Below are 1,153,433 nucleotides of genomic sequence, written 5' to 3'. Positions count from 1 at the left end.
TGTATATGTTACAGAAACTTTTTTTTCCTCTTTTAGTACAAAGTGAAGGTGGGAGCAAGAGAAAATAAATTTCCATTCTCTGAAAAACAATTAAATTGAAAAAACTTCTAGCAAAGATGATTAAATATCAAGCAAGGTCATCCTCATATCCCCACAAAAATTCTCCAAATGAATACCTCCTAACATATTGGAACAATGCGTATAAGGTAAATCAGCTTGTCTATAACTTTAGGGTAAAGCCTGTATTGTTTAGGCCAGTACACTAACTCATAGTTCTGTCCAGTATCCAATACTTAATGCTATCAGTCCAAGAGGAAATCTGTCATCTTCAGAATCTGCCTGTTCTATTTTTGAATAATTATAATTGTTAGGCAGATGTTTTTCCCCTTTATGTCAACATAAAATTTCCCGCTTTTTGATTTATACCACATTGCTCATATTTCTGCCCTTTAGAACCATGCAGAGTTCAATCCTGTTTTCATGTGACAATCTTTCAAATAATGAAAGAAAACTATTTTTTTGTTTCCTCTCCTTCCACTCATTCCCATCCTTATCCCAAGAATCTCTTCTTCAGGCTAAACACAGATTGTTCATTCAACCAGTCCTCATAGACTAATATCTCCTGCCCTTTAATCACCCTGGTAATCAACATGTTTCCTAAAATACAATGACCAGAATCAAACACATCACATCATATGTGCTCTAACCAGTAGAGACTATGGCAGAACTGTCTGCTCCTTAGTCCTGATCACTGTGTTTCAGTTTCTTCAGCCTGAGACTGAATTAGCCTTTTTGATATTCATATCACACTGGGCTCTTTGTCCATTAAAACTTCTACATCTCTAATCGACAAATATCCATACCTGCCTTATCTTGTACTTTCAAACCTAAGTATAAGGTTTTACATTTATCCCCTATTGAATTTCATTTTATTAAATTATATCCAAGATCTTTACAAATCAAGATTCTGTCATAAAATGTAAAGTGCTATAGAAATATCAACCAACAAACATTTATTAAATGCTACATACCAAATACATAGAGAGGCAGCTAGGTGGCAGAGCAGTTAGACTAGAGTTTAAATCCTATCTCAGACACTCACTAGCTGTGCAACTCTAGGCGAGTCACAACTTTTGTTTGCCTTAATCCATTTGAGAAGGAAATGACAAGAAAGAGAGGAGCAGGAGGAAGGGAAAGAGAGGGAGAGAGAAAAGGAGAGGAAGAGGGAAAGGGAGAGAAAGAAAGAGAAGAAAGGGGAGAGGGAGAGAAAAAGAGAGGGGGAAAAGGAGAGAAAGAGGGAGAGAAAAAAAGAGAAGAAAAAGGAGAGAAAGAGGGAGAGGGAAAAGGGAGGGAGAGGGAGGAGGAAAGAGGGAGAGAAGAGAACCTATATGGGGTCACAAAGATTTGAACATGACTGAATAATCTACCAAAAATATGGGATGCAAAGACTAAAATGAAACAACCTTTGATATCAAGATGGCTTTTAATTTCATCACTCAACTGAAATGGCTCACTCCAAAGTTATCAGTGGTCTCTTGATTGCCAAATTTATTGACTTTTGTTTTCTTATCCTTTTTGACTTCAATGCTGCTGATTATCCTCTTCTCATATTTTTAACCCAGAAAAATGCTATGCACATATTAGGTGTTCAATATATACTTGAATTCAGATTCAACAATCTAAATAATTCCATGCTTGGTGCAAAGTTCTATAACCTGTAGGGGTTTGAACTGATTGGTCCATAGCTCAAGGGTAAAGCATATTATCCCTATGAAATTTAATAAAGTACGTGAGTGTATAAAAGAAAAAGAATGCTTCATCTTTTCCAGACACTTATTTTCCATTCTTCAATAATAGTAATAATAAAATAAATTAATCTTAAATGTTTGCTGCAAAGAAATTTCCCAGGACATACATAAAGAGAATTGCTACTACCTTAAGATCTATTAATTTATTGTTCTCCTCTCCTCCAGTACATTTTATACTCATTCTTTCCCCTCAGTCCTTCATTGAGCTGCCACATTTATAACTTATATAGAACATAATTTGTATCTATTTTAAATTTCAAGTTTCCTTATTCAAGAGGAAAATTAGATAGTAGATACTATCAAATCTTTTACTGTTATAGTGAGGGGGGCAGATCAGTGAATAGTCAAGGCCTCAAGGCTGTTGTTACTTTTCTTTACTTAAGTTTTGCTTTCTCAGATCCATTATAATTTTATGTTTCATAACCTCAGGTAGACCCTCAATGTTGCTTGGCAATCTGTTTATTTTACTCTCGATGTTTATTTTTCTCATTCTCCATGCAAAATAACAGTTCCAAACCTTTTTTCTTCTCTCCTTAAAATCCCAAGTCAACAGTTACAATAATAGCAGATAACCTATTTTTTACTTTACTGAGACTGAGGCTATCCATCAAATACCACTTTAGTAGTCTTTGCTACACACTGACATATATTTATAATGATTTGATTCTTTAACTTCAAATTCTCATACCTCCACCAAGTTTATGCTTCAGTAATCAGTCTCTTAACTGTTATTTCTACATAATCTACAAAAATCTGTGCTTCTATTCCTGATCAGTTTTCAAAGCTTCAAGACCTATCTTGATCAGTTTTCTGGACTTTTCATTTAGCTATCCCAACAGCATTCAAAATGCACATGTACAAGTCTAGGTGATTATCTTTACCTGAAAGTTTACTATCCAATGATATTTTTGAAAATTTTATTAGACACTTGGTACAAGTAAGATGCTATTGGGCTCTAGAGATACTAAACAAGAATGAAACAGTTCTTGAAGTGAAGACTCCTACTGTCTACTAAAGGAATAAATAAAATACAGCTAAATCAACTCAAGCAGAAGCAGAAAGAACAACAAATTAGCAAAAAACTCAAAACCATTGTTTCTTTTATGTATATAAGTTTTGGTCTCTCAGAACCATTTTTATTTTCTGTTTAATGGGATAATCAGGGGAAACTTTGTGATGAAGATAAAAACTGAGCTGAGTCTTGAAGGAAATCAGGTAAAGTAAATGAAGAGGTAATTCATTCTAGGCATGGAGAATATACAAATGTATTGAGATGGGAGATAGGGTATTGAGTTCAGAGAAAAGCTAATATTCTAGTTTGGTTAGCATATTGCATGCAAAGGAGGTAATGTAAAATAAAGCTGGAAAAATAAATTGGAGTCAAATTGTGGAGGGTCTTGAACACTAAGATAAAAAATTCAAACGCTCTCATGGGGCCATTTCAGTCAGGGAATGCCATGATAAAATTTATTTATTGGGAAGACTATTTTGGAAGGTTTATTAAAGATGGATTGGAGAAGAGATGGACTAGACACAAGAAGACCGATTAAGAGGTTATTAATAAGGTCCTAAGCTAGGCTGTTGTTGGCTTATGAGTTTTGGATAGATGAGTAGAGATATCATAGATATTAAATCTTCTGGTAATTGGTTTTATATGAGAGTTGAAGGAAAGAGTTGAGGATAATTGATATTACAAAACTGGATAACTAGAAAAATCCCCTTAACAAAAACTTGGAAGCATTTATAAGTAGTAAATTTAAAGAAAAGGTGATGAGATACCACTGGGTTATCCCGGCACAGATGTCTAGCATGTAGCTAGTAATGTGGGACGCAAATTCAGGGATAAATTAGGACTGTATACATTTGGGAATCATCTGCATAAAGATGATATTTGAAAGCTGCTAAGATATCCAAAGGAGAAGTAGAAATGAAAGAAGACTAAGGACAGGGTTTTAGGGACACCCATGCTTAAGAGCCAGCAGATAGATAATGAATCTACAAAAGAAACTGAAAAGTAATCAAACAGGTTGGAAAACCAGTAAAGACTAATGTCATGGATGTGAAAGATTACAGAATATTTTGGAAGAATGAGTCAACAATGTCAAATGCTTCAGTAAAGTAAAGGAGGAAGAAAACTAAAATACTGTCTTTAGATTTGGCTTTTGAGAGATCATTAGTAAATTTGGTAAAAAGCATTTTCAGTAGGAGGCTAAGATCAGGACCCAACTTAAAGGGCTTGTTAGGAAGTGAGTGGGAAGGCTAGTAGAGGGAGCAAGCATTACCATTTCTTCGAGGAGTTTGTCCACAAAAGAGAGGAGAGAAAAAAAATTATAGTTTAGGATGATGACAAGGTCAAGTGATCATTTTTAAAAATGGGAAAATTCTAGGCATGTTTGTAGGCAGCAAAGAAGAAGCAGGTAAAAGGGACAAATTAGAGATTGCTCTTGCTCATGAAAATAGATGTGGTCAAGACACAAAAATAGAAATCACCATTTTTATGCAGAAGGGTCTCTTTCTTGGCAACTAGAGAAAATAGAAATTATAAACAGGAAAGGCCTATGATATGGTTGGCCAGGGTTGAGGTTAGTAGGATTCCTAGGGGAAAAGGGGAAAAGGAAAATATGCCAGTATAATTGAATTGGTTAATTCTAGGGCCAAAACTGAAGAGAGAAAATGGAGTCCTGAGCATAGTTAATAGTGTAAAAGAACAAAGAGGAATGGAGTGATTTGAAGGGCATAGTGAAAATTAAAAAACAGTGTTAAGAGAAATGGGCAGGAGACATAAAAGTTTCCTTTTGTGATGATTTAAACATCTACCAGATTTGGCTATAAAATGTAAAGGACTAACCTTTCCTCCAGAATGGATCCTATCCTTAGAATGTAGAATACTTCTACTTTCTTATCTCTCTCCTTTAACTAGTCCTGGGAATATTATCTTTCCTTGCTAAATGACTGTATTCCACTTCTCATTCAGAAGCAGAGGGAAGTCTTTGAACTGATTGGGCAAAGGACAATTGGAAGAATAAAATTGCTTAAAGGTACTTGCCTCTGTTCTTATATATTATGGATATGAGATCTTTATCAGAGAAACCTGTTGCAAAAAAAAAAAAAAAATTTCCCCAGGTAACTATATCCTTTATCATCTTATCCATGTTGGGTTTTCTTTGTACAAAACATTTTTTTAATTTTATGTAATCAAAATGTCTGTTTATCTTCTGTGATATAACTTTTTCTGAATTCTTCCCTATTATTAGCTATGAAAAGTATTTTCTTACTTGCTCCTCTAATTTGTTTATGATAAGATCTTTAATATCTAAGTCAGTATTCATAATAGGACAACTAGATGGTACAAAGGATAGAACACTGGGCTTGGAACCAGGATGACTCATATTTCAGAGTTCAAACTTGGTCTCATCTTCCTAGCTGTCAAGAGGCAAATGTTTATCCTCTTTGCCTCAGTTTCCTCATCTGTAAAATGATCTGGAAAAAGAAATGGCAAAGCACCGCAGCATCTTTGCCAATAAAACCCAAATGGGGTCATAAAGAGTTGGACATGACTGAACAAGAACAATATTTGCTCAAAAATGTGTCTGCTTGCTTATATTTCTTCTACTTCTTAAATTTACTCTACATTTGGAGGGCCATTTCCAAGCTTCCTAATCTACATCTTGACACAATACTCAGATGACCTGGAGGAGAAAATGAGACTGATGGCTTTCCTCAGTCTTCCCTCACTTACATCCAACTCACCTGCAGGTCATGCTATCACCTTCCTGTTGTCATGATCCTCTTGAACAACAAAAGATAAACAACCAACTCTTTGAATAGCTGACCCCAGTGAACCAATCAGTTGGGAATACAGCTTGCCCTTCTTTCTTTCCTTCCTTCCTTCCTTCCTTCCTTCCTTCCTTCCTTCCTTCCTTCCTTCCTTCCTTCCCTCTCTTCCTTTCTCTCTCTCTCCTTCCTTTCTTTCTTTTCTATCTTTCTTTTTTCTTCCTTCCTTCCTTCATAAGATGTAATAACTTTGCCTACAGATGTTCTGACCAAAGGAATATAATTTTTTTTTGATTGCTAAAACTTCCCAAAGTTTACCAACTAAATGTCTTTCTTAAGGATCATGTCTTAAACATAAATCACTCTGGTTCTTGTTGACTGGCTAACACTAGACTTCAAGCTCAACCCTAATTTGTCATTGATTGAGCCCTGATTGACTCAGAGTGAATATAAATACCTGTTGTTTATAGTTTGGCCAGAAACACTAAAGATCTTCCTCTTCCAGATTACAATATATCTCAAGTCAATGGAATCTATACTTTTCAAAGTACTTTGACTTGCAAATGAGGTAGATTTTAAGTGAAAGTGGGCTGTGCAAACTCATCAGTTCACTTTCTCCTCCATATCCAAATGGGTCCAGTAGCATATAGATCCTAATGACTTGAGATGGCCCTAGTTATGTTAGGACATCTTGATCTTTTAAAAAAGGCTGAGATCTTTAATCTGAATCTGAATTGGAACAAAGAGCAAACACCAACTTTACATATGATCATCAATTGGTGCTTGGTCTTAAGCCATATTTTAATCTTTCTCTTCTACTGAAGAAGTTATAAAATATTTATAAATTGGAATTGTAAGATTCTTTGTCAAAGCAGTTCAATACACCTTCCAGGAGAAGCAAGATACTTTGGACCTCCGTAGTCTCTGCGCTGTTTGTTTAGTTGTTGTTTTTACTCCTTATATATATCACAACCCATTTTCATTCATATTCTCTGTGTGTGTGTCTTTCCCTTTCTCTGAAATCTCTAAGATCAGCCAATTTCAAATGCCCAATACCTAGACTCTTTGCTTGTATTTCAAAATGCCTAGTGGTCTTTTCTTTCCATTTACATCACCATCACATCACCAACCCTATACTCCCAAAGCACTTTTGCTCTCATAATAGCCTAAAAGGTTCTATTTTCACCTGGGGAACTCTTTGGTAAGTGTCTTATATAGTTATAGTCCACACTATACACACACATACACACACACACACACACACATATATATATATAGTCATATAGCAAGATGCTATATGAATCCCTTCCCATAAAAATAAGGTCATGTGCTAAATCAACTCCCTAGATCCATTTGTGGCTTACTACTCTAACTAGAAGCATGATCCTCATTTTAAGAAACACTTTTCTCCTAAAAGAAGAAATGTTTGTGTATCAATAAATCAATTCCCTTAAATCCTTGATAAAAATTCAGTGAATTTTTTAGCTTTGTGAGAAGTCACATTGTCTAGATCTTCCATACAAAAGCTAAGTTTACTATATGTGATAAAATAATCCCAAAAGACTAATCATAAACTCAGCCACTTACATCCTGGCTAATCCTTGTCTATCATAATGCCATATACTCAGTTATATAATCTCAAAGTCTCATTATCTTTCATTTTTCTCCTTCCCCCTAATCCTTATATCCAGTCATTAGGATTTCTCAATTCTATCTTCCCAAGAGCTCTGGAATCCATCCTCTCCTTTCTATTCCCATTATAGCCACCCCAATCTAGGTCATGGTTATCAATTGTTTGAATCTTGCAATAGATTCTTTTTTTTTAATTTAATAGCCTTTTATTTATAGGTTATTTGCATGGGTAACTTTACAGCATTAACAATTGCCAAACCTCTTGTTCCAATTTTTCACCTCTTACCCCCCCATCCCCTCCCCCAGATGGCAGGATGACCAGTAGATGTTAAATATATTAAAATATAAATTAGATACACAATAAGTATACATGACCAAACCTTTATTTTGCTATACAAAAAGAATCAGACTCTGAAATATTGTACAATTAGCTTGTGAAGGAAATCAAAAATTGCAATAGATTCTTAATCAGCCACTCCCTTTTTAAACTATCACACAAACTGACATAATTTATGACACTGAAATCAATTCTCTTTATTTACAGATATGATCAGATAACTCCATATTTAAAAAAAAAACATTCAGTGATTTCCTGTTCCCTACAAAATGGGGAGTCCAGATTTCTTTGTAAAATACTCAGATCTCTGTACTATCCAGTGTCACTCCATCATTTTACCCACATTTCATACTACTCAGCATCATGTACATTATGTTTTAAAAAATGATCTATTCACCATTTCTTGCAAATATTCAATCCTTTCTTGACTCCACATTTTTGTTTATGCTGCATCCTTAATCTGCAATGAACTGCTACCCCTTCTCCCTTCCCTACCTGCTGGAACTTAACCCATTTCAAGTCTCAGATCAAATTTTCTTTCTTTCCTGAGTCAATAATGATCTTTCTTCCCACACAGCCTTCCTCTTTCTCTTATAATTAGGTTCATAGAATTTTAGTACTGGAAGGAACATTAGATATTACCTAGTCAACATTCTTAATTTATAGTTGAGGAAACAGACCCAGAAAGCTTTTTGTGATGCATTTCAAAATGCTTTTTAACAAGTTCACACGGGTAGCAAATAAAAGAGATGATATTTGAATACACGTTCCAGTATATAGAACTTTTTTATGCATTTATCTTGGTCTGTTTTGTATGACAGATACATACCTTCATGTCACATTGTGGGACTTCATATTTATATAGTACTTTTAAGTTTTACAAAGTGCTTTCCTCAGCCAAAAAAAAAAAAAAAAACTAAAGTAGGAGCACAAGTACTAGCATCTCCTTTTCACAGTAATGAAGCTGAGGCTCAGAGAAATTAAATAATTTGCCCAGTCTACCATGACTAATGTCAGAGCTGGGGTTCAGATTTAGATTTTTGACTCTTATTTTAAAATTTATTTAATTTTTAGTTTATGGAATAAAACAAACATTTGTATACCAATGAATAAAAAAGATAATTGTATATAAAACTGCAAATCTACTATATATAGCTTGCTATTTCTTTTAAGTATTTAATAAAGTTATCTTGAAAATTTTTTCCTTCTTTTCCTTCTTCCCCATCCTAGAAGTGGCTACTACCATTCTACCATTTCTCTCTCTCCCTTCCTCCCTCCCTCTCCCCTTTTCTCTCCCTCTCCTTTTTTCCCTCTCTTTCTCTTCCTCCCTCTCCCTTACTCTTTCTCACATGCACACACACATACACACACACACACACACACACACACATCATTCTATACATACTTCTATATATCACTTCTTTTTCTGGATCCAGATAGCACCTTTCTTCATAAAGAGCTTTTTATTTAATTTGGTTATGTATAGAAGTCAACATGACTTCTGAAGTTTTTGTTCTATACCATATAGCCTTTTATACTTTACATCCTCCCAACTACATTGTAAGCTCCATGAGGTCAGGAAATATTCTGTCTAATCTATATCTTTTCCAGGATCTTTATTATATGCTGTGAATATAGCAAGAATTTCATAAATGTTTATTAAATTGAATTTTAAATCAGTAACCATGATTGAGAGGTTATCCTGCAGTTATCAGGCTCTGGGAAATCTGCTATGGAAGCCCCAACTTGCATAAGGCTAATTCATAGCAAGCCAATTTAATAATCAATTTTCAGACAGCAATATAGCTGCCAAGCAGACCAATATTCAAGAAAAATGTTTAGCACACTCAAGACATAATAATAATAGCTGGCATTTATATAATAAATGTTTGTTGAATGAATGAGTACTGCACTTTACATGCATTATCTCATTTGATCCTCCCAATGACGTGTGTAATAAGCACTATAGATAATATCTCCATATTTACAAATGATAGAGGCAAACTAGTGTAAAGAGTGTTGTTTTAGGCCTTAGGAAGATCTGCATTCAACCAGACCTGCAATAGATAATAAAGATGGGAAAAGAAAGATAATCAATCTTTATAAGTATTTTTAGGATTTACTTTTTTTAGAGGGTTTCTTTCAAGTAGTAATTCATGATTTTTTCCTGCATTCACTTTGCTCTCTGGTTCTTAGCGTTCTAGATCATTTTAACTTATAATTTCTTAAAACCTGTTATCTGGGTTTTTTTATTCTCATCATGGTTCTCAGTCTGATAATTACTAGTCTCTCTCTTCTTGACCTATTTTTCAGGTCAATTGTTTTTGAAATTGTATCTTTTTTTGTTTTGTCTTCAATATTTTGATTTTAAGATTTCTTGTCTTATATTTTCAGTTTTCTGTTTGATCTATTCCTAAGTTTCAAGGCATTCAGTTCTTGCTGTCAGATTTCTATCACCTGTTCTAAGGTGATAGGCTTTCTTGCTTTTCTTTGCTAACTTCCCCATTTCATATCTCTTGTTTCATTTCTTTCAAGTACTCCTTCAGTTCCTGTGGCCAGAAGATTTTTTTTTCCCTCTGAGGATTTATATGAATTTGAAATATGATTGCTATCTTCTTTAGGATTCGCCCTCAGGGCTTCTCTAAAATTGGAATTTTTTTTTGGTTTACTCATCTCCTCCACCTCAGTATCTGGGGGAGGAAGGAGGCTTGGCCCGGATAAAATATCCACAACTAAATGACCTGGGCAGGCCTGGTAGGCCCTGAGCATAAAGAAAAGGATTTAGGCCCCTGCTTTAAAAGAATCCCTGTGGCTCTGGTGCTGGGCTCCTTTGGGCCACAGGGCTCTAGATAGCCACCTATCTCCTGCAAACTCTGACAATTATCTCGTATTGGTAGACTTGGATTTAGCCAAGACTCTTTCTCCACAGCTGGGCTCAAGTCCCTGGTGGCCCCAACCCACGAGCTGAAGTTCACCTGAACTCCTGAAGCTGTTAGGTTTCAGCCTGATTGGCTGTTTCCCTCCAGAAGGCTGGACCTGCCTCAGAACTATGTGAACCAAGTCCTTCTGCACTCCCAGGCCTCTGGAAGGCTGGACTTGAGTTTAGCACTCTCTGAGTCTCCATGAAGCCTCTAAGGACCACCTGTGATCTCTCTGCCCTCAGCTCTTTTCCCTGTGTTCTCTATTGTGGTTTTTTTTTCATGATCTTTGGAGGACTCCAGCAGTGGATTCCTGGTTTGAGTGGAAGAGTCAAGACGTGATTATTCCTTTCTTTCCAGAGTAAGTAAGGGCATCTCTAGACACTGATAGTGTTGGGGTGGTATTTTTTTTGGAGGGGAGGGGACTTACCTAGGTTCTACCCCTGGACTTATCCATCAAGACAAGTTAGAATGGAGATTATGGGATTTTACTCATGGAAGAAGTTGCACCTCCTTTAAGAGCTGAGAAAACTAAGACTTAAAGGGATACAAATGATCCTCCAATGGCCATGTATCTATAAGATTAAGAAACTAGATTTAAAGGCTGTTTTTTTTTTCACTTCAAGTTGAATTTTGTTCTCTCCTATTCCATGCAATTTTAATTAAGATGAAAATGTTATTTAACTAGTGGAAGGAATAGTGATGGTAGGAGGCAGATAGGTGGTAGAAATCTGGAGCCAGGATATTTGAGCTCCTATCCACTTTCAGATACTTAGCTGAATGACCCTGGCCAAGTCACTTAATTCTGTTTGCCTCAGTTTCCTCTTCTGTAAAGTAAGGATAATAACACCTTCTAGGATTATTGTGAGAAGAAAATGAAGTATTTGTAAAGTATTTTCCATAATTTAAAGCACTATATTAAGGCAAGGAATTATGATTAAAATTCCAAAGGGAAGGTGTGAATAATTTACTACTCTAACCTCTTCTGTGTAAACTCTTCCTTAGTTAACTGTCCAGACATCTAAATGATACAGTGGATAGAGCACTGGCCCTAAAGTCAGGATGTCCTGAGTTCAAATCTAGACTCAGAGGCTTAACACCTAATAGCTGTGTGACCCTGGGCAAGTCACTTAACACCAATTTCCTCAGCAAAAAAAAAAAAAAAAGGCTTAAAAATAAATTTTAAAATCTTAAAATAAAAAAACACTGTCCAAATTTTCTCCTAAATTCCCATTTTTCAGAGCTCCAAGCAGTCCTTTTAGATCATTTGCAGTTAAAACCCAACCATACTGTACCACTCATAACTTTTTATATATAAAATTCCATCTTTCATCTCCATGCTTTTGTATGAACTGTCTTCCATGCCTGGAATGTATTCTCATCTCATCTCTACTTTTTGGAATCCCCACTTTCTGTCAAGATTCAGCTGAAGTACTACCTTATCCATGAAACCTTTCCTAGTCCCTTCAACTATAGTCCCTCCAAATTCCCTTTTATCATTTTATATGTTCTCTAACTACTTATGTAGTAGATTTTTAGGGATACAGTCTGTATGGGCTGCTGTGGTACACTAAACTACTTAACAAACTTACCAACCTTCACTCCTCTCTAACTGCAATTGTAACTTTTCTGTACTTTCTTCCTGAGGATTCAAGATTTGTCATCAGGAAGACCTGAGTTTGAATCCCGCTTCAGACATATATTAGAATGTGACACTGGTCAAGTCACATACTCTCTTTCATTCATCTGGAAAATGGGAATAATAATATAATATCAATTACCTCACTGATTTGTGAGAATCAAATGAAAAAGCATATACAGTTAGGCTCAGCTTTCATAATTGAAATGATCCTAAAAATTGATATGAAAGTAAAAAATGGGAATGCTGATACACTGAACCTATAGCAAATTGGAGGTTAGATTCCTGTGATCATACACACACACACACACACACACACACACACACACCAGCCATATTCTTCCAGGTTGCTGGAAATATATTACTTCTGCATATAAATTTTCATAAAAAGTTCATTCTGATATGTACTTTTCCTAACACATTCACCATGAAATAACATAAAATGCAGTATACAAAATTGGTGATATGCAAAACATTTTTCTTGCCAGAAATTCTCTTTAAGTCTATGACCTTTTGGGCTAACATCTCAATTTTTTAAAAAAATTGTTATTTCAGACAATATTCATTTTTATAACACATGAAATCTTCAGGATCCTAAATACTGTATCTTACCTTCCATTCTGTGAGAAGATAGTGTTCGGACATTGTATTGTTTTCTATACTATTATAAACTTGTTTTGTTGCTATGACTTTAATCACTATTGTCAGAAAATGCCCAGACTAGTGAGATCTCGACATCACCTCTATTGCTCTATTCTTCATGACTGGTGTATGGTGTTGAAGATCATAAAGAACATACCAGCTTGTTCAGAAAGCTGGGACATCATTGCAACATAAAACCAGTTTTAAGGGTAAACAATGAAAATAAGCAACAAATGCATGGAGAGCTCTTCACAACTAAAGTGAACAAGAAATGAAGTGCCTAGTAAACAAGTTGCTCCACAAATTTGCGTGCATCTCATTTTTTCCCTTTTCTTTGTAGAGCTGTTGGTAACATAGTTGTCCAAGAGAAAATGAAAATGAAGTTATTAATATGATCTGAATTCTTGAAGTTGCAAAATTAAACATACAAATGCTGAGGATTGGCTGTATAAAGCAAAAGCACTATCTACATGTCAGCTATAATAATCACTTTTATCAAGGACCATGTCCTAAAACTTCCTTAGACAATAATAGAAATTCATAATCTCATTAGTCAGACAATAAGCTCTTAGTCTTCACTCCTCTGCTAGAGATTTGTTTTTTCCCTCAGATTTTTGTTCATTTGTCCCTCAGTCTTGATCCTGGATACCATAGAATTAGTCATTATTATTATTACTGACTTTAGAATTGATTAACAATGTTAACTCCCTTCCCACCAAAATGACACAAAGATATATTTAAGTATTTCAGTGATATGTGAGTTGTGAAGGACGGCAGGAAAAGTTTCTCAAGAATCATCTTTACAGAAAAAAAATAACAAAAAATTAAGAATTACTTCTTGAGGATCTCTGTTCCTCAGTACCCTCACAATACCTCTTCAGAATCTTTCTTCTTGAACTCAGTCTCTCAGAGAAGTTCACTTAGTCTTTATGGTATCACACACAAGCTCAACTTTGACAATTAATTCTCTTCAGATATCAATTGAATTGCCTTTTATCAACTTTCTATTCTTCCTTAAAGACATAACATTTTTATACATACATTCTCCAGGTTATTGAAGCTGGTATTCCAAAACCATAGTGCAGTTTGAAGTTATCAAAGCTTAAAACTCTACTTGATGTTTTCTTTTTTTTTTTTTTTTAGAATGTAAGCTCTTTCCTACTTGTAAAAATCTGTATATTTATAATCATTTTTGTAGTATCTAAGAATTGGAAATGAAGAGGATTACCCATAAATTGGGAAATGGCTGAACAAGTTGTAGTATATAGTTGTAACAGAATATTATTGAGCCATAAGAAATGAAAAGCAGGATGATTGCGGAAAAACTTGGAAACATTTATGTAAACTGATACAAAGTGAAGTCAGCAGAACAAGAACATTTTACACAATAATAGCAATATTGTATAATGAACAATTGTCAAAGACTTAGCTATTTCTCAGCAATACAATGATCCAATATAATCCCAAAGGACTCATGATGAAAAATGCTATCTACTTTCAGAGGGAAAAGTGATGTAGTCTGAGTACACACAGAAGTATACTATTTTTTACTTCCTTTCTGACTCTTCCTTCTTTCCTTTCTCTTTTTTCTTTCCTTATGTCCTTCATTTATTCCTCCTTCCTTCCTTTCTTTTTCTTTCTATTTGTTTTGCTTCCTTCTTCTACTATTCAAGTCCTGCACAAAATGACTAATATGGAAATGTTTTACATGATTGCACATGTATGACAAACTGCTTACCATCAGAGGGAGGAAAGAATAAAATTTGGAACTCAAATTTTTTAAAAAAGTTTAATTTTTTACATGTAATTGAAGAAAAATAAAATATTATTAAAGTAAAAAAAGGAACATAAGCTCCTCCAAGGCATGAACTTGTTTTGTTCTTATATCCCAAGAGCTTAACATAATACCTAAAACCTAATATGAGCTTAATAAATAAATACTTGTTGATTCATTGATTGACTTGGCTTTACTTGTTTGCTTTAGATAGAACCCTATTACATGCAGTCATCTCTCTTAAATTCCTTGTAGTTCACGATGAGTCCTAATGAAGGTGATGACTTTACCTAAAATAGTTATAAGAGAAGTATAATGAGTAGTTCTATCTGGAAGAAGGGTATGAATATTGAAACAGAGTCATCGAAAGGTATGCTTCTTTCTCTTGCCCAATTCATGATGCACCTATATTAACTGGAATAATTTAATTATAAGCATGTTAAGATGCATATTTTACACTTTCAGAAACCTTGCATTAGTTACTGATGAAAGCTTTTTATGAGAAATACAGACCCAGAATCAAATAATCCACTCAACTTTTAAAATATATATTTCTCCAATCTATTTTTATGTTCAGTGGAACAAGAAAGGCAAAAGACTTGAAAGGCAGCTACTGCCTCTCTGTGCTGTAGGCTGAATAAGCTTCAGGGAATGTCAAAGTGAGTCCCTTGGGTTATTAAGAGTTTGTATTAGGAAGATATATTCTCACAGAGAAGAATAATGCTCTTAAAGAAAGGGGAAGGTGAATAGGAAACTGACAAACTGTCACTAGAATGAAGTTTTGAATTTGGTCAAGCGTATTTTGGCAGGGCCAAATTCTGAAGCTGCAATCCAAAAATGATTTCTTCCTATAGACAGAGTTTTAATTTATAGTAACAGAAGTCTTGAAAGGCTAAATTTTTTTTAAAGCCATCATTACTTTTTCTGAGATTTCTAGAAAGACCCTATTGACAGAGGTTGACCAACCTCATTTCCCATTGAGTATAGGCAGTAATGGTCCTCCTAAAATATGGATTATTCTGAATTGAGGCAATGATCTGGAGTATTTTGTGTGAATGAAAATTTCTTATGATTTATAAATTTTAGACTGTCTTCTTTATGTCTTTATAATCCAAGCTCTACATAGCAGAGAATCATCATTTTCTGAGTTACACATGTCATTCAACCTAGTAGTAGGAAGGAAGTACACGTGGACAAAATAGTTAGCTTCTTGTGTCCCCTGGTTTTATGATTTCTACATAAGACTTGTAAAGGTTCTAAGTTAAGGTGAAAGAATATTCACTCCTTGACATTTGAAAGTCCATTTTGGAAAGTTATTTCTTTGGCTTACAACTATACTAGCTAATAAAATAGAAACATCCCCAGATGGTCAAATCATTGAGAATTTAACATCATTTACTCCTTAGTATGAATTAGTGGAAACATAGAATTAATGTCTATTAGACCTAGAAATTCAACTCCCTCTTTCTAAAAATAAGAAGCCTGGGGCTAGAAGAGGTGAATTGACTAGGGAATGACCATGGCATAGAGGCTGTAACAGCCCAGGGTCCCAACTCTCCTCAATCTTAGTCCAATGCTCTTTACTTACTAATACATTGCCTTACTTCATTATTATAAAGACAATCTCCATTCAAACAATGCTAGACAGACATCATTGTCTTTCCAGAGAACAAGTTTAATAAGACCCATCAGATTGTTCTTTCCTTTATTATCACAATGCCAACCTCATTTTACCTGGAATCTACTTCTTCCTTTCTATTCTATATCTGTTCATTTAAGTTTTACAACATTACTCTCAAATCTTCATTTTCATTGGTTCTTATAGCACAGTGATATTGCAGTATGTTCTTGTCCGAAAATTTATTCAGTCATTTCCCAGTCATTGAATGGACAGCTACTTTGTCCCTATTTCTTTCCCACAAGAAAGGCCTCTATGAAAACTGTGGAATACATGGAATCTGCCTTGGTCTTCCTTGGGGCATAAGTCTAGGGTTCAGATCTCTTGTGTTAATGAATATGGTTATTTTAGTCACTATTTGGGCACAGTTCCAAATTGTTTTCCAGAATGGTTAGATTAATCCATGCCTTCACCAAGAGTTCATTACTGTCCCAATCTTGTTATAATTCCCTCAGCATTAGCTCATCAGTTAGTCAACAAGAATTTATTAAGCACATGCTAAATGTCAGGTACTGTTTAAGCTCTTGGGATGTAAATATATTCAAAAAGTTTTTTGAAGTGCTCATCAATGAGTAAAGTGGCTTATAGGTACAAACTCAAAAGGTAACTGGCTTGGTACAATGTACCATTTCCATCTTTTGTCATGTTTGCTTATTTTCTAGCTAGATATGTCAGTTTTTAATTTATATTTTATTCATATTCATATTCATGTAATTATATAATTAATTTGTAATTAATTAAAATTATATATTTTATTTATATTTGAAGCATTTGTATCAGTAATAATAATTATAGTATTTAATATAGTTCTTAATACTTTACTAATATTATCTCTTCTGATTCTCAAAATAGGTAGAATTGTGAAAATTTTTAAGAGAGGAAACTGAAGTCAAGTGACTTTCCTAGTATTATATAGCTATTAAGTATCTAAATCTGGATTTGAATTCAGGTCTTTCTGATTCAGATCAAGCACTTTTTTTATTCTGTCATGTTGGGGGAATCTTTTTGAAAACTAATTTTTCTTATTCTTTGATCACTCATCCATCAAGGAATGGTTCTTGGATTTATATAGTTATTTAATTCCTCAAATATCTTGAATTTCAGAAACTCATCAGGGATAATTAATACAAGAATTTCCTTTCTTATTCTACTTTCATTCTTCATTTAAGCAAAAACTTTCCAATCACATATTAATAAAATAATCTGTTTTATCTTTCATATTCTCCTCTATCTTTATTTGGCTAGCTATAATTATAAATGATACTGTTATGCTTTTTCAATGGTTCAAAAAAAAGTAAATATATGTTCTCCTTTCCAAATTCCTCTCATTTTAACCTTCAACATCCTTAGTGTTTTGAAGGATCTTTTGAAGGCTCATACTGTTCTTTTATATTAATTCTCTATAGATATATTTTAATGTAAATTAGTTGATTCGTTCATTATGTGTCCTTATCAGCCTCTTTGGGCAACTTCCTCTTCCCCTTTCTCATCAAAATTGTTTCCCTTTGTGTTTTTAGAATGTTCTTTTGAGTTTCTATCACTTTCTGGACTCTATGCTCTACTAGGAAGTATACAATCCATTTAATGTTGTTAAATACTGAGAGTTCCTTCTTCCCTTTTCTTGGTCATTTTGGTCCACCTATCATCTCCAGATTTGGACTCTCTTTTCAGAGTCCCTTCCCCACAAATTTGTTTTCATTGTGAAGTACTTCCTCTGTTCTCTTAAGGAACTTCATAAATTTTCAGAGAGAAAAAAGAATTGATCTTATTTTTTGGTGTCTCATTCTTATCTTCCTTAATAACTGAGAATGACTTTAAATTTACTTCACTTGTAGATATTCTAAGGAAAGGATTTGGTGGGGGAGGAGCTAGTAGTAAGTCTTACCAAGACCAAGGTATCATTAGGTCCAATTGTCTTATGAGTCAACCAGAATTCTAATGACTATGAGACCTTGTCTGTGCAACAAAGGGAAGGCTATACCCTGCTAATGGGTTAGAAAGAAATATACTGACATGGGAAACAAAACCCATGCTTTTTGTGGTTTCAAGTCTGCCACTCATCTTGCAATCTGACTGTGAGAAAAGAATTCTTCTCGAGATCTCAGTTTTTTAATCTATAAAGTAAGGGTGTTGGGTTAGATGATTTCTAAGGTCCCTTCCACTTCTGAAACCCTATTGTTTGTAAATTATTTTTCCTTTACTGCCTGGGAATATGCATAAACTTGTTAAAAGTACAAAGTAAGAAAGATTGGTATCTCCAGTATTTCCCCCCAAAGTTTAACTTTGTAGGGGGCTCAGCTAAGGAAAATTGTTGATCTGCACTTTGCAGTTTAGGACACAGCCAGATATAATACTTGTTTAATATATTTCTTGAAATGGGTCCCATTTTGTACAGTACCAAAGAGGCACCTAAAGCTAGATTTTTTAAGGGCCTCTCACTTTCTCAGGCTTGTGAAATGCCTATCAGGATCCATCACCCACAGAAAAAGTCACCTTTTTCTAGACACTGAAAATGATTACTTTCTCTTTTCAAAGATCCTTAAGATGGTTTTAATGACAGAATTCCTAGGCACTTCAGATGAATCTAAGAGTTTTAGATGTGTAGATATAGGATGTAATTTTCTCACTGAGTAAAGGATAGCTATTCTCTCATTTGAAAAGAAATTGAGTAAAAAATTGAACATTATTGGAATGGGCTAAACTTTAAGCATCCAAAATTCAAAAATTTATTCCAATGAGGTAATCTGATAATGTGTACCGTGCAGGATTTCCTGTAATGACAATTCACTATTTCTGTGAAGAAATAGTTTGGAATGTCTTATATCTTATTTTTAAGACAAAAGTCTTTGCTTTGAGGCAAACTTAAAAGGATAGATAAAGAAACTATCTGACCCTAACAAACATAAAAAGAGGAAGGCAGGCAATTAAGTTTTAAATAATCCTTCTTGAAATTTCTAGTATCCTATAATCCATGCTTTTTGACATTTTCTTCTGCTTTTGTACTTAATTCCCTTTTTCTCCCTTTGATAAATAAAAATCAAGTACAGAATAATTTTTTTAAAAAGTCTGCTGAAAATTTTACCATGTATCCCTGTTATAAACATCCAACTTTAAAATTTCCTTGAATCATTGATTGTCATGAAAAACTCAGGGAGAAATAAATAGTAATAGATGAAATAGTAATGATGATCATGGATCATCATAGATGATGATAGGAAAGTTTGTATTATATACAGGTTTTTCAGAAACATTAACTGACATGGTAAGTAATCAGGAGCTAAGGTCCAGAAAGGAAGAGTTACTTTCCCAGCATCATAGCTGTCAATTACAAACCAGTTAGTTACTTTATAGAAGTGTTCTTCTCATTTTTCAACCCAGACAACAAGGTCTGGGAGTTTGTGATTTTTTTCAAGGATTATAATATGAAAGAGTAAAACACAGTATGTAGCACCCAAATATTTTGGTCTCAGGAACCATTTGCAATTTTAAAATTTATTGATCATTCCAAATAGTTTTTGTTTATGTAGATTATAGACACATGGTAAATGAATATTTACCATAATCAAAAGCAAAACATTAATAATATTATAAAAATAATTTTGACTTTATGAGCACTCTGAAAGCCCTGGAGATTACCAGACCACCTTTTGAGGACTAATGACATAATGGGTAGAATTTTGAACTCAGAATCATAAAAAATTAATTTAAATCATGACTCTGAAACTTACCATGTGACTATAATCATTGAACTGCTCTATAAAACAGAACATTATGTCACAGGGTTATTGTGAGGCTCAAATGAAATAATGAATGGAAAGTATTTTGTCTTTCAAGCTTATGTTATTATCAGTATTTATTGTTATTATTATTATTTGCCATAGGTCATTAAATTGAACTCTGTTTTCCAATTCTAAATGCTACTAATTTGTTTTATGACTTTACCATACTTCTTTCATCTGGGATATTTTACTTTATTTTCATTTTCATTTTAATGAATAGAGTTACATTTTCATTTAGTTATGCTATAATTTCTACATAGAATACCTATAATTCCTACAAAGAAAAATCTATTTATGCAATAATAGTAGTTCATTATTGCAATAACCATATTTTTAAAATAGAACAATGAAATGAAAAAGGACATCAGACATAATCAATCTGAACACAGTGTTTTATATTTTCACAATGTGTGAATAGTGTGGCACAATGAGAGCTGGCTCTGAAGTTTGGAAGAGCTGGGTTCAAGTCTCACTTCTGACATATATAGATTCTATTACCTTAAATATTTAAACTATCAGTGCTATTGGCAACTCTGTAAGATCATAGATTTCAGAAAAGATGTTTCTTACATTGGTAAAGGAAACATTAAGGATAAATGAAGTCATTGATATATTCTGTCTTCCTAAAGGGATAGCATGATCCATCTGATGCACCAGGAATATTATAGATGAATGTATTTTTAGAAGTAGTAACTATTGGGGAAAATCTCTTTTTAATTAATTAAAGATTTTTTACATGCATAGATAATTTTTCAACATTGGTCCTTGAAAAAGTTTGCATTCCAATTTCCCCTCTTCCCCCCACTTCCTGCCCTAGATGGCAAGTTATACAATACCTGTTAAATATGTTAAAATATGTGTTAAATTCAATATAGATATACATATTTATACAATTATTTTGCTGCAAAAAAATTTGATCAAAAAAGGGAAAAGTGAAAAAATAAAATGTGAGCAAACAACAACAAAAAGCATGAAAATGCTATGTTGTGATCCACATGCCGTTCTCACAGTCCTCTCTCTGGGTGTAGATGGCGCTCTTCATCACAAGACCATTGTGATGGCCTGAATGGCTTGAATCATTTCATTGTTGAAGAGAGCCATGTCCATCAGAATTGATCATCATATAATCTTGCTGTTACCATGTGTAATGATCTCCAGGTTCTGCTCACTTAATTTAGAATCAGTTCGTGTAAGTCTCTCCAGGCCTTTCTGAAATAATCCTGCTGGTCATTGCTTACAGAACAATAATATTCCATAACATTCATATACCATAACTTAGTCATTCTCCATTTGATGGGCATCCACTCAGTTTCCAGTTTCTGGCCACTGCAAACAGGGCTGCCACAAACATTCGTGCACATACAGGTCCCTTTCCCTTCTTTAAGATCTCTTTGGGATACAGGCCAGTAGAAACACTGCTGGATCAAAGGGTATGCACACAAAATCTCCTCTTAAGTCATTATATACTTCAACAACGATACTGTATGAAGATGTAATCTGATGGAAGTGGATTTCTTTGACAAAGAGACTTAACTCAGTTTCAATTGATCAATGATGGACAGAAGCAGCTACACCCAAAGAAAGAACACTGGGAAATGAGTGTGAACTGTTTGCATTTTTGTTTTTCTTCCTGGGTTATTTTTACCTTCTGAATCCAATTTTACCTGTGCAGCAAGAAAACTGTTTGGATCTGCACACATACATTGTATCTAGGATATACTATGACATATTCAATATATATAGGACTGCTTGCCATCTAGGGGAGGGGGTGGAGGGTGGGAGGGAAAAATCGGAACAGAAGTGAGTGTAAGGGATAATGTTATAAAAAAATTACCCTGGCATGGGTTCTGTCAATAAAAAGTTACTATAATAAAAAAAGAAAGAAACAGGGAAAAAAAAACAAAACAAAATCTCCTCTTAAGAGTTCTAAGAATTGTATTGATTTTCATCTACTTGTGTAGGTGTAAGTGACCACTCAAAGTCACTCTTGACTGATATTTCTATATACTAAGGAAATTTTATCAGGACAATTTTTCCAAGTGGTTCTTTTATTCAAAAATGAATACTATATGTGTGCAGAATTTGAAAAAAACCAGTAGAGATGTTAATGGCCAACAATTAATTTTCATTTTAACCAAATAATGTTAGCACTAATATTGAAAGATTCCATTGCTTTACCTATTCCATGTTTCAGGGAAAAGGAAGAGTCAATTTAACTTGATCTTGTTTTATTATCACTAACTAATTGGAAGTCACTCTAATCGATGGGAAGCAGAATGAGAGCAGGCCATTCCCTCAGCAAGCAACATGATCTATATTTGAATAAAAGTTTGAAAAATGAGTAGATGAACTTGGTAGATACATGTGAAAACAGAGCTCTGTAACCTTTAGAGGTTAGATAATTAGCACAATGAAATTCATTTTTCAGAATGCAAACTGAAAGATCTTGTATAACTGGTATTTCTTCATAGAAAAATCTTGTCCACTTGCCTTAGCAAATTCAAAGATAATTTAACAGACTAGCAAGTGATAATGAAAAGACAACTAGGTATTCACTTTGGGAAATAGCATAAGAGATAAAATATTTGGAAATAGTTCATGTCTGCATTAGTTGGTTAGAATACAGTATTAATGAGACCAAGGTCAAAGAAGTTATACTTACTCTATTCTGTGGCCACACACTGACCCCTTCACCCATCAACCATCCTCCAAATATTTGCCTTTGTTCTCTGGGGGAACTAGATGAGAGAGGGTGAATGGAACAGTGCAAATCTATTTCTGTTGCTGCTGAACAAGAGGAAAAAAAAAAAAAGAAACGGCTTTAAAGCCTATTTCTGACCGAGTATGGTTCAGTAGATATCTGCTAATCATTAAGTATAAAGTAAGAATCCATGTATTTGGTATAAATTTAATTAGACTTTCTGTAGTATTACAGTTTTAAACTTTTCACATTTCTTATTTCATCAGCTCCTCATAATAACCTGGTGAGAGTAAATATCTTAGACCTAGCAATCACATTATTTTCTTTAAACACCTATTTCTTGATTGACAGAAAGAAATCCTATATATGACCACTAATTAAAAACTACATAATCCTTTTAGTTCTCTAGAGGGTTCAAAGTATATGTTGGAGGGAGAGAAAGCAGATTCCTGGGGGGTATTAGAATGACTCAACAAGTGTATGATCAGTCAGAGGATGAGAAAAGGGTTATTATCCCACCTTCCCTATAGAAACCAATTCCAAGGCTTATCTACAATACAATCACATTGCCCCTCTACTGTTACCTCCTAACACTCCTTCACTTTTCCCTTCCAAATCTATATATCTTTTTCCTTTTCCCCCAAGTGGACCCCTTAAAATAATTATACTCTATTCTTTGCCTATGCATCTTTCCCAGCAGGTACCATTGAGTACTGTTGGGTATTGTTGTGTACTGTAGGGAAAATTGGTTTCCTTAATCCAAGATATCTACATTCTGTTCCTTGTGACTGGAGGGTTGTTAGGGTAAGTACAACCAATGAATAAGAACCTTCACCCAATTCCTTTTCATTTCTATATGAACATATGTGCACATACATGTATATTTACTTATTCATGAAGTTCTTTCATGAATATATGTATATGTAACATGAATAAGTAAATATACATCTATGTTTGGAAATATCAGGAAGTATTTTTTACTAATAGAAGTTACACAAAAAAAACTGGAGAGCACATAAATATGACAGAGTGGGTCATACAGGATTAACAATCATGAATGTGCTGAAATTTGTGTAACAGATCTCATTACGTTATTTTTCCTTCCAAACCTGTCACCCTTTCAAACTTCCTTAACACTGATGAGGTAACCACCAGCCTTTCATAACCTTGGTACAAATTCTCTACTACTCACTCTCACAACACATATCTAATCAGTTGTCAAATCTTGTTTTCAACCTCAACAACATCTTTCACATCTATCCCTTTCTCTCTACTCATACAGTCATCATTCTGCTTGAGGCCCTTAGTATCTCTCACCTGGACTGTCTCCTAATTGGCATTTCTGCCCCTTCTCTCTCCTGTCCAATTCATTTTCCACACAGTTACTAAAATGACTTTCCAAAAATACAGATCTGTCACTCTTCTACTTACTAAATTCCAATGGCTCCCTATTGATTCTAAAATCAAATATTATTATTTCTTTTTATCTCATCCTATTTAATGTCCAATATAAGTTTAACATATATGGACAGCTAGATTACATAATAGAATGCCTGGCCTGGAGGGAAGAAAATTCATATTCCTGAGTTCAAATCTGATTTTAGACACGTACTATCTGTGTGACCCTAGGCAAGTCACCTAACCCTGTGTGCTTCAATTTCCTCACCTGTAAAAAGATCTAGAGAGGAAAATGGTAAGTGATTCTAGTATCTTTACCAATAAAACCCCAAATGGGATCATGAATAATTGCATATGCCCAATAATTGAACAATGTCTGTGTCTGTCTGTCTCTCTTGCCTTATCTATATATAGATGTGCATTCTATATGTAAATTTATGTATATATATATATGTAGTGTGTATATATGTGTATATATATATATATATATCATTTATGTATATATAAGGGAATTGAAGAGTTCTTTTTTTATACTATATTATATACCCATATCTCCTCCATATTGTGTGCCCTGGTTAGTTTTATTGCGTCTATAACTAAAAGGGAATGTGGTTGTCACTCTATATATTTGTCTATATACTATAGCTATAAATAACTGTTTTGATTGGATAGATTAGTATGATAACCCAGAGATTAGCATCATATTGAAATTTCTATATCCCCGATGAAAGATGATAACATGGGAATAGGGAAGATTCCAAGATACTAAAAGAGACTTACTGCTCCTATGACTATGGCTCTTGCTAACTAAATGGAAATAGAAGTGAAGAAGTTCAGTAAAATTGGGAGCACTAACTGAATGAAATAACAATTCTAATCAATTTCAGTAAATATTTGCATCTTCAAATTTGGTTCCAGCTCAGTAACTTTAAAACATATATCATTCTACCTAATTAAAATTACTTCATTAGATTTAAGAAAAAAAGAAACAGAAAATAAAACCATTTTTTAAAATTCACAATTTGTTTTAAAATTTTGATATCAGAGCTCAATATTCAGTTCAGCAAATTAGTATAATTCATTCCACTTTGGAGTAGATGATTCCATTTGGCTAGCTGAAGTTAGGTTAACAACCAAGAACTTGGATAGAAAAGGAAAAGTAGTGGGAGAGACAACATGAGGGATGAATAAACAACATTCAGTGACCATCTGTGAGTTGACCTCTTAAAGTTCCAATTTCTTCATCTGCCAAATGAGAGTAATAAGTGATGATTCCTACTTCATCTTGCTGTAGTATTGAAGTAGTGGATAGAAAGAACTAGGTTCAGGTCCCTCTTCTGATTACTACTATTTGTATGATTCTAGACAAATCAATTACCTTGTCAGTGTTCCTAGATAAATTGCAGAGAAGAGACTGATCTGTATCTGTGGAGGGATACACTGGGAGTTCCCATAGGTCTGGACAAAATAAAATAAAAGTAACTGAAAGAGTGTTTGTGAGATTCAAATGAGGCAATATATATAAAACTCTTTACAAATCCTTAAGTTCTCTCTGTGCATATATGTATATTTGCTGTTGATGAGTTGTTTCAGTCTTTTTCATCCCATTTGGGACTTTCTTGGCAAAGATACTGGAGTGGTTTGCTATTTCATTCCCCATCTCATTTTACAGAGAAAAAAAAAAAACTGAGGCAAAAGGATTAGGTGACTTGCCCAGGGATACACAGCTAGTCTGAAGATATTTAAGCCTTCCTGACTTCAAGTTGTATGTGCACCTACACCACCAAAACTGCATGAAATTTTATTCTTCATAATACTCTATAGAATGCTACCAATATAATGTAAGCTCCTCGAGGGCAAAGACTATTGGTTTTTGTCTTTGTATTTCCTACACTTAGCATGGTGCCTTTGCTTGTTACAAGTACTTAAATATTTGTCAGATTGAATTGAATCCATGCATTCTTCGATCAGCCTAATAAAAATTCTTTCCACGTATCTCCATAGAAGAAAAAAGATAAGTTAGTCTAGAGAAATGGGTGGGAAGAAGTTGTTAAATCAAAATGAGAGGCTGATCTAATATAGATAGGCTATTCTTAAAATGCCTTTTGTGCTGCATAAAATCACTGGGATTGCATTAATTGAATAGAAATGATAGTTCCTGATTTTTTTCCCCCTGCAGTAAGAAACATGGCCTAGAGCTAAATTAAGATATCCTTTGAATACTTTTGGCATAACATTTCTCTTGGAACAGCTGGTTTCAGTTAATAGGCATATACTTGCTGCCAGAGGAAGCACATTTGTAATCCTCATCATGCTTACAGTATGAACTGGCCCACAGCACATAATCACAGAGTACACTCTTATTGCCTTACAAGTTTTTTTCTCCCAAGTTCTGCTTTGGGGAGACGCACCATCCATTGTGCACTCCTATTTCATGCTTTGTTTTAATTATCACCTATGATATTTATGGGAATGAATAGGAGATCACCTATTGTGCATCCTTAGCTCATTCTAAAATATATGGGATTACAAATCTTCACAATATGAAACCCTGAATGCCTTACTTGGGAAACATCAGTTAAACTACAAACACATCTCTCAATGCACAGTTATGCATGTATAAGTAATAAACTAAGGATGCTATATTGTCAAGGTCTGATATATCCCAAAATAAATTGACAGGTAGCCAAGTGACTGCCTAGTAGGAGCTTGGAAGAACTATACTGAACATTCTTCCTGATTTAGAATCTAATTATTCATCATTATTACTCAGCGGAATGTTGACTATCATTTCTTCAGTTATAGAGGTATCTACCAGCACGTGAATATTAAAATAATTGGGGGGTGGGGAAGAAACCTAATGACAAAGGATATCAGAACAAAAAAAATGACCTTGCTCTTTGAAAAAAAAAATAAGATATAGTTATACTTTTGTCCATTAACTTCTCCTAATCATCAGTTATTTAATGAAAAAGAATAGTGTGATATTTGCAAAATAGGGGGAGTTAACTGAATAAAATAACAATTTTATCCAGTTTCAGTAAATATTTGCATCTTCAAATTTGGTTCCAGCTCAGTAACTTTAAAATATAAATATATCATTTCATTTAATTTAAATTAGTTCATTAAGTTTAAGAAAAAAGAAAAAAAACAAAATTATTTCTAAAAATTCACAATTTGTTTTAAAATTTTAATATCAGAGCTCAATATTCAGTTCAGCAAATTAATATTGTTCATTCCACTTTGGAGTAGATCATTCCATTTGGCTGGGCAAGTGTTAAAAATTAGTGTTAATAGGAATTTCTCTATTTCAGAGCATTTAGAAATTTGAAAGCATCTGGACTGAAGTTTTTCTATGTACAATCTATAGGAAAGGATTTTCCAAAGGATTTATTATTATTTAAAAAATTGTAAATGATTTATTTTATCTTTTTAAGAGGAAATACAATTTTAATCACCTTTAAAAAGTGTCCTCATGCATTCAAACAATGCAAATTTGTTAATGATAGATCCTTATTCTTTCATTTAAGCAGGTTCATAAAGAAATTGTACTCAAAACATACAAGTCTTTTTTTGAACTATCCTCAATTCCAAGAACCTGTAATACATTACCATCTGGCTATCCCATTGGCATCTCAGGCACAATGCTTCCAAAACTGAACATTATCTTTTCTTCTAAACCTGTTACTTCTTCTGGATTCCCTGTGTTCATTATTAGCACCACCATTCCCTCCTTAAACCTAAGCTAACCCCAGAAAAAATATGACTCCTATACTTTTTTCACTTTATCCATAAAAATAAATCCTACCCCTTCTGCCTCCCAAGTAATTCTCCAATATTATCAATTCCACCTCCAAAATAGACAGAACTATTTTTCACTTCTCATCATTTTATAACTGCTATTTATATGGAGTTTTAAAGTTTGTAAAGTACTCTATATAAATTATCATATCTGATCCTCAAAACATCCCCACAAAATAAGTATGACAGATATTTTTATCTTCATTTTTCAAAAATACACTGAGAGGTTAAGCAGTATGTTTTTTCTTCTTCATTTTTCTCTTTTTTATAATAGCTTTTTATTTTTCAAAATACACACAAAGATAGTTTTCAATATTCACCCTTGCAAAACCCTGTACTTCAAATTTTTCTGTCTCCCTCCCTATCTTCCCTGCCTTCCCTAGAGAGCAAGTAATCCAATATAGTTTAAACATGTTCAGTTCTTCTAAACATATTTCCACATTTATCATGCTACACAGAAAGATCAGACCAAAATAGGAAAAAAATGAGAAAGAAAAAAACAAGCAAGCAAACAACAAGAAAAAGGTGAAAATACTGTGCTTTGATCCACATTCAGTCCCCATAGTCCTCTCTCTGGATTCAGATGGCTCTCTCCATTCCAAGTCAATTAAAATTGTTGATCTTCTATACTATAACATATTTAACATGTATAAGACTGCCTGCCATGCAGGGGAGGGGGTGGAGGGAGGGAAGGGAAAAGTCAGAACAGAAGTGAGTGCAAAGGATAATGTAAAAAATTACTCATGCATATGTTCTGTCAATAAAAAGTTATAATTTTAAAAAAAAGAAATTGGTGATCTTCATTTTTCAAAGACAACCATTGACATCACAGGTGATGTCTTGACTTGCTCATGAATTTGATTTAAGTGAGACAGAACTGCACAGAGTTGTCAGCCTCACTCTTTCTGAGTCATCAAGGAGTAAAATTGAAATCAGGATGGCTGATGCAGCAGATAATCTTGGCATTTTCAATGCCTGACTAAGCTTTCAGTGTTCCGTAACCCCAGCTTCAGCCACCTTCATGGCTGCTGGAACAAATTATTCTCAAACATTCATTCCACCAAACAGCCCATGGTCAAACAGCTAGTAAGTTTAAGAGAAAAGATGTGGATAAGAGTTTTCTGATTCAAAGTCATCCTCTTCACTGTGACATGCTATCTCATAAACTAACAATATGTGCAGAGTACACAATTTACCCAGAATACATATTATATTCAAGTGCAGATCATCAGAACTTCTTCTCTGGACTCTTGATTTTGGTTCAATCATGTCAATTATGGCAAAGATATTAGAGTGGTTTGCCATTTCCTTCTTTAGCTCATTTTGCAGATGAGGAAATTGAGAGAATAGTTAAGTAATTTTCCCAACATCCCACAGCTAGTGAGTGTCTTGAGGCCAGATTTCAACTCAGGCTTTCCTGATTCAAGTCTGGTACACTATCTGTTTTACTACTTATTGTATAACCTAATATGTCTTTCCCCCTTCTCTTTTTTTACCCAGTCACTCTCTTCCTCTAAACTATCCTCAATACTACTGACAAACTAAGTTTCCTAATACATAGTTCCAGTCATGTCTTAACCCTGAAAAAGAAAACCTTCAGTGGAATTTCATTGTTTCCTAAATAAGAACCAGTATTTTTAGCCTGGCACCAGACTCTCGACAGTCTAGATCCAAATTATTGGATTTAATAGTTATTCTTTTCACATTCTCTTCATTACAATCAAATCTGACTCTTCATCATTCCTCAAACTTATCCTGTTCTTTTCCTCTCTCTCAATACCTGGACTAAAATTTCACCACTTTTCAATCTGCTATTTTTTTTTTCTTTCAAAACTTTAAGGCTCTGTTCCAATAATCTTGTGACAGAGAGAGCCATCTGCATCCAGAGAGCAGACTATGGGGACTGAAAGTGGATAATAACAGGAGTAGTTTCACTTTTTGTTGTTGTTTGCTAGCATTTTGTTTTTTTCTCATTTTTCCCTTTTTTATCTGATTTTTCTTGAGCAGCAAGATAATTGTAGAAATATGTAAAAAGGGATTGCATATGTTTAATATATATTGGATTACTTGCCCTCTAGCGGAGGGAATGAAAGGAAGGGGTGGGGGAAAATGAAACAAAAGATTTTGCAAGGGTTAATGTTGAAAACTATGCATTTATTTTGAAAAAGCTTTATTTAAAAAAAAGAAATAAACAAAACCAAAAACAAAAACAAACAAACAAACAAACAAAAAAAAACCTTTAAGGATCAGTTCAAGTGCCTTGATGAAAAAAATGGTTTTATTCCTTCCTCAGATAGCTAATGACATTTTGCTTGTCCCTCTCCTCTGCATTTGCATTTTGATTTGAATTGTAGTATTTACATATGTGCCTAATCTTCCCAAACTACTTCTAGGTCTCAATTAGTATGGACTGTGAAATGATTCAATTATTTAAATTCATACTGCATATTTCCACTGGGGTATAACCAATGATCATAATTTTTATAATTATAACTTTGAATAGTCCAAATTCAAATATATGTGACCATTTCACTAGATTATTATTTGAACTAATAGAGACCTTTGTGTTAACTTTCTTGTAGGCAAGAAGGAGAACTAGGAATAGCCAAATAACTTAAAGGTATTATAATGCAGACATAGTATAGTCCCTATTAGAGGTAGGTCACAAAATCATAGATATATAAGATAGAAAAGATCATAGAAACCACCTATTTCAATAGCTTCTATTTATTATAATAAAATATTATTTTTATATATTATAATATTAATAATTAATAATATAATTTTATAGGAAACTGATTCAGTTCCATGACCCCACATTAGGTTGTGACGCATAGTTTAAGCTGATATGGTATACATAAGAAGCATATTTTGGGACCCTTTTTTGGGGGGAGCTATAATTTCTGACTTTTATGACAAGAGTATCTCTTGCTGTAATTGAGTGATCTCATATTTTAGACTGAAATCACTTTCTTAAGTTTATTTAGGGTCAATTTTTGAACTTCTGAAACTGCTAAACTTTGAATGACTCTATTAATGTAATAGGACCAATTCCCCTTCTCAATCCAGAGGGATTCCTCTTTCCTTGAAGAAAACAAAGCTTTTCCCTAATTGGTCCCATCTTTGCTTGACAAGCTTTCCCACCTCAAAGGGCATTAAAAAGTCCCACCTACAAGGTGTTGGGGCTCCTTTGATTTGCTGAATGTCTGAAAGTCATAGGAGTCCACATAATCTTTCCTATTTCAATATGTGGAGGGCAGAGGAATATCTGTAGAACCTAAGTGCTGCTGTATCCTTGTAATATATCCTTATAGCATTTCTTAGCGATATTGTAGCTAAGCAAACCTCCTTTTGTTAACTACTTGATTACTTGCATCCTGAAAAAAAAAACTGAATCAACAGAATGCTAACGTTTAGACTTACCCCTAATAATCATAGACAGACAGATAGCTGGAATTATTTCAATATAATGGTGCTCCTTAGGTTCATAAATTGTAATCTTTTCCATGTACTATTATGCTACTTGACAAAATTGTTGTCCTATCAAAAGAGCCAACTGCTCATTTTGATGATCTCTGTAAATCTCAGTCATACATTTAGCATTGTTTATGGAGTAAATCCAAAAAAATGATAGGGAGATACATGAATGAAAGATTGTCTCCAGCCTCTGCCTCATGTTTAGGTCCTTCAGAGTCTCATCATCAATTGGCTTCAAGATGTGAATATGTTCTGCTCAGCAAGATAGTTTTCTGAAATTATAATACCTAGAACAAAACAAACAAAAGGATAAATAAATAAATAAAGACTTATCATTTATTATGAATCTAAACATGAGTTTTATTTTAATAGTATTTTTATATATTTTTCAAATATATCTTATGAATATAGTTTTCAACATTCATTTTTTTAAGACTTTGTGTTTCAGATTTTTCTCCCTCCCTCACTTCATCCCTTCCCCAAGACAACAAGCTATATGATATAGGTGAAATTTGTGCAATTTTTTAAAACACATTTTTATATTTGTCATGTTGTTTGAGAAAAATCAGACCAAAAGGAGGAAAAAACACAAGAAAGAAAAAAAACAAACAAGGCAAAAATACTCAGCTTCAATCTATATTCAGTCTCCATGGTTCTTTCTCTGGATTTGGTATTATTGAGAAGAACCAAGTCCATCACAGTTGATCATCATATAATCTTGCTATTACTGTGTATAATGTTCTCTTGGTTCTGCTCACTCACTTCACTCAACATCAGTTCATATGGGTCTTTCCAGGCTTTTCTGAAATCAGCCTGCTCATTATTTCTTATAGAACAATAATACTCCATAACATTCATATACCATAACTTATTCAACCATTCCCCAACTGATGGGCATCCAGACATTTCCAGTTCCTTTCCATAATTAAAAAGGGCTGCTATAGACCTATTAATAAGCATAAGAGTTTTAGAGGAAATTATAATATATTTATTTTTCTTGGTCTGTCTCTGACTATATCTATAGAATTAGCTGTATGCTATAAATTAGAAGAACATTATTAGCTCAGAATAGATAAATGATTTCCTATGTGCAAAATATTTATCATTCCTCAAATTCTCACAATAACATTCTTACAACACTCTTCCTTAAAACAACTTAGATTAATTTGAATAATGTGATCCACTAAAAATAAATTGGACTGATTGGTGACAACTGCTCAGTAAATACAGGAGTGAGAAGTTGGACTCAATGACCTCTGAAGTCCTTTTCAACTCTAAGATTCTATGGCTCTGTGATGCTAATGGAGTGAGACAATGAGCTGGAAACAAAAAAAAAAAAAAAAAAGCCTTTCTAGGCAGCAACTAACATCCAAAGAATGGACTGCACTTGTGATTAATCCAAGGAAAGAGACTGAATACTTGTCATACATAGGAACTTTCGATGTTGGTGTCAAAACAAAAATGAATTGAAATATGCATTACTAAGACACAATACTTTTTGAATAATGAGGCTAGAAATTGTTCTACTTGAATAGTGATTCTGAATAGATGAGAGTTGTCAAAGGGAAGAGAAACACCGAGTTCTGATTCGAAATAATTAGAATCCAAACCATAAGAAATTTCTCAACATCATTTCTCCATGTAGACTTGGCAGCCTATTCCATCTCACCATGATTTCTCCATATTCAAAATTCATAGCTTAAATGTATATACCATTTTTCTATTTTATTATCATTTCAGTATTTAAATATTTAGATATTCGAGTGTTAAGGATAGGAAGATCATGGAAATCTATTCCTTAGAATGCAAAACCCCTCATGAAGGACCCTGAGCTACAAGCTTAAGATGCAGAGCTTGTTTTTGCCCTCATTATAATAAGGGTACCTCAAAATCAGGTGCAACCTTTCCAAGGAAGGGGCTGTTCATTCCCATAAAAGTCGCCTATGTTCTCAGACCCTAAAAATCCCAAGAGATGGAAGTCAGTAGGCAGGAAGCATGCAGTAGAAAAAGGTATGTTCATGGTCAGCTTTCTTGACTCTTAAATGCAAAATCACTTTTATGCTATGATGTGTCTGACTCCAGGATGGAAACCTCTCAAAGGATTGTGACCCCCTCCCCATTGCTACAGCATTGGAAAAAATCCAAAAGGAATAAAAGCTCATCAGAGACAGAAATATACTCACAAGCTATTGGACACCTTGACACAAAGCTCTGATAAAGCTCACACTAGTTTATAGCTTTGTATCTGCTTAGATAGTAAAGTACTTGAGACCAGAGCCAATGTTTTATTTTTATTTTATATTTCCAACAGGGTCTATCAAATTTAGATAGATCATAAATATGTGTTGATCAGATGACTTAAAAAAAAGATCTCAATAAAAGTCAGACTTGTAAAAACACATTTTTTCCATTCCTCATCTTTTCTTAAGTCTTTTCCCTTCTACGTTGTTCTCATCTAAATTATAGTATAAGAAATGAGAATGTGATCAAAAGTGAAAATTTCTCCTTTTTTGACTCTGATAAGTACTTGACATGTGCCCAGGCCTGGGCAAGAATATTTCCTTTCCTTTTATTCCTTGAGCACAAGATTCATAAAAGCCATAATATGACTGAGTAAAAAATCTATGTTTTAAACAGTTACATGACAGGCCATAAAAACTTCCATCCAGGAAGTTAGTCACTAAGGCTCTCAACTTTACCTTTGAGGGACTGACTGTGTGTAGATACTGACACAGGGATTTTTCTATTACAAATGCTTTCAGGAAGAATAATTCAGTTAGATGTACTGCCACATATGTTTTTTTGATTAAAAGAAAAAAAAAACCTAGCCTGCAATTACAAGAAACAGCATAGACCATTTGTGTTATAAGTTTTACTACTTTTGAAGAATTCTGATGCTCATCAAATCTTTACCTCTTCAACAAAACTGAATTTTAAGTGGAAATGTTGATCCTTTTTCTTTGCTATCCATGTGATAAATGTATGAACCATCTGGAATGAAATATTTTTTACACTTAAAACCATTTTCTCTTCTTTTGTTCCATTTAAAGACAAATGCACAAAGGTAGGCTATTTTATACAATCATCAAGAAAAGCATGAGGGAACTTTTTCCCTCTTTTCTTCCTTTCTAACAACCTTGTGCATTCATTAGGTCCTTATCCTTCTCATCTCTATTTACAGTTTTTCCTGTAATTATCTATACCACTTTTCTATTTTATTATCATTTCAGTATTTATGTATTTATATCTTGAGTTGTTAGGGATAGGGAGATCTTAGAGACAGGCTTCCTTAGAAAGCAAGGCTCTCTCTATTTTTAAATATTTTTTCAATACTTTGCAGTTTGCATATATGACTCTCAGGATCAAGCAGTGCCCTCTTCATTAAGAACAAGCTAATGCTGGCACAGAGCCCAGATTATATAGTAATTCCATGAAGCTAAAGAAAGGGCCCGCAATCTCCTTGGGGGATAGCAGTGAGAATGTTTGCAGGCACCTGGTGTGAAGTCCAGAAGCTGTTTGTCCTGCTACTCCTGGGTTCACCCTGCTCTGAACAGGGCTTGGGAGAGCACTTGGCACACAGCTGTGTACTCACCCATTTTTCTCTCACAAAGAGAACCTGGCAAGTGACTCGTGGACATTATGGCTCATAGGGGCTTACATGAGGAGCAAGATCTGTCCCTGTCAGACACACTGGCACTCTACTCAGATTTTTAACCCCACACTTCTGTGTCCTACTTACTCCATTCATTTCAGTAGTTGTATTTCCCTGACCAGTTGACAAATTTTATCCCTTCTACCTCCACATCATCTCTCAGACCCATCCCCTTTTTTTCTACCCCCATAGCTACTAGCCTAGTTTAAACCTGCATGACCTTGCACTTAGATTCCTGTAATAAGCCTTCAAATTAGCTTCCCTGCTTGAAGTCTCTTCAGTCTACACAACTGTCAAAGTGAGTTTCCTACAATGAAGGTCTAATTATGTGCCTACTTTACTCAATAAACTCTGGTGGCTTTCTCTTGCCTTAGAATCAAATATAAAAATTTTTCACTTCCCAAACCCTTAATAAAATATTCCCCTAATACCTTTGCAACCTTATTTTATGTTATAGTATAGCTCTTCTTGATATAGAGCATTTCATCTACATGCTTTTGTACTCATTGTCTGTCATTCCTGGGATATACCTCTTCTTATACTCTCATCCTACAATCCTTCATTTCCTTCAAACTGAACTCTAATATCAACTTCTGCATGAAATTTTCCTTACCCTTTCTTTCTACTACCTTTCCCCTTAAAAAAATTATGTTGTAATTACTTTGGACATTGTGTATTAAATTTATATGTTGTATTTATGTAGCACATAAAACAGTAATACATCTAAGAGCCTCACAGCTCAGATTTTAAGATCTATCTAAATTCAATTATATATATATATATCTTTATATAATTGTATATGCATATACATATAAAAAGAGAGAGATGGGGCACAGAGAGAGAGAGACAGACAGACAGACAGAGAAACAGAAATTGAGATTGAGATTTATCTTGGACAGCAAGTACAGATTGACAGTAAGGTAGGCACAGAGTTGAAAAGGAGGAAAGCAAGAGACTTATTGCTTTCCAGAAATTGCAATGCACATAGATCTATCCTAAACTTCCCATATCTACAAAGGTTCATCTTATCAATTCAAATATTATTCCTCCTTTAAAGAACTAAAAATGAAAATCACAAAGGATGGGAAAGGTACATGGTGGATATGAGTAAATTTCAACATACAATGAGGAACTCCAAGAAGAGAATTAAAGTATTTAATCAAATAATTGTATAACTGAAGTTTAGGTAAATCATGTAGTAATAATGATAGATGGACAGTTAAAGTTCTCTGCTGATGCACTCACAATGCTGAGGAGGAAATGAGGAAAAAGGAATGGCAAATTTTGGGGAGCACGTAGAAGCAAATCGCACAGGATGGGCAGACTTGGGCAGTCGCAATGTGCATTCCCAAATAGAAGAGACCATAGATCCACTTGAATATACTTTGTATATAAGGATGTATTATCACTCTTGATAGAATCTAATCTCCTTGTGGGACTCTTTCATTTTTTACTCTAATTCCTCAGCGCTATCCCTGTACTCAATAAATGCTTGCTGATTGTTTGGTATCTCTGGCTTGTTAATATTGTTCCAGCTCAACTTTGTTTTAGATTGTATGTTGTAGGCCAGAATGATTCAATTCATTCAGCTGCTAAATGCAGCAGTCTTTGGACTTGGAGGAACCTCTTGGAAGAGTCTTCTGGCTTGCTTCCAGACAAACTTCCTGGACTCTATCTCCTTGGTATCTGGGCAATTGTATTGCTGATTGGTTACCATCTTGACCCAATTGACACATTAACACAGCTAATGCTATTGCACATCTACAGAAGGTGAAAGTATAATATAAGACTTCTCTAAAAGTGACACTAAATAGAAATTTAGTCTAATCGTTGATAAGGACCGTATGATTTCCTGGCAAAGTCTACAGGAGACAACCCAACTTTCATTGTAGCTTTGCCTCATTTAAGAACCTCAAGAGGAAATTTTATGGAATCATTTGGAGAAGAATTTCACAACATGGACAGGTGTGAATGGTCAATGTGTAACAATGGTGGAAGTATTCATAATGACAGATTCAAAGAGCCATAGCAATATACTAAGGACTTGTGCATTTTTCTTTTGGTAGCTTTCTAAAATATTGAATTTTCTCTAAATAGCTTATACATATATATTCCTATTTAAGGTTAATAAAAGCACTTTCCTTCTACCAATGTCCTCCATAAGGTAGATATTTTAGATGTTATTTTTCCATTTTATGTCATAAAACTGAGGGTCTCAGAAGCAAACTGAAAGGTCCACATTCTCACAGTGTCAGCATAATAATTTGAACCCAACTCCACCTGACAAAGAGGATAAAGGTCAAGTCTACCCCCATTTTGCAAAAGAGAGGTAAGTTATTTGCCCATGGTCATGTAAGTTATAATGAGACAAGCTTTCTTATTCCAAATCCAGTACTCTTTCCAATCCAACACTACTTTCTATGAAAGCTTGACTAGTAGTAAATATATAGGTATTAGAGAGAGTCCATGAATAGAGTTGGAACTAATGAATAAATTCTTCACCCCCTTCCCCCCCCGAAAAAAAAACCTATCTATTGGCAGAACTACCTAAGGACTACTTCGGGCAAGTCACTTAACCTCTCCAGGCCACAAAGATTGACATCTATAAAATGAAAGGGGCTAGACTAAATGGTTTTAACTGTCACTACCAGTTTTAAATCTATAATCCTAAAATTGATGAGGCTCTAAACTACCTTAAAGGTCATCTTGTTCTTTCTGCTGCCTTTAGGAAAGACTATATGAACTCTAGCTATGCCAAAAAGGTTGACTTTTATTCCATTCATCTGACTCTGAGGAAAATAGACATCACTTCCTCCCATTAAAGTTCTTTTCCTGACTCACAGATTTATATACAAAGGATTTTTCATAAAGTGTAAACTAAATTCCTTCTACTACAATTTAAACCTATTTTATATCTTACAAGATGTAAAAATACATCCTGTTCTGTCCTTAAGAAATACCAAAAAAAGATGTTCATCAGCATGTATTCAATATTCCTTCTTATAGTTGAAATCTCCATATTACACACACACACACACACACACACACACACACACTCACACACATATTCTCACAATTGTCAATTGTTTCTGGATTAAATAGTCCTTTTTCATACAGACTCTTTTTAAAATTTATAGTCACAATTATATCAATTATATTCACATTCACTATATGGTGACTAATGCAGAAATGAGTCTGTCATTTCATAGATTTGAGTCCTCCCTCATTGATTGACCACAGTGAAATCAGTCTTCTGAAAATTTACTGTCTGGGTACAATTTCTAAGAAGTAAACTGGCCCCAGAAGTGACATTATCTTTAAAAAAATGCACTTTGGGCTTGGAAAGGAAAACTCAACTTAGAAAGTAAAATATAATTTCAACAACTGAACAAATGACAAATTAGAATTTAGCACAGTGTGACAGAACTTTTCATATCTTCACATGATTTCTCTCATACAATTGCCAAATGTCTTCATTTGCATGCTTCCTAGAATCTATCCTAGTGAGCCTGCTTATACACCCTTAAACTCCTGTCAAAAGTTCCTTCTTCAGATTCTCACCTCCTTACTTTTTACTCATGCTGTCCATCATATCAAGAATGTTGTCTCTCTTAACCTCCACCTTTTAAAATGTCTAACTGCACCATTATAGAGTTACCTCTTACATAAGGACTTACCTGATATTAGTATTGGTTCCCTCACATCAAAATTACTTAGCATTTATTTTGTAGATATCATATATATTTATTTGAGTACATGTCATATTCCCTAGCAAAATATAAGCTCCTTAAATTATGGAGTGCTTTTATCTTTTTCTTTGTATCCGAATTCCTATCCTAGCGATTTGCACAAAGTATTCCTATCACTGATGCACGCATAGTATTTTTTAATCCATTTTAGCAAATTCTTTAGAATTATATAAATAAAGTGACTAAAATGTCACTATCCTTTGAACAAAAGTTTCCATTTCTAGGCTTATAATCATTGATAAGAAAGTTCCCACATACACCAAAATATTTAAAACTCTATTTTTGTGGCGGTGACAAATTGGAAACAAAGTGAATGCCCATTAATTTGAAAGTGGTTTTGCAAATTGCAATACATAAAAGTAATGAAATATCACTATGCTAGAAGAAACAACAAACACAATATGAATACAGAGAGGCATGGAAAAAATTAATCTGATTTAGCAAATTGAGATAAGCAGAACCAAAAAACAAGTAACCAAAAAAAAATCAAGAATGGCTCCCAAAAATGAAATATGAAAGGAGTCTGCAGGTATGAAACATTGGATATACACTCAAACTTTTTTTTAGATATATTGACTTGTTGAGTTTTTCTTCTTCTTTTTCTTTAAAACTTGTTTTAAAAGATTATTTGTTATGTGAGATTGTTCTCTGGGAAGAAGAAGGAGAGGAATACTAAGGAAAACTTTGGTAATTAAAAAGCACAAAAAAATAGCAATAAAATTATTTTAAAGTGTTTAATGTTTTGTTTTTTAAGTTTTGGTGTATGTTGCTTTAGATAAAACTCAATAACTCAATATTCATGTTCATCAAAGTAACAAATTCAAAAAAAAGGAAATCACCGTTGAGTGGAATAATCAAGAAAGACTTGATGGAGGAAATAGAATGTGAAATGAACTTTGAGGGATAATTAGTACAGAAACAAGTAGGAGTTGAAAGCATAATATGAGCAAGATAGGGAAAAAACCATGGCAGGTATGGATGACCAGGCAAACTAGAACAATCCATCAGTTCCTGGCCCTAATGCCAAATCATTACTTTTTTCACATTGTTAATCTCCATGAAAATATTATTATATTTTAATGACAATTAACAGTTTTCAAAATGCTTTCAAAGAGTATTTATTTTGATAATTTGTCAAAGCAAGAAAATAATGGTTCTTTCTACAACAAATAGCTGTTTCCCGCTTCCCCCCTTTTAATGTTCTTGCTTTTTGGAAAACGTAAAATGATGTTTATTCTTTCTTGTCAGGTTACCTTTTTCAAGCACTTGTGGGATTCAAGATGGAAATCTATTCAATGAAACATGAAAAGGCACAGTCTGTTCCTTTTGGGTCTCCCAATTACAACAACACTGTGATAGTGTTGTTATTTATTTGTGTAGATGAGAAAAATAAGGGTCATAGAAGTTAAATGACTTGACCAATGTCATATACTTAGTAAATGGTACACCTAAATATTAAATCTAAGCCATCTTATTCAAAAGCCAATGACCTACAGTGCCTCCTAAAGCTAATGCAACATCCCAAAGTGACAACTTGGTCCTTAAAAATAGCACTGAAATTCTAGCCAAAAGGGCAGTAGAATATTTTTAGAAAATGGTTTTTAAGATTGGTTTTACATCCTGCAATGGTGACTGAACCTATGTGACAACATCATGCTATTATTCCACTTCTTTCTAGTTTACCATGAAATTAAGGAAGGAAAATCAAAATTAATTTACATTTCTACAGATGACTATGCCACCTGAGAGACTGTTTAGTAATCCACTACATTTTCACATATTTCTCCACAAGAAACTTAATAGTTGAAATAACAGCAATATTCTCTGTGTTAAAGAAATGATTGAACGAAAACTTTTAGGACCAACTATAAAAATAAGAACAACACAACAAATAATAGTTTGAGATAGATAGATATCTCTTATTTTAGAGCCTCAAAATACTTAGTAAATATTGATTCAGTTTCTTCTAGCACTTACTGTATATTGCAGAATGGAAACAAATTCAGTCTAGAAATTGATCCAAAGTTTTCTGCATAGAGATTCAGATTCTGACCTACAGATTGATTTCTGTCCCACCACTATTGAGCAGTTATAGCCAGTGGGCAGCAAAGCTTCCTCCAGCCTAAATGCTTAACCAACCCCAATGAGCTAAAATCACCCCAGCTCCATCTCTTGCCCCCCAATTATGCTTTTTTGTCTATAAAGAAACCACTATATATTTATATTTTAAAACCTATTTGTACTTTGGTTAGGTGTATTTCCAAGTACATTTTCTAGAAGAAAAATTATGTATGCTAGGTAGAAAGGGGAGGTTTTTGCTTAACTCTTTGAAGAAAGAAGCATATTTAAAAGTAAGTGGCACTTTCTTAGTAAGTAATATATATGTAATTATAGATGATCAATTGTTTACAGGAATTCAGCATTTAAAGAATAGAGAACTGGAGACATTGATAATCGTTAAGATATAGGGAAACAGTCTTTTTATTGGGAAAATAGTCATAGTATGTATCCTAGAGATGTGTGGCCAATATAATTCAAACTGGTGAAACTTATTAAGTACCTACTGTATGCCAGTGATTAGAAATAAAAAGATGAAAAATTACACAAATCTATTGAATCAAAATAACTTAAATCTATTGGGAAGAGATATATAAGCATAAAAATAAATAGGATAAAAGGTAAAATATGAGAATAGTACAGGAAAGATCATGGCAAACACTAAGAAAAATTGTAGAGTGAGAAATCTTTTTTGTTTAGAGAGATCAGAAAGATTATGGCATTTAAACTCAACTATGATAGGAAGAAATCATACCATATAATAAAAAATGGCCTGAGTAAATGCAGATGAGATTAGGGAATAGTTAAAAGGGAAAGCAGGGTACATAAAGGAGACTAATAGAAAAAAGACAAGCAATATAGCTGGGAACCAGATTATAATATGGCCTAAGAGTCAGGCTAGGAAATCTGGATTTTATCCTTTAGTCCCGTAATTTTTAAATGGTTCTCTCTCAGAATGACTTTATACATTTAAAAATTACTAAGGACCCCTTTTCCTTCTTTAAATTATTAAGAATCCCTCCAAAATTTTTGTTTATGTGAGTTATATCTATTGATATTTACCATATTCAGAACTAAAATGATTTTAGCATATTTGTGTAATTCATTTTAAAATTCCATTATATATTATTATGAAAAACATTTTATCTTCAAAAAATTGAGGGAATGGTAATTTTTTATAGACTATTGCAAATCTCTTTACTATCTAGCCTAGTAAAAGACATCTAGATTGTTTTATGTATTGTCTGTTGTGCTGAATTATTTTGGTTCAAGTATATGTAGAAAATCTAGCCACATAGATAATGGTAGTTGGGGAAAAGGAGAAATCTTTTAATAGCTAAATAATATTTTGGAATTATTATAAAATCAGTTTTAACTTCATAGACTTCCTGAAAAAATCTGAGACATTTGAGAACTAACTGCTGCTATACAACAAGGAATTAATAGAATTTTCTGAGAAAAGAAAATGGCATGGTTATATTATGTTATATTACTGATAATTAAAGATCAAATGTCATCTAATAATTTTAATATTCAATGTATATTTAACATATTATTTTGTTTTCCTAGTACATAATGTTATTTGAAAAATGAGTTTATTTTATAGAAAAAATAATGTTTATTTTATTTCCAATAAAAATTGAAAAAGTAAGTAAATTTCTTCTTTCACTTTAACAACTGTTGAATCTTAGTTACTGCATCACAAAAGCATAGTTAAACATCATTCATCCAATGGCAGCTACCTGAATTTCAGGTTCTAAAGATTTTCTTTTTAACTTTTTTGTGTTGAGATATTATGATTTTTATTTTTTACTTTATACTAGTTGTAATTCCAAGTTTTCTTTTTACTGGTGGATAGAAAAGGAAGAAAATATCTAATTAATTAATAATAATTTAATATAATAAGGAAAACCTTTTTCTTCCCATATACCATTCTTCAGTAGACTTTCAACTAGACTAAGAGGAATGTTACCCTCTCATGCCCAGTTGGACAAATCAATTCTAAATTATTCTAAAATAGAAAATTCTACTCTCATTTGAAATTTGCAAAGGAATTAGATACTCTCTAGCCTATAGAGAATTGAGTAACCTAGGAAGTTTAGTGTTAAGTCTGGGACCAGATAAATTTCTTTTTACACATACTTCTGGTTACTATCCCTACTATATTATTTCTGAACTTGTATATTCTCTTTTCCTTAGAAAATGAACCTCAAAAACCCATGCCAAGGGGATAGCTTTAAGAGATAGAAAAGAAAGAGGGAGTAGAAGTTGGACTATAGTATCCAGGAACAATGACAGTGACAGACTGAATTGACTTGGTAGACATAGAGAAGGAAAGCATGTACACCAGAGATATTTTGCCGCCTTCTCCACCCAGGTGGAAGAGAGGTAGAATGGGGACAACAGAAAAGCAGGAATATTAAAGACCAAGGCATGGCTAGCAACAGCCTAGGCCTACCTGGAGTATGTAATGGAATTACTTTGTGTGGAGCAAGGGTACCACAGGGCTCTGAAATTGGGGTCCCAAAAGACCAGGAGGATAGCTAATAGTGATTAGTTAAGGTTCAGAAAAGAGTTCAAACTTTTTGTCCCAATGCAAAAGTCTTTTGAAATAATTCATAGCATCATTGAAATAAGATAGAAAGTATTTTAGGGCCTGCAAGCCGAACCTCCTAATTTTGGAAAATGAGGTACACAGAGATTGTGACTTGCTTGGGATTTTGCCTCTAGTATACATCTGAGGTAGTATTTGATTCTAGGTCTTCCTAACTCCAAGTCCAGATCACTATAGGCCATATACTTGAATAAGAATATTCCTGGGCAAATTGGTAAGTAAAATATGAATTACTTGATAGTAGGGCATATTTTTGTCTTTATTACCTATCATAATGCCCTATATGTTGTAGACGCCATAATTATTTATCAATTCAGCTAGTTTCTTCACTTGGGAATAGTACTTCGCATGAAATAAATAGCTTCTCTTGATCTGGTCTCATAAAGCTTGATATCTCAAACCCAAAAGAAAGCTGGATAAACTCTGCAGTTCGTTGGTTTTGAATACTGAGTCCCTGGAATAATCAGACTCAGCTGTTAATCCAATTTTTCACAAAAATCATTTTACTTTAAAGTGGTAAACTCATGAGTTGCAATTTACAATGAACTTCTTGGTATGTAGCAGGTACATTGGAACTATATTGCAGGTCTAGGTAAAGAAATTCCTAAATACATTCCCAAATAGTAGAAGATAGATTCATTACATACATGAAAATCATTCATAAGAAACAATACCACATGACTATGAGAATATATGGAGCTGTTGCTTATTTTTGTAATAGGACACATCCAGAAATAATTTAAGTAATAAGAATATTCTAAAGTGAAATAATGTTTCTCTTAAGCCAAATGTGCATTCCTTTAAGGATAACTGCTGAGATTCAAGAACACTGGATAAACTTTCCGATACTCTCAAAGGGTCCTCAAACTAAGGCCGCAGGCCAGATGCAGCAGCTGAAGACGATTATCCCCCTCACCCAGGGCTATGAAGTTTCTTTATTTAAAGGCCCACAAAACAAAGTTTTTGTTTTTACTATAGTCTGGCCCTCCAACAGTCTGAGGGACAGTGAACTGGCTCCCTATTTAAAAAGTTTGAGGACCCCTGCCTGGTCTAAACCCTACGCACTATGAATAATTCGCTTAGAGAGAATACCACCATTGATTGGATTTCCTTCACACACTCTAAGTAAATTTGTAATTTCTAAGTAATGGAAATGGGATTTGATTTTCATACTCCTAAAATTCAGAGTTGTATCACAAGAATGGTTTCCCTTGTTGTGAAATGTACTTCATTTCAGGTTCAAACTTCTTTCAAAACGAATAATAGGATACCTGAATTTAGGGCTAGGATATTATCTCATCAAATGTATTCCAGGGATGAACTTTACAATGTTAAGTGACTTCTCTACATTCTTAGTAAATGGTAAAGCCATGAGTGTCACCTAATTTTCATTCCTGGCCCAATGTTCTTCCACAATATATATAAAGTTTCAAATGATCGCTTAGATTTCTTTTTATGTGGGGATTCTATGTGGGTATGAGGCAATGATAAAGCATATTCACTCCACACACACATATAGTCTCCTTCAAAAGTCTTTAAGCATTTTGAGGACAGGTGCTATTTCGTTCTATCCCAATGTCTATCATAGTGTCTAGCATGAAATAGTGCTTAATAAATGCTTGTTCATCAATTGTATTGCAAGAGGAAAAGGAGGAAGAAGGGTATTACCAAGGGAAGGAAGAAGTACGGGGATAGACACAGGGAGAGGAGAAAATAATTTTGTTAGGATTGAGTAAGAAATTTTAATATTTTAGGCCCTTATTTGGAAATTATCTTATCTAAAACAAACAAATAAAAAGTTATGATCAATATGTATGTCCTCTGTTAAAGCCTTATAACTTGAAGGTGCTCCCGGGTTGCTAAAGATTATTTCAGTAGAAGTAAAGTTGTAAGAGATTATAAACATGGAAGGATTGTGTATCTAGCATGTCAGCCTAATTAAGTTCAAAGAAGTCAAGCAACAAATAGTGAGGTGGACATTTTTGTTGTTGTTTTAATTTTTCTTTCTTTTTAGTAGAAGGGGGCATCTTAACTATTCATTAAAGCATCTGAGTGTTATTTGCCTCAGAGAATCACAGACTCAACTTAAGAAGTACACATGTTACTTTGTGAGGATTTTTTAAAACTGTGTAAGCTGTACTAATCCAAACTTGTACAAAAACACTGCCTCTCTGAGTAAAGGATGGTGAGATATTTTCATACAGAGAGAATAAAAAACTGAAGATAACTTGTGCTACCCCCGACAATCTATGATAAAACTACATTTATAGTAGACACTGAAATACAGTTGATCAACAAGAATTATTAAGTCTGTATCACACCAGAATTCATACCAAATATTATGTTAGGCATTGGGATAAAAGGAAACAGCACCTGCCCTCAAAAAGCTTGTAGTCTATTGAGATATACTGTACATGTATGTATGTGTGTATATATTATATATAAATATACATAAACACATGCAAAATAATTAGGTGGGGTAGAATGGAAAGTGCTTGAAATTTGGTAATCAAAAGAGGTTCAATATAAAAGTTTGTGCTTGAATTGAGTTTTTAAAGACACTGGACATTCTAAGAGCCATATCTAAGAAGAGAATATATACCACCCATGGGGAGCAACCAGTGTTCAAAAGCACAGAGAAGGGAGATAAAGTATCATGAATAAAAGAACAAAAAGATCACTTGAACTAGATTCAGGAGTTTATGAAGGGGAGCACTGATAAGGCTGCATAGGAAGTTTGAGCCAGGTTTTCAAAGATTTTAAAAACACCAACAGATGACTTTGTAGTTGAATCCGAGAGGTAGTACAGAGCCACTGGAGTTTATAGGAGATTAGATATGATTTTAAGGAATTTCATTTTATCATCTGTGTGAAGGATGATTTGGAGAGTGAAAAACCAAGAATATTACTTAGGAGTTATGGCAATAAGTCTAGGTAAGTGGTAATAAGGACTTTCATGTTCTTGTTTCTGTTTTACTCATTTATTAGACATTTTAAAAAGTTTAATAACTTAGAAGAAACACTATTCAAATATTTTTTGTGGATTGATTTTACATTGATAACTCATGGAGGCTTCACTAAAACTAATAAGAATTGCATAATATTTGGGAAAATGGCTGAGTTAAGAGGGAGAAAGTTAGATGTATCATATGAAGCACCTCTCTTTCATTAATGCCTTAAGATATTTAAATATATTTCAGAGTACTCTGAAATTACATCCTTTTTAAGAATACACATTTTAACAGTGTATCATGCTCAAGTTCAAATTGCTTTTCGTCCCTTGACTTTCACCATGATCAGAAAATCTGTCTCCCTTGGCCTTATCTAGAATTCCAGTAAGTATCTTTTGTGTTTATGTAGAATCTTTCATTAGGAATATCAAGAAACTGCTTAAATATTAACTATTGATATAATCTTACCCATTCAAAATATAAATGGAGCTATAGTTTCATTTTGGAGGATTATTTTGACCATCCTCGGTTGTGTCTTTTCTCACTATATCTGCTTTGCCTGAACATCCAAATTATTCTAGGCAACAGTAAGCCTAAGATATTACCGTCATCTTCTGTATAAAATAAGCAAAAAGCAATAAAACTAGATACATGATTGGATAGGGGGCAAATAATCATACATTTCATTCAGACTCCTTGATTGTCAAAAATATATCCTACCTAGACTCAAATAAATGTTACAAAATTCATTTCAAACAGGAGAATTAATAATAATAATAATAAAGGCAAAAACTTATTTTGATGAGTAGGCAACAGTCTAGGAAGTCAAAAGAAGAGATCACTACAGAACAAATTTTCAAGAGTTTTCACCTAAGGCTTTCTTGTTTGGCTGAAATATATTCAATAAAGATCATTTAATTTCATTATTCTTGAAGAAAAGCGAGGGAAAAAATAGCTTACTGCTGGAATTTGCATCTCAACACAAATCATATAGTTATAAGATGAAAAATGATGTCTCTGAACCATTATATTGTAGACTCCTGTCTGTATTAATATGTCTTTTTATCCCTAGTACTTGGCACAGCACCTTTTACCCAGTAGGTTCTGGATAAATTGAATTCCTGAAGTTTTCTTTTATTCTTATCATTTTTAATTGCATTCTATCATATGTTATTTAATATTAATATGTAGAAATAATGCTTCTTCAAGGAATAATGTTGAGTTGTTGGGTTGGGTTATGGAACTCTCTGTTCCTTCCAAGGTTATTTCCTCCTTGAATATTTTTTTTCTTTTTGTTTTGATCCTTATCAAAACCATCAAAGAAGACAAGTATCAAGAAATGCATCTCCCTCAATGTTTTGTCTACTGTCGAAGTCCTATTGTTTCATATTGGGTAAATCTATACATATCAAATGAAGTAATCTGTCTTCAGCAAAACTAAGCTGGAGTTGCCAAAAGCAATGTTTTGTTTTCTTGATCTGTATCATCTTTTGAAAATCCATAACCTTTTATTCTACAGCTTTTTTCACCATCATCCATACAAAGAAAAGTGGTACAGAAAGGATTGGCCCAACATGGCAGTATTTTTGTTCACTAATAGAACCTTCCTGAGGGAAATTCAAAGTTCTCAGAGACACTTTCTTGAGTTGCCTGTAGTTCATGTACTCAATGAATACTACTTATGGTGACCACCACCAAGATTTCTGATATCTTGGGATCTACATCTGCATCCACTGGCTTTCCCTTGCTGTTAATACACCATGGACTCACATTTGGCAGGTACCACTATGAATATGACTGGCAGCATATAATTTAGTGCTATTAAAATATGCGGGTGGATTGTATTTCATCCAAACTTGAAAATAGGCTCTATATGCACACACTCTTGGAAATTAGAGCGTTTTTAATTGCTCACTTCAAGGCCAAAATTTCTAATTTGTGAATGGGATAACAGGTTTTATGTTATAGTTATTTATATGCATTTCTCTTTGTCATACTGGATTAAATCGCCTTGAAAAAGACATTGTCTTTTTCATGTTTGTATCTCCTGAGTCTAACACAGTAACTTATACATAGTAGTCATTTAATCACTTCAGTGAATTGTAGGATTCATCATATTGAAACTTCATCATATTAAACAGTAGAAATTGCCTCCCTCCCACCCACTGAAAGACAGCACTGGAGATGTCTGTGATTCTATGTAAATGACAGTCTTAGATAACGGTTTGGACATGTATAATTATTTTATATTTAATTTATACTTTAACATATTTAACATGTATTGGTCATCCTGCCATTTAGGGGAGGGGGTGAGGGGAAGGAGGGGAAAAATTGGAATAAAAGGTTTGGTAATTGTCAATGCTATAAAATTACCCATGCATGTAAATAAAAAGCTATTTTAAAAAATAAAATAAAATAAAAAATGACAGTCTTAGGAATTCTCAAATGTGTAATAGAAATAAACACCAACTACTTTAAAAATGTGGTTATCTTAATTACCAATTAGGTGGTTGTTACCTTATGGAAAATAGGAATGGCTAGTGCTGGCAAGTGTCCCCAATCTAGAGCAGGTTCAAATAATTGAATAGTCTCTTTAAGAACTATCAGGGAAAACTACAGGAAGAGAAAGGAATAGAAAGGAAGTAAATATTTGCACTTTTATCCTTTAGGATCAGATCTCAAAATATTAGAGGGGAGACCTTCAGAAGAAGAAGTGAAAGAAATATAATGCTAGATAATAAGAAAAACTTAAGAACTGATAGAGAAATAATAAAAAGGATCCAAACTGAACTCAGAGAAAGAAAGTTGGTAAGGAAAATCAATGCAGCATTGCTAGAAGACTAGTAAAAAGCTGGCCTTTGGCCCAGGAGGACAACAAATCTAACAATCAATAGGTTGGGCAGGTGGTGCCCTAGAAGTGCCCTGGTGGCTTTTTCCAGGGGACCCATTTTGGTGATGGAGTGCAGTTTGAACTTGGACAAACAACATTAACTCAAGTAGTTAAGGTTACTATTGACTATAAATACTTCCTATCCTGAAATACACACATATACCTTGCTAGTAAAAATTAGTGTGCCCTGAAACCATCTCTGCGTGCTATACTATACATCAGTGAAGGGGAATAGTGAGACAGAAGCATGACAGAACTCATAAAAAAATCGAAGGAACTGAGATTCAGGCTATAACCTCTGAAGAGAGAAAGCTTGCCTTATTTCTTCTGAATTGTAGCAATACTAATTTAAATAAAGTGAAAGTTACAGGACAGAAAGCAATACCCCCTGTTGCATTTTATTATGTTTTCTTACTCTCCTTTTTTCATTAAGATAAATGAAAACCTTATAATACCAGGAATTATACAAAGTTCACTGAACAAATCCAAGGAAATGAATCAAATGAGCTCTTTGGGTAGTTGAAGACAGCATAAGTATTTAAAATAGTTGCTTATTTTAAAGTTATATGTGATGTGTCTGTCAGTTTGCTGCTGCTGTTTCATCTCTGTCTTAGAGCAATAAACTCATGGGATCTTAATAAATAAGCATTTAAGTGGCACTATGCACCAGACTCTGTGCTAAGCATAGGGGATACAAAAAGGCAAAATGATGGTCCTAGAATTTGAATGGATCTGAGGAGTTCCACACCCTTAAAAAAAAGTTTATGGAATGATTATAAACAAAACACTTATGACAATGGATGTTGCTTGACTACATTAGTAATGACTTCTTCCTGCTTCTTCTAAGCATCATATCTTAGTTTGGTCTCTACACTGGGTCTGTCACTTCTGTTGTGATCTCCTAAGCTTGTGGATGGCCAAATGTCATCATGGTCTTTTTGTCACCATTATTGTCACATTATCTTTACTAGATTAGTGACTGGTCCAAACAAATTGTCAGAGTTATATTAATTAACTATAACTATGACTCTGAGCTTGTAGATGATCCTAGCCCATTCCCTTAAATGCCAGACACAATGGGTTCCCTCTTTTCCCTAAGTGTCTTCAAGTTTGACTATTAAACAAAACATGAAACCATATGTGATCTCAGCTTTTCTCCCTCTGGATAGACATTCTCCCTTGACCAAGAGAGAGTCTCTAATTTTCTTATTTTTGAAGACCCAAGAATCCATGACCTGACTAAAAGTCACATTAGCTCATGGCAAAATTCATAGGATTTAGAAATGATCTTTCTTTGGATGAGTCAAACTACAAGAGATTTCTTAACATATATTTTATAGAATCAAAAAATGAGAATGGAAAGGATCATTAAATGGTATCTAATCTACTCGTATAATATCCAAGTGTAGAGGTTTATTAAGTGTCACCCAAGAAATTATAAATTCAAAGCTGAAAGGGACCTTGAGAAATCATCTAGTCTAATTATCTTATTTTAAGGACAAGACAATAATTATGTTAGCCTAAGCAAGTGACTTTACCTCCTTTTCCTCAACAGTAAAACAAGAATGGCAAACCATTCCAGTATCTTTGCCAAGAAAACCCCAAATGAGGTCATAAAGAGTTAGACATTACTGAAATGACTAAACAATAACAGAGATAAGGAGAGAGGTCTGGAAGAATCGGGAGTTAGTACACTTTATTCTCTAATGGCTCTAATGGGCCATTTACTCTTCCTCCTATATTTCATCTCCTAATTCTGTGTTAGGACTTCCCTGCATGTCTAGATCTTTGCTCCTCATTGCCTCTTTACCTTCAAGACACAACTTACCTTTCCTCCTCTCCTATAAGAGACTTTTGGAATCTCCTTCTCCAGGCCCTTCCTCTGAAATTACCTTCAAGTTACATTAAATATATCACGTGTGTTCTTATATGTTATATTGTCTTCCCCATTAGAATATAAACTCCTTGAGAGCAGGAACCCTATTTTTGTCTATGCAGCCAGAGCTTATCATGGTTTCTGGCATATAGTAAGTGCTTAATAAATGCTTATTGACTCACTGATTTTATTTTATAGTGCATTCACTTTTCCCAATATGACATGAGTAATAAATGTGGGATTCAAGCCCAGGTCCTCTGATTCTCAATCCAGAAATTTCTGCTATTATTGTACATCTAACTAGCCTAGAAAGTTGATCCAAGTTTCTAACCAAATAATTATCAAAATAAAAAATTATTGTTTAAAAAACAACAATACATACACACAGCAAGATATGGTATCTTACATCTGTAATCTCTGTTGATGGAAATGCTGATGCTGGTAGGTATCTGAGCTGTAACATCCAAGTGTCCATCCTAAGTATAGCATCAGTGTGGTGAGCACCCAGGAGGATGCCAAGTTTCCTAAGGAGGGCAAATTACTTGAAGTTGAAACAAAACAAGTTAAATTAGCTCCTGTGTCAATCAGCAGTAAAATCAAATCCATGAATATCCCCTTCAATTCTAGCCTAGGTAAGATATAGAGACACAATATAAAAAGTGATAGATGAGAGAGAAAAAGAGAGAGAGAGAGACAGAATAAATAAACAAGAACCACATAATATGATGACTTCACATTTTCCAATGGGATCTATCTCATAGCCCAGCAACAACCAGATGCAACTACTCTCCCCTTGAACAGATTTTATTCCTTTTCAATATTTCTTATGCTTCTACTTTGTGAGAGTGAAAGATATTATGCAACTTAGCTGCCTTCTTTGGGGTAGAAAACTTGCTTTTTTGGCTGAAAACAATGCTGAGAAAGAAAGTACTCACCACACCTAAATGAGTACTCACTAAGCACCTCTTGAGGATTTACCAGGTGTTCTTTAAAGTGCACTATTGCAGAAACGGAGCTGAACATCCTTTTGATGAGAGGTTTGTTTTTATTTCCTCTATATCTATATCTATGGGTTTTAAGGGAATAACTGTAAAATAATCTTTTATAAAAAACATTTTAGGTAGAAATTCTATATCTATTATTGGCAGAACATCTGTCTCCTCTCCTAGTTCTTCCTAAGTATCTAGAGTATTTTAATTACAAAAAATATCCTTAAAGAGTTTATTTAGATTTCTAATGAATTAATTTAGGTCTAACATTTTACTTTAATGGTTGGAACACAGATTTTTAAAAAATCTTTTTGTTCCCATGATTGTCCCAATATGTATTTCTAAAGATTGCCTCTTAAAGTAAACCAAATTCTGTGGTGAATAAAGTTCTGACACTCATCCCCAAAGGGAATACCCCAGGCAGAGAGAGAAAATCCATCATAACTCTCATTCACAAAGGACCCATCCTACATCTCCTACATGAAGTATGGCATCTTGTGGCACTTATCAATTCTAAAATACATCCTAAAGTCATTGAGCCTGGTTTCCTTCCAATAAAAGTAAAATTCTAAGATTATTATGAATTACTTGGTGCCACATTTAGGTTAACCTAGCTAAAACACAAGGCACTGAAATAACAGAGTCAGCTTAATAAAAAAAAAAAAAAAAAAAAAAAAACTTCCAAAAACTGGTACTTTCTATCTTAGTCTCAACTAAATTGGGTGGATACATAACTATTTACTCTTCCCCACACATACACAGACACTGAAGCCAGGTCTTCCGGCTCCAAATTCAGTTTTCTTTCCTCCTGTAATCTATAGCATTCAGTAGTAAATCTTTTCAAATTCTGATGTTATCCAAAGTTTGCCTAATTTTAAATGCACTGGTCCTTTAGCATTGTTTCAAGATTGACTTCAGGCTTTTCTCTTACCTTTGAACATCTCCAAAGTTTATTTGTGAAATAAAAAGTTTATTTGCCCTGTGGAATCCTGAAAGTTTTCATTGTACATATGAAATAATCATTCTGGACTTTTTAGGAATTTATTTTTTAAACTTAAAGATGTCTTTAATTTGTAAAACCTGGGTGAGAAGTCTTATTAACATTCAAAAACGATCCACTCCTTTGGGAGAGTAGGTACCATTTGGTCCAAAATGTAGGGCAAACAAATAACAAAATCTAAGGTGGTGTTTTTGCTAATTTTAGACAATACTCCAAAAATCCTGTGGGTTCATTTTGGCATCTTGTTTCACTACTTTATTTCAATTTGTTTTCAAACCTGTGCAATGAGTTGATTTTAAGTTTGTAATTGAATTTTATTTTTTCAATTATAAAGCTTTTAAGGGTTTTTTTCCCCTCCTGCTTGTCTCCCTCTGAAAAAGAAAAGAAAATCACACTCCTTTTAACAAATAGCAGTTGGATTTTATAATAGCTTCTTAGTCTCCTAGGTTCCAAAATCTCCTCTCTCCATACTATACTTCACACACTTGCCACAATCACCTTCCCAAGACATTGGTTTAATCATGTCACTTCCTGCTTCAAGTCCTTTGATTGTTCCCTATTGCCTCTAGAATAAAATATAAACTCCTTAGCCTGACACTAAAGTCTCTCCACAGTCTGGATTCAGCCTAACTTCTACATTTCATTTCACATTATTCCTTCCGTCTATAGTGGGACCACTAGTAGCTGTTCCCTGGTCTGGTGCCATCTTCTGCCTCAGTGAATTCATATAGGGCAAGTCCTGTGCTCATCACTCTAATACACTTCATGTCTAACTATCCTTCAAAGTCTAGCTCAGATACTAATACCTTCTTTCATAAAGCATTCCTTGATTCACTTGGCTGAAATTCTCTCTTCAAACTATCTTTGCTTCCAATGCTCTCTTCCTAAGATATACTTAAGTATTTATCATGTATATATTCTTTAAGCCTCTTGAGGTCAGAAACTGTATTATTTTTTCATCTAACTGTAATCCCAACTTCTAGCATATTTAATTGGATTAAAAGGGTAGATAAAGAAAATCCCAAACAAAAGAATTCAATGCTTTTTTATGCTATTTTTAACAGGAATGAATGTAGTTGTTTTGGCAAAAAATCTTTTCCGCATGTACTGATAGAGTCACATGATTTTTGTTATTTTGTTATTGATATAATCAATTATTTTTTATAATCAATTTTATAATCAATTTTTCTTATGTTAAATCCCTACACTCCAGATATAAATTCCACTTGGTCACAATGTTGTAGTTTTCTAGCTAGTATTTTACATTTAGGATTCTTGCATCTATATTCATTAGTGAAATTGGTATACAATTTTCTTTCTGCTCTTCCTGGCTTAAGTATCAGCACCATATTTGTCTCAATAAAGGAGTTTGATAGGACTCCTTCTTTACCTGTAATTCCCAAATAATCTTTTTTAATATTTGAATTGGTTGATCTTTAAATGTTTGTTGGAATTCACTCGTACATCCATCTGGTTCCGATGCTTTTTTTTTTATTAGGAAGCTCATTTGTGGATCATTCAGTTTCCTTTTCTAAAACAGGTTTGTTTAGATATTCTGTTTCCTCTTCTATTAAACTAGACAACTTATATTTTTATAAGTATTCTTTCATTTCACTTAAATTGTTAAAATTGTTAGCATATAATTAGGCAAAATAACTCCTAAAGAGTGTTTCCATTTCTTCTTCACTATTGGTATATTGGTCCTTTTCATTTTTGATAGTAGTGATTTAACTTTCTTTTCTATTTTTTTAATCATATTAATATGGCTTATTGTTTTTTCATGAAATCAAGTTCTAGTTTTATTTATTAATTCAATAGCTTTCTTACATTCAATTTTATCTTTAATTTTTAGGATTTCTAATTTGGTGTTTAATCAGGGATTTTTAATTTGTTCTTTTTCTAGTTTTTTTTTTTAATTGTATACCCTATTCATTGATCTATTCTTTATTTTATTGATTTAATCATTTGGATATATAAATCTTCTCATTACTATTTTTGCTGCATCCCATAGGTTCTGATATGTTGTTTCATCACTCTTATCTTTAATAAAATTATTTATTGTTTCTATGATATTCTTTAACATTAGGTTATTTAGTCTCCATTTAATTTTTAATCTGTTTCTATGGACCCTTGTTGAATTAACTTTATTGCATTATAATGTAAAAAATAATGCATTTACTATTTTTGCTTTTCTACATCTAACTATAAAATTCTTATGCCCTGATGTATGGTCAATTTTCATAAAGGTACTATATTACCACTGTGAAAAAGGCATGTTCCTTTCTGTTCTCATTCAGTTCTCTTCAGATAACCATCATATCTAGGTTATCTAAGAATCTTTTAATCTCCTTGAGTTCTTTTTATTAATTTTTTGTTAAATCTATCTAGATATGATTAAGAAGTTGAAGTTTCCTACTATTAAAATTTTGCTGTGTGTTTCCACCTGTAATTTAATTTAATTTTTCCTTTAAGAATTGAGTGCTACAGCATTTAGTGCATATAGGTTTAGTTTTGATTTATTTTTATTATCTATGGTACCTTTTATCATAATGTAGTTTCTGTTTATTTCTTTTAGTTAAATCTATTTTATCTTTAACTTTGAGATTTTGATTGCTTGCTCTACTTTTTTATCAACTGAAGCATAATAAATTCTATTTCAGCCTTTATTTTTACTTTTTCTATATTTCTCCTAAAGAGTATATTGTTGGATTGTAGTTTTTAATCCATTCTATCCATTTCTGTTCCACGGGTGAATTCATAATTCACATCAAAAATTATAATTTCTAACTTTGTATTTTCCTCCAGCATATTTTACCTACCATATCCTACTTCTAACCATTGCCTTCCTAATCCGTATATCTTCTAAGAATCCCTGATCTTTTTCCATTACTCTCCTGTTCTTTAAACTGCCTACCATTCCAAGAGCCCCTTTCTTATCCTCTCCCCTTATTCTCCCATTTCTTGATCTATACATCATAAGAGTCTTTCCCTTATCCTTTCCCTTCATTCTTCTATTCCTCTGTAAGTGGAGGACTCTATACCCATCTAGATATGCTATTCCCTCTTTAACCCAGTTCTAATGAGAATAAATTTCTAGCAATCTGATCCCTCTACTACCTATTGCCCTACACTGTACAAATTCTTTCAACTACATCTCGTTTTTAATAAGATAATAGCTCAAATTTACCTTTTCTTACCCAGTTTTATTTTTTAAGATCATGCCATCATAGTCAACTCAATTGCAAATCTTTGATCTATTTATACTCTTACAAAATACCCTAGAAATGTTAACATTATTAAGAGTTACAGATTATGTTTTCTCATGGAAGTAAACAGTTTGAGCTTTTAAAATCCTTTATATTTTGTATTGCATGTTTATCTTCTTCTGTTTCTCCTGATTCTTGTAGGTCAGATTTTTTGTTCGATTGTGGCCTTTTCCTCAAGAATTCTGAAAGTCCATTAACTCATTTAAAATCTATATTTTTCCTCCATAGGATAACACGTAGCTTTTCTGAGTAAATTATTCTTGGTTGCAAACCCAGCTTTTTTTTTTTTTCTTTTTTGGAGTATTATGTTCCATGATCTTCAGCCTTCTGTTATAGAAGATGCTAGATCTTATGTTACACTGATTATAACTCCACAATATTTAAATTGTTTCTTTCTAGGTGATTGTAAAATTTTGTCCTTGACTTGGAAGTTTCTAAATTTACCTAATTAATATCCCTGAGTTTGTGTCTTGGAATCCCTTTCAGGTGGCTATTACTAGGTTTTTTCAATTTCCACTTTACCCTCTAATTCCAACACTTAAGGGCAATCTTATTTAAGTTTCTTGAAGTATAATGTATTGATTCCTTTTTAAAATCATAACTTTCAGGTAGTTTGGCAATTTTATGTTGTTTCTCCTTAATCTGTTTTCTAGGTCAGTTGTTTTTGTAATGAGATATATGCATATTCTCATCTTTTTTTTATGTTTTTCATTTTGTTTTGTTAGTTCTTCGTGTCTTAAGAAAACGTAATCATCCTCTTGCCCAATCCTAATTATTAAATAGATATTTTCTTCCATAAATTTTTGGATTACCTTTTCCAATTGGTTGATTTCTTTTCATAATTTTCTTCTTGCATTAATTTTATTTTTCTCTAATTTTTCCTCAATCTCTGTCATTTAATTTTTAAAGTTCTTTTTAAGCTCTTCTAAAAACTCTTTTGGGACTTGTGACTATTTTATATTTTTATTTAAAGCATTAAAAGTAACAGGTTTGATTTCCCTATCTTCTGAATTTGAATTCTTATCTTCTCTATCATTATAGTGGCTAACTATGGTCAAGTTCTTTCTATTTTGCTTACTTACTCTTTTGCAGTTTATATCTTGGCTGTTAGCTATATGTTAGAATTAAGATCCAGTCCTAAGATGTGGGGCATAACATCTCATACTGTTGTTTTCTGAAGCTTTGTCCTAAAGCCTGATCTAAGATACTTCTCTCTAGATCTAACTCAGTTCCAATTGATCAATGATGGACAGAAGCAGCTACACCCAGAGAAGGAACACTAGGAAATGAGTATAAACTGTTTGCTTTTTTGTTTTTCTTCCCGGGTTATTTTTACCTTCTGAATCCAGTTCTCCCTATGCAACAAGAGTACTGTTTGGTTCTGCACACGTATATTCTATCTAGGATATACTGTAACGTATTTAATATGTATGAGACTGCTTGCCATCTAGGGGAAGGGTGGAGGAGGGAGGGAAGGGAAAAGTCAGAACTGAAGTGAGTGCAAGGGATAATGTTGTAAAAAATTACCCAGGCATATGTTCTGTCAATAAAAAGTTATAATAAAAAAAAAATACCTGTAAACAAACAAACAAAAAAAAAGATACTTCTTGCCCCTAAACCACAACCAGGGCTTCAGCATTGCTGTCACTAGAAACGCTGTTACTTCTTGCAGTCCTTCCCACAGCATCCAGTTTCTGCTCACTCCTTCTGCCCTGCTACTAAAACTAGGGACTTCACTCTCCCGCAAGTGTCCACACAGGGCACTTGCCTCTCTGTGATACATTCACCAATGAGTATTTACTTTTCTTCTACAGCCCCAAATTGGCAATACATGTCATATTTACATTTCATTTGTATTCAGAGTTTGAACTAGGCAATTATGTGTTCATTTCAAATTCTTGCTTGTTAAAGGGTTGCAATGTCAACATTTAGAAAGAGGAACGGTGATCACCAGGCGTCAGTATTGGCTTTCTAAGAATAGGTTCTGCCAGACAAGAGATTACAAGGGAAGAAGGTAGAACCGTCTAAAGAGACTGATGAAATTATACTAATAATTCATTAATAAATTCAGGAATGCATAAAAAGAACATAAACTGCAGCTGACAAAAAATAACTTACAAAAGAGTGACTGAGGAGTTAGAAAATTCAGAGTGAAGTGAATTTAAAGAGTTTTTGTGTGAATGATAAAAATTAATTTATAAGTATTTTGGAAATAACAGGAATTTTTTTTAAATAGTCATAGAGCAGTGTAAAGTGTAGGTGAGATAACAGATAAATGAGAGAAGAATCATTCACTTCTTGTTTAAATTCTTTTTTTCTGATAAGGAGAAAAATTTTAAAAGAGAGGGACTCATAGGAAGACATTACAAAAGTGAACAAGTTGGGCATCTAGGTGGAGCAATGGATACAACACCAGCTCTGAAATCAGGAGGACCTGAATTCAAATGTGTTCTCAAGCACTTAACACTTCCTAGCTGTGTGACCCTGGGCAAGTCACTTAACCCCAATTGCCTCAGAAAAAAAAAAAAAAAAAAAAAAAAAAAAAAAAAAAAAAAAAAAAAAAAAAACAAGTTTAGGATAATAAAGAAAATAACTAAAGTCTCTTCCATCTGCCAATGTGATTAACAGTTCATCAGTCACAAAAAGTAGATTTGTGCTAAATATAAAGCTTTAGAATAATGAAAACTGTTTTTTTAAAACTAGAATAGACTTACTCTAGAAATGATATGTTCTCCCATCACTGTAAGTCTTTATTTAGGAATTTTATAACCATTTGTTTGGAATATTTTAGTAAAGATTTCTCTTCAAAACTAGACAGCATCTGAGGTCTCTGCCAAATCTGATATTTTATAATTCTATGAACCTAAACCACTAAAAAAACAACAAAACTTTTTGAATACATGTGAATTTAAAACAATGTCAACACTTTTTTATCTTAGTTTAATGTATATATTGTACACAACAGACACAAACAAAAATTTTAAATATTTTCCTGCTATTATAATTTTTAATGACACCTTTAGGATTGATTCCCAGAAGTTTCAGGATCAGAACACAATTTGAGAAATGGTTCCTTATAATTTTAAAGAACTGTTATTTTTCTTTAGTTGTCAACTTAAAAAAAATAAGTGGAAGTTTAATCTCCAAGTAAAATAATCTCCAGACCCTTGGTTCCCCTCATGCTAGAACATCCAATTGTTTGCCTTTTGAACTTGTAATCTTCTTCTCTAAGATTTGTCCCCTTCTCCCATTGATAAATTCCTCCAAAGAACTCCATTTTGAAAAAGAATCCATTCCCATCCTGGCTTCTGGTCTTCAGAAGCATACTGCCATAGTGGATATCTTCATTTTCCCCCTAAACCATACTTCAAGTCCCTTTTATTTGTTGTCTACCCTCATTAGAATGTAAACTCTTTGAGGTCAAGAACCATCTTCTTCTTGCATACATATTCCTAGTGCCTACCACATTGTCTGGCACATAGTAAGTACTTAATAAATGCTTATTGCTTTCCTTCCTCCTTTCTTTCCTTTCTTCCTTCTGATTACATTCAAAAATCAAAATGCTTCAAAATACCAATTGTCTCTATTGGTATGAATAATCCCTTCAAAGGGAATAATTAAAGTTCCCCTTTAGATAAATCTTTTTTCTAGTTTGAGGGGGAGAGGGGAGGGAGCAAAACATTTGTCACCCTGTAGTCAATCTGGGGACAAACTTTTATGAATTTAATTAGAATAGTTTTAGATAATAATAGGTCTCTGGACTATTTCAAAGCCCATATTGAAGCCTTTCCAGTTCAGTAGACTTTCCAGTGCTTTTGCTCCATTGGCTTTTCTTCAACAATCCAGAGTTAACTACAATGTCATCATAAGTATCAAGTAAATCCCTAATGAGAATCTATTCTTTATCATCATTTAAAGGAATAAAACCATTAAATTACTTCATCCACTGACCCTAATCACAGTCCCTCAACAATGTAGCAACATTATCAAAGTTTATGTGGGAAAATAAATTCATTCCCTTATATCCAGCCCTAGAACTGAGTCTTTCCAAACTAAGATGACCTGGTCCTCAGATAATAAACATCTGGGACTTGATAAAATTTATCATAACTTTTGCTTTTCTGGTAAAGCCATTGAAAGACAAATTTTACCTCCACATCAGATTTTAGTGAAAATTACATTACATGGAACATGTAAAATCAAAACTTATTTTGGCCATTTTTAATTATTGATTTATACTAACATTTTTAAACTACAAAAATGTAAAACATTGTCTGAAGGACAGAATTCATTAGTGGATAAAGTAATTGACTATGAATCAGTAATACCTCCCTGTCTCTACTGCATACTATGTGAATATAGGCAAGGCAGTTAGCCTCTCTGGGCCTCAGTTTCTTAATGCATTAAAAAAGAATGCTAATATCTAGAATACCTCCCACATATGGCATTGCAAAGCTCAAATAGGAATATATGTATAAAACACTTTGCAAACTTTAAGCATTACATAAAGGCAAAATATTATTATGTAGAAAACTAGAGGTCTAAAAGTTCAATCCACTGACATTAATAGATCTGAGCCATTTGAATTGTTATGAAAGGTCTGTTTTGGCAATCAAACTGTCAAATCCCTACTACTAAGTATTTGAAAATGTTTATCTTATATTACAAAATTATACACTTAACTTTCAGAGCCTAAAAAAAGTAAAAATGCTTTCATTGAATCAGAACTGGATTTCTAGTATATTTCTTGATGCAACTTATTTTTACACTTGTACATTGCTATTCAAAGTCCAAATTTTTCAATCTTCAAAGTTCTTAGATTGAACTTTATCCCTTGGTCTACTCAAATATAGTGATCCTATATCCAATCCCAGATGAAATTAAAATGTGTCACCACTTTGCTAGAGATATATTCTATTCCTTTCTAAATTTGTCCAGCTTATGTCATGAATAGGCTAGTGCTAGTTTATCATGAATAGACAGTATTGATTTAGTAAATCCCAAGGATTTTTTACCTTTTTAAAAGATATTGCCACTGCATTCAATATTTCATAAAGTCATGGACTTCAGTGCATTGAGATGAAACAATTAACATTTTAAATGAGTATATTTCCTAAAAGGAAAATAGCTGCAGCAACTTCCAGTTACTATATATGTAAAAGCATAAGAGAGTTTGGTGAATCATTTGGCTTCTAAATTTTTCTGAAGATAAGAGAAATAGAGTTTTTAAAAATCCAATAAGCTTAGCCTAAAATTATAAGAATGGGCAGTTGTGACATAGTAGAAACGATCAGTGTTCTAAAAGTTAACCTATCTGGGCTGTATTCCAAGATTTGCTACTAACTAGTTATGTGATGATGGGTTAGCCATGAACTTCTTTTGGTTTCTAATTTTTTAATCTGTTAAGTGAAAGAACTGAACTAGAGATTCTCCAAGATTCTTTCTAGGGATCAAATTCTATGAATCTAAGAACTTAACCTGAATTTTACGTAATGAAGCTATAGAAGGGAGTAGATTATACTTGGGAATTAGCAGCTCACATTTACATAATGTTTTATGGTGCATGAAGTGCTTTCCTCACAACAATCCTCTAAAATAGCCAATGTGCGCAACTGTAACATCTATCTGTCCCTATGTAATCATGACCAAGTCCCTTGATGAAAGGAGTATTCATTCATCCAGGCATAATTCTAGCCCTGATTTTGTTTCTAAGAAGTAACACCTTTCTGCCTGACATCCAATTTAAATGCTCAAGAAAAAAGCCATTCCAGTGGACTATGAATACTTTGTGGGTAAAGAAAGTCCCATTTTTGTCTTTATATCTCTATCTAGACAATATCTTGAAAATAGTGGTTGATTTTTGCAATGCAAAAATAACAACAATGGAAGTAAGGGCTATGGCATTATGACCAAACTTGACCCCAAAGAAATGATATGACAAGGTATCTTCTCTATCCCTTTAGCAGAAGTGTAGAATCATAGATGTGGAATACTACCTATTATGATGTTTGACTTCTTAAAAACATTTTGTGGTTGTATAAAGGTTTTTATTTTCTCCTTTATTATTTTTGCTAGATAGAGGGGTAGTGCTGAGAGAAGGAATATAATAGCAAATGTAGAATCTTTAAATAAAATATATTATTAAATATATTTTAAAATTAAATAAGTAGGAACTTTAAAATCTTTATTGAATTGAAAATTTACACATATAGTCATTGCTTTACCCGGGAGCTCCCGAAAATGATCTCCTCCATCCCCCTTTTCTTATTTCAGGTTATTTTCATCTTTGTACACAAAAAGAATTTTTAGGACTATGAATGGATTTGATTACAAATATGTTCTTTAAGGTTCCCAGGAACTAAAAGGCAGACACAAACAAAAGAACAAGTATATTCAGAAATGCATATTATTTATATTGATAAATATGTGTATTCATCTATTATTGAGCAAAATAATTAATAAAAACTATGATAAGTTTCTACCAATGGTCTATAATATGGTCTATAAATAAATTGCAGTTATTAATACTCAATAAACTGATTAAATCCATTAGTACTCTTCAGTACTGTTGAGTCTCTTTCATATCCAATAGACTAAGATACTCCAGAGCTACAATGACATAACATTCAAAGCATCTGCAAGTCAAAGATTCCAGATCAATTCAGATTATGATAATAGCATTATGTCATTCTAGGCCACATAGACCTAAACTTCTTCAGGGTTATGGAGGGCCCAGAAAGGAGTCTTCAAATTAGGGATGCATTATATCAGGATAGACCCCTAAATAAAAAAGCTCTACTAGAGAGAAGGGCAGCGCTTCATTAACGTTGTGCAGAATGTCCACCAATCCCAGCAAGTTCCTTTTAGGTATCTAAATCAGATGAGCTCTGAGGACATGGGACATTCTCAGCCCACCCACCTATCCTATATCCTTATCCTCCACCTTACCACATTTTATAAAATCCACAATTACCTATAGCACAAAAGCTTTGAAGAGTTTGAACTAATGAGTGAAAGTTGAGCCCAGAGTTCTAGTTTAGGGGAATGAGTCAGACAGAGGATCAAGCAGAGAGAAGTACCTGTTGTTATTTCTTAGTTTTTTCAGTTGGGTCTGACTCTTTGTGATTCCATACTAGAATTTTTTGTCATTTCTTTTTCCAGATCATTTTACAAAGAAGAAAATTGAGGCTAATATGCTCACGCAGTGTCTCAGGCTAGATTTCAGTTGAGATACATGAACTGCTGAGGTTACAAGTATGCAGGGAACTCTCCTTAGTCCTGAAACTACCTCTTCTTGCTTTGATTATGCTGACTTCAAATTTTTTACTTTGCTTTTTCCTCTAATTGCTCCATCCTTCCTGGAACTCTGTTACTTTCTGCCAGTCCAAACCTGCCCCTGCCTTTAATGCCAGAAACATCAGTTAGTCTGACCCTGAGATGATCTGATCCATTGTTTCAGCTCCACTAGTTGCCAGAAATTCCTTGTCATGCTTTCTCTTGCCCAACACAGGCTATTATTATGGGATGTTTCTAGATGTTACATATCAAATGTTCTTTTGTATCTATTTCTCATTAAAGAGATCCAGAGAGATTAATTTACTAGAGATGTTTAGTCTAAAAAAATAAAATGTTACAAGGAGAGTGGGAGATATAACAAGTTATCTTCAAATGTTTGAAGGACTGTATGTTGCATTTGGTCCCAAGTCATCCAGAATAAGGAAAAGTGAATATTCCTTGCACGGAGAATTAGGTTTCTTATTTAGAGACAATTGCCAAACAATTTGAGTTATCAGCAAGTAGAATGAATTTCCATGGGAGATAGTGGGTTCCCCCTTACTGGAGGTCTTTAGTTGAGGCAAGATAAAAATTTGCTGCATTTTCACAAAGGGTTTTTTTTAACAAGTTAAATGAAATGGCTTTTGAAGTCCCTTTCAACTCCAAAATAATTCTATGAAAAAAAGTCATTCATTCCACTAAATAAAAAATTAAATTGAGGATTCTTTTATGATTAGCAGCAATGCGGCACCTCTATATCCCAAGACCTGTTGCTAGCATCCTTCTAAGAACAGTAATTCAATATCAGTGGTATAAAGTCATAAGCATGACTAAGAGTCAAATCTATAGAACTCATTAATGTTTCTCAGATCTTTGATGTGTACTATGCAATTGCTCCAGAGGAATCAAGGACTTGACTATAGGATTTTTGTTTGTTTGTTTGTTTTAAAGTTCCACTGAATTTCCCACCAAGTTCTTGTTTTCAGTCCCCCTCAAACTATTTCCTATTATTAAATTTGAAATAAAATGAGTTCTGCTCAAGGCATAATTTATTATCTCAGTTCACTTTCTTAGATACTCATTTCCAATGCCTTTCCTTTTAAGGCCCTTCTTCACCCAATGTATTTGGTATTTTAAAAATCTCATACAGGTTTAAAGTAAAAAGGCTTATATAATTATTTCAAGGAGTTATAATTTATCATTACTGTGGGTGTTCTTTCTACTGAAATAAAATGCAAGGTTTGTATACATTAGTTAAGTGGTCATCATGAAGTACTATAATTTAAAAACATCACTTTTTGAAAAATCCTCTAATAATATGTTCCTCTGATATTAAATAGGCTGATACTCAGAGAAGAAAATTCTTGAGAACATTTCTAGCTGAAACTCATTATCCAATCTTTCAAAAATCCTCCACAATGTGAACTTAACACGTTTCGACCCTCATTTCTTGTTCCTTTCTTCCTTTCTATGCTCCATCCAGATTGGGCTGCTATTTATTTCTTGAACTCAACATTCTGGATCTTCCCTCCATGCAGTCACATAGGCCATGCCCCTTTTCTAAAACATATTCCTTTTCCATGTCCACCTCACAGAGAATCTTTGCCCTTCTTTATGACATAGATCATGTGTCAACATCTTCATAAAGTTTTCCCTGCCCTTTACAGTTGGAGGTAAAACTGTTCTTTCCCTCCTCAAGTTTCTGTAGAGCACTTTGTCTTCATCATTTTCTTTGGCTGTCACTCACTGCCATATATTTTATCTATCTGCAAATGCTACAATCACCTCCTAGAATGTAATTTTCTTGAAGGCAGAAAATGCCATCTTCTCTCTTTGTATTCCTAACATCTAGGCTTTGCATATAGCTGATGCTTAATAAATGCTTATTAAATCACATTAAATTCTTAAAACCTATAAGGCCACTCACCTTCAAAAACTAACTCACAGTTGCCTGTATACTACAATGAGATATAAATAATACTTTTTAAAAGGATCTTAAGTGTGCATTAATTAGTAAAATAATTTCCCCATAAAGATTAAGTGATAGTACTAGGAAGGGAGAGAATCACCTCCTAACTTGACTAGATTATAACCTCCTAAATGAAAATTAAGACAATTCTGAGATACCACTACACACCTGTCAGATTGGCTAGAATGACAGGGAAAGATAATGTAGAATGTTGGAGGGTATGTGGGAAAACTGGGACACTGATACATTGTTGGTGGAATTGTGAACACATCTAGCCATTCTGGAGAGCAATTTGGAACTATGCTCAAAAAGTTATCAAACTGTACATACCCTTTGATTCAGCAGTGTCCTTATATCCCAAAGAGATTTTAAATAAGGGAAAGGGACCTGTATGTGCAAGAATGTTTGTGGCAGCCCTCTTTGTCGTGGCCAGAAACTGGAAACTGAGTAGATGCCCATCAATTGGAGAATGGCTGAATTGTGGTATATGAATGTTATGGAATATTATTGTTCTGTAAGAAATGACCAGTGAGATGATTTCAGAGAGGTCTGGAGAGATTGACATGAACTGATGCTGAGTGAAATGAGCAGGACTAAGAGATCATTATATACTTCAACAAGACTATATGATGATCAATTCTGATTGATGTGGCCCTCTCCAACAATGAGATGAACCAAATCAGTTCCAATAGAGCAGTAATGAATTGAACCAGGTACACCCAGAGAAAGAACTCTGGGAGGTGACTATGAACCACTACATAGAATTCCCAATCCCTCTATTTTTGTTCACCTGCATTTTTGATTTCCTTCACAGGTTAATTGTACACAATTTCAAAGTCCGATTCTTTTTGTACAGCAAAATAACTGTTTGGACATGTATACATACATTGTATTTAACTTATACTTTAATATATTTAACATGTATTGGTCAACTTGTCATGGGGGGGTGGAGGGGAAGGAGGGGAAAAGTTGAAACAAAAGGTTTTGCAGTTGTCAATGCTGAAAAATTACCCATGCATATATCTTGTAAATAAAAAGCAATAATTAAAAAAATGTAATAAAAAACAGATTATATCCTCCTTACTGGATTCCATGCCACCTATCTCTAATAATCAGAGAGAACAAAAAAATTAATCAGAGAGGACTCAGTCATAATGTCATAGATCTAAGTTGGACAATTCTTAAAGGTCATGTAGTTAAAACTTTCTATTTTAAAGTTGAGGAAATTGAGGTTCATTCAATACAAGTAAGTGACTTGCCTCAATTCTCTTGGGTAGTAAATGTCAGGGGCAGATTTTAAATCCACATGTTTTGGCTCCAGAGATTCTCCTTTTTCCATTTGCATCTTTCCAATTCATAAACTGGATTTATGACAAACCCCTTCAGGACAACCTTTGAAGAATAAAATGTAAAGACAATTCTATAATATTTGTTTGGAGAGGGTTGTTGAGAATGCATTGTTAGTGTTTTTTGAGTTTGCAACTTCTAAGGTTTAATTAAGATCAAAACAAGAAAAATGCCACTGTGATACAGCCGTAGAGGTCTTTGAAACCTGTTGAAAAATCATCTCATAGGTGTGTCTTTCGGGAAAGTAATGCCATGTATTTTAATTGAGATTGAAAACTAATTTTAATTGAGTTTTATGTAAATGGCCTTGAAAATTCAGAACCATGGAGAATATGAAAGGAAAAAAATAAAACGCATTAAGAAATTGAATTCATGAATGAATTCAAAAGTAATAATTCAGTAGTTTTAACCTAATAGAAGAATTGTGCATGATCCAAGTGCCTGAGGCAATATTCAGTAAGCCTGGACAAGGGAATTAGATTTTTTTTTTTTATTTAGCTTCTTAATATGAGGAAGAAAGTGAGGGATTTGATGAAGAAATCAGATTGCATATTTGAAAGACATTCCCTCTCTCTCTCTTTTTTTAATCCAGAAAAGTTATGTCATCATCTTCTTAATTTAAGCAATTCCATCTTGCTTTGGCTAGAAAAATGAATACTATTTCCCTAGCACAGAATTACTTTAATTCTTATTGGTTTCTGATGTTGCACTTTCCACTTATCAAATTCCATTGTGTACATAGCAATACAAAATAGTTTCTACCTGCTTACATTTCTCTCATCAGCAATGTCATCTAAATTCCAAAATCATAATTCCAGTCTCTCCTACTTGGGGCCAAATTACCCTAAAGAGCTATTTAATGTGCATTGTAAACTAAAATACACACACACACACACACACACACTCACACACACTTAGGGCATAAACGCACCTATGAATTCACGTTTGATCCAGTAAATTAGACTTCCCACCTGAAGGAAACATTTGCATTCTGGTTTATATTAAATATTTAACATTATCTAGAACTACCAGCTATTACCCATAATGTATATATAACTACATTTTCCTTTATTATATTTCCTCCATTGAGTACAAAACATTTATATTCAAATAGACTGCTGAATGGAACTCATGTATTTGGGTTTTTTCATTTTTTTATTTTTCTTCTAGAAAATAAAAAAAAACTCAGGATTAGCATGGAGACATTTAATCTTCAACTTTAATCTTAAAAGTTGGATACACTGTGAATAATCTGCATGGCAGCCCTATATCACCCAGAAATAATGATTAAATGTTCCCATGAACAGAGAACACTTAAAATAGGACATAGAGAATGACAAGCACCACAATTTACCATTTGGAGGAAAGTACATGTGAGAGTTAATCCTACATAGTACAAGTATTTCCACCCACTGCAAAAAACAAAATTGAAAGTTATAACAAATCAAGAATTCTGTGTTAGCTAACATTTGTATCTCCTCAGTGCAGAGAAGAGTCTGCAAATGTTAATTAGTGTTGTTGCTCAGTCTTGTCAAATTCTTTATAACTCTAAGTGGAGTTTTCTTGACAAAGATCCTGGAATGATTTGCCATTCTCAGCTCATTTTATAAAAGAGGAAACAGGATTAAGTGACTAGCTCAGATGAGCCTTCCTGACTCCAGGCCTGGCACTCTATCCAGCACACCACCTAGCTGCCTATTTAATTAATAATGGCTGAATTAAAATATCTCAGAATTTGTGTATATGTCTTTTTGTAATGTAACTGGTTACTCAATGAATAGAGTGAATGTGTAATAAATTTTGATTGTGAACCTACTCTGGAAGTTTTGTTTATGTTTGACCATCTCACAAATATTTTCTTATTCTCTGCTGTGTGCTCCTACAGACAGAGACCAGAGTACTTCCTTTGTAATATTCAGTATCTTTTAATGTGCTACTCAGTATTGGTCAATAAGTACAGAGCTTCAAAAATGTCTTCACTTATTGGCTGAGATCCTAAAGTAATCTTCCTTATACTATTTCTCTACTCTCTCCCAGTGGCCTTCTTAATGGATCTGTCATTTGGAAACTCAAAAGGTTTGTGAACCTTTGAAAGAATAGAATAAAAGATGATTTTCATGGTATACAGAGGAGTCACCAAGGAAAAAAATCTAGTTTTTGCTCACTTTCTTTTCTGCACACCTCTGCCAAGATCCAGGATATACTTTCAGAGTACTTAAGGAATATCCACTACTTAGTCAAAGCCCCAAATTTGCCCTTCTAAGTAGGCCTGCTTTTCCCCTGAAAATGCCTTTACTACTAAATAAAATTCCTCGCCCCAACTCTCTTTTTCTCAACTAGGCATGAAAAGAAATCCTATTTAAATAAAGGAATTAGTCTCTTCCAGGAATGATTGTATTTTAAAGAAGGAATATCTCTTCATACCACAAAAAGCTGTTATTGTTTCCAACTCTTAATGACCCCACTTGGGTTTTCTTAGTAAAAATAAGAGAGTATTTTGCCATTTCCTTCTCCAGTTCATTTTACAGATGAAAAACCTGAGGCAAACAGGGTTAAGTGACTTACCCAAGGTCTCATAGCTGGTAAGTGTCCAAGACCAGATTTGAACTTAGGCCTAACTAGTGCTCTATCCACTGTACCACTTAGTTACAACCATAAAAATATGAACCATCAATTTAATATATCCCTCCCAAAAGATTCTGATCCAGATTTAGCTTAAATTGGTAACTAGAACTTTTAAAGAAAAGTATCAAATGAATAGAATACTTGCTTCGCTTCAGCAGATGAAATATCTTAAGCAATCTTATGCTTCTTAAAAAAGCTGGGATTTCTCAGATTTTGGTTTCTATTTTCTACCAGATTAGATTTGTTTTTCAGGTTTATTTTTTAACAATTTTCACCAAAAAGAGTAAGAAATAATAATAAATTTTTGAAACCTGATAAAGCTAGTAGAAAATTTTCTCTGTATTTTGCCCCAGATATTCTTATACCCTGCATATTTGACATTTCAGTCTATGAGAAATCATTGCAGGTCTAAAAGTAACAAAAAAGTCATTTATTATTATTATTAAAACTTGTTAAGTGTAGTTTTATGTTTTATTGATAATCAGTTGACTTGTCATCCATATACTTATAGAAGCCAAAAGAGAAGATAAATGTGTTCTAGATGAAAAAAAGATTTTAAACAAAAATAACACAATTTATTTTGTTAAATGAGTGATGAGCTCTTCAGAGAGAGTAGTCCTCCTAGAAGAATATGCATTCATCTCAAGAATGGCATCCCTCCTCAGAATTTCCAGAACTTTTCTGGTTTTTCTTTATGACCTAAAGCACATGCTTTTAAATGATGTCAATAGAAGAAAGTTTTTCAAGGATCAGTTTGATTCTGGGGAACAGCCAAACACCACTCAGAGCCAAATCTAGTGAGTTCTATGAATGATCACACTTGAGATACTAGGATAAAGAAATTTTTAAAACAAAATGGAGTGTCTCCAAAGTAAAGAGCCTGACTTTCCTATTTACTAAACAACTGTTACACAATTTTTGTATTTGGTTGCAGACTGAATGTAGATAATTTGCCAGACTACTTACCTTCCTCCCTAAAAAAAGAAAGCAGATAGATACTGAACCTCTTAAACCTTTATAGGTAAATACCAAATTTTGGCATATTAATGTCAGAGGAATATTTTTATCCCAAGATTGTGTTTTGGATACTTTGTAGCCTTTGTGATTAATTGGGCAGTTAGGTGGTTCAAAGGTTTAAAAGAGTTAGGTCAGAAAGGAGGAAGACATTTATTCAAATCTGGCCTTGGGAACTTTTTAGTTGTGTGGCCTTGGGCAAGCCATTTAATCTCCGTATCCTCATCTATCAAATAGGGATAAGAAAAAACAGAGCTGTTGTAAATATCAGATGAGATAATATTTGCAAAATACTTAGCCCAGTATCTAGAACATATTGGTAATATATAAATGCTATTATCATCATCATCATCATTATTATCAATTAAAATATTAACTTTTTCATAGATGTACTGTCAATTTTTTAATTTGTTTTTTTAGCAATAATAAATAATGGATGCTCTTGGCTGAAGTAAGTTTTAAAAACACTTTTCCAGGTTTGTCTCTTTTCTATCTTAAATGCATTGCTAGATTTTCAACTTATTCAACAAATATTTATTAAACCTATATTACAGGCAGCTAGATGGCGCAGTGGATAGGGAGCCAGCCCTGAAGTCAGGAAGACTTGATTTCAAATCTGACCTCAGACACCTTAATATTTCCTAGCTGTGTGACCCTAGGCAAGCCACTTAACCCTAATTGCCTTAGCACACACAAAAAAAGCCTATATTAGCACAAAGCAATGTAGTATCCTGGTATGGAAGCATAAAACACAATCCTTGCCTTAGAGAAACTTTTAGCCTATTTTATATCAGGGACCTTACAAAATGTCATCCCCAGAATAATACACTATAACCAAATACGATTTATACCAGGAATACAGGGCTGGTTCAAAATTAGGAAAACTATTAGCATAATTAACTATATCAATAACCAAACTAACAAAAACCATATGATTATCTCAATAGATGCTGAAAAAGCATTTGACAAAAATCTAATACCCATTTCCATTTAAAACACTAGAAATTATAGAAATAAATGGATTTTTCCTTAAAATGATCAGTAGCATCTATTTAAAACCATCAGCAAGCAATATATGTAATGGAGACAAACTAGAATCATTTCCAATTAGATCAGGAGTGAAACAAAGTTGTCCACTATCACCATAACTATTCAATATTATTTTTAAAATGTTAGCTTTGGCAATGAGAGAAGAAAAAGAGATTAAAGGAATCAGAGTAGGTAATGAAGAAACCAATTTATCACTCTTTTGCAGATGATATGATGGTATAGAGAACCCTAGAGAATCAACTAAAAAACAACTAGAAACAATTCACAACTTTAAGAAAGTTGCAGGATACAAAATAAATCCACATAAATCTGTGCATTTTTATATATTACCAACAAAGTCCAGCAGCAAAAGATACAAAGAGAAATTCCATTAAAATAACTGTAGATAATATAAAATATGTGGGATCCTACCTGCCAAGGAAAAGTCATGAACTATATGAGCACAATTATATAACACTTTCCACACAAATAAAGTCAGATTTAAACAATTGAAAAAATATCAAGTGCTTTTGGGTAGGCCAAGCTAACATAATAAAAATGACAATACTACCTAAATTAATCTAACTATTTAGCACCATATCAATCAAATTCCCAAGGAATTATTTTACAAATCTAGAAAAAATAATAACAAAGTTCATCTGGAATAACAAAAGGTCAAGAATTTCTAGGGAATTAATGAAAAAATGCAAATGAAGGTGACCTAGCTGTAGCAGGCCTAAAACTATATTGCAAACCAATGGTCATCAAAACCATTTGATAATGGCTAAGAAAATGAACAAAATAGTCAGCTGTGATAATCTACTGTTTGACAAATCCAAAGACTTCAACTTTTGGGATAAAAACTCACTATTTGAGCAAAAATTGCTAGGAAAATTGGAAACTAGTATGGCAGAAACTAGGCGTTGTTTCAAATACCTAATACCATATACCAAGATAAGGTGGAAATGGGTTCATGATCTAAACATAAAGAGTGATTTTGTAAGCAAATTAGAAAAACATAGGATGGTTTACCTCTCAGATCTGGGGAGGAGAAAGGAATTTTTGACCAAAGAAATCTGGAGATCATTATTGATTACAAAAGACATAATTTTGATTATATTAAATTTTAAAAAGTTTTGTACAAACAAAACTAATGCAGGCAAGATTAGAGGGGAAGCAATAAATTGGGAAAACATTTTTACATTCAAGGATTCTGATAAAGGCCTCATTTATAAAATATAAAGAGAATTGACTTAAATTTATAAAAATGCAGGCCATTCTCCAGCTGATAAATGGTCAAAAGATATGAACAGATAATTTTCAAATGAAGAAATTGAAACCATTTCTAGTCATATGAAAACGTGCTCTAAATCACTATTGAGCCAAGAAATGCATATTAAGACAACTCTGAGATACCACTACACACCTCTCAGATTGGCTAAGATGACAGGAGAAGATGATGACAAATGTTGGAGGGGATGTGGGAAAACCAGGACATTGATACATTGTTGGTGGAATTATGAACTGATCCAATCATTGTAAAGAATAATTTGGAATGATGCTCAAAAAGTTATCAAACTGTACATACCCTTTGATCCAGCAGTGTTACTACTGGGCTTATATCCCAAAGAGATCTTAAAGGAGGGAAAGGGACCCACATTGGCAAAAATTTTTGTGGCAGTCCTTTTTGTAGTGGCAATTAACTGGAAATCAAGTGGATGTCCATTAGTTGAAGAATGGCTGAATAAGTTATGGTATTTCAATGTTATGGAATATTATTGTTCTATAATTAACGATTAGCAGAATGGTTTCAGAGAGCTCTAGAGAGACTTACATGAACTGATGCTAAATGAAATGCACAGAACCAGGAGATCATTGTACATGGCAACAATATCATATGATGATCAATTCTAATGGACATGGCTCTCTTGAATAATGAGATATCAGACCAGTTCCAATGATCTTATGATAAAGAAGCCATCTATATCCAGAGAGAGGACTGAGGAAACTGAGTGTGGCTTACTACATAACATTTTCATTCTTTTTATTGTTGTTTGTTTGCATTTTATTTTCTTTCTCATTTTTATTTCTTGTTTGATTTAATTTTTTGTGCAGCAAGATAATTGTATAAACGTGTATTCACATATGGGATTTAACATATATTTCTACCATATTTAACATATTGGATTACTTGCCATCTGAAGGGGGGAGATTTGAAACCCAAGACTTTGTAAGGGTTAATGTTGAAAAATTATCTATGCATATGTTTTGAAAATAAAAAGCTTTAATTTTAAAAAATTATATTAGGAACCAGGGAAGTATTAAAAAAGTTAAATATGAGCAATCCACTAATGAAAAATAATAATTAATTTGATTTTGTTCTTTTTTCTAAGAGAAATATATACAAGGTTTAACTCATTTACTTTTTAAGTTAAAGATAAGGAAAATGAAACTTTATTGATTACAACAAACAGTAAACAAAATATCATATCATGGTAGGACTGTCCAGGAAAAGAGTGACTTGGGAAAAATTAAACATCTGAGTTTCCTCATATGTCATCCTGATATGATTTTGTGGTCCCCTAATTTTAGGGAGGCTTCTAAATCAGTAATCCTAAAACTTCTGGTTTTGGAGTCTGCCTCAGGAAACTTCCACACCCAATCTGTCTGATTCTAAATAGACCACTTCTCAGTCAGATTGCTTTTGGCCTCAGGATAGTCCCACAGATCAAATTCCTGAAATAATAGTGAAAAGACCATTCCTCAGTTCATTGCTGACTGTCAGATAGATAATCTGTTGGTCAGTGATAACCAAATTTTGGAGACCACTGCTTTGGGCCATAGAATAATCATTCAATGACAGAAAACTGGATGAATGTGTCTCTTTGCTTCTGTTTTCTTGCTAATTTCTTTTGGAATTTAGCCCATTTGTAATGGTGTTATAATTAACATAAAACTTTGCCCTTTTTCAAGAAAATGAGTTCAAGCCAGCAAATTATTTTGAGACACCTCATGACACCAGTCTGTGACCCCAAACTTTTGGGGTCCCCTTCCCAACCTCAACATTTCTGTCTCTCTGTCTGTGTCTTAGTCTCTATTTGTTTCTCTGTGTGTGTTTCTCTATGGTCTCTCTATCCCTCCAGTCTCTCTAGTATCTGCCTTTTCATCTCCTCTATTTCTATTTCCTTCTCTATTCATTAAATATTTTTTATTTGCTATAATATGAAACTAACCTACACTATTTATTCTTTGTGGCATTTAATAAACTTTATTTCCTCTGTTTTTAACTTTATGAAATTTGAATCTTTACATTTTCATTACCAAAATGTCTCAAAATATAATATAATATAATATAATATAAGCCTTTAACTTTCTGTATACTAAAATTGATGCTTCTCCCCATGGACAAAATCTTTCAATTAAAAAAATCCTCACTACTCATATATAACAATCAATAATAATTATGATTGATATTCAAATGTATATAGCTTCAAAGTTTGTATACTGTTTCATATACATTATCCCACTTAACATGTTAAAATGTAATTATTTGATATCTTGTCATTTGCTGCTACTTTACACTTCAAACTTTGTTTCCCTTCCTTAAAATATGACATCTTATTAAAAACAACCAATACACCATTAAAAAAATCTTACATTTCTTACTAATCCTCTTTTCCTGGCTTTAACAAACATATGGATGACAGCTTGACACATTTTTAACCATATAGTGAAACTGCCACCTGTAGACTCCTCTCCAGCCCCAACCATGCTCATTTCACTCATACATTGAATCATTATGAAACTTTTCCACCCTCTATCTAGTTGTCTTGTCCATACTCAGGCACCCTCCTTCTTTCTCTTCCTTTTTCAGTTCTTCTTTATATCTGACCTTCCCACATGAGAATGTAAGCTTTCTTACAATCAAAATAAGGATTGTTTATATTTGCATCTCTAGATCCAATATGAACTAGTGTCATTTGCCAGAAACCTATTTGGCAGTCCAGAGTTGGAATGATTTTAACAATTCCTAATATGTGTCCAAGTGTGTAAATTCTAGACATGGGTAAGTATGAGTTATAGAATTTAATATGCTGTCTAGTTTTGGAATGAAGACAAATAAACAATTATGGGGCTTGTCAGAATTCTGTTCATCTTCCCCTTTAAAAATCTATTCTACTTCCATAATAATAGTCTCAACACCACCTTTCCACTGTGTTTGCAATCTAATTGATTTCTTTGTATAATATACATAGCAAAATTAGTTCTAGTTGGATTACTTTAAATACATTTGTAAACTTAATCAATAGATATAATCTGTTCCTCTCTGCTTGAAAACTGACCTCAGATCTTCCTAAGTATTCCAATTGTTCCATGTTGTATTACTACAATGAATTTCTCTACCTTCTTTTATCTCCTCGTTTTCTATTCTCTATTCTTTAAGATGAGCACTCACTTCTTTACTGATAAATTTAAGTCTTTTTATCTTGAGCTCCCTCTTCCTTCTCCTTCATCTCAGAAACACTTGACTTCATCCCCATTCTGGCCCTCTTTACTACAGTTTCTGATAAGTGTTAGTCCTTCTTGATAAGCCCTACCATTCTCATCATGCCTTGATTCTATCCCTACCTATTTTCTCCTGGATATTGCCCTCTCAATTATACTCTTTAATTTTCACTAACTATTCTTTCTTTCTCTATTACTTTCAAATTACTTTCAAAAAGATAAAGTTTGCTTCATCTTTACAAAACCTTCACTAGACCATATCATCTCTTTAAGTCCTTATCCCATATCCTCCATTCTCATTTTCAAACTCATAAACAAAAGCTATCTATATTTATAGTTTCTACTTCCTCTCTTCTTATTCATTTCTCAACCCTTTGCAATCTGACTTCCAACTTTATCAGTCATCTGAAACTGAATTGCCCAGAGTTACTAATGATCTCTTAATTGCCAAATGTGATAGTCTTATCTTTATCCTTATCCCTTTACAAACTATCCACAGCATTTGACACTGTTGACCAACCTCTCCTCCTACATACTTTTTCTTCACTGCATTTTCATGACACAGATCTCTCCTGATTTTTCCTCCTTGTCTGACTGCTCCATCTGTCTCACTTGTTGGCTAATCATAGATATAATGAACTTTCACTATAAATGCATTCAAAAACTTCATCCTTGGCTCTCTTATCCTTTCTATGTGAGTACTCGGTTTCTCTGTCTCTGTCTCTCTGTCTCTCTCTCTCTGTATGTCTCTCTGTCTCTCTGTCTCTCTCTGTCTCTCTGTCTCTCTCTCTCTCTCTCTCTCTCTCTTTCTCTCTCTCTTTCACATACACACACTCTGTCTTTCTCTTCCCCTTTCTCCTTCTCCCTTGTGCTCTGACTTTCCTTCTCTCCTTCTCTCTCTTTTTCTCTCTCCCTTCCTCCCCCCTCTCCTCCTTAAATTTAAATCGTAAATTTAATCTGCATTGTTAATATTTCATCTATCATTTTAAGTCTACAAATAACAAAGCAATAAGTCAAGCCCTGATTTGTAACTTTTGCTGATTTTTTACTTCTGATAAGTAATAGCTAGCACTGAAAATTCAACAATTGGCTATCACAAACCAGTTTACTCTTGAGTGTTATATCACTCCCACATTGTATATCTAGTGTTTCATCACCAATTGCCTATTGGACATGTCAAATTGGCTATCTTGCAGACATCTCAAATTTAACATGTTCATGCTAAAACTCATTATACTACCCCCCCCCACAAACCTACCCCTCTGCCAAACTTCTCCATTTTTTATTTAACATTTATATAGTGCTTTAAGTTTTATTAATCCCTTTATAAATATTTCATTTTATCCTCTTAACAACTCTGCAAGGTAGACACTATTACTATTCTCATTTTACAGATACAAAAACTGAGGTAGATGAAGGTTTAGTACCTGCCCAGAGTCACACAGCTAGAATGTGTCTGAGGTTAAATTTTGAACCCAGTTATTGCTGAATCCAGGTTCAATTCTCCAACTATTGGATCACCTTGTTGCCTGCTTCAGTTAAGGGCACTGCTCTTCTTCCAATTTTCCAGATTCATAATGTTAGCTTTATCTTAAATTGCTCATTCTCTCTTATATTTCCAACTGTTTACCAATTCTTGACATCCTTGGAATCTGTCTAGTAGCTGGACTTTCTTTTATGAGTTGTGTCCACTAATTAGGGTATGAGTTCCTTGAGATCAAAGGCTACCTGACTTTTAAAAAAAAAAAATCTATAATACCAGCACTTAATATAATAATTGGTACATAGTAAGTACTTAATAAAACTTTTTTCATTCATTTATTCATTTTATATCTGGAATATGCTCACTTCTAATCTTTGCTTCTTGAAACACCTAACTCATTTCAAAGAAAGGTTTACATCCCACCTGATTTTCTCTATTGTTATAACCCCTACCCCATCATTGTATATTTAAAGAACTATTACTAATATAACAAGGAACAGAACAATGAGAGCTCAACTTGTTACAATTCTCCACATAGGCTTTGAAATAAGTGAAAATATTCTTTGATTTTTTTCTTATCCACTTACCACATAGTGAAGAAAGAACTTTTTCAGCTAAGCTAGAATTGAATGTGTTCAAAAGACTCCCCAGAGGAGAAATCAATCTCCTTCCTAGTAGTTGAACAGAGATATAACCACTCTAAACCTGTGGGCCAGAGTAGGGGTAGAAGTATAGAGTAGTGAAAGAAATATTCTCCACTTTCCACCTAGAAAGTGCTCCACTGGTTCTTTGATATCATTCTTTCCTTGCTTAGGTGAAGGAGTATTGAGAGTTTAATGGACTAGATAAACAGTCAGAAAACTAAGGCCTGAGTCCTAAATCTGACCCACCATTTCCTTTTTTTGTTTATTTGTTTATACCCTGCAAACTTAATGTAAAAACTTTTACATTTTTAAAAATAATTTGACAACTCTTAAATTAATCTTGTGAGCTTCAAAAGGTTAAAAGGGCCTCCAGGGATCTAAGAAATGGGATCCATGCCACAGTTTGCTAGCCTGCTGAATCTGATGAGATGCCAACAAGGCCTCCAAGGAGTGACTTGCTTGACTTATCCCAGCAGTGGATAGCCTACAAGATACCATATTCTAATAGGAACATTTGGAATTGAACTTGTTAGGGCAAATGCTTTAGAGCTAAAGTTTAATTCTGAGCCCCCTTGCTATGTACTGAAGTGACTGAAGGGAGAATGTGACCTCCCCTCACGTTAGGGGGATATGTTTGTATTTTGGTTTTTGCTATATCATCTCCATAAATAAACTTCTGTAAAAGTCATGATATTATTTGGTTAAATGAGAAGTGGAGCATTTATCAAAGGTATCTCATTTTGAGAGATATTAATTGGTAATGTTTAGGTAATATTGAAGAGATTACAGTTGAAATTGGGTTCACTAAAATAGGAACTTATATTGAAAGAATTAGAAATATATCCATATCCCTTCAGAGTTACTTCCAGAATTTTGGAGAGATAGAGGGAAAAGGAGATGTAGTTCGCTTTGCCCTGGGGAAACCTAACTTGCCAGTGCAAGTGGGAGTTTAGATAAGGACTCCAATGCTTTTTCAGACAACACTAGTAATTAAAGACAAGAGAATATATTTAAATTGTGAGAGGAATAGGGAAACATGGGTTCTGACCTTATGTTAATAACTTAGATGAGGTTTCAGTGATATACACTAGTAGAAAAATTGTACGTATTTTATCAGAGTAAATAAGGAAATAAATGGTAGTGACTATTAAAATGTGAACTATCCTGCTTTTACAAATAATAATTTAAATAAAATAATAAAAATTAAAGTTCAGTTATGAAATATATTCTTTCGAAGTTAATATTGCACATACCTGAAGAAAACAGGCCTTATTTTAATGACATATGAATGTTAATAACAGTTAACATGAAAAATTCCTCTCTGAGATGTATTCTTAACTCTCCTTTGTATTTTACTCTGTCATTCAAGCCCCTTCCCACTGAAAGCTCATTCTAGCCCTGTACTTCACACATTGGAAGTACCCTCCACCCCTATGACCTTTTCTTCTAATCGACTATTTCCAGTTTAATAAGGATGCCCAGACTAGCTACTTTTTTTTCATCCCTCTCCAAGCTGGAATGCTGATTCTCCTCTGGACTTTTTTTGCCATGTCCCATTTCAGGTAATATTTTTCAGCTACTTTAGGGTTGTTTAACCTTAATTTTTTTTTTCTGCTTATATTTGTGTTCTCATTGGTCCAGTGTTTAGCTCTTATCAAGTGCTTAATAAATAATTTTTGACTGTACCTAACTTGGAAATTTAAAGGGAATTCCAGGTCACTTACAAGAGCTAAAGTTGACAACACTGATCTTTTGTTGCTGTAAAATTTATGATTTTTAATTTTCTTGATATAAATAGTATATCATTATGTGACCCTTATATTTATAGAAACTTTTTTGATATTGAATAATCTCAGCGCTTTTCTTCAAAAACAACATCTTTTTTTCAACTTACAGGGCAAAATTTCAATTTCATTCTATTTTTTATTCTTTATATTATATTCTTTCTATCTCAGTCTTTCGGTGCTTTTATCTCTGTCTCATTGTTTCTTTCTTTTAGCCTGTATCTGGTGCAAGTGAACATTCTGATCATTAGAAAACTATATCCTGTAATGAAATAGGGATAATTTATCATGCTTCTTCATAGTCTTGATACCCATATATCTTCCTTAATTGATTATATTTTCACCACAGTAACCTTATACTTATTAAATGATTTTCCCAGATACTAGAAATAGGGTGCTGCAGATAGCTCAAATGAGAACTTCACTTTTTGGAAGCTATAAATCAATAAATCATATTTCTAATCCTTAATCATTCATAAGCTTGAACATTGTAATTGAGCATCTCAAGGTCTTTACCAAAGTTGTAAACCTTATATTAAGCTTTAGACTAAGATGTAACTATCTATAAGGCCTAGCTTAAATAGAGAGCTTCTTATAGCCAAACTTACAACTAATCAGATTAACTTCAGTGGTTAATGATTTGAATAAATCTTCTACCCCTTTCCAAATTAGTTGATAAAAACATGAACGGATGCAAAGTTCTATCTGGAGCCTGTAATTTCATCTTGACATTAATGTAGATTACAATCCAGCTGTCATTTAAGTGTCATAACACTGTCACAACTCAGAGAAGAGAAATATTCATGGTCATATAACTAGTAAAGAAGAAACATTTGAACCAGTTATTCCTTCTTCAAAGTCAAACTTGCTGCAAAAACTACACTTAAAGTATATTATTCTTAAAAGATGTCTACTCTCATTCTTCCAATTTCTAATGCCCCCAATTATATTATGTTTATTTTATATGTATTTCCTATTTTAACTTTTGGTGTAAAGTACATATTGTTTTTATCAAAGATAATGTAAGCTCTTTGAAGACAGGTTTTCATTGTAGCCTTTGTTTGCCCAATAACTAGAACAGCAACTAGTACATAGTAGGTTTTATTGATTCAAGGGAAATCTGAATAAAGTAGTGCAGTAGAAATCTACTCCCTATAGGTTCTATCCATTAGCTCTATCTCTGCTCTCTGGGAATAAGCAAAATAAGTATAATCTCTTTCCCACATGATAGCCCTATAAAATGCTTAAAGGCAGCTATCATGGCTTTACATCTTCTCTTCATGAGACTAAATAGGGTCAGCTCCTCTAACTATTCCCAAAGTGATAGGAATACTATTGGCCTTTCTGATCACTCTTTAAGATACATTTCAGGATATCAATAGGGAACTTCTTAAATATGGCACTTAGAACTGAACATGCTACAATCTGGACACTAAACGTGTAGTAATACAACCTAAGATTTCATCAGCATTTTCAACAATCTTGTGACTCATTAAGTTACTATGCAAAATAAGGAAGCTAACAAGTAGACAAGCATTTGTTAAGTGCCTGCTCTGCACAAGTCACTGTGCTAAATGATAATGACATAAAAACAGATTCAACAGCGATCTCTATTAGGAATCTAACTGGTTAGCTGTTGTGTTAATAAGAAAGTCATACATATATATCCATAAAGAAAAAGGAGATGTGATGAGGGCTAAAGTGTCCAAGCAAACTTGTATGAAAAATTTAAATAGACAGGAATCAATTATAACTGGCGGGTAGAATGTAGGCTTCCTATAAGAGGTAACAACTGGGTTTATTCTTGAAAGAAGGTGGTACTTCAATAATTAGAGGTGCTTGAATTGTCAATTGTAAGGCCAAGTAATGTCAAAAACTATTTATTAAATACTATGTAGCAGACAGTATGATTTTAAAAGGTTCTTTTTCTCAAGGAGCACCCAATCCAAAAGGGGAAACAATGAGGCAAGTAGGAAATAAATTGGAGATAATTGACAAAGGCACTAGCATTCAGGAGAATCAGGAAATGCTTCTTGCAGAAGGAAAGTCTTTAACTGACACATGAAAAAAAGACAAGAAAAGTAGGAGGTGACATGAGGAAGAAGAGAGTACTATGCATAGGGGATGCTGTAAGCAAAGGCACAGTAAAAGATGAAAGGGGGAAGTAGCAGGGATGGAAAGGGGAATTGTAGTTCAATTTGTCTGGAAATATAGAGCACAAAAAAAAGAGAATAGAATGAGATAAAGCTGAAAAAGTTGACCAGAGTCAAACTGTATAATAACTTTAGATGACAGAGTCAAGTATTTATCCTTTATTCTATAGAAAAAGGGTAGTCACTGAAGATGTTGAGTGTAGCGGTGAGGCAACTTTGAGAAGGATTGGAGAAGAAATATACTAGAGGTAGAAAGATCAGTTAGAATGCTATTGTAATATGCTAGACCAGAAGGGATAAGAGGATTATAGTGAGATTACTGAAAAAAGTAGTAAGTTCATGAAAAAAATATTGAAGAAATGATGTGGTCCCAAATTGACAGGTGGATTTGGTGACTAAGGAAGAAGAAAGAATCAAAGATAACTGAAGTTTCAAGGATCAACACAAGTAAAGATGGCAAGGAAAAAGTTGGGTTTTAAGGAGAAAGTAAAGAATGCTATTTAGATAATACTAAGTTGGATTTGGAAATATGGGGCTGGAATTGTAAAGAATCTTTCATTATGGGTTTGATCATGTTTGATCATCACCTTTGTAACAATAATAATGGTACTTAATGTGAGATTACCAAAGCAGAAAATAGAAGAGAAGAGAATGTAAGTTTAGGGCAGGTGACAAGAGGATAGGAATCCTATGTCTGTAATTCCTCTATATATAAACTTATGATCCAATTATAAATATTAAATTGTGGAATCCTAAATTGTTTTGTTCCATTGTAGATGTCTGAAGACTAACCTCCTTTTCATTGGATGTAGAAAGATAAAATACATATTGCAAAGGAAACTAAGTATTTTGAAATTTCATTATTTTTAAAATTAAGTTCATTGTTTTAAGTTGATCCTTAATACCTCCTTGAATTAATGAAATAGAGTAGATGAAAAGCCCGCCTTGGGATAATTTGGGCTAATATCCTGCATAGATGTATAATGATTATGTAATCCTAGACAATTCTCTAAAATGGAATGTAGCATGTACCCATTTGCATTGATAGAATTTCTCCAGTGAGAACTGACTTCAGTGAAATCATAGTCAAATCTAATAAAAAATAATAATGATAAAATATTTTATTTTCCATGGTGTTTTTAGTTTTCAAAATGTTTTCACATTTATCTAGTCTATCTCTGTTTTCTTATCACAGTATAGAAGTTAATTGTCTCCTTAAGACTCTTTCTTGCCACTAACCTTCCTAACTGGCTTTCTCACCTATAGAATGAGTGACATTTCTTACTTCTCCCAGTAAAAGTAGCACTTGGCCAAGATCACAATGTTATTTGTCTTGGAGCTCTCCCTAAAATCCCTGAAAATGGAGGCTGCAGATACAGCTTTGCATTTGCATTTCCAGTGTGACTTCCCAAGACGAGCCTTCTCCATTTGACTTTTTATCTGTACTTTATAATCCAGTTCTCATGAAATATCTAAAAATTCTTGGTTGACAAGTCTCAAAAATGTCAAACGTTTTTCCCCTCTGCAAATATTAACCTTAAAGATATCACAATCGGTATTTTAAAAGTTTTCTACATTAAATATTTTATATTAAGTTTCTCTATTAAAAAAGATAGAATAAAATCAGAGGTAAGAGCCATAGAGGATAGAAGATGAGCTTTGGAGTCAAGGAGACTTGGGTCCAAGTCTTGTCTCTGATTCACATCAAGCAGGTGACCATGAATAAGTCAATCTCAGTGTCCAGACAAATCTCTGAAAATATAAATTATGTGCAAGCTGCTAACCTATATCAGCAGAAATTTTCACAACAAGAGTTCTTCACACTTATGAAATCATGGAAGAAAAAACCATTATAGATATTACTCTAAAAGTTACAAGGGACTAAAGTAAAAAGAGTATTACACTAGAAATCTATAGTTCTAATTTGATTTATATGATCTTGACCAAGCCATTATTTTTATCATATGTAAAAATGGGGCTAAAAGAAATAATATTAGACTTGAAATCAGGAGATCTGGTTAAAATCCTAGCTTCCAAATTTAATAGCTATGTGATCATAGTTAAGTCATTTGATGTCTTTGAGCCTCAATTTCCTTGGTAAAATGGTGACAATCATATTTGTAAAACCAAATTCCCAGGTTGTTAATGGTGAAAGTCCACTCTATCATTCATAATATCACAGTTTAGGAGGCAGAAGAAGGATTCAGAGACTATATTAAATGTGAATTATCATAATTATACAGCTAACAAGATTGCAGGTACAGAGCAAGTAAAATAATAGAAATGAAAAATTAGTTGAATGAACTAAAATCATCACAAAATTATATATAAAGAAAATCAAGATCAGGTGAGATTTGTCCCTTCTCTGTCTTGGGATATTCCTGTCCTTCATGTTAATGGCTTAAGAAAGGCAGCCCAGCATAACATAGTGGGTGGAAAACCAAACTCAGAAAAAGGAAGATCTGTATCCAAGTCCTATTTCTTCTACATGTAAATAATGAAATCATATCAACAAGCATTTATTAAGTGTTTACTGTGTGACAAGCATTGTGCTAAGCACTGGGAATACGAATAAAAGCAGAAAGAGTCCTTGCTCTCAAGGGGCATACATTCTAAGGAAGGAAGAAAACATATAAAAAGAAGTTGAAAAGGAAAAAGAGAAAGTGAAAAGATAGAGGAAAGTTCAGAAAATATCAGAGTGTATCCTAGAAATGAAGGAATACATGATGGTTTGGGATATACTTTTTTAAAATAAGGTTTTTTTTAATTAAATGGTATTTTATTTTTTCAATTACATGTAGTTTTCAACATTCATTTTTGTAAGATTTTAATTCCATATTTTTTCTCCCTTACCTCCCCTCTCCCCAAGACAGCAAGCAAATTGACATGTTATACATGTACAATAATCTTAAATATATTTCCATAATAGGCATTATGTGAGAGAAAAATCACAAGAAAGAAAAAACAAACAAAAAAAGATAAAAATACTATCCTTCAATTCACATTCAGTCTCCATAGTTCTCTCTCTGAAAGAAGATGACATTTTTAATCCTAAGTCTATGGAATTGTCTTGGAAAAATTTATTGCTAAGAAGAACCAAGTCTATCACAACTAATCACAACAAAATCTTGCTATTACTATTATAATGTTCTCATTCTGCTTACTTTACTCAACATCAGTTTATGTAAGTCTTTTTAGGGTTTTTTTAAATCATCTTGCTCATGATTTCTTATAGAAAAATAACATTCCATTACATTTATATACCATAACTTATTCAGCCATTCCCCAGTTGATGGGCTTCCACTCATTTTCCAGTTTCTTGCCACCACAAAAAGAGCTTCTGCAAACATTTTTGAATATATGAGTCCTTTCCCCTCCTTTATGATCTCATTGGGATACAGACCCAGTAGTGAAGCTTCTAGATCAAAAAGTGTGCAGTTTTATAGCCTTTTTGACATTGTTACAAATTGTTCTTCAGAATGGCTGGATCCAATCACAACTGCATCAACAAGGAATTAGTGTCTCAATTTTCCCACATTCCCTCCAACGTTCACGATTATATTTTCTTGTCATCTTGGCCAATCTGATAGATATGAGGTAGTACCTCAAAGTTGTTTTACTTTGCATTTCTCTAATCAAGAATAATTTAGGGCATTTCTTTTCATGACTATAGATGGCTTTAATTTCTTCATCTGAACATTGTCTATTCATTTCCTTTGACCATTTATCAATTGGAGAATGACTTGTATTTTTATATATTTACCTCTTTTCTCTAAATATTTTTTAATGAGGCCTTTGTCAGAAACACCAGCTGTAAAACCTTTCCCAACTTTCTGCTTCCGTTCTAATCTTGGCTGCATTGATTTTGTTTGGGCAAAAACTTGTTAATTTAATGTAATCAGGTTTATCCATTTTGCATTTATAATGTTCTATTGTTCTTCTTTGGCTACAAATTCCTTTATGATATACTTCTTAAAATGGAAATTCTCAGAGGAATCAGAGGGAGAGGACACAGGACACAGGGTACTTCCAATTTGTGAAGTCCAAGGATGGAGTGGAATTCTAAGATAAAGAACTTTCTAAGGCATAGTAGAGAAATATATGGACTATATGACCTTGGGCAAATCACTTAATTTTACATTATTGTAGGCAACTCTCAAGAACTAGAAAATACAGTGGTATAGGAATTTCCCTCATCTAGCATTTTCCTGTAACCTTTTAAATCACAAGTCTAATCTTTATTCTTATATGAAACTGAGGAATTTGTTATTATTATTTGTTCTCATACATGATTGAACGATGGAATCACATTCATTTAGCTAGAGTTGTCTGAGGTATCTCCCTCATCTTTAAGGAGAACACAGTTAATTGCATAACTTCATCCTGAAAATTCTTCAAAATTCTTTGACAAATGCCACCTAAATGATTTTTTTCAGAGGAAAATTGTTGATTAGATTTTAAATAGCTTGTACATATATCATTATTTGACCCACCACCTCAAATTTGCTTTTCTAGAGATAGAAATTGAAAATGAGAACTCATCTAATATCTTTCTCAGAAAATCTTAAAGCAAAGAATCCATTGAACAGATTCTGGTTTTCTTTTCATCCTTGATCATTCTTTTAGCACTATAGTCATCAAGAAAGACAATTGAGTTTCTAGCTGGCTCGTTCTTTTAATGTGTTTAGAAAGCCCCCAGTTGTTAGGTAGAGAGGTTCTTTTTAGATGTTCATTAAATTATTCTTCCAAATACACACATTGACCTGCCATATGTTTTAATCTTCCACATTCTTCTTGTATGAGAGACCTTTCTTTTGTTTAAAAAAATATCTTTTTTCCCTTCAATAGCCTCTTTCACTATGTTATATACTCAAAAGTATTTCTTTGACTTCTGAGTGCCTAATGTAACATTACATAGTTATACATAACATTAGGCACTCAGAAGTCAAAGATCTTCAGCATAAATTTAGTCTAGATTTCCAATAAGGTTTTTTTTTATTAAAAAAAATAACTTCCATGCTTCATAGGGTTATTGACTCTTTAAACTCTATCTTTTTGTTTTTTCCTAACTGATGCTTACATTTTATTTTAGCTCCCATTTAAAAAACCAAACCAAACCTGAATATCCACATGATGGATTTCTTTGGATTTCACTTTCCCAAAGGAAGTTGAATTTTATTGTGTTGTATTTACAGAATGGTGTACACTTCCCATGCCAGGTTATATCTACCACAGGGGGTCAAGATTACTCTATGTTCTTCCCTTTGTTAGTTCTAATGCCTATCTTAAGGGCTTGTTCTCTCCAAAACTTTACCAAAAGAACCTTAGTTCACCTATGTGAGGTATTTGGTCAATCTGGATAATTAAAATTACTTTTCTGACTAGGATTAGTTCAACTATTTTACCAATTTCATTTAACAGTATCTCATCTCAGTCTCATCCTAATAAGATATTCTATTAGGCGTTATTCTTGCTATATTTTTATTTGTCATATCTGCTTACAGAGATTAAGTTGTAATCTTTTTTAATCAGATTTTTTTTATTTCATCACCAATTTATGTTTTATTTAAAAGATCTTGAGTAAAGGAAAGCAAAAATATATAGGTGAGATGTGCCTGGCTACCTGAATTGAAATAGAGGATTATACTAACATGGAAGGCATTGTTCTTCTCAAAAACTGGAAAAATATTATGGCTCTCTACAACCTTAATAATTACCTGATATAAACTTAGAAGGAGGTCTTTAATGGAATATTCTAAGCATGTACTCTTAATCATGTATTATTTCACATTTCTATCAGACTTGTGTGAAGAAATGTATAAATGACCTGTTTATTGCACTTTAAGATAACCCAAAATGAGGAGAAATATGTAAGAGAACCTGGACATCCAACAAAATTCAGTAAAATTTTAGAAGATGAAATTTAAATTTAAAGCTTTATATTCAGTCAAGAAATCATCTTTTAAAATGAAAGACTAGAAAGATATAACTAGATAGAAATTTTTCTTCTTAGGGTTGGGGAAAACTAATCACACTATTGCAAAATGAGAAAGGAAAGTTATATCTTTCGCATATGTCAATAAAAAAGATATTTTAATCAGCCATGATTAAATGGTCTAAATTAAATTGCTCTAAATTCCAAAATAGAATGGCAGAGTCAAGACAGCAGAGAGAAGCTAGGAAGTTGTCTGAGCTCTCCCCCTTTTCCTTTGTAAACAATGTTAAATCCAATCTCTGAAGGGATTCTGTTGTGATAGAATCCAGAAAAATATATAGTTAATTGTCCAGCTTAAGAAAACTTAAAAGAGTTTTTGGAAAGGTCTTTTTAACTTGGATAAAAGGGATAGAACAGTTTTTCGGTGCAGATAATGTCTGGGCAAGGCAGCAGCAGGCTCTTAGCTACAGCACAAATCAGAAACCCACACCCTTTACCCTGGCTCAGTATACCTCCAGTCCCAGAAAAGAAGGCAAATCCCAGACCTGCAAATCTTGGTACAACAGGACGGACTAAGCTAGGCCACTCCAGCACAGTGAGCAAACCATAGGCACCTGAAGTCCCATACTAGAAAGCCAATGATCAGACCCTTAACCTCAACATAAGAAGCTTGGGACAATATCACCTGTGCTTCAGGAACAGAGTTCCATTTTAAAAGTCACAAAGTAGCTTAATGTATAAGAAATAGAAAGGAGTCTTGACCATAGAAAGCTGCTCTGACAACAGAGAAGATCAAAAGACAAACTCAGAAGAGAGTAACACTGTTAAAATACCTACATGTAAAGCCTCAAAGGGAAATACAAATTATTCTCAAGCCCAAAAAGTCTCCTTGGGAGAGCTCAAAAATGATTTTAAAAATCAAGTAAGAGATGTAGAAGAAAAATTGGGAAAAGAAATCAGTTATGCAGAAGATATTGGGGGGAAAAGAATAAACTGCTTGGAAAAGGAAGCACAAAAATTGATTGAAGAAAACAACTCCTTAAAAAATTATTATTCAAATGAAAAGGGAGATAAAAAAAACTCACTGAAGAAAATAATTCCTTAAAAAGTAGAATTGGGGAAGTAAATGCTATAGTACTCTTTGAGACATCATGAATCACTCAAACAAAATTTAAAATTTTTTAAAAATAAATAAAATGTAATGTATTTTAACTAGACTTGAAAATAGATCCAGGAGAGAAAATTTAAGAATTATAAGACTGCTTGAAGGTCATGATTTTTAAAAAAGAGCCTGGACAACATCTTATAAGAAATTATCAAGGAAAATTGCTCTGATATCCTAGAACCAGAGGGAAAATAATCATTGAAAGAATCCAACAACCTCCTAAAAAAGACCCCAAAAATCCAAAGAATATCATAGCCAAATTCCATAATTATTATATCATAGAGAAAATATTGTAAGCAACTAGAAAGAAACAATTCAAATATCAAGAAGTCATAGTCAGGCTTATACAAGACTTGGAAACTTCTACATTAAAAGATCAAAGGACCTGGAATATGGGAATATGACATTCCAAAAAGCAAAGGAGCTTGGATTACAAACAAGAATGAAATACCTAGCAAAACTGAGCATAATTTTTCAAGGAAAAATATGGACATTCAGTGAAATAGAAGAATTTCAAACTTGCCTAATGAAAAGACTAGAGCTGCACAGAAAATTCAATTTTCAAATATGACTCAAGAGAAACATAAAAAACAAACAGGAAAGGAAAAAAACACGTCATTCAATAACATTAAACCATTTACATCTCTACGTGAGATTATACTTGTAACTCTTGAGAATTATAACTCCTTTAGGGCAGTTAGAGGGAGTGTACATAGACAAAGGATGAGGGTATAAGATGACTTTGATGTGATAATATTTTTAAAAATTAAGAAGTAAAAAAAGGATTTTACTAGGAAAAGAAGAAAAGGGGAGGCAGAATAGGGTAAATTATATCGTATAAAGAGGGGCAAAAACATATTACAATAGAGAAAGAGAAAGAAGGAGTGAGCATTGTTTGAATCTTATTCTCATTGGATTTGGCTCAAAATGGAAAAACATATTCATTCAGATATAGAAAGTTATCTTACCCTATAAGAAAGTAATAGGGGAAAGGAGGAAGAAGATGAAAACAGAGGTTATTAGAAGAGAGGATAGAAATTGGAGCATAAAGAGGAAACAAGGAAGGGCTAATAAAAGGGAAGGCAGATTGAGGGAAATGGTAGTCAGAAATAAAACAATGGTGAGAAGGGGAATGGTGAAAGGAGAAAAAGAAGTATAAATGAGGATAATTGTAGAAGGCCACAGATAGCGGGGGAACTCTGGGTGATGTATAAGACTCTTCAGGTCAGAGGGAACCTGCTAACAATGTCTGGTTCAGCTCTCCATCTCCCCTAAGGGCTCTAGACTTTCCTAAAAAGTCAGGAGGTGGTGATAACCTGTGTTGTGATTGAAGCAGAGTGATTTCAGGGGGCAATCTACATATAATAGCAAGTTGTTTATGTGGCCCCACCTGTTCAGTATATACTAAACGCATGTGCAGTGTTGCTTTGCTTATATAAAGGTATGAGGGTATATAAGGGTGAAAGAACTTGGAACAGACTCCGTATGTTAACCATCCTCTGGAGTCTCACCACATCATTCCTCCCCTAAGACAGTACTTTTTTTCACCCTAGTGTGGGGGCTCTAGAAAGCACAGTATGTTTTATCAACCCAACTTGGAGGCTCTAGAAAGCAGGACACAACAAATGTTATACCACTTGGTGCATATATGTCCTGTTACAGGTTGTGCCGGGGGAGGGGGGGATATAAACACATAGTCTATTGAGGTTCATAATAATATAATAATAATATGTCTAATGATCATTGATTAATTATGTCTATAAAATAATTTATTATAATTACTTAGCTAATAGAATAGAGGGAAATACATAGCTAATAATTATAACTTTGAATATGAATGGGATGAACTCTCCCATAAAACAAAAACAGCATACTGGAATAAAAAAATATACCATAATATACTATTTACAAGAAACACATTTGGAACAGGGATATTCACAGAGCAGAAAATATGCTTCAGCTGAAGTAAAAAATAAAAAAAGCAGGAGTAGCAATTCTGATCTTAAACAAAGTAAAAGCAAAAATTAAACTAATTAAAAGAGATAAGGAAGGAAACTACATCTTCCTAAAAAATAACAAAGACAAGGAAGTAGTATCAATGCTGGACATATATGCACCAAGTGGTATAACATTCATATTCTTAGAGGGGATGTTAAGTGAGTTATAGGAAGAAATAGACAGCAAAATTATACTGAAGGATCTCAACCTGCCATCTCAGTACCCATACCACAAAGAAAACAAGAAGTTAAAGAGGAGAATAGAATTTTAGAACAGTTAGAGATGATAGAGCTCTGGAGAAAATTCAATGGCTATAAAAAGAAATTTTGTACCTTTTTTTCTTACAGGAGTACATGACACCTTCACTGAAACTTACCATTTATTAGGACATAAAAAATTTCACAGTCAAATGCAGACAAGGAAGAAATATTAAATGTATGTTTTTCTATTCAGGTTGAAATAAGAAAAGATAGACTAAAAATTGATTGAAATAATCTAAACCTAAAGAATAAATGGGTCAAGGAACAAATCATAGAAACAATCAATAACTTCATCAAATACAACAACAATAATGAAAGAATATATTAAAACTTTTGGGATGCAGCCAAAGAAGTTCTTAGAAGATATTTTCTATTTCTAAATTTTCACATGTATCATATAGACAAATAGAATATTAATGAACTGGGAATGAAATGAAAAACCCTAGAAAAAAGAACAATTTGAAAATCCCGAATTAAATGCCAAATTAAAAATCTTGAAAATAAAGAGCAAAATTTTTAAACATTGAAAGAAAACTATTAAACTAATAAACTAAATTAAAACTATGAAACTAATAAACTAAATTAAAACTAAGAACTAGTTTTATGGGGGAAAATTATAAAATAGATACTCCTTTAGTTAATTTGATTTAAAAAAAGAAGTAAACCAGTGTCAAAAATGAAAAGAGTAAATTCACCACTAATGAAGGAGAAATTAAAGCAATAATTAGAAGCCATTTTGCCCAACTGTATGGACAGATTTAGACTAAATCTGGTATTCAAAGTGAAATCAAAATGAAATAATTGCAAAAATATATATTGTCCAGATTAACAAAAGAAGAAATTAAAATACTTAAATAATTCCATTTTAGCAAAAGAAACTGAACAAGCCATCAATGAACTTTCTAAGAAAAAAATTTACAGGGTCAGATGAATTTACAAGTAAATTCTACAAAACCTTTAAGAACAAATAATTTCAATATAATATAAATAAGCCATTTGGAAAAATATATAAAGAAGGAGTTCCTCCAAATTTCTTTTGTGACACAAATATAATGCTGTTATATAAGCCTGGAACATGCCAAAAATGAAAAAAAATATAGACTAATTTCCCTAAAGAATATTATGGAAATTTTAAAATAAAATATTAGCAAAGAGATTACAGCCATTTGTCACCAGGATAATAAACAATGACCAACTGGAATTTATACAAAGAATGCAGGGCTGTTTTAATATTGAGAAAATTATCAGCATAGTAGAACACAAAAGTATCACTCTTTGCAAATGATATGATGGAATACTTAGAGAATCCTAGAGAATCAACTAAAAAACTACTTGAAATAATTAACAACTTTAGCAAAGTTGCAGAATTTAAATAAATCCACATAAATCATCAGCATTTTATATTACCAAGAAAGCCCAGCTGTAAGAGATAGAAATATTCCATTAAAAAAAACCGTAGATAATATAAAATATTGGGAAGTCTAGCTGCCAAGACAAACCCATTTGTATGAATACAAATTACAAAACATTTTTCACCACAAATAAAGTCAGGCCTAAACAATTGGAAAAATGTCAATTCCTCATGGGTATGCAGAGCATATAATAAAAATGACAATTCTACTTAAATTGATTTACTTTGTGCCATACCAATCAAATTAGCAAAAAAAAATCATTTCTTAAAGCTAGAAAAAAATAACACAATTCATCTGGAAGAACAAAAGGTCAAGAATATCAAAGGAATTGATGGGGGGGTGGGGGGAAGTGAAAAGGAAGTTAGTTGTACCAAATCTAAAGCTGTATTATAAGGTAGCAATCATCAGAGCTATTTGATACTGGTTAAAAAATAGAATGGTGAATCTGTGGAACAGATTTGGTAAATCTATTTTTTGACAAATACAAAGATTCTACCCTATGGGATAAGAACTCACTAACAAAAACTCTTGGGAAAACTGAAAAATAGTATGTCAGAAATTAGGCATAAACCAAAATTTTATACCCTACACCAAGATAAGGTTGAAATGAATACATGATTTAGATGTAAAGGGTGATACTATAAGCAAGTTGAAAAGCAAGGAATAATTTATCTGTCAGATCTACAGAGAAGGGAAGAAGTTATGACCATGAAAGAAATAAAGCCAATGTTTCTGATAAAGGCCTCATTTCTAAAATATATAGAGAATGGAGTCAAACTCATAAGAATACAAATCACTCCCCAGTTGATAAATGGTCCAATAATATAATACACTATTTTTCAGATGAAGAAGTTAAATTTAAATTAAAGCTATCTATAATCATGAAAAAAAAATGTTCTAAATCATTATTGATTAGAAAAATGCAAATTGAAGCAAGTTTGAGTTACCACCTCACACCTATAAAATTGGCTGAAATGACAGACAAGGAAAATGATAAATGTTGAAGAAAATAGAAGAAACTAGAACACTAATGAACAAGATTCTTTTTTGTTTCATATGTTTATCCTTCACATTTTTGCAGACATTTCTCATATTTCTTGCCACAGTAATGTGGCAAGGAGCTTTAAAAGACTGAATTTTGACCATAGAAAAGAATGGTGTAGCTAACTGCACAGTAAATAGACTGTTGACTTTGAGTCAAGACCTATCTTCCTTAATTCAAATGAGGCCTCAGACATTTTTTAGCTGCATGAACCTAATCATGTCTTTTAATCCATTTTGCCTCAGTTTCCTCATCTGTAAAATGAAAAGGAAATGGTAAACTACTCTTGGCATCTTTGCCAAGAAAACCCCAAACAGGTTTACAAAGAGGAAAAATTGACTTTGAGTGATTGTGGATTTAATGCTGAATGTTTGAAAGCAAAATTTACTGCATTTTGTTTTGATAGTTACTACAATGTTGGGAAGAAAACTTCTGGAGATTTTTTTCTAAAATCTGCATTTGACATTGTTTAAATCATCCATTGCAATGATCATTTGATGACTTAATTCTGAAATAAAACAAGTCAATTACTTTTAAATATTTCTGAATAAAGTTTATTCTATTTATAACTAATCCAATAAAAATTAAACCAAGCTAGAAAGTATACTTAAATAACTTAAAATTAAATTCATTAAAATTGGTCAAGTACTGATACCTACATGAGTGGCATATAGTTTATGAGCTGCTATGACAGTATGGTTCATACATCCTGCATTAGAAATATTTAGCAATAGATCACTGCATTTAAACAGATGCTATTGTATACGTGGATGTGTATATGTATAAATCATATCTATATTGTATATTAACACATTTGTATCTTTTTGATGATGATGATAACTAAATCAATATCTATTGGAGTTGTGCTGGCATGTATACTTATCTGTCCATTGTTGGGGAAAATGTTTATTATTTTGCTTATCAATAAAGTCTTGGCTGTTAAACTAAAGATAAAAAATAATGAGGGTGGGCTCTCTATTTCCATCACCAACTTTGAATGAACTCAATTTGGCCATATCTTGGCTACCAAATGTCATTACTGCTTATTTTAGTGCATGTGGGCCTCACTTTAGGCAAATGTGTTTTTAAAATTGACAATAAATCAGAGAATATAACTGGAATCTTATGTGTCAGTTAACTCACATCATAATTTCAGAACTGCTTTATTTTCTTTGTTTTTTTGAAAAGTATAAATAGGTTTCACTCTACCATTATTTTGATAAGATTGCACATCCATTTTGAAATGCTTTTAAAGTATCCAGCATAACAGTCTGCAGAACTTTGGGACAATGAAGAAGTTGGTTTAATTAATATAAAGATTTAAGAAAAGATACACATTGATTCTGATCATTCTGAGTGACAATTAAAAGAATGATCAGTTTATATTGTTCATGTTTTTGTACTTTGAAGCAGAAATGTTTCTAAATAATGAATTTTTAATTTTGCTACTTGGACAAAACAAAAGACTTCCTTTTGGAAAAGTGAAATCCATAAAGTTGGAATAGGTATAATTGCTTTTCTATGTCTAGGGGCTTATTCTTACATTTCAAAATCTACAGTCATTGGTGAGGGTACTTGCTCCATCAGTATTGATTACCAACTCTCCACATTCTAATCTATAATCTCTTTTAATTGATTGAAGTGAACAAAATAAAATGTAACACTTGATCAATTCTTTGTTAATGAGCTTCTCCTTTACCATCTTTGAAAGTAAACTTCTTGAGAAGAGGTATTATTTTGGCTCAGACTGTTACTTTGTATCCTCAGTTTCCTAGCACAGATCCTGGCACACATTAAATACTTTATAAACGTTGATTGAATTGAATTGACCTTAGAGAGTCTAGTCATTGAACAAATAGACTTAGTCTGTCACTGAACCTGTATTTCAATCCCTTACAAATTAAAAGCCATTATGGGATAGCAAATATAGTGCTAGCCCTCAGATATACTAGTTGTGTGACCATGGATAAGTTATTTAGTTTCTCTGAGCCCCAATTTTCTCATCTATAAAATGGAAATAAAACCTATCTCACAAAATGACTATGAGTCCTAAATGAGATAATATTTATAAAGCACTTTATACATGTCAACTATTCTTTGTTGGACATCTCAGAGCTTCAGAGGGTTGTTTTTTATTATAAATTTTATAGTTGATTAGTGGAAAAATCCCAATGAAAAAATTGCAATAAAACATCTGTCAATATTCACATTTTAGCAGCATTTTACTAATAAAAGTTTCTTAGCAAATATTATTCCTCACACTAACCTTCCCCTCCAAAAAAAAAAAAAGTGGGAGGGCCAAACAGCCTGGTGAGTATCAAAATAGCAATAGAGTTTAATTTCTGGAAAAGAGAATGTTTCCTTCCCACAATAATCTCCATCCTCATCCCCTATGATCTTCAATCACCATTCCAAAAATCATATTTTCAAGAGACCTTTTTTCAGAGCTTCATTTTCTTCTCAATCCCTATTATAGCAAAGGCCAAACTCTAATGGACAGGCCAATGCCTTTTATAACACAATTTTATACAAGATATGATTGACATCTCTACCAATGCCAAAAATTCTCCTTTCTCCTCTCCCCACTAAAAAATAAAACAATACATAAGCTGAAATTTCTTTAGGGACAGTTATGACTGGTTATGATTCTAAGGGTTAGAAGCACCCCCACATTGGATCAGTTGGTGAAATAGCTCCAAAAAGGGCAAATAAAACTTCTTTCTTTTTTTTTTTTTTTTTTATTACTGGACACCTTGGGTCTGTGAATGAGGCCAGAGGATGTAAAGGGGTCTTGATAATGGAGTCCATGTAGAACCTGAAAGCCAGAATAAAATTGAAATATATCCATTAACATTCATTGAAAACCTGAAAGGATACCCAAAGCATCATTGTGTTTTAATGCTAGCACTATCACCATCAGCTCATTCATTAAAAAAAAAAATTCCAAAAGATTTAAAAATTCAAAAAAAAATAACAAACTTAGTTAAGTAATCCCTGCCTTCAAGGAAATTACATTCTAATAATAAAAGACATATACCTGTTGATTGATTGAAAGAATTTTTCCTATATAAAAATGTCATACAAAGATTAGTTTCCAGACTATACCATATATGTTTATTCCAGACTATACTATATATGTTTATCTATACATAGTTAAAAGCCCCTTATTTCCAAATATTAATGATAGCTGAAATTGATGAGCTAATTCAAGATTTATAAATCATTCTACCACATGATGTGAACTTTACAACAACACTATGGGAAATGCTACAGGCCTTAATGAGTGATTGCCCATAGTTATACAATTAGTAAATTTCAGGGTTAGGATTTGAGCCCAGGGATTTTCTGAATCTAAAACCAACATAATTTCCACTATACCACATTGTTCTGTCATTGTAGTTCATAGCAAAAGATACAATTCTTTTCGTATTAGATCTTAGAATCACAGAATGGCACAGCTGGAAGAGATTTTAGAGGTCATATAGTTCCCTCATTTTCCACTTGAGGAATCTCTGATTCCAAATCCAAGGTCACATACAAATCAGTGGCCAAGTCAGTTCAAACTCCAGGCTTTTGATTCTACTTGGAAAGTTTGTTCCACTACATCAAAATAAATTTGGATATAATAGCTTCTTCTTTTTAAAGTATAAGTCATAGTGCTTTAAGAAAGGCATATTTAATTAAAGGACGATGAGAAAGTAAATAGAAACTTTCGTGGAGATTCTCACCAAGAATTTTGGGAACCTGTAAGGCGTTTAGAAACTGATGACGATAGTTCTTTATTATGTGTATATTAAACTCAAAAGTAACTCTGTTCATATGCTCAACCATATTGAGAGTCAGGAATAAGAGAAAAAAATATGGGGAGGTTGGGAAACAGGAGGAAGCTTTTTCTGAGGACGGAATTAAAAAACAAAGGAAAAACTTGGTTTTGTACCAAATAAGCCTCCTGTCAGCCCACTGGTGCCCTCTTCTGGTTGCTGACTGTCATCACTTCTTGTTTATTAGATCCCCATACTCCAAATTATCTATGGATAGGAGACCACAAGGAGTTCTTTGACCGCATTTTGCTTTGCTTCTATAACATTATCAACAATTTCTTAGGGAATTTGGAGAGAATACACTATGAATCACTAACATAAAGAGATTCAGTCATAAATGATGGTTAATAAGTTTTCAGTTTTGAGAAGGATTTGTGGTTAATTCTACACATTGGTAACAGTTATACAATATTTACTCACTTAACTCCCTCAGATTTATTTTTTTTTAAATCTGACCCAGGACCTTGGGTCTTTCCTCCTAGTTAGGTATAAAAACAATTTTTAACGAAAAAAAAAACTTTGAGTTCCAAATTTTCTCCCTTTTGTTCTTCCTACCCTACCTCATTTAGAAGGCAAGTAATTTGATACAGGTTGTTTTTCCAAATAGTCAAGTTAGGGAAAACAATATATAGCACCCACCCCAAAAAAAGCATGCTTTAATCTTTGTTCACATATCATTAGTTCTTTCTCTGGTTATGGATAACATTTTTCATCGTAAATCCTTCAGTTATTTTGAATCATTCTACAATACTGCTGATTCTCTTTACACAATACATTTCACTTTGTATCAACTCATGTAATTCTTTCCAGATTTTTCTGAAAGTTCCCTGATCATTTCTAATGGCACAATAGTATTCCATCATAATCACTGATGACAATTTGTTCATCCATTGCCCAATTGATGGGCATCCCCTCAATTTCCAATTCTTTGCCTCCAGAAAAGAGTTGCTATAAATACATAGAGGTTTTTGTATCTTGATTTTTTTTTTATTTCTAGTAGTGGTATTGCTAGGTCAATGTATATGCATGGTTTTATAGCCCTTTGGGAGTAGTTCCAAATTGCTCTACAGAGTGACTGAATCAGTTCACAACTTCACCAACAGAGCCTTCATGTCTCATTTTTCCTACATCCCCTCCACCATTTGTTATCTTTCTTTTCTGTCCTATTAGCAATCTAATAAGTAGGAGGTTTCAATTTGTTTTAATTTGCATTTCTCCAATCTATAGTGAGTTAGAATATTTTTTCCATAGACTACAAATAATTTTAATTACTTCATCTGAAAGCTGTTCTTATCTTTTGATCATTTCTCAATTGAGGAATGCCTCTTATTTTTATAAATTTAACTTAGTTCTATATATGTTTGAGAACTGAAGCCTTTATTGGAGAAAATTGCTTCATTTTTTTTTTCAGTTACTATTGCTTATTGTACTTCCCTCCCCCTTACTTCATCCCACCCTGTTTATTCTGTTCTCTCTTTCCTTATACTTTTCCCTCCTCAAAAGTTGTTTTGATTCTGATTACTCCCTCCCCCCAATTTGCCCTTCCTTCTATGACCACCCCCCTAATAATATCTCTTTTTCCTCCTACTTACCTGTAGGTTAAGATAGATTTCTATACCAATTGAGTTTTTATGTTATTTTATTTTTGTGCCAATTTTGATGAGACTAAGGTTTACTTACTCCCTCACCTCTCCTCTTTCCCTCCACTGAAAAAGATTTTTTCTTGTCTCTTTTATGTGAGATAATTTACCCCATTCTACATCTCCTTTTTTCCTTTGCTCCTAGTACATTCCTTTCTCACCCCTTAATTATATTTTCTTAGATATCATCCAAGAAAGCTTTTTTTTTTTTTGATGATTGATTTCAAGTAGTCCAATAATTTTTAAATTGTCTTTCTTGGATCTATTTTCCCAGTAAGTTGTTTTTCCAATAAGATATTTTATATTATCTTTTACTTTTTTCTATTTTTTTATTGTTTCTTGATTTCTCACAGTCACTTGCTTCCAATTGCTCAACTATAATTTTTAAAGAATTATTTTCTTCAGTAAACTTTTATATCTCCTTTTTCATTTGGACAATTTCACTTTTTAAGGAATTTTTTTTTCTTCAGTTGACCAATTTTATTTTTAAAGCATTTTTTCTCCTCATTGTCTTTTTATATCTCTTTTAACATATGGCCTAGCGTGTTTTTAAGGTGTTATTATCTTCATTATTTTTTGTGAGTCTCCTTTACCAATATGCTGACTTGTTTTTCCTGATTTCCTTGCATCACTCTCATTTCTCATCCCAATTTTTTTCTCTCCTCTTACTTGATTTTTAAAATTGTTTTTGAGCTCTTCCATGGCCTGACACCAATTCCTATTCTTCTTAGAGGCTTTGGATGTAGGAGTTTTGACTTTGTTCCCTTCTTCTGAATGAATGTTTTCATCTTCCTTATTACCATAGTAACTTTCTATGATCAGAAGTTTTTTTGGTGATTTACTCATTTTCCCAGACTTAATTTTCTACTCTTTGTTAAAGGAAAGCTCTGCTTCCAAGGTGGATGGGGCATTGTTCCAAGTTTCAGGACTTTATGCATGTGTTTTCAGAAATTCTTCTAAGGACCTGTAAGTTTTCAGTTCTTCCAAGGTGATATAATCTAAGGAGAAGTGTATTCACTACTACCCTTCCTTTGCTCTGGGAGTGAGTGACTACAAGAGCTCTTTTCTGCCCTGGGACTATGAAGAGTGGTCCCTACTCCACTGTGGCCACAAGCTGTTGTATAGTAGTACTCCTCCTTGCCCTGGGACTGTCACCCAGGACTGTGACTTGAAATCAAGATTGGCAAAACAGAGTCCTGCCTCAGACTCATTACAGAGACTCCTGTAATCTTCTTTTGACCAGTTATTTGATCCCCATATCATCTGTGGGCTGTGAGCTCCAGAAACAGAGGAGAATGGAGGAGAAGGAGGAGGAGGAAGAGAAGGAAAAGGAGGAGGATGATTGAAGATGATTATTCAGTTGCTCCCAAGGCTTGTTCCTGGTTTGACGGGGCTGGTGCTATGCTAACATATCCTGCACTATATTATGGTCCATTCTCACCCAAAGTAGATAAACTTTTCCTACTGATCTAATTTATTTTGGGCTGGAAAATTATTTCACCCTGTCTTTTGTGGGTTTTCCCTCTCTAAAATTTGTTTAGAGTCATTATTTAAAGATGTGTGGAAGGGTTTGAGGGAGGGCTCAGGCAAGTCATGCCTTTACTCTGCTACCTTGTCTCCACCACTGGGCTTTGATATTCACTTATTCCTAGTTCAATTTGTATAGTATTGACTAAAATTCATTTATCTATGAGCACTGCTCATAGGAACTTGGTCTCAAATGTCCTGGGTTCAAATCCCAGATCTACTACTTCCTTACTATGAATGGGCAGTCGATTAATTTCTCAGTTTCTTCATTTGTAAAAGGAGAACCCTTGAGAATATGATCTCTATGTACCTTTCAGCTCTAAATACCTCACTATACTATATCTGATCTCTTCCTAAAACTACCTATCCAGTTATCTCAGAATATATTATCTTAAATGTATTAGTTCAAGTTTAGGAATACATATTCTGATCATCCATATTCTCAATGATTTCCAGGACAAACTTCTATATCTGGGTTCTAAAACTACTGTTCCTGAGATTCAAATTGTTGTGCCTCCCCTTACCTTTTCTGAACATCTCTATGCCCTGGACCTTCTAGGTTCACCCTGACTCATTGCTTTGATTATTTCTTTGAAGGAGATGTTACAAAGTGGATCTTTTAAATGGTTCATCCCTTAATGACAAAAATTGTCTCATTTACCTACATGATGTAAAGCCTAGGACCAGGATATCCATCCTCACCCAAAAAATGTGCTTCTCACCACACACTTCTCCAAATTTAATTTTTTCCATCAGATTCTTTCAGAATGGATTCAAATTCTGCCAGTGACTCTTGGGCAAACCATTTTGATTTTTGAGCTTCCATTTCTTTTTCTATATAATAAGGAGGATTGGACCAGATGATCTCTAAAGTCCCTTCCAACTAAATATCTGTAATACTATGGACATTCTGAATTCATACTCCCAAGCAGACATAATAGTAATACAGTGTAAGAATCATTAAGAAAGAGAACTTATCCCAGTTTCAGGGGAAATAACCTGAAACTGAGCATTTGTCTTTGAGATCCCTCTGTTATTGAGATCTAACTCCAGGATTCTGTAATGTTGGTAACTAGCATAGCAGTGTTCTAACAGCCACAAAGTTCACCCCCTTCCTATTCCGCTCCTACCCAGTGCTTCCAAGCTTTTATTAAAAAGCCGTAGATTAGATGCTTCTAAGTAGTCAAAAGCCCAGAAGTTAATGAGGCATCTCATTCATATTTCATGATTACTCTTTGCCCTTTTGTGCCCTTGGGACCCACCATATAACATTCTGATCAATATAATAATCTCAAGAAGCACTAGACAATTAGAAGACACCAGAAATAATCCATAGACTCTTACTGTATTTAAAGTAAACTCACTGTGTTAATAACTGATAAGCATAGTTCAATGCCCTACCAGCCTTCACCTTTCTTTTTTTAAAATAAATTGCTGAATTTTTTAAAAAGAAAATGTACAGATTTCATTATTCTAGCTATTTCTTCTTCTATGAGCCTGTATTAATAATGTCTACTCCAATATATAGTTACTGAGGTATTCATTCTATTACTTTATACTTTGTTCTAAATGACTTTAGAAAAGCACTCTCATTTCAAGCTATTTGTGTGTGTGCTAGCGAAATATCAAATGAAGATTACAAAATTCCTGTACTAAAAGTTTAAAGTCTATAATTTTCACTATTCATTTTTAATACTTGTATAATACTTGGCGATTTCCCCCTAATATGTTAGAATATATTTTTGTCTATAATTTCTTCATCTAAAGACCTTTTAATCCTCTTTATCATTTACTATTTGTTAGCCACAGATACAGAGGCTTTGAAACTCAGCTATCATCATGAAACAATTTTGCCTTTCTCTGGCTAATGGAGAAAAGGATACCTATATAAATCAGTTTTGACCTGCTTTAAGGATTGGTATACATTTCAGATCATTTTAACATGGTCATAGTGCAGTGTTGGAAAACTAATTGTGGTCATTTGTGCCCCCAAGATCTATTTCTACTGGACTATCCTTTCCCTAAGGACTCTATTTTCCCTTGCAAATCTTACAGAGAGCTCAGAGCACATCTGATTAACATAAATGATAGAATAATAACTGATTATTCTATTCACCAGAGTAACCTATATTAGAATTGATGTATAGAGGAGGCATTAGGACCCATTCCCCCCCATACATAATTCCCTTTACTTCTGAGCTCAAGCAGACCCAGGAACCACCAGTCTCTGAACTGCTCTAGTGCTCACTCATTCTCCCACACACTGACATATTCCTGAACTTCTAGTATTAACTTACTTAGACTTGCATTGATTACAGTGAAGGTTAAAGCTCCAAATACATTTGTTTCCCTTACGCTGAGTGCACTCTTTTCAAATGCTGAGACTCCAGGGAGCTTAGAACCATGCCATTCAAATATATTTTATAAGATTCTTTCCTCGTTGCTTAAAATCAGGATGTTGGAATTATTCTAGTGATAATATGTTGTGTCCTAGTGTGTATACAATCATATCAGTTAGTTACACAGGCTTGGGCAGAATTTGGGAGACTGAAGGGGTATGGTTTACTTTTATATGCAAGCCCAAACTTCTGGAGATGTGTATTTTTGAACGCACCCTCTTCTACTTATATTGCCTCACAGTCTCCCAATCAAATCAATTACTCTACCAGTAATATTTAATTTTCATCCATATCCAGCTGTCCAAATTCTCTATAACCTATTCTCTACCTGCTGTTATTCAGTTGTTTTAGTCCTGACTGACCAAAAAATTGGGTCAATTAGAGTTTTCTTGGCAAAGATAATGGAGTGGTTTGCCATTTCTTTCTCCAGCTAATTTTACAGATGAGGAAACTGAAACAAAGAGGAATAAATGCCCAGGATCACACAATTAAGTAAATATTTAAGGCTGTGTCTGAACTCAGAAAGCTCACCCTTCCTGACTCCAGCCCTGGCACTTTAGCCACTGTGTCATCTAGCTACCTACTCCCTCTTAAATTCCCAGAAACCAAGTGATTGTTGTGAAGATGCTTATCACCAGGGACCACTGGTGATTTCCTCCATATAAATGCTCATTCTTTGTTCTATACGCCTTCTTTGTCCTTACAGCTTGAGTCTTAATACTTTGAGACTAGTCTCCACCACCAAAGAATGTCTCGACACGAGTGTCAAGCCTATCTTGCAACATAACATAAACAAGTCAGTTGAATAGACTTTGATAAAAAAAAAAAAAAAACAAAAACAAAAACAAAAAAAAACTGGCTGGCCAGTCAAGTTAGTACATTAGCCTATAATTTAGAATATTTGGGACAAATATGGAAAATGGATAATATGATGTATACAGAACTCAATAGAAGGATTTGGGGCAGATATGATCCCATGACAGTTATTAAAAAAAAAACTTAATTTAAAGAAGGAAAGAAAGTAGCCATGGACTTCTCTGTGTGTTTACTACTTGGGAAATGTGTTAGATTTTAACAAGTGTACTTTTTCTGAACTCTTCACACACATTAAAATGTCCCCTCCAGTGACTTTCAAAGATTATATGAGAGGAATCAAACTTTCCCCCTTTGATCCTTTTTCTTCCTCTACTATTAAACTCTTCTCAAGATCTAAAAGCTGCTGAAGGTCAAGACTCAGTCATTCCTTTCCCTGGACAAGTCGAAGTCCATAACTATGAAGCCTCTATTGAATGTTAGTCTGAGTTCACATTGCTTCTAACTTGGGCTTTTCAGAGCCCAATATTGATTTCCTTCTACAAAGGGATAAATCCTTTCATGTTGTAATTCCATAAACATTGCAGAGGTTCTGGGAGAGGGGTAGTAGAAGGTGAGGGTAGAATTTTCATCTGATTAAACAATTTCAACTCTCAAATAAATTGTTCCCTTAGCTCTTAATGTCAGTTTGGCAGGGACTAAATCATTTCCCCCTACCATTAAATCTAATATGGCAGGTATATATTAATTTTGGTATGTTTCGGTGACACCTGTCATGGAAGCTATATGGATAGGTAAATGGGAATTATTAGATGATTTGATATTTTTCATTAATGAGAAATGGATTAGACACTTAATAAATTTAAGTGATTGCTTATTTTATTCTAACTTCATAGTAACAGGCAGCTATATATAATGGTGAAGAACAATTTAGGTAAGCAAGTATTAAAAATAAGTATGCATAATTCTACTGCTGTTCAGCTGTTTTTCAAGGTGTTGTGTGAAGGGCTTTTTTTTCCTTTTCTGGTTTACCTGCCTCATGAGAGCTTTATGAAGATTACTACCTATCTGGCAATTAAGTTTTGCAAAGTGACTTGGGGACCTCAGAGGAAAAAAAGACTTTTTAAATGCAGAATGGTAATAATTTCCCTGACAGTGTGGAATGTGCCAACTATATTAAGTGAGTAAAATAACATGTTAAATCCCTTTTAGAAAAGAAAAAAATTTTCAAAATGTATTCCTATATCAAAACTGGCAATATAAGACAGTGGTCATTGTTATATATATATAATCATGGAATTTAAGAATTTTAGAGCTGTGAGGAAAATTACAGATCCTCTGGTCCACTTTCATCATCATTCAAATATGAAAACAAGCAGACAAAGGTTAAATAACCTACCAAGTTCCTACTGCTGTGCTGATTAAGATTTTTTTGTGTGTGTGTATTCCCAGTGCTTTTGTTAAATCATTTTAGTTTTGTCCAACTCTTCATCACTTCATTTGGAGTCTTCTTGGTAAAGATACTGGACTTGTCTACCATTTCTTTCTCTAGCATATTTCACAGATGAGAAAATTGAGGCAAACAAGATTAAGTGACTTTCCCAGAATCATACAGCTATTAAATGTTTGAGGCTGAATTTAAACTCATGAAGATACCTTCCTAATTTCAAGTCCAGTGTTCTGTCCACTGTACCACTTAGGTGTCCATGTATCCCCAAGTGCCTGACAAATAATATATGCGTGTGTGTATATACACATATATGTGTGTGTGTGTGTGTGTGTGTGTGTGTGTAATACTTGTTGATTAATTGATTTCTGACAGAGGTTTAGGTTAACGCAATGATTTTTTTTTCAGAAATGTAAAAATGCAATGATGAATATTTAGTTCTAATTTAGAACTGAATTCTATTTCTTGTCCATAGAGAAGGGAGAAAGGTGCAAAATGTAATAACAATGTGTAAATGTATATATTCATAGGATCATAGGATCATGGAACTTAAAGTTTATAAAGAACCTTAGAAATTATTTAGTTCAACCTACTTCCCATATTTTAACAACCCAATTCAATTCACCAACATTTACCAAGTCCATACTATGTGTAAGGGTTTTTCCCAGTCCTAGGCAGCAGAGGAAGGTAAGGCATTAGTTTGAAGGAAGGAACAACACCAACAGATAGTTGGCAATAAAACAGCATCTTCAATATCTTTTTTAAATAATTAAGGTCAAACTGGTGTAGTTTATGGAGTCCAAATCTAGGAGCTAATAATAAAAGAGTAACAGTTATTTTTGTCTCTTATTCAATTTAATATTTGCATTTGTATACAATTTAAGTTTGCAAAGTGCCTTTACATATAACCATATAAACCTGTGAGATTTTTAATCCCCATTTGACAGATAAAGTAATTGAAGTTTACAAAGATATAAAATGACTTGTTTAAAGCCTCATGACTATTCACTGAGAAAAAAAAGTCTCAAGTCCTTTATTTCTGATTCAGTATTTTAGTTATCATTCTCTCACCAAAGAAAGTTAAGATGGCATTGAAAAATACATAAGCTATCCTAAAATTCTCACAGGATACATTATTAGCATTCTCCCTCAAAATATTACTGGCTCCATTTCATTCATATTTTGAAATACTGTGGCTATTTTTACTTAATGAAATCCCCGTCCACTCTTTGCTTTTCCTCATTAAATACTAATTTCTCCCTAAATCTTGTAGTGGTTTAGAAAATGGCATTTAGTTGCGAAAACCTACTTTCAATTACTCTTTTTTCATAGTGTTTATTGGGGGGAAGGGACCCCAATTACAATTACTCTTTTTTTCATGGTGGTTAGTGAGGAAAACCAATTTATAATTCTTTTTCCATTTTGTTATTTTGAATTTTTTGCATTTTGATTCAGCATTTATATACATAATCATTTCTTTGAGAATGTATGCCATTTATTGATTTTTTCAAACATTGTTTGCTTCTATAGACTCATAATGTTATCTATTTTGATTTAAGTTAGGATGTGAGGAAAAGCTCCTGCATCTAATCAAAAAATAAACAACTTAGAAAAAAACATTAATCCAGATAGACAAAAATAAGCAGTATCTATGGGCTAAATAAAAATTTGTTTAAAAAAGAAGTAATTGTCATTGATGCTCATCCTTTGTTTTCAAAGAGGACAAATGACATGGAATGATGTTTTGACTTGAAAATGAATTGAAATTTTGTGAGGGCAGAGTTTCACAAAGTCATCAGCCTCACTCTCTCTTCCTAACTCATCAAATCCAGGAGCAATGCAAACTCATGACAACTGACTATGGCTGGGATGCAGTGGATAAAACTTGGTGTTTACAAGGTCTAAGCTCTAAGCACCCCACTGTCCCTTCATGGCCATTAGAACAAACTGTTCTCATCTTTTCATTCCACTGGGGGAATTCTTCATAAGAAGTCTTCACATTCAGATCTCCTGATGTCAATGTCAGTCTTCTAGTCATTGGACCTCCTAGATGCCCTGCCAGTTCGCATTTCTCATAATTGAATTTCTTCTGCTTTGTTGTGGGAAGTTTTCTGTTTTGTAGAAAAAGGATAAGAGGATGTACAGCAAGGAATCTAAAAGAATGAATAAAAGAATAAAAAATGAATGAAAAAATTCTTCAGCTGTCCTGTCAATTCAAATATGCTCCCACTAGATTGGTTTTGATGCATTTAAGCCCATAAAAATATTTTAAACCAGTCAGGGACATTAGCATACCATTGTCTTCCTCACCATAACAATAGCAACAACAAAAAAAGACATTTATATATTAGGGGGAAAAAAATGAGATAGGAACCAGGACAAGTAGATTCTTGTTAGTCACTAACAAGCTAAAGAACCTTAAGCAAGTAACTGCAGACCTCAATATCCACACTTTTTCTTGTTGGTTAATTAACATTTCTTTAAAGGAATAATTATAAATATTGTTGTTATATTTCCAAAGAGGCTAAAAACACTTTTCTGGTTTTGTAATTGCTATACTAAAAAGCAAAAACAAAAATCAAAACTTTCTTAAGATAGAATTTTAAAGCTGTGACTAGAATAATATAGTCTTATTAGGTGCACATGAGAACATTGAAACATAGGAAACATTTTATTTAATCAAGGTCACACAACTACTGTGTGACATGAATTCTACAAATCCATGTTAACGAATACAGAATGATTGAATGTCATCTCACCAACACAGTAGGTAAAAGAATAATTGTCCTATCATGTATCATTTAATATTTCTCCACATAGCATTCACCCTATTTTATGGCACCAATTCACTGTAAACTCATATTGAATTTGTTGAGTACTAATACTCAAAGATACAAGTAATGTCTTTTTTCTTAGTGATGATTCCTAACCGGCAATTTTCTGTATTATGCTATATTTTCTTTTCATCAGATTCTGCCTTTCCCTAGTGAATTAACTCGCATTTATCTTGATTAAACCTTACTCTATTGATTGCTGTCCCTTTCTCTAACATCTCAGAATCTTGCCATATATTAATTCTGTTTTCCATGGTATTAACTTAGCCTCAAGGTGCCTGATAACATTTAGCAAAGTTTTCAAATCTGCCAACATGGAATAATATCCTTTTCAATTTCTGTTCATTCCCTTCGATTCTAAGAGGACCACAGAAAGATATGTCTTACACATTTCACCTTGCTAAGAGGCACATTTTTTTTTTACTTATTTATGGTTTCAATTTTTTTTCTCATCTTAACATCCTATTCATATCCTAATAGAGATATGGATTCAGAGTGCAGATTGAGACCTTTCAAAAAATTAGTCAATGAAAAAAATTAGCTCTACTTGGCTATTCATTTTTGTAACAAGGGGTTTGTTTTTATTGCTTTTTCAATTAATAGGGGGTAAGGAGAGAGAAAGAGAGAGGGGGGAATCATCATTTGGAATTAAAATAAAATTTTAAAATATTTCTCTTATCTTTCCAAGGAGAAAAACACATAAGTTTAGAGATTACTGGGGGCCCAAAGGTACCTTCCTCTCACCTTCCTCTAGTGAGCCTTTAGTATCACCCCAAAATAGCAATAACACTGCAATTGATTATTTATCTTCACTTATATTTTGCCCTGTAAAATATTTTAATATAACTGTGTTTTTCTATATAAGTAATAGGACTCCTAGTTTCCATACAAGGATTAAAGGTAATAAATAAATATGCATATGTACACAATGTGTATGTGTGTATTGTGCAGAGTGAAAGAGAAAAAGCTTGGGATATAAGACAGCCCTTCTTTCAATCTAAGGGGGGGGGGGAATTTTAAAAATGTAAATTACTTGAAGAATCCTGAAAACACATAAAGGAACTCTCACAAGGTCACAATCCATAGAATCCTTTTTCTACTCCCTATCGAAAATTAGTTTAGTATTTCCACAGAATCCTACAATTTTCCAGATTCTGAGTTTTTCTATGGTTGAGACATCCTCCCTACCAAAAACTGTGTAACAAAAGTACCAAAAAGCAAAGTCAGTGACTTTTTTATCCCACAGATTATGACTTTAGTCTCTTATTGATCTTTTAGCTATAGCAGCCACATGCGTGATCTTCTTGCTTGAAACAGGTATGATGTTCAGGAAATGATGCTTAGGTTATGGTAAACTAACTTCTTTTTTAGTTTGTTTTGTGAGAATCTTGTTGTTGTTAGAGTATAACTAAACTACTTAGTACAGGGAGACAGATATTCCAAGAGTAAAAAGTTGGGAGGGAGGACATTCCAGGCATTGGAAAAAGTCAACTCAGAGCCCCAGGAATAAAAAGTGCATTGACGTGTTGAAGTAAAAGCAAGGAAGTCCATCTGACTGGATAATAGAGCCTGGGGAGGGTTACAGATAGGATAGCAAAATTATCATAAGGGTTGGAAAGAACTAGATTTGCAAAGACTTTAAGTGTAAAGGAACTTTTTAATGGTTTTCTGATCTTTCCTCTCAAAAAAAAAATAAATAAAATATCTTCTCCATCTTTTGCTTGACACTCTATTAATAAGAGACAATCTTTCATTTCACAGTCAAAGAGAGCTGATGCAAATAGTTTGATCCTGGAGTTAATGGAGAGCCCTGAAGTGTACTGAGCAATGAAGTAATATGATCAAGCCTACAATTTAGGCTAATTGGCTAGCAATTCATATGCTTCATTGATATTCTCATTATGTAAAAAGGACACTAGGAATGTTTCCAGTATGTTGAGTGAACTCCTTATGGCGATATATGGAAGGACATCAACAAGGGTTGTAAGAATAAATATGGACAAGGTGAATTGCATTTGACATTGTTGGTGGGAATCTCAAGTGACTTAGCTCATAGATCCATTGAAATATGAATGCACTGAAAGATTGCATCTTTCTACCTAATGGCTAGAATTCCTGGAGATAGGAAATCCTAAGGCAGCTAGGTGCTACAGTGGACAAAGCAGTGGTCCTGAAGTCAGGAAAACAAGAGTTCAAATTTAACTTGGACACTTACTCAACCCTGGGAAGTCACCTAACCTCACAACCTCAATTTCTACAACTATAAAATGGGAATAATAATAGCATCCACCACCAAAGATTGTTTGGAATCAAATGAAATAATGATTGTAAAGCACAGGGCCAAGTACATAGTAAAGAGGTGCTTACCAAATCCCAACCCCTGCTCATGCTGGGCTACATGTTCCATTCCTCCTCCTCTTCAGTCTTCTCCTTTTGGCTCATTTAAACACAAAGATCTGGGGAACTCTTAATTTTTCCTATTCTTGCTACTTTTACTAGCTCTGAATCTGCTTTTCTAGAGTGTTGGAGGGTTTATAGCAGCAGCAGAAACTGAACAGTGAGGCTGTTGGATTGCCTACAACCTATGTGACAACTGGACAAAGATTAGGGAAAAGACAACTCAGAATGGGGAAATAGGATGAGAGGTGACCAAACAGATCTTGAGACCTAAGAATAAAAAGGAAGGGATAAATCTTTTTTTTTTTTAATAGCCTTTTATTTACAGGATATATACATGGGTAACTTTACAGCATTAACAATTGCCAAACCTCTTGTTCCAATTTTTCACCTCTTACCCCTCCCCACTCCCTCCCCTAGAGGGCAGGATGACCAGTAGATGTTAAATATATTAAAATATAAATTAGATACACAATAAGTATACCTGACCAAAACGTTATTTTGCTATAGAAAAAGAATCAGACTCTGAAATATTGTACAATTAGCTTGTGAAGGAAATCAAAAATGCAGGTGTGCATAAATATAGGGATTAGAATTCAATGTAATGGTTTTAGTCATCTCCCAGAGTTCTTTTTCTAGGCATAGCTAGTTCAGTTCATTACTGCTCCATTAGAAATGATTTGGTTGATCTCGTTGCTGAGGATGGCCTGGTCCATCAGAACTGGTCATCATATAGTATTGTTGTTGAAGTATATAATGATCTCCTGGTCCTGCTCATTTCACTCAGCATCAGTTCATGTAAGTCTCTCCAGGCCTTTCTGAAATTATCCTATTGGTCATTTCTTACAGAACAGTAATATTCCATAATTTTCATATACCACAATTTATTCAACCATTCTCAACTGATGGACATCCATTCAGTTTCCAGTTTTAGCCACTACAAAAGGGCTGCCACAAACATTCGTGCACATACAGGTCCCTTTCCCTTCTTTATAATCTCTTTGGGATATAATCCCAGTAGTAACACTGCTGGATCAAAGGGTATGCACAGTTTGATAACTTTTTGAGCATAGTTCCAAACTACTCTCAAAATGGTTGGATTCATTCACAACTCCACCAACAATGCATCAATGTCCCAGTTTTCCGCATCCCCTCCAACAATCATCATTATTTTTCCTGTCATCTTAGCCAATCTGACAGGTGTGTAGTGGTATCTTAGAGTTGTCTTAATTTGCATTTCTCTGATTAATAATGACTTGGAGCATCTTTTCATATGACTAGAAATAGTTTCAATTTCTTCATCTGAGAATTGTCTGTTCATATCCTTTGACCATTTTTCAATTGGAGAATGGCTTGATTTTTTATAAATTAGAGTTAATTCTCTATATATTTTGGAAATGAGGCCTTTATCAGAACCTTTGACTGTAAAAATATTTTCCCAGTTTATTGCTTCCCTTCTAATCTTGTCTGCATTAGTTTTGTTTGTACAAAAACTTTTCAGTTTAGTATAATCGAAATTTTCTATTTTGTGATCAGTAATGATCTCTAGTTCTGCTTTGGTCATAAAGACCTTCCAGAAGGGATAAATCTTAAGGAAGAAGGAGGGAATAAAGGAGATTGCCCTAGCTAACTTTATAGTCCCTTTCCCTCTCAAAAAAATTAATAAAATGTCTTCTCCATCTTCTTGCTTGATACCCTATTAACAGGATTCAGTCTTTCATTCCACAGTCAAAGAGAGCTGATGCAAATAGTTTGGGAAAGTTAGGCAGTAAGTGTGAATAAACTTCAGTCAGAGCATAAGTGATAATATCAGAGCATTTCCTAGTTTTGAGGTAATTAAAATCAGAAAGACAGCAAGTGTTAAAAGCTAAGGGGGAACATTTCTCTGAAGGATAAAAGAAAACAGAAAGAGAAGGCTAGGGAACCGAAACCATTGAACTCTTCTTCTGTGTTTCCTGCTGTCCTTAGACAAAGATCTGGAACTACAATGAACCTTAAGGATCAGTTAGTCCAAACCTTCATTTATCATGAGAGAAAACTGAAACTTGAGGAGATTAATTACCTTGTCCAATGCTATCATGGTACTAAGCAGGTACTGTCCAGTATTAACACCCAGATCTTCTGGTTTTAAACCCAATAGACTTTCAACAAGGAAACATCAAAAAATTGTGGAGAAAACACTAGACTAGAAGCTAAAGGACCTTTACTGAAATGTCAGCTCTAATATTTATAAAGTTTCTTTATCTGTAGAATGGAGGCAATAATACTTTATACTTCTCCTCTCACAAGAAAGAAAGAAAAAAATTTTTTAACTGTTAGCTATGCTCCAGGTAGAAAATAGAAAGATTAGGGGCAGTTAGGTGATGCAGTGGATAGAGCATAAGCACTGGAGTCAGGAGGACCTGAGTTGAAATCTGGCCTCAGACACTCCTAGCTATGTGACCCTGGGCAAGTCACTTAACCCCAATTGCCCTAGCATCCCCCCCCAAAAAAAAAAAACAAACAATTAATTCTTTAAAAAAAAAGAAAAAAATAAAAGATCACCAGAGACCTCTTGGCATTCCAAATCTGCTGCTTTAATAACACAGATGAACTTGTATAAATTGCCTAGATTACATCATGGCATCAATTTGCCCATCTTTAAAATAAGAGGGTGGCATTGGATGATATTCTCATATTTCTAAATCCCACTAGCTCTTATGTATTTAAACATCATAAGTTTAACTGTAGAGTATGTTCCAGATATCTTCCTACTTCCTCCCTTTCCTCAAAATGCAATTATTGAGTGGACTTGAGTCTATGATCTCTATCTTCAGAATGACAAGAGAAATTAACAAATAATCAGATATATTAATTCATATTAATAGGTCATTGTATCATTTTTTCACCTTCTTTTTACTAATACTTACTCAGTGCCTACTGGGCTTAATTAACACTGAGTTAAGAAGTATTTATTAATTTTCTACTATATGTATACAGAGAGACACACAAATACATATGTATATATATATATATATGTGTGTGTGGGGTGTATTAGGGTATAATAAGAATAGAGTATTAGTATATGTATATATAAACATATTTGTATATATTATAGGGTATATGTGTATATAGAATATATGTGCATGCATATGGAATATACATTAATATATATATAATATAAACTTAACAATTTCCAAAGAATTCTTATACATTGCATCATTTTGATCCTTATAATAATTTAATGGAATTAGAGCAATAACTAATATTTATTTTTCTGGATGAAGAAAATAAGGACTAAAAAGGTATTGATCTTAGTCTAACACTTCTTTTGACAGGTGAAGAAATTAAGACCCAGAAAATGAAATGATTTACCAACCTATGGTCACAAAGTTATGTGATAACACAATAAAAGCTACCATCTCAGGTCTCCTTGTTTTCAAGTTAACCATATTGCTTTCTCCTACAACCATTTAGCAACAGAGTCAGAACATTAAAATGAGTTCTCCTGGGCTCTAGATCTTTGCACAAAAACCATGCTATAAGAATACCAAAACATAATGTCTGGACCTGGGTAAAATATATAGATGTAAAGAAAGGCCCATAAGAATATGTCAACCTGGGGGAGTTTTAGACTTACAGGCAAGCCAGTCTGGAAGATGATTTTAGTTAGTGGAGCTTTTTAGTACTACTCCAACCTCATCAACAAAGTAGTTACCCACTCCACCCATAAGACTAGTTTTACATCTCTGTATCCTAAATCACTCTGAATTCCTCAAGTAGCAAATTTTTGGCCAGTTTAGTTTGTCGTATATCTCACCCAGGTAAGATCAGATACATAGAGTAGGCCTGTAAGTATTATTCTGATTATAAAACCCAGGGGAAACATTTTGCTTTTGCTGTGAGTAATCCAGTTTTTTTGCAAGTGAATTTGAATTGCAAAATCTGTTGGCTGTGTACACAGGCAAGCCCTGTCCCTTGCAGATGGAAGAAGCAGAAAAAAGTTCTCAATTTATAGTCAAGTGTTATGATGCACAAGGCAGTCATAGCTTCCCTGGAAGGAAAGCAGGGACTTGACACAGCAATCTAGACTTTTTATGGTTAGTATTATGTTCTTGTTAATGAATCCACTGATGATCATTTTGTTGGACAGTAAAAATTTTGTTTTGACTTTACTTTGTAATTCACAGATTTTCATTTAATTTTTGCTTTTGTTCAGTCAATCATAGAATCTGACTGCTAAAGATTGTAAGAGGCCTTAAAAATACATTATCAGATCCTTACCTAAAGAGAAATTGACCAGGAACAGCTGAGAAATTTGTCCAAGGTCATTCAATTAGTTGGTCCCAGATAATAAACACCATATCGCTGGAAAGACTTCAGAGACCTTCTGGCTCAAACCACACCCAAACAAAAATCTGCTCAAAGACCAATCTCAAAAGATCATTCAATATTTCCTTGAAGACCTTCAATGAGGAAGAAGTTCTGAGTCCTTTTTTCCATTTTTAGAGATCTAATTAATAAGAATAATACTAAGTTCATTATCATAAGAAGGTTGAATTGCCAGGAGTAATATTTTATTCCAATAAGTTAATGGAAAAGCTAAGAATAGAACCAATATTTCTTGATTCATAATCCTCTGTCCTATTTTCACATCACTTAATAAACCTCATTCCTTAGTTCCTACTTTTACTTGTTTCTTAACTATGCACAGAGTAGTTGTTTCTCTTCAATTGCAGATAGCCAGGTAGGAGATACAGGAGAAAGAGTATTGGGCTTGAAGACAGAAATCTAGCCTTTGTATATTTACTAGTTGTGTGACTCTAGTCAAGTCATCTAACCTCAATTTCTTCATTTGTAAAATGAGAGTAATAATAGCACCTGCCTCCCAAGGTTGTTGTGAGAATCAAATAAGATAATATTTGTAAAGTGCTTAGAAAAGTATCTAGCACATAGTAGGCGCTATATAAATGTTTATTCTAGTCAACTTTCTCCTCCTCCCTTTGAGTTTTAACATAAGTTTCTTGCTGTGTATATTCTTAGACAATACTTTGTGCCAAAGGTGGAGCAATCAGAAATAACAGTTAAATGTAGTTCCAAAAATAAAACACACATGCCCAAATTCATTTATAGATTTAAGTTTGGGAGGTTTTCAAATCATGCAAAACAGAGGATCTCATTCATCTGAATTTTTGGAGTTTCTCATAACTAAACACTGATGGATATGGAGTCTTACTATTCAGTTATAATCAGTAAGCATCTGTTAATGTGATCAACACTTTGCTGGGTGCTGGGTGGATAGAAAAGTGGGACAGTCCGGTATTCCTCACATTTCTGACAAAGTAAATATGGGATATACACAAAATAAATATATTGTGATTTGAGAAGGGGATACTGACAACTGGGGGAAATAGGAAAAATGTTCTTAAAAGGGGTAACATTTGAGCTGAGCTTGGAAGGGAGCAGCAGGTTACAAGAAGTAAAGGTGAGTGATATCCCTTCCTCTCCTTGCCCAACTCTATTTCAGGAAACTTTTGGTTAGTGCTGTGTGCTTAGTGTTCTGGAAGGAAATGAATTCTTTCCTCCGAATATAGCTATAACATTTCCATGTCTTATGTCCCTTGCTTATATCAGAAATATAGCATCAAATGTTATGCTTTAAGAAAGCAAAGCTAGAAATATGAAATTCACGTTAGTTGGACAAGAGAATAATTCATTTTCAGGGAACCTAAAAGAAATAAAAATTAGTTATTAATTCCCTTGATGAACTCATATCTTCTCTATCAATAGATATGTGATTAGTGGATACTTTCAGGAAGTCCTCAAAACAAAAGATACATAAATCCAATGAAAAGCTAGAGGTCATCAGTAAGAAATCACAGATAAAACAAATATCACATAGTACTTTCCAACTCTGAGTTTCTGTGAGGCTGTGACATGAAGACTCATAATAGCCTTTCATTAAAAACTGATTAAAAGCCTAACAAAGCATGGGGATGACCAAATGTTCAAAAAGGGGGGGCGGGAGGGGGAAAGGCACTTTGTGCTTGTGATTGTACTAAATTTGCTTACATATTTTTTTCAATATCATCCCCGCCTACCTTCATCTTTGTTCTATCTTAGCCAGCATTCAGTTTTAAAGAGGAAATATCAAATTTGTTTTTCCCCAGCTGGTTTTATTGGTTGTTGATAGGAGCTGAAGAATCTCTGAAGGCTGAATTATGGGAGCTAAACAGATATAAAAGACCTTGCTTAAAAGTGTCAGCAGTACTTGACTGTTCTAGGAAAAAAATCTTCAAAGTCCCCTTTATAAAGAGACTGGTAATTGCATCACTTACTAAAAGCACCCAGAATATCAGGACCTGTTAGAATCCTGCCATAGCAATATGGCAGCTAGGAACAATTTACTAATATGACTCTTTTCCTGTACTCACTATGGTTTTATGCTGGAGAGTGTAGGAGAATGAGGGCACCATTTATAAGAACAGACTAGTAAGAAAGGAAACTTGGTTTGCAGAAATGGAAGAATTCGTTAGGGTCTTTTTGTTTGTTTTTGACATGTTTGGGATTTTCTTTAGGAAATTCAAGTTGAAATCTTCAGCATGAATTTGGAAATACTGGACTGAAGGTTAGGAAAGAGGTCAGGGAAAGAGGTATTTGAATGTCTTAGAAGGCAAATGATGAATGAAATCCAAGAAAGCAGGGTGCTCAGTAGTGTCAAATGCTGTCAAAAGGACAAGTAAAATGAGAATGAGAAAAAACGACTGAAAATTCAAGTTGATTTGTAAGATCATTGGTGACATTTGAGGGTTCAGCTACACTGGAAAAGGGCAGATTTGGGGGTTTTAAGGAGAGCATAATGATGAGGAAGCAAAGGTAGTATTTAAGGATTGGTTTAGTTATTGAAATAAAAGAAATGAGATGTAATTAAAAGAGGCTGTCGGGCCAAGTGAAAGAACAGATGTGTCAATTTTAGTAAAAAGAAGAGAAGGAATAAGGGAGAAAGAAATATAAATGTTAAAGTGAAGGGAATAATGAAAAAAGTGGGGGTATCAGATTGAAGAATGTGGAAATAGGTAGATAATTAGAAGAAGGGACAAAATTGTTTTCTGATGAAGGATGAAGTGATAGTCCAGGAGTTATTTACCAAAGTCATCCTGTAGAGAGACAATTAAGAGGAAAACAGGATTTCTAAAAGGTGTAAATCCCCATTGCTAAAGGGACCAGAATGTTGAGAAAGTGTACTGAGCATGAATTCAAGTGAGCATACAGAGAGGGTTTACACACATGAACATATATGTGTATTGCATAAATGTACAGACATCTATAATTATACATAGACTAAATGAAGTGATAGAAGAGTATAATCCTAATTTATATATGCATTTGATTTACTTCTCATTGATGCATTTGTTTGAATGAGTATTTGTGATATTATTTACATAGTTATTAATATTTTATGTTTTCCAGTTATATGTAAAACAATTTTTAATGTGTGTTTTGTAAAACTTTGAATTTCACATTCTCTTGCTTCCTTCCTCCCCAAACCACCTCCTTTGAGAAAGGACATGTGAAATTATATAAAACACTTTCATAAAACTCTTGCTGTGAAAGAAAACAGAGATCTCCCCTTCAAAAAAACCCTCAAGAAAAATAAGTTCAAAAAAGAAGTACGCTTCATTCTGTATTTAGACACAATCAATTCTTTCTCTGAGTATGGATGGTAGTTTTCATTAGAAGTCCTTCCAAATAGTCTTGGATCATTTTATTTTGAGAATAGATAGCAGTCATTCACAATTGATCATCCCACAACATTGCTATTATTTTGTACACAGTATATTTCACTTTGCATGAGCTCATGAGGGACTTTCCTGATTTTTGTGAGAGAGCAGCCTGCTCATTATCTCTTATAGAACAGTAGCATTCTATCATATTGTGATTATTTCTTTTGCTTTGTTAATAGTGATTACTTATGTTTAAGATCTGATAATGCCTGCATTGTAACTACTGTTTTGTGTAACAAAAGCATGTTAATTGGTCTTAAGAGCTAAAGTGTTAGGGGAAAAAGTTGACTGCCTTACAACAGAATTACTCCTAGGACTCTTGTAGAATTTAAGTGTTATTATGTGGTCATGGTCCTTCTTTGAAAACCCAGAATTTTCAGGAGTTCTGAAAACAGATCGTAATAAGCCAATTCAGTGTCCTTATGTGCTGTGTGTGAATTGTGAAGCACTACAGTACAGATAGCGACCCCATACATATATTACATTTAACATTTACAAATAATTATTATGCAATAAAGGCAACAGAGATGATTAAATATCTATAATATTAACTTTTATAGATTTTATTCATTTACAACATGCTGTTCATATATGCTCAATTTGCATAGTTCATTGCTTATAAAACTTAGTTGTCCATTCACTTTTTTAAAGAATATTGCATGGTACGATGGACAGAAATTTTTATTATGAGTTAATACTCACAGAAAATAAACTCAGATTCTGTATCATGACTATGTATGTCAAGTTGAACTGACTTTACAAACACTTAAAAAAATTATTCTAAAAAAATTTAAATTTAATGGGCTGCTGGATAGGACATTAGAAATAATATGACTAAAAGATGATGACACAGTTTATTTTTCCAGCATCTTAAAACTGGAGAAAAATAAGATGTAGGTAGAATCTAATAAATGTAATTTTGTATTTATCCTGAGTTCTTTTAAAACATCCTATTCAAAAATGAGTGCATACAATTTTTTTTCTTTACAAAGCACTTGCTCAGACAATTGTAGTATCTCTAAGAAAATGGCTAGCTTATCTCTTTAGAAGGATATATATTTATTGATCAAAATCCAGTTTGATTTTTTAAACCCCAGGATAACAGGGTCTTTGCTGTCACTACTTAAAGACTAAAAATACTGCCTCATGACTCAGGAATCTAGACCTTCTACTAATTAATGATTCTCATTACTATTCATATAGTCTTTAGAACCACAAAAATTGCTTTACTCCCTAGGCAAGGAATTATGAGGATCCAAACTCTATGTAAGTCATCAATGAGGAGTAGATAATATCATAAAGATTTATCTGCTCCATAGCATGTATCTAACAAGACAGACAATTTTTCCAGACTTCATAGGTTCTAGATGTGTGTGTATGTATGTATCTTACACTTAGAAAAATCTATATTTTTTAATTGTATCGTTCCCTGGTCTAGTTTAAGTTATGATTTTTCCTTTTGGCAACCTCAAAAATTGTATGTTTTTTGGTTTTAAGTTCCTACTCTACAAGCTAAGCTCCCAGATAAATTCTTCTAGTAGTTAGGTCAATAACCAGCTTCCAGTTCTGGTTCCAGGTTCTTTATCTTTTTAATATCCAATTTATTATTTTTATTATTATTTATATTTATAGATTATTATTTTTATTATAAGTATAATTTTATTAATTAAATTTATTAATTTTATTCCACCAGAAAACCAGGGCATAAGCATCTTGTCAACTGTCCTCTCAGGACCCAGATCTCTAGAAGCCAAAAGTTCCCTACACATATACACACACCACCCACCCATAGTACTAAATATGAGTTCAAGTGTTCATTTAAAGAGGATGTACACCCATAAGCTCATATGTATATATGTATAAATGTATAGATATCTGTACTTATATCTGTATATTGAATACAGTGGTAAGAGAGTGGGTTGTACCAATTTAAGTATGTGACGATTTATTATTACTGCATTTCTTTGATTTAGTACTTGTGATATTATTTCTTTTGCTTTGTTAGTAGTGATTAATTATATTTTAAGTTCTAAAAGTATCAGAATTGTGAATGACTGTCTTTGTATAAACAGAAATATATCAAAGCGTCCTCAGAACTGAAGTAATAAGTAAAAGGAATGGATTCTCCTACAACAGATTTATTCCTGGGGCCCTTAGAGAATTTAACTATTATGTGATAGGAGTCCTCTAGAAACCTAGAACTCTCAGCATGATAGCAGATTGGAATGAGTGCACTTTTGTGTGCATGTGCACACACATTTGAATCAATATTACAGAAGCAGCATTTAGCACCTATAGGCTTGATCCCCAGAGCTCAGCTGTAGCTTCTCCCTTTAAAGATGTAGTAGTTAATTCTGAAGAGGTGGGGAGGGCTTTTTCATATTATTACTCATGAATCTACACCAATGTGTTTTTCCTTCTTTCATGATTACTAATTCTTATTAATTAATCAAACAGGCTTAATTAACTTTTAAAAGGAAATATTTTATAATATTATTGTAAAAATAGCTGGAACATAAAATATCCCCTCAAAAGTCTGACTCATTCTCTCCCAAGTAATTAGAATCCAGAGGAAAGTGGGCTCAAAATTAGAAAACATTTGTGTCAAACCAATTTTCTCAGATCTTGGTTGAAAGTTCTTTTCTGCCTTTGTTGGGATATACATAAAATTCTTTGTTGGCAGGATGTGGCTTTTCTGCAGGGGTTATTGTAGAGTCCTAAAGCTGCCTTTATTCAGTGTCTGGATTTTTTTTAATTTATAAAATAAAAAAAGCATTTCCATAACATAGCATAATAAAAAGATGATTGCACATAAAATTGAAAACCTACTATGTATAACTTGCTATTCCTGCTAAATATATAGCAAACTTAACATATAAATTTTTGCCCCACTTTTTTCTTTCCACACCCCATCTACCCTAGAAATGGCTATCATTACACACAAACACACATACACATGTAAAATTATTCTATATAAACAAATATAGAATAATTTATCAGTTTTTTTCTCTGCATAAAAAGTCTCTTTCTTCATATAGTAATCAATTTGAGTATTTATAATAGTTAAAATAACTTGTTCACTCAAAGTCATTCTTTTTTTTTTTTGCTGAGGCAATCAGGATTAAGTGACTTGCCCAGGATCATACAACTAGGAACTATTAAGTGTCTGAGACCAGATTTGAACTCAGGTCCTCCTGACTTCAGGGTTAGTGCTCTATTCCGCTGTCCCTCAAAGTCATTCTTTTTTTATTATCATTAGAGCTTTTTATTTACAAAACATATGCATGGGTAATTTTTTCAACATTGAACCTTGCAAAACATGCTGCTCCAAATTTTCCCCTCCTTCCCCCCACCCCCTCCCCTAGCTGGCAGCTAATCTAATACATGTTAAATATGTTAATATATGTTAAATCCAATATATGCATACATATTTATACAGTTATCTTGCTGCACAAGAAAAATCGGATCTAGAAAGAAAAAAACAGAGAAGGAAAACAAAATGCAAGCAAACATCAACAGAAAGCATGAAAATGCTATGTTATGCTCCACACTCCACTCCCATGGTCCTCTCTCTCTGGGTGTAGATGGCTCTCTTCTTCACTGAACAATTGGAATTGCTTTGAATTATCTCATTGTTGAAAAGAGCCATGTCCATCAGAATTGATCATTGTATAACCTTGTTGTTGCCATGTATAATGATCTCCTGGTTCTGCTCATTTCATTCAGCATCAGTTCATGTAAGTCTCTCCAGGCCTTTCTGAAATCATCCTGTTGGTCGTTTCTTATCAAACAATAATATTCCATGATATTCATGTATTATAAGTTATTCAGCCATTCTCCAGTTGATGGGCATCCACTCTGTTTCCAGTTTCTGGCCACTACAAAGAGGGCTGCCACAAACATTCTTGCACATACAGGTCCCTTTCCCTTCTTTAAAAATCTCTTTGGGATAGAAGCCCAGTAATATCATTGCCAGATCAAAGGGTATGCACAGTTTGATGACTTTTTGAGCATAGTTCCAAATTGCTCTCCAGAATGGCTGGATTCATTCAAGTTCCACCAACAATGCATCAATGTCCCAGTTTTCCCACAGCCCCTCCAACATTCATCATTATCTTTTCCTGTCATCTTAGCCAATCTGACAGGTGTGTAGTGGTATCTCAGAATTGTCTTAATTTGCATTTGTCTGATCAATAGTGATTTGGAGGACTCTTTCATATGACTAGAAATCGTTTCAATTTCTTCATCTGAAAATTGTCTGTTCATATCCTTTCACCATTTATGAATCCTCAGTCATTCTTAAAACAGGATTTCTGTTACTATTTACGATATTTTCTTGGTTCTGCTTATGTTCATTATTTTGTGCAACTCTTTCCATGTTTTCTAAGATCACTAAGCTCATTATTTTTATAGCACAGTAGTAATCCATCACGATACAATCAAATACTACAAGTTGTTCAGCCATTTTTTTTTATTTATTCTTGATTCCCACTATGTGACCTACTATGGGGAAACTGCTAAGGTGGTAACAGGAACCCTCCAAACCTGCAACACTCCAAAATTCACAACACCTTTCATTGGTGAATAGTCAAAGAAAATTAAGAAAATTAAATTTTTCCTCCTGCCTCAAGTGATTCATTGTCAGGAACTTAGCTGGGATGACTTTTCAGATCTCCAATTTCTAGTTCCAACTAGCTTGCTAGTTTTATACAAGCCATAACTAAGCAATATACAAGCCATACCTAAATTTCCTCAAGTAATCCAAATATATTTCTGGCATCCACTGACTTTTAACAATTTCATAATTGATCAAGGACTTTTCAAACCCAGTCTTTGAATGATTCATTAAAGGTATCTCGAACTTTTCACACTTAGTTCATGTCTATGATTGACTCAACAGAGTTGTTATTACATGATAAAAGTATTTAGACAAAGTGGGTTTTGTTTACATGACTGATTAATTGACTTCATCTACCCATCCTTATACTTCTATTGCTATTGGAAAAGGTCTGACAATTTTCTACCTTATAACTCTCTACTTATCACCCTTGAGAATTCCCAAATCAAAATTCCCTTCTTTATCTACCACTCCTCTGAGTTTGTTATTTAACTTAATTATAATTTAAGCTCCATGAGGACAAGGATCATTTCACTTTTGTATTTGTATTTCCAGATTTTAGCCCAGTACATTACAGATGCATAGTAAATTGTTGTCTATTTAGTCTTTCATTCAAGCTACAGGCCCTTTAGGGTCCTAAACTTCTGCTAGCCTGTCTGTCTTTCTAAATTTCTTCTGTTGGAGCCTAAGAAACTGAAATCCTTCTTTAGCTAGGTTTATTGGACTTGAAAGATTTTTTTAGTTTGTTTGGTTTTTTCCTTTCTCCTTTTCTTTAACAGCAAAAATTCAATTTACCATGTATATATTCAAAAATAAGTTCTTTGCTTTACCTTATACTTGATTACGTGCCAAAAACTTCATTTGAGTAGAAAATATCATCAGCTTCTTTAATGTAATGAATAAATTTTAGGTGGAAGAAGGATTTTGAAGTCATTTAATTCAAGCCCCATACTTTAGTGGTGAAGAAATTAAGGCATAGAAAGGCTATCCAATTTGCTCAGCATTATAGAGATAGTAAACAGTAGAGACAAGTGCTGAACCCAAGATGTCAAATGCTAAAAAAAAAATAATAATCCTTGCCTTTCCTCAGGCCTGAACAAGCAGAACCTCAGTGGTCAGCTTAATCAAGGATAGCAAGACACTCTTAAATCACCCCTACTCCCATGTACTAAATATACAATTTCTTCCTTTATAATGAGAAATATAATAGTCAAATAGGCCAAAAATGCCAAATACCAAAATGTATAGTCAGTTAAAGGGAGGAAAGATCAGTGTTCAACAGAATGACCAAAAAAATAGGCTTCCCAAAGGAAATGAAATTTTTGAGGGCCTTCCTCAATAAACATATTTAGGAAAAAATCTGAGAAATGGAAATAAGACCCTTTTATGGAAGAAATAATAATTTCTGACCATCTAACCAGTACTTAAATGATGCCTAGAGCTTAGTAAGGCCTTAATGAATGTTTGTTGACTGAATGATTGACTGCTGTACAGTATTTTAAGGATTACAAAATGTTTTAGAGATATTTTCTCCCTTGTTTCTTATAAGAACTTTATGAAGTACTTACTACAGATACCTTCTTAATTTTATTTTATTATTTATTTAATTTTTTGTTGATAAGTAATAATAATATATAATTAATAATAATAATAAATTAATTTATTCTCTCAGGCAAGAATATGAAATAAGAATCACATAATTAACATTTTATGATTCTCTTTCTGAAGAATTAATGTCTATCATGACATAATGTACAGAAAACTAGTCTAGGGAGCAGAAAGCCTCTGAGTATTTACTTTCCCCCTTCTAACACATATTTTGTAAATTACCCTAAGCAAATCATTTAATCTACCAATGCCATCTCCCCAGTACAAGTTAAAGAGCATCTGACGAAATAGATCCAGTTGCCTACTATTACCACCAAAATGGGGGACTTAAGGAAATGTATAAGAAAGAAGATGAATTAAAGACATATATGTTAGTAAAGACTAATTATTCTTTTCAATAAAGAAATTACATGAAACAAACCAGCTCCTTACCAAAAGCTAGCTTTCCCCTTCATATGGTGCTTTTTGACTTCTTGTGGACTTCTCCAGCTTTTGGCCAACATTATAACTTATTTTTTTTCTGCCTCCTGTCTACATCTTGGAATAGATCACTATCTTGACTCAGTTCTGAATTTTATTTACTCTACGAAATCACCATTTGGAACATGCCCTTTTCTTCCAAAAGAGAACTCTCTTAAGAATTCTAAATTGCATATACTCCTCTTCATCAAGTCTTTAAGCAAGGGGTGAATAACCATTTTTCAGATATACTATAAAGAAGAATCTTGTTCACTTATGAGTTAGATGACATGGCCTCTAAAACAATTGCAGAACTGAAATTGTATCCCATTACTTCCTCAGAGGACAGAGTTTCAAGTACATCCAAGTAAAAGTGATTTGCAGATAAGTAGAAAATAGAAGAAATAAATGTAAAAAAAAGAACTGAGTTGTAGAGGATGTCCACAGTTAGAATTTGGAAGTGAAAAAGAGCATCAGAAAAAACAAAGAAGGCAAGATTAGAAAGTATAAGGAGCAACTTATGAATTGCCTAGACACTTCTGGAACTGATTATTCTGGGCAGAAACTTGACCCTAAGTGGAGAGGGTGGTTAAGGTGTCTCCAGGGTAAGAAAAAAGTGGAGTCTGGAATGTCAGGAGAGAAACCAGAGAGAAACTCCAGTTGCTAGGAAATTACTTCCTTTAAACATTTTGGCTGGAGAACTTTGGTTGATAAATGTTCTTTAAAGTTACATTGTAATTATAAATTTAGTAAACATCATTAAAAACATTCAAATAAATACACCTGAAATTAAATTATACATATATATATATATATATATATATATATATATATATATATAAACCATAATCATGATTATTTGCAATTTATCAAAAGTACATATATTTTAACTTTAAAAAATAATATTTTAAGAGCTTAAGGCATATCCTGATATGGTAATGGAGACTTTTTAGTCTTCTGGAGAAGTATTGGAACAGCAAATATCTGTCTATGAAGTGTAAGACCTCAAAGAAACTCTGAAGCAAAATAAAATAATAAAATCTCTACAGAATCAAATAGAGCACTTTCAGAAAATAGAATCTGTAAAAAGTTAGAAGGTTTTAGGAACAGATAACACAGTTTCAGTCTGAACTCTCAAATCTTCACCAGAATCTTTAAGATAGAACTACACAGGAGGAGCAGCTTAGGTAACATGTAACTGAAAAAGAAGACAAAATGAGAAAGGCTCACTTTGCTGCCAAAGCAAAGCTGGAACACTATCTAGTGTCAAAGAACAACCAACTAAAGAAAATAAAAAGCTTAAACAAAGAAATGGTGCATAAGATCAACAAATGGATGAGTTGGATATGTATTCAACAGCTCTTAAATCACAGTATGGAAAACTGAATTAGATACTTGGAATGAGAACTCAGAGAACAACAGGAAAGACTTCTTGAGCAGAGATAAGCCTCAGAACCACCAGCAAGGTCCCTGAATAATAAAGATGGATCAAAACAATTTGTGCTTCAGGTGAAAGAGGAATATGCTACTGTATCATATATACCAACAGCTATAGTATCAAGCCAATTCCTATTATATCTACTCCAAGCAAAATGACAGCTATGAATAAGTCAAGATCTAGAGCTCTTATTCAGCCAATAGTTACACTTGCAACAATTACAAATCTAACCACTACTCCAACAGTTACAGTGATGCTCATGACACAGGTGGAATCTCAAGAAGGTACTCACTCAAAAGGACCTGTGTACAGTTTTTGGAAGCACAAATTGCTCTTCCTTGTTCTTCCAGTCCCAATGTCTATTTTTCTCTCTCTCAGTCCATTTTAATTGTTCAGCCATAAACACTTACTACAGTGTCAACAAAGTCATCCTCAGCTTGACCCTGCTAGCTAAGAACTATCCCTGAATTGTAGATGTTGTTTAAAGTTCACTAATTGAAAGATCTTCCAGTTTGACTTGGTAAGGTTTCAGTTCCTCCAAGTTAATCTTTGCCTAAATGTGCTTGTGAAGAGGACAAAAATAGTACCATACTGACATCAAAGTAAGTTTCTTATTAAATAATAGATATGATCCCAAAGAGATCTTAAAGGAGGGAAAGGGACCTGTATTTGCAAAAATGGTTGTGGTAGCCCTTTTTGTAATGGCAAGAAACTGGAAACTGAATGGATGCCCATTAGTTGGAGAATGGCTGAATAAATTGTGGTATATGAATATTATGGAATATTACTGTTCTATAAGAAATGACCAACAGGATGATTTCAGAAAGGCCTGGAAAGACTTACACGAACTGATGCTGAGTGAAATGAGTAGGACCAGGAGATCATTATATACTTCAACAACATACTATATGATGACCAGTTCTGATGGACCTGGCCATCCTCAGCAATGAGATCAACCAAATCATTTCCAATGAAGCAGTAATGAACTGAACCAGCTATGCCCAGAGAAAGAACTCTGGGAGATGACTAAAAACCATTACATTGAATTCCCAATCCCTATATTTATGCCCACCTGCATTTTTGATTTCCTTCACAAGCTAATTGTACATTATTTCAGAGTCTGATTCTTTTTGTAAAGCAAAATAATGTTTTGGTCATGTATACTTATTGTGTATCTAATTTATATTTTAATGTATTTAACATCTACTGGTCATCCTGCCATCTGGGGGAAAGGGTGGGGGGTAAGAGGTGAAAAATTGGAACAAGAGGTTTGGCAATTGTTAATGCTGTAAAGTTATCCATGCATATAACCTGTAAATAAAAGGCTATTAAATTAAAAAAAAAAAGAAATTAGTAATAATAAAAATGTTATTTTTAAAATATTGTATGATGAAAATTGTGAAAATCTGTAACATCTGCATAACACTTAACCAATATTTTCCAAAGCTTCAATTTGTGATGTTACAAAATCATGTGTAGTTTTTAAAAATCCATTCAAAGCGCAAGAATAAACAATATAATAAAATATAACTGGTATTTAGAAAATCAAAAAAAAATAAAAAAATAAATATGTATGCATATATTGGATTTAACATATTTCTATCATGTTAAACCAAAATAAACAAATAAATAATAGATATGTCTTTCTCAAAGAAATTGAAAAGCATTCCTCCTACTGAAGACATTATGACAGAGGAGAACACTAATGGGGAGGTTAAGCCCCTCAGAAATCAGGATTCACAAGATTTTACTGGAGGAATCATTTAGGAAGTAAACACTCTTAGGGAGAACAGTGAAGAAACCTCTCAATCTCTTCAAAACCCCTGAACTCAGATCAGTAAACTACAACATTTTGCCAGAATGACCAGTCTAAAAGAGATGGTGTCATTGTGATTGATAGTGATGATAAAGATGATGAAAATGATGGTGAACAAGAGGACCATGAAGAAGGAGGAAGAGGAGGAAAAGGAGGTGAAAGAAAAGAAGAAAAAAAGAGAAAAAGAAAGAAAGAGGGGGATGCTTCTCATCAAAGGAAAGAGACAGTAACGTATCTTTTTTTCTTTCCTGAGGCAATTGAGGTTAAGTGACTTGCCCATGGTCACACAGCTAGGAAGTATTAAGTGTTTGAGACCAGATTTGAACTCTGGTCCTCCTGATTTCAAGGCTGGTGCTCTAACCACTATACCACCTAGCTGCCCCAGCAAGGACAGAAGATGAAGGCAGTAATGAAGGCACTGGTAGTGCATATGGCAGTGATGGTGATGAAGCTGATAATATTGAGAGTGGTGATGATACAGATCCAGGTCCTGAATCAGAAGAAAGTACAGGAGGTTGGAGTAGCCAGAGAACTGCATTCCCAGAATGATAGTGAAGAAGGTTCTGTTACAGAATCATCTCTACCCCATGAAAATTCTAGGGAGCAACCACCATTATCAACATATGAAAGATAGGACCCTCAGATGCCTCAGTTCCCTGAAAGACCACCTCACCACACTTCTCCTATGGCTAGTTAACCATGTACCTTTCCAGGAGCTGGGACCCCTAGTCTAGGGAATTCAGATGACAAGAAGATAATTTAACAAGGGCTTCAATTAACTTCAGGGATAGGTAACATGCAACAGGCATTATTTTTTTATCTTGAAGTATTCAGGTTTTACACCATAATTGCTTTTTTTCAGCACTTTCTTGGGAGGACTTGTCAATAAATGGAAGCATTACATAGTAGTCTGTTATAATAGGACCTGAGTTCAAAATAGGCTTCTGTCATCTGTGTGACTTTGGTCAAATGACTTAATCTTTCTGTTTCAGTTCTATTGTCTGTGAAATTAGAAGGATTAGATCATCTAATCTTTAAAGTCCCATCCAATTCCATATCTATGATCATTTTCCATAATAAAATACTTTTACATTGTGCTGATAATACACAATTTGTTCAGTCATTTCTCGATTTTTAGACTCAGAGGTTGCTATCACAAATTTGCATTTGTGAATATTTTGTGGAGATAAATTCCTTCTCTTCCCCCTCTTTAATAATCCCTTCAGGACAAAGGGCTGGTAAGTAGTGGGGTGACTAAGTCAAAGAATATAAGAAGCTTGGTAACTCAATGCATATTGCTATATTACTTCCCAAAAGACTGCATTGTCTTTGTATCCTCAGTGCTTTGCATAAAGCAGGTTCTTAATAAGTATTTCCTGAATTGAAATTAATTGATTCACAGCTCTACCAGTGCTCTCATATGACTATTTTCCCAAAGCTCACAAACATTGACTTCTTTGTTTAATTACAATTCTGTCAATTTTATGGGTTTGTGGTAATTCTTCAGGGCTTCTTTTATATGTTTCTGATTTAAAATAATATCATTATTTCAGGTGTTTATTGATTATTCACATTTCTCCCTTAGATTTATTTTTGTTTATATTTTTGGCAGTGTGGTTTAATAGAAATAGCACTAGATTTAGAATCTAAAATATCGCATTCAAATCCTGACTATTGTTTGGGAAAGTCACATTAGCAACCTGGGTCTTGTTTTCCTTGTCAATAAAATAGGAGAATGGTTTTTCCAGCCTGTAACCATTTATCCAGTGGAGAGTAGACATTTCTTTCATAACTATGTCAATTCCTTGTGGATTTCAAATGTCAAATTTATTTGCCAAAAAAAAATTATCTGTCTTCTTTTATTTTTAGATACATTGCTTTTTGCTGTGAAAATACCTTCTGTTTTGATGTAATCAAATATTTTCATTTTATCTCCTAAAATTTTATCCATTTGTCCAATAGGTTAAAAAGATTCCTCTCCACAATTGTTATAAATGTATTATAATGTTTTTCTTCTAATTTTTATACTTTTAGCATTTATAAATTTGGATTAAATTTTAATATTATATGAAATATGGCTCAATCTTAATTTCATCATGTTATAATATAATTTTTCCAGTATCTTTTACTGAGTAGTGATTTCTCTATCTGATGATTTATATTCTTGGGTTTACCCTATGCTGGTCTATTGGGTATATACTTTTATTGGTTAGTTATTCTGTTCCATTGTTCTATTTTCCTTTTATTTCATATAATGAGAATTGTCATATATATATATATATATATGACATATATAATGTCATATAATGACAATATTTTTATCATTATGCTTTTCGTGCTAGCATTATCATTAGCTAGCTTAATGTGCTAGCATTAATTTTATCATTATCCCCCTTTAATGTATAATTTGAGATCAGATAGAATAAGACCCTCTTTTGACAATTTTTTCATAATTCTCTGATTTTGAAGTATATGGCATATATTTGTCAAACTGAAAATAGCATTGCTCCTATTATAGACGTCTCCTTGTGTCTGTCTGTGATATACAAAGCTACAGATGACTTTAGGAGAAATATCTTATATTTCATTATATTAAAGAAATGTTTTGTACTCCACTATCTTCCTTGTCATTTTAGGGTCTCAGATGATTTTTAATAGAATTTCTTAGTTTTATCTAAATATGCCATCTTTTTTTTGCAAAAAAAAAAAAAAATTAACCTCTTTTGCCTAGAATTATTTATTTAATTATTTCTCTCCTTATTTTTCCACTGAATACTAATGGTAAGAGTGGACAGCACTGCTTCATAACTCTATTTTTAATGAGACTGCCTATATTGTTTCATGACTACATAAAATGCTAGCTTTTAGTTTCAGACAGGCTTTACCATGTTTGGGAGTGGGGGAGGAATCCTTCTATCTGTATGCTTTTCAGTATCTTAAAAGTGGATATTGTATTTTGTCAGTTGTTTTTTATGTACTTAATGATATTATGAAATGATTTTATAGCTTTTTATTGATATGAATTATTATGCTGATTACTTTCCTAATGAGAAAACCATACTTGTGTTCCTGATATAAATCTTACTTGAGCTTAATGAATATTTTTAATATATTACTATGTCCAGTTTGTCAGTATTTTATTTAATGTTCTTGCTTTTAATATTCATTAACATTGCCAAAAAGCATGATTTGATATCACAGTAATGTGGCCATGACCTTATGTTCTTGAAGACTATGCAGACTCCAATAAACCAGGCAGAAAACCTGAATTTGATCTGAGTCTTGAAGTAAGCCAGGAAGCAAAGGTGAGGAGAAAATCTTTGTGCTTACTCCAGGAATGCACGTGGCAACCCATATCTTGGCAATGTCCTTTCATACATTCAATACAGGACTCGATCCAGAATGCCAGCAGCCTTTCTTGTGTTCTCTTAACATTATGAGGGTACCAATAAAGAAAATAAGTTGCCTGTCAATCACCCCTCCCTCTCATTACATGACTAACCCATTTTCTTTTTTAATAATGAATTTCTTATATGATACTTTTGATGTTGCTTCTCTTAAATTATTTCTTATTTCTGTACATGTTGTTTCTCTCCTGTCTGATAGAAAGTAAGTCCCTTAAGGACAGAGATACTTTAGGTTTTATCTTTTGCATCCTACTCCCTGAAAGAGACCCCTCATCACCTCACACCTATATTGTTGCAATAACCTTCTGATAGATAACCCTGTCTCACATCTCTCCCTACTCTATGGAAAAATAAGAAAAAAAGAAATATTTAATAATTCTAGGCAAAAGAGTTTAAAATATGTTTTTGCAGAAGAAAAGATGGCATTTTTAGGCAAAGCTGAGAAACTCTATTTGTGTTGTATATGCAATAAATTTCAGTGATTCCCTATTGACATAGGATCATATATAAAATCATTTGTTTGACTTTGAAAGCTCTTGACAACCTAACCCCTTCTATCCTTTCCAGTTTTCTTGCATATTACTCCTCTCCAAGTATTCTTCAGTTTTGCCCTGATCGCTTTGCTTTTCCTCATACACAACTCTCCATCTACCAACTTGGTATCTTTTTAAAGGTTGTCTCCCATTCCTTTAAAGGTTTTTCTCCTCATCTTTAACTTCTAACTTCTCCAGATTCTTTCAAGACTTAGATCATTTTGCTTTCAATATGGGGCTTTCTTGTTTCTCTTTATTCTGTGCAATGCCTTCATTCTGAAATTACCTCCTTATATATACATAGTTGTTTGTACATTGTCTTCCTCAATTAGAATGTGAGCTCCTTGAGAGATGGGACCCAAATTTTTGCTTTTTTTTTTTTGTTTGTCCAATGCTTAATTCACTGCCTGGCACATAGTAAGTACTTAATAAATTGTTGTTGATTTTGTAATTGCACCACCTATGTGTTAGTATGTCTTACTATGTCATAGTAAATATTTAATAAAAACTTTCTGAATTGAAATGAAATGAATCACTTGCATTACAGGCTATTCATGTGCACTATTGGACCTTTGAGTTATTATCAAATTCTCAAATTTTCTTCTTTGGAGATTTTAACGTTTCTTTATCCATTTTGATATGTGTCTTATTATAACATCATTAGACAAAAATGGTATTAAAATGAAAAGTCCATTGATTTACTGAGAATCTTGGGGTTCTAATTTATAAATCTGTGATTTTCTAAAGACAATTGAACCTGCTTTCCTCATCTCGTCAGTTAGTGTCTAAACACATGTATATTGGACCATCTTTAGATGGTCCTTAGGATTACATTTCATCATTCAGACAATATTCACATATATATATGTATATTATAGCACATGGTTGTATTACATGTATATTTGCACAAAACATATACATATATAATCTATATATTTATAATACTATCTACAAATACATATATAATACTCTCTACATCTATACTATATACATCTACATGGTTTTCTCCTAGTAACCATCCATCTATCTCTATAGCAATATATATATATATATATAATCTAGCTAGCTAGCGACGTGGAGAAGAGAAAGACAGAAAGAGAAAAAGAAAAAAAGGGAGGGAGGAAGGGAGGGAAGAAGAAAGGGAAGGAGGAAGGAAGAGAGAGAGAGAGATTTTTTATTTTTTCTGATGGACAATCCCTAAAAAATAGATTTTGTACTGTACAAATAATATAACCAGGAACATTGATCATTCAAATGGATAACAAATTGGACGTAGAATTAAGCAGGAGGAGAACAGTCTAGATTGCCTTAAGGAAATTGCAGAGCTTCTTTAGTAATACTAAATTTCTCCCAGAAACAAAGAATTATCTTTTCAACACTGATATTCTAGCAGTTTTGTTTTATGGCTGCAAATCTCAGTACATTGTAGTCTTGGAAGAATTAAAAATGAGTATCACATAAAGGGCAATGGAGAGGTATGTGATTGTCATGAGCAGTATGAAACATGCAATATAGAATTTAAAAGTTTCTGAGTAGTCTTGCAAGACTTTGTTCTTTTCCTTTATCCTGAACTCATTTAAAACCCATTTTTTGTTTTCTCTTTTGCCCACTTTTCCATCAAAGTCACCAAGAATTAAAGGATACATATTGATTTTAATTTTGAGTCTTACCAAATAACACATATATTGTTTCTCCTGTAAGCTTTGCATTATAGTTATAAAAGCTGCACTTAACATTCATGAAGGTCTTTTTATTTATGTTCATTCTGAAAACCAGAAGGTAAAATGGTTGTCTCTCATGATATCATGTTTCTTTATAACAGTCCTAGTGTCTGTGAGGTGCTAACCTCAGTTTCACTTGCGTGGTATCTAGCTTTATATAGGTACCAGATCAGGAAAGAAGACACGATTTCAGAGCAGATAAGAGATGAAAATGGTGATTCAAATAGAGTCACTTATGCAAGCTACTTCTTTTTGCTAAGGTTTGTGTGAGATGTGCAAATCTAGAAACATCTCCTACCCAGATATTCAACAGACTTTTTGTGCTGGACCTGTGGAAGAGTTTCCGAGCTTGTATTGAACTGATCTGCCACAATCAAACATACTTTACCTTGACCCCTAAATCTTGATGTCATTGGTCCTCTTCCAATACACAGTATTGTTGTTTACAACAAAATGACTTTCATACCATAAGTCTTCTGCATTGATGTGTGCCACCAAAAATGCAGATACATTCATCCCTTATCACCCATTGTTTGGGGGTTGAAAAGAATGATGTGGTTTCTGTTGGGAGATTAAAGCTTGTGACTGAATGAATGAATGAGTTGATATTAACCATCATTCATATTTATAATTTTACAGTGTTTTTACTATTTTGATCAAATATTTATTTTAACAGTGGATGGAAGTTTGAAAAAGTTTTTGTACATGCAAACTGTTTTTATTGCTTTTTATTTTTCATATATATAAAATTTTTCAAAATGCATGCAGAGACAGTTTTCAACATTCACCCTTGCAAAATCTTGTGCTCCAATTTTTTTCTCCTTTTCTCTTCCCATCTCCCCTGCCCTAGAGAGCAGCTAATCCACTATAGGTTAAACATATGCAACTTTTGAAAATATATTTCCTCATTTATCATGACACACAAGAAAAATCAGAACAAAAGAGGGAAAAATAAAAAACAAGCAAACAAACAACAACAACAAAAAGAGTGAAAATATTATGTTGTGATCCACATTCAGTCCCACAGTCCTTTCTGGGTGCAGATGGCTCTCCCCATCACAAGTCTATTGGAACTGATCTGAATCATCTCACTGTTGAAAAGAGCCATGTCCATCACAGTTGATCATCACAACATCTTGTTGCTGTGTACAATGTTCTCTCAGTTCTAATCAAAAAGCTTGAATTTTTATCAGAAGTGTGGTGGAAAGCAGGCCAAAGGGACAAACTTTTCATAAAAAAAAAAAAAAAGGCTAGGAATATAATGAGCTATGATCTAATTCCATGATTCATATATAAATCCTAGACCAAGGAGAGATTTTACAACCTGTAAAGGGGGTATAGTAGAGAAAAGAAAATAAAAAGTTCTCTGAGATTTAGAGACAGTTTATCAATTATACCAGAGTATCATTTGGTATTGAGTTAAGCATTAGTCACAGTGAATAGGGTCAGGAACTAGTCACAGTACCACTTAATGACTACATCTTCTAGTCTTTGCAAATACAATGAACTGACTCCACTAATCCCTTTATTTGCTTTTTAAAAAAGAACTAGTGATCCAGCCTTTCATTTAACTGCAACTTTCCTGTATTTTATAGTTTCACATATAACAAGAATGTAAATGATGTTGTGCTTCATTTATTCTAGTACGTGTCAGCCCATCGATCATTAGATTAAGCAAATAAAAGTTGTATGCTCTTTGGCATTTCTCTCCCTTCTCTGACACTCTGGTATTGTCACAAAAGCGGAAGAAAGGGACTACATTAGACCAACGGCCCTTCTGCATGTTACTGCTTCATGTCTTGTTATGGCCAAATAATTCATCCCTAATAGCCCCTTTTCTTCCCATTTTGTCTCTTATCTGAGGATCAACCTAGTTAAGGGAGCTGAACCTTTACTTAACTAGGCTGATACTCAGATAAGAGACATGGTCAGGTTTTAGAGCCATACTCAGTGAAGTGATTTCAAGTGAACAAAGTGGGAAGAATTCTGTCTTACCATCAAGATCTTCAGATAAGTGTCATGACCATGATAAGATATTTTGTAGAACAAGCCTTCTTAAACTTGTTTCACTCACCATCCCTTTTTACCCAAGAAACTTTCATATGACCCAATTTATATATCTATATGACATAGGCATAAAAAAAATCAAATAATTACTGCTAAGAAATCACAAAGAAAATTATTTTAAAATAATTCTTTTATCTTACATAAAATTTTATCATTTATTAAAGATAAAAAAATTTACACACTAATGAAGTGGATGTGCTTATTTATTTTTAAGTAAAGAATTAAATATTGGCGGAATATTTGATATTTTTCACTGTTGACAAATTTTTCATGACCCATACATTCAGTTATGCAACCTCATCTACACTCATAATCTATGAGATTCTTAGAATCTCTTCTTGTAGAACTTCTTGTAGAGAACTTTAGCAAAGATAAAATTAGGGGCATCCCCTTATACATTTTTATCTTATGCATATGGTCAAGTATCTTGTCATCCAAAGAATCTGGCAATGTGGAAAAAAATTGGGATAGTTTTGCCCTGAGATCTAAATGAGATTTGAAATTAGAGCAAACAGAATTAATTCCTTTAATTCAAACTGTCTTATTTGGATGGACAATGGCCAACTAGAAGAGATGACTATTCATCTGGATTAATTTACTCTACATGGCCTGGCCATGATGCAGTGCCCCTAGAACCCTGACTAAAATCATTCTAGTTGCCTTTCAAGGCTTGGAGCAGAAAGGAAACATATCTCACTCTCTCAAATTAGTTGTAAGTCAAAATTTTGTGCCACTTGCACAGCAATTGTTTGACTGCTACTTCTGGGGTCACTCCCTTCCTCCCTAGTCTCCACATCCTCCCCCTAACAGGGTTTCACAAAGATGACATCCTCTCAGGTGGGTATATTGGAGGATGTAACCATTTTATTTCAGACGTGTGTATAAATGTATTTACTGATAATTACAAGGACAAAATCATTTCAGCGTCCAGATTTGGAAATTCCATGATCAGACCTTGGACTAACCTCTGATGTCAAATCAATTTCTGACCTCTGATCCCACTGTCTAGCTCGCCAAGAAGTCTATTTTCTCCTGAGACCCATTTTGTTTCTCTCTCAGTTGGAACTGAGCTTAATTCCCCAAGCCACATGAGAAATCAATGTCTTTATTAGTCCCCAGCTTTAAGACAACTAAAACATTTTCACTTGCCTATTTTCTGTCTCTATATGGTCACACAGATTTCCTGATCTTACTCTTTTAAAATTGCAGAGCCTGGATAAGAAACAGAGGGCAGCTTTCTTTAATTAAAGCTTTTTGTTTTCAAAATACATACATGGATAATTCTCAACATTCATCCTTACAAAATCTTGTTTTCTAAAATTTTTCCCTCCCTTTTCCCACCCTGATTCCTAAACAGCAAGTGATCCAATATATGCTAAACATGTGCAGTTTTTCTATACATACTTCCAAGAGGACAATTTAAAATAATAATAATAATTAAATATTATCATTTAAATATAAAAGCAGAATTAACTGAGTAATAACCTAGGCCCAGGCAAGGGAGCATGTGAGATCATGGATATAAAGCTGCAAAGTATAGCTTCAGATGCCTTCTAATCCAACCTTTCCTTTTACAGATGGGGAATTTGAGACCTGGGAAGTTAATAATATACCCAACATCACACAGGTAGTTATCGTCAGAAGCAGGATTTGGAGATGGCACTAAGAAACAAGATCTGCAGTTTAAATGACTTTGTTGTTTAGTTGTGTCCAACACTTTGCCAAACTGTCCATAAGGTTTTCTTGGCAAGGATACTGGAGTGGTTTGCCATTTCCTTCTCCATCAGAGTAAGGCAAACAGGTTAAATAATTTTTCCAGGGCCACACAGCTAATGTTTCTGAGACTGGATTTGAATTCAAGTCTTCCTGAATTAGGTCCAGTGCTCCATCAGTTGCTTCTTCAGTATCATCCAGGGGATTGTTTACTTGCAAGAGGGTCTGAGGAAGAGGAAGAGGAGTCAATTCCAGTCTCATGACAATTTCTGCTTAAGTGAAAATTTTTTATTTGGAATAAGCTAATATTAGAACCAGAATGATAACAAATGGAGATAAATTAAATTTTTAAAGATAGCTACCCAGAGGTATATAAAGTTTTCTTTCAGTTTAAAATATCTCATTATTGTACCCTAAAGCAATTGTAAATTTGATATTAAAGAGTTGGTTTCTTTTGTTTTATTATAATTAGGTGTTTTGGTTTTTTGTTTGTTTGGTAATAACAGTCTAAATAACATTGTTTAGTATCAAAAGAAAAGGTGTTGCCTGAGCTTTTTGTTTACTCTTCACATATTATTAATCTAATGTTATTTCTTGAAACTTTACCACTACACAGAGAGGGTAGCAAAACAATTCAACTACATTTTGATAATTCCAGGCCATGCCTTTGAAGGAAATTCATCTTTTCTCACTTTGGAGGATATAGATTTATGTTTTTAGAGATGATTTTCTTAGGCCTGTTCCCTGTTTCCCCAAACACGCTCATCCCGGAACAAATCTTGACTCAAATTCAAATTCTTCTAAAATAACTAAGTCTTCCTTGTATATAGGACACTATATATGCTAAGAGCAGTGGGTAATAAAGAATTTAGATGAGACCCCTTCCCTTTCCTCATGAAGCAAAAGCCTGGATGAGAACATTTCCCAACTAACTAAAGAAAAAAAGGTTGTGAAGGCTGGAGATATACAGTTTAAATGATCCAGAAATTTACCTGCTTCATTTTAGGGATGATAAAACTAAAATTCCTCCAAGAGATTAGTAGTTTCCTCATAACCAAAATGTTAGCACCAAATCTGGATGCTGCATAATAGGACAGATAGTTTGAATGGTTCAGAGTAAAAAAGATAGTATAGTATTGAAGATTCAGAGTCATTAGAAACTTAAATGATTGATTTAGGGTTGGAAGGAACCTGAGAGATCACTAAATACAGCATATTCACTTTTCAGAGAAAGAAACTGAGGCACAGAAAAAATAAATGATTATCGGGAAATTTCTACTGCATGTTTTGAAACCAGGGACTCTGATTCTGAGTCCAATATTTTAAAATGCTTTTGAAGCCTAACTGACAGTTATTAACTGTGTAACACCATGAGTCAATTCTCCCCACCTCAGTTTTATCAGCTGTAAAATAAGGATACTACTATCTGTATTGCCTGGTTCATTGGGCTATTATAAGGTTCAAATGAAATAGTGTGTATAAAGTGTTTTATAAACCAGCGCATATAAGTTGTTATCATTAATGTGAATAATAATAATTGAAGGTACATTTCACTGCTCAAGGACCATTTGCCCTATATTTTAAGACTATTTGATTATTCATTAGTATGTCACATTCTTATGGGCTGTCATGACTACCACTAACCACAAACCACTATTTGGCATAATTAATATTTGGATTGTAATATATAGCCATTGAATCATTACCTTGATGACTTGATTTTAAACTGTTATAAATAAAATTTCATCTGAGACTCTGGTTGAAAACTCAGATTTTTAGACTTTGAGTGCACATATTCTGACTACCCAGCTAAACTCAGAATTAGTTGCGTAAAATAGTCACTATCTGTCACTATCTGGTGATTTTGTTCTTTTCCTCTCACAAACCCTCTCATTTTTCCTCTTCTCCCAATCCAATCCAATAGTGCCTTTTTCAAGCTTGTCTGGCTCTGCATGACACCATTTCATGTTTTCTTGGCAGATACTGCAGTGGTTTGCTATGTCCTTCTCCAGCTCATTTTACACATGGGGGTTAATAGGGTTAAGTGACTTATTCAGGGTAATTCAGATAATAAAGTATCTGAGGCCAGATCTGAACTCAGGAAGGGGCTTCTTCCCACTCCAGACCAGGGACTCTATCCATTGTTCCACACAGTTAAAAGAACAGCAAATCTCGATAATGCAATAAATTTCATTGTTGCACATATAAGAAAATCATTAACTAAATTGTACATACTTAAATGACTTACCTGATGATCACCAAAGACTTGCATTCTCTCTGTGTGGGTTTCTCTTTGTCTCTCTCTGTCTCTCTCCCTTTCCCTTTCCTCTCTCTCCCTCCCTCTCTCCTTCCTTCCCTCTCTCCTTCCCTTCCTCTTTCTCATTCCTGTCTCTTTCATTCCCCTCTCTCCTTCTCTCTTCTTTCTCTTCCTCCTCTTTTCCTCCCTCCCTCCCTTCTCTCCCTCCCCCTTTCTCTCTGTTTCTCTCTGTCTCTCTGTTTCTCTCTGTCTCTCTGTTTCTCTCTCTGTCTCTCTCTTTCTCTCTCTCTCTCTCTCTCTCTCTCTCTCACACACACACACACACACACACACACACACAGAGAGAGAGAGAGAGAGAGAGAGAGAGAGAGAGAGTTTGGTGAACTAGAGAATCAGAAATTTTATGTCCTGGTTCTGAATCTGAATTTGCCATTAACCAATTGTGTGATTTTAGGGAAGCCCACAACCAGCCCTCCGGGAGTCAAGTTCCTCATGAGGGCAGAAATGTTCTATTTCCCTTAGCAGCTCTATATGCTGCAGTTTGAAAACTGATTTTGTTGTTAATCAGCCTTGTGAGTCTAGACACACAGATTATCTGATTTTCATCAGATCTTGGTGATCTGACTGAGATCTGAGATGATCAGACTGAGGACAGCAAGATTACACATCAAAGAAACAGCCCGAAAACCTGAATTCCAATCTGTCCTTGGACACAGTGGCTGAAGTTGCCTAACTTCCATTCAGCTTAGTTTCCTCATCTTTAAAATGTCATTAATAACATTTACGCAGTTCCCAAGATAGTTGCAGGGATAAAATGATGCAATATTTGTAAAGCACTTTGCAAACCTTAAAGCACTGCATAAATGCTTGATATTTTTATTATACCAAATGATAGAACATAGAGTTAATATCAAAACTTCAAGCCTAGACTAAATAGCCTCCCTCTCCCTATCAGTATTATAACCCATATAAGTGAAAGTATGAATTCTCCTTTTAAAAACTGCACATTTGTTTTTTAAATGACACTTTTATGAGTCATTCGTGTCTGTGAGTATTTGGAAAGATCACACGTAATTATCTAAGAGAGTGAACAAGTTCTGCATTTTGAATCCCTTCTCTGTCATTCCAGTAACTTATGCCTAAATGATAGGAAGATGAAAATAAAATGAGATGTAAAAGAATACCTCGAGAAAACAGAAATTAAAAGCATAAAATAAGAAAAAATGAGAGGAGAAGGAATGGGAGGGAAAATTTTTTTTCCAAACCCATAAGTAATACTCTAGCTAACATAAATGAAAGGGGCACTTAAGTGACATAGTGAATAGAGCACTGACTTAGAATCAGGAAGACTCATTTTAATGAATTCAAATCAGGCTTTCAGACATTTACTAGCTGTATGACTCTTGGCAAGTCACCTCAATTGTAAAATGAGCAATATAAGGAAATGGCAAGCCAATTTAATATCATTGCCAAGAAAATCCCAAGTGGGGTCACAAAAAAATCAAACTTGAATAAAACACACAGAAACAATAACATAAATGAAATGTTTTGTAATTCCATTAAGAAAAGCTATCCTACAGAATTAAGAAAAATTATATATCGGTGTTCATTATGGATGAGTAGTTGTCCAGCATATTAATTTAGGAAAGAAAGCTATTCTTAAACCTGATAAATACAGGATTCCAATTTGCTCTGCTTCATTTGAAGTCATTTTTGGTCAACAAACACTTATTAAGCACTTAAGAAGCACAAGGTAATTCTAGATACTGTGAATAAAAAGACAAAAAGAAATATTATCCTCCCTTCAGAGAGCTTACATTCTGTTCATATATAACTTTCCCTCTCTCCTGATCTGGATCAGCTTTATCCTAGATAGATAGATATAGATATAGATATAAATATATCTTGCTTGTACATAGATATTTGCATGCTGTCTCCCACATTGTATTGTCAGCACCTTGAGATATGGGACTGTTTGGGTTTTTTGTTGTTGCTTTTCCTTTTTCTGTCTCCCCATCACTTAGCACAGTTCTGGCACATAGGAAGTATCCTTGTTAAGACTGATAATCATCATTCACATTCTTAACCCTCAGGACCTCACGTCTACACATCCTAGTGGCATAATTATTCTTTCCTGACCTCAATTAACTTGGTCAGCTTCTTATGATCAATGTTAAGTGACCAACCATCCCATACTCACTAGAGGCCTTCATACCTTTGTCACCTAAGGCAAAGAAGAGCTGATGTAAACAGAAGTACCTATGGAACTTCCCAGCCAGCTTAGGGAGCATCCCTGGGTTATGTGGGCAGAAATGTATTTAAAGACATAAGGACATTAAGGTTTTATGACAGTCTAAGATATAATAAAAAAGCCATAAAAAATCATATGGATCCATCATACTTTGATATTCTGAGTTAGGATGTTGAATTTAAAATGATGGAAACTAAGGAACTTCTTTAAGTTTTGGAGAAGTGATATGGTAAAAGGTCAAATACAAAAGACATCCAAGTTACCCAATTCTTCATGATGAATATTGGATTTATTTTTTTAATTCTCTCCCATTTCCTCCCCCAAAAAATTATTTTTCTTCAGAAACAAAAAAAAAATGGGATTATTTTTTTACTTCCTCTCTCATTTTCTAGGGATGGACTTATGCTTCATATTATATTTTCATTGAAAGGGATTAGAATACTCCCCTAAGTCAAAACAAAAGGGAGGAATTCCCTTTCTTCAGCTCTCAGTGACAACTTTTCTGCTCTCAAAATTTTTTTTACAAATGTTTAAGAAATATTATCATAGGAATGAGAGCAATAGTACAGCTCTTCAAAGGTGTTCTAATTTCAGTAAGTTGTTCTAATAGTAGCTTTCTAGGTGTTTAACCAATGTACTGGCTAAGAGGCTGACTAAATTATTTTCTCGTAGTCTTCAAGGAACCTTCTTTTTTACATGGTCTTAAATATTGCTGATGGGGCAGCATTAGGTTCTTAAACCCATGAGTCCTTTGGATCTGAGAGCAGAAGAATAATTTTGATAATGCAGGAAGCTTCCCAGTTACTAAGTGGTAAATGTCTCTCCATCTCTTCAATGTCCTGACAACGTCCAGACTTGAGCAAGTTACAGAACCTTCCTCTATACTCACACCTGGGTCATCCAATTGAGAGTCCAAGATACATGAAGCAGAGGGAATCATTTACAATGTTGTAGTGCCCAGTGATCCATGCAGCTTGCCTGAGAATCACTTTAATTTTCTGACCCTCTGCAGGGGAAAAAAAATAAACAAGCTCGTTCTTCAAAACAAGACTGCACTATGGACTACTGGCTATATTAGGACTCTTCTCTTTATTGCTACAGTGGGACCAAAATACAGGGCAATGAACTCATCTGCCTAGACAAAAAGATCCATATAAAACACCTGGACCCACTACCCAGGAGGAGGAAAAGGTCAGTGTCATTGTAGCAGAGTACTTGGACATGCTTCTCTTTAATTAATGGACTTTTGTGTTGCCTTTGGTTACTCCAAGGACCATACAATACTACAAGAACTTTTGAGATCTAAGGAGTAATAACAACTACCAGCTGATCTCTAGGCTGGTCTCTGGGTTACCTTGTCATAATATCATTTAAGCACTGACCCTTCATAAAGTAGACGGGACTACCAAGATATAGAAGAACTAGAGTCATGGCTTTTAAAAGTGAGGGAAAGAGAAAGATGACAAAACAAGTGAAGCTCCTGTACTTGTATAATAAGCAACAGAGTAAGGACTAGAGCCTGACTACTCTGATTCCAAATCCATAACTTCCCCAGGAGTTGTTCATCTTCTTAGAATGATGGTTTCTTTACAACTCAGCATTTTTCAACCTGTTTCTGTCTTTTGAAATAATTACTTTTCACACAAATTGTTCTCATAGGAGACTTGTTCTTTCCCCATCTAACATTTTAAAATACAATTTAAATAGGACAAAGTAATACTATGATTTCCTCGCAGTCTATTTTCTTCTTCCTGAAAAAATACTCCCTAAAAATAATTTAAATCACCCTGTGAAATTAAGATACACTAACCATATGACAAATTGTGGGTTTGTTGTGTTTTTCCCCCAATGCTTTGAAGCAGTGTGAAATTAGGGCAAATTGTGCATAATATATCCATAAATTATACCTTAAATAATAGACTAAGATTGTGTTGATTGGTGATAAAGAGTTCAAGTAGTAAGCACAACAATAGCATGGTTTTCCGTGTGGAATTGTCATTGCAGACAAAAATACACAAATGAGAAACTGAATAAGGGTTATTAGTTGCAGAAAAAGAAAAATCATGACCAATACTTTTGTAAGTAAAAAGGCAAAAAAAGAAAAAGTTTGGTAAAGTACAAAGCACAGAATATTATAAACTCAAATCCCAAAATCTAACACTTAAAACAAAATTCTCAAACTCAAAAATAGAATATTAGCCTGCATTATTCCATTTATTAGATACAAGATATGTGCAAGGCATTATGCTAGACATTGAGGATAGAAAGAAAAAAAAAGGTCCCTGTTCTCAAGAAGATTGCAATTTCTAGAGTGATTTATGGTAAAGTATTTTATGGCTTGTGGAAGATTTGGGTAAGGAGGGGATTAATAGTCTGTGAGGGAGTGTATGTGAATGGGAGCCTTGTAGGACTTGGAAAGAACTCTAGATTTGAAGTTAGAGTCTGGGTTGGATTTCTGGTTCTGACACTTGATGCCCTTCTGCACTTAAACAAACCATTTATCTCCTGTCCCTAGTTTCCTCTTCCAGACAAATGACCTCTGAGGTCCCTTCCAGTCCTAAATATAAGAGCCTATAATGGACTGAATGGGCAGCTAAGTGCCCACCACCCCCAGAGGAAGAAGCCTCTTCTTGAGTTCAAGTCCAGCTTCAGATACTTCCCAGCTGTGGGATTCTGGATAATTCACTTATTTCTGTGTGCCTTTTTCCTCATCTGTAAAACGAGCTCGAAAAAGAAATGGAAAACCACTCCAATATCTTTGCCAAGAAAGCCTCAAAAAAGGTCACAAAGAGCCAGACCTAACCAAAAAAATAACTAAACAACAAAATTGTGGACTGATAAAGACTGTATCATCATAGCAGAGACATCAATAGGAATTCTTTTACCTAGTACAAGGACAGTTGTTGAGGGTAAGAATAGGTAGGGAGTACCAATGAGCACAATTGGACTACTCGCAACAAATGGGAAGGCAGTCCATCCCCTATAGAGTCCACTCATAACCTGGATAACAGTTGGAGAATAAGAGAGGTACCACAGAACAAGAGGACTCCAATCACAGGACAGTGTCACGGTAGTCTGGTAACAAGTATGTAACACACTGTGCCAGGCTTGGAAAGAACTGATAATGTGAGCGTAGGTCAATGGTTTATACCTGGAGAAAGTGAAATTCCTAGATATAAGGACCACCAGATATAGCTTAGCACAGTGCCTGGATCATAGTATGTGCTCTATAAATGTTAACAATCATTATAATTATTATCAATGAAAAAGGGAATTTTCCTAAACATCAGAAGATATGAATTCTATTTTGTCTCAGATCTGTTCTTAGCTATTTGCACCAAGACACTTCCCTTTTCTGGACTTCAATTATTTCATTTGTAAAAATGTATTTAGGCTGCATCATCTTTGAATTCTTTCCCCCAACTCTAAATCCTTTTGTCTAAAATTTCACAGAATGTTTGTGTTAGAATCACTCAGGCTTTTTGTTTTGTTTTGTCTTTGTTTTTTGCTGAGGCAATTGGGGTTAAGTGACTTGCCCAGGGGTCACACAGCTAGGAAGTGTTAAGTATCTGAGGTCACATTTGAACTCAGGTCCTCCTGACTTCAAGACTGATGCTCTATCCACTGTACCACCTATCTGCCCCAACTTAGGCTTTTTAAAAGAAAACTTTGTCGTATTTTTTTAAAGATTGAAGAATCTTCAAAGGCTGACTTGGAAAAAAAGTGAGGAAAGTCCCATTCACAATGAAAAGCATCATCCAAGGATGCTAGCTTAGTCAGAGAAGTGGATTATTACAGCAAGGCAATTATTTTAAAAAGGCTCTACCTTTTGTTAGAGAGATGATGACTTAAAAGTGCAAAATGACATACATTTACAGCCATAGTCAATGTGTTCTGTCTCTGTCTCTGTCTCTGTCTCTCTCTTTCTCTCTCTGTCTCTCTGTCTCTCTCTCTCTCCCTCTTTCTCTGACTCTGTCTCTCTTTGTCTCTCTCTGTCTCTGTCTCTCTCTGTCTCTCTCTCTCTCTGTCTCTGATTCTCCTTCTCTCTCCCTCCCTTCCTACCATCCTCCCTTCCTCCTCACAAACACATATATATCTATATCTGTTTTCATAGATATGTATAATATATATACACACATGTATTTCTAGCAAGGGAGATTTTCTGTTGACATGAGAGTAGAAGGAGTTAGGTGAGTAGTAATAGAGATTTTTTTAAAAAGAAAAGAGAACCAATACAGCATTAAAAATATACAAAGGGAAGAAAAAAGTTCAGAAAGCAATAAAAAACAGCAATCATGTTCTTCTCTTGTTAAATTTAACATACCCTTTTTAAAAAACAAAAGGTACCTTACAGGATTTTTGTTTTTTATCTTTGCTTATTGAAATGGTTGTTTTTGTTAATGGTTGTTAAGTTGGTGATAAAAAAATAAATATGAAAAAATTTAAAAAAAGAATGCCAGAGTTAATGGCTTGGCGCAACCAATTCTGATTTGAAATAATCCTGATCTGAAACTTTGGGGTATGTAAATCTAACTTTTCCCAGAATTATTGTGTTAGAATCACTTAGGCTTTTTTAAAGAAAACTTTGTCATTGTATTTTTGCTGGAGCCATTAAAGACTTCCCTTAAATAACTCCCATTTGAAGTAAAACACATATTCAAAAGCAAGCTTTTGTTCTCTCCTATCAAGCAATGAAGTTTCCTGTGAATATTTTTTGAAGTAAAAACCAGAAAGAAACAAGGCTGAACTCTAATAGCCCCATTAAATTGTTCAGTGCTTGGTCTAGCACTTAGAGTAATACTCAAAGTGTTCCCCCAAGGCCTATCAAAACAGAACTGAGATATTATGTTCATTCAAACAAATGCCTTGTAATTTATACCTAATAAAACCTTAACTTTAACTTTGTTTCCCTTCTCTCTCATTAATGAATTAGGAGGCAAGGAAGGGGGAAAGCTAAGGAGGCAGTTGTTGTGGAATGTCAAAAGAGTTTTAGCATCATACTCACTATAACTGAGAGAAAAGGAAAATGGCGTATGTGTTTTTATGTGTAAACAGTACATCAAAGAAGAAAAAAGGAAATTCAATGTGAGTTTGGGGAAAATAAGACAAACAATATTGTCCATCGAGGAGTCGCTCTTAGGCATGCTTTCTACTCTTCTGATTTTGAAATTATTGGCTCCTTTTATGGACTTTTCCAGTAAAATAATTCCAGTTTTATTACCATCTGTGTTCTATGGTTTTATTTTCTAATAAAAAGATTCTTGGTGTTAGTGTTGTCCTGAAGAATAATTGATTTTTGAGAGGTATAATTCTCGATCTAGGAAATGGCCTTTTGAGTTTCTATAAAAAAATAATTCAGGGATGAATGAAATACTAAGAAATAGAACACTGCTAGAAAGTGGCAATAAGAATAAATATTAGTTTTCATTATTTTAGCATTGAATTATTTTATCCTTGATTTACTGAGCTTTTTAAAGCTTTTAACAGAAAGTACATATTTCATTAGCTACTTTCACAAACCATTTTCATTGCATAAAATCATTATGTTAGAAGGAATTTTAGGTTGAATCCATTTTTAAATTAATATCCAAGCTTAGAGCTCTGACAAAAAAAAAAAAAAAACTATGCTGATAGGTTAAAATGCAACTGAGACTTACCCCCCTGCACAAAAAAAATAAATAAATAAATAAAAAAGAGTGGTGGATTTTCTTGCTAAAGAGTAATTTTCTACTACTCCATCCAGGGCCCATTATATTCATGTATAAAACAATCATACAAAATGCACTTATTGACTGTCTGGCTTATGTAAGGTATTATGATAAGAATCATAAGGAAACACAGTGGGAAAAGACAAAATCTTGCATTCGGATCATAAATACATGATAGACACAAACATATGAAAAAGTAATGAAATACTAGTATAGAACTTAGGCTTAATTTTCAATAAATGATATATTCAAACATATCTATGAGATCAAAGGAGAAAGAGATCAGTGGTTTGGAATGTGCCTAAGTTTCATGGAACAGTTAGAACAAGGTGAGGAAGAGCAAAACAAAGCAGAAGAGCTAGGGGGAGGAAGGACTTGCACTTGGCCTTAAGGGAAAAAAATGTGATTTTGTTTGGCAGAGACATGGGAGAAGGGCAGAGGGCTTTCAGGCCAAAGGAGTTGCATAAGCAAGGGCATGGAAGTAGGAAATCACAATACATTCAGAAGGTAATGAATGCCTAGGCCAATTTGGCTGACAGGATTTGTGCATGGAACTAGAAGTCTAGTCTGGAAAGGTGACTGGGGCAAGTAATAAATGATTCTGAGCCCAGCATCTTTCCCTTCTACTCCTTCAGGAACTCTATTTGTCCCCTTCAAAACAATGTCAACCATTTAAAGCCCACAGATCATTTTACTGAAATATAAGAAAATTGTTGGACATAAACTATATATAGAATTGGCAGGTGGCAGGAAGTTGAGAATTTTATAAGTCATTTCCAGTTTCATTTCCTAGGTCACTCATACTTTGTTGGACAATATAGGTCTGCAATTATTTTCTATGATTTCCTGATTTTTAGTGAAATAGTACTGTCTAGATCCAGTTCATCACCTCAGTCTCAGTTAAAAAAAACTTCCTTCTGTAGTTTCCAATACCCTAATTTCCTACTTGTTTGCTGAATTGAATGTATGCCATTTTAATTCCCAATAATGTTATTAATGTGTATTTTTAAATTTCCCTACTTGTGTATTATGTAATTACATGCTATTATAAATACTAATTGCTAAATATTATTGAATAATTATTATTTAAATAATAATTTGAATAGTATTCAAACACATGAGAAAGGAACAGGAGAAAAGACACCACCAGGGATTTCATGTTTTATTGTCAAATAATGATATTATTCACTGACAACTATGAGTTCAAAGAAGAAGTGATTACTGTGGGTTGGAGTGATTTTCTAAAGGGAGGCTGATCAAAAGTCATTTTACAAAATGAAGGCATTATCCTGCAGAGACTTGTTCATCCTCCATCCATGTATTGTTCAGTCATTTTAATCATGTCTGACTCCTCAAGACTCAATTTAGGGTGTTCTTGGCAAAAATACTAGCGTGATTTCCTTCTTCAGTTCATTTTAGAGATGAGAAAACTTAGACAAAAAAGATTGAGTGACTTACCCAGGGTCACACAGCTAATAAATATCTAAAACTAGATTTGAATTCAGGAAAATGAGTCTTTCTGATTCCAGGCTTTATCCATTGTACCACCAAAAAGTACTTCAATAAACATCTAGAGTCAAATATTAATGCTTCAGCTAAAACCCCAAAGTATGAAAAATGTATTCTCTCCCATTCATTGAGATAAATGTAGTTCATAAAAATAGTTGAAATTATACCATCAATTGAGCAATATTATAAATAATATTTATTTATGAGATTTTTTTTCACCAAGGTTCTATTTGTTGTCATTTCTACCAGCATTCCATAAGAGCAAAACAGCAAAACAACAACAACAAAACCCTCCTAGATTTGAATTGAATAAAAATATAGAAACAAGGCATATGGTTTCATTTTTATAAGGAGCTTCCCAGAGAGAAAATCCCCTCTACCAATGGAGGTCAGCATCCTTCTCTGAAACTTATAGGCTTAGAAGGTTGATGAGTACAGAGACATCAAACACAAAGGCAGACTGCATTGCTTCTATAACATTCCTTTCTGCAGCCCAAAAATATAAATGGGAAATATTTAATAAAATAAACATAAATACAATAGAATGTAAATAATGTCATGTGGTTTCTAAGTTAACATCCTTCTACAGGGATCCTTATGTATGGGTAGTGGTCCCTTTTTATTTGACCCATACATTATTAGCCTAGAGCATTAGAAGGTCCAATGATTTTACCAATGGTTAAATGTGGGCTTTGAAGGGTCTTCTTCAAACAAGAGCTGCTTTTCAAACACTACATTTACTAATTTCAAATGTCACCATCCAACATTGTGGAATGAGGCAATAATCACTCAAAGAATAAAAAGAAGGCAGCATGGTCAGCTTTGAAGGTCAAAGAGATTGTAAGGTAATAGCTTATAAACTGACAGTGTCATCTACAGTTTGAATCATTATTTCAGCTACTTGCAAAACCTTCAGGTTTGGGGAAAGTATATTTATTTATTCCTAGATGTTTTTAGCACAAAAATAAAATTTTCAACTGATGAAAAGATCTTTGAAATTCAGTAATAATTAGCAAGAACAACGAAGAGCAAAATAATTAACTTTTCCTAATACATTAGAATCAATCTGTTGGGAAAAAAAACAACATTAGGATGAAGTTAGGAGCTCCAGATTCTATTTCCATTTTAATCAACAACTTTTGCAACCTGAAATAGGTTACTTACCCTATCTGTACCCTATCTGGTGATTCTCCTCTAAAATGAGAATAAGATCTATCCTATTTACTTCTCAGGATTGCTGGAAGAAAGAAATATATAGATACAAAATGTTTTCAAAAGTATTATGCAAAGGCAGATAGTAGTATTGTTAGAACCTACTATCTTTCTCACTGATCACACTCTGTCCCTCTTTTACTCTTCTTTTTTCTCTCTTATTTATATCCTATCATTATGACCTAAATAGCTTCTATATTTATTTAATAGTATCTCAAATTACCTACTCTTAATTTTTTAAATGGGTAGGTTGTATTTTTTTATCTTTTTTCTTTCAAAAAATGAAAGTAAGTCGCTTTTTTTACTTGTTTATGAGACATAGGTGTTTTTCCCCCTCTATGGGTCAGTGACTCACAATAGGAAAAAGACTCCCCACCTCTGATCTCAAAGAATAATCTTCCAGTTTATGAAACAAGAGTCACTATGTCAGTTGAGCACTGTTGTGAAGTTACTAAGGTACAGAGCTGTTTCTTACAGAAAGTTTGAATCAAATACCATGTCATTTTCTAGCTTTTCTCAATGTGGTCTTCCTGGATAAGGAAGAGTAGATGCAGTTTGTTTGTCTTTTTTCTTTCCTGATCACATTCTCAACGCTAAATAAGAAATAGTATTTCTAACTGATGTTCATCAGCCAATAAGAACTTATTGTTTTAGATATTTAGTGGCTCACTGGACGAAATTCTGGGCCTGAAGTCAGGAAGACTAATCTTCTTGAGTTCAAATATGGTCTCAGATGCTTACGAGCTTTATGACCCTAGACAAGTCACTTAACTTTGGTTGCCTCAGTTTTTGCATCTATAAAAAGAACTGGAGAAATAAATAGCAAACCATTCCAGTATCTTTGCCAGGAAAACCCCACAAGGAGTCACAAAAAGTTGGATGTGACTGAAATGACTGAACCACAATATTCAGAACCTATTATCTATGTATCTACCTCCCAAACTGTTCATCTAACTATACATATATATTCCCACATACATATGTATGTTGGTAGATAGGTAAGTTGTAAGAATCTATAATCTTGGAGCAGCTAAGTGGCTCAGTGGATAGAGAACCAGTCCTGAAGTCAGCAGGATTTGAGTTCCACTCTGGTCTCAGACACTTAACACTTCCTAGCTGTGTGACCTTGGGCAAGTCACTTAACCCCAATTGTCTCAGGGGGAAAAAAGAATCTATAATCTTGTATCAGATTTTAGGGATACATACATAGATATCCATGTGTGTGATGTATGTAGGTTTGTATGTATACTATGCTGTGCTATTTATCTCTCAGAATAAACACACAATTGTAGTAAAGTGGAAATAATCAACATTATATATATAATATATCATGTTATCTAATATATTTATATATAATATCTATATATATATAATATATATTGTATTATATTATAAATGACAGGATTCTATTTTATATAATGTAAATTATGTTGTTTGCACATATTTCATATAATTTATGTCCATTATATGTACACATATATAATATTGATTATTTTCTCTACTACTTTATTATAGATATTTGTTTATTTATCTTTTATTAGAAATAGATATGTATGTATTTTATATATATTTATTTATCCAATGCTGATTATTTCCCACACTACTAATAGATATATATGTGTGTACATATATACATGCATACACATATGTGTATATGATATATGTGTATATAAACATGTGTGTATAAAACATATAATATTAGTAGGTTGTAAGTTCCATGTGGACAGGATCTGGTCTAAAAATTCTAAAGCATTTATTACAATGCCTGGCATATAGTAAGTATATATTAATAAATACCTTTCCCCTTCTTTCTCTTCTCCCAGCAGGAAGTTCACTGCTGTTTCTCATAATAGTTGCTTCATGAATATTATATATTAATAGTTTTAGAGAGGGAGAGAATAGAGTTGGGGTTATGCAGGTTTGAGTAGGGATAGGATTCATGAGAGGAAGTTTCCTGATGAAAGTGTAATACAAGATAAAGAATCTTGTTTTAGAGAGGAAAAAGATGGTCCTGTGCATATAGATGAAATGACCATTTTTCACATCAGGCAGTGAGTGGCCAACCAAGGGAAAGAGAACTAAGGATAAAAAGTACAATTAGAAGTAGAATTGAGACAAAGTTAGTTGATAAAAAAAAAGAGGGAGAGACAAGAGAAAGAAAACTGGGAACACAGAAGAACAGAAGAGAAAAAGAAATTGGAGCCAGTAAGAGAATGATGGTTTCATGTACATGCAAGACAAACTTGGCAAGAACAAAGGTTATAGGTGGATTGTGATAAGCTGACATGGGGAGAAAGGGAGCAGCTGCTTTAGGTCTTGGGAGATGACAACAAAATTATGTCTCTGACCAGAAAGAGAATTTTCTTTTCTAAATCTGTGCCTTTCGTTCCATTTACATGTGTGTATATGTGTTGACTTTCCTCAAGGCAGCATTCACAACTTGTTCCTAAGCAATCACCTCTAGATCCCTCTAACAATCTCCCCATTCAACCGAGTTTCTCCATCAGTCCCTCAGTATATGTTTCTCTGGCCTTGAGAAAGGGAAAGCAAATGAAATGAATGGCTGAGGGTCATCTCCTTTTGAAGCACTGAACCATCATCTAATTCCTGAGGTAAAAAAGCCTTTCTGACGAGAGAGGGAAGCTTGGAGTCATAATGTAGAAACCTTCTTCCTGTCTGTATTATTGTGTTGTGTTTGTCTCATTTAATCTATGAATCCTTAGCAAGGAAAATACATCTCCTGCTAGGTTTTGTTGAATTAATATGCTATGAATATTCAAAAGATAAATACTCACAAAGCAGAGCTTTTGCTGGAATCACTGATGTAGTAGAATAAGTCAGAGGATATGTGATCAAGTCCAATCTCAGATACTTGTCTTAGTAAATCATTTTTCTCCCTTGTGTAGTCATCCACCTTATCTATTAACCAAAATGAAAAAAAGTGGGTTGCATAGATCTCTGAATGCCCACCAAATGCTAAATCTGTAATCTTTTCCTAAAATAGAGTTATTACTATTACCATTCCATTAGAGAAGTTGGTGGAACACTTGGAAGCCACATGGAACATTAAGAAACTCTTCACAGGTTATAAAAGACTGAAAGTTGAAACACTTCATAACTTCCTAGTAAATGTATATCTTTTATTTTCCCATTTTACAATCTATGGTGCTCAAGAGTACAACTCTATAAAATTATCTGGATAAACCTTTGACATGTCATTGACTCAAAAATTGATTGACCCACTCTATATTCAATTACAGATTGATTCCTTCACATTTAGCCATTATTTTTTTTAATTGACTTGATCCTGGGTTAGAGGAATAGAGAATAAGAATAAATTCTCCTGCAAGGTTCAGTGAGTCTCTCAACGAGGTGGTGGATCATGATTGGATAGAAGACATTATGGGGAAAATTCTAGCCCAAACTGCAAGGCAATGCAAGCCCATAATGTGGACTTTAGTTACACTGAGAAACCAGAAGAGATATGAAGGTAAAGTGTTTCTCTGGTCTTGAGGCATGGAAAACAAATGAAGCAAATGGCTGAGGGTCATCTCCTTTTGAGGCAATGAACCATCCTCTAATTCCTGAGGTAAAAAAGACTTTTTTAGCCTTCATGAGAAAAGAAGGAAGCTTAGAGTCATAATGTAGAAACCTTCTTCCTGTTCTGTATTATTGTGTTGTACTTGTCTCATTTTTTCTGTTAATAAATACTAAGGGACACAGAACTTCCTCACCCAATAGAGCAATTGGTAGGTACCCACCTCACCTTCAAATCAGAAAGCCATCTTTCTTCGCTATTCTTCGTTTAAGTATATTTCCTTGAAATTTAGAATTCAAGATTCTCTCCCAATGAACAAATTTATCTGCTCTCAAAGTTATAGGAAAACATGGCAATTTGAGGGATCACTAGAAGTCAAATTGGCATAAGGCATACTAATTCCTTGTAGAGGTATAAAGAAAGATTACTTCAGCATTGTGTTATTCTGGAGGTAGATTAAGAGCAAGAACTGTTGTCTACATTATCTATTTAAAGTTTATAAAGCATGTTATATTCATTTTCAACTTTCATCCTCCCAATGACCATACAGATATTATCATGACCCTTTGCAGATGATAAAAACTGAACCTCAGAAAGCTTGAGTGATCTGCCCTAGGTCGAACAACTTGTCAGCAGCAGAGGCAGTCTAAACAAGGACTCTTAAGTATAAGCCCAATGTCCTTTCATCCAGCACACCATGTGTCCAATGGAGTGCAGATCTATTATGTTGAATTGCCTCTATGTAATATATTTTGGCAACTGATGGACCCCTCTGACAGCTGGGAACCTGGAACAGAAAGAAAGACACATTCACCTTGCTCATCAACTCTTACAGGCTTTACAAAGCCACTGGTTTCAAAGAGTAACTGAATTCATTTCTTCAAATCATTTTCAATATTTCCTCTCATAATTTCCCTTAAATTTAATTTAAACAGCTGTCATTCTTTCTCCAGCACAGTAATATGCATGTCTTCCCTCCTGCTGATATTTTTAAGCAATGACAAAATGATATTAAAAATGCAATCAAAATGTCTTTTTTTTCTTTAATATTTGACTAGTTTCACAGTAATTGTGAAGAATGGTCTTTTCCCTCCACACAAAGAAAGACATTAAAACATATCAATGAGCCACTCGGGGTGTCTCTTAAATATCCAGTGTACTGTATCTACTGGGAAGGGACAGTTTTTCTGACTGGGCATGACATAATGATGATACCATAAACTATTAAAATGGTTTTAATGTGTTACAGGCATGCGTGGGTGATGGTAGAGAAGACCCAAAAAGCTTCAGTTTTTAATTAACAAAGCAGTCAAAAGAGGAGTCAAAGAAGGGGTGGGAAGAAAAAAGATAGCATATAACCAGTAAGCACATGTTTAAAGAAAAACAAAATAAAACAAAACAGAAAAACAAAAATGAAGCTAATTGCTTCAGATTCAGGTATCTGTCAGTCAACAATCATTTATTAAGAAGATCTTATTAAGTGTCTTACATTATGCTAATGATAGTGTAATAATATCTAACATTTATATAATACTTGGTGGTTTGCAAAGTTTTTGAAAATTACTATATCATTTAATCCTCACAACAACCCTTTGAGGCAAGTAGTATTATTATTCCTATTTTACAACAAGGAAACTGTAACTAAGAGAGGTTAAAGGATTTACCCAGTCACTAAACTGTGGATTTTCAAAGAAATATTTTTTTTAAAAATGATCTTTGATCTCACTTATAATGAGGGAGACCATATGCTTGCAGGCTTCATACCACAGCCAACAGGTGTATTCACTGCTCATATTTATCAAGCAGATTGTTCCTCAAAGCTGGTTCCTTCCTGGCTTCAGCCCTTGGGTCTGTTGGTAGCTCTCCTGTTTCTCATAACGTGCCATACTGAAGGAAAGAAAACACAAAAATAAAGTGTCTCCATCCCATGGGCTTCCTTTGGAGACCATGGGCTCACAGGCCCTTCAGAGATCATAGAATTTTTCTTATACCTTTCAGTTAGCAGGAAAAGAGAAATGAGAGTGATTTGGCTAATTAATGCCTTTTGTGTGCAGCCAATTAAAAGTTTTTCTTCACTATAAAGTAAATGGAATCAGGGAGCGGAACCACACCATTACACATCATTATTCATTTGGAGCAGCAGGCTTCCCAAGCTTCCATTTGAGTTGGCAACAGGCAGAATCATCCTCCCAGGACTGAGCCCTAATTGGCCAGTCTCCTTCCTATTTCACACATAAAGTGTAGGAAGAAAGTAGAAATATAGACTGGGATGATAGACAGACACAGGCTAAACATATGTTGTGCTTGTACACTAGGTTGAAAGTTTTATTAATAAGTTCCAAACAAAGAAAGACAAGCTTTAAGGTAGATATCAAACTAATATCATGTTCTTAAATAGGATGGGGCTGGGAATATGAACATAACTTGGAGCAGTTCCACACACTGACTTTTATTTCTGTTATATAATGACTGTAGGTCATATAGTCACAGACACAGGGCTAGAAGGGATTTTTAAGATTTCCAGATTTTTGCACAGGGCAGAGAGCAGAAGGAAAATGCTGAAAGCCTATAGGTAGGGTATAATTGGAGTCAGTTCATACCAGCTTATGAAAACTGATTGCTCCATTTTTAATGTGAACATTTATTTCTTGGAAGATGGGAAATACTACAAAAAAGTTGTTGATTTATTTCTTTCTTGATTTTCTGGACTTTATAATGTGATGGAAAAAATTGTTAATAATGAGATTAAACTTAAAAGTGTGTCATGTCCATATTTTTTGTGGTTGTTCCAGAAAGCTGATTGAGAAAAATTTGTCCAAACATCTCTAATTCCTAAGCCAGCTAGAATTTCTTGTGTAATATTAGGGGGAAAAGCATGCTCAAGGATTTGAGGTTTCCTTTAATTTCTATATCTGAAAACAGAGAACTCTGAGTGCCTTTGGCTTCCCAATAAAAGAAAAGATTATTAGGACAAAGGATTATTAAGAGAGGAATGAAAGGACTGGCTGATGGAATGATTGACTAAGAAATGCAGAATGTGGGAAAATCATGGGGCAATGGGAAAACTGTTAGATTTGGAATTCAGAAGGCCTGAATTTGATTCTTTATTCATAACCAAGATCTACTGCTTCTTTTTTAAGCCAAGGTGAGGTTTTCTCAGAAGTATTCATCCAACAACAGCAACTTTGCAATTACCTTTTTTAAACAAAGAACAAAAAATCAAACAGAATGAATAAAAAACCCTATAGAGCCAAGGAGGAGAAAATTATTGATTTATGAATCACTTATTCACCTAAACTAAGGGCTGTTCTCTTGCTTATGACACTTTAGACAAACATTTGACTCTGTGGGCCTTAGCTTCCACATCTTGAAAATAAGAAGGCTGTCCTACATGGCACAGTGGATAGATACTAAACTCAGAATCGGGAAGATCAGGACTCAAAATCTGTTTCCTATATTTATTAGCTGTGTGACATTAAACAAGTCCATTAACCTATGTCTCATTTTTCTAATCTTTTAAATGAGACAGTTGGACTTGATACTTCTAAGATCCTTTCTGATTCTAAATTGATGACCAAAGGACTGTGGTCTCAAAGATTTTTCCAATTCTAAGTCTGGGATTATATAACTTCCACCCATTATAGAAGAAAATCTTTTAGTTGCTGATGAATGTGACTCATGAATCAGCAACTCCTTTTTTCTCCTTGAGAAGGAGGGGGCTCATAGGATTTTTTGTTTGTTTCAATTCTTTATTAAAGAAGGCAATGGGCAAAAATGCTGTTATTGGGTGAATACTTTTGGAAAAAAACATACAACGATGTGAAAAGTCCTAGATCTTGGTTATGAAAAATTATCAACCTTAGAACTACAATTTTGCTATACTTCAAATGGAAAATGTCATCCCCATTACTTTCATTCCCCAGCCTACCAACCAATTTGGTGGTATTTACCAACTATAGTACATATGTGGCAGTTCAGAAAAGAACCTTTAGTTTCTATTTTCAGCAATTATGTAACCAGAATATGGTTGGAAAAGAAGATTGGTACTTTCTTCAGTGTAGTCAGGTTTACTGAGAAGCAGGGAACCTCTTTGTGAGAGAATTAACCTCTTTCATAAAATTGTCACCTTATGACATTTGTTTTCACAGTTCAACACTTAAAAGAAATGTCCTCTCCCTGATTCTTCTGTTAAAATGTTGGCACACTGCCACCAGGTGGTAACAATATAGTATAATAATAAGGCAGCCTAGACCCCTAGAGAATGGTCTGCTCAAACCCAGCCCTAGGAGCAACAACACATAACTTTAGATGAAAAAGTCATTGTATAAACATCAAAGAAGATTTTTTTCTTTATTTTTCTTTATTATATATTTCTTTATTCCCCCCCCCAAAAAAATTAGAACTCCTGTGATATAAATAGGTTTTTTCCTAACTAGATCTAAACTGACTTTTCTCTGTTCTGATACAATAATTTGTATCAACATTGATCTTATATAGTATCATGATTAGAATATTAAATCTTTGTTATAATTCATCCTGAAATTTTAAATCGGCACTAAAAACCCTCTTGGCTAATTTTCCTTTCTGCTCCAGATTTTAGGCTTCAATGCTTTTGGTAGCTCAAAATTCTCTTTTGGATTTTACTGATTTCCCGTAGGGGATCTTTTTTTTTTCTGCTTGCTCCCTAAGCTTGCAGAAGAGCCAGCCGTTATCTCTTTCAGTTTCTGCTGTTAGGGGTTTCATCTCCCTGAAGTTTTCTCATAATGGGAAACAAACAACAATAACAAAAGCAAAAGCAGAAACCTCTACTCGCAAGCCACTTATCCCCCTTATTGCTCTGGGGAGTAGTAACACCTACTCCTTTCCCCATGGCAGACCTGCAGCAAGTTTTCTCATGCTCTTTTTTTTTCTTCTTTCTCTCACATTCTGTATCTCATGTTCTCTTTCTCTTTCAATTCCTCTGGGAGTCTCTCTCTCTCTCTCTCTCTCTCTCTCTCTCTCTCTCTCTCTCTCTCTTCTCTCTCTCTGTCTCTCTCTGTGTCTCTGTCTGTCCCTGTCTCTCTCTGTGTCTCTGTCTCTCTGTCTGTGTGTGTGTGTGTGTGTGTGTGTGTGTGTGTGTGTGTCTCTTTATCTCTCTCTCTTTCTTTCTTTCCTTGCCTCCTCCATTCTATGTGTTTTGGGTACTACTTTTGTTCAGAATATATGCTTAATTTACTAATTGCTTATCTAATTCAACCCAGTAAATGAAGCAATATGGAATTCTCGAGTTTTTTGTTTTGTTTTATTTTAGCGAATAGTGCGGTTTTGCCATCAAATGTTGGGAAGAGAGGGTTTTGGACTCCAACAGTATATTGGGATTGTGGGCCTGTGTAGCAAGGCATCTTAAAAGAATTTGTAAGCATAAACCATCTCCAAATCAAAAGGTAGAGATTTTATTATGCTCTCTAGCAGAACTCACAATAAACTAGGAGGGAAACTCCCATTAAGAAGTGACAAGTTCTTAAAGAAGGGTTTGTTTATTTGGATTGGGGTTGGGGGGGGGGGAGGAATAACAGTATGAATAGGTCTTTTATAGAGAAAGTATAACCTTGGGAGCTGATATCATAACTTGACTTTCTGATTGGATACAGTAAACTGTGGGGTCTTGATGAGTTTGTCAATCAAAGAACAAAAGGCCACTGGAGGGAGATAACCCTGTAAGTACCCCCTCCATGCTTGCCTCTGGAGCATCTTAGCCTGTAAAATTCAGGGTTTCTCTCCATAGTACCACTCGCTATCCAGGATCTGGGGATTTTTTTTTCTCCATCTTCATCAGAACAATGGACAGAGCACAAGATTTTCAGGCAGAAGTACATTCACATCCTGCCTTTGTTCCTTACTAGGTACATGGCCATGGAAAAATTACTTTATTTCTCTGAACCTCAGTTTACTCATCTCTAAAATGAAGAAGTTGAATCAATGACATTTACGATGTCCTAACTATATCATCCTAGAACTTTAATATATATCTGGTTCTACCATTTCCTACTTTGATCTTGGAGAGTCATTTAACCTATTTGGGTCCCAATTTCCTTACTTAAAAAATGAGGGCTTGAATCAGAAGATAATGACCTCTTCTAAGTCTATAAATATTTTAGTTGTTGGATTTTAAAAAAACTTAATTTTTGTTTATCACTTTCATTTCCCCTTACAACCCCACTTGCAGAGACTCATCCCTTGTAAAACAAGGAATTGAAAAAAGAGGGAAAAAATCACTCAGCAAAACTAACCAACAAATACAATATTATAGGCAATATTCTGCAAACATATTTTCCCCACCTCTGCAAAGAAGGGAAGGAGGAGCATTTTCATATAGGGGCTATGCATGACTGTTAATTTCTTCAGCTCAAATTACTCCTTGCTGGGTCAAAATTAAATCCAAAATATTGATTCTTTTTTTGTTCTGTCTACCACCTTTTGAGGGATAGTAGATGATCTAAGTACTTCACTTTTATGGAACTATATATATATTTATATATACATATATATGTATATATATATATATATATAATTCAATAACACCTATAACACCTATCTTACAGTTTTATGTGGGAATTAAATGAGATAATATTTGTAAAATACTTAGTACAATGCCTGGCAAACAGTATATACTATCAAAATCCTAGCCATTGTGGTTACTATTACTACTTCAATATCCTTTTTAGTAAAATCTAAAAATAATAAGATGCAATATTTTTTTTCTACGAAGTCCTTTCTAAAATCCTGGGAAAAGCCCTGAGGAAAGGTGGGTGATAGGTCCAAGATAAAAAAAATCTTCTCTTATGTAAATGGATTAAGGGCAGTACCCTCTTTTCTATCAGCCACTTTACTTAGTTTCCATTCCAAGTACACCAAGTCTCATCACCATGGAGATCAATTTAGCTTTGATACTCAAAACCTCAGTTCCCCTCAATTGTCTCTCCTCTCTGATCGAAGAGCTAGAAGCCTGAACCATAAATTTCTTCTCAAAGCTTCTTTTATAGAGGATTCAAAACTTTCCAGTTAACTCTTCTTTTTCATCAGCTGCTCCCCTAAATTAATAATATTTAAAGAAGATAAATATAATTCTAATAAATTTTTAAATTGTAAAAATGTTATACAAATTAATACAAATTTTGCCTTCATCAACCCTCTTTTTCTTCGATATTCCCCACTCTCCATTCACATATTTCAATCCCCAATAACATTTTATGCTTTAAGAATGGGAGTATGATTAGATGGGATTACAAGAAACATAGATTGCCTAATGACTAAGCATCTCTTTTATTTTCTCACCCTTTACTTTCCCCTACTCTCTCCTTTGTACTCTTCTTATTTCTTTCTTTACCTTTATCTTTCCTTTTTTTTTCATTTTTATATCTTCTTTTTTTTTCCCTTCTCCACTGCCTTATATTCCTCACCTTCCTCCCCAGTTTTCTTTTCATCATGTCCCCATCATTATTCTATTTCCTTCCCCTATACATAATTAGCTCATTAAAAGGATGCCTTTTCTGTATTTGCAATAGCTCCTGCTTTAAAGAATGATCTTCTTCACCATTAGACTGTACACTCCACTTTATCACTCCATCAGTAAGTGAGAAGTTTGATATGACTTTGGAGCATCCTTATTCTGAACAAGGAATCATAATTATGCATATCTATGAATTTCTGTCTGTGTGAAACATCTTTTCAGTGAAATAATACTGAACTTCCAAAAACCTAGGATTTTTTTTAAGTATTCACCTTTCAGATAAAGAGTTTGCATGAGACCGTATAAAAGGAAGGGAACTTTTTAAGCTGAAATTTAAGAACCTGAAAACAGGGTTATATTCTGAAGTATCTTCTGAAGCAGAACTGTAATACTTCAATGTAATAAGAGTGCATATTAAAATAGTTGGAGTAGAAAAGAAATGTGTGTTTGTGTGTGTGTGTGTGTGTGTGTGTATAGTGTGTGTGTGTGTGTGTGTGCACACACCTATAAAATGTACCACCTACCAAAGTAATTATTACTTACCATTTCTTTTACTGCTGTAACTGCCAGACCTGACCTTGTTTATCCTTGGAACTTATGTTCTAGAGGCAGAAAGGGGATTGTGTGGGCTGTGAGGGAACAGCAGGATTCCTTACTTCCTACAATGGTGTTGATTTTAATAGATGGCTAGAGTGATTCCTTTCACATTTTCAGTAACTGGTTTGTTTGTTTTTTTTTTCCTTTTTTTCCCCTTAAGAATCTAATCAATCAAACCGGTTTAGTTGGTACAAATGTGGCAAGATTTTAGATTTGGGTATAGTTGTTTTCTTAACTTTTAAATGAATGTCTGACAAGAATTTGAAAGAATTTTTTCATATTTTATATACAGGAAATAACTGACAAATGGGGAGCAGAGGGAGGACCCAAACTAAGAGTAGTAGAGAGAAAAGTTATAAATGAAAATTGTGCTACTGAAAAATTTTCATCATTTCAGGAAAGAGATCTGTTCAAGAGATCTCAGCTTGCTCATTTAAAGTTTCCAAAATTAAACAAATGATTTCTCTGTAATATGAATTAAAGAGGAGGCCTAACCTCATTTCTTAAACATATAGAGTACTGAGTCAAATTTATAAGAATATTAAGCATTCCCCATTTGATAAATGGTCAAGGGCAATTTTTAGGGAAGAAATCAGATATCTATAATTACGTGAAAAAATGCTCTAAGCCACTATTGATTAGAGATGTGTAATGTAAAATAATTCTGATATACTTCCTCACACCTATCAGATTGGCTAACATGACACAACAAGGAAAATTAAAAATGGATGGGATGTGAAAAAATAGGGAGACTACTGCACCACTGGTGTTGTGAATTGACACAACTAATTCTAGATAATAATTTGAAACTATATGCAAAGGACTAAGTAACTGTGCACACATCTTTGGCCCAGCACCACCACTGGTAGCTCTATATGACAAAGAAAATGGAAAAGGACCTTTTTGTGTAGCAAAGAATTGGAAATTGAGGGGATGCCCATTAATCTTTGATGGTAGATGATTATGAATGAGCACTATTGTGCTATAAGAAATAATAAGCAGAATAATTTCTGAAAATCTAGAAAGACATATCAAATGGTGCAAAGTGGAGTGAATGGAACCAGGAGAACACTGTACAGAGTAACAGCAATATTTTACAAAGATCAACTGTTAATGACTTATGTGTTCTCAGCAATACAATTATCCAAAATAATTCTGGAGGACTTATGTTGAAAAATGCTATCTACATCTAGAAAAAGAATTGATGGAGAATGAATATAGACAGAAGCATACTTTAAAAAAAAAAAACTATTCTTCTTAGAGCTTTTTTTTTAATCTGTTTTCTTCCATAACATGGGTAATATGGAAATGTTTTACGACTGCACACATATAATCTACATCAAATTGCTTGACTTTTCAAGGAGGAAAGAAGGAAGGGAGGAAGAAAGAGAGCTAAAAATTCAAAAAAATTTTAAAGTGCTATTAAAAATTTTTACATTATATTTAGAAAAAATAAAATGTGAAATAAAAAAGAAGATACCTAACACAGAAAATAAGCATATTCTCCATAATTGATTTATTAATGCCTGAAATTCTACAATTAGAGATGCATTTCTTTGAATTAATCTCTTCTTCTTTCCTACTTGTTAGATCACCTTTGGAAAAGTTACACATCAAATCTTATCAGTGAGAATTAAAGCAGTATATTCTTTCATCAATAAAAATTTTGATTGGAGAGGATAAATGAAGATACTTAGGGAATTGAGATGATTGAGAGGTTGTCATGGGTATGGATGAAGAAAAGGGGGCAAATAAGCAGTGAACAGAACAGTGGGCCTGGAAATAAGATAGATCTGAATTCAAATTCAGACAGACACATTAGCTATGTGACTCTGAGCAAGTTATTCAACACTTGCCTGCCTCAGTTTCTCAACTGTAAAATGGAAATAATAATAGCATCTACCTTGCAGTGTAGTCATGGAGATCAAATAAGATAATATTTGTAAAGCACTTAGTGTAGTGACTAACCCATAATAAGTGCTACATAAATTGTAGTAGTAGTAGTAGTAGTAGTAGTAGTAGTAGTAGTAGTAGTAATAGTAATAATAGCAGCAGCAATAGCAGCAATAGTAATAAATATTTGAGAGTATTCCATTCAAATTCATTTTTATGTGGAGTCATTCCCATTTTACTTTATTCTTCCTTAATACTTAAATTCTTTTTATCTCAAATTATTTCTGATTTTTCTTGCATTTTATGAGTAACTGAATCATTTCCAGAATTGTTGAGATGATTTAAAACATGCTGTTATAATCCCTGAGTATATATGTTCTTGCTTTCACCATGAAGCTTTATTTCCTGTAATTTTGGGAAAATGGATTCTCAGGATTTCATGGAAATCCTAGTTTAAAAACCTTATTTTGTTGTTAATTATGAAATTATACCTTGCTTTCTGAGTGGTTCAGTACTAAGCAGTTCATATGACAATTAGTAGGTTAGACTGCACTTGCAATTAAAAATACTGGAACTAGCTGGGACCCTTCTAAGCAACTGACTATAATAAACTGGATCCCTGATGTGGAGGTAGGTGTTTGGGACGGATAAAAAAGAAGTACTCGATTCAATAGGAAAATAAGGGAAAGTAATGGCTTTTGGTAAGACTTAAAATGTGCCTTATGAACACTTCCTACTGAAATTCTCCTTTTGAGTTTACAGTCTCATGAATCTCATGATTTTTATAGGGTTGTTTTATAACTGAGTATGAAAATAGGATCTTTGTATATATTTAAATGTTTATATTTTTGATAATAATGATAATGATAATAATAGCTAACATTTGCATAGCTCTTTAAGTTCTCAGGAATTCTTTGACTCTTAAAACAATAATATGAAGTATCATAGCCATTTCAAAGATGATGAAACTGAGAGTAGGAGGCAATAATTGACCTGCCCAGGGTTGCATTGCTAAAAATAGCAGGATTCAAACTGAGATCTTCTTTACATTTAATTTAGCATTCTGAATTTCCTTTTTCCTGAAATAAATACCTTACAAACATATATTAGACTTGGGAATCCCAGGTTATAAACTTAATAATTTGAGAACAAACATTTGATTTTTGTTACAAAAAAAAATATTTCATAAAGGACTTATATCTCACAATTCTCATAGGTTACTTTCTTAACTGAACATTTTATTTGTATATTGAAATAATTGGGCTTGCTAATAATTATTAAATTCACATTTTAAACAAGATTTTTAAAAGGAAGACACCAGAATTTTAACAGGCATTTAGATGGGTCTACAGATACAGTAGTGTCCGCTAAGTCAGAAAGACCTGAATTCAAATCCAGTTGCAGATACTTACTAACTGTGGAATCCTGAACAAGTCACTTAAATTACCATTTGCCTGTTTCCTCAACTGTAAAATGGGGATCATAACAGCACTTATCTCCCATGATAATAAAAAGAGATAATATTTGTAAAGTGTTTAGCATAGCGCCTGACCCATTGTAGACACAATAACCTGCCTTCTTTCCTTCCTTACTTCTCTCCTTCCTGCCTTATCAATAGAGAGACCAATCTTGACTTGACATGTGCCCTTCCTCCTATTAAAAATACAGACTAATATAGAAAAATTTAAATATGGCCAATGTTTCTATATGTTTTATTTAATTTACTTTTTCTGAGGGAGGCTTCTGTTGGAAATGGGGAAGCTCATTAAGCAGAAACAGCAATGGTTTTTAAAAATTATATGTATGTGTGTTGTATAGATAGATATAAACTATATTTATCTAAATATGTTTATATCTATATATTATCTCTATAGCAACATATAGATAGATGTGTTTATATCTATAAATATTTCCTTTTTTTTTTAAATGGTGAGGAGAGAAGTAGTACAGGAGTGCAAGCCAAAGGACCAATTTGAAAGCTACTTTGATAGTGCATGAATGTTGTAATGAACTTTGTATTAGGGTAGTAGTCACAGAAATACAAAGAGGGTATTTGCAAGAAATGTAGAATGGTAGAATTTACTTGACAACCAACTGGAGATTAATATGAAATATGAGATTAAAAAATTAAAAGGTCCATAGCATATTTTAACATATTTTGGCACAAAATTATATTAAAAGTATTTACTATTAAAGTCAAAAAATTAGAAATAGAATAGACCTCAAGTCTTTACTGAATCCAATCCCCTCATTTTATAAATGAGATAATTAAAGTCCAAAGAAATTAACTGTATTGCTTAAGGTCCTACAAATAGTATATTGAATTAATATTTTGAAATAAAGTAATTTGATAATATGAGTGAGACTCAGGGGTCTGTGAAATTTTTTAATATTTCAAAAAATATGTTTCAAAATAATCAGTTATTTTGTAATCTTTTGCATTTTATATCATGTATTTAAAACCATTGTTCAGAAGAATCCAGAAAGGCATACAGTGAGCACACACACACACACACACACACACACACAATCCCTAAGTTGGATAAAAAAATCTTCTGAATCCAGAAATACTATATTTTATTTAAAAATGTATTTTTAAAAAACTAGCATCATAATGACACTCTCTTTAATGCCTAATCAATCAACCAGTATATTCACACCTGATTGGTACTATAAACATTACAAAATAAGGATCAAAAAAAAGGATTACTCCACGCAGAAATATTTAACCATTGTATTGTTTCTTCTTATACATAAGGATGTTCCTCCATGCTGGCAAATAAATGAAACTAATGTTACCAGCTGTGTAAAAGATTTAAAAAAAAAAAAAAAAAAAAAAAAAAGGTAGATACTCCCCACACCCAATGTAATTAGATAGACAGGATCCTGGACAGGATTGATTAGAAGGATAAAGGGAACCATTGGAAAAGTGAAAAGTGAAAGGAGGAATTTTCTACATAGATTATCTATGCAAGATCTTTGTGCGTGTGTGTCATATGTGTATGATAACATACACATATCTGTATGACACACATTTATAATTCATATTTATACGTATTTATATTTCACTGCATATTTATTTATAATTCACTAAGAATTTATAATTCTTTCATCTCAGCAAATAACTTTATTTTCTACTGCAGCAACAACTGCTCCTTCTTTAGAAAATAAATTTCTTTAAATAATAGGAACACTTATTTGAATATAGGAATTGATTCTATGGTAGATCAAAAACGGCCTTAAATCAAGAGATTCTCACTATATATGAAAAATATATAACCAGCAACATAATGCAGTGAATTTGAAAAGTCTACTACCCTCCAACAACTGTGCTTCTACTGCACTTAATTCTGGAAGATTCATGCTCTCCTCTCACTTTCTTGCTCTTGAAACTGTAGTTATTCCTTAGGGGAAAATAACATTGAGTCTGATCTCATGGTAATATAAGATGATTAAATTACTTTCTAGAACTAAACTGCTCCCTCAGTCAAGGAAAATCAAGAAGAAAACCAATCTTTTCTAGGATATGATCAGTGCTGATCATTTAAGGGGATTCATTGCCCAAGAGTTATAAATGGCAATAAAGGATTTTGAAGTTGGAAGAATTTTTTATCTTAATCTAACCCTCTCATTTGATTGTTTTTACTTCAAACAAGAGTTCTTCAATAATTATTTATTGATGATATGTACTAGGCATTGTGTTAAATTCTGGGAATACAAAAGAGGTAAAAAAAAAAAAATCCCTATCCTCAAGGACTCCACAGTCTTCTGAGGGAAACAGTAGCAAAAACAATGTACAAACAAGTTATATATAGGACAAATAGGACATAATCAACAGAGGGAAGGCACTAGAATGATAAAGGATTGAAAAAAGGCTTTTCATAGAAGGGAGGAGTTTAATGAGGCTTGAAGGAAGCCAAAAGGTTCAAATGATAACAAAGATTATTCTTTTTAGTACCTTTGTCGTGTAAAGAGTATTTGAGAAAGGCCTCTAACATATTAAATATATATGTCCTGTGATAAACCTATGAAAAAATGTGGACCAGCATTTCACAAAATGATCAAACATGAATGGATTTTGATCATTACACAGAGCAGAGAATATCCAAAATGAAGGAATCAGATTTATTTAAATATTTTCTACTTAAACTCTTAAGCACCAATCACTTCACTAGGAGCTAGAAATAGACAGTTTAAAAATTTTATTTTTCTTTGTCCTCAAGAAACTTATATTCTATTGGAGGAAGATGAGCAGAAATAGAACTTATTCGAAGATGAATTAATAAAAGGTAATTTGAAGGCAATGGAGGCAATGGGAACTTTAGAGAGAAGATAGTACTTGAGTAAGGTCCTGAAAGAAAAGTGAAAAGTGGTTGTGAGAGTTCTTCAGAAGGCATGGTCTACCCCTAAGACCTGAATGAGAATCTTATCTGCAAGATAACTAGCAAGCAGTCATTCTTAAAAGACCTACATCAAGGAGGAAATCCCTCCTCAGGAGAGACAATTAGTTCCACTTTGTAAGCCCCTCAATTTACAGATAAGAAAACTGACACCCAGAGTTAGTAGATTTGAGGCTAACATTTAAACCAAGGACTTCTAAAATCTGGCACTAGACTAAGTCAACTATATCATATTACTCTTCAAATATGTCCAATTACATGCTGATCTCAGTTTACTAAGATTGTCTCCAAAATTGATTTCTTTCTTCGTACAAGAGTATTGGATCTTAAACAGTCATTTGCTTTGTTTCATAAAATTTTAAACCATTTGTCTGAGAAAAGAAAAAAATAACATCCTACTTGAAACATGCAAAAGTCATTTTCCATAAGTGTGGAAGAGTTTCAGGAAGATTAGAAGCAATTAGTTAAAGTAGGCCCTCAGAATCACAGGATTCCAATACAGATAGTTTTCAGTGTTGTGTCAAAGTATCTTTCAATATTTTGCTAAAAATTTGGAACATTATGTCCTTGAATACTCATTAGAGACCTAGAAGAGAAGTATGGAGAATTCAATTCCTATATTTTGGACTTTTTTGTTTGAACTTTTAACTAACCTATTTTTTTCCATTTCTTTTTCACTCCACTTACATTTTGTTGCTGTAGTAGCTGGCATTTATACAGCTGTTTTCTCCCTTGATCTGCTGAATAAGGTCCTGATTATTTTCAAACAACTTTTGTAATTAGCTTTGAAGAAGCAAATTGCTATGTTATGTACTGTATATCTGTGATTACGATAAACCGTTCTTTTTTATCACACTGCAGTGTGGGCTTTAATTGGCAAGCTCCAGCAGTCTGGTGATCATTCCATGAACTCGCTTCTATATGTTGAGGTAAAAAACAAAGACTATGCAACAAGCAACACGAGAAGACTGATATTTTATGCTGGCCTGGGGTTTAAAATATTCTATCAAATCAAAAAATCTTGCTATAATATAAAGGTGTGATTTCCCTGGAATACTAGCAGAAATCCCTATGGCCCAGAGGTCATTAACAGGGTCTGTGCCTTTATACAGATTGTCCCCCTGTATGTCTCCTTTTCCCCTCAGCCTCTTAGCACCTCTAGTTCCTTCAAGCTTCAAATCAAGTGCCAAGAGGAAGCCTCTCCTGACTCTCCACTTGCTAGCATCCTCCTTCTCTCCTCCCCAAGTTATCTTGCATTTACTTTATAGTTTATATTAGCTATGTATGTGCTATTGGCCCCCCCCTCCCCAAAAAGAATGAATCTTCCTTGAAGACAGAAACTGTTGAATTTTTGTCTTTGAATTCTGGATGCTAAGAATGATTGGCACATAGTACTATGTGCACTTAAAAATCTTGCTGAGAGAATCTTATTGAGTCTGGTACTTTTAGTTAAGGTATAGGAGTCAAACTCCCCCACAAATACCTTAACAAGATCTAAAAAGGCACCACATGGGATAATAAAAAGAAACACTAATATGCCTTTCTTCTATGATGACATGAAAATGGACAGTGAGGATACTTGAGAGAGGCAGAAGCCAGACCAAGTTTCATAAAGATTGAGGTGGGGAGCAATGCTATCCCAACTCCCTTCAATGAACTAGGCTGTCGGAGATATAGTTGGAGACAAAGGCAGGTGCCATAGGTCAGGGAAGCACCAGGCAGTCATGCCTTACAGTCCTTTGAGCCAAAGCAAGAAAGGAGGGGAAGGAAGAATGGGAGTCTGGGTGAGGGATGCTAGGGGCTTGTTGCAAGATTTCCCACCTAGCAAGGCTGCAGCAAGGATGGAACCAGCTTCCAATGGAATGGGATACAAAAAAGATGAGGCTAGAACCTGTGTTGGCTCACAGGGAGGTAGAAGTCAGAAGATAAGGGACTCTAAGCTCCAGCTGCTCTATTCAGAATTGTAGCAACAGCAGCATTCTGAGTAGGGGATTCCAAGAGGCAAAGATGAGATGAGGAGACCATTCTCCAGACAGTGATTGGTCTGTACAATGGCAGAAAGGTGAGATAGAGAAAAAAAAACAGACAGACAGAGAAAGGGAGGGAAAGGGAGGAGAGACCAACAAAGGAAAAGATAAAGAAGAGAGGGAGAGGGTGAGAGAGAGGGGAAAAGAGGGAGAGAAAGGGGGAGGGAGAGAGAGAAAGAGGGAGGGAAGAAGGGAGGGAGGGGGGAGGGGAGAGGGAGAAAGAGGCAGGGGAAGGGAAGAAAGCAAGGAGGGAGGGAAGGAGGAAGAGAAGAAGAGGGAAAGAGGGAGGGAGAAAGGGAAAAGGAGAGGGGGGAAATAAAGGGGAAGAAGAGAGGGAGAGGGAAAGAAGGGAATGAAGAGAGAGAGGAAGAGAAGGGGAGGAAAAGAGGGAAAGGGAGAGAGAGAGAAATAAAGGGGGAAGGAGAAAGGGAGAGGGAGAAGACAGGAAAAGAAGGAAAGAGAGAGGGAGAGGGAGAGGGAAAGAGGGAGAATATCTGAAGATTAAGAAAACTTCTAAATCTTCCTTCCTTTATCTCTACTCTCCCTACCCCAGTTCCCATGTTCTCTGGCTCCCATCCCATCTCTTGTGTTGTTAAGAGCCCAAATTCCTCTTCCCTCCCTTTCCCACATCCCTACCTGTAGTACAGAGTCTGAAGGAGATAGCTGAGAGATTTTTTGTTCCACAGCATGTATGACCTGCTTTTAACAAAGAAAAAACATTTAATCAAAAGCCCAGTCATTGTATCTGACAGGTATGTAGTCTTTCCTACTCATAGCTCTCTACACCAAAGAGACAAAGACGGTCTATTTTGGTTTTTTTGGTCAGTTTTCTAAGACACGGATTATTGATTATTGGAGGGAGGGGATGATATAGCAGGGGTGCGCAGAATGTAGAATGGTTGAGTCCCTCCCCCAGCCACTGAATGAGATTAGAGAGTAAGTCCACACATAGGTGGACACTTCCCATGTACATGAATTTATGTAGTAGCCCTGACTGATAAATGGTACATTCCACTGCCTGCTGAAATGACTCATCCAGCTGTTAATTGTTTTGGTCATTAGTGACTGGAGTTATTGCCAAGATGTTGTTGATGAAGTGGATGTGCATGTTGTAGAATGGGGAAGAGGTTAGAGATAGACTCTAGTCAAAGAAACTTTCTCTCTCTGATTTGTAAGAGAAATTGGAGACAAAAACTTTGATGTTCTTTTTAGATCCTTATTTCTTGGGACTTCCCCTTCCCCCAGCATTTTCTGTCTTTAAGACTTCCAGCTGAAAAAATAAAGAGATTCAGGAAAGGGGAGGGAGAGTGATGAGGTGAGAATCGAGTTAAAGAGGAGGGGAAGACATTTCACTCACTTTCCCTATTAGCATCATTGGTGACTTGTAACATTAAAAAAAAAAAAAAAACTTGGAATAAGCCAGTTAAAGTCTTGAGTAAGAAAAGCATCATCATTCCAATTTTACAGGTGGGGAAATAAGCTGAGCACAAAATATTCTTGAAGTGACATATTCAAAGTCACACTAGTCTGTGTCAGAATGGGGACCTGAACCTGGGCACTCTGAGTGCAGATTTAGGCTTAAACAGCATATTCCCTTACATTTTGGGGGGTTAGTGACAGCCTCCAGCCTTTACTCCTATGAGTAACTATAAATGTCATTCCTGAAAAGGAACTTTTAACTTCCTCCCATTCATAGTAGCTAGTTTCTCAAATTATTAGCTCATTGTTTTGGAAATCTCATATTGTTTCTAATTTTACTTTGAGTTCCATAAAACAGAGACTGTGTTTTTTATTCTCCCTTATAGTGCCTAGCACACCTTTGCACATACTAGGTGTGCAATAAAGATTTATTGAGTGATTTCATGAATACAGGGTAGATAAGTTTTAATGAGGAAAGGAGTAAGCATAGCAACCTCAGTCCCTTAGCAGACAGGCTTCTGGGTAAACTAGAGATGGAGTAAATAGCACAAAAAAAGGTTGAATAATTTTACCTCTGCCACATGTTGCCTGGGCCCTGCCCTGAAACAAACATTATTAATGGTTCTCTTGGTTACTGCTGAATAACTCTCCAGGTTACCATTGAATGATTCCCCTAAATATTACAGTCAGGCTAATTCCTGAAGATGCACTTTAGGAAAAACTGGGATGGGAATTGTTTGGGGTCTAAAGTGTGAAATGCAGAACTTTATGGGAATTCCCTAGAATGAGAGCCTCAAGTTTCCCATCTTATGATTCTCAAAATTGATTCTTTTCTTCCTAAATTGCTCATTGTGAAAGTTTTTAAGTATTTCTCCAAGGAAAAGAGTGAATTGTGAATTAGAACTCATTTTTAGTATATCACAATCATAATTATTAATGAGCAGCTAATTTAGGAAACTTGCAAGAGAATTGCATGTAATTAAAATGGTTTTTCCCCCTAAGTTTAAGCAGAAAAAAGAAGGGGAAATAAAATTATTTAATTTAAGATACTTAGAGTTTAAAAACACAAATGGCCCTTTATCTTTCCTACTGTAAATCCATCATTCCCCAAGTGATTCCCTGAGGAAGCTTTTACCAAGTAAAGTAGTAGAGAATACTGGACTTGAAATTAAAAAGACCTGAATTCAAAGTTGGCCACAGACACTTAGTAGCTGGACAAGTCACTTAAACCCTGAATACTTCAGTTTCCTCAACTGAAAAACAGGGATGAAAATGATAACATCTACCTTCCAGGTTTGTTGTGATGATCATATGAGGTATTTGTAAAACATTTAGATTTACCTTCTATCTAGTCACCATATATCTGTGAAATTTCAGTGTCTTTGTGTTTATTCTTTCTAAATCTTAAGTGAAGAAATGTCCTAAGATGGAAGTCTGCAAGTTGGCCATCAGTAGTAGTGCCCACTAGAGCAAGTAATCCTGGAGAGATAATGGCAATGAAAGTATCATCACCCAGTAGGAAGAGACACACTGAGAATCCAAGTCATCCTATGAAAGACTGAATAAATCATGGTAAAAAAAAAAAATTCTTTAGTTTATTCAGAAGAAACGGGAGAATTGGGGGTTATTTGGGTGTTAGATGTGATAAGATTATAGGATTAAAAAATGCCTTGTTATATCAACAAACATTTACTTTCTCTCATAATACTGGAGAAAGAAAATCAAAACTTTTGAACAAATATGTGTACTCAAACAAAACAAATTCTCACATTGGCCATGTTCAAAAATTTGTTTTATTCTGCATATTTAATCCATTATTTCTTCATCAGGAGGGTAGCATTCTTCTTCCTTTGGAATCATGGTTAAGAATCATAGCATTTTTGAGTTGAAGAGAGACAGAGAAAACCATGGGATTCCAGAAAAGCAATGACCTTCAGAGCCCAGCAAAGAATTATGCCTGTAGTAATTCTGCTTCACTACCTGAAAATGAATCTCCTAATCCCCTGAAATCTGAATCCTGATCTAGGTAACCTACTGAAATAGAATTCTTAAAAGTTATCAGTGTCTATAAATCAGTGATTATTTTTTTCCTTCATTTTCATCTTCCGGCACTGTTATCTAACAGTGTTGATCGCTGATATTATTTCCTCTCCCAATTTCCCTAATATTGCTCTTTCTGGATTTTTCCTGTTTTATCTCTGATGGATACTTTTCCTCCTTTTTCACTAGTTTTTCATGCTGTTACATTCTAATTATGATCTTCACAATTTTGTCTAGGCCCTTTGCTTTGTGTTTTCTACATCCTTTCTCCCTGGCATTTCATTCCATTTCATCACTGCAACATCAGCTAAAATTTCCATTCTAGATAACCTATAAATATTTATTTCTAATACTGACTCCTTTCCATGTTTCCATTTGTCTGGTGAACATTTCACATGTATGTCTTGGTCACCTCAGATTCAACAAATCCAAAAGTGAAATAGTTTTCCTTCCTTATTCATACTACAATAAGAATTCCAGTTTTCTTACTCTCTGTATGACCTTGGGCAAAACATTTAAACTCTTTGAGCCTCGGAGTCTTCATCTATAAAATGGAGAAATTCAATTGGATGATCTTTAAAGACCTTTCTACTCAAAAGTGCTATGATTCTTTTTTTTTTCCCCATAAGACAACGTTATCTAGTTTTGTTTTGTTTTTTAATTAAATAACTTTTTATTGACAGAACCCATGCCAGGGTAATTTTTTACAACATTATCCTTTGCACTCACTTCTGTTCCGATTTTTCCCCTCCCTCCCTCCACCCTCTCCCCAAGATGGCAAGCAGTCCTATGCATGTTAAATAGATTACAGTAGATCTTGGATACAATATATGTGTGCAGAACCGAACAGTTTTCTTTGCTCAGGGAGAATTGGATTTAGAAGGTATAAATAACCTGGGAAGAAGAACAAAAATATAAGCACCAAAGAAAGAACACTAGGAAACGAAGTGCTATGATTCTTAACCTTGATTCCAATCATGTTCTCCTCTCCCAGAAAATCCCAGGGTAGAATATTACCCTCTTGATAGAGAAATAAGGGACTAAATATATCAGAATGAGACACATTTTTGAACATGGGAATTTGTTTTGTTTGACTACACACATTTTGATTTTCTTTCTCCAAAGTTGTGAGAAAGTAAATGTTTGTTGATTATAACAAAACTTTTTTTAATCTTATAATCTTATCATGTCTAATCCCCAAATCAGTTCTTTTTCCTACTGCTTCTGAATAAACTAAAGAATGTTTTTACCATGCTGTAATATAATCTTATCTTCTTCTCCCTCTTCATATTCCTTACCATCATCTAGTCACCAGATCCTGCTAATTGTTTCTCAGGCTCCCTTCAGTCCCAACCAACACTTTTCTTGATTTGGCCATTGACAGTTACCCCACTTAAATTTCCTCTACATTCTCTATTATATAGCTCACATCTTTTCTAAGGAAGGATATTCAAAATTTTTTATAATGAATTTTGATAGATCTCAACTCATTTTTTCACTACAAGGGATGTAGTTCATCTATACTTCAAAGTGTGTTCCTTTAAACCAGGGCATAGGAATCTATTTGTGTTCTTACCTTATCAGCAATCCTTATACAACTTAACTTGGCCTTGCAGTCTCTGCATTATTCTGCATGTATTCTCCCTTTTTATTAGTCTTAATTGGAAATACAGAATCCAAGACTAGTCAAACCTCACTGATTTGAGCTAATTGGGGGAGGAGTAAAAGAGAAACAGTCTGAATTCATAAAAAGTATTTTTTTTGTGTGACTTAAAAAGAAAAGAAATGGAGGACTATTCTCAAGTATATACAGAAAATCTAACAAAATAGTTCAAAGTAGGCATGCTGGATCAGTTTTAAAGAGCCAACATCTCATTTATAAATAATAATATGTTTTTGCATAACGTAATTTATACACTACAATATTTTTACAACTTAATTATGTCCTATACAGTCATGTTTATACCATTAATTTGTTTAATTATTTTCTCTATAGATGGTATAAGGCAAACTTCAGCCTAGTTTAACATGTATTGTCACAAGTTCTTTCTGTGTTTTACTGAAAACATATTCTACAGCAAATCAATTTTTAATACTTTATTGATATTTAAGGGATATTATACTTTTTTTGGATAGAAACTTATGTATTAATCTTTGTTTCACTTGTTTCAAGGGAACCTAATGACTGTATAACTCCATTATGGAAAAAACAATACCCAGTCTAATAGATATATATACAAGAAAAAAAAAATACTTGCAAAAAATTTTAATGGAAAGTTATAACAATGGTAAAGGTTGAGAACCATTTAAGAGAAGTCATAGATGGAAATGATTAAGACTAAGTATATAGTGACAAAATCCAAGTGTAGCTCAAGACAAGATTTATTTTTATTTTTCTTCTGATCTGCACTTAATTATAAATATGCAATGATTATAGAAATATAAATGGAAAGAATAAAATAACAATTTAAATGCAATTCTGTAAAATGTAATAACGGTGGCTCCAACTAAGAGATATGAGAAGAAATCTCTCTAACTTCTTTGTAGATGTGGGGGAATATGGATGATGAATACTATATAGAATGTTAGATTCCTGCCTCCATATGTTGGTTCATTGTGTTGACCATTTGTTTTTCTTTTTTCTAAGGGCTGTTTTCTGGGAGAAGAGAACAGAAGAAGAAATTGGGAAGTACAGTTAATATAAAATCAAATCTATCAATAAAAATTGATTTTTAAAAAATACATAAATTCACAAAGTCTGTTATAATCATTGATCTGACAGGGCCAATCTCCCCATTCCTAGTGGTTTTGATATATTCATATGCTATTTATTCCTTTATTTCCTGAATGAATATATCCCTTTTGATATAGTGCCAGAATCTTAGGCTTTGGATGGAGATATAGGAAACTATTGATTTAGAATAGCAAGAAGGTCATGACTAAGGGTGGTATGACATGTTATATTACAGCTCATGGCATGGAGCAAGTCTTTTGCTGTTCTCATTCAATTTGATTCAGAATAACATGCTGAGAAATTCCTAAGAAAACCCACTGTCTCAGTCCTGAATATTTGCTATAATTTTATAAATTAAATATAAAATATATTATATAATATTACATATATGATATATAATATAACATATATAAATATAAAAATTATAAATGAACAATAGCTCATTTTATTTTTTAAACTAATTTTAATATCTTTTGTCTTTTCATCTAGTTATGTCTGGACATACTGTTATTTCTCCCCCAAATGATCCCTTTGACATTTAAATAAACCTATCCGTTTAAAAGAGTAAGGCCCTTACTTATCTTTCCTCTGGGGTAGAATTCATCATTATAATTATTCAACATTCAGTTTAATTTTAGTGGTCAAGATCCATTTTTGGAAAAAATGGGAGAATTTTGAATAAGCAAAATAGGCTTAGAGGATGGAAGAATGAGAATGTTAGGTTACATTAGGAATCAACAGGGTTAATTTAATTAAGTGGCTATAGTAATAGAAGATGTGTGAGAGAAGAAAACTATGAACTTAATACAGAGTCCCAGAGATGGCATGAACATATACAGCAACTACTGATTTATGTTGGCACTTGGCAAAGTTGAAGATAAGGAGATGTTCACAGTTGATAGATAATACCCTTGAGCAAATGTTAAGTGCATCTTGCTTAATGGGAACTGTGACATTTCTGTCATTTTAAAAGGGGCTGGGATTTCAAGGCAAGTCCAAAAGAGGTTTTTTAATTCCTCTATGGTGTTATGTCTCTCCCCTGTAACTGCTACGATGATTAGTGATGTCTAATTAGGATAGTATAGACACAGCAAGTTAGACTTATTCTAGACACAGAAAACTAGTACAGCAGGAATAGATCATTCAGTACTCATATGCTCTAAAATTGGGCATGCACAAACATGTATTCACTTACCACAAAGCACATTGTTTTTAATATACTGAGTGTCATAGTAAGATTCAGGATAAGCACAAATCTTGCCTCAAACACGAAGTTATCTGCCTCTATTTATCTGTAAAATGGGGATAAGAATAGTATATTTCTTCTAGGGTTGCGAGGATGAAATAAGATAATACAGGCACAGATTTTCTAAACTTTAAAATATGAGTATTAGTTATTATTCTTAATTTTTTAAAAAGCTATGAAAAATCTGATAAAGGAATGGAGTTCCACTAACATCCTCTTCTAGTATGTTATCATAGCATGGAAGTATCCTTCAAGGCTGGTAGGATATGTTGCCAGAACACAGTGCCTGCTAGGTCCTTAAAGACTTAGAATAGGGGTTTGATGAAAGAGTGAATATGTTCTTTAAGGAGCAGCCTAGCTAAGCTTGGACAGTTTCACCACCAAAATGCTAGCTACTGAGAGTCAGCTGATTTTGGCTTCTCAATGCTCAAAATACAGCAATTAAATCTTAAAATATTGAAAAAAGTTCAGTAGTACAAAAGAAATGAAATAACCTGCTAATGACATTCGGCCTTTTTATCTCTAACTTACCAGCTTTTGTTTCTTTAACTACTGGTTAGTTATTTTTCTCCCACCACCATACTATTAAAGGTAATTTGCATAGCTTGTGTCCCTATTTTTTTCAGACTATAAGATAGTATTTAGACTATAGGTAATAACTGCTTCCTTTTCAGCTATCCATTCCTAGCATGAAAGTTTCAAATAGCTCATAAATTGAAAGGCAATGTGACTGTACAATAGATATGCTGGACATGGGGTTAGGACACCTGGATTTAAATCCCATCTCAGGCACTAATTAGCTGTGTGACCATAGGCAAGTCACTGAAATTCAGCACCATAGGTTCTGTGTGAAAAAGAGACAATAATATTTCTACAACCAAGGTGATTGCTGTTCTACTTAAATTTCATAGGATTGTTTTCATGAAAGCCCTTTGAAAATCTTACTGCATTTTCTAAATGTGTTTTTTAAAAAATAGGTAGTTTTATTAAACTCCACTAACTTAATCCCTTTCCATAGTCCTCCAAAGAATTGAAATTCTTTAGCTTCTCGGTCTTCTCCTTTTTTCTTTTCCAAGTAGTTCTGGATTTATTTACATGGTATATCCATAATATAATTATGCATTCCACTAGTTATTTCTTTTTTTAAAATAGATCCTAATTAATTTTATTTTGTTTTTATATTAACTACATGCTACCTTATCCCAGATATTTCTAATTGACTTTTTACAGCTCCTACCAACTGGTTTCTTAAAGGACCCAATTCTTTCAGAACTATCTGAAACTGAACACAGATCAAAAAACATGTCTTCTTCCTATCCGACAGAAATGATGATGAAACCACTTTAAATTGTTTTTTTCAAAAACCTATGCCAGAAAATGCCGTAAGCTTGGATTTATAACTATAAACTCTATAAAAGAAGGCAGTCTATACCAGAAGACAGCTTGTAAAAGTTTAAGCTCTTAGAGGAAACTTAACTGCTAAGAAAATTGCCATTGTATTTAAATTGCAAGCAATCCTTAGACTAGGAACAAGTAAAGATATATGTTGTAGTAGGGAGAAGCTTCTTTCTTGCAATGCCCTTGCAAACATGCAAGATAATAACACATTGACTATAGGACAAGCTATATTTCAATTGACCGAAAACACAACACACAAAAGATTTACAGAAATATCCATGAGAGCACAAAACAATTATCTTTTCCTCCCCATTAGGCTGCTTTTCTTGAGTGGACCATCTGCTCCCACTCCACACTACAAAAAGGAAAGAAAAAACCAACACTAGGGTCCATACAGTCCTTCTAATTTATAGTTCTATCCTGTGCTGCACATATAACACCCCAACACTCATCCCAAGTAAAAGGATTTGGGATTATCCCTTCCCTATGGACCACTATGATCCATTTATCTCATACTAACTTCAAAAGACAAGGTTTATTGTGGCTCTTATCCCTTTCTATTCCTTGGAACTACTTCCTTTTTTTGCATATGAAGGCTTACCTTCCAGGAGTTCAAATCTGAATTTTTGATTGTATAACTTCTTTGCTATATGTCTCTTAACTGTGGTTCTCTCCCTTCTGCATGTCTCTATACTCCCTTTAAAAAAACTAAATCTAGTCCACACAGAGTAAATTCACAGTGTCCAACACATAGTAGGTGTTTTATAAATGTTTATTGATTAATTGATTGGTGGTTGCAAAAATTATGAATTTTTGTTTCAAAATTGTCTTGGAGTCAGTGAAAGTACTATACATTTTCCAAAATGTAAATCAACTTGCTTTCATTGTAGGTCCAGTTCATTGTAAACATATATATGTATGTGTGTGTGTGTGTGTGTTCACAAACTAGAAATAAGGGTTGTCCATATATGTAATTATATATCATATTCTAGACAGCCAATATTCTTGAACCGCTTGGTTTTTCTTGTGTGAATATCACCTTCAGGTGGCTCTGTAGTGTTTGGAGGAATACAATTTAATCTCCAAACAGGAGCATCTGGAAGATTTCACTATCTGAATATGTTCTTTGAGAATGACTGTACTGTGTCTTGCATGACATTAATAATCAATTTCTCTGTTTTATGCCTCAGTTAATATTAGTTGTCAGGAGGTCATTGAACAAAATTATACATTATTGAATCTATCAAGAAATCTTTCTGGTCATAACATATGCAAGAAACATACTTTGTTGAAAGAAAGCAATTGAGAATACATTTTGCTTTACTGAAACACATGCTTTTTAAGTTGTCAAAAAATAACAAGTACAACGGAACTTCATATTCTCTGCAACTTGCAGTCATTTATATGATTGTAAAGGTATAATCTGCTATAGAACATATTTTCTTTTTAAAACAAATGTTTTGAGGAGCAGCTAGTTGATGCAGTAGATAGGGTACCATCCCTGAAGTCAGGAGGATCTGGATTCAAATGTGACCCCAGACACTTAATACTTCCTAGTTGTACGACCCTAGGCAAGTCACTTAATCCCAATTACCTCAGAACATAAATAAATAAATAAAATTTTTAAAATGTCTTGAGCTATTCATGCCCTTCTTTCTCATTCAACACTGCCAACATGATATTCAAATGCTATGTGGAAACTAGATGACATATATTTCCTTTGGGCCACGTGCCAAGCTGGTAATTATTTTGGATATTATTGGTCAGAACAGGGGTTTAGTTGGTGGGCCATGAAATGATGTGAATGACTTTGTTGTCAAGTTCCCCCACAAGTGCTCCTCACATGTATGTCTAGGTTATTTGTGAGGGAAAAAAAGATCAGTGCAAAATGGAAAGCTACAAGATAGACCAAGAAGATTGAAGGCAGAGAAAGGAAAGTCAAGATGACAGATTTTAACCGTTATTAAGCCATAAAGGCAAGAAAATGAGAAACAATTATCAGGCACAAAGTGAAGAAGCTCTAGAAGACAATTACCCAGAAAGGGTCACCTAAGAAGGCAGCTGTCTATTGGGTTATTTGCATCAAAGGTCTCCACCAAGAAGATCCCCTCTAAGAAGACTGAGAGCCAGAAGGCAGCCCCAGGTCAAAAGATCCCAGCTCAGAAGGGACCTACCCAAAAGGGACCTGCTCAGACAGCACAAGCTTAGGAAACTTCTCCAGTCCAGAAAGCAGTTGCTTCAAGGGCCAAAAAAAAAAAAGAGAGAGAGAGAGAGAGAGAGAGACTTTTAGAAATCAAATAAAGATTATTTTTATACAAAAAAATTGATATTGTTTTTTTAAAAGTAACTGTTACTTTCCAAAATTCTTCCCACCTTTACCCCTATAGAATATTTTCATAATAAAACAAACAAAATACAGTTAATGAAAACAAATCAATAAAATGACCATGTTTGACAGTATATGAAGAATTCTGTATGCATAGCACACCATTTCACCTTTATTGTTATTGTTGTTGTTTGCTTGCTTGTTTTTTTTCTCTCATTTTTTCCCTTTTTGATCTGATTTTTCTTGTGCAACTTGATAAATGTAGAAATATGTTTAGAATATGCATATGTTTAATCTGTATTGAATTACTTGCCATCTAAGGGAGAAGATAGTAGGGAGAAAGGAAGGAAAATATGGAACACAAAGTTTTGCAAGAATGAATATTGAAAACTATCTTTCATGTAATTTTGAAAATAAAAAGCTATCATTGTATAGTTGTCTACATGTTGTCTCTTTTATTGGAGTTTCCTGAGTTCCAGGATTGGCTTCTGACTTTCTATGTAGCCCTACAATTTTGCATGGTGCCTGACACATAGCAAACATTTAATAAACAATTTTTGACTGCTGCTATAAATATAGTTTAACTTATGGGACTTCACTCTCTGCCTTTGACATCATTGGAATGTCGACTCAATGGTTCATTCACTGGATCAAAGGATATGAACAATTTAGAAATGATTTTTACAGAACCTCTTTTACAAAAATCTTCCTGTTATTTGCTCACATTTTCATTAAGGATGCTTTTGTTAGGAGTATAATTATTCTCAGGATGGTTTTCACAAAAGTGACAAAGGAATTATGTAGGTTAGTAGTTAACAATAATTTTTCAATGGTCATTTTTATAGATCGTAGTAACAAGTGTGATTTTTTTTTTCAATTATTTGGTAGCTTCCTGCTGTTCAGACAGATGAAAAATCAATTCCTTAAGTCCCTCACAATATGTTGCCACCTGCATGAACTCCTTCCACAATGTATTCTATTACAGTTCCTTTCCTTGCCCAGTATTATAGATTCCATCTCTGCCTATTTATTCTTTATTCTTTTCACTATATAATTTTTCTAACATCAGACTAGAAGATATCCAACTCTAATATAATTTCGCAAGGGTTTTAGGTAACAAAGAAATTCAGGACAAATTTGGACCTAATATTAGATGCTGTTGTTGACTCAAAAGGACCGAGGGGATTTTTCCTCAGAGGACTTTGCTAGTAGAAGTACATCTGCTATATCCTGTTCAATCTTTTTACCAGGAAGAGGGGCTGCTTTATCTGTTTTACTACCCTTTTGTATGGTTGCTGGCAGTTAAGGTGTCAGACTCAATCTTTTTTATAGGTGAAGGTTGAACCACACTAGTCTTGTTAACTGAGATGGTGGCTGATCTTATTGGAAGCTTAATCTCCTTGCCAGGCAAATTTCTCTTTGCTCCAAGGTCATGAGTATGAAAACTTGTAGTTTCCTTCATATCAACTACACTTTTCATATTGGGGCAAATAGTACTGATAACATTAATAATGTTATTAGTATTAATAATTGCACATCTCATTTAATATTTTATATTGATTATAATAACTATATATTGTGATTATAATTTATCATATAAATTATGTTACTAACAAATAATAGTAATAGTAATAATGTGTAATGTTCAATTTAATCAGCACAGAATTGTTCAAAATAAACCATTTTAAATTTAATAATCCCAAGTTATAGAACAAAAACTGTGCTATGCTCTTTTTTATAAAATGTTATAAAATGATTAATGTTAAAATCGTGTATTTTAAGATCAGCACGAGACAGGAATTCAGGTTAGGGGAAAATCGTCAGTCTTTATTCTCAGCGAAGAAGGATCGGAGGTGGAAGAGAATCGGCGATAGCAATGTGTGCAGCTGAGTCAAGAAGCTAGCTCGACCAGCAGCCACACAACCAGCAGCTCGGATCCTCCAGAGAGAGAGGGAAGAAGACAAGTGGGGAGAGATTGGGCTGGGTTCGAGACTCCGAGCTGCTGGTTGTGTGGCTGCTGGTCGAGCTAGCTTCTTGACTCAGCTGCACACATTGCTATCGCCGATTCTCTTCCACCTCCGATCCTTCTTCACTGAGAATAAAGACTGACGATTTTCCCTAACTGAATTCCTGTCTCGGCTGATCTTAAATACACGATCTTAACATTTGGCGCCCAATGGTGGAACCAAGGACTGAAGAAGTCTCCGTGACCAGGAACTTGGTGAGTATTGTTAATAGACAAATAAGGAACTTATTTTCTTAAAAACTAAACCAGTAATCTTTTTTGGCTAAAATGGGACAAATGCTAGCTAAAGACTCTCCATCCCTGCCCCTCAACCCCACCCAAGAGTGAGCTATGGAAAGCATGATTAAGCTGACAGAAATACATGGGTTACTTATAACTTGGGAACAGATAGCGAGATTTGTGGGTATATTAAACTGCATCTCCCTTGGATCGTAGAGGAGGAGCAGATCTCTCGAGTTAACTGGTCCTGGTTGGACAAGAGATGTTCATACATTTGAGAATATGGTCCTCATTCAATTTCCATGGAGGCATTTTATTTATACAATGTATTTCAGTTAGCACTTTAAGAATCCTTAGAAGAAAGAAAAACCCTGCTCCTTCCACTCCTCCTCAAATTAGCCATGATATTAAGGAGGAAGACAATGAAGAGATTATGACCATATCCCACAGGGCATGGAGACTTAGTGAGCAAGGGTGTGATCCTTTCCTTCTGGAGGCGGCTTCAGCTCCACCCCAGGAGCAAGTGATTGACTCTCCTCCACTCAACTCCACCCCTCCGGATGGAGGGAGGAGGGGCAGTGGGGGGGGGGCAGTGAGGGGACCAACCTTGAGCAGGCTTCAAGAGGGCTTAATGAAGGCCAAAGAAAAGGGTGTGGACATCCGGGAGCTTCAACCACTTATGTCCTGTAATTTCCCAGTCTAATGCCTCAGGTCAACAAAGTCGAAGATATGCTCCTTTTAACATAGAAATCATTAAAGATCTTAAAAAGGCCTGCACTAATTATGGGGCTACATCAGCTTATGTTAAGATGCTGTTACAGAATTTGGCTTTCGAGTCTTGACTCCTGATGACTGGAAATCTATAGCAAGGTATGCCTAGAACCTGGACAAAATTACATGTGGCTTTCTGAATATAGTGAGCTCTGTAGGATACAAGCCCAACAAAATAGTCAAATAGCTTGTTCATGCTGGATCACCTATGACCTACTACAAGGTATAGGTCCATATGCAGACGTCACAGCACAGGTTAATTATTCAGTAGCAGCATATGAGCAAATTGCTGCTAATGCTATCAAACGTGGGATTCGATTCACAATAAAAATGATAAAGGTGAGGCCTTCATTAAAATAATGCAAGGCCAGATGAGCCCTTTGCTGACTTTATAGGACGTTTGCAGACTGCTATCACAAGAACTAATGGGGAAAAATCCAACAACAGATGTTAATAAGGAACTTGCTAAGGAAAATGCTAATGAGGTGTGCAGAAGGATTATACTAGGACTGCCCAAGGATGCTCCTTTAGAGGAGTTCATAAGACGCTGCCACAGTGGGCACAAATGCCTTTTATAGCCAGACTATGATGCAGACTTCCCAAGATCCCAACATGGTAGACAGGGTCCCTTCCAGCAAGGGACTTCTAGAGAGACACGTCAATGCTTTCAGTGTAGTAAAGTAGGGCATCTGAAAACTCAATGTGATAGAGGCAGAGTGAGAAAGCAGGGTGGAGAACAAGAGCCAGTATCCCATGTCCAAAATGCAACAGAGGCTTCCATTGGGCCTCAGAATGTGACAGGTTCAGGGAATGGGATGAGGGGCCCAGTCCCCAGGGCCCCAGGCAAAACACTTGGGGCATGATGGCAGCCAAATGGTGCATCCAGAGAGGTGCCTAGACGGCCAATACCCCAATATGACCAATCAGCCAGGAAGCCATTGATGGCAGAAAGGGATTACACAATCAATCAGCCAGGAAGCAACCTGATGGAAGAAAGGGATTACAATTAGGAGAGAATAGAGTTGTATGCAGCTGAGACAACTGAGATACCCCTGAGAGGTGAAATCTGTTCCTCTCCAGCCTATGGATCCCTTGCCTCCAGGCACAGTAGGCTTGACCATTTTACCTCCTGAGAGTACGTACAAAACAGTGTCCATCCACATACTGATGTGGGAAACTGGGAATGTGAGCTAATATCCCAGTCACCAATACAGGCAGACAATGTGTGACTTATCACCCAGGAGAAATAGTAGCATCAGGTTTACTCATACAGAATCCTAAAGCAGCCTGGTGATGGTCACCCAGATTCTGATTCCAGATCACAAAATCCAGCAGTTTACTGACAGCTAGCTGTGACAACTGACCGACCTATGCTCACAATCTATATAAATGGCCTCCATTGGAAGGATTGGTAGACACTCGGTGCAGATCGACGGTCATTAGAGGTGCCAGCTGGCCCAGTCACTGGCACAAAGATTAAAGCAGACAGCTTACATGTCTGGCGTAGGAGGATCTATCAGCAGCTGAAGTTAAGTGCTGCCCCTATGAGATGGACTTTGAAGGCAAAACAGGAGTTTTTACCTTTTATAGTTGAAAATCCCCATCAATCTGTGGGAAGAGACGTTTTACAGCAATTAGGGTTAAAAATGAGTACTTCGGTTTTTAAGCAGGGCTGCTGTTGAAGGCCTGCCAACACTTTCACCTGTTCCTATCCAATGGAAACTGATACACCAGTGTGGATAGAGCAGTGGCCCTTAAGTAAAGATAAAATTCAGGCCTTATTAGATATAGTACAGGAACAGCTTGACAAGGACACTTAAAACCTTCTCTAAGTCCTTGGAATTCCCCAGGGTTTGTTGTGAAAAGAAATCTGGAAAATGGAGGATGTTAATGGATTTAAGAAAAGTGAATGAACAGATGGAAACTATGGGAACTCTTCAGCCTGACTTCCATCTCCACCAGTTGCCTAGAGAATGGCCTCTTTGGGTCATAGATATTAAGGATTGTTTCTATTCAATCCCTCTGGATAAGGAGGATATGAAAAGATTTGCCTTTTCAGTGCCCAGCGTTAACTTAGCTGAGCCTTATAAAAGATATGAATGGACAGTTTTGCCACAGGGAATGAAAACAGCCCTACTATGTGTCAAATGTTGTTGCTGCTGCTCTTGCTCCTAGTAAGAAAAGCATTCCTAAAAGTTGCTATTACATTACATGGATGACATTTGGGATATGCACTGAGGAACAAATGTTAGAGGCATGTCTACAAAAGACCATAGAAACACTAAGGAATTACAAATTATACATAGCACCAGAAAAAATTCAAAGACATGCTCCTTTTCAATATTTAGGATATGAAGTATACCCTAAGGTGCTTACAGTTCAAAAACTCTCCTTAAGAACAGAAAAGCTAAACACATTGAATGATTTTCAGAAATTGATAGGAGATATCCAATGGATGCGACCAGTGTAAGGCTTTGACTACCTATCAGTTACAACCGTTATATGACATTTAAGGGAGACAGTGCTTTAAATTCACCACTGCCAGCTTACAAAAGAAGCTCAAGAGGCTTTGAGAGAAGTTGAACTGGCTTTATCAATGTGGTTGAAAGAGTCACTCAAAACCCTTGGAGATATCAGTTTTGCCACACAAGAGGCACCACAGCAGTCCTTCATCAAGGACACAGTGTGATAGAGTGGGTGAACCTCCCAGCACAACCAGATCAAAGCCTTACACCCTACCCAGTGCTTGTGGCTAGAATTTTATTAAAGGCCACTAAGCGAGCAGTACAATTATCTGGGACAAGACCTGATAAGATATACACCTTTTATACCAATACACAAATTAATGTGTGTTGTGAGACCATCCCAGAGTGGCAAATTTTATTAGCCATGGCTCCAAATTTTTACATGGGTCTCATTAAAGATAACTAGACTATTACATAATTGGCGATGGACTCTTGAAGAAAAAGTTTCTAAAGTTCCTCTTCAAGGACCAACAATCTTCACGGATGCATCCAAACATAATATTTGTGCTATGTACTCTCATGATCTAACTGTAAAGAGAGTAGTCAGAACTCCTTTTCAGTCCACTCAGCAGAATGAATTGTACGCGATCATTCTAGCTCTTACTTATTATCCAGGAGACATAAATATAATATCTGATTCGGCCTATTCAGTAGGTGTGGTACAAAGAATTGCCACAGCCCAAATAAAATTTGCAGCCTCTAATATATATCAGCTCTTTAAGAAACTTCAAGAGCAAGTGAGAAAGCATCCAGGTAAGATCTATATATTACATGTCCATTCTCATAGTGGACTTCCAGGTCCCATATTTGATGGCAATTCAAAGGCAGATAGCCTTCTAACTATGTTGGTCAATACCCCTTTGTTCCAAGAAGCTCAGGCATCTCATTCTAAATATCATCAGGCTGCTCGAGCTTTACGTTTACAATTTGGAATAACAAAAGAGGAAGCTAGGAGCATAGTAAAAGCCTGTACGGCTTGCCTTCCTTTCCACGCTCCTACACTGCCTCCAGGGAAGAACCCTCGTGGTTTGAGACCCAATGAAATCTGGCAAATGGATGTGACCCATTATAAATCTTTTGGTCGTCTGTCTTTCATCCATGTTGTGGTAGACACCTTTTCAGGATTCACTTTTGCAATGCCAGCAGCAAAAGAGACAGCCCGAGTGGTCACTGAATTCCTCATACAAGCATTTGCCATTATGGGTGTGCCACAAGCAATAAAAACAGACAATGGTCCTGCTTATACTTCGAAACATTTTGCACACTTTTGTGCACAGTATAAGATTTTACACACCACGGGCATACCTTTTAATCCTCAAGGACAGGCAATAGTGGAGAGGAGAAACAGAGATATTAAGACACTCCTCCAAAAACAAAAGAAAGGGGGAGCCACAGGTAACCCTAGAGAACTTCTAAATCTAGCTCTTTATACTATTAACTTCTTGATTTTTGACAAAGATGCACTGGCTCCGGCAGACAGGTTTTATAACCCACCGGAAGGTCAGTGTCCAGTGCGAGCAGCTCCACTATCTTTAGATAATCGCCAGGTGATGTGGAGAGACCCAGAAAGTGGTGAATGGAAAGGACCAGATAGGCTAACTGCTTTGGGGAGAGGGTTTGCTTGTATCTCTACAGGTGGAGAAGGAATCAGATGGGTGCCAACGAGCCATATTCGCCTTGTCCATCGCAGAGAGACGGAGCAGACCTTTGAAACAAAGGAGAAGACCCAAGAAATATCGGGTGGTGCTGTTGCTGATTGTGCTCACCATTGAAAGAGCGTGGCAGTTATGGCGTTTGACTCATGGACATCAAAGATTGTTGGACTTCAAAACCCTCAGGAATCATTGGATTCTCTGAGCCATAGGACTTGAAAACCCTCAGGAATCATTGGATTCTCTGAGACATAGGACTTGAAAACCCTCAGGAATCATTGGATTCTCTGAGACATAGGACTTGAAAACCCTCAGGAATCATTGGATTCTCTGAGACATAGGACTTGAAAACTCTCAGGAATCATTGGATTCTCTGAGAAATGATAAGACTGTTACAACACTTCAAAATCTGCTGGAATCATTGGATTCCCTAACACATAAAAAGACTTTTGCAGGACTTCAAAAACTCAGGGGGATCATTGGATTCCCTGACATGTGAAACAATGGACAATAGATTGGTTTTGGACTATCTCTTGGCTGCTGAAGAAGGTGTATGTGTGACTGTTGTTTACATACCCTCCTTCTAGGACTTCTGGTGATCTTTTCCAACACCATGTTGATTTATATTGTTTGCTATTCCGCTACTTGCGTGTACAATTCATGTTTGTTACACCACATCGAGCCTGCACTGACTGAGGGAGGGTCATCCGTAATCAGCCTCTAGTTATTGCTATGTGCTTGTGTAATACCTCCCATGCTGATGGGTTTGTGCATATAAGACCCTTCAGCCCAGAAACCCTGCTAGCAACCCCCATTTCCCTTTGGTGCTTTTCATCTCCCTTCCTGAGATGTCAGGTAGGCATGATCATCTCCTTTTAGTGCTTTCACCGCCTTTTCTGAGAAGTCAGGGAGGCTGTGATCACCTCCTTTGCGTTGCTTTCACCTCCTTCCCTGAGAAGTTAGGGAGGCTGTGATCACCTCCCTTGGGGCTCTGACCTCCCTGAGGAGTCAGGGATGGCATGACCACCGGTGTTCTAAAATAAAAGAAACGGGAAATGTAATGGGCTGAGGTTTGAGCTGATGCACTGAGGTCCCATAGTACATGAGGCTAGATAGTAATTGGGCTATACTCTATTAATATACATGATTGGATAAAGAATGGTCCCTGCCACTCTCCCTGCAAGTCCTGATGTGTTGTATAGGAAATGACGATTTTGGTGGGTGGAGGCAGAGAGAGAGGAAGAAGACAAGCTGGGAGAGATTGGGCTGGGTTCGAGACTCCGAGCTGCTGGTTGTGTGGCTGCTGGTCGAGCTAGCTTCTTGACTCAGCTGCACACATTGCTATCGCCGATTCTCTTCCACCTCCGATCCTTCTTCACTGAGAATAAAGACTGACGATTTTCCCCTAACCTGAATTCCTGTCTCGTGCTGATCTTAAAATACACGATCTTAACAGATTAACATTCTGGAGTACACTTAAAATCATAGCATTTTAGAGCTGAAAGGAATTCTTGAGGTGATTTGGTCCAGAGTGCTACATTAGAAAGAAAGCAGGATTCGAAATAAGAAGGCCTGAGTGTGAAACCCAATTCTGTCATTTGCTATTTTTTTTAATATACATTACTTTATGAATTATTTTGGGAGAAAAAAAGCAGAGCAAAAGGGAAAAACCATAGGAGAGGTTTAAAAAAAAAACAGAAACAAAAAGGAGTGAACATAGAATGTGTTGATTTACATTCAGTCTCCTTACTTCTTTTTCTGGATGCAGATGGATTTTCTGTCCCAAGTCCATTGGGATTGCTTTGGATGCCACTTACTATTTATGTAACTTTGAACAAGTAACATCTCTAAGCCTGTTTCCTCATCTACTTTTGTCCTTCCTTTCCAATTACTTTGTATTTATACCATATTTACTTTTATGTATACACCTTGTCTGTTTGATAGAATGTAAGATCCTTGACGACAAGAATTGATTCATATTTTTGTCTTTGTATCCCAGGAGCCCAGAATAATACTTTGTAAATAGTAAAAACTTGTGGATTTTTGATTAATTACTTGATAAAATATGGACTTTGAACTAAATGATTTCAAAAGTCCTTTCCATCTCTAAATCTACGATCCTATGATTGTATGATCAGAGTGCTTTCAAAGGGGAATTTGGTGCTTTCTGAGATGTCCAATCAAGCTAACTGAAGAGTGAACTTTGCTAAAACCCTGCTGAAACTAACTAGAGATTACCAAACCTATCATTCTTGCCCTATTCTTTCTTACTGGGAGCAATTTAAGGATTAAAGCAAAACTCTGACCTGGTATCTAGAAGTCCCAAACCTTTAAAAATAACAGTAAAATTAGTCTTGAGGTCATCATCCATACATTTAGCATAAGTCCTAAAGCTTCACCTAGTTCAGTGCCTGGAAAACAATATGGACCTAATATTGACTGATTGCTTGATCAAGAGTTATCTGAGAGACAGTACAGTGTAGCCAAAAGAATAGTAGTGTGAAAGTGAAATGACCTCAGTTTAAATTCTAGTTCTGTCCCTTATTACCTATGCATTTTTGGGCAAGTTCCTTGGGCAGGAGTAATTACGCTTTACTTCAGTTTCCTCATCTGTAAAATGAGGTCACTGAAACAGATAATATCTAAGATCCTGTCTAATACTTTATCTCCTTATTGCTTACTTTCTGAGATAGCAGCCTATCATTTCTTTAGTACCTCAGGAAGTTTGGGGTTTCATTTTGTGAGCCATGACAAACACAAATAATAGGCAATTCAGCCCTTAATTAACTACTTTCATGAAGTATTTTATTAACATTCACCACCTGAGATCTGGTGATAAGCCTTTCCTCGATTAACTCTGATGGTCCTTATTTGTCAGAGGCTTCCAACTTGATCTCCCACTGATGGATCTTTGAGAAATCCAAGTCCTGCTTATGCTCTCCTGAATGGTTTCAGTGCCATATGGAGCAAGATGTCTTGCTTTGGTTAAGTTCATCCCCATAGTGCTAATGCAAACTTGACTGACACCATCCCCTCAGCTTCCTCTTCCCTCTAGTTGAAGGACTGGAGGGTATCATACTAAACTCCTCCTAATGCCTTCCTTTATAAAGGAAACCAGACTGCTCTCTCTGCATTTGCTTCTCTGCTTATTTCCAACTTCACTGAGCCCAATAGCCTCCCTGGTCTCTTCTCTTTCCCATCTCCCCCTATTTTTCTGTCTCCTTCTGTGTATTGAATCTTCCCATTAGATTGTGAGCTCCTTGAGAAAAATGACCATCTTTCTTTTTATTAATTGTATCCTCAGCATTTTTCAGAGTGTATGGAATATATATAGGATTGGATTTTACTCTGTGTTTTATAGATCTGGCCAAGGTCTTTGATATTATCAGTTATGAGTGAGTAAGTATGACTATCAGTCATAACCATAGAAAATTATGTCAAAATTTGGTGGCCCAAAAGAGTTTATGAATATAGTATGTCAGTTTCATGATGGCATGCTTGTCCAGGTTCTGGACAATAGGCAATGATCTCAAGCTTTCCCAGTCATCAGTGGAGTGAAACAAGGCTGTATACTTGCTCCCATGCATGATGTTTTCAGCCATGTTGTCAGCTTCCTTCAATGAGGATGAATGAAGTCAGTTACTGCACTAATGGTAAATTCTTCAACTTGAAAAGGCTACAAGCCAAAACTAAAGTAAAGGAAGTGCTGGTGCATGATTTTTTGTTTACAGGTGATTTTGTTTACAGGTGCATTGAATGCAATGCAACCTCTGAAGCTGAGATATAACAAACTATGGATCAATTTTCTGTTATTTGTGCTAATTTTGGCCTAACAATTAACACCAAAAAATACAGGTCCTTCATCAGCCAGTACCATACCATCTACATGTGAAACCACCAGTTACAGCAAATGATGGAAGTTTTGAATACTGTACATAAATTCACTTGCTTGATAGTATACTTCCCAGGGATGTCCACATTGATAATGAAATTGACACACACATCATTAGAGCTAGCTTAGTATTTGAGAGGTTCCAAAGGCAAGTGTGGGAGAGGAGAGGTATTAGACTACTAAACAACCAACCTATCCATCATCATATTGGATTGGACTTTATTGTACATCAAAACAGGATTATAGTAATATATCATGTGACTAAATCACTAATCATGGCTAAAAAATTGAGAAAGGGTTTTTCTCCCCAGGAAATAGATTTCTATTCTATTTTACTCTACTGTACCCCAATTGTTTTTAAAACATAACAAAGTTTAATGATTTGTGGATTCACCTAAACTTCATTTAAAAAAAAACCCAGCTGAAAGTGAGGAACAAGAAAGAAACAGACTTTTTACTACTCCAATTATGTTTGCACTAGCTAATTTTAAAAAAGATATATGTCCTTGTCAAATCACTTTAGATTTATGTATCTTAGTTTTTTCACCATAAAATGAGAAAGTTGTCCTAGATAGATCACTGAGATCCCTGCTCAGTCCCATGATCCCATTTTCCTTTTGGATTCTAGGATTTTCATTTGAGAAAGAGGTAGCTTCAAAACACAGTAACTACATGAAAAACTAGTAAAGCAACCCCCCCAAAAAAAGTCACCAAGAGGCTGTAATATCAGTGTTGGTATTTTTAAAGAATTCTTTGGAAATTAATCTTTAGCTATCCATTTCCATATTATATTTACACATACACACATACTTCAATACTTCAAGGATCCATGTTTTGTTTTGTTTATGTAGATACTTGTTTTCTCAAAATGCATCATCAAAATGCACTGGATTTGATATTGGATGATCAGTTTTCATCCTGTCTCTGCTATTAGCTATTAGTCAGTTCATCCTTCACCACATTAATTTTCTCTTCTGTAAAAGGGAGTGAGGAAGTTAATTATATTAGATGATCTCTTAGATTCCTTCCAGCTCTTAATCTATGATCCTATGATCTATATAACCTAGTCATTCTTCATGAGCTAGTGTGTTGTTGTTCAGACATTTTGCTTATGTCTGGCTCTTCATGACCCCATTTAGGGTTTTCTTGGCAAAGATATTGGAGTGGTTTAACATTGCCTTCTCTAACTTATTTTACAGATGAAGAATTTGAGGTAAACAGGATTAAGTGATTTGTCCATGTTCACACAGCTGGTGAGTGTTAAGGCCAGATTTAAACTCAGGGAAGATGAGACTTCTGAATATAGACCTGGCACTCCATCCACTGAATCACCTAACTACCACTATAAGAGGATGTAGATTTGGGAGGAGGAGAGGGAGAATGCCACCTGGTAGTCAGCTCTGATGAGCAACTTTTCTGAATTGTGAGTCTCAAATTATATATGTGGAGCACCTTGTGTCAATTTTCCACTCATAAGCTTGAAGACTCAGACCCAAAGTGTGTGATTTATCCCAGGTTAAAAGGACTATCCTATGGATCCCTCACTCCTAAAATTATAGGGCTTCACCAGTAAGTTTACCTATAATAGACAAACTATCCACAAAGGCTCAAAGGAGTTCAGTAAGACAGTATGGTAAGAATAGGGGCAAAACACTTAACCATATTTGCTTCAGTTTCTTGTGTATAGAATAAGCTGGAGAAGTAAATAATGAATCACTTTTACAAAGAAAACCCCAAATGAGGTCACAAAAGTCAGAAATGACTGAAATGACTTCACAACAACTAGTAAGAACATTATTTAATCTATAGGGCATTGCCTTCCCACATAAACCTGAGGAATACTCTGCTCAAAATACCTACAATGTCAATAGAAAAATAGTTTTGAGTTCAGCATTAAAAAGTAGTGAGTACAAATGTAGAGAATGTACATCAGAATTTTCAGGATCCTCTGCCCCTCTGATTAGAGGACTGGAGAGCAGAGTGAAGGATTCCTTCCAAACCCTCCACTTAAAGAGGGCTTTCAGGTCAGGAATTTCTTCATTTCCCATCAAGCTGCATTCTTTTAACCTAGACTTTATCATTTCCCCGCCTTTCAACTTTCCTTTGTATGTTGTCTTTCTCCATTATATTGTAATTTCTTGAGGGCAAGATCAATTATCTGTATTCTAGGTTCTTAGCAAAGAAAGGGCACATAATAGGTCTTTAATAAATTCTTATTGACTAATGTGGCCAAGGCAATTCCTATTGTTGGTATTTTGATGCCTTTTCTCTTCTTATGGAATCCTCAATATGTTCTATCCCCAATTCTGCAGTCAGTTGAATTCCCCAGCTCATTTCCTTTCCACAACTCAACTTCTGATTATCAAAGTTAGTCCTCTCTTGAATTGATAATCAACTCTTCTGGTGCTGACACCTAAATCAGAAAAAGGTAAAACAGAGAAATAAAATTATAGACCAATTTCTCTAATGAATATTGATGCAAAAATTTTGAATAAAACAGCAGAAAAGTGATTGCAGCAATCTATTACAAGAACTGTACACTATAACCAAGTTTATACCAGGAATGCAGGTTTGGTTAAATATTATGAAAACTATCAACTTAAAGGACCACATCAATAAAAATATAAATAATAACATTATCACAATAGATTTTGAAAAAGGTTTTGACAAAATACAAAATTAATTCCTATTAAAAACACTAGAGAGCATTTCTTAAAATGACAAGCAATATCTATCTAAAGCCATAAGCAAGCATTATCTGTAAAGGGGATAAGCTAAAAAAATTTTCAATAAAATCAGGAGTGGGGCAAGGGCTGGCTATTATTACCACCTCTATTGGATATAGTGCTAGAAATGTTAACTAAAGCAACAAGAGAAATAAAAAGAAATAAAAGGTATTAGAATAGTCACTGAGGAAACAAAATTATCACTGTTGGCAGATGAAATGAAGATATACTTAGAGAAATATATTATTCAAATAATAAAAAAATTTGAAACAATTAACAATTTTAGCAAAGTTGTAAGATAAACTAAATAAATCATCAGCATTTCTTTATATGATCAACCAGCTGCAAGAGATAGAAGAACAATTCCATTTAAAATAACTTTAATCAATATAAAATACTGAAGGGTCTACTTACCAAGACAAACCCAGAAACTATATGAACACAATTACAAAAAACTTTTCACACAATAAAGACAGATCAAAACAACTGGAAAAAATCAATTGTTCATGGGTAGGCAGAGCCAATATAATAAAAACAACAATCCCACCTAAACTAATTACTTATTCAGTGCCAAAAAATTATTTGATGGGGCTAGAAAACAGCAACAAAATTCATCTGGAAGAAGAAAAGGTCAAGAATATCAAAGGAATTAATAGGCAAAAATGCAAAGAAAGATGACTCACATCTCACAGTATATTATAAAGCAGTAATCATCATAACTCTCTGGTACTTGGTTAGAAATAGAGTGGTGGAATCAGTGCAACAGACTTGAGACACAAGACATAGTAGTCGATTACCATAGTAACCTAGTGTTTGATAAACCCAAAGAATACAACTTCTAGGATAAGAACTCACTATTTGACAAAAACTGCTGGAAAAACTAGAAACAATAGGAAGCTAGATGTAGAACAACACTTCACACCATGTACCAAGATAATATCAAAATGGGTGAATGATTTAGACAGACATAAAGGATAACACGATAATCAAATTAGAAGAGCAAGAAATAGTCTATGTATCAGATCTATGGAAAGGGGAAATATTCAAAACCAAACAAGAGATAGAGAGCATTATAAAATGCAAATCAGACAATTCTGATTATGTTAAATTAAAAAGCTTTTGCACAAACAAAACCTATGCAACCAAGATTAGAAGGAAGCAGAAAAGTGGGAAACAATCTTTGCAACAACCATCTATGATAAAGGTCTCATTTTTCAAAGGTATAGAAAAGAGAACTGAGTCAAATTTTATAGGAATTCGAGCCATTCTTCAATTGATAGTCAAAGTATAAGAACAAGCTTTTTTTCTGATAAAACCAAAGCTATTTACAGGCATATGAAGAAGTGCTCTGAATCACTTTTGATTAGAGAAATGCAAACTAAAACAAGTCTTAGAAAATACCTCATGCATGACAGATTGGTCAATATGACAAAAAAAAGAAAAGTAATAAATATTGGAGAAGGCATAGGAAAATTGGAATACTAGAGCACAATTGCTAAAGTTGTGAACTGATTCAAGCATTCTAGAGAGCAATTTGGAACTATGCCCAAAGGGCAACCAATCTGTGCATACCCTTTGATCCAATAACATCACTACAAGGTCTGTATCCCAAAGAGATCAAGAAAAAAAAAAACAGAAAAGGATCTATTAAATATTCCCAGAATTTCTTTTCATGGTGGTAAAGAAATGGAAATTGAGGGAATGCCCATCAACTGGGGAATGGCTAAACAAACTGTGGTATATGAATGTAATAGAATAGTACTATGTGATAAGATATCATGAACAGGCAGAGTTCAAAAACACCTGGAAAGGCATGTACAAAGTAATGCAAAATGTAATAAGCCGAACTAGGAAAACACTGTACATAGGATCAGCAAAATTGTGATGATTGAGTATAAAAGACTCAGCTCTTCTTAGCAACACAATGATCTAAGACAAGTACAAAGTGCTCACAAAGGAAAATGTTATTCATATCTAAATAAAGAAATGATAGACTCTGGATGCATATGTAGTATTTTTTCCATTACTTTTTTCTTTATCATAGCTTTGATCTATTTCTTTCTTTTTTTAATTTCAATAATATTTTATTTTATTATTGTTCTATAAGAAACAATCAACAAAATGATTTCAGAAAAACCTGGAGAGACTTACATGAACTGATTCTAAGTGAAGTAAGTGAAACCAAGAAAACATCATATACAACAATAATAAAATTATGCAATAATCAATTCTGATAAACATGGCTCTTTTCAACAATGAGGTGATTCAGGACACTTCCAATATATTAGTGATAGAGAGCCATCTGCTTCCAGAAGGAGGACTGTGGGGACTGAATGTGAATCACAACATATTATTTTCACCTTTTTTGTTGTTGTTTGCTTGCTTTTAGTTTTCTTTCTCATTTTTTTTTTCCTTTTTGATCTGATTTTTCTTGTTGCTCGATAATTGTGAAAAATGTATAGAAGAATTGCACGTGTTTAACATATATTAATTACTTGCTATCTAGGGGATGAGATGGAGAGAAGGGAGGGAGAAAAAATTTGGAACACAAGGTTTTGCAAGATTTTTGCTCTCCAGAATGGTTGGATCATTTTATAACTCTACCAATAATGCACTAATGTCTCAGTTTTCCCACATCCCCTCCAACATTTATCATTATCTTTTCCTTTCACCTTAGCTAATCAAAGAGATATGTAGTGGTACCTCGAAGTTGTCTTAATTTGTATTTCTCTAGTCAATAGTGATATAGTGCATTTTTTCATGTGACTAGAAATGGCTTTAATTTCTTTATATGGAATTCATATTTCATAAACTTTCATATTTTAATTCATAATCATATATTCATAACCTTTGACTATCAATTGAGGAATAACTTGCATTCTAATAAATTTACCTTAATTCTATATATATTTTCAAAATGAGGCCTTTATCAAAAACATTGGCTGTAAAAATTTTTTCCCATAGCTTTCTGCTTCCCTTCTAATCGTGGCTTCATTTGTTTGTGAAAAAAACTTTTAATTCAATATAATCAAAGTTGTTCATCTTGCATTTCATAATGTTCTCTAAATTTTCTTTGGCCATATATTCCTCCCTTTTCCACAGATTTGAGAAGTTGGCTATCCCTTTGTTTCCTAATTTGTTTATTATATCACCTTTATGTCTAAATCATCAATCCATTTTGACCATATCTTAGTTGTTGGGCAGTGTCTTGTTTCTACCACACTATTTTCCAATTTTTCCAGCAATTTTTGTCATATAGTAAACTCTTATCCCAGAAGCTGGAGTCTTTGAGTTTATCAAAGACTGGATTACTATAGTCATTGACTATTGTATCTTATATACGTATCTTATGACTTATTCTATTTATCCAATACTTTATTTCTTAGCCAGTACCAAATGGTTTTGATACCTGCTGCTTTACAATATAGTTTTAAATCTGGTATGGACAGGCCATCTTCCATTTTTTCTTTCACAATTATGACTGATATGAAAATATGTTTTACATGGTAATACACTGTATCAAACTACCTACCATCTTTGGAAGAGAGAAGGGAAGGGAGGGGCAAAAATTGGAATTCAAAATCTTGTTAAAATGAATTCTAAAAATTTCTTGACATGTAACTGGAAAAAAATAAAATGCTACTTAATTATATATGATACAAAATAAGTAAACAGAGCCAAGAAAACAATATTCAAGAAAACTATAACAGTGTAAATGGATAGAACAACCACAAAACCATAAAAAGTGATGTGCTAAATAATAAGGAACAATCTTGACCCCTTCCCCCTAAAGACATAAGACACCTCTTCCTACTTTTTTTTTTTTTTGCTGAAGTAATTGGGGTTAAGTGACTTGCCCAGGATCACACAATTAAGTGTCTGAGGTCACATTTGAATTCAAGTCTTCCTGATTTCAGGGCTGGTGCTCTACACACTATGTCACCTAGCTGCCCTCTCTTCCTACTTCTTTGTAGAAGTGGCAAGGAGCAGTCCACAGGTGTGGAATATTGTATATCTAAGTGTTTATTATTATTATTATCATTATTCATTGGTTGAGCTTTTTGTTTTCTTTTTCTAAAAATAATCTCATCTAAAAAGAATGGTTCTCTGGGAGTGAAAAGGAAAAAAAAAATGAAGGAAAAAGCTGAATTTGTACTGTGTAAAAACAAAAGGTAAAAAATAAATTTTTTTAAGGGAAAAGAAATCCTTTTTTCTCCCTACTGCCCTCTTGCAGAAGCAAAAAATTCATGCAGCATCACAGTAGTGCCCGTGTCTAGAATTCCTTAGTTTTCAGAACTTCTTAAAGTAGTCAACAATCCCTCAAGGCAAACATGACAGGTTTAACTTTTTAAAAGTTTGAGGGGTCACAACCAGTCTTCGTATGGCTAGTTGTCTTTCCAAATCAGAAAGAGAATTGCCTTGTAGTTTATTAAAAAATAGCAAGGAATGAACAAGTCTTGTACTTCATAACATTAATATTTATGACCTCTGTTATCTGCTCCATTTGTGATGATTATTAATTATCTGGAATCAGGAGAAACAGTTTTGTTTTCCTCCCACCCCACATTATATATATAAAAAACTTAGCCATTCCTTAAAAACAGTTTTCCCTTAAACTGGAAAAAAACCACTTTTTAGGATTTCCCTGTTTCCTAAACAATCTTTATGTACTGTGTAGTTTTTCCAGCTCCCTAGTCAGCAGTGCTAAAAAGCCAATGAGGGTTCTCTCTCTCTGTGTGTCTCTTTCTCTGTCCTGTCTCTATGTGTCTCTCTTTCTCTCTGTTTCAGTCTGTCTGTCTGACTCTCTCTCCCTCTTATAATTGCTTTAATGAAAATTCTGCCTTTTTCCTCTACTAAAATAGCAGAAACTTCACCTTTAACCCAGGCTCTGAGCTACTGCTGTTATGGGGTGCACTTGTCTTTATTTCTTCACATATAAATAAATAACTTTCTTTTTCTGATAATTTATGATCCATAATTAGCTTTTCTTTTTTCTGTTTACATGAATGAGTAAAATCTCACTTTCTTCAACCATACATTCTATATTTAGCTTGCATTGCACCACACTGAGCTTTCATGGAAATAGGTTTATAGGGATCATTCCATAAAGCATTCTCAAAGTATAGTCTAGCAACCTCAGGATCTCTGTAAAGTCAAAACTGTTTTCAAAACAGTACTAAGACTTTTTAATTTCTAAGACAGTAAATACCAATAACTATAAACAAAAGCTTTTTGGCAGTCCTCATTTATTATAAATACCACAAATACCATAATAAAATACCATAATACCAAAATACCATAAAATACCACACTTCATTTTATATTTCAATTTACTTTCTCTACTTACATTTAACTTTCTATTGTTAAAGTTAGAGAGACCTTAGATACAATCAAAACTTGAGTTTTAAAAATCATTCCTTTAAATAGAAAGCAATAGGCTAAATAGAGTATAAAGAACAAATAGTTGGAGAAAGGGAGCCTGCTTTATTTTAAGGGCAAGACTCCTCCAAAAGTTAATGCAGTTCTCCAGTTCTCATGTCTCTGGGTCCAGAGCAAGGTATCCCAGCCCCATAGAGACAGATTGCAGTTTCCTGATGTTACATATAACAGTGAAGATTTTTTCTTTTTATAAATGTATGGAGTTTATATAAAATTACCTCTGTCAGGGACTACAAACTTTTTTTGAAAGGTGGAACTTTGTTCATTTTCCCAGAACCTTGAGTTTTGGTGGAGGAGTGCTTAGGGATTGCTTTTCTTCCACCCACCTTTCCCACAGACTTTGACTTAAATGACTTTTTTGCCATCTTCTCATAAAACTGCTTGGTTGTCAAAACTCCTATTTTCAGTCCCTTATTTATTTTCTGGTAACTCAAAAAAAATGCATGGACAGAATTTCAAAAATACTTGCCTTTCCTCCTTTCTCCTCTTAAGATTCCTAAGACTCCTAAGAACTAGTAATGCTTTCTTGTCTTAATCACCTCTTCAATTTGCTTAACTTCTTTAACTTTTTTCACTGTTTTCTCTTTACTCACTTACTTACTCTTTACTTTAAGCCTCTCCACAAAGATACTGGCAGAGAAAGAAAGTTTGTGGTTTCTTCCTCATATTATAGCTGAGTTATCATAAAAGGAATACCTAAGTAAGTCAAAATTTGAGCTAATTCTTACCTTAAAAAGCCTTGCTTTTTCAATATTTCTGGGAGCCAAAGTATGTATTCCCTCTCTAATTCTCAATATATCCAAATTCTTATTCCATATAGTATTTGTCCATATCTTATCATAAATCGTAGAGTCATCAAAGTAATATGTTTCATCATAATTCAAGCGAATTTGAAGGATTTTTTGAAGGATTTTAATTTTAGGAAAGTATTTAATTTGGGAAATCATTTAGTATATTGAATCATTTATTATACATTGTCTTTGCATGGTTTGGAAATTGTCTAAAATCTTGATCATTTATACAAGATATATAATTAAATAATTTACTGGAATATTATAATGCAAATCAAAGTCTGTATCAGTAATCAAGTGGCATTTATTAAGCATCTACACTATGCTAAGTACTTAGAATATAACAAAGGACAAAAGTCAGTCTCTGCTTTTAAGGAGTTCAAAGTCTACCAGTGTTCCCTCTTCCCTCCATCTCAAGAAAAACCCTTTTTCAATTTAAAAAAGAAAAAAAGGACAAAACTTAAAATTGTCTCTTATTATTTCTTTTTTTTCAAAACTTCCTTTTTAAAAAAAAACTTCTAAAGTACTATCATTCACTGAATACTATTTCTATCAATGTGAATTCTACCTACCTTCTTTTCACCTTATTTTTCACTCTTATTTAAGTGTAAAACTGTGTTGGGGAAAAAACATGATATTTTATAATTAATATTCTATAATCTAAAAGTATGATAAGTGAATTAAGAATATTATTGCAAGAATCTTGAATAGTAGTAAGACCATCTATGGTTTCCAATTAATTGAAGTTTTTAAAGTCATTTTACCCAATCTTCTCATTTTATAGATGAGAAAACTGAGGCCTAAAGAAATCATCATTTATGAATAGGGATGAAGGAAAGTAAATAAGCATTTTTATAGTGTCTTCTATGTTCCAGGCACTGTAATAAGTGATTAATTCAAATTTTATCTTATTTGGCTATCACTAAAACCCTATGAGGTAGATATTATTGTCCCAATTGGACAGGAAACTCAGGCAAAAAGAGATTAAGTTACTTGTCTAGAATCACACAACTAATAAATGTTTGAGATCAATTTTTAGTTCAATTCTCCCTGATTCCAGGCCCAGTACTCTGCATATCCTGAAACCATCCTAGGGAACAGGGAAGTTAATGGCTTCCTTCTTGTTGTAATGTTCTTGTTGGTTTTCTGGAGGTCAGAGTCAGAGCTAGAGAAGACAAAGAGGATTGGAGTCAGGAGCTCAAGCTCTCTGAGCCAAGGAGAGACATTCATTTTATCTTCATCAGCCTCTTTGTAGCTGGCTTGTACACCTGCTCCCCCCACTGAGACTAAGGCCTCTCTGAAAGTCCTCAAGAAAGCTACCCGGGCCCCAGGCAAGGAGACAATAAAGAATTTGGACTTCAACACCTGGCTATTCTTGTGGTGATTACTCTGCTGAAAGGAAGGCTGCTCCCAAGACCTCCATAAAACCAACAAGACCATTACAACAAGAAGGAAGCCATTAACTCCCCTGTTCCCTAGGATGGTTTCAGGATATGCAGAGTCTGGGCTGATTTAAAAATTTTGAAACTGGAGAATATTTGTCATGGCTAATAACTGCATCCCTTTTCTTCAAGAGAGGAAGTGTTAGCGGAAGCAGGCATGCTGGACCCAATCTCTACCAGTCCTCCCTCATCTGGGATAACCCTTATCTTGATTTTCTGTTCTGTGAGTGATGTAATTGGGCAAGCAGAAAAGTGGTAGACAAGCAAGAAGTATGATATAGTAGTTTGACTGTTTCAACTACATGCTGACTACACCAGCTGATATCAATTGATAGGTATTCTTCCTCAGGCTTCAAGATTGAGCCAAGGAACACACCAAGAAGAAATGCTCCCTTACTAATGTCACAAACTGGCTATTTTGTTGGACTAAGGATAAATATATATGCATGATGTCTGATAAAGCAGTCAGCCTAATATCTTGGTTCTGCCAAAATGGGGGACTCAAAATATTGGAAGTTAACCGGACTTTCCACCAACTCAAAAATGCTTGGATGCTGCTCATGATCCTAGTTCTTAGATGGGTAAACTGTGGGCAAGATTGGAGAGAAAGGGATATGAATTTGCTTGTGAATCTTTTGTACTAGATGCAGCTGATAGAGTGATGGGCCTTGATTCAACAGTCAAGAAGACCTGCATTCAAATGTGGCTTCACCTAATAGCTATGTGATCTTAGGTGTCATTTGCCTCAGTTTCCTTATATGTAAAATAAAAATGATAATAGCACTTATAGCTCAAGGCTTTTCTGAGAGTCAGTTGTAATGATATTTATAAAGTGCTTTGTACAGTCCCTATGAAAATGTTCCCTAAGTAACAAGGCACTAGAGATATGCTGTATTGGCAGGCAGAAACACTAAAAAAGACCCTACATGCCAGGAAGCAGAAAGCTGCACAGACAAGGGGATAGCCCAAGAAATGATGAAATAGGAGCCTGGGAGAGTAGAAATGACAGAGATCAATTGCCATGGAATCATTGTAATGATGAGATTGCAAATGGTGAATTCCAGAGCTACAAGTTGGATTTGGATAGATCCTATTTTGAACGAGAATTTTCTTTGAGCCATGCTGGTGATTCCTCACTCCTTTTCTTCTCTCTCTCCCTTCTGTTTCTTAGGAGTTTGTTTGCCTTTTCTGTTTACTCTGTTTTTAAGTATGGTAAACATAATTAACCACTGTATTCTTGATCTATATGTTTCATTAGTCAAATACCAGAGAGACAAAAGGAAAGCACACTAAGGCGGCAAGGAGGGAAAATACATTTTATAACTCCAATATATTTCATCAGAGAAATTCTCATGGGGAGAGGGGAGTGTTTGAACTAGAGAGAAAGAGAGAGAATTATTGATTCATATTTTTATAAGTTCCCAAAGGGAGAGAGAGAGAGAGAGAGAGAGAGAGAGAGAGAGAGAGAAAGAGAGAGAGAAAGTGGAGAAAGAAAGAGAGAAGAGAGAGAGAAAGAGAGAGAGTGGAGAAAGAAAGAGAGAAGAAAGAGAGAGTGGAGAAAGAAAAAGAGAAAGAGAGAGAGAAGGAGGGAGAGAGAGAGAAAAGAGAGAGAGAGAGAGAGAGAAGGATTTTCAGAAGCAAATGAGCCAGCTGCCTTGGCTTGGGGAGTTGTGATAAAGAAATTCTGAACAAGATATAGGGCAAGGTCACTTTCCTTTCCTATTATTTTTCCTGGGACTAATTTGAAAGAAAAACAACTTCTCTAGAAGGGAGGAGCTAATAGGTAACATAACAAAAGTCAGGTCCAAGAAGGAGAGCCAAAGGGAAGAAATGACTTGATCTACACAGATGTAGGTGAACTCAACACAAACATATCAATTCATAATGATACCAAGTAATAACTCCATAAGAACCAAGTATAAATGGTAGTGTGGTAGATAAAGCATCAGACCTGGAGTCAGGAAGAGTTGGACACTAAATGACTGAATAACAACAATAAAGATGGTAATTCAAGAAGACCTTGATTCTTGATCAATCACAGTAGAAGCATCAGTACAATAACTGTTCAGGACGATGAGTTTTGGGCAGGTTGCCCCCAAGCCGTCATGGTTCCCTTTGTTTTGTGTTGTGCTGTTATTTTCAATTTTGTCAAAATCTCCGTGACCCCATTTAGGATTATCTTGGCAAACATATTGGAATGGTTTTACCATTTTCTCCTCCAGCTCATTTTACTGATGAGGAAAGTGAGGCAAATAGGGTGAAATGACTTGTCCAGAGTCACACAGCCAATGAATATTTGTGGCCAGATTTGAACTCTGGAACAGTATTTCTGACTTCAGGCTGGCACTCCATCTAGTTTTCCTATATTTCCTTTAACTTCTGTAAATAATGCTGTGGCTACATTAAGGAATGTTGCACTATGAAAATAAAGTGTGTCACAATCTAGAGTAAAGAATACAGTAATTCAAAACTTCTAAACAATGAGAGTCTGTGGCAGAGTTCATAGATCCCCATGGTTATGAAATCCCTTAACCAATCCACATATGGGATGATTAGTAGAACTAGGGTCCTGGACTGAACTTCAAGAATAGAAATCTTTTCTATTGAATGAGATGTTTTCTCTCTGCATATGACCTTGAACAGGGTCCCTAGTGGGAGTTTGCCCAAGTGGCATCTTGTTTCAGTCTGATGGTTCCATCAACACCAGAAATTTGTGTCAAACGTAGATCTTGAATGTAAGGCAAGGATCCAGGATAGGAGAGTTTGACAATGTAGATTGAAAGCTAGATATAGGAGCGAACTAGAACCAGGGCAGGCCCTGGGAGCTAGTGGTCCAAGTGGGTCCTACACTGCTCTGGAACTTATAATTATAGAATAGGGTAGAACATGGTGACAGCCTCATAGAATCCTTTAAAGACGTTATGCATTAGCAAGAATATTAGAACTAGGAAGAGAAGTTGAAGCCAGTATAATTAAGAATGAGTGCCATATGGATATTAGAATAATGGTGGTCTGAAAACCATGTTCTCAGATAAGAGGCAAACCAGAATGAACTACAGCCTATTTCCTCTAGTATTTCCTGACCTTAGTTGATTGACACCTGCTTCCTAATTCCCTATCTCTATCAGGAGATAAATAAGGTCCTGACCAAGATCCTTCATCACCTGATAAATACAGAAATGACACACTCCTCCTAGGATTTAAACCAAGATGAAAAGGTTTTCTGCAGAGAACTCTGATTCCTCTGAATGAATTCCCAATATTATTGTAGATTTAAGGAACCTATTTTCTATGATTATGCAAGCATTCCTCATGAAGATACTACTGCATTGTCTAATAATAGCTCATCTCATGAAAATGAAGGTAAGTGTTTAAATCAGATCACCAGGCTCTAAGCCTCCAACACAGCTGCCCTTTAAAGGCTCTAGAAAGGAAGAAAAAGAGATACTTCATGAACTTTTTAGCTACATGACTGATGATGCTTTCCTCTAACCCTTTGCCTGTGCTTTTGTTCTTTCATTCTGGATCAATATTTGAAGTCAGTTTTATAGTGTACCTTGTATGAGAATTGGAACTTTTCCTGCATTCCTCTGGCTTTGTTCTGACAGCTGGCTCTGTTATGCATCACTATATAAAGGGCAGGGCCTCCCTCAAGCAGTCGGGGCCCCCTTGGCTCCTGTCAGATACCTCCATGGTAACATCAGGGAATATGGCAGATGAGCATCACTGAGAGTCTAGTGTCAGGAAGCTAGATAAGCAGACAAGACACAAGCATGCACAAATGACAGGGGTCAGGGAAAGGCTAGAGGTCTAATGACCAGACAAATAGTCAAGAACCGTTAGGAGACCTAAAGGACTTGGAGCAGAACAAAGCAAAGAGAATAGATGTGAGCCATCAATAACAAGGAAGGAAGTTTTCCATCTTGAGTTCAAGGCTTTTAAATACTGTGGGCTGAGGACACACAGAGTCAGAAAAGGGGAGATCCATGAGGAAAGGGTAGATGGCAGGCAAGGAAGAAAGGGGAGAGAAATGGGGAAGAGAGCTGGCTTGAACTTCAATTAGCATCTGTTAAACATCTCTTTGTGCATATCATTGTCCAATGCTAAGGGATATTCACAGATTAGGATGTGATATCTGCCTTAAGGGACATTATAAATCAGCAGAGAGACATGTATTTACACAAATAACTACGATACCTGACAAAAACATGACAGAGACACAGACCAAGTGCTATTCAAGGTTTTGGATTTGGAGCCAGAAGGGACCACTAAATGCCTGCTGCTTCTCAATCATAACAACTGGGGATAATACTGGTCCTCCAAGTTTCAGGACGGTTGTTGTGAGAATTTTAAAAAGATAGTATTGTTAGCAACATACAAGGAGAGGGAGACACACAGCTGAAGCTAGACATCTAAGTATTGACAATTGGGCAGGGGTGAGAATGAGAGCAGATCCGTTATAGTGATGTCCATTCCTTGACAGTCTTCCCTAGAGATAGTAGATTGATCTCAATCCAAAGCCAGCAATCATTTATTAAGTTCCAGCTATGTGTCAGGCACGATGCTAAGCCCTAAGGATTGAATATACAGCTCTGAGGTCAATTCTTTAAGATATTTTCTGAATGTGTGCTGACTTCTGATCCCAAGCAGTAAAAGCTCTAGAGCTGGACCATGCAAGATACCTCTGAAAAGATTCTCATGGCACAGGAGCTCTAGACTGACTATTATTGTGAGGCACTGCATGCAGGGCCAGACATGCTTCTACCAAGGAAAACAGGATGACATCACAACTGAGTCATTACATGCTTCTCGGAGCCCTCCTATTCACAAAGATAGTGCCCTGTCATTGATCTAGCCAGCCCCAAAAGTAGGGTAAAATTAATATAAGGGTCAGATGAATCTGGATGGAAATCCCTGATGTGCATCTCTAGTGTTTAAGCCCAGCTGAACCTTTCTTCTACCGTAGATGTTACTAACAAATGTGACTAAAATATTTAAAACACTGCATAAACATCATCCATTGTTGTTTGTACTAGCATTAGGATTATACCAACAGCTAAAGTTTACATAGCTCTTTTAAATTTTATAATGTCATTTACTTGTATTATTTCAAAACTGTGATGACAAATATGGAAATGTGTTTCAAACGACTGCACATATTTAACTTTTTTAATTATAACTTTTTATTGACAGAACATATGCTTGAATAATTTTTTACAACATTGTCCCTTGCACTCAGTTCTGTTCCTATTTTTCCCTTCCTTCCCTCTGCCCCCTCCCCTAGATAGCAAGCAGTCTTATACATGTTAAATATGTTACAGTATATCCTAGATACAATATATGCACATATTTAACTTATATCATATTTCTTGCTTTCTTGGGGAGGGGAGAAATAAGGGAGGAAGGAGAAAAATTTGGAACATAAAGTCTTACAAAAATGGATGTTAAAAACTATTTTTACATGTATTTGGAAAAATAAAATACTATTTAAAAAAAGAAATTTCTAGATTTTCTAGTTGGGTGGGGTTTTCTATTCAGGATCAAAAGGCATGTATCCTGAGGATTTGGGCAATCTCATCTATCAACAATGTTCTTCAGTTCAATATAATTCAATAACTGATTATTAATATGAGAGAGAAACAATCATTTTTCACAGTTTCTTTATCCAGCCAACTAATTATTAATATAGTGAAAAGTGATTAGCACTTAATCTAGATTAGCACATCTAATTAACACAGTGGATTTTTTTTTTTTTTTTGCTCATCTTCCTGACTTCAAATCTGGTCTCAAACATTAGTTGGGTAACTCTGGGCAAGTCAGTTAACCCTATTTGCCTGCAAAATGACAAGGAAATGGCAAACCACTCCAATATCTCTGACAAACAAACAAATAGATGGACATGGCTGAAATATAACAACAATAAATTTTGTGCCCTTTTTCCTTCTAAATATTAAACATGGCTACTCTTAAATATGATTAAAACTAAGATTTTACAATGTAGATGAGGATTTTTCAAAACTGTCCCCTGTTCTGATTTACCTCTCTAAGACAGGAATGTACAGCTAAGAGAGCTGGTAGCTAGCAAAGCTGATTAGCACATGAAGTCTTGTAACATTTTTTTTTCTTTGATGTATATACCTTTGGTAGTTTGTATACTGCCAATGAATTCTGTAGCTATACTTAAATAGTACATAACTTTATTTCTCTTCCTTGATATTTAGTACCCACCTAAGTCAACAACAAAATCACAGATTACAGGATCCTAAAATCATAGATTTGAAGCTAAAAGAGGCCTCAGAGATTCTCTAAATCAATTCCCTCATTTTATAGATGAAGAAACTGATTCTGGAAGTACTTGTGATTTATCCCCAGCCTAATTCCAAGAGAGATCAGAGGTGATATACAAAGCTATGAGACATAAAACAAGACAATTAAGAATAAAAACAGAACCCTGTAAAAGTTCAAGTGAGTTGAGAAATAGATGTAAGGGAAACCAGGGAATTAGCTACTACAGCTGAGTGCTGAATTTTGCTAATAATGTCTTAGTAGCTAAAACAAAAAGAGAAACTTCTATTTTTTATTGTCTGATAAAGGTAAATATAAAGTTTGTGTGGTAAAACAATCTTTTTCCTTCCTGAGTTCTAAGAAAAATTGGATGAACCTGTGCAGAGTGGTAAAGAAAGTAGGACAAAGAGAACAATTCATATGATAATCACTTTAGTAAACAGGAAACCAAAACACACACACACACACACACACACACACACACATTAATATTCAGACAGCAGAATCTAGATCTGTGCAATGAACAGTACAGATTCCATGTGGCAGATGATGAAATATATATGTCATGATAGGTGAAGTACAAGCTGGAAGCTAGCTGAACTTTCCCAATATTCTCCTCCAAACAACTTTAATACCTCAAATCCAACTTAAGAGGTTAGGGGAGAGGTCTGTTACACACCAAGGTGAGTCCAGGGCCAGCATGTGTTGAAACTTACAGGTGACTACAAGAGCAGCAGCAGCTACAATAGCAACTTCAGGAGCTCTCAGCCCAGAGATGATAAGGAAGTCAGACAAGAGATAAAGAAAGAGAGGAACTCCCTTTGTTGGCACTGGATGGAGCTGGAGCTGATTGGCAAATATTAGCCATAAGCAATTCTGGGTCAGTTTCAAGCAGAGAGGAGCATAGTCACAAGGGAATCAGGGACTCTACTCACAGTCCAGGGACAAGAGCAACTCTAGCACTTGCAGCTGCAAAAGAGTAGGAGCCCTTCATGGATAAAGACTAGAGTATATATTGTGAAGTATACAATATGTGGAAATACATTTAGAAGAATTGCACATATATAACTTAGATTACTTGCTGTCTGGGGGAGAGGGGAAGGAGAAAAATTTGGAACACAAGGTTTTCCAAGGGTGAATGTTGAAAATTATTTTTATATGTATTTTGAAAAAATAAAAAGCTATGAAAATGAATATTTTTGTACATAAAGGTCTTTATCTTTTTTTATTATTTTATCTCTTTTGGGATACAGACCTAGTAGTGATATTGCTAGGTCTAAGGATACACAAGGCTTTGGAAATAGTTCCAAATTTTTCTACAGAATGGTTGTATCAGTCTACAACTCCACCAACTAGGCATTAATGTCTCATTTACCCCATATTCCTTCCAACATTTGTCATTTTCCTTTTCTCATAGTACTAGTCAATCTATACTACCTAAGTAAATTGCTTTAATTTACATTTCTATAGCTCTGATTATTTTATCTGAACACTTCATATCTTTTGATCATTTATAAATTGGGGAATGACTCATTTTTATAAATTTGACTCAGTTCTCTATATATTTAAGAAATGAGGCCTTTCCTCATTTCCAAAATATATAGAGAATTGACTCAAATTTATAACAAATCAAGCCATTCTCCAATTGATAAATGGTCAAAGGATATGAAGAGACAATTCTCAGATGAAGAAATTGAAACTATTTCTAGCCATATGAAAAGATGCTCCAAGTCATTATTAATCAGAGAAATGCAAATTAAGACAACTCTGAGATACCACTACATACCTGGCAGACTGGCTAGAATGACAGGGAAAGATAATGTGGAATGTTGGAGAGGATGTGGGAAAACAGGGACACTAATACATTATTGGTGGAATTGTGAATACATCCAACCGTTCTGGAGAACAATTTGGAATTATGCTCAAAAAGTTATCAAACCGTGCATACCTTTGATCCAGCAGTGTTACTACTGGGTTTATACCCCAAAGAGATCATAAAGAAGGGAAAGGGACCTGTATGTGCACAAATGTTTGTGGCAGCCCTGTTTGTAGTGGCCAGAAACTGGAAACTGAGTGGATGCCCATCAATTGGAGAATGGCTGAATAAATTGTGGTATATGAATATTATGGAATATTATTGTTCTGTAAGAAATGACCAACAGGATGATTTCAGAGAGCCCTGGAGTGACTTACATGAACTGATGCTGAGTGAAATGAGCAGGACCAGGAGATCATTATATACTTCCACAACAATACTATATGATGACCAGTTCTGATGGACCTGGCCATCCTCATCAATGAGATCAACCAAATCATTTCCAATGGAACAGTAATGAACTGAACCAGCTACACCCAGCAAAAGAACTCTGGGAGATGACTAAAAACCATTACATTGAATTCCTAATCCCTATATTTTTGCCCACCTGCATTTTGGATTTCCTTCACAGGCTAATTGTACAGTATTTCAGAGTCCATTCTTTTTGTACAGAAAAATAATGGTTTGGTCATGTATACTTATTGTGTATCTAATTTATATTTTAATATATTTAACATCTACTGGTCATCCTGCCATCTGGGGGAGGGGGTGGGGGGATGGAGGGGATAATTTGAAACAGAAGGTTTTGCAATAGTCAGTGTTGAAAAATTACCCATGCATATATTTTGTAAATAAAAAGCTATAATATAAAAAATAAAAATTTAAAAATTTAAATTAAAAAAATGAGACCTTTATCACTTTAATTTTTTTTCAGTTACTATTGCTAACTATATTTCCCTCCATGATATTTCCCTTTATTTAATCTATTTTCTCTATCCTATCACCCAGTTCCTCCTCAGAAGTGTTTTGCTTCTGCTTATTCCCTCTTCTAATTTGCTCTCCCTTTTACAATTATTTCTTATCTGGTCCTCTGTCCCTCCTACTTTCCTGTAGGATGGTAGGGATTTCTATATTTAATTCTATACTCCCTCTGAGCCAATTTACTCCCCTTTAATTCTCCCTGCTTCCCTTCTACTTTTTCTCACCTCTTTTATGTGAGATAATTTACTCCATTCTCCCACTCCCTTTTCCTTTATTCCAGAGCATCCTCTATCACTCCTTAATTTAATTTTTTTAGATATCAATACTTCATATTCAACTAATATTGGTGATTCTGTCTATACATACTCCCCCCTAACTGCCCTAATAATGAGGATGTTCTTATTACAAATATCATCTTCCTTGTAGGAATGCAAATTTAACCTTATTAAATCCTTTATAATTTCTCTTTCCTGATTACCCCTTTATGCTCCTTTTGACTTTTCTATTTGAAATTCAAATTTTCTTTTCGCATTAATCTTTTCATCAAGAATGTTTGAAAGTCCTCCATTTCAATGAATATCCTTTTTTTCCGCTGAAGGATTACACTCAGTTTTGCTGTGTAGATGATTCTTGTTATACTCCTAACTTTTTTGCCCTCTGGAATATCATATCCCAAGCCCTCTGATACTTTAATATAGAGGCTACAAAATCTTGTATTATCCTGATTGTGGCTCCATAATACTTGATTTTTTTTTTTTTTGGCTGGCTGCAATATTTTCTCTTTGACCTCTCAGTTCTGGAATTTAGCTATAAGATACATGGAAGTTTTTATTTCAGTATCCCTTTCAGAAGATGATTGGTGGATTGTTTCAATTTCTATTTTACCTCTCTAAAATATCAGGGCAGTTTTCTTTATCCATTTCTTGAAAGATGATGTCTAAGTTCTTCTTTTACTGATGACTTTCAGGTAGTTCAATAATTTTTAAATTATGTGTCCTGAATCTATTTTTCAAGTCAGTTGTTTTTTCCAGTGAGATATTTCACATTGTTTTCTATGTTTTTCATTCTTTTAATTTTGTTTTATTATTTTTATTTCTCATGAAGTTATTAGCTTCTATTTGCTCAATTTTAATTTTTAAGGAATTGTTTTCTTCAATGAGTTTTTGTATATATTTTTTCCATTGAGTCAATTGTATTTTTTAAGCTTTTTCTTCAGTGAATTTTTGTGCCTTTCCATTTGACTAATTCTGGTTTTTAAGGAATTTTTTTCATTGGATTTTTGTACCTCTTTTACCATCTGGCCATGTCTGTTTTTTAGGGTGTTATCATCTTCAATATTTTTTGTGTTTCTCCTTTTTCAAGTGGTTGACTCACTTTTCATGATTTTCTTGCTTCACTCTCAGTTCTTTTATTTTTTTCCTCTTCCCTCTTATTTGATTTTCAAAATCCTTCTTGAGGTTTTCCATGGCCTAAGACCAATTCAGATTTTTCTTGGATGCTTTAGTGGTAAGAGCTTTGATTTTGTTTCATTCTTCTAAGTGTGTTTTTATCTTCCTTATCACAATAGTAACTTTGGTATATTCAGAATTTTTTTCTGTTGTTTGCTCATTTTTCTAGGCTCTAACTTTACTTTTAACTCTTTGCTAAAGTTAAATTCTGTTTCCATGGTGGAAGGGCCATTATCCCAAGCTTCATGGCTTTTGTGAAGCTGAAGGAGGTATAGAAGGAAGAGTTTCTGTAATACAGGGGGAGAAATATGTATACACACACACACACACACACACACACTCAATTGGATACAGAAGTCTATCTTGTGAAATAGAGTGATAAGAGGGGAATGTAATAATTGATTGGGGGAGGGTAGACTGGTAAGGGGAGGAAAAATCAGGGGAGGCAGCAATCAGAAACAAGACACATTTTAGAAGAGAAGGAGGAGGAGAAAGAGACAGTCAGAGATGGAGAGAGAAAAGAGAGAGAGAAAGAGAGAGAGAGAGAAAGAGAGAGAGAGAGAGAGAGAGAGAGAGAGAGAGAGAGAGAGAGAGAGAATGGGATGGAGGGAAATGCAAATCAGTAATCAGAACTCTGAATGTGAATATGATGACATATAGAAGAGAATCAGATAGCAGAAAAGATTAAACACCAGTAAGTTGTATACAAGAGATACACTTGGGGCAATAAGACCCAGACAGAGTTGAAATGAAGGATTAGAATAGAGTCTATTGGGCTTCAGCTAAAGTGAAAAGAGCATGAGTCTCAGAGAAAGAAAACACAAAAATAGACCTAACTTAAAGATAATAAAAGAGGCTATATTTTTCTAAAAGCTATCAAAGACAAGGGAGTCATTTTTAAAAAATTTACAGCAAATATCTCTGATAAAGACCTCATTTCTCAAATATTTAGGGAAATGAGTTAAATTTATAAAAATTACAATCATTTCCTAATTGATAATAAAAGAAAATGAATAAGCAATTGTCAGAAGGGATTAAAAAGTTGTTTATAGTCATATAAGAACAATGCTCTAAATCACTATTGATTAGAGAAATGAAAATTAAAATAATGCTGAAGTACCACCTCATAACTATAAGAAATGAAAAATGCTGGAGAGGATGAGGAAAATTAAGTACATTAATCAGCTATTAATGGAGTACTGAAGTGGTCTAACCATTCTGGAGAAAAATCTGGAATTAGGCCAGAGGGCTATAAAATCATGGATACTCTTTGATCCAACAACACCACTATCAGTTCTAATTCCAAAGTGATCAAAGAAAAAAGAACAGTATGTATATGAACAAAAATATTTTTTGTGGTGGCAAAGAATTGGAAATTGAGGGGATGCTCATGGGAAGAATTGATGAACAAGGTGTGGCATATGATTGTCCTGGAGTACTATTGTACTATAACAAATAATGAGGAGAATTTTTCAGAAAAAAAAAAAACCAGAAAGACTATATGAACTGATATAACATGAATTGAGAAGGACTGGGAAATCAATGTGCACAGGAACAACAATGTTGTAATGATGGTCAAGTGAGAAAGATTTAACTACTTTGATCAATACAGTGATCAAAGACAATTACAAAGTATTCAATATAAGATAATGCTATCTACCTCCAGAGAAAAAACTGATGAACTTTGAGTACAAATTGATGCATAATTTTCTCAATTTCTTCATTTTCTTTTCTTTTCTTTTTTCTTTGGTGATATAGTTAATATGGAGCATCATTTCACTTGTACAATTGAAATCATATGGTTTGAATTCTCAATAGATGAGGGAGAGACAGGAATCTGGTACTCAAAATTTAAAAATAAGTGTATTTAACATAAATAATATTTTTAAGTAAGCATTATAGACTATAGAAATGGAATAAGGAATATTCTGTTAAATAGGGTGGATGCTTCAATTTTTTAAATTAACTGTTCTTTATAGGGATGGGGTTCTATTAAAAGATGGGGTTCTATTATATTCAAATGTTTCACTAATGTAAAGGGGGGTGCAGTATGTGGACACTGAAGAATAATGGACAAAATAATGAACAACATATTAGACCATAGTTTTGCAAAAGATCTATCTTTAAGTTTTTTGTAAGAGGCACTGTGCTATGGACTGGGGAATATAAATACAATGAATGAAACAATCTCTACACACAGGAAGCAAAAAAGATATAGAAATTTTCTTCAAATAAAGATTTTTAAAATCTATCCTCTTTAATAGTATTTTTCCAATTTTTTTTAACATTTAAAAAAGTTTTGAATTCAAAATTCTATCTCTCCCTCTTTTCCTTCTCTCACCTGCTCTGAGATGGTAAACAATCAAAATATAGGCTATACATGTGCAATTATGTAAGATATTTCCATATTAGTAATTTTGTACAAGAAGATTATTAAAAGAAAAAATGCAAAAGTTAAAAATATCATATCAGCCAATATTCAATCAATATCAGTTCTTTCTCTGGAAACAGACTATATTTACTCCTTTGGAATTGTCTTGGATCATGGTATTGCTGAAAAAAAGTCATTCACAATTCTTTATCAAACAATATTTCTTTTACCATGTACAGTGTTATCCTGGTTCTGATCACTTCATTGTGAATTAGCTCATGTAAATCTTTCCAAATTTTTTTCTAAAATCAGCCTGCTTGGCATTTCTTATAGCACAGTAATATTCCATTACAATCATATACCACAGCCTGTTTAGTCATTCCCCAATTGATAAGTATCCCTTTTACTTCCAGTACTTAGCCACCACAAAAAGAGCTGCTACAAATATTTTTGTACAAATATGTCTTTTCCCTCCCCACCCACTTATTTCAATAAATTTCATTTAGATTGTCAAACTTATTGGCATATAATTGAGGCAAAATCTAATAACTGTCCTAATTTCCTCTTCATTGATAGTGAATTCACTTTTTTCATTTTTGATATTAGTTAATTTGTTTTTCTCCTTTCCTTTTAAATGAAATTAATGAATGCTTATTTGATTTATTTCCTTTCATAAAACTAACTTCTGATTTTATTTATTAGTTCAATGATTTTCTTTGTTTTAATTTTATTGATCTCTCCTTTGATTTTCAGAATTTCCAATTTGGTGTTTAATTGGGAGTTTTTAATTTATCCTTTTTTCTAGTTTTTTTTTTTTTTTTAAGTTGCATGCCTAATTTATTGATCTGCTTTTTCTCTATTTTACTGATGTAAGCAATTAGAGATATAAGTTTCCCCCTAAATACCACTTTGGATGCATTCCATAAATTCTATTATAGTGTCTTATTGTTGTCATTTTCTTTAATGAAATGATCAGTTGTTTCTATGATTTGTTTTTTGACCAACTTGTTTTTAAGTTTAGATTAATATTTAATTTCAACATTATCTTTATCTATTAATATATTTTTCATTATATTATGATGTGAAAAGAATGTGTTTATTACTTCTACTTTTCTTCAATTGACTATAAGATTTTTATGTCCTAATAAAAGACAGTCTTTGTGTAGGTGCCATATTTTGCTGAACAAAAGGTATTTTCCTTTTTATTCCAATTCAACTTTCTTCAGAGATCTATCATATCTAACTTTTCCAGAATTTTATTTATCTTCTTAACTTTCCTGTTATATTTAGATAAATATATTTAGCTATAAAAAGAAAAAGTTGAGGTTCTCCACTAAGATAATTTTATTATCTATTTCCACTTATGATTCATTCAACTGCTTCAAAAATTTAAATTATACATGCATATAATATAATATAATATATATTATAATATATTATGTATTATATCATATATGTAATATATATGATATAATAATATATTAATATAATATTAATATATAATATATAATTATTATAATATATTATTTATTATATAGATTATATATAATATTATAATATAATATTAATATATTATATTAATAATATATAATAATATAATATATAATATAATTATATATTATATTATAATATATAATTATATTATATTATATAGAAATTTTAAATTTAAATTTTGATATTTATATGTATATATAATTTGATGCATATATATTTAATATTGATATAACAATTGTCTATGATACTTTCCTGCAAGATAGTTTCCTTCTTTATTTCTTTTAATTAGATCTCTTTTTGCTTTTGTTTTGTCTGAGATCATGATTGCTACCTTTGCTTCCTTTTTTGCTTCAGCCAAGGCATAATAAATTCTGTTGCTACCCCTTATCTCTATGATACCCATATATATTTCAATAGTGTTTCTTGTAAACAACAGATTGTAGGATAATGACTTTTAATCCATTCTGTTATCTGCTTCCATTTTATGGGTGAGTTAATCCCATTAGCATTTATAGCTATGATAACTAATTCTGTATTTCCCACCATGCTATTTTTACTTGTTTATCCCCTCCCCTTTTTAATTATTCCCCATACTTTTCCTTCTCACAAGTATTTTACTTCTGATCACTGCTTTCTTCAATATACTCTTCTTTTTACATTCCCCCATTTCCCTTCTCTTATCACCTGTTCCCTTTTACTTCCATTGTATGGTATGATAAATTTCTATATCCCACTGAGCATGTTGTTTTCTCTTCAAACCAATTTTGTTGAGAATAAGGCACTATGTCACCCATCATCACAATAAATGTTTCATTCTCTTTTAATGAGATAATTTGTCCCATGCTGTGATGACCACGTATTTTAAAATCAGCCAGAGTCAGGAATTCAGGTTAAGGGAAAATCCTTGATCTTTATTCTTTGTGGAGGTGAAGGGGGATGGTGATAGGAAGTGAGAGCAGTCACGACATGAACCCAGCCAGGAGAACCTCTGCCTCTCTCACTCCACCCACCAAAATTGTCTCTGCGTCATTTCCTATACAACACATCAAAACTTGCACAGAGAGTGGGCAAGGCCGTTCTTTCTCCAAGCATATATTAATAAGAGTATCGTCCAATTGCTATTTAGCATGTGCTTGGGACCTCAGTGCATCAACTTGAGCTTCACCCATTACACCATGTGATGCCCCACCCATTCTTCTAGTGCAACTTTCTTTCTCAACTCTTTATTTTGTTTTTTGCGTATCATTCCATCAAAGTCATGTTATATTCATATCCTTTATCTACAAAACCTCCTTCTATTTGCTCTTATAAAAATAAAGTTGTTAAAAGTTACAGACATTACAGAAATATAAATAGTTTAACCTTGTTGAATTTCTTTTCTTTTCTTTCTTGTTATTTTTTACCCTCTTATATTTCCCTTGTCTTTAGAGGTCAATTTTTTTTTAGCTTTGCTCTTTTAGTTAGAAATGCTTGAAAACCCTCTGTTTCATTAAATTTCCATTCCTTCTCCTCTTCCCCAAAAGATTATATTCAATTTTTCTGATGAGGGTGATTCTTCATTGTAATCCTTTGCCTTCCAGAATAGCAGCTCTTTCGTGTAGAAGCTGCCAAATCCTTTATAATCCAAGATTTATGAATTGTTTTTCTTGGACTGTTTATAATACTTTCTTCTTGATCTGTGAACTCTGGAATTTGGCTATGATGTTCCTGAAAGTTTTCATTTGAGAATCTCTTTCAAGATATAATCAGTGGATTCTTTCAATTTCTGTTTTGCCCTCTGGTTCAAATATAAGAGGGCATTTCTCTTTGATAATTTCTTGAAAGCTGTTTCCAGGCTTTTTTTTTTTTAATCACATTTTTCAGGTAGTCCAATAATTTTATATTATCTCTTCTGGATCTATTTTCTAGATCAGTTGTTTTTCCAATGAAAACTCTAACATTTTCTTCTATTTTTTCTTTTTTCATTTTACTTTATCTTCATGTCTCACAGAGTTAGAAGTTTTTACTTCTTTAATTATATATATTTTTTAATTATTTACTTCAGGGGCAGTTAGATGGCACAGTGGATTGAGCACCAGCCCTCAAGTCAGGAGAACTTGAATTCAAATGTGGCCTTCAGACACTTCACACTTCCTAGCTGTGTGACTCTGGGCAAGTCACTTAACCCCTCAGCAAGTCAATTAACCCCTTAATTGTCTCAGAAAAAAAAATTACTTCAGTGAGCTCTTATTCTTCCTTTTCCATTTAACAAATTTGTTTTTTAGGGAGTTATTTTACATGGTAAATTTTCTCCATTATTCTAATTTCTTTTCCTGAATTTTCATCTACTTCTCTAACTTGCTTTTCAAAATCCTTTTAAAGCTTTTCCCAGAATTCTTTTGGGGTCTGAGACCAAACTACATTTTTCTTTGAAGCTTCACATGAAACCATTTTGACAATATCGTTATTTCTAAATTTATACCTTGATCCTCCCTATCACCATAATAGATTCCTAAAAACTTTTTTTTTTTGCATTTTTTCCCCTGTTGTGTCTTGCTTTCTAGAGCCCCCAAGTTGGAGTGACAAAACATACTATTGCTTTCTAGAGCCCCCACACTGGGGTGATTAAAATATTGAGTCCTGCTTTACAGAGCCCCCACATCAGGGTGATTAAAATATACCCTCCTAGTGGAGAAATGATGAAGCTGGACTCCTGAGGATAGTGGAAATATGGAGTCTGTTTATTTCAAGGACTTTCCCCTTTTTATACCCTCATACCCTTATGTAACAAAAATAACACTGGGCATGCGCCAAGTATATACTATGCAGGTGGGACCACATGAACAACTTGTTATTGTATGTAGTTTGCCACCTGGTATATCATTCTTCCACCTGGGATCACTCTTCTTCAATTACAACATAGGTTATCACCACCCCCTGACTTCTCAGAAAGGCTGAGAGCCTTTAGGGGATATGGGGAGCCTAACCAGACATTGTTAGCAAGTTCCCTCTGGGCTGAAGGATCTTATACTCACCCAGAGTCCCCCACTGTCAGTGGCCTTCTACATTTCCCTGCCTTTTTTGTGACTTGATGTTTTTAAGTGAGAATTGGGCTCTGATCTTGCATTGTACCAAGCTTTTTTTTTTTTTTTCTGGGAATCTGGGTCTTACTACTGACTTTCACCAAGTTCTAGGGCTTATTTGTTTGATTTCTCTTAGGGGGTAGGCTTCCTTTCTGATTTGAATTGAGGGGTAAAATCTCCTGTGGGGTTTGGCTACTGGCCTGCTCCAGGGATGGGACTTTACTGCTGGGTTTCTATGGTATCATTCTTTTTGATGGCTAGTCCTGGAGGAAGGATCTTGCTTTTGGTCTGCCCCCAAAATGAGGCTCTGTTGCTGAATTCTTATGGAAACAGGATCTCTCTTCTGGTTGGCCCTGGGAAAATGGTCTTGCTATAGGCCAACATAAAGCAGAGCTTTACTACTAGTCATCAGGGGAATCAAGGCTTCACTTATGGCTTGTGCTGGGAATAGAGTCGCTGTGGTGGGATCTTGCAGTTTAGCACAAACTACTCTCCTGCTCAGCAGGCCTTCAGGCTTCGAGGAGGATGAGGCCTTAACGGTGAATTGCCCCAGGCTTGGAGTCCTGCTGTGGGACCAGCTGCCTCTGCATCTCCTGATCCTTGTTCCTCTCTCACCCAAATAAGACAGACCTTTCCTGCTGTGCTGGTAAGCTCCTTCTCTGCTCCCAGATCAATTCTGAGGCAGTTTTCTAGCTATTTGGAGCCAGTATTTGGGATGACTTTAGAAGGTTCCTTTCTCATTCTGACATTTTGGCACCAGAAGTTCCGTGACATCAAATATTATCTTTGAGTAGGAAGTGTTGTAGAAACTAAGATAATATGGTCTAGATGCATAGATTTCTTAGTGATTTAGCTTAATGTATCTAGGAGCAGACCTTATGTAACCTATGTGAAAAAAAATGAACAGTTAATATGTCTTTTAGACATCTCAAATATTAAATGTTCAAGTAAGCCTTTAGCAAGTGCTAGATCATCGTCAAACTATGGTTGAATTCTCTAACAAATACCTGACATGCCAATAGTCTGTGCGGTTGATTAAAGAGGAATCCATATATTTTGACTATCAGACATGCAGGAGGCAGAGTTGACAGTGTAGGACGAACATTTAGGGTTCTGTCTTGTATTCGCAAATACAATTGCCAACTCCTCTCCCACATCAATTTGGGATACAAGGATTACTTATGGTAAGACCAAAATTTTTCTTTTTAAAAAAAATGAGCTTTGCATTTCCTTAAAAATGTGGACAAGTACTTACCTGGATACCAAAGTCCTGTATCACAAAACACAGAAAAGGCAATTTTGGCATGACAACACTAGAGTTCTATGTTATTAGTCAATTAATTTATTTGTGCAAGACACTGTCATCAGCATTTAGGAAGGAAATACCAACCAAGTAGTCCCTGCTCTCAAAGAGCTTGAATTCTATTTGGGGATGAAGGGGAGAGGATACAATGTATACATAATTAATTAAGTATGATAAAAGGTAGAAAGTAAAGATGTAAAGGGAGCAAGAAAGGAGTGATATTCTGCTGCAATATCAAGAGCATAGGTCTTTATACTCAACTCTTAACCTAGGAAAGAAAAATATAACTATAGGCAAATTTCCCCATCATCCCCAAAAATTCATACATCAGACTTCCTGTCAGAGGCAAGTTTTCAGGTGAATATTAAAATTCTGATTTCCTTTACTAACTATTTCTATCATTCGATCCTAACCATTGCTCTCCCTGAAGAACACATTCCACTGACAATGCGATTGGAGAATAGACTCTTGAAGAAAATTTGAGGACACTCAGGAGTTGAAAGAAGTACATATATATCAGAGCCAGGAGTTTCCAAATTTTTTGACCTAAGTATCCCATTACTCTCTTTAAAATTATCAAGAACCTCAAAGGGACTTCACCTGTTATGTCAGTATTTACTATATTAGAAATAAAACTGATTTAAGAAAGTTAATTCATTTTTAAAACAACAGCCCTATTACATGTTAACAGAAATAACACTGTTGTGAAAATAACCATATTTTCCAAAATAAAAATTAGTGATAAAAGTGGCATTATTTTACATGTTTTTAAAAGTTCTTTAATGTCTGGCTTAAGAGAAGAATCTGGACTCTCATATCTGCTTTTGTGCTTAATCTATTGTGACATGTAGTTTTTACTGGAGTATATAGAGAAAATGGAGCCTCACATATAGTCACTTGGAAAAGGGAAAAGTGTTTTTATACACAATAATATCTCAGCATTATTATGAATTGTTTTAATCTTCTGGACATCATAAAGAGGTCCCAAGGATCCTTAGAGGTCCGGTGACCATACTTTGAGAGCCAGGGGCCCAGAAACTGGGTCTGCTTCTGGATGTGTCAGGGAAGGTCACCATTTCTAGCTCTTTGTTATCCTCCAAGGGACTGTTCATGTCCAGGCAGAATTCATAGTGACTAGTTACCATTATAAATCTTCTCCAGTTATACTCTTAACTATGTACACTGCAAGTCATGCCCAATTTGAGGGGTAGAATTTCATTTGAGGTTAAATGCCATACATTGTAACTCTTAGCAGTGACTCCCCAAATTCATCCTGCCACCCTACTTCAACTTTTGAAATTATTGACAAGTTTAAAAGTTGTGTGTATATATATATATGTATATATATATATATATATATATTATATATATATATATATATATAGGAAAAAGTCAAATAAATAGTTTGCTAGGATTTATTAAGTGCATACTAGTGCTAGGTACTGTACTAAGTGCTGGGGATCTAAATAAAGAAAAAGAAAGTCCCTGCCCTCAATGAGCTTACAATCTAATGAAGATAATGCATAAAAGGAATCTAAAAACCTCTTTAAAAATGGTGAGGGCAATGGGAAAAACTAGAGGGTATCTGGCACAGAGGTATAATGTTTATAAAATTAAAATCAAGAAGAGCAGCTGAAGGAAAATGAATAAAAATGTATTATAGAATAAAAATATAGAATATAATATATAGAATATAAAAATATATTATATAGAACTGTATATTCTAGAATAGAACTTCAAGTGAAAAATTCTGAGCCTGTAATAGAAACTGTCTTCCAAAAGTCAATATTTTAATCCAGAAGAAACTTTTATATGAAAAAATTAACATGTTTTTCATCAAAATCACCAGCTTAGTGTTCTGGGCAAATTTGACTATGTAGACAATGAGGTGGCAAAATGGATATGATGCTGGGCTTGGAGGGCAGTTGGTCATTCAGTAGATAGAGTGCTGGGCTTGAAATCAAGTTCTTCTTCCTGAGTTCAAATCCATTAGATACTTATTACTTGTGTGACCCTGAGCAAATCACTTAACCTTCTTTGCCTCAGTTTTCTCATCTGTAAACTGAGCTGGAAAGAAAATGACATCTTTCCAATATATTTGCCAAGAAAACTTCAAATAGGATCATAAAGAGATGGAGAAGATTGAAAACATTTGAACAACAAGCTGGATCTGAAATCAGAAAGGTCTGAATTCAAATTCAGCCAAGCTGTGTGATCCTAAAATCTCCTGGACTTGATTGTAAAACAGGTTTAATAATAAAGTTCCTTCCTTCCAGCTATTATAAGGATCAAATGAGAGATATAAAGTCTACTATATAAATGCTAAGTATTATCATTTCACCATGTATTTTCTTTCTATATCATTTATAAATAAATATGTTAAATGACAAGTCACAGTCCTATTCTCTAAGGAATTTCATTGTTCATATTTTTCTATCCTGAAAAATTATGATTTATCCTTACCCTTTGCAAATATGCTATTTATGTCACTTTTCTTAAAATAGTATTAGCTCAGTTTTTAATAGCCTTTAGTATGAAACGCTGTCAAAGTCTTTTTTAAGGGGTTAAAGAGATAATATCCACTGATATTAGCATATTTATCCCCTCAAAGTTTAGTCAAGGGTTATTTCTCCATGCAGAAAATGTCAAGCATTCCAGCCTTAGCCCAGTCTCCATCCCCTCCCTTGGGGGCACATTTAGCCCCAGAGACAGAAAACTCCTAATAAGGATGAAGCTAATACTACCCATTGACTCTCATGCACAGATCCCTAAGATCCAATTCCACTGACCTCTCTGAGGATAGGGGAACCTTAAAAAGCTTGAGTAAGGACAAAAAATAGTTCCCAATCTTCTAAACTGAATAGTAAAGGTTTCTAGATAGATGAACATGCTTTCTCATCTCCACAGAGGCAAAAGTTGCCATTCTTGGATTTAACTCAATTCCATTTAACACCAACATTTGTCACATGTCTGCTTATAGAAGGCACTTGGGATGGAAAGACAAAAATGAAATAGCTTCTGCTTTCAAGAATCTCATATTCTATTGGGAAGAAGAAAGCTATAGCATGTAAGCATATTTCAGGAGAGTGCACTAATAATATGAAGAGCTTTGTATAGAAAATGGGACCTGAACTGTCATAAAGGAATGTAGGACTCTAAGAGCTATGATATGAAGGTAGAGCATATCTAGATATAACTGAAAAAATAATACATGCAAAGAAAGGGGCGGGGAAATGGCAATGGTGGATTGAGGGAAGAGTTGCTGTTGTTGGGTTGTTTTTTATCATATCCAATTCTTCCTGAGCCCATTTGGGGGTTTTCTTAGCAAAAATAATGCAGTGATTTATGATTTCCTTTTCTAGTTTATTTTATAGAGGAAAAACTGATGTAAAAAGGGTTAAGTGACTTGCCCAGGGTCACACAGCTAGTAAGTATCTGAAAATAAAGCAGATTGTAGAGAACTTTAAATGAAAAACTGAAGATTTTGTACTTTATCGTGGTGAGAACCACCAAGGATTCATATCCCCAAAAGGAACATAGTAAGATCTGTGTCTTGATATTATTTATTTGATAGTTTTGAAAAGTGTGTATTTGAAAGGAGTAAGCCTGAAAGCAGGCAGACTAAATAGGATGCTATCATAATAGTCTTCTGAGAAGTAATGAAGACCTGAAGTAAAGAGAAGACTCTGAGCTACCACTTGTTAAATTTTTACACTTTTCTTCTTTCCACTTAATCCATGATACAGTGACACTGTTCTCATTGCTGTTCCTTGAACAAAGCATTTCATCTTCTGACATGGCATGTTCCCTAACTTCTCCTCTTGCCTGAAATCTTCTCCCTTTTTAATCTCTACTTCCTTACTTCCTATGGGTCCCAGTTAAAATCCCACCTTCTCCAAGAAGCCTGTCCCCTTCATGCTAGTATCTTTCCTCTAAAATTATCTCCGATTTGTCTAATCTGTATCTGTGGTTTGTACATACTTCTTTACATATTGTTCTCTCATTAGACTGTGAGCTCTTTCAAATAAGGGATCCTTTTATTTTCTTTAACCTTTCTTTGTATTCCTAGCACTTAGTACAATGTCTGGCATATAGGAGGCATTTAATAAGTGATTATCTTAAATGGATTTAATATGAGAAGGGAAATAGTGAAAAAGTTGTGGTAGTGGTAAAAATGGACATGACTTTAATGGAGAATAGAAATAGAGGAGAGAGAGAGAGAGACAGAGAGATAGAGACAGAGAGCAGAGAGAGACAGAGATGGAAACAGAGATAGAGACAGAGACAGAGGGGAAAGAGGGAGGGAAGGAAACAAAGGAAAGAGGGAGGGAAAGGAAAACTCTAAATTGAAAACCTGTGTGAGGAGAAATATAAAGTATTGCCAAGAGAAAAATAGAGAAATTTGGAGAATTAGATAATGAATTCTATTTTAGATATATTCAAGATATTTATTGACTATCAAGGACAAAATTTCAATGATCAACTTTTGACATGAGATCTGAGTTCTGGAAAGAGTGGGTGAAGGATATCAAAGAAAGAGGAAAAGAACCTATAACTATAGAAATATTTATAGCAACTCTTTTATTTTCCGGGGAGTATGAAACTAGAGTATTGCTGGAACAAACAATAGGCACTATTTTATAGCTTTCTGTATGTAGTGCCAAATTACTAGGAATATACTTGATATAACTGAAAAAATAATACATGCAAAGAAAGGGGCGGGGGAATGGCAATGGTGGATTGAGCCTTAGTTCATAGCTCCACCAACAATGCTTTAGTATACCTATTTTATATACCTATTTTCTCATATCCACTTCAGCATTTTTCTTTTTAAATCATCTTAACCAATAATGATAGGTGTCAGATGTTACCTTAGCATTGTTTTAGTTTGCATTTCTCTAATTATTAGTGATTTAAAGCATTTTATATGGTTCTTGATAACTTTGATTTCTTCCTCTATAAACTACCTATTCACATTTGACCATTTGTCAAATGGGGAATTGCTCTCATTATTATACATTCTTGGTAACAAATATACTGGGTATCAAATTTAAGACTTAAATTCAGGTCTTCCAGGATTCAGCAGTATCCATTATTTCATACTGTCAGTGATCTACAAAAAAAAAAAAAAAAAAAAAAAGGAAACAGACCATAAGTCATGGTGGCAGCTCTCAGGTTAACAAGAAATCTAAGGAGGGATTTTATTTAATCTTTTAAACAAAATAGAGGGGAGGGAAGACAGACAGACAGACAGACACCCATATCTAATTTCCAAACCATCAAGACAATTTTCTTTTCCTCTCCATTGAGCCCTATCTCTGCCCAGGGTCTATATAGTTCTCCAAAGAACTCTGGCATGCTAGCTAGAATCCAGGAATTTACCCCTATGGTGAGCATTACCTTGCCAGTGGAAGCTAGTGAAGCTGTAAGAAAACAAGAAATAACAAAACAAAATATAAAGAATTTTTTAAAATAGAACCAAATGTGAAATAATCAAAAAAAATTTGGAGAACAGATTAAGAAGAGAAAAATATAAGAATAATTGCACTACCCGAAAGCTGCGATCAAAAAAAGAATCTTGAACTAATAATGCAAGAAAAAAAAATCAAAGAAAATTGTCCTGGAGTGATGGAACATGAGGAGAAAGTATAAATAGAAAAAATCACCCCCACAAAGAGATACTTTGTAGAAAACACATAGGAATATTATTACTAAATTTCAAAACTCCCAGATCAAAGAGAAAATTCTTCAACAAATAAACAAACAAACCCAGTTCAAATATGCTGGAGCTACAATTAGAATTAGACAGGATTTATCTGTAGCTATAACAAAAGACCATAGGTCCTGGAATAATATACATTGACAATCAAAAATAATTAGACCTGCAGCCAAAAATATCATATCCTGCAAAACTAGTCATAATGTTGAATGAAAAATAAATGAACATTCAACAAACTTGCAGATTTTCAGGATGTTGTCTCAACCAAATCTGAACTCAGTAGAAATTTAACATATAAGAGACAATATCAAAGATTAACTTTAAGGGACACAACAAGGACACATTTTTTATGTTTTTTACATGGAAATCTGTACCATATGTTTAAGATTGACATCAGTAACTGAGTAGCTCAAAAGAAAAATTAGGGCAGAGTTGAATATGATCTGACTCGACAAAGCAAAACTGTCTAGGAAAAGGTAAAAATAATAAATATGCTATATAAATGAGGTGCAGAGAAAGAAGCAACATAGAAGCATTAGAAGGGGGAGGAGGGCTCCTACTCACATTAGGACTGGGTTAAATAGGGAACAATACACACATACATATATGTCTGTGTATGCATGTATACACACATATGTAGGGTATAGCACCTTTCAAATCTATACAGAAATAAGGAGGGAGGGAATAGCATAAGGTAGAGTACAGAAAGGTGTGCAGATTTATGGTACTGGGATAAGGTGTGTAAATTAATGTGAAAGGGATAAAAAGGGAAGGAAAAAGTGACACAGGATAGGATGGGGAACAGAAGGGTGTTAAGATTAATGGGAAAGGGGGTAAGGTCTGTAGATTAATGGGAAAGGGATAAAGAGGGAGGAAAAAGGTGGGAGGATAAGATAACGGAGGGATCCATGAGTGAGACGAGGCTAGGAATTGAATTAAAGTAGAAGAGTTAGCAGGAATAACATATAAGAGACACGTACAAACAGTATACCAAAGATCAGAAACAGAATTCATAAAAAAAAAAGTTAAGTAGGGGTTGTAATCATTGATATCAAAGTCAAACTTAAAGATTCAATTAAGAGAGAAATCTACATTATGTGATCCATATTAATATTCTTTTAAATGCTTGTCTACAAATGTGTAAATTCATATGTCCATATGTATGCATGTTGATATATATGTGGGGGCATATATATATGCATGTAGGTATATATATATATATATATATATATATATATATATGTACATATGATGATGGAAAATGGAAGAAAATAAAGTAAAAAGTTCACAGAAGAGAGAAAAAAATAATTTACAAAGAAACAAAGAAAAGATAGTCATGAATATATAATCTCTCCTATTATTATATATGCTTTCTTGAAATGGAAATCTATTGCTAAAAATTTTGTATCCTTCCCAATGTTTTGCTGGACACATAATAACGTTTTGTTTTCATTTTCAATTTCTTTCTTTTTTCTATCTTGTTTTTTCTTATTTTGTATTTAGTTTTAAATAAACAAATGGACAGAAAGCTATTCAAGAGAAAAGCTTTAAGACAAGACATCTCTTGCTTAATCGATTTTCCAAAACTTAGGATAATAAGCAATTGAGACAAAATGTCAGGAAGAATACATGACACTCAGTTCACAGAAAGAATATCCCTTGTAATTTACACAGATTCAAATATCTACATTAAGATTAGCTCTCTGTAGAAAAGCTTCTCAGAAGTAATCCAATGTTAATTGGATATATTTTTTATGAAATCAAGATACCTCTCCACAGTATCATTAGGAAGCAGTCAACCTATATTGAATCAGTATTAAATAATCTATAAAGTTGTAAATTATAGCTTGTTATGAGAGTCAGATGAAATGGGTTAAAAATGAGGGTGATGTTATGATGGCCAGCACTGTACACCCTGTGCAAGGTATGAAAGACAGATCTCAGTCTCAGAGGATTCAGCACATAGCTCTGAACCATAAGCCAAGTCATAATTACCCTTTTTATATTGGCTTTTGTGGGGGAGGGGAAAGATGGGGGCAGCTACAGTATATATAGGCTTCAGAGAAACATAGGAGTCAATTGTAGAGCCACAGACCAAGACCTTGGAAAACTAAATGCAACATTAATTATTGATTGCTTTTCCTGAAGAATCAGCAGCCAGAACCTCACAAAATAAACACTGATGAAAGACAAAAAGAATCTCCCAATCAAGAGGCAGATATGGAAATCTGACTTGGCTGTTCAATTCCACACATTCTAGCACACTTCACTATAAATTCCAAAATAATGGGCCAACTTGATGATCATAAACCAGCTCTGAGTGTATACTTCATGGACTTAGATTAGATACTTTCTGTTTTCTGACCCAGGTGTGAAGAGAGAATCTGAAGTTGTACTCTGCAGGGCATAACTAAAACTCATGGGTGAATTTTAGAGAAGCAGATTCCATCTGGATGTAAGGGAGAAGAATTATTATTACAACCACACAAAAGTAGAATAGATTGCCTCAAGAGATTATGGACTCCCTTTTATTTGAGATCTGCAGCAAAGGCTGGGTTGAACATTGAAGATGACATAGAAAAAAATTATCTTTGTCACATCCAAGTAAGATGACATAATTTCTGCAATTCTTTCCAGATCTTGGATTTGCTGAAAAAGGAAGCAGGTAGGTCTTATGAAGTCTAAAAGATGTACTCAGTTATTTTGTTTTCAGGTTCTAAAGAAGACATACTAAGTTACTTTGCTTTAGAGTTCTGAAAATTGCTCCACATTCAGGGGGAAAAAACAACCTGGTATATTCAGAAGAGAATTCTTCAAATATCTATCTGAAAGGATATATATGGAGCAAAGATTCTTTTCTGATTGTCCAGGAAAGCAGCACTAGGAACAATGAATAGACGTTACTGAGAAGCCAGTCTGGGCTTGATAGAAGGAATGATTTCCAAACAACTAAATCTGCCAACAAGTGGTTTGTCTTATTCTTGAGAAAATGAGTTCCTCATCTCTGAAGTCTTTAAGCAGAAGCAGAATGAACAATTATAAGGAATCTGTAGAAAAGTTTTTTGTTCAAAAATGGGGCTCAGTTCAGGCATGAATTTAACTCACTGACTTCCAAGGTCCCTTCTAGATCTAAGATTCCATGATTGTGTCTTTAGTCAGTCAGTCAGTCAGCTAACGTTCTACAGGACAAGCACTGTGCTAAGCACTGAATTTAAAAAAAAAAAAAAACCAATGATATTTACCTTTAAATAATCAAAGATTTGTCATGTGGAAGAGAAACCAGATTTATTTTCTGCTTGGCTCCAGAGGGCAAGCTAGGAACAGGTGGATGTGCAGAGGCAGATTTTGGATTCATATAAGAAAAACTTCTTTATAATTACAGCTGTCCAAAAATGGATGTTTTGCCTAAAGATATAGTAAGGTATAAATTACTTTGAGACTTTAAGTGAACAACAGTCACTTCTTAGGAATGAGGGGGGGATAAATATAGTTACAATTTTGCCTAGACAAAATCTGAGATTTCTTCCAGCTCTAATATTCTGTGATTTTGCTTATAGTTTCTCAGTGTGCTTCTACCAATTCTACAATTGTACCTGTACCTCCTGAACTGCTGCGGAGAAAATTTTTAAATTACACATTAAACATTTATTAAGTGCCAAGCACTATGCTAAGTATTGGGGATACAAATAAAAAAAATGAAGGCTGATTTCTGCCCTGAAAGAATTTACATTCCACTGGAGAAACAACACATACAAAGGTATGATGGCCAGGCATGGGTATTTACTCTGGAAAGGATGGAGATTGGGACCATTGAGAAGTAGACTGACATACTTTATTAAGAAAAAAATTGCAAAACTGATTTGATTATAATTCATGGTTTATAACCAGAAGATAGTAGAGAAAAGAGTACAGTGGCAAGGTGATGTGGGTAAGGTGACGAGAGAATGGAATGAAATGAGACATGATTTCCTGAAATTGGATTTTTGGAGAGTCAGTCATAAATCAAGAGAGAGAGCCCCAGGGGAGAACTTCTTTCAAGGGTTGGGATCTGGTGTGAGTGGAAAGGGTTTGTAAGAGAAGGCTATGAAGAAAGTTGCAAGAGAAAAAGGAGAATTCTTCTTTTAACAGAGAAGGGTTAGCACACATTGAAGAGGGTGTCCATTAAGACAGCAGCCCATAACATTTTTCTGATAAAGAGATCTTAAACTCACTCATGCCAGGATAAGGGTAAGTGATAAGAACTTGATAGTGTGGTTGTTGCTAGCAGGATTCCCTTTCTCCTTGGGAATTCCCTCTGAGCTGAAGAAAAGTTGAATAGAATCTTCATGAGTCAGAGGAAAGTCAATAAAGCTTCAAAGTGGATTATAAGAGTGGAATCATAGAACTAGAGATGGCTGCCTTAGGGCTGGCTCAAATATAGTGAAACATTTATTCCATCTCCTTCATCTTCTGATATGCCTTGTATTCAAATACTCTCTTTCTATTCCCATTAAAAGCTACTTCTTAGTAAAGGTAATGATAAACTTAACTGAACTCAAACTGCTGCGACATACCTAGAATGCTTTCCCTCCTCACCTCTACTTCTTGGAATTCCAAAATCTTTAGGGCTCAGCTAAAGTGCTTTTTTCTATACTAGGTCTTTCCTGATCACTCTCCCCTCCCATTCAACCAAATGTTAGTGTATGCTTTACCAAATATTTTAGTTCAGTATATATTTCTCTTTCTAATTTTGGCATTCTGTTCCTTATGCACAACTCCTTCATCTTCTTCCTCTATGTTTTTGTCTTAGCCATCCCTCAAGATAGAAATATATTCCCTTCTCACCTCTACTCACTGCCTTTTTTCCTTCAAGACACAACTCAAACCCTACTCCAATAAGTCTTTCCTGATTCCTAACCTACCTAATTGCTAGTGCCCTCCTTCTCAAACTACCTTGTAATGATTTTGGTTTTGTTTTTATTTATTATCTTTCTATTTATTCTGTATATGCTTGCATATGTAAATTGTTAAGATCCCTATGTAAGCACCTTGAGAGAAAGGATTCTTTCAGTTGTATTTGTCTTCTAAGCACCTAGCACATAGTAGGAGCTTAACAAATATTTTTTATTTACTTTTTTATATACATACCTGTTGTTTCCCCTCTTCATATAAGAAAGTAAACTGACAGCAAGAATCATTTTGCTTTTCATCTTTGTAACCCCAGTGCCTAGTACTGTTTGGCACCTAGTAGGCACTCTGAAAATACTTGCTTAGTTATATTAAACTGAAAGAATCTCTAATTGTGTTATCATTGAACAAGTCAGGGAAATTTCATTTGGTCAGAAACCTTTCTTGATGCTTTCCAAACGATAACACACAATGAGTAATTGGCTCAGTCAGAGAATAAGGCCAACCCTTCAACAAGTACCTTTCTGCTTTCATTTTGGTTTCAAAAAATGATTATCCCTGATGAGAAGAAAATGAACCTACCTGATATGAACATTATAGATCCTGGTGCAATTACAGTTCTCTTGTAAATTAATGAACTGGTATTTTGAATTGTAAATAGCTTTCTAATGGATTTGATTAGTGTAGACTAATCCACCATGGTGGTAATATTCCTCAATAGTAGAGACCTGAAAAACAATGAATTTTCAATCCTAGACTGGTAACTCCACCAAGGTGGCTGCATCTACCCTGAAAGGTCCATCTTAGAACATTCTGCCAGCCTTCTCCATTTCCTGTTACAAATGTTGTCTCATGTGGGAAGAGGAGAAAGAGAGGTTATTGTCAGATTGAATAAGAGAATATGGTTGGACAGTCTTTTTTCAGCTTTTGGATGGGAAATTGTTAATTCTATAGTGAAGCTAAAGTTTCTTTTCAGTAACATTCCATAATTTAACTCTATTGATAGCTCAGTAGGGAACAAATCAGGACTTAGACATTTCTTTTAACTTTCCACAAAGGAAAACAAAATACCCCCCCACACACACACACACACACACACACCACACACCCCTTGGTCTCCCCTACCCCTCAACTGATAGGTATACTTTGAGTAGTTCATATCAATGCTAATGGATGTTTTGCTTACCTCATTTACCTGTCTACTCTATTAATATGTTTGTTTAAAGTACTTTCAGTATGTCAGTAATATAACCAGTAGCAAGGACTTGAATTTGAAGACTGCAGCCCTTTAGAATTAAAGGCATTAAGGACAATGGAGTGATCTATTGAGAGGGCTTCACTTGGAGACCTATAAGTGACAGGCTATTTAGTAACAATTTACTGAATCTCTCAAGGCTCCTCCTTCCTTCAACCATGGTCATTGTTAAGTTCATTCTATTAACCCTAATAGGTTTGCTTTCAAAGGACTTCACTTAGAAGATTTAAATGTGAACTCTGTCATGTCAGCCTTCAACTGAGCTTAAATAACTAATAAAGGAAATGCAATGTATCAAGCTGTGTATCCACCAGTCCAGAGATACGAAGCCCCTTTTCATTTTGGTGACAGTATCTATAGCCCATCAGAGCATAACAGCTTAAGTCTGCCTAGGGAGTGTGGTTCTTTTTCTTCAGAGCATCAAGATTGCTTCTGTTACTTTACATTGTTGCAATATCCCTCCTCTTTCCAAAACTGATCCATAGAATTCTTAGCTCTGAACAACATGTGCATTATGTGGCATCTATGGATAACCTGTTAAATAGAATAACTACAAATTATATAAAGTACAAATTCAAATAATGGGTTGTAATCTGAATTAGAGATTATAATGTGGGATTTAGAATTACCAGATTAAGAGCTGTTGATTCTTTATGTGAGTAGGATGGCTGAGCAGTTTTTAAAAAGTGAGTTTTGGCAGAATGAAATTAAATATTGACTTTTTGCTAGGAAGATGATATATGTGTATATGTGTTCGTGTGTGTGCATATGTGGATACATATATTTACACACATAGATGTGTGCATATGTATATATATATATATATATACATATATATATATATATATTTCTTTTTATGAGAGAATTGCTAGCATATTAGAATTACAAAGAAACTTAGAAATCTAACCTCCTACCCAATGCAAGGATCTCTTCCTTAGCTTTCCTGACAAGTAATCATTCAGTTTTTACATGAATACTGCCAGTGATCTTAAATGCCAGATGGACTGAATTTTCCTGCCTCACAAAGCACCTAATTCCACTGTTGACCACTTTTACTTAACAAGTTCAGGAAAAATCTCCTTTCTTCTAAGTTTCATTCATTTCCCTTAATTCTGCTTTCTAAAGAAGCACAAAGTAAGTCTAATTCAAGATGAATTATATTTGCATTAAAGATAGCATTAAATTTCATGAAGTTCTACCTAACTACATTTTAGTGCTACCAGTCAAATGGCCAAGTTTTATATATATATATATATATATATATATATATATATATATATATACACAGGTTCTTGTTTCTCAAGAGACTTATGTAGGGAATTTCATATAATAAAAATGGAAGGGAGAAGCTGGTCAACTGGTCATGGTTGAGAAAGCTAGTTTTGATCTAAGTGAATGAATCTTTTCCTTAACCTCTTTTCTCTCACTATGCCTAATACTGCTTTTCCCTAAGGATGATCTTAACCAAATATTTATCTGATACTAAAAAAAAAAAAAAAAAAAGTAATTAACAGCTTTAACTCTTAGGAAAAGAGGAGGCACTGAAAAGTTCCTTAATCAAAATGAATCTCTAACTGGTAAATTGTGGCCTTAGGGGCGTGTATGTGTGTGTATGTACACATACATACACACTGTGTGTATATATACAAAAATACATGTGTGTATATATAATGTGTATAATATATGTATAGATATTAAGGCAGAAAGACTTCTGTGTTATGAAATGATCCAATCCCTTCCATTTTCCTCCCTCCTGGTCAACCATTAGCTGGTACTTAAAAACAGCATTATTTATTAGTATTCAATCACTCACTATACATCCTCTCTCACCTATGAAAGTGAGCAAGTGGATCTCAGTAAAGAAGTAGGTTTAAAATTAGGTCTTAGTGGGGAAAGCATGTAGATATCATTAAAAAAAAATATGTGAAAGCTCTATAAACAGTCTGTGAAATATGGAGGGTTTCCCATGTACATGATGTATCTACAAAAGAGAGATTACTTGCCGTCTAGGGGAGCAGGGAGGGGTAAGGGAAGGAAAATGTTGGAACACAAGATTTTGCAAGGGTGAATGTTGAAAATTTTCTATGCATATGTTTTGAAAACAAAAAGCTTTAGTTTTTAAAAAACCAATGCTTACATTTTAAATAGGAACTCTACCTTTTTTGTGACAAGGAAATTCTAAAATTTTCTATCATGTTTTTAAGGCCCTCAGTAATGAAACTCCCCAGTACTATTCTAGTACAAATTCTATGTTCCACATTGGCTATTCTCTTCCCCATCCCAAAACATACAATCATTTTCCCTACAACAATGTCTTTGCTTATGCTATACTTAACACTGTTCACCAAAAAAAGAGCTTTCTTCCAAAGTGAAGTGTAAAATAGATAATTCTGATTTCATTAAATTAAAAAGGTTTTGTACCAGTAAAACAAAAATGTCAACAGGGTCAGAAGAAAAGCAGAAAGTGAAAGAGGAAATTTTATAGACAGATTCTCAAGTAAAGTTCTCATATCTCAAATATGTATAGAACTTTGTTAAATCAAAAAGAATATGAGTCATTCCCTAGTTGATAAATGGTCAAAGAACATGAAGAGGCAGTTTTTCAATAATCAAAACAATTTATAGTCATGTGAAAAAATGATCTAACTCATTTTTGATTAGAGAAATGCAAATCAAAAGATTCTAAAGATTTCATTTTATACTTATATTGGCTAAAGTCATCGAAGGGGAAAGCAATAAATGTTGGAGGGGACATAAAAAATTTGGGATAGTAGTTCATTGTTGGTGAAACTATGAACTGATCCAACCATTTTGGAGAGTAATGTTGAATTATGCCCAAAGTCTTATTAAACTGCCTATTCCCTTTGACCCAGAAATACCACTACAAGGTCTGTTCTACAAAATGATTAGAGGAAAGGAAAAAGAACCTAAATATTCTAGAATGTTTATAGTGGTTCTTTTTGTTGTGGCAAAGAACTGGAAATTGTGGGGATACCTATCAATTGGGGAATAGCTGAACAAGTTGTATTATACAACTGTAATGGAATACTGCCTTGCTTTTAGATATTGATGAGCTTGATTATCTTAGAAAAACGTGAATAAATTTGCACAAAATAATGAAGAGCAAAATGAATTGAACAGAACCAAGAGAACATTGTACATAGTAACTATTGTTTTAAGAAGAGCTTTTAGTGACTAAGTAATTTTGATTATTTTAAATACTCAAATTAACTACAAAGTACATATAAAGGAAGATGCTCTCTATATTCAGGGAAAGAACTGACAAATAAAAGTATGTAAAGGATGGTTTTACATATATAAACATTTTTGTGTTTAATGATAGCCATTTTTAGGGTAGGGGTGGAAGAGGGGAAAAAAAAGAAAGTTACATGATAACTTTATTATATATTTAAAAGAAATAGCAAATTGTACATGGCACATCACATTTTTTCTATTCTACTATGTTATGAAAATCTTAGTTTTATTCCTAAAGTTTAGAATAAAATAAATATTTTTTTTTAAAAAAGAAAGTTTTATTATTCACCTATACCAAAAATTCTTGTCATTTTTTGTGTCATGGATCCCTTTGGAAGTTTGGTGAAGCTTAGGGACCATTTTATAATAATGATTTTAAATACCTACATGAAACAACAGGAGAACAAAGGAAACCAATTTTATTGAAAAAGTTATCAAAATACTTAAAACCGAGAACATTGATCCCATCTTACAAATCTCTGATCTAGAGAAATAATAATGAAATAGCAGGAGGGATAGATGTATAATGAAATAACCTGAATTTCAATCTAATCTCTGCCATTTACTGTGGGCCTCTAAGCATGTCACTTTACTTTCTCATCTGTAAAATGATAGGGGAAAACAAGATAAACTCTAAGTAAGGGTCCCTCTAATTCTCAATATGTGAACCTATGATTTTCAAGGTCCCTTCTTGTAGAGGGTGGAACTCTGAAGAAGTATACTTGAAACAACACAACAAGGTATTAATACAATGGAATTGATGAGATGATGGTTCTTTAGTATACATATACTTAGTACTTAACATGGTAATAAAATGGTTCTCTAATTTACACATAATCAGTAGGATGTAATTGTAATAGAGTATTTAATGGCTGAGAAGAACTGGAAATAAGACATTCCATCTTTGATCATGCTCCTGGTAGCTCTACTGCCTCCTGCACTCCTCCCCTAAGATCAAGACTGGATCCATTCCTGATTATCCTCTTGGTGACTATCTTGCTGAGACCAAGGCCATCCAGAGAACCTCCAGAAAGCTAGCCCAGACATTATTCCTTCTAAGTCCAAAATCTGATGATTAAATCTTTGGGTAAAAGTCATCTACTTTTCCAAATATGGAAGCTGAGATAATAAAGCATTGTGCTTTATCTGAAATCATATTGGAGTCATTCTCTTTCCTTTGCAATCTGAATGCTACCTCTGACTATATTGTATTGGCCCAAACAAAATTTTAGCTTATAACAATGATTCTTAACTTTTTTTAAGTGTATCATGGACCTTTTTGGAAATCTGATGAAGTCTAAAACTTTTCAGAATAAAGCTTTGAAATTAAAAAAAAAAAAAAAAAAAAAAAGAAACACTAAGTTTTAGTGAAAATAAATATTTTTCCCAAGGAGGTTCATGGAGTCCCCAAATTTTTCTATGAATCCCAAGTTGAAGACCCCTGATTTAAACAATAACACATTAGTAAACCTGACAAAAAGTTCTTCTGAAGATTTTATTCACGTAGGCAGATTGAACAAAAGAAATCTTTCTGTTTTAGATATGTATGGACCTCAATTGGAAGCCAACCACCAGAATCCCCTTATTTGCCTTTGGTTATTATATAATACCCAAACACTAATAAATTGGTTGTTACCTATTGAGCAAGATTCCATGGGACACCAATTCTCTAATTTCAGCTGGCTCCTAAATAAAAGATTCAATTTCATCTAAAAAAGTTCTGCTCTGGGCAAGATCAATGTGGTTTCTACCTCAATGAAACCCATGAGCTAAAAATTTCCATAGAGCTGGGCCATTTTGTGGGAATGTTATTGGGATTATCTCCTAGAGCTAGAAATACACTGTGCCACCTCACTTGTTTTTCTATTATATATATGAGAAATAGATATTTAAATATTACTTATATATGCATGTGTATATTATATATCTGTACATATATATTTATATCTATATATACATATATATCTTTATACAAGTATAATACATGTTTGCTCCAGCATTGTAGCTTTTGATGATATTTGTGACCTCTAAATTTGGATTTTATGTTGTTTAGAACTATTGAAATCCATAATCATTATTCCTTTGTGTAGATGTGATAACACTAATATGTACCTGGCATCTAGTCATTTCAATTAAAGTCTAAGTGGGAATTTGAGCTAGATCCAGAGTCTGATAGTTATTTAGACATGAATAAAGTGTCTAATGATCTATATATATATATATATATCCCAATTACGTTTCACTGGGCCAATTGGACCAAAAGGTATTGATTTCTCAAGTCATCCTGCCTTTTAAAACTATGTTGTGAAAACTAAGAGAACTGAGATGTTGATGGGAAAGTATTTAAGGTTTATAAGCAAGTCTTTCACTTGCCTTTTTTTACATCTATGCATTTTGTTTTTGAATTATGAAACACTTAAGGATGTCATAAATACAATCAAGCTGATGAGCTGGCTCAACATTTCCAACTTTGTTATGCATTTCAGGCTATTTTGTGCTGTGAAACTATTGCCATATACCTTCATTTTAACTGGGCTTCTTTCCATGTAATGAAAAACTAAGGGAGAGGTAAAGATTTTAAATCGTTATTTAAATAATACGCTTTCTATTACATATGTATGCATATATTTACATAAATGTGTATGTCAAGACTTCGTAATATGTGAGTACATTTTCTTTAAAGTCACAATTGTCCTCAATGGATTGGGTAGAAACCTATGAACACTTGTTGATGGGGACCTGATTTGGGTGAGGAAATAAAAGTCAGTCACTTTCAGAAAATAGCACCGACTAGATAGCAGAATGTGGGACTTAACTGTGGTGGTTACTAAGATGGAATTTAAGGATCTTCTTTTATGAGACTATAAAACCCATCATGAACTATGTGTATTTGAACAGCATCTTTGAATTTGGCAGAAATCAACATATTTTTGTAGCCATTGTTTCCTTGGAACTCATTTTTAACATAACAAATATTTGTGAATAGAATTTTTTTGTTACTTTGGCCAGATCCCAAGTAAAATAAATATATTTTTATTTCCTGCAATCCCCTCTATAATGTCAATGGATATCTCACTAAGAGACCAAATATCAAAACTTTTCCCAGACTGTTAATTGTAGAATCCTAAAATCATATATCTGGAAATAGAAGGAATATGTAGTAGGAACAGTCAATTAACTAGTATTTATTAAGTGCTTACTATGTGCCAGGTATTATAATAGAAATATGAAGGCAAAAAGCAGGGCTTGCCCTCAAAGAGCTTGTTTAATAAGGAGACTACATGAAAACAACTATGTATAAACAAGATACACACATTTGAACATATACATATATACATGTGTGCTATATATGTTTGTGTGTATATACAGACATGCATGTATAAATATGATAAATTGGTATAGTCTCTCAGAGGAAAGGAAGTAATATTAAAGGGAAAAAGAGTTTATCTGAAATATAAAGGAAGCCAGAAGGTGCAGATGAAGAGGGAGAGAGTTCCAGATATGGGGAACAGTCAGGAAAAATGCTTGGTGTGGGAAAATGGAATGTTGGCCAGCATCACTGGATTATAGAGTACATGAAGGGAAGAAAGGTATAAAGAGATTGCAGTGGTAGGAGTGGGACATGTTATAAAGGATTTTATATTTTATCTTAGAAGCAATAGGGGGTCATTGTACTTTATTGAATAAGGGGGTGTGATATGGTTAGACTTGTATTTTAGGGATATCATTTTGCATGCAGGATAAATTGGCAAGGGTAGTGAACAGCTGCAGGGAGACCAAACAGCAACCTGTCAAGAGAACAGTATTTCTTTTATGCAGATTAGAATGTTTTCTCTTGAAGATGGCATCCTAAGGATTTGGCTGGGGTCTAGAGTTTGATCCATTGTCATTGCTTCTTTGTCATTGGGACATAAAAATCCCAGCCTATGGGGTACTGGAATAGTGGAGTTTGGAAGAATTCCTGTTAATTTGGAAGATGTCTTTGGATCCAGCTTTATTCCTCTGTTAGATGTGGAGAACAAGGGGAATAATATCCATTCAAATCAGTGAATTATCTCCCTTTAACTTTACATAATTTTAGTACCTTCCCTCTGTTTTATCCTGTCCATAGCTTGTTTGCACATAGTCATTTGCAAATTGTGTTCCCATTTAGATTGTGAACTCTTTCAGAACAGATATCTTTTACTTATGCTTAACATAGTACATGGAACATGGTAGGTGCTTGATAAATAAATTGATTTTCTTGTTCCACTACTGTTTTGTTACCTTCAAATTCTGAACCTGAATCCCTAGAATGTGCTAAATTAGGCCTACCACAGAACAGAACCTTAGAAGACTTCTAGTCCAAATCCCTCATTTTACAGATGAGGAAGCTTAAGTCTAGGGAAAGGACTTACTTTAGGTTACACAGGAAATAAGTGACAAAGCTCTTTCATCTTTGGACTTTTTTTAAAGAAAAAATACTGGGGCAGCTAAGTGGAGCAGTGGATAGAGTACCAGCCCTGAAGTCAGGAGGACCTGAGTTCAAATCTGATCTCAGACACTTAACCCTTTCTAGCTGTGTGACCCTGGGCAAGTTACTTAACCCCCATTGCCTCAGTCAAAAAGAAAAAAAAAAGAAGAAGAAGAAAAAGAAATACTTACATGTATTCCCCTGATATCCATCCATTCATTAACCATTTATAGAATGCCTACTATACATATAATATATTGTAATAGACAGTGGGGAAGTCATGGACCCTAGTTATTATTAAGTTTAAATCTAGAGGGAAACTTTAATGTCACACAGAGATATTATGTTATATGATAAATATGCAATAGTTATAATACAGAATAGAATATAATAAAAACACAAGACAAATAAAAAGTGATATGTTAGGTTGTAGCACAGAAAAATAATTTCCATTTGGATGAAATCAACTTTCAGTTTAATTCATTTCTATAATAAGATAAAGCACTATCATTACCATTCAAGCACTGTGTTAAGCACTAGGATAAGAGAAATCTTTGTAGCCAAGTTTGTACTTGTTCTGGACTTTGGGAGATATCCATTTTAAAAGAGGGAGGAAAAGGAGAGTTCAGAAAAACAACAGGAAAGAGCATGAGCAAAGGCCCAGAGAAAGGAAAATGATGTACATGAAGGACAGAAAGTACAATTTGATTATAGCACCTGAAGGAAAATAGTGTGAAATAAACTTTAAAGATATGGAGGCAAGAAACTATGGAGAACCATAAATATAAAGCCATAGCTAATATGGAAATGCATTTTGCCTAACTTTATGTGTACAATGGATGTTTTATTTCTCACCTTCTCAATGTGTGGGGGAGGGATGGAAGGAGAGAGAATTTAGAACTGAAAATAAAAACTAAAAATGAGAAAAAAAGAATACTAGCCTTGGCATCAGAAAACAACTTAATGTCAAGCAATGGACTTTGGACTTTGATGAGTTGATAAGAAGTAATTGAAGATTCATTAGCCAAGGTATGACATAACCAGATTTATACATGACAAATGGCCAACCAGCAATATGATAGGTTGAAATAAGATAGGTTGGAAGAACAGTATGGAGATTAGTACATTGATTAGGATTCTACATTAGTATTAGAGGTAGGTAATAAAGGGAGAACAGACTAGTGTGGTAGCAGTGTAAATAAGAATGAAGAATTCAATTTCAAGATTATGTCGGTAATCTGGCTGTAAATTGGATAGACAAATCCTGTCATCCCATTTGCTTCTTTACTCAACTTATGTCTTATTTTCTGCGATTAGGAATCTTCAAAAATGATGATTCTATTATGTCAAGCTTTATAGACTTTAGAGGTCTATATAAATGCTGCCTGTCACCTACTTTTTGTAACATAAAAACCTTTTCCTAGAAGAATATTGTACTGTTTCTCCATAAAGAGAAAACATCTTTTGAATCATTTAAATATTTCTTTATGATTTATTATGTGTTATCTGTAATGTAAGACTTATGACAAATCATAACTGCTTCTGTGGGTTCAGGAATCTTTTGAAGTCATTTGAATAAAGAAAAAAGTCATCCTGTTTCATGTTCGGGATGAATATTTGAATCTTTTAATATTCATGCATTCATTCATTTTAATATTCGTTCATTAATTTTTTCTTCCCCCCAAATTATCTACGAACCAAATACTTAGGATCCAAATTTCTTAAGTCAAAATAGTATATAACTCTCAAAATGTTCAATATAAATTACTAGTAAATGGTAACACTGAATCATTGGAATTAAAGATCTATGAAAAGTAAGATCACTCTGTGCCCCTTCTCATTTTGGGATAACTAGGTCTTTTCTCTTTTTTATAATAATGATGATGATAAAAGATCAACAGTTTTTACCTTTCTCAGTTATTCTGAAATTTTAAGAGATTCTATTTCTATGCTTTTCTCCTTCCACCCTGTTTCACAACGTCTATAGATAGCTGTTAGAACTCCCACCATCCTGAACCACTCAGCATTGCATCTCTGTAAATTGCTTCAGCCTTTCTCTGAATGATCTAGCAGTTGATCAGTTCAAGGGAAGCCCTAACAAAAAGAATTTGGAACATAGCCCAGTCTTTCAATCTTAAATTGTGCTCCTTTGCTGCCCTCTACTGCAGGAATTTCTACAACCTTTGAATCAGCCAGATTAATACAGTTTTTCTGAGGTCAAAAAAGGGCTGGAACCAAGGGAGAGTTCTCTATCAGAAAGAAGCATTGAAATAAAATGTAAAAAAATAAAATACAGGGAGTTGATCTATATGTATTATAAAGTAAATAATATAGTGATAATTTAGTTAGCATGCCTCTTGGGAATAAAACTTCTTTAAGTCAAAGGAAATAAAAAAATAAAAATTCATAAATTATTATCCAGCAATGTAGGGTGTTCTTGCATCTTTCTGATAAATATCTTATGCCCAGTTTTTATTTATCCCTAGGCTTTTGAAAGTAAAAAAGGATCCAAAATAGAAAAAATTGTGAATTCTTCCATGAGTGCTTTCTGTTCCCTTTCCCCAATTTCCTCAGTTGTGTGCATGTTGTCTCCCCTATTAAAATGTGAAGTTCTTTTGGACAAGAACTGTTTTTTGCCTTTATTTGTACCACCAATGCTTAGCACAGTGGCACATACTGCATGCTCAATAAATGTTTGCGGACTGACTGAATTCTAGTAGCTTTCTTCCCAGGTAATTATCTCTATCCCAAGATTCTTCTGGCTTCCTTTATTCCTTTCCTAGCAGACTTAGGAAAGAGCTAATCAAAATACTTAGTAATGAAATGATAACTCTTTTGGTTGTATTTGGCTCTTAGAAACTGAGATTGAGTGGGTGAAAGTTAATGACCTTAATTCCTAAATTTAGCTTTTTGTTCCTTTGTTAATCTTGGGCTGGGTGGTAGGAAGAACAAGTTGAACAAACTCTGGTTTAGGTTAGATCAAGACAACCCTGTTGGTTTACAGACAGAGCAGTGCCTGAAATGGTACTGAGGAGTTACACAATAAGGGAAATAAATGAGTTAAAAGGATTTTCTAATCCAACATTGGATAGAAATTTTCTTCTGTAAATTTCCCAATTGATGTAAATCCCCTTAATTTACAATTCATTGTCATCACAAAAAGAGTTGCTATAAATATTTTTGAATATAGATCTCTTTGGGATATAGTGAAATTGCTGGATCAAAGGGTATGCACAATTTTATAGCCCTTTGCGTGTAGTTCCAAATTTTTCTCCAGAAAGCTTAGACTAACTAGTTCACAACTCTACCAATAGGGCATTAATGCCCCAGTCTTTCCACACTCCCTCCAACAAGTGTTGTTTTTCTTTTATGTCTTTATTAGCCAATATGATAGGTGTGAGGTGGTATTTCAAAGTTGTTTTAATTTGCATTTCTCTATTCAGTAGTGATTTGGTGCATTTTTTAAAATCATGAATATTAATAGCTTTGATTTCTTCTGAAAACTGAAAAATGCCTGTTTGTTTCAACAATTATCAATTATACAATAAAAGAATATGCTTCAGCTTCATAGAGGAAATGTTCTATTTCTACCCTTCATATTCTGCTATATCAATAAATTCCTTTGCTTTAAAGCACACATTGATGACGGCTTAAAAAATTACGGTTTGGATTGCATTCAGACTCATAGTTTCTTGGACTAGCGTTATCTTTCTGAGATCTTAAATACCTGAATTTTAAAACATTTTACCTCTAACTATAGCTCCCTATTTTATTCATTTACTTTTTAGCATTTTTTATTATTTTCATTAAATATTTTCCAATTATGTGTAATTTTTAAAATTTGACTCAGATTACTATATATTTAGTATGCCTCTTTTATGTAAAATAATTTCCCCAATTCTTCCTTTCACTTCTACTTTCTCTCAGGGCATCCCCCTTTTTCACCTATCCATATTTGTTACATCATCTTAACAGAATCAACTCACTTCAGCATTTTCTTTCTATGTAGAATCCTTCTAACTGCCCTAAAAATGATAAAAAAAAATTCTTAGAAGATACATGCATCATTTTTCTTGATAGAAAAAAACGTTATAGAAAATGTAAACTTTTTTGAGTTTCTTACTATTTCTCTTTCACATTTACCTTTTTGTATGTTTTGAATCTTATATTAGAAAGTCAAATTTTCTACGCAGCTCTGGTCTTTTGACATTAGGAATACTTAAAAGTCCTCTATTTTCATTAAATATTCATTTTTTTCCTTGAGGTATATGCAGTTTTGCTCAATGCATTATTTTTGGTTGTAACCCCAGTTCTTTTGCCTTCCAAAATATCAGATTTAAAGCACCCTTATCCTTTAATATGACAACTGATAAATCTTGTGTAATCTTGACTGTGGCTTCATACTTTTTCAATGGTTGCTTTCTAGTTACTTGAAGTATTTTCTCTTTGAACTGGGAGCTCTGGAATTTGGCTATAATATTCCTGGGAGTTTTCATTTTGAGATTTCTTTCAGAATGTGATCAGTGGATTCTTTCAATTTCTATTTTATCCTCTTATTCTAGGATATCAGGAAAGTTTTTATTGATAATTTCTTTTTTTAATAACTTTTTATTGATAATTTCTTGAAAAATGGTGATTAGCTCTTTCTTTCATCATGGCTTTTAGTCTAATGATTCTTATTCTCCTTTAGTCTAATGATTATTTCTCCTCAATATATTTTCTAGGTTAGTTGCTTTTCCCATGAGATATTTCATATATTCTCTCCCCCCCCCCCCTTCTTTTGACTTTATTTGTTATTTCTTGATGTCTTGTGAAGTCATTAGCTTCTATTTGCCTAATTCTTGTTTATAGGGAATTATTTTATTCAGTGAGCTTTTATACCTCTTTTTCCATTAGGCCAATTATGCTATTCGAGGAGTAGTTTTTGTCACCAAATATTTATGCCTGTTTTTCCACTTACCCAATTCTGTTTTTTAAGGTGTTATTTTCTTCAGTGCTTTTTATTTGTTTTTTACTAAGCTGTTAATTGTCTTTTCATAAATTTTCTCTTTTTGGTTCTTTTTCTAAAATTTTCCCATCTACTCTTGTTTCTGAAAAACATTCTTTAATCTCTTCCTGAAATTCTTGTATTTATTTTACTTTTTTTTTTTTCCTTTGAGGACTTGATGCAGTTGTTTTGACTTCATTATCTTTTTTTGAGTTTGTGTCTTGATCTTATCTTTTTAATGTCAGGTTATGTTTTTATTGTTGTTGTAGTTTGCTATTTTTCCCACCCTGATTTCTTGATTTGGAATTTATGTTAATTTTAGACACACAAGACATAATGTTCAATGGCTTTAGTGATATAGAATTTGATAAGCCCCCAAACTCCTGGGATAAGAACTCTCTATTTCACAAAAATTGGTGGGGAAACTGGAAAATAATATGTAAGAAACTCATCATAGACCTATATTTCACACTCCATATCAAAATAAAGTCAAAATGGGACATAACATTTGGGCATAACATGTGATACCATAAACAAATTAGGAAAGCAAGGGATAATTTATTTATCAGATCTTTGGAAAATGAAGGAATTTATGACCAAAGAAGAACTAGAGAAGTTACAAAATGCAAAATGGACAACTTTGTTTACATTAAATTATAAAGGTTTTGCACAAATAAAAGCAACAGAAACAAGATTAAAAGGGAAGAACTAAACTCATAAAGAGACAGGGTATAATTGTAATTTGGGAGCAGATTGATGGATTTGTGGATACTTTAGAATGTCTGTCCCCTTGAGTAGATGCCCATCAATTGGAGAATGGCTAAATAAATTGTGGTATATGAATACTATGGAATATTATTTTTCTGTAAGAAATAACCAACAAGATGATTTCAGAGAGGCCTGGAGAGACTTACACGAACTGATGCTGAGTGAGATGAGCAAGACCAGAAGATCGTTATATACTTCAACAACAATACTATATGATGATCAATTCTGATGGACCTGGCCATCTTCAGCAATTAGAAGAACCAAATCAGTTCCAATGGAGCAGTAATGAACTGAACCAGCTACACCCAGGGAAAGAACTCTGGGAGTTGACTAAGGACCACGACATAGAATTCCCAATCCCTATATTTTTGCCTGCTTGCATTTTTGATTTCCTTCACAGGCTAATTGTACACTATTTCAGAGTCCAATCTTTTTGAACAGCAAAATAACATTTTGAACATGTATACTTATTTAGTATTTAATTTATACTATAATATAGTTAATATGTATTGGTCATCCTGCCATCTGGGAGGGTGTCGGGGGAAGGAGGGGAAAAATTGGAACAAAAGGTTTGGCAATTGTCAATGTTGTAAAATTACCCATGCATATAACTTGTAAATGAAAAGCCATTAAAAACTTTTAAATTAATTAGTTAATTAATTTTTTAAAAAAGAATGTCTGTCCCCTTGGTTCTTCAAGGAAGAAGAAATAGAGGCAGATAATTGAAAACTAGCAGGAGATCAACTATGTGAATATTATAATGTAAAGTTCCTGATTCAATTTCCAAGGAAACATTCTCTACATACAACATAATACAATTGGACTTAAAGAATCCTGCAAATTATAGAAAAAAGAAAAGTTTTAAGAACAGCCAGATGAGGGAGTGTGAGGGAAAAGAAGAAGACAAAGGACAGAGTAATGGCAATATCACCAGAGGGTATGAGGACTTAAGTGAACTTGAAGGAAGTGGTGATTCTCACTCTCACAGCCCAGCTTCAACTCCACCTATACCAGAGCAGGTCCTTGACATGCCCCCCACCCCCAATCAACTTCACCTTCCGGGGTGGAAGAGGAGTAGTGGAAGTGGCAGCGATATCATCAGCACCTCACCCCCAGTAATCACCCCCTCCTATGACTCCATTACAAAAGGCACTACTTAAAGCCAAAGAAGAAGGGAAGAATACAGCTGACCTGAGAATAGAAATGCATCCTGTGTTGTTGAACAGCTTAATTCTTCAGGTCAAGAAAGCAGAAGATACACTCCTTTTGATTTAGAAATTCTCAAAGGCCTGAAAAAGGCTTGCACTCTTTTTGGGGCAACATCATTTTATGTTAAGATGTTATTACAGAATTTGGCTTATGAAGTCTTAATCCCTAGTGACTGGAAATCTATAGCAAGGACATGCTTAGAACCTGGACAAAACTTGTGGCTTTCTGAATATACTGAGATCTATAGGATACAAGTCCAACAAAACAGTCAAAGTGGAGTTCATACTGCAATCACCTGTGACCAACTAACAGGTGTAGGTTCTTATGCAGACATTTCAGTACAGATTAATTACCCCATAGCAGCATATGAACAAATTGCTTCTGCTGCTATCAAAGCATGGAGTTTTATCCCAGGTAAACAGGACAAGGGAGAGGCCTTCACAAAAATAGCACAAAGACCAAATGAATCCTTTGCTGATTTTGTGGGAGGTCTGCAGATAGCGGTCATACAAACTGTTGGTGAAAATGCAGCAACAGACATTTTGATAAGGCTACTTGCTAAAGAAAATGCGAATGAAGTTTGTAGAAAAATTAGACTAGGACTGCGCAAGGATGCTCCTTTAGAGGAGATTATAAGATGCTGTGCTACAGTGGGCACAAATGCCTTTTATAGCCAGGTTATGATGCAGACTTCCCAAGAGCCGAACATGGGAAGACAGGGTCCCTTCTGGCAAGGGACTTCTAAAGAAACTCTTCAATGCTTTCAATGTGGCACAGTAGGGCATCTGAAAGCTCAATGTTGGCATAAAGACAGAATAAGAAAACAGGGTGAGAGAACAAGACCCAAAACCCCATGTCCAAAATGCAACACAGGCTTCCATTGGGCATCAGAATGTAGACTGATTAAGGGAAACGGAATGAGGGGCCCAGCTCCAGGGCCCCAGGCAAAAAATACTTGGGGCATGATGGCAGCTGCTGCTACACCAGAGAGTATCTAGAAGTTCAGTACCCAGACATGACCAATCATCCAGGAAGCCATCTGATGGGAGAAAAGGATTACACAATCAGCCAGGAAGCAACCTGATGGGAGAAAGGGATTACAATTGGGGAGAACAGAATTGTATGCAGCTGGGACAACTGAGATACCCCTGGAGAGGTGAAATCTCTTCCTCTCCAGCCTATGGATCCCTTGCCTCCAGGCACAGTTGGCTTGACCATTTCACCTCCTGAGAGTACTTACAAAACAGTCCATCCACATAGTGATGTGGGAAACTGGGGAATATGTAGATAATATCCCAGTCAGTAATAAAGGTAGATAATGTGTGACTTATCAGCCAGGAGAAGTAGTAGCATCAGGTTTACTGATGCAGACTCCTAATAGGCAATCTGGTGATATTTGCCCAGATTCTGACTCCAAGCAGCAAAATCCAGGAATATTCTGGATAGCAGCAGTTACAGCTGATCAACCTATGCTCACTATCTGTATAAATGGCGTACCCTTAGAAGGATTGGTAGACACAGGTACAGATTGTACAATCATTAAAAGTACCATCTGGCCCAGTCACTGGCCAAAGATTAAGGCAGACACCTATATATCTGGCGTAGGAGAATCAATAGCGGATGAAGTTAATGCTGCCCCTCTGAGATGGACATTTGAAGGCAAAACAGGAGTTTTTGCTTCTTTTATAGTTGAAAAAAATCCCCATCAATCTGTGGGGAAGAGACATTTTACAAAAATTAGGATTACAAATGAGTACTTAAGTTTTTTAGGCAAGGCTGCTGTTAAAGGCCTGCCAACACTCTTACCTGATCCTATTCAATGGAAAACTGATACACCAGTGTGGATAGAACAGTGGCCCTTAGCTACTGATAAAATTCAGGCCTTATTAGGATTACAAATGAGTACTTAGGTTTTTTAGGCAAGGCTGCTGTTAAAGGCCTGCCAACATTCTTACCTGATCCTATTCAATGGAAAACTGATAGACCAGTGTGAATAGAACAGTGGCTCTTAGCTAGCGATAAAATTCAGGCCTTATTAGATATAGTACAGGAGCAACTTGACCAAGGACATTTACAATCTTCTCTAAGTCCTTGGAATTCCCCTGTATTTGTTGTAAGAAAGAAATCTGGAAAATGGAGGATATTGACTAATTTTAAAAAAGGTAAATGAACAGATGGAAACCATGGGAACTCTTCAGCCTGGGCTTCCATCTCCTACTCAATTGCCTAGAGAATGGCCTCTTTGGGTTACAGACATTAAGTATTGTTTCTATTCTATCTCTCTAGATAAGGAGGATATGAAAAGATTTGCCTTTTCAGTGCCCAGCGTTAACTTAGCTGAGCCTTATAAAAGATATGAATGGACAGTTTTACCACAGGGAAGGAAAAATAGCCCTACTATATGTCAAATGTATATTACTGCTGCTTACTCCAGTAAGAAAAGCATTTCCAAAAGTTATGTTATTACATTACATGGATGATAAATTGGGATGTGTACTTGAGGAACAAATGTTAGAAGCATGTCTATAAAAGACCATGGAAACACTAAGGAAATACAAATTGCACATAGCTCCAGAAAAAATTCAAAGACATGCTCCTATTTTAATATTTACCCTAAAGTACTTATAGTACAAAAACTTTCCTTGAGAACAGAGAAGCTAAACACCTTAAATGACTTCCAAAAATTGATAGGAGATATCCAATGGATGTGTCCAGTGTTAGGCTGGAATACCTATTAATCGCAACCAATTATAATGCAACCATTATATGACATTTTAAGGGGAGACAGTGCTTTAAACTCACCATGCCAGTTTACAAAAGAAGCTCAAGAGCTTTGAGAGAAGTTGAATTAGCTTTATCCAATGTGGTTAAAAGAGTCACTCAAAAACCCTTGGAAATATCAGTTTTTGCTACAAAAGAGGCACCCACAGAAGTTCTTCATCAAGGAGACAGTATGATAAGAGTGTTTGAACTTCCCAGCACAACCAGAACAAAGTCTTACTCCTTACCCAGTGCTTGTGGCTAGAATTTTATTAAAGGCCATTAAGCGAGCAGTACAATTATCTGGGATAGGACCTGACAAGATATACACCTTTTATACTAAGGTACAAATTAAAGTATTCTGTGAAACCAGCCCAGAGTGGCAAATTTTATTGGCCACAGCTCCAAATTTTACACACGGGTCTCCATTAAAGATAACCAGACTATTACATAATTGGTGATGCATTCTTGAAGAAAAGGTTTCTAAAGTTCCTCTTCAAGGACCAACAATCTTTACAGATGCATCCCAACATAATATTTGTGCTGTATACTCTCGTAACTTAACTATAAAGAGAGTAGTCAGAACTTTTCAATCCACTCAGCAGAATGAATTATATGCAATCATCCTATCTCTTATTATCCAGGAGATATAAATATAATATCTGATTCAGCCAATTCAGTAGGTGAGGTACAAAGAATTTCCACAGCCCAAATAAAATTTGTAGCCTCTAATATATATCAGCTCTTTAAGGAACTTCAAGAGCAAGTGAGAAAGCATCCAGGTAAGATTTATATCTTGCATGTCCACTCTCATAGGGGACTTTCAGATCCTATTTTTGATGGTAATTCAAAGGCAGATAACCTTCTAACCATGTTGGCCAATATGCCTTTATTTCAAGAAGCCCAAGAATCTCATTCTAAATATCATCAGGCTGCTTTGAGCTTTACATTTACATTTGGGATAACAAGAGAGGAAGCTAGGAGCATAGTAAAAGCCTGTACAGCTTGCCTTCCTTTCCACACTCCTATACTTCCTCCAGGGAAGAACCCTCGAGGTTTGAGACCCAATGAAATTTGGCAAATGGATGTGACTCATTATCAATCTTTTGATTGTCTCTTTTATCCATGTTGTGGTAGACACCTTTTCAGTATTCACTTTTGTAATATCAGCAGCAAAAAAGACAGCCTGAGTGGTCACTGAATTCCTTTACAAGCTTTTGCAATTATAAGTGTGCCACAAGCAATAAAAACAGATAATGGTCCTGCATATACTTCTAAACATTTTGCATACTTTTGTGCACAGTATAAGATTTTTAAACACCACTGGCATACCTTTTAATCCTTAAGGTCAGGCAATAGTAGAGAGGAGAAACAGAGACAGTAAGATGCTCCTCCAAAAACAAAAGAAAGTGGGAGCCATAGGTAACCCTAGAGAACTTCTAAATCTAGCCCTTTCCAGGGGTCCTCAAACTACGGCCGCAGGCCAGATGCGGCAGCTGAGGACGTTTATCCTCCTCACCCAGGGCTATGAAGTTTCTTTATTTAAAGGCCCACAAAACAAAGTTTTTGTTTTTACTATATAGTCTGGTCTTCCAACAGTCTGAGGCACAGTGAACTGGCTCCCTATTTAAAAAGTTTGAGGACCCCTGCAGTTTATACTATTAATTTCTTGATTTTTGACAAAGATGCACTGGCTCCGGCAGACAGGTTTTATAACCCACTGGAAGGGCAGTATCCAATGCGAGCAGCTCCATTATCTTTAGATAATCTTTAGGTCATGTGCAGAGACCTAGAAAGTGGTGAATGGAAGGGACCAGATAAGTTAACTGCTTGGGGGAGAGGATTTGCTTGTATCTCTACAGTTGGAGAAGGGATCAGATGAGTGCCAATGAACCGTATTTGCTTTGTCCATTGGAGAGAGACAGAGCAGACCCTTGAAATGAAGAAGATCCAAGAAACATTGGATGGTTCTGTTGCTGACTGTGCCTACCACTAAAAGAGCCTGGCAAAAGTTGAGGACCCCTGGAAAGGGCTAGATTTAGAAGTTCTCTAGGGTTAGCTAGAGATTCACGGACATCAAAAATTATTCATGAGTCTGATGCAGGACTTGAAAACCCTCAGGAATCATTGGATTTTTTGAGAAATGATAAGACTGTTCGAGAACTTCAAAATCTGCAAGAATCATTGGATTCCCTAACACATAAAAAGACTTTTGCAGGACTTCAAAAACTTGGGGGGGATCATTGGATTCCCTGACATGTGAAACAATGGACAAAAGATTGCTTTTGGACTATTTTTTGACTGCTGAAGAAGGCGTATGTGTGACTGTTGTTTACATACCCTCCTTCTAGGACTTGTGTAAATCTTTTACAACACCATGTTGATTCATATTGTTTGTAATATCACTACTTGTATGTACAATTCATATTTGTTACACCACGTCGAGCCTGCACTGGCTGTGGGGAGAGTCATCATTAATAGCCTGTGCTTTATTGCCATGTGCTTGTGTAATATCTCCCATGCTGATAGGTTTGTGGATACCTGTTTCTAGTAAGACCCTTCAGCCCAGAAACCCATTAGCAATCCCTACTTCCCTTTGGTGCTTTTCATCTCCCTTTCTGAGATGTCAGGGAGGGCGTGATCACCTGTGATCTATCACAAAAAATGCGGAAGATGTAAAGGTCTGAAACACTTTTTTTTTAGTAGCTTTTTATTTACAAGATATATGCATGGGTAATATTTCAGCCTTGACAATTGCCAAACCTTTTGTTCCAATTTTTCCCCTTCTTTCTCCCCCTACCCCATCTCCCCTAGAGAGCAGGTTGACCAATACATGTTAAATATGTTAAAATATAAGTTAAATACAATATAAGTATATATGTCCAAACAGTTATTTTGCTGTATAAAAAGAGTTGGACTTTGAATAGTGTACAATTAGCCTGTGAAGGAAATCAAAAATGCAGGCGGACAAAAATAGAGGGATTGGGAATTCTATGTAGTGGTTCATTGTCATCTCCCAGAGTTCTTTCGCTGGGTGTAGCTGGTTTAATTCATTACTAGGGCTGAAACTCTTAAAAGGTGTGCTTGAATCAGACAACTGAGCAATTAAGGCTAATTACCTATTTGACAATGATTATTAGCATATGTTTGGAAAAATGCCTCTTCTCACTGTTTGGTGCTGGCTCAATGTTTGATGTTGGCTCAATGTTTGATGTTAAGATAATCATAGGCAAGGATTAGAAAGTGGAGTGAGAGAGCCAAGACTTCACTTAGTGACAGGACAAGGAGAGATCTTTGGCAAACTACTGGCAGTTTGCCTGCTTCTTTCAGTCCTCCCCCTAAAGACCAAGGACTTTTACTTAGCCTGACTCTGGCTGATCCTGAGGCCTCCAGGGAGCTAGCTTGGACTTAACAATATTGGATCTAAAAAAAAAAAAACAAAGAAAAGAAATAAACATGCTGAAAAAAGGATCTCTGAGTATTCCATTTGTAAGAGCAAAAAAATCCACCTGAAAAAGGAGGGAAAGAAAAAATGAAAGAGGTTGAACAATTTCTTTGCACTAAATTAACAAAGTATGACAGAAATAGTATTTATTTATGTTGTTTGGAATGGTAGAAGCTATTTTAAATATTTAGCTGGTGATAGAACAAAAGACCAGCATATCAAGCTCAGTCTAAAAAGAGTTGGTATAAAATTCTATTTTGTTCTATTTTGTCCACATGAGATTTATTCTGCTTCATTTCAGTGATGCAATAAAGCAGGTAGTAACCCATTGGATATAGTGTTGGCTCTGAAATCTGGAAGATCTTTGAAATCTAACCTCAGATACTTACTAATTGTGTGAACCTGGGCAAGCCACTTAACCTCTGTATGCATTAATCCAGGGGAGAGGGGAATAAAATACTATTGTGCTATTAAAAATTATGAACAAGATGATTTCACAAAAACCTGAGTAGATTTATATGAAGTAATATAAAATTAAATGAGCAGGACCATGAGAATATTATATACAATAACAGCAATATTGTATGATGATCAATGGTGAATAACTCACACAACAATAGTTATCCAGAATTATTCCTAACGACTCATCATTACTCTAGAAAAAGAACAGATGAAGTCTATTTTTGAAGTTTTTAAACTTTATTATTCTTGTTATTTTGTCTGCTTTTTCTTTGTATAACATGGCTAATGTTTTACATGACTACACATATATAATCTCTATCAAATTGCTTGTCCTCTCAAGGATAGGGAAGGTCTGGAGGGAGAAAATTTAAAATATAAAATTTAAAATTTAAAAAAAATTTTTATATGTAACAGAAAAAAATATAAAATAATGTAAAAAAAAAATCAAACATCTTGTAATGCCAAAGAAACTGAGCAAGATAGAGGTTAGAGACCAATTCAATAGTTTATTAAATGGAGAGAGATACTGGGACCAGATGGATCTTGGTCCCAGGGCTGGATAAGACTATCATCTCAAAGAGTCCAGCCCTGAAGCACCAGAGGCAAGCCTGTTCAAACAAGAACAAAGACATAATGGGGGAGGCACCTGGGTGGGGATAACCCAATGTGGGGGAGGCCCCTGGGATAACACAATGGATGGAGGTACTGGAGAGGTTACTGATATTCTAATGACATCTAAAATGACAGGACCTTTAATCCTGTCAACCATTGAAGAGGGAATGATTATAGCCTGGGGTTTTGGGGCAGAGCAATTGAGGTAGGCCTTTATCTCATCAAACATTAGGAGGGAAAGGTTATAATCTGAGGCAGAATAACTAAATAGGACAAATGGAGAAATTGGGTCATGACATTAAAAGTGAACTTTGGCACAACAATAACAACAGGAAAAATCACATTCACATATAATAAAAAGGCACAGTGAGTGTTGAAAGCACAGATTGATTGAATTATTGAAGAAGAAATCATTTTAATAGCAACAATCTGCTGTTGGTAAAACCAAAGTTAATGATGCTGGCGAATGTTGGCTCTTGAGTCTCTTGAGAAGAACACTTTGAGGACTTAATTTTCAAAGATTCCATTTCCTCATTCTCCACAAGTCTTACACACAGATTTGGGGAGAGAGAGAGTATATTTACCAAGGTCAGATCTTGGTACTCCCAGTAAGGACAGAGAGGAACTGTCTTTTTTTGTATTGGTATCCCCAGGATTTAACATAGTTTCAGATACCTACCTAGTAGGCCCTGAATAAGTGTCTTTTGTCTGAACTATCAGTCTTCTCTGCCTTTCCCTCAGAAAAAGGATCTCGACCATTGAATAAGAAAATAGAATTTCTTTTATATAATATCATTCCAAAATAATAGGCCTGATCATTGGACGTGACTAGGCCTTATTTGACTGATCCTTGAACTCTGCGTATTCTTGGCATTATCTCTAGGGACTAGCCATCCCTGGTACTGCTTATGTTTGAAGAGGAGTGGCTCCCTCCCAAATATGAGCTATTTAATTAACCTCATATGCCAAGATCGAGCTTTGGGTCATGTCAATAAGGACATGTCTTATAATAAATGAACTCTAGTCTTGCAACCCCAATTTATGCCAAAAAGGCTTATATAACAGAATTGGCCCAATGCCTTCTTTGTTTAAAGAACATATATAAAAAGTCTAAGTCCCGCTGCAAAGCTGAGCTTCACCCATGGAAGGACGCTTCGCATGGGACTTTCCCAGTTCATGTTGATCAGGCTGTTCCGGGGCTCCCAGTTTGTGTGAGATCAACGGTTCCAATGAATTGGTGATGTATTTCTCATTATTCCATTAATATTGTTAGGCTTAATACTTTTCTTTTTGTTATGTTTAATCATTTGCTGTCCGTGTGGGTCTAAATCCTGTTTTATTCCTTTACCTGTTTAAATAAATTTTACTTTTACTTTAACTCGAGAGTGTTCTTTATTGGAGCAAATCCGAACTAAAAATCACAAAACAACCATCTATTTAATATTAAGGAGAAAATAATACTTCTGATGAGATCCTGGGTAGCTAGATGGGCATAGACAAAGAAAGCCTGAATTGTTACATACAATTTGGAAGTCTAGCTACTCCCAGAGATAGGATCATCTGGGCCTTAAGTGAGCCTTTTGTTCTCAAGTAGGCCTTTTATTCAAGTGGACTTTTGATTATACCCCCATCTCAAGTGGAGGCCTCTGGAAATCACACCTGTACAGTATCTAATCAGAAAGCCAAGTTATGATGTCAAACCTCTAGGTTTTATTTCTGCTATAAAAGGACTTAAACTGTATCTCACCAACTTGCAGAACTCCTTTTTATGGTACTCCATCTTATTGTGTGTTAATTGTTTTGTAATTGTTAGCGTTAATTCCTTTTTGGGGTTAATTCACTTGCTCAGGCTCACAATGGCTACTATCTATTAGGACCCTAAATTCCTTTTGTAATGCCAGAGAAATTGAAGCAAGATAGAGATTAAAGAGTTTTAATATTTAATTTGATTGTACTGGGAGTATGTTGCCCCCAGGGCTGATGTCCAAAACATCCAGCCACTAAAGTGTACAGAGGCAGGGCCAGTTCTGACAGGGTTGGGGGAGGCAGTCTGATAAGTTGGGATCAAGAACAATAACAGAATGAGGGGAGGTACCAGACATTCTGATAAGTAGGGAAGGTCTGGGGTCATGATCTCTAAGATAGGTCTTTCTGGATCATGATGATTAGGAGGTGGAATGTTGCAACCAGGCAGAACAATTCAGGGAAATATGAGGTAGAACAATTAAGGAAACTGAGGTAGAATAATCAAAGGAAACTGTAGCACAACACTTTTAGTCCTATAATCCCCTATTTGTCATTTTAATGGCATTTTCTTCCAGGTTAATTTAGTTCCACTGGGAATCTTGTCTTTTCTCATGTTAATTGCTAAAACCTCTTAACTTGCTAAGTTCTCAATGGATTTTGCTTTTTCTTAGCAATATGATAAATTTTTTGTCTCTTGATTTTGAGACTAATTCTTCTGAGACAACTAGTGACACTGACCCACAACTCCATTATACTTTTGGCATCCAACAATCCTAAACCTGATTACTTTCTGGGATTATTATTATGGGTATGACTTAAATGAGTTACTTAACAACAATAGCTAGTATTTATATAGTGCTTTCAGGTTTATCATTATTATTAAGCACCTACTGAATGCCAGGGGTAAAAGGAAATCCTTGCCATGAAAAAGCTCAGGGCAAATTTAATTGGGAGGATAACATGCAAATAGCTCCATGTAAACAAGTTATCTATAAGATGAAAGAATTCGGCAGAGGAGAGGCACTAAAATTAAGAGGGATTGAGAAAGTCTTCCTGAAGAAAATGAGATTTTTAGGTAAAACTCAAGGAAGCTAGGGAAGTTATGAAGTAAAAATAAGAGAGGAAATTTTTGAATGCTGTCCATAAGTTCTCTTACTTTTGCAATATAGTTTCCAGGGATGTATACACTGCCTTGCCAGAGCCAGCTCAGTGCTTGGCAGGCTCTAAAGTAAAGTATGGGAGAGGAGAGGTATTAGACAGACTATCAAACTATTAATAGCAATTAATCAGTATTAATCTGTAGAGCCATAGTGTAGACCTCATTGTTGTATGCCCATGAAATCTGGATAGGATACTAGCACCATGCCAGGAAACTCATCGCTTCCATTTAAATTGTCTTAGGAAGATTCTGAATATCAGCTAGCAGGATACCAGACACTGAAATCCTTTCTTAAATTAAACTGATAAGCATTCAAACTTGTTATGGGCCAGAACTCTTAACTTGAAGCAAAGGATTCTTACAAGGTACTAAGTCAGTGGAATTGATAGAGACAATAGTTACTAATTTAGCCTGGTTGAGTATGATTGATTTAATCCTAAAAGAAGATTTTATGGGCCAGAACTTGAAACAAGGTACTAAGTGGAATTGAGGAGACAATGTTTAAATCTAGTTTAGCATTGATTTAATTCTACAACAAATAATGGTTTCCTAGTGATATAATGATTGGTTTGTTCTTAGTGTGGAGCATATAAGGAGAAGCTCTCAGGGCCAGAAAGGACAAGTGCACTGAAGCTCTTGGAGCCTGAGACAGATTCATTCCATTGTCTACCTTTGTGGTGGCTGGAGGCTGAGGCACAAACCTTTGGATTAGGAGACATTAGGAGAGGACTTCCGGCTAAGATGGTGGCGAGGAGGCACACAGCTGTGTAAGCTCCGTATTTTCTCTCAGAATCCATCTCATTACAAGCCTCTGAATTAATGCTTGACTGAAAAAACCCCCACAAATAGTTACCAAGAGAAGACATCCTTGAGATTCACCAGGAAAGGTCTGTTTTTGCTCGAGGGCGGGACGGTTTTAGATCAGGCACAGCCTGAGGGCAGTGGCAGCAAGAGCTCGGCAGGCAGCTCACAGCCAAGCAGACCGGAGGGGAGTGGGGTGTGATTTCAGCTGTCTCTGCGGGGAGAGCTTTGCTACAGGATTGGATACTTTGCCCTGGCAGCAAGTCAGTAGCCCAGCAGAGAAGCTAAAAAAACAGGGGATGAAGAATACAACCCCAAACAGCTGGAGTTTCCCGGGACCTGGCCACCCCTACCCCATAGCATCTCAGCACAGTCTCAGAGCGCAGGCACAACACAGTCCTGCTAGTGCCTTGCTGCTGCCCCCGCAGTCTGTAGAGGAAGCTCGGTAACGCCACCCAGCCCCTTCCCCCAAAAAAGCAGATTTGGGTTTTTTTTTTTCTTTTTTTCTTTGCTAGTTTTTCTCTGATTCTTTGACAAAATGAACAAAAAAGACCTTAACGACTGACAGCTTTTATAAGGACAGAGAACAGACTCTAAACCCTGAGGAGACTAAAAACAGACTGTCTCCAGGTGAATCCCCACAGGAGATCATCTGTTCCTCAGCACAAATGAATCTCATAGAAGAAATTAAAAAGGCTCTCACAAGAGAGCTAGAAGAAAAATGGGAAAAGGAGAGGGAGGCTTGGCAAGAGAGTCTAGAGAAGTCATCCCACTCATTTAAAGACAGAATGGATAAAGAAATCAAATCCTTGAAAAATAGGATTAGTGAACTGGAAACAGAAAATAGCTTTCTAAAACTGGTGAAATGGAAAAAAAATCCATAGGAAAAAAAAACTCAATTGGACAATTAGAAAAAGATATAAAAAAAGTGAGTGAAGAAAATACTTCATTGAAAATCAGGAGAGACCTAGAAGCATTTAGAAGCAAAGACAAAAGACTGGCAGCAGGAGCTCAAGCTCTCAGAACCAAGGAAAGAGATAGGCCTCTAAGAAAGCTAACCGGGCCCCAGCAAAGGAGACAAGACTTTGAAAGAGACAAAGGATTTGGATTTTAATACCTGGCTGTACTTGTGATGATTACTGAACTGAAATGGAAGGCTGCCTTCCCCCCAGACCCCAAGAAAACACAACTGTACTGCAGAGACTGCAACTCCAATGAGCTGGCCATGTTTAGTGCTCACACAGGACAAGCACTCACAAGGTGATCAGTAAAAGTGATAAAAGGATATTTTCAAGGTCTCTTAAGAACTCTAGAATTGATTTATGACATGGGAGACACTGGCACAGGACTGCCTAATTTGTGTGCCCTCATCTGTGTTCTATTAGCAAAAGAGCATTGAATTGGCTCAAGAGAAACTGGAGATGAGCAATGTTAGAGAAGCCACTTAAATAAATGTTCAAAGAAGCTATTAGTATCTGTCCTGTGGCAGAACTTGGTTCCTCTTGGTCTGGTCAGCTACAGCAGGACACACTGTAACTCAACAGTGATGTCATTTTGGTCCTCTTCCAAAATAAGACAACTAGCAGTGAAACTGCCGAGAGCAAAGGAGATGGGGTTTCATTATTAGACAACAAGAGCTGTGCAAAGATCCTTAAAGATCTAGTGTGTCTAACAAATCTTAGTGCAGATTTAAACTTTTAATAACTTAAGAAGTATGAATGCTATAAACCTACCAAAAAACTGAAAGGTAATTTAAAATGTAAAATATTGATGTTTCTTATTAAAATTGAACATTCCACTATCTAATACTATACATCATTTTAGTTGAGTTTCCAATTTTGTGTTAACTTTCCAACATTTTTTTTCCTCAGTTACTGAATGGATTCAATTTTTTATCTTTATGATCATCGGGATGAGGTTTTGATGCATATGCCAGTTTTTCTCTTTTTCCATCTTTATTTTAAAGATTTATTTAACAAATGAGTTCCAAATTCCCTCCCTCCCATTGAGAAGGCAAATAATATTTCAATTATACATTATATATTTATTATTTCCATTCCAAATATATTATTTCCATTATATTGGAAATATATGGAATTGTATATTTCCATATTGGTTATTTTAAAGGAGTTTTGCCAGGACTTCTTAAGAAAAAAAAAGGAAGAAGCCTTTCTTTACCCAACTACCAGTCTAATAGATTAAAGAGAAACTGTCCAACATACAAAAATGAGTGGGTTCCTATCTTGTTAAAAATAAAAAATAAATAAATAAAAATAAAAATTCATTGAAAATCAGAATCAATTAATTGTTTAATTAAATATTTAAAAATAAATTAAAATTAATTATTTAAGTAATTATATTTAAATTTTAATTAATTTTTAGTGTTTAAGAAATTTAAGTGACTAAACTCCCAAATGCGTTTTTTTTTTTTTGGTAAGTTTATATAAACACTTTTACTATGAAGTTATTAAAATTTAAAACCAGTAGAAGCAAAAGTTTTGTAGCCTCATCAATCCAGACCAGGCAGGGATTTTAGAGGTTTCCTCTTCCCCTTCAACTTTAGCTTTTAATAAATAAGGAAACTAGAACCAGGAGATGAGTCGCAGCACTAGAACGCAAGCCTCAGCTTCCAGCATCAATGCTCTTTTCTGAGCCCGTTTGCTCATATAAGTCGGGAGAAGAACGGAGAAGAGGCGCGTTCTAACCTGCGCAGCGAGCGCGCACAGGGTCTGAGCCCGGTAGGATCCTCCCAGGTCGCTTTCAGAGTCCGGCTCCTCCCACTTAGCCCAGCCTCCTTCTCCGTCCCACCCAGCTGCGCGCGCCGTCCCCCGCGGGATGGGAGGGGGAGGGAGCGAGGAGGGGCGGCGCGCTCCCGATTGGGGGCGTGGCTTCTGCTTTCCCTCCTCCTTCCTCCCAGCCGGCGGCCTTAAATGGAGAGCCTTTGGAGGCTTGGCAGACGACCGCCGAGCAGTCGATTGCTCTCGCTCTCTCTGCCTCCCCTGGCGGGCGGCTTGCTCCTGGCGCAGCTGTGTAAGTGGAACGGCGGCCTGTACGTGCGCGCGGGCGGCGCTGTTGCGGCTGAGGCTGCCTCAGAGGCGGCGTGGGAGGGGGAGGCGGAGGCGGAGGCGGAGGGGCTGCGGTTCGTCTCGTCGTCTCTGCTCACTCCCAAGCCTTTCCTATTGGGGGGGGGGTGGTGGATGAGAGCCGGAAACTTGCGTTCCGCCCCGCCCCCGTCGGTCCCCATGTGATGGCCACCGGCTCCTCTCCCAGCCCTCCGCAGGCCTCCTTGCGGGGGCTGGAGTCGGGGCGCGCGTGCTGCTGGTCGCACGTGGGCCCGAGTATGGAGACCGTCCCGAGCCAGCCCAGCCACTCCCCGGGGCACTAGCGCTCCCACCCCGCTTATTATATCCGCTTCTGTTAGCAAAGATAAGAACCTAACGCCGACCTTTCCTCTTGTTTTAAGGCGGAAGTCACTGTCTGAGATGGAGCGTACCCACACCCCGCTGGAGTGCCTGCTTCCCACTGGTACTGTGCTCCTTTCCCTCCTTTAAATACCGTGTCACTGATTTGTCCCCAACACGGGGGGTGGCGCCTCGGACGCCTGCATTGGAGGGGCGGCGGGCAGAGGTGTCACTGCCCCTGACCCAGGGAAATAACTGCCCGACAGCGTGCTCCGAAAGCGATTACGCACAAGCGTCTATCTGGCGACTGAAGCGTTTCCAAAGATTGAAACGGCTTCGAATTCAATACGCGGAAGTACTTCACCGGAACTCGTGAAAACTCAGCAAGCTGCCGTGCTTTCGAACGGGCTTTTTTTTTTTTAAGATTTAGATTTTTATGTTTAAAAATGTCACCTATGGAAAATGACATTCTTTATTGGGGAGTTTTAGAAGTAATGGTTACTGATTAAGTAATTAAGTAATGGTTAATTAATTAAATTAAGTAATTAAGTAATGTTAATTAAGTAATGGTTACTGATTAGCTTTGACCTTTTGGAAAAAAAAAAGCATTAGGCGTCGTTTTAAGGATGCCTTACAGGCAACTTCAGAATCGCTTTTAATATATGGGAAAAAATTCCATTGGCTGAATCCCTAGGCAAGAAATCTTGTTTTATAAAATAAGCCAATATGCGCTTTCCACAAGTAATTTTTATGGTTCCTTGCTCCTAATTCCAAAAAGCTGTTTGAAGTTTTGGAACAGACTTATTTGCTTTTGGAAACCATTTCAGTAATAGTTCAGTTGTTTCTGAAAATTAAGATGGTTCACTTTGTAATGCTAAAAATTGTCAGACTTTACCAGCTAGAAGTGTGACCAAAATTACCCTTCTAAACATTTTGATTCTCCTCAGTATGCTCCATTTCCAAGCATTTAAATATATATATATATATATATAATGTAACCATTCTATTTACCTTAATTTGAAGTAGCTGGTGGACTAACCAAGTTATTGTAATAAAAAAAGTAAATCACATTTTCTGCCAAAATTCTCCAGAGGCTTTTTTGTCTTCCAAGTAGTGTGATGCCAAAGTTCACTTTTAATGGACCAGTTCCTCCATTTGTCCTATTTCGTAATTCTGCCTTAAGGTTATGACTGTCCCTTCTTAATGATTGAGTTAAAGGTTTTATAGACATTCCTTAATGTCATTAGAATATCAGTAACCTCCTCCTATCCCCACCTAGGTCCCTCCTTTATGTCATTGTTCTTGTTATTGCATAAAAAGAGACTCTTTGAAGTGATAGTCTTGTCTAGCCCTGGGATCAATATGGATGCATTGGTCCCAGTATTTCTGTCCATTTAATAAATTATTGAATTGATCTCTAATCTCTCTTGCTCAGTTTCTTTGGCATTACAGTAGAAATACTTCTTAATGCTAATTCTTGCTTATCAATCTGTTGCTCTTTTTAGTATCTTTGTTACTCACTTTTTATTTCCTTAGTTACATAAATCTACTTATTTTTCTAGAATTTTAAAAAACTTTACATTGCATCTTCTACCGTTTTTTTTATTTGTAAGTAAATTGAATCCTGGTAATGTTTTAGTGATCAAAGTCCTTGATCAGAATTTATCTTTGAATATTTTCATCCAGTCTGTGATTTTACAAGGAGTAATTGAACTTTCGTTAATTTCTCCAGATTCAAGCCTGTTTTCTGTTGGTCTGGGAGGGTGTGTTGTTGTGCCAACCTTTACCTCTATGGCTCTGGGAAAAAAAATCCAGGAGGGCCCAGCCTCTACAGGCCAAGAATTCAGATCCACAACCATCCTGTCCATGGCAGAGACCCTAAAGTCTCTTATCTCCAATCCTGCTCATTGTCTCACTGGAGGGAGGTTACTGATATTCTAATGACACCTAAAATGGATAAACCTTTATCCTGTCAAACATTAAAGAAGGTACGTCTATAACCTAAAGATATAAAACCTTTATCTCATCAACCATTTAGGAGGGAATGATTATAGCTTGCAGTTTTGGGGCAGAGCAACTGAGCTAGACCTTTATCTCATCAAACCTTAAGAGGGTAAGGTTATATAACCTGAGGCAGAATAACTAAATAGGACAATGGGGACAATGGGGAAAGTCAGGACTTCAAAAGGTAACTTTGGCACAACAGCATTACTTAATTTTAGGGAAAAAAATAAAATGTACAAAGGTAGAAAAGTTTCTCTTAACATTACAATATGAGTTTCTCATATCATTTCCAATTGCTTAGGTACAGAGCGTTTTCCTAGAGGCAGATTGAAATTCTCTAAAATTTTGGATTTTTAGTCTTTGGGCCTGAAGCTCGTGCCTTCCTTCTTTTCTTCCTCCCTCCCTTTCCTCCCTCCCTCTCTCCCTTCCTTCTTTCCTCCCTCCCTTCCTTCCTTCCTTCCTCCCTTCCTCCCTTCCCCTTGCAAAAAATTTTGTTTCTTCTTTTCCCCTCCTTCCCTCCAACCCCTCCCCTAGATGGCAGGTCCCATACATGTCAGATATGTTGAAGTGTATGTTAAATACAATATATGTATAGATATTTATACAGTTATCTTGTTGTACGAGAAACATTGGATTTTGAAAGAAGATAAAAATAACCTGACAAGAAAAAAAACCAAAAATGCAAGCAAACAATAACAGAGTGGAAATGTTATGTTGTGGTCCATATTCATTTCCCAGTGTTCTTTCTCTGGGTGTAGCTAGTTCTGTTCATTACAGATCAATTGGAACTGATTTGGATCCCCTCATTGTTGAAGAGAGCCACATCCATCAGAATTGATCATCATGTAGTATTGTTGATATATAATGATCTCCTGATTCTGCTTATTTCACTTAGCGTCAGTTCATGTACATCTCTCCAAGCCTCTCTGTATACATTCTGCTGGTCATTTCTTATAGAACAATAATATTCCATAACATTTACATACCATAATTTATTCAGCCATTCTCCAGTTGGTGGGCATCCCTGCAATTTCCAGTTTCTAGCCACTACGAAAAGGACTGCCACAAACATTTTTGCACATATGGTTCCCTTTTCTTTCTTTAATATCTCTTTGGGATGTAAGCCCAGTAATAACACTGCTGAATCAAAGGGTATTCTACCCATTTTCTTTAGGTTAGACACCCAAATAGAGGCAGAAGTGGCATTGTACAGTGAAGGAAATAAAGTCATAGATAATGTGACTTTGACCCTAAATCTATGAATCATTTGCAGGCCCTTGATAGTTTAGAATTACTCCAGGGGTCCTCAAACTTTTTAAATAGGGGGCCAGTTCACTGTCCCTCAGACTGTTGGAGGGCCAGACTTTAGTAAAAACAAAAACTTTGTTTTGTGGGCCTTTAAATAAAGAAACTTCATAGCCCTGGGTGAAGGGAATAATCGTCCTCAGCTGCTTCATCTGGCCCGGGGCTGTAGTTTGAAGACCCCTGCTAATGTCTAGCTGTCAAAATGGCTGCTACCTTGACTTACCAGTAATAAATTCTTTGCAATTCTTGGCAGTTGGGGGAGGAGGAAATTATTTTAAATTACCTCTATGACCAAATTTTTATTGGGGGATCTTGAAATAAGCTCTTTCTCCTTGGTTCCCATGGGGGTAGAAGTATCACATCTATATATAATTTCTTAGCTTGCTGGGCCTGTTTTCCTGTCCATAAAGGAGTGAAGATAAGACCTTAAGCTACTTTTACCTAAATAATTTTAGGATTGATAGCTGAAAGGGACCTTAAAGATCATTTAGATCAAACTTTTTATTTTACAAGTAAACGAGCTATCTTATGGTGGTGAGAGGAAGATACTTTATATAACTTAGAGAGCTATGATTTTGATGTAGTTTATACATACTGGGATAAGAATTTCCCTACCCTATCAGCAGTAGTACTTACTGACACACTTAGAGCTCCTGAGGTAGTGTAATGTCAAAAGAAACTGAGCAAGACAGAGATTAGAGACCTATTCAATAGTTTATTAAATGGAGAGAAATACTGGGACCAATGGATCCCAGGGCTAGAAGAGACTATCATCTCAAAGAGTCTATCCCAGAGTATAGGGACAGCAAGCCTTTTATGGAATAATAAGAACAATGACATAATGCAGAGACCTAGGTGGGGATAGCCTCATAGATGGAGGTTACTGATATTCTAATGACATTAAGGAATGTCACCTTTATCTTCAACTATTAAGAGGGGACGGGTCATAACCTTAAGGCAGAATAAGAAATAGGACAAATGGAGGAACTGGTCACCCCATTAAAAGTGACCTTTGGCATTACAGTAGGTTGTAGAAATTGGTTTTTCTCACCAAACCTTTGACTTGAAACTATAACCTTAGCTTGGGACATGGACTTCTGAACTACTGCCCTAGTTTCTGTTACAGTTCAAGCATTGCAATATTTATTGAATGAGAGAGTGTAACTTCAGGCCTTGGTCTGTTTGCTATCTTTATTCTACCACCAATTTGTTCTCTTCTGTCTGTTCTCTTTTTTGACCTTACCAATAACATAATTTTTTTGTCTTATCATCTCCAAAGGAATACACTGGACTCTGTCCCTTCTCCCCTCCATTTTTAGTTTTCCTAATGGTCTGTCCTATTGATAGCTATTAGGAAACAAGGTTAACAAAATAACAAAACATTTTGTAAGTTACAAAGTACAAGTTTTCTTAAAAGTTTTTAGTACTAGGAATCTTGTGTTACTTTTGGGATCTGAATAGATACGATCTTTCTTAGCTTCTGTCTTTTATTGATTTATCTTTTTAAATTTTTTTTTGTCTTTAAAATAAAACCTGACATAGCTCTCTCTCTCCCTTCACTGGGCTGGTACTCTTTGCTTTTTCTCATTTTAGTAATCATCTTTCTCATCCCAATATCCATCAAAAGGATGGAGCTTTGGGGATTTTAGAGAGTCCACATGCTAGTGATCGTTGGTCTGCTTGTTTGAGACAGACTTTCAGAGTTATTTACTTTTCAGTGAAAAAAAAATAAAAGCTTCTAGACTGATATTTTGATTTAACTTTATGTGGGAAAGACACCTTTAGATCAGTCCCTGGTTGAAAGTTAGTGGATTAAACTTTACCTTATAAGTCTTCTTTTCTCCTAACAGAGACTCAGCTTTGATTTTTACCTCTTCTGTGAGTTTAGTTTTATTGTCATGACATACTTTATCTACTAACTCTTTTACTCAAATCTCTAGTTTGAAGTGGACATTTTTTAATTCCTTCCTTCTCAGTTTATTTATCAGGAAAAGTCTGGAAAACCAATATAGTTATTTCTTTTCTCCTAGAGATATTAGTAACTTAACAAAGGGCAAACTCTGAGGCAGAACAGTGCAGTTCTGTAATATGTCTTTTGGGAAGTGACATCATTCACTGATATTAGCAGTGAATGGTAGACAAAGAGGAGACAAATGGAGAAGTCAAGCAATAATTCAGCAGTGTATGGATTATAACGGGATCAGTTCAATCAATATAATATGCATCTCTCTATGCTCAAAACTGTATAGGGATATAGAGAAGTAGAAAGCCTGCTTCTGCCCATCAAAGAACATATCCATTTTAGGAAATAATATCAACACACATGGAACATAGTGAACAATACAAGACAGTGTATTTAAATGCTACATTATATGTCATGGAACTTAACAGCTATACTAGTTGAGAGAAGTGGGTTTCCTGTATATATTGAAAGGTTCACAGAAAAATTCTTGAAGGTGAGATTTGATTGGTACTTAAAGGTTGGATAGAATTTATATGGAAGAAAGGAAAAAGAGGATCATAAGAATGATGTAAAGTAAGATACAAAGAATAATAATAGGTAACATTAAGTGAATTCTCTATGTATTATCTGAGCCTGATATTTTGTTGTGGAGAATGATTTTCCTACCTTCTTATCCTAGAGTAGAAAGGGTGAGTTGGAATTGTGGAAAATAAGGTTATGTAGGTAGGATAGGGATTAAAAGAAGCTTGGAAAGCCAGACTGACATGTTTTGATTAGTTATGGTGGGAAATAGAAACAATATTGTACAATGAACATAAGTGCTGGATTCGAGTGAAAGGGTCTGGGTTCAAATCCTAGTTCAACTGTTTATTACTAGTGTGAACCAGTTTAAGTCATGTATTTCTCTAGTCCCTGTTCCTCATCTGCAAATAAGGAGTTAGAATATACTCTAGGATTTTTTTTCAGATTTACATTTATGCTCCTATAAATGGAAGAATAATTGTGCTTTAGTGTGGATGGAATGAGCCTACTGTATTCCGGGCATTTTTTGGACAATTCTTATTTATTCCTTCCAATAATCCTGATAAGTAGGGGCTATAATTATCTTCATTTCAAGTGAGGAAAGTAGGAGGAAAGTAAAGGGTAAAAATGTCCACTAAGCAAAAAAATATAATGCCTCTCTTAAAAAAAAAAATGTGCCAACTATTTGTCTATTTGTTTACTGCATGTAGTCCATGATGCCTTCTGACTAGAGATTCCACGATTAGAATGTCAAGCCAAACAAAAGCTTAAGTATTTCTGAATGAATGAATGAAAAACAAGTGCTCACTATATGTAAGCTATGCTAAGTGTTGAGGCTTCAGATAAAAAAATAGAGCAGCCCTGCTCAAGGCAGTCAAGCTGCGTGAAACAATACACAGAAGAGGATTTAGCTGTAGTGTCCCATGGCAGATAACAGTGCCCAAGGGTCCAGGGGGACCTTGTAAGTCAGATGGTAGTGCTTGGGATTCAGCAGGCCTGTTTATTCTTTATGTTACCAAAAGGGTTGTAGTTAGTGACCTTGTCAAGTGGTGTATACAGTCATGTTCCCCTTCTAATTGAGGGTGAGAAACAGGGTAGAATCTTGAAAGCTCATTTCCATTTGGAAAAGGAAAGTAGACCTGTGAGTTTGAGTGGAGTGGAAATTCTGAGTTCCCTTCCTCAGAAATGATGATAGTATTGATGAGATTTAGGTTTTGGGGTTCCCTTTCAGGGAACCAAATGATGAGGTCTAGAAACCAAAATGAGATAAGGATTTCTGGTGGTCAGGAAATTAAATGATAAGGTCTAGTGGCAGGTTCAGGGAACCAAATGGAGAGGTTTGGCTCCCCTATACCCCCTTGGGATTCGGTGCAAGGGTAGGGAGTTTTGGGGACTCCCTTCTGGCGGGCAAGAGTCCCCTGTAAAAGAATTTACAGACCCAAAAATTTAGATTGATAAAAGAGGTTTATTATGAGGATTGGAAGTAAAGTTAAAGTCTAGTCTAGTTAAGGAAATAGGTGAGAGTAGAGAAGGGACACTGGAAACAGTGGACAGAGGCTCCTTGGGATTCCAAGCATAGCACAGCTGGCATATTTGGAACCTCTGCAAAGAGAGGGTTTTAGTTTGACTCTTTTATAATAGGGGGTTTTGGCTACAAGCTGAAGGGAGCTTGTGGGTGGAGTCCCAGGTTGGCTCCTCACTGGGTTTCAGCTAGGGTTAGAATCTGAATTAAATTCAATAAATTTCAGGACTGAGCTGGCCCCACCCAGATAACAAAGATGAAACTTTGTGCTTGGGATGGAATCCCCTCACTGGGGCAGAGTCCAAGGTTTTTTTCCTTTAAGGATTTTCAGTTTTGGGGTTCCCTCTTCAGAAATTGCTGTTGATTGTGAAGGACAATATACTCTGTACCCGTGCTGTGATGTTCATATAGAATCCTTGGGCTGAAATAGTGCAGTTATAGGGGGGGCAACAATAGGCATGGATTATAAATCCTGTGACTACAAGAGTGACATTGATCTAGAAAAGTTAAGTAATTTGTTGAAGCTTTCAAGGAGGGCCAGTCCAGATTGAATACAAAAATTTATTTATTTTGATTCTCATGGTTTAGAGGGTTTTTTCCCCTTCTTTTTGCATTCTAAATTCTCACATTTTATACCAAGGAATACAACTTGACAGCACTTTTAAAGCTTTATCTTCTGACCTTCCATTTTAATTATCCCGTTTCAGTCCTCAATTAACACTCCTTCCCCTCTATATCTACCTTCCTCTTCTTCCTCCCTTCTTTGCCCCCATGCATTTTTTTAAACTAGAGATCCTTGTGTGTTTTTGTTATTGGGTTGCTGCTATGCAGTCATGGTGGTACAGGACTTTTAGTTTTTGTTGTGTTCTCTCCCTCCTCCACCTCTTTACTGTTTGTTTTTGTTTTGAGCCTTTCTGAGGGTTTTGCCCTTTAGATAAGTTTTAGATCTTTTTCTTTTTTTAAAAAAAATAACTTCTTAGTTTTCATCCCCATATTCAGAAAAGTCTTCTTACTTGTAGCCACTAGGTTGACTAGTGGAGAGATTAAGGAAAACCTCAGTTTGGATTCCTTTTCAGATATTTCCTAATTACTTGATCCTGGACAAGTCACTTAACATCTGAGTATCTGTATCTGTACAAATATATAATAATAGCACCTAATTCCCAGAACTGTTGTAAGTGTCAGCTGAGATTAATATTTATAAAACACTTAGGACAGTGCTTGGCACATAATAGGTGCTTAATAAATGTTTATTTCCTTTCAACAAAGAAGAACAATTAAGAAAAGCAGATTGACCAAAACAGGATATATGGTATTCTATACTGTAATCTACCTTTTTACGGAGAAGGAGGAAGAATTCTTCATTATCAGGCTTCTGGAGTCAAGATTGACTTTCATGGATCTGAAATCTGATGTCTTTTAGTGTATTTTAATGTGATTGTGACCAGTGTGGACCAGTGTGTTTTTTTTTTTTTTTCTCTCTCTCTGTATGAGGTCACACAAGCCTCTTCAAGTTTTTTTTGAATGCCATAATTTATTCAGATATATCTCAAATAATGGATATCTACTTTATGTGATATTTATTTTGTGAAAATGTTTATATTTTGCTACTACAGCAAGCCTATTGGTTTAATTCTAGTGGAATGTATTGGTATTGAGTAATCAGGGACTCAGAAGCAGAAACATGTAAGTGTTAAGTTAACCATTTATGTTTCTAAGTGTTAATTGATAACTCATAAACAGAATCACTAATTGGGATTAACTCTGGATTCTTTCAGAACAAAGCAGGAAAGAAGAGCCTGGACATTCTTGTATGAGTCAGAGTACAGTCAATGAAAAGATTGTTGTACTGCTTTTACTCAAAGGTTGTTGGGGAGGCTTGTAGAGCAAATAATCTTATGATAGGATCTTTACAAGGGTGAAAAGATTTAAACAGAGCCAAGAGTGGATTTCTGAATATAATAATAGGGAACTAAAAATTAAATTCATAAAATTCATAAAAAAAATACTTGATCCAATTTATCATCATTGTCTTTTAACTATCTAAAATTAACTGTCTAAAATTATTTTAATTTGGTTTTTGTTGTTCTTTTTATTAAGTGATTAGTGCAATATTTAACCTGCCAATTCTGGACAGTGTTAGTTAACCTTTTCCTAGGAATTTCTAGAGTGAATATTACCTTCAAAAATCTTACTGTCTACCTATGGTAAACTAAAAGATCAATTTCCTTGTTCTATGTGAGTAATGCCAACAGAATGTTTTCCTTAGAATTCTAGTTTGCAAGTTAGACTCAGGGGCAGGAACTTTATTCTTCTATATATCCCCCCCTTATCATTTATCACTAGATCTTATATATTATATGCACTTGATGGGTACTTTTAAATTTGCATTTCTGCTACATTCAAGAAAGCTACTGGGCAAAAGTTACCCTAATCCTGTTAATTTTTAAGTTTTGAGAAGAAAAAATAAATAGACCAATAAGAGAGAGGAAAGGGTATGAGGAAGCCTATTGTTTATCTGTATAAACAATTTATGAATAATTGATATTCAGCCCTCTCATTAGGCCATTATTCAAATATCTTTGAAGGCAATATATCTTTTCTTAGTTCCTTAACTGAGAGATCCAATAAAGTCTTTAATTATTCTTGTGATAACTGCGACCTATTGTTACATTTATTAAAAGTCTGTACTATTTAAAAAACTGGGCTGTAAGCCCAAAAGGAATCTCCAAAGATTTGTGGTTTTGTCTGTTCCCTACAGACCTTATCATCATAATTGAAGGTCAAACTTTGTTTTTATTAGTGCTTTGACTGCTTATTCTTTTTTTTTTTTTTTTGCTTCAGAATATATTATTTTTATTAAATGGATTCATAGAATCTTAGCATGAGAAGGGACCTCAGTAATCTAATCTTAATCTAACTTGAAGTTCTTCTGTATCTTGGATACTCATCTAGCCTTTCCTTGAAGTAAGTCATTAATGGAGAAATTTATTACCTTTCACTCCAAGGTTGCCAGTTCTATTTCTAGTGTCAGAATGTTAGCACCCTGAGGGTAGGAGCTGTTTTAATTTTGTCTTTCTATCCCCAAGATTTACCATAATGTTCTTTCTCGGTAGGTGTTTAATAAATTTGCTGATTCATTGTTTTTCATAGATTTTGTGCTCTGAAGAGTTTATATAGAAAAGTCTTCATATTGAGAAATCTTTTCCCTATACTATCTACTATTGGCTGACGTTTGTTTTCCATGTCTTTGCAGAACAAAAATATGAACAATCTCCCATAAATGATATTGAAATATATGAAGACAGCAATCATGATCACTTTTCTGTCCCTACTCCTTCCTTCTCCAGCTTAAGCAATTTTTTATATCAGTTCTTTTAAATTAGATATGTTTGTAATAGTCATACTAGCCTAGTCTCCCTTGTGGATGTATTATAACTTCTCAGTGTTTCTTAAAATCTGCTGCCTAAAATAGGAAAAGGTATTCCATTGTGTTCTGATCTGGGCAGAATATGCTAGACAATCACCTTCATTTTGGTTCCTAAATTTTTGCTAATTTAATTTAAAATCTTAATAATTGCCTTGACTGTCACACATTACATTATTGATTCATATTAAATGTGTATTCTACCAAAACACTTAAGTCAAATCTGGACTCAAATACTAGCTTTGTGACCCTGAGCAAGTTACTTAATCCTGTTTGCCTGAGTTTCCTCATCTGTAAAATAGACTGGAGAAGGAAGTGACAACCCATTCCAGTATCTTTGCCAAGAAAACCCCAAATGGATTATGAAAAGTTGGACGTGATTGAAAATGCTGAACAGCAACAAAAAACATGATTGACTGTTCAGTCCCATCCTGAACTTACAGCTAACTTGAAGCTACAATTACAATTTGACGGCTAATTAAAAATCTCAGCTTTTTTTTTTTTTGGTGGGACTTTACATTTATGCTTATTAAATTTTAATATATTACATGACCAAAGATCTTCAGATTAGATAAATAACTTGCTTATGGTCACACAGCTAGTATGTGCCAAAGGCAGAAATTGAACTCAAGTTTTCCAGGCTCTTAAGCTGGCCTACTATCTACTCTGCTACTCTACCTCTCTGAGGATACAAAACTAAGAATTCAGCAATTCGCAATTTATTACCTCTTTTTCTGGCTTTTCTTGTTTCCCTAAGTGGACTCAAATTAATGCTTGGTCATTTCAAAAAGGGCTCTTTGGTGTCCTTGATTCCCTTGGTTCCTTGAATTTCCACCATCTCTGCTAAACTCCCTGCCTTGGTTGATGAATTTCACCACTCACCCACTTGGTTCCTTTTCTTCAACAGCTAAGTATGAAATAATTAAACAGTCTTTCTTGAACCTACTACACATTTGTATCCTCAACAGGGCCCTAACTTTTGCATTGGTGATAAACTTTATTGATTTTCACATTTCTCTTTAGGAGGTCTTCTCTTAGCCTTTCTCTTAGGTTACTTTTAGCAGATTACTTAACTTCCTACTTTGTTTAAGAATTTAAGCCCACTGCTGTGACTTGTATTATTTCTCCTTTTCCAACTCTCCGAGTCCCCCTCTGTCCTTATTCATTTCCTCATATCTTGTGCTCTCTGAAAATGAGGTTTTTCTATGTCTGTTTAAGAATAACCTTGCCACCTAGATCCTCTTTCTTTCCTCAATCTAACTCTTCTTTTTAAAACCCTAGTCCCATATTTTAGTTGTTTGATGGAATATTCTACCAGTTAGATTTGTGAATGTAGCTTAAATATGATAGGTCAGTAGTGTTGTGGAAAAGTAACAATGCTTTATGTTACCTCTAGCCATCAAGGAGGCCAACTGTGCTTCTCAGAGAATATCCTATGGTGTCACTGTCAGAATTAAATAACCCAGGTCTGACCCAGGAAGGAAATTTATTTCTTTTCTTTCCTTTCCTTTCCTTTCCTTTCCTTTTCCTTTTCCTTTTCCTTTTCCTTTTCCTTTTCCTTTTCCTTTTCCTTTTCCTTTTCCTTTTCCTTTTCCTTTTCCTTTTCCTTTTCCTTAAATAAATGTTCAGTATATGACATACTTTGGTATTTATATCCTGAAGAATGTAGATTTTATTGGATTCCATAAGGACAGAAAAACTCAGGCTATGTACACACACAGACACACAAGAGACACACACCTATACATACACCTATATATATGTTTTTAGTAGTCTATGGCATGGTCTCTTATCTTAAGCACTTGGTGTGGACAGGCTGTCAGGTCAGTCTTTTCTCCACACACTATGTATATATCTCATTTTACTTCTTAGTGGCCCTGCTTAGCAGCAGCATCTTTCAAATTCTAGTTGAATGGACCTTTGTGGATACTGGCCACAAAATTTCTTATAAGTTTTTATGTCTAGGTAATGGAATGAAAAGAATTTGCTAAATATCACTGCTGCTTTGCACAAACAAAACCACTGCAGCCAAGATTAGAAGGGAAGTGGAAATCGGGGGGGAAAATTTTTATATCCAGGGGTTCTGATAAAGGCCTCATTTCTAAAATAATATATATAATACCATATATATTATATATAATATATAACATGTGACTCAAATTTATAAACAGTCAAGCCATTCTCCAATTGATAAATGGTCAAAGGATATGAACAGACAATTTTCAGATGAAGAAATTAAAACCATTTCTAGCTCTATGAAAAAGTGCTCTCACTATTGATTAGAGAAATGTAAATTGAGACAACTCTAAGGTACCACTATATACCTCTCAGTTTGGTTAAGATGAAGGAAAAGATAATGATAAATGTTGGAGGGGGTGTGAGAAAATTGGGACACTAATGCATTGTTGGTGGAGTTGTGAACTGATCCAACCATTTTGGAAAGCCATTTGGAACTATGCCCAAAGGGCTATCAAATTGTGCATACCCTTTTATCCAAAAATGTCTCTACTGGGTCTGTATCCTGAAGAGATAATTAAAACAGTGAAAAGGACCCACATGTGCAAAAATGTTTGTGGTAGCCCTTTCTTTTTGGCAAGGAATTGGAAACTGAGTGGGTGCTCATCACTTGGGGAATGGCTGAATAATAATGGTATATGAATGTTATGGAATATTATTGTTCTGTAAGAAATGATTAGCAGAATGATTTTAGAGAGGTCTGGAGAGACTTACATGAACTGATGCTAAGTGAAATGAGGAGAACCAAGAGAACATTTTACACAGCAACAAGATTATGCGATTATCAATTCTGATGAACTTGGCTCTTTTTAACAGTGAGGCAATTGAGACCAATTTCAATGGACTTGTGATGGAGAGAGGACTGTGGAGACTGAATGTGAATCATGACCTAGTATTTGGTTTTTTTTTTGTTTGTTTTTTGTTTTTTAATTTAATAGCCTTTTATTTACAGGATATATACATGGGTAACTTTACAGCATTAACAATTGCCAAACCTCTTGTTCCAATTTTTCACCTCTTACCCCACCCCCACCCCCTCCCCTAAATGGCAGGATGACCAGTAGATGTTAAATATATTAAAATATAACTTAGATACACAATAAGTATACATGACCAAAACATTATTTTGCTGTACAAAAAGAATCAGACTCTGAATTATTGTACAATTAGCTTGTGAAGGAAATCAAAGATGCAGGTGTGCATAAATATAGGGATTGGGAATTCAATGTAATGGTTTTTAGTCATCTCCCAGAGTTCTTTTTCTGGGTATAGCTAGTTCAGTTCATTACTGCTCCATTAGAAATGATTTGGTTGATCTCGTTGCTGAGGATGGCCTGATCCATCAGAACTGGTCATCATCTAGTATTGTTGTTGAAGTATATAATGATCTCCTGGTCCTGCTCATTTCACTTAGCATCAGTTCGTGTAAGTCTCTCCAGGCCTTTCTGAAATCATCCTGTTATGACCTAGTATTTGTTCCTTTTTTGTTGTTTGCTTACTTTTTTCTTTTCTCTTTTTGACATGAATTTTCTTGTGCAGCATGATAGATGTGTAAGTATGTATAGAAGAATTGCACATATTCAACATCTATTATATATGAATTTTTATATATATATATATATATATATATATAATTATAATCCATGTATAATCCATATATATAATCCATAAAATATAATATAAATATAAATATAATAAAAATATAATAAAATATAATCACTTATGGATTCTTTGCTGCCTAAAGGAGAAAGTGAGGGAAAGGGAGAGAGAATAACTTTGAAACTTGTAGGGGTGAATGTTGAAAAACTATCATTGAATATATTTTGAAAATTAAAAGCTACTATTAAAAATAAATAAGTAAATTTCAAAAAAATTACTGTTACTGAGCAATAAAGATGCAAATAGAAAATTACTGTCATGGAACTTATTCTAATTAGGGAAGACCCACATATAGGAGTGTCCCATTGACAGAACAAGTAGAAAGGCCTGTGGTGGTCCTTGTGGTGTTGCAAGGTGACTGCAAAACTCCAGGAATCCTTAAGGTGATTTAAAGCTGCCAAATCACCTTTCTGTATGTCTAAAAGTCTATCTTGGAAAAGATAGTGAGGCCTAACGGTCTACCTTTTTACCAGGGGGATTGTAGTTAAATTGTTCTTTTCCAAGCAATTTGAATGGCCATAGCTCTGAAGGAAAGTGTACACTAGTTCCTAAAATGCATTGAGAAGATGTGACCTTAGAGAGGCTGAGGGGCATAATGGGTAGGCTCTGAATTTGAAATCATGGAGATCTGGGTTTGAATTCCATCTCAAATACTTAGTAGCTATGTATCTCTGGACAAGCCACTTAACCTCTCAGTGCCTCAGTCTTCTCATCTGTAAAATGAGTAGGTTGGATTCAATAACCTCCAAGGTCCCTTTCAGCTCTAAATTTATGATCCTATGCCTCTGTGGTTTGTACTTTTAACACTTCAGTGGCTGTGTGGTTATTCTACACTATAAGCAGATTTTCTTTTCATGAGGGTTCTTGTTCCTGTTTTTGTGTAGATGAGCTTGTTTGGAATGACATGTAGAATACTTCATTGTTTATTCCCTTATTTTTTGTTGCTGTGGGATCAACACTTGTCTGTTTTTAAACTCCTAGGAATAAGCTCTCTTTGTTGTTGTTTTTCAATCCCAAAATGTAGCAAAGGAGTTTAGCCAAGTTTTTCAACTTGCTATGTTTTTCTTTTCTCAAAAATTCTTTAAGTTGCTTCAGTATAAGCAGTTTGGGTTTAAATTAAGAGTGCAAATATTCTGGGTATTTTGTATTACAATGTATTTCCCCCTGCCCCTTCTTCATCCTGAAAATATTGTGATAACTTTTATTTATTTATTTTCTTGATTATCTTATGTAAATTGTTTTCTGCATCTAAAATCATTATTATGAGGAGGAGTCCAGATTTTTCTTCAGAGTTATCTAGGAGCCCAAGATACATAGAAAAAGTTAAGAGGTCCTGTTTTAGTGGCTTTGAAGCTTCCCATTTCTTGCTGTAGTGACTCACATCTGCCTTGACAAAGGGTATAGTTTCTCAATGGCCCTTCTTACTAAGTCTTTTGAATCCTATATACAGAGATCCTAGATTTCTAGCACTTGATGATTTCAAGCTAGTCTTGATTTGCATTGGTATGTAGCCCCAAACTTTTAGAGTGGTTTTACATTTCCTATCTCTCTTCTTATTACTTGAGAAAAGATGATAATCAGATTGGAAAATGTTGCAGAATATTTCTATTCTTGTGCTAATGATTCCTTTGTTAATGAATGTATATTCCATCATATCCATTCATAATAAAATTTAAAAATGATAGCTCAGTTCATAAAGCAGCTGAAAATAAGGAAATTGAATATTTCTGCTAACAAAGTTTCATGTCTACTTAAAACTTTCTTAGTATAGGCATCTTACATTTTAAGATTTATTCCCTTCAGTCATAAAAAATAGCATAGATGAAATGCTATTTTAAAAAGACAATTAAACATTGAAAATGACTGCCTGAATTTCAGAGGGGTCTAGTTTTTACTAATACTACAAAGTGAATGGTGTTTAAAGAATATATTCTTACAAAATATCAAATGCTTTTAAATGACACACAGATTCATATGTCAGGAGGATTCAGTACAGATAACAATAATTTTTATTGGATTATTTCAGCAGCAAACCAAGCTAATTTAGTATTAAATTTGAAAATTTTACTACTTGGGAATCAGTGAATTTACAAATTAAGTTTTCACTGCCTGTGTTGACCCATGTATATCTAAGATCCGGAGTGAGTTTTATGTGTTTGTATTTTTACATGAATTAAAAGCAAATTAGAAAACAACACCTATTTTCTCATTTGAAAGAAGGAGCACCTTTATAGGTACCATGTGTTCTAGGGAGGTCTTTGAAATAGCTTGTGCTGTCTCATCTGGTTAAGCCCAAAAATGGAGCCTGTGGTATGGATCAGCCGAATTTTATTATGGACAATAAAAGGCTTTGAACAGGCTGGGGATTGGTGGGATCGAAACCACATGGTTAAAATTTAAAAAAAAAAAAAAAAAAATTTTTTTTTTCTTTAATCTTATCAAAAACCAATTAACATTCTACATGCATTGAACAGAAAAAGAACATTGTATATGAAACCATTAATCTCTCTTTATGTTTGGCTTTTTCTTCTTTTTTTCCCTCTGTTAGGGTACTTATTAATTTCATTGTTTTACTTTTAAGACCCTCGTATTGGTTGTCATGATTGCCAAGGAAGCTTTGACTTGATGTTTTTCTGATCTTAGCTGCCTAATTTCTTCTTAGAAAGCTGATTCTCCCATGCCTTTTCTTAGTGCTTTTCATATTGATACTGGTCTTGGAATGGACACCTGATTGACATGGCCTACTGATACTCAGAACTCCTGCAATCAAATGATTCACTAGCCTCAGCATCCATAACCATTGGCATTACCAGCCTTGTCAGTTGCTACTCTTTGTGGTGAATTGTTTCTTAAGTTCTTTGAAATTTAATTTCTATTATGGACTTCCATTGATATCTCTTTGGATGTGTCATCCTCTCAGGGAGAGATGTGAGCAGTCTTTAAAACTGAAGAATAATCTAGTGGTGACAGTTAGATGGACTTTGATTGAAAGTAAGTCCCACCATTGATTCATTGTTGGTGGAGTTGTGAACGAATCCAACCATTTTGGAGAGTAGTTTGGAACTATGCTCAAAAAGTTATCAAACTGTGCATACCCTTTGATCCAGCAGTGTTACTACTGGGATTATATCCCAAAGAGATTATAAAGAAGGGAAAGGGACCTGTATGTGCACGAATGTTTGTGGCAGCCCTTTTTGTAGTGGCTAGAAACTGGAAACTGAATGGATGTCCATCAGTTGGAGAATGGCTGAATAAATTGTGGTATATGAAAATTATGGAATATTACTGTTCTGTAAGAAATGACCAACAGGATGATTTCAGAAAGGCCTGGAGAGACTTACACGAACTGATGCTGAGTGAAATGAGCAGGACCAGGAGATCATTATATACTTCAACAACAATACTAGATGATGACCAGTTCTGATGGATCAGGCCATCCTCAGCAACAAGATCAACCAAATCATTTCTAATGGAGCAGTAATGAACTGAACTAGCTATACCCAGAAAAAGAACTCTGGGAGATGACTAAAAACCATTACATTGAATTCCCAATCCCTATATTTATGCACACCTGCATTTTTGATTTCCTTCACAAGCTAATTGTACAATAATTCAGAGTCTGATTCTTTTTGTACAGCAAAATAATGTTTTGGTCATGTATACTTATTGTGTATCTAAGTTATATTTTAATATATTTAACATCTACTGGTCATCCTGCCATTTAGGGGAGGGGGTGGGGGGGGAAGAGGTGAAAAATTGGAACAAGAGGTTTGGCAATTGTTAATGCTGTAAAGTTACCCATGTATATATCCTGTAAATAAAAGGCTATTAAATTAAAAAAAAAAAAAAAAAAAAAAAAAAGAAAGTAAGTCCCACACTGAAACAGCAACCAAACTATTAAATAGGTTCGATTGGCTCATTTATTCCATATTCTCTTCTCTCTTTTCCCTCCCATATTTGTCTTTCCCCTTCATCCTGAACTACTAACATGTCCTAAAGATTCCAGGCATTTCTCACTAAATTTGCTGACTTTGGATGACTGTTTAATAGCAAAGAGGAAGATTGGTTAGGATCTTGGGAATCAATTAGGATATTTTCATGTTGTTTCATAAACCATTGGAAAAATACAGGAATATAAAATAGTCCAAATAGCATTACCTAATATTTGAATGGACCATAGCATGTTTGGAATGCATCTTCTATTTATTTCCCTTGTGGATCTAGGAAAGACTGTAGTCCTCTCAGTTCTAGGGACTAGTGTAGCTAGTCCAGCAGGTTGGGCAGCAGGAATAGAGTGCCTCAGCAGTAGTTGGAGAAGTATTCATGAATTATGTGAGAAGGTTGTACTCCTGCAATTGATTTGATGATCCTGCAATGATTTCTTGGATTTGGTTAATTAATATACCTGGCTGGAAGGGTTTAGGGCATTACATATGAATTAGTAGTACAGTATTAAGGCCAATAGAATGAATGAATTAGTGATTTAAAAGGCATTTATTAAGTACTTACTATATGCCAGTTCTTATGCTAAATGCTAGGGATACATGTACAAAAGCTAGACAGTTCATGCCATCAAGGGCATTATTATGTAATAGAAGAGACCATACTTTTGGGGAGTAGTGACTAGAAAAGAGTGTTTGAGGGAGGCATATGGATAAAGGAATAAATATACCACATATTGTGCCTAAGAGCTTTACAAATAAGATTTCATCTGATCCTCACGATAACCAAGCTGGAGGAAATGGAGGCAAACAGAAATTACTTTGACTTGCTCAGTTTCACAAATCTAATAAGGGCCTGAGATTGGAATTGAATATTGTTTTTCCTGATGCTAGACCCAGCATTCTTTCCACTATTCCAGCTTATTGCCTCAGAGATGCTGAGTGGAATGATCTGACAGTCAATTAACAATGTCCTTTTGAAAAACTATGGTAATGTTTGATTGATTTCAAAACCAGAGATAGAAAGACAGAATTTGTTCTTATTTTAGTAGGGACTAAAAGAATATAATTAAGTCTTCCTGCTCTCAGTCATAGTGAGGTCTGGCAATCTCTACATCCATATCAGAATTCCAAAGCTCCACCTAAACATAGTCTCTGTAAGTCTGCTCTGGTATGGTAGCAACAGTTGATTTAGGCCAAAAGATGACTGCAGGGGAAAGAGTATGGTAAGTCTTTGGCTGGCTAGTTAGAATGAGATCACATACATAAGTTTCATCATGCCCTTTAAACCAGACAACAAATCTATTCAGCAGATTGAATCACTGCTCATCCTTTGAGTATTGTGGACTTCTTAACACCTAATAGTATGCTGCTGTTGACTTATATGTGGTTCTCTACTGTGCTGCATCAAACATGATTATAAGTGCAGTTAAGATTTGGTGTGAATCAGTCACTTGAACTCCTGCAGAGTTTGACAAATCAGGTCAAGCAAAAATATCTTGAACAAGAAATATCAGCCTTTTTAAAAATTAAGTTGTCAGCATGGACTAATTTCGGGGGTGGGGAAGAAGGAAACTATATAAGGTCAGTAAACTCACTTATTAAACTGTAAAATTATTGTATGTTTTTATTTGATTTTGTATTTGCCCTCTATTTCTCTTTGAAGAGTTTGGTAGAAAGACATTAAGTTAGGATTGGGTAGCCTGCATTCTAGTATTAGTAATGTCATAAACCAGCAATAAGAACTTGCCAAATAATAAAATCCTAAAATTTTAGAGCTAGAAGGCAAGGTAAGGCAATGAGCTGTAAGTGTTTTCTATGTGTCAGGAATTGTGCTAGGGATACAAATACAAGCAAAAAGAAAAAAAAAATTCCCTGACCTAAAGGAACTTACATTCCAATGGGAGAAAATAGTACATTAAAAGGAGCTGAAAGAGAAGTTGAGGCAGATACCTAGAAGAATATGGTTGTGAAGTGTGGAGAGTTAGAAATATGGCTGGGAGGGGAGTGAATTATGGTCACCCTGGACCCATCTCCCAGATGGAGGCCCCAGAAAAGAACTACTGGTGAGAGTTCTTAGAGATGACTAAGTGAAACCATACAATTTTACAAATAGTTAAACAGCTCTAGAGAAATTGATTTTCCCAGTGTCAATTATTGATAAAGGTTAAACTTGAAATCAGATCTCTTGATTCCTGTTTCAGCTTTTTGTATTATATCAACTTAACATAGTAATCTCCAGATCTGTTTCCTCATCTGTTACCTAGAAATAAAACATTAATAATCCCTGTTTTATGTATTTCACAGAGGTGAAGATATCTTGGGTGGAGACATAATGAGTGAAGGTATTTTACAGAATGAATAGTGTTATAAAAATGCAGAGTATGATTATTACTTAGGCTGTATTTGATTAATGTGAATTTTGGGGTAGTTTTTACTAGTATTCTAACATTCTTACAATCAGTTTCTGCCGAGTTTTCAAAAAGAGATTTCAGGTTGCTTCAACAAATTTATTCATTCTATATAGTGAACATTGCTATTTGCTATTGAGAATTTTCTTTCATGACAACCTCAATTCCATTATTTATAGATACATAAAAATATAAATAATGGAAATAATTAATAAGGTTTTTGATACCTCATAGTTACTGGCAAGAAATACAGCATTGTTCGGCTCAACATTACTTTAATTCAGTCTGTCAAATTTCTAGAGACTTAAGTAATTTTCATTGCAAGTATCCCCTTTTCCTTTACTCTTTTCTTTTTCCTTCTCTTCTCCCCTCCTCCTCCTCTCTTCTCTTTTATCCCCTTCCCTCCCCCAACCCCATCTCCCTATCCTCTTTCCTTTTCTCTTTCTCTATCCTTGTGACAGAGTTTCTAGATGGCAGACCATTGGAATGTCATAAACATTAGTTTACTTGGACTGCAATAAGGCATTTGATACAGTCTTGATATCCTTGTAGTCAAGCTGAGAAAAAAGAGAGGACTGTTAGGACTACATGATAACACCATTAAATGGTTTTAAAATTGGTTGATGAATTGTAGAAAAAAATTCTTCATGCTTTAGAAGTTGGACAGATGTCTTCAGAAATCTTTCCCATTGCTAAGGGCTGATTATATAAAAAGAGGCAAATAAAACAGTTCTCAAGGAGATTGTTTCCAGTGAAGCTGGAGGACAGAGAGGGAGGAACATGTCACATAAAAACGGATGATCCTATCCCAGTGTCTCCCATGCCACATAATTCAAAAGTTTTTAAGAGACCTTGAAAGTGTTCATATGAGTGCCTCTACCATGTGAGTTCTCCATAAAATAATCTTTTTGGCAAACATACATTTGACATTCAAGCAATGTGCTTAGCCCAGCAGAGTTGTGTTCTCTGCAGTAGAGTTTGAGTATTTGATAGTTCAGTTCTAGAAGGGATCTCAGTTGTCTGGTATATTATCCTGCCAAGTAATCTTCAGTATCTTCCTAAGACAATTCAGTGGAATTGATTCACTTTCCTGACATGGAATTGCTGTACCATCCAGGTATCACAGACATACATTTGGGTCAACACTATGGCTCTGTAGACCTCTAGTTGGTAATCAGCCTATTATTTCTTTAATCCCATATTTTCTTTTAGAGTTTCCCAAATACTGAGCTGGCTCTGGCAATGTGTGTATCAACTTCATTATCAATATATATATTCCTGGAAAGTATACTGCCAAGGTAACAGTTAATTTATCTACAGTGTTCAAAATTTCTTCACTTGCTGTAACCAATGGTTTCTCATATGGATGGTATTGTGCTGCTGGCTGATGGGGCACCTGTGTTTTCTTGGTGTTAATTGTTAGACCAAAATTAGCACAAATAGCAGAGAATTGATCCATACTGTGATGCATTTTGAAAATAAATGCTCCACCAATATTTTAGTGCTCTTTTAGTTTTGATGCTCTGCCAATATTTGGCAGAATTAGCAAAGTATCTACTCATGTACTAGCATCTAAAACATAAAGGATACAGAGTACACAATGATGCTATAATTGTGGAAGCTTTGAGAAGTTGGGACCCAAGTAATAAATCTATGTTGTTTAGACTAACACTTAGGCCAAGAAATGTCAATCTTATGAGAAAATTAATAGTATAGGAATAAATTAGATGAAGCAGGGATATATTTCTATCCACAGTGTCTCCACAGGCCTCTTTCTCTCTCTCTCTCTCTCTCTCTCTCTCTCTCTCTCTCTCTATATATATATATATATATATATATATATATATAATTAGCATGTTGCAGCAATAGGACAGTATATGAACCGAATATACAGATGAAAATTTTTGATAATTTTTAATTTCTTCTGTTAAAGAGAAGTGAATGCCTATTTACCTTTTTTGGTAATCTTTTAAAGAATTTTATTTAGTATTTTATTTTTCCCCAATTATGTGTAAAAACTCTTGTAAACATTCATTTTTAAAATGGAAAAAAAAAAGTTCTCCTTCTCCCACCCCTTCATTGAGAAGGTAAGCAATTCATTTTAGATTTTATATACAATGTAGTCACGCAAAACATTTCTATATTAGTTGTGTTATAAAAAATTCCACATTTGGAATGTTATGGAAAAAAAAATATAGATCCAAAAGAACCTCTCAAAAAATAAAGTTTAAAAAATATGTTTCAATTTATATTTGGATACAATCAATTGTTTATTTGGGTATGGATAGCATTTTTCCTTTAGTGTTGCCTTGGGTCATTGTATTGCTGAGAACAACTAAGTCATTTACAGTTAATCATCTTACAATATTGTTGTTCCTTTCTTTGTACACTGTACATTTTACTTTTCATCACCTTATGTAAGTTTTTCCAGGTTTTTCTGAGGGCATCCTGCTCATTTTTTTCTTAATAATTTATTCTTTTTCAATTACATGTGAAAACAATTTTAACATTTTTTTTTTAAACTTTAAGTTTCAAATTCTTCCCTTCCTTGAGAAGCCAAGCAGTTTGACATTGGTTTTATGTTAGTCATCAAAACACATTTCCATGTATGTCATTCTATGAAAGAAACAAATCAGACAAAAAACTCCAAGAAAATAAAGCAAAGGAAAAATATCTTTAATCTTCACTTAGGTTCTGCTAGTTGTTTCTCTAAGAGATGAATAGTTCCTTTCATCATAAGTCCCATATAATTATCTTGAATCATTGTGTTTCTGAGAATAGCTACCTTATTATTAGTAGATCATCACACAATATTGTTGTGTGTACAATGTTCTCCTGGTTCTGTTTTATTTTACTTTGCATTAGTTCATGTATGGCTTTCCATGTTTGTTTGTTTTTGAGAACATCCTGAACAGGATAATATATATTTTATTTACTTCATTCTGAACTTTAGAAATAAAACAAGCATTTCCATAACAAATTTGGAGAGAGAAACAGAGCATTGTATCTGAAATTGTACCATCGTGTACAACTTACTGTTCCTTTTAAATACAGAGGAAATTTATCATGTGCCTTTCTTTTTTCCCCATTTCCCCACCCCAGACTTGGAGATAGAGACCATTAGACACAAATCTGTATGTGTGTGAGTATATAATGTGTGTTTGTGTGTGTATATATGTATATATAAATATGCATAATATTTAAATATAATATGTACATATACATATTTATATATATTCATACATACACAAGTATACACACATACATATATTTATATCTATCCATCCATGCATATACATGTCTATCAGGGTTGTTTTTTTTCCCTGGATTCAAACATCATCTTCCTTCATACAATTTTTGTTGTCAGTTTGGGTATTTACAATAGAATGATTCTGTTGGTCTTAAATCAATACTGCTGTTACTGTATCTCTTCATTATTTCATGCAAGTCTGCCCATGCTTTTGAGCTCATTGAGCTCATATTTCCTTATAATGGAGTAATATTTCATCATAAACATATAATACAATTTGTTTAGCTATTTCCCAAATGGTTATCATTTCTTAAAGCACAGTAGTATTTCATCACAATCATAATACAACAATTTGTTCAACCATTACCCAATTAATGGACATCTGTTTAATTTCCAATTCTTTATCAACACAAAAAGATTTGCTATAAATATTTATCAATAGAGGAATGGCTCTTATTTCTATAAATTTGGCTGAGTTTTCTATATACTTGGGAAATAAAGTTTTTATCAGAAACTCAATATAAATTTTTAAAATTTATATTTTAAATATATAAAATATATTATTAAATATTTACACATTGCTTTATAAATCATATTGGGAGAGAAAAATCAGACCAAAAGTAAAAAACCAGAGAAAAGAAAAAAAGAGAAAAAAAGTGAACATAGCATGTGTTGATTTACATTTAGTCTCCATAATTCTTTTCTGCATGCAGATGGATTTTCTGTTTGGAATCTATTGAGATTGCTGTGGATCACTGAACCACTGAGAAGAACTCAGTGTTTCATAGTTGATCATTGCACATTCTTGCTCTTGCGTATAATGTATTCCTAGTTCTGCTCTTTTGCTCGATATCAGTTCATGTAAATTTTTCCAGGCCTTTCTAAAATCAACTTGTACATTATTTTTTATAGGATAATAATATTCCATTATCTTCATATACCACAACTTACTCAGCCATTCCCCAATTGATGGGCATCTACCTATTTTTCAATTCTTTGCCATCATAAAAAGAGCTACTACAAATTATTTTTGCACATGTGGTTCCTTTTTCCCTTCTTTATGATTTCCTTGGGATACATACCCAATAATGGCACTGCTGGCTCAAAGGGTATGCACAGTTTGATAGCCCTTTGGGCATAGTTGCAGATTGTTCTCCAGAATGATTGGATCATTTCACAACTCCACCAACAATGCATTAGTCTTTCAGTTTTCCCACATCCCCTCCAGCATTTATCATTACCCTTTCCTGTTATTTTAGTTAATCTGAGAGGTGTGAGGTGGTACTTCCGAATTGTTTTAATTTGCATTTCTCTAATCAATAGTGATTTAGAGCATTTTTTCGTATAACTATAGATGGCTTTAATTTCATCATCTGAAAATTGTCTGTTTATATCCTTTGATCTTATAACATTTTTTGTTCATATGATGATTACCAACTATGTATTTCCCTCCATCCTATTTCCCCTCATTTATTCTACTTCCTTTCTCCTTTTACCCTGTACATTTTCAGAAGTGTTTTGTTTCTGACTTTTACCTTCTCTAAACAGCTCTCTCTTCTATCAGCTCTCAACAATGTCCTTCTCTTTCTGCTTTCCTGTATGGCCTTACCACTTCTCCTATTTTCCTTTTTTCTCTAAAATCTCCGTCAGATTTTTTTTTTTCCCATTTTGCCTCTCTTTTTCCTCTTCTCCCAGTACATTTTTCTTTCCTATCCCTCAATTAAAAAAAAAAAATTAATCATAGCATAACATTCAATTCATACCTCTGCTTTCTATATATGTGTGCTTCTTCTAACTGTCCTAATAAGAATTTAGGATGGATATATTATTTTCAAATAGTCCAATGATTTTAAAATCATCTCTCTAACATCTTTTTGTATTTGATGTTTATAGATAGATTATTTGATTACAGTCATAAACTATATAGGAAAAAAACATACTAATTCAGCTTTATAATGTTAGAATGCTTAATGTCAGTTCCTTTGTGACTGTGGAAATAGCCTCATTTTTTCTGGGCTGAGTTTCTTTGTAAAAGAAGAGGCTTGACCTAGATGATATTTTACATTCTTTTCAAACCTATCATGTGATACCAGTTCTTGTTTTGTTGTGTTCTTTTGGCTGATGGATCACTCCAAAGCTCTTTGACTTCATTTTTGAAGCACCCATGAGATATGAAAGCAAGATTATAGTGACAGTTTAGGGATTAAATTTCAAGACAACTAGTTCTAGTTAGCTCATGCTCCTTTGGTCACAGCTAGACAATGTCAGATGGCAGATTCAATCAATCAATCAAAGTACATTTTAATAAATGTTTATTAAATTTGCCAATCCCTGTACTAGGTCTGTGGATATCAAGAATAAAAAGACAAAATGTAAAGTCTCTATAAAGGTGGAGGGGATTGGAGGAGGAGGCGTTATACAATTTTTATAGACAAATATTTACCTTATGCATACAAAAAAAAAAAAAAACAACCCTAAAAAGTGATAGAAGGGGGGAAGTAAAAACAACACTTCATAGAAGAGAGTTTTCTTGAGAAAACTCTCTTCTATGAAGTGTTGTGAAGTGTTGTTTCATTGGAGCCTTGATGTGAGCTAGGGATCTTTAAGAATACAACAAGGCAGGAGAGAGGATATTCCAGGCTTGAGGAATAACCTATGCAAAAACATGGAAGTAGGTGATGGGAGGTTTTAGACCTGGAGCAGAAAAAAGTCCAATTGGGCAGCAAAATGAAGTTCTTGTAAGGAATTAACATGTAATGAGCCATATTGTGGAACATGTAGGAGTTGGTATTTTATTCTAATAGTGATATGGAAGCTGAAGGAGCCTTTTGAGCAGACCAAGCCACATCTTTAGGAATATTAATTTGTCAGTTGTGTGGAGGATGGAGAAGATGAGATCAAATGAGAAGCTGTTGTAACGGACTAAATGGTAGATGATAAAAGTGCAAACCACGATGATAGCTATGTGACTGGAGAGAAGAGGACAGATGGGAGAGCTATTGAAGAGCTAAAAATGACAAGGTCCAGTTTCACTTTATGAATTTGCAACTTAACCAGTTTCTTGTCTCTGGGCAAATGCACTTAATTTCTCTGTTGCTCAGTTTCCTCACTTGTAAAATATGGGGTTAAAGATAAAATTAGGAGTTTGGAATACATTACCTTAAAAATTCCAGATCTCTCTAATGTTATGATTCAAGTCACCAAAGAGCTAGAATCATATGTTCCAGGCACTGTATTAAGCACTGAAGAGACAAAGAAGGGCAAAAATAGGCCCTGCCCTCAGGGAGCTCTCCATCTAATATAAATAGGGGAGAAAATTATGTATAAAAGAATACACACACACACAATAAAGTGGAGATAATTACCAAGGGAAAGGACCATTAAGGTCACCTAGCTCAGCTTCTCCTCCAACAAAGTCCCTTCTGTGGCATCCCCTGCTTGATTACATCTGATGAGGTAGAGTTCACTCCTAGGAGTGGCAGTCCATTCTGTTGTTAGACAGTTGTAAATGTTAGGTCTCCCCCCAAACAAGTTTATAATATTTATAATTAGAAGTTATGTTCAAAGGTCATTTAGTTCTTGTATTCAAAGGCATTATAACCAAAGGGCTATAAAACTGTACATATTCTTTGATCCAGTGATACTACTACTAGGTCTATATCCAGAATAAAGCATTTAAAAAAAAAAAAAGATATATATTTACAAAAATATAGCAGCTCTTTTTTTGTGGTGACATCCTTTTGTGAAGTGATAACCATCATAGATGGGGAATGGCTGAACAAGTTGTGGTAATGAATCTAATGGAATATTATGCTATAACAAATACTAAGTAAGCATATTTCAGAAAATATGGAAGAACTTACATGAACTGATGCTTAGTGAAGTGAACAGAACTAGAAGACCATTGTATACAGTATCAACAACATTGTGTAATGATCAACTATGACAGACTTAGCTTTTCTCAGCAATATATTGATCCAAGACAATTCCAAAAGACTCACTGTGGAAAATGCTATTCACATTTAGAGAAAGAGTTATAGTCTGAATGCAGATTGAAGCATACTATTTTTACTTTTTAAAAATTGTTTTTTTTTTTCTCATGGTTTTTCCCTTTTGTTTTTTTTCCTATCACAACATGACTAATATGGAAATATATGTGACATGATAGTATATGTATATCCTGTATCAGATTGCTTGCTAAATTGGGAAGGGAAAAAAAATCTGGAACTCAAAAATCTTATAAAAATGAGTTATTAAAAACTTTTACATGTAATTAGGAAACAATAGTATTAAGTTGAGAGAAAAACTAGATGAATAGTTCAACTTCCTCATTTCACACTTGTGAGAACTGAGGGTCTGGAGAGTTTAAAAGATTTGCCCAATGTCACACAGCTAGGATTTTGAGGCCCAGACTCGAGCAGACTTTATACTGAATATCATGTATCTGTTTTTATTTTTCTGTCAGTTATTTCTGAAAATATTACCTGTTTCCTAGAATCTCCCAAACTCAACTCTGCTTTATAGCTAAGAAAGTTTATCCCAAATACTCCAATTCAATGATAATTGATTACATCTGATGAGGTAGAGTTCACTCCTAGGAGTGGCAGTCCATTCTGTTGTTAGACAGTTATAAATGTTAGGTCTCCCCCCAAACAAGTTTATAATATTTATAATTAGATTCTGATTCTGATAATGTATTCAGCATTCTAGTATTCCTCCATTTTTCTGCTGTTAGGAGGGAAGTGTGTTTCATTATCTATCTTCCAGGCCATTAATGGGTTTTCCCAATTGGTCATTTTGTCTTCTTTTTAGTGATTTTTACATTGACTAAATATTAGTTTTTATTAACCTTCCAACATATTTGGAGAAAACAACCATTCAAGCTGTAATTTAGTCATACTTCACTCTAGATGTTATAGCTTTATTTGAGGCTTATTAGATTTTTATTTTCATATTCATTTCTTAATTTTTACCTCTTTCTAAGTGAGTTTCATTATATTGAATGGCAGTGTTTGGTTTTGTTTTGACTGTTAATAGTCTAATTGTTTCTTTTGCCTTAAGTAATATCTCATTAACTTTATAAGCTATCTAGAGAATCAATTTCCTGTGTTTGTAATGGTATTCAGTCTGCAGCATTTCCCCCAAAACTTTCTATATTAGCATTTTTATAGTTAAATGATTTTTTAAAAGGTTTAAAATTCTAAAGCATTATAAAAAAGCAATGTAAATGTATATTCCAAAAAGTCAGAAATATGGAGATTCTTGTTTGTGAAACAAATTGATAATTGATTAAAATAACACAGAAATTTTAATATTTCCAGTGGCAAAATTATGTGACTTGATGCACAAAATCGGTCTTCTGTGGTTTTTGATGCATTAACACCAGATGTTTTCAGTGGTTTTCCAGGAAAATGAGGTGTATTTGTGCATTAACTTCCCATTGAATGAATTTTATTACCTTTTTTGTTAGTAAAATCCATCAGAAAGAGTTATTCTTGATAGTCACTAAGCAGATGCTCAAACAAATGGATTTTATTTTGAGTTTGTTCTTTGTCTGCGTCATATACTCTTTTCTTCAATGGCACAATGGACTCTCCCATAATGCTTACTCTTTTTATATGCTTTGATTTCCAATTAATTGGAGATTTTGACTATCTCCTAGGTCAAGTTTAAGTTGCTATTTTTTAGGGCCTAAATGATGCTGACTCTAGGTCAACTCTATTTCAGTTCTTTTCTTCCTTGTGTAAGAATCATTATTGATTTTGGAAGGTATGTTGGAGGCTTTGTAGTGAATATACTCCTACCTACTGAAAGAATTTTTTCTATGGTAATTGAAAACATTCTTTCTACGTGAAGTCTTTCTTGAGTCTTCTCCCCTTCCCCATATACCTTGCATTTATTTATGTACTTATTTTATTCATGATTATAAATATACACATGGTTTTTCCTAATAGCATTTAAGCTCCTTAAGTGAAGGGATATTACTTGAACTTAGAATAGTACTTGATACATAATTAGTAGGTACGTAATAAATGCTCGTTCATGAATTCATTGATAATTTTCATCTTTAAATGGTAAATGCTTTTATAGATGCCTTTTTAATTCCTTAGGTTTGAAGAAATACAGAACAAATTTATTCTTTCATATGATAGCCCTTCAAATATGTATAAACAGTTATGTCTCCTTTAGCTTGTTTTTCAGGCTTAAATATTTCTGATTTTTTAGTTTTTATTTTTCTGATTTAGTTTCCAGGATTTAATCACCAGTCTCTAGATTCAATAAATCAGTAATTATTTATTAAAAGTTACTATGCATAGGTAATTACAAAAAACTCATTCTGGTTTGTTTGCTCCCTTTAAACATGATATCCAGAATTCAGTTCAATGCCCCAGATCTCTGATTAATGAAGAGTAGAATGAAATTATTACTACTGTGATCTAAGTGCTTTATTTTTATATAAATGTTGCCTAAAATTATCTTTGATAGCAACCTTATAACATTGTGGGTTTACTTGACCCTTATGCCTAATAAAGACCTTTTGTTATAGTTCATATATGCACTGTGACCTAGGAAAAGATGCATTCAGTTTGAAGTCTAATCTTAACTTTCTGTCTTTGAGTAAATATTTCCATCTTTCTGGGTCTTAGTTTCCTCATCTTTTGAGTTTCCTAAATTTCTAAATCCTACTGTGCTTTGGAGACAAGTTAGGCTTAATCTATGTATGTGTAGAGTTGATGGTTTGGTTTATTTGTGTGTGTGTGTGTGTGTGTGTGTGTGCGTGTTTTTTTAACCAAAATATTGGACTTTGTATTTGTCTATGCTAAATTTTATCATATTGATTTCATGTTGGTTTCTATCCTGGTCTGAGATTATGTAACTTTTTTATTTTGTGACATGTTATCTCTCCATCACAGTGTTTTGTATCATACCAATTTGATGAAAACAACTCCCATGTTTTCATTCAATTTCTTACTCAATGATGTGAATAGAAGAGAATCTATGGCAGTCTTCAGACATTCCACTAGAAATATGCTTCTGGGTACAGTTGTTAAGTTCTAATAGAAGCAAGTTGGTAATACAGTGGATAGAACCCTGAATGTGGATCAAATCCAATCTCAGATACTGGTTAATCACAAAGGTATGTTTCAGTTTTGTCATCTGTAAAATAAAGATAATACTTAGCACTTGCCTTCCATGATTGTTGTGAAGATGAAATGAGATAATATTTGTAGAGGGCTTTACAAATATTGAAGTTATTATTTTTTGTCATCATCATCATTATTGTCATCATTAAGAACATTTCTGTATCCTTTCCACAAAATGGTAGAGACACTTTTCAATACTTTACTTGCCAACATAAGAGTATGAGTGGCAAGACTGTCATGTACATTCATGTACATATTGTTTTGGTAGCTTGGAGACAGCTTTAGAGACAATCTGTTCTTTATTTGAGGGCAAATAATATATTTGAGTAAGGTCAGTAAGTTAGTCTTTGGCAACTGATATGCCCCTAGTAACATTCTGCTATAAACCAAAGAAGGAAAAGTAAAATGAAGAGAGAAGCACAATAATATTTTTGGTCACGAAAGTTTATAGCTTTATAATTTAAGTATTAAGACTTTCCACATGAAGAACTAGGCCAGAGTGGCTATTTCTTCTGGAATCTAGGTGGTGGAGCTTGGCTGATTATTTAACATTTTGAATTATTCAATTAATATTTAAAAAGAAAAAACAAAACAAGGACCTAACCATACTGTGGACAGCTAGGGGGCACAGTGGATGGAGCACAAGGCTTAGAGTCAGGAAAACCTGAGTTCATATCAGGGTGCAGACTCTAGCAGTGTGACCTGGGCAAATTACTTAATCCTATTTGCTTCAATTTCATCATCTGTAAAATGAGTTCAAGAAGGAAATGGCAAACCATTCCAGTATCTTTGCTAAGAAAACCCCAATATGATCAAAAAGTATTGGACATGACTGAAATGAGGGAACAACAACAAACTATCATCATAAATGATTCAAGTTATAAATTTCCTTCTGAATAAATAAATAATAGTAATAATACTTGGTTAATTACACAAACTTAGAATCCATATGCTTGTAAAGTTGGCATTTTTGTGTTATAAAAACAGTAAGAGCCCTCCCTACAATGAATGATCCAATAAAAGGAAAATAATTATTTGCTTCTTAGTTACAAAAGAATAGGATACACATCAGTGAATGTAGGTTTTGGATTTAGGGGGCACTTAATACATTTTTGTCAAATGATCTTATTTTTTCATCTTCTTAATTGACTTGAAGTGATACATAGTAGTTTTGATCCTTTTTAAAATTATTCCAGAATTCCATTACTTGGTGCATTATGTCAGAAGGTACCTAAGGCATATCTCAGGGTGCAGGGGGGTCCACCCTCAGCAGGGGTGCAGGGGGTTCAGCAGGAGGAATAGGGTGGGCGTCAAAGAAAGGCAGGAGTCATGGGGTAGTTTGAGTGAGGAACTTATGGAAGTGATGCTCCTACTTCTCTCAGGCTCCTTCTCAGACTTTATTTTATAATATATCATGATCATATACTTTTCTTTAGGTCAACATAGTCTTCAGACATGTGTCTCACTTATTGACCTTTATATGTTACTACATTTGATATTTGAGTAAGTTTTTATGATTAAGTGTTAATTATTTACATTACGTGAAGCCAATAATGAAAGATCAATGTTATAGAAGGTTAAATGTCAGTGAATTTTGTTAGTTTATTTATACCTTCTTTGTCAATTCTATGGATTGTTTGATTCTTCTTTTTCCCTGACTTGAAACCATATACATAGGCATTTAGGGCAATTCCTAGTTATACTTTAACTAGTATAACTAGGAATAGCTATACTTTAACCATCTTTTGGTTCCTAAATATACTGATCTTTTCTGAGTCTAAGTTGGTAAACACCATTATTTCTTGGACCTTTGAATTCTCTCCGATAGTGACAGTGCTTTTCATAGTGTTCATTTGTCTCAGTGAGAGATTAGTTTTATTAGGACAGAATATGCATGTGGAATCATTTCTGGTTAACTTGCCCAAATTCCCCTTGTCAACAGATTTTTTTTTAAAAGATGTTTTAGTGCTATAATCAAGCCAATTATAAATAATATAGGAACTAGTAGTCCACTAATGAGAATCATAGAAGGAAATGTTGTTCCTGCATGAGTGCTGTGCACATTTGATCTCAGTGCTGGGCTCTGGCAATCAGCTTAGTGATTGTGGCTCCCAACATCAGGGAAGAGATGGTTTCTAGAATATGTGATAGTGAAAGGCAAGAAAGGGGTTGATTTTACTCCTCAAGCTGCCATGGATGATATTTATTCACTAATTGGTAATGTGTATGGCTTTTTGATGATTTATTAGTATGCCTTATTGTTCCTGGTTGACTTCCAAAATTCACTCAGGCTAAAATCTCTTGTTTTATGATGAGTATCTTTTCAAGGAAAGGTTCTACTATAATTACATTTCACAGAATGCCAGAGTTGTAATAGACTACCTAGTCTATTCCCTCTCCCTTACATTAGCCCAAGTAGTTGCTAAATCTTGTCAATTCTCTCTAGAGAAGAAGAATCCTCCAATTAATCTACCTAAGAAGTACTTATTCAGCCTTAATTTGATGATCTCTGGTAAGTGGGAACTTTCTTTCTTCCAAGGAACTTTATCCCATGTTTGGGTAGTTCTGTTAAGATTTTTTAAAAATTCATTTAAATTCTCTAAATGTTACTGTTTTCAGCTGCCAGTGATCGCTACTTCTTTTGCCAAAAGGGTAACAGAACAAATTAGATCTTTCGGCGATGTAGTATCCCTTTGAGAACTTGAAAACAGGGAGGGACTCCTCTTGTCTTTAGTTGACCCCTTCCTCTCATTTTTTTTTTTTTTTTTTGGCATAGTGTTTAATAAATGCTTATCTTGAAGCATGGAAGAAAACACTTGAGAAAAGAATGATTGTTAGAGTTGTTCTAGAGAGAATTGACAAGATTTAGCAACTACTTGGGCTAATGTAAGGGAGAGGGAAAAGTCCAAGATGAATGAGAGAGAAATAAAGACGTCAGTAGAAATAGGGAGACAGTATATTGTTTTTAAGGGGAAAAGATGCTGATTTGCATTTTGGATGGGTTGAGTTAGAGCTGTTGATAGAACTTCTTAAAAGAGTTTAAGATTAGGATTAAAAGAGGGAAGAAAGTTGGATATATGGTTTGGGAAGTCATCTGTCTAGAGATGATAATTTGAACCTCATGGGAGCTGATGAAGTTACTAAAGAAGAGGATGTAGGAACAAAAAGGGCCAAGTCTCCAGAGGCATCTGTGATTGGGGGTGAGGGGGGCAGAAGATGGATAATGAATCAGGAAAGGAGATTGAACAGAAATGCTGAGTTAGGAGGAAAAGGAAAAAATGGTGTCCTGGAAACCACCAGGAAAGAGAACAAGCAAGATGAGAGAATGAAGCAGATCAGGGAGAATAAAGACTGAGAAAAGGCTTTAAAAAAAAAAATCTATTCTAGTCTACATATTTATTATGTTACTTATATCATCATTATTTTGGCTTAGTGCTGTGTTTTCATCAGTGTGGAAATTCCATTAATAAATTCAGTATGGCAACTTGTTGGTAATCTATCATTTCAAGAGGCTGTCTGGGGCATTCAGAATTGCAGGGACTTGCAATTTACTACATGGACAATATGTGTCAGGTACAGGCCTTGAAAGTAGGTAGGACTTCCTAACTCCCAAATCAGCTGCCTATTTACAGTACCATGGAGCACCCATTTATTCCTTTCACCTCTTTTGTGAGGTCTATTTTGGTTTCTCCACAATAAATCCTTTTTGTTTTAAAACCCACATATGAAAAAAGAAACTGATATTTTACTTTTACTGTGTCCTATGCCAGTGATAGTTCATTGAAACTAGTAACACAGAAGAGATATGAACTTTGATGTAAATGATATGAGGAAATTGTCTACAGAGATGTGGAAATATAAGGACTTCTCATAAACTAGCCTCTCCTATTGGGAAGAGACAAGCTATCATTTCTGCTTGGTTAGTAAGAATAAAGAATAATATTTGTGAGATCAAATCTGACATAACACTTTTGCCCTTCACTTACTTTTTGAAGTGTAAATGGCTTATGTTTAGGCAATATACTTGTTGTGAAATTGAATCATTTTTATGGCATGTAGAGTTAGAGCTGCTGATGTAGCTATTAGCAGATACCAAAAAAGAAACACTCCTTTGAGGCAGAAGATTCTTGAAGATAGTGAGTATTCTGTGGGTAATAGAAGCATTTCTATTCACTTACACTACATTAAAACCACATGTACCTATGTGTGCCTAGAGCTTGGGATGTGTACTTGGCGGGGGGCGGGGGGAGTAGGCTCAGAATTATTATTATTTTATTATTGGTAATAATAATAACATTTTAAAATTTTCGAATCACTTTCCCACAGCCATGGGAAATAGATGCTGTTATAGGGATACTGAGTCAGATAGCTGTTAAAACTTGCCCCAGGGTCACACATCTATTAAATGTCTGAGGTTGAATTTGAAATGTTGTCCTCTTGATTCTAGGTTCAGTGTACAGCTTCCTCGATAACTGACTGCTAACATTTATGTAACAGTCACAACACAAGTAAGAAAACCAGCTACAGATTCATTTGGGAGATCTTAGGGAAAGCAAATCATAATATCATAGGACAGGGTTAGAATTAGGAGAGCCCTATAAAATTTTCTAGGTTAATCCCCTCATTTTATAGATGATAGAATTGAAGCCCAAAGATAAGTGTCTTGCCAAAGATTACATGGATAGTAAATGACAGAGGCAGTAAGTAACAATAACAACTAGCACTTATTTAGCACTTAAAAGTTTAAAGTATGCCTTTCTTTTTTTAACTTATGTGTCATATAGCACTTGAACCAGGGCTCTCTTTTTAATGATTCTTGTTTTTTGAGTATTATGCCACTGACTTAATGAGCTTTTTCTTTGATTCAGGAATAAAGAAGGGGTGTGTGCATATGTGTATGTAAATTCTGAAATTCATGATGCATGAAAAAGATCATTTCCATACACATACAATAGGCTTCCAGAAGAGTATGAAACTGAAACTTTTTATTTCATAGGCTTCATTGCTTGTGGGGTCCATGATACATAAAAACGTTGATGAACTTTTAAAGGAGATGTCTAGCATATTAGGTAGATCCTCTGTGGATCAACTATGGAATATGAAAAAGAATCTCATAGAATGATAAGGAATGCATAGGCAGTTTTTTGGCCCAAATGGTTTGTGAGAGGCCAACTATATCAATAAGATCACAGATCGATCCATTGAAATAATAACAACAACAAATAATAGCTAGCATTTATATATCACTTTAAGATTTGTAAAGCACTTTTTATAAATGTTATCTTTTATCCCAACTGTCTTGACTCTGGACATTTTCTCTGGTTGCTGCCCATGGCCAGAATGCTCTCCCTTCTCAGCTCTGCCTATTGATATCCCTGTCATTCTTTGTCTCATTTAAAATTCCATCTTTTACAATAAGTATTTCCCAAGCCCTCTTAATTCTAGTCACTTCTCTGTTAATTATTTCCTATTTATCATTATATAGCTTATTTGTACGTGTTGGCATGTTGATGCTCTCATTAGATTGTTTGAGACAGGGATGATCTTTTGAATCTTTCTTGTGTCCCTAGTGCTTAGCACAGTAAACACTAAGTAAATGCCGATTGTTATTTGAAGGACAGTATATTTTTTTTGCATGATGTCAAGGACTGATTTTTATCTTTGTGTATCCTTAGCTCTTAACTCAGTGCCTGATACATAGTAGACATTCAATACATGTTTATTTATTGATCTCAGAGAAGCTTGCATTCTATTATAGGAACAGATGGGAACAATAAAAACTGCCCAGGGTTAATAGGTCTCTCTCTATGCATAACATAAAAAGGATGGCAAATATGAGAGGAAGGAGAAATCACTGTCATCTTTGTTGATTCATGAAGAAGGTAGCATTTGAGGTTGAATAGTATTTTGATGGATGGAAATAATGGATAAGAGCATTCCAGTAGGGGAATAAAGGTATAGATGTAGGGGAGGTACAAGGTTTTAATCAGTTAAACATGTACAAGATAATTTTAGGAAGGGATGAAGAGCCTCATCCTTGGTATCAGTAGTAGATTTGTGCATGAGATAGTAACTAAATGAAACTATAAGGCAATAAAGAATTAGAGATGAATACATTTCAGGTACATACAAAGGCATAGAGGTGGGGGATGGAATGTCTTTCATGATTAGCTAACAGGCCAATGTGGTTGGAATTTAAAATTAGTCTTTTAGCTAGAACTGATGAGCAATTCAGTTTAGATTGAGCATGCATAGCATATGAGAGCAGTGGGAGATACCATTGGCAAGCTAAGATGTGACCACTTGTGGAAGGTCCTGAACAACAAGCTAAGAAGTTTTGACTCAATTCTGTAGGGAATGAATACTAATTAAAGGATTTAAAGCTGGGGAATAATATGAGCAGATCAGTATTTCAAGAAGATTAATTTCTCACATGAATGTAGGGTAGAATAGAAGGAGAGATATTGGAGACTAGGAAACAAACCAGGGAAGAAGGTTTTATGACCTTTGACCTTTTCTAAAGAGAGATACTGATTGCAGTAGGAATAGAAAGGAAGAGGGGCACATCTGAAAGACTTCAAAGGATGAGTTGATGGGACTCAGTGAATGATTCTATTAGAGTTACTAGAAAGAGAAAAATTGAGGATAAATTGAAGTGATAGAAAAAAGGGTGCTATTAACCAAAATGGAAAAACCTTAGAGGTTTGGCAGGGAGCTAAAGAGAAATAGGGCAAGGAATGATTTTAATTATAAATTAGGGGGTTAAGGCACTGTCAGGATCTATGGATCGAAATCTCAGGTGATTGGAGGACTGGAGCTCAGGAAAGATGTCCTATGTTAATATGATTGCTGCATCATACTGCATGAACAATTGTGCAGAAGATTTTCATTCAATAGGTTGTTTTTTTCTTTTCCTTAGGCAACTTAGAGAAGGGTCTCTTGTTAAATATTTTAGGTAGACGTTTTATTTAATACATCTTACTCGATAACCTAATTTTCCCCCCAGATATTATTAACACATCTGTCAAAGAAGGAGCATAAGCTTTATTATATAGTCAGTAAAACACAGTGGTTTCAGAATATAGGGTTAATTAAGTTACCTGATATTCTTCAGAAATGAAGTACAAAAGAAAGTCACCAGTGTCAAATTTAAGAATTTTATGCTTTTAAAGATTGAAACCTGGCTTTTAAAAATTATAACCATTTTTGGATGTGGCCCTCTTCAACAGTGAAGATGAACCAAATCAGTTCCAATAGAGCAGTAATGAACTGAACCACCTACACCCAGGGAAAGAACTCTGGGAGATGACTATGAATCACTACATAGAATTCCCAATTCCTCTATTTTTGTCCGCCAGTATTTTTGATTTCCTTCACAGGCTAATTATACATTGTTTCAAAGTCGGACTCTTTTTATACAGCAAATTAACTGTTTGGACATATATACATATATTGTATTTAACTTATACTTTAACATATTTAACATGTATTGGTCAACCTGCCATCTGGGGGAAGGGGTGGGGGAAAGGAGGGAAAAAGTTGGAACAAAAGGATTTGCAACTGTCAATGCTGAAAAATTACCTATGCATATATCTTGTAAATAAAAAGCTATAAAAAAATTATAACCATTTTTAAGAAAAAAATTTGGGGAAATGTGTAATGTATTTATTATACCTTATATGATCTATATCAGAAATGATTTAGCTTCATTGATGACATTAGCATTATTGGAAATATGAATTCATTGTGCTGTTGAATATGAGACAAACATATTAAAGTTTTGTTGGGATATTTGTTTCTATATTTAGTGGTCCTGGATGACTAATTTTGGAATTCATTTGTCTTTTTTCCTCCAATAAGTTTTTGCTTTATTCTCAATTTATCATTTATAATTTCTTACTGTTATCTATTTATAAAGGATTCAGCAGCCCTCTCTCCCCTCCCCTCCTAGGTACTAGTCTTTCCTGAACACATTCACTGCTAGGAGAGTCTTCTTGAATATTCTCATATGTATTATCTAGTTTGCTATTAGCTGGAAAGTACTTAAAATTAGAGTTCATAGGCTTTAAGTTTGGCCTGAGGGCTCCCCTGTAATTATAGAATCATGGAATTTCTAGAGTTGCTAAGAGAAACATGCATAGTAGAAAGGACATTGGCTTTTTAGTTAGAAAGCTTGGGGTTAGATCTTGATCTTGCTATTTTAATACCTTTGAGACCAAGTCATTTCACTTTTTAAATCCTTATCTATATGATGGAGTTGAAATTAAAGGAATTAAAATACAGGAATTTTTTTTTTAATAAGATTGTAGAATTAGCAGTAATAAGGATCTCGGAGATCAGTATCTTCATTTCCTACATATATAACCTCTAGATATACTACATTGAACCAACATTTGTTTAGCACCTATTTGTTCAAGACTGGATGTTGAGAATAGAAAGACAAAAATTGAAGGAAAAAACAAACATGCCCTAAAGGAGCTTAATTATGTTTGGGGATCCCACAAGTACTTAATTAAAAATTTACAAGATAATTTGAGGAAAGGAAGAGTACCCCCTTTGTGGGTATCAGCCAAGGTTTTGTTTTTGTGATGGTAACTATACTGCAGCTTTGAAGGAAACTAAGAAGTTAGAGATGAATACATTTTAGGCCAAGGTGAAGAGGTGGGGGATTTAATGCCTTGCAAAGAATAGCTATCAGCCAATATGGCTATATTGTAGAATTCAGAGGCCTTATAGTGATAGTATATATAGTATATAGTGATAGTAAGTCTTCACAGAAGTACAATTTAAGAAGAGGTTTGAATAAGGAGGAATTTTTTTTTAAATAACAAACCATGATAGATAGAAAAACACAAAGGGAATTGTTCTGATGTTGTTGTTACTGGTCCTTGGTCTTCAAAGAGGAGGATCTTGATATCAGGAAGGTGACTTACAAGTGGATTAGACTTAAGTGAGAGACAGCTGTACAAAGTCATCAGCCTCCCTCTCTCCTCCAGAGATACCTGGGTCCAGTAACAAGATATAGATCAAGAGGACTAGAGATGGTTTTGGATGTGGTGGTGTTGTGAGATTTTAAAGTTCGAATTAGCGATCACAAATGACGCATGTGTTTTAGAAGCCAAATATAAAAGAACTTTAATAATAAAAGCAGCAAAGAGTAGACTTTTTGCAATGACAAAATCAGCATATAAAAATAATAACTAAACACACTACAATTATTAATATAATAATCAGGATAGAAGAAAAAGAGAAAAAAAAATCACAATTCGGGGGAGCATCAACTCTGATTCACTGAGGCTGGGGGGTCCCGTGTTCAGCCTATGAGTCCCAGACTGGGAATTTTTCCAAGGCAGAGCATCCTCTCCATGGATGAGACTCCAATGAGCCACTTCAGAGCAGGGGATTTTATGGAGTTACAGACAAAGAAGGCTTTGGGCCAAGGATTTGGGCTATGGACAGACCAGGGGCTTTGAGCTTTGGCCCACCTTCTTGACTGTTGACTATGGGAATACAGATGTGTTAGCTCATCAAGGAGATAACCATGAGGGGCTGCAAGGTTGTAATTAATAAATGACATACATGGAAGATTAGCCATTTCTCCCAAGTACTGTCCTGAGTTTCAGGAGAGGCAAGTTCCTGCAACATAGATAAGCAACTAATGCATACATGATACATTCCTTGAGAAGTCAAAGTGAACTTTCCTTGAGAAGTCAACCAAAGGACAGAGTGAACTTACTCAGGAGTAGGGAATATTCCTTCAGGTGGGAGACCTTTGCCATTTTAAGTTAAGATCTGTCCCAGGTCTCAAAAAGAGTAGGAAGAAGAGAGAGATCACATATTATAAGGAGTTTTAAAAAATAAAATGATTATGTATAATGCACTTAAACTACCTAACTTGCTTTAATTTGTTAAATTCAAACTGAACGGGTAAAAACTGTTAACAGTATCTGTATTCAGTGTAACATTATATCCATTTCTTTTTTATATTAAAAACACCCTTCAAATTAGAATGAGTCTAGGTAAATGTTATATAAATAACTACCTTATTTGAAAAATGCAAAGCATATTACAATTTATGATGTATAAAATTTCCCAACAGAGTCAACAAGTGAAATTTGTTTCCTAAATGCCATCACATTGAAATGAAAATGTAAATATATTCGTTACAATGTGTCAGCAGTATGATGACCAAAAAAGTTTGGTTTTTAATGTGTATCTCGGGAGAATTTGCCAGGCAGCACAGTTCAGTAAGTCCTTCTGACTTAATTACTGGTTTAAGTTTACTGAAGTTCTGTCTAATCAAGAGTTCCCTTAATATGTAGAACACAATGTATGATCCTGAGAAAGCTAAGAAAATGATTCCATCTCCTCATCAATGAACCACGAAATTGGATTTCCTATCCCTCAAATAGGTTTTGTTTCCTGCCCTAAATCCTGTCCCCAGTTTCTCTTGGATGTCAGGACTTCCATGCCTCCCCAATGGTGCCTTTTTTTCTCAACCATTTCAAACATCCTTATCATCATCATTATTTTAAAAGATACATATAGCTTTTCAGGCTTACAAAGTCCTTAAAATAAAATAAATACATTGTAATGGGCTGAGGCTTGAGTTGATGCACTGAGGTCCTAAGCACGGGAGGCTAAATAGTAATTGGACTATACTCTATTAATATACATGCTTGGATAAAGAATGGCCCCTTCCACTCTCTGTGCAAGTCCTGATGTGTTGTATAGAAAGGCAGAGAGAGTGGAGGCAGAGAGACAGGAAGAGAGGCTGGGAGAGATTGGCCTGGGTTCTATGCTGGTAGCTGCTGGTCGTGTGGCTGCTGGTCGAGCTAGCTTCTTGACTCAGCTGCACACATTGCTATTGCCGATTCTCTTCCACCTCCGATCTTTCTTCACTGAGAATAAAGATTGACGATTTTCCCCTAACCTGAATTCCTGACTCTGGCTGATTTCAAAATACACGGTCATCACAATACATGATCTCATCTTTATGGCAGAGGGAATGGGGTGCTGGATTTGGGAATCTGAAATAACTAAATTTAAATCCCTCCAAAGATACTGTAGCTGAGTGATTCTAGGCAGATCACTTAATTGCCCTTAATCCCAGCCCCTCAGCTGTATAGTGCAGGGATTGGACTATGATCTCTCTGTCTCTAAATCTGTGACCTTATGATTCTTGTAACACCTCTGGAAAGTTATTACTATGGATTCGATTTTACACATTTCACTGCTTAGGAAACTGGTAGAGAAGTTTGACTTGACTGGTCATAAAACTAGTGTCAGAAGCAAGATTTAAAACCAAATTTTCTCTGACTCCAAGTCCAATATACTTCATCCTGTGTATTTTCTGTTTCCATAGAGCATACTTATATTACACATATCCAAAATGTGGATGTATCCCATAAGAAACTATGGATTCCTTGGTTATCCCATATGAACCTATAAAATTCCAGATGGATGTCCCATAAGAATCTGAAATTCATCATTTCTAAAACAAAACTCAGATAAAACTTTTAACTTCCATCTTTAAACTTGCCTATTTTTGTTGAGAGTACCACCATCCTCTAAGTTTTTATGGTATCTTCTTCAACTCCCCACTCTTCCTCCTCTTATCTAGTTGGTTGACAAATCCCATGATTTCTACTTCCACAATATCTCTTTTTGTCCCCTCCTCTCCATTTATATAGCCACAACCTAGTTAAGGTCAGGAACTTGGTCTATTCTAGTAGCTTCCAAATTGGTTTTCCTGCTTCAGGTCTCTTTTTCCTTCCAGTCTTCTACAAAGTGACTTTCCTAAAGGAAAAGTCAGGCTATATCATCGCCTTCCACTGTTGGTCATCTGCAATTTCTCCCGTATATATGTAATTGTTTGCATGTTGTCTTCTTCATTAGACTGAGCTCCTTGAGGGCAGGGACTAAAAAGCAGTCTGGGGATAGACACTTGCTTAGAGAAGGGCTTATTGTCCTGCTTCCTTCTTCCTCCCTTATTCTATAAACTCCAGGGACTTGACATTTATAAGGTGAATTTATTGGCTCTAGGAACAAATAGATCCTTCTTTTAAACTTCTTCACCGCTGGCCCTACCTTGCCTTTCCAGCCTTATTACAAATTTCTCCCCTTCCCACAGTTTATAGTCCAGTAAAACAGGCCTTCTTATTGTTCCTCAAACATGACATTCTGTCTCCTGTCTCTGTGTGTGGCTTTTCTATATGCCTTGAATGGATTTTTTGTTAGCACTGCCTCTTGTAATTCCTGGTTTCCTTTAGAAGTGTCATCTTCAGCATGTGACTCTTTCTTGGTTCTTTCTGATTCCCTGCTTTTCTCCCTTTAGTTACTAATGCCTTTTCCTTCAAGGCAAACTTATACATGTTTTATATATATTTTGTAGGGCAAAAAATTATATATTTTAGAGCACAACTAGGTGGTTCAGTAGATAGAGCCAAAAAGAATTGAGTTCAAATTTGGTATCAGACTTTATTAGTTGTGTGACCCTATACAAATCCCTTGACCACTATTTGCCTCACTTTCCTCACCCATAAAATGGGAATAATAATAAATTCTACCTCCTAATGTTGTTTTAAATAAAATCACATATGTAGAGTACTTAGCATAGTACCTGGAACATAATATACTATATAAAAATATTTTTATAATCACAATTATGTCTCTCATGAAATTATGGTAATGTGAAAGACATTATAATAACTATTCATGTTGCAAAAACAATGTAGATGCCCAGATTAAGATATGAAGTTTGGTTGCCAAATTTGAATCAATATAGCCTTATGTGCATACCCAATAAATATTACAGATGGACAGTGAGGAAAATGAGGTTATTGGGCTTGATTTTGAAAATTGTGCCCATATCTCTAAAAGTCTTTTCTGAATCATCAGTGCTCTCCTGATGATGCTATATGACTATGAATCATGAAGCATCATGATTTCAGGAAATTAAAAATGACAACCTAATAGGTAATAGAAAGAAGCAGGGTGGTCATAAGTAGGCTTTAATAGATTACTAATGATGATTTCTGTGCAAAAAAAAAAATAACATAAAAGACTATCAAGGGAATGTTGCAGGGCAGTAGGGATAATGGAAGGTAGTGGAAGGAGCTGTAGATTTATAATCAGTTCTGGATCCATATCTTGGTTCTGTTCTTTACCATTACCCTTTAAGTTTGGTAAGTCATTTTACTTCTCTTGATCTCAGTGGAGTGAGCTGGAGTGAGTTGTTGAGATGAAGTCTTAGGTCCCTTTCTACTTTAATTCCATCTACTATTGGAAAAGAAGAGCTGGTCATGTAGTAAAAGAAGTTCATCAATATCTATCAGGATAATAAATCAATAGGAAATACTCTATTATGTTAGGGAAAACCTTCATGTAGGACGTTTTCAACAACGGGGATAAAAATCTGCAAAGTCTTGTAAAGACTGGAAAGTGCTGAAACCATCAATCTCTCAAGGAATTTCAGTATTTGATGCCTACAAAGTAGTATCTTTTTTTTATATTTTGCAATTACAAATTGTATTTTTTTTTTGTTATCTTAGCTTCTATACATCAAAAAGAGAAAAAATAATTCAGAAAGAATTTGTCCAGTCATTTCAGTTATGTACAATTCTTCATAACCTTATTTGGGATTTTCTTGGCAAAGATGTTCCTTCTCCAGCTTATTTTATAGATGGAGAAACTGAGGCAAGCAGGGTTAAGTGACTTGCTTAGGCTCATATACCTTGTAAGCAACTGAGGCCAGATTTTATTTATTTTGAGGAGTTCAAGGCATGATGTTTGCTTCACTCTCAACTCATTCTTTGGACTGTTCATTTCCCCATCAACTATTTCATCTTCCTCCAATTCTTTTTATTGTGTCTTCTTCTATAATAATGTAAGATTGATCAGAGTAAAGGCCATTTTGTTTTCTTGTATTTGTTTACAATAACTGGATTGATTAGGATAGAAATCATTATTTAAGGAGTCAGAGATGACTGCTCTTTTGAGGTAAGAATTGGCTTTCAACATGGCCCCAATCACTCCTAAGTGCAGTCTGAGCCAGATTAAAATATAGTTCCTATTAATTTTAACATGTTAAACATATTAATAAAAAAAGATATAAAAATATACATGTTGTTTTCCATGTCAACATGTAGTTTGTTGGGATCCTCAGATAAGGTTTAGTTTCTCTTTGTTAATACTTTACTTAAACTCAGTGGATAGACTTTGGACCTAGACTTAGGATAGCTCCTCAAATCTGCTCTCAGACACTTGCCAGCTGTATGACTCTGAGAAAATCACTTAACCCTGTTTGCCTAAGTTTCCTTAATTGTAAAATGAACTGGAGAAGGAAATGGTGAACTATGCCAGTATCTTGGCCAAGAAAATCCCAAATGGTGTCACAAGGAATCAGACATGACTAGAGAATAACTGAACTGGTGAAGATAGTACTGGCAAGAATATTTAAAAAAAAAAGAAGACACATGAATGAAGGGAATGTCAACTTAGAAGTTGAAGAATTGGTCTAAATTGAGAAAATGTAGAAAATACCTTATCACAGAAGAAAAATGCATATAATATAATATTGATATAATTATGCTTATGGATGAAATAATATCAACTTAAGTATTCATCTTTGAATAATTTAAACAAGTGCTTAGAAAAAATAGGAAGGAAAATGTGAAAACTGACAGCATTATTTTTGCGTTATAATTCCAGGAAATGCTTGCAAAATCCCTTGAAAAATTTGTGCAAATATGATATTTTGAGGGAGAATTTTAGGGAATTATGTACAGCTCTGTGATTTTTTTTTTTTCCCCAATGATTTTTAGAAACTGAAATAGAGCTTTTTTTTTTTTTTTTTTTCTACAGCATGGAACAATTTATCATCATAAGCAGAAAAAGAACCTATTTTTTAATGATAGTATGTATAGAGAGGAGTGAGTATTATTTACAATTGCAGTAAAAATATTTTTATTTGGAACCTCCAGTGAGTACTTCTGTATATTTATTTGTGTGGAATCCATTTTAAATTTAGTTACATACTTAACTAAGGAACATGAAAATGAAATATAAATTGGAAGAAAGTAAATTATTTTAATAGTACATCACAACCACAAGTGTAAATACTAGCATACTGTTTTTCTCTACAGTCAAATTTTTGTTTTTAATAAAATACCACTTAGAAAACCCCTCTTATAAACTGACAAGTATTTTACTAAGAGAACAAATGTGTAGCGATGGACTCTTGCTTCCATTCTTTGAGGAATTAGGTAAAAGGAAGTTTGTCTTCTGTTTATAGTTACAAGCAGCTTCACAGTGATGTTGGATATACACTTTGCAACAGAGTGCCTAGGAAAGAATAGCTTTCAAAAGGTCTCTTGTATTTTTCTATTTATTAAATTATAATGGAATAATCTCATTCTTAATATATGCTCTTTGTAACTAAGGTTTTCCCCCCTCTAAATCTCCATTAGAAAATATTGCAGTTTTATGCTGCATTCAGTTATGTTATAATTTGCATAATGTTGATTGGAAGTGGTTGGATGTAAAAATGTAAATTGGATTTAGCAATCAAAAAGGCTGACACAAGTTGGTAATTTTTTTTCTGAATTTAGAAAAAAAATTTTATGAAGTGTAAAATATGTGGGAAGTGAAAAATACATTAGTTTAATAAAGCCTGCAGTAAAGAGAAGCTAGCATAATACAAGAACATTTTTTTAAAATTCATGCATTCATTTTAGAGTAAGCATTACAGAATTAATGAAATATATTGTCATTTGAATATATATTTTCCATAGTATTTTAGGAGAAAAATTTTTTTGAAGATTTTACATTGGAACATGAACAAATAATTTGATGTCTTCCTTGAAGGATAAAGAAAAGGTGATGGAGTTAATTATGTATAGTTCCAAGTAGCTTTAGTACCAGCAGAAGGAAATTAGCTGTTTGTGAAAACAGCATGAAATGTAATTCAGAGCAGCTGTCTAATTTATCAGCAAGAACAAACTGCTCATGTTTTTAAAGTGTACTCAATTACTAAAAGCCACCCTTTTTTGACCTGTTCAGCCTGCTAATGTTTGCTAAAAACTAGAATCCAAAGAAAGTTTATCACCTCTTTAAGAAAAGCTAAACGAATCATGGATTCATAGAATAGTATAACTTGGACCCTTAGATGTCATCTCTTTTGACACCTTAATTTTACAGATTAAGCAAAGCCCTCAAAGATTAACTTGACCAAAGTTAAACAATAAAATTAACTGCAGAACTAAGGCAAGAGCTCCTGGATCCTAGGTCACTGTGTTTGATTTATTTCTTTTAAAATTTTCTTGGTGTCTTAAAAAAACAATAATAACCATATTATTGTACTTTCTCACGTTAAGCTGAGCATACTCATGAAACCAGTTCATATTGTACTTTGTTTGACATTGAAGCTGTAAGCCTTGGTGACTAGATGTATGCTATTGCCCTCAATGAAACAACAATTGTAAATGTAAATAAATTATTTCTGTTTTGGCCAGAAACCCTGAAGTTCTTCTCCTCCATATGTATACATACATATATTTGTTTATCTCTACAAACACACACACACACACATCCCAGATATATACAAATATGAATGTGTATATATGTGTATATACACCTGTGTATATATGTATTTGTATTTATATGTGTGTGTGTAATATATTGTTTTTGGCTAGGTAAAAGAGGTCATTTTCTGCTCATTTCTTACCTGTCATATCTTTACCTGCCAGTGCTCTAACCAAAGGAATGTAAATTTTGATCACTGAAACCTCACAAGATATCTTTAGGCTTTACAGGCTAAAGTTCTTTCTTAAGGACCATGTCTTAAACCCAAATCACTCTGGTTCTCTTAGATCAGCCAACTATAGGTGCCAGATTAGGTCCCACTATGTCATTGTTTGAATCCTGGTTGGCTGAGAGTGAATGCAAATAGCAAATTATTTCTGTTTTGGCCAGAAATCCTGGGAGTGGTTCCCTCTGTTTTTTTTTTTTTTTTTTTTTTTTAAATTAGGTAAAAGAAACCATTCTCTGCCTTATTTCTCATTGAATAGGTATCGACTTAGTCAAACTGAAACCTATAAAAGACCTTAACTTGGAAAGGCCCAGGTTTCCCACTGCATCCAGAACTATGTTCAGTTGTCTTGATCTGTATCTTGTCACTGGACCCAGATAGTTCTGAAGGAGAGAGAGTGAGGAGGAGGTCAGTAGGCACTTGGTGATGTAAGACAGAAGATCAGGGGAGAGATTAAGTTTGGATCTAAGAATCATCTGAGTACAAGTGATAATTAAACCCATGAAAACTAATGTAATCATGAGGACACAAGGTCCATGGTTCATTCCTCAATATGATCAGAGCAGGATTATAAGGTAACTAGGAAATATTTAACAAAATAGATAAAAATATACTAGGACATAGATAATGTTAATGTGTCTTTTTCTATGTCAGTGAGCATCTATAGGCATCCTTTGTATGGTTTTGTTGGTCCCCTTTTCTATTCTGAGTTAGAAATCACTACTGTAGTATTAGTAGTATTTTCATATATGCCAATAACAGCAAATATTATATATCTACCCATGGAAGATACCTATCACCATCTTGGCTTGAGTGAGATAATGAGGTGGGAGGGCACAAGGAAGCTGGGGTTTTACTAATTTTTATCATATTTAATCACAGCTGACTCTTTTTCCTTCCAAAGAATTAATTATCCTGAATTCCTGATGCCCAGAGTCTTTTACCGCCATTCCCCCATACTAATATTTTCCATTGTACTCCCCTCCTCCCCAACTGTTCTTGTTTTTTTTTTTTTTTTTCAGGTTCTTGAGAGCAAGGGATGTCTTTTTTTTTTTAATTTATTTCTAGCATTTAGCATAGTGCCTAGTACATAGTAAGCACTTAATAAATGGTTGTTGACTTGACTATATTATGTTCTTAAAACTCTAAACATTAATTAGTCTCTATATAAAGGATTATCTCTAGATACAAAGACATACTCAATTTAGTGATATATAATAGTAAGTCTTTTGGAGAAGAGAAACTCTGATAAGTAATATAAATAATGTTGACATTTATTTGGAACTTCAAGATTTAAAAAAAAATATTTTATATAAATTGTCCCCTTTGAGCCTCACAGCAAATCTTTGAGGTCTGTACCATGGTTATTGTTTTCCTCATTTTACAGATTAGGTAATTAAGATAGAAAAATGAAGTAACCTGCCTGTAAGTATTTAAATAGCTAATGTCAGAAGGATTCAAATTCAGATCTTCTTCCTTTCAAGTTTTACATTCTGGGTTCAAATTTCATTTCAGACACTTAACTGGCTGTGGGATCTAGAGCAAGTCATTTCCTTTTTCTGGGCTTCACTTTCCTCTTTTGTAAAATGAGGGGATTAGGCTAAATAACCTTAAAGATCACCTCTGTCTCTAAATCTTTGATTTTGCATAATCTCTATTACTCCTCTTGATTTTCATAGTTTTATCTTGACCTTTTCTAAAGCTTGTAGCATTCTCTCCAGATAGTCGTACTGTTTTCCTGGTTTGTTTAATGGGTCCAGTTTTCATATCTGTGGGGACCTTAAACTAATGAATAATTAACTAGTGTTAGCTATGTGAAACACATCTTGACTACAAAATTCTTCTATATACTGGAGAAATAGTATTGCAGCGAGGGACAGATGGGGTAAAAGACTTCTAAAGCTAGGTTTTGCCATTTGTTTGACAACATTGTTTGGTCAACAATGTCTTTAAACAGTTAGGAAGCAAACTGCAGTTTATATCAAGAGCCTGACCAAATATCCCCTCTTTTGTTTAAACAATTTGCTTTACATCAAGGATATGAATTTTTTCCCATCTTCCTTCCCAAAATCTTTTGCTTTTTATGGTTTTATATACCCTTCAAACTACAATGTCATTCCTTATAGCTAACTTCAAGACAGAAACATTGATCCATCTCTGGACAGCACAATAAGGGCTCAGGAACTCTTATTGTTATGGACATAGTTTTTGGCTTCCTTAATGTACAGATTATCTAGTTTTAGTAAAGGAATAATAGAAGTGCCATCTATCCCTTTTATTTTGATTTCAAGTCACCCAAGTTTTTGTCAGAGAGTTGGAAGAGTTCTATGATGAACTATATTGAGAGATGTTTTTCATTTGGGGTAAGAAAATCAACTTCACAGATAAAAGGTGGGATAGATATATCATTAGTTTTTTTGAAAAAGAGCCATAGATTTTAGTGAACCACAAGATCACTTGTATTCAATGATATGACATGATACATAGAAGGACAAAACATCTACTACTGAGAAAGTGATAGTACTGCTCTAATCTACCCTAGTCATGCCACAAATGGGCAAAAAAATTTACTTACTTATGGAATAATAGCTTTCGATTTTTCAAAATACATGCAAAGATAATTTTCAGCATTTGCTCTACCATTTGGACTACCTCTTAGGATGATCTCAGTACCAGCCTGAGTTTTTGGTCTTAGAAGAGGAGTGATGAGGCAGGGACCCACAGCAAGCATGGAATCCATTTATTTCAAGCTCTCTCTGCCTTAAATATTTTAGTACCATTGCATCACTAGAGCACACTGCGCATGTGCTAACTATAAGCACCTTGCTATTATTATGTAGATTCCTCTTTACTGCAAGTATCTCTCCTTCAAATAATACACAGGTTGTCACACCCCCGACTTCTCGGGAAGACTGAGATGCCCCAAAGGGAGATGAGAGCCAAACCAGACATTGTTAGCAGGTTCCTTCTGAGCTGAAGGGTCTTATACCTCATCCAGAGTTGCCCCACTGTCTGTGACCTTCTACAATTTATCCTTGCAAAACTTTGTGTTCCAAGTTTTTCTTCCTCTTCTCTTTCTCCTCCCTACTTAAACTGTAAGTAATCCAATATAGGTTAAACATGTGCAATTCTTTTTAAAATTAGTATTATTATAACTTTTTATTGACAGAACATAAGCATGGGTAATTTTTTACAACATTATCCCTTGCACACACTTCTGTTCGAACTTTTCCCTTCCCTTCCTCCATCCTCTCCCCTAGATGGCAGACATTCTTATACATGTTAAATATGTTATAGTATATCCTAGATACAATGTATGTGTGCAGAACCATACCGTTCTCTTGATGTGCAATTCTTCTAAACATATTTTTACACTTATTTTGCACAAGAAAAATCAGATCAAAAGAAGAAAAAATGAGAAAAAAAACAAGCAAGCAAATAACAAAAAGGTGAAAAAACTATATTGTGATCCACACTCAGTTCAGATAGATGGTCCTTTCTCTGGATGCAATGGCTCTCTCTATCACAAGTCCATTGGAATTGACCTGAATCACCTCATTGTTGGAAAAAAAAAAATCAAGTCCATCATAGTTCATCATCACATAATCATATTGTTGCTGTGTACAATGCTCTGCTGGTTCTGCTCATCTCACTCAGAATCAGTTCATGTCAGTCTTTTCAGCCCTTTCTGAAATCATCCTGCTGATCGTTTCTTATAGAACAATTTATTCAGCCCTTTTCCAACTGAACCATTTAAAGAAGTGCCCCTAGGAGGTATCAGGTTGAGGTAGAGCCTTCAAATCATATGAAACTCAGTTCAAAGAATCTGGGGTGCTTAGCTTAAAGTAGAGAAGGCTTAAGAAGGGGTAAGGAAGCAAGAGAGTTTCTTCATATGTCTGAAGGGCTGTTGTATAAAAGAAGGATTTCCATTCATTCTGCTTGATCCCAGAGGACATAATTATGAATAATGGAGAGAAATTACAAATAAACAAGTATAGATGTAGTCAGTCATAAGCTTTGTTAAGTGTCTGCTAGTTGGCAAAGAAGAATGGGCAGCTTCAGAAAGCAGTGAGTTGGTTTCCTATATTGAAAGGTCTTCTAACAAAAGTTGATTATTACTTATAGGTGTATTTGTAATAATAATCACTGACATTTGTATGTCTTAAAATTTGCAGTATGCCCTTTATACCTTATTTGAACTTCATAATAGAGGTATTCCTGTTGTACAGATTGCAGCTTCTAGAGAATGTATCAAGTGCCAGAAGTGGTATTCCTGTTCAAGTATAGGATAAACTAGATAACTTTTCATCTAGGGTCCCTTTTCAGATGAATGCCTTTTCTACTCCTTATGATCAGGTACATCATATTGAATACATCCTGGAAGCATCCTATAAGGATATAGCATTTTTTTTTTTTTTTCCTGAGGCAATTGGGGTTAAGTGACTTGTCCATGGTCACATAGCTAAGGAAGTGTTAAATGTCTGAGACCAGATTTGAACTGGGGGTCCTCCTGACTTCAGGGCTGGTGCTCTATCCACTGCACCACCAAGATGCCCTAGGATATAGAATTTTTTGACTGGTTTTTTCTATTCTTAAATCTGAAAGGTTGCAAAACTGATAGGCTGTTTGGGCTGATCATTTGGAAAAGTCGGAGTTAGTATAATATGAATGCCTTTGTGAGTGAAGTATCCCACATTCCTCAGTGCCAACTAACAACTGGCCCTAACCCTTATATCTTTATCAGGTGATAATATTTAAGTTACAAAATTAATCATTTCAAGTCATAAACCAGTTGTGAACAAACCTGAGACATTTCTATTGTATTCAACTTGTCAATCAAAGGTATAAACCAAGTCGAAATTAAATGAAAGCAGAAGAGGCCATATTGGAAAAGTCTTGTGGGAGAGAATCAGACAGGTCCTATGTGATTTTAATAAAAAGAATCTATTCTAAATTTTAAATTCTAATACCAGGGTTACCTGGGGGTCGGGAGAAGGCAGAACAAAGAGTATTTGTAGCCAAATCTTTAAGATGGTTATGAGAAGAGAACTCTTTCCCAAGCTTATTTCCCCAGAAAAAAAAAAATCTTATGAATTTTAAAAGATGAAAATATTTGAACTTCCCATTGGAGGTGGCAATAGTATCCCAGAAGCAATGATGCCTGGAAGATCAACTAGGCATGCCGAGGAAAGACTACTTTTTGGGTCTCTGAAATGCACTCTAAACATCAAAAATTGCTACATATGCCTAAATAAAACTCCACGATGACTCTTTGAAAGGAGAAAAACATCTTTAATAATCAGGCGTTGTGGGTTATCTTTGCTCCATGAGCTTTCTAAATTACAGCCTATATCCCCCTGGACTCTGTAAGTTACTTGTGGAAGACTATGTCCCAGTCATTTTTGTTTTGTTTTGGGGAAGAATCTATTTTGTATCAACTATTTTTATTTTGTCTTTTTAATTAGTACAGCTAACTAAAAGCTAATTAGCTCTGGCTGACTAATTGATAATCAAAGGGAAGCACACCACAGTGGGAGCTTTTGAGTGACAATACCAACCCCTCCCAACTTCTCAGGCTTATCCCTCTAATTCTGGGGAGTAATGGGAGGACTAAATCATGTTAACTACTTCAGGGAACTCTGAATGGGGGTGGAGGTAGGATATGTTTAGACTTTGATTATCAAAATTGGAGAAAAACAGATCTCATAGTAGTGAATTGTGCACAAGTTTATCTATTATATGATCCATACTTGTTTCCCATTCTTTGGGAAAAAGCATATTGAGGGGGAAAAGGGGACAACTAGGTGGTGCAGTAGATAGAGCACCAGCCCTGAAGTCAGAAGGACCTGAGATCAAATTTGATCTCAAATACTGAATACTTCCTAGCTATGTGACTTTGCGCAAGACATTTAACCCCAATTGCATCAGAAAAAAAAAAAAAAAGCATATAGGGATAATGGAATAAGACCTGGATCAGAAAGTACAAAGAAATCTTGCTTAGCCTTGGGCATATAGAAATTAGGTTCATCCACGTCAGTTCTCTAATGAAAAGTAAATGAAAAATCTATCATTTTCATCTTTTCATCTCTACTTAAGAGCTTCCTGCCTAGAAATGTTCTTTTCTTTCTCTCTAATTAAAGGAAATATTCTAGAACAATATAATAGCACTGAAAGCTTTTGCTTTTAAAAAATTATGAATTTCTCATTTATGTAATCTTTTTCATCTAGTAGATTTTAGTTTTCTGCCTTAGATTTTCCCTTAGATTTTAAAATATAGATTTAAAATAGACTGAGACAGAAGGAACCTCAGGGTTCTTAAGAGTACAAGACTTCTTTTACAGACCAGGAGGCTTCAGTTTATCCTCATTCTAGAAAATTGGAATAGTCCCTTGCTTCCAAAGTAGCAACTAGCAGAATTGAAAAGTGAATATACAGTGATTTTTTTCACTATATACCTTGCTGAATTTTTCTCCCTTTTAAACTTATAACATTTTTTTTTTTTTTTAAACTGTGGAATTACTTGACTTGTAGATCTAAATTCAAAACAATGCCTTGTTTTTTGGCTCTGTGCTAAAGGTTGGAGGTTGCTCTGTGGAATTAGTTGATTGATAAGAGTTTTTATTCATAACTGCTGGCTGGGAAAAATCAGCTGAGAGCTAGGCATAAAAGTAAAACCTAATTTAATTTTGTATTTTGGGCAGAAAGAAATGAAACGTTTTCTGTTGGTCTCATCTGCATTGAGTAAAAGCATTAAAAACTATTAGTATGTGTAACATTGTATTGTAAATTCATATTATGAGATGTCAGGTGAGAGATGATATACTGAGGAAAGAGAAATTCAATTTAATATTTGAGCCTACTGTGTTCAAAGGACTATGCTTGGCATATAAACGATGGAAAAAAAGTGGCAAGTTTGAAGTCCTCAAAGAATTTACAGTCTTATAGACAGATAAAGAATAAAAAAGTAATCAATATAATTAGTATTTATTTAGTGCTTATATTTCTCACTAGGCTAAGCCTGGGAAAAATAAAAACAAAACTAGTCCCCGTCCCTAGAAAGTTTACATACTAAGAGTGAGACAACATATACATTGGTGGCTCCAAGATGCCTACAGAGTTAGAAAAGGCAAAGAGAAGGATTAGCACAAAATACTCTAAAAATTATTCATAAGGGAGAGATCATTTATGGTTAGGGTAAAGAGAAGGCTTCATGGAGGGAATGAGACACAAGTGAGCCTGGCTGTGATGAAAAAGAAAGATTTCAACAATCCAAAATTAATATTATCTTCATGAATTCATGTAGAAGTGAGCAGCCAAGAGGGAAGAGAACCAAAACTGTCAGTTATCCAGTTTTGGCTGGAGCATAAAAGTGAGGAAAGGATAGGATGCACAAAATAAAATAAAGTTCTTTCTGAAGAAACTCAAATGCTGGGCCATTTTGAGCTACCATTTTGTCCCAGAAGGTTAATGGTGAGTCACTGGCAGTTTTTGAGTAGGAAAATGACTTGGTCATAGCTACCATGTAGAAAGACTATGTTGGTGGAACTCATAAAGGTAAATAAGAGAAAGACGAAGAAAGAGGTGAGGTGACAAATAAGAGGGAAAATGGACTTTGAAGTGAATCTTCATATTAAACTTTTAATACCATTATCTTATTATTCAATGGGACTATGAAGAATAGAGTAAACCACCTCAGGCTTTTGAAATACTCATTTAACAGCCTGTTCTTTAGTGAGAAAAAGCTTGTCCTGATATTTTCAAACTTTATACATAGTGTTTTTGAAATAAAATTTCATTTCTCCATAAGATTCTTTTATTTAAAAATGAATGTTTTTAATATGGAGCAATGTAAACATTTCCAGTGTTTTTAGGGGATGATAATTGTCTAGAAAATACACTGTGTGTGTGTGTCTGTAAAAAGTGGCTTATAATAGTTATGATATGAAAATTCTAGTTATCATCTAGCCATTCTCCACAAAATTCTTAAGATTTCATATATGTGACTACTTTATATTTTAGAAATTTATTTTTTGAAACCTTAGAGCCGATTTGCATCAGTATCAGTTTGGAAATTTCTTTGATATTCTGAAGCTGTCTGAGATTAACTTTTTTGGTTCTCTGAGAGGTTAGGGGTATCCTGAGAGTTATATAGTTCTTGATAATTGCTGTTGAACCATTGAAATTCAACTCTAGCTCTGGTCCTTGAGACCTTCTAATCCTACTTTTGGGTATAGAATTCTTACTTTTCTCCCTTTTATACAGAATTCACACTATGTAATCTGTAGTAGCAGAAAAGTATGTGGTAATAGTAATTAATAATATAAAAGCATTTTTTAAAGTGCTTGTTATCTCACTTGATAGTAATAGAAACACAGTTATGAATGTGTGATTCAGACAGCATTTAATAAAAAAAAGCTGGAGAGATATCTAGAAGCAAAGCAAGAGATTCTCGAGAATCAGGCATTCCACCCATAGAGCAGACAATCGAAGGGAGGAGACACCCTAGGGGACAGGGTCTACACTTTTTATCCCTAAGGCAAATACCCTCTCCCACCACTGACCCTCATCCTTATTGGCTGAGGATCTTAAATTCTAAACTCGGGAACTTGACCAAGAAATTGAACTTGACCAATAAGTACATAGTTGCCCATATTTGACTGAAATAGGGAGGATAACAAGAAGGGGACTTAAGTATGCCCTTAGGAGGATAGCAGGGAGAGGGCTTAAGTATGCCCTTGTCACTTCAGGTCTACTCAAACTTTGAAATAGATGAAGCCTTACTCGATTTTCACATCTGTCTTGAAAGATCTCACCTCATCTCGTTCATGAAGAAAAAAAGTAACCTTAGTATTATTTAGCTGACTAATGCCTTTCTCTTCCTGTTTGTCTTCCTCAAGCCTATAACATGAAATCTTATCCTTTTTCTCATAACATCTTAAATCACAGCTGATGTCTTTTTATTCATAGCATTTAACATGGTGCTTAGCACATAGTGCTTAGGTAGTTCTTGTTGACTTCATTGTTGATACAATAAAAAATATGTACTGTTACCAGTTATTTAAAAGTGGGGGATCAAGGTAAGAATAATACAGAATTGTCTGTAACTAAAATATATACCTTATTTCATTCAAGCAATTAATCTGCAAGTACTTATTAAGCTTTTATACTGTGTGCCAGGCACTATTAGACACTGGGAATTAAAATTAAATATGAAATAATCCTGACTTGAAAAAACTTCATATTCTAAGAAGGAGATATGAAAATAGAATAAACAAAAGTCTGAGAGAAGGCAGTAAGAGTAAGTGGGGAATTGTGAAAGGCATCACTTTTTAGAATGAATTTTGATTTTCATTGTGGGACCATCTTGTTCCAAGCCAATGTATATTCATTCATAATTTATTTTGTTTTTAGCATTATATTAGGTGATTTAGAGGAATGAGAGAAATATAAAATCTAGTTCTTGTCCTTGAAAATCTTATTTCTTTGCCATTGGACATTGAATCACTTACATAATTTTAAAAAGATTGCTTGATTTTTTTTTTAATAATAACTTTTTATTGACAGAACCCATGCCTGGGTAATTTTTTACAACATTATCACTTGCACTCACTTCTGTTCCGATTTTTCCCCTCTCTCCCTCCACCTCCTCCCCTAGATGGCAAGCAGTCCTATATATGTTGAATATGTCGCAGTATATCTTAGATACAACAGGTCTCTTGTTGCTCAGGGAGAACTGTATTCAGAAGGTAAAAATAACCTGGGAAGAAAAACAAAAATGCAAACAGTTTACATTCATTTCCCAGTGTTCTTTCTTTGGGTGTAGCTGCTTCTGCTCATCCTTGATCAATTGAAACTGAGTTAGCTCTTTGTTGAAGAAATCCACTTCCATCAGAATACATCTTCATACAGTATCGTTGTTAAAGTATATAATGATCTCCTGGTTCTGCTCATTTCACTCAGCATCAGTTCATGTAAGTTTCTCCAAGCCTATCTGTATTCATCCTGCTGGTCATTTCTTACAGAACAATTGTGGTATTCTTTTTCCAAAACACAGCCAGGTGATAAAAGTTCAGATCTTTTATTGTGTCCTTCAATATAGCCCGGTTAGCTCAGAGGCCTATCTCTCCGCTTGGTTTTAAGAGCTTCACCCGAATGTCTCCAAATCCAAAGGTTTGTCCTTCCGACTCCAGCCAGCACCAAAGTAGAAGATACAATGAATCTCTCTTGCCTCGAAGATAGGGCTTGTGGGCTTCCTCCCAGAGTGCACCTCTCTGACCCCTGGGAATGTTCCCAAATAACTCTTCCCAAGCTCAAAGAGCTTCCTGTATATATATGATCTCCCAAAGGTTAACTCCTCTTTCTGGAGAGAGAGAGGGATTCTGGATTATCTCCCAGAGTGCTCTCTGGCCCTAAGGGAGGGGTGAATTCGGATATCTCATATTAAGCCCTGAAATCTCCCAAACGTGTGAACTCCATTGAGTACTTAGATACTCATGAGCTCTCTAAAGGTGTGAACACAAGCATCGTTTCTATCAGTTGTACTTAGTATCTTGTTTCAAGTTCTGGCCCAAAATATCTCCTTCTAAGATCAAATCAATCATATTGAACCATGCTAAATTAGATAATCATTGTCTCTATCAACTCTAATGGCTTAACACTTTGTAAAGATTCCAAGAAACAATAATCATAACATTCATATACCACAATTTACCCAACCATTCTCCAATTGATGGCCATCCATTCATTTTCCAGTTTCTAGCCACTACAAACAGGGCTGCCACAAACATTTTGGCACATACAGGTCCCTTTCCCTTCTTTAGTATCTCTTTGGGGTATAAGCCCAGTAGAAACACTGCTGGGTCAAAGGGTATGCACAGTTTGATAACTTTTTGGGCATAGTTCCAGATTGCTCTCCAGAATGGTTGGATTCGTTCACAACTCCACCAACAATGCATCAGTGTCCCAATTTTCCCGCATCCCCCTGTCATCTTAGCCAATCTGACAGGTATGTTGTGGTATCTCAGAGTTGTCTTAATTTTCATTTCTCTGGTCAATAGTGGATTGCTTGATTTTTAATGGAGGATGGGAAGCCCCTGTAAAATCAGAGAGAATCTTAATGTGTTGAAAGTTAAGAAGGAGATTAGGATCTAGATAGTTGTAAGGTCCAAGGATACCAGGTGTATAGAGAGAAAGGACCAGAGTAACCAATGTGTAGCAAATATGATTTGGCTGATTTTCATACTGAACTCTCTCAGTAGTAGGCCTGAAGCTAACCCTCCCCATTTCAGCTATAGAGAATTTAAGATTAAAGGATTTGATTTCAAGATTTATTTAAAGGCAGAGTTGTGGCTATGGAATCATATGAGGATTCTGGCCCATAGATTTCATATTTGGGGCCAATAGTGCTAGAATTGAATCTCCATGTTACATTGAAACCCTTTTGGGTTTGTGTTAGTATTTCAGTCTTCTTGAATCTTTTGAAGGTTTGATATTTGTCTGGATTATTCCCTGATTTTGGGTACTCTAAGTATAATTCAAGAAAATGTGTATGTGTCAAAATGTTTGTGAGATATGCATATGGGTTATATGAAACCATTACCCAGAATAGCTGGTAGAAATCTTTTTTTTTTTTTTTTTCCTGCTGAGGTAATTGGGGGGAACTAATTTGTTCAGTGTTACACAGCTAGTAAGTGTTATCTGAGGCTGGATTTGAACTCAGGTCCTCCTGACTGCAGGGCTAGTTTTCTATCCATTGTGCCATCTCATTGCCCTTAGAAATTCTAAAAATTAATACTTGTTGCTTCCTTCTTACTCTGTTAGTGCCTCGTCTTTGTATGATGATATTTTAGTATTCTGAAGGTTTTGTCTTTGATTAGACCTTGAATAGGGAGGTGGAAAGACTTAGAACATGAGCTCATTCACAGTCTGAAGGTTGGTCCATTAAGTGATTGAGGTTTTTTTTTTTAAAGATATATAAACAGTTTATGAAAATATACTTACAAAATTGGAAGAACCATTTACACACACATACATACATATTCTTCTTTTTTGCCAAGTTGTCACAGCAGATTCAAGTTCAGCAAAGTCCTTCTATATTATGACTTTGGGATTTATTGCATTTTTTTTTTTTTTGTTATGTTGTGACTCTTGACATTGACAACAATGTAGTCAGTCAATTTTCTGGAAGTCAGTTATTGGTGCTCTCTATGCTCTCAGGTGAAATTAGTTCACATATATTTAATTTTTCCTTATTTTTATATATCAGCTAACACTACAATAAAATGAAAGTTCCTTGAGGAGAGAGAACTTCATCTATATTTCTATTGCCCCAGTTCTTATTATACTTGGTGTTGTTTTGTTTTTCTATCTTGTTCTAAATGGTTTCTTTTTATAGTCAACTTCTTACTGAAAATAGATTATTTCATGCTAATCTGAAAAGGCCATGTAGACAGAGTTACCCTGTCATCTAGTGCTTCCCAATCTTGGTTGATGTTTAATAAATGCTTGTTGAATCAAATTCAATATAATCTTGAAATAGTAAAGTAAGATGAGAGCTGGGAAAAAATTTAGAAGTAGGCATCCTTATCTGGCCAAAGACACTTAGAGCTATGTGACCATGGACCATAGTGTCTATTTGCCTCAGTTCCTCATCTATAAAATAGAAATAATATTAGCACCTATCTCAAAGGGTTGTTTTGAGGATCAAATAAGATTATAGTTATAAAATATTTAGTTATCATTATATAAATGAAGAAATCGAAAGTCCTGAGGAATTGGGGATTTTGCTTGATGTCCAATAGCTAATGGGGGCAGTTAGGTGTGCTGGGCCTGAAGTCAGAAGACTCACCTTCTTGAGTTGAAATCTCGAAAGCCAGACAGTCTGGTTTTGTGTTGGGCAAAATCATTTAACCCAGTTTGCCCAAGTTTCCTCATTTGTAAAATGAGCTGAAGAAGAAAATGTCAAACTGATCCAGCATCTTTGTCAAGAAAAACCTCAAATTAGGTCAAGAAGACTTGGACAGAATTTTTAAAATGATTGAATACTTAAAATGCTACAACAAAATGACCGATTGCTATTTTTATCTGTTTTTAAAAGTTTGGTGTGTGTTTTGTGTGTGGGTATGTGTGTTTGGTGTGAGGGGTATGGGGTGTGTATGTGTGTTTTCTGTGTGTGTGTGTGTGTGTGTGTGTGTGTGAGAGAGAGAGAGAAAGAGAAAGAGAGAGAGAGAGAGACACAGACGGAGGGGGAAGCAAAGAGCCAGGGAGAGAGAGGGAGAGGGGGGAAGGATGCAGAGGGATAAACTGGCAGGCAGTGGGATGGAAAGAATTAGTTTTCTTTCTTGATAGGCCTAGTTTTGTCATTTCAAGGGCTTCTGGAAAGCTTTTGGTGGTTGCCAAGGAAGCATTTGATGTAGATTAGGAATATTACCAGCTCTGGTCTCAAAGAGCAGAGATGGAAAGTGAAAAGAAGGGATAATTACTCCCTTTTAATTATAAAAAGATCACCATAGGGTTTCATGCTAGAAAAGGTACAGATGCACCAAGGGGTGCTTTTCTTTCTCTTTCAGTTTCTGCCATAAGAGGAAAGATTCAAAAATTCTTAGGCAAGAGGACAATTTTGAGTCCAAGGAAAGTAATTTAATCTTTTTTCCTTAATTATTCTGGAAGTTGTTATGGAGGTGAGAATGAACATGGGTTGTGGTCAAGAAGAAAAATGAAATGATTGAGCTTAAGTCCGTTTCAGTAGTGTAATGTCAGAGAGACTGAGCAAGATAGAGATTAGAAAGTATTTAACAATTTATTAAATGGAGAGATTTTGGTCTCAGGGCTGAATGAGACTATCTCAAAAAATCCAGCACAGACTGTGGGATACAAGATTCTTTTATTGGGTAACAAGAACAATGACATAATGGAGGAGGTACCTGGATGGGGATGACCTAATGGGGGAGAGGCACCTAGGATGACCAATGGAGGGAGGTACTAGAGAAACTCCTGATATTCTAATGATGTCTGAAATTGATAGACCTTTGTCTTATCAAACATTAAGAGGGAATGGTTATAACCTGAGGCAGAGTAACTGAATAGGACAATTAGGGAAACTGGATCAGGATATTAAAAGAGAATTGTGGCACAACATTAGTAGGAAGCTGTTTGTGTTTCTCTACTTTGTTTCATTCAGTTTCTGCTTGCAGGCGGCTTCGTGCTGGGTATGGATGATTTATCTCGGGCTAATGTGAAGCAACAATCTTGGCAGAGCTATCCTTTCATTTAGGATATCCTAATTCAAAAACAAACTGTTCTTAAGTTCAGGGTAGAGGACCTTCCTTTCTTTTCCTCCTGTCTAAGATAAATATCCCAGAATATTTAGCAGCAGTAGGGAGATGGGGCAGGAGCTGGAATCAGTTAGGAGGGAATAGACAGGAGGAGGAGGACAATGTAGAGAAGAAAGGAAAGCTTTTGTTAAAAAGGATTTAATCAGTTAGAGCCTTTGGAGAAAAACGATTATAAAGTCTTGTTAAAACTTGATATTTTTTCTAGCACTTAGCACAATGCACCACTGTCACTTAATAAGGGACAAGTTAAAAACAAAAACAAAAAAACAAAGAAAACTCTAGAATGGATCAGTGGACTTGTGTGGGGAAATGCTGCTTTAATTTATTTATCTGCTTTGCAGTAGAGAATTTAGCTACTTCCCTAGGGGGAAGGGAGAACCCTTCCAAATTCTCCTCCAGGTATGTGCTGGAAACCCTGGATTAAAGCCTCCTGGTACAAGATAAACTAGTTCAAGGACTAGTTAAGAAGGATGATTTTGAGAAAGGCCCAATATTAACAATGCCAGCTGCAGCTTCTCTGCATGCTCCTGAATGTGAGACAGATGTGTTGGAATCTAAGGCCACAGACAGTGTTTGGGTTTCAAAGGGTCTTCCTGTTGGGATGTAAGCAGCATAAAAAGAGAATAATAGATTCAAAATAGCAGATAATTAAGTATCACACTGCTTTGCCATTAAATCTGAAAGCCAGATCTGCAGCAGATAAGCAATGCCGGAGCAATTTCTGATAGTGAACATTTGCAAAAAGCCAAGTGATAAAGAAAATATAGAATTAAATGTAATCCCCATAAAGAAGGAAGAATGTGTTCTGTTCATTTGTAGCATAGGTTAACACCTTACCCTAAAGGCAAGCCCCTTCACCTTTCTCAGCTTCACTGATCTCTTTTGAACAATGAGGGTCTTGAACTAGATGGTGGTTAAGGTCTCTTTTAATGCCAACATTCTGTGACTAATGAGAAAATTAAATTTTTGTCTGTCAGCAAGTAATTTCTTCCCTATTGGGCTATAGGGTACTTGAGGGCAGGGACTTTGATTTTAATTTGGGGTCATTAAATTTTTGTCAAATTAAAATGAAGAGAATATGTTGATTTAGAATTTTAATAGGAATAGAATGTTCAGGTGAATTCTATTTTCTTTTTGAAATGTCATATCCTACCTTACCTCTGGTATTATTTCCTGTTTATGTATGTATACCTTTTGCATAGTTGTTTACATCTTATCTCTCCATTAGAATATAAGCTCCTTGAAGGCAGTGTTTGGCACATTATTAGGTGCTTAATAAATTTTTCTTCCCTTTGTATTGGAGATATTATAACCAAGGATATATTATGTTGAACCCTGAATAACCCATAGGGAATAAAAAAAAAATCATAGCCCCACCCCCCCACCCCTTTTCCTTGCCATTAGGACTGAGAGAATTGAGTCAGGAAAAACCTTGAAGCTCTGACTACTTTACATACAATTGTGTTATAAACTCCAGGTGTATTATATCTTAGATAATTCCCTCTCCCTTTGTGTATTGCCCCTCTGGCTTGCTGTCTCCTGCCCTCTACTTTCTTATTTTGATCCCTATCCTGTCAGGATTAAGCTAAGAGCTGTTCCTGCAATTATGATTTGTCCATCCATCCAGTGTCCTTGCCCTCCTTATCTACCTTTGTTTCCTCTAAAAGATTTGCCTTCTGCCTTGTATCCTGCTTGCAAACCCTAGTTAACTAAAACCCTATTTAAGTTCCCTGCCTCAGTTCTTCATGGCCTAATGATTTGGACAAGACTCCCATCCCTGCTGACTAGTCAAAACTCTCTATATTAAAAGCTTAAAAACCAATCTTTGTCTTACCTCAAGTTCTCTGGTATTACACTGTGTGATCAGCTGTAAACCAGATATATAGAAAGAAGACACTTCAATATTTCATTAACATAGATGAAATTACTTCAATATCAAATAAAGTAAAATATAAATTCATTTCCCTACTCTAGTATAGTAAACATAACTGAATTCTTAGTGACTTGGTGTAATGCCAGAGAAACTGAGGCAAGATAGAGATTAGAGAGTTTTTAATATTTTATTAATTGGAGAGTATAATTGACTGAACAGGACTCTTTTCTCAAAGTATCCAGTGGTGAATGTGAGTCCTCAATGACATATATAGCCTCAAGACATATATATAGCCACATGGCTCAGCTACAGGGGTAGACCAAAGCAGGGGTGGAGTCAGAACACTGAGAGTGGGAAGTTTCAGGACCATAAATTTGGTTCTAGCAGGATCGGGGGAAACTGGAAGCCAGAGTCAGGATGTTTGAATAAACAGAAGTAAAGATGTCAATGAGGTATCCCAGATAGTCTTATCTTTTAGAATATTTTAGAGGGGTAGTATCATAAATTCTTGAGGGCAGAAGGTGTTAGGAGCTAAGGAGTCTGATCATCCCCTCATCTTGAGCCTCATATTGACAATTTATAACCTTAGAGCAAATAGTCCTCAGTCTTAATGGACTAGAGCGGGGTTTTACAACTAAAGGGAATTGAGGCAGAACAGTTAAGGAAACTGATGTAGAACAATTCAGGGAAACTCAGGACAATTAGGGCAGGGAAATGGAGGTAGAACAATTCAAGGAGACTATGGCATAACATTGAGACCTGCACTAAAACCTAAGGACTGTAATTTTGAATATCAGTTCTTATTATAGATGTGAATTTAATTGTATCTATATTGAATTAGTAATTTTATCTGTATTGAAAAGTAATTTTAGTTGTATCCAAATTGAATCTGTGAGTTTTGTTTGTATTCACTAGGTTAATTTATCCTGTCCATGAGCTTATGTTCTTGTTTAATTTTTTGTTTTTTTATAAAAATTAAATGTAAAAAAAAAGAAAGAAAATATTTTATTTGAAGGTTCTAAGGCTTAAAAATTGTTTTTAAAACCCTTCAGATTTTTATACAATATTTTCACATGTAGGGGTTTCACAATTGAGCACATACTTATTTTGTTTCTGAAAATACTAGTTATACATTTTCTATAGCATTTTATAAGTCATTATGTTGAGGTTGGGAAAGGGACCCTAAAAGTTTGGGGTCACAGTGTTGGTGAAGGTTGTGTTTCAAAAGAATTTGCAAGCTTGAACCCATTTCCTCGTCAACTGGCAAAGTTTATTGTAATTGTAATGCCATTACAAGCAGTCTAAATTCCAAGAGAAATTGTCAAAGAAACAGAAGCAAAGAGACACATTTATCTAATTCTTCATATTTTAGAATGCTTATAGCCCAGAGGTAGGACCCAGGAGTGGTCTCTGGAATTTGGTTCTCCCTGACCAACAGATTATCTGTCTAATAGTCAGCAATGAACTGAGGAGGTTTATTCAGAATCAGACAGATTTTTATTCTTGCATTGGGTGTGGGATTCCCTGAGGTAGACTTCAAAGCCAGAAGATTTAGAATTACTGACTTATTGTTAGAACAGAAGCTCCCTGAGGTCAAGCGACCTCCAAATCATTGCTGTTTCCCCTAGAAGCTGTATTACATCAATTATTCAAAACTTGTTTATTAAGTTTCCTCACAATTATATTGGAAGATAGGTACTCTCCTCAATGAAGATAAATGAAATTCACACTTAGTGATGTGAATCGAGGTATACCTAAAACTCATATGTCTAAGATTTTTGACCAAGTCATGTCTTCTGTCTTCCAGGTTGTTGGTGTTACCCTTTCTTCTTAAAATTTTTATTGATTTTATTTTTGAATTTATATTACCTTTATTTTATTTATTTGTTATAATAACTTTTTATTGACAGAACCCATTCCAGGGTAATTTTTTTTTTACAACATTATCCCTTGTACTCACTTCTGTTCCAATTTTCCCCCTCTCTCCCTCTACCTCCTCCTCTAGATGGCATGCTCTGAACTTGTGTCTATTTTTACTACTCTACATTTGCCTTGGGTGCTACTTTGTCTAGTTTATGGGGAAAATCTGGAGAGCTTGGAATTTTCTAACCTATGCTGCCTTCTTAGATTCCTCTCTCAGTCCTTCATTTTCTTTTTTTTTTATTTATAACTTTTTATTGATAGAATCCATGCCTGGGTAATTTTTTACAACATTATCACTTGCACTCACTTCTGTTCTGATTTTTCCCCTCTCCCTCTACTCCCTCTCCTAGATGGCAAGCAGTCCTATATATATTAACTATGTCACAGTATATCCTAGATACAGTATATGTGTGCAGAACCGAACAGTTCTCTTGTTGCACAGGGAGAATTCGATTCAGAAGGTAAAAATAGCCTGGGAAGAAAAACAAAAATGCAAACAGTTTACATTCATTTCCCAGTGTTCTTTCTTTGGGTGTAGCTGCTTCTGTCCATCATTGATCAGTTGAAACTGAGTTAGCTCTTTGTTGAAGAAATCCACTTCCATCAGAATACATCCTCATACAGTATCGTTGTTGAAGTATATAATGATCTCCTGGTTCTGCTCATTTCACTTAACATCAGTTCATGTAAGTCTCTCCAAGCCTCTCTGCATTCATCCTACTGGTCATTTCTTACAGAACAATAATATTCCATAACATTCATATACCACAATTTACCCAACCATTCTCCAAATGATGGGCTGCCACAAACATTTTGGCACATACAGGTCCCTTTCCCTTCTTTAGTATCTCTTTGGGGTATAAGCCCAGTAGTAGCACTGCTGGATCAAAGGGGTATGCACAGTTTGATAACTTTGGGCATAATTCCAGATTGCTCTCTAGAATGGTTGGATTCGTTCACAACTCCACCAACAATGCATCAGTGTCCAAGTTTTCCCGCATCCCCTCCAACATTCATTGTTATTTTTTTCCTGTCATTTTAGCCAATCTGACAGGTGTGTAGTGGTATCTCAGAGTTGTCTTAATTTGCATTTCTCTGATCAATAGTGATTTGGAGCACTCTTTCATATGAGTGGTAATAGTTTCAATTTCATCATCTGAAAATTGTCTGTTCATATCCTTTGACCATTTATCAATTGGAGAATGGCTTATTACCTTTATTTTCAAATAAATATCCTTCTTCCTTCCCTTTCTCAGTGAAACATTACTTATAAAAGAGAATTTTTTTTTTTAAATGGGGAAGTAGAGCAATTTGTTATTATTGTTATTAATTATTAATATAATATTTTAAACAGCTAGTTTTTATAATACCTACCATGTGCTTGGCACTGATAAGTGCTTAATCTTCACAAAAGTAGGTACTATTATTATCCTCATTTTTTAGTTGAGGGAACTGAGACAAAGGTCACACAAGTGTATGCTATCAGATTTAAACTCAGGATCTTCTAACCAGTCTCAGGTTCTGTCAACTGCATCCTTACTTGCCTCTAAAATTAGCCAACATATCAATAAAATCTGATAGTTTATATAATAGAATTTATCCTGATTTTGTAGTTCAAGTGTAGGAGGAAAAAAAGAAAGGAATCACATTTTTTTTCATAAGCTTGGTCATTGTAATTACACAATGTATGGTTTTGCTTCCTGTGTTCTTTCTGTTTACATACTTGTTTTCTGGATTTTATTTGCTTCACTCTACATTAATTCAAATGTCTTCCCATGCTTTTCTGAACTTTTACACTAGTTATCTCTTATGGCACCATAACATTACACAGTGTTTATGTGCCATAAGTTGTTAGCTATTTACTAATAGATTGGCATCCTTTGCTACCATAAAAATGTGACTATGGATAATTTTTTGTATATGGAGCCCTTCTTTATGCCTTTAGCATAAATTGTGGTGAATGTTACTCACTGAACTCAAAGGATGTGAGCATTTTATCAAAGCTTAATATTCTTCCTACTATTATGACAAAACAAAATTCTAGGTATTATGAAAGACACAAAAATAAATGAGTTAATTTCATGGAAAATGAAAACTTCTCAGTATATATATGTATAATATTTTAAAAAGACGTGGACATTACATGAATGGAGGGCAAATGGCTTAAGGTGAACACAAACAAGTGTCAGGGTCTATTAAAGTTGGCTTAAAATCTAGCATGGTTGACTTTTGACATGATAGCGATAACAAAAGGATTTTTAAATAATTATTTTGTGAATAAAGAATGAGGATTCCTTTGGGGATAAAATAATGATAACATACAGTGGAACTACCAAATTCCTATTTTGTATGGAACAAAAAACGATTGGAAAGGATAAAAGAAAAGAGGAACTGAAACGCATTATAAATGAGTAAGATTGTAAAGAATCCTACAGTGAATACAAGTTACCTGGCCTGAGTTTCACACTCTGGTACTGAAGAATCATACCAGATTCTGGTATGAAATCAGTAAGGTTTAAGGTGTTTGGGAGAAGAGGACCTTAGGACTAGAGATAGTTAAATGCCTTAGTTTTTAAAATGAGCAAATAGATTCTCCAGACTGTAGGTTAGTGATTTGAATAATGAAAGCTGGAAAGATATTTGAACAGGTTATTAAGGTCTGACATAGATGGATTTAAACAGGAAAATTATAATCATAAAGATCCAGCTTAGTTTTTATTAAGAATACTATACCAGATAAACCATATTTCTTTTCCTTACTCCTCCCCCGTCCCCCCTTTTTTTTTGGTTAATGCTGGAGAAGAATGAAGGGAACAGGCTTATTAGATCATTATTAGATTAGATTATTAGAATTCTGAGAACATAGACTATTTGGATTTCAACAAGTGATTTGACACACTTGCTCATGTAATCCTTGTAGAAGATGAAAAAAAGTGCATACTACATGATATAAATTGGTGGATGCTAAATTGGGTGAATAACATGCATCAGAGTGTTGATTACTTTAATCGTTACACTAGGTGCAAAGTATCTAGTGGAATGTCTCCATCAGAGAACTGTTTTCTTAGCCTTGGTCTGTTCAACATTTTTAATATGATGAATTAATATGTTGAATGAATATTAAGAAGCATGGTTATCATATTTGTGCCTGATTCAAAGCTGGGAGAAATAATTAATGTATTGGATAATATAATGTGAATCCAAAAAAGATCTAGGCTAGAATGATGAACTGAATTTAAAAAGATAAAATTTAGGAGGAAGAAATACGTCCAATACTGTACCTTGGTTACAAAATTTAACTCTCCTAGATAATGTAGATGTTACTAGCAAGCATTTCACAGGAAAATGACACTGAGCTTTTAATAGCTTTCACAATCAAATGTGATATTATTTTGTAGAAAGTAAAATGGTTAATACATTTTTTTTCTTGTTGCATTAATAGAAGTCTAATATCTAGAATCACTAGAGTGTGAACAGAAAAGTTGGTAAGGAAGCGAATACCAGGATCACTGAATACTGTGCTGGAATCTGTTGAGGTTGAGAAGGGGACCCCAAAAGTTAGGAGTCACATACTGATGTTGTAAGGTGTCTCAAAAGAATTTTCTGGCTTGAACCCATTTCCTGGTCATGGGGCAAAGTTTATTGTAATTGTAATGACATTACAAGCAGTCTAAATTCCAAGAGAATTTAGCAGAGATACATTTATCTAGTTCTTCATGTTATAGTTATACTAATTTTATGGCCCAGAGGTAGGACCAAAGCGTGGTCTTTGGAATTTGATTATCACTGACCAACAGACAGTAATGTTTGTTGACAGATTGTTAGAACAATAGTATTCTTAGGTTGGGGATGGGACTTCCCTGAGGCAGACTCCCAAGCCAGAAGACTTAGAATCACTGACTTATTGTTAGAACAGAAGCCCCCCTAAGGTCAGGATACTTCAAAATCAATGCTGTCTCCCCTAGAAGCTATATCACATCACACCTATATCCTACAGAATGTTTAAAAATATATATTGAAGAAAGCTTCCAATGTTTTTAGTAAATCAATTGTGGTAAATTTATGAGACTCCCTAGACAATAATTGTACAAAGGGGGAATGTATAAGTAGGTTACAAACTATACTACTGGATGAATGAGAGTATAGAACCATTAAAACTGTGTAACTTGAGAGCTAGAAAGCATTTTAGAACTTATTGGTCTTTCATTTTATGATGAAAATGAGGTTCAGAGAGGTCTTGATGTGCTATGAGCTAAAACTAAAACTTGTATCTCTTGACTCCCGATTTTGTTCAACTGTGCTACAGGGCTCTCTTAGATTGGGGATATATAATAGATAGCCTTGAAAGCTAGGCCAAGGAGTTTGAATTTCGTTTGATATATAATTTGGAGTTATTAAAGATTTCTGAGTAGTATATTGATAAGATTTTAATTATGTTTCAGTAAGATTAATTAGGATTTTTGAATTCTTTCATGCTCTGCTTCCGGCCTATCTTCCTAGCTTTGCTGTTGTGAAAGTGTGCCTTATACTTAAGCCAAACTTAATTTTCTATTTCTTTGAGCGCTCTCTCTCTCTCTCTCTCTCTCTCATATTATTTTTCTTCCAATTACATCCACACAGTTTTCAACATTCAGGTTTTTTTTTTTTAATACATGATCAAACTGTTATTTTGCTGTACAAAAAGAATCAGACTCTGAAATATTGTACAATTAGCTTGTGAAGGAAATCAAAAATGCAGGTAGGCATAAATATAGGGATTGGGAATTCAATGTAATGGTTTTTAGTCATCTCCCAGAGTTCTTTCTCTGGGTGTAGCTGGTTCAGTTCATTACTGCTCCATTGGAAATGATTTGGTTGATCTCATTGCTGAGGATGGCCATGTCCATCAGAACTGGTCATCATATAGCATTGTTGTTGAAGTATATAATGATCTCCTGGTCCTACTCATTTCACTCAGCATCAGTTCATGTAAGTCTCTCCAGGCCTTTCTGAAATCATCCTGTTGGTCATTTCTTACAGAACAATAATATTCCATAATATTCATATACCACAATTTATTCAGTCATTCTCCAACTGATGGGCATCCACTCAGTTTCCAGTTTCTAGCCACTACAAAGAGGGCTGCCACAAACATTCGTGCACATACAGGTCCCTTTCCCTTCTTTATGATCTCTTTGGGATATAAGCCCAGTAGTAACACTGCTGCATCAAAGGGTATGCACAGTTTGATAACTTTTTGAGCATATCAACATTCAGTTTTATAAAATTTTGAGTTCTAAATTTTTCTCCTTTTGTGATTATCTTGGATCTTTGTATTGCTGAGAAGAATTAAATCCATCATAGTTGATTATAGCACAATGTTGCGTTACTTTGTACAATGTTTTCCTGAGTCTGCTCACTTGACTCAGCATCGTTTCAATATACTTTCCAGGTTTTTCAGAAATCTGTCTGCTGAATAACCTTTCTCACTTTTGCTCATAAGTTTCCCTTTGTTCTCTTGCCTGTTTTACTGTGACTTCATAGTTTTCTTTTAATGATAGTCATTCATATAACATACAACCCAAGTTTGAGTGTTCCCCAAGACTATTTCCTTGGCCCTCTTTTTTTTTTTTTTTTTTTTCTTTAACTCTTTATTGGTTGACCTCATCAGCTTCTATGGATATAATTATCATCTCTATGCAGGTAAATCTCCATTCTTTTTATATAACATTAAACAGTGTCATGTAATTGAGTATTGGATGTTTAAAATTGGATGCCACATAAGCATCTCAGTCTCCCCATGTCCAAACTAAATCTTTCTCCTCAAGCCTGTCAGTCTTCTAAACTTACCTGTTTCTATTGGGAGTTGCCACCATTTTTCATGCCCTCTTTGTCATCTTTGACTGCTAACTCTTATCTTCAGTCCTATCATTTCTGTATCACTGTATCTCTTTCCTTCTGTTCACTTAGTTATCATCCTGTTTCAGACTCTTGTTACCTGTTATTGGGATTATTGTAGTAGCCTCCTAATTGAGTTCTCTTTCTCAAATCCTTCCACTGTCCCCTTTTCTCCCCCAAATTTTAATATTTAGTTTGAACTTAAATACCTAAAAAAGATTATTTTCACATGCAGAGCAGAACACAAAATGAATGTGTACATAGGACCGAATTTCCATTCCAAGCTGCTTGTTTAAAAAAAAAAAAAAAAGTATATAATAATTCCACACATTAATTTCAAAACTTGCCTTCTGGACCATGTTGTCTTCTGAACTTTCTTCTTTTTCAATCCATTCTCCACACAGTTTTAAGTAATTTTCCTAGGGCACAGATCTGATCCAGTCACCTTCCTACTCTGGTCTACATTTTTTTCCTATTAGAAAACACCTTCATGATATCTTCTCCTCTTATTTTTTCTAGTTCTTAATTTCTTATATATTACTGCCTGCTCACATCCACTATGGACCTAATTTTTAATTCTTCAGAGACAGATGGATTCCATGTCTTATTGCCAAAAAAGCAAATGCTCACAGTAATATGCTAGTATTAAAAATTTGAGCTTTTGCTTTTATAGGAAGCTTGAGGTCAATTGAAAAGGCTTTAAATTTCTGAGCAAGTTTTTTCCTGTTCATCTCTGGGCACAACTTGTCCATCTGCAGGGCCTATCTCAGATTTACATAATGATGAGGAAGCTCTCTAGCATGTCAATCCAAATGCATGTCAAAATCTGGGCAATTGACACTCTTCTTCATGTTCCTTTTTTCATAGATGATCAAACTTCTTTTGGTGATTACAGCTGCCTTTCAGGAGACTCTGTAATGTTTTGAGACTTGATGGAATCAACACAGTGTTATCTATAAATCAAAGCATCTTGTGGACCTTATAACCCACAGAGAAGTCTTTGATCTGGTCTCTGCTGGATGTCTTTCATTACTTTTTCTAACTATACAGCACCCTATTTTATGCCTTACCTTGCACATAGGTGCATAATGCTTTATTGTTGTTTTTGAGTGAATGAAGATGGGTTAACAGACTTGAATATTGTAGGAATTTAATAAATAATCCTGATTTTTACATGATCTAACTATATTCACTATTTTGAAAAAGCAATCAGGCAAGTTTTCTCAGTATTATCTCCCCCTCTTTTTATTTATTTATTTATCTGTTAATTTGGCATAAGTCATACTGTCAACAGAGACATTTGTAAGAAGCAGGAAAAAAAAGAATAATTCATCTTTGCCAGGACAAACAAAGGGTAAATTCAAGGAACAACTGTTGCTTGCCATCCTCTGGGGAACAAGGAAGAGGAAGGGGATTTTTACTTCTCTATTCCTGCTCAATTTCCTTTCATGTTTGATATCTATTCATCTGGTTTTTCTCTTGCATTTGAAACTCAATTTTCAACTTTTAAAATCATTTTTGTCCTTTATCTAGACATCTAAATATACAATCTGTTTTTCTCTTCCTTGAAGGAAAAAATGTAGCTGAGATATTGGACCTTTGGTAGAAAGATTATCTATTTTACTTTGTATGTTGGGATGGTTATTGGTGGTGTTTTGTTTTGTTTTTTTGAGGCAGTTGGGGTTAAATGATTTGCCTGGATTTGAACTGGGCTTCTGATTCTAGGACCAGTGCTTTATCTACTGTCAGTGGATAAATCAGAATCAGAAGCCTAATCCTTTATCCACTGAGATACCTGGGTGCCCTAGGTTATTGATTTTAAACCAGTTACTATTAAATTTACTCTTAAAACTTGCAGGACAGGTACAGATCTGCTTTTGATGAGGTATGGATCGTGGCAGGAATATGGGTTGGTCTCCTAGTTCTCCAAAACACCAAGTTAGGGCGGGTTCACAGGGAGAAATGCTACACAAAAGGCTGTGATAAGAAAAGGCACTTTATTGAAGAGAGAAATACACTAAGATGTTCTCTTAGTGGGCAATGTCAAAGAATTGCAAAGAGACATTTCCTTAGGGCTTACTTATATACAGAAACAAAACAATTTGGGCTTTGCATCCAACATACTTGAGATAGGGTGTGGGAAAAGAGTCTTTCCCAGGGAATGTAGATTTAGCATCCAAAAGGTGCATAATGTTTGGGAAGAGAGTCTTTCCCAGGAAAGGTGCATATGGGAAGAGAGTCTTTCCCAGGGCATGCAGATGCTGAGGCTTTATTGTCCTCATCACTTTGATAGAGTGAATACCTCAATAGAAATACCTTAGCATTGATGACTTTACAAGTCCAGTCACTTAAAAAAAAAGATTCTAAAAGAGGCACATTTCATAACAGTTGTAAGGGGAGAACACTAATACATTACTTTGAGGCCTTGGGCTTCAAGAATGACTCAAATTGATCTATGATGCCTACCGTCATATAAATTGAGATATAGATTGGGAGTAGTCCCTGTTTAATGATTGTTGCTTGATTGAGAAACATTGAATTATGCCAAATGTTCTGTGCAGTTTGAGAGAGGAGCAGGGACAGAATTATGGTTCCTAAGAACTTAGTAAGAAAGAAGTGTTCCTGAGGCTCATTATGGAGAAAATAGACCTAGAGCAATATAATATTTCTTAGAACAGTTTTAAATCCAATCACTGCTATTGGTAATTTAGAAGAAGCTATTTTCCTGTCTTACTCTGCTGATAAGAAAAGATGATAAGGCACTCATTCAGGAATAAGTGTTAGGTTTTAATTTTTTGAAATTGATTTACTCTGCAGTTCTACCCCAATTAAACATTTTATTCTTTTCCATTCATTTTCATTATCTGGTTTGTTTTGGGGTGTTGAGAGATCAAGGAGTTCATATTAGAAGCTTTGGTTAATACTTGATGCAGTCATATAATTCACATGCTGAAAATAATTATAATCTTTCAAAAATTTTACATATCTGAACCCCAGTCTTTTGTTAATCCACAAATAAATGGCTCTTGGTGACATAGTTAAACTGAAACAAAATTCATTTGTAAAACTGAAATTGATATTGATGAGGTATGGATCATGGCAGGAATATGGGTTGGTCTCCTAGTTCTCCAGAACATCAAGTTGGGGGGGGGGTTCCCAGAGAGAAATTCGCTACATAAAAGGCTGTGATAAGAAAAGGCACTTTATTAAAGAGAGAGACACCAAGATGTTCACTTGGTGGGCAATGTCAAAGAATTACAAAGAGGAATTTTCTCAGGGCTTAATTTTATACAGAAACAAAACAATTTAAGTTTTGCATCTGAAAGAAACATACTTGAGATAGGGTGTGGGAAGAGAGTCTTTCCCAGGGAATGTAGGTTTTGCATCCAAAAGATGCATAATGGGTGGGAAGAGAATCTTTCCCAGGTAATATAGATGCTCTTCTGGGTGAGGCTGTATTGTCCTCATATCAAGAAGAAAGCTTCATGTAGTCAAATAACATTTCAAGGAGATATTTAGCTGAAGTTAACATGATGATATTGATTCTAATTTGCATCCTTTATTTTTGTTTTAAAATTTTTTAAAGTGGCTATTGTATTGTTTTATTCTTGGGGGAGTGTTAGTTCCATTAATGTGCAACCTACTTACTTAAGTGTATGGAACTCATCAAGCATGAACTCTAGTTTATCTTGGAAATGATGAAGTATTGGTCTTGTTCCTCAACTTTGTTTATAATCAGACATTAGAAATTTATGAGCAAGAATAAAATGCCATGTATTCACTCACACATTTTAACAGTATTTTACGATTTGAACAGAGAAGTATAGCATGCTTTATGGGTTAGTTGAATATTGTCTTACATAAAGAAGAAAAAAAATCAACTGTCTTTCAGCACCCTCTTTTACTCAGCCATATAAGTTCTGCCCACAAGACTGAATATGTATTCTGTTGACAAGTTTATTATTTCTTTATACTATGATATTCTTAAACATTCTGAAATATGACTACTGTGATATTCATCCTCTGTTAATAAATTAGTTAGTTCTTATTCAAGAACCTCGGGTTTTAATAGAAATTTGTATGAGAGACTAGAGAGCTTCCTTTGGGACAGTATCTGTGTTGTCACTCAGGTGTCTTATTCATTCCTCAAAATTAGTGTTGGAGTCATCTAGGTTAACTCTACTCATCAGGGCAAGATATTTCCTTTGTTACATATTCTACCTCTACTGAAGTTCTATGTGGTAAAGTTTTTGAAGAATGTGTCAGTGGAATGAAAATTCTGGCAAGGTCTACTACCAAGCTGAAATAGTTGAAATTATGGGTCCAGTTAAGGATTGTATATTTGTTGTTCAAGGAAGATCATTTCTAATTTTGGAGAACAATCATTGGATTATAGATTTATATTTGGACCTAGAATCTAGCTGCTTGTAATATTTTTTCCTTGGAGTTTATATTTTAGGGTTTTTTTTCTAGGAGGTGATTAGTGAATTCTTTCAATGGTTATTTTTACCTTCTGACTCTAGGACATCAGAGCAGGTTTTCTTGATTTTCTGAAAGATAAAACAAAAAACTCTATTTATGAAGGCTCTTTTTTTTTTTTTTCCAATAATGGTTTTCAGGAAGTCCAATAATCCTTAGATTGTCTCTCCTAGATCTATTTTCCAGGTCAGTTGTTTTTCCAATGAGGTATTTTACTATTTTTTCATTTTTGTTTTGTTTTGCTTTGTTTGATTCTTGATATCTTATTGAGTCATTCATTTTCATTTGTTCAATTCTAATTTTTAGTGAATTTTTTCTTCAGTTAACTTTTTAGGCTCCTTTTGTAGTTGGCCAATTGAATTTTTAAATGAGTTGTTTTGTTTAATTTTTGTTTTTCCATTTCACAAATTCCGATTTTCAAGTAGTTTTCTTTTTCCATTTTGTAAGGAGTTCTATGCTTCTTCTATTTCATGAGATCTATTTTGTAATGTTATTTGCTTTTTCCATTTCACTAAGTCTATTTTTTAAGCAGTTTTCTTCAGTTATCTTCTGTATTTCATCTTCCAAATCCTCTTGCAAAGTTCTCATTTTCTTTTCCCATTTTTCTTCTAACTCTTTTAAGATTGTTTTTGAATTCTTCCAAGAGAACCTTATGAAATGGAGACCAATTCATATCGCCTTTGAGGCTTCATCAGGAAATGATTTGCTTTTAGTGTTCTTAGGTTTTGAAATCTGTTCTTCTCTTTCTCCATAAAAACTATCTCTAGTCACAGTTCTTTTGCTTTTTTGCTCATTTTTTTTTTTTTAAAGGTTGAGATCTTTTAGGACAAAGGGGCGATTGTCCCAGCTTTCTCTACAGATGACAGTGGCTCTAATGGGTTGGTGCTAACTTCTGGTGCTGGGTGGGCGTGGCTAGGTCCCATAATATTCTGGGTTTAAGGGTTCATTATTTGCCTTTCATATTTCTATTGGATGTCTTACAGCTAATCTGTTGATCTGAAGGCTTGCAACCAGGACAGAGTAGCCACTCTGTACACCACTGCTGTAGATTTCTCTTATTATAATCCCCTGCTTGCAGGATGCTAGACCATCCTGGGTTCCTGCACTTGCCTGCACTTGGCCCTTCCTTCCGTGTCTGATTGAAACAGACCTTTTTTGAAGATCTTCCACATTATATTCTGCTGGAAATTTGTTACACTTCAAATATTTGATCTAGAAGAGAACACAGAAGACACACTGTCTTACCTTCTCATTTTTCAAATAAGGAAACTGAAGCCCAGAGATCATAAAGGTAAATTTAGCAGAACTCTAAACCAACAGTTGTTTCTCTGCCCTAAAGTTCCTTATGAAACTAGAAATTCCTGTGACCATCTAACTTATTGGAATCACCAATGAGAGACATCTGGGAGAGCTCAGATAAAGTCATGTCTCCTCCGCCATCTTGACTTTGTCCTGAAATCTATTGTTTAAAAGAGAGAGTGAAGAGGGTTGTGAATAGGGTAGATAGTAGCTAGATCTCTGATTTCATCAGTGGAGGAAACTTCCAATATAGAAACTCTCTCTACTTATGAAGAATAGCAACTCTATAATCCATAATCATTGAGAGTTGCTTGAAGGAACAATGTATGATCACATTAATAGTATGTGTCAAGTACAAGGGTTTGAACCTAGTTTTTCCTGACTCTAGTGCTAATAATCTCTCTACCATTTATTTAGCCTACACTAAAAAGAATATTTCTTAAAACAAAATAAAATTTTATACAAATTCTCTAACATTCTTTTAAAAAGACTTTCTGTAGCTTTAAGTTTACTAATATATCATGTTAAAATTGACTAAAATCTTTTTCAGAGGACACAATTATTTGCTCTGGTTAATCTTTAGTAAAATCTTTAGTAAAGTGTGGGTACTTAAACGGTCTATGTTAAAGCTAGTCATTGAATAATAGGGTTGCCAATGGATCCAAGAATTTAGGAAATCCAAGAAGGATCTAAGCAAATCAAAGTTTGCATGGCTGGTAGACTATGTACTATCCTGAGAAACATAAAGTAAAAAATAGTATACTTCTTTAAAACAATATTGTATAAAATATATCTTTTGCTGGAAGGCCCTTATTTTGTTATCTTTGCATTTTGTTTATTGCAAACTCTTTAATTTGAATGTTCAGAACACTTAGATCTTATCCGAGTAGTTGTTGTTACTCCATCATAGTAGATTACTGTTGAAGTTTTGTCACTAACACCTAGTCCTTTCCAAAACCATGCTGTGTTCAAATTGAGGATAACTGGAACTATGTTCTGGCCACCATTCTTTAAGGCAGTCCTCTTCATTAACCCTTTTGCAGCATTTGATATTGTTGAGTCTACTTTCCTCCCATGGTTTACATTTCTCTCTCTTCTAATTTACCTGTCATCTTTAACTTTGTCATATAGACATTAGAAAAGCTCTGCTTGCCTTCGTTTCTTGCATTGATTGTTCAGGTTCCTATTTCTTGTTGCTCTTGACGTTAACATAGGTTGGAACATTCCAAGGAGGACTGACATTATGGTGAAAATTCTTTGGCATAGGAGGAGTAGTTGAAAGAGTTGGATATGGTTATATAGAAGAAAGGAAGACTTAGGGGACCCAATCTAGCTTTCTTCAAATAGATAAGTTATTATTTAGTGAAAGGACTAGATATGTTCTGTTTGGTTCCAGAACACAGAAATAGAAAACAAATATTGCAAAACAGATTTAGGCCTAGTGTCAGGAAAAAAAAATATTCCTAACATTTTGAGCTGTCCAGTAGTGAAATAGGATGCCTCATGAGGAGATGGCAGGCCCTAAGTCAAGTGGTTTTATACAAATATTATTTCACTTCATCTTTAGAACCAACTCCATTTTCCAATTGAAGACATTTCAAGCAGCATCTGGATAACCACTAGTTGGATATGGCAGAATTGGGGATTTATCGGTTGGACTAAATGACTATTGAGGTTTCTTCCAGCTCTGAAATTCTGTGATTTTTTTTTTTTTCCATGGGGCAGATTATTTCTTAAGAAGGAAAAAAAACCTTAGGTTGTTTGATTTCATATGTACATATGTGTGTACATACCTGCCTACCCACACACACACACATATACACATGCTTTTATTTATTTGAAGTTTATCTGGAAATACTTATTCCTCAAGAAAAGTTACATTGACAATATTTTTTGAAAGAAGAGCCTGGAAAGTTGAACAGTATCCACATCCTACAAATCTATTCTGCAGTTTTCAATGCTTTCTATTCTTAGTTGAAAGGAGCTTCATCTCCCAGAGTAATGTGAAAATAGCAACTTCAAATCAAAAATACCTTAAATGTCTCCTTGTTTCTAATATTGCTGTGTTCACATAAAATTGTTTACCTCTTCCTTGGAGTAGAAGAGATATTTAAACCTTTAAGTTTAACAGACCTGCAAACAGCTTGGGGGGATGAAAAACCCAGGGATTGCAAATTTGAAAATAAAGACTTATTACTTACTAGTGACAATGTACCCTTTAAAAATTGTTCCAACATTTTTTCAGCAATAAATGTTTACTTGAACAATTTTCTGCCTCTTTTTTTCTCTTCCTCAGTTTTCCTCTTTCTCCTTTTCTGTCTTTCTCTCTTCTAGTTTCTCTGTCTTCCTGTCCCTTTCTGTTTCTCCCTGTCTCTTTCTTCCTTACCTCCCTTCTCACCTTTTCCAAATAATAGGTAATAATAATTATTAATAATCATTCAATATATGAACTGCGGTAGGAATTTTGAAGAATATAAAGGAAATAAACTGCACAATTCTTCCTGCCTAATTTAATAGTTAAGTAGACACACATAGAGAATAATGTATATAAATAAGAGGAGATTGCTGTGGCATCATAGATGGTAAGTGAATATTTTTGATTGGACAGTATAGGGGTGAGTAAGAGGTAGTATATGCTTACAGAAACTCTGTCTCACTGTGTCTGGTCCATCCATAGTCTTTTGCCAAAACTTCAAGTTGCCTGACAATTTGACCCATCATTCAGGTGGCACATGCCAAGAGTTTACTCTTGGCCTATTATTCTCTGTTAGAGGTTTTTTAGAGACGAATAATAAGCCTGCCTTATTGGCCTGCCTATTTTCAGCTTGTGAAAAGAGCTGAAAGATAAAGAATTTTTCTTCCATTAAAAGCTTAATTGTGTGCTTGCTTTGGTTGTGCATATATTTAAAAGATTCCTTTTATTGTGGAGATAAACCTGAATTCTTGAAAGTAGTGCCAAGGGAACATAAGCTGGCAGATACTACCAAACTGGAAAGCTTTGTTTTGACTGCACATCCCTTATTTTAGGACTACCATTGTTAATTTCTGAGGGGCTTATTTATCATGAGAAGATCATTGTGCTAAGAGTTACTTTTTGGGGGGAGGAGAGAAGAAGGGATAGAGGGAAGTATGCGTATAAAAAGTAGGTGAAAACACTGGCTAGTGTAGTAACGGAACAGGTTTTCAAAGTCACCTTCTGGAATTAGGCCAATAATAATAATATCACAGGGAAAAAGTACAAAAGGGGCCAATCCTGCCAAGATGAAACTATTTCAAGATCCCTTTCTAGTGGGCAAGAAATATCAAGGTTGATCTCTCTTCCTTTTTTGGGAAGGTTAGAAAACATTTTAGAAAATAATGACAAGATATAGCTTCTTTTACTCAAGGATCATAGGTTTTGGAAGTGGAAGGGACCTTTGAGGCCATTTAATTCAATACTTTGTCTTACAGACGAGGAAAATAAGACATTAAAAGGTTAAGTGTCTTGTCAAAGTTACATACTATATTTAGTTGGTAGCAGAACCAGGATTTAACTCCAGAGCTCCTTCCACTATACCACTTATAGTGATATAGTCTCACTAAAACAATGAGCCACCAGAAGAAATGGGCAAATTACAATACTTGGCAGGTCCTCTCAGATAGAGTGGGTGCTTAATAAATTCCTGTTGATTTTTACCTATTATTGGCCAGTCAGTGAGAGTCTTGGCACAAGTAGCAAGAATAACCAAAAAAAAGTGTTTTAATTTTTCCTAGGCAGAAGTTATTACGGATTCAGAATTAACAAGATCAGAGATATTTAAAACTTCAACATTAGACTCAAGAATTAAGTTCCTTATGGGCAGAGATTGTTGCATTTATGTCTTTCTATCTTCAGTTCCGAAATAGTATAAATCTTATACATTTGAATATTGATGAGCCCTAAATTTCTGTAAAGTCACTTATTGAAGTAAGCTAATTGGTAAGATGCTATAGTAGAAAAAATACTGAATTTGGAGTCAGGAGAGACAGTTGGGCACAGATCCCGGTTCTGATACTTAAGAAATAATTGATTTCAAGACACTTTTCTCTTCTGAGCCTCCGGTTTCTCATCTGTAAAATGGAGGTACTAACTCTTCCTATCTCACAGGGCTACTGTGTGATATTAAACCATGTAATGTGTGTGGAAAGACTTTTGCTATAATCTTAGAATACTGTATGAATGTAAAATGAATGGAGTTATTATTGTTACATTGCATCAGACTTCTAGTGACTTGAGGCTTAAAGAAAACTGAAGTTGCCATGTACTTTTCTTTGAGATCTGAAGCTAAAATGAATTAAGGTCAGATAAGGAAAAGAATTGGGCTGATACAGTAGAAAAGGTGCTGGATTTATTGTTGGGGAATCTTGGCTTTGCCTCTTATTACTTGTGTGATCAATTATGATTTATAAAATAAGAGTTTGGACTAGTTGAACTCTAAGCCCTAAATCTGTGATTTCATGAACATAGCCTTTAGAAGGACTGGGGAATACAAAGACTTCTCTCTAACCAGTGACCCAGGTCCCACAGAAATGGAAGGAACTTTCATTAAGTTTGTTTAACTCCTTTCATTATACCAGTGTGGAAATTGATGCCCTTGGAAGTTTACAGAGAAAGAAACTGAGAGACTTTAACTATTGAATTCTTTCTTTAGACTAGAGAGTTAACCTTCTATTAGAAATGGTATAGTGACTGCTAATCATTTGCTCATTACCTAGAAGAATATTGCTTCTCTTAGTTCTTAAAAAACAAACAAACAAAAAAGTCCCAATTCCAAATCCTTTGGCAATATCTTTCCAGCATGGTAAGTTTTGCTAATACTCACATTTTCAATTCTTCTTTTCTCAGCTATATTCTATGCTGTGAGGTCTCTCAAATCAAAGTTGCATTAAAATGATTGGTCTTGATGAGGTCTAGATTTGGGATACCTAAATGAAATTAGGGTTTAGTTGAGGTCTAGTGGCAGGTTTGGGGTACAGGGAGTCAAACAGAACTCCCCTACAATCCCCTTGGATTCGGTGCAAGGATACGGTGCCCAATAAGCATTTATCGCTGAAAGCTAGATTGATAAAAGAGGTTTATTATTGGGTTTGGAAGCAAGGTTAAAACATAGTTAAGGAAATAGGCCAACGTAGAGATAAAGAGGGCACCGGATAGAGGGTCCAATGGACAGAGAGTCCTGACATGGCTAACCATGTTTGGGACCTCTGCAAAGAGGGGTCTCAGCATGGCCCTTTTATAATGGGAGATTTAGCTAGAGGGGCTTTTGGGTGTAGCCCCAAAGTTGGTTCAGATCCGGATGGGGGTTGGGACAGGTACAGATTTTCTATTGGAATACAAAGGGACTAGGATTTGTGAGTCAAAGGGTAATTACATTAACTAGGGAGGGTTGGGAATCAGAAAGAGGAATCTTTCCTACATCAGTCTTATCTTCTCCACTTTGCTATACACATTTGCTTTACTCTTAGGAAAACTGGATGATGTCCATAATATGCAAAACAAAGAATATATATATATATATATATATATATATATATATATATACACACATACATACACATATATATTGTATAGGTATAAAACAAACATATACTCATATATTTTATTACATAGGGGTTTTTTTTAAGACATAAGGGTAATAATAACTAACATTTATGTAATGCTTTCTATGTGTGAGGTACTGTGCTAAGGGCATTACAATAATTATCTCATTTGATCTTCATAAAAAACCTTAGGAGGGAGCTGCTATCCTCATTCCTATTTTACAGAAGTGAAAGATGATACAAACAGAAATTAAATGATTTGTCTGAGTCACACAGCTAGTGTCTGAAGCCAGTTTTAAACTCAGGTCTTTTCATTGTGCCATTAACTAGATGTTTATATTTATGATCACAAATTCTACAGATTTAAATATTCACTAAATATTGTGTGTTCCATGTTTTCTGTTGTGTGCTGGAAATAAAGGATAAGAACTTCATTTTGTTTCTTCATTTTACCTCCAGCTTCCTTAGAAGATTTGGTGTAATGAATAGAACAGTCTAGAAAAGCTGAGTTTGTCTTGCTTATAGGCACTTACTTCATAAATGTGATCAAGTTACTTAGCATTTTTACATCTCAGTTTACTTTTCTGTGAAATAAAGAGGTTGGACTTCCTGATCTTAAAGGTCCCTTTGTTGAGGGTCCCCAAAAGGTTGGAGTCACAGACCAGTGTAGTGAGGTGTCTAAAAAGAATTTGCAGGCTTGAACCCATTTCCAAGTCAAGGGGCAAAGTTTATTGGAATTGTAATGCCAGTTGAAATGGTCTAAATTCCAAGAGACAGAAGCAAAGAGATACATTTATCTTGTTCATGTTCATTGATATACTAATTTTATGGCCCAGAGATAGAACCAAGGAGTGGTCTCTGGAATTTGATTATCACTGACCAACACAATAATGTTTGTTGACAGATTGTTAGAATAATAGTATTCTTAGGTTGGGGGTGGAGAGACCTTAAGGTCATAGACTCCAAAGCCAGAGGACTTTAGAATCACTGACAGATTGTTAGAATAAAAGCCCCCTAAGGTCAGGGTGTTGAGGTTGGGAAAAGGGGAACCCCAAAAGTTTGGGGTCCCAGACTGATGACCTGAAGTATCTCAAAAGAATTGTAGGCTTGAACCTATCCTACTCAAGGGGGAAATTTTATTGTAAATAATGCCATTACAAAATGAGCTGGAATTCTAAGAGAATTCAGCAGAGAAACAGAAGTAAGGAGACATTTATCCAGCTTCTGTCATAGATATGCTAATTCTTTGGCTCATTGGTGGGAAGGAGAAGTGGTCTCTGGAATTTGGTTCTTGCTCACAAGATTACCAGTCAGCAATGAACTGAGGAGTGATTTCTGGAACTTGATTATCACTGATCAACAAATCATCTATCTGACAGTCAGCAGTGAACCTGAGAATGGTCTATTCACTACTGTCTCAAGGGTTTGATATGTGGGAGTTTTCTGTGGCCAGCAGCTATTGGACACATTGGGCTTGTGGCAGACTACAAAGAAGATCTAGAATCACTGACTTATTGCCAGAACAGAAGTCCCCTTAAAATAAGGGGACCCAAAATCATATTACATCAGCATTATATGAATATTATCAATTGTTAGTAGGAAGGGGAATGATATAAGCATTTATATAGCACTTATCACATGCTAGATATTGTATTATGGAATTTACAAGCATTATATTTTTTGATCCTCACCACAATCCTGTGAGTTAGGGTGCTATTATTTCCTCTGTTTTACAGTTGAAGAAATTGAGGCAAAAAAAGTAACCCTTTTTTCTTGGTCATAATGATATTATGTGCCTGAGGCCTATTTAAACTCATATCTTCCTGATTTAAAGCCCATTCTGCCCTAATGGTTAGGAGAGATACAAACATATATAATTAAAATGAGAACACATGTTAAAAATCAAAAGAATTGTCAAAGTGAGGTTCATTTGTTTGACATTGGAAGAAAGAATAATCTCAGTTATAATAATTCAGGAAAGTTTAGTGATGTGATATAAGGTGTGCCTGGAATGAACAAAAGTATTTTCAAAAGTATTTCCATTCCAAATTGTCCATTAAACACGATTTTGTGTGTGTGTGTGTGTGTGTGTGTGTGTGTGTGAGAGAGAGAGAGAGAGAGAGAGAGAGAATTTTTGTATAGTCCCAGAACTATGTGTGAATTTATTCAGTTAATGCCAGTATGCTGAGCCATTACCATTATACGAATAAGCATCCCATAAGAATCTTGCTCATAGCAAAGTAACAGTATTAAATGTTTGTAAACATATTAGTCACCTTTGGAAAAGCAGAAGGTATAATCATTATTCCATGTTAACATATAAATTTTATCCTGGAGTCTTTTGGTATTTTCTACAAGTATTAAATCAGATATGTACTGCCCCTATCAAAAGCTCACAACTATTTATGATAATAGGAAAAGTATTGATGTACATAATTTAAGTAATTCAATTCAAACCTATTTCAGACAATAATTTCAATCTTCTTTCTCAACAAGTTATATATATATATATATATATATATATATATATATATATATATATTTTTATCAAGGCTCTCATTAAGGAGCAGAATTGAATGATGCAAATTTCATTTCCTTTCTTTTCTTTTCTTTCTTTTCCCCTGCTTACCCTTCTGTTAGACATATTAATGAGCAGTGAAATGGGCAAATGTCAGGAAGCAAGTATGTGAAGAAGTGAAAGAAAAAGATATGGAAAACCCAATGAAATGCATAATAATCTTTTTAAAGAAGTTTGTATTGACTACAGATGAAAAAAACTGTCTTTTTCAATACTGAGAAACTGCTAGGTAAATGGGTACTAATAAATCCATACTTATACAAATATATCCATATTCACAGATATTTTCATTCCTCTAAACAGTTACTATTTAATCTATCTTGACACTTCTTTACTGACAAATATTGACATAATTTTAGCATATAGTCTTCATGAATTTCTTTGACCCAAAAAATCTATTTCATGGTGGTAAGACTTCTGACGATTAGGTTAACTCATCTGATCCTAAACACATGCCTATCATGTGTTTTTTTTTTTTTTCTTTTAAATTTAAAGGAACAACTCTAACATATTGCATAGACCATTTGTGAAAAATATAAAGGAGACCAATTTATTGGGGGAGGCAATTGAAAAGAGTTTGCTGAATCTGGAAGATTTGTAATTTGCATTAATGGAGAAAATAGCCATTTCTTTTATTCTCCTTAATGCTTTGCACATAGGTTCTTTTTTTTTTATGTTTATTATCTATTTTTAAACATTCTTTCTGAGTTAAATTGAGTTTCAAATTTTCTTTCTCCCATTTCTCCTCTACCCACTTAGAAAGGAAGCTAAAAATATAAATTACATATGTGAAATCATGTAAAACATATTTCCATATTGCCATATTGGAAAAAAAAGCAAAAAAAAAAATTAAAGTGAGAAAGTTATTCTTCTGTTTATACTCAGAATTCGTCAACTTCTCTGGAGGTGAATATAATTTTTTCATTGTAAATGCTTTGGAATTGTATTGATCAGAGTAGCTAAATCTTTCCACAGTTGATTTGTGTTACTACATTGATGTTACTGTGCATAATGATCTCCTGTTCTCACTTCACTTTGCATAAGTTCACATAGGTCTTTGCTGTTAGGGTGGTCTTAATTGAGAACTCAAAATGTATGAGCCCTTTAATTTCAGAGATGAGATGAATGAGGCGGCAGACTCATAGGAAGTGAAAAGAGCTCCAGTTTATTATGCAGCACAGCCTTGTTGATAGACATTTTTGTAAGTGTGATCAGTGCATGAACAGTAGGCAATCTACAATCACCATTCAGATAAGCAGATCTTGGGCTTTGCGTATACATAGTATCTATCAATGGGAAGAGAGCCAATCCAGCAATTCAGCAACTTGCTCACAGGCAAGAGGCCCTATTCAGGCACCCCTGTTCACATAGTCACTCATTCTCTTATTCAGCTTACACTCATTCTCACAATGATAAATCAATGCTCCTTGCCTAACAAAGCTGTTTATGCAATGTGGCAGAAAACTTATTGTGCACCAAAGGTGGAGGTGGCCTTGGTACTCCCTCTCAGCAGGGTCCTATACCCTAGCACCTTGCCATGTTTTTTCTGAAACAGTCTTCCTTGTTATTTCTTACAGCACAATAGTATATTCCAACACAATCATAGGCTATAACTTGTTTAGCCATTCCCCAAAATTAAGGAGCGTCTCCTTAATTTCCAGTTCTTTACCACCATTAAAAGATTTGCCAAATTTTTGCACATACAGCTCCATTTCCTTTTATTTCTTTGAAGTACAGACTTTATCATTTCTTTTTTTTAATCATTCTTCTCCCTCTCCACTCCAAATTATCTAATCTCTAGACTTCTTCTTTCCCTGTTGAGTAAGATAGATTTCTATCCCAGGTAAGTGGGAACGTATATTCTTCCCTCTTTAAACCAATTCCAATGAAACTGATTCAAGCATTGCCAGCTTTGCCCTCCTCTCATCTTTCCCTCCATCTATGTCCCTTTTATGGGAGAAAAAAATTTCCCTTTCTACCTTAGCTATTCCTTTTCTCCTAGTGCATCCTTCATTCTCACTCATTTTTAAAAATCATGCCAACTTAATGGACACATACTCATATTCATACTCATGTCTAAATAGAATTCTAATAATGAGAAATTTTTTAGAAGTTGCAAGTGTTCTTAGACAAGGAAAATAAACATGTTAATTCTATTTAGTCCTTTATAATTGATTGCTTTTTCACATTTACCTTTTTCTGCCTTTTAAAAAAAATCTTATGTTTGAATGTCAGATTTTTTATTTAACTCTGGTCTTTTCATTAAGAATGATTGAAAGTCCTCTGTTTCATTAAATGTCCATTCCCCCCTTCATTTTTCCCTCCTTTCCTCCCACCAAGGATTACATCATTTTTGCAGGATAGATGATTCTTGGTATTAATCCTAGCTCCTTTTCCTTCTAGAATATCAATGCCCCAAGCTTTTTGTTCCTTTAACATGGAAACTGCTAAATTGTGTAATCCTGACTTTGGCTTCATGATATTTGAATTGCTTCTTTCTGGATGCTTGAATTATTTTCTCTTTGGCATCAGGGTCTGAATTTTGGCTATAATATTCTTGGGAGTTTTCATTTTGAGATTTGTTTCTGGAGATGATGGTTGGATTTTTTTTTTTTTTTCAATTTCTATTTTAGCTTCTGGATATAGGATATCAAGGCAGTTTTTCTTGATAACTTTTCTTTTTGCTGAGGCAATTGGAATTAAGTGACTTGCCCAGGGTCACATAGCTAGGAAGTATTAAGTATGTGAGATTTGAGCTCTGGTCCTCCTGACTTCAAGGCTGGTGCTTTATCCACTGTACCACCTAGCTGCCTCTCTTCAGTATATTTTTGACCTCTTTTCAGTTATATTCTGCTTTTTAAGGAATTTTTTTTCAGTCAATTTTTGTGCATCTTTTATGTTTAGGCTAATTTTATTTTTTAAAGATGTTATTCTCAGTATTTTTTATTTGTCTTAAACAAATTGTTATTTCTCTTTTCATAATTTTCTTACATCACTCATTTCTTTTCCCAACTTTTCCTTTGACACTCTTGTTTCTGTCTGTCTCTCTGTGTCTCTCTGACTATGATATATACCTATATCTATTTATCTGTCTGTCTATTTATCTATCTTGCTTTTCAAGAAATTCTAGTCAGACTTGGGTCAATTAGAATTTTTCTGAGGCTTTTTCACATCGTCTTCTGAAATTGTATCTTGACTTTTCTTGCCTCTGTAGTAGTTTTTTTCTTTTTTTTTTTATATTTTTACTCATTTTTTTCAGTTTAATTCTTTACTTTGAACTTGATGTTATAGTTAGGTTATGCTTACCTGGGGATAGGGAAACGTCCCAAGTATCAGGCTTTTTCACATTGCTACTTTCAGAGCTAATTCTGTGGGTCTGCAAGTTTTTGATGCTTCTAAGTTGTGTTGAAAGGAGAGATGTTTAGTGCTTTGCTGATTTGTACTCTGGTCTTTACCCAGGACAGGTCCCTTTTCACCTATTGATGCAAGTGCCAGTGCTCCTTTCAGCCTTGTGACACCATATTTCCTGCTCCCCTGCAGTTATAAACATTGGCAGGTCTCTCTGTCTTAGAACTGTGACCCAGGCCCTTACTCTTGTGACCACTCACAAGCACTCTTTACCACCCTAGTGTTGTGATCCAGAAGTGCACATGGCTAAAAGAGTTGCCAAGCAGCACCGGCTGTAACCAGTGCTTGCAAAGGATCCCTTGTCATTTCTTTGTGACTGGTTGTTTAACTTCCTTACCATCTTTGAGCTGAGGCCTTTCAGAGCTGCCACCACTGCTGAAGCTGCATGTCCAAGACCTCATGGTGCTTCTACGTACGTGCGCTCTGACAGGCCTCTCTCCCAGTGTCCTAGATCTATACTGAGGACTTAATAAATTGTCTTAGGCTAGAAGTCTCAATCCCCATCTTTTGTTGGCTCTGCTACTCCAGCATTTGATTTGAGAAATTAATATGAAGTTATTTGGAGGGGAGTGTTGAGAAAGTTAGTTGATTTTCTGCTTGTACCTCTGCCATCTTGGTTCTATCCTTAAATAGTAGATTTTTAATCAATTTATTTATTTATTTATTTATTTGTTTTTTACTTACTGTGATTCTGAGTTCAACAGCTTATATTTCCACTGATAACAAACAGGTGAAATATTTATTTATAAATAGTTTTTTTTATTGTCATAAACTTGACAAAGGCAGCATGATGATTCTCCCAAATAGAAAGAGGACAGCAAAGGAGACCATGAATTTCTACTATGTATTGCTTGGTTGTTAAAGCATATTTCACATTTAACGTGATCTAACATTGCTCTGCCTCTTCAAGTTACTTTTTGCTTCGTGTCTCTTCTGTGTATTTAAAAAAATAATTCATTGATACTCTTTTTAAAAAATTTCTTTTTTGTTTTGTATCATTATCCCTGCCCCTTACCCCTAATGAACTCTTTCAGCATGCATGTAAAATTTAAGTGAGTCCTATTGATGTTTTTGTTAAGTTTCATCCAACTAAATGTTGTCATTTATGAGCCAATCAGTGCATACATAATACAGTTCATGTTCTCAAATTAGGTCTATGATTTTAGATTTGTCAAGGTTAACATGTATCAGAAAAGAAACATGTTATATTATTTATTTCTATCCTTTTATTTCATCTCACTTCTAAATCTTTTCCAAAAAAAAGGGGGGAAGGGATTAGAAGGTGTGAAATTTGTGAATGTTATTCTTGGCTGGAAATTTTATGTCTGTAGGCATGCAAGTGTAGAGAAAGTGACCAATAGAACAGCTTTATTATTCACCCACTGACAGCCATTCTCTGACTATAGGCATATAATTTTGCTTCAGATATTGAAAGGAGAAAGAAGGGACCACATAACAACTTGGCATTCTGTGTCCTAATGGAATTATTTAAAATGTCTTATTGCCATAAATGATGCTGTAAAAGGTCAGTCAAGATTAGTGTTCCAAATCCTACACAGCTATGTAACCATTGGTAGGCATTTTTCAACAAAATATGTTGATGTAGAGAAATGCTGGTTTTTTGTTTTGTTTTGTTTTGTTGTTTTGCTTTAAGACTATTGTACATACAATATAGTTAACAATACATTTGTGATGCATTGTATACTTAACTTTTCATCCTCTAGAGACTATGATCATTTCTTATTTAGAATTTCAGTTACTGATTATAGAAGATAAGAATTTTTTTTCCCTCCATTCTGGTATTCATGAGACTATGGAGGGTTCAAAGTGTGTTATATAATTAATTCCCTGGAAATGATGCAAATAGCTTGTTGAGGTTTTCCTTTCCCTCTAAGCTATCAGAAAATTGAATTGATGCATGGCAAATCAGTCCTACTGTAACAAGCCATTTTGTGCTTACATAAGTTTTAATTAGTGGTAGCATAATTAAATAAATGGGTTAAAGGTTAAATATTGCAAATCATAAAGGCTCATGGCTTAATAAATAGAGAGCTGGGTAATTGTGTCCATTCTCTGACATTATATAACCACCATGTGATCTTACTTCTGTCACTTTACCTGTTACTTCCCTTAGGAAATTATGACCATAAATTGAAGAAAAGGTACATTGGTCAAACAAGGTTTCTAACCTTCCTCTTGACCAATAAAATCACAGATCTAATTTCTAATCCTATCCTATATTCATAAAATCTTAAATGCTATCTAGAATAATACTTGCCTGAATGGGTCTTATTTTAACACATACCTGAGAAAGGATCATCCAATCTCATTTATAGTCAGCTGTAGTCAGGGCCTGAGATTGAGATAGTTCTCTCACTTCTTTCAGCTTGTTAAACTGTCTAGCTAAGGGTTCTAAGGAAGAGCGAGTGTTGGAAAAACTAGCTGCAGTAGAGGGTGCATATTGGTTAATAATATGAAATAATTTAGGCTAGGTGGGTTGCAGTCATATTCTAGAGGCCTTTAAATGTCAGTCTGAGTAGTTTGCATTTTATCCTAGAGGCAATAGGGAACTATTGAAGCTTTTTGATCAAGAGAATGTTATGATTAGATCTAAATTTTGGGAAAATACATTTTGGCAACTCTAGAGAAGAAATAGATTAGAGAAGGGAAAGGCCGGGATTAAGGATACCAGTTAGGAGGCTATTACAGTAGGTAAGGTGAATAGTGATGAAGACCTGAACAAGTGTTATAGATCTAGTTAAACCAAAAGCCTTGGAGGTAATCCTCTCACTCATAACCCTCTTTTAATTAATCCTGTAACATTGATTTGATAATCAGATGAAATTGAAATCTATGGCAAAAATGAGGTTTGGGGATTGTTTGTAGATTTCATTCAGTTCTTTTTTGCTTTTTTTTTTTTTTTTTTTAATGACCATGGATAATTGAGATTAGGTTGTTAATACCATCTTCACTGCATATTTTTAAAGCAGGTTTTCAGCTAGTTCTTCTAGGCTTGAATACCAAAATACTTACTTTTCTTTAACAATGACAGTTACTATGAGAAAAATAAAATAAAATACAGGTCACAAGATTTCTGTGAATATTGTAAATTGTCAAAGAAATGAAGTAAATGTATACGAGCCAGGCATATTTAATGAGAAATAAAATAAAATTAGCTTGGATACTTTCTTTGTGATTGCATTTTATTTGAAGACTAATCTTGCTATGATATAAAGTTTAAAGCTTTATAATATTTGCAAATCAAAGGTCTTAATTTTATTTTTCTTAATGGGATAGAGAAAGAAGGAAAAGCAAAAGCAAAATGTGTATAAAACATTTGTATCTTACAGATGGTAAGCAACACATATTAGTCATGCTTTACAGCATACACTGCTTCATGGGATATAATCCACATAAGATAGACAATTAGCAAAATGTAAATCTTGCATAATTATCATCACACAGAATGTTTTTCAGAGTAGCCGTCCTTTAGAATAATTAGTTGTGCCTGATACAGTTTGTCATTAAACTCTCAGCAATTGAGTCTAAATATTCCCTTTTCTCATTTTTATACTTTGTTTTAAATAACAAATGTACTCACGGGCCACATTTCCTGAACATCACATTGATATAGAATAGAAAGTAAGCACATTTTATAGAATTAGCTGATTCTACTTTCTGTTCCAACATTAATAAACCTCTCTTAAAAACTTCTTAAAGTCCCTTGCTTATATTACTTTTCTGAATTTGCAAGGAGAAATTAAAAGCTGGAGGAAAGAGACCAGTTTTTAATTTTCAAGTTGTTAACCTTAATTGTTCTTCCTTAAAAGAAAAAGCGACAGTGCCAGGTCTTTATCATTTTTTACAGTGTTCAGATTTTCTCTTTATTTTTTTTCTTGTTCTTTAAAGGCTAATCATCATTGAGTCTTGGGACATTCTTGGTGTTAATATGTTGTACCTAAAGGAAACATCCTGGCTAATGGTGAATGATGAAAAGAACAATATAATAATAATTTTCCAAGTTTCACTTTCCACCTTAGAGGTTAATTTTATTGGTGTGAAATTTAAGGCTGAACAAGGGAAAGTAACAGCTTATATCACATAGGAAGAAGTGAAACTAGGGTTTGAACCTAATTTCTGATCATTCAGTGCCAGAAATATAATTTTCATTTTGCAGATGAAACATTTTAAAGTTTAATTAAAGGTTGAGTTCTGGCTTTTTAAGACAGTATAGTTGGGATTCCTTTACTTTGGTTGTCTACTAGCAGGTTTCCTTGAAATTTGAATGTAGCAGGGACATTGCATGTATTCCACCCACTTATATAATATACCCTTCTCAAATGTGTTTTCCTATTTAAGAGAAGAAAAATTAAAAGTCTAAGTGATGAGACTCTCAAAAATTTTTTTTGGAAATTGTATAGGCTTCTTGGATATAATTTTGTTATGACCATTTATTTCACAGCCTGTCATACAATAAGGACACTTCTATAAAATATTAATAATGTCAGATAAATATTTATGTTTTCTCTATTTTCAATTCACTGACTAACCTGCTTTTCTTAACATACATATCACAATACAATTTTTTAAAAAAGCAATTAAGAATTCTTCCTCTACCAAAACAAAAGAAAAAATGGTCCAGAAGACTGCTCACCTAATAAGTTGGAAATGAGAATGTAGATGAGCTGCAGCTCTCTCAATAGAGAGTTGATTTTGGTAGAGAGGGGTGAAAACAATCTGTAAAATCAGAAGCCAACTGCCTCTGTTGCCTCCATAGTCTTTTGGGCACTTGATTTTAATTTTAAGACTCAATCTCAATGATAATTTTCAGGTTTTATGTGAACAGAGTAGTCTAAAAACTGAGCTCTTTATTGGGTTTTACATGTCTGCCCACCTTAAAGATGAAGTCTTGGGGTTGAAAAGGATTCCCTACAAGCATTCACAAATATAAAGAATGGTGCCACAGCTGTCACAATGTCAAAACCAATGGGATGAACTGTCATTTTTTTTTCTACCACTTCATCCTGAATTCCTAAATCTATAGCATCACATCTGCTGTTTGTTAGCAAGTGATTGATTTTCCTAATTGACAGGAACACAGTTTACACTGGTCTGGGTCAGCATGACAGGGAAGGCTGTTGGGAGAAGGTTTCTGAACTCTTGTCATTTTGTTTCTCCAGTGTCAGTTTACTAAGATGAAGAACTTGGCTGTATTCACTGAGGGTAAAGTTGAGTTGGTGTTCCATGGGAAAGAGAATATTATTAAACTTTAAAAAAAAAGGAAGGAAAGAAAATATTTCTCAATACATCTATTTTCTGTTAAGGAAAGCTCAGAACGTTCCTATTTTTTTTTTCTCCTCCTAATTGCCAAACCATAAGGCATTTTGAGTACTTATATTCCCAAATCATTCTGTTGCTTGCTTTTTCTCTCTTTTAGTTTCAGTAATACTTTACCCTTCCATCTTGCTCCCATCTCTATGAGTGTTCTGTCTCCTTTCCTACTTTGTTCTCTTCTTCCACCTCTGGAATGTTGATATTTCCTAAACTCTGATCTTGGTACTTCTCTCTCTGTCTTGGCCATTCAGTTCATTCCACTTCAGCCATCACTTCAATGCAGATGACTGCCAAATTTCTTTCTCCTTTCTGTTCTTTCTAATTCTCTTCTTGATCTCAAGTCTTATAATTCCAACTATATATTGAATGCTATTAATTTGCCTTTCTATTGATATTCCTGATGTCTTGAGTAGTGACATCAAATTAAATACAGAGATGCCTTCCAGCTCCATATTGACTTTGAAAACCACAAATTAACATTATCTATGTTTTTGCATTTTAATTTATTTTATTAAATATTTCTGTTTTTCATTTGAGTCTGATTTTGAAGGAAGGGTTCTAGTGTGTAGGGCAGACTTCAAAGGAAGACTTATGGGAAGAAGGTAGTTTCCCTCTTCACTATTAAAAGAAGTAGCCACACTGGTAAAATCACTGATTGTTCAGATCACTAGATCTAAACTTTTCAAAGGATGGGATTTGCCCTTCTCTTTAAATTCCCTTTTGTGCTTTGTAGGTTCTCAATTCCCGTTTCCACTCCATCCCCCTGTTCAATTTAATTGTACTTTTTCTCTTTTCATAATAGGGGTTTGTTTATAAAATAAAAAGTTTTCTCTTTCTTTTTTTTAATGCTTGTAAGAGCTATGGGTTGGATTTGTGAAAAATGATAAGAAATATATATTGATTTTGTGATTTAAATTTTATTATAATAGAATTTTTTGGTTGTTGAGGCAATTTGGGTTAGGTGACTTGCCCATGGTTATAGAGCCAGGAAGTATTAAGTGTCTGAGGCCATATTTGAACTCAGGTCCTCCTGTCTTTAGGGTTGATACTCTATCACTATACCAACTAGCTTCTCCTGTAATAGAATTTTTAAAGTTGGTTTATACAGACCAATATAGCATTTTTGACCATGGCATCAAGAGACAAATTATGGAAGGCTTTGTTTTTTCTTGATGACATTAATTTTGAAGAGTGGAGGCATCCTTTCAAATAGTAGAAAGACTACTGGGTTTGGAGTCAGCAGACAAATTCAATTTCTTCCATCACTATCTATGTAACTTTGATCAAGTATCAACTTCATTTTTCCTCAGTTTCATAAGGTGAAAGGATTGAACTAGGTTGCCTCTGGAGGGCCTTTCCACTTTGAAACCATATGTGTGGTATATACAAATATATGTCATATGGATTTTCCAGCTTCCCTCTCATAATCCCATTATAAATGTCTTATTCCTGAATTACTTATCTTTTTAAAATGTAGGAATACCTTGGTGATATTGCATATTTAATTGCAGATTACCTTAATAAAGCATATATCAAAATAAAGTGAGTCACATGAATATTTTTAATTTCTTAGTACATAATGGAATTTTGTTTTTACACTGTGCTATAGTGTACAATGATATTGTCTAACCCCACCCTCCAGTGTATGAAACTTAATTAAAAAAATACCTAATAGCTAAAAGTGTTACCCATATCTGAACTTTCAGTGTCATAATTTCTTTTAATAGAGAGTCTTGCCTTCCCTATACAAAAACTTGCTGCTGAGTGGTGATTGGTGAAGATTGAGGTGGTGTGTGGTGTGGCAATTTCTTAAAATAAGACAACAGTGGCATTTGATACATTGATGCTAAGCAATGTAGGGTTATTAAGTGGCCTATTTTCAATATTATTGCCTCAGGGACTAGAGGACCCAGAAAAGAGGGAGGGAGGGAGAGAGAAAGGCAATGACTTCACATTTACACATTTAATTTACTGTCTTATATGGGCAAGGTGCCCAAAACTATGACATTGGCACATTCAAAAATCCCCGCTCACATATCACTATGCCAGATACAATAATAAAAATGAAAAAGTTTGAAATATCGTAAGGATTACCAAAATGTGATAGAGAAAAGATGTGAGTACCTGCTGTTGGAGAAATGACAACAATAAACTTGCCCAATGCAGGATTGCCACAAATCTTTAATGTGAAAAAACACTATATGTATAAAGTACAATAAAATAAGAATGTATTGCATCTTTTGGAGTAATGAGTCCCTTGTGTGAAATTCCTCATATTAGAACTACATTCACCTTTCTGAACTTCAAGGAATTGTCTCCTTTCTAGGATCCTAAGATTTGGCGAATGAGTATATCATTTTCATACTGTTTATCATTTTGTAGATTGCTGTCAAGGGTCCAAGGCCTCCTGCTATGCTTTTGCCCTAGTTATAAGAGCACCTAAGTTTTGTGGGTGTTTGAACAAATTGCTAAAGCTTGTTAATGTCATTTGAACAGATACTTACTATTTCTCAGCAGGGAGTCAACAGCTACTGTACTCATTGTATCTTCCTAAGACCCTTACTGGATTATCTCTTGGCTGATAGGCTCTTGTGGATACACTTCATTATTCCTTAGCTTACAAGGTTCTGTTTCCTGCTAAGAGAGTCACAGTCTTCCTCCTTTTTGAGAACAGCTTCTATTTATTATTTATTATAGCTTCCTATTTATTTTATTTAGCTTGAAGAGTTCTATCATTCTCTTTCTTCCTTTTCTCTTCTTTCATTCTCCCTTTCACATATTTACTTTTTGACGTGTAGTACATGATCTCTCTATGCTTCTTCAGATCACTTTTTCATCTTCCTGTTTACATAAAAGACTTTTTTTTCCCACTTTTCCAGGAGCCTTTCATTTTCTCTGGTTAAATGGAGAGTTCAGAAGCATACCTCTTGCCCCAATTTACTTTTTCTTGGAGGTTGATTACCTCATTGTTTAAATGACCTAACATTTACTTGACTCTGAAGGCAAGAGAGACATCCCAATGTTTCTTTTTTTAAAAAAAAAATTATTTATTTACAAAGCATATGCATGGGTAATTTTTCCAACATTGACGCTTGCAAAACCTTTTCCAAATTTTCCCTTCCTTTCCCCCACCCTTCCCCTAGCTGGCAGGTATTCCAATACATGTTAAATATGTTGAAACACATGTTAAATCCTATATATGTATACATATTTATACAGTTATCTTGCTACACAAGAAAAATCAGATCAAGAAGGAAGGAAAAGAAAACCTGAGAAAGAAAACAAAATGCAAGGAAATAACAGAGAGAGTGAGAATGCTATGTTATGATCCACACTTAGTTCCCACAGTCTTCTCCCTGGGTATAGATAGCTCTCTTCATCATTGAACAAGTGGAACTGGTTTGAATCCTCTCATTGTGAGAGTCACGTCTATCAGAATTTATCGTTGTATACTTTTGTTGTTGCTGTGTATAATGACCTCCCGATTCTGCTCATTTCACTTAGTTCATATAAGTCTCTCCAGGCCTCTCTGAAATCATCCTGTTGGTCATTTCTTACAGAACAATAATATTCCATAACATTCATATACAACAGTTTACCCATCCATTCTCCAATTGATGGGCATCCACTCAATTTCCAGTTTCTGGCCACTACAAAGAGAGCTGCCACCAACATTTTTGCACATGTGGGTCCCTTTCCCTCCTTTAAGATCTCTTGTCCCACTGTCTCTTTAAGTCATTGCTGAGTTCTCTCTGATGTCCATATTTTCTGGAAGCCGCCACACATCCCCCATGGTAAATAAATGCATTGTTTTCAAATATTTTGTTGCTGATCATTTGGGTTTCCTGGTTACTTTATGCTAAAGAAATCAGTGAATCTTTGCACTGAAATTGTGTAGTATCCACCTTTAACTCACCTGCTGGACATTCCACCTTATTCCATGGAAGCGGTCTCTTAGCTCTGGTACTAGTTTTGGAGGTTGTTGTGTTTTCCATCAATCATAATCCGATTGTTACAGTCTAGAATTTCTCCAGCCCTTTTGCACGAGGAGTTCACTTAGATGTCATTTTCTTGAAACATTAAATAATGTTCTCCGGGTGTCTTTCCTAAGTCATAGCTAGCCTAAGGCTCATCGGCCTTTAAAATAGATGATACTTTTCAATAAAAAGTTTGAATATGCTTTAGAAATCAGTACCTTGATTTGTTATGCCAAAATGAAATGATATTGGTACAGTGCTTGACACAGTGTCTGGAACATAGACTATGCTTAATAAATGTTTGTTCATCCATACTCCCCCTTGTAAGTTATGTCTAATAATAATATCTAGTTTAAAGAAGAAGATTTTCAAAAGTATTTATCAGCTTCCTTTTTAGGGCACTTTACTATAGATTACCAGATATGCTCATGTATTGTTCCCTCCTTCCCCTCTTTCCACTTCTTCATTTTACTTGTTTTCCAGGTAAATTTGCATTCACATAACTTCTGTACAAAATTTATCACATCACTTTGAAATGATAACTTTTGTGAATAGTTGACTTTTCTAAAGATATTGTAGACATGAATTCAAAATACTTCGAAAAAAGCCAGCTGATTCTGCCACCTGTGTGCCTGTGAACAAGTCATTTAATTTCTCCAAACTCCAATCTCCTCATCAGTGAAATGGAGGCCATAATGCCAAAGCTAGATATTTCATCATCTTGTTGTGAGGAAGACTTTCTAAAAACTTTTAAGCATAATTAGAATCATGAGCTTATTTTATATACCATAGATCATTTTTCAATCCTCTACTATCTGTTATAATAATGCAATTTCAACTTTCTACTTGCAAAGTCCATCTTACTGGTTGTAGTATTATGTTCTACTCACTAATGCCAGGTAGTATGTTCTCTGCAGTATTATGCTTTTAACACATTTCTACTTACATCTCTAAATGTCATCTAATTTCAAAATGTGTATTCATTTATTCATTCATTTCACAGCCACGTATTAAGTACCTATGATATGCAAAACATTTTGATAGGTGTTGAAGGAGATATTTCAACATTTTAGCTTGGCATTGCTAGCTTATCTAAAAGAGATCAATTCAACTATGAATCTGAAAATTTCACTGAGTATTCTGTCTTCCAAATAATTTATAAAAATGTCACATGAAATTGATCCTAACTCTAATCCTTTGAGAATCATATATCAGAACAAGAGGCCAGGGTATTTTAGATATGTAAGGAGACTTGGAAACCATCTACTCCAAGTCTTGCATTTAAGTCCATAGAAGTCCATAGAAATTTAGTGTTTTTTCTCAAGGTCAAATATATAATATATTGGTGATAAGTTGGTCAGGACTTGAAGAACAAAGAGATGGTAAATGGTTCCAGGATTCTTTAAATGGTGATCTAGGTCATCCTAAAGGCAGTAGTATATGTTCTTCAGTGTATTTTTTTTTTTTTTTTGGAGGCATCTGAGAGCAAGTGAGAAGTGGTTTTTACTTAGATCATGATCCATTTTAGAGAACATCTTTACTAATAAGCAACTGATGTTTATACAACTGAAAGGAAATACATTTTAGTGTACATATTTAAAATAATCCATGCACACAGCCTAACATAATTAAATGCCAGACATTGTTCTTCAGAGTATTCATTAAGATAGCCAACTCTTGATGATATCATTAATAACAATATTAATAAATTATAGTTTGTATAGTGCTTTATGCTTTTCAAAATGCTTTCACAGACATTAACTTGATTAAAACTCTAATTGCAAGGAGCAGTCATGTATATAATGACGCTTTTCCTGGCTATCACAGCAACATATAAGTTAGAGAAATGTAGGTTCAAATAACAAATAATCAGGGCAGTAGAAGTGATCTCAGAGTAGAAGAAAATGTAAGGATATTTAATGCCAACATTTTCCTCACTGTTCTTTTGGTTTTTGGGCTCTTATGATTTCAATTTTTGAGCTGTCTTTATGCAGTCTAATTCTTCTTTCTTCTTATTTTCTTGACATCTTGATGTGGCAATCTTTAACCTGGGTCACTACCACATATCTTTTTCTCTGTTTCTAGTTCTACTCCATCATTCATTGATAGGAAAAGTAATGAAACTGGACTCATTGAACTCACTACAAATTCGTGCTTTCTAATCTTATTTTGGCCCTCACTGCTACTGCTCTGTCCTTTAATTCATTTCCTTGGCAAGTTCCCCACAGCAGCTGTTCAAAGTATTTTCACATGCCTCAGGTCTTCACTCCCATTCTTCCTACCCATCCTTTTCCTTTAGTTTTTGGCCTTTCCTTTGGTCCTATGGACCTCTGCCCCTACATTATTGAAATGGCCATTTGTCTTGGGCTTTATAATCCATTTAATTTTATTCCACAAGCCCTACTATGTGCAAGGCACCAGGCTGGACACTTGGGATACAGCTATGGATAAAATGCTATATAAAGAGTTTTTGATGCTTATTAAATCTTCTTTCCATATGCTCGAACTCCCTCACCAGTGTAACTTATCCACTTGTGTTTTTGAATCTGTCTCATTCCCCAAGTTTTCTTCGCTCTTGATTACATCTTCATGTTCTCCTTATTTTTTTCTAAAAACACTCATTTCTCCCATTTGGAACAAATCTTTGGATTCTGTCTTCTTAAACTATTTTGCTATTTCTCTCCTTCCTTATATCACCACACTTTCTAAAAGAGTAGACAATAAACACTGTTTCTATTTCTTTACCACCCTTTCATTCATTTGTTATGTAATGTTGGTTTCTATTCACTCCTAACTTTTTTCTTAAAATTTAATATCTTTTCTCATCACCAAACTGAATGACATTTTTTTTTCTGTCTTTATCATTTTTTTCTTTTGCAGCATGCTACACAGTGGATCATGCTTCACTTCTGAAACATCATTTTGATTCTTAACTTTATGGCTTGACCTTTTCTGTCTCCTTTGCTTGTTATATTGGTTCATTTTGACTGTAGTGGGCAATGTCTTTGTTTAGTTCTGGAGGGAAAAATATTCTGAGTAGGCTGTGCTTGAGCCTAAAGTCTTTTCTTCAGTAATCACACTGTGCAAGATGAGCTTTCACCTGTCATGGACTTTGGGAATGGGCAGCATGAATGCATCTAGTGTGTTTTCTGCAATTTCATGTACCTTTGCCCAAAGTCTTGATTTTGGCCAAATTCTAGCTGCATGGCTTTTTAAGAAGAAGGGGGCTATTATCTTTATATAAGACCTGGAAGAATATGGTCATCAGATTGAATTTTCAGACTATAGGTATAGATGTTTCTAAGACCCCCCTAGTCATATCCCTAAAAAGATTCTCCCAATAGCCTTTTCTCCCTTTCCAAGACAGTTGGTGCTGTGTTTTCCATTTCTTCCTTCTTTCTTTCACTTTCAGGCTTTGGAGACCCAAGATTTTCTGGTTCCTTCATTTCCCTTGAAGATACTTTTCCCCCCTTCTGTTTTATTTTTCTCTCATGGTTTTTCCCTTTTGCTCTGATTTTTCTCTTCCAACATGATTCATAAGGAAATAGGTTTTTAAAAATCAATATTACATGCACAACCTAACAAAATAAAGAGAATTTGCCATTACTGAAAAAGTTTTCCCTTTAAAAGTATCATCTTTTTATTTATCTGGATTCAAAACCTTTTAGTTACTCTCATTTCTCATTTTTTATTTCTTCCTCTACCCTGTTTATATCCTTTCATTGGTTGTAATCAGTCACTGTCATATTGATTTTTCATTTGTAATGTCTTACAGCTGTCATTTTTTTTCCCAAAATTTCATTGCCACTATCTTCATCCAAACTTTAATTATCTTGGATTTACATGAGTGCAGTGTCTCTTAACTGAATTTCATAATCTAGTTTCCATCTTAAACACCGTGTCCAGATTTATATTTCCAGAGTATTGTTTTATGCATGTAATACAAACCTCACAAACCTTCATTGACTAACCATATTTAAGAGGCTGAAGCTCAAACTACTCATTCTTCCTAACAGTCTCTCTCTATGGTTTCTCTATAACTTTGCATTCATCATTTTCCCTGCCTTGAATTCTCTCCAATCTTTTGGCTAAGAATTCTCTTTTGAGGCTCATTTTTTACCTAACCAACTCAGACAGAAGAGACCCCTTGCTCTTTTGAACTCCTATAACATATACTGTTTATGTCACTTGTCTAGTGATTTAATCTAGTATTGTCTACTATTTAACATTTCTGTCTCTTTCTATTTTTTCTCTGTATATATGTGTGTATCTATATACATACACATATATGCTATATAACTTTCTTTTTCCATGTATACATTCTGCTCTCCAATTAGATTATAAGCTCCTTGAGGAACAGAACTATCCAATTATTTCTTATCAGTATTCCCTCATGTTACATGTAATAAGTGCTCAGTAAATATCAACAGTGATGATGATATTCCACTTTCATTCCTTTTTTTTTTTTTTGGTACAAGTAGCAAACGTGATCTTACTTAGAGGACATTTTTACTAACAAAAATTTCCTTTGGTTTAAACGGAGAGGAAAGAATAGATTGAGATTAATTGCAAGTACTAATGTACACAAGAAAATACTTAGTAAGTTTTTTCATTTCTTATTGCCCTTGGCTTTTCTCAGTCTAACCATCGTATTAGATCAGAATAATGGAATGGCAGAACAAGGAAATAAGGTTTTAATTAAAAGCCTCATAGTACTTCCTATGAGATAAGAGAGCCTTTGAGAGAAGTATGAGTAAGATACTATGGCCCTAAGAACAGTTAGGCAATAGGTTACAGAACTGATTGCTAGAATGGATGATCCACAGTAATTGTAATTTGTATACTAGATCAAATGGAATTGACTTAAAAAAACAAACAAAAACTTTTCCCCAGTTGAACTGATAGTACATTAAAGTAACATGAAGAGAATATTGTATAGTAAAATAGATCCTATTAATCTTTAGTGCCTTTTAAAATAAAAAAAAAAAATTGATTGTGGCTTTCTAGGATTTTTTGTTTTTGATCACAATTTATTAGATGCTACTACTACTAATAAGTAATCAGTTCCCTTTTTCCCTTCTTCTCCTTAGGGAATTTGAAGTATTGCTTATTGATCCTTAACCAACCCTTGGACAGAAGTCATTTTCATCATCTGTGGAGCAAAGGTAATAATAATTGGGTTTGTTACTTCATGATCTGCTTTTTCTGGGATTATTGAGACACAGCACAAGTGATGGGAATAGAATGGAATCTCAGTAGGCCATTAAAAAGTAGATTTGAAGTTTAAGTCAGTCTCCTGTAGGTGCCATTCAAAGGAGTTTAATTACTGTTCTACCAAAAGGACCTCATTATGAAGCTGTTTCATCTGTAAAATAGTGTGACAGCATGGAATCTGATGCTATTATTTTACTGAAGCAATAGGCTTCTATATTCTGTGTTCTTACCTGGACCATCTAATGAGATGGAGTCATATGGAAGTATTTCTGGCAACAGTACAAACCAAAAAAAAAAAAAAAAATTCCAAATGTTTCATATTTGGTACATCACAGTATAAGATTTTATAAATGAAATAAACACACATAGATTAATGCACTTAGAGAATTTTTTAAAAATTAAAAAAAATTGAAAATGGATTAATTCTACTTAGTGGACTGCTTTTCCCTTGACATATAGAGTTAAAGAAAATATAAATGACTTTCTGTAGAGCTTTCTAGATTCCCCAAATTAGGGTGCCAAAATTTACTGTGCTTTCTAGAGCCTCCACACTGGGGTGCCAAAATATATCGTCTGGACTCTCTGGAGGATATCGGACCAGCCCAAGTGTAGGAGGCTGGTCAAAGATGGAGTCCAAGATGGAGTCCCTTTATTTCAAGTCCTCTCAGCCCCTAAATACCTTAGTACAATTATATCACTACAGCACACTGGGCATGTGCTAACTATAGTAGCATTACATCACCACAGCACACTGAGCAAGTGCTATTAGCACCCTGCTATTGATATGTAAATGCCTCTTTACTGTAACTATCCCTTGCTTTAAGTAGAACACAGGTAGGTGGTCACACCCCCCTTGACTTCTCAGGAAGGCCTAGAGCCCTTAGGGGAGATGGGGAGAAGAACCAGACACTGTCAGCAGGTTCCCTCTGGGCTGAAGGTCTTATACCTCACCCAGAGTTTCCCTACTATCTGTGACTCTCTACAACTTTCAATTACCATTTTTCACAATGTTGTTTACATAGGATTACTAATTCTAGGAGAGATTATCAGATGATTTGTAGGGTTTCAAAGACATTTTTAGCTTTGTTTTAAGATAAAACAAAAACAAAAATCTCTTCAAAAAAGGACCCTGATGGTCACTATGCTTTTACGTGATTTACAATATCTTTAGTTGAAAGATATATGATTCTTTAATTATCCTGGCCCTTCTCCTGCTATACTATTTTCCAGAAACATTTATAACTTGTTTTGCCATTAAATATATAAATATGTAAAAAGTAGGATTTTAGAAATATCAGGTAATGAGATCATTCAAACCATTTTGGAAGTGTTTTTCATTTGTTTGTTTGTTTTTGGTAGGGGCACCAGGCTAAAGCTATTTGGGATAATAGATCTGGTCACATTTTTAGGAATATTATTTTCCTTTCTTTTGTTATTCATGCAGTATAGCTAGTTTTATACCATAATATTCATATTTAAAACAACTATATGAAATGTATGAGGACCAACTGTATATACTCTTATTGCCAGATGAAGCAAAAACAAAAGCCTGACACTGCAATTTCTGAATATGTTTATTTGTTTTTATCATGGTACCTATATTCCTTCATTCAAATCCTACTCTGATGCCTCATTGTGGCATGGATGCTACTCCTGATTCTTGCAATTTGGGATACTAGAAGATAATCTTTGGAAGATTTCATTAATATTAAAACATTTTAATTCAGAGCCAGTCTTAGACTGTGTTTATTACTGAAGGAACAGAAGCTGACAATGCTAATATTATAGGAGAGTAAGAAGTTCAGTTTTATTTTTTTTTCTTAACGTCTCTCTGTAATAATGCACACAAATAAACTTAAGCCCATGGTGTGTCATGGATACTTTGTTATTGCTTTGTAGTTTTAAAAATGGAAGGAACCCTAGAGATCCACTAGTTCAAACTCCTCATTTTGCTGAGAAGACAAGTTAAATTTATGATGAATTAATAGTGTGTATTTATATCACTTTTATTTTATCCTTTCAATAACACCGTGAAGAAGTCCAGGACCCTATCCTCTGTAAGACTTAGCTATTGTCCATGATTCACTCAGATGCTGGCAGCTCCAGGATTTGAATCCAGATTTTCTTTCTGTGTTCTTTTACTATACTATACTGGCTTTTTTTACTGAAAAAATACAGGTTAATGAATCTTTTTTTTTTTTTTTTCTGATTCAAAGGGGATCAGTTTTTAAAGATGACCAGCAAAGGGAATTAATACATTTGATATATATTTATTACAGAATGAAGCCATATCCCCATGGAGTAATTCATTCCCTACACTTTAGGGCATTGATGTCAAATTCAAACAAAACCTAGCAGGTTTAGTATAACTTGGTCATATGCAAAATGCTAAAAGATGTAGTCTCTAATGATGATGATGATCACAATAATTGCTTATATTAACTAATGTTGTAGAGTTATAAAGGAAAGGTAGAAACAAGCATTCATTAAATGCCTTCCATGTGCTAGACACTGTACTTTCACAAATACTATCTTATTGGATCCTCATAATAAACCTGATTATTTATCCCCATTTTATAGCTGAGGAAATGGAGGCAACAGGGGTGAAGAGCCTTGTTAAGAATCACACAGTTAGTGTCTGAGACAGTTTTTGAATTCAGGTTTTCCTGTTGTCGAGACTAGTGCTTTATGTACTTCACCATTTAACTGTCTCTGCCCAAATCTAATTGGATGTTCTCTGGCTGTTCTATAAATAAAGTAGTTAGGGTATTTTGTCCCCCTCCCCCTCCCCCCCCTTTTTTTTCTAGATGAGTAAATTATGTTTCAAAATGTTTAGGTAATTTAGCTCACTAAATTATGACAGAGATGTTAATCAAATCCAGGTCTCTAGTCTCAAGTCCTTTCTCTACCACTCATTGAAAAAGTGAATCTTTTTTATTGCTAAATTAGTTGAATAGTGAAATGTGATATGAGAAAAAGTAGTGATAAGCTTCTCTTTTCTTTTGGATTATAAGTACTGTGTGCAATTTCTCATAGCTATTTTATGATAAAGAGCTTTTTAAACTTAGCAATGATTTTTCTAAGGTTTGGAGACTTTTTGTCCAGTTGAAATTGGCCTTGCAAAGTCTTTTCCCTCCAGATTTCCCCTGGCATCCTGAAAGGCATCCTTGTGCCTTCTGTTTTATATCTCTCTGGTAATGTAGTATCTAACAAAGTATGTCATTGGAATTTATTCTCTTAATTAACAGAGGTTTTATTGTATGATATTTCTTATTGTACAGAAAGCATAACATAAAATGTTTCAATTTTTGATGCCAATATTAAAACAGGCTTCTCTAGCTAAGTGGATAGAGCTCTATGAATCAGATGACATAAGCATTTGGCAAACTTAGAGCAATATATAAATACTAGTTGCTGCTGCTACTGCCACTGCTACCATTACTACTGCTATTATCATCACCTCTACACTGCTATTTTTACTACTATTGATTCTACTGTTACTCTATCTCATTGCCAGATATTTCACTTCTTCTAAAGAAATATTTCCTTTTTGTGTAATTTAAAAAGAAACTTAGACTTGAAAGCAGAAGACCAGAGAGAGTCTTTCCTCTGTTAGTTGCCATTTAGGTGACCAAGGGTCACATTACTTATCTCCTGGCAATGAAAGTTTCCTTATCCATAAAATGGGGTAATCATAACTTCTTAATTAAGAGTCATGTTATAAGGATCAAATGAGATAATGCAAATGAAAAAGCTTTGTAACCTTTAAGTACTATATCAATTTGAATCAAATTATTGCTATTATTTTGAAAAACACCCATTAATGGGGTTCAGCAATTGGGACTCCAACTTTGTGTTGTTAATTTTTGCCTCTTTTAGAATTTCCATCAGTTCTGTAAACATTTGTTAAACCATATATTGGATTATTTGCCATCTTACAAGGCTTTGCAAAGGTCAGTGCTGAAAAATTATCAATGCATAAATTTTGAAAATAAAAAGCTGTAATAAAAAAAAATAAAATTTTTAAAAATTTGTTAAGCTCTTTGGTTTGTGGGCATATTCCGGTGCTAAGGATATAGTGATAAAAAAAATTACACAATTGTAAGGCTTTCCAATGACCTTAAGCTCATGAATTTGTACCCAGCTTTTATCTCACAGTATTCATAATAGGGAAAGGGGAGTAAGCTTTTATTAAAGCCCTACTGTGTAGCAGAAATGATGCTAAACAGTTTTTACAAATATCATCTCATTGATCCCTTACAACAATCTTGCCAGGTTGGGGGTGCTTTTATTCCAGTTTTATGGTTTAGGAAACAGGTTAATTGATTACACCGGGTTACACAGCCAGCTAGTGTCTGAAGCCAGAATTTGAACTCCTATCTTCCTGACTCCAGGTTTATGTCTGATCCATTGTGCCACCTGCTGGCACAGGATATTAGTAATTCAGGATATTATTAAAAGCAAGAAAATTCTGTCAAACGATGGTGATTGTCATATTATGTTGGTTCAAATCCGTCCTTTCTCTTTTCTGGGAATCTGTGTATGCAGTAATGAGTCAACACTAAGGTATTTACCAATTCATTTTCATTTAGTGAACAGTTATTAAGTGATTGCTATAAAGATTAGGGATGCAATGGCAAAAAAAAAAAAATAAAACAACCAATAAACAAATAAAAATCCAATAACAACAATAAATTTTATGGGATTATACTCACAAGAAATTGAAATTCTATTTAGGGAGATCCTTCCCAACTCCCTCCCGTATTTTTCTTTTTAAATCATTTTTTATGTATGTATTTTGTTTTGGTTTTTGGGTCACTTACATTTCCAATGTATTTTTTCTCCTATTTCTTATTTAGAAAATGATTTAAAAGCAAAAAAAAAAAAAAAAAAAAAAGGCTTAAAAAAGTGTGACTTTCTATAAACCTGATGTACATAAGTAATCCAAAGCCACTTCTCTGCAGACAAGTGAAGAGAGATGGTTTCCTCATATTCTTCTCAAAATATTGTTCTGTTGGTTTTTTTTTTTTTTTAATCAGTTGGGAAAACACTTTCCAGTTGTTTTTTCTGACCTAATTATCTTTAAAAAGCCAAACATGTTGAGATACTTTTATATGGTCAAGGAATTATTATTTTCCACTTTAATATGATGTTAGAAATTAATGAAATGAGTTGATTTTGTTACCTATGAGGTTGAACAGTTATGATTAACTCTTCTGTGAGGTGTTCTTAGTGAAAGATAGGGAAGAGAAGATTGACCAAACCTTATCTAGGGTGTTTCAGGAGAGTAGAAAAGGTAAGCAGGGGATCTAAATAATGACTTGTGTGTTCAATCCCCAGTGATGAGTGGCACTCCCCACCTTTGTTATAGTTGACATGGCCTGATTCCCTGGACCATCCTCCTGCATTCCAAATCATTGTAACTTTGTTTGAAATGGCCTTTTCTGAAACATTGGCATTTTCATCTTTAACAGTGTTTTTCTTTTATCTGAAATTGTTTTGTTATTGAAAAGTAAAAGGCCATTCCCTATGGTGGACCGTTTCAATTGAAGTACACAATTTATTCTGCTGGTATGTGAAGGACTTCTTGAGCAGCATGCTGCGGGGAAGCACAGTATGAGGAAATATTGAGGAGAATCCACCATGTTCTCCTCTCCATAGTACAGTGCATACAGCAGTCCATGAAGGCAATTATTTCTAAGCCCAGCCCTGCTTTAGATCAAAATCTATCATTCTAACTGTGTTAGATAAATAAAACCAAACCTTTAGTGTTATTGCGTTACCTTTTTATTGTGAGTTGCAAAATAGACCTTTCTTTATAGCCAGATATCCAAAAAGGTACTGATACTTGTCACCTTATTGTTTTGAGAATATACCTTTTACTGAATGAAGATGAGTCCTAGAAGATGACTCCTATTGGAAGCTAGTTATTTATAGTGTTATAGGTTTTTTTTTGTTTTTGTTTTTTTTTTTTGCTGGGGGAATAATAATTAGAAACTCTTTGGTGCATTAGTGTTTTGAGAAATGGAATCCTATGGAGCTTTTAAATTTCAATAATAGTTGCTTTCAAGTATTTGGAAAGAAGTCTGCCAGTGGGTAAGAGTGGAAAATAAAATATGAGGGTATTATTTTTCTCTATATTACTGCTTTGAAAGAGAAATTCCACTGGCTAGGTAAAATCATGGCAAAATTTCTCTTAGTTGAGATTTGATGGGAGTATTTGCAGCAAGCAGAAATAGGGTTGATGTAGGAGAAGTGCTTATTAGTGTAGTAATTTGAGACACCCAGGGAGAGAACTGCAGGGCATAGGATAAATTGGAGGGAAACATTAATTATGGATACATTCGAAAGAATTAGACTCATGGCCAAGATCTAGCTGAAATTCAATAGTTGGGTCTCCAGTAAGGATTCCATTTCATTTTGTGACTAGTTTTCTGGGATCCTGCTGATTGAAATGACATTTTTGTATTGGAGGGGGCTTGATACATAGCATACAGGTTACCAGTAATCTAGTATTTATTTCAGCTTGTATGGTGCCAGGCTGTAGTTCTTTTTCACCTTTTGTTCTCCTGGCCTATGTTTCCACAAACTTTTTTAGGTTCTGGTAAGCCAGGAGCAGGTCCTTAGCCTACCTTAATTCTGAAATAGCCTTAAGTGTTTGATAATAGTATTTTCTCATTTTTGGTCTATTCTGCCATGCTGAACTTGTTTTTTGAGCATATTTTAAGTGAATACTGTGGCTGGAATCTGATGAGCAATTTGCATGTTTGGTTCAGGTCTATTGAGCAAAACTGTTATGTACAAGCTTCAGTCTCTGTAAATAAGGCTGGCAGAAAATATATGTCCCATTTTGAAAAAAATAAAAAGAACATTTAAGGAACTGCAGAAGGACAGTATTAGTGTAAATGAACCTTTGAGAAATTAGTTTAACAAAAATAAATCTTTCCTTTGGAACTTTTATTACCCTCAATCTCCTTTCTATAATGGTGCCTTATCCAATCACATGTCAAAAAATTATTGATTTAGAGCTAAAAGGAACCTTAGAGACCATTTAGTCCCATGCTCTCATTTGACAGAAGAAGAAACTGAGGCAGAATGTTTAAATGAGATGAGGCACATAGATAGTCATGATATTTGAAGTTGGGCTTTCTGATTACAAATTGAATCCTTTTTTTTAAACCTCTCTAATTGCTTCTGAGAGTCTTATGTTATGGGTATAATAGACTATATTTCCTCTTTCTCTCCTTTCCTCTCTACCTCTTCTACCTTTCCTTCCCTCTCCCTCTCTCTCCTCCTTCCTTTCTCTCCATACCTTATCCCATTGCTGCAAATCTATACAACTTTCTATTCCTCATCTTGTCCTAGTCCCTTTCCCCATATTTCTTTATAAATTTATGGAGGCTGCTATATTCTTCATGGGGTGTATGTGTGCATGTGTGCGTGTACGTGTGTGTGTGTGTGTGTGTGTGTGTGTGTGTGTGTGTATTGTTTCCTCTTTAACCCATTCCTGATGTGGGTAGGTTTTCAGAATTACCAGTTCTTCCCTCCCATCTAATCTGTGTCTGTTCTTACTCTGCACCTCATTCATATAGCAAAATTAGTATTTTTATCTTTTCCTAGTTATTTTTGCTTTTTAGAGTTAGATCATACTCAACTCTGCTCCAATCCTTCTTTTGAATTACCAAATTACCACTGTCTTAGGCATTTGTTTTACATTAGAACATAATATATAGAACATATAGAACATAAATAGTTTGTCTTTATTAAGTCCCTTGAAATTAGTGTTTGATACGTATATGTGAAATTTTCTAAATGTTCAGGTTTGTTTGAGACATCCTGAAAATCTGTGAGTTCATTCAATGTCCATTTTTTTTAGTCAATATTTATGCTTAATTTTGCTAGATATAATATTTTCAGCCTTAAGTCTATTTCTTTTGATTGTCAGTATCTAATATTCCAGAACTTGCAGTTTTTTATTGTAGCTGCTGATAAGAATTGTTTTATTTGTTTTGTTTCTTGTAAAATTTTCTTTTGATCTGGAGGTTTCAAAATTTAGTGATGTTCCTTTGAGTTTTACTTGTAGGATCTCTTCGAGGTGGTGATCTGTGGATTTTTTCTATTTCTGCTTTCCCTTCTTGTTCTATTACTTGAGGACAATTTTCTTTGATTACTCCTTGTATTATTGTGTCAAGGTTCATTTTTGATCACAGCTTTCAGGTAGTCCAATTATTTTTATTTTTTCTCTTCTTGATCTGTTCTCCAGATTTGTTGTTTTCCTTATGTTTAACATTCTCATCTATTATTTTCATTTATTATATTCTGTTATTTTTTGGTATCATATAACTTGACTATTTTTCCTTGTCCAATTATAATTTTCAAAAAATTGTTTTCTTTTTTAAGACTCTGCATTTCCTTTCATTTCATAGTATTATGAAATTTTTTCTTGGCTGGCACTTTTCTTCTTCCTCCTCTTCATTTTTCCTTACTCTTTCATTTAATTTTTTTTTGGCTGGTTCTTTTTTTCTTACTCCTCCTTCATTTTTCCTCAACTTTCATTTGATATTTAAAGTATTTTTTGAGTTCTTCTATGAATGCTTTCTAGAGAGGTAGCCATTTAATGTTATTCTTTGTGGTAGGAGAGGTTTTAAAGTTCTTCTCTGAAGATGAACCCAGTTTTCTCTATTTACATAGTTTTTATAGTTGGGATCTTTCTCCTTTGCCTGCTTATTTACACACACACACACACACACACACACACACACGAACTTATTAGTGTAATTGCCTCTCATTCTGTGGTGGGGACATAATGCCTCTGATTTCATTTCAACTCTTCCCTTTGGCCTGGAACCCAAACCCAAGAACTCTTCCATGCTGTAACTTCCTGCAACTAGTTGCTTCCCTACCACACTTTTTCTGTATTCACTGAGTGTGATGGTTTTTTCTGACCTATAACTGTGTCTCTGTACCCCAGCTTTGGCATTCATATTCAGCAGTGATTTCCTCAGTCTTTAAAGACTCAGATCTCTGACTTCCTGTGGTTCAGGAAGAGGTTACCGCTGAATCCAGCTATTGCCAGGGTTCCTCACTTACTATTTCTGTGGAGGTAGCTTGGAGGTATGTACACATTATATCTGGTTAAATCTTAATCCTGGGGTCTTCCTCCCCTCCTCTCTCCTCTCCTCCCTTCCCTCTCCCCTCCCAGTATCAACTAGGGCATATTACAGCACAGTTGATTTAATTTTATTTGGTAGGTTATATGCTTAAACACCCTTTACGTCGTTCTTCTGTTAATTTGGGTTAATCGTATGACTGCGGTGGCTGGCACGAGATTTACCAACCCTTATTTATTATGATTTAGTCAAACTTTCGTTTATAGCTCAATGTTAGTCAATGCTGTAACCCGTGGGGGTGTGGTTAAACAAGGTGTCATGGGCTACTTTTGTAAGTGTTCCTGATACCAGCTCCTTTAGACTCTATGGAAGTTAAAAGGGCATACTCACTGGGTTGTGGAAACTTGCATGTGTAGGTCTAATAAAAATTAACAGTAAGGCTAGGACCAAACCTTTGTGCTTGTGGAACTGATTAAAGTCCATCTAAGCATTTTCAGTGCTTTGCTTTGCGTTAAGCTACACAGTTTATCACAAATTTTGATAAATTTAAGTTTGTATGCTATGTCAGTATTAAATTTATTTTACATTTTTTTTGTTTTTGTTTTTTCCATTAAAAAATTTTAAGATTGGGTTGGAAAGTGGGCGTATGCTTGGCTTATAGGATAGTAGGCTGTTTGTTATAATATCCTGTAACAGTAGAAGTTTAATAGTGAGTGGTGGTTTGTGGGTCTTAGTTAGGCCTAGATGCTGCTTGCATGTGTTTTAGTACCTATTTCTCCCCGGTATTTAATTACCATACTAAAGGCCTATCATCCGGTTTTGGGGTTTGACGGAAGTGATAAAATTTAGTAAAGGGGGGTAGGGAGGTTTAGTGGTAAGAAACTATTATAGATATTGTTTGTCTTTATTTTCGTTTAAAACACACACGCACACACACGCATACACACACACATACACACACACATACATATGCCCACCCCCTTCCCCCCTCTCTCTCTCTCTCTCTCTCTCTTTCTTTTTTTCTTTCTAGGAGGGCCCCTTTTCTGCCTCAAGTGGTATTTGTTTTCATTGGTCTGTGTTCATCATTTTATTTTGTTTGTGAGGATAATCTAGAGAGCCTGGAATTTTCTGAGCTACTCTGCTATCTTCCCAGAATACTTCTGCTATATTAGGCTACTCTTGACATTTGAACACTTGAGTTCAAAGTCTGGCATCAAGATTTATTTTTCCACATTGCTGTCCAATACTGTAATTCATAAATATTGATAGGTGCTAATTCCCCTCTGTACCCTAGTAATTAGATTATTGCACTTCCATCATCCCCTCTCTAGCAAGTTAGAAAGACTATAAAATCTTGAAGAGCAGCAGTTGCATGTTTTACTTAAACTAGTAGCTCTTTCAGTAAGTACCTAATGTGTTAAATTAGATTTTCTTCTCCTTTCTCAACTCTGAGAAAGGAGGAGAATGAACCAATTCAGTTCAGTTAATATTTATTAGGACAGCTAGGTGGTTCAGTAGCTAGAGCACTGAACTTGAAATTAGGAGGACTCCTTCCTTCATGAGTTCAAATCTGGTCTCAGACATTTGTTAGTCCTGTGACTTTGGGCAAGTCACTTAATCCTATTTGCTTCAGGTTCACATCTGTAAAATAAGTTGGAGAAGGAAATGGCAAACCACTACAGTATCTTTGCCAAAAAAAAAAACAAACCCCACAAAGTGTCACAGAGTTAAACACTACTGAATAACAACAATAGCATACATTTATTAAGGAAGTATAGTTGGCTAAGCATTGGAGATTGAAATAAGAAAAAGACAGTCCCTTCCCTCAAGAAGCTGATTCTCTAGTAAGAGAAGATGTACACAAGAAGGAAAGTGGAAGGTGACTCAAAAGAGTACTTTGTATAGAATTTAAAACCTAGGAAAGCTGCTGATGGAAATGAATTGTTATCTGAGAAGTTCTGAGCCCTTCATAAAGTTCTTTTTAGGTGACATTAATGGAATCACAGGTCTAGTACTATTCCTGTACTCTATAGTGACCAATGATAGAACATTTTAGGAATTACTCAATTCTTATTTCCAATCTGTAGTCTTATTTCTAGCCCAAAGGAGCATCACTTACCTGGAGATAAGCAAGAAAAAAAAAAACATTACCAAACAATCTAGTACAGGTAAATGAGTAGGGGCTTGAGCCAAAACACACAAAAAAATTCTGAAGTATTAGAGATCTCAGTTTGTTCAGTATTCCTGATAATTTTGATCTTATCAATGTGGATATTACTTTCAAAGGTGTCAGGGACTCTATAGAGAAAGATACTCAACTTACATGAGGCCTTCCTCCGTTTCTCTAGTTAACCAAACTAATGAATTATGCCCTCAGAAAATCACTGATTTGATATTCTGAGAGACCCTTCTTCTGGACAAGATGCAAATAGTAGCACAGTTACCTTAAGAGATTTAATCAATAATCAATGGATAAACATTTATTGTGTGCCAGGCATGTTCTAAGCTATTTACTGCTCAGTCACCAATTTTGAGGGTTGTGGTTCATCTTTACCTCTCCTTAAGTCTTCCACTCTGTGCCATGTTGCTCAGTGTTTTATGAAGGTGACTCAAAGGCTTTACTTGAAGAGAAAAAGCTTTGTCAGCTCCTCCTAAGCTGAAAAGGCATTAAGTTCAGCAAAGCCCTCTGTCTACCATAGGATCATATATGAGTACAGGTTTTAGAGATATATATGGCACCTTAGAGTCCCCCGTCCCCTCCTTGTGTTACAGATGAAGAAGTGAATGTCCAGAATGGGACCCAGTAACTGCTAGGAAGCAGAACCAGTATTGAAAATTAAATTCTCTAAGTAAAGATTTTGGTCTTCTGCCAGTATACCACAGCTGTTTGTCATTTGAGGGCAAGATTAGGGACAGACAGTTACTAAATAATCCTTGCCAAATTAGTTTCCTGATTAATTTCTTCTACGGAAAAACCAGATTGCAGCTGTTCCATGGTTAGGTACAGTAGGTCCAGGTTATGGACATTTACTAGCTGCAGTTTTAGAATAATTTCTCAAATTCAACTTTGTTAAATTTGGCCTTTTCTTCCCCTGATAGTTCTTGTTTTCTTTGCAGTATATGACATTATGGATCACTTCTTCCTTCATACTCTTTTCTCTTTAGGTTATATGACACTCCTTTCTTCAGGTTCTCAGAATCTCTCCAATTGTTCTCTCTTAGTCTCCTTTGCTAACTTTTCATCTGTATCCTAACCACTAATCATGATTGTCCCTCATATTTCTGTTTCTCGTTTCCTGATTTTTACAATTTCACTTACTGATCTCATCAGCTCCCATGGGTTCCTTTATGATTTGTACACATATTTCCCGTATTTATATATTCAATCCTCATCTTTCTTTTGAACTACAGTCCAGTATCACCAGCCATTTTAACATCTCAAACATATAGATGCATCTGTAATATATCCAAAACAGAACTCATTAACTTTCTTTCTTTTCTTTTTAAAATTAAAGCTTTTTATTCACAAAGCATATGCATGGGTAATTTTTCCAATATTGACCCCTGAATAACCCCCTTCCACAAATTTTCCCCTTCTTTCCCCCATCCCCTCCCCTACCCAGCAGGCAGTTCAATATGTGCCAAATATATGTCAGATCCAATATGTGTATACATATTCACACAGTCATTGGGTTGCTCAAGAAAAATCAAATCTAGAAGGAAGAAAAAGAAAAACTGATAAAAAAGAAAGAAACAAAATGCAAGCAAATAATAACTGAGAGTACTATGCTGCGTTCCACCCTCTATTCCCATGGTTCTCTCTCTGGGTATAGATGGTTCTTTTCATCATTGCACAAGTGGAACAGAACTCATTAACTTTCTCCCTAAATTCTCCTTTTTTTCTGAACCAATGAATTCTCCATAGGCTTCGGGATCACAGGGTAAAAATCTAGATTTTTATCCTCAACTTTTCACTCTCCCTCATCCCATACATTAACTCTGTCGGCAAATTATATCTTTTGGATACCTCTCTCTCTACTCACATAGCCTTAACTCTAGGTCAGGTATTTATTGTCTCTCATTTGGACTATTGTAGTCGCTATTTAGGTATCCTCCACAATGATTTAAATCTTTCCCCTCCCCTGTCCAGTTTTTGCTCAGCAGCCAAGGAATTTCCTCTCCTTTCCTCCCCCAAGCATAGGAATCACCATGTTGTTACCATTCTCACTGATTCTGATGGCTCTTGGTTACCTCTAAGTAAAATGTTAATTCCTCTGACACTGAAAACTCATAATAAGGACCTTCATTTCCAGTTTATTTATATTCCTGCTATACACTCTAGGATCCTGCTACTTAGCCTACTTGTATTTCTTTAAACATAGTATTCTATCTCCTTTCCCTGTATTTCCATATTTGTTGTCCCTATGCTTGTAATACCCTGTTCTATCATCTCTGCCTCTAACTTCATTTCAAAGGTCAGCTCAATTTCCCCCTTTTATCATGAGAGCTTTCTAAGGCCCTTCTAGTCCCAATGCCTCATTTGCATGTTTCTATTTACTCTTTATTCATTAATTATTTATGTTACCTTTTTCTTGGTACCTAGTAAGTGCTATTAGTTAGAGAATAAACCCTCATCACTGAAACAGGTTTAAGAAGAATTTTTTTAGATCATTTGGGAAAGGAGAGAACCAGAAAAAAGTTGTAGTTCTCTTACAAGTCTCTGTATATAGAGTTCAGACAATGTGTTAAGACAATTACCCGAATGGTCACATGCAGACAGCCTTTTCCAGAGAAGGGCAATTTGAGATGTATATCAGCGGGCAAATATAAACATTCAGTATATTTTGGGGAACTCAAAACACAAGGTTTGAGTGGACCCAAATTAAGACCTGAACAAACCAAAGACAAGCATAGTATGGAATATAAGCATTTCTTAGAGCCAAGTGGCTTACTTCTAACATCTGTGAGGCCATCCTGGTCTCGTTGGTAAACTTTGGAATTAGACAATATGTTACATAAAGGTAGGTTTAGACAATGTTAATACGTGATAAAATATTTTCCCTACAATACTTAATAAATTCTTGTTGTAACATGCATTTGTTTAATTTTGGGGAAACTGATTTTACACTTTAAAAAAGAAAGGAGGCTCATTGTTTCTATATTTGAATTGAGTGTTGGTGATACTAATGCACTAGTGACATTGAACATACATCATATTCAAAGAATATAAAGTTAATTTACCTAGGATTCTTCCTTGTAAAATACGAAAACATTAGGTATAATGACCTACCCATCCTAGTTATTTTAACATACAGAATAGAAATTAAATTATTCCAAGTAATAAAGTTACAAAATCTGCCAAGAAGTGGGTTGCTAAAAGATGTATTTTCCTCTGGCTTGTCTTTTGTCTTTGTGGTAATAGCTTTTATTTTCTTAGTTAAATTCTAATTAACCAGAGAGGCATTTTGTATTGGAATAGCATAGAACTGTTAGTACATGGTAGTTGTTTGATAAGTGCTTGTTAAATGGATAGATGGTTAGATGAATGTACTAAAAGATGCTGACCATAACTTACCAAGTTTTTAAGATCTCTGAGTAAATCCACTTAATAGTCAACAACTCTTTATAGGGGAGTTCCCTCTTTCTTTGATTTGGAAGGGCATCAGACTGCTTTAAACTATGGGAAAGGTATAGTAGTAGAAGTTCCTGCAAATTATTTTCTTTTAACCTCTATTATTTGCTTTCTTAAGCACCCCACAGGACAAAATAATAGAGATGAAAGAGGTTTGAAAGGCCCCAAATGGTAGACAAACATAAGGTGGCATTAATTATTAATTGTAATAATAGTTAATATTAATATCATTGTTCCCATAACACTTCTTAGACCATGGGTGTAGCATTCTAAACTTGATCTGTGTTTCATTCTGATTGCCTGTGTCCTCTTTTCTAAGACTCAAATGTTTCTCTTAGAAAAGGGAAAACTCAGATTTTTTTACCATGTTAGCATTGGCATGTATCCTATTGACATTTTCAGGACTATTTTGTTTGTGCTCCATTTTAAAAAAATTATTATTACCATATAATCCTAACCATAACTCCTGCCTGATTTCTTTATACCTCTTAGGGTTGTGATGACTTTTCCCGAGTTCATTCGATTAACTTTTCTGATGGTATAAAAATGGAAGCTTTTTATTACCACCAAGTTGGTGGCTTGGGTACAATGATCAGTTTCAAGACTAAATCAGGATGGGGCTCATTTAGTGCTTGCCCCCCTTATGTAGAACATAAAAAGGCAGTATTCTACTAGTAATGGTGAATGAGTGAATGTGTGATACTTGGGTACAATCTCAGAAGTTCAGTGACTGGCTATTGCTCATTAAATATCCTATATATGTAATATGTATTTATTATACTATATATACACAAATATTATGTTATGTATATTCATTATTTATAATATACATATACATATGTGTATGTATATAATGTGTTATATATATATATATATATATATATGACATATATGTGTATGTTATGTGTTATATAATATTTTCCTCCCTCTTTCTGTTGGAATCCCCAAAGAATCATGGTAGACTGGTCAGTTTAACAGATCATATGGAAAACTAGTGAATGAGAGCATAAAACTTTTGTAGCATGTGAGATTATTGCTCCAATTGTGAAGCAGGAACATCTCTCCACTGGACATCCTAATAGTTCATCTCTTTAACCTTCCTAGTTATTGTTATGTCATAGAAAAATAAATCAAATATATGCAGTGTTAGCTTCACCTCTTTTCTTTTTCTTTTTTCTTTTTTATTATTATAATAACTTTTTATTGACAGAGCTTCACCTCTTTTCTCCCAGGTAACCACCCTTTCCCCTAGTGTTGATAAATTAGATCAAGATATAGCACCCTGTGGCACTGTTTTTTTTTTCCCCTCTTTGATAGAGATTACATCAATCACCATGAGCTGTCGCCCCTTGAGAGAATCAATACAAAAACAGCTACCGTGCCTCTACCCCATTATGAGAGTCATGCTAAGTAATACTCCCACTTCTTAAAATTCAAATGATTGCCCTAGGTAAAATTCTATAAGAAAATATCTTTCATTTTTATCCCAATACTTTCTCTCCTGTTCCCCTCTTTGTCCATAAGAAGCCATCCTATCTTGTAAAACCAAATTCAACCTTGCAGTCCTGTATCATCAAAAATTTTTAATTACCTCTTTTATCTCTGCCATACAAGCTTCTGATTTCTCAGTATAGACCAATCTTAGTTAAATGTTAGTAAGAAAAATGGAAGCAGGTAGGTGGCACAGTGGTTAGATTGCCAGGCTTGGAGTCAGGAAGACACTTTTTTGTGAGTTCAAATCTAGTCTCAGATGCTTCTTAGCTGTGTAACCCTGGCAAATAATTTAATCCTCTTTGCCTCAGTTTCCTCATCAGTAAAATAAACCAGAGGAAGTTCATTCTAATATCTCTGCCAAGAAAATCCTAAATAAAGTCATGAAGAGTCTAACAGAACTGAAATGACTGAAGAACAACAGTAAGAAAAACATCTAGTTCAATTAATTCATACTAAGCTATGAACAACTTTCTTAGGGGAATGTGAATTTCAAAAGTTGAGGCTCATTAACTTCAACTAATGTAAATTCAGGTAATGTGCCCAAGTGAAATGAACATTTTCAGAAGGTTTTAGGGAGATTCTATTTGTTTTGGGGTGTGTGTGCGTGTGTGTGTAACAGAAGGCTCCTGGGGGGTCGTGTGGATACCAGCCCTCCACTAAGAATTAATTCTCACTTACCAGTCCTTCAGAGGAATGATAATATTTATATCTATGTTAGAAGCAGCTACTTGGCATAGGAGTGCTGAGCCCATTGCTTGGTTCTATGAAAAGCTTATTTTCCTTCTTTTATACCTTATACACCATGATATTAATGAATGGGCATTGCTTTTGGAGTCAAGGACCTTGATTCAAGTCCTGTTTCTTATTTAACCTTGTGATTGACTTTGGTGTAAATCACTTCACCAATGTTTCTGTGCCCAGTTCCTTCATCAGTTTTGAAAGTTTGCCAAAGATCCTTGCCATCAACGATAATGCCTTGTTATGTTAAAAGTTTGTGTTTGGAAAATAGTAAGCTTAGAGCAATGTTCTCAACTGGAGAATTGCTATATAGTAAAATGGTTAACATAATTTAAATAGTACAGAATCTTCCTTTGGCACAAACTCTCCAGGAAAAAAAAATAAGGTATGGAAAAAGTTTTTCAAATCTCATTTTTTCTTTCCTCAGTTAGGATATGAAGCTCTTACCTTTTAATTTGATTGAGGGGGAAAAAAAAGAAAAGAAAAAAAAACAGGTTCAATGCAAATAACTTTGTTTCTCTGTTCATAGAAAACCTGCAACTATTATAAATAGTAACACTCACAGAATGACATATGACATCTGAGATTTCTGCATTTGTAACAAACTAGTATTTATTACTAGCAACTTTCATTGAAATGTTAAACTATGTGCATAATGAATAAAAACTGCTGTTTCTTAGTGAAAATAGGAGAGCAAACTAACTAAAATCTGCCCCTGTGATCTTTTTGATATTAATTGGAGTTCATAAAATAGTCATAAAAGGACTTTTAACAACTTTTTTAAAATTACAGCATCTTTTTTCATTTCTTGTTTGGATTTTTTTTTTTTTTTTGCACATCTTTCAAATAGTAAATCTTATCTTCCACAGCAGTAAAAAGTCCTGTTCTCTGGCTATTTTGAGGTTAATTGCATGCTTTATTACATGCAATATATAGTTCATTTCCAAAAGGAACTCTGGAAATTCTTTAAGTCTGCAATTGACATACTCATAGAATGAAGGAATATTGGCAAAATCACATCAACAATGGCATCATCAAAACATTCACACATGTTTAAAATAATGTGTTTGTACAAAAATTGATTCTTACATTATATTTTTTTCATGATAATGTAAGCCTTCATCATGACTCTAGGCAAGTACTGTATTAGGGAAGGTGTGCTTTTGTGTTGGAGAAGTAAAAGGTGATCAATTATCACACCCTGATTATTACCCTCTATATACTCTTTCAGGATAGAGCTTTAGCATGCATTAAATTCTCACAGTAATAGTTTGTCCCAAGGGTAACCTCTATACCTTTCTGGGTTTTGCAGTAGAAGATGAAAAGCTTTAAGGGACAGGATTGGCTACCATTTTCCCCCCTTCCAACTGGTATATTCTCTTATTATCTCTCTTGACTCCATCCCTGAAGAGATCTTTCTATATACATGCATGAGGGAGAAATGAAAATATGACCCCCAGATCCAGTAATTCTACCCTAATATACTGTTGCTTTGGCTCCTTTCCAGAAGAAAGTCTGGCACTTTTGGAACAGCTCAAGCCCTTCTGAATCTATAAATGGTAGTATCAAACTAGTTCTTTGTTGGAGGCTATGTGTTTGCAAATAACGAAGTATATGTATAAAACTCAATTAAGATCAGTCATTTATGTTAAATGGAATGATAGTAATCAAGACAACAAATGAAGAACTTTAATGATGGATGACTTAATCTATTCTGTCAAATGGAAGGGAATGGTGGGGAAAACAGAATGTGTCACTTCACATCTGGATTCTTGGCTCTAGGAAAGTTTCCTCATTGTTCTCCATTTGCCATGGTGGACAAAATTGCCAGCCACCTTGGTGAAGATCAGCCTCCCTCACCACCTGTCTCCTTTGTCCTCATTATCCTTCTCCCATGTCTCTGCTTTCCCCAATCATGCAAGTCTCAGTAAACCATTAAGAAAAGCCCTACTTAGTCTTCAAGATCAGTCCTTTGAGAATTCCACATCTCTTTCAAGAAAGAAACTGGCAGAAGACAAGGATATCTCCTTGAAAACTCATCTATCAGAAATCTGTGCACTGAACACTTCTTTCCAGTTGCAGAGGTCTACTCAAAAATCTCAAGTTCACAAGATTTACAAATTGATATTCTATAAATAGATCCTTAAGAGCAAAATACATTTTTTTTATATTTATTATTTATCATTGGGAATGACTATTGGATTCTTAATATCCTATTTCATTAACCATTCTTCCCTAACAGATGTAAAATAATCACATCAAAATAGTGGAGAAAATCTAGGTGAGATATCTCATATTCTTCAGGCCATATAAGGAGACTATTTCATAACCAAGTACATAAATCTTAAAATAAGAATAATAATGATAAATATCATATTATCCTTTAAGATTTTGCAAAGCACTTTATATAGTACAATCTCATTTGAGCTTTCTATGAGGCCTTTGAGAAGGGCACTATAAATTGTATTCTCATATTGTAGATGAGTGAAACAATGTCAGAGAGAGAAAGTGATTTGACCATAGCTAGTAGATAGCAGAGAGGATATTTAAACCCCACTCTCTCCTAATTCCAATTCTACCATTTCATTTTAACATGCCGTTTCTTTACTGCCATAGCCAGTATTAGACCATTATTTTTCATAACTAACTTTCTATAAACCTGAAAAAATGTTTATGTTTCAGTTTTATAGGCTTATTCATGATTTTAGAACTTGCAATGACCTTACAGCTATCCAGGCAATACATATAGGTGACCAAATCTCAATAATTTATTAAATGGAGCTAGTTTTAAAAATTCTTCTAAATATCCTAAACTAGCAAGAACTTATGTACATGACAACATTCAAATCTACTTTGAAATAAATTGTTTCAGAAAAATGCCTGTATATGATTGATGTAGGAGAAAATATTCATCAGCTGCTCAAATTCTTGAATAAGTACTGAGTTGAATTTCCTTTCTTGATTAAAAAGCCATGGAAGAATTAAAGCACACTGGTTTGCTAGCTTCATTTTGGTCTCAATGTTCTGAATAAATTCTAGTTGGTTATAGTGTTTTTCATGTGGATTTTGCTGTTTCTCATCCTTCCTGCCTTTTGAATGCTAGATAGATATTCTACAAGATGATAAAAGCATAAAATAAGGGAGAAACACTATGTGCCTACCACTTTGTTTGTAGTTTAAATAAATCTTATGCCAACATGCCAGCAATCATTTTTGTCGATCAATTTTAGATGACAAATAACATTGATGACTAAAAAGAATTGGCATAATATTCTGGTATTTTTCCAAGAGAACTCCTAATGGGGAGGGTCACAGAATTAGACATGACTGCAATGATTGAACAAACCATTGGTGATTACCCTGGTTTCTTTCTTTGTAAAGAATATTTCACTAATAATTGATGGACATTCAGTAAGTTCCCTATGTGGTTGGTATCAGTTTGCAAGATCTGTTTAGAACTTAATATACCTGATTTTAACATTTTTAGGTATAATACTAATAAAAGTACTTAATATTAATACTACTTAAGTACTAATACTAATAAAAGTAACTTAAATATAATATGTTAAATTATATTATTATAACATTATAATATAATATAATATAATATAATATAATATAAATAAAGTAACTGATAAAAATAACTTAAAAGTAACAAAATCAAAAAGCATTTATGTAGATTTAAAATTCACAAAATAGTTTGTTGGTTAGGAGAAACATATTGACTCTTCTAGTGAACTTTGAAATCTTGATCCTTTATATGTTATAGGTAATTCTGTATGTACTGTATGTATAGGTAATTCTGTATGTATATTTTCTTTTTTTTTTTTATCCTATATCATTATGTCTTTTTTTGGTATATTTTATGTATATTTTCTAAGGCATTTATATGAATGATAAAATCAGAAGGTGTCATTATTGTGAGAATGATCTAGATATGTAACTCATCTGAGTTACTTTATGGAGTTTGCCTAATTTGGCTCTGCAATAAGACCTTATTCCATAGTTTAAAAAGAAAAGATCCAAAATAACCCTTACTGGCATAAAATCTTATTCAAACCAGTTGTTGAATATTAATATTACATAATAGCACCTTAGGGGAAGGAGAGGGAAAGAGAATATATGTAGAAATGTTGTCTTTCTTTTATACTAAAATTGTATTCAGTTGCAGTTGAGCCAAGATCTATATATTTGTAGGAATGTGTTGCAGCCAGTTTTTAGAGGATCCCTGACCTTCCTCTTTGTTTGGATGGATGGAGGTTGGGTCACTAAACTCTTTTCAAAGTTCTCAAAGGATCTAGACTTTTCCACTTTACTTTTTAACTCCACTTGCTTTGAACTCCATTGTAGGAGAAACCCTTTATATCTTTCATTTCTCTTTCCAGTTTCTTTTTGTCTTATTTTCCCCCATTGATTATAGGCCTATGAAGAACAGAGACTGTCTTTCTCTTATTTATGTCTGCTGCTTAGCAACTTATTTGGCACATGGTAAGCTCTTAAGAAAAATTTATTGAATTGAATTCTTGAGAACTTAAGGTTAAGTTTTCTATACATGCATATATGCCTCAGAAATACTATAAGTCAGGAATTAATTTCTTGTTTTCTTGGTTGTATAAACTTAAGAAATGATGGGAAAATAGTAAAAATGCAGAATAAATTTTAAATTGTGCACATTTTTTCCCTCTGGAGAGTTGGTTGTTAAATATTTAAAAGTACAAATATGTATGTATATCTACATTTTGAATTTTGTGAAGATTTTCTAATTTAATTTTACCATGTTACCAATAATTAAGACATATAAAAGGAGCTAATGAAAAATAGCATAAACACTCTGAAAAGCCTAGGTTCTCAAATTTTGATTTTCCTAATGAAGTAAAATTCTGTGATTCTGCCATGAATATTGAAGAATAGAAAACAATGGCATTTCCTCTACTTAGAAAAGGAATATTTGTTTATTGAATGATCAAAATACTTTATGTTTGAATGGAAGGGGATGATTTGGCAAAATAGAAGGGGATTCTGTATTGCATGGTGAGAGACCTTGGAGAAAACTATACTTGAAAGTATCTTATGAAGTCACGCATTTGTAAGCAAGACATAATTTCAATTCAGGTCTTCTGCCAGGATCTTATCTGCTGAGTTACCTCATCAGTTACATGGTGTAAAGTTAGTACAACATACATTCTAATTAATTAAATAATTATACTAACAACCCTCATTTTTGAAACAAATTTTTTTCTTCTATAGAGTCCTATATTTTCAGATCTTTTAAAAATAATTGATGTTGCAATTGTTTGGGAATTTATGGAAATTCACTTTAAATACAGTAACACATTGCAGTGCTAAAACAGTTGGCAGTCAAAGTATATCAATCTTGCCCCATTTGTTCTAGCTTTTTAAAAGTCTGCTTTTGCAAGTGACAACATTGGGAAGACAGTGTTGAGAGTGAGAAGTTTTGATGTTAGAGATTATTGGAAAAATTCAATAAATATTTGCTTTTATTTTTATTTATAAAACATATGCGCGGGTAATTTTTCAACACTGACCCTTACAAAACCTTCTGTTCCAAATTTTTCCTTCCTTCCCTCCACTCTCTCCCCTAGATAGCAGGTATTCAATACATGTTAAAATATATGTTAAATCCAACACATGTATATATATTTATACAGTTATCTTGCTGCACAAGAAAAATTGGATCTAGAAAGAAAAAAACCTGAGAAGGAAAACAAAAATGCAAGCAAACAACAACAGAAAGAGTAAAAATACGATGTTGTAGTCTATATTCAGTTCCCACAGTCCTCTCCCTGGGTGTACATGGTTCTCTTCATTGCTGAACAATTGGAACTGGTCTGAATCAATTCACTGTTCAACATTCATTTTTGTAAAATTTTGAGTTCCAATTTTTTCTCCCTCCTTCCCTTATCTCTTCCCTCCCCAAGGTAGCAATATAGATTATATATGCACAATAATTTTAAATATATTACCATAAATGTCAAGAAAAAATTAGAACAAAGCAGGATGAATACAGAGAGGCTTGGAGAGACTTATATGAACTGATGCTAAGTGAAATAAGCAGAACTAGAAGATCATTATATACTTCAACAACGATACTGTATGAGGATGTATTCTGATGGAAGTGGATTTCTTTGACAAAGAGAAGATCTAACTCAATTTCAATTGATCAATGAGGGTCAGAAGCAGCTATAACTCAAAGAAAGAGCACTGGGAAACGAATGTAAACTGCATTTTGGTTTTTCTTCCTGGGTTATATATATAAAATGTTTCAAAAAAAAAAAAAAAAAAGAAAAATTAGAACAAAAGGGAAAAGCAACAACAAAGGTAAAAATAGTATGCTTTGATCCTTATTCATTCTCCATAGTTCTTTCTCTGAATACAGATGGCATTTTTTTATTCCAGGTCTATTCGAATTATCTTAGATCACTGGATTGCAGAGAAAAAAAGTTTATCATAGTTGATAAACTATCATTTCTAAGGTTATCATAGTTGATTATCATATAATCTGGCTGTTACTGTGTCCAATATTTTCTTGGTTCTGCTCACTTTATTCAGAGTCAGTTCACAACTTCTGCTCACTTTATTCAGAGTCAGTTCACAACTGACCAACAATTCATTAGTGCTTCAGTTTTCCCACATCCCTTCCAGCACTTATCATTATCTTTTCTTGTCATCTTAGCCAATCTGATAAGTATGAGGTGGTACTTAGAGTTTTTTAAACTTGCATTTCTCCAATCAATAGCAATGCATTTATCTTTCTGTTTAATTGATTATCTCCTAATCTACTTTTACTACATTCTTCCCACTGTTGTGCTAACTCATGTCCTCTCCTATTGGGCCAAGAAGTTGTTTCTTAATTCAATTTTTATTAAGTATAGTGCTCTTCCAGTTATTAGTGTTCTTGGCTTAATTTATTAATTTATTTTTTAAGGCTTGACTTACTCTTTTTGGATTTTTAATTCTCTTATAGTCTGTTTGGATTTAGTTTTTAATTTTTTAGCTAGTATAAAATACTTTTGATTGTCATACCATATTATAATTTGACATCTGGAAATATCTTCTATCCTTTATTCCTACTTCATCTTCACTATTTTCAGGGACTAATAATTGCCCTTACCTCCTAGTGGTGTTGTGTGAGGATCAAATTGAGTAGTATTTGAAAACTGCTTTGCACAATGCCTGGCACATTCTATATGCTATAGAAATGTTAATTATATATATATATATATATATATATATATATTATAGATTTTTCTCCCTCATATGAATTTCCTTTTTACCAGAAGTAGATATGACTCTAAGTAAATTAATTTGGAATCTTTAATTCTTTGAGTTTTAAGATTTTACATTTTTGGTCATCTGTCTTCTTTGACACTCTAGTTACTTGTTTTTTGAAGGGCTACTTAATTACATAGAATCATAGAATCAAATTGAAGCTGGAAAAAGACCAGAGGCCATCTAATTCCATGCCTTTATTTTGCAAATGTGAATCTGAGGCCCTGAGAGGGTTCTTAATTTGCTTGATGTCAAATAATTAACTGATTGGAACTCAGATCTTCTAATTCTATAGACATTGTTCTTTCCACTGTTTTTTAGTATTCTCCTCTCTTTTATTCCCACTCATAATTTTGATCATTCTAAGAGACATTGTATTGCATTGGATTTTTTTTTTCTTCTTTTATGAATCATGGCATGTTGAAATAATGTCAATCCATAAATTAAGCTTAAAGGATTAACAAACTCCAAAATCATTAGTAGTTAATTAACCTTCTGTATTTTCCTTCAAATTGACTTTAGTTAATTGATAGTACCAAGTTTCTTTTTTTCTTTACTGGCAACATAAAACAAATGGATATAGCACCCATTCAAAAAGGAAAAGCAAATAAATATACTGTTTCTTATTCTTGACAAATAATTAATATATTTAAATCACAGAATCTCAAAAGAAAGTCTCCCTGTCAATGAAAGTTTCATTGAAGCCCATATTCATTTTATTTCCTTTTCTCCAGCTTGTATGATTTGTTTGGTAATAATAATGTTCTTTTGCAGGTTTTTTTCCCCCTTTTCTTTCTGTCCATTATTTAACACATATATATTTGAGACATCTTTCTAAATTGTTGGTAATAAATTTATTTGATATCCACATTTTTTCTCGTTAGGTTACTTTACTATAGTATACTATACTATACAATGTACACAAAATTAATAGACTCTTTGACTGGAATTCAGCAATGACCTTTAATGATAGGTACCAGTTGAGTGACTGCAGCCAAGTTATTTAATCTTTCTGACCCTCAGTTTCCTTACTTATAAAATGGGAAGTGAGGCACATTTGTTGTTGTCCCAAAGCCTTTGTCTTGTGTGACCTGCACTACTTTCCTTCCTACTAACCATTCTTCCACACTATTTGTCACCCTGGTCAAGATGCTGAAATCCTCAGAATATCATTTTCCTTGACTATAAAGTGTAGAGTTCTTTCTCTGTTTACTTCACAATTATTCTACCAAATTGCGATCTAATTGAATAGTTGATTTATATTGGATTTGATAATTGTTGAAGTTAATCAGTTCATTGTCTGTCATTGTGTCATCTTATTTGGTGATTCCCAGCCAAGTGATTTTGTCATTTTAAGTAATGTCTTCCTAATAACCTTCTTTCTTGTTTCCACTGATTCATTTAGTTACCTGTTAAAACCCAGCTTAAGCCTATTTCATTCATTGTTTCCTGTAAGGTTCCCAATGATCTTTTAATTGCCAAATTGAGTAGCTTTTTCTTATTTTTCTTGACCATTTAAAAATCATTTTACCGTCTCTCTTTTACTTTATTCTTTTTACTTATTCTTTATATTGGCTTCTTGCCCTGATTCTTCCTTTTAGTGATTCTCTCTATGTAGCCTTCAATGCACCTTTTTCTTCTCTCTGATCCTTTAGATTCTTTCTTTTGTTCTGCACTCTTTCCATTCCACTTTTGGACCTACCATGACTCTGCATAGATGATTTCCCAGTCAGTAGCTCTAGCCCTGACTTTTCTTCCTCGACTTAAATATTCACCTATCTACTGGAAATCTTTTTGCACATGTCTCATTAGGATCTAGACAGGAAAACTTAGACTTAACCATTGCAATTCATTTTCACACAAAGAATTTGATGTCTTCTTTTTTTCTCCTTTTTTTTAAATTGGATTCCTTTCTGTATAGTTTCTAAAAGAGTGAATAAGATGTTAAAATCCTTTGTTTTGAGTTAGGCACTTTATAAATGATTCTAGTATGTGCAAAGGAGGATTCAGTTCACTGGATTAATTAAGCACTTTTGGGGGAGTTCTCTTTAGCTCCCTCTTTTTCTTTCTCTTTCACTTTGTTTCTCATCCTTCATCATGTTTGTCAGAATTTGCCTGAATTTTTCAACTCAACTGAGAACTCTTTGTAAGATGATCATAGATAATTAGGTTTGTTGTGTTGTGCACACTGTCATTTTAAGCAAGAAATACAGAAAAGAAATACAACACTTTGGTAAGGAAAAAAAGCTTACATTGTAAATGTTACCCTAAGTTTAATACTTAGGAGGCAGTATAATGGATCTAGAAAATCTTCCTCTAAACCATGAAGATCTCGGTTCAGATCCTATCTGTGGCCAGATAAAAGGTGTGTGATTTTGGGCAATTCACTTAAATTTCTTTCTATATAAAGAGTATAAATTTCAGGGATGATGCCAATTTGTTTTGGTAGAGGAATTTCCTTACCTGAGAATTTTCTGTACTTGGAAATCACAAGTCTAGTTTCCTTTTCCATCCAAATACTTTTGTTTCTTCTAAACCTCATTTCTACTTATGTCCTTTAAAATATTTTCTAGGGGCTAGTAATATGAATAAGATTATTTTAAGTAGTAGCTTAATATACTAAATAGCAATCTTATCCTTTAAAGCTCACTCCACCTTTCTGAAAGTTTTTCCTGACTGTCAGTCTACAGTAAGCTCTTTTCAATTTGATTTTTGGTATCACCATGTATGTCACTTTAGCTTATGTCCCTTTCTGATTTTTTTTTTTTTTTTTTTACTTAGGCTTCCTGATTGACTGATTATTGATATCCTAAATCCCCAACTAGATTGTTAACTTCTTAATGACAGATACTGTATTTTATTACCTCTTTGTATTCTCAGTACCTCAATAGTGTCTTGTAGTTCTACTCAGTTCAAATCAGGAAAATTTGGTGGTACAGACCAAATACTTACTCTTTGTTGGTGATGATGGTGATAATACTTGACAAATTACAAAGCATTATTTCAATTGGGTCTCAGTCACCCTATGAGGTAGATAATAAACATTCTTATCTTCCATTTACAGATGAGGAAGCTAAGTGGCTAAATAATTGCTACTAAGTAACAGAAGGGAGATTTGAATATAGGTCCTTCTGAGTCTAAGTCCTGCTTGTCTAGACATTATTGTATACACTTTCATGAACATAAAAGAAATTCCTCTGACTTCTCTTCCCCTAGTGTTTGATCTACCTTTCCCATTTAAAGAAGACTTATTTGGTCTCTGATGACCATTGGCAACATGACACTAGAAATTGCTTTTAGCAATCTTGAATAGTTTTATCTCAATTATTAAATTCAAACATAATATTTTATAGTAAAATGTTAAAATGTAAATAGATCCTAAGTACCTTTCCTTGGTAATCATTACAATTTCTTTTATTGGTTCATTCTAACTATAATCATATGCATAGATTCTGATTATAATATTACTTGATTGGAACAACTCGCTGCGAGACTTAAATTTGAGTCAAAAATCTTTCAGGTTGGCTGTTCTCAATGTTTACTATGGGAATCATTTCTGAGATTACAGCCTGATGTTGATTGATTTCTCCAGTAAGTTTTAGTGTTTAATTTCTCATATCTTTAATTATCCACCTGAAAGAAGAAGCCCATAGCGAGGGAAAGAGCATCAGCTTCAATCTTGTCTTGCTTTGACTAGACACAGGAAGTCCATTGGGTATTTTTTGCTTCATGTTTCTCATCCTTTCCCCTCCTTCCTGCTCTTTTCTATATACAGTTTGACAACTATTTATGAGTACTTACTAATATGAAAGGTACTTTGGTTGGACGTAAGCTTAGTAATACACAGTTCTTGCCCTCAAAGAGCATCTATTACTTAAATTAGATGTTTGAGTTAAATCTCCATAAAATAAGTTACTCTTCATCTCATCTTCTGCAGATTTTTATACTAAGCCTCTTATCAATGGGTTTCTTTAAAATTGTCTCAAAGTTTAAATGAACTGTGCTTCTTATAGGAAACATTAATTCAAGCAAAAAATAAAGTGTGTGTATGTATATATGTGTGCATGTGTATGTACACATATATGCTGGCATCATCAAAAGTTAATTTTATAAAATCAGTGAGGGAGGAAGGGAGGAGGCAGCCAGGGACAGAAAAATCTGTGTTGCAGTTGACTGCCACATATTCTGTTTTAAAATTATATGGAAATAAGTTTTTAAATTGTAATGGAAATGATATGTTGGTCTAAGTCAAAGCTTTTGTTTTCACATTTTAATGCCATTTGGTTCTGCTATTTGTTGAACTGGAGGAAGTCTTGCAACCAAGTAGATTGGTTTATGTATATATTTATGTTACCTCAACTGGAGTTTTACTGAAGCATCTATTCTTCTCCTCTCCCTAGTTTTGTAATCCCCATTCCCACCCCCCCCCCCCCTCAATCACTTATTTTCTCTCCTCTCTTCTCCCTTCTCTCTTGGGGAAAAATTTAAAAAAAAAAAAAAAAACATTGTAGCAAGTATGTTTAGTCAAACACTAGCCATGCCCAAAAGTATTTCATTCTTCATTTTGAGTCCATCAGCTTTCTGTGAGTATGTTGGTAGGAGATTTCCTCATCTGTCCTCCAAACAGATTTATTTTTCATCATCCCATTGGTCAGAATTCTTAAGCAGCTTGTCTTTACAATGGTACTGTTTTTGTATAAATTGCCCTCTAATCTGCATCAGTTCATATAAGTTTTCCCAATTTTCTCTGAAATCTAATTCTTGTCATTTTTTAAAAAGCATGATTGTATTCAGTTTTTTTCTATGCTCTAATTTGTTTTGCCATTGCCATTCTTCATTAGATGGTTATCCTTTTAGTTTATAGGGTGTTTATTTGCTTTTTTTTTCTTTGCTGCTACTAAGAAGCTGATCTAAATTTTTTTTTTTGCATATAGAAGTAGAATTTATATAGCACTTTAAGATTTGCAGTGTACTTTATTAAATATTTTTTAATTTTAACCCCATAACTCTGGGAACAGGGTGCAATTATTATTATTATTATATTTCAAAAGAAGAAACTTAGATAGACTGAAATTAAGTGACTTGTCCAGGGTCACATAGGTAGTACATATAGACTTAAAACTTGTACCTTCCTGACTCTTGGTCCAGTGCTGTAACCATTTTGTTTCCTAGCTGCCTTATGGATTCTTTTTCTTTTATCACTTTTAGATATATACATAGAAGTAGTCAAAAATAGGCCCATTTTAGTAACCTTTTGGGCAGTTCCAAATTGTTTTACAAAAGCATGCCTAAAGAAATTCAGTTTTGCCAAAAGTGCATTCATGTATCCAATATTTGTATTTTTCTTTCTTTTTTTTTTTTTTTTTTGTCAATGGCAATTTATCATCACTTGAATAACTACTCTTTCTGAGTCAAATTTCTATAAGAAGCTATTTATGCTCATTGCCTTCACTTCCTCTTTTACTCCTTAATCCAGTATAATTTGGTCTCTGACTATAATATTAAATTCTCCCTCATCCCACACATACAATTAGTTGCCAGATATAATCTTCGATATCTTCACAAAAAAATATAATCTTTTGAATTCACTGCTACCTAAATTCAGACCATCATTATTTCTTGCATTTGATATTGCAGTGAGCTACCTTCATCAAGTCTCTCTCTACTCTAAATTGCCATCAGTTGCCCAACTAATTCTTCCTATGCACAACTCTGACATTTTCACTCTGTTACTGAATAAACTGTAATGGCTCACGTTTACCCCTTGGATCAAATAAAAATGCCTCATTTTGACACTGGAAGCCTTTACAACATGGTTACAACCTACCTTTATGGTCTCATTATTTATTATTCTCTCTCCTTCAGCCTACTATCCAACTAATCAAGATGGCATTTCTCTTGCTCTGTTTGTTTATTTCTAATTTCTATACCTTTGTGTTGGCCATCTTCCATTCTTGGAATGTAGCTCTTCTCACCTCTGATTCATAGTATCCTTTAAACAATCGGTGGGAAAGCACTTATACAGCACCTAATATATTCTATGTGTTTTTATTCCCTTTAAGATTCAGCACAAGTACCACATTCCTTATGAATTCTTTCCTGACCTCTCCTCCTCACCATACTACTTAGTGCTTTACATCTCTACTTTATTTTGTGAGTTTTGTGGAGGTTTTTGTCTATTCTTTATTTTTTTACTACATTGAATGTAACCTCCCTGCTTCAAAACTTCTGTGAGTGTGTGTGTGTGTGTGTGTGTGTGTGTGTGTGTGTGTTTATGTGTACATGGCACGGGGGTAGTGTTTATTAACTGGCTGATGGAATTGTCAGTTATAGAATTATAACATCATGTATATCTTTTTTGTCTATTTTTTTATTCCTTGGTATTCTCCAAATGTTAACACATAATGAGCAGTGGAAGGCAATGTTGGCATTTAGCTTTTAATGAGTAAAAGTTGCTCTCTGGAGACATTTTTCTTTTTGATTTAAATACAAATAAGCAGAACCTCTTATTGGCCTGTGCTAAAAATGGTCTGTCTTTTTGGTAGGCTATATCCTTAGGCCCTCTGTTAAACATATTAGGTAAGAGCTGTAAGTCACTCAACCCACAAGTCTTTATTGAGTGAGTTCTTTTTGCTGAGCACTCTGACAGGAGCTGGAGGTTGGGAATGGGAGATATACTAGGAGGCCAAGACAGGTCTGTGCCCTTGAGGATTTTACAATTTTCTGTGGGAGACTAAGTAAGAGCAGCATAAAAACCTATGAGAAGCTCAAACTACACTGCTTGTAATCAGACACTCAGAAAGGGACTTGTTTGGATTGTACTTGGAGTCAATGGGAATGCTCTCATCATGAGTTCATTGGAAGAATGCTGAAGGCAAAGCTGCCATTTCTGATAAAAAATTACAGAGGAATCAGAAGTGATGATTCAAATAAAAGGATAAACCACAATTACTAGTGAGAAGAATTCTTTGTTTTATTGTGCTTGTATGGAGGGTAGCAATTGCTGTCTCTTAAATTAAAGAACAATAGTGAATGCTGACCAACTTAGGACTTCCCCCTTGTTTACTTGTATTATAACAGAACATTTTATATTAAGCATTAGTTGACACTGCTGAGTTTGGGAACTCTTCTAAAAGGGTAAAGAAGTCTGGGAGCCAAGAGCAATCAACTTAGACTTATAATATATGCTAATGTTGAGATTCATGTAGGCATATCACTAGGATTAAGAATTCATTTTTTATGAACAGATGTGGAAAGAAAAGAAAAATATTGGAATGAAAAGAATTTAAGTAGGTCTTAGTCTCACAAACTTGTATGGTACATTTGAGTTTTAGAAGAATCTTAGGGGAGGCTGGTCTTATGAATCTGGATAAATATATTGCTCATTCTCCATCAGCGTGATCTTGTCTTTTGTTTTATAAACTAGGAATCTAATACTAAGTTTATGGAATAGTTCTTTACCTTATTTGTACATGCTTAATTAAAAATACTTATTTTGTTTTCAACTTAGAATAACCCAAAATTTAATTCAGCACAGATTTATTACTGTTATTTGTTATGAATTTTATTTGTTAATAAATCTGTTTGACTTTGTGGGTTTAGTCTTCATGAGTAGTCACGATGAAATTATTTTGTCAATTGTATGGAGTAAATTTATTCAATAAATTATAAAAATTATTGATCAGAAGGAGATTTTAGGGCTTTCTTTGCTAGCACTGAGGCAGGACTCTGTTGCTTTACTCATACTCGGATCCCAGTGGCATTCCCAGAGTGAAGAGGAGTATTGACATATCAGATCTTGTGGACATGTTGAAGCTGGGCACCTTCCTCACAGTAACATGTGCTTGTGGTCTCTCCCAGATCAGAGCACAGGCTAGGAGAGTAGTAAACATCTTCCTTCAAATAATACTGAAGAAGTGAAAACTTACAGTTCCCTAGATGTATCTTTGAAAACCATTGCATAACACACATATTGTATCTAGGAAATACTGTGACATATTTAACATGTATAGGACTGCTTGCCATCTGGGGGAGGGGGTGGAGGGAGGGATGGGAAAAGTCGGAACAGAAGTGAGTGCAAGGGATAATGCTGTTAAAAATTACTCAGGCATGGGTTCTGTCAATAAAAAGTTATAAGAAAACCATTGCCTAAAACTCTTGAAACTTGGGATAGTACACCCTCCACCTTGAAGCAGAACCTTACCTTATGAGTTAAAAAGTCAAGAAATGCACTGAGAAAATGAGCAAACAACAGAAAAAAAAAATTCTGACCATAGAAAGTTACTATGGTGACAAGGAAGATCAAAACACTCAGAAGAAGACAACAAAGTCAAAACCCCTGTATCCAAAACCTTCATTGGTTTCTGGCCATGGAAAAGCTCAATAGCTTGGTAAAGGAGATAGTAAGGGGGAAAAAAAGGCTGAAGAAAATAATACCTTAAAAAACAGATTGAGACCAAAGGATTGGCAGATTTGGAATGTGATGAAGGAGGGTAGATTGTGGGAGAGGGTAATCAGAAACCTTACAATTTTGAAGAGGGACATAGGGAAGGATTCAATAATAGTGAAAAAAAAATTGAAACAAATTTCTCTTTTTCCTTAGAGAAAAACTCATTTCTCAAACACAGAAAACAATCAGATTTATAAAAATACAAGAACCGATTTCTAATTGACACATGATCTAAAGATAATTTTCAGATGAAGTAATCAACTATATATATAGCCATCTGAAAAAATTCTTTTACTCACTATTGATTGGAGAAATGCAAATAACACAAATCTAAAGTAATACTACATATCTATTACATTGGCAAAAAAGGAAAATGACAAATGGTGGAAAGGATATAGGAAAAATGAGATATTAAGACACTGTTGGTAGATTTGTGAACTGATTGAATCACTCTGTAGAGCAATTTGGAAATATGCCCAAAGGCTGAAAAAAAGCATACATATTCTTTAACCAAGCAATAAATACCATATTAGATCTGTATTCCAAAAGAGATAAAAACAAAAGGAAAAGGCCCTATAAGTACAAAAATATTTATTGCACCTCCTTTTGGGGGACAAAGGATTAGAAATTGAGAGTATGCTCATCAGTTGGGGAATGACTGACAAATTGTGCCATATAATTATGGTGGAATGCCATTGTATGATAAGAAATGATGAATAGGATGCTCTCAGAAAAACCTGGAAAGGATTTCCATGAGCTGAAGCAAAGTGAAATATACTGTGTACAAAATAACAGAAAGATTGTAAAATGGTCAATTGTAAATGACTTAGCTATTCTCAACAATACAATGATCTAAGACAACTCTGAAGGATTTATAATGAAAAATTTTGTATGTCCCCACAGAAAAAATATAATGGTGTCTCAATACAGATTTAAACATACTTTTTTTTAAACTTTATTTTTCTTGGCCTATGTTTTCTTTCGCTACATTTCTAATAAGGAGATGTTTTGCTTGACTATACATCTATTACCTCTATCTAATTGCTTGCCTTCTCAGTGAGGGAGGGTGAGGATGTAAACAAATGGTTAGTAAATAAACAAATGAAAGAAAGAAAAAAAAATACACCATATTGAGTTCTGTGCTCAAAATATTGCCTTTTTCATTTATCTTGGGCTAATAATAAAGTTGAATGATGCCAGAAGAGAGAAACCAGAAGCTTGCTGTACTGAATGCTCTATTGTGGACATATTCAGTGGGGAGTTGTTGAGGCAGTACAATTAGGATGAGCATTAAACCAGAAAAGATGCAAACTCAGGAGAGTAAGTATCAAGTTACACATCAGATTTTTTTAGAAATATGAACATGGACCCACGTTTTTCATACACAGTTTAATCATTGGAAGTAGGAAGTTTCTTTGAAGTTGCTTTTGCTGGGGATGAAAAAACATTAGATGAAATAGAGGCTTCTACATCTACAAAGGGAAAATATGTCACAAATGAGGAAATCTTTTTTTCATTTAGACAATATAGTTATTTAAAAGTACTTAAAAATGTTCTTGAAAAAACCATATTAATGTGAATGCATAGATATATACATTTTAGAGGTAATACTGTCTTTTCTTTGGGGAATTTTTTTTAAAGATATAGACATTTTAGATCAAGAAAATTATATTCTAAGGAATAAATACAGAGTTTGTCAGAATCTGTAATTACAGAATATTTTTTACTAAAATATGTGGAGAAAAGATATTTAGCTTTATTTAATTCCAAAATTTTCCAAAATAATTTATTTAAATTGCTCTATTGCTTTTGATCCTTGGTTTGTATTTTCAATTATTCAAAATCCTTTTTTGGTCATTCCAGTCACTTCTTGTAACAAGAAGACTAGCCAGTTGGGGCTCTATCATTGGTAGTGTCCCTCTTATTTGTAACAATAAGATGGCACAGAAAACCAGTTAATGATGCACATTTAAAGCCCTAGGAAATGACATTATCCTAATAGTAACATAAATATGGCTAATTCATACGTGTTGATTTTACTTGTTCAGAGATTCCCCATTAAATATATATATATATATATATATATATATATATATATATATATATATATATATTTTTTTTTTTTTTTTTTATATACTTTTCTTTATTAATAATTTCCAAACCTCTTATTTCCCATTTTCACCTCTTTCCCCCCCCACCCTCACCCTGATTTTATATATATATATATATATATATATTTAAAATTAGTGTGCTTTTTGAAAGTACATTAAGACATACAATTGTCAATGAATCTGTATTAATTCCTGGTAATATAAGGTTTACTGGTAACATTGTCCTTTCTGATAAGACTTTATTGGTTAATGTTGCTTTTGCTGTCTTTGCACTGTATGCTCAACCACTGTTTATGGGTTGCAAAATTACGGCTACTATAAATAAAGCATGAAAGAGAAGGAAGCAATAGAATAGACGATTTGTTTTCATGCATTTTGGGTCACCACCTAAATCACAATTGTCAGAGAAAAGTGGAGTTTAATGGTCATCCTTAACAAATTAAAAAAAAAAAAGTGCCTTTTTACATTCACCATATTGTGTTTTATGATTATTTCACATTTGGTTCAGAATAATGATGATTCAATAATGGCATTTTATTATTCAGGCTTGATGAACAGGATACAGAAAGGTAGTTTATTTTATCTTTCCATTTCACTATTATTAACAGTTTGATAAGTGATAGATACAGACTTGTGTTATGCAGAAACAATATTTAATTTTTTTAATGAAGTCTTGGTATTAAAGACAGAAATAACACTAACACAGCCTGAACTCTGGGAGAACCAAAATGCAAAACCTCTATCTTCTCACCCCCTCCACTATACTTCCTGGAGCTCTTTTGCAGCTTAATTTCAAATATGTCAGGAGACTTATGTGTATTAAATAAAGTTTTCTGAATTTTGGCATTTTCAAATATAGCCTATGTTCTCATGCTTTCTCTAGTCTTAATTAAATAGCATTAATTAATATTATTGCCTTTTTCAGTTAAGTAAATCTCTTCTATGCATATTAGGCAATCAATGTTAATAATTGTTAAGAATCAAGAGATGTGTGGGTGCTTTGGATAATATAAAATAAAAAGGATGCTACCTTTTAGCACTCTTGTTAATTTATCTATAGTATCACAAAGGAGGCCAATTGTGAATATTGTGTAGAAAATAGCTCTCAAAATGAAACAGATATTGTCCTAGTTTTTTTTGCCTGTGGGGATCCTCACAGGGTAAGGTGCTCAATATTTGGATTCTTTGATGAAGAGGGATATGGAGAGGCAAGAATACCCAAGAATCTTAGATAAGATTACAGCTGGCTTTCCAGAAGAAATAAGCTATGGAGAAATCTGACCTTTGTTGTGATAATTTTCAAGGTGGAAGAATGTGGAAAGTGACTGATAATTTAGGTTAGAACCACTTTCTAACTTGGCATCATGTTTATTCTAATTTATTATAGTTCAGTCCTTAACTGTGGGACTGGCCTATTAAAAAAAAAAAAAAAGATTTATGTGGGAAAAAAAGCAGGTGTTTTATAGGAAGGGATGAGTTCTTATTTAGGTGTGCTGAGTTGGTTTCCTGTCACTATTATATCTTAGGCATTGAGGCTGCATGGAGCATGTATGGAAGATTTGAAACTGTAGAAGATTCCAGATATAAGAGGCTTACAAAAAACCAAAATAACAGCATTCCCAGGTTTTTCTAGAATTAGAATTAGAATAGACAATGTGTCATCAGACAATTTATGGGACTTAGAAAATTCAGCTGTTTAGCCATCAAATATGACCAGTTTTCTGTGTACACTTTGTGCAAGAAAACCTATGTAAGATGGTGAAAAAAGATTTGAAAAATAGTAGTGCTTCATGTGAATCAAATTCATCTTGGATGACTAAAATTTTAGTAATATAATTGTTGCTCAAATTGGGGACATATTTTCACATGGAAAAAGAACTTGTTTTTCAGCTATTTGAATCAGTATCTGATATGGGGATATAAGTTTTAAATGTGAATATGATCATATTCTCACATGAAACATGGAGTGGGATGAAATAGTATTAGCCCATTATTGTTATCCTCCTATGAACCCTCTAACGATTACCATTTTCTTTCTTTCCCAGCTCCAAATTTCCATTCTGTTAGGTGTGAGGAATATAATTTTGGTTCAATATTAGGAACAGTATAAACATAATAAACCATATTAATAAGAAAACCTAAAAAAAACCCAAACACATGCCTTTATCATTAGATAAAAGAAAAGCTTTGGATAAAACACAGCACTCTATATTGAATGTATTGAAAAAGGATAGAATGGACCTTTCCTTAACATGGTAAATAATACCCATCAAGATCAACTACTGGCACATTGGATATAGTGCCAAGCCAGGAGCCAGGAAGACCATAATTCAAATGTGATTTCATATACTTACTAGTTGAATCATCCTGGGAAGGTCATCTCTTTGCTTCAGTTTCCTAATCTATAAAATTAATTGGATAGGAAATATTAAGCTACTCTAATATCTTTGCCAACAAAATACCAAATAGTTGTCATAAAGCATCAAACATGTCTGACACAACTAAACAATAACAACATTGTCTATAAGTTGGGGATAGAGCCAAGAGAGTAGACAGGTCTTTGAGCTCTTCCTGGTTTCTCTCAGATCAACACCAAATCAAGTCTTTGAACGGGTTTTAGAATGACAGAATCCACAAATATTTGGAGTATAACAAGTTTCCAGTAGAAGATATTTTGGAAGAACTTCAGGAAAGGTCTGTCTCAATAGTGTAAAAGGTTTGCAGTCCTGTGCAGTCATAGCACAATGCAGGAATGCTCAGGGCAAAGTGCATCTGGTGGGAGGCTTTTAGCCAAATTACAGCAGCATTTGCTACTCTGTTCTGTTTCAGAATAGCTGTGAGACCTCCAACACAACTATAGAAGGCAAATAGTGAGTCCCTGGGACTTGGTCATGCCCACTCATCACAGAAGGAAATGAGCATTGTGAAACCACTGTTTCCTATAGAGGAAGCTTGGGACTATTTCCTCTTTGTCCTAAGAGAAGAGCTCAGCCTTTAAAAATGAACAAAAAAGCATGTAGAGCTCTGACTATGGATAGATTTTATATATGTTGGGAAGAATAGACCTCAAATCCTAAGGACACCAAAGTAAAAAAATCTCTAGATGAAACCTCAAAGAGTGATTTAGGTTGATCTCTATCTCACAAGACTGTCTTGGAAGAAATCAAAAAGGATCTTAAAAGAGCAAAGGAAAATAGAAAAGGAAGTGAGAGTTCTGGAAAATGAAACACAGAAATTTCTGAAGAAAATTACTCCTTAAAAAAGCAGTTGTGGCAAAATGGAAAAAGAAAACATCTTCTTGAAAACAGAATTTGTGAAATTGAAAAAAAAAATCCAATGAACAAAACAACTCATTTAAAACTTCAAATGGCCAAACGCAAAAGGAGATAAAAAAGCCGACTGAAGAAAATAATTCATTAAAAATTAGTGAGTAAATAAAAAAAAAAAGACTCAATAAGATATCAAGAATCAGTCAAACAAAATAAAAAAAAAAAGAAAAAAATAGAAGAAAATATAAAATGCCTCATTGAAAAAACAGCTGACCTGGAAAGTAGAGAGATAGTTGGACTACCAAAGACATATTGGACTACCTGAAAACCATGATGAAAAAAAGAGCCTAGACAACATCTTTCAAGAAATCATGAAACTGCCCTGATATCCTAGAACCAGAGAGTAAAATAGCCATTGAAAAACTCCATGGGATTACCTCCTGAAAGAGACCCCAAAATGAAAACTCAAAGGAACATTGTAGCTAAGTTCCAGAATTATCAGATCAAGTTGAAAATACAGCAAGTAGCCAGGAAGAAGCTATTCAAATATTGAGTAGCCACAATCAGTATTACCTAGCACCTAGCTGCTTTCACTTTAAAGATGAAAGAGCCTAGAATATGATATTCCAAAGGACAAAGGAAGTTGGACTGTAGCCAAGAATCAAGTCTCCAGCAAAATTAAGAATTATCTTTCAGGAAAGATGGCCATTAAATGAAATAGGAGATTTTCATTTATTTTTTGATGAAAAGACTAGAACCGAACAGAATTTGATTTTCAAATACAGAACTCAAGAAAAGCATAAAAAGGCAATAAGGAAGAGAAGCACAAAAAGGTAAAAAGGTATTTTTATTAGGGTTAAACTTAGAGAATGTAGGTATAATTTGACTTTACCCATGGATGATATGAAAAAGAAACTGGGGTGGAAAAGGGATTGTATTGGAAAAAGAGGAAAGGGGAGATTAAAATGGGGTAAATGACATTGCATGAAGAGGCAAAAAAGATATTACAGTTGAGGGAAAAAAGGGAGGGGAATGAGCATTGTGGGAACCTTATCAAATTTGGCTCAATAAAATATCAGACATGTTTAGTTTACTATAGAAACTTATCTGCCCCTATAGGTAAGTAGGAGGAGAAAGGGTAAAGGAATGAGGGAAGGAAGGAAAAACAGAAGTAGAAGGGGAAAGAGATAAAGGGGGGAGCTGTAGAGAGCATATCAAGGGAGAAGTATAATTTGATTAGAAAAAGGAAAGAAGAAAATCAAATTGCTATAATCAAATTTACACCAATGAAAACGAAATTAGAGCAATAATTAGGGACTATTTTACTCACTTGTATCCCAATAAATCTGATAATCTAAGTGAAATGGGTGAATACTTATAAAAATATACATTGCCCAGATTAACAGGGAATGAAATAAATTACTTAAATAGTCCTATTTTTAGAAAAAAGAAATTGAACAAGCTATTAACCAACTTCCTAAGAAAAAAATTTCCAGGGTCAGGTGGATTTATAAGTGAATTCTACCAACCACTTAAAGAACAATTAATTCCAATTCTATGCAAATTATTTGGGAAAATAGGGAAAGTGGGCAGCTAGTTGGTGCAATGTTAAATTTTAAATGTTAAAATTATTAAAATGTTAAAATTCAGAGCACCAGCCCTGAAGTCAGAAGAACCTTAGTTCAAATCTGGACTCAGACACTTAACACTTCCTAACAGGGTGACCCTGGGCAAGTCACTTAATCCCAGTTGCCTCAGGGAAAAAAAAGGGAAAAATAGGGAAAGAAGGCGTCCTGCTAAATTCTTTTTATGACACAAATATGGTGCTGATATCATATAACAAGGTAGGGTCAATGAATATTGACGCAAAAAATATTAAATAAAATATTATCAAACAGATTATAGCAAGATATCCCCAGGATAATACACCATGGCCAAGTAAGAGTTATACCTGGAATGCAGGGCTGGTGGGCTGGTTCAATATTAGGAAAACTGTTAACATAATTGACTATATTAATAACAAACTAAAGAGATTAAAGGAATTAGAGTAGGTAATGAGGAAAGCAAATTATTAGTCTTTGCAGATGAGATGAAGTTATACTTAGAGAATCAACTAAAAAACTACTAGAAACAATGAACAACTTTAGCCAAATTGCAGGATATAAAATAAATCCACATAAATCATCATCATTTCTATATGTTGCCAACAAAGCCCAGTATCAAGAGATACAAAAAGAAATTCCATTTAAAATAATTGTAGATGTTTTAATATATTTGGGTGTTTATCTGTTAAGACAAAGTCAGGAATTATATGACCACAATTACACAACACTTTTATACAAATAAATTCAGATCTAAACAATTGGAAGAATATCATGTGCTCATGGATAGGCTGAGCTAAGATAATAAAGATGACAATTCTACCTAAATAATCTACTGATTCAGTGCCATACCAATCTAATTACCAAGAAACGACTTTCCAGAGCTAGAAAAAATAACAGAGTTCATCTAGAAGAACAAAAGATCAAGAATTTCAAGGGAATTAATGAAAAAAATGTAAATGAAAGTGGTCTAGCTATACCTAAAACTATATATTTATAATACCATTTGGTACTGGCTAAGAAATAGAGTAGTTGAATAGTGGAATAGGTTAGGTTAGGTTAGGATCACAAACCATGTCAATGACTATAGTAATCTAGTGTTTGATAAACCCAAAGATCCCAGCTTCTGGGATAAGAACTCACTGTTTGACAAAAATTACTGGAAAACTGGAAAATGATATAGCAGAAACTAGGCATTGACCAACAACTAACATCTTATACCAAGATAAGGTCAAAATGGGATTATGATTTAGACAGAGAGAGTGATACTATAAGCAAATTAGAAGAACAAAGGTTAATCTATCTCTCAGATCTGTGGAGAGGGAAGGAATTTTTGCCCAAAGAAGAACTAGAATACAGTATGATATTCAAAATGAATAATTTTGATAATTTTAAAATTAAAAAGGTTTTGTACAAACAAAACCAATGCAGACAAGATTAGAAGGGAAACAGAAAACTGGGGAAATTTTTTTTTTTTTTTTTACATCCAAAGGTTCTGATTTAAAAAAAAAAAATATATATATATATATATATATATATATATATATATATATATATATACACACACACATAGAGAGAGAGAGAGAGAGAGAGAGAGAGAGAGAGAGAGAGAATTGACTCAAATTTATAATACAAGCCATTCTACAGTTGTTAAATGGTCAGAAGAAATTAAAACCATTTCTAGTCTTAGAGCATCAAAATGCTCAAAATCACTATTGATCAGAGAAATGCAAATTAAGACCACTATGAGATATCACGCCACACCTCTCAGGTGACAGGAAACGATAATGACGAATGTTGGGTGGGATGTGGTAAAACTGGGATACAATTACATTGCTGGTGGAGTTGTGAATTGATCCAATCATTATGGGGAACAATTTAGAACTATTCTCAAAGGACTATCAAGCTGTGCATAACTTTTGATCCAGCAGTGTCTCTACTGGGCTTGTAAAGATCCAAAGAGATCTTTAAAGGAAGGAAAGGGACCCACATGTGAAAAATATTTATAGTCTCTTATTTTATGGTGAAAAGGAATTGGAAATTGAGTGGATGCCCATCAGTTGGGGTATGATTGAATGTGTTATATAGCATATGAATATTATGGATTATTGTTTTATAATAAATAATCAGCAGAATGATTTCAGAAAAGACTGAAGAGACTTACATGAACTGATGCTAAGTGAAGTGAGTAGAGCCAAGAGAACACTATACATAGCAACAACAAGATTATGCAATCAGTTCTAATGACAGTGCTCTTTTCAACAATGAGGTGATTCAGTCCAATTACAATAGACTTGTGATGGAGAAAACCATCTGCATCAGAAAGAGGATTGTAGGGACTGAATATGGATCTCAACATAGTTTTTCATCTTTTTTGTTAATTTTTGCTTGCTTTTTGTTTTTTTCATTTTTTTCCCTTTTTGATCTGATTTTTCTTATGCAGCATAATGCAGAAATATGTATGGAAGAATTGTTTAATATAGATTGGATAACTATTTAGGGGAGAGGGTAGGAAAAGGGAGGGAGAAAATTGCGTTTTTTGCAAGAGTGAATGTTGAAGACTTTTTGCATATATTTTCAAAATAAAAAGCTACAGAAAAACCCAGACAACAAACCAAGAGCTAGCATTACCTCTAGTTAAAAATTGCTAAAAGTCTTAGAAGATCAAAAGTAAAATGGTCATAACAGCGAATAAACATTAGTTATGTAGGCCTTAGGATTTTAGGAAGAAAGGATCCAAATAGAAGCTTTCATTTGATCCTACTATCCCTATTTAATTAATATTAGTCCGTTAGCCAATAGACATTTATTACCAGGCATTATACTAAGCACTGGGAATATATGAAAGGCAAAAACAAATCCTGTTTCAAGAAGTTCAGTCTAATTTGGGACACAACATGAAAACAACTATGTCTAAAGAAGATAATACAATATAACATAAATGTTTTTATATATTTACAAACACATGTCTATGATAAATTGAGGGTTGTCTTAGAAGGTAGTTAGGAAGAGGGAAGAGGGAAGTTAGGAAGAAAGGAGGGAAGTAATGAATTTAGTTTGGTTTTGGATTTGTTAGGTGTAACATGTCAAAGATAGTGTCACAGAAGCCTTGGCAGAAAAATATATCAGGGAGAAGAGGGTGATCCACCAGTCTTAAAGGCTGTTCTAGAAGGGTGGGGTTTGAAAAAAGTTTATTAAGGTTGCCACTTAATAGATCTCTGCTAACTTTGGAAAATATAGTTTCATTTTAATGATGAATTCAGAAGGCTACAAAGAGAAAGAAAAATAAAGGAAGTAAAGGCATCTATTTTTATAAGTAGTATTTTATTTTTCCAAATGTATTTGTAAAGATAGTTTTCAAAGTTCATTTTTGTTAAGCTTTGTGTTCCAAATTTTTCATTCTCTCTCTTTTACCTCTTGCCTTCCAAGACAGCAAGCAATCTGATATAAGTTAAATATGTTCACTTCTTTTAAACACATTTTCATATTTTGTCATATTGTGCAAAAAAAATTAAGAAAAAAAGCAAACAACAATTACAAAAAAATAAAAATACTATCCTTCAATCCATATTCAGTCTTCATAGTTCTCTTAGAATTATCTATTGTGGAAGGCCTTCTCAAAGTGTTTTTCCATGGAAGATAAAGAAACATAATCCTTTAAGAGAAGATGTTGAATGATAGTAGGGATGGATAAATTAAGTGAGGATTTTTCAAAGAAAGGAGGAATATGGGCATGTTAGCAGGCAGTAGAGAAGCAGCCACTAGACAAGAAGGAAATGAGGATAAGTCAGAGAGTGGGGGTAATTGAGGAAGCAAGTCAACTGGAGAAGATGAGATGGGATGAGTTGTGCATAGAAAGAAATTTGCCTTTACAAGAAGGACTCTCTCTTCGTGTGAGCCAGGATAAAGGAGAAAAGAGTGATAGAAGGCATCTGAACAATGTGAGATGAGGAGAAAGGGCAGAAGAGTGAATTGTCTACTAATTGCCTCAAATGAATAAATATGGAACAAAGCAACCAAGTAACATACATGGCTGTTCTACTGTCACCAAAAGTAAGCAGGGCTTTCATGTTATTTTAGCTAACTATTTTTGAATTGACATTCTCTACAGAAACATAAGATAGGAAACAAATAGACATTTTCCTTTCCCCAGGTGCTTAAAGGTGATACAACAATTGTGTTGTGTCATATAAACAGAAATTTTTATGATTCCTAGAATCTATACAAGAAGAATTCTCAAGAAAGCACTTGAATCAAGGATATGCATGTACCCTGTATAAATTTGTTCATCTCAACCTAACATCACTGCTTTGTGATATATACTTAGAATCTCAGCAGCTAACCTTTAGGTATTGTGAGTGCTTTGGAGGGTTCTTCCTGTACAGACCTGTAGGCAGCACAGTGGAGAATTCTGCACTTCAAAGTATCAAAGGTAGTAGTGTAGAAAACAAGGAAATATAAAAATATGGTATAGCCAAAGAAATCATGTTTGCATTCCTTCTCCAATAAATAGGTTCTAGCACTAGGATATATTTGATCAAATCAGAGACACTTGGTTAAAGACATATAAAGTGGTACCCTAAGTGGAATTTTGTTTATTCTTTTTTTTTTGGTTTATGGAAGATTACATTTGTTTCATTTGCAAAGGCTTTCCATTTAAAATAAAATTCAATATGGAGACAGTATTCTCATCCAACATACGCTCTTTGTTGTCAGACAGTGTTACTAACACCAATCTGTCTAAATGCATCTGTCTTAGGGCTATGATAGCTTTACAGTCAGGGGAATATTATGTCTATGATGGAAGTGCAATCTTGCTAAGATGAGATTTAATGCAATCAATAGACAAGCCACTTTCATTGTTTTTCTTTGATGTGCATCCCCTTTCAGCCTATTAAATACATTTCTAGAACCTTTTTAAAAACTCCACACCCTGTACATAATTGATTTGGATATTCTTGGGAAAGAAGGCTGTTTCTTGGTTTACTTACCCCAAATAACTACATGTTTGAATCAAAACAAAATATATTATTGAAAAGTTTTATCCAAACTGAATCACATTTTAAACACACTAGAGGAGTTTGCTATTTAAAAATTATATTATTGTGATTTTTAAAAAATGAATAAATACCATATTATTTTGTACTTCAGATTTGTGGACATCATTTTTTAATAAGGATAGATCAAAAGAATTAAAGATGTGCTGTTTTTAGCATAGTTGCTTAAGGCATAAAAAACTGCTTCACCCCCAGACAGATTATTTCAAAGACTTTGAAATTTTTGAAGGAAATTTCAATTCTACCCTAAAAGAAAAACAAGTAGTTGTTTTTAGGTGTTCTGCAGAAGGAATAAATTGAATTGCTGTGTTTATCTAGTCTCTGTTTTTCCCCAACATATCATCAACAAACAAAAACCCAGGATGTACATCATTTTTGTGCCATTCATTAATCAAAACAAGTGGGAAAGTTGAGAAGAAGAAATTATATGTGATGATAATAATAGTAGTGGTAGCCTGCATTTATGTAGTAGTTTAAAGTTTGAAAAGTACTTTACACATATTATTACATTTGAACCTCACAACAACCCTGGGAGGTGGGTGCTATTATTGTTATCCCCATATTACAGAGAAAAAACTGAGGCTGAGAGAGCTGTTAAGTGACTTGCTCAGAGTTTTATGACTTTAAAGTGTATTGAGGCCAGATCTGTACTTAGATCTTCATGACTTTTTTGCCATCTACCTGCTTTTCACTATTAAGAAAATAACTCAAAATACACAATCTGTTAGATTATTCAATATGCATCAAAGTAAAATGAACTTTTTATGAGGTTGTTAGAGGAGGCCTATTCCTTTTTATTTTTTTAATCAAGAGCACTATTATCCCTTCAGCTATGTGGGTTCATAATATTTTCCTAAATCAAATGAATGTTTTTGTCAAATTAAAAATGTAGTACTACTCTCCTAACTTTCTTAAAATTTCTGTCGAGTGCAGCATTACCTTTCTAGCCAAGAAGGTATATAATACATCAAGTTCCCAAATTTTCTTGATTTTTTTTTTTTCCCCCCCCTCCATAACTCCTCCTTCTCTTTACTTAAGCAGTCACCACCTAATTAATGTCTTTACTTCTTGCTGGGACCATTATAGTTGCCTAGCTTGGTCTCTCTGCATTCTAGGCTGTTCTTCTCTTTCATCTTCTACACAGTTGCCAGTGATATGTTTGACTTTTTTTTAGTCCTATGCAGAATTTTACAATAGTGCTCACTTACTGTGTTTAGAATAAAATTTAAACACCTTTGTCTGGCATTCAAAGTCCTTCACTGTCTTTCCAGTCTTAATGTGTATTATTCCCTTTTGGCATGATCAATGATCTAGTCAATCACATTTCTTTGCTATTCTTGAAAAGTAATTTTCTATTTCTGGTTTCTCCACTTTGATATAGATTATCTATCCAACTTGAGCATCTCTCAGAATGCTTCTCAGAATCCCTAGCTTCTTTCAGGTTTATTCCAATCTCATCAGTTAGGTGAGACCTTCTGTTCCTCCTCAATTCACAACACCATGACTATTGACAAAATTTATTTTTATTTTCTTTGCATATAATTCGCATTTGTTGATATGTTTACATGCTTTCCCCTACCCTAACTTCTGAGGAAAGGAACTACTCCCTTTTAATGTTTCTTTCCTAAGATTTAGTAAAATCCTTGGCAGATAGTGGAAGTAAGTGCTTAATAAATTCTTATCAATTGATTGATTTTGAAAAGAAAATAGAGATAGCATATTTTAAAAAAGAGCAGTGGATTTTTAAAAAAATAGGCCAATATCATTTTTTAATTTTAACTTGTTTATAGTTTATAGTTTCTCTAGAAAATCTAGTGAAAAAACCCATGGAAACTGTGGTACAAGATTTTCTTTTAATTTTTATGTTATCCTGAATTTTTAAAAGTTTTCTGTATATCAGTTCCCATAAGGTTTGTCTTTGTACCCTCCAGAGTCAGCACTTTTGGGGATCGTGGGAGTAGAAACATATTTCATTGTCTGCATACTAATGTTTAAATAATTCTAACAAAGCTAATTCATCCAAAACCACTGTTCTTCAGATTACCTCAGGGCCTCAATTGACCAATTAGAGAGCACTATGGACAATTTACCAAAAAAGAACAATAGCTTAAGATTAGTAATTAATAGTTGGTATACTTCCACTAAATCAAATGTCCCATTTTTCATTTGGACTTAAGGAACAAAAGACAAACTATTTACTCTAGTTAATATTTAAAGACATATTTATAGCCAGCAAAAGGCATAAAGTTTTTCTATATGTATGTAATTGATACAGAAATGTTATGCAGTCGGTGTTCTTTTAAAATACTACATCCATTCTGGTGGTTCATGTACTTTGGTTTATTTTTATCTTTGAATACATATTAAAAATGTAGTAAGTCTAGAGAGAACTAAGGAAAAAGTGAAAGAAATACAGTTTGATAATGGTTAGCATTATTATGTATATTGTACACATATAGGCACACTATTTGTGGGGCTATATAATTGTATGCATAATATATATGCTTATATTTGAATAGTGACATGCATATCTGATTAAACATACATATTTACATATTTATTCACACATATAACACCATCTGTTATTTCATTTGTTTTGCATAGATATTTGAGCTAGGGGATATCATTGTTTTTATGTTAATAAGATATGCTGAGCCAATGTTTTTCATATAGTATGTAGCCACAATTTGGGGTGGCATTTGACAGTTCTCTCACCTCTGAAATGATAATAATTTTTTTAAAAACCTAGACTTAGTTTTTAGAGATGGGCAGCCAATTCATGCATCAAAAATGTTTCCCATTAATTACTCTACGCAATATCCTGTGAATCTATATTATAAACACACTTCATGCAAATCCTGGTATTTCAAACTCCTTACTTAGCCCTAGGGATAGCATTCCCAGGAATGGTTTAAAAATGTTTAGAAAATTCATTATTATCATTATTGATTACTTCAGTTTATTAACAGATGATGGTTAGAAAGTTCTTAAAGAGCTAAGATAGCAGAATAAATAGTAAATTGATGTAACTCCTCTGTATTCACTTCCAAACAACCATGAAATAGTGTCCCAAACAAATCCTGGAATAGCAGAACTAGCGAAAAGATGGGGTGAAATAATCTTTTAGCCCAAGAAACTTGAGAAGATCAGCAAGAAAGCTCTGATTGACTCAGGTACAAAAGGAGCCCTATCCAGGACAAGAAGCATCTCCTCAAGCCTTAGCAAACCAAGGGGAGATCTTGAGCCCTGAAGCCAAGGCATAAAACAGGCAAACACCAACATCAGGACCCCCCACATGCATCAGTCCAGCCAGAGGAAGAGACAGATTTCCAGCACTGAGAATCACTATGTGCTTCAGTTTAACCCTGGGTAAACAGGCAATTGCCAGAGGTCAGACTTTGATGTCTTCGATTGTGCCCTAGACTAACAGGCAACCTCCAGTGGTTAGACTGTCATGTGCTTAATGTAGTCCTGGAGAAACACAGAAATATCCCACTGGCCTAAACTCATGCCAGATTCCAGCAGCAATAGGATCCCAGCTTAGCACCAGATAAATAGCCAAACCCCTAAGGCCTCTAGCAGTACCAGCAATCACTCTTCACTCTACCTCTCAGCACAGCACCAAACATGTTGGTCTCCTCAAGCAACATCAGTGCAGCATCAAGTAAACAGCCAGAGCCTGTAGCCCCGGCACAAGAAACCTGAGATAGTGCCCCTTCCATCCTGAGGAGCAGAGCTCAAATTTAAAAAATGGATAAAAGGCCAAAAATTAAGCAACAAATAACAAGGAATCTGAGCATAGAAAATTATTATGATGACAAGAGAAGATCAAGATGCAAACTCAGAAAAGGACAACAATATCAAAACACACTGGGCGAAACAACAAAGGAAAATGGAAAGTCTTCTCAAGCCTAGGAAAAAACTCATTGAAGTGCTCAAAAAGGAACTTAAAAATCATATAAAAGACATCGAAGAAAAATTTGGAAATGAGAGTGATGCAAGAGAATAATAGGGAAAAAAAATAGCTTAGAAACAGGAAACAACTGTTTGAAGAAGAATTGACCAGATGGAAAAGGAAACCGAGGAAAGTTATTCAGCAAATGGAAGATAATGACCTTATGACATGCCAAGAATTAATCAAATAAATTCAGGAGAATGAAAAAATAGAAGAAAATGTAAAATACCTCATTGGAAAAACAACTGACTTGGAAAATAGATCCAGGAAAAACAATGTCAGAATCTTCGAACTACCTGAAATTCACAAACATAAAGAAGACCTGAATTACATCTTTAAAGAAATTATCAAGAAAAACTGTCCCGATATCCTGGAACCAAAGGGCAAAATAGACTTTGAAAGAAGTTACAAATAACCTCAGGAAAGAGATCACAAAATAAAAACATCACAGGACATTATAGACAAATTAGACAACTGTCAGATCAGGAGAAAAAAATACTGCAAGGAGCGAGAATGAAACAATTCTAATATCAGGGAGGGAGCCTCAATCAGAATTACATAGAACTTAGCAGCTACAATATTAAAAGATTGTAGGTCATAGAATATAATATTCCAGAAGACAAAGGAGGTAAGACTACATTCAAGAATCACCTATTCAGGGAAATTAAGCTTACTACTTCAAGAAGAAAAATAGTAATTCAGTGAAATAGATTTCAGGATTTTATAAGAAGATGATCAGAATTGAATCCCCTCCAAAATAATCTTTAATGTCAAGCTCAAGGAGAAGCCTAAAAAGATCAAAAGGGATGAAACATTAGAGGGTAATGGAGTTGGACTATTTACATCACTATCTGGGAAGATGATTATATGTAATTCTTAAAAATTGTACCACTGATAGTACTAGCTAGAAGGAATATATGTATATAGAAGTTACAGATATAATATATGAATTTAGTGGAATGACATAATTAAGGAATGAAAAAGAGGAATACATTAGGTACAGAAAAAAGAAATACAATGAAATAAATTATTTCTCATGAAGAGGTGGGAAAAATTGATTACACTGGAGGGAAAGATGGAATGGTGGATGGTGGGCATAGCTTGAACCTTACCTTAGTCAGTATTGGCTCAAAAAGGGAATAATATCTACAGAAAAATGAATATATAAATCTGTCTTACTAAAAGGAAAAGAGGAGGGGAGGGGACTGACAGGAGAGGGGCAGACTGGGAGAGATAGTAGACAGAAGCAAAATATTGTCAAGGAAGGAAAGGGTGAAAGAGAGGACAAACAGGAGAAAGACAGGACAGAAAAGGGATAGGATGAAAATATACAGTATTCATAATTGTGAATGTAAGTGGGATGAACTCTCCCATAAAATGGAAGAAGATATAATGTATCAAAAATCAGAATACTACAATATGTTATTTACAAGAAATACACTTGAAGCAGAGAGAAACACACAGAGTAAAAATAAGGGCCTGGAGTAGAATCTGCTATGCTTCAGCTGAAGTTAAAAAGAAAAGCAACAATAGCAATCCTGCTCTCAGAAAAGCAAAAGCAAAGATTTACTTAATTAAAAGAGATAAGGAAGGAAGCTATATTTTGCTAAATGGTACTATAGACAATGTAGCAATATCATTTATTTTATTTAAAAAAAATTTTTTTTTTAAATTTAATAGCCTTTTATTTACAGGATATATGCATGGGTAACTTTACAGCATTAACAATTGCCAAACCTCTTGTTCCAATTTTTTACCTCTTACCCCCCCACCCCCTCCCCTAGATGGCAGGATGATCAGTAGATATTAAATATATTAAAATATAAATTAGATACACAATAAGTATACATGACCAAAACGTTATTTTGCTGTACAAAAAGAATCAGACTCTGAAATATTGTACAATTAGCTTGTGAAGGAAATCAAAAATGCAGGTGTGCATAAATATAGGGATTGGGAATTCAATGTAATGGTTTTTAGTCATCTCCCAGAGTTCTTTTTCTGGGCATAGCTAGTTCAGTTCATTACTGCTCCATTAGAAATGATTTGGTTGATCTCGTTGCTGAGGATGGCCTGGTCCATCAGAACTGGTCATCATATAGTATTGTTGTTGAAGTATATAATGATCTCCTGGTCCTGCTCATTTCACTCAGCATCAGTTCGTGTAAGTCTCTCCAGGCCTTTCTGAAATCATCCTGTTGGTCATTTCTTACAGAACAGTAATATTCCATAATATTCATATACCACAATTTATTCAGCCATTCTCCAACTGATGGACATCCATTCAGTTTCCAGTTTCTAGCCACTACAAAAAGGGCTGCCACAAACATTCGTGCACATACAGGTCCCTTTCCCTTCTTTATAATCTCTTTGGGATATAATCCCAGTAGTAACACTGCTGGATCAAAGGGTATGCACAGTTTGATAACTTTTTGAGCATAGTTCCAAACTACTCTCCAAAATGGTTGGATTCGTTCACAACTCCACCAACAATGCATCAATGTCCCAGTTTTCCCGCATCCCCTCCAACAATCATCATTATTTTTTCCTGTCATCTTAGCCAATCTGACAGGTGTGTAGTGGTATCTTAGAGTTGTCTTAATTTGCATTTCTCTGATTAATAATGACTTGGAGCATCTTTTCATATGACTAGAAATAGTTTCAATTTCTTCATCTGAGAATTGTCTGTTCATATCCTTTGACCATTTTTCACTTGGAGAATGGCTTGATTTTTTATAAATTAGAGTTAATTCTCTATATATTTTGGAAATGAGGCCTTTATCAGAACCTTTGACTGTAAAAATATTTTCCCAGTTTAAGCAATATCATTTATGAAACATACATGCATCAAGTAGTATGGCATCCATAGTCTTACAGGAGAAGTTAAGTGAATTATAGTTTCATGACCAAATGAGAAAAAGAACATTAGAAAAGGTAAAATAGATAACTTTTAGTTATATTACATTAAAAAGCTTTTGCACAAAAACCCCCAATGTAACCAAGATTAGAAAGAAAGAAGAAAGCTGAGAAACAATCTTTATAGCAAGTGTTTCTGATAAAGCCTCATTTCTCAAACATGTGGAGAACTGAATCAAATTTATAAGAATACAAGATATTCTCCAACTGATAAATGGTCAAGGCTATGAAGAGGCAGTTTTCAAATGAAGAGATCAAAGATATCTATAGACATAATATAGACATCATAAAAAGGGGGGAAAATACAAAATGTGCAAAAATAATTATATCGATGAGGGATGTCCATCAATTGGGGAATGGCTGAACAAGCTGTGTTACATGAATGTAAAGCAATACTTTTGTATAATAAAGAATAATGAACAGACATATTTCAGAAAAACCTGAAAAGACTAGTAAGAACTGATGCAAAGTGAAATGAGCAGACCCAGGAAAATGTTTTATAACAACATTGTGATAATCAAGTATGAATGACTTAGCTCTTCTCAGCAACACAGTGATCAAAGACATATACAAAGGACTCACAAAGGGAAATGCTTTCTACATCCAGATAAAGAACTTGTACTCTGAATGCAGAATGAAGCATATTTTTTTTATCTGCTTAATTTTGCGTATGTGTGTGTGTTTTTCCCTTTTGATTGGTTTCTTCTCTCACAACTGTGACTTATATAGTAATGTTTTACATGATAGCACATGTATGTCCCATATTAAGTTACTTACCATTTTAGGAAGAGGGCAGGGAAAAGAGGGAGGAATAAAAATTTGAAACTCAAAATTCTATGAAAAATGAATGCTAAAAATTGTCTTGATATTTGAGGTACTTGAAATATTTGAAGACAACAGCCTGTTTCCTAATGTCTATACAGAAAGCATTAAAATTATTATGAAAATATTTTCTTTTATATTTTTAAATCGGAGAAATCAACCCTTTCTTCCCCAGTTATTATCCCCTCTTTGCCTTTTTAAATTACTTTATATTTACTGACATTGTATTTGCTGTATTGTATTTCTTGTACATATTATATCTCTGGAGTAGACTATCAGATCTTGAAGGAAGAGAATGTTTGATCTTATACTTTATTTAAAGTTTAAAGTAAACACTTGATAAGTGTTTAGTATAATGCCTTGCACTTTTTGGGATGGTAGTGGTGGTGATGGTGAAGGGGCCTGGACCTGTGAATTCATTGCTCTGGGAAACTTCCAATGGGAGGAAGTAAGTACAAAATGCGAAGAAGGTGTGTTCTCAGAATCTGGAAATGTCTTAATTGGAAAGAGTGATTTCCAAGAGCAAGGACAGAGCATTTCAGGCATGAAAGGCAGCTGGTGCAAAGACACAGATACAGGATTATAGACATTCAGTCATATAAATGGTATATAAATTAATGGGTATAAAATAGAATAACATAAACTCATTCTTGAAAGATGGTTTGCCCAGAGATTTTGCTACAAGACAGAAGAGTTCGTTTTATCCTGGGATTCAGTTTGGTTCAGTTTGTGCTTGAAGAATATCACTTGTTGTTCTTGTGAAGAATGGTTTGGCAAAGGAAGAAAACCTTGATTTTATTTTATTTTTCCCCAAAGGGGCCATTCATCTCAAAAACTGTTGTTTAGTTAGCTTATATTCAGATCATACATTGGGCTTCTTTCCTTCTCTGCTTCCACTGTTTTCCATAATTCAAAATGATAATAGTAACAGACAATGTCTCTTTGGATTTATCTTCAAGAGAAGCAAGTTCAAGTCTATAGACTTCGCGCTGAACTACTTCTGCTTATCTAGATCCTCTAACTACAACCTCAAAAATAATAAATTATTCCTTAGTGAAAGTAGGATATATTTTTCTTTCAAATGAGAAAAGTAGAGGGGATATATTGGAATCCTCTTCCCTTACTTCCTCCCTTTTAAACATTTGGGTTTTTAAATCTTGAGTGCTTTGTTCTAGTCTCATTCTAAACACATGAAAGCTCTTTTTATTGTAATATAGGAAAGATTTAACAACACTTTAATTTTTTGGAAAGTCATTGGAACATAATTTTCTAATTGGAGGAAACTGAATGCTTAGCATGAATTCTTCCCTTGTCAGCTTTCTTTCTTTGGTGAAAGTCCAAAGCAACATTTCATTGATGTGTACAATTTATATTTTTTAATCTCTTAGTGATTACACAGTATTTAAACAATAATAGTGAGGAAATTCAGCAGTAAGGTGAAAATATAATAAATTCCTATGAGTTGATTAGATACTATAAGGTATCATAAATAATACTTGTTTACTAATTTCATTGCAAAAACAGATAGTCAATACCTTACATTAGAAAGATGCCTAAGAAGCATTTGGCATAAAGCTCAGCATTTCTTGCTGATTATACCACTAAATGTATGGTGTAGGATATTCCATATAATATTTTAGTGTTACTAGATTAGTTTGCATAAATATTTTCCCCTGCAGCTCAAGTTAAATTTTACAAAGGTGTCTTCATATTTTGTTAGAATTTGGGCCTGAAGCAGTTTGAAAAGAGGAAGGGGTGTTTTATCCTTTTGTCTTTTCCAGTTCAATTGGTTAGAAATGTCCATGTGGCTAATTGTAAATTTTTTTTTTAATTTTTACAGTAACGTCTCATTTATCAGGAAATGAGATGTTTCAGTGGTTGGATTTTGCAAATAACTGAAGCCTGAGAGATGAAACTTTATTTTAATTTTCTAATTGAAATCTGTATATTTCCTGGCCACAGGAAACAAAACACACCAAACATTGTTTAATCTTTTTCAGTACCATTATTATGACCTTCAGTTTTTGAAGTAGAGTCAAAAGAGACCTAGTATGGGCCTGTGGCAAAAATCCTTACTTTTTTTTTTTTTGGGGGGGGGGAAGGGAGGTTTCATGGATCCATTGTGATGGCTGAAGAAGCCTACATACCTTTTCTCAAAATATTTTTAAATTCTTAAAACAAAGTATGTTTATACATTTATAAAAGAAAGTAGTTATTTTGAAACCAGGTGTCTGTGTATGTATGTGTGTGTGTTTCCATCCAAATTCACAGAACCCATAAAGTTTGAAGAAGTTTGCCTAAGGAGACCTAAATTCACATTAGTGCTGCTACTTTGCTAGTCAAATGGCCCTAGGCATGCCATTTAACCTTTTTGAGGTAATATACTATCTCCTGCCCTCCCTGCCTTATGGAGTTGGGTAGAAAGTGCTTTATAGACTTTAAATTGCCATTTCAGTATGAATTGTTAGAAAAGTGACCTTAAAGCTAAGGAGGCCTGAGTTTAAGTCTTGCTTCTCTCACATACTGGTTATGTGACCCTGGACAATTAATTCATTCAGCTTCTCCACAATCTAGGTAACTCCCTAAGACTCCGAGTTTAGAGAAAGTACCAATGAATTAGTAAAATTTCCTTTTTGGGGAATTCCTTGAACCGATGAAGGACATAGGTTTTTCCCCTGTCTTGTCTCATTCCAAAGAAATGAAAATACTCATACAGAGAAGGATTTAGCAGAATTTTGTTTCATTTGTGAAAAAAAAAGTTATTATAACATAATCATCTTCTTGGAAGAAGCTGAGGGTCCTATCCATTTTATTATTGAACTCTTCCTTAGGGATAGCTGCCTATCTAGACTATGTGAGACACTTTGTATATGGATGACTAAGTGGACATGGACTCCAGCCTTAGATTTTGTATGAATCACTTTGCTTTATGGTTGTTGGCTTCTGACACAGAAGATTCTGCAGACATTTAAGGTCCAGCGCAATCAGACATTTTTGCTTTATGGTAAATATTCTTTCTGCCTTCTGTATACCATTTAAAAGATAAAACAAAAACAGAAAATAAACCAGAGTATATTCAAATGAAAAATCGAAGACTTTTGTTTTTTTTCTTTATGTATGACCTTTTAGCTCATTTAGCTTTAAATATTATTATTCCTGTACTATGAAGTAAAAAGAGTACTTCAATCCAGTCATTTATCGTAATTAAAACTGTTAATAAATATGGAAGGAGAGTTTCTCATAATTTCAATAACGTACATGAGGAGTATTTGGGGGGGGCAAGTTTACTCTACAGTAGCTGTCATGATCAGAGGAATACCCTTTAGTTGCTAAGCTGTATATTCCACCTCTCTTTTCTAAGTCATTCTTTGTTGTTTCATTTTTAATAGAATTCCAGATTGATGCAACATTCACAGTTTTGACTTTTATAATAGAACTGCAAATTGTGTATAGTGTCTGCATGATGGATCAACACTCTTATGAAAAATCTTCTGTAATGTAATTTCATATTCTGAATGTTACATGGTCCATAGGTTCAATCAACCTAGGGAGTATAAGGGAGGAAGATGATAAAAATATTACTGGGCACCAACCTTAGTTCTCTTACAGAACAAACACTACATTTACCTAACCAAAAAACAAAACAAAACAGGCAGCTCCGTTTTATGTTCAGATAAACCTTGAGTTCTTGTCTTATTCTGCACATTAATATACATAAATGTTATGAAACCACTCAGGAATAAATAACTCTCTGTCCTTGTGTTCTACAATTAACACACAAATTTTTGGCACCTTTTAAAAACTCTAATGATGATGGAATTTTCCAGTCACTAAATGTTTATTCTTTGAAAGCCAAGAGCATTAGCATGTACACCTGAACAATTACTCCTTACTGAGCTTCAAGCTGAGGCCTCCTATTTCATTGGTGCCTGCTAGGGAAGATGATGTAAAAGTTGGCTAGAAGAATAAGTGTCATCAAAACTTGAAAACTTCATAGGAAATTTAGCTCAGAATTGAGTTTTTGGAAAAAACATCTGAAGTCTTCAAGTTCATGGTTGATGATTATTTTTTATCTATTTTACCTTCTGTTCTTCTAATTGCATGTCTTATTATCAAACATCAAAACCACCAAAAATGTACCAGTTTCAATCAATACTATTCACTAATAAAAGTATGGTCCAACAGAAAGTATTCTAGTTTTAGAATAAAAGGTCTGGATTTGGATGTGTTTCTACCATCTTCTTCATGTGGAAATTGATCATTGTTTTTATTGTTTTTTTTTTTTTTAATGTTCAAAAAGAGGATTGTACTCCTTCAAAACTAGTGAAAATAATTCAATAAAAACACAAGCATACATTTAAAAGAAAACAAAGAACCCCATAACTTTTTGTGGGAAGAAAACCAGATCCCAGTGTATATATTCCAAAATTGTATATACACCCCAAAATATTATATGGGAAGGGAATACTGTTCTTGTTACTGAGAATGGATAATAGCACATGCTTCCATGTAACAGTTCTAGCCACTTTCAATTTACAAATACAGCATTGAAGCAGATTTTTCATAATGAAACATTTTTATTCATCATGCTAGCAAGCTGCTCCATGGTGATCATGTTTGCAAATATCTCTTTACCATGAGCATTGTGTCTAATTTCTAACTGCTAAGATGAATTCTAGGAAAACTGTTCATAATATAACTATAACAGAACTTCTTTAGAGTTCTTTAGCAACTCTTTCTGCTCTTACCTTCTCTTCAGCTTCCCATTCTTTTCTCCTCCCCTCCCTTCTTTTCCCTCCCTTTCCTTTCTTTTTTCCCTTCCCTTTTCTTTCTTTCCCTTCCTTTCCTTGCCTGGGAGACAATTCCCAAGTGAGAAAACTTCTACGAATTCAGGTCGGTACCTTCTCTACAATTCCAAATCTTAGAACATTTCCTAGAACTGTGAAATATAAAATGACTTGACTTAAGTGACTTAATCTGTATCATAGAGCTAGTAAATACCAGGTAGCCTTCACCCTAGATTTTCTGCCTTTGAATATAAAGATCTTAGCTCTACAAAATAAGACATTTAATACAGTATCTGGCAAGTAATAGATGTAAATAATTTTATTTGATTTGACTCAAACTTCTGAAAATGGACCAATTTCTATATAGAATCTTGACATTTTTTTTAAAGTGTAAACTTCAAAGGACACATGCAATTGATAATTCAAGATCAACTTTTAATTTTATCTTCTTAATCTATGCACCTATTTATGTTGTTATTGTTGTTTTCTACAAGTTTAATTGTTTTCTTTGCTCATATTTTCTCCACCATTGGATGGTCTGGAGACATAATGGTAAATAGACAACAAACAAGTCAAGAAGGTATACCTTTAATATTGTGATCTTTGTAAGCCACTTAAACTCTCAGTTCCCTAGGAAAGTCTCTAACATGATAATTTACAGAATACTTGTTAATCAGAATTGGTGGAGGGAATTTCTTCTTTGGGAATTCCTTGCATCAGTGAAATCAAAGGTTGAAACAACCGTTCCCCCTCCCCCTCCCCCCCAAATAAAAAGAAAAACACAAAAAACCTTAACTTTACAATATCTAAATGAATCTTCCAGATACCTACTTTTGCTCCACTCACAGTCATTTAAATATCTGACTTTCTCATTAAAATCAAATGCTATACATTTTCCAGCTCCAGATGGCATCAGTATAGTGAGAACTTTCTGGCAGTCTCTGAAGAATCTAAACTTCTGCAAGACTAGGAATATATCATGTATGCCTTTTGTTTTTGGTAAATCAAATCTGGAAGAGACCTTAGTGATCTTCTAGGCCAGAAATGTATTGGAACTCTTCCACAAATCTTTGAAATTTATGGACCCATTCTCAGATTAATGATTTTTAATAACTGGGATTTGTGAAAATGATGGTGTATTTTTTTTTCTTACCCAAGTTCCCAAACACTCTGAAATCTGTACACTGAATGAACACTTAGGAGTTCTTAGATCCTAGTTTATTAACTCTCAATCTAGTCTATACTTTCATTTTAAGTGAAGATTAAAGTACTTTTCCAACTTTACAAAGATAACCTTGACAATCTGCCTGTATTTTAAATCCAAGTCATTTAATACCAAATGCCAGATGCATTTAAATTTCTTTAAGAATACATTAGGTTGGGGCAGCTAGGTGGTGCAATGGATAGAGTACTAGCCCTGAAGTCAGGAGGACTTGAGTTCAAATTTGACCTCAGACACTTAACACTTCCTGGCTGTATGACCCAGGACAAGTAACTTAACCCCAATTGTCTCAGGGGAAAAAAAAAAAAGATATATTAGGTTTCTTGGGATTAATTCCGGATAGCAAAGATTTAGAACTAGAAGAGACCTCAGAGATAATTTATTCTAAATTCTTCTATAGATAAGGAGATTAAAGTTGGTGTTTAAAAATGGCACTTTAGAACAATTGTGTCACTTGAGGGTTAACATGAAATTGCATTTTTTGAAATGGATACAGAAATCGTTTCCTCATATATTTATAATACTGAAAGAAAGAAACCATATTAATTTTCATATAGATACCCAAAGGTTGACCAATTGCATTTTAGCAATACCCTTATGGAACCCTAACAGGCTTGTAATAACTAAAATTATACAAGCTCTGATCTAATTACTGGATTTGAGTAGAACATACCAGAAGTTAGCTAACATTGTTGTTTTTATATGCATAAAGTGTTACCAAGGAACATTATAGTGCTAACTATGTATCTGTGGATATTACAGTAAAACATGTATTTTTGGTTTGTTGTGCTACCGGTAATAATCAGAGATCTGTCATAGGAAGGTTATACATGTCCTTAATATTTCAAGTCAGGATACTGAATAATTTGTGAGAGGCAATGATTATGTTGATTATTTTGTGGTAGGTTTCCAGGGGGTTTTCCTTTCTGTGTGTGTGTGTGTGTGTGTGTGTGTGTGTGTGTGTGAGAGAGAGAGACACACACAGACAGACGGACACACACACACACACACACACACACACACACATACACAGAAACAGACAGACATCAACCTCATTTCCAGTGGGGCTCTTTCTTGTAGTTTTTGGAAGAAAATAAAACCTTTTCCTTTTAGGGCTAGAGGTTCTGAGAGAAGACTTTGATTTTATTGTTGCTGTTGTTCTTTCCAATAAACACAATTAAATTATAAAAAGCTGAATAGCGTTTGGAAATTATGAACCTATCTTTGACTGATACTGGCAAAAATGATGGAATCCCTTTTTCAACTTTACATTTTTATTATTTAGACATTTTAGATCTCCTTAAAAATTCCTTTTTTATTAAAGCAGTATTCTCTCTTTGTGTGTGTGTGTGTGTATTTGTGTATAAAACCTCATTTGTATTAGGACTGTTTACTGTAAGATCAATACATGTTGTTTTATAGCCACTCTGCTGTTTTGTACAAGGAAAATAAGAAAAACAGTTTTTTTTCTTCCTTCTCTAAATAGTGAAAGAAAGTCCTTTAGACCATTGGAACATTGTATCATAGATTAGACTTCCATGGACTTGAGAAACCACCTATTGCAGCCTCCTAATTTTATGGATAAAGAATCTGATCTGAGTTTGTCTTGGTAAAACTTGTGTTTTTGTATTTCCAGTGCTTTGAACAAGGTCTGAAACATATTCACAAATACTTGTTTGAGAGACATAAAGTGGGATCCTATTTGATTAAAAAACAGACAAACTGGATATTACTCCCATATATCAAATGGAGATGATTTGATCTTTACTTTAGGCTGCTCCCATTGACCTGTTATTCTTTTCAATTCTGAGGCCTCGTACACCTCCTAGTGTCAGGAATTAGAAAAGATTCAATTTCTTGAACAGCCCTTTTTACTTAGAAAGGACTTTGTCCCCACTTTATTTTAAGGGTTAGACTAGGTGTTCTCTAACCTTCCTACATTGAAGTTCTATCACCTTATGATACCCCGAGGGCAAGAAATACATTTTGCTCCAGTTGCAAAAAGCACTAGCAATGGAGAGTGAAATTCTGGGTTGGTTAGCCACTTTCTTTGCTAATTATACATATGGCCTTGGGCAAGTCAGGAATCTCCCCTGACTAACCTTTGCTTATCTGTCTATAAGTGACATTGGATGTTCCTTCCTGCTTTCATTTTTAAGTCTTTTGAACCTGAGTTTAGAGTTAGAATTTCTGGAAGTGAGACAAAACTGTTGTGGAAATCCTTCAGGTATTTCAGACTCATTATTAGCCAAATGTTCCTTTAAAAACAACTAGATCATTCCCTCCCCTCACCCCGCAATTGAGCTACCATCTTAACAGTCATTCAGCATAAAAGTGTGTCTGTACTTTTCTAGATGTTTTTCATAAGACTAGAGAGACCTCTTGGAATAAACACATTTCAAAGGAAAGTATTTAGCCTAGTTCTCTCTCTCCCCCCTTCTTTCCTTTCCTCCCTCTCTTTCTCCTTCCCTCCTTCTTTCCCTCCCTCCCTCCCCCTTTATATGAAATACTGTCAAGTGACATGGTGTGCCAGGGCTGTAGTGTTAAAAGACATCAAGATATTGAAAACCAATTTTAATCCAAGGGAAGATTTGGGAGATAGACATGACACTCAAACAACAATAGCAATATTGCCAGATGCCAAACAAGTGTAATGCTTTTTTTTTTTTTTTTTTTTTTTTTTTTTTTTTTTTTTGTATAGTAAATTGATGTTTATGTAGGTTGAGGAGTATAAATGACTCTTTTGTCCTTTATGATAGAGTGATTGCTCAGGTTAGATAAAGTAGATGGTCAGATTGGCTTTACAAAGCTATCCATCTCTTACATCAGGCACAGTGTCTCCAATCAGACTATTAGGATCTGGAAGGTTTTTAGAATTCTTTAATCCATGCTCTTGCTCTCTCCCCTTCATATTTGTCAGGGAAAATAGACAATTGAAGCTCAGAGAGATGATGGGATTTGTCCAGTTAGTGAACACATAACTAGTTAGGGAAATCCCATACTACAATTCCTCTCCTTCTATGCTGGTTCCACCAACTTGACATCTCATCCTCATAGGATTAAGAGTATAAAATTAAGCCTTCCATCATTAGGATAGCTCCTCTTGATAAAGGAATCTTCCTAACCCTTGAATTTAATGTGTGTTTATTTGTCAGTGTTACTAATTAGGGTTTTCAAACAACAACAAAATAGTCTTTGTATTTGCTAAAGTAGAACTGCCAGCAGGCATTTATTTATTTATTTTATTTTCCCCGGTTATATGCAAAAAAACATTTTAGGGGGTTATACATGTACATTCTTTAAAAAAAAAACAAAAACATTTCCTTAGGAATCATATTGGAAGAGAAAAGTCAGAACAAAAGGGAAAAACCATAAGAGGAAGAAAAAACAATACAGAAAAAGTGGACATAGCATGTGTTGATTAACATTCAGTCCCCATAGTTCTCTCTCTGGATGTGGATGGCATTTTCCATCCAAAATTTATTGGAATTGCCTTAGATCACTGACAGTAGGTATTTAAAAAAAATTAAAAGTAGTAGTATATTGAAAAAAAATTTTTTTCTAGAGCTTTTAACATATTGATTGATGGAGATACAAGCTGATTATTTGCTGACCTCTATGTAAAAAAGAAGATAAATGAAGCTTGATGTTTTGTTACAAAACATAGAATTCTGATTAACTTTCAGTTTTGAGGTCAACAACAAAGAATCTTCCATTTGAACCCTTTCAGATCTTGACTTCAATTATGTCTAAATGGAGGAGAAAGACTGCTTAATGCCATAGGGACAACAGAAGAAAGAAAAAAAGTGGTTTATGCTAAAAAAGAATCAAAATTATATAGATGCAAGTTCTCAGCTTTATTTTTACTGAACAATAAAATTTCATCAATAAAATTGTGGTATGGAACAATTGTACCCACTCTATTCTTTTACTTTCTCGGCTTTTTTTTTTTTTTTTTTAAACTTGATCACTATTCTATAACTAGGTCATTATTCCTCAGTCTCTTAACTCTGAGTGTTCCCCAAGGTTCTGTCATTAACCCTCTTCTCCATTTTTTTGGTAACCTCATCAGCTTTCATCATTTCTTTGTTGATGACTCATTGATCTACTTCAGTTCTGCCTGTTAGACATTTCAAACTGGATGTCTCAGAGACATTTCAAACTCAACATGGCACTCTACTTGAGTCTATTTTCCACTCATCTGCCAAAGAGATATCATATTCTATAATGTAGGTCTGACCATTTATTATTCTATAGCAGTTCCTTCTTCACCATCTGATCATCAGATCAGATATTAAGTCTTCTGTTTGACTTTTAAAGTCCTTCTCAGAATGTCTTACAATTTATTTTTCCATCTTACATTTTACTCCCTTTCTCATGCTTGACAGTCAGGGATGTGCTGGTGGGAATGTTCAACAATTGACTACTAGGGGAGAGGGCCAAATACTTTTAAGGTTAGTCTGCATTACTCATTTTTTCTCCATTACTTTTTTACATTTAGAAATCAAAAATTAAAAAAAAAATCCTCTGATTTACAGCATTTGTAGATTTCTAAGGGGTAAAAAATGTATAGTGAGCCTGCCATTCACTCCAGTGATGGTCGCCCCCTTCCTGATCATTTCTTGATTTAGTGCCTTTTCATTGATTGTCTTTCATGCCTGAAAACTGCCTCTTGCTTCACAAATTTCTACAAGGTGTCATTTATCTGGTGAGCCAATCCATAGTCACCCTATAGATTAGTGAGAAGGATTAGTCTAAAGAGTATTAGCAGCAGCAGGAATTTAAGGATCTCTCCTGAGTATGAGCAAATAAACAAGGTAACTGTTTCCAAGGAACTACCTACCCTCTAGCATGTAGTTTAACCACAGATTTGCATAGATTGACCAGGAAATGGAAGAGTCATGGTAGTTAATGTAGATGAAACAGAAGTGTTCTAGTTATAATTTTGAAGGGTATAACAAGTTCAACCCAGAAAATTAGGTAGATAGTATGAGCAAAAGAAAAGCACAGAATATGGCTCTTCTACAGTTTCCATCTCAGACGTCTAGTAACTCCATGTAGGCCTTTAGAGGTAAAAGAAAAGGGAAGAACAGTGACCTACCATGGTTCGAAATAAAAGAATCATAGTTCTTTCCCCTTTCAGAAGTATTGTTCAGTTGTTTTAGCTGAGTTCAGTATTTTAAGAAATATATATTTTATTCTGAATTTAAGAAATAAAATAAACATTTCCATAACATATAAAAAAAGATAATTGTATATAAAACTACAAATCTTTTATGTACAACTTGTTATTGTTTTAAAATATATAATAAAGTTATTATGTAACTTTGTTTCCCTCCCTTTTTCTTCCTTTCCCCTTGTCCTATTTAGACCCATTAGACACAAATATGTATATGTGTATACATATATATGTATGCAAAATCATTCTATGCACACTTTAAATTTGTCAAAAAAAAAATCTTTGAATGTAGTGTCTTCCTTCATCTACCCTTGTAAATTAATTTAGAAATTTATAGAAGTCAAAATGGTTTAGTCACTCCAAGTTGTTCTTAAAATAATATTGCTCTTACTATATACAACATTCTGTTGGTTTAGTTCTTCATCATTTTGTGCAAGTCTATCCATGTTTTTCTAAGGTTGTTGAGCTCATCACTTATTATAGCACAATAGTATTACATCACAGCCATACACCACAATTTATTTAGCCATTCCCCAATCTATGGACATCCCTGAAATTTCCAATTCTTTGCTACCACAAAGATTGCTGCTATAAATATTTTAGAACATTCCCTTTTCTTTTTTTTCCCTGATCATCTTTGGAAGTAGGCCTAGTAGTGTTATTGCTGGGTCAAAGGTATAATCAGTTTAATAATTCTGGGCACAATCCATGGTCATATAGCCAATTAAGTTGCTGAGGCTGGACTTGAACTCAGGTCTTCCTGATGCTATCTCCTGAGTCTAGCTGTCTCCTCCAAAAAGACCTGAGGCAGTAGTTGACCACAAGCTTAAAGTGAGACACTTGCTGTGGCTATTAAAGAAACAAATTGAGTCTTTGGCATATTAATAGAAGTGAATGGTGTGTTTAGATCACATGGAATCACAATAGTAACTGACATTTGCATTGCAGTTCGGGATGGCACTGGATCTGTGATTTCCCTAGGAATGGGAATTTTGAGTCCCCTCTTTGTGACCCCATTTGAGATTTTCTTGGCAAGAATCCTAGAGTATTTCATCATTCCCTTTTATAGCTCATTTTACAAATGAGGATTACAAAGCTTATAAGTGTCTGAAGTCACATTTGAACTCAATTCTTCCCGACTCCAGGCTATATGCTCTACCTACTGTGCCACCTCGCTGTCCCTGGCAAGGACAATTTTCTACTAAAACAGTGTAAGCAGAGCTCAGTTAAATGTCTTGATAACTACAGAGTAAGATCTAGAAAAGTAAGACTTTGCTATCAACCCCTGATACTATCAAAGTGTTCAGCATCAAAAACAGTTATGATTTTATCAGTGGAAATGTTATTAAAGAGGATACATTACCTTCTGCTTTGTCTTTAAGGCTCTTCCCTCTCATTGACATCTGAAACCTCTTATATATGTTGTATAGATGATGTGAGCTCCTTGAGACTAAAACCTGTGTTGCTTTTCAGGTCTCTCTTCAGTACTTAGAACAGAAAACACATGGCAAGTACTTAATAAATTCTTTTTCTTTCATTCATTCACTCACTGTCATTGTCAGAAAGTGATTCCAGATTTAGAAAGTGCCTTTGCTATCCCCCAGGTAAGAATAGCCAAGAAATTAGGCATAACAATTAATAGAGATTTCTTTCCAATCAAACTCAGGTGTGCACCATTTCCCTGAAGAGAGGGCTGGCAACTAAGTGCAAGCATTTGTATAACAGGACAAAATAAAAATCCCAACATCCACTGTTCTCCCTCTCTGATATTTATCCTTTGGCATCTACTTGACAAAATGGGCACTGTGCTCTTTGGACAAAAGCTTTTATTACTTTGGAATGAGTTGATCCATCACAGATGGGATATGACATTCAGCTTTCTTCTTCTTGCTTTTGTTTTCTCATGCTGCTAACTGTTAGCATGATACGTATGTGCTATTTGGGCCTTTTAGAACTTCTAGGGTTTGGGATATAACTAGGGGTCTGTAAAGTGAATAAATAAAGGTGGGAAAAAAAAGTCTTGTTATACTTCTCTGTGCCATTCTTTCTGCCCTGCCTTGCTCTTTACACAGCTTTTAGCAAAAGATATTCATAATCAAGAAACTTTGTACCTGGTACTATTATGTGAATTGTAAAATAGTAGTTGATTGATCCAACTCTCTAAGAGATCTTTAAATGGTTGATCCAATTTTAGATCATAAGGCTCTTAGCATTTGGGGCTGCTAGGTGATGCAGTGGATAGAGCACTTGGAATTGAGTCAGGAAGATTCAAACTTGGCCTTAGACACTTACTAGTTGTGTGACCCTAGGCATATCGTTCAGTTTTATCTGCCTTAGTTTTCTCATCTGTAAACTGAGCCAGAGAAGGAAATGGTAAATAAACCCCTGCAGTATCTTTGCCAAAAAAATTCCATATGGAATCACAAAGAGTTAGATCAAATAACAACAGCAATAATGACAGAGGAAGTATGAAAACAAACAATATAAGGCCTAAAAGTGTGATAAATAATTTGACTTTTTTTAAAAAATGTGGCAAAATCTTTTCTATATTTCTAATATATTGCTCATTCCAAATTTTTATAAAATTGGACAATTCAATGTCCATTACTCTTTCCACCTTTTTGTACTGTGATCCTATCATTTGTGCCATTTGTACAGTTTCCCAGTTGAGACCATACAAATACTCTTGTCCCATAGCTAAATGATAATATTTCTTTATTGACTTTATTTGAGGCCCCTCTTCTTGTTGAGGCTCAGGCTGAAGCTCCTTCTGCCTCTCTATCTCTTCTTCCTTCCATGGCCCTGGAATATTATAGCTAGACCATTTTCTGTGCTTCTGTGAGGACTAAAATTTTTTAAAGTGTGTGTGTGTGTGTGTGTATAAAAAAATTCTTTTTGCTTTATGTACTCTTTCTTATTAATAATTGCCTATAAATATACTAGCTATAAGATACTTCATCTTAGATTTTGAAAGTGTTTTCTAAACAGCAATTCATTCTGCCTTTCAATACTCTTGTGAGGCAAGTAAATTGTCCTTATCCCTATTTCAAATAGTTTACAACTAAATGAAATGTTTGAAATGAAAGTTTTCTCACATTTTGTTTTGTTCATAGTTTGGAAATCTTGAATATTACTTAAGTGTCATGACAGTTGCACCATGGGAGTTGTGCAGAACTCAGGGAGTCCCATCACAGGTTATGTCTCACATGCTATTCAGTGAATGACAAGATTCAGTTACTGAGGACACATAACTAAAGCAGGAGAGGTATTCAATTGTGATTTCATTGGAATTCCCTCTAAAAATCTAGGTTAGCCCCTTTTTTATTACTTAAAGTATTAGAAAGTTGCGTAGAGCAGAAACACCAAATAACCAGCCCATAATATTCCCTAGATTAAGCCAGATTAAAATATATTTGGGAAATATTTAGCAAAATAAATGGAATGACATTGGAACATAAATTATGCTAATTTGTGTTTTTTTGAGTCAATATGTGGTTCCTAAAGATCTTTATTTATAGTTTAGTTATAGCTTTCCTACCCCTCTCCCCCTTGTTTAATTTGAGTTTGACCTCCCAGACCCTGGATATTGATGAATGAAGCTGAATTTGCCTGTCACGGAATCAGTATATGTTAAAGGACAGTGGTCTTCCTGGTATGAGTCCAGAACTACATCAAGTAAGCTGTATTCTTTCTCTTCCATAGCATTGACATATGAACCCCAAGAACACTCTTTATCCCACTAGGGAATAAAAGAACCTGCCATGTCTTGATGTAAGAAATAATGGCTTAGGAAATCACTTCTTTGACAGAAATATTAGTCTTTATGACAAGATTTCCCTACTTTCTCTACCGTTCTCTTCCTTTCTTTCAACTGAACATGAGCAAAGACTTTTTATGAAATGATACTGCTTCCTGCCTATGCTTTTACTCACTTTGATTTTTTTCTCTCCAATGAGATTTCTGCTAGCTAGTAGAGCTCCGGTCTTTCTCTTGACATAAACTTACTCACTCTCATGTTTTGGCTTTGGATCCATTTGCTTGGTCCTCATTTTCTATTATCAGATCATCTATTTCTGCCTTTTTGAACTAGAATTTGTTCTTAACATTTTTTGTGTGTCGTGCACTTATTTGATGATCTGCCACAGTTTACAGATCATTTTTTTTTTTATTATATTAACTTTTTATTGACAGAACCCATGCCAGGGTAATTTTTTTACAACATTATCCTTTGCACTCACTTCTGTTCCGATTTTTCCCTCCCACCCTCCACCCCCTCCCCAAGATGGCAAGCAGTCCTATACATGTTGAATATGTCGTAGTATATCCTAGATACAATGTATGTGTGCAGAACCAAACAGTTTTCTTGATGCACAGGGAGAATTGGATTCAGAAGGTAAAAACAACCCGGAAGAAAAAGAAAAGTGCAAACAGTTTACATTCACTTCCCAGTGTTTTTTCTTTCGGTGTAGCTGCTTCTGTCCATCATTATACAGATCACTTTTAAGAATAATATTTTAAATATTAAAATAAAATATATGGGATTACTGAGAAAACTAATTATATTAAATTATAGTTATCTATCTATATGTGTGTATAGAGTAGATACACATGCATATTTTTGTACATATGCATGTATCTATATATATCTATGTATGTGTGTATATGGACCCCAGATTAAGAATCGCTGAATTTTTTTAATCTTCCATTCTCTTCAGACTCTTTAAGTGGATTTTCTTTCATAGATATACTTCATTATAAGGGATTCCATACCCCTAGCAGCTACTGAGTTTTATGGATCTATACTTAAACATAACTAACTTGACTAACTTCTTCTGACTTGAAACTAACAAAGTTCTGGGGACATGTTATCAGATATACCTAGAAACAGCACTTTCTCATGATCTTTCCTTGTCTTCTACACAAGCCAGCTTTTAATATTCTCTATGCAACACAAGGGCAACTTCTGATCTCTAACACTCCTTCAATATGGTAGTATTAGGAGAAGAAAATAAAATTCCTTTGTAACCAGGGTATAAGCTATAAATATGCTGAGGGAATTAATTATTAAGACTAGAGAGGGTCATAGCAAATTCTCCTGTAGTAATTGTTCAAGCATTTCCAAATATACACTGTCATATTGTCCATATCTTTCCATAAGATATTTTGTCAGATATCTTAGTAAAACAAACAAAAAAACAACAAAAAAAGAAACTTTTCTTTTGTATTCCTCTCAACTATCAATTGCGATAATAATCTTGTCAAAAATATATAAGGTATTACTTTTTTATGAACCTATGCTAGTTCACAATGATCACCATTTAGCTATTTAAATATTCATAAATCATTTAAAAATAATTCATTATAGAATTTTGCTGGACCTTACAATCAAAATCTCTAGTCTGCATTATGAAACTGTAATTCACATATGGTGCATATGGTATAGTTGTTTATCCAGAACAGGAAATATAGAGAGAAGTGAGTAAATTAGATTATCCTTGAAAGCTTGTGCCAATTTGTGGGTCTTTAATCTTGGCTGAAGAGTTTTAATTTGACTGATTAGGAAATATTTAGCCATCGAAAAGTAACAGCAAATGACATGGCTAAAGGTCTGCATTTGGGAAATTCAGTCCAACAATGTAAATGATAAATTACACTGGGGAAAGAGTATAGTAGGATGGCCAGTTTTGGAGACAATGTCTAAGGAAATGGTAACAAAGATTTCTACCAGAGTGGTAGTAATGGGAACTGAGAGGACCGGACAAATGTGTTAGATAATAAGAAAGCAGCCTCCACAAGACTTCACTTTATATGAGAAGTGAGCCTGATCGATTTAGAAAAACCCAGTCAAGATGGACAATCCACTCTCTGAAATTAAATAAGGACAAAGGCACAGGAATATCTTGTTTTTGTAATGGAAGTGTTCATGAAAAACATGTGGGTTAAATTAATTTTACATATAATAAGGAAACAAGTAATTTAAAGTTATCCTACTGAAGTAGATTTTTAAACAGAGTTTAAATAGGATTCTGTCAACCTCATCTTACCCAGGAAGATACCAAGGGATGTATTAGATGGAAAAATTTATCTGAGTCATATGTCACTGATTATGATTGAATGATTGGTGCTTTTGTTAAAATATGACTCACTGATTCACTGTTTTGAGGTTTTGGGGCATGATATGCTGGGGGGAATTCTGGACTCAGTTTCCATTTCTGTCATTAATAGTTTTAACTTTGAACAAGTTATTTTCCCTCTCCAAAGTCTCATGTCATTAACTGAGAAATGGGAATAATAACTCTTGCTCTGCCTATCTCATGGGATTGTAAAATGAAATATTTATGTGAAAGTGCTACAAAGTACTCTGAGCTTGTAAAGCAAAGCATTTTTTATGATTATAATTATGCTGTACTAAAGTATGTGTTCACTTAGCCTGATGTCTGGCTATGTATGCTAACAATAGCTTACTTGATGAGGGTAAATTTCAAATAAGTAAACAGAAGGCCAGCCAGGAGAGACACAGAGCTTGGGTAGCCAAAGGAGCTCAGCTGTGAGCTAAGTCTAGACTGGCAATAGAGACTGGGAACCAGGTGATATATTGCTTCTTGGATATTTGGGAAGATAATTTTGACTTGGACTAAGAACAGCAGCAATTTGGAGCTAGAAAGAGAAATAGTGAGTTTATCAGGAGCCAAGGCAAAAAGACTTGGGCCAGAAATGGACTGAGAGATATCTAGGATCAAGGGATCTTGGTAAGCTTTATCTCTTAAGGTGGGTGAAGCTCCTCTCTGAATTTGTTCTATATTCCTATTTTTATCTAATTAATTACATTTTGGACTTATCATTCTTATTACCATTGTAGTTTCTTTAGTGTTTTAAGGAACTATTTTCAGAATATGTTGAGAATTTACAGTGTGTAAACTTCTTTTTCTTTGGTATCTCCAGTGCTTACAGTATTTGGCATATTTGTTGTTGAGTCATTTCAATCTTGTCTGACTCTTCATGACCCAATTTGGGGTTTTCTTGGAAAAGAAAGATACTAGAGTTGTTAGCCATTTTCTTTTGCATCTCATTTTACAGATGAGGAACTGAGTTAAACAGCAGATTACACACAGCTAGTAAGTGTTGGAAGCTAGATTTGAGCTAGTGAGCATGAATCTTCCTGATTTCAAGTCAAGTGCCCTATCCATTGTGCCACTGAGCTGCCTATCTGGCACATCTGGTGCTTAATAGATATTTATTAAATTGAATTGTAAGATGCAAGACATTATAGATTTGGAACTGGAAAGGACCTTTGAGGCCATCAAATCCAACTTGCTTCTTTTACAGAGATGAGGATCAGAGGCTTATGATTATACAGCTATGAAATGTCTGAAGTGGAATTTTAATGTAGGTCATTTGGACTACAAGCCTGATACCTTATTCTTTCTGTTCTTGAGGTAATGGCTATACTTTAGTGATAATAGAAATGTTTGCTATGCCATTATAATCTTTCAGATTTTTGTTTTCTTTCCTTGATAGTATTTTCCTGTCTTCATTACCCTTATTATAGATATAATGTATTAATATTGCACATATTTGTATATGCTTTTATATTTATTTCCCCAAATAGAATGCAAAGTCTTTGATGACAGAATCTATTTGATTTTTGTTAGTGCCTAACAGTACCTGGAACATAGCAGGCTTTTAATCAAAGCTGAGATGACTCTAATTTATAAAAAAAATCAAGCCATTCTCCAATGATAAATGGTCAAAGGATATTGACAACTTTCGGATGAAGAAATTGAAACTATTTCTAGTCATATGAAAGAGTGTTCCAAATCATTGTTGATCAGAGAAATGCAAATTAAGACAATCCTGAGATACCACTACACACCTCTCAGACTGGCTAAGATGACAAGAAAAGGCAATGAATGTTGGAGGGGATATGGGAAAATTGGGACCTGATGCATTATTGGTGAAGTTGTGAACAAATCCAGCTATTCTGAAGAGCAATTTGGAACTATACTCAAAAAGTTATCAAACTGTGCATACCCTTTGATCCAGCAGTTTTACTACTGGGCTTATATCTGAAAGAAATACTAAAGAAGGGAAAGGACCCATATGTGCAAAAATGTTTGTGGCAGCCCTTTTTGTAGTAGCTAGAAATTGGAAATTGAAGGGATGCCCCTCAATTGGAGAATGGCTGAATAAATTGTGGTATATGAATATTATGGAATATTATTGTTCTGTAAGAAATGACCAGCAGGATGAATACAGAGAGGCTTGGAGAGACTTTTATGAACTGATGCTGAGTGAAATGAGCAGAACCAAGAGATCATTATAACTTCAACAACAATACTACAAGGTGATCAATTTTGATGGACAAGTGGCTCTCTTCAACAATGAGAGGATCCAAATCAGTTCCAATTGATCTGTAATGAACAGAACCAGCTACACCTAGAGAAAGAATACTGGGAAATGAGTATGGACCACAACATAACATTTCCACTCTTTCTGTTACTGTTTGCTTGCATCTTTGTTTTTTTCTTCTCAGGTTATTTTTATCTGTATACATATATTGTATTTAATATATACTTTAACATATTTAACATATATGGGACTACCTGCCATCTAAGGGAGGGACTGGAGGGAAGGAAGAGAAAAGTTGAAACATAAGATTTTGCAAGGGTCAATGTGAAAAATTACCCATGCATATGTTTTGTATATAAAAAGCTATAATTTTTTTAAAAAAAAGTTTATTGATGAATTAATTATATTCAAGAACACACTTTAAAAATTTTATTTACTCTTTTTTGAGAAATGAGTTAATTGTTTAGCTAAAGATAACATTGACTTGAGTCTTGATTGTTTACTTATCAGTTAGGTAAGTTTACTTATCAGTTAGATGTATCAATTAGATATAGTTGCTCACATATGTTTGTTGATGGGGGATGGAGGAGGTGTATGGAGATGGGAGTGTTGAATTTAAAGGCATTTTACAAAGAATTTTAATTATTAACAGTTTAAGGTCAGATAAATGCATGTAATGGGTAACTTTTAACTGTTCAGAACCAGATGGAGATTGAGTTTCAAAGATAATTATATTCATAATTAGTTCCCACTCCCCTTGAAGTAACAATCCAGATTTTATACTAAAATAAAGGACAGCAAGCAAACGCTGACCATTTCTTGTAGATGTAGTCATCACCTTACTTTGTCACATATACTTTTAGGATGATATTCCACAGAGAAGTGGACAGATTTAGTATAGATTCAATCATTTGAGGACTCTCAGAAATCACCTTAAATCAATAATAGTTAGAATCATCATATTTTAGATCTTACTATAGCATCTGATGAAATCAGTTGGCAGCAGTATGTCAGCTGTTACTATTAACTCAGAAGCTAGCTTGCTTAATTTACTTGCATGAGTTTTATGTGCTCTACATATTCCTGTTTTTTAAGTTTTTAAGCACATAAGTTTTCTACCTCAGTCAGTACAATAAAAGGGAAAAACACCATTGGGCTATGATTTTTAGATGAAAAGCTAATGACATTAAAAAGAAAATACCCTTGAGAGAGCCTAGGAAGAATGTTCATGGATGTTTTTATTCTCTGCAGTTCAATGTCTGTAACAACAGTAGAAGCAAGTTGGTTTATATGACTCAAAAGAAAAAAAAAATACTTAGCCCTGGAAAATGTCACCCCACAAAAAGTAAGCAAGATTGTAACTGATTGCAGCAAAAGATAGAAGTTGATCATTAACTGGAAACACCATTAAGGTTTTACCTTTTACCAAATTTTCAAGTCAGGATAAATACTAAAGCTATTTTCAACATAGTCTACATGACACTAAAAGGTATGAAAATACCTTTTTTTAAAATCTATTTTTGCTGTTTGTCTGAAAGCTATTTATCAGTATGATATTTATAAAATAACTGCTTGACCATGGAAGTTACATCATTTTGACAAGTCTGCAAGATTTTTACTATTTAAGTCAATGCAAATTTTATATTAAGAAGGATAACAGTCATAGTCACTGCTATTCATTAGAGCCTGGGGCAGTTGAAATGATGACAGAGTGAATGGGTCCTTGAGGCTGATGCATGAAAGTATATCCAAAATATCTAAGAATTCAGCATGAAAGTACCCTCTGCTATAGTCCCTGCTGTTGTACTCAGTTCCATGACCAGCAGAGCATTTTTATTCATTTTAAAAATTAGGTATGCCACCAACATTTTTATGCTGCATGCACAGTAGTCATTTTTCAGAATTTAATAGTCCTTAAAAAACTACCCCTCTTGCTGTATCCCACATAACATTTTAAAGACTATTTGCTTGACATACTTTAGTTATATATATTTTTTAATTCCAGTGGACTTAAACAGGCATAAAACATTTCAAATTGGTAAATACATTTCCCTTCCCCCAGTTAAGTTTGTCTATAGAGGCAAAACAAATATTTTATGTTGTCTTTTTTTTTTTTTTAATCAAAATTATTTTGGTGGTAAGACCTTAAGTTGAGGTTCAGAATACCAGAGGTTTTAAAAATAACAAAATATCCTATAACCATACCAATCTATACTAGCCCTTCAGTGTGTTTTATGATGTTGTCTTTGTCTATTTGGTTTCATAATAATTATAACTGATGTTGGTAAGTTGATGCATTTACTTTTTTTTTTTTTCTTTTGAGCTTCACATTGATCCTGTGGTTGGATAACCACTTTTAACCACATTTTTTTCATATGACTTGTCACACATTTAGTAAGTGTCAGGTTGGATTTGAACTCAGGTCTTCATGACTTCAAGTGCACCCTATTTCTACTCACATTGTTTCTATAAACAATTTTGGATAAAATGAACAGAATTGATGTATTTTATAATGACTGTTTCAAGTCCTCTGTGACTTTTTTTTTTAAAGGAGACATGTTAAAAATTTAGGGTGTTTAAGCCAAGTATTTTTCTTGATAAACTGGTTGGAATCTACTTAAACTACATTTTGATAATAATAGCATCTTAGAGGAAATGACAGTGATCTGTATTATTCAGACTTAGAGATTGTTTTTTGGTTCTACCTTTGATTTCATCAGTATAGGCTCCCACTGAGAAAACTACCTCTTTCAAGCAATTTTTCTAAACTTTTTCTAAAATTGATTATCTTAGATAATTGCTTTTTGTTGGCACAGTCTCCTGGAAAGAGTGTTTGCCTAGTAATAAACAGATGACCTGGGAGAAACACCTATCTCTGCCACTTAGCAGGAACGTGAACTTGAAAGCTCCCTTAAGTTGAGGATGATGCTAGCCTGGCCTAATTCTTAATATTGTTATCATCATCATCACTGGAGGTGTAATTATGAGCTAAAATACAATGCCCAAGTGGAAGCCTCCATAAATTGGCTCCATTATAATCTTTTCAGCTATTTCCCTCATCAAATAAAAATAATCTCTGACCCCCAAAACACTTAGTGTGCTTTCCTACCTCTTTTCTCTTGCTTATATTAGTCATTGTGCCTGGAATTTCCTCCCTCCTTCTCTCTCTTCAACTATTTGTATTTCACTTGTGCTCTAAAGCCCAACTTAAAGCTTACCTCTTCTTTGAAACCTTACTTGGTCCTCAGTCTAGGCTGTAATGGCCTTCTCCTTCAGACTCTCATGCTCCATAACTCTTTAGCATTCACGTAGGACGACAACTCATACCTCCCATGTAATATTTTATCTTTATCTTATTTCATTGCTATATTGTAAGCTTACCTAAACATTGTACCCCACTCACGTAGCATATTTTATGTAATAGTGAAGACACTTAATAAGTCCTTGTTGATGATTAATAGTCTTGGTCTTCATCTTTTTAGCTATAGGATTCGTGTTTTTCCCTAGCATAGCTGGGGGAAGCATATGGGAACTTGGTTAGTATACACTTTGAAACCAGGTCAAATCAATATCTTGGGTCTTCTTATCCTCCCAAGCCAGTCTTCCAATTCCTTCTTGTCAAAGATGAACACAGATTAGTGGGGATGTCTGTGCCTTCTAGAAATATAAAGACACATGCAGGTTTTGGTTCCAAAGGAGATAATCCGATTCCCAAAAATGTAGACAAGGAAAGAATCTTAGATGCTGTCAGATTAGCCCCAGGTATAACATTCTCACTTAAAAATCATATTGAGCTTCACTTTTGTAATATGCCTTTTTGTTGAGGAAGGGGGGAAGAATTGGACTAATGATATCACTAGCATCAGACTTTTCTCAATGCTGGTTTGTGTGGACTGTTAGGTGGAGGCACTGCTGAGCACAAGGCAAGAGAGTCTTGTCCTATGATCTTGTCATGTACTGTCACCATTGGATTCTTGGGATCTAGCTCAGCTCTGACAGACAGAGGTGGAAGCAGTTTAAGGGTATTTATACTTTTTATACCACCTATTTTCTTGAGACTTGTGCTTTTTTTTTCTCCTTCAATAGAATTGCCTTTCTTCTCAGCTATATAAGTAGCACACTTCTGACATAGACCTGGATAATTCTCATCCAGAATTTTTAGTTTAAAATTTTTCTGTACATTTCAGTTTTTGATGTTCTTGAGCTATTTTTCTGACTCTGGAATCTGGAGAAGGAGCAGACAATATGTGTCATTGTTTTTAGTGACATTAATATATGTATAGACACAGACACACATGCACACACACATATACATATATATATATATATATATTATTTCACTTAATACAGTGTGTGTGTGTGTGTGTGTGTATATATATATATATATATATATATATATATATATATATATATATTTGAAAAAAATGCTCTAAATCACTCTTGGTCAGAAAAATGCAAATTAATACAACTCTGATATACCACTATACATCTTTCAGATTGGCTAAGATGACAGGAAAACTCAGTGGGGATATAGTATTTTCATTTTTTGTTGTTGTATCGTGGCATTTTGGTTTTTATTTTCATTTTTTCCCCTTTCTGCTCTGATTTTTCTGGTGCAGCATATTTGTGAAAATATGTATGGAATAATTGCACACGTTTAACATATACTGGATTGCTTGCTGTCTAAAAGAGGGGTAGGGAGAAGAGAGGGAGAAAAAATTTGGAACACAAGATTTGGAAGGGTAAATGTTGAAAATTATCTATGCATATGTTTTGAAAATAAAAAGCTTTATAAAAAAGAAATTGAGGAGGAAAAATTACATATTTATCTTAAAATATTTACATATGATATGCAATTATATTTATGTCATGTACATAATATGCTATACCATATATAGTAGCATTAAGTTATATTAAAATGTATTTTTTCTTTGTCACTGGAAACTCCTAGAATGTGAAAACTTTTTTTTTAACTCTCTGTAAAAGTGTAGAAGTTTTCATTTCATTATAGGGTAGCCAGTTACATTTTTTTGAAAGTTAGATGTTAAGGTCTTTTCCTTCTACCAATTATCCTTTTTTTTTTTTTTTTTTTTTTTTTTAATTTAATAGCCTTTTATTTACATGATATATACATGGGTAACTTTACGGCATTAACAATTGCCAAACCTCTTGTTCCAATTTTTCACCTCTTACCCCCCCACCCCCTCCCCTAGATGGCAGGATGACCAGTAGATGTTAAATATATTAAAATATAAATTAGATACACAATAAGTATACCTGACCAAAATGTTATTTTGCTGTAGAAAAAGAATCAGACTCTGAAATATTGTACAATTAGCTTGTGAAGGAAATCAAAAATGCAGGTGTGCATAAATAGGGATTGGGAATTCAATGTAATGATTTTTAGTCATCTCCCAGAGTTCTTTTTCTGGGCATAGCTAGTTCAGTTCATTACTGCTCCATTAGAAATGATTTGGTTGATCTCGTTGCTGAGGATGGCCTGGTCCATCAGAACTGGTCATCATATAGTATTGTTGTTGAAGTATATAATGATCTCCTGGTCCTGCTCATTTCACTCAGCATCAGTTCATGTAAGTCTCTCCAGGCCTTTCTGAAATTTATCCTGTTGGTCATTTCTACAGAACAGTAATATTCCATAATATTCATATACCACAATTTATTCAAGCCATTCTCCAACTGATGGACATCCATTCAGTTTCAGTTTTTAGCCACTACAAAAGGGCTCCACAAACATTCGTGACATACAGGTCCCTTTCCCTTCTTTATAATCTCTTTGGATGTAATCCCAGTAGTAACACTTCTGGATCAAAGGGTATGCACAGTTTGATAACTTTTTGAGCATAGTTCCAAACTACTTCTCAAAATGGTTGGATTCGTTCACAACTCCACTCAACAATGCATCAATGTCCCAGATTTTCCTATATCCCTCAACAATCATCATTATTTTTCCTGTCATCTTTAGCCAATCTGACAGGTGTGTAGTGGTATTCTTTAGAGTTGTCTTAATTTGCATTTCTCTGATTAATAATGACTTGGAGCATCTTTTCATATGACTAGAAATAGTTTCAATTTCTTCATCTGAGAATTGTCTGTTCATATCTTTTGACCATTTTTTCAATTGGAGAATGGTTATTTTATAAATTAGAGTTAATTCTCTATATATTTAGGAAATGAGGCCTTTATCAGAACCTTTGACTGTAAAAATATTTTCAGTTTATTGCTTCCTTCTAATCTTTGTCTGCATTAGTTTTGTTTGGTACAAAACTTTTCAGTTTGGTATAATCGAAATTTTTTATTTTGTGATCAGTAATGATCTCTAGTTCTGCTTTGGTCATAAAGACCTTACCCTTCCACAGGTCTGAGAGGTAAACTATCCTGTGTTCCTCTAATTTATTAATAATTTCATTCTTTATGCCTAGGTCATGAATCTGTTTTGACTTATCTTGGTGTACTGGTGTTGGAAGTATGGATCAATGCCTAGTTTCTGCCATATTTAGTTTTCAATTTTCCAGCTAATTTTTTATCAAACAGTAAGTTCTTATCCCAAAAGCTGGGATCTTTGGGTTTGTCAAAGACTAGGTTGCTATATTTGTGACTGTTTTTCCTTGGAACCTAATCTATTCACTGATCAACTATTCTATTCCTTAGCAATACCAAATAGTTTTGGTAACTGCTGCTCTTATAATATAATTTTAGATCTGGTACAGCTAAGCCACCTTCATTTTGATTTTTTTTATTTTTTTCTAATTCCCTTGAAATTCTTGACCTTTGTTTTTCCATATGAACTTTGTTGTTGTTTTTCTAGGTCTTAAAATAGTTTTTTGGGAGTCTGATTGGTATAGTGCTAAATAAATAGATTAGTTTAGGTAATATTGTCATCTTCTATTATATTTGCTCGCCCTATCCAAGAGCATTTAATTATTTTTCCACTTGGTTAGATCAGACTTAATTGTGTGAAAGTAGTCTGTAATTTTGCTCATAAAGTTTCTGATTTTCCCTTGGCAGATAGATTCCTAAATATTTTATATTATCAGTAGTTACTTTTAAATGGAATTTCTCTTTGTAACTCTGACTGTTGGATTTTGTATAGTGAGTATATAAGAATGCTGATGACTTATGTGGGTTTATTTTATAACCAGCAACTTTGCTAAAGTTGTGGATTATTTCTAATAACTTTTAGTAGAATCTCTCTGGGGTTCTCTAAATATACTCATCGATGTCGTGGCAAAGAGTGATAATTTGGTTTTCCTCATTGCTATTCTTGATTTTTTAATCTCTTTCTCAGCTCTTATTGCCAAAGCTAGCTGTTTCTAATACAATATTAAATAGTACGGTGATAGTGGGCAACCTTGTTTCACTCCAGATCTTGTTGAATGGTTGGTTTGTCTCATTACATATGATGCTTACTGATGGTTTTAAATAGATGCTGCTGATTATTTTAAGGAAAAGTCCATTTATTCCTATACTCTCAAGTGTTTTTAATAGGAATGGATGTTGGATTTTTATCAAATGCTTTTCTGCATCTATTGAGATGATCATATGGTTTTTTGTTAATTTGGTTATTAACATGGCAATTATATTGATAGTTTTCCTCATTATTGAACCAGCTCCTGCATTCCTGGTATAAATCCTACTTGATCATAGTGTATTATCCTGGAGATGATTTTCTGTAGTCTTTTTGCTAATATCTTATTTAAGATTTTAGCATCAATATTCATTAGGGAGATTGGTCTATAATTTTCTTTCTCTGTTTTCAGCCTACCTGGTTTAGGTATCAGTACTATGTCTGTGTCATAGAAGGAATTTGGTGGGACTCCTTCATTCCCTATTTTATCAAATAATTTATATAGTATTGGAGGCCAATTGTTCTTTAAATGTTTGGTAAAATTCACATGTAAATCCATGGTCCTGGTGATTTTTTCTTAGGGAGTTGTTAATTGCCTGTTCTATTTCTTTTTCTTGAAATGGGACTATTCACAATTTACTTCCTCTCTGTTAGTCTGGGAAGTCTATATTTTTTGGAGGTAGTCATCCATTTCACTTAGGTTATCAAATTTATTGGCATAAAGTTGAGCAAAATAACTCCTTATTATTTCTCTAATTTCCTCTTCATTGGTGGAAAGTTCTCCCTTTTCATTTTTAAGACTACTAATTTCATTTTCCTCCCTCCTTTTTCTAATCTGATTTACCAAAGGCTTATCTATTTTATTGGCTTTTTCATAGAACCAACTCTTAGTTTTATTAATTAGTTCAATAGTTTTTTACTTTCAATATTTTAATTTCTCCTTTTAATTTTTAGAATTTCCAATTTAGTATTTGATTGGGGTTTTAATTTGGTCTTTTTTAGTTTTTTTAGTTGCAAGCCCAATTCATTAATCTTTCTTTCTTCTGTTTTATTCAAGTAAGCCTCTAAGGATATAAAATTTCTTGTTGCTGCTTTGACTGCATCCCACAAATTTTGGTATGATGTCTCATCATTGTCATTATCTTGAGTGAAATTATTAATTGTATCTATAACTTTGCTGCTTCACCCAATCATTCTTTAAGATGAGATTGTTTTAGTTTCCAATTACTTTTTGGTCTATTTCCCTAATTTTTGTTGAATGTAGTTTTTTATTGCATGCGTGATCTTGAAAAGAAAGCATTTACTATTTCTGCTTTCTTGCATTTAATTTTGAGGTCTTTATGTCCTAATATATGATCAGTTTTTGAATAGGTTACATGAACTGCTGAGAAGAAAATATATTCTTTCTATCTCCATTCAATTTTCTCCAAAGATCCAACATACCTAATTTTTCTAATATTCTATTTACTTCTTTAATTTCTTTCTTATTTGTTTTGTGGTTTGATGTTGCTCCAATTCTGAGAGTGCAAGTGTTGAGATCTCCTACTATTACAGTTTTGTTGTCTATTTCTTCTTGCAACTCTCTTAACTTCTCCTTTAGGAAGTGGATGCTCGCATTACCACTTGTGCATATATGTTTAATATTGATATTGCTTTGTTGTTTATAGCTACTCCTTTAGCAGGATGTATTTTCCTTATCTCTTTTAATTAGATCAATTTTTACTTTTGTGATCTGAGATAAGGATGGCTACCCTGTTTTTGACTTCACCTGAAGCATAATAGATTTTGCTCAGCCTTTTGCCTTTACTCTATATGTTATCTCCTGCTTTTAAATGTGTTTCTTGTAAACAACATATTGTAGGTTCTGACTTTGATCCAGTCTGCTGTCTGCTCTCCTCTTTTATGGGGAATTCATCCCATTCACATTTACGTTAGAATTACTAAATCTGTATTTCCTACACATCCTAATAACCCAGATTTTTGCTTTTACTTATTCTTGCCTCCCCAACCCTCTTTTCCCCTTTTAAACTTATGTACCCTCTTGTATACGATGCTTACCCTCTTTATAATCCCTCCTCCCTTTGAGTCTTCCCCCTTCCTTCTTATTACTCTTTTTTTCTTTTTCTTTTCTCTCCCTGCGTTTTAATGAGGAGGAGAATTTTCTCTAAAACAAATGTCAATTATTTTTCTTTGAGTCAATCCTGATGAGAGGTAAGATTCACACAATGTTCTCCCTCTCTAAATTCCCTCAGATATGATAAGTTTCCTTTGCCTCTTTGTGGGATGTGGTTTCCTCTTTTTATCCCTCCTTCCCACCCTATTCTGCCATCATCCCTTTTCCATATCTACTTCCTTTTATGTTTTATATCAGTACAATCAATATTATACATGTATTCTTTTGTATATCCACAACAGAATACAATTTCAAGAGTTATTTTTTTACCTTTTCTGCATCTCTGAGGTTCTATGTTTGGAGATCAAATTTTTTGTTTAGTTCTTTGTTTTTTCTTCAAACAAATGGAATGTCATTGTTTCATTAAATGTCTTCATCTTCTTCCTGGAAGAAAATGCTCACTTAGCTGGGTAGTTTATTCTTGGTGCATCCAAGTTCTTGTGCCTTTTCGGAATATCATATTCCAGGCCTTCTTTCCTTTTAATGTAGGGCAGCCAGATCTTGGTGATCCTTATTGTGGCACCTCGGTATTTAAATGTTTTTTTTTTTGCTGCTTGTAAAATTTTTCCTTAATCTGATAGTTCTGAAATTTTGACAATATTCTTGGGTTTTTATTTTGGGTTTCTTTCAGAAGGTGTTCGATGAATTCTTTCAATGCCTATTTTTACCTTCTGATTCTATTACATCTGGGCAGTTCTCTTGATGATTTCTTGTAAAATAGTATCTGGTCTTTTTTCGGAAGTCCATAGTTTTGGAAAGTCCAATAATCCTCAGATTATCTCTCCAGATCTATTTTTCAAGTTCTGTCATTTTTGCAAGTAGATAATTCATGTTTTTTTCAGTTTGTCAAATTTTGTTTTTGCTTGACTGATTCTTGCTGTCTCAATGAATCAGTTGTTTCTATTTGTTCAGTTCTAATTTTTAAAGAATTATTTTCTTCATTAGCTTTTTACTTCTTTTCTGTATATGTCAATTGAGTTTTTAAATGTATTGTTTTGTCTGTGAATTTTTTCCATTTCACTAATTTTTTTTTAGTGAATTATTTCTTTTTTCTACAGATCCTACTTTTTGAGTGTTCTTTGTCTTTTCAATTCACAGATCCACTTTCTAGTGAATTCTTTATTTTTCCAATTCACAATTCTACTTTCCTGAGATTTTTTACTTTTTCCAATTCGTATTTCAGGAAGTTGTTGCTCTCTTGTAAGGTTTTCTTTCCTTTCCCCATTTATCTTCTAACTCTCTTTTGAGACTTTTAATGGTGTCTTCTTAGAGAGCATCATGTAAAGGAGCATCAGTCTGATGCATTTTGCTTGTTTGATGGTCTCTTCAGGTTTTCTGACCTGCTCTTTTCTGCATAGAAGCTGTTGATCGTTCTTTTCATCTTTTTATTCATGTTTTAAAGCCTTTAGGGTAGGTCTCCTAGGCAAGGGGGTTACCAGCTTCATCTGCAGAGGAGGGAAAGATGTAAACCGATTTCCGGCTCCGAGGTATGGTAGTGCTCTGAGTGAGAGTTTTCCCTTCCCCCAACAGGAAGTGGATTCAGCACTGGCCGAGCTATCAAACTGCTTAGTAGGGCTGAGTGGGTTAGCGATTGCCCTCGGCTAGAGACTAAGGGGTGAAAGTGTCACTGCCCCAGGCCGGAGCCTCTTGTGGGACTGTGAGTATTAGCAGCTGACCGCAGACCACAGACGGCAGATCACCCCGAACTCTGCCCCAGTGTCTCTGCCCAATGCAAATGGGCCCTGGAAAAGCTCTATGGCCCCAAGCTGAGCTCCCCACTGTGCAGATTGGAGGCTAACCCAGGCTGCGCCCTCTCGCCGGTAGGATCACAACTGCCCAAGGAAAAGCCCGCTACAAGGGTTGGGGCTGCTTGTGCTGAGATCTGTGCTTTCACTTTCGGTTTGAGACTCTCCTCGAACCTAATTTCTCTCCCTGTCATGCTTATCTCCCCTAGCCCCAAACCAACCTTTTTGGCAGACTGCAGATTTTCTTCGCCGGTGAGTTGTTCTACTTCTATCTTTTTTACGATTGTAGCAGTCAAGACTATTTTTGAGGCTCGATATAATATTGATAAAGAGGGTAAGAGAAGAACTTAGAAAGTTGCGTGTGTCTTCTCCGCCATCTTGGCTCCGCCCCCCCCTACCAATTATCTTAAGCCTTTTTTAGCTATAACTGGAAGTTTTACACTTAATTTTCATTGCATAAACAGAGAAAACGTATTCTTTCTGTGTAGTAGCAGAATTATACCACAGCATCTCAATTGTCACCTAACCTTAATTCCTTCACAGTAACAAAACCAGAGAAACACAGAGGTACCATGTGCGCGCATGCGTGTGCACACACACACACAGATGATAAACACACTGTGGTAAATTAGAAAAGTTTTGGCTTTTGCCTCAACCTCCATCACCAACTGCTGCTTTGTCTTGGACATGGAGATGTCCTGAATGTGGCTTAGGGAGATGCAGGTTACTTAATTCATGTGGTAGGCAAAGCTACTAAAGACAGCGTGGTAGAGTTTATCATCTGCCTTTAATATATTATCCAGATGTGACAGGGTTCTGAGGCCAGAAAAATGCCAGCAATAAAACCACAATTAAAGTGGTTGATACCCATGGGAAGTTAACTTAAACCCAGGGAGTTGTTGATTTGACAGGAGACCTTTTATAGATGAGCTTTTTTGTATTTTGAGTAGTTCAGGCTTACCTGATACTCCCTGAGAGACTAATCAGGATTCTCTGGGACATAGACCAGTTGCTCATTTATCGATTGCAATTCTGTGTAGCTCTTAAAAAAAACAAAACCCCAAAATAAAAAAGAAACACTCCCTTCAGTATATTGTTTAAAGGTGTGCCAGATAAAGTAGTGGATAGAGCTGGACATGGAGCCAGAAATTGGGACTAAATCCCATCTCAAAAATTTACTGTGTAACCCTTGGCAATTTACTAAACTGTTTTATGCCTCAGTATGCTCATTTGTAAAATGAAAGGTTTGGACTTGAAGGGACTCTGTCTGTTCCAGCTATAAATCTATGATCCTCTGTTAGAATCCTTACAAAGTGTTAACTCATTAGAGTTGATAGAAACAATGCTTACACAATAGAGGTCACACATTAGAGCTCACACCTGTAAGAGAGTTTCCACATTAGAGCGCACATGTTGGAGTTCACAAATACGGGAGATACACAGTTAACTTTGTGAATTCACACCTCCCATAATCCCACTCTCGGAGGAGGAGTCAGTCAAATTTGAGTTCACACCTCTAAAAGAGCATAAAAAGAGCTGTTAGTGAAGTCAGTCAGTTCTGGAGATTGACAAGCTGGAGAGGAGTAGAACCAAGATTCAGAGGGAGCTGAAGGCGCCAAAGAACAAGTTGCAAGAGCTCTTGAACCAAGCAGAGAGATAGGCCTCTAAGAAAACTAATGGGGCTATTTTGAAGGAAGCAATAAAAGACTGGACTTTAACTCATGGCTGCATTTGAGGTGATTATTGATCTGAACTGAAACTAAGGCTGCCTCGGCTGCCTCCAGAAAACCTCCCCAAGAAACCTGAACCCAGAGAGAACCATCATATATTAGAAAAAGAAGAGAACACCACAATCTTCTAAATGAGAATCACTAGATAAGAAACACTAGATGTTACTTAGGAGCATGAGATTGCTCCTGAGATTCTGCAAAATGTAGAAATGGAGGCATTGTCAGATGAAGTGACTTGCTTATGGCCATGTATCTAGTTAATGGCTGGGACATGGTCTCCTGATTCCTAAAGCATTGATTCTCATTAAGCTATGACCTTGTTTGAGAATTCATGAAGTCATTCATGGAAAGGCTAGTAGTCTTTATTGTCCCTGGGCATTTCTTCTAGCAGGAAAATAAATAGGCTGTTTCATCTGCTGTAAATCAGAGCATCATATCATAACTTTAGAGCTGGAGGAGATCTTATAGGAAATCCACTCCAGCCCTTTCTTTTGAGGCTTTAAAGCTGATGAAGAATTTCCCAGGTGTTTGTGGGCCTACAGAGATGTCAAACACAATGATGTCACCTGTGGTCCAACACTCTAGAGTGCTCTGATTAAATTGCAATGGGGAAACATTCACAAAATAAATAAAAATATAAGAAAACATAGATAACATTACATTTTAAAATTAAGTCACTATGCTGCTTATAGGGATTTTTAGATGTGGATTAGTGACTCCTGTTTCTGTTTGTTTGACACCATTGATTGTAGAGCATAGTCCTGAATTGGTGGGAGGATGTGTATGTGGGAGGAAACAAGCTTTTATTTAGTACCTATTTACTATGTCCCTGGCTCTGTGCTCAGTGCTTTACAAATATTATCTCATTTGGTCCTCTTTGGAGAGTATAACTGTCATTGGATGACTGTAGGTCAAGGATAGGATGCCAATCTGAAATAAAAAAGTTTGATTAGTGAGCTAGCTAAGCAATCTACTGTCATTGCTAGACAATTCATATTCCTGGCATACAGAGTTGGTTTATATAACCTTTCAGACAGGCTTAAAGCACACAGCCCATCAGCAGCATTCTAGTGCAATTTAGCCTAGAAAAATAAAGCATTTCCTGGGAGAGAGAGGAGTAGACAACAAGGGGGGATCAGTCAAAAAAAAAAGGGGAGTTTTTGAAATGTGAGTTACATGATTTATTATCAGAATAAGGAAAAATCCCTTGTTGAAGGAAGGAGACAAAAAGAAAAGACTATAGAATTGTGGGGAAAAAAGACCTTTTAGACAGAACTGCAGGGTCTTTTTTTCCAAGAATAGCAAAGTTGTCACAGCAGTTGGTGAGACTTTCCACTTTATGTCCTTACAAAGGTGTTGGAGGCTTTCTAATATTATATCGTCAGGAATTGGGGGATTTATACATTATCCATCAGTGAAGAAATAGTAAAATAATTATGGTTCCTATTTTTTCCCCACAGAAGCATGAATCTTCTAAAATTATTTTTGGTCAACAGAGTACTTGAGTCTCTCAAATTTGCTTTCATTTACTTTACTTTGGTCTTTATATAAATTGTCCTTGTTTGTCCGGGAGTCAGGAAGACATCTTCCTGGGTTCAAATTCATAATTTTGTGAACCTAGATAAGTCACTTAACCCTGTTTGTCTCAGTATGCTCCTCTATAAAATGGCAGCTGTACAGGCTCATTTCTTTTTGAGAAATAGGCTAGTATGGGCATTTTTATAGATAGATGTGGAGAAACCAATAGAACAAAAAAACTCAAGAAGGAGTAGCAAACCCCTCGAAATCTTAGCTAAGAAAACCAAATAGGGTCCCAAAGAGTTGGACACAACTAAAGAAGCTCTTTGTAACTCAGCAAGTATGTAAATTGAAGCAAAAGTTCCAACCTTCATTGGGAGAAGGAATTACCCACCTGAAAGATCCCTGTGTCAGTGCACTGTTAGAGCTAATCTCTATCTACACACCTAATGATTGCACAGCCAGGGCTATCCTCTGCCTTTTTCTCCCAGTAATAAATATCAGGTTACTTAGAAGAGGAGGTGAGAATTCAAAAGAATTCTCACTGTGGGTTTTGGTTTCTGAAGCCCAGCATTTCTAGATTCAGTTCCAAAGTTTCCTTAAACCCTGTTTGAATACCATTCGTTCCTTTGCTTAGTTATGTGATTCACTTTTATTTCCTTCCCACTATGTATTCTTTGTTCTAGTCAGAGTAGTTATATCTCTCTTTCAAGAACACACTCATGAAAGAAATTTAAAAAAAATTTTTTTTAACTTTAAAAATTTAAATAAATAAAAGAATACATCCATGGGTTTGCCTCATTCACATGTCTTCATCTTTTCTTTCATTTTTCCAGATCCAGTTCTAATAGGTGTAGCTGAGACTCCACCTTCTTCAGCTAGTACAATTGCTTTCTATGCTTTCTGGTATCTTGTAGCACTTTTAGTTTGTAACACACAATTTAACATATAATTAATTATATTCTATTTTGTATTGTGCCCTAATTGTTCCTTAGCTTGGCTAGATTATAAATCATGTAATTAGATTGTAAAGAGAGGCCAGTTCTCTGAGTATTTTAGACTCAAGCTAATGAGATACCTATACTTGGGGGACAGGGAAAGGGGAGAGGAGCCATTATAGCCCAGAGTCTAGTCTTCAGTTATGTAGGTTCAGGAATGTGGTTTTTTTTTTTTTTTTTTCACTTTCATCATTTATCATTTTCTGAAATACTGACGCATATTAGCAAGACTAATAAATAGCATTTCAAAGTTTAGAATGCTGCTTGGTTAATTTACTTTGGTGAATAGATTCAGTGACTGGAATGAACACAACTACTCTCCAGGGCTTACCTCTGCCTCCCCCTCATTTCCTTTCCTTTTCCTCACTTCTTTTCACCATACCCAGCTACTTGGAAAATTAAAATAGCTATTTGCAGGTTACTTAAACTAATTGAATGGAGAGATGGTTATTGGAGGAGAGGTGGGTAAGGGTGGTTAACTCCTGGAGGGATCAACATAGATCTTATGTAGGAGGTGACTCTTAAACTAACCTTTAAAGGCATCAAGGAATTTTTAGAGACAAATGGAATGAAGAATTACATTCCAGGCATGAACAACCCATATCAATGTCTTTATCAGAGAAATTCTAGGTAGTGTGCAGGAAACATCAAATAAGTGACTTTTGATCATATAACCTGATTTTATAGTCTATGTTTTTAAATGGTGACTTTCAAAAAAGATTTTAAGTGGGATGCCTTAAACATTTTGATGAGATTTGTGACATACTAAAATTTTATCAACTACATTTACAAATTGGCTTTTGAAATTGCCATTTTCTGAGTTGACTTATGCAGTTTGCTAATTTGTGCCCTAAGAATTACTTTTAGGTTCACTCCAGAGAATGGCATTGTTTGATCCTGTCCCCCACCAAAAAATAGGGTTTGCCATCATATTTGGGTGATAGGCCTATTTGTTAATATTATATCATCAGTTTCAACCCTCTATATCCTAGCTTCTTAAACTGTGGTTCACACCCCTATATGGGATCTTAGAACTTAATATGGAGGTTGTGAAATTATGATTATCAATAAGTGTTCAATTTGTTTATCTATTTTATATAACTGGGATCACATAAAAATTTCTCAAGTGAAAAGGGTTTGAAGTAGAAAAAGTTTAAGGAACTCTGTCCTTGATAATGAGAAAATACAACAAAAATCTAGGACATTAGCTAGAGAAAACTGTAAGCTATGATTGTTTTCTTAGATCACTTGGTTGGATGCAATTGGATCCAAGGTAGTTGGAGAATGTGTGCATATGTGAAGGTTATTTTTAATGTTCAGTGTTGAAATAATGTTTTCTTTATTTTAAGCTCTTTTGAAAGCCTGTGCTGATGGAGGTGCTAACCACTTGTATGATGTCACTGAAGGAGAGCAGGAGAGGTATGTTGACTTTTAGATTATTCATAATTTTATATATATCTATATTAGTATTCTGGCCTTTTCTTATGATCTCTCACTACCCTCCTTTGTCTACTGTGAGGAAACCACTTTTCTCAAGAACATCATCAATAGAATGATTTTGAGTATTGTGGAGAACTGATCTTTTTTTACTTCTTTATTCTCTTCCATTTTTCAGCTATCAATAATAAAAAGAGGCCTGTTAGGTTTTCCTTTCTTGTCTTAACTTCATAAAACGTAAGTGTTATCAGGCACTGATACTTTTAAATATTATTCCTTAATTGTCCATGAATTTCTGTGCTGGGTTGAATGTTGGACCGGATGACTCTAAGGTCTGTTCCAATTCCAGGTTTCTATGATTCCCTAAATTAGAACTCCAGATGGAAGTTTGAGATGTTATTAATGCAGTTAAAATGAATTAAAAATGAACACATGTAAATGAAATACATACTTTGCTGTTTGAAGATGTGACATTTTTATACCACTGCTGAGGAAAGTCCAGTATAATTTACTTTGACTTAATTACTTTTGAGTTATGCACTCATATATCTTTTAGAGGATAAATAGTTCATCCCTTAATGATTTGCTATATACTCTCTCTGGTTTCCTCAATCTTTGCATGGTATGCTATTTTTACTTGAAAGAATTACAGGCAGTGGGAAGGATAGGAATTGCTTTTAAATACAACTCATTACTAACATATTTGTGGTCTAACCCTTGACATGCACACATTCATTTATATTCTACTTATAAGCTGATTTACTATTAAATGCAATTCCATTTCCACCATATTTGCTATTGGAGAAATATTGCCACCTTCCAGAAGATAAAGCAATTCAATGAAGAGTGAATCTCCATGTTTGTAGGCAAAATAGTATGACTATATATGTGAGTGTTGAAGTGTGGCTATTAGGATGCTTTCAAATGACCACTTTGCGTTCAGATTTAATAGTTATGCTAACCTACATTTTCAAAGATTTAGCAGAAATTAAGCACTTGACTGCATATAGATTGGGTGTTATTTCCCAATAATTATGCAGATTGTCAATCTTTAAAAAATAATTCAAATGCAATTTACAGATTGAAGATATATTAAGTGATAAATTAGAATGTACAGTTTTTGAGCAGGCTTTTGAGTGAATAGTTGGCTAAAACAGTGTCATGATTAAAATTTAACAAAGGAGTAAACAGGTAGATCTCTGAACAAGAAAATATTTATTAGCAGCAGATATGCTACTTGTCTACAAATGAATCAACAGATTAACTCCTATTATGCCAAATTCCCTGAGCAAAAGGACTGTTACTCTAATCATAGGTTTTGGAGAGTAAAGACAAAGAACTGGGCAGAACCAAGGAGGATATTTTTTAATGTGAAATTTAAAAAAACCAAAATACAAGTGGAGAATTGTAGGATATCCAGAAACCAGGGGTTGACATCATAGTGGAAAAATATGTAGATTAACAATAAAAGGGAGAAATAAAAAGCATGTTTTCATGAAAGTATACTGCAAACTAACCATAAAGGAGAAGAATTAGATAAGGAGCTTGAGAATAGAAGACAAGACTTTGAGATTTGGGATGATGGGGGGGCTTAAATTATTGCTGTCTGGAAATTTTCTGCCTCGCTTTCTATATTTATTGAAAGTAAAATAGTAATTTTTTTGCTTTGCTTTAATGATAATTTTATTTTTCAAAAGATGAAGGAAGTATCACAGGATTGGGAATTAGCTGAACAAGTTGTGGTATATGATTTTGATGGAATACTATTGTGACATAATAAATGATGAGCTCAGTGATTTTAGAAAGAGATGGAAAGATTTACATGGAATTATGACAAATGAAATGATCAGACCTAAGACAACATTATATACAATAGCAACAATATTGTTTTTAGATTCGACCTGATTCTAACCAATAGGTAATAACTAGTTAGTGGAATAAGAAATGATTGGAGCCTTAGTGGGATGGATGTGACTACTCCCTGTTAGACTTAGTGATAGAAGAAAGAAAAGCTAAACTGAAATGTAACTTAAATTTTACTATCACAGTTTCAAAGAGTTTAGAGAAAGGCTGGCAGGAGAAGTAAGAAAAAAAAGATAGAAACTCCTCAAGGATAAATTTCTCTAGGAGATACCTAATAAATATGGAAACGTAAACTAATTGTTGTATGTGAATATAATGGAAAATTACTGCACTATAAGAAATGATGAACATGATGAATACAGAAAATCATTGAAACAACATTTAAACTGATTCAACGTGAAGTAAGTAAAATCAGCAAAACGGTATACTCAGTGGCTACAACAATATAAATGGAAAGAACCACCAAACAGTGAAAACTCAAGGATGCAAATTACATTCAACCATGAAACATGAGAGGAAATCTCCCATCCACTTTACAGAGGGAAAAGATGGATATCTTTACAGAGGGGACAGACTGTTTCTGTATATGTTCCCTTATTTTCCTTCAACCGTGACAATTCAATCTCCTGTCTCTGGGACCAGGCTCTTCTTCCCAGTGGTTGGAATGCTTTCCTTCCTCTCCTCTTTCAGATTCTTAAAAACCCTAGTTTCCTTGGAGGTCACTTTCCCATGCTACTAGAGGAGGCCTTTTGGTACTGCCCCAGATATTGTTCATCTTTCATTTTCAAAGACGACCAATGACTCTGTGAGAATGGTGGCTTAACTAGTGCAGAATGGGATTGAAGAGAGAGTTACACAAAGTCAATTAGCATCATTCTGTTTCTAGAGTCACTGAAGTCCTGTAGCAGGACACTGGCCCAGAATGCACTGGGTGACCTTGTATCTTTGATGACTGATCAAACTCCACATGGATCCTTTGCCATGGCCGCTGGAACAAATTGTTCTCCTCTATCCATTCCACCTGGGGAAGCCTCCCATGCTTGAGGGAGACATTCCTTAACTCACTGAAGGGTTTGGGACCCATAAGTTATATCCCTCAGTTATTATGGTACTTTTCATTCCCTCAAGGATTTCTTGATCCTTCATTTTCTGCTTAATTATGTTAACTTCTACAGTTATCATTATCAGTAAAATGTAAGCTTCTTGAAAGCAGAGACTCTTTGCTTTGTTGTTGATGTTTTATTTATTCCCTCTATATTCTCAGTATCTAGTCCTGTGAATAGTAGAAATTGAAAAAATTTAATTTCATTGAATTGACTCATGAAGAGTAGGTTTTACTGAATCTCTCTTGATTTTTCTGTTTCATCTTTTCCCTTAGGGATTCTTCTGCCTGCATTTTTTCTGAGACCTAATGCTGGGCCTTCTAAATTAGTTAGGACATTCAAACACAGGTGCATGTCATTGTGGAAAATGTTTACACATTTACGGGAAGGCTTGTTGGGGCCAGTTGGCTCATTTGGTTGGAAGGTAATGACAATGAAACCCAAGTTGTGAATTCTAGCCTGTTTGGGCCAGCTAGCTTCACAGAGGGGCGAACATCTTTCTTTGGCCGCAGACTTCAATCTGGCAAGCAAGTAGTCCTGCCAATGGTAGGTAGGTGAAATGTAACAAAATTATGTAATTCAATTTAATTAGAAATCATAATGAATTTTTTATTAATATATAATTTAATTATCATTAAGTGACAACTGTGTGCAAAGGGCTGTTCTAGACACTGATGATCTTATAGGGCATAGCAGAAACAAAAGGTGAAAAAAAGACTTAAAGGGAAATCAGTTTTGAAAATCTTAATTTGATGTTTTTCCCTTGGCATCATCATTGGTTAAAAACTAAGTGAATAAATCAAAATGAAAAGTACTGGTGTCAAGATATAAGAATAGAGAGGTTCCATTGTTCCACCTGCACACATGGTACCTGAAGTTTGCTCAGAATATTTTCTGGATACTTCCTCAATCATTTATAAATGAATTAAACCATTTACCTTTGGATAGCACCCCTAGTATTTACTCCTAGTATTTCAGGCCTAAATTTTTTCTCAAAATCAGAGTTTTAGCATAGATGAAACATGCAGTTGTGCACAAGGGAAAGAAGGTTGGACCAAAGGTTCAGAAAATATATTGCCACGGTTGAAAGTAGATTTCCAGCAGTTGATCATATTTTATTTTAAGATGCAGGTGTACACAAATCTTAGGTAGTTGAAAAATATTACCTATTCAAACATTGATGTACATAGTCATGTTCTGATTGGGTATGTAATTTTTAGGAGCTAAAATTTTTTTTATGTTAATTTGTGGGGATTTTTTTTAAGCCTTTATGCATATATCTTTGTCTCCTTTTATTTTAAAGTGGTTTTAATACTGGGTTTGATTTTGTTGCAGGTTTCACATGTCCTTTATATTGGTCAGTGTCTTATACAATTGCTCTGATTTAATTCATGATTCAAGATGCTATTGATATATGAATTTTCACATATAGAATAAAGTCCAAGTAATGGATCAAGGCTCTAAATTGGATTGAATTCACTTATTGCTTTTTTTTTTTTTTTGTACAAAGTCACAAGTGCAACCCCCATCATGAGTCATTCTTGAGCAAATTGTGTTTTGTACCTTATTGTGTTTTATAACTCTAATTATGAAACATTAAGAGATTTGTTAAAGTTCTTAGTTTATCATTTAAAATCCAACAATTTCCCTCATCTTAACTACTGTAAGATAATACTTGCTCCTTCCAAAGTCTCACTCAAAACAAGGGCATAAACCCCTGAAGTGAATAAACTGATTCATTTCTTAGGGTTACCAAATGTGTCATCCTTAGGCTAATTATAAGAAAATTCCTCATATAGGCCTTCCATCCATATTTAAGCATAGTCACCTGTGCTTTAAAATCACTGACTGTATGCCAGGGCTGAGCTGCCTGAAAGACCAATCGTGAGTTCAGAAAGACTTGTCCATGTATACAGCCACATGTATTCTGGCCGAATTGATGATTGGTAATGTTAGAGATGAAGCCTTTTCTCTGTAGAAGAACCATTCTATTTCTAATTGTATCCTGCTGTTAAAGATTTCCTGTTCACTGCTCTCTCAAATGTGAGAACTGCTTTGGAATATGAGTATTCTTCTCCATCATCTTGGAAACCATCTATTAGTGCTATGTCATTTGGTGAATCTCAGTTTAATGTGTAATGTATGCCTTTAAGTCTTTTCTCTTTTAGTAGTGCATAATAATGCTCATCATATAATTATTCATTTTTATAAAGCATTTGCTGCTAAGTTTTGGACATTAGAGACATGCTAATCATTTTTTTAAAGATTGAAATTATCCCCTATGAAAGTACAGTGGAAATATTTGATTTAGAGAACAAAATAGTATGTTCCCCATAGAGGCCATGTGGTCTGGTGAACTTAGAGAAAGGTTGATTGTGTTCATACCTTGCCTCAGACAAACCTGATCATGTTAAGCACAAGGGAAACAAGAAGAAGCCAAAAAAAGTCTTTGCCTTGCACACACTTCACATTTTAATCGGGCATAGTGTAAAGAAATCTTCAAATTGCTGTATGAAATTATTAACACAAGACATTATATCAAGATATTTAAAAAATGAAACATTCAATAACATTGTTTTTATTAAAAATATACTTGTGCATGGGACTATCTGCCATCTAGGGGAGGGTGTGGAGGGAAGGATGGGAAAAGTTGAAACAGAAGTTTTTGCAAGGGTCAATGTTGAAAAATTACCCATGCATATGTTTTGTATATAAAAAGCTATATATAAATGTTTTTTTTTTTTTTTTTAATGTAGTATTACTGATATTTTAGGAAAAGTGAGGAGTTTTTGTGCTACTAATCAGCAAAAAGATTTTTTATGTAACATTTTTAAAACTTAAGCTTTCTGTCTTATCTACATATACACAAAATAATATAGCAGTATATAGACTGATATTTATATATTATGGGTACATGCTCAAAAAAAAAAAAAATCTGTTCTTAAAGATGAGTCATCAGAAAATTTTGAGGATCATTAGTCTGCCAGCTCTAGTAAAGTCCCTTTCAACTTTCAGATTGTAGAATCCCATCATTGAATTCAGTTCTCTTTCTCAAGGAACTAGATATATAGATATATCTTTGCCTTACATTGAGGAAAAAATACTTACTCTGAGGGAGGCAGACTAGCTGTGACTTGTTTGTTTCATTTTTCAAGGTCATATAGATCCTAAGTAGCAGAACCTATAACTAGAACCTAACTGACTCCTGCTTTCGAGTACTTGCATTCTTCATATTCACTAAAAGCTTCGAAGACATAAGCTTATACTATGCTATTAACATTTATAGAGTCATCAAAGTCACCTGTTTAAGTGAATCTCTAAAATGGTAATATATTTAATTCATAAATATAACTTATGAGATTTTATATTTGAGTTTAAACATAGTTTGGATTTTTGTAAGTTTCATAATATAATTTTATGAAGATATGAGATTAATACATATATAGTTTAAAGGCCTGGAAAGGAAATTTTATATCCTTTTTCATATGTACTGCATTTGACAAATTTGACTAAACAATTCTCTAATATCTGAGGTAGAATAATTTTCTTTAGGCAGTGCATTACTCTGTTTATTGTCCAGTTTCAGTCAATTATCTATCTCATTTGTGATTTTTAATGCCCCAATTCAAGAATTCTGGAGTCTGTGAACCTAATTTTTTATAATTATATCTCAATATAATTGCCTTCCTTTATAATCCTATTTTATTTGATATATTTAAAAACATTATTCTGAGAAGAGGTCCTTGGATTTCCCTTGAATGAAAACCATTCTATAACACACACAAAAAGCACATCCCCTTAACCTACTGCCATCTCTAGATGAGCTTGCCCAGAATGGTCTTATGTCAGTCATATTTTGTTAAATCAATTTTTAAAATTCATGAGAAATTTTGTTATCTCAGGAATTATATGACTTGTTTTTTGGTTTCTTATATTGTTGTGTGATAAATAATCATTCCCAAAGGTATCACTTTTCTAAATCTGGCTTTTCATATGCAGATAGTGTACTGGTTCAGTTAATATCATTATAATATGCAGTAGTATTCACTGGTCTCTCCCAAATCCTGGCTGGCAGCTAGTATTAACACTCTTTTATTAGAGTAACTCCAACACATCCTTATCTGGAAATTCTGCCTGTAGAAATGCTTGTCTGTTTTGTAGGTAGATTGAACTCTAAGTTGTTAAGTAGCATTGGCAGATCTGGCAGACCCAAAAGCTTTTTCAAACACCTGCAAAGTATGTTCGATTACTTACTGAAATATCAAATCAATTAGAAAAGGAGATCCCAAATGCATTGTACTAAAAGCAATATAACCCACAGTCTGAAATTCCCTTTGGCAGACTAGTTAGTGTACCATTGTTTTATAGTCCCCACCAGCCTACCTTTGGTCTTTAACATTTTCAGTAAGAGGGAAAAATAAACTCTTTAAACAAAATAAGACAAAACAAAATAATATGTTCTGCTGAGTCATTTCTACATTAATGATTGGAAATTTTCTCCATGTATTTCAGTTCTCAACTTAAGAGTTCAAACCAGGACAAAATAGCTAAAAGAGGAGAAGCAAATCAACCAAGTACAAGAGAGTTGGACATAGACCTAGAAAAATATAAATTAACAAAATAAGCACACAGAAGGCCAAGAAATACATGAAGAATTGATGATGGTGATGGGAGGGTATGTCAGAAGAAGAGGAAGCTAGTTTTCATATTTTTATTAGTTTCTACTCGTGCTTCACTCTTCTGGTCCCTTGGCTTGGGGGCATCAAAGTTACCACTGCTATTTTTAAATTATTTCTTCCTTGAAAAAGGTGTTCTTCTAATTTTTCTATTTTATTTTAAATCTTTAGAGTTTCTCCCTGAAAGCAGTGTTAGTTTTTTCCCCACACACATTTGAAAGGTTTTAAATTTGTGAAAGAATTACTTAGGCTTTAGAAACATGCTTTTGAAACTTAAAGCAGTTGATGGCGGGGTTATTAGCTATACCTGAAAGTTCCTTGCTGTATAATGCTTTAGCCTTATTCTTTAAGAGATTAGGTCTGTCTTATGGGAATGGACCTAAAAGTTACAATTCAAAGCCCATTTTTATTTTGCTGTGGGTTTAAAAAAAGTTTCTTTTGAAATTTTTTTCTTTTTTCTTTTATTATTGTGCCTATGTGGGAATAATAAACAATAGGCAATATAATTTTTAAATCCTGTTTAAAAAGTTAAACTATTAAAAAAAATTCTAACACTGGAATAAGTACAGCAGAGAAAAGATGAAGACTCTTTTTAAAGAGAGGAATTCACAAAAGGAAGAAAGAAAAGAAGATCAGATTAATTTAAGGATAATTGGATCATAGGTTCAGATCCGTAACATATTGGCCACATTATCAATCCATACTCTCAATTGTCTCCTAAGAACAAGGAGCCATATTTACTTGTCATTCCTCTGAAATGTTGATTAGTTGCTGCGTTGACCACAGTTTTTGATCTTTTAGTATACTAAAACATTGTATTCCTTTTTATTCTTTTAGTTTTTGAGTCATTTCTATCATGTCTGATCCCATTTAATCTCATTTGAGGTTTTATTAGCAAAGAATCTGGAATGGTTTGTCATTTCCTTCTCTGGTTCATTTTAGAGATGAGGAAATTGAAGTAGCCAGAGTTAAGTGACTTGCCTAGGGTCCCACAGCTAGTAAGTGTCTGAGGCCAGATTTGAACTCATGAGTCTTTCTGATTCCAAGCCCAGAGCTCTATCTGCTACAACCTCATTATCTTATGAGTGTGGAAACTGGATCTCACAGCTGGTAAATTAGCAAAACTAGGTTTTCCGCCTAGATTCTGAGACTAGAAAGCCAGCACCCTTTACGTTAGCACCCAGGTTGTAGCAGGTGTTGCAATTCTTTCTGGTTTCTTTCCTCTCATATCTTCTAAAAAGCAAAATGTTGGGGACGGGCCCATCACATCTCTTTAATCAGGGTCTAGCTTAAAGTGAAAATCTGCCATTTCTATTCTTGTCATCATACTTTGTCAGGCATGCTGTCAGAATTTATTAAGTGCTTACTACATGTACCTGTTTACTTTCCTTATAATGTGCTTCTCAAATACATGAGTGCATGAATGTACATACACATGGGTACATGGATTGATAAAAGGCTAGGATTGAGGTTTCTAACCTCTCCTCCTCTGCTTCTGGATTATAATAGTGTCTTTCAAAGACATCTCCAAGCTCTAGTTTGTTTATTGGAAAAATAAAATGATCATATGCCTTTGCTTATCCTGCGTTATAATTTTTATTGTAATTTTCAAATATATCCCAGTTTGCTGATATATTTCATCTTTCAAAAGCAACAGTACTTGAATGCATACATGCTTTATTACATGTTTTTGTCATTATGTGCCAATTTAGATCGGTATTTTTTTTTCTACCTTCCAAATGCCCTCATGTTTTTCCTTTTTCTGTCCTTTTTTCTTTTGGTATCTCTCTTTTAAGAATAAGGCTAGAATAGTGTTCACTAAGATGTGATGGAAGTGTTATAATTACAATTACAAAACTGGATGTATCAAGGTTGAAGGCAATGATTAGAAAGTGTGAAGTCACCCTTTTTCCAGTATTTTACCCTGACCAAATTGCTTATACTTCTCATAGTATATTGGAAAATAATGTCTTCTCAGTATTATGTATCAACAAATCTAGAACTCTAATGGATTTTAGAAGTCTTTTAGTTCTACTTCTGTGTTTTACAAATGAGAAAACTGAGACCCACTCAGAGACATTAGTTAACTTGCCCTAAATTACATATGTAAGTACATGGCAAAGGGAGTATTTTTACTACAATATCATTTTAAATTTAAATTTTAATTTTTAGAATTTTAAAGGGACCTTAAACATTTTCTAGTTCAAATCACTCTCTCCCTTTCAAATATGAAATAACTATGTAAAGCAAATAAAAGTATTCACATGCATTGGTATATATGTGTATATATAAATGTATATGTATAAGCATACATATGTAGAGTAAATAAAAAAAATTAAAAAAAACAAAATAGGACAACCTTTTAATAATGACATGGTCGCTGGTGACTAACAATTTCAGCAGAATAGTAGGGGCAAAAGAAATGGAAAGGGGTTAAAAGTAAGTTATTCTTGATATAGTAAAGAAATTAAGTATAGACTTGTTTTCAAATATTTATCAGTGAGGAATAGTAGAGATAAAGTGTTATAGTCTGAAAGATTGAGCAGATCAAGGAAAAATCTTGTCTTAAAAAGTATAGGTGAGACAAACATGTTTCTACATAGAAGGAGAAGTGTTATCACTGTACTAACAAAAGGATCATTGATATAATTGACTATTGGGTAGATTAAGAAAGGCTCCTTTTTATTCTGATGAAGCCTATGGACATAACATATCAGAATGATGTTTTAAATTAATCAAAAGGAATGGTTTGTTTTAATTTAGGGCTAGGAAAAAATAAAGATTCAATTATTTTTCAGTTCAAATTCACAGACTTCGTAATATCTATCCATGGTCCCCTTGGAGTCCATTATTAATTACTGGACTATACGATCTCTTTGTTTATGATTATATATCAAGTTTATAATGAACTCTGTAAATGTGTATTAGTTTTTATAGTATATGAGTTTGTATCACAGAAACTTACTGAGTATCCAGGAGAATGATAATTTGTCATTGTCCTGGTGTGGCCACAATAACTTCCTTTCCTATGCCTCAATCTGATTTCAGTTCCAATTGTCACTAGTCCAATAATCAGACATACGCCACTTTTGGTGGTGGGGATGGAAAGGTGACTGAGGTTTGAGAGATTCAAGAGACAGTACCTAAGGTTCCTTTTAGTCTCATTGTTTTATGACTATGGTTTTGGGGATTGTTTTAGAAGAAATACACAAAAAGTGATTGGCTAAAACAAACAAATAAGCATAGAAAGAGAGTTCATGTAATGATGAAGTAGGATCATATATAATGTCACGTAGCCAAGAGATTAGACCACAAAAACAATACAAGATCATGGGAAAGAAGAAGTAGTAAGAACAGTGAAAGTAAAATAGCTCCAAGAGGAATCATAATCACTTTTGGCATCAAGCAATAGTCACTGTGTTTGCATATTGTGGAAGAAAAGGACTTCTGCCTATACTTCCTAGTGTGAAATAACTAACCCTCAAGCATCTGAAAGGGAAGATTGGTGCTGGTGAACTCCTGCTGCTCTCTGTTTTCATCGCAATGGCACACGATGGAATCATATTTATATTCTTGGGACTCTCAAGTTCTGTATGTACCAAATTTTGCTTGGATTCTTGTTGTACCAAACTACTTGAAATAATAATTCAAGATATACCAGTAGTATACTTTTAAGGCAACCCACATAATTTTTTCAGTCATTCATTTGTGTCCAACTCTTCACAACCCTGTGGAGCCTACTGTCCATTGGGTTTTCTTGACAAAGATACTGAAGTGATTTGCCATATCTTCCACTAGTGAAATTGATCAAACGAAGGTAATGTTGACTTGCCCAGGAGTGCATAGTCAGTACATGTCTAAGGCTGGATTTGGTTGTCCTGACTCCAGGCCGAATGTTCTCTTCACTTAGCCATCTAGATGCCTCAATTAACACATAACCGGTTTTAAATATCAAATTTGCACATTTATCTTTTTGAATCTTTAATAATTATCATTGGCTTGTGGTGGATGCTATGTAATAATAAATGTAACTGAATTATGACTTTCTTATACTGAAATTTTATTTTGACATGGCAGAGACCTTTAGCAGCTAATTTCATAAAAAAAATAGCTTCCCACTAGGCATTCAGATATATTTAAACTTATACTTTGAAATTGGATTAATTGGAAGGTCAGCCTTGTATTTGCATAGAGCACATGGTAGATGGACAGTGGAAGGAAGTGATGTTGATGTGTATGCTCATGAGAAAGTTTCAGAAGTGTTTGGCAATATCAAGGATGTGCAGGAAACTATCTCTGGAGGAGGCGGTAAGATGAAATGAATGTTTAGAAGTTCAATTATTCATAAAGAGGGATTTTGCCTTCTTGATGAAATATCGTTTCTTTTCATCAATATCTCCATCACCATCTTGGAATATCTCATTGTGTGTTTGCATATATAAAACCAGCAGGAAACAGACTCTCTTCTTAATTAAGTGTGAACAGGGATAGATGATGTCTGAAGTTCAGCTTCTTGATGAACACTTGACTGGGGACTCTTGTGGTAGCAAGGAACTTGGGATTATTGTAAGGAAAACATGGTGTTTTAATTGTATTTTCAGCTGTGAACTCCTATGTGCTACATGTTAAAGATCTTACTGATGGAATCATGAATTGGTTTTCAATCCAAATGTATATCATCATTTGGTTATATACCATCTCTATTCCCCCTTTTCCTACTTTGTATGGTTTGATCATCTTCACATGACCATGAACTTCATTAAATGCTTTTGAAGCAATTTAATATATCATGAATTTTTAGGTTTCTTTGGAGAACATTGACAGTGTCAGGAAATCCTTTTTCTCACGAAACTCTGAAGAGTACATTCTCTAAGACATTGATGAACATATGCTTTTGCCCCACTTGATGTTATTACTCAGCAGATAACTGAAGATACTTATTTCAGCAGCTTCCTTTGTCATAGAATTTAGTTTGATTTTAACACATATATGGGAGATGCCATATTTGAATAGAACCTTAAGACTGAAGTTTATTTGAATGTCTCACATACCTTTTTCCAAAATTAATCAATAAGCAGTAGACAAGAGGGAGACAGTACAGAGTTGCGGAACTGAGAAATTCTAATTGAGAAATTCAGGTGAGCATAAGCCAAAGGTTGATCTATAGTATGAGTCAAAATTTCTTTATAACACCCAAATCCAAGGGACTCAGATTAAAGTACTAAATTTTGGGGTGAGTGGGTATATGAAGATTTCAAAGTAAGGTAATTGATATGGTGAAAAGAGTTGGTGCATGAATAGAGTCTGGAGTCAGGAACACATTTTCCTGATGAAATCTAGCCTCAAATACTTAAAAGCTTTGTAACCCTGAGCAAGGGGCTTAACCTTCTTTGCCTCAGTTTTCTCATTTGGAGAATGTGTTGGAGAAGGAAATAGAAAACCATTCCAATATTTCTGCCAAGAAAACTTCATTGAGGTCACAGAGACTTAGATGTGACTGAAATAACTTGACAGCAACCAAAACTGGTACGCTACCAGGTGTGTTGATGGAACTAATATTTCCCTGATGCAAGCTGTCTCTGTTACTCTTTGCCCCCTTTTGCCTTTTGGCATCTTAGAGAATTTACAAGTTATTGAGTCATTTCTGAAACTAGCTCTAATTTCTGATTTTAGCCTGGGAGCACTATCTGGTACCATCCTTTAAACTTTTTTTCTTTGGGGTTATAATAGTGTGGTTTTTCTTTGTCACAAAGAGAAAATATTTTTCTCTCCCTGAAGTCTAGCACTAATTTGATTCAGAAAACATTTAGTATCTTTTATGTACAAGGGACTGTATTAGGGGCTAAAGGCAAAAAATTGCAAAAGTTTTTGTTTTCAAGGAGCTTAAATCTTACTAAGGGCACATATATACAGCATTTTTTTTTTACCCCTCAAGATATAGCATCTGCCACTGCTTATTTTTTTTCTTCTTGCACCACAGAACAACAACAACAAAAAAGGCATTCAAAAAGCAGAAGCAAAATAGTTGCTTCAGAGGATGACATTGTTATTCACACCTCTTTGGAAGGAAACACTTCATTGGCAGCTCCTTCAAGGCAAGGCTCCTTCTACTCTGCAGGGTGTGCTTTGCAGTTTGAGTCACCAACTCAAAGTGAAACCAGTGCAAAAAATCCAAAAGATCACGGCAACATGGAGTTAGGCAAAACATGCAGTGAATTACCTTGTGCAACTGTTCAGAACCAGCAGCTTTTTGCTGCCATGGCCGATACCTTTCTGGAACATATGTTCCATTTGGACATTGACTCAGAGCCTACCACTGCCCCAAACACCCATATCATCTGCACCATTGTCTCAGCCTCTTGAGCTGTGGATAAGTTAAAAAAGGTAATTGAATTTGGAATAAATGTGGCTCATCTAAACTTGTCCAATGGAACTCGAGTACTATCCAGAGACTATCAAAAATGTGTGAGCAACTAGAGAAAGTTATGCTTCTGATTACTGTTTATTACCAGTTGCCATAGCCTTGGACACCAAGGGACATAGACTCATCAAGGGTAGTGGGACAACCAAAGTAGAGCTAAAGGAGGGCATCACTCTGAAAGTCATCTTGCATGATGCTTATTTGGAGAAATGTATGAAAATGTCATGTGGGTAAAATACAAAAATATTCATGGTGGTGGACAAAATCTTTGTGGATGATGGGCTCATTTATTTTGGAGGAGAAAGATCAGGATTTTCTTGTGACTGATTTGGAGAATGGCAGCATAGTGGGCAGCAAGAAAATTGAGAACCTTTCTGGGGCAGCTGTAGACTTGATGCTATGTCTCAGAAGGATATCTAAGATTTACACTTTGGAGTAGAATAAAAGGTAAATGTGATATTTACATCTTTCATCTAAAAGTTAGTTGATGTCCATGTTGTCAGGTCATGGGAGAGAAAGGAAAGCATATCAAGATTATCAGCAAGATTGAAAATCATGGAGGAGTTTGAAGATTTGATAAGATCCTGGAAGCCAATGATGGCATCATGATTGCTTAGTGGTGCTGGTGGAGGGAGTGTAGAGGGGACCTGGTATTGAGAGCCTTGCAGAAAAAAAATGTTCCTTGTTCAAAAAAATGATCATTGGAAAGTGTAAGCAAGTTGGGGAATTTGCTATTTGTGCCACTCATATGCTCAAGGGCGTGATTAAGAGGCCATGCCCAACCTGGGCTGAAGGTAATGATGTAGCCTATGCTGTCCTGGATGGAACTGATCGTATCATGCAGTCTGGGGAGACTGCCAAAGGAGAACATCCAGTAGAAGCTGCATAGATACAACACTTGATTGAGAGGCAAAAGTCAACATCTTTCACTTGCAGATGTTTGAGGAGCCTTATCACCTGGACCCCATTACCAAGAACCCTTTGAAGCTGCTACTATGGATGCCATGGAGACTTCCTTCAAGTGTTGCAGTGGGGTCATTATCATCCTCACCAAGTCTAGAAGTTCTGCTTATCAGGTAGCCAGGTACCATTCCCAGATGCTCATCATTGTGGTTACTTCTTGCCTTACCATCAGTATCAAGGCATCTTTCCTGTGCGTACAGAGATCCTGTTTGTGAGTCATGGGCTGAAGATGTGGACTTCATGGTTAACTTTGCCATGCAAGTTGATGAAACTTGTGCCTTTTTCAAAAAAGATGATGTGGTGGTCATTGTACTGAATAGTTGACATCCAGATGTAGGTTTAACCAGCAGTATCCATGTGCTGTCAATTCCATAAATTTGAAAACCTTTTTGTCTTCAGCATCCTTCCTTCTCTGCCCCCTATTTGCATCCATTAGATCTATAGCCATATTGGTGTTGTCCATTCCTAGCTAGTAGAAAGGCTTTAAATGACTAAAACAATCCCTTTCCCTCAAAGCAAAACAAAACAAAAACTAATTAAAGTATCTTGGAGAAACTATATTAAACCTAACTTTTCCCCTCTCCACCTAGAAACATCAGTATCAATTTAGCACACTCCTGGTGGTGTGTAAAGAAAGAGTACCTGTGGCTTAGTTTTAAGGTACTGCAGGTCATCTTTGACATAGGGGATTAAAGTAACAGGCATCAGTATTGTGTTTTATATTGATTCTTGGGTACACACAAATGGGCACTATTAACAGTTTCCCTGAGTACAAGTCCTCAACTTAAATGGGCATCTACATCTTTCCTGACCAAAGGATCACCCTTCCTTTCCCCACCTTCATCATGTAATTGAAAATACTTTGGTTTCACATAAGAAAATTAAATAGAAACTGAATCCAGCTGCTAAGACCCAAAACATTTTGGTGACTAATGTGATATTCAACGGTGGTATCCCATGGCAAAGCTCTCCTACTTTTGGGGGAAAAAGAAGCTTCCCGTCATAAGCCCTTTTCCCCTCCAGTTAGAGGAGGGAGCCTAGGGTAGAAAGAAAATTCTTCCTAGAATAATCCCCACTGCCCTAAACAGCAGGTATTCCTACACTCCTAGCCCCAACCCTCAGCCCTCTCACATTGAATGTCCAGATTCCTCCCATATGTCTCATCTGTTTTCAATCTGGAACAAAACTACACTCCTATTGTGATATATTTAACTGTAGAATACATCATTTGTCAATAAACATAAATTGAAGCAAAAATGAAAAACAACAACAATAACAAAACAGATAGGAACAATAGTTACTAGTTCTCCAGTCTGCAAATTGTCTCCTTTTATTCTTTCTTTGACAGTAAATGACAGTTGATGAGGAAAATGGACAAGAATCCCAGATGAGCAAAATGTTGTATCAGACATGGAAAAGCAGTGGTCCCTATAATCAGCTTGATTTTAGCAAAAAAAAAAAAAAAAAAAAAAAGCAAAAATGTGTTTGCTGAGATACATAAACCACTGATTCTTTGGTACAAGTGAGTTAACTTCATCTGTATCAACCCCCAAAATCTTACAAGCTTATAATGTCTGGTAAGAATTCCTTGTGATAATAAGCAATTGATAATTAGTAATGATATAACTATATAGTGATAATCATAAAGATAATATAAAAGGATAATCAGCTAATTGCTCCTTACTGGAAAAAATAATTATCGTAAGATTTTGTTGTCATTGTCACAGATATAGAGAAATCTTCATTTTAGACATCTCTTTGAGTACTTTATATCAGAGATAGAATCCTTTATGTCATGAACACCCTTGGTATTTTGACAAAATTTGTGGACCCCTTCCTAGAATGATGCTTTTAAATAAATAAAATATATAGGATTATGAAGGAAACCAATTATCAAAATATTAAACAAAATATTAAAATTCATGGATATATAAATTGTGGCATTTGTACTAACAGAAGCTAAAATAAATACTATCATTTTATCAATGATTTTTTCTCATGGATTTTGTTTTATTATTTCTTTGACTTGATCTGCATAATCTCCACCAGAAGATCATGGTGGAGAAGTCAGAACTTTGTTGGTAAATTTCTTTTTTCTTAACCAGTGAAAATCAGCACTTGCTCTGCAACATATATGTTATAGTCTTAGAGAATTATTTAGAATATTATAAGATTTAAGTAGCTTATATGCAGAGCCACTCAGGGTTATCAGATTGAATCCAGGCCTTTTTGTCTCCCAAGCCCAGCCTTGTATTGTTTAAATTTGTTTAAATATGAGTTTACTTACTAGCAAAGTCATGATGTTTGATCTATTTACACTAGTTAATTGCATTTCTGGAAATCCACCCATGTTATCTAGTATGTGAAGTGATGAGATGCCACATAAACATGTCTGTGAATCTTACTGATATCACAATATTTGATTACTTGGCCATTCCAGATAATAACTTATGTTTCAGCATGCTTAGATAGTAGAAGTACTATTGATGGTTTAATCAGTCATTTATTTGTTCAGTTCACTTGAAACAAATTAAGCTTCTTTTGAACTTTTCCATGAGTTCTTTTTGGGCTTTCTATTTTTTCTTTGGGGTTTTGTCCACAGGTGTTTTGACTTTGTTGTCCTTTTTGGAGTTTGTGACTTGATCTTTCCTATATCTTGATCTTTCTTTTCATCATAATAACATTCTATAGTTAGCATCTGTTTTTCTTTTTTTTTTTTTTTTCTTTTCTTTTCTTTTTTTTTTTTTTTTGTTCATTTGTTCATCTTTTTTGCCTTTATTTCCTTTCTTTTAAAATTGAGCTTTGCCCCTGGGATAGAAGGGACATTGTCTTAGGCTCCTTGTGCCAAAGACTGCATATTCTGGCTGTTTACCTGGTGTTGCATTGATGTTACCCTGTTGGCCACAGGAAACCTTCATGTCTGATACTGCATCAAAGGGTTGGGGTGAAGGGTGACTAGTACTAATGAAGGTTGTAGGAGTCTGGTGGATGGGATTGTGGTATTGGTGTTTGCCTGCTCCACTGTCCTGGAGCTCACAGTACATGGTTTGCCGAGGTAGTACTTGCTGTTGGCTTGCTAAGACACTCCTTTCCAGGACAGTGCCCTCTTTTTACCTGTGAGATAGACCTTTCCTGTCAATCTTACAAATTTCTTGGGCTCAAAGATTGTTTCATGCTGTCTTTTTGCTTGTTCTACTGTTCCAGGCTTTGTTTGGGGGGTGCTATTTTATTGTTTGGTGGTAAATATGGGAAAGTTATGGCAGTTTATTCCTTACTAAATTATATTGGTTCCCAGAAGTTCTCTCTCCTCAAATGAAATAAAAAACCAAGAAAATAAACTTTCTTTTGACTGTCTTCATTCACCTTGTATTGGTAGCACAACAATAGTCAAATTTAAAAAATAGTAAGACTCAAGTATCTCATTCTTGCATGTGCACAAATACATGACCATTTATACATCCATTAGTATTGATAGACAAATTTTCTTTCATAGGAATGAGGCTGTATTAAGCCTTTTGTGCTTATTGCTATTTGGAAGACCCAGCAGATATTATTTGCATTTGACTTTTGTCATGTTTCCTCCAAACTCACTCATCATAAAGATGCCACTTCATGGCGTATGTGTCTCTGATTTCTGAAGCTATTCGTCAGTAAGAAAGCTTTAAGTACCAATTTATTTCATGGATGGGTGGTATATTGCTTATCTTATGACTAGTCTCTTTACCAAAAAGGTCAGTAACCAGTTCATGTTTTTACCTCTAGTGATTCTTGAAGATGGTCTCTAGAGGTATAGAGAAAGCTTGTAATCTTTATCGATGAAGAGCATAAATATAACAATGAAATCATGACTCTTCCAACTATTGAAATATCATTGATGTTTAGAAGAAATAATTTTTTCTGTCTTTCCTAAAACCCTTACTCAGTTTCCTATACAATGATGCTTTTTAAGCACTGTATAAGATGCAGTTTGGGATTGGGATGGAAGGAAAGAGTAGGTTTATTATTATAATTCTTTTAGTTAAAAACATGCTTTTTCAGGACACCAAGTAAGATCTTGTGGCTTCTATTTAGATGCATTAAATGACAAGCTATTGTAGCTAAGTCTTAAATTGGCAGGTTTCCATTTAACAAGAAAGGGAATACCTTCTAAAAGACATTAGGATTTATAGATCACGAAAAATTTTTAAATCAGAATGGAATTCCAAATATTTAAGCAAACATTGCAATAATTAGAGCGTGATATATAACATACATGGAAAATCATTATTTTTAGAATACTAATGCTTTTGCTTTTTTTACATTTGGTAATTATTTAAGTCATAGTCCTTGTTGTCCCTACAGACATATGACACCTAAAAGAATATCCTTTTATTAGTATGTCTTTCAAAGTGAAAGATGAAGGGAACTATAATAATTAATCAATCTTATTTTAGAGAACATCATGGTTTTCAGAAGATTGTTGTAACTCTAATATTCAAGAAAGATTAGATTTTGGATTTAGTTACATATATATTAAAAATACTTAGGTACTCAAATTGCTAAGCTTTGTAAGAATATCATCATTATTGGGTCTCTGAATCAAATATTCACAAATGTGATAGGAGGTAAAATGATTAGCACATTGGAAAAGGATTTATGGCTGGAATCTGGGTGTTAAAGTGCTCTCCAGAACCAAACTGTGAGGACATATTTATCTTGAATTATTGATTGGGATAGTTTAATCATATATTTTTACTCTGTTGGTTATCAGATGCTATAAATTGGAGATCTAGAAGTTATCTGTGCATAGCTCTGAATCATTTGGGGGTGCTGTTGGGAGGAGGACATAGGTACTATGTCAGATCATGTTTAAAGTGAGAATAAATTTTCAGGGTGAGATCATTTCAAGCAGCTGTAAGAAGTCATTTTACAGCTAGATTTAATCAGTGGCATTGTTCTTTATAGCTATTATATTCCATAAAGTATGTTCCTGACAAAAACTTTTTTTTTCTTTATTGTGGATGAGTTCTTTGGAAATAAAAATAGCTTCAGGCTAGTTTGAGGGGAAACACAGATTGCTTGTGATGGCTTTCAGTGACACAGGACTCTTTTTTTTTTTTAATAGAATAGTTCTAACACTACTTATGAAAGATGAAAAACACAGTACTTGTCTCAGAAGTTTTACTTATTTCTAGTTCATTTTGAAATCACTGAAATAAATAGTGACAAGTTAGATATATCAAAGGTAGGCATCCTGTCACATATTTACAGGGGGGAAAAACAATTGAGAGTGATCAGACTATCAAATTTCATATACACATTCTATTTATCCATTTAAGTTTTTCCCATCAGAACATTTCTGGTTTTCTTATAAAAATATTTTTGATTTTACAGAATAAGAGAGAAAACATAATTAACTTTTGGGGGATAGGGCAGTCATTGACTATCCATCATGAAGATGATCTGATATGATCAGGAGGTGGTGAGAGGTTGCACCTCATAAGACAAGTAGGTAGTGTAGGGCAGTTCAGAGCAGTGCTTTGAGGGGTGACTCATTCAAGAGATTGACTTGTAGCACCTGGTTATAATGTAAGAATAATTATTGAAGTCAGTGGTTCAATGTCCTACCGTATCTATGAAGAGACCCTATGCTAGGTGTCATGGCAGAAGAATATAGGAGTGTGTATGTTGTTTGTGTGTGTACGCTATATACATATGTTATAGGCCAGAACTTGAAACAAGATGCTAAGTAAGTGGAATTGAGGAGATAGTGGTTAAATCTAGTTTAGCATTGATTTAATCCTACCACAAATAATGGTTTCCTAGTGATATAATAATTGTTGTATACTCAGTGTGAAACATACAAGCTAGAAGCTCTCAGGGCCAGAGAGGACAGTTGCACTAGAAGCTCTGGGAGGCTGAGACAGATTTATTCTATCTTCCACCTTTGTTGTGGTCGGAGGCTGAAGCACAAATCTTTGGAAGTCGGCAGAACTAAGGAAGACAGAGAAGTGGTGGCAGGCTGTCCTATGGAGAACACCGAAGCCAAGATCTGAAAGGCCTCCAGAAAACTAGCTGAGCCCCAAGTAAAGGAGTCAAGACTTTGAAGGAGACAATAAAGGATTTGGACTTTAATTCCTGGCTGCATTTGGGGTGATTATACTGAACTGAAAGGAAGGCTGCCTCCAGAAGCCCCCCAAGAAACCTGCTCCCAGAGAACATTATATTTTAGAGAAGAATATTACACTCCATAAAGTCTATCCTGCATTTCACATATCTAGACATATAACAATAAGAGACCTTTAGAAAGGATCTGGTTTACTCTTTCATTTGATAGCTGAGGAAACAGGCTTAGGGAGAAGGGATTTAGCCAAAGTCATACAAGAAGTGACAGAAACAGAATATGAACCCAGGTCTTTTAATTCCTCTCTTATATTCTTCCTATTGGATCATGATTCCTCTAGCTAAAGAAGCTCTCCCTTTTATGGACTCCCAAGGGTTTGCACTTCAGCCTCCAGCCACAAACAAAGGTGGAAGATGGAATGAATCTGTCTCAGCCTCCGAGAGCTTCTAGTGCGCTTGTCCTTTCTGGCCCTGAGAGCTCCTCCTTATATGTTCCACAATGAGTATACACCAATCATTATATCACCAGGAAACCAACATTTGTTGTAGGATTAAATCAATGCTAAACTAGATTTAATCATTGTTTCCTCAATTCCACTTACCTTGTAAGAATCCTAACATACATATATTTAGTATATATTCTATATACATATGTATGTAATTATGTATGTAATTAACGTACATGCATGTAATTAATCAACAATCATTAATAAAATGCATACTCTTCTAGTATATCTGTGATTTTATAAAGAGTCTATACAAAATAATAATAATAAAAAAAAAGAGAGACAGTTTAGCACAGTGGATAAAATGCAGATGTGGATTCAAGTTAGACCTCAAACCTGTATTTCCTGTGTGGTTTTGGGCCAGTCCTTCAACTTGCATCTCATTGAATGAGTTTCAGAGAATATGCAGAGCAGGTGTGGATTTGCATTATTAGGCATTCATCTTTGGGAGCTCTTTACACTGATGAAAGCAAGACTGGAAAGGAGAAAAAAAAGGGTTAAGAAAAAAAGGGGAAGAAAAAAGAAAAGGAAGTTAGTTTTGGGAGGGAAGATCTTAACAAATGGAAGGATCAGGAAGAAACTTCATGTAGGAAACTGTGGCCAAATTGTCTTCAAGGAAGTAAGGAATTTCATGATGACATTACACATACGGAAGTAGCCATTGCAAAGATTAAGAGGCAAGTTCAAGTATAATGTGTGAGCCATATTGGCTAAAACAAGACTAGATATGCAAGGCACCAGATTGTGAAGACATTTGAATGCCAAACAGAAGAGCTACTTTTTTGGTAAGGGAGGGAGAGTCAGGGGAGGAATAAGGGAATATTAGGTATCCCTATCTTGCTCACTATTTTACCTAATGCTTTGCTGAACTCTTTTTCTTACCTGGGCTATTTTTCCCCTCCCAAGGCAGCCTGGTGGTTTTCTACTGCTAGAGATTCACTATATTGACACAAAGCTTATTACAGATACTCAAATAACTCTCTCTCTGTTGCTCAGAGCTCCTGAACACAAGCCTCAGTAGCAGGGATTGCAGGTATGCCCCTCTATGCCCAGCACTTCTCCTGTATAAAACTTTGGTATGTTTGTATCAACAAAATTGTATATAGTTCCTCAGACAGAGGGACTTTTATTATTCAGACAGAGACACAAGAACTGAAGAAGGTTGAGTAAAGGAAATTAAAGTTATTGTAGATTCTCTTTCAAATAATATAATAGTATTATATTATTAATATGGTAATAATAATAATAATAAAATGGTAAAACTAAATCTGGAAAGACAGAAGCTGAGAGGAGGTAAAATCAGCCCACAAAATCACAAAGGATATAGATAATGATTTTCACCAAATTGTAACTCAAAACTAGGGACTTCCTTTGAAGCTTTAAAGGAAGCAAGTTTATGGCAAATAAAAGAAGACATTCTTTATACAGCATTTCTCAAACTCATTTCTTGTCTTTCAGAGATGGAAGAGGTTGAGTGAAGGGGAAAAAAAGCTTCAAAAGAAATTGTGGATCTTTCTATAGTAGAATAAGGAAAAATTAGGTAGATCAACTGTGATTTTCCAAAAACAAAACAAAACAAAAATCTAACAATGTCTCTTTTAGATTATTCTCAGAAACAGTAAGGCAGAGTTCAATAGGTCCCAGTTCTTATTCACTATGGAAAAAAAATTTTTTTTCCACAGAAGGGCATTGTCTATTTTTCCCCTTGATTTTTTTCACTAATTTATTATATTTTAAGGAAATTCCCTTGACCTTACTCATTCTGTTTGTCTCTTTGAAGTAGTTTTAAATAGGCCAATTCCCACAAATGACACCATAGTTAATATTTATAAAGTGATTTTTGAAGCTTAGATATTTCTAACAACACAATTTATATGTGGGTAAAAGCCCTTTAAACAAGTTGTTGAGTCATTTAGTCAACAACATTTATTGAAAGCCTAACATATGCAAAGTACTTTGCTAGGAGGAATGGAATAAAGCCAAAGAAATAGAAGACTGGGGAAATGCCTGTGAGGATGTCATCTAATTAGAGAGAAAAATGCAAACACAAAACTATGTATCAACAAGTATAAATTAATGTAAACCTGATTGAACAAGTGATGAAGAATCTCTCATCCAGCAATGTTTCCCTATGGAATTGCTGATGATTCTTTGAGAAGTCCTTTTCTAATTACTTTTTGAAGTCAATATTTACAATGTTTGTGTTAATATCTTGGTTTACCAAGGTGTCTGATTGTTCATGACCCTATTTAGGAGCTTTCTTGGTAAAGTTACTGGAATGATTTGCCATTTTCTTTTTCATTACATTTTACAGATAAGGAAACTGAGGCAAACAGGGTTAATTGACATGCCCAGGGTCACATACTTATTAAGTGTCTGAAGACTAATTTGAACTCAGGAAAATTAATCTTCCTGACCCCAGACCTTACACTCTATCCTTTGTGTCACTTTGCTCAAATACCTAATATTTGATAGCTGTTGTTCAAAGAGAAGGGTATTAGATTTATAATCAGATGATCTGGGTTCAGATCTAAACTCTGAAATCATATTTTGTTATTTTTAACCTTCTTTTTGTTATTTTCACTTTTATAATATCAAACGGGTCTTTTCATAGAATCCAGAACTTCCAGGAGTCTTAGAGATCTCTCCATGGGAGAAGAAACTAGATTAGCCTGGAAAACCAGACTAGAAGTAATTGGATTACTAATGCCTGATGTATAGTAGACACTTAGTAAATGCCTTTTGAATTGAGACTGATTTCATTTGAGTGACTATTTCATACTTAACCAAACTAATAATGGATGACTTGAGAAATTATAGCACATATGCCATAGGCAGAAATTTAATGGTATATCAGCATCTACTAGGCCTTCAGGCCAAACAGAGTTTGCCTTTGGCTCCATCCCAGTTCTGGATTCCTCTTTCACACTGTGCTTGCTCCCAGCTTCCAGCTCCCCAGGGCCCTGGCCCTGAGTCAGGGCCCCAACTTGCAACCTTCTAGCTTTCCAGAGTCTGTTACTTTATCTAGGCCTATGGTGATCTCAACTGTACCAAATCTTATAATTTTTCCTTCTCTTATATCTATTAATTTTATGCTTATGTGATCAAATTAGTATGCAGTAAGTTGTGAATAATTGATATTACACACCTCTCTCAAATGTTGACATTTTATTTTTGAATATTTTCATATCTTGATACCATCTACATTTCTTTATGTGCTCCTCACTGAGGACTTTTTTTCCATTCAATCTGTAATTGATAGAATGAAGAATAGGTTGAATAATTATTATATTTTTTAATTCAAAATGTCCTTTCTAAAATTCATCTTAATAGCTAGCAAAGCTATTAAAAGTTAGCAAAAAAAATGGATAGCCTCTATTCTTATACTTTCATTACTGTTCATTTAGTTGATTTCAATAACTAGTTCTTATTCTCTCCCCTCCTTTAATATGATTGAGATCTTTGGATGTCAATTAATCAAAACTTATTGACTTATTTGAGTATGGCCATGTGGACTCATCAAAATTGTATGACTCCGATTTCCTTATACCAAACCTTATAACTAGAGATGAATTATCTTTAATCGTAACAGAATATGATATAGTGGAAAATGTGCAGTTTCTGGGGTCAGAGCACCTGGACTCATACCTTAGATCAGATATTCACTAGCTGTGTGAGCCTAGTCAAAACTCTTTGATCCTCATTTTTTTTTTTTTATATAAAGATTGAAAGAGTTGAACTAGATGGTCAACATCCTTTCTTAGTCTATGATATGTAAATTCTTATCCTTTATCTTAATTCTTTTTAAATTTCTCTACTTATTGGGACAGCTAGGTGGTACAGTAAATGGAGCATTGGCCCTGAGTCAGGAGGAACCAAGTTCAAATCCAGCCTTATGCATTTACTAGTTGTATGATATGGACATGTCACATTTAGCTCAATTAACTCAAAACAACAGAAATCCCTCTTTATATTAAACTTCTCTACTTTTGAACTCTTACTTGTTTTATCTTGTTAAAATAAACTTGTATTTTTAACAAATAGTTTTTGAGATTAATTAGCTTTGGGGATTAATTTGGTTTAATAGACTTCATTTTACTTTTCAAATTTATTGTAGTTATCAAACTCCACCAAAGAAATGGAATCTAAGGAGTATGTCCACTGAAATACAGAGTCAGATTTCAATAAATGTGTCAAATTTATTAATAAATGTGTTATGAAGACCTTGAAAAGGGATGGGATAGAGTGCATTAATTATATTAATTAACTTAATTAATTGTCATGGGCCAGAACTTGAAACAAGGTACTAAGTGGAATTGAGGAGATAATGGTTAGATCTTGTTTAGTATTGATTTAATCCTACAACAAATAATGTTATGGGCCAGAATTTTAGCATAGGTTTAATCCTACAACAAATAATGGTTTCCTAGTGATACAATGATTGGTGTATACTCAGTGTGGGGCATATTAGGGAGAAGCTCTTGGGGCCATAAAGGACAAGCACACTTGAAGCTCTCAGAGCCTGAGACAGATTCATTCTATTGTCCACCTTTGTGGTGGCTGGAGGCTGAAACACAAACCTTTGGATTCACAGAGATTCAGAGGGTAGAGAAGGAGGCAGGAGCTCAAGCTCTGGGAACCAATGAGAAAGATAGGCATCTAAGAAAGCTAATCGGGCCCCAGGAAAGGAGACAAGACTTTGAAGGAGACAATAAAGGATTTGGACTTTAACACCCAGCTGCACTTGTGGTGATTACTGAACTGAAATGGAGGGCTGCCTCCAGAGACCCCAAGAAAACCTCAACAGAGAATATTACATTTTAGAGAGAACATAACAATTAATAATTAATAAATAGTTCTTATAAGACCAAGAAACTATATATTTTAATTTTTGGCAGATAATAACAAAGAATCACAGAGGCCTCTAGATGGCTAAATGGATAGAGTATTGAACCCATAGACAGAAAGATCTGGGTTCCAATCCCAATAGATTTGTAATCCTTGGTGAGTCACTTAACCTCTCTTTTTCTTGGTTATTGACCTTTGAGCTTGAAGAGGAGTAAAGTGACATCTCTCTACGTTGGAGTTTAGGTACAGTGTGTCCAACTATGGATGATCAGATTTCCCTGAGCTCAGAACCCTCTGCCACAAGCAGGCACAAACATTCCAAATAAACCATTCAGCATCCATGCCAAGAAAATTCTATGGACAGTATTTGGTGTGCTATTGTCCACAGGGTCACAAAGAGTTGGACACGACTGAATGACTGGATAATATAGAATCATTGACTTGGAGCTTGAAGGAACGTTAGAGATAATCAGACTAACTCCTAGAGAAAAATCAGGTCTAGAGTAAGTAAATGATTTGTCCATGGTCATCCAGATAATTAATGGCTAGATATGATGACTCCAAAGCTAGCATTCTCTCCATTGCACTAGATGGAAGTATCATTCTGAAGAATTTGCACTACTCTTGTGAATGGGACTGACATTCTAGACCTTCTCAATGGATGCTCCAACTAATCACTTTCAAAGAATTAACATTCAAACGTTGATTTCTTTTTCAGGTAAAAGAGGGACATATCCTGTGATTCCCTGAGTTTCATTATTTATCCTGTAAAACAATTATTATCTTATTATAGTCTTTTCCAAATAGAAAGCTTTTAAGTTGGGAAGCAATTGATCAGAAACTATTTCTACAGATAGACCTCCTTATCCCTTTAATGCTTTGGACTTTGTATAATATCCTGAAATCTTTAAAAACTTGAAGAAATGTGTAGCACAATAATTGTATAAATATGTATATATATTTTGGATTTAACATATATTTTTTAACATGTTTAACGTATATTGGATTACTTGCCATCTAGGAGAGGAGGGTGGGGAGGAAGGCAGGAAAATTTGGAACTCAAAGTTTTGCAGGACTCAATGTTGAAAAATTATACATATGTTTTGAAAATACAAAGCCTTTAATAAAAAATAACTTGAAGAAATCATCGAATGTATGGTATCATGAGCAGCTTTAGTTTATCACCTCCTGATTCTAGACTGTATTTTTTAACTGACTGCTTTCAAAAATTATTCATGAGAAATATGTATAAATATACATATGTATATGTGTGTGTAATATGTATATGTTAAAAACTTTTGAAATTTATATTTGAAAGAAGTTATTCCTTCTGGCCCTATACTTTCTAATAGTATAAAATGCTTCAGCTCTTGTTTTTATAATGGTTATATGCAGAAATCACACCTTTCATTCCTTCTTCATGAATACCTTCCTATATTACATTTCTCAGTAATTAGAAATGTTTCTTGGAAGAGTAATATTCTTAAAGCATATTCCAAATGGGAAACAAGGCCCTGTGGTCGTAGCTTCACTCTGAATGGTTAATTAGGTCTGAAAGGAAGGTATTATGCTGTAATTAAATAGTAATGAATGAAGAGCTATGAAGTGTTTTGGAGGGTGACGCAGAGCCAGGAGGCAGAGTTGAAATCATCTGCAAATGTATTATTTTATTACTTATTCTATTATAAAATGTCCCCTTGATGTTAGGGTAATTTTTATTCTTTACCTTGCCCATGATGGAAGGTGGATTAATTGGTCAGTTTTGTCACGCATATATGTAATCTTAATATATCTTGAGAATGGTATTGAGAATTCTAATATCCTCTTTCTCTGTATGTATGTACACATAAATACATATTTAAATATAGAATAGTGCTCTTTTACTGTGTTAAATCTTTCAATCAGAAGATTGAACAAGGCTGAACTTTTCTCACTCCCTACTTCCTTCTGGGGTCAGAACAGGATCTTTTTCCTTAAATAGTTTAGCATTCATATTGTTAAAGAGATTTTATGATTGCTTTTTCCCCGCCTGAGGCAATGGGGTTAAGTGACTTGCCCAGGGTCACACAGCTAGGAAGTATTAAGTGCTTGAGGTCAGATTTGAACTCAGGTCCTCTTGACTTCAACTCTGGTGCTCTATCCACTACACCAACTAGCTGCCGCAATTGCTTGTTTTTCTGAGAAAACCAGTTAGATGTTTATTGGACAATCTCTGCCTTGGTATTTCATTATATACTATTCATTTGGATAAATCATTTAAGCTCTTAGTGAGTCTCAGCTTCTTCATTTTCTAAAAGAGGTATTGACCTAATGACTTCTAAGTCACCTTTTATGACTGAATGAATCTACACAAACCTTCACCTTATATGTAGAAGATTGGATTTTTGTGTATCTCAAAACTAGATTTAGATGTGGCTCCTTGAGATTTTTCAATTAAAGAGGGAGAAAAAATAAAGCATGTGTGTATATCCACATGAGTGTGTTTATCTCTTGATTTGTAATACATGACCATAGTTGTTAGCTCAAATTTTGCTTTTCCATTTCCTAAATTTTGGTTTTAAAATGGAATTTAATCCAATTTTTTTGGTTTAAGGATAATTACCATTGTTGTGTAGTTAGAAGCTGCACAAAATTGTGTTATATCCGAGCCAACAAGATTTATATATTCTATAACAATTCTATTTGTTTGAGCAGGAATAAGAGCTTCAAGAATACTAGTATAGCCTAATGTGAATCTAACCTAACATTTGGATATGATAGTTTTGTCAAATCCCGCAAAAGGTTTATTATTTTGATTTAGTTTGAAATTCAGCTGTCAAATTGATCTTCCTAAATCACAGGTCTGGTCATATAACCTTCTCTAGTCAAGGGAAAATCTTTTGACTTTCAAAGCCTTTTATAAACTGAATATTTCCTACCTTTGAAGTTAATTTAAAACTTACTTTTCTTCTCATAGTTTTTAAACCGGTAAAACTGGTCTGTTGTCTGTTCCTAACACATCACATTCCATCTCTCAACTCTGAGTCTGGAATTCTTTTTTTTCTCTTTAGCAGAAGCATCAACTCCTGGCTTTCTTGGCTTGCTAAATAGCTCAGCTAAACTTGGAAGAATTTTTTCTCCGCCCTCTTTTATCCTAGTGCATTCCTTCTTGTATTACACCTAATTTATAATCTTGTTTTAACGTAATGGTTGTTTTATTTTGTTTTTGCATATTATCTTCCAACTTAGTCTGTGAATTCCATGGGACTGTTATTTTCTTTTATTTATTTATTTGTTTGTTTATTTTTATGGTAGCCCTTAGCATAGTGCCTGGTTTATAGTAGATACTTAATAAATGCTACTTAACTGATTGGCTGCTTTATACTGCACCTGTCTTTTCAAAGGCATAGGAAGTTTTTCCATGGAGTGACTTGTTCTGCCATTATAGGCCCTCCCAGTTTCTTTTCTGTGACTTAGTCTCTGAGTTTTGCTTAAAACATTGAAAGAAGATTAAAATTAACAGCTACTATGCATCAGGTTAGGAGCTTGATTTTCATCTGCAAAATCCCTGATCTCTAGTAGTGGTGCCATACAACCTCTGTGAGAGAGTTACTCATTCATTTTTATAAAGAATAAATATCTGATTTGAAATCAAGACCTGGGTTCAAATCCTGACATCTTTTATTTCTTGTAGATCAAATTAAGCAAGTCATTTAACTCTCATGATCTGTTTGGTTTTTTTTTTTTTGTTTTGTTTTGTTTTATTTCTAAGATTGGACCAATCCCTTCAAGATTCTTATTATCTCTAAATCCAATTTTATGATCATGGTTGCTATCTATTTAAGAAACAATTTAGCACAGAAAATGGTAATCAACCTTTAACTCTTATAGACTTAACTTCCCCTTGTTTAAAAATATGGCTGCTGGTTTCTAGCAAAAAATATGGAAGATATAAAATTCACATGATTATTTCCAAGCTCATGCCTAAGAATGGGAAACTGGAGGCTTTTTTTGTGAACCGGTATATAATACGGTGCTAGTCATTTCTTCCCCAGTAACAAGCAAATACATTTATTTATTACTAGCAGCCTCTAGTGTATATTGGGTTTCTCCCTATTATATTCAATATATCTGGATTATTAGTGACTAGAGAGCAGTATCACATGTTGCATAAAGAAAAAGAAAGCACACAGTTATTCCAGTCATCTTAGTATGCACTAGTAGGTGACAAGAGCATTTCTTCCTATTAATTTAGCTACATGATTCGTTTTTCAGTGAAACTCCTATGTATAACAATTCTCCAGTGCATCCTTCTGACAATACTTAAAGTTAATAGTTGTGTTTTCTGCAAAGTATTTAAAAGTCTTTATAAGGAAGAAGGAAAAATTAGCTTCACAGTTATTAAATACCAATAAAATCAATGTATATTTGGTTATCTATAACATTAGATATTATAGATAACTAAATGTACATTGATTTATATATATATGTATATTTAACAAATATAGCAAGTGGCCCTGGAAAATTTTTAACAAACTTAGAAAAAATCTCAATACCAAATAATCAACTGATCAGGGAATCAATTGATACCAGTTGATTCACTGAGCTCCAAACCACAGCTGACCCTGATATTATAGTATTCTTATTGAGCTGAGCCATGAATTGTACTAAAATATTTCTTAAATATTTTAACTCAAAGACCTCTTGAATTAAATTTTACAGGAACCAAACCAATATTTTCTGAAACGAATTGTAATTTTATTCAGTTTGCATCCCTAAGAAAATCATGCATCTTTGGTGTCCTAAAATAATTTGTTTGGCTTTGATCACGTTAGAGAGGGAATAATCATCATTAGAATTCAAGAACAATCCTAAATATTATTTTTGTGAGAGTTAAATAGGATATGTGATAGAAGTTTCATATAAGATAAAAAATTTCAAAATGAGAAGGAACTTAGACATCACTGAATTCAATTTCCTCATACTAAAGGTATAGAACCTGAGGCCCAGAGAAATAAAATATTTGCTTAGGCCACCTGATACACTTCTTGTGTTTTCAGTCCCCGTTTCCCACATAGATGGATTGTTAATGATATGTGAAATAAATAAAAAGTAGAGAGCCAAAAACAATAGTTTAAAAGCCAAGAACTGGGAAAATCAACTCGGGTACCAGGCAAACACCCTTATTCTTAACTAATGAAAGATATGAAAAGTTAGTAGTAGGTTATTTGTTAGTAGTAGTAATTATTTGTAAGAGAAGCCTAATATTTGAGGCAAGTGGTTTTTATTTGAGGCATCTTTTATTTGTTATTTGCTGCTATTATAAACTAATTCTTTGGACTTATTCACTTTGACCTTATATCTACGTTTATTCCATTTTCCTGAACTTCCCTATTAAACAACTTTTCAGTTTCAAGTACATGAATTTGTATGCTTAGAGAAATTAGACTGAAGCCCACTGAATGTAGTCAGTGAGTTTAAATAATAGTCTGGGCTTGAAACTATTCATAATACATTTTGCTTCTTTTTCCTTTTATTTCTAAATGAAATGTTCTTGGAAATCCGCATTTGGGAGAATTTGGAATTTATTGTAGTTGCTTAATTAGAGTAACAATGGAAAATTTGAAGGTGCTTTAAAAAAAAAGGAAGTTACTTGTGGGTAGACAGTATACGTTTTTGTAAGTTCTTTATAATTTTTACAGCCTTTTGATTATTTGAAAGATACATTTAATCCAAAGCTCCTTGCATCTATAATATCTCTATCTCATTACAGTAGATGGTCCTCAGAATGACAAAATTCCCATGAAAATGATTAAGTAGGATCTCTATAGAGACAGATGAATCTGAATCAAGTCAGCTTTGGTTTCCTTTGGCATTTATTTAGTGCTTAGCAATTATAAAATGTTTTTGTTGGATTGAATCAAACTAATATTTATTGAAGTCTAGTATATATAGCATGAGCTATAAAATAGTCCAAGGAATGGTCCTTCCCTTCATGAAATTGACAGTCTGTCTAATAATGATAACTGATTTTTCTCATGCTTTGGTTTGCAAAGCGCTTCACAAGTGTTATCTCATTTGATCCTTACAACCACTCCATGAGGAAAATGATATTATTATTATTTTCTGTTTTGTAGCTGTGGAAACTGAGGCAGAGATAAAGTGAATTGTCATATAATTGATACCACAGGCAGTTTTAAAATTCCTATCTTAATGTCCCACTATATTCATGTGCCACAGAAATTTTCACCTCCCAGACACTATAGAGAGTCTAGTCTCTGAGTAGGACTATTGAAGGGGAACCTCTACTGATAAAGGAAGCCAAGGGCCAGCTGGGCTGTCTGGAGGAACCAGCATATGCCCACTGAATGCAGGTAGGCATGCTGCTGGCTCTGGGTGTTTACAGGAGGACAGAGTGTTTGGTTTCAGTTCTTGGCCAGAGGCATCATCCCCCACAACCGAGGACTACAGGTGATTGCAATAGCAAACTCCTATCTTTAAAAAAAAAAAAAAAAAATCAGGGAAGTATAATGAGATAAACAAAAACCTTCTCCTACCCCAAAGAGTAACATTAAATGGTTACCTGCCTCAAGAGATTTCAGAGAACTCAAATTTAAAAATCAAATGAAATAGAGAAGTATTTAATCTAAAAAATACTGATTAATATGACTGATAGTATAGTTTCCCTATTTTTCTCTTTTGATTAAATTTATTTTAGTTTTAACTTTGTCTGAGATCATGATTTTTTTAACATAATAAATTCTGTTCCTGATCTTTATTTAATGTTTGTGAGTAACTTTTCTGATTTTTCTTGTTCTTATTTAAAATTTCCCTCTCCCCCTCCCCCACTTCCCCTTCCCTCCTCCCTCCCTCTGTTTGTCTGCACGTGTGTACATTCTCCTCTTCTCCCTCTCCTTTTCTCTTCTCTTTCATTGCAAATACATATTCCACCCACCTCTCAACCCCCACAGTTGGCAAATTTCCCAAAAGTAGGACTTTTCCAGTCTTGTCATCCTCAGCAATTAGCACCCAGCACAGTGAAGACAATGAATATATGCATGTATTCATTTGTATTTTCTTCCCACTGGCTTTAGACTGACTAATCCTTCTGCTACCAGCCTCTCTTGCCCCATAGCTCTTGTTTATCCTTCAGCTATCTCCATTGTCAGAGAGGAAGTAGGAAGGAAGAAAAGAACCACAATGAAGTGGATAGGTAATAGGAATCTGATCCTGCCCTTGGACAAGAAACTGTAGGAGAAGCATTAGCCGGAGGGCATGGAGGATTTTTTTTTTCTTCATGCTCCCCACCCTACTTTGGAGGAATAATTTAACTGGAATATGGGAATTAAGAGGGAGGGGAAGATGAAGATACAATCCATATAATGACACAGAAGCAGAAGAAAACTACATTCATGGAGATAAGATATGTTTAGTAGAAAGGACAAATAGCCTTGGAATTATAGGGAGGAAAGAGAATAAACGGAAGTATTAGACAAATATGAGTACTACTTTCTGTCCTCAAATAGCATTGTCTTTAAACTACATTAAATATAGTCATATCTACTACATCCATATATTTTTCATTCTAGAACATAGATTATGATGAAGCCTGTAAACATCTTTTTAATTTTGAGAATTTTACGCTTTTTGTTCTGTGTCATTAGTAAAGTTGTTATAATTGTTCTTTAGGGTCCATATTTAAATACCACATTGCATTCTAACTTGGAAAGTGATGCACTAAGTTGAATGAGGCTCATGCAACCTATATATAGGATATATAGGCTAATTACATTCAGAGCTTCTAATTATCAATACTTAGCCTAGTTTTTGTCATTGGATACCCCCAAATAAGCTACATTTTAAGTATTATTTATTACTCCTAATTATCCTATATCCAAAACAACTTAAATTAGTGGCATATTGCTGTTAATATAGAGATTATTAGGGAAGATCTGGATTTATGACAGAAATATCTATTAAGAAATATTTAATATTATGGCAAATATTTAACTATAGAAGTTATAGGCATTTTTGAAAATCAAACCATATTTACTAAGAGACTGGAATTTATTAAGGGACTGGAATTTCAGAGTTACAAATGTGTAAATATATATCTTCTTTTTAAAATCATCCTTAATAGTTATCCCCAAAATGTATTTTTCATAGAAAATTGCCTCATGAAAAGATATTGTTGATATCTTGATAAATCAGTATTGTATCTAAATTTTAATATCAAACACTTTATCATTAATGATATGTTGTCAAATATGAACACTGGTCAAGTAGCTTTCAAAACACAGGAGATGGGAAGTTAGCTATGCAAGAATTTTTTTTTCTTTTATAAAATAAGAATAGCAATTAAAACCTAAAAATCTAAATTGTCTATTAAAAATATCTGGGGTCAAGAAAATTCAAAATTGTTTCTCACAACTAATAGAAATAACTTCTAGGGCTAGAATTATCTACATTTGGAGGAGTGATATAATTTACATTCATAATAACTGCAATGTTTAGTTGGGTTCATAGACAAGATGACTTCTAGAAAGGAAGAAAAAAAAAAGAAACCATTCAATAGTAATGCTTTTGGGCTTCAGCGGGTGTTTAAGAAGCTTTTGACATCCTTTTCTCCATGTCTGGAAAACATTGCCTTCTTTATCAACTGTGCAGGAGAAAAAGAATGATGAAAGTGAAAAGAATAAGGAGTTATAAGAAAAAAAAGGTTTTTGGAAGAAAATATCCCTTAAAAATATGGCAATCAACATAACTCTTTCAATTATGTATAGCAAATTAACTAATATATAAATCCAAGCATACATATATAGGTTTTAGCATTCAGATAAATAAATCTCAAGTCCTATAGGTACTCAATAAAGACTTCAGGGATTGAATAGTCAGGACAATGACACTGCATTTCAATTTAATACATCCAGATTAGCTGTTCATTATTCTGGTAGAGATGGTTTTGGGAAAAGCTTTGCTTAAAGAATGGATAAAGAGTTGGTTAGGTTGGGGCATATTATTATCTTTAACATCTTTAATGTTTTCTCACTATTACTCTTCTGCTCATAACAAGCTGCCTTTCTGTTAGTTACTACTTTGATCCAAATTTTCTCTCTCAATCAAAATCATGGTTGTTGTATTTCATTCTCAAAGAAAAGCAAAATGACACCACTCTGTTAAAGTCAAATTACAATGTGCTTGATTATAACTGATCAGAGTAAAACAAGCCTGGAGTGCTGTACTGAAGGTCGGATACAGATAGTCCAAATGAACATTTGGGATTATTTCTCTAACTTTGCTCATCTTGCATTTCTTTTGAGCTACTTCAGTTGCTCATAGATCACAGCACTTTCTCTCAGAACTCAGTGTTGGGCAGTCCTGTGCCAGTGTGTCCCATGGCATACAATCAGTTCTAAAGTTCTTAAGAGAGATCTTAAGTGTCCTTTTATCACTCTTTCTGACCATGATGTGAGTGCTTGTCTTATATGAGATCTCCGTAAGATATTCTTTTTATCAAACATACATTTAGCATTTGAACAATAGTCACCCCAATAGAATTGCTTTCTCCACTACAGAGTCTGAATACTTTGCAGTTTAGTTTGATAAGGTACTTCAGTGTCTGATATTTTATCCTGCCAAGTGATCTTCAGAATCTTCCTAACATAGCTCAAATGGAAGTGCTTTAATTTCCTGGCATGGGTTGGTCTTGTTCATGTTTCGCAGTGTACAGCCATGAGGTCAGCACAGCGGCTCTGTAGACCTTCTGTTTGGTAGGCAGTCTAATACTTCTCTCCCACACTTTCATACATTTGAGTTAGCTTGGGCAATGGATTGTCCAATTCATTATCAATGGAAAGTACACTGCCAGGGGTGTGTTCAGGGAAGACTATCCAGAGATATCTTTGGTGTGAAGGCTGCTAAACCCTTTTCAGGGCTGTTTTCCACTTTTTGGGGCCATCTGATGCACCTAAATCTCCCCTGTGGCTCCAAGAAGCTATTGCATGTGTAGCAGCCACTGCAGTAAATTATTTTGGCAGATGGGTCGAACTTGGTTGAGAGTGACTGAGGGGTAGCAGACCTTTTGGTGAGTTAGAGAAGTGTCTACCCCAAGCATGTGAAGACTTCCCCTGGTGGAATGGGTGAATGAGAGCAGTATCTTCCAGTAGTGATGAAGGTAGCTGAAGCTGACACTGTGGACTTCTTAGAGCTTAATTAGACATCCAAGACGCCAAGGTCATCCACTGTATTTCTAGCCGTCACTAGTTGTCTTGACTCTGTCCTGCCACTGTTCAGTGATGACTCTGGAAGAGAGAGTGAGACTGACAACTTCATGCACCTCCACCTTACTTAAATCCAATTTATGCATGAATCAAAAGACATCACACGTGGTATTTTACCATTTCTAGCTATCTCAATGTCCTGTGGTGATGGGTGAGTGATGAAGCAGCAAGTGCAGAGTGGCTTATCTTCTCACTGGAAGCAGCAGTGGGATTCAGTAAGTAGCTCCCTGGCTGCCTAAGAAGCCTTTTAAGGATCATACTTCTCTCTCCCTGGTGTGATGAAGGAACTAGAAAAGGTGCCTTAAAAATTGTCTGCTTACCCAATCCCAGCCTGATTTATCATGGTGTGAATCTTAAGATATAGCTGAAATACAAAAATAATCAAAAAATTCTGCAAAGTTGATTCCATTCGCCAACAGTATATGGAACGTGCACAGACTTAGAGGCAACACAAAATCCAGCAGACCTAAAAAATGAACAGCTTTTGTTGCAAGAGAATTCAGCAGGTATCACATCTAAATAGTAGCCCTAAGTGAAACAAGGCTGGCTCGTGAAGATTGGCTTACTGAAGTCAGAGTTAGATACACATTTTTCTGGAATGACAGCAATGAAGGGAAACTGGTATAGGTTTTGCCATCAAAACTAATCCATTCTATAAGCCCACCAAAGGGATTGAATGACAGACTCATGACACTTCAATTGCCACTTGCAGGAAAATACCATGCTACTATCATCATTGCCTCGGTTCCTACTATGACAAACCCTGAGGAGGTCAAAGAAGAATCCATGAAGATCTGGAGAACCTTATCATCAGTGTGCCAAAAGAAGACAAACTTATAATTCTGTGTGACTGTAATGTTAGAGTAGACAGAGATTACCAGACATGCCAGGGAGTCCTTGGGAGGAATGGAGTTGGAAACAATAACAGCAATGTTCACTTACTACTGAAGACTTGTGTATCTCATGATTACCTCATCATTAACACTGCCATTTATCTCAATGCAATAAATTTCACTGATGCAGCTTGCACCAAACACCTGCATTTAATAAACTGAGCATAAATGTAGAAAATTTTATAAATGGACATACATGGTATTAATTATACATTAGCAACACGATAAATAATTGGCAATTGAGAAATCTGGAATTCTGGAAAGATAGTACAAGAGGTAGCAGGTTGTAATGGACAAAAATCTAGGTTCAAAATCAGAAAGACAGAAATTCTAGCTTTATCTCTAACATTACTGACTATGGGGCTCTCAGTAAAGTAGGCACAGTTCTCATTGTACCAATAAAACCAAAAGTACTATCAGCTCCACCTCAGTAGTACAAATAAGCTAATAAATGATTTCACTCAAAAGCAAAGCTTGGGAATTTTTTTTTTTCACCTCTCTTTCCCCAGAAGATCAATAGTGTTTTGATAGATAGGAACACCTATTATTTGTGATGAGATGGACATCAAATTGTACTATAGTTAACCAAATAGCATTTCAAAAGTTGAACAGTCAAGTTAAAAGAATCAAAGTTCATCACTGAGAAGTTGGCCATTAGAATATACTTCAGTTATAATAAATCACAAAATGGACTGATATGCAAAATAATCTAGGGTCTTGTTTTGCTTCCTTCACATCTTATAGTAGTTATGATGGGGTTGCAGAAAATAAATTGAAAGGTGCTAAGAAGCATTCAGTCTTTAAGAATATCCACAAACATTAAATTAATGAACTGTTTACTCTTTTCAGTGTTCCATCTCTGGCATTAAATGGTATCTGCTTTGACATTCTAGCTAATGAATGAAACTGATGAACTTGAAAAGGCCACAGATTACTGCAATTACTACTTACAGATTCTCCTTAGAGAATTAGGTAAATGAATTGACAGAATGTTTTTCATCTTGTACCTAAACAATGGGATGCTTAGTTATCTTGCTTTGAATTTGTTATATTGAACATTAAAAAGCAGATCACCATAAAGATAACTGCCCCAATATCCATGGAAAAAATTGGGGCAGGGAAAAATTAAGAAATTATGGAAGAAACTAACATGATCCTCTTTGGTAAAGTCACTTTGGTACTGGGTAACTTCAGTATAAAAATGAGAATAAAGAATAATGACAAACCTGTGTTGGAAATTAGCATTTTGAATCAAGTAATGAAAGAGAAAAAACTCATGCTACCTAGAAACAAAACGTTTGTATATCTTGGATACATTCTTCAAAAGGAAACTTAAAAAGTTTTTGATAGAATACTAAATGGGGAAAATAATTAAATTAAATATAGGAAAAAAAGTAGCTAGTTTTGAGTTTCATTTCAGAATCGGCTTTTCCAAATCATTGACTGATGCAACCAAAGTAGACACAAAATTAAAATAAAATGTGAAAATAATAAAGCACTACTTACCACTTCAACTCTCATTGAATTTATTTAAGTATGGTTGCCTTTTTAAGAAATAAGAAATGCACAAATTATTATACTTTTTAGTAAGCCCTATGAAGTAACTGAAAGAGTCCAGAAAATTTGCTTAGCTGAAAAATTCTTAATCTTCTAGCTTGTCAGAAAAACATGGGCAACCAGGGCAATGCAAAGTTCCGATAAAAATTAATTTGGTCAAAACTAGAAAGAATGATGATGAAAGATTATAAATGATATCATATCAAAAAGTTAAAAAGAGTTTTTGAAAAGATTGGCAGAAAGAAGATCCAAATAAACATGGTGTCTTTTGTAAATAAAACTAAGATAAATAGATACAAAGTGAAACAGAATTGCTATCATTTTTAATAGTGATTTTTTTCTTTTGTGATAGTGGAGGTATGACATTTGGACTCTTTGATGTGGTATTTGAGGAAATAGTAATGATATTTAAAAATTTTTGCTGGAGTCCAGAAATGAGTCTTTCTTAACTATATATATATATATATATATATGCCTTGGAACTTAATAACCATTCAATTTATCTGCAGACTCAATCTACTTATGCTACTATTTTGTCTCTTTCTGTATTCTGGGCTATTTTTATATCAAAGTTTTTGTGAATTTTCACCACTATGTCCACTTAGAATTATAGGATTACAGATTTAGAACTAGAGGGAACCTTAAGGTCTAATCTTATCTACTATCATTTTATAGAGATGGAAACTGAGACCCAGAGATAAAGTGATTTGTGCATTCTCACATTGACAAGTAGAAGCCAAATTAGTTCAAATGCTTTCATTATTGCTTCTATTATTATCTTATCTTTATTCACATTTACATGAAATCTTCTGAAATACTACCATTGTTTTACCATACATGCATATGTACACATATAAACACACACACACACACACACAACTTGTATGTACATTGTGCTTTAAGTGTTGTCTCCCCTTTTAGAATATGAGCTCCTTGAGAGCAGGGAGTGTATTTCTGCCTTTCTTTGTATTCTCAGTGTTTAGCACATAGGAAACACAACAGATATTTGTTGATACTGAAATGAATTATTAATATTATAAGACTCAGAGCCAGATCTTTCTTCCCCATCAAACTTTTTCAGACCACTTTAGATCATCCTTTAATATTAATTAAGAATAAAAACAAATAACATTGTGGAAAAGCATCTTTCCCATGAAATTCTACATTATAAAAGACCATTAAACTTATTTGACAGTGGGATCAAGAAATAGTTTGTGAAAGAGATCATGATGACCTTTTGTCATATTGATCTCCAAAGGGTGGGATTGTGTTTTTTTTTTTTTTTTTTTTTTATTCTTTACTCTGATAAAAGCTTTATTTCTCTTAGTTTTTATTTATTTATTTAATAGCTTTTTATTTACAGGATATATGCATGGGTAACTTTACAGCATTAACAATTGCCAAACCTCTTGCTCCAATTTTTCACCTCTTACCCCCCCCACCCCCTGCCCTAGATGGCAGGATGACCAGTAGGTGTTAAATATATTAAAATATAAATTAGATACACAATAAGTATACATGACCAAAACGTTATTTTGCTGTACAAAAAGAATCAGACTCTGAAATATTGTACAATTAGCTTGTGAAAGGAATCAAAAATGCAGGTGTGTATAAATATAGGGATTGGGAATTCAATGTAATGGTTTTTAGTCATCTCCCAGAGTTCTTTTTCTGGGCATAGCTGGTTCAGTTCATTACTGCTCCATTGGAAATGATTTGGTTTATCTCGTTGCTGAGGATGGCCTGGTCCATCAGAACTGGTCATCATATAGTATTGTTGTTGAAGTATATAATGATCTCCTGGTCCTGCTCATTTCACTCAGCATCAGTTCATGTAAGTCTCTCCAGGCCTTTCTGAAATCATCCTGTTGGTCATTTCTTACAGAACAGCAATATTCCATAATATTCATATACCACAATTTATTCAGCCATTCTCCAACTGATGGACATCCATTCAATTTCCAGTTTTTAGCCACTACAAAAAGGGCTGCCACAAACATTCGTGCACATACAGGTCCCTTTCCCTTCTTTATAATCTCTTTGGGATATAAGCCCAGTAGTAACACTGCTGGATCAAAGGGTATGCACAGTTTGATAACTTTTTGAGCATAGTTCCAAACTACTCTCCAAAATGGTTGGATTCGTTCACAACTCCCAAAGGGTGGGATTGTAAAGGAATGAAATTTCCTAATGATCTTAAATGGCTCCGTGAAAAGTGTCTTGATGAAATAATGTTACAAGGAAGTAGGTTAAGCATGACTGCATTATAAATGTTATAATGTGCAAATGATATTACAGCAGAGTTTCATAATGTTACTTTGGCTATAGAATATTAATGACTTTACAGTAACATGATGTGATTGTTCCCTTTTGTCATCCAAATATAATACATAGTTTTTCATTCATGAATTTGTTTCAGATCTTTTCAAATTCATTTTTTTAAATATTAGTTCCCATAATCATATGGGGAAATATAATTTGTGCTGTACTTTTTGAAGGCAGATAATTATCTTTTCCACTGATACAGGGTGGGACATGGGAATGTGACTTAAAGATGGTCAGCCCAAAAATATTCGGCTCTCTCATAAATCTGGTTTGGGTGGGGTAATCATTTTCTCAGGCAGCTACAAAAATAGCCCCTCTATATCAGCTGTCATTAGTACTGCAACATAAAACACATCTGGAAAGTGTCACCCTGAATATATACTTATTCAGAATGCCCAAATCCATGGCAACAAGAACCTCAAAAAAGGAAGATGGTCTTTTAATTGCAGAGACGAAAAGCAAATAGCAGGAACTTTCAAAAGTTAGTATATCATATGAGAAAGGATGTAATTATTTTAGTCATCTCAGCATGCATACCAGGTGTATTTTTGGCATATACTTTGTTTAAAGTATGAATCCCAGATTAATTTGGAAAGGATACACATTAAATTCTAACAAAATATGTAAAAAGTAAACACTCATTTCTGGACTTTAATTGTTTTTCAGCTATCTATTTTCTCTCTCGAAGAATTTAATACATGATAATGTGCTAGAATTTGTATTATTACTCCTTTAAAATTTACAGGGGTAGAGAAAAAAATAATTCTATTGCTGAACTCAAAAAAAATTACACCAATAAAAAAAGATTGTATTCTCTGCAAGACTTAATATAGCCCATAAGAACAGATATTTAGCTTTTTATGCCTTTTACTTGTTAGTTTCTAGTTTGGTCATTGTCAAAGTCAATATAATATTTAGAAAACTTGTCAAGTTGATTCCAAATATCTGAGGGATTTTTGCACAAATGAGAAGGTAGTGTATGAAGACAGACCCAATTGCATTCCCTGGATTACTGAATTATAATGTATTTTAAATTTTAGGAATCTGACAGTAAAGAAGTTAGCCCTATAACTTTTGTTGAAACTATAGTGGGCAACTCTAACTTGTATTTTCTGAAGTTTACCATATGGATGGTTGTGCTTGAAATCTTGGTTATAAAGGAATTCTTTATATAGAGATAAATTGATACACATACACACACCTCAGGTCCTTTTACTATTTAAATTAAATAATAAGAAAAACCTCAGAATCTGGGTGTTATATTTTTTTAATTCTTAGTTATTTGTTATCAGTAATACCACATTTTTCTTTTGTTGTTGTTGGTCCTGGTACATAACACATAAACTTTATAATAGATTTTTGGAATAGGAGAATGTGTATCTCTGGCATTCTATTTGATAAGATTAGAGAAAGTTAGCCAAAGGCACAGCTAGTCTTCAACTGGTAGAAGGAAAAGATAAATAAGTCTCAAGTGAAGAATACAAGGGAAAAAGAGATAGGAGGAATAGTATATGAAAAGACAAGTTGATAAATATGACTGTATGATAAAAGTTTAATTGAGCAGACTACAAAGATCTGGACAGAGTGAATGAAGTGAAGGTTTAGACACAGACATGAGCTGATTTGTCAGTTTTGAGAAGTGAGATTATTTTAAAAAGTTAGTATAAGTCAGAACATTGTTCTGACCAAGCCCTTGATGTTAGATTACTTTGTTAGATATCAAGTATATCAAAAAAAATTCTCTTGTTTATTCTTTAAAAGACACTAAGATGTTCTTTTACATCTTAAAAGTGATTTCCAAGCTTCCTACTCTTGTGGGGTTCATACAAAAATGATTAATTTTATACGTGGTCCTTAGTTGATATGTTAAGTTTTTGTCTGTCAAATAAATAGTGGGATGACTCAATATAGCAGCAGCAGGTAACATTTTGAAGGCCATGGTGAGCACACTAATATTGGCCTCTTTTCCTTTGTATGAAAGGAAATGGACCAATTATTTTAGATGTAAGCCAGTCAATGAGAGAGAATAAGTTTCTTGTTGATTTATTCTCATTGTGATAGTGGAAAGAACATTTGACTGAGTCAAAGACCTAGGTTGTAATTCAGTCACCAAATTAATTCAGCCTTAATTGATGTTTTTGTCTATAAAATGGAAACAATCTTTAGGCATTGTGGTACACACCTCTAATTCCTGCTACTTAAAGAGATTGAGATTGAGGGGTTCTGATCTGCATTAGAGAAGAAGTTAAATTTGCGTCTGTGCTTAATCCAGTGATAATATGGTACTCCAAGAGTAGATAGAGTATTAACAAATTGTATAGGGAAAGTTGAACTTGACCATGTCCAAGAACTGATGAAGATCTTCATCAGGATCTATCTAACAGTGCCTTTAGCACTTCTGACTTGGTCACTTCTTGACATGGATACCCAACTTCAACAAATAAACAAACAAATTAATACAAAGGAAATAATGATACTTGAAATATTTATTATAAAGATCAAGTGAAATAATATGTATTGTGTTTTGTAAGCTTTGTAAGTTTTGTAAGCTTAAAGGCACACTATATAAATGTCCTTTTTTGTAAAATAGTTTATATTGCTGTTATATATTGATTCTAGTTACTTAATGAAAATTTTAAGTTAAATCAAATTTAAAGAGGACATACTCTGGGAAAGTCTCCATCAGTTTCCCTTCTCATTGTTTTACATTGAGTTACATTGGCTGATTGGCCTGGATGATGAAACAAGACTTAATATTAACCTAAGCCTGTTTTTTTCTGGGGCTATTTTTTTTTAACACCCTTACTTTCTTCTCTCTCCCCCTAATACTTTTCATTATGATATTTCTAGTTGTCTAAGAGAGTTAGTGAAAAGGAAATATACTTCGTACCAAATAAATCAAAATGGTTTTCTGCTGGCTGCATATTGAGTTAGAAAATCACAAATTAATATTGTCTGTGTTGTACTGTATTTTTTTATTTATTTTGTTAACCATTTCCTAATTACCTTCAGATTCTGGTTGCACTTGGGAGTTTGTCACTTCTGGTGAAAAGAACATTAGACTTTGAGTTAGAACTCCTAGTTTCTAATCTAAAATTAGTGCTATTATTATGTATAAATCAATTCACTTCTTTGATATGGTGTTTCTTCTGATATAGAATAGAAATAATTATATTTGTAATATCTACTTCATAGGGTTGCTATCTTTGGCTCTTACCTAAATAACAAACTGCACACAAGAATAAGATTAGAAATATTGTAGTTTAAGGAATTGTAAACTGCAGCACACTCCTAACTCTACCTTCTAGAATCCATGTAAGTATTAGAAATAAATTAGATATAGAGAAATTAGTTTATCCACAGTGGGACTGCTGGCTAGAACTGGAATAAAGTTGGATATATACCAAGAAGTAAGTGTAAAATAAATTCCAGTATTTCGGTTATAACAAACAGTATTGAAGTAATCAGTTCCTTGGGAGTATGACTGGTGTGACTATTACAGTTAGATTTGGTAGGATATTGATCAATACAGAACTGAAGAACTTAGAAATTGATGGTCCAACCTACATGGGGAGTACTGATGGAAAAAGTAGCATTGGTCCTGTGCATGCAACATATTTATATATATCTTCTGAGACTAGTGCAAACTTAAAGCCACACAGCAAATGGGATGTCATTCCATGCTGTGATCATAGCTCATATACATGCAGTACTTGTAATTTTCACAGTGCTTTTCCTGTGAAGTAAAAGATGTTATAGAATTAATAAGAGTCTTTTTTAATTTGATTTTATTTTTTTTATTAAATAACTTTTTATTGACAGAACCTATGCCAGGGTAATTTTTTTACAACATTATCCCTTGCACTCACTTCTGTTCTGATTTTTCCCCTCCCTCCCTCGTCCTCTCCCCAAAGATGGCAAGCAGTCCTATACATGTTAAATAGATTACAGTAGATCTTGGATACAATATATGTGTGCAGAACCGAACAGAATAACTGAGTCTTAAATGTCCTCTTTTTCAGGAGTTATTAAACTTTTTTGTATGAGAAATCCATTTGATATTTTGATGGAGCCTGTGAATACCTTTTCAGAATTATATTTTAAATGAATGAAGTAAATTACATACAATTATAAATAAATCATTCAAAATATATATTTTTTTAAAAGTAGGTTCACATATTTTGGATTTAGAACCTTTCTACATGTCCCCTTCATTTAGGGGGTATGAACTTAGAGGTCTAGAAAAAAGGTTGTGATTGTCTTTAGGTTGCATAAAGAGACAGTAGAAATACTGAGATTTTTCTTGACTGTGATGCTCAGTTCACTATCTGCTGCTGTCAGTAGCCCATCAACAATGTTCATTAAGTCCAAATTAGGAATCCTTTCCCTCCCAGCATTGATATTATAGCAACTCTCCATATAGATGGAGACACCATTCTAGATCCAGTACATCCCAGCCTGATGATGCAGATGGCATCAAGACCAGAATGCTAGTATTAGAGAACAATCATCCCTCAGAGCAGAAACAAACTCCTCTTTCCATAATCCATATGGAAAGTAAACTTTCCATAGTTCTAAAAGTTCTCAATTTGTTTTATGCCATGATTGTCTTTGATGATCTGGTGATTCCTTTTACAACTGCCTTGTCTGAATAATGTACTGTTGTATTAACAATTAAAAATGGAAGAAAATACTAAATTTAAATTGGAAGTTCATGAAAATGTAATTATAGTTGTGTTTTTCTCCCCTGTTCACATTCATGTATCCTATGAAAATCTATCTATAAAGAGGTCCCTTGACCCAGGTGTGGACCCTTTCCATTAGCATTATTGGACTATATAAATAGAATATCTAATGGAGTATTGTAATATACCAAAGGAAATCAGAGATTAATATATTTCACTTATTCAGCAAATTTCTAATGCACTAAATCATTTTGACCATGAAAGCCAAATTAAATGGATTTTCATTTTGTCTTTTAATTAGTCATCTTTTGAAAGTTATATAAAAAGGGAATATAAGGCATTGACTCTGAAGCTAAAAATAGCATTCATGACTGGCAACCAGTTCAGGAAGCCAGAGTTTAGATCTTTGTCTTATATGTAAAAGGGTGAATGTTTTCAGAGCAAATCCTTTCTCTTCTACAATTGTTCCTGGTTTAATCTATGATTTATTTTTTGGGGGGGAGAGTAGATCAGCAATCTTTGGAAAATCAAAATGATAATTTTAGAATCATATATAAATACTTTAGGTTAGAACCTAAAGTTCTTGTCTTGACAATTCAATATTTCAGTGAATAGCAAGTAAAGTGCATTCTCTATAAATTGATGATTATAGGATTGTAGTTCCCAGAGCTGAATGAGACATGGGAGGACATCTAGTCAAATATTTCCATTTTTGATATTGTAGATTCTGCATGTTATGAAAAGTAAACATTATCAGTGTTTTTTGAGGTATTAGCTAAAAGGTCACAAAATTCTACAGAATTACTAGCAAGAAAAAATGTTTTGCATGTTACCAATTTTATTTTGTGTATTACCTTTTATGGGTAATATCATAATTACTGTGTAGGAAAAGTGCATATTATCAGAATTAATGTTTAGCAATAAAGAATTATATGCAGACAAGTATGTTTTTAGTAATCTCTAAATAAAGATTATAGGTTTTTTTATAGTTATAAGAACCTAATGTCCTATTTTCCATATGTTCATTATTAGCAACATTTACATTTTTTGATTTGCGTGCCCTGTGAAAGTTGAAAATGGACTGTAATTGAAAATTTGAGAGATGGTTTTGAAAATATTGAACATTATGAAGAAACCAAGCTATAAATATATTTGAAACTTTTTAAAGTAATGTCTTGAATTGAATTTTTGGGATAAGGCAAATGATTTGTACCATTGGGAAAGGCACTACTCTCATCATCTGAAGAACGAAGATTAATAGATGGACACACCAAATATTACAGAAATATGTACAACATATTAAAAGATATAGAACACAGGGTCTTACCCTAAAGTCTATGAACGTATTTTATTTTATTTTATTTATTTATTTTTTTAATTTAATAGCCTTTTATTTACAGGTTATATGCATGGATAACTTTACAGTGTTAACAATTGCCAAACCTCTTGCTCCAATTTTTCTTTTTTTTTTTTTTTTTTAATTTTTTTTATTTAATAGCCTTTTATTTACAGGATATATACATAGGTAACTTTACAGCATTAACAATTGCCAAACCTCTTGTTCCAATTTTTCACCTCTTACCCCCCCCACCCCCTCCCCTAAATGTCAGGATGACCAGTAGATGTTAAAATATATTAAAATATAACTTAGATACACAATAAGTATACATGACCAAAACATTATTTTGCTGTACAAAAAGAATCAGACTCTGAATTATTGTACAATTAGCTTGTGAAGGAAATCAAAAATGCAGGTGTGCATAACTATAGGGATTGGGAATTCAATGTAATGGTTTTTAGTTATCTCCCAAAGTTCTTTCTGTGGGCATAGTTGGTTCAGTTCAATACTGCTCCATTGGAAATGATTTGGTTTATCTCGTTGCTGAGGATGGCCAGGTCCATCAGAACTGGTCATCATGTAGTATTGTTGTTGAAGTATATAATGATCTCTTGGTCCTGCTCATTTCACTCAGCATCAGTTCGTGTAAGTCTCTCCAGGCCTTTCTGAAATCATCCTGTAGGTCATTTCTTACAGAACAGTAATATTCCATAATATTCATATACCACAATTTATTCAGCCATTCTCCAACTGATGGACATCCATTCAGTTTCCAGTTTCTAGCCACTACAAAAAGGGCTGCCACAAACATTCGTGCACATACAGGTCCCTTTCCCTTTTTTATAATCTCTTTGGGAATATAAGCCCAGTAGTAACACTGCTGGATCAAAGGGTATGCACAGTTTGATAACTTTTTGAGCATAGTTCCAAACTACTATGAACGTATTTTAAAACAAACAAAAGAACAAGTTTTTGTTAACTGTACTTCTACAAAATTTATCTTTCCTTTGGAATCATCTTTATTTTATTTTACCCCCTTTCTGGAGGTGAAATCCAGAGATGTCCTATATTTTCCATGGGTTTTTTCATCATATTGATCCATGTGCTGATTTTTTCCTCTTTTTATTCCCATTTTTAAAAAATTTTACCTTTTAAAAAAGATGTTATTTCTATGCTCAAAAAATTATCAAACTGTGCATACCCTTTGATCCAGTAGTGCTTCTATTGGGCCTATATCTCAAAGAAATCTTAAAGGAGGAAAAGGGACCCACATGTGCAAAAATGTTTGTGGTAGCCCTTTTTGTAGTAGCCAGAAATTGGAAACTGAGTGGATTCCCATCAATTGGAGAATGGCTGAATAAATTATGGTATCTGAATGTTATGGAATATTATTGTTCTATAAGAACTATCAGCAGGATGATTTTAGAGATATTTGGAGAGATCTACATGAACTGAAGGTACGTGAAATGAGCAGAATCAGGTGATCATTGTATATGGCAACAACAGCATTATACGAATGATTGATTCTGATGGTTGTGACTCTTTCCAACAAAGCTGATTGAGGCCAGTTTCAGTGATCTTATGATGAAGAGAGCCATCTACACCCAAAGAGAGGACTGTGGGAACTGAGTGTGGATCATAACATAACATTCTCATGCTTTTTGTTGTTGTTTGCTTGCATTTTGTTTTCTTATTCATTTTCTTTCCTTTTTGATCTGGTTTTTCTTGTGCAGCAAGATAATTGTATAAATATGTTGATGTATATTGGATTTAACATATATTTTAACATGTATAACATATATTGAATTGTTTGACATCTGGTAAATGGGTTAGGAGGAAGGAGAGGAAATTTCAGAACATAAGGCTATGCAAGATTCAATGTTGAAAAAATTATCCATGCATATGTTTTGATAAAAAAAATAAAAATAAAAAGATGTTATTTGTTATATGAAATGCTTCTCTGGGAGGAAGAAAGATGTTTCCTGGGGAAAAACTATTATGATGTAAAAAAAAACAGAAAACATCAATGAAAACTTGTTTAAAATAAAATTCTGAGAAGGCGCCCATAGGATTCCTCATACTTCCAAGTTTTCTAGGATACAAACAAAAGGGGGAGGGGGATTAAGAATCCCAGATATAACAGAAAACTTCCAGGACATTGAATAGAATTGCTATAGAAGATTTATGAAGAGTTAGGGACAAAAATTATTTAGGAGAAGAATGTGAGAGTTGAGTTGATTAAGGGGTAGTTGAGTTACATTCTGTATTAGTGGGGAGTCAGCATTCTACATCGATGAAATCACAAATCCATTGACATGTTAAAAATTCACATTTATATATTGTTTTCATGGTTTATGAAGCCCTTTCATTTTTCTAGTTGGACAAATCTTTTAGTGCAACTATTATTGTTATTTTGCAGATGAGGAAACTAAGGTATTGAGAATTTAAATGACTTAATCATAGCTCTGTGTCTAGCAGATATTGATGTGAATGCAAATCTTAGGCCAGCTCCTATGTTCTTTCAACAGTTCACATTTGCAATTATGAATAAAGGGAAACGAAACTAAATGTCAAATTTACATAGTTCAGTATATCATCCAAACAATCAACTAGAACTGATTCCTAATTTCCACTACCAGAAAAGGTGAAATGATTATTTGAGGTATTCTATAGCAAGACTGAAGAAAAGAGAGCATGTTTTTTAATTTCTTGAAATATAATCCTCCCCCATTTCATATATTAAGTTTGGGTTTCCATTTTGAAACATAATGTGCCATCAGAGATAAAATATTTGATAAATTTGTAAATTATTTCTATAGACACACATTAGTTTTTTAAAAAAATACTAAAAAAAAAAAAAAAATACTGCCTACCTTTATATCCAGTGGGAACAGCTGATTGCCACCTATTTAAAAAGACTGAATTCTGCTTACCTCTAGTAAAGATATATCAATGTTGAGAAAATAATCAAGATGGATTATCTCAGGAAAGGATTGATTGCTGGACTTGACCTTTACAAACTTTCAGAGATATCCAACTTAAGTGGTGGTTATTGTCTTTTTCTTACTGTGAAATAATTAATTAGTCTACAAAGTGGAGAATTCCAGCAGAACTCCAAAGAATTAGATTGATTTCAGAATAAATCAGAAGAATTAACACAAACTATGATCCAAAATTTGTTCAAGAGACATTAAATTATAAGAACATTTGATTTTTAGAGGTTAGAATATGCCTTTTTTTTTTTTTACCAGCACTTATATAGAAATAAGATTAAATGAGAAAACAAAAAAAACTGAAGATTGTTTATTTTTGCTATTTGTTATTTTTGTTCAGAGTATTCAGTCACAACCACATAATCCAGCTGAAACAAATCACTAGGATGGAAATAAGTGAAATTCAAAATAATCAAAATGATCATCTTTATGAGAATTGGAATGGTCTTTGAATAGGACATTCCAACCTCAGTTTATTCCACCAAGGTGGACTTGCCTTGATGGTGTTTGTGGTTTCAGAAAATGGAGATGTTACTAAAGGACTCTACAAACCTTATTGTTATAAAAATGTTTTTAAAATGAAATCATAACTCTTTCTTGTACAATCTATGCAATACTGACTAGCTATTTGAATGAATTTGTGAAGCATTCGAATCATTTTCGTTCTCATGGAGACAGCCTTAGAATACAAAGTACTGTCAATTATATTAGATCCAAACTCAGTGCAAATTATAAGGTCTTATATCAGTGAGAAAAATAGTTTCTGGTGAGTTATACTCCCTCCTCATCCCCAAAGCACAGCGGTTCCCTACAATCTCAACTTAAAAGTCAAGCAAAGAACAAACCATAATTGGTTTATTTACAAGAGCCATCTTTCTTTCAGCTTCTTACCAGAGTACATCAGTGGAGATTTTGATTCTATTAGGCCTGAAGTCAAAGAATACTACAAAGTCAAGGTAAATTGGAAATTTTTCTTATTTTAAAGAGCTATCTCTGTATGAAATACTTTTTTTTTCCTTTTGTTCCTTTTTTGAAGAGTAAAGGTGGGCGAGTGTTTCCTTCTAATTGAGAATTAGTTGGGAAATAGTATATTTGACTTTGGAGGAAATATAAAAAGTCCTTAATATAATTTTTAATTTTCTTCCTGTGTCTCTATTCATCCATTTATTTCTTCATTACTTATTTGTGTATTTATTTCTTCATTATTTAATTTATAAAGCTTGTGGGCTGATTGGTCTGACAAATTGTTTGTTTGATTTTCTCTGTTTTATGCCTTGTCTCATTTTTTTGATTAGAGAAAACAGGGTTGTTTCTATTACAAATACTTTGAAAGAAACTTGAAATGATTTTGATGTCTTGGTGGGGAATATCTTGTTGGAAGGGAAAAATAACAGTGATTGCCTTCTTCCCCAACACACTCTTCTTTCAAACTTCTCTCTTTTTGTTGAAGATTTTATTGTTCTTCCAATTACTCAAGTTTGTAACATTGTCCTGCTTTCTTTCTGTTGCTTCAGTCCGAAAATCCATGCAACTGGCAAATCTTGCTATTTCTGTCACCACCATGTCTCTGATATCTGATCTCTTTGGTTTATTCACACATCCACCGGTTTAGTTCAGGCCCTCATGTCAAGTATAGATTATTGCAGTAGCCTCCTAATTGGTTTTCCTACTTCAGATTTTTCCCCACTCTAATGTGTCTTTCTCATAGCTGCCATTATGATTTTTAATAAGTACAGATATGATCGTGTCCTACTCATGAAACTCCAGTTATATAATCTATTGCTTGTAGGATAAAATATATACTTTTTTCTTCCCTGCACATTCTGTATCCATGCTACCTTGCCAGCCTCCTGGCTTGCCAACCCTGTATCTCTTTACCTCCCCCTCTTAAAGTCAGTGCTTGAGCTGTGTCTTGACCAAAAAGACTATCTTACACAAAATTTTCTGATTACCCTATTAGTGCTCTTTCCCTGTGTATTTATTTTATATTGTTACTGTGGTTCAGTCATTGTTCATCCTATCTGACCTCATCTGAGGTTTTCTTGTGAAGATACCAGAATAGTTTGCCATTTAACTTTCTAGCTCATTTTACAGATGAAGAAATAGAGGCAAGCAGAATTAAGTGACTTGCTCAGAATCACACATTATCTGAGACTAGATTTGAACTCAGGAAGATGAGTCTTTCAGACTTTAGGCCTAGCATTCTATGCCCTGTGCCACTTACCCCTGTCCCTTATCCTATATATGCATGCATGTATTACATATATGCTAATATATGTAATACCCTTCCCTGAAAATTCTTTTATATCTGTATCCTTGGTACCTTATGCAGCATTTTATAAATTATAGGTACTTAGTAGATACTTATTTTAACAAAGACACTGCTCTACTGGATCAAATACCTTTGTTCATTATCAGGAAACAGTAATGAGTGAATAAGTGAAAATTCATTTATTAAACACTTGCCAAGCAAGAGGCTTAGTGCTGAGATTTCAAAAATGAAAGTGAAGTAGCTCCTGCCCTTAGAGAGCTCATATTTCAATCAGAAGAACTATGTTTTGGAGAATGGAGCAAGTAAAAAATTAACATGAATCAGCAGCAGCTGAAGGGTGGAAACCAAATGAATAGGATCTTGTATCCTCCACAACTTTCAGTAAATCACAAGATGATAAAAATGTCCACTGGAAAAGATGCTTGTGAAAACTTTTTTCTTCATAATTCTTTCCCTGAAGATACCTTTGGTTCATGTATCCATAAGTTTCATAAAGACTTTGCACTGATGAGAAATTATGCCTTTAGATTGGTAGCTGTTCATATTCTCTCAATTTGCCTTTCTGGACATCTTACTTTAGGCTCTTAGTCTGTTTCAGATTTCTTGTGAATTTTATCCTCAGTGTTTTCATAATTGCATCATTGTTTATCACAAATCTCTTTTCACACTAGAATGAATAACTATATTCCTTTATCATCTTGGTTCCCCTTTGTGCCATTTCTATCTTGCCTAAAAGCGATATAAGTTTATAATGTGCAATTAGATGGACAAGTTATAAATCTAATCCATATATATGTATATATATATCACTCTATATATAGATATGGAGAAATATAGCTATATATTTACTATATATACATGTATTATACAAGCACATATATGTATATACTGTAAAAGTAAAAATGGACAAGCAAGCATTAAAGAGGGTGAATTGGATTGTCTTTAAGGAAGGACAAAAATCCTTGAGTGATTCCAAGCTCCTCCTGAAAACAGGCCCATTGGTAAATGTTTTTGTTTTTGTATAACATAAAACCAAGATCACAGAACATAGTGGAGTGGGCCCTATTTGCTATAAGCAGGCTATACTACTACCCAGTGACCTCCAGTGCCTCCATATTAACTCCAGGATTGAGTTAAAAGCAATCTATCCTCTTCCAAATCTTTTGGGTCATTTTATATTTTTCTTTGCCCTACACGCAATTGATCCACATGCCTTTCCTCAGACAAACATTCCAATTCCAGGCTCTGTGGCTGTGGATTGGTTGTCCTCCATGACTTACATATTTTCCCTCTCCAGCCCTATCTTTTAGCTTCCTTCAAGATGCCTTCAAGACTCTCCTGAAGTTCCACCTTCTTTCTCAGCTTCTAATACCTTTTGCTGTGAAATTTCCTTCTATCTACACACACACACACACACACACACACACACACACACACACTCACACACACACTCCCTCCTCCCCCCCTCTTCCCTCTCTCTGTGTGTCTCTGTTTCTCTGTGTCTCTGTGTGTGTGCTTCTCCTCTCCCCCCCACCTTTTTCTCTTCCTCCTCTTCCATGTCTCCCCTATCTCTCTCTCTATTTAATTATTTACATGCTGTCTCTTCCATTACAATGGGAGCATTTACCTGTGTATTTCCATTGCTTGTTTCTGTATTTGGTAAATAATAGACATTTAGTAAAATAAGCACTTAATAAATGTACTCTGTTTAGAGTAGTCCTCTTAACCTCATTCCTCACTCTCATTACTATTTCTAGCACTTCATACTTATCTAGGTAACATGGCATCCTTCTTATGATCTTGCCATGGTGAGTCTAGGGTAACTAGACTCAGATTTTTCAAGTTTCATCCTCATCACCTCAGACCCTTGATTCTTTGACAGGAACTCAGGAAAAATGGCATGTTAATTTTATGACCCAAACTAAATCTGGTATCCTGCTAAATAAGTTTAATTGATTGACTGCCCAGACTCTCCTAGATAATAAGTTTCAAAGATAGGTTTTGAACTCAGATCCTCTTACTCTGTTTTTTCTGTTTCCTTCTCATGGGCTGCTACTGACTAAACCACACTTCATTATCTTCATGGTTTAGAGCTAAAGTTGTCATTTTCCTTAGGAATTGTGATCTTTTATTAGAGAGTTTATACTTTAATATTCATATGAACCTGAGACCCCTGGGCATCTGTTTTCTGGAACTGGAAAACCATCATTAGTTACAAATCCCTGAAGAGATCATTTCATCCATGATGCTTTGCAGAATTCCCAGTGATCCCTGACCTTATTGTTATCCTATCCATGGTGCAATAAGGAATGCAAGTAATAGCATAAAAGAGTATTTATATATTTAACATTCAATGTTTCCCTGGTGTCCAAGGCCAGAGCAGAACTCAAGCAGTAATCATTTCAGCTTCACCTTGCCGATATTTTTCTGAAAATGCATTTCTTTTCACTATGCACAGAACTGGTTGTAGTGATCTTGCTCTGTTCAAAAGAAATATGTCTCATGGAAACCTATAAAGTCTTATTCTTTCCTTAGAGTTGTGAAAAGGAGAAATACGATTAAGGTTGAAAGAAGTAGAAAGAAAAGGAAAGAATATTTTCTTGTTTTTAAGTAGAAGAGAAGGGAAAAGATTGCATTTGGGAAACCAGAAGATCTGTTGTTGTGAAATCTAGATTGCTGTGATGTGGCAGTTCTGGGGATAGCTGTGAAGCCTGTTCTACATATATTCCATCTGCTAACCAGCTGATCTGGCTTTCCATCAGCAGAGGAAGAGTGTTCCCCTGTCAGTGTTTGATATTCATGCTCAATTACATTAACATTGGCATGTTCCTACTCATTCCCCACAGTCTCACTTCTCATTAACTCCATACCTCAGCCTCCTTTGGATGGAAAGCCCTCAGCTTTGCTTACAAGGCAGAGTTTTATAAACACACAGTTATTAATCATATATTCATGATGAGAGAAAACAGCAGAAGCTGGGGGTGGGGGAGGCTGCAACTTGGGAGAAAGTTGAAAATCTTTTTAAAACTTGACTTATCTGTCCCCTCTTGGAAATGAGTGGGTGATTTATGCAAAGGAGGGAGCAGAGCAGAGCAGTGGTTAGACTATGGATTTAATGAAATAAAAGAAAAAGATTGCCATTTGGGTTATTATTATTATTATTTTAATGTCCAGGCTAACTCTATCACTTGTGTTCTTTCCTAAAACAATTTCAAAAACATACACACGCAAAAATGTTTTCAAAAGAACTGATCTAAACAACATAGCACAGTGTTTCATAAAAAAAAAATGTATAATTTGTTTGTCTGATTTGATTTCTAATGGTGATTGTTTATGGAGGGCAAAAGCTGTGTTTTAGACACAGATAATGTGTGATATTCTGCACACCATGGGTATTTTGTAGGTTTTATTATTCCTAATAATAACAGTGATTATGATGATAATTACAACCCCATGGACCATTACACCTAGTTCCCTCAGGCCATTATCTTTGACCTAAGCTGACTAAATGCCCTTTCATAAATGGGAGGGTAAACCATCCCCCTTTCAAACAGATTCTCCCTCTTGCTCCCACCATCTCTTTTTTCTCCCTCTTATACTAGAGAGAACTTAGTAAAGCAACCTCTAAAAAACAAACGGAAATGAGAAGAGAATAAAAAGCCCAAGTGTTTGGAGAATTCAAAATTCTATTTGTTTAGACTGAATATTTTATTTCGAGATAAGTTGCTCTTCTTACCTACATTAATTAATAATGATGATGATGATGACAAAAAGGAGAAGAAGAAAGAGGAAAAAGAGGAGGAGAAATGCTATACAAGCTAGAATTAACTTAATTCATTTCCTCAGTGGGAGGAAAAATAGCATTTATCTTGAAAAGCTAATAAAGTTTAGCTCTAAGATGTTCAGGGAATGAATTCTCAGAATAAAGTTCTGGCTTATGAGAAGTAAAGAGAATATCAAGGCAGGATTTTTTGGCAAAGTACAATTGAACAAGACCCTAGATATCAGAGAATCAAGACTTCATATATATATATTTGCCATTTACTAACTGTATCATTTTATGTATTAACATTTAACCTTCCATTCCTCAATTTCTTCCTCTTTATAAATATGAGGTTGAACTAGATAACCTTGTATTAGATAGAAATTTAATATATAATCCTTCAAGATCCATATTAAGTGTCATCTTCTTTCTGAAGCCTTCCATGATCTTAACAAATTAAAAAATAATATTTTTTCTAGATTCCTTTCTTCTCCTTTTAATATAAGTTATCTTGTGTCATTGTTATACATCTTATGTCTTTCCCATTATACTTTTTAGCTCCTTGAGATCAGGATTTTTTTTTTTTTTTTTAATATCTATATTCCCAGTACTTCCTGTAGTTACTGAGAGAAAATATTGAGTTGACGAGTTCTTCCATTAGGTATGAGGTATCTCCGCTTACTTCATAGAGGTCATTATTGCAGCTGAGGGGAAATTCCCCTATGTCTCTAAGGAGCCAAGCTGGAAATTAAGGACATATTGAGAAACTGGTTTTCTCTATGTTTGCCTTCTATTCTGTTTCTCCATAGATCTCTTCCTGAAGAGAGTTCCTAACTACATGTTTTCTCTTGAAGTAGGAGTGCAGAATATATCCTTTCTCATGTTTTCTCAATAATTCCATGCCATTATTGTTCTATATAAAACGATAAGCAGGCTGATTTCAGAAAAGCCTGGAAATTCTTATATGAACTGAGTGACTAAAACCAAGATAACATTGTACACAGCACCAAAAAATTATGTAATGCCCAACCACGATGGACTTGGTTCTTTTCAACAATGAGGTAATTCAAGGCAATTCCAATAGACTTGTGATGGAGAGAACCATCCTCATCCAGAGAGAGAACTATGGAGACAGAATATGGATAGTATTTTCGCCTTTTTGTTGTTTTTTGTTTGCTTGTTTTTTAAATTTTTTTCCCTTTTGATCTGATTTTTTTTTGTACAGCATAATAAATGTGGAAATATGTTTAGAAGAATTGTACAAGAAAAGAGAAGAAAAAGATGAAAATAGTATGCTTTGATCCACATTCAGTTTCCATATTTCTCTCTCTAGATATGGATGACATTTTCCATCCAAAAGTTATTGGAATTGCTTTGGATCATTGAATTGCTGAGAAGAACTAAGTCTGTCATGGTTAATAATCATACAGTTTTTTAATTGCTGTGTATAGTGTGTTCCTGGTTCTTCTTGGTTCACTCAGCATCAGTTCATGTAAGCCTTTGTAGACTTTTCTGAAATCAGCCTGTTCATCATTTCTTATATAACAATAGGATTCTATTACTTTCATGTAATAGATAACTTATTCAGCCATTCCTCATTTGATAAGAATCCAGTCATTTTCCAATTCTTTGCTTCCACAAAAAGAACTGCTACATTTTTGCACATGAGAGTCCTTTACCCACTATTATGATCTCTTTGGTATACAGACCTAGTAGAGACACTGCTGGATCAAAGGTTATATGCACAATTCATAGCACTTTGGGCATAGTTCCAAATCAGTCTCCAGAATGGTTGGACCAGTCCACAACTTCACCAACAATGTATTAGTGTCCCAGTTTTCCCACATTCCCTCCAACATTTATCATTATCTTTTCTTGTCATTTTAGCCATTCTGATAGGTATGAGATGGTGGTACCTTAATTTTTTATTATTTTTTTTAATTTGCATTTCTTTAATCACTAGTGATTTAGAGAATTTTTTTTTTTTAAATTGCTATAAAAGGCTTTAGTTTCTTCATCTGGAAATTGTCTTGATCTCCTTTGACCACTTATCAATTGGGGAATGATTTGTAGTCTTATAAATTTGACTCAGTTATCCCTATATTTTAAAATTAAGGCCTTTATTAGAAACAGTAGCTGTAAAAACTGCTTCTCAGTTTTCTAGCAACTCCCTTCTTCAAAGATCTGACAGGCAAACTTCCCTTAGTCTTCTGATTTGCTTGTCGTATCACCTTTAATGTCCAAATCATGGACCCATTTTGACCTTATCTTGGTACATAATAAATACTTATTGAATACCTGTTCTCTGTATAACCTGCTGAGGGGAAATGAGAAGGGAAACGTAAGACCTGAAAGAGACATTGCCTGTGTTCTAGATAAAATTGCTCTCTTGTCATGGGGAATTTATAATCTATGCGGGGAGATGCAAAAGAATAAGAGGAATTTTTTTTTAAACTAAAATGCATGGTACTGAACATGCATGCAGGAGTAGTTCAGAGAAATATTTGATCATTGTGGAATGAATAATCCGAGAAAACTTCCTTGAGAAAGAAGAATGTGAACTGAATTACATTGGATGTGTGATAAGTATTTATATACATGGGATATGTTAAGCCAGATTAGAAGTAATGTTATATTTTGGGAGTACTAACAAATAGACCATGAAACCCACAGCAGTCATATAACCCATGTTGGTGTGATGACAAATTTTGGAGAGTCTTGAAAAGAATGACTGGAAAAAAAATTTATCACTGCATGCAAAGCACTGAACTAATCGTTGCAGATATAAATAGAAAAAGAATCCTTTCTCTTGAGCTCTCATCTGAGTGAGGGACATAGCATACATAGAGAAGGTTTCAGCTATAAGTCAGATAGAAAAGTCTCATAGTCCTTAGGGCACAGAATCATTGCAAAAATCACATCAGTTTCTAATGTTGAATCATTTGACAGTGCCAAGGACTTTGGTGGCAAGAAAGTAAAATGGGGAGTTTGACCTCAATGCCATAGGCTGTAAGGAATCAAATTATTTTCTTCAGAAATTTAATAAAAGAGCTTTTAGGAAGATTAGTCTTGCAGTAACATGAGAGAGGGACTGACAGATGTCTCTAGTTCTTTGAAATAAGATTATGGATTTCTAAAGAATGGTTTGGCTTTTTGATTCAATAACTTTTGCCTTGTAAGAAGATCGTCTCTTTTTTAAATACAGTGGAATTAAATATTGAATTCAAGAGAGCAGACCAGTAGGCCAACTACAAAATGAATTCAAGAAGGGGCTTATATGCTTCTTCAGGATAAATGTGCATAACATTTCTCTACCCTACATAGGCATAACATGTGTGCTGAATCTTTTCAGTTCTCTTAGACTACAATCCTAACAAGTTATCAGATTGAAATCTTCCAAACTGGGTAAATACACCAAGACTCTATTTATCCCTTCTCTGGACCATATTTAATAGATGTTACCTTATTACCTCTGGAAGTCATCACAATTTCTTTTGGGGGAGGAGGGTGTAAGGAGTTATTAAACAACTCAAGAAATGCCATGAATTTTCAATGCTAAACTAGAATAGAATGAGTATTTCATGAGATGACAGATGAGAGGAAACTGAAATCATAGGTTACCAGTTGCATGCCATAGGGCTGTTCTCATGCTTTAGTATATTTTCCACCCCTACATTTCTTTACCATGATGATTTAACATTTACTAAATGCCAGTCTTTGTTATTCCTACTCCTACAGAAAGAACATAATGCATAAGTAGGTACAAACAGTTCCTACCTTGTAGCCTCCAATTTTATATAGCTATTATCATTGGATATGGAACAATAAGCTCTTATTTTGAGGTGCTACCTAAAATGCTTATGGGCAAATTATGGGCACTGTAATTCAATTCATAATGTTTGGATTTTTATAGGTCAAAGGGTCATATAATTAAGAAAATCATAACTTTATAGCTTGGAAGGGACCTTAAAGTTCCCTTAGCCAAACCCCCTGCTTTTTACAGATAAAGTAACTGAGACCCAGTGATTTAAGTTTTTTTCCCAAGGTTATGTGAATATTAAGTAGGAGAGCTACAATTCAAACCCAGCTTTTTAATCTAAATCTAATATTTTTTTTCCTTTATCGCATCCTCATAGAATTATAGGAAAGGATCCTTAAAAGATCATCTTTATTTAAAATTCTTATTATTCCTAGGAGAAGAAAAAACTCCCAACAACCTGAATTCCAGAGTGAATAGATAGATGACTTGTCTATTAGCTGTTGGTTTTTTTAATGATCATCCTTTACATTTATATATCGCTTGATAATTTGGAAAGTACTTTAAAATAGATTCTCTTATTTAATGTTCAAAAGCTCAGGAGGCAAGGCAGCTATTATTATTAACACCATTTTATAATTGAGGTAAATGAGTTCTAGGGAGATTAAGAAACTTGCCTCAAAATATGTAGATGATTAGGGCACCTAGGTAACAGAGAGAATTCTGGGCCTGGAGTTAGGAAAATTCATCTTCATGAGTTCAAGTCAAGTCTCATATATTTACAAGAATTTGATGATGTTTCTCGGTTTCCTCTTCTGCAAAATGAGCAAGAGAAGGAAATGGAAAACTACAGTTTCTGCCAAGAAAATCCCAAATGGTATTGTGGAGAATCAGACACAACTGAAAAATAACTTAAAAAAAAAAATTAAGAAACTTGTCTTCAAAAATACATAGATGACTAATAGTAGAGATGGATGTTGAACCCAGGGACCTAGATTCCCAGTTTAGAGCTCCTTTACTGTGCCATGCTGCTTCAGGACATTTGGAGATATCATAATATATTAAACTTTCAGAAGAGGCATTAGGTACATATGCTGGTAATGGATAGATAACTGAGGCTCAGACTGTGCCTAGATATTATTGCCATTATGTACTTGGGTTAGTCATTTAGTGTTAGTTTTCACATATGGAAATTCTGGATGTAGATTATGTGGCCTCTGAGGACTCTGTGAACCCAAGATTGATGATATAACTTTATGCCACAGGGAAGAAAAAAAAAAGTATTTCCTTCTTTTCAACAATGAAGTGATTCAAGGCAGTTTCAATAGACTTGTGTTGGAAAGAGCTATCTTCATCCAGAGAGAGAACTGTGGAGACTGAATGTGGATCAAAGCAGATTATTTTCACCATTGTTGTTTGTTTGCTTGCTTGTTTTTTTCCCCCCTATCTTGTGTGTCCCCCTCCCCCTTTTGGATCTGATTCTTCTTACACAGCAAAAAATTGTTCATGAATTGCACATGTTTAACCTATATTAGATTGCTTGCTATCTTGGGGGAGAGTCAAGAGAGAAAAATTTGGAACATAAGGTTTTACAAAGGTGAATGCTGAAAACTCTGTATGTGTTTGGGAAAATAAAATACTATTAAAAAACAAAACAAAAATATTATTAAGGATAATCATTCATTTGTATGGTTTTGTAATGCTGGAGAAACTGAAGCAAGACAGAGATTAGAGAGTATTTAATAATTTATTTAAAAGGGAGAAATTTACTAGGATCAAATGGCTCCATGGTTTGGTCCCAGGACTGAATGAGATGATAGTCTCCAAGAATCCAGCAAACAATGTGAGTTCTCAATGACCTATATACACACAGACTCAGGGGTGGAGGCAGGGGTGAAGTCAGGGTGCTGAGAGTGGGAACAGGACTCTGACAGGGTGGAGTGAGCCTCTGGAGATAGGAAAGGAGATGGGATGGCCTAATGGGGGGAGGAACCCTGGAGATCGGGAGAGGCATCTTGATAAGATGGTATCTGATATTCTGATAGCTTGGGATGGGGAGAGGCATTCCAATATTCTAAAGCATATGATCTTTTATCCTTATCAAATATTCTGATAAAAAGGGAGGGGAGGTTTCGCAGTACTGAGCAGACAATTATAAACTGAAGCAGAACAATTAGGGAAACTGAGTCAGGACTGAGTCAGGACAATAAAAGAGAACTGTGGCATAATATTCTATACTCTCTCTCTTCTGAATATTCAAATCATTGAATTACCTTCTTCTGGAAGGTCTTAGTACCATAATTTTGACCAATCCTATGTAAAGCAAATAAACCAAAATAAAACTAGAAAAATGCAAGGACTTATGACAAGGACCAGTCTCTCCCTAATAACCCCAGAGTTATTAGCATTAAACAACATTCCTCACTTAGGGCAACATACAGGCCTTCCTGTTCAAGTCCTCTGCAGTTGGGGAGCATCTCAGCCAGAGATAGACAGTTTGAGATGGACACTTCACTGTGAGTTAGGTCTATGATCATTTGTGCATTTAACTCAGCCTCTGCTTACATAGGGAATAGCAGTGCTCAAAATAGTCCTGCCACCCTAAGAGGCCACCCCAAGTCTGTGAGGGACTCCAAAACGGAAAAAGTGAGGCCTGCAGTAGCTCCACTTGTTCCCTCTAATAGATCCGAAGCTGCTACTAGGAGACAGATTTCTGAGCAGATTATGCAGTTAGACCAAGGCAGGCAACCCCGAACTCTTAGAGGCCTGATATCAAAATGCTGAAATACTAATTAAGGAACTGGGATTGGAGAAACAGATCAGAGAGACTGCCAGTCCCAGGACAGGTGTCTGATTTCTGGTTGTTTCTAAAAAATAATCCCCAAAACTGAGTCTGACAGGGCATTTCCAGCAGAATAAGGGATTTCAAAGTTAAAACATAACCAGCAAATCATAGTCCAGTAAATTTTAAGCAAGGAGTAAAAACGAAAAGGACTGTTTAAATAATTTCCAACTCATTCTGAACTAATGAGATAGGAGGCAGGGCAGAAGTGTCTAAGAAAAATGCATCAGTTTTTCCAATTTCCTGACCAGTTTCAACCAGTTTTTTCCTCCATTTTTTTTTTCTCATAGAAAGGACTTATCAAGTGACCATTCCACATGTAAATCCCAAGAGTGAATCAAATTCCTATACATAACAGACTAATACAGTAAGTTTCCTAAAAATTCCTCAAACATAACAGCAAATAGTTTTAACAAATCCATCCCAAATTTTAAACACACAGTAATAGATGACCCAATCAAGGTTCCTAAATTCCCCATATCAGTCCATCAAAAGTAAGGGATTTTACCAAAAGCTTCATTCAAAACTGCTTCAGGCTGGGCCCTGGCAGGAGGCTCTCAGTCCATGCAGAGGATACATGTGGTGTGGCCTGGCGTGCTGACAATCAAAGCTGATCTAGGTCCCAGAAGCAAGTCAATACCTGTAATTTGACCAAAATCTAGAACAAAAACACAAATCTAACAAATGAAGGTTAGAATAGACTGATACAAAATGTGAAGAGGCCAGTATGAATTGGCCAGCAGCTTCCCAATAGATAAAACGGCAGTCAGGCTTTTGTCTTTTCATATTAGAAATCTTAAAAAAAACTTGAATATCCAGACACAATATCCAGTAACAGATAGATGATCAGACTAAATATTATTTGCCCAAGTATTTAGGATATAATGATTACATGTAACCAGATTGGAAATAGCAAGTTATAACATATAACCAGATTGGAAATAACAAGGTCTGACATAATTGAATTGCATTAACAGTTTCTGTTGACCATTGCTCTGATCATAGAAATAGTTACAGGATTAAAAGATGCAGGGACACAACCATAACATAAGCAGTTAAAACTTAACTTTCAGCAAAACAGGATAAAATAGTGTTAATTCATTTTTACTCCAGTTAATTGTGCCACTAACTGTCAGAGGGTGGAGCTTTAAAACTCCCAAATAGCATTAATAATAAGCCCAAGAAATTTTACTTCCAATAACAAATTCCATTAGCTGAAGTTAAAGATAGATCCTAAACAGGTATTTACCATAACCTTATGTTTATAGCAGTAAGAATTTGTTTCAGTAAGTTCACTTCTTTTATATCTAAGTAGATGTTTCCGTAAGTGAACATTATACATACAAATTAGTTTGCTTTTTAAAAATACCCAATACATAGATAAATATCCCAAATTACATATTGTTTATAACAGAATATTTTCAAAAAAGACAAAAAATATTATTTTCAGAGGCTCTTTAAATGACCTCAGGATGACCCAATACAATCAATTAAAAGAATATCCCATATAGAATATCCTAATACCACATGTAAGAATCCAAGGGGTTCTTAAAAATATTAAACTTTTAGAAATACCATAATCTCATATTGATAACAGTAATAAATTAGTTTCAGTAGGTTCATGCGTTCACTTGTGAACTTTCATATTTAACAGAAACATTTTCAAAAGGACAAGGAAAAACCATTATTTTCAGAAGCTCTTTAAAATGATGGGCATAACCTCAATTAATTAATTAATTAACAATTAATTAAACATATAGTTGCAACTCAAATTCTCTTGTCCCTTGTCTTTAACTCACTTAAAAGGAAAAAAAATACTTTAAACTTCAAGATTCACTATTAACTTTGAAATAAATTTCATAAAACTTAATACATATACCCAACAGAGTATAGTTTACAAATTACTTCTGGAAAGCAACATACTGTCTAAGTAGGGAGATACAAACACGACCTCCCAAGGTAAGCTACTGGCATTTTGTTTTAATAACCTATATTTTAACTTGAAATCCAATCAAATAGAGCTTTAAATTCCCATTAATATAAAAGTGCTTTTCCTATCATATTTCAAATAATGAATTTATCTCTGGCCCCATGTGGCCATTATTCCCAGTGGACATTTCCTAAGCTCCAACTTTGACCCGAGTTGGAGCCTTTAGAAAAGTCAGACGTTTCTTTACCTAATTAGAGGCACGTGATCTCTTTCAGGTAAGCTAACAGAACTTCACTTCCAACAAGTTCTTAAGATCTTACATTCAAAGATAACTGAATCTAGCCTGCATAGGCAACAGTAAAATTATTTCCCACAATTTTAAAACTGCCCAAAAGAATACTCAGAACAAATCTGGCATGCAAAGGCAACAGTAAAATTATTTCCCACGATTTCAGAATTATCGAAAAATTCCTAATCAAATGTCTTCTCCAGCCTGAGTTTCAATCAGATAAGATTTTATTGCCCTTTACTCTAGCAGGCTCTGAAAACCTCCTTCCAGGAAAAAACTGTCTGCCTTTTTGTTCCTTTTACTCACAAATTAGTACAACAGGTTAAAAAGTTTAAAATCATAAGCACATTTTATACTAAGTACAGTTGCAACATTGAAATAACCAGTCCCCAAATTTCTTAATTTAGCAGAGTTCTGAACCAATAGGACAAACAAGTCACACAGAATACACATAGACTGTGCAGTCAAACATTTACACAGAGACTAGGGGCTATCTGGAAATCTTAAAATAGCCCTGAGGGAAGTTGTCAGCTCCAGAGTCTTCCCTCCCAGTTTGGTGCATTTCTCTGCTATCACAGAGAATGCCCAGATTAAAACCAGATAGTACCAAAAGGTACTCAGGTACCCAAAGGGTATTTCAGATAATGCCACGTAGCGTCCTACTGGCATTTCCCAGAGTTGTATGGCTTCTCAGTCCAATTTTTTCTGGGGACCAGTTTTGCCTAGCAATCAGACCAGACAGAAAACTTATACTGAAGGGGTTTCAGACCAGATTCTCCCATGGCCAAATGGAATGTCCACTATCAGGCTTCAGGCACAGTTGTGGCTGGAAACTGCTCTTTCCTGGAGGTCTGGAAAAAAAATCCAGAGGGCTGGCCTCTCCAAGCAAAGAACACAGATCTCCAGCTGCCCTGAGGCCCAAAGGAGAGACCCGAAAGTCTCTTATCTCTAATCCTGCTCATTTTCTAACATCTTGCTGGGGCCTCCAAAATGTAATGCTGGAGAAACTGAGGCAAGATAGAGATTAGAGAGTATTTAATAATTTATTTGAAAGGGACAGATTTACTGGGACCAGATGGATCCATGGTTTGGACCCAGGGCCGAATGAGACTGTTGTCTCCAAGAATCCAGCCAACAATGAAAGTTCTCATGACCTATATACACATGGCTCAGACTCAGGAGGTAAAGTGAGGCAGCAGCAGAGTCAGGGTGCTGAGAGTGGGAACGAAACTCTGACAGGGTGGGGTGAGCTTCTGGAGAGCAGGAGAGGCATCTTGATAAGAGAGTATTTGACATTCTGATAGCTTGGGATGGGGAGAGGCATTCTGATATTCTAAAACATAAGATTTTTTTATCCTTATCAAATATTCTGATAAAGAGGAAGGGGAAGTTTTGCAGTACTGAGCAGACAATTATAAACTGAAGCAGAACAATTAGAGAAACTGAGTCAGGACTGGGTTAGGATAATTAGGGAAACTGAGTCAGGACAATAAAAGAGAACTGTGGCATAACAGTTTGCTGAGATTATTAGCACATTTTTAATGATGGAATATTGAAGTCTTCTGTGACTATTTTCAAACAAAGGATTTATTGGCTCTATAGCCATAGTACAAATTAAAAAAGGGCAGAAGCTGATTGTAAAGCATCCTTTGAGAGTGCTCAGTGTCTTCTTAAAGAACTGTGTGAATAGAAATGTGTTATTCTTAGCATTTTCAGTATTGTTTAATTATATACATTTATTATATATAGAGAGACACATACATATAAACACATATATAATTGTCACATATTTTTGTTCTATCAAAGATTTGGGTTTAAATCCCAGTCACTTACTTTACTAACTCTATGATCTTTGGAAGTCAGGATAATGTGTTTTTTATCTTTAAATAGAGTAGATTAGATTAACTGCATCAAAGAAATAGGTCATTGGTTTCATGTGACGCACACTACCCCATGGAGACCAAACTAGCTTAAAATATATTTGGGAAATATTTAGCTGTGTAATAAAAATACAATAAAACATGTATAATATTAACAGATTTTTAAAAAAAAAATCAGTATATCACTTGCAGAGATACTTATATGTGGTTTAATGACCCCTTATTTTTATTTTTTTGACACCACTAGATTAAATGATCTGAGAATTCTTTAGAACTGCAAATCTGGGATCCTTTGTTTCTATAAAAAGATGGGTTTCTTTGACCCATGGAGCAAATGATATAAATATCATTTCTGCCTGTAGTTTTAAGAATGCAACATGTGTGTATGTGTGTGTGTGTGTGTGTGTGTGTGTGTGAATGTGTATTATTAACTACTACAGAAAGTTGCTTTTTGAGGTTTTGATTGACACTGAAGTTGCATTTTTAAGACAGAAGAAACAATTGGTTGTGTGTACTTCTCATTATGTGATATATTTGCATAAAGCTAAAAGGCGTTTTTTTAAAAAAAGAGCTTTCTGGTATCCCTTGAGATGACTTTTGTAGCCAAGTTCTTTGCCAAATCCATTTTTTTTTTTTCACAAGGTGCTTCATTTTCTTTTTACATATCTCTATTGTAAAGTAGATTACATTGAAGGATGCTCAATTACCTTGGATATGTGTGACATTCAAGACTGTTAGTGATTCATAGCTGTGAATTAGCATTTCAGAAACCTTCCAAAGTGACTGTGGGAGCATCTTTCTTTTGTTTGAGGTTTCTACAGACTATGGAAAAAATGAGTTTTTAGATATAGACCTGGGGAAATGATGTCCCTGTGCTTAAAATACCTGACTGTGCTACCCAAAGGGAGCTGTCATATAATTTAAGAGTAATTGTAACTTAATGAAAAAGAAAAAAAATAGCTGTAAGAAATGACTTTTTTTGGATTTTTAATTGGTTTTAATTCATTTGTAAAGATCTGATATTAGTAGAAATAAAAAATGCTTAATTACATAAAATTTCATTACAGACATAAACTGAGGTTTAAATAAATTTAGCTTCAGTGATATAATTGACCATCCCAAGTTTTAAATGAAGATATTTCTGGCATTGCAAGTAGCAATCATTTGTTAATGTTTTTTGGTAGGATTGAAAGTATTGATTACTACAAAATTGCAATAATTAATAATTTCATTATTATTCCTTATAATGGGATAATACATATCATTGATTAGTAGAATGCTTTGTTGTTTATTAAGGACTTCTGTAAAGTAGATTTTTTTGGTACAGAATTGTATATTAGATATTGCCTCTAGATCATTTAATTGATGGTTCCAAAACTGGGTTTTTTAAAAAAAACAAACTTTCAGAAGTTCAGGATAGGGAAAACATGGTTAATACATAGTTCCTATTTAAAATATACAGAATTTTTTTTTTTAAAAAAAGCTACTTTAAAAAAAAAAAAAAAGGGATACTTGTAAACTAATAAACTAATATTAACTTAGGCTGTATGTAATTTTTTTGTGTACTGCTAAGTTAATGTGAGTCCTAGGTGTCTCTGGCATTTCTCCTATGTTCTGCTCTTTTCAGTCAACTTCTGAATAGTTGTACAATTTCTGGGGAATTATATTCATATTTGGGTAATAACATTACTATGTATATAGAAAAGGGCAAATGGAATGGTGAAAGTTATATGAGGATCACTTAAAAGAACTTGTTTAATTTTTAAAAAGAGAAGATTTCATGGGACATGATTTTATTTATGTTAGAATAGAACACTGGCTCTGGAATCCTAGGAAATGGATTTAAATCTTGCCTTTGATGCTTACTGTCTGTGGGACCTTGAGGAAATCATTTAAAACTATGTGGATTTCATTGTTCTTATCTGCAACGTGATGGGATTGGACAGGATGGACCCTGTTGTCCCATTTACTTTTAGATATATGAGGCTATAATTTGAAGAGGTGTCGTAAGTTAGAGAATTCAAACTTACTTATTTTTATAATATCTGCTTGGTTTTATGGTTTAGACATGAAGAATGTGGACAAGCCTTTAAGTTCCTTTATCTATAAAGTCAAAATAAACAAGTAGTACCTATAGTTTTAGATAAGGATTCTTCACTTTCTGTTTCAGGAAGCTCCTCATCCCTTTCTTCCTCCTTTCCATGATTATACTTCCTTTCCTAAAAGCCCTTTCCAAAATCTCCTTCCCTAAATTTAATTTGCCCAGTATACATACTTCTTCCCCCTACCCCCCATTATAATTATATTTTAATTTCACTAAATAATTCCTAATTGCATTATAAATTATGTTTATATATATTTTAACATTCTTTTCCTTTTAAGTTTTGAGATCCAGTTTTTCCCTTTCATTCCCTTCTGTATCTCCTCAACCTAGTGAGAAGGAAATCAATATGATATCAATTATACATGTGAATTTATTGAAAAAATCTTTCCATGTTATCCATAGCCCCCCAAAGCAAGAAAAATAAAGTCAAAAATTTTATTTCATTTTGTATTCAGTTCATCAGTCTTTTTCTGGTGGCAGATAGCATTTTTCCCCCTTATTGTGATACCTTTAGAATTGTTTTGGATGACTGTATTGATCAGAGTAGCCAAGTTTCATCTTGCATCAATTCATAGAAATTGTTACTGTTTTTCTTGAAACTACCTTCCTTTTCATTTCTTGTGACTCAGTATTACTCCATCACAGTCATGTCCCAACTTGATCAGCAATTTTCCAATTAAGAGCTTCCTCTCAATTTCCAATTGATTGCTGCTCCCAAAGAACTGTTATTGATATTTTTGTTCACATTTGCCATTACCCTTTTGGGAGTACAGGTATTTCTTGCTCAAAGGGTAGCACAGTTTTATATTCTTTGGCCATATTTTCAAAATGTTCTCTAGAATCACTGAGCCAATTCACAATTGTACCAACAGGTTATTGGTCTTTCTACTTTGCCTCATCGTTTCTAGTATTTGTCATTTCTAATAGATGTGAGGTAGTACTCAAAGTTGTTTTAATTTGCATTTTCTAATCAGAGCACTTTTCTTATGACTATAGATAACTTTGCTTTCTTTTATTTGCCCATTCATATTTTTGTCCATCTATCAATTGGGAAATGGTTTTTATTTCAGTGTCCTCTATTTTTGAGTTATAACACATTTATTAGACAAACTGCTTCTAATATTTTTGATTTTCACTCTCTATGTTTTGTTGTTGTTGTTCTGTCAATTTAGTTATGTCTGACTCTTTATGGCCCTATTTGGAATTTTCTTGGCAAACATTCTGAAGTGGTTTGCCATTTTTTTCTCTGTTTATTTTACAGATAAGGAAACTGAAACAAACAGTTAAATGATTTACTCAGGATCACACAGTTAGTGTCTGAGACCAGATTTCATCAGAAAGACAAGTCTTCCTGACTCCAGACATGGCATTCTAATACATCATGTCATCTAACTGCCCTCTGTTTTTTGATATCTTTTAGCAAAATTTAGTTTTTTGCTTATTTGATTTAATTAGGTATATTTTGCTTTAACTTTTTCTGAATATATTTATTCTTCCCTTTTTGAACCAGTTTTGATGACTTCCCTTTCAGTATAAAAGTTCTTTCTTGTGTACCTCATTTATGTTAGAAAATTTTCTCCATTTTACCTCTCCCTTTTCTTTTCCTCCACATTTTTTAAAAAAACTTTTTTTAGAGATCATCCCAATATAACCAACTCATACCCATGTCCTTTGCCTTTATATACTTTCTAATTTCCCTAACAATATAAATTTCTTGGGAATTCCATGTATCATCTTCCCATATAGAATGCAAACAGTTTAACTTTATCAACTCCCTTATGATTATTCTTTAATATTTACCTTTTTATGTTTTTCTTGGTTCTTCTGTTTGAAAATCAGATTTTTCTATTCATTTGTGGTCTTTTGATCAAGAATACTTGAACATCTTTTATTAAAATTCCCCCTCAACAATTATATTCAGTTTTTCTGGGTGGGTCATTCTTGGTTGTAATTCCAGCTTCTTTGACTTTTGGAATATCATACTCCAAGCATCTGCTCCTTTAATGTTGATGCTGCTAAATTATGTATGATCTTGACTCTGTCTCCATTATATTTAAATTGGTTCTTACTGGCTACTTGCAATATTTTCTCCTTGACCTGGGAACTCAGGAATTTGGCTATCATATTCCTGGAAGTTTATATTTTGAGATTTTTTAGGAAGTGATTGGTAGATTTTTTTGACTTCCCCCCTCCTCTTAAACCAAGATATAGAGGTAGTTTTCCTTGATAATTTATTAAAGTAAGATATGTAGGCTCCTTTCCTCCCTCCCCCCACCTCTCCGATTATATCTTTCAGATTGTCCAGTAATTCTTAAATTCTTTATTTGTCTGTCTTCCAAGCTAGTTATTTTTTGGTGAGATAGTTAGCATTTACTTCTACTATTTTATCTTTTTGACTTTCATTGTTTCATTGTGATTCATAGAGTCCTTTGTTTCCCTTTAATCAATTCAAATTTTTAAGTAATTACTTTCATCATTATCTCCTTTTCCATTAGCCTATTTTGCTTTTTTGAGGATTTCTTTTCCTTAGTGGAATTCTGTGCTTCTTTTATCTTTAGACTAGTTCTGTTTTGTTCTTTTTGAAGGCTTACTGTATTTATTTATTTGTGTTAGTATTTTTATAATATTTTTATTTAGCTTCTAATTCTCTGTTTATAATTTTTTGTGTCACTCATTTTACCCCTAAATTTTTCTCTACCATATTTGTCGCTCTTTTTTTAATACTTATAAGAATTCTTATTGTGCTTGGGACTAATGGGCATTTTTCTCTGACATTTTTCTTGTAGCTATTTTTATATTATTGTCTTTCATTTTATTTTATTTTTTTAGTCTATGTCTTTAGTTTTTTATGCTCAAGTTTTTCTGTTTTTTCTTTCATTTTCTCTGCCTATTTTTTATCTTTGAATTTTATGGTAAAGTTGGGCTTTGCTTACCTGAGGGTGAAGAGACAGTGCCCCAAGGTTTAGGTTTTTTAAGCTACTGTTCTCATTGCTAGTTCTAGGTGTTTGCAAGATTTTAGTGCTTTCAAGGTAGTATGATCCGTGAGAAGTGGAGTCACTGCTATCCTGCTCTGTTCTCTGGTCTTTACCTAGGAAGGACCCTACTCCCTTGCAGTTGCAAGCACTTGCACTTTTTTCTTCTTTGATTAGGACCTTTGCTTTCTTGTGACACATTACATGCTCTGGAACTGTGACCCAGAACTGCATCTGACCAATAGAATTCTCATTCAGCCCCAGCTGTACTCAGTGTCAGTAAAGGGGCCCCTATGAATTGTTTCTGGCCAGTTGTCTGAACCCCTTAAAATCTTGGGCTGAGATCTTCAGTAGTTACTGCTTCTGCCGCTGCCACTGCTGTCAAGCCACTTTCAAGGCCCACAACTGGTGATGTTGTTAAGCTTTTCACTTACTCCCACCATGGTATTACAGACTTCTCTTTCTGATTTCCCAAATTGTCTTAGGGTGGAACAATGGCTCACTTGCTATGACCTCTTGTTGAGCCTGCCACTGCAAAATCTGATTTGAGGAACTGTTATAAAGTTGTTTGGACAGAAATATCGGGAGAATTCAGCTGGGTGACTACCTTTAATCTGCCAACTTGGCTTTCCCCTCATACTTTTTATTTGTAAGTCGTTTCTTGTTCTTGATCCACTTTAACCCTTATGCATCTATTTCAAAACCCCTGGCTTTTATCAAAAAGCCTTTTGTCTCCTATTAAGAGAAGTTGTGAATCTATTGAAACCATATAACTCTTTTTCTCTGCACCTTGAGTGTCTTACTGTGTGAAATATTATTTTATAAGACAAGAGGGAATGAAGATTACACTAAAATAAATGTCTCTTTATGTTTGGGATGGAATTGAGGATTCCCTGAAGTTAAAATGCCTTTTCATTTTTTATACACTATTAAAAAATGGCAATATTAGGTAACTGATTCTTTTGTGTCCCAGAGTTTGATCTTATGACATCCTTCTCTGAGGAAATTATTCTTCCAAATCATACTTGGTGAGGAAAAAGACAAAGAAACAAAAAACAACTTGATAAGCTTTAGAAGTCAACATGCATTAAAAAAGGAGAGTAAATTAAGTACAAAGTTTCACTAAAAGAAAGTATGTTTTATGCAGTGACAGTTCAGTTAAGAGGAAAATGGGGTGGGGGGCAAGGGAGAAGCTCTTTTGTGATTAAACTCAAAGAATCAGATAATGTTAATATCCAGAAAAAGCAAAATAGTATATATTTTAGATCTAAATTGATTTTACATTTCTATTTCTCTTGTAGCAAATTTGAGGTACAGAATTATCCTAATTTTAGATCTTTTAATTTTGATCCTTGGGATCATAGTATTTCCCAGTTCATAATACATTCTGTGCTTCTGTTCTAGCAGGTAATTTTCAATTAGAGAGTTGGGTTCACGTCAATTTAACAAATATTTATTGAGAACTTACTGTTTTTATTGGTCTGGAAAATAGCACAGCCTTTTCATTTTTTTATATTTAAGATACTTTTTTCAGAGCAGAGAATGGGATGTCTTTTTTTTTTTTTTTAATTACATAGTGATTTCTATCACATCAAACAAGTAAGTCAACTTCAGGAATGAATGGGAGAAGTAAACATTTCATTATACCAAAAGTGTGTGCTACTAATATTTTTTGAATCAACATAGTCCTGATAATTGCTTAGAAATCCATATCAATATTCTAGTATAATAATGTCACGCACAAAATATGTATCTATTTTCAGGATCAGCTTCTGATGATTTTTGGTGCCTATCTTTTGCCTTCATGTATTCTATCTCTTTTTATTCTTCTCTCTCCCCTCCTCTCCCCTCTCCCCTCTCCCTCCCTCCCTCTCTCCCTCCTTTCTCCCTCCTTTCTCCCTTCTTTCTCCCTTCCTCCCTCTCTCCCTTCTTTCCCCCCCTCCCCCATACACACCCACTCCCCATCCCAATAAAAAACTGGAACTTTCTACCACAAATTGTTCCATCACTATAACACTGAGAATTTATACATTTTGTACAATTTTTACATTTTATACTATCTATACATCTTATACAATTTACACATTTTGTTCTTTCAACCAATGATAAAAAGTTTTCTATGTGGTGTTTTTATCCAACATTAAAACACTAATTCTCTCAATTGAGAACTTGTTTACACTGCATATTTTTGATTGAATCAAAGTATCTGGCCTTTTGTGATTAACTGGGCAGAGTATAGAACTCACTCCTAAACTTTCTTAATCTAATTAAATCTCTAGTAGGTCATGAAGATTCTACTTCAATTTCAAGCATTGTAAAAAAGTGAAGTGAGGAATCTGTGAAAGTTATAGAAGATAAATAAATTTGGAGACTGTTAAAATCATCTCAGCATCCTTCCAATTATACTTTATTATTTATTATACTTTTCATTCATTATAGAAATTATCTAACCATATAGTTATTATCTAACCATATTAGATATAGCAAACTCTGCAGTTTGGGATGAAGTATAAGCATAAACAAAGGAATATATATATATTTAAAGTAAGGCCAGAGAAAAGAAACCCCGCTAGGCTCTCCTTTCTTCCTTCTTTCTTCCTTCTCCTTTCCTTCTACTAAGGATATCAAAATACAATGAAAAGGCAACCTTCTCCAACTGGTCTGTAAAACTCTGCACCATTATTCTGTGGAACAAAAATTTCTAGGTCGTAGAGATTCTACTACAATTTTCTCCATGAGTTAGAGGAGACCTTTGTTTGAACATTTTTACATAGCAGGCAGATAGTTGATCATATGATCCTCTAAAGAATATATAGATAAATTTCCCTCTGGTCCATGAATAATTATGCCCCTTTGTCTTAGACCAACTGCTTCTGTAGCCCAAGATAAGATCCTTGCTCCATTCTGTAGGGAAAACAAATGAAGCCATGACTTCTGAAACCCAAACAAGTTGATTGAGCAGCATGTGAAGATATGTATAACTGTGAGCAAATCACTTCATATCAATGAACTTCAGTTTTCTGGTCTATAGAATGAGTACTTTTTAATTTTTTTATTGTTTGATTGTTTCAGTGTTGGCTGATTCTTTGTAATCCCATCTAGGATTTTCTTGGCAGATATTAGAAGGATTTGCCATTTTCTTCTGCAGCTGATTTAACAGATGAGGAAAGCGAGGCAGAGTTAAGTGACTTGCCTAGGATCACATAGTTATTAAGTGTGTAAGGCCAGACTTGAATTCTGGAAGATCAGTCTTTATGACTTGAGCACTCTTATTTACCATATCACCAGCTTCCTATGCTTTTTAATAAGTCACCTCCAAGGTCTTGTAGAGCTCTAAAATTCCATGATTCTAGGAAATATGAAATCAAGGGTTTGAATGGCTGCTTGAGACTTGGCTTTCTATTGAAGCTTAAGAAAAGATTGATTTAGACAACTTATGATTAGTGGGAGGAAAAGGTATTGTTTAATTTCCTTTCAGTATTCCTTTTTATGTGTCCTATTTGAATATGATAGTTATTTGTAAAGATTCTCAATTATTAGAATGGTGAATTTGTTATAGAAAAAGCATAATTGAGTAGAAAAATGTATATTTTTATTCACTAACCATGTCTATGGGGGTGGTGGTGGGAAAAACACATTCATATTAGAAGACTGTAATCATGGGGCCAAATATTGAATTTAAATTTAAAAGACCTAGTCTTAAATTCCAGCTCTGGCACTTATTACCTTTGAATAATTTTTGCCCTTTTAAATGCGATGTTTAAAAAGTTTGAGAGACATAATTTCTAGGTAATTCATCATTTTATTAATAGTGTTAGCATATTTTTATATAAAAGGGATGGTCATTTGGCCATCTCTTTCACTCCAAAGATGACTCACAATTGATATGCCGTTGGAAGAGTACCTGTTCCTGAAGGTGGTAATTAACTCTGAATGGTTAATAATTAATGAGAGACAGCAACAAGATCAACCAAATCATTTCTAATGGAGCAGTAATGAACTGAACTAACTATACCCAGAAAAAGAACTCTGGGAGATGACTAAAAACCATTACATTGAATTCCCAGTCCCTATATTTATGCACACCTGCATCTTTGATTTCCTTCACAAGCTAATTGTACAATAATTCAGAGTCTGATTCTTTTTGTACAGCAAAATAATGTTTTGGTCATGTATACTTATTGTGTATCTAAGTTATATTTTAATATATTTAACATCTACTGGTCATCCTGCCATCTAGGGGAGGGGGTGGGGGGGGGTAAGAGGTGAAAAATTGGAACAAGAGGTTTGGCAATTGTTAATGCTGTAAAGTTACCCATGTATATATCCTGTAAATTAAAGGCTATTAAATAAAAAATAAAAAAAAAAAATTAAAAAAAAAATAATTAATGAGAGAGAATGAATACTATAATAACAGATGGATAATGAGGGGCTAGGGGGACATGACTTTGATCATGTTATTTATTTCCAGATTACTCCCAAAGAATGTATATCCACTAAGTCTGATTGGGAGGGGTAGCAATATCCCTTTGAGGAGAATGTTAATTTTATGTACTATCATCTGTTCTATCCTTCAGAGGTTGAGTCTTGAAATGAGGACTTTAGAAAAAGTGGGAGAACTTTGGATCTACCAAAATCATTGGTTATCAATAATCATTTCTTTCACTAGGTTTTACTTTCCTCATTTGTAAAGTGAGATGATTGAATAAATGGTTATTGATAGTAAGAACTAGGTTGAAATTCTGCCTCTAACATATTAACTATACAATCATGAGGCATAATAAGTACTACTACTAACTACTATCAATTGTAAAATTATAAATATTGTCTAGTATTTATGAAATGCTTTAAGGTTTTCAAAATATTTTTAAAATCTCATTTCATTTGAGCTTCAAAATACTTGCTTTGATTCTCCCCATATTCCATATGAAGAAATTGAGGCAGGCATACGTTAAGTGAATTTCCCAGGATTATCCTGGTGAGGAAGTGTCTGAGGCAGAATTTAAAGGATTTTCTTTCCTACTTCAGTCTAGCCCTCTCTGCACCGTGCCACCCATCTAACAAGTTACTTAATCTCTGTTTCTTCATTTGGAAAATGTGAATAATCATACATCTAGTATGTGAATCACACAGTTGTTTTGAAGCTCAATATCTTGTAATTCATATGATTTGCCTCACAAATTTTAAGGTGTAAATATCTGTTATCAGTTATTATCTCTGAGTCCCATTCTGGTGCAAATCCTTATGATACAATGATTCATATGATAAGTACTTACCAAGATTTCCAGCATAGTATATTGATGATAATATCTTCTGGATGGTTAGTCTTAAAAACCCTTCTTGTAAAGTGACAAAAGAAGGCATAGAGCTAGATTTTTTTTTTAAGATGATGATTTTGAGGAAATGATTTACATGGGTGTTTTCTGCATTTGTCAGGTACCAAGTGAATATGAGTTAAGGACAGAGGGTAAAAACCTGCTGCCTTTTTTGGAGATAGGGTTTTGGTGCATTCTGAATTTTAATAAGGAAGTTTATTAGTGGGGAAGAGAAGGGCAAACATAGATTATAGAGGTTTAGTAAATGCCACGTGGAATTTAGAACCAAAGAGTAGTAGTTACTAATATTTGCATAGCATTTTAAGGTTTTCAAAGCTAGATAAAGCTGTTGCTTATAATAAAATGTGTATATATGTATGTATAGATAGATATATGTGTGTGTATATATACTTCATATCTACACAAATACGTACATATATATATATATATATATATATATATGTATATAAGCATACTTACACAGGGTATGTTAAAAGTCTTACTATAGTTTTAAGCTTTAATAGGTATTCATCCAATAATCAAAATAATTAAATCTTCTCAAATGGATTAAGAATTTATTATATAATTATTACATAATAAATTAAGAATATATTATATAATAATATATAATATAACCTATTATATAATAGGTACATAAAAATATTATATAATTATATATTATATAATATAAACTTCATTTGATAATAAGGGGTAGTAAACTAGAGGATTGCTAATCAATGGGATCTGTGTGTTTTATGCTCTGTGTTCCTAGGGGGCTACTTTTATGTTCCAACTATCATTGTCTTCAGTATTTAATCCAGGACTAGTGACTTTGCCCCCTGCCATGAAGTAAATAACCTGCAGAGTTTGGGAGAAGATGTAGATACTCTCCCTTTTAGTTTTTGAGCATCAAAGCTGTTTTGCTGCTATAAATCATTCTTTATGATGTGTTTCTTTTTTAGTGAAAGTTTAGAGGAGTCAGCACCGTGTGACCTGATTGGTTTTATATTTGTTATATGTGAAATATTTTTCAATAATTTTGTGATTACTTAAGTAATTTAGCATGATGTCTTAATGAGTTTTTCATTAGTCTTATGGAAATTAAATTCATTATTGATATTCATTGTCATATACTTTTAAAAAATTGACAGCACTTGTAAACTGATTTGCATGTAACCCTGAGTTGGATTTTGCACTAGAGTACTGTTTTCTAAGTCTGATGAACTTTTCTAAAGCAATAAGGTTTTAGGCATTTCTTCAGATAGAGAGTTTTCTGTCTTGTGTTAATAGTACATTGTATAGGTCAACTGTGTACCTTATGAACTGATACTGTACTTGGGTCTGGGATGGGATGAATAGTAAGTGTAGTTATACTGTGTGTTAGAAATTACATAGTTACTTCAGTGATTCCATACTTTTCTTTCTTGCAAAATACTCTTTAACACTAGTATAGTCCTCTTGAAATAGTATGACTGAATCATGTTACACCAAAATCTCAGAAGAATGAGTATTACCAAAACCAAATCCAACTCTATGGAAATAGGCATAATTTATATAAATCAGTTGTAGGCCTTTAGCAGTAATCTCATAGGTAAGAAAAAGCATGAAAAGTGTTGTCAAGGATGTATATCTTTGGAAATGGAAGTAATTATTCATGTAAAAATAGTGGATAAATAACATTTGAATAGACAATGAGGCCCAAATGTTTTAAAAACAAAAATATTAAGGGAAATACTCCCATTACCTAGAGTAGATCCTCTATGGAAAATTTATGCGAAAATACAGTCTGGAATTTTTAGATTGAGGTATAGAAAGACAACATAGACTGTAGCAATGCTCATACCACCTGAAAATATAGGTACATCAAAATATTTTATCACATAAAAAAAGTTTGCTTCTGCAACATAAATTATGAGCCATAATTCAAGGTCTTATTTGAACTATTCCTTATTCATACTATAGTTTTGTAAAAAGTTATGATATCCGGTTCTTTTTATTCACCAAATGCCAAAGGAGATGTGCTGCAGTCCTTAGTAGAGTACTAAACTTGAAATCAGAACAACCTGTTTTCAAACATTGACTCATAAACTTACTAGCTGTATGCTTCTGAATAAGTTTCTTAACTGCACTGTGCCTAATTTTTAACCAATTCCTAATTCATTCATTAAGCTCACATTGCATCTTCTTCTTATCTCCCTTCCTGTTCTCTGTAAACTAAAGGCTCTGGTAAGTTGCTACCAAAAATCTTATAGTGGGAAAACAAAGACAAGACACAGAGTTTTATTAACAATGTATATAGCTGCAAAATAAACTCTATAGCCAAGGACCTAGAAGTTTGATTAATATCCAGTTTGGAGGGAATGAAAAATTGTATGAATTGCAAGAATTGTTTTCTCATTGGTGGAGTAGAGTAGGATAGGGAGGGAAGGGGAGAGAAATAAAGAGGAGGGGTGGGAGGAAAAGTAGCAGGGGAAGAAAGATAGATGGGGAGAAGAGAAGGGAGAGGGAGAAGAAAAAGAAGAGAAAGAGGGAAAGGGAGAAGAAGAGGGTAAAGGAAACGGGGAGGGAGAGGGGTTAGTTTTGTGACATTCTAAAGTTGGGTGACCTTCAAAGTGTGTGTGTGGATGAGCTTGTGATTTCAATGCAGCTTCACAAAATAGTAGATAAAAAAGAGCCATTTATGCAAATTTTAATATAATAAATTTAAACTATCATTTTTATTTTAGAAATATAATCACTGTGTTTGACTGTTGAGCCCATCTTCTGATTTGTAGAACAATGTAGCCCTGTGGACTTCAGGAAATGTTCAGGAACATAAGACCATTAAGACTGGAAAGCTTAACTAGATAAGTTTTAGTGTTAACAATCCTGATAGCACCTTCATCTTCATGTCCTTATGTAAATCACTTTGAAAAAATAACACCTGTTGTTCTTTAGGCTGCAACTTATTGTGTTTAATGTCACTTTAACCACTTGTTCTACAAGGGGCTATCATCTCAATTTACTTTACTGTTTGACCCTTTAGAAGTTTATCTTTCTCCTATTTCTGTAATTGGCATGGGTTCAGATAGGCATACAGTTTATTTATTCTCTCTACCTTCTTGGAATTTCTAAGTTTCCAACTAATCTCTAAAAAAAATTAAAAATGACATTTTTCTAACCCATTAGAATAACCTCTGTCCCAATTATCATTCTGTTTTCCTTCTTAACTTGTTTTTCCAGTATCATACAGCATGTTTACTGCAGCATAGGCAGAATTACAATTTCAGATGTCCTCTCTCTTGTACAGAAACATGAAAAAAAAAGTAATGCTTGAAATTAATTAATTAATTGTAAAAAGAATGTTTACAATTGAAAATCTAGATAAGAAAAGTGAGAGGGTGTTTTTTTTTCCCCTTTCCACTTTGAAGAGGCATATTTAAACAAACATGGAGTTACATTACAAAATCAGTTCAGTATACGGTTTAGTATTCAGCTATTGTGGTTTTCTTTCTTTCACTCTTTAGGAAACATCTTGATGTTTACTTATGTATAATGTTAGGTAGGTTTGTGGGAAGATCCAGTGTCCTCAGAGGTGTTAGAAGTTTCCTAACTGCTTTCAGTTAGGAATTAGCAGCATGAACCTTCCCTGACTCTGACTTCTGACTTTGTTATTAAGATATTGTGACATGTAAATGATGGAAATTATGAATATGATAAATACAGAGAAACATGAGAAACACATATTACTATGTGTGGGTGATTCTCACCTCTATTTAGCCAGCCCTAATCTCTTTTCTGATCTCTTTTTTCCAATTGCCTATTGGACATTTCAAACTAGACAGTCCACAGATATCTTAAACTCAGCATGTCCAATATTAAATTCTTTATCTTTCCCCTCAAATACTTTCTTTCCCCTTACTTCTCCATTATTGTTGAAAGTACTACCATCCTTGTAGTCACTTAGGTTCCCATCCAGGATGTCATACTAAATTCCACATTCTCTTTTATCATCTAATCAGAGTTCTGTGATTTGTATCCTCATAATATATCTGTATATATCATAATATATGCCTCTCCTTATTTGCTCTGACACTGTAACCCACCTGGTGAGGTTATTATCACTATATGCCCAAGTTATACATAGCATTCTGGTTGGTCTCCTTTCCTCAAGTCTCTATTTCCCATTTCTTCATTTATTTGTCAATTGAATCACTGATCTGAATATATCCTTCCTCCTCCTTCTCCATTAGGTAGGACTTTCCTAATCAATTGCTACCTTTTAATAATCTGAAAATTCTGATTACTTCCTCTTCCTAAATTTCAACTGCCTTATAGCCTAGTTCTCCTTCCCTTCAACTTTGGACCGATCTTTTTGTTTTGATAATTTGTTCCATCCATCAAAAATTTTTTTTATCACTTCTACCCCTTTAAATTTTCCTCTTACCTTTTATTATTTAGATTTCCTTGTCTTGCTACATATATTTTTTTTCTGCTGAGATTATATGCCCTATTCCTCTCTTTCTTCTTTTCCATTCTTCTTTTATCCTTTTATTGTTGTGCCACAGTTTCCTTTTATTGTCTTGACTCAGTTCCCCTAATTGTCCTGCTTTGGTTTCCCTGAATTGTTCTGCCTCAATTTCTAATTGTTCTGCTCATCCTGCAACACTACCCCACCCTCCTAATCTTCATAATCCAGATAAAGAGAAAGACCTTCTATATTAGATATCATGACTCCAGACCTTCCCTACTTATCAGAATGTCCAGTGCCTCCCCCAACCCTGTCAGAACCGGATTGACAGTCCCTTCCCACTCTCAGTGCTCTGACTCCGCTCTTGACTCGGGAACTCTCTTGCTTAGAGCCATGTGCATATAATATACTTCATGGGAAGCACACATTAGCTGCTGGCTGGATTCTTGGAGACAATAGTCTCATTCAACCCTGAGATCAAACCATGAATCCATTTGGTCCCAGTAAATCTCTCCCTTTCAAATAAAGTATTAAAAACTCTCTAATCTCTATCTTGCCTCATTTCTTCAGCATTACATTATGTCCTTAATTGTCCTTGATTTTGATTGTAAAAATCTGTGATCAGAAAAAGAATCTGAGAAATTCAGAGATTCTGAAATCTATATTTTGTATAGTATATAATATAATATATTATATTATAATATATATAGTATATAATATATACTATATATTATAATATAATATATTGTACATTAAGTACAAAACTCCCAGAAATATTTTTTTCCTTTGGTGGAATACTTCTTAAAGTAAAGAAATGGATAACTAATTATGAAAGTTCAGGCTCCAATCACTTGATGGAGATTTGTTTCTTTGGGCAGAAGTCTTTCTGATATCTCTAAATTAAATGGGTTTGGGTGACTATTAACGCCACTTATAAGTAAGGATCCCTCTAGTATCTTCAAATATCAAAGAAAGCATTAATCCTCTCTCCTCACCTTTCCATAATAGCATTCTTATTATATTCAGAGGGTAAGAACTACAAGAAAGACAAAATAACAATGGCAGGAGGACCATCTGTAAGGAAGAACTGACTTCAAAGTTTTGCCTCTAACAGGAAGTGGCTTTAGGGCCTCAGACAAATCCTTTAGCATCTCAGTACCATTGGCAATGCTAGGTTGTTGAGCAGTTGAAGATCATACTGAAAGAGGAACTTTCATTTGCAAATCCTCTATGCTAATGAAATTACAAGATAATGAAATGAAATGAAAGTCCATTAAGCAAAACCTACAACAATTTAAGAAATTTTTAAAAAGATTTATTGCATTTGTTTGCCATTCTTTGTGTGGTGTACAACCTCACTCTAAATGAAAGCCTGGGATCCTTTTTTTGTTGTTCACTTGTTTTTCAGTTGTGTCTAACTCTTTTGTGACGCAATTTGGCTTTTCTTGGCAGAAATACTGGAGTGCTTTGCTATTTCCTTTTAAAAATCATTTTACATGTGAGAAAACAGGCTTAGGTGTTAAGGGTTAAGTGACTCATCTAGGATCACAGGTAGAATAAGTCTAAATTTGCACTCCAGAAAATGAATCTTCCTGATTCCAGCCTCTATCCACTGCACCACTAACCTTCCCCTTCGAACACTTCCCTTTTGGGCTAAAGGGAAAAAAATAATATACTATCCACTAACTTTACCTTCCCTTTTATACAAGAATAATAGAACACATCCTAGTTCTCTCATAAGCTCAGATAATATTATAGGAAGTCAAATAAAACCTATTTGATTTTTGATACAAATGATTAATTTATTAGGCAGCCTCTGCCTATCCTGAACAGCTTACTTAACCTTCACTTGCATTGAGAAAAACCTTTTGTTGATCCAGACTGCCAAGAGATTAGGAACTCCAATCCATTAAATCTTTGCAGTTCTTGTTTTTATGAAAGTGTGTGGTCAGCAACATGAATCATAGGGCTTCCAACAACTATAACGTGCCTTTTAGCTTCCAACAGTAGCATTTTACAACATGGGTATAATATTTGAGACACATAGTTTTAAACAAGAATTCAGAAGGTTTTCCACAGATAATTTATGACCAAGTATCTCACCTTTCATCTGTAGCTGGCCTTACCATTTATACTATCAGCTCAGCTAGAGAATCTTCTTCATGTGACTAGCAGATCTATTCCAAATTATCTCTCTCTTTGGGTGTGTCTTCCTGGGGGGGAGAAAAACCCAGCTGTGTCTTGTAAAGCTCATTATTAATTAGCATGTAATGCATTCCTATTCACAGTGTGTGTTTGAAACTACATAAGTCATTTCTCACAACAATTTATAAGATGTGAATATTATTTTCTTTGTATAGTCAAAGAGAATTACTGAGTAAATTGCCCAGAATGTGACTTGTTTGACTCCACAGAAAACGTCAAAGGGACTTAAAATTAGTACTTATTAAGAAATAAAAAGACTTGAATGTGGCACATGAACAATGTCTGGGACTAAAATGATGTTGTAAGATGTTAATTCTATTTGAGTCAACATCTAGATTTGATACCTGTGCTTAGAATTTAAACCATTAGCTTACTCACATTGAAGTTAGATTTAGGTACTACAAAGTTAGTAGTATTAACTAGCATTTATATGGTATTTTGAGATTTTTTTTTTTTATGTGTATGTATAGACACCCATCCACACACTTTCATTTAGTCCTAATAGCAACTTTGTAAATTAGATTCTATCATTATTATTCCTTTTTTTTTTTTTTTATAATAGATAAGAAACTGAGGCTAAAAGTGTTTTAGATGTAATACCTTTCCAAGATAGGGTTCAAAATCAACTTTTTTTTTTTTTAACTCTCAGTCTAAAGCTAATCAATGCACTGCTTTATCATTATTTTATTATTTGAAGCTATAAAGGCAGCCAGTTTGGAAAATACAATTCAAAATATTCTTTGCTTCTGGACCTTGATTAAAGATAAAAATAGATAATTGCCAAATTTCTTTTTAAGTTGGAGAAATTCAGTAACATAGTATCATTAAAAAAAAAAAAAGCAAAACAAAACTAGATTTGGAGCCCAAAACCTTGAGTTTGGTTTTTTTTTTCCCCTGCTATTTGCTAGCTGTATAAACCAGAAAATTTTGCTTTCTTATATGTGAAATGAGGGATTTGCTTGGATTTAAGGGTATACATGAGCACATCATTAAGCTAGTTGTCACTGTCAAACTCTTTTTTCCATAAGTCTCTGCAGTTCTTAGGAGATAGCTCCCTGGGCAATGAAGTATACTTACTTGTTCAATAAATTGTACTTTCTCTTCTTCCTGTAACATTTTTGTTGTTCATCTGTTTCAGTCATATCTTTTCATGAATCCATTCGGGGTTTTCTTAGCAAAGTTACTGGGCCAAGATGGTGAAGTAAAAGCAGGAACTTGCCCAAACTCTCCCCCCAAACTGATCCAAATTCCTTTAAATAATGACTCTAAACAAATGTCAGTGCATCATAACACCCAAAAAGACAGAGTAGAATATTTTCTAGCTGAAGGAAATTTAGAAGCTTAAGGCCTGTAACCCCAAGGTGAGAGTCCAGCGTGTAGTCCCAATGCAGGGCACACCTGTATAGCCCCAGACCCCAGCCCTGGCCAGGGTTCAACCTCTGAATTAGAGGCAATACTGGTGGTTTCCAGACCTTTCAGCCCAGAGAAGTCAAAGAGTCTATGGAACAAGGGTGGGAGCTAGGTGGTGCAGTGGATATAGCATCAGCCCTGAAGTCAGGACCTGAGTTTAAATATGATCTCAGACACTTAACTCTTCCTACCTGTGTGACCCTGGGCAAGTCACTTAACCCCAAATGCCTTGAGAGAAAAAATAGTTAACTCCCAGAGTTATCTTATTCCCTTTGAAATTCTTTGACATTCATAACACAGTTTCAGCATGCCTTCTTATTTTTATTCTTAACTTCTTAATTATTATGATTTCCTAAAGTATTTGTGTAACAAATAATACTACTATAACCTACTATAACATAATAATAAAATATTAATGTCACAATTAATTAATGTCATCATAATAATGTCATATAACAATTAATGTCGCAATAATTAATTAATAATATAATAATAACTCATTATACTATAATAATAACTCATTTACATAAAGATTTATAGTATATGTGCTTTTTAAACAATTTGTCATTTTATCCTCATGATAACCCTGGAAAGTAGCTACTATTATCTCCATTTTATAAGTGGGGAAAATGAAATAGACTGAGATTAGATGATTTGTTCCATGTCCTCCAAGTACCAAGTATCTAACGCAGGTTGTGAAGACAGGTCTTCCTAACAGCAGATCTAGTGCACTATCTACCTTATATTTGTAGGGAAGTTCAGCTACTGAAAATTCTTTTCATAAAACCATAGGTTTAGAGCTTTAACACATCTCCCTAGCCATCTAGTTTATCTCTCTTGTTTTACAGGGGAGGAGACTGAGGCACAGGGAAATGGGATTTGCCTAAAATCAAAATAGGAAGCATTAAAGATAAAGCATGAATCCAGCTCTTCTGTGATTCCAAAGACTGGTCTTATCTCCTTTTCCTTCTCCCCCATCTTCCCAAATGAAACCATATCTTCATGTCATTTATTTCATTTAGTCCTCCCAGAGACACACTAGTGAAAAGTTTATAATTCTATTGTTAACATTTCCATTATATTCATATTTTATTATCCTTTTATTCCTATATTAAGATAGTTGTAATAATAATGAGAAGCTACATTGTCAGCCTCCTACCTTGTATACAGAGTATCTCATACTCCCTGGATGAATCTTGTTATATGTTAAACTACAGCACTCTGAACATGCTTTATCTATTTGCAGAGTCACTGTTCAAGTTAGAATTCCATTCCACAAATATTGTTATTATAAAGTCTAGTTCAATATTGCAGGGCTCTTTTCCTGCTCCAGCTGGCATCTCATATTAATAATGCTGTGCTGATGGAGATACAACAGATTATGTTTGAATAAGAAATCTTGTATAACAGATGCATTCAGAAGTTATTCTCCATTTAGAAGTCAATCTAATTAAGAAATATTTTATCCTCTTGACACAGTAATTACACACAGTAACTATTTGGACACAATACCTGTAGAACATACTCTTAATTCAGTTTGACATGTTTTTCAAAATATTATGATGGTACTTTTAAGTGGGGAGATAGAGCATTTTGGAGGGCAAGTAAAGGAAGATAGAAGCCACCTGAGCAATAATATGTAATAGATCTTATTTGATTATATGAATGTTTTCTCACCAAATATGTATATATTAAAATGGGCACCTGCTGAATGTTCTTTTCGCATTTGTCAAGAATATAATAATAGTTACTGAATAAATTCTGGTTGATTTTGATGTATAATTTCACTTCCTATCATCTTGATCATACCTATCTTCCTGATGCTTTTGATCCTTCTCAAGAAGTTTGGTTAGTTAGTCAATTGATAATTAAGTATTCAAGAGCTTACTGTATTCTAAGCACTGTTTGAAGGACTGACAATATAAATATAAGGGAAAAGAAAGACAATTTCTGTCATCCAGGAGCTTTCATTCTATTTTTTTTTTCTTTTTCTCACATAAAAGTGTCTCATTTATTCCCCCTCTCACAAGCCAAGCCATATGTCAAATAGTATTTTTTTAGTGAGAGGGGGGGAAAAAGTTATCACAACTAATCAATGCATTGAGAAAGTCAGAAAAATGTGCATTGTAGAAGACCTGTGAACCTCCTCCCCCCATGTCATGAGGGTTATGGATTTCTTCTTGTATTGCTTCCTTTGAGTCCCACTTGACTTTTATAATTTTTAAAAAATTTAGCATTTCTTTCCATTTACATTGTTGTAGTTACTGTGTAAATTATTTTCTTGGCTCTGTTTACTTCTAATACTTAACTATCACAATGAAAAAATGATGTTATACATCTACTGGTCATCCTGCCATTTAGGGGAGGGGGTGGGGGGAGTAAGAGGTGAAAAATTGGAACAAGAGGTTTGGCAATTGTTAATGCTGTAAAGTTACCCATGTATATATCCTGTAAATAAAAAGGCTATTAAATAAAAAAAAAAAAAATAAAAAAAAATGATGTTATAGATATTTTGGAGCATATGCAGTTTTTTTTCTTATTGATGACTTTCTTGAAATATGAACCCAATAAGTGAGTCCCTGACTTAAAGGATATGAACATTTTAGTCACTATTTGCATAATTATTGAATTTTTCTAGTATAGTAAAGCCAGTCAATGATCTCTCTATCCCCTCGCTCTATTGTAAAGGAATCCAAGTGAGAACATAGAACTTGGAATGGTAACTGAAATTTTTATAGGATTTTTAAATTTACATTATCTCACTTCATCCTCTTAAAAATTGGGGTGGGTGGGGAAGATAGGTACTACAGGTATAGAGATGAACAAATAGAAGGTCAGAGAAGTTAAATGATTTGCCCCTGGCCACACAACTAGCAAGTTTCAGAGGTGAGATTCAAGTGTCTCCTCATCCCAAACACATCATTATTTCCTTAGAGATCTTTAAAAGAGCATTAAAAATCATTGAGGACTAAAGACAACCCCCCACTTTATAGGGTTAGAACCTGAGGCCTTACAAAATAAAGGTCACTCAAGAAATTAGTGACAAGATAAGGTCTTGAATTTATGTCCCTTGGTCTACCATACAACACTTTCCTGAAACCCCTGAGACTTGGGATGCTGAGGAATTTGTAGCATATAATTTGCATGTTATAATATACTCCCCAATTCTTTCAATTTCTATTTTACTCTCTAATTTTAGAACATCAAAGTTTTCCTTTATAATTTCTTGAAATATTAAATATGATCATGATTTTCAGATCTTCCAATAATTCTTAAATTATTTGATCTGTTTTCCAGGTCCGTTCTTTTTCCAATACAGTATTTCACAATTACTTCTCTGGGTTTTTTTTTTTTTTTTTTTCCATTTTTTAAAAGTGTTTTAGTCTGTCTTATGGAGTTATTAGCTGCTGTTTTCAGAGCTAGTTCTGGGATTGCAAGGTTTTGGTGCTTCCAAGGTGAAGAGATTGAGGGAGAGCTTTGGTTACTACTTTCCTGATCTGTTCTCTGGTCTTTATCCAGGAAGAGCCTCTGCTTCCCTGTAGCCACAGGGGAGTGCTCTTGGTCCTGAACCTAATCGGGTTTCCTGTGTCCCTGCCACTCCAAGACTTAGCATTGCTCTTGGACCTGGATCTTGACCAGATCTCTTTCTCTCCTACAGCAGTAAGTTCTAGAAATCGTTTTGGTGCTAAAAATGTGACCGGGACCCCTTTCCCCACTGACTGATTACAAGCACTCCCTTCTACTAAGAAAATGTGACCCAACAACTGCTTATAGATAATAAACTTGTCAATCAGGGCCAACTGTACACAGTGCCAGCAAAGGCACTATAGTCCCTTTCTGACCAATTGTCTGATCCTTTTATCATATCTCTGGGCTGCTGAAAGCTTCTAAATCTGTGCTGTTCTGTTGTTGCTGCTGCTGCTCTTGCTTTTGCTCAGGCTCCCTGTAAGCCCTATTATTGGTACTCTAGACAGATTCCACACCTATACCTGCCAGGTGTGGATCTCCTTTTTTGTGGTCCTCCTAAATTGTTTTAGACTAGATAAATGGCTCCCTCTCACTTTTGGTTGCTTCTGATGCTTTGAAATTTTATTTGAGGTATAATTTTAAACTTGGTTTGAAGGGAATGTTGGAAGAGTTCAGCTGGGTCATGTCCTGAGTATTCTCCCATCTTGGCTCTGCTTCAACAACCTTTCAAGGAAGGGAAGTGATTTTAAAATTATGTACTTAGCCTATAACATTTTGAAGAGATACTATATATATATATATATATATATATATATATATATATATATATATAATAACTGAGATAGCATGGTAAGTCATAAAAATTGGAATTTGGAGTCATGGCTTCATAGATTTTAAGTTAAAAGGGATCTTAGTGTTGATCTAGTACATATCCCTTGTTTTACAAATGAGGAAACTGAGAAACTGAAAAGTCAAATTACTTCTCTGAGGTAAAATGTTGTAGATCCAGGATCTGACTTAGATCTAGTATCTAATTCTAAACTTCATGATTATCTGACTGTAACACACTCCCTCTGGTCTTAATCCTAATTACCACTTAGTATCTGTTTGACTTGAGCTCATGATTTACCATTCTGGACTTTAGTTTACTCATTTATATAAAGAAAGGATTGTACTAGATGATCTTAAGTGAACAAAATGAAAATTTCCAAACTTACCTTGTGTTAGGTAACCAAGAATTTGGTTACTCGGTAAAGAATAAGTACAGAAAAAAGGGAAGATAATTCTTGTCGTATTCTCTTTTGTATAATGTGATGGTTCTCTCTGGGAGCAGGTTTCTTGGGGAGGTTTTCTGGAGGCAGCCTTAGTATCAGTTCAGATCAATAATCACCCCAAATGCCAGGTGTTAAAAGTTCAGATCTTTTATTGCTTCCTCCAAAATAGCCGGGTTAGTTTTCTTGGTGACCTATCTCTCTGTTTGGTTTCAAGTGCTTCCTCCGAATGTCTCCAAATACAAAGGTTTGTACTTCAGCCTCCAGCCAGCACAAAGGTGGAAAATGGAATGAATCTGACTCCACCTCCAAGAGTGGTTTTGTGGGCTTCCGAGTCTTGTCTCCTTGCCTGGGGCTGGGCAGCTTTCTGGAGAGTCTTTCAGGTCAGCCTTGGTCTCAGTGGGGGAAGTGCAGGAGGCCAGCCACCCAGTGGTGTGAGATGGGATGAATGAATCTGGCTGCACCTCCCAGAGTGGGCTTCTTCTGAACTGACCCTGACTGGCTCACTGAAGCTCTTTTTATGCTCAGTGTAAAAGGTTGATTCCTCTTCCGAGAGAGTGGGATTGTGGGTTTCTGCCTTGTGAATCTCATATGAATACTGACTTTTGAATCTCTCAAAAAAGTGAACTCCAATGAGTACTTAAATACATTAGTGAGTTAGAGAATTTGCTAAGTACCATGCTAAATTAGGCAACTGACATCACTTTGTAAGGATTCGCTCTAATGTGTGAACCAATAAGCATTGTATCACTTCCATCGAGTTAAGACTAGGATTCTAACATCTCCCTTGAGTTATCACCTTGTTTCAAGTTCTGGTTCATAACAAATTCTGGAGCTGATTTTTTTATTTTATTATGATGATTTTATATATATATATATATATATATATATATATATATATATATATATTATTTTCAAAATACATGGAAAGATTTTCAGCATTCACCCTTGCAAAATCTTGTGTCTCAAGTTTTTCTCCCTCTCTTCTCCCTTCCCCCTCTTCTAGACAGCAAGCAATCTAGTATAGGTTAAACATGTGCAGTTCTTCTAAATATATTTCCACAATCATCATGTTGCCCAAGAAAAATCAAAATATGAAAAAAAATTAAGAAAGACAAAAAAAGCAAGCAAACAACAACAAAAATGGTGAAAATACTATGTTGTAATGCATATTTAGTGCTCACAGTCTTGTCTCTGGGTGCAGATGGCCCTCTCTATCATAGATCTGTTGGAAACGGCCTGAATCAACTCATTGTTAAAAAGAACCAAGTCCATCACAGTTGAACATCACATAATCTTGTTGCTGTGTACAATGATCTCTTGATTCTAATAATGTCACTCAGCATCAGTTCATGTAAGTCTCTCCAGGCCTTTCTGAAATCATCCTGTTGATTGTTTCTTATAGAACAATAATACTCATGTACCATGACTTATTTAGCCATTCCTCAATTAATAGGCATCCACTCAGTTTCCACTTCTTTGACATTACAAAAAGGGCTGTTAGAACTGATTTTTAATGGAAGAAGACAACATGTATACAAGAAAAGTGGCCAGGGAGAGGTGTATTATTATAGGAAATTACAAGGATCATGAGTGGAGCCATAAGGCTGTTTTTCTAGCAGCAAGTTAAATAGTGATTTCATTATGGGAATAAATCCAGAAGGCAGTCTTGGGATGGAAGTAGGCAAAACTCCTCCTGAGAAAATGGTAGGTAGGAAATGAACTCTTTCTAGAGTGAACCTAAATTTAGTAGGCTTCTGAAGACATTTATTTACTAATCAGGAATAGTAGGGTCCACAAAAAGGGAGTTCCTTTCTCAATTGACCCCAGTTACCTTTCTTCTCCTTTTTTCCCTACGGATTATTCATCATTAATACTAATTTTACTGCTACCATTACTACTACCACCACTACTACTCTTACTATTATTACTACTACTAGCACTTCTCTCCTTTACAAAAGGTCTTTTGCCTGGTTTTTGCCATCAGAACCCTGTGGAATATCACTTTAAGCTCCATCTGTATGTGACAATTGTATGATAGCTCCAAGTTCATTTACTTGCAGATCTAACATAAAACAAGATTAATAAAAATGTCATTTATTTTTTTTTTAAAACATCTCTGGCTCAGCAAAGTAGTTTATTCACAGAGGGGGACTCTTCATTAGAGCTGGGTAATTTAAATTTCTGTTTCCATAATGACAAGCACTTGATAGGAGAAGTCGAAGAATGCTTTCACCAAGCAGCAACCACACGCTGACTTGGTAAAACAACATTTCATGTCTTTGAAAAACAACATTTCAAGAAGTTGAGAAGTGGGGAAAAAGGAGGAAGAAGTGGTTGAATTCTAAGTTAGATGGTATAGGTCTTTTCAGCTTCTGTCAGATTTGATAAGCTCTAGTATTATATGTTGTGTGGAGGTATGCATATGTTTTAATATATTTTATGTCAGCTTCTTTCTGTCATGGAGGTAGGGATTGGATTTGTCAGAAGCTGTACACTTGGTTAATTAGCCCAAAGCCCCTAGTACATCTGGTTTCTGAGTGACTTTGGTTAATCTGCTCCAGGTGCCACTGTGCACTGTGTAGGTTAGGGAATCCAATGGCTTTCACTGTGATGATCTTGCCTTTAGCTTATAATGAAGTTTGAAGCTAAGAGCTTTCAAAATGGTTTGGTCCTAACAGGAAAGTCAGAAGGAAGAGCTGTATTTGGGATGAGGTAGGCAGATGGGGAGATCACTTTGGAATATTATAGATTTAAAGGTGAAAAGGAACTTGAGTGCTTATCTCATTAAACCTGCTTATATGTAAACACACACACATATTCTCATCTCTCTCTCTCTCTCTCTCTCTCTCTCTCTCTCTCTCTCACTCTCTCTCTCTCTCTCTCTCCCTATAATAGTCCTGCATAGAAGTAACATTCTGCTGTTTTCTTCAATCTGAAACAGGACATATTGTTCTTACAGTATGGTTGTCATTTCTGTGCTAAGAGTTGATCCCAATGTTGGGGGGCCTGGGAGACTATCTTGAATAAATTGTAGTCAGTAATTAGCACATAGGTCTTAGAGCTAAGGGCCTCTGGTAGAAAACACAATTTTGAATGGAAATAATGTGAACCTGGAATGAAAAGAAATCCCTAGTGGGGTTACCAAGAGGTAGAGCCCAGAATCAGTTTTCAGGGGTTTACTTCAAGGTAAATAAGCAGGGAAAGGGGATATCAAGTCTGAAAACATTCTCCATTCCCATAGAGAAAGATTGATAAATACTTCAGTTTTTTGGACTCATTATCTTTTTTTTTTTTTTTTTTTTTTTTTTTTTATAGTAACTTTTTATTGACAGAATCCATGCCTGGGTAATTTTTTTTTACAACATTATTCCTTGCACTCACTTCTGTTCCGATTTTTCCTCCCATCCTCCACCCTCCCTAGATGGCAAGCAGTCCTATATATGTTGAATATGTCGTAGTATATCCTAGATACAATGTATGTGTGCAGATCCAAACAGTTTTCTTGTTGCACAGGGAGAATTGATCTCAGAAGGTAGAAGTAACCCGGGAAGAAAAACAAAAATGCAAACAGTTTACATTCATTTCCCAGTGTTTTGTTTTGTTTTTTTTCCTTTGGGTGTAGCTGCTTCTGTCCATCATTGATCAAAAGAAACTGAATTAGGTCTCTTTGTCAAAGAAATCCGCTTCCATCAAATTGCATCTTCATACAGTATCGTTGTTGACGTATATAATGATCTTTTGGTTCTGCTCATTACACTTAGCATCAGTTCATGTAATTCTCTCCAAGCTTCTCTGTATTCATCTTGCTGGTCATTTCTTATAGAACAATAATATTCCATAACATTCATATACCACAATTTACCCAACCATTCTCCAATTGATGGGCAGCCACTCAGTTTCCAGCTTCTAGCCACTACAAACAGGGCTGCCACAAACATTTTGGTACATACAGGTCCTTTCCTTCTTTAGTATCTCCTTGGGGTATAAGCCCAGTAGAAACACTGCTGGTCAAAGGGTATGCACAGTTTGATAACTTTTTGGGCATAATTCCATATTGCTCTCCAGAATGGTTGGATTCGTTCACAGCTCCACCAACAATGTATCAGTGTGTTGGACTCATTATCAACTGGGTGTTTGTCTACTTTTATGTTTTACCATATGCAAGTGGACCTATAATTCAGTTTTCTTTGAATTTACCTCAGCTACTGATACCAGTTTTGTCTTTCTCTGGCAAATTTCCTGGATTCATCATTTCCTGGGTGTATGTCTACTTTTATATTTTACCATATGCAAAGGGAATAACCAATTTTGTATTTATTTGCCTCAGCTACTAAAACTACTCTTATGTCTCTCTATGACAGTGATGTTCTCTTTGGGAAAACTCTCTGCTGGTATTACAAAGTGATTTTTATCTTTTATGTAGAATTCAAAGAATATATTAAAATTTAATTTAAAAAAATTTTCATTCCAATGTTTCTGTTTGCAGCATTGGAGGTAAACAAAAGACAAATCCATCATGCTTTTTTTTATATATGATTTTTAATACTATTATGATTTTATCATTTAACACTAATAATCTAAATCTGAAGTTTGGATCAATATATAGCATTTTAAGACCTACTATAGTTGAAAGTGCCTTTGAATTTTGACCACCCAAATAGGCATTTCAGTCTTCCTTTCTGATGATTCTGAGTTTGAATTTAAGCTTTCAATTTCCTTTCCCCAAGAAACTATTATATGTTCCTGTAGTGCTTTGTACCCAAATTCAAAGTCCCTAGCTCTGGGAGATTGAGAAAAACAAAACACACACACACACACACACACACACACGCACACACACACACACACACAAAATTAAATTTGTGTAAAAATTTACTCAACAACAGAAACTTGGAGGGTCAGTATAATAAAACAAATTCATGAGATTAGGACAAAGTACTGGAGGTTAAATTCAGTTCTTTATCCTTTTTCTACTTCTGTTGGATATAGTAATCTCCCAGACAAGGCTAGCCATAACTTTTAGATGAAGTAAAAAAGTCTACACGGTATAGTATAGTGTAGACCTCTTGCTGAAAACAGTACTTTTCCCATTAGCATAATTTGTTAGAGTGAAAATCTATAATAAGGATTATTGTTTTATTTTAAGGTTTTGCCCCTAGCCAAAATACAAATTTTGTGATCAATTATTTTAACTGAGTCTGAATGAGTTCATAAGAGATTTCAATGCTAATAAATTTTGATAGGCTCACATGGAAGGCATGAGTTCAGTGACTGGCAAAGGGAGAAAGCATAGATAGTTAAACTCTACTGAGATAAAAGAAAAGGGCCAGAAAGGGCAATCAAAGAGATATCTAAAATTTAGGAACCATTTTACCATCTTGGCTTGGGTGTTATGGGTTCATTCTGATGTGGTATCTTCTACTGATTTCAATCAACAATTGTTCTGTAAGAAGTGGTCGTAGAGCAGAACTTTGTAAATTTATAAATTTAAAAATATATGACTTGGTAATTATACCTAAATATAATTGCTTTCTTTTGGAATTATGATTTTTTTTAATTTTTGCAATAAAATTATTATTATTTTTAATTTTTTTATTATAATTTTTTATTTACTAGTTATATGCATAGGTAATTTTACAGTATTGACAATTGCCAAACCTTTTGTTCCAATTTTCCTCCTCCTTACCCCCATCCCCTCCCCCCCGATGGCAGGTTGATCAATACATGTTAAGTATGTTAAAGTATATATGTCCTAACAGTTATTTTGCTGTACAAAAAGAATTGGACTCTGAAATATTGTACTATTAGCCTGTGAAGGAAATAAAAAATGCAGACAGACAAAAATAGAGGGATTGGGAATTCTATGTAATGGTTCATCGTCATCTCCCAGAGTTCTTTCACTAGGTGTAGCTGGTTCAGTTCATTACTGCTCTATTGGAACTGATTTGGTTCATCTCATTACTGAAGATAGCCAGATCCATCAGAATTGATCATCATATAGTATTGTTGTTGAAGTATGTAATGATCTCCTGGTCCTGCTCATTTCACTCAGCATCAGTTCATGTAAGTCTTTCCAGGCCTTTCTGAAATCATCCTGTTGGTCATTTCTTACTGAACAATAATAGTCCATAATATTCATATACCACAATTTATTCAGCCATTCTCCAATTGATGGGCATTCACTCAGTTTCCAATTTCTGTCCACTACAAAGAGACCTGCCACAAATGTTCATGCACATACAAGTCCCTTTCCCTTAAAAAAGCATTATTTTGAGAATAAACTAGCAGGCTCTACCAGATTGCCAAAGGGCTTCACAACACAAAAAACAATTAAGAACCCCTCTAGAGAATTATCTGCAACCTGTACCTAGGGAAATTTATTTGAGATAGGATGAGAATCATTTTGAGAACAGGCTTTGGGGCTGATTTTGGTTTCAAATATGCCTAGCTTTAAGTGCAGCCTCTGATTAAACTGTGATGGGCAAGTCTCAACTTTCTAGTGCCTAGGAACAGTTTTTCAAGACTATAAAACATAGACAAGTTTGTAATTTTCATCAGTGGAGAGACTTTGAAATCACAGATTTGAACAAAAAATGAAAACTGAAAAGGTGAACAAAAAAAGACTGTCAGAAAATTGTAGAGATTTATCTATTCACTATTTATTTGTGGTCATAGGTGAGTTTTCCTTTCACAGTAGGGAAGAACAACTATAATTCTTCAAAGGTATCCTTATTCTTCTAGTTGACTTCCACCTATCCAAATTAGATACCTTTTTGTAAAACATTAGTGGTTTCATTAATAAGGTTTTATATCATATCCTAAAACATTTTACATTTGCTAGGGTTTTGTCATTTTGGTTTTTGTTTTTTTCTCATCTATCAATGTCTAAAGAAGATAATCATCTTTTGATAGCCGGATATCTTTCTGTCAGCACTGAGCTTCCATTTATTTGTGATTTGGAATATTGTTCTTGGAAGAACATGGAACAGTCTTTGTTTATGTCTTACTAGGTAGTGCTCTTTTTCTGTTCTTCTGTTTCGTGTATTAGTATCACTGTAAGCACAATATTCAGTTGGCTTTTATCTTCCATGTTTTGATGGTGATAGTAAATTCCAGTTCCACTTAAAGGTGAGGGGTGTGTGTGTGTGTGTGTGTGTGTGTTGACAGTTGGAGAATGGAAATTGACAATCCTTTAAAGGTGGCATATAATATTTTTAAAGCATAATATATTTTTTGAATGATGAGTAATTTCCTTATTGGTCACTATAGTGTAGTTCAGAATCATAAATGAGTAAGGCAGAATTTTAGCTAGAAACCTTTAAAAAGACCTTGAAGGGGTAGAGGAACCTCTAAATCTAGCACAGATAGTTCTTACTGTAATTTAAGAAGCCAAATGGATTTTTTTTTTGTCCTTGAAAACTCTTTGAATGGCAAGTTTTTATGGTAAGTATATTTAACTTTGCCTTACTCAGCTATTTAGCTGAAACTACAGATTGTTTTAGTTCTGAATTAAAAATCTGAACTCCCATTGTACTCAATGCTTCTGTGACTGACATGACATTAGAAGACATCATTTAAACATAATGAGTTATCTGAGTTCATTAGAGCTAATTAGATCACATTACGTTTTTGCATATATATATTTGAAAACATGTATACTTATGTTTATATATAGATACATATATATTCCAGGATATATTACAAAATATATTGTGACATCTGGCATTAAGAAGACATTCTACATGCATAAAATTAACAATTATACTCCAAGATATATAAAAATATTCAAGCTTAAATATGAATGTAATTTTTTTAGACAGAAAAAAGAATAAAGAAAAAAATTTTGATCACATGGTCAAATAAAAGGGTAAATTGATACTTCCCTGAATTCTGTATTTATTGGAGAATCAGGAAAATCATCATCCCTTAATACCTCATTTGCTGTATTTATATGTGATAAGGATTCTGAACAGTATTTATAAAAGTTCTTTGAACTTTTTGATGAAAGTTTGATTGTTGTCTTTGAGTGAGCTTCACTATCCTCAAATAATTTTCTTCTAACCATTTTTGTTGTTCTTCAGTTGTTTTCAGTCATCTTCAGTTCTTTGTGATCTAATTTGGAATTTTCCTGGCAAAGATACTAAAGTAGTTTGCCATTTCCTTATTCAATTCTAAGTATTATTGACATATTATTAATATTAAGGCATAATCATCTATGTTGCTACTTCAGCCATTTGACTGTTGTAGTTTATGCCTTTGGAAATTAAGTGTCATGATCATTTCAAAGCTTAGCAGGTTGTTTCAATGTCATATGTGACTGACACTGAAGATCTCAATATAAGATCCTGAAAACAGTGATGTTGTTGAAAAACAGTCCTAGCATAATAAGCTAAAACAATTTTATCATGTTTTTTGTTTGTTTTTTTAAATTACACTTGATTTTGTTAATAAAGATGAATTTATCACCAACCGTACCTCTTTCTCCATCATTTCTAATATTTAGGGATGTGAGCTTATTTCAACTCCTGATCAAGATTATACTGATTTTACTAAATGTCTTCAAGTGCTTCAGAAGAAGATAGTGGAAAAGGACCTACAGGTAAGATAAGTTTGTCTTATACCTTGTATTAACTAGTGTTTACTCTTTTGTTCCCAAAAATGTACAGGGAGTTATTTAAAGGTTTCACTGAAATGAAATAATTATGTACTACAGCTATTCATGTTTTTAAGTCTGGCCGTAGTACATTAAGAAACATTCATGTTTACTTCAAATGAAATTTCCTGAGATATCTAGTCAAATGAATATACATTTTTTTTATTTTTTATTTTCTTTTCTTATTTTGACCGGGGGAATTTCTGTTATCTACTCTAATGAACTGACTAAAATGGTCAAAGAGTGATTTGGGTTTGGTATCATCACCAGTATACAAATGTATTTTCAAAATCCATTAAAAAATTATTGCATTTATAGATGCTTTTAGCTATTTAAATAGAATGTAAATAGATTTGAAGTCTCTGCCTAGTCCATTTCATTGCATTTGAATGAATAGTGAAGTCATCTGCAAGTGGGGTTCTGTTGTCAGTACTATGCCTTAATATCTCTTTGGCAGATGAGTCTTGCCCTTGCAAATCAAAGAGAAGCCACTCAGAGAGGGTTGGAGGAAAAAAAGCAAATACAATTAAAGTAAGAAATTCATAAGAAAAACGGACTATGAACCCTTTCCAAAAATTTCCATGATGGATACTCTTCTTTGACTTATTTCAAATTGTGTACTGTAATCTCTGAATGAAAGCTGTTATACTTTGCTGACTATTCAAGTTTGCACATTCAACAGCTATGGTTGAGGAAAACACTTCCTATTTTTCTTCTTAATCTCTTTGGTGAATTCATTGTATGACAACTCTAGTTAGATCCTGCAAACTCTAATTCCACCTGTCTTGCATTTTCCCCCTTTCCACTCATCTATTTAAATACTTTCCCAGACAAATAATGGCTATTAATTATTCTTTTCTTCTGCCTTATTTGGTGTCATGAATTCCCAGATGTGCTCCATCACTACATAATGCCTTCAATTTCACTTTCAGTTTTTCCCTGTTGAAATCCCTCTATCCATACTGTTAGAAGTGGTCTTTCTCATCAAATTTCTATACTGTTCTGAATCTTTCTTTTGTCCTTACTACTATATATATATAATTTTTATTTGTGTATCTTTATCATTCCTGTTTCCTCCTGCTAGACTAGAAGTTCCTTGAAGGCAGATATTCTGTCATCTTATCTGTAACCCCAGAAACTGAGAAAATGTCATTATTTATATATATATATATATATATATATATATATATGTACGTATATATACGAAAGAGAGAGAGATTTTGCTGAATGGAATTGAATCTAAGACCTTGGGAAAACATAAATATCATAAGATTATATAATAATCTAGATCTGGAAGGAATCTCAAAAATCTTTTAGTCAATTTACAAATTGACTCCCAATTTACAAATGAGGAAACTCAGACCCATTAATGTTAAGGACCACACCTAAGTGTGAAGGGGCAGGTTGGTTCTCCAAAAGCCCCCACAGCTATGAATCATAACACACCTGAAGGAATTACAAATCAGCCTTTAATGACACAAATGTTGCTTGTGAATTGGGAATGAAATAAATGGAGGCAAGAGGAAAGAGGAGAGAGGTCAGAGAATGCAACTGCCTCTCAGTCTCCTTCTATCATTATCATCCTCTCACATGAAGGGATCCATTGTGCTGGTCAGAATTAGATCCCCAGCAGCCACTAGCATGTGGCTCCTGTAACACATTAACATTAGGCGATTTGCCCAAGATCATCACAGGAAAGATTTTAAGGTTTTTAACAAGGACTTCTGAGTCCAGAATCAGTTGATTTTTGTTTTTATTTTGTTTTTTGGGTTTCCTCCTCCACCATTCGGCCACAATAGGAGAGGTTCTAAGTAAGTTCATATTCTATGTATCCCAGACATGGCAGAAATGATTATTTTTGCATTGTTTGGCACATTACAATTATTATGAAGAATAATGAATATTTTATTAACACAGCTATAGACTAACTGAAAATCCAGTTAATGGAAATTGTTGGAGCCAGGACACAAGTATTAGGGACTTACATCTGGGTTTAAAAGACTAGGATTAAAGAAACCAAGGCAAAGAATGAAAAGTGAAAGTGCAGAATAACAAATAGTTCATTATGGCAGAAGTATGAGGCATTTAAAAGAATAATGAGAAATAAAACTGGAAAGATAATACAGACCATTTTGTGAGTGTTTTGATATCATCTTAAAGAGTTTTATTTGGTAAGAGGGAAGAAAAAAAAGTGACTAACAAAAGTTAGGGATAGGGTAATAAGATTACTGATAGATTCTCCTTTGTATTATACTTATTCTCACATACTTCATATTTCCTCCTATTATACTCTTTTTGCAACTGGAGACCATAGTTTTTCATTTGTCTTTAACTTTTTATCCCACATGAGGTACCTAATTTTTTTTACTTGTTGAATGAGTTACATGAAAGTGTAGCACAAGAAATCCAATCCAACAACTATTTATTAAGCACCTACAGTGAGCAAAACTAGATGTCAGGTACTTAAATTGATAGGTATTTATTAAACACAAACTAGCAGTCTGGTGGCAGATTAAGCACTGAAAATACAAAGAAAGGCAATTATAATCATTGACCTCAAGAAGCCTGTATTCTAATGGGGGAATGATATGTCAACAATTATGTACATACAACTATATATGAGATTAATCTAGGGTATCTCAGAGAGGGGCATTAGCAGAGGAGAAAGGGACCAAGAAAAGCTTCTTGCATAATGGGAGATCTGAACCTCAAGTATTGAAGGAAACCAGGAAAGCCATAAGACAGAGACAAAGAGAGAAAGTCTTTCAAATGACAGAGTCCCTGTCCTCAAGGAGTTTTCTTTCTGCTGAGTTTGGGAGAAGATAAAATATTTACTCAGGTAACCACAGATACAATTCTAGGAAGGAAAAAACCACTAACAATTTAGGATATGAGAAAAGCTTCTCTGCAAGAAATGACATACGAGCTGAGGCATGAACAAAGCTTAAAGAGGTGCGTTCCAGTCTTGTGGGTATTTTTTCAGAAGCACAGGGGAACAGTAAGTTGTCCAGTATAGCTGGAGAACAGAGTCCATGAAGTGAAGTGATGGATAATAAAGTTTGTTAAGGGAAATATAGGCTATATCCAAGTAGTGGGGCTTTAAATTCTAACTGAGAAGTTTTTATTTTATTTAAAAAAAGTAATGTAACCTTGAGGAGTTGCACAGATGAATGACATGGTCAAATTTATGCTTTAGGGATATTATTTTTATGATTATGTGGAAGTCAGATTAGTTAAGGAAGAGTCTGGAAACTTGGGTTCTAGTTAGGAAAGCCTTTGATAGTTGAACTGAGAGCTAATGTGGGCTTTGAGAGAACCCAATTAGGAGGAGTTCCAGGATTTTTCCTTGTCCTATTTCCTTGTTCGAAGCCCATCCTTTTATTTTTAAATTGAAAAAAATTATTTAATCAAAATTGATTAAGTTTACATTGACACTTTGGATTAACTCTGCAATAAACGCTACAATAAATCTGGTTAAAAAATTAAATTAGGAACAAACTGCTAATATTACTGGCAAACTGAAATATATAGCAGTATCACAACAAAGCACTATAATAGATGATATTCTCATTTATACCTTTTTGCCTCTTGAAAGTAGAATACCAGACTTTAAAGGACTCGATTAACCTTTGCCAAAAATTTACTTCATCTAGACCATGTTATGTAGGTGAATTCCTCCCCATTGTGTTCTATTCAGATTTAGTTGGGAATAAGTTCTTGATTAGATTACCCAAGACTGAGGGGGAGAGAAGGGGAGATTTTGGAAGTAAATAACATAATGAAAGTTAGTCCTCCAATCCTTCATTAGAATAGGTATAACATTCATTTATAATATTCATTCTCTCATTAATTGTTAACTAATTGATTGCTACCATCAGGAACAGACACTCTTTCAAGGGCATATAAATTTTGAGTGTGTTTCATGAAGAGAATTTGGCATTCAAGGATGTCATTGGCCCCTTTTATTATCATTAGTATAATTAATAAAATGTTTAATTATCCAGAAATTATGCCTCTCAAACTTTTTAAACATCATACTTTGAACTAGTGAGACAATTATGTGACTGGAAAGAAGGAAATAAATGAAAGTTTACAAGCTTTGCAAACTTTAATAGCTTCTCCTCTATTCTAATAGCTGGTGTGTATATAGAAAGGACAATATTTGGCTCAATTATGGAGGTAAGAGCTAATTAGGAAGTTTAAATCTCAAGAATACAGTTTCCCCGAATTGCTTCTTCCAAAGATTGTGCCATTTTTCAATAAGGCTTTGCCCAAAATTCAAAACAAAAATCAATTTAATTTCATTTTATATTTTTGCTTGCCACATTGTCTTGCTTGTTTCTTAGACAACTGATGACTCTCAGCTTTATTCTCTCACAAAACAGTTCTCTGATTCTGGTGACTTTTTCAGTTTTGACTTGCTCTACTTTCAAGTTCTCACATTGTTTATCCATAATGCATACATGAATAATGCATTATCTGAGTAGCATGCTGATATGACTGAATCTTTAAAGTATATATGCATGTTCAGATGCTTTAGTACACACTGGAGATGAAAACAAAGACTATGAAGTCCAGTACAAAACAAAGAATGTTTCCTTAAACTTCTAAAAATCTACTTTTTTCTTTTTAGGTTGAAGTAGAAATTCAGATAGCTGTAAGATTTCTCTATGGACCTCTGTAGCCTGCCTCCAGTATCCCTCTTTATCCTTATAACATTCTATTGGCCTTCATATTGCTGTTATTCATTTGTTTCAGTAATACCTGAGTCTTTGTGATCTACTTTGGGGTTTTCTTTGCAAAGATTCAGGAGTGATTTAGTTCCTATTACAATTTTATTGAGCTATAAGGTTTTCCTCAGTTACTTCTTTCCCATTTTCATCTTCTTTAGTCTATTCCAGTTGTCTTAAATGAAATCCATTCTAGAATCCACTTACCTTCTCTACTTTGTTGAGTTTAATTCAACTATTTCCAAGAAGTCTTTACTGACCTCTCAACTGGAGGTGATCCCCTCTCTTTAAAGGTTACTGACAGCCTTTTCCTAAACTTCTAGTTATATCCTTCAAAAAAAGGGAATTCTAGCTCTGGTTCCTCCATTTGCTCTCATCTGAATAATCTAATCTTACTTGGGCAGTTATGTTTTCATTTTGTCCCAACTCTTTCTCCACTTCCTCTCATTTGCCAGATCTGTACATCCTGAGATGAGTGCTGAACATATCCTTGAGATTGTTCCTAATTTCCTACTTCTGATCCCAATAAAATTTGCTTAGTTTTCATCTTTTATGTAGTTTCCCATATAAATGTAGCTATATAAATATACCAGAATTACCATTCCTGTTTTGGGATTAATTTAATTTCTCTCACTTAAATAGGTATCTGAAAAAAAATCCCAAACCCCAAACTATTTGTGTGATCCTGTGGAATTTGTTAGGCTACCCCCATGATAAAATCATGGAAGGTCAAGAAACAACAGTATAGGTGTCACAGAAAACACAAATATGTCCTTGGTCTCTATGGTCAACATTCCTTTAAATGGGATATAGCTTTTGCAGAGGGCAGATATTTACAACCTGATGTTAAGAATTTCCAACATTAAATATGCCCTTATTATACTATTCCTGCCAGATATAATTTTGAAATAGCAAGCCCTTTCCTATTATGGCATGAGGCTAAAGAAAGCTGTGCAAAATTTGATAAATAATTCAAAGCATATGTTGGAGGATCTTAATGAGTTCTCCATAGAGTTTCTCTATCTCTTATGCAATAGTTAGTGATGTGTAAATTACTATTATTTCAATGATAATCTTTTTAAAATTGTTAATATGAATTGTTCAACATGAAGTGACAGATCATTCCATGAAATGGTATTTCTTTTCTTTGAATGATTGAATAGATTCTCCATCTCTTTTGTTTTCCTCCCTAAAGAGAAGTTGTGAACCTTCCATTTAATAGCAGCTTCCTTTTTTTTTCCTCCTGTTTTTCCTTATAGCAAGAATTTTACGAATGATGTAATTCAATACAATGTGTACTTTTTAATCACTGGACAGTTATCTCACATTAGAGAACCAAGGCAAGATAAGTCAAATTCCATCAAATTCCAGAAGTATAGCTAATATTTTAAATCCAAATGTAGAACTTTACATTTGTTCTTTCAAATTTCATTCTACTATATTTGGTATATCTTTTAGCCATTCAAGACCATGATGAATACTATCTTTTAACATGTTATGTAATCCCCTGTTACTACTGTTATTTTTCATCTTTGCTAAGCAAGTCATTTAATTCTTTCTATAATTAATTAATAAAAATATTGAATGGCACAGTGCCAAAGAGATTTTTCCTGTAATGCTGTGCCAGAGATCTTCCCACTAGTGATGCTTTGGGTTCTAATAATTCGATCAGATAGACTGTTGTCAAAACCATATTTCTCTATCCTAGCCACAAGGAAATAAGAAAGATTTTACCAAATACTTTGATGAAATTCAGAGATAATAATCTGTAACATTACTGTGATCTAATAATCACACAAAATGAGGTTAATTTGGCAAGAACTGTTTTTGATGGACCCTTGATGGACTTGAGGGATCAGTGTTTCATTTGATAAGTGCTTGCATATCATACTTTTAATAACATGCTATAGTATTTTGCTAGTAACTGAAATCAAGCTTAGACAGGACAGCTAAGTATCTTCTTACCCTGTTTATATTTAACTTGAGTATGAATTCTCCATTAATTTTTCTTTTGTCTTTTCCATTCCAAAGGTCATTTTCATTCATAGAGAAAAAAGAAATAAAGGAAAAATTGAGCAGTGTTGTCTTCTGTCTATAATTCATTATAGCTAATAAGTAAGGCTAATAAAATCTTAAGCTGTGTGAAGTGGGAGACGACATTATGAAACATAAGTCATTGTAGCATAGTGGATAGGTAGCTAGACTCATTTCTGATGTTAAGTCTTACTGGTTGTGTAACTTTGGGGAATTTAACTTCTACATGTTTCGTCTAATTCTTTAAAACTGCCAAACAATTATAGATCCTCATTAGTAGAGATTGTTACTTCTCTGAAGGACTCCCTCTATCAGTGAAATATTGTCACTCTCACCTAGCCCCTTTGCATCTCTTCCCAAAAAAGAAATGAAATATTAAATGATCCTTATACCCAGGACTTAGGTCATTCACCTAAGCATTTATAAAGTATCTACTATATGCCAGTCACTGCTTATCAGTAACAAAGAACAGTCCCAGCCTTCAAGGAAATTACAGTATTATGAAGGTAGTCATCTTAAAATGTTCCTCTTTGATCAAGCCACATCTGAAAAATTTCAATCAGTTTTTAATAGAAAGAAGAATAAGATGGAATCTGTTTAGGAAAACAAATGGCCAGGAATGTTAGCCTTGATAGCACACCATTTGAGGATCACATGAAAGAACTAGTATTGTTTTACTTAGAGAAAAGGCACTTTTGGGGAACATGATTATCTATTCTGATATGTGTCAGAAGAATTGGATGTGTTCTTAGGTTTTTTAAAGATTTAGGTCTCTAGAAAGCAGATTGTTTCACCTTATGTATTTGTATCCCCAGCACTGAATACATTATCAAACACATAGAAAGAAATTCATAATTGCTTATCATTGGATTCATTAATTGATTTTTCTTCCACATGTTTGGTTTGCTTTAGAGGGAAATCTTTAAGGATGATCTGAAAGTTTGAAATAAAATCTGAGAGTGTGAATTCTTGAGTTATTCTCATGATATTCAATTTTCATAGAATTATATCCCTTTCTAATATTTAATAGTACATCCTTCATAGAGTTCTTGGTGCCAGACACAAATTATTCATATTGACTTTCCTCCTTTGGGGAGATCTGTGACCTTATTTTTTTTTCCCCAGTCTTATCTTTTTTTTTCTTCTTCTGCTCAATATTTTGATTTTTCTTCCCTAAACCTCTTAATGAACCATTTTGATGAGAATCTTGCTATAGGTAGGAAATTGTTTATGTCAACATTATTAGTAATAGGAAAAAAAATCCAGTTCACATAATGGAAACAAACTTAGCAAATTTTGGTATGTTTATGGTTTAAAGATGTTAATAAGTAGATATCTTGTCATAATATTTTGAGCATTTCTAAATACAAATGAACAGAATTCCCATTGCAGCCATTTTGAGGATATCTTAAAGTGCTCAGTAAGAAAGCCCAGAAAAAAAAAAATATGAGGATAGTTTTACATTATTTTATAGTAAGTCAAAATATTATTTCCCCAAATACATATGGCAACTATAGGTATTTAGAAAAGCTACCCATATTTTTGAAAGTTTATAAAACTTAAGTCTGCCTCATTTTACTGGATGAGGAATAGAATTAAGGATTCTAGTCACACTGTATATATCCTATATGTATAATTATATATATGTATATGCATATATATATGTGTGTGTTTGAATATGCGTGCTGTTACCTTATTAGAATGTAAACTTCTTGATGACAGGGAATGTTATGCTTTTCTTTTATCCCTAGCTCAGTACATTTTAAGCACTTAATAAATACTTCCTAATTGATTGCCTTCCCCATGCTTCATTTGGTAATGTCCCTCTGAAGCCATAAGGTGGGACAAGTGGCAGCCCCTTCTGATGCAGTTTTAGCTTGAGAAGCTGTGGCTTTATTTGCTCTGAGATTTTATTTGCTCTGAATGTTCCCCAAAATCAATTGTAGAAATTCCCTTAAATGAAGAAATAATGAAGGAAAAAGATGTGTTCTGATAGTCTGAAAGATAAAAAATGGCACAATGATGCAGCTAGGCCACATCTTGATTGATTTTTTTTTTCCTGCCCAGCTATAGCTGTGCATTTATTGGTATTCACATAAGACCTTTCCTCTCAAGAGGTCAAAGTCTTTCATAAAAGAGGGAAAATACTTTCCTTTGGCTGGACCAAAATATTTGAGTCTTGATTTTTCATGCCACATAAAGTAGTTAGGAAGCAGAGGCTAGCCCTTCCCCAGATCTCAGTCCCAGCTATTGAACTGAAGTATCAACCTAGAGAATCTTGATCTTAACGTACTTTGTGCTTTTGTCCAACTTTCAGTCCTATTACTTATTTTAATTTCAGTTGTTACTGGCCTTCTGCCAATGATCTCTTTATGGCACCTACTAATGGTGCTCTGAAGGCAGAGATGGAACTTTAAAGCTATCCATAGGCCATAGTCCTATATCTCTCTGGATTCTACAAGGTTCCTAATATTAAATATTACTGTTGAACCAATATTACTTTGGCAACGGAAGCTCATTACAATATAAGTTCCTTGAGGTCTTTTGTCTCTTTCCCTCTTTGCCAAGTATTTGTGCCGGTGATATCAAAGGTATTTAATAAATGCTTGATTGAAGATTGATTGCTAAAATTTGGGACTATCAGATTCCAGCACTAAGGCTCAGCTTTAATGAAACTATATTTCCTTGCAAATGTGAGGATTTACATTGATGCAAAAAGTTGAGCTGGGTGAGCCCTTCAAATCATGCCTTCTCACTCATCTCTCCTCAGTGTTGGCTTCTGTAGAACGTGGCCCAATCCCCAACTACTAATGCTTTTGAGGTAGAAAAGTTGAGGAAATGTTCATAGGAATTGTACCTTGACAACAATAAATCCTGATGACTTTGGGGAGGCTGATGGAAAGCGAAACTATTAAAAGCACTATCTTTCCAATTCATTTGACAGCAGTATATCAAGACATGCTTATGAAGAATTCTGGCCTCACCTGTAAAAATGATTCATTGTTTCCCTTTAGGCAGGTTCCTCAACCTCTCTTTTTCTTCTTTCTTGCTCCTGTGTCACTTGCTTTCCCCAGCTCCCCCGCTACAAGCCTAGGGAGATTATCTTGAATAAAAGAGATAATTTATGTGAAAGCACTGCGTGCTTCTAGGAAGATAGATGATGTATACCTGTAATAACGTTATTACTCAGTTTATTATTGTCCTTGCAATATATATGGAATTTAAAAATAAGAGTACACATGATTTCAAACTTCAGAGCAAGAATTGTGCCAACCAAGCATGAGGCAAGTTGAGAATACAAAAAGAAATATTTCTGGCCTTCAAACAGAGCAGCAGGCAGTCACTTTGAATGTTTATTGTCTAGATCATTTGGCCATGTCTTAAAAAAGGCCTCTGTACCTCCTCCTAAAACATCAGTAGTCTTTATAAAAAAAAAAACAAAACAAAAAAATTCACCACTGTGTAACAAGGGAGAAATAGATAAGCCTATGGCTTTGAGGTAACACAGGAGGTGTTGGTACAAATATATTTTTAAAAAGTCTACTGCCTTAGAGACTGTAGCGCCTAATCCCTCCATGTCTGAACAGACATGGCCCCTGGACAAGAGTGAAGTTTATCTACTTACTAGAAATCTCAGTTTGATGGCCTACTTGGCAGATAAATGTTCATCATAATGCTCAGGATTAGAGATTTCGTTGGCACAGATGCCCCATTGAGGACGGCATTCTGACCCTATGTGAAAAGTACCATTTTATCTCCAAGTTTCAGCATGGCCCAGACAGATAGAGTTGGAACTGTTAAAAAAAAAAAAAAAAGGCTCTATCTTAGGATTGATTATGAAAGTAATTGCAGGTAACAGAATAATTGCCTGACATTGCTTATTAGGCTCTAAAATTTCTCCCTCTTCAATTTTTTTTTTTTTTTTTTTTTTTTTGGAGGAGGGTTAATAGGGATGGTGATGGCTCAGTTAAAAATATTGTTAAGTTAGGGGAAGCTAAGTGGTGCAGTGGATAGAGCACCAGCCCTGAAGTCAGGAGGACCTGAGTTCAAATTTGGCCTCAGGCACTTAACACTTCCTAGCTGTATGAGCCTGGGCAAGTCACTTAACCCCAATTGCCTCAGCCAAAAAAAAAAAAAAAGAAAAGAAATATTGTAAGTTTTGGGTACTTGCCTTAAGAAATGATAATAAATGGGTTGATGATTGTTATTATTAATAATAACCAGGCAATTTAAAAGAAAAGTAATGAATTTGTTTACTTGTCTTGTATGTAAGTGTTATGGCTAGAGAACAAAAGGGACATACGTTGGGACATTTTGGCAAGTCAATTGATGAGTTCTATCAAGGATACACTAGTGGAAGAAGAGCTTGATGAGACTAACTTCCTTACTCAGACCTGGAAACTTATCTTTCAGTTCTTATGACTCACAGATTTCTTTGATAACTAGTTCCATACTGTATTATGGTCAATTCTAGTGTTTTCTGATTTAAAAAAAAAAAAAAAGAAGAGGAGGAGGAAGAATGCTCACCCCTCTACACAAAGTAGGAATGAAGTGAACAAGATATCTTTACCCTGGCATGTATGTTATCCTCCATATCTGCTTATTAACATTTATTTTGCCTGAAGATTATGGAATTGGAAGATTAATGGATTGATCAAATAAGTAACTGCAAGGTATCTCTCTAGGGAGCTGTGTCTGAAACCCAAAGATATCAGAATATGAACTTTATGTGAGTACAGAAAAGTGTATAACTTGATTTTTCATTTATTGCCATTAGACATTATAAAGATTGTCAAACCAACACTATACAATTTAGAAAAAAATGTAAACCAGTGATTCAATTTAATCTTCTCTAATTGAAATTACATCCAGTACGTAAAAACAAAATAAAATTACTCCTGTCTTTATGATGCAATGTGCTTTTGCCTCTAGGTTCTTCAACTTTTTCCTAAATGGGCGAGTTAAAGCTGACTGCCTTACTCTTAGTGAGCATTTTATAAATGCTTATTGATTAACTGACTGACTGATTTATCCTGTTGCAACCAGCAAATTAAAGACCATTACAATATTGTGGGTACAGTTTAGGCGGATTTATTTGCCATTATAAGTTGAGGCAGTCGGGTAAATCAGTAAGCATTGTAGTGGGCTTGAAGTAAGAAGTACCTGAGTTCAAATGTGTGATTTGGGCAAGGCATTTAAACTCTATTTATTTGTTTGCTGATAGCACTGGGCCTGGATTTAGGAAGTCACCACTTCCTCTATTTCCTCAACTATAAAATGGGATAATAATAGCACCTACTTCCCAGGACTATTGTGAGAATCAAATGAGATAATAATTTGTAAAATGTTTAGCATAGTACCCGGCACATAGTAATTGCTATTCATATATTTTATCATCATCATCATCACCATCATCATCATCATATTACTTCCATGCAGACTGAAAAGCATATTATAATATTAGTGCATTGATCACCAAACATGAAGACTTCAGTTAAAAAGTTCATGCTATTATACAACGAAGTTGAAAGAGGAGCAATTAATAATTAGTGTTTTATATTGTTCTAAATTTCAAAACTTAAGGATTGCTCTGTAGTGAGTTTGAGTAGCACATATATTAATTGCTTTTATACATAATATGTTTATGCTACCAAAGCTGGGCAAGATAATATCACTAACTCAAAAACATATAAAAAAAAACCTGAATAGTAAACAATAATGATTTAATTCATCAGCTTTGTTGAGATTTTGTAGATCAAATTAAGATTCTTTTTGTTGTTGCTGCTGCTATTGTTTTTATTGCCAAAGAAAGGGTTAATTAGATGAGACTGAAGAGTTAGTTTGTGGTAATGATTCCAGATAGTTTTTCTTAGTATAAATATTAATATCAAGCATAGCCTTAAATGTCTTGTGATTTTTTTTTTTTAATAAAGATCTTTTTTGCCAGAATTTGGGCATATGTCTGGTCTTTGGTAGAAATTTTTCTAAGGCAGCTACAGAGGAAGTAACAGCAGTACTATTTCATCTATAATTTTCTAAGTATCAGACTAAGTCTCAACTTAATTAAATATAGGTTCAAGCTTATATAGGGTACAAAGGAATTAGAGATATTCATTTAGGGTTACAGACATGTGGAATTTTATATTATTGGGTTTATAGAACCTAAAAGAGGGAAAAGGAACCTCTTTTGGAAGAAGAGCATCAAATAGCCAAGACTTCCTCTATTTTAAGAATAAAGGAAAGAGTGTGTCTCTTTAAAATACTTTAATAACTCTTTTTTTTTGTTTCATTGGTACTAACTCCCTTCTCCCCAAGCCCTATACATCATTAATCAAGAGCATAAAATGGGAAACAACAATAACCTTGTAACAAATAAGCATAGTTAAGCAAAACAAATTCATACAGTGACTTTGTCCAAAAGTGTGTGACTTTTTACCCCTGGGTCTCTGTCAGGAAATGTGTTTACATGCTTCATTATAAGTCCAAGGTTGAGTAATACTTTAATCAGACTTATTAAGTCTTTCAAAATCATTTGTTTTTCTCTACACAGAAATGGGAGAAATCTCCCATTTCTGCTCACTTTATTCTGTGTTACTTATTACCCAATATTATGTAAAATAATTTTTCATTGTTCCATACGTTTATATAATTTAATTGGTTCAATCATTGCACAGTTGTCTAAGAGACAATCTAAAACATCTTCATAAATACCTTCCCTTTTTATTGCTCTTTCAGAGTTAGTAATTTTGTTTTGGATATGATTTTAAAGAAATCATAAAAGAAAACTGTCCAGATCTAATAGATCTAGGTTATGTACACAATAATAGAAAATATCCAAAATATATATTTTTTTAATTTATTAGGAAAAAAAAGAAATACAAAATAAAGAGAACATTGTCATGTGCCCAGAAGAACATAAGGGAGGATTCAAAATATATGACTACAAATTATCAGTTCAAAAAAGTACATATATATATATATATATATATATATATATATATATATGAAATTATATTTACATGTGTCTGTCTTTTCTTTACTTAATTTGTAAATTGTTCTTTTGTTCTCTGCTGCATATCTTTTTTACTTTATTCTTTTTTTCCTCTTTCATCCTCCTCCCATCACTCCCAAGCAGACTATAGGTAAGAAAGGAGACACACACACACAAACACACACACACACCATATATATAATCATACACATTACACACACACACATACACATACACATACACACACCAACTCCACCTACACATACATATATTTTTCCTATCCCTGCTAACTCTTTGCTTTAATTCTACTGCTTAACTTGCATTGCATAAATATATTATTACTTAGCCTCTCCCCCGCCCCACTCATGGAGCCTTCCCTTGTCTTCTTCCCACATTTTTTGCTTCCCAGTCCACCCATACCTCCTTTCCTATTTTTTTTTTTTTTTTTTTTTATAGATTTTGGAGGGTGCAGTACCTTTCAGGCGATCCAATTATTCTTATTTATTTTTCCTCTTAATCTGTTCTTTAGATCTGTTGTTTTTCTTCTAAGATGTTTCCCATTCTGAAATAGTATTGGGCAAGGGGAAACCAGTGAAACTATGAGACACCAAGAAAAAACAAAACAGATTCTAAAGATTGAAGAAATAGAACAGAGTTATTTTCATCCTTGAGACTCTGTATATGCTTTTCTGTTAGAATCCTAGTGTTAACTCAATGGAATTGATACAATGCTTATTGGTTCACACAGAGCAAATCCTTACAAGGTATTAAGTCACTAGTATTGATAGAAATAATGCTTGTGTTTGCACCTTTGAGAATTCACACATTGGCTCACACATTGAAGTTTACAAGTATGGGAGATACACAGTTAACTTTGTAACTTTGTGAATTCACATCTCCTATAATCCCACTCTTGGAGGAGGAGTCAACCTTTGATTTCACACCTCTAAAAGAGCATAAAAAGGAGCTGAGTTAATGAAATTAGTCAGTTTGGAAGATTGCCAGGAGTCGGAGTTGAGCTAGAGGCAGAAGCTGGAAGAGCAAAAAAGACAAGCTGTGCAAGAGCTCTTGGAACCAAGCAGAGAGATAGGCCTCTAAGAAAGCTAACCGGGCCCAAGGAAAGAGATAAGATTTGGAAGGAGAAAATAAACATTTGGATTTTATCAGCTGGCTGCATTTGAGGTGATTATTGATTTGAACTGAAACTAAGGCTGCCTCCTGAAAACCTCCCTGAGAAATCTGCTCCCAGAGAGAACCATCTTATGTTATAAAAAAGAAGAGAACACTACACTTTTGTAGTTTGTTAACCAATTTTTTTTTTATAATCTTCTTGTTTTTCTTGGAGGGTATTTATTTATTTTTAGTTTTTCTTCAATGTCTCTTAGCTGATTCTTAAGGGTTTTTTTTCTTTTTTTTTTAGTTTTTCTATAAATTCTCTCTGAGCAGGGAACTACTCCATGTAACTCTTTGGGATAGAAGCTTTATTTACTTCAGTGAATAAATTCATCTGAAAATGAATTTATGTCTTCCCTGTTCCCATAAGTTTCTATGATTGAGTTCTTTCCTCTTTTCTGGTTCCTTTTTTTTTTTTTTTTTTTTTTTTAAATAAGAGATATTTGTGTAAATATCTTTAATCATGGAATAAGGGGATAGTGCCTCAAGCTTCCCTTCACTTCTCCCCTCTGACCTGGAACCCCAAAACAAATGCATTCCCCTCTAGCAAGTGCCTACAGCCAGCAGCATCACTGTCCCACTACCTCTGCACTTACCAGGTCTGCTGGCTCCTCCTTACCTAGTGCTGTATCCCTGCAGCACATCTGGACCTAGCATTCCTGATTAGCCAAGGTTCACTCAGTCTCCTAGGTTTGAGATCCTGACTCCACAAACAGTCCAGGAGGTGAGTTTCTGCTGAACTTTTGCTAAGGCTCCAGCCAAAGCCAGCTAGTAGCAGGGTTCCTCACTTGGTATTTTTGTAGAGCTATCCTGGAAGTGTTTGCACTTCATATGGTTTAATTCAGAGCCCAGGGTCTTTCTTAAGATCTTTTTGGGTTGTACCTATGGACCCCTATTTTGCCCCAAGTATTCTTGATTTTTCCCCAGTCTTTGTTCTTCTTGAGACACAAATTTATTCCATTTGTGGGGGAAATCTGGAGAGCTTGAAATCTATCAACCTACTGCTCCATCTTTCCAGAATCCTCCCCCTACAGATACTTTTTTGAAAAAAAAAAATCCTAAAATGAAAACTCCTAGGGACATCATGGTTAAATATCCGAGCTTGTAGAGAGTGTGTGTCTATTAGATAAGAGGAGGGAAGGAGGAAGGAAGGAATAGGAGGAAAGTAAAAGAGGTGGAATAGAAAAACTAATATAAGCAAACAAAGAATTTAAATATCGATAAACCACTTTCCGAATCATGCAAGATTTATCAACCTCTTCATTAAAAGAGTAGAGAGTGTGGAATACTATATTCCAGAAATTGAAAGATATTTGCATCCCAGAACATCTTGCAACATAATCAGCTAAACTGAGTGTAGTTCTGGAGAGGAAGAAATAAATCTTTAATGAATAGAGGACTTTCAAGCACTCCTGATGAAAAGATCTGAGTAGAAACTTTTAAATACAAATATGGAAGGAAAGAGAAACATTAAAAGTCAGCTATATTTAAATGTATTTCTGGTCTCCATCAACTCTCATTCAATTCTAACTATGCTTAAGATCAAGGAGAATCCAAACAACAATGAAATGCTAACACTTATTTTTATACTATTCATGAGCTAAATAATAAACCATATGCTAGTGCTAAATAAACATTTACATATATCCTCCAAAATAATCAATTGACCTTTACATCTTCCTCAGATTAAAGTTTATCTTATAGTTTTTATATGGATATATAAAAGCCCTTTCCAAGATGGATAAAACTAAAACCAAGAATTTTTATCAGAAACCACTCATTTTTAGGAAAATAAGTGAAAGACTTTGAAATTTACATCAATGCAGTGACTAGTCATGATTTCAGAAGACCAACTTCTTTGTAGAGTTTAATAATTTATAGGTATAGTCAAAGTATCAACTTGTTTAGAGCTTTTGCTGTAGGATAGGTCTTATGACAAGATGAGACTTGTTGAGTAGTAATATTAATATAAAATAAAAGATGAAAAAAAGAGTCAACGATTTACAAAAGACAGAAGAGAGCAGAAGGAAGTTGAGAAGTGAACACAGATGAATAGGTCACTTTATAGCAAAACTTTCATATAGAGCTCTTCTGTTCTTTCTATATACAAATACTTATTTTTCTGAGTTCAAAATTTTAAAAAGAAATTAAAAGTTAAAAATAAAAGCAACATCAGATGCAGATTTTGTTCTCAGGGCACATGTAATCTATATAGGGAGATAAAATACATATACATAAAAAGTTAACTAATAAACCAGCTGCTTGTAATAGGATAACCTTGAGTTTGGAGTCAAGAACCCGATTTCCTTTATCAGATATTTGCTAGCTGAATTATCATGGCCAAGGCACTTTACCTCTGATAGCCTTAGTTTCTTCTACTATGAAATGGTGGTAATAATATTTTCCCCATATCCTTCTTAGGAATGTTGTGAGTAAAGCATTTCATGAAATTTAAAAACAGAAAAGAAGTAAAAAATTCATATTGGAAGCACAAACTGTAGTGGACATTATATTGGACAGTAGTGAGAGATAGATGGAGCTTTCTAAGACTGAGAATAATACATTGTTTTAAGAAATGAAAATGGAATTTTGAGGATCATCTAGTGAAATGGAGAGAAGGTGGTATTCAGGGCAAACTGTAGGCAGGTTGTGTTTTTCAATTGGAATAACAATTGACCCACACAAATGGAATGAAGGTCATAATGGAAAGTCCAGAAGATAAATTGGAGATAAGACAATGTAGAATTCCATATGCCACCTTATGTAGTTTGGATGTTAGACTACTATTAATTAGAAGCCACTTTTGCTTTTTAAGCAAGAAAGTAAGAAAAACAATTTATAAAATAAAAGTGGTATTTTCAATCTGCTGATTATCTTTCTCTCACATACACAGTTTATAATGTCTTATTAAAATTAGCTCTCTACACTTGGTATATTGCTGGATATCTAGCAGATATTTCATAGATGTTTGTTGAATTTAACCAAATTTGTCAAAAACCTGCATTTATAATGCCATACACTAGGAAGAAGCAAGATACATTTGGGGAAGGAAGCAAAATAAGTAGTGGAATGAAAATATATGGAAAAGTAGTGGAAAAGAGATTTTTGGGAGTGGTGAATATTACAGATAGCACATTTTCTCCATATATTATACTTATTTGCTGTGATTTAAATTTTAAATTCAGTTTTCTCATTAGATACTGCATTTTCTTTGGTATGCTTGGTGATTAATCATTGTATAGTCGAATTACTTTAGAATGAAAGGATTCTGGATGTGAGTAGGTAGAGGAAAAATTTCTACAAGTCCTGTTTTTTTTGACAGCCTGGAAATGCCTTTTTCCATTGGAACATACAGTGTTTATCATTCTCTGATACAACCTTTTCCAGACTTGGCTCATTGATTGTGAAATGAAATTCCAAGTGGTCATATGCTAGGAACCCCCCAGGACAGTATGCACAAGTTGTCAAGAACTAGCTATATTCCTTGTTTTCTTCCACAACAAAATGTCATAAGATGAGGCTGACAATTTCTTCAATTACTCATTGTTTTTTTGCACCAGTCACTGAGGTTATATTTTACAGGCTTATTAAAACTTGCTCTACTATTACTGCTTTTGTCAGATCATTTGTTTTTACTCATACTAGAGTTCTTTCTCTGCAGTCTTTGAAGGGTCCTCTGTCTTCAAATTAGAGCATCAAACTATCAGAGCAGAGAATTTCATTATTCAGTTCAGGCCTCAGTGCAATGCAGGCCAGATCTTTGAAAGTTAAAAGGAAGCTTTTTAATCATCCTAGTTACATTTCTCTTTTCAAGTTGCTTTGTTGGATTTGCTGTGGTTGGTTTACTTGCAGCATTTAGAGAGTAGCAAAATTGACAAAATTGCAAAAACAGGTAGTTTGTCATTGGTCCCCATTTATCTCAGCTCCCTTTTTGTACTACATCTTCCCTCATTGCATCATCCTTTCAGAATCATCTACTCTCATGTTGCTCAATCCACTCTCCCCTGTAGGAAAACTTGATAAATTTATTCACTAAATATTAGAACTATAATTATTATATGCTTCCCTCCAAACTTTGCATATTTAAAGAGAGAATTGTTCATTCTTTACACAAAGAAATGTTAGCAAAGTGAGATTTTAGATATTAAATTATTAGAGGATATGTTTATGAGTAGAGGCTTTTCCTTATGTTCTTGAAATCATAACACATAATCATCTTCTCTATTTACTAGAAAGATCCACCTAGGATATGCTATTTCATATTCTTTCATCCACTCCCTTTTCCTCTCTTCCTCCCTCTCCCTCTTGCTCTTTCCTCTCTTATATACACATAGTCCTTAGTAACCTGAACTATTTTACTGGGTAGAGAGTTTGTTACCCTTCAGTGTTCTTCACAAAACACAATCTGTTTCAGCTAAATTTAAACTTAAACATCTAAAGAAAATAATTCTATCACTCAGGCTATTTCCCTGACCTCAGTCTATCAACCAGCAACAGTGAACAACATGATGGTTTTAAGAAAAGTAACAAGCTGCTTTGTAAAGGAATCACATCAGATAAAGGTATAAACATGAACCAGAACAAAAAAATTGCCTTATAATGCTTAATTTGCCCTGATGCTTTTTTTCTGAGAGGATCAAATTATCTCCAACTTGTCTTCTAGATTAAAACAACTACATGTTTTACTTTGAAGGAAAAAATAAAATTCCAGTAGGAAAGTTTGTTTCACAAATTAGATTACATCTAATCCAAATAAAATATTAAGTCCAAATATACGAAAACCAGCATACGTATAAAGTTATATTTTTGATGTACATTCTTGGGCTACATTCATTTGCTATTAGTTGGTAATTAAGGGGCATGATGATGTTGTTTTCTTTAGATTTTAAGAATGATTTACCCCACTATAACATTTTATGGTATGAGGAATGAATGAAAAGAAATTATTCATTGGGTTGTGGACTCGATTATTCAATGAACATTCTACTTTTCTTCTTTCCAATGGGTTATATAATTTTTTAAAGTCATATTTTACATTGCCATAGTGCTTTAAAATTTTTGAAACTTACAACTTATTATTTTAGGGGCTAGACAAAATAGACATCATTAATGTCTCTATTTTATGCATTAGGGAAGTGAGACTAATGAGTATGTTATGATTAATTGAAAAAATATAATTCATTATCTTGTGGATCTGAGGTTTGAACCCAAGTCATCTGAGCAATCTTTGTTGAATCTGCGTATCTTTATTTTTTTCTTTTATAGCTCCTTAAACTTTTCGTGTTAAGGGTAACTCTAATACTCATATTTTCAATGTTATATTTCCAAGAGCTGAATGTATTTCTTTAGGAAAAATAAAAGTAATTGGTAATGAGAGATTATCTGAAACAATAAAGACTTCTTTTTCTCCCTATGATTGCTAGTTCCCAAATAACACACCAAATCAATCATAAATGAAATTTGGGAACAGACATGGCAAGCCCTGGTATTGTATAACAGGGAAGGAAATCCAGCTGAGCAAAGATGAATATAAAAATTACAGAATTTTTTCATGAAAAATATGAAAGTCTTTTCTCAGATTTGGAAACTTCATCTGAGAGCTCTGCCGACTTTTCTCCCCAAGTTTCATTTATGATTTATCTGGTGTGTCATTTGGGAGGTAAGCAATCACAGGAAGAGAAGGAAATTTTTATTGTTTCAGATAATAGCATCATACTAATTATAAATAGGACTTTGACTTGCACTTTCCAATCTTTAATGGGTTAGAGCCACCCAGGTGGAATTTCAAAAAGTTCCTAAATCAGTCCAGGTGCCAGAAACACCTTTAAGCATATTCTGGGTCCACAAAAGTAACTGAAATGTCTCTCTATTCTGGAGTACATACTATCTAAATTCATATATTGCTACATGGCTTTTGCAGAAGGTGGAGATTGAAAGCTATAGAAAACACAGGAGATCATTTATGTTCTCTGAAAGAGTTTAAAAATCATACTTTGGGAAAAGTTCATATTAAAGAATTTCAGTGAGAAGGAGGAAAACAACATATAAAAGGAAGGTGAGAGAGAGAGTGGAGAATTGAGCCTTGTGTGAACTGAGAATGTCTGGCATGGGTGCTCTCTTAAATGGAAGTTTGAGTTTAGAACTCAACAATTGGAAAGAAGAAAGAGAAGGTTGTAGAAGTTGAGATAGAAAAATAGTCCATGGAATCAGGGGAGAAGCCAAGTTTGACCCTAGAATTTTATTTTATTTTGCAGATGAGAAAACTAAAACCTTTACATGTAAATTTCAATTTAGGATTTTTTTTTTTTTTGGCCTTAGCTACTTTAATAGAGATTGTTTTCCCTCCAGGAAGTCAATGGCCATACCAGAAAATGAAAACAAATTCATGAACAGCCATGAATCAATGACCAAGTTTGTGGGCAGAGTTGGATGCTGCAAAAATGAACTCCAGAAAATTTTCACTTAAGGGCATCTATCTCCCTTTAGGTCTGTGGAAGTAGGATCTACAGTTGGAATCAGGGGAGCAAACATGGACTAGATTAAGATTCTGTCCTGCTTTTCGAATCACTACTTATCCTGGTATAATGACTGAGGATCTAGAATGTCAATCTTCTGATTGCCAATTTATGACCTTTTCTACTTAATCACCCTGTGAGGGTTTTTTCCTTTTTTTATGACAGACCTGAACTACACATTATGTAAATATATTTTGAAATCTTTCTGTGTTAATAGAGGGAGTTATTTTCCCTATTATTAAAACAGAGCCCTCCTCAAATAGGAAAGAATTGTTTGGAAAAATTGAGGTGGCTTTTAATTCAACTTAATTGCTGTTCTGCCTGCCTAATATTTGCTGAATTCCTAATAGTGTATACTCTAGGTGAGCTAAATTAATACTTGCCTACTTGAGGCTTTTTACATATTTTATAAACTCTGAGGTTGGGTGAGTACTTCATTGTAAGTTCTAGGAGCCCTCTGTGTTAAACTTCTAAAAAAGAAGTCTAGTCTTGCTAAGTCCATTATCAGTTGCTTAATTGCCTTTTCCTCCTCCCTTCTATCTCTTTCTCCTTTTCTTCTTTATGTTCACTTATTCTTAGAAATACTACTTATGGATTGTTGGTAAGCTTTAGCAGTTATTCAAAGGTAAGGTGTGTCCCTCTCCCCTCTCCTCTCTGCTTCTCAGCTTACAGTGATCTTTTGATCAATGTAATCGATTTAATTTATTTGATTGGCCTTTGTAAATGCAGACAATAGGGAAATGAGAAGTAATCATATTGCTTCTCTGGTCTGAAGAATTTGATGACTAATTTACAGATATTGCTTATTCATCATGATCTTTCTTTCCTAAAGACAGTAATTAAATTTCATTTTTTAAAAGTTATGAAGTTCCTTGAGGTTTAAAGAATTATGAATATTCATGTTACTTTATGTTTCATAGTTTACCATTTCTCAACAGGAAGAAAGTATATTTTAATACCAATCACCTGAAACAAACTTTGACCATTATATTTGAATTAAATTTCCTGTTTTCAAGCATTCTTTTCATTCTCTTTGGGCTGTTGTGTACATTGTTCTTTTGGTATTGCTTTCTTTTTTCTGTGTCACTTCATGCAAGACTTCCCATATTTCTTAGATTCTTTTCCCCACATAAATTGCTGTTTTGCCATATCTCCTCTCACTCCATTTTGACTTATACCACTTTTTTTTTAAACCTATTTATCCATATCCATATAAATTTCCATATTAGGGTCATTCCACTATTCCCTTCTGTAGAATCTTTTGGATCCCAGAGCTAACAGCCAAAGTATTGGCTTTCTCTCCTAACTTTGTATCATCTTCATATTTGCTAAATATGTCATCTATGTCTTCTTCCAAGTCATTGATGAATTAATAAATAAAAGGAACATTTACTAAGTGTTTACCATATATAGAAAGCTTTGCTAAGTATAGGTACCACAAATTATAAAGTGAGACAGCTCTGTTCTTAAGAAGCTCATTTTCTCATGTGAAAACCAAAAGTTACAGGAGGATTTAGCTACAAGTTAAGTCCCCTTTAAGATATAGAAGCAGAGCAAATAATAATGTACCTTGTTTAATATCATTTCCATTATAAATCTAAATCTTTTTATAATGTTGAACCATATGACAGAGCCAAGAAATTTGGTGGAAAGAAATTTCTTTTCTGGGTGTTCAGTAGTGGTATCTGCCAATGAAGTGGGACTATTGCACTTCTCGAACCACTTGCCTGGTCACATTTAAACAAGGGAAGGTTTCCTCTATAATGTCTGTGCAAATTCTGCTGGATGCAGAACTAGTAGTCTGAGGGTCACGACTATTCTCAAGTGTCTTGAACTCTGAGTTTTAGGTAGTATCCACCAGATAATTGTTGCTCTCTCTCAAGATGCTTTACTGTTCAGTTAAGTTGGCTTGCCTGCTCTGTGGGTGCCACTTGGCTTGAAGTTACTTTTTTTTTTTTTTTTTTTTAAACAAGGTATTCTCCCTTTGTATTAAAATACCTGCTCACTTGACAAATACAACATGAGAAATAAGCACTAAAGATGAATAAATTTTTCCTAAGTTTGAAGGTAGATGATATTTTAATTGCAAATGCTTCTGTGATAACAATTATCTTCTATTTCTAATATACAAAACAAACGAATAATTTTAATTTATTATATAATTTTTGGTAAATCTCTTAATATTTGGTTTTCAAACGCATTTTTTTTTTCTTTTTCACCTTGCTTAGGTTGACATGATTGTGACTTTGGGTGGACTCGCAGGGCGATTTGACCAGATCATGGCTTCTGTGGAGACCCTTTTTCATGCAACTACCATTACTCCAGTGCCTATTATCATAATACAAGCAGATTCCTTCATTTGCCTGCTTCAGCCTGTAAGTAGAATGAAAGATGACTCCTGGGTACAAATTGGATAATTAGCCAATGGGCTGAATTAGGGCAAAGAGCCGACCTAACATATTCTTTGATGTCATGAGAAAGCAGACGACAAAGCTTTCTCCCTTGAAGCATTTAAAAGGATGTCCTCTATATCACACTGATCATTAAACATAAAGATGAGAAGTTTCTGCTTTTTTTCCTTTCATTTAATTGTGCCCAGAAAAATTTCAAAACTTTTAATTAAATTTATAAAGAATTACGTTTAGTGACACTGTATTTTCAATAATGCTTCTAAGTAATTCTCCAACATTTGATGAAGTTTAGTGGTCAGATTTGGATTTTGGAATTCAGTGCTCTATTTCTTGGAATGCCAATTATTATGGTTGACTAATAGGATTATATATACTTGATGCTGTGTGTGTGTGTGTATGTATTTAGAACCTCTAGCTTCTTGCATTTTGAATCAAGTTTTGTTTGTTCAAGTTTGTCATTATTGCTGATGAATTTTCAAAGCTTTCTCCTTGTGTGATATTTTGTCACTTTTATTCTCTTGGGATAATCTGTTTTATTTTGGTGTCTCCTCTGTTTATTTTGCTTCTCTAAGGTTGCTGAAATCAGCATTAAGTTTCTAAATAATTCTCCAATATTTGGTGAAGTTTAGGGGTCAGATTTATAATTTAGAATTCAGTGCTCTATTGCTTGGAATACCAATTCCCAAGATTGACTAATAGGATTATATATACTTGAAAAAGGGTTCCTAAAGGGGTGATTTAATTGTAGGTAGGGACAATGTAGTCAATCTCATTACTTAATTTGGCTGATTTTCAGTTAAGTGGAAAATTATTTTAACTGGAGCATTGTACTCCTTAACCATGCTGATTAACCATTCAATCAGCATTCATTGACAAAGTACCTGCTAGGGGATAGGGATGGGAGTACAGAGTATGAAACTTGCAGAAAGCTTACATTCTAATGGATTAATTGAAGTATGCATTAATGACTGTCAGAAAATAAGACTTACCAAATTATTGTGCAAATACATTTTGTTTTGTAGTATAAAAATAAATACAAAGTCACCCTTCAAAAAGAAAGCAACATGAATCAGGTAATTGTTTTGAAAAAAACAACAACTAAACAAACAAACATGAGTAATCTGAATAGAGAAAGGGATGTCTTGGATCATGCATGACTTTGTCACAGAATCAGTGCTTTTGTAGGTAGCTCAAATACATTCTTAATATGTTCTATACTATTTTTTTTTTAAGAATGCTCTCTCTTTTTCAGAAGGCAGATAGTAATATTATTATATTGAGTAATGATGGGCTAGTAGAATTTAATTTTAAGCAAGCAAATAATTTAAAAAGAAAATAAATTTTAAAAAGCAAAACAAAAACCCCTGCATGTGTTTTGAACTATGAGATTTGAACTGATCACCCTTTGATTACTGTTTTTTAAGTGATTAAAGTAGTATTATCAATGACACTTATTAGTTAGTGGAGCAGATAGATCATCATAGGACAGAAAGATGGAGAGAGAGAGATGTTTTCATTCTTATTTCTTAAAATCGTAAGTATAATAAACCTGTTAGCAAATACAAATTAGCAAGCCACCAGGCAAAATAGATAGTAAATCATCAGATTCAGTAAAGACCAAAAGTCTATTTGATGTGATATCGGCTTTATCAGTCAGATTGCACTTAAGTCATACTTTTTCATCTGTTCTCCCCATCTCCTCCCCACCCCACCCCGCAAAAAAACAACAAACCATCATCAAGCATCTACCTATATGTCAGATATTGTGCTATACATTGAAGTTGTAAAGCCAAAAATAAGATAGTCTCTCCTCGGAGAAGGTTTCCATTCTTTGGGGGGGAATACAATGTGTACATTATGTATACATAAACATAGAGAAAAAAATTTGGAGGGTAACTATTAGCAACTATGGGACTAAGAAAAGGCCTAATGAAGGAGGTGGTATTTGAACTAAGAAAAAGGAAACTAGTAATTTTAAGAGGAATAGACAAGGAGGGAAGTATAATCCAAGTATGGAAAACAGCTTCTGCAAAGTCACAGATGTGAGAGATGATATATTGAATATGAGGAATGGCAAGAAGGCTGGTTTGGTTAGTATACAGGTACTCAAAACCATTTGCATTGACACCAGGTTTTAGATGGCTTTAAAATGCCACATTGGGGCTTTTGCCTTTACTGAGCAAAAACAACTATGATATTAGACCTTTGTTTTAAGTGTATCACTTCAACATCAGTGTGAAAAACTAATAAGAGCAAAGAGGCATTTAATAATGCAAGATTCCAAGTGAGAAGTAAGGAGAGTCAAAAATAGAAGGATAAAATAATGATGCATCTTGTAAATGTATTCTTTGACTCTTTGTGCTTTATAAAGGCTTATTTCTTTCCTTTACCAAATTAGATAAGATAACATTGAATTTTTTGCATTTGGAACTATTTTCCCCCCATTTGAAAGGCATAATAATTTATCTGATTTAAGAATTTGGACAAATCTACTTATCATTACAACTTGTGTTTATTCCTTTCAAAAATTTCTTTGTAAGTTTTTTAATGTTTTGGAGCCATTCATTTGTATCCTTTCATCTTTATATAATCAAAGTCATCAATTTTGTCTTCAATAATTTCTTCCTTCTCTGATTTATATATGTTTCACCTTTTCATGACCAAGATAAATATACTTCTCTTTTTTTTTTCCCAATTTAAAAAAAGTGATTTTTGGATCATTGATCCACTCAACATTGTTGTTTCATCTAAATGGATGTATGAATGGTTCACGAGTTCTCCTAAGAGCAGTAAATAAAGAAATTGGAGCTGGTTGCGTCTAAAGGGAACAGGAGGTACCATTTCATGAGATAATTGGTTATTTTGTATATTGGCACTCCTGTTAAATATTTTCAGCAAAACCAGCATGAAATAATTGAAGCTTATGTACTAATATCTTTTATAAATAATAAGATAATAGAGGAGAAAAATTGATCTGAGCTCCCAAATTAAATTGACAAAGAATTTGATAATTGGTATCTTCATTTCAGAATTGGATATATAGAAATGATGGCAAAAAAAAAAATGTTGGAAAATGTGATTAATGGATAAGAAACAAAAGAGACCAAAGATTAGTAGAATGCATTCATATAAAACATAAATAATTTCATCAGAAAAAGAATTGAGAGTTATTGGTTATGGCGAATATTAAAAAAATAACCCCCCAATGATCACTCATCATATAGTCAGACTACTACTTTGTTAGTAAAAAGATTGATGTGGTTACAGAAGAAAGAATAAAAATGTGGCATTCTATTAAAGCAACTCCAGACTTGATATTTATACATCCTATTGATGCCAATGATACAATTGACATTTATACCAATAATAACAGTTGGACATTTATCCAACATAAAATATCATTATATGAAGAGCAAAAAAATCTGGAATTCATTTCAGGTAGCATTCTGTTCAACAGTAAAAGTAAATGGTCATGCATGTTTAGGACATAAAATTATTTCTAAAATCTTAAGAAGAGTGATGGCAAAATTTTTGAAAGTATTGCCTCATAAAAAAGCAAAAGCAATTGAGGGGAAAACAAATTTAAATAAAATTTGTTGGGAGACCACAATTAATATAGTAATCTGTGAGTGCTTAAGGATAAAACTGGAAAATAATAAATGAAAAATAGGAAATATCTTTTTTTTTTCAAATATGAAACTGCTTTTATCAATAAGCACAGTTAAATCACCACACTTTTGACTCTAACATTGCAATTCCAAATGTGATGTATATTAAAAAAAAAATAGAAATAGTAATGAAAATTTTGTAATCAAAAGAACTTGATCTTAAACCGTGCTGTTTATGCAGGCTAATTCTGGGGACCTGGGAAAAACAGCTGGAATAGACAAAGTATGCATAGTGATCTTTCTGGAGGTTTCACCATATTGCTGATATTGATGTAACCAATTATCAAGAAAACTGAAAGAGGAGAAACTATCAGGAAGATATGGAACAGGTTTTCATGTTTAATGAAGTCATTTTGATAAATTTATTGCAAGAATTGGACAAGAGTTCAATAGTAACATGGACAGGTTTTTGTTCCCCACCCCCATGTATTTCATTTTTTTCCAAATACATGTAAAGATAGATTTCAACATTCACTTATTTTTTGTAAAACTTTGTGTTCTAAATGTTTTTTCTCCTTCCCTTCCCTTCTCTCCAAGACAACAAGCGATCTGATAATAGGTTAAAAATGTGCAATACTTTTAAACATATTTCCATATTTTTCATGTTGTGCAAGAAAAATCATACCAAAAGGGAAAAACAAACAAATAAAAAGGTGAAAATACTATGCTTCGATGCACATTCCATCTCCACAGTTATCTCTCTGGATGTGATTGGCATTTTCCATTCCAAGTGTTTTGGAATTTCCTTGAATCACCGTATTGCTGAGAAGAGCACAAAACGCTCTAGAAATTATCCAGGTTAAGTTGTGATCTACAACTGTTGGTTAGAATGTCCATATTAATTAAATTATAGAGCTTTAACTTTTGGAGTAGTTATTTATACATTTTTTGTTATACAGTTGTTTGTTAAACTATTTGATAATATCGTCTAATACTCAATTTATTTTTTGCTCATCTTTTTTAAATTTTGGTAAATTGCTTTTTTGATTTAATTTGCTCAGTTAATTATTTTGGTAATCATTTATATTTATTGATATTGTAAAAAGTAAACAGTTTGATCATAATTTTCATTCATCATTTTCAATTTCATAAATTCTAATTATATTGCTTACTTCTCTTTTTTTGTATTTTTATTGGCTTGTTTTTTTTTTTATAAAAATGTTGACACAATTCATTGTTTCTTTATTTCTTATTAATGAAAGCATTCTGTGCATTTAGTTTATCTCAGAGTAGTGTTTTGATTATAGTTTTGATATGCAATATTGGTATTGTCATTATCTTTGAAGTAATGTATGTTATTATTATAATTTCTTCTTACAGTTCGAACATTGCATAATAAGCATTTTTTCTAGTATCCACAGCACCTATGTATTTTACTTATAATAGCATTATAATAATTTTGTGAATTTATGAATTAGCATAGTGAATAATATTTTTACTTTTCCAAATTTACCTATAACTTCTTAATTATCCAGTACATGAACCATTTTTGTGTATGTTTCATGGTACTTAGGGAAAAAATTACACATTCTCACTTTTTTTCTTTTTTTCTCCATATGTTAGTTATATTACACCACATCACATATGTGATCAAGTTTATTTAGACTATAGATCATGTGCATGTGATTTATGTACTCTAATTGCTCTTTGCAACCTTTTTAAAATTTCCCATAATCTAATAGTGAGGACTATAAAAATAGGTGTGACATTATTGTTAGCATGAACATTAGAAACTGATATTTTGTTTTTTGGATAATATCTTTGAATATAATATTTTCACATTTATCTCCCTTGATGTTTTATTGTTGATGCATTGTTATAACTGATGCTACTTCCACATATTTAGGATAGTATGGAATATTTTTTTTCCAGTCTTTCCATATAAATCTTTGTATATCTTTATTAAATATTTCCTTCAAATAACCTTCACAAATTAGCTTTGTGATTCTTAATTTTTATTCTTTCTTTTAGTTGATTTACATTTAGTTTTAAAATTTAATCAAGCCGTCAGCAAGAATTTGTTACATACCCACTATGTGATCTGCACTGTGCTTGGCATTGGGAATACACAACCAAAAACATTGAAGTCCCAGCCCTTAAAGAACTTGTATTCTATAAGGAAAAATGATATGTGCATATTTAAGTACATCTAAAATATGTACATATATATGTATACACTTATATATGTGTACACACATAAATTTTAGATGTATATGTATACAAGTTTGTGTGTGTGTGTGTATCTGATCAATATTTTTCCAGAGTTCAAGTGCATTTGTGGGTTTATTCCTTCTAAGAAAACAAACATTCATGGGAGCACAGAGCATAGCTCATGGTAGACCTAAGCTGCAGGAGTTAGAAAGATTAAAAACTACAAGTCCTGGTAATTGCATAGTGTCTGTCTGATCAGATTCAGCCATTGTTGCCTTGGGCTTGGTTGTTCCTCAGAAGGCCCATTTTGGCTTTACCAGGTTTATTCCCTAGGCGACTGTGGTTTGGGACATAATCAGTTTAAGGAATGCTCTGTTTGTCTCCTGCTTGGCTGATTCTGAGGGTTTTTTTTACTTAAGTACAGGAATAGCACACAAACTCAAACCAACCATGACTAAGTGAGGCAGGATCATAGGTGATTGAGCAATTTGCTTTTGAAGGACAACAACATTTATAGCTCAGAAGAAACAGATGAGTAGGTAGAGCAGGATCTAAAAAATAAGAGGAACCAGGAAGGAGTTTGGTAACTCAGGGGGCAGAGGGGCAAATAAAGATCTAGGGAGTGACAAGATTGTGTGTTAAGATGTCAAGACTGTCTTATAAACTGTCTGAGAAAACTGATTTCCCACTATAGGAACCTTTGTGTTAGAAATGAAAACTTCAGACCCAAATTCTTGGAGGAAGTGGAGAAAGGCTTTATTATGTTTTTGGCAAGAAGTGGGTGCCATATCCCTTTGAGGGGGCATAAGCGTAATTTACAGAAGCTAATATCAGCAGTTACATTCCATAATCTCATCTTGCCTCTCATCTCCTAAGAATTTCCATTCGAGGAGACCCTTCCAAAATCCAGTATTCCATGACACTCCCATTACATAGATAGGTTTTCATTCCCCCTTCCCCTTGCCTCACCATCATCTGTTCTGTTAATGAGGCTCTAATTTTATAAAAGATGTTGGGTTATGTTCATGAAGTTTATTAAATATGCTCAATTAAAAATTTTGTTTGGGTAGGGCATAAACCCAGGTCATTTGCACTATATTTTTTGCTCATCCATTCAACAAATCATTATCAAAAAATCATCTTCAGTGTCCAATCACTGTGCTAAATACTGAAAGCTAAAACTATCTTAGGCATGATCCCAGTCATGTAGAATATATAGTCTAGTAGTGAGATAAAACTGAATTACTACAATACCTGGTATCATTTATTAAGTGCATTAGAAAGTAGCACTACAGTGTGTTAATTGATGTTTAAGAAAGAAAGGCATTATTAACCTGGGTGATCAAGAGAGGCTTCTTTGAGGAAGTAGTAATTTAAAAGGCATTTAAAAGATTTAGATTAATTCAGCAAAATCCAACTATTCTTTGTTAAAGTATTATTTCTTTGTCTGTGACAAACATAATGGACAGGAACTGACTGAATCAGACCTGGTTTTGGTTTCCAGGTCAATAAATTGCCTGTGGTTCACCAGACATTGTCCCTCTGGCCCCCGATTATTTTGTAAATCTCCCCACCACTCCAGTTTTCCCAACCTTCTTTACTGACTTTGTCTTGGTTTATAGAAAACAAATTATCTGATAAAACTGTGAGATATCTAATCCCTACCCCTGTCTATCAAGTCATTCATTTTCTCTGCCTTGGTACTTCTATAAACCATCATTCCAGCCTCCCTTGTTGGGTATCAGAACTACAACTCTTCTTCCCATTTTGTTGTATGTATTGTTTTCATTAAAATTTCAGGTTGACAGCTGAAAAGAACAAAAAAGCATTTTTATTCTTTCATATATGTATATATTTTGGATTAAACTTAGCTGAAACAATTAACAAGATTTTTTGCTTATGTGTATCATTGTGTTAGTTATATAAGCTTAAGTTAAAGGAGAATCCTCCCTTTATCAAAGATTTTTCACTTAGGCATTAAACTCTCCCCTCCCCCCCATCTCACTTCTCTTCACCCTTCAGATTCTTTGTCTGAGTATACCCTTCTGTAAATTTCAGTAGTTTTAATCATCTAAGCCTTTGAAGATTCTAACATTCAACTAATATTTCGTTTATCTCAATTTAAAAGTGTATGTTTTTTTTTTTTTAAAGAATTTGGCTTTTTCAATTCTGAGGTACCATTATACACCTCTCAAATTAGCTAAAATGACAAGAAAAGATAATGATATATGTTGGAGGGGATGTGGTAAAATTGGGACACTAATATTTTGTTGGTGGAGTTATGAATTTATCCAACCATTCTGAAGAGTAATTTAGAATTATGCCCAAAGAGCTATCAAACTGTGCCTACCCTTTGATCCAGCAGTATCTCTACTGGGTTCGTTTTCCAAAAAGCTCATTAAAAAAGGGAAAAGAAGTCTCATATGCAAAAGTATTTGTAGCAGCTCTTTTTGTTGTGTCAAGGAAGCGGAAACTATTTCCCATCAGTAGGGGAATAGCTGAATGAGTTATGATAAATGAATGTAATGAATATTATTGTTCTATGAGAAATGATCAGCAGAATGATTTCAATGAGGCTTGGAGAGACTTACATGAACTGATGCTAAGTGAAACGAGTAGAACCAAGATAACCTTTTACACAGTAACAACAAGATTATGTGATGATCAACTCAGAGATGTGGCTCTTTTCATCAATGAAGTGATTCAGGCCAATTCCAATAGACTTGTGATGTAGAGAGCCCTCTGTATCCAGAAAGAAGACTATGGGAACTGAATGGGGATCACATTTTCACCTTTTTTTTTTGTTGCTTGCTTGCCTTTTTTCTTTCTCATTCTTTTCCTTTTTGTTTTGATTTTTCTTGTGCAGCATGGTAATTTTGGAAATATGTATAGAAGAATTGCAGATGTTTAACATGTATTGGGTTACTTGCCGTCTAGGGGAGGGAGTGGGGGTTAGAGAGGGAAAAAATTGGGAACACAGCGTTTTCCAAGGGTGAATGTTAAAAACTATCTATGCGTATATTTTTTTTGGGGGGGGGAAGTGAAAAAAAGAGAATTTGGATCTTTGTCTCCAAGATTTTGATTCTTTTTGAAATCTGTAGTTATTTTGCTCCCTGAACTCTATCCTCCCAGAACTTTTAGAATCATTCTGATGAGATCTTTAATGTTATGTATGGTTATCAGAGGAATTGATAAAAATTAATCTCTGAGGCAGGCAGGGAAAAGGCTCTGATAGAGGTCAGTTTTGCTGCTTGGTCCATCCTCTGAGGAGGTTGTCTAGTCTGAAATCCAAGTTATATCAACCTCCTAGAACTCACCTCCTGTAGAAGTCTTGAGCAGTTTGACCTTGTCATGTCCTGTCAGAAATCCCACTCATGTCCCTGAGGTTAAATTTTTCCTATAAAATCTACCGTTCATCCCCTGGCTTCTGTCTTCTTTTGGGTCAGTCTACTATGGCACTCTGCCTCTTGTTGTCTTTCCCCTTCCCCCTCCCCCATGCCTCGTGGTATCTCACCTATCTCCATTATACTCCTCAACTTCACTTCTCCTTACAGTTAACTAACTCTTTAGGGTGCTAAGTTTCTTTCAGGATTTATCCTGCCAGCTAAAGGCATGCCCCAACCTCATGGGTGCTCCCTTTCTCCTGGGTAATTACTCATTCCCTTGAAGGACTTATCTTTCATATGCTCTCCCACTCTATTTCATATTGCCATCCCCAGTGTTTGTAATACCCCTTCATTTTGTTTGTAACTATTCCCTGAAATAAATCTACCTTTTGCCAAAGAGAATGGTCAATGAATTCTTCATATGATAGAACCCCAACTTTTGTTGCCTGTGATCATCTGGTATCATCATTTGGTGCCAAACCCCACCTCATAAACCATATCAATTCGAATTTTTAAACACTCATCTCTCCAAATAGCATTCTTGGATTATCTGGAAATTTTATTCTGCTTTTATAATTTCGTATTCCCTATTCCATTTTCTCCAGGTTGTCCTAATTTACCTGGAATAATCTAGTGTGATCTTGATTCATGTGCCTTTGCTATATTATATTTGTGCTTTTAGAACTTAAAAGCATTTGTTCCCACAAATTGTATGAGTTGGATTTAATTTGTTCATCAAAAATCATCCATCATGGTTTTTTTTTTTTTTTATTTTAGAAAAGTTTTTCTTATATAATTTCTTGGAATACAGGCTTTATTTTTTTATTTTTGTAAGTTTTCCAGTATATCAATAATTCTGTCTTCACCTCTCCTCCATATCATTATTTGCAGCTGAAAGGTTTCAAAATGTCTTTCCAACTGAATTGTTTCATGAGCTTGTTTGTCCTCTTCTGCTGCATTGTCTTTGATTTTTATTCTCAGCTGCATTTTTATCTTTAGTAGTCTCCATTTTGTTTGTTTTTTCATTGTTTCCTCCTGAGTTCACCTTCCTCCTCTCCCTTTTTCCTTCCCTTCTTCTCTCTCTCTTTCTTTTCTTTCTTTCTTCCTGCCTTCTATCTACAGTTATGAAACAAAGAAATAACTAGATGGAGTGGTAGATGGTTGGTGTTGTCCTTGGTTCTTAAAGAGGACCAAAATGATGTCACTATCTTATAATTAAATTAGTATATCTGACTGTGACTGATCCGATTAATACAAGTATGATATGCTCTGCTATGTCAGATATAGTCTCTATGAACATTTGGGTTGGTCTCTCTAACTTAATACATTTCATGTTTTTTCTGAGCTAATTCAATTCTGTTTTCTTCACAGAACACAGTACTTCTCTGATGAGTGCACTCCATCCTGGATGGTTCTGTCCTAGTGTCTCCCAGGCCATACACTCAAATCCAAAGTTCTTAAGAGAGACCTTGAAAATCTCTTTTTCTGACCACTTGTGAGCTTTTTCCCTATGTGAGTTTGCCATAAAACAATCTTTTTTGGCATTTGAACAATGTGGCCAGCTCATTGAAGTTGCGCACTCTACAGTAGAGTTTGAATGTTTAATAGTTTAAGAAAGAATTTCTATGTCTGGCATCTTATCCTGCCAGGTGATATTCAGAATCTTCCTAAAACAATTTAAATGGAAGTGATTCAAAGTTTTCTGGCATGGCACTGGCATCCTGTCCAGGTTTTATAGGCTTGCAACAATGAGATCAGCACAAGGGCTCAGTATACCTTTAGTTTAGTTTGGTAACGAATCTACTATCTCTCCCATGCTTTGGAGTCAGGAGAATCTGAGTTCACATGTAGCCTCTATCTCTCTTCTCTCCAACACCCACCAAAATGAAGCAATGTTGCAAGGAGGGAAAGCTATAGTATCTAGAGGAATTATGAATGTATTCATGTAGTAGATGGTGTTTGATCTGAGCTTTGAAGGAAGCTAAGGCTTCTCTGTAGTGAAAGACAGTAAAGAGTAAATTCTTGCATTTTTTAAACTGATAACTGGAAAATTGTGGGAAATATTTCTCTCTTTGATATGTGAAAACTATTATAGCATTCTATGTACTTTTTAAAGTCTTTTTGAACATTATTCTCTTTTACAAACTTAGGTACAGATAAACTGGCTTTCTCACTTTTTTCCTTAAACACAATATCTCCTCTCTCTTTTCCTTTTGTTAAGACTGTCTAACATACCTAGAGTTCGGTCATTACTCTTTCATTTTATAGAATCCCTAAATTTCCTTCCTCATATCAAATGCAGTTTATTATATGAAGCCTTTGATGATTCTTTTAGCTATTAATGCCTGCCTTCCTCCTCTAATTGTTTCATATTTATTCTATATGTTATATATACTTTTATGTGTATGCATTCTCTTCCCAGATAGATTGTAAACTCCTTAAAGGCAGAGATTTTTTTTTTTTCTTTCCCCTTAGAACTTAACTCAGTATCTATTACATAATAACCACATAATAAGTATTTATTGACTATTACAGATTTAATTTAATTCTCTCTCTGTGTGTGTATGTGTCTGTTTTGTTTTGTTTTGCCAGTGGCCATTCTTATTTAATTTATTTGAATGGATCAGTTATCTATTTGACAAATGTCTTTTTGGTATATCTTGTACAATTTTGTTTTCTGTCACCATTTCTTCTATTATTTTAAGTTTGGGTGTAGTTCAACCATGTGTGTATTTTTTAATCATGTCATAATTCTTCAGTTTTCATATTTTATATCACTTTATTTTCTCATGTAAATTTTAGCATTTTTTCACTTTGTTGTTTCTTTTGAAGGTGATGTGAGGAGACTAACTCCCAAGCAGCATCTTTTAGACATCTTTAGTTCTTTTTAAAGATCTTTTTACATATGTGTATGTGTGTATGTGTATTTTATACATAATTCAATTTCAGGATGGTATGCTTACCTCGGCTCTGGATAATGAGCAATGTTCTCATACTTTTCCAGTCACTAAAGGAGTGAAACAAGCTTGCTCTGCTTGCTCCCATGTTTTTAGCATTATATTTTCGGTAATGTTGTCATCCACTTTTAATGAGGAAGAATATGGCATTAAGATCAGCTACTACACTGATGGTAAATTTCTTAACTTGAAAATGCTACAAGTCAAGAGTAAAGTGGAAGAAGAGTTGACCTGTGATTTTTTTTTGTTTGCAAATGAGTGGTGCTCAAGGCAGCCTCCGAAGCTCAGATGCAGTAAAGTGTGAATCAGTTCTCTGCAGATTGTTTGGTGGTGTTAGGCTAAAATTGAGACAATCACAGATGCTTCACCATCCATCCATAGAACCATCAGTTATAGCAAATGGAGAAGTTTTGAATACTGTTCACTTATTTTTGCAGTATACTTTGCGAGATTTATACATTGATGATGAGGTTGATGTATGCATTGTCAGAACTAGCTCAGTGTTTGGGAGACTACTACACTGAAGGTCTACAGAGTCTACAGAGCCATTGTGCTGACCTCATTGTTGTATGCTTGTGAAATCTGAATAGATACCAGCACCATGCCAGGAAACTGAATTGTTTCCATTTAAATTGTCTTACATTGTGAAGATTCCCTAGCAGGATGAGATACCTACCAGTCACTGAGTTCCCTTCTTGAACTAAACTGCCAAGCATTCAGACTCTATTGCAGAGAATACAACTCCGTGGGGCTGACCTCATTAATGTGAATATCAAACAAAAAGACTGGATAACTCACACAGGGCAGGTGCTCATGGTAGTCAGAAGAAGTGATACAAGAGCCCTCTCAAGGTCTTTTTTTTTTTTTTTTTTTTTTTTTTTTTGCTAGGTTATTGGGGTTAAGTGACTTGCCCAGAGTCACACAGCCAAGAAGTGTTAAGTGTCTAAGGTCAGACTTGAACTCAGGTCCTCCTGACTTCAGGGCTGGTGCTCTATCCATTGTGCCATCTAGCTACCACTTCTCAAGGTCTTTCTTAAGAAGTTAGGAATTGATTGTATGACATGGGAAACACTGACATAAGACTGCCCAGCATGGCATGGCCTCATCACAAAAAGTGCTGGTTTCTATGAACAAAGCAGACTTGAAATAGACAAATTTAGAGAATCTACCCCAAATGTTCACATGGCCTATTTGTGTTCAAACTTTGTCGTAAAGCATTCTGAGCTTATATTGTCTAATTGATGACAGTCAGATACACTGTAATTTGACATAACATAGTAATGTCATTTTGGTCCTCTTTAAGAATGAAAGATAACAATCAACTAACATGTATAATTTATAAAGTAATGAGAATGATATAAAAATCAAAAGTCTTTAAAATAATTGATCATATGATTTTTCTTGTGTAGCAAGATAACTATAAGCATGTATATATATATTGGATTTAACATATATTTTAGCATATTTGATATGTATTGGACTATTTGTCATCTGGGGAAGGGTTGAGGGGAAAATTTGGAGCAGAAGGTTTTGCAAGGGTGTATGTTCAAAAATTACTCATGAATAAGTTTTGTAAATAAAAAGCTTTAATAAAAATATTGATCATAAATTGAAAGATTACCATTATCTCTTGGCAGCTTAGAAAGGAAAGACTTGTTATATTTTTCTTTTTATTCACATGGATAATGACAGATAATATCTTTCCCATTTTTTTTATACCCTCTACTGATGGGGAGGAATAGATTCTCAGAATACTGAACATAAAGTTAAAGCTTTTTTTTTAAAGTTCTTTCTAGTTCTTTCTAGTCTTTTCCCCCTCAGAGGCCTGATCAGATTATTGACTCAGTGAATTCATGATTAGATTCCATTTCTGTCTCATCACAGATACTGAAAGACCTTTATAATCCTCATTCAAGTATCCTTTTTTTCTGAGTACCCAGAGAATATATACTATATACCTTCTTTGGACTAGTTCCAGTAATGCTGGCCAGATTCAGAACTCATAATGCTAGGAATGCAGTGGTATTTACCATCATGTCTTTTGGATATACCATTTTGTATAATATTGTCATCCCCATGAGGAGCACTGGGCAGGGAGGGGGAAGGAGAAATTTTTTCAGAAATTCGAGACAAGTGATGGGGCTACCTTGCTTTCTTTATAATAGGAGATGTGTCTGTCCTCATCATATAATAACTACTGTATCTTCAGTGTGTGCGAGTGCATTTTTTTTTTTTTTTTAACCTACTTCACAGAAACATCAAAAGAGCTAGAGGCTTAACTGAATCAGCACCTTGGACAGCTATTTATGATAGCAGTAGGGTTATTTTTAGTTATTCTCTCTCCATATGCCCGATGGCAGTGCTTTCCAACCTTTTAGCATTACTATTTTAAATTAGATACCTTCAACATTTTGCAATCAAAAGACCGAAGAGGTAATCATATACCTATTAGAAAACAAAATAAGAACTTAACAGAATGATTGATTTCTAAAATTTCAAAAATTATTTTTTTTAATTTTCAAATTATGCATGACATCCATTTTGTTTTGTTCTTGCTTTCTTTTCTTTCCTCTGTTCTACTAATCTTCTACCAATCTTTTCATCTCTCTTCAAATCTTCCATGATTTTCTTTCCCCATTCTCTTTATTTGAGAACCTTACCTTATTTTACTGGAGGGGAAGAAAAAATCAAACAACCTGAAGCTATTTGTAGAGAACCCTTTCTTCTTCCCTCTTTATCTCATATCATTCAGATGCCTATTGATATTACTTTCATCCCCATAGCACATGAATAGATGAAATTTCTCCTTGCCAAGGCAAACCACTCTACATTCACAAGTGATATCATTCCATTCTGTCTTTTCCAACATCTTTTATCATTTCCACTCTCTCACTTATCCTCAATCTCTCCCTGTCTCCTGGCTGTTTATTGCTAACAAATATGACCAAAATACCTTCTTATAATTCATCCATACCAGTTATCATTGCGTATCTTGCTTTCTATTTTTAGCTAAATTATTTGAGGAGGCTGTCTTCAAGAGATGTGTTCACTTTCCCCCCCATCTCATTCCTAACCATTTACAATCTGGTTTTTGACTTCAATGACCAACTAAAACTATTCTCTTTCCAAGATTGCTAAAGATCTCTTACTTGCTAAATCTAATGACTTTTCCTCGATCTTTTTCCTTTTGGCTCTTCTTTCTTAGTCTTCTTTGTGGGATCTTCATTCACATGATTCTTGTTAACTGTTAATATCCCCTAGCTTTCTGGACTTTTCCCTTTTTTCCTTCTCCTTCTTTGTTTTTTCATTTAGTTTTTTTAGACTCCATTAATGTAATTATCATGTCTCTGTAGATATTTCTCAAACCTACCTATCCTTTTGTAACCTCTGTTGCTGTGGAGTCATATCCAACTCTTTTTTGGGATATTTTTGGCAAGGATACTGGAGTGCTTTATCATTTCCTTCTCCATCTCATTTACGATGAGGAAACTGAGCAAACAGGGTCAAGTGATTTGTCTAGGGTCACACAGCTAGTAAATGACTAACATGAGATTTGAAGTCAGTCTTCCTGACTCCTGGTGCTCTATCCACTGTATCACCTAGCTCTCTCATTAAAACTGAAGATAGATAAGTAATCTGATTTTCATATTGGAGATAAAAATATATACTTCAAATTCCAGGCCAATGAATATGGTATATATTTCTTGTCAGATTCTATAATGGATTATTATTTATTTTTCAAAATATATGCAAAGATAGTTTTCTTTTTTAAATAATAGCTTTTTATCATCAAAATATATGCAAATTTAGTTTTTGACATTGACCCTTGCAAAACCTTGTGTTCCAAATTTTTCTCCCTCCCTCCCTTCCCCCGCTCCCTCCCTTGGACAGCAAATAATCCAGTATATATTAAACATATGTAATTCTTCAATACATATTTCCACATCTATCTTACTGTACAAGAAAAGTCAGATCAAAAAGGAAAAGAATGAGAAAAAAAAAAAAAGCAAGCTAGTAACAAAAAAAAGTTGAAAATATTATGTTGTGATTCACATTCAGTTCCTATCAGTTCTCTTTCTGGATGCAGTGTATCATGTATTATTAAAGGAATATGTATGAACTCTTAGGAAGAAACTGGTGATCATTACAAGCCGGCATGAATTTATTTTTGCTGTTAATTGATTTTATTTGTAAAAGAAAATGCAACAACTCACTAATTGAATCACAAACTTGAAATTTTTTTTTTTAATTCAGTGTCTAGGTGACTTTCATTCTGAGGATGGCTGATGCCACCTAAATTTCAAAAGATTCAAGTTAAAATCTAAGAAGGCATTAAGTCTTATAGTTATGATTGAAGGCGTCATATAAGTAGAATTATCAAATGCCTCAGCACTTCCAGTCTTTTCTGGTGATTGTTGTGATTTAATTTCTTTTGTTTTTCCTTTTCACTGTTTCCTGATTGGGTAGAGAGAAAAACTGTTGAAGCAAATTCTCTAGGCCCCAATGCTTTTAGTTCTATGGTCCACCCAGTCACAGGACAGAAGAAAAGTCCATTGCAGTAGAGTTGGAGGGACTCTAGACAAGGTTAACCTGTCCAGAGGATGGTAGCTAGATGCCCCCAGATTTTACTCAGTTTCATTTCCACCCGTGTGAATTTATTAAGAATGAGTCCAGTCTGAACAATTTTCTAATCTTTTTGGACTGGATCACTAAATTAGATGAGGAGACTGATATAAAAGATAGAAGATTGGATTTGGATTTAAGAATCTGTGAATTCTAATCCCACTTCTGAATTAGCTTTGTGACCTTCAATAAGTCATTTACCTTCTTCCAGTCTCAAGTAGCTTTAAAAAACTCTTTAGTATTTAATCATAGTTAATTACTTAGTTAAATGTATTTAATCATAGATGCATTGTAATCTTCCCTATTGAATGGAGTTCCCACCTTTATCAGACTAGTAGATCAGGAAACTCTTGTGTATCAATATGTCTGTATTTCACCAAGGTATTTTACAGAATCTCTCACAGTATTCTATGGAATAGAGAGATTCAAACTTCAGAATTTTATTGTTGATATGGGTTTAAAACTGTTTGCCTGATCAAACAGTTTTGTACCAATAGACCCACATTAATGTCATAGAAATAATTTGGATAAAGATAAATATACACACATAAAATTTATGAATGGCAAGAAAATGAAAGGAATGCTAATATAATAGATTCCTTCTTTCCCCTAACCCCAAACAATTCTGTAGTCTGGAATGACAGGTTTAATCCAAAATGTTGAAATGTCATGTAAAATCCTTCAATTGGCTTAAAAAGAAACAAACAACTACACAGTTAAATAATGGGAGTTGGAGTGGGTCAAGGAATGGCTAGAAAACATTTTTGAAAAAAAAAAAAAAGACCCAGAGATTGCAAATTCAAAGTTTATATCATGATTGAAAGCCTCATCATTAAAATTTTAGTTTTAGAAATATGATATTTAAAGTACAAAAAGCACCTTGATCAGAACACTTCTAGAGTATTGTATACTCTGTGCTTCATGTTGTTTGCTCCATTTTAATGCCCATATTTAATGAGACCAAGTAAGATAGTAAGGGGACCTATAATCATTACTCAGGGATTCTTTAAAAGTACTGAATATTTATAACCTGGAAAAGAGAAGATGGGTCCCCATCTTCAAATACATAAAAGTCAATCATGTGAAAAAGAGATTAGATTTGTTGTTTGTCTGCAGAAGTAAAAAAAAAAAACAAAAAAAAAAAAACTAATACCAGTAATTAAAAACTAAAAGGCAATAGCTTTTAGTTCCAAATAAAGCACTACTTTGTTTGAGCCACCCTAAAATTAACTGAAGTGTCTTGGACAATAATAAATTTTCCATCATGGAATCTCTTTAAGTAGAAGCTAGAAGATTCCTTCCTGGAGGCATTATCGATGGACTTGAGTGCTTTTGAAAAGGATTGCAGCATAATGAACCAAGACCCTTTCAAATTTTTATATTTAATCAGTTACTCATTGAAAATATCAAATACTGAAAAAAGTTTCTTAGTTTTTGTTTTTTTTTTAACCATGCTGTATCCTAGTTCTTACATTTTCTGTGTTTCTTCTCTCATCACAGCTCATTTTTATTACATGAAAATTAGTAGTAATAAGGAATTCACAACTGAATATTTCATGGTCCAGTTAAAATTACAGAAAGATTTTTAAAATTTTGCTAGAATCATTAGTACACTATGACATATTTTACTTACTGTGCTTCAAAATAGTACTCTGAATACTGATGGGTAAAATCATGAGTCAGTAACATTGTCTTTGAAGAGGTTTTCAATATGACATTTTAAATATAAAATCAAAAACAGAATATATCATATCACTCCATTTAAAATCGATCATCCCCTTCCTTCTAAAAAATGTTCTTAATAAGAAGCAATCACCCTTTATGAATAGGAAATTTTATGTAATAGTCCAGACATTTTGCACATGAAACTTTACTAATGTCAATTACCACCAGGCTGTCCCTGGTTGAAGAACATCAGGCCTTCTGAGTTGTGTTTATCATGCTAACCATGCACAGTGTGAATGGCTTATGGTTTCACATACATACTTTCTCATTTTCTGGTACTGTGCTTCTTAGGAGTAGAGAAACATTAGCTTCTGTACACTGAGCATAAATTATCTTTTATCTCTGAGTTTTATGGCAGTTTGTAATACAAGGTAATAGGATTTATGACCAAGAAATGAGATGTCCAAGAGTTAATAAGGCATGTCTTTTACATTATACTGAACCAAATTCAGTGTTTCCTATGCAAGGTACCAATATTTGATATAGGTAAGTGGTACAGAGCAGATTTCAGCACATTTTTTCTATCTTCTTCAAATGAACTTTTTAATATTTTTGCAAAGGAGTCTTAGACTTTTTCACGTATGTATATACGTATATATGTGTGTGTTTGTTTAATCAAAAATGGAATCAGTAATTCATAACAGTAATAGTTATAGCTAACTTTCATATGTTTACTATGTATTAGGTCCTTTACAAAATACTTTACAATTATCTCATTTTTCCTCACAACATTTCTGCAAGATAGATGCTATTATTATTCTCCTTTTATAGATGAGGAAACTGAGCCAAAGGTCTTAACCTTTGACTTAAGTCCCACAGTTAGTAAGTGCCTGAGACCAAATTTGAAGTCAGGTCTCCCTGACTCCAGATTCAGATACTTATTCACTGTGTCATCTAACATCTGGGGTTGGTATTGGACTTCCCAGATTTTGTTTATATTATATAGCTCCTTTACCCTTCAGTCTGTAGAATGTATTCTTAATTTATTTAAGGTCCACACATTCTTAGTGGGTCATATAAAGACATAAGGGTCTGTAAATTTGGATAAGAAAAAAATTAGGTTTTTATTTTTTCTACTTTCTAAATGAAATTTAGCACTTCTTTCAATTATATATATAATAAACAAAACATTTTGTGAAGAAGTCCACAGAATTTACCAGTCTACCAGAGGGTGTGATGACCACATATTTTAAAATCGGCCGGAGTCAGGAATTCAGATTAAGGGAAAATCTTCAATCTTTATTCTCAGTAGAGGTGAAGAAGGATCAGAGGTGAAGGGGAATTCTTGATAGCAATGTGTGCAGCTGCATCAAGAAACTAGCCAGACAAGAAGCCAGCCAGCCATCTCTTTTTGTTCCTCTCTCTGCCCCTCTGCCTCCACCCACCAAAATCGTCATTTCCTATACAACACATCAGGACTTGCACAAAGAGTGGGTGGGGGCCATTTTTTCTCCAAGCATATATATTAATAGAGTATGGTCCAATTGCTATTTAGCCTCACGTGCTTGGGACCTCAGTGCATCAAGTCGAGCTTCAGCCCATTACAAGAGGGGACTATGACACAAAAAGGGATGACAGTCCTTTGACCTACAAATACTTTTCAGTGCCCTTTAAATCCTAAGTAGGTAGAGACAACTGTCTTTCTTTTTCATAAAATAAGTTTTTATTTTCAAAATATAAGCAAAGATAGTTTTCAACATTCAACCTTGAAAAACTTTGTATTCAAAATTTTTCTCCCTCCTCTCTACCCCTTCCCTTTGATAGCAGCTAATCCAACATATGTTAAATATGTGTAATTCTTCTCTACATATTTCTACATTCTCAAGCTGCAAAAGAAAAGTAATATCAAAAAGAAAAAAAAAATTAGAAAAAACAAAAATCAATCTAACAACAACAAAAAAGATGAAAATACTTTGTTGTGATCCACATTCAATCCCCACCAGTCTTCTCTCTGGTTGCATATGGCTTTTTCTATATCACCCTTGCTTATTCTTTGATGTCCTTGTGGGTTTCTAATTTGCTTCAGTTCTTCAATTTAATTTTCACAACTGTGGAAACCAAGTCCATTCACTTCTCACAATATGAATTTGTAGTACATGCCTTTTCATCTTAGTTACGTGATTTCCTCAGGCATCTCTCTGTTGCTTATATATAAGGAGAAGGTAAGATAGATGTTATAGATAGTTCAAGGTTTCATATTAGCAAGGAATGAGCCTACTTGGTTGCTTTTTACCTTTTTTTTTTTTTTCTGAGGCATTTGGGGTTAAATGACTTGCTCAGGGTCACACAGCCAGGACTTTTTAAATATCTGAGGCTAGATTTGACCTTAGGTCCTCGACTTCAGAGCTGGTGCTCTATCCACTACATCAACTAGGTGTCCCTGCTTTTTACTTTTTAATTCTTGACACTTTTATTCTTTTGGAATAATTTTTTAAATCTTTCCTCTTACAATCTTCTTGAAAAATTTTCTTTTCCTCCTAAATTGTCTGAGAAGTCTTTAACTTCAGACACTCCAGTTCTTCCCAAATTGTTCAAGTCTAAGATGCAATTCAGATGGAATTATTGTTTGTTTTTGATAATAAAATGGAACACACTTTGAATAATCATTACGATAATGAATGATGATGATTATAGTACGTTTTTAGTGCTTTATAGTTTGCAAAGCATTTTTCTAAGTGTTATGGAGCCTTACACAATGAGTGTGAAGTAGGAAAAAGGATTATGATTAGTGATCTACCAAAAAAGAATCAGAATAAACTTGAATTTAAGCATTAAACATCTGACCTTAACGTGTGTGTGTGTGTGTGTATTTAATGAAAGGAAAATGGATGACAGTGCTTATAATTTGTGACATAGAATTCTATTTTTTTCCTTTTCTTGAATCATCTTTGAAAAATGATATCCTCTATTGACATGTAAAGTAAATGACTTAAATCAGCAACAGTCTAAGGTTTTTCTCTAACTGAGACTCAACCTCAGGTAGGGGATAGGTTTTACCATCCTACCACTCATCTGAAACTATCTTCTCTAAATTCACCAGTGAACACTTAATTACCAGATCTACTAGGCTTTAGAAGTTATCTATCTAGGATCTGAGCTGTCCCAATGGCTGAATGATTAAGTCCAGGCTTTCTTATTCTACTACATATAGTTAGTTTGGGGGCAGCTAGGTGACACAGTGGATAGACTGCCAGATCTACAGTCAATAAATGCATCTTGCTGAATTTAGATATGGCCTCAGACTCTTATTAGCTGTGTGACCCTAGGCAAATCACTTGAATGATTAGAGAGTGAACTAGAGAAGAAAATGGCAGAAAACTCCAAATGGCTTTTTTTTTTTTTCAGAAAACTGCAAATGAACTCAGAAGGAGATGGATATAATAGATAATGACTGAATAACAAAAATAACCAGTTCCAGACCATTGTTCTTGTCCCCTGTAGTTATTTACCTCAGGTACCTTGCCATATACTCTGCCATCAGATGTTCTCTTCTCTCCCTCCTTTTTTCCTTCCCTTTGCTCTGGGGATGTTACTATTCCTTCTTTAAAGTGTTTGTCATAATCTACAGTATGCTTTCACTCATCTTTCTTCTGCCTATATCAAAACTTTTCCCTCTCTGATTACCTTTCTCCCCAAATGTTTTTGTCTTTCCCTCTTAGAATATAAGTTTGCTAAGAGCAAGGATTGTCTTGCCTGTTTGTATCACAGTGCTTAGCACAGTGATTGACATAATGTAATAAGATTTATTAAATACTTACTCTTTCATTAATTCACTGATTTTTTTCAGTTTTTTTTCGTGATCCAAATGTAGCATTCAACATTGTTATATGACACCTCTCTCCCTTTTCAGATATTCTTTAGAACTTCTCTACTGCCTCTTTCTACTGATCTTGTCTCTCTTCCCCATTTCACAAACTCACATGTTCTCTTTCTGTGTCTCTCTATAAGTGTGTAAGTGTACACATAAACACATACATATAATGCATCTTTTGGCTCTTTAATGTATCTTTTGGTTCATTCAATCCCATGGCATTATTTATTACTTTTATCATCATGGCTTCAAATCTACATCCTTAAATCTTATCTCTCTTAAATTCAATCTCTATCGCATTCTTCTATGTCTCATGTATGTCTCACTTTTTCCTCAAATTCAAATTGTACAAAACTCATCTTTTCTTCAAACCTACTTTCTCACCTGACTCCAGGATTTTTATCAGTTGTAAACATTAATTTGATCTGATATATTATTGTGACAGTTCCCTGCCTTTAGTTTCTTCCCTTTTCACCACAATCTATCATTATAATACTACTGCTGCAGGTAATCTTCATAAAACATTGTTTTGAATAGTCACTATTGTCTAAAAGACTATAATGACTAATGATTCAATTAAGTCTAAACTCCTTAGCATAACATTCACATCCCTTTATAATCTGGGTTTGTTTTATCATATTAGAAATTAAAACATAACTGAAAAAATATTAATTCATTTAAAATAACTGTGATAAAAAAATAAATTCTAATCATGCCAAAACTAAACAAAATTCAAGAGAAGTGTTGTTTTACATATTTTTGCAAACTCCTTAATGTCTGTCTTAATAGAAAAATAGATTCTCAAGTCTACTTCTACATTTATTTGCTGAGATAAGATGCTTTGGCTGAAGTACAAGAAGAAAATTTGGCCTCATGTAGATATGTAATTTGAAAAAGGAGGAGTATTTCAATAGACAAATAAATCAGTATTATTTAGAAAATTGTATTGATCTCAAAGAGCCCCAGGAAGCACCTTAAGGATCCCTAACTATTCTTGGACCACCCTTTGAGTATCAACTGCTGCTTTACAAGAAAGTTTGTTGTAGCCAAACTGTTACCATAGACTCTTTGCACATATGTTGTACTACTCCCTGTGTCTTTGTTCACACGCTTCCTTTACATTTGTTAATTGTACTCTTTCTTCCTTCCTTCTTTACAAAACATCAGGACCCTTCATTGTCCTTTTCTCTCCAGAATTTGAAGTTATTGGGTACTTAGCCCAAATTTCTTTGAATTGTTAGCTTTAATTTATCTTTGTCTCTTTGTGTCTTCAGCTATACTATAATACATTCTTTGCCAGAGATTCTAAAGTCCTGCGATTTAGCTATTTGCTTGTACAGTTACTGATCGTTTCTTATAAAATCCAACTTGAAACATATGTGTGTATATTATATATATATACCTGTTTGCATATATATGTAAATAAATATAGGTATATATTTCTGCATAGAAGAAAAAAAACCGGAGTGAAAAAATCTGTTAACTGATTGGCAGTGCCATTGCTTACAAGCAGCTTGACCTTGAAATGCTCTGTCCTTCAGAGAAATTGGTAGAATGATACCCATCAGCAAAAACTCATAGTGCTTCCTCAGTGATTCCTATGCAAAGAGCGACATGAAATATCAAATTGAATCTCACAGAAACAATAAAAAAAAATTATTTGAACATTGACCTTTCATTCCCAGCCATGAGTGACAGAGAATCAGTTTTAGAGACTCAGTGTAATCCATAAAACAGAAATGTGTGCAGGTAAAACAACAGAAAAAACTAGATCAGCATTTGTCTGAGTACTTTCACTCTCATAATTTACCATAATCCAATTCTGTGTAAACTAATGGAATATTGGTAGTTGACTGTCACCCACCTTCCCTTTGCCCGTCTTTCCACAGTTCTTTTTAGCAAGGACACAAGTACACAATTAACTCAATTGAGCATCTTTTTTTTTTGATTAAAAACAATAGGTTAGCAGCAGAGTGGCAATGGGCCATCAAGCAAGGAAATGAGATGAGATTCTGTGTAGAAGATTGACAGAACTGAAAAGTTTCTTTGTGGAATTCAGCCATCTGAATTATATTACTTTGTTGGGTATTCAGAAAAAGAAGGGTATGCCCCAAATTGAACACTCTCGGGTTTCATTTCTTGAATTTGCTATCACATAATGATCACTCAGATTATCTTAAAGCTTAGTAACAAAATGTTAAAAAAAGGAAAACAAAGTAGGAAGACAACAGATTCCCTATGATTTTACTGTAAGATGTTCCTATTTGTCCTTTGTGACATTTGCCTCTTTCCACATGTGATATTTGATTGAAGCATGAGTTATCAGACTTGATTCCAGCCCAGTCCTACAGGAAGGGATATCAACTAGAAGGCTGTTAAAATAATCTAGGTTTTGCTCTTTCTGCCATCATGCAGCACTGACACCATGGTTCACATGAATGTCCCGGCAGATGCTCTCAAAAGCATCAACAATGCAGAAAAGTGAGGCAAAGACCAGATTCTCACTAGGCCATGCTAATACTCTGATTCTGAATTGTGATGATGAAGCATGGTTACATTGGTGAATTTGAGGTCATTGATGATCATAGAACAGGAAAAATTGTTGTGAACCTCAATTGCAGATTAAACAAGTGTGGTGTAATCAGCCTCAGATTTGATGTTTAATTGAAAGATCTGGACAAGTGGCAGTATAATCTGCTAACATCCTGTCAATTTGGGTTCATTGTTCTTACAATCTCAGCTAGCATCATGGACTATGATGAAGCAAGATAAAAACACAGGAGAAAAAATCCTGGGATTCTTTTTTTAAGGATATAAAATATACATATAAATAAAATGCTTCAATGGGGAAAAATAGTCTAGGTTTGAGGTACTAAAAGACTATCAGAAAAGTGGCAGTATCAGAGAAGAAAAGAGATATTGAGAAGGTAGACAAGGGAAGACAGCAAGTATTCAAAAAAAGGGAATGAGAGACAATTAAACTGTCAAGGATTGACATCAAGATTAAAAGCCTGGATAGATGGGAGGAAGTGCTATGCCAAAAGTAAAAGGGAAGGTAGTAAAAAGGAGGAGAGTTTGGAGGAAGATAAAAGTTCATATTTGGATATGTATTAGTCAAGAACAAACCTACAACAGGAAAAGGTTTTAGAAAGAATTTTATTAGTAGAGATTCGAACCCAATCTACTCCATGTGGGTATAGCTTGAAAGTTTTGCTGCTTCCTGACTTCAATGTAAGTATAGCACAATGAAAACTCAGTAAGGATTATATTATCCTTATTAAGTCTTGAAAATATTTCAGTACCATATTGTCTCCATGACTTCATTCCTTCTCTAAGAAACAGAATATCTTATCCAAGAACCCCACTCAGTCACTGATGAATGCAAGAAAGATTTTACATTCTTGCAAGATTGGGTGCCTATGTAAGTAGACACATCTTTGAACCTCTAGAAGCAGCATTTTATTTCCTGTCCTGAAGCACAAGTCCCTCCCCTGATTCTCCATTAATTGGATGTTAGAGAAGTTATGACATGACTCTCCACCTGTTATGGACCAGAACTTGAAACAAGGTCCTAAGTCACTGGAATTGATAGAGACAATGCTTATGTACTTAGTACTTATTGGAGTTCACACTTTTAAGAGAGCATATATAAGGAGGAGTCTCCAGAAGCCCACAAGCCCACTCTCTCGGAAGTGGAGTCCGATTCATTCCAACTTCCATCTTTGTGCTGGCTGGGAACTTTGGAAGATTCACAAGTCAGGATTCAGTGGAGAAGATTCACAAGTCACAGAAGCCCACAAGCCCACTCTCTTGGAGTCATTGTCAGATTCATTCCAACTTCCACCTTTGTGCTGGCTGAAGAGAATCGAAGGAGGAGAGGCTGAAGCTAGGAGAGGCAAAGGACTAGCGGCAAGAGTTCTTAGAACCAGGGAGAGTATTTTGAAGACGATAGTAAGGGATCTGAACTTTAACAGCTGGCTGCATTTGAGGTGATTATTATACAGAACTGAAACTAAGGCTGCTCCTAGAAGTCACTCAAGAAACCTGATCTCAGAGAATATTATATTTTAGAGAAGAGAACATTACATCCACCTCTCTTTACATAGCCAGTGACTTCCCCCAAGGAACTTCCATTCTAGGAGAAGGAGGAAGATGACATTAAAGGGTTAGGACAAAAAACAAAAGATTCTTGTCAAAGCTCAGGGCACCATACCAGATTACAAAAGTCAGTCACTGCCCCCAAACAGTTTACATTGTTTGCAGACATAACCTCCCTCCTAGATTATTCTTTGATATCTTTGTGGATTTCCATTTTCTAATTTAAATTTCATTTCTCCAATGTAATTTTCATAACTGTGGAAAGCAAATAAATGGACATCCATTTCTCACACTTCCTATATCTTTGCCTAATTTTCTTCTTTATGCGTTGTTGTTGTTGTTGTTGTTGTTGCTGAGGCAATTGGGGTTAAGTGACTTGCCCAGGTCACACAACTAGAAGTGTTAATGTCTGAGGCCAGATTTGAACTCAGGTCCTTCTGACTTCAGGGCTGGTGCTCTATTCACTGTGGCACCTAGCTGCCCCTCTCCTTTATACAGGAAATAAAAGATTGTTTTCTGCTGTGCCTTGTAGATAACATTTTGACTCTTTTTAAATGTGTTCAAAACAGTGGATTTCATAGACCTACCTGTGAAGACCGCATATTTTAAAATCAGCCAGAGTCAGGAATTCAGATTAGGGGAAAATCGTCAATCTTTATTCTCAGTGAAGAAAGATCAGAGGTGGAAGAGAATCGGCGATAGCAATGTATACAGCTGAGTCAAGAAGCTAGCTAGACCAGCAGCCACACAACCAGCAGCTACCAGCATACAACCCAGTCCAATCTCTCCCCTAGCCTCTCTTTCTGTCTCTCTGCCTCCACCCACCAAAATTGTCATTTCCTATACAACACATCAGGACTTGCACGGGGGGGGGGGGCATTCTTTATCCAAGCATGTATATTAAAAGAGTATAGTGCAATTACTATTTAGCCTCACGTGCTTGGGACCTCAGTGCATCAACTCAAGCCTCAGCCCATTACACCCACCATACTCTGGTTTAGGATATACTTACATTATTATCTTTATTTCTTCCTAATGATATTTGACATCAAATTAACAGGTCTTAGTGAGTTCTCAATGTCATTGGAAATGTTCTTGGTATTGTTGAGATTCAGAAGCAACCCCCAAAGGTTGGGGTCACAGACTGATGTCATGAGGTATCTCAAAAAAAATTGCAGGCTTAAACCCATATCCAAGTCAGGGGCCAAAGTTTATTGTAATTGTAACTCTAATTGAAGTGTGCTAAGTTCCAAAAAATTTAGCAAAGAACCAGGAGCAAGGAGATACATTTATCCATTTCTTCATATCATTGATATGCTCATATTATGGCCTAGAGGTAAAACTAAGGAGAGTCTCAGGAATTTGGTTATCATTGACCAGCAGATCTAGGACTACTCTAAAGCCAGAAAACTTTAGAATCATTGATACACAGATTATCAGAACAATAGCACTCTAAGATTAGAGAATTTCAAGATCACTAAAGTTTAAGGGAAGAAATTTTATTATATTCCTAGGCTAGAAGACTTTTTACATCATCTATGGGACAGATTGTTAGAACAATAGATAGCACTCTCAGGTAGTGGTGATGGTGGGAGGAACTCGGGATCACAGATTCTAAAACCAGAAGACTTTAGAATCATTGACAGATTGTTAGAATAGAAGCACTCTAAGATCAGGGGGACCTCCTTACTGTTCTTTCCCCTATAAGCTATGTTCCATCAGTATGGCTAGAGATGTGGTAGAGAGAATTCATGCTTGAGGTTGGCTTTGTTTACTTTGTGCTACTTCTAGAATGTCTTCTAACTACAATTCTACTAGTCAAACATGCATGGTTTGCTAATAAAAGAATAAACAGGTTATGAATTGAAATTCATATTATCATAAATTATTGATCATATAGTCAAGTTATACAGTTTAATGATTTTTCATATCTCCATATTTAGTATCGACCTAGATTTATAAGATATGTAAAGCTGTTCCAACATATATAGGGACATAGTGACATATAATATGGGAAGAGAAATTATCTTTTAGGATACCACAAAGTCTAAGAATGTTTGTGACAAAAAACATTAGCAATATCATCCCAGAAAGAATATAATATACAGAGTAACATTCTGCTTTCAACTTTTTCTTTTAAGTGCATAATGTGCTTCTATGAGCATGAAAATGATTTTTTTAAAGTGTTCCAAAGAATCAGGCATAATCCCACCACCATTATGTTTACAACAAAGAAGATGAATAGTTAGAAAGGCACACTTAAGTACACTCATGCATTATAAAGGAGCTAAGGAACTTTTATTGTTGTTCTGGAGGGAAAATAGAAACATAATAATGCCTACTTAAATGCATTTGAATATAATGTAACAAGTCATCATCTTCTTCCTAGAGCACTGATTCAATTCCACATTACTGGATTTTCCAAATAACTGAAGTTTAACTGTTTTAGTAACCAGACTTTTAATTTTAGAAATTTTATTGATATTTCCAATAATTTGACATTCCAATAAGCTTACATTTATATAAATTACATTTATGTAATTTATGTAATACTCTAAAATTTACATGCTTTCGCAAACTTGGCCATATTTGATCAGTATGTCCCAGAATATATATGAGTCAGAGATATATGGGCAAGCAAAGAATAGGTGAATAATTTATTGAGTGGTCCAGGAAAAGTCAAAACCTTGAGCTGGGCAGAAAGACTTGAAAGCTTGTCTAATGTCTGTTTTGCCTTTGTGACATAATGATATCCTAAGGAGGTAACTAATGCATTTATAGCTATCAATCCCTACATGATAAGGTTGTCCTGACATTATACTATTTCCTGATGATTGTTTCTTTCCTTTTTTCTTATTAGAACCTCTTCACTTTCATCATCTCTTATTTTTTTATCTTTTTTATCTCTTTTCCTTCCTCTCTGCCTCCCTCCCTCCCTTCCTTTCTTTCTCCTTTCCTCCCTCTCTTCTTCCCTTCAACAATGTTTTCAAATGTTTTAAATGCATAAACTAAATAATAGATTACAAAGAAAATGGAAATCTGTTTATCAAATTAATTACTATTGATAAAGAGATGTGGAAAAACTTTGAAAGTTTAGCAATTAAGATTGAGAGAAATTTTAGATTTGTACAGCAGCCTTCATTTGCAAATGAGGAAAATGGAGCTGAACATAGTGAATTGAGTCACCAAGGTCATGTAGCCTTGAAATTTTTTCTTCTAAGACCTCTGGGTGATGACTAAAAACCATTACATTGAATTCCCAATCCCTATATTTATGCCCACCTGCATTTTTGATCTCCTTCACAAGCTAATTATACAATATTTCAGAGTCTGATTCTTTTTGTACAGCAAAATAACGATTTGGTCATGTATACTTATTGTGTATCTAATTTATATTTTAATATATTTAACATCTACTGGTCATCCTGCCATCTGGGGGAGGAGGTGGGGGGTAAGAGGTGAAAAATTGGAACAAGAGGTTTGGCAATTGTTAATGCTGTAAAGTTACCCATGCATATAACCTGTAAATAAAAGGCTATTAAATAAAAATAAAAAAAAAAAAATTTTTTTTCTTCTAGTTCAGGAAAGTGCTATTTTTGCCCTAACACATTTACTAGCGGCAAAATACCATTTACTTTGGGAAGTGTTCCCATCAGAGATCTAACTTTAAAAAGGAATACCCTTTTAAAGTATTATTTTATCTTAGCCTTAGAGTTCATTTTTTTCTCTAAAAGGCAAAATTACATGTCTAAATATTATTAAAAAACATTCTCTTCCTACATTTATGACACTATTATAAAGCAAAACAATATCCCCAAATTTCCAGATTCCTTTCAGGTACTCAGTAAGTAATGACTTTATAAAAATTTGCTTTGTGTCCTACTTTAAAAAAGTTATTCCCATCACATTCAGTTTTATATCCACCGATACATTTGCCTTCTCATAAAGCACAGCTGATCCACTGTCATAAATATGTGTACCAAAAGTAGGGTAAATTCTTTTGGTGGTTGGAAATAATACTAAAAACCTAATTAGTTCATAAAATTATTAACACAAATCCATGGTTTTGTATCTTATATATGTATATAATCCATTTTTTATTCAGTTCAGTCACAAAGCTTTTTTTTTTTTTTAACCAATCCAAATGTACAGAAAGGAAATTTTTTCTCAAAGGGCTATAACTGTTTTAGTAAAATAAGAAAAATATATTTTATATTTGCATAACTAAACAGAAACAACAACAAAAAGCTTTCGTGTTACCTTGCTAAATACCAGTAAAAATGACTTGTGTGGCTTTCAGGCGTCATTCCTCAGGCTTAGGTCTGAGATCAAATCTTATTATCCTCTCTACATTCATTTAGAGCTAAGTGCTTAAAAAAGTTGTCCTATTCTAGTGTCAAGCTCTGAAATGGTGTGTCTTGACATTATTTCAATTTTAGTAGTTCTTCTGGTCACTGTGGCATATGGGAGCTCCCATGTCTACAAGTGTGTTGCTTTATAGTACATTGCATGCTATATTTGATCTTGTAAATTTTTATCCCTGCACTAGTCTGATTTGGAATTTCAAAGAATATAGACAAAGCCATAAACAAAGTTGATCTAACTGGATCATTTATTGAATCATATGTGTCACTTGGAAAAATTCCTTCTAGACATAGAGGGACTGGTGTAGTCTACCCTTTTGTCACACAATGGGACTTCTAGGGAACCTCTTCTTTAATGGGGTGAAACATTGGCCATCATTCTTATACTCTCCAGTTCTTCAAGACTCTACCTTTATACTTGAAGACAAAGAATTTCCCCCAAAAGAAGGAGTTTAAAAGGTATCTAATATACTATGAAAATCAGGAATGGGTATACTGCAACAACAAGACTATACAATGATCAATTCTGATGGATGTGGCTCTCTTCAACAATGAGATAATTCAAACCAGTTCCAATTGTTCAGTGATGAAGAGATCCATCTACACCCAAAGAGACGTGGGACCCGAGTATGGACCACAACATAGCATTCTTACTCTTTCTGTTGTTGTTTGCTTGTATTTTGTTTTCTTCCCAATTTTTTTTTCTTCTTGATCTGATTTTTCTTGTGCAGCAACATATATACATATATTTGATTTAACATATATTTTAACATATTTAACATGTGTTGGATTACCTGCTATCTAGGGGAGGGGGTGAGGGGAAAGAAGGGAAAATTTGGACAAAAGCTTTTGCAAGGGTCAATGTTAAAAAAATTACCCCTGCATATGTTTGTAAATAAAAAGTTTAATTAAAAAAAAATCAGGAATGAGACAGGCATTTTATTCACCTCATACACACAAAAGGAATGCTAAACAACCTGTTACACAAAAACAAACTTAAGAGGTCCCAGTGACTCATAATTAGCTACCTTTGGCAAGAAAATTGATATTCAATCCTCCTCAAAACAAAGCAGTTTGTGGAAATATTTCACCTTTCCTCTTTACTATCCAAATAACTCCTGATATATTCCTTCTAGTTAAACAGTTAGTCATGGATCAAACATCTTGTTTGTGGCTGACTTCTGCAGAAGCTTTCCACATCACCTACTTGCCCCACTCATTCAACGCAGGGCTTTTAGCTTCTTGGACTTATGACATCACCACCAAAATTAGGAAGCTACTTAAGGGGTGATATGCAATTACCTAGTCAGGAAAATTAATCAATAAATATTTATTATTATGAACCTCTTCTATGCTAAGTACCAGATATATAAAGAAGGGCAAAAGCTAATTCCTGCTCTCAAGGAGAAATAAAAGCAACTGTATGTTGCATTTATTGTAGTCCTTGTGATATGTGAAAATTACCAGTTGAAATTTGTTAAACATATATACTTGTTGTTTTATCTATATACATATGTATTTGTATACTTATGATACACACACACACACACAATTTGCCCAAGATCACACAACTATGGACAATAATAGAACCAAGAGATGAAGCTTGGCGTGATGGAATAAGCTCTGCCTTTAGAGTCCGATGACTGATATCACCTCTAGGACGTCCATGATCTTAGTCAAATTACTAAAACTCTCTTGAGCTCAGTTTACTCATCTGTAAATGAAGGGGTAAAAGGGCCCTTTTAGCTCTAAATTTTTGGTCCCACTACAGCCCTTTATGGATCAACATTTAAGCGCCTACTGCGTGTAGAAAACAGCATTAGACATTAAGGCAAATATAAGTTTTAGATAAGACAGGAAACTTTGTCATCATTAAACATACCCAACTCTAGAGATATATCAACCTTTATACTTTTCTAGTCCACCAAGATTTCCTTCCTTTCCTGACTGGCTAAAAACTCAGATCTGGCAACACACTATGATCAGAGCACTAATGACCAGCGTTCTAGACAAAATTGCAGCCATCTAGCAAGGAGACCTTTAGCAAATTCATTTATTTACTCTTCATAATGAACTGTCAAATGTAAATAATCATATATATAACTAGCCACTTGGCAGAATGGTATCAAGATAAAATGAGGTTAAATAATGGAAAGAGGCTGAGGCTCTGGCCTCAGGGCAAACACACACACATACACACAAAAGAAAAAACTTTCAACTTTGTGAGTTTTTACTGGCTATGAAAGAGAGGGAAAAAAATGAAAATGATTTTACTATTATGTAAAAGGATGAGTGGAGCACTAGGGAGTCAGTGCTTGCCACATAACACACAGTTCCTTCATTTTACATATTAAGGCATGATGGGATTGAAAAGGACAGAACATATCAGGAAGTTGCTTGAAGTTGGATTTCAAAAAAAAAGTATAAAGGTAGCCAGAAGAGTGTTGGGGTTCAAGGAGACCCCCAAAAGGTTGGGGTTCAAGACCAGAATCAGAATTCTCTAAAGAATTTGTTGGCTCAGACCCATCTCCAGGTCAAGGGGCAAAGTTTATTATAATTGTAATTGCTAATTAAAGCAGGTTAAATTCCAAAAAATGTTAGCAAAGAACCAGGATCAGGAAAGATAAATTTATAGGAAAAAGAGAAACCAGATGTTTTGTTCACTGATATGCTAATTTTTTGGCTTAAAGGTGGAGTTGGGGAGTGACTTTGTGTGCAGGTGTAATGCCCATAATTCTCTGGGCCAAGCTCATCAGTAACCTTCCAGAGGTGTGTTTTTAGGCCTGAAATGTCACTAGGTGAAGTGATGAATACCCAATTTTGTTCTGCACCTATGTCGACTTTAAGCACCTTATTATTACTGCTCATTAGTCTCAGAAATTCTGTTATCACTGATCACTATTACCAGCCAACAATGTTTGCAGACATAGCATCCTGTTCATATAGAGTAAACTGGGGCAAGATAACCTAGGGGAAGAAATATGTCATTTCTAACTATGTTACTCTCAAGACCAGGTAGCTTTAGAGTTATGACATACTTCCTAATGGCTAAACCATGTCAAGAGTATTAAAACTATAGTAAAATCCAAAGTATTACATATATTTGTCTGTTCCTGAAACACATTTTCTCACAGAAAGTTCTAGGAATCTAATCTGGATAAAAGAATGGCAAAAGCAACAACAATCCAAACAATTTAAAATTCCTGAGAGCACTGGCTTTTTGAAAAGTACCAGTATTCAACTATAAAAATATAATGTTCTTTCTTGTCTACAAGAAAGGAAGGTGAGAAACAGTGCTATTCATTGTTCAAATCTTGATTTATACCTTAAGAAAATGGCTGCCACTCTCTGTGATTTCAGGAAGGCTGTGTATCAAGGAGCAATTACTCGAAGAATTGAAAGCCAGTCTAGGGTTATGAATAAACTCTGAGAAGATTTGACCTTCTCTGTCAAATGATAAAGCCATAAATATATTGGCAATTCTGCTTTGTGGTAAGTAGTACCTGTTGTTCTCCATCCCTTTAGAGTTTTTAGGATATCTTAAATTGGTGCTAACAAAACTAAAATAACATCTTTATGACATTAAAAAAAATTAGAGCTTCAGAAAAGCTAAACAAGAGAGGAAATCGATTTCTTGTGTATAATTTCTCTCAATGTACCTGACTGTAGAGAGTGGTCACTTTCAAGTAGCCCTGAATAGTGCCAATCTGGTAAATAGGCACTACTCCAGACCATGTGATAAGTTGGCTGAAATTAAGTGAGCACAAGTGACTTTTGAATAGGATGGCAACTTAATAAGCATTTCCCTCTTCATATTTCTTAAATATTAAATTTTCTTTGGACTATGACATTCTTGCTTTAATGAAATCAGTTTCACTATAGATATTTAGGAAAGAGAACTTTTGTGGATTTTGTACTAGGTTTTAAAGTATTTATTCACTTTTATTTGTATACTGCTAGAGAGGCAAGGGGGATGGTGCTTTTCTTTTTTTGAATCATTCAACCCTTTGGGAAAAGATCAATTATAATGATATAAGCAAAGGAGATCTAGTTTGCTTTGTTTTGTTTTGAGAGAAAAATTCTCTACTGTTCTGAAAGTTTAAAAATAAAGGGAAAAGGACATTCAATAAAAGTGTTTAAATTATTCCTAATTCTTTATTATGTTCAGTTATCAGAGGGGGGAAAATAAGAAGTGGAGACAGAGGTTTCAGAGACAGTAAAAGAGACAAAAGCAAAGTAATAAAGACAGAAGAGATAAATGCACAGGAGAAAAATTAAACTAGAGATAGGGGAAGTTGAGAAAGGTTTGTATGTAATAAAGTCTGTTTATATGCATAATATCTTTCACTTCTCTGTGACAAAGATTTCAAAAAATTCTTATAGTTACTTAAAAGAGTTTTAAAAGTGTTGCTTCAATATTTGCAGTTTTTGATAGCTATGGTTAGCTTATCAGCCTACAATATCACTAGTCTAAATAATTGAACATCTTTGAATTGTTTTCTTTACAATTCAAATGTGCACAACTAAATTTCAGTAAATCAACAAAAATCGGCTATATAAGAAACCTGTCTGCAATTTTTTTCTTGAGGAACTTCAGGAAATATTATTTTTATGGGGAAAAAAGAACCAGAACTTTATTTTAATAGATAACAAGTATAAAGTTGTATGTAATATCAGTTGTAATCATTCTTTTATGTTGTTTTGCTTAACTGTTTGCGGATATTGGCCCTTATATTGGATTTGGTTTTTAGTCAGTTGGTGCTTGTATTCTTGAAATCAAATGTATCATTTTTCTTTTTTAAAAAGAGAGGGTTTAATTTTATTCAGTTTATATGGTAATGACCAAGAGTCTATAATGTAGTCACAGAAAGTATGAAGATACTACTTTACAAGACTTCTTTTTTTAATGGTTATGTCCAGAAAGATCAGAAGATAGGTGAAGTAGGCAAAATACTTCCCACTTTCCAAAACATCAAAGTTGTGGATTTTGTCTACTGAAAATGAAGAAAGCGAGGGTGTGTGTGTGTGTGTCTGTGTATTCTGGTAAAAGTTGCCTTTTAGAAAATATTTTGAAATAATATTACTAATATTAGAAAATTTAGAAAATCTAGAATATTATCCAGAATACTGGCAAAATTGGGGGCTGTTTTTATAACTATAAGAAAAGTTTTGTGGAGGCCTGTTTATGTACTCTGTGTTCATAAAGAGAAATGACACAAGTTTTTGCTTTTTCTTATTCATTCATTTACTTTTCAATTTATTCCTTTCTTCATTCTCCCACTCTTGTTTATTCACTTATTCTAGTGCTTAATGCAGTTCCTGGCATATAAGAGGCACTTAATAAATGTAGTAGCTGGCAGACTCATTTGTTCTTTCATTTTGTGGTGTAATTATTCCTTTAATTTACTTATTTGCATATATTTTTTACTTATTTGTTTATACTGTTTACTTACTGTGTAAGTAAAAAAAAAAAAAAAGTAGCCTTTCATGAATAGAGTAAAATTATTTCTAGATTATTAGGACTGATTCATAGCTCCAGTAGCAGTGAATTAGTATATCTACCTTCCCTCAGTCTGCAAGCATTGAAAATTTCCAACCTCAATAATTTTTCCTGATTTAATGAGACTATCTCAAGTGAGTTAGCTTAAATTTTCATTTCATTTATGATTAGTGATTTTGATAACTTTTTCAAATGATTATGAATAATTATTCTTTTCAAAAATATTTTTATCCTTTCATTTATCTATTGAAGAATGGATTAGTCATTTATTCTGTTACATTCTTATATATATTGGAGGCCAGACGTTTATAAGAGATGCTTAATGTAAACCTTTTTTCTACTATATATTTTCTTATTATAACTGTAGGAAAGTTTTTTTTTTAATTATTCTTATCGATTTAGAAACAGCATGATATAGAAGATAAAGAACTAATTTCAGAACCAGCAAGATGTGGATTTAGGCATCTACCACATATTGATTGTGTGATGCTGGACAAATTGCTTAATTTTTTGGCATTACTAAGTAATTCTTTAAGACCATAAGTTTTAAAAAAAAAGATGTCAACCTGCATTGGTAAAAGGAGTCTGTCCATGGGGAGTTCCTACTACCAGTAAAAATCACAGGTTCATTTGCTATTGTGAGAAATTATTATTTCTCTTGCATTAATAACCAACTATTCAATAAGAATCAAGTTTTGTTCCCCCCCCCCCTTTTTCCTATTTCCTCTTATATCAAACAATGTGAATCTAAAACCCCAGATAGAATGGCTAAGAATCAAAGATAGTAAAAGAAATTCTAAGTTTAGGTTAACAGATGCATTCTTGATCATTGTATTTATTCAGATGGCTCTGGAAAAATGTGGATCCTTTTTTTTTGTCAGACACATGACATGGGAATTTATAAGTTTCTTTGTTTAAGACTTGGGTGATCCAAGTCACATACTCCAAGAAACTCATTAGAATACATCCCAAATTCTCATTGTAATATTCATTTTCTCATTAATTGCTAACTAATCAGAGTTGATTGCTATTCTCAGGAATCCCTGTACTTCCAAGGGCAGACAGACTGAGAGTCTGCTGCCACTAGAGGTTTTTAGTTAAAAAGATATGAGGATATAACCATTTTTTTTTAAATTAATGAACATGCTGGCATTATTAATAAAATGATTGTTGTGAAGAAATTATGTTATGTTAAACCTTTTAAAATACCATACTTTATCTAAAATAAAAATGGTCATTATATAACATTCTCTCTCTGGTGTTTAAATTTATATTCTATCAAATTACTATTCTATTCTCTTAGCAATTATGATTAGTTCCTTCCTTGGTACTTTATGTTTATAGGAGATTAGGCTTTTGTAAGCATAGTCTTCTAAGTTAATGAACAAACCCTTCTTAAGGGCCTATTCTTTCCCAGGTACTGTGCCAGGTTGTGCAAAGAATGAAATAATCCCTATTTGCAAGGAATTGGGTTATAATTTCTAATCTACTTTATTGATTTACACTTTCTACTTCTACCAAGACTACTTAGGTTTGCTAATTGTAGTTTTGTGTTATAATTGGAGAAAAAATAATGTCAACCTTATATCTTTCTGACTTTTTTTTTTCCTTCGTTTTCTTCTTAATAGTCCTGAGTTTTTGTTTCAGCATATGGATTTTGTTTTTATTTTCTATCTTCACAAGAAATTTAATTGGTATAATTCTAAAGGTGTCGGTGAAGTTGTGTATTGTCACAATTTTTACATACTAGCATCCCCTATTTATCAGCTATGAGCAGCTTTCTAGTTTTCAATGAAAACTGTTTGATTGTTATAATTAAATCCCTAATATTTAATATATTTTGTTCTTATTATAAATACTTGTTCTTTTTATTTATCTCTTCTGCTAATTTCTGGCAGTATCAGAGAAATGATTATTTTTGTGGACATATTTTGTATTCTCAATGAAGCTATTTGTTCGTTTGTATATATGTTTATAATCCTCTAAGCTTTTTAAATAAACCATCATATTATCTACAAGTAAAGAATGTGTTGTGGTCAGGTTTTATTCTCTTAAATTTCTTTCTCTTGTCATAGTGAATTGAAAGCTGGCCTTGGAGTCAGGAAAACCTAGCTTCAAATACTGTTTCTGGTTGTGTGAACTCGAGCTAATCGCTTAATTTCCCAGTGTCTCATGCAACCTTCAAAGTCTGCAAGTTTCAAAATAGCTGTTGATCTATCTTGATAAGAGGGAGTTTCCAATGAACTCACAACCAGATGGATGGATGGATAGATAGACCCCTTTCCTCTTCTATTTGTCATATTCCAAGTGATTCTTTAATTTCTCAACTTTATTGAATAATCTTGCAGTTCAAATTAGGGATCTTCACTGTGTGCATTATTTAGTATACTTTCTTTGTTATTAAAGACCTAGAATTTGTTGACTTTATTTCTCAGTAGATTAAATTTCAGGATACTCAGTGTCATAATTTGTATCAGTTTTTATTCTGCTTTCTGTTTCCACTGTTCCCAGACAATTTTCTTATGTGCTTCACTGGGATATGTAACATTTGTATTTTTTAAAAAGTCTTTTCTTAGTGACCAGTATTGGCTAGATTGTCCCACTGAACTCTATTTTCTTGCTTTTTTGTTTGTTCATTTTTGGGTTTGTTTTGTTTTGTTTTGTTTTGTTTTGTTTTGTTTGTTTTTTGTTTTGTTTGTTTTTTGTTTTTTTTTGCTTTGGTTTATAGAGAACTCATCTTTTTCCAATTATGCTCTTTTAGTTTTCTTTATTTAAAAAAAAGTAATTTTATTCCTTTATATTGCTTGTTATCCCAATATTTTTCATTTTCTAAATAGATCATTCTAATCCTTTTATAGTCTATATCTTTATTAATATTTTCTACAACTTTTCCACAAATCACTTATTATAATATTTTTGAAGATCTTTATCTGACCTACCTGTACCAGTCACAAATCTTATTTCAATCATTATATATGTTACTTACATGTTTCTTAATTTAACCTCAATTAAAAGTTAAAATCATTCTGAAAGTTCTTGGAATAGTTTTATTCTCTCTTCTGGAGACTTTGTTGTATTATTGCTCTTATTTGTTTGTTTTTCCTCCTTGGAGGAAGTATGGGGATTTTTTGAGGCAGAAATGAAGAGGGAGAACATTTCAGAAACAAGAAATGACTAGTATACAAGTATAGAGAGGAAAGATGGAATAAGAAGAATAGCAATAAGGTCCACTTAAATGGGCCATAGAATATGGATAAGGGGAATGATTTTAAAACCAGTTAGAGGAGTGTATATTTTATCCTAAAAGCAATAGTAGACCACTAGAGTATATTGAGTGGAACGATGTTATGGTCAGACCATACTTTTCCTAGGCAAGTTCAATATTATCCTCAACTCCTCACTTTTTCCTCACTTGATATGTATAATCAGTCATCAGGTCCTGTTTTTGTTTCCACATTTTAGATAGTTAGACACATATATACACATATAATGTGTGTGTGTGTGTGTGTGTGTGTGTGCGTGCATATATCTCCTTTCCATTTTTACCACTATTTCCATCCTAATTCTGGTCCTTATTACCTCTCCCCTACATGCTGGAAATTGAAAGAGATGTTATAGAAGTAGAAACTGTGAGATTTGACTATCAGTTAGATATCTGTGATGATGATCTAAGTTTGTGAACCTGTAAGACTGGAAAGATGATGTTTCTCAGCAGAAATAGAGAAGTTTGGATGAGGGATGAATCTTTGGGGAAAAGATAATGATGAATTATGTTTTCAATATGTTGAATTTGACATATTGCTTAGACTTCCCAGCTCAAAATATTCATTAGTTACTACTGTAGGCCTACTGTAGTTCCTGAGAACTATGGTAAGATATATATATATATCAGTGAATCATTTGTATAGAGGTGCTAAATAAATCCATGGAAGCTGATAAGATCACCAAGTGAGATAATACAGAGAGTAAAGAGAAGAAGATTGAGGGCAAGTGTACCTGAATTTAGAAGATATGATTTAGATGAAGTTTCAATAAGGAAGAATGAAAAAAAAATTGGTCAAATGGGTAGAAGGTGACCTAGCAAAGAGTATTTTCATGAAAACAAAGAGAAGAGGACATATTCAGGAGGAGATGGTGGTCAATAATATCAAATGCTTTAAAGACCTCAAGAATGAAGAGTATTACAAAAAAAGTATTACAAAAAGTCGATCAAATTTGGCACTTTACAGTTCAGTGGTAACTTTCATTTCATTGATGAGACCTGAATCCAAATCTTTGACAAAATGGTGGCAATGAGTATAAAATAGCTTTCCCCTCCACTCCCCCTGCAAGAGTTTGATGAAGAGGGGAAGAGATAGATATAAGGTGTAATAGCTTATAGAAATTATTGTGTCTAATGAAGGGAAGTGAGCTTGTTTGCTGGAAATAAAGGAACTAGTCACTAAGATAATAAAAATCCTCGGTATTAAATGTCATCTTTCCCACCTATAGATTCTTAATAACACTTAGCCTGTGCTTCTCATATTCTAGTCAGCATTATGGGTATTAGTTCAATTCAGTAAACATTTATTAGAGGCTAACTATCATATGAAACTTTTTCCTATACTATTTATACAGACAATTAATTCCTTATATTTCAAATACCAAAAATGAAAATCAGAGGAAAATTGTTTCCGTGTTGTATAGTGGAAAGGGTAAGAGCCATTTTTTTGCCATTGGAATGGTTCTATATGAAAACTTTAAAAAAGAGCCAATCTAAACATGCTTAACTACATAATTATAATGATGATGATGATAACTAACATTTATATAACATTTTAACATATGCAAAGTAATTTATATTATATTATCCCATTTGAGTTGATCCTTACAACAATCTTGTGGGGGGTGTTAAAATTCAGTTCCCTAAAGAATTTTTAATTCTTACCCCAAACAAATCCTTTACTGCTGTGATGATTTTTCTACAACAAAAAAGCTCTTCTTTAAAAAAACAAAACAAAAGGCAGGTATGTGTACAGTATTTCAGGAGTATTATTAGCACAAATGGGGAAAAAATACTAGACACATACTACTCTATAAACTATCTCATACATTAACTGTGATATGTTCCTGAGATACAGGAACAGTTTATGTTGTTTATTTGGACAGGAAAATAATTGGAACAATTCAAGTGGTTCTCTCCCCCACCATTCAACCTGGATGCACAGCCAAGAAGCTACTCAGTTAACTGCAGAGCTTATCTCTTTTGGGTCTCCTGATGAATAGCTAAACTAGAAGAAAAGAGGAGTCTGGTGGAAGAAAGTGCTTGTTTGTACTCATTGTAATCTTAGTAGTTGATTATCTACTGTGGGAGTATCTCCACATGCTTATCTATTACTTTGCAGAAGAATTGGGAGCAGTTAGTAAAATAAGCTGGAGAGAAAGTTGAAATATTGGCTAGAATACTTATTTTGCCAGCCACACATTTTCATATTACAAAAATCTTTTTTTTTTTAGGGAGGTGGATCTGGTCAATATATTGCCTGACTTTTTCCCCACAAATGCCAAAAAGAAAAATCTTGTATTGCTTTTGAACTAGACTACCTAAAGAGATACTCAATTTATAATTCCTAGAATCATGTTTCAATAGGGAGATCAAATTGGCAAAACTAAATTTAGATATGTTATTATTCTAGAAGGATTTCTCAGAAGTTTTCCTAAAGCATTTAAAATATATGCCCATCCACATTCATATCTCTTCTTCTCCCACCCTCAACTGCATACCAAGTGGGATATCTCCCCCCAGAGATATCTCACAAAATGTAGGGTATTTTAAAAGTTAAAATTGTTAGAAATTCTCAACAGTTTTTCAACTTTGAATTTTCAAAAGGTTTTTCAAAGATTTTCTTTTCATGTTTTACAATATTATTGGTAAGGAGGTATAGTATTTTTCTTTAATTTCTCCAGAGCTATTCAGGAAAAAAAAAAAGGAAGGTAAGGATGGAGAGATTAAGAAAAAAATGCAGCAAATATCCATTGAGAACTACTTACTATGTGAATGGCATTGTGCTAGGTGCATAATATAATAGTCGGTCAATAAAAGCATTTACCAGATTTCCCTTCCTACAATATGGCAAGCACTATATAAGTGCTAGCGATTCAAATATGACAAAAAAAGTCCCTATCCTCAAGTTACTTACAATCTAATGGAAGGAGACAATACACTAAAGGAAGCTGAAAGAGAGAAGGAAGAGGAAGGTAAAGAGGAGGGAAGAATGGTAGCAGAAATTGAAAGGAGATCAGCCATGTGAAAAATGAAGTGGTAACTTGGCTTGGGTACCTTCCACAAGTGGAAGTATTGGGATGATATCTTACTTGAATTTTCCAGTAAGAGGAATCTCAATCAGAGAGAACATAGTGTATTAATGAAATGGGTGTCTCAGGCAAGACTGATGCAATCTTATACGATAATGAGGTTCCCAGGGGCATGATACAGAAATCCAAAGTGATACAGCCAGGAGGGAAATGAGATGAAGCAAAAATGATACAACCATGTGTACTCATAAACGAAAGCATTTTGCTAGGGCTCTTGGAATATTAAAAGGCAAAAGTGATAATAGCCTGTCCTAAATTAATTTATATTCTAAAAAGAGGAAACAACATTTAGTGGGATGATGGCCAGGAAAAGAGTGTTTCATCTGAGTAGCTTAAAGAAAGGTGAGTGAAACTATAGTGCAGTTAAGTTTACATTTTCCTGATAGGGTTTAGTAAGTATTGCTCTAAGTAAATATAAGGTAATTAGAGATGAGAGAAACATTTACAACTGAGGAGTCAGGTAAAGTTATGTAGAACAAATAACACTTGAATTGGTTACTAAATTAAAATAAAGATTATAAATGTGGAAGTGAGAAAGTGATGCATTCTGAGCATGAGTTGTTATGAGACATAGTGGGAAGAGCTTTGAACTTGTATTTAATATTCTTGACTGTGAAACTTCCTAGCTGTGTGACTACGGGTGGATGATGATTCTACTCTTTGCCTTTTTTTTTAACTTCTATAAAATGAGGATAACACAAATGAACTATAGGGAAAATGTTTTTTAATTCTATAGACAATGTTTTTTGTTTTAGTTCTTTATAAATGTTTGTTACAGAGAGATGACAGAAAGAGGAAGTCAGTAAGTCAATAACTTAGTATCACTGTTTTACCTGGGACCAAACCAGTTTGGGACAGTTCCCAATACTTGTATGATGATGATGATGATGATGATGATAATGACAATAACTAGAATTCATATAGTTGTTTAAAGGTTACAAAATATTTATAAATATTATATCAATTTTCCTCAAAAGAACTTTGGGAGTTAGGTGTTTTTATCATCCTCATTTTACATTCAAGGAAAGTAATATGCAGATATTAAATAACTTGGCCAGGGTCTATCTGTTTGTCTTTGTCACACACACACACACACACACACACAGTCATTGTTTAAGGTTAAATTTCAACTCAGCTCTTCCTAATTCCAAGTATAGCATTCTATTCACTGTGCCACCTAGTTTTCTCTTGAAAGAGCTCTTTCAGTATACTGTTTTCATAATTTTTTTTATCCCAGTCCCTAGCACAGTAACTGGTACTATTTAGTATTTACTAAATATTTGTCAAATTGAATTCAATTGAGGAAAGACTTAAAACCACTCACATTTTCCTTTCTGTCAGAAGACTTTGTTGGCTTATAGATTTAGCTCAGGTCATGTGCCAGATTGTCCAGGCACACTATTCTAGGCTGCCACAGCCATACGTCCCAGACTTAGAAGCTTACTCGGATAAACACAGAGATGAGCTGTTCAGGAGGTAGTCTGTCTTTATTCAGTCATTTTCTCAGTGGGGTTAGCAGGAAGTAAAAGAGCGAGTTCCACTCAGAGCTGTTTATTTATGCTTCCTCTCTTCTGGGATTACCTTCTGCCCACCCACTCAGCACTGCCATAGGTGGAGCCACAGAAGAAAGATGTGTGGAGTTGACTTGCACCTAATGAGGAGATCTAGCAAGAGGATACGCCCCTTGCCACCTCAAGGAACTTATAAAGTTCTTATAACTCCTTTCCCACCTCAGAGACCATGCCCCTTTTACTCCCCTGGGTCCCACCCTGCCTAAGCTGATGTGGCATACAGACTATGTGGCAAATCTCAGAGAGAATTCCCCTAACAAGATCTTTGTGAATAAAGGCAGAATTTTCAGGAAAAATTAGATTTGCAAGATTACCTTTAGGATCAGATGATTACAGAATTTCCAATTTGGAAGGCATCTGAGAGATCATGGAGCTAAAACCTAGATCAGAAAACATGATTTCCTCCCCAGTTGATAAATTGTTAAAGGATATGAACAGACAAATTTCAGATGATGAAATTAAAACTATTTATATGTTATTGTATTTTTAAAATGCTCTAAATCACTATTGTTAGAAAAATGCAAATTAAAACAACTGTGTGGTACCACCTTACACTTCCAAAGTTCCTGCCCTTTACAGGAAAAGATTGACAAATGTTATAAGGGATATGAGAAAAGTGGGACACTAATATACTCTTGGTGGAGTTGTGAATGGATTCAACCATTCTGGAGAGCAATTTGGAACTGTGCCCAAAAGGCTATCAAACTGCATATCTTTTGATCCAGCAGTGCCACTCCTGGGTCCATATCCCAAAGAAATCATAAAGGAGAAAAAAGGACCCACAACTGCAAAAATTTTTGTAGCAGCCCTTTTTTGTGGTGGCAAAGAATTAGTAATGAGTAAATATCCATCATTTGGGGAATGGCTGAATATTCTCTGGTATGTGAAAACAATGGAATATAAATGTTGTATAAAAAATGATGAACAAGCTGATTTTAGAAAGGCCTGGGAAAATTTACATGAATTAATGTTGAGTGAAACAAACAGAACCAGTTATATATGATATACAGTAATAGTAAGATTGTGTGATGATCAACTATGAAAGATTTGGTTCTTCTCAGCAGTTCAGTGATCCAAAGCAATTCCAATAAACTTTGGATAGAAAATACCATCTGTATTCAGAGAGAGATCTATGGAGAATGAATATACATCAATACTTGCTATGTTCACTTTTTTTCTTTTTCTCTCATGATTTTCCCTTTTGTTCTGATTTTTCTCTTCCAACATGATTCATAAAGAAGTGTGTGTGTATGTATGTGTGTGTGTGTGTGTGTGTGTGTGTGTGTGTGTATTTTAAACATGTGATCAGAAAAAAAATAAAGATATATATATGAAAAGGAAACATGATTTCCCAACCTTCCTCTGCCTCCATAGCATACTTAATGGTCATTCAGTTTTTGTTTGAAAATCTCCACAGAGAGTTGTGAACGAATCCAACCATTTTGGAGAGTAGTTTGGAACTATGCTCAAAAAGTTATCAAACTGTGCATACCCTTTGATCCAGCAGTGTTACTACTGGGCTTATATCCCAAAGAGATTATAAAGAAGGGAAAGGGACCTGTATGTGCACGAATGTTTGTGGCAGCCCTTTTTGTAGTGGCTAAAAACTGGAAAGTGAATGGATGTCCATCATTTGGAGAATGGTTGAATAAATTATGGTATATGAAAATTATGGAATATTACTGTTCTGTAAGAAATGACCAACAGGATGATTTCAGAAAGGCCTGGAGAGACTTACACGAACTGATGCTGAGTGAAATGAGCAGGACCAGGAGATCATTATATACTTCAACAACAATACTATATGATGACCAGTTCTGATGGACCTGGCCATCCTCAGCAACGAGATCAACCAAATCATTTCTAATGGAGCAGTAATGAACTGAACTAGCTATACCCAGAAAAAGAACTCTGGGAGATGACTAAAAACCATTACATTGAATTCCCAATCCCTATATTTATGCACACATGCATTTTTGCTTTCCTTCACAAGCTAATTGTACAATATTTCAGAGTCTGATTCTTTTTGTACAGCAAAATAACAGTTTGGTCATGTATACTTATTGTGTATCTAAGTTATATTTTAATATATTTAACATCTACTGGTCATCCTGCCATCTAGGGGAGGAGGTGAGGGGGGGTAAGAGGTGAAAAATTGGAACAAGAGGTTTGGCAATTGTTAATGCTGTAAAGTTACCCATGTATATATCCTGTAAATAAAAGGCTATTAAATAAAAAAATAAAAAAAAAAAAAGAAAATCTCCACAGAACAGAAAATGTTAAGACATTAAACAATTGAGTTTCCAAGTAATCCAGACCAACAAGAATTTCAGATATACCAGTTAAAAGCTGATACCAAAGGACTGCTTTAGTTCAGTAAACTATTGAAATGCATAGATGGAATCATCAGACCCAAAACAACACACTACAAATAAACAAACAAATAAATAAAATAACTCTTGTATTTTTTCAAAAGATATGAGACAGTTTTTTTTTTTGACAGACATATCAATGACATCAGATAGCCTATCTTTTCCAAAATTGTTTTATATGCTAGTTCTGATAATCCGAAGAACCTCCTCCCATACCTCCATGTGTAACTATTGCAGAATAAGAGAATGTAGAAGGCATTCTCACTTAAGAGTTCCATAAATCTAGCTTTGTTTAACCAAGGTAGTTCTTTAGTATCTATTTTTGGTATCAAGGATCAAAAGCTTGTCTAAATTTTGAACACCCTTCCAAGGCTCACATCTAGAAGTCATTCTTGCCCTCATCTGATTTCTTGCCTAGACCTGTTAATTCTACTTTTGAAAATCTCTAATATTCCTTCCCTCCTCTACCACCACCTCAGGGCCTCATCTTTTCAAGTCTAAATTATTGCCTTGTCTTCTTTAAATGTCTTCCCCTTCTCAGCTGTCAAAACTGACCATTACATTACTTTATTTAATCCACTCCAGTGGTTCTCTTCAACTCCACCATCAAAGACCAAATCTCTCTTAATTATCTTTTATCTTCTTACATCTTATTCAACTCCCCCAAAAAAAACTGTCCCCCCCCCCACCCCCCGCCTTCCTCTAGTCTAGTGACACTAGCCTCCTTAGTATCCCTTGAACAAGACATTCTCCATTTCTGACTTGGGGTATTTTTATTGTCCTCATACTGAGAATTCTCTTCCTCCCCATTTTTCATCATCTTCCTTGTCTTATATCCAAGTCTCAATTAATATTGTCATCTACAAGAAGCCTTTGCAGATCATCCTAAAGCCTTTCCTCTATTGATAATTTCTCATTTATCTCACATATATGTGTTTATGTGTGTGTTGTGTACGCACTATATATACATATATACATGTACACACATTTTATATATATATACACACACACACACACACACATATATACACATACATACATATAGTTTTTTGTGCTTTATTGTTTGTATGGTATCTCCTTCATTAGACTATGAGATCCCTGAGAGCAGGTATCTTATTTATTTATTTAGGTCTTTCTTTGTATCCCTGTTGTTTAGCACAGTGCTTGTCTGTGCTGGATTGTTGACTGATTAGGTGTGAATATACCTCTTCAGGGAAATGTGATTCAAACCCTCATTCTCTTTTCTGTCCCTTCATGGTCCTCATGTTCTATGTTTCCATGTGATGTTTGCTGATAATATTGTGTAAGGACTTAGGACAGATAGCACAGGGTGATTTCTAGCTTTTCATCTTCCTGTATCTCACCTGTGCACAGTGAACCTTAGTTCATACTGAGGTCAACTACAGGCCAGAAATTTTGAGGGTGATTAACTAAAAGGCATAAGGTGAAAATTCTCTAGCATCTTGATGCATGGCTGAATGGCCTTGTCACTATCATTAAAACCTGTAGTTTTCCATTCATAAACCAGGCTTATGACTCTTGGCTTTCAATTGTTTTCTTGATCTGTCTTTTACATACCACTTTTAGATGTTTTAGCTTCATAAGGATCTATAATTTGGAAATTGCTATCAGAATCAGATACTACCTTCTTAAGAATTTAAAGATGTATTGAGAATTGACATGTAAATGCTTAGAGCCTTCATCTTAGTATTTTGGCAAGCATGTTGCTATTACCTTGTCTTTAACTCTTAGGTTTATCTGTTTGAAATTATCCAGTATTCCATGTATTCTCTCTTCTAGCTTGGCTCTTCACGTGAGGACAAAGAGCTCCATCACAGTGCCTCAAATGAGCATAGAAAGCATTTTCATATGTCTTTGTTAAGTACTTTCTTTAAGCTTTTATCAGTATCCATTATCATTTTTTTTGCGTGTTTAAAGTAATGCATTTATCAACTTTCTCTGAATTGCACTGGACTACTATATCAGTTTAACTCTACTCAGGCAATGAGTGCAAAACCTAAAAAGGAGCAAATTCATGGTAACATTCCTTGTCTATTTTCTATACCTTCTTATCACAAGGCTGCCATTGGTTTGAAGAGAACTTTGGACACATTGGAGAACAGAACAGGAATCTGTACAATGATTCATAAGAAGAGATGGATGTTATTGATTATTTAATGTACCTATAGTCTCTACTAATGGCATAAATCCCCAGAGAATTTGTCTATTGTCAGACTGTATTCCTGCTTATGTCAAATCACATATAAGCTAATATGTATTATGAGCTCTGCAACCAGGAGAGCTAGAAAGTAGTTTGCATAAGAAGGGGAATAAATTGTTCTCTAAAATTGTCTCTTACCAATCCCCCATCTACACCCCAGAATGAGAAGGGGATGATTTCCCACAGTAAAATCCAGATGATCTATGCAGGTATTCAGTGATTCTGCACTATGAAAAAAAGGCTAAATGTCCATGAGATTCAAATCATCATGATTTGGCTCAGTTGAAGACCTTTTTTTTTTTTTTTTTTTTTTTTTTTTTTAAGAGGAAGACAGAACTCTTTTGCTTGAATGTAGGCCAAGAACTACCTGTCATTATACTAACAAGCCAGAACCTATATGAGAGTGTCTGATGATTCTTACAATAATGAAGAGAAAGAAGAGTTTTACAGAAAGACTAAAAGAAGCTTACTTGATAGTGTTTTATAAAAAACTGAAAAACAAGGTGATATTAATGGTGATGGTGGTGGTAATAATAATGAAAATGATAGCATTTAAAAGTCAGATAGAAAGAATTGGAAAAATACTAATTGCTCATGAGTAGGCTGAATTAATATGAAAAAGTGACAATGCTACCTAAATTAATCTATATGTTCAGTGCCATACCAATCCGACTGCCAAAAACTATTTTATAAAGATAGAAAAAATAATAAGATCCATCTGGAAGAATATCAAGGGAATTAGTGAGAAAAAATGCAAAGGAAAGTAATCTTGTCATCAAATCCATTTGGTACTGGCCAAGAAATAGAGAAGTGGATCAGTGGAAAATAGGTGGAGTATACATGACACAATAGTAAATGATTATAATAATCTATTGTTTGATAAACCCAAGGATTCCACCTTCTAGGATAAGAACTGACTGTTTGACAAAAATTGCAAGGAATACTGGAAAATAGTGTGGCAGAAACTAGGCATTGACCAATATCTCACACCCTATACCAAGATTACTATAACTAAAATTGGTTCATGATTTAAACATAAGAAGTGATGCTATAAGCAAATTAGGATAGCAATCAAAGATTTACCTTTCAGGTCCTTGGAGAAGGGGAGAATTTATGACCAAATAAGAACTAGAGAACATTATGAAATACAAAATGAATAATTCTGATTATATTAAATTAAAAGCAACAAAACAAACACACACAATACACAAAATCCCAACATAACCAAGATCAGAAGGGAAGCAAAAAGCTGGGAAACAATTTTTACAGCCAGTTTTTCTTAATAAAGTCTTCATTTCTAAAATATGTAGAGAACTGAATGAAATTTATAAGAATACAAGTCATTTCTTAATTGATACATGGCCAAAGGATTTGAATAGATAGTTTTCAGATGAAAAAATAAAGCTAACTATAGTCATATGAAAAAGTGCTCCAAATCATTTCTAAGATACCACCTCACATATATCATATTGCCTAAAATAATAGAAAAAGATAATGATAAAGTTGGAACGGATGTGGGAAAACTGGGACACTAATGCATTGTTGTTAGACTTGTAAACTAATCTAGCCATTCTGGAGAGCAATTTGGAATTTTACCCAAAGGGATATAAAACTCTACATTATCCTTTATTCCAACAATGTCACCACTGGCTCTGTATCTTAAAGAGATCATAAAAGAGGGGCAAGAACCCCCATGTGCAAAAATGTTTGTAGCAGTCCTTTATGTAGTGGCAAGGAAGTAGAAACTTAGTGAAGCCATCACTTGGGGTATGGCTGAATAAGTTACAGTATATGGATGTAATGGAACATTATTGTTCTGTAAGAAATGATGAGCAAGCTAATATCAGAAAAACCTGGACTTGCATGAACTGAAGCTGAATGAAGTAAGCAGAACCAAGAGAACTTTGTACACAGTAATATTAAGATTATATGATGATCAGTTGTGATGGGCTTAGCTCTTCTAAGCAATGCAGTGATCCAAAACAATTTCAATAAAATTGGGGTAGAAAATGCCATCCAGATTGAGAGGGGACTATGGAAACAATGTTCATCATAGCATACTATTTTCACTTTTTTGTTTGTTTGCTTTTTCTGATTCTTCTTTCATGATATGACTAATGTGGAAATGTGTTATTAATCAGATTGCTCTCTTGAGGGGGAGGTAAGGGAAGTAGGAAGAAAAAATTTTAAACTCAAAATCATACAAAAATGAATATTGAAAATTATCTTCACCTATAATTGGAAAAATAAAATACTATTAAAAAAACAAAAATAATAACATTTATATAGTGTTTATAATGTGCCAGGTGTTGTGCTAAATATTATCTTATTGGATCCTCCCAACCTTGGGAATTAGGTACTGTTTTATGGTTGAGAAAACTGAGGTAGGCAGATTAAGTGTTTTGCCTAAAGTCACATAAATAATAAATGTCTGAGACTGGATTTGAATTTGTTCTTCCTTAGTCCAGACTCAATGTTCTATCCTCTGTGCCAGCTAGCTGCCTCGTTGATGTTATCTCTAGCATAATAATACTTGGCTGAGGACTTTCCATGTACTTTTGTCAAAGAGAAAATTCTATAGTTGTCAGCATTAGGTTTCAATAAATGCTTGTTCTGTCCTTGGCAATCTCATCTAAGAGTATAGCATACTCTTAAAAAAGTCTTTTGGAACTTCTGCCTCTCCTCATTACAACTTGTCTGACAGTGCAAGTCACTTCAACTTTCTATACTTTTCCTCATTTTTAAAATGAGAGAGTTAAGGAGAACAAATTATTAAGTGATGACTTTGCAAAAAGCAACTTTACAAGTTTCACAACCTACCATAATTTCAAAGGACCAATGAAAAGCCTTATTATTGTTCATCATTTATTTCAGTCATGTCTGACTCTGTGACCATTTGAGGTTTTTGTCAAAGATACTGGACTGTTTTGCCATTTCCTCATCCAGCTTATTTTATAGATGAGGAAACTGAGGCAAACAGTGTTAAATGACAGGGTTACACAGTGTCTGAGGCTACCTTTGAACTCAGGCCTTTCTGGCTCCAGCTAGGGCACCCTCCCCATTGAGTCACCAGAGATGTTGTTTGCTGTTGGTGTTTGTCCTTCGATCTTAAAAAGAACCATGATATCAAGGAGGTGATGATATGTCATGCAAATGAATAGCATTTAAATGAAAGAAGGCTAAGCAAAGTTATCAGCCTCAGTCTCTCCTCCAAAGCTTTCTGAGTTCAGTGGCAAGATATAGATCAATATGACTGGGGATGGCCCTGGATGCAGTGGGAGATCTTGGTCTTTTTACAAAACTAAGATCTTTAACAGGACTCCATTTGACTGTGGCTATAGCCACACAGTGGCTACTGAGTAGCAACGAAAGGCAAAGAACAACCTCTTTTACCAAGTCAAAAAAAAAAAAAAAGTTGTTTTTCCATCCTTCTCCAAGAGGACCATAACATCAGAGAGGTAATACCATGACATACAAGTGAATTGGATTTAAGAGAAAGAGGCCTGGGCAGAATCAACACTTGCACTTTCTTCTCCAGAACCATCTGAGTCATAAGGCTTGAAGGATGAACAGATATATTTAGAGATTAAGAAAAAAAATGAGTTACATTAGAGTTCACAAAAAAAGTGAAAAAAAAAGTTCTTTAGAGTCCCTGTTTTGGCAGAATGTGGTTACAATTCAAAATGTGTCTCCAAAGTAAAGTGTCAGTATAGTAAAATGCAAATAAATTTGGCCATATATAGATCAGGACAACTGGAAATGGCCCTGGAGATGTCCTGGAGAAGAAGATATCTTCTGATAATGGGAATAATGCACCCAAGAGCACATCATAAAAAGCCTATTTTGTGGGCATAGTGCAGGAATTTGTTTTACTTTACTATGCATTTTTATTATAAAAGGTTGGTTTTTCTTTCACACATATGTCCTTCTTGGGGTTGGTAAGAGGGAAAATTAATTTTTTACCTGGTATAACAACATTTAGTAAAAATTAAATACAATGATGGAGTTTGATTGGATGATCTCTTAAAATGTCTTCTTAATCTGAATCCTATACTGAATCCTGTGACAGGTATCTTAAAAATCTACAAGAAATATTCAAAGCCAAAGTTCCTATTAAGATCAAATTAGAAAACTTTTTTTTTTTTTTTGAAGACGGTACACAGCTAGATGGTACAGCGGAAAGAGTCCCTAATATGAAATCAGGAAGAATTCTCTTCCTGAGTTCAAATCCACACACTTACTACCTGTGTGACCCTGGGCAAGTCACTTAATCCTTTTTTTCACCTGTAAAATGAGCTGGAGAAGGAAATGGCAAACCACTCCAGGATTATTGCCCAGAAAACCCCCAATGGGGTCACAAAGAATTGGACACAGCTAAACAACAGAAAATTTGCCTTTTGAACAGCTCCCTACTTACAACTTTTAAATTTTCCAAACTTAAATTTTCAGCCCCCCTACTATTTATTCCTTCTTTCTGACTTGTAGTATTGCACGTTCTATGTATTCCTGGTATTTGGATTATTCTCATCTGCACCCTTCCTTTTGTTTCCTATTATAGATATTAATACCAATCTTTAATCTGGGGCTCTAAACATTGTTATTAAATGACAATGACTTCTGAAAAAATTTAATTGCTTCATATAACTTACTTCGATAGTTCTTATATATTTATGCATAGAAAGTCTCTAAGGCCACACATACTCACACAACTATTTGCCTAAACACCACCACTAAACATACATTCATCATGCAGAAGATATACACAGTCTACACTGACTACACCAACAGTATGTATCAACAGAGTAGAATTTCAACCCCTTATTTAAATTCTGTAGCATTTAAAATATTGAAATAGTTGCATAAAGAACTAGAAATAAATATAGTTCTGCTTTCTTTACACTAGTACTGTTTCTTTACACTAAATCAATTTTATGAGAATGAGGAAAAAGATTTCATTTTGAATATTAACTTCTTTCCTACATAGCATCACCTGAGACTGTTGAGCCATAGTTTCAGAAAAAAGCCTAATTGACTTCATCTAATATCATCATTGGTTAACCTTCTTATCAATCCAACTGGTACTTCTACGTTAATTAGATAAATGCCATATGGAAGGAGTAGACAGACAGGGCGCTCCTTCTGTGGCATTCTTGGAGAACTGACTATTGAGAACATCACACAAACTCATATACAGAGACAGAAGGAGATGGGGTCGTAAAACCTTTCAAGTGCTTAGTTCCCTGGGTCAAGTGATCATAAATCATTTTCATACTTCACAGAATATTTGTTCTAAGAATGCAGATTACTAGCATCAGTAAAATCTTGATAAAGAATTCAATAGACTCAATCACCTATAGCCTAGGCTGGTTTTTGTTGTTCAAGGGGTGAACTGAAGGTTATAGGACACAAGCAAATGAGCATAGTCCAAGATGCATTGCCTCAATTTCTATTATTTTGCCATGCAAATTTATTCATGAGTCCTTTGAATTGAGAAAAGGTGGGAAGTCAACTGTACCATGACGTGTGTGTGGTGGATATGATTTCAATATTTACTACTTGTCAAATGGCTCCAGGATAAAGTTTGTGTGAAAAGAAAAACCAAATAAGTTTGGTTTCAATTCATTCTAACATTTTAATCCAATCTAACTATATTAAATTAAAGACTTTTTACTAGGAGCCAGAAAGCTTACATTTTGGGAAAGAGGGGAGTGCCTTATTAGTAATTATAAAGATGAATATATAAATGATAATTTCATGAGGAAGAAAATATTCATAGTTGATAACTGATGATCAGGAAATATATGTTTAGTCAAAATTAACAAAGAACTAGTTCATATTGTAAATTCTAAATTCACCTGCCTTGTTCATGTATTATATAAGCACTTTCAGTATCAGCACTTAAGAAGGGCAGAGACAGTCTCTTGTATTTTTAATATAACAGCTACCACACTGTGAGCACTCAATAAATATTCATTGATAGTGATGCTAGCCTCATTTCAGCCTCATAGCACCATAGAACCAACAGGAGATAGACAGCATGTTAGGATTTGGTTTAACTGGGTCTGTGATTTCATATTGGCTTCCTGCAGGGTTAAAGATAAAAAAAGAGTTTCAGGGAAGAAAATGAATAAAAGTAAATTCCTCCTTATTTCTATATCCTTTGGGATAGCATTATGGAAGGGACTAGTAGCAATGAAATCTTCTTTTTTAAAGACTGGCCTCAAGATCAGTGATTTCTTTCTTTTCATGACCAGACTTTCCTTAAAGAAGATTCAAACATTCACTTTAAGGAATCTGTTAATGTTGGGATTTGTAGAATATTATTGTGACACTATTTAAAAGAAAAGAATTAGTGAAGGTATGGAGAAAGAATTAAAAAAGAAGAAAAGAATGAAGGAATGAAGAAAAAGAAAAGAAAGAAGGACTTGACGCTTAAAAGGAAAATTCATCATACCAATCACTAATTATATTTAATAATTATTTTTAAAAAAATGTCCTTTATTCCTTCCTAATTCCAAGTTTAATTACTCTTCCACATTAGAATCCTGGTATTTAAAGACACGACTATTGTTCACCCTGAATTTTCTTCTCTTTAAATGAAACACCCCTCGCTCCTTCTGCAGATCCTCACATGGAAGAATCTCAGTGCATTGTCCTGTTAATGATCTCTGGATGTATTGTTCTAATTCTACAGATCAACGTATTCTCTGTAACTTATAATGTAGCTTCTGAGAGTTTAAGGAACCTGTTCAGGATCAACAGTCAAGATATATAAAGGCAGGTCTTCACCTCAAGTGATCCTAGTTTCAAGGCCAGCTTTCTATCCATCATACCTCCCTATCTCTAGTTTATCAGTATCTTTCTTAAATATAATGTTTAGAATTAAACATGCACGCTGAATGTTCTCTAAACAGTTATGAGTACAGTAAGACTGTTATACTCCACTTTATTTTGGGGGGGGGATATAGCTTTTCTTTTAATGTAGTCAATTCAAATATACTTTTTTTTGGATGCCATATTGTATGGTTTGTTCATTGAGTTTACAATCTACTAAAATTTGACCCATAATTTTTCTAGATTAACATTTATGTGGCCACCTTATAGATCCCCCAATTTAGTTATTTGTGAAGTTGATTTTTTTTTAAGTGTAAAATTTGAGGCTCATCCTGATTAAATATCCTTTTATTGGATTTAGTCCAGTGTTCTAGTCTATTGGGATCTTTTTCTTGCATCAAAAATGTCATACATTTTATTAATGTTCCCTTACATATTTGTTTTGTTCATCATTTCCAATTCAGCAAACACTTTATGTATGTCCAAGTCATTATGATATGTATCCAGGATAACCAGAACAGTCCCTGACCTCAATGACTTAATTGTGACTTACAGGATATAACACATATAGATAGCAAAAAAGCAAATCATTTTAGGGAAGAGACATTATCTACCAGAGAATGGACGGAATAGGAAGAATTAAGAAAGGGTTTCTTTGGGAAGTGGCAACAGAACAAAGGATGATGGAGTTTAAGGTTGTAATACACATAGATGAGAAGGGTTAATTCATTCCAAGTTTCAGGGACCAACTGAGGAAAGGCACATAAATAACATGAAATGTTGTATGCTAAGTAAGGGCAAGTAGACTTTCCAAATTTAGTACTAATGCTCTGTAGATAGTAGATTCAGCAAGTATTTGTTTTGCAAGTATTTGCATTTATATATTCATCTTTGTAAAAAGTATCAGAAAGAAAAGTGTCAGAATAATATTCTACAAATCCTAATAAGTTTAACTGAACCTTTTACATTCTAACTCTAACCATTAAAACCTTAACTTTTACTACCTTCCTCAGCTTCCTTTCTCTTTTGATTGGAAGGGTGGAAGGTAGAGCTTCCTCCCAATGTCTTCCTTTATGGAGAGCAGAAACTGGATTTAGGGCCTTTATTCTGCATCTGCTGCTTTGTTTGGTTTCAACTCCGTGGAATACAATCTCTCCCACTCATTCCTGCTGCCTTTTATGTTAGATTGTCTATTAGATTGTAAGCTTCTTGAGAGCAATAATTGATTTTCTTTTTATTAAGTTTACCTCCAATTCTGTGGTAGGTGCTTAATAAATTAAAAAAAGTTTATTGGATTGAATTGGACTAGAGCAGTTGATTGGCACAGTAGATGAAGTGCTAGTCCTGGACTCAGAAGATCCGTGTTCAAGTGTGACCTCGGTAAACTGCTTTCAGACTCAGTTTCCTCATCTGTAAAACAAGGATTAATAACAACATTTATCTCAACAGGATTGTTATGAAGATCAAATTATTTGTCAAATGTTTAGTATGCTAGACTAGCTAAGTGACACAGCTGAAGTGTGCTCAGGTTAGAATCAGGGAAGCTTCATCTTCCTGAGTTCAGTTTTTGTCTCAGATACTTACTGGTTGTGTGATCCTGGGCAAGTTACTTACCCCTGTTTTTCTCGATTTTCTTATCTGTAAAATGAGCTGGAGAAGGAAATGGCAAGCCATTCTATTATCTTTGTAAGAAAACTCCAAATGAGATCAAAGAGAGTAAGGAATGAGAAATGAACGAATGATAGTAACCAAAAAAAAATTTTTTTTGATCACAGTGTCTGAAACATAGTAGGTACTTAATATTTGTCATTTCTTACTCCCCCTTGCAAAAAAAAAAAAAACCTTTCTTACAATTCTTGGAGCACACAGTGAATTAGTGTTTAACTTAAATCCTTCTCTTTCCTAGAAACATTCTTGTCAGTTTCTGGGAATCCACTTCTTCAGTGGATCTGTGATATATTTGAGGATATGGTAGGACTTCCTAATAAACAGTTTTTCTTTTCCATAGGGAAAGCACAAACTGCATGTAGACACAGGATTTGAAGATGATTGGTGTGGACTTATTCCTATTGGACACCCTTGTAAGAAAGTCACCACAACAGGTCTAAAATGGAACCTCAGTAAGTAAATTTCCTTTTTATCCTTGCTAAAACTCATTTTGAAATTAAAAAAAAATTAATTTTTCACTGTGTCAGAATGTATTTGCATAATTTCTCTACATGTATGCTTGCTTTTTTCCTTCCACCAATGTTTTCACAACTGGGACAACACTAAAAATTGTCAGTTTTATAGGTTAGGTCTATGTGATGTTTGAATTGAATATGCTTATCTACATGGTATGATTTGAAAATCTTCAGGAAGGCCTTATACAAAATTACCCTATATCCATTACCTAGCTTATTCTTGAAATTCATTGATTCTTTTGAATTAAGTATTGAACTTTGAAGATTACTTTTAATATTCTTCTGGGAAGGGTTACATCTTTAGTGAATAATGACTTAAATGTGAATTAAGATGCTTCTAGTATTATCTTTGAGAGGAAATTTTTGGAACAGGAGTGTGCTGAATAATTAGGGAGAGAACAGAGTTCTGAAAAGGAAGGCAAAGGACTGAGGGAATGCTGGTGGCATGTCTGGAAACACAATGTTCTGAAGATAGCATTTATCTATTCAAAATCATAGAATATTAACTATAGAAAAGACTATAGATTATGCCTAGAATCGGGCCAATAAGCCATAACAAAATTTCTTCCTTGGACAGCCATTGTTCTCATATAAAGAAACAAAGTCTGTGAAGTTTTTTGAGGTATTAAGAAATTTTCTACTGTATTATATTTTGAGTAGGCCTTAACTATCTCCTTAAACTTTGACTTGAAAAATGAAAAGAATCAATCTAATTAAATATATTGGGTATTATAGACTGTCACAAGGAATACTACCACACAAATGTAACAAACTGATTTGAGTGATTGCAAAAGGATTTCACATTTTAGGAGACTAATATATCTAGGATTCTGAAATAAAACTCTAAAATCATTAATTTCTTGATGAAATGTAAAAGCTTCAAAATTACATAGGAAAATAATTTCTTTTTTTTTTTTTCAAAATAATACTATAAGCATAAGAATTTTAAAATTCTTAGTAATAATTAGGAGCCACTACTGGTATTTTAAAACATATGTCTAGAGAGCTCATCAGAATCTGAAAGACCTGCCAGATCTGGTTCTTCTAATGGAGACTTTTTGGAAAACCTTCCAGTTTAAAACAAGTGCTTTACTCTGAATGCTTTTATATTTATTTCAAGGCCCTGAATCTGGTATGACTCTCAGTTTCAAAAGCATAAAAGTGAATAAGGAGGATCTTTTGTCCCATTTCCCCCTCAAAAATAAAAATAATAATAATATGAAAGGAGGATAAAGAAAAGGACTTTGGAAACTGCCTTTCATCATATGAACTTGCTTATATTACCTTGTAATGTCCTGTGGGATTTTAAATATTATTACTTTTCGCTGGTGTCCCATTCCCCAAAACTACCCTTCCTTTCCAATAGAGAAATTAGTAATATAGTCCTCTGAACTCAAGAGTTCCCTGAAAAAAAGAAAAACTATTGGCAATGTTTGATAAGTTAAATTCATTTAGTTTACCTTTTTTCATTCTTTTTTCCCATGTAACTTTCTAATTTAGGAGACTGTTCTGAATTGAAAAGCATCTTTCAGGTCTCTCATCTTAGTTCTCATCTCTGATTTAGAAACAAAAAAAAAAAGAACATCTAAAACCTTGTGAAAGTAAAGTTAAGATAGACCTTGAGTTAAATAACTTATTTGCCTAAGATCATAAAGCTAGTTGATGGTAGAGCTTGCATTAAAATTAAGGTTTCATTTCCTCTATTTTAAGTTGTGGCCAGACAGCTGTGAAAGCACTTTGGAGTCAGAAAATTCAAGTTCTGGTTCCCTCTCTGCCATTTAGTACTTCAGTAACTTAGCGGAAAAAAGTATATTTCTCTAGTACTAAACATCTTCATTTATAGATTGATGAGTTGATCCAGAAAACTTAGGACAATTCCAACTCAATCTAATATTGTGTGTTTTTATGAGCAAAAAATTATAGCTATTAAACATAACAAAATGCAGAGAATGGCTTGTGAGCTGGTTGAAGTCTTTGGCTTTGTATGTTGAGACAAAACCACAGGAAACCCAGATTACTTCAGTTAATTCTTCTCATGTAATGTGGGGTATGTGAAGGAATAGGGATATTCTTCTCAGCAAGCATTTCCTCAGCTTCATTATATGTCAGGAACTGTGCTAAGTGAATAGGATGCAAAAAATAAAGTTAAAAAACAGTATCTCCCCTCAAGAAGCTTACATTCTACTGAGACAACAGGTAATTAGGTACATACAGGACATAGAGAGAATGGAGAAGGTATAGTGTCTTAAGGGAATGAGGGGGAAGGAGAAGAGAGGACTAGACTGGGGATAAAGGGCCTTGAGCTGAGTCCAGAAGGAAACCAGGGAAACCAAGACAGGACCATGATAACACAAAGCATTAGGCTGAGGGTTGGCCAGTACAAAGGCACAGTGAGGAATAATGAAATATATCCTATTTGAGAAGTTGCAGGTAGGTCAAGTATATCTGGATCATAGAATATGTGGAAGGGGGAATAAAGTGTAAACAAGCTAAAAAGGTTATGAGTAATTTTACATGTCAAAAAGAAGAGTTATTTGATTGTGGGGTAATAGGGAGTCCCTAGAACCCACAGAGCAAGGCCTGAAAGAAAGACTGATATAGTTAGAATTTTGCTTGGCAGCAGAGTGAGGGATATATTCAGATTTGGAGGAGGGAGTTGGAAGATGATTACAATCATCTAAGAGACAGGTATTGATGGACTGAAGCAGGGTTGTAGCTGTGGGAATGGAGGAGAGAAAGGGATGTATCTCAGAATTGGGGAAAGAGAGAAATTAAAAACATAACAGATATCAATAAAAACTCATAACAGTGTAGTCCAGAAGAGGCCTAATTAATTTTATGAACCTATCTCCATCATCACTTTTGAGTTCAAAAACCTTATAAAGCATCCTGTTTGCTCTGGGCTACTCCCAAACCTTAGCCATGCTTCCTGTTCTTAGTCTTGTGGATGGATGATTCTCATTAGTACTTGCTTCTACCCTATGGCCCATTCCTTTACAGCTTCACTTTCTAAAAGGTGACAACAATACAAGAAGACAAGATCATCCATGTTAATGAGTACAAATGTGTTTTTGCCCTTTTCTAGAACACATATTTATATTTTAAAAGAGGCCTTCTGGAAATGTTGCCTTAACAAGATACTATCTCTCTTCAGAATTAATTAAATTATAGTTCTGCTTTGGGGACTGGAGTTGGGGGTGGGTCACAACATAGAGTTAGGCAGATTCAAAATTATGAATGCCTTTAAATTTCATCACAAAGAAACAGCCTTTTCTCTATATAGGACTATTGTTATTTGAAGAAGGCTACAAAGAAAATATTAGCCCCAGTATACTGTGAAAATGCTTCATAAATGGGTGGCTTCAAGTCAGTAGCTACACTAGGAAAACAGAAATCCATGTACAAAACAAATAGATTCATAAAGAAAGATTAAATTTTGGGTTCAATCAATTTTATTATGGAAAAACTACATAAATATAATTGTTAAAAGAAGGCCCTAAATACTTCTGTTTGAGAGCATATTCCTTGATGACTTGCATGAGAGGGCAGGGAGATGGTGTCTTTGACTTTGGTTCTGCTATTAATTCCATGAGTATGAATACCAATGAAGATCTACAAAGAACATGATTGTTCAAATATGGAAGCTACTGACATTACTTTATATATAGTTATAATCTCAGTTCCCTACTTGTACTAGACATTTCTAACACTTTTTTCTCTTTTAAAATTTGTACCAGGTAAAGTCCATTTTTAGAGTTTAGGCCTTAACTACTATTATTTAACTTGTTCTCAAAGACTCTGAACTTGGGTCTTTTAAGGAGATATTCTTATCTTTATATTCCCAAAATAGCTGTGCATCATCTATATAGTTATAGCTCCTTGAGAATTTGATTTGGGACCCTGTAACTCAGGTTTTCCAGCAAAGCAAATAGTCAAACAGTAACAACAACAACAACAACAAATCCCCAAAAGTTCTTTTAAATCTAACTATGACTTAAATATATGATTTAATACATAAGTCTCCTACACCAATTAGTAATTAAGTATTAAAGCATATTATAGAATTGCAGAAAAAGTGCTAACATGCTTTTGGGGATTTTAATCAGTACATCAAATTTTGGGATGTTTGGTATTTGTCTTTTAGATCAGCAAGCAAGGAGAGATGGTTGAAAAAGTCTACAATTACTAAAGGATGTAAATTTTGCATAAGTAGGTGGTAAAAATTTCAAACCACATAGTGGGAGAAGACAAAGACAAAAAGAAAATGGGTTTAGGAAGAAAAGAGAAAATTAATAAAGAAAAAGGGAAGAGATTTTTGGCAGGATCTAATGATAGAAAACAGTGAAACAAGAGAAATGCAAATTCTAAAGTATCTAGTTTCAAACTTTTAAATAATTTTGATAAATCACTTTTAAAAAATACCTTAGCATTGCCAACTCTTTGGTGAGACCTCTTATTTAAAACAACTGACAACTCCAAGTGCATTCCAAGTGGCTTATTCATAGTCCCTTTCTTTGTATTACTTCAAAGAAATCGAGATGGAAAATAGAAGGAAAATTGACAGCATGAAATTATTTCTTAACATTGACAAGAGTGAATTAAAGCTCTCAATGCAGGTGGAGCAGTATTGAATACTAAAATTAGCATGGAAATCGAGTTCAACAACAATTTTTGTCCTTATGTTATATCATTCTAAAACTTTGTCATAATACCTGCTTAGGATTTCTATCCAAGTTAGCTGGAAGAGCATTTAAATGTTAAGCTAACAATGGGACAATTTCAGCATCCATAAAAATATAGTGCTTGCTAATGTTGACTTTTATGAGAAAGCTGTTCTTCCATCCCCACTCTACATGGCATAATCTTTGCAACTCTGAAAGTCATTCATTCTAGTAAGCCATCACAATTTGTTACACCTGTAATGCCCACTTGGGCTATAAATACCTCATGAGTTAATGCCTTTATTTATTTATTTTTTTTAATTAAATTCCCACATGCAAAAAAAAAAAAAAAAAAAAAAAAAAAAAAACCACTCTACCCGAAACACTTTCTTTAACAATATCTACCAGATCTAAAACTATATTATAAAGTAGCAATCACCAAAACTTTTTAGAATTATCTAAGACTTAGAGTGACGGATCTATGGCATAAGTTAGATAACAAAAGACACAGTAGAAAATGACTATAATAAAATCTGCTGTTTGATTAACCCAAAGACTCTAGTTTCTCGAATAATAATTTGACAATAACTCCTAGAAAAAAGGAAAATAGTATGGCAGAAATTAGACCTAGAACACCATCTCACACCTTATACCAAGACCTGGTTAAAATGCATATATATGATTTAAACATAAAGGATGATACCATAAGCAAATTGGGAGTTCAAGGAATAGCTTAACTATCAGATTTGTGGAGAAGGAAAGAATTCATGACCAAACAAGATACAGAGAATATGAAATATAAAATGCATAATTTTGATTACATTAATTTTTTTTCCCACAAACAAATCCAATGCAACCAAGATTAGAAGGAAAGCAAAAAACTGGGAAACAATTTTTACATCTCTCATAAAGGCTTCAGTTTGCAAATATATTGAAAACAGAGTCAAATTTACAAAAATACAAGTCATTTCCCAATTGATAAAAGGTCAAAGGATATGAACAGCATTTTTAGTTGAAATTAAAGCTATCTATGATCATATTAAAAATATTCTAAATCTCTATTAATTAGAGAAATGCAAAGTAAAACAACTCAGGTACCATCTCATACTTATCAGATTGATTAATATGACAGAAAAGGAAAATTATAAATTTTGGTAAAGATGTGGGAAAATTGGAACACAAATGCATTTTTGGAATAATTATAAATTGATCTAACTGTTCTGAAAATTTGGAACTCTAGCAGAGATCTATAAAGCTGGGTATATTCTTTGAACCAGCAATATCACTGCTTAAAAAAAGGCAAAAGAACTCACATGTACAAAAATATTTATAGCACTTTTTTTGTGGTGACAAAGGATTGGAAATTAAGGGGATACCATTAGTTGGGAAATGATGAACAATTTGTATTATATAAACATAATGAATTATTATTGTTCTATAAAAATGAGCAGCTAAATAAATATTTATTGGATATATGCAAATTAAAGCGCTTCCAAAGTTCTACTCATCAGGTTATAAAAGATGACCATGAAAATAAGAAATATTGGTCAGGTTGTGACTAATTGAGTACACTGGCATTCTCTTGTTTCAGTCATTATGATATCGAATTTGAAACTATGACTAAATAGTTCTTTAGCTCTATTACTTTTATTCAGCTATCAGATCCAAAGAAGTTCAAGAAAAAGGAAAACATTCTTTGCCTAATAATTAATAATAAAAAATAGCAAAAAAGAAAAGAAAGAAAAATGACGAGCAGGCACATTTCAGAAAAACCTGTAAAAACTTGTGTGTAATGATGCTACATGAAAGAACAGAACTGGAAGAACATTGTACATAATAACAACATTGTGGCAATTAGGTACGATAGACTTACTTCTTTTCAATAATACTCAATAATAATACTTCAATAATACTCTTTTCAGTAATCCAAGACAATTCCAAATGACTTAAGATGGAAAATGCTATCCATTTCCAGAGAAAGAATTATGAAGAATGGATGCAGATAGAAGCAAACTGTTTTCACTGTTGTTTTTTCTTTCTCATGATTTTTTCCTTTTGTCCCTCTTTTACAAGTTGACTAATGTGGAAATGTATCTAAAATGATTGTATATGTGTAATTGATATATTGCTAACTTTTCTGGGGGTGGGAGAAGGAAGGGAAGGAAGGAAAAAAATTCAGAACTCAAAATCTTACAAAAATGAATGTTGAATGATTCCAGATAAAACATGTTACCTGATTCCTGATAGAAAGATGAAGGACTCAGAGTACAGAATCCAAATTTTTTTGGACATGGCCAGTGTGGAAATTTGTTTTAATTAACCATTCATTCTTGTAACCAAATTTGTTTTCAATTGGAATTGATTCCAAGATTAGGGAGTGGGGTGGGAGGATAAGAAAGAAGGTAGATTTTTGCTGATTGGAAAAAAAATAAAATATAATCTTAAAAAAATGAATGTTGAAAACTATCTTTACATATAATTGGAAAAGAATAAAATAATATGAAATACCATTTTTTTTTAAAGACAGAAAAGATACTTCTAAATTGTTAGATTAATTTTTCCTGCTTGAATTAGGTACAGTTTGCTTTTGCTATGTGAGTTTCTATCTAAAAAACAAATAAAAAGCTTCCTTTGTTAATCACTCTCTGACTAGACAGTTGATACCCTTATAAAACATGACCCATTAAGAACACTCCTAACACAGATTTCTGTTTGCTAAAACCAGACGGGCTCAGCTAGTGTAGTCCACCTCATCCTTCTCCCCAGATGCATGAATTTGGTAAGAGACATAATGGATTGAAGGAATATCATAAGAAAAATAAAAACAAGACTCTTATAACACTGTATTTTTCCACAGGCATCCCGTAATAACTAACGTATGATTGTCTTCGTGACTTGCATTACATTCAGTATGGTTTCTGGACCAAAAATATTATTATTTATTTTTTAAAAATCTCTCTACTTATTAATGTCTGGAATGCCTCTAGTTATTTTGTAATTTTTCTAATTGGTAAATTGTCTTTTTCCAAAATTAGGAATAAAAGATTTATCATGTAAATAGGCTGGAACAGGCAACTCACTTGTGAGGCTGAATTTCTATCAAAGTAAAAGTCACTGCTAGCAAAAACTTTTCCTGTTAAATTTTAGAAAGAGAGAAGGAAAGAAGGGAAGAAAGGAAGGGGAGGGAAGGAAAGGAAAAAGAAAAAAAAAAGGAGAAAGAAAAGAAAAGGAAAGGAGAAGAAAGGAAAAGAAAAAGGAAAAATACTTTAATATGCACTCAGAGGACATTATTTTCCCTATCTGGAAGTAGATAGCATATTTTATCATGAGTACTCTGACATTGTGGTAGATCATTGTATTGATCAGTTACTAAGCCTTTCAAAGTTAATTATATCTACACTGTTGCTGTCCCTGTGAAGACTGATCTCCTGGTTCTGCTCATTATACTTTAAATCGGTTCAAATAGGTCTTCTCAGATTTTTATGAACTGTCCTCTTCATTTCTTTCAGTAAAAGAGTATCCCATCACATTCATTTATTGTAACATGTTCAACCAGTTCTCAATTGAAGGGCATTTCCTCAGTTTTTCTTTACATCAAAAAAAAAAAAAATACACAAATACATGCATACATACATACAGATGGGTCATTATCCTCTTTCTTTGATCTCTTTGGGATAAATTTCTACTAGTGGAATTGCTGGCTCAAAAGGTATACACAGTTTAATAGCCTTTACACCATAGTTTGAATTCCTTTCCAGAATGGTTAGACTAGTTCACAGCTTTCCAAAATCCCTTTCAACATTTGTCATGTTAGTAAATCTGATGGAAGTGAGGTAGTAACATGGAGTTGTTTTTTTTTTTTTAATTTGCCTTTCCCTAGATATTAATGATTTAGAATATTTTATATGACTATTGATAACTTTGATTTCTTCCTCTAAAAACTGCCTATTTCCCTTGACTATTTATCAGTTAGGGAATTACTCTTATTCTTGTAATTTGGCTTGGTTACCTATATATGTCAGAAATGAGATGTTAATCAGAGGAACTTCCTGCAAAGATTTTTTTCCCAGGTTCCTGCTTTTCTTCTAATTTTAGCTGCATTAGTTTTGTTATTCATTAAGACTTTTTTTGATACCTAGAGAACATTCTTTTCTTCCCCACTTTAGTCCACAGGGGAAAAGACACCAAGCAAAGTTAGTATTAGCATTCAGAGAGACTATTTTTAGGTCTTATTTTTTGAAAAACTGTTGTAAGTCAGTTTAGTGCTTCCTGCTCTCAAATAAAGATTCTATTTTCCCTCATGTAGGACTGTCACATAGCCCACTTCAAACATGCAGATAAAATGCATTAAAATATATTTCATTAACTCAGCCCAAATACTGTTTTATAAGTTGTAGGGACATGATTGATTTCTCTTCTTTTTGGTATTTGCCCTTGTGATTCTGCAGAGAACACTAGGAACTAGCAATAATTCACCACATGACTCAGAGTTCTCTCTCTCAATCTCTCTCTCTCTCTCTCTCTCTCTCTCCAATAATATGACAACCAATATTTATCAGTTGGTTCTGGGTATTTAAATATGTAAACAATTAATATATATTTTCAAGGAATATTACAAATGGGGATCTATATCTTAGCTATTCTTTCACTGACTTGCATTCAAGAACACTATTATATTTCAGGTTTGCCTCCTATATTGTCTGAATGACTTGATTTCTAGTATTCATGTGGGCAGATTGACTAATGGGAATGACTTCAGTGTAAGCTCAAGAGTCCTTTTCTATTTCCCCTCTCTGATGTTTCATTTTTGTGCTGATTCAGAAGTGAGTTCTGTGCACTCAGCCGTGCATTTAATATATTGAGATGAGAGAACAGCAGTCCTTAGTGATTACGTGAAATATAGGAGAGAAGTGAGGGGGAATCACAGGTAAATAGTGATTGCAAAAGGGTGAGGAGGGAGATATAGCTATGTTTCCATAGTGAGTTAATTTGGCCATTCTGATTTATCTGGAATTTTATAGAAATATAGCTGGACTTTTATTTATAAATAAATCAGGACAGAACCTGACTTTAACTATCACCCAAAGGAATCAGTTCTTATAGAGAGAGCACTAATACTGCCAACTGCCAACCAACCACCTGCAATGGGCAGATAATTATTTTATTATGATTTCATCAATATCCATGCATTCAATGAACATCTATAAGCTAATGGTTTCTATATCTACCTATCTAGCTTTCTTCAATTCCTAACTAATGTCCCACCTTTTGAAAGGAAGCTTTATATTTCTCCATTAATGCTAGTGCCATTCTTCTTGGGATCATCTCCAATTTATTTGGTATATTCTTGTTTGTGCATAGTTGCTTGCATATTGTCCCATGAGACTGTGATTTTAGCATATATGAAGACAGGAGTAACTGACTTTCTTTGTATCCATAGTACATGTGTTTCATTCTCCAAAGTTGCCCTTTCCCATATTCTTTAGAGAAATTAGTAACATAATTACCTGAAGCTCTTTGAGATGAGTTTGTAGTTTCCTTAAAAAAGAAAAGTGGTGACGATGATGATGATGATTTGCAGTTAGGTGGATATCTTTTACATTGCCTGTCCAGTTTGAGATGTCAAGAAGGAGGGTAGTAACATGTGAATGTGGCTTAGCACAGAGGTTAGGCCTAGGAGTGTTGATTTAGGAGTTTTTTGCATTGACCATAAGGGAGTTCATGATAACTGAGTTGAGAAGATCTCCATGTGGACACAGTTGAGAAGTGAGACTGTCAAGTAAATGAAGGTGACCAGCCTATAAATCCTGTGTCACAGCATTTCATCTTGGGGCAGCAGAAGGTTCCCAAGAGGCATGGTTATAGGGCCAGATAGGAGTAAAGAGAAGACCCTTCTGTTGTGCTAGAGAAAAGGTATCATGTCTGCAGATTGGAACCTACATCCTGCGAGTCTTAGCAATGCATGTTGTCCCGTGCAGGGAAGGTGCCTTTGTGCATGACAGAGAGAGGTGTCCCATGCTACTATTTTCATTTAGAGCTTTACACTCAAGAATCTCAAAGAGTTTAATAAATCATTCCTCAGAACAGCTTAGTGAGGCTAGGAGGGGTCAGCCATTAAATTATTTCTCATTTACACTCAGGCAGAGTTTAAGTGATTTGTCCGAGGTCACACAAGTACATCTGGAAACAGGAACTGGGTTTCAAAGCTCCAAACTCCTGTCTTCAGCCGTGAGAATCCTTCTAAGTAATGATCCATTACACTGTGGTTTGGTCCCATATCAGACCAGTGTTCATGTTTTTATGTGTGCATATTATAGTTCAGATATATCCTAGATACATTAGCACTTTTATTTTCTGAAAATCAACTCTATCTTTTTATTTGTTCTAATTCCTTGACAGTATTAAATGGTATACATTAACAGCTGTTTTGCTCTTTCAGCTTTTTGCCCATTGGAAACAATCTAGTTTCTCTTTAAAAAAAAAAAAGAAAGAAAAAGAAAGGAAAGCTTTCTCACTTTCATATATATTAGAATTTGCCTGGGGAAAAATTTTTGCAACGAAAAAATAAGCCTTTATCATAAAATTTTTTGTTTTCTTTTTTTAACTAGTTACATCACTTAATAAACTTATCTGTAAACATTTTTTTCAAAATTGCCCCCTTGCAACATAGCAATGGTAACTCTCCCCATGGAAAAGAAACAGGTTATGGGCAATTTAAATCTGACATATAATTAAAGAAAATATAAATTGAATACCTGTGGTGTTTTCAATTGACTTGTTTTTCACCAAAGACTGCTTTTCTCAATACAGATAAGGACAAGAGGGGCTTTCTTGTTTGTTCCCTTAGCACTGCATGTAATCAGTAACTGTAGGAACTGGACAAGATTCAGTGCCCATCTTGTCATGCTCTGGAATAGGGTACCTGTCCCATGACCCATATGCCAATCAATAAACCTTCAATTAGCGCCTGCTTTGTGTCAGGCACTGTGCTGATAATTATACATATAATGTATCTGAAGAAAGTGTATAAAAATAATTATGATTCAGAGTATCCCAGGTATTTTACTGCTATTTTCAGTTATTTAATCCTAAAATTGCACCAGTGCTTTAGGGACATCCTATATAGCACCTTAATCTTCACAAAACACTTTCCTGATAACAGTCCTCTGGGAGTAGGTCATGAAAGTTTCATTATACCCATTTTTAAAAAGAGTGAAACTTGGAATCAGAGAGGTTGAGACATTTATCCTTGGTCACATGTGTAAGCTGACTTTCAAATAAGATGTTGGGGGGAAGGGCCACATTGTGTTGTTTGCTGCCTACAGAATGTGATTCCTTATCTGTGGAAAGAATGCTGATTGTGTGGGAGCAGAATTAGTGTGAGAGCATTGGAGAGGAAAGCCATTCTTTATATCTTCTCAAGAAAGAGTATGTGATTCTGGATTATTATGGGAACAGGAAAGAGGAAGAGGGACAGGGAGAGGAAGAGGGAGAGATTGATTTTTGGAAAGACTATATAGGGTTTCTAGCTCCTCAAAATGTCTTCGATTTCCTGTTTCCTTGTCCTGAAATTTTTCTTAGGGAATTTCTTTTTTGATGAGATTGGGGACTCTCTTACTTAAGACAGGATTCTTTTTAATTACATATAAAAGGTTCATTCTTCTGACATATTTGATCTGTATTTTTCTGACTTGTTTACTATTTGGATAAAGGAATTTACTCCCTATTTACCGATTTGTAATAGTCTTCTGTGTAACTAGCATTTTATGGGAAGGCATCAAGCCAATTAAGCTAAGAGCTATCCCTTTAAAGAATAGCAATCAGGGAAGTTAGCAGTTTTTGAACCTAAAAATCATGGTCCTGATCCAACTAGATTGGGTAAAGGGGATAGATATGATTCTTTCAAATGAGAACTAGGTAACCAGTTTCATTGCCTCTTTTCCTGCTCTCCTCAAGGCAGGAATCTCAGTGTCTTTTTGAGAAGGGTTAGCAAGATTCCAGGTATCTCTCCATACCTTTTAGACATCCCTTTTGGTCATACAAATAACCCCTATGAGCAGTGTGCTTTTTACATGACTATTTTGGTTTGGAGCTGAAGCTTAAACTAAAGTCTCCTGTTTTGAATTCTCTTCTTCTTTAACCTATTTCAGGCTGCCTCTTATGTAAATGTACCATTTTGATTTTACTCTGATTCATTTTTTAAGAAATAGTAACTTTTTAATTTTTCAAAATAAATGCAAAGATAGTTTTCAACATTCACTCTTACAAAACCTTGTGTTCTAAATTTTTCTCTCCCCCTCTCTACCTAAACAGCAAATAATTCAATGTAGATCAAACATGTGCAGTTCTTCTAAATATATTTCTACATTTATCATGTTGCGCAAGAAAAATAAGATCAAAAAAGGAAAAAAAGAGAAAGAAAAAAATGAACAAACAACAATGACAAAAAAGGTGAAAATACTAATTGTGATCCATATTCAGTCCCCATAATCCTCTCTCTGCATGCAGATGGCTCTCTCCATCACAAATCTATTGGAATTGGCCTGTTTGATTCATTTTCATAGGAACTAATTTGTAAACATAAATAGAACTCTATCAGGCTTTATCCTTGGCTATGTTGTCATTAGTAGAGTATTAAGTTATTTCTTCTCATTGAGTTATCTTGTTTATTTCTATGTATGCACATGCACATGCATGCGTGCACACATACACACATACATTCTTTGCCAGGAGTTAGGAGGAAACAGATAAATGTGTTCAAGCATATGAGTGTCACAAAAGCAGATAAATTTGTGTGTAGAGGGAGGTGAAGGAAGTTGTTAAAATTCTAGGCTTTTTGGAGGGAGTTGGGGTTTGAAAGGGAACATCTGTTCTCCCAGATGCTTTTCTATAGTCCATGTGTATATTGCTCTGGTGATGAGGCAAGGACTAAAAGTAATCATTTAAACCTATCTCTAAAATGCTAAAAATGGTGATGAGTAATTTTAGTTTTGAAGGTAGCTGTTTTGGAGTGGGGGAGGGAGAGGAATAATAACTTAATCTTTTGTCTGTAGTTGATATGTTTGGTAATTTAAAGAGTCTGACACATGTGTCTTTCACTAGAAAAGAAATGATTTTGATTCAATGCCCTACATCCTTTAGCAGTGTGAAAAGACTATTTAGTGCAGTTCTAGAGCTGTGTAAGAAGCCTACTTAGAGGGTCCTCTAACTGTTAATGACTCTCTAAGTACTATTCTCAACATGTTTCATTTGTGTCGGTTTTGTCTCTGTCATTAGAGTATTAAAAAACTTGAAATCAGAAGCTACAGTTTAGCTTTCCTTTAGGACCCCCATAGCAGCAAGCATAGTATCACCGCTTCCTAAGTGCTTGCTGCATCCTAACCTTCCATAACTAAATCAAGCTTCTATACTGCTCTCATTTGCTTCAGCTCCTAGATATTACAGTCAGGTGCAAAATTTGGCAGGAAAGTGTTTTGTTCCAGATGCAGGAGTAAGAAGCAAAAGGGCCAGAACAAGATATCCTGGTAAGAAAGGTATAAACAGGGTCCAGGTCAGAAATTCATTAAAAAAAAAGATCCAAGAAAAGACTAGTGGGATGTGAAAGCAAGGTTATTACTTTGCAAAGTTCTATGTGGACAAATTGAACCAGACAGGGTATGATAAAGCTGTTTTTTCTTACTCAAGGGCCCATTCAGGTTTTAAGGCCTGCTCTATTCTCAGCCTTCCTTTTCACCCAAACCCTGCACACTTGAATTACAAAGAACTCTTCAGACTGTTCCCATCCTCCTTATTCTCTCTGGAGTTTATGAGGGCTTTTAAATAACTATTGCTTGAATCTGTGTATTCTTGAATACTTAAAGGAAGAAAGAGAAGAGAGAATATTTGAATAGGTATGGGAAGAAATAGAGAAGTATACATATATATGGAAACAAGTCTTGGGTATTCAAAAGAATGGATGACAAATGGAACATTCTTTAAAAAGATAAAGTATTTTTCTTTATTTCTATAAAGTACATGTTAGTTTCCTAAAGAGAAAACTAAGAGGATAATTACAGATTCATGTTTTGATAAGAACAATGTTCAATACAAAGAAATCACCTCCATGTTATCAAACACAAAGGAAATTTGTAAACGTTTTAGCAAACATAGGGGGAAAATATTTTCAAGCTTCGAATTTTCAGGAAGCATTTACTAAGTGCAAAATGTCATAGAGTTAGAGGTGGAAAGAATCTTAAAGATCTCCTACCCTCTCCTATTCCACATGAGGAAAATGAGGGTGTGGAACATTAAGTTGCTTTATCATATTTTGCTGAGAGGAGGTCATTGTGGAGGACGGTTCAGTCGAGGAACAATTTTCAAAAGTATCTATCTCTTTGGGAGAAATGGACAGAATTGACCACACTTGTCTGCATTACTGTGGCAGGCTCTGGAGATAACCAGTCCCTCTCTAGTTATTATTCAATTTCTTTGATGCCAAGTGACCAGGTTTATTTGCTCAGAATTAATGAGATTAGCTCCTGAAGGGTTTAGTTGAGGACCAGGGTCCACATGGATATATTTCTCGGAAAAGCTAATATATATTTTACAAATATATTGATAAAAACACTCTAAGCCCCCTAGCAAGATGTTGATTGCTAAGCTGAATCATGTCCTAGCCAGAAAAATGTAGTAAAATAAGTTATAGACCATTCTTCCTTTCTCAGTCTCAAACTCTATAGCAAACAAACAAAAACAGATGAAAACCTCAAGACAGTATTAAACTTTTATCTTTGCATAGAAAATAATTGTTAAAAATATAAATAGTATGTTGACAAAATTTTGATTCGCAAAGAAATCCTTAGAAATGAATCCCACTATGTTTCAGGAGGATAAAACAAAAAAGGCGGGGGAAGGGGGGAGAGGGGGAATGAGGTAGATCTACTGTTGTTCCAGTAGTTTCTCTAAGAAGCCAAATTTCAGACATTCAGACACTCTCTGTTGTATACTCCCAATAAACTGAGCTGCATGCCAGGAAAAGCAAGAACTCCAACCATTCCAAGACTTATAGTCAGTCTCCTGGAAAGCAACTTCCATCTGTTACAGCTGCTGTACTTGCATCTCTCTCTCTCCCTCTCCCTCTCCCTCTTCCTCTCATTCTCTCTCTCCCCCCTCTCTCTCCCTCCCTCCCCCTTTCTCTTCCCCTTCTTTTCTCTCTCTCCCTTCTCTCTCTCTCTCCTCCTCTCTCCTCTCTTCTCTCTTCTCTCCATTTTCTCCATTCAAAAGTGGAATGACATGTAAAGTTTGGTGGTTCTTCCTTTACTGAAGACTTTCAAGCAAAAGTTGAATAACCATTCATAACTATGTTTTGGAAAAGCTTCTTTTTTGGATATAGGTTAAATGAGATAACTACGATTCTATAGTGATTCCACAATATAGATCTATTGAATTAAGCATGATAGACTTTCTTAAGCCTTGCAAAAGTCTCCTTTAAGTCCCAACACTGCAGAAGTATATTAGGGACACCCTCTGATGACTAGCCATAAAGTAGAACTGTGTTTGAACAATTGCTATTGTGGAATAAACATGGAAGTTAATGGAATGGAGGAAGGTAAGGATAGTTGAATTAAAGATTTTATATGGGAATTAATAACAAATCTAGAAATCATCAAATAATGGCAAGGAATGGTAAAGAAAAATGAGTCAAATGATGAACTAGAATAGAACTGAATACTGGAGACGGTTCTAACCCAAGGTATTTATTTAGGGTCTCCTTGGTAGAGAAGGAGATCTTTGTCAGTGGACTATCTTATACTGCTAGGAATAGAATGTGAACTACTTTGGAGCATTTTTGTATAACTGACAACCACTTTAAAACCATTTGTATTTAATCAAAAAGTAAATATTAGCTGGTTACTCATAGGTCAGGGGTGTACTTTCCAGAAAAGAAAGCATGCAACAATTGGCCACTTAAGGTTTAAAACAACAAATCAGGGGAAAATAAATTGATTTACTCAAATATGCATGACTTTCCTGGAGGGAAAAAAGATGCTGAAAAAGTTCCCACTGATTTTCTTTGATGTACTGGGCTCTGAAGTAATGCTTCATTTTGCACAATGTAAATTGGGTTAGTAGAAAGGGTAAATACAACCCCAGAAATAATTCCTTTTTATATTTTTAAAAGATCAAAATTCTGAAATAGGAAATTCAGGACCTAGGAGTCTCATTGATTAGAAAACTATAATGTCGCAATATCAGAATTGTCTCTAATGAGATAGACAATAGGTTTGATTACATCCCTTGGGGGAAAATTTTAAGGAAGTCACTTGAAATGAAATTTAAGTGTTGGATTTGGAAGACATAAGTCCCAGTCTCTACTTCTACCCCTTTTAAATAAGTGTTATCCTGGGCCAATGTAAAAAGCACTGGCTGGAGTCAGATATCTTGGGCTCATATTTTTCCCGTGATATTTCCTCCTGTTTCATTGCAAGTTGATTTAACTATTCTGAGCCTCAGGTACATCATCTGTACAATGAGGAGTTTGAATTAGAGGGGATCGGAAATCCTTTCTAAAAGAGAAACCAGATCTCAATTTTCTCTTTTGGTATATGATAGAGTTGAACTTGGAGACCTTTCCAACCTTCATTGGAGGTCCTTTACAACTAAATCTCTGAATCTTTGCATTTAGATACTTGCTGAAAGTCTAAGGTTTGCAAAAATTTACTCAGCATCCATGTAATGCCTTGACTATGTTTTCTTATGTTTTATATCATAGCACTGAATCATTTGAATTTATTTTGAGACTGTGAACATCAGATGTTTCTTTTTAAAAGTCGCCAATCATACAGTGTGGGCTATATTTTCCATTTTTATTAAATTTATTACTTATTTATTGCCTGCTTTTATAACTTTCAGGTCTTTCTAAAACCTTTTAATTTGCACTGGTGAAGTCACAGACACAAAAACTCCTTATTCAATTCTTTGAATGCTCAGAATAAATTATAGAGAAATACAACTTTAACAATAAAGAATGAACAATAGGGTAAAATTAGGGCATGAAGTAACTACTCCTCTTCAGGGACTACAGCATTTCGGGGTCTGCTTTATCTGATTTTACAAAAGAAGAGAAGCTTGGAGGAAATTATTATTTGGGCTACAGATACTACTTATTAGAAGAGTTTTCATTATGGCAGATTTTTAGTTAATAATGCAAAGGGTAAAGTGGTGGATTTTTGATAGAGAATAGATAAATCTCATAAAGAGGACTGGTTGTCCTACCCAGATGCCAAGGACTAGGATATCATGGTGAGCCAAGGATATGTTACCGACTTCATTTCTGAATGTGTGAAAATATTAAATCTATATTGTGTCTGTTATTATGCTCATGCATCCCTAGGTGTTTCTGTTATTACAATGATTTCTCTTTTGGCATTATACTGTGCAGAAAATTTCTGTAGATATATTTTGTCTAATTTTTTTCTGGAAAGGTACAATTGCTGACATTTTATGCAATTTTACTTTTTCTTTTGGTGGGCTGTGACAATGAAAAAGATTCATGAGACAGTTTCTGGGTAATTTAATTATTTTTATTATTAAGGTTAGCTCATTATTGGTAAAAAGATGGTCATTTGGTTTTCTCTCTTTTCTTTCCCCATCATAGGAGGGACTCAGGGCTTATATGTTCTTTTGGAAGAAGAGTATCAACTCTGATTGGTTAATACAGTGGAAAATGAAATATATTAAAACAGGGAATAAGAGTAGCATCACATCACCAATGGACAGAGAAACTATCTCTATACCCACCCTACCCCAAGTCTTGGACTAATTTATTCAAAGAATGTATATCCTACCCAAGCCTGAGCAGAAGAATATAACTTCCATCAGTGTGGAATCTTGAGCAGGAGTTAATCCAATCTCATTGTCAGTAATGTCCCTCTAGAGACTGAACTTTTAAAAAGCAGGACTTTAGAAGAAGAGGAAAAGTCTGAATCTCTCCAAATTATTGGTTATTAATAATCATTTATTACAAATTAAAATGATTACCATCCATTTGGATATATTGTATCTATCTTATTCATCTCTTCTATCTGTCTGGCTACCTCAGTACCATATATATGCCACTTGGGATCCTTCTGTTTTTCATATATGCATATATTTGTACATTCATTGTAAGATGATAATTGGACAGAGAATTGAATGGGGGAGTACAGGAATATAATGGATTGCTTTTGGTAAATTTCAGCTTTTCTCTGAAACAGAATCCTATTTAGATGTGCATGTGTGCATATATATATACACACAAACACATGTGTGTGTATGTATTGTACCACTATGAGACATAGAACACTGAAAACTGTAAAGTAAATACCTCCCATAATGTAATGGTGGACAGGCCAACATTACAGTTACCAACTAATGACACAAAAATTTCTAAGTTTTTCTGTCGGAGTTGTAGTATTTTGACTAACTGATCCATGTCTGAAATCTTTTCACTCCATATCTCCATCTCTTGAATTCCCTAGCTTCTAAGATCTAGCTAATATCATACCTTATCTAAGAAGCCTTTCCCTGTCTTCCCTTAACATGATTCTCTTTCTCCTATTGATTATCTCCAATTATTCTTGATACATTTGTGTGTGTGTGTGTGTATATGTGTATTATATGTTTATACTTTATTATTTATGTAGAGTTCTTGGAACAATTCGTCTTTTTAGGCTGTAAACTCAGTGAGTGCTCAACTGTTCCTTTGTGTTTCCAGTACTTAGTACAATGCCTAGCGCATAGTAGATGCTTAATGAATGCTTATTGACTGACTGAATGGGCTGGTTATATGTCACGAGTAATAAATAATGTAATGCATGAAGTGCTTTTCTTTGGTATCCTTGTGGTATCAAGAAAACTGAGGGAAAACTATGAGCATATTAGGTGGTCTCCCATGGTAAAGATATGAAACTATATGGACAAGTGTAGCACAAAATAAAGGGATGCTCTGTACTTTTGACAAGAATATCCACAATGGGGAAAAAAAAAAAGAATGCCCACAATGATAAGACTACATATGTATTTGACTATTTTTGTTTTTCATTTAAGATTCATAAAATATTATGACCATGGGAAGTGAATAAAATAAAAGGGAATTATGAAAAGAAAAAACTCTGACTCTCTCCCTCTTTTTATAGAATTTATGTTAACATGTAGTAGATATTGGTTTTGTAAGCCTTATTTCCTGACTTTTCTGGGAGAGAAGAAATATGACTGACCTCATTTATGTTAGACATATAATTTTTAATTTTTAAAAAAATAATTCTTTTTTTAAGTCATGAAATGCTGAGGGAGTTTTGTCTTTGAATTTAGTTCACACGTGAAAATTAGTCATTATTTTTTCAAATAATTGTACTATGCAGACCAAAACTTGAAAATGCAAAAGTAAATTTAAATATGGATATTAATAGAATTATGGGTTTGTTTGTTTTTCCTCAATTCTCTTAGGTTTTTGCTTCCAATATATACCCTATCTGGGAGCATTCAGCTGGAGAGATTGAATGTAATGGATAGAAATCTAATTAGAAGTAGGTTTATAGGACATGCTTAACTTTTTAAAGGGTTTTAATGTAATATTCACTTTAAAAAGTATCACCACAGGGAGTCTCCTAAACATGTTATCCACCCTCTCACTCTCATACAAGGCTGTCTCTATGTTAACATCAATAATTGTCTTTCCTATCTAAAATAGACATCAAGGGAAAGAGATTCTTTATCCTACTTCTTAACATGTTTCTCTGTTTTACAGTCAGCAAGTTAGCAGGAAACCTTGAAATGACCAAGGGGGCAAATTAAAGTTAATTTAGTCCATCATTTGACTTTAGAAATAGACTTTAGTGTATTTGGAGGGAATTAAGGCAGAAAGGGGAGAATATCTTATATGCCCCCTAAAGCATTGTTGTTAAATTCATCCTTTTGTTCTCTTCTCTTAATGGAATTAGCCAATGCAGAGATTTTAAAATGTTATTGCAATGCCATACAGAAGTCTTTAAGTAAGACTGTCTGTGGGCTCCAGATGGACCCTGAACTAATCTGTTATGATATTTATCGTTATCATATCTCTATTCTCATTTGTGGCATGAGTAAATAATCATTGAGGAAGGATTTATTAAATGTCTACTGTGTGCCACTCAGTATAATTAGTTGGTTAGTTAATAAGTATTTATTAAGCTTCATATATGCTACACATTGTGATAAGTGACACAAAGAAAGAAAAGACAAAATCAATATTCAGTTTTTAAAATTAATTATAAGAACCACTGTCCCATTTATCCTATAGTTTTTGAATTGTGGTTAAATGGTAGTAGATAGGTATTCAATTCAGTTCAGTTAGATTTTTTTTTCACCATGCAGCGTTCTGATGTTTGAAAGTTTCAAAATCTATTATTGTGCCTTGTGGAACAAGGGATTCAGTAAGAATTTTCAGTCACTGACACTGTGCCAGCTAGTCCACAAGCTCTTACTTTGTGCCAGACATTGTGCTCATGGATAAGGACACTAAAAAAACAAAAACACAGCACCTCACCTGAAGGAATTCACATCCTAATGAGAGAGTGAGAATATGCAGAAGACAATGTGGATAACTGAGGTAATCAAACATAAGGATAATTTAAGGATTATTTTTCTTAAAGGAATGTTACTTGTGAAAATAGGGGTTTAGTTTAATTTATCCAGATAATTGACTTAGCAGTTTTAACTGTTTGCATACTTGGTCATAGCCTTAGTGTTTTAGAGTCAATATTGGTTTCCTGAGGAAAAAATGCTATAAGCCTTACACTATATGGGATTGAGGTGTTAGGAAAGTCAAGTAAATGAATAATTTGCGTACCTTTCATTTTTGCTTGTCAGAGGATCTCTGTCTTTGGATAATAATAAGACACCCAATGTGTACCTTGGAAAGAAGCCTTCAGGGATTCATCATAGAAAAGAATAAAGGCTTAAAGAACAAAGCTGAAGTCTCCACACCTCAGCTTGATTTCTTTTTAGTCAGAGGCAAACATACTCCAATATGATGTTATATTGGCCACAGAGAATAATTTCCCACTTAGGGACTGTTATAACTGTCTCATTTATAAGATGGAAAAGAGCAGTTGAATAATTATGAATTGTATTTAATCTATTGTCTTCTTAAGGAATTTTCTGATTTTTTTTTTGTGGGGGGAGCTTCTAGTATTTATTATTTTTTATAATCTAAGTTACACAAAAAAGAAACAAGCAAGCAAAATTTCTATTTGGGTCTGATTTAATTTTTTAAACCTCTGATCAGCCATATAAATACTGATTTTATTAGTTCATGAGTAAGATGAACTTTGAGTTAAGTTCTATAGCCTAAATAAAATTTCAAAAGCAGAGAAATGGAAAAATATTAACACATCCTACTGCATTTCATTCACATTTATTTTCATGGTAATTCTACTTCTAGAGCTGATAAAAATGTAAACAAAAAATACCTTTTTAATTTAGTTAACATTCAAAATTATATCTAACTATAATAGAAACAAAATGGTTCCTTCATGTATTTTATTTAAGTGGGAGAGCAGGTCCTCAATTTTATTGTATCAAATTCCCTGTTGAGACATCTTCTAATAAAGATCAGTACTTTTTCAGTTTTAAGTCTTAGAGAATTTCTCATGACTTACCCAGGGTTACACAGCACAGCACCTATGTGTCAAACGACAGACTTCAACCCAGGCTTTCCTGACCCAAAATGCCATCCTTCTATCTCTGTAGCTGGCTGAGTTCTTTATACATTAACTAGATTTAATCTTCATTTTCATGCACATGTACATGGATGTACTCATCCAGTCTTATGTATGTCCATATAAATATATGAGATATGTTTAATAACCACATTATGTTGCTTCTACAATGCAGAGTTATGTGTATTTAAATGAAAGTTTTCAAAATGAATCTTCAAGATGTAAGCAGCAAATGATAGAGCAGTATTTTTTTTGGAAGCATTGCTTTCTCAGGACTACTGTTCTCATGATTATCTTTCCTTTTTGTATCTGTATAAAGTAATTTTCCAATCAACACACATGAAAATCATCAAAACTCAGATTCTTAATTTTGAACCAAAACAGTTGGAGATTGGCAAAATCAAAGCTGTTTATAAACCTTTATTAGGCTTATAAAGGGGGAAAAAACCCCTCATCTATCAATCATTCTTCTACTTTTCCTAGCACTGCATATATTATTGACAAATTTTATCAAAGCATCTCTAATGCAAAGCTTTTGGAGGAATATTTGAATTGTACACATATTAGCATATTATATTGTCTAATCAAAATTTGATTTGTGAGGGTGAGTGAGCTAATAGCCTTCATATTTTTAATCCTGTTAACAACTCTAAAATTGGGTAATAATTACTTCAGAATTAGAAGCTCTGGTTTGTTCATTGGTGACGAGTTCCCAATCACCAACCAATTTAATAGCAATAATAAATTATGCTGCTTTCTGCAGCAGGGAATGTGATAGACAGCTGAAATGGGATCAATTTTCTTCCAGGACTGCATAACAAACTTCACTTCTCAACATTTTAAAGTTATGAACATTCTGCAGATGCATAGCAATATTTAGAGCTGGTTATAATTTACCCTGGCCTCTAGTGTATCTTCATTTATTTTGTTTCCTTGATATGATGTTAATCAAGGGTAATGTGGTTCTATATGGTTTTTATTCCAGTTGATGTCTAGGGAAACTATTCTTTTTAAAGGGAGTGTAGAATCAGATCAAATTCTATATAATCAGTATACAAACATACCTTTTAAAAAAATCTTTTTTTGAAGAAAGGTTCTAGACTTGCAATCTCCCAATATGATAACTTTCTCTCTCGATGTAGCAGCTGCTGTGTAATTTCCAGTTTTAGAGGTAGAATGACTTGCTTTCATCACCCAGGTCTGAGGCAGATTTGGACTTTGAGGCTAGCCTTCTTTTTTTTTTTTTTCCTTATATAAGATATTTAATTATGTAGATGCCTGAGGATGTATTTGAGCAGCCATGCAAATGTTCCCCTTTTGGGACAAGAGTAAACTTGAGTATTATGCTATTGTTGTTGACACTAACTTGTAATACTCCTGGAAATTCTAAAGTTCTGTTCTGAACACTGGTAGGCATCAGAGCACTACTTAACACTAGAGCATATGAAATTAATATATAATAGGACCCGAGAAGATAATAAGAAATGCCATTGGGAAATTGAATTCTCTCTCTATCTTAGGAATAATCTGTCTTCTTTGATAATTCCCAGATGACATAATACTTATAAAAATATGTCTAATGTTCAAAGTTGAAACTTCCATTTAAATCTCAGTAACACTAATGTGAAAGTATGAAAATATTGGACACAGTGTTAAATGGCTGCTTTTAAAGGAAAAAGAACTATAAATTGTAATTGGCAATATGAAGTATGCTACATTTTTAGATACCCCTCCCCCCAAAAAAAAGCATTTGATCTATTCAAGCTGGTCCTTTCTAATAAAAGTAGTTTTTTCTATATTCTTCACAATCCTATACATCTTAAATTTGATTAGATGGCTATGGGAAGACTGTTAAGCTTCATAAAATACAGCTTGAAAGCATTTGTTTTTATAGTATTTTCCTGATTGTACCCAATTTTTTCTATTATCTTTTTTCTAATATTTAATTTAATTATTGACAATTTTTTGTCAATAGTATGTGATATTATGGAATTGTGGGTATACAGCTGAGTTCTTTTATTTTTATTTATTTATTTTTTTTATTTAATAGCCTTTTATTTACAGGATATATACATGGGTAACTTTACAGCATTAACAATTGCCAAACCTCTTGTTCCAATTTTTCACCTCTTACCCCCCCACCCCCTCCCCTAGATGGCAGGATGACCAGTAGATGTTAAATATATTAAAATATAAATTAGATACACAATAAGTATGCATGACCAAAACGTTATTTTGCTGTACAAAAAGAATCAGACTCTGAAATATTGTACAATTAGCTTGTGAAGGAAATCAAAAATGCATGTGTGCATAAATATAGGGATTGGGAATTCAATGTAATGGTTTTTAGTCATCTCCCAGAGTTATTTTTCTGGGCATAGCTGGTTCAGTTCATTACTGCTCCATTAGAAATGATTTGGTTGATCTCATTGCTGAGGATGGCCAGGTCCATCAGAACTGGTCATCATATAGTATTGTTGTTGAAGTATATAATGATCTCCTGGTCCTGCTCATTTCACTCAGCATCAGTTCGTGTAAGTCTCTCCAGGCCTTTCTGAAATTATCCTGTTGGTCATTTCTTACTGAACAGTAATATTCCATGAGGCTAGCCTTCTATTCACATACTACCTATTGATATTTTTATTTTGGTCAATAAAACATTGTGTTAAATGCCAACCAAACGTTTAAAAATTTTAAGTGATATTAATACCTGTAGTATTTAGATCTGGTCTCATATTGATAAAGCTGCTGAGATTTAGGAAGGTAAATAAACTTGGTTGAAGTTGCACATAGTAAATTTTAAGAGATAGCAGGGATTTGAACATATGTCTTCTGACTACAAATGCAGTACATTTTGAATTACACCTTATCCCCACATAATTTAACAGGTTAACTCACAGAACATACAATCATGTGCCATGAAACATATGACAGGTACATTGTGAGACTGAGGCTAGGCAAAAGAAATGTACGAGGAAGATCTGGGGTATGTCTTTAAAAAAGATAGTGTAAGTTAAATCAGATTTTTTTGAAAGAAATTCTGTTCCTGATCAATGGCCTGAAGTCAGGAAGACTCATTTTCATAAGTTCAGCTCTGGTTTTAGACACTAACTGTGGGACCCTGGACAAGATATTTAACTTTGATTATCTTAGTTTCCTCATCTGTAAAATGAGCAAGAAAAGAAAATGGCAATCTACTACAGTATCTTTGCCAAGAAAACTCCAATTCGATTCACAGAGAGTCAGATATGTTGAACAAAAAAAACAAACATGTCATCATCTATGCTATATACTGCAAACCTTTCCCAAATTATACACACACACACACACATACACATATATACATATATAAAATTTCTTTAGTAGAACCATTGGGAATTGAGTTGAATACATGAAGATAAGTCTTTCTGACTTACTCTAATATTGTAGCACCTAGCATGACATGTATAATTAATTAAATAAGATACTTAGGATAATTTCCACAAGTATAAATCCTAAAGCCTTAATCAGGAATGGAACTGCTTTGAAAAATTCAGATTTGATTTATGTCATCTTTTTTATAGTTACATCTTTTCTCAAGATTCAATCTGTCTTAAATCCAAAGTTTGTCTTTTTTTCTGAAGGTAGAGTGAGGACCCAAGACATACCCAAACTAATTATCTGGAAATAATTAAATAAGAAAAGTTACAAAGTTTTCATCACCTTTGACCCAGAAATCCCAGTGCCAGAATTATATCCCAAGGAGGTTATTGACAATAAGAAAAGATCCATATATCCATTGCAGCATGATTTATCTTAACAAAGTCATAGAATCAAATGGTACCCGATGATTACTGATAGATAAGCCAGCTGTGCTAAATGAAGGTAATGGGATATTATTTGTTCTGTAAGGAATAACATCTATGAAGACAGGTAGACATCTATTAAATGATACAGAATGAAGAAATCAGAGCCAAGAGAATATAACCTGATTATTGTAAATAAATGCAGCATGAGAAGCAACAAACCTGGTCATGCAATAGTCAAATTCAGTAGCATACTGTTAAAATTAAAGGATAATTTCCTTCTTTTTGTTAACAATCATTGTTTTGCATTTTTTTCCAGGACTTTATAAGTTTTTCTTGGAGAAAAGGCTGGAGGGATAAATGTCTGTTATATTAAAATAAACCCATGAATGTTTTTAAAAAGCAAAATACATATCAATCTGTGAATCAGGCCAATAGAGTAACCAATCATATATACATAAAATACTACATAGTAATACTTTGCTTAAGTATTATTCTTATGTCTCATTGTGGTCTACAGGTGGATCAGAATTGTCCTCTTATATCCTTGGCTTGGGCAGGACCTGTCATGCTAGAAGGGATTCAAGTAGGAGCCCAATAATGGATTTTGTTGGTCATCTGAGGATCATTTTCATCTAAAGCCACTCTCCAAAGCTATCTATTAAGTCACAAAATGGTTGTGATCTGTGTCATTGGAGGAAGAGGCCACATATGAAATAATACGTATTTGTATTGAGGAAGCTTATAAACATTGTGCTCTGTATGATATTCTTGTCTTTTCTAATCCCTGAAAGACATCTAGAGGTAAAGGGTACATTGAATTATATTGGAGAATTTTTTTAAACCATTTAGGCAGATATCTTTTAGGAGACCTTTGAGGAGACCTAAGACATACTGATAACTTTATGAAAATGGATCACAAATTTTTCTATCATAATCAAAGTCATTGCAGGTCAGTCATTCTGATGTGTTCATTGTTGGGCTCCATCTTCTCAGATCTTGTCTGATAGTATATGCTTGTACACATTATGGCATAAAATTTATGAGTGGCAGTATGGTATAATTGATAAGCTGTTCTTTTTATCTTTTATGCTTCTCTTGAGTCCTATATTTGGAGGCCAAATTTTTTGTTTAGCTCTGGTTTTTTCATTAGGAATAAATGGAATTCGCCTATTTCATTGAATGTCCATCTTCTTCCTTGGAAGAAAGTGCTCAGCTTAGCTGCGTAGTTTATTCTTGGCTGCATTCCAAGTTCTTTTGCCTTTCTGAATATCAGATTCCAGGCCCTTTGATCCTTTAATGTGGAAGCAACTAGATCTTGAGTGATCCTTATTGTGGGTCCTCAGTATTTGAATTTTTTTTTTCTGGCTGCTTGTAATATTTTTTCCTTAGTCTGATAGTTCTGAAATTTAGAAGGTGTTTAATGAATTTTTTCAATGCCTATTTTACCTTCTGATTCTATTACATCTGGGCAGTTCTCTTTGATGATTTCCTGTAAAATAGTGTCAAGGTCATAATTTTCAGGAAGTCCAATAATTCTCACATTCTCTCCTAGATCTATTTTCCAGGTCTCTTGTTTTTCCAAGTACATATTTAACATTTTTTCAATTTTTTCATTTTTTTTTTTGGTTTTGCTTGACTGATTTTTATGTCTCAAAAAATCATTCATTTCTATTTGTTCAGTTCTGATTTTTAATGAGTTATTTTCTTCACTAGCTTTTTTTACTTCTTTTTGTATATGTCCAATTGAGTTTTTAAATGAATTGTTTTGCTCTATGGAATTTTTTTTCCATTTCACAATTTTTTTTCTAAGTTATTTTCTTTTTCCAATTCACAAATCCTACTTTCCTGGAAGTTCTTTATCTTTTCCAGTTCACAAATTCTGTTTCCCTGGGAGTTCTTTACCTTTTCCAATTCATATTTCAGGAAGTTGTTTTCTTTTTCCACTTTATCAAATTTTTCTTTTGATGAGTTATATGCCTTTTCCATACTCTTTTAGAGCTTCTCTTTCCTTTCCTTATTTTTCTTCTAGCTCTCTTTTAAGATCTTTTTATAATTTCTTCCAGGAGAGCCTTGTGTGATGGGAATCAGGTTACATCCCCTTTTTGGGATTTTGTCTGGACACTTTAGTATCTGCTTTTAGTATCTTCAGGGTTGGAAACCTGCTCGCTTTCTATATAGAAGCTATCAATGCTTTCGCTTGGCTTTTTTTTTTTTTTTTTTACAAGCCCTTGGGGTCTGCCTTTACGGCAAGGAGGTTACCAGTTTCCTCTACAGAACAGGGATAGATTAGATGGACATGTAGCTGTCCTGCAAATGGGCTGCAAATAGCCACTGAGCTGCAGAAGTGCTCTCTGAAGAGCCCTGCAGTGTAAGTGTTCTACCCTGGGAAGAGTGGCTGTGTTATGGAAGTTCCACTGACCTGGGCAGAGCCCCTACTCTTCCCCCCCCCCCCCCCCTCCCCGCAGAAGTGTGGCTGCCCTGGGCAAAAGCCCTTTGCTGCAGAATGTGGCTGCATGGCTGTGCTGCGTGAGTGTGGTCAGGTCCTGTGAAACTCTGGCATTTTGAGGGGTACACTCTATCTTTGGCTTTAACTTCTCTGTGGATCTACTACTTTGCAAACAAAGCAGAGCAGCCAACCTGTGGGAGAGTCCTCCCTGCAAATTTTCCACCTGTGGAGACCGCCTCTGCCCCGATCTGTGTGCTAGCCTCCATCTGCTTGCTCCCTGCCTGCACTGGCCTGCTCCTGCTAATCAGGACAAACCTTTTTTGGCAATCTTCCAGATTATCTTCGGCTGGTAATTCGTTGTACTCCCAATATTCGTGGATTTTACCAGTTAAGTACTATTTCAGAGGCTGAATTTGTTCATTAGTAGTGAGGGCAGAAGAAGAGCTTAGAATAAAGAGTGTGTCCTCTCCACCATCTTGGCTCGACCCCCCTTTAACAAGGAGCTTTAACCCAAAAAGTTTTCTTTGGATATTGCTTCTTAGTCTGTACTATCGAGGCATGTTTAATGTTTTTTTTTTTTTTTTTTAATAGAAATTTGCATTTCTTTCATTTTTTCTTCTTATCTTTAGTTTCTTGTGGAGTAAGTGCTCAATGTTGACTGATTGCTTCATCGGGGTCAAGCTTTGTCTTTCAGTTACAGCAAAAGTTATGCTATGAAAAGCAGGATAACCTCACAGTGTTTGAGTAATCACCCTTTGGGTCATGGAATTGTCTTTTGAAAAGACAATTGAAAAGTGGAATTGTCTGTTTATGTCATTGAGTAGCACTGCCATATAACTAATCCAGATTTGTATCTTTTGCTACATCTTCAGTAATCTTCCCTGTCCTTCTCATTGAAATAACTTCTTGGATTGCTTCATCTTTGGTGACATTTTCTTTAGAAGGAACTGACCATGATGGAGCAGGACAATTAGAGGCCAATTATGTACCACTGCAGTAGCTGCAATAATATGGACATACCTACCATATAAATTATAATTTGGGCAAATGAATTAATTGTTTTTGCCTATTCTATTATATGGCAAATTATATTTCTGTCCACAATAGTTAAATGAACTCACATTTTTTGAGGAGGGAAAACAATTAAATGTAGATTATACACTAATGCTTTACTGTCAGAAACTGCTGTCTCTGTTGAAACCATAGAAAGAGCCACTATTATAGCATGGCACATTAGTATGATTTTGGCAAAATGAGATGTAATCTCATTATATCTCCTTCTTTTACAAAGGAGTAAATGGTGGCCCAGATAAATCAAGTGGCTTCACACATTTAGTTGATGGCCAAGCAAAGATTAAAATCTTAATCTCTTAATTTCCATTTTAATGCTCCTTCTACTAAATTCCTCATTAATCTTGGTTTCCTGCAATTAAAAAATAGCTACAAAAGCCTCCAAATTGTTAGCCAGGGTATACATTTCTGTTTGTATTCTCTTAAGCTCTAGATCTCTCCCTCTCCCCCACCCCCCTTTCTTTCTCTCTCTCACATATACACACATTGTTTCACTTCTTGGAAGCCAGCTGTCCAATGCAACAGGAGATTTATATTTCAGTTATACATCCTAAAAATCACAAGGATCACGATTAGCACACTTCTTGTGTTTATGTTCACCTTTTCTGTATTTCTCCCTCTCTACTAAAAAACACAGTACCTCTAATGTTTTTAATTGTAGTTCTGGATGAAAAAAACCAGCTTTTCTTTCTAGGTTTGTTTTTACACTTCCCACAGTTTTGCTTTATGTTTACTATGGTTGTTTATCACAGTTGTGGGCTTCTTAACTAAATAAACCTTAAAAGTGGGACCAGCATGAAAACAAATAACTGCAGAGGGGAAAAAGACACCCTAATAGAGCACTAATAGACACACAAAAGAACTATAAAGTGTTCGGAGATATATTTGTATACCTCAGATTTGGTAAAATATTAATTATAATGTGCCATTATTGCCATGAAAGTAAAAAATAACAGCTCATTTTAATTATGGTAAAGTAATCATAATATCATACCATGTCTAATGGCCTTCTGACCAAATGGGAAATTCTGCCTAAATATTTGAAAAAAAAAATTCCTCTTTCAACTACATTAATTTTTCATAACAGTTGATAATGGTAAATAGTTTTTCCTTTTTCTGCCTTCTCTTTTTCTTTTCTCTTCCTTCACTTCCATTTCTTGACTTCTCATCATTCTAGCCCCCAGAAGATTCACTGTATCCCACTTCAGCATCATTCCATGTCCACTCATTATCACTGAGTAAGGCATTGTAAACTACTTGGGAGTGGTAAGATTTATATTATCTACTCCAACAAAGTTTCAAGAAAGGGTTTAAATCACCTTGACTGGACAATATTAGGTGTCATTGATCATTGTTTGGGACTTGATTGACTCAGAATGAATGTAAATAGCTTTTGTTTGGGCCAGAAACTCTGAGGGTTTTCCTCAACTAGATGGAATTTTTGGGTTATTTGTAACTAGATCAAAGAGGCCATTCTTTGCCTCAATTCTTATCTAGACTTAATCAATGAATAAGTGAAGCTTCAGTCCAACTAAGACCTGTAAAAGACCTTAGTCTAAAAAAGCTAAGGTCTCCCACTGCATCTAGGGCTATTTTAAGTCATATTGATCTATATCTTGCCACTGGACCCAGATTTTTTTTTTTTTTTTTTTCCTGGAGGAGAGACTAAAGCTGGTGATTTTGTACAGCCTTCTCTCATTTAAATCCAATTCATTTGTATGCCATAGCATCACCTCACTCATATCATGATCCCTTTTGAGAATGAAGGATTGAGAAAGTAATAAAAAGAAAGCATTCCAAAGGAATGCAAATTTGATCACTGAAAAACCTAGGACTCTATCTTGGGTTTTCAGTTAGATTTCTTTTTTAAGGATCAAATTACTCTGGCGATTCTTGATTGGCCAGCTGTGATTTAGAGTGAATGTAAATAACAGTTGTTTCTGTTTGGGTCAGAAATTGAGGTCTCCTCTTCCCAGATTTTTTTTTTTTTTTTTACTAGATAAAAGGCCATTCTCTTTCTCATTTCTTACCTAGACTTAATCACTGAATTGGTGTTGCCTCAGACTGAAACCTAAGAAAGACCCTAGTTTAAAAAGGTCAAGGTCTCCTACTGCATCCCAAGCCATCTCCAGTCTTCCTGACCTGTGTCTTACCAATGTACCCAGAGGGCTCTTGTGGAAAAAGTGAGGCGGATGTCTTTGCACAGCCCTTCCTCATTTAAATCGAATTTACTTACATGTCAACATACCACCTTCCTGATATCTTGGTTCTCTTTCTATGACAGCAGCAATCTTTCTTTGTTATGCTTCCTTCCTTACACTTCTTGGATTAGGAAATAACCTTTGATAGGGATGAGGGTTGGGGTAAGTGGCTGGGAGAGTGCAATGAAAAAACAGTTTATTGAGTCTTTGGATCTGGAATCTTTAGAAAGAATTGATTTCATATCATTCCATTCATATTTCAAAAGTATAACAAAATGCTGCCAAACACCAATATTTCAACAAATTTTAGTTATTCTTTTCCAAGTCATAAAAGAGAATACAAGCTAATCATTGGTTGATTGGGGGAAAAAATTAAATTTTCTACCAACAAAAATTACCTTTCAAATAAAAAAGTTATTCTGGTGTTGTATTAAGCAAACAAGCAAAAAACAGCAATAACAAACGATTTCAAAAAGATTCCAGAACAGTAAGATTTCACAGGTTTAAAAATCCATGCAGCTTCCTTCCTTGTGACTTAATACTATATGAGGAAAAAGACAATTAAGTCATAAATTAGAGATGTGTTCTGATAATATATTTAAAGGTTAAACTTATCTAGAAACTTTTGATACAGCAAAGAGTACATGTTTTTCCATGTTAGATACACTGCTAAAATAATGTTTTTTGAAACTGGGAGGGGTATGGGCAAAGTAATCATTGTTTAACTTACACTGCCATCTACAGAATAGGCCATGTACTTTAGCTTCTCTCTGTTATTTGCAGTCCAAAAAATGCACCTAGAAAACAGAAATGAATTTAATTAAATGTTTAATGTTGTATGTGAGTATGAACTTGGGCTTCCTCTCCCTGGCTGTGTCCTTGTAGATGTGCAGACACAATGTTAGCCTAGTACAGCTTCTCATCACCAGAATGCTCTTGGAGTGAAGTGATGTTTGTTTTTGTTATCTGTTCCTTTTCATTGTACCCTTTTAGTTGAAAATCTTTCCAAAATGTATTGGGTTAGTCCTTCTACATTAGGAGGGATGTATGTTGCACAGAATTTAATCTTAATTTGACTGTCTTTCAGTATAATATAATTGCCATCTTAAATCCCAGTCCTTGGTGTACAATGATTACAGGATCATAGATGAGGAAGTGCAAGGGACGTTTGAGGCCTTTGAGTCCCAGCCTGTCACTTTATAGATAGAAGCTCAGAGAGATTACATGCTGGACACTACGGGGCACCAGAGTGCACAGAGCTCTGGCCCAGGAATAGGAAGACCCAGGTTCAAATGTAGCCTCAGGCACATTGTTATCTTTGTGACCCTGGGAAAATTTGTGTCTTAGTTTATTTATCCATAAAATGGGAATAATAATTTTACATCATAAGGATCAAATTTTTATAATATTGATAAAGTGCTTAGCACAATGCCTGGCACATGGTTGGCACTCATTATGTTCTTGTTCCCTCCCCTTCTCTTTCCTAAGGTTGTGAAAGAGTCAGAGAGGGGATTTAAACTCAGATCCCCTGAATTCAGCATCCACGATGTGTCCACAGCACCACTACTAGGCCTCTCTTAGATTAAGCCAAATCTGTATTGACTACAGGGCAAAGCCTGGAAGCTATTTTGTTTTATTTTTAGAATGAATGGAATATCAGTGATGTTTCCCCTAAAAGGGAATACTTTTCAGGGGAAAAATCATGTTGAATAAATTTTACTTAACTAAGACTTTGCACACCCATGTGCACATGCATGTATGCATACACACACACACATACACACACACACACACACACTTTCCTTAATACGTCTAATTTCCATACATCTTAGTAAAATACAAAGTACCACAAAAATCTCAGTTATACTATTGTTTTAAACTTTAATGGCCTAAAATTGGATTAAGATTTTTGGCACACCCTGTATAATATATAAAGAAAAATATAAGGGACACCCTATATAATGCCCTTTTCTGAATTAGAAAGAGCAAACATGCTTCCTTCCTTGTTATTTAAAGTTCCTTTCCTCCTTCACCCTCTATGCCAGATTAAGACTTATATTTGATTCACAATCAGATAAGACTAATCAAATTTTCCAAAGCTTCATTCGAGAAATGTCATTTAGTGTTAATTATTTATGCTCAAACGCTGTAGCAGAGCAGGAATTATGCTGCAGGATATCATGAAAGTAATGGATTTTTGGTAATATGAGGCTTCTCTATAACTCTTCTGTTAGGTCTTTACTGAGAAATAAATTGTATAAGGTAGAATCTTTTCTTCAAAGCTAATCATATATGCAGGTGATTGACGTATGAGTTGATGACTCTGATTTGTGTATGTTTGCACTTTCTGAGGAGATACATAACCTCAAATATGAATATCCATAGACAGCTCTTTTCCTCCCTCCCCCCTCCCTCCCTTCTTCCCTTCTTCCCTCCCTCTCTTCCTCCTTCCCTCCCTTCCTCCCTTCTTCTCTCCTTCCTTTCCTCCCTCCTTTCCTCTCTCCCTCCTTCCTTCCTTCCTTCCTTCCTAATTAACTAACCAACCAATGATAATAATAAAAAAGGGACATTAAATATGGCAAGGTTAGATCAAGGAATCATTTTTTAAAATAATTTTGTTGATGCTTTTTAAAATAAAATTTTACCACTTCTTTATAAATCCTTCCATGTAATAAAGAACACCTAACTCATTTATCATATCTTAAGACATATTTCTTATTCTGTGCCTATAGCTCACTGCTACCCAATTAGGAAAAGAAAACCATGTTTAAAAATCATTCTTTTGGAGTTGAGAATGGTCATTATAGTCATTTGAATTGTATTGCCTTACCATGTTGATGTTGTAGATACTAATATGGTCAAGGATTCATTTTGGGGTAGAAATACTATCAGTTAAAATTTGTTCTCGATGTGGTATACATCTAATTTAATCTAAACTTTTTGAATCTCGAGTGTAAGAATATGAATAAAAAGTGATATTCAGAATGGATAACTTGGAAAGGTTTTCAATCTTGTAGCCAAAATGTAAAAAAACCGAAATTTCAGAAAATATTTTTACATCTATGACCACATTGATTATTAGCTCCTTAAGGGCAGGGACTGTCTTTTGTCAACTGATAAATGCTTACTGATTGACTATTTACAGGAGCCATATGCGAAGTCATTCTGTATTGAACATTTTTAAATAGTCAAACTCTCATCCCATTATTGGTTAGTTTAACAGGTATGCTCTCTCAGTAGAGTGAGGGCATATACAGAGAAAGATACACAACAGTACAAGGTGCTATATGCCAACAGACAATATGTGGCAGACACTAAGTATTCCTGCATTACACTGTAAAGTAAGTCTCACCTCATTTATTTCTTTGAGAAGATACAATAGTGGAAGGCTGTAGGGAAATCTCATATTACCAAACCATCATTACTTTTCCAAAGTATCCTCCAGCATACTTTCTAATGCATCATGAAATTCTCATGAATAAGTAACTGGAAATGTCACTTCTGCAAATAAGTGAATAATGTATATTTTTTCATTTACCCATGCAGGTTTTATTTTATATGACTTCCAACACATGATGTGCATATAGACAGATATATTTACTGATTTATTATAGCATAAATCTTACTTATGCTTTAGAAAGAAAACAATGCTTAACTAGATGACCAAAAATGAATTACTTTAAAATAACTAAAAAGTTTATTTTGTAAATCTCTTGTAATATAACAGAAGTTTATGCTTAAAGCATTTCCCAGCTTTGAAAACAAATTTTTTTTTATTTTCATGAAAATCATAAGAAATCTTTCAGAATCTTATAGTTTGATAATCCATTGGTTTGCATTAAACATAAGTTCATTTCAATGCTTACTGGTTTTAATGTGATATCATACTTGATTGGCTTTCACAGGACCATAAAAGGGGTCTAGAAACCACTGAACATAGCTCCCTCAGTTAAGGGAACTGAGACACAGAATTTAATTTTCATATGGTCACAGAGCTAGTAAATGTTCAACATGAGGTCTGGATCCAGGTCTTCCCTACTCTAACTCCAGTACACTATGTATATTGTCAACATGTACTTTGTAATGTGACTATACTATATATCAGAGCTTCCCTTCTATCTAGGGGAGGAGAACAATGAGGATACACAACAATCAGCCAATTAGAAGGCTTTCTGAGACTCAAAGATGCTTAACAGAGTAGTGATTCTTTGCAAGTGAACTCTAGTCAAATTTGGAGATGCCTATAAGCTGCCAAAAATCACAGACCTAGCCTTGATCAGCTCAAGGCTAATATGAACAGCAACTACAAACTCAAAACCTTACTCAGGACTTTCTAAACATTCCTGGCTTATTGTATCTATACAATTCCTCTCCTTACTTCCTCTCCTTACCCTCTCATTTGAAAGCCTCTAGAACTATTAATATCTCATTTTTTAGCATACCCCTGTAAGCAATTGAGAACTTTTTCTCCTCTACTCTCTTGCAAGCTCTGCTGTGCCAGTTCTTCTTCTTTTTTAAAATAGTATTTTTTCCCCCAGTTACATATTGAGAAAATTTTTGGCATTTATTTTTACAAGTTTTAAAATTCCAAATTTTTCTCCCTTCCTCCTTCCCTTCCCCTATTCCAAAGATGGTAGGCAGTTTGATACAGTATATACATGTACTAAACATGTAAAACTTATTTCCATATTAGTCACAGGTATGAAAGAAGAAACATATGAAAAGGGGGAAAAATAAAAACCATGAGAAACAATAAAGTAGGAGAAAAAAAATGCTTTGATCTGCATTCAGAGTTCACCAGTTCTTTGTCTGGGTTATGGATAACATTTTCCTTCCTGAGTCCTTTATATTTATCTTGGATCATTGTGTTGCTGAGAAGAGCTAAATCATTGTTACTGATACTGTGTTCTATGTTTTTCTGGTTCTGCTCATTTCACTTAGTATCAGTTTGTTCAAGTCTTTCCAGGTTTTCTGAAATCTACCTGTTCATCATTTCTTATTGTACAATGGTATTCTATTACATTTATATACCACAGCTTTTTCAGCCATTTCCCAACTGATTGGCATTCCCTCAATTTCCATTTCTTTGCTATCATGAAAAGAGCTGTTATGAATATCTTTGCATATGTAGGTCATTTTCTCTTTGCAAGTTTTTCTCAGATAATAAATACTTCGGTAATATGGGGTCAGATTCTATTTTGTTTAGGATCCCTCTTTTTGGGCTTTGGGTCTTCCTTTAACATTACCAATCAATGAGTAAGCTTTTACTTAATGTCTACAGTGTTAAACACTAGGAATACAGACAGATGCAAAAGCTAGTCCTTGTCTCAATGACCTTACAGTCTAATGAGGGAGACAACATGCAAACAAACATATATAAACAAGTTACCTATAAGATAGGTAGAAAATGCCTAACAGAGGCATTAGAAAATTAAGAGGGGTTGGGAAAGGTTTCTTATAAAAGATAGGGTTTTAGTTGGGACTTAGAGGAAATCAGGAAAGTTAGCAGGTGAAGATGAGGAAAAGCATGAAGGATGGCTAAAATGAATGTCCATAGCTGGGAGATGAATTATCTTGTTCATGGAATACCCAAGGAGATCAGTCACTGGATCAATGAGTGCTCATCAAGATATAAAGTATAAGAATATTGAAAAGGTAGGAGGGGATTAGGTTTTAAAAGGCTTTGAATTCCAAATAGAACATTTGTATTTGTTGCTGAAGCAAAAAGCCACTGGAGTTTTTCAGCTGAGAGAGTGACATGGATTTCAAGAAAATCACTTTGGTGTCTAAATGAAGGGCACATAGAAGGAGTGAGGAGAGGCTTGAAGTAGACAGACCCACCAGCAGCCTGTTGCCATAGTCTATGAGGTAATTAGAGTGATAACTGTGTCTGAAGAGAAAAAGGAGTATATTCAAGTGATACTGGGAAGATGAAATAAACAGGCTTTGTCAACAGATGGGAAGGAAGTGAGGAATGGTAAGGCATCAAGGATGACAACCAAGATTGGTAGCATGAAGGACTAAAGGGATGGTGATATTCATTCACTACAGTAATAGGGAAGGTAGGGGAAGGGGAGAATTTAGGGGGAAAGAAAATGAACTCTGTTTTGGACATAAGTAAGTTTAAAATGTTCCACTTTGAAATGTCTGAAAGGCATTTAGAGATGTGAGACTGCAAGTCAGCAGACAGTTTGGGACAGGATAGGTTGATCTGATAAATCATCAGCACAGAGATGGTTTTTCAAATCAGGGTTGCTGATGAAACTACCAATTAAAGCTTCTCTTCTTTTAACTAGAAAAATCTACCTGAAAAGATTCAAAATACATTGGATTCTGTCCTTAAATAAGTCCTTTCAGAGTTATCCCAAGTACACAGAAACATCAGTCATTTATCTAATATCTTCTGTGCCCTTTGTGCTATGCTATAAGAGAGTTCCTGTGTACATGGAGTTTGTTACCTAGTTTGGGAGACAAGATTAGTATATGTGAAAACACGAAATGAATCACAAGTATCATACTATTAATCAAGTTGATAGCAAATTCAAAGGAAGTTCCAGAAGGCATGGGTCATCATAACCAGAAGTAGGTAGGGGATGCTTTACACACTGTATGATGTGAGACTTTTACTAGATCTTTTTACCAGAGTGATCCAGTGAAAGGAATAATAGATTTAGAATTAGAAGATATCAGTTTTCACCTTCCATATACTACCTGTGTGACTTTGGGTAAACTACTTTTCTGCTCTGGGTCCCAGTATTTTCATCTGTAAAATGAGATTAGACTTAACTGACAATCTTATCACTAGGCCTAGAGCAAAGGAAAAAACCTTTCTGGTAATAGGGATGGAAACTAATCAGAGATTTAGAGGCAGTATTGAGGAGGATAGTAACCATGTGTTATCATCATACCTAAAACAGAACAGTCCATGATAATAGTTATATACAGTACTGCATAAGGACTTTATAGATCGCTTAGCCACTATTCACTCTATTCCCCTCACCCCTTATTTTCTTTATATTAATTTTTGAAATATTTTGTAGATGTGTTGATATTCTTTCCCCTGGTGGAATGTAAGTTCCTTGAGGGCAAGGGCTGTTCCATTTTGTTTTTGCATTTGTGCTTAGTATACTGCCCAGTACACAGTAGATACTTAATAAATTTTTATTGATTAATTAATGTACATGTACCTCATTGTTAGAGTTAAAATCAGTATTTGTAGAGAAAAATTCAGTATGAAGTCAGCTCATCTTGGATGACATTTAAAGAGTTTAGAATACTGCCCTAAACATTATGCAGTTTTAAAATATGAACCTTTAGGGAAAAATTATGATTAGGTTTCTATTTAATTAGGTTCAAAATTTGATGTGGAGGAAGGGTATTTCTAGATCGTATGAAATGACTACTCATTTTTCTTCTACATGTCCCTTCAAGGCATCCTGTTTTGATTCTAATCCAGAATGAACAAGATTCCCCAAATTCTTTTTTTTTATAAAAATTCATTTAAATTTATTGGGATGTTTTTAACACTAAAGAAATTAATTTTTTTTGTTTTTGTTTTTAATATTTAGAACTATCTAGAACCATAAAAATGCAAAAACTCAATTTTAATTCAGTGATACAATCCTTGAGCAATTCTCATGTTTGCATTAACATTTTCTCATGTCAAGGACTATATCATAAAGGATTCATTTAACCACTTATATAATAAGTCCCTTCCCAGATCCTTGCAACTAACAACAGGGAGTCATACAATTTTAAACTAGGTAAAACTGCCATACAGCCACAAACTTTTATTTTTAATCAACTGATATTTTTTGTTTCTGATTCTCCTTTCCCCAGTTCAAGAATATTCTGTTTTATATCAATACCCTGATATGATGCTTGAGATATAAAGTTCAGAAAAGTCTTGGATATCTATGACTATATGATTTATGTACTTGCATCAAAGTTTATTTATGATGAGCAACATAATAATTCTATTGTAGATAATTTAAAGTGATTGATGTTACAGAAAATGATTAGCCAAGAGAAGAGAATAGGAAAGGTGAATGGAGAAAAATGGGACTTACAGGTTCTTTTCATAAGGGGAGGGAGAAGAATGTACTCCACAAAGAAGGTGCCATCCCCATAAGGGGATAACTGTTGGTTGGTTCAGGCACATTACACAACAGTTTGTAAATATAAAAGTAATGAGATAGTATAATGTATTAGAAAAGTCATTGAACTGGAAATTGGTTTAATTGTGTTCTAATCCAAACTCTATCAGTATGTGATTATGTGACCTTAAGGAAGTCAGTCTACTTTTACAAGCAAGACACAATTCATTCTTGTTCAAAATGAGGACATTTCACTAAGTTATTTCTTGAAGATCCTTTCCATCTTTAAGATTCTATCATTTTAAGAAGAATCAAAAATCTTTAGGTTAAATTCATTCTTGACTCAAGTTAAAATGAAATAGCCTACCTTGCATGGAATATATATTTATTTTTGAAAAAAAAAATACATCCATCTACCTATCTACTTACCTACCTATTTAACTATTCAAGTGATCCCTGGACCAATGAATATCAGAAACCCTTCACATATTCTCACCTATTTTTTAATTTTTCCATCTGTCTCTCCCAATACAGAGGATTTTAACTTGAGGTCCATGAGCTTTTAAAAATGTTTTGATACTTATTTCAATCTAATTGGATTCCTTTATAATCCTATATATACTTTATTTTATGCATTTAAAAACACTGTTCTGAGGAAGAGGTCCATAGGGTAGTCAGAGGGATGGATGATACAATAATGACTACTTTCCTTTTCACTAAAATAAGGGGATTCGATTAGATGAATTCCGAGATTGTATTTAAAAATAAGAATGTTTGGGTTAATTTGACATGAAATGTGATAGTAGAAAAGGAAGGGACAAAGATATTGGGAAGGTGACAAGGATATTGTTTGTTTAGTGAATTCATACTCTGTATCTAAGATCTTGTAGTCCTAGTAGTATTTGTCATAGAATTTTTATTAATTTTACAAATTCATGGGAGATAACTTGTGTGATAAGAGACTTTAAATAATAATGATAATAGTGATACCAGTAATAGTATTTTTATAGATATTACCTCATTTAAGTCTCACAACAACCCTATTAATCAAATACTATAGGTATTATTATACCTCATTTTACAGATGAGGAAACATAGTATCACACATATTTTGGGATATTCCCATTGTCACACAACTAATGAATGAAGGAATCGGGATTTATTCCTAAGTTTTCCTCTCTCCAGTTACAGCACTTGATCCAAGAAGCCACTCTCAAAATTTTTTAAAATAGTCAGCATTCAACTTACATGATGCACTAGGAATTAATACTAATTGCATTGCCTAACTCTTTGATATTACTGATCTTAAGGTAGTATTTTGTTTCATGAAGTCCAATAATTCTCTAAAATCAATGAACCATATACCCAGCTGGTCTTATTTATACTTCTCAGTTATACTTCTATAATAACTAAAAAATGTGGTTTAATGTTCCTGACTCCTCCTCAAGTTTTCATGAAAGATGCTATTAATAGATGCAAAGATCATCCCATTAAATTTAAAAAATATATGTTTTATGAATTTATTTTGTCTTTATCCCAGTCATTTCCAAGATAAAAACAACCATCCACACCCCTTTCAATTGAATTCCCTCTTAGGAAAAAACAGAAAATTTTAGCAAAACAAGGTAATGCATCTGGCAGTTTAAATACAATTTTATTTGTATAACCTGCTTTTCTTCTGTGAGGAGAGAAGATTGTTTTCATTATCTGTCCCTCTGGAACCTTTATTGGTTTTGCAATTATTGGTTTTCCAGTTATTTAGTGTTCAACTTCCTGTTAATGTTCTTTTCATGTATATTGTTGTATTTATTATGCATATTTTCTTTTTGGTATTGCTTATTTCACTATGTATCAATTCCCATATTCTCTGAAGTTTTCATAACTATCATTTCTTAGTTCTTTATCATTCCATTACTTTCATATGCCATGTTTTTCTTTTCCCTAGCCATTTTTGATTTGACAAGAACTTATTTTTTTTTTGCTATGAGTTATTTGCTATGAGAGAGTACTGCTATAAATATTATGCATTCATGAAATCTTTGTTTCTTAAGTATTTTATAAAAATGAGTAAATTGGCATATGAAACTGGCATCTAAATGACATTGTGGATAAAGTGCTGGACATGGAGATAGAAATAATGATCTTGAAATCTTGCTTTAGGTACTTATTAGCTGTCAAACTTTTCTAGACAAGTCAACTTCTTTAGGCCTCAATTTCCTTGCCTGTAAAATGAGACTAATAATAGCATTTGCTTTCCAAGATTGTTATGAAGATAAAATGAAATGGTATTTAGAAAGCTTAAAAAAAAAAAAACTAAGTCTAGGAGTCAATACTTATGTATTTTTGTTTGATTTTTTTAAAGTAAAAGGCAGCATTCATGATTTTTTCAAATAAAAATTTTTTTTTCCATTATTTTAAAATCTTCTTTTTAAAAATGGATCTTCGATGGTTAAGAATTAGGCATATTTTTAGATACCAAGAAAGAGACTGGGCAAGATGTGAGGGAGGTGGGTGAGAGGGAGGGAAGAACAGACATTGATTAGAAGAACTAAGGTTGGGGCATGTATGTGTGAAAAACATCAATATCTGAGGTACAATTTCCTATAGGGAATAGGAGGTTATGAGATCATGAATTGGCCCTGATAAGCAGAAAAGCCACCATATAGTCAGAGTAAAGAATAAAAACAAATATTATTAGGGATGATATAGACTGGTGTTGACTACAGAAGAAGGATGTGGTCATGGTGAACGGCCTTAGATTTTCTCAATAAAATATGAAAAAGGCCCTATTCTGAGAAGTTGAAATTAGTATATACACTTTGGGGAAAGAAGAGAGAAGTTTAGAATTCCCATAGTCTGATAGAGTCAATTAGGGAAGAATAAGGAATTTGCATTCAATATTAAGAATCTAGTTGAAATTAATTGATTATTTAAAAAAAAAATGGAGGAAAAAATCAGCTCCTATGGATTGGACCACTTTTCCATTTCTTGAAGATAGGGACATTTACTCTTTCCCAGTTATATTCCCAGATATATTTACTTTAGAGGTATTTTCCTAACCTGTTTCTTTTCTTTTAGCTTTAATTTCTTTTTAGCTTTGCTTCCTATTGTGAAAACACATAATAATTACATTTAAAAATCACTTCCATCTATTTTGGCTCTTTTATCTTCTCATAATTTAATAAAAATTTCATTCTCACCAGAATTGATTTTCTTTCTCTTCTGTTTTTATTGCTTTAACAAAATATTTAGGAAATTAAAGAAATCCTTGAATGCCTTAAAAATTGTCTCTAGCAAAATTTTCATTCATATGCATTTGATTAGGCTAAGATAATCCTCCCTACTTTATCTTTTCAAATGCCACTGTCACTTCTTGCCATGATATATCAGGTATTGAAGACTTGTAGAATCTAAACTGCTAGTTTCATCATCAGCAATGAGAATAGATGTAGAAATCCTGGCAGGTTTTTGTTAGTTTCAGCATTTGTTTATTATCTTTCTGTTTTCATCCATAAATCCTTCCAGGATGATTTGATTAGCTAAATTCTATGCCAAACTTACTATTCATTCTTAATCCCCAACTTCTTTTTACTTTTTCTTCAAAAAAATTGTTCACAGCTTTTGATCAAACTCTAGATATGTGACATTAGCGTGTTTGGTAAATGAATAACAATATTTCTCTACTTCACAAGGAGATCAGTTTTTTAAAGGCTACTGCATTTTTCTGGGCTTTTGAAGCCTTCTATTTGTGATGACTGCTACCCATCAGTTAATTTTTTCCCGATGTTGACCAATTGAAGTAAATAAAATTACTTTTTTAAAAACTTCTCATTTTCCTAAATTAATAACATTTAAACATTAGGTCATAAAACCAGTATTCACTTTATGCTCTTTATTCTCATCTTTGAGAAATAACATCTTTATTCTCATCTTTGATCTTCTAATTTCTTTATTTTGACCTTGGTTTCACAAGTTGGTGATCTAACTTCAAGAAAATAGTTATGAAATGAATACCACATATAAAATAGGTAATTTCAGTTTTTTGAGTATGAATTAATTTGATACTTCACACTTCTGCTGATTTTGGAGTCTCTTTTTAAAATATTCACATGATGAGATGTGTTAGATACTGTAAAAGACTAGTTTAAAAAATAAGTCCCTGATCTATAGACAGTTTTTTGTGAATGAAAGGGAATATTTCTATTATGTAGAATGATCCCAGAAGCTTATACTACAAATAATGTAGTCTACATAAAATGGAATATTGATGATAATCCATGATCAGTACTAGTACTTTTGAATACTCAGAATGGTGGGGGTTTTTCAAGTACCATATATCTCTCAAAAATTATAATCTTATTTTTATTGGTTTTATTGTTCAATATTGCTAAATTACATAGTAAATCTTAGGGAAAAGTTAATTGTTTACCACCATTAACCATTGAGTGTAAAACCTAAGAAATACAATATCAAAAAGAGAAGGAATATTTCATATATAATTTATCATTAGGGGTTAACTAAGAGAAATCATGTGTACCATCGCTGACTTTTTTGGGGATTTATTATGATGGTTCCATCATAAAATGTTCAATTGTGAAAATAACTCAGAGATGACTTATTGAACAGTTAGTAGAAAGTCAAGAACAAGCATGAAAAGAGAAAGAAATAAAAAGATAACTGTTTTGAGCAAATAGAGATATTAAATGCACCTGTTATTTTACTAGCACTTGGAGCACCTTAACAAAGGAAATTTGCTCAACCAACATAGGTCAGTACATTCTTTGAAAGTTAATAATCATAGAGAGTCACCTAGAAAGCATCATGAAATTGAGATTTTCTCATTGCCACAGTGTATGTGAGAGGCAGAATTTAAACTCCACTCTTCCTGGCTTTGAAGTTTGAAGTTCTATTCATTACAGGAAAAAAATAGGTGAAGGTATAGAAGTAAAACAAAGTAAAGCAATGAAAAGATATATGAATGAAGGATAAATCAAAGGATCAAAGATTATTCTCTCTGTAATGTCTTAGGAGAAGGATCTTGGTCATTGTAGGAAATTCCTTGCACCAATAATGTATATTATTATGATTTAATAGATAAGTTCTTGGGAGTAGCTCAAGACACATAAAGGTTAGACAAAGGTCAGAGACAATCAGTTTGGGAATTGAAAAGGATAATGCTTACAATGACAAGTCCAGCCCCACTGTGTTGGACTAAGGTTATGTTTGCCTACTTGAGTATTGATAAATGTAAGTACTTCTTTTCTGATCTAGTGATGTCCAAAAGATGTGATCAGTACAGGATGTAATAGAAAATGGATTGTGTTCACCTAAATCAAACATGGAAGGGTTAAATATGCATTAAGTAATATGTATTAAGCACTATTACAGAATTTGTAAATAGTTGTTCAACATTCTCATGTTCAAAGTAAAATGATTTCTAGCTTTGTATGGGTACAGTGGCTGCAGTTTGTGATTAGATAAGTGAGTGCAAATGGTCACTGTATCTGATGATTGATTGATACAGGCTTTATGTATTTATCCATTCTCCATACTTCAAGAGAGAGTCTTCTAGCTATGCTGTATATGTTCTTATCCAAGAGCAAAGACAAATTTAAGGTGAGGCAGAGAAATCGAAAATTTTGCTTTTTTGTGTGGATTAGAATATGTCCTATAAGGGTCAACTGATGCTTCTTATGACTTTTTCCTTCTCATTTAACTGCCTGTAGTGATTAATTTGTGCTGCTTGTTAGGCAGGTAAAATCAGAGTAGCAATCTTATTTGGACCTTGGATGGGATGGACTCATAGAGTCAAATATGACATATGTTGCATTTTAATATGGAATAGAGAGCCCTTTTACTAGTTAATACTTGACTATATTGTACATTATAATTATTATCCAATTTTATGGATAAGGAAACAGAGCCTTGGAGGTCCAATCCCTCTCGCTATCTTTTCTCATTTAAGGAATGTATGTTGCCCATGTAAGTTGTTTGTATATTACATGGTTTTATCTAAATGTACCTCACTGAGAAGCATGAAATCTCTGGAGTTTCTCCCATCTCTAAGAAAGGCATCCATTTCTGACTGGATGAGAATATAGATAGAATTATTTCTAGCTGTCTTCCTCCTTGTGCCACTACTAATTTTGCACAAATCTAGGGGAAATGATTTTTAGGTTCAAGCCTCTTGCTTGGTCACTAGATTAGAATAAGGCAGGAATACCACAAACCATAGCTGAAGGCTTGATTCCTTTCCCACCAAATTCTAATTATGCAAAAACCATCACACGTAGTAAAGGATGAAAAAACCCATTTATTCAGTATGATAGCAAATAGAATCAGAGAAGTTTTATAATTAGAATAGGCCAGATAATAAAGAGAGTGAATAAGCCCTCTTATTGGGAGCAAGATAAAAGAGAGAGAGATCAAGAAATTGTCCGATCTCACCCCAAATTCTCACACATGGCAAGCTAGAGTATAGAACACATGTTCCTCTACGTATTGGCAGCTTCCCAGTCCTTTTCTTCCTCCAAGGTCTTATTCTTAAAGAAAGCCTGGAACTGCATCTTTTTGTTGACGCCAGAAGAACTCTCTCAAATTCTTGCCAACTCTGTCCCTTCTGCTGGCATAAATCTTTTGACTAATCATTAGCTTAGCCAGTGAGGAAAGTCTTAGGCAAATGCTCAAATTTGAACCATTGTTGTGGACCCAACACCAAAGCATCACATTGCATCTGCCTGTGATACAGGGATTACAAGGAAAAAGACACACAAAAACAGGATGTTCAGTCCAAACTTTTTTAGTAGATTTACACACAGGGGCTTCAATAAGAGCACCTTGCTACCCAATGCAAGCAGCAGATTTGTCTGTACTGTAGCTTTGTTTTTGAAAAGGTCTTTTTATTTGTTTGTTTGTTTGTTTTTAAAACTAACACTGCTTAAGAGGGGGAATGGACTGAAATATGCAGGATGTGGCCAAAATAATAGGTCTTGTGAATGTTCAACCAAGAGGAAATTGGCTGCTAGGCTGCATGTATAATTTTTTACCTAGCTAGAATATTGAGGTTTTTCTTGCCTAACTACAACTATATTCCTTTTAACTCATAATATCCCAAACTGCCATAATATGCAACTCTGAGTTATATTTACTCTTAGTGTAATTTACTTTACAAGATATTATCAAAAACTGCTATGAAGTTATAAAACTCCCATTTTAAGAATGGTTCCCAGAACTAGGATTATTTAGCTATAGAAGAGAACTTGGGAGAAGGAATAAGTGACTTCTAATTAAAAAGAAAATTAGTTAATCCTAATTGTTGTCATACTTTGTAATGTATCAGATGTGAAATTAAAGCATACTTGGAAAATATAGGAACAGTTTCATGTATTAAAGGCAATAACTCTTCTTCTATTACTAACATTGAAGTTATATTGTATAAATAGATAAAAATGTATTTTCTAATCTTGCTCTTTGCTTATTTCCCATCACTTAATTAGTAGAGATACTTCTAATTCCTAACCATTTTTCACCAGTTAGTGGTCACCGTTGTTATTTCAAAACTCTGTAGTTGCCATTTAACGTTAACCTCTTTTTATCCCTGTAAGACTTTCTTCATATCTTTATTCCTACCACAAATAATAGAACTTTCTTCTTTACCCTGCCAATATTTATGCCTTGTGGGTAAGTGCAGATCCAAGTTCAGTCATTTCCTAGTTGGGAGTAAACATGAACAGATCAGTAATAATAATTACTATCAATAATAATCAGGGACAACTGTAATTACTATATAACACTACCCAATTAGCTCATTTGAGTCTCACAATAATCTTTTAAGGTAATTAATACTAGTATTTATCTAATTTGACAGATGATAAAACTAAGGAACAAGAACTATTGCCCATGGCACAGCCCTATTAAGTAGATGGACTAGTTTCAAACCAAGACCTCTTTTAACTTTACCTACAGCATGGGTTTTTATTTTCCTAATTTATATTGTGCTATCTAATATGTAATCTCTGAGCCTGCTTTCTTATTTGCAGAATAATGATGGTAAGAGTTGCACAGAATTTTGAGAATAATAATTCCCAAAATACAAACTGTCACTTTTTCTTGTTGCTTTCAATGCTATCATTATTATTGTCATCATCATTGTACCAAGATGGTCACTTCTGTTCATACCTAATTGGAACATTGGGATTACTGATTTACAAATCAGAAATTTATATGTGTGTATATATATATATATATATATATATATATATATATATATATATATACACATGTTATGGTTATTTTTTAAGAGTTCCATATTTGCTGCTACATTATATTTTAAGCTTTGGGTTAAAATTAGTCATGAGTTATGTTATGGAATATTATTGTTCTGTAAGAAAAGACCAACAGGATGATTTCAGAAAGGCCTGGAGAGACTTACATGAACTGATGCTGAGTGAAATGAGCAGGGCCAGGAGATCATTAAATACTTCAACAACAATACTATATGATGATCAATTCTGATGGATCTGGCCATCTTCAGTAATGAGATGAACCAAATCAGTTCTAATGGAGCAGTAATGAAGTGAACCAGCTACACCCAGTGAAAGAACTCTAGGTGACTAAGAACCATTACATTGAATTCCCAATTCCTATATTTTTGCCCACCTGCATTTTTGATTTCCTTCACAGGCTAATTGTACAATATTTCAGAGTCCAATTCTTTTTGTACAGAAATATAATGGTTTGGACATGTATACTTATTTTGTATATAATTTATACTATAATATATTTAACATGTATTGGTCATCCTGCCATCTAGGGGAGAAGGTGGGGAAAAAGAGGGGAAAATTTGGAACAAAAGGTTGGCAATAGTCAATGCTGTAAAATTACCCATGCATATAACTTGTAAGTAAAAAGCTATTAAAAATTAAGCAAAAAAATAAAAAAATTAGTCATGAGTTGAGTAGGAATGTGCATCTTGAGACAGCCAATGTAACATTCTCCTTTTCTTGACCTTGTGCAAAATGTCTCTCTCTCCTCTCCTAACAATTTCTTCTAGCTATGATTAGATAGCAAGCAATCACTAGTTATTTAAAATTCAGTAATATGAAAACTATTTATGTATTGGTAATTAGTTTAATTTTTTTCTTAATTCCCCCCCCTTCCTATAATTTACTATTGACCCACAAAAGAAACATTTTCCTTATCATCCAAGCAATTTAAAATAAATTATTTCAAAAGTCTCAAGATTATTTAGATTTTGAATTCTTTTTTTTTTTTCCACTAATGGATAGGCAGCTATGTCTTTAGAACATAAGTGCTGACTATATAACAATATTATACAATTTTCTAGGCATCTGTTCTATATTCTCTGTTTTTCTGCCAATTAATTTCCTGTTGTCTCAGCTTTAGTGAATAGCAGAGGATGACAATAGATGCTTCCAGCCTCCTACAAGAACCATGCAATCAGACTCCCAAAAAACTATTTTAATGACCTAGAAAAAATAACAACAAAGTTCATATGGAAAAACAAAAGGTCAAGAATTTCAAGGGAATTAATAAAAAAAAAATCAAATGATGGTGGCTTAGCTGTACCAGATCTAAAACTATACTATAGAGCAGCAGTTACCAAAACTATTTGGTATTGGCTAAGGAATAGATTAGTTGATCAGTGGAATAGATTAGGTTCAAGGGATAAAACAGTCAACAAATATAGCAACCTAGTCTTTGACAAACCCAAAGATCCCAGCTTTTGGGATAAGAACTTACTGTTTGATAAAAATTGCTGGGAAAATTGGAAACTAATATGGCAGAAACTAGGCATTGATCCATACTTAACGCCGTACACCAAGATAAGGTCAAAATGGGTTCATGACCTAGGCATAAAGAATGAAATTATTAATAAATTAGAGGAACATAGGATAGTTTACCTCTCAGACCTGTGGAAGGGGAAGGTCTTTATGACCAAAGCAGAACTAGAGATCATTACTGATCACAAAATAGAAAATTTCGATTATACCAAACTGAAAAGTTTTTGTACAAACAAAACTAATGCAGACAAGATTAGAAGGGAAGCAATAAACTGGGAAAATATTTTTACAGTCAAAGGTTCTGATAAAGGCCTCATTTCCAAAATATATAGAGAATTAACTCTAATTTATAAAAAATCAAGCCATTCTCTAATTGAAAAATGGTCAAAGGATATGAACAGACAATTCTCAGATGAAGAAATTGAAACTATTTCTAGTCATATGAAAAGATGCTCCAAGTCATTATTAATCAGAGAAATGCAAATTAAGACAACTCTAAGATACCACTACACACCTGTCAGATTGGCTAAGATGACAGGAAAAAATAATGATGATTGTTGGAGGGGATGTGGGAAAACTGGGACATTGATTCATTGTTGGTAGAGTTGTGAACGAATCCAACCATTTTGGAGAGTAGTTTGGATCAGGCCATCCTCAGCAACGAGATCAACCAAATCATTTCTAATGGAGCAGTAATGAACTGAACTAGCTATACCCAGAAAAAGAACTCTGGGAGATGACTAAAAACCATTACATTGAATTCCCAATCCCTATATTTATGCACACCTGCATCTTTGATTTCCTTCACAAGCTAATTGTACAATAATTCAGAGTCTGATTCTTTTTGTACAGCAAAATAATGTTTTGGTCATGTATACTTATTGTGTATCTAAGTTATATTTTAATATATTTAACATCTACTGGTCATCCTGCCATTTAGGGGAGGGGGTGGGGGGGGTAAGAGGTGAAAAATTGGAACAAGAGGTTTGGCAATTGTTAATGCTGTAAAGTTACCCATGTATATATCCTGTAAATAAAAGGCTATTAAATTAAAAAAAAAAAAAAAAAAAAGAACCATGCAATTGTCAACCAACCTGACATTATTTTTGTCCAGAAGTTAGAAGGTATGTTTTTTTAGTACTTTAGGTACTCTGTTACATAGATCTAGACTCTGCTGCCCTTGAACATAGGCAAAACTGGTCTTATAATCATGCTGATTAAATTGAAATTAAATTAAAATGGAGAGCACCATTCTAGAAGCCCATTCATTGACTTATACTTCCTTTTTTACATAATTTATTTTCTGTTTATTATTATTTTATTAGTATTTTACCTATTACTATCTAATTACTATTTCTATTTATTACTATTTGTCACTTCTTTTCTGTGTATTTCTTGAATAAAAAACCTTATGCATACTCACATGAACAAGTGTATATATGTGAATGTATGTTCTGCCAGAATCCAGTCTTCCTTTGACTTTAGAAGAAAAGTGATAAACAGAGCAAGTTAAAGAAAGTTCCATAATTTAGGCAGACTAGAATTAGATTTTTGGTTTTCAGGTTCTTTTACATACGGCAGATATTATGTGTGAAGGGGAAGACATATGAGAATTAACCTAAGTGGATATTTTGAACTGTTCACTCATTATTCGCTGTCTTATCTATTTGTCAAATGCCTGCTTCTGACTTGTCTTTTGAACTAGTTGGGCTTTACTCTTTCTTGAATGTAAAAGGAACTGCATGGGCAGATTTTTTTTTTTTTTTTGTCCTTTGAATCAGAATGTCAGCACTGCCAAAATGTGAAAACTGAGTTTTTGACAAATGAGATAGTGACTTGATCAGCATTTTCCAGAATTGTTCAGAGGGTCTTGAGTGCTGCAGTTCTCCTAAACTCTTCAGTCATCTACAACAAAGAACATGACAAATTTTACATAGTTTGGAAACTTAAGTTTCCTCTACGCAAAGATAAGAGGTATTCAAAAACCCAAAGCAAGGATTGAATTGGAAACCAAATGGAGATCAGTACTCTAGAAGCCCATTCATTGGCTTAGACTTGCTTTTGTCCATAGTTTCTTTTTTATTTATTACTATTATTATTAGTTATAGCTATTTACTCATTCCTCAATTCATTGTTTCTTATGTGAAGGAACAAAGCACAGGTAAATCTAATAATTAATCTAATAATCTAATAATAATCTGTAAATTATCTGTTCATATCCTTTGACCATTTATCAAATGGAGAATGGCTAGCATTCTAATAAATTTGAGTCAATTCTCTATATGTTTTAGAAATGAGGCCTTTATCAGAACCCTTGGATGTAAATATTGTGTCTCAGTTTTCTGCTTCCCTTCTAATCTTGTTTTAACTTAATGTAATCAAAATTATCCATTTTGTATTTCATAATTTACTCTAGTTTTCTAGCCACAAATTCCTTCTCCACAGAACTGAGAGGTAGACTATGATTTGTTCTTCTATTTTGCTTATGATATACTTCTTTAGGTCTAACTGATGAACCCATTGTGATCTTATTTTGGCATAGGGGGTTCATCAGTGCCTAGTTTCTGCCATACTATATTTCTATTTTCTCAGCAATTTTTGTCAAATAATGAGTTCTTATTTTAGAAGCTAGGGTCTTTGGATTTATCAAACCCTAGATTACTATAGTCATTGATTATTTTATCTGGTGAATATAACCTATTCTACTGATCAGCTATTTCTTAGCCAGTACTAAATAATTTTGATAATAACTACTTTATAATATAGATCTGGTACAGCTAGGGCAACTTCATTTGCATTTTTTTCATTAATTTCCTTGAAATTCTTGATCTTTTGTTCTTCCAAATTAACTCTGCTACTCTTTTTTCTAGATCTGTAAAGTAATTTCTTGGGAGTTTGATTATTATGGCACTGAATAAGTAGATTAATTTAGGTAGAATTGTCTGTTTCATTATATTAGCTCAGCCTACCCATGAACACTTGATATTCTTCCAGTTGTTTAGATTTGACTTTATTTGTGTAGAAATTGTGTTCATATCGTTCCTGACTTTGTCTTGGCAGGTGAATTGACAAATATATCATCTACAGTTATTTTAAATGAAATTTCTCTTTATATCTCTTGTTGCTGGAATTTGTTGGTTACATATAGAAATACCAATAACCTATATGGATTTATTTTATATCAAAAACTTTGCTAAAGATGTCATTTCTAGTAATTTTTAGTTGATTCTAGAGGATTCTCTAAATATGCCATCATATCATTTACAAAGTGATAATTTTGTTTCCTCATTACCTACACTTATTCCTTCAATTGCTTTTTCTTCTCTTATCATTAAAGCTAACATTGCTAATACAATATTAAACAGTAATAGTGATAGTGATCAGTGTTCACCCCCCCAATCTTTTTTGAATGCTTCTGGTTTATCCCTGTTACATATGATTATTGTTGATAGTTTTAGATAGATGCTGCTTATGATTTTAAGAACTCCCTTTATTCCTAGGAATGGGTGTTTTATTTTTCAAAATGATTTTTCTGCACCTATTGATATAATCATATGATTTCTGTTAGTTTGGTTATTAAAACAGTCAGTTATGCTAATAGTTTTCCTGATATTCAATCAGCCCTGCATTCCTGGCATAAATCCCACTTGATCATAGAGTATAATTCTGGTGATAAGCTACTGCAATATCTTTGCTAACATTTTACTTTTTGCATTAATATTCATTAGGAAAATTGGTCTATAATTTTCTTTCTCTATGTTGACCCTTTCTTGCTTAAGTATCAGCATCATATCTGTGTTATAAAAGAAATTTGGTAAGACTCCTTTCCCCATTTTTCTAAATAGTTTGTATAGTTTTGGAATTAATGGTTCTTTAAATGTTTGATAGAATTCACTTGTAAAGATTTTTTTTCTTAGGGAGTTCACTAATAGCTTGTTCAATTTCTTTTTCTAAAATGGGACTATTTAAATAATTTATTTCCTTCTCTGTTAATCTGGACAATCTATATTTCATAAGTATTCATCTATTTTACTTAGATTATCAGATTTATTGGCATAGAGTTGGACAAAATGAGCTCTAATTATTGCTTTAATTTTCTCTTCATTGGTGTTAAGTTCTCCCTTTTGGGGGGGGGTACTAACAATGTTATTTTCTTTTTTCCTTTTTCTAATCAAATTAGCAAAAGGTTTGTCCATTTTGTTAGTTTTTCCATAAATCCAACTCTTAGTTTTCTTTATTAGTTCAATAGTTTTTTTTTTTTAATGTTCAGTTTTATTAACCTCTCCTTTTGCTTTCAGAATTTTAAATTTGGTATTTAATTGGGAGTTTTTAATTTGTTCTTTTTCTAGCTTTTTTAGTTGCATAACCAGTTCATTGATCTTTTCTTTCCCTGTTTTATTTATGTTAGCTTCTAGAGATATAAAATTTCCCCCAAGAAGTATTATGACTGCATCCTATAAATTTTGGTATGTTGTCTCATTATTGCCATTCTCTGGGATGAAATTTTCAATTATTTCTATGGTTTGTTGACTCACTCCTTTGTTAGGATTAGATTAGTTTCTGATTAATTTTTGATCTAAGATTTGGTCTATTTATCTACCCTTTAGTACATGTAATTTTCATTGCATTGTGATCTAAAAAGGATTCATTTACTTTTGTGCCTTTCTGCACTTGATTGTGAATATTTTATGCCCTAATGCACGGTCAATTTTTGTGTAGATTCCATGTACCTGAGAAAAAAATGTATTTCTTTCTGTTCCCATTAAGTTTTCTCCAAAGATCTAGCATACCTAACTTTTCTAAATTTCTATTTACCCCCTTAACTTCTTTCTTTTTCATTTTGTGATTGTATTTATCTAGTTTTGATAGAGGGAGGTTGAGATTCCCCCACTAATCTAGTTAATTCTGATAGAGGGAAATTGAGATCTCTCACTAGTATAATTTTGCTTTTATTTCTTCTTGCAACTCTCTTTACTTCTCCTTTAGGAATTTGGATGCTATGCTACTTGGTCCATATATGTTCAATATTGATATTTCTTCATTATCTATGATACCATTTAGCAAGATGTAGTTTCTTTCCTTCTCACTTTTAAATAGATCTATTTTTGCTTTTGCTTGATTTGAGATCAGGATTGCTATCCCTGTTTTTTGTTGTTGTTGTTGTTGTTGTTGTTTGTTTGTTTGTTTTTTTGTTTGTTTGTTTGTTTTTACTTCAGCTGAAGATTCTGCTCCAGTCTTTTACTTTTACTCTGTATCTATCTTTCTGCTTCAGATGTGTTTTTTTGTAAGCAACATATTCTAGGAGTCTGGCTTTTAATCAACTCTGTGTCTACTTTCATTTTATGGAAGAGAGTTCATTCCATTTACATTTAGTATTACTATCTATATTTCCCAGTCTCCTATTTTTCCCAAGTAATACTTTTCTCTCTCCTTTCCCTCTTTCCCTCCTCACCATTGTTTTGTTTCTCTCCACCTTCTTCAATTTGCTCTCCTTTTTTCAGCCATTCTTCCCTTTCTTATCACTTTCTCCTTCTATTTCTGCCCTCCCTTCTATTAACCTACCTCTTTCCTTTCCTTTTCCCCTTCTACTTCCCTATAGGATGAGACAAATTTCTGTTCTAAAATAAATGTGTGATATTCCCTCTTTGAGACAATCTGTTCAAGGTTCAAACAGTGCTCATCCTCCTGCCTTCTTTCCCTCAATTGTAATAGGTCTTTTTTTTTTCTTTTGCCAATTCATGTAATATAATTTACCCAATTTTACTTCTTCTTTCCTCTTCTCCCTTTTCCTTCCCTAGTTTCTTTTTATGTCATCTCATTAAAGTAAACTTATACTTAAACCCTCTAAGTATACCCCTAACAAAGAAACAGTTATCAAGAATTACACATATTATCTTCCCATGTAGGGATGTAAACATTTTAAGCTTTTTTAAAAAAATGTTTTTTTTTCCTTCCCTTTTTATCTCCCTGTGCTTCTCTTGAGTTCCATATTTGAAGAGCAGATTTTCTGTTCATCTCTAATTTTTTCATCAAAAATAATTGAAAATCCCCTATTTCATTGAATGTCTATTTCCCTGAAAGATAATACTTAGTTTTGCTGGGTGGTTGACTCCTAGCTGCAATCCAATCTCCTTTGGGTAATCTTGGGTAATCCTGATTATGGCTCCTCAATCTTTGATTTGAATTGGTTTTTGTTTGTTTGTTTTTCCTGGCTACTTGTAATATTTTCTCTCTAATTTGATAATTCTGGAATTTAATTACACTATTCCTTGGAGTTTTCATTTTGGGATCTCTTTCAGGGGATACTGGGTAGATTCTTTCAATGGCTATTTTACCTTCTAGTTCTAAGATAGTGGGGAAGTTTTTCTTGATGATTTCTTGAAAGATTTTGCCAGGCTCTTTTTTTCATCATGGTTTTCAGGTAGTCCAATAAGTCTTAGATTGTCTTCCTAGATCTACTTTCCAGGTCAGTTGTTTTTCCAATGAAGTATTTTATATTTTCTTCTATTTTTCATATTTTTTGTTTTGTTTGACTGCTTATTGATGTCTCATTAAGTCACTCAATTCCATTTGTCCAATTTTAATTTTTAGTGAATTATTTTCTTCTGTAAGTAAGCTTTTTTTTAAACCACCTTTTGCATTTAGTCAATTGTACTTTTAAAGGAGTTGCTTTGTTCATTGGATTTTTTTCCCCATTTCCCCAGTTCTATTTTTTAAAATTTGTTATATTTTATTTATTTAATATTTTCCCCGGTTACATTCAAAATGATTATTTTTACATTTGTTTTTTGAGATTTTTGAGTTCTAGGTTCTCTCCCTTGGCCTACCCCACCCAATTAAGAAACCATTTAGTGAAGTTATGTAAAACATTTCCATGAAAGTCAAGTTGTGAAAGAAAATTTAGATTTCCCACCCTAATGAAAATAAAAATCCTCAAGAAAAGTTGAGAGAGAGAGAGAGAGAGAGAGAGCGCGCGCAAGCAAGCGCATGCGAGCAGGAGCGCGCGAGCAAGAGCACAAACGATATGTTTGCATCTGTATTCAGACACAATCGGTTTCTTCTCTGGGTATGGATAGTATTTTTCATTAAAAATTCTTCAGAGTAGTCATAGATGATTGATTGTACTACTGAGAGTAGCGAAGTCATTTACAACCGGTCATCCCAGAACATTGCTATTACTTTGTATATAGTACATTTCAGTTTGTTCATGAAGGACTTTCCTGTTTTTGTTTTTGTTTTTGTTTTTCTGAAAGCATTCTGCTCATCATTTCCCAGAAAACAATAATCACATCACAAACACATATCACAGTTTTAGCCATTCCCCAAATGGTAAGCATTCCCTCAATTTCCATTTTTCCACTGAAAAGATATCTGCTGTGAATATTTTTGTACTTTATAGATCATTTTCCTTTTTATGTTTTTTTTTCCAAATATCTTTTGATATTCGTGCTTAGTAGTGGTGTTACTAGATCAAAGGATATACATGAATTTATAGCACTTTGGGCACACATATCTTTTAATCATTTATCAATTGGGGTATGGTTCTTGTTTTTTATAATTTGACTCAGTTTCCTCTATTTTTGAGAAATGAGACCTTATCAGAGAAACTTGCTTCAAGAAAAATTTTTATAGTGACTGTTGCTAATTGTATTCCCCCCATTTATTCTCTCTCTCCTTTCACTTTGTCCCTCCTCAAAAATGTTTTGTTACTGATCACTCCCTCCCCAATATGCCCTTTATTTTATTACCCTTTCCCCCTTCCCATATCATATTCTCATATTTCCCTATAAGATAAAATATATTTCTATATTCTTATTGAGTGTGAATGTTATTTCCTATTTGAGCCAATTCTCATGAGAGTAAAGTTCACTCACTCCTTCTTTTCTCCCTCTCTTCCACTATAAAAGTTTTTTTTTGCATTTTTATTATGGCAGATAATTTGTACCATTTCACTTCTTCCTCTCCCTTTCTCTTAGTATATTCCTCTCTCACTCCTTAATTTCATCATTTTTTGAAAAGATATTATCCCTTCATATTCAACTCACATCCATGCCCCCCCCCTCTCTCTCTCTCTCTCTCTCTCTCTCTCTCTCTCTCTCTATATATATATATATATATATATATATATATATATATATATTCCTTCTAACTGCCATAATAATGAGAAAGTTCTAATGAGTTTTAAGTATCATACTCCCATGTAGGAATGGAAACAGAAAAACCTTATTAAGTCCCTTATAATATCACTTTCCTGATTATCTTCTTATGAAGCTTTTCCAGAATCCTGTATTTGAACATCAAATTTTCCATTCAGCTATGGTTTTTTTCATCACAAATGCTTGAAAATCCTCTTACATTGAACATCTTTTCCTCTGAAGGATTACACTCAGTTTTGTTGGAAAGGTGATTCCTGGTTTCAATCCTAATTCTGTTGCTTTCCAGAATATCATATTCCAAGTGGTCCAGGCCTTTATGGTAGAAACTGCTAAATCTTGTGTTATCCTGACTGTGGCTTCACTATACTTGAATTAATTTTTTTCAGGATGTTGATCTGGGAGTTCCAGAATTTGGTTGTAATATTCTTGGGAATTTTCATTTAGGGATCTCTTTCAGTAGGTGGATCCTTTCAATTTCTGTTTTACCCTTTCATTCTAGAATATCAAGATAGTTTTCCTCACTAACTTCTTGAAAAATGATGCCCAGGTCTTTTTTTTTTTTATCATGGTTTTCAAGTAAACCAATAATTTTTATATTATCTCTCCTGAATCTATTTTCTAGATCAGTTGTTTTTTCAATGAGATATTTCACATTTTTCTAATTTTCATTTTTAAAATTTTGATTTATTGTATCTTGATTTCTTATAGTCATTAGCTTCCATTTGCTCATTTCTATTTTTTAAGGAATTATTTTCTTCAGTGAGCTTTTGTACCTTCTTTCCCAATTGGCCCATTTCGTTTTTTAAGGCATTCTTCTTGTTAGCTTTTGGTATTTCCTTTTGTAACAACTCAGTTCTTTCCCTAATTTTTCCTTTATCTCTCACTTGATTTCCAAAGTTCCTTTTGAACTCTTCTATGATCTGAGTCCAATTCTTATTTTTCTTGGAGGTTTTGGATGTAGGAGCTTTAAATTTGTTATCTTCTGAATGTATGTTTTTAATCTTTTTTGTCATCATAATAATTTTCACTGATCAGAAACTTTTGTTGTTGTTGTTATCTGCTCATTTTCCTAGCCTATTATTTACCTTTTTCTTAAAGTAAGGCTCTGTTTCCAGGGTGGAAGGTGCACTGTCCCAAGTTTCAGGGGTTTTATGTAGCTGTTTTTAGAGATCCCATTAGGAATCTGATCACAAGGACCTCTTCTGCCCTGGAGCTGTTAAGAATGTCCCTGCCCAGACACTGATACATTGTTGGTGGAATTGTGAATACAGCCAGCCTTTAGGGAGAGCAATTCGGAACTATGCTCATAAAGTTATCAAACTGTGTATACCCTTTGATCCAGCAGTGTTACTACTGGGCTTATCTCCCAAAGAGATTTTAAAGAAGGGGAAGGGACCTGTATGTGCACGAATGTTTGTGACAGCCCTCTTTGTAGTGGCCAGAAACTGGAAACTGAGTGGATGCCCATCAATTGGAGAACGGCTGAATAAATTGTGGTATATGAATATTATGGAATATTATTGTTCTGTAAGAAATGACCGAGAGGATGATTTCAGAAAGGCCTGGAGAGACTTACATGAACTGATGCTGAGTGAAATGAGCAGGACCAGGAGATCATTATATACTTCAGTAACAATACTATATGATGATCAATTCTGATGGACCTGGCCATCTTCAGCAATGAGATGAACCTAATCAGTTCCAATAGAGCAGTAATGAACAGCGAAAGAACTCTGGGAGATGATTATGAATCACTACATAGAATTACCAATCCCTCTATTTATGTCCACCTGCATTTTTGATTTCCTTCACAGGCTAATTGTACACTATTTCAGAGTCCGATTCTTTTTGTACAGCAAAATAACTGTTTGGACATGTATACTTATATTGTATTTAATTTATACTTTAACATATTTAACATGTATTGGTCAACCATCTGGGGGCAACCATCACGGGGAGTGAGGGGGAAGGAGGGGAAAAATTGGAACAAAAGGTTTGTCAGTTGTCAGTGCTGTAGAATTACTTATGCATATAACTTGTAAATAAAAAGCTATATATAAAAAAAAAGATTAGATGAGGATGAAATCCAAGTTGACAATCACTCTCTAGTCCAGTAGATCTCAAAATAACAAATTTGTGGATCCTTGAAAGATAATAAATAAATGCATAAACAAACAAGTAAATAAACTAATAAATGAAAAAATAAACAAACAAAAAAAGAATATCCCTGCCCCAGAATAGATGGGACGATTTAGTGTGATAAAGCACTTCTGGGGTTGGGACCAGGGCTGTGCTGACAACTACAAGCTAGGGACTGTACACCAGAGTCCCATTGTACTGCCACAGACCCTCTCTGCTTACCTTTCTGAGTCCTCGCTGGTATCCCCAGGATGAGAGGTCCAGAAACCTCCAGAACTGCTGCTGATGCAGAGGTCTCACCTAGGTTGCTGCTAGGGAGTCGGAGCTGGGGCTTCACTGGTCCAGCCTGTGCTGTGATTATATGCTGGGCTCCCACCTTGGTTCCACAGACCTTTTATACTGAACTTCCAGGTCTTGTTTTGTATATCTGGACTGAGAAGTCTGGAAGCTACCAATACTGCCTCTGATTCAGAGGTGAGGTGGGGTCGGGGCTATGCTCTTGTGACCTGCACCATCCATAACTATACACTGGACTCTTACTTTAGTATTACAGATCTTTTCTGCTGAGCTTCTAAGTTGTCTTCAGGTGGAAAAAATTCTATTCCATCTCTTTGGGTGTTCTGATGCTCTGAAATTTGGTTAGAGACATTATTTAAAGGAATTTGGAGCTGTTTAGGCAAGAGGTTGGGTGAGTTCCTGCCTTTATTCTGTTATATTGACTCCATCTCTAACCAATTCTATTTTTTAAGGAGTTCTCTTTTTCCATTTCACCAGTTCTATTTTTCAAAGAGTTGTTTTCTATTTCCATTTTATCAAATCTATTTTTTTAAGAAGTTATTTGCTTCAGTATACCCCCCCCCCCATTTCAACAAATGTATTTTTAAGCATCTATTTTCTTCAGTTAATTTCTGTGTTTCCCTTTCCAAACTCTCTTGCAAAGTTTTCATTTCCTTTCTCCCTCTTTTAAAAGTCTTCTCTCTCTCTCTCTCTCTCTCTCTCTCTCTCTCTCTCTCTCTCTCTCTCTCTCTCTCTTTCTTTCCTGCACCACATTCTTCCCACTCCCCTCTTCTACCCAATTGAGAATGCTCTTTTCTGAAGTCATTCCAAGATATCTTCTGCTGGAAATTTGTTATACTCCAAATATTTGTGAATTCTGTCACTCCACACTTCATTCTGAGACTTGATCCAGTGTTCATTTGAGGGAAACCAGGAAGAGTTCTGGCAAAGTCCTGTCTACTCTCTGTTCTCTTGGCTCCCCTCCAGGATACTCAAAATTTAATTAGTGATCATGTCTTTGTTATCTTGAGCGTGTGGTTTTGATCTTCCTTATCACCATAATAACTTTCAATGGTCAGAAATTTTTTTTGCTGTCTATTCATTAATCAATAATCATGCTTTTCTAGTTAGCAGCAATTCCCCAACTTCTTTGTATCTTCTGGTTTAGTCTTAGTTTTCAAGGATAATCGCCTTGTTGGTTATTAAGCAAGGATATCATATTTAGAGTAATGAAAATTAAGGTACTATTTTTAGTTTTAAACCTGCATATCATCCCTTATCCCTCTTTCTGCCATTCTACAACCATTACTCCAGAACAGCAAGTCAGTCACATCCAGATGAGAGCCATTTTGTATATTTAGATGTTTTATGGATTTCCATAGCTTTTGAAACTCTCTGCATATATTTATATGGTTTGTTGCAACCTCTGCCAGCGTGATCATGTTGAGGCTAGGAAGAGAACTGAAAAAAGAACTCAGGTGAGGTTGCTAATAGGATACTTAGCAGAACTGTTTATTAGAGCATCAAAGCTTAAATAGCAGAAAACCACATCATTTACATATGAGAGGAACAAGTTGAGATAGTGAAAGGTTACATTACATAAGGCACAATGCTTCTCCCTCACATCCATGTTTTTATTCTGTTTTCCCATCAAGGAAGTTTGCCTAAGGCAAACTGTACTCCTCTTTAGCTCTTTCCTCTGTACTCCTCTTTAGCTCTCAACATTTATTCATGTGGAGAAAGAGAGAAAGACAAACTGACATTCTCACCAGCAAACTCAGTGTTTATCTGAGTTTCCTCAACTGTACAATAAAGATAATAGTTGAAACTATCTTCTAGGATTGTTGTATCAAATGAGTTAATATTTTTAAACAACTAGGATCAAATAAAACAAGTTAAGATCTTTGTGAACTCCAAAGTACTACATAAATGTTAGCTATTATTATTAATTCTGAATTAGGATCATAGCCAAGTCTCTAAGGGCACAGTTCAGAAACAAAAAGTCAGATCTCCTTTTCCAGCAAGGTAAAAGGACAGCAACTTTCTTTCCACTATGACTTCTCTTCCTGAATGGCATCCAGATTTTTGCAAACATTGAATGCCGTAACTAAAAGAACACTAACCTTTTCAGAAAGCCCAGACTTTGGTTTTGTTCCTTATTCTATGCTTTATCTCACCCTCTAGCTGTGTAACCCTGAGAAAGTAACTTCTTCAAGGCTCAATTTTCTCATCTGTAAAATGAAATACTGCCACACCCTTGCAAGGTTCTCACAAGGATCAAATAGTATTGTGTATGTAAAGAGTCTTATCAACTAAAGCAATATATAAATGTGATCTATTAATTTTATATTTCCCATGTCACCAGAATTTTTGTATGTATAATTTAAATATAGAAATTCATATAGTTCCTCTGTCACCAGAAATATTCAGTCTCATCTAATACACTCTATATTAACTAGATCATTTAACAAGCAAATCTCTGAATACTGTACTGTTGCACTATAGATATTTTCAGTATAGAAATTCTTCACTGAGTGTGGGACAGATGGGCCAACAGTGCTTTTAAACAGGATACTTTTTCTTTCTTTAAAGTCATTCTAGCTATTCATATCCAAAATTGTTGGATTAAAGATGCCATTACAATCTCATTTTCACAAAGACTGCTTTAAAGTATTTGAAAATTTGCTCATCAAAGGATACTTAAAAAGACTAACTTTCATTTTGGAATAAACAAGAAAAGGATTAGGAAAGAACAATAACAATATAAGATTTTTTGCTTTTAACACAACTTCCCCACCCCACCCCCAGACCTGTATTGTCCATATTCTCGTTTACATTTTAAACATGTTTTCTGAATTTTTTTTTTAATAGCTAACATTTCAGCTAGTACATAGATTCAGCAAAAGTGGAACAATTAAAATCAGGCTTTCTTCTGAGATTATATTTACATTGTGATTGGTAGTAATCTCAGAGAAGGGACAATCTGTGTCTTATTCTTCATTGTCTAGGATATTATATAGAAGAGAATTGGATATATACACAGGTAGCATGGGTACATCTCTGACATGGTATGTATTCAAAGTTAGCAGGAATCTCTACTTATTCAAAACATTATCTATTGAATTGCAAATAATGTCTGAAACTATTAGTTATTTATTTCGGTTATTCCCCCCTTTTTAAAAGGTGTTTTCCCTTTAAAATGGGAATCTCTAGATATTTGCCTTCCTTTGCCTTTCTTTGTAACCATAGTGTTTATGCAGTGTTTGTCATTTAGTCATTTAGCAGGTGGCTCAATAAATGCTTGTTGAGTGACTAACAAAGGAAAAATCCATTTAGTATTTTGCTCATTTTTAGACATTTACACCTTATTTAGTGTGAGTGAGTTTCTAAGCTCTTTGCTAACCATAACAACTAGGTGAGATCAAAGAAACATCAGAGAGCAGTTTGACACTACCTAAGGAGTACTATTATGGGTGGAATGCTTGGGTAACCAAAGACTATTTAATTAGGGGTGAATGGTCAGAAGTACAAAGTGATAACATGAGAAGATGGAAAGGGTTAGAAATCTAATTAGAGTGCTGTGTGCTAAGAATATTTGTAGCAATGTTTTTTTTTTTTTTTTAAAGCTTTTTATTTTCAAATCATATGCATGGATAATTTTTCAACATTGACCCTTGCATAGCCTTATGTTTAAGCTTTTCTCCTCCTTCCCTCCACTCCCTCCTCTAGATGGTTAGCAATCCAATTTATATAAACATATTTATACAATTCTCTTGCTGCACAAGAAAAATCAGATCAAAAAGGAAAGTAAATGAGTAAGAAAACAAAATCTAAGTGAACAACAACAAAAAGAGTGAGAATGGTATGTTGTGATCCACATTCAGTTCCCACAGTCCTCTCTCTGGGTATAGATGGCTCTCTTCATCACAAGATCATTGGAACTGGTATAAGTCATCTCATTGTTGGAAAGAGTCACATTTCATCAGAATTGAGCATCATATAATATTGATGTTGCCATGAAAGTAGGCATGGACCCACACTTAACACTGACACCAAGATGAGATCAAAAGGGATTCATGATCTCTGCATAAAGAATGAGATCATAAATAAATTAGAAGAACATAGGATAGGTTATCTATCTCTCAGACTTGAGGAGGAGGAAGGAATTTGTGACCAAAGAAGAACTAGAGATCATTATTGATCACAAAATAGAATTTTTTTTATTATATCAAGTTAAAAATCTTTTGTACAAACAAAACTAATGCAGACAACATTAGAAGGGGAGCAATAAACTGGGAAAACATTTTTATAATTAAAGGTTCTGATAAAGGCCTCATCTCCAAAATATATAGAGAATTGACTCTGACAAATGGCCAAAGGATATAAACAGACAATTTTCAGATGATGAAATTTAAACTGTTTCTATTCATATGAAATAGTGTTCCAAATCACTATTGATCAGAGAAATGTAAATTAAGACAACTCTGAGATATCACTACACACCTCTCAGATTGGCTAAGATGACAGGAACAGATAATGATGAATGTTGGAGGGGACGTGGGAAAACTGGGATACTGATGCATTGCTGGTAGAGTTGTGAACGGATCCAACCATTTTGGAGAGCGATTTGGAACAATGCCCAAAAAGTTATCAATCTGTGCATACCTTTTGATCCAGCAAAGTTACTACTGGGCTTATATCCCAAAGAGATCTTAAAGAAGGGAAAGGGACCCATATGTGGTAAAATGTTTGTGGCAGTCCTTTTTGTGGTGGCTAGAAACTGGAAATTGAATGGATGCCCATCAGTTGGAGAATGGGGTAAATTGTGGTATATGAATGTTATGGAATATTATTGTTCTGTAAGAAATAACCAGCAGGATGAATACAGAGAGGCTTGGAGAGACTTACATGAACTGATGCTAAGTGAAATGAGCAGAACACAGCAACAACAGTACTATGTGAGGATCAGTTCTGATGGAAGTGCTATCTTTGGCAATGAGAAGATCCAATTCAGTTCCAGTTGATCAGTGATGAACAGAACCAGCTACACCCAGAGAAAGAACACTGGGAAATGAGTGTGACTGCTTGCATTTTTGTTTTTCTTCCCAGTTTATAATGAGTGTGGACCACAACATAGCATTACACTCAACTTCTATTGTTGTTTGCTTGCATTTTTGTTTTTCTTCCCAGTTTATTTTTACCTTTCTAAATCCGATTTTTCTTGTGCCACAAGAGAACTGTATAAATATGTACACATATATTGTATTTAAGATATACTTTAACACATTTAACATGTATGAAACTGCCTGCCATCTAGGGGAGGGGGTGGAGGGAAGGAAGGGAAAAGTTGGAACAGAAGTGTTTGCAAGGGACAATGCTGAAAAATTTCCCATGCATATGTTCTGTCAATAAAAAGCTATTTCTTTAAGGGCTAATATCATGACCATTAAAAAAACCCCAGCATATTATTAAATAAAGGATATTCCAGGTGAATCTTTAATTGTGAAGTGAATAGAATTGAATATATATATATATATATATATATATATATATATATATATATATTGCTGTGTACAGTGATCTCCTGGTGCTGTTCATTTCACTTAACATCAGTTCCTATAACTCTCTTCAGGCCTCTCTGAAATCATCCTGCTGATCATTTCTTATAGAACAATAATATTCCATAATATTCATACACCATAACTTATTCAGTTATTCTCCAACTGATGGGCATCCATTCAGTTTCTAGTTTCTTGCCACTACAAAGAGGGCTGCCACAAACATTTTTGCACATGTGGGTCCCTTTCCTTCCTTTAAGATCTCCTTGGGATATAGGTCCAATGGAAACACTGTAGCAATGTTTGTAACACTTTTTGTGGCAGTAAAGAATTTAAAACAGAGTATGTTTAAAACAGAGAAGGGAGAAACAGTTAGACACGAATATAATTTAATTATTACATAAGAGATGATTAATGAGAAAGAGTCACAGAAATATGGTACAACTTGTATGAACTGATGAAGAGTGAAATAAACAGAACCAGAAGAACAATTTATTCACAGAGAGCTCTGTATGAAGTGAAATAACTTTGAAATATCTCAAATCTCTGGTCAAAGTAGTAAAAACTAAAAGCACAAAAATCACGACTTCATAAGATAGATGCTTGTGTTCAAAATAAATAAGAAGAAAATTCAAAGTTATTTGTACTTATATAATGCTACAAATATGTGCAAAGTGCTTTCCTTACCACACTGTTACATGATTCTCTTATTATCTAATAACTAGTACATTTATATATTATTATATATTGAATTTGTGTATATATTACATTTTTGTGTGATACTTTCAGTAGCACTGAAAGTGGTTGTCTAAACCTTTTAGCATTGTCAGTGCTTAGCACTGTGCCTCATAAATATGTAGCAAAAACATAAAAAATTTTTGGAAAACTGAATTAACCCCATGAACTGAATACTACTTTATTATCTTTCCTGGGGTTGATGAAAGAAGAAAATGACCCCTGCACAAATGACTAGCCAACAATTCTATGTCAAAATCTAACTCTTCAATGAGTCATTATAAAGTTGTGAATCAAGTCCAAAAGATCATCATAACCATCATCATCATTTAGTTCTTCTAATTCTCATGTTAGATGGATTTAGAAATAATTCTAGGATAACGTACTCTCCAGCTATGATTCCTGTATGTATATGCTCAGCAAATTATTGTGCAGGTAGATAAAATGATTGGAGTTTATTTTTGGTAATTGAATGAAAGTATTAGGATGCAAACTCATTCACTAAAAGGATCTTTGAGACAAAGTAGTAGTTGATGATCTGTATTTCTTTCTCTTTCAATATAATTTTCATTTCTTTGACCAGGTCTTTCTTTTGATATATATTTTTTAAATTCCTTGTAAGTTTGGAGGATAGGAATATTTAGAATGGTACTATATATGTAAAATATTCTTAATTTTTTATGTCACTTATATTTCAGCAGTTCTGACTACTAGTTTTATCTATGATAATTTCCTGATTCAAGTACAGTTTCATTGATGAATTTTGAACGACATTTCAAGGATTATGTTTGTAAATTAATTGAATGACTGTTGTATGTGAAAAATGGATGAGTTCATTGTTTTGTTTTGGTTTGGTTTTTTTGGATTTAGAGGGCAGAGTTGGAGGGGAGATATCAGTTCAATATGAAAGTATTTTCTTTATATCCAGAATATCCTACTCTGGAAACATTCTACTCACTGACATTCTAAATATATGTCATTGAGAACTCAAAGCAATATCCCACTTGTGCTAAAAAAAAAAACAAAGTATTATGTAGAGTACAACTATACTATTCCTTCTTCTATACACCATTAATGCATCCTAAGTTCTCTTTTCCTTTTGTGTCAAATTTTTGACTAGTACTGAATTTGCTGCTGATTAAAATAAGTTATTTTCCCACACATTGTTTATCTATACCTCCCTCATACTCTTTGCAGTTTGTTATTTGAAAGCAAGTGTAGCACTCTATATTAGCCTGATTGTATTTCATTGTTATAGCATGATGGGTAGATAGAGGACTGACTGAATTATATGTAACTGTTCTACTTGGGGGGGGGGAACCCTTTCAGTAGGTCAAAGAAAAAGTGTTAACCTTCATACTACTCTTCAGTTTAGAGTATGCCAAGAATATTTTATTTAATGAATAAATCTAAATGCAAGTCACTTATGGCTTAGAAAGAGAAATGTCCAAACTGACATAATCTCTTATGAACTCCAATATGACTCTCAGCTCCAAGATTTCAGATAACATTTGTTGAAATACTGATAAAGAAAATCCCAAGATGTAATGTTACAGTTGTGGTTTAATAGTCTAAAAATTCTAGCTACCTATCCCATTCTTTCTGGACTATTCCCCTTGACGAAATCGATGGAGTCCCTCTCAGAAATGATATGGAGAATATAAATTGAATAGGAAGTGGGGAAGAGGATCCTCATCTAGTCACTTCAGGGTGGACAGGATATCATTCTTTAATATAGTCAGCTAATGGAAAGACTCTTTGCCTCCTTTTTTTTGCTAAACTATCACCCATTTTTCCAAAAGACTTCCTCAAGGATTTTAGGAAGAAATATATAGAAAAAATGTAGTTCTTAATATTTTCAGTTTTACTAAAAAAGGAAATTTTAAATATATTTCAACTGTATCATGAGGAAGCCACCATTTCTTAATGCCTTAAGAAACTCTCTAAGATGATAAATCATAGGCAGTAGCTGATTATTAATGAAAGCAGATTCCATTGTACATATCCCTTAATTTAATGAAATCACATCTCTGGGCAAAAAAAATATTAAATTAATCCATCATTCTATCCTGTTATAATCTTTTTAGAGCCTGACTTCATTATCTAACAAGTTTTCAATAGAATCTGCTATTTTTCAGGGAATTTCATAATTGGATTTTTTAAATGATGAGGTAATTTCTATTTTTTTGAAGAGGAAACTGAGTCTCAGAAAGATCAAGTGACATGCCCAAGGTTGCACAACTAATTGTAGATATATAGTTGGGATGTGATTTGTGATTTGCTACAAATTTAGTGCTTTTTATGTACCTTCTCAGTGGAAACAAAAAAAGAAACAAAGCTAATATGGATAGTATTTCTTTTCTGACATTAAGTACACATTTGTTTTATAGACACATAACCTTAAAAAGAGAAAAAAAGGTTTTAATTGCAATAACAGTTGTTAATTATCCTGTTGATGGACCCATATAAGTGTGCTCTGTCTCCTCCACTTAGTTATCTTGCCACCCTTAATTTTCTGTTTGTCGAATACCTTGGGATACCTAATAGAAAAGTTTGGAATTTTTCAGAGGATAGCATGGTTATGCATAAAGTACAGGCTATATGAGTTGGCCCACCTGATCATGTACACCTATGATGGAATCTTCCCCTGCTCCTCCTCAGAATATCCTCAAAACTTATCTTTACATGCTGACTTTTTCATTAGAGTAAATATGGAAGCTAATTTCCAGGGCTCTTTGTGTCAGTTTGAATGATTTATTAAAATAGATTTCAGATATAATGTTTATGAACCTAAATACTATCACAACAGCCCAAATGATAGCTCTTTTATTTTTATTTATTAATGATAACAGCATCATTTCTGGTGTTTGAAAATGCAGCTTTAACTTTGGTCTGACTTAATCCAAACCATAAAAAGTGTGAAAACTTGGTATATTAATTTGATCTCATTATGTATTCCAAATCATATGTGATGGATTATATCAAAAGTCGAGGAAGAAAATATGGTTGAACCCTTTCCCTAAAGAATGTGATAAATCTAGCACACCTGTTCACCAATAAGCCACAGAGTCAATTTGGGCTTTTTAAAGTGTCTCTCCAAAGCCACACCTTCCCCAGATACAGCACTTGCTGTGACTAGAGCCAAGGGTCAGCTGGTGGATTTCCTCCTTTGGCTCAAATTAAGAATTTTTTCACATATTTCTGCCAGCTGCTGTAGAATTAAAATAAAACTGTTTTACTCCAAAGCTAATGTGGGTGTAAGAGGAAGCATAACAGCTTGGATTGCCTTCTGTTTTTCTATTTAGGATTACAGTGTGGTTTCCCAGCCTTCATACTTAATTTTATGACTCTTCCATCATATGATCCTTGATATTACTCTGCCATTCAAGTTCTCTTATTTGTCTGTGAACCAAGGATAGCCCCTACTCAATCCAAAGGCTCTACATGCATTACTTACATGTGGTTTTCTTAACAATTATTCACCTGTGGCAGAGATAAGAAAGAGATAGTATAAGGTTTGTTAAAGTGTTAGAAATTAAACATTCCCAAAATAAATGCTTAAAAAATTACAAATAACATGAATTTCAAACTCAAATTAACATAACATATTAAGGTACACTTAAAACTATAAGATTTCCAGTCTATTTTACTTAAATTTTTAGAGCAAGGAGTGAGAGTATTACTACTTTATTGGTTTTTATTATTAATTATTCTTATTGCAGATAAAGAAAGTAAATCTGATTGAGGGAAGGGGCTTTACCCCTGGTCATCCTCTACCGAATAGCAGAAACCAGACTTGAACCAAGTTCTCCTGATTTCAAATCTAGTGGTCTTTCCACTATACCAAAGTGTATACTTTGTCTTGGAGAATCACTTAGAACCAGGAATACTGAGTTTGAGCCCTACATGACTCAAATGCTTTTTAGTTATGTGACATTGTCATTTAATGTCTCTGATCCTTAGTTTTCTCATTTGTAAATAGAGTAGACTCACTTAAGTAGTTGAGGAAATCTCTAAGGCCTTTTTTACTTTAATATTATTTTGTTCTATGATTCATATGCTGATTTGGAAATTTTGAATATAGAATTTTCAATTTCTTTAAGAATGCAGGCAGAAACCACAAGGGAATTAAGGGGAGAAAATCATCTTTACCCTTTATCATTCTCTCAAAAAGCTGAGAGAAACAGGGAGTGTTTTGAAGCATTGAGTAATAAGCAAAGAGGTTTTTCTCTGCTCTGTGTAGAAAGGGAAATAACATGATGGGCTGCAATGCAGTTCCTCACCAGCAGGAATCCCTTGCTCTGTCAGCATTAGTTCTAGTAGCCTGTTTTGGGCCAGCTACCATATTTAGCACTTGACTATACTTTGGTTTTCTAGTCTTCTCCTCTTTCCATAATAAAATGGGGAGACTTATTCTCTTTATCATCTTCCTTGGCAGGAAAAGCTGGACCTGGATGCATCTTCCTCCTTTCTTATCTCTACTTATCATTATTCTGTTCTTCTTTGGACAGGTCTCTTAATTCCTATACCACTTCAATTTTTTTTTTTTGGGGGGGGGGAACTTTGTTTTTAAATAAAGACATTTTTTAATTGCTCTTCACTAAAAAAAAAAAAAAGAAAGAAAAATAAATCCCTATAGCAAATATGCCTTAAAGTTTTGGATAGGAATTATATTTACCTTTTTATCCCTAGCACTGAGCATAATTGCTGTCACATAATAAAGCCTTTATAATTTTTTTTTTCCTGAGGCAATTGGGGTTAAGTGACTTGTCTAGAGTCACACAGCTAGGAAGTGTTAAGTGTCTGAAGCCAGATTTGAATTCAGGTCCTCCTGATTTCAGGCTGGTGCTCTATCCACTGTGCCATCTAGCTGCCCCACCCTTTAATAAATTCTTATTAAAATCATTTGGTTTAAAGGTCTATAGGGCAGAATAGTACCATAAAGCCCAAAGGTTCACAAGGCTCACAGGTATCAGTACCATGGAGAGCTCCTTGCAAAGAAATCTTTTCTCCAGTGGCCCTATTAGGGATAATCTGTCCATTCTGTCCCGTTTAGCCAACTTTTCCTGCTTTAAAGGAACTTTCTTCTCAGACTTTTTTTGTCAGGAATGCTTATTTCCTGTGAAGATGCAAAACTGTATCCCATGGGAAGATTCTATTCCTCAGGAGAATCCACATCCTCAGGCAACCTGGCTGAATTAGACTGTAGGACTGTTTTAAACTTGACTGCTAGGGTAGTCATTCTCATCATTAGAATTATCTTTCTCCTGAACATGGATAGGAGCAATGACAATATCATTTAAACAGTTATGGCTTAATGTGCCAGTACTCTAACTTTTGGTCTCAGGACTCCTTTACGATCTTAAATTATTGAGAATTTCCCTAAAGCTATTGTTTTTATAGGTTATGTATCTCAATATTCACCATACCAGAAATTAAAATATCTTGGTATTATAAATAGTTTTTATCTGAGAACTCTGGGACTCTAAAGGTCTCCCTGAGCCATACTTCAAAAACCAGCGGCTTAGTGGCTTATCAAACTTTAAGATAATTGCATATTAGCAGGAGCTTCTTTGAAAAATAATACCTTAAAACAAAGAAGTAAATAACAGTATTCTGTTTTCACAGTCTTCACAAAGACTTGTTTTTGGCAATAGAAATTTTTCTAATTCTTCTCAAAATATACAAAATACATATCCATTTACCCACCTCTACCGAAGCTTCTCCCTTCTTTAATGTATTTGAAGAATTTCATTGCTGAAGTGACGATCAAATTGTTAATTCTAAAGTGTCTCTGAAGATTTTACCTATTGGTCAAGCAAGTCCATCATTTGCATTGTTCATTACTGAGCAAAAAAAAAATATAAAAGTATATTTTCAACTGTAGCCTGTATTATAAGTTCATTGATTCAAAGATTCATTTTGTCATGGAAGAAGAGGAAATACTGCCCCAAGTTTTGTTATATTTAGTCTGTCATTATGATTTTTGCCTGCTACTACTTTGACAATTTGGGATATAATACTTGCTGCATTATTTGCACATCATTAAAAATTGTACTTCCTGTCGAGATTTCAATGAACTGATGACAAGTTAGATGAAATATGAGCTCATTTGCACATGCAAAAATATCCTTACTACTTGTAAAAAAAAGTGCAGAATAGTTTCTCTTCATAATTTATACTGGGCAGAGTAATCAGCAATTGAAGACTACATTGTCTGACTCTGCAGGAAAAGAGAACCTTTTAACCTACTGTAACTTTCCTCTTAAAGCAAGAATTAAAAATAAGCATTCTATTTTAAGAAACACTTGCCTTTGTTCTCTTACTCTATCCTGCCCAATCCCTTCCTCCCACTTCAGAAATGTTAAAGACACTATATTATGGTCAGGCTTCATCTCACTTTCCATTTCAGAATTCTGTTTTCTGTAGGTCATAAAGTTTTATATTGAATTTCTTACCTTTAACTATTAATTTTCCAGAACTCTCTGCTCTGGCCACAATTGTCTTTACTTGAGTCACCTCTAAATGCATCCCCATTGGCATTTGCCCAGCACCATTCTGTTGCTCACACTATTTTCACTAGAGTAGAATATGGAGGGAGGATTGAACCCTCCCTTCTTTTCTCAGCCTCTGTAACATTCTCTTGTTCTTGGAGTCTCTGGGAGCAAACTTTGTTTCAGTTCAGAAATCACCACAAGTGCAGCCAGGTGTTAAAGTCCAAATCCTTTATTGTCTCCTTCAAAATCTTATCTCCTTCACTTGGGACTCGACTAGTTTCTGGACCCCTTATGGAGCCTTGGTTTCAGTGGAGAAGCGAAGGAGAGCCTGCCACCAAGGAGGTGTGAGATGAAGTGAATGAATAGTTCAAGGGCTTGTGCTTCAGCCTCCAGCCTTCTGTCTTCTCTGGCTTTTGAATCTCTTCAAATCAATCTAGCTGGGGCTTCTAGCTTATATGCTCTACACTGAGTATAAACCAATTATTATATCACTAGGAAACCATTATTTGTTATAAGATTAAATCAATCATACTGAACCATGCTAAATTAGATAACTATTGTCTCTATCAATTCCACTGACTTAGTACCTTGTAAGAATCCTTTGTTTCAAGTTCAGAGTTCTGGCCCATAACAAGCCTCTGTGAATATTCGCCAAACTTCTAAAACCTTCTCAAATCCCTTCTCTTTAGTGATGAACCCTCAGCTTCTATAATTTTCCAAACTCTAATAGTAATTGATCACAAATTGTCTCGTGGTAGCTCTTCTACCATTGTATTGAAATTTTATTTATTCTTGTTCAATTTTCTAGATGTTTTTGTAATTTTAGATAGATTATAAGTTTCTTGATTTCAGGCATTATGCATATCTATGAATTCTGTACACATAGTAGGGATTCCCTAAACCCTATCTGGTTTATTCACTGATAATAGTGAAAGATATAGGTGCCCTTACCAGCCAGAAAACTTTCCAACAACCATTTATCACATTTTTTCTACAGCAAAAATCCCTAATTTGGTGGGAATAAGTATTTTTCCATTTCTTCTTTTCTATTGCCAAGTTTCAAGTGTCTGAGCAATTAATTGACAGGGAATTATTAAGTCATTGTTTCCTCTCAAGACCTCAGTTTCAGGCCAAATATATTTTCCTTTAGGAAGAATCATAAAACAAAAAAAGAAGAGTAAACATGAGAGGCCAAAGGGAGGAACATGAGATCAGTTTTGCTTCCTGCCTCTCCTACCTACTAACTGTGAGACCTAAAGCCAGTCAATTTATTTTATCCTCTGGCCCCAGTTTCCTTATCAGTATTAGATGAGAGGTGATATAAATGGACTCTATGGCAGGGCTTCTTAACTTTGTTGTATGGGTCATAGGCTCCTTTGCAGTCTAGTAAAACCTATTTTCTCAAGATTATATTTTTAAATAATTGAAAAAAATACTACATTTCAGTTAAACATTAATGAAAATAAGTATATAATTTTCCATTCATATTTAAAGATCTTCAAAAACTATCCAATAGATTTCTTGGATATCAAATTAAGAATCCCTGTTCTAAAAGTCTCTTTAGTTCTAGATCTATGATCCTGTGGCTCTATAACAGTATAGTCTTCATTATTTAAAAAAAAAAACACAAAGCAAAACAGAACAGAATAGAGGTTTTCTCTTAGTTTTCATTTAGATCCAAAGGTATCTGACAAAAGATACCTAGAAGCAACTATATAATAGTTTACACCTGTGGCAGTTGGAGAAGCAATTAAACTACAAATATGACTTTTGTACATAACTAGTGCCCTGAGATTGCCTTGAAAAGTTAATTGTGCACTTGAACCATCTTCCTGAACTAGAGTATAGAAGATCAGGAAAGAGAAGATGCCCCTGAAAAGGGAGAGCATGGGGAAAGGCCACACACCAAATGGTCTTTGATGCAGAAATCTCCTTTTACCCTTATTGTATTGGCAGTGGAAAATTAATTTAAGTTATAGCCAGGATGAAATATGGAAAACCTGGCTGGGAGGAACTTTTTGTTGGTCTCTTTTAAGGATAGAGACTGCTCTTGTCCCTTATTGAGCTTGTCTTCTACTCCCATTTTGTCATTCTTTCTCATTCTGTCATTAAGCTGTATCTATTTTTATTTTTTACAATTAAAGATTATAGTATTTCTCCTTACAATCACTGAATATTTGACCTCTATGACTACAGGGAATTTCTGTGTTTGGATATATAACGCATTCCCTGGAATGTTGTAGATTTCCAAAAGAGATGAGCATAAAAGTATTGATAGTCCCATGCTATCAAGAGGTTTGTAACACATAAGATTTGACATGAACTAATGAAAGTCTCTTTAGAATTTAGTTCAGCAGTAATTGAGAAGTGCTTTCTAGGTTCAAGACACTCTCTCTAGGTGTTCTGAGGGATATACAGGTAAATAAAATATGTAAGATATATACACAAGTAAATAAGAAATATAAGCTCTAAAGAGTTTATAGGTAACATAGAATGTGGACAAATATTAATACAATACAAAACAAAATGGGATTTGTGCAATGAGAAAAAATAAAGAAGGGTAAGTTTATAGTATAGATATATAAGTATAATTAATATTATAAGTACACAGTATCAGTTTATAAAAGAAAGATCACTTCTTTGTTCCTCATGGCCAAGGGAGCATTTTATATGAGCCTTGAAAGATATGTAAGATTTCTTCAGATACTGATGTCAGAAGAAGACTGCTTTATGGCTAGGCAACAGAATAACTATAAAGAAGATAGATTTGGAGTAAGGGAACTGTGAGATTTGGAATGGTGTCATTAAAAAGATAAGCAAGTAAGAGGAACAAGTTTTGAAATGTGTATGATGAATTTGAAATAGTTGTATTTGAGATGAAGCAAAACATCAAAGTCAGATGAAAATAGGGTCTTGAATTCAAGAGAAATTTTAGAGGCTAAATATATGGATTTGCGCATCATTCACATAAGGATAACAGTTGAAACCATGGGAATAAATTGAGCTCAAAGAAGGAGAGACTACAGGAAGAAGATGAAAGGATTGAGTACAAAGCCTTGAAGAATGCATCAGTTTGGGGATTAGTAGAAAGAAGTGGAGCTAGAATCAGAAAGGTACAGTTTCACCAAAATCAAAGAAGAAGAGAATATTGTGATAGTCCATATTGGAATGGTAGAGTTGTTCATGGATGCTGACATTATAGAGAGGTCAAGAATGATGAGTAAAGATCAATGTGATTTAACATCAGTGACTTTTGAGAGAACAGCTTTAGTTAAATGATATGGACAGAAATTATGTTGCAGGAGTTTGAACAGTGAATGAGCCATGAGGAAGAAGAGAAAAATATAGATTACTTTTTATAGAACTTTGGCAGACATATAGAGGAGCCAAAGTATGTTATTTTTAGGCAATAGTTGTATGTTGGGGATAAGGTACAGGTTAAAAGGAAAAAGAAGAAGAGGAAGGGAAGAAATGATTAGTGGAGCAAGCTCTAGGGCCAAAGATAAAAGTGAAGGGTTTAGCTTTGGAGGCACACATATATCTCTGTGATAGGAAAAGAGAAAAATCTTTGTGTGAGAACATGAATTTGAACTGTGGAAGACAATTCAGGGAACTCTTCTGTGATATCCTCAGTTTTTTCAATAAAGTCTGGTATGAGGTCATTTAGTAAGATTAAAGTGTGAGGAAAAGAAGAGTCAGAGATTGGGAATTTGGTATAGTTGTTATGGGAAATTTTTTCATAATAAATGAATGAAAGGCCTACTGAGCAGCACTGAAGGCATAGTTATTATTAAATGGTGCACAATTTTTCAAGAATATCTGTATCCCTTAACTCTTAATTCCTTCTGCAAGTAATATCATATGTATTTTTTTAGTTTTGAAGAATTATGGAAGCAGTATCTTTTGAAGAAAAATATAGACATAAAAGCTTATTCTATAAAATTGAACATGTTTCCCAAATTTTTAATGTCACTTCTTAATAACTTTTTATATGCACTATTTAAAAGTTGTGATCTCTTCAAGTTATTTTATGACTGTAAATATGATAGAAAAGTATAGCAAAAAAAGTTATTAAAAGTACAGAAGCAGTTATCTATTAAAAGATTCAGTAATGCCCTGGGTGAAGAATGAACACTGACCCATTATAAGTTGGAATTGTAGGTCTTTAAACAGGCTGTCATAGAGTAATAATTTCAGGCATAGGTAAATAGTAACAGATATGAAGAGAAAACTGACAGTTGGTTATATTCTAACAACTGAAAAATTTGAAGATGTGGGATAGAAATGAATTAATTCTTTCAGACTTCTAAGGGGATCCATGATTCAAAATGGTCATGCAATTAAATCCTATAAAGATGACTAGAGGGCAACACACATAATGTCAGACTTGGTTGATATACTGATTAGCTTTGTTGAATGGCTTTTTTTTTCTTCTTTCTTTTCTTTTCTCTTCTTTTTTTATTTACAAGGGATGGCTCTCTGGATAGGAAAAATATTTTTCATTGGTGGGGAGATCAGGTAGGAAAGAGAAAAAGAAGTTTGTTAAATGAAATGAAATAAAATTTTAAATGGAATTGATATAAAAACAAAAAACATCAATGAATTTTTAGTGTACCTAACATTATTGAGGCTCAGAGCTTTCAACCAGTGTACCTTGGCTAAAGGCTAGCTCTTTGATACAGTTATGGAATGAGGTCATTAAAATCATTCTATTGGATAAGAGCATTCACAGGGTACTAAGAGTTACTCAGAGGGGAGTATGGAACAAAGGAACTGAGAACTCTGTAGTGGCTAGTTGCTGCAGAAAGCAAGAAAAATGAATTTAGTTAAGCAACATAAGGAATCCTAGAGAGGTGATCTGTTTTCAAATAGGGTGTGAGATGAACTGCTTCTGAAAGTCCCTTCTTATAGTGAGAGTAAGGATTCTTTCAGAAAGGATCAGTCTTATGACTCTTTAATCTTGTTTTCCCTTTCTCCTCCACATAGAATATAATTCCCTTAAGGGAAAGGACTGTTTAATTTCTGTCTTGTCTATCCCCAGAACCTTGCACAAAGACTGCCACATTATAGCCATTAATAAATTTTATTGGTCTATCAATAATCTCAAAACTCTTCTTGCTTCTACACCCAATAACTTCTTCAGACAATGCAAATGGAGACTTTGTTACTTCTACTGAATACAGAGCATTTAATATACTTCAGCAAATATACTAAGCACCTACTGTATGCAAGACTATTCTGGGTGTTGAGAGTGAAAAAGACAAAAATAGACTTTGCCTTTGAGTAACATACACTTTACTAAGAATTTCATGTGCTATTTAGTGGTAACATTTTCATTATCTAATTGCTGGAAAACAGTAAAAGGTGTGAAATGATTTTTCAAAAAAAAAAAAAAAAAGGAAATGCAGTATTCCTAGCAATCTTAGGTGACTCTTAGAAAAACTCTGTGTGCATATGAGTAGGTGTGTTTGTTTGTATGTGTATGTATTGATTTGTTCTGCATCAGGAAGGTTTTAATCTTCTTTTTGGGCCAATGGCAATCTGGTAAAGGCCAAGAATACCTTCTCAGAATAATGTTTTAAATGTGTAAAAAAAATACATATGTAATATTACAAAGAAAAGCAATTATATTACAAAAGAATTATTATTTAAAATAATTTGTAGAGTTCAGGATAAAACCTCTTACTCTACATGATTTTATATTTAAAGATGATTTACCTCCTGTTTTAATATAAATAAATAATTGTTTCTTTTAAAAAATATTCTTGTTAATATATGATTAGAAGGCCCCATTTTGCCTCGGCCTCCCATCCCCCCATTGAAGAGAAATTTAAAATGACTATATTTTTTATGCTACCCAAAGGGACACTTCTGGTAGGAGCTCAGAGGGGTGCATAGAGCAGGACTTCTTAAACTTTTTCCACCTACAACCCCTTTTCACTCACCTAAGAAATTTTTATATGACCTCAGGTGTATAAATATATAAAATAGGTATACAAATCAAACATTTACTGTAATAAATCATATTTTCAAAATCTTCACATTTAATTAATAGACCCCATATGGTGTTGTAAACCACAGTTTAAGAAACTGGAGTGTAGAATAATAGGAAAAACTAAAAAAAACTTCTTTAACCTTTGCACAAAAGCTTCTGTGTTCTACTTTTGCCTTTCCAGGGATGACTGGAATACAAATATATTGATAGTAACACTATAGTTACAGCAAAGTATAATGTGTGTATATACTAACAGTATATGTGTGTGTGTATGTGTATATATATATATATATATATATATATATATAAATAGTGTGTGTATATATGTAGTATAGTAACAGCAAAGTATAATAAATATATTTCTTTGTGTTTCTCACAATAGTTGTGTGAGAGAGATGCTCCCTTACCATCATTTTAGACATGAGGAATCTAAGCGTCTAGAAAGTTAGGTAAGTTTCCAAGGTTCATCCAGCTCTTGAGTTCATCTGAGGTAGGAGCAAAACCCAGATTTCCTTGACTTTTTAGTCATTTGATCTACCAACTATGTTACCCTGCTTCTTTGACATATTATTTCTAAAACATTCTGCAAGGAATGACATGAAGGACTGTAATATTTATACTTCACCATCCAGAAAGCCTCGTATTTATCCTTACCTTTTGTTTCTTGTACTTGCCAGTTCCTGTCTATGGCAAAAAAGATTTTCTACCAATCCCTTTGTTGGTGGTGATTTTTTTTTTCCATCATCCTCACTTTTTTTTTTTTTTTAATCAAACCATGTCAAAGGGTTTTTGAAAGTCTAAGCAAATCATGTCTCCTGATTTTCCCCTTGTCCTTATTCTTTTTTTTTTTCTTACCCCTTCAAAGAACTTTAGGAGATTAGTCAGGCATTTTGTTTGTTTTGATTCTGATTTATGAACTATTCATTGGCTAGCCAGGTGCTGGCCATATTCCACTACTCACAATCCGTCACAAAGAGTAATGGCCTCCTTCAAAAAGGTGAAGCATGACAATTTTTTCTGCATGTGTCAGATAAACAGATTGCGAGACTGCTCACTGGCAGCAATCTATCTTAAGTGGGCTGAAGAGCACATTAACCTTTTGGCAGACCCCATTTTCACTTTGGGTATTTGCTTTTATGGTTTTCATTTCTCTTAATAAAAGGCAGGCCTCCCCAATAACACAATCTCCAATCACAGGAGATGAGAGAGCTTACCGTCCTAGGATGTGGGTGGGCCAAATGTACTGGGGAAGCTGGAAGCCATTCAACTTTTAAACCTTGTAATATTTGGAATTCATGTCTTTAAAAATTGATTGACTAAAAACAACAACAACAATGAAAGCAAACCTGGTTAGTCCCAATCAAACTAGAGGTAGGCCTTCTTCTGTCACCATACTAGAAGAAATGTGTTCAGTTCACAGGGACAAGGAGTGGCTTTTTCCCCCTTTTCTTTACTTACTCAACTTCACTGTTTATTTTAAATGCATACCTATACATCCAGCATATAAATTAAAAAGCAAGTCGCAAGCTCAAATTAGATTTAATATATTATATTCTTTATATTTCTCTTTTCATTTGGTTTCTATAATTTCTGTGTATAAAGGATTCTGTGTAATTAATCTCAATGTACATGGCACCAAAAATACATATAAGGCTAAAACAAAGAAATGGGGCTGTATACTCAGTGTCCACAATATCTCACTTTATTTTACTGCAAGTGTGTGTGTGTGTGTGTGTGTGTGTGTGTGTGTGTGTTTCTTTAGTTAAAAGGAAACCAACTATTCTCTCTTTTTTTTTTTTTAACATGAGAGCAATCATAAAGGAGAATTAAGTATTTTTCAGTAAAATAGAAATATAAATACCTCCACTTTTTTTGCTGAAAAACATTAGGAAAAAAATAGAGCACCAGCCCTGAAGTCAGAACAACCCGAGTTGAAATGTGGAATCAGACATTTAACACTTTCAAGTTGTGTGACCCTGGGCAAGTCAATTAACCCCAGTTGCCTCAGCAAAAATAAATAATAAAATAAAATTTAATTAATCTACTCAATCCATTAATTAATAAATTCAGGTCTCTTAAAGCAAAGTTTCTTAAAATGTGGGTTGCAACCCCAGATAGGATCATCATGTAATTGAATGGGGAGATTGCAAAATATTTGCCATTAGTAAAAAATATCAAATATTCCACCAAGTCTTAATTCTTTATGTAAAAATGAGCATGCACATCTAGATATATACCAAAGAATTGTTTTAAGATTAATTTATTATTTATTATCAGTAAATGTTTGATTTCTATATCTATCTTATATACCTATATACTCAGGTCATATAAAAATTTCTTTGGCAAAAAGGAGTCACAAGTGGAAAAAGTTGAAGAAGCCCTGTCTTAGAGCTTCCAGTAGGTACAGTGTAAGCCTTTTACAAACCTGATTTTGAAGTTTACAAAGCTCTGATTTTAAATCATCAGGAAAGCAATATTCTGCTTATCATTTAAATATCTTCATTTTACTAACTTTTCAGTTCATTAAGCTACTACTTTGTGCCTGGCATTGTACTAAGCATTAGGGATACAAATAAGGAAAAAAAAGAGAGACAGTTCCTGCCTTCAAGTAGCTTCTATCAAATGGTAGAAGACTATAATATAAAAAAGATGCTGAAAGGGAGGTGGAGAGCAGTCAAGAAGGTATGAGGTTTACTGGAGAGGAAATCAAGCAGAGCCACTGATGGCAAATTTAATTACCTGAAAAGTTCTGAGCTCTCTATAAAGGAAGGCTTTGCTCTCCCCTCTAACCCTTCAATAAGAGTAGAGAGGCAACTGATAAAATTGAGAAGGTGTTATAATAAGCTTTATTATAAAGCAATGTTACTACACAATATTTCTTAATCATATAGGTTCAAAGATGAAAAGCTTTTAGTAGATTTATGCATGACATACCTCTGTTCTCAGACTAAATGACCTTTTTCTTTTAATTATTGAACTTAATGGTTTTTATTTTAATACTTACATTTATATTTGAATTAAATTTTATTTTAATTACTCAACTTCCATTCACCAAAAGGCTAACATGAAATGTCATGTTATTATATCCTATTATAATAGACAAAAATTGATCTACATAATTTTCCATTTTCTGAGAACTTTATCATAAACCATATGATATGAAAATCTTATAAACTCATTACATTTTAAATAACAAATTAAATAATGTTCCTCAGATTGTATAAATATACATATATAGAATTATTCAGCACCCACAATCTCAAGAATTCATTATGTCTAGTCACTTATCACACCTCTATGTTTTCTTGGGTAATGGCTATCTAAACAAATAAATAAATAAAGCAACCCAAACCACAAAATTCAAACATTTAATCTTCTCTTTTCAGCCATCAAAAAATAATATTAGAATAATTAACTTCATTTTGCATCTGTTTGTTTATCTATACTCTTAAAGACTTTTTTGGGGAGACAGTTGAGGTCAAGTGACTTGGCCAGGGTCATACAATAGTATATAAATATTAAGTATGCTGGATTTGAACTCAGGTTCTCCTGACTTCAGAGCCAATTCTTTATCCACTGTCCCATATAGCTGCCCTTGTTCACCTCCATTCTTAAGATGTCCTTTGTTACCAAATTGACTAAAAATCATCCCTAATAGTCATATTTTTCCCTCTTTTTCCTCTCCTACAGACTAACTAATCCCAGATCATATTCAAATCTTTTTTTATAGATGTCAAAATTTCAGTCTTTTACTCATTGAGTTACTCTCCTTTGACCTGAAATAGTCTAAACCAGTCATATTTAGATGGCTTTTAGGACAGTCAACTTGATTCTCAGTAATCTGGGCTCACCACCTTGATCTAAATGAGAGTAGCCATTTCATTTCTTGACCAAAATATATAATGAAAGGAAGCTCATCAGAAAATGGATGGGGGAGTCAAATTATAATTTGAGGTATAAATTTTTCTTGAACCCGATGTATATATTTATCTATGGGAAACAGCTGCGAGTAGAGATCTATGAGATCCATTTTATTTATTTATTTTTAACTGTACTATTTCTTTCAAATGTGCTTTAAAATATTAAAAGACTCAGGGATCTCACTATTGAGACTATACCCCAAAGAGGTTATTGACAGCAAGAAAAGAACCATATAAATATTCATAGCAAAAAGTTGGGGAGTGGGGGTGGAACATAAGCCCAATGATGAAAAAATGGCTGAATAAATGATGCAATATGAAAGTAGAGTTCTATTGTATTATTAGCAATGCTCAATGTGAAAAACTTTGAGACGGGAAGATTTGTTTGAAGTGATGCTGAGTAACTCCATAAATAAATAATATGTGTGTTTATGTAAGAGACAGAGAGAGAGAGTGGAAAAAGGGAGAGAAAGGGAGTGAGGAAGGAGGAAGAAAGACAGAGACAAACAAAGACAGAGATAGAGAGAGTCTGAGTCTAAATCTGTGATTTCAATGTTTTGTCAAACCCTTTACAATTGTTATGTCATTTGATCTTCACCACTACTATGGGAGGAAGGTGCTATCATTATCCCCATTTTATAATTAAGGAAACTAAGGCAGACAACTAGTTAGTACCTGAGATTTGATTTGAATTCAGGTCTTCCTGACTCCAGGTCCAAGCACTCTATCCTCTGCTAACTCTAGGAAGTTTAGTCTAAACAGTTGTCTGGAGCTCTTAAATGTGAAGTTATTTCATTACAGAGTCATACAGTCAATGTGCCACAAGTAGAACTTGTCTTGCCCCTACATCAGGTCCGCCTAGTATCTCATGAAAATATTAGGAGTCAACAAAACTTGGGCAAAATTCAAAGGATAATGTGAGTGCTGCACTGTCAAAATTAAAGCCTTTATTTTATTAAGAATTAGTAATTTACTATCTGATATACAGGAGGCAAGAAAAAAACTTTTATAGTGGAAGGGAAGTTACAACACTAATTCAGGCCTTTAGATTGGTGAATCCACATAGAAGATTCCACTGGACTCCCATAATACTTTTCTGTCATCTATCCATTCCTTACTCCACTGTTAGATTACTTTATTTTTTAAGCCATAGATCTACCTATATTTGTATCTACTCAGTCAGTATGGCATAATGGAAAAGGCATTGGATTTATAGCAAAGGGATCTGTCATTGAATTTTGGCTTTGCTTCTTACTGTCTGTGTGATCTCAGTCAAATCAATTAACTTCTCTAGGTCTCAATTTCCACAACTTAAAAATGAGGCTGTTGGACTATATGATCTCCAAGATTCCTTGCTTTCCACTAGACTGTGAATGTGTTTCTTGTAGGCAAGGAACATGTTTTTGCCTTTCTTTATCAGCTAGTGTTTGTTACATTTACATTTATGAATTCACACTACTTAGCACAGTGTATGCTATGCTTGACAAATGGTTATTGATTTATTCTACCCAACTACTTGGAAAGTTAGTCATGCAGTAAGCACTGAATTAAGTGCTGGGGATACAAAGCAAGGCAAATGATAGGCCTGGTCTCAAGGAGCTCATATTCTAATGATGTTCACAGTCTAAGGGGGAGACAACATGTAAAAATTATATACAGTTACATAGTTCATCATTTTCTAATTGTATCGAATTCTATAACTCCATTTGAGATTTTCTTGGCAAAGATACTGGTATGGTTTACCATGTCCTTCTGCAACTCATTTTCCCGATGAAGAAACTAAGGCAAACAGGGTTAAGTGACTTGACCAGGGTCACACAGCTAGTAACCATCTGAAGCTCTATTTAAACTCTGGAAGATGAGTCTTCCTGAACACCAGACCTGGAATTCTACTCACTGCTACCCCCGCCCCCCCATCCTCATTTCAATAAGATACAGGCAGGATAATTTGAAGATAATCAAAACAGAATATGTATTAGTATTAAGAAGAATAAAGACAGCTTTCTTATAAAAGGTTTAATTTTAGCTGGAATTTGAAAGAGACCAGGAAAACCCAGAAGTAAAGAACATCAACTTTGTTTTCAGTTTTTTTCCTTTTTTTTTTTGGTTACCATTAAAAGTTCTGCTTTTTTTATATTTTGTTGTATCTGGAACTTATCTTTTTTAGTTCTTAGAATATATGTCTAGCTGTGGGAACTTTGAGTCAAAGGCTATGGACTCTTGAGACATTTTTTAAGTCTAACTTCAAATTGCTTCACAGCTCCACCAATAGTGTATTGGGGTACCTGTCTTTCTTTAGCCCTTCTATCATTGATCATTTACATCTTGTGTCATCTTTGACAATTTGCTTGATATGAGACCTTAAAGCTAACAAATGTGTCTCTCTTATTTTTAGTGATTTGGACCAGTCCATATAGCTAATAGTTCACAGTTCTTTTGAAAATTATAGGTTTCGTTGGAGGGGATGCGGGAAAACTGGGACATTGATGCATTGTTGGTGGAGTTGTGAATGAATCCAACCATTTTGGAGAGTAGTTTGGAACTATGCTCAAAAAGTTATCAAACTGTGCATACCCTTTGATCCAGCAGTGTTACTACTGGGATTATATCCCAAAGAGATTATAAAGAAGGGAAAGGGACCTGTATGTTCACGAATGTTTGTGGCAGCACTTTTTGTAGTGGCTAGAAACTGGAAACTGAATGGATGTCCATCAGTTGGAGAATGGCTGAATAAATTGTGGTATATGAATATTATGGAATATTGCTGTTCTGTAAGAAATGACCAACAGGATGATTTCAGAAAGGCCTGGAGAGACTTACACAAACTGATGCTGAGTGAAATGAGCAGGACCAAGAGATCATTATATACTTCAACAACAATACTATATGATGACCAGTTCTGATGGACCTGGCCATCCTCAGCAGCGAGATCAACCAAATCATTTCCAATGGAGCAGTAATGAACTGAACCAACTATGCCCAGAGAAAGAACTCTGGGAGATGACTAAAAACCATTACATTGAATTCCCAATCCCTATATTTAGGCACACCTGCATTTTTTATTTCCTTCACAAGCTAATTGTACAATATTTCAGAGTCTGATTCTTTTTATACAGCAAAATAATGTTTTGGTCATGTATACTTATTGTGTATCTAATTTATATTTTAATGTATTTAACATCTACTGGTCATCCTGCCATCTAGGGGAGGGGGTGGGGGGGTAAGAGGTGAAAAATTGGAACAAGAGGTTTGGCAATTGTTAACGTTGTAAAGTTATCCATGCATATAACCTTTAAATAAAAGGCTATTAAATTAAAAAAAAAACCACGAAAATTATAGGTTTCTATCTTTTGGCCATTTTTTTAGAAGGTGTATTTTTACTTACAAAGCACAGGGTTTTGTGCTAAATGCCAAATCCCTGTGTTCTTATGTTTGTCTGTGCCAAGAGCCACTGTGGTGACCATTATCTAAGCTGTACTTTAGAATGCCTAAACCAAGCTTTTCAGCAATTATCTTGCATATCCAAAACTATTAATTAATGGCAAGACCTCAAGACTGAAAAGCTAACCAAATCACTAATTCCTCTTAGACCTGTTTTAGAGGAACTGAGCCAGAAGCTCCTGCCTCTCTGCCCAGAGATGAGGCATGAGACTTTTCAGATTAAGCTAATAAAAGGAACATATTTATCTTTGAGTTTTAAATCCCCAAACTGAATGCATTTCTCTAATAAGAATCTTTTTTGAGGTATTTTTCCCTTTTATTTTTTATTACATTAATATATATTTATGGAATAAGCATTTCCATAACATAGTACAATAAAAAAGATGATTGTACTGTACATGAAACTGCAAATCTACTATGTATAACTTGCTATTCCTTTCAAATATAATAAAATTATCATGTAAATTTCTTTTTTTTTCTATCCTCCCTCCATCCTATCATAGAGATGATTATTAATAGCCATGAATGGGTATATGTGTGTGTATGTATATATGTATATAAAATTATACAGACATCTATTTATCATTACTTTTATATTTATTCCATACATATTTATCACTATTTATCACATTATTTCTGCATGCAGATAGCATCTTTCTTCATCTGTCCTTTATTGTTAACGAGGGTATTTATAAGAGTCAAAATAAACATTCAAAGTTGTTCTTAAAACAATATTGCTGTTACTGAATAATATGCTCTCTTGGTTCTGCTCATTTCTCTCATTATTTCATCCAAATCTTTCCATGTTTTTTTTCCTAAAACAATTGAGCTCATCTTTCCGTATGGTAGAATAGTATTCCATCACAATCATGTACCATAACTTGTCCAGCCATTTCCCAATTAATGGGCATCCCTGCAATTTCCAGTTCTTTGCCACCACAAAGAGAGCTGCTATAAACAACACAGAGATTCGTTTCCCTTTTCCCTAATCATCTTTGGAAATAGACTTAATAAGTGGTATTTCTGGATCAAAGGGCATAATTGGGCACAATTCACAATAAGAATCTTAATAGTGCTAATGTTCTCTTCAAATTGGCCTTCGGGGAAATGGCAAACATAGGACCCACGACAAAGGAAAACCACCAGGCTTCTATGCTAATGTGTTCTGAGTATGGGATTGAATGATGGTGGAGAGGCCAAAAGAGGCTCAGGAGCTGTACTTGCTGTCAGTAATGCAGTGTCCATAAAAGCCAAAAGCAGTGTTTATGTCAGTGCTCTAAGGCAGCAAGGAAGTGATGGGACAGAGGAAGATGAAAGAAGCAACATCTATAGCTAAAAGCAAGAGTCAGAATGAACAATGATAGGTTAGCTAAAAAGCTGTGGAATTGCTTCAGGGGTATTCAGGTAAATGTTTAACAACCAGTGCTCTGAAAAGAAAGTGTATTATGGACACACTTTTAAGTTTAATCTGCATTATTAAAATTTTTTCCATTGCTTTCTTAAGTCCAAGAAATCAGCAATAAGCTCAATCAAGCACCATCTTGTACTATTTGCTGACTTCTGAAATCAGCTCCCTTGTGAAATACCCTGAAAATTTAACAGTGATCCAGTACAGGTTGGCTCCAGGACAATCCTGGATTGCTTGAGCCTAGTTATGCCCCCCCTCACCTTAACTCTCTGAAGGGCCACTGTTGTAGGAGGCATAGGCTCCAGCAATCAAATTAGTAAAGGTTGCTGAAGTCACCTTCTCTAAGATATCTGGACTTTTTCTGACCTTAAGCTCTATCTATCTCAGGCAATAGACAAACCACCCATTCTTGAGCCTCTTCTCAGAGTTTTTTGTTCTGGGTAGGACTGCCAGGGCTTACCGTGCCCTGGCAGTCTCTGAGAATCCGGGGTATCGGAGGCATCAGATCAAGACTTTAGGGGAAGATTTTGAAATCATTTCTTTAAAATGTTGCTGATGGTGCTGTGACATGAAGAATGGTAAAGCATTTCAGTTATCTAATAATACTATTGGAAGTTGCATTTAGGAAGAAGATGCTTCTGAATTCTGTCAGAAGGGTCTTTTCTTGATTAAAAGGAAAGTAAGACAGCAGACAAGCTGACTTGTTTACTGCCTAGTTTCTCATCCCAAGGGTCCTTCTCTCATTTTTTCTTCTAAGTAATCTCTTGCCATATCAAGATAGAAAAAAAATGACCCTAATCTAAAAATGAATAGGACAATATGTAGCTGCTCCCATTGATGTACATAAAATCTGAATTTTTTTATCTTTGTATGTATCAAGGTATCTTTTATCTATAGGTATCTAGATTGTAAAAACTAGGATTATTATTGAAGAGGGGAGTAAGCAATTTAGGAAGTGCACTGTCTTCATATGACAGAAGCTTTGCAACTAAGCACAGTAATTTATGTTGATAAATTGCAGCTGTCAGAGTGTCCAGATCACTTCTTGGGCTGTATTTCCAACTTTGCATTTCTAGCTTCTGTAGTCTATCATATAAACTTCTATTAAAAGTAAAGGGCATTCCTTAAATTAACAGTCTTGTGTAGGTTAAATTAATCAAGGCTGGTGATAATTATTGGATGCTATTAATATTTGGTACTTTTTTCATTCCATGAGAATCTAAAAGGGGGAAAGGGGCCATGACCTGATAGGTTTTAGAATTCAAAAAAAGGAGAAAGATTTTTTTTTTTTTAGATGAAAATGGATTTTTAAAACATTATTTCAGTGGGCTTAGGAAATGAATCAAAAAGTTTCACGGGGGAAACATTATAAGGAGCAGAGAAATTCAAGAAAACCTAATTTATTTAGGAAAGTTATATTAAAAATGAAAGAAATAGCAATTCTTACACAGACACAACTTGTTTTGATCCCTACAGAAGATGGGGAAAAGTAGGAAATCTGGGTGGTTCAATGAAAACTCTACAAGTTGCTAATACAAAAATGATGAAAGGTTAACTAAATTTGTTCAAATTAAACTAGTCTCATGACATACTTGTCCTATCATAAGAAAGCAATAGACACCTTGCTGGAAAAATATTTGGTTTTTGTCATAAAAAGTATTGGGCGACTGAAGAAAATGGAATAATTTTTTAAAAATAGCATTTTTCATTCTTAATTTTCATTATTTAATGCTTTGTTTTTAATTGAAAAAGGAAGGTTGACTTTTTTTTTTTTTTCAAGTTTCTCCAGAAAGGCAAAATTGTTCAGATAAACAAGGGTATGCTGGATATGTTCAGCAATACAACATACTTTTAAATTTAATCTCTAAGAATATTTTCTCCCTTACTTTCTTAAATCTAGACAATCTACAGAGCAATAAATAAAGCTCTGATTTGTAGCATTTGCCTATTTCCAAGGTACAAATGAATATATTGAAAGTTTAACGATTGATTCTAAAGAGCTAGTATGATAGTTTTGGCACATCTCTGCATATCATTATTTTGTTGAAACAATTGAAAATTCTGGTTCAATTAAATGAACTGGAAAATGTAGAATGTGTTTCACTTTAATTGAATATTTTAATATATCTTATAAATACAAAATGGCTCAAAGCTTTTAATAAAGTTGAAAACTACACTAAGACTTTTGGGACACCTTTTATAATAACATCTACAGATTAAAACCCACTAAGTTTATAATATAATTTATGGAGAAAAGAAAAGAAAATAGGGGCAGCTAGATGATGCAGTGAGTAGAGTACTGGCCCAGGAGTCAGCAGGCTCTGAGTTTAAATCCAGCCTCAGACACTTAATACTTCCTAGCTGTGTGACCCTGGGCAAGACACTTAACCCCAATTGCCTCACACCAAAAAAGACAATATAGTGTAGGAGAAATAACAGTGGTTTTTGGGGTCAGGAGATCTTCAGTCAACCTTAGATGCTCAGTTTCCTCATCAGGAAAATGCAACTAATATTTGTACAGCCTACATCCCTGGGCTATTGTGAGTTGTGAATGAAGTAATGCATATAAAATACTTTGTGAATTGTAAAGCATTACTCAAATGTGAGCACATAGTTTGCCTCATTAAGCATATGTTTTCCTACTTATTTGGGCCAACCTTTACCCTGAAATTAACATTTTTCCATTTTAGAGATCACCTATAAGTCATATAAAAACAACCCTGAGCCTTTTCCATTATTAACTCAGTTCCTTAATGGATGGTATTAATAATATGGTATTATCTTTCATGGTCTGTAGACTGAGCCCTTTCCTGCAGCCTGCCATTTTGCATACATCTGCTTTCCTCACATGGGAGAATTAGTTGAGTATGGACAGTTGAAAATAAATTCTTTGCTGTTTCTGTAAAGGCAATCCAAAGCACAGGCCCTCGTTAACAGTGGGTTAGTATCAGCATATAGGAGGAATAGCATATTAGAAGTTGGAAATGTCTTTTTTTCCCCTGGGCTCTCCATTCTCATTACCATGACCTTAATGGATTACCTACTCCATGGCATTCTGCCTTAACCAACCTTATTCTGGTCTCCCCTTCTGAGCTGTTGTATATAACATTAGTAGATCAATCTTTAAACTCTATTCATTTTGCCATTCTCCTTCATAGAAATCTCTCAAGAATGCTTATTACCTATCAGATCAAGTCCAGGCTTCTCATTCTGGAATTCAAGGCTTTCTTCATTTGGCCTTTCTCTATTCCTATCTATCTTATTATCTCTCAGCAGCTTTTCCATCTACTCAGTGATGGCATTTATTTGAAACTAAAAGAACTCTACTTAAATAAAGAGTTGCTTAGTTCCTGAAGGAGTTTTGTCTTCTTTAAATACAAGATGCACTGTTTAGGGTTCAAAATGCCTTATAACTTAGTTTATTCCTCCCTTTCCAGTCTTTTGATACTTTCCCCAACCCCTCTTCAATCTACTGTTATCCCTCTGTTCATTATTTCCTTCTTATCCTGTGTATAGTTTGCTTTGTATATATTTATTGTATGTTGTCTTCCCCATTAAATTATAACTTCCTCAGAAGCAGGGATCATCTTTTGTCTCTTTTTGTATGCCCGTCATTTAGCACAGTACCTGGCACACAGACGATATTTTATAAATATTCATTGATTGTGTCTTGTTTTTCCATACGACTAAAGGTACAAGTCATCTATGAATAACAAGCTAATGCATTTCACTAGAAGGTTCATGGTTTATGGAAAAGAAATTTAAAGGCAGAAGATCCAGGTTCAGATTCAGTCTCTGCTATTTGCTATTTGTATAACTTTGGATGAATTTTAGCCTGATAGTTGCTAAAAAAGAGAAATTGATTTCGAAGAGAAAAGAAAAAGCAGTCAAAAAAATGGCCATGAAACAATAGGATGTCTTGAAGTAGGGTAGCAGAGAGAAACTTAAGACTTGGAGTCAGGAAGACATGAGTTCAAATTCTGTTTTAGCTACTTACTAGCTGTATGAACCTGGTCATATCTTTCATCATCATTATTATTATTTTATGTTTAACATATATTGGATTACTTGCTATCTAGGGAGAGGGTGAAATGAAGAGAGAGAGAAAAAAATGGGAATAAAAGGTTTTGCAAGGATAAATGTTGAAAACTATACATAGGTTTTGAAAATAAAATTTTAAAATTAAAAAAAAGTATATATTTTCCCCCAGTTACATTTAAAACAATTTTTTTACATTTGTTTTTAAAACTTTGAATTCCAGATTCTTTCCCTTTTCTCCACTCTCATCTGGACAAGTCATTTACAGTTCACCTGGATCAACTCTGCCTCTTTTTGGATAAAAATATCAGAGAATCAAAGATATGAAATTTGGCTTGGGAAGTCATCTAACATTTTTCGTGCTTCATTCAGGCTACATTGAACCTCAAACTATGAGAAATTGGAGATTTTTAGAGAAATTTAAGAGAAATAACCAGAAATAATCTTTTTTAAAGTAGTTAACTTTTAAAATCTGCTACTCTTTTCTAGTCTTTTGGCTGCACAGGATATATCCTCTAGTCCTGGGCAATATAATTTTGTCCAAGATGCATGTAGGTTCACCAAATTAAAACTCTCTCTAGAGATTTCCAAAATAAGCTAGAAATAAGGGTATCTCCATTTCTTATTAAGAGCTTAAACCTGTCAGATATCATCATATGGTAGAAGTCTGCTGGATTTGTAATCAGAGGACTTCAGTTCAAATCTCAAGCTCTGCCACTCATTAGCTGTTTGACATCCTGCAAGTCAATTAACTTCTCCAGGACTCACTTTCCTCCTGTGTAAAATGAAGGGGATAAACCAGGTAATTTAACTGGGTGATTTAAACTTCCAGCACAGTCCTGATATTGAAAATGGTGATATGACAGGAGGAGACTGCATTCATATGGCATCTGCCCCACCTAGCAGCTTCCTTGGCTTTATTTCTGTGTTTCTTGCTCGGATGATTGGCCTAATTGGTTGGACAGTGATTAAGTACCTCAGTGGAAATAAAATGCACTCTTGGGGGAAGTGAATTCATTCTTTCAGGGCACAGAGGTGACATTAAGTAAATTACCCCTCAAATGTACTAAATGGCACCCTAGTGCCCTGGAAGAATTTATTCACCACACCATGGGTGAGTGCTTTACTCTCAGGAATAAGCACAAGAGCAGAGATGTAGAAGGAAAGCCACAGATGGCCTGTGATTAGCGTCAGGTTTTTTCATGTCAGTTTGGTAGCTTGATGTCTAAAGAGGTCAGGAGTCTCATTTTCATCATAAATGATATCAAATGAGGATGCCAGTCCTTCAGGAGAAGGGTAGATCTTGCATTAAAGCAGGCACAAAAGTACAACTTCCTGCCTTTCTTTTTCTCCAGTCTAAAATTGTTCAGTCGTTTTTCAGTCGTATCTGACTCTTTGTGACCCCATTTCAGGTTTTCTTGGCAAAGACACTGAAGTGGTTTTGCCATTTCCTTCTTCAGCTCATTTTACAGATGAGGAAACTGAGGCAGAGTAAGTGATTTGTCCAGGGCCACACAGCTAGTACATGTCTGAGGCCACATTTGAACTCAGTTCCTCCTGCCTTAGGGCTGGGGCTCTATCCACTGTACCACCTAACAACCTAGTCCAAAATTGCATATCGGCAAAATTTATTGAGCTGGCATATTATGTAGATATCAGGTTTACCTGAAAGTGCTTTGAAAACTGTATAGTGACATAAAAGTGGACTGCTATTATTCCAACTGTTATGATTGTATACTGCATTCCTTGTACTGAGCTAGTCGCAGAAGACTCTTACCTGTGCTTTAGACTCTCTGAGATTATATGAAATGTCACACTTCTGTTAGAAGAAGCTGATCACCTAGGATGAGTCTCAATACAGTGAAAACTGGGGGAGCCACAGCAAGAAGCCCTCCTAAAGCAGGAAGCAATTTGGAATAGTAAAGATGAACAATTAAATCCAGATTTTTTAAGTACTATAGTGTGAACTCTACCACGAAAGTATCTCACTCTCTATTAAGTTCCCTTCCTTAGCTCTGGTGCTGAGATTTTCTCTATAATTTGTGTTAACAATCTATTGTTCCTTAAGCTCTCTTTACTTTCTCTATCCATAATAAATTAGCTTCAGTGTGAGGGAGGCAGGATAGTAAATCTATATTCTTTTTTTTTTTTAATTCAGTTTATCTCTGTAATTATACCTCCTTTTCCTTGAGTAGATGATTTTCAGTCAAATCTAAATTTCAATATTTACACATGCACACAGTGGGATAGAAGGTTGAATGATTCTCTCTTCTCAAATTCATATCTATAAACTATTATTTTCAAAAATGAGATAGAATCACACCCTTTCTCAAAAAAAGATTTAATCACGATCATAAAAAGCCCAAAAAGCAACTTTAACATTGTTTTTTTTTTTAATCGAATGGGTGAATGAACAACAGACTTTCTTACTCTATATAACTAGTATAACCAATTCAAAAGATCCTTTGCATTCTCAGATGTTATGAAGATTTAAACACTTTCTTTGGGAGCTTGTGACCCTTGACTCACCCTAGGGTATGAGGATACATATGCTGGATATTCTGAACCAACTTTGCTTCTGAGAAGTTAATGGGAACAGGAAACACAAGGAAGGCCAGATCTCTGCTTCTATTCCAGAATCCCTAGCCTGCCTAGAAAGCCTTATTCCCTCTTGTCTGTAAAGGGGGCAATTAGGTCATAGAAAATCTTAAAAGATGAAAACAAACTAAAACTATTTTCCTGAGTATATGTTTTTTTTTTTTTTAAAAGCTTCCTAACTACTTAAGTATTCAGTGTCTTGTAATTTATTAGGATGCTAGTCATGCAGCCACTGATAAGCTGAAGGTGGGGTAACTGTGATAAACTTTTGTTCAGGTTAGTTACTTAAGGGATATATATATATTTGTGTGTGTGTGTGTGTGTGTGTGTGTATATATATATATATATATATCCCTTAAATTTGTTTATTTATATGTATGTATATATATGAACAAACTACTTTGTGAAGTTATATAAATTAAGATTTTAATTATATTATTATTAAAGTCTTGGAACCAGGACTCCTGGGTTGATATCCCAGATTTAACATGTAAAAACTATCTAACCATAAGTTAAATTAATTAAATAAATTAAATTAAATTAAAATAAATAAAATTAAATTCTTCAGATAGCTTTTTCAGCATTCCAAATAGGAGGACCTATTGTGGCTGAACTCTGAGTCAGGAAATCTGAATTCAATTTCCAATACTAATACTACCAATAGCCCAGAATATGTGACCCTGAGCAAGAGGCTTAACTTCTTTCTACCTTGATTTCCTCATCCATAAAATAGTACTATGCCTAGTACATAAGATTATTATAAGGAAAACTTTTTTCAATCCTTAAAGCATTGATATTTTCATAGCCTACTTTATAGGATTATTATAAGAAAAGACTATGTAAGACTTAAAATTCTATTTAAATCTTGCTGGTGATATTATCATTATCACTATTTTCAACATAGTTGTTATTGTTGTTGTTACAAAAGGAAAGGTTTAGTGGGACTGGAGAAAAATCCATATGGTATATAGGCAGTGGAGGCAACTCTTATGTAACACCTACCATCATCCACCGTCATTATCATACACTACATACTGAACACCTATTTGTTTAAACTACCTATCTTTTTACATAGCAATTTTGTTAGCCTTGGAACTCACATAAAACATTTGGAGGAGGAGACAAAATATTTAAATGATTAATTGTGGCCATTAGCTCACCATTTAATTGCTTCCTTTCTTGTTCAAAGAATCAAAATATTTCATTCTCAGCAATGTTTGGGTATCCAGGCCAACTAAAAAACAAACAAACAACATACTGAAGTATTGTAGAATTTTGATAGTTTTATATTTGTAATTTTAATCAAGTCATAACCTCCATGGGTCTCAGTTTCCTCAGCTGCAAAATGAGAGATTTGGTCTATCTGACTTCTAGGATTCCTTCCAATTCTAAATTTATGATCTAGAGTTTTTTCAGTTCCACTCATCCCTAGTAAGATAGTGGAAGAAAGATTTTTGCTTTGTGGCAGAGCTGGCTGCTGTTCTATTGTTGACAGTTCCTTTTAATAACAGATTTGCCTTGCAAAATATGCTTTATATATTCCAGAAGGCTGTTCTGTTCCCCTTCCTCAATAATTACAGACTTCTTAATTGAATCAACTGTTCTACTCCAGTTGAGGTAACTAACAAGATGATACTCCCCAATACCTTATGAGGAGAGGACACCTTTATTGAAACAATTAATCCATCATTATTAGTCTAAGTGCAAGAAGTTCCCAATCAATTTAGGAGAGAAAATCACTGGATGAGATGAAATATTTCTGTACAGGAGGCACATTAGGATTGATGGAAAGATTAGGAAATTTGGAATTGGAGATTCATTTGCGGGGACAATGGTTTAACCATCCTCTTCAATGACAGTTTCTTTGTTCTATATGAAATGATGAGCAGGCAGATTTCAGAGAATTCTAGAAAGACTTACATGAACTGATGCTGAGTGAAGAGAAAACATTGTAACAGAAACAGCAACATCATATGATGATCAGCTATCAGCTATCAGACTTAGTTCTGCTCAGCAATAGAGATCCAAGACAATTCAAATAGACTTGGGATGAAAAATGCCATGTGTATCCAGAGAAAGAACTATGGAAACTGAATGCAAATCCAAGTTTACTATTTTCACTTCTCCCCCTCCCTTCTCATGTTTTTCCCTTTTGTTCTGCTTTTCTTTCACCACATCTAATAAAATTTAAGTTTTAAATGATTGTAAATGTTTTACCTCAATCAGATTGCTTGCTGTATTGGGTAGGAAAATGGAAAGGGAAGGGTGGAGGAAAAATTTGGAACTCAAAATCTTAACCCCCAAAATGTTGAAAATTACCTTCGCGTGTAAGTAGGAAAAAAAATACTATTAAGACTATATGATGACCAGTTCTGGATGGACCTGGCCATCCTCAGCAACGAGATCAACCAAATCATTTCCAATGGAGCAGTAATGAACTGAACCAGCTACGCCCAGAGAAAAAACTCTGGGAGATGACTAAAAACCATTACATTGAATTCCCAATCCCCTATATTTATGCCCACCTGCATTTTTGATTTCCTTCACAAGCTAATTGTACAATATTTCAGAGTCTGATTCTTTTTGTACAGCAAAATAATGTTTTGGTCATGTATACTTATTGTGTATCTAATTTATATTTTAATGTATTTAACATCTACTGGTCATCCTGCCATCTAGGGGAGGGGGTGGGGGGTAAGAGGTGAAACAAGAGGTTTGGCAATTGTTAACACTGTAAAGTTACCCATGCATATAACTTGTAAATAAAAGGCTATTAAGTAAAAAAAAAAAAAATATGTGATTTAAATTAAAAAAAAATACTATTAAGACCAAAAAAAGAGAGAATATCTTGGAGGAAGAAAAAAAGCCCCAATCTTTCCTTCCTTTGATAAGAGGAAAACCCTGTGACCTTTAAAGGTTGGAGATTTTGGATTTCTCATTGGTTTCCTAACATATGTGTATGCATATATGTGTATATTTTACAAATGGGAAAACTGCAGTGAAATTATTTATCCCAAACCATAGCACTCAGTGCTCAAGGTAGATTCATATCCAGCCCCAATTTCTGAGCTTTTCCTGTGAGCTTCTTCTTCCTCTTCCATTTACATTATCTCTATTTCCACCTCTTTAGTTCTCTTTAGACCTTCACTCATTCACCTGATCTAATAATCAATATCTCTAGTTGGTAAAATCTGGAATTTGCTATTAATTCTTTTTTCCTTTTAATTTTTTTTTTGCCTGGGGAGAAATAATGGAGTTTGTGTATATGGAGAGTGGGAATCAGGAGAATTTAAGGTTTTTTCTTATTCATGAGCACCCTCTTTCTCATTGCAGCTGTAGTTCCCCTGTGTAATTTATTAAGAGACTGAATAATTTATAACTCATTTCTTCCTTCACCCTGTAAAATCACCAGACGACAACAACAAAATCCTTAGTATCCTTCTGCTCATTGTATTTGCAGTTTTCTCCAGAGGATTGTGATGTTTTCCCTAAACAAAAAAAGGAAAAGGAAAATTGCAGTATAGCTAAGTGAAAATAAGATCTGGTTTTATTTAAGCACCTGGAGCTGTGATATGTGTGTTCTTTGTGTTGGTTAAGAAAAAAAAATGTTTTATAGATCTCTCCCTAAAGCTTACCTTAGAAAGTCAAATAGGAAAAAGCAAGGATAATAAGGTCATCTGTGACATCCTCAATCACCTCTTTCTCCCTCTACACCTCTCTCTGTAAAGCAGTAGATTGAAACCTCTTTTTTTTTTTTTTATGAGGAACTTCTCTATAGGTCAGTAGGTTTTTCTCATTTCTCCAAGGTACCTATTCCCAGTCCTGGATTAAAAGCTAACAGGGTCTTCTGCATGATACTTGCAGAAAGAGACAAAACTCTTTGGCAAGTGAGGGGATAAGGGTCGGATGAGATGACAAATGTACTTGAAAATTGAAGACTTAAGTTGGGGTCAAGGTCTTGCTAAGTCCTTCTCTTGAGCAAATCCCTTAAGAACTCCAGACCTGTGGCTATAGCTATAAAATAAGGGTAGAACCATAGATTTAGTCAGCAAAGGACCTTAGAAAAAAATGATTCCAATCCTTTCATTTTATATTTAAAGAAACTAAGACCCTGAAAGGCTAGATGATTTGCCAAAGGTCACAGGTAATGAGACAGGATTTGAATTCAGATCTTCTATCAATCCAGCACTCTCTCGTACCAGATTTGTTGTTTCAATCATGTCTGACTTTTTGGTCACTCCATTTGTGATTTTCTTGGCAAAGATACTGGAATGGTTTGCCATTTCATTTTCCAGCTCATTTTACAGATGAGAAAACAGAAAAACAGGATTAACTGTCTTTGCCCAGAATCACACAGCTAGTAAGTGTCTGAAGTCAGATTTGAACTCAGGAAAAAGAGCCTTCCTGACTCTAGGCCCAGTACTATGGTACCCCCTACCTAAATGCCTTATACCAATTACTTCTTATCTCATAGAGTTGTTAAGAGAACAGGATGAGATTGAATATCTGAAAGAAGGCACTTTATAACCAAAAAGAATTACAAAAATATAGAATAATTCATAATTATTGTAGCTATTGCTGGGGATATCACACTTTGGGCTTGGGTAAGGATAAGGGATTCTTGCTTAAGAGAATCCTACAAAATGGCTTAAATATAATCTTTCTCTGGTTTTGCCCTAAGTCTTGTCAAAGAGCAGTTGTTTGCAACACTTCACAGTCTGTCAACTTCACTAACCTCTTCAGCCAAAAAGAGCAACCTTTAATCAAGAAAACTCAAGATGAGGGGTTTTCTGTGCATTGACACAAGATGGGCTCCCGCTGTGTCCCCAGTAAAAATACAGCTGGCCTTCGTCTGGTCGACTTGTCAGGAAAAGGAGAAAGCTTCCATTGCCAGCAAATGGATATTCAGTGTAGTGTTCCATCTGACCCCCTGGAAAAGACAGGTCACCTAGCTCTTGTCATTCTAGAAGTGGTACTACAGCTCTCAGAAAGAAGCACCTGCCTCCTTGCCATGAAGAAATATTATGGTAGATCCTTGGTTTAATTCGAGCTACTTACTCAATCTCTCCAAATCCTTATTGGCGTGCCTTTGGTGGTGTATTAAAAAATCAAGAAATGTTTGCTATACAACCATTTAGTGCTGAGCCATCTCTGTTGGGGATGCAAAGAGGTATGGACAGGATTTACCATTTCTTGGCCCTCTGCCAAAATCATCTCCTATCTCATCATTCTCCTTTTCTTTATCTGCAGTGTCAGACCTTTATAGAGAAAGAACTGAGGGGAAAGCTCCTCCAATAAAATAGGGAAGCTTGTATCCTGTACTGCCTATCTTAAAAAATGTGCTGTTAATATGAGTTTATTGAGAAAAGAAGTATCCTTGATTCCCTCAGTTTCTTTTCTTTTTTGGATTTGAGAATACAAATAACCACTTTCTCAACCACAGTAAATGCTCTGTAGAAATCTAGACATAAACTGATATGGAAAGTTAAGCTTACCCTGAGGTGAAGAAATATACCACACACTGTTAATTTGGAGGTTAGGGCTATTTTGCATTATAAACAAATGAAAGAAGAAAAAAAAATTATTAAGGACTTGTGCTATATGCACTGAGAACACAAATAGAAAACCCAGGCTTGTCCCTACTCCGAAGTAATTAGCATTCTAATGGGAGAGATGATGTCTGTAGGATATTTCATCTACAAGTCAGATGGACAGGCCTGGTGCTTAGGTACAGAAGGAACTCAGATGGTAACAGATTCCTGCTATGATGCTGTTTCCTCTGACATAGTTTTGTATCTGCTCTTGATCTTGAATTGTTTGATAATGCAGGGATTTGGGGAACAACAATGTTGTTTCTGTGTCTTCAATAGCTGTGGTTGTGGCATCTGTTAAGGTAGGTGCCAGGTCTAATCTCTACAGTGGTTTTCCTGCATGGTCAGTCAATCAACTAGCCTATAGTAAATGCCCATTCTGTGCCAGGCACTGGGCATATCTGGGGAGAGACTAATGGGTACATGGCACTGGGTTGTCTCCTCCAGGATTTGAGGGGAAGCGACAGTTATAGCTTGACTCTCTTGGCACATGGGACTTCTTGACTCATCTGTATTTGATAAGTGCCTACTATATGCCAGAAACTAGGAAGACATGTACAAAGAATAAAATAATCCCTACTTGCATGTAAATTTAATATAAATATATACAAAGTAGTTAAGTATAATATATTTTGGGAAGAAGAGCACTTCCAGTTGTGAGCATCAGAAAGAATATAGAAAATTTGAGCTGCATTTTAAAAAATAAAAGGACCTAAGATAGAGGAAAGAAGCAAGGACATTCCTAACATGGGCAATCGCCAATATAAGGGACTCACATGGGGTGGACTGCTCTACGTAAGAATAGAGAGAAGATCCATTAGTGAGTATAGGAAGGTTATTAATGTTCATTGAGTATGGAAAGTTTATGTGCAGTTTACATAGAGAGAGCTTTTTTTAAAGCTACACACAAGAGTTTATAGATTATCCTAGGAGTAACAGAAAGCCTCTGGAGTTGTAGGAAACTCACATGGTCTGATTTTTTCTTACAAACAAACAAACAAAAACCACCAGTCTGGCAGCAGTATGATGGACTGGAATGGCTAAAGGCTTAAGTTCCATTAGGAGACTATTGCAATAATCTAAGTGAGAAGATGCTGAGGGCCTGGCAAAGGTGATAGTAACTTTGTAAGTAGAAAAAAGTGGGAATCAAGAAGTGTTGCGAAGTAACAAATTGCAAGATTTGTCACCTGCTTGGATAGACAAGGTAAGGAAGAATGAGTTGTTCAGGATATTGCCAACATTATGACCCTGGAAATCTGAAGAAAATGTCAAATTCAGGTTGCCTGAATGATTCAGCAGCTGCCTGCCCCGTAGTTGGCAACTGGTCTATAACTGGTATCAGACCAAAGCTGAGCTTGGGAGCAAGGAGGCTGGGGCCATGGCATGGCTTTCAGGATGACCTTTACCTCCCCAAGGAGTTTAGGGAAGTGGTGACAATGTTTTTTTTACCAACTGGCACATGCTGCCTCCTTATCCTCAGGGTGCCTTGTCCCACAGAGCAGGTAGAGGCTGAAAGATCTTGGAAATAAAGAACTGATGAGAATTGGATGCCTTACAATTCCATTGCAAACGTCTTGATCATTACCCTTAACCCCTTTGGAGTTAACACTTCAAAGGAAAATTCCTGTTTGGGCCCTAGTTTCTCTAAGTAAATGTTGAAATGCAGAGATTCAATTTATATCCCTTTGATATGTTAAAACTCTTAAAATCTTATAGGCTGTTTTTAGTGGACATATGTGTATTCCAGGTTTGAAGAAAGAGAAAAGAACAATGGATTATATTTGGACTGATTTACAGGAAATAATAATCTATGTCCATGGTTCTAACAAGAACTAAATGGCTCTACTCCTCCCCTATGGCAGAAAGAATTTCTCTTACTTTTTTGTGTAGGAAGATTATTTGCTTTTGTCTCATTCTCTCATAAACATAGTTCATTCTTTTTACTTTATTCTTTTACTTTTTATTTTATCTTACTTTATTCTCTTTATATACTTATTAGCATATAAAGCTCAGAAATCATCTCATCCCTTCATTTTACAGATAGGAAAACTGAGGCATAGGATTTCAAATTACTTTTCCAAGGTCACACACATAGTATCAGAGACAAAAATTGAACCCAGAATCTATTATTCTGGAGGCGCACTACCTTGTACCATTCTGAAAGGCCATGTCTTCACGGACAAATTGACTTCAATGGATTCTGTCACAAAGCCTTCCCTCCAAAAACAAAAACAAACAAAAAAAAAAACAAGTTCATGCTTTTTGGAATTTACTGTTATTCAGTCAACAAGCATTTATCTCCTACTGTGTACTGCTCATTATTAAAGTATTTCATTTCCAAAACCAAAAATAGACAACTATTAGCAGTGGTTATATCTGTTACTATGATTATCTGTTTATATGCCATTGACCTTCACCCTACCATTTCTCTTCCCTTTTAAAGCTCAACTACCATGTTATCTTTCCTTTATTTGTGACAATTATATGAATAATTTATGAAAAATAGAGGAGCATCCTTTGTCTTCAGACTAAATCACTTGTGCCCTAGATCGCTACTGTTCATGTTCTGAAAGGAAAAAAAAATAGGAAAATTTTAAAGCTGAGATTTTTAAGGATCTTTTCTTTTACTCCTCCATTTTTGGTTTTTCCCAAGTGACAGACTTCTTCCACCTTCCCAACATTTGCCTTTTTTTTTTTTTTCAAAATGTCCAGGGGAACAAGTTCTATCATCTCTTTGTAATATATCACAGTTCCTCTGCCATGGGCCATAAAGTCAGCAGGTTCAATAGCAGGGAAATGAGGAGAAGAAATGAAATTTCTTGGGAAAAGGGGGAAATGGATTGTTATAATAGAAATAACACTGAACTAAGATGGAAGAATTCTGTCCCCCTACCCATGCAAAAGGAGAGCATTGGATTAGATAAGATCCTTTTCATCTTAATAACTCAATGTTGATTAAAATTCAGTATTAAATTTGACTGGCCCAAGGGAACTGGGTTCAAAATTTGAACACGGAATGAAATTCAATGTCTTAGTCATGAGCTCAGATCTTTCCCTTATTCTTAAGGGAATATCTCTATACAGTTATCTTCTATTCTGAAGAAAATAGTTTCATTCTAATTCTGAGGTTAAAACAAAATTATCACTCAAGATTAAAAGTGGAAGAGACTAATTCATTCCCCTCATTTTACAAATAAGAAGCCTGAGGACCAGAAAGGGTGTCTCAGCCAAGTTTACTTAGCTGGTTAGAGGCAGAGCAGATATTTGAACCCAGGTCTCCTGACTTCTTATCCTCTTTTCTTAGCATAAAGGTACCAAACAGTCTTCATCCAATGTCTGATTCTGTGATCTTACAAGTTTAAAAAACTTGATTGTCAACTGACCCTTAAGATGCTTTGGCTGATACTAATCAGTCTTAAAAGACACTGACTTGTAAACATGAATGGCAATAAATTGATTTAAAATTGAAGCCAAATATAGCCCCAAGAACTAGGAGCAGTTCTTTTTAGGACACTCCTTCCTAGGTATTTTTCATCAAGGGGCCAAACTATTTATCAAAAGTTTGTTTTGATGAGCATGGAATTAGAAAAATAATGGGGGGGGAATGGTTTTAAGGGATAATTCTTTCAGGTTATATTGAGCCCTGAATAAATCACCTTTTTCCCCTCTAAGGAAGCAATCTATCTAAAGACCTAGACTGATCATCTGGATTACTATCCATCTCTCCTTAGACTGAAACTGATAGATTTCTTTGTGTCAAATACTCTTTTTTCTATCTTTTAGTTTCACTGAAACCTCCTGCTTGTCTTCCTTTGTCATTATAGCATGCCTTGTCATATTGTAACACATGTTCCTATCATGTATTTTTGCCATTGCAATTTCCAAATCTTACACCGATTAAATCTTAAATATCTTTGTCCTGTCCCTTGTAATCATAAAATAGTGCATTACTATTTTAAAAGGGTTTTCACATTGATGCACCAGAATTTACCTTGTTCAATGATCCCCTTATGATAATCACCCCATGAGAAGTATAAAACAAGAGACTTATGCTGTCCAAAGGTATTTGCTACAGTGTTACAGGAGAGCTAAAGCAGAATCTGTTAGGAAGGATGAAAGTGGATGATATTATGTTCATTGCATTTTGTCCTAAGACACTGCAGAGCCCCCAAAAGAGTTCTGTAATCACTTAAAAGAAATTTGCTTGTCCACACATAGAAGAAAAACCAAATAGATGAATTCTTATTGCCCAAATTTCTTCAACATCCATTTGGATGGATAAGCTATAGAACTTGTACAATAGTGTTTATAACTCTTACATTCAGTACAGATGGATGGTGAAGTGAATCCAGAAGTGAAAAGTGGGCTGCATGGCTGCCCATAAAAGTAAAGATTCAGTAATTCAAAACTGGCATTTTATTAGTATTGCCATATGACAATGAGATCTAAGCACTTCCTCCAAAGGAAATGAAGATGAACATCATGCAGAGAAAATGGAAAGGCACACAGTGGGTCTAAGCAGTGTGAAACCTTTGTGCAATGAGGAACTCTGAAGAAGTACAAAAATAAAGGATATCATCAAGAAATTCTGTGGCAAGAGCAGAGGATAACAACCATAATAATAGTTAACATTTATATAGTGCCTACTATGTGCCAGATATGCTAAGAGCTTTATAAATTTATCATTTGATCTAGTATCAGAGGGGATGATAGCTGGACAGCCAGAATGGTGCATTGGTACCCTAAAAGTTCTTAATAAAAAAAAAAAAGGCAAGAATGAGAATGAGTCACCCAAGATGGATAGGCTTTAATCTTCATTATTAAAATGAACTCCTACATCACTGAGGCAAAAGATCTATTTTGGCATTTGAATATTAGGCAGGTTTGGTTTTAGAATAATGCTTTCCCACAGAATAGATCCTGAATATTTATCAAATGAATAAAGTATTCCTACAATAGCCAGAGAATTACGCGAGTCTAATATTTTTGTATCTCTCTTTTATTGATGAAGAAAATGAGTTAAATGATTTGCCTAAGTTCACAGGTAATTTTGGCCTAAGTCCTAAGTATCCACCATGAAGCATAGGCTCTCTGCTGTGTTTAATGTTTCCTGGGATAGCAAAATCATAGAAGGCACCTTTTCTTTAATCTTTTGCTCATTTCACTCTTCATGAAATTCCTTTGTCTATTAAATGATCCAGAATTTTTTTTTTACCCATAACAATAATGGTACAATTGAGAGAAATCAATTTATTACCTCCATTATACACATGAGAAAACAAATGGCTCATCCAGAAACAGAGATAGTAAAGAATCTACAGTGGGATTTGAAATTACGTGTTCTTACTTTAGGTTCACTATTTTTTCCAGTATTCTACAATGTGTTCTTATCCCATCCATCTGAAATCTTACTCATTCTTCTTTGCTGGATTCTTATCTAGATTGTGTCTTCTAACCTCAGATTTTCTATAGGGACTTAACCTGAGCTCTCTTCTTATTTTTTCCATACAACTTCACTTGATAATTTTATTTCTGGAGTGGATTTAATTATTATCTCTATGCTGATGATTCTCAAATCTTCCCATCCAGGCCTAATCTTCCTGCTGACCATCAATTTCACTCCTCCAACTATCTTTCTGCCATCTTAGACTGGATGTTCAGTAGACACATTAAACTCAGCATATCCAAAACTAAACTCATTTTCTTACTGTTCTCTGACAGAATCTGTGGACTTCACCTTTGCAACATTTCTCCTGTATGACTTCTCTCTTCTGACATTATCCCCAGTCTGGTGCAGGCCCTCATCACCTCCTGTCTGGACTATTAAAATAGCTTGTTTGTGATCTGTCTGCCTCAAATCTCTCCCTACTCCCATCCACCCTCAATTCAGCTGCCAAAGTGACTTTCCTAACTTTCAGGTCCAGTAGTGAACTCCCCACTCATTCAACAAACTCGACTGCACTCTTTTGCCTCCAAGATTCAATATCCTCTGACACTGAAAATCCTTTAAGACGTAGACTACTCCTACCCATTCCAGCTGTATTTCACCTTACTTTCTTCCATATACCCTTGAATCTAAAGGCACTGGACTTCCTTTTTCGTTTGCAAATGAGACACTCCATCTCTGGGCTCTGGGCATTTTTTCTTTCTCTGTCCCCATTTCTGGAATATTCTCCCTCATCAAGTTCCGACTAAAATTCTATGTTCTATAAAACCCTTTCTCAACCCCTCTCAATTCTAGGGCCTTCACTTTTTATCCTGTATATAGTTTGTGCAAATTTGTTTGCTTCGTTCTTCCATCAGACTGATGGTCTCTGATAATATGCACTTCATTTAATTTTTTCTGTATCCTCAGCCTTTAACATTTTGCCTGGCATGTAGTAGGTGCTTAATAAATCTTTGTTGACTGACTGTGTCACTATGTGTCACGTGTGTTTAGGAATTACACTACTAAGTCTGTGACCAAACATCTTTTAAATAGACTAAAGTTGACCATGGCATATGTGAAATTATTCATCACTATAAAGGATATAGAGAGACTGACTCATCATATTTAAAGTTGGAGTACTTGAAAAGTAATTGAAACAAGGAAATAGGTACAAGGAAAATATGAGACAGTAGCACATAAGAGCATGCATACTTTTTAATATTAGAACTCCAATATACATTATTTATATAATACACTGTGTGAGGCATACCTATCTGATTATATGCAAAGAAATCATATGATAATGAGTTGAAGAAACTAGTAATATTTACCCTGAGGAAAAGAAGACCCACAGGAGGAGAAAGGGGGGACCCACAATCAAGAGATTCAGATATTTGAAAGGTTAAAATATGGAATGGGTACTTGTTCTGCATTATCCTAGAAAGCTGAACTAGGACCACTGAATGAAAATTATATAGAGAGATTTTGACAGCATAAAGAAGAAATTTCTAACAAAAATGGAATGGGCTACCTCAGTAAATAATATCCCCAGGAGTCTCTGAGGATGTTATATACTTAATTGATAATATCCTTGATGAAAACACAAAAAATAGTCTTTCACAAATAATTTTCTATATCATACCACATTTTAATGTCACATAACCAGAAAATTTGGAAAATATGTCAACCATTAGCATTAGAAAAATAAAGTGAATGAAAAATAATATTACACAGCTATATATGCAAATTAATAGGCAGCCTATCTAGTTAGTCCATCAGTTATGATTGTCTTAGGCAGATGCTACATTTGACTATTAGTCCTGGAATTAAACAGAAGAGGGAAAAAGAGTTCTATAACATGTGGGAAATTGCCCTTCACCAAGCTCTTCCCTAAAAAAGAAGAAAGCCTTCCAGTGGTCACTGTTGATTGCCATAAGTCTTCATCTCTTTAGCCCTGATTTTCTTAGTGATTCTGTATGACTACAAGTCAAGAAATAGCATGGTCTTAGAATAATTGAAATTACAAGTCAACTAAAGAGAAAGACATGTCATGTGTATAAACTTACTGCAGTATCCTAAGAAAAACATCATTATTAACATGTAATTAGAAAGGGAAGAGGATCAATCACGCAATGAAAATGAGATACCATTTCTCAGTTTGAGGTGGATGTCAGTCATCTTTGCTATTAAAAGTATTTAGCAGCTTCTCTAAAGAATACTGATGGAACCATGGATAGAATTGGGCATGATGGGAAGGCATGAAGGTTAGTATTTGCTTTAGTGGACACAGTGAAATCACAGATCCATCAAAGTATCTTTTCTTTATATTATAGTTTCTGAACACTGAATATTAATGACTGATTTCTTCATTATCTCATTTCACTTTTAAATATTTCTTTGTTTTTCATACCTAACAGGTTTAATTACATGCTAGTAAACCACAGTATGTTTAGCTATTCCCATTTGCTGGACAGTTAAGTTATTATTACCTCACTTTTAAGTGGGAATTGCTGTTACTTTTTTAACCCTGCTATAAGCTAGTGGTCACAGGAAGGAATTTCAAAAAGCTGTGATGTTCTTGGTTTAATTCATTTTGTTATAATTCCTTATTTCTTATTGCATTATCTTCACTGTTTTTGAGGTAGGGTGAAGAGAGATCCTAGTTTTTTTCTGGGATATGTGATTGTCAAATAGAAAACTCTTTTTATCTTAAAACTTTAAAGACCACTGACATATGTCATGGTACCAAAGCATGACTGTTACAATTTTTCTTAAGCAATGTGTTTGAAGGTTGAGCTACAGGCAATCAATTGCCCTGTTAAAAATTTAATGTCTTTTCCTGCATAGTGTAGCATTATAGTAATTTAGTAGTGCATTAAGTCTTTCTACATTTGAGGGTCATGAGCCTGCATCATCTGGTCTGGTTGGTGTTTAATAGGGTACAATCATGATGAATATGTGGGTCTTTCATTTCAGCCACTCTAGGTAAAGAATGTCCTTTGTTTCTGTTGAGCACGTTTTTAGCAAATAGGTAAGAATGATAGGTAATAGGATCAAACTTCTATGGTTTGTCAAGAGGAATCTTAGGCTATTTCTATAAGAATAAATCAAAGGGCTTGAGCACATATTTGTATGCTTATTTGAAAAAACGAAGCTAAAATCATTAAAACAACTAAGATTATAGTTATGATCTCAAACATAAAAAATAATCAAAGTGAATATCTTCCACTGATGCAAGTTGCAATCCTTTCTCACTTTATTTACTATAATTGAGTTCCTTTAACCCTCCACCTTGTCCCTCCCCGCCAAAAAAAAAATCATGTGGTAACCAACCTTCTGGTGATGAGTTTCTCTGAACTCAGTTGTACTAATTTTTAGGACAGACACTGAATTCATTTTTCTTTCTGTGCTTTTACCCTTTCAAGCTTGTTTTGAATTGCCAAAGTTTGTTCTCAACTAGCTTGGTCTTGGAGAGCTTAGGGTCACTTTTATGCCAAGAGGATGGGACACTGGCAGAAAGGAGACAAGAAATATACAATGTCTAGACCATAATAAAGCATCAGAGGAATGTTTAATGGAGATTTGGCTTTTGTAATTCCCAGTAAATAATGCATAAATTGAAATTTACACCTGCTGTTTGAGTATAACCAAGTCTTAATCTGATAGCAATTACACTATTTAGAAATTGGGAGAAAATATTTTTCTGTGATAATATTGGAAAGTAGAACAAAAGAAAAAAAATTAACTTTCAATGGCCATGCACCTAGCTATAGAAAAATTTAGAAGGGGAGGTAAAGGGAGACAATCAGTTTTGGTTTGGTTGAATTTTAGATAACCTCCTATTAGAAGGTGGTCATTAAACAATGTCAGATGTTACTAAGAGATCAAGAATGAGGACTGAGAAAAGGCTATCAGATTTGGTGATTAAATTAAATAATTGGAATCCAGGATTCTTGGAGTCATGAAGGTGCTTTAAAGCAGAAGTATTCACTTCAGGATCATTATTCAATCACCTATGCTCAGGGAAAGGAAAAAAGAAAATGGCATGCAGTAACCAGCACCTTGAGATTCAGGGTTGAATTCACTTAGTCATTCATTTATTCAATGACATGTGAAATTAATTGCCATTTCTCTCAGATTGGGGTGGGGAGAAGGTACTAATCTTTCCCCCTCACAGAAAGAATTTCAAGCCACACATTCAAGAGAGAGGAAGAACATAATGAAAGAAAAAATCGTCTCTGCCAGACTCAGTGGCCAAATCCTTTTGCCGTCATGGAAACCAAGGGATTGCCTCAGAATTCCAAAGTCTTCCATTCCCAAGTATATGTGTCTCTGTCACTGCTCCAGGAGACATCCTTTATTTTAGCTCTATTAGATAGAGAAGAAAAAAACTGAGGCACAGGGGAAGTAAAGTGGCTTAATCAAGAAGGCCAAAGTGGATAGTAGTAGAATCAGGCTTTAAACCTCTCCACTACTAACATGCTCATTCAAGTGATAGTTGCAAAGGAAAATAAATTATTGCAAAATAAGGTGCTAACTATACAACATAGGTGCAAAAAAGTCGAAACTCTGTGTAGATTCAGTCAGGAAAGGTTTCCTGGAGAAGCTGTAAGTGTAATTTAACTTCAAATTAATAAATGAAAAAGCCTTCCTGGATATATAATAAATGTATGCTTAGGCAGAGAGAACAGATTTGGGCAAGAGAGAATGGAACTAGGGGGATGCAGATTCCAGGCACTGGAAACAAAAGAATAAGAAAAAATCAAAGATAGTTTATTTTCAATAATAGGCTTCATTGTGATATTCATATGGTATATTGCTAACTGCTTCCAATATAAAACACCTTCACCATTTATCAATAGGAAAAAAATTAGGATGAAAACAGATCTTGATGATATATATACTTAAAATGAAATATATGAAGAACAAGCAAACTTCTGTTTTATGATCCTGTGAACAAAGACTAAGGCAATGGTTTATTGCCTCTGATACCAACAAATCAGATCTATTAATATCAATAAACATGATCTAAATCAGATGCTGCCTTTCCAAAAAGACAGGAGGTCAGACTGTCAGGAAGAAATATACCTTCTAAAAGAAATGCTAAATGATCTTACATACCCTGTTTGATTGCAAATATCTACTTTCCACTCCTATGTTATATTAATTATCTATTGAGGCCATAAGGAGTCATAGTGACCACTGGAATTGAATTGTTCTTTTAAAATAGCTAAGTTTAAGCCATATTCGTGTATCTATTTGCAACACTATGAATGCTTATTATAATCTGTGCAGTGATATACATTTTTAGGATGTTTATTTTTTTGTGTGCACCTACTTGCATTCATATGGAACAGAGACGAGAGAATAACACTGTTCAAAGCAAAAGTATGAAAGATGAATCAAGAGAAAATACTTCACTGACAATTTCATTCATCTAAAAATGGACTTAATGCTAGTGATCTCAGTGGAAATGCTGCTGGCTGTCTCAGACTCACAGATGGCAACTTGGGCTGAATAGCCAGAAAAACCCTCATAAAGTAGTGGTTCATAACCTGTGGTCTGTGAACCCTTTATGTTTTATATATATTTGGATACCTGTTTCAATATAATTGGTTCACTTTATAATCCACTATATTTTATTTTACTTAAAACCATTATTGTGAGGAATACATAGACTTTACCAGAATACCCAAAAGGTCCATAACATCCAAAAGAGTTGAGACTCTCTGCCACAGGGGTTGAGTGTACAGGTTCATTTCATATTTGTTGCAGTGCTTTGAACAGTGGTAACAAAGAATAAGAAACATAGATTTGGAGAGTGGGTTTCTGATATCCCCTCCTGTATTAGAATTCACCCAAGGAATGTTAATGAAAATGACTAAACTAATGCACTATGAATACAGGAGAGCTCTATAAGGTTAGTTAAAAACCTGAAAATGCCAAAGTGATAGCCATCTACTATATAACTGAAAAAACTAAAATTCTGGATCTTGCCCAAGGTTACACAGCTACTAAGTGGAATCCTAAATATCTGCATTTTCCCCATTTTTATTATTGTAAAATTCTCATTGATTTGGGTGACCTGGAGTCTTTCAACTTGTATTTTGGAGAAGAGGAGAGTTTCAATTAGTATGATGAATAAAAGAGAAACAAAATAATTTTAAAGAAAGCCAAACTTCATTCCTGAACATTCATTTAATGTTCCTCTTATCAATCAACCAATAAACAATTGATAAAACCTACTATAAGCCAGACACTATGTTAAGACTATAAAAAAAGGCAGAATCCCTGCCCACAAGGAGCTTATATCTACAATGTCCATACTGCCAAATGGTATGTATATTAGACAGGCTTACTCATTTATATGTTCTAATAGAACAAACCAAGTCTCCTCCTTCACCACCTGTAATCATTATAAGCCAATCACATATGACTGTTATTGTTTTTTCATCAGCATGCTTCTTTTCTTAAAAAGTAGTTTAAATAGCTCTTATTGCAGCAATGGAAATATAAAAAGAGTCTACTAATTGTCCTATGCAGTAGAGTTCCAAACAGAAAGAAATAATAAAGTTTGTGTTTGTTTTAAAAAGCTTGAACATTTGATGGTAATCATGGAGGACATTTTCTAACTGGTATAATTGGCTTTGATTCCTCTAAATAATAATCTTCAATTGGACTAATTGTTTTTCGGACATCGAGCTGAGTCACAACATGGGGTAGAGAATAAAAAGTAAGAATAATTGAACATCAGAAGCTTTCTGATGACTTCTAGCTCCAGTCCAAGGGCATGGAAACTGACTTCTCAGAAGGATAAAGATAAATGCAGCCACTTTTCAAAGAGAAGTATAATAGCCCATCTTCAGTCACCTGAGTTCAAAAAAAGATTAGTTGTCAGGAGAAAGAGGTGATGAGTGCTCACCTTGTGAGGTGCCGTTAGCAGATCACTTTTTCCAGGGAGAAGCAGAGTAACAACATGCCACTTTTTATAGATAAGGCTGGGTAAAAAAAAAAAAAATAAAAAACCCAGTTTATTTCTCAGTAATTCATGGTATGCATAACAATGAATAGGAAAAGTTTGTTCTTATCATTTCCACATTGACACTAAGAAAACCTAATAGATAACAGGATAACATTCAGAGCTGCCTAAAGAGTCTAAGTCTGTTGTAAGGCTGCATGTCCTTGGAGAGTCACAGCAGAGTGGAGGGGTCCACTTCTTCTAAGATGGGACATTTCAACACCCCCATTCTTTTCCTGTATGCTGACTTGGAGTAAGTGTAATACACATTTCATAGGCTAAATTTCTTTCTGGTTTTGGTGTATGTTTTTGTCAGTCTTTATGTCATGGAAGTCCCATGAAACTTTGTCTTTTTAGTGATAAGCCTAAGTTATTCAGTCTATTTCACAATATTATCAATTTAGAAGCCATAACTCCTTTCTTTGACACATCAGGACATTGAGGCACATGGGTTAAGTGACTTACTCAAGATCATATTGTGATGATTTGTATTTCAACCCAGATTGTCTGACTTTAAATACAGCACTCTTTCCATTATTCCAGTAATCAAATCAATAGTACCACTGGTTCTAGAAATGGGATGGGATTGACTGTACTATGGAAGACCATTCTAGTGATTCCTCCAGACAGTTACTTCCCTAGTCACCACTTTGTTAAATATCTTCCCCTATTAAAATGTAATCTCTTTAAGGGTAAGAACTGTCTCACTCTTTGTATTTAAATCTCTTTGTCTTCACAATCCTATGCTCTAATGCGTTGAACTGAGTAAAACCTCAATGAATATTTTTCATTTCATTTCATTTCACCTGTTTCCCAATGCAGACTTGAATAACAACATCAGTAGTAGATAGTTATACAGATTCATTTGTCGAAAAGAGAAGCTTATAAGGGCAAATCAGGATTAGTTGACTGGCACCAGAAACTACTAAGAGTTAACCTTATGGAGCTTGAATTTAGTGTACAAACTAAATTATGCACAGAAAAGGTGTTCTATGCAACAAATCACTGGAGGCTGTAAAAAAAAAAATTCAGTGAATCCATAGAGGATGAATTTACATCCTAATTAATACTTTTAGTCCTCTGCAAAGTCAGTTTATCTAATTGTGAATAGTCCATATAACAATAAATACAGTGTCTGAATCTGACTGAAAAAAGAGATGAATAACAAAATATCATTTATATAGCATTTTAAGACTTAAAGATATATATGTATGTACATAAGTATATTTAATATTCAAATTAATAAAATGAATTATTTTATTTATTTTGTTCAATAACCTGAAAGAAAGGTAGCTAGGGATTATCTCGATTTGACAACTGAGAAAACAGGAGATTTAAGTGTCTTGTATGGGGCACTCAAGCAATGATTATTCTGAAATCATGCTGAATTCCAGAATCTAAAATAGATTTCATTGATAATATTGACATATTTTGGGGATTTGGTGTTTGAGTGACCTTTTCCAAATTTCAGGTTAAATTTTCTCATTTTTTCAGGATTGAGGACAAAGATCATGCATTCTTTCCTTTGCATGCCTCATAAAACCGATCTCAGTGTTCCTGATGCAGAAAATACTCAGAATAATTGACAATTATTCACATCCACATTTATTTTAAATTCCTTTACATTAGCATGACATCTATATATTAAAAGTGGAGAAGATTAAATAAAAACAATTAGCTGGATTATTAATTCATTTTTTTCAACCAAAATAAGGGTTGTTATTTAATGAAACTTTCTTGCTTCACTTATCTGGATTATTTCATTCATCTTCATTATCTCATTCATATATAAAGTTTCTTAAACTAGTCTGTCTATTGAAAAAACTTTTAAAAAATCTTCCAAATTTGAATAGAGTTAATTCTATAAGATATATATATATATATATATATATATATATATACATACATACATATATATATGAAAAGAAAATATATTCTATACCTATCCTAACCAGAACTATCTTCCTCAAGAAAATTAAATAGAACAGACTTTATTACAACCATCAGTGAACATTCCAAGAAAGCAACATTTGTTTTGTTTTTTCCTCTTAAAATGCAGTTTTACAACAAATGATAATTCAAAATAGTATTAAATCAGTTCATTGTTACTTCCAAAACTTATTTCTGAAATTAAAATGAAAGTTGTTAGTAGAGCACAGTATATTTTTTAATGTGTATACTTATTAAGAGAAATTTTTTTATCCCTTAAATTCCTTAAAAGTTTAAAAGGTTTTTTTTTTTTTTTGGGGGGGGGGTTCAAGGGAAATCCAAATCAGATTTTTCCCAGAAGTGTCGACATTCAGCTACTGTTTATTAAGTGCCTTTTCCCTATTGTTTACACCATATGATAAATGCTGGGAACACAAAGCTCTTGCTCATAAAATGAATGCACGCTACTGAAGAGAAACGAGGAATAAAAAGATAATTAAACACAAATTAATATGGTTAGGAGAAGGTCCCCACCATCTATAAAGGACACTATGTTTAGAAGGTGGCACTTGAAAGAAAATGCCTTCTAGCCCTAAATCCTATGAACTTTGGAAACTTATGTTCCTTCTCAGAGACAGAAAATAATGACCTCCACACTATAAACAGTTCCCTTCCGACCTAAACAAACTTCTCTCTGAGATCACTTTAATTCCCAGGATATAAGCCATGCCCCATGATGGAGTCCTTGAGAATTTTCAAAAAAGAGGGTTTTAAATGCTCACCTGTGTGCTTTATCAAGCAAGTTCATCAGATTCCAACTCTTCAGCTGACATCTCAAAATTTAAAACAATTCAATTTATCAATCTTACTTCTATCTGTACTTTGTCCCAGACATTGCTAAACAGCCCAGAGTTAGTCTTTTTTTTTCTTTTTTTTAAAAAACATAACAGAGAGATTCTCTAGTCTTCCAATAGTAAAACTGAATACTGGTTAGCACCCTTTGCTATTGCTGTAATTAAGAGAAAATTTTTTGCTTCAAAATGAGTCTCAATGTTGACAAGTTAGGTTGAGAAGACAATCTGAGTGGCACAACTATTCCCACCCTCAGGCAAATTTGTCTTTGCTATAGGACAGGATGGTACCATTGAAAGGAGAGTGAATTCAGAGAATGTGAGTGCAAGACCAACTCTGAGGCTTACTGTGTTTTTGATTGAAAAACTTAGTCTTTTCAGACTTCAAGTTCTGATATTTTCTATGAAAGAAATGTAACTGATACTGTTATGAGGAAAATTTGTTTTTTAATCTGATGGTGCTTTAGAAATATCAATAATTATTACTTTTGGCATCCTTCTACCTCCTCATTTCTTCTTTGTCATACTTTTCATTTTACCTTAGTTCCCAAATCTGAGTTGTGTTCTTTTTTGTTTATTTAATATTTTATTTTTCCCCAAATCTAGATACAGTTTTTAACATTTTTTTTTAAATTTGACTTCCTAGTTCTCATTCTTCTTCCCTTCCCAATCTCCTCCTTGAGAAAACAAGCATTTTGATATATGTTGTATATCTATAGCCATGCAAAACATATTTTCATATTTGTCATGTTGACAGAAAATAGACAAAAAATAAACAAAAGAAAAGAAAAGAAAAAAAGTTTTTAAAAAGTATGCTTTACAGCTACACCCAAAGAAAGAACACTAGGAAATGAATGTAAACTGCTTGCATTTTTGTTTTTCTTCCTGGGTTATTTATACCTTCTAAATCCAATTCTCCCTGAGCAACAAGAGAACTGTTCGGTTCTGCACACATATATTGTATCCAAGATCTACTGTAATCTATTTAACATGTATAGGACTGCTTGCCATCTGGGGCAGGGGATGGAAAGAAGGAGGGGAAAAATCTGAACAGAAGTGAGTGCAAGGGATAATGTTGTGAAAAATTACCCTGGCATGGGTTCTGTCAATAAAAAGTTATTTAAAAAAATAAAAATAAAAAAGTATGCTTTAATCTGTATTCAGACACCATCAAATCTTTCTTGAGGGATGGATAGCGTTTTTTATCCTAAATCCTTCTTTTGGATCATTGTGTTGCTGAGAATACCTAAATTATTCTCAGCTGATTATCTTACAATATTGCTGTTACTTTGTATACATTAACTGTAAATCTTTCCAGGTTTTTTTCTGAGAACATCTTACTAATTGAATCATTCTTTTATAGCACAACAATATTCTTTCACCATAATTTATTCAACCATTCTTTCATTGATGGGCATCCCCTCAATTTCTAATTCTTTGCCTACAGAGAAGAGCTGCTATAAATATTTTTGTACATATAACTCCTTTTCCTTTTTCCTTTTTTTTTCTTTTTCTTTTTAATTTCTTTTGGGATACAGATCTAATAGTGGTATTGATAGCTCAAAGAGTATGGCAGGTTTTGTAGCTCCTTACAAAATGGTTGAAATGGGTCACAATTCTTCCAACAGTGCATTCATGTCTCATTTTCCCCATATCTCCTCCACCATTTGTCATTTTTCCTTTTCTGTCCTATTAGCCAGTCTAGTAGGTATGAGGTAGTATCTCAGAATTTTAATTCGCATTTCTCTAATAGTGAGAACATTTTTTCATATGGCTATATCTAGCTTTAATTACTTCATCTGAAAACTGTTCATATCTTTTGATCATTTATCAATTGAGGAATGGCTCCTATTTTTATAAATTTGACTCAGTTCTACATGTATTTGAGAAATGAGGACTTTAATTGAGAAACTTTCTTCACAATTTTTTCATACTTACTATTGCCAATTGTATTTCCCTCCATCCTATTTCCCTTTCTATTTATTCTATTCTCACTCCTTTTACCCTGACCTACTTCAAGTTTTGCTTCTGTCACTACTCTTAATTTGACCTCCCTTCTATCACCATCCCTCTCCTCTTATCTCTTTCCACTCCTACTTTCATGCAGAGTAAGATAGATTTCTATACCCAATTATATGTGTGTGTTATTCTCTCTAAGAGCTAATTTTATGTGAGATAATTTATCCCATTCTACATTTTCCTTTCTCTTTCTCCCAGTATGTTCCTCTCTCACCCCTTAATTTTTTTTAGTTATCATTCTTTCATATTTAACTCATACCAGTAACCTCTGACTCCTAACTGCCCTATAATAATAAAATTCTTATGAGTTATAACTATAATCTTTATATATAGGAATGTAAAAAGTTCCAACTTTTTAAGTACTTTATGATTTTTTTTTCAGTTTATCTTTTTATGCTTCTCTCAATTCTCATATTTGAAGCCAAATTTCTATTCAATCCTGGTCTTTAATCAAGAATGCTTGAAAGTTCTCTATTTCACTGAATATCCATTTTCCTCCTGAAGGATTGTACTTAGTTTTACTGGGTGGGTGAGTCTTGTTTTAATCCAAATCCTTTTGCCCTCCAGAGCATTATATCCCAAGCTGCCTGATCCTTTAATGTATAAACTGCTAAATCTTATATTATTCTGACTGTTGCTCCACCATATAAAATTGTGTCTTTCTGGTTGCTTGCAATATAATCTCCTTGCCTTGGGATCTCTGAAATTTGGCCACAATATTCCTAGGAGTTTTCATTTGGGGATTTCTTTCAGAGGTAATTGGTAGATACTTTCAATTTCTATTTTACCTTCTGGTTCTAGAATGTCAGGGCAGTTTTCCTTGAAAATTTCTTGATTTCTCATAAAGTTATTTTGCTTCCATTTTTTCAATTCTAATTTTTAAGGAATTATTTTCTTCAGTGAACTTTTGTACCTCCTTTTCCATTTAATTAGTTCTATTCTTTAAGGAGTTTTTTTTTTTTTTCTTCAGTGAATTTTTGTGCTTCTTTTTCCTTTTGGCCGGTTATATTTTTCAAAGCCACCTTCTCTTCATTGTTTTTTGTTTGTTTGTTTTTGTACTTCTTTTGCTATTTGCCTTAGTGTCTTTTTAAGGTATTATTTTGTTCATTATTTTTTGTGAATTCTTTACCAAGCTAGTGACTCATTTTTTACATGATTTTTTTTTTTGCATCATCCTCATTTTTCTTCCCAATTTTTCCTTTACATCTCATACTTGATTTTCAAAATCCTTTTTTGAGCCCTTTCATGGCTTGAGACTAATTCATATTTTTGGAGGCTTTGGATGTTGGAGCTTTGACTTTATCTCCTTCTGATTATGTGTTTTGATCTTCCTTGTCACCATAGTAACTTTCTAGGATCAAATTTTTTCCTTCCATTTTCCCAGTTTTTTTCTTGACTTTTTTATTTTTAAGTGGGGCTCAGTTTCCAATGCAGAGGATGTCAGTTGCATAAAACCCCTGAAGCTTGGGACAGTTTTCAGCGATATTTTAGGGACCTATATGTTTCCAAGGTGGTAAGATCTAAGAAGTGTGTTTACTCCCCTTCTGGCCTGTATTCTGGTCTGTGAGAGACCACAAGCACTCTTTTCTGCTCTGAAATTGTGACAAAGGTCCTTGTACATTGCAGCCCTCATGCTCTGAGGTGCTAATGCTCCCCTCCTTACCCTGAGACTGCCACCCAGATCTGAGTATGGGCAAATAAATCATCAAAGTCCTGCTTCCAGTGCCAGCAAAGAGACCCTTGTAATCTCTTTCTAACAGTTCGTTGGACTCTGTTACTGTCTATAATCTGAAAGCCCCTGAACCAGTAGCCCTAGTAGTTGCTGATTAGTGGCTTCCAAGGTCTGCTCCTGATTGCTGGGACCTGGTCTGTGCTGGTCCAGCATATGCTATACAGTATTTCACCCTCATGCAGTGCAACAGATATCTCCTGACATTTCTAAGTAGTCTTTTCCTTCCCATATCCTAACTGATCACGTATTACAGGGTGGGATTGTGCAATTTTGCATTTTTAAAGAGGATTCTGGAAAGTCAACCCCGAAAGCTATGGTGAAGCTATGGTGATAGAATAAATTACATGTAGCAGAATTTGGAGTAGTGAGGGAGTAGATACTTTACCTACTTGTAAAATCAGACACGAACACCCCTTTGAACCTAACAGTAATTGTGTAATATAATTCAACTATAAGCTCTCAGGAGGCTAAGACCATATCTTCTTTAAAATTTGCATTCCCTTCAGTATCAGGAATTTTTTAAAATATTGTAACATGGTTATAGATGAATGATCACTGAGAGAAAAATAATACCTTCAGAGGAAGATTTATCGTATCTTTTCCCCACTCCATTGAAACTACTTATTTCAATTGCCAGAAGGCTCAGTTTTCACAAGATATTCCTGCAACTTGCACATAATTTGAATTCATTGTGGTTTCTGCCAGTCTTCAATACCCCCACCTCCATCCCCAAAGAATAATGAAGATTGGGCAAATTTCCTATAGGAAGCTGCCTGCCCACTCCCATTCTACAAACACCAAACTTTCAATGAGCTAATATAGTTAAACTTCAAATTCTATGGAAAGTCTTTGGGTCACCACTTACAGTTTTCTGTCTGGTAGAACAGAATAGATTGTCAAGCAAGATACCCCAATCTTTCTTTCAGAAAGGAAAAGTAGCTAGAATTAATGCCTCAAGAAAGTGCCTTAATCCAAATTTATTACTATAAATATTTACTGACACTCTGCTCTTTTTTAAAGGCATGTATTGTTTCCTCCAGGACAGTATCATACACTTCCTATATTTCAAGTCAGAGGAGATTATTATAAATGTGTATATATGACTTGGAGAATTAAAATTATGCTAGTGTTACATTTCTTGTGTGGAGGAACTTTTCACAAAAGGGTTTGTCCTAACTTTCCATTGCTGTGGTCCAGCTTATATATATGGTCTTTTCTCTGTATCTTGGAAACTCTGATCATTTTTACAGAGGCTGCTGTACCATCCTGTACTGGTAGTGCCAGCCTCCCTACTTGCTCTGATGTTTTCTCATAGTCATCCATACATGTGCACAGCTCTTACTGTGTATTCTAGATCTGAGCCAGGGAGAAGCCTGTGAATTCCTTCCTTATCTAAACAGAGATCTTTGGTCATCTCATTTGTCATCTCTAGTGCATCATTTCTCTGCAATTAGTCTGTGAAATTATGATTGGTCATTGCACTCGTCAATGTTCCAAAGCTTTTCAGCATTCTTTTTTCATAACAATAATATGGTCATTATGTAAATCATTCTGAGTTTTGCTCATTTTATTATGCATCAATTCACACAAATCTTCTGGTTTCTCTTAATTCTTCATATTTATTATTTCTTATGCTATCCCATAATATTCCTATTCTAGAATTTGTCTAATTATGTCTAATTTTTAGACCCCTTCTTTATCTCCAATTCTCTACTTATAATAAGACTACTACAATAAAGGGCAGCCAGGTGGCACAGTGAATTATGTGCTAGGCCTGGAGTCAGGAAGACTCATCTTTCTGAGTTCAAGTCTGGGTTCATATACTTATATGCTATGTGACCCTGTGCAAATCACTTAACCCTATTTTTCTCAGTTTCCTCATCTGTAAAATGAGCTGAAGAAAATGGCAAACCAGTATCTATGACAAGAAAACCCCAAAGGGAGTCATAGAAAGTTGAACATAATTGAAAAATGACTGAACAACAACAATTTTTTTTTATATATATGGATCCTTTTTTCCCCCTTTTAATTTTTTTAGGATATCCTCTACAGCAAAGGGTATAGTTAAATGAATGTGGGTGTATCAAAAGTTATGTTGTTTACTAGAATGGTTGGACCATTTTACCAAGTTCTAACAACAATACATTAATGTTTCTGCTTTCCTGCAGTCTCCACAACATTTGTCATTTTCATCTTTGCCAATCTGATGGGTGTCAGATAAATCATCAGTGTTGGTTTAATTTTCATCTCTCATCAATTTAGAGCATTCTTTCATATAGTTGTTTGTAGTTTGAGTTTGTTGTTGTTTTGAAAATTGCCTATTCATCTATGACAACCCAGACAGGTTCTTTATCAAAAAGAAAAGGTATGAATAGTTGCCTTATATTCTTCACTATACCCATACAAATTATATTTATCCATTAAAAAAACCCAGATCAGATACATTCTATATGAATGGAGCCTTCCTACAACAAAGTTCTCTTTCTTTCCCCTAAATTTCTATTTCATCCATTTCCTATATTACTCATTTCGCATTTATCATACATGAATCTTTTATATGGAAGAGCTGTAATTTTATCAGCATGAAGAATTTTCCATGTAGGAATTCTGTACTGTGTTTATGATTTAATAGATGTCATAGGAATGACTTTTGATAAATAGAAGATAAGGAACTTACTCAGAGTCACACAGTTATAATGTCAAAGACAAATATTGAACCCAAATCTTTGGGATTCTAAATCGAGCATTCCATTCCCTATGCCACATTACTCCTGACACTTACCATAATCTGCTATTTTCTTAACTTGTTCAGGTGTTCATCAGTCTCTAAACTTTGAGGTCTGGAACCATAACTCATAAACTTAACTTTTAATTGTCTTAAGGATCTCAGGAATAAGATCAATATGATCGCCACAGAAGCTTCAGATATGCCCAAAACGAAACACTTAAATAGGATATCAGAATCTACCCAATGATAGAGTTAATACTCAGCAAGTAAATATGTCCTATCTCCTGCTATGGTATTCTCTCAAATGACTTAAGTGAGAGCATAGCATCCAAATTCATAGAGACAGAATGTTAAACTGAAGCTAAAATAAAATTTCAGAATAGAGTATCAGTGTAGGATAGCAAAAAAACAAAACAAAGCAAACAAAAAACACTAGACTTAATATCATATGAGCTAGGTTCAAGGCTAAGCCAAAATCCTACTTGTTCCTTATAATCCATTAAGCACCTGAAATTTATCTAAACCTTTTCTGTCCTTCTATATTTTCAACCATGGGTTGCATAAGTATAGCAAGAGTGTAAACTATAATTTCCATTCCTGTGTCCTACACTTCCCCAAATAAGTCATACTCCTATAAAACTAGAGAGTATTCTCCCATTCTAATTCTTCTTAGCTTTCAGCTTTCCAAAAGTCCACTCTGGCCTCTGAAGGTAACATCAATGAGTTCTTGTTTTAGTTGCCCTTTATCTACCTACTTATCTATTTTATGTATGTATGTATGTATGTACATAAATATATACATTTACTTTTATTTCCATTTTTGGTAAGGAGTATTTCCTAACAGCCTCTTTAAACTCTCTGTTCCATAAAGGAAATATCTAGAAAGATGGCTGGAAATTTGCTTTATGTACTAATGATAATTTATCACATGACAACAGTAATATAAAGTGGTTCAAAGATGCTTAAATCTTGCAATCTGAAATTTTCCTACACCACAGAGCTGGCCTTAAGAAAAGATATGCTCCAATCCTTTGACTAATCTGTAGTAGTAGATTAATGAGCTAATCAACCTGAATTTGCATTTCATTGACACCTGTCCACCAAATTGAGACATCTGGTCAATTTATTCAAATCTAACTGCAGGTCACAAGCTATAAGCATACAAAGCATTTTTATCAAGAAAAAAATCAATGTAAAACTTCCTCTTTCTTTTCATAAAATATTTTGACACCATCACATTTTATAAAGACTATTTCACAAAATCATGCAGATTGGTCCCACTACAAATTTATTATATAATCTCCATTAGGAGTTAGGTGATTCACTGCATCGAGTGTTGGAGCTGAAGTCAGGAAGAAATTTTCCTGAGTTCAAATCTGACCTCAAATATTTACTTTCTGTGTGACACTAAGCAAGCCACTTGGCCCATTTTTGCCTCTGTTTCCTCATCCACAAAGTGAGCTGGAGAAGCTAATGGAAAAACCACTCTAATACTTTTATCAAGAAAACCCCAAATGAAACCATGAAGAATCAGACCTGACAAACAATAACAATCACTACTGAGCTCTTACTGCTTATACAGCAACTCCTATTTTTCCTCCTGACTTCCTCACATAGCCTCCTTCACTCCTCTCCATCTCATTAATCTACTGAAAAATCAAAAACATCCCTGGTTGTATACATCCCTACTGTATACACTCCTTGATTCTATTTCTTCAGATTCCCTTTGGCATTTTGTACTCAAGATTCCTTTTTTTTTTTTCTTCTCATCTTCAGTTTCTTTCTTCCCTGAAGATTTGCAAATTCTCTTCCTCTTCCTTAAAAAAAGTTTATTCTTGACCCTACTGTTCCCTTGTTATTATTTTGTTATTAATAATTAATTGTCTCTCTTTTGTAACTAAAATCCTAGAAAGGTTCACCCACGTCATCTCAACTCTGTTCTTTAAATTTCTTTAATAAAATTATATAATAAATAAATTTATATTTATTATAAATTCAATAAATTTATCCCTTTCAGATTCTGCTGAACTAAATCCCAGTCTTTTCCTTAGTTCTCACGCTTTTGGATCCCTCCAAATCTTTTGATACCATTGGCCACCCTTGTTAACCTCTCCTCCCAAATATATAATGATTCCTTGGTCATCATTTCTGGATTATCCCTTTCCATCCTGTCACCCTACATTGGGCTCTTTCTTTGACTCCCTTTTTAAATCTATCATCCACTCTGAAGATTTCAATGATTAAATCCACATTGGTGATGGCATGAATTTAAATGGGGTTCTACCTATATTGTTATTAGTTCTATATTACGTGTCTTCTTAATCACACTGGTTAAGAAGTTGGTTGCATAGAAAAATTGCTTTCTTTAATGGATCATGAATTGACATTTCATTGTTTTAAACATCTCTTTATTTATTATGGTTTCTTTAGGTAAATTTCCAAAAAAGGTAAAACACTCCCTCTAGTGGCATAGAAGAGAATAATAAATGATCAGCTTTCCTTTTATAATACTTTTAAGATTTAAAAGTTGAAAAAAGACATTAGAACTCATTTGTTCTAATTCTCTTATTTCATAAATAAGAAAACTGATTTTCAGTGAGGTTATTACTTCCCCAATTTCAACCACATGATAGTAGTGAAAGCCTGAACCTATAGCTCCATATTCAAGTTCATTATTCTTTCTCTCATGCTAAACTTCTTTATCAGAAAATTAAATATTTAGAAATGGAAGAGACTGTAGAAGCCAACTAGTATATCTATTTTGATTTGCAGATGAGGAAACTGATATCTAAAGAGATTAATTGGCTCTCCCTGGGTTACATCACTACAGTTATACCTTCCACATCTTACTTACTGTCCCTCAATCCAGAAATTTCCTGTAAAATTTTTTGGTCTGGCAATTTTTTTCTGCCAGATTTTTCAAAGCATCATATCGTAGAAGTCTGAATTATTATTAAAATATATTGTTAAAATAGTACTAAAAGATAAAATATATCGATATTATATTCTACATGTTGTATGCTTTTCTGAGTTTCTAAACTATTTCTGTGTAGTCTGCTGGCCATTGCATTTCTTCTGAGGTTTCTGCAAAACTCCCCTGAAATTCCCACTTAATTTCTTATGTCAACCCAAAATATATTGAAACTGCAATAGGGAAAGTTGCAAACTTCCTGTAACTAAGTGTACTAACTGTAGTTGGTGTCTCCTGACCCCCAAGAGTTCAACAAATTCTCTATTGTACCATCTAAGAATTTAGTCAGTACACATTTAATGGCCATCTACTTTGTGCAATTCACTATTCTAATTTAGGAGTTATAAGCTTTCAAGCCATATAAGTAATGGTTAATATTTTTCTTTGACATTATGCCAAAACATAATAATATTTTATAATCTGTATCCATAAACCAAACAACTACCACTGCACAATGAAAATCAGCCAATTATTTATTAAAACATTTAAATGTAGGGAGGTTTCTACTGGTTTTGAATAGATGACAATGGCCTTCCAAGCTGACTGATATTAAGTTGTGAGAGTAATAAGCATCTCAAAGATGCTAGGAGCTACAAAAGTCATCTAGTCTAAACTTTGCCAGAAGCAGAAAATCCTTTACAATCATTGATCCATGATCTGACTATAATTGGAGACCTCCAATGATGAATAATTCATGTTTCTTTTCTTTCTTTTTTTGACAATTTATATTGCCATGAAGTTTTTCTTTACTTCTGGTGAAATTTGCCTTCCCATCAATTATGTGCAATGGTCTCAATTCCATTTTCTGGGGCTAAGAATAAGTTTCAGTCTTTTATAAAACTATCTGTAACTCTGTTTCTCTTCACTGATCTAACCCTCCTGTCTGGTCCCTGGTAAGGGACTATGTCAAAGACATAGTTTTGAATCTCCACACCATCCTAGTTAAATACCTTTAGGACTTCTCCAACCCATCCTTTCTAAATGAAACATGGTACCCAAAACTCCAAGATCCCAAACAGTCTTACTAAACTGCTGTCATCAAAGTAACATGCTGTTGCCATGGCCCACATAGAAGAAATAAGTTCAGTTGGCTAGTTAAAAGATTATCCAGTTTAGATTAAGTGATCTGTTTCCTTCCACTCTAAATGCTAATCTCCAATTTTAACAAGGCTGAGAATGATTTGTCTTAGGACATACAGATGGTATGTAGCAGAACTAAGCTTTGTAATATCAGTACCAGGATTCTCACCAGTTTGTCACAGGTTCACAGATATTTAACTATCCAATAAGAGCATTGGTTACATATTTTAAAAAATAATAAGGTGAGATTTCTATTTCATTATGTAGTTCAAAGATTGAAATTTAGAAATCAAAGATTTTTTACTTTAATTTTACTTTTCAAATCAGTTAACTGAAATCTCAGAGCTATGATAGAATATTGGAAAAGGGGCAAAGAATGTTTACAATTTGAGATATATATATATATATATATATATATATATATATATATATATATATGCCTAAGGAAAATATAAAAACCTAGCTTCAGGAGAACTTGCAAGTGTTAGCTTTTCTCCCTTCCTAGAAGAGGCACTGAAATTGAAAAAGAAGGTGTGGTCTGGAATAGAAGAGCATTAATTCTTACTTTTCTCTTTCTACTCTCCTGTTTAAATTCTAACTCTCCTAAGAGTGTAGAAACAATAATTGAGGAGCTGAAGAAGGGGAAACAAAGAACTTAAGTGACTACAATGGAAAAATGAATTGAAATAGAAAATGGAGGATGTTTTGATTCAAGTGATGATGATGATAAAGATAAGAATATGTTGTATTTACCTCACAGGTATATTTTGAAAATCAGATGAGATTATAAAGTGCTTTTCATACCTTAATGTGTTATTTCTATATGTTCCAAGCATGTTTCCAAAATATTTTTCTCATATGTAAACTATATAAACATTATATAAAATAATATAAATGAAATACACATTATATATAATAGTTTCTTCTCCTAGAGATTTTGATGGCAGAGGTATTCTTGCTGTATGAACTACATATAGTTTTAGAGGTTTGGGAAAATTATTTTAACTTCATACAGAATTTCTGGCTTAGAAGAGTCCTAATGGAACAACCAGCCCAACCTATGCCTAACCACCTCTCAGCAGATAGAGTACCAAGCCCAGAGTCAGGAAGTCTCCTTTTCCCGTGTTCAAATTTATCCTGAGACACTTATTAGCTAGAGGACCCTGAGAAAATAAATTAACCCTGCTTGTTTCAGTTTCCTCATCTATAAAATGAGCTGGAGAGGGAAATGGCAGACCAATTCGGTAGCTTTACCAAGAAAACCCAAATGGAGTCACAAAGAGTTAGAAACAATTGAAGAATAAATCTCGAAGTTTGATCTACCCTTTTGGTAGCTCCTTTCATCTCTGAATCATTCTTATTATTAAGAAATTTGAGCTAAAATGAGTGACATTTATATAATCCTTAAAGTTTTCCTTATCATTTGATCCTTACAACAACCCTGTGAAGTAGATGTTATGATTCCCATTTTGCACTTTTAAATTTGAGCTAAATGAGGCTGAGAGAGGCTACCACATGACTTGCTCGAAGTCACAAAACTTGCCATTGACTGAGAGTGAATCTGAAATCAGATCTTCCTGATTCTGAGTCAAGTACTCTCAGCCACTTCATCACAAAGCAAGATCTTCCTCTCTTCCACTTACGTAAATAGCATTCATTACTCACTTTTGACCCTTGGAGTCTAGCTAAACAAATCTAATTCAACTTTAACACAACATCTCTTTAAATGTTTGAAGAAAGCCACCACATGCTATCCTTCCTTCCATGTCATTTCTTCTCCAAGCTAAATATCCTCCAGTCTTGATATAACATATTCTAGGCCTTGCACCATCCTGAATGCCTTTCTCATCTTTCTTGTATCTCTCCTAAATGTGATACCCATAGCAAAATGCTATAATTCAGAGACAGTCTGAACAAGGCAAAGTAAAAAAACTCAAAAACCCATTTAGGTTTTCTTGAAAGCTACTGGAGCTCCTTCATACCTCTTACTGACTCAGTTAACCATCTAAGTAAAAAACTCAAAGCACCAAGTTTTTAACGTAAAGATTTTATTAAATCTAAGTACTTAAGATTTGTCACAGGTTTGAGAAGAAAGTAATCCAAACCTAATAAGCAAGTCAGCAGTGTAAAAGCAAGACCATGGAATGCTTGTCTGCTTCAGAGTGAATAAATAAGATCTTAAAGCTGTTTAACTTCTTTTAGAATACAGAATAGGCCTAATATATAACTATTCACTGATTATTTGCTTATAAAGAACAATTTAATAAATATATGTACCTTTTCTGTTTATTATCCCCTTTTGCTGCTTGTTCAATCATATATGACTCTTTGTGACTCTATGGACCATATTGTCCATAGGGTTTTCTTGACAAAGACAGTGGGATAGTTTGCCTTTGCCTTCTCCAGTGGATTAGGGCAAGGAGGGTTAAGTGACTTGCCCAGCTAACAAATGTCTGAAGTCCAATTTGAACTCAGAATGATGAGTCTTCCTGATTTTAGAACCAGTGTTCTATCCACTTTGCCATTAAGGGGCCACTTAACAACAGCCAACCCAGGAGCAGAACAGCACTATTATCATTTGAGTTATTTGAATCTTAGACCAGGTTCTAGATAATTTCCTTTTGCAGTAATGTTAAAAATGCTCACAAAAATATTTAAAAAGAAAGTGGGGGCTCAGTTATTAGTTCTGTGATTTTATGGCAATTGGTGTGGATACAAATCAAAGATTATTGATATTAACACAGGTAAGTAAATACAGGGAAAGACCTAGAATAATTTTGATAGATTTAAATTTTTAAAATTATTTGTGAGGCTATTTTATGGCATTTTGATGCTTGCAATAAAAATGTTCTTTCAAAGGATCCTCATTTTTCCTGCTCCAAATTCTTCCTTGGTGAAGCTCTCATGGGTTAATCACCAGATTTATTTATTCAGTCCTTCATGTTACCTACCCTGAGTAGGTCTTCTCAATTGTCTATTGAACACTTACCTCTACTCAAACTTCACCTCTTTCTCCTAAACTTCCACTATTGTTAATGTCCTTATTTCTTTAGAGAGTACCGTCTTCCCTCTATCTCAGTTTCACCACTTCAGAATCTCACTGATATTTAGGCAAACTGAGTGAAAGAGGACAGGTGGATGATATAAAAGAGTATATAGGACCTAAAATTAAGATGATCCAAATTCAAATCCAGCCTCAGATATTTACTAGCTATGTGCCTTTTGGATAAATCACTTAACCTCTGTCTTAGGTTTATCATCTATGAAATGGGATCAATAACGAACCTACTTTCTACCTCTCAGGTTTGTTGTAAGCTAAAATAAAATATTAGTAAAGTAACCTTAAAACATTAAGTAAAACTTAAAATCTATAAATTTTAGGAATCTTATTGTGAGAGAGAGGAAAGAGTCAATGACAACTCCATGTTAATGAGCCTGAGTGACTAAAAATTTCAATTAGGAGAAATATTTTAGAGTTCGTTTTTATCTAGGTACAACCTATTTACTATCAGGCAGGGATTCTTAACCTTAAGTCTGAATTTTTTTTTCTTAGTATTTTGATAAGCTATATTTCAATATAATTGGTTTTCTTTGTAAGGCTATGAATTTTATTTTACACACTTACATGTATACATTTATTACATTCTTCTGAGAAGGAATCCACAGACTTCATCAGATTGCTAGAGGTTTTCATGAATCTTACTTATGTGACTTTGATTAATAACTGTTTTATGAAATCAAAAAAATTTCCTGTCATGGCATTTACGTTGGTATTAAGTCTGACACTTCCTGTTTAATTTAACACCATTTTAAAAGGACTTATAAAAAGTTACCCATTATTAGAATGACTAATTGAAAGACAGTTGGTAACAAGTAGACTTGATATCAGGATGGAACTGAGTTCATATTAATCACTAACATTTACTAACACTTAGACTGTGTGTCTAAACAAGGTACTGTCCTCCATACATGGTATTTTATCATGTGCCTTCATGCCTTTGCCCAAGCTGTCTTTTCTCACTTCTATTTCTTAGAATATCTACCTCCCCTCAAGCTGAAGCTCCACTGCTGAAAACACATTCCATACAAGTCATTTGCTGAGTCTCATTAGTGATTTTTCCCTGCACCATACCAAATCAATGTGTATTTTTTTGCATAATTTATAACTATGTACTCATTTGCATGCATGTTGTTTCCCCAAAGTAGAATATATGCTCTTGGAAGGCAGAAATTATTTTCATTTTTGCCTTTGTCTCTCTAGCCCCCAGTACACACAGTGCCTAGTGCATAGAAGGTGTTTAATAAATACTGAATTACATTAACCTTTCTGAAACATGGTTTCCTCATCTGCAAAAATAAGTTTAATTCCTTTTAGTACTTACTTCATAGGCTTCTTCATGATGGATAGAATGGGCCAGGAATAAGGAACATTCATATTCTTGAGTTCAAATCCAGCCTCAGATATTAACTGTATGGCTCTGACCAAGTAACTTAACCCTGTTTGCCTCAATTTCCTCATCTGTAAAATGAGCTAGAGAAAGGAATGGCAGACCACTCCAGTATCTTTGTCAACAAAACTCCCAATGGGGGTCAGGAAGCAACTGATCAACAAAAGGGTAATGATAATTAAATGAGATAATGTATGTAACAAAACTATACAAATATTAGCCGTTATATTATAATTATATAATATAAAAATAAATTATATTTAACTCCTTTTCCTTTTATCCTTTACTTACAGCCAATGATGTGCTCATGTTTGGAACCCTAGTCAGCACTTCAAATACCTATGATGGGTCTGGAATTGTGACTGTGGAAACAGACCATCCACTCATCTGGACCATGGGCATCAAAAATGAATACAGAAAATGACATTTCAAATTCCATCCCTGCCTTACCTAATCTGCTCATGACTGAAAAACAGAAAGCCCACATCTGGATTAGAGAACAGTAATATAAACCATGAAGGGGAATGAGGGCTAGGGTTTTGTTTTTTGTTTTTTTCTTTTTGGTTATTTTTGTTTTTTTAATCATTGTTTTCATGTAATGTGGGATATAACATTTTAAAGGAGAGAGTCTAATTTTTTTGAACAGAAGGAAAAATTAATAGCTAGTTATGTTATCAAAGCCAATTAATTTGTTTAGAAAAATAATTTGAATCAGTCATTTCTAAAATTCACCAAGCCCTTCTGCTTATTTTCCCAACAACAGTCTTATTTTGAAGCTCCCAAAAAATTCCTCAGGAAACTTTCAGGTCCTACCCCTGAGCCTCCAACAAAGGCTCTATTACTATTGTCTGCTTCCCACTTAACACACTGGACTAAGTTGCAAAGTCTTAAAAAGCAGAACTTTGCGTTTTATGCTTCTTGCAAAAACCTATTATTTCATTTTTCTCAAATCATTTATAAGTGCTCATTACTATCATTATTATCCTCATTACTATCCATAAAAATGGAACAAAATTCAGTGATCTAAAGTACTAAATCATAACTGCCAACTAGATGCACACAAAGTCAGTAAGACTCATCTTCCTGAGATGATATTTGATCTCAAACACTTTACCAGCTGTGGGACCCTGGACAAATCACTTATTCCCCCCACTTCAGTTTCTTCATCTGTATAATGAGATAGTTTAGGAAATAGCAAACCACTCCAGTATCTTTGCCAAGAACACTCCAAATGAGATCATAGTCGGTTACAACTGACAAACAACTAAAAATTAAATCAGAATTCTCCAAGTCATTGGCAAGAAGACGGAGAACTGGGAAATGTTACCATAGAAAATATTGTCTTTCATGGGAGACTATCTTACTAACTTTAATCATTCCTTGCTGACATCCAGCTTTTTAATCTATGAAAATCCATTATCCTATTAGGATTTCTATTCAAAATATTCAAATTGCAGTTAGTAATATGATTTTTGACAGACTTTTAATAGGAAAGATGAATAGGAACAAAAAAGGTGGGGGGAGAGGACTTCTCACCCTCCTAGGGAACAATTTTGGTCTTTAAATGAAAGTTATGTCCAAGTTCCAAGAAGCTTAAGTTCAGCAGTCTCTTAAAAATATGTGAGCAAATCTAAACTATGATTACCTCATCTCAGATCACAAGCCTGATGTACTGAAAAGTTGTTAAAGTTTCTTCTATAGGGAGATAATACTTCTTATTTCCTCATCATCCACAGATATCACTATAGTATTTAACTGAGCATTAATATACAAACATCTAAGAGCAGCTGCTTAGCTCATTTTGTGGTAGGAATTTAATTTTTCTAAGAAAAAGAATCATAGCTTTCTGCTGTGGGTGCTAGTACTTGCCCTCTTTTCAGTTCAGAAGGGGCAGTGGGAAGAGCAGCAGGCCTGCCCAGTGAAGATTCTGAAAGAGTGAACTGGCTCACAATTCAGCCCTCAAAATCAATAAGAATGATCTTCAATGAAAGTTTTTACACAGTAGCATTTACTGCTGAAAAGCAATTGTCAAATGTCACTGTCAAATAAAAATATTTATTCACAAATGCTTAGTGTGTTTAAATGAATATTCATGAAAATTTGTCATATGCCAGTTCCATATGAAGATTGTTGTCATATTGACCTCAAGCTTGCATCTTCAACTAAAAATCTCATTAGAGCAGTTATCATTCAATGAGTGATCCTATAGAAAAGAGCTGTATTTCTGCCCCATGAGAGGCTTTACTCACGACTGCTTCATTGACCTAGTTACAATGAAAAAGTGTATTTTTCAAACACTTTTTTCAAGAACTCCTATTTTTTTTTAACTTCACCCAGTTTCCACTTTAAATTATTGAGAGCTAACACTATAATAATTGAGAAATAGAACCAGATAGCCAAGTTTGTTTGAATTATGTACAAATTAAGAATTTTTAAAAGATATGACAAGTCCTGAGAGCACAGCTGAGGTATGAGCAGAATATATTTTATGTACATATGTATATATGTGTATGTTGAATCCTTTTTTTCTCCCCACACTTTCAGATCTCCAGCTAGATAAAGGATAATTGAGGTCACCAGATAAATGAGATTCTATCATTACAATTAACAAACCAAAGATTATGCAAGCCATGTTTATAAAATTATGTATGTGAAAAGAGAATATATATGAATAAAGTGGCACCTTACTTACTGGATGAGTACAAAGAAATGATGCTTACATTTTATCTGGGATCCATAGCACAAATTTGCACTGGTTCCCCAAATAAATTGCAAGACTATTGGCTGTTACAATTTCAGATCTGGTTTCTGGCCAGATGGTAAAGTCTATCACAGTGTGATTGTTTAGTGTAGAAGTCTTCCTCAGACCATGAACTCAAATAGTAAACAGACACAGGTCTCTTCAAGCCCAGGCATTAGGAGGAAGAGAACTGAAGGCACAGAAATTAAAGCTAAGAACTTCTCTTCTTTCCTTTTTCCTTATACCCTTCCCAGAGAAGAAGATAGTCCACACCATCCGTTGTCACAAAGGCTTGGAAGGGAACAGTGAATGATTTCCCTCTTCATAGGCTCACTCAATATTTGGTAACTTTACTCCACAATCTCCCTGCCAAATAAAAGCTTTACCTGAATTCTCAAGTAATTGAACAGCTCAAAATAAAAAATTCTTTGAATGTTCAATGGGCTAGGTATTAAATTCTTCCCTGTTTATTCTTGGGTTCAATAACCTTTTTTGAACTTACTGATTTACTGAAAAAGCAAAGATTCACCTCTTTTTCATCTTAAGTTTCTGACACTCAATAATGTTATTAGCATTCAATCATATATTGAAGAAACATTTAAGTGCCCACTAAATGCAGTACACTGTTGTAGGGACCATGGATGACATAAAATTAAATAATGCAGTGTCCCGAACCTTGAGTTGAATCTACTGTGGAGAGATGACAAGTACGTAGGTAATTCTAATACAAATTACACTTTAAGCATATATAAGTACAAGTGATATGAGATCAGAGGAGGGAGATAACACTTTAATCCTAGGGGAAAAAAACAAAAGATAGGGAAACCAACAATTAATCTGTATGCCACATATAGAATTTTTTAAAGTAGATTTTCCCCATATAAACAAAAGAGTTCAGGAAGAAGAAATGAAGGGAGAGAGGAAGAATGGAAACAAGCATGAAGTACCTTTTATGTACCAGGCAGTATACTAATCACTTTACAAATATAATACCATTCAATCCTCAAAACAACTCTGCTGTTATTATCTCTGTTTTGCCATTGAAGAAACTAATGTAGACAGAGTTTAAACATCTGGCCCAGTTATGCATTTAGTATGTGTCTGAGGGCACATTTGAGCTCAGTTCTTCCTGATTCCAGGTCTAGTGTTCTATCCACTATATACTATCTGGAACATAATCATAAGCTGTAGTTCAATAAGCAAAAGATCATTCTTCCCAGAATTCCTGAGCAATCACTAATTGCACAGAAAGTTCCATCACTAATTAGCTTATTCTCTCCTGTCTTTTTTTTTTCCATTTTAAAAAATTTCTTTGAGGGGGAGTCCTGTCAGTCACCGAGGAGTAATGTCTCTTCCAACTTCATGAGCACAAGTAGCAGAACAAAGAATCGAAATACCCCAACAATTGAAAGACTAATAAACAAGAACTGCAACTAGTGAAATTGGGAGCTGCTTGAGGTTCCACAGAGTCAGGGAATGGCTTAATGAGCACTTTATAAACATTCTCATATCAAATCTTCACAACAACCCTATAGAGGAAGGTAATATAAGTAAAATGAATCCTATTTTTCAGATTAAGAAATTCAGATTTAGAGAAGCTAAGTACTTGCCTAAATGGCACATAGGTAGTAACAAAGCTGTGATTTAAGTTCAGAGATCTTCCTACTCCACCAAATGTTGAACCATTCTAAAGAAAGACATTATTCTTTGCTTCAAACTGGTTTTGTCAAATTAAAAAATGGCATACCCAGGACTGGAATGGAGAAATAGAATGTACACAGATATAGTCCAATAGTGCAGTTGTGAAATAATATATTTCATCTTTTACAAGCTAGATGGAGGTGACCAAAAAAAAAAAAAAAAAAAAAGGCTTGCTCAGCACTTCATATTGTCTATTTTGCTTTCAGTTCAAAACATTTATTAGGTATATAGAAGGCACTTTACTAAGAGCTAGGGACACAATAATAAAATAATCTTTTCCTATAAGAAGCTGACAATCTATAAACCATGTACAGACTCAAGCAAATAAAGATAAATTAGAAAGAGCACTAACAACTGGGAAGATGAAAAAAGATTTTGCATAGGAGGTGGCAGGCACATTTGATTTCCTAGTTAAATAAGAGATTTTGAGAGGAAGAAGTGTTTTCTAGGAAGAGGGGGAGGGGAAAGCTGCAACATTTGAGGTGATACAAATGGGAGATAGAATATGTAGAAAACCATTTTGGCTAAAATATGAATCAGGTCGAGTCTTGTAAAGAAAAGGATCACCTCTTCCTCAAAGATTGAAATAAAGGCAAAGATAATGGACTTTTTGAAGTGTGGAATAGGGAAAAAGTAAAATGATGGCATGTCACCTATTTTCTCAACAAAGAGGAAAGATTCTCTAAAGAAAAGATGGAAGGTGTATTAGAAGAGAACTTGAGGCTGTGATTCAGGCAGGGAAGAAAAACGCAGTGAGAATTGAAATTATATCACAAATTTGCAGTGGAAACACTCAGTGTGTCAGTTTTTAAAACAATGTGAGAGACTTCCAGATCATGTGACTAGAAAGATACAGGACATTTTTTTTCTCATTTTTACAAGCTTTCAAACTTCTCAAAAATAGGAATTATGCACTAGAGCTAAGGCAATCTCAGCTCTCTTCATGATCTATGATACCAAGGACCCAAAGATTGTAAAAACTCAATGAATTCACAGCAGAGAAAACCAGTAATCCCCTAATCCCTAAAAAGTGTTTCACTCAGTACATCTTACTCCATTTTCAGACAGCAGAACTATACAAATACCAGTTACTTACAACAGGACTCAACTTTACTCCCTGACTCATTCTTACTTCTCAGTACCATGAAAACCTAAATAAGAGAAGGGCAGCATGGCAATGTGTAATGCAATCATGCTCAATCCAAAAATGAAGAAAAAGAAGGAATGAGATAGGACACACAAACAGGCTTGGAACAGAATTCAATTCTGTATCTCTCTCCCCTCCTACCAAGAGGTTCATAAGTGGCTTAAAAAAAGAAATAAGAATTGTGAGACCAAAATTTTGATCTGCATAGCAGAAGTAATTTGCAGAAGAGAAAAACTTGAATGCATATTGTCAAGTCTCACCAAAGAAACAAATGAGAGGATAACTGATTGGAAATGCAAATACATGGAAGTAAAGGACAATCTAGAAGAAGCAAAAAGCAATAACATTTTTTAAATAAAAAGTATAATCTCTATACAAACTAAATACATTTATCTCAAAGGCAGGATGCTTAAAGATGAAATACAGATTATAGCTCTCTCAGAAAAGAAGTTCAATAGCAAGAACAACAATATCAACAAAGCCTGAATCCCATAATGGAAGACATTCTCAAACAAAACTTCCCAGAACTTCTGAACACAGAAAACAAAGTCCCAATTAAAATAATCTATAGATCGTGGGGAAGGGGGGTGGTGTTTAGAGTGTGGAGGTAGGGAGTATACACTGCAAACTAACACACATTTGTGGTTAAATTTATAAATTTCGATGTGAAACAATAAATTCTGTCAGTGACTAGGAGATAGACCTTCAAATATAAAGGAAAAGAAATTCTAATAACAAAAGACTATTCCTTATCTACCAGAAAATGCTGAAGGGAATAGAGTAATATGGTGAGAAGAGCAATGCAGTTCAAGAGGTAAGCTCAAGGTTATCTGACCTGGAAATCTGAGTCTAAACATAATTGAGAAAAGACCTACATTCAGTAAAAAATAAGGACTTGAAACATTCCTAGATAGAAAACCAGACATTAAGAGATTCTCTGCTTCTTCAACACCTCTGAAAATACAAGAAGGGTCAACAAATACAGAAACTGAAGACTAAAACAGTAAGATAACAACAGAGGGACCATTGAGATATTCCTTTCCAACATGTGCTCAGAGACAAAAGGAAAAGCAGAATCAAATAGAAATAATTGTGGAGAAATAGGCTTGAAATACTATGGACTAAACTTGACAATCTTATACATTAAGATAAATCAATAATTTTTTAAACTAAATACCGAATAGGAAAATGCATCATAAGAAGAGGAGACAGAAGAAATCAGGGAACAAGTGATGTATGCACCCTAATTGAGTCAAAGACTAACAATGAAGAGAAGATGATTCCTCTATTCTTTCTGAAAGAAGAAAGCCTAAGAGAATGGGCAAGGAGACAGTTGGAGAGTTTGAAAAAGTGGAGCAGAGGGAAGTAAATATTGTTTCATTGGTGGGACATGCTAATGAATAATCCTCTGGGATGAGAGATTTTTTTTTTTTTATATGACCAAGCCGTTATTTTGCTGTACAAAAAGAACTGGACTCTGAAATATTGTACAATTAGCTTGTGAAGGAAATCAAAAATGCAGGTGGGCATAAATATAGGGATTGGGAATTCAATGTAATGGTTTTTAGTCATCTCCCAGAGTTCTTTCACTGGGTGTAGCTGGTTCAGTTCATTACTGCTCCATTGGAACTGATTTGGTTCATCTCATTACTGAAGATGGCCAGGTCCATCAGAATTGATCATCATGTAGTATTGTTGTTGAAGTCTATAATGATCTCCTGGCCCTGCTCGTTTCACTCAGCATCAGTTTGTGTAAGTGAGAGAGATTTTATTAAAGAAGAGTAGACACCTCCCTGCATGCATTATCTGCAAGAATTGGAGCTGAGAGAGGCCATGTATCATGCCTCTAGAGAAAATTAATTGGAACTCCCAAGGTTAACTAGAAAAGTTGGAAGAAATGTTGAGGCAAAAGTCAATAATGAAAAGCACAATAATGAATAAGAAGAGGCTTAAGAAGATTCTTAGAAATGAGGCAATCTCTTCAATATCATTGTCTGAATTGGTATTCCTAATAGTGAATCACAGTAGAAACAAAGGTAATAGGAGGGCAAAAAGGGCACAAGACAATATCAAGCTATTTAAAAAAAAAAAAAAGAATGGAAAAAAGGTGCCTCGATATTTTAATTCCTTGAGGAATAGAGAGAATAAAAAAACACAAAAATAATGTTAAGGGCCATAAAAGTCAAATAGTCAGAAAGGGAAATTAATGAAGAGAATAAGGAGAACAAGCAATGCTTTAAAAAAGATGAAGCAGAAAATTAAAGAAATTAAAAACTAAGAACAAAATAAGTTGAAAAAGATGTGAGAAATTCTATTTGACTATTGAACTTAGGGGAAAAATAGAGAAAGAATTAAATAACTAGATAAAGACAGGAAAGAAAAAGGAACCAATAAGCAAAATTGTAAAACCAGGAAAATGAGTAACAAGTAGAGTAGTTGGGGCTCAAAGATAAGCTGAAGGAAGCCAGGGGAAATAAGGCCATCTGGAAAGAGACTAAGCAACATTATCTAAGAAACCATTTTGTATTGACATTAGCAGAGGAGAAAAAAATATTTTTAAAGAAAAACAATGAGGCAACAGCTAGGCGGCACAGTGGATACAGCACCAGCCCTGAAGTCAGAGGACCTGAGTTCAGATTTGACCTCAGACACTTAACACATTCTAGCTGTGTGACCTTGGGCAAGTCACTTAATCCCAATTGCTTCTGCAAAAGAAACAAAAAACAAACTAACCAAACTAAACACAATGAGACAAATGAGGGAAAATATCAACTCAAAAATTTTAACTTGAATGAATTAAGCAATCCAATTTTTTTTAAGTCACAAACCAGATAACAAAACTCCATGATCTTTTACTTATTAAAAATACATTTAAAAACAAAGACATAACAAAATAAAAATGAATGGTTGGAAAAAAAGCAATTACTATGCATCAAGTGTATTCAAAGAAGCAGGAGTTCTAAGCATGCCATTAAATAAAGCAAAAACTGACATTTAAAACATTAAATGGATAAACAAGAAACATCACACTGAAAGACAACAAACCAATATCAGTATTAAATTTAGATACTCCAAATACCTTACCATCAAAATTCACACAGAAATATCAACTGGGATGAATGAATATGTAGTCAATAACACAAGTATGTCTTGAGATTTCATGTCACTTTCTCAGTTTTAGCTAGGTCTAAAAGGAAGATAAAGAGAAAAATAGAGTTGAATAAAATGCTATAGAAAATAGAGCTAAAAAATGTAGGGTATTTTTAAATGAGATTACAAAAGCCCACATAGAATTTTTATATAAATTGACCCTGTGCCCTAGCACAGAGATATTACAAGAAAATATTTTTTAAAAGGGCAGAAATAATAAATATACCATTTACAAACCAGAGTATAATAAAAAGAATCAATTCAGGGACTATAAACAAAATAAAAAAACAGAATGGAGACAACAATGAAATCCTAAATAACTAATGAATTAAAGTACCAATCATAGGAACAATGAATAATTATGTAAAAATTTTTAAATGATGAAACAAGATATCAAAATTTCTAGGATGTAGGAAAAGCAGTCCCCAGAGGAAAATTTATATCCCTACAAACATACATTAACAAAATAGGAGAGAGACAGAGAATAATGAACTGAATATGTAATTGGGAAAACATGGAAAGCCAAAAAAAAAAAAAGCAGAAAAAGGAGCATTAAAAATTAGAAGAAAAATAAAATGAAAAACATAGAAATTAGAAATAAAATTAAAAACTGATTCCTTAGAAAGATAAAAATTTTCAAAGTCTTTTCTTAATGTGAATTGCCAGACATTCAAACTCTACTGCAGAGAGTACCATACTAATGGGCTGGCCATATTATTTGAAAGTTGAATGTACATTTGTCTAAAATGTCTAAAAGACCGTTTTACAGAAAAACTCATACAAGGCAAGCACTCTCATGTGTGTTAGAAGAAAAGATATAAGGACACTCTCAAGTTCTCTCTAAAGATATGGAAGACATTGGCATCCACCCAGAATGGCATCAAAGAAGGCTCTGTGCTGTATAAGCAAAGCAAAATTACAGGTAAATCAAAAGAAACATGAGATGCACAAATTAGGAAAATATTCCCAAATGAACTTATGAATTATTTGTATCCTACCCCTGGTAAGCCCTTCAGAGCTCTTATGGGTTTGATCAGTCACAGCTGGACACACTGTGTACAGTGACCTCAACATCATGATGTTATTTTGGTCTTCTTGGATTATGAAGGCAATAACACATTTAACACATGTAAATCTTGATAAACTTTTATTCAATCTGATTAAGAAAAAAAATCAAATCAGCAAAATAACAAATGAACAAATTGAAATTAAAAAATCAATAGATATAAAAAACCCTCAAATCTATTATACCCAATATGTTAACAAAATTGAGTAGACAAACGAAATAGAAAAAAATATGTTCCAAAATGTAATGTTCTCTCTAAAATGTAATGTTCTCTGTTGAGGTTTTCTTGGAGGTCTCTGGAGGCAGCCTTCATTTCAGTTCAGTAATCACCACAAGTACAAGGTGTTAAAGTCCAAATCCTTTATTGTCTCTTCCAAAGTCTTATCTCTTTCACTTAGGGCCCGGTTAGCTTTCTTAGAGGACTATCTCTCTCCTTGGTTCCGAGGAGCTCCTGCCACCAGTCCAAGCAGTTCTCTGCTTTTGCCTCTAGCTCTCTCCAAATTCAAAGGTTTGTGCTTCAGCCTCCAGCCACCACAAAGGTGGATGATGGAATGAATCTGTCTTAGCCTCTGAGAGCTTCTAGTGTGCTTGTCTTCTCTGGCCTTGAGAGCTTCTAGCTTATATGCTCCACAGTAAATATACACCAATCATTATATCACTAGGAAACCATTATTTGTTGTAGGATTAAATCAATGCTAAACTAGATTTAACCATTGTCTCCTCAATTCCACTTAGTATCTTGTTTCAAGTTCTGGCCCATAATACCAAAACATAAAATGCCCAGATTGACAGAAAACCAAATAAAGTGCTTAAATAATATTTTAAAAGGAAATAAAACCAGTTGTAAAGGAACTAACAAAGAAAAAATTTTTCCAGTTTTTCATAGATTCAAAGAGTAAATAATTTAAATTTTTAAAGGACAATTGGTACCCAAATTACACACATTATTATCAAAAAAATTGAAAAACAAAATATTCTGCCAATATTTTTTAATTAGAGAAATACAGTACTAATCCCTAAACCAAAATATAAGACATGGAAGGAAAGTTATAGGACAATATCATTAATAAATATCAAATTAAAAATTTTAATTAAAATCTTGTAAAACAGATAATAGCTATTCAACAAAGATGCTAGGAGGTTCAGCTTTAGAAAAACAATTAACATCGTTAATCATATTAAAAACAAAAACATCTATACCTCATCATTGTCTTGATAGATGCAGAAACAGCCTCTGAAAATACAGTAGACATTTTTGCTTAAAATAAAAAGGAAAAAGCAAAGGCATAAAAAGGCTTTTAAAAAATATCATGAGAAGAAGCTTACCTAAAAACCAAAAAGAAGCATCATATTCAATGAAGATATACTAAAATCTTTCTCAATAAATGGGGGAATAAAACATGGATGTTCATTTCCCTATAATTATTTGATTTAATTCTGGAAATGCTAGCAACATCAATAAAAGAAAGAAATTAAAGACATAAACATAGGTAATGAAGAGATAAAACTACTACTGTTTGCTACTGATATATGCTGTACTTGGAAAACCCTAGGCAATCAGCAAATATAACTAATCAAGATAATAGCTTCAGCAAAGTAGAAGACTACAAAAGAGACTCTTAAAAATCAGCTGTGGTGGGGTAGAGCTCTAGCCCTGAAGTCAGAAGGACCTGACATTTAACACTTCCTAGCTGTATGACCCTAGGCAAGTCACTTAACTCCAATTATCTTTGTGCAAAAAAAAAAAAAAAATCAGCTGCTTTTGCATATAAGAGCCAAATCCAAGAGGCATAGAAAGGGAAATCCTATCACAAATAGCTCTGTACTGCATAAAGTATCTACTAAAACACACAAAAGAATTATATAGATTCTTGTAAAAAGTACCCCTTAAAGAAGTAAAGAACTTAAATAGATGGACACATACACACATATTATTTATATACATACACACACACACACATATATACACAAGTATACACCTACATACATCCATATATATTTTATATATATATACATATACGCATAAAATATGTTATATATAGGCATGTGTATGTTGTATACACACACACACCACACACACACACACACACACACACACATATGAATCAATACAAATATTTTGGAAAGTAATTTGGAATTATAGGGTTAGTCATATGTCATGTTCTTTTACCCAGTAATTCCAATACTGGTTATATACCACAAAGGGGTCATTAACTTTTTAAGCTCCTCATATATATTCAGATACTTAGAGGAGCATTTTTTTGTGATAAAAAATAGAGACAACATAGATGTCCATCAATTGGGGAATGACTAAACAAATTGTAGTACATGAATGTAATGGAATATTACAATGCTGTAAAAAATGGTAAATGTGATAAATATGGAGATGCAAACATCTACATGAACTGATGCATATGAGGTAAACAGTGCCAAGAAAACAATATGTAGAAATACATAACATATGCAAATATACATCATATAAGAATATAAACAATATATATAAATACAATCTCAAAATAAAAATCAAACACAAATGGTGCAAAATTATAAAGAACAAAAATGACTCAAAGAAAACATATGAGTAGACTCTTTTAGCCTACCCTTTTCCCAAGGTGAATGGTTTTACATTACACATTTTCAGATTTTTGAAATATATTGATCACTTATGTTGGTTTTTCCTTATTTATTCCTTTTAAAAAATACTACTTGTTATATAACATGGTTCTCTGTGGGTTGGGGAATACTGAAGAAACCACAATGATGTCAAAAACGATATCAATAAAAATTTATTATAAAAATAAAAGTATCATTGACCTTCAGTGGCATTGGACTATAAGCAGAAAAGTTAATAAGTGATAATTCAAGGTTGAGGACAGGCAAAGATTGAATGGTATATTCCAAAAGTACAAGGAAGTTAAGATATTATTGAAAGATATTATTTAGATGAATTAGCCAACAATATGGCTAAATGCAAAGAGATGTACTTGAGCAGGAATAATAATTTGAGAGAAGGCAAGGTAGAGAGAGGATAATTGGATTAGAAGTAAAGCAGAAGGAGAAATGGAAAGAGATTATGGCCAGAGAGAACAAATTCTAAATGTAAGATTCTGAAGAGAGTACAGTTATAATGAGATAAAGAAAATGAAAAATTGAAATCTGAAGTTCCATCTCTTCATTGAGCTGAGATAGAGGAAAAATAGAAGACATAGAAAGTTGAGAACTGTGAAGCCAGAATGTTCAAGTTACATCAATCCATGTAACTGAAGTCACCACTTAGCTAGATAAAAGATTTGGGTTAAAAAGACTATGGGTTCAGGATACAAAATAAATCCCCATAAATCCTCAGCATTTTTATACATTGCCACCAAAATCCAACAGCAAGAGATACAAGAGAAATTCCATTCAAAATAACTGTCGACAGCATAAAATATTTGGGAATCTATCTACGGGAAAGTCAGGAATTATATGAGCAAAATTACAAAAAACTTTCCACACAAATAAAGTCAGATTTAAATAATTGGAAAAATTATTTTCCCAAAGAGGCTGGTGATGGTTATGGCCAAGATGACAAGGACCATAAAAGTAAGTGACATCTGTTATGATGATGGCATTAAAAATATTGACAACTTTGAAGATTATGACAAATTTTTTCATTTGTTATGCCCTGAACTACAATGAATACTGCAGGGTCATCAGTGAGACTAGCAAAGACAAGTAGAAAGCATGAATTCCAGTTGCAGAGAAGCTTTGTAACACTTAGTAAACCCATCAACTTCACCTCTGGACTTCCAGCCAGTTTATGGATTTAGGCTAGGAAGTCTTGTACAAACTTGCCTAGCAATGACTCCTATTAGAGATTTTGAATAGCTGTGATCATGAGTCCTCTCAGTCAAGGAATTCAGGTGTTGGTGCTTCTTCAGAGTGGTGATGATGATGTTGTCTGTTGTTTGTTAATACACAAATTAACACAATAACAAATAACACAATACACAATAACAGTTTGTACTGAGTTTCTTCTTCCTTTAAGTCTTTTTAAAATCAAGTTTCTGGGCAGTAATAAATTTGTACCCACCCTCTTTAAAAAAAAAAAGACTATGGGTCAGTGGGCAACTAGGCAGTGCAATGGATAAAACAGTGCCCTCAAGTCAGGAGGACCTGAATTCAAATGAGGCCTCAGACATTAACACTTATTACTGTGTCATTTAACCAATTGTTTCATCAGAAAAAAAAAACCCATCACTTAGTTACTAACAAGAATAGAGATAGAATGATAATATGAATGTGTCAATAAAACCAAAAATAGTGTCAGTTCCTTGAGGTCAGAGACTTTTGTGTTTGTCTTTGTACCCTCCATGTCAAGTGTAGGTGCCTCACATGTTGCAAGGTTTTAATAAAGCTTGTTAAAATCCTTTATCTAACCTTTTTTGTCCTGATGCAAAATGATGGAGTTTGGAAAAGGGTTGCAAGAAATAATATGTCTTTCAGAAGGAACCAGGTTTCTAATAGCACCAGAGTGTGCAAAGCATATAAATTGAAGAAATTTAGGAGAGGAAGTTTTTCAACAGTTGAGCTGGGTTTCTACAGGAGGACATTGACTATAGATAGAGAAGGGCTAGATTAGTTAAAGGTAAGAGAATAGGAGGGCAAATATACAGGGTTCTCTTCAGGGGTTTTAACATCAGCTTTCCCAGATGGATACTTCAAATATAAGGAAGCTGGATATATAGGCGTTAAGCAAAGGTGGCTGGGAATTCTGTCTAAAAATACAAGTTCAGAAATAACTTGTGTTTTTGTCCCCAACATAAAATTGAGTTCATACTCCATACACATTAAACACTGATACTATCCTCATTCCCCAAAAGGGGAGAGGGGCTCTTCCCTACTTTGGGGCATACTCAACTGCTATTCTTTCCTGACAACCATGGAAATTTTGGAGGTTATGTATAAATCACTGCTGTATCTTTTAATCACTGCTGTATCTTTTAATTGCCTGCAGAGTCTCAGAAGAGCTAATGATTCAAGATGCTATATTTAATAAAAGAAGCAGCAGCTTCCTACTTTGTTTCTAGTTTTTTTGCTGCCACAAAAAAAATGCGATAAATATTTTTGAACATATGGGTTTCACTTTCTGACTTTAAGTTACTTGAAAATGTGCTCAATGGTGCAATGACTAGGTCAGAGAGTGTGAACGGTATAGGAACTTGTCTCTCAGAATTCTAAATTGCTTTCCAGAATGGCAAGAATAATTCACAATGCAGACGCCTTTTTTTTTTCTTTTTTTTTTTGCAACAGCCTCTACAACCAGTTTACCAGCCATACCAATCTCAATCTCTCTCTCTCTCTCTCTCTCTCTCTCTCTCTCTCTCTCTCTCCTCTCTCTCTCTCTCTTCTCTTCCTTCTCTCTCTCTCTTCTCTCTCAATCTCTCTTCTCTTCTCTTCCTTTTCTCTCTCTCTCTCTCTCTCTCTCTCTCTCTCTCTCTCTCTCTCTCTCTCTCTCTCTCAAATTTGGATTGTAAACAGCACAGCTTGATGAACCACTGTTCATCAGGCTTAGTTCCCTTTGACTAGGCTTTTCTCCAAAATCAAATCCAAATCCACATTCAAATGAGAGAGACTTATTACTATGAAAGGTATTCAAAGGAACTATGCCAAACTATGTGTCATAAGTAGTGCAGTATATGTTTGAGCAAGGAAAATCTGGAAATAAAAGAACTAGGAACAATAGAAGCTAAAGAACATTCTGAACAGAATATTGCATGAATCTCAAGGAATAAAGTCCCTGTGATGGTGAAGTGACATAAAGAAAATTAGTCCATTATTTCATCTCAGCAGTAACAACTTCCTCTAACCTACTTGCTTGAAAATCACAAATTTCAAATAGCACTTAACTTATAGAATCTATGCCTATGTACCTTTATTCAGAGCCAGTGTATTTATCTGCTAATGATATCAGTGGTAACTCCTGTGCATGGTTTAAAAAAAAAAAAGGAAAATCTGTCATGGTAATTCGGTGTAGGAAATCTGGTTTAGGAATTAAAATAAAATCAGCTTAAATTTATGTTCGAAATGTTTAAATTTTATCCAGCATACTTTGGTGGAAGAGATAGGATTCTTTTAACTGGGAAGCTCTTCTTAAGAGGTTGCTAAAGGAGATAAAATACACACAGAACCAATATATAACTATGTGTACAAGATAATTTAAACAAGTCTGGTCCATATGATTGGGATACATAAAGGAAAGGACTCTTCCATTTTTCTTGGCACCATGCCATTATCTCTTTTTCCCTTTTGTCACTATTAGAACCAAATGACAAAGAGTCCTTAAAGTATAAGAATTCTAGAAAAAAATATACTTAAGCCTTCTCTGATGCTGGGGAAAACAACCTTAGCTGAACATAGGAAATCTTCTCCAGTGAAGGTTAGACTACTTTTGGTGTCTCAGACCCAAAATGCTTTGATATCAAACCAGTCCTAAAATAGAAGAAGCTGTTGACAAGGGATTTTTGACTGGAACTTATTTTATTCAGGGTCAGTTGATAAAATAGTTAAGGATTAATAAGAAAGGGCAATAACTAGTAGTATTTGTGCTTTGGGCAAGTCACACTACTAGGGCACTGAATTGTAAAAGAAGAAAAGGTCATAGATGTGCTGGAACTAGCTTAAACTAACTCATGATAGCTGACTGTTAAATTTTCAGCACAAGCATTTACACTTTGGAAATAGTCAAGTATAAACTAGAGCTTGATTTATTGTTTGGTTTATTTTTAGACTTAAGAAAATGATGTTAAAATGTTAATAATGCAGATTAATCTTTAAAACATGTTGTGTCTGCACTTTTTTTCCAGAAGGCCACTTGTAAAACATTTACCAGCATGACTAGACATGGAGAGACAGCTTGTCATAGTGAATAGAAGGTGGGCTTTGTAAACAAGAAGGCTCGTCTTTAAGTTCTGCCTCTCAAACACACAATCTTTGTAATCTCAGGCAAGTCACAACCTCTCAGAACCATAGACAACTCTTTATGATTATACATTACAGATAAGTTGCAAATCTGCAGCTGTGGAGTTTCCATACCACAAATTCTATGCAGAGATGACAATACAAGTCCAGACCAATTCCCACTAATTTGGTGCTGTGCTCCCATGGTGTTTGGTGGTTTGCTCTTTTGCTTCTATAATGCTAAAGTGCTTTTTAAATTCAGCACCCACTATGCAAAGTCTTGTTCACCCCATCCAAAATATAGCTCCAGCCAGAAAGGTACCAAATCATTGTACTTCAGGCTCTTAACATTTACATTAAACTTCCATCTTCAAAATCTGCCTGCTCCCTATTATCAGCCTTTTGCTATCATATATAAAATAAGACTCATTGTCTTGTGTGGAATATTCAAAAGAATCTGGGAAATCTAAGTACTTTTATATTTTATGGTATATACATTTTATACAATTATAATCTCTTCTTCATGTGCAATGGGGCACATCAATATCATTCCTGTTAAGGACCGTGCCTAGGTGAAGGGGCAGGCCAATTCTCCGAGAGGCTCCACAGCCGTGAATCAGAACACCTGAAGGAGTTGCAAAGCAGCCTTTAACTGACACAGGTGTTGCTTGTGGACTGGAATGAAATAAATTGGAGAAGGGGGGGAAGAGGAGAGGTGTCAGACAAAGTAACTGCCTCTCAGGAGAGAGGTCAGAGAACAGCAACTGCCCCTCAGTCTCCTTGTATCATCATCATCATCATCATCATCATCCTCTCACATGAAGAGTTACAGGTCTGAGTTAGACCTCCAGCAGCCACTGGCAGGTGGTTCCCATTTCACAACATAATCCAAGCCCATCTCAACTTTGTTCATGCTTGCTAAGGTTCATATAACATTAAAAATTAGATTCAAGAAGGAGGACATTGTATATAATAACAGCAATACTGTATGATGATCAACTGTGAAAGACTTAGTTGTTCTCAACATTGCTATGATAGAAGATAATTCTGAAAGACATGATGAAAAATGCTACCCATCTCCAGAGAAAGAACTGATGGAGTCTGATTGCAGGTCGAAGCATAATTTTTTTTGCTCCATTTTTCTTGAGTATTTTTTTTTGTTTTATTTCACAACATGACTAACATGGAAATATGTTTTACATGACTATACATGTATAATTTATAGCAAATTGTTTATCTTTTCAATGGGGAAAGAAGGACAAAGGGAGAGAATTTGGAACTCAAACATTTTTAAATGAATATTTTAAATTGTATTTATGTGTACACGGGGAAAATAAAATGTTAATTTTAAAAAATTAAATTCAAGCTCAAGTAGACATTTCCTGTCCATTCATCTGCTTTAAAAATGTCTTATACATAATATGTGTTTAATATTTTGTTTTCTCAGTAGGCCTCTGGCCAGATCCTCACAATAATAACACATACTCCTTTTGCAAAAATCAAGTTTATAGTCAATTTATGTTGTTTCCCTTTTAACTAGTAAGGATGACAATAAGAATATAATGTTTACCTATTGCCTTATTGGGATGTGTTTTCTCCTACGTGCTCAGTGGAGTCTAAGGCCCTTCATAATTCCATCACTAACAAACTCAGTTTTTTCAATAGTTATGTTTTATGGAGATACAAATGTCTAAATAGAACTATTTAGCTCTAACAAGAAGATAGCCTGGTGATAAGTTCTCTCTGCCGCTCAAAAGCAGCATGACCTTAAGTCACAATTTCTATTTAGACATTTTGTATATCCGAGAAATAATCAGTAGTTTATTTGATTGGAACACAGAGAATATGAAGGGGCACGGTGTAGGATATTGAGAAAGGGAAGGAGCAGCCCAATTATGGAAGGCTTTATTTACCAAGCAAAAGAACAATGTCCCAAGAGGGTTTTAAGACTTGGGGGCTGGGAAGTGACATGATCAAAAATGAAACAGAAACATTCATTTAATAGCTATGTAGACAATGATTTGGAAATGAGATAGATTGGAAAAAGGGATATGAAGAAGGTGGCTCTTGCAATGGTTCATGTGAGAAATGATAAGATCCTGAATTAAAACAGTGGCTATGTGAACTGAGAGAAGGGTATAGGTGACAACACTAAGTAACCTTTTAGATAGTGGAAGGAAAAGTGAAGCAGAAGGAATAATCAAGGATGACTCCAGAATTTTTCAAACTGGTTGATGGTGGTGTCCTCAAGAGAATTAAGTAAGTGTGAAAGAAGGATTAGTTGAAAGGAAGAAGGTATTCTTTACAAAATGGTGGTATTTTATGCCATCCAGCAGAAAACTTTAAGAAGTTCCAAACAGTGAAAGAATGATTAAGACAGTGTGTAATGGAGACCATATCATCATATAAATATACATAAATATAGTAAAGTCCATAGAAGAGAATACAAAAGCAAAAAAGCATAACTAAGAATTCTAGTCATAGTATAACTATATAAATATATGTGTATATATAGGACTACATAATATGAACATATATAATCCTAATAACAGGGAAATTGTAATAGTTGTTGACAGGTTACTATTGTTATGTATATTTTTATTATAATATTAAATAAATGTGTCTGTGTGTATATTTATGTGTGTGTCTATATATGTGTGGGGGGAGAAGAGAGACAGACAAATGTATGAAACACCATTGTCAATGTGGTAGACTAATAATAGTACTGAATTTGAAGTCAGGAGACTTGATTTCAATTATCGATTCTTCTACTTGCTTCTTGTGAGAATTCAAGCAAGTCACCACCTCTCTGGGTATTAGTTATCTTATCAATCAAGATGATCATCAACTAGATAACTTATAAAGTCCTTTCCAGCATTAAATCTAGTTTCATGATATATCCAACAAACATTTATTAAATTCTTTTGTATAAATATTTCAGAGTCTGATTCTTTTTGTACAGCAAAATAACATTTTGGTCATGTATAATTATTGTGTATCTAATTTATATTTTAATGTATTTAACATCTACTGGTCATCCTGCCATCTAGGGGAGGGGGTGGGGGGTAAGAGGTGAAAAATTGGAACAAGAGATTTGGCAATTGTTAATGCTGTAAAGTTACCCATGCATATAACCTGTAAATAAAGGGCTATTAAAAAAAAAAAAAGCAATTCACAAAAAAAAATTCTTTTGTATAAGGCACTAATAATAAAAATTCAAAAAACCAAAAATGGAAGATCAATTAGCTCCTTTCTAGTCCAATTAGCTTCACTGATTTAAAAAAAATACTCTCCTTTCAGGTCTCTAATCAAGAAAAAATTTCATTTGACTTTAGCAATTTGTAATTTCTTTTTTTTTTTTTTAATTTCTTCTGCTTAAAATGTGAGGTATAATGAAATGTAGAAAGGATATACAGAGAAGTAGAATACAAAGAAGGAACTGATAGAGGTTAAAAAAGAGAGAGAGATTGAAATAAAAAAATGTACTAGGAACATTACCTTTATCCCATTTTTTTTTTTTAAAAAGGTACTTGATGTACAAAGCTCTATTTATAAACAAATACAAACCTTAAAGATATCTATAAAGCTACACTTTCAATTAGCTTAAAAGTTCAATGATGATGGTGTCCTACCTTTACATTTAGTGTAACTATTTAATTAAATATCGAAGTAGTAATTATAATTACATATTGAATGATCAAATATTATTATCCATAACAATAATTGCTGTTAGTAAGTACATTATTATCTCTAATCTGTTCTCTGTTAGCTGGACAAAGTAGAGAAAGGGAGGAAAAGTAAATAAGCATTTATATAGCACTATGTCAGGCATTTTACAAATATTATCAATTTTTGGTAGAATGCATCTAACAGAAAGAAATTGTTATCTAGGGACCCAAAATTTATTCACAAAACTGCAGATCCTCAGAGTTGGGAGGCCACTTCGTCCAACTAAGGCCCAAACAATGATGTTCTCTATCCCTATCAATAATGGTTCATCCAACTTTTAGTTGGATCTCCAGTGAGGGAAAACCCATTATCTCATAAATATCTTAATCCATCCTGGTGGAGAGCTAAACTATTAGGTATCTTTCCTGAAATCAAACTTTAATTTAATTAATTTAGTTCCATCCTCTGAGACCAAGCAGAAGATGAGTTTTTCTTCCATGCTCTTTCAAATGAAGACATATCAGCTAAATCCTAAGTCTTCTCTTCTCAAAGCTAATCATAACAAGTTCCATATAGAAACTTTTACTCTACTCCTAGAAATGAGAAGCTTCTTCATTTACCACTCCTTTTCGCAAATTCCCATGTCTTTACTTACTGATCTCAATGATATAAATGAGAATCAAGGTCATTTTTGGCTACAAAATTTATAATGAAAATAAAATTCATGAAAATAGGAGTTGTCAATTCTATAACTGTGGAGATGAATCTATGAAGGGCAGATAATAAGGAATTCATTTTAAGATATATTTCTACTTCTACTGTAGGATTAGAGAAAATGATTAAGAATCCATCAGATTCTCCCCATCTTGCACCAGCTTCATTAATTTAAGAAATGTCACCAACTCTACCATCAGGTCTCCAGCCATGAAAGAAATTTTACTTGGCTCCAGTAGTCTACAAATTTCATCTCTACATTTGTACTGCTTAAAATTCAGGGAGGCCTATATGAATAATGAGATGAGAAGAAATGGTGCAGAAAGTTGTTAGAATAGCTTTTTGTCTCTGAATTTATTATGCATATTTTAAAAACTGACCTTTTAATCCAAGTTTTTATTCAATTTCATTGCCAGAAATTGAGCAATATGGTCAGCTTGAACATTGGTATGCCTGTGGCATTGAATAATGATTTTGGTGGAAACAAAATAAAAATGACAGATTAACTAAATGTATGGGGAAGCTGATCTGCCTTTTTTTCCCCTTTAAAAATGGTAAATGGAGGAGTGAACAGAGTTATTAAGAGGCAGAGAAGTTTTTCAACTAGAGGAAAATACAGTATAAAATTCATAAAATGAACATAAAAACCAATTTTAACTTTATTTCTTAAATTAAGTTGCTATCTAAAATTGTATGCATATATGTATATAAATGTAGATACTACTTTTTATTCTTGCTTCTACAAAAAAGAATCATTTACTATCAATCTTCTTCAAGCTTTCATGTGGTTTAATTTGTAAATTACTTGAACTAGAATTCCTTATGACTGACATCAGGCAAATGATTTCAGTGTTGACAGGATGATACTAGATTGAAAGCTCTGGAAGATGTCCCAAATTCTTCAAGGAATGAAAGGTTCCTCAATTCTTAATTCGTTAGTAATCTTGGCCCACTCTCCTGATGATCGGATCATTACTTCCCCATTGATAACAATCTTTTCCTATATAGATCTTTTGGCTCTGGTAAGTCAGCTTTCATCTTCTCTTACCAGGGTCCAGATCTATAAACCATTTGTCATGTGACAGAATGCTCACCCACCCTGCCTCCTTTTTGACATTTGGTTTCCTCTTATTAAATAGTAAGCATTGTGCAAGGGGCTTAGATAAAAAGCATTATTGTACACAGAGATAGATTCAACAAACATTACTGCTTCTCAAATGAAAAGAAGCAAAACAGCTTCTATCAGGGACTAAGTATGAAATCTCCATACCTGTAGTGACAACACATGGTGGGGAACTCTCCACACTCCAGTTGAAGGTTCAGAGGTTCTCAGGGTTTGACTTTATATATCATTTGAAACAAAGAGTCAGTATAGTACCAATGAGAATCTGCCCTATTAATTACTGGATCAGCAAAATGAAAGTATTTTCTAAATTAACCAATAAGGAGAGAAAAATAAGAAGCGAGAATAAAGAACGGGGAAATAAGAAAATTAACCCTAAAAGACTAAAATGGGGGTCTGAGGCTCTAAGTCAAATTGGTAAACAATTGACCCCCACAAGGCACAGCACCACAACCACCAGATCAAAAGTTCTCTCATGTGGGATACACAGATAAGGAATTGAAGGGCTGGCAAATAAGTTCCTTGAAGGCAATAACTGCCTTAAATATTTGTCTTTCTAGCACAGTGCCTGGAAGAATTTATTAAGTGCTCTAACTATCCCTTCATCCATCCTAGAATCCCTAATAAGATAAACACCTTAAGTGCTTAGGAATTATTAGAGACATTGTTATATATTGTTCTTTAAATTGTTTCAATCATGCTTTATTCTCTGTGACTTTATTTGTAGTTTTCTTGGCAAAGACCCAAGAATGATTTATCTTTCCATCTCCAGCCTATTTTACATTTGAGGAAACTAAGGCAAACAGGATTAAGTGATTTGCCCAAAGTCACATAGCTAGTATCTGAGGCTGAATTTGAACCTGATCTTGTACTCTATCCACTGCACTATTAATCTGCCCTAAACAGAGGCATAGTTTTAGGGGGGAAAGGAAGTGATTATCCTCTTATATTTTAGTCTTATTAGACTTTGACTGAAGTCTATTGAATATCATACTCAGTTTTGGACATTATAGCTTTTTATAATCTACACTACATATATTTATAATCTATAATCTAAAGACTGCTCAAAGGACAAGAACAATGATAAAGCTTTTTAGTTCATATCAGATAATAAGTAGTTGTGGGTTCAGCCTTTGAAAAGAAAAAAAGAAGAGATACAATAATTGTAAAAATATTTGAAAAGCTATAATGAGTAACCCTTTTCTATTTTACCTCAGAGGTAAAATGTGGCTCCATGGATGGAAGTTTCCAAAAAGGTATATTGAGGGTTTTATGTCAGAAAAAAAAGTCCCAATAATTAGAAATGGCTCAATGTATAAGCTGTCTTGATAAGGAACAGATTTTTCCCTTTTATGGAGCAAAGACTAGAATACAACGGTTAGGTATGTAATAGAGAAGATTCCTTTGAAGTTTGGGTAGTTCTAAATGTGTGCTGAGTCTCACTCAACTCTAAAATTCTGTAATTATGGACTTTTAATGACTCCTTTTAACTTCTAATCTCTGTGAAGTTTTGGAGAATGATTTTTCCCACTCCATATTTATTCTGCTCAAAGTCATCAGAAACAACAATTACTGTCTTTTTATGAGGTATTTTCAAAGTTTGTTGACAATGCATTTCATGGTTGGATTACTAGATTAAAGATTTATAGTTAACAGAGTGCTATATTTCTTGAAAGTACATGATCATAGAGATGAGCCTTTGTAATTATGCATTTGTAAAAGAGTTACAGAGGTAAAATACTGTGATTCAATGCAGGGGAGTTTTTGTCCAGCAAGACAGATCGCTGATGCTCAACTAATAAACAGAAAATTCGTTCATCCCAAATGACCCATCCAACACTTTCTCAAGTTAGTTAAATTTCAGTAAGGATGATAGGATAGAGTTAAAAGAAAGAGTGTAAAAGAAGAAAAAGGTAAAGTTCACAAGAAAGAAAAGGGTTGAAAGGGAGAGACACAGGTGGAAATGGGGAAAAGAAATCTATATTGTTAAAGAAGCAAGAGGGAGGGAAAGAAGGAAAAAGAAAAACAAGCAAATGGCAAGAGAAAAGGGAAATAGGGAAAGAAAGAAAGATGAGAGTAGTAGAGGGGAAAGGCCAAGATGACGACAGCTAGAAGGTACAGTAGATAGAACACTGGACCTGTAATCAGGAAGATTCATCTTCCTGAATTCAAATCTAATCTCAGACATGTACTAGCTGTCTGACCTTGAACATGCACCTGAACAAGGTGACTCAGTTTCCTCATCCACAAAATGGGCTGAAGAAGTAAACATATCCATTCCAGTATCTTTGCAAAAAAAAAATCAAATAAGATCATGAAAAGTTGGACACTACTGAAATAACTGAACAGCAAAAACGACTGAAATTCCAAAACCATCTTAACCTTTTCTAGATTCCCCCTCCCCCTCCCTATCAATGGTTTGGCATATAGGCAAACAGAAGATTTATCTTAGATTTAATTCTGGAAGGAGAAATCATCTAATTCAATTCTTTCATTTTTACATATAACAAAACTTCAGCTCTTAGAGATTAAATGACATTTGAAATGAATTCTTTCCTCCCAATACTCTCATCTAAAATTAGACTAATGCAGAAGTTCATTTTAAGATCCCTAACTTAAGAAAAAAATATGTATTTTAAATTTTATTTAAAATTATTTATTAAAATTAAATTTATTATAAAATTATAAACAAAATATTTTAAAATTCATTTATTAAATAAAATTTAAAATTTTATTTTGAAATTTATTAATAAAGATTTATTGATAATATATTATTAAAAATAAAATTTTAAATTATTTGTTTATTAATATATAAAACTAAGTCTTATATTTGTGCATACTTAAAATATGATCCCAGTAGTAAGGTATCTTCTATTACTACTTCTACTTCCATTTGAGGTATTAACATATTTTTTTGCACAATAGGAAGTGGCTAATTTGTTATTTGCATATTTCAAAACTGATATTTTTGTAGCAGAAAATAAGTTTCTTTCCCATTTTTCTGCCTATTCCCTTTCCTGTCCCTTAGCTTTGATTTCAAAAGAAACAGTTCTGGTGAATTTGAATAACTCTACTTAAGGAGCAGCACAGAGATATGCAAAATCAGAAGGAAAAATAAAAATATATTGTCAAGCTTTTGTTTTCCCATTTCCCCACAGAGTTTGGGGGAAAGAGTTGAATTACTCTTCAGGTGAGAAACCAAACTAATTAGACTAGGTGCTTGTGTAGCAATATTATTCCACTAGACATAGGACCTCTCCTACTGAGGGACCCTTTACAATGGGCTTAGTTTGGTAGCAAGTGCTACAACAAAACCAGAATGAAGTTAAGGGAAAACTGGGATATTTATGTTTTCCTTTTTCCCTTTAAAGGGATCTTCTACCTGTAGACTCATATACATACCAGTTTTAATGATTGAGTTAAACATAGACATTATTTAAAGGAATTTGGAGAGTTTTGGGAGAGAGGTTGGACGAGCCCTGCCTTTACTCCACCATCTTGGCTCTGTCTCCCAACTAATTTAAAATGAAAAGAAAAATCAAGTTTCTTATTTCAAAAGGAAAGTCTAGTCTTTATAGAAATCCCAGCAATTGATCTGGGACTGTGGGGCTTCCCATAGATATTAGGAACCTATAGTCAATTGAAAGTCATTCTTCAGTTGAAAAATCAAACAACCTTGGATAAGTGATGTTTCATGATTCCCTCAGTACATGGGGCCATCTAAATGGAGGCTGTATATCTCTTTATATACATAAGGCATACCAACATTCCTACAGAATTTCTTTTTAACCAAAGAAAATCCCTATTGGATGAATAAGTGAATTTTCCCTCACTCTTTATATCAAAGGAAGGGCACACAACATTTCCCAAAAAAGATGATTGGAAAGTTATAATGGCTGAGGAACTACAAGAGGCTATGAGTTCTGGGAATTCTGGGTGGTGCATGACTACATCCAAGCCTTTCACATCGTTAGAGAGCCTCTGACATAAAAAACCTCCATTTCAAATATTTTTCTATACAATTCTAAGACTTTTGCATGAGCGGAACTTCATAGAAACTTAAGGATATGTATTTACCAACATGATTATCTGAAATTGATAGGTGCCACTGGAATGATTAAAGTTGTTTTATTCCATAATGCTTCAAATATTTATACAGACACACACACACACACACACACACACATTGACTACAATATTTTCAATTAAAAAAATTAAAAGAAATCCTAGCTCTTAGAAATTGCAATACTCAATAATAATAAATAATGGATAAATTATATCTCAACTCCAATAAGCAAAAAGGATTATAGGGGGCAAAATGTTACTCATTGAAAGGGACAGTCTGCGTATGATAATCTAGGTTAGTGTCATCTGCTATCTTTATTTAGCTATTTTTCTTTGTTATAAGGTAGGATGCAGTTTCAGGGAAGAGGGTTAGGGATAAATCTTTTTATGAATGTGATGTAAAAATAAAAGGGAACGTTAAATGTAATTTTTAAAATCAAATCTATATTTTTTGTATTTATTGGATTTAATCTTTGGAGTGATTTATTTTGTTGTTGTTTATTTGGGCCTCACCTACTAATTTATTCTTCAGCTATGTGCTATTTTTTTCCTCCAATGTAAATTGCAATTCCTCTGGGATTTTATAAGTGGTCTTTAAAAAAAAAAGGGTGTTTTTTTTTTGTTTCATTTTTAAGTTCCAAATTGTCTCCCTCCCTCCTCATGCCATACTAAAGGAGATCACCATTTGACACACACACACATCAGTGTCTTTGTATTTAAAACCATACTGTGCATACTTTTATCACTTTTTTTTTTTTCTGGAGGTAGATAGCATTTTCCTTCACAGGCTCTTTGTAACTGACTTGAATATTTGCAATATTCAAAAAAATTTAGTTAGTCTTCAAACAATATTGTTGTTACTATACACAATGTTCTCTTAGTTCTACTTGTTTCACTCTTTATTATTTCATGCAAGTCTTTCCATGTTTTTTTTCCTTTAAAATCAATCAGCTCATCATTTCTTATATTCCATCACAATTATATCTTATCACAGCTTGTTCAGCCATTCCCCAAATGATGGGCATCCCCTTAATTTTTAGAGAGCTTTTATATTTTAGAATATATATGTTCTTTTCCTTTTCCCCAGATAACTTCAGGGAAACAGATATAAAAGCAGTATTGCTGGATCAAAGGATATATACAGTCTTTGGGTATAATTACAGATTGCTCTCCAAAATAATTGGATTAATTCAGAATTTCACCACCAGTGTATCAATGTCTTGATTTTTTTTTCACATTAGTAAGTGGTCACTGGAAATGATTATGGTGCAAAGGTTATCAGTCTGTAAGTGATCTAGTGATAAATCTCTTTGAATTAAGGTAGACTGGTCCTTCACAAGACACCTTGTTAGTCCATCACCAGGGTATGTGATTTAAGCCTTTCCATTGTAGTTGGAATTGTCAGATTTGCTATTCAATTGCCTGAGCCTCCTGCCCTTTCCTCCACTAATTTTTTTCTTTTTAAAAACCTCAGTCAACTCTATACCATAATTAGACAGCAGAGGAAAAAAAGTTGAATCTTATTAAGTACAACATCAATTACTAGCAAAAAAAAAAACCAAGTAAATAAAGGGGGGGGGGGAAATGAAAAAAAAACTGTATAAAGTCAGTGGGCTTCTAGCTCTTCAACTGTTCAAATGTTCAAAGGTCCTGCTCTCCATAAAATAGAGCATAGAATAGTTCTCTGAGACAGAAATGTGATAGGAATACAGGGAATAATGTAAAAATAGAAGATATCATTAAAATTTTATTTTTTAAAAAGGTTTGACATAACGACTAGTTGGAGGAAATTTATGAAGGTCAATTAGTGCTATTTCAAATGAGCAGATGGAGTTGAGTCAAATGCCCCTAGTTTTTCTATTCTTTGATTATCTCTCATTTTATATAAAGATAATTTTGTTCACTGTCCCACTGGCACCAGACACATGGAATAGGAATGATTGTATAAAATGTAATAATCTGGCAAGTCCTTATGATTATTCCTCTTTATCCCTCAAATTAGGGGTAAAGTAGCCCTTTATCTGGAGAAAAGGAAGTGCCAAAAGGGGAAAGAGACTAAATATTAAAGTTCCATGACAAATTGATGATGGCTTTGCCAGCCTCTTTCCTTTATTTAATTATTAGTTGGACAGAAACCCTTCCCATTTTTTTCTTTAGTCCTGGCAGCAAATTGATAACCCCAGGCAATTTTTAATTAGCACCCTTTAAAAGTGGTTAGCTAAATTAGTCAACTATGAAATAACCTCACCCAAATGATTAACTCCAAATTGCATTTCAAATCCATCAGTTGCTTTACTATATGAACACATCATTACTCCAAGATTGTTAATTAGAATGTTTATCTCTTTATATAGTAAGACATTCAGAGCTCAGTGTGAGGCCAGATGCCAACTGGCATCTCTTTTTACAATTTTTTTTACAAGTGATCTGCCAGCCATTCGGTGCTGACATTTCTATTACCAGAAACAGCTCTGACTCCACCATGTCACAGCAGATACAATGTTTAGGACAAGCTGACAATGCTATGGTCCCCTTGCCATCACAATGTCCATGTAAACAGCCTTAGTCTTTTCCTTCAACAACAATTCAGATACATCTAAAGGTTTGTTAGTCGACACTATGCTAGGTAGTAGGGCTGCAAAGACAAAATATTCCTGCCCTCCAGGAGCCAAATTTTTCTGAGAGGAATATAATACTAAACACAGCAACATAAATAATAGAAAATTTGGGGGTGGGGCACCAACAGCTTGGGGATGCAGGAAAAGCTTCTTTTTGGAGACAGTATTTCCTAAATATTAAAAGGAGCTAGGGATTCCAAGAAATAGAGGTAAGAAGAAGCAGTATTTTATGTATGGAGACTTTATGCAAAAGCATGGCGGCCAGAAACAGAATATTACATAATGGAACCATCAAATAGACCAGTATGTCCAAAACATAGGTTTTAGGAATATGAAAAATGTCTAGAATGATAGATTACAGCCATAATGAAGAGCTTTAAATTCTAAATAGTCTTTTTTTTCCATTTTATCTTCAAGCCAGGAAGGAATCATTAAGGCTTCTAGAGTAGAGAAGTGATATGGTCAACTCTGCTTTATTATAAAAACAACCCCAAAGTTAACTAATTAACTATTTATAGCAGTCTAGCAGAAATATCCGGAAGGGTTGCCTAGCTCTAACATCCCATGAATCTTGTTTTGAAGGACAGAGATGAGACATTATCCACCGCCCAGATAGTTGATGTGTGTACTGCATTTGCTGAAGTTGGAAGAAGTAAACTCATAGAAATTCCTAAGTCTGACAGTAGGAGAATTTTCTCTAATGTATTTATCATCATGCCCTCAACCCTGATCTCATTAGTAGTACCCAGCAGCTATCCTGTACCTAGGAGAACCATAGAAATGTAGCTTCTAACCTCAGGCTGTTTAGTCTATCTTGGGTGAGTTTCTGAATAAGCAGACCCTTAGATATGAATATATGCTTTTGAATTGCCCTAGTTTAACGAAATTGGGTGCCCAGAAATAATTACAAATATGTGTGTATGTGTGGCAGTCAGTAGCAATTTATAAAGTATATGTTTCTGGCACTGTGCTATAAATGTAGGGCCCATATCCTAAATAAATGTTTATTTCTTCTGACAGATTTGCGGCATTTGATATTAATTCATTAATTTAAATGAATCTTACTGAGCACTAAGTATACAGATGATAGCAATTTTCCCCCACCAGATGGCAGACAAACCTTAATAAATTATTCCAACATTCCAACATTTTTTAAAAATAGCATTGGACTGGCTATATCAACAAAACCATTAGAAATTAGACTAAATGTAGAAGCTTTACAGAGGTGATCAATCTACCACATTAAAATCTTATAGACAGTAGTGCAAATTCTGACATAGAAGACATCTTCAAATGGGTACTTTCTCACCAAGATAATAAGCATAGCTTCAGGGAGAGGGAGACAGAAGTGGGTAGATAGTATTGCTGCCAGATGCTTTGTCCCCAGTACTGGAGAAGAGGGTTTACATTGGTAAACTTGGTTACCTAATGGGATGAGTAATTAGCAGGTACTCCTCAGAAAGCAAACACAAAGGGGCGTGATTGATTGGGAGCAGTTCTGGGAAAGGCTGTGTGCATATGTATTGAATGTTTTGAAACCAATAGAGTTTCCAAATTTGTGGTTTTCTTATGATGTTTTTCTGTTAATGCAAACTAGGGTCCCATTCTGAGTGACCTCCTTATGTTTATCATCCTTCCTTCAAATGAGGGGTAATTTTTTCTATCAAAATTAGACATTTTCTGATGGTCATCTTGACTGCACAAAATCCTAAACTTTTAAAACCAACTAATCAACCAGTATTTATTCAGTATGTCAGGTCCTCGTTCTGCTAGATACTAAAGATATTAATAGCAATAATAAGAGTACTATGGTAATGCCTACTCTGTGCCAGGCAGTTTTTGAATATTTTCTCAAATGATCTTCACAACCATCCTGTGATGTAGGTGCTACTATTAATTCATACCAGAGCATAACTTCGATTCTTACAGGAAGTAGAAACTGTGTTTAGCACCAAGTTAGTGAAAACAATCAGTTGAAATAATAGAAGCTGCCAGGCTGTAAATTGCCTCAATCATTAGCTGTGTGACCCTGGACAAGTCACTTACCCTGTTTCCCTCAGTTTCCTTCTTCTATAAAATGAGCTGGAGAAGGAAATAACAAACCATTTCAATATCTTTGATAAGAAAACCCCAAATGGAGTCATGAAGAATCAGTCATGACTGAAAACTACTAAATGAGAGCAAAAATTGTACAATTCCTTCTTCCTCACCTGCTATTTTGACATGCAAAGGGAGTTCCTCCTTAGCTAAATCTAGATGTGTCTTGTGTTATCCCTCAGCAGTGCTTTTGTACAAGACTTCCCCCCCCCCCCACACACACAATGATATGCTCTCTGACAGTTTTTTTCCCTAGCAGAACCTTGTGTCTATAGGTCTAAATGCTCTCCTCTGTAACTGAACTTCTTATAAAAATTTTGATCTGATGATGCTGATAATCAGTTCATGTATTTAGAGCTGGCTGGATTGTAGAGGTCATCTAGTCCAGCTTCTTTATTTTATAATTCAGGAAAATTGAGATTTGAGAAAATGGTTTGCTTTAGATCACAGGAAAATAAGTAAAAGTGTTGGAATAAAAATTCAGGTCCTAAAGGTCCAAGTGCAGCATTCTTTACACGCTACCCTGATGATTACTCTAGGTACATTCTAAGGTATTTTCTCCAGGTATCAGAATTGCCAGTTATGACTCTGGTGATATAAGAGCAAAAAAATAAAGAAAACACTTATTCTTAAGGGAGAAATTTTAAATTCAACACATATCTCCCTCTCTCCCAAATAAAACAATTAGTAATAACATGAGAAGTGTTGAGGATGGGGGCTGAAAGTAGGGAACCTAATTCAATATAAGAACCAGAATCAGAGAAGGAGAGTTTTATATTCAGCATATCAACCACTAAATGAGTTTAAAGTTATGTGGCTACAAAATAGGAAAAAATAAGAATTTTAAAAATTTATCTTACTATTTTGTCACTTAAGATCCAAAGGGATTTCTCTTATTTTTATCCAGGGGCAAAGAAAGAAGGAGAAGGTTTGGTGGGGTCAAGTAAGTGTTTCCCAGTTCCCTTCCTTCAGACTCAGTTCTCTGTCTATAGGATTAGGGTCCAAGAAGGATCTTGGACATTAGTTCAATCTCCTCCTGATAACAGGTAAAGAAACAGAAAAACATAGAAAGGTTATGCCCAAGCCCAATATTTTCTTCTCTACTGCACGGTAGTCCCGTTTCCCTGTGCTTTCATTACAGATTTAAGCCTAATGAACCAGTACAACATACTACTGGTGATATGCCTGTGGTTATGTGACTACAAGTTGACCCAGCTCCTCCCATATGACTGGAAAGCTAGGGGGATGAGACTCCTGGTGATAGAGCAGTTGACTTTAAAAAACAGGCATCATGGTCTGCATTAAAGCAGAGTGATTTGGGTTCTACTAATAACACAAAGCTTTTGGTGGAGGGAGAGGGGAAGAACTCTCACTTTTTGTGAGCACTTTAGAAGTAAAAATTAGGGAATAGCATAAATCACAGAAATCATACTAATTCAATTCAATGGGCAAGTATCTGATTGTCTATTAAAATCCTTTTCAATCAGGCTCCAGTCTGCTTTGACACTTATTCTCTTTCCTTTCCTCCTTTATATATTCTATATTATAGACAACTATTTTAATTGCTAGTTCGCAAGCTCAGCATTGTCTCTCTGTCCTCTATTTCTTTTGCACAGGCTGACACTACTAACCCCAATTCCAAAAATATACTCCATCCTTTCTTTCATATGCAGGTCATGTACTATTTGCCTGTTGGAAGCTATTTCCAATCCCCATAGTTTATAAGGTCCTCTCTCACTTCCTCTTCAAAATGTGACTTCAATTCCCTCCCACTTCCATCAAGCATTTGATTACATGCTCCATCCTTTAATTTCATTACATGTACATATCTCATCAAATATTAATTAGGCACTACTAGGTTCCAGGGGAAAAAATGATATTTCCTACCAAACTACCAAAGAATTACTTTAGCAAACTGGAAAAATATGAATGAAGAGAGCCATTCCTCAATAGGTAAATGATTCAAGAATATAAATAGTTTAAATTAAATATAAAATAATATAATGGGATATGGGAAACTGTAACACTATGCAATGTTGGTAAAGATGTGGACTGATTTAATCATTCCATACAGTAATTTTGAACAACATCCAAAGGGCAATCAAACTGCATATACCCTTTGATCCAGCAATACCACTACTAGGTCTGTATCCCAAAGAGATCATAAAAAATGAAAAGAAACCACATGTGCAAAAATATGAATTATGATGCTTATCAATTGTGGAGTGGCGGAACAGTTTGTGGTATATTAATATAATGGAGTATTTTTGTGCCATAAGAAATGATGAACAAGTGGATTTCAAAAAAACCTGGAAAGATTTACATAAACTGATACTAAATGAAGTGAGCAGAACCAGAAGAACATTGTATACAATAACAGCAACATTGTGTGATGAGCAACTAGGATTGACCTGGCTTGTCTCAGCAATAAAGTGATTCAAGACAATTCCAAAAGATTCAAGATGGAAAATCCAATCCACATTCAGAGAAAGAACTAATCGAGTCTGCATGCAGATTAAAACATACTAATTTCACTTTTTTTGTTTTTTTTTTTCACATTTTTCCCCTTTTTTTTTCCTGTTTGTTCTTTCAAAATGTTATTAATGTGGAAATGTTTCACATGATTGCACATATTATCAGATTGCTTTGCTGTCTTAAGGAGAGGGGAAGGAGTGAGGGAGAAAAATTTAGAACTCAAAATCTCATAAAAATGAATGTTAAAAATTGTCTTTGCATGGAATTAGAAAAAAATGCTATTTTCATTAAAAAATAAAGTTGTGAAATGATGTGTACCAAAAAAAGATCCTTAGAAAATGGGACTGTTTAAAGCAATACATCATATAGGCTCATATTAAAAGATCAGGATTTAAGGTTTTTCCCAAAGATATAAAATATATGCATACAGTATAGAAATAGGGAGCTAATGATAACTTATTAGGTTTCCAAAGTGAGATATTCATTATTTTGTTTGATTCTTACAACAAGCTAATGAAGTACAAGTATTATCCTCATTATTGTCACCGTTCAGACCTGTCAAACTCTTCATGACCTCAGTTAGGTTTTTCTTGGTGGAGATACGTAGAGAGTCACAGTCAGTGGGGAAACTCTGGGTAAGGTATAAGACCCTTTGGCCCAGAGAGAACCTGCTGACAATGTTGGTTTGGCTCCCCATCTCCCCTAAGTGCTCTCGGGCTTCCTGAGAAGTCAGGGGGCGGTGACAACCTGTGTTGAGATAAAAGCAAAGTGATACTGGGTGGAAGAGTGATACCAGGTGGCAAATTACATAGCAAATTGTTTATGTGGTTCTACATGCTCAGAGTTGTTTTTTTGTTACATTATAAAAAGGGGAAAGCCCTGGAAATAAATAGACTCCATTTTCCCACCATCCTCTGGAGTCTCGCCTTATTTCTTATAGCACATAGTGGAGTCTCCACTAGGAAAGTATAGTTTAATCACCCCGTTGTGGGGGGTCTAGAAAGCAGGATATTTTAAATTACATATCCCTATACAGGGGAGTCAGAGCCGTAAGATTTAAAGTTTTCTTTTTAAACTCAATTTCCCCAAGTCTAATTGCACAAATTTAAAAAAAAAAAGGGAGGGGTAGTGTATGGCTTGCTATCCAGGACACAGATGGGGGGAGGGAGAGGCGGATAATGGCCTGCTATCCAGGACCTAACACACTGTTCCACAGAAGACACTTTTTCGTCATTTTAAAAACTAGTGTTATTTTATAATTACTGGGGGTATACTAAGATTATAGAATAGCATAATTAGGACACAAAGATAGGAATGAATATGACTTCCAAGAAGAGGCTATTACTAGTCTAGAGAAAGTTACTAACCTGAGATGAAAGGTTTATATACAGAAGTAATACTAAAATTTTGAATAGAGAATGTTAAGGTTATTGAGAGACTTCATGTTAACATGAAGAATACAGGCTTTATCCTGCATGTGGACAATGGGTAGCTCTTGAATGTGTCAGATTTAAAATGTTTTAGTATCACTAGTCTGGCAATACTATAGGTGATACAATTTTGACGTTCTTGAGGGATTAATTTATAGTTTTCAAGGGAAAATAAGAAATTCTTGGAGGGGCGATAATGACAGTAATTATAAGAAAAAGGCTATCAGGAAGGCATCAATAAGTACCAGCTCATATGTCTATTTTCCTCATTTCTGCAAAACCTTTATGAGAATAATTTATGTCCATAATCAAGGGCATCTTGGAAAAAGACATGAGAAGGGAAAAGAAAAGGCTAACAGATTAGGCTATATCTTTATAATCACATGATTGACTAAAAGGTACTTAGATCAGAAGATTTTACTGTATTTGTTGAATACAGAAAAACAAACAAAACAAACAAAAAACCCAACCATTTGGTTCAATTAAACACAATGCAAAACTTAAAAATTCTTCTCTAGAAAGTCATCTGGCTTTCTCATATCAAGATCACACTGAATTCCTCTCAACCAAAGAAATAACAGCATTTGACAACCAATTGATTATTAATATCAAGTGAGATATAAAACAGGAAGACAAATGTTGCCAAATTTGTTTATCAATATTTTGGAAGATATTTAAGGCAACTTCCTAAAGGAAGATGGAGTTTCAGTAGATGTAGGGTCCTCCAGATGCTCCTATTTATAGATGAAATGGTGACAATTCAATTCAAGAATGCTATGGAGCTTACTAAATAAGATTCAAAAATATTCAAGAGTTTGGACTAACTTACCATAAAGAAAGACCCAAGCTAATTAAGAACATCTATTTCCTCAACTATGATAAAGAATTTGATAAAGAGCCTCATAATCTACTCTATCAGTATATATATCATCTATAACTACTGTGGATAGAGAACACTGAACCAGAATTGAATACTTGAAAAACCATTTAATGCTTTTAATGACCCCAAATAACTCCCAGAAACAGAGGATCATCTTAAACAAACAAAATATTCATCCAGTGATGTTATTTAACTAAAAAAATTAAACCCAATCTAATCCAATAAATATTAATTAAGCACATTATTTTCAAGGCACTGTGCTAAATGGTGCAGATACAAAGATAAAAGAAAAAGTCTCAGCCCCCAAAGAGCTCATGTAATACTGAGGAAGATACAATAGATAAGTGTATATACAATAATCTGAGACAGGAGTGAACACTAATAAATGAGTAAGTAAGGAGGATGAGGCTCTCTCTGAGAGGTAGCAATTGAATGAAATGATGGATTCTAAATAGCAAAACTGAAGCAGGAGTACAATCCAGACATAAAAGATTATTACTATGACAAAGGATAAAGATGGAAGAGGGAATACTAAATTTAAGGCAAAGAAAATAGGGCTGTTGATAGGAACATGATTTTTAAAAGATAGTGGTGTGCAAGACAGCTTTACTATACAAGGCTTTAAATGACAAATCACCAAACATGCACAAGTTTCTGAAGAATTAGTCTATGGGTCACCCAAAGGAAAATGGAGGGATATAGGGCAAGTGTGAATATATTGCAGGATATTAGAAAAGATGAATTGTATATGAAAACAGAATGTAAAAAAAAATATCAGCGGCAGTTAGGTGGCACAATGGATAGAGCACCAGCCCTGAACTCAGGAGGAACCTGAATTCAAATCTGGTCTCAGATACTTAACACTTCCTAACTGTGTGACCTTGGGCAAGTCACTTAACCCCAATTACCTCAGGAAAAAAATATCATTAGAAAATATCTCTCTGGAAAAGGTGGTAGTCTGATCATGTAGCAAAAGCAAAGAATAATTTTGAAGTGGGACAGCCAGTCAAAAGATTTGAAGGAATTAATTTTTGAATGACATGTATTAGAGTCACAGAGGATGAGAAAGAAAAGATGGATTGCAATCTGCACATGTTGATAAGTAAGCCTGATAATGATATATCCAGGGTCAATTGAAAGTGAGGGAAAAAATTAAATTGTATAGTACTCTTAAGGAACCAATATGAAAAGTTGGGGGTAGGGAAAACAATTTTTAATAAGAATGCACCAAAAGGACTTAGGTAAATGGAAATGGCAGAAACTGTAGAATCAAATGATGTCCACTATCCTCTTTTCATCTTCTTTTCTCTGATAATCCTTTGGTATGAATTGGACTAGAGGGCTACTGAAATCCTTCCCAATTATCTGATTCTGAGATTATTGGAGGTAAAATTCTCCATGTAGGAATGCTTAGTTTGGAACTCTTTTTATTTTATTCCAAGTACAATCAATCATGATGCCAGTCAATGAACGTAGTGGAAAGCATATTGGGAAAAAACAATGCATAGATGAGGTGAAACCTCTAAGCTTAGTGGAAATCACAAATTTTATATTTTAATATCTTGAGCAATAATTATTATATATCTTAGATGAATTTCCTACCCAGTCAGTGAGGAGTCAATGAAAGCAACTTCAGTGACATTTGTGGGGACTTGTAGTAAAAAAAGTCAGCCTGCATATTTTCAGGCTTATCATCCACTTGTGACCAGGGGAGATAATGTAGACTCATGAACCATTTATCTTGGTGTATGCATTATAGAGAGAATAACTGACAAGGTCTGGTCAGATGACTCAGGTGGAGTACCAGTTGGTGGGCATTTCAGATACTTTATTTCCTAGCTGAGTCAACCTACTATATTTAAAAACTCAATGAAGGCAATACTCAAGTTATGCAACCTGGAGGACAGGATCTCATTTACAACTCTCCTTAGACAGAAGAGATGGAAAGAGAAAAGCAGTCATAAAAGAATAAGGAGAACCAATGAAGCCATCTTATCATAGAAACTAGGAAAGGAGAAAATATCAAGAATTACAGATGTGGTCAGCAACATTAAATGCTTCAGTGAGATCAAACCAAACTGTCTGGGACTGAGTTCCATTTGATTGAGCAAAAGACTGAGAGAATCAACAAGCAATAAATACTTCCTGAAGGACTAAGATTAGAAGCATAGTAGTACAAGTGGAAGAGTAAGTAAACTAATAATGGGGTTGACTTGGAAAAACAGATGAAGCATGGCTGCATAAAACTTTGTTCCCAAATCAGATTTTATCTGAAATGTTCACACATGGACTGAATGAGCAACTGTGCAAATGTGATTCCTGCATAAAATGGGAGACTGGATTTAGTGATTTAATGCTACAGATAACGTACTGTAATTTAAGTCTAATAAGACCTATGGGTTTTGTGTATTTTTGTTACTAAAGATTGATAAAAGTGGCCAAATGATAAAAATGAAAGTAGATAGGGTAATGTTCCCTAAATTACATATCCTTTTTATTGCTATTTGATAATTTTTCTTTAGTGTCTGACTCTCTATGACCTCACATGGGGTTTTCTTAGCAAAGATATTAGAGTAATTTGCCATTTCCTTCTCAGACCATTTTACAGATGGGGAAACTGAGGTAAACACTGTGAACTGATTTGCCTAAAGTCACAGAGCTAATAAATGCACTGAGGTCAAATCTGAACTCATGAAGAAAAGCCTTCCTGACTCCAGACCTTGTGCTCTATTTATTGCATCACTTAGATGTCCTCATATTACCTTACAAGGAGTTATTGGATGAAAGTAACAGGACAAAGTAAAAGAAACACAATGGAATGTCTACATCTCTCCTTGGAAAAGACCTAACCAAAGAGATACAGATCTAAAGCCCAGTCTCTTCATCAGTGACAAAGGACACATTCCTATCTGTGATCTTTCATCTTGGCTATATAATGATTATATTACTACCAAAAAAAAGCTCACCAGGAAGTATCCCCCCCAAAGATTTCCCCTTATGTCCATAACCCCATCCTACTGGACATTTATAAAATAATCCAGTGTTCCTCAGACTATTCATTCTGTAATATTTCTATGAATAAAGATACTAAAGGATTCCCTACCTAGAAAAGAATGATATGGCCAAGATTAGCCAAATTGTGCTTTGGGAAAGCTCCCCCTTTTGTAGGAGTAAGGAAATTCTGATCAATACTTGTTTTGAGTATTAGTCTACAAAGTTGACTATTTGAAGAAGAAATAAATAAGCATTTAGCAAATCAACCTCAATAAAGGAAGGGTATAATACTAGAATTAAAACTAGAATAAGTCAGAGAGAAAGCACTAACCTCTTTGCTATTCTTACACAGGACACTTGGTCTTGAAACTGGATGAAATACTCTCCTTCTCCATCTTTAACTCCTGGCTTCTTTCCAGTAAAAGCCAGCTAAAATCCTATCTTCTATACAAAGATTTTACTGATGCCCCTTACTACTAATTCCTTTCCTCTATTAATTACGTTCAATCTATGCTGAATATGTCTTGTTTGAATATAGTTGTCTTTCATGTGTTTCTGCAATTAATGTCATATCTTCAAGAGCAAGGACTGTGGTTTACATTTCTTTGTGTTCCCAGCACTTTCTCCTGGCTTTTAACAGATGGTTAATAAATTCTTATTGACAGGCAATGGTTTGGAATTAACAGACAGGGCCCAAGACATAATAGTTGATCAACAAGTTGATCAACAACATTTTAAGAGCATTTAAGTGCCAGAAACTGTTACATACTATGGATTGTTGTTGTTAATAGTTTTTCCATCATGTCTGACTCTGTGACCAGATTTGGGTTCTTGGCTTACTGGTTTGTTTTTGGCAGATACTACAATAGTTTGCCATTTTCTTTTCCAATTCATTTTACAGATGAAGAAACTGAAGTAAACAGGATTAAGTGACTTGCCCAGGATCATAGATGTAGTAGCTGGCAAAGGCCAGATTTGAACTCAGGAAAATGAGTTTTCCTGACTCCAGACCCAGTACTCTATCCACCAAGCCAAATACATGGATACAAATGTCATAATCTCTGGCAAGGTGTTAGCTGTTAAGGAAAAAACTCCTTATCTAAAAGAATTCACCTTACAATGAAGATGAAAGACAGCATAGGGGAAAAAAAGCCCTGCATATATAAGATATAGAATACAAACAAAGGCACAGAAAAACTGGCCAATCTGTGACTAGGGTGATGGTGAGCCAGGGGTCGACTCAGATCAGAATGTTGAATACGAGAACAAATAAAGAGTTTCTGTCAAGAGCTACCTTAAAGGGGTAGCTTGAGACAGTCTCCATAGCATCACATAGCATCTCCATGTTGTCAGTGGTAAAAGCCATCTTAAAAATGGACCTTAAAGAAATCAGGGCCACCACAGGTGTCTACCTGTACCATCACTTCAGCCCCTTTATCCCCTTCAGCCTGGGTAATCTGAGTCTAAAAGTTGGAGGCTGTGGTATAATCTCAGATTAAACAGAGAAGAAGCTCATACATCTTAGAACTTCAAACCATAATAATAGCTTATATTTGTATAAAACTTTACAATCTATAACACTTTTATTGTCATTATTTCATTTGATCCTCATGATAATCCCATGAAATAAGTACTGTACTCATTTCTAGCTGGGGGAAAAATGGAGAATTTGTAGCTTGCTAAAAGTCACAGTAGATGAGTGACAGAGTCCAAAGGGCAGCATTTCCAAATATACCACACCCCTCTCTTATGTGACAGCACCTTGATATCATCTCTTGAAGGAGACATATAGGAGAATTCTTCTTAAAAGTAAAAATTAAAATAACTCTTACATTTTTAGACTAGTCAATTCTATCAACTTGTGTTACTTAACTGTACTTATTTATTACAAGAAATTGTTCTATTTGATGTGAGGGTGACAGAGGTTTTTTAAAAAGGTTGAAAAGCAAAAAATTAACATTTTGGAAAAGGTACATAAAAGCAAAAAGTTTAAACACTGTGTTTGTAGGTTACCACACAATTCGACTAGTCTCAATGAGGGACATATATTCAAAAGATGTAACCAAAAAATGTAAGCATGATTAAAGATCAAATTATGTATATTTTCTGATAAGCCTTCATTTATACCAGTTCTAGTGGGGGGGAGGGAACTTCCAAAGGAACAGTTATGCTCCATTTCTCAATTATTTTTATCACCTCCAATTTCTGGAGCTGTCCTGATCATTTTTTCCTGCTTCTAAAATGTAATTTCTCCATATTCATTGTATCATCATAATCAAAAAATGTATCAGCATCTAACCCTGTGTTAAATGCCTTGGCCAATAAGTTAAATTGCACCATTAATGACATTGCTTTCTAGGCAACTCAGGGACCATCTAGTCCAGTTCAGAATCCTCTCTATGACAGACTCAACCAGTTTGTTTGAAGCCCTATTTAGAAAGAGCAAAGTCCCGACTTGCTGAAGCACTTTCTATTTTGGTTTCAGATAGCATTATTATAAAATCAAGTTTTACTTCCACTGTGTCAGAACAAGCCCAATGTCCCTTGACAGCACCTCTCCTTAGAACTCTTTTAGAGCAATTCAGATTGCTCTAAATCTGACGGATTAGCTACACACACACACACACACACACACACACACACCCCTTCTCTCTTAGTCCACCTACCTCACTTTAGACTTTGCACCAAATCCTCCTTTCTTTTATTTCTTGAAAATCTCACTTTAGTACATAGCTATAAAATAGTGCCTTTTTTTTTCTTTTCACTTTTAGGACGCCATTTACACAAGTTAAATTTCATTTCCAGCACACTTTACTTTTCACCACTTCCGTATTCCACTTCTAATCTCCAAATATGTGTGGTTCTTCTTTTATACCTTTGCTCCCAACAAAATTTTTACTTTGAATTGTGGATTCTTTTTATTATTAATATTATTATTTATTTTTTTTTACTTTATGCGAGCAGCAGGCAACAAAACGTGGTGGCTGCAAGCCCTTAATAAACATTTACAGGTGTGAACGCTTGCAGGTGGGAGGCCTCATATCTTCCAAGCCGGCATTTGTTGAAGAGGCAGAGTATGAGGAAAGTGGGAAGCAGAAGTAAGAAGACGTGAGGACTTCAAACCCAGGTGCTTCAAAGGTTTTTCACGCCCCTCCCTCTAGAAGCAATTCCATCTTTACGAAAATGGACTCTGGTTCTAAGGGAAGAACGCAACTTTGCTTCCACAGTAGGTAGCTCTTTCTCCTAGAGTCAAGCAGTTTCTGTAGGCTCTAAGCCCCGAGTCCAGGCCACTGCGAGCCCAGGAGTCTTCCAGGAGCTCAGAAAGCAGGTTCCGCCCCCCCTGGAAAGGAAAAGCTTTGAACCTTCAGAACTGGGTCGGGGCAGATGGCACACACGCCAGTCTCTTACTCCGGAGTATCCTTATCTTCCTATCACTTTTTGGCCTCAAGGACTATTTCCCCAGAGCTATAGAGGAGAAGGAAAGAAAGGCGTCCTCTTAATTAAAGCTGCACCTGATCTCTCCTTTTGGACTCTCCCCCCCCCTCTTTTGGAAGGGGAGGAGGTAGCGCTGTAAGGAGCAGGGGGGAGATGCCCTATTGCCCCTCCCCCACTTCCCAGAGGTGCTCTTTCCTTCCTCCTGCCTCCAGGCCCTGCCCTATGGGGAGTTTAGGCTTTGTCTCGCCCCCGATACCCCGTGCTAGGTGCTAGTCCCACACCTGCCCACACGGCGCCAGGGCTTCATTAGGAGCCCCCAGCCCTAAGGGCATAGAGACGAGCAGGAGAAAGACTGGGTGAGGGGAACCTCGGATTATGGAGCCAATAGCAGCTACCGCCAAGGAAGCCCGGGGTGAGCGAGGTGGGGACTGTGTAAGAATGAGGGGAAGTGGGTGGGGACAAATGTGGGAGGTGAAAAGGAAAAGAGTGGAAAATGGAGGAACTCGGGACAAGTGACCCGGACTTTCTAGGCCACAGAGAAGAGGAGGCCCCTTTTGGTATCCTGTAGGGCTCAAGCACATGACCATGCTTGGGTAGGAAAATGGATGGGAGAGATTGGGGCACTTACATTTCCTTTTAATATTTCTATCCACAAATGACACAGACCCAATAATTTAGCAGAGCTAGTCTGGCTTTGAATGAGACTCCTTTCCTCATTTCCCCTTTCTTTGGGATACTTTCATATCCTTAACTTTCTTTGACCATTTATCCCACCTCTTCTCCTTCCCCAATCATAACCTTTTTGGGTAATGAAAGATTTCCTATAAAGATTTGGAGGTTCAAAGATGGATAGGCACTTCCAAAACAGAGCCACTTTCCTAAAGAAGCCCCCGAGACTAATATTGTGAAATTAACAGTGTCTCCATCCCTGAAGGTCAAAAGGCTGAAAAGGAGAAGCTGACCATGGGGCTAGAAAGAGAGGTGTTATTCCTGGCCCCCTTGACCCCTGACCAAGATGGCCAGAGTGAGGAACTGCTACTGTTCTGTATTGCCGTGGTGGGATGGGGGAAGTGACAACTTCCAGGGAGCTGGCTGGAGCTGACAAATGTATTAGAAATGAATCCAGTGCACCCAGCTTGGAGGCTGTCCAGTGACAGTCTCTCCTAAGAGATAGGATTGTAGCCCTGTCTGAATTACAGCAGCTACCAGAGCTGGTGGGTGGAAATATTCTCCAAATAGGAGAAGGTAAAACTGGGGAAGAGGTCCCATTTAGACATAAAGACCCTGATGCCCAAGACCATCAGATCAGGTCTCATCATATGGGACTGGTGGGTGCCCAGACCCAGGTGCTACCACCCAACCCTTGGTGCAGTGTGGAACAGGCAAAGGGGTTTGCCATTTGACAGCCCTGCTCAGCACAACTGCAGCAGGGGAGAGCAGCCAGAAGGCAGTGAGGAAGAAGGAACCTCCAGACACACCCCCACAAGTCCGGAAAAAGACTCGAACCCTTTACCGAACAGGTGAGTCTCCCCTTTCCCAAGAAGTAAGAAATCTTAATTTCACTCTATTTGGAGGTAGGGAGATCTGGATCAAGAGGTAGGGGACTTGGTCACCTCGTGACCCAATCTTTCCTGACTCTAGCTTCCTAGAAGTTCCCATACCTTTTCCCTACCATAGGGGAAACTGGGCCCTTTTAGCAGATATTAAATTTTAAGGGAACAGGAAACTTCATCCTGATAGTGGGAGGGTCAGGACAGTTGGATACATCTAAGGAAACAAAGTGGGGTCATTCCAGCCTTATGAGCTGAAGTGAATAAGTTCCCCCTTTTCAGGGCCAGATAAGACAATTGTATGGGGACTGTGGTATTATAGACATTCTTATATAGTAGAGCACTGACCCAAGAATCGGGAAACCTGTATTTTGCATCCAGCTTTGTCATTAACTAGTTGTATAACTTTATAAGTCACTTAGATATCTAAAACACATATGACAGGTCAGCCTTTTATGTCTGTGTCTCAGTTTCCTCATCTGTAAAATGAATGATTTGGACTTAATTATAAGGGGGCCCCTTTCACTCCTGAAATCCTATGATTCTGTCCTTCCCCAAATCATTGATTCTTAGTTCCCAGTAGGATCTCCCTTTCTTTTTCCAGACCAGTTGAAAGAGCTGGAGAGGATGTTTCAGGAGGACCACTACCCTGACAGTGATAAACGCAGGGAGATTGCTTTGGCTGTGGGGGTCACACCCCAGCGCATCATGGTGAGGGGAGGTAGAGGAAGAATTCATTCATATGAAAACTAACAGGGGCTGAAGGGGAGGAGTTATTTCTATACTAGAGTAGACATACTTTATATTTGGGTAAATTTTAGGTATGGTTCTGTGCCTATCATTTTCTCTAATTTTCTTGTATCTTTCTCTTCTATTCTCTTGTCTTTTTCTGGTTGTCTCTTACTTTTGTGTCTTCCTCTTCCAGGTGTGGTTTCAGAACCGAAGAGCAAAGTGGCGGAAAGTAGAACGACTGAATTCGAAAGGAAACAAGACCAACCTGGAAGTTCCTGTCTCTACTAGTGCTTCTTTGGACAATCTTCATGAGTAAGAACTCTTTTTGAACTCTGTGACTTCCTGGAAGAAGCAAGAATCCCTTTCCCAGTAATGGGGAACAGATCAAGAAATCAAGGCTTTTATTGTTTTTGTTCTGCCCCCAGCTCTGTCCTTGACTTCCCATCCCCTCAACCCATAGTCATGGAGTCAGGAAATTTTACTAATGAACTGGTTCCTCCACCTGTCACTTTTCCTCCAGGTGAGTTACCCCTTTGCAGGAAGGGGACATGGGTCCAAAAAAGCAGTTTATATTAGGGTGGTTGGCAGTGTTATAAGATTTCCTCTCCCAAAGTACTACTCCATGTGAAAACACAGTCATGGATAGAGGCACAGAATAGTCCTCCATTGCAGCCCCATCACTTAAGTTCTCTTGTATCTTAGCAACCCCAAATATATCCATCATTCCCCTACCTTTGTACATCTGGGTTTTTTCCTCCTTAGAACCTAATCTACTAATGTGTGACCAACCAGGGGCTCTGAGTCAGCACAATGATGAGGCTCAAAGAGTAGAGGTAGCTCCTCTCCTCTTTAGCCCCCCACCTGTCCGAAGGGCCAGCCTACCTTTGAACTTGGGCCCTGTTCACACCCCACACCTGGTACCCCTTCTGCTGGAAACACCCAATAGTGGCTTTAGCCCTAAGGATGGCTCCTCTGGATCTTGGGAAACAAGGTATGTGGGATATTGGAAGATGGGGATTCTTAAGTGATCTAAAAGGAAAAGGATACTATGGACCATGAGATAAGTACAAGTGATATCTAAGGACTAAATAAAGGAAAACCTCTCCATCAGATAAGTCTTATGAAATTCAAGAACTCATGTTTGGAGATGAATGAGGGAAATAAAATGAGAGGGTTGAGCTGCTAGAGCATGCCCTGAAATAAAAAACGAGTTCACTACAAAATAGAAGAAGAGAGGAGAAGGTAGGGGTCAGGACAGAAAAAAAAATGCTTTAGTGCTAATTAGGAACCTTGGAAAAGTCCTAGCTCCAATATTTCCTAGCTTTTTGGTCAGGGACAAATCATTTGGGCCTTTATAGAATCAAGTTCCCCCTTTATAAAATGGGGATAATGATATTTATCTTCTTTACAATTGTTATAGGGAAAGAAAACACTAAACTGCTATGTTAAAGTTGGTGATTGTTTCTATTAATATGATTGCCATTATTCTCATGTATTGACTCAAATATTGAATATTACCCCAACATATTCCCCTTCTTGTTTCCCCAGCATCACCCCAGGAAGTACTTACAACTATTCTGAACAAATGGAATCCCAATATCACCATCAAGACAACCAATCCAGAGCTTTCCAGCTCTCCCACTATTCCCAGCATCAGCTCCTTCACCAATCCCAACACCACCTGCCCCAATTCCACCCTTTCCCCTTTCCTCTCCCCCAAACACTGACTCCTCCTCCTCAAGGAGACCCTAATTCTGCTGCTCTCCTTGCATTTGCCTATGGGTCTGATGGAGAGACCCCAACAGGATTGTTCTCAGGCCCTTCAGCCGGTCAGCTTCTGTTACAACAGCCCAGTGGGAATTTGGGTGAGTGAGAAGGACAATTAGGGACTGGTTCAGGATGGGAGAAGATGAAATTTGGAAGCAGAACTAGGGGAAAATGAGGAATCAAAAAGGGTAGAAAAAGAGATATAAGACTCAGGATGTGGGATTTGGAATAAAAAAGGAAGACTGTAGGAAGACATTTTCCTTTTCCCTAATATCCTTCCCAGAGGTGGCTAAGTGGAATAGCAATAAGAGTACCATATCTGGAGTTGGAAGACTTCCATTTGAATTCTGCCTTGAATGCGAGCTGCATAACTCTGGGCAAATAACTTCTGTTTATTTAATTTTTCTCATCTATAAAATAGGAATAACAATAGCCCCTATATTAGCAGTATTGCAAGCTTATTATGAAGATCAAATGTGAATGTATGTAAAGTTCTTTATAAATCTTATTACTGTTATACCTTGCTGACTCTTATTCTTTCCTTTTCTTGGTTTTCCCCCAGAAGACTGTAGATCTAGCCAGATGTCAGTAATATAAGCATTCATTTTTCTGTTATCTTCCATGTAAAATGCTGGTCATGATAATCTTTCCTGAGATTTAGAATTGAGAGTGAAGTGTTTGTTTCTCTCTCTACCCCCCCCCCATGGGTCATCTTCTGTCTTCTCTACATTTTTGGCATTTAATATTGTACAATTTATTTCCTGTCTTGCTTTATATCGGTGTTTTGGGTTTCTAAACGCAGGGACCCATCATTGACAAAGTTCATAGTATTGGGGAATTATACAATGCCAGGCTAGATCTCTAACCCAGTAGCTAGTCCTCTTTTCCATAGAAACCAGAAGTTCACGTGCCTAAACTACCTTCCCATTTCTGAATGTTTGGATGCCCTTAGGTCCACTCACAGCCCTACAACCTATCCCTTGGAATGATCCCTGCTTGCCCGAGCTGTCCTTCCCTGGTTCATTCTGCTCCCAGAACTTTGGGTCCCACTCTGGAGGAGGGAGCTACATACCTGACCTGGCTGCCCATGTCTTGGAGAGGCAGCTTTCACCAGGCTTCATTCAGCTTCTTGGAGGGTCTAAAACAGGCTCTGGGCTGCCGAGTGAGACTCGGGAAGAACTGTCTTCTGGCACTCAGGAGCATTTGTCATTGCCCAAAGAGGTCAGAGATGGAGTCAAGAATACTCAACTCCCCAGAATTGCTGCTAATGGAGACGGTAAGTAAAACAATAATGTTTGGATGAAGGGAACCTCATTGGTAGAAAGAATCGTAGCATTTCAGAGTTGGCAAGGACTTCAGCATCCATCTAATCCAAATAAGGAAGTCCTTGAAGAATCATCTACCTTTGCTTAAATATTTCCATTGAGAAAGAATCTCGTGCCTCTTGGGCCAGCAATTCTACTCTGAGATAACTTTGTGTAAATGGAAGATCCTAAACTTCTCTGGGGGATCTAGATATTTTTATGCCTGAGTGGGCCTGATGGTATTGGGGAGAGACATTTAAATGAGAGAGGGATTGTGGCTAGGATAAAAGATACCATCTCCCCTCCCCTCTGATTTTGTGCAGGTATTCCAGAAAAGAATGAAGACTGAGAGAAAAAAGAAGTTATCTTGCCTGACTTTTGGATTTTTTTTTTGAATTATTTGTGGGGTTTTTTTTTGTTTTGTTTTTTGCATTTGAGAAGACTTGATCCAGGACCTCTGTTGATCCAGGGTCCCTGACTTAAGCAATAAAGTTAGCTAAACTAAGATTTTTCTTTGGTTATATTTCCTACTTTACTAAATTCTAATCCATGAAACTCATTCAACTTAAAGAATAGTAGCTTCTTTCCAATGAACCTAAAATTTATTTAGAGCTGCTCAGCTACAAGTAATAGTTTTAGGGTTTCACTTGTCAACTTGGAGCTTGGCACCTCTTAAGACTCCTTTGCCTATTTGCAATTGAGGAAAAGCCTATGATTGTAAGACACAAACTCAAGTCCGCCAATGAGATACCAGCCCTATTCATGAGACACCTTTGAAATGGGGTTTAACGTCTGCCCATGTCACATTTAGGAGATACAAAAGATTTGGGAATTTCTTCTTGCCCCTTGTATTCCTAGATCCTATTGCTAATTGTCCTCAAAAGAATCAAAATTTTAATTCCATGGCACCACAGTTTGAATTTTGTAAAATCTTTGGGCAGGAAGATATTGGCGGGGTGGGGGGGAAGGAGGGAATCTCTCCTGTTGTAGAGAAGCACTCCCAGCTAATCTCTGGACATTAGAGACCACTCTACCGCCCAATTCTAAAATATTAACTTCCTTAAACTATAGTAGGCTAGAAGTGTCTCCACCATCGACTACAATAACATGAAACTCCAGTGGTTTGGAGTGTTATAACAAAGCTCACAGACCTTCCTGGATCTTAACATTGGCTCAACACCAATTAGGAAGGAATCTTTAGTTCTGGGTATGGGCAAAGGAACAACAGCAAATTAAGGATGATTCAAAATGTGATAGGCTTCTTTGCCTTACCTCTATGAGAAGAGAAAGAGCAAAGAACCTGGGCTTAAACCTAAGTAAAGTCTTGTCCTTTAGGCAAATGTGGACCACCTTTCACTTTTATGGAGTAAAGTAACTTCCCCTCCTCTATAATAGGCCAAACTAGAGTAGCTTTTTCCTACCCTTAAGAGGGAGAATAGTATCAACTAAACTGTGGTAGGTGTATGATGGGGTATCAGTAACAGAAAGCAGACCTCACTGGCTAACTTGTGGCCACTATTTCAATCATCCATTTTCTTGAGGTTTGTCTCTCAGATTTCTAAACCTTGTTAGTTTCTGTAAATCTGTCTTAGAACCTCCAAATTCATAGATTTCCATTCTTAGGTTTCAGATGGGAGAAAATGCGGTGCAGGGGAAAGGATGCTCGCAAAGTTTTAGTTCAAATCGTAACCCTGTCATTTGCTAGCTATGTGGTCTTGGATAAGTAACAAAGACTGTAATCCCAACCTGTAAAATGAAGACGTTGGACTAAGGTCCCCTTTTTCTAAAGCTAAAGAAACCAATAAGGAAAGAAGGACAATGAGGAGGAAAAATAGCTTATGAGAAGAGAGGCAGGGGAAGCGGTGAAGAATAAGAGAGATGGAGTTCAGTTTATGAGATAAGGGAAACGAGCAAAAAGAAAAGGGAGTTAGACAACTACAAATATTGGACAGATACAAATTAAAAAAAAACAACCCAGAAACAAAGGCATGTGTATTATATGAAAGAGGAAAAAGAAAACCAGAGAGAGCAGAAGGATGAGAATGAAGTAGGAGTACAAAAGGGAATAGAAGAATGAGGCTAAACAGAAAAAAAGAAGATGAGAAAGGGAAATATACTCAAACCAAAAAGAGTTGTGAATGGAAAGAGGTAAGAAAATAGTTGTCAGAATAATAGGGAAAGGGATGTTAATGAAACAGAAGATTATTTAGCAGGATTTAGGTTACAAAGTGCTCTCAATTAACTCATTTGTTCCTAACAAAGAGCTTATAGAACAAATAGCCTCATTTTACAGATATGGAATCAGTTTTGTGACTTCTAACAAGTGGCTTAACCTTTCTCATTTTCAAAACAACGAACATTGTCTTCTGATTCCAAGTCCACTGGTCTAAACTCACCCAGAGAATGGGTAGAAAAGCCTAATAACAGGATGAGAAAAAACATCTAAATAAATAATTGTGGAAGGGTACCACAGAAATTGAGGTAGTAGAAAGGTTTCAAGGACAGAAAGAAAAAAGTACAAAATGAAACTAAGATCAACAAAACTAGCTGAATGTGAGAAGGGATGAATGGGAGAAAAATGCTCAACTGAAGAGAAAATTTAACATTAGAGGAAATAAAAAAAACAAAGAACAAGGAAAATAAAGATGAGTATGAGTACAATAAGAAAAGTTGGTTGAGTAAGAAAATGAAGGTGTCTAAATTAAAAATTGAGAAGGCTAAGGGTTATGGAATTCTCTATCTCACCCAATGGAAAAACAAGTGTGCAAAATAGAAATGCTTTATTTTGTCATGGATTATCCACCAAGCGTGATGTGGATAGCAAATAAATATAATGGAGAATCTGGCCCAATGAGACAATCTTTCCTTCCTCTTCGTTCTCCTCCTACCACACTTTGATGTATTCCATTTATTTTGACCTACTCCATTTCCAACCTGGCCCAGTCTATCCCTCTTAGGCAACCAGACAGCTACCTAATCTGAGGACTTGCATCCAATTGGCTTAGCCCACTATAGTTCAGAACCCCTAAACTCAAGAGATCCAACAGATTCAACATCCCTGACAGCAGAATTGACAGGTGTCTGTGGGAATGGTCTTTTATGAAGACGTCAATCTAAGAAATATAATAGGAAGTTTTCTCAGAGGAGGGGTTTTTGGAGAGGAGAGATTGTAGCTAATGAATTTATAAAGAACTGTGTCAAATTTATAAGAATAAAAGTCATTCTCAATAGATAAATGGTCAAAGGATATGAACAGACCAATTGTCAGACAAAGAAATTAAAGCCATCTATATTCACAAGAAAAAATTGCTATAAATCACTATTGATTAGAGAAATGCAAATTAAAACAACTCTGGGTATTATCTCACATCTCTCAAATTGACTAAGATGACAGGGAAAGATAATGGTAAATGTTGGAGAAGATGTGGGAAAACTAGGACACTAATGCATTGTTGATGGAGTTGTGAACTGATCCATTCTGGAAAACAACTTGGAATTATGCACAAAGGGCCATAAAACTGTGCATACTCTTTGTCCAGCAGTACCATTACTGGGCCTGTATCCCAAAGAAATCAAAAAAGAAGGAAAAAAGACTTACATGTGCAAAAATGTTTATAACAGTTTTTTGTGGTGGTGAAGAATTGGAAAATTAGTAGATGCCCATTAATTGGGGAATATCTGAATAAGTTATAGCAGAGGGAAAAATTAAATATTATTGTTTCATAAAAATAATGAACAGGCCAGTTTTAGAAAGACCTGGAAAGATTTACAAGAACTGATGCTAAGCAAAACAAGCAGAAACAAGAAAATATCATATACAGCAAGAGCAAGATTGTGCAATGATAAAAAAGTTGCTTCTACTCAGAGGTTCAGTGATCAAAGGTAATCCCATATATAATAAGGAGTCTCCCAAGTAGTATTTCTCCCATTTATCCTTTTATGTATAGACACTAAAAAGGAACAAATTTCTCTTTTCCACTTTTGGGGAGGAATTATCGCAGGATGAAGAACAGCTCTTGAATGAGATCTCTGAGTGGGCATCATGAAGGAATAAATCTCTCAGCCATTCATTCATGGAATCTTGGCCTTCCCTCTAGGACCTAATTCCTTCTTTGACTGTTTTCTAACAGTTGCCCACTATATCCAGACTTATGGCCAAGAAACTCAGTAGGCTTAAAGACCTACTGCTATGTAACCTACCAAGACAAAGAGGCAAAATAACTTTATGAATTTGTGGCAGAAAGCAAAGGTCCTTCCAGAGCCCACAGAAGCCTGATTTTCCTGGAAATCCAATCTTCCACCTTTTTGAATTCACTACCCTAGGTCAAATTCTAAAGATTGATTGTTTTCCCATATCTAAGTTAAGGAGAAAAATATATCACTTTTGTTGGATTTTGTCCCAGTTTTTCATTGAGAAGAAAAGGCAGGGAAGGGCTGGCATACAAAGGTAAGACAGGACTGAAAACCCTTCTTAAGGATCCCTATAGAAGGACCCCCTCTATGAACATACTTTTGGGGAACATACTAAGAATAACTAGTGTTCCCCATGTCAGCTGGGACTAACTTGTGCAAAATAACTCCAATGATGCTATCCTGGAACCACTGACGAGGCTCACAATTATACTGAATGTACATCTCTCATCTACAGACCTGAGGAAAAAAAGATATCTTTCTCAATCGGATTAGATGGCCTCTAATATGCTCTTCTAGTTCTATTATGACCCCATAATGAGAGAATAGTTTAGAAATACTTGGGACATTCCCCTCCAAGAATCTGAGAATTGGATGAGACTTTAGCAGCTTCATAGTCCAAACCACACATGAAAGGAGTGTCCACTATAACATACCTGACAAGTACTCTCCTAATCTTCACTGCTTGAAGCAGTCCATTCTATTGTTGGATGGTTCTCATTGTGAGGAAATTTTTTCTCTTTACAACAAAATAAATTATTCTTTTTGTATCTTCCACTTATTGTTCCTGGTTCTGCACTCTGGGGTCAAATTCTTCTCCATGATAGCCTTTCAAATCCTTGAAGACTGCGACATGTCACTTCAAATCTTCTCTTCTCCAGTGCTATCAACTGATTCATATAAAACTGTAAAAAACAAAAAAAAATCTCTAAAAAGAAGAAAGGAAGCCTTCTTATTCATATGGTTTGGATAATTGTCAAGGTAATGAACAATTACAGAGAAGATCCTATCAGACAACTACATTATGATAAAGCATTGCTGAATTATAAGTCTGGTGACAATTTCTAGAAATTTTTGCTATTTGATCCTCTAATAATCAAGGAGACACAGTAGATAGAGCCCTGGGCCTAGAATCAGAAAAAACCCATCTTTCTGAGTTCAAATCTGGCCTCAAACACTGACTAGATGTGTGACTCTGGACCTGTCACTTAGCTCTGTTTGCCTCAGTTCCTCAACTTTAAAATGAGTTGGAGAAGGAAATGGCAAATAACCCCAATATCTCTGTCAAGGAAACCTCAAGTGGGCTCATGGAGAGTCACAGACAAGTGACACAATTCAACAAGAGCATCACAGCAATAAGCAAGAGGCTATTTTTATTGTTATAAATGTGAATCATGCTCAGTAACCAAAATAACTATCTTGATCATACTTCAGAATTTTGTTGAAATTCTGTAGGTCTGTGTCAAAACAGAACAAAGCATTAGTTTATTCCCAACTTGAGGGCTGCTTTGTGAATTTCAATTATAATCCTGCAGAACCTGATAAGGGTTAGGCTAGGACTTGTCAACATCACCCAAGACTTGCCACAGATGGACCAAAATGTTCATGTTGCCTGGGCAGTCCATTTTCTCCATTGTGGAACCAACTATTTAGGAAACAAAATTAAAATTGTATTTTGAGTAATCAAGGGGAAAGAAAGTATATAGACTCAACAGATATTTCATCACCCTCCTCTATTTGTACAGAATGTCATATTGTTGATGGGGAGATACTCCCTTATTCTCACCACATATAATGGATTGATATCATTGTTACAACTACATGTAGGGCAAAAAATTTCCAATTTGTCTCCTGGATACAGGAAGATACAGGAAGAAGAAAGACAAGTAATATTGGGCACTGATTTGCAGAAGACCTTCTAGCTTCCTACTTTGCAATGCTCTGGGCCAAGGTGCTCTCAGTTTTTTCTGTGACAGGGATTCTTAGCCTATTGTCCATTAATTTTTTAAAAATATATTTTGATAACTATTTAAATATTAACTGGCTTTCTTTACATTTCATTATATGGGTTTAAAACATTTTTTCTGAGAAGGGATTGAAAGCCTTCACCAGACTTCTGAAGGGATCTATGATCCAAAAAATGACTAAGAACCTCCAGGCTTTAAAATGTAAAACCATTCACAACCAACAGTTTTAGCTTCTCAGGGAATAATCTCCAAATACAGAATGTCCCTTCTTTTCTATTAAAAGTCTTGTCTATTGCCAACTTCTTGTGACCCCCAATGTCACACATAAATATATTTAGGAATAAATTTACTTCATGAAACTACAATTGGAAAAGCGAAAAATAAAAATATCTCTCAGAGTTATCATGAGATAGTATTTGGAAGTCACTCAGCAAACCTTCAAGTGCCACATAAATGCTACTTATTTACTGTTGTTGTTTGTTGCTGCTGCTGCTCTTATTTTCTCTTATATTCCAATTTCTGAAAAACTTTTTCACTCTTCCACTCCTTATCTTCAGCCGGATACTTCCAGCATTCACAAGTGATCTTTTAGGAGAGCCAAGTCCCATGATAAGCTTTCACTTGAGCAAGAAGAAATACTATCACCAAGTTCACTCTACTTCTAATGGCTTGTTAAGCAGATCATCAAAGGATTCAGGAACATCAATTATCTCTAGACCTTTTTAATAGAAATCTCATACTAATAATCTCTGCCATGTCACTTTTCTTCCATCCTGGTTGAATTTAAGCAACTTCTTCATTGTCTTCCCAACTTTAATGCCCAAGGTAAAGAGATTACTCCCTATGTCAAAGAATGATGTCCATCCAAATGTTCCATCCAGCCTGCTTATTACCATGCAGTTTCTCTCAAATATGTCTTTCTGACAAGGTGATAGGATAGGTTCTTTATCAAGTGGTTCAGAATTTCAACTGTTCTGCTTAGTAAAATAATTTCACAAAAGTGTCATTACTTTAATATTTCCAGATAAACTCTTACAGTTCTGCATTTCTAGGCCCTGAAAGGTATCCAGTTAAAAGACAAGCTTGCCTAAGCAATTTTTACAATTTGTACCTTTTAAGTATTCAATATATGCATATAGGCAGGTCAGGAAACTTTTATCTGTCAGATAATTCCATATATGTAGAAAGTTAGCTCTTAAAATGTTTTTCAGCCTCATACTTCAAATCTTTCAACTTTAAGGAAGTTGGTAATAAAATGAAAGGAAAGCTAGCTTTGGAGACAAGAAAACCCGAGTTCAAATTCAACCTCAGATACTTACTACTTAAGTGACCCTGTGCAACTTCTGTCTGACTCAGTTTCCTCATCTATAAAATGAGGATAATAAGAATTCCTACTTCCCAGGGTTATTGTGAAATACTGTTTAGAAGTTACTCAGTAAACTTTCAAGTCCTACATAAATGCTAGTTATTTATTGTTGTTGTTGTTGCTGCTGTTATTGTTATTTCTCTCTATATCCCAAGCACCTTTATAGTAACAAACTCTTGTTTTACTCAAAAGGAACGTTATGGTCAAAGTATGGGAACTGCTAATTGAAAGTTGGCACATTTCTATTTGAGAGTCATTGATATGCATATTGGACTGCCTCTGGGAAATAAAACTTACCTTGTTCTTTTTCTCCTCTTCCTCCTTCTGCTCCAGGAAGGCATTGGCTGGGGCCTGTCTGGGATGCCCCAAGATAACACTGGCAAGGTGAACTTGTGGAGGAAGAAGTTCTCCCAGCAGGTGCAGAGGAATCTGTCTCCTTTCTTCCAGGCATTGCTGCTGCTCTGGTCTCCCTGGCTGAGAAGAAAGAGAATCCCATAAAATAGTATGTCTTGGCAAAGAATTAAGAACAGTCCAAAAGATATGTTGGGGGTGAGGTGGGAAAAGATGCGATATCTTTGGGTTTCTGCTTGTGGTCTTTCACTCATATGTGAAGTTTGTGGGAAAGGATATTGTCTCCAATCCTATATAAGGAGCCCTCATGATGGAATGATACCAAGTCATATCTTCATGGTTATCTGTTTAGGGCTTAAACATATCAATAGTTTGTTTTTAAATTCCTTTGTTATTTTAGGATTGTGAATCTTTGAAGACCATCAGAACTGTTTCCCTGGATGCTATTCTTTTCATATGTTTGAGTTTAGCTTTTAGAGATTTTGTCTGAAGTTTATTTTACTTTAATCAGGTCCAATGATCTGGCAAAAGTCCCAAGATGATATACACTCTTGCCATCAAAAGCAGCAGAAGCTCCAAGGATTTTACCTTTTTGCTTTGTTTTAGGTGATTCATGCTCAAGCTCTCCTAATTTCTCTATTTTTCTTACTCTTCCCCTCTCCACTTTGTGCCCCAAATGTCACAGTGAAGCCTATGGATTTCTAGAATTTTAGGTTAAGTATCACTAAATTCAGTGATTCTTCACCAGTTCCCTACTATACTCCACAATCATTCCTTCCACCCCCACCCCCCCAGGCAATTGAGGTTAAGTGACTTGCCCAGGATCACACAGCTAGGAAGTATTAAGTGTCTGAGACTAAATTTTAACTCGGGTCTTCCTGACTTTAGGGCAGGTGCTTTATTCATACTACACCACCTAGCTGCCCCCATTCCACCTTTTTTTTTTTTTAAAGCATAGTTTCTATAGAGCATTGGTTCTCAAAATATGGTCTAGAGAATCCTAGGGATCTCTGAAACCCTTTTAGAGGGTCTACAAATTCAAAAATAGTTTTTATTTCCAATATGGTAAATATCTATAAATATAATCCAGATAAACAAAAACACTTTGGAGAGATCCTCAATAATTTTTAATAGGATAAAGATACTGAAAACAAAAGTTTGAGAACCACTGCTATAGAGCAATGGGAAAGAAAATCAGTGCTATATTCCGAGCATTTCTTTTTATGGATTACTTTTATATTAATGTTTTTCATTTTTATCTTTGTATACCTAGCACACAGCAGTACATCACAGTGTTTAAAAAATGTTTAATAAATAGAGAAGAAATGATGAGTTTAGTGTTCTTAGAAAAACATGGAAAGACTTGCACAAATAATGAAGAGTGAAATAAGCAAAACCAAGAGACCATTGTATATAGTAAGAGCAATATTGTTTTAAGAATAACATTGAGTAAAAAAATAACAAAAAAATTAAAAGAATTACATTGAATGAATGTCATTTTTACTATTATAAATATCCAAATTAACTGCAGAAAACATACAAAGAAAGATACTATCTGCATAGAGGCAATAAACTGCTAAATATAAGTTTTATATAATTATTTTATACACACATACCTATTTTTATCTAGGGCAGGAGGGAGAGAGGAAAAAAAGGAGAAAAAATTTATTTGATAACTTTATTATATTTTTAAGGGAATTAGAATGTAGTTTCATGTACAACCATTTTTTATATACAGTATTATAGATATGTTTTTATTTCATAAAGTAAAAATAAAAACATGAAAAAATATATCTTGATTTGAATTAATTAAATTTTGAAAATTATTAATTTTGGCAGAGATATAATCTTTGCTTATTACAAAAGGGATGGAAGAAATCCTGTACTCTGCACATTCATCGGGCACAAACTTGCCAGAAACTATTTTTTATTAATTTTGATTATTTTAATATATCATAATCTAAATTTTGCTCAGTTAGAGCCACATGTACAGATAACTATAAAAATAAACCTTCATTATTGGTTTCCTATAAATGTCTAATGAAAAAATGGTTGATAGATGCTGCAGTCACAAAAGTGGCCTTTCTTATTAGTCTTATTCATGGTTCTCTGTATAACTTAATTAGGTTTCTTTTTTCTAATCCATCTTCAACTCTTTCTTCTTTGTCTTCCTTTCCTTTTGTTACTATAATCAAATTACGTAAATTGCCTAAATTTCATTAGCTTAATATTAAAAATACTAGAAAGTGAAAAGGAACTAGAAAAAACTGAAAGGAAACATAAAAGTTAGAACTAGTTTGTGGATTTTTTTTTTTTTTTTACCACTGTGGCAAAAGCTCATATATCCATAAGGACTGTGACTAGTATTTATTAATGTTAAATCTCCTCATCCTCTCATATTATTCAGGTTCTCTAAATGGAAACATAAAAGCCAAATTCACAATCTATACTAAACCTAAACAATGGTTTTCTTGAATATTTATTTTTACCAAGGTGAACTTGACCATCCAGACAAAATCTTACCCATGACCCTCATCTGAGTCCAACATCACCAACTTTGTTTCTCAATTACAAACAAAAAATATTTATTAAAATGACATCTCTAGGAGGTAAAGGTTTCAGGATTCTTATGCAGCTACAAGTTTTTTGTTTTGTTTTTGAAATTTAAAGAGTCTGACTTCAGAGCTGCTCTATAAATCTAACACAGTCATACAGAACCCAAGATGGGGATGGGTGATAGTAGTAACCATGGCAGCTGGTTACTTGACTGCTTAGTAGTCCAAAATCTCTTTCCAAAATCCCTGTAACCTGTCAGAGACCTCATATCCTTTCCAGAAACTATGTATTTGCTCCCCAAATGGTAATTCTATTGTTAAAATTCATATGCTTCCTAAATCCATCATATAATTTAAAGCCTCATCACCTTCAAGGAACACATTTTGTTAAGATATCCAGGATCCTGTGATATCCTGCTCAATCGATCCAGCCCCAATTTCTTCTAAGCTCTTATTATGGATAGGTTGTCCCCACCTGTATTTTTGCCTAGACTGGTACCATTGTTATGCATGGAGGCAGAATGTCCTAGGGAACAGAGCTAGAAAAAAGTCAATCCTATTTCTTGCTCTCTACAGCAGTGAAGTATAAATGATCTCTGTTTGGGTCAGTTCTGTGACCAAATAGAACCCGATAGCCTCATGGGAAATGCTAAGCACAAGCGGCACTAATTAACATTTGGGAAGACAGTGTTTTTGATCCTTTTTAAAAGTTGTATTGTTGTTGTTGTTGTTGTTGTTGTTTTTAACATCACAATCATTTCTGACTATATCCCTTCACCAGAAACCAAAACGAGCTTTTTCTTTTGACAATGAAAACATGATTAAGTAGAACCAATCTATACACTACACACATCTGGAAGGGATAAACTATTGCTTCTACCACATTCCACCTCTTTGGAGTGAGGTCCTTTAAGATCTTCTGGAGGACTTTCTACAAACCAAATGACTTATGGTATCTAACCGATTTACACTAATCTCCAATACTCAAGAAGCCTGAATCAGTCATACAACAGAAACATCAAAAACAAAACAAAAAATAAACAATGGAACATTTCCCTGGTGGAGTGACCAAGTCTAAGGGAGTTACAGAAGGAACTGAGTCCTGGTTCTAAATGACTAAGTCATGTGATTGGTGGTGCTTTAGTTCACAGATGGGTCTCAAAATGGAAAAAAAGTGATCATATGGTCAGTCCAGCTTCTAGAGCAGGAGAAGTGTCAGGAACATCAGGTTCCTGATCCAGGAACAATGATTATGACAGTTGATGCAACTCTCATCATAGCTGAGGAAGTATTCTTACTACCACCCACTTAATGTTCCTTGTCCCACCAATCAGGACTTCCCTTTCCCTGGATGCCTCAAGAAGAAATAGGTAATTCAAAAAGAGGCAGAGGGCCTCTGAGAGATTGCCCTCCTTCTAAGTCTGGAGGATGGTTAGAAATTTTCTTCCCTCCCTTGATGCCATAACACAAGCACCCAATTAACAATGATACACTTTAGCTCTCTAAGTCTTTTTTGGGGAAGAGATAAGCCATGATCACTGAGTCTTACCCTATAAGGAAGTAGAAGATAAAGGGAAAGGAAAAGGAGGGACTGGATAAAAGGGAGGGCAGAAAGTCCTCATAGTAGTGTGAAGAGGCCAATTGGAATTGTATTACAGTAAACAGTGGATTACAATGAGTCTGCTTTTTTCTATTAAACATGTCAGTGCCCAGCCTACTCTTCAGGCTCTTGGGCTCCTTCTACCACTGTTTAGCTGTTTAGCTAGTCTGCTGCAATAGAAAGCACTATCTGTGCAATGATATCAGTTGCTTCTGAAGCCCATTACTCTACTAAAACTCCTAAGTGGGAACTTCTGTATCCTAAGTCTCTGTCCAGAGTTCTAGGGCCCAGATTCTTGCCCACTGTTTTTCTTGCAGGGTCTACCACTACTGCATCCAGGGTCTGAGTTCTAATGCTCAATTCGGGGACATGTTGCTCTAGTTTTGAGAGAACTATATTGCTAATGGTGAATTCTGACAATACACCTCTAGAGTAGACCTGATTCTTCCTTTCCCCTTCCCACTCCCTTAATGTAGACTGCTGTAGGTCTGGACTGCAACTTTCCTCCTGTATTTGGCAACAGAAAAATCATGGATACTGTCTGTTATTGTTGGGAGCCTTACTCTGCTCTCCTATGCCAGGGAATACAATGCATAAAGTACCTATCAAAACTGGTGCTGCCAAAAGACCTGTTACAATAGATGGAAAGAAGGGAAGGGGATGAGCATTGTTTGGAGATTAATTCATCTATTTCAGTTTAAGAGGGAATAACACATTAATTAGAATTTTAGAAATTTATCTTACCCTATAAGGAAGTAGAAGATAAAGGGAAAGAAAAGGGAGGAAATGGATAAAAGGGAGGACAGAAACACTAGGAGAAAAGAGTAAGGGAAGGGAAGAGTAGTGATGGAAGGGAGGGCAAGCCGGGTTAGAAACAAAACTAAAGAGGGAGAGGATGGAAAGCGAACAAGCATATAGAGGGAAGAAAATAGGTTGGAGGGAAATCCACAGCTGGTAATCACAACTGTGAATATGAATGGGATGAACTCTCCCATAAAACTGAAGCAAACAGCGGATTAAAAAACAAAATCCTACAATATTTTATTTAAAAGAAACACATCTGAAACAGACACATACATATGGAGTAAGGTTAAAAAGCTAGGGCAGAATCTATTATGCTTCAGCCAAAGCAAAAAAAAGCAGGAGTAGTAATTCTTCAGATAAAGCAAAAGTGAAAATAGATCTAGTTAAAAGAGATAAGAGTTTCAGCTAGGTGGTTCAGTGGATAGAGCACCAGGCCTGAAGTCAGGAAGACCTGAGTTCAAATCTGACCTCAGACACTTAATCTTTCTTAGCTGTATGATCCTGGGCAAGTCACTTAACCCCAATTGCCTCAGCAAAAAATAAATAAAAGAGATAACAAAGGAAACTATATCTTCTGAAAGGATACCATAGATAATAAAGTGGTATTGATACAAACTGTACAAGATTTATGTTTGTGGGAAGAGAACTTCTTTTAGACAATGTGATGTGACAGAGACAATGGCTACTTTTAATGTGATGTGATGACTTTTGCTCACTTTATTGACAACTGCCATAGAGCTCTTTACTCACAGGAACACTACTCACCTTACTGTAAGTGCAATTATAGGTACTTCGTTAGAGATTTCAAGGTATCTAATATTTCCATAGGTGTCAGTGAAGTGCACACCAGCCACACTGGTAATGCAGTTACCAGGGAACTCGGATAGAAGCTTTCTCTGGCTCTGTTGACTTGCACAGTGTCAAGTATGACCTCCAATGAGCAAACCTCTACCATTTTTCACAAACTAAATCTGGTTTTTGGCCATGGTGGCATCATAGGCTCTCAGGTAATATATGTCTAGGGAATCTTTTATTTTATCTGTAATCTGCACTTCCAAACAGGAGGAATGAGAATAGAGACCAGACCTTCTACAGATGAATCTACCCCAGTGGCAGTAACCTGTACTTCCAGATAGAAGGAACAAGATAGAGACTAGACCTTCTACAGATAAATGTACCCAGTAGCAGCCTTTGTGCAGCCATCGAGCCAGCACATAGCATTGTTGAGATTTCTTAGACTCCAGGTAGCCCTCATAGGCCATGACCACCATGTGGCCTTTGCCATATTGGGAAGAAGCAATGAGAACCTGGCCTTCCCTATTTATTAGCACTGGGAAAGGAACTTCACCAATGAGAAGTTGTTCATGAATTTGACTGCTAGAGAGGTTCCAATAATGTAGCCTATATGTTAAGACTTCAATAGTACCTGTGAGTGTCATTATTATGGATTTTTCACCTAATATATAGAGAGAAGCAAATCCTTAGTTTGGTGATGTAAGAAGATGCATCACTATAATAATCTCTGTTTATATAGCAGTGAATATAGGATTAAAGTAATAAATAGTACAATCCTATGTTTTAAAATCATTTAAATATTGCAGTCATCCCTTTCTGGCACAGATGGGAAAACTGAAATAAAGTAATTCAGTAACGATCATCAGAGAAATCAATGGCTGCAATCTAGAATAAAAAAATTTTCATCTCTGACCATTTGAACATATAGCCATATTCAGCTAATGAGGAACAGTTCCTTCTCAAATCTTTTACCAATGCAGGCAGAAAAAGAAGTGAGAAGAGAGGAGAGGGAAGAGGAGAGACAGACAAACAGACACATACACACATAGACAGAGACAGTGAAACAGAGAGATAGAAAGAAGCCTAAGATCCATCTCTAAAACTCCCTTATTTCCTTTGAATACTCCATAATTCATATATATATATATATATATATATATATATACAATTCATATTCTCTTCAGAGTCATCTTTGACTTTTCACTCTCACACTAAATATCTTAAACATTGCTAGGTCTTGTCATTTTTATCTTTGTGGCATCAGTTCTGACGCCACTCAGTCACTGTCCTTCATCAGGCCTTCATTAACTCTTACCTGGACTATTGCAATAGCTTTTAATTAGTTTTCCTACTTCAAGTCTTTCCCAATTCCAATCCAATGATAAAGTGATTTTCCTAAATTATAGTCATCCTCCTTTGTTCAATAAACTCCAGTAATTCCTTATTATATCCAAGATAAATATAAACTCCTCCTGGCATTTAAAGCTCTTTGTGTCTTACATTTTACTCCCTTTCAAGGACAAAACAATTTAGTTACCCTGTCCTTTGTACTTTACAGATGAGGTTATGCAAAACATATTTCTATTTTAGCCATTTTGCAAACAACAACAACAGCAATACAAATCCAAAAAGAATAAAGACAGCAACAAAAGTATGCTTCAGTCTGTACTTAGAGTTCATCAGTTCTCTCTCTGGAGGTGGATAACATTTTTCACCGTGATTCCTTTGGACTTGTCTGGGATCATTGCCTTGATCAGGTAGTTAAGCCTTTCACAGTTGATTGGCCTTATGATATTGCCATTACTATGTACAAAGTTCTGCTCACTTCACTTTGTATCAATTCATAAAAATTTTCCCAAGTTTTTTTTTTTTTTTTTGGAAACCATCCAGCTCATTATTTCTTACATGACAATAATATTTTATCAATAAAATCATGAAATTAAAATTATCCATTTTACTTCCTGTGATTCTCTCTGTTTCTTGTTTGGTTATAAAATTTTTTATTATTCATAGATCACATGCATCTACCACTCCCCCCCCCCCCAATTTTATATGGCAGGAGTTCTTAAAACTCTGCGTGCTTGTGTGTGTGTGAGCACACGCGCGTGCATGTGTGCATTTGTGAAGGAACCCTTAGGGGGACTAGACTAGACTATTAATCACTTCATAATCGAAGGAAATGTAAAATTTAAATTAGAGTTAAGTCAGTCAAGAAATATTTAATAAGTGCCTATTATGTGCAGGCACTGTGCTGGGGAATACAAAGAAAATCAAAATACAATCCATGTCTTCAAAGAAGTTCATCATATAATGGGGAAGACGTATTCAAATAACTGTTTTTAAAAATATATATACAATATAAATACAAATAACAGAGGGATAATATTAGAATAAATAATACTTCTCTTTCTCTGTGTCTACATCTGGTCCAAACCAAAGTATTCTTCCAGATTTTCTGGACAAGGAGAAAATAAATTCCCACATGCATCCCACATCCTTAGTCCTCCAAATCTTTCCATTTATTTTAGGCTGAATTGAATTGCAGATATTTCACAGACTTCTCAAATAGCAGAATTTTATTAGTCATAAGTCATAGAATTGCCTAATATTATTTCCTAACTTCTCTTTCCAGCTACTTATCCACTGACCATTTGCAAATTATTTATCTTTCTTCTTCTTGTACATTTTTCCCCTAGAATTTTTCATTAGAGTAACGGGTTCTAAACCTTTAATGTTAGCTGTCTAAGACTAACTAATGCTAATACTAATGTCTAATCCAATGTTTCCAAACCCAAACTGTATTGTCAATTGACCAAACATCTAAATTGTATCTTATATGAAATTCCTAACTTTCTTATAAAATCAGAGTGAGCAATGGATAAAAGAAACAGGATAGAAGAAGAATAGAGTATCATTTTAAAAAGTTTATGGATAGTAAAAAATTAAGCACTTTTAGTAGCAGAGGTTTTTGTAGCCCTTAAAATTTTATTCACATCTATACTTGGAATATACTGGTCTATTTATTTGCTTACCTTTTGGGATAAATCATTCTCTATTCAGTCTAAATCACTCCATCTCTCTTCCATGGAATGCATTCAACTCTTTTAAAATTAAATTTAATTAGAACCTAATAAAGTCTAACAACCATTTGGAAAATATCTGTAAGTGTTTACCAGTGAAATAATTGTGATTATTTATAGGTTACCAACTTCTGTGCTTAAACTTTTAGAATCTCTGAGACAATTAAGTGATCTAAAGTAATCTGAAAGAGGAAAATTAATCCTTTGTTAAAAACTTGATAAACTATATCCAAATTATTTTCCTGATCAACTAACTTAGTAGATCTGTCAAAAATAGCAATAATCATTAATTGGATCACAAGTTTTATTTCATTTAATATTTATTAAAAACAAACCCTGTGATATAGAAGCTATTATTGTTCTTATTTTATGGATAAGGAAACTGTGAGGATCAGTGAGGTTATAATTTGTCTAGGATCACAGAGAGAATAATTGCTTGAGGGAGGATTCAGTTTCAGGTCTTCCTTATTCCCAGTCCAGAACTCTATTCACTGTACTACCTGGATGGTATATCAACTATCATAACATCCAAATTCATAAAAGGAAAACTAACCAATACACAAAAGATATAGACAAAAAACAAGAATTGTAGAAATCTTTAATATACCTTTCTGAGAACTGAATAAATGCAAGAGAAATATAAATGAAAATCCAAACATGAAACTGAACAGATTTTTAGGCTAGATTTGAGACAGCATTTTTTGAATGTGAATATATTAAAGAATATACCTATTTCTCAGCACCATATGTCTTAGATACATTATAAATAAATTTTAAAATAAATAATAAACAATTTTACAGATAATACAATAAAATAGTTATAAGCAAAAGATATAGATTAAATGACTATGCTAATGACATAATAATGAATGATATAAAGAACAAATCAAAGTAAAAACAAATCAGTAACTTTTATGTCCAATGATTGAGGAATTAATGAAAAATTGTGGTTAGATTAATGTAACAATATTATTCCATTTAAAAAAATGACAACTATGAAAAATACAAAGAAAAATGAAATACATTAATGATGCATACTAAGGACAAAAGAATTTAAAGAAATTACAAATTAACTATAATTATAGTAGAAAATAAACTGGTAAAGTATACATGTGAGAAAGATTTGGAAGAGGTTACAAAGGAAATAAGGTTTTTTATTTTAAGTCTTTTGTTGTTGTCAAAATGTAAATAATTCAAGTTTCATTATTTTATTTCACATAGGACTAAGTCCTTTCCTCATTTTATAGAGGGGCAATCTAGTAGCAGCTGGATGGTAGAGTGAATAGAATACTGGATCTGGAGTCAGAAAGATCTGAGTTCAAATACAATCTTACCCTTTGCTTGTTTCCTCATCTGTAAAACAAAGATTATAAGGATCAAATAAGAAAATAACTTGAAAGTATTTAGCACAATGTCTGGCACATAATAAGTACTATATAAGCACAAACTAATTATTTATGTGCCTTTATTATCTCTTCAAGAATGTGATATTGCTAAGATGTGAAGACTCTTTACCCAGTTCTCTTTTCCTTGTACCATACAGATTTTCTGTTTCACATATCAATTACTGGGATTCATTTCAATTATAACAATATTACATTAGTTGCCTTACCAGTTAGCAACAAGTCTGCAATGAATTTCAGAGCATTTATTAAGCACTTAATTCACATAGAGTAAGTGTTCACAAGGTGGTCAGAAAAAGAACTACAAGACTACTCTCAAGGTCTCTTTTAAAAATTTTAGAACTGATTATATGACATTGGAGATACTGGCACAGTTCCACCCAGCATGGCATGCCTTCATCAAAAAAAAAATGCTATGTTCTGTAAGCAGCTCTGTAATTCAGAAAAAAATGCAAGATGCACAAAGTTAGAGAATCCACCCCAAATGGTCATACAAACTATTTGTATCTAACCTGTGGCAGAGCATTCTGAGCTTGTGTTGGTCTGATCAGCCACAGTCAAACACATTAACTTGATTCTAACGTTATGATGTCATTTTGGTTTTCTTTGAGAATGAAGGACAACAATCAACCAACCTCCTCAAGAGACCTTCCCCTACTGCCTGGGCTTCTGACTTTCCAGACTTCACCAACGTGAAAACTTCTAACCCTAGAATTTTCCTTAATTTTTGGAGCCTTCTTACTCTGCAACATCTTTTCAGCAAGAAATCCCCCTTCTCCCACTGGTAACTTCCTCTCAGGATTGAATATTTTGAAGACAAGTCTGGGCTGCCTATTATTCAGTCCCCTTTCATCTGTGTTTCTGTCTTTGTGGACTTAACCACTATACTACCAAACATGGGACAGACTCATTTTTTTTTACTTCTATCTATTAGAATCCATAGATTCTTTTGGGTTCAATTTAAATGCTAATTCCTATATGATCCTTTCCTGTGATTTAATAATATCTATTTGGAAGCTATATACAGGATAGATTACAAAAGGGAGACAGATGTTTAAAAAAAAACTACAGTAATTAGGAGATTATTGCATTACTCCACACATTAAGTGATAAGCTTTGAACTATTATGATTATGGTATGAATAGATAGAATAGGATAGATGTCAGAAATATTGAGGTAGTTGAATTGACAAGATTTGACAACTATTTGTTTTTAAAGTTAAATATTTGAAATCATACCATGGCTCTGTCATGACCTAGTGAATTATGAAATTTCTGAATCATTACTTCAGACACCTATACTGTGACAATCACACTGGGGTGTATGGTTTAACACATGGTCTTTATCATTGATGAAATTCTTAAGTAATCACTTTTATTGACCTTTGGAAATAAAACACATGGTGAGACCATTCTCTGTCCACTGAAAAGAAATTCAAGTACCAATAGAAGGGACATCAGAGTTCATCTACTTTAAACTTCTCATGTCCCAAATGAAAAAAACTCAGATTCAGGATAGAGAATTGATTTATAAACATAGCATTAAACACTGTTGGATCTAGAAGGAATCATAGTGGTTATTTGCATTAATCCCCTCTTTTTCTAGAACTGGGAGTCAATAAGAGTCTTTTAGGCTGATGAATAATATGCTCACACCTGTAGTTGCTTGGAGAATGGATGTATGAAGTTATCCAAAATGCATAATAACTAAGAAAATGAATGCCTAATGGATACAAAATGAATGACTAAAAAAATAGTGGTTTTCCCTGCTCATTTTATGTCTTCAAGAAAAGGCAGGAAGACCACTTACTGGGGAAACAATAGCCTTCTATCATCCTTAATTTTGAATCAAAGATGGAAGTAAGAGCCCTTCTAACTCTTGTAGTTCTGTAAATGCTCAATGTGTTATACTGAATGCTTGCCCTTATATCCCTTCTGTGGTATATTTCATGGCCCAAGATAGTTTAATGAAAATCCCAAATTATAATAGATACAGAATCTTTCTACCTCCACTTCAAGTAATAAGGCATATTGCAGTTTTCAATGTGAAAATGGAAGCATCAACTGGGCGCTATTGCTCTACATTTTTACTTTAGCCTCACCAACTCTCTACCTCATTCGTGGTCATGACTCATACAATCTCTTCTCTTTAACTTCTTACCATATCCTTAAACCCATAAGCGCACAGAAAATAATGAACTTACAACTGTGTTGAAAAATATCTCTACCCAATATGAGTTTCCTCAGTTCCATTCTATTTCTCAAATCTTTTCAATATCATCACTCACCCTCTCCTCACACTGGATTCAGAAGCAGAAATTGCCTCTGCTTTGCCTATGCCTCTTGGCATTGAAACCTTGTATTATTCCTTCTCGTCTCCTTCAGCATTTATCTCCCTCTTTTATGCTTGCTTCCACCTCTGTCTTGATTCCTTTCATCTCCTTACAAGTATGGTCAAAGATTCCCTATCCTCAACAATCCTTTTTTGTCTCTTTACTTCCTCTAATTGCCCTACGATCATTGGCATTCTCTTCACTGTTAAAATTCATGAAGAAGTTTTCTAATATCAATGTTTCTATCACTCTGGTGAAGTCCTTGTGATATGATTTTATGTCCTCCTCCAGACCTCTAAAATTCTTCTTTCTAATATTACTAATTATATGATTAGAAAATTCAGTAACTTCCTTCAGTTCTCATCCTTTGAATTATTGGCACCATTAACCATCAAATGGAAAATCTCTTCATCTTTGGCTTCAGAGAAATCAGCATTTTTTTTCTATCACTGATTTTTTCCTTCTGTTTTCATTGTTTGTTTTTCATACTCTTCATGATCAGCTAATATAAATGTTCTACAATGTTTTGTCTTTGGTTCTTTTTTTGTGATATTATATTGTCTCCCATGGAAATTGTTCTTCCCTAAGTTTTAATTACTTTCTTGATGTGGACGAGTTTAAGATCTATTAATGTAGCACTGTTTTCTCTTCTGGAAATTGAGACCCAAATTTTGAACTACTTATAGCTTAAATGTCATACTGGTACCTTAAATTCAAAGGGTCCCCAAATAAGTATCTAAACTTATTCCTTTTTATACATGCATGAATAATATATATATACATACATAAATATATACACACTCACATGTAGATGCATATGCATGTGTATGGCTTTTATATGTAAGTATATATGCATATATAGATATGTTTGTATATATATATATGTGCATATTTGGATGCCATATCTCTTGGTGCTTTTATGTTTAGTATTGATATTCCTTCATTGTCTATGATACTTTTTAGCAAGATGTACTTTCCTTTCTTATCTCTTTAATTGGATCTATTTTTGTTTTTTCTTTGTCTGAGATCAAGATTGCTACCCCCGTTTCTTTTTTTAACTTCAGCTGAAGCAGAATGTATTTTGCTCCAGTCTTTTTTACCTTTGCCCTGTGTATGTCTCTCTGCTTTAAGTGTGTTTCTTGTGAATACATTGTGGGATTCTAGTTTTTAGTCCATCCTACCATCTGCTTCCATTATATGGGAGAGTTCACATTCACATTTACAATTATGACTAGTTGTATATTTCTCTTCATCCCATTTTTACCCATTTATACTTTTCTCTCTCCTTTAACTCCATCCCTCTTCATAATAGTTTGTTTTTGACCACAATTTCCCTCAATCTGCTCTTTTTCTTTTAGCCCATTTTCTTTTTTCATCTCCTACTTCTTAAACTTCTTAAACTATGGGTTGCAATCCCATATGGGATCACGTAACTGAATGTGAGGATTAAAAATTATGATTTTTTTATCAGTAAATGTTTGATTTGTATATCTATTTTATAAACTTCTGGGGTTGCCAAAATTTTTCTTGGGCAAAAAAGGGTTGCCAGTGGAAAAAAAAAGTTTAAAAAAACCTTGCTAGAGGGTAAGATAAATGTCTATACCCACCTGAGTGTTTGTTATTCCCTCTTCAAGTCAAATCTAATGAGAGTAAGATTCAAACAATACTTATCTCTTTTTCCCCTCTTTACTGTAATGAGTCTTTTGTATCTCTTTATATGATGTAATTCACCATATTCTGCCTCCCCTTTTTCCCTTTCTCCCCCATTTTCCCACCCCTTAATTAAAAACAAATTATATATCACCACATCAAAATCAACTTATATACACACCCGCTTCCTAAGTATAATACTTCTAATTGCCCTAATAGAGATACAGTTTTCAAGAGTTAGAGATATTATTTTCCTGTGTGGGAATATGAATAGTCTAATCTTATTGAATAACAGTTTTTCCCTACTGTTTACCTTTTTTATGCTTTTCTTGAGTCCCATTGTGTAATATCATATTCCAAGCCCTCAGATCCTTTAATATGGAAATTGCTAAATCCTTTATAACCCTGACCATGGCTCCTTGATATCTACATTGTTTCTTTCTGACTACTTGCAAGATTTTCTCCTTGACCTGATAATTCTGGAATTAACTGCAATATTCATTGGAATTTTCATTTGGGGATCTATTTCAGGAGGTGATCAGTAAATTCTTTCATTGATTATTTCACCCCTTGATTCTAGGATATCAAGGAAGTTTTAATTGATAATTTCTTTTAAAAATGCTGTCTAGACTCTTTTATTTTTATTATTTTTTTTTACCATGGTTTTCAGGTAGTTCAAAATTTCTTAAATTATCTCTCCTGGATCTATTTTATAGGTCATTTTAAAAAAATTAGATTGTCCATTTTCTTCTATTTTTTCATTTTTTTTTTTATTTTGTTTCACTGAGTCTCCTAGAGTCATTAGGAATTTCTTCAGTGAGATTTTATACCTCCTTTTCCATTTGGCTAATTCGACTTTTCAAAGATTTGTTTTCTTCAGTGGATTATTTTCCCATTTTGCCAATTCTATTTCTTAAGGAGTTGTTTTCTTCAGTCTATTTTAGTGCTTCCCCCCTACCCAAGCTATTGCCTCTTTTCATAATTCTCCTGCATGACTTTCATTTTTTTTCACAATTTTTTTCTACTTCCTTTACTTGATTTTTAAAATTCTTTTTGAGCTCTTCCAAGAGCTCTTTCTTGGCAGGAGACCAATTCATATTCCCCTTTGAGGCTTTACATGTAGGCATTTTGACATTGTTGTCCTCTTCTTGTTTGTTTTTTTGATTTTCTCTGTCACTATAATAGCTTTCTGTAGTCAGGGCTCTTTTTGTTTTTTCACTCATTTTAAAAGTTCTGCTCCTTAGGCATAGGGGACACCACCCCAAATTTTTGTCTTGGGGGCTAGGGATCTGGTCACTAGATTTCTACACCATGGTCTCAGATGTTTGTAGCTTGCTCACCCCATGCTGGGATGGTCAGGCTTAGTCAATCCTATTGTGCTGGGATTTCTGGGATGGCAAGTTACCTTCTGCACTGGGTCTTGGGGGCCTTAAAGTTGACTTTTTATTTCACTGGTTTGCTGAACCAGGTCTGAAGATTCTCAATTGTTAATCTATATTGTAGTTAAGACTCTCCTGCTGGCATGTCCTAAAACTTTTTGAGCTAGGCTGTGTCCCTATTGTATCCAAATGAGACAGACCTTTCCTGAAGTCCTTATATGACATCTTAAGGTGGAAAATTACTTTACTTTGTTGTTGTTTAACAATATTAAATAAAATGTTGTTTCTGTAGGAAATTGGGGATATTTCAGGTAACTTCCTGGCTTCTCTTCACCATTGTGGCTCCACCAATACATCTTTCTTTTGAACATATTTAGAAAATGAGAAAAACAATTTAGGTTTTGGCAGAGTGTCTATAAACATGATTCATTGAGGATAAAGCTAGAGACAGCAGTATATAGAGAGCTGCATCTATAGTTAGAAAAGCCTAAATTCAAATGCAGCCCCAGATATTTACTAGATATGCAGTTCTGGGCATCTTAACCTTCATTTTCCTCAACTTCTTCATCTGTAAAAGTGGGTTAATAATAATAAAAATGAGAATGAGAATAAGCAATGAGAATCAAATGAGATTCATTGTAAATTGGTAGCCTGGTAACTGTTTGTACTGGTCCATTGTAGGCGCTGAATAAATGCTTATTTCCTATCCCACCCCCGACTCTAGTGGACCTTGAATGTCATTCTCTTAAACTTTGATAACTAATGAAGTAGAGAATCTTTCTAAGCACAAAGGATCATAGCACTTCAACTATGAGTATATTCACTTAGAGGCCACAACAGAAAAGTTCCCTTTTCTAGTCATATTTCTGACCCTTACCAGAATTGTCTTTCCTTTCATGCAATGATCTTAATCTCCTTTTAAAAAGATTTATCTTTCATAAATCCATGTTTAGATTACTTCCTGCTCCAACAACCACCGTGAAATAGAGGAGCTAAATCTTAGTCTTCCTTTCCATCATAAACTATAAAGAAATTATATAGGTTTAGCATAACCCAAAGAAAGTGATGTTCTCAAACTTAATGGACACCAGTCAAAATGTCCCCATCAGCTAGGGGCAGCAAAGTGTGAGAATGAATATAGTTCTAGGTCTTAAAAGGGGAAGGAAACTGTGTTCCCTTTAAAATTATCACTTTGAAACTGTGTTCCCTGTGTTCCCTGTGTTAAGTCTCAGGCCCTCCTGGGGAAGGCATATCCCCTCAGATAATTTATTTTCTGGGGATGCCAGACCCTTTGATTCAATTAGAAATTTTGGTCAAAAAACATCCCTTTGAAGTGTTGTTTAATTCCAATTGGAGATCTGTGCAGGATACCCATAAGCATCTAGGCCTGGAAACTTTGGCTTTCTAAAACCTGAGCCTCAAGATTCCTTTTAAAGGGCAACTTCTGAACTCACTTTTTGCAGAAGGTTCAAAGCAACTTGTTCTGCTACTAGGATCCTGCCCGCTGAGAAGGCATTCTCTTCTCAGTGCCAGCCTCCATTTCCCTAACAGAACCTTGCCACTAAAGAAGTCAGTCTCTTGGCAAAACTGGCTTCCTATCCAACAATAAACTTTCATTTTTGCCGATTAATATTTCAGGTTTCATGAATTCTTTCATGAAGAACCTGCACTGACCAAAAGGAGATTTAACAACTCTCTGAATGCCATTAACCTAATCACTACTAACCATATCATTCTGAAGTCAGGAAGACTTAAATTCAAAATCAGTTTTATAGACTAGCTGTGTGATCCTGGGCAAGTCACTTAACCCTAAATACCTTAGTGTTCTCATTGTAAAATGAGCTGGAGAAGGAACTCCAAACAAAGATATTGATCTTTGTCAAGAAAATCACAAAAAGTTTCATGAAGAGTCAATTAAAATAGAAAATAACTGAATAACAACAACAGCAACAAGTCTATCCCCAGTCTAAATTTGACCTTTCTTCCATAATCCCTCTACATTAAGGAAATAAGTTCCCAAATTCTCTCAATACTTCTCCAAAAACTTTTTATGGCTTTTACTCTAGATAATTTGTTAATTTCCCAAATGGCAGAATCATAAGTTAGTCTTCAACTATAGAAGTGTCCAATAATCTGCTTTGCCTTTTCTTTCTAGGTCAGTTGATTATTGAACCAGTGAGTCAACTATTTATTACTCTTCTTATTCTTTTTTATATACATTATCCTTCTTTTGCCAAGCAAATATCTATGTTAAACTTTTTTTATAGTCTAATCCGATATTTCCCAACCAAAACTATACTTTGAATCCTGCCCTTTGCAGTCTCATAGTGGTACGGATAGGGAAAGGTAGTGAGAGTGAGGAGCAGATGAAGGAAGAATGAAGTCATTTTTAAAAATTTATACACAACTAAGAAACAAAGAATTTTAGTAACAGAGGTTTTTTTTTAAGACCTTTTTCCCACAGGATGATTAGTAGTTAGAAAATATTTCTCTATTTACTTTCCTTTCAGTCTAAATCATTTCCTCTCTTTTCCACATAATTTATTCAGTTAAAAAAATAGTTCAAAAGATTCTAGGAAAATGGCAGAGCAGAATGGTAAATTTCAAGTTCTCAATTTCCCCCATGAATAGAAGAAATTTGTGCCTCAGGGCAAACATAGACTGGTGAAAAACCAAAAAGACGTGGGGCAGAATAGGAGTCCTCCAGATACAACCCAGGAGATCTGAAGAAAGGCCCTGGAATGCGGATTAATCTGTCTGAAGTACAAACATCTCTGGGCTAGCTCCACAGAAACACTAAAGTAAAAGTGCTGAGGCTAGTTGGGTGTAGCTGGAGATTTAGCAGGAACCACAAAGACTTTCATCTCCCAGATTGTTTGTTAAATCAGGATTTGAGTCTAGGAGACAAAGTGAACCTTGGATGATTGGGAACACCACATCCAGCTGTGCTGCTGAGACACTTCCCCTGGGTGAGAAGAAATCAGCACCTGGTGAGTGCAGAAGTAGCTGGGCAGAGACTTTGCTAGTTGTGGACACTTACAGGAGCGTGGAACTATTGGGTTCCTGATCAGAGTGGAGAGGGAAGCTTGAGGCACCATCCTCCCACTTCAAGTCGTTATACTAATACCTCTTATTTAAATTTTTTTTTTCTTGCTGTGGCAATTGAGATTAAGTGACTTGCTCAGGGTCACACAGCCAAGAAGTGTTAAATATCTGAGGCTAAATTTGAATTCAGGTCCTCCTGATTTTAGGACTGGTGCTCTATCTACTACACCAACTAGTTGCCCCAATACCTCTTATTTAAAAAAATAATGAACCAGCAAAGAAGAAAGAACTCACTATTGAAACATCTTATGGGAATAGGGAAGACCAGGTTTTATCTTTAGAAGAAGACACTTTAGTAAAAAAAAAAAAATTCTACATCAAAGAGTACCCTGAAATGGCTCCCCACCCAGAGAGAATTTGTAGAATTCAAAAAGGAATTTAAAAATCAAATGAGACATTGATGAAAAATTAAAAAAAATAAAAACCACCCAAGAAAAACAAGATTATGAAAAAAGAGTTAATTAATTAAAAAAAGAGGTACAGAGCCTCAAAGATGAAAATAATTCTTTGAAAATTAGAATTGCACAGGGGAGAGACCAAAAAAATTACAAAACAGATTATAAAGGATGAGAAAATAAAATAGGATGTTAAATATTTCATAAGAAAAACAACAAATCTGGAAAACAGATCAAGAAGAGAAAATCTAAAAATAATTGGACTGCTAGAAAGTTGTGACCAAAAAGAGAACCTTGACACAATAGTGCAGGAAATAATCCTAGAAATTATCCTGAAGTGATAGAACATAAGGAGAAAGTAGAAATTGAAAAACTTTACTGATCACCACCTCCAAGAGAGCCTATGTGGAAACACACAGGAATTTTATTGCTAAATTTCAAAACTTCCAGAACAAACAAATTTAAAAAGAAACAAGGAAAAAAAAACAATTCAAATATGCTAAAGCTACAATTAGAATTGTACAAAACTTATCAGCTATAATAAAAGACTGCAGATCCTAGAATCATAACTACTGACAATAAAAAGAACTAGCTCTGTAGTCAAAAATATCATATCCAGCAAAATTATTTATAATTTTGAAGGAGAAAAAATGAACTTAAAGATTTTGGATTTTCTATTAACCAAACCTGAATTAAAAGAACATTTCACATATGAAAGCTGATATCAAAGAACAATTTTAAGGAGCTTAACATGGATAATCTGTTTAACACAGACATTTTTTTTTAAAACATGGGAATGTATATTATATGCTGAAGAGTCACATCAAAATAGGGTAGCTCAAAAGAAAGAATGGCAGAGTTAAGGTAAAAATACTAATCATGTTATACAAATGAAATACAGAGGAAGAATAGACACAGATAGAGAAATTAGAGTGGGTTGGAAGGCTCATAGTTCTGAGCCTACTCACATCAGGAATGGTTTCAATAGGCAACACTATATATATACCATGAAGAGTATAACATCTTTCTATAAAGATCCAATAGACTTGACTATCTATAAAGAAATATATAAAGAAATAAGAGGGGAGGGATTGGTAGATGGAAAAGCAAAGAGTGAGGGAAGAAGTCAAAGGAGGGATTCTTGGGTAGAGAGAGGTTAAATAATAGTGAGGCAAATTATGGAGCAGAATGTAATTAAAGAATCAGCAGGGATAGGAAAAATGTGTGTGTGTGTATGAATGTGTATATTTACATATGTACACATAAATATATCTTTATATTTAACTGTAGCTTACTTGGGAATGAGGGGATGAAAGGGGGGAAAATAAAATAAATAAGGGGTGCAGCAGAGAACCAAAGAAAAATTTACAAGGAAGTAAAGAAAAAATGGACATTCATGAATATAACTTCTACTAATACAGGTATTTTTTTCTTGATATGGTAATTTGTTGTCATATATTTTGAATCCTCTCTTGATGTTCTACTGGGCACATCTCAATGTTCTCTTTTGTTTTGCTTTGTTTTTGTTTTGTATTACTTTTCTGTTTTTCTTTTTTTCAAATAAAATAAATTTAAAAATAAATAAATAATGACTAAATAAAAATTAGTTTAACTCAATTAATGCATATTACATATACATATACTATATATAGGGAGAACATTTTATATATATATATGTAGATATATTTCATCATTCATCAATAATCTAATTAATAACTATTTCCAGCTCTCCAGATTCTCTTAATCTTAAACTTTTAGCTTTTCCACGATAAAAAAAAAATATTCACAAAAGCCCCAAAGGGAAAAAAATTGTGCTTCCTTTAAGAACTTGATAAATATTTAGAATCCTTCTGATTAATTTATTAACTTTATTAAAATAATACTTATATTAATGAGACACAATCTCTTCTTGATGAAGTTGTGCTGGCTTTTGTAATCAGCACTTTTTCTAAAAGTTCATTAGTTATCTCTTAAATGAACGCTTTTTGAATTTTCTTAATAAGCAAAGTCAAGTCTATTGGCTTGTAATTCCCCCCCTCCCCATTCTCTATATTTTCTTTTATTATTTTTTTTAAATCGTCACAATTTCTATCTTTCTTCAATCCCACTGGACCTTTCTTATTCACATAATGGACAGATCATGTGTTCAACAAGATGTCAATGACGTCTTGTTATCAAATTATTGACTTAAAAAAAAAGGATATAGGAATGATTAAAGGGGGAAAAAACCACTACTCAAAGTAAAAACTTCTGAAAGAACATTTAAAAAATGAACTATGTAGTACTCCCATTCCTCATCCCATATCCAGCTCAGTCCACAAATGACCCATAACTAGTGTAAGAAACCTTACAAGCTTGTTTCAAGGTCTACTTATGTTACCATCTGCCTGATTCTCTCATGGCACTAATTTAGAATGAACCTCTGCATTATCACTTCTTACTCTCCACTAACGCTTATCCTGAGTAGAAGAGAGAAAACACACATTCTGCCAAAACATGTGAAAGTTGCCCTTAGGAGAGGAATCATGGTAAGGGCAAAGCTAGATCTCAGCTTCATGACTTCAGGCTGCTGTTGACTACTTCTTTTATGAACTGATATTTCTAGGAGTGAGATGAAGGAAGCCCCCACAAATAAACAAAGGAAAAGAAAGAAAAAAGGAAATGAAAAAGGGAAGGAAGGGGGAAGGGAAGGGAAGGGGGAAGGGAAAGAAGAGGGAAGGGAAGGGAAGGGGGAAGGGGAGGGGAGGGAAGGGAAGGGAAGGGAAGGGAAGAAGGAAGGGAAGGGAAGGGGAAAGGGAAAGGGAGGAAAGGGAAGGGAAGGGAAGGGAAGGGGAGGGAAGGGAAGGGAGAGGAGAGGAGAGGAGGGGGAACAGAGAGGAAAAATAAATCAAGGAAGGGAAGGGAAATGGAGAGGGAAAATAAAGCAAGGAAGGAAAGAAGGGGAAAGAACTCTGATTTTTTTCTAAACTTTGTATTTTTCTTAATATATGGGCTCTGTGTGTATTGTGATTAATAAATGTTTATTCAAATTGAATTGTGCTTACATGCTTTTGATGAACAGGTGAGAATATTTATTGAGGAATCAAGGGAATCCTCTTGAGGAACTGTTATGGAAGATATTCTTAAAGTATTACTGGGATGAGGAAAGCCAATCCCAAATTCAGAGTTAAAATGAAGATGAGATATTTGGATGAGAATAAGTGACCATGTAGACAAGGAGGAAAAATAACAGGAACTTCACAAGCAAAAAATAATTGGGCACTTGAGATTTTATCCCTGAGGTCAAAGGAAAGTTGCTTATTCTAATTTCAAACTGTGCCTTTCATTCCAAATCAAAGATTTGCCTCCTGCTCTAGAGGTGAGTTGATTGTTTCATAGACTTATTGCATGGTCGTGATCCTCAGTGCTTACTACTGCCTATTGTAAAATCAGGTTTTCTGTAACACCTTCAGTCCTCTTGTATTCTTAAACCCTAGGCAAAAATGATTTTTGAGTCCTGGTAGCTAGAGAGGTAAGAGGTGCTTTCAGCAACCAAGTCTAAGAGACTAAAGGTCCTGTAGCACTTACTAAAGCCTAATCTGACTAAGTATGAGAGAAAACCATGGAGAAGTAGCAGTAGTCTGCCCTTCAGAAGACTCTCAACTGGGGTCATGGCTCAATGTCAGAAATCATCCATTCCTGTACTATAAATCTGAGACAGAAAGTACGCTTATGAGTCCTGCCTTTTTCCTAAAATTGGAGTTGTCAGAGGTATTCCCAGAGATATATTTTCTCACTTATTTCTGGTCCTGAAAAATCTCTGGCATTCTTTACATTGAAAGAACAAAGTCATCCCTATTGCCTTTAGTACTCACTGCAGCAATGATCCTACCTTTGTGACCTTGAGCAAGTTCAATCACTTATGAGTCATAGAATCATGGATAGAAAGACAAAAGCTACCTCAGAAGCCATATATTGAGGGATTAAATGACTTCTAAATTCTCTTTCAACTTTAAATTTATGAGCTATATTATCACTATGATTGATGATCTCTCCCTGAGAAAGCAATAGATTTCCTTTTTTTTCTGAAGTAGAGAAATTGGCAAATAATTCTTTGCCTTGGGAAGCACATTCATACTTTTTAAAAACAAAAGATCATAATGCTTATTTCAGTCTCAGATTCTCAGAATTAGAAGGGACCTTGAAGGCCATCTAATCTAATCCACTCTCTCTCCAAACCCCAGGTTAGTTTTTATTATTTTTTTCAATTAACAAGAATTTATTTTCTCTTCCTTCTCATAAAAGAAAAAAAAAAACTTGTAACAAATAAATGTACTCAATCAAAGCAAATTTTCATATTGACCATGTCCAATTCTGATTCATTCCGAGTCCCAAATCTATCAATTCTGTTAGAATTTAAGCTGTATCCTTCATCAGTCCTTTTGGATCAGGTTGATCACTACATGAGAATTCTTAACTTTTTCTAATGTTCATTTTTACAATGTTGCACTTATAAATAGTTTTCTTGGCTCGACTGATCAGTTGATTTTTCTAACTACAATTAGAGTCCTTTGCTATACAAAACTATAAGTGCTCAACCAGCCTTTGCTTGGAAGCCTTCAGCAGGAATGAAGCAGCCCATTCTGCTTTGTGATAGTTCTCATTGATGGTGTTACTCTCTAAGTCCCCTTACCAATTTGAGATTTGTCTCCTTACACTGTCTTGTCTCTTTACACTCTTGTTTTATTCACAAGTATTGAAATAGGTACAGATAATTAATTATGCTCACTGAGTAAAGGACTGAATGAGGCAAATGAATAGTATCTAGTGGTGGCTCTCAAATTTCAACCTAGTTAAAAGAAATTAATGAATTAAAAACAATCCTCTCTTCATAACTACTCCTAACTCCTTTTCTCTATATACTGGATGTGCATAGATCTTAGAGCTAATTGGTGGCCCTGGAATCATTTCTGGGAAGCATAGCCCTAAAAGTAAAGATCATGAACAAACCTTAGAGAAGAAACAAAACTGCTTCAATGAGTAAATGCAGTCATGCATTTGGGTTCTTTTATTTATGAGTACTTATAAGTATTGCTTATAAAATTGGGTTCTCTTACTTAAAAGCTCCAATTATTCAACTGTGATCTCAAATACTTAATAGCTGTGTGATTTTGGACAAGACTTAATCCCCTTAGCCTCAGTTCCTTTATCTGTAAAACACCTGGAAAAGGGAATGGCAAACCACTCTATTATCTTTTCCAAGAAATCTCTAAAAAGGTATCATGGAGAATCAAACATTACCAAACAATAAAAAAAATTAGAACTTGTGTGGACTTGGGGAAATCAGTTAATATCTCTGGATCTTAGTTTCCTCATAAGCAAGAGGAAGAGGTTGGATTAGACAGCCTCCAAAGTCCATTTAACTTCAATCTATGATCCTCTTATCTAAGTCTGTCCATAAAAGATCCCTGTATCTATCTTTGAAAAAAACTTTCTGGTTTAGACAGGAGTGATACTTTTTTGTTATTAATTATAACTGCTACAAAGAGAGAGCAATAACGCATTGGTAGCAATAAGAATGCCAAATCAGAGTTTGTGAAAGACACTAAAGTATGAGAATACTAGAAAGATAGGAAGGTACAAGGCTATAAAAAGTTTTAAAAGCCAAACAAAGGATTTGATATTTGGACCTTGAGGTAATAGGGAGCCAATGGATTTTACTTAAAGGGTGAATGATCAGACCTACATTTGAGCAAGGTCATTTTGATAGCCAAATGGAAGATAGACTGGAGTAGGAAGAGACTTATGACAGGGACACTCACCAGAAGGATACTGTGACAGTATAGGCATGAAGGGATGCCTGCCCCAGGGTGATAGCAGTGTCATGGGAGAGAGAAGGAAATGAACAGAATGATGCTTCTTCTGTTCATCATGACATCATGGAGATAGACATAACAGGATTTGGCAATAAATTGGATATGTGGGTGACTGGGAGGAGGGGGTTCCTTTGGGAGAAAATTGGGAAAAGAGGAAGGTTTGGAGGAGGAAAGATGAGTTCTTTTTTTGGCCATGTTTCATTTATCTTTCATAATCACATGAATGTGTCGTTTATCTATTGGGGACCAAGGGGTCTTATGATGTTTGTTCTGTTAGTACTAATAAAAGAGAGGAGGCAAGAAAAGCCAGGGATAAATACAAGCTTAAAGGACCTGCCAACCCAGATGTTTTACTCTCTCTTCTTCCTTCTATCTTCTCCTGACTTTGTTCTCTGTCTTTTCTTTACTTCTTTGACTTTTCTTCAGTTTCATCTTCTTCAAGATAGCTATTTGCTATCAAGCTCAATTAAAGGCCTTTGTCTGGGCAACCTCCTTCAGACCACTTGGGCCATAAAGATAAAACACCAGCCAGGTTATGGGAAATTGCTTCTCTTTCCATACAGGTCATAAACTACTGGGAACAGATCTCATGATGTAGGCAGTTACTAGCACAGGTATAGACAAGGTATAAATATAAATTATTCACATCCCTTAGATGAGTCAACCTGAAAGATTATATTTAATGTACTTTCATAGCATGAGGGTGGAGCTTTCCCTACAGTGAAGAAATATACCTATATGTATCTATGTATATGTCTATATGTATAGATATGTGCACACATATATTGCACCCCCCCTTGTTTTTTTGCAGACTACCATCAGGGTCTGTCCTGAAGGATGAAGTCATTGAGAGATTTTGATTGTTTATCCAGGTTCTAGGTGAGACATGAAGAGCAAGGTTTCTGGCACTTTAAAGGAATTGATATCCCATCCAACAAATGATGAAGTACAATAGAAACATTTCTTGATCCTCTAAACTCAAAGTGAGTTAATAAATAATATAAACTTTCTCACTTTCCTTATAAAAATTTATTCCCATCTCTTTTGACATTATTTATCTCCATTTATCACCCATGTTTCTTCCTATGCCTTATAGTTCCAATGGATTATAAACTGCTTACAATCAGGACTTGCATTGTTTTTCACATTTATATACTTAGCATCTAGGACAGTACTATCACTTGGAGAATACTTAATTAACTAATTAAATTGATACGTGTGTGACTTATCTACTCAATCCAAAAAAAGTTTGGTTTAACCAGGTAGCAGTAGAAATCTACCTCTTCTACCATGGCTTCAGGACAATACTGTGATTACTGCCTCTTTACTCATAGGCCTTCCTACTCCCCAAAATATAGTTTTCTCTTCTTTGCTTCATATCCAATTGGTTGCCAGATAGACTAATTCCATCTCTTTCTCCTTTTCTCTATTCCCATTGTCACAAATTCTAATTTACCATTCAACTGGATCAATGCAGGACTGAATATAGAAAACGAACTACCTTACAGTTGTTCCAGTGTTGATTCTTCTCCCCTCCCATCCTTCAAAGAAAGTCTCAAATTATCTTCCTTAGAGTATGAAAAATTGAATTCTATCATTCATCTTTAAAAATTATCTTTGGTAACTGCCTACTTCCTCCTGAGTTAGATTCGAAATCTTCCATTTTGCATTCTTAGCTTTGCACAAGCTGGCACCATCTTACTCTTTTCTCACCACTCTCTGCTTCTATTCATCTAGAAAACTATTATCAGTGGAGGTTGAAAAGGAAAATGGGCAGAGTATTTCTCCAATGCTATTAGCGTGTAGTAGATATCTACAATGGAGAGGATGCTGAGGAAGAAGTACATGGGGGTGTGGAGTCAGGTGTCCAATCTGATCAGGTGGATAATAAGGAAGTTTCTCAGCGTAGTCACCAAGTACATCATGAGGAAGAGAACAAAGAGAGAGATCTGAGTCTTCTGGTCATTAGAAAGTCCTTCCTTCTGTTAATTATTTTCTGTTTAACCTGACTATAGCTTATTTGTGTATATTTTTTGCATGCTATTTCCCTCCTTAGATTATAAATTGCTTGCTGGCAGGGACTGTCTTTTGCCTCTTTTTGTATCCCCAGCCTTTAGCACAGTGCCTAATACATAATAGGCACTTAAAGACTATTAGGATCCCAGCTCACTTCATTGAGAATTCTGAAATATTCAGAGAAGCATTACACAGGAAGGATCTGGGATCCTAACAGAAAAGGGTTATGCTAATGGTATATTGTGATAAATCTCAGTAAGATTTCAAAAATTTACACACTTACAGCACTAGTGCAGAGAAAATACATCTTCTCCTTTCTAAAAGCATGTTAATTAATACCATGAACTTGGGCAATTCATTTAATCTCTCTGAAACTTAGTTTTGTGTTCTATAAAATGGGGTTAAAGATATATAATCAATCTCATAAGGTTAGAGCTATAAAGTTTATAAATCAGTTCAATACTCCCAGGATTTGTTTGTTATTTTTAAAGCAAAATGCTCAAATATTTGTCTTCCACTTCCACTACCTTGAATAGAATTGTTAATAACTTATCATGAAATTATCTTTTTTTTCTAGGCCCAGAAACCTTTCCACTTCAGGCTCCTTCTCCGATCCCATCCCCAATTACTCTCACATGGCCTATAGCAACCAGACTTGGGTGAATGAGTTCAGCCTCTTAGGACTTTCTAATGACCGGAAGACTCAGATCTACCTCTTTGTTCTCTTCTTCATAATGTACTTGGTGACTATGCTGGGAAACTTCCTTATTATCCACCTGATCAGACTGGACATCCGACTCCACACCCCCATGTACTTCTTCCTAAGCATCCTCTCCATTGTAGATATCTGCTATATGAATAGCACTGTCCCACAAATGCTCATTCACTTTCTGTCTTCAAGGAAGTCCATCCCATTCCATAACTGTGTATTTCAGTTGTATGTCTCTTTGGGATTAGCTGGGACTGAGTTCTTTCTACTGGGAGCAATGGCATATGACCGCTATGTGGCAGTGTGCTTTCCCCTACATTACACCGTCATCATGCATGAAGGGCTATGTATGGCTCTGGCTATTGTCTGTTGGGCTGCTGGTTTCCTGAACTCACTCATGGAGACAATCATTACTTTTCGACTTCCCCTGTGCAAAGATGTTATCAATCACTTTGTCTGTGAGACACTAGCAGTGCTGCGTTTGGCCTGTGTGGACATTTCCTTCAACAAGATCATGGTGACCTTCTCAGGTTTTGTGGTCATCATGTTACCCTGCTCCTTGGTCCTGTTCTCCTATGCCCAGATTGTTAGAGCCATTCTGCGCATCCGTTCTACTCGGGGACGTCACAAAGCCTTTGGGACCTGCGCCTCCCATCTCACTGTGGTCTCCCTTTGCTTTGGGGCCACCATTTTCACCTACATGTGGCCCCGTACCACCTCCACAGTTGAACTTGAGAAGATGATAGCATTATTCTATACTGTAGTAGCCCCTATGTTGAACCCTATGATCTACAGCCTGAGGAACAAAGAGGTAATGAGTGCCCTCAGGAAAGCACTGGGGAGAATCTCTGAAGAAAAATGAAAATCCTAATATTCATTCTATTTCATTCCAAGATTTAACTCCTCACTTATCACAAGAAAGGGAAGCTAAATAAAGCAGCAGCAATCGTTTCCTTTCTCTTCAGATGGATGAAGAGCTTCTTGTAGTACATTCTTCAGCTCAACATTTGTAGGTGCCTTCAATGTGCAGAGCACTAGATAAGGATCTAGGGAAGACACAAACATGAATCCACCTTAATCCCTGCTCTCATAGAACTTAGTGTGTATTAAGGGAGATGATATTTTCATGTAGTGAGCATACCAACTGGTAAATGATTGTTTTTCCCCAGTGGCCTTCTGTAGAGGGTCATAGTCAGTGGGGAAACTCTGAGTAAGATATAAGACCCTTCAGCCCAAAGGGAACCTGTTGACAATGTCTGGTTTGGCTCCCCATGTCCCCTAAGGGCTCTTGGCCTTCCTGAGAAGTCAGGGGGTGGTAACAACCTGTGTTGTGATTGAAGCAGAATGATACCAGGTAGCAAACTATGTACAACAGCAAGTTGTTTATGTGCACTGTATATACTTGGCGCATGCCCCAGTGTTTTTGTTACATAAGGATATGAGTGTATTAAAAGGGGAAAGTCCTTGGAATAAATGGACTTCTTTTTTTCTACCATTCTCAGGAGTCTCGCCTCATCACTTCTCCATTAAGATGGTATATTTTATTCACCTCAGTATGGGGGCTCTAGGAAGCAACGGTGTTTTGTCATCCCAACTTGGGGACTCTAGAAAGCAGGACATAACAGCCTTCCTTTATGGGGACATTGTACAGAGTGAGCAAAGCACAGATATTTATGATGCGGTACACATGGTGGGCTCCAATCAGAGAGCAAACTTGAGGGAGATTAATCACATTGCTTGCTAAGTAGTTTAGTGGCACTTTGGAGAACAGAGAAATAGGAAATATAAAGCTGGTTTCTGATTGGGAGGCATAATGTCCAGAAAGAGAAAGGTAATGATTCCTGACCAGACTATGCCTGAATATTGAGTTTTTAGGAAAGATACTGATAAGATCAGGGATGTACTATAGTGGATGTACAGTGGAAAAAAGCAAGGGACTTATAGGCAAAGGACTTAGCTTCAAAATCTGGTTTTGTTGTAACTACCTGTATGATCTTGAACAAATTCTCTGTGAATTTTAGATTCTTTATCTGTAAAAATAAATAGTTTGAATTTTGTAAACTCAAATATTCCTTTAGAGGCAGCTAGATGGATCTTCCTCAGTCAAATCCAGTCTCAGAGACTTATGGGCAAGTCTGTAAAATGAGCTGGAGAAAGAAATGGCAAACTATTCCAGTATTTTTGCCAAGAAAATCCCAAATAGAGTCAAGAAGAGTCAGACATGATTGAAATGACTGACAACAATAGTATTCCCCTCAAATATAGAGGCTCCATAAAAATCACTATTTTAGTGATTTTAGTGATTTAGTGATTAGGAATGAGAGTTGGCCTTAGAGCAAATAAGACCTGGGTTATAGACCTGTCTCTGAAAAAATACTGGCTATGTGATGCTGGACAAGTAGTCACTTACTCTCAGAGTGGCCCAGGCAAGTCCCTAATTTGCCAAATAATTGCCAGCCTTCACTGATAGAAAGACTTCCCTCCATTTTTTTCTTTAAATTTTTCTAATCAAGAAATTACACATCATATTGGATGACTGACAAATAGCCCTGTTCCACTCAAATCTAGCCCTTATCATAGCCATTAGGTTTTCTATTTTTCAGTTTGAAAAATTTAACTAACAAGAGTTATTTTCTCTCCTTTTCTTCCACTCTTAATGAAGAGAGGACAGGAGGAAAGAGGAGAGGAGAGAAAGAAAGAGAAAAGCCCTTTTAAGAAATATTTAAAAATCAGTCAAATACAAATTCCTTTACTGTCATATGCAAAAATATATATGTCTCATTCTGCATTTTTAGTTCAACATCTTTTTGTTTAAAGGCAGATAGAATATTTTATTTATATATACTTATTTAATCATGGCACTGAATAGTGTTAACAAAGTCTTTCAAAGTTAATGTTCATCATATAAATAAATGATGCTTCTAATGCTATTCACTTCATTCTGCATCAATTTGTAAAGGATTTCCAGTTTTCTCTGAAACTATTTTGTCATTTCTTATAGCACCACAGTTTTCTATGACATTTATAACTCAAATAGCCATTCCTTAAAAGGTGGGTATTCCCTTAAATTCAAGTTTTTGGCACAATTAAAAAGAGCTACTATAAATATTTTTGTATAAATGGGTCCTTTTTCTTTCATCTTTTTGGGGTACAGACCAAGTAATTATAGAACTGAGTCAAGAGTTATACACATTTAATTACTTTTTGGGTACAATTCCAAACTACTCTTCAGAATGGCTGGATTGAAAGACAATTCTTCTGATAGTTAATTAGTGTGCTTCTTTTCCTGCAGACCCTAGAAAAGAAGCACATTAATAAACTAGTCATTTTTCCTTTTCCTTTTCTTTTTTAAAATCTTTGCTAATCTGATGTGTACATATTGAAATCTCAGATATGCTGTAATATATATGTATTTAATTTTTAGTAATTTGGAACATTTTTACATGGTTGTTGGTATCTTGGATTTCGTGATTTGAAAACTGCCTATTTGATCATTTATTTATTAAGGAATGACTAGTAGAACAACTTTTATGACCAAAAGTTTTCCTACCACAATGAAATAATAGGTTCCTCTATTCTAATTCTTTTGAAGTATAGACTTTAGACTCTTTATAGACCAGGAACCAGAAATCTGAAGATTGAGTTGACTGTTGAAGGTTAATAGGAAAAGTAACATGAAGAGGGCAGTGGAAATGCAGAATGTAAACATCTGATAACCATGCCCATCCATCCTCAGCTTGCAGACTAGATCTTCACAATATCATGTCTGACTAGTGGGGCCATAAGACAAAAGAATTAGACATTATAAGCTGTCTCTATTTACTGCTATTTTGAGGAAAACAAAGGCATAACAAAGAGGGAACAAATGGCCTTCACATCAATCCCATCACATTCCAAACAGTGGTCATTAGCACTTTCTGTGGAACTGTAGGGAGTGATAGGAATAAGATAGCAGATTAGGGGCAGTTAGCTAAGTCGTGATCAAAAAAGAACCTGGACATCATCTTTCAAGAAATTATGAAGGAAACTGTCCTGATATTCTAGGACCAGAGAGTAAAATAGAAATTGAAAGAATTCATTGATCACTTCCTGAAAGAGATCCCAAAATAAAAACTCCTAGGAATATTATAGCCGAATTATGGAATTCTCAGATCAAGGAGAAAAGGTTGCAAATAAACAGAAACAATTTAAGTATGGTAGAGCCACAGTCAGGATAAAACAAGATTTAGCTTCTACAAAGGACCCGAGGGCTTGGAATATAATATTCTGGAACACGTTGGAGCTATGATCACAACCAAGAATCAAGTACCCAGAAAAACAGTATAATCCTTCAGGGGAAAAGATGAGTATTCAACAAAATAGAAGATTTTCAAGCATTTGTGATAAAAAGACCAGAACTGAATGAAAATTTTAATTTTTATATACTGGATTCAGGAGAAGCATAAGGAGGTAACCAGGAAAATGATACCATAAGGAACTTAATAAGGTTTTATCTGTTTACATTCCTACATGGTAACTCATTAGAACTTTATCACTATTATGGCAGTAAGAATGAGTATATATAGATAGAGGTCATAGATGTGAATTGAATATGAAGGTATAATATCTTTTTAAAAATGATGAAATTAAGGGGTTAGAGAAGAATGTATTGGGAGAAAGGAAAAAGGAGAAATGGAATGGTATAAATTATCTGCCATAAAAAAGAAGCAAAAAAAAAAAAAAAAGCATTTACAATGAAGTGGAAGAGAGGCAGGAAAGGATGAGTGAGTGAACCTTAGTCTCATCAGAATTAGCTCAAAAAGGAAATAGCATATACACTCAATGTGGCTATAGACCCTAACTTACCTGCAGGAAAATAGGAGGGGAATGAGATAGGGGAAGGGGACAGAATGATAAAAGAGAAGGCATATTGAGGGAAGGAGTGGTCAATAGAAAAACACGTTTGAAAATGAGGAGGAAAGGAGAGGGACAATAGAATAAGTGGGGGAATAGCAATAGTAATTGTAAAAAACATTGTTAAAAAAGTTTCTTTGATAGGTTTTACTTCTCAAACATAGAGGTAACTGAGTCAAATTTATAAAAATAAAAACTAAAAAGATCCATGCCCCAGTTGATAAATGATCAAAAGACATGATCTATGCCTAATGGACAAAAAAATCATGCATATCCTTTGAATTAACAATACCACTACTAGACATGAATATGAAGAGAATTAAAAAAAAAAAAAAGGATCTACCTGTAAAAAAAAAATTAGTAGCAGTTCTCTTTTCAGGGTAAAAAATTGGAAATCAAGGGAATGCCCATCAATTGGGGAGTATGTGATTGTCATGGACCATCATTGTTCTATGGGAAATGACAAGCAGGGTGCTCTCAAAAAAAATCCTGGAAAATCTTCCAAGAGCTAAAGCAAAGTAAAATATACTGTATTCAAAGTAATAACAATGGTCTGGCATGATCACCTATAAGTGACTTAGCTATTCTTAGTAGTATAATGATCCATGATTACTCTGAAGGACTTATGATGAAAAATTCTATCCATACTCAGAGAAAGAATTGATTATGTCTGAATACAGATTGAAGCATTCTCTCTCTCTCTCTCTCTCTCTCTCTCTCTCTCTCTCTCTCTCTCTCTCTCTCTCTGTCTCTTTTAAATTTATTTTTCTTGAGGTTTTTGTTTCCCCATTAGGATGAGAGATCTATGTTCTTTCACAACATGACTTTTGTAGAAAAATTTAACATAGCTTCACTTGTATTTTCTTAATGGGGGCTAGAGCTAGAGATAAGGGAGAGAATCTGGAATTCAAAAGTTTTCAAAAATAAATGTTAAAAAATTGTTTTAAAAATAACTGGGGTCGAGGCAGCTAGGTGGCGCAGTGGTTGGAGCACCAGCCCTGAAGTCAGGAGGACTTGATTTCAAATTTGACCTCAGACACTTAACACTTCCTACCTGTGTGACCTTGGGCAAGTCACTTAACCCCAATTGTCTCAGTAAAACAAACAAAAAATAACTGGGAAAATTATTAAAGAAATAATTTTTTTAGAGATAAGGAGTAAGGATCACAGATAATTCTGATTCAGATCTTGGAATTTGGTTTTCTGCTAATTTAGTGTTTTCTCTCAAATTTCACAATAATATTGTTTTAGTTGCCAAGAAACCTTTTTTTTAATTGAACATTGGATCAAATAGCAATAGTGTGATAAAATACTGTTCAGATGCTAGAAAAATAACATGGTACCTCAGTAATAATCAAATCATTTATTTTGCAACATGTATATCATACTATAATTAAGTTACTAGATTTCTTAGTATTCAGGAGCACTGATTCCCGATTCTAAAACTAAAGCTCACAAATTGATGGGTATCCCTTAATTCTGCATAAGAAGGTACACTTTCATGGGGTCCTCTTGCCACTCAGGGAGGCAAGCCTGAATGTGAATCAAAGAATAGTTTTAAACCCTTTTCATTGGTTTGTTCACTTGTTTCTTTTTACTTTCTTCTGTTTTTTTTCCACTTTTGATCTGATTTTTCTAGTGTAGCATGTATTTGGATGGAAATATTTAAAAGAATTGTAAGTATGGAACCTATATGGAATTGTTTGCTGTCTTGGGAAGGAGGGAGAGGGAAGGGAAAGGAATCTGAAACACAAGGTTTTGCAGGGCTAAATGTTGAGCACATGTCTTTGCATGTGTTTGGAAAAATAAAATACCATTAAAAAAAAAAGAATTGTCTTCATGCATATAACAATTTACTGTAAGTAGGACAGGGCAGGGAAGCAAGACATTTTTCTTCTGAGGTCATAGCCACAAGAGGGAGCCCTAAGACCAAGGAAATACCCCTAAATTAAAAAAAAAAAAGTTTTGTGTTGTCGTAACACTGTTTTTAATGTGCTAAAACCCTTTTGTGAATTAGTGGGACCTGCTCTATTAGCAAAGGTTACTAGAAGATATATGAGATCCAGGAAGCCTGGAATCTAATTCTGGGTCTGCTATTACCTAGCTATATAATTCTATGCAAGTCATTGAATTTCTTGAGATCTCAATTTTCTCATTGTAGATAAGAATTGATCTAGAATTATACCAACAACTTAAGCCCTATTAAGAAACAATAACAGAAGCAGCAGCAGATAAAGAAAGCAGCAAAAAAAAAAAAAATGAAACCAGAAGTAATCAGAAGAAACAAAAGATATATAATGTCATATAGAATCACAACTGAAAAAGAAGAGATCCAACAAATGAGGAAACTGAAGTACAAAGAAGTTCAATGTCCACACAAATACTATGTAGCAAAGTCAGTATTTTGAAATTCTGTATTATATGCACTTTTGTGCAATACTGTGATATTAATTATGTATTATTCTATTACATATATTATAATAACATGTTTTATGCAGTATCAAAAACATATACACCATTATGAAAAAAAAATTATAAAATTCAGAACTTCAATCCTGCCTCATTATAGGCTAATAGCATATTGTAGCCCAAGGAAGAAACAGAAGTAAACAGAAAAAAAAAAAAAGAAAATAGAAATAATCAAAAGAATTAAAACTAAATAATTTTAAAACAGTTCAGAAAACCCCAAGCAAATATATATGACATGGATGGCAGGGTCATTCTTTTGTGTGAATTGTTATTTATCAAAAGGGTACCATGATTCTCAAGAATATCAAGGAATGTTTTCCAGTATAATCTTTGGCACACAGTAGGTACTTTTTTGTGTATGTGTGACTGAAATGTAAAGGAGCTTAGGGCTATATGTCTCTTATAAATTTCATTAGTATCACAACCTTCTTGTTGAGGTCTAATGTTACTTTTAAATGCCTCATTGTATCAGATGATAATCTGTTGCCAAGACCCATCAATCTCATCTTTGGAGTATCTCTTGAATGTGGGCCCTTCTCTCTTGAGACATTGTTACCATTATAATGCAGGCCCTCATCATCTCCTACCTTGAATACTGCAATAGTCAGCTAGTGGATCTGCCTACCTTAAGCCTCTTCCCACTCCAATCCATTCTCCATTCAGCAATCAAATGATTTTTCCTAAAATACGGCCCCAACCATCACCCCTCTATTCAATAAACTCCAGTGGCCTCATATGGCCAGGGGGATCAAATGCAATAACCCGCTCCTACCTTTCCAGTCTTTTTATATCTTACTCCCAGTCATGAACTCTTCAGACCAGTGACACTGACCTCCTGATTCTTCACCATTTCTCAGCTCTGGAAGTTTTAGTGGTTTGCCATGCCTGAACTGTTTTCCCTCTTCATCTCTACTTATTGACTTCCCTTGCTTTGTTAATATCCCATCTGAACCCCATCTTTTATAGGAAGTCTTTCCCAGATCCTCTTAATTCTAGTGCCTTTCCTGATAATTTATTCTATTTATCCATGTGTGTACTTGTGTGTATGTGTATGACAAACACATTCATATTTGCATGTTGTCTCCATTAGATTGTGAATTCCTTGAGGTCAGGGTTTGTTTCCCTCCTTTTTTCTTTATTCCCAGTACTTATTATAATTCCTGCCACATGGTAGGCACATAATAAATGTTTATTGATTGATTTATTGAGGTCATCAAGAAATGGATAGAATTTTTTTTAGTTTTTTCACATTCAAATAATGAAGCCATTGTTTCTTTCTTCATGAAAAGGATATTGGCAGATAGAATGAATTGATGGTGGCAAACCATAATAGATTTGGTTATCATATTTGTGATTTTACAGTACTTTTCCTGTAGCTTAAGGCATACTCCAGAAAATTTTAATTTAAATTAAATTTAAAATTTAATTTAATATCCTCTTTAATGGACTGGATTTTTCTGAAATTTTCTGAAAATGCACCTTAAAAACTTAGAGAAGGTCCTGGGTATCACATAAAAAGTAGGTTTTGATTATAAAAAATTATAAAAGAAATGACATATCATCCCAAAAGTCTTAATGCAGTATAAGCTTTGAAAAGTTTAAACTTTACAACATTTTGCATATAGGAGCTATCATAATATGAACTAGCCATGACAAGTTAAGAGCCTGCTGAGTCTTATGATAAATTTACGTCTCACTTTGGGACCATATCCAGATATTCAGAACAATGGATTAAAAATAAAAGCTCAGATAAAATATTTTGGATTCCTAAAAAGACAAGTTGAACCTGTCTCAGGATCAGGAAAGAATTTCATATTATCCTAGGTTTAGAGTCGACTTTTAAACTCTAGGACTTTAGAGATCATCAAGTCCAGTTCTGTCATTTGAAAGACAGGGAAATTGAGGCCCAAAGAGATTTAGTAACTTCCTGTCACAGAAGCACTACATGGCAAAGATAGGATTCAAACCAAAGTCCCAACTCCAAATCCAATGCTCTCGGTATTATAATATTGGTGAATAATAGCACATTGAAATCAAAAACAGCTGCCCAGAGAAGGAATAATTGATACTAATTTGTAATGCGTTCTAAGGCCTCTTTTGGAGACAGAAGAGCAAGTTTCCATATGGATTTCTCATTTTCAGATAGGTGACATACTCCTGATAACTTAACTCCCTTAACATCCTCTGGTATCTTGAACACCAAAGATGATCAATAAATATTTGCTGTTTCAATAGGGCTGACTCACTGCATAGATGCAGTACTCTAGAGAGTATTTCCCTCTCAATTTATAGATTGAGTTTTAGAAATGGTGCTATATCCTGCCCCCAGATTCATTCAACCTGATGGGAATCCCTTAATTTTGCATGAGAAGGTATGCTTTCATGGGATTCTCTTGCCACTCAGGGAGGCAGGCCAGGGAAGCAGCCACCTCCTCCTCGACAGGCCAGCCCCAGCTCTGGAAGAAAGGAGCCAAATTCCTCTGTACTTGATGAGAGAACTGTTTTATCCACATGTTCATCTTGCCAGGATTGTTGTTGGGCACTCCTGATAAGGTCTGATATTTCATGAAGATTTGTGTAAAAGGTTCCCAGCCAAAAGCCTCCTGTAGCTGGGAGAGGAGAAAGAGAAAAGGGGTCAAAAATAAGGGTCTGAGTTTCCAGAGGCAACCTAGCATGTGAGTAGCAATGACTCCACTTCATTGCTCCCTTTTGAATATTCCTACCATTTGAATAGAATTCCCTCCTCTCCACACCAAACATCCATTTAGACATGATCAATTGGTCTTATTCTCTACTCTCCACCTTGGGTAAATGCCCGCTTTCAAGAATTCTTAATTACTCTAATGGAAATTAGACCTTACCCTAATTTTGACATAATAATATTATACAATATAATATCACAATGAAAGTTTTCTTGTTTTCCCCTGCAGATAGGTGACATACACCTGATTACTCCTTTATCCCACCTATAATAAATTGAACATCAAAGATGTACTATAGATGGTGTTAACAAAGTAGTAGTCAGGGTCTTTGTAAGCATCAAATGAGAAAACCTAAAAACACTTTGGAAAACTTGAGGCACTACATAAATGCTAGGGGAGGAGTAATAATAGTAGCAGCAGCAGGTAATAATAGTAATATTTTCTCCTTCTTCCCCAATTAATTTCCAGTACCTGCAAATAAGTCTCCAGTGCTGTCCAAACACTCCATTCTTTCAGGGGAGTCCCTTTTCTCAGGTATTCTTTTACTCTTGTTTCCCTCTTTGAGGGAGTCAGGGCAGGGTGAGCCCGACTCCGGTGGATGCCTAGCACCATCTCATGTACATAGACAGACCACAAGTTGCAAGTAGCCTCAGTTGTATGTGGGGGGAACTCCCAGACACCTCGTTGCTGATTGTGGCCTAGCTCATGGATGGGACCCCAGAGGCCATTACATTTTATTTTCTTCTCATTGACTAATTCCTCTGCTGACTTCTTGTGGCACATTACAGGATATCCTGAATGCATCCAGCCTGGGGAGTGAAGAAAGGAAAAGAAGACAGAGATTTCTGGATGTGAGGGTCCTGTTTGCCACCCTAGGTTACTCTCGAATACATCTCTCCCCTGGGTTATCTCATTCCCAACATGCTCACATAAATATGAAAATAGATGGTTTCTCTTTGCTTAGCCAAAAATAGGGAAGAAAATCTCATTCCCTATTTTACCCCACTCATCCAGCTCCAACTTCTCATCTTTCACATAAAAGTTATATTGTTTCTGTATACTTAAATATTTTATCATTTTTGGAATTTTACACCAGATACCATAATGATCCATGTATTAATTTTTTTCCTCTCATAGAAACTAAGCTCTATGATGGATAGGATGCTGGGCCTGAAGTCAGGGAGCCCTGTATTCAAATCTGGTCCCAGACACTTACTAGTTATATGACCAGGGACAAATCACTTAATCTGTTTTCTCAACTCAAAAATGAGGATAATAAAAGCTTCTTCTCCTGAGGATAACATGAAATATAAATGGAATGGGGCAGCAAGGTGGCGCAGTGCATAGAGCACCAGCCCTGAAGTTAGGAGGACCTGAATTCAAATCTAGTCTCAGACACTTAACATTTCCTAGCTGTGTAATACTGGGTAAGTCACTTAACCTCCAATGCCTCAGGGGAAAAAAAAAAAAAAATATATATATATATGAATGGAACTTATAAAGCATGTAATACAATGTTTGGCACTGCACAAATACTAATTATTATTTTATACACATTTACACATTAATGTATCACAATCATAACTTTGGAAGATAAGAACAGTGGGTGATTTTACTCTCTTATAATAATTCCAGTTATTTTGTGAAGTGTCCTAAAGGTAGGAACTATGATTTTTCTTTCCTGTTTTTGCAGTCCATGCTGCAGGTCTCTGAAATCAACGATTATCCCCTTAATCCAGTGGTTCTTTCTGAAATTATCTCCAGTTTATCCTGAGTCAATAATTTTTGTATGTGGTTGCTTACAAATTGTTTTTCCTCATTAGGATATATGGGTCCTGGAGCAGAGAGACTGCCTTCTGACTTTCCCTTTATCCTTATCACAGTTAGAACAGTGTTTGGTACACAATAGGTGCTCAATAAATGCTTAATGACTTGTTGACTTGACTATACTTCTTTCTACCTAACTTCTAGCCACTCTTCAAGTCCAAGCTCATTTCCTACACCCTCCAATGACTATTCTTTAATCATTTCTCTACATACTGAAACCCTCCTTTGACATCATAGCAAATTATTTTCTCTAGCAAAACTCTGTGAAAGCCCCTACTGTGTACATAGAGACATACAATACATGCTTACTGATTAAGCCAGAGAAAGATGAATTAATGAATGCTGTTATTGATTTTTGTGTCCCCTTTCAAATTTGAATGTTGTTTTTCTTATATCTTCCTAACTAATTCACAATCCTTGCTTACTTGTACTATCAAACATCAGACATAACGTGTTGAATAGAGAAGATTAATAAATATTTGTGAACTTTGAATTGATTTATCATGTACAAAGCCTTCCATCCCAGCCTCCAGAACACCCACCAGCTGAGATCTGTACATCAGCTACAATCCTCTCGGGTCGAGGGAAAGGGAAGCTTATTGATGCAAGTCTGGCCACGGCTCCCATCATATCATCCCAGAGATGAAGCAGTGGCTCTGGGTTTTCTAGGTCTTCAAGACATTCAGAAGGCACTGTAAGGATGATATTGTCTGTTGCCAGTTCCCCCCAGGGCACTGGGTGATGGCGGATAGAGCTCTTCCACTCTTCCAGAGATGTCTCCCCTAAGGATAGAGATTATGGGGTTAATGGGCCTGTTATAGAATCTGAGAGATCATCATCAGCATATTCCTGAAGAGGAGAGGAATTCCCTTTTCTCTTTTCCTGAGAAGTTGTCATTCAGTCTCTTTTTTTTTGGAGAATTCCCACTTTTGAATAATTTGCTATCTCTCAGGACAATACATTTCACATTGAAGCAGATCTAATTGTTATGTCTTTTCCACTTACATTGAGGTAAAATTTGTCTCTAAATTATGCTCACTCTTTGTAGAGTTTTTATTCTCTGGGCCCAAACAGACAAAATACAATCCAAATTCTATCTAATGGCCTTTCAAATATTAGAAAACTACCATATCCTTTCAAGTCTTCTTTCTTCCAGGTTATATACTTATAGTTCCTTCAATTAATCCCCATATAACACTCTTTAATCATTTGTCATCTCAGGTCATCTTTTGTCTATGGTAAAGCTAATTAATGTTCTCATAACAAATTTAGGAAAGACCCAATATATGAGTTTAGTTACAGTGGATCTATCACTTCACCCCTTCTGGACATTATATTATTTTAAGTCTTTAAAATTTTTCTACTTTCTAAGACTGAAAGTTGAAATTTTTACTTCAATGGGGAGGAACACGAAAGGATTAGAGAGTTAGGATAAGAGACTTTAAAGGTGCAACAGGGCTTCTTAATCTTTGTGTGTGTGTGTGTGTGTGTGTGTGTGAGTGTGGATGACATGGGCCTCTTTGGAAGCCTGGCAAAGCCTATGTACTTCTCAATTTTTAAAATATATTAAGCAAAATACATATCATTAGAAAGGAAGCCAATTACACTGAAATACAATTAGAAATATATTCTTAAAGAATAAGTTTATCTAGTACAACTCTCTCATTTTACTGATGAGAGCTTTAAAATAAAATGATTGACATAACAAAGCTAGTAAATAGCAGAGTCAGAATTTGAACTCAAGGCCTTTAGTTTTAAATTCTGTTCCTTTTCCTTCTAGGCATCCTATCCCCATTCCTGCAGACAAAAGGAAAATCCCAGGTCACCTCTCTTCATGGTCCTGTGAATTGTCCATGAACACAAGAAATTCTCTAATGCCCCTCCCTTAACCTTAAAATAGGTCATCTCTTCCTTATCCCCCAAATACATCATCTTCCTCTTTACCAATCCAAGCTATTCATTATTTTATTTGTAACTTAGTTCATAATCCTTTCACCCTTTGCCCAGCGACCCTTGGCTTTAGTCTTCATGACGCCTTCACTCACCCAGCTTGAAGTATGGAGCAGGCACGGCTCCAGAGATGGTGACTGGCACAGGACCCAGGTTACTGCCCTTTGGCACAAGTATATAGATGAGGCCCCCCCAGAGGCAGGAGACTGACAGCTCTGGTCTGTCCAGGCAGCAGCGATGAATTACCACGGGTGCTCGGCAAAGCTTCTTGGCCCCACTGAGATCATCAGAGTGGCAGCCGATTTGTACCTGAGAAAGGGAGTTCATGAGCACAGGTAGCAACCACTGGCAAGCACGACTGCTAGATCATGTATCAGTGTCTTTCATGCAAAACTAGCCTGAAATTATGGGCATTTCATAGGTAATGACAACACTCCCAACAGTTCATACATGCTGAATGATTATCTAGGCTTAATAAAGATTCACAAAATCACGGGTAACAAATCTATGATGAGATATTAAGGAAAAATAGCTTGTTTTGATTATAATTCTAATCTTCAATGATGACACTGGGGATGAAACCCACCAGAGCTCCCACTCACTGCATATCCTTTGCTGTTTAAAAGACACTTTCCGGCAGCTAGGTTACCTAGTGGATAAAGCACCAGTCCTGAAGTCAGGAGGACCTGAGTTCAAATTTAATCTCAGACACTTAACACTGCCTAGCTGTATGACTCTAGGCAATTCACTTAACCCTAATTACCTCACCAAAAAAAAAAAAAAAAAATACACTCTTCTAGGGAAGAATCTGGTCAAGGGAATAAATCGTTACAATACCTGTAGGAATGAAGGGAGGGATAAGAAGAGAAAGAGGGAGTTTAATCATAATTATTGGTTGCTGTGGAGCTGTAAACTGGTAAAACCATTCTGAGATTTTGAACCATGTTTAAAAAACAATTAAACTGTACAAATCTTTACTTAGTTATACCAATACAAAATGTGTACCCTGAAGAAACCAAAGAAAGAAGAAAAGGAAAATTATAAAGTAGCTCTTTCTGCAATAAGGAAAAAAAAAACTACAAACCAAAGGGAAGTACCCATCTACTGAGAAAAATGAATAAATCCATCATTTATGAATTTAATTGAATATTACTTTGCTATAAGAAATGAGCATTTTGTATAGCATCTGGCACATATTAGGCAGAAAACTGGGAATACTTGTACAAATTAATGGGATGAATTTAGCAAAACCAGTACAATTTAGATAGCAACATTATAAAGGAAAATAGTTTTGCAGGAACTTTGACCAGTGCTATACACTAAGATTCTAGAGGAACAAAAAGTATTGTCTACCTCCTGAACAGATGAGCTCAAGATATGGAATTTAATGTACATTTATGACCAGTGTGGGAATTTGCTTTGCTTAAACATGGTTTCTTTTTTTTTTTTTCAACTAGAAGACAAGTTTGGGGAAATAGAAAACAAATACTTGTTTAAAAAATAATAAATTTTAAAGCAATATCACAACGATAAGGAATATTAGAAGATAGTAGTGGTAGCTATAAAGATTACAAGGCTTAGAGCAAGGAACAGTTAGGAGTAAGTATATACAGCAGAGGCAACAGACAGCCACAGGGGAGTTACCTGTAGGTCAGCAGACACAGCACTTGGCATTCTGATGTATACAGTAAAGCCTGCAGGGAGGTAGAGTCCAGTGCTCACCCATGTAGTATCATCTGAAGAGAGACATAATAATTGATGGAATTCTTCTACCCAAATCTCCTCGTTCTCCTTACCTTTCCCAGATCTCCTACACCACCTCTCAAAACCTCCAAGGACACACCAATGGTGCTCATATTCCTCTCTAAATCGCTCATACTACCCCCAAGAGCTCCTCTATCCTCTTTCCAGAGTCCCACATTTTCTTCTGGAGCCTTCACACCTCCTCCCAGAGACTTGCCATCCTCTCTTTAAACCTAAGATATCCCAATCTGCTTTCTATTCGTTTACCCTCTAACTCCCTCTAAGTATTCCCAGTAACTCAAGCCCCATCATCTTAAAGACACAGGCTCTTCTTATGGCAGTCTAAGTCCTGTGATTCCTCATCTAGCCCATTCTTTCACAACAATCTATTAGCCCTCATCCTCGATCTTTACCTGGACTGGTACCATTGATCTCCACGGTGACAGGGGATCCTGGGGAATACAATTGAGAAGGACAAGTCCCGTTACTAGCTCCGTGGACCAGTGAAAAGCAATCTGTCCCAGTTCGAGTAAGTTCAGTGGCCACACAGAGCAGTGTAGCCTCACAGGAATTGCTGTGCACAGGATGATCCTCACTGACATGGGGGATGCCAGTTTGCTTGAGCACTTTCTTTAAGAATCTGTGCAGGGAGGCATAAGCGGGGACTCCTTCTGCAGGAATCTTCAGGAAGGCCCCACAGTCCCTCATTAGCTTAGAATGCCAGTTTTCTGCCAAGGCTTTGTCTCCTTTTACTTCATCTTGGAAGTGAGACAATGCTAAGCGGAAATGATAGTTCCTTTCACTGGGCACAAGGACAGGAAACCGTCCACTTTGGAGATAGTAACCTAGGATGCTGAGACCAAAGGGGTTGAGGATGTGGTTTCCAGGATAATCAGCCACAGCATGCTTGCCAGGATTCTGGGAGGCCCACCACCAGGATTGGCCCCCAATCAGTAGCCCTCCACCCTCTGCCACAAACTCATGCAGCTTCTTTGCCTCTTGGTCACTGTAGGCTGAGCAGCAGTAAACACTCAAGCCAGGGGTCAGATGAGATTCTAGGCTGCAGTTCAGGCCTCTATCAGACAATAAAGTAAATAGTTTTTTAAGATTAGTGTTAACACCAATTCTGCCTGCTTGTCCTCCTGTTAGCCAGATAACAGCATTGAACAGAAAAGGGCCCAGTTTTGGGGCACAGAGCATGCTCTCATGAGCAGCAAGTACCACTCGACCCTGGCCATAGCGGGCAGCTGCCAGGAAGCAGTTAAGTGAAGAGTCTAGCCCGAGAGGGAAAGCCAAGGCTCCATGAACCAGAAGCTGAGAAGGCTGTCCACCAGTATTAATATCCAGCTCTGTGATTCCATCCAGGAGTTGCTCTTGGTCCTGAGAGAGTTCCTCCCCAAACCTGAAAATAAGGCGTTTGTTCCTATTAGTGGTTAAAGGAATATTGCAGAACAGGGAGATGGGGATATTCCTGAAAAACACACATAGTTAACCTACATGAGTCATATTTCCTGGGCCCGTTATATGTAGGGACCTACTCAGATGCAATCATAGAATCTGAGAACTGCCAAGGATCTAAAAATTCATCTAGTAATAGCCCAATCAGAAGCATATATCCCTGGGGCACTAGGTGACACAATGGATAGAGCACCAGCCCTGAAGTCAGAAGGATCTGAGTTCAAATCTGATCTCAGACCAGATTAACTTCCTTACAGTGTGACCTGGGTAAATCACTTAATCTCAATTGCAGAGGAGGTGGAGGAGGAGGAGGAGAAGGAGAAGCACATATCCCTCTAAAATAAAAAGAGGTCATCTAACCACTGCTTGTACTTACTAAGTTTTGAAAAAGACCATTGGCATTGCAGTGCCAACCATAATGATAGGTTTCTTTCAATGTCCTATCACCACTGATTACAGAAATAGTGGGTGCAAAAGTGACAGACGGTTGCCATTACTGAATTGCATACAGAATTATACCCCAAGAGGCAAAACTCTCTGAAGAGTGACCAACCTAACATTTCATGCTCTCTAGGCTGACAGGTAGGATGCCATGCATCCAGCCAAACAGAATGATATATTTTACAGATTTTAATGATAATAATATTTGTATTGCAAAAAAAAAAAAAACAAAAAAAACAAAAAAAAAAACTTTCTTTACAATGAATTGACATCTGTAGAGGGCCACAGGTAGTAGGGGAACTCTGAGTAAGGTATAAGACCCTTCAGCCCAGAGGAAACCTGCTAAAAATATCTGGTTTGGCTCCCTATTATCCCTTTGGGATTTCTCACCTCCCCACCCCCTTCCCCGAGAAGTCAGGGAGGGCTTGACCACCTGTGTTTTACTTGAAGCAAGGATACTTACAGCAAAATGTGATTTTACTCACTGTGATTGATGAGATAATGGTTCTCTAGTTCACACATACTTAGTGTGATATAATGATGTAATCACTCTAGTTGGCATATACTTAGTGTGGTGTAATGGTGTAATCATCAGGTATTTAAGGGCTGAGAGGACTGGAGAGATCTCAAACTTGGACACAGAGAGGAAAGACTCAATCACAGAGGAGACACAGAAGACAGAGACAGAAACAGAAACAGAGATCATCCCGGTGGCTCTCCTGCCTTCATCACTCCTCCACCTAAGACCAAAGCTTATCCAGAGATCCTCCAGAGAGCTAGTCCGAACATTACAGACATCTTGTTCAATATAATTTCTGCCATGTTTTTAGTTTTGTCCTTTGCAACTAAGGCAACATAGATTCTCTCTTCTATATGTCAATTCTTCAGCTACTTGAAGACAACTATCACGCTATTGTATTTCACCTACTATTTCTTCATTCAAAGAATTCTTGACTTCTTTAACTTGTTTTCCAGTGGCATATTTTCCATCCTGATCACTCTTTTTTGGACTTCAGACAATCTGCCAATTTCTTTCTGCATCAGTACATTCGAGTCTTCCCAGGTTACTTGAAACCATTCTTTTTTTTTTTTTTTTTTTTTTTTAAATAAATTCTAATAGCTAATAATACTGAACCAAAGTCATTATTACCAGCCTTTTTTTTCTTTTAGAAAAATGGTTAGAACAAGGACTAGTATTTTTAAAAATGTATTTCACTTGTTCCTTCCACAAATGTTCTTTATCATGACTAAGTTCTTATAGGCTATGTCAGAGAAGAAATCCTAGAAGGTTCTATTTAATCCTGAAAGGAAGGTTCTTTCATTCATTCAAAGTTTAGTACACTAAGCAAGGAAAGGCATAGTTGGCCATAAAATTTTTGTTTGTTTGTGAATTAGATTAGAATGGAAATAGTACTTAAGCCTCCAGTATTCAGGGCTGCTTTTTTACAAGTGGAAGAATTGTGTTGAAGGAGGAAGGAGGCATTAATAATTACATTGTCTTGAGGTTATCTTAATGAATATTTATTCATCTAAATGATGGTTCTCCTAAGCAATGATCCTGTTCAAAAACAAAGTTAATACTGGAAGAAATGAAGTCATCAATATTAAAATTTGTACTATCAATAAAAGCAAAAAACACTTTAAAATTTGCATAGGATTCTGTGAAGATGTCAGGGGAGGAGAGAAAATTCTAAGCACTCCAGATTTCTTCACAAAAAAACATAACCAAAAATATGTGGCTCAGAACAAACATAGTCAAGTAAGAAACAAATAAAACTTGGGGGAGGATAGAGGTCCTCCCAGAACAATCTCAGAAGGAAAAAAAAGAAAGATCCTACTATCCAGGTCTCACCAGTATAAAGTATAAACACCTCTAGGCTAGTTCTATAGAAACAGTGAGTAGGGAGTCCTGGGGTGAACTGGGTTCATAAGTACTTCAGACCACAACTGCAAGAACTTTCACCTCCAGGAAAGTATAGGGAGTTGGGGGTCTGAGCCCAGGAAGACTGAGGGAACTTCTGCTGATTAGGAAGCCAGGCCCAGTTATGCTGCTGTGACATAGCCCTAGGGCAGAAAGAACCATCACACCCTGTGAGTGCAGAAGTTGCTTGTTGTGGGTACTTGCAGCAGAGTGGGAAAGAAGTGAAGCCAGAGATACCATCTTTCCTCCTCCCACCCCAAGACTAAAGGTGCTTCTAGTAATAATTCTCATTAAAAACAACAACAACAACAACAACAACAACAACAACAAATTCCCAGCAAATGAAGAGCATAGGAACTTAGTGTGGAAATAGGAAGACTGGTAGTGGTGGTGGGGGAGAAATTCATCTTCAGAAGTTAAAAACAAAAGCCTCTTCTTTCCCAAAGGATCATTTAAATGGCTACGTGCCCAGAAAGAATTTAGAGAACTCAAAAAAGAATTCTTAAACAGAAAGAATTACAGAAGAAATTTTTTTTTAAAAAATTAAAAATAAATAAGAATCATCCAAGAAAAATAAGATTATAGGAAAAAAAATTAAGCCACTAGAAAAAGAGATATGAGTACTAAGTAAAAAAAAATTATTCTTGGAAAATTAGAATTGGCTGCATGTCATAAATTTTGTTATGTTGTCTCATTATTATCATTCTCTTGGATGAAATTATAGACTGCAAGGACTGAGTGTGGATTACAACACAGTGTTTTCACTTTTTTATTGTATGCTTGCATTTTGTTTTTTTTTCCCTTTTTGATTTGACTTTTCTTGTGCAACATAATAATTGTGGAAATATGTATAGAAGAATCACACATGTATAACATGCACTGCTGTCTAGGGAAGGGAGTGTGGGGAAAGGAAGAAAAAAATTTTGGAACACAAGGTTGCAAGGGTAAATGTTGAAAATTATCTGTTCATATGTTTTGAAAATAAAAAGCTTTAGTTCAAAAAAAAAAAAAAAAGAAAATTAGAATTGGGTAAGGGGAAACCAGCGAAGCTATAAGTGACCAAAAAAATAATAAAACAAAATACAAAGAGTGACTAGGAGACAATGTAAAACATCTTATTAAGAAAAGAAAATCTAAGAATAAATGTACCACCTGAAAGCTGTGACCAAAAAAAGAACCTTGACACAATAATACAAGAAATAATCAAAATCAGTTGTCCTGGAATAATAGAACATAAGGGAAAATAGAGAAAAAAAATCTACCAATTACCACCTCAAAGAGATCCTACCCATGCATATGTCTGGTAAATTAAAAACTATAATAATAATAATAATAAAGGATTGAAATTAATAACTGGGTAGCTCAAAAGAAAGATTGAGGCAGAGCTGCCTAGGAAAAGATAAAAATAGTAATTATGCTAGGTACACAGGAAAAAGTAACAGAGGCATTAGAGGAAAGAAAAAGGCTAGTAATTCTGAAAACCTACTCATATCTGGAATGTATTAAATAAAGAATAATATATATATATATATATATACACACATACATCCATCTATATGGAATAATACACACAGAGACACACACACACATATATATATGTATATATATATATATGTATATATATATACACACACATACATCCATCTATATGGAATAATACACACAGAGACACACACACACACACACACACATATATATATATATATATATATATATATATATATATATTTATGCCATGAAAGTATAGCACCTTCCAAAATCCAGAAAGAAAGAAAAGGGGAGGGAAATAGGATAAGATGAGATATAGAAGGGTGAGGCAGAGGAACTAGGTGTGTAGATTTCTGGGAAAGAGATAAAGGGTAAGGGGGGGGTATAGTAGGGTATGTAGATTTATGGGAGTGGGGCAGACTGAGATAAAGAGGGATGGAAAGAATGATATAAAATAAGATAGGGTCTTTATAGAAGGGTGATTAGATTAATGAGAATGGTAATGGGATAGAGAGAAGGAAAGAGTAGGGGGACAAGATAAGGGAGGGATCCAAGAGGTTAAGAAGCAGCAAAGCAAGTTAAAAGTATAGAATTGAAGTAGAAGAGTTAGCAGAGCTAGGTAATAAGAGATATATACAAACACTACAATAAGTATCTGGAATTGAATTTATTACGGAAAAAAAAGTAGGAAAAAAGTATCATTGATCTTGGACAAAATCAAATTTAACAATTCAATCCAATACAATTTACATTGTATGTCATATTAATTAATTTTTAATTACTATTTTAGATGCATGTTTACATATATATATATAAATATATATGTATATACATATGGATGTAGATGTGTGTATGTGTGTATTCTTTTTTTCTTTCTTTCTATCTATCTCTCTATCAATCTATCCATACTTTAGCCTATTTAGGAGAGGTGAGGGAGATGAAAGGAGCAGAAAAAGATTCAAGTAAAAAGTACACAGTAAAGAACAAAAGAATAATCTAAAAGGAAGTAATGAAAAGGACAGTCATGAATGTAATTTTTCCTATTATATATGTTTTGCTGAAATGGAAATTTGTTATTACATATTTTGAATATTCCCTGATATTCTACTTGGCACATGGCAATGTTTTGTTTTGTTTTTATTTTCCTTTTCTTTTTTTTTTCTATTTTTTTTTCTTATTTTGTATTTAGTTTTAAATAAATAAATAATGAATTTGAATATAAATGGGTATCCAAAATCAATAAGAAACATTTCATGGGGTATTTGGTCATCTTACCTTGCTCAGTCCATGATGAGCATAAGGAAATAAACCACCATAAAGATAAATCATAGCATGATACATTTAGAATTAGAAGGAATCCTAGAGATATTGTAGATAAGGAAATCAGGGGCCCAGACTGGGAAAGGAACTTACCCAGCATTACAAAGCCAATAAGGATCTGAGGTAAAATTGAAACCTACCTCCTCTCACATCATATCCAGTAGTATATGCCATATCCCAATCTGCCTCTTTTGTTATAGCTACATAGCTGCATAAGCAATAACTTGTATGTCAACAGAAAATTTAAGAAGTAGAAAACTTCTATGAGGAACTTGGTAAAACGCACTTCAGTGAGTCAACATAAACATTCAGAAATCACAGAAATTTGACAGCTGGATTTTACCTCAGTGGTCATGTAGTGTAGTGTAGTTCATGCATAGAAGGAAATATTAACATGCTAATGGTTATTCTGATTCTGCCGAAATATTTCTGTAAGGGGAACTCACCACTTTTCAAAGTAGTACATTTCATTTTTCAAAAGCTATATTTTTCTTTAAGTAAAATTTGCCATTTTGTAATTTCTTTTCTTTATTCCTGGTTCTCCATTCTGGGCCTAAAGAGAACTCTTCTATGAGAGAAAACTTCAAATATTTGAATGCAACTATTGTGTCTGTCCATATCCTGTCTCTTATAAGATAAACATATCTAATACCTTTAGCCTGTCCTCATATGACATGCATTCAAACTCCTATATTGTCCTTATTTCTCTCCATTGAATACTCTAGAGTTATTAATGTCCTTAAATTATGGTGTTCTATGCTGAACATCATACTTTAAAAACTGCCTGGTGAAGACAAAATACTGTGGGACCATTGTTTTCTTATTTGTAAAAATTATGCACCTCTTAAAATGGACAAATGACATTTTTAAGGCTACTACATCCCACTGTTAACTAAAAAATTGAGTTTATAATCTAATATAATTTCCAGATTTTTTGATTGTCCAATGTCAGCCATCTTTTAAACTTGTGAATTTACTCTTTGGTACCCAGATGTATTCATCCCTATTGAATTTCATCTTATTATTTTCATTTTATTGAGATCTTTTTAGATCCAAACTACTGTCCAACATGTTAGTTCTGTGGTATCTTTAGTTTTATTAGCACAACAATTAATCTTTATTTAAGTCATTGTTAGAAATAATCCTTAGATTGTAGGTCTTGGAGTACTTCATTGGACAGTCCCTTTTTCATTAGTGTTGAACTATTACCAACTATACTTTGAGATCATGTTATGAACTCATGTTATTGTATTATCATCTTGTCCATATCTTCATTTTTTTCCACAAAAAAATGTATGAAATACTTTATCAAACATTTTGTTAAAATCAAGGTAAACTCTTATCAGTGCATTCTTTACATCTACTAATTTAGTAATTCTATCAAAAACATGAAGATAATTTCGTAGTCTGACATGTTCTAAATGAAACCACATTGGCTTCCTGTAATCAACACTTCCCCTTGAAGATATTCAACAATCATGTCTTTAATGATTCATTCTAGATTTTTTTCAGGAATAAGAATTTGAAGACTCCTCCCTTTCCTTTTCTTTAAATTATCAAATTTTATTTGTTCTCTAATCTTGTGATACTACTCCTTGTAGTACCTTCCATAATCTTTCAACTATCACTAGCAAATTAATAAATATCTCTGCCAATTTGTTTAGTGTCCAAGGATGGTGTTCATCTAGATCAGGCAACTTGAATTCATCAAAAACAAGTAGCTATTCTCATTCTCCATCCTTTTATCAGTACTATTTCCCTGTTAATTTTCTCTCTTCTGTCATTTCCAGTGCAAAGAACATTCTTATTAGTAGATAAAACATAAGCAAACCAATACAGCAATTCTGCCTTCTTTTTGATATTTGGCATCACTGTCCTACCTACCGCAAGTAAAAATCTTAATCCTTCTTCTATCCTCCTTTTTTCCTCTTAACACAGCTAAACAAAAATCTTTTTATTGTTTTTAGTTTTGTTTGCTGGCCTCAGCTCATTGTTTAGCATTGCTGATTTCTATTGCACTACATAAGAATTTAATGAAAATGAGAACAAAGGAAAAGATGTAACTTGAAACTAAAAAAATGAAAGAGACCAAAGAGTCTGTAATACAAAGTCCTGTAATAATAGGATGTTCATATAGCATTTTACATATATCTCCTCATTTATCACACAATAACCTTGTGAAATAGAATCTATTTTAACCCCCTTTATAATAAAGTAACTAGGACACAGAGAGAGACAAGGTCACATAGCTTGTAAGCATGAAGCAGAATTTGAATCTAAGATTTTCTGATTCTAGATGTAGAACTTTATGTACCAAATTATGATGTTTTTCCTTAAGAGGAAGAATGCTTAACATAAAATTACTGCTACTTAAAAGTTGTATTGTATTGAGCAATGAATTTGACATTAGAAGAATAATTTAATTTGGATGCTAATGTAACTTTTACTTCTAAATTTATGATTGTAAAGTCCAAGATATTGTGATAAAAATGAGCAATACACAACATTTTTTCATGAAATTCTACATGTCATTTTTGTTGTTTACTCATTTCAATTATATCCAATTCTTTGCAACCTTATTTGTGGTTTTCTTGGCAAAGATAACTTGACATTTTCCTCTCTAGCTCCATTTATAGATGAGGAAACTGAGGCAAAGTTAAATGACTTTTAAATGAGTCACCAATAAGTGAATGAATTTTCTTGACTCCAAACCTGGTACTTTATCCACTATACCATCTACTTGCCATGCATCACCTAGCTGCCCTACACATAATATTGGTTAATTAATAGAAAATGATTGGTTTTCAACATGGAACTCATTTCAGAATCAATTAAGCAGTTAGCTTAACTAGCTAGCTAGCTAATCCCAGTCCAGCATGAGTCTGGACTCAGGAATATTTGAACTGAAATCTTGCCCCAGATATTTATTAACTGTATAACCCTGGATAAGTAATTTAATCTCTGCATCAGTTTCCTTATCTATAAAATGTGCATAATAATAACAACTATCTCCAGGGGTTGTTGTAAGAATTAATGAAATAATATAAAGAGCTTATCATGTATTTAGCACACAGCAAGTGCTATATATAAATGCTAGCTAGTCTAGTTATTGTTATGTCTGAAATATGATACTTTAGGGGCTTTCCTCAAAAGCTAGCATCCCACTAACAGTTTATGAAGGATGCAAACATGTAGAGAACTGTCTTCATCGATTCAATGAGTAACAATATCCAAGTGAGTCAGAAAACAAGGAGATAGATATTAATCCAAGATTTTATCAGTATTATAGAGGATCACCTATGGAAAATCTAAAGGAGAGAGGGTTACCCTATCAATTGCAAAGTGCATCTATCGCTCCTGTTTTCAAATAGTATTGTATTGATTTCACAGTCTGAAACTGCACTGAGTCTCCTCAATGAGATCCATAGTCATTAAAAAGGTTTATAATAATAATAAATAAGCATCTATAGAAGATCTTCTATGTTCTAGGCACTACACTAAACTCTTTACAAATATTATCTCAATGAATACTCACAACTCTGGGAGGTAAGTGCCATTATTATCCCCAGAAGCAGGCAAAGGTTAAATGGTTTGTCTGAGACTCAGCTAGTAAGTGTCTGAGACCAAAGGATAGGAGTTCCATCTACTACACCACCCAATTGCTATTAACATAGCAATCCACCATCATTGGGGAAAAAAAGGGTATAAAGTATGAATATTGCCCTTATTATTTCATGCAGCTGCATATATAACTCATTATATTAGTAAAAAAAATTGGCCTCTAAGCTATTTTTTGATATTAATAACCTATAAGATAAAAAATTATCAACCAGCATTCAGTTCTTCATGGTCAAGGCCTAACTGCATTTGCAGCACACAGGTGCTCAAGATGAATAATGAGTTTAGCCCAAAACTGAATAAGAAATTGAGCCGGGGTTAGATTATCAGGAAATTGGATCTCTAGAACTTTCACAGGATGATTTAGAAAAAAATAATATTGGATGTCAAATCAGGAAATCCAACTTTGACCCCACCCAAACTCTGCTACTTAAAAATTGTGTTGCACTGAGCAATGATCTTGACCTTAGAAGAATGGTTTAATTTGCATTTTAATGTAGCTTTTACTTCTAAATTTATGACTGTAAACTAAGATATTGTGGCAATGGCAGAAGAAAATAAAATTAGAGATTATATGCGATAGGCATCTGAATGCAAGAGCAAAGTAGACCAAGGAGCAAAAGGGCAGTGAATTCCTCCATATCTCAAATTGGGATTCAGAGGTTACCAAAATTTTTTTTTTTAAATAAGGAAGGGTTAAGGATACTTTGGCTCCTGAACCTACAGGTTTCAGCTCTAATAAATTGTTCTCTCCTTTTCACATGTTTTACCAGAATTAACCACGTTGCCCTGCTTCTATGCCGGGAAAATGCATTGTCACTTTCTCAGTTACAGACAATAGAAGCTATTGTTTATTAGAAAGTTTTACCTTATATAAGAATTGCTAGATATTATACTAAAGGTTAGAGGCTTTCTGGGAGGGAAAACATTAATCTTCCCCTTCCCCCCATCATTGTTAGGATGCCAATGAATTTTTTTTTTTAATTCTTTAGCAAGCCAATACTTTCCCCTAAACACCCTGTTCTTTTACTCCACTCATTTTGCTGCGGCCACCCACAAAAATGAGTAAAAGTCTGCCTTTAAGGCTTGAAGGATCATGTCTCTACACCTCAAGTCAACCTACTCAGCCCAGCCTAAACCTATAATTGTCTTAAATTGTAAAACAACACATTCTAAGTTGTTAAAGACCATATTTGAGTTGCCTAACCAAGTAGCTTTCATTTATTACTTTGGAATAAATGACCTCTCCAATGTGTTTCAAGTAAAATAACATTTTCCCAGAACTAATTTCTAAAACTAGGTAAGCTATGCCCATACAGGACAAAATGAAAGTATAAGGGAATCACATACAGAGAGTTAAGAACTCATCAAAGGTGAGGGGATTAATTAGGGAAAATTCACCAACATGGAGTAGATTCTTTTCTGACAGTAAGAGGTTGGTTAGTAAAAACTGGAGTCAGTGGGATTGAAAAGTATTTTGGCACAGTGGAAAGGACACCAGATTTGAGGTCACGAGACATGGATTTCAATCCCACAATCCTTTACTTGAGGGTCTTTGTGTAAATCACTTAATTAACTCGAATCTCAAGATCCTTTTCTGTAAAATGAAGGGACTGCTGAAGGTCTCCTTTAGCTCTAAACAAATGTTTTTCCCCTAACTGCTTAAGGAATAAAATAGAAGTCAGGCAGCAGTAAGGGTTCCATGGGGACTGGGCCCTAACAATCATGCTCATTGTGTCCACTACAAATATATGCTATCAAATTTTCTAAGAGCACCTAATTAGGTCCCATCAGCATGATACCAACTTCCCGATTGCTCAACTAGAGAATCTTGACAGACAATTTGGAAAGTAAGATTTACCTAAGATTAGGGAGCTAGAGAGTGGAAAAACAGGTTTGGTTCGCAGAATAGGACTCTTAGGAAACTGACAAGAAAATGGATTTTTGAACAAGATCAAGAAAATGTCACCCCCTGCCACCTTGCCATAGAATAAACATAGAATAAGTGAGCTTTCAATCAGATGCAGAAATAATGTTAAAAAAAAACAACTTAAAATGATTTACTGATGACACTAGAATGTTAGAAAACTGCCTAGAGACAACAAGCTCAAATGTAATTGTCAGTAGTGATCATCTCAATTTAGAATTCCAAAAAAATCTGGGTGTGTCCTAGAATTACTTTAGGGGAAAAATGACTGATGGTTAATAAAGTACCAGCCAATCTCCTTTCTGACAATCTTTAAGTTGCAAAAGAATGTTAAGGAACAATACAGGTATAACATGTCTTTCTGGAATTAAAAATGTACACAAAAATGAATGCTAATTGATTCACTCCATTCTGTTGCTGAGTAATACTGTTCCTTCCAGCCGTAAAAGATAGTTTAGGACAGGGGTCCTCAAACTACGTCCCACCAGCCAGATTCAGCAGCTGAGGACGCTTATCCCCATCACCCAGGGCTATGAAGTTTCTTTATTTAAAGGCCCACAAAACAAAGTTTTTGTTTTTACTATAGTCCGGCCCTCCAACAATCTGAGGGACACTGAACTGGCCCCCTATTTAAAAAGTTTGAGGACCCCTAGTTTAGGAGATGGCCCATCTTGACATCAGACTTCCCACCCAATTTTACAGATTAGGAAACTGAAGCAGAGAATAAATTATTTGCCAGAAGTGACACCTTTAATAAATGTCTGAGGCTTTCAATCCAGGTGTCTTCCTTTTGATACTACATCATTGGAATCTCCCCTGAGCCTGATTGATGGTAGATTGGCCTTCAAATGTGGCTGATCAAATCCTCTCAGACCTTTAGTGAATGCCAGGTGACAATTACCTCCAGAAATTTTTGACTGGAAAAACATGTGTCATCTCAATGAGGTCTTTACTGGCTTGGCCTCCTCATTGGCAGAACAAATCACCCCCAACTTTGATGAGAGAAAAAGCAAGGAAAGATGACCATGTCTCTGGGGAAAGAGCCAGATCTATTTATAGGGTAAATAAAACCTAGGGTCCCAGCCTAGATAGATCACCTTCTTCAACAAGTTTGGGAGAGGTCTCTTGACCTAGGCTACAAAATAGTATATTACAATTTATTATTAACAATCAAATGATACAGCATCAATATTAATTTTCCTCAATTTGAATCCAGACATCAGCATTCTATCAACTATACACTTAGCTCCCTGATAAACAAATGTTGTATCCAAGTCCTGGGAATAATAATTGTTTTTGACAGTCCCCTCACCCTTCTGTCCCCTTCATTTCCAGCATCTTAGCTCCAACTGGCCTTGTAGTAATGAACATCATTTCTTTGTCACCAAGATCCTTCAGTTTGGGCATCTTTCTTATGGGTTCTTCCCAGTGACCTTGAGGAGGCCTATACATCTATTTGTACTTGTGAACCAGATTCCAGCCATGTCCATTGCCTTCTTCTCAGGGGAGTTAGACAGCACCTTGTTATGGTCAAGCTAACAAGTTAAATATCTGCTTTGACTTCTACAGAACAATTTGCAGAATCACATAATAACCAGATGCATTTTGACCATGTCAAAGAAGAAAAGGAGCATTACACTTCATAATTCTGGAGCATAAGCATCTCTTAATCAAACCTAAGACAGACTTAGCCATTTATTGTTTTAGTTGCCACAGCACAATGTTGACTCACGTTGAGTTTACAGCTCACTAAAAACCCAAAAGATTTTTTGCTGAAGAGCTATGCAGACAAAATTGACTCATTCTGCATTTCTGAAATTGATTGAACCCAGGTAAAAGATTTTATGTTTATCCAGAATAATTTCCCTGTTCTTGGATTCAGCTCAATGTTATAGCCTCTATGTAGCTTTTTGGATCCTGACTTTGACAGGCATGCCATCTATGCTTTTATCCTGATTAAAATTAAATTAATTAAATTGAAACTGAATAAATGTTGAATAGTACACAGCTAGGCACAAATTTCTAAAATGCAACAACCAGAATACTCCTTCTAGCAAGAAACCATTAATCACTACTCAAATCTGACAGCTTAAACCAATTTTGAATCCATATCTTTTTGTCTTTTCTACTAGCACATCACCAGGCACCCACAGCATTTGTGAAATGATTCGCTAATGCCTACATATATCCTTTCCTTAGATGTAGCTAAGAGGTGCTGTGGATAAAGTATTTCAAATGGAAAAGGAAGACCTGAGTTCAAATCCCACCTTTGACACATCATAGTTCTGTGATCTTCAGAAGTCACTAAATGCTGTTAACCTCAGTTTCATCTATAAATATGAAGATGTAAGGAGATACAGGTACAGATAATATCTATAAAACACTTAAGATAGTGCTTAGCTGTCCTTAGTAGGCACTTAATAAATGCTTGCTCTACCTGCTCCAAGAATACAAAAGGAAGTAAATTTAATCTGGCATAATCTATTCTTGATGAAGCCATACTAACTCTTTATAGTCATCAATGCCACATCTACACATTCACTATTTAACTTGGGGAACAAATACCAATCATCCTGTTAATGAAATAACCTAGAATTTGGCTAGGGATTCAAGTCAAGATCACTGGCCTAAATAGTATGCAAATTAAACATTCTTCATTTTTTTTGAACATCACAATAATGTTAGTCCACAGGATTTCATTCTGTGTTAACTAATCTTTTATTCAAAGATCCTTGTCAATTGTACCTGGCATTTTCATATCTAGATGTAAAATACATCTGGGCCCTAATGACTTAAATTCATCAGAAACACAATCACTATGTCCTGATTTATTTACTCACTTCCTTCTGTTCTCTTTTCTAAAATGGACACTGATATTTATATGGCAATGATCCCAGGGATCTACCTCTAACCAAATATATTAATTATGGATTTCCAGTTACTCTGTCCATAACCTCCCTGTCACCTAAGAGTTCGAATGAAACTTTTTCTCCTCAAAATATCGTTCTAATTCTTTTTCCTTAAAGGAATCTTCTTAGTAAAATCCTTGCCACACCCCTGATACTCACCTGAGTGTAAGTGGAATTTTAGGCACTTTCTTAGAGACTTTGAGGAAGCCTGTATCTCCAAAGGCATCAGTGAAGTACACACCAGCTACACTGGTCACCTGGTTCCCAGGGAAATTGGACAGAACCTTGTCACGTCCATGTTGACTTGCCCAATACCAAGCTTGGCCCCCAATAAGTAAGCCCCCACCATTTTTCACAAATTGAATCATCTCTTTGGCCAAGGTGCTGTCATAGGCATTGATGCAGTAAACTCCAACAGAGTCTTCAAGGCCATTCATAATTTGTACCTCCATTCCAGAGTCATGGAGAATGCCAGCAAGAGGTTCCACAGATGTGTGCACCCCAACAACAGTTCCTGGTCTCTGGTTGAGCCAGCCCACAGCATTGCAAAGAAACTGAGCCAGAATGCTATCTTGCAGGTAGCCTTCATGGGACATGACTACCATGCGACCCTGGCCATATTGTGAAGCAGCAATGAAGACTTGGCCATTCTTATTTACCAGGACTGGGAAGGCAGCTTCACCAATCAACAGTAGTTCACAAGGGACAGGGCCACTGGGGAGATTCCAACTGTTCAGCCCTTTTACTAGGACCTCAAAATCATCTGATGGAGACACCGCCATGGCTTTTTTAGCCTGCTGTAGGGAGAGAAGCAAAGTTTGAGACTGATGATATAGTCCTAATCTTGCCCCTCCCTCCAGTGAAACTTGCACATAATAAATGCTTAATAAAAGCTTACATAATTTCTAGGATTCCTTATTGATGTACCAGTCTCAATAAATGAAATCAAGTTAATCTGACATAATCTGTTCTTGATGAAGTCATTCTGGCTAATTTTATTCATCAATTCCATTTCTAGATATTCACTATTTAATTTTCTGGACATTTACTAATGATCCTTTTAATAAAACATTCAGATTTGGGCATAGGAATTAAAAAAAAAAAAACCCTCACTAGCTCGTTTGCCTCACTAGTGGGCAAATTCCCTTTCCCCTCCCTTTTTATAAAATCAGGAAACATTAATCCTGTAGTCCTCTTTCCCAAATAAGTACTGGAAAAGAAAGATATAATCAGCAGCAACTCTTTGGTTTACATAGGTTCATTTGTAGAAAGAGTTTTAAAGATTGTAATTAATTTCTCCTCTTACCAGGAAATTCCCTGCCACTCTATAAATGAGAAAAATAAAGCAAGGAACCTCAGTCACAGTCATCAGGGAAGGAAATAGTTGATACCAAAGAGACTGAATTTTATCCATGTCCTTAAAAGTTGCACTCAGCCAAACACTGATCTTCTTCTACTTAGTTAATCCAGGAAAAAGAAGGAAAGGGGACAAGCATTTATCAAGTGCCTATCTGGTACCAAGCTCTGTGCTAAGGGCTTTATAAATATTTAACTTAATCCATTCAACAACCTGGGAGGTAAATCATATTATTATTCTCATTTTACAGCTGGGGAAACTGAGGCAAACCACAGTTAAGTGGCTAATCCAGAAAAACACAGCTAGTAACTGTTTGAGGCTTAATTCGAACACAGATCTTCCAGCCTCTAGACTCTATGTAGTGTAACCTAGAAAAGTTTAGGGGATAAAGGAAAGGACAATCAGCTCAGAAATAACTCCCATAATTATCACCCCAGGCAGAACAGAAACTGTACTAAAAGCTCCCCAATAGGATTCTAGGAGAAGGAAAATTAGAAACAACCAGGATTTGCCAGACTCACTTCCCCAGATGCACTGGAGATGTGCACATCATATATTACCTCCTACCCCATATTTACTCTCTCTTTAATTCCCCTTAATCTATCTCCTGTCCCTCCTGCTCTCCTGAAACTGCATTCTCTAAGGGCATCGCTGACTTCCTAACTGTCAAGCCTCCGGGACTTTTCTCATATTTCCTGACCTCTGTGGAATAGCTGCTACTTTTTTTTTTTTTTTTTTTCTTACCATGGACTCTTTCTTTCTTTTTCCAGGACAATCCTTCACCTGGTTCTCCTACCACAGAGACAATTACTAGTCTGTTGGAAGAATTTCAATGAGATTACTGAGTCCATCATCTCCCACCTTCCCTACCTACAATTGAGTCATTTTACAGACTGAAAATGATGAATGGAGCATAAGAAAAACTGACTTGACCAGGCCTCAGGGCAAGGGGTGGTTGACCAGAGTAGCCCTGCTCTTTTGGGTCCTGGCTCAGTGACCTTTCCACTGCATTCTGCTTGTGTCTCCAGGATCATAGATCCCTAGGGCTAGAAGGAACTCATCCCCTCATTTTTATAGATAAGAAAGCATCCATTAAGGAAATTTCTCAGGATCACAGGAGAGTGTGTCAGAATAAGCATTTAAATCCATTTTCTCTGACTGTAAATCCTATAATAGTCCTGTTGTGCTTCTTAGCTTGGGAGTCCAAAACTTGTCCTCAAAAATGATTCTATAATGTTCTGGGTAGGGGATGAGTTTCAGACTTTGAAAGAGGATAGTACATAGTTGGCAGAAGTCAAATAGATCATTAGAGCAGAAGGGCAAATATAGACAGAGACAAACCCCTTTCACCTTTGAGGGTACAGAGATTATTCATTTATATACACATTCCCATTGGCAAGGCCAGAGGTAACCCTCTGCATCTCAACACTGTTATTTGCTCACTTCCTATCTCACGCACGCAGCTCAGAAAGCCAATTTGCTCTCCTTTGGAGGGCTGGAAGGGGAAAAGCCTTCTGTCCAAGACCCAGAAAAAGGAGAAAACTCACATTCCTGTCTTTCAGATTCAGCTCCGGGATCACAAGGAGAAAGGAGAAGCCTCCGGAGAAGTGACAAGGAGGAATAAGTGAGACTAGAGACTTGCTGGCAGGAGGGGGTGTGTCTGAGAGTCTCCCTCCTCTCCACTTCCTGGTCCGCTTGGCTACGGGCCTGAGTAAGGTGGAGCCAGGAAACCGGAGCTGAAATCAGCAGAGCTCTCGGTGTTATTTCTGGGAACCTGATGTCTTTCAGGGATCGTGAGCCCAAACACAGTCCTATTTAATGAAAGGATAGAGGAGGACTGAGAGAGAGTGAGGGAGGAGAGGGATTGTGGGGAGAATGAGAGAGAGAAAAGAGGGCAGAGAGAGTGAAAGAGGAAAAGAGAGAGAGGAAGGGAGGAGAAAGGGAGAAAGGAAGAGAGGGAGAAAGGGAGATAGGGAGTGATGAGGGAAGATGAACAAGGGAGAAAAGAGAGGAGATAGAGAGAGGGAGGAGCAGAGGGGAAAGAGACAGAAGGAAGAAGGAAAAGGGGGAGAAAGGGAGGCAAATGGAGAGCGATTAGAATTCCCAAAATCTAAATCTTTTTAGTGGACTCCTGAAATGTTGGAGACAGCTTGGTCTAGTGCTAAATTTTTCAGTGTGAACATTTACACCTTGGAAAGGAATAAAAGCTAATGGGGCTTGATTTATTTTGTTGATGGACTAGACTTAACAAAGTAATGGAAAAATATTAATATTAAATAATACATTTAAAAGTGTGTCATTTGCATATTATCCCCCTTTCCTGAAAACCAGTTGTTAAGCATTTATCAGCACGCTATTACCTTTTGGCACACTGGTAGTATAGTAGAGCCATTCAGGGAATATTATCAAAAGCACAAAATAAAAATTAAGATTAAAAAGGAAAGTAATTATTTTTTATTTATTATATTTTAACTATCTTAAAAAAGAAAAAAAAAATTCCATGGAACCCAAGTTAAAAAACCCTGGATTAGATGCTCAATTCTGCTGCTTAATGCTTGTAAAATCATTTAAGCTTTTAAAGCCTCATTAATTTCCTTTTCTACAAAATAATAGCAATGGTTTACTATGTACTAATAGTAATATTTACTATCTATGGAAGGCAAAGTACTTGATATATAGTAGTCAACAATTTTTAAAATATTCATGATAACTTTATTATAAATTTAAAAGGAATGGCAAATTGTACCCAGATAAAAATAGGGTAACTTTTCATGCTATCAAACTCAAGTAAAAATTATCTGTATTGCCTCCATACTGACTTAGAAAACCAGAAATAAACATTATTTATATAATATTTTTATTTATTTTGTTAACCTTTTCCCAATTACATTTTAATCTGATTGGATAGCATTCCGTATTCTGCAGGCTTCAAGTTTGACATCCAGTAGGCCATGATGAATTAATTTTCTGCTGGTCCTAAACTCCATCATTTTGCTAAAGAAATTATCTAGGACCATCACATCCTTTCTTACTATCAGCCTGGAAGTATAAAAACAAGTCTCTGGGTTCTATAAGGTGAGCTGGGGTCAAGTTCTAGGCTAAGAACATTCTAGGCAGGCCTGGGATAAACCTGTGTCTCATTTGGGCCTCGTGACATCTCAAAAGGCAGTTGAAGTCTTCTCTTTCCAGGATACTCAAGAAGCAAGCTAACAACTAACCAAGCAGATTCAGGACAATATCACAAAAATATAACTTACTATGCACATATCTGATTGCTCATTGCATATATTAATCACTGTAACAGAAACTTTAGACTTAACACTTCTCAATGAATGTAATCAGATTTTATTAACTAAAGCATTCAAGCTGGACTCTCTAAAAACAGACCACCACCACCATTCTGACATTTTAAAGGTTCTAAAAAGCTTCTTATTGGATCAGGTGAAGTTTCCTCTCTGTCCAGGTGAAAGCCTCTGACTTCTCAGGAGAGAGATAGAGGAAGAAAAAAAAAAAAGTAGAGAGAGAAGGGGCATGGGAGCTGGAGAGGAGGAAGGAGAAAGAGAGAGAGAGAGAGAGAGAGAGAGAGAGAGAGAGAGAGAGGGAGGGAGGGAGGGAGAGGGGTAGAATACTAGAAAGAAAGCTCACTATGCATTGATTGGACTGTATTCAGGGGAAATTAAATATAAAATAGCTGAAAAACATTCTTGCAAAGGAGCAATTTGCAAATATCCAAAAGGTATCTCAATTTATAGTTATCATTCCATAATTTATGACTTAGCATTCCTGTTTCTTTGTGGTTCTACAGCTATTTGTTCCATAATGGATTCATGTTAGTACTGTTTTCTTTCTTTCTTTCTTTTTTAACTCCTACCTCTAGAGCCAAAAACAGAATTGTTTATTCCTTAGGAAGCTGAAACTCTAGAAAATCTCATTTTATTGAGAAGACTGGCAACATCAGAATAATGAACCCAGAACAAATCATCAGGACAGGCAAAGGCCTGGAACTGAAAAAAGCAACCAGTTCCTGTGACCTCAGCTTAGCAATGCCAAGTTACCAGCTGTGCTAGACAAATCAGTACAAAGTATACATGGAGAGAATGAAAGAGGAGGTAGGAGAGGGGGAATCCAGAAAAGTTGGTTACCTGAAATGTGGGGCCCGAGTTGTGCTACAAGATAAAGAATAGTTTAAGTGTGGTTAGCATGCTTTGTGTGCAGATGATACTTTGTATCTAGTAAACATATGACAATGTATGCCCATTTATGTAGGATTGCTTAAGTGAAGTTACATGAGTCAAATTACAAAAAACTGTCTTTCCATTGGATTGTAAACTCTTTGAGGTGAGGAAGTAAATTTTGCTTCTTTTTGTATCCTTAGCACATAGCAGGCACTTAATAGATTGATTGATTACTCATAAGAGCTACAAAACAATTGCTAAGTTTCTAGTTGTATCACATATTTTATAGATAACTATTAGTTCATCATATCTAAAGACTCATGAAGAACTATGCATTTTACACATAGATATTTTTGTTTACCTGTGGCAAAAGTAGAGGATGGGATTGACTATGGGCAGACAGTTTTATCTTGATTGTAATCAGATATATGGGACACTTCCATAGGAGGCTGTGGAGAAAAGTCAGATTTGGGAAAGACTATGGTGAAAGGACCTTGTTTGGTAGCAATATGGACTTGGGGAAGATCAAAATATGAAGTGAAAATCAGGGGCACTAAGTGGAGGAAGCCACATACTCCTGCCCAGAGGAGACATGTCTATGTGAACAGAAACTCCTTATTTCCCATAAGTTATAGATCTCATATAGAGAAGTCATAGAATCTAATGACTGATGGGAAAGGGGGGAAGTATCTAATGAATGTTAAAATTAATCAATATGCCTGACTCAAATTTTTTGTCTTAGAAAGCCCAAATAGCACCCTTAGGGACACAAAAAATAAAAACAAAACAGCTAGTCATATCTCCTATAGTGCTCATTACCTCAAAATAACTGAATTTTGCCTCATCATCATTTTCTTGAAGGTGAGAAGTTATAAAAGGTTTTTAAAGCCAAACAGAAAATTTAATATTTGATCCTGGAGGCCATAGGTAGCCCCTGAAATTAATTTAATATGGGAGTAACATTACAAGATTCTACTGAGGCACTGGATTGTACTGGATAGAGGGCTAACTTCAGTATTAAGGAGATGCATATTCAAGGCCTGCCATGGTCTACCTCTATTATAATGGTCAGATTTGCTCACTGGAGGATTTTGGTAGCAGCCCAAATCCTGATCATAGGTGAGGAGTGAAGGAGCAGAACTCAGATGGATGGTCAAACCTCGAGTATGTTTATTTCAAATTCTCTCAGCCTTATATACCCTAATACCCTTTACATAATACATAATTATAGCACACTGTGCATATGCTAACTATATACTACACATGTGGAACCACATAAACAACTTGCTATTGCATGCAGATGTCTCTTTGATACTTAGTACAACTCTGCTTTAATTATAACACAGGTTACCACACTCCCTGACTTCTCAGGAAGGCTGAGATGCCCCTAGGGGGAATGGGGAGCCAAACCATACATATCAGCAGGTTTCCTGGCTGGGATAGAGGGTCTTATACCTCACCCAGAGTTCCCCCACAATCTGTGACCCTCTATACTATATGACCATGTTCAAGTAATGACATTTCTTTTTCTCCTCCTCCTCTTCCTTCTCGTCCTCCTTCTCTTTCTTCTCCTCCTCCTCAGATGAACAAACTGGGAAGGAGACAAAAAAGACTTTAGACTTTATACCTGACTATCCTCATGGTGACTATCCTGCTGAGATCAAGGCCCATCCAGAGGACCTCCAGAAAGCTAGCCCAGACATTATATTTCCTCCTCCTTCTTTTCTTCTTCCTTCTTTCCTTCTCCTCCTCCTTTTTTTTTTTTTTTTTTTTTTTTGAGGCAAACAGGGTTTAGTGACTTCCCCAGCTACTAAGTGTTTGAGGTTATATTTGAACTCAGGTCCTCCTGACTCTAGCACCAATGCTCAATCTACTGTACCACCTAGCTGGAGTAGATTTCTGGACTAGAATTTAAAGAAATGGATATTTATAGCTGGTCTTCTATCCAAGGACAAAGCAGCAGCAACACTGCCTTGCTTCTAATATACTTTCCTTCACAAATGTCTGATAATGATACACCATCATAAAGTGTAGGTATCCCAGAGTTTTTAAAGGTATTTTAATAGAATGCAAGCTCTGACCTGTTCAAGCAAGCTAGATCTTGACTCCACTTTCCAAAGATAGTATTCTTCAAGGATCAGTTTAGTCTAGCTGATAATTTCTATAGTCATGGCAATCTATGAAATAAATAAAAATATGAAATGACCATCAGTCCTGCACAATCCTCCTCTGATTCTTCAGTTGTTATGGAAACAAAAGTCAGTGTCAATATCAACTCAAAGAAAAGAATAAAAATGAGAAGATATAATATATCATTAAAAATAACTTTAATTTGACTTATTTGGACAAACTACTGTTGAAAAAACTGGGAAAACACGAGTGGAAATTAACAGAAATTATGATCATTGACTGATATAAATCAAACACCATAAGAGAAAGGTAAAAAAAAATCTAGAAAGCACCTTACTTGTCATACACTCAATTTCCTGGTTAGGACTACAACTCTGTTTGTAAGATTTTTAAAGGGAAGGATGTAAAATATATGATCAATATCATTTCATAAATGTAGGGAAAGATATATTTACAGAAATAACAATTAATAACAATAATAGGAAGTATAATTGTCCTTTTTTCTCAAAGAAGACCAATGATATTACTATGTTAGAATCAAGTTACAGTGTGTCTGATGGCTAATCAGATCAATATGAGCTTGTAATGCTTTAACCACAAGTCAGACACAAATAGAACATATAAATATCTGGGAAGGATTCTTTAATTTTGTGTATCTTACATTTCTTTTGAGCTACTTCAATTTTTATAGAACACAGCACCTGCTCTGATGAGGGCATTTCATGTTGGGTGGTCCTGTGCCAGTGTCTCCCATGTCATGTGATCGATTCTAAAGTTTGAAACCTTGAGAGTATTGTTGCATCACTTTTTCTGACCAACATATTAGCATTTTCTCTGCATGGGTTCTCTATAAATTCTTGTCTTTTTTGGCAAGTATACATTTTAAGTGCTTCATAATTATATCTCATAAAGAAATATATTTTATGTGACTTCACTTATATAAATGATATATTGATTGTCTTGTCAATGGGTAAAGGAGGGACAGAAAAGTGGAAAAGAATTTGGAATTCAAAAAAATTTTAAAATGTTATAAATAAATGAAAGATTTATCATTTTATTTGATTCTCACAACAACCCTGGGAAGTGGATGCCATTATAATATCCCCATGATAAGATTGTTGTAGGACTTGAAAACATTCAGGAATCATTGGATTCCCTGACATATAAAAAGACTGTTGCAGGACTTCAAAAACTTGCAGGAATCATTGGATTCCCTGACATGTGAAGTAATGGACAATAGATTGGTTTTGGACTATTTCTTGGTTCCTGAAGGAGGTGTATGTGTGACTGTTATTAACATACCCTCCTTCTAGGACTTCTGGATATCTTTTATAATACTATGTTGATTAATATTGTTTGTTATATCACTGCTTGCATATACAATTCATGTTTGTTATACCAAATATTGAGCCAGCATCAACTGTGAGAAGAGCCATTTATCCAAACATATACTAATAGAGTCATTGTTTTATACTGAATAGGTAAGTAGCCTTGTGCTTGGTTGTCTAATTCAAATACACCTATTCAGAGTTTCAACCCTCTACATCTCCCCATTTATTTTCAGATAAATGAGGCAAACAGAGGTAATATGATTTGCCTACGGTAATACAAAAAGGGTTTCAAAGACTTCTTGATTCCAGATCCAGCAATCTATCTACTGCATTAAGCTAGGTCATTCTAGCAACATTCAAGGATAAAAGTGGAAGAAGGATGATAAAATAGAAAATGGGGGGAAAAAGCTGTCAACTTTTCTATAGCAAACTGTTTTCTATTAAAAATCATGATCTGTGATGTTTGCAACACAAAGAAATAGAATGGATGCTAAGGAAAACAAAGATAGGAATAGTATTTAAATATATATATATATATATATATATATATATATATATATATATATATATATATAAAGAACATGCTGGATATGCCACAATTTTAAGGACACTGAGAGAAGGATTGTCAAGGTATCTGAAAGAGTAGAGGATATCAAATCTACAGCAAGGACATATTTAGAACTTGGACAAAACTTGTGGCTTTCTGAATATAGTGAATTATGCAGGATACAAGCCCATGAAATAGGCAAACTGGAGTTAATATACAAATCACCTTTGATCAATTAGCAGGTGAAGGTCAGTTTGTTGACAATTCAGCACAAATTAATTACCCCATAGTAGTATGTGAGCAATTTGCTACTGCTGCAATAAAAGCATGGAGTTCCCTTCCAGGAAAAGATCTAGGGGAAGCCTTCATGAAAATAGAGCTAGGTGCCACAATGAACCTTTTGCTCATCTTGTGGAACATCTGCATCCAGCTGTCACAAGAACCATTGGAGAAAATGCAGCATAAGAATAATGATAAGACAACTGGCTAAGGAAAATGCTAATGAAGTTTGCAGAAGAATTATATGGGGACTACACAAAGATGGTCCTTTAGAGGTGATCATAAAACACTGTGCCACAGTGGGTACAGATGCTTATTATACCCAGGCTATGATGATGAACATGGAAAAATGAGGTCCCTCTTGGCAGAGAGAGGATAGCTCTCTAGAGAGACTCGCTAATGCTTTCAATGTGGAGAAGTAGGATATCTGACAGCTCAGTGTAGGACAGAATGAGAGAATAAGACCTAAAACCCTATGTCCAAAATGCAACTGAGGTTTCCACTGGGCCTCAGAATGTAGATTGACCCAGGGAAAGGAGAGGCAGGACCCAGCTCCAAGATAACATGGAACATGATGGCAGCTTAGTTTACACCCAGAGAGTCTTTGGAAGTTCAGGACTCTAATGTGATCAATCAGCAAAAAAGTAATCAGAAGGGAGAAAGGGATTACAATTGGGGAGAATATAGGCTTTTTAATCCAGGATCCAGTGCAAGCAGCTCCAATGTAATGAGCAGCTCCAATGTAATTATCAGGTGATGAGAAGAGATTTAGAAAGTGGTAAATAGAAAGGACTTAGATTAACTGCTTGGGAGAAAGGGTTTTCTTGTATTTCTACAGTTGAAGAAGGAATCAGATGGGTGGCAACAAGCACCTGGAGAGAGAGAGAAAAAGAGAAAAAAGTTTGAAACAAAGAAGATCTAAGAAACATCTGACACTGAAAGAGCATGGCTGATAATGAGACTGTTACAGAACTACAGAACCAGGAGGAATCATTGGATTCCCTAAGATGAAAAATTGTTTATAAGACCTTTGCAGAACTTCAGAACCAACAGGAATCATTGGATTTCCTGAGATAAAAAATTGTTGATAAGACTGTTGCAGAATTTTAAAACCAGCAGGAATCATTGGCTTCTCTGAGACATGATAAGACTATTGCAGGATTTCAAAACTTGCAGGAATTATTGGATTCCCTACACACATAAAGTAATGGACAATAGATTCCTTTTGGACTATTTCTAGGACATATGGACATGTATAATTCCTCATGTTGATTCATGTTATTTGTCACGTCACTACTTGCTTGTGTTACTATGTGGTTATGTAATTTATGTAATTATGTGTAATACCTCCCATATTGATGGATTTATGAATAACTATTTCAAGTGAGCCCCTTTAGAAACTGCTCATCTGATTTGGTTTCCCATTTCCTTTGGTGTTTTCACCTCCCTTCCTGAGACATCAGGGAGGGTGTGATCACCTCTTTTTATGGTGTTTCCACCCCTTTTTTCATCATGCTGGGAAGGTGTGATCACCTCCTTTTTGGGGGTTCTCACCTCCTTGAGAAGTCAGGGAGAGTGACCACCTATGTTCTAAAAACAAAAGAAAGTGGGAGATGTTATGGGCCAGAACTTGAAACAAGGTACTAAGTGGAATTGAGGAGACAATGGTTAAACCTAGTTTAGCATTGATTTAATCCTACAACAAATAATGGTTTCCCAGTATTATAATGATTGGTTTATACTCAGTGTGGTGCATATAAACTTGGACAAACTCAGCCAGAATCAGAACTAGGAAAGACAGAGACATAGTGGTGGTCATCCTGCCTCCTCCACAGAAACCGAGACACATTCAGGAGGACCTCAAGAAAGTTGGCCAGGGTTCCAGGAAAGGAGATAATAAAGGATTTGGACTGTACTTGTGGTGATTACTGAACTGAAATAAAGGCTACACCCAGAGACCACAGGAAAATCAAATCAAGGAGAACCTTACCCTATGGAAAAGCACATTTCATAGTCACCCAAATGAATGAAAAGTACATAGATACTAAATACCCATTGTGCTTGTTTATTTGTTGATTAGAGAAAAAAATATGATTTGGTAGCATGGAATGTCAACTTGCTTCTAACAAATGTTCTCCTATGCATATATTAAATTGTTTCCTTGAAAGATTCAACAGATATATTTTTCAATGACTTGTTTATTACTTTTTAATGAAGGAGTAAGAAAGGGAAACATGGAAGGTAGAGCCAAGATATCAGAATAAAGGTAGGAAGTTGCCCAATCTCCCCCCTAAACTGCTCCAAATTCCTTTAAATAATGACTCCAAACAAATTTTAGAGCATTAGAAGACCCCAAAAGATGGGAGTAGAACATTTTCCAGCTGAAGTTAACTTAGAAGCTCACCCGAAAAAGTGGAGTCCAGCATGCAGCCCCAGACCTAGCCCCTGCCCCAGCCTGGGCCCTATCTCTGAATCAGTAGCAGTAATGATAGCTTCCAGACTTCTCAAAGACACTAACAGGAGCTGGAAAGTCAGCATAAAAGATCTGTTGAATCAGAATGGAAACCCAGCACACAATCCTTGTGCAGGCCTGGTCCTGGTCCCAGTTCTGGCCCAGACCTGTGTCAGTGAGGCAGGACCTCTGAATCAACAGCAGTGCTGGAAGTTTCTGAACTTCTCAGTCTGGAGACGCCAGGAAGGGCTAGAAAGGTCAGTCTGGTGAGTAGTCCCAGTGCAGTCCTAGTCATTGGTCAGCAGAGCCGTAGGCTGGGCCATCACACTAGATCTTACAGTTGTAGTGGGGTAGGGACACACCTAACAGCTCCAGGGCAGAAAAGCATGCTTATGATTAGATTTCTAGAAGGATTTCTGAAAAGAGCTGCACAAAATCCTGAAGCTTGGGACAGTGTACCCTCCATCCTGGAAACAGAGCCCTACTTTAACAAAAAGTTAAAAGCAGAGTAATAAGCTAGGAAAATGAGCAGAAAGCAACAAAAAATTCCTTTCCATTAAAAGTTATTATGATGACAAGGATGACACACTTAGAAGATGATAAAGTCAAATCTCCTACATGCAAAGCTTCCAAGAAAAATAAGAATTGGGCTCAGATCATGGAAGAGCTCAAAAGCAACTTTGAAAATCAAGTAAGAGAGATAGAGAAAAAATTAGGGAAAGAACTGAGAGAAGTGCAAAAGGAAATACAAAAATATAATGAGGAGAAAAATGCCTTAAAAAGCAAAGTTGGCCAATTGAGAAAGGAGGTACAAAAGTCACTGAGAAAAATAATTCCTTAAACAATAGAACTGTCTGTAAACAAAAGAATTGGGCAAATGGAAGCTAATAATTTTATGAGAAATTAAAATACAATGAAGCAAAACAAACAAAAAAAGAAAAAAATAGAAAAAAAGTGAAATATCTCACTGGAAAAACAAATGACCTGGAAAACAGATTTGGGAGAAATGGACATCAACTTTTGAGAAATTATCAAGGAAAACTGTTTGGATATTCTAGAACCAGAGAGCAAAATAGAAATGGAAAGAATTCACTGATGTCCTTCTGAGATTTCAAAATAAAAACTCCCAGGAATATCATAGCCAAATTTCACAACTCCTGGGTCAAAGAGAAAATATTGCAAGTATCCAGAAAGAAACAATTCAAGTATAGTCGAACCAAAATCAGGATAATACCAGATCTAGCAGCTTCTATATTAAAGGACTGGAGGGCTTGGAATATACTATTCCAGAGAGCAATGGAGTTAGGATTGCAACCAAGAATCATCTACCCAACAAAACTGAGTATTGTCCTTCAGAGAAAAAGGTGATCATTCAGTGAAACAGGATTTTCAACAACATGATAAAAGAACAGAACTGAATGGAAAATTTGATTTTCAAATACAGGATGCTGGAGAAGTATAAGGAGGTAATTAGAAAAGTGATATCATAAGGGGCATAATGAGGTTTATCTATTTACATTCCTCCATGGGAAGATGATATTTGGAACTCAGAACTTTCTCATTATTATGATAGTTAAAAAGAGTATATTTATACAGAGGGCATAGGAATGAGTTGAATATGGAGGGACAATATCTTTTTAAAAAATGATGAAATTAAGGGGTAAGAAAGAAATGTACTGGGAGAAAAGAGAAGGGAGAAGTAGAATGATACAAATTATGTGTCATAAAAAAAGAGGCAAAAAAAAAGCTTTTAAAATGGAGGGGAAGAAGTGGAGGAGAGGGGGAGTAAGTGATCCTTATTATCATAAGAATTGGCTCAAATAGGAAATAACATATATACTCAATAAGGGTATAAAATCTATCTTACTCTACAGGAGAATGAGATATGGGAAGGGAGGGTGATAAAAGAGAGGCTATATTGGGAGAGGGAGTGATCAGTAGCAAAAAACTTTTGAAGAGGGACAGGACGAAAGGAGAGAAAGAATAAATGGGGGGAAATACAATTAGCAATAGTAATTGTAAAAAAATTGAAATAAGTTTCTCTTATGGAATATTATTATTCTCTAGGAAATGATGAGCAGGAGCTCTCAGGAAAAAAAAATCTGGAAAATCCTCCAGGAATAAAGTGAAATATGCTGTATACAAAGTAATAGCAATGCTCTGGGATAATCAACTGCAAATGACTTTGTTCTTCTCAGTATAACATCCACAACTACTCTGAAGGACTTATGATGAAAAATCTCATACATACCCAGCAAAGGAATTGCTTGAGTCTATACACAGATCAAAACATTCTTTAAATTTCTCTCAATCTCTCTTTTTATTTTTAACTTAATTTTTTTGAGGGTTTTTAATTTCCCTAGGGTGGGAGATCTATGTTTTCTTTCACAACTTGACTTTTATGGAAATGTTTTATATAACTTTATATGTGGATTATTAACTGTGGATAAGGATAAGGAAGAAAACCTAGAATTCAAAAATCTTAAAAACAAATGAAAACAATTGTTTTGAATGTAACTGGATAAACATATTAAATAAAAAATTGATTGAAAAATAAAAGGGAAACATATGTTCACTAATGATATTTGTCACTGTCACGGACAATGTCAAGCATAGAATCTAAATCAGGGAATTGCCTAAAGGTGATAAGATTCAAAATGCTCCTAGTTGTAGATGATACTGTGTTAATTGCAACAAATCTCAGAAGATCCCCAATGCTTCTGAAATCTATAATTACTGAAAAATCCTTCACCTTAATATAAATAATTTCTGATCATTGAAAGTTACTATGATAACAAGGAAGATAAAAACACACATTCAGAAGAAGACAAAAAAGTCAAAGGTTACTACTTTTCTTATTAGGAAAAATGAGATGGATAAGGAATGCTTATTGTCTAGAAAATTATATTTATTTTTTAATTCTTCATAGGCTATCTCTGTCTCCTGCTGTATATTAATGCCAGTAGAATGTTGGAATGAAGATGGGAATTTTGCTTTCATAGGAATCTTGAATCTATTAAAAGAACTTACTAATTTCCGAAAGATAATTCAAGCCACTCTCTTCTTGTTTGATTTTAGGCTCAACTCCAATTCTCTGTAGGTAGTAAACAGAAGACTTGCAATCAAAAAAACTGAGTTCAAACCTAACCTCAGATACTTCCTAGGTATGTAACCCTGTATAATATATATGTATATATATATATATAAAATATAAAATATATAACCTTTGTCTATATTAATTTATTCATTTATATAAAATATAAAATACCTCCTAGGATTGTGGTAAGGATAAAGGTGATATTTGCAAGGTGTTTTGTAAACCCTAAAGCACAATATAAATGCTAGCTATTAGCATTTTTATGGTTTGGGTTAAGCAATATGGCTATAAATCATAGGCAAATACAAATTCCAAGGAGTAAAAATCACTCCAATAATAATGGGCATAAACTAGACATAGGTTATTGTTAATACAATTCAATATAAACAATATTTATGTTACACAAAGGAAAGTGAAACATATCATAGAGATTAAAATTATTTTAAAAGGAGATGAACTGACCATGTAGCAAGAGCAAAGAAGAGCAAGTGGATAGCTCTTGAGCTCTGTTTAGCTCCACATAACATCATGACATCTAGAGGAAGGTCTCTCATACTGATTGAACCTTGTTTTAAGGCTTTATAAGAGGACATGGATAAGAGTTGCATGAGATGGAGGCAGAGCCAAGATAGCTAAGGACGGCAATTCACTTGAGCTTTCCCCAAAACTGCTCTGAACACTTCAAAAATAATGTCATAAAACAATTCCTGAAATGGTAGAACTCACAAAAGGATGGGGTAAAACAATTTTTCCAGCCAAAGACAACTTAGAAGTTTGGTAGGAATAATCTCATATCTGAATGAGAATAGCATACAGTCCAGCACAGTACTGGGCTCCAGCAAACTAGGATTAGGTCTTGGGATCCAGTGAATCTGCACTAGCAGTGATTGCTCATAAAGCTCTTAGCCCACAGATGGGAAGGGGGTTGAAGTCTCTTGTTGTCACTCACATAGGACTCTGTTGCTTGCCTATACTCATATCTGGGTCACAGTCCTGGGTGGCAGTCCCAGGAGAGAAGAAGCACTAGCACACTAGAGCTTGCAGCCACAGTGGAGCAGGGACCCTTTTCACAGTTCTAGGGCTGAAAAGAGTGCTTATGGTCACTCACAGAGAAGTGCACAGAATAGGAGAGTAGCAAAGTTACCTCTCCTTAAATCATTCTTAGAAAAACTAAAAATTTACAAGTCCTTAAAAGTTTCTCTGAAAACAGTTGCATAAAACTACTGACGCTTGGGACAGAGGACCCTCCATTGTGGAAGCAGAGATGCACTTTAACAAAAAGTTAAAAGTCAGTAAATAGACTGGGAAAATAAGTAAACCACAGAAAAAGTTTCTGACTATTGAAAGTTACTATGGTAACACGGAAGAGCAAAACACACATTCAAAAGAAAACAACAAAGTCAAAGCTCCTGAATCCAAGGCCTCCAAGAAAAAATATGAATTGGTCTAAGGTCATATAAGAGCTCAACAAGAATTTTGAAAATAAGTAAGAGACATAAAGGCAAAATTGGTAAGAAAAATGAAAGTAATGCAAGAAAATCATAAAAAAAAGAGTCAACAACTGAGTGAAACAGACAAAAATATTGAAGAAATTAGCACCTTAAAAACCAATTGACTAAATGGTAAAAGAGATATAACAAACCAATGAGGAGAAGAATGCCTTGGAAAGCAGAATTGTTCAAATGGAAAAAAATTCACTGAAGGGAAAAAAAAATCTCCTTAAAAATTAGAATTGGCCAATTGGAAAAGGAGATACAAAAACTCACTAAAGAAAATAACTCTTTAAAAATTAGAATTGAGCAAATAGAAGCTAGATTTTGTGAGAAATCAAGAAACCATAAAACAAAACCAAAATAATGAAAAAATGGAAAACAATGAAATATCTCATTTGGAAAAAACAAAAACAAAAACAAAAACAACTGATCTGGAAAATTGATCCAAGGGAGATTATTTAAAAATCATTAAACTACCTGAAATTCATGATCACAAAAAGACTGAGACATAATCTTTCAAGAAATTATCAAGGAAAAACGTTCTAATATGTAATGGGCTGAAGTTTGAGTTGATGAACTGAGTTCCCAAGTACGTGAGGCTAAATAGTAATTGGGCTATACTCCCTGCCCACTCTCCTTGGAAGTCCTGATGTGTTGTATAGGAAATGACGATTTTGGTGGGTGGAAGTAGAGAGACAGGAAGAGAAGCTGGGAGAAATTGGGCCTGGGTTCCATACTCCTAGCTGCTGGTCGTGTGGCTGCTGGTTTAGCTAGCTTCTTGACTCAGCTGCACACATTGCTATTGCCCATTCTCTTCCACCTCCAATCCTTCTTCACTGAGAATAAAGACAGACGATTTTCCTCTAACCTGAATTCCTGACTCTGGCTGATTCTAAAATACGCAATCTTCACACTAATATTCTGGTACGAGAGTGTAAAATAGAAATTAAAATAATCTACTGATTACATCCTGAAAGAGATCCCAAAATGAAAACACCCACAAATATTATAGCCAAATTCCAGAGTTCTCGGATCAAGAAAAGAATATTGCAAGCAGCCAGGAAAAAAAACAAAACAAAACAAAACAAAAACAAAAACAATGCAAAGATTATGGAACTACAGTAAGAGTAACACAAAACTTGGCAGATTCTACATTACAGGATTGGATGGCTCAAAATACAATATTCTAGAGGGCAAAGAAATTAGAATTACAACCAAGAATCACGTACCCAGCAAAACAGTATAATTCTTCAGAGGAAAAAAGTTGGTATTTAATGAAATAGAGGATTTTCAAGCATTCTTGATGAAAAGAGCAGAGTTGAATAGAAAATTTGACTTTCAAATACAAGACTCAAGAGAAGTATAAAATGGTAAAGAGGAAAGGGAAATAATAAAAGACTTAATAAAGTTAAATTATTTACATTCTGACATGAAAAGACAATACTTAAAATTAGTAAGAACTTTCTCATTCTTAGGACATAGGTGTGAGTTGAATATAAACATGAAGGTTTGATATCTAAACACAAGAAAACTAAGGGGTGAGAAGAATAAAGAGAAAGGGAGGGGTAGAATGGAATACACTGTCTCACACAATAGGATAAGAAAAAGCTTTTCAGTGGAGATGGTGAAGTTGAGATAAAGAGGAGCAAGTGAACTGACTCATCAAAATTGGCTCAAAGAGGGAATAACATACACACTCAATTGGGCATAGAAATATATCTTGCTCTATAGGCAAGTGGGAGGTAAAGGGGATTAGAGAAGGAGGGTGGTAATAGAAATGAGGATAGATTGAGGGAGGTGCGAGAAGCCAAACCCTTTTGAGGAGTGACAGAGCGAAATGAGAAAGAGAATAGAATAAACAAAATATGGTATCTAGGGGGGGGAAATAGGATGGAGGGAAATACATTTTGTATATTTGTGAAAAACATTTTAAAGCAAGTTTCTTTGATAAAGATCTCATTTCTCAAATATGTAGAGATTTGAGTCAAGTTTATAAAAAATAGGAGCCATTTCCCAATTAATAACATTATTTAGAGATATGAATGATTTTAAGATGAAACAATCAAAGATATCTATAGCTTTAGGAAAAGGTGTTCTAAATTACTATTGATTGGAGAAACACAAATTGAAACAATTCCTAGGTAATACCTCATACCTATTAGATTGGTTAATAGGAAAGAAAAGAAAAATGACAAATGGTGAAGGAAATAGAGGGGAAATGAAACATTAATGCACTGTTGGTAGAATTGTGAATTGATTTAACCATTCTGTAGAGCAATTTGGAACAATATCCAAAGGTCTATAAAACCATATATACCCTTTGACCTAACAGTGATACTACTAGGTCTGTATTAAAAAAGAGATTTTTTAAAAAGAAAGGAAAAATATGTACAAAAATGTATATATATGTATAAATATATAAACAAAAAATATAAATAGTAGCTTTTTCTGGTGTCAGGGTGTTGGAAATTGGGAGAATGCGCATCAACTGGGTTATAGCTGAACAAATTATGTTATGTGATTGTAATGGAATATTATTTTGCTTTAAGAAATGATAATCAAAATGCTCTCAGAAAAATCGTAAAAGACATGAGCTGATGCAAAGTGAAATGTGCTGTATATAAAATAACAGCAACATTGTAAGATAATCAATTATGAATGACTTAGTTATTCTGAGCAATATAATGAGCCACAACAGAAGGACTAAGAATGAAAAATCCTATCCATCCCTAAATAAAGAACTGATGGTGTCTGAATGCAAATTGAAGCATTCTTTTAAAACTTACTTTATATTTTGAAGGGTTTTTTTTTTTTTTGGGGGGGGGTCTGTGTTCTCTTTTACAACATGACTAATATCTTTTGCATGAATACACATGTATAACTTATATAGAATAGTTTGCCTTCTCAAGGAGAATGTTGGGGAGGAAAGATGGGAAAGAATTTGGAACTTATAGTTTAAAAAAGAATGTTAAAAATTGTTTTTATGTGTAATTGGGAAAAAACAAAATACTAAAGAAATTTTAACAGAAAAAAAAAAGAAGAAAAAGTTACATAGGATAAGAAAACATGGATAGGTTCTGTAATGAACCAGGGGAAGAAGTATCTTCGACTATGAAATCACAGATCCATCAAAATAGGGAAGTCAGAGGATCATTGTCAATGGCAAATTTGTTGCAATTGTTTCTTTTTTTTTTTTTCTTTTTTTTGCAATTGTTTCTAAATTCAACTCAACTTAATTCATCTTCTATCTATTGAGACCAATTATGCTCAAGGCTTTGTGGTGGATAGAGTTGCTTTCTATCACTCCTATTTCTACCATTCATGTCTTGGATAAACTTTTTCTTCATGGATTATTCAAAATCTGCTTTAGCCCAGCTCTGATACTAATTTTGGCAAATTCCAAATAAAAGGGGGACAGATCTTCTGCTGGATCCCACATGCTCATCCCTTAAAGGAGTCTCCTCAAGCCTCATAAATCCCACTAAATTGTGTACAGGTATTCTACTCCCATGTGACTGCAGAGCCTTTCTAGCATAGTATTTTATTTCTCAAGTTGTTCTCCCATTTTACTTTTTCATAATCAGGAAATATCATGAAAGTTACACTAACAGATTTGACCACATTTTCTTAGATACTCTATTGTAAACCAGGAAAGGAGGAAGTTACAGAGAAGGTCAAATGGATCAAATTGTCTAGCTCTATTGACATTAGGAATTAAAGGAATAATATAGGCCAAGTTCCTCCCAGCAACAGAAGATTGACAATTAAAAGCATTCAGAGCAATTTGGAAGATGAGTTTAAGAAGTTCAGACTGGCAACACTTTTATTAATCAAAAGGTCTCAAAATATATACATCATAAATACACAAAATTATTGTCATACATAAATAATATATCATGTATTACCAGTGTCTCTCCCAGCTCCAAGAGTTATTTTGCTGTACAAAAATAGTCTGACTTTGAAATAGTGTACAATTAGCATGTGAAGGAAATACAAAATTCAGGCGGACAAAAATAGAGGGATTGGGAATTCTATATAGTGGTTCATAGTCATCTCCCAGAGTTCTTTCCTTGGGTGTGGCTGGTTCAGTTCATTATTGCTCTATTGAAACTGATTTGGTTCATCTCATTGTTGAAGAGGGTCATGTCCATCAGAATTGATCATCATATAATATTGTTGTTGAAGTATATAATGATCTTCTAGTCTTGCTCATATCACTCAGCATCAGTTTGTGTAAATCTCTCCAGGCCTTTCTGAAATCATCCTGCTGATAATTTCTTACCTATCAATAATATTCCATAACATTCATATACCACAATTTATTCAGCCATTCCCCAATTGAGGGGCATCCACTCAGTTTCCAGTTTCTGGCTATTACAAAGAGGGCTGCCACAAACATTCTTGCATATACAAGTCCCTTTCCCTTCTTTAAAATCTCTTTGGGATATAAGCCCAATAGTAACACTGGAGAGCAGGTAATTTAACTACTACTAACTTCAGTGTAAATACTGAGGTCATCCAATTTCCCTTCCCCAATATTTGTTTTACCCTTATATACTTTCCCATTCTCCCTGTCAGTAGTCTAGCACTAGTGCTTATATTATGTTTTAGTTGTTACAATATAATATTGAGATAATCTTACCTCTATCATAGCCCTCTTCCACTTTATCCTTCAACTATAGTTAAAATAATCATTCTCATGTTTATGTTTTTTCACATAACTTCCTTATTCAGAAAGCTTCAATGGCTCCCCAATAATGTTCAAAGTCTTTGTCTGGAATTTCAGGGCATTCTACCTTTCTGACCTTTTGTGATATACATCATCCATACATTCTAATTTTTTCTAACTGGACTTCTTATTGTTTCCTAACTGCATTTTCTCCCTTTCCATGTCTTTATTCACCTTGTTTCTCATGCCTAGGAAAGATAAAGCAAATAAACATAACCCCATATGTTACAATGAGCTTTTGTGAGATGGAACTCATAACTAGAACATGACTACAAAAAAAAAACCTATTCTATTCAAAAGATAGCCCTGTATTGTAAGAAGATATACTTATGAGAGGAAATTAATGAATACTTTATGTCAATATTCTACTTCATATTTTCTCTAAACCTACAGGACATCTTAGCAGGACTCTATCTCCTTGATAAAGTTTCTGATAGTTAGGTCCAGCATCATAAGTTTGCTTATACCATTCTGAGATTTTCTGAACTGCAGCCATAGGGAACTAGATCATAGGCCCGTTACAACTTATTTTTATTTATTTATTTTTTTAATAGCTTTTTATTTACAAGTTATATGTATGGGTAATTTTACAGCATTGACAATTGCCAAACCTTTTGTTCCAATTTTTCTCTTCCTTCCCTCCACCCCCTCCCCTAAATGGCAGGATGACCAGTAGATGTTAAATATATTAAAGTATAAATTAGATACATAATAAGTATACATGATCAAATTGTTATTTTGCTGTACAAAAAGAATCGGACTCTGAAATATTTTACAATTAGACTGTGAAGGAAATCAAAAAATGCAGGCAGGCAAAAATGTAGGGATTGGGAATTCAATGTAATGGTTCTTAGACATCTCCCAGAGTTCTTTCGCTGGGTGTAGCTGGTTCAGTTCATTACTGCTCCATTAGAACTGATTTGGTTCATCTCATTGCTGAAGATGGCTAGGTTCATCAGAATTGATATCATATAGTATTACAACTTATTTTTAGACAAGAGATATTATGATCATGAGTCTTCATGTCCTCTCCATGTGATGAGACCCTTAACAAGGAAATGATGGGTAAGCATGAATTTCACTCAAATATCATCAGTTATGCTATAAAGTCCAATATTCAGTCTGGATATAGGGGCAATATCCTCCCAATGCTTAGCTGAGTGTGCCATGCCATTTTTTTCTTTCTATAGTTCTATGTCTCATCAGCTCATCTCTGCTACTTTATAGTCTTCCCTTGTGAAACTATACAACTGAGCCTATGTCATCCAATCAAATTAATCCCTACATACGGTGCCAAATATATTAAGATACGTGGGCAACTGGCAAATTACTAGAAATGAAATAACCACAAATGGCAAAGGTGATTTACCTTATGGTCCTTGTTATAATAAGAACATAATATTAGAGCTGAAAAGTACCTTAGAAAAATCATTAACTTCTGGAGTAAGAAGTTATATATGTAGATAAATAATATTTAAAGCATTTATGGGTACTTATATATTAAACTCTGCAATAAACATTGGAGATACAAATGCAAGAAAATAAGTAGTTATTTTCTGTACTCCAGAAATTTGTATTCTAGTAGGGAAAGACAAAACGTAAAAGGGAATGGGAAAGCGGGGTAGGGTTGGAGAGGGTGAAGGAAGGTATAGAACAAGGCTGTTGGTGAGAAGCAGAATAAGTATGAAGAGTGAGTTGAATTGGGAGTGAAATAAAGATGACTAGGGCTCCTTGTGATATGGTGATCCCAACTAAGGAATCTCCAATCATGAAGGAGACAAGGCTCCAGAATAGAGGCATCTTGAGGTTGGCAATACTGCTGGTGAAATGGTAGAGTAGTCTACAGAGATGGTTTATGTAAACAGAAAATGCCCACAAACTGCATACAATGTGTACTTTGTATGAACTTATATATATTTGGTTTAAATTGTGCTCTTTTGTTGTATTAATCACCTTTATTATACATGCTATTACTAAATGCATTACAGTATTATATTTCTGCATATGATATGCATACAATCTCCTGTGATTCTATGTGTTACATATTGCATATAATCTAAGTAGTGGTTCTCAAACTTTTTGATCTCGTGACCTCTATAAAGTTTTAAAAATTATCAAAAATTTCAAAGAGCTCCTGTTTATATAGGATAGATCCACTGATGTTTACCATATTATAAATTAAAATATCTTAGTATTTTTATGAAAACAGTTTTACCTTCCTGGACCCCGAGTTTCAGGGACCCCTAAAGGTTCCTATATCAAACTGTGAGTATCTTTGATCTGTAGTATATAACTTCATTATATATAATTTTGCTTTATGGATTATATATTCTGAATTTCTGAGTTGACTTGCACTTACTGCACATAATTTGAATTTGGATGATATATAATTTGGTATATGTTTATATATGTACATCTTTGAGTTGATTACTAATGATTATATTATATACTAACTTATAAATGCTTATGATATAAATTTAAAGAAGTCCCAAAGTACCTCATGTCATTTATTGGAATGCAAATATTTTACTTGGGGAAGAATGCAATAGACTCTGTAGTCTATCACTCCTTCCATTAATGGCAATTGCTAGTGCTATTTCCATTTGCCTACATGTTTTGGTGTGCTATGTGCTTGACATGGGGATAAAATCATCTAGTTTCTTGGATTCAAGGTTGTGGTCTTTTGGTAGAGGAATATGATAAGTACATTTGAACTAGGGAAAAAAAGAAAAGGAAGTAAGAATAAAAAATTATATGATGTGCTATATCCCACTAGGGGACTGAGATTGGTTTGTTTGTTTGTTTGTTTCGCCAAAATCAATTACTGAGTACTCATGGAGCCAGACTGATGCAGATGCAGCAGTTTTCATTACTCTTATTCATCCCTGCTTTAAAACTTGGTGGATCCTCACTGTGCTAGCTCCTATCATTTTCTTCCCTCAAGAGGGAGTTTATGCTACTACTTTTACTATCACAAATGTAATAATGCTTATATAGCAAAGAGGGGTAGCTTGCAGGAGTGAATGGGGCATGTTCTCATTGTGATGGACAAATGGTTATACCAGCTGGGTGATAACAGGAGATGGCAGCTAAGTGGTGCACTTAAAAGAGATCTGGACTTGGAATCAGGACTGAACTTTCTTGATACCAAACTTCTATTGTTGCAAGTCACTGAATTTTTTCTAATTTCAAAATGCATATGGAAGATATGTGCTTTTTTTTTTGATGAACTCTTTAAAGACTATTTTACATACATAAAAAACATAAAACAGTAGATAGGGGGATAATATATTTTTGGTTATTTACTTCTAAATATATATTCTTCTATATATCACTACATGAAAAACTTTGCATAAATCAACAACAAAATGTGGCAAGTCGCAAAAAAGATGAGAGTAGCAGATCATCTTGTCACCTGAGGAACCTGTATACAGGCCAAGAAGCAACAGTTAGAATGAACATGAACAACTAGTTTTTTTAAGATTGGAAAAGGAGTACCATGAGACCGTATATTGTCACTTACTTATTTAACTTATATGTGGAATACATCGTTGAAATGCCAGGATGACTCAAAAGTCAGAATTAATGGTCAGAGGGAGAAATACCAACAGCTTCAGATATGCAGACAATGGCACTCTGAAGGCAGAAAGTGATTTTGAATTAAGGAGCTTGTTGATTGAGATGAGAAAAGAGGGTAAAATTAGCTTAAAACTTAACATTAAAAAAAATTTAAGATCTTGGCAATTAGTCCCATCACTTCTTGGCAAATAGTAGGATAAGGGATTCAGATCACCACAGACTGGTAACTAACCATGAAATTAAAAGACACTTACTTCTTGAAAAGAAAATTATGGCAAATCTAGACAGGATAATAAAAAGCAGAGATATCAGCTTACTGACAAAGCTGTATATAGTCAAAAAACTTTTTTTTTCAGGAACAACATATAGCTGTAAGAATTTGACTATAAGAAAAATTGAGAGCTTTCAAATTTTGATGTTGGAGAAAATTTTTGAGAATTCCTTGAACAGCAAGGAGATCAAATTAGTCAATATTTATGGAAATTAGCTCAGACTATGTATTGCTGGAGGGTCAAATAATGAAGCTGAAATATGAACTTGGACAGACTTTGGGAGAAAGTGAAGTTTCTATGAGCCTGATATGCTATGGCCCACAGAGTCATAAAGAGTTGGCTATAGATGGACTAGTGAACAATAAGAAAATACACTTTCTGAGAAAGTCTAACTGATCTTTTATGATTCTGTCATCTAGGATAACCTCTTTTTGTGCTCAAACCAAAGGCACAGAAAAGGAGAATCAGTACTTGCTTCTCTCCTTCCCTTGGATAAAAAGAAAAAAAGAAAATAGCAAGTACCAATTTATACATCTATCTTTCATCACTATAAAATATGTATGAGAAAGATCTTTGATCTGTTTATTTTGATTTAGGTACTCTTAATCAGTCGTATAATATAATTGTTTATAAACATAAATACAGGAATCTAACTGCCCAACTTTTAATTTTTTAAATGAGACACTGTAGAATAACCTAATAAAACAGACTGACAATTCCTTGATGCAGTTTAGTCATTTAACTCCATTTGCCTCAGTTTCTTCAACTGTAAAATGACCTGGAGAAGAAAATGGCAAACTACTCCAGTATCTTTGTCAAGAAAAGTCCAAATGGGGTCATGGAAATTAGCCTGGACTAAGCAATAACAGACATACACACACATATGTATTGCTGTAGAAAGGGCTATTACTTCAGTCTTACCCAAATTTATTAGTCCTCAAAATTTTTCTTTTTTGTTGTCATCTGTTTTCTGAATTCTTTTTTCTTAGGAAATCATCTGAGTAGCGACTGATTTTGACCTTCTTGTTCTTTTTTAGGTCCTTGCTACCCCTCTCATTCCCTCCTCCCCTTTCCTGTTTTAATTGGTAATAAGCTGCACCTTAGAACCCTATAGTTCTGTGACTTAAAACGTACATACCTGTGTCTCTGGTCCATCTCTTTCCATTTTACCATCCCCAACCTCCAAGAAAGTATGAAGGAAGAGTGCCAACAGTCTAATCTTGGATAAAAATTGGTTGGATTCCCTGTTTACTGGTGTAGGAGTAGCTTATCTACTAATCTCCTTGTGTCTGAACTACCTACTTAGATCTATGGTGGTCTAGAAATTTGAATTATTATACATCAGATATTTGACCCCTTCTGCTTAGCCAGATTCCTGGGGTTAGTTCTTCCTCTGGGCACACTGCTAGATACTACTCTCACTGGTATGGCAGTATCCTAGAATGACCAAATCTCATCTATAGCACTCCAGCATAAATGAATCTCCTGTCAAAATTTGTACCATGAATATATGGCCAATTCCTGTACTCTTTGGCTTGACAGCCAGTTTCTTGAATTTTCATTTAATACTTTCATTAATAGATTCAAATATGTCATAGAAACTATAATTTTCAGACCCAGTTCAATTTAGCAAGTGATATAATGTATGCAAAGCACTTTCCCAACCTTAGATTATATATTACTATTGATATTATCATGACCTCCTACATAAACTAGTCAGTTGGATAGATCTTAAATCAATATATTAGGACTGCTCTTAAATTTTTTTACCTTTTAAAGAAATGATATGCATTTTGAACCAAGTAGAACTCTCACTCACTCACTGGCATATTTATGATAAGAAAATAATATATTTAAGATAGCATTTCCAATTATTTAAATTTTCCTAGAGAGATTATGTAGACAATCCTTTTATATATCCCATTTTGATTCACTAAGCCTCTCACAACAGTGGTTCTTTTCAAACTTTTTTTTTTTTATTCCTCCTCAAAGTTCTCATGGCTGCCCTTCTTTCTCTCAACTAAGAAACTTACCTCATGTTTTACAGAAGGCCATTCATGAAGTGTTCCTTCTGCCTTCCAAATGCCTTCTGCCACCATCTACTCCTTTATTCCCAGCTCCCATTAAGAGATGCACTTCTCTTTTTCAAGGCAAATTCCTCCACATGTACCAATATTTCTATTCTATCTTCTCAAGGAGAGAGACACTTCTGTCATATTCATTTTCATGTCAATCTTTTCCTATCTATTGGTTGTTTTCCTACCATTTACAAATGTTATACCATGTTATACTGGGGGAAAAATCTCACTTAATCTAGCCACTTCTGCTATCTGTCATCCCCAATCTCCTTTCTGTTTTGTGGCTAAACTCCTTGAAAGGATAATCAATAATATCTGCCTACTTCCTTTACATTTATTCTCTTCTTAACCATCTATAAGTCTGGTTTCTGATCCATCATTCAACTGAAACTTCTTTTTCCCTGAAGTTCCTGATCTCTTAATTGCCAAATCAAATGACTTTTTCTCAGTTTTTATCCTTCTTGAACTTCCTAAAACATTTTATAATGTGGATTATCTTCTTCTCCTTGATCATCATTTTTCTGTAGATTTTCATGATACTTGTTTTATAGTTAGTTCTCTTTCAAGTTATGTCCATAGACTGTGGATATCAAAATAACATTCCCAAATTGTGGGTCCAACCATGTCAATCACTTATTCAATTAATTCCAGAGGCTCCCTATCACCCTCAGGATCACATATAAAATCCTTTCTCATTCAAAGTACTTCTTCCTTTTTTAGTCTTCTTATACCTAACCCTACTCACTTCCACCCCAATTCCCATAGATATTCTTCTATTCAGTGACACTGACCTTCTTCCTTGTTCAAACCACTCTATCTCCCAATTTCAGACTGTACCCTGCTGACTGTGTTTGATCTGAATCCTCCATTCAAGTTCCATCTAAATTCTACCTACTACAGGAAATCTTTCCAGATTTCTCTTAATTTTAGTATCTTTCCTTATTGATTACTTCCAGTTTATCTTGTATATAGTCTATTTGTACAGGTTGTTTGTTTCTCCATTAGAATCCATATTAGACTGTGTGTTCCTTATGTGCAAGAATTCTCTTTTATCTTTCTTTGTATCCCCGACACTTAGCAATGGACTTTACACATAATAGCTGCTTAATAAATATTTACTGACTGATTAATATTTGATATAGTTCATAAATTTGTCTTCTTGATTTTAATCCCTCTCCAATCCATTCTCTAGAACAACAAAACTTCTTAAACTATAAGTTGTGACTATATATGGAGCAATGTAACTGAATGTGGGGGTCACAAAATTATGATTTATAGCCAATAAATATTTCATTTGAATACCTATTTTATATGCCTATACATTTAGAATCATGTAAAAATTTCTCAAATGAAAAAGGGTCATCAGTGAAAAAAGTTTAAGAAGGCCTGCTCTACATAGCTGTCAAATTTGTAGATGCAAAACTGCTATGATCGTAATACTCTCTTATTCAACAACTGTAGATCAATTGGAAAGTAAATAGTCTAATTCTAAAGAATTACAATAAATCATAGAGACAATCAATAATTTTATCCAAGAGAATAACAACAATGAGACAACACACCGAAACTTATGGGATGCGTCCAAAGAAGTTCTTAGGGAAATCTTATATCTTTAAATAGTTACATAAATAAAACAGAGAAAGATCAGTGAATTGGACATGCAACTAAAAAAGCTAAAAAAGCACACATCAGTAAGTGTAGAATAGATTTCTAGTTAGTACCTATAGGATAAAACTTAAGATCATCATTCTGACATTTAAAGCCTTCCACATCACTGCTTCCACATTTCTGTTCTTTTCATTCATGATTTATACTACTTCCCTTCATGCACTGCTCAACACCCTTGATAATATTATAAGTTTTGAGGAATATGAATGTCTCTTCAGGGAAAATGCTGTGGAGAGCAATGCATGAAGGGGAGTAATATAAGAACTTCATGCACTACTTTCCATACCACTTCCTCTTACTCCCTCACCCCCACATTCATATTCCTCAAAACATATAGTATTATCAAGCAAGGGTCGGGTACTTGAAAAGTAAAAAGATTCAAAGTTTTGTTTCCCCACAATGGATTTTTGTATTTCATTGCCTTTTCTCTGGCTTTTCATCTTTCAATATCTCATTGTCGTACAGCCCCTATTTCCAAGAAACATTGTGGTACTTCTTGATACTCTTTGCTGTTCCCCACCTTGACCTTCCTATGGTTCTTTATCTACTTTGATTATTGGCCATTATATCATTTTATCTGCTTCTTGCCTATTAGTCTTCTATCCCTTTATTGGTTCTCAGTTCCCATTATGCACTGTGGTCTTCAAATAATTAACCCCTTCTCTGCTTCTAGTGAGAGTTGTATCCTTCTTGCCATTGCTAGCATTTTTCTCACAGATTCCCTCTATTGCCTGTTCCTTCTCACACGAATGAAAAAAAAAAGACATTCAACAAATTTGGAAATTTTCAGTACTTTATCTCAATCAAACCCAAACTTAAAAGAAAATTTACCCCATAACAGCCAATATCAAAGATTAATTTCAAGTTACCTAACATTGACAAATCATTTATGCCTTTTATATGAAAATGTATACCATATGTTTAAATTTGACAACAGTAATTGGGTAGCTCAAAAGAAAAACTGGGTCAGAGTTGAGTATGATCAGACTCTAAAAAGCTGTATTAGTATAAGAGCCTGTAATCATGAGGTGGGAGGATGGTGCCTCTAGCTTCATTTCAGCTCTTCCCTCTGACCTGGAACCCCAAAGCAAGAGCTCTTGAAAGTTTCCACAGTCTGCCCCGCTGCCTGTGTACTCACCGGGTGCTGGTTCCTTCTGGCCCAGGGCCATATCTCTGTAGCACAGCTGGGTCTGGCGTTCCCAATTAGCCGAACTTCCCTCAGTTTTCCTGGACACTGACTTCCTACTCTGCACGTGGCCAGGAGGGAAAGACTTTGTGGTTCTTGCTGGGGATCCAGTCAAAGCCAGCTAGCCCGAGGTTCCCCCTTGGTGTTTTTGCTGAGCTAGTCCAGAGCAATTTGCATTTCACACACCTAAACCTGAGTCCTGAGGACTTTTTTTTTTTTTTTTTTTTTTGGTCTTCTTGAGTTGTTCCAGGAGGACCCCGTTCTGTCCCAAGTCTTTGTTGTTTTTCACCAGTCTGTTTGCCCTGAGGTGCCAATTTGTTCTCAGGGGTTGGGGGTGGGGAGGGAGGGGAATCTGGAGAACTTGATATTTTCTGATTAATTCGGCCATCTTCCCAGAATCCTCCTCTCTAATTTTTTTTTTTTTTAATAATGACTATTCTCTGAGTTTTTTTCCTTTATTTAAGCTAAACCTCATATTCACAAAATCAAAGCATGGCCCAATTCTAAAATAATTCGGCACTTCAGCATCCTTCCAAATGAAAAGGATTTACAAAAATCTTTCTATCCTTTACCATACCAGTTTTTGCTGTGTTATCCTTGTAGTTGAAATAAAAGGGGAGGAGAGGGAGGGCGAGGTGTTTTGGATATGCCAGTGGTCATTAATAGAGAATTTCAGTTTTGATCCTAAGTTCTATTCTTTACAGCAGGTGGTAAAAGTGATAAAGTTCTCATTAATATAGTTCTGCAAAAATGAGAGAATTATACTTACTATTTATTATTCTTTTTTTTAGCAAAAATGAGAGAATTACACTTACTATTTATTATCCTATCTTTTTTTTTTTTTTTTACTTTTCCCAATAATACAAGCTATCCCCCAAAAGAATGGATTTTCTTGAAGAGAGTTGGATATTTCCCAACTAGAAGTTTTTTTGTTTTTGTTTTTGTTTTTTAAGTGGGTGCAGTTGGGGTTAAATGACTTGCCCAGAGTCACACAGCTAGGAAGTGTTAAGTATTTGAGGCCAGATTTGAATTCAGGTCCTCCTAATTTCAGGACTGGTTCTCTATCCACTGTGTCTCCTAGCTGCCCCCTAACTAGAGGTCTTTAAGCAAAGATTATCACTTGTTGATTGTATTTTTAAAGGTAACTCTTACTCAGATATGAGTTGAAATGGGTGATCCCTAACTTCTCTTCCAACTGTGAGCTTCTGTAATTCAATGAACTTCTCTAGAACTTCCAAAAGGAAAGGTAAAGGGACAGAGCTAATACTTCTCAGGAAAGATCTAAGTGATAGTGACTACTGCTCTTCATTCTCAAATGAATCACTATGTTGGGGTCAAGGACTGTGTCTGATCAGATCAATACTAGCTTGGAAAGCTCTACCACAATTCGGGCACAAACAGTCCATATGCACATATTGAGTGGAGCTATCTCTAAATTTGTACATCTCACATTTCTTTTGTCTGACAAGAGAGGGACTACATGAAGCATGAATGAAATTCTTGTAAAATTTACTATCTTAATTTTCTGTTAAGATTATACCATATAGTCTAAGAAGTAGCTCTTTTACTTCCTTGTTTTTGCCTATCCATACTCTAGCCATCTGACTTTGAACTTAGTAATTTATTATCTGAATCATAATTCACTCATTTGTAAAAGTGACCTGAGAGATGATCTTTTCTGACCCGCCAATTTATAGATGCAGAGACAAAATTCCAGAGTGACTCACACAGTCACAAAAGTAGTGAGTGGCAAAGCCAGAATTTGAACCTAGAGTCACCAATCTGAAATATATTACTTCTACCATAATGACATCCTATTTTGCAATATTTTGTGAAAATTAAATGAGCATGAAGTTCAACAATTGTCCTTGTCAACCATAAATATCATTGGCTCCTAAAAAAAAAAAAGAAAAAATGAATAATAGCATTTTCCTTTTGCAACTACATACCACTGGGTAGGATTTTAATGACAGTAAGAGCTGACCTTATCGTAGTAGTTTAAGAGTTTTAAGTTTTTTAGGGAACAACCCTGTGATTATTAATATATGAGACATTTTTTATGAGCTTCCTTAGTTATACTGCTCCCTACAACTGAAATGTCCTCTTCCATTTCTTTTTTTGTTCCATCTTTTTATTTATTTTTAAGCTAAAGGTAAATGTGACCTCTTTAGGAAGACTTTCCTGATTACCCATTGCCTTCCAAATTGGAAATCAGCTATCCACCCTATCCATCAACTTTATATTTTGATATTCACTATAAAACTTTTTCAGTGTTTATTGTATCTACATTATTTTTCTGAATTCCATATGGGCAAGAACTTTATCTTATCCAGTCTATGCGTTGACCACTTCCTTGCACAATGCTCTTCATACTTCAGATGATTAATAAAAGTTGAATTAAATTAGAGTCACATGTATTTTTTCACAAATATATGCACATCCTATTTCAAAAATGATGCAAATATCCAAGGATAGTGCCACTAGAAAACCTTGGGGAATGCCCACTAATGAATCCCATGAGGTGAGGAAGCTACTTCTGGGACAGAAAAATCAAATACTAAATTTGTTGAGGTCTTTGGATGAGGGAAAGTGACCAAATAGATGAAGAGGAAAATAAAGGAACTTAACAAGCAAATAATAATAATAATAATAATTGGCCTCTTGAGATTTCATCCCTGAGGTCAAAGAAAGTTGTCTGTTCTTGTTTCAAGCACCATAGTTTGTTCAGTCTTGTCTTTGCTTCTTATGCAAAGTATGGCCTCCTGCACTGGAGGTAAGTCAGATGTTTTCCTGGATTCATCACGTGGCTCTAGGCCTTCATGGCTTAAGAGTGCTTATTGTGAAAGCAGGGTTTCTGGAATTCATTGACTGCTTCTGGCTTCATAACTTCTGCAAAAATGACTTTAAGTTTGGCATCCAGGGGGACAAGAAATGCACTAGATATCCAGTTCTAAAAGACTGTGGGTGCTATAGTATTTTGTAAAGCAGATTCTGGCTCACTGGGAAAGCAGGAAAGAAGTAGCCAGTTTGGAGACTTCACCAACTCAGATGGGTTCTATGAGAGGACTTTCTCAGTATTGTTGTGCCTATGTGGACCAGATGTCAACTTTGTTGTCTTGATGGGGAGGATAGCTCCCACTGGAGGATTTACTTGCCTTTTCTGACTCTGAGAATATGTGCTTTGCTGTGAACTGAGGAAGTGAGTAAGCATCCCTGGATTATAGTGCTCACTTCAGAAGTGACCCATTAAGTGAGGAAGTCCTTTTTAAAGAAGATGTTGGCAGGGAGCTTGTTTCCTTTGAATTGCTTTGGTAACATAGAAACATGTAAGTAACATTGATTTTTATTTCAAAATCTTAGTTAGAAGGGTCCTCAACAGCCCCCTAGTCCAACTTATACACAATAAGAATTCTTTTTGTAATAAACCCAGAAGTGGCCATCCTGCCTTGGCTTGTAGATCTTGAGTTAGGGAGAGTCCACTACTTCCCAAGTCACTTTCAGATAATTCCAATTATTAACAAGTTTTCCCTTTTGCCAAGAAAAATTTGCTTCTTTGCAATTTACTCTACATCCCCAAAGGGAGTAAAGGAAGATAAGGAACAGATGACATCATGGGTATTTAGTAAACATGTGGTCGAGTAAAAAGTCAACGAATATTTTAAATCTTACTTCATATTTTAACCTCGTTAAGGGAGTTGAAAAATGGTGAAATCAGAATAAATATGTCTTCTTCAATTGCTTTTAGCTCTTATTCTCCCTACAATAATTAGACTCTTCAGACCTAATCGGTGGCACTGAGACTATATATGTGAGAACCATATTACCTGAAATATAGAACAAGGGATAAATAGTAAAGGTAAAACAAAACTGTTTCAATAAATAAATACAGCTATGCCTACCCAAACACCAACCTTCCAACATCCGAAGTATGGGAAGAGTATCCTGGGATTACTATGGGAAGATCCTGGGATTAAATTCATGCCACGCTATATACCCTCTGCAAGACCTTGGGCAAATGCAAAGCTTCTCTGATCCTTAGATTCCTCACCAACCAGAATGAGAAGATAAGACTAGATGGTCCTAAGATTGCTTCTAGTTCTATTTGTGATCCTGTCATTCCTGGCTCTGTCACTATATGATGTTTGGATCTATACATAAAGGAAATATTTTGTGATGAGATACTGGAATAATAATAGATTATATTATATCATTCAATTATTAAAATATCATATACATAATATTTATATGATATATAATAACTATTGCATGAAAAATTTATATTAATTATAATGTTGCTTATATTTTACTCATATAGTATCTATATTTTTCAGAGTGCTCATATCTTTCATCTTATTTTATTTCATTTATGTTTACATTCACTAATAAGTATTTATTTGTGAAGTCTGGGTTAGCTCCCGGGAGGCCTCAGAATCAGCCAGAGTCAGGATAAGCAAAAGTCCTTGGTCTTTAGGGGCAGAAGTGAAGGGGATGGACAAAACTGCCACAAACTCTCTATCAACCTCCCTTCTCGTTATTCTCCTCCAAAGTGACTCTGGCTCATCTTACTCCACCCCCTAATCCCTCCTTACAATTCTCTTAACCCCAAGCATTGAGCTAGCATTAACTGTGAGAAGAGAAATTGCAAACATGTTAATAGAGTTATTGTCCAATAGGTAATTAGCCTTAAGTGCTTGGCTGTCTGATTCCAGTGCACCTATTCAGAGTTTCAGCCCTTTACATTTATTAAATGACAAATGTATGTCTAGTATTGCGATGACACACTTTGACATGATAAGAGAAGAAAGAGAAGAAAAAGAAACAAATTCAGAAAAGAGACTGAATTCAAAAGTAGCTGAGCATAGAGAGGAATAGGAAGGAAAGAATGAGACATGGAAACAGTCCCATCCCAAGAAAGTTGACCAGCCAAGTATCCAGAGCTTCTTTCTAGGTACAAAGTCTGTGATGAATCTGTTGTTTGCTGTATCTTCCTATTGCCTTTGTCTTTCCCCATTTTCTCCTCTCCATTCCCTCGTTCTTGCTGGCATTCTTTCACATTGCACTTAATGATTTGGAGACAAGTTTAGCAAAGGATATTAGTATGAGTGGTTCCCTTCAGTCAGACTTGCCCATGAAGACAAGACTCCAGTTAGCTTATATGAGAAAAGACTTCTCCCCTTTCCATGGAAGCAATAAATATGCCACTAAGAAGAAATCTTGAGATAACAAAAGATCCTTTCCTAGCATAGGTCCAGATATATATACCTTTTTTAAAAAGTATATTTTACTAAGTGTATTTCAGCATTCAGTTTCCTTTATGATTCTATGGATCTTATTTTATACATTTAAAAACACTATTTTGAGAAAGGGTCTATCAGCTTCATTAGAATGCCAAAGAAATTTATCTCTATCTCTTTTTCTATCTCTTTGTCTCTCTCTCTTTCTCTGTCTCTGTTTCTGTCTCTCAGACAAACGCATAGATGGAGAGGGAGACAGAGAGACTACAATGGTAATTCATTTAATGAATTTGTGGAGTGTGTGTGATTATGAAAAGGTTAGGAGATGTATGTGAATGGCTATTAGAGTTGTATGTATAGCCATGTATATTTTTCATATAGATGCAGAATAAATACATGTATATGGATGAGTGAATAGATGCATAAACACGTGCACACAATATTAAAAGTATTCAGGTAAGTAAGTAGAAGTCTTCAAGTATGTTTTTTAGATGAGGAGCTTGTATATGGGAACATAAAACTATGATATCCAAAGTAGCTATATAGTCTGACAGTTTAGGACCTTCACAGTCTGACTCAAACAGCCTTTGCAGTCTTATTTTAGTCTCTTTCTCTCTATTCATTTGACTGCCCAACTAATACAAATTTCTAGATGTTCCTCAATTTTATTCTGCATTCTCCCATATACAAACATTTTGAGTAGGTCATCCACTATATTTGGAAAGGCATCTATCAATCAACAAGCATTTATTAAATTCATAGTATGTTCTAAGCACTATGTTGGATACATATATAAAAATGAAACAGTATCTGCCTTCAAGGAGCTTACATTCTATCAGGGAGACAACATTCACATACTTAAGTAGCTGCCTCTCCAACAGGTTGTCTCCACCTAGATTTCTCATAGCTCCAAATTTGTCAAGTCCTAAACTGAACTCATTATCTTACTATTCTATTTTTTTCTCCCTCTGATTTTGCTACTTTTGTTTCTATCCTTACTACTAATTCAATAATCCCCTTTTGTAATTTTAGTCTTATTTTTGATACTTCACTGCCCCTCATGCTCATATCTCACACAAGGTTGCTGTGAGGACAACATAGGATAACAAATGTAGTGTTTTGTAAACCTTAAAACATATAAATGCTAGGTATTAGTCAGTTATCAAGTGTATTCTTTCCTTTTTTCTAAATCTATTTCTATGTCTTCCATCTGCCACCACCCAAATACAGATCCTTAGTCCTATATATCCCATCACTGCAGAACTACATAGTTTTTATCTTTACTCTTCTATTTCCCTCCTAGATGATATTTATCTATTCTTTGTAGCAGTGACAAAATAATTCTTTTCACAAATGGATCTGGTCATTTTACTCATCTATTCAAAACACTTCTACTATTTCTTGAGTAAAGTTAAAAATCTTCTGACACACACACACACACACACACACACACACACACATGCATTTACCTCCCCTCCCCCATCTACACATTAGACCATCCTTTCATTTATCCTCTCTTATTTTTATTTCTCCTTCCAACATTCTATATTTTAGATAATATAGGAGATTCATTAATAAAATTTGATAGGGATAATAGGCAGAATACATCTTCTTGGGCATTTTTACTATTTCTGTTTTTCTCACTTCCTCAGAAACTCATACATAGTTTGATAGAATCATTTAAAAGTGGAGGTCTGAGATGCTCTATTCCCAACTTCTGTTCAGTGACCCACATTTAACTTGACTGTAAAACAGCTTCACAAAACTGATTTTGGCCAATGAAGCCTTCATTTCCTTGTGCATGTCAGCCCTAGAAAATTTATTAGTGATATTTTCCCCATGCTTCTCTCCCCTCCAAAATTTGTTTGCTTTTTTTTCAGAATTTATTTTTTGCAATCTTCCTTCTAAGATGGAAAGAGACATTTCAATGACTACAAGATTGAAAGGAAAGGGATTTCAGATTCTTACATAGTACCAGGAAGACAGTATGAAGTGTTTTGGATGGCAAAGATGTATTTGATTGACAAAATCTGTTTAGCCTAAGAAGAGAGTGGTGGAAATGATGGGATTCCAAGGAGAAAAAAAAAGGGCAGGGGGAAGGAGTATCCTGGGACAAAAAGGATCTTAGAAAGATTTCAGAAATTCACATTTTTAGATACTGTCATTGGGGTAAAAAGTCATTGCCCTCTGATAAAATGAATGTTTTAGTTAGTAGTAAAAACTTGGGAATCCCTTAAAATTTATGAGTCTCAGTTTTTCTCAACATTAAAGTGGAAATAATAGTTGCATTATCTTTCTTGTGAAAATATTATAAAGGGAATTAATCTCATACTAACTAAACTGGTTTTTTTAAGTGGAAATATGTAAATGCTATCTTTCTTCTGAAATATGTGAGTAGGTTTCATTGACAATTTACAAGAAAATATCTTTCCTTCCAGAATCAAAGCATCAGCACTTCATTATATTGCCTTGTAGAACTACCTTCACATGGCCCAAAACAACCAGACAATGGTAAATGAATTCATCCTCTTAGGACTATCTAATGACTTGAAGACTGAGATTTACCTCTTTGTCCTCTTCTTAGTCATGTACTTGGTAACTATGGTGGGAAACTTCCTTATCATCTATCTGATCAGGTTAGACAGCCGACTCCACACCCCCATGTATTTCTTCCTTAGCATCCTGTCCTTTGTCGATATTTGCTATATGAACAGCACTGTCCCACAAATGCTTATTCATTTTCTGTCTTCAAAGAAGTCCATCCCATTCTATAGCTGTGTATTTCAGCTCTTTATCTCCCTGGCACTGGGTGGAACTGAGTTCTTTCTACTGGGAGCAATGGCATATGACCGCTATGTGGCAGTGTGCTTTCCCCTACACTACACCGTCATCATGCATGGAGGGCTGTGCATGGCTCTGGCTGCTGCCTGTTGGGCTGCTGGTTTCTTAAACTCACTCATGGAGACAATCATTACTTTTCGACTTCCCCTGTGCAAGGATGTTATCAATCACTTTGCTTGTGAGACACTAGCAGTTCTGCATTTGGCCTGTGTGGACATTTCCTTCAACAAGATCATGGTGACCTTCTCAGGCTCTGTGGTCATCATGTTACCCTGCTCCTTGGTCCTGTTCTCCTATGCCCAGATTGTTAGAGCCATTCTGCGCATCCGTTCTACTCGGGGACGTCGCAAAGCCTTTGGGACCTGCGCCTCCCATTTCACTGTGGTCTCCCTTTGCTTTGGGGCCACCATTTTCACCTACATGCGGCCCCGGGCTGCCTCCTCAGCAGAACATGAAAAGATGATTGCTTTATTCTATACTACCGTGGCCCCTATGTTGAACCCTATGATCTACAGTCTGAGGAACAAGGAAGTGATGAGTGCTCTGAGAAGAGCCCTGGGAAGATTCTCTGAAGAAACATGAAAATTACAAGATTTTCCCATTGCTCTCCCCACCAGTCACAAGAAAGTGAAGATCAGGAAATATGTAAAAGGACAGTATTTTCTCATCATAGGACTGTACCTGTTGTGGTCAGTGTCTCCCAAAGTTTATTCTTCAATTTAGAAGGAAGGAGAGTCAATGTCTTGTGGGTTGTTGTGGCTATCAAAATTGACATGGGGTAGGAAGTGGGGGTGAATTTTATGTGCCCTGCAGGCACATAATTAATTTCATTTCTATCTATCCCTAGGAGATAGTTCAAAATAGCTAATTTTGTGGGTCTTTGTTAAGGGCTATAAGTTTTCAAAAAGCTACCTCTCCCCTGTAGATGCTACCTATTTCTATCAATTTTTCATACTTTCATAACCTGAATTTTCTTTCCTCATTTGATTTACCATTTAACTTTTTGCATCTTCATGTCTGTAATATCAGAAATCTAAATCAAACAAAATAATAGGATGGGGGTCAGCATTATTTTTCCCTAGGGCATTGAAATTTAAAGGGTACAAACATTTTTACCCCCCTCCCACCTTTGTTGGTGGGGGATAGTAGGGAAAGCTTTCCTCTTCATGGATGATGTCTAATGTTTACACTAAGTCCTTCTGTAGACTCATGTTTTGGGATAAAACAATGTTTGTCTTTTGCAAACATTGATTTTTAATCATTCAATTGCCTTTCTTAGCTTATATTTATGAAATTTTATTTTTTAACTTATATAATCCAATGGTATTGGATTGGGTCACAAAATCAGAGAATCTCTGAATAGGAGGACCTTGAGAATCCAATTCCATCCCATACCATTTTCTTGTTATTAGTGTTCAGTTATTTTTCAGTTGTGTCCAACTCTTCATGACTTCATTTAGAGTTTTCTTAGTAAAGACACTGAAATAGCTTGCCATTTTCTTTTGCAGCTCATTTTATAGATGAAGAAACTGAGGCAAAAAAAGGTTATGTGCTTTGCCCAGGATTACATAGCTAACAATGTCTGGGGCCAGATTTGAATATAGGAAAGTGAGTCAGCCTGATTCCAGACTCATCACTCCATTCACTATGGCATCTAGCTACCCCTAAAGACTTCCATTTCCTTCAACCTATTCTCATGTCTCATGATCTCATGGTTTTTCATCATTCTGGTTTCCCTTCTCTGGCTGCTCTCTAATTATCTGTTTCTTTCCAAAATGTGGCACTTAGGTACTGAACATAAATCTCTAGATGTCTGAGCTGAGCAGAAGATAGGGTAGCTTTCATCTTCCTTAGTTTTGGACATTCTTGTTCTAGTAATACAATTCAATATGTTTTTTTTCTTTTTTTTTTTTTGGCTGCCCTTTCTGATTGTTGACTCCTATTGAGTATGTAGTTCACTAAAACCCAGGGTCTTTTGCAAACATTGCTTTTTAGTCATTCAATTGCCTTTCTTAGCTTATATTTGTGAAATTTTATTTTTTTAACTTGTATAAGAATTTATATTTATTCCCATTATGTTGTTAAAATCAGGTCAGAGTCTTAGCCTGCCAAGATCTCTTGTGATCTTGACTCTTGTCATCCAACACGGTGTTCTCCTTCCCTTTATGTCCTCTACAGATTTAATAAGCATGCAATCAATAAAAATGTTAAATAGTACAGGTCCAAGCAAAGATCTCTGCTAATTCAGTTCCTATGTATGTCAATTTCATTTTTATCTCTAGGAAATAGTTCAAAATAATTTATTTTGTAGGCCTTTGCTAAGAGCTATAAGTGTGCAACAAGCTGCTCTCTTCTGTAGATGCTATCTGTGGCTGTTAATTTTCAATACTTTCATAACATGTATTTTCTTTCCCTATTTGATTTAACAGTCAATTTTTTGCATCAGAAAATGCAAAAAGTCGGTAATATCAGAGATCTAAAACCAACAGAACTAATAGAGTGGGATGATCATTATTTTTCCCTAGGATACTGAAATTTAGAAGGTATAAACATTTAAAAAATTTTTAAATTATAAAGCTTTACAATATGTTACAATTTCATTTTCACATAATTTTTATTCTCCTAGAAATGTTGAAAAATTGCTATTTACCACTCTAGAAACCAATTAGTTGGGCCAGAAACTGACCTTTCCTTACAAAACTTATTACATTTGCTTCTTCATTGAGTGACTGTGTTGAAGAAGTGATGTACTATCACTTAGTGATTAATGAAAAGAGTCAACACAAGCTCAACTAAACTGTCTGTGACAAGTTTGAGGTAAACTCTTCAAAAGACTATCACTCACATCCCTCTCTAATTTCTCCTGTTGATCCTCCTGCCCCGCCCTATAGATCACTATATCTGAAATTTCAGAGATCTCTTTGGTTGTATCCTTCCTTTGCCTCTTCCTATCCCTATTTCCATAATCCTTATATGCTCTTGTTAAAGTTAAAGCTGTGGGCTTTTTGAGTCAGCAAAAACAAAAACAAATCCAAGATAAAGACTTAGGACTTATGTATTACTGGCTTTTGTGATATTTTTGTGAAATTATGTCCCCTGATTCTAAATTTTCTATCTCCTAATACTTACCACAACAGATGACTTTCAAATGGACATATCCAAACATAATCTCTTTCTTAAACCCTGTTACTGACATATGATGATGCTGATGCTGATGATGACAGCCAATATTTGTACTGTACGTAGTTCTCATTTGGAGTCTGCTAGATGATTCTTAGATACCTCAATATCTCAAAGTTAAAATGATAAAAATGAAACTCATCTCCTACCCACACCAAAATTCCATATTGCTTATGTGCAAAATTTCTCTTTAAAATACCACAACTCTGTTTATTAGCTAGGTGATTAACTTGGAAATCATCCTTGACTCTTCTCCCTCCTTTACCTCCTTCTGCACCTCCTCCCCCCCCCCCCCCGCCCCACCTATCTCATATCCAATAAGGGAATAATTCTTCTCAGTTCTCCTTCCACAATATCTTGCTCACTCATTCCAGGCTCTTTATGCACAAGGTCATTACCCTCCTATATCAGGTTCTTATCTCTCCTCAGGACTATTGTAATAGCCTACTTTTTTTTTTTTTTTAATTCTTCATCCCTTGTCTAATCAGTTCTCCATATAACTAATAAAATGATTGCCTTGTGTTTGAACATACTACTTCCCTACTCAAAAATTTTTAGCAACTCCTCTTCTGCCTCTTAGATCAAATACAAATTGTTCCAACTGGCATTTAAAGTCTTCCATGGTCTAGTTTCAACTCAGCTTTCCAGCCTTATTTCATATGTCCATATATTATACATAAATAAGTGTGTATATATGTATATGTGTATATCTCTATATATGTTTATGTATATATATATATATATATAAATAGAGAGAGAAATGTATATGTATATCCATCCACCCATCCAAATATATATCTGCAAACTAGTTGTTTGCCATTCCATCTTTTGTCTTTGTTCATTTGATTAAATTATTTAGAATTGACATTAAAATCTTTATTTCTGGCTTTAATATCTATGTTTTTTATTCAGGACTCAGATGAAGTACCAAATATTCCATTAAGTTTCCTTTCATCTCCCTAATTAGTGCTCTCTCCTTTTTTTCTTTTTCAAGTTACCTTGTTTTAATACCCCACAGGAATAATGTGAGGCTTGAGGGAAGAGAGCTTTTTTGTTTTTGTCTTTGGATGTTCAGTGCCTCACAACTATACACAATTTTGCCTCACATCAATCCAATTCACACACTAGTCAAGGCATCACCAATGATATCATTGGACCTCTTTCAAAACCGGGACTAAGAGCAATAGACTCATATAATACTATGCAAATTATACATAAATGCCCACTGTATGTTGTGAATTTTTTGAAACTGTGAGGAGTAGCAATAATTGATTATGCAGATTTTACCTTCATGAAGGTTAGAATCTGATAGAACAGAAGTGATAGTATGCTAATAACTATAATACTAACAGAATATAAGGGCATAAGAAAGATATGAACTGATAGAAGGCAATATACATAAATAACTTATGATGGGCATCAATGATAAATCATATAGGGAATCAGTATTCAGTTAATCATGTGTTACTTATTGATGACACAATTTCAATCCCAGGTCTTTTTCTCTAGTATACTACAGACAAATAAACTTCCCTTACTGTATTGTTAGCTCTGGGAAAGGGAATGTTTGCATATGCAATATCTAATTACAAGTATAAATCTGCTTTACTTCCCTTTTTCCCACTACAATACATAATACATAATAAATGTTAAATAAATTAGTAACGATAAACATTACTTATTTTAAACAAAGATTTGGAGCTAGATGAGATTTCACAGGCTATTTAATCGATTCCTCTTATTTTATAGCAGAGGAGATTATAATCTGAGAAACTGAGGGACTTGTCATATAAGCCACAGTCTCAGAAATACAATTTGAACTCAGGTTCTCTCTCCAGTTCTTTTTCATTGTACCACATTGCTTCCTATGATAATTGAAGTTATTAAAAATGATTTTAAATGATAAAAGCTATCACACCTTCAACATTTGTTTAGAGAATCACAATTACTTTTAGCTTCCAGGCCTTAAGTTAGATTTTCATTGCTAAATGTTATTCCCAGCTACAAAAAAGGCTGCAATTGCCATGAAACAGTCATCTTGTCTGAACTGACCAAATGTACTCTCTCATAAGAAAACATCCCCTCCTTTTGGGCTCTTAGGCATTTTTTTCAATAAGAATCAAGAAGAATTAAATGACTGGGTTGACTATTTTTCATAATGTAATGTTATTCTGAATGGTAAGACCTTTCTCAGTAGAATACATCTTCAATTGAAGAGAAATCAGTTTCATTATGAGCTAGATTTTTGCCATACACTTATGTTATGAAATAAGCAAGACTGCTTAGAATAAAAGAACTACCACTAGGAGGCAATAGAAAGTTAAAATTTATAGTCAATTTTGAGTCCTCTGCTGTTTCCAATATATTATAACCCATGGCGGGGATGTTATAGGGAAGTAAATTTTGCATAGTATAATGAAATATTTCTAAGAACCAGAATTATTCAACAGTGGGCTGGATTGATTCCTGAGGTAGTAAGTTTTCCATCACAAGACATATTTAAACATGTTAGCCACAGAGCTTAGCATCAAGGGAAATCGAGGGAAGGTTCTAAAGTTCAATGGCACATTGCAACAAGATGTATAACTCTCATTATAATTGAATTTGCTCATGTTGAATAACTTGAACTTCATGCCCTCTGCCTCCAACTGCACATGGCACCAGAGAGCCTAGTGGCTAGTGCCCAGGGAAGCATAGAAAGATTTTAGTGATGGAATTATTTAGCAGCCAGGGAGATGGAAGACCCATTATACTTCCCATAGTAAGATCACATCTGAACTACAATGTTCAGTTCTGGTGATTACATCATAAGAAGAGCAATGAGAAACTAATATATATGTGTGTGTGTGTGTGTGTGTGTGTGTGTGTGTATGTGTGTGTGTGTGTGTGTGTGTGTGTGTGTGTATGTGTGTGTGTATCAGGTTATATATCTAGAGGGCAGCGCTAAAGGGAAATTGAAAAGATGGGGAAATATTATGTAGGTAGATTTCCTTCTCTGTCTATATGTCTAATATCTACTAAAGAATCTACTTTTTATATTTTTTATCATATAAAGAAATTATATCTCAATTTTCAAGTGATGCCAAAAAAGTAGAATTTAGGGAAGAAGAAAAACCATTAGACCTGGAATTAGAATGGACCTAAATTCAAATTCAACCTCAGCTACTTTCTAGCAGTTTGCCTCAGCTTTTTTTCATGTATAAAATGAGGGTAATAACAGTACCAACCTCCTAGGGTTGTTATGAAGATCTAAAGAGTTAACAGCTATTAAGGGATTAGCAAACCTTAAAGTACTAAATAATAAATGCTAACATCTACATAATACTTTAAGGTTTTCAAAGCCCATTAGAAATATTACCTCATTTGTTTCTCAAAGCAACCTTAGGAGGTTAATATTATTAACATGCCCATTTTACAGATGGAGAAACTGAAGCAAACAGATTAAGCTAAAACAATATCTGAGAATGGGATTTGGAATTTTGAACCACATTTTAAATTAAATTAATTAAATTTAAATTAAATTAAATAAATGATGGATTCTTGACAAAGGATGAAATGCATCTAATAGACCAGTAAAAATTCTTGAGAGGCAATAAAAAATGTATAAAAAATGTCTTGAGAGGCAATAAGGCTTTAAAACAAACAAAAAATGTCCTAGATAAAATCCATAAATATTGTGGATAGTATCAGGTACATCAAACACTTACCAGATAACTCTGAGGGAAGGCCCTGTGGCTCAGAAATAGAATTATAGATATGTAGCAAGACTTTGTTATGCTGTCTATGCCTTTGACAGTCTGGTAAAGATTATGGATCCTTTCTCAGAATCATAGTTGTAAGTGACTAAAAGAAAATACATAGGGTTAGAAAGGATACCAATTATATAGAAATATAATTATGAAAAGATTTTTAAAAAAATAACCCAAATCTATAGATCTCCCCACATTGAGAACCCCTAATTTGGAAGGCTTCAGACATTACACAAGGAATCCTCACTTGGTCATAGATTTGGAGCTAGACTTTAAAGTTCGTCTAGTCTAATACTTTGATTTTTCAGCTGAGAAAACTCGAGCCAAGATATGCAGAGTAACCAAGATATGCAGAGTTACTTTTCCAAGGTAAAATAGGCAATGACAGTCAGAATTTGAACCCAAGTCCGCTGACCACATATAGTAATTTCACCCTATAACATGGTTATAGGGTTCACAGAACTGGTAAACATCATAAGGTGGATTTTAATGAAGATTTTCCTGACTCTGAGTCTAGAACCCTGTTCACTGTGCCATGTTGTCTGTGCTCTAGACTGATGAACAGACCATTAATTTTGCTTTGTGGTTATAATCACCACTAGGGCATAATCACAATTTTTCATTACTTTTCAGTTCAGATTGTTTCCCATCATTTTAAGGGGTCTTGAAATTCACTACAAACCATTAAACTCATTAAAACGAACGAACAAACAAAATCTTCCCACCTTATGTCTTTCAGGTGTGTTCAGAGTCAAGACTTTCCACAGTAAAAGACCGGATGATTGAATGCCCTGTGCTCAATTGTCATCACCCTCTGAACTCTCTCCTTTAAACAGCGGAGGGCAGCAGAGGGCTTCATCTGAAACAAACAGCCCCGTAAGCAAACTGATCAACAGCTTTTTTGAAGGAGGAAGCACGGAGAAGCGGAGGGGGGATCCAGGCGGTAGAAAAGGGGGCTGGAGATGGAAATGTGGTCAGAGGGCGACCGTTAGTGCGCTCCTTGGATGGAGCAGACAGGAAGGAAATGATAAGGAAACTGCTCGGTTCTGCTCTGTCCACTGCACTGCACTAAACCCTAGGACTACAAGACATAAATTTACTATTAAATTTACACTAAAGTGCCCGTCCCCCACTTAAGAAAGCTTATAGTCGGCCAACAACATTACATCCCTACCATGTTCCAAAAGCACTGTGCTGAGTAGTAGGAGTATCGAGACAGAGACACAGAGAGACAAAGACAGAGGCAGAGAGACAGAGACACACACAGACAGAGAGACACAGAGAGAGATACAGAGAGACACAGAGAGAGACAGCGAGAGAAGGAGGGAAAAGAGAGGGAGGAGAAAAAGGGAAGGGGAGAGTGACAGAGATGGAGATAGACAGAGATAGACAGATATAGAGACAGAGACACAAACAGAGAGAGAAAGAAAAAGGTAAAAAGAAAAGAAAAAAGAAAAAGAAAAAATAATAGTCCCTGCTCTCAAAGAGATTACTATTCACTGGAGTAGGGGTGATGAACAGAAAATATTACCAAGCATCATAGATTTCACGATGAAAGGATCTTAGTGACCATCTAATCCAATCCTCTCACTGAAAGGAAACCTTTAAGAGTGTAACTTGCCCAGTCACATAGGTTATGGTGGCTGTTGTGCTTTGAGCTTGAAGAGGAACAAGTGACATCACTGTTCCTGGGGGTCAAAGTACAATGTGTCTGACTGTGGCTGATCAGACCAATACAAGCTCAATTTGGGTAGGCTTTACCACAGGTCAGGTGCAAATAGTCCTGGTGACCATTTGGGAGGGAGATGTCTCTAAATTTGTACATCTCGCTTTTTTTTTTTTTTTTTTTTTTTATTTTTTTTTTTAGCTACTCTTATTCTGCTTTGCTCCAGAACAAAGCAAATTCTTTGATATGGGATCTGAACCCTGGTACTTTGATTCCAAGTTCATGGTTCTTTCTACTCCACAATTCTTCTCCACAAATAGATAAATGCAAAGAAACGAATAAGGAGAAAACATTAACATACTGGGAAATCAAATTATAAAGTATTCACCAGAGAAAGCTTCCTAAGGGTAGAGATGCCATCTTAAATTTATAGCCGAAAGGAACTAACTCAATGTCTGGATAAACTCCTTTATTTTACACATGAGGAAACTGAGGCCTTCAGATAGCAAGCGACTTACCCAAGATCATCTGGATAGTAAGAAGCAGAACCAGCAATCAAATTCAGTGTTTTGATCATCCAGCTATGGTACCCTTTCCACAGCACTACTCTGTGCTACCTCCTCCTATATCTAGAATCTAAGACAGCTATATCCTTCTTTAATCAACATAACAGAATATTGGCATTTCAGGCACTCAGAGAATTCAAATGTGAGTTGACTATGACCCAGTACTTGCCAAAAGTCTGTAGCTACTTGAAAGAGACAGAGTAAAACACATATTAACTCTGCATTCCTCTAGGTTTCTAAGCTCTAAGATCTATCCCTGTATTAAGTTAGCTATGTACCTCTGCTGTATTATCTTAGCTCCCCACAGAAATGCTTATCCCAAATTAAGATTTAAAGCTATGCCCTCAGCTTTGAAGGTTGATTTAAGAAACATATATTTGACTAACATTCCTGAATCTTTTTTTTTCCAAAACCACAATTAAAGATACTGTTTGATGTTATCTAATATAAAGGTCCCTTATATAAAGATCCACATGATGCATTCCTCTTAGAATTCCCTGCCAGGGGGAAAAATAGTTTCTCTTCAATTGAACTTTTATGTTTCATCTTATTTATTCTTTTCAATGAACAAAACCACTCACTCTCTCCTTCCTAAACCCTCCCCATTTGCAAAAGAAAGAAAACCCATGTTACAAATATTTTATGTCCAATTAAAAAAAAATCAGATAGTCCAAACTACATAAACCATTCTATTTCCTTTTTTGTCCATTTCCCAATAATCTTGATAACTCTTTTGTCTTTTAAGGTTTGGGCTTTTTCCTTTGGTTAAAAGCAATAAAACCATATCCATGAACTTGACTAGGTTGTATCTGAAAATGCTTGAGAATTAGATTTACTTTAATTGCATTGCATGATGATAATTAAGTGCTAAGGAATCAGGCATTTTCTAAAAAACAGTCCATCATTTACAAGTAAATGAACTGGAAGAACACTTTAATACCATATGGTATCACAATGGTTAGAATATGGAACCTGGAGTCTGGGACACCTGAAGTCAAATCTAGCTTCAGATACTTATTATCTGTGTGACCCTGGGCAAGTCACTTAACCCTGTTTGCCTCAGTTTCCTCATCTGTGAAATGAGCTGGAGAAGGAAATAGGAAACCATTCTAATATCTTGCCAAGAAAACCCCAAGAGAGGCCATGAAGACTTAGATACTACTGAAAACAACTAAACAATATTAAAAAGGTAATTATGAAACTAAGGTAATTCTGATCCCAAACTAATATTGATTAAATATCTGCTATACATAATGTGCCAAAAAAGTGGTATTCTATTATGAAAAATTTTATAGTCTCTGGCTTCAACAAGTTTATATTCTAGTGATAGTGTTGATAAAATTTGCCTGTTTGCTTATAGGTAAGTAAATTAGGATTCTATATGTCTCTTGACCTTGAGTTAATGTTTTGGATAAATGAGAAAATTTTAAATGTTGACAAAAGAAGTATGGGACTCTTGTTAGTTTTTGCAATAAAAATGAGATGTAAACTGGCAGAAATGATGTAGACAGTCCTTTGAAGTTATATCAAGCAAGTCTAATTCTTCTTCCATAAAACAACTTTTCATATTGGGTAAGATCTAGGAAAACAAAGTATGATCTGACTTCAAACAAACAAACAAAACAATTTTTTTCTGGAGTTTGTGAAGAAGGAAGAAAAAAGTTGGAATTTTCTCCTATCCCGTCTAACTGAAAAAACAGAGAGAAAAGGAAGTGTTATCTGAACAGAAGCAGATCTAATTTTTTCATATTAAAAATAATATTAGAGAGGACATTACCATATGAATATTAAAGAGATTACTTGTATTATGTAACTTGTAAATAGCCTGCCTGTATATAATCTTTGCTTTCTATTATAAAGTATTTATAATGCACTCATAAAGATCAGTCTGAATGTTGCTAATGAGACATTTTACTATGAGAAGTACAAGAATATGGGAGAATCATTGCCAAAGCCATAAGTAGCAGAGAACATTCCAAACAGCGTCTGCCTATGATGGCACTGAACAAAGAGCTAGTGATACTAAGAAGCTGGGGGCAGGGTGGCGTGCTTTGTTGGGAGAGCTGTGATTTAGTGTAGCTTTAGCAATATAAGACAGACAGTCAGTTCTGCCTTGCCTCTTCCAATCTTGCTAAATAAAAAATATGGATGTAATTTGTGTAGCTTTACTGCTAGCCATCAAAAATTTAGGATCATAGACTCAGAAATGGAATGTTCAAGATCATGTATTCCAATGTAATCCTTTTATATATAAGGGAACTTTGAGGCCCAAAGGGATTAAGTGACTCATCCAAATTCATATAACTAGTTAGCACTGGATTTTGCCTTTGAACTCAGGTCCTCTGACCCCCCCCCCCAAATCATTTTTTTCCTATTATGCCATATTGCCTAGCTGGCAGTAGCTGAAAAGGATTTATTCACCCCAATCTAAATAACAAGTAGGATTGAAAGATTTACCACTAAGAGAGAAATAAAAAAAAAACACATTACATATATCCATATACAATGTATGTATATATACATAAATATATATGTATATGTATATATATATAATGTATTTGCATATTGTCTCTCCTATTAGATCATAAGTTTCTTGAGGACAGGAACTGTCTTTTGCCTCTTTTTGTATCCCCAGCACTTAGCACAATGCTTGGCACTAAATAATTAATAAAAATTTATTGATTGATGGAAATTTAATTATTAAAAACTGCTCTTTGGTTGTGACCATTCTACTAGTTAGGAATTCATTCAATTATATTATTGTTTGATTCATATATCCTCATCTTCTCTCTAGGAATAATATAAAATAATGTATCAAAAGCTTAAAGGGCATCAGTCACAGAACCTAAGAGCTGAAAGGAACCTCAGGTGTCATCTGGTTCAACCCATACCTGAACTCTAATATAGCATCTTCAATTAGGGGCCTTCTAGCTTCAAGATCTATACTGATAGTCAATTTGTCTCAACCCAAGACAGTTCTTTCCATCTTGGAATAGCTCTAATCATTAAGAAATTTTTCTTTACTTTAATCTGAAACCTGTCATTCTCCAACTTCCACACATTTAGTTTAATTCAATTAGTGTTTAATAGGTACCTATGAAATGTACTAGGAACTGGAGAGATAACAAGAAAAAAAGTCTCTAGTTTTAAGGAGCAAAAATTTTGGGGTTCAAATCCTGCTCTTCCAGACTTAGGAGAATAAATCAGTTTCCATCTGACAGTTCTTCAGATTCCCAAAGATAGTCAATCATGTGCCAACTAGGTAGTCTCTTGTCCAGGTAAAATGCTTTTTTTCTACTGATATTTACATGGCATGATCTCCAGGCTGTTCCCTGTCCTTGGAACCCTTCTTTGATTGAGATTATTAATGTCCTTCCTATAATGTGACACACAGATTTGAACACAATATTCCAGAAGTAGCCTTACCAGATACTATTACTCCTTTGTTTCAAAGAGGGCCAACAACATCACAGGATGATTGTATGTGAATTAGATTTAAGTGAGGCAGAGTTGACAAACTCTCAAGGACAATAATATTGCAGTTCAAGGGGAAGGAAGTTCAAGGGAAATAGTGGGGAAGGCTTGCTAAATGATGTGAGAAAAGCTGACCTTGAAAGATAAAGGAATTAGACAAGCAGAGAGGAGGTAGAAAAATATCCTAAGCAGAAGGCAGGAATGTACTCTTATGTTCTCTTTACTGGGACAGTTATAAAAGTTTGGACACTTATATTCCCTCTACTCCAAGTGAATACTCCTTAGGCTGATTATAACAGAAGAGATAAGGTCTTATTTGGTCTTTTATAGCAATAATCACCAGAGCATGACTTTACAATTATCTTGCTATTCTGTTGGAAAGGAAAGCCAACCAAAAAAATGAAGCTTAGGATTGTTAGAATAAAGGAATTGAGGCTGACCAGGAATAGAGATTCCCAAATCACATAATTTACCATAAATTTATAAAGTAAAATCCAGTCTTTCTTTTTGAAACATATTTTGAAATCATGACTGCCAGGGATACAGAAATGTATAAGACACCATTTCTGGTTTAAAAGTCTAAACATTTAATTGGAGAAATGGAACATAGATATAAAAAAACCCCTCAAAACACATGATATCATCCTAAAGTACTAAAGGCATGTGGACAATAATATTGCAGTTCAAGGGGAAGGAAGTTCAAGGGAAATAGTGGGGAAGGCTTGCTAAATGATGTGAGAAAAGCTGACCTTGAAAGATATAAAGGAATTAGACAAGCAGAAAGGAGATAGAAAAATATCCTAAGCAGAAGGCAGGAATGTACACAATAAACATATTGCTTTGGCTGGAGCTGAATTAGTTTTCTTGTTGAGAAGTATTGTGAGGTAAAACTGAAAGAGAGGTTAGGTCTAGATTGTGGAGGGTTTGAATGCTTGACTAAGGGAGGTTAGATTTTACTCTGTAGGCAATGGGGAACAATTGAGGGTTTTAGAGGATGCTCAGTGTTAACATAAAGCAGTATTTCTGAAAGATTTCTCTGCCAATTTTGTGTGGGATTGTTTGGAAAAGAGAGAAAAGAGGTGTAAAATAAAAATGGCTTTAATTTGGCTTGGCTTAACAGCAATAGAAAATAAGGAATAGGAAAAGTCAAGTGACAATACAATGAAAGAATATGTAGAACTTGGTGATGTGACATAGGAGATGAGAGAGAAGAGACCAAGGATGGCTGATTTTTGTGACTAGAGAAGCATTTAGAGACTAGAGAAGGAATTAGAAATAGTTGGGCCAATTTCATTTTACAGATGATGAAATGCAGTCCTAAGCAATAGAAATAGGACTGCTTGAATTGCAAGCTTTTTTTTTTTTTTTCTTTTTTTTTTTTTGAGAACATAGCTCAGTTTCCACCTGCAGGAAAGGCTTGTGAATCCTACTATTTTCTTTTAGCACTTTCTTCCTCTTGAAATCATCACTTTGTCTATGCTTTGTTCTCACGTATCTGTGACCAGCATACCATGTCCCTTTTCAGAAATATAAAATGTTGATATTTATCAGTTTGGAACAGTTTAGGAATTATTTCATCTTTGTATCCTCAGTGGCTCATAGAACGCCTTCCTCAGAATAGGCATTCATATTCATATAAAGAAGCTCATAGAGGAAGCTGATAGCTATTCTAATTTTATAACTTCCCCCATCTCATTTGGTATTTCTAGATCAGTCTCAGGTTGACATACTTGTGAAAATTTTCTTATCTTATTATGGAATTTCCACACCAGTCAATTCCACAGTACCTTCCATCCTGCTTTTTCATGTTTCTGACCTGTGACTGTTTTACCTCATTCCTTACTAACAATGCACATGATGTTTCCCTTTCTTTACTCTTCGCCACCATTTTCAATAGGCTTTATAGCTAAGAAGCACAAGAATCTGTTAGTTAACCTCTGTCCATCTAATCATTGAGACACTAATACTAAGGCCAGGCTTTGCAGTTGACCCTTTTCATTATGTACAGTATGCTTCTTGAACAGGTCCTGAAACATTTACACATTCTGGCTACATTTTACGATCCCTTCTTTCCCCATCTTAGATCTTGCATTGGATGACCTGGGTGCTCTCAGTGATGCCTTCCTGGAATTTTAACAATGCTTTTGTTGATGTGTATTTTACATTTTTTTGGTACCATCGTTTTCTAGGAATGTATAGTTAAAAACAAAACAAAAATTTATGGCTCTCTGCAAGTTGGTCTGACAAGAATGTTTTAATGGGAATCTATGCTTCTTTTATAATTTTCCCACTGCTTAATACACCTAAAACCATCCTCCCTAGTACCACTCCTTAACAACACAGGGACAACCCAAGGCAGAAAAAGGAGCCACTTAAAGGAAGTACTTTATGGACAGCTAGGTGAGCAATATAGATAGAGTGCCAGACTTAAGAGTCTGGAAGACCTGAATTCAAATCTGACCTCAGACACTAGCTGTGTGACCCTGGGCAAGTCACTTAACCCTATTTGCCTCAGTTTCCTCATCTGTAAAATGAGCTGGAAAAGGGAATGGCAAACCAATCCAGTACCTTTGCCAAGAACATGTGAGTTGGACATGACCAAAAACAATTGAATGACAACAGAAATACCTATGGCATAAGTAGATAATATAATGGGAAGAGTACTAGACTAGGAAAACATGAGTTTGAAACCCGCCTTGAACTTACTAACTACAAAACTCATCTTCCCCATATAATATAGATAACACTCACAGTAGCCATCTCATGGTGCTATAAAACTCAAATGAGCTAATATAAATAAAATACTATTATTATTATTATTATCTCTGAGAATATCACCACAATAGCTAGCATTTATAAAATGTTTTGGGGAAACTAGTTGGGACAATGGATAGAACACCCAGCTTTTTAAACTGTGGGTCATGATGCCATATGGAGTCTTTTAACTGAATGTGGGGTTGTGAGATTATGACATCATCAGCAAATGTTTGAATTGCATACCTATTTTATATATCTATGTACCTGGGGTTATGGAAAAAATTCTCAGGTGAAAAGTGGTTCTTGAGTGGAAAAAGTTCAAGAAGTCCTGTTCTAGAATTTTATTTCTCCATCCTCACAAAAAAATTTAAAGCTATCTAGAATCATAAGGTCATCAATTTAGAATTGAGAGGGATCTTAGATCTAATGCAAATGCATCAACAAACATTTGTTAAGTTACAAATATGTTCTAGTCACTGTCCTTGAAAGGCAATAGTAATAAAGTTCTTGCTCTCCAGGAGATATATACATGCATACATACATACATATATCTAAACATATAGACACACACACTATATATATGCACATACATACATATATACACACATATACAAATACATATCTGGAAAATAGGTACATATATTGTCATATGCAAAATATTTACAAGGTAATTGGAGGGGTGGCAGTAGCAGGATCAGAAAAAGCTTCACTTAAAGAGATGATGTTTGAGCTGAGCTTTCAAGGAAACTAGGGATTCTAAGAGATACAGACAAGGAAGGATTTAATTGCAGACATAGAATAGTCAATGCAAAAGCATGGACACGAGAGATTGATGGTCATGTTTGAGAATTGGTAAGTACAAGTTGCCTGGAATATAGAGTATGTAATGGGGAATAATATGCAACAAGCCTGAAAAATCAGGTTGGGGCCAAGTACATTGTTCGTGACAGTCCTGTCATCTGACTGATTTTTTTTCTCTTCTGTTTCTCATATGTAGTCTAAGGGTTTCATCTGCCATAGTTAACTTAAAAAAAAAAAAAAAAAAAAAAAAAAAAAAAAAAAGGACAGGTTCTAGAAGCCCAGTTCTATGTTCAATCGCCCTACTGGAAAGCTTAAGTTCATTTTCTGAAATCCAGGATTTTCTTGGACTACACACCCACAAAAGAACTCCATACTAGGGCAGCTATGTGCATACACACACTGAATGTTATGCAATAAATGGAAGGGCCCTTACCCCATTTCCGGGCTTCTGTCTAATGTACTGCTGGTTAATTGCCTCTTTACAACTTTCCAGTAAACAGGCCAAGGAAACATTTCTGAATTTATTCAGACTTCCAGGGAAGTCTGGCCTTGGACCCTTCCCTCCACCAAGCTTTGACTTCTAGCATTATGACTCACTCATCAAAGCAGCAGGGATCAGAGATCAATCCTCCACTCCCAATCACTAGGGGAAAAAACACAATCTGCAATACCTACACCAAGCAAGAAACCATCTGCTTCCCCCTTCTCCCACTCCCTAAATATAACATGCATTAAATCCTTATCTATCCCTTCCTGAGACCTTTTTCTGCTTAGCTCCTGCAAATTTCATAGACTGAAAAATTTCTCTGGTTCAGTCAAGGAAGGTATTATGAAGATTGCCAATTCCACAATACCTTTTGAAATGAAATGGTCAGGAATACTAGGTCAAAAAATTGGAAATGCACAAAATGTCCTATACCTTGTCAAGTGGGCCATGTGTGGGCCAATGATTCCATATATTTTTCATATTCATTCCATTGGTCTTTTAAATCCTTAATTTCTCTAAAGTGTCATGCCATGAAGTGGGAAAACTAGTTTGCACAGTTTTCATGTGACTTTTTGCCCTTAATACCAAGGGCCTACCTGCTTTTCCAAAACTGTGAGAACATTGTTGCAGGATAATCATAAGGCCTCCCTCCCTGGCCTTAGGGTTTGGAAACTTAGTAATGGTAGAAATTGTCAGTTGTACAAAAGGTATAATTTGCTATTACAAATGGCTACTGTGCAAGAGGATTATGTATCACTAGTTTCACCATTTGTAAGATTTCTAGAAAGAACCCTCTGAACTAAAGATTTGAGAGTCACATTTTCCATAAATTAGCAAAATTTAAAATAATGGATAAGACTGCTGAATCCAAGTTACTGGAGGAAAGGCAACATGAGTGATTTCCTAAGGGCTAAATCATGCTTGAGTAAGCTATAAATCTTTACAAAAAATAAGTGTACAAATAGACAAAGAGAAGTATATGGATTTAATAGATTTAGAAACACTTCTTAATTATTAAAACTGTCTAAAAGTGTAATGTGTTGCTTCTTGAAATAATGTTCTCCCCCTCATTGGAGGTATTCATAAATCTAGGGCTGGATGAAACTGAGACCATCTATTCTAAGTTACTTATCGTATAGTTGAGAGTAGCTTGTTGAGGAAACTGAATCCCAAGGAGGTTATGTGGCTTGCTCAAAGTTATACAGGTAGTAAGCATTAGAGATGGAATTTAAACCTTGATTCTCAGACCCCAAAGCCAGGATACTTTACTCTGTTCCATCCAAATGGTGTTAATATGTTATAATGAAGAATCCTTTTCTTCTATAATTCTACAATTCTATAGATTCTATAATTCTAAATAGATTTTGAGAATCCTGGGATAAATTTTCAAAACTAGTGCACTTCAGTTATTCAGTGTACTGTCATGGATCCCAAACATGGAAATGGCTTAGGAATAGGAAATGAAGTATAGGGAGAAGCCAGATCATTTCTGAGTAAATATGAAATTATGAAGTCACATGTTAATTAGGAGGGAAAAGTGACATTCTTTTAACCTCCTTAAAAGAATCTTCATTTCTGAAAAAGAATCAGACTCTGGTCTAAATATAAAACATGGTTTGTAGATAGAATGTGATATTTCAAGTCATAGTAACAAGAAAGGGATCTTAGGGACCAACTACTTTAACCTCTACTTTTATAATTAGAGAGCTGAAGCCTAGAGGGAAACTGAGTCAGCCAAGGTCACATGCATACCAACTGATTAAAATTTAAACCAGAACTCTCTGGCTCCTAAGAACACTTTTCACAGTAACTTGCTTTCCCATCATACTATTAATAAGGATGCTGAAAATAATGCTGGGAAAAAAAATTGACAGAGGTGGCATATCATAGTGGATAGAAAATTAGCCTTGAAACCAACATCAAAGTTCAGTTCCTGCCTCTGATGTATTTATTGGCTGTTTAACTTGGGTTAGTTATTTAAACTTTCAGAGCCTCTAGGCAACTGAGACAGTAAATTGTAGAAAAGGTGCCAATCTACAGTAGCACAGGGAATTCCCATCTTAGGTGTTCCCTATGCCAATAAAATCAGATCGAATGCCCATGCCTATCCTGAAACAATGCCATTTATCCTAGAAACTTGGCTCTGGTCACCATCCCTAATGAAGGTCATAACAGAGCTATAGTATGTTCAAAGAAGGGCAAAGAAATTGCTGGAGGGGATGGAGTCCTGTCTTCAGGACAGGTTGAGAAGACTGGGACCCTTCATTTGTCAAATCCAAGCTACAGAGGGTCATAGAATCATAAGAGATAGAGGTAGAAGAGACCTTACATATTGTTCAGTCTACATGTTATTGTTATCATGTCCTGTATCTGCTGATAAGCTTCTGTTCTTTAAAAACAGAGTTATGAATAAGTTTGGCTAATGGAATTCATGTAGGCATCAAAGAGAGGTGTCTGGGAATTGAACTTTGTTTATTTTTATTCTTCCCATCCTGGGACTCATCATATATGCCCTTTGGAGGAATATAAACCATGACCCTTGGCATTCAAGAACTGACCCCTCCTCATTCCTTCTCTCATGTGACCATGTACATATAATACAACAAAGGCAAAATGGGAGAAACTCCTACATTGCAATTTTAGGGAATTTCCACTACCTCTCTCCTAGTTGGAAATGGAATTCTGCTTGCAATCACCCAAGCTCTCAATATTCTAATCACCAGGAATGGCCACTCTGACAGGGAGGTAACCTGGTAGGTGGAAATAATAGCATGGAATCTGGAGTCAGAGGGGCTGGGTTTATGTCCTGCATCTTTTGCTTACTACCTGTGTGACCAAGTCAGTGAACTTTCCCATGCCTCTGTTTTGATATCTGAAAAATAAGGGGTTTGAGTTTTATGACCTTTGAGTTCCTTTCCAGTTTTTTTGATCTGTGATAAAGAATAAGTTTTATTCCCACCGACTCTCCTAAATAACATGATTAAATGCAGATTCCTCCTGACCTACTGAGGAAATACTTATACAATCTGACTTCCAATCCACTCATTTAGTCCCCCAATCCCTCCCTGGTGCAGGTATTTCCAATGAATCCTCCTATGTGATACATGATGTTTGCTTCCTCCTACCTCTTCTGTCTACATTCCCTGCATTGCCTCATTCTTCCTACTAAATCAACACGTTTCCTTTATCTTTGAGGGAACTGAGGCCCAAAGGCATTAAATAACTGGTTTGGAGGTAAACAAAACTGGAGGCAGATTCTCTTTATGTCCAGGTGGAAACATTAGAGAAATGTTTTTAAAATGTGTAAGAAGTAATAAATATTATTGATTAGGTGAATACAGAACATCTGCTAAAACCTCAAACAGAAATCTGTGCATTCTGTCAAATAGCCTACTTTAATAAACGATATTTACTATCATTCAAAGTGTTCAACAACCTGGATGACTACTTGTGAAGACATTTTATTTCCTGCTATTATTGTTATTCCACCCTCCAAAGAGATGATTAGAAATCATACCTGAGAGGAATTGTCACTCAACTCTAGACACTTTGGGGACATATGTCTTCATCTTTATTGGGCCATATTTAACTTAGCAGCTTATAACTGTGTGATAACCTCTTCACTACCCTCACCCTTTTTACCACCACTTGCTCTAAAAACAGTAATCAAATTAATACTGTAGTTGCCTCTGGAAGGGACAAGTCAATGGATTGCACTACTGTTCCTCTCACCATCACTTCCTTCTCTGGCTACTATGTATTATCCATCCCACCCCATGAAAATGTAAGCTCCACGAGAGTAGGGACTCTCAGTTTTATATCTGTATCCCTAGCTCTGGGCACAGTGCTCAGCATGCAGTCGGTACTTGAATATTTTTAATTCATTCATCTTATAAAGATAATTCATCTTTCATGGAAGAGTGAATTGAAGGATCATTGAATTCCCATCCCAATGAGAAATTCTGTTATACTACGACAAAACCCTCCTTGTTGTAAGTTACAGGTATGCTCAAGAAGAAGGCCCGGTGTATTGCTGACATAATTCATTACCGGAAGAGGCATGGAATCAAGAAATAACTGCATTCCTGAGGCCATAGCTAAGAGAGAATCACCCCAAATTCTGGGGGAGTGGCAGCAAGGCAAGAACCAACAGCTGCCACAACAACCTACGCCCACTACCTACATACAGCTCTTCATGGACCCAGACCTAGTTGAGCCTGGATTCCTCCTTGAAGTCCAGCCAAGGGGTGAACAATGCTCAGTGCTGAAGAGTCTGGGAAGAAAAAATTCAAAGTGCCAAGTTTATTAGAATGAGAGACTATCACCCTCACATTTCCATAGCCACATCCAACTTCCCTAGAGGCACCTTAATCTCCTTCCCAATAATGCTGGTTCCTAAAGGAAAGGAATGCTGAAGAAGTGATGAAGTTTGGAACCAAGTATTTGAAACTCTAGCTCTAAATTATCAACCTTGGAGCATAGGAACTGATAAATTTCAGTTAAGTGAAGCCCCTTGACTCAGGTTCCAGCGTAGATATCCCAGATAGGTCACTTTTCCTTAAAGAAATGTCTTCAAGAGCCCTGGCTCAACCCCACATCCCTCTGCCTTATATTCCTATTGTATGCATGTGCACATGCAGTGCTCACACACACATATGCATGCACACACAACAATGGGCAATGAGTGTAAAGTTCGAAGTCTATGTCCAGTCTTGCTGATTCTTGTTTTCAGACTTTGAGAGTTTCTGTTACAGAGCTGCAGATGACAGCTCCCTTCTGTGGAGATATTATTTCCACGGGGCCAAGGAGATGCTCTTGTCTAGGAGTTATCTTTGGCGTCCGACTAATTGTAGTTTGGCAGTCTTGACTCTATGTGCCTCTGACAGGTTCCGCTTTTGAACATCAGGATTGGTGATGAATTCCACATGTGACAAAGAACTAGCTCCTCTACTCATCTGACAGCCTCATACTTTCCAACCAACCTGGTAGGAGAAAGGGGAAGGGATCACAATATTAGTGTGGGGGAGAGAAATTACTTGGACAGTCTCTCTCTCAGTCTCAGACCGGAAATATTTTTTTCTAAACCACAGAATTTCTTGAAATGGAGGCCACCCAGCAAGGTGAATCATCCTTCCTTTTCCCACCCAGTCTTCCAACCTGAATTCAACAATATTTTTTAATGATATCAAGTCTTCTGGCATTAAAAAAATAAAAAGCTTCTCTATTAGCATGATATCTATTACAACCTGCTTAGCTCTTAGTAAATCTTCTCCATGAAAAACCCTCTCCCTCTGAATCATATCTCCTCTTTAATACCCATTTTTCTTAGCATAGCCACGCTGCTGAGTCACCATCACGTCTGCTTTCTCCAGGGCCAACTCATCACTTTCTCTCCAGGTTTATAAGAACGTGGACACTGAACCTGTGGAGAGTTTAAAGAATAGGGAAAGTGTGGAGGAAGCAAAGAGAGATGGGACAGAGAGATGACCCCAGACAACGGAGTCTTCTTCCTGAAGCTGCTTTTGTGAGTCATCATCTAACCACCAGCAACATGCCCCCTTTCTTCCTCCATAAAGAAATGTGCTAAACAGGAAGGAGGACAAGACTCACAGCCATTTTATTCAGAATTTTAACAGCCACATGAAAGAATGCTCCCCATTATTAATAAAAGAAATGTAAAACAAAACAACCCTTATTTTTCACTTTACACTCAGAAATCTAGCAAAGCTGACATAAAAAAGTAGCAGTCGCTATTGCAGGGGTTGTGAAAAAACAGGCATATTACTGTATTACTGGTAGAACAGAATGGTTCAATCATGGCAGAAATCAACTTTGTTGTGATTATGTAATGAAGGCAAGTGGAATGTCATAGCTTTTTTCCTAGAGATTTCACTATTAAACTTGTGCTTTTAGGAGGTCAAACATATTGTCCCATAGAAATTAAAATATTCACAGTAATACTTTTTGCAGCATAAAAAACTGGAAACAATATAGTGTTCTCTAACTGAAAAATAACTGAATACTAAAAAATAATGCTAATTGAAATAGAGAAGAATAGAAAAACTGATGTCATATGATCTAAGCAGCTGTGTGAATTCTCCTTAAGTCAGCCCCTGCCTCATCAACACTTCCTAGTAATGCTCTCTTTCATGCCCTCCCAGTAACTGATCTCCATCTCACTGAGTATTTGTAAAAAAGAAGAACTCAGCCCTAAATGTTATGCTGGACAGCCTATACAGGACAAAATGAAGGTGTTAGGGAAGCACTTCCAGACACTTATGAACAGATCAAAGGTGCGTGGGTCAATTAGGGAAAGCTCACCAACATGGAGAAGATACTTTTCTGACAATAAGAGGTTGGTGATAAAAATATGGAGTTAGTGGGATTGAAAAGTATTTTGGCACAGTGGAAAGGGTGCTAGATGTGTTGTCAGGAAATATGCATTTCAATCTGACTCTGCTACTTTACTTGAGGGTCTTTATGTAAGTTACTTAACTCAAATCCCAAAATCTTCTTGTGTAAAATGAGGGAATTGATAAAGGTCTCTTCTAGCCATAAATCTGTGATTTTTCACTATCTGCTTAAGAAATAAAGTAGAAGTCAGGCATCAATAAGGGCCCCATGAGGGCTGGATCCTCATAACAATGTTGATTGTGTCCTCTACAAATATATACTATCAAACCTGCTAAGAGCACCTCATTAGGAACCAATCAGCATGATTCCAACTTCCAGTATTGCTCAACTGTGGAATCATGACAGACAGTTTGGAAAATAAGATTTACTTGAGATTAGGGAGTTTGAGAGTGGAAAAACAGGTTTGGATGGCAAGATAGGACTCTCAGGGAATAAGAAAATAGATTTGGACACAAGACCAAAAAATTATCACCCCCTGCTATAGAATCAGTATGAATGATCTTCCAATCAGATGCAGAAATAATATTTTAAAAAATTAAATGATTTAGTGATGAGACTAGAATATTAATAGAAGAGACACCCAGGTCAAGTGTAATTAAGGTGAAGTCAGTAGTGATCATCTCAATTTAGAATTCTAAAGAAATTAGGGTGTGTCCCAGGTAGGAAAAAAATGACTGACTATAAATAAAATACTAGTAAATCTCTTTTATGATTGTTTTTTGGTTGCAAAAAAAAATTAAAAGAGCAGTACAGATATAAAACATCTTTCTAGAATTAAAAACAAAGACAAAAATGAATGTTAGTTGATTTAATCCTTTCTGCTTCTAAATAACACTGTTCCTTTCAGCCCTGACATCAGATTTCCAAATCCGATTTTACAGATGAGATGAAAGTGAGGCAGACATCAATTAAACGATTTGCCAGGAATGACCTGCAGTAATTTTTGACTAGAAAAACCATGTGCCAATTCAATGAGATCTTCACTGACTTGGTTTTCCTCATGGGCAGATTAGGTCATTCCCAACTTTAATGAGAGGAAAAGCAAGGAAAGAGGATCATGTCTCTGGGGGAAGACCTAATTATGTTTACAGGGTAAATAAAAACAAGAGTCTTCAGCCCGGGTAGATTACCTTCTTCAACCAGTTTGGAAGAGGTCTCTTTACCTGGGATAAAAGGTGGAGCTTTTGCTAGATAATAATATATTACAGTTTAATATTAATAATCAAATAATACAGCATCAATATTAATATATCTCAATTTGAACTTAGATATTCCTGACTGAAGTTTAGCATTCTATCAACTCTACCACTTAGCTCCCTGATAAACAAATGTTGCATCCAAGCCCTGGGAATAAAAATTGTTTATCACAGTTCCTTCATATTTCTGTCCCTTTCATTTCCAGCATCTTAAATCCAATTGACCCTTTGTAGCAGTGAACATCATTTCTTTCTTTATCATCAAGATCCTTCAGACTCTTCACTTTTTTTGAAGATCAAAATAACATTAGTTCTTCTCACATCCTACAGGGCTCTGTCATGTACTATCCAATCTTTTATTCAAAGATCCTTGTCAATGGTTCAATACCTAGATGTAAAGTTCATCTGGGCCTTGAGATAAATTCCTCAACAACATAACTACTGTGTCCTTATTTGTTTTTCTACTCAATCCTTCTGTTCTCTTTTCAAAAACAGACACTGATATTCATATGGCAATAATCCCCATGGCTCCCTCTAACCAAATATAAACTATTGATGATGTACTTCCAATAACTCTATCTGTCCATAACTTCTTTGCCACCTGAGAGTACAAATGAGACTAATTATTCTCAAAATGTTTAGTTCTAGTTCTTTTTTTTCCCTAAAAATGGAATGTTTATTTCTTGTGAAATGATTTGCTAATGCCTACAAATACTCTATCTCTAGATGCAACTAAGAGGTGCAGTAGATAGAATATTGAACATGGAAAAGAAAGACTTTTCCTTATAGGTATAATCCTTACCACACCCCTGATACTCACCTGACTGTAAATAGAATTTCAGATACTTCCTTAGAAACCTTAAGGAAGCCTGTATGTCCAAAGGTATCAGTGAAGTACACACCAGCTACATTGGGCACCTAGTTCCCAGAGAAGTTGGACAGAATTTGTCATCTTCATGATGACTTGCCCAATAACAACCATGGCCCCCAATGAGTAAACCCCATTATTTTTCACAAATTGAATCATCTCTTTGGCCAAGGTACTGTCATAGGCGTTGATTCAGTAAACTGTTAGAGTCCTCAAGGTCATCCATGGTCTGCATCTCCATCCAAGAGTCATGGAGAATGCCACAGATGTGTGCACTCCAACATCCTAATTTGGGATTGAGCCAGCCTATAGCACTGGGAAAAAACTGAGCCAACATGTTATCTTTCAGATAGTCTTCATGAGATATCACCACTATCCTGGCCAAATGGAAGGCAGCAATGAAGACCTGGCCATTCTTACTCACCAGGACTTGGAAGGCAGCTTCACCAATCAGTAGCAATTCACAAAGGAGGATACTAGAGAGATCCTAACTGTTCAGCCCTTCAGCTAGAATCTCAAAAATCACCTGATGTATTCATTACATCCTTCCTCCTCACCCCCCACCCCCCTGCTGTAGGGACAGAAGCAAAGTTTAAGACTAGTGAGTAGTCCTAATCCTGCCCCTCCCTCTACAGAACCATTCATGCAGTAAATGCTTGATAAATGCTTACATCATTCTGCTCCTAGGTTTCTTGTTGATATACCACAATACTAACCCTATCAGTAAATGAAATCAGGTTAATCTGACATAATCTATTCTTGATGAAGTCATGCTGGACTAACCTAAGCATGAAATTTTCATTTACTTCCTTTTTTTTAAATAAAAAAAAAACCCCATTAATTTATCCTCTTGCCTACAGAAGTACTGGAGTAGAAAAACATCAAAGCATGGAGAAGGATAGAAAGGGGAAAAGAGGTAGGAGAGGGGATGGAAGGAACTGAGGGAGAATAAGAGGGAGGAAGGGGGGACAGAGAGTGTGAATGAGGAAAGGAAAAAGGGAGTGAGAGAGAAAAAAGGAGAGGGAGAAAAGAGTAGAAGAGAGGAAAAGAGGGGAATGGGAAAAGATGAGGGGAAGATGGAGAAGAAGGAGAAGGGAAAGAAAAGAAGGGAGATGGAGAGAGGGATGGGTAAAGGGGAGAGAGAAAGACAAAAGAAAGGAGGAAAAGGGGGAGGGGGGAGGGAAAGGGAGAGAGATTAGAATTCCCAAAATCTAAATCTTTTTAGGGGTCTTGGATTCCTTAAATGCTGGAGACAGATTGGCCTAATGCTAAAATTTTCAATGTGAACATTTACACTGTGGAAATGAGCAAAGGCTGATGAGGCTTGATTTATTTTGTTGATGGTGTACACTTAACAAAATAACAGAAAAAATATTAATGCAGATTACATTTAAAAGTATATCATTTGTACATCTTCCCCTCTGAAAATCAGTTGTGAAACATGTATAAGGACACTCCTGGTAGTCTAAAGGACCATTCAGGGAATAATGTTATTAAAATCATAAAATAAAATATTAAGATTAAAAAAGAAAGCCAATTATATTGAAATAGTTTTAAGTATACTAAGAAAGGGAAAAATTAGTTTCATGGAACCAAGGAAAAGAAACCTTGGGTTAGATGCTCAATTCTGATTTTTACTGCTTGTAAAATCAATTAATCCTTTCAAGCCTCATTAGTTTCCTCTTCTGTAAAATAATAGTAAGAATACTAATAGTAATATTTACTATGAAAGGAAAAGTGCTTTATATAAACTAGTAAACAATTAAAATATTCTTGCTGACATGAATTATTTTTTAAAATAGCAAATTGTACATAATATATTTGCAGCTATCATGTTCCTTTCCCCCCCCTGCCCGCCCCCTTCATATATACACAATATATAACTCCTGCTTCCCTGTTCCATCCTACTATGCTATGGAAATGCTTGTTTTTCTTTCTTGAGTTCAGAATAAAATAAATAAATTTTTTTTTAAAATTAAGTAGTTGTTATATGTAAAAATCTGGATTATCAAGACAAAAATAGGATTTGTTTCAAAGAACTTTCATTATGGAGAAAAGAAAAGATAAAATATATGTATGAATAGATAGAGAGATATTTACATATATACATATATACTTATATGTATATCATTCATTGGAGTTCCTGAAAAAGGGACCCTATTCTGCTCCTCCGTTTCAAGATAGATAAACTTAAAACTGGGACACTAGTGTATTGCAATTGGGATTGTGAAATGCTCCAAACATTCTGCAGAAAGATTTGGATCTATGCCCAAAGGAATAAAACTGTACATGACTTTTGAAACAGCAGGGTCACTACTGGGTCTGTCTCCCACAGAGATCATTAAAGAAAAAAAAAGGATCCACAGTTATAAAAATGTTTGGAGAAGCTCCTTTTGCAATGTCAAGGAATTGAAAACTCAGGTGAGGAACTGCTGAATAAGTTATGGCATATGAAGGCAATGGAATATTGTAGTTCTATGAGAAAGGATGAACAGACTGATTTCAGAAAAGCCTGTAAATATTTACATGAACTGAGGCTGAGTAAAGAGAACAGAAGCAGGAGAACATTGTACACAGTAAAAAGAAGACTATGTGGTGATCAACTGTGATGGAGTTGGATCTACTCAGCAATGGGGTGATTCAAGACAATGCAAGAGACTTGAGATGGAGAATGCATCTGCTCCCAGAGAGAACTATGAGACTGAATGTGGATCAAAGCATAGCATTTTCACCTTTTTTGCTTGTTTGTTTGATTTTTATGTCTCTTGATTTTTTTTCTTTTTTGGCCCAAATTTTCTTGCACAACATGACAAAAATGGAACGATATCGAAGAGGATTGCACATGTTTAAGCTGTACCAGATTGCTGGGTGACTTGGGGAGAAGGAAGGGGAGGGAGGGAGGGAGACATTTCTAATACAAAGTCTTACAAAAATGAATGTTGAAAACTGTCTTTATGTGTGTTTGAAAAAAAATACAATTGAAAAAGAAATTAAAAAAAATAAAGAGTACCTATGAACAAAAAAGATTTTCAGTCAAGTGTAAATAGGAATAGAAGCACCTTATAACTAACTCCAAGATTCCTAATGTCTAAATAAAATTATGACTTTTAAAGAAGATTTTATGCTGAGTGCTCTCTCTTGACACTATGGCCTATCCACTTAGATATCTTGGGTAGAGGAAACCCATTGGCTAGCTGTATTTGCCTATATCCACCTTGGGTGATGAGGATATCTCAGTTGTTTTTCTTTTTTTTTTTCCCCTTTAGTGTGGTACTTTAGTAAAAAAAAAATTTGGGCTTGAAATCAGAGGACCTGTGTGCAGATGCTGATTCTTCCCCCTGCTTAGTTGTGAGCTCAGCTAGTGAGTTTGTCTTTCTCCTTGTTAACTACTACCACTTCATGTTATGTGTTAGTCAGATTCACCTTCATCTAGGGCAGGTAGGAGTTAATTGGCTTGCCCAGGCTTTTCCTGGCTTAAATCAATCCTTCTTTTTCTGAGAAATCTGAATTCTTTTCCTATTTTTCCACCCCACCCTCCCAAAATAACCTGGACTTTCCCTACTCCTAACACCAACTCCCCAAAATGAAGCAGGACCTTTTACTAGTTCCCTTTAATATATCTACCCCTTATTTCAGAAGAATGGTTATGTCATTGTTGTTTGGCTGATGGCACAGTATGTGGAGACCCATGGAGTCCCAGGACTAAACTCAGGCAGACTCATCTTTCTGTATTCAAACTTGACTTCTCATATTTTTTTTTAAAGCACTTAACACTGTTTTCTTTAGTTTCCTCATCTATAAAATAATCTGGAGAAGGAAATGGCAAACAACTCTAGAATTTTCTTCAAGAGAACACTAAATAGGGTCATGAGGTATCAGACAACTGAACAACAACAACAAAAATCTATCCTACTTTTCATAAGTATGGTATGTTAGTCAAACCAAATAGTCACCTCCAAGGAAAAAGTAAAATTCATTTTCTTTTGATTTTACCCCTCTACTTTTCCCTTTGTATCTTCCCTTCTTTCTTTCTGTTGAATTAATCACCCAAAATCACACAGCTAACGTATCTGAAATCACATTTGAATTCAGTTCCTCCTGACTCCTGACTCCAAGGGCTGGTGTTCTATCCATTGTGCCACCTATCTTGAATAACATTTTCTAAAGTCTTAGCAACCTTGTATCACAAATCAATTTGTTGGTTCTTGTGTCAAAGTATAGGAGCCAACAAACGTCATGTCAAAAGTAGAACTCAGTATCTTTTCTACAGACTTGTATTATCTAATTTGTAACTAGTCTGTGCCCACATGAAACTCACTGTTTATGGGAGAAGAGTGCATAGAGTGCGATGGTGAACCATATCCTGAGGCCACTGAAGTTTTTAGGAAGAGTCAGTGAAGTCAGGGATTTAGGTTCACATTTCCATTCTGCTACAATGTGTTTGATAAGTTCCAAGCTCTTTGGGCTTTCCTTTCATGTAGCACAAAATAAGGAGATTGAATAGCATCAATTAAGAACTGAATTGTACCTGAGAGGTTTAAGGTCTCTTCTAGCCCCAAACTTTTGAATTATTCAAAAGTAGTCCTATTCTAGAGTAAGAAAGGAAGTTACCTCAAACACAGGAAGGACACGAAAGAATTGACTCTTCTTCTCTGTCTAAGAAAGAAATCTTTCACTTCTTACAAAGCTCAGACCAGCGCTACTTACCTTTCAAAAGTTCTTTTCTGAACGAGATGAGGTGAGATCTTTCAAGACAGTTGTGAAAATCAAGTAAGGCTTCATCTACTTAAGAATTTGAGTAGGACTGAAGGACTTTGAGCATTGATCCAAGAGCATACTTAAGTCCTCTTCCTGCTATCCTCCTAAGACATCATTTTCTCCCTATTTCAGTTAAATATGGACAACTATGTACTTTTTGGTCAAGTTTAATTTCTTGGGTAGTTCCCACATATAGAACGTAAGATCCTCAGCCAATGAGGGTGAGGGTGAGTGGTGGAAGGGGGTATTTGCATTAGGGATTAAAAGTGTTAACCCTACCCCGAAGGTGCTTCCTCCCTTCTATAGTCTGCTTCATGGGTGGGACACCCTTTTCCTGAGAATGTATAATAAACTTTGCTTTGCTTCTAGAGATCTCTCCAGCTTTTTTATTAAATGATGATCCCTCACCATTTCTGAACCACACAGTTTCCAAATATTATAACTAAAAGTACTCAGGTCTTTTACCCCCAAAGAAAACACTTTATCTATCTTAATCTTTTTTTTTTTTTTTTAATGTACATTCTTTTGTTGTTTTAAACACATTTCCTGATGAATCATTTTGGTAGAGAAAAATCAAACAAAAGGAAAAAACCACAAGAGAGAAAAAAAAGAAGAAAAAGAAAAAAAGTGAATCTAGCAAGGATTGATTTATATTGTTTCCATATTTTTCTTTCTAGAAATGGTGTTTTCCATTCAAAGTTTATTAGGATTGCCTTGGATCACCGACCTGCTGGGAAGAACAAGTCCGTATAGTTGATTATCATACAATTTTGCTATTACTGTCAATAAAACATTTCTGTTTCTTGTAAATTAGTTCATGTAAATCTTTTCAGATCTTCCCAAAATCACCTTGTTCATACCATAATTTATCCAGCCATTCTCCTATTGATGGCCATCTACTAATTTTCAATTCTTTGCCACCACAAAAAGAGCTGCTGCAAACATTTTTGCACATATGAATCTTTTCTCCTCTGTTATGATTTCTCTGGGATACAGATTCAGTTGTGGCACTGCTGGATCAAAGAGTATACACAGTTGTGTAGGCATAATTCCAAATTGGTCTCCTGAATAATTGGATCATTTCACAACTCCATAAAGAATTCATTAATATCCCAATTTTCCCACATCCCCTCCAACATTTACCACGGTCTTTTCCTGTCATTCTGGGCAAAGTGAAAGGCATGAAATGGTACCTCAGAATTGTTTTACTTTGTATTTCTCTAATTAATAGTGACATAGAGCATGCTTTCATATGACTATAGATGGGCTTTAATTTCTTCATCTGAAATTTGTCTGTTCATATCCTTTGACCATTTCTCATTTGGGGAATTACTTGTATTCTAATAAATTTGACTTTGTTTTTTTTATTTATTTTATAATTCCAGAGAAACTGAGGCAAGATAGAGATTAGAGAATTTTTAGTAATTTATTTGAAAGGGAGAGATTTACTGGGACCAAATGGATCCATGGTTTGGTCCCAGGGCTGAATGAGACTGTGGTCTCCAGGAATCTAGCAATGAATACTGGATACAAAGATTCTTTTATAGGGTAACAAGAACAATGACATAATGGGGGGCAGGCACCTGGGATGGAGATGACATAATGGAGGGAGGTACCAGAGATGGGGAGAAGCTCCTGATAGTTTAATGATGTCTAAGATATAAGACATCCTTATATCTTATCCTATCAAACATTCTAATGATTAAGAGGGAATGGTTATAACCTGAGGCAGAGTAGCTGAGGTAGGACAATTAGGGAAACTGGGTCAGGACATTAAAAGGAAACTGTGGTACAACAATTTCAGAAAATGAGGCCTTTTTCAGAAACATTGGCTGTAGAACTTTCCCCCCAACTTTGTGCTTCCCTTTCAATCTTGATTGTGTTAGTTTTGTTTATACAAAACCTTTTAAAAATTTAATGTAATCCAAGTTGTCCATTTTGCTTTTTATAATTTTCTCTCTCTCTTCTTTGGCCATAAATTCCTCCCTTCCCCAAAGATATGATAGCTAAACTCTCCCTTGATTTCCTAATTTGCTTATACTATTCCTCTTTTTGTCTAAATCATGTAGCCAGTTAGATACCTTATTTGTGTCATAGAAGGAATTTGTAGGACTTTTTCATTAACTATTTTTTCAAATAGTTTACATAGTATTGGAATTGTTCTTTAAATGTTTGATAGAATTCACTTTTAAATCCATCTGGCTGTGGAGATTTTTTTCTTAGGGAGTTCATTAATGACTTGTTCAATTTCTTTTTTTCTGAAATGAAACCATTTAAGTATTTTATTTCCTCTTTTGTTAACCAGGGTGATTTATATATATTTTTTTGGATAAATATTCATCCATTTTGGTTAGATTGTCACACTTGTTGCCATAGAGTTGGGCAAAATAGCTTCTAATTATTCTGTTAATTACCCTTTTTATTTTTGATGTTGGTAATTTGATTTTGTCTTTTCTTTTTCTAATCAAATTAACCAAATTTTTGTTGATTTTTTTTCATAAAACCAACTCTTAGTTTTATTAATTAGTTCAATAGTTTTCTTTCAAGTTTATTAATCTCTCCTTTGATTTTCAGAAATTCTAATTTGGTATTTAATTGGGAGGTTTTTAATTTGTTATTTTTTAAACTATTTTAGTTGCATGCTCAATTCTTTATTTTATTCATTTAACTATTTAGAGATATAAAATTTCTCCTAAGGACTATTTTGGTTGCATCCCATAGATTTTTGTAATTTTTAAAAATTATTGTCATTCTCTTGGATGAAATTATGGATTGTTTTTGCGATTTGTTGTTTGACCCACTCATTCTTTAGAATTAGATTGTTTAAATTTCAATTGCTTTTCAGTATATCTTTTTCTGGTCTTTTATTGAATGTAATTTTTATTGCATCATGATCTAAAAAAGAAGAATTTATTATTTCTGCCTTTCTGCACTTCATTGTGAGAATTATATGCCTTAATATATGGTCAATTTTTGTGTAGATAATATGTACTGCTGAGAGAAAAAAAAGTATATTCCTTTCTATCTCTATTCAATTTTCTCCAGAGGTATATCATATCTAAGTTTTCTAAAATTCTCTTAACCTCCCTGGTTTCTTTCTTGTTTATTTTGTGGTTGGATTCATCTAATTCTAAGAGAGGGAGGTTGAGATCCCCTACTAGTATAGTTTTTCTGTCTATTTATTCCTGTAACTAGTTTAACTTCTCTAAGAATTTGGATGGTGTACCACTTGGTACACATATATTTTGTATCACTACCACTTCATTGTCTATGGTACCCTTTAATAAATGTAGTTTCCTTCCTTGTCTCTTTTAATTAGATATATATTTGCTTTCTCTTGCTCTGAGATCAGAATTGCTATCTCTGCTTTTTTTGCTTTGGCTAAAGTATAATAAATTCTTATTTAGCTTTCTATCTTTACTCTGTATGTCCCTTTCTGTTTCAAATGTCTCTTTCTTGTAAACAACTTATTGTAAGATCCTGGTTTTAAAACAAATTTGCTATTCACTTATGTTTTATGGGAGAGTTCATCCCATTCACATTCACAGTTATGATTAGGAGCTATGTATTTCCATCTATCCTATTTTTTACCCTGTCCTTCCTTAACAGTTTTTTGTTTCTAACTTATTTCTTCCTCAACCTGACCTCCCTTCTATCACTTCTCCCCTTTTCTCCTAATGCTTCTGCCCTCCATTCTATCCAACTCCTCCCTTTTCTTTCTCCTTTCTTCTCCTACTTCCTTTTAAAGTAAAATAAATTTATTTACCCAGCTGAGTGATTATGCTACTCCCTCTTTGAGCCAAAACTGATGAGATTAAACTTTAGACTTTGCTCACCACCTTCTCTTCTTCTATTGTAATAAGGTTTTTGTGCCTCCTCATGTGATCTAGTTTATTCCATTTTATCTCCCCCTTTCTTCTTCTTCCATTAAAATCCTTTTTTTAACCTTTAATGTCTTTTTCTTTGATATCATCATATCAGAATCAATTCATACCAACACACTCTGTCCATGTATGTCCCCTCTAATTGTCCCAGTAAAAGATAAAGTTTTCAAGAGTTATAAGTTTCCATGTAGGGTTGTAAATAGTTTAACCTTTAAATAATGTGCCCCCCCCCCCCCATTTACCTTTCTATGCTTATTTTAAAGTCTTATGTTTGAAGATCAAATTTTCTATTTAGTTCTGGTTTTTTTTTCCAGTAGAAATGATTGAAAGTCCTTTACTTCATTGAAGATTCATCTCCTCTCCTGAAAAATGATGCTCAGTCTTGATGAGTAGTTGATACTTGCTTGTAATCACAGGTTCTTTGCTTTCTGGAATATGGTATTCCAGGCCCTCTGATCTTTTATTGTAGAAGCTGCCAGAATCTGGCTTTTTGATGTGGCTTTTTGATACTAGAATTGTTTCTGTCTTGTAGCTTGCTGTAATTTTCCCTTGTGATTATAATTCTGGATTTTTACAACAATGTTCATTGGGGTTTTCTCTGTGGGATCTATTTTTGGAAGTGAACAAATCCTTTGTTCAATGATGGTTTTGCCCTCTAGTTCTAGTATATCAAAAAAGTTTTCCTTAATGATCTCTTGAAGAATGCTATCCAGGCTTTTACTTTTTGGTCATGATCTTTAGGTAGACAAATAATTTTTAAATTGTCTCTCCTGGATCTATTTTACAGGTCAGCTGTTTTTCCAATGAGATACTTAACATCTTCTATTTTTTCATTCTTTTTAGTTTGTTTAACTGACTCTTAATGTCTCATAAAGTTGTTAGCTTTCATTTGCTTGGTTCTAGTTTTTAGTATATGATTTTCTTCATTTAGTTTTAGATCTCTTTTCCCATTTGATTCATTCTACTTCCAAGGTGTTATTTTCTTCAGTTGATTTTTTTTTTTTTTGCATCTGAACAATTCTATTTTTTAAGGAATTGTTTTCTTTTTTTACAAGTTGCTGACTTTCTCTTGCATATCTCTTGTTTATTTTCCCATTTTTTTCTTTTACTTCTCTTATTTGCCTTTTAAAATCTTTTATGAACCCTTCTAAGAAGATTTTTGGGACTTCAAACCAATTTAAATCATCTTTTGAGATTTATCACATGGGCATTTGTCTGAGTTGGTGTTTTAGTCTTCCCTGTCACTATAGTAGCTTTAGGTTAAAGTTGTTTTTGGTGTCTTGATCATTTTTTATCCTTTTTTTCCTATTTTGTGATTTTTAAGTTTGAGCTCTGCTCCAATGATACAGAGGGAACACGGTCCCAAGCTTCTTGTGCAGCTCTGAATCTCAGTTTTGAGCACAGGAGACTTCTGAGTTTTGTGTCTTATTCATAGCAGAAGGTAACCCTACCTGTTCTCTCCAATAAACAGCCTGATGTCCTGGCTTAGCAATTTTCTTTCTGAGCTGAGACTGGAAGCTGCCTGCTGGTATGCTTTGCTACTGATCTGGGACCTAGGGTCTCACTTGCTGATCTTCTGTGATTAAGCTGGCTTTCCTGGACCATGTCTGAGTTGGACTGAATACCTCTTTCACCCGAATGAGACTTAGCTTTCTTGAAGTTCTTCCAATCTATGTTCAGCTGGAGAGTATCCTATCATACCTGGTTGAAAGGCTTGATTTCATGGGGTTTTCCAGGAAAACTGGGAAAGCATGAGCATATCCTGGAAAAGAGAGAGAGTATGGCCCATAAGCAAGGAAACACATCCTGAAGGAGCACCACCAATATATGACTGCTAGGGATACTCTTGCTCTATCTTCAGATAAAGACTCAAAGACAAGGAAACATGCCAAGATCAAAGGGAATAGTATCTGCCCCTGAGTCCCTATAGTTATGTCCCTAGAATGGGAAAATCTGAAAAGGGAAAAAGAAAAAGAAGAATCATAATACAAACCTGAAGACGTTCCATAATTATAAATATTAAAAGGAATTGGAAAAGCTGAGGGAAAAAACATGTTCAGAATAGCTAAGGCTCCTGTTGCCTTTACCACTTGGGGAATATAGAAAACATAATGTGAGAATTGGGCTAAAATTAATGAATTTCTCCTCCTCAGCCTACTTGCATCTTAAGATATATAGAACCATATGCTTTAAGAATAGAATGGTAATCTATACTGAGTTAAAAGAGATAGTCTTCACAGGATTCAAATTGGATATAGAATTTGTCATCAGGTTCTCTTTCTAAACTAATGCTTATGAGAAATATGAGAGAACATTCATAAAAGAAATAGACCAAGTAGAATCAGTAGATCATTTTTTAAAGCTACTCACTTTTTTAAAAAAAAATTATTTTTCCTTTTTTTATTAAAGCTTTTTATTTACAAAACATATTCATAGGTAATTTTTTAACATTGGCCCTTGCAAAATCTTGTGTTCCAAATTTTCCCCTCCTTCCCCCCACCCCCTCCCCAGATGGCAGGTAATCCAAAACATGTTAAATTATGTTAAAATATATGTTAAATTCAGTTTATGTATACATATTTATACAGGTAGCTTGCTGCACAAAGAAACTGAGAAATAAAACAAAATGCAAGCAAACAACAAAAGAAAGAGTCAAAATGCAATGTTGTGGTCCATACTTAGTTCCCACAGTTCTCTCTGGGTGTAGATGGCTCTCTTCATCATAAGATTATGGGAACTGATCTGAAACATCTTATTGTTGGAAAGAGCCATGTCCATCAGAATTGATCATCATATAATATTGCTGTTGCTATGTACAATGATCTGGTTCTGCTCATTACATTTAGCATCAGTTCATGTAAATCTCTCTAGGCCTTTCTAAAAATCATCCTCCTGATCATTTCTTACAGAAAAATACTATTCTGTAACATTCATATATCATAGCTTCTTTAGCCATTCTTCAACTGATGGGCATCCATTCAGGTTCCAGTTTCTTGCCACTACAAAAAGGGCTGCTACAAACATTTTTGCACATGTGAGTCCCTTTCCCTCCTCTAAGATCTCTCTGGGGGCAGCTAGGTTGTGTAGTGGATAGCATAACAGCCTTGACATTTAACACTTCCTAGCTATGTGACCCTGGGCAAGTCACTTAACCCTAATTGCCTCAGGGGAAAAAAAATCTCTCTGGGATATAAGTCCAGTAGAAACACTGCTGGATCAAAGGGTATGCACAGTTTGATAGTCCTTTGGACATAGTTCCAAATTGTTCTCCAGAATGTTTGGATCCTTTCACAATTCCACCAACTATGTATTAGTGTTCCAATTTTCCCACATTTCCTCTAATATTCATCATTATCTCAAAAGATCATTTCAAAGTTGAGGAAATTGAGAACAATAGTTGTTACTTGTCCAATTGGTGGATTAAATAGGTTATAATTATGGGGCATAGATAGGAAAAGATTATATTATCAATGTCATAGAAACACAAAATGTAGAATTATGAGCAATTCTTTTCCCTTCCCTTCCTCTCTTTCTCCCCCATCTCCACTTCCCAGACAGATTGACTTTACCATTGATATCTTCTGCATGCAATTAAAGGGATCATTGTAAATGAGTAAGCAGAACTGCCTTTCTGAGAGAGAGAAAGACAGACAGACAATCAGACAAGTCTCTGAGCTGACAGAGAGGCAGAGACAGAGAAACAGAGAGTGAGAGAACAGAAGGAGGGGAGAGAGGGAGAAATGGAGGGAGAAAGAGAGAAAAGAAGGAGGGGGGAGAAAAAGAGGGAGGAAAAGAGACAGAAAGACAGAGAGACATAGAGATAGGAACAGAGAGAGACAAAATGATAGTGACAGAGAGACAGACACACAGAGAAAAAATGACAAAAAGACAGACAAACCTTTGAGCTGACAGACAGAGACAGAGACAGAGAAGAGAAGGAGAGATGGAGAGACAGTGTTAATTACTGGGATAGGTGAAGTAAACTTACATTTGTGTGAGCCACCAGGAGCTGTTAGAACAAAAGTTTTAAGGAAAATAGAATCTATAGATAAAGACAGATATGCAGCTTAAAGGATATGTAAGAGCCTAATCTTGTTATGAACAGAGGGACAGAGAGGACAAATATGGAAGTAAAGAGGGTGAGGGAAATGAATCTGGCAAAAGACTGAACTCTAGTGTGGATGAGAGAAAAAGAAGAAAAACTTCAGAAAACAGATCTCTTGGTAGGGGAAAAAAACCCGAGATCTCAGCTCAAAGGAGAGGCTAGACTCAAGGATAGACAAAGACTCCCAAGTCTAGGGAAACCATTAAGATCAGTCATCCAAAATGAGAAAAACCAGATCTTTCTCCCTCTCCCTCTCCCTCTCCCTCTCCCTTTGGTTCTCCCTCTCCTTTTCCCTCTCCTTTTGCCTCTCCCTCTCCCTCTCTCTCTCCTTCTCTCTGTATCAGAGGCAGGCTGGGATTTGAACCAGGGTTAGAAGTCTAACTAGCCTCTGATTCCAAATCTAACATCATTTCCATTGAAACACATGTTCCCCAAGATGCCCCTCTCACCTCTTGGAGGCTGGCCTTCTTTGCTTGTACTACTAACTTTTGCTGAATCATAGATGTTTGTATAATTTTTGGCAGAGCAGGAAGAGATCTTAGAGAAGATGGTTATCCTTGCTATTTGTAATTAAATAATTTATGTTTCATTCAAGAATTGTCAACTGAATGTAGATCAAAACACAGTTTTTCATGTTTTTTGATGGTTTGCCTTTTTTTCTTTCTTTTGATCTGATTTTTTCTAGTGCAGCATGACAAATATGGAAAAATTTGGAAGAACTGCACTTGTTGAATCTATATGGGATTGCTTGCTGTCTTGGGGATGGGGGAGAGGAAAGAGAGGGAGAGGAATGTGGAACACATGGTTTTGAGGGCTGAATGTTGAGAAATGTCTTTGTGTGTATTTGGAAAAATAAAATACTACTAAAAAAAGAATGGTCTCCATATATATAACAGTTTACTCTGAGTAGAGATAACAGGACAGGGAAGGAAGACAGTTTTCTTCTAAGGTCAAGTCCACAAGAGGGAGCCCTATGAGCAAGGGAAATACTACCCCCAAATAAAAAGGGAAAAAAAAAGTTTTATATTATCATAACAATAAAACACCACCTTTAATTGATGTACTAAAACCTTTTATGAATTAGTGGGACCTGCTCTAGAAGTAAGGGTTATTCAAACACATAAAAGAGCTAAAAGGCCTGGGGTCTAATCCTGGTTCTGTTATTACCTAGCTATATGATTCTGAGCAAGTTATTGAACTTCTTGGGATCTCAGTTTTCTCACCTAGATGAAATTTGATCTAAAATTATACCAACAACTTAAAGCCTATTAAATAACAATAACCAAAGCAGCAGCAGACGAAGGAAAAAGGCAGCAGAAAAAATGAAATTGGAAGAAAGTAAGAGAAACAAGAAATAAGGTCATATAGACTCAGAATAGGAAAAGAACTAAAGAGATTCAACTCTCATTTTACAGATGAGGAAAGTGAGGTACTAAGAAGTTCAGTGTCCACTCAAAAATTATGTAGTATAACCAGTATTTTGAAATACTGAATTATATGCATTATTGTGTGATACTATAATATTAAATATTATTTTATTTATTATAATAACATGTTATATGCCTATCAAAAACATATACACCATTATAAAAATGTATTACGAAATTCAGGATCTCAATCTTGCCTCATTGCCATCATTGCCTCATATGTATAGCAAATTTCAGCCCAAGGAAGAAACAGAAGTAAATAAGAGAAAAAAAGGAAATAAAAATATCAAAAGAATCAAAAGTAAATTAAAAAAATTAAAACAGTTCAGAAAACCCTAAGTGAATATATGTGACATGAATGGCAGGGTCATTCTTTCGTGTGAATTGTTCTTTATCAAAAGAGTATTGTGATTCTCAAAAATATCAAGGAATGTTTTCCTATATAATCCTTGGCACATAGTAGGTACTTTTTTGTGTATGCGGGACTGAAAAGTGAAGGAGCCACTGATTTAGGGCTATATAAATCTCTTATAAATTTCACTGGTATTACAACCTCATTTTATCAGATGATAATCTGTTGCCAAGGTCCATCAATCTTACCTTGGCAGTATCTCTTGAATATGCCCCCTTCTCTCCTGTGACATTGTTACCATTGTAGAACAGATCTTCATCATCTTCTACCTTGAATACTGTAGTCAGCTAGTGGGTCTGCCTACCCTAAGCTTCTTCCCACTCCAATCCATTTTCCATTCAGCAATTAAATGATTTTTCCTAAAATACGGCCCCAACCATCATCCCTCTACTCAATAAACTCCAGTAGCCTCCTATGGCCAGGGGGATCAAATGCAATAACCCCCTCCTACCTTTCCCGTCTTTTTATATCTTACTCCCAATCTTGAACTCTTCAAACCAGTGACATTGACCTCCTGGTTCTTCATTATTTCTCAGCTATGGAAGCTTTAGTGGTCTGCCATGCCTGGACTGTTCTTCCTCTTCATCTCTACTTATTGACTTCCCTTGCTTCTTTAATATCCCATCGAACCCCATCTTTTATAGGAAGTCTTTCCCAGATCCTCTTAATTCTAGAGCCTTTCCTGTTAATTTATTCTATTTATTCATGTGTGTATGTGTATGACAAACACATTCATATTTGCATAATGTCTCCATTAGATTATGAATTCCTTGAAGGCAGAGTCAGTTTCCCCCTTTTTTCTTTATTCCCAGTGCTTATTACAATGCCTGCTACATGGTAGGCACATAATAAATGTTTATTGATTGACTTATTGAGATGATCAAGCCATGGACAGAAAACTTTTTAATTTTCTCAGGTTCAAACAATGTAGTCTCATTATTGCTTTCTTCATGCAAAAGATAAATAGATGGAATGAATTGATGGGGGCAAACCATAATAGATTTGTTATCACATTTGTGATTTTACAGTACTTTTCCTATAACTTAAGGCCTATTCCAGATAATTTAAATTTAAACTAAATTTAAAATTAAATTTTATATCTTTTTGAATGAGTTAGATCTTTCTGAAAATGTACCTCAAAAACATAGAGAAGGTCCTGGGTATCACATAAAAAGCAGGTTTGATCATAAAAGATATGACATGTCACTCTGGCACACTTAGATTATATAGTGTATCTCAAAAGTCTTAATGCAGCATAAGCTTTCAGAAGTTTAAAACTTCACTAATACTTTGGGAACATTCTGTATACAGGATCTATCAGAGGTTAGGAATGAACTAGCAATGACAACCAGTTAAGAGCCTGTTGATTCCTATGATAAATTTATGTCTCAGTTTGGGACCATATCCAGACATTTAGAACAATGGATTAAAAATAAAAGCTCAGACAAAATATTTTGGATTCCTAAAGAGACAAGTTGAACTTGTCTCAGAGATGTGTTGTTTCGGATCAGGAAAGAATTTCATATGATCCTAGGTTTAGAGTTGACTTTTAAAGTCTAGGACCTTAGAGATCATCAAGTCCAGTTCTCTCATTTGAAAGACAGGGAAATTGAGACCCAAAGAGATTCAGCAACTTTCCTGTCAAAGAGGCACTACATGGCAAAGATAGGATTCAAACCAAAGTCCCAACTCCAAATTTAATGCTCTCAGTATTATATAATATTGATAAATAATAGCACATTTAAATCAAAAACAGATCCCAGAGAAGGAATACTTGATGCCAATTTGTGATAGGTTCTAAGGCTCTTTTAGGAGGCTGAAAGGGAAGAAATATCTTCACTATTATTCAACTTGTACAAGTTTCCACATGGTTTTCTCAATTTCCCCTTTAAATAGGTGACACACTCCTAATAACTTTACTCCCTTACTCATCCTAGGGAATCTTGGACATCAAAGATCATGAATAAATATTTGCCGAATGAATGGGGCTGACTCCGGGCATCCATAGATTGAGTTTTAGAGATGGAGCTATATCCTGCTCACAGACACATTGAGTCTGATAGGTACCCCTTAATTTTGTATGAGAAGATACACTCATTTTTAGATTTATATTTATTTTTCATAAAGCTTTTTATTTCAAAAATATGCATAGATCATTTCCAACATTCACTCTTGCAAAATCCTGTGTTCCAATGTTTTTCCCTCTATTACCCCATTCTCTCCCCAGACAGCAAGCAATCCAATGTATGTTAAATATGTGCAATTCTTTCATACATATTTTGGTAATTATCATGCTACACAAGAAAAATCAGATCAAAAAGGGAAAAAAAATGATAAAGAAAACAAAATGCAAGCAAACAACAACAAAAAAGTGAAAATACTATTGAAAATAGCTACATCTGTCAGAACTGAACATCATATAATCTTCTTGTTGCTGTATACAATGTTCTCTTAGTTCTATTCAGTTCACTTAGCATCAGTTTATGTAAGTTTCTCCAGGCCTCTCTGAAATCATTCTGCTGATTGTTTAGAGAAGGTATATTTTCATGGGGTTCTCTTGCCACTCAGGGAGGTAGGCCAGGGAAGCAGCTAAATCCTCCTCGATAGGCCAGCCCCAGCTCTGGAAGAAAGGAGCCAAATTCTTCTGCACTTGATGAGAGAACTCTTTTACCCACAGGTTCATCTTGCCAGGATTGTTGTTGGGCACTCCTGATAAGGTCTGATATTTCATGAAGATTTGTGTAAAAGGTTCCCAGCCAAAAGCCTCCTGTAGCTGAGAGAGGAGAAAGAGAAAAGGGGTCAAAAATAAGGGTCTGAGTTTCCACAGGCAACCTAGCATGTGAGTAGCAATGACTCTCCCTTATTGAAATAATAGGTTCCCTCTTGAATATTAGTCATATTCCTACCATTTGAATAGTATTCCCTCCTCTCCTGCACCAAACATTTATTTAGACATGATCAAGCAGTCTTATTCTCTACTACCCATCTTGGATAAATGCCTACTTTTAAGAATGTTTAGAGAAATTAGGCTTTACTCAACTTTTGACATATTAATGCTATATAATAGCATAATAATACCAATAATAATTCCATAATAATAGTTTTCTTGTTTTTTTTCCTTCAGAAAGGTGACTCCTGTTTCCTTTACTTCCTTATACCACCTATAGTAAATTGAATCTCAAAGATGATCAATGAATATTTGCTAAATAAATGGGTCTGACTCACGGCATCCAAAGAATTGCCCACCCAATCCATAGAAAATACAAGAAGGATCACCCTTTGTGACTAGACTTATGAAGAATGCTTTGTGGCAATATCCAATACAATGTTTGTAGTTATAATTAGTCAACAGAAGACTTATCTGGGTAGATTTTCTTCTGTGTAGATCCTTAAAAATTTTTGCAAAATATTTTTCTCTAATCCCTCATTTATCTTCACCTTTTTACTAGGACATAGGGAATGGGGCTTTCATTCCTTTTACAACTATGTAAGTAAGATGTAGAGAAACAGTAATGGGATAACTAACATCATGAAGATTCAGATGGGATTCCATGATGATCGAAATGGGTCCATGGGGAAAGTCACTTATACTCTTTCAGCTTCAATTTCCTCATCTGTAAAATGTAGGTAATAACAGCACTTACCTTATAGGGCTGTGGTGAACATCAAATGAGAAAAAATTGAAAAGCACCTTGGAAAATTTGAGGCACTATATAAATATTAGAGAAGTAATAATAAGGGTAGTAATAGAAGTAGTAGAAGTAGAAGTAGTAGTAGTAGTAGTAGTAGTAGTAGTAGTAGTAGTAGTAGTAGTAGTGACAGTCTTTCTTTCTCCCCCAATTAATTTCTAGTACCTGCAAATAAGTCTCCAATGCTGTCCAAATACTCCAGTCATTTAGGGGAGTCCCTTTTCTCAGGTATTCTTTTATCCTGGTTTCCCTATTTGAGGAAGTCAGTTCAGGGTGAGCCCGACTCCGGTGGATACCTAGCACCATCTCATGTACATACACAGGCCACAAGTTGCAAGTAGCCTCAGTTGTATGTGGAGGAAACTCCCAGACCTTTCGTTGCTGGTTGTGGCCTAACTCATGGATGGGACCCCAGAGGCCATTAGATCTTATTCTCTTCTCATTGATTAATTTCTCCACTGACTTTTTGTGGCACATGATGGGATATCCTGAATGCATCCAACCTGGAAGGAAGGAAAAGAAGGCAGAGATTTCTATGTGTGAGGGCCCAATCTGCCACCCTGAGGTTATTCTCACAATACATCTATCCCCTGGATTATCTCATCCCCAACATGCTCACATATACATGAAAATAGATGGATTCTCTTTGATTAGTCAAAACAGGGAAGAAAACTTCTTTTCCCAGTTTACCCCACTCATCCAACCCCAATTTCTCATCTTTCACATAAGGATTATATTATTTCTATGTACTTAAACATTTTGTCATTTTTGGAATTTTATACTAGCCACCATAATGATCCATGTATTGAGTTAATTTTTTCCTCTAATAAAAACTAAGTTCTATGATGGATAGGATACTGGGCCTGGAGTCAGGGAGACTTGTATTCAAATCTGGTCCCAGACACTTACAAGTCATGTGACTGGGGGCAAAACACTTAAATCTATTTCTTCAACAATAAAATGAGGATAATAAAAGCATCTTCCCCTGAGAGTTTTTGTGAGGATAAAAAGAAATATAAATGAAATTTATAAAGCACATAGCATTATGTTTGAAACACAACAGGCATGACTCAAATGATATTATTTTGTACACATTTACACATGTACCTTAACTATACCTTAGAATGATACGAACAGTGGGTGATTTTATTCTCCTATAACCAACTTCAGTTATATTGTGAATTCTCCTAAAGGGAGGAACTATGATTTTGCTTTCTCACTTATGCAGCCCTTGGTGCCAGTCCTGGCCTCTGAAACCAGTGACTATTCCTTTAATCCAATGCTTCCCTCTGAAATTATCTTCAATTTACCCTGTGAATCATTTTTGTATGTGATTGTTAATAAGTTTCTTTCCCTCATTAGGATATATGGTCCTGAAGAGGAGAGATTGCCTTCTGACTCTCTTTTTATCTCTGGCAATTAGAACACTGCCTGGGACACAATTGGTGCTCAATAAATGTTTTCTAACTTGATTTGAGTATACTTCTTTCTATTTAACTTCTACCCATTGTTCAAGACACAAGTCATTTCCTATACCCTCCAATAAAGGTTCCTTAATGACTCCTCTAATACCGACGCCCCTCCTTTGAAATCATAGCATTTATTTTCTCTAGTAATTCTTTGTGAAAGCTTTTTTGCACACAGAGGTATATAATAAATGCTTACTAAGTAAGGGAAGGAAAGATGTATGTACGAATGAATGAATGCTATTATTGATTTTTGTGTCTCTTTTTAAATTTCAATGTGGTTTTTCTTATATCTTTCTAACTAGTTCATAAACCCCTGCTTACTTGTACTATCAAACATTGGATATAATGCCTTAAATAGAGAAGAATTTACAAATATTTGTGAATTTTGTATTGATTTATCGTGTGCAATACCTCCTGTCCCACCTCCAAAACACCCACCAGCTGAGATCTGTACATCCACTACAATCCTCTCGGGTCGAGGGAAAGGGAAGCTTATTGATGCAAGTCTGGCCACGGCTCCCATCATATCATCCCAGAGATGAAGCAGTGGCTCTGGGTTGTCCAGGTCTTGAAGATGTTCAGAAGGCACTGTGAGAATGATATTGTCTGTTGCCAGCTCCCCCCAGGGCCCTGCATGGTGGCGAATAGAGTTCTGCCACTCCTCCAGTGATGTCTCCCCTAAGGACAGAGATTGTGGGGTTAAATGGGCCTGTTACAGAATCTCATACACCATCTTCAACATATTTATGAATGGGAGATTTCCCTTTTCTCTGTTCCTGAGAAGTGGTCATCAGGTCTCTTTTTTTGAAGAATTACCCCTTTGGATAATTAGCTATCTCCCAGGACAATACATTTTACATTGAGGCAGATCTAATTGTTACATCTTTTCCACTTTCACTGAGGTAAAATTTGTCTTGGTGAATTATGCTCACTCTTTTCATAGTTTTGTTCCCTGGGCCCAAACAGACCAAATATCGTCCAAATTTTACCTAACTGCCTTTCAAATATTGGAAAACTACCATATCCCTTCAAGTCTTCTTTCTTCCAGGGTAGATATATATAGTTCCTTCGATTAAGTCTCATATAACAAAGCCTTTAGTCATCTTGCCATCCCAGGTCACTTTCTGTCTATGGTAAAGCTCAAAGCTAAAGTCCAACCTAAAATATTATACTGATCACAGTTTTAGGAAAGGCCCAATATATGAAATTAGTTACAGCGGATCTATCACTTTACCCCTTCTGGATGTTTTGTTATTTTAAGTCTTTCTTAATTTTTTTGACTTCCTAAGGCTGAAAGTAGAAATTTTTATTTCAGTGGGGTAGAACACCAAGGGATCAGAGAATTAGTAGCTAGAAGGGACTTTAAATATCCAGCGGGGCTTCTTAACCTTTGTGTATGTGTGTGTGTGTGTGTGTGTGTGTGTGTGTGTGTGAGAGAGAGAGAGAGAGAGAGAGAGAGAGAGAGAGAAAGAGAAAGAGAGAGAGAGAGAGAGAGAGAGAGAGAGAGAGAGAGAGAGAGAGAGAGAGGAATATGGACATCTTTGGGAACCTGAAAAAGCCTATGTACTTTTCAATTTTTAAAATATATTAAGTAAAATATATAACCAATTACACTGAAATACAGTTAGCAAAATATTTTTAAAAACCAAATTTGTGGATCTAGTACAACTCTCTCATTTTACTGATGTGAAACAAAATAAAATGATTGACGTAACAAAGCTAATGAAAAGCAGAGTCAGAATTTGAACTCAAGGCCTTTGGTTTTAAATTCTGTGCCTTTTCCTTCTATGCAACCTATCCCCATTCCTGAAGACAAAAAAAACAATCCCAAGTCACCTTGCCTCATGGTCCTATGAATTCTCCATGAACACAAGAAGTCCTCTAATGCCCCTCTCTCAACCTTAAAATAGATCATCTCTTCCTTATCACCCTCAATACATCATCTTCCTCTTTACCAATCCAAGCTACACATTATTTTCTTCCTTTATAACCTAGTTCATAATCCTTTCACCCTTTGCCCAGATACCCTTGGCTTTAGTCTTCATGAAGCCTTCACTCACCCAATTTGAAGTATGGAGCAGGCACAGCTCCAGAGATGGTGACTGGCACAGGACCCAGGTTACTGCCCTTAGGCACAAGTATATAGATGAGGCCCCCCCAGAGGCAGGAGACTGACAGCTCTGGTCTGTCCAGATAGCAGCGGTGAATTACCACGGGTGCTCGGCAAAGCTTCTTGGCCCCACTGAGATCATCAGAGTGGCAGCCGATTTGTACCTGAGAAAGGGAGTTCATGAGCACAGGTAGCAACCACTGGCAAGCACGACTGCTAGATCATGTATCAGTGTCTTTCAGAAATTATGGGCATTTCATAGGTAATGACAATACTCCCAACAGTTCATACATAATGAATGATTATCTAGGCTTAATAAAGATTCACAAAATCATGGGTAACAAATCTATGATGAGATATTAAGGAAAAATAGGTCATTTTGCTTATAACTCTAATCTTCAATGATGACATTGGGGATGAAACTTATCACAAATTGTTCCTTGATATCTGTGTTAGAGAGCATATCCTGCATGGAATGGGAAGCTAGTGTGACAAAACTTGGTAGCTATTTGTTATAAGGAACATTTTTTTATGCTGAAGTAAGAGGTATTCATTCCAGAAAGAGGTTGAGGGGAACTAAAATAAAGTATAGCCCCTTCTGAATAGCTATTCCTATTGGATAAAACCCACCAGAGCTCCCATTCACTGGATAGCCCAAGCTATTTAAGATACATTCTCATAGAGACAGAATCTGGTCAAGGGGCTAGATCACTATTGATGGGAAATATCTGTAGGAATGAAGGGAGGGACAAGAAGAGGAAGGGGGAGGTTAATCATAAGTATTGGTTGCTGTGGAGCTGTGAACTGGTACAGCCATTCTGAGATTTTGAACCATGCCTAAAAAGCAATTAAACTGTACAAACTTTTACCTTCCTATAACAATACAAAACCTGTACACCAAAGAAACTAAAGAAAGAAAAAACAAAAACAAAAATTTTCTAGTAGATCTTTTGCAATAAAAAAAAAAAACTAGAAACCCAAGGAGAGTGCCTTTCTACTAAAAAACAAATGAAAAATTATCATTTATAAATTTAATGGAATATTACTTTGCTATAAGAAATGAGCACTTTGCACAGTGCCTAGTACATATTAAAGACATAATAAATGTTTGTTGACTCACTGACAAAATGGATGGTTTTAGAGAAAACTGGGAATACTTGTAGAGATTAATGGGGTGAAGTTAGCAAAATCAGTACCACTTGGATAATAACAACATTAGTAAGAAAAATAACTTTGCAGGAACTTTGACCAGTGCTATAAACCAAGATTCTAGAGGAACAAAGTATTGTTCACCTCCTGAACAGATGAGCTCAAGATATGGAATTTAATGTACATTTATGACCAGTGTGGGAATTGCATTGCTTAACTGTGCATTTCTATTCTAATTACTATTCTTTTTTTTTCTTTCTTTCAATTAAAGGATGATATTGATGAAAAGAAAAAACAACAGTTGGTCAATAAAAATTAATAAAATTTAAAGCAACAGCACAACAATAAGGAAAACTAGAAGATAGTAGTAGTAGCTATATAGATAACAAGCCTTAGAGCAAGGAACAGTTAGGAGGAAGTATATATAGCAGAGGCAACAGACAGCGACAGGGGAATTACCTGTAGGCCAGCAGACACAGCACTTAGTATTCTGATGTACACAGTAAAGCCTGCAGGGAGGTAGAGTCCAGTGCTCACCCATGTAGTATGATCTGAAGAGAGACATAATAATTGATGGAATTCTTCTACCCAAATTCCCTTGTTCTCCTTACCTTTCCCAGATCACCTCTCTGGTGGTGCTCATATTCCTCTCTAAATTCCTCATACTACCCCCAAGAGCTCCTCTACCCTCTTTCCAGAGTCCCACATTTTCTTCTGGAGCCTTCACACCTCCTCCCAGAGAGTTGCCATCCTCTCTTTAAACCTAAAATATCCCAACCTGCTTCCTATTTATTTACCTTCTAACTCCCTCTAAGTATTCCTAGTAATTCAAGCCACACCATCTTAAAGACACAGGCTCTTCTTATGGCAGTCTTAAGTCCTGTGATTCCTTACAGGATTCATCTAGCCCATTGTTTCACAACTATCTATTAGGCCTCATCCTCCATCTTTACCTGGACTGGTACCATTGATCTCCATGGTGACAGGGGGTCTTGATAGGAAAGGACAAGTCCCATTACTAGTTCTGTGGATCAGTGAAAAGCAATCTATCCCACTTTGAGTAAGCTCAGTGGCCACACAGAGCAGTGTAGCCTCAAAGGAATCACTGTGCACAGGGTGATCCTCACTGACATGGGGGACGCCAGTTTGCTTGAGCAATTTTCTCAAGAATCTGTGCACAGAGGCATAGGTGGGGATTCCTTCTGCAGGAATCTTCAGGAAGGCCCCACAGTCTCTCCTTAGCTTAGAATGCCAGGCTTTTGGCAAGATTTTGTCTCCCTTCACTTCATCCTGGAAGTGAGACAATGCTAAGCGGAAATGATAGTTTCTTTCACTGGGCACAAGGACAGGAAATCGGCCATTTTGTAGAGTACAATTTAGGATGCTGAGACCAAAGGGGTTGAGGATGTGGTTTCCAGGATAATCAGCCACAGCATGCTTGCCAGGATTCTGGGAGGCCCACCACCAGGATTGGCCCCCAATCAGTAGCCCTCCACCCTCTGCCACAAACTCATGCAGCTTCCTTGCTTCTTGGTCACTGTAGGCTGAGCAGCAGTAAACACTTAAGCCAGGGGTCAGATGGGATTCTAAGCTGCAGTTCAGGCCTCTATCAGACAATAAGGTAAATAGTTTTTTAAGATTAATGTTAACACCAATTCTGCCTACTTGTCCTCCTGTTAGCCAGATAACAGCATTGAACAGAAAAGGGCCCAGTTTTGGGGCACAGAGCATGCTCTCATGAGCAGCAAGTACCACTCGACCCTGGCCATAGCGGGCAGCTGCCAGGAAGCAGTTAAATGAAGAGTCTAGCCCGAGAGGGAAAGCCAAGGCTCCATGAACCAGAAGCTGAGAAGGCTGTCCATCAGTATTAATATCCAGCTCTGTGATTCCATCCAGGAGTTCCTGTTGGTCCTGAGAGAGTTCTTCCCCAAACCTGAAAATAAGGCATTTGTTCTAATTAGTTGTTAAAAGAATATGATGGAACAGGGGAGATGGAGATATTCCTGAAAAAGCACATAGTAAAAGAATAGTTGTTAAAGAGTTAAAAAGTTGTAAAAGAATAGTTGTTAAAAGAATATATCCCTCTATAATAAAAAGAGGTCATCTTGACTTGAACTTACTAAATTCTGAAAAAGACCATTGGTACTGCAGTGCCAATCATTATGATAGGTTCTTTTTTTTAATGTCCCATCACCACTGATTATAGAAATAGCGGGTGCAAAAGTGACAGAGGGCCGCCACCACTGAATTGCACACAAAATTATACCCTGAAGAGGCAAAGAGTATATGAAGAGTGACCAGCCTAGGATGCCATGCTCTTGAGGCTGACACATAGGATGCCATGTATCCAGTCAAACAGAATGATATGCTTTGCAGATTTTAATTATAATGGTAACAAAAAGTGATAAAAATAATAATATTTATAAAGAAAAATGGGTTTCCTTACAATGAACTGAAATCTTATTCAATATAATTTCTGCCATGTTTCCTAGTTTTGTTCTTTGCAACTAAGAAAACATAGATTCTCTCCTCCCTATGATAATTCTTCAATTACCTGAAGATAGTTGTCAAGCTATTGTATTTCCCCTACTACTTCTCTGGTAGAATTCTTACAAGATGTAAGTTACTGGAATTGATAGAGACAATAATTATCTAATTTAGCATGGTACTTAACAGTTCTCTAGTTAACTAATGAACTTAGTACTTATTAGAGTTCATACCTTTCACACCTTTAAGATTCACACCTTTAAGAGAGCATATATAAGCTAGGAGCCTCAACCAGGATGGATTCCAGGAGATTCACAAGTCTAAGAGACAAGCCCACTCTCGGAGGCAGAGTCAGATTCATTCTTTCTTCCACCTTTGTGCTGGCTGGAGAGATTCGGAGGGAGATAGAGGCTGAAGCTGGAGAGGCAAAGGACTAGCAGCAAGAGCTCTTGGAACCAAGGAGAGAGATAGGCCTCTAAGAAAGCTAACCAGGCCCAAGAAAAGAGACAAGACTTGGAAGGAGAAAATAAAGCATTTGGACTTTAACTCCTGACTGCATTTGAGGTGATTATTACTTTGAACTGAAAGGAAGGCTGCCTCCAGAAGCCCCCCAAGAAACCTGCTCCCAGCGAACATTATAATTTAGAGAAGAATATTACACTTCTCCATTTAAAACATTCTTTAACTTGTTTTCCAATAGCATGTTTTCCAGTTTATTCTTCATCCTAGCCACCTTTCTTTAGACTTTATGCAATTTGCCCATTTCTTTCTGCCTTAATACATTAAAGTCTTGCTAGATAACTTGAAATCATTCTTTGTTTAAAAAAATAATTTCTAATAGATAATAATCCTGAACCAAAGACATTATTTTCAGCCATTTTTTTCTTTTCTTTTTTTTTTTATAATTTTTTTATTTAATAGCCTTTTATTTACAGGATATATACATGGGTAACTTTACAGCATTAACAATTGCCAAACCTCTTGTTCCAATTTTTCACCTCTTACCCCCCCCCTAGATCAGCCATTTTTTTCTTTTAGAAAAATGGTTAGACCAAGGATTAGTATTTTTAAAAGTATGTTTCATTTATTCCTTCCACAAATGTTCTTTATTATGTCATGGAGGTGACTAAGTTCTTATAGGTTATATCAGAGAAGATGACCAAGAATTTTCTATTAAGCCTGAGGGGAAGGTTCTTTCATTCATTCAAAGATTAGTACACTAAGCAAAGAGAGAGTTAGCTACAAAGTGATAATTTCTTTGTGTTTATAAATTAAATCAGAATGAAAACAGTGCTTAAGCCCTGTGATCCATGTTTGCCTTTTTATAAGTGAAAGAATTGTGTTAAAGGGAGCAGAAGCCACTAATAATTACACTGTTCTTAAGCTATCAATGAATACTTATTCATCTAAATGTTGGTCTATGATATTGTTCAACAAAAAGTTAATACTTACTAGAAAAAATGAAGCCATTAACATTAAAATTTGTACTATCAATAAAAGCAAAAAAAAAAAATTTAAAAAGTTGAACATGGGAGGAGGATTCTGGGAATATGACAGAATAGGTGAGAAAATTCTAAACTCTCCAGATTTCCCCACAAAAGAAATAACAACAGAATAATTGCATCTCAGGGCAAACATAGTCAAGTAAAAAACAAATAAGACCTGGGGCACAACAGGGATCCTCCCACTGAGAAGACACAAAAAGGGACCCTAGGATTGAATATAAATACCTCCAGGCTAGCTCCACAAAAACAGTGAGCAGGGAGTCCTAAGGTGAGCTGGCATTGTAGGTAGCCTCAGGCACAACCACAGGCACTTTCACCTCCAGGAAAGCATGGGGAATTGGGGGTCTGAATCCAAGAAAACTGAGGGGAAACTCTGCTGCTTAGGAACGCCAGCCTGAGACACAGCCCTAGGCCAGAAGAATGTGAATGCAGAACCTATAGCGCAGAGAAACTACTGGCAATGGGCACTTGAAGGATGAGTTTTGGGTTAGAGCTTTCAAGTGATAAGGGAGAGCTGAAGTGAAGACAGAGGTATCATCTTCCTCCCCCTCAGGATTAGAGATACTTATACTAATAATTCTCATTTTTAAAAAATGAACCAGAAAAGAAGAAAGAACCTAATCATAGGAATTTAGTATGGAATAGGGAAGACTGGGGATACTGAAGAGGATACTGAAGTTAAAAAAAAAAAAAAAAAAACCTTCTACTACCCAAAAGGGTAATGTTAAATGACTACCTTGTCCAGAAAGAACTTAGAGAAGGACTCAAAAAAGACTCCAAAAATCAAATGACAGAAGGAAGAAAAATTTAAAATAAATAAGAACAATTCAAGATTATGAGGGATAATGGGGGAAGTTAGCCAATTAGAAAAGGAGATAGATACAGAGCCTTAAGGAATAAAATTTATTCTTAGAAAATTAGAACTGGGCAAGGGGAAACTAGTAAAGCTACAAGAGCCCAAAAAATAACAAAAAAATAGAAAGAATTAAAAAATATAAGAGAATGTGAAACATAAGAAAAACAACAGATCTGAAGAAAAGAAAATATAAGAATAAATGTTTTATCTAAAATCTGTGACCAAAAAAAAAAAGAACCTTGACACAATATTACAAGAAATAATTAAAGACAATTGTCCTGGAGTAATTAACATAAGGGGAAAGTAGATAGAGAAAAAAAAATCCATCAATCACTACCTCAAAGAGATCCTACATGGAAAATACAAATTTTGAATTTATTATTAAATTATTGCCAAATTTTGAAACCCCCTGATCAAAGAGAAAATCTTACAAGAAACAAACAAGCAGACAATAAAACAAGTCAAAAATGCTAGAGTTACAATTAGAATTATACAGGATTTGTTAGAAGCTACAGTAAAAAACTTGCAGAATTTAGAATAATACTTAATAGAAAATTTGACATATAAGCATCAACATCAAAGATTAATTTCAAGGGACTCAACAATGACAAATTGCTTAAGTTTTTTAACATGGAAATATATACCATATGTTTAAGATTGACATTAGTAATTGGGTAGCTCAAAAGAAAGACTGGGGCAGAGCTGAGTATGATCTGATTCTACAAAGCAAAACTGCCTAGGAAAAGATAAAAATAGTAATTATACTATACAAATGAGGTGTAGAGGAAGGAGTGACAGAGAGCCATTAGAGGAAAGAGAAGAACTGGCAGTTCTGAAAACCTACTCACATCTGGAATGACTTAAATAGGACATAATGTATACATATATATGTATGGAATAATACACACACATACATACACCATATACATAAACATACACAATTATGCCATGAAAGGTGTAGCACCCTCCAAAATCTAGAAAGGAATAAGGGTGGAGGGAATAGGGTAAGTTGGGCATAGAAGGGTAAGGCAGTGGAATAAAGTGAGTAGATTACTGGGAAAAGGACAAAGGACAAGGTGGGATATAATAGAATGTGTAAATTTATGGCAGTGGGACAGAGTGAGATAAAGAGGAGGGAAAGGATGATATAGGATAAGGTGAGGTCTATATAGAAGAGTGATTAGATTAATGGAAGAGGTAATGGTCATTAGATTTAGAGGGAAGGAAAGGGTAGAGGGAGAAGATAAAGGAGGGATCCATGGGTAGGAGGAGGTTAAGTAGTAGCAAGGCAAGTTAAAGTTTGGAATTAAAGTAGAAGAATTAGCAGAGTTAGATAATCAGAGATTATACAAATACTACAGGAATAGAATTTATCAAGAAAAAAAAAGTAGGACTAGCAATCATTGATCTTGGACAGAATCAAATTTAATGATTCAAGCAAAGGAGAAATTTACATTATATGTCAGCTATATTAATATTGTTTTAAATGCATGTTTACATATATGCATATGCTATATATGTGCATATGTGTGTACACATGCATGTAGATGTATGTGTATGTACTATATATATATATATATATATATATATATATGTGTCTGGGAGAGAAGGGGGGATAAAAAGGGGTAGAAAAAATAAAGTAATAAGTGCACCATAAAAAACAAAAGAATAACTTACAAGGAAGCAATGAAAAGGATAGTCACGAATATAATCTTTTCTATTATTATATTTGCTTTCCTGAAATGGAAATTTGTTACATATTTTGAATGCTCCTTGATGTTCTGCTTGACACAGAGCAATGTTTTATTTTGTTTAATATTTTCCTTTTATTTCTTTTTCTTATTTTTTTTAATTTTGAATTTAGTTTAAAATAAATAATAAAGTTGGACAGGAATGGGTAGGCAATCTTTTTGCAGAAGGCAATTAGTGGAGTTTGGTTTATGTTCAAAGTCAACAAGAAACATTTCATGGGGCATTTGGTCATCTTATCTTGCTCAGTTCATGATGAACATAAGGAAATAAACCATTAATGAAGATAATAGTGTGATATATTTAATATAGTGTGATATATTTAAAATTAGAAGAAATTTTAGAGATATTGTAGATAATTGTAGATAATCAAAGGCCCATATTGGTTAAAAGACCCAGCATTATGAAGCTAGTAAGTATCTGAGATAGAATCCCTATCCTACATCTTCTCATATCACATTCAGTGGTTTATGCTATATCCCAATTTACCTCTTGTGTTTTAGCTATATAGCTGCATAAGCAATAGTTTGTATGTCAACAGAAAATTTAAAAAGTAAAAAAAAATTCTTTGAGGAATTTGATAAAACCCACTAAAGTGAGTAAAAATAAACATTTAGAAATCACAGAAATTTGATAGTTGGATTTTACCTCAATGGTCATGTAGTATAGTTCATGCACAAAAAGAAGCATAACTTACTAAAGGTCATCCTAATTCTGCTCAAATATTTCTCCAAGGGGAACTGGTCACTTTTCAAGGTACTACATTCCATTTTTTTTTTTTTTAAAGTGCTCTCTCTCTCTCTCTCTCTCTCTCTCTCTCTCTCTCTCTCTCTCTCTCCTAAGGGAATTGGGGTTAAGTGACTTCCTCAGGGTCACCCAGCTAGGTAATGTAAAGTGTCTGAAGCTACATTTGAATGCAGGTCCTCCTGACTTCTGGGCTGGTGCTTTACCCAGTATGCCATCTAGCTGCCCCTATATTTTTCTTGAAGTAAAATTTGTCTCTTTGTCATTTCTATTCTTTGTTCCTGGTTCTACACTCTGGGCCCAAACAGAAGGAAATAGAAATATTCTATGACAGGAACCTTCAAATACTTGAATGGAACTATCATGTCTACCCATACCCTGTCTCTTATAAGATAAACACGTCTTTAACCTTTAACCTGTCCTCATATGACATGTATTCAAACTTCTATATTGTCCTTGTTTCTCTTCATTGAATTGAATTCTCCAGTTATTAATGTCCTTTTTAAATTATGGTGTCTGGTGCTGAATAACATAGTTTAAAGAATGGCTGGTGAAAACAAAACTATAGTTATTTATGAAAGTTAAGTACCTCTTAAAATGGACTAAAATGACATTTTTTTAAAGCTACCACATTATACACATGAAAAAATTGAGTTTGTAATCTACTATAATTTTCAGATATTTTTTGTTGTCCAATAATGTCAGCCATCTCTTAAACTTGTGAATTTGATCTTTGGTACCCAGGTGCAGGTTTTTATATTCATCCCTATTGAGTTTTCAGTCTATTGAAATCTTTTTTTAGAACTAAACTGCTGTCCAACATGTTAGTTTTGTGGTATCTGTTGTGTTATTAGCATAACAATCTTAATTCAAGTCACTGTTAGAAATAATCCTTGGAGTATAGGACCTGGAAGTACTCCATTGGACAGTTCCTTTCTTGCAGATGTTGAACTGTAACCAATTATTCTCTGAGTTCATGTTATAAATTCATGTTATTGTATTATCATCTTGTCCATATCTTCATTTTTTCCATAAAAAAGTATGAAACACTTTATTAAACATTTGGTTAAAATCAAGGTAAACTCTATCAGTGCATTCTCTACATCTAGTAATTTAGCAATTCTATCAAAAACATGAAGATAATTTCATAAACTGGAATATTCTAAATGAAGTCACATTGACTTCTTGTAATCAATACATCCCTTTGAAGATATTCAATAATCATGTCTTTAATGTTTCATTCTAGACTTTTCTCAGGAATCAAAATTTGAAGAGTCCTCCCTTTCCTTTTCTTTAAATTAGCAAATTTTATTTGTCCTCTAATCTTGTGGTCCTACTCCTTGTGGTACCTTGCATAATCTTTCAAGTATCACTAACAAATTAATAAATATCTCTGCCAATTTGTTCAATATCCAAGGATGGAGTTCATCTAGATCAGGAGACTTGAATTCACCAAAAAAAGTAGCTATTCTTGTTCTCCTTCCTTCCATCAGGTACTATTTCTCTGTTAATTTTTTCTATTCTGTCATTTCCAGTGCAAAGAACATTCTTATTAGTAGATAAAACATAATCAAACCAAGAATACAGCAATTCTGCCTTCTTTTTGATATTTGGCATTACTGTCCTGCCCACTGCAAGTGAAGATCTTAACCCTTCTTTTATCCTTCACTTTTCCTCTTAACACAGCTAAACAGAAATCTTTTTATTGTTCTTAGTTTTGTTTGCTGTCCTCAGCTCATTGGGGCTTTAGCATTGCTTATATTATTTCTATTGCACTATATAAGAATTTAATGGAAACAATGACAAAGAAAAAGATGAAATTTGAAACTAAAAAAATGAAAGAGGCCAAAGAGGTATAGACAATTTAGAAGTCCTGTAATAATAGGATATTTATGATGATGGACTTCCAATAACTCTGTTCATAACCTCCCTGTCACCTAACAGACTTATTCTTCTCAAAATGTCTAGTTCTCGTTCTTTTTTTCCTTAAAAGAACTATGTCCACTTCTTAGTGCTACTCACCTGAGTGAAAGTGGAATTTCAGGTACTTTCTTAGAGACCTTGAGGAAGCCTGTATCTCCAAAGGCATCAGTGAAGTACACACCAGCTACACTGGTCACCTGGTTCCCAGGGAAATTGGACAGAACCTTGTCACGTCCATGTTGACTTGCCCAATACCAAGCTTGGCCCCCAATAAGTAAGCCTCCACCATTTTTCACAAATTGAATCATCTCTTTGGCCAAGGTACTGTCATAGGCATTGATGCAGTAAGCTCCAACAGAGTCTTCAAGGCCATTCATAATTTGCACCTCCATTCCAGAGTCATGGAGAATGCCAGCAAGAGGTTCCACAGATGTGTGCACCCCAACAACAGTTCCTGGTCTCTGGTTGAGCCAGCCCACAGCATTGCAAAGAAACTGAGCCAATATGTTATCTTGCAGGTAGCCTTCATGGGACATGACTACCATGCGACCCTGGCCATATTGTGAAGCAGCAATGAAGACTTGGCCATTCTTATTCACCAGGACTGGGAAAGCAGCTTCACCAATGAGCAGTAGTTCACAAGGGACAGGGCCACTGGGGAGATTCCAACTGTTCAGCCCTTTTATTAAGACCTCAAAATCAACTGATGGAGATATTGCCATGGCTTTTTTAGCCTGCTGTAGGGAGAGAAGCAAAGTTTGAGATTTGTGATTTAGTCCTAATCCTGCCCCTCCCTCCAGAGAACCCAACACATAGTAAATAATTAATAAATGCTTATATCATTCTGCTCCCAGTGTTCCTTGTTGTTGTATCCCAGTGTATCCTATCAATAAATGAAATAAAATTATTCTGACAGTTTTTTGTTTGTTTGTTTGTTTTTTGCTGAGGCAACTGGGTTTAAGTGACTTGCCCAGGGTCACAGGGTTAGGAAGTGTTAAATGTCTGAAGTCACATTTGAACTCAGGTCCTCCTGATTTCAGGGCTGGTGCTGTATCCACTACACTACCTAGCTGCCCCTGACAATCTGTTTTTGATGAAGCTATGCTGGATAATTTTGTTCACCACTTCTATTTTTAGATGTCCACCATTTAATTTTCTGGACATTCACTAATGATCCTTTTAATAAAACATTCCAAATTTGGGCATAGAAATTAAAAAAAACTCTTACTAGCTCATTTTCCTCACTAGTAGGGAAATTCTATTCCCTTCCCTCTCCTTTTTTTATAAAATCAGGAAACATTAATCCTGTAGTCCTCTTCCCTAAACACGTACTGGAAAAGAAAGACATAATCAGCAGCAGCTCTTTGGTTTATGTAGGTTCATTTGTAGAAAGGGTTTTAAAGATTGTAATTCATTTCTCCTCTTACCAGGAAATTCCCCCCCATTTTATAAATTAGAAAAATGAAGCAAGGGAGCTCAGTCACAGTCATCAGGGAAGGCAATAGTTGATACCAAAGAGGCTGAATTTTATCCATGACATTATAAGTGTGTAGTTACACTCAGCCAAACACAGCTCATCCTATTCTATTTTGTTAATCCAGGAAAAAGAAGGAAAGGGAACAAGCATTTATCCAGTGCCTATCTGGCACCAAGGTAAGAGCTTTATAAATATTTAACTTAATTCATTCAACAACCTGGGAGGCAAATCATATTATTATTCTCATTTTACAGCTGGGGAAACTTACACAAACCACAGTTAAGTGACTAATCCAGAAAAACAGCTAGTAACTGTCTGAGACTTATTTTGAACTCAGATCTTCCAGCCTCCAGACCAAGATTTTATGCAGTGTAACCTAGAAAAGTTTAGGGGATAAAGGAAAGGACAATCAACTCAGAAAGAACTCCCATAGTTATCACTCCAGGCAGAACAGAAATTGTACTAAAAGCTCCCCAATAGGATTCCAGGAGAAGGAAAATTAGAAACAATAGGCTATGCCAGACTCACTTCCCCACATCACTGGAGATGTGCACATCATATATTACCTTCTACCCCACATTTACTCTCTCCTTAATTCCCCTCAATCTGTCACCTGTCCCTCCTACTGAAACTGTATTTTCTAAAAGCATCACTGACTTCCCAATTGTCAAGCCTCCTGGACTTTTCTCATATTCCCTGACCTCTGTGGAACAGGTGCTATTTTTTTTTTTTTACCATGGACTCTTTCTTTCTTTTTCCAGGACATTCCTTCACCTAGTTCTCCTACCACAGAGACAATCACTAGTCTGCTGGAAGAATTTCAATGGGATTACTGAGTCCATCTCCCATCTTCCCTACAATTGAGCCATTCTATAGATGATGAATGGAGAATAAGAACTGACTTGGCTGGGCCTCAGGGCAAGGGATGACTGACCAGAGTATCCTTGCTCTTTTGGGTCCTGGCTCAGTGATCTTTCCACTGCATTCTGCTTGTGTCTCCAGGATCATAGATCCTTAGGGCTAGAAGGAACTCATCCCCTCATTTCTATACATTAAGAAAGAATCCATTAAGGAAATATCTCAGGATTATAGGAGAGTGTGTCAGAGAAGGCATTTAAATCCATTTTCTCTGATTCTAAATCCTATAATATCCCTGTTGTGCACCTAGCTTGGGAGTCTGAGACTTGTCCCCCAAAATGATTCTATAATCTTCTGGGTAGGGGATGAGTTTCAGCCGCTGAAAGGGAATAGTACATAGTTAGCAGAAGTCAAATAGATCATTAGAGCAGAAGGGCAAATATAGACAGAGACAAACCCCTTTCACCTTTGAGGATACAGAGATTATTCATTTATATACACAACCCCATTTGCAAGCCTAGAGGTTACCTGCACCCCAACACTGTTATCTGCTCACTTCCTAACTTGAGCACTAAGCCTAGAAAGTCATTTTGCTCTCCTTTGGAGGGGCTTGGAAGAAATGATCCTTCTGTGCAAGACCCAGAAAAGGGAAAAAAACTCACAATCTTGTCCTTCAGCTTCAGCTCTGGGATCAGAAGGAAAAAGAAGAAGCCTCCTGAAAGGTAACAAAGAGGAATAAAGGAGACTAGATATTTATACAGTAGGAGGGGGTGTGTCCGAGAGATTCTGTCCTCTCCATTTCCTGGTCAACTTGACTATGGGCCTGAGTGAGGTGGAGCTTGCTGGGAGATGGCCAGAAAATCTGAGTTGAGATCTACTGAGCTCCCTGTGCCTGCTTATTTCTAGGGCTCTGATGTCTTTTAGGGACTGTGAGACTAAACACAATGCTATTTAATGCCCCACCTACCTGAGTTTGGAGAGACTCATCAATAGTAGATTGAAAAGTCAATTAATGGCTTTTCAAAAAAAATTCTCTAAGACAAAGTTGCTGACAAGTTGCTGACTTGAACTTTTAAAGGGTATTTCCACACAAAGAATTCCCCATATTAATAAATTACAACTCAGGAGTAGATTTCTTAAGTTCACTTACATGAAACTCCCCTAAACATGAAGGGAGTTTAAAGAAATGGATATTTATAGCTGGTCTTCTATCCAAGGACAAATCAGTTTTGATTCTAAGATACTTTCCTTCACAAATGTCTGATTCTGATACTTCATCATAGACTATAGGTGGCTTAGTGTTCTAAAGTTATATTAATAAAATTCAAGCTTTGACCTGTTCAAGCAAGCTAGATTCTGACTCCACTTTCCAAAGATAGTATTTTTTTTCAAGGATCAGTCTAGTCTAGCTGATAATGTCTTTAGTTATGGCAATTTATGAAACAAATAAAAATATGATATGACCATCAGTCCTGCACAGCCCTCCTCTGATTCTTCAGATGTTATGGAAATAAAAGTCAATGTCAATATCAACATTAAAAAAAAAGAATAAAAATGAGCTGACATAACATAGCATTAAAAATAATTTTAATTTGACCAATTTGAAGAAGCTAGTGTTGAAAAAATTGGAAAAGTACAAAAGAATTGATACCAACAGAAATTATCACTATTGACTGATATTAACTGAAGCATCATAAGAGAAAGGTAAAAAATTCTAGAAAGTGCTTTATCAAACACTTGATTTCCTAGTTAAGACTACAACTTTGTAATATTTTTAAAGAGAAGGAAGTAAAAGATATGAAAAAATATCTCATAAATGTAGGGAAAGATATGTTTACAGAAATAACAATAAATAATTATAATAGGAAGAGTAATTGTCCTTCTTCAAAGAAGACCAAAACCATATTACTATGTTAGAATCAAGTTACAGTGCATCTAATGATTGATCAGATCAATATGACCTTGGAATGCTCTACCACAGGTCATACATAAATAGTCCATATAATATTTGGGAAGAACTCACAAATTTTTTGCATCTTGTGCTATTGTAATTCTGCTTTGCTCATAGATCACAGCACCTGCTCTAATGAGGGGATGCCATGCTAGGTTGTCCTGTTCTAGTGTCTCCCATGTCATGCGATCAATTATAAAGTTCTAAATGAAACCTTGAGAGTATTGTTGCATTGCCTTTTCTGATTACCATATGAGCATTTTCCCTGAATGAGCTCTTCATAAAACAGTCTTTTTTTTTTTTTGCAAGTGTACATTTTAAAGTGTTTCATAATTATTATCTCATGTGAAAATATATTTTACATGACTTCACATATATAATTGTTATCATTCTGTTTGTCTTCTCAATGGGTAAAGTGAAAAAGAATTTGGAACTCAAATTTTTTAAAAAATGTTATAAATAAATGAAAGATTTATCTTTTCACTTGATTGAGGCAGGTGCCATTATAATACCCCCATTTTTTCAGTTGAATGAGACAAACAGAAATAATGCGACTTGCCTAGGGTAATACAGAAAGTGTTTCAGAGATTTTTTGATTCCAAGTCCAGCAGTCTATGTACTGTATTAAGCCAGATCATTCTAGTAACATTCAAGAATGAAAGTGGAAGAAGGATGATAAAACAGAAAATGGAAAAGAGCTGTCAAGTTTTTATAGCAATCTATTTTCTTTATCAAAAATCATAGTCTGTGATGTGTGTGACATAAAGAAATAGAATGGATGCTAACGAAAATAAAGGTAGGAATAATAGATAAAATGCACATAAAGAACATGCTGGATATGGCACAGTTTTGAGGATATTGAGAGAAGGATTGTCAAGATATCTGAAAGAGTGAAGGATATCAAATTCTTAAGAGGAAATCATGAACAATGCTATAATTAAAAGGTGATCAAGAAAATATTAACCTATATATTTGATTTTTCATTCCTACAAAATTTTTATGAGACTAATCTATATAGATATGAAGAGTAGGCTCTTCATGAGGAATAGACATTTCACAAATGTTATTCTACAGAAAAGCTTATTTCATAATCACAGAACTAAATGAGCAAGGGTATGCGGTTTTGCTGAGTGGGAGTATGGAGGTGACCTCGATCTTTGGTGCACAAAAAGTTTTCTGCCATGTTTCAGAAATGCCCTTGTTGAGCAAGGAGCAGTGATTTGTGATCATGGGAACAAGTGTGAGCTGAGGGTCACAACTACTTGCTGTGAGCAGGGATGCCTTGATAGGGCATAGTGAGTTGCTAAATTGCTAGATTGGCTCTCCTCCCATTGTTAGATATCATGCATATGCAAAGCCCAAGAGCTGCTTCTCTGAATGGTGATTGGGGATTACCTTCTGTTCACCAGCTGATCACACTTGCAAAATGTGTATCAACAAGACTATATGGCATAATAAACTGGAGCTCTTTTCACAACCTATGAGTCTCCTGCATCATTCATCTCATCTCTGAGATCAAAGGGCTCATATGCTTTGAACTCTTAAAAGGCGGCTGCAACATGAAAGGTGTATAGATACTAAATCTCATTGCGCTTGTTTGTTGATTAGAAAAAAATATGATTTGGTAGGTTAAAATGTCAAGTTAAAAAGTTTTTTCTAACAAAAGTTCTCCTATGTTATATTAAAATAAAGGGCTTCCTTGAAAAATTCAACCGTCATAATTGTTCAATCACCTGTTGTTTATTACTTTCAAAGAAGGAACAAGAAAGAGAAACATAGGTTTTCCATTGTTATAGAAAATGTCAAGTATAGAGTCTAAATCAGAGAGTTTTCTTATAGATGATAAGAACCAAGATGCTCCTATTTGCAGATGATATTATGCTAATTGCAACAAGTTTCAAAACATCCAAGATGCTCCTAAAATCTACAATCACTAAAAAGACTGTCTTAACTATTCTTATAGGAAAAATGATGGATAAGTGGATAAGGAATGCTTATTGTTTAGATAATTATGTATTTTTTAGTTTTTTAAAGACAGATATGCTATTTGTGTTTCTTGCTATATGTTAATGACAGTAGACTATGGCATCAAGACAGATTTTGCTTTCATAGGAATCTTGAATCCATTAAAAGAACTTTGCAATTTCCCAAAGATAACTCAAGCCACTCCTCTCTTGTTTGACTTTAAGCTCAACTCCGATTCTGTATGAGTAGTGGATAGATGGCATAGCAGATAGTGGATATAGGTGCTAGATCTGCAGTCAAGAAAATTTGAATTTAAACCTGGCCACAGATAGTTACTAGCTAAGTGACCTGTGGCAAGACACTTTACCTCTCTCTATATTAATTTCCTCTTCTGTAAAATAAAGTTTGTAATAAAATCTATCTCTTAGGGCTGTTGTAAGGAGAAAGGTGATATTTACAATGTGTTTTTCAAACCCTAAAGCACAATATAAATACTAGCTATTAGCACTTTTATGGTTTGGGTTAAGCAAGACGGCTATAAATAATAGACAAATACAATTTCCAAGGAATCAAAACCACTCCAATGATAAAGGGCACAAATTAGACAGATTATTCTTTTTTAAAATTTTTTTATTTAATAGCCTTTTATTTACAGGTTATGGGTATGAGTAACTTTACAGCATTAACAATTGCCAAACCTCTTGTTCCAGTTTTTCACCTCTTACCCCCCACCCTCTCCCCCAGAGGGCAGGATGACCAGTAGATGTTAAATATATTAAAATATAAATCAGATACACAATAAGTATACATGACCAAACCGTTATTTTGCTGTACAAAAAGAATCAGACTCTGAAATATTGTACAATTAGCTTGTGAGGGAAATCAAAAATGCAGGTGGGCATAAATATAGGGATTGGGAATTCAATGTAATGGTTTTTAGTCATCTCCCAGAGTTCTTTCTCTGGGCATAGCTGGTTCAGTTCATTACTGCTCCATTGGAAATGATTTGGTTGATCTCATTGCTGAGGATGGCCAGGTCCATCAGAACTGGTCATCATATAGTATTGTTGTTGAAGTATATAATGATCTCCTGGTCCTGCTCATTTCACTCAGCATCAGTTAGTGTAAGTCCCTCCAGGCCTTTCTGAAATCATCCTTAGACAGATTATTCTTAAAACAATTCAATACAAATAATACTTACCTTACACAAAGGAAAATGAAACATATCACAGAGATTAAGATGACTTTAAGAGGAGAAAAACTGATAATGTAGGAAGAGCGAAGAACAAGTGGATAGCTCTTGTGCTGTTTAGATCCACACAACATCACAACATCTAGAAGAAGGCCTCTGTCACAGTGAGTGCACCCTGAATGGAGAATTTATGGGAGAATATGGACAAGAGTTGCACCGAATGGAAGCAGAGTAAGATGGCTGAGGAAAGGCAACAATTCAGCTGAGCTTTCTCCAAAACTGTTCTGAACACTTTTAAACAATGCTATAAAACAATTCCTGAAGTGGCAGAATCCACAAAAAGATGGGGTGAAACAAATTTACAGCCAAAAACAACTTAGAAAGGTAGAAAAGATCTCACATCTGGGTGAGAATAGCATACAGTCTAGTGCAAGACTGGGACCTCAGGCCATGAGATCCACTGAATCTGTAGTAGCAGTGATTGCTTACAGTACTCAGCCCAGAGATGGGAAGGGGATTGAAAAACTGATAAGAGGCTCTCTTGCTGGCACTGAGACAGGATGTTATTGCTTTGCTCATACTCATATCTGAGTCACAGCTCTGGATAGCTTTCCCATGGTGAGAAAGAGCACTAGCACACTAGAACTTGCAATCACAGTGGAGCAGGGACCCTCTTTACAATTCCAAAGCAGAAAAGAGTGGTTGTGATCACTCATAGACAGAAGCACAGAATATCTAAAGGTACCTCTTTTTAGATCATACCATCTTAGAAAAACTGAAAACTTACAAGACCCTAGAAGTATCTCTGAAAATAGCTGCACAAAACCATAGAATTTTGGAAAAGAAAACTTTCCATCCTGAATGCAGAGATGTACATTAACAAAGAGTTAAAAGTCAATAAATAGATTGGAAAAATGAACAAACAAAAGAAAAAAATTCTGACCACTGAAAATTACTATAGGACTTACTATAGTAAGTAAAAGAAGAAGACCACAAAGTCAAAGCTCCTACATCCAAAGCCACCAAAAAAATTATGAACTGGTCCTCTGGTTATGGAAGAGCTCAACAAGGATTTTGAAAACCAAGTAATAGCAGTAGAGAAAAATTAGGAAGAAAAATAAGAGTAATGCAAAAAAAATCATGAAAAGTCAACATATTAGTAAACCAGACACAGAAATCCTGAAGAAATTAATACTTTAAAAACCAATTGACCAAATGGTAATGAGATATAAAAAAATCATCAAGGAAAAGAATGCCTTGAAAAGTAGGATTGTCCAAATGGAAAAAAAAAGATGCAAAAATTCAATGAAAAAAACTCATTAAAATTAGAATTGGCAAATGGAAAAGGAGGTACAAAAGCTCAATGAAGAAAATAACTCCTTAAAACTTAGATTTGAGCAAATAGAAGCTAATGACTTTATGAGAAATCAAAAACCAATAAAATACAACCAAAAGAATTTAAAAAATAGAAAACAATGAGAAATACCTCACTGGATCTGGAAAATAGATCTGGGGAGATAACTTAAATGTTATTAGACTACCTGAAAGTCATAATCACAAAAAGGCACAGACATTATCTTCTAAGAAATTATCAAGAAAAAATATCCTGATATTCTGGAAACAGAGGGTAAAATAGAAATTAAAATAATCTGATTACATTCAAAAAGAGATCACAAAATGAAAACACTCAGAAGTATTATAGACAAATTCCAGAGTTCCCAGGTCAAGGAGAGAATACTGCAAGCAGCCAGCAAGAAACAATTCAAGGATTATGGAGCCACAGAAGGATAACACAAAGGTTAGCTAAAGCTAAAGAAAGGTTAGCTTTCTAGCTAAAGGATTAGAGGGCTCAGAATATGATATTCTGGAGGACACAGGAATTAGGATTACAATCAAGAATCACCTACCCAGCAAAACAGTGTAATCCATCAGGGGAAAAATTGGTATTCAATGAAATAGAGGATTTTCAAGCATTCTTGGTGAAAAGACCAGAGCTGACTAAAAAAGTTGACTTTCAAATACAAGACTCAAGAGAAGCATAAGATAGTAATGAGGAAAGAGAAATAATAAGGGATTTAATAAAGTTAAAAAATGGTCAAAGGATATGAACAGTAGTCATATGAAAAGATGCTCCAAGTCATTATTAATCAGAGAAATGCAAATTAAGACAACTCTAAGATACCACTACACACCTGTCAGATTGGCTAAGATGACAGGAAAAAATAATGATGATTGTTGGAGGGGATGCGGGAAAACTGGGACATTGATGCATTGTTGGTAGAGTTGTGAACGAATCCAACCATTTTGGAGAGTAGTTTGGAACTATGCTCAAAAAGTTATCAAACTGTGCATACCCTTTGATCCAGCAGTGTTACTACTGGGATTATATCCCAAAGAGATTATAAAGAAGGGAAAGGGACCTGTATGTGCACGAATGTTTGTGGCAGCCCTTTTTGTAGTGGCTAGAAACTGGAAACTGAATGGATGTCCATCAGTTGGAGAATGGCTGAATAAATTGTGGTATATGAAAATTATGGAATATTACTGTTCTGTAAGAAATGACCAACAGGATGATTTCAGAAAGGCCTGGAGAGACTTACACGAACTGATGCTGAGTGAAATGAGCAGGACCAGGAGATCATTATATACTTCAACAACAATACTATATGATGACCAGTTCTGATGGACCAGGCCATCCTCAGCAACGAGATCAACCAAATCATTTCTAATGGAGCAGTAATGAACTGAACTAGCTATGCCCAGAAAAAGAACTCTGGGAGATGACTAAAAACCATTACATTGAATTCCCAATCCCTATATTTATGCACACCTGCATTTTTGATTTCCTTCACAAGCTAATTGTACAATATTTCAGAGTCTGATTCTTTTTGTACAGCAAAATAACGTTTTGGTCATGTATACTTATTGTGTATCTAATTTATATTTTAATATATTTAACATCTACTGGTCATCCTGCCATCTAGGGGAGGGGGTGGGGGGGGTAAGAGGTGAAAAATTGGAACAAGAGGTTTGGCAATTGTTAATGCTGTAAAGTTACCCATGTATATATCCTGTAAATAAAAGGCTATTAAATAAAAAAAAAAGAAAAAAGAAAAAAAAAAGAAAAAAAAATAAAGTTAAACCATTTACATAATGACATGGGAAGTTAATACTTAGAACTAGTAATAATTTTTTCATTATTATGGCAAGGTGTAAATTGAATATGAATATGACAAGAAAACTAAAGAGTAAGAGAAGAAAGGAAAAGAAAGGGGGTAGAATGGAGTAAACTGTTTCACACAATAAGGCAAGAAAAAGCTTTTACAATAGAGATGGTGAAGTTGAGGTAAGGAGGAGCAAGTGAACCTTACTCATCAGAATTGGCTCAAAGAGGGAATAACATACACACTCAATTGAGTATAGAAAAGTATCTTTCTCTACAGGCAAGTAGTTGGTAAATGGAATAAGAGAAAGAATGTGGTGACAGAAGTGAGGGCAGATTGGGGGAGGTGTTAGAAGGAAGCCAAACAGTTGAGAGTGACAAGGGTGAAAAAAGAAAGGGAACAGAATAAACAAAATATGGGGTGGGTGGAGAAATAGAATGAAGGGAAATACATTAACAATCATAACAGAGAAAAAAATTTTGAAGCAAGTTTCTTTGATAAATGTTTCACTTTTCAAATATGTAGAAAACTGAGTTAAATTAACAAAAAATAGGAGCCATTCTCCAATTGATCTAGAAATATGAACAGTTTCCAGATGAAGTAATCAAAGCGATATGTAAAGGTGTTCTAAATTGCTATTGATTAGAAGAATCAATTCTGAGGTAGTACCTTATACATACTAGATTGACTAATAGGAAAGAAAAGGAAAATGACAAATGTTAGAGATGTGGGGAAAGTAGATTTTAATGTCCTGCTGGTGGCAGTGTGAACTGATTCAACTATTCTGTAGAGCAATTTGGAACTATGTCCAGAGGTCTATAAAACTTTATATACCCTTTGACCTAACAGTGATGTCTGTATCAAAAAAGAAATTTTTTTAAAAGAAAGGGAAAATATGCACAAAAATATGTGTATGTGCAAAAAATATAAATAGCAGCATTTTTTGGTTGAAGGTGTTGGAAATTGGGAACAGATTGTGTAAATGATAGTGATGGAATATTATTTTGCTATAAGAAATGATCAGAATGCTTTCAGAAAAATCAGGAAAGACATGAGCTGATGCTAAGTGAAAAGTGCTGTATATAAAATAACAGCAACATTGTAAAGTGATCAGTTATGAATGACAACTCTTCTCAGCAATATAACGAGTCACAACAACTCTGAAAGACTAACAATGAAAAATACTATGAGTGAAGCAGGGAAACTGAGGACTTTTCAGAATAATCACTTGATAATTCCAGATTTAGCACTAAAGGTCTGTTAATCATTAGACTCTGGGAAGAAGAACAAAGACTTTCAAAGAGAGAACATTTAAGAGATAACTGCTTAGAGAAGAATCAGACTAATTATTTAATGACCTGGAGATATTTGAGAGGTCTATAAATTGGCTAATCTCTATTTGTTGATTGAGAAAAGCCTGAGGTAAAACCAAGTTTCCTTAAACCATTTAAAGTGATTATTAACCTTAGAAGCAGAACAAACTCTTTCTTTCTTTTGGAACAAGTCTGTATAACCAAGATCCTCTTACCACAAAAGCTCACCTATATTCCAGAAACAAAGGTGGAGTTTGCCAATGATTTTAGGAGGATTGACAGGAGTGGGTGGGTGAATAGTTTCTATAAATTTTTTTTTCTCTCACTGACCATTTAAATTATCTCACAAATTTTGTGAAAGCCACCCCCCTCCCTCTGGGACTTCAGTGAAAAGACTGTCCCTTTCTTTAGAGATCCTAATGAAACTTCCGTTCTTCACTTTGAGATATCTCTGAGTATTTTCTGAATTGGGGTTTGCCACACCACACACTATCCATCCTAGACCAAGAACTGATGGTTTCTGAATACAGATTAAAGCAACTTTTTTTTAACTTTTTTTTTTCAAGGATTTTTTTTTTTGCCTATATTTTCTTTCACAACATGACTAATATGGAAATATCTTTTGCATGACTACACATGTATAAATTATGTGGAATAGCTTGCCTTCTTGAGGAGAATGTTAGGGAAAGAAGGAGGGAGAGAATTTGAAACTCATAGTTTTAAAAATGAATGTTAAAATTGTTTTTCTGTGTAATTGGGGAAAAATAAAATACTAAATAAATTTTAATAGGAAAAAAAGTTGCACAGGATGAGAAAACATGGATGAGTTCCATAACGAACCAGAGGAAGGATCTTCAACTATGAGATCACAGATCCATCAAAATAGGGAAGCCAGAGATCACTGTCAATGGTAAATTTGTTGCAATTGTTTTCTTAATTCAATTCAACTCATTATCATTAATTCAACTCATATCTGTTGAAGCCCATTATGTTCAAGGCTTTGTGGTAGGTAGAATAGCTTTCTTTCAAAATTATCTCTACCATTTGTGTCTTCGGTAAATTTTTCCTTCATTTATTATTCCAAAACTTGCTTTAGTCCAGCTCTCACCCTAATTTTGACAAATTCAAAATAAACAGAGAGTACAGATCTAATGGATCTTGCATGCTTATCCCTCAAAGTAGTCTCCTCAAGCCTCATAAATCCCAATAAATTGTCTCCAGGCATTTTATTCCCATGTGTTTGCAGTGCCTTTCTAATGTAGCATTTTTTTTTTCAAGCTGTCCTCCCATTTTACTCTTTCATAATCAGGAAATAGCATGAAGGTTACATTGACAGATTTGACCACATTTTCTAAGACATAATATTGTAAACCAGGAAAGGAGGAAGTAACAGAGAAGGTCAAAGGGATCAAATTGTGTAGATCTCTTGACAGGAATTAAAGAAAGAATATAGTCAAAGTTCCTCCCAACAACAGAGGATTGGCAATTAAAAAGCATTTAAAGCAATTTGGAAGATGGATTAAAGAAGTTCACATTGACAACACTTTTATTGGTCAAAAGGCCTAGACATTTTTATTCCACATAGGGGGAAAATCACAAAATCAGTGGCTGTTCCCATGTTCCATGCCTCATATGGAGGCTACCACCAACTACATTAATCTGTTCTTCAAGACAGGATAGTCTATGCCTACAGCAATGCAGAAAAGTTCTCTTTCCTTTATTCATGTCATCCAAGGACATGAAGTCCTTTTTTTTACTAGAGACTTAGTAACCTTTTACTTGTTTTTTTGGCCCTCCCCATAATAACCAGAATATGCTGTCAGGTAATCTGTTTATATATAAGGGATCATCGAATTTCAAAAAATCTAGAGACTATTTAGCCCAACATCTTTATATAGATGAGGAAACACTAGAGTTTAGGTGATTTACATAAGCCAGCAATGGTAAAAAGAGACAGAGCTAGAATTTGAACCTAGACTTTCCCAACCAAATCTAGTGGCTTTTCCAAATTATAAGACTAGATACATTGAAAATTGTAAATGGTATACATTACATGCCATATAATCATGTATACATCATAAATACATAAAATTATTGTCATACATAAATATCATAGATTACCAATGTCTCTCCAAGAGGCAATTTATAATTATTATTAGTCAAATATATATCATATGATATCAACAACAACAAAAACAATATCTGACATTTCTATAGTATTTTAAATTGTATCATTCTGTGAAGATGATGAGATCCTGGGTAGCCAGGTAGGCATTTGCAGAGAAAGCCTGAAGCATTGATAGAATTATAATATGCCTGAGGCAAGGAGGGAAAGGTTCTCACTGGATCATCCACTTTTAAAGTGGACCTTTTGTTCTTCAGGAAGCCTTTTGTTCAAGTGGACTTTTGATTACAATCCTTGTAGATCTCTGGAAACTCCATCTTTATCCAATTAGAAAGTCAGATTATAATGCCAAACCCCGGAGCTTATATTTCCCCTATAAAAGATCTGTTCATGCTATACATGCTCACTAACTCTTTTTAGGGTGCTAAATTCTTTTTAGGATTAGCCAGCAGGGGTTAGTCTCCTAAACTCCTATGAATTTAGCCTGATAGCTAATGGCATATTTCCATTTCATAGTATGGCTTCCCTCTAATGGGGTTTTCTTCCTGTTCCACAGGGAACTTGTTTTTCTCCTTGTTAAACTGCTAAAATCCTTATCATTAAAAAAAAAAAAAAAACCCTTATGGTTTTGGCTTCTTCTTAGCAGTGTAATAAAATCTTTGTTCCTTGATTTGGAGGTTTATGCCTACAAATTCTTTTGAGATGGCCCATGACACTAGCCCCTAAACCCAATATGCTTTTGGAATATTACCCCATGCACCCTCATTTTGATGGCACATCCCATAATCTCAACATTTTATTGTCACTATACAGGGATAGTCACCTAATCTCCACAAAAATACCTTTATGTTGGAGGCTGCTCCTCCTCCTCCTCCTCCTCCTCCTCCTTCTCCTCCTCCTCTTCCTTCTTCTCCTCCTCATTCTCCTTCTCCTTTTTCTTCTTCTTCTCCATTATACTATAGCTAAAACTCCATCATTCTCATGCATCTATCTTGTCATGTATCTCCTCCTCTGCTCAGAAAGCTTCAATAGTCTGCTAAGTAATGTTCAAAATTCCTCCTAGAAAACATTTATAACAATTGATGTTATCCAAAAATGAAGTTGGCTGTCTTGAGAGGTAGTAGGTTTCCCTCATTTTGAGGTCAGAAGGTTAATTAAATAGTTATTATAAATATGGTAAAGAAGATTGTCAGTCAAGTACTGGTAGGACTTTAGGCCCCTTAAACTCCAAGGTTTCTAGGATCTAAATAAAATAATGACTTTTAAAGACGTTCTTATTTTGAGGAAACAAAGTATCTGGATAAGTCCACCACAGATGATAAGATTACCTTCGGTTTTCTCTTATGGTTCTTTCCCGCAAAGAATGTTGGATTTGAAATGAGAAGACCTGGGTGCAAAGCCTTTGTGATCTAGGGCAAGTAAAAAACCACTTTGGAATGCAAGTAACTCATCTATAAAATCAGAGGTTTGGACAAGATGACCTCTAATGTCTCTTCCATAACCACATCCATGATCTTATGCTTTATGAATCAGAAAAGAAAATTATAGTATATAGCTTAGTTTGGCCTTATCTATTGTGACCAGCACAATGCAAATGGGCTAGTGGCAGTTGAAAATTAAGAGATGGGATTGCTGATAATTCATCAGAGCCACTTACTAAGAGAAATCATGCTATTTATATATCTCAAAACCACATATTATTATGAAAAGCATTGTTCTGTTATCAACCCTGGTTTCTGTTTTCTATGATATAATTCTCTGAAGCATTTTGTTATTTTCTGAAGACTCAATTTTATGTAAAATTCGCAATGCTCTAGTAAATGTGCCAGGACCTTATGTTTTATCATAATTTCAAGCTTAAATGCACCTTTGATTAATCTTAAGAGGAGGGGAACATCCCAGTTATGGAAGTCTCTAGTTTCCTGGGAATTCTCTACACTTATCTATTGCCCTCAAATCCTTTTCTTTTAAAAATTTCATCCGTATCCCCCTTTTCAATACCAATCGTGACTGGTTCAAACCATGTTCTTTTTCCTCTTAATCTCATCCAAACCACAAACTCATATGCTGAGAGCAGATAATTTAACCTCTAACTTTAACATAAATATTGAGGTCATACAATGGAAAGTACCTCATTTCCCCTCCCCAACATCTGTTTTACCCATATATACTTCCCCATTCCTTTTGTCAGTAGTCTAGCATAAGTGCTGATACTATGTCTTAGCTGTTATAATGTTAAGAGATATTCCTACTTCTATCATAGCCTTCTTCCACTTTATCCTTCATATTATAGTTAAAATAATCATTCTCATGCTTAGTTTTTTTTTTTTTTTTCATATAACTCCCTTGCTCAGAAAGCTTTAATGGCTTGCCCAATAATGGTGAAAGTATTTGTCTGGCATTTCAGGGCACTCTACCTTTCTGATCTTTTGTGATATACTTCATCCATACATTCTAATTATTCATGTTTCTGATCTGTGACTGTTTTATCTCATTCCTTACTAACAATGCACGTAATGTTTCCCTTTCTTTACTCTTCACCACCATTTTCAATAGGCTTTATAGCTAAGAAGCACAAGAATCTGTTAGTTAACCTCTGTCCATATCTAATCATTGAGACACTAATACTAAGGCCAGGCTTTCCAATTCACCCTTTTCATTATGTACAGTATGCTTCTTGAAGAAGTCCTGAAATATTTACACATTCTGGCTACATTTTACGATCCCTTCTTTCCCCATCTTAGATCTTGCATTGGATGACCTGGGTGCTCTCAGTGATGCCTTCCTGGAATTTTAACAACGCTTTTGTTGATGTGTACTTTACATTTTCTTTGCACCGTGGTTTTCCAGGAAAATGTAGTTAAAAACAAAACAAAAATTTATGGCTATCTGGAAGTTGGTCTGACAAGCATGTTTCAACAGGAATCTATGGTTCCTCTATAATTTCCCCAGTGCTTAATATGCCTAAAACCATCCTCCCTAGTACCACCCCTTAGCAACAAGTACTTTATGGGCAGCTAGGTGAGCAATATAGATAGAGAGCCAGGCTTAGAGTGTAGAAGACCTGAATTAAAATCTGACCTCAGACACTAGCTGTATGACCCTGGGCAAGTCACTTAACCCTGTTTGCCTCAATTTCCCCATCTGTAAAATGAGCTGGAGAAGGATGGCAAACCACTCCACTATCTCTTGTCAAGAGCATCCTGAAAGGGATCATGAGTTGGACATGACCAAAAACAAGCTAATGACAACAAAAATACCTTATGAGAACAGTAGATAATATAGTGGAAAGAGTGCTAGACCAGGAAAACATGAGTTTGAAACCTGTTTTGAACTTACTAACTGCAAAACTTTTCAAAATGCATCTTCTTTCCAATATAATATAGATAACATCTATAGGAGCTAACTCATGGTACTATACAAGTCAAATGAACTAAAATAAATAAAATATTATTTTTCTCATTGAGAATATCCTCATAATAGCTAGCATTTATAAAATGCTTTGCAAAAACTAGCTGGGACAGTGGATAGAGCACCCACCTTTTAAAACTGTGGGTCATGATCCATATGGAGTCTTTTAACTGAATGTGGGATTGTGAAATTACGATTTATTTTCAGTAACTGCTTAAATTGTATACCTATTTTATATATTTATATACCTGAGGTCATGGAAAAATAAGACTCTCTATTCTGGAACTCTATTTCTCTGTCCTCACAAAAAATAAAGTTGTCTAGAATCATAAAGTCATCGATTTAGAATTAAGAGGGATCTTAGATCTAATGTAAATTAATCAAGAGACATTAAGTTGCAAATTTCTAGTCACTGTTTGACACTGACCATGAAAGACAATAGTGATATAATTCTTGCTTTCCAGAGATACATACATATATAGCTATACACATAGACACACTATATACATACATAAATCTGCATATATGTGTATAGATACACACACACACATATATATATATATGAGATATGTACATATATCATCATATCCAAAATAGATACAAGATAATTGGAGGGAAATAGGAGGATCAGAAAAAGCTTCCTTTAAGACATGATATTTTAGCTGACCTTTCCAGGAAACTAGGGATTCTAAGTGACAGAGATCAGAAAGCATTTAATTCTAGACATAGAACAGTCAATGCAAAGGCTTAAAAATGGGAGATTGATGGACATGTTTGATAAATAGTAAGTACGGTTTGCCTGGGATACAGAGTATGTAATGGGGAATAATGTGCAACAAGCCTGAAAAATTAGGTTGGGGCAAGAACATAGTAATTACTCAGTAAAATGATTGTTGCATAAATGAATGGATATATCAACAAATAAATAAGTGGTAAGTATATACCTAGAAATTCCTGATCCCTATTGAATTTCTTGGCTTTGTGCTGGAGAGTCTTATCAATTAATGTTATCTTGTCTAGTTTTGGTGTGAGATCATGACTCACAAAACAGATTCCAGGCAAGCAGCTTGAGAACCAGCCTCAAAAATCAATTTTTAAAGACAAATGTAGTTGGGCTGTGAAATAGACAGGTCTAGGCTAAAAAAGTAGGAAAGACAGAGGAAGAGACCATTTGGTAACTTTCCATTTAAGGAAGTAGGTCCCACTGTATCTAACTCTTAGTGGCTAATGGCATAAAAGTATAGGAGACCACTCTCTGTACTTGGGGATACAATCAGAGAGTGTAGTACCACAGGCAGAGAACCCAAATATCCCCAAACACTCTTAAGAGTATCAGAAAATGTGGGAGAGGGAGGAAGATATAATTTACCTAATCCTGAGGTAGTCAGGAACAGAGTATTCTGTTATAAATTGATAAGTTTTGCTAAGTGTTTTTACAAATATCTCTCGTTATCCTGACAACATCACTAATTATCTCCATTTTATAGATAAAACAAATTGACTCACATAGAGTTAACTTTCTTAGTCACACCTCTTAATAGAGGTTATATTTTATATAGAGGCAATAAGAAAAGAAGCATAGGGGAAAGCCAGAACATGTCTGAGTAGGTGCTCAGCCCCAAGGATCAATATTGGAACCTGTTTCATTTAATAGCATTAGGAATGATACAAAAAAAGAATTTCAGGATGACATCTCTCAACTTATAATTGACAAAAACTAATGTTTTTGAGGTTAAATTTGAACTTAGGACTTCCTGACTCCAGTCCTGTCATCTGACTGATTTTTTTCCCCTTCTGTTTCTCATATGTAATCTAAGGGTTTCATCTGCTATAGTTAATTTTTTTAAAAAGGCCAGGTTCAAGCCCAGCTCTACGTTCAAACTCCCTACTGGAAAGCTTAAGTTCATTTTCTGAAATCCAGGATTTTCTTGGACTACACACCCACAAAAGAACTCCATACTAGGGCAACTATGCACACACACAACTGAGCGTTATGCAATAAATGGAAGGGCCCTTACCCCATTTCCGGACTTCTGTCTAATGTACTGCTGGTTAATTGCCTCTTTACAATCTTCCAGTTAACAGGCCAAGGAAATATTTCTTAATTTATTCAGACTTCCAGGGAATACATCTATGTCTGGCCTTGGACCCTTCCCCCTACCAAGCTTTGGCTTCCAGCATTATGACTCACTCCTTAAAGCAGCAGGGATCAGAGATCAGTCCTCCACCCCCAACCACTGTGGAAAAAACACAATTTGCAATACTTACATCAAGCAAGAAACCATCTGCCTTCCCCTTCTCCCACTCCCTGAATATAACACACATTAAATCATTTATCTGTCCACTTTCCTGAGATTTTTTCTTTTTAGCTTATACCTTGTCAAATAGGCCATAGGTCAGTGATTCCATATATTTTCCTATTCATTCTACTGGTCTTTAAGTTCTTAATTTCTCTAAAGGAGTCATGCAGTCCAGTAAAGTACTTTGCATAGTAATCACATGACTTTTTACTCTTAATACCAAGGGCCTACCTGCTTTTCCAATACTGTGAGAACATTGTTGCAGGATTATCACAAGGACTGAATTACTCACTAGCTTACTCCCTGACTTTAGAGTTTGGAAACTTGAGTGATCGTAGAAATTGTCTGTTGTTCAAAAGGTATAATTTGCTATTACAAATTTTGCTATTACAAATGGCTACTGTGCTAGATGTATCACCAGTCTGGCCATTTTTAAGATTTCTAGAAAGAACCCTCTGTACTAAACATTTAAGAGTCACATTTTCCATAAATTAGCAAAATTTGAAATAGTGGATAAGACTGCTGAATCTAGGCTATTGGAGGAAAGACAACATGAGCTGATTTCGTGAAGGCTGAATCATGCTTGACTAAACTATGAATCCTTACAAAAAGTAAGTGTACAAATAGACAAAGAGAAGCATATGGATTTAATAGATTTAGAAATACTTCTTAATTATTAAAGCTGTCTAAAAATGTAATGTGTTGCTTCTGAAGATAATGTGTTCCCCTTCATTGGAGGTATTCATAGGATCATAAATCTAGGGCTGGATGAAACTCAGAGACTATCTATTCTAAGTTATTTATTACATAGTTGAGAAAACTGAGTCCCAAGGAGGTTATGTGGCTTGCCCAAAGTCATTCAGGTAGTAAGCATTAGAGATGGAATTTAAACCTTGGTTCTCAGACCCCAAAGCCAGGATACTTTACTCTGTTCCATCCAAATGGGTGTTAGTATGTTATAATGAGGAATCCTTTTCAGATATAGACTGAGCTTGCTCACTGCTGATGTCTCTTTCAATTTTACAATTCTTAATAGATTTTTAGAAGCCTGGGATAAATTTCCAAAGCTAGTAAACTTCAATTATGCAATGCACAATCATGGATCCCAAACATGGAAATGACTTAGCAATAAGAAAAGAAGCATAGGGGAAAGCCAGAACATGTCTGAGAAGGTACTCAGCCCCAAGGATCAATATTGGAACCTGTCTCATTTAATATCATTAGGAATGATACAAAAAAAAAGGAATTTCAGGATGACATCTCCCAACTTGTAATCGACACAAAGTGAATAGCTAAATTGATGGGATATGTGTATGCATATGTATATATATATACAATATGAAAGTAATAAACATATCTGCCCTATGAAGCTGTGTAAGTTTGCCAAATAGTAAATTAATTTCAATGTGCAAATTAATTTTACAGATTTTTAGTATATTTTGAGTAAATTTAAAGAAAAATGCCCTAAGTTGTCCATATTGGATTTTTGTCTTTGAACAATCTGTTACAACCTAACTAAAAAACCGAAAGTATTGTAAAAATTCATAGATTATGCTTGTTTGTAGGTATATACTTTTGGGAAATAACTATTTCTAATCCATAAGAGCCTGAATAAAGAAGACTTTTGCCCCTCTCTTTACTCTTTCCCTTGACTCATCATGACTTGACTACCATGGTCATTAGCTCCATGATAACTACATATCTTTACATCCTCTAATGTTCTTCTGAAATTCCTTTTTATATTTCTAATTACTCACTAGATATCAGCACTTTGTATCAGCATATCCAGAACTGAACTCATCATTTCCTCTCCTTGTTCCTTCCTTGTTTCTGTTAAAACTAGTAAGTCAAGTATGAAATCTTAGAGCCCTCTATACCTTGTTTCTTCCCCTCACACATTTATTTAGTTGCCATGCTCTGTTAATTCTCTTTTCTAAAATTTCAGTTCAATTGTCCCCACTCTTCATTTACACATCCACAACCCTAGATTACTTTCCCATAGCTTCTTCCTTTCTCTACTGTAATACTATGTCATCTCAGTCACTGTAGCCTCTTCCTTCTCTAAACTACCTTTCACATATTTCCAAAGTAATCTTTCTGAAGCACAGATTTTATTATATTCTTCCTCTGATCAAAAACTGTCAGTGACTCCCCATTTCGCCATCATCAACAACTGAATTTAGTATTCATGGCCTTCAAGAATCTGGCTCTACTCTATCTTTCCAAATATTTTTCATTCTACTTCTCTCTACTATTCATTTCCCTGCTACATCTTGCTCTCTCCTGCTTCTACTTTAGGTCTTCCATCTCCCTTGATTGTATCAGATTCTCTTCACACTTCTGCATATTGGAATAATTCCCTTCCTCCAAATCCCAAGGCCAGTGACTTCTCTGATCCCTTTGGATAGAAATGATTCCTATTCCAAATTTGCCCTTCTTCTTACACTGAGCAATTCAAAATAATAGTTATCTGTGCTATTGCTCTACCAGTTTCTAAACTTTTTGAGGTTAGAGAGCATGGTATTTCCAAATTTTGTATTCCTTGTGCCCAAATAATTGCACAGAGTAGACATTTTTTTAAAAAAGTTTGTTCAATTGAATTACTAAACCAATTGTTAAGGGTTAAAATCTCTTAAACCACAGAGAAAACAATGAGAAGATAATAGAATTTATTCATAGCTCTTCTTCATGTACTAAAAATCGTACTAAAAATCTTGTAATAAGTTTGGCAGGTACAGAGATAGCACCTTCTAAATTTACCTGATTGGACAATCAAGTGGGAAGAAAAAGAACAAAAAGATCAGTACTTGTTCAAAATTCAGCAGGCAGGAAGTCTTAGAAAGCAGAATGGCAAGACTAGGCTAATTGAATGAGCACATACTAAACTTTGATTGAGCCACACAGCTCTTGAGGGGGTGGGATCTTTTTTTTTCTGACAAGAAGAATGATGAAGGTACCTTTCTTGCCCTAAGGATCAACTGAAGTACACGGTTTTTGAAAAGACTGGCAGATATGATTGCTTAACGGTTGTCGGAAATTTTGAAATATTGTGGGGAACAAGAAAGGCACTACTGGATGGGAAAAGCAGACATATCTCAATTTTCAAAAAAAAAAAAGGAAGAAAAGAAAAAAAAATAAAGATAATAGAACTGCTAAAATAGTAGGCCCATGACCTTAGCTTCTAGGATACATCATTTAAAAGGATATTTAGTTAATATTTTGAAATGGAAATCGTGAGTCCAAAAAGCCAGCTTGGCTTCAACAACAAGGCATGCTAAACTAACCAAATTTCCCTTTTTGACAGTTTTTTAGATTGACCAAACAGTTGAATAATTTTAGTAAAGTCTTTCATTTTACTCTTATGCAATATATATATATATATATATATATATATATATATATATATATATATATATTCACTAACAAGTTTAATGACATTATTAAGATCCAACACTAGTCCCAAAAGAATAAGGTTCAATTTAATAGGAATAAACGTAAAGTTTTATATTTGGGTTCAAAAATTTACTTCATAAGTACAAGATTGGAGAATAGAGAACTATTCATTTGAAAATGATAGTAAAAAGAAAAAGCTAATATAATTTTAATAATGCATCAAGAAAGAGATGGTATCCAGAACTATGAGGATGCCTGTTCCTCTGTCCTTTGCCCTGGTCAAATTATATGTATAATAATGTGCTCAGTTCTGGGTTCCACCTTTGAGAAAAGAGATTGAAAATCTGGGATGCTTCTGAAGTAGGATGGCAAAAATGGTAAAAGGGCTCAAGATCATGGTATAAAGATTGCTCAAAGTAGTACTTATAACTGACTTTCATGAACCACCAAGAACTCCAAAGGTAGACTTCAGAGTGCATGTGATCTTTCATGGGAGAAAGAAACAATAAAAAAATCCCAAAATATCATATTTTTACTTATACTAACTGCTCCCTGAAATTTACCATTTTGTTTTATTTAAGGTATTATTCTAAGAAAGGATCCATGATATAAAAAAGGTTAAGAACCTCCTGATCTAATCTAACCCTTCATTTTGCATATGAGGAAACAGACCCAGAGATTAAGTTGATTTGGTCGTCGTAGATTTACATCTATAATGCCATGATACTATGACCAAGGATCACACCATGAATTAGTGACTAAATCATGACAAGAATCCATGTCCCTTTCTAGATGGCTGTTTTGTGTCAAAGCGGCTCAAGATTCTATAACAACTATTGGATTTTTTCTTTTTTGTTTCTAGATGGAAGAATGAAGAGCAATAGATGGAAGCTGCAGAGAAATTTAGCCTTGCTGTCAAGAGAAATTTCCTAACACTTAGAGCTATCCTAAAGTAGAATGGGATGCCTTAGCAGAGTTTCTCCTACCTCAACATCTCCAAGTAAAGGCTGATAAATCACGCATTTGTCAGGGCAATCCTTATTCAGAAATCAGTTGGTCTAGGACTAGGTGATCTCTGCGGTTCCTTCTAATAGGGAGATTCTGAAATGATTGCCTATCTGATGAATAGCTGTAATGAGGTTTCTCATCAAATTTGTTAAATGAAAAAATTGAGAAGCAGTGGAAGACATGCACATGTGAGGGAGATTCTTTGCCAGTTTGTTTAGCAGAAATTGTTATTTTAAATCCCTATTCTTCTTTGGAGTATATTAGGAAGTTTGGCTCATAAATGTTAAGATGGGTCTCTCTTCAGCTGTCTCTCTGTATCTTTCTCTTTCCCCATCTCTCTCTTTTATCTCTGTTAGTCTCTTTTTTAAAGGAAAATTCAAGATTGTCCTTATCATTGTGATTATAAGATTTTGTTATAAAGGCACATGTTAATTGAAGGGAAAGTGGCATTCTTTTGATTTCTTCAAAAGATTCTTCATTTCTGAAAAAAAGATTCAGGCTCTGGGTCTAACTATAAAACATATAAAACATGGTTTGTAGATAGAATGTGATATTTCAAGTTACAGTAACAAGACCATAGAATTCTAGTTTTAGAGCTATAAGGAACCTTAGCTATAAGGACCCATTACTTTAACTTCTGCCTTTATAATTAAGGAACTGAAGCCTAGAGGTAAACTAAGTCAGCCAAGGTCACACAGACACCAAGTAGCTAAAATTCAAACCCAAACTCTCTGGCTCTTAAGAACACTTTCCATAGTACCATAGTTTCCCAAATTATCAATAAGGATGCTGAAAATAATGCCAGAAAATAAAAATCAAGAGGCATTATGTCATAGTGGATAGAGAATTAGCCTTAAAACCATGACTAAGGTTCAGGTCCTGCCTCTGATGTATATTTGCAAAGTTACTTAAATTTAATTGCTTAAACTTTTAGAGAACCTAGGCAACTGAGGCTGTAAATTACAGAAAAGGTGCCAATCCACAATCTACAGGTGCCCTGCCAATTTACAGGGAATTCCCTCCCCAGGTGTTCCCTATTTCAATAAAATCAGATCCAGAGCCCATGCCTATCCTGAAACTATGCCATTTATCCTGGAAACTTGGCCCTGGTCACCATCTATAACAGAGCTACAGTATGTCCAAAGAAGGGCAAAGAAACTGCTGGAGGGGATGGAGTCCTGTCTTCAGGACAGGTTGAGATGATTAGTACCCTTCATTTGGCGAGTCGAAGCTACAAAGGATCATAAATCAGAGAGAAAGAGGTAGAAGAGACCTTATATATTGTTCAGTCTACATTTTATTGCTATCACGTCTTGTACCTGCTGATGGGCTTCTGTTATTTAAAAACAGAGTTAGGAGTAAGTTTGGCTAATGGAATTCATGTAGAAAGCTAAGAGAGGTTTCTGGGAATTGAACTTTGTTTATTTTTATTCTTTCCATCCTAAGTGCACATCATGTGTGCACTTTAGGGCAATATAAACCATGACCCTTGGCATTCAAGAACTGACCCCTCCTCATTCCATCTCCCACCTGGCCATGTACATGTAACACAACAAAGGCAAAAATGGGAGAAACGCCTACATTGCAATTCTAGGGAATTCCCACTATCTCTCCCCTAGTTGGAAATGGAAATTCTGCTTGTAATTACCATCTCTCTATATTCTAATCACCAGGAATAGCCAGTCTGACAGGGAGACAACTGGATACAGTGGAAATAGTAACATGGAATCTGGAGTCAGAGGGGCTGGGTTTATATGCTGCATCTATTGCTTACTACCTATGTGACCAAGTCAGTGAACTTTCCCATGCCTCTGTTTTAATATCTGAAAAATAAGGGGTTTGAGCTTTATGATCTTTGAATTCCTTTCTTTTCTTGATCTGTGATAAAAAGTAAGTTTTATTCCCACTGACTCTCCTAAATAATATGATTAAATGCAGATTCTTCCTGACCTACTGAGGAAATACTTATACAATCAGACTTCCATTCCACTCATTTAGTTCCCCAATCTCTCCCTGGTGCAGGTATTTCCAATGAATCCTCCTATGTGATATATGATATTTGCTTCCTCTCTACCTCTTCTGTCTATATTTCCTGCAGTGTCTCATTCTTCCTACTAAATCAACACATTTCCTTTATCTTTGAGGGAACTGAGGCCCAAAGACATTAAATAATTATTTGAGGTCACACAAGACTGAAGCCAGACTTCCTTTTGATCCAGTATTCTCTTTATGTCCAGGTAGAAATATTAGAGAAATGTTTGCATAATGTTTATAAAGTAATAAATATTATTGATTAGGTGAATACAGAACATGTTTGCTAAAATCTCAAACAGAAATGTGCATCCTATCAAATAGCCTATTTTAATAAATGTTATTTACTGTCATTCAAGATCTTCAAGAAGCTGGATGGCTTCTTGTGAAGACATTTTATTTCCTGCTACTATTGCTGTTCTATCCTCCAAACAGATGATTAGAAATCATAACTGAGAGGGGCTAAGTCTCTCAATTCTAGACACATTGAGGACATATGTCTTCATTTTCATTTGGGCCATCTTTACTCAGCAATTTACAACTGTATGATACCCTCTTCACTACCCTCACCCTTTTTTACCACCACTTGCTCCAAGAACAGTAATCAAATTAACACTGTGATTGCCTCCGGAAAGAACAAATCAATAGATTGCACTACTGTTTTTCTCACCATAACTTCCTTCACTGGCTACTATATGTTATCCATCCCACCCCATGAAAATGTAAGCTCCATGAGAGTAGGGACTCTCATTTTTATATCTGTATCCCTAGCTCTGGGCACAGTGCTCAGCATGCAGTCGGTACTTAAATATTTTTGATTTATTGATTATTATTATTATTATAGGATTCTTTCATCCTATAAAGATAATTCATCTTTCATGGAGGAGTGAATTGAAGGATCATTGAATTCCTATCCCAATGAGAAATTCTGTTATACTATGACAAAACCCTCCTTGTTGTAAGTTACAGGTATGCTCAAGAAGAAGGCCCGGTGTATTGCTGACATAACTCATTACCGGAAGAGGCATGGAATCAAGAAATAACTACATTCCTGAGGCCATAGCTAAGAGAGAATCACCCCAAATCCTGGGGGAGTGGCAACAAGGCAAGAACCAACAGCTGCCACAACAATCTACGCCCACTACCTACATACAGCTCTTCATGGACCCAGACCTAGCTGAGCCTGGATTCCTCCTTGAAGTCCAGCCAAGTGATGAACAATGCTCAGTGCTGAGGAGTCTGGGAAGAAAAAATTCAAAGTGCCAAGTTTATTAGAGTGAGAGACTATCACCCTCACATTTCCATAGCCACATCCAACTTCCCTAGAGGCACCTTAATCTCCTTCCCAATAATGCTGGTTCCTAAAGGAAAGGAATGCTGCAGTAGTGATGGAGTTTGGAACCAAGTATTTGAAGCTCTAGCTCCAAATTATCAACCTTGGAGCATAGGAACCGATAAATTTCATTTAAGTAGAGCCCCTTGGCTCAGATTCTAGTGTAGATCCCCCCAATAGGTTACCTTTCCTTAAAGAAATGGCTCTAAGAATCCCAGCTGCACCCCAAATTCCTCTCTCTTATATCCTTGTGTGTGCATGCAGAGTGAGCACACACGTGCACACACACACATACACACACACACACACACACATGCTTGCACACACACCAATGAGCAATGAGTGTAAAGTTCGAAGCCTATGTCCAGTCTCGCTGATTCTTGTTTTCAGACTTGGAGAGGTTCTGTTACAGAGCTGTAGATGACAGCTCCCTTCTGTAGAGATATCATGTCCATGGGCCCAAGGAGATGCCCTTGTTTAGGAGTTATCTTTGGCGTCCGACTAATTGTAGTTTGGCAGTCTTGACTCTATGTGCCTCTGACAGGTTCCGCTTTCGAACATCAGGGTTGGTGATGAACTCCACATGTGACAAAGGGAACCAGCCCCTCTCCCCATCTGACAGCCTCATACCCTCCAGCCAACCTGGCAGCAGAAAGGGGGAAGGATTACAATGTGGGTATGGGGAAGAGAAATTACTTGGACAGTCTTTCCCTCAGTCTCAGACCATGAATTTTTTTCTAAACCACAGAATTTCTTGAAATGGAGGCCACCCAGCAAGGTGAATCATCCTACCTCTCCCCATCCAGTCTTCCAGTCTGAATTCAATAATATATTTTTAATGATACTTAGTCTTCAGGCATTTTTTTAAAAGTCTATTAGCATGATGTCTATTACAACCTGCTTAGCTCTTCATAAACTTTCTCTATGAAAAACCCTCTCCTTCTGTCCCATATCTCCTCCTTCAAACCCATTCTTCTTACCATCGCTGCTCTGCTGAGTCACCATGACCACATCTGCTTTCTCCAGGGCCAACTCATCATTCTCTCGAGGTTTATAAGAACGTAGACACTGAACCTGTGGGGAGTCTAGAGAACAGGAAAAGTGTGGAGGAGGCAAAGAAGGTGATTGTGACAGAGAGATGACCACAGATAGTGGAGCCTTCTTCCTGAAGCTGCTTCACTGAGTCACCATCCAACTACCAGCAGCATGTGCCCTTCCTTCCCCATAAAGAAATGTGCTAAACAGGAAAGAGGACAAAACTCATAGTCATGCCTCAGACTCAGACTCAGTCCTGATTGGGCTTTCTTTTTACTCTCTCTTCAGTGGGCTATATATCTGAGAGTACTTGGAGGAAACACAGACTTTTCCCCTCTCTTAACTACTGTTACCAGTCCTTTCTGAGCCTCCAGGATTTTGGATCTCTCTCCTGCCCCAATACCCCAATTCTCTCTTCTTTCTTTCTCCCTCTCTCTATTTCTGTCCAGTTTTTACCAGCCCTTTTATTCTTACCATGACATTCCAAGAGGTCCAATTCCTCTCTTGGAGGAGCTAAAGCTGAGATCCAGCGAAGCTTTTCACTCCTAGAAAAAGAAAGCTGGGTTACAACTCCATCTTGAACATGAGAGGGTTAAAGATGAAGAAGAATAACAGGGATAAGCACATAAAGGAGCACTGGTAGGATGTAAAGACTATCTAGTTACAAGGTGTAGGGTAACGTCTATAAAAATGTCTTCTGGAACTCTGCTTCATTAAAAGTCAGCTAAGTACTTGAACTATGTTATCTGTCAGTTTCTAATTGCTCAACTTGTTTCCTTCTCATCTTCCTTTGTGATTGTTCTCTCTGATTGGAGAACTATATGAAAATATTTTCATATGAAAAATATGAAATTTCAATATAATTTGAAATTATATGGGAATATAATTAAACTTTCAATTATACATATATGAGCTATAAACTTTGTTGATTACATATTTTTCCAGCTTTATCACTCACTATTCCCTTAAATATATTTGTGCTCCTGCTCACTTATCACATTTTCTGATCCTTGAATACATTTCTAATATTGTCCCTCTATGATTTTACTCAAATTCTTCCATCCATTTTGGAATGTTTGACCCCTCCATTTCTGCTGTCAAAAATCTACCTATTAAGGCCTTTAGATACTATCTCATTCTAAAAAACTCCTTTGATAATCCAATTGGATAAAATCTCTTTTCCTCCTCTGTAGTACATCCTAGAGTTATTTTTATGCCTATCTTGATTTAGGAGATAATGTCATATTTATCATTGTATTCCTTGAAGTGCCTAACACACAACAGTTATTCAATGAATAGTTGTTAACTTAAAAAAATTGGTAATGCTGTTTGCCCTACCCCTCTGTCGACTTATGGATATTTCTTTTGTAGATGAATTGATATATGCTTGGGAATACAAACTTATTCTCTAAACAGAAGATTTGACTTTGAGAAAAGCATCAAAAAGATACTTTCAGAATAGTTACAATCCATTTCAAGAATATTTAGGAAGATTAACTGGCACTTTCTGGATTATTCATGCTACTGTTTCTAATATTGTGGCTAAACGATAGTTGATTGTATTAACATTCGGACTCTGGCAAAAAAAAAAATCACTAAACAAAGGAGAAGCACTTTCTTTGGATTACTTGTTTACATAATTTAGTCTTAGAAGACTAGTACTCCTAAAAGTTTCCTGTCAACATAAAGAGAATATAGAATTAATATCTCCATCTTGAAAGCCCACACTGACCAAAGGGAAATGAGGGTATATAATATATGAATACCCAGAAAGTAAAGCCATTCTACAATAGATAAAAGGGCCAAGAATATAAACAGTATCAAAAGAATAATCAGAGAATTTTAACAACCACATGGAGACTGCTCCACATTATTAATAAGAGAAATCCATACAAAAGAATCTTTATCTTTTACTTCACATTCAGAAAACTGGTAAAGCTGACATAAAAAAGTAGCGGTCAATGTTGTAGGGGTTGTGAAAAAAACGGCATATTACCGCCCTACTGGTAGAACAGAACTGGTTCGACCATGCTGGGAATCCACTTTGTAAAGATTATATAAAGAAGGCAAGTGAAATGCCATAGCTTTTGACCTAGAGATTTCACTTTTAACTTATACTTTTAGGAGGTCAAAAATATAGTCCTGTAGAAATTAAAATTAAAATATTCACAGTAGAACTTTTTGCAGCATAAAAAATGTAGTGCCTTCTAACTGAAAAATACTAAATATTACTGTGCTATAAAAATGATTGAAATATATATATATATATATACACAATAAGTATAGGAAGATTGATATGATATGATTTAAGCAGCTTTGTGAATTCTCCTTCAGTCAGCTCCTGCTTCATCAGCACTTCCTACTAATGCCCTCTTTCATGCTTTCCCAGTAACTGATCCCCATCTCACTGAGTCTCTGTGCAAAAGAGGAATTCAGCCTGGGTGCCCTGTGTGTTGTGCCGGAGAAAGAGACGGAAGAAGTTCTTGTGTGGTCCATGCAGCTTCATTTCACACTTCTCTCCACGTACAGATGAAAAAGGGGCATGGTCAAATACCAGGAAGCGGTTGCCCCTATAGAGAAAAAAAGGGTTGTTAATAGACTTCATTCTTTCTCATTTACAATTCTCAGCCCTCTCCTACAAAGCTTCCCCAACCTGCCAATTCTTGTATGAGTCACAGAATGGCAGTCATTTGACTAAACAAATTCCTGGCTAGGAATCTGAGTTGGGATTAATTTGGCCTGGAGTTTTTCCAGGGGATCATACTCCATAAGCCAATGACCCTAAAAGTTAGCTGTGGGCTATCTTTATAAGCTCTGAATCAACTCTGATTCCCATGAAGATGAGATCTCATTTTGAAGAAGAGTAAGTGGTATAAGGTAACTAAATGTGAGATGAACAACAGTGGAAAAGAGGGAGCTCTCTGTGAATAGTCTGTTTCTTCAATGAAATTTAAGGCAATATTCTAAACTGGGATCACACATAGTAGGGAGGAGGAATTGGGGAAAGTTTGAAGAGGGGTGAAATAGTTTTAAAAAGTCTTTGAGGTGGGTAAGAGAGTGACTTGATTAGGGAATTGTAGCATGATTTCCTTGATAGGAAATCTGGAGACCAGCTGAGATTAGGTAATACAAATTTGCAGTGGACTGAGCCAGGCCCTGGGTTACCCTCACTCTATCAAATAGAATCCTAGAACCTTAATATTCTAGAACTAATGCAGCTTCAAGACTTTTCAGATTAAGGTTGAACCAAAATGTTGCTAATTTCAGGGGACCCCCATTCCAATCTTGGACAGTAAATCACTGAGCTTTGTAACCTAGAACCATCAAGAGATGTAACTAATTGAATCATTGCTCTGAGTTCTGTTTTAATTATTGAATTTTAACTTTAAATTCTGACTCATCACAGGACCTTATTTGATCCCTGGATCTCCTCCCTGTTTTATGACAGGACCTTCCCAACAACACCATGAGTTACCAATAAGTCAGTGAAAAAGATCCCTTCTGGAATATATACCATCCTTCCACCTTCACCCATCCTCAGACCAACTACAGTTATCAATTCTACTCTCCCACCCAGTTTTCCTCCCTATCTTCCTACTCCATCACTGACTCTCTAGGCCGTGATAACAACAGGCAGTCATTGAAGAGATGCAAGTGGACAGGTCGAGTGGCCAGTTTCCTCCGTAGTCCAGGTGACACAGTGGACTCAAGGACTGTTAGCTCCCCACTCTTCACCAACCATCGTGACTGTGAGATCAATGGGAAAATCTATGCAGAAGGAGTAGAGAGAAAGGGAATTGTCATTGATAGGACCACAACCATATTCTTCTATTCTCTCTTCTTTCCTCTATACTTATCCAAAATGGTCATACTACTTCTATTCTCTATTTATACACACCTAGGGTCTTTCTTATGACCTTTTTAAAAAATCACCCCTCCCTCAAACAGATAGAACACTGAATTCAGCTTGGGATTCTTGTTTTTATTTTTGATATTGATGACAGAAAGTTTTCATGTTTGGGATTGGGAGGAAAGGTAGAAAGAACTTAACTACATATTTTAGTCTATTAACTCTTATCAAAGAAGAAATTAGAGATTTGAGTAAGAAAAATAGGGTTCTATTTATTACTAGGAATTGAAGGATTACAAATGAGCAGTTTCCAAAAGGACATTCACTGAAAACTGTGCTGAAATACAGTTGTGCTATAATCAAGGATCTGACAACAAAGTCTAGAGAAGACCAGAAATTAAATTCAGAAACTGGAGGCAAGAACTATAGAGGTAAAGAGTGTTAGGGTTGGGAGATTAGGATTAGGGTACAAAGAATTATCTGTTTTGGGTAGAGGGGATTTCTGAAATATAGCAGTGTTTTGCATAGGAGATTCCTGCTAATAGTAATAATAATAATAACTAGCACTTACATAGCACTTTAAGATTTGCAGAATACTTATTTTATATTTATCTGGTTCTTATAACCCTGTGAGGTAGGTACTATTATCATCTTCATTTTACGATAAGCAAAGTTTAACAGAAGTTACATGACTTAAGTAATTATTAGGATTAGTAACTATTAGGATCTGAACTCAGGTCTTCCTCACTAGCAACTACCATGCTATATGCATGATGCTAAAGCAAGGAAGGTGGGAGATGAAGGGGAGGAGGTATGCTCTGAATTGAGTTATGTGTCTTAGGTAAGGTTCGTGAACAGAGGCTACTTTAGGATTTTGGCATGCACTGTTGTTAAACAGGATTCTGTTTAACTGTCCCAGTTATGGAAAGATATCAAGTTGTGGAAGGATAAAAATGTTGAAAGATGAAGGTTAAAGCATCAGTGCAGGTGAAAGCCTAAAGCCAAAAGCCAGTAAAATAGTGGTCAGAGGGTCACTTGAGATCTATAGGGCCAGAAAGAGATTGAGGATCAGGTTTAAAGGTTGGGAGCTGGAGGGGACAGTAGGAGATTGGAGAGGCTCACTTTGCACTCAAACTCAATCTTCTGACTTAGGTAAATCAGTTCTTCTGTCCGTCGCATCCTCTGGACATTGTTATTGCAGTCTCGGATGAGCTAGAATGTTGGTAAAAGATAGGAAAATAGGAAGAATTATTAAATAGGCTTTGGCCTTTGCCCTTGTTGCTAAGAAAATTCTTTGTTCCAGAATCCAGAGAAATATAACATCCTTGCTTCTCATTAAAAAACTGAAATTAAGTCATTCTCTAAAACAGCAGGAAATGATGACTAAAGGAAAGAGATGAGAGTACATTCCCCTGACACAGGATATTTTTCAGTAGAGAGATTTTTATTCCAACTTGCCTACTGAATAGGGAGAATTTGGGGATGGTAAAGTGTGTGTATGTGTGTGTGTGTTTGTGTGTGTGTGTGTATCTGTGTGAGAGTAAGACTAAGACAGACAGAGACAGAGATAAAGATAGAAAGATAGAGATAGAATATCACACACAATTATGTGAGAAGATGAGGCTTCATGGAATAAGAGAATGATGGATGAATGTAAGGCAAAGAGAGTCAGATTGTCTGTCACTGGAACACTCATCTTTAATCATTTCGGAGAATAATTCGGAACTATGAATCAAAGTGTGTATACCCTTTGATCCAGCAGTCTCATTACTGGATCTATTTCCCAAAGAGATCATAAAAAAAGGAAAGGACCCACATGTGCAAAAATGTTTGTGGCAGTCCTTTTTGTAGTGGCAAGGAACTAGAAATGGACTGGATGCCCATCAGTTGGGGACTGGCTGAATAAGTTATGATATGTGAATGTAAAGGAATATTATTGTTCTAGAAGAAACAATCAGCAGGATGATTTCAGAAAGGCTTGGAAAGACTTACATCAACTGATGCTAAATGAAGTGAGTAGCACCAAGAGGACATTATACACAGCAACAACAAGATTATGTGATGATCAACTGTGTTGGATTTAGCTTTTTCAGCAATGAGGTGATTGGGGCCAATTCCAATAGACTTGTGATGGAGAGAGCCATCTGCACCCAGAAAAAAGACTAGGGGACTGAATGTGGATCACAACATATTTTCACCTTTGTTGTTGTTGTTTACTTGTGTTTTGCTTGCTCATTTTTTGCCTTTTGATCTGATTTTTCTTGTGCAGCATGATAAATGTGGAAATATGTTTAGAAGAATTGCATATATTTAACCTATATTAGATTACTTGCTATCTAAGGGAGGAAAGAGGTGGGAGGAAGGGAGAAAAATTTGGAACACAAGTTTTTGCAAAAGTGAATGCTGAAAATTAAGTTTGTGTGTATTTTGAAAATAAAAGCCATTATAAAACACATACACACATACACACACACACACACACACACACACACACACACACCCCAGTAGCTTTGGATTCATGGCACTAGACTAGGATGAAGAAGAGATGCAAGTAGACAGAGCAAATGCCCAGTTTCCTTTATAAGCCAAGAGACAGATTGGACTTAAGGGCTATTAGCTTCCTACTCTTCACTAGCTATTAAGATTATTAGATTAGTGGAAAGGAGAAAAATACAAAGTTAGGGACTACTCACCTCTTCCACGGCATGGTGTGCTTTTGTGGCCTCTGCTTCTTCTGGGGAGCCAGGCTGTGTCCTCTTAAGAATACTCTGTGGCAAAGGAACCCCATAGTTCAAAGCAGACATGTGGAGGAAGGACAAATGAAATGGCAAAGGAAATAGGAAGGAGAGTCTGGGAAGAAAATCAAGGGTTGGGAAAGGACAAGATGGGGCACAAATATGACATTAGGCAAATAGGAGATGATTTACATCACTCTCAGAGTCAAGAGTGGTTTGAAATTAGTGACTGGAACATTAAGAGAGGCTCAATAAGGAGGTTAAATATTTGATGTTGGATCTTCAGGATTAAAAAAAATTAGGAGGGAAGAGGAAACCCAAATTACCTGGAGCAGCAGTTTGAGGCGGGTGATACGCTGGAAAGGCAGTATGAGAAAGGACTTTAGGGAAAGGCGCTGGCAGATAGGGTCACTTTCTAGCTTATCCAGGACTTCCCGGAAATTACTGTTGCTGCTCCTGTCATTAACACAGAAATTGAGGTAGAAGAAACAAAAGGGTATATTCAAAATAATGAGGACTCTGGAAGAGGTATGGACTCTATCTGAAGGAACTACAGTATGATGTGGAAGGAATGCAGGGACATAGACATGCATATTTTGGAGTTCCTAAAAACTTCTGGAAGCTGAAAGTCTCACAGCAACTACAAACTAATCACAAGTAGGTATAATTTGGAGATTAGGAGGTTCAATAGGGTTTTGAGGAGGAAGTATGACAAAACAAGGGAGAAAAAGTGGTCTCACAGAAGGCGTTGAAAAGTGCGCTCCTGGTAAGTCTGGTTGGTGACATAAGGTAGGTAGACACGCCGGAAGGCAGGTGCATGGGTCAGGACCACATCACAAACATGGAAGGTAAAGATGTCATGCTCGAAGTTCTCTTCCAGGTCCGAAAGAAACCTGTGGTTCCCCACCCCCCCCCCCCAAGATGTTGTGAGAAATTCGGCTCTGAATAGATTAGTCAGAATAATTCCTCAAATCATACTATTTCTTAAGCTGACTTCTCTCTTCCAGGTACTTAATTCTCTCTCTTAGAACCCCTCAGATCTCCTGGAGGACAACCCAGTATTTAAATTGCCTTGTATTTCTGCTTTCCTCTCTCCCTCTCTCTGGAAACATCCTGATCTTTGAGGAATAATATGGAATAATGGAAAAAGATATTTGGGTTCAAATGCTGCCTCTAACTGCTTACTAATAACATGACCCTGGGGAAGTAATTTAATTCAGTTTCCTCATCTGTAAAATATGGGTAAGAATAATTGTGCTTCCTTTGTAAACCTGAAAGTGCCGTATAAATGCAATTTCTTATTGAACCCTCATATTTTTACTATGATCAGGATAGAGAAAGCTTTGCTAACAAAGAAGAATATTAATTTTTGCAAATCATCCATGCATAGGAAACAACGGGAGGTGATTTTGGAGGAGAGAAATCTCACATGGTGCTGACATCCCGCACATCTTGTAGACGAGAGAAGAGCCAATGGTGGTCCTGGTTAGACATTGTATTCCGGAGTGGTAATGAGAGCTGGAAATGGTCTACAGCCACATGAAGACTTCGCAGATAGGAAGCTTCTGACATGATAAGTTCAAATTTGGCCTGGAGAAAGATGGGAGAAGACTAAGTAGAAAGGAAGGAAGCTGAAGAAATCATTAATTGAGAGGGGATAAGATGGAGCTGGATAGGGATGAGGCCCCTACTATTTAAATAGAATTCTATGAAAGTTCCTTTGCCCCCTCCTTTTAGTCTATTTCCTTCCTCTAATATTGATTTCAAACAAATACAAGTTTGAGAAGCTTAGTAGCCTTCCACCTAAGTCCAATATCACAGAAAGGAAGATACCCTGAAAACAGTTTAAAAGCCCCTGATAGAGTCAAGTTAAGAATTCAGAGAACCTAGAGTAAAATCTCCAGAAAAATGTCACTCTATTCTCAAGACCTCAATATATTACGTCTACCTATCCCATGGGCAAGTGTAAGGAAGAAAGGAAAGAAGTAATTTATTAAATACCTACAGTATGCCAGGTACTATTCTATATGCTTTATACATGTTATATCATTTAACCCTTACCAATTATCCTTAGAGGTATTATTGTCACTCTCATTGCTATTACTATTATTATTTCCAGGTTATAGTTGAGGAAAATGAGGAAAACAGAGGGTAAGAGCATATAGCTAGTAAGTGTCTGAGGTTGGATTTGAACTCCAGGCCCAGTAATGTATCCACTGTATCTACATCCCAAATACATCCCAGAGATGTATCTACCCCAAATAAAGGTGTGTACTGATGTCATAATTGGCCAGCAATTAGCCCCATGCACTACATTAAGTCCATTTGATAAACACTTATTGAATTGAATTTACAGGATTTCTTTAGTTCACAAAAAAGTAGCAGTTTGGGACTGAGACATGCAAAAGGATTCAATTCTGTGACCATTCCAATCCAAAATCAGAAACCAAGATCAATCTCACCCTCTTCTGTAGTTTAAAGGCAACATTCTACAGGAACTTTCCCCCCAATTCTTTCAGCTGCTACAGCCTTGAACTTCGCTCTCTGTATATATATTTACACACACACACACACACACACACACACTTATTTATTTGCTCATTCATGCATTCATATGACACCTTTCTCATTCAACTGTGAGCTTCTTGAGGGCAGAGTTTCTATTGGTGTTTCTTTGTATTCCTAATGCTTAGCACAGTCCTTAATTTTTAACAAGTGCTTCATAAATGTTTCTTTGTGGGTTGATTAATAATAAATTGACATATATAAGAGAAGAGGAAAAGAAGGTAATAGCTTGAATATAATTTAAAATTCTTCAGAGGATATCCCTATGAGCTAATGAATGGGAATCTTGCTCAAGTGAGCAGAGAGCAGGGGAGGAGGTTAACAGCAATCTTTATTTCCAAAGCCCCTCGTCCCTGTCCCATCCCTCCATTACCTCCTGCAGCTTTTGGTTCTCATGAGTCATAGAGAGAAGTATGGTGCTATTGCGTACTCGGGGGATGTCCTGCCATAAAGAGGCACTGGAAGCAATAGAGAGGCGCTGAAGATAAGAGTCTGTGTTTACTGATTTTCGGGGCTGTCGGGGTGAAGCTGGGCTGGATCCTTCGGTGAGGCTGTCTAGTCTCTGTTGGCTTTGTATCTCCTTGTTTAGAGCCACATCACTATATTCCTGGTAAAGCAAATGGGCTGGAGAAAAGGAAGAAAGAAAGGAACAAGAGTAGAAAATAGGATGTGGTTAAAAAGGAAAAAAAAAATTTAGAATGAACCCATTAAATTTGTCCTGAATTGGCTTTCAACTCTGACTCCCAATGATACTCATCTCAGCTTGGATTCACTGCTTTGTCTCAAAGTACTCACAGGAATTGATGAACTTGGAACAGCGCCTGGTAACACCACCCATCACTTCCCTTGGTTTCTTCTCTCTGTGAAATGGACATGGTCAATGGGTGATTGGCATCATTGGCAAGACACATTAATTGGACAGATGGGATGGGATATTTGACTATCTTATCCCTCTCCTTAGTTACCATCTATATGCTCTAGAGCTGGGATGGGGAACCTTTTTCGTTCAAGGGCCTTTTGAATATTTCTAGCATCATTTATGGGCCATACAAAATTATCAATATAGAATTCAACCAGTGAGAGGTTGTATCTAACTTTCAACTTACCATCCAACCTGTGGTTGCCTTAGCAAATAATTTCACAGGTCTTTTATGGCCTGAGGGCTGGACATTTCCCACTGCTGCTCTAGACAAATGATGAAATGAGATCTGGGTCTTGTTAGAATATTTCTGAAGCCCCTATGAATCCAACAGGAGATTTTCAGGGAGATAGTTCATAGGAACAAAACTCGGGGGAAAGGTAGACCTATCTTTAAGTCCAAGGAGTATCCTCTGTTTAAATGTTTCCTTTAGAATCCTGGTGTCAATAATTTACCCCTTCCCCCCAACCATGGGTAGACAGGGATACTGAGAATTGCTCAGAAGAAAGAACTTTTTTGGGTTCTGGACCCTAGTTATCCATAAACAGATTTTGAAGGATGCTTCAGTATCCTAAGGAAAGAGATTATAGATATGTATATTTGGAGGAGAGAAGGGTTCTTTGCAAAGAACTCACCGAAAAACAATTGTATCTGAGGGACAAGGAGGTTTTTCCATGGGGGGGCCTTCCCCATCTGGAAACAGAAATGGGGAAAATTACTTAGATTATAGGGATTTCAGGGGACAATTTCACAACAGAGCAGTATGGAGGTTAAGGTCCCAGAAAGGAAAACAGTAATTGCAGAAGGAGTATGATAGGACCCTGATTCTCTGGCCACCAAAAAAAGCCAACAAAAACCCCTCAACCAATCTAAGGCTGCATTATTAAACCCACAGCATTCACAAATGAAGGAAGCAATGACGGCCCATGCAAGTTTTTTGTTGTGGTCAAACCTCTTCTTAAATATTGAATTTATATCTTGGCAAACTATATGAGACAGGAAACTGATAAGCTGGCACCTATCCAGAAGAGGATGACCACTAAAGATGAGAAGAATAAGAACCCTGCTACAAAGGATCAGTAGACAGAATGGGGATAGTAAGCTGAAAGAAAGGAGAAGGGTATGGCAGCTGTGTTCAAAGGATTTCACATGGATAGCTTAAACTTTTTTGTTTCAGTGAGCAATAGTAGTAGGACCATTGGTTAGAGGTCCCAGAAAGGCAGATTTCACTTTAATATAAAGAAAACCTAACAATTAGAATTCTATAAAAGTGGAACAGGAACATTTTAGAATAGTAAGTTTATTATTCTTGGAGGTCTTCAAGTGGTGAATGAATGACCACTAGTTAGGGATGTTTAAGCAAGTATTCTTGCTCAGGCCTGAATTGAGCTAAATTAATGGGCTGTCCTATAACTAACTAACACACATTCTCTCTCTTGCTCAGTATCTTTGCTTCTGTTTCTTCCTCTTTTTCTCTCTTATTCTCTCTTTCTGGTACTCTCTGTGTGTATCCCTGTTTCTGACTGTCTCTCTGCTTCTGTCTCCTCTTTCTTATTCTCTTTCTGATTCTCTCTGTATCTGTCTCTGATACACACTCTCTCTTCTTTTCTCTCTCTCGCTTATTCTCTCTTTGTGATTCTCTCTGTATCTCTCTCTCTCTTTCCCCCCATACTACTCCCTTCTGCCCCTCATTTTTTGGAATTCCTATTCAGCTACAGGTTGAATTAGATGAACTATTTCAACTCCAAGATTCTTTGAGTCTAAACAAGCAGTCACCAAAATATGTCTGAACATAAATACTAATGGGAAATCCACTTAAAAATTTTCCTGTTCAAGAAACAACACAGAATTCTGAGGATTCAGAAAAGATGCAAATAGGAGCCAAGTATTCATATCTGAAGGAATGAAGAAAAGCAAGAAGGATACTGAAAAGGAAAGGAATTTGAACTAGGATGAGGGTAGAATTGTTAAGAAATACAAGATAAAAGAAAAGATAAGAGGGAGAGAAAGAAGCAAAAGCATTATAATGAGGTTAAACAAATACTGATGTACTTTGTACATTGGATATGTCACTGGCAAGCATTACACAAGTGTAAGTCCCATGCTGATGATGCAAAGGGAACGGTATCTATGTGAAGCTTTTTCTGATAAGACAACCCTAAAATGGAATATAGTGTAAAGCTGGGTTGTAAAGGAAATGGGTAATATTCTTTGTTCTCTGGGTATATAGAGGAAAAAAAGAGATGGGAGTTGAGGGGAGGGTTGGGTTTATGTTAACATGGAAACTTGATTGAGTGGGAGAGAGGAAATTGGGATAAAAGATAAAGAAGGGAGGAATAAGAAGGGAATTCTGGTTCAGCTGAGTCAGAATCAGATGAAGTAAAAATCAATAATGTGTTCTAGTAAGATTGAAGGTGTAAAAATCAAAGCAACTTTAGAACTAGAATTGGAGCCTAGAGAGTTCCTACGAGAGAGGGGCTGGTATGGTGGATAAAGTGCTCTGCTTGAAGTTTGGGATCTTTGAAATAAATCTAGCCTCAGATATTTCCTAGTTATGTGATCTTGAGCAAGTCACTTAATTACTATTTGCCTAAACTTCTTCATCTATAATATAGCATCCATCTACTATGGTTGATAAATGAGACAATGATACTTCATAAATTTGTGGTTTGGGAGCAGGTAAAGAAAGAAGCTAAAAATCATGGCAGAGTAGAGAAAAGGTATTGAGGATGCTATTAATGGAGAAAGGAAGACAAAGTGATGGAGGATGAAATGTGAGAACAAGCAACTATGTGGGAGAGGACAAAAGGTTATGAGGGAAAAGGCATAAGAGGAAAAGATGAGGAGAGCAGGATGTTAAAGAGAAGGTAGTCTTAATGGGACCTGAAGTATTTTCTTCAAACAGCCCCCCAACCTTCTTTCAAACTCCTCCTATGACTTGACTGGGCTAATGTGTAGGATGGTGGCCTTTGCATCACTCACCTAGGACATCCCCAGGGAAGATAGATGGTCTGCGCAAGCCTTGCCGGTTCCATCCCTTGGTCTTGTTCTGCCCTTCAGTAGTACTCTCTGAGTGCCCGCCACTCATTTCCAAAAATTTCCCAGGATCTTTCCTGTGTGGCCAGCTGGATGATTTCTCCAAAGGTGGATGGCTGGGTTTCCCTGACTGTCGCACCAGGCCTCGATCTGACCTCCGGGGCCCATTGCTATTCCCCTGAAAAGCTCCTCTGCTCAAAGTCCTTAAAGTCCCTTCTGATTGTCCATGTTCCTCCTGGATTCCTCCCAGGACAGAATGCTGTGGGTCCTGGGTCATGGAAGGGGTTGGGGAAGAAGGACTCCCCAGAAGAAAGTTAGTCATGTTACTGAAAGCCAGAGAAGTCATCTCACTTTTATTCCTGTCAGAAGAGGTCAAGAAGTCTATTGGTGTGTCCATATCTGGAGGCCAGGAGGTACGTCCAGCAGAGAGAGAAGAAAGAACTTCCCAGTTCCCTTCAGGTACCTTTGAGGAGCTAGGTTTTGACCTCAATTGATCTCCTGCATCCATAATTGACCCATGAGAACTGCTGCTTCTCCACTTAGCCTTTGGGGGCAGTGGAGGTGGCTTGGTGTCAGTCTCCAAAATGGGAAGGGGAGGAAGAGGTTTGTTTTTTCTAGTAGATGTGAGAGGGTGATAAGGAGGGGTCATAACTGGGGTAGGGGGCAATGGCTTATTGTATCTCTGAGTGTAGTGGGAACTGTCTGGGACTGGAGTAGAAGGTAGAGGTCGGTTCTGTCTTGTCTTAGCAGGGATAGAAGGACCTTCAGGGGAGCCAGGTAGCACTGGAGCTAAGGGAAAGATGGGAGGGTGGCTATACCGTTTTGGGGCAGGGGGCTTGGCAAGATGGCTGCTATGTCGCACTACCAGAGGAGGATGACTGTGTCGCTCCCGTGCTGGGAGAGGGGGCACCAGTTCATGTAATCCCATTTCCACCATGGATGAGGAAAGAGGCGAGCCATGGATAAGTCCCTCTGAGAGGAAGGATTCCTTTTTTGATGGACACCGAGTTGGGCTTTGGGTAGCACCAGGCGTTTGTAAATTTTGGGTAAATTCTTGAAGTTGATTCAAGGAGGAAGGATCAGAGGAGGGTTCTGGCCTAGCCTGCTCCTCCCTTCTTAAGATCTCAGCACTGTGGATGGCAGGTTCAGAGAGTCTGTGAGCCAGTTCTGAATGATGGAAAGAGGTTGGATTCTGGGCCAGATACTGAGGCTGCCCTGTCCCATAGGAGCTTGGAGCAGAGTTACTCCCATGGTATTGGATAGTTTCCTGAGAGGATTCTGGGTGGGTTAGGGCACTGGCTCTCTCAGATTTGGCGGATGGTACCCAAGGAGCCTCTTCAAGAGAAGGTGTGTGGTCCCAGTGGTGAATAGAGAATTCTTTATCAAAGGAAAAGGATCTGGAGAGTACTGGTAGAGAGGACAGGGGTGAAGACTCTCTTGTAAGAGAGAAGGTAGGGGGGCAGGAATCTGATGAGGTGTTGGGATCCATCTTAATGGAACTGAAAGGCATTGAGGTCTCTGTTTTATGAGCTATGGCAATTGGCCTTGGAGGTGTTGGTTTCTTCCCCAAGCTAGGCATGGTTCTGTCTACTACACTGTACTCTTCCTCCCAGCCATTTTGCTCTGCTTCTTTCTCAGAATCCTCTCTGGAAAGACTTGGAGGAGGGATGGACTGGAGAGATCCTGATGATCCCTGTCCAGGCCTTGGAGCAGAGTCTGGGCAGGAAGAGGACATGGAGAGTTGAACTCTAGAAGACTCAGTTTTCATCTCTTCCTGAGTCTCAGATCTTGTAGAAACAGGATCTCTTGGGAAAGAACCCCATGAAATATTGGTGCTTGGGACAATTTGGGTCAATGGGAAGGGAACATAATGCTTCTGAATTTCTTCATTCTTGTTTCTCCTCACCACTCCCTCAGCTTCCAATGTTTCTCTAGCGACAGTCTCCTGTTCTTCCTCAGCTCTCTCCTCTAGCTTCCATGGCTCTTTTACATCATCCTGTTTTTCCTTACTCTCCTGTGCTATCTCTCCCTGTTTCTCTTGGTTGTTATTATAATGATCTACTTTTCTTTGTTCATTCACCAGTTCACTTCCTTGATTTTTCTGCCCTTCTACTTTCCCATGATCCTGATTTTCCACATTCTTGTCTCCTGGGTATCTTTCCCTATGATTTTGATCTTCTACCTCCCTATTAAATGTCTCTCCTTCTTTTTCTCCCCTCAGAACTAAATCAACCTGTCCTTTACCTTCTTGTCCTTGTTCTTCTCTTTGTCTTTGAATACATGTTGCCATTTCCAGTTCCTGCTGTTCTGAAAATCCATCAAAACACTCCAGCTTCCCCTGATCTTCCAGTTCCCTCTCTTCCTGCTTCCCTTGTTTCCCTGGATCCTGGGCTTCCTCTTGTTTCTGATGTAACAGCCCTTCTTGCCCTCCTTTTTCCTTCCTCTCTTGAGGCTCCCCCTCCTGCTGGGCAGCTCTTCTTTCTGCATCACAGATCAGACTGTTGGGTTCTTCAAGAGGAGAATGGGGCCTATCCTCAATGGAGGAGGGAAGAAAGATTCCTTTCTCCACTGTTTCACTGGCTTCTGATCTTTCTTTTTCTGTCAGAGGGTTAGGGAATTTTGGACAAGATCCTACTACAATCTTGCTCCTTATTTCATTGGGGTTGGGGCCAATGTCCAGGCTAGCAGCCACAGTGGGGCAGACAGAGCTCTCAGTGGAAATCAAAGGGGTATGTCCCTCTTGGAGGCCTTGGGACACTAGCCTTGAAGGTCTCTGGATTCTTGACCTTGCAGCTATAATATCTCCATTGTCAGTCTCCAAAGCTGGAAAATCTTCCTGGGAAAGAATAGGTGGTATCTCTTCAGTTGTGCTCTGATTACTCTGATCTCTCTTTTGAATCTCAAAGACATCATCATCCTCAGTCCATTGCCAGGCAGAGTCTTCTGTCTCTGCTTCTTCAGGTTCTGAATCAGGAATATTCTTCATAAGGGATGTTGGAAAGATATGGAGTTCCTCCAGAGCAGGAGTTGGAGTAGAAACTCTACGAGGAGGCCCTTCATCCTCCATCAGGGCTGATTCCTAAAGAGAAAGAAAAATCAGTATTTTTCCAATGGAAGCCAAAACTGGGGAGGTCTGTGCTACTTTTAACTACCTGAGTTTTGGATCCATTTTTGGATTGGATCTCAGATTACACTTATATAGGGAAATCCAGAAGAGGAAACTCCCTCTACTACTTAAGGGAGGCTACTCTTCCATGACTTGCAACCTTGAAGTATTACCTATGGCAATGGGAGGAGGTTAATTGACCTGCCCAGTCAGTTACTGACAGAGTCAGTAGGTGTTAGAGGTGGCACTTGAATCCAAATTATCCTGATTTGAAACCAGTCTATGAAATACTGCCTTTCATTGAGACCATAAGGAAGAAAGAAAGGAAACTTTGTTCTATGTTTCCTGAATGGTCATTTTTTCAAGGCTAAAAGTATCCAGCATTGTATGTCCTCATCATCCAACCCACAATAGAAGTATTCACATCTATCATATTAATTTTCTCCTACCCATTCTTCACTACAAATCCTGTTCCCTCCCTGCAATTCCTCTACTTCAGACTTTTCTTACCTCTTGCTTAGATTATTGTAATAATTTCCTAAGTGGTCTTCCTATCTCTGATATTTCTCTCCTTTCCTCTAATTTATTCTAAAGATAGGCAGAACAGTACTCATCCGAAGTATCACTACAATTATATTATTATTTAAGAATCATCAGTGATCCCTCACTGCCTAAAATCCAAACTGATTAGCTTGGCACTTAAGACCTTATATGATTTTATCTCATTTTACTTTCCTGGCCTACTACTCCCTTTCATGTCACCCTATGCTTTACTTAAACTGATGTATCCTCTGGCCGATCTCTGAAATTTTTTGCCCCAGTATCAATAGTCACAGCATTCTTTCCATGTAGCCAGGGCATTTCCCATCAAAAGCTTGTCAAAATTCTACCTTCCATTCACAACCTTTTCCTTTATTTTCCCCCCGTCACAAGCAATTTATCATTCCTATGAATCCCTATATGGCATGTTAGCCATTCCTTCCTTATATAATTTATCATTATTTACTTTGTCATTCTGTATTGTGTTTTTGTATCCTTGATGAGGCTTATCGGCTTCCTTATAAGACTTTAGAATCCTTTAGAATTATGTCTGTGGCTTATTCACCCCAATTTCCCCACCCCCAACATAATACAAGGCCTTGAACACTTCAGGCACTCAATTAACACTTATTGGAACAATGGCTAAATGAATGGACAATTATACACACTTTGATAGGTAGCAGAGTGACACAAGTCATTCACTAGCTCTTTACTATCTCTAACTATCCAACATGTGAAAGACACGTGTGAGTAAGTATACACACTGTTTGGTATAGGTGGGTATCTACCACCTATTATTTAATCCAGTTCATCAGATATGTTTTAACCACTTATTATGTGTCAGGAGACACTGCACTGAATATAGGGGAACAAAGACAAAAATATGAAGTCTATGATTAAATTTTACTAAGGAATAAGTAAGAAAGCACAAAAAAATTATCACGGAAGACATTCTGTCTGAGAGATGCTTTGTAACTTTCCTTTAGACAGCTGGAAGGGGATCATTTATAGAAATCAGGCTCAACATCTCAGGAAAGGAGCAAAAATGTAGAAATCCAGTTCAAATGGAGAATCACAAAAGATAACCAATATAAAATGCTTTGCAACATCTTTAAGAGATACAAAAGTGCTAAGTATTATGTTATTAGTTCAGAATTCCAAGGCCATTATCAGATATAAAGACCTTAGAGCAGAGAAGCCAGAAAGCCTGAGATTTCACTGACAGTCCAAGTAGCAGGACTAATTGAACACATCACCCACGTGAGAAGAACCACCTTGGAGTTTTAAATACCAGATTGCACTTAGTTGTACATCCTTCTCAGACTAGCCCACACTTGAAAGTCAAACTTGCTCACTCAACCTGCCTGCATCCTCCCTATTGAGGAGCAGACACAGAAAATGACACAGCCTCATCTACACACAACAGGGCCCTGAGTAATCTCTAGACACATAATCTTACATACCCACTAGGCAAGACTCTATTCAACAGGAATCACCACCAGTGTGGGTGATAAGGGTCCATCCTTCCTCTTGGATACAGGGTTTGGCATGAAAACCCAATGTTTCACTGAGAAATGTAGGAATGTTCATGACCCATATCCATATATATCATAGTCATATAGCTATATCAATAGACAGACAGACACCTAATGGGAAATCATTCTTGAATAGCTTACAGACACTGGGTAGAACCTGGTCTCTGTCAATCCTACAGATATACCATATAATATTGCTCCATTCAACTCACTGGTATCATATGAATATAATGAATGATGATGTTGTCAAACTTACTCTTTCTTTTCTTTCTTTCTCTTTCTTTCTTTCTTTCTTTCTTTCTTTCTTTCTTTCTTTCTTTCTTTCTTTTCTTTCTTTCTTTCTTTCTCTCTCTCTCTCTCTCTCTCTCTCTCTCTCTCTCTCTCTCTCTCTCTCTCTCTCTCTCTCTCTCTCTCTCTCTCCTCTTTTTATCCTACCAGCCTACCAGGATATCAACCAACAAGCACTTATTAAATTCTCATTACATTCCATGTGTTTTAGGTGCTACGTTAGGTATTAGATTAGACATTTTCAGACAAAAAAGAATAATCCTTGCCCTCAAAAAACTCACATTTTACTGAAAGAAAAAAACATATAATCACATAAATGTAGACAGAAATAAATATTGTACATCACAATAATAAAGATCCAAAAAATATGCGTGATTTGAGAATGGACTTGAAAACTCAGTGAGTCAACTGTGTGATATGGTAGTCTTTCCCTCACCTCCCAAAATGTGATCATGGTCTGACAAATGAGATGAATAATGATAGAAAACAGACTCATTCTACTCTGTTCTGGCTAGACCACATCTGGGCCATTATATTCCGTCTAGAGCACAATAATTTATGAAGGGTAGCTAAAACCTGATGAACATCCAAAGGGAGCACCAAATTGGTGAAGAATCCTGAGTTCATAACACAAAAATTTCATTAGAATGTGAGCTTAAGAATCACTGCAAGTACCTTCAAATATACTAGAAATATACTATTTTCTTGGAGGTATATAGAAAAAACTGGCTTTAGAGTCAACCATCTTGAGTTCATATTGTACTTCTGTCACTAGCTGTGTAACTTCAGGCAAGTCTCAGTTCCTCAGTTTCCTAATATGTTAAATAAGACACATAACCTTAAATAATTACTGGGCAGGACTCTCTCTATTCAATAGGAATCACCATCAGTATGGGTGATAAAGGCCCATCCTCCCTCTCAAGGTATAGAGCTTGGCATGAAAACCCAATGTCATTGAGAAATATAGGGATGTGACACACAGTAGGAACTTAATACATGGTTGCTGATTGATGGCTGACAGTGAGCATTTATTTAGCATTTTAACATTTTCAAAATGTCTTACAAATAGTATCTTCCTTTATTCTCACATGAACTCTAAAACCTAGGTACAAGCATTATCCTGATTTTACAAATAAGGAAACTAGGGGAGACAAGTTAAGTCATATATTTAGGGTCATATAGTAATAATAACTAATAATAATAACTTTTATGTCGTGTCTGCTACGTGCCAGACACTGTGATAAGTGCTTTATATTACTATCTCATTTGATCTTCACAACAATTATTATTATCCCCATTTTACAGACGACAGACAAGTTCAGTGACTGGTCCAGGGTCACATAAATAGTAAACATATGCAGCCAGATTCAAACTCAGATATTCTTGATTCCAGGATCAGCCCTCTTTGCACTATACAACCTAGCAGCTTCCAATGATTGATCAGATGCAGGAATTGGGGCATTTAGCTTGAAGAAGAGAACAGTGAATTAGAACAAAATAGCTGTCCTCAAGTATGTCATATGAAGGGGAAATAACCTTCTTTTACTTGGTCTTTGAGAGGAAAATTAGAAGCAATGTATGGATATTGCAGTCAAATTCAGGATTGATGTAAGAAGAAATTTCCCAATGATTAGAGCCAATCATAGGTGGAATGAGCTACCTTAAGAGATAATGGTTTCTCCTTAACTGGAGGATTTCAAGCAAAGGCTCGATGATCACTATTTCAAGAAATTTTTATCAAGAATACTTTTTTGGGGGGTATTCATTGGATTAGATGGCTGTCAAGGTCCCTTCCAACTGGAAAAACCTGTGATTTTGTGAACCCTTTTCATAGATACCACATATGAAATTCATACCAAAGAAACCAAAAATGATAAATGCATTTGCTAATCTCTTTACAGGTGCTATGTGCAACTGTGCTTCTATCTAGAGGCTGTTGTACTTAATATGGTCTCCATATGCCTCAGAAGTCAAGGCCATACTTCAGGCGACCAGGTGACCTCTTTCACCAGAGAAGATAGGACCTTCCAGAAACTGTGATCAGGTATAGTAGTCCCTAAGAACCCAAATTATTTCCATATCTTTATGACACAGAGGCTTCAGAGTAGAGCTCTGATGGAAGACAATAACCATATTAACCCAGAGTATCTGGAACCACACCCATTTATAAGAAAAGAGGGTATATTTTTATCAACTGCAAAAAAGAATACTTTGGCTATATATCCTAATTATAAATAGTTGATGATTGATTGATTGACAGTCACAGACAGACACAGAATGATAACCCTTACATAAACCACAGATATCACATTATACATTCCATATCTACTTCTTAGATTCAATTGGCAAAACACTCCACACACACCATCAGGATAAAACTGTCCTTATTAATTTTATTCCACACATACTTAATATGTCACATTGATCAATACCTTATATTGGGGTGCCAAGGGTGCCAATCTATTTACATGTTGTCGTTTCCATTAGAATGTAAGCTTCTTTAGGACAGGAAATTTTTGCCCCTTTTGATTTCTTGTACTTTATACAGTGCCTGGAACATAATTAATAATTTCTTAATAATACTTGCTGATTTATTGGTTAATTTAGCTCACATTTTATATGCCATGGATATTACTGTTCCCCAGCTATTCTCAGGAAATATTGCATATGACATTGCTGGCATCACCTACCCAATAGATCCTACACATGGCATTTCTACCTACCTCATTGACCCTATGTGAGATAAAACCTCTTAATATCTGACATATATGACCTATCATGCACATCTGCACACCTAGATATACCTGAATTTATTACACTGTGCAAGTCTTAAAGGTGAATGCTGCTGAACCAGACTGCCTGGTCCTCAATCAGATTCTGACACAGCCCTATTCACACAAAAACACTGATAATACAAATCCTTCCATGTCTTAGGGACATCCTGCTCTATCCCTCTTCTGTGCCAGTATCTATTGTATATATACATTCCTCTCTTTATCCTCATGCACACTTCATCCCTGCAATGCTGAACTGTTCCCTCCAAGGATCCTCTCTCACAACTTCCTTGGCTTAAAGAAGGATTATTTCTATTTGTATCCTTTAAGATGATTTAACTAACTTATTGCATGTTAAGGCCTAGGCCAGAAGTTCCTTCATCTCCAAGGTACAGAGTTAACAGGAAATTTGGGATATAGGCTGGTACAGAAGAAGGGGCCCAATAATGAAAGGGTTTGGAAATAATAATGTGGATTAATGGACAGAATGGTGTACTGGGAGTCAGGAAGGCCTGATTTCAATTCTTGCCTCAGATACTGACTAGTCATGTTACTCTGGACAAGTTATTTAACCTCAAGATGCCTCAATTTTCTCATGAATAAAATGAAAGGGTTTTACTCCATTGTCTCAAAGGTCCTGTTCAGCTCTAAATTTATGATCCTAAAATCTAGGAAAAGTATTATAATAGCTATCCCTCCCTCATACAAATTCTTACTTAAGAGTGCAAAAGAAGGCACCAGAGGGAAGCAAAGGAGGAAGGAAGCCAAGAACAAAAATCCTCCTCCCACTACCACCACCTCTTCCTTCTCTCAATTTATCAGGGACAACAAGCTAACCTAACCCTGGCCAGAGTTCACTTTCAAGAAGACAGGAGGAGTTATGTGTCTGGAAATGAGAATCCAAGGCCAGGCCGTGGACCCAGTATTGGACTCTCGTCAGACTCATTGCCCAACAAGTGTCTTCTTGGAAGTGGGCTACTAAGTAGGCTGGCTTGTGTTTTTGGAGAGGAGGCTTGGGAGGAAGTACATTTGGGGAGGAGCTTCCAGAATTTGGATTTGGGGAGGGATGGTTAGAGGAAAGTTGGTGGGACGGGGGAGGGCTTTCTTTTCTAGTTGAAGCATCCTTATAATTGAGAGGGAGTGTCGCGTGTGTGTGTTCCTACGAATGTTTGGGTCTTGGTTATGTGCGTAGGTATGTATTTATTTGGAAGAAAGCTCCTAGTGCGGTTAAGAAAAAGAGGAAAATGTGTCTGGGGATAGGGTACTTTAGGACTTCCTTATTGTGGTGGTTAGATTTCTAGTGAAGGGAGTCTGGCTGCCAGGATTCCAGGTAGGAGCTCTGATTTCTGGGGTTTCTGAAAAGTCAGAAGCTCAGAATCGGGACAACATTTCTACGTAGGGAGCCTTGGATCACTTTTCTCGGACTGGAGCATTTCCTTTCCATTCTCCTTCTCTTCCTTCCCCAGGGGACTTACTCACACACCTAAAACTGTTTGCCTATGTGCCCAGCCCTCCATTTCCGGAGTCAGCTCCCAGGGACCCAGCTGGGAAGGCCTCCTTTCCCCACCGTTCCCCACTTCCCCAGAAGCCCCACTAGAGCTCAGCCTGAGCTGGGGGCAAGGGAAGAGGAGGAGGGCACCCACCTGGTCAGTGTCACATGGTCCGGGCTGTCTGGGTAGAAAGATCTCCACTGGGGTCCCAGCTCCTGCCGGCCGTCCCCGACTCAGGCCCCAGCCGCCCCACCCGCCTAGCCTGCCCCTCCCCTCCCAAAGCGGGAGGGATCTCATTCTCCTAGGAAGTTTCAGGTGAGGCAAGCCGGGACACACCTTCCTGGGGGTGGGACGGGACCCATCTATGCTGCGGCCTCATTGGTGTGAGAGGAACCAGGCGTCAGCTCTGGAAAGTGGCTGGGGCCCCTAGAGCCAGGGGAGGGGCAGGCTGTCTAGGGAGGGAACTAGTGAAAGGAGGAGAAGTCTGGTAGGGCTGGGAGCAAGCAGGGTCCAGTAGGGAGATGAAGGCAGCGAAGTGGGCAGAGCATGGACCAAGTTGGAAAGGAGAAGATCGCAAAGGAAAGACAGAACTCGGATGGGATGGGGGGGGGGGGGGAGGGGGGGTGGGAAGGGCAGGGCTCGGGCAGCGAGGACCGAGCTTGGAGTGACGCCGAGGCGGGGCCCGGAGAGGAGGCTGAGGAGTGGGGAAAAGGAGGACAGAGCTGGTTTTATCTGTGTCTCTGATTACCTTCTCTGTCATTCTCTGGGTCTGTATGTTCCCGGTGCCTTTATGGCAATCTGCGTTTACCTGTACGTTCTCCCTGCGCTGGGATTGTTCCATGCTTTACTTGTGCTCCTCCCTGAGGTTTGGGATCTGTCTCTCTCCATGTTTAAATGTGTGAGAATCTCTTTGCCTCTTGGCTTTGGTATACGTACATAAATATATTCGTATTGTTTCTTTCGCTACGATTTTGTTACTTTGTATCTAGGTCTCTTTCCATATCCGGGTTGTGTGGCTTTTATTTTATGTGTTCCTTCTCATGCAAAGACTATGTCTCCTTCGGATTATACTTCTTTTATGAAGCAGATATTGTCATTTCCCACAGATTTCTTCATGTCTGTGTGACTCTACTCTCCCAATTATCTTGTATTACTTTGTATATATACTCTGGAAAATTTTCTGTATGTTCACATTGTTGCCCTGATAGAATGTAAGCTCCTTGAGGGCAGACGAAGGGCTCTTTCATTTTTGCCTTTTTACATGGTGGACTGGCAAAATCGTAGACAATAAATGTGTAATAGTCAGTTGTTTGATACGTGTCTCAGTGTATTTTTGTATACCTTTTTGTTATTTCATATGCATGTTCCTGATTTTGTGTCGTGTATTTTTTAATCTTGTTTTTCCCTATTTGTCTCTGAGGTCTACGAGGAAGAATCTGTCTACATGTTTTTCTGAGTCTGTACTTATCTCCCTGTGCCAATGCATCTTCTTGTGTCAGGGTATTGCTATGGATAAATTTGATTTGGATAAATTTCTTTCTGCCCTTGTAAGTTATGTGTCTCTTTGTGTGTATATATTCCTGTGTGTTGATGTAGTGCTTTTTTCATCAGTGTGTGTCTCCTGATTATTTTGTAGTGTTTGTGTTAGGTCTTTTAACTGTGGGCACATAAACCAATCAGTATTAGTACAGGTAGGTACTGCCAAGGGGAATTCACTACTGAAGAAGTTCCTTTTCATCTTAGAATTGCCTAGGCAGAGACATTAAGTGACCCTGCTCAATCACACAGCCAGAATGTGTCAGAGGTAGAACCTGGGTTTTCAAAGCAGACTTTTGATCTACTATATCATGATTTTCTTTTTCTTTCTTTCTTTCTTTCTTTCTTTCTTTCTTTCTTTCTTTCTTTCTTTCTTTCTTTCTTTCTTTCTTTCTTTCTTTCTTTTTTTCTTTCTTTCTTTCTTTCTTTCTTTCTTTCTCTTTCTTTCTCTTTCTTTCTTTCTTTCTTTCTTTCTTTCTTTCTTTCTTTCTTTCTTTCTTTCTTCCTTCCTTCCTTCCTTCCTTCCTTCCTTCCTTCCTTCCTTCCTTCCTTCCTTTCTTCTATCCTTCCTTTCTTTTCTTTGTCTCTTTCTTTCTTCCTTCCCTCCTTCCTTCTTTCTTTCCCTCCATCTTCCCTCCCCCCCTCCCTTTTCTTCCTTCCTTCTCTTCTTCCTCCCTTTCCTCCCTTCCTTCTTTCCTTTCTTTCCTCCTTTTCTCACTTCCTCCTTCCTTCCTTCCTTCCTTCCTTCCTTCCTTCCTTCCTTCCTTCCTTCCTTCCTACTTTCCTTCCTGCCTGCCTTTCTGCCTTCTTCTTGAAAGAACTGGAGAAGATAAAGACAAACCATTAGAATATTTTTGCCAATGGCATAGTAAAGAGTCAGAAATTACTGAAAAAAAAAAAAGACTTTAAACAGTCTTTAAAAAACAACAGTCTAAAAAAAAGACTGGATAACAACAGTACAACTATGAACTTACTTTTTCTTTCTATAAAAAGAAATGGCATGACACATCCATCATCTCTGGATGATGTATAAATTTTTATATCAGTTTTATGGTTTAATACCTTTTTATTGTAGTAATTTTATTTATTTTTTAAATACACATTACTTTATGAATCATGTTAGGGAAAGAAAAATTAGACCAAAAGGGAAAAACCATGGGAGAGATAAAAAATAGAAGAAAAAAGTGAACATAGCATGTGTTGATTTACATTCTTTTTTTGGATGCAGTGGCATTTTCTGTCCAAAATCTATTGGGATTGCTTTCGATCACTGAACCACTGAGAAGAACCAAGCCTTTTATAGTTGATCATGACACATTCTTGCTGTTATTATGCACAATATATTCCTGGTTTTGCTAGTTTCGCTCAGCATCACTTCATGTAAACCTTTCCAGACTTTCTGTAATCATCTTATTCATCATTTTTAAAAGAACAATAATATTCCATTACTTTTATATACCCCAACTTGTTCAGACACTCCCCAGTTGATGGGCATCTACTCATTTTCTAATTCTGTGTTACCACAAAAAGAGCTGCTACAAACATTTTTGCACATGTGTGTCCTTTTTCTTCCTTTATGATTTCCTTGGGATACAGACACAATAATGGTGCTGTTGGGTCAAAGGGTATGCACAGTTTTATAGCCCTTTGGGCATCGTTCCAGATTGTTGTCCAAAATGATTGGGTCATTTCACAACTTCACCAACAATGTATTAATGTCCCAGTTTTCCCACATCCCCTCCAACATTTATCATTATCTTTTCCTGTCATTTTAGTCAATCTCAGAGGTATAAGGTGGTACCTCAGAGCTGTTTTAATTTGGATTTCTCTAATCAATAATGATTTAGAGCATTTTTCATATAACCATAAATGTCTTTAATTTCATTATCTGAAAATTGTCTGTTCATATCCTTTGACCATTAGGTAATGACTTGTAGTGTTATAAATTTGACACAGTTCTTTATATATTCTAGAAATGAGGCTTTTATCAGAAATACTGACTGCAAAGATTTTTTCCCAGCTTTGAACCTCCCTTTAATTTTGTTTCTGTTGGTTTTGTTTGTACAAAACCTTTTTAATTTAATGTAATCAAAATTGTCCATTGTGCCTTTCATAATGTTCTCTAGTTCTTCTTTGGTCATAAATTTCTCCCTTCTCCAAAGATCTAATAGGTAAATTATCCCTTGTTCTCCTAATTTGTTAATGGTAATCTCCTTTATGTCTAAATCATGTACACATTTTGACTTTATTTTGGTACGGGATATGAGATATGTCTATGCCAAGTTTCTGACATTATTTTTATGGCTTAATACCTAAAAGATAATGACCCTATAGAAATTTTCAGGCTTATGCCAGACAGAGAAGAAGGAAAAAGAACTTACTTCTGGAAAGAGATGCTTGGGGAAGAGGGAAGAAAGGGTAGGGAAAAGTAAAAAAAAAAAAAAAAAAGAAAAATGTTCATTATGCATTAGAAAAAGAGTTGAGAGTTACAATCCAGGGTCTGGATTCTCTCTCAGGAATAGAATGAGAATGTTAGAATGGAAAAGAAGAGATTATAGTAATTAGAAGGAGTTAGTCTAATTTTTTAATAAATAAAAAAACTGAGGGAGGTCCAGAGATTTTATGTGATCCAAATTGTTGCTAGAGCCAGAACTAAAACCACACCTTCCAATTCTAGATCCAAGTTCCTTCCTGGTTTTTAGTCTGAGGCACATCAGCTCTTTACTTATTTAGTAGTTTGTTAAATATTTAAATATAATTGGTTTTGATTATAATTTTATGAATTTTATTGAATGCATTTTAAAATGTGATTTTGAGAAAGGGTCACAGGGTTTTCCTCACTGCTAAAATGGTCTAAAATACATTGAAAAAAACTTAAGAAATCCTGCTCGGTACTCTGCTACACCAAGTGAGTCTAGGGAATAATAGTTTCAGATTGGCAGTAGCCAATGGCTTCTTTTGTTAACAGAAAGGATACATATGACTGAACTTTAAGCCTAAAATATATGGAAAGAGCATATATGGCTCCAGAGATCTCTGACCCTGGATTAGAAGGCAGGAAACAATAGAAGACAACAACAGTATCTGGAAAGAAACCAAATGGCTTCTTTAAGTTAAATTGCAACTAGGAACAGGGTGGCCACATGGCCTTAGCACAACGTCCCATATAAATGATAGATACCTGATAAGTAATTGTTGATTTATTGGTCATTATCTGTGCCTAAAGTTCAACTTTAAATGTTGTTCCTATAAAGATTTCTGGATTTCTTCATCTCTTGTCAATATTTTAATTGTTGTTGTTTATCCTTCCTTCTGGAAGAGGACCATGACATTGGGGAGGTAATACCATATCATGTCAGTGAATTGGATTTAAGTGAGGCAGGATTATTAAAAATTACCAGCCTCACTTTCTCCTTTGGAATCATCTGGATTCAGTAGCAAAATATAGATCAGAATGACTGGAGATGGTCTTGGATTCAGTGAGAAACCTTGATCTTTTTAAGCTCAGGTCTTTGACAGGTCTCAGTTTAACTGAGGCAACACCCATTCAGTGAGTAATTTAAGGTTAGGTAAGAATTGAGACAAAGAATGACCTCTTTCACCTATTTGAAAAAAAAATCTGAGAGACCTTAAACCCAAATCACTCTAGCTTTTATTGATTGGCCAACAATAGGGCCCAGGACAAGTCTCAGTTAGTCAATATTTATACCATTATATTTTAATATCCATTTAAGAACTATTTAGATATATAATACTAATGTGGAAGACAACTCTGGGTCTTCTAAGAACTATAATATAGAGTTCAAGTTTTGACTTTTAGTATAAGCTTAATGATAGACCATAATGTTTGTCTAGGAGAAAACAGCTAATTTTCTGGGAGAGTTGTGATCAGGTTAGCTGCAGGGTGATGATTTTTTTTTTTTTTTTTTTTTTTTTTTGCTTATAGCAGTTGGAAAATTATCTACTAATTTAGAAAAAGATTGTAATGATTGTCAATGGAAAGAGTGCTCTTTCTAATAAATTTGTAGCTTTTTGATATATCAATGTATTTTTTTCGATAAAGACTATCTTTTTAAAAAGCTTTCAAGTCTGAGTCCTTGTTATCCCTGTTGAAAAAAGAAAAAGAAAAAAGTGATCTTTCTTACAGTCAGAAAGATCTATCGCTATTTGATGGCAGTCAATCAGATCATAAGTACAACCTCAAAGTGACTTTACTCTCAAAAACAGCGGTTCCTAACTTCTTTTTTCTTGTTTTGGTTGTTTTTATCTTTTGGTTTGTTTGTTTTTGCCTTTTTACTTTGTGAACCTAATTTGACTTTTTTTACTTTGTGAACCTAATGATGTGTAAGGCCTAAAAGGGGTGATATCTATTTTTTAAACCTCTGGTGAACTTTGTTATAAAACAAGCCTTTAAGCTTTTTACAATTATATGTGGTGTATATAATAATATTCTCCCCACATACACTTCACACGGTATATTTCCTTACTTAGATAGGAACAAATATCAAAGTAACCTCTGCTTTTACAGATGTAATATACTTTTGATGGTTGTCATCCTTTGGGCTCAGGGTCAAGGTATAGTGTTTCAAACTATGACCGATCAGACCAGTATGAGCTAGGAAAGCTTGTGTTTCTATTGAGTTGCTGCAATTCTACTTTATTCAGGGATCTGTAGACCTTCAGTTTGGTAGGCAGTTTAATACTTCTTTTCTCTTACACTTTTCTTTATAGTCTTCCAAACACTGAGCTAGCTCTGGCAATGCATGCACCAAGCTCATAATCCATGTGTACATTCCTTGGAAAGTGCACTGCCAAGATAAGTGAACTCATCCACTGCATTCAAGATTTTCCATTTGCTGTAATTGATGTTCTGTGTATGGATGGTATGGTGCTGGCTTATGGAGAACCTCCATTTCCTTGGTGTTTATTGTCAGGCCAAAATTAGCAGAAGTGGCAAAGAACTGATAGCTGATCTGCTGCATCTCAGCCTCAGAGGCTGCCATGATGTATGAACAAAAAGTCAAGCACCAACTCTCATGTTGGTCTTAGCTTGTAACTTTTTCAAGCTAAATAATTTATCATCAATGTAGTAGCTGAATTCGATGCAGTTTGTTCCTTGTTGAAGTCATCTGACAACATCACTAAAAACTTCATGATAAAAAGCATGGGAGCAAGCACACAACCTTGCTTCACTCCACTTGTGATTAGGAAAGCCCAAGAGCACCAGAACCATGCAAGCCTGCCATCATGGAACTGGTGTACAATACTGATGAATTTCTCTGGGCAATCGAATTTAGCCATGATCTTCCACAAACCTTCACAATTGACAATATCACAAGTCTTGGTTAGATCAATGAATGGATATACAGACCCCTGTCCTGCTCCTATCTTTGACAGCAAACCTCATATTGACTGTTCCTCAAACCTTCCTAAAGCCACCCTAAATCTCAGATAAGAGGACTCTGGCAAGACTCTTGCTGGTAATCAGTAACAGAGAGACCCTCCCCCTACCATGACTGTCACAAGATACTCTTTTTAGTATATTGTTACTAGTAAGATAGGGCACCTTTTATGTTATATTCTGAAATCAGCTTTTACTCCTAGGCTGTACTCTAGGCTCTCCATCCACCAAAACAAAACAAAACACAAAACTTTTTCACCTCCAACTATTTTTTTATCTAGAATCTCCGGAGAGCAAACCACACATTAACATTGTGTTTTGTTGTATTTTTTATTTATTTTGTTAAATATTTCCCAATTACTTTTCAATGTAGTTCTGCTACACTCAGGTTGTTTTGAGCCACATGTTCAATAGCTCTGTATCAAAGAGTATAGTGGGATGAAGTTGGGTTGAAGTTTCTGAAGTCTTGCTTCTGGGTTTGTGAATGTCCTGCCCATCAGTTAGTTTTTAGTAGCCCAGTCCCTTCTTTGCGAGTTATGTGATCCACCATAGTTTAGTGATACAAATATATTTCCACTCAATGATAGAGTGTTGGAATCACTTTAAAACCATTCTCTGCTTCTTAAATCTAGTTTTATTCCTATGATTTGGTTTCATTGGTTAGTTTTTTTCTTTCTCCTTAAAACCATACTAATTCTCTCAGGATACATTCTTGTCCTTCAGACCCATGTTTTCCTCATCTTCCATATCCACCAAATAATTGGTTAACAAGTGTTATTTAACCACTTTCTATGTGTCAGGTACTAGGCTAAAGATATAAATGCAATGAATGAAGTAATCTATACTCATGAGAAGCACAGATTCCATAGGGAAAGATAATCTGGGAATATATGTGTGGTACCAATCTTCCTCACTCTCCCAACTGCCAGTTGAACTGACATGATGCGTTCCCAGAAGACAATGACTGTCATTCTCTTGGATCATGATCCAAGGGAAGTTGTGGGTTCTTATCCTAGTCCTATCTAGCATGCTTCCTAAAGTGAATCAGGCTGAAATCGCCAAGATTTGCAAAGGGATATATACTGGGAAACTCAAAAACATATGCTACAAAGAAATTTATTCATCGTGGCAGTATACTCTCCCCTTGCAAAATCTTTAGAGGGAATGAACTTGAACTTAAATACAAAGGTATCTGGGGAAACTTGTAAAGAACATACATGGTCAATTAATCAATAAACATTTATCAAGTACCTACTATGTGCCAAGGACTGTGCTAAGTGTTGGGCAAAAGACAGTCCCTGTCTTCAAGGAGCTTACAATCTATTGATTCCTGGCCTTGGAGGACTTTTTTTTTTGATTCAAGATTCCCTACTTGAGGAAATAGGATATCATTCAAGATGGATGAGTTGCTCCCCAGCTCAGCTGGAATAACTTCTTGTAGGACATGATATCTGTTGACAGACATACTGTTGAGCTGAGTCAAACAGGTCATTCCTCCCCTCATTAGATTCCCCTACTGCTGCTACTTGTTTGGGCACTGGCTACTACAAACTCTGGTTGCTGAAAGGATCTCTGATGACTTTCAATCTTTTGAAGCTCAAAAGCGAATCTGCTCAAAAGCACTTCTGAATGCTTATTTATCTAAGAACAGGAAGGAATAAATACAAAAGAAACAAATACTATGTACCCAGAGACACATGGGGATGGAACAAAGAGATAAGGCACTCACCAACCTTCCCAAATCTGGATGTTAACAGCATTTTTTTCCCACTCAAAAGCTGCTAGGGAAGAGAGGGAGAGAGCATCTTCTTGAAAATTTTGTTTTCATCCTCAGTTCTGGCTCCTCATATAATAAGAAGAATTTATCATCATAGAATCAAACCTTCAGCTATGTATGGGTCAGCAAGCCTCAAGGAATGGACTGAAATCAAACCTTGCAGAGAATACCGTGAATCTTTCATGTACCCTACTACAAAGGATAAATTTCTATATATTCTAAAGTCTGGGTCCTCATTACATAAGATTATTTAGAATAAATGTAAAGTTGTTAAATGCAGAATAGTTTGAGAGGAAGGTAACTAGCAGTTGAGGGAATCACGAAAGGCTTTGTATGGAAGGAGGTACTTGAACTGGGTCTTGAAGGGAATGAGGGATTTTAGGAAGTTTGAGTGACGAGAGAATTAACTCTGGTCATAGGGGAAGGCCATTACAAAATCACAGAGATAGAAGATGGAGTAAGGAATAGAGAAAAGGCCAGTTTGGCTAGATCACAGAGGATAGGAGGGAGACTAATATGCAAAGAAACCCGAGAGACAGGTCAGGGCAAGGTTGTAGAAAGCGTCAGAAGTTAAATGGAAGAGTTGATATTTGATTCTGGAAGCTATGAGAAGCATTGAGTAGGATTGATTGAGTAGGATAGTGATGTGGTCAGGTCAGTATTAAAGGAAAATAACTGGAGGATAGATTGCACCATTAAAGAATCTTGTTGTAGGAATGCCAATTTGGAGATTTTTGAAATAAATTAAGATGGTAGCTGTGTTATAAAGTGCTATAATTCACATATATAATTTACTGTGTTATAATTCACTTCACTCTCTTTGGTTCAGTTTCCTCATCTGTAAAAACGAGCAGGAGAAGGAAATGAGAACCATTCCAGTACCTTTGCCAAGAAAACCCTAAATACGGTCACAAAGAGTCAGACATCATTGAAATTACTGAACACACAGAAAAAAAGAGACAGAGGGAGGGAGGGGGGGAGAGGGAGAGGAAGAGGGAGAGAGAGAGAGAGAGAGAGAGAGAGAGAGAGAGAGAGAGAGAGAGAGAGAAAGAGAGAGAATGTGTGTGTGTGTGTGTGTGTGTGTGTGTGTGTGTGTGAGAGAGAGAGAGAGAGAGAGAGAGAGAGAGAGAGAGAGAGAGAGAGAGAATGGGAGAAGGTAACATTAAGACTAGGAATCTAAAAGATTTAAGGAATGGTGATGGTTTCAATAGAAATAGAGAAGTTTAGAAGAGTGGTGGGGTTTGGGGGGGAGGGAAGGGAGATAAGTTCTGTTTTGTATCTAAGTATTTTTCTTCTCTCTTTTTAGTGAAAAATCTAGTTTCCCGTAGCCCCAAGGCCTGTCTTATTGGTGTCTATTCACCTTTCTGGATTTGGCCCTTTTCTTAGGGCATTTTCTATTTCTTTAGTGTATTCTTCACTCTGCCTGCAGAACATCAGAAAAATAGTTAATGCTAGTACCTAGTTCACAAAAGTATCCTTGGAAGCCTTTAAACCTTGTAGGTACATTTGCCCAGTAGTCTTGAAGTTCTTCTTTGCTTTGAGGATATACAATTTTTGCATTGGAGCATTAAAAAAAAAAGTTTTACCTAGGGCAATTAGCATGAGTGCATGAATCATAGTCTCAAAATTCTTCTTCTTGTTCAGTCATTTTTCAGTTGTCTTCAACTCTTTGTGACCCCAGTTGACTTTTTCTTGTCAAAGATATTGGAATGATTTGCCACTTCCTTCTCCAGCTCATTTTAGAAATGAGGAAAACTGAGGCAGATTTAAGTGACTTGCAAGGGCCACAAATCTTATAAGTGTCCGAGGTCAGATTTGAACTCAGAAAGCTGTCTTCCTGATTCCAGGCCTGACTCTATTGTACTATCTAGTTGACCCCAAACTTAAAGCAACCTTTTAAAAAGAATAATTTTTTGAAGAGACTGTGGCACACTGGTCCCCCTGGTGAGAGACCCTGGGCATCAGGAGGCTTTTGCAAAAATGCCCACCACTCGAACAAAGGCAGGAATGAAGGATAGAGTCCAGCTAGGAAGGAACACTGTTAGAAGCTGTCCTTTGGTAACTGTGTATTTTGACTAATTATGTTTTGCTAGTAAGGCTTTATGCTCAGTTGTTTGTACTTTCTCAGAGGAATACATTGCTATCAACACTTGCTAAAATTTAGTATCATAAGGCAGAGCCTTTACTTTCGCCCTCCTCAACCCCAATAGTGCAAGGATAGCTTTGGACTAGGACTATAAAAGCCTTCAGTATACTCATTGTCTTAGCACAAGAAGAGTATCATGGGATAGGAATGACCCTGATAGGGAATGCAGCTAAACTGGAAGAATCTGACAGGTTTCACAGGTCTAAAGAAGGAAGGAGTCAAATTCAGAGACTGCAAGGCCAGAGTAAGCAAGAACAGCATTAGGGAAAATGGTTGACAAATTTCTGATTGTAGAGCAGAGGCTGTTTACTCTGTTCTGGCTTATGATACCTGCTAGGTATGGGTGTTCTAGGCCCCAAGGACTTCATAGTCATCATAAGAAAGTCAGAGGGTTCCAGGTGATCCTTCCCCTTGATCAGGTCCTAACCCGAAGCTCTGGGATTACTTCACACAGGTCAACATTAATTTTGAATATTTGACTCTTTCTTGACCTGATTTTCCAGAACTGTAACTTTCCTGGATTTCAGATCTCATAGATTTAACCTTTCTACTGAGAGTCTATCTCTTTCCAATCTATCACTTGTTGCCTGATTGGACCTTTATTCTGGCAAAAGAGAAAAAAGTTTAAGGCCATAGAGATGCTGCTCCATATGGAATATGTTCTCTCCAGGGTCCATTGTACTGTGTTAACCTTTGCTTTCTCATTCTCTCTTAGAGCCTGTGGTATTATTCAATAACAGCAATATTGTTTTTATTATTGATTTTTTTGTTTTGGTAAGGCAATTGGGATTAAGTGAATTGTCCAGGGTCACATAGCTAGGACATGTTAAGTGTCTGAGGCTGGATTTAAACTCAGGTCCTCCTGACTCCAGGGCCAGGACTCTACCCACTGTGCCATCTAGCTGCCCTGGTGTTTTATATATATATATTTAAAAAAAATATATATATATTGCTGAGGCAATTGGGGTTAAGTGACTTGCCCAGGGTCACACAGCTGGGAAGTGTTAGGTGTCTGAGGTCACATTTTAACTCTTGTCCTCCTGTCTTCAGGGCTGGTGCTCTATCCACTGCGCCACCTAGCTGCCCCTCAGCAATATTGTTTTAATAATGACAGTAAATAAATCATTTTGACTTATAAATAGCTACATTAATTATAAAGCACTTAAGGAGAAAGATGTTATCTACATCCAGAAAAAGAAATGATAAATATATGCATAGAATTATTTCATATATACATACACACACAAAGAGAGAGACACATATTTTATCTATCTATCTGTCTGTCTGTCTGTCCAATGGTAACCATCTCTAGAGTCGAGGGGGGAGAAAAAGAAAAAAATTTCCATGATAATTTTGTTGTATATTTAAAACAAATAACAAGTTATACATGGTGGATTTGCAGTTTCATGTGTAATCATCTTTTTTGTTGTGCTGTGTTGTAGAAGTGCTCATTTTGTTCCATGAATTAAGAATAAAATAAAATTTTAAAAAGAGTGATAAATTTGGCTTCATAATTGGATTCAAATTCTTATTCTGTCACTTACTCCCTCTGTAACTTGGGCAAACCACTTCTACTGCTTAGAGAATCAGTTTCCTTATCTGTAATATTTGGGGGTATTCACCCAATAGTTTCTGATATCTTTCTAGCTTTATTTCTATAATTCTATAATCTCAAATCTTCTCTTTTCCCCTCCTCACAGGAACTGTATTATTCCCTTAGGTGCTCATATCATTAACCCAAACATATTCTGTGCTCCTAGGGCCTCTGGTTACATCCAAACTGGCTTGCTATTCTCTTTCATAACTGCTTGTCACAGGTAGGTATTTGATTATTTTCTTGAGGTCTGGATATCACTTAGTGGCAAGCTTTAGAGATGAGGTTGAAGGACAGAATCTACCTTGACGAAAAAAAATAAACCTAGAAAGGATGAAGAACTCTAAAAAACTATATTTCTTGAGAGAACAGTTCAGACCATAAAGATCAGCAGTACGCAGGACGCAAGGATTTAGGATGATAGCCATCACTCATTTGTTTGGATCCCCTAAAAGGGGGTATTAGGAAATAGCAGCAGTACTAGAACATATACATTATTTAAGTGGACCAAGCCAGTGTCAGTTTAGTTCAGTAATGAAGTTTTGGAGAACTTGGTAGGAGCATTCAGAAATGAATCAGGAAGTAGATTGGAGAATTTTGAGATTATAGGTTGGTTGGTGAGATAGGAAGTAAAATACTGAATCAAATGTCAAGAAAACCTGATTTTGAATCCTGTTTCACACACTTATTGGTCAAATTACTTCACACTCAGTTTCCTCATTTGAAAAATGGGAATAATAATAGCAAATGGTAGTGTTATTGTGTAGGTCAGATGAATAAATATATGTGAAGCACTTTGTAAACCACTAAGTATTGTGTCAATGTTAGCTCTTATTATGTTCACTTCTGTCTTTAGTTATTTAATTTCAAAGCTCATCAATAAATCCTCTAGCAGCAAGGGCATTTCCATGACTATTCTTCCCATATCCTTCTTTATACTCTGATCAAGCAGGTAGGACATGGCCCTTTGCCTGCCATGTCATTTTAGTAAACATGCGCCAGCTTCAGTTATGTAGACTTAGGTCTGAGAGAAGTCAGCTAGGTCTTCTGGGTCACATCTCTCCTCAGAAGGGGCTTGGGGTCTCTGAGTTGGTTAACCTAATGGCTTAGGAACCTAAGACCGAAAGGTATATAGAATTCCAGGAATCCCAAAGAATTGAGAGCACCGAAGGCAAAACTGTTAATGCTTCCTAAGCCTTCTACTTGCTATGTTACTTTGAATATGACATTTAATCTTTTAGTAATTTATTTTTCTTCATCTATGAAGTGGAAATAATTATATTTGTCCTTTCCACTTCAAAGGATCATTTTGGAGAAAATGTTTATTTTAAAAGTAAAAGTACATATAAAAGTAATTTTTGGTGATGCTGCTGCTCCTATGTGGTTTAAAGGTAGGAGGAAATATCTTATATCTTGGCCATATGCATCCCTAATTGTGATTACTAGTCTTACATTCCAGAATCATTGGGATCACTGTGGCAGAGTTTAGTTTCCAGATAAATGAACTAGAACAGAAAAGACCTCTTCTTCCTACAACCACAGCCATCTAGTGGTTTTTTTTTTTTTTTTGTGGGACAATCAGACAACAATTCAATTTTACTGAATGTTTGTGATTAGTGAATAGAAGTAAGAGACCCTTTAGGCTAGAACTCAGTATAGTGTAAAGGGTACACTATTTGGAGTCATATAATCTGAGTTTAAATCTTGACTTTAGTATTTTACAAGTGAGCAAATCACATACCCTCTATAATGTTTAATTTTCTCATTTTAACACATTAACGTCCCTTTTCATTCAAAACTCTATGATCTTAAAATCCATTTGAAGGTCCAAGATCCAGAAGGAGACTCTTGGTCTTGGGAAAAATAGGCAGAGTCAAATTTTGGAGGACATTGGTTATGGGTTTACCACCCATAGGGGTTAAGCATGGTGAATTTGATAAGGCTTTGGAATTAGATTGTAAAGAGAGGACTTGATCACAAGCAACAAGGCAAGAGTATTATTATTAGAGACAGTATTTTAGGGATGCTAGTACAATCATTGACTTTCTGACCCTTGCTAAATTCATATAGAGAATTACAAATTCTCAATTGGTTCAGCACTCAGCTTCTTCTAAAGTCAGTTATTTTCCACATTTTTGACTCAGTGAACTAAGGTATTTCCATGGAGAGATGGAGTGATCACTTGTACATGATAAAATTTTGACATTCATTAAAAAAATTGAATTCTGAATTATTTCCCTTCTTCCCACTCCTTTCCCACTTTACTGTGAAGGCAAAAAATGCGATATTAGTCGTACACTTTGAATTTTTCAAAACATATTTCCATATCACCACGTTGCAAAAAAAAAAAAACCCAAGAAAAATAAAATGATTATTTCAATGTGCAGTCGAGCTTTATCAGTTCTTTCTCTGGAGTAGATAGCATTTTTTCTGCATAAGTCCTTCAAATTGTCTTGGATCATTGCACTGATCAAAATAGCTGTCATTCCCAGTTGATCATGGTACAATATTGCTGTAACTGTTTTACACAATGAATTGAGACCTAAACTAAAGAAGACCAAACCTTCTTACAAAATCTAGTCTGGTAGAGACCACACTACACAGCAATTTTCTGTAAGAAAGTATAAATTTGACTCTGGACACCTTTAAAATTTTGCTTTTTTAGAGTTTAAGGGATACAAGCCTTACACTCCAAATTCCATTTCCTGTCTATTATGAACACTAAAGTAATATAATTTTCTCCTTAGTTCACTTCATTGGACATATCTTTCTTGTTGGGTAGAGTTCTCATAGGATAGTACGCAAAATAGTGAGAAATCTTTACTTCTTTAGAACTCTGGTCCAGGATGCTTATCAGTGTTTTGACTCTTGATCAAGAAGGGAAGAAATTATAATTATAATTATTATTACTAATCTGACCACCACAACAATCCTGTGATTCAAGTACACTTGGCAGAGACAGCAGGTTTGAGAGAGATAAGGAAAGGAGAAGAAACTACAAATATCTGGCTCATTGCACTTAATGCAGTTAATAAATACTTCATTTATAGCTAATTTTGAAGACTTTTCTTTTTGAGTTTAAATGTGGCATCAGACATTTAATAGCTGTGTGACCCTAGACAAGTCACTTAATCCTGTTTGCATAGTTTCCTTATTTATACAATGATTAAGAGAAAGAAATGACAGTATCTTTGCCAAGAAAACCCCAAATAAGATCATGAAGCATTGTACACAACTGAAACAACAATAACAACAAGTGAGACAATGCTTCTACCGTATTCTATTCTGGTCAGGAAAAACATGGGATTCTGTTTTCAAGTTCAGACAATATATTTTAGGAACTGACCATTAGGATAATGAAAGCACTAGAGAACATAAAGTTTGAAGATTAGTTGAAGTTGAGTGAATTAAGGGATACATGACAGCTATCTGCAAATATTTACCATGTGATTGTAATAAAACTTTATTCTAGGTGGCCTTTGTTTTCCTCTTTGGGTTCTCATGAGTTTGCTTCTTTTGGTTATACTGTCTGTTGGATATCTTGTTCTCAGTCTCCTTTGGTAGATCACTGTATTCAGTTCCAGTGTCCCTGTTCAACTCTACCCTAATTCTCTACTGGACTTTTTGGAAAGACCTGCTGCCATTGCAAATGCAACATATCCAAAGCAGACTTATATTTTCATCCTACTACTACCCTCTCTTGACTCTTTCTAAATTCTCTATTTCCAATAAGGTTTACACCATACTTCCAGTCATGCAGGTTCATAACTTTGTGTCATCCTAAATTCTTCATTTTCACTCACCTGATACATCTAATTCATTGCATATGCACACTTTTTTCCACTCGCACAACCACTACCCCCATTCAGGATAATCTTGCCTCTCACCTGGGTTGTGGCAATACTCTCCTAACCAGTCTCCCTACTGCAAATCCCTCCTGATCCCCATCCATCCTCTATCCAGCTTCCAAAGAGATTTTCATGAAGCATAGCTCTGACTGTTACACTTGCCTTCTCCATAATATAAGTTTATTATGACCTCTCAGATCACATATAATCCCCTGTTTTATATTCAAAGGCCTTCAAAACCCAACATCAGAATTTTGGGGGTTTCTTCTCCCTTGATTTTTTTTCTCTATACTTTTTCTCTTTCTGGAATGTCTGGGTCATGTTCTCCACATTTGCATGGGGCTGTTTTGAGCAAGGTTTCCAAACAGAGGTGGGAGGGGAAAAGGCTGCAGGTCTTAGAACAGGCAGTACTGGAAACAGGGAGATTTTGTAAACCTTGCTAAACAGGACTGAGTCACATATGGACGAAGTGACAGAAAGATAGAGAGAGGAGGCGAGGTGACTTTCCCCAATCATCTTCCTGCCCAATCACTCCTTCTCAGTTTCATTTGCTAGACTTTTATCCCTATGATCCCAGATTATTATTGTTGTTTGTCATTCCTTTTCAAAGGGGGTCATGATGCCAGATGAAGAACTGTTGAAAGCACTGAATGTGTTTAGCTTGGAGAGGAGAAGACTTATATAATAGCAACCTCCAAGTATTTCAATAGCTGTCTTTTTTTTTTTTTTTTTTTTTTTTTTTTTTTTTTTTTTTGGCCGAGGCAATTGGGATTAAGTGACTTGCCCAGGGTCATACAGCTAGGAAGTGTTAATTGTCTGAGGTCAGATTTGAATTTAGGTCCTTCTGACTTCAGGACTGGTGCTCTATCCATTGCACCAACTAGCTGCCCCATCAATGGTTGTCTTTTGAGGAAGGGATTGGATTTATTCTGTTGGGCCCCAAAGAATATTACTAAGGGTAATAAATATTGCAAAGAAGCAAACAATGATGATGATAATGATGATTACATTTATATAGCATTTTAAGTTTTGTGAAGCACTTTTCAAATACTATCTTATTTTATCTTCACAACAGCTCTGGGAGGTACTGATTTAACAGATGAGGAAACAGTACTGATAATGTCCTTGACCCCTTTGAGGTACTTCTTCCAAACACAGTTTTCACATTTTAGGACATGGACGAAATGTAATGGAAAGTATGGCACCATCTTATGGATATAAATTGTATTGCATGAGGGTCAATCATCATGATTTTTTTTTTTTCGTCTAAAGATTAATTCTCCTAAGTATCTGATAAAACAGGAGGCTTTTACAGATAAGAAAACAGACTATGAAGTGACTTACCCACAGCCATAGCTTCTTAGGAAGAAATATTGAATTCTATCTCAAGTCTTATTCTCTGCAGAATGTTTCTACTGTACGACATATCACTAGTTTCAAAGATATTAGTATGATTCTAAAATCCTTAAAAATATCTAGAATTTTTTTGAGTTGTTGCTGATTGAATGAGCAATCTATCTCTGAGGCCTTGGTGACCTGTCAGAAATTAGAGCTTTCAGGAGGCAGGTGCTGAATAGTTGAAGCTTTCTCACTCGTGCAGATAGTCTCCTGAGACCTGAACTTCAGCAGGCTCAGGCTCCTTCTTTTCAGGTTCAGAGCCCTAGGGTTTGGCTTATGACTATTACATAGGGGCCTCGTCACCCCTCTAGGCAGTTACTCATGGAAAATTCCCAAAGGGAAAAATGAAGGTGGTTGTCACATCGTAAGGCATATGATGGAACAAGGCTCAGTCAGAGGAAGAGGAAGTGAGCTCAGCCAGGATAGTCAAATACATGAACCAAGAATAAATCTGGAACAGAACTGCATTTTTACCTACCTTTTAGATGTGCCATGGCTCCTTATCCTGTAGCAAAAGAAAATCATAATGATTGATTCCATGAACAACAAAAGATATGTGTACTCCTTGTGCTCTAGACTGCCACTCCTTTAGGAGTTGGCCAATTTTATATACAAATATAGTTAAAAGGGAGAAACACCCAGGAGCTCCAGTCACTGTGACTGTAAACCACACCAAGGAATTTCACCTCTGTCCCTAACCATCTTCTGCGTTAGTCTCTTTATATTGGTCAGCTTGAATTTACACTATTACTGTTTCCTTGCCTAAATTCCTCTCGTTACAAGCTTATATTGTTTGAGTCATGTTTTCAGTCAACTAGCATTTGTTAAGTACCTACTATGTGCTAGGCTCTGTGCATGGCACTGGGGGTACAAAGATAAACATGAAACATTTCATGCCCTCAAGAAGCTTATATTTTATGGGAGAGAAGACATAGATATATATACACAAAAGTATCTCTACATATATGCAACACACATATATACATGCAATATACTTCAAAGCACACATGTGCATATTGGTATCATATATGGGTATACATGTTTATCTTAAGCCCTTTATATTAATATTTATTTCCATATCTAGATATATTCTAACATATCAATATATCCATATCTACTTTTATATTTACTTATATACCTTATTATGCATTATATATCTTACTATATATGTATTTAAATATACAATTATAGCTATTATGCATATATATAATTATACAGTTATATATATCTATTTATAGATATATAAGTACATATCTATGTCTACATATAAGATATTTTAATAAGATACTTATATTTCTATAGTTATATACATATACTTTTTGTTTATATAGCTAAGGAAATCTACTTTTGCATTTATTTATATATAATTCTATATAGATATGGAGAGATGTAAAGTATACGTACATCTCAGCTCTTCCCTTGCAACTAGACTAATCTCCAAGGTGGTCTAAATTTTTCAAGATCTTAGGAAGTATAAAAAGTAGAGGATGGAGTTTCCAGAAAACAGATTTGGAGTTTAGAAAGACCTTTCTCAAGAGAGACAGGAAGAGAGCTAGAGAGAAGATTCAAGGCTGGTAGTTACATGTAGCATTAGTGGTAGAGATAGATGAAAGATTCTTCCCAGGATGCCAAATTTGGTTAAAGGCTGGAGCCTTTTCTTTTCCCTGGATGGAACTTGTGTTATTAAGAAAATCCAGAACTGTATTCTGGCTTGTTTGAGATGAAACAATGATGAATCTTGTCCACATGGTTTTTATTGTCTCAAGGCTAATGTCTATTTTTAAATTTACTTTTTGCTATTGTTTATTTATTTTTAGTACTTTTTTCTTTCTTTCTTTTTTTTGCTGAGACAATTGATGTTAAGTGACTTGCCCAGGGTCACACAGCTAAGAAGTATCTAAGACCAGATTTGAACTCAGATCCTTCTGAATTCAGGGCTGGTGCCCTATACACTGTGCCACCTAGCTGCCTCTATTTATTTATTTTTTAAAAGATTTTTTTCCCCTTTTGCTTGGTAGATATATATATATATACACATACATATACATATAGATAGGCAAACAGGCAGATAGATAGATAGATATTTATAAATAATGGCCTTTTTATAATCAGTGTTTCTGATAAAGGGCTCATTTCTAAACTATATTAAGAATTGTATCAAATTTATAAGAATACAAGTCATTCTCTAACTAATAAATGGTCAAAGGATATTAACAGACAATTTTCAGATGATGAAATTAAAGCCATCTAGAGTTTTATGAAAAAATACTCTAAATCACTGTTGATTAGAGAAATGCAAATTAAAACAACTCTGAAGTATTACCTCACAACTTTCAGATTGGCTAAGATGACATGAAAAGATAATGATAAATGTTGGAGGGAATAGGAAACTAATGCATTGTTGGTGGAGTTGTGAAATGATCCAATCATTTTGGAGAGCAATTTGGAACTATGCTCAAAGGGATATAAAACTGTGTACACCTTTTGACCCAGCAGCACCATTACTACATCCCAAGGAAATCATAAAGGAGGGAAAAGGACCCATATGAGCAAAAATATTTGTAGCAGCTTTTTTTGATGGCAAAGAATTGGAAAATGAGCAGATGCCCATCAATTGGGCAATGGCTGAATAAGTCATGGTATTTTAAAGTAATGGTATACTATTGTTCTATATAAAAATGATGAACAAGATAATTTTAGAAAGGCCTGGAAAAATTTACATGAACTGATGCTGAGCAAAACAAGCAGAACCAGGAATACATTGTACACCATAACAGCAAGATTGTGCAATAATAAACTATGAAAGACTTGATTCTTTTCAGCAGTTCAGTGATCCAAGGTAATCTCAATAAACTTTGGATTGAAAATGACATCTGCCTCCAGAAAAAGAACTACGGAGATTGAATGTAAATCAATGTATACTATATTCACATTTTTCTCTGTCTTTTTTTTTTTTGTGGTTTTTCCCTTTTGTTTTGATTTTTCTCTCCTAACATGATTCATAAAGCAATGTGTATTAAAAAGAAGTTGATATATATGTGTAACCAGAAAAAATAAAACAATAAGAAAAAACTGATTTGCTAGATTAAAGATTAAAATGTTAACATTCAATTTGTGAGGTGATTTTTTTTGTTTTTGTTTTTGTTTTTGTTTCATTTTGTTTTTGTTTTTGTTTTTTTCTTTTGCTAAGGGGAACTTATGTGAGAAAGGGAAACCTATGAGTATTTGACTCAGTTAAATTCATCTTGCTTAGATCAATTTGACTAGGCAATCCACAGATAGCTTGTAAACTAAGCATTTTGATAGTAATAGTGATTCAATAAACATTTATTAAACATCTACTGTGTATGTACTGGTCTAAATTTTGGAGATGAAAGAAAAGCCTTGCTCTCAAGATGTTTACAGTTTAATGGGAATGACAAGATAAGACATTTATGTGTGTGTGTGTGTGTGTGTGTGTGTGTGTATTCATATATATTCAGGATAAATTTGGCATAATCCACAGAGGGAAGGCATTTGAATTAAGGATTGGGAATAGCTTCTTGTAAAGATAGAATTTGAGCTAAGATTTGAATGACTCATTTCCAATTCTGGAAGATATCCCTAGTTTCTGAACATTGGGTTTCTTTTTTTTTTTAGATTTTTAAAAAATTTTCTTTTTAATTTATGGTTTAATAAAACAAGCATTTCCATACTACAGTATAAGATAAAAAGATGATTGTACATGAAACTGCAAATCTATTATGTACAACTTGCTATTCTTTTCATATACACAACAAAATTATTATGTAAAATTTTTTTCTTTTTTCTTCCTTCCCACACTTGATTGTATATCTATATATAGATATATAGTGTACATATGTGTGTATGTATGCATATGTAAAATTATTCTATATATGTTTCTATTTATCAGTTGTTATTTTTAGATCTGTCTTTCAAAAAATTAAGACTAGAACAGATAACTTTTTTTGACATCAGGGATAAAATCCCAAGTGGTTAATTATGTTTTGCTTGTTCAATTCCTATTATTTTTCTCTTGCTATTTGTGTAATCACTTTCTCCAACTTTAAAAGTGCTTTGTCTTTCAACTTTCCAAATTTGTAGTTGGCTATTACCATCCCAATAGTATGAAAAAGGGTGTTGCTCGCTTTAGTTCCTTAGTGGGTACTCCCTTGTGTATTCAGACATAATTATCTTTGGGTTGTTATATGTTTCATGCAATGTCATGGTCCCCTATGAGGTCTCAGTTCATATAAAGTTAACCCAACAAATGCTTTTTACGTGCCTACCAAGTATAGTTCTGTTATAGGCATTGAGGTAGTTCTATTAAATATGAAATAAATTACTTGACATAATAGGCAAAGATGAAATCCTATCAAACTCTTTTTAAGGAATAAATATGATATTAAACCTAATTCAGGAAGAGTAAAAACATAAGAAAATTATAGACAAATTCCATTAATGAATATGGATACAATTATGAATGCAAAAATGCAAATCTGGATGCAAAACTGCTAAATAGTAGCTAAAAGATTACAACAATCATGCCTGTAAACAAGTGAGATTTATACTAGGAACACAGGGATGGTTTAACATAAGGAAAACTATCAACATAATTGATTATACCAATAATAAAATTCATATGATTATATCAATACATTTAGAAAAAGCTTTTGATAAAGTACAATACTTCTTAAAGTATTGGTATAATGGATTTTCCTTAAATTGATTTTTAAAATTTATCTAAAATTATCAGTAAGTATTATTTGTAATTGGGTTAAGCCAGAAGTCTTCCTAGTAAAATCAGACATGAAACAAGTATGCCCACTGTCAATATTATGCAATATTATTCAGTATTGTATTGGAAATCCTAGTAATAGTAATAAGAGAAAAAAAAACAGAATAAAACAGAACAGGAAACAAGACAATAAAATTATTTCTTTTTGAAGATGATATGCTATACTTGGAAAATCCCAAGGATTCAAATAAAAAAGTTAGTGGAAATAATAATTTTAGCAAAGTAACAAGATACAAGATGATAAGAAAAGATAATGACAAATGTTGGAAGGAATGTGGGAAAACTGGGACACTAATGTATCACTGGTAGAGTTGTGAAATGATCTAATCATTCTGGAGAGCAATTTGGAACTATGTCCAAAGGAGTATAGAACTGTACATACCCTTTAATTCAGTAGTGTCTCTACTGGGTCTATAGTCCAAAGAGATCACAAAAGAGGGCAAAGGACCCACTTATGCAAAAATATTTTCAGCAGACCTTTTTGTAGTGGTAGGGAATTAGAAATTAAGTTGGTATCCATCAGTTTCAGAATGGCTTAATAAATTATGGAATATGAATGTAATGGAATATTATTATTCTATAAGAAATAATGAGCAAGGTGATTTCAAAAAAGCCTGGAAAGACTTACATGAATTGATGCTGACTGAAGTGAACAGAACCAACAGAATATTGGACACAGTAACAAGATTATGTGATCATCAACTTTGATGGAATTAGATATTTTCAACAATGAGTTGATTCAAGCCCATTCCAATAGACTTACGATAGAAAATGCTATTTGTATCTAGAGAAAGAACAATGTAGATTTATTGTGAATCAAAGTATAGTATTTTCATCTCTTTGTAGCTGTTGTTTATTTGATTTTTTTTCTTTCTTTCTTGTGTTTTTTTTCTCCTTTCGATCTGATTTTTCTTGTGCAGTATGATGAATATGGAAATATATTTAGAGAAAATGCACATGTTTAACATATCGGATTGTTTGCTGTCTTGGGGAAGAAGGGACTAAAAATTGGAAAACCAGATTTTTCAAAGATGAATGTTGAAAACTATCTTTGCATGTATTTGGAAAAATAAAATGTTACTTAAAAAAAGTAAAAAGTAGCAGGATATAAAATAAATCCACATAAGTCATCATATATCTTAAACAAAGCCCTGCAAGAAGAGACAGTAAGAGATACTTCATTTAAAAAACCTCCAGACTATAAAATATCTGAGGCTATGCATGCCAAAATAGCCCCAGGGAGAATGGAGCCATGATGGTGGAGAGAAGCCAGAAAGTTGCCTGAGTTCTCCCCAGTTTTCCCTGTAAACAACTCTAAATCAAGGCTCTAAACATATTCTGGAGTTACAGAATCCACAAAAATTCAGAGTGCAACAATTTTCCAGTTTAAGACATCTTGGAAGGACTTCAGGAAAAGTCTGTCTCACTTGAGTAAAAGGAGTATGCAGCTCAGCAGGAGACTCTTAACCAAAGTACAGACTAGAGGAAGAGGTACCTAAGTTGTAGCTCAGGATGCCGTTGGCTCAGCAGGCCAACTTTGAGACCTCTAACTTCAGGGCAGAAGGCAAATTCTGAGCCTTTCAATGCCAGCAAAATAGGTGGGAATAGGGAAAGTTGATTTAGTGTGGTAGGAAAGCCATCAACACATCTGGCCTCAGTATGGAAAGCCAATCAGAAGGCCTTGTTCCCCTGCAAAAGCTTCGGATAATTTCCCTTGCGCCTTAGGAGCAGAGCTTAACTCTTAAAACGAGCAAAAAAGCAAAAAGTGCCTTGAACATGGAAGGTTATTATGGTGACAGGTAACAACAGAATACAAATCCAGAAGAGGACCAGCAATGGTAAAATGCCTACATGTGAAGCTTTGAAGGAGAATATAAATTAATCTTAAACTCAAAAGGTTCTCTTGGAAAATTTCCAAAAGGATTTTAAAATATCAAGTAAAAGAGATAGAAGAAAAATAGGGGGGGGGGAAATGACAGCTATCCAGAAGAATTAGGAAAAAACAAAACCAACAGCTTGGAAGAGAAAGCACAAAAAATTAAATGAAGAAAACAAGTCCTTAATAATAGGTGAAATGGAAAAAATATAATGAAGAAAACAACTCTATAAAAAGTAGAATTGGCAAAATTGAAAAATGAACAACAGGATAATTTTTTAAAAAGAATTTTTTTTCCTTTAAAAGGAGAATTGGCCAAATGGAAAAGGAAGTAAAAAAGCTAATGGAAAAAAATAATTCATTAAAAATTAGAATTGGGGGCGGGGGAGGGGCAGAGCCAAGATGTCAGAGAGTAGACAAATCTTTGTCTGAGCTTCTTTTGACATTCCTCAGATCAACACCAAATCAAGCCTATGAACTAGTTTTGAAATGACACAACCCACAAATATTTGGAGTGTAATAAATTTCCCACAGAAGATACTTTTGAAGAACTTCAGAAAAGATCTGTTTCAATTGGACACAGGTTAGGGGAAGCAACAGAGTGCAGGCACAGCATAGGGATCCAGGGTGTCTGACACTGGGGAATCCACTGTGATGCTCTTAGCCAAAATACAGTAGTGATGGCTACTTTGTCCTGGTTAGAAGCCAGTGGATCAGCAGATTAGCTGTGAGACACCTAGCAAAATATAAAAAGCAAATAATGAGCATCTGAACCTGAAGAAGGAAGTCAAAAGCATCAGTCCATGACAGTATAAAGCCACTATCACCTGTAGATGAAGTTTACAGTCTCCCTTTTGACCTAATTGCAGATCTCAACCTTTAAAAACAAAAAGAACTTTGACCATAGATAACTTTTATAGAAACAGAGAACAGACGTCAAACTCTGAAGATACTTAAAGGCAAATCATCTCCAGGCGAATCCCCAAAGGATGATATGAGTTGGTCTGCATCTGACAAGTCTCTTTTGGAAGAATTCAAAACAGATTAAAAATACTTTTTGAAGAAAAATGGGGAAAGGAAATGAGAACTTTACAAGAGAGTTTAGAGAAGGAAACACAGAAATTACCTGAAGAAAACAACTTAAAAATAGATTTAGTGAAATGGAAAAATCATATAACTCCTTACAAAATAGATTTGATGAAATGGAAAAGGTAAATAACTCCTTACAAAATAAATTTGAAAAAGAAACCAATTTGTTGAAAAAGAGAATTTGTGAAATGGAAAAAAAATCCAATGAACAAAACACCTCATTTAAAAGTTTAATTGGCCAAATCCAAAAGGAGATTTAAAAAAGCTAACAGAAGAAAATAGTTCACTAAAAACTAGAATTGAACAAATGGAAATGAATGACTTAATGAGACTTTAAGAAGCAGTCAAATAAAACCAAAAAAAAAAAAAAAATGAAACCGAAGAAAATGTAAAATACCCCATTGGAAAAATAACTGATCTGGAAAATAGATCCAGGAGAGACAATGTAAGAATTAATAGATTATCTGGAAACCATGATGAAAAAAGAGCCTAAACATTAACTTTCAGGAAATTAAGGAAAACTACCCGAAGTCCTAAAACTAGAGAATAAAATAGTCATTGAAAGAAGTCACCTGTCACTACTTTAAAAGACTCCAAAATGAAAACTGCAAGGAATATCATAGCTAAATTTTAGATTATCAGATCAAAGAGAAAATACTGCAAGCATCCAAAAAGAAACTATTCAAATATCTATATGCCACACTCAAGATTACCCAGGATTTAGCACCTTCCATGTTAAAGGATTGAAGGCCCTGGAATTTGATATTCTCAAAGGCAGAGAAACTTGGATTTCATCCAAGATTCAACTATTCAGCAAAATTAAGCATTATCTTTCAGGGAAAAAATATTGAATTCAATGAAACTAGGTGGATTTCATTTATTTCTGATGAAAAAAAATTAGAGCTGAAGAGAAAATTTGATCTCTAACTACAGAACTCAGGAGAAGCATAAAAAAAGTAAAAAGGAAAGAAAATCATAACCTTCTTTTAAAAGTTAAAAAGCTTACATTCCTATATGGGAAGATGACATGTTTAACTCTTGAGATCTGTATCTCTCTTATGGGTATTCTTAGAGGATGAAGGTATAATATGCTTTTATTGTGATTATATAAAAAAGACACTAGAGGAATAAATGGGATTCTCCTTAAAGAGGAGGAATTACATCTCATGAAGAGGCAAAAAAATACCTATTACAATTGAGGGAGAAAAGGTAAGGGAATGAGCAATGTGTGAATCTTACTCTTATCAGATTTGGTTCAAAGAGAGAATGTCAGACATATTTAACTTCACAGAAAAACTTGTCTCACATTATACAGAAGTAGGAGGGGAAAGGGGAAATGAAAGGGGGAGGCTAAAAGAAGGGAGAACAGAAGTAGAAAAAGAAAGGTATAAGTAAGGAGGGGCTGTTTGAGGGAGATGGTGGTCAGAAGCAAAATATTGGGGAAGAGGGAAAGGGGAAAAGGAAAGAGAAAAGTATAACTTGGGGAAAACAAGATGGTGAGAAATACAATTAGTAATTTTTACTATGAATATGAATGGGATGAACTCTCCCATAAAATGGAAGCAGATAATAGACTGGATTTAAAAGCCAGAATTCTACAATTTGTTGTTTACGGCAACATTTAAAACAAAGTGATACACTGTGCCAGAGTAAAGGTAAAAGGCTGGAGCAGAATCTATTATGCTTCAGCTGAAGTAAAAAAAAAAAAGAAAAAAAAAAGCAGGGGTAGCAATCCTGATCTCAGATCAAACAACAGCAAAAATAGATCTAATTCAAAGAGATAAGGAATCCTACTTAAAGGTATCATAGATAATGATACTAATATCATAGTATTATGATATCATCCTATCATATTATAATATAATAATAATATCATAATATTATATTTAGGATATTAATACTAAACATAGTACTAAACATAAACCAAGTGGTATAGCACCCAAATTTCTAGATGAGAAGTTAAGAGAAGAAATAGACAGTGAAATTATACTAGTGAGGGATCTCAACCTTACTCTCTCAGAACTAGATAAATCAAACTACAAAATAAATAAGAAGGAAGTTATGGAGGTAAATATAATTCTAGAAAAGTTAGGTATGATAGACCTTTGGAGAAAATTGAATGGAGACAGAAAGGAATACACTTTTTTTCTCAGCAGTACTGAAACCTATACAATGTATATTGTATTATGGCACAAAAACCTCAAAATCAAGTGTAGAAAGGCAGAAATAGTAAGTGCACTTTTAAAGATTATAATACAATAAAAATTACATGCAATAAAAGGCCAGGGGAAAATAAACCAAAAATTCATTGGAAACTAAATAATCTAATCCTAAAGAATGAATGGATAAAACAATAAATCATAGACACAAACAAAAATTTCATCCAAGACAATGACAATAATAAGACAACATATTTATGGGATGCAATCAAAGCAGTTCTTAGGGGAAGTTTTATATCTCTTGATTCTTACTTGCTAAAATGGAGAAAAAGAAGATCAATGATTTGAGCATGCAACTAAAAAAGATCGAGAAAGAACAAATTAACCCCCCCAATTAAATACCAAATTTGAAATTCTGAAAATAAAAGGGGAGATTAATACAATTGGATGCAAGAAAACTATTGAATTAATAAACAAAACTAAGAGTTGGTTTTATGAAAAAAAACAAAAATAGATAAGCCTTTAGTTAATTTTGATTATAAAAAGGAAAGAAGGAAATCAAATTGTTATTATCAAAAATAAAAAGGGTGAACTTTCCACCAGTGAAGAGGAGATTAGAACAATAATTAGAAGCCATTTTGCCCCAATTGTACGCCAATACATCTGGTAATCTAAGTGAAATGGATGAATATTTATAAAAACATAGATTGCCCAGATTAAGAAAGGGGGAAATACATTACTTAGTCTCAGTTTAGAAAAAGAAATTGAAGAAGTGATCAGTCCTCTAAGAAAAAATCTCCAAGCACAGATGGATTTATATGTGAATTCTACCAAATATTTAAAGAACAATCAATTCCAATACTATGCAACTATTTGGAAAAATAGGGAAAGAAGGAATCCTATCAAATTATTTTTATGACACTGATATGGTGCTGAATTTCAAGGTAATTAATGTAAAAAATGCAAATGAAGTTGGCCTAGCTGTACCAGACCTAAAACTATATTATAAAGCAGCAGTAAAGGAAACAATTTGATTTCCTCCTTTCCTTTTTCTAATCAAATTAACATACATGTTAGGCACTGACTATCACTTAACACTCTATACCAAGATAAGGTCAAATGAGTTCATGATTTATACATAGAGTGATATTATAAGTAAATTAGAAGAACAAAGGATATTCTACCTCTCAGATCTGTGGAGAAAAAAGGAAGTATGGCCAAAGAAGAATTGGAGTACATTATTGAATGAAAAATGGATAACTTTGATTACATTGAGTTCAAAAGTTTTTGTACAAACAAAATCATCAATACAGACAAGTTTAGAAGGAAGCAATAAACTGGGAAAAATTTTTACGTTCAAGGGTTCTAATAAAAGTATCATTTCTAAAATATATAATTGACTGAAATTTTGTAAGAATTCAAGCCATTCTCCAATCGATAAATGATCAAAGAACAGACAATTTTCAGATGAAGAAATTGAAACCATCTCTAATCATATGAAAAGATGCTCTAAATCACTATTGATCAAAGAAATGCAAATTAAGACAACTCTGAGGTACCATTACACACCTCTCAGATTGGCTAAGATGACAGGAAAAGATAATGATGAATGTTGGAAGGGATGTGGGAAAATTGGGACACTAACACGTTGGAGAAATAGTGAAATGATTCAACCATTTTGGAGAGCAAGTTGCAACTATGCCCAAAGAACTATCAAACTGTGCATACCCTTTGATCCCACAGTATCTCTATTGAGCCTGTATCCCAAAGAGATCATAAAGGAGGGAAAAGGATTCACATGTGCAAAAAATGTTTGTGAAAGACTTTTTTAGTGGCAAGAAACTGGAAACTGAATGGATGCCCATCAGTTGGAGAATGGCTGAATGAGTTATGGCATATGGAATATTATTGTTCTCTAAGAAACAAACAGCAGGATGATTTCAAAGCAGCCTGGAGAGACTTATATGAACTGATGCTAAGTGAAATGATGCTAGGAACCAGGAGATCATTGCACACAGCAACAGCAAGCTTATATAATGATCCATTCTGAAGGAAGTAGCTCTTTTCAATAATGAGATGATTTAGATCAGTTCCAATGGTCTTGTGATGAAGAGAGCCATCTGCATCCACAGAGAGGACTGTGGGGACTAAATATGGATCACAACATAATATTTTCACTCTTTTTGTTGTTGTTTGCTTATATTTTGTTTTCTTTCTTATCTTTTTCTTTTTGATGCTTGTACAGCATGATAATTTTGGAAATGTGTATAGAAGAATTGCACATATTTAATATATATGGATTACTTGCTGTATAGGGGAAGGGACAGAGGGAAAAGAAGGAAAAATTTGGAGCACAAGTTTTTGCAAGGATGAATGTCAAAAATTATCTGTGCATGTGTTTTGAAAATAAAAAGCTTTAATAAAAACAATTAGAGTTGGACAAATGAATGTGAATGACACAATGAGATATCAAACAAAATTTTAAAAATTGAAAAAATAGAAGAAAATGCAAAATAATTATAAGAACTACATGAATAAAATAATAAGAAAGCTCTTTTTATATAAATAAAATCATATTTAAATAATTGGAGAAATATTAAGTGTTCATGGTTAGGCAAGGCCAACATAATAAAAATTGATGCTTTTACCCAAACTAATTTGCATTTTTAGTGAACACAAATAAATTACCAAAAACTTATTTTCCTAAACTAGAAAAAAATATTACAAAATTCATTTGGGAGAAGAAAAGGTCAGACATATCAAATCAACTAATAAAAAAAGCAAAGGAAAGAGGTTTTGCAATAACAATTTTAAATTATATTATAGTATAAGTAAGTTAGTAATTGTCAAAATCATCTGTTACTGACTAAGAAACAGAAAAGCATATCAATGAACCACAGCAGAAATACAATTTACAACAGCAAATAAGTATGATAACCTTCAAGTGTAAAGACTTAAGATTTGACAAAAATTCTTGAGAAAGCATTATGGCAGAAACTGAGTATGGACCAATATCTTATGTCATTTCCCAAGATAAGGTCAAAATGAATACATGACCTAAATACAATGAGAGATATTACAATAACATTTGCAGAACATGAAACATATTACTTATCAGACTCATAAGTCTGATTCACCTATCCCTAGATAGGTGAATAATTTATGAATAAAGAATAGAGACTAGAGTTACATATAATTAGCTACTTATAATTACACTAAATTAAACAGTTTTTGTACAAATAAACCCAAGGTCAGAAGGAAAGCAGAAATTTTGTAGGAAATTTTATTAAAAATTTTATCAGATAAAGGTCTCATATCTCAAATATGCAAAGAATTTTGTAAAATCTATAAGAACATGGGTCATTCACCAATTGATAAAATGGTCAAAGAATATGAATAGGCAATTTTCTGATGAAGAAATTAAAATAATTTACAGTCATTAAAAAAATCTTTAATCATTATTGATTAGATAAATTTCAAAAATGACCTTGAGATATCATTTTATACCTATCAGATTGGCTAAAATGATTGAAGGAGAAAATGACAAATGTTGAAGGAGATGTGAAAGAAATTGGAATACTTATTAATTGCTGGTGGAATTGTGTACTGATCCAACCATTTTAGAAAGCATTCTGGAATTACATTCAAAGAATTACCAAAGTGCCACTACAGGATCTATTTACAAAGATGATTAGGGAAAAAGGAGAAGAATCATATATTCCAAAATATTTATAACAGTTCTCTTTGAGTTGGCAAAGAACTGGAAATGTGGGGATGCTCATCAACTGGGAAGTGGCTGAACAAGTTGTGGTGTATGATTGTGATAGAATATTACTGTGCTATAAGAAATGATGAGCTTGGTGATCTTAGAAAAAAGGATAGTCTTGCATGAAATAATGAAGTGTGAATAAATAGAAACAGAAGAATGTTATATAAAGTAACAGCATTCCATTTTAAAAACAACTTTGAATGAATAAGTCATTTTGACTATTATAAATAGCCAAGATTACTAAAAAGGATATACAAAGGAAGATATCTATATTTGGAGAAAGAACTGATAAATATGAGTATGTATAAAATGATTTTACATATATCTATACACATTTCTGGTTATTGGCAGCCAAAATGGGGGGAAGAAAAAAAAAAGCTTACATGGTAATTTTATTATATATTAAAAGGAATAGCAAGTTGTACATTTCAGATTTGCAGTTTCATGTGCAATCATTTTTAAAAATTAAACTATGTTATAAAAAAGTGAAAAATTTAAAAAGTCCTTATGTGACTCAGAGAAGGAAAAGACTCATGAAATTAGGAAAGATTTCATTGAGGAGAAGATATTTGGATTTGTCTTTAAAGAATAGTAAAATAAAATACTGAAAAGGAAAAAAATGACTAGTACAGATGGTGAAGGAGAAGGAAGACAGTCCAAGCAAATGAGAGAGAATAAGCTAAGGCAATGGAGAAAGAGGACATGTTCAAAAGACAGAGTAGTTCTATTTGGCTGAAATATGGAACATGTAACAGAGAGATGTATAAGATGTCTTCAAGTTTAATATGATAAAAGGTCATGGAGGGCCTTGAATTTGAACTTTATTCAATAAATAATAGACACAATATTTTTGAGGTGAAGTGTGACTTCACTAGATCTATGCGTAAGTGTTGATCTGGCAGTTAGTTGGTATAAAATCAAGAATCATTTGAAGAAGCGGACAACTTTATATATGCCTAATACTTTCAACCTTTTCTATCTGCATAAGTGTAAATATGTACAACCACACCCATGCCACTGACCAGTCACTTGTAATTCCCACAGGCATGTGAGTGATCTGAATTTCTTTCTCTTACCTCAAAAAATTCTGGAATCTCCCTATTCATTTGCTTACTGAAGTCATCTTTCACAAATAACCCATTCTGAAACATATTGGATGTATGACTTGGGCAAGTCAATTACTCAGTACCCAGGGAATCTTTCTAAGACTCTCTATTGCCAAACAGGTGCCCATGTGGATACATGGGAATTGTTTCCTTCTTGGATTTCCTGCAGCTTTTCTACAAAAGAACTACAGAAGTTTCAGTTTGGAATGCCTGAACCTTTTGCCTTAATTTCTCAGAAAATGACACAATTCTGATCCTTCTCCTTCTCCTCCTTCTCCTTTCCCTCCTCCTTTTCCTTCTCCTTTTTTCTTCTTCTTCCTCCTCCTTTTCTTTTCCCCCCTCCTTCTTCTTTTAGGGAAAGCTTCAAAAACTAAACTATGGGAATTAAGGGACACATGGAATAACCTCAGAATATTTTTAAAATTTATTTCATGTAAGCAGGGAAAGGACAATAGGTGTTGTAGTGTCATAGATAAAGATACAGTCTGAAGTCAGGAGGATGTGGGAATAAATCCCTATTCTGAAACATACTGTATGTGTGACTTGGGCAAGTCAATTACTCAGTACCCAAGGAATCTTTCTAAGACTCTTTATTGTCAAATAGGTGCCCATCCACATTCATAGAAGGAGTTTCCTTATGGTGGGAGGGAAACAATATCAATGAAATCAAAGAAAGGAACAATAAAAATCCTTACAGCCCAAAATTTAAAAAAAAAAGTGAAAAAGACAGACTATAGGTCAATTTATAACAGGTTCTTGTATTCATAACCAAATTACTTTTCAGTAATCTTTATTCTCCCTGAAAGATGTGTCACCAGCTGTCTCTATTACTTTCTTATTATTCAGGAATAATGAAGTTCACTGGGGCAGAGATATAGAATAGAGCCACCATGAGATCACAAACATTATGTGCTCTGGAAAGTTTTGTCTATACTTTTTTTGTGTGCAGGTACAATAACAATAACTAGCACTTATAAAGCTTTTTAAGGATTGCAAAATGTTTTATATATTCAGTCCTTATAATAAATCTATGACATAACTCAGATGAAGGAAGTGCAGCAGGGACAGGTTAAGTGCCAGAACAGATAAATGAGGTATTACCACCTAGTGGCCAATGGTATAATTTTGAGAACTCCCTCATAGAGGCAGAATTTGAGGAAAAGGATAGAGAAAAGGGAAGAGCTAAGTAAAATCTGTAGTTGGAGAAATAAGCACTTATTAAATATTTGCTATGTGCCAAGTACTGTGCCAAATATTTTACAAATATTTTCTTTTGTGACTCAGTGGTATATGAAGCAGTTTCTATGCATATAGCATATTTTTTCACTTGTATTCTCAATTATCCTTTCAGTCAAGACACTTGTATCATCTTTTGGGCAGGTAGATGGTATAATGGAAAAAGAATCAGACCTGGGATGAGGAAGATTAATCTCACTCAATCTAAATATGGCCTTAGATTTCCTTTATGATTCTGGATTAATCACTTTGCCTCAGTTTTCTCATCTGTAAAATTAGCTGGAGAAGGAAATGGCAGTATGTTTTCTGCCAAGAAAACCCCAAATAGATTTGCAAAAAAATCAGATATGAATAAAATGAGTAAACAGTAACAAAAAAAATCTAGGTCCCTGAGATTTTCCTGGTATATTTTAGCCTATGTTGTGAGAATTTATCTGCTGACTTGGGAAGAGGCTATGATGACAAATTAACTACGGGAAGCAAATTACTGAATCTCTGAGATCAACTGAGACCCTTTTCTGTTCTCCTGAGCGTGCCTCTATCAAAGATTAAAAGAACTAGACACTTAAGAGTTCTGGCCATGGTCCCATCAGGTAAATCCATAGGTCCCTCTGATAAAGTGAAAGTAATACTCCACAGACAGAAGGAGCTCTGTGGATAACATTGTACTTGATTTCTTGTTTCCTAATTCTCTTGATGGAATTAAAATGGTTTTGTTCTTTAGATTTGATCCTGAGATGCAATCCTCATTCTTATTCTCTGATTCCTATTCACAAAATTCTTCTAAAATGAATCTTCAGAATATTCTACACCTTCCCAGCTTCTTAGAGTAACTGGGACTATTTGAGGTTTAAGAGATTGCCTACCTATATGTAGGTAGGCAAATTTTAAGTTTACAGAATAGGTTCAAAGTTCTATTTTGTCTATCTAAAGAGACACATTTCTGTATTCTCTTCAAATTTATATTCTTGTTTCTCATATGAAAAGTTCAGTCTAAGTTTTTGTTCATTCTGTAACGTTGTTTAAATAGCTAGGTTGCTTGTTAATTCATTTATACTTTAGGATGTTGCCTATACCAGAGTTTTACCTGGCCTAATAATTAATTATTCTGTATTTCAATGCTAATTAATAACTGGATGTTTTGGGCTAATATTCAGATTTGCTGTGTCATTACCTAGCATTTTTTTAGTACTTTAAGGTTTGCAAAACCCTTTACAAATATTTTGTTTGATCCTCACAACGACCTTGGGAGGCAGTTGCCATAATTATTTTCATTTTGTAGGTGAGAGAATTGAAGCAGACAGAAATTAAATGACTTGCCCACCATCATAGAGCTAGTTTCTAATGCCAGGCCTAAGAGTTACTAACTCCAAGTCTAGTACTTCAGCTATTGTGCCACCTACATGCTTCTAGTTAACTAGCACCTGGTTGCCTTAGGGCATAGGGATTAAGAATTTTTTTTTAAATTAAGGATACAACCAGGTATATATGTTTGCAACAAGCATGTAGTCAATTTGTATTTTTCCTCTTCTTTTCAATAATTTACAAAAGCAGTAGCTTTCATTTCTAATTTTCAAAGTACCAGAATTTTCATGTTTCCATTTGATAATCATACAGTATTGTGAAATAAACAGAGCAAGGTACAATGAAAAAAAATTGTCCATCCCACATATGTACTCTTGAATAGCATTAGTTAATTAGTTTAATTGGAATTTAGTTTCCTTATTCTTAGTTGAAATTAATCATGTAGTTCAATCTCATTCATTTTTAATAATTTCCTATGTAATGAGGGAATTGTACTAAGATTTCTAAGTTTCCATCCAGTTGTGAGACTTATCATCTCCATTTTAGGTGATAAAATTGAAACTTAGAGAAATTTCTAAAGGTCAAATTATTAGTTATATGAAAATAAGAAGAACAGGAAAGGGAGAAATTGTTTAATTGGGGCAGATGTAACAATGTTTATAGAAGGCAGACCTTCTCAGTTCTTAGTGAGTTTCTTTTTTTCCATCATAGAAAATGATCTTGAAGTGAAAATATAAGAACAAATAGGACAGATAGCTGAAGAAACTGAGGAGCTAATGAGGGAACTTAGCTGCTTTAAATGAATCTCAGTCTCTACATCTGAATGAATGACATGAAAAATCATTAGGTATTTACTAAATGCCATATTACTTAAAGAAGTAGTGATCTTGATCACAAAACTATTGTCAATATTCTTCAAGAAATGACAGAATGAAAGAGCTGTTGAAATCTTGGAAATTCCCATTGTATTAATTTTCATGAAATAAAAGTGGATTCTTAGAAAATTATGATGACAGCCCAATCAACGCCAATCCAATCCTTATGAAATTTCTAGAATGAATTATTTAACAGATGGTTTCCTGGAAACTCCAAAATGGGGATGATAATCATTAGAAGTCCATATGGTTTTACTAAGAAAAAATTGTCTGTGTTGTCAGAGTCTGCTCCTGTTAGTTCTGCAGAACAACTTTTCTCTATTTTTCTTTGTTACATAGCTTGCTGGGTAATGGAAAGCAGGATATTCTTTAAAATGAAGGCGATGTAATAACAATATCAAAAAATTTATAGAGGCAAGTTATATAAAACTTGCATGGCCTAGTAGATAAGGTTGGCTTTGAAGTCAGGAGGATCTGATTTTAAAGCCCTCCTCTGCCATATATTGTCTGACATGAAAACTTAGAGAGAAATTAATATCTGGGAGAAGGGATGATTGATTATATACAAGGATATAGAGAGGTCAAGAAGCATAAGGGTTAAGAAAAAAAAAAGCACTTGGATTTGGCAATTAAAAAAACATCAGTAACCTTGGAGAGAATAGTCAAATTATGAGGACAAAAGCCTGATAGTTAAGAAGAAATTAGAAGACAGTTAAGAAGAATTAGAAGAAAAAGAATGGAAGTGCCAATTGGAGACAGGCTTCTTAAAGAGTTTAGGAAGAAGAGATATAGAATGATATCTAAATCAAATGAAGCTTTGTGAGGATGAGGGAATCAAACAGAGAAAGACTGAAGGTAAGTGACAGAGCTGGGATATCAGAGGCAAGTCTACTAGAGAAGTAAGGATGAAAATGGAATTATTTGCAGTTTGTGTACACTTGTATATAGATTGGTTTGTCTCTGCCAGGAAGACCACCTTTTTCCTATGAGATAGGGGAGGAGGATATATTTGTGTAAGGCATCTGAGTAACAAACATGAGGTGAGCACAATGGCAGGAGAAGGAGCTTAATGGAAAAGGCATATTTCTCCCTTGCACAACCCTCCTTTTGGAATATGAGACAATGTTCTCAACTGAGAATAAAGGAAAAAAGGGGAGTTAGAGAAGATTTTAGAAGCTATGAAAAAGGTTTAGAAAAGCCACTGTAAGTGTATAAAAGGGTAGTTTTGTGTAGTTCAGATGATGTAATACAAATTAGGGTGTATTCAGTCAGCAGATTTTATGAATTTTTTCTAGTTTCATTCAGAAGCATGTGAGTGGGAGTGAAGACAGAAGGTGAAGACACTTGAGAGATATATAGGTATATGTATCATTGGTACAGGAAACTCCTAGATGAAAAAATATTCCCTGTGTCAATGCAATTGGCATTGTAATTCTACTGTATTATCTCAGATTGTCAGAGAACACTAAGAGAATAAATTACTTGTCTAGGATTTCAGAGCCCTGAGGCTGACTTAAACCCATGTCTTTTTGACTTTGACTCTAGCTGTACCTTTAAAGTTAAAAAAAAAATCCCATAAAACTAAATTACATCTATGCCAGCAATGAAAATCAAAGATTATCAATAGAAAGAGAAATACTCATTATAATAGTGACAAGTATGATAAAATATTTTTTGTATTAACTAAGAAGAGATATAATATAAAGATAATGAAAAGCAGTGTGGTATAATGTTTTATCTGCCTGTAAGCCAAGAAGAACTGGATGCTTCCATTGACACACAGTGGCTGTATGCCCTTGCTTCTTAATCCTTCAGTGATCTAGGATACTCTCTAAGACTATAAGTAGCAGAAAAAGTTCTAATCTCCTTTAGAAGATGGAATTTTCTTCAAGAAATTCCTTATACCAATGAAATCACAAGTCTCCTTTCTGTTCCTATGGAAAGACAACTTCAAAGTGATTTTTTCCCCCTGAAATCAAAGATGAACTGAAAAATTAGAAGGATATTTACCTCCTATTCACATTTAGGTGAAGCAGATATTGTTAAGTAGCTCAGTACTTGGGGCAACTAGATGATACAGTGAATAAAAGCACTAACCGTGGAGTCAGGAGGATCTGAGTTCAAATCCAGCCTTAGAAACAAAATTTCCTAGTTTATGACACCAGTTAAGTCATTTAACCCCAATTACCTCACAGAAAAGAAGTTCTATACTTTCTAAGCTAATTTACAAATTTAATGCAATCATGATAAAACTGCCAATAGAATTTAATAAAATTAGAAGAAAGTTCCTATTAAAAATCTTAAGGGAAGCACCAGGGACATTGGGAAAAACACAACTTAGAGTGTTGGGAGCTGAATTCAAATACTTTTTACTGCCACTTTTTGTTTGCCCTTGTATAAATGTCTAGGCTTTTTTTTTCTCACTCATGAAATGATGAGGTTGGATGAGATCACTGAAGAGCAGCACTACTAGGTCTCACAAAATATTATATATTAATTATTGGAAAAAATTTTCTCTAGTCTAAGGAAAAATAAATCAGAAATAGCTTGATGATGCTTGAAAAACTAACACTAAAAAATGAAAATAAAATAATATTCAATAGAAACCACTAATAAAATCAAAATAATTCTATGGAAAAGTGGGTTTGATCCAAAACCTTATTTAATATTTCACAAGAGAAGCAAATTGGGTCCCTGAACTAAACAAACAAAAAATCAATTGGAAGAACAAAGAATAATATATCAAAAATGGAGAGAAGAATTTTTTAACCAAACAAATGAAGAAATGATGAGAAACACAGTGATGGATTTAATCATACAAAGATAAACATATCTTTCATTACAAGAAGCAATGCCTCTAAAGCTGAAGAACAAAGAAGTATATCAAGTTAAGTATTTTAACTAAATATACTAGCTCAAGTTCTAACATACTTAATCTGTAAGGAAAGGATACATATAAATAACACAACCATATATTCCCCCAAAAAATAATGGCCAAGGACACCAACAGACTATTTTAAAAGGAAGAAATGCAAACTTCATGATATCTGTATAGTACGTTTTAGGGGAATATTGTCCTAATTCTCATTTAACACTGTCAATCTGGATCCCCCAAACCCTACTATCACATCTCTCTTTAGGGTTCTCTGGGTAGCCCTGAAGGGGTGGAAGTTAGTTTTCCAATGCTATATGGCTCATGAACACCAACTGTGTGTTCTTCCCATGGTATTGGTTGACAATAACATCAGTAATACTTAGCTTTTATAAATTGTTACTTAGAACAGTGGGATAGTTGGCATAAAATACTATTCCCTACCTCCCCTTCAAGTTTTGTGATATACTCTATCACTAGTACTTACAGAATACAGTATAGGGAAAAGTAAGTTTAAATTTACAAAACACATGTGGCAAAGGGGTAATATAACTTCTGGAAGACCTTGTGCTGGCATCCTCAAGATATTCTCCTTGAATAGGGGTTAGCTTTTCTGCTGAGCTCCTTGTAGAGCCCTGAAGCTTCCCTTCATTATTCTATCTAGTCTGTTCTCACCTTATGAAACAGAAAATTTTGCCAGCTGCTGCTGTCTCAGGGATATTACTAGAACTTTATGAAAAATTCCAAATCCTCTAGTCTTATGAGGTTCACAAGGATCTCCTTCTTCCAAAGGAAGAGAGTGGACATGGGATGGGGTGGGTAGGAGAGAAAACCTAGATCAAGATGCTTTTTTTTATATCTTCTCTAAGCCTCCAAGTGAATACTTCTCAGAGACATGACTAGCACTGCTCTCTTATAGTTAGTCATCCATTCAATATCTTGTTTTAAGTTGGTTTTCTATTTTATAGAAAACCTACAGTGTATATAAGTTTTTCAACTATTCCAGACTTCCTTGAGCTGGAGTTGAAGTGCCATTTGAATAGGGAGGTTCAGACATTGCTACCTCCAGCTTTATACATCAATTGTTGCCTCTTCCCACCTGACAAAGGCATCAATTTTAAGTAGAATGAAGTGATTACAATTCTTAGGCTTGCATATAATTTTTCTGCACTTCCATAATAATCAGAAAAATATAAAACAAGATAACCTTATATTCAATAGAATTACCAAAAATGAAAAGTAGGGAAAGATGGATAAAAAGAGGGAGAGGGAGACCTAAGAATGTGGAGGAAGAGTAAGGAAAGAAATAAGAGAGAGGGAGAGAGCTAAACACAACTGAGAGACAGAACAGAGCAGAACTCTAGACTTGAAAAGAAACATAATAAATTTACTTTATTTGTTAATTGTTAACCCATTTGATTTTAATTTGTTAAATGCTAAAGTTTTTAATGCAAGGTTTTGCTTTAAATTTTGTATATGTTTAGATGCTTGTTTTTTGGATGCTTGTTAAGTTTATAGTAGAATATTAAAGAAGTGTTTCATTTGGAAGAAGCTCTCCTATCAAAGTGTTTCCCATCCGTATATTACATTTCCATAAGACTATAACAGATCTAGCAGTGGGGATCTCTTTTCTAGATTGTTCAGAAAACATCATCAAAAGAATTAAAAATAGGTGCAGCATATTATTAGTTATAATTTATATGCCATGTTTGAAAAGGTAAACTGAAAGAAACACTATAGATAATATGATCAAGACATCAAGAATATATCTGACTGGCAAAAGGTGGAGAGTTGGTAGTGTGATGAGAATAAGATATTGATTTAGAACTTTAAAAAGCTTCAGAGGGTATCTAGTCCAGCTCCTTTATTTTGAAGATGAGAAAATTGAGACCTAAAAAAGTTACATGACAACTAATATTTCACAGATCGTAAGTTGCTAAGCTGGGATGTGGATGCAGATCCTCCTCTTTCACGTTTAGAATTCTGTTCACTGTATCACAGTCTCTTGTAGTGAGAATAAGTTGTGATAAATCAATAATTCAAGTGTTGTTTAATACTTGCAATATATTGAAAGAGCCAGGGAGAATTCTAGTATTGGTGAATGTTTCATGAAGGATGTACATAAAGACATGTCCCAAAATCATATCCTATAAGAATAAATGGAGAAGGAATAATCTGCACTGATAAAGGGAGAATCTTCATCTATAATATTACTGATTCATGTGAATATTTAAGTGGGAAAATTGAAGAAACAGACACAAAATAAGGAAAAATATCACTGAGTGTCAATTTCACAGTATACGTGATATATATGGAATGAAATTCTATTATCCCTCTATGATCATGGAAAATTTTTGAAAGAAGAGGGGAGAAAAACTTTCAGTGACATTCTGAAAATGCAATAAATCAATGTACAATAGAAGGTACAACCAAGCACAAAATTGTGCTAATATCCAAAACAACAAACGAGTTATAACACACAATTCTTATCTGACTCATTGGTGGCTGCTACTTTGGAACTGGGTGTACTGGGAATACAGAACATTGACTTTTGTTTTGCCAATGAACTTCAATGTTTCTGGAAGAGACAGGCTGATGATTTTGTACAATTCAGCCTCACCTAAATCCAATTCACCCACGTGTCAAGACATCATTTGTGACGTCATTGGTCTTCTTAAAAAACAAAAGATAAACAGCAATAACTGTGAATGTCACATGAATGTCACATTTTAAGAATATTGTTTTTAGTGATATAGCTAAACCAGTTAAAGCAATTTAACCAATATTTAGCGAATGCCTCTGAGTAAGGAAATTTTGAAAATAATGTTGACTCTTCCCTCTAGGAGGAAAAAGGAATCTGCACCGCATGACTACTAAGAGATTTATGTTCCTGTAGATAAATTCTGAAACATTTGGAGATCCCTCTTCTTTTTCAGGTTGTCTGCTTAGTTTTCCCTTGATGTGTTATTCTCCTAGTCTTTAGCTCTTCAGCTTTATAATGGAGATTACTCACTACACAGACAATATATGGCAATATCCTTAAATTCCACAAGAGGGAGATGTTTCCTAATTTAAAATCCCTATCCTATAAAAACTGATTAATAATGAAATGTAACCTCACCTTACTGAATCATAAGATTTGTCCTTTCCCCCAGAATGATGATAGATTTTTAAAACTGTGATTGCTCTATATGTATCAAGATCAAAATGTTCTTTTCTTCCTTCCTTCCTCCCACCTTCCTTCTTTCTTTCTTTCTTTCTTTCTTTCTTTCTTTCTTTCTTTCTTTCTTTCTTTCTTTCTTTCTTTCTTCCTTTTTTCTTCCTTCCTTCCTTTCTTCCCTTTTTCTTTCTTCCTTCCTTCCTTCCTTTCTTCCTTTCTTGAGTTTGTTGTTATTGCACTCAGTGATATTTTATTTTTTCCCAATTACATGTAAAGGTAGTTTTCAACATTCACTTTTGTGAATTCTATTTTTTCTCCCTCCCTTCCTTCCATCTCCCCTTCCCAAGACAGCAAGCAATCTGATATAGGATATATATGCACAATTATGTTAAACATATTTCTATATTAGTCAGGTCATGAAAGAAAAATCAGAAGAAAAGGGAAAATTACTAGAAAGAAAATAAAAACAAATAATAAAATGATAATAATACATTTTATCTGCATTCAGACTTTATATTTCTTTCTCTGGATGTGAATGACATTTTCCATCACAAGTCTTTTGGAATTGTCTTGAATCACTGTTTTGCTGAGAAGAGCTATGTTCATCATAGCTGATCATCACACATTGTTGCTGTTACTGTTTACAATGTTCTCTTGGCTCTGCTCACTTCATTCAGGATCAATTTGTCTAAGTCTTTCTAGGTTTTTCTGAAATCTGCCTGCTCATCATTTCTCATAGTACAAACATTGCTTCATTACACTCACAAACCACAACTTGTTCAGCCATTTCCCAATTGATGGGCATCCATTCAATTTCCAATTCCTTGCCACTACAAAAAGAGATTTTTTTTTTTTTTTTTGCAAACATACAGCTAATAAATGGCTAACCAGATTTGAACTCTTGAAGATGAGTCTTTCTGATTCAAGCCCATTGTACTTACTATCTACTGCATCAGTTAGTTGTTGTCCTGGAACAGTGGTTCTCAAACTTTTGTTTTCAGTATCTTTATCCTATTAAAAATTATTGAGGATCTCTCCAAAGTGTTTTTGTTTATCTGGGTTAAATTTATAGACATTTACCATATTGGAAATAAAAACTATTTTTGAATTTGGAGAACTTCTAAAAGGGTTTCAGAGATCCCCAGGATTCTCTAGACCATACTTTGAGAACCACTGTCCTGGAACATAGTAAGTGCTATATAAATATTAATTGTTATTATTAGAACCGTGTTGTTGCTTAGCATAGTGCCTGGCACATAATAAGTACTATATAAGTATTAGCTATTATTATTAATGTATAAATCTTCCTATGTTTGATAATATTTAGGTTGATTAGAAGACTATACCAAAACATTAAACTACTTAAACAGATCTCTCCTAGAATAGCTAGGTCTTTCTTTTAACAAAGTATCCATGGTAGCCTACCCCATGTGACGCTTGCTTATATCATCCCAAGTTTGCTTAAGCAGGTATACTATGTACTGAGATCTTCCTATATATCTCTTCCCATTCTCAGTGTTACTTAACCTTAAACTCCAGGACCACAATAATTAAAATCAAAACCATTTAAAAAGATACTGGAAATAATTATTTTTCTCTACCTACAAATTGGTGACTAACTTTTATGTTTGGTCACAATATAGAGTATGTTCATGCATAACAGGCTACCACATACTCTGGGGGGACCTTTCACCAAGAAATTACTTGGGAGAGAAGGCCTGTTCATATATATTATATCTTATCTGTCAAGAATCATTTTGTTTAATTTCTAGGCATTAACAAATTAATAGATAATATACTATATACAGTTTGTAGCTTACTATTTTAGGTGATAAAAACTTTTCCAACTAATAAAGATTTGCCACATGTCTATACCTAGATTTTATAATGCTTCCTTTTTATCAGTAGAAATGTGATTGAAAATAAATATATGGTTATTAGGACTTTTGTTCAAATTAATCCAAAAATTAAATGGACTTTTCTTGTGTCATATTTAAACAAAATAGCAGGAGAAATTTCTAGAAAATAGAAACAGTATATAGACTTCATTCATCATTAAATGAAAAAAGGCTTGTTAAGTTTAATTAAATTCAACAAACATGTATCACTATATTCAAAGTTCTATAAAGTTGTATACATCGGTTAATTCCATGAATATGTGCTAAAAGTTCCCATATTCTAGTTTGGAATTATCATAAAAAAAAGAATAAAGATGGTTCATAGAAATTCTTGGCTTTGGAATATTAGATACACCCACACCCACCCACACCACCCCCCACAGGCACGTGTGCGCATACACACACACACACACACACACACACACACACACATCTCCCTCCTTTTTAGTCATGTAGAATTCAATTATATTGAGCTTCAGAGTATGTAACACTATGTTTGTAATGAAGCTCAGAGGATATAAACAACATGGATAGGAACATGGATAATCTTAATTATGGAATTAATATATCTTCACACAATCTTCTCACTGTCTGGCTCTTTAGAACATGATGAATGTACTTTCTTGTCCTGCTTAAGGAACAGATTCTTGAGTATATTGGGATGATAGCTTCTCTGAAGGGTAGTTAGTGACTGCCTTTGTTTGTGAAGCAGCTGACCCAGGGCTTTTCCAAATCCTGAAAATCAGCACAGTGAAAAACTAAGTTTATGAATAGAAGGTGAAATCATGGCCCACCCATCACAGGTATTTCGTGTGAAATAAGTTTCCAAAGACCTGGAATAAATGAGTTTATTTCCCTTCCCTTCTGTCCCTCTTCTCTTCCTACCTTCTTAATCCATTTTCACACACATGTTACAAATTACTTCCCAAAACAACAACAAAAAAAATCCCTCCTATTTGATGCATACAAAAAGTGAATTGGAATCCTAGTGTCATATTTATTTAACTTTTTCCCCCCAGTCAGAATTTTTCTACATTTAATACACCTACGTGTGGGCACATTCTAAAACATTTTGGTTTTGTGCTTGTGAGACTTCTTAACAGACAAACCTCTTTGAATTATCAGTTATAACAGAGGAGACTGTTTATAGTTTTAAATTATTATACAAATCATCTGAGGAATATTTTAGCTTCTGTTTTTAGGGAAGGAATGCAGATGAACTTGAATTACTTACATGACTACTCATCTCTGAAAATGATGGCAATTAGGTCATATTTGTTTGGGCAAGTGATAGACCAGTGGCTATGGTGACTGGGGAAAAGATAATTTTCATAATCATGATCTTGACAAGGCTGCTAAGAATAGTGATTTATGCACTTAAGTGAATATGGAAGGCGCATATTAAACATCAATTATAGGTGTATAAAGAACATCAGAGGAATGTTATTTGGTCTAAAAGCAGATCAGATTTTTATCTTTTGCACAGTGAGACAACTGTGAGAACTATTGGCATAGGGAAAAGACATAAATATCTGTACAAACACATACAATAAAGACTAAACAAGCCTGGTAGATTATGATCATTGAGTCTCTTAATCAAGGTATTGTCAAGACCATATTTGAAAATTTGACAAATTGATAAGCAAATGAGTTTCAGGATATGTAAAGATCATAGTAATATCTTGTTTTGATCAAAATGTGCTCTGTAAACTAATACAACTTTATCTTGTAAAATACTAACAATTTACCTCAACAGCAATACTAGATAATCGGTAAGGAGATCAGCATAACTAAACAATCAGTGCTGAAGGGGCCAATAATTGACTTCATAAAGTCCTGAACATTATATCAGTTTCTCTCTCTTTCAGCCTGTCCTGAGGCTATTGAAACTCTAAGGAAGGTCTCAGTCTTTCAGACTTGACTATGTGTCAAACAGAAAGAATTTTGGGAAGGTCATAAAAGGAATAAGAGCCAGGAAAAGCTGATAGGAGTGATACTGCAGCATAGTTGAAGGGCCTTTTGTCTCTTGGTAAATTCAAGCCATGGGAAATACTCAGGGAGAGGCAGAATGACTGGTGCCTCAGTCTCTTGAACTGTCTGAGTAAGTCTTCCTAGGCTGCTTCAGAATTCATATTCATGCAACTTTTTTATATTGATAAAAAATGGTTGGAGCAGCTAGATGGTCCAGTGGATAGAGAGCTGGCCCTGAAGTCAGGAGAACCTAAGTTCAAATATGGCCTCCGACACTTAACTCTTCCTAGCTGTGTGACCCTGGGCAAGTCACTTAACCCCAAATGCCTCCCAAAGGAAGAAAAATTGGTTAGGGGCAATTGGTTCAGATAAAGAGACCACTCCCCTCTCTTCATACCACCTCTGATCACCCTTCTCCCATTCTCAAAAACTAATCCTTTCCCATTAGAAGAGTGGGTCAGTTTCTGAAGTTCAATTTACAGTTACATATCATCTACTAGCAAAGACCATAGACCTTTGTCACTTCTCTGAGAGGCATGTACACATGGAATTAATATAATATAGAAAACACTTAAAATATTATTAACTTTTATTTTTATACCACCTTTCTTCCTGTAGTATATTCTTGCCATCCCTTTCCAGAGATCTATCCCTTATAATAAAGAACAAAAACAAACAAACAAAAAGAAAGTCACTTCAGAAAAACTGAGTATCTCAGCCAAATCCAGTATCATACAAAGTCACATTCATAATTTCCTATCTCTTGAAAAGGAATGGCCAGAGATACAATCTCATATCTTTTCTTTGTGTCTAAACTTAATCTTTATAATTTCATAACATTTAGTTCCAATTGTGTTAGTATTGTTCTTTCTTTTAACATTGTTCTAGTCATTGTATTATATATTATATTTGTTTCTGTTTTATTTTGTAACAGTTCCTATAAATTTTCCCATGGGGTTCTGTATTCTTTATCGTTATTTTTTTTTACAAAGAAGTAACATTTCATTTTCTTTATATACCACAATGGACATTGTCTATTGCAAAAAAGAATTGCAATAAATATTTCGTCTACAGGGAACTTAAACAACAAACAAAAAAACCCATCAATGTCTGTAGAATATGATATTTACTTGTTTACAAATAAGGAAATAATATGATTCAGCAGAATCTTAGTTGAAAAAAAATTACACGATAATTTTATAATGTATTTTAAAAGAATAGCAAATTACACATAATGGATTTGCATTATTGTGTGCAATCATCTTATTTTTTTTTATTAAGCTATGCTATGGAAATGTTTGATTCATTCCATAAATTAAAAATAAAATAAATAAAATTTAAAAATGACCATGAGTCTATGCTTGTGAATGGGGAACTAGAATTGCAAGAATCTATAGAAGAAAGCCCTCTAAAGATCAAAAAAGAAACTGAGCAATCTTCCCTAGCCTTATGATACAAGATTTTCTCTTGTCTGACTAAATTGTTTCAAACATACAGCATCCAAAGGAATAATTCTTATCCTTCTTTATTCCTCCCTCTGATGATGACTTAGTGGTTCCTAAGAAATGAACTGGATGAAGTGATTTCCTTCCTCAGAAACCAACACCTCCCTTCTTTTGGAAGGACTGGAACTCCCAAGTAACTGTTGCTCCTAACAACTTAAATTTCTTACTCTCTACTGACTCCTGCTTTTAACATATTTATATATTCCATGTCTCATTTTTGATAAGTCTAAGTTGATGTGATCATTATCTGCCAACCTCGATATAAATATGTCATGTATTTTTAAACTGTAAAAATTAATCTGCTTGTTATCAGCTAAACAGTAAAAGATAAAAGCTGTTAAAATGGAAGAAATCATGGGATCCATGTAAGTAACAAGCACATTAAATAATCCAGATTTTTAAAAATTATAAGTCCACATTTTTTAAAAAGTATAACTAATGATCTCTCAATAATAATGAATTTCAGTATACAAAAAGTTAATATAACAGGAGTTATATTTCTAAACATTGTTTCAGAAATGAATGAACTCTGATAAAATTTTTTCCTTTCTATTCATATCCTCCAAGTGATTCCTTACATTCTTTATATGACTCCTTTCAGAAACAGAGCAAGGACCATTTCCAGACTTTGGGACCTGAAAAACAAAAGAATCTCGAATCCTTCAACTTCATGTGAGTAAAATCAGTGTCATACCTATTTTGTCTCATATGTCTTTGTAGTTTCTTTCTTACTTCATTTTCTCATTCCCAAGACTCTGACCTTTGACTGACAGACATAGAATGTTTAATTTGGTACTCTTAGGATTACAAGCTCATAGATTTAGAGCAGAAAGGACATCTTCATTGGTATATAGATCTTCTGGTTAGTCCAGTAATGGGCTTGGGGCTGTGATTTATTGGTATAGAGACCTTCTGAATTGTGTGATGAAAAGAACTTCATCACATTGCTTAATGAGATGAGTGAGAATTCTTTAAGGACCATACCAGTTTTGAAATTCCATGATAATCAGTGACCTTCATTCCAAATAGCCTTCAAAACTAATAAAGGCATATGACATGATTTAAAGCTATCACAACTATATTTAGAGATGACAAATATAAATATAACGAGTCTGCTGCCCGTGCAAAATTTGTATATGGATAAATATGTATAGACTAACTGTTAGAGGGAAGCATCTAAAAATAACCTCTAGAATCTTGTCTACGTCTATCCAAGAGAGAGATTAATTCCTAGCTTGAAGGAGTAGAAAAAGGGGCCATGATGCTAGTCACACTGTTCTCGTATGAATGGGGGAGGAGACCCACTTACAATCTATCTCTATCTCTGACCCCCAATAATCCTAATATTTAAAATCAATAAATGACTATTATATGCTAATAATTGTGCTAAACACTTGGGGATGCAAAGAAAAGTATAATAAGGTCCTTGTCCTTAAAAAGCTTACAACCTAATGGGCTTTAAAAGCAAAAAAAAAAAAATCTGTTTGCTTCTTTGGTTCATATTCTTTACAAGAATGGAATATTCCAAATTGGAGTCCAAAGGCTTGACCTCTGTGAACCAAAGACCATCACAAATGATAAATAAATCCATTTATACAAATAAGAAACAGAGATCAGAGTAGTTATGTAGATTTGAAATAAAAACAAATAAGATTATAATATCCATCAGATTTCTGTGGATATAACTAGAAACTGTTTCTATAGACAACAAAGAGGGAAAAGCGTTTTATCTTGTGTAGAGGGTTGAAACTCTTCAGTCGATGCACTGAGGTTGGTTGGAGCACTTAAGGCTAATTACTGATTGGACAATACTCTATAGGAATGTGCTTGGGGAATGGCCCTTCCTACTATCCTGTGCTGGTTCGATAATTAGTGAATGCAGAGAATTGTAGGAGGGACTAGGGGGTGGAGTAAGACTAGACAGGGTCACTTTGGCAGTAGATGAGGAAGAAGGAGGTCATGGAGATTCTGCTTCCATCCAATTCAATCGTACCTCTAAAAACCAAGAATAAAGACTAAGGACTTTTGCTTATCCTGGCTCTGGCTGATTCTAAGGTATCCAGGGTGCTAATGCGGTCATCACAATCTTGGCTCTGTAGACATTTATATAAACTATGTATTGCTAAACCATTAGAGATAAAAATGTTAACCATGTCCAAAATGGAATATACTTTGAAACCAGATTTTCTGAGCCTTATCAAAGAGTTGTGACTCAGAGACCTGAATTCTAGTCCCAGATGTATCAATGTATATTTTGTTTGATGGAACAATTTGTAGTACCACTTGGTTTCAGTTTTTTCATCAACTATACAATGACAGTGATAATTTAGATGACTTCTAAAGGAAATTTTCATGGACACAATTGCTTGTGACTGTAATTCTTGTTATTAGAAATGTCTGAATCTGGTGGGCCATTTGGATTTAGTTATTTTGAGCTGCAGTAGACTAGTCTACCAGTTGTCCAGCTAAATCTGGCACCATATAAGAAGTCTTCACTATAAAAAGCAACAGGGATGAGGGATAAAGCAGTTGAGGTTGAAAAAAACAGAGCTTCTTTAGGCTTCTATGCCAATTAATAGTAGGATCAGGCCTATAAGTGGCTGCTATATTTCCAGCCTGGGCAAGATAGGGAGGGCAAGTCTGAGTGAAAACAAAATAAGATAAAATTCCTTCCAGTTCTAACCTTTTATGATTCTATAAATCTATTGAAACTTATTAAGGCTGAAGTTTTAAACAAAGACAAGCTGATTTCTCTGTTTTTTTTTTTTTCATTCTGTTTGAGATTCAGCATCTTATTGTTATCACTAAGATGGCCCTTTAGGTAGCCAAGAACATTTATGATTTTTTGAAGTGGAGATGGGCCAGGCAGACGTTCACAAATGTTCATAAGATTTAAAGCTAAAAGGACCTTACAGTATGCTCTAATTTCCTTATAAAGGAAAAAAGGTTCAGAGAACTCTGGTGACAGTAAGTACTGAAGTCTGGATTCTAACCCAGAAGTTTTAACTCCAAATGTAATTTTTTTTGCACTATTCTTGCTACTTACTCTTCTGTTTGTTTATAAGTGCATCCTAGAGAAGTGGCTAGGAGAATAAAATTAATGGAGGCCATACAAGAAGAAGCTAGGTTGAAAGAACTGGATTAGGTTTTCTTGAAAAAAAGGTTTAAGGTGGCTAATATGGCTGCCATTTATTATTTGGAAAGGCTGTCACAGAAAAGGGGGATTAGAATCAGGTTTATTTTACTTGAAGAGTAAACTACAACTAAGAAGAGTAGATAAAAGTTAGGGTGAATTTAAATAAAAAATCTTGATGAATGCAGCTATTGGAAACAGAATAAACTTGTTTTGGTAGGTAGTAAATTATCCCACCTTAGTGTTCATTAGGAAGAGGCTAACTGACAACTTTTTCAGAAGTTTTGAGGGCTTTGGAGAAAGGTATGGATAAGATTAAATAGCCATTGATAATAACTTACAACTTTGATGGTGGCTCTGTGAAATTTGTTTGTTCATGGATCCCGTGTTCCTAAGTCAATCTAGTCTTGATTGTATTTATTCTGCATTTTAGAAGAGGACCAATGACATTGTGAAGTGATATCTTGAATTGCTCCTGAATTGTATTCAAAATGAGGTAGAATTGCACAGTCATGGCCAAATTCTTTTTTTCCAGAATAATTGCAGTCTAGGGGCAAAACAAATTATAATGATTGCTGATGACTCAAAATGTAGTGACCATGGTATCTTAAATGTCTGACCAAGCTCTAAGCACTCCACAACACCTGTTTCAGCATTCTTCATGGATATTGGAACAAACTTTTGTCCTCTGCCCATTCTGCCAGTCAAAGTCTTCACTTCCTTGGGATAGACATCCCCTTAACTCAGGGATAGCTTTGAGACCTGTTGTTTCCCCTCAACCTGGTTTAGCTTATCAGATGTTTTTTTACCAGAGTGTGGATGCTGTGCATGTTACAGTTTCTTGGAGCCAAAGGGGAAAGTTGGGTGATGTGAACATCAAAGGTGGATGAGCAGCCTTGAAAAGGATTTGGCAAGACCTCAGGGCAGAGTTGCTAGTCCTCCCATAATACTCCATAGGCACAGAAATAATTTCAGGGCAGACATACCATAAACTAGCCTAGTTTCTAAGGTAAAACCTCTGTAGCCAAAGTTTTATCTTATTCAAATATCTAGCCAAGACCAGCAGAGAGTTTAGAAGAAGAGTCTCATCCTACCACATAGTCCTAGTTGTTTTTTTTTTTTTTTTGGTGTGTGTGTGTGTGTGTGTGTGTGTGTGTGTGTGTGTTTTGTAATTTCTTCAAGCTTATGTTTTCATTGCCATTTCTTCAGTGATGGTGACTAAATATAAGTTCAATATTGTCAACAGCAATATAGATAATAGTACAAATGTTATGCATGTCAAATTTGCAGATAACTTGAGGTTAGAAGCAAAGGCTAATAGAGAAATCAGAGTAAGGATTCAAAAGAGTCTTGATAGATTTGGACAATGTTATGAATCAAAGATGAAATTTAAGGGGAATAAAAATAACATACTTAACTTGATTTAAGGCATTTAATTTTGTAACTATACAATGGGGAAAAATGTGAGCAGATATTAGTCTGTATGAAAAGAATCTGAAGGTTTCAGTAGAATGCAAATTAAAAATGATTCAACTATATGGCATATCAGTAAAGATAAAAGCAGGTGCTTCCTAGGATAATGCAATAAGAAATAAATAACATCAAGGACAAAAAAGATGGTAATTTTAGTTAAACCCCATCTGGTGAAATGTGTTTAATTTGTGGAGCCACATTTTTTGAAGGACTTTGACAAGTTTTCATATGTCTCCTTGGAGTTAATTAGGATATTGATGGAAATGGATGGGACCATTGGTGGAATCATGCAAAGTTGAAAGAAAAGGGAAAGTGTGACCTGAAGAATAAAAAATAAAGGAGTGCAGTAGGGTTACAAATGGTGCAATGATGTATGTCTCTTTGATAGTTTTATCTAAATGTTTGAAAGGTTGTCATGTGTGACAACCGTGCTAGCACCCAGGACACCCCAGATTCAGCTGGAGTCAGGATAAGCAAAAATCCCTCTTTATCCCTCTTAGACCCAGGATTGAATATAATGGAAGCAGAATCTCTGTGACCACCTTCCTTCTCATCTACCACCTGAGTGTGTCTCTGGCTAGCTTTACTCCACCCCCTAGTCCCTCCTACCATCCTCTATACACCAATCATTGAGCCAGTATGGATAGTGAAAAGGACCATTTTCCAAGCATATGCCCATAGAATATCGTCCAATCAGAAGTTAACCTCAAGCGCTCAGCAGTCCCAATCTCAGAGCATAGTTCCAGCCCTCTACAGTCATGGATAAGAGAAACCAAACTTACTCTGTTCCTTTAAGCATAGACTAGAAAGAGGCCTATGGGAAGAGAATTTCCTTTCAATAACAGGTGTGCAAAAGTGGAACACACTATCTCAAAAGGTAATGAGCTTCTCACTAAAGGCAGAAATAGGATGACTACTTGATTATGATAGTAGAAAAAAATTACTCTTGATTAAGGATTTGTCCCCCAATTTCCCTGAACTTTGAAGTTTCATGATTTTAAATCACATTAAAAGATTATTCAATATTAGATTCTGTGTATGAAATAAGATGCTTAAGAATATATGGGAATAGATTAGTTTTTGTACTTAGGCTTAAGAGTGAAGTCCAAAAAAATTGCTGAAGGAATTTTAGAGAAACATATATATAGTTTGTTTCATTTTTTTGGCCATCCAGCTCTAATTTTTAAAATCTCTCTCAACTTCCAACTTCTTCATTTCTGAGCTTCCTACTCAAAAGCATTTATATACCAATATCATCACCACCGCTGCTGCCATAACCATCTTTTTTTTATTTTTTTTTCCTATAGGAGTATCATATAATCACAGAGGTTTTTTTCTGTGCTCTAAGTCACATTACTAGTTAGTAGAAGAAATGAAGCTAAACTAAAGGTTTTTGGTATACTAGCCCTGTGCTGTTTTCACTATACTACTCTAATCAGTATCACCAAAGGAACATCATTGTACCATGTATAAGTGAGGGATGAAGCAGTAATCTCATTAAAGAACAGTAATGGTCCCTTCCGGTAAGGATAGAGCACTGAGTCAGGACTTGGAAAACCCAAATTTTAGCCTCGGTCATGCCATTATCTTTCTATGTGATCTTAGGTAAGGTACAAAATCTTTCTGTGTCTCACTTTACCTATAGAATTGGGAATGCTGGATTCTATTAACAATCTATTAATTCCATGTCCAAGGAGTTTGAGAATCAGAAGACCAGCATATCAGAAACAAAAAAGGAAAAAAATACCATAAGGAAGAGGTCACCTGAAATGTCCAATGCTAAAGGAAAATCAAAATAAGTACTAAAAATAGACCATTACATAGTCAATTACAAGTTCAATAAAATTATGATAACATAATCTCATATGATCATTGACATGTAACTGGAAGAGACTTGAAATTATTTAATCTAACCACTTTATTCTTTTTTAAATTAAATTTTATTTTTAAATGAACAAAAAGTAATTTTATCTTCCTCTTTTCAACCCAAATTTAAAAAGAAAAAGAAAACTGTACTAATAAATAGGCATATCAAGCAAATGAAATCTTCATACTATCCACATATAATAAATCATACTATCTCATTCTGTACCCTAATTCCAGGATCTGAGTAACATGCTTCACAGTTGTTTATTGTGTTGATCAAAGTTCTTCTTTGATTTTCTTTTGCAAGGCAATTGGAATAAGTGATTTGCCTAGGGTCACACTGTAATGGGCTGAGGTTTGAGTTGATGCACTGAAGTCTCAAGTACGCGAAGCTAAATAGTAATTGGGCTATACTCTATTAATATACATGATTGGATAAAGAATGGTCCCTGCCCACTCTCCGTGCAAGTCCTGATGTGTTGTAGAGGAAATGACGATTTTGGTGGGTGGAGGCAGAGAGAGGAACAGGAAGAGAAGCTGGGAGAGATGGGGCCTGGGATCCTTTCTCCTAGCTGCTGGTCGTGTGGCTGCTGATCCAGCTAGCTTCTTGACTCAGCTGCACACATTGCTATCGCCGGTTCTCTTCCACCTCCAATCCTTCTTCACTGAGAATAAAGACTGATGATTTTCCCCTAACCTGAATTCCTGACTCCTGCTGATTTAAAAATACACATCACATCACACAGCTAGATTTTGTTAGGTGTCTGAGGCAGCATTTGAATTCAGGTCCTCCCAACTCCAGGGCCAGTGATCTCTCCATTGTGCCTTCCAGCTGCCTCATTGATCAGAATTCTTTAAAGTCTTTCTAAGTTGCTCCCTGGATTGTTGTTTTATAAATTGTTTTCCTTGTTTTATTTACTTCAGCCAGCATCAATTCATACAAAAATCTTCCCAGGTTTTACTGAAATGAATTCTTTCACAATTTCTTATGATACAATAATTATTTCTTTAAGTCATATATAATCATTTGCATTTGTGTCATTCACCAATTGATGAGCACCCCATCAGTATTTTGCTACAACAAAAAAGTGCTGCCCTAAATATTTGTATATAGATGACTCATTTCTAGGGTAATAAATGCGAAATTATTGGGCCAAAGAATATGAACAGTTAATTTGGAAGAATAATTACAAATTGCTTTCCAGAGTGACTTATCCATTTAACAGCTCCACTAAGAGTTCATTAATGTGTTCTTAAAGCCACTCCAACATTTGTTATTTTCCTTTAATTCTGGGGGGAATACATTTGACATTGTATTGAGTATTAGGTGGATTTGCTTTAATCTGCATTTCCTTATGAGTGATTTGGAATACTTCTCATGTAGCTATTTATAACATGGATTTGAGAAACTGCTTATTCATATCCTTTAATCATTTTTCAATTCCAACTCTTTTTAAGGCCCTGGTGAATGGGCTGCTAAGTTAGAACATCTTCAATGGCTCAGTCCCTTGTAAATTTCTGGTTGCTAATGAATCTGCCTTTCCAATGATGATGGATAACAAGCACCAAGTCCTCATTGCTGTCTCCTATTGAAGCCAAGGCTTCATGGTAATCTTATCTTATGAGGACTATTTAGAACATGCTGGGTTCACTCCCTTTCTCTGCAATGTGGTGGCCTGGTTCTATCACTGACATTGACTTATATTCTTTGTGATTATGAGGCGGATGTACAAATTAAGGATAGCTTTGGAGATTCCTTGGGAGTGTACTATATCAAGGCCTGTGTCAGCACCATGGTGAAAGAACTTATTTGCTTTGTGAAAAATGGTAAGGATTTGCTTATTTTAGGGGAGTCTTGGTATTGGACAAGTAAACTTGGTCATGACAAAGTTCTAGGTAACTTCCTTGGGAAATGGTGACCAGTATGACTGGTACGTACTTCATTGGAAACAATAAATATATAGTTTTCCCTAAAGTCATTAAAGTACCTCAAATTCCACTTATAGTCAGGTGAATATTACCTTTCTGGTAGGTGTCTCTATACCATGTATCAATTAGATATACAGTTGTGACAACAATAAAGAGTGAACATAAACTCTACCATCAAGAGTCTTCTAGTCTAATTGAGGAAACAAGCATGAAATAAATATACCTTAAATATATCCTTAATTCAATGTCTTAAGGAAAACAGATTGCCAAAGCTCATTTTGCCAAATGGAAGAATAGATTGAGAGAATCTAGGAAGATTAACTGGAGAATTGTTTTATCTGTGATTTTAAAAAGGTGACAAATGAACTTCATAACCTTGGAATCATCTTTTAATCTTCCCTTTCTTTCATTGCCATATCTGATTATTTGCTAAGGCCTCCATTTTTGATTGGAGAATTGTGGATTCTGCCTCCAAAACATCTCTCACAAGTGCCCCCTTATTTTTGTTCATATAATTACCAACTTAATTCTGACATTTATTACCCATGACTGGACTATAATACTAATAATGAGATGTAGTAAATAAATGAGTAAAAGAATAAATGAATGAAAAAAGAATTCTTATTGCATCCCAGGCACTATTCTAAGTCCTGAGGATACAAATATAGAAGCGAGGTCATCCAAAAGGATCTTACATCTTAATAGGAGGATGTTGCCTGCCTGCCACCACTTTCTTACCTGTTTAATGTGTCTTTCATATTTGGGCCAAAATAATCATCATGAGATAGAAATCTGATTGCATTATTTAGCTCAAAAAGGTTTAGCTGTTCCCTACTTACTCCCTCTTCAGAGAAGGTCCCTCTTCATTCTTCTAGGCTTTTTTTTTTTTTTTTTTTTTTTTTGGTAGAACATACTAAGAATTACTGTGTATAATTACTGTATTTAATAATAAGTATTTCCTTAGTAAGCCAGCACCACCTAGTGGACGTAACTCCATTGAAGCTGTCCTCTATAGGGTCACTATATATATGTCATATAGCTGGCCTATATGGACATTGAATACACATCGTTAGAAAACAGATTGGTAAGGAAATAGCACCTCTCAGGTAAGCTCTGTAGGATCTGTTTCTACCATGGAGATCAATTGGATCAACTTGTGTAAGGATGAATGATTGATTGATTGGGTACTTGTTGCTGAAGAAAGGAAATGAATTAGATGGCACTCTAGCTCACTGGAGTCACAGACACATTAGAAAGAACTTCCATCTTCCTTATTTTTTGTATCTAGAAAGTGATAGGAGTTTGGATTTTATTAGGGAAAGTGCAAATGGGAAAATCATGGTAAGGTCTGAAGTTTAGAGAAGCTCTGGTAGGACAAATGAGAGCTCAGGGAGAGAGTGATGATTAATGGAAATTCAGGATAAAGAGATATCAGTCCTTATCATGGCCTTAATTTTATTTAGACAACCCTCTATGGGAGTATACTGGACTCTTCCTTTCTAAAGGTGGTATGATGAACATCATGACACCAATGACAGCTGACTATGGTGGCCTATATACTGGTACTTCTTCTATAGGCTTCTGCTCATTTCTTCTGTTCCCAACTTCCTTCCTAGGAGATTTTTCATTTCATAATCATTTTTTTATTTCTCTATTTGCATATAGTTAATCTTTTATAGAAGAGTCAGTCAATAAGCATTTATTAAGCACCTACTATATCCTAAGCTCTGTATTAAGTGTAGAAGTACAAAAAAAAAGGCAAAACATAATTTCTGCTCTCAAGGAACTCAGTCCAACAGGAGAAACAAGATGCAGTCAAATACAAATAAGAGAAATTGGAGGTAATCAAGAGAGAGAATAATTAAGAATTCTTGAAATACTTAGGATAGACTTGAGGCATTAAGAAAGACTGATTGTAGAAGATGGAATTTTAACTATCATTGAGAAAAAACAGAGAGACCAGGTCACAGAGATGAAAAGGGAGAGCAATTCAGGTACTGGAGACAGTAAAAATGCCAAGAGTCAGGAAATAGATAATCTTCTTTGAGGAACAGCAAGAAGAGCAACATCACTTGGTCTTGAATCCAGTGTACATGGGAATAAGTGTAAAAGCAGCTGAAAAGTAGAAGAGTAGGTGGTGAAATAGTTTAAAAACTGAAAAGGGTATTTTATATGTGATAGTATAGGTAATAAGGAGCCACTGAAGTTTATTGAAATGGAAGAGAGGGATGATATGGTCATACCTATGCTTGAAGAAGAACATTTTGACAATTAGGAAGAGAATGAACTAGTGGGGAAAGATTTATATCAGGGAAACCAACCAGCAGATATATATATTACAATAGTTCAAATGTGATATGATAAGAATTATACCAGGATGGGGACAATGTCAGAGAAAAGAAGGGAATGTATAGCAGTGATATTTTGAAGGTAAAATTGATAGAACGTGATGATAAATTTGATATGGGCCTTGACTGAGAGTGAAGAGTTGAGGATGACACCTAGATTGTATGGAGAATATGTGGGATGATCCATCCATGTTGTAGGAAAGGACATGCGTAAGGGAGTAAGAAGGATGATTTATTTATTTAAAATCATTCTTTATCTCTTTTCCCCATGGAATGTTGCAGCCCTCTTTCATATAGGCCAGGGCTAATTGTACAATAGTGACCTCAAGCAACCTTTTAGGAGAACATCACCAGAAGTTAGGAATGCATTCCAAAAACATCTCAGTTTCCTTTACTACTTTTGCTACCTATGTATACTCTAAATCCCTATTGAACCAATTTAAATATATTTTAACTTAAATTCTTTGAGGTGATATTATCTACCTATTTATGGAAGAATTATTGATTATGCATTTTGGTTCCTAATACTTTTCCTTGTCTTTCCCTAATGCCATTCCTTCCCTACTCCTAACCCCTGGTACAAATTGACTGCCATTTAAATTCAGATTAATTTATGTTGGGACCCCACAGATATATAAAGAATCTGTGGTCATTCCAAGAGAATTAGTGAATAAAATCAAGCTGTCTGTCTTCTCCCTCTGGTGTTAGGGACTGATCTATGTAATTGTACCCAAGGTTAGTAACTTGGGTCTTGTGTCTGTCACCATTAGAGGTGCTGGGCCTGATTCTTACTTTAAACTGGATGAGTAGAGACTTCAAATAGAGAAAAGAGGAAAGGATTTATAACCTGAGTAATAAAGCACATGAAGAGAATTGGATGGGGTTGATAAAGAAGAATGATGGTATGATCTTGAAAATACAGAAGGGTAGTCTATTTGAAGATGGAGATAAAGATGAGGGAGTTTAATAACAATTCAGAGGAGGAAAGTAAGTGCTGGCTTAGTGATCTGTATTACGGATCCCATGATTAGGTCTTTGAAACATCCCCTGACTGTTCTATTCCTAATGAATGTCAATAGCATTTAGCATATTATCTGTCTAAATATCTACATAAGATCATAAACTTAAAACTGGAAAGGAACTTAGAAGTTACATAATTATAGAATCAGAATCAGAGTCATTATTAGAATTCTCTAATTCAGTGATAGGCCCTATAATCTTATAATCTCTGATCCCAGGAAAAACATCTTGGGATGAGTGAAAGAGCTTCATTTGTTACCATTTAGCATTTTGAAGGAAGCTGGCATCAGATAACATCATCCTGACTGTGCCAGCTAAAGGTCCTGAGTCATTGTTATGACTCCAGGAAGAGATGATAGGAGCGATGGTCAGTTTTGCAAATATAACCATCCCTTTTCTTTGACCTGATAAAATTGTGGTTGATGTGCAGATCCTAGCTGGTGAGTAGTCTGGGAGCTGGGATAACAAAAGCACAGGGCATGCAATGTGTCAGCATTATATTCAAAAGTATTTATTGAGCATGCAAGGTAATGTGGAAGATAGGAAGTAATTTAAATCCCAGAGATGCATTGTTTAACAATATTTATTCTCTATATATGTTTAGGAAGGGACTTCAGGACCTAGCACAAAGTAATACCAAGTTATCTCTTTATATATGAGGAATCATTTCAGGCTCTAATTTTCTTCTCATCTGAGACTTTCATGTAAACAAAACAAAACAATTATTATGATTGGGAATGATCAGGCTCTTTTTATTTGCAGGGATTATTTTAGAATGGCTTTCAGGGAGTCAATACTATTCTGTAAGGGCTTTTCCATATTACTTCAATCCATGAATCCAAAATAAAGTTTATCATGACCCAAAATAAAATTTATCATAAAGATCAGCAGGTCCTAAGAATCCCAGTTTGTTGATTCATACCCAAGACTTCATTTTTTTTCTCATCTATTTTTTTTAAATTTTCTACTCCATTCCTGAATTTATAACTTCAGACAATCAAAAGTGAGAGTCTCTTGTCTGAACTTCTCAGATCTTATTGATGCTCATTCTTCATTTCTGAAGATATCTAAATTTCCACAGTATTAGCTACGAAAGATTCTAAGTTATTTAATGGAAAGTGTAATTACATTTAAAAAGACTCAGGGATATTTTAAAAAATAAAATTGTATTAATGTTTTTGTTTTTATATTACCAAAATTTTCTACCATTTCCCTCCTATTTTTTCCTCCCAAAGATTCATTCTACATAACAGAATATTTTGAAGAAGAAGCAAAAACAAATTTGAGTAATACATTTAACAATTTTAATAGTGGATATAACCATGGATATACCCATATATTCCTTACTTCTAAAAAACAGGGGTGAGGGTATGTGATGGTGAAAGTATCTTTTTTTAGCTCTTTGTTAGGGCCATGTTTTTACAGAAATATTTCTTAATTTAAAATTAAGAAATTCAGGTAATTGGTTTTGTGAATTCATATCCTTTGATTATCAAAGATATTTGAGATTAAGCTTCTTTATCAAATTTCATATACCAATATTCTTTGAAAAAATAAGAGGTATAGATAAGATGGTTTAATTGTCTGTCCTTAGTATGAGATAATCATTGGATTCTATAATCACTTTTTTCTTTATCCTTTAATATGTACATATCATTAAATTTCAGTAGTAGAAGCAACACAGTGAGGCCTATAGAATTACGACTTAAATACTCTTAATCTGATGTGGACTTTAATCTTTTCCCTACTATGTATTCCATCCTTTTATAAAGTAGAATATATAGTCACAATGACGTATATACTCAACCTTTTTCTTTTGGGATTATTTTTTGAAATATTATTTTCCTTTTTTTGTATTACCAGTGTATGAGTATCTTACACATAGTTAATTCCTCATAAATATTTGTTAAACTGAATTTTTATTTTTAACATATATTTCTTTAAAATGGCCAACTGAATTGACTTGGATAATTACAGTAATAATTTCATTTAAAAGTTTATAAGTTCATAGCTATAAAGTTAAAAATGACTTTACAAGTCATGGAAGTCTAACCCATTTATTTTATAACTGAGGAAACATAGTTACTGAGGGGTTGAGTCTTGCTTAAGCTCAGGTGGTTATTAAGTATCTGACATAAAACTTCAACTCAGGTCTTTCTCTTTCCAACTTTAGCATGCTTTTTACTAGGCACTTACAGGAGAAGACTTGAAGATCCCAGAAAACATCTTAGTTAGGAAAATCTTACATAACAGGCAATTCTTAAGGGAAGGAATTTAAGCTATCAACAACCATATGAAAATATACCTCAGCAGTAATAATTAGAGAGGTCCATATTAAAACAACCATAGGTTTTTCACCTCACATCCAGACAGATTGACAAATGACTTAAAAAGGAAAATAACAATTGTTGGAATGGTTGTAGATAGGTACATAAATGCATTTTTGATAAAACTATATATTAGTCCAGGAATTCTTAAAAATAATTTAGAACAATAGTTCAACAGTTAACTGAAGTGTATGTATCCTTTGACTTGGAGACATCACTACCAAGATAAAAAAAAGATAAAAAGATAACAAGAAGGATAAAAAAAGAGATAAAAAAGAAGGAAAGTATTGATGTGTGCAAATATATCTGTAGCTGCACTTTATTGAAACAAAGAACAATAAAGAGAGTGAGTATATATCAACTGATCAATGGAAGAAATAATTGAACAAATTATGGTATATACTATATATATATATATATATATATATATAGAGAGAGAGAGAGAGAGAGAGAGAGAGAGAGAGAGACAGATAGACAGACAGACAGATAGATATTATTTTGCTGTAAGGGAGAAGGAAAGTAAGAAAGAAAAGAAGAAACAAAAGGATTCAGAGAAAACTGGGGAAAATAAGGAGAAATGATATAGAGAACAGAACCAAGAGAATAATTGGTACAATAACTGGGATTATAAAAAAAAGTTTAAAAACTCTGAATAATTGATTGACCATAAGCTACAGAACAGATGATGATGCATATCACCCTTCTCTTGAAGTGGAGAATTTCAAGATATGTGGTGATGCCTATTTGTCCAAAATTGATTTTTATTTTTTGTGTTTGTTTTGGGGAGGAGTGTGACTTTGTAGACAGAAGAAGAATGGTGATGATAGTAATGACTATCCCCTCACACACCAAAAAAAGAAAAAAAGGAATAAAAAATGACCCTATCCTTTATTTTTCATTTTCACTGTTGTAATTTGCTTCAAAATCTCCCTTATCTCCATCTTTATCAGCTCATTTAAAATTATACTATTAACAAAAATTTTATTTTCAAACAGAAAAAACATATTATTCTTTTCTTTAAACTTCTCTGGTAAATCATTGTATTATGCCAGCTCAAATATGCATTTCTAAGGATCTCTATGCTTTCTATGACTAAATATCTTTTCTCTCCTCTGTTTCCCTTTCTTTCTCCATCTGTTCCAGTTAAGAATTTCTCCTTTTTAATCACATCTTTATCATCAGAACTTTTGTGATCCCTCTAGATGTTATGTTCCCAATACCAAGAGAGACAGAGACAGAGAGACTAAATATATGTGTATATAGATATATATACATATGCACATATGAATATGTATGTATATATGTATAAATATAATGTACATATTTTTGTGGTAAGTACATGCATACACCCATATGTACATATAATTTTTTACACTAGAATGTGAGCTCCTTGAGGAAAAGAGCTATTTTATTTGTATGGTTTTTTAATCAACATTGCCTAGAATTAAAAATGACATTCAGTCAATAAACAAGCATTTATTAAACCTTACTATGTTCCAGGCACTAACCTAAGTTATAGGAATACAAAGAAAGGCAAAAACATGAACTCAAGGAACTCACATTCTAATGGGATAGACAACATAGAAATGACTATATATATATATATATATATATATATATATATATATATATGTATATGTAAGATAAGTGTAAATGGAAAGTAATCTCAGAGTAAAGACACTAGTTATGGATTTAAGAAATAATTGTTGATTAATTCATTACCAACTACCTAAAAAAACTCTATTTGCTTCCTTGAGAATAGAGAAGCCACTATACTTGGGCCCTAATATAACAGTCTTCTTAATATTCTATAGAGTACATAGAAAAGGTACTAAAGAAAACAAAAATGGGAAAGGCAATCAAATTGAAATAATTGTACACATAAAGGAAATTGATGCTGGTGTCGATATAATTGTGAACATACTATGAAAGCAACATATATGGTATCTGAAGGATGGCAAGATGCTAAATGATTGGGAAAAAATCTTAAACCTTATTAATACAGAAACAGGTTCCCAAAAGAACATTTGTCACTGATGGCTACTTTACCATCTATATGGAATCTTTTTGAGAGCCAACAGGATATGACTAGAAGACATCCACATGAAAGTATAGGAAATATGAATAATTTTGAAAGAAATATTCCACAATGGACAATATCATTTTCATCTCATAATTAACTGAAAGATTTTAAAAAATATAAGATCCCATTATACACTTCTACTACTAGTATGAAGACAATGCAATGATGCTGATAACAATAACAACAACAACAAGAAACTACTACTACTACTACTACTACTACTACCACCACCACTACTATCACTACCACTACTACTGTTGTTGCTACTGTTGCTGTTGCTGCTACCACTACACCACCACCATTATCACCAACTCCTAGAATTTATAACACAATGCATTTTATAAATATTACCTCATTTTATTTTCTCAATTCTGAGAACTATTTTATAAATAATCCTTTGATATTAAAACATCAGGGGAATCAGAAAACAATGAGATGTATGCTTGCCAAAGGTGACAGATGAGAGAGAACAAAGAGTCTATATTCAAGAGAGATTCTCTGAGGAAATCTACAAGTTACTCTTGTTTTTGAATGACATCATGTTGACTGATTACATCAAGCCTCATGACATTGCAGAGCATTCTGTAAAAATTATTAATTAGATAAAGGAGTTTGGTCAGTCTGTCACATAGCAAGGACATAGGAAGGAACATATGGTTGAAGTATGACTGTTTTCCATGTTACATTATGAATTTGGATAGAAACTCTAAAAAGTGTCTCCGATAATATGCATAACTGTGACCCTTGGTAAGTTACTTAACTACAATGCCTCAGTTCCTCATTTGTAAAAAGAGGGATGCTCTGGAGAAGGAAATTGTAAACTGCCTTGGCATTTTTGCCAAGAAAATTCCATGGAAAAATTCTTTAGATCATGTAGAGTTAGACATGATTGAACAACAGCAAAAATTTATTTGAAAGAAATCTTAGAGATTTAGTTCGATCTCTTCAATTCATAGAGATCAAGAAGTGAATGATTTTCCTCTATATTACATGGCAAGTTAATAGCAGTTAAGATGAAAACCCAGATCTCCTGAGATTTTTTTTGCCTTACAGTACCTTTTACTCTGGGAGCAATGTTCTGTTTTTTTTTTTTATTTTTAGATTTCAGCATATTAACTTGCACATTCCTATTTTCCTTTGGAGTACCATTTTAGCACTTTATAAGTGATACCACCTGTTCCCTCCCCACACACCACCCTATCACCAACTGTTTATGCTATGCTAATTTTAGCCTGCTGTCTAGGAGAGAAAAAAGGGCAAAATTCTTTCTTATTTCTCGTATATCCTAGAGTACACAATTATAGCATTACTTCAATACAAAAATCTATGGATTTCTCTTTGGGAAGAAAAAATGGAAATTTCCTCAGTACTTCAGGTCATTGAACTCTCTCTTATGGCTTAGACTTCACTAATATGTTTTCCTACCTCAATATTCTATTCCTCCACTCAAAGCATATTATTAAGACAATAATCTGCGTGCTCAGGCCATTTTTATTATAAGAAATTACAGGTAATATTACTAGTATAGGTGTTTGAACATTCACCATTATCTCTATGTATTTTATTTCATTGTAGTTCTTTTTTTTTGCGACTTAAAGGGCATATGAAATAAAAAAATATGTTAAAAGCAAAAGACATAGTTTTGTTATATTTTAGATAAAACAAATAAAGGATTTATTTGTAAATAACATGAAATACCCTTTGATGGGGGAGGTAGGGGAAAAGGAGACAAGGATGTATTGTAATGCAAATCACTCAAGAGACAAATTAAGATCAATGTCTCCAGAGGGCCAGAAAACAACTACAAATCTTTTTTTTTTTTTTTTTTTGAGGAATTGAGGACCTTGAAATAAGATGTTCTTGATGTCATGAGGGGGAACTGAAAGGGCATCAAAGAATATGCCATCCTTCTCTTCAAGTTTAGTATGTCATTTATAGCAGGTTCTAATCTCTCTTCTCAGCTTAATATGGGTACATCAGAGTTGTCTTACATAACAAGGCTGCTTTCCAACACAGAAGGGAGCCATATAGGGATGAGTGAGGTCATCTCAGGAGCACATTGGTTCTCCACTTGTGGTATCACATAGTAGCTTAGGAGCTGGAAGTTCTCATCAAGGAAGAGAAAGTGCAAGCTCAAACACAAGGCTGAGAACACAGGCTATTTTTTTCTCCTTCTTTGTGGAACTATCTCTTTCTTCTACCTCATTATTTAAGTCTGATGCATACAGTTCCAGATCACAACTAAATTTTTTTTGTGAGAGCAAAAAACGTGGAAAAGTAGAAAAATCTTCAGAAGGAACATGCTTGGGACTGATGACATCAATTTAGATTCTATTAACTGACATGGAATCAATTCCTTTTGTTAGTGTAAGAGAAATCTTTTAAGAAGAAAGAAGTTAATTCCAAAATCCAAGTAACTGCATATTAGGGTCCTGACTAAGGTAAAACTTATAGGAATTTTTTGTAGCATCTCACCTGATTATAAGTTCAATCAATATAATAATTTGGAGGCTTTGTAACTGCCCCTGAGTGAACCAGTCCTTCTGCTGATGCTTTTTAAAGAAGTGAGATTGATCTACATATGGTTGAGATGGGGGTCATATTCTCTAGAATAGAAATTAGGCGAGGAATGCTCATGATGGAGGAAATCACTATATTTGGAATCAAAAATTGTTCATTTGTTTTAGTTGTGTTTGACTCTTCATGATCCCATTTAGGATTTTCTTGGCAAAGATCCAAAGTGGTTTGCTATTTCCTTCTCCAGGTCATTTCACAGATGAAGAAACTGAGGCAAACAAGTGACTTGCCCAGAGTCACACAACTAAGAAATGTCTGAGACAAGATTTGAAATCATAAAGTTCATTAAGATATCCCTTACCTAACTATTAAGTGTCTGAGGCCAAATTTCAGTTCAGGAAGGTGAGTTTTCCTGACTCCAGATCTGGTGCTTTGTGGAGACAAGAGTTATCTTCAAATCCCAACTCTTTCCTTTATTATTTGTGTAATCTTGGACAAGTTATTTATTTTCTTAGTTTCCTTATTGCAATAAATGGGTTGGGTCAGGTGATCTTGAGGTCTCTTATGACTCTAAAGCTATTGTAACATCTTCCTTTTGCACCATGTGACAAAGTCTTGGCCATGTAACTTTAACAATTGGACATGTGTGTATATTGCAAAATTTAATTGATCAAAGTACAATGAACAGCAGATGTGATACTAGTTAAAATTCCTTGTTCTTTGAACATGATCCAGATTTCAAATGATTGTTGGGCACATTTATCCCTTTAAATAGTATAACCAGGCCTTGGAAATAGCAAGAGGCAGAGCCAAAATGGCAGAGAAAAGACAGGGACTTGCCTGAACTTTCCCCAAAGTGTCTCCAAAATACGTTTAAATAATGCCTCCAAACAAATTCCAGAGCTGCAGAACCCACAAAAGTATTAGATGAGCCAATTTTCAGCCTATAACACAGAATAACACAAAATTTAGCAGTATCTACATTAAAGAATCAGAGGACTTGGAATATGATATTCTGTAGGGCAAAGGAGGTAGGATTACAAGCAAGAATTTGCCTACCCAGCAAAACTGATTATAATCCTTCAATGGAAGAAAATGATGGACTTTTTAATAGAGGACTTTCAAGTATTTCTGGTGAAAATAGTAGAGCTGAATAAAAAATTTGACTTTTATATACACTATTCAAGAAGCTTAAAAAGTAAATGGTAAAAAGAAATCAGAAGAGATTTAATAAGGTCAAATTGTTTATACTCTTACATGGAAAGATGACATTTGTAACTCCTAAAATCTTCTCTTCATTAGGGCAAATAGGAGTTTACATAGATAGAGGGCATAGGTGTCACTTGAATATGATTCAGTCATTAACTAAGAAGATAAAATTAAGAATTTAGAAAGAAAGCACTAGGAGAAGGAAAAAAAGAAGAGCTAGAATGGGTCAATTATCTGACATAAAAGGACTACAGAAAAGGTTTTACAATGGAAGGGAAAATGGGGGAAATGGAGAGGGTATGTGTAAATCTCAGTTTCACTGGAATTGACTCATAACATGTACATTTAGAAACCATACAGGAAAATAGGAGGCAAAGGGAATAAAGAAGGGAGGGCAGATCAAGGGAAGTAAAAGTCAGAAACACAATGCCTTTGAGAATGGATAGGATGAAATGAAAGAGAATAGCATAAAGGGGGAAAATTAGAATTGAGGGATACAACCAATCATTATTGTCAAAGAAAAAATTCACAGCAAGTTTTTCTGATAAAGACTTCATTTCTCAAATATATAGAAAATGGAGTCAAATTTATAGAAACAAGAGCCATTCATCAGTTGTTAAAGGATATGAACAGAGTTTTCAGATGAAGTAATTATATGTCATATGAAAAATGCTCTAAATCTTTATTGAGTAGAGAAATACAAATTAAAATAATTCTGTAATACCACTCCACACCTATCAAATTGACTAATATAACTGAAATAGGAAAATAATAAATATTGGAAGGGTTGTGGGAAACTTAAGACACTAATGCACTAAAGGCAGAGTTGTGAATTAATCTACTATGCTGGAAAGCAATTTGGAATTATGCCCAAAGGGTTGTAAAATCATGCATACACTTTGACCAAGAATACCACTACTAGGCTTGTATCCCAAAGAGATAAAACAAAGGAAAAGGATCTATATTTACAAAAAAATATTTATAGTAGCACTTTTAGTAATGGCAAGGAATTGGAAACTTAGGAGGTATCATAAACTGGAGAGGAGTGGCTGGACAAGTTGTTATATATAATTGTAATGAAATATTACTATGCTATAACAAATGACAAAGATGCTCTTGGAAAAACTTAGAAAGATATACATGAACTGATGCAAAGTAAAATGAACAGAACTGCAAGAAAATTGTACATTAGCAATGTTGTATGAAGATCAACTGTGAATAACTTATTCTCAGCCACACAAAGATCCAAAACAATTCTGAAGGGCTTATGATGAAAAGTGTCCACTGTGGGAGTCTAGATATATATTGAAACATTTTTTCTTTACTTTCTTTCTTTTTCTGTCTCCCCCCATTTTCCTAGGTTTTCTTTCATAGAATGACTTAAATGCAAATATATTTTGCATGACTGCACACATATAACCTTTGTTAAATTGCTCTCCTTCTCATTGGGAGGGGTAAGGAGAGAAGGAAAGAGCAAGAGAATTTGGAAATCAAAATTTGAAAAAAATGTTAAAATCATTTATATATATATATATATATATATATATATATATATATATAATTTGAGGAAATTGCAAATAAAAAAGAAAATGCCAAGCAAATAATTTGCTCATATGATAAAATGACATTGTCTTACTGCTTTTTCACTCCTATTTTATCTTTGGTTCTCATTTGAATTTGGTTATTTGATTATAAGTAGTGGAAGTTAAATGTTGTCCATGAACATGGTATGCTAAGTAATCTTCTCTGATGAAATAGCTATATAATTGTTCCTTCTATACAACAACTGTCCCTCATTGATGTATTGGCATATTGTAACATAAAATTTTTGCCCCTTAAAATTTTTATTGTTTTTTTAAATTTTTTTTGGGGGATTTTTTTTTTTTAAATTTTTTTTGTTTTAAAAATTTTGCAAATTTAAAAATTTTTTTTAAAAGGGGGGGTTTTTTTTTTCCCGGGTTTTGCATTATTTGCAATCTTTTAAAATTTGGGCAATTATTTTTGAATTTAAAGAAAAATTTTTTCCAGGAAAGGAAAAAAAGGGAAAAATTTTTTTTAATTTGGGTTTGTGAAATATTTTTTTAATTTTAATGGGGTTTCCATTTTTAAATTCTTTAAAAAAATTTTTTCCAATTTAAAATTTTTTAAAAAATTTTAAGACCATTTAAAAAATTTTTAATACCATTGGGAGGAAATTTTTTAAAGGGAAAAAAATTTATTTTTTTAAAAAAAAGGAACTGGGGGAAGGAAACCTTTGGGAAAACCCTTTTAAGGGGAGTTAAATTTTAGAAAGGGGTTTAAACCTTGGGGTTTTGGGAAATGGGAAAAGCCTTTCCCCGGGAAACCCTGAAAACCCCCCTTTTTAAAGGGGAAAATTTGATTGAAATTTTCCCGGGCTTTTTGGAAAACCCAAAAATTTTAAAAACTTTAAAAGGAAAAAAAGTCTTAAAAAAACCCCTTTTTTTTGGGACAAAAAAATTTTTTGGAAAATTTTAAAAAAATGGGCCCTTTTTAATTAATTTAAACCAAAAAAATTGAATTTTATTTGCTTTTTTTGGGGGTTTTTGTTTTTTAATTAAAAATTTGTTTTTGGAAATTCTTTTAAAATTTTTTAATTTAAATAACTTTTTTAAATTTTAATTGCAAAAAGAAATTTTGAATGGTTATTTTTTTAAAAAAATTTAATGGGTTTTTTTTATTTAAATTTTTTTTAATTTTTTTGGTTATAATTTTTTGGTTTTTGCTTTTGTTTTTTTTAAAAAAATACTTTATTTTTTTTAATAAAGATTTTTTTAGGTTTAAATTCCTTTTTAAAATTAAATACAATTTTTTTGGGAAAATAAGTTTTTTATTATTTTTTCCTTAATTTAAAATTTTTTTTTTAAGATTTTTTTCCTTTAGGTTAAATTCCTTTTTAAATTTTAAAATTTTAAAAATTTTTCCTTTTCTTTTTTTTAATTTTCTTTTGAAATTTTTTTATTTTTTCCCAAAAAAATTTTAATTTTATATAAAATTTTTTGAAAAAATTGGTTTTATTTTTTTTTTCCCCTTTGAAAAAAAATTTTTTTTCCTTTTTTTAAATTAAATTCCTTGAAAATTTTAAAATTTTGGAAAATTTGAATATTTTTAAATTTTAAACTTAAAAAAATAATTTTTCAAATTTTTTTTTAAATTTAAAAAAATTTTGCCTTCATTTTTTTTTAAATTAAATTTTCAAAATTTAAATTTTTTTTTAAAAATTTCCTAAAAATTTTCTCCCATTTTTTTTTTTTTTTTTCCCCTTTGGAACCATTTTTTTTTTTTTTCTTTTTTTTTTTTTTTTTCCCCTTGGAAATTTAAAATTTAAAACCCAAACTTTAAAATTTTTTTAATTAAGAAAAAAAAAAAAATTTAAAACAAAATTTTGTTTTTCATAAATTAATTTAAACAAAAAAAAAAAAATTTAAATTTTTGAAAATTTTTATAAACAAAATAATTTTTTATTTTAAAATTTTATTTTTTAAAATTTATTTATTTTGGGAAATTAAAATTTTTAAATTAAAAAAATTTTTTATTTTATTTTTTTAAAATTTTAAAAGTATTTAATTCAATTTTAAATTTTTTTTTAAAAATTTTTTTGTTTCATGTTTTAATTTATAAATTTTTTTAAAATTTTTCTTTTTTAATTCTCTTAAAAATTTTTCTTTATTTTTTTTAAATTTTTTTTCCCAATTAAAAAATTTTTTTTCAACCCCTAGGCAAACTAAAGGAAATGACGCCCAAAGATTTTTTTTAGGGGAAACCCCAAAGCGGTTCCAGAATTCTGCCCAATTGCCCAACGTTTTCCCCAACAAACCCCCAAAACCCTTACCCCTTTGGGATTAAAAATGGGGATGGGATCCAATCCCCAAGAAAAGCCCATACGCGGGTTGGGCTGGGCTTGTGCTGAGATCTGTGTTTACCTGCCGAGGCCTCCTCAGAACCAACTCCCAGTCTACACTGATCTCCCCCCTAGCCCCGGAACAAACCTTTTTTGGCGAGACTGCAGATTTTCTTCCGCTGGTGAGTTGTTATACTTTTTATCTTTATGAACTGTAGCAGTCAAGACTATTTTTGAGGCTTGATATAATATTGATAAAGAGGGTAAGAGAAGAGCTTAGAAAGTCGCGTGTGCCTTCTCCGCCATCTTGGCTCTGTCCCCCTTATTTAGGATATTGAGAAGTAGATAGACATGGCTTTAAAATTCACCTCTTATAAAAACTGGCTGAATTACTAGCTGGATGACTTTGGGCAAGACTTTTAGTTTCTCTGAGCCTATCTCAGCTTTTAGAAAATGAGGAAAAAAAAATGTATGTTACTTTTACAAGTATCACATGTATGTTAGCATAAGAAAAACATACATCTTAAAGAATTACATAAATATAATATTACTTGGCAACATTACCATTATTATTCTTTGTTAAGAGCTCACACTAGATTCACTAATTTCTCTCCTATGCATTCAAATAATCTCTATTAAGCACTTTCTATATGAACTGATAATGTTCTTAAGTGCTGGAAATTTTAAAAAGACCATTAAGACACCCTTAAGAAATTTATAATCCAATAGGCAAATTAATTAATGTTTATTGATTATATACCTTCCATGTGACAGATATTGTGAAAATTGATGGGGACACAAAAATAAGTGATATTGTCTTTGGTTTTAGGAGCCTTACATTTATTAAAACATAAACACAGATAACTAACACATAATATCACATATTATTACATGAAAGAAATTGTAAAACAAGTAGTCATGATGGCTGAGAAAATTCATTTTTAACCACTCTTTAAAGTCTCCTCTAACAATATACATAATTATATGATTTAGTAACTCATCTAGGGTTCATACAGTGGAAGTATTCTTGAATAGGTTAGGAGGTTGGATAAAGTGACTTCTAAGGCCACTTTGAACTTAGATACACTCTTAGTTGGAAGGATTCTTCTTTGTAAGGAATAGTAGGGAGAGTAGAAGAATATCTAGTCCAAAGGAGACTGAAGGAAGAAGTAGCTATATGATATTGGAAGGTATGAGGTACACCTTCCACTCAGGGAACTTAGCAAGATGGATTGTTGGACATTCCCAATTTATGAAATTTATAGTTAAAAAATTAGATTCATGCTGCATAGTTTCAGAAAGCACTTGGATAAATGGGTAAACATTATAGGGATTAAAATATTAGTTCAACATAAGGAAGAATTCTTTTAAATCAAACTCACTCAGCAATGAAGTATATTACCCAATAAAGTAGTAACTCCCTATCATTGATAGTATTCAAGCAGAGGTTGGCTGATAGCTTATTTGGGATACTGGGAAAGGGACTGCCATGGCTCTGAAATCCAGCTCTTATAATTACTAGCTGAATTACTTTAGGCATGGGATCAACAGCTAGGAATTATTACCAGGCTTGGATAACATACCAGGTACAAGCTTCTACTAAAGTCCTTTGTTAATAGAAAGGAAAAAAATAAAAAAGAAATCCAAATCTGGGATCAAGATCAATGGATGAAGTCAAGATCAGTGAAGCTATGGCTCTCTATCCAGTCTAGGATATGAATTATTTTCTGATATTCAGATGGAGATGGTTATACTTAAAATGAGATATAAGCCTAATATAAACATTATATCTTGAATCCTTCCTTAGGATTTAACCATAAACTCTAAACAAAAAGCAGTATCAAAATTACTATAGCTAAATAAGGAAGATATGAAAAATAAACTGAAAGTATCCAGGATTTCTAGAATCACCTGGGCAGAGAGACAGAGAAAGCAAACAACTGTTGTTGCTGTTGATTTATACTCAGACCGGTGAAATAGCACCAAGAATAACAATGAATTGGACTTGGTTATGAACAAGTTACATGTTTTAGGAAGGGCTTTCCTTCCCCAATAGTCTCTTCAGAGCACCTTTCACCTCTGCATTCCTCAGGCTATAGATCAAGGGATTCAGCATAGGGTTAAAGAGACTGTAAAATAAGGAGAGGATTTTCTGCTGCTCCTCAGGATGGCTGGTTTTGGGGGTCATGTATAGTATGATGGCACTACCATAGAAGAGCCCGACTACACAGAGGTGGGAGAAGCAGGTAGAGAATGCTTTCTTCTTACCTTCCTTAGACTGGATCCTAAGGATGGCATAGAGAATGCGCATGTAGGAGATCAGGATTAAGCTGAGAGGGCCAACTAGGACAAACACACCCATTATAAAGATAACTAGCTGGTTAAACCTAGTATCAGCACAAGCAAGCTTGAACAAAGACAGGATCTCACAGAAGAAGTAGTTGACTTCCCGGGGTCCACAGAAGGGCAGCTTCAAAATAAGAATCATATGGACCAGAGTAAGGAGGAAGCTGAATGCCCAGGAAATGGTGGTCAGAGTAATGCACACTCTCCAGCTTATGATGACAGCATATCTGAGAGGATAGCAGATTGCCACATAACGATCATAGGACATCACCACCAAGATAAAACACTCTACAGTGGCCAAGGCCATATACAAATACATTTGCAATATATAGGGAGCAAAGGAGATAGCTCCACCCCTGTTCAATAGATTCACAAGCAACTTGGGTACATTGTTTGAGGCATAGGACATGTCGAGAATGGCCAGATGTGAGAGGAAGAAGTACATGGGAATATGGAGATGGGAGTCCAGACAGATGAGTCCCAGGATGATGCCATTCCCCACAAGAGTGATAGCATAAAACAAGAAGAGCACAAAGAGGAATATCTGTATTTCTGAGCTGACATGAAATCCCACAATGATAAACTCTGTGATCAGTGTTTGATTTTTCCACATCCTCCTGTGACAGAGATAGTCAAGTATGACAGCTGAGAAATATTTTTGAATCTTAGTTATTTACTGAATTAAATCATAGTGTTTAGTCTCTTTTCCTTATGTTTTCTTTATCTTGAAACAGCCAGTTACAGAGATATCAGAGTAATTTTTTACATCCAAAATGAAACAGGAAGAAAATGTAATATATGGAGCAGCTCAGATAGGCATAGGAGGATAATTATTGCTGATCAGTAGCAAATGTAGCATAGTGTAAGGGACCTTGTTCTAGTTCTGGTGTCAGAGGATTGGATTCAAGTCCTGGCTCTCTGATCCTCATTACCTATGTGACCTTGTCAAGCATCTTTATCAACTTGGGCCTTTGCTTAATCACATGTAAAATGTTGAAATTAAATTCAGTAAACATTTATTAAGTTCCTACTATAGGCCAGGTATTATGCTAAATGCTGGGCATAGAAAAAGAAGTAAATATATATATATAAAATCAATAGAATTAGGTTTAATTAAGATGGATTGGGAAAGACTTCCCATAGAAAGGATTTTAGTTGGGATTTAAGAAAGTCAGGGAGATCAGCAGTTGGAGTGGAGAAGGGAGAGCATATCTTGCATGGGAGATGACCAGAAAAAATATTCAGAGTCCAGAGATGGAATGTCTCATTTATGGAACAACCAGGAGGCCAGCATGTGGATGGAAGAATAGTGTTGGGGACTAAGCATGTGACGAGTGTGGTTTATAAAATAAGGGTGGTACTAGTGACCTGCACTTAGAAAATGCTTTTGTGATTGAGTAGAGGACAGTTTGGACAAGGTACAAATTTGAGACAGGTTATTGCGACAATAAAGGTGAGGTATAGGAGCCTACACCAGCATGGTAGCAATGTCAGAGAAGAGAAAGGGGAAACTGCTTCCATATCCAGGAAAGTGAGAAATCCATGATGACTTCTAAGCTATTGCCTAAGGCATTGGGAGGATGACATTGCCCTTCACAGTCATAGGGAAGATCGGAGTTGTGACAGTTTAGGGGAAAAGATGATGAATGTTTTGGACATAATGAGTTTAACAGGTCTAGTGGATCTCGAGAAAGGCAGCAAAACATATCTCTTTAAACATCAGATATATAAGTCCCATTTTTCCCATGTGAGGCAAGTTAAAAAAAAAAAAAAGGACTAGATCAAGCATCACATAGTGACATAAGCACTCTCAAATAAATATTATTTTTTTCATCAAATAAATTTTCTTTAAGACAAATTCAATCAGTAGAAGAAAGTAGTGATCCAAGACAATAAGTTTCAGAACACAGTAAAGCTATTTTTGATATTTTTTGGTAGGTTTAGTTGTTATTATTCCAGTCATTTCTGACATTTTGTGACTCCATTTTGGCTTTCTTGTCAAAGCTACTAGAAGGAAAATTGAAGCAAGGCTTAAGTGGCTTGTCCAGGATCACATAGCAAATGAGTGTCAGATGGCAGATTTGAACTCAAGACAAATAGTCTTCCTGCCTTCAAACCTGGTACTTCAGCCACTGTCCCACTAACTGCCCATTTTTGATGGCCAAGAGAGCTTAACTGCATTATGATGTGGGGAAAGGAATAGGACATCTGATAGTTTTTTCAACTAATATCTAGCTAATATTTTAATAGTTTAAAAAACATTTTAACCTAATTGTTACTGTAAACAGATTCAGACAATCCAATATTTCTGAAGGAGTAAAGGGACAGCTAGGTGGCACAACAGTTGAGTGCCAGGTCTGGGGTCAGGGAGATCTGAGAATAAATGTGGCCTCATAAACTTTCTGTGTGACCCTGGGGAAATCATTTAATGCTGTTTGCCTCAATTTCCTCATCTCTAAAATGAGATGAGAAGAAAATGGCTGAAGTATCTCTGCCAAGAAAATCTTCAATTTTTATAAATTTTGCTCCACCCCCTCTGAACTTGTCACAGTGGGGCAAAGGCCCCTTTTCCATAATACATTTATAGTTCTTGCAAATATTCTCCTTAAATAATAGAAGTAGAAACTTTTTTCACTCATCCTCACTGCAGTAATTCAGTCCTTTTTATCCTTTAGTGTTTGAGAGAGAAATACCTCACTGCCTTTTCTCACCCATTTGCTTCAGTATTAAAGCCTTTCAGTTTATACACAAGCTTTAACTTTTGTATCTTTGCCTAAAATAATATTACAAACCTTGAAACTTTTCTGTTCTGGAAATTTAACATAACAGTCTTAGCAAGGTCTTCTAACTTTATAATTAAAGTTAAGGCTTTCCTTGAATAATTTGTATAACTTTTTTTTTGTGCTCTTCTGCTCTGAGATGTATTGATGTCACAAACCAAAAACTAGTAATTGATTACTTCAAATTATTTAAGATTTCTCAGTCAGTCTGATTCTATATCACAATTAGAGCTTATGTGATATTTATTGATGTCACAAACCAAAAACTAGTAATTGATTACTTCAAATTATTTAAGATTTCTCAGTCAGTCTGATTCTATATCACAATTAGAGCTTATGTGATCTAGCTAATGGGTTAGTCAATTAGTACTTATTCAAGGATCTACTGTGCATCAGAAATTTTGTTGGGTTCTGGGAATACCAGTACAAAAAAGCAATAGTTTCAAGGAGCTGTTCTCAAGGGATTTACTTTCAATAAGGAGAGACAATACAAATATAAGTATAGGAAAATAAACATATATTTATATACTCATGCCAATTAATATAAATACATGCAAATATGTGCAAAGTAGGAAAGGAAGACACTTCCATTTGGAGGAGGGGAGGAAAGAAAGAGAACCATGAGAGGAATTTGGGTAGAGGTCCAGTGTAAATGGTTAAATCAGGTCTGAAATAAGGGGATCAAAATCAATCTGAGATCTGTCTTGTCTTTGCAAAAGTTATGAAAGGAAAGACTCAACCTAGTAGGAAAAATTTAAGAATTGGATGAATCTAGTAGAAAGAAAAGCAAATAAAAAAATACAGAATTAACTAAATGTTGGAGAAATTAGAGGTAGAAATTTGATTTCTCTCTGTAAAAGAAACCATCAAATTTTTTTTCTTATATATTTGTCATCACCATATGGCACTTTTACAAAAATAATCCATGTATTAGTAGATAGAAATTTGGGAAAAAAAAAAGTAAAGGAAGAGAAATACAAAGCACATCTTTTTAGGTCACCACACAAAATAATAAGTATTTCAGGAGGCACAAACAAAAGGCACAAACCTAAGTGAAAACTTAATATTGACATCTTAAATAATGAGTAGATCAATGAACAAATAATAGAAAGAACATAATTATTTGAAAGATAACAGTGAAGGGAAAGTGTCTTCAAATTTCTGAGGTACAGCTTAACACAGTGCTCAGAGGTTAAAAAATATGCAAATCTCAAAAGCTATTTTAAAAATAGAAAAGGAGAGGATTAATAAAGTGAATATATATTGAAAAAATTAGAAAGTCAGCAAATACATGCAATATAACAAAAAGGGAATCCTTGAGAAATGAAGAAGAAATAGATAAATTGGAAAAGCGAAAGACTAAAGAACTTATAAACAGAAAGTTGATTCTTTGAAAAGACTAAAAATTGATAAGTATTTAGTCAGCCTGACCAAAATAAGAGGGTAGAAAATGAGATCAACAAAATAAAAAACAGGATACGATGAAATCTCAACTAGAAGAAAAAAAATTTGCAAATTTTTTGCAAAGAATCATTTATGCACAATTAAATAACAACTGAAATATAAGAGAAAGAAAATATTGCCTTTAGAAAAATAAAACATCCAAACCTAGAGAATAACAAATAATCCAGTCTCAGAAAAGGAACTAGAATAGCTTTAAAAGAACTAACAGAGGAAAAAAACACATAGTTCAATTTGATTTTGATGAGAATTCTACCAAACTTTTAAAAAACAATGGATGCCTATGATACACAAATTATTCTCCAACCTTGAGAATGAAACCATTCTATCAAATTCCTTTTATGAGACAAACTTAATTCTAAAGCTCTAACCCAGGAAGTTTGGTAAAGGAAAAAAATGAATTATAGCTCAATTTTATTATTTCTAAAATTAAGTAAAAACACTGTAAAATAAAAGAAAATCCCAGCCCTCCCAAAACTATCACAACTTAAAAAAAAATCAATCATTCTAACCAAGCTATTTTTATATGAGGGATATGTGTTTCATATTAGGAAAACAATCAACCTAATTAATTATAATCAAATAAAAGAATACAAAAAATTTACCTTAAAAGATGCAGGAAAAGCCTCTGACAAAATACATTCTTCACTTTTGCAAAAATCCAAAGCAAAACAAATCCATAAAACAGAAAAAGTAGGTATAGACAGAGGTCTCTTTTTAAAAAGATGCTAGAAAATATTTATCTACAATGAAAAACAAGCATTATTATTTATTGGGGACATACTAAGACCTTTTCTAATATATAGGAGTTAAATAAGGATACCTCTTTTCACCAAAATTTGGTATGTCATAGAAGAGCCACTAGTAACAATAGAACAAACCAGAGAGATTACAGACATAAAGATAGACAAGAATAGAGGATCTCTATGTGATGATGACCTGACATTTTACTAAAAAAATCCTAAGGAATCAATAAATACCTAATAGCTTCTTTAAAAGTTTTAGATTGCAGGGACAGCTAGGTGGCATAGTGGATAAAGCACCAGCCCAGAAGTCAGGGTTCAAATCTGGCTTTGCACACTTAGCACTTCCTAGTTGTATGATCCTAAGCCAGTCACTTAACCCCAATTGCCTCAACAAAATAAGCAAAAAAAAGTTTTAGATTACAAAGCTCCCTCCAAAACAAACAAACAAACAAACAAAGCAATGGCAGTCCTGTCAATTAATATGTAAATTCAAGGAGGCAAAAATTTCATTTAATAATAACATAAATTCATAAGATATTTTAGAGTCAATCTATGAAAGTACCCCTAATATTTTACAAAATTACAAAATTTTACCTTAAGGAAACAAAGTAGAATGAATTAACCAGTAGAATAGCCCATGTTCATGGCTTGGATGGTCCAGTGTAATAAAAATGGTAATATTGCCAAAGTTAATTCGCATATTAAGTATTATTTCAATCGTGACATCCAAAGTATGCTATAAAGAACTAGACAAAATAATGAAATCACATGGAGGAACAAAAGATCAAAAAAGATATTAAATGAATCTTTTTTAAAAGATAGGACTGTGAAGGATAAGATTTCTTCTATATCTCATACGATATTATAATACAGTAATTATTGAAACAATTTACTGCTGATTAAAAAAAAAGAAAAGCAGATCAGACTAAGCAAAGAAGAATTAGAACATAAACAAAAAGACAATATACCTAGGAAAGAACTTGGTTAGAACTACTGGGAAAAGTGGAAATCAGCATGGAAATTTGGCTCAAAGTGAATATGTGACCCAAATAATAAAGATTATACCATAAAATTTCAGAATATACAAGATGTATAACTTTTATAACTATGTGTGAGAGATGAATCCCAACTTTCCCCCAAAAAGGATACTTTTATCAATTAGAAGAGATAAGAATTGAAAAGCTATTGCCTGAAGCAAATGAACAGATTTGTTGGGTACTAAATATCTGAGGCCATATTTGAACTCAGAAAAATGAGTGTTCTGGACTCCAGATCCAGCACTCTACCCATTGTACCACCCAGTTGCCCTAAATTGAGGAATGATTAAATAAAATATGTTGCATGATCATAATAGATTATTATTTTGTTGTAAAAAGAAAAACAATGGAAGTAATGAATTATAGAGATGCTTGAAAAGATATATTAAATGATGCAAATAAAATATGAAAGACCAGGAAAATAATATTAGCATAGACCAAAACAATGTAAATGGAAACAACAATCACAAAATAATCTAAACAGAATAATTTGAAATTATAATGGTCAAGTTTTGCTACAAGATAGAGTTTTGCTACAAAAAGATACCTTCTTTTGTTTCTTTGAGAGGTACAGGTCCACAAGTATAGAATATTGAACATATAAAGTCAGATTTTTTTCAATATGCTAAATAGCTTCATTGATTTTTTTTCTTTTCCTTTTTTCATTCTTTTTTTATTTTTAAAAGAATGACACTAAGAGGAATAGGGGAACCATGTAAGGGAAATATAACCAAGTAAAAAAGTTATCAGTAAAAATCTATTTTTTCTTAAGTGAGTAAAAATTAGAGAACTTGAGTTTGAAAATGACTTCTGATACAACCCTGTTAAAAGCACATATCTTTCCATCTCTGATTCCATTGATGTATGCCTATTATAGCACTTAGACTGGCATTTAAAAAAAATGTCTATTATCAGAGAAAATAGATTACCCAGAATTACTTCTTTTGCTTTTGGAGGACAAAAAAGAACACAAATTATTTCTGAGACGTTCAGTCCATGATTTTTGCACCAAGGCAGCATTGTTCTTTTGCCTGCATCTAAAATTTTCAATGTCTTATTTTTATTGTAATGAAAATTTGATGCTATCAATAAGAAGTGCTACAGATAATGAACTAATAAATAATTGATAGATGATTTTATTGACAACAGTAAACAACTTATGAATGGAAATAAGCATTTATTAAGCATCTTCTATGTGTCATGCTCTGAGCTATATTTTCACAACAACCCTAAGAGGTACGTGTTATCATTATATGCCTTTCATAAATGAGGAAAGGGGCAGATAGAGACTGAGTGACTAGGCTACAGCCATGTAGCTAGTAAATGTCTGAGGTCACATTTAAACTCTAGGATGCCTGATTTCAGGCCCAGCACTCTATCCCACTTTACCACCCAACTGCCTCCAAATAGGGTTAAGCAAAATAGGCATTATCCTAAAATGCAATATTCAGAGAAGAAAGTGTGTGGGGGGTGCAAGGAAAGACATTCATATTTTTCTTTTCAAGTACATTCATCTTAAGATCAGAAACATTTTCTACTAACTAGGAATTCTTTCATTTGTTACAAACAAAATCCCTATGTTAAAATGAATATCCAGAGTCTCTAGTAGACAGTGACACAAAGGGTGTTTAACCTCAAACCTTGCCTTGAACCCACAAATGTCTTGTCTTGGCTCTCTTTTTATTTCAGAGATATATGTCAAAGACCATTAGAAGTGGGAGACATGATAGAGGTCATCTAATTCTCCCCTCAACTTCATTTTACAAGAGAGGAAAATGATATCTTGAATGATGAGGTGATTAACTAATATTACATAGCTAGGTAGGAACACAGTTTGGAATTGTCTCTTAGTTCTTAGGGCTTAGTTCCTTTGCACTTATTTTTTATCAATTTGGATTGTCCAAGAATTTCGAAGAGGAAAATAAAGAAGATAATCTACTTAGAACTGGCCTATGCTGCATGGCTGCAAAGAAAAGGTGGCAGGGATTCATCACATCATAAATTTTAAATTTAATTTTAATCAATCAATCTAAGGAACCAAAGATTCCTTAAGTACTTACTATGCACCAGGCACTGTAAGAAGCTCTGGGAATTTAGACTTGGAATAGGAATTTAAAGGTTATCTGATACATCTCCTCTATTTTACAAATGAGGTCCAGAGAGCCCAGGTCCCTTGCTCAATATTACTCAGGTAGCAAGGAGTAGAACTAGGGTTTGATTCCAGATCACTAAACTTCCATTCCAGCTCTCTTCCTACACAATTCTTATCAAAAAATGACTTTTACGAAGCCACTTCACATTTTTGGACATCCTAAAACAAAAAAAGTTGAAGTAAATTCTATCTAAAATCCCTTCTAAATATAAATATCTGTACTTCTATTCTGGTTTATGACCTACAATATTTCAAACAAAAATGATTAAAGGAGCATTTTGTATTTGTTATGAACATTTTGGAAAATGTGACAGAACTTTTAAAGTTAGAAAATACCAGTGCTGAATATCTCCTCCATTCATGTGTATATGCAAATTTTCAATAATTTAGTCTTGCAGAGTTTTCTAGATGACTGAGAGATGATTATTTCAGGGGCAAACAATATGTGCCAGAGGCATATTTTCCAGACTACAAAGAAAACCCTTTACCTACTATCCTAAACTACTCACTTTGAACATAATAGTAAATATACAATGAAAGAATGAATGAATAGATGAATTCAATTTTGAAGTGAAGCAAATTGAATATACAAGTCAATAAACTGATATTATTGGGAAATGCTTCTCATGTTAGGAAAGGTTTACCAAATTTCTTCATCAGCACACAAGTATTATAAAGACACATTATACACATATCTTATTTTCCTGGTCTGACTAGTTTGTTTTTGTCTGAAATAAGGAAGTTTCTGTAGAATACTTACAGCACAGCAAATGTGGTAACATCAATCAGAGGAAAAAATAAAACTATGAAGGTAACTTCTCCTTTGTGTAGTAAGAAACCAGAATGAGAGTCCTTCTCACTTTGGACATAAACTTTTCATTTCTTTAGAACTCTCACAGGGCACAGTACTAATCCTCTCTGGCCAGGGTAACCAAAGAACAATCAGAAAGGAAATTCTGTAATCTGGCCACTCACTGCAAAGACTATTTCCAGGATATGTATGTTTCAGAGACAGCAGAAGCATTAGAACCCCTCTAAGCAAAACACTTCCATGTTCCCTTTCAGTTTGGACTGTCAGGCTCACATTGAGTTGCTTCCATGGGTAACCTGCATAGGTCATGCTCAAATTGTGGAGTGTTTCTTTAATCCTTTTTAGCTCTTTATCAAGGACACGGCTTGACAAATATAACTGACACCAAGAAACACCAGGCCCCAAAAAGTGAGATCTGAGTGGAATCAGAGAAACTACTTGTCTACTGGGAATGCTTCTTGGAAGTTATTCCCTGGAAATGATACATGATTTCTCTGCTCTTAAACTAGATTCATAGCCTGGAACATATCCAGCTTAGAAGAGACATCTGCTGTTGTCTCCTTGTGCTGGTGATTCCTTATCTCACCAGTTTTCTCTCATGTCATTCAGAGAAAATGAACTACTTAAACTTAGCATGGCATAACCACTGGTCTTTACCTGGAAGGTAGTCTGAGAAATGCCCAAGTCTTACACACTGCCCTTCCTAACAAGAACTGAGGTGTTCTTGTTAATCTGGGTGTTGCTTAGAAATTAAGGGTTTTTTTCCCCCATGTGATCTGTTCAAATCATTCATCTGCCCAGACACTCCTGAGGATTTAGTGTAGGAGATGGGTCCAAGGGACATCATACCTAAACATCTCCTCCCTGTAGGGAGATCTAGGGACTGCTTCTCACTCTATTTTATTCTATTTTAGGAATACAGGGAGAAGGTTCAGGAGAAAATACAGGAGATATCTTTATAAATCCTTAGAGAACTTGAGAAATAGAAAATTATATCTCTTAGGATTACATCGCAAGTAATAATAGCCCAAAACTTGTACTTTTATAGGTTCAATATCCCAGTATTGCTTCAAATCCTGAAGCAACCTATAGAATATAACATAGAAAATGAGATCAGTAAAATCTCCACTAAGTATGCCCTGTGGAAACCTATTATGATTTAATTTTGTGGGAATAGATTTTCCCATGGGTAGACATATATTTTTCTCGTAAAGTTATGATTTGGAAAGAAATTATTTTTCTCCTAAAAGTTATGATTTGGAAAGAAATAACTGAAATATTTTCATTTTCAAAGATTTTATAAATCATAGGAGTTGAAGTTGGAGAGGATCTTAGATGTACTTTGTTCAAATCTGAGATGAGGAAATGGAGGACGAGGACTTTACAAGGTCCTATAGAAAATAAGAAAATCAAGATGTATGTCCTCCTTATCTAATTTCATCATTTTGCTCAACTCAGTGGATTAAGTTAATGTCAAATTGCTCTTTCACTTTCTAGTACTTTCCAGGTTTAATAGTTCTAAAAATCTTAGAATTGGAAAGTCATCTAATCTCACTTGAATCCAACATTTATTAAATTTTTTCTCCACTTATGTAGTCAGAACCCTGCTAAAGGCCCTCATTTCCTCCTAGTGTCTGGAATATTTTTAATTGTTGTTATAGTATCTTCTCTTTCCAACTGACTCCTATTAGCTCCCAATTCTAAGACATTGACCCAACATTATAACTCCTCTGCTAAAAATCATTGGTAGCTAACTCTTTCCACAGAGGACTACAAAGTCTTAAGTTTATAATTTGACTTTCTCCACTGTCTGATTGCCACCAATTGTACAGACATGGCATATTGGAAAAATAAGAATGCTAGATTCACATAGGACCTGTGTTCTAGAGTCATTGCTTTTATTAACCCCAATATGTATCTTCAATACACCACTGTAGCTAATATGCTTTTGATGTGTAATTAGATGAATATTTCATTAGGTGGCCTAAGTATATATCTACCTTTATATATATATATATATATATATATATATATATATGCCTTTGTATATATACTTAATGATAAATAAAAAAGATAATTGGGAGAAGGATGTTAAAGCTATATGCATTTATATGAGATTTATTTTCTCATAATAATTTGTCTGATAGATGTGTAATTGAAACAGAGAAGATTATGAAGTTTTAGGTAGTATAGCATTAATTGAAAAATGTGTTGACTGCATAAGCCAAAATGTTCACTGAATAGTAAATGAACCCCTCTCAACTTAAACCACATCTCAAGCATGACTTTCTATATGAATATTTTCCTGATAAATTCAACTTCTTATATTTTCCCTCTCAAAGTATTTCTTTGTTTTTATTTTTATTTACTCTGAGAATTTTTACATATGTTCAGATTAGTTCCCCCAATAAAATGCAAAATCTTTAAGAATTTGGTTTGTTTCATTAGTGCATGTGTGTGTGTGTTTTGTGTGTATGTGTGTGTTTCTGTGGAATCTAGCATATTTGTCATATAATAGTTCCTTAATAAATGCTTGTTGACTGATTGATATTGATTAATTTAATGAGTTAATCAAGACTCCAGTGGAAAGAAACCAGAAGAGAAGAATTTGTATTATTTTCAACAGCTTCCTGGCCTCTGATTTTGTGATTATGTTTTTATTGTCAATTCTTTTGACAATGGAAAGGCAACACATCTAATCCCTTGCTAACTAGTCTCAAATTTCTGTTCTTATAAGTACAATATCTGTTCATATTCATGAACAAGATTCAGATGTGTCCATAGACATCGTTATTTAGTGATAAATTGTTGGAATCTTTACAAAGTGTTAAGCCATTAGAGTTGATAGAGACAATACTTATCTAATTTAGCATGGTTCAATATGATTGATTTGATCTCAGAAGGAAATATTTTGGGCCAGAACTTGAAACAAGGTACTAAGTACAACTGATGGAAACATTCCTTGTGTTCACACCTTTAGAGAGCTCATAGAAGTAAGAAATATTTAAGTACTCATTGGAGTTCACATGTTTGGGAGAATTCAGGGTTTAGAAAGAGAAGTCTGAATTCACACCTCTCTTAGGGCCAGAGAGCATGCTGGGAGATAACCCAGAATCCCTCTCTCTCCAGAAGGCGGAATTAACCTTTGGGAGATCACATATATGCAGGAAGCTCTTAGAGCTGGGGGAAGAGTTACTTGAGAGAGTTTACTTGAGAATTTTCTGGGAAGCGTCAACTGGGGTCGGAGACAGAGCACTCTGAGCCTACAAGCCCTATCTTCGAGGCAGGAGAGATTCAACGTATCTTCTACCTTGGTGCTGGCTGGAGTCAGAAGGATAAACCTTTGGATTTGGAGACATTCGGCCGGAGCTCTTAGAACCTAGCAGAGAGATAGGCCTCTGAGCTAACTGGGCTATATTGAAGGACACAATAAAAGATCTGAAACTTTTATCACCTGGCTGTGTTTTTGGAAAAAGAACACAACAATAAACATAAGCTTTATGGTTTAATATTAAAGGGCTCTTCAAGACTAAAGCAATATTTTTGGATTCTATTCACTATATAGTGTACAATATTGTAATGTAGCTCATTTAAAATGAATTTCTTACATTCTGCTATCTTACTGAAGTTGGTTATATTGACTATTTTTGGTGTAGTTGACTGTCTTGGATTTTCTAGATTCACAAAAATATCTTATGTAATCGGAAATCTTTTTACTTTTCTCATTGTCAACACTAACTCATTTTTAATGTCCGATTGCCATTGCAAAAAAGAATGAGATTATAGGAATGACAAGTTTGCAGCTTTTGGCAAGTTTCAATGTTTGTTTTAATAAAATTATGCTTGTGATGTTTATCTATTTAATATGGATATATATATATTAAGGCTTCAAATATCTGCTTTTTAGAATGTTATTGAAATATCAGTTGTCATGTTTAGGGTTTTAAAACTAAAGCATGTTTTCAAAGGTTATCTTAATAACAAATTAAATAATTACACATCCTTAATTTTTTTTCTGGTTAATATAATGTATTGTATTATGTTCCTGAGGTTAAACCTTCCTTTATAATTAAAAATCCTACTTGAAGATTAAACATAACTTTTGGAGATACCATGATATCTCTTTGTTAGTTGTTAATTTTACATTTCTTCCTTGACATTTTGTTTTATAATCCTTCTTTGATTTTGTCCCATTTCAGGATAAAATTTATATTCACCTCATAGAAGGATTTGAATAGCTGACCAACTTTCTTAGATTTTGTAATAACCTGAGTGGGAGGAAAGGAGTTTGTTCTTTTTCCCTTTTCTTTGTCTATAGGACTCATTAGCAAAATGTATAAATGTTGGTTACCTTTTTGAATACTTTCCAAATTAAATTCAACTTGGATAGATAACTGATCACTTCAGTTTGTGTGAGGGAGCAATATAGTAGTAATTTTTTTGACCTTTTCATTTGGAATAAATTTAAATATTCCTGAAAATATTTCCAAAATACAATTGTTAAATTAAATGGATTTTTTATTTTGGTTAAAATTTTTAAATTAGAATTTTGAGTTTTTTTCCCAGTTTAGAATTGTTTTATTTTTTTTCTTTTTTAAATTAAAATCAAAAAAGAAAATTTTTCTTAAATTTTTTTTGATTTTCCCTTTAAAAAACCTAGAATTAAAACTGACCTTTTTTTTTTGCCTTCTCCAGGACACCAGTATGCAATATTAATGAATCAGCCAATACAATTTCAAGAGGAATTTCCATGCTTTGTGAACTTAATTGTCTTCATTTGAGAAGCTTGAAATTTTACACACACACACACACACACACACACTTATACATATATAGTATATATACAAGTGTATAAATAAATGTCTATACATAAGTGTATAATATATAATAATATATGTATATTACTGTGAGGCTTGTGTTATATTCATGATCAATGTATAGTTTGGATTATATCAATTCTGCCATCATCTTAAATTCTTAGGTTCTTGGATTTTTCGGGGACGTAGTAGATTCCCTCTAATTATAAATCTAAGAAAAGTTAGGTAATTTCTTGATGGGGATATTTAATAAGTATTTTTAATAAAATATTGACTGATGCAGAGAGACTAAAAATCCTTCTAAATCTAAAATTCTGTGATTATTATTCAAGGACTTCTTTTATAAATCTTTTTTTCAAAATCTGAGTGCTACTCATACAGATTATTAGACTGCATATTGAGAGATTTTTTTTTCAGATAATTCCAAGTTTCTGGTTCATGTTTCTTAATTCTGCATATATGCTATATCGGATTCTTCTATCTTATTATATCATCATTGAAAAATCTTGATTCCTTGATTATTAATTTTGATGATTTCTTACTTCCAGTGGCAGCTTTATTTTGGTTGTTGTTTTAATGATGAAATTTAATTCAAGTGTAACATAGCTAGGCATGTACAATCTTTATTTCAACCTCTTTGAGATTGTGTGAATTGTGTTTATAATTCAGAATTGTTTTTTAATTGCAAGAAATTTTGTTTAATGATTTCCTGTAATATTGTACTCAAGTTCTATCTTTTACTGAAATGTTAATAATCTTGAGATTGTTACAACACTTTCTGTTTTACATGTTTGCTATTTTAATCTTCATTATTCTCAGTTTGGGTAACTATATAATCATTTTAACCCACATTTCCAGTTTGCTTTATTTTATTTTATGCCTTAGTAAATATGTTGTTAGTTGCATCTGATTTTTTTTAAAGGTTTTTTAGCCTAATCTTTTGGCCATTTTCTTCATTATTTCCTTAATATCTTTTTTGTTGTTGATTTTCAGTTGTTTTGCTTAAGTTTGACTCTTCATGAGCCCATTTGGGGTTTTCTTGGTAAAGACACTGAAATCGTTTGCTATTTCCTCCTCCAACTTATTTTACAAATGAGGTAAGTCCAGTGTGAGAGAGGTAGTCAGTGTCTAAGGCCATATTTGAACTAAGATCTTCTTTATTCCAGACTTGCTACTTTATCCACTGTGGCATGTTTTATTTCTACAGTTCCTCTAGAGATTTAAAAGAAAACTTTCATCAAGCTCTTTTAAAATTTAACCTTTCCTAGAATGTTCCTAATAATGTTAATTATTTTGCTTCATTTTTTGTTATTTCTTTTTTCCACCTCTTTTGCTTCTGATAATTTAGTTGGATCATTTGTTCCTCTGGTCATCACTGTCCATTTTTTCCCTTTGTCCATAGTTCCCCTTTGATTTTTATCCTTCTAATCCCAAGCCAGACTTTCCTTTCATTTTGCACTGATGTGGAACAAGATCCCCCTCCATGGTCTTTGGCACCAGGCTGACACTTGTGGTAAACAAATGCACATCATCTATTTTACTGTTACTCTAAAGTAGTTGATATTTTATTTTGAAAAGACAGTATGTCCACTTTGGTCAAGTCTTCTAATTTTTCTAAGCCTATCTTAGCTTTTAGAAAATGAAGAAAAATTGTATGTTACTTTTACAAGTATCATAAGTATGTCAATATGGGAAAAATATACATCTTAAAGTATTATATCAGTATAATATTACTTGGCAACATTATCATTATTATTCTTTGTTAAGAGCTCACACTAGATTCACTAATTCTTCTAATATGTATTCAAATAATCTCTATTAAGCACATTCTATATGAACTGATAATGTTCTTAGCTGATGGAAATTTTAAAAATTCAATTAAGACATCCTTGAGGAATTTATAATTTAATAGGCAAATTAATTTGTGTATTTATTATATGTCCTTCAGAAATTGTGAAAACTGATGGGAATACAAATATAAAAGTGATATTGTCTTTGGTTTTAGGAGCCTTAAATTTATGAAAACATAAACATAGATAATTAAAACATAATATAACATATTATTGCATTAAATAAATTGTAAAACAAGCATTCATGATGTCTCAGACAATACATTTTAACCTCCCTCTAAAGTCTCCTCCATCAATAACATAATTATATGATTTAGTAACTCACTTAGGGTTCACACAATGGAAGTATTCTTGAATAGCTTAGGAGTTTGGATGAGGTGACTTCTAAGGCCTTTTTGTATTTAGAGATATTCTTATCTAAGGGATAAGGGAGAGTGTTATTGGGAGGATTGTTCTTTGTAAGGAATAGTAGGAAGAGCAGAAGAATATCTAGTCCAAAGGAGACTGAAGGAAGACGGTGCATAATATTGGGGGCTGAGGAGACCTTCCAAAAAGGGACTTAGAAATGGATTATTGACATTTCCCATTTATGGAATTTATAGTAGAAAGAATTAGATTCATGCTGCATAGTTTAAGAAAGAAAAAAGATAAATGGGTAAAAACAGGGATTCAAACAAATAGGAGGAGTTCCTTTAAACCCAACCATCAATAAAGTTATTAAAAAAAGTCATAATTCCTATCATTGATATTATCCGCCAAGTTGGCTGATAGTTTTTGGGATATAAAGGGAGAATGGTTTTGAAACCAGTTTTTAATTATTAGTTGAATGAATGTGGGCAAGCCAGGGATCAATTTATGAATTTACCATTTGGATAATATGTGGAAGGCTTCACTATTCTTAATTGTAATTGGGGGAATTTAGAGAAAGATGTTAAAGTGGAATTGATAAGACAATGGTAATCTAGTTTAGCATGGTTAATAGTTCTAGTTCAGTATGATTAATTAATTAAAAAAATAATGGTTCCAGTGAATTGATTGGCTTTAATGATGAGAATAAATTGTAAACATATTAAGAGATCAGAGCCAGATTTAGAGGGGGGAAAAAGACCTGGGAAAATGTATAACCTCATGTTGTTTGTTAAACACTATAGCCTGTGATATTATCATGTGCTTCTGTAATCCCCTGTTGATGGATTTATGTATACCTGTTTTTTAAAGACCTTAAAAGCCTGCAACAAAATCGCTTTGACCCACATTTCCCTTTGCTTTTTTCATCTCCCTTCCTGAGACATCAGGAATACCTCATTTTGGGTTTTCACCCCTTTCTGAGAAGTCAGGAAGGATGATCACCTCCTTTGGGGGTTCTCACCTTCCTGAGAAACAGGAGGGGACCATATGTTCAAAAGAAAAGAAAGAGGAGATAAATGAGCCAGAACGCTAAGAACATATGAAAACAAGGTGTTAACTAAGGAATTGATTAGACAATGGGTTGTCTAGATAGCATGGTGATTGAAGTTTTCAGTTCAGTACATACTTAATTAATGGTTCTCGATTAACCTATTCTACAAGATTAATAATGATATAATTATAATAGTGTATATAAGATCCAACAAGGACTGGAAGAGAAACATTCACTCCATCTCCCACCACTGAGGCAGGGTCTGTCCCCTTCTTTCTCCACGAAACCAAGGCCTGTCAAGGGTTCCAGAAAGCTATGGGCCCCAAGGAGACAATAAAGAATTTTTTATTCCGTCTATTTTCGTGATGATTACTCTGCTGAAACAAAGGCTGGTCCCAAGACCTCCAGAAAGGTGACCAGAACATTACACTTAATGGAAAAGGAAAATATAAAAATAAAAAAGGAAATCCAAATTCAAAAAGATGGATGGAAGGTCAAGATAGTGAATCTATGACCTCTATCCATTCTAGGATAGAATTATTTTTCTGATAACAAAGGAAATGGGACTTAGTGATATAAATCTAATGTAAACTTGATATTTTAAGTTTAGGTAAACAAAAAGGATTTAATTTAAAAACTAACAAAGCAAATTAAAAGTATTTAGCAAATAGGGAAGATATCAGAAAAATAAACTAAGATCCAGAATTTTTAGATTTACCAGGTAAAGACAGAGAAAGAGACAACTGTTGTTGTTTATTTAATTCCCCATGAGAAGACCAAGAAGAAGAATGGATTGGAATTGGTTATGAGCAAGTTACATGTTTGGGGAAGGGTTTTCCTTCCCCAATACTCTCCTTAGAGCACCTTTCACCCTCTGATCTCGGCTAAGATCAGGGGAAAATTAGGGTTAAAGAGATCAAAAAAGAGGATTTTCTGCTGCCTTCAGGATGGCTGGAGTTGGGGGGTCATATAGGATGATGGCACTGCCAAAGAAGACCCAACACCAGAGGTGGAGGAACAGGTGAGAATGTTTTTCTTCCTTCCCCAGACTGATCCTCAGGATACTAAGAATGCATGGTGGAGATCAGAACTAACAGAGAGGTCCAACAGATGAACACCAGGCGTAAAGAAATAGCTGGTTAATGTAGTATCACCACAAGCAAGCTTGAGCACAGACAAGATCTCACAGAAGAAGTGGTTGACTTCCCGGGGTCCGCAGAAGGGCAGCCTCAAAATGAGAATCACATGGACCAGAGCAAGGAGAAAGCTGAATGCCCGGAAATGGGGTCAGAGTAATCCAATCTAATTATGATGACAGTATATCTGAGGATGAATTGTACATAACGACTAGACATCACCACCAAGATAAGACACCCAAATGGAAAGCAAACAAAAAATCTGCATAATGGGGGAGCAAAGGAGATTCTGTCCACTCAGTAGGTTCACAAACCACATTGTTTAGGATAGGACACAAAATGGCCAGATGGGAGGAAGAAGACATGGGAATATGGATGGGAGCCAGACAGATGAGTCCCAGGAGATGCCATTCCCGAAGAGTGACAGCAAAAACAAGGGAGAAGACAAAAGAGGAATATCTGTATTTCCCGGATAAACCAGAAGGATAAATTCGACTTTGATTTTTTAAGTGATAGGCTTTGGAAGGAAAAATTTTTAAAATCACTTTTTACTGAAGTAACCAGTGTTAGTCTCATTCCTTAGTTTATATATCTGAAAAACGTTAAAGAGATATTAAAATTATTTTTCCCAAAATAAAACAGAAGAAAAATGAATGTATAACAGCCAGATAGGTATAGAGGATAAATTGCTGACCAATCCCGAAATAAGAACGGGAAAGGACCGAAACGGTTTTTGTCACAGGACGGATTAATCCTTCGAACCCAACCCGGGGACCTTGTCACATCTTACCCTTTTGGGCCTTCCTCACTACATGTAAATTGTTGAAAAAGTTAAAAACATTTATTAAGTTCTCACTATAAGTCTGTATATTTAAAGTGAAATGAAATAAAGACCCCGTTTACAATCTAATGAAAGCAACCACATACAAACAAATATATACAAACAGGATATACAATAGGAAATATAGTAAAAATCAACAGAAAAAAGATAATTAAGATGGATTGGGGAAGGCATTTTTAGAAAATGGAATTTTATTTGGGATTTAAAAAGGGACCAGCACTGAAGTAGAGAAGGGAGTGCTTGAGGGAATGGAGAGAGAATATTGATCCAAGAGGAAGTCCATTTAGGAAAACAGAGGCCAAATGAATAAAGGGGGTAATATGAAGAATGGGTTTTATAAGGTAAAGGGTAGTGGCTTTTGATTGAAAGAGGACAAGGGACCGGGAGAATTTTGAGACAGGTAATTGCAAAACAGGGTAAGGAAAATCAAGATGGGTGGAAGTTAAAAAAGGGGAAATTTTGGATCCAATCCAAAAAGTGAGGAACCGGATGACTGCTGAGATGAGCCATGATATTGGGAGGATGGAATTGCCCTTGTAGCGATAGGGAATGTATGAGGTGGGTTTTGGAGAAAGAATGGATATGTTGTAGATAATGAGTTTGATTAAAAGGTCTTGATTCCAGAACAAAAAAACATATTGCTTTAAATATAAAAACCCATTTTCCCCCATAGAGGTAAAAAAGGATGATCAGCATCCATATGACACAAGACCCAAATAAATATTTTTTTCATCAAAAAAATATTCCTTAAGATAAATTAATTAGCAGAAGGAAAAGGACCAAGATAAAGGTTTCAAACAAAGAAAGCCATTTTTGGTATTTTTAGGGATTTGTCCCATAATTCTTTCAATAGTAGAAGCAGAAAATTGTAAGTTCATTGATGTCATAAACCAAGAAACTAATAATTCATTCCTTCAAATTTTAAAGACTTCCATAACTGATCCTAATCATACTTAAATGGGGTTTTAGGGTCATGGATTAGTCAATTAGTACTTTTCAAATATAGAACTTGTTAGGTTCTGGGAATACAAGTACAAAAAAGGTATATTCAAGGAGCTGTTTCAAGGAATTTATTTAAAAGGGAACAATACAAATATAAAAAATAAATGTACATGAAAATTAATATAAATACATGCAAATGTGTGGAAAAAGAAAGATATCCAAGGGGAGGGGAAAGAACCAGAGCCTTTAGGAGAAATTTGGGTTTTGAGGAATGACTATTTAATCTGGGAAAAATTGAAATCATAACACCAACCTGTTTTCAAAAGTAAAAAAGACCAACAATAGGAATAATTTGTTGGAGAATCTAATAGAAAGACAAGCAAAATAAAATATAGAATTAACAAAATGATGGAGAATTTAATGAAGTTTGATTTCATTCTTTTTTTCAGCAAATAAAGATCTTTTCTTACAATTTCCCTCACCATATGGTACTTTCAAAAATATCCAGTGAGTTGATAGAAAATTCAAAAAAAAAAAAAAAAAAAAAGGAAGAAAAATACAAAGCACTTATTTTTAGTTCACAACACAAAATAAATAATAATTAATTCAGGAAGCAAAAGAAAAGGATAAACCTAACAGAAGAATTAAATAATGACATCTTAAACAATAAACAGTCAAGTCAAATAATAGAAAGAATATAATTATTTGAAAGATGCTAGTAAAGAGAAAGTGTCTTAAATTTCTGAATTCAGAAGTTAAAAAATTTGAAAAACTTACTGAAAATTTGAAACAAATTTAAAGCTTTATAAAAATAAAAAAGAGAGGAGAAAAAACTGAAATACATTGAAAAATTAAAAGCAACAAAACATAAATATAACAAAGAGGGAACCTTGAGAATTAAAGAAGAAATACATAAACTGGAAAAAGAAAGACAAAAAGTTATAAACAGAAATATTCTTTAAAAAAAAAAAACTAAAATTGAAATATATAGTTACCTGACCAAAATCAGAGGTAAAATGAGATAACAAAATAAAAATAGGATAACGGAGATCTCAACTAGGAAAAAAGAATTTTATAACCTTCTATGGACAATTAAATAATGCAGCTGAAATACAAGAAAAAAAAATTGCCTTCAGAAAATAAAAAACCAACAAGAGAATATAAAATAGTCCGTCTCAGAAAAGGAACTAGAATAGCTTTAAGAGAACTAACAGAGGAAAAACTAAGTTCAACAATTTTGAGAGAATTCACCAAACTTTAAAAAAAATGAATGCCTTTCTAACAAAGTTTCTAACTTGAGGATAAAACATTCTATCAAATTCTTTTATGAGGAAAATATTTTAAACCTTTAACCCAGGTAGTTTGGTAAAGGAAAAAAATGAAAAGCCAATTTTTATTATTTCAAAATTAAGTAAAACCCAAAATAAAAAGAAAACTTAGTCCCCCCAATCAAAGTATCAAACTTAAAAAAAAAAAGAAATCAATATTCTACCATTTTTATATCAGGAATATTTTTATAGTAGGAAAACAAAACCTAATTAATTATAATCAAATAAAAGAATACAAAAGTTTATCTTAAAAGATGCAAGGAAATTTGGAAAATACATTTTTCACTTTTGCAAAAAAACCAAACCAAAACAAACCCATAAAACATGAAAAAAACTAGATACAGACAGAGGTCTTTTCTTTAAAAATGCTAGAAAATACTATTCACAATGAAAACAAACATTATTAAATTGGGGACATAATAAGAGTTTTTCCAAATGTAGGAGTAAAAAATACTCATGTTTACCAAAAATTTTATGTAATAGAAAGCCACAACAGTAAAAAACAAAAGAGCAAAGTTATAGAAAATAGAGAAGAATGGAGGATCTTTACTTAAAAAAAATAAGGAATCAATAAATCTTTAGTTTTTTAAAAGTTTTAGATTGCAAAGACCTCTCCTTAAAACAAACAAACAAACAAATAAAAGCTTAGCATTCGTCAATTAATATAAATTAAGGGAGCAAAATTTCACCAAGAAATTTAAACTTCAAAGATATTTTGAGTCAATCCAAAATATACCCAATATCTTATGAGTTAAATTACAAAATTTTACCTTAAGGAAACAGCAGAACTGAAACATGCTCATGGCTTAGATTATCCAGGAAAATCATTAAGAAAGTTAATTTGCATATTAAATTATTTCAATAATGCCATCAAAAGATGCTATAAAGAACTAACGATAATAAAATCAATGGAGGAACAAAAATCAAAAAGATATAAAGTGAATCTTTTTTTAAAATAGGATTGTGGAGGAAAGATTTTTATTGAAAAATTTTATTGATTAAAAAAAAGAAAAAGAGGTCAGAGTAGGAAAAGAAAATTAGAACAAACAAGAAGATAATATAATTGGGAAAGAGCTTTTAAAACTGTTAGGAAAACTGAAAGGGTGGAAATTTGCCAAATGAATGGCCCAAATAAAGATTATAAAAAATTTCAGGAGAAACAAAATGTTAACTTTATAACTATGTGTGGGAGATGAATTCCTTTCCTCCCAAAAAGAATACTTTATCATTTAGAAGAGAGAGAAATTAAAGCATGGCTGGAACCAAATGAACCCAATATATTAAAACTTCAATTTGAACCAGGAAGATGAGTTTTCTGGGACCGGTCCAGCACTCTACCCACTATAATTTTAGTTCCCAAATTAAGGAAAGGTTGAAGAAAATATTACATGACTTATGGAATATTATTTTGTTGTCAATGGAAGGGAATACAAGATGTTAAAAATATAAAATGATGCAAAAAGTTGAAAGACCAGGAAAAACAAATTAACACAAAAAACAATGGAATAATAACAATCACAAAACCAACTTACAGAATAATTTGAAATTATAATGGTCAAGTTTTATTACAGAATAAATAATAGAGTTATTTAAAAATTCATTCTTCTGTTCCTATTGAATATATAGTCCGATTTTTAAAAATATATTAAATATGTAACTAATTTTTTTTCTTTTTCCTTTTTTTTCTTTTTTCAAGGAATGACTCAGAGGAGTAAGGAAAGAATATAAATGTAAAAGAAAAAGATATCAATAAAATCATTTTTTAAAGTGAGTAAAATTAAACTTTTGAAATGACTTGATGTACCCTGTTAAAGTCTTATTTTTATTGTAATGGAATTTGATTATCAATAAAGTGCCAAGGTTAGCCTTTAAAAAAATTATCGTGATTTTACTGATTATATAAACTTATGAATGGAAATAAAGTAAAAAAGCATTTAGTAAGCATCTTCTATGTGCCATGTACTGAGCTATGGGCTTTACATATTTTCACAACCCTAAGAAGTAAATGTTATCATATATGCCTTTCATAAATGAGGAAAGAGGGGCAGAAAAATGAGTGACTTGGCCAGAGCCATCTAGCTAGTAAATGTCTGAGGTCACATTTAAACTCCAGGATGCCTGACTTCAGGACCAGATTATCCACTTACCATCCAACTGCCTCCAGAAAGATAACAAAGGGCTTATCCAGAATGCATTATTCAGAGAAGAAAGATATTTATACTTTTCTTTTAAATTAAAACATCTTAACATCAGAAACATATTCTACTAATTAGGAAGTCTTTCATTTGTTACAAACAAACCCCATGTTAAGAATGAAGATCCAAATTCTCTTGTAAAAGTAACACAAAGGGTGTTGAACCTCAAACCTTGACTGAAACCACAAATTTTTCTTGGTTTTTTATTTTGTAGAAAAAAACATTAGAAGTGGGAATTAGAGATCATCTAACCTCCCACCCTTCATTTTGAAGGAGGAAAATGATATCCTGAATGATGAGGTGATTTAGCTTTCAAAAGCTAGGTAGGAACAGTTTAGAATTGTCTCTTGGTTCTTAGGGCATAATTCTTTTGCACTTATCTCTTGTCTAGGAGAGACTAGAGCTTGCTTCCACCCACCAAATTAAACAGACATGGTGTAGAGTGGGGCAGATAGACTGATGCCATATCCCCTGAACATGATTAGTTCCCACCAAGACAGAAGATATCTGAGCTGAGTTACTATTCTGTGGAGGGGATAGGCCCTTTCCAATATGTCCTATTGATGGAAACAGAAAAGGAGAGACAAAGGAAATGGAATATAATGACAGAGGCTTTTGCCTTACTTTTTACAGGATTATGGGTAGGCTGTACATTTGGAATGGACCATCCAGAGAAGGTGAAAAATTCCTCACAATATTCAAACTAATGTCTAGAGGGAAATGACTCATGTACAGAGATAACATTTTAATTTAGTCCTTTTGATTCCATATCTCAGGCCTTTAACTGTACAATATGTTTAGTCTCAAGTGTGAACTGTGTTGAAGAACTAAAAAAATGGCATCAATAAGATTTCTCTATTTAAACTCTAATTCTTCTTCAGTGCAAAATCAAATATTAGAACTTGTAATGCTTTTGACAAGTAGGAGGTAAGAGATTTCCGACATATTGCAATCAACAATTTTCTTTTTATATTCTATGACCTAGGTATATTAGGATTCATAATAAAAGTTCAAAATTAATTTCTAAATTATTTTTTTTATAGAAGAATAAGGAAGACAAAATGAGATAACTTGGAAAATATCATTTACAAATCTAAGGAACACAATAAAAAATAGAAATTGAACAGTGAGTACCTTGTTCAGTTTGGATTGTTCAAAAATGAAGAGAAAAATAAAGAAGATAATCTGTTTAGAACTGGCCTGAGCTACATAGGTACAAATAAAAGATGGCAGGAATTCCTCACATCAAAAATTTTAAAAATTTTAATTAACCAATCTAATAACCAAAAGTCAAACTTATGTGCACCAGGCACTGTGAGAAGCACTGGGAATTTAGACTTGGGATGGGCTTTAAAAAATTATCTGATAACATCTCCTTTATTTTACAAATGAGAGAAGTGAGGGCCAGAGAGCCCAGGTCCCTTGGCCAAGGTCATTTAGTTAAAGGAGAGAACAGATTTGAATTCAGATCATTAAACTTGCAATCCAGCTCTCTTTCGATTGCATCACATTTCCTATCAAAAATGACTTCCAGGAAGCCACTTTACATTTCTAATCTTAAAATAAAGAAGGAAGAAATGCTATCTGAAATCCCTTCTAAATCTAAATATCTGGCTCATTGTGCCTAGACCTAAATAATTCAAACAAAAATTAAAGGAGATTTTTATTTATTACTAACATTTTGAAAATGTGACAGAACTTTTAAAGTCAGAAAATCGTGTTGAAGATCTCCATTCATGTGTATATGCAACTTTTAAAACTTATCTTAGAGTTTCAGATGACTGAGAGATGATTATTTCAGAGATAAATATGTGCCTGAGGATATTTTCCGACTTAAAAGAAAACCCTTTACTTATTATCTTATGCTACTACTTTAAATAAATAAATATATAGGAAAAATAATGAAAATGAAGGAAATTTGAACCAAAGCAAATTAATATAAATAATAAACTGATATTATTGGGAAATACTTCATGTGGGGAAGGTTTACCAGATTTCTTTATAGGCCAATTATTAAAACAATTAAATGTATCTAACTTATTTTCATGGTTTAACTGGTTTGTTTTTGTCTAATTATAGGAGTTTTTAGAATTTGACAGGGCAAATTGTACTTTATCAGAAGAAAAAAACATGAGGAATTCTCCTTGTACAGTAAGAAATTAAATGAGAGTCTTCCCATAGTGGACATAAACTTTACCTTTAGAACCAAAGGAAATTACTGATCCTCTGCCCAGGGTCCAAAGAACAGTCAGGGAAATTTGTAACTGGCCACTTATAAAGACTATTTCCAGAATATTATGGAGACAGAAACATTATAACCCCTATAAACAAAACACTCTGTTTCTTTCAGTTTGACGTCAGCCCACATTGAGTTGTTTCCCATGAGAACCTGCATAGGTCAGCCTAAATTGTGGAGGTTTTTTACCCTCTTTAGTTCTTTATCAGGGACCGGTTGACAAAACAACTGACAAAGAATACCTGGCCCCCAAAATTGAGATCTGAGGAATCAGAGAAACCATTGCTTTGGGAATGTTTTTGAAGTTATTCCAAGTGGTAATGATTTCTGAATCTAGATCCAAGCCTGAAATACCCAACCAGAGGAGAACGGGTTGTCTCATTGTGCGGGGATTCCTTTATTCACCAGTTTTTCTCACAATCACCATTCAAGAAAATGAACTACTTAAATTTAGCATGGCATAACCATTGGTCTTTACCTGTAAGGTAGTCTGAGAAATTCCCAGTCTTACACACTGCCCTTCCAACAGGAACTGAGGCAAAATTTTTCTTAGAAATTAAGGTTTTTTTCCATGTACCCGCCAACCAGGCAACTTTCCCAGACAATTCTGAGGATTTAGTGTAGGAGAAGGATCCATGGGACATGTCCTCCCTGTAGGGAAACCTAAGATCTGCTTCTTACTCTCTTTTATTCTATCTTGGGAATACAGGGAGAGGGTTCAGGAGTAAATACAGGAATTTTAAAACCATAAGAACTTGAGAAAAGGTTATATCCTTAGAATTACATCAAAGTAAAAAGCCAAAATTTGTACTTTTATAGGTTCAAATCCCAGTATTTTTGAAACCTGAAGCAACTCAAGAATATAAATAGAAAGTGAGATCAGGAAAATTCCACTAAAATGCCTCCTGAAACCTATTATGATTTAAATTTTATGGGAATAGATTTTCCGGGAATATTTTCTCCTAAAAGTTATAACTGAAATTTTATTTTCAAAGATTATATAAATCATAGGAGTTGAAGTTGGAGAGGATATTAGATGTAGTTTGTTCAAATCTGAGATGAGGAAATGGAGGACCAGGACTTTACAAGGTCACATACAAAAATAAGAACATCAAGATGTATGTCCGACTTATCTAATTTCACTTTGATTTCTCAGTGGATTAAGTTAATGTCAAATTGCTCTTTCAGTTTCTAGTACTTTCCAGGTTTAATAGTTCTAAAAATCTTAGAATTGGAAAGTCATCTAATTTCACTTGAATCCAACATTTGTTAAATTTTGTCTCCACTTATGTAGTCAGAAACCTACTAAAGGCCCTCATCTCCTTCTAGTGTCTGGAATATTTTTAATTGTTGTTGTTCTTTCTCTTGTTGTTGTTATAGTATTTGTCTTCCCAACGACCTAATCCCAAATCTAATACATTGACCCAACATCATAACTATTCCACTAAAAAATCATTGGTAGCTAACTCTTTCCACAGAAGACTACAAAGTCTTTAGTTTATAATTTGATGTTCTCCACTGTCTGATTGCCACCAACTGTACAGACATGCATATTGGAAAAATAAGAATGCTAGATTCACAAAGGACCTGTGTTCTAGAGTCATTACTTTATTCTCCCAAATGTATCTTCAATAAACTGTAGAATATGTTTTTATTGTAATTAGATGAATATTTCATTAGGTTGTTTAGTATATATATATATATATATTTATATATATATATATAAATATATATATATATATATATATATATTTGCCTTTGTATATATTAGGGTAAAGAAAGATAATTTTATATGCATTTATATGAGATTTATTTTCCAAAATTTGTCTGAAGCTGTAATTGAAAACAGTGAAGGTTAAGTTCTAGGAAGAAGATTAACTGAAAATGTGTTGACAAGCCAAGAATGTTCACTATAGTAAATGAAGACTTTAAAAACAATCTCAAGCATGATTTTTATATGAACATTTTCCTGATATATTCAACTTCTTATGTTTTCCCTCTTAAAGTATTTCTTTGTTTTTATTTTTATTTACTCTGAGAATTTTTACATATGTACAGATTAGTTCCCTCAATAAAATGCAAAATCTTTAAAAAATTGGTTTGTTTCATTAGTATGTGTGGTTTTTTTGTTATGTGTTTTGTGGAATCTAGCAATTTGTCATATAATAGTTCCTAAATGCTTGTTGGGATTATTGATATTGATTAATGAGGAACTGAATCGTAGAAGCAGAAAAGAGAAAACCTTTTTTTATCTTCAACAGGGTCCAGCTTCAATTTTGTGATTGTTTTTTATTGCCAATTCTTTGACAATGGAAAGGCAGCAGGTCTATCCCCCTAATAGTTTCACATTTTGTCCTTATTGTATTCATGAACTAGATTCGAGGCCATAGAACATTAATTAATGATAAACAGAAGCTTTAGGTTTAAATAAAGGGCTCAAAGACTAAAAAAAATTTTTTGATTCATTCACTATGCAGTGTACAATATTATAATGCAGATATTTAAAAAAGAATTTTACATTCTTCTATCTTAAAAATTGGTTTATCACTATTTTTGGCATAGTTGACCTTTTGAATTTTCTAGATTAAAACAATCTTATAAAATTGGAAATCTTTTAACTGTTTCTTTGTCAAGACTAACTCATTTTAGTGTTTTTATTGCTATAGCAAAAGAAAGATTTGGAATGGCAGAGTTGGAAGTTTTAGCAGGTTTCAATGTTTGTTTTAGTAAAACTTTCAGTGTTTATCCACTTTATATGGATATATATATAAGGTTTAAATTCGCTTTTTACAATGTTATTGAAATATCAATTATCATGTTTAGTGTTTTAAAACAAAATATATTTTTCAAAGGTTTCCTTAATAAATTAAATAATTATGCATCCAAATTTTTTCCTGTTAATATAATTACTTATTATGTCATGAGGTTAGATCCCTTTTATACTTAAAATCCATTGAAAAATTTAACATAATATTTGGAGATACCAGATATCTATTTGTTGTTGTTAATTTTTTTCTTCCTTGAATTTATTAATGATATTGTTTTATAACCCTTTTATTTTGCCAGTTTCGGATCAAATTTATATTTGCCTACAGAAATTTGAATAATTACCAATTTTCTTAGGTTTTGAAAAAGGAAGAAAGGAATTTTGTTTTTTCCCTTTTTTTGTCTGTGGGACTCTTATAAATGCAAGTGTTGTTTATTTTTTTGAATACCTGATTTAAATTTTGAGATAAGATCACTGGGGCTTTTTATATAATATATGATCTTTTCGGAGGTTTCTTGGGGAGATTTTCTGGAGGCAGCCTTATTTCAGTTCAGAGTAATAATCCAAATGGTTAGTGTTAAAGTTCAAATTTTTATTTTCCTTCAATATAGCCAAGTTTTCAGAGGCCTACCTCTCTGTTGGTTCCAAGAGTTTGAGCTTGTCCCAGCTTCAGCCCCAGATCCCCTAAATCTTGGTTCTCCTCTCCAATCCCCTTCCCCCGAATGGTCTAGCTTGTAATCTCTTAATTGAACTATTTATTTTCTTTGGTCCAGAGGCTTGTTTCAAGTGTTTTGCCCCAGCCAACCGGACTCATGGCAACGAACTGACTCTCCCCTCTCAATCTTTTGAACTGAACTTCCTGACTGGTTTCAGTTTTTTATGCTCTTTAGAGGGTAAATCAAGGTTGACTTCCTCTGAGAGTGGGATTAGGGAGGTGAATTTGGAAACAAATTTTGGGTTTTGTGAGTAAGGAACCTCAAAGATGTTAACTTACATTGTTTCTATCAATATTAGTAACTTAAACCTTGTAAGGATTTTCTAAGTGAATCAAAACATTGTATAATTCCATTGAATTAACACTAGATTCTAACAATAGATTTTGTGGGGAGCATAGTAGTACTTTTTTTGGTTTTTTTAAAATAAATTTAAAATTCCTGAAATATTTTCCCAAATAATTTTATTTCCCTTTTTTTAAAATTTTAATTTTGGGTTTTAAATTTTTTTTTTTTTAAAAAAAATTTTTTTTAATTGAATTTTTTAATATTGAAAATTTAAAAGACTTTTGAAAGTTAATAATTTAGATTGGGAAAACCTTTTTTTCATTTTTTTTCTAATTTTAATTATTAAATCCCAAATTTTTGGGTTTTATTTAAAAAAAATTTTTGGTTTTTTTATTTTTTTTTAAATTTGTAAAATTTTTTAATTTTTTAAATTTTTTTTTTAAATTTTTTTTTAAAATTTTTTTTTTGAAAATTTTTTTTTTTTTTTTAAAAGGGGTTTTTGAAAGTTTGATTTTTTGGCCCATTTTTTTTTTCCCTTTTTAAAAACTTCCTTTTTTTTTTTTTATTTTAAAAAAATTTTGTTATTTAATTTTTTAAAGGTTTTAAAATTTGTTTAAATTTTTTTTTTTTTTAATTTTTTTTCCTTTTAAAATTTTTTGGTATTTTTTTTTTATTTTTTGTTGTTTTTGATTTAAAACCTTTTAATTTTTAAAAAACTTTTTTTCCCTTTTTTATATTTTAAAATTTAAAAATTTCTTTTTTTTTTTTCCATTTTAAATTTTTGTTTATTTTTTGTTCCCCTTTTGTTTATATTAAAAATTTTTTCCCTTGTCAATTCCCATTTTTTCCCTTTTCATTTTTTTAAATGGAAATTTATTTTTCAAGATTAAAATTTTAAAATTTTGGGAATAAAAAAAACCCAATTTTTTACTGACTTAAAATTTTAATTTTTTAAAAACAGTATTATTTTTTTTCAATTTTTAAGCCATCTTTTAAATGAAAAATTTTTAAAGAAAATTTATTTTAAATTAAAAAAATTTAAATTTAAAATTTTAATTTTAAATTTTAAATTAAAATTTTTGGAAATTAAAATTAAAATTTTTTCTTTTGTTAAGCTTTTAAAAATTTTAAAAAATTTTAAAATTTAAAATTAAAAAATAATTTATTTTAAAATTTAAAAAACCTTTAAGTTTTAAAAATTTTTTAAATTTTTTCCCATTTAAAAAATAATTTAATAAATTTAAATTTATTTTTAAATTTTTTAAACAGATTTGGAAAACGGGAAAATTTAAAATTTTAAGGGTTTTTTTGTTTGGGATATTTGGGAAAATAAAATAAAATTTAAAAAAATAAATTTTATTTTGGGAAATTTTAAAAAATTGTAAAAGGGAAGGATTTTGGTTTAAAAAAAAAAATTTTTAAAAAAATTTAAAGGGTTTTCTAAAAAAAAAAAAATTTAATACATTCCCAAAATTTAAAGGTTTTTATTTTAATTTAAGAAAGGGAAAAGTTTTTTTAAAAATTTTAAAAAGGGAAAAAAAGTTAAATTAATTTTTTTATGAAATTTAAGGCCCAAATTTTGGGAAAGGGAGAAATTTTAAAAAGTTTTTATTAAGTGAAATTCAAATTAAAAGATTTATTTTAAATTTCAATTTAATTTTATGAAAATGATTTGGAATTTAAGGGAAGAAAGAAATGGGTAACATTAAGGGATAAAGTTTTTAAAAAAATTTAAAAAAAATTTTGGGAAAGTTATTTTTTGTTAAAACCCAAAAGGTTTTTAAGGCTTTTGAATATTAAAATTTTGTTTTTTTTAACCACTAAAATTTTATAATTTTTTTTTTTCCCTGGTATTTTATTTTAACCTTTTTGAAAATTTAAAGGCTTCATTCCTTTTTTTTTTAATTTTTGAGAAAAAGGGGAACCCATGGGTTTTTTAAAAAAAAAGGGTAGATTTTTGGGCCCCAAGAAATAAACAATGAAAAAAGGTTAAATGCAGGGGCTAAAGATGGAAAAATTTTTAATTGAAAAGTTAAAAGGTTTCCAAAAGTTTTAAAGGGGTCAAAAATTAAAAAAGGGGTTATTTTCCAAAAATTTTTTAAAAAAATTTAAACCTGGGGGCCCTTCCTTTCCCCCCTGGGAAACTTTTGTTCCCCAAAAGTTCCTTTTTAAAAAAGCCCTAAAAATTTTTTTTCCCCATTTTCTGGTTTTTTTCAAACCCCGGTCCCAAAAACCCCAAAATTTTGGGGGTTTTAAATTTTAAAAAAAAAAAAAACAAATTGGGGTTTAATTTGAAAATGGGAAAATTTTTTGAAAAAATTATTTTTAAAAAAAGGGAAAAAAAGGGAAAAAAAATTTAAAATTAGAAAAAAAAAAATTTAAAATAAAAAAAAATTAAATAAATACAAATTTTAGAGCTATCTTCTTAAATTCTTAGGTTCTTGGATTTTTGAGGGAGGTAAGGGATTCCCTCCAATTATAAATCTAGGAAAAGTTAGGTAATTTCTTGGTAGGGATATTTACTAAGCTTTTAAAATAAAATATAGGGTGATACAGAGAGTCTCTAAAGATCCTTCTAAGTCTAAGATTCTGTGATTATTATTCAGGGACTTCTTTTATAAATCTCCTTTCAAAATCTGAATGCTACTCATATAGATCTTCTTAGACTGCATTTTGAGAGTTTTTTTTTTCAGATAATTCCAAGTTTCTGGTTCATGTTTCTTCATTTTTTATATATTCTATTTAGATTCTTCTCTTTTATTGTATCATCTTTGAAAAATCTTGATTTCTTAATTATTAATTTTAATTTCTTACTTCTAGTGGCAGCTTTATTTTGGTCATTGCTTTAATGATGGAATTTAATAAAAATGTATCATAGCTAGGCATGTACAATCTTTACTTTATCCTCTTTGGGTTTGTGTGAATTGTGTTTTTATTTCACTACTTTTTTTTTAATTCCAGGAAATTTTGTTTAATGATTACCTATAATATTGTACTCAGATTCTATCTTTTTTGGATTATTAATAATGTTGAGATTATTACAACACTTCCTGTCCTACTTGCTTGCTATTTTAATCTTCATGATATTCATTTTGGATAACTATATAATAGTTTTAACCTAAATTTCCAGTTTGATTTGTGTTCGATATTATTTTATGTCTTAGTAAATATGTTGTTGCATCTTTTTATTTTTATGTTTTTCAGCCTAGTCTTTTGGTCATATTTTTCATTATTTCTTAATATCTTTTTGTTGTTGTTTTTCACTTGTTTCACTTAGATCTGACTCTTTGTGAGCCTATTTGGGGTTTTCTTGGTAAAGACACTGAAATTGTTTGCTATTTTCTTCTCAAGCTTATTTTACAAATGAGGTAAGTCTAGTGTCACAGAGGTAGGTAGTGTCTGAGGTCACATTTGAGCTAGTATTTTCTTGATTCCAGGCCTGGTATTCTATCACTGTGCCATGTTTTATTTCTAGAGTTCCCCTTGAGATTTAAAAGAAAACTTTCTTTTAGCTCTTTTAAAATTTAACCTTTCTTAGAATATTCCTAATAATATTTTTCCCTTCATTTCTTATTATTTCTTTTTAAACCTGTTTTGTTTCTGAAAATTTAGTTGAATCATTTGCTCCTCTGGTCATCATTGTCCATTTTTATAGTTCCCCTTTAATTTTTAGCCTTCCAAACGCAAGCCAAACTTTTCCTTTTTTTTGTTTGTTTGTTTGTTTGTTTGTTTGTTTTGCACTGATGTGGAAGAGCTTCCTCTCCAAGTTCTTTGGCACCAGGTTGACTCTTTTAACCACATGAACACCATTTGTTCTACTGTTATCCTGAACTACTCTATATTTTATTCTGAAAAGACAGTATGTTCAACTTTCCAGATTGCCATCCAAACAATTATTTATTCAACAAGTGTTCGAAAGTATCTATTATATGAAAATAACTGTCCTGGCCATTAGGAGAAGGGATTTTTTTTAAATGACAAGTCATCTTTAAGAAGCTAGCATGAGAATACTTCCAATTCTCTTTCACTCTCAATTTTCGCTTTTTATGAAATTCCATCTCCTTTATAGTTCTATTTCTCATTTCAGGCTTTTAATCACACAATTAGAATTACTGATGATAGCCAGTTATAAAGAGTAGCCAAAGAAACCATCATTAATAACTGATGTGTAACTCTAGGATTTAAAATTACATATTTACATTTTATCAAATCCACTTTTTGACCTAAAAGATTTCCATCAATCCTGAGCAATTTGGAACATACAGAGACTGTTATTCTATGCTATATACCAAACTTGTAGGCCTAGGATATTCCCCATTTATGAAAATTTCAGTAGAAGGAATTAGATTTGTGCTGCATATTTTCATAAAGAACTTGGATAAGTGGGGGAACATTATAGGGATTCAAATTTGAGTTCAACATAAGAAAGAATTGCCTTAAATTAAATTCATTCAGTAATGAAGTGGATTACCAATTAAAGTAGTAACTCCCTGTCACTGATAGTATTAAAGCAAAGGTTGGCTGATAGCTTATTTGGGATATTGCAAAGGAGATAGACATGGCTTTAAAATTCACCTCTTATAATAACTGGTTGAATTACTAGCTGGATGACTTTGGGCTAGACTTCTAGTTTCTCTAAGCCTATCTTAGCTTTTAGAAAATGAAGAAAAAATGTATGTTATTTTTACAAGTATCACAAGTATGTTAGTCTAGGAAAAACATACATCTTAAAGAATTACATAAATATATTATTACTTGGCAACATTACCATTATTATTCTTTGTTAAGAGCTCACACTATATTCACTAATTTCTCTACTGTGCAGTCAAATAATCTCTATCAAGCACTTTCTACATGAACTGATAATGTTTTAAGTGATGGAAATTTAACTTAATCCCTTAATTTAAATAAAATTAAAAAAAAAAATATCAAAATTACATAGCTAAATGGGGAAAAAATAAGTGGTACCGGTATCGACTCTCAAGAAAAAAAAAAACTTTTTCTGGATTTACCCAGACCCGGAAATACACCAAGAATTTAACAATAATTAATTGGTTGACAAGTTACATGTTTTGGAAAGGGTTTTTTAGAGTTCCTTCAAGGGGCCCTTTACCTTGCATTCTAGTTAGATCAAGGGATTAGAAGGGTTAAAGAACTATAAAATAAGGAGAGAAATTTTTTGCTGCTCCCCAGGCTTTGTGGTTTTGGGTTCAATAAGTATGATGTTTTATGGAAAACCGACCAACAATGGGAGAGCATAGAGAATCTTTTTTAAAACCCTTCCCCAGATGATTTCCTAGGATTCATAGAGAAATCGTTGTAAGAGGATTAACTGGAAGGGCCAACTGGGAAAACCACACATTTAAAAAGTAATAACTTTTGGTATATCAAAGCAAACAAGTTTGGAAAACATTACAGAAAAGTTTACTTGGGTCCCTAAAGGGATAAAAAGAATCCAATGGGCCAAAAAGAAAGTGAAGCCCAAAAAGGTGGTGAGTAATGCCCTTCCCAGCCAGATGAACATATTAGAGGATGGGATTAAAAAATATAGGACATCACCCCAAGATAAAAAACCACCCCAAAAGGAAAATTAATTTAATATAGGGGAAAAGAATAGTTTATTTCCCCAAAGATTCTGAATTTTGGGCAGGAGGAAAGGACATGTCAATCCAGATGAAAGGGGAAAATACAATGGGAATTGGAATGGGAACAAGACAATTTTAAAGGAGTCCTTCCCCAGAAAGGACACATAAACAAGGAAAGATCACGGGAAAAGGCCTATAAAATAAAAGATCCTGTCCAGGTTTGTTTTACATTTGTGACAAGAAGTCCAAGTAAAGTGAGAAATTTTTTTTTTTGTTATTTCTAATTAAATTTTTAGTCCTTTTCCTTAGACTTGAAACAAACATTAAAGATAAGAGATTTTTTCATCAAAAAAACAAGGAAGAAACAGGAACAGAGATGGTAGGAGGTAAAGGTAAATGGGAAATGAGGACCGCCAGCTGTGCAGAAAGGTTGGTTAATGTCCCCTCTCTGATCCCATTACCTATGGACCTGTCAAGCTCCCAACTCCTTGGGCCGGCAATACAAAAATTTGAAATTAAAAGAAAAATTAAGTTCCACTTAGGCCAGGATTTGTAAATGTGGGATAGAAAAAAGAATTAAAAAATAATGAATATAAATATAAAACAATGAATTAGGTTTAATTAAAGATGGAGGGAAAAAGGTTCCCAAAGAAAGGATTTTAGGATTTAAAGAAAAGTCAGGAGTCCACATTGGAGGGAGAAGGGAAAGTGCTTTCAAAGATGACCGATAGAATATTCAAGTTAAGATGGAAACCATTCAGGAACGGAGGCCAATGGGAGGAAGAAATGGAACAGTGTGCGGGTGGTTTTGAAAAAATGGTAGGAAATGTTTGGATTGTTCAGTTTGGCAAGGTAAAATTCGGTTATTATTAATAAAGGTGAGGATAGGGCCCAACCACATGGTAAAATGAAAAAAAGGGGAAACTTTGTCCATATCCAGGAAAGTGGAAACCTGGATTTGAGTATTATAAAATTAAGGATTATTTTATATAAAGGGAAGGTTTTTGGGAGGTTTGGGAAAAATGTGAAGTTTTAATTGGTTTAAAGGTCAGGGATCCGAGAAAGAAAACATTCTTTTAAACATAGATGATAAGTATTTTCCCAGGAGGAATTAAAAAAAGGACTAGATAAAATTTTGGACTAAGCCTTAAAAATTATTTTTTATAAATAAATTTTAAGAAAAATTAATTTAGAAAGTGTGATCCAAGAAATAGGAAAAAATTAAAGTTTTTGGATTTTTGGAGGAGTTGTTATTATTCCAGGTCGAATTTTACTTTCGGGCTTTTTGCAAAGCATAGAAGGAAAATTAAGCAAAAGGCTTAAGGGTTGAGGGGTTTTACCAAATGAATTTCGTGGCAGTTTGAACTAGAAAGACTTTCTTAAACCCATCAGTTTACCTCCCATTTTGAGGCAGGAGTTAAGGCAGATAATTAGGAAGGGAATAAGCATCTATATTTTTTTTCAACTATCTAGCAATATTTAAAGTTTAAAAAAACATTAACCCTAATTATTTTTAAAAGATTCGACAATCCATTTTTTCTGAAGGGAAAAAGGACAGCTAAGGGGCACAACAGTTTGAGGCCAGGTCTGGGTCAGGAACTGGAAAAATGTCCCATAAACTTTTTGGGCCCTGGGGGAAATCATTAAATGCTTTTTTTCCCAATTTCTTTAAATTTTAAAATAATAAAAAAATCAAAATTCCAAAAAAAACTTCAATTTTTAAAATTTTCTATTTTTGATTTGTCAAGGGGGCAAAGGCCCTTTCCATAAAACTTTTGTTATTCAAATTTTTTATTATAAAGAAAACTTTTTGACTTCCCAATGGTAATTCAGTCCTTTATCCTTTAGTTTTGAAAATCCTCCTTTTCTCCCATTTTTATATTGCCTTTCAGTTTATACACAAGCTTTAACTTTTGTATCTTTGCCTAAAATAATATTTAAAAACCTTGAAAATTTTCTATTCTGGAAACTTAACATAACAGTCTTAACAAGGTCTTCTAACTTTACAATTAAAGTTAAGGCTTTCCTTAAATAGTTTATATACCTTTTTTTGTGCTCTTCTGCTCTGATATCTATTGATGTCACAAACCAAAAACTAATAATTAATTACTTCAAATTATTTAAGATTTCTCAGTCAGTCTGATTCTATATCATAATTAGAGCTTATGTTATCTAGGTAATGGGTTAGTCAATTAGTACTTATTCAAGTATCTACTGTGTATCAGAAACTTTGTTGGGTTCTGGGAATACAAGTACAAAAAAGCAATAGTTTCAAGGAGCTGTTCTCAAGGAATTTACTTTCAATAAGGAGATACAATACAAATATAAATATAGGAAAATAAACATATTATACTCATCAATTAATAAAAACATGCAAATATTCAAAAAGGAAAGGAAACACTTCCATTTGGAGGGAAAGGAGGAAAAAAAAACCATGGGAAATTTGGGAACCCGTTAAATATTATTCAAATCTGAAAAAAATCAAAATCGTCTGGCCTTCTTTCTTTTCCAAAAGTTGAAAAAAATAACCTAGTAAAATAATTTAAAATTAATGAATCTAGAAAAAAAACAAATAAAAAAAAAAATAAAATTAACTAAATGGGAAATTTAGAAAGAAATTTTTTCTCTGAAAAACCAAAAATTTTTTCTTACATATTTTATCACCCAAAACAAAAAAGTCCATGTTTAGAAAAAAATTTGAAAAAAAAACGTAAAGGAAAAAATACAAACACATCTTTTGGGACCACAAAAATAAAAAATTTACTTCAAGGCCCAAACAAAAAGAAAAACCTAAAGAAATTAATTTACAAATATTATAAAAAAAAAAAAAAACATAATTTTTTGAAAATAACAGTGAAAAAAGTCTTCAAAACTAAAAAATTACTTGGAGGTTAAAAACCCAAAATTAAACTATTTTTAAAAAAAAAGGGGAATTAATAAAGTAATATATTTTGAAAAATTAAAATCAAAAAACATCAATATAACAAAGGGGACCTTGAAAATGAAGAAAAAAATAAATTGAAAAAAAAACAAAAATTATAAACAGAAAATACTTTGAAAAACTAAAATATAATATTTAGTCACCTACCAAAAAAAGAGGGAAAAAATGAATCAAAAAAAAAAATAGGATAAATAAATCTCTACTAGAAAAAAAAAATTCAAATTTTCAAAAAATCTTTATCACAATTAAATAAAGAAATATAAGAAAAAAATTGTCTTTAGAAAAATAAAACATCAAAACCAAGAAATATCAAAAATCCAGTCCAGAAAAAAACAGAAACTTTAAAAAACAAAGAGGAAAAAAACACATAGTTCAATTCAATTTTGATGAAATTTAACCAAACTTTTAAAAATAGTGATCCTTGCTACACAAAATTATTCTCAACCGAGAAAAGAAACCATTCATCAAATTCCTTTTATAGAAAACAAATTCAAAAGCCTAACCAGGAAGTTTGGAAAGAAAAAAAAATCATTGTGCTCAATTTTATTATTTCTAAAAATTAAAAAAAACCAAAATAAAAAAAATCCTAAACCCCAAAAAAAACTATCACAAAAAAAATCAATCATTCAACCAAGTATTTTATAAGAAAATGTTTTCTTATTAGAAAACCCAACCAATTAATTATAATCAAAAAAAACAAAAAGTTTACCTTTAAAAATGCAGGAAAAACCCCAGGCAAAATGATTTTTCACTTTTCAAAAAATCCAAAAACAAAACAAATCCAAAAACTAAAAATAAATAGACAGAGGTCTCTTTTAAAAAATGTAAAAATATTACAAAAAAAACAATTTATTTATTAGAACAACTAAGCCTTTCAATATATAGGAGTTAAAAAGATATCTTCCAAAAATTTGGTATTCATGAAACCACTAAAAAAAAAACAAACAGAAATTAAGACATAAAGATAACAAGAATGGAAAATCTCTATGTGATGAACCAAACATTTTACTAAAAAAAAAAGAATCAAAAATACCTAAAACTTTTTAAAGTTTTAGATGGGGACAGCTAGGTGGCATAGTGGATAAAGCACCAGCCCAGAAGTCAGGGTTCAAATCTGGCTTTGGTTAACACTTCCTAGTTGTATGATCCTAAGCAAGTCACTTAACCCCAATTGCCTCAAAAATCAACAAAAGTTTCAATTAAAAGCTCCCCTCCAAAAAACAAACAAACAAACAAAGCAATGGCAGTCCTTCATTAATAAATTCAAGGAAAAAAATTTCATTAAACAATAACATAAATTCATAAGATATTTTAGAGTCAATCTATGAAAGTACCCCTAATATTTTACAAATTAACAAAATTACAAAATTTTACCTTAAGGAAACAAAGTAGAATGAATTAACCGGTAGAATAGCCCATGCTCATGACTTGGATGGTCCACTGTAATAAAAATGATAATGTTGCCAAAGTTAATTCCTATTTAATTTTTCAATATGACATCAAAAGATGCTATAAAAACTAGACAAAATAATGAAAAATACTGGAGGAACAAAGATCAAAAAGATATTAAGTGAATCTTTTAAAAAGATAGGATTGGAAGGATAAATTTCTTTATATCCTTGGTATTATAATACAGTAAATTTGAAACAATTTCTCCTGATTAAAAAAAAAAAATAGTCAGATGGCAAAGAAGAATTGAAACCAAACAAAAAAACTATATCAGGAAAGAACTTGGTAAGAACTACGGGAAAAGTAAATCACATGGAAATTTAGCTCAAAATGAATATGTTACCCAAATAATAAAGATTATACCATAAAATTTCAGAATATACAAGATGTATAACTTTTATACCTATGTGTGAGAGATGAATTTCTCCCAAAAAGGATACTTTTATCAATTAAAGAGAAAAATTAAAAGTATTGCCTAACAAATGAACAATTTTTGGCTACTAAATGCCTGAGGCCATATTTTAATCAGAAAGAGGTGTTCTCCCGATCCACATTCTACTCATTGTCCACCCATTGCTCTAAATTAGGAATGATTAAATAAAAATTTGCATGAATATAGTTATTATTTTTTTAAAAAAAAACAAAACAATGGAAGTGATAAATTATAGAGATGCTTGAATAGATATATTAAATGATGCAAATAAAGTATGAAAAAGGAAAAAATATTAACAAAAAAAACAATTAAATGGAAATAACAATCCAAAATAATCCCAAAACGAATAATTTAAATTATAATGGCGGGTTTTTTACAAGATAGAGTTTTTACAAAAGATCTTTCCCTTTGGGAAAAAGGTCCAAAGTATAAAAATTTAACATATAAAGTCAGATTTTTTCCAATACTAAAAGTTTCATTGATTTTTTCTTTTCCCTTTTCTTTTTTTTTTTAAAAGAATGACACTAAAGGAAAGGGGAAAGAAAGGAAAAAATAATAAAAAATTATCAATAAAAATCTTTTTTATTAAGTGAGTAAAATTAAGAAATTCAGTTTGAAAATGACTCTATTAATCCTTTTAAAACAAGTTTCCATCATGTTCCATTGATGTATGCCTATTATAATTTAGGTGGCTTTAAAAAAAAAAACATGTCTATTATAGAAAATGGGTTCCCAAATTACCTTTTGCCTTTGGGGACAAAAAAACAAAAATTATTTCGGACTTTGTCCATGATTTTTTTAATGAGGCAGCATTGTTCTTTCCTGCCTTAAAATTTTTCAATTCTTTTTTTATTGGAAAGAATTTGATGTATCAATAAAAGTAAGATAATGAAAATAAATAATTGTGTGATTTTATTGACAACAGTAAACAACTTATGAATGAAATAAGATTTATTAAGCATCTTCTATGTTATGCTCAAATATTTTTCACACAACCCTAAAGTCGTTATCATTTACCTTTAAATGGGAAGGGAGATGAGCTGGTGGCCCGGGAGCCATGTGCTAATGTCTGAAGTCACATTTTAAACTCGGATCTGATTCAGGCCCGTACCCTCTTTTACCCAACTGCCCAAATAGGGTTAAGCAAAATTTTATCCTAGAAAATATTAGGAAAGGTGGGGGGGAAAGGGACAAGGAAAGCATTTGTACTTTTCTTTTCAATTACATTTTTAAGATCAGAAAATTTTCTACTAACTAGAATTCTTTTATTTTTTAAAACAAAATCCTATTTGAATGAAGTCCAAAGTCTCTGTAAAGGAACAAAGGGTGTTTTAACCTCAAACCTTGCCTTGAACCCAAAATGTCTTGTTTCTTTCTTTTTATTTAGAGATATTTAAAGACCAATAGAAGTGGGCACATAATAAAGGGTCATTAATTCTCCCCTCAACTTCATTTTCAAAAGGAAAAATATCTTGAATGATGGGGTTATAATATTACACAGTTAGGTAGGAAGAATTTGGAATTGTCCCTTGGTTCTTGGGCTTAGTTCCTTTGCATATTCTTATCGTTTGGGTTTCAAAATTTTAAGGAAAATAAAGAAGATAATCTACTTAGAACGGCTATTGCATGGTTTGAAAAGAAAGGTGGGGATTCATCACATCAAAATTTTAAATTTAATTTTAATCAATCAATCTAAAACCAAATTCCTTAAATACTTATATTAAGGCCAAGAAGGTCTGGGAATTTTAACTTGGAATAGGGTTTAAAGGATCTGATCATTCCTCTATTTTAAAAGGAAGGAGGGTCCAAAAGCCCAGGTCCCTTGTTTTTCAGGTAAAGGAGTAAAACTAGGATTTCATTCCAGATCACTAAACTTCCATTCCACTCTCTTCCTACTTTATCACATTTCATCAAAAAGCTTTAAGTCACTAATTTTGGAATTCTAAAACAAAAAAGTTGAAAAAATTCTATCTAAAAATTCCTTCAAATATAAATATCCGGCTTTATCCCTGCATGACCTACAATTTTCAAACAAAAGTTAAAGGAGATTTTAATTTTTTTATAACATTTTGGAAAATGAAGAATTTTAAAGTTGAAAATACAGTGTAAAATCTCCTCCATTCATGTGTTTAACTTTTCTTTTGTCTTGGAGTTTTCAAATAAGGAGATATTACAGGGAATACAATATTAGAGGCATTTTTCCGACTACAAAAAACCCACCTACATCCTACACTAACTTTGAACATAATATAATAACAGTGAAAGGGATGAATGGAATGAATTTGGTAAGCAAATTGAATATCAATAATAAACTGATTTACTGGAAATCTTCTCATTTAGGAAAGGTTTACCGATTTCTTATCAGACCACAAGTATTTAAAAACACATTAAACATATCTTATTTTTTGTCGCTGGTTTTTTTTCTAAAAAAAGGAAGTTTTCGAAATTTGAAACATCAAATTTGATAATGAAAAGGAAAAAATAAAACTATAAATAATTTCTCCTTTTATAGTAAAAACCAGAATAGATCCTTTCACATTGGACAAAAATTTCATTTTAGAACTCTCACAGAGCACAATACTGATCCCTCTGGAGGGAAAAAAAATAGAAAGAAATTTTAATCGGCCCACTCAAAGACTTTTCCAGGTATTATTTCAGAGTCAGCAGAACTTAAACCCTAAAAAACACTTCCCTTTTTTCATTTGGACTTATCCTTTAAGTTCTTCCATGGTAACCTTAGGTCATGCCAAATTGTATTTTTTAATCCTTTTAGCTCATCAGGGACACCACAAACATAACTGACCCAAGAAACACCAGGCCCAAAAAAGTGAGATTGGGGATCAAGGGAAACTATTTTTGGGAACCTTCTTGGGAAGCCGGAAGTGGTACAGATTTCTCCTTAATCTGATTTATAGCCTGAACAACCCACCCAAAGTCTCTCTTTCTTCCCGGCGGGTTTTATCTCACATTTTTCTCTCATTCAATCCCTTCAGAAAATGAACTTAAACTTAAAAAACCTCTGCCCCGGAAAAACAGAAGTTATCTTACACATCCCCCTAACAGGGACTGAGGCAAAATCTGGTTTGAGGAAACAACCCAAAGAGCAAAAAGAGTCAGAAAATAAAACCCTTTCCCTTTCTCCCTGTAGGGAAACCAAATCTCTTCTTACTCTCTTTTTCATTTAAAACAAAGGGAAAATAAAATTCTTTATAAATCCATAGAAACTTGGAAAATTTTATCCCAATTAAAAGAATAATTTAAAACTTTACTTTTATATAATATATTTTTTAAAACCCTAACCTAAGAAATAACTAAAACAAACAAAAATCCCCAAAATTTAAACCTATTTATTTAATTTTGAAAAATTTTAAGGGAAATAATTTTTTTTAAAATTTGACTTAAAGAAAAACAAAATTTTTATTTTAAAATTTATAAACAAATTGAATTGGAAAGGATATTAGATATTTTTCAAAGAATGAGAAATGGAGGAAGGACACAAGGTCACATAAAAAAAAAACATCAAATGTATCCATTATCTAATTTCACCATTTTCTCAACTCAGTGGATTTTATTCAAATTCTCTTTCATTTCTCTTTCCAGGTTTAATATTTCAAAAATCTTAAAATTGAAAACATCTAATCTCAAAAATTTTTTAAATTTGTTCACTTTGTAACAGGAACCACAAACCCTTATCTCCTCCCTATTTGAATTTTTTAGGTTTTTCTTTCTCTTGTTTTTTTATATACTTTCTTTTCCCTGACTCCCTAGCTCCCCTCTAATACATTAAAATTTTCATAACTATTCCCCAAAAATCAGGAGTAACTCTTTCCCGAAGACTGTCTTTATTTATAATTTGATGTTTCCACTCGTTACCCCACAGACATGCATATTGGAAAAAAGGTCTAGATTCCAAAGGATGTGTTCTGGTATTCTTTTATTTCTCAATATTATTTAATCTAACAAAGTATCTTTTGATGTTGTAATTAGATGAATATTTCATTAGGTTGCCTAAGTATGTGTATATATATATATATATATTCTTTGTATATACTTAGTGGTAAATAAAAAAGATAATTGGGAGAAGGAGGAAATATATGCATTTATATGAGATTTATTTTCTCACAATAATTTGTCTGATAGCTGTGTAATTGAAACAGAGAAGATTATGAAGTTCTAGGAAGTATAGCATTAACTGAAAATGTTTGACTTAAGCTCGAATTTACTGAGTACCCCTCTCAACTTAAACCACATCTCAAGCATGACTTTCTATATGAACATTTTTGTGAAATTAACTTTTATGTTTTTCCAAATATTTCTTTGTTTTATTTTTATTTCTCGAGAATTTTTTATGTACAGATTAGTTCCCCCAATAAAATGCAAAATCTTTAAGAATTTGGTTTGTTTATTGTATTGTATTGTTTTTGGTATGTTTGTTTTGTGGAATCTACATATTTATATAAAGTTTCAATAAATGCTTTTGATTGTTGATATTGTTAATAGTAAATGAGAGTCCAGTAGAAGCAGACAGAAGAGGAAAAACTTTTTTATCTTCAACAGGGTCCTAGCCTCTAATTTTGTGATTGTTTTTATTGCCAATTCTTTTGACAATGGAAAGGCAGCAGGTCTAATCCCTTGCTAACTAGTTTCACATTTCTGTCCTTACAAGCTTTGTATTCATGAACAAGATTCAGATGTGTCCATAGACATCATTATTTAGTGATAAACATAAGTTTTATGGTTTAATATTAAAGGGCTTTTAAAGACTGAAGCAATTTTTTTGGATTGTATTCACTATACAGTGTACAATATTGTAATGCAGATCATTTAAAATGAATTTCTTATATTCTGCTATCTTACTAAAGTTGGTTATATTGACTATTTTTGGTGTAGTTGACTGTCTTGGATTTTCTAGATTCACAAACATATCTTATGTAACTGGAAATCTTTTTACTTTTCTCAATGTCAAGACTAACTATTTTAATTCCTATTCTTTGCAAAAAGAATGAGATTATAAAGACAAAAGGTTGGGTTTTGGCAAGTTTCAATGTTTGTTTTAATGAAATTTACTTGTGATGTTTATCCATTTAATATGGATATATATTAAGGCTTGAAATTTCTGCTTTTTAGAATGTTATTGAAATATCAGTTGTCATGTTTAGGGTTTTAAAACTAAAGCATGTTTTCAAAGTTTATCTTAATACCAAATTAAATAACTACATATCCTTTTTTTTTCTAGTTAATATAATGTATTTTATTATTTCCGAGTTAAACCTTCCTTTATAATTAAAATCTTCGTTAAAATAACTTTTGGAATACCAATATCAGTTAATTTTAATTTTACATTTCTTCCTTGACATTTATTAATGATATTTTTTATAATCCTTTGATTTTGTCCCATTTGGGATCAAATTTATATTCCCTCAAAGGTTTGAATAAAGCTGAAATTTTTGATTTTTAAAAACCTAGGGAGGAAAGGGTTTGTTCTTTTTCCCTTTTCTTTTCACGGATCATTTTAAAATTTAAATGTTGACCTTTTTGAACACTTTCTGATTTAAATTCAACTTGGATAGATAACTGATCACTCTAGATTTGTGTAGGGCAACATAGTAGTACTTTTACCTTTTCATTTGCAATAAATTTAAATATTCCTGAAAATATTTCCCTCAAATACCAGTTTTAAATTAAGGGACTCTTTGCTTTTCCATTTTATTGGAAAGCAGAAATTTGCATTCAATGTAGCAATTGTTGAGTTTTTTCTTTTCTTTATCTATCAGAAAGAATTTTTCTTATTTTGTGTTTCTTTTATAAATTAAATAATAAAATCACAAAAAAAAATTTCTCTCATGATGATAATTTCTTTAAATTGGTTTTCCTCTAAAATTTTCAGATTTGTTTTGTGATTATCCTATTCATTTTAGCTGCACTTGTTCTTTTTTTTTTTTTTTTTTTCCCTTGCCTTCTCCAGGACACCAGTATGCAAACATTATTAAATCAAATACAACCTAGGGATTTCCATGTTTGTGAACAATTGTCTTGAATTGAGAAGCCTGAAATTCCCCACACACACACACACACACACACACACCCCTTATACATATATATATAATATGTATATATAAAATAGGTATAAATAAATGTCTATACATAAATTATAATATATAATATTGTATATTATTTAGGGTTTATATTAGATCAAATGTTTGGATTATTTCATGATCAACATATGGTTTGGATTATATCATCTCTGCCATCATCTTAAATTCCTAGGTTCTTAGATTTTTCAGGGACATAGTAGATTCCCTCTACTTATAAATCTAGGAAAAGTTAGGTAATTTCTTGTGGGGAATTTAATAAATATTTTAAATAAAATATTGGTTGATGGGAAGTCTCGAAGATCCTTCTAAATTTAAAATTCTTGATTTTATTCTTAGACTGCATATTGAGAGATTTTTTCAGATAATTACAAGTTTCTGGTTATGTTTTAATTCTGCAATATTATATCAATTTCTTCATGTTATTGTATCATCATTGAAAAATCTTGATTCCTTGATTATTAATTTTGATTATTTCTTACTTCCAGGGGCAGCATTATTTTGATTGTTGTTTTAGTGATGAAATTTAATTCAAGTGTAACATAGCTAGGCATGTACAATCTTTACTTCAACCCCTTTGAGAGTGTGTGAATTGTGTTATAAATCAGAATTGTTTTTTAATTACAAGAAATTTTTGTTTATGATTTCCCAAAAATTTAAACAAATTCTGTCTTTTCTTGAAAATGTTAATAATCGGATTTTTACAACACTTTCTGTTTTATATTTATTTTTTAATCTTTGATATAGTTTGGATAACTATATAATCATTTTAACCCACATTTCCAGTTTGCTTTATTTTATTTTGTGCCTTAGTAAATATGTTGTTAGTTGCATCTGATTTTTTAAAGGTTTTTCAGCCTAATCTTTTGGCCATTTTCTTCATTATTTCCTTAATATCTTTTTGTTGTTGTTTTTCAGTTGTTTTGCTCAAGTTTGACTCTTCATGAGCCCATTTGGGGTTTTCTTGGTAAAGACACTGAAATTGTTTGGTATTTTCCTCCAACTTATTTTAAAATGAGGTAAGTCCAGGTGACAGAGGAGTGTGTCTAAGGCCAAATTTGCAAGATCTTCTTGATTAGGCTTTACCTATCCACTTGGCATTTTATTTCAAGTTCCTCTTGAAATTTAAAAAAAACTTTCTTGCTCTTTTAAAATTTAACCTTCCTAGAATGTTCCTAATAATTTAATTATTTTGTTTCATTTTTTTATTTTTTTTACCTCTTTTTCTTTGACAATTTAGTTGGATCATTTGTTCCTCCTGGCATCACTGTCATTTTTCCCTTTGTCCATAGTTCCCCTTTGATTTTAACGTTCTAATCCCAAGCCAGACTTTCCTTTCATTTTGCACTGATGTGGAACAAGATGCCCCTCCATGTTCTTTAAGGTGCCTTTGGTAAACAAATGAAACTCATTCTACTGTTACCCAAAGTAGTTGATATTGTATTCTGAAAAAATTATTCGACTTTGGTAATCTTCTAATTTCTCTAAGCCATCTTGCTTTTATAAATGAAGAAAAAATTATTTACTTTTACAAGTATCACAAGGTATGTTAATATGGGAAAACATACATCTTAAATTTATATCAATATAAAACTTGGCAAAATTATTTTTATTCTTTGTTGGCTACCTAGATTATAATTCTTTAATATTATTCAAATAACTCCATTCATTTTCATGAACAAAATTTTATGATGGAAATTTTAAAAACTCAATTAAGACATCCTTGAGGAATTTATAATTTAATAGGCAAATTAATTTGTGTATTTATTATATGCCTTCCATATGACAGACATTGTGAAAACTGATGGAAATACAAATATAAAAGTGATATTGTCTTTGGTTTTAGGAGCCTTAAATTAATGAAAATATAAACATAGATAATTAATACATAATATAACATATTATTGCATTAAATAAATTGTAAAACAAGCATTCATGATGTCTGAGACAATACATTTTAACCTCCCTCTAAAGTCTCCTCCAACAATAACATAATTATATGATTTAGTAACTCACTTAGGGTTCACACAATGGAAGTATTCTTGAATAGCTTAGGAGTTTGGATGAGGTGACTTCTAAGGCCTTTTTGTATTTAGAGATACTCTTATCTAAGGGATAAGGGAGAGTGTTATTGGGAGGATTGTTCTTTGTAAGGAATAGTAGGAAGAGCAGAAGAATATCTAGTCCAAAGGAGACTGAAGGAAGACGTAGCTGCATAATATTGGAAGGCATGAGGGAGACCTTCCATAAAAGGGACTTAGCAAAATGGATTATTGGACATTTCCCATTTATGGAATTTATAGTAGAAAGAATTAGATTCATGCTGCATAGTTTAAGAAAGAAAAAAGATAAATGGGTAAACAGTACAGGGATTCAGATATGGGTTCAACATAGGGAGGAGTTCCTTTAAACTCAATCATCAATAAAGTGTATTACACAATAAAGTCATAATTCCCTATCATTGATATTATCCAAGCCAAGGTTGGCTGATAGCTTATTTGGGATACTGGAAAGGGATTGACATGGTTTTGAAATCCAGCTTTTATAATTACTAGCTGAATGAATGTGGGCAAGCCATGGGATCAACTGCTATGAATTCCTACCACATTTGGATAATATGTAGGGTACAGGCTTCTACTATTCTTAATTGTAATGGGCCGGAATTCTAGAGAAAGATGTTAACTCAGTGGAATTGATAAGACAATGGTAATCTAGTTTAGCATGGTGGTTAATAGTTCTCTAGTTCAGTATGATTGAATTAATCTTACAACAAATAATGGTTCCCTAGTGATATAATGATTGGCTTATACTCAGTATGATGAATGGATTTAATTGTAATAGCATATTTAAGAGATCAGAGCCAGATTTAGAGGGGGGATCAAACAGACTCAGGGACACATGTATAAGTCCTCATGTTGTTTGTTAAATACTCTAGCCTGTGATATTATCATGTGCTTCTGTAATACCCCTGTTGATGGATTTATTATACCTTTTTTTAGACCTTCAAAAGCCTCAACAAAATCGCTTTGACCCAATTTCTTTGCTTTTTTCACTCCCTTCCTGAGACATCAGGAATCACCTCATTTTGGGTTTTCACCCCTTTCTGAGAAGTCAGGGAAGGATGATCCCTTTTGGGGGGTTCTCACCTTCCTGAGAAACAGGAGGGTGGACCACTTATGTTCAAAAGAAAAGAAAGCAGGAGATAAATGAGCCAGAACGCTTTGGGGACTATGAAAACAAGGTGTTAACTCAGGGAATTGATTTGACAATGGGTTGTCTAGTATAGCATGGTGATTGAAGTTTTCAGTTCAGTACATTACTTAGTACTTAATGGTTCTACAAGATTGAACTTATTCTAAAGATTGACATTTTGATATATAATTATAATAGTGTATATAAGATCCAACAAGGACTGGAAGAGAAACATTCACTCCATCTCCCACCACTGAGGCAGCTGGTCTGTCCTTCTTCATTTCTCCACTGAAACCAAGGCCTGTCTGAAGGGTCTCCAGAAAGCTATGGGCCCCAAGGAGAAAAAAGAATTTTGATTTATTCCTCATTTTCGTGATGATTACCTTTGAAAAAAGGCGGTCCCAAGACCTGAAAGGGACCAAATATTCACTTAATGGAAAAGGAAAATATAAAAATAAAAAAGGAAATCCAAATCTGGCAACAAGATGGATGGATGAGGTCAAGATCAGTGAATCTATGACTCTATCCATTCTAGGATATGAATTATTTTTCTGATAACAAAGGAAATGGGTTACTTAGTAGAAAAATCTAATGTAAATTGATATTTTGAAGTTTTTAGGTAAACAAAAAAGATTTAATTAAAACTACAAAGCAATATTAAAAGTATTGTAGCTAAATAGGGAAGATATCATGAAAATAAACTGAAGATCCAGAATTTTTAATCCCAGGTAAAGACAGAGAAAGTAGAAACTGTTGTTGGGATTTATATGACCCCATGAGAAAACCCAAGAAGAAAATGGATTGGAATTTTATGAGAAGTTACATGTTTGGGGAAGGGTTTTCTTCCCAATACCTCCTTAGAGCACCTTTCACTTGATTCCCGGCTAAGATCAAGGGATTAAAATAGGGTTAAAGAGATAAAAAAGGAGAGGATTTTCTGCTGCCTTCAGGATGGCTGGAGTTGGGGGGTCATGATAGGATGATGGCACTGCCAAAGAAGACCCAACCACAGAGGTGGAGGAACAGGTAGAATGTTTTTCTTCCTTCCCCCCAACTGATCCCCAGGATACAAGAATGCATGGGGAGATCAGAACTAAGCAGAGAGGTCCAACTAGGATGAACACCAGGCCAAAGAAATAGTTTAAGTGTAGTATCACCACAAGCAAGCTTGAGCACAGACAAGATCTCACAGAAGAAGTGGTTGACTTCCGAGAAGGGCAGCCCAAATGAGAACACATGGACCAGAGCAAGGGGTGAAGCCCAGGAAATGGTGGTCAGAGTAATGCCAACTAACATGATGACAGTATATCTGAGGATGGCAGATTGCTACATAACGACTAGACATCACCACCAAGATAAGAACCCAAATGGCAAAAAGCAAACAAAAAATCTGCATAATGGGGGAGCAAAGGGAGGAGCCTTGTCCCACTAGTAGGTTACGACTTGGGTACATTTTTAAAGGACACAACAATGGCCAGATGAGGGAAGAAGACATGGAATATGGAGATGGGAGTCGCAGATGAGTCCCAGGAAGCCCCCAGAAGAGTGAACAGCAAAAACAAGGAGAAGACAAAAAGAGGAATATCTTATTTCTGGGGATGGGAAACCCAGAAGGATAAATTTTGGGACCCTTTGGATAGGAATAAGGCGAGAAATATTTTAAAATCTTACTTGTTTACTGAAGTAAATCAGTGTTTAGTCTCTATTCCTTATGTTTACTATATCTTGAAATAATCAGTTAAAGAGATATTAAAATTTATTTTGGTCCCAAAATAAAACAGGAAGAAAATGTAATGTATGAAGCAGCTCAGATAGGTATAGCAGGATAATTATTGCTGACCAATCGCAAATAGAGAACGATGTAAAGGACCGAGTTCTGGTTTTGGTGTCACAGGACTGGATTCATATCCTGGCTCTGAACCTCATTACCTGTGTGACCTTGTCAAGCATCTTTACCTCTTTGGGCCTTTCCTTACTCACATGTAAATTGTTGAAATGAAGTTCAATAAACATTTATTAAGTTCTCACTATAAGTCTGCTACTATGTTAAATGCTGGGAATATAAAAAGAAATAAAAGACCTGGCCCTAAGCAGTTCACAATCTAATGAAAGCAACCACATACAAACAAATATATACAAACAGGATATACACATAGGAAATATAGTAAATAATCAACAGAAATAAGATCAATTAAGATGGATTGGGGAAGGCATTTTATAGAAAATGGAATTTTATTTGGGATTTAAAAAGAGAGACCACCTGAAGTAGAGAAGGGAGAGCATGTCTTGCATGGGAGATGGCCAGAGAGAATATTCAGAGTCCAGAGATGGAATGTCTCATTTAGGAAAATCAGGAGGCCAGTATGAGAGAATAATAGGGGGGATAAGTGTATGAAGAATGTGGTTTATAAGGTAACAGTGGTAGTGGCTTTGTGATTGAATAGAGGACAATGTGGACCAGGGAGAATTTTGAGACAGGTAATTGCAATAATCAGGGTAAGGTATAAAACTGCACCAGAGTGGTGGCAATGTCAGAGAAGAGAAGGGGGAAATTG

The 1,153,433-nt window shown here is 34.5% G+C and overlaps 8 protein-coding genes, 1 long non-coding RNA gene and 4 pseudogenes across 15 annotated transcripts; 8 read left to right on the top strand and 5 right to left on the bottom strand.

The window, feature by feature from the left end:
- The first annotated feature begins 116,320 nt into the window (after window positions 1-116,320).
- LOC111721131 lies at window positions 116,321-127,414 on the top strand (annotated as a pseudogene).
- Window positions 127,415-181,458: 54,044 nt separating this feature from the next.
- Window positions 181,459-182,030, top strand: LOC111721130 (annotated as a pseudogene).
- An 80,370-nt stretch (window positions 182,031-262,400) lies between these two features.
- TPK1 (thiamin pyrophosphokinase 1) lies at window positions 262,401-769,242 on the top strand. 3 transcript variants are annotated; one of them, XM_031939305.1, is made up of 9 exons: window positions 262,401-262,900; window positions 263,334-263,395; window positions 366,977-367,051; window positions 455,961-456,030; window positions 507,465-507,537; window positions 555,016-555,111; window positions 578,837-578,983; window positions 636,663-636,774; window positions 767,470-769,242. In XM_031939305.1, exons 2-9 carry the CDS (start codon window positions 263,353-263,355, stop codon window positions 767,598-767,600), a joined length of 747 nt encoding a protein of 248 aa, XP_031795165.1. In that variant the 5' UTR covers window positions 262,401-262,900; window positions 263,334-263,352; the 3' UTR covers window positions 767,601-769,242. The 3 variants fall into 3 exon arrangements, with proteins under 3 accessions (XP_031795165.1, XP_031795167.1, XP_031795166.1); XM_031939307.1 differs by lacking the exon at window positions 767,470-769,242 and adding an exon at window positions 716,359-716,711; XM_031939306.1 differs by lacking the exon at window positions 262,401-262,900 and having other exon boundaries at window positions 263,046-263,395.
- Window positions 469,158-472,547, top strand: LOC105750723 (annotated as a pseudogene).
- On the top strand, window positions 602,771-604,926 carry LOC111721129 (annotated as a pseudogene).
- A 39,798-nt stretch (window positions 769,243-809,040) lies between the features above and the next one.
- Window positions 809,041-815,174, top strand: NOBOX (NOBOX oogenesis homeobox). 2 transcript variants are annotated; one of them, XM_012551091.3, is made up of 9 exons: window positions 809,041-809,831; window positions 810,826-810,939; window positions 811,574-811,680; window positions 811,895-812,013; window positions 812,127-812,221; window positions 812,464-812,692; window positions 813,250-813,566; window positions 814,421-814,744; window positions 815,096-815,174. In XM_012551091.3, exons 1-9 carry the CDS (start codon window positions 809,795-809,797, stop codon window positions 815,119-815,121), a joined length of 1,368 nt encoding a protein of 455 aa, XP_012406545.1. In that variant the 5' UTR covers window positions 809,041-809,794; the 3' UTR covers window positions 815,122-815,174. The 2 variants fall into 2 exon arrangements, with proteins under 2 accessions (XP_012406545.1, XP_031794072.1); XM_031938212.1 differs by having other exon boundaries at window positions 810,760-810,939.
- A 35,077-nt stretch (window positions 815,175-850,251) lies between these two features.
- On the top strand, window positions 850,252-851,187 carry LOC100918565 (olfactory receptor-like protein OLF3). The gene has a single exon (XM_003771703.1). It carries the CDS (start codon window positions 850,252-850,254, stop codon window positions 851,185-851,187), a length of 936 nt encoding a protein of 311 aa, XP_003771751.1.
- A 7,686-nt stretch (window positions 851,188-858,873) lies between these two features.
- LOC116419411 (TRPM8 channel-associated factor 2-like) lies at window positions 858,874-884,039 on the bottom strand. 2 transcript variants are annotated; one of them, XM_031939302.1, is made up of 8 exons: window positions 883,896-884,039; window positions 881,151-881,788; window positions 866,323-867,311; window positions 865,811-865,902; window positions 864,262-864,475; window positions 862,759-862,998; window positions 860,861-861,198; window positions 858,874-860,296 (listed from the first exon to the last, which is right to left on the bottom strand). In XM_031939302.1, exons 2-8 carry the CDS (start codon window positions 881,771-881,773, stop codon window positions 860,042-860,044), a joined length of 2,751 nt encoding a protein of 916 aa, XP_031795162.1. In that variant the 5' UTR covers window positions 881,774-881,788; window positions 883,896-884,039; the 3' UTR covers window positions 858,874-860,041. The 2 variants fall into 2 exon arrangements, with proteins under 2 accessions (XP_031795162.1, XP_031795163.1); XM_031939303.1 differs by having other exon boundaries at window positions 881,151-881,785.
- A 34,548-nt stretch (window positions 884,040-918,587) lies between these two features.
- On the top strand, window positions 918,588-920,040 carry LOC100918307 (olfactory receptor-like protein OLF3). Its single transcript, XM_031938211.1, has one exon. The coding sequence runs from the start codon at window positions 919,086-919,088 to the stop codon at window positions 920,019-920,021; it is 936 nt and encodes a 311-aa protein (XP_031794071.1). The 5' UTR covers window positions 918,588-919,085; the 3' UTR covers window positions 920,022-920,040.
- A 6,207-nt stretch (window positions 920,041-926,247) lies between these two features.
- LOC116419236 lies at window positions 926,248-928,002 on the bottom strand. The gene is made up of 3 exons (XR_004229492.1): window positions 927,900-928,002; window positions 927,094-927,227; window positions 926,248-926,462 (listed from the first exon to the last, which is right to left on the bottom strand). It is a non-coding gene; the product is annotated as an uncharacterized LOC116419236 (long non-coding RNA).
- Window positions 928,003-961,503: 33,501 nt separating this feature from the next.
- Window positions 961,504-979,908, bottom strand: LOC100925368 (TRPM8 channel-associated factor 2). The gene is made up of 8 exons (XM_031939301.1): window positions 979,862-979,908; window positions 976,964-977,601; window positions 968,554-969,533; window positions 968,060-968,151; window positions 966,402-966,615; window positions 964,780-965,019; window positions 963,038-963,375; window positions 961,504-961,956 (listed from the first exon to the last, which is right to left on the bottom strand). Exons 2-8 carry the CDS (start codon window positions 977,584-977,586, stop codon window positions 961,711-961,713), a joined length of 2,733 nt encoding a protein of 910 aa, XP_031795161.1. The 5' UTR covers window positions 977,587-977,601; window positions 979,862-979,908; the 3' UTR covers window positions 961,504-961,710.
- Window positions 979,909-1,000,033: 20,125 nt separating this feature from the next.
- Window positions 1,000,034-1,028,853, bottom strand: ARHGEF5 (Rho guanine nucleotide exchange factor 5). 3 transcript variants are annotated; one of them, XR_001121203.3, is made up of 16 exons: window positions 1,028,412-1,028,555; window positions 1,018,472-1,021,604; window positions 1,016,125-1,016,182; window positions 1,015,366-1,015,430; window positions 1,014,944-1,015,194; window positions 1,013,435-1,013,595; window positions 1,012,746-1,012,898; window positions 1,012,332-1,012,461; window positions 1,011,964-1,012,038; window positions 1,010,393-1,010,482; window positions 1,009,031-1,009,188; window positions 1,007,829-1,007,990; window positions 1,005,895-1,005,965; window positions 1,005,366-1,005,470; window positions 1,004,715-1,005,027; window positions 1,000,034-1,004,291 (listed from the first exon to the last, which is right to left on the bottom strand). XR_001121203.3 is itself a non-coding variant. In XM_012551097.3 (16 exons), exons 3-16 carry the CDS (start codon window positions 1,021,590-1,021,592, stop codon window positions 1,004,870-1,004,872), a joined length of 4,758 nt encoding a protein of 1,585 aa, XP_012406551.1. In that variant the 5' UTR covers window positions 1,021,593-1,021,604; window positions 1,026,427-1,026,545; window positions 1,028,412-1,028,498; the 3' UTR covers window positions 1,000,035-1,004,869. The 3 variants fall into 3 exon arrangements, 2 of the variants coding, with proteins under 2 accessions (XP_012406551.1, XP_012406550.1); XM_012551097.3 differs by adding an exon at window positions 1,026,427-1,026,545 and having other exon boundaries at window positions 1,000,035-1,005,027; window positions 1,028,412-1,028,498; XM_012551096.3 differs by having other exon boundaries at window positions 1,000,035-1,005,027; window positions 1,028,412-1,028,853.
- Window positions 1,028,854-1,101,310: 72,457 nt separating this feature from the next.
- LOC100921276 (olfactory receptor 2A5-like) lies at window positions 1,101,311-1,102,740 on the bottom strand. Its single transcript, XM_003772673.3, has one exon. The coding sequence runs from the start codon at window positions 1,102,298-1,102,300 to the stop codon at window positions 1,101,371-1,101,373; it is 930 nt and encodes a 309-aa protein (XP_003772721.1). The 5' UTR covers window positions 1,102,301-1,102,740; the 3' UTR covers window positions 1,101,311-1,101,370.
- Window positions 1,102,741-1,153,433: the final 50,693 nt, after the last annotated feature.

Source organism: Sarcophilus harrisii, chromosome 5, assembly GCF_902635505.1.
Source record: "Sarcophilus harrisii chromosome 5, mSarHar1.11, whole genome shotgun sequence".
Taxonomy (NCBI): Eukaryota; Metazoa; Chordata; class Mammalia; order Dasyuromorphia; family Dasyuridae; genus Sarcophilus; species Sarcophilus harrisii.
Note: the sequence above shows the minus strand (reverse complement) of the source record. Positions and strands in the feature narration are given on the sequence as shown.

Coding starts and splice junctions, on each gene's coding strand:
- TPK1 (XM_031939305.1), top strand. CDS start 263,353: ATGGAGCGTACCCACACCCCGCTGGAGTGCCTGCTTCCCACTG. Junction 263,396..366,976: donor GGAGTGCCTGCTTCCCACTG/GTACTGTGCTCC, acceptor TCTTCTCCTTAG/GGAATTTGAAGTATTGCTTA. Junction 456,031..507,464: donor ACTGAAGGAGAGCAGGAGAG/GTATGTTGACTT, acceptor TCTTTCTTTCAG/CTTCTTACCAGAGTACATCA.
- NOBOX (XM_031938212.1), top strand. CDS start 809,795: ATGGAGCCAATAGCAGCTACCGCCAAGGAAGCCCGGG. Junction 811,681..811,894: donor TCACACCCCAGCGCATCATG/GTGAGGGGAGGT, acceptor TTCCTCTTCCAG/GTGTGGTTTCAGAACCGAAG. Junction 812,693..813,249: donor TCTGGATCTTGGGAAACAAG/GTATGTGGGATA, acceptor TTGTTTCCCCAG/CATCACCCCAGGAAGTACTT.
- LOC100918565 (XM_003771703.1), top strand. CDS start 850,252: ATGGCCTATAGCAACCAGACTTGGGTGAATGAGTTCAGCCTCTTAGGA.
- LOC116419411 (XM_031939302.1), bottom strand. CDS start 881,773: ATGGCGGTGTCTCCATCAGATGATTTTGAGGTCCTAGTAAAAGGGCTG. Junction 865,903..866,322: donor GATCAATGGTACCAGTCCAG/GTAAAGATCGAG, acceptor GTCTCTCTTCAG/ATGATACTACATGGGTGAGC. Junction 864,476..865,810: donor CTGTGTCTGCTGACCTACAG/GTAACTCCCCTG, acceptor TCCCTTTCTCAG/GTACAAATCGGCTGCCACTC.
- LOC100918307 (XM_031938211.1), top strand. CDS start 919,086: ATGGCCCAAAACAACCAGACAATGGTAAATGAATTCATCCTCTTAGGA.
- LOC100925368 (XM_031939301.1), bottom strand. CDS start 977,586: ATGGCAATATCTCCATCAGTTGATTTTGAGGTCTTAATAAAAGGGCTG. Junction 965,020..966,401: donor TGCTCCATACTTCAAATTGG/GTGAGTGAAGGC, acceptor CTCTGTCCTTAG/GGGAGACATCACTGGAGGAG. Junction 961,957..963,037: donor CATTGGAGACTTATTTGCAG/GTACTAGAAATT, acceptor CTCCTCTCTCAG/CTACAGGAGGCTTTTGGCTG.
- ARHGEF5 (XM_012551096.3), bottom strand. CDS start 1,028,555: ATGAGATCCCTCCCGCTTTGGGAGGGGAGGGGCAGGCTAGGCGGGTGG. Junction 1,009,189..1,010,392: donor AGATTGAGTTTGAGTGCAAA/GTGAGCCTCTCC, acceptor CCTTCTGCATAG/ATTTTCCCATTGATCTCACA. Junction 1,005,966..1,007,828: donor CTCTTTTGCACAGAGACTCA/GTGAGATGGGGA, acceptor TTCTTTTTCTAG/GAGTGAAAAGCTTCGCTGGA.
- LOC100921276 (XM_003772673.3), bottom strand. CDS start 1,102,300: ATGTGGAAAAATCAAACACTGATCACAGAGTTTATCATTGTGGGATTT.